Source organism: Bombus affinis, chromosome 2, assembly GCF_024516045.1.
Source record: "Bombus affinis isolate iyBomAffi1 chromosome 2, iyBomAffi1.2, whole genome shotgun sequence".
NCBI classification, from domain to species: domain Eukaryota; kingdom Metazoa; phylum Arthropoda; class Insecta; order Hymenoptera; family Apidae; genus Bombus; species Bombus affinis.
The window spans coordinates 14,198,223-15,351,655 of record NC_066345.1 but is presented as its reverse complement, the minus strand read 5'-3'; the positions used below and the strand labels follow the sequence as shown (position 1 = coordinate 15,351,655).

Genomic DNA, 1,153,433 nt, shown 5'->3' with positions numbered 1-1,153,433 from the left:
TTTATACTTCAATTAAAATCAATTAATACTCCGATCTATCTAAGTACAGGCATAATTATTTACAACTTTCTTCTATGCCGATCGAGCCAAAATGAACAAGGAAATTAAACATCCGTGAGTAAATATTCAATGTAAAACGTTGCACGATGTAACGCACAAGCGCGGCTCGAAGTTACGCAAAAACATGGAGTTTTTACGCGTTTGCGTAACTCTTATAAGAGTTTTCTCCGCGTCATTAACGGGCATCGAGACCTGTGCAACCTGTCGGGCGAAATCACGGTGGTTGACGATTCCAATGCCCCTTAGTCACTCTAATTAGTTCGTACAGGGGACTGGGAATACGCAGATCGCCGATAATCGCGACGTTTCGCCCGAAGGAAGCGCTTATTCGTGTCGCCGGTACAAGCTGTGCCTTCGTTGCAGCCGATCGGTAAATGACAGCCAAAGGAAAGATACCGGTAGGCTCTAGCATGCTAATTGAAATTGACAAGTCAATTCGCCGGTTGATTCGCTTAAACGGAAATCGAGAACACGCTGATTGACGATGGCTACCGTGTCTTCCTTTAAAGAGAGCCACGTACGCCGAGCCGATGCCTCGTGAGGCGGTGAACGTTACGTGAAAATTAGAATATTTCAGACAATTCGTCGGCATGACGGATGTTCTTCGAGTGAGATGACGCGTTATTCTGCTATGTCGTCGCCCGTGGTGTTCGTTGTGAGTTGGCTATGTTCGCGCAGTCCGGATGAAATCGTTTCGACGACCGAGAAATCCTTTAAATATAGGGTGTTCAACAGTTTCGAAAGCGATTCTAGTCCACCGTTAAATTTCATTAATTCTACGTTTCGTTGTCAGATTATGTTTTTCACGCATGGCAAACTTGGTACAATTCAATATGTACGCGTAGAAAATTCTAGTGTATCGAATAACAGAGCGGGTGCGAAGAAGTTGGTGTAAACGTGTACTTGAAAAGTTTAGGAGCAGAGTGTTTGTTGAGAAGCAAAAGAATAAACGAAAGATTTTCTATGACAATTAGAGACTACGCGCGTGGAATTTCAGTCTTTTTCGAGCAGAAGCTTCGAGCAACGTGTCAGAGATATCAAATTATCGGAAGAGACAATAACAACGTTGGTAATGAGGGAATCTATCCAAGTTCGTGTTGCAAACTAACGATTAACCTAGAAACACCTTTTCTCGTGATCCAATCAAATTCGAAAGTTCTAAAACATCCTAAAGATTCGTCCGATGAAACAAGGTACACCCTGTATAATTGCGATTGATTAGGCTTGAAACTGACGCCGAGCGCGAGGTGACTAAGCACGCTAATTCGCTTGAGGAGTTATTGAGAAGGTAGAAAAACGTCGGGCCCCGCTTCGTCTTTGTCTCGTCGAGGCAAATATTCGCGAGATGCAACGAGGAGGATCATCTCCTTGGACAAGGTCTACGGGGAAATATAATTGCAGCGTGCCTGTCTCAAGGTAGTGTAGACGTTCGAATTGACAAGGCAAATGAAATCTAGCTTCCTCGTCCCTAACGTTTTCCTTCTCTGTCGGTTTACTCTTGGGTCTGTGTGATCACGTTTCGAGCATGTAGAGATTGATGACTGTGGCAACGCTCGGGCCGCATTAGTCGTGGTTGTTGTGCCACTTACGGAGAAGGAAACAAAGTGGCAGAGCTCAACATTTACCATTCTGCAAACTGTAATGGTGGAATACCGCGGCTGGTTTCGTTTGCCGAGTGATTTACGAACGCACGAACTGTAAGAAAGAAAGAAAGAAAGAAAGAAAGAAACGCGAGAAGATCGGCGCAATGATATTCCTCGGGTTCACAGGATCGCAGAAAAATTTGCAACGAGTCATACGAGTGTGACGTTGGCTCGATCGTTGACTGCGAGGCATTGACATATTTTTTACGTTTCTTTCATCCGGTGCGATTTGCGAACGTTCCAACGGCAAGAGAGAAAGAACGGCGAAAACACGGTTGTCGTGAAATTTTTTTAGATTCCACGTTCGTAGAAAAATCTGCGACTAGTCGTGGAAATACGGTATTATCGTTGGTTGCATGGAATCGGTAACGTTCTTTGATTTTCCTGGAATACGAAACATTTTACGGCAAATGTTCGTAATTCCAAGCGTCGATCTTCGATTCTGTTGCAACGAAAATCCACGAGCGGAGAAGCATCGTTTCGTTTACTCCGTTTCATCGCAGCTCAAGTCCACCGCTTTGTTCGATTGATCGATACGAGTCACGGGTGGTATCGCGCGCAATCTTCGCCTGTGCTAACCGAAAATAAAAGTAAACTAAGAGTAGCCGAACGAATAAATCATATTAGACGTTGCCATGTCGTTCAACGAGCTGACGTCTCTTTCTGCCGCTTTGTTGGCTTTATTGGCGATTAAAGTGTCCAAGATTCCGTGTCGAGATAAAAACGAAACGCATTAACTGTCGTCGCGGTTTTATCGTGCCATAAGTACGTTCTATTCGTTTCATTTGATGTCTTTGCTTTAGCGCGGAAGATCACAAATACTTCGTTCGTGTTTATTATCGGCGTTCCGTGTATCACGTTGTGTTCCTGATGCGTCAGTGGCAAGCAATTCGTTAAGATTTATTAGGCGATACCTCGTCGATAAGATCGTGTTGCAAATTTAATCTCAATTAGCAAAAGAAAATCTGGAATCGCGTGTTATAAATCCGTGGTTTCTCTGATTCTCGGTTCGCAATTTTATTTTGCTGAATAATGTACAGGGTGTTCCCGCTATTAGTTCCCGTATAGTGTGTTTCTCGCAGTACTCAAGCATTATTGATCCTTAAATAATTAAAATGCAGTTCTTCGATAAAATACATCTAATAATCTCGATTAGTCGAATTTAGAACAAAATCTAACATTTACTATCTTCTAAAACATCGCGATCTACGAATCTGAGACACGCGATACGCAAAAACGTTACGATCGATAGAAAATCTTCGGTAAAAATAAAACAGACAGACTGGAAACAGCACGAGCGGCAAACAAGACGAAAAAGCAACAAGAAATCAATCGTAGACAACAATAAGCATCAAACTAGCTTTTACTTCGCATTATGCAAAGTGCCGACTCAGAGTGTCTCTGAAGGTCGCAATAAAATTTACTTATACACCTATGCGTCCATTACTTGATCGACCCATTCATCTACCCATCCACCTGTTCGCTTAATCACGCGTTCGCTTACCCCTTTATTTATCTGATCACTTTATAAATTTATCTACAGAGTTCATCTAAAGAGAGATTCATCGTCCCCGCGAATCTCGCCCGACCTAACGGCCTCGACTTATCTCGATCTTCCTCGTCGATCGAATTCGTGCCTCTCCTCTTTCCATCTCCCGTTGACTTCCGTACAAAGTTCATCGGGACGGAACACGTGTCGTAATTCCATTCGATACATTGAAATCTGCAACTGCCAGCATCCTGCCAATTATTATCGAGCAATAATTATCGACCGTCTTTCAAGTCGAACCGATCGATTTCGCTCTTGATAAGTTTCTCGATTTCTTTACGGAAACACGAGATACGACAGGGACGATCGGATCGTGTACCGATATTCTCAATTTCGTTACACCGTCAAACTTTTCTTCCATCGAGCAGCGGGATCGAAACGTGAAATTTTCGTGCGCGAATTCGAGATTCGTCGCGCATACGTTTGACGAGAAGCAAAAGCTTTGCTTACGATCTCGCGCAAACAAAACCTTCGACATTTAACTCCTCACTTTCCGCGACGACCTGCTGGCAACAAAAAAAAAACCACTCCCCGATTTTTCATCGGCCGTTCCTTCCAACCTGGCATCCCGGTTTTCGTTTCTCCAGCTTCGTTTCCTGCATCCATACATCTCGGTGACGTTTCTCGCGGTGCGACAAAGAAGATGGCGAAAAAAGTTGTTACGCATCGAACAGAACGCAATATCTGTATTCCCGGTGCTTGTCAAATTGCCATGTTACGAAGATAAAGATGCAGACGCACAATAAGCGGTGGTTACGTGCGCGCAGCAAATATGGTGCAACTACGCGCGCGGCATGATATATCAGGCATTGAAATCTCCACAGGCGCGCGCGATGTATCGCGGAGATTACGCGTCGCGGCTATCGAAGTCACCAGGTTAGGAAACGTCGTCGATGTCGTTCGCGAATAGCGATGGAGTTGAGACGAAATACATCGACCATGCTCAAACAATTCGCCGTTCGAATCGTTCGAATGCTGGGTGTGTTCCTTTTGCTATCGCGCAAAACAACTTTTATCACTTCGAGCGGAAGAAACGTGTAACGAAAAGATATAAATAGATGTTCTTTATACGTTTTACACAAATTACACTATTTTATAAAAACGTATAAATCGTACACAATGACTCGTGAAAATGTTCCTACGCTCGCAGCAGAAGAGTCGTTGCTGAAACAAGTTTCTTTTCTTCGGTCGTTTCGGATGTTGAAAAGCTCGCACATCCAAGAAATTTCGAGTCTCGCTCGAAATGTATATCGTTTATCCGATATATCGTAGTCCAACTATACTAACTGTACAAAACTTTTCGTACTCTCAGATTTGTGTAATTGTATAAAAGTACGTACTATTAAACGGTGCGACTATGCTTGATCCTAATGACAATGCTGTAATAAATATAGTGTTGTAAGAATACTTTTTCTTTAATACGCTGTAGGTCGATGCGGTATCGGTCCCAACGCTATCCATGGACGAAGAAATCCCCCTCGATGGCGTGTCAAACGGCCGAGGTGAAAAAAGAAACAAAACTCGATGGGAAGAAGAAACGGCGAACCCGTTGGCAACGTGTTACGCGGCATGGTTGCGTATTAACCATGAGAACGTTTCCGCGACTGCCTTCGAGGACTCGCTCTACGCGTTTCTTGTTGGATGTATGGTGTCAGAATCAACCGCCGAGAAAATGCTGTTTTTCTTCGGTTCGTTATTAAACTGACATTAAAAGTTACGCTTTTAACATTTTTTCGCGTAATAATAATAACAAAAATTAGCCGTAAAGAACGTAATGATAAAATTACACAAATCCTATGTATAGCCCTTCGAATCATAAAAAACGTGATAAGATGACATAAGCCGCCTGTACGTCGGTATATAGAGTCGTGGAAAATGTTCGTGCTATAATACTTTAAACATCTCCACGAAAAAAGGATGACATACGCGTAGAACGTTAAAATTGACTGCACCGAACATCGAAACAAACATCGACCACGAGGAAACGAGTCAAAGTGGAAGAAACGAGCGTTATAATCCTCGGTCGCCCGAACCAATTACACGCGCGTGCAGAGAGCGCGCTGCAGCCACAGCCCAGCGAGATTTCTCTCGATAATCACGCTGGACACGAGATTCCTCCTTGATCTCGGCCGCAAATTTAATCAAGCACCGGACGTCTCCGGCGGGACTGTGTCGCTGAAAAGTAACAAAACTGCGAACTTTCTTACGGGCTCATTACACACGTCAATTTGAGCCCGTGGACGCTGACCCCGTGGATCGCTGACTTTCGTTTCACTTCGACCAAGTTATTCGAGTTTCACGCGAGCGCCAACGCGCGCAGCTATCGTTTCGTAACGCCACGCGATGGAAAAACTGATGATTTTCTAGCCATTCGCGAAACAGTTTGTACATCTTGTATAAAAAGGTTATTTTTATTTAAATAACTCGCCTCATCGTGCAACATAGGTATTTATTTGAGATAGTATTCTTATTACATTTCGTAACGCTACCGATAGAAGAACCGAACGTTTTCTAGTCGTTCGCCAAAGAATTTCTACATTCTATACAAGAAAACAACTACTTTTACCGAAACAGATTATATCCTCGTACAATACGCACGTTTATTTCGTATTCCTCGTACCAATCTCTTTGTTCTTGTTCTTGTTCTCTTCCATACTATTCTTCGTCTATCGATCGATCAATTAACAAACTTTAGAAAGAAAATGACTAGGAACGAATAGCACAGGTGAAATTATTGCGAACGAAGATCAAATTTCGTGCTAATCATACGTTTCTGCTACAGGTTTCATATTCCTGGAAACGTATCCGTCGCGCAACTAAGCTAATTAGAGTTATTACTACATTGTCATATGCTACGTACGAAAAGATCGTAAGACTACTCCTTTTTCTTAATCGAGAAAGTCTTACAGATACTTGCACTAACTTTGTAGCCTTCGTTCCATAAATCGGCCCGTAATTAATGCGTAAGAGTGTATATTTTGATGTCCATTCAGGAATGTAAGTACTCTGTTCTCGGAGACGTTTATCTACCCGAGGCGAGGAAACGTCAAAATCCGGCGGAGTGAACCGTTCTCATGAATATTCAGCCCGTTGGATCCACTCCAACGACGGAATATTACGGTCGAGTAAGTAGAAGAGGACGGGCTAAATATATATTCGTATCCGTACAAGGTGCCTCCGCAAAGATAGCGATATCTCTCTGTGAATGCAACGTGCCGCGTTCAGATACGTATGTACGCGTTCAGGCTAATATATTTATCCTGGCTCGCGCGTTTTAACGCCGCGGTTCTGTACACGGTGACTCGCTTGTAATAGGATACAGTAAAACCTCCGATATCTGAATTACTAGCGAGGCGATTGTTGGACCGAGCGAATCTTCGGCTAATAAAACACGCGTCTTTTCTCTACGATTGCCACGTTTCTTTAATTCCGTAGCATTTGCCGGTAAACTTACGTACAAACGCAGATCCGATTCCGAGCTCTAAGCGAAAACTAAGCGAAAACTAAGCGAAGACTAAACGACCGTTCTGACACAGGCTGTACGTAACGAGAGAACAGAAAAATACTGGAGAGCGACGCGCGTTGTCCTGGAACGGAGTTCGTTCAAAGTTTGCTGGAAACGTTGGAAAACGCGCGACTATCGTCCTTGCGCGGCTCGGTCGGGCAACTTAATCACCGCGTTGACTGGGTGCGCCATTGGCTACTTAAAATTGAATGGAAATGCCGTGGGAAGAGGGTATAAGCGTGGTTTAATTGCAACGATATTTACCAGGTTTATGGGGGATATTTGTGTTCCAGAGGAATCGAAGGAATTTTCTATGGAATTCGCGCCGTGCTCGGTGCAACATTGTTGCATAGATTAGGTACCTTAAAAACGCCGTAACTATGCGTCATCGTTAATTAGAACAACTGGTAGATCCGCTTTCGGGCAAAGATCTTTCCAAAATAGGAGACGGCGAATTTGCATCGATCCAACAACAAAATTGATAAATCGATGATAAATCTAAATTAAAAATTCAATCGAATAATCGAATCGATATCCACGATGATAATTACCAGAGACGTTGCTAAATGAAACGATGCGCCAACGCTGAAACCTCTGTATCATAACGGTCGTCGTCTGTATCTGCTGGTCACCAGAGTCTCGACCACCCTGTCAAGAGCGTGGGCGAACGAAAGCTCGCACAATAACCTCGACGATCATCGTTGATCGTTCGCCGATATCGCGCATCAACTTACCTCTCTCCGTCTATCTTTGCCCCTCTTTCGCACAACCTCTTTCTCTCTCTCTACGTCGACACAACCGTATTTCGCCCAGAGGCGAGAAGAGATAAAACGGCGAATCGACGCTGAAAAAAAATCGCGAATCCTCTCGCCAGCTGGGGAGTGACCAGGTCGTGGCAGTCGCCAACGAATATATTACGCCGGTCAGCGGTCTGTTATCCGTGTTACGGCTGTTCACGAGCCGATAGATTCACGCGCCGAATGCACCGCGTCGGTATGGAAGCCACGGGGTTGGGCCTTAATGGGAGGACATTAGTCGACGACGCTAAGTAGCGGCGAGCATGCGGATTTTCTTGTGATAATTATTCGATCGTTTGCTCCTTGCCCGCGCTAACGATCCGCTAAGGTCGAGGATGCTATGCGGTGTTACAGTCGATTGCGATACGAGGTTAGGATCAGTTGGGCTCCAATGGCTGTTTCAACGGTATATCGATTATTTGATGGTGAGAATGAGCGATCGTGTCCATCCGTAGGTAGTACGGTGATTGTTAACACGTTGGCTGTGAAAAACGTTTCAATTTGATACGCGATGGGGTATCGATGGAAACAGGTCTGCGTATTTTCATGAAGATTTTTGACCGATTTTTCGAAACAAACGCGAATTTGGTAATTTTTTTTTTTATTATAGCTCTAACGTTGCTTCGACGTCGATTTTGTAAATCTTCTTTCCCGTATAATCGAGCACTGCAAGGGAGGGATACGACGATACATTCCGTCTTTTATGGCAAACAATTTAAAAATCCAGAACACTAAACTTTCTCTATTTGATTTAGGAATCCATGTATCCTGGATATTCTGGAAACAGCTATAGTTATTTATATGACAGGTATGGCAGACTATCTTCTTTTAATCGTGGAAACCTTTTTGTGTTTCTCATTTGTATAGCGAACGCCTGTAAAGTGTCGATCATTTTGATACATTGTTCGTACCTCGACAAACGGTATACGCGTTACTTTGTTATATGTTTTCCCATAATGTTGCGTTTGCCTGGCTACGTTTTACTCGTTACTCGATTCTTTGATTTTCAATGGATCGATCTAATATATTCATTTTCGTTTCTAAATTTTTCTTCAATTATTCTCGGGGATCTAAGAATCTAAGAATGATCAAGAAGAATCTAACAGAATGATCTACATACAAATATAGAACTGTACTCTGCGATGTAAAAATATACGTCTACGATATATATATACATGTCTACTATAATTTCTAGAACATAGAAATGTATTCTACATACCAACAAATATTTTGCATAATAACGTATTAACGCTGCATAGTAACAACTTACAATCATATCATCTAATGTCTGTCATGACCCATGGCAACTAAGATATTCAAACGATATGGAGAATTCGATGAATAATTTTAAACTTGTTGACCAGTTGTAATATTATCCACCGGCAGGCAGAATATTTGCGAAAATAGGTTCGAGGATACCGTAACATCGTGATTCTGAAACGAATCTATGAAACTGCACAACAGCTGTTAGATGAAACGAAGATGTTCGAGCGGCGCTGAAACTTAATAGAACTTGTTTGAACGTATTCCACGCTTTTGAAATATCGTGAATAGATTTATTCCGAAGATTAGTGGCAAGAAACGATCCGGTGTAATATCATGGTACATGGGATTAGGTGATTCGAAACGTGGTCGAAGCTTGCGTTATTGAAATTGCGACAATTCCACGATATTATAAACCGACGATGAAATACTTGGAACAACCGAAGTTAGGTACAAATTTTGGTGGAAAATTTTTTATTCTTTAACGAATTTTATATTCTACGATATGTAGAATTCTCTTCGTGAATGTCGTTTAAACGAAAGTACGAGTAACGCGTATGTATTATCGTTAAAAAATCAAATACCACTTTTAGCAGCATTGTATGAGATTGATTCACAGCGCATTAAATTTGAAAATTACATCCCTGTAAAAGTCGGAAAATGTGGCTTATCATGTTCTTCACCTTTGATCTTTAATCGTGATCGAACATGTTAGAAGTTGAAGTTACTTAATAACTTCATCGGAGAAAGCCTGAAGTGTATATGGTCAAGCGAGACCAAAAATGAGCTCCAGATACAACGATTCACGTATCTATCGCATTACAAAGTTTCTACTTTCGTTTAAAATTCGTTTCGGATTGATCGATCATTGATCACCGATATAGCGAAGTCTGAATATTTCGATATTCAAGTCAAATGCGATAAGTATTTTCATACGACGATAATTTTCTTTTGTACGATACGATGCAATTTTTGTATTAAAAATCTGTTAAGTTATTAAAATTTTATATAATATCGAAACTAAGAAGCAGGTGAAAAGGCTCCGCTATGTGATGCCTAAAATTTGGTGAACAAAATTATTCGTATAGTTTGAACAATCGCGCTAAAATAAGCAGATATAACGAACACGCGTCTAACAAACGAATACATAGATCTCCGAAAGCAATAAATCCACTGTTTCATGCAAATGACAAATTCATATTCTTCTGAATACGGGTACAACAGAAATAGAACTTGCAAGGTAGAAAGATGTGTTTCAGTCTCTAAATATCGTAACGCGAATTGTTGCAACTCTCTACATTTTTGCACATTCGAATGTTTTACGAGTGCGTAAAAGTCCACAGCTTGGTAATAAACTTGAAATATTAGCATAGGTCAGAGTCGTGCCAGTCTCGAACTTCATTCGCAACTTCGCAAAGTAACGCTAGTTCATCGAGCCTGTTCTTTCAGATGTCGAAAATGGATTAATGAAGCTACGTATTGATACGTATGTAATTATATATCGGAAGTTTTTGCATGGTTTACGGTACTTATGGTAATAACAATTTTGCAACTTTTGCAACGAGCGAACTATCAAGAAATGGATAGTACAAAAATTCGACAGGTTATATTAGTCGGTTAACTTTAGAATTAAATAAGTAACGGCTTCTTTAAATCATAATTCATAAGTCCATTAAGAGGATGACACTACTTGACCCACTTACTTCCTCTGCTAATTTTCCTATCGGAAGAGAGAAGTTAATGCACCCGAGTTAATAGAAGTTTACTGCATTGCAACGTGATTTAGTACCAGCAAGTTCGCCGAATTAACAAAGATTATATTAGCAAGATATTCAACTTTTTCTTTGAAATTACTTTCTCCTTAAACTGTGCAGTAATTTTCATAATTTCTCTCTACGATGTCGTTAAACTATTACTTTAATCGTTCCTGAATAACTTTTTCGGGAAAACGCAATTCGAAACGAATAAAAGGAAAATAAGATGAGGTGGACGGAAGTTGCTCGACAGATCCGAACACGGTCGTCTGAAATCTTCCATTCGATCTTGCAGAAGTTGGAAATAAAATTGACGTTAACTTCGTATAGCTTCGTGTAACAAGCGAAAGCAAAGCTTCTAGTGTTCGTTTCCAATAAGAGGAAATAACGCTGACTGGTATGGTCAGTTCCATTACATCGTTCTACAAGTTGTGTCTCCTGCATCAGAAACTTGACGAGACATTATAAAAAAGCAACGTTAAATACAATATTTAACGCGCATCATATTACCAACGAACAATTCGAATGTCAAAAACCTCATACACGTATTCCTCGCGATATCATAGTCCCCCTAATATCTCGTCGAACCCTCAGTTTTCTATCACCCAAATCTGTTGTCCTCATAGCTACCCTAACCAAAGTATCTCGACAGCTCCGTTGATTTTACGACAACGAGAATTTTATTTAACGCACCATTAAAATAGAGAAACGAAAAGGCTTCCCACCCCTGTACGACAGCTGGCTAAATAAATTGCCGAACGAGACAAATTTTATAATTCGATAGTTTTAGCAGGCACCTATACATATAAGAAATCAATGCAGAGCTCCAAAAGTAATAAATAGGTGGTAGATTTCAAATTCAAATTGATACTTTTACAAGAACGACCACGAAGGTGAAACCTGTGCAGGCAGACATTCGCTTGAACCTCGAAATATTTCCTTTTCGATGGTTTACGCGAACCTTCCGAATCTATTGTTCCCGTAACCACAGCCTAAGTACCTGCTACGACCCTGTTGATTTTACGACCTCGCTAGATTTCTCCCATCCGCCGTGCCACCAACGGAGTCGTATTTTCTCCGTGGATAAACAGAGAGAAGATGAGGATGAAACGGGGAGAGCGCGAGGAAAACGTGCATCCGAGCTATTAGATATCCGCTCGGTTTTGATCGATACCCCGCAATTTCGTGGCGGCCGCGCGAACACGCGGCTCGTAATTCCAGGAATACGAGCGTATCTGGCTGTAACGGAACGTAGCTGGGAACGAAATACGTCGACCAAAGGGGGATCCGCGATAATCGAGAGAGCCGGCCAATCTCGACCGCGTATCGCACTTGCAATTCCTCTCCGTGATATTTCCGAATTGTCGTTATGCAATTACGATGCAACTATTTCGATGTTTGCGGGGATGTTGCGATCAGGCTGACGCGTTCGTCGTACAGTCGATTTCAATTTCCTGCAACGTCTAACGAGTCAATTTTACAATAGAACGCCTGTATTTACGTTGCGAAACTTCGCATACGGGGATTAGCAAACGTTAATACGAAAGTTATCAAGTATGATACTATAAATCTCGTATTTTCAAGTTTAATATCGTTGTAATCTTGCTACGTAGAACGGAGCGATAGTACGCGATTTCTTTTCCCCGGGAAAATATGCGTAAAACGAATTAAAGGGACGTAAAAGTAAAGACATTTTTCTACTTCAACCACCTGGTGCTTATAAAACCGTTTTTGATTATCAAACAACTCACGATGTACAATGTATCAAAAGTTATCTCGTAGCTGTGGCGGTAATAAATTGCCTCTAAGTAGATATTAATTTCATGTCATTCAAAATAAATGCTCCGTAATTATCGTAATTTATTTAATTATTCAACGTCGAATAACACATTTTTTTCAGTCGATATCCTATTCCATTTTCCCGTGGTACCGATCGTCCTTCTCCGGTACCCGTCATCCGAAAGCCAAAGCCTGTTTTAGCCTTTATCTGAAACGTACTCTCTCATTTCCATAAAATTGAATCCCTAACGTCCCACTTAAGAATCCTCCGACAAGGCTAACCGACGCACAAATTGCCACTGGTCTTCCACTTCGAAATTTGTCGTTCCAAAACCATTTAACCATGTCCTACATAAGCTCGTGGAGCAACTTTGAGTCGCACAGTTACACACGTTTCCAAATGGGATTCCCTGTACGTTTTGTAGCTGTCGTGTTTACCCGATCACCGATCACGTGTTCTGCTTGTTCGAAATTATCTACGCAATTAATGGGAGAGATTCGACAGAGCAACGAAGATACTATTACTATGCTTTCCAATATCGTAATCTGATGCTTTATATTGGCTTTTTATGGAAATAATTTATTTGGACAATGTTAGCTCTCCTTCGTAAGTAATTTACATTCGAAATTTAGCGAATTTGTCAGATGCGTTTCTTAAGCTTGCCAAGTTGAAGTATGTTTACCTTTAAAAGTTGTAAAACGTTTAAAAAACGGAGAAAACGTTTAAATTAGACGTACGTATCAAATATTTCATTTTGACATAACAGAACAAAAAAGAGATTGATGGAAATGACGAACGGACCGAAACTTCTCCTACGTGTGTGAACGCGACGTTGCAACCTTCCCCGGTGAACCTCGAAAGAATCGTCGATAGGAACGATCATCCGGAAAAGAGTTCCCCTATCGTAGTCGAACGTCGATCCGATCCTTCCGCGTGGCCGCGAAACGAAAGAGGAGAAGCTCGTTCGAAGCGGAATTAAAGCGCATCCCGAAGAATGCGAAGCAGCTGATAGAACGCGACTGCAACCGATGCATAGAATTCTGCAACGGCGTACATGCGCGCGTGCACGCGGACGACGAGGATCTCGCGAGCACACGGAACTTTCTAATGCCTGCATTAATATTTTTCTACCCGCGAGCTAGAGCCGTTGCGTCAAAAGGTCGGACCGCGCTGGATCCCGTAAGAGTCGCGAGATATATAGGGTGGAGCGCGATTCCGAAACAGGAAGTCAAAAATTCGAAGTAATTTCTGGCGCAACAACGTTGTACAGCTTTATGAGGCATTGTGAAGATCGTAGTTTCCTTTCCTACATGCTTGCGAGAACAGATTTGCGGAGATTTAACCCATCATTTCGCGTAGCTCAGAATCTCAACTTCGAATCGTGATACAGTGTGGGAAATTTTGTTTATTCTTATTTCTGTGGATACAAAGCGTTAGATTTTGGAACAGAAACAAAATTGCAAGGAATAAAGTCGCAACTGTTATACGGTACATTCTCAATGCAACTTGTATAATCAACTGGATTGTTTTGACGATAAAAAAAAATTCTTCCAAATCTTTTACCACTATATATATTCATTGATAAATCAGTGTTTCGACGAGTATTGTATCAGGCGAAAGATCGAGGATTTTAAATATTCCTTGTAAACTATATAATTTACATCGTTCGCGGAATATTTGTCGTATCTCCATTGCTTTCGAAGAATGCAAGTCGCGTTTATTGTACAACAAGTATTTCGAAAACTCAATCGTCTATTTTATCCTTCTCGGTCGGACAATTAAATCGCTGCCTGCCATCTCATTTATCGAATCCGATGAAACAGACAATCCCATTACTCCGGCAAACTACGCCATAATTCTTCCACGTTGTAACGACCTTGTGTCTCAAGTACGTTAGGTCTCTAACATTATTTTAGTCCACCTGCGCCTTGTCGACGGGATAGTTCGAGATCCTCCGGCCACGCTTCGGTACCGTTCTAATGTCTCTTTGATTGAACACGCTTATTTACGCTCTGAAAAGCTGTTTTCTGTGTTCGTTATGTAGCGAGCGTGCTCTTCTTTCCCTTGGCTTTTAACGGCGTTTTAAGCTGCGATAACGAGGATGCTGGGAAAAACGTTCGATAACGACAACGTTAATCTTCTGGTTATCCGCAAGGAACGATACGATGGCGTGCGTGGCCCTCTTGAAATCGAATCTTCGTTCAAGTAGCATTCTCGTTTTCGCGTTTTACGAACGGATTACGAGGTTCGCGTGATGCTTCCTCGGTACGGTTACTGCGGCAAACTTTTACGAATAATTCCAGATCAAACGTGAAGAATGTCGTTTCTGGCGAAACGTAACTAGGTCGAAGCACGATTATGGGGCAACGGATCGATTAGAGATTTTAAGCGAGACTTTATGCGCGTAGGTACATACAGTGGCGGACACAAGAAAGTTTAATATCGATATCGTCAATTTGTCTTGAACGTTTCTTTTATACTAGACGTTCGTCTGTCGTAATAGAACGTACGATTATATTATACGCAGTATTAACGCAATTATCCTATAATAGCGCTGTAAAATCGATCTTCTTCGATCGAGCAGCAAACTCCGGTATGATTCCAATACTCTTACACGCAACGAAATACTACGTTAACTATTCGATCGTCTGAAAGTACATCGCGATTAACAAAACTAACATCAAACTTGCAATTACCAATCAAAACTGCTTAGTAATAATTCTCGTAGCGATGACGAATGACCTTCATTTGCAACCAAGCTAATTCAACCAAACCCACTTTCTAGAATCACCCTGCGTAATCTCAAAGTTCATCGTGGATTACTCCAGCAGGTAACAACGTCGATAGTACACCTAATTCCGGAGTTCATGACTCTGAACCTGTATTAAATGGACACGTGTACGTACACGAAGCACGTGCAACGTGTTTCAAGAAATTACAAATTCGTCTTCTTTAATATGTAGGTAATTATATGCAAGCTTCGATACGCGTAACTACGTGCAGGTGGCTGCAGAAAGTACTTGCGCACTGGTGTATTTTCAAATTCACCTTTAATGTATAATTTTTATATAACTATACGTATATCTAATATCGTTGTATTCGGAGAGTTTATAATGGAATTTAAAATGTATATACGCGTATACCTACACATGGAACCTGACAAAAAAAAAAAGAAAAAAAGAGAAAGAAAAAACACGCGAAAAATAGGCCATTTCCACCATTAATCTCGCTAATATCTTTTCCATTATCTGTCGCCCGAGGCGATGTTTTCCCAGTAATTAGACACTGTAGGCTCGAGGAAAAATCGGTTGGTCCACAGGTTCGAGAAATCGCATCCTCCTAGTCGGATGCAGGATCGTGTAACAGGCACGATCGCCGGCTAATCTCGCGCCACTAACCGTTGCATTAGCAACAAAACGAGCCCGCGAGAAAATTACATGCCTCTTATATCGAACGCGCACAGTGAAAGGTCACCGAGCTCGAGATCTTCCCTCGAAAGCGATCGTTTCATTTCATGTAGCTACGTACATACCGTATATATATATATGTACAGATTCTTCGATACCACGAGTAGTTCCTTACGAGTATATATATTATTAGGGGCACTGAATTAGGCTGCAAATTGTAAGTATAGGTAGAAAAAATCTGTTCAATTTTATTCCATGTTTCTAGATCCCTAAATGTATGATCATCTTAATTGTGTAATATTAATAGTACCTACACAATTATATACCCAATACATACGTAATTACGTATATAATATTGAAGATATTACGACAAATCCATTTTTCTATATTTATTCCGAATGAAGGGATCAAAATCATCGTGTAGAATCGGTCGACGATTGAATTTCAACGTTACTCCTCCTTAAAGGATGGAAAATGTAACTTCTGTTTTTCACCCATGATCCCATAAATGTAGTTCGTCTCCAAGATCCATATCTTCGACTGGACGTAACAGACGTAATATTAATAGTACCTACACAATTACATACCCAATACATACGTAATTACGTATAATAATATTGAAGATATTACGACAAATCCATTTTTCTATATTTATTCCGAATGAAGGGATCAAAATCATCGTGTAGAATCGGTCGACGATTGAATTTCAACGTTACTCCTCCTTAAAGGATGGAAAATGTAACTTCTGTTTCTCACCCATGGTCCCATAAACGTAGTTCGTCTCCAAGATCCATATCTTCGACTGGACGTAACAGACGTAATATTAATAGTACCTACACAATTACATACCCAATACATACGTAATTACGTATAATAATATTGAAGATATTACGACAAATCCATTTTTCTATATTTATTCCGAATGAAGGGATCAAAATCATCGTGTAGAATCGGTCGACGATTGAATTTCAACGTTACTCCTCCTTAAAGGATGGAAAATGTAACTTCTGTTTTTCACCCATGATCCCATAAATGTAGTTCGTCTCCAAGATCCATATCTTCGACTGGACGTAACAGACGTAATATTAATAGTACCTACACAATTGCATACCCAATACATACGTAATTACGTATAATAATATTGAAGATATTACGACAAATCCATTTTTCTATATTTATTCCGAATGAAGGGATCAAAATCATCGTGTAGAATCGGTCGACGATTGAATTTCAACGTTACTCCTCCTTAAAGGATGGAAAATGTAACTTCTGTTTCTCACCCATGATCCCATAAACGTAGTTCGTCTCCAAGATCCATATCTTCGACTGGAGGTAACAGATTCCCTCCGTTTCTAACTATTTTACGTTACGATGTCCGTCATTTCCGATCGGTGAACGTTCGAATCTATGTACGTACTTGCGACGTACTTGATCCCATCGCTGGTATACACATCTATTCGCGTAATTGTCCTTGATAACGGTACACGATGCGCGCGTAACGGGCTATCCTGATATATTATTGCTTTGTTCTTGGCCACGGGTGGGTCCGCCGGTATCGATAAATCGTTTCACCGTCACGCCGCCACCAATTACAAACGTTCAACGCCCGGCACACACCGGCATCGTTCTGCACTGGCGCGATCTCATCGCGTCGGTCGATCGCTCGTGGATCCAGTTGTTTCGCGGGAAAACGCGCGTCAAATGGCGCGGAGAGGCGCGATAACGAAGCTCGATGAACCGTGACGCATTCTCTCGCCGCGAACCAGCTGCGGTAACGCGGATCGTGATGGATTTCGTTGCGTGCCACGTGAAAACGTGTGCGTGCACGGGACGAGGAACGATCGGTGATGAATGAACGCGTTAACACGGTACAATCGAACGATTTCGTGCGCGATGAAGTTGTGCGCGCCTGTGTTCCGCCGGTTTAAGGTGAGTTTAGACCGAGCGAGCGAGAACGCAGAGTCGGAGGAATAGCGTAAACGAGCAATCTGTTCGCATATACTCGCTTCAGCGAACGATTCGCCAAACAATCGACAGACGACGATAGAAGACACGCTCGTTCGTACTTTGATTTTACCAAAGCGATGGAAGAACGAGCATTCGATCGTTTGGTCTAAACGCACCTTCGATCGTCGTACGATCGAGCGTGGAGATTTCAACGTCCGGTTATGACGCGTCGATCGGAACGACATGCGACGCGCTACAGCTCAGATCTCCGATGAATAGATAGTAAATTGGAATTTTTGGTGAAATTCGAACTCATTTTATTTTAATCTTGCACGCGAAACGTCGTTTCTTTAAAGTTCGCATTCGACAGACTATTTCTGGCTCTTTAACCTTCTGACAGTTATTTATTTAAGTTTGGTCTGTTGACGTTCGCATCTGACGGGTAGATACGAATCTTCGATCCTTTGGAAACGTAGAATTTTTCAGGAAAGAATTCCTTCGCAGAATGTTTTGGAAGAATTTTAATCCAAAGTTTAATATTAACAAATTCATACTGCTATTATCGAAGTTTAGATTTCTACCTAAATATGTGAATTTGTCCATTTGAATTAGAATATTTAAATTCCAATATATGAATTTCAATGTACAAATTTTCATATTTTAGTTTGCATATTTCGATACGAATATTTGAAATTAAAAAGCAGAGCTTGTAAACCTCCGTTTAAAAAGAATAATTTCTACATTTCCTTGAAAAATTGTCTTATAAATATCGATGAACGCTACTTCCGTTACTCGAGACGCAAAAGAAAGACCAAGAACGGCGGAAAGAGCTCTAGCAGCAGTAAGGATAAGTAGCAACCGTGTAACTGTTAAGTACCTTAACATCGACAGCTATCGTTACTTTGTACATATTTTACATTGATCCATCAGGTAAGATTAACTTGACGCGTGACGTGTGAGTTATTACAGCCTACGCAACGATACGCAACACTATTAAAAAGCTGCAAGCGAACTAAAGTGACTCATAAATTCGACCAAGTGTCAAAGTAACGAACGTTTCAGACCACTTGATAAGCGACTTAATAGAAATATTGGAAAATAAAGGCTCAAACTCGGTTGGATATTCTAGAGTTGCGTAAGTGATCTCAATTATCATTTCTCATCCGTTAGTCGTATTGTCGTATGTAAAGATACATAATGTCTGTTTCTTATTAATCGATTAACATCATCTTGACATCATTTTACCTTTTACTGGTCCTTTATTGCTCTCTCGTTGCTTTTTTCTGGCAGTTAACTCGAAAATTCTACTTTTCCACGATCGTTTGTTTTAAAGAAAACACGCAGGAATTATTCCATATTCCATATGGTAGAGACAATTTTCTTTTCTTCTTCTTTATCATTAATTTATTCTCTTTTTCTTTTACTTTCAAAGTTAATAAGACAAAAAATTACGGTATGAGTTACTTACTATTAGTTGGAAGAATATTTTAATAACAAAGTAACATCTTGGTTATTCGAACCAACATAGATAGAGGATAATCGAATTTTTTCCGATAATCATACGATTTGCGTTATAATCAAATTTCACGTGAAAAACAATATGTAATTTATTGCATATTATTACATACATATATACGTTTCAATCATCTTTTTCTTCTTCTAGTATACTTTCCCAATACGATCTGTACTCGGCTACTAAATTGCATATTTTCCTTAAAGTTCTTCCAGTAATTCCATAGGATTGCTTTCTTTTTGTGTTTCGTACCATCTCGCTACTATCTTTAATCCTACGCTTGCTTTTGAACGCGTAGGAATGTTATGCGAGTACATTATCTTCTTCGCCGATTCTTTCGCTAGAAATCCCCGCAGGTAATACTTTGGCGAATTTCTTTGTCACTTATGTACATAAATCGTCGTATCATTTTCACGCTATTTTATAACGTTACCTTCGGTGCAACAACTTGCATCGTGCCAATTCTTTGCAATAACAAATTCTTCCAATTCACGTTTCTTTTCTTTACAAATTTTTGTTTGTATTTGCATTGAAATATGTTGCAAAAATTTAACTTAAGAAACAGTGGTTTAGTATGCGCATACATGGTAGAACAAAATATTCGACGAACGACTCGCCGAATTTTACGTGGCCTTCCCGAGCCGCGAGGATTCGCTAGAACGAAACTGATGGACAATTAGGAAACACGCTTCGACGACTCTCGCACGACCATATCCTATGATCTCTTCTTCATTCCTATGATCTCACACGAGCAAAGAACGCGACTTACCATGTCGATCGTTACACCTTAACGTCTGACAGCTTATGGCAGAATCCTCCTCGACGAACTTTTACGCTCGGGAGGAAAAAATCGAGACGGTGAGCAAAGTGATTGATTGGAAAATGATTTTTACGTGGTGATGGGATGATTGAAAGGCTTATTTGAAAGACGTTTCGAATTTGATGAGTGAAAGATGAGCATTCAGCGTAATATTGGTTTTAACCTTCTATAATCAGAATTTCCTTTGGCTTCGATATAAAACGCACAACTGTAATTGATTGCAATTTCTCGTTCTGATTTAAGAACTTGAAATTAATAATTGCAACCTCGGCCGATGATAATGACACGGATATTTATTTAACTGTGTCCGTCAGAAAATATTTATTACGTACAAATATTTGAAAATTTCGACTATTGAATATTCGTATGAAACAACCAACTTGGAATACCAAACGATTCGAACGTTGAATAAAATTGAAATATTAAAATTCAGCAGAGATACTCGAAAATTTTATTCGACGATTCTTCTCTCTCGCCCTTAATAATCTTATATACTTTAATCAGCTATCGACATAACTTTGACAATTATCTACATCACCTGAGAGCTGCTAATAGCTGCAAATAATTGTACAGTAGATCATTAAAGTAAATTGCGTTACACCAGTTTTAATATCTCCTTCGAAGAAACGCGGTTCTCCCTTTAATTGCGCCACATAGAGCGCGATGAATCTCGGTTATTGAACGAATCACATCATAAAACCCACATACTCTGCCCTGACTAATTAAACCAACAATTTACGATCGCCGTAATTATCGCTTTATCTTTCGATCGGCTGTTGATCACGGTTCGAAGAAACGAAACGTTATTGAAAATATCTGCCACATGCGCCTATCTTCCGTCAGCTTCGAAATAAATAGAAAATTGGTGACCGCCTGGCATTTTCACTTTAATCGTTCGCACCTGGCTCGCAAAATGGCTTCGTTATTCCATTAAATTGCCCTCTATCGGTGGTAAAACGTCGTGATCGTCCGAGTTTTGTTGCAAAACGTAGTACATATCCCTTTCTTTAGAAGGTATGCGGTTAAATAGAAGACCGAAGGACAAGCTAGCTGGTCTCCACCCATAACGGTACACGCACGTGGCTTTTAGGTTAATTTATCTACTACATCGAAAGTTTGCAAATGGAAATCGACGAAAGTCTCACGACTGTCAATTCAGAATGCAACGTGTAATCGGATCGTATTTCCAGGTCCATTTTAACCTGATATATGATACGCTAAACTGTTCTACTCGAGATAGAGACATTTCTAATGGAAAAAGAATTTCATTTTCGAAAGTAGACCATTTCAAACACAGTTGTCAATCTTCACACGGATTAGTTTGTATCGACTCACTTAGTTGCCAGTTCGAGCGGACCGCACTCGCTTAGTTACCAACCTAAAAAATTCGTATTTTCATTAACTTTGCCAAATGGATGATAAATTGATTTCTAAACAGATATTCCTCTCGTCTAGCAAATGCTCGACGAGTATACTCGACGTATTACGAATCTTTGCGTATCTTCCTACGTCTTTATATGTTTTATGTACATTCTAATGGTTTCGCAACTAGGGAATGCGGATTTTGTCATTAGTTGGTATTGACAAAATCCGCACTTCCTTAGTTGTTAACCCAGAAAATTCGTATTTCCATTAACTTTGTCGGTGGATGATAAATTAGTTCCTAAACAGATGTTGCTCTAGTCGAGCATTTGCTAGATTATGAAAATAATTAACCGGCGTGCAGTTTTACTCCGATACACGATACACTGTAAACCGATCGCCTGGCTGTTCCACCTAAAATAAAGACATTTCTAATAAAAAGAACTCGGTGCAACTCCGAAAGTAGACCACGATTTAACAACAAAACTATCATACGGTAATCTTTCTATCGGTCCATCATCCGAATGGCCGTGTCTCCTCAAATCCGTACTCCAGATCACTGTAGCTCGTTAACGCGTCCACCTGCACCAGAGATAGGCCTCTAATTACACCGCGTTTCGATCGTACCGATCTCTCTTGGCTGGGATTCCTGCGGGAGGACCCGGTGCCAGCTCTTAGCCTAGAAAGTGCCGTGTGCGCGACTTTTACGAGAGATCGCTATCGTCTAATAATAACAATTTCGCGAAAAAGCAATAGCCGTGGTGATCAAGAGCGCGATCGCCTACCCTCGCCGGGTTGAAATAAGAGTTTCGTACCGGGTTTCAGGTAATTTTCGTTGCGACGACCAGCAGCTAATTCCATCGATGACCGATACCGACGACGTTACGTCGTTAATAAAAAGTAACGTCGTGTCCATCGATCGATTTCCATGTCGGCTGCTTTCGCGACGACTATGAATATAATTGGTCACGAGCTGGGATAACGATGCTATCTCGACAGTCCAGAGGCAGTGTCCCGCTGAAAAATGATCGCCGATAAACGATAACAAGCCTCCTTGATGTTGTTACGTTCCTTTCTTTTTTTTTTTTTTTTTTTATTGTAGGAATTTGGAACGACATTGTTTACGTAGAGAGGTTTAAAGCAGAGGACATTTAGACCTGAGTGAGGGAGGAAACGATTCATCGAAACGCTCAAAAGTTCAGCGACGTGAAGCGACGATGTTGCAAATACCGTTTCTTAAATTTGCCAATAGTATTTCTTTTGCTAATATTTAACACGTTTAATCTGTAATTTATTACAATTTAATGGAATATTTATTTCTTTTTGCGATAATAGAAGTATATTATATAATTTTATTATGTAATTTTGAGTAAAAATTCGTATTTATACCATTACATGAATGCTTACTAAAGACACGTGTTCAGGCTACCTTCTTTAAATCAATCATTTTAGAATCTCCATTATTTACATTACCCTGTTATGAAAAATGATCTGATCGAAGTACGTAATTTGTTTTTCTAGAATTCAATATTAATCTCGTGTGTTTATGGAAGAAAATTGAAATACTGGCAAAATGTGGAGTTGATCAATTAGCTTCTGAGAAGCGTTCGAATATTAATTCGAATATTACGAGTCACCGTACGTGAAACTGCGACCAGATTTTTTCGAAAGGCACGAAGAAAATCGGTGATGAAAATTGGGAACGATCGTGGTTTCGAAATCACACTTTCGCCAATTCTTTTTTATATAAGCTCGCGTAGACCAGGTGTTCTGTCGTAGATCGTTATCGATTCTTCAACGATCGGTTTGCTTATCTGTAGCTTAAGAAATTACATACATTACAATGTGATAAATAAAGCGAGATTATCAAGGTGGCTCGATTCCAAGCTAAAAAGAAACATATTGCAAACATTGCTACGCTTAGGAAAAACGATGAAATTAATTCTTCCTTATTCCTCTATTTTACTCTGTTCGCAGCTTGTTTCTCGAGCGTAATAGCGTAGAAAGGATAAAAGAAGATGTAACTTTTCTGTATACAGACAGATAAATATGTTACAAACTATAATTTCTGGGAATAAGGAAGATAGAAACGAAATGAAATTTCGTATCGAGCTTTACGTACGACTATTCGTAGTTCTGGGAATATTCGTGGTTAAACGAAACGAAGTCTGTTATGGATAAAATTGAGATTACATTTTCGCCGTTTTAGTAAAACGAAGAGGATAGTTTCTCCTTTAGGAGAGTAAATAAATATTGACTGGAAAGAGAAACTCCTTTGGAGCGAAACAAAATTATTATGTAGGTTGCATTCCTTCGAAAACTGTTAAGAATCTGTAGAAGATTGGTTAAGGATCGATGATACGGAATAACAAGAGCGAGAGATTGCTGTTGCAACCCGTCAAATATATTTGAAATAAATTAAATAAATATAAATATAAATACTATTGAAAAACGCTCGTTCAATATATTCGCGACGATAGTGTATGATCGCTCGCAGATAACTCGATAACTAGATACCGGATAATAACTCGGAAAATCTCGTAGATGTTGATCGCTAATACGTAGATACTCGGTATATACTGATTCGCTCGCGATCGCGTCTGTTTATTTATACTGGTCGGGGAGAGCCGAAAAATTAAAATACGTCTTTGTTCGACGATTGCACGTAGCAGCGACATTGTTTTGCCCAGAGTTTATTTATTATTACATTACGTGTATCTTAACTTCTTAACCTACGATTTACGTTTGAAAATTTTGGGCCGAAAACATAAACAAGCTCGCGCAGCCTTCGAGCCATTCGCACGACTTGTGCAGTACGATGACTCGTACTATGTCCGTAATATTTACCTTTGGCTCGATCATCGTACTACGGGCTATACCCGTAGTTGTAGATTAAGGGGTTAACGATCTTGATACTCCGAGGCAAAACAACAACATGATTTGATTTGTCCTCTACCCATGTGCCGCTACAAATCGATAAAAGATCGGTCAAGAATATTCTAAAACACCTTTATCATAACATTTAGCTTATACGGGATAGAAGAATGAAAAATTATTCGACAGCGATATATTTATGTATTTATAGAAAATATCCTCCCGTTTGATTAATTTAAACCATTAATCTAACGTCGAACGAACCAATAAAATCAAACGCGATACTACAGTGAGTAGGTGATCTGTTATTTTAACACGAGCGAAAGTGGCACATTCTCAAAGAGTTTTTTCAAGATTAAAAATCCGAGTAAAACTATTTATCATACTACGGCCGATCATTAGCGAGACGACAGTGTCGAATGGACTTGGATTCTTTTTCCCGCTCTTGCGGTTCACTCCCGTAGCATCTTCGATTTATAACGCCGGATCCTAACGACGCAACAAGCCTTCTTTTTTCTCGTCTGCCGACCGCGAGACGCAATGAAAATTAGAAAGTAAGTAAAGTGACTCGCGTCTTAATTGCTCCAATGGAGAAATACTTGTACGAAATACTTTTCGACCGGCACGTCCGATAGTCACCTTCGACAAAAACAAGTTCCAATTATTACGATGTACATCACATCACGGTTGACAAATCGTTAATCGATGATTATTAGGAGAAAACTGTACCTGGAACTGGTGGCGGATCGACAAGACACTGGACGATGAAAAAGGAGAACCAGTTTCGAACTTTGGCATTAATTAGCGCTGATAGGCTTCCTGTGTCGCTTTTTCAAGGTTTAGGATGTTGCTAATACGCGAACAAAGAAAAGCTCGTCATTACACGTGTACTTAGTGAACCTGTCTGCTCCGGTTTAATCCTATATAATCTGCTTTCGAAGCAATTTTGTTACTGTACGTGAGTACACGGTGGAAAAACGTCTCGTCACAAACGTTCGACGTTGCACCGACAAGTTGCAGTAAAAGTACGAAATACAAAGAGAAGAATACTTCGCCCTACGACGTCGTCTGTGATTTTATTTTAGATCGATTCGTCTCTACATACGCTAAATTAAATACACTAACCAAATTCGTCTGTTAAACTTTGGGACACCCTATGAATCGAAAGCAAACGTTATACCTAGCGTCTGGTAACCTAAACTTCTTTTTCCCGTCTATGAATACCAACCTGTTTTTAGTCCTAAATAACAGTTTTTAAGCTTCTGATCACGAATAACACGAACAACAGGTTTCGTGTGTTTTCGTCTCCGAATAACAGCTTTTTTGTCATTTTTTCATTCAGCGTGTAACAACAATCGACCGCGTGAATTTATTTTCGTCGCTGTATTTTCTGCTCGGCTTGCGAGCTACGGGTTTAACGCGTAGCAAAAGGAAGAACACTCGGTACCCGTATATATCACGAACCGATGCAACAATGTGTCGAATCAGGCGGTCGGCAGGCTGCCCTTATTTCCAGTCGAGTGAAATCCAAACGCGCGTCAGCCGCGGGGCGAGATCCATGATCCTTAAATGGCGTTTGATCCGCTCCGCGGCTTGTATAGCAGTTCACCGCGGTGTCTAATTGCGATGAAAGCGATGATGAAGTGGACAACTCGGCTATGTGAATTACGAGCAACGGGGTCGAAGCGAAACGACTCGTCCGACGTCTGAGAAACCAGCCTCGGGATGTTTGAATCGTCGATGGATTGTGTAGAAGCGTGTGGTAAATTTTGTATTGTGGAAGTAAATGAATTATGAGAAACGGGTTGCGCAAAGTGTATCGAGTCAAAGCTATCGCGTAATATTTAATTTCTTTCGTTACGGCACATGGTGTATCGAGTCGAAAATCTTCATAATTTTTGCCTTGCAAATTTTCATCAGACTTCAAGTATAAATTTTGTGTGAATCGATCCGACGAAATTCAATGAATTACCGATCACGAACTGCTATGTATCGTCCGCTGAGAAAGCTGAAGATTTCACGCTGTTTATAAAAAGGTCATTTTTATTGAACTAAAACGTATGTAACAAAGTATGTGGAAATAATCAAACTTTTTAGCAAATACAGGATTAACGTGTTATCTTAACGCAATATTTTAGAACTTATTCGCATACATCCTCGTTTCTCAAGCAATTATTTGTCTTCTTTGTTTCTATCGTCCTTATTTCAAGTAGAACGTGCTCGAATTTTAAAATTTAATTATTTCTAATTGATACTGGAATATACAAATAAACTGATCATCGACGAGAGAATATAACTATTCCTAGAGTAGTGTGTGTGTGATATAGCATACATATATAACAGAGAAATGGAAGGAGGGGTCGTAGATAGAATAAATCAGACCACGGGTAAATCGTGAAGCGATTGGATCATAGATATGTCAAGATTTGCAACATGAATTAGGTTTATGATACGGTCGTGACTTGTTATTTTGTGCATTTAGATTTATTATCCTGCATTACCTCAACCTATTTTTTAAAACGATTATTTAAGAACTTCTCGCAGATAAATTCACTAAAATATAATTACAGCTTGCATATATACACACACATACATATATATGTAACTTATATTCATATTGTATCGTGTTTTCTTAATAAACATTGGTTTTCAGATACAGTCAAGTCTAATAATAATTAAATACAATTTAATTAAGGCGATAAAACATTCGGTCATCGAAAGATCAGAATTAATTCTGTAAACTTCAACGGATTCGCTCTAATAGGTCAGAAAATGATTTAATAAGATAAATGGGAAATAAATGAAACAAAAATACATGTAATTAAATGAGATAGAAGGAAATTTTAAGATAAGTAAGTCACTGAATAATCAGTGCTGCTATTAAAATAGTATCTAGCACCTGTACTTACTTGTTAACTATAATTTCTCAAATACGTTCTACTGGATGATTACTCGATAACGTGGATAAATAGTATGACTAGTTTTATCTTAATAGAAAGAAAAAAGGGCATCAGGTAAATTCTATAAATAACTAAAAGTAATTAAACAAACTTTACACGAGTATCTACGAAAGAGTTTTACATTAGTTTCCACATTTAATGAGTAACTGATACATACATAAGTAACACGGATAACAATCTTGAAACTTGTACTTACACGACATAATTTTGTTTTCCTTCAGTTTATATATATCACTGATTATACATCATTCTTTCGTGTATTTCTTTCTTTTTTTTTTCATTTTAAATTAAAGCAAAATACCCAATTTTTAATATCTAAATCTAATTCAGCGTCTGATTGTTGAATATTCTTTTCACACCGGTACAACGAATACACGCAAGATTCCAATGAATTACGTGTCTTAGTTGTTTGTATAACATCGGTACGTGTCGTATCGGCACCATCGCTAGTGGCCGGTGGCTACTAGCACTAAAACACAGCGTTCAGGGAGCATAACCGATGGAAATTGCGCGTGTTGTCCTGATAAAAAAGTTCAAGTCGGATTGCTACAATGTTTCACCGGGGTAATGAAGACGATTTCCTTGCACCGCGCGCTAATGCCGCGCCGGCCACGGATCGAGTCGTTAAAGAAACATTCGGCTTCGTTAAAAGCAATGATTACATCTTAATGAAAGAAGAAACGCACGACTTGCGACGCAGGAAAAATGGCGGATCGGCATCGCGTTTTTTCCCACAGCCGCTCGAGCTAACTCCCTGATACGTCGAATGAAACGTGAAACGAGCTTAGACGTTTTATTGATGAATTAAGATGTACGTCGGTAGATATCTTAATCGTATGAAATATTCCGCTTTAAATCTATTAATGCAAATAGATGCAGCGTAAATCGACTGACAAAAGCATATTGAAAATAAATACCACTTAAATATTGTAATTTAATAACCAATTCTATCGTGCAACAGTTATCTGTCGCGTCTAAAGTAAAACTAAAAAGAAACTGAGAAAGGAGCTGCCTTCAACCTTAGCAGCCTTAACATCTTCAACAGATCCTCGACTATTCAAATGACTCTATCCTTTTTCCTGTTCGAAGCAATAATTCCAAAGAGAAAGTCCAAAAGCAGGACGATAGCTTTAAAATTGGAAACTCATCGAGAAAAATGATCTAATTAGTCGTACTCTACTTCCGCGTTAAAATCACCATTCCTAAGTCTACTTACGTTTAAACGCATATTTCTCAAGTATACATGCACGTACCATATACATACTAACCAGGAGATGGCAAAAACCGCGAAATCCCGAAAGAGTTGGCTGTACGCGCGTCCCACGCTTCGAGATCCATGGCCAATCAGCCCCAAAATGATTGCGGGGTATATTCGTTTATTTTCAAGAAATTAAGCTCTTTTTATATCTTATTTCGTAAATTCTTTTAATATCGATATCATGTTTTTCCTTACAATTTATTTTGACAAATTTTTTATTATTTCTATTTATTATATAGTACTTTTGCGTCTTCTTACGCGATTTTGCGTACCTGGAAATTGTAACAAACACATTTTAAACGCGAGAAATTGTGTATGTCGGATTGCTACAATGTTGTACGTCGTGCGAAGAACGTTGTTTCTCGCGAACGAAGGGACCGTGCACCGAAATCATTTTGGGGTTGTTTTACCATCGATCTCGAAGCATCGAATACACATATTTTCCAAGTGATTCGAGATTTCGTAGTTCTTGCCAACTCCTTGCGAGTCCGAATGCTGGTTAATATTAACAGGTCGGCGACCGTGATTCCTTGGACGGGCTAACTTGAACGATGGGGAAAAAGGCGGGATCATGGAGGGGAAAAAGGAAAAGGGATACGGTGACTGGGTATGTCCCGGCTACCCAGCACATCCTGAGGCAGCAAAGTGTGACCACCGGCTTGGCCTCTATCGATTCCACCTGGCTGTTTCTGCCGATTGTTCGGGCCAGTTCATGCCTGATATCGGGACAGGGACGCGTACAATGGGACACCGTTGTGTCCCGTCCTTACCAGGACGCGGCTACTCTCCCATTACCGTCGTTTGCTATTCTTGTTATTACTGTTATTATTGTTATTGCGAGGCGGTTCCTATTAACGATCGAAATCGGCGCGCTGCGTCGAGTCACGTCGCCGCCATTGGCGTCATCGGTTCTCGCCGCGAGATATGCAATGTTAAAAATCGCAATGATGTTCCGAGATTCGTCCGAGCAATCGTGAAAAAAAATTTCGCCATCTGAAACGTAAAATTTCGAATATTATAAAGGAAAATTTCAATCACTTTTTAATTACTATTTTCCTTGCCGTATTCTTGAGATTGACGGAGATTGATCGGTGTTCGAAATAGCTTTCGATGATAGGCGAAAAAAAAATACAGTGACGACAAGATGTATTTACACATACCTTGCATCACACTGAAGCATCTTTCTCTGCATTTCGTAGTATCAGCTTTTTGCAATTACATGAAAGTGTACAACGGAGTAGAAGGAACGGCGTCGGTATTTATTCGCAATTAGGAGATTTTGTTGTAAATTATCACGTTTCTAGCAATACGTAATGAGTTTTATTACTTAGAAGCATACAGATTTCTCTATTAGAATTTAATTTCGCTGCACTCTTGTTAAATTGAATTTTTTATCCCTTGCTGCTGATAGAACGACCCATCCATCTACTATCTACCTTCTCATAAATGTTCAAACATGATTTTATATAACTAACGAATTCCAGTTTATTAATTCCTGTTAAGTTTATCAAAGTTAAGTAGATTTACCTTTTAAATAGCGCTTTTACTAAAAAAAAAAAAAACATTTTATCATTTTGCCTTGCTACTTCGCTAATCTACAAGATAGCACCTCGCAACAGGCTTTAGACGCCACTTTATCGGCTACGATAAACTACGATGCCACGTACCAGACGTACGATACCACCTTTTTCTCCAAAACAAACGAAGCTAACCAGCTTGAAAACGAGAGAACAGACTAAACGCGTATATCAGACGTTGTACCTGCACATGGAAAAGACTCGATAAAACACTGGTAATCAGCAAAATTTAATCGTTGCTCGTTAACAAACGGCCAGAGTACATTAACTCAGCTGGAAAATAGTCCGATTTCTACGGAACGCCAGGAAGTACGGGTCAGAGATGAATTCTCGACGCCAATGGATGATGCAGCCAACAATATCAAATGTATCGCGTGCTGTGCTTATGGAAACGAACGGATTAGAGGAGATCTAAGTACTCGTTCTTGTGGATCGATTCTCAGGCGTGGCTGAGCAAATACAAAAGGGGCATCGAGATGCGGAATAAGCGGTCTCCGAGACAAACCTCCTTCCGGTTCATCGGTGCAACATAAGGAACGATGCAACGTGATTTCAGAGATAACAACTCCCAACGATTTAGATTCATGCACCGTTGAAAACGGTTTGTCGTCCGACTTTTTCGATGGCGAGATGCAATTTTTGTAGTTGATGATGTTGTTATACGACGAAGAGAACGTTTGCAACCGAGATCCGATTCGAGCGCGAAACAAATTTAATTTAGATCCAATTCAAGCCTTATCTAAGCCCAAATGTGAGCCAAACTAAAGCTTCGATGCTCGAACCTAGACATCCGATACGTTTTACAGATGGAAGCGTGATATGCTTTTTGGAAACCAAAGCGAGGATAGCATTGCGTCTTGATCTCGCGAATAGCAACGGGCAACTGGTTTGTTTAAGGGGTAAAATACAAGCAACGTGATTGACGATTAAAATCGCTAGCAGAGCGGAATATGCAAATTAATTGATAAGAAAAACAGCATCATAGCAGAGAAGAGACCAATGTGTTTAATTGCTCAAACCTATAGCTTCGTTAAAGCGTGTCTAATGAATCACGTTTACACGGGATAACGAGACGATACCTTCAACGCGGTTTCGTTAAAGAGAGCATCGAATGAAACGTAATGCGTATTCCAATATCTTCTACAATTCTGTATATTTCTTGTAAATGATATCGATGATATCGATGTAATATTGTTGTTATATCCTTTCACATTCGTATAATATTAAATATACGCAACGTACTTGTATCTCATATATACATTAGATGCGATAAATCAATCGTTTTTATCGCAACGTACAAGATAATAGGAGCTTGCTATTTTAGACATTACGGAAAGTTAAATATTCAGGTTCCACTGGTTTCAATGACATTTTTAGGTGGATAATAATTCTTTAACAATTGTAACGATAATTTAATACGATAAAGTAATAAAAATATATTTTCCATGCTATTTACAATAATATGTACCTCAAAAAATGGAAAAAGAAAGCCACCACCACACGGAGTTCCCAAGCAGTTACCCATCTAAGTACTATCCATGCCCAACGCTGCTTCTTAACTTTCGTGATCGAACGAGAACGAGTGTTTTTTTTCTATAACGTTTATCGACCAGTAGATGAGTATTACATTTGTATGTTGTTCACAATAAACAATGAACTTCGGCTGTAGGATGGTTTAGGCAAAAGTACCGATACGTGACGGTACGACATAGCCATATAATGTTTTGTGTGTCGAAATTACATTTCTTAGCCTACTATTTTTAAATTAGATTTAAATCGCTGTAGAGCTGTGCTTATATACGATATCGTTTTCTTTTCTTCCAATCTCTGCCCTGAAAACCTGGTCGCAAAAACAGGACAGTGACGAGAACGAGCAGTACTCAGCGTGGTATGGGCATTGGCTGAAACATACGATCATTCGTGTTCATCGTGTCGTACAATTCCAATATGACGTGACTGTTCGAATCGCTAAGCTCGAACACCTTAAAATTCAATCTTGGAACTTTGCACAGAAAAATCAAACTTATCACGCACATAGGGTAGACATGATTAGTCTAATAAAATTCTAGATACTTGAACGTAACATTTGCAATTTATAAAGTTAGCTTATTCGAATTATCTTGTAGAACGTATAATTTGTAACTGATAATTAGTAATAATAGGTGGAACACGTATAAAATTACAAATACTTCTTTTCAACCTTCCTTCTTCCTACGGATAATACCACGAAGACAGGTGAATCCATTAACGACAAGCTTCTGACACGATTTGAATTTATCGACAAGAGAATTCGACAGATTCGTTTGCTCAGAAGCCAAAAACTCGAAACATTCGACGAACCCTAAAAATCATCTGAAAAGTGCCAAAACGAGTTACTCTCGCCTATGTAACATTCTAAACGCCAATTCCTACGAATTCCTCGAATTACGCTTCGACTTTGCCAATCTGTAATTTATTCCGACAGCATTTATTTTCCTATCTCTTCGTGCTCTCTGTATGTCGGATAAAATCCGCGGCAAATTCCCTGTCGTTTATATCTGACGATTGTATTTTACCACCTTTACGACGGTGTTGAAGCTAGCTGCATGGCAAAATCAGTTTTATCGTACATCCTTTATTAAACTGGACGCTGCACGTTGATCCGCATCGAATAATAATTAGACACGCTAGCGATCGCGTCGATCCTTGCCAATTAAACATCGTGGACATTCGTATTGCTAAAGCTTTTCTAAACACTGTCATTAAAGTAAGGTTGCATCGTGTTTATCAGTTCACGTGGAACGAGTATCCTGTCAACCATGGTACATCAGGGTGAAAAGATCGACAAAGAGTTTATTCCTTCCGCTTTGGTTTGAAGTGGTAAATTACAGGGGAAAATTAATGGCAGAGCTAAAGCAAAATTAGCAATTACTATCACTTAATGAGAACTGTTATCGTGTTAAGGTATTTTAATTAAAATAGTAAAAATAAAGTTTGCATCGTGTTCTGTTCGTGTTCGCCTAATGAACATTATTAACGTGTCAAAGAATTTTAATTAAAATAATAAGAATACAGCTTGATTCGTGTTCCGTCCAGATTTGTTACGATAAAGCGATCGACAGGAATACAGTAACATTAAATCGACACCTTAAATTACAGCTTGCATTCGCAAACGTAATTTCTGCATTATATAGATGTGTTTCGATACTGTTATCCATGAGTATGATATTTTATAATATTTCAATGCTTGATGACAATGTCTCAGCGCTCAGTTGGCGCAATAAACAGCATACTCGAATGGATTTTTCGCGGCAAATCAAACACCAAGCTCCGAAACCGCAATAAATATCAAGTTGACGTAGCGCGCAACTTTTAACACGGCTTTCCACCAACAATTCACGCCAGTTTCCTCGACTAACGGCGTTTCATCGTTTCCCATTCACCGGTCATTCGTTGGAACCGCGAGTACACCATAAACTGGAAGCTTTATGGACTGTACCAGCCCCGTAAATCTACGCTTATAGACGGTGCAAACGGGACATTTACCGAAAATCCCATCGGCCCAACCCGTGACAGTCGTGAATTTATATCTAAACGCGACTTCCAAGTTTCTCTTCGTTCGCGTTCGTCGACGTAAATTCGATTTACGACGCGGAGAAAGCAATGATTCGTTTATTAAACGCGACAGCGATGACCACGCATCGAGTGCTATCTCGTGGCGAGCTTTTTACGCTGTTACGTTATCGTTTATTTATTATTTATTTATCCACGACTCTGGCTCCACTTTGATACGAAAATGTATAGAAGGCGAGTCACAAGGCAAGTCGTGTTCGACGTTTTGGTATTTGGTTTCAGAGAAATTGGTGTACTGGATGGAACGTGGGTAGTTTCCGTGAGTTCAAAATAGCGTAGCAAGATGCGAAGATCGTAAAAGGATATTAAAAAGTTTCAAACGATGACACAGAGAAACGACAAATGCTATGCAATTTTTTGTTTTAAGATTTACCAATGGTCGAGCGTGATCTCGTCTTGAAAAACGATTTTTGTTACACGTAAATTAATTACCCTTAGATATTCTGCTTCAACTGTACGTACGAAATTATAGTAAGATTGTAGCGTAATGGATCGATTCCATGAAGATTACTTGTAGCAACTACCGACTGATTCGGTGTCATTAAGGTTGTATTAGTGGTTAATTGTATAATAATTAGTTCGGCTGTATAATGATGTTATCTGTGCAATAATTATTTCGAGTATTACTATGTATTACCGAACGATTAACCGGATAATAAGTATATTTTCGTTCATAGTAAATTGTATAATTATTACTTACGTCGATCGTTCATCGTGCAGTGATTTCGTTCATCGATAACTTCCTTCAGATTACTCTCGTTGATGATTAATTGGATAGTAACTTCTTTTGTCGATAGTTAATCCCATGAAGGTTACTCGTACCGATGATCAATTACACGGTAATTATTTTTATCGGTGTTTTACTTTATAGCGATTACTCATGTCAATGGTTGATTATTTGACAATTAATTATGCGATAATTGATTCGATCGCTAGTCGTACCGTATAACTTTACTGAAATTTCAAAAAATTGATAACTATCTCGAAAATTTTAATTTCAATTTTAATTTTCATCATTTTCATTACGCAAGAAGTGTTTCTCGTTCTCATCGCGATTCGATTGAATCTCTAACAAGACTTAATCGGATATTTTTTACAAACCAATATAACATATACCATATACGATCTTCGTTTTGACCTATAGAAATTTTGAAACCTCCATAAATGCTTATACAGTGAGAATAATTCTCGCTAAAATTTCTATGTTTTAAATGTTTTTAAATTGCAAGAATATGCGTATACCTAATGATAAACTCCGTAATCACTTAGTCGCCAATTCAACAGTAACAGTGAAAAATTGATCACAATAAATTGTACGAATTTAATATTAAAATATAACGAAGAAAGCTTATTAATTTCTCCAAAACAAAGGGACACGCCCTGAAATCCTATTAGGGCTGTTTTGCCATCAACCTAAAGCATCGAATGCCCAACATACGACAGCCAACTCATTCGAAATTTCGCAGTTCATGCCATCTCCGTGTAGATACATGCACACAAACTTAACTCAACGACTGTTTACTCGCAAGAGGCAACACGTACATCCCCGTACGTACACGCGTTTCCCTGGTCGAATTCATTCCATCGAATCGATCGAATCCATGGAATCGATTGCACGGCAGCTGAAGCGCGCACAGGTGAGCCAAGATGCTCGAGAGTAGCCAACAACGCTTGTTAATCCCCAGGACGATTGCTATAGTTATTGGTCACGGTTCGACGAAGAAGAAGCGCCCGCAGGAGTGGGCCTCTTCCTTTCTCTCTTCTTCCATTTCCTCCCGTATCTTCCTCTCTTCCTCTCAACCATCTCACATACGTTTCCGCGATTTTTACTCGGCCCGGTTTTTGTCCTTTTTTCCCCCTTTCATCTCGCTTTATCTCACCGTCCTCTTTCATCCTGCTCGCTTCCTTCGCTCCCGAGACCTACTTAGCCGAGGATCGAGAGAGGCTACTCTCTTGGATCGTTTCCTCTCTCACCTGTGAAACGAGGCCCTGGCAGAGGAGGAACCCAATGACCAGGGGCGTACACCATCTCGAGACCATTCGTGCTCCTCTTAACCGTCTCTGATATATTTTGTCCTACTAAGCGCCAACAGGGTAACCATGAATTTCATGAGAAAGTAGATGGCCGCCTCTTGCACCCGGCCACTTTCCGTCCAAAGTACAATTACGTGGAATAACATGATATGACGGCCATTGCGTCGTAAATACAATAGCTGCGCTTGGTTTTTCGCGTGACTTTCGTCCACTTCCCCCAATCAGGGAACCTCTGTAAAGTAATTCAACGGAGCCTGATGTACGAAAAATTTCTTTGATTTAGCAAAAATGGAGAATCCATCGATAACTAAAAGATAATGTTACACATTTACGTTATACCTTGTTCCTAGTATCCAATCTAAGCTTTCTCTGTGCTATCCTCTTTCAAGTATAGGATCATCGAAGATGTAAAACTGTAAGAAAGAGATCATTGAAGACCCTACTGTATATTGCGTTCACGCACGCGTATCTATATCGAAATTAAAGCTTTAATTCTACGATCATGGACATCTCTAAATTGAAAGAATGTCACGGTTAGACCAGTAGACCTGTACCAGTAGCCAGTGTACTCTGCCGAAAGGAATGTAGCCTATGCGTGTGCTTGGTTCGTTCTCGTTTTATAGTCTTTCTCTTGCTTTTTTCTCCATTTGTTTGCTTTTTCTTCTTGTTTTTTTTCTTTTTTCGATCGGTTTGTTTGATCGTTTTAATTGGGCCTCCGCGGCGAGATGCGATTAACCATGTCGGTGATAAATCAGGATGAGGCTACCAGCGAGTTACCTGGTGGTAATTGGACGGAGTATGGTTACCGGCTTCCTGAATGGTTCGGTGCTTCTGTGTCTTTCGCCGGCTACGATTTGCTCTGTTTTTCGTGTATGGGATTGTTGGAGGGTTTTTGTCGACTGGCACACGAGGTTGATCACTTCGGATGTTTCGGACTGATGTATCGGTGTTCTTTTGTTCGGTTTCGCGATGAATTGGTTTGGGTGGAATCGTGACGAAACGTTCGCTGGATATCTTCGACATTATACGCGTATTTAAGTGATCGATGGATGTATAGTTTCTCCTGCTGTTTCTTCTATATTTGTGCTTCTCCGGGTCCTTTCGATCCACTGTTCTTAACAGTGTACGTTTCGTTCCGACGTTTCACGAACGTAAAGGCTTATAAAACCTCAACGATCTTAATTTTTATCTGAATTTTTTTGATCGAGAGATAGATGGAAAATTTCATGCTAGAGAAAAGTCTTGTACGCTCGTACGTTGTATCGTTTGCTCGTATATCAATCGCGTTATTACCCTTATCGTCTCATATTCCTCTAAGCCTTCCCTTGTCGCTCTCTGTACCAGCTATCCTCTCATTTCGAAGTGCTACGATCCTCGTCACATCTTCGATCTCCTCGGCTATCTCAAGAGATCCATCGCTCGAGCCTCGATCGGCCAAAACCTCTCTCGTGTGGACCAAACGATAAATCATTCGTTCCCGCTAATCAGACTGCGGTGCAATTTGTCAAGCTAACGAGACGATCGAACGTTGAAAATTCTCATTGACGTTGAAATAAAGCCTCGTCGATTCCATGTAATGGCGATGTTAAGAGGCGCGGCTGATACAGGTATGGCTAGCAGAAACGATACACATAGTGAGAATATAAAATTGGTCGGTGGTTAAGACAGTACGTTTGAAGGACTTGCAACAATAATCCGTAGGCTTACGAGTTTTCGGTCGCCAACACGCGCTAGATGAACTAATTTTTATTCTATTCTCGCTTTTAGAAAATTCCTTTACGAGAGGAGACTGGTAGACGACCGACAGATCGAAAAAGATCAATATTCGATAAGAAATTCGACAAATAACAGGAAAGACAGGCGTGAGAATATTACGGAAAATATTATCGCAACCAGAAGTGGCTATTTGACTCGTGTCGTATCTCAAACAGAATTAGAACGATTCGATAAATTTCAGAAAACATACGTACGTACATATCTCATTTCGTTTGAAAGTTATTTAAAGAGAAAGCGATGAAATTTCTTCCGTAACACTATGTGCACTTGTGAACAGAAATGTACGTGTATATACATTTATATTTAGATCAGTCTGTACCCGATTTTAAAGCTCTATTTGACAAGGTTGCAATATCGATTCCATCTACTATACAGCGCGAACATCCAGAGAGAAGAGACTCGTCTCTCGCGGTCGATCCGCTCAGGAAAGAAGGAACCTTTCCGCCGTAATTTCCGTGACCCGAGACCGCCGCCACGAGGTCAGATCGATAAATCACTGTCAGGTTTCAGCGATTCGTCCATTGATAACGGGACGCCGCCAACAAGGAAGGCCTTCTACTGAAAGACGACTAGAACGACGTTTTCAGAGGTTCGCTCTGAAACAAGAAACAATTTCGTCCATCTGCACGAATTCTATGGATGGGACCTGTGTTGGCGATGAAATTATACTTGAAATTGTGTAGCATTGATTCGTGGATCGTATGAATCATCATTTGGCGAATTCCAAGCAACGAATAACTTTTTTTACGCTTTGGATCGTTGTTCCTTGACAAGTTTTGTATTATTAAGTTAGTGGAGATTGAAGTCTCATTATGAAAGAAATTTCAACAGGTGATTTTTTCTGTGTTTGTTACAGGGGTTTACATAAGCTACAAAATAGCGAGCATATAAATAGAGAAAATCCTCATGCCAAATTCAACTAAATTTCTTTAATCTATGATAGTCTATAAACATCGTAATATTTTATTTGCTGTAATATCAGTAGAATGATGGGCAGAATCGTTTCTACGATTCTTTTATCGTTCGAGCAACACAACGACAGAATTAATACCGTTTGTATCTTTCGATTGATTTTATTGCCTATCTCCATTTGTCTAAGCTCCGATATATCGTTTAATTCATGCGGAACCCATTTGTATATTTCCTTTACTGCTTCTTATTTAAGTCAAATGACAAATAATGGTAGAATGGCTTACTTGCATTTGAAACGCCATTTCTCTCGCTATTTGTCGTTGATTATTTTCCATAATTTCTCTTCCAACGTTATTATCGATGGCATTTTCCGACCTTCATCTTGGTTCGTTTTATGGTGAAAAATTGCCAGCCGTGTATTTCGCAAACCAACTAGTCGTGTATTTCACAAACTGACGTTCAACTGTCTTAACATTTACATATATCTTCATCGACACTTTTTATCAAAAGCAACATTTACATTTCACTTAATTATACATTTTCTATAGGTTTGTATCAAGTTCGTATCTCCAGTATCCTTTATCGAATGAGTATAATATACACTGTACGTAGAATATTAATACGTCAATGTTAATCTATCACCCACGTTATATAGAAACATTAAACGGTCAACTAGATAAATTACCAGGATAGCTGGAGGATCTTTTTCTTCCCTTCGAAAGTTCAAATCCGAAAGGTCTTGACAACGTGTCAACCAAGCTACGAATCGAAGGTCCTTCTGTCAGAACGAAATGGGACACGTCAAAAGACCGTAACCTCGTATGAATTCGCGTTGAAACCGCCCACACGGTCCGCCAGCCGTGATGTGTATGATAATATTTCATCGTAATGTCACAACGGGCGAAACCAGACGCATGCTCATAAATAAAGGGAGTCAATGGAAGCTATTCGTGCATGGAACACGCCTATTCGCGTCCTGTCAGCAGCGGCCGGGTCTAACCCATTCAACTCGTGAAACCCGGAGAAACTTACAAAGCTCTCGGTCAAATATTGTGAACGAGAAATATTAAGGAACGTACGAGAGACGAACGTGTGCGTCGTTTTCGCTTTGTTTCTGCAGTCGAGACGAGAGCTGCTGCGATTATTTAAACGTTAGTAGAATTTCGATAATTTGCCACTTATCTTGAGATTAGCGGCAAATGTGTCGGATCATTGAACCATAGCTTTGATATAGAACACTAGAAAAATAAATGTATAATTAAATTCCCTTAATCGGTTGACCTGTTGTAAAAATAGCGAAATTTAAACAATTTTAAACGAGCATTACGAGTAAAGGTAAAATTCTTAATATTTTTAAAACTAATCAATCTTCCGTACGATTCCTAAAAATTCCTCGTCTATAAACAAAAAAAGAGAAAATTTGACAAATTTTAATTAAATACCACAGCTACCAAAAGCAAATAGATTTTTTCCATAAATTATATACTACATAGGCTATAATTTCAACCCAGTTGTTAATATATTGCTTGATGCTGCTATAAACAAACAATTTAAGGAACTCTAAAAATCTCTTAAAAAATGCTATAAAAAAGCCTAAATTGAACTTGTTGATTAAATTTTTTATTACTGTTAGCCGCTGTTCCGAGAGGTAATTGATCCTTCCAGAAAGTTACTGGACATGCCGAGCAACTTTGAAAAATCGCAAAATAAACTCAGGAAGAACCCGGCAATCATCCTCTCAAAAATATGATAGACACATTTAGGTTAAATCCTATACCATTAACTCTTTCCAAATATAGATTTTTTAATAAGAAGAAATTTTTTGAAACAGACTATGCCTTCGACAAATACGTATATTATACTTAATATTCTGTATAACGTTTAAAATAAAAATTACATCAAAATTAATTAACACACACACACACATATATATATATATATATATATATATATAAAGAGAGAGAGAGAATAAATAAAAATCTCCGCTCTATATTTTCAATTTGTTTAATTTTCAACGCGTTAAGCTTCTAAATTACATAAGAGCAGATTATTGCTACATTCCCTGCGGCGCATTGATAATTTCGAAGAACTATTTACAGCAAGGCATGAGTTATTCTGCTCGAATGGTTCCTTGAATGTATAAGGTTGAAGTTCAAACAAATCGGCTAAAATGACTCGCCGCAGTACCACCAGTCAGCCATCAACGTCTACGCTATAATTGAAAATTATAGTCCGCGCGTATGAGCATTTTGTAGCGGAAGGAATGCACTCTGAGGTAACGCGGGGCATTACCGTTAATGTCTATAATAATATTCAAACTGTTAAATTTTTAATCTACTTACACTTTGTAACTGTGAACCTTATTATCTTCGATTCGACGTTATTCGCGCGACAAAAAAAGAAAAGAAAAAGGAAAATGAAAGATATATCGATCGAGCATCATCGATGAATTTTTTCATTAAAGCAATTGAAACTCTTTATTCGGAAAAATTCTATTCATCGTGCGAACGTCATGTTCTTTCGTAAATATCAAATTGAGATATTTACGTTAAAAAGCGTAGAACGATGATACGAACCTTTTCAGACATTTGTATCGACGGGCCTTGAAATTTTTTACTCCGAACAATTCCAAAAGTACGCTTCTTCGTTAATATCAAATATAATTACAATTTACGAAAAATATCTTTCGGATCAGTCTGGCATTTGATCGATATAATATCAATGCTCTGTTAATGAAATTTCAAAATGTTTTATATACCGTAATAAATGTTGGAATATTTTCACGAGCCGCTCGCACGACATATTAAAATTCTCCGGTTGAACCACAGAGTGGTAATAAAATTGAAATAAAAATTAGAAAATCAAAAAAATGCGCCTATTATCCTCCTATGATCTTGAAACGCGAACACGCGAGGGATGTATAGTATAATCATCGACCTTTCCCAACTTTCATCCAGTAGTATACGATCCGTGGAGCTATCGAAGGAAATGTGGTTAGGATAACCACGTCGTGAACTCGGTCAAACGCGCTTCTATTCCGAGCATTCATCTCGACACCAACGCGTGCTCGGGTGTCCGCCAAGACGGCGGTAGAAGGCGGAGGATGGTTCGATGCCCTTCTCGAACCAGTTCGAGAGACGTCAACGAGTCGTCTATGAATTCAGGTATCCCGTTTTTTCTCTGGGGTCCCGTTTCTGCGCTTCCTCGTTCTCTTTTCTGTCGGAACGTCCGCACGAGATGTTCCCGAGACGAAATATCCGTTTCAATAATACACATCGAGCCAGATTTTTGCATCCTAGTTATACTTTCAACCATACTTTTCGAAGGATCTATCCTCATCAAAAACCGATCAAGGAACGGAACGTGTTTCGTGTTGCAGTTATTGAACACAATTCGATAATGTAAACTGATGGGAAAAAATTACAAAAGAACTCTTAGCCCCCTTGCCTTAATCGATTAGGTCTCGTGATGCTTGCAAAGAAACAACGTACTAGCTACGTTCCACTATATGTTTTATAGCGAAAACGTCTTGAGATGAAGGGTTCTGTTTCGCAAAAAAAGGGTTATAAATCTCCTTGCAACAATGAGGCATTACCAACAGCTTTCTCGTCAAACTAGAAGCATCCTCGTGCTCACGGTATTCCATGCTATAAGAATACCGGTGCAGTTATACATAAATCATCCCATTACGTTATCTGTAATCCTGATCTAGGTCCCGAGATACATCTAACACCTCGAGGGATCGAAACGATCGGGAGTCGCGTGTCGCTATCGTTCACGATACGGTTCTTGCTGTACCAAAGAAATCGAACAGCTGAAACGATCGGAAGACTTTAGAAAAATGAAAAATGATTCCTTTCATGGTAAAAGATACGAATTCCATATTGCGAGAGAGACGTAACTGCTCAAAGAATTCATTTGAATTTTACTATCCTAAGATAGAGATTACTTCCTCGATTAATTCCTCGTTTTACATCGAGCGTAACAATTGCGATCGCGATAGAGGTTTGCCTGCGATTAGATGCAAAAGTTTTCGTTCTCTGAATGCGAATAGAACACCGAGAATTAATCTGCCGCGAATGGAAAATAATTCTCCGAATGGAAATAAAATGTGAAAAATTAATCTTATCCAACGATTACTTCGTCAACGAATAAGAATAAGTCGCGATATTATTTTCCAATTCTTCGCTGTCGAATAAAAATATACGAATTTTCAAACGTGCCGTTTCATCGGACGCAGGTACGTTTCAACGATTTTTTAAAATCTGATATTATTCTAAAGTTGACCTACTCTCACAGGTGGTTTTAAAAGATGACCACCCGAAGAATCAGCGTCTAGTGGTCGGAATATCCAGATCCAGACACTGTCTACGATAATAATCGCACGCTGATTCTCGTGTTACATTTCAGCAGATTCAATTTCTTCGTTACACAGTAATAATACAGGATTATTACTATTCTTAGATGTTCATAAATATTCTATTCGACCATTACACGTTTTGGATATTTTCTATATTTCTCTATGTCATACGCGTTGAAATTTTCCAAAAATGCTTTAACATCGACAACGACCGATTCATCGTAATGCTTCAAAATCAGAAAGGCGCGTTGCGACTTGTCCTAAACTTTAGAATCGCCCTGTACATCGAACGCGATCCGATGATCGTCGTTTCATTCTCAAAGTACCTGTAATATACATTCACGATCGAGATACGACGTTAAATCATCCACTTGCTACAAAGTTTCATCGACGAATTCCTATCGAGTTCAATAATTGGCTATAATTAATGGTGATGCAGGGATTCGCGAGGTATTTCATGACGCAAGTGCTCGATCGAAAGGTCAAAATCTCGATCTTGCATCCGTAAGAAGACGGCATTGTTCTAACGGCAAGATGCAACGTGAATTAAATTGAAAGAGCGCTACAGTTATGCGTGCACTTTTATTCATAATTAAAATATGTACTAGGAATCGGCACGCTTGTGGAAAAATGAGATAAATTCGCAAATTTCCTTCATTCTTTCTCGATAGAAGAGTAAACCGCTTCGAGTTTCGTTCATAATTTAGTTCTCCGTGAAATTCCACGCATAGATACGTATGCATGCTGCTCATTGTTCCACATTTGGCATAGCTAAATTTCCAGATAATAATCTAAATTCTCTAGCATCGAACGTTTTACATAATTCTACGTCTACGATATCCGTTTCAGAACGAAGTGACGCCGTATGTAATTGAATACACAGTGAAACTCGCGTTAATCCTTCCGCTTTTTATATTCGCCACGCAGAGTTCTGCTATACAAGGTGTGTAACATTAAAATACGCAAATTTTTAATTTCCCTATTTTTACATTGTTTTAAGCGAGTGATAGTATCGAAAGTAAAGATTCCGAAGATCAGATAGAACCAAGTATTTCATTGAACTTCTAGATTTCAGAAATTTAATATTCGCGAATAAAATCGTTATAAGATCGTTATCTCCATATATTACCTATCTTTTTTTTATTGGCTAGACATATCAATTTCGAAACAAATTTTATTCGGAAATTTATTATGAAACAATTTGGAACGTCATTCTCGCATCGTAATTACCTTTCCAAGGAACGAAATCATTGATATCCTAAGCCATTTCCTTTATACACCATATATATTATCCATATTATCCTATCTTCTTCGCTTCGCGTTTCAACCGATCGACTATTCAACTTTCTTGCATGACGCGAGCTATTAGAACGATACTTTAATAACACATAATAAACCCTTTCTTTTGGTTCGCAAATTCGACGAAACGATTTGAAGAACGCTATTTGCAATTTAGATCGAAACTTATCGTTACACCGAAATTCGTTTTGCCTGGTGGTTCGTCGATTCTCTTCGTCGGTCGAGAAACGAATCGCTTAGTAGTACGTGCGCCTTTATTATTTCACGTTCTACCCGGTTAATTTTGTCTCGCGACAGTGAACACGCGGAATGATTAGAGTTCGTGTGAATTTTCTCCATCTATTGTTTAAAGGCCCGATATCGAAATATCGAGATTCGTGCTCGTGCTGCTTCGATTCCAATCGTATCGTGGCTGGTTCTGGTATTTGATTTTTATATCGATATTTGCGTTATCTTGCTGTCTAGTCTCGAAATTCACTGAATTTCTTTTCTTCGATCTTGAAACTACCAAATACGTACATAGTTGACGGAGGTTTGATTATACAGGACTGTGCAAAGATCGTGGTACAACAGTGAGACTATGATAATTTCACGCGTAGAGGATAAGATATTCGAGTAATTTCAAAATTGACAATTTTCAAAGTGTGTCACTATTTCAGCAAACTAACCATTTAGAGTTAGTTGACAGGCGCATAATACTGTAACGTTTCTTACGGAAGTAATTAACGTTTCAAAATGTGAAGAGAAAATCGTACACTTAATAACATCGTAGACATTTCCAACTAGAATGCAAAACGTATGACAACTTGTCAAAGAAACGTGTGTGACTTTGTATATATTGCTAAAAGAGCAATTAAAACGTTGATTAATTGCCGAGTACACATAAATGGGCCAGTCCGAGCCTTTGAACGATTGGCAATTGCGGAAAAATATCACAAGGCAAGATTAACTTACTCACAAGTGGTACACAAGTAGATACAAATCTATTAACATAATTACACGTTTCACCAAACTGTATATGCTCTTAATGTACACTGTTTTGCATGTTTAAAAGTAATTTGTTTTTTCTCCTTTATTTTTCTCCCGCGTAAATACCTTAACTCTGCCCTATCGGAACTGGCATGCTGCATCAATTAGTGGAAAAGTTACTTTAAAGTACATCGTAGAACGAAGCGCGATGAATACAGCGGAAGAACACGATGATTCAAATTCTCCATTCTTTATTTTCACAGATATTTCGTAAATTCCAAACCGAAATTGTTTTTCTGCTAAAACCAGAATCTGCACAACCGTCAAACTAAAAAATAAAATCGAGAAAGATGCGCTCGTCGTATTTTATACAAAAGACGATTTACGAAAATTACGTAAACGCTTGATGTCTTTATTCCATAACAAATTCAAACATAGCAAGTTCCACTTTCTAATCGATGATTCATTATTAATTCGTATCCTCTGGTCAAATTCAAATACTCTTCGTCTAACAGGTAGTTTAAATACATAATCTCCTTATTAAAGAAGGCAGCAAATTCTGCTCTCGATCAATAAATCCCCGTTAATTTGTACATCCTAATCCGATCTAAATACCGTTTCTTCGCGTCGATCAAAATGTGACCTACCAAATAGTATTAGTGCAAATGGACCAAAGTGTCCGGATACTTATGAACAGTACGCTCGGCACACAGAGGAGCCGGTAGACAACTGTAAAATACACCCAATCCCGAAGGCCGTCCACCTTACGCTTATACCGGGTGTCCTGTGTAACCGGTCTCGTTCCGGTCCCCGGCGATCGTTATCGAATAAACGTTAACGTCTTTACGTAACGCCGGTGAGCCGCGTTGTACACGCGTTCTATTTTGACTGACACCGGTTCTCTCGTTCTCAAGCTACCGATCGGACGAAAATCAATCCGCGACCGAGAAATCGCCAACTTTTACGCGAACCAAAGCGTTTCGCAACGTCACGGCTATTATATTAATTTTAATTATCGCGCGACTTTGGTTGTTCAGACGATGGTCGATGACTAGAAAATCATCGCCAGCTACGGTACAAGTTTGATTACACGGACTAACCGGATGATCAGGCGGATGTCTGGAGGATTTCATATCCTTTATGCGATATTTAATATCTTTCTACTGGATTGTTTAAATACGACGTTTAATTATAAAACTTGATTAATCGACGCGAAGCTTCAACGCGACACTAATTGCGTTGTAACTGCAAGAATATTGTTTGTTTCTACCACTAGCCTACCACTTGCACTTTACCTTAGAAATACAAAATGATAACATTATTGATGCGAGAAATGATCCATAAGTCTTACAGAACAACCTCCCACCACAATAGCCGTCTAGTTAGTAAGACAGGAGTATTAAAATAAAAGAGAACTTTTCTATATTTCCAAATGTAAACGAAAACACGTTAAAAGTTTCGCAATATTTCACAAAGCCTCCGTTTCCTTAAAAGATCTCAAAGATTACCTAGTTTTAGGGGATTATTTACCGAAGCCCTCTTAAAACCTTCGCTTTCACTTTTACTTCGCAGCACGCGAAAAAATCCTAACTTGGACGATAAATCTCAACACGAGGAGCAGTCGCGTGGCTCTTACATTTTCATCGGCGCGATGCGTCGCGAGCCATAAAAACGTCTAAGGGCACGCGTCTACCATCGAACTAATCGATCAATCTCCGACATGCCTGTCCATCTCTTTCTTCTCTCTTCCTTCATTTTTTCCCCTCTTTTCTTTTCCTAAGATCCACTCGTCCGTGGCTTGTACACGCTCGGCGAGATATCGATGGCCGCACAATGCCTCTTAGAAAGTGTGTCAGTGGTGTACGTTTCAATTCTCTGCCGAAGATTTTTCGCAGCCAGCGTTGCACACACGGTGGAACAGGTGATTAATAGCGCTGCTTGTTTCAACGGTAACGAGCATCGAACGAGACGCAATGCGTGGCCGAGACGTAATCGATTTCCAAAGCAGATACCAGGATCCTGCTCCCCCGCTGTAAACCTTGAATATTCATTCGACGGTTGGGGACACGGACCGTGCGCGTTGCTTCCCTGCTAGAGACGGATGAAAATGTCGGTCGTGGGAAGCTTCTGTAACAGAATCGTCCTTTCGTTCGGTCGCTCGAGATTTTCCTTTTTTACCACTGTCTCCCTGCGCGTGGTCTTGCGACCTGGCAACACTCGCTTTAAAGCCGTTCGTTCGTAGAAGAAAGAAAATTTTTCCGACTGTGAGTCAGAAGCGTAGGAAAAGGTGCGAAGCGTTGCTTTCTGTGTGACACGTGGTGTGATCGTTGGTCTTGTTCGAGCATTCGTTCGATCGCAACTCTCGGACGCTTGGATCGACGGACTCTAACAATTCGTGTTAGATTACTAAAATCTAGTGTGCGTGATTCTATTTCGCGTTTCTCCGCTTTAATCAACGATATTTCTTTCGTTGGTGCAACTACAAGTGCAAGTAATCCCTGACAAGTCCGTGCAAATTCGTCTGACAATGGACGTTCCGCTTTCCCTTATGCGCTCTACCCGTCTTTTCCTTCCGAACGCTTCGTTCCTTCCAGTCAATCGTATTGCGTCTTACTACACCTTGTTCCAACTTCTGACGTGTGCATTATCTTGAAAGGTATCGACACTGCCACGTAGAAAGCGTCGATTCTCGTCTGAAAACTGTTCGTGTACTCTTGACGGTGTTTGTCTTGTCGGTTAGAAATCTGTTTGTACAAAAATTAAAGCTCCTAATCTAACGATCATGGAAGTTGCGCTTGTATAAACATCTAACGCTCACATTGATAATTACATTTTATCATATATTTATCATTGTATCGATTTCACACTAATGAACGAATTAAATTGGAGAGTTATTTCATTATTTTTCATTTCTTACAGAACAACTTATCGCTCGATATTCCATTTTGAAAATATTATAATTATAATTATAATCGCAAATGTAACATATGTTAGAATCTTCTCTGGAAAGACTGTACCCTTTCGAGATTCTGAACTAAATGCTGTGCGGCCGTAGACAGTTTACGCGATGTTTCTCTTCTTTGGCAATGCGACGTCGAGTAGCTTGCCCTAAGTAAACTATCTCGACACGTCGGTAGCTCGGCGACTCCAGGTCGCCTCGACTTTCCAAACATTCGTTCAAGCGCTTTGCCAAGGTCTTTATCGAGCCCTCGGTCCAGTCATCAATTACGGTAAACCCAAACAGCGGCCGGGCTCTATCTGCCACTATATCGTCGCGAAGATGCGATGCGTTGCCGTTAACGTATATATAACTACGATACTAGTAAGCGTCTAGATACTGGTAACTATGGTGTGTTCATTATTCGTGATGTACGCGTGTCTCAGAAACGCAGAAGATACTGGATACGTATGTAACGACATCGGCATCGAACGTATTAAAAAGAACGAAACTGACATTCGTAAGATATCGGGTGGTAGAGATACGTAGAACGTTTTAGTCACGAATATATACCTGATACTTTGACACTATACGCAGGTATAACAAGTGAAAGGATACGGGATACAGTACAACGACTATCGAGTTAATTGGTTATCGATATATATATATGTATTACTTATCATTGCACTAATAGAATTCAACCAAACATCTAATATTACCGAGCGATGTTTTTCTGGAGAACGTACAAATAGGACTCAACCTCTCCGATTTCCATTGATTTCTACATTTTTTAAATATACGGTGGATCGTATTATTCCGAACAACTGTTTCCTATACATGTTACCGACGATCGACCTTAGTTTCTCAGAGATTTGTGAAGATCTGTCGCTACTTCTGCTACAGAGAAGAATCCTACGTAGAAATGTGCGCGTCTTTATTTGGTGCCAGCTGCCTATGGAAATTTTCTGATTATACAGACAAACGCGCGTGGAGCGAGCTTGGGTACCCGAGACGTAGGTTCGGCTACACGTGCATACGCGAGACGATAAGAATGCAAATATGTGCCGACAGCCTCTCGGTGGTCGGATTGAAAAATCCAACCCAAACCCGAAACCTAATAAATACATCGATGACATTCACATTAAATTGAGTTGTAACAAACGTTTCCTGCGGGCTTGCGTATACAGTTGTGCGCGTGGTCTTTAAGCTCGGCCGACTCTCGACTTTAGAAGCGGAAGATAAGATCGAAATCGGAGAGGTTGAAGTCTATCTGAACATTTACCTGTTTCCCTTTATGTTGGTATCTCTAGCAATTAGTATATATCCCAGAATAAGTTTACATATTTAAAATTATTGGACTCTGTTATTACGTATTATTAACAAGAAAACCTAAGTTGCAAAATTATACGATACTTTACGACGCTCTTATAATTTACGATAAGACAAATATCCATAAACAGAACATCAATACCTTTCACAAATATATATATATATATATATTTCTAGTTATCTATCCTAATCATCTTGTCAACACAAACCGTAGTATCGTACTTTGTTATTTCTATCCACTCTCGAACAATTATCAGTATCTTCGAATATGATACAAAATCCTTTACGACGATCGTAATTTATCTTTCGCGCGTAAAACTGACGAACTAATCACGAGTCGACCAACCACTAATTTTCTACCGGTCATAGGTCAACGATAAACCAACTTCCACGATATAAATTTTAATTGATCACGTAACCATCTCGACGAAAAAGGGCAAGGAAATTTTCCTTTAATAATTTTAATAATTTTGCCTTTTATGAGACCATTGTTATATTTTACACGACTTGGAGAGTAAGACGAAGCGCTGCTCGTAATTCCTAAGATCGATTTCACTTATTTCACCATTATTTATTCTTCCATTAAAGGTATAATAAAGGTCGAAAATAAGGAAAACAATTCTCCTGGACAACAGATTCCCCCAAAATAAGAAAGTAACAGGTTGTGAAGAAAAATGTCGAGGTAAGTTAATAGTACACGTACTGTACTGTCACCGCGTTAACAGACTTAACATATATTTCGACACCGGGATTAGAAGTTCGAGGAACAAGACAAGCAACGTCTCGTGGCTATTTATAATGTTTGACAAGCGGCGGTAGATAAGTAAAGCGGCTTGTACGAACCGCTGTTTACGCCCTGTAATTGCGAAAATTTTACGCTGCTGTCGGCACCCGTAATGAATGGACCGGGCTGTTGTAACGCAGCTCGGTGACGAGGCAATAATGGAATTCGGTTGATTCCCCGAAAGAAGGCAACGACGAGGATTCTGTCGAAATACGATGCTACGTCTTTTTATAAAGCCAAGATCGATACGTCTATTTGACGCGTCTCTCGTCTCAATTATTATCAGGCATACCCGTCTAGAAGAAACTGCGATAACAATCATAGATCTAATTGCAGAAGCTAGGCGTCCACGTTCGACCATTCCCATGGCTCTCACCAATCTCTCGATAAATCGCTGATCCCGGTTTCGTCGTAGAAACCTTCCGGTACGCGTCCATTGACACCGTAACATTCAAATCGGAGCAATCGACAAAAATGTTGATTAATCCCAGCCAATTACACCCGTTTCAACCATCTCGCCAATTACGCGCACACGTATCTCCGACAGCGATAAAAAATAGCGAAACAGCCCGCGGTAACCTGACATCGATTCAATAACCCGTGCCGATCCTGACGTAAAATGAACGACGACGTATTGAACGCAAAATGACCGTGTAATAAAGTTTAACGACGATCTCGTTAGTGGGAAAGGAACACAGGCACAAGTTGACCAAAGCCGTGTGTGCCGCGATGTTGAAAAAAGAATTAAGAGGCGAGTGGTTGCGAAAGGATCGACTGACAAATGATCCCTCGGCCGCTTTGGATGAAGAAGGATGGAAGGAAAACGAAGGCGTGCACGATGGGTTGGTTCGCACAATTGAATTAATTATCGCGGCAGGGCGAGGAATGATCGAGCCAGATTTCACCGTCCTGTCCTATTAAGATACTAAATCACGCTGTACCGAGGGCTACACGAAACTCGCATTAACGCTCATAACGGGCCATAAATCTGTAAGGATCCGTCAAAAGTTTGTAAGAGGCGCAGCCGCGATATGTAACGATCGTCGAAAATTTTATTTGTAACAGACGTGATTTGTGAAGTTAAGGGGAATACACGGCCAAGTATTATGGAGAAAAACGGTACTAGGTGGGTCTCGAAGACGGATTGTTCCATTTGGAGAAATATCCGTTCAGAAGGGATATGTAAACTGTACGTTATTCGAGAAAATGTTTTAAAACATGAAACGTGTTTTGTTTCGAGGGGGACTTCTTGCGACGACGACGAATCTTACTTGGGTGGACGAGCCTGTCACATTTGAAGGTGATTTCCGTTTTCTTAAATGAAAATATACACTTCTTCATACGCCATTCGATGCATTTTTTAATTCTCTACAGAAGAGTAGTATTAGTCTTATAATTATAATATATTACAAATTGATCGTATGGAAGATAATGATAGTATGTACGCATAAAGGCATTGCGTTATCCAAAAAGTACAAGAAAGGCTCCAAAAAATGGACATTGTGTCGCAAATTAACCGGTTAGCTGTTTTGACGAGTATACTCGTCGTGCGTAAAAAGTAGTTACAATTTGCCGTTTAAATTACAATTTTAGTGAAAACTAAAACGTATTCGTAGATTTTAAGATATTTTGAATATTTGATGGTCAGGACGAAATAAAAGGAACAAATAAAAAGATATAAATAATTGCTATGAAAAAACTGTATATAGCGTGAACAATGCGACACATTTTAGGTACACACTTTTCAAAGAGATCGCGACAGCTAACCGATTAATATAAATATATTCTTATCAAAGACAACTTGATTGGCTTCGTGATGGTATTTTATAAAGATCTCTTTTTCTTTCTTTTTTTTTTTTTTTTTTTTTTAACACCGTGGTCATTTCCGTATGTTTCGATCTACGCTCCATTGTTTTGACCTAATGAATCGTCCCTAAACGTCCGTAACGCACCAACCTTCGCACAACTGCGTTGCATATAAAACAATTTTCTAGCCAAGTTTCCATTTTCTAAACTACATTTACAAAAATACGAATTTGCATAAATATGTGCGGTGCACCCATAAGTATGCATACACCATGGTCCGGCATTTCCGTTCACGCTATGACAACGCCATACTACGGCACGATCGATCGATCGAACATGACCGGTCGTTGAGTGTCGACCGAGTGCGTACGCAAACACTGTCGCGTTATGAGCCTCCAATTTGTCCCGATTGCGAGACTCGTTAGCATACCTGGCTCCCGATAAATTTCAAGCCACTGCGAAATCCCACACATGGACCACCTCCCGTGCGTGTCAAGCTGCGAGTAGATCGGATTACGCGTTAGACCGTTCGCGAGCTGGCCCTCGATTTATCTCTGCATCGATACGCGTAATTGTCTTCGATCGCAATACCGGCGTTGCTTAAACGCTCGTTCAGTGGATATTCAGAAAGAAACAAAGGTTCGATGCCAGATTCGAAAGGCTGCGCTGTGTTCAATTTGCTACTGAGGCGAGAGTGGGTGGATGCACACCAAACCTGCGTTCATTCGATCGTTTACCATACGTTCTCGATTTTCTAATGGTTTTTCTTCTTGTTTGCTTTCTTTTTCTTTTTTAAATATCTGCACAGGTGCGATCTATCGTTCAATGATACTCCGATTATGGCAGTTCAGATTGGATTGAACGTGAATAGGCTCAGTGGTATACCACGGTGACATTGTCTAGCTGATATGGATAAATTTGAAATATAGTTGCAGAAAACGTCCACACGTTCTTCGAAAATCGTGAGCAGGTGTTGCCAGTGTGATTTTTCGGTCGTTGTTGAATGTCGATTTTGAAGAATAAGCGAAAAGAAAAATATAAAATAGAGTGGGACTAAATAGAAAGAAAAATTTATAACGAGGAAATAAGAGGCTGGATGAAGAGGCAGGAACAACTGGCAATTAAGGCACGTGCTAAACAATAAACGCTTTATAGTTGGCGATGAACTTGTAGAATCTCGTATTTCTTCGTGACGCTGGCAACTGTCAATAAGTAGGTGAAATTCAACCATCATCGATGACTAAGCGATATTGGTTGAAAACGAAACACTCCCTTTTTAAGAAAGTGATTGGACATTACTATTCGATCTACTTGGTATTCAGATAAAATAAACAGATACGAGAAAGGAAGAAGAGGGGGCAAGTGAATACGCTCGTTAGCTTCGTTTATCTTGACAACGTAATCGACTTTCTTGCCATATTTTTGTTGTTAACGAGCATTGAGAAACGAGCAGACACTCAATGTCGATATTTAATTGAAATACGATATTTAATAGAGTTTTCCAAGTTTTATTCGAACATCGAATAAATGATAATTTATAAGCGGTAATTTTGAAGCGATCGATAATAATTTGAACGTAATACGACGATAAAAGCGTTTCCTTTCTACTGAGTAAAACTATCTGCAATCTGTCTGATGAAAAATTTCGATCGAGAGATCACCTTGCAAACAAAATTGCCTATCGTGTGATAACTGAGACTGAGATTTGATAATTTCAAAGTGATCGTTATAATTTGACCACTCGCTATAAAACGATACAAAACTATAATACGTTTAATAATATTTTTCTTACAGGTTTCTCACGTTCAACCAAAAAATATGTACTAAAAATTCGAATATAAACAAAAGCTACGAAATACCCAACACTCTTTTTCGTGTCTTTCCGTCGTATTTTCTCTTTTAGCGATTTTTCAAAGTTTCAAGCGGCGCGATGGAAATATCTGACATTTGCAAACAGAAACGAGGAAACGACGAAACGACGAAACTTTCTATCGCGGCCGACGGTCCAACAAAGTAAAAGTACAAGTTGCAGCTAACAAGATGAACAAGTTAACAAGCCTACCCCACGCAGTGCAATAAAGAAAACCGCAAATAGGCTCTCATAAATCGAAAGAAACGGCGTAAGAAAGAATGGTGGGTGTTTTAGACTCACTCAGCTATGTTATTCGCTTCGTTCTTAAGGCTCTTGAGGCTCGAGGCTCGTTTCGTCCAAGCTGCGTGTATGCGTGAACAGAGACCGTGCTCATTATTCCTGGCAAACATGCAACACCGAAACGGGCACCTTCCCGTTTCTAGAATATCTCTCCTTAGCTACGTATAAACAGGGGAAATCAATCTGTAAATCAATTAGAATTAAATCCCTGATTCTGAGATTTATGTCGTTGCTTCTAAGTCTATACGTTAGTATGCATAGAATCGACCTTAATTTCTCAGTCCAAGTTTTCCTTTAGATTAAAAACCGATAGCTTCCAACTTCGATTCGGGATACGATAACACAGCTCGAGTAATTGCACGGCTAGTCGGCTGCTCGATATCGTAACGATGTAACGTTTCTTTGATCCTAGATACGCAGGGTGTTTCTGAATAAGTAGAAAATATTTATAAGATATTTGAAGGGTCATTCTGAAGCAAATCGGAATAAAAAATGTTAGGATTTCAGTTCCAGTGGCTAAATACTGAGAGATATAGATTTAGCCGTACTACTACTTATAGTAGCTACTTATAAATTTCGACTACTGTCCAAAAATGCATATAATATATCGGTTTTCTTGAATTTTCCATGTTCTTCGAAGTTACGTAGTCCCGTATTTATCGTTACGATCAGAAAACGTTCGTAAAAAGCTTCGCTCACGCGCCGAAGCAAAGAAAGAAACTTAAATAGGTTCGATCATAATCAATCAGAGATACGGAGCAATCCGTGAACATTCATACCTTAGCGGACATAATTTATACCGCTTGTCAGCCTTGTTTCTATCAACAACTTGTAATTCCAGTCGGTATGCATTTACAGTCCTCGTCTACCTATACGCGAAATCTCTCTCTCTCCTCCTTCCAATACAAAGCCAACTTTACGGATCAATAAAAGACACGGCTCCAGCGCGATTCCTCGTCAATCCCAAACTTCATTGTATCGGCAACTTCTCGGGCGCATTCGAGGGGAAAAACAAGAGTCGATAGAGCGCGAGAAAAACGCGCTCGTAAAAGAACCAACGGTGGGCAACGCATGATTAACTTTTTGCGCCGCTTCCACGCGGCTATTCTCGATCTCGACGTAAACGCAATTATCCACCTACCTACTTTAGGTGGCAACAGGCGTCGCGGAGCGCATAAATATCCTGTCCGCGGAAAAATCGGCTAGCGTGATGCATGTCGACCAGTGCGAACGATTTGAAACGGGGCTCGAACGTGGCGTGGACCAATCGCGAGGCGAACGAGACACGCGTGCTTTATGCACGTCCCGCGTCAGCAGAAGGACAACACGCCGAAAGGGTACATACTACACTACTACATACGGTTGCCGTGACTGCGTTATTAACGATATTCCACGGAACACCGGCTCCTGATAAAATATTATGCTAATCCCTGACAACGCGAGCACCGTTTATTTTACAGCTAAATACGCTGCACTGATAGGTGCAACTGGATGAAAGGTGTCGGAATACAGTGGTGCTTGCTACTGGTGAACGATTTCTGGGTACAAGGAACAGCTGTCGCGACTCTTTCATCTCCAAGACTCCTTACAGTTATCATTAGAATAGCGTAGGATATTCCGCAAAATCATAAATACCAGACGCATCGCAAATCGAACGACATCAACCAGTTGGTTGGTTTTAACGAAACCAAGAAATGGCAATATTTTATGTCACGACGAGTCCTGTCGGTAATAAGATTAAAAAAAAATAAAGCAATCGTTTCGTTGCAATTTAATTTTATATTACAACAGCCACGCATACTCCGCGTTTGACGAGTATATTCGTCGTCGCTTAATTTTATCACGGCACGTTTTAGGTACATATTGTTTTAGTTTTAGGTAAAGAGTTCGCAACTGCTAGCTGGTTAAACACTCGCCTAAATACAGCGACGGTAGATACTTTTTCAATCAACGAAGTTTCGCATCGAGTCTTATCGTCCACCAGATACAGCGAGTTTTTATACAAATTCGTATTTTTGCGAATACGATCGAAAAAATGACAGACGATTGTCCTGTTTAGTAAATGTTACGAGTTACGCTATATTTTTGCTTCGCTTCTGCTGGTTATACGTATTTCGTGTATCTCTGTGCTTTCAAATTTCAAATAATCGCATAAAAATCCGCAATCTACTTATTACTAACGCGCGGCGGGTTCCAAGAACAACCGATGTCGCAATAATTGTACGGAATGTCGACTTCCAACGGCTACAAGCTGTAATAAGCGGCACTCGCGTATTTAGCAAGCTGTCGCGTAAATTATGTTACACGTTGAGCCGCTAAATTACCGAAAGGTCAAGGGTTGAACGATCACTGGTTTACGATAAAGTCTCTTGACCGCGGTTCCACGAGTTATCGACGGTACATTTAATAGTTGCCAGAGCTTTTCTTGGTGATCCTGCTGTTCGTCGCATTCTACTTTATGCGATTTCGTCAAGAATCAAACGAAACTGACCGTTTATTGCGCTATTAAACAAATAATAAAAGATTCGCGAATAATCGTCCTCGTCTATCCCAAAAGATTTAAACCTTTGACACATATCGTGTTCCCATTGTATCAGTCCAAAGCGTTGTTTTTCGGTTTATCGGATATTTTCGGTCGAATGTTGGAGATGTCGGAGACAAAGAAGAAATGACTTTTAAGGAGAGCCGGCGATCTGAAAACGAAGAATTAAGAACCGCTGCGCTATTACATTCGGAGAACCCAATCGAGGATTAAATGGTTCGCAACGTTACATCGTTTCGAAGGGAAACGCGTTTAAAGGAAACATTTTTATACACTATCCGACTCTGGTAAATGGCTGCAATGTTGCACAAGGTTTACTCGGGGATGTACTACAACGCCCCAGATACAAGGTTGCAAAAGACGTTAGTCAGAGGAGCGACCACGGCTGCACCCATTGCAGCGGCTGTGCATAACCACAGACAACGTCTTGGGTTGCAATTACGATCCAGCCATCGATTTGATTTTTTGCACGTTCGTCCATCCGTGAGAGTCGAACCGATCTCGACCGTCTAACCATTCATCATCGAAATACATCCAACGATCGCGCCACGTTCGTTCTTGAATCTTCACTTTCGACAAAAATGCATATAGAATCGCTTCGTTTCTCAAATTCTGCAGAAAGAACTTGCACTATAATTAACGATGGGTTCGAGCACGTAACGAGAAGGTCGCAACGTTCTAAAGTATTATCGTCTCTAACTTGTAAAATAACCAGCATCGAACGACATCGTTCCGTACATCGACAACTTTTTCCTTATTTTCATGCTTAGAATCGATCTCATCGACGTATTTTCTGGTATCCCGTACCTACGGATCAATCTCGGATATCAATCGAGATTTCGATCCGAGATTTCAGGCTGACGATGTCACCGGGCAACGGTGCATTTTCACGGAAGAGGATACAAAACCGGTAAACGAGGGCAAATTGCGGCTTATCAGGTATCGAATGATAATTTTACGAGCGTTCGTGCCGAATTCTCGGGTTCGATCGGTCCGATGCTCTTGTTTGATATACGAGACGATTAAGGACGATCGATCGTATCTGCGAAATTGGAAACTCCGATTGCACGCCCGGAAGATGTTTTCCTCTGGCCGATTTTTCAATACTTTGTATATGTTTGCGGTCTCGTGATGGAATTCGAGAATCTCCGAGGAGATTGTTCCGGAAAGATGGATAAGGAGGTGAAGAAAGGAGTCGCTTTAGCGAGATCTATAGATTTTAAAGAGAATGCTCGATTTTTAAGCCTTTCTTTCGTGGCGATCAAAGCAACGTCGAAGTAACGAAACATAGTCATTGTTATTACTTGCGAACGGGGTTGAGAAGTTGAAAACTTTGGAAAAATTAAATTCCAGAGACGAGAATCGTCATCTTCCAAAAAGAATTTTTATATCTCGATCTTACCCATATTTTGTCGTAAAGAGAAGAAAAAAGAACGTATAACGCTTTAGGAAGATTTTTAACGCAAAGCCAGTAAGCCGTTCTTTCCATATTTTGTCCAAACTGGACATTTCTTTTAACGAAGACATCTTTTAACCTTAGAAAAATATAATTGGCTCGAAAATGGCCGAAAGAACGATCTTAAGTTCCTGTACATCGAATGCATCTGTTGGTGGAATCTACGCGCGTAAAGTGGCCATAATCGCGTTCGAAAATTTATACCTTGCGGTGGCCGTAATTGCTGACCGAAAAAGCCAACGGTCCAAAAGCGATCCTCTCCGCGAGTAATTGCACGTTCTCCGGTTACGGCTAAATCATCAAGCGTCAGATCGAATTTTACGGTTCAATCGAACCGGAAATGGGCAAGACACGTTCCCAACGATGGTGACACTATCGCGCGTTCGTCGATCGGCGATTCGCACGTCGCGCGTGCATCGAGCCTCGGTTCTCTCGATCCCTCCCGATGCAAACAGAGTTTCTCGTCCCGTTGCTGGGACGAGGTTTCAGCAATGGCCAGGAAATTTGACACGTCGCATCGCATCGCATCGTGTCGCGTCGCCGGCGATGATCGCCCGGCAGGGGACTCCCGAGAAGCGTTCTGCGGTGATCTTCGCCGTGTCTTTTTGCGTCCTTCGTGCGCCTATCTTCCTTCATCGCGATTCATCGTATGCGACCATCCAGATGATTTTTATCAAAAACGAAACGGTGGACTATTAGTAGACTGCGAATTTTTGCCCAAATTTATAGTATTTTGTGGATATAATTTGCTTTATTCTTACAACAAAATGGATCATACGAAATTCGATAAAATAATAGAAATAATAGAAAATTTCCTTATAAAACGAAAGAAACTTTGGGACGATCTAACGATAACGAATATCGTTATCGAATATTAATCGTACACTGATAATTTCAATTGAAAGTATCAGAGTATCAGAGAAACAGAAACGACAGAGTTTTCCGAGCAATCTGACCAATCAACTCCATAAATTGACTCGATCAACCAACCTAATAAATCGATCCAACAAATTAAACGTCAAATAACGGGATTTCAATCGACTAAAGAAAAATTCAGATATTATAAATCAATAGCAAGGTTTTTCATTTGCACGATAAAGACACATTTTCAAAGTTCTAAAAACTGATCGATAAATCGATTCAGGAGATCGTGCAAGGCAGCGAAACGGGACAAGTTTAAATAAAACTCGAGATTTTACGAGACTCTATAAGAGAGAAAGTCGAATTACCGTGTAAAGTCATTCAGAGGTCAGTGATTCCGAGACTCCCAAAGTGTTGCCATAAAATGCAGACTCGTAGGTTTCCTGAAGCAATTCGTCTTGAACGAACGATACTGAAATCTTTTTCATTAACCAACCAGTAGAAGATATCCGACCATTTCTTTATTTCCATCGGCTGCGATTCTTTGTGAAAAACACGCGCCATTAATTGACGCAAAACAAATATAACGCAAAACAAGAGGAAAATGGCGGTTTCTCCTTGAGGAGAGTAATCGAGCATATTTCACTGAAGTGTTAACGCGAAAACTACATCTTTTTGTTAACTGTCCATGACTGGAATTTTATTTTACTTACGAGAGTTTACTTACTCTACTCTCAATTTCAGTTTCTTCTTAGCGCGCCAATTTTTTGATCAGAATCGAAGCTTTTTCCACGATCGATATAATTATAGTATTATACTTATCAATTTACGTATGAATTAAACGATGGGCATTTAAGAAAAGACGGTTTAGAAATTAAGGAGATGAAAGAGGCTCGATAAATCTGTCTAACTATCAAAAAGGTAAACATTAACGCGTGTGTGTATACAACGGTGCTTTAACCGCAAATTAAATCGAATAATTTACAAATACGTAGCTCCACCGAAAAACCGCCGTATCGCAAACAACTGTGCCACAAATCAAAGTACCACAGCGCCAAACGACATCGTAAATTACGCGGCCAACGCGTTTAATAAACACATTATTAAACGAGCTGCTAGTTTGAGTTATCGCGTAATTACCAGCCCATTACGCGACCGATCCCCGCGCGCGTGAAATCGTTTGACACGGAAAACAAAGTCGCCTGAATCGATCTCGCGTTCCTATATGGAACTACTATGAAATTAATTCGAAATTGCTTCGAATTATTTCGAAGCCAGATCGCGGTAAATTTTTTGTTGAAAATGAAACTAACCAATAAAATTTCAAATGACAATTCGTTTCAACTTCTACACCGATATGCATACGAAATGTTTTTCTCAAATTTGAAATTGGTGAGTAAATATCGTATCGTTAGTTATCAACTAAGTTAAAGAATAAGAAATAAAAGTAAGAAATAAACTAATTACTACAACCAAATTACTACAAAGAAATATATACATATATATGTATACATAAAATAACTATTTTCCAAATATTTTCTCCAAACAATGCCCGCAATCGTATCCGAAACGAGAAAACCGTGAACCCAGAAAAGATCGTACGTTTCTAAGATAAATTATCCGAGGAAAGTAACGGTGTATGAACTATAAAAATCACGCCAACTAACAACAAAGAACCATTAGAAGCGAGGGCGAGACATTGTCGGTGATAAAATACGAGGCGGTACAGTGTTTTCGACAGAGCGCGATAAAGCAGCTTGTAGATAGATAAGAGCACTAAGGAGAGTATCGCCAACTATAGTGTTCTAATTAGCGACATGTGTCACGGTGTCGATGCATTCGAAGGCAATAATTATTATCGACGCCAGGGAAAGGTGGAGCGAGAAGAATTCTTTAGGCAATTGAGAAAAATGAGAATTTTCAAAGCAGGCTGACATAAAGTCCAACGTTTCCATTATATTTTCTACCTTTTTTCCTTTGTTAATTAACCCTTTCACAAAGTGATACAAGAGATATTCTGAGAAGTGATTGAAAGCGGGAACGCGTAGATTACGATTCGAGTTGTGTACAGTGTACAACGTGCGTTAGATTATTAAGTTTAATAACGCGTTTAGTTTCGCCACAATCTCATACTTTTTCCATCGAAATATCGCGCCATGTTTCTAATATGAAACTGTTTTTTAAATCAAATTTTCAATAAGATACAATTCTTTACAATTTTACAGATCTATTCCATTGTACATTTTTAACGTTAGCATCGCAGAAAAATGAACAAGACCAATGCGCAGCGAACAACCGAAAAGTTCAACAATAAACATTCGAGCCGATACGCGTCTGATATTTCCACGTTATCAAGCGAATTCTCGATTCTAACGTACACAGATATTTATTGCCGTAATAAATTTCGAAAATTAAGGGAGCATATTGCACCCTGTCAAGCCGTAGCTCGAAGCGTCCGGCCATAATGCACGATCTACTTCGTCGTCGATTCGTGCGGTATCCTCAGCGCGTCATAAACGAACAAGGGAAAAAGGAAAAAACAGAATGAAAAACACACAGCCAATGCGTTTACTGCCATTGTACAGTTACATTTATACGTGGTTTGCTCGCGCCTTTATTGGTATATTTAAACGGTGCGTCAATATTTCACCACTCCCCTCGCATTTCCCCGTGTACCATAACTTTTTCCGCCATTATTCCTATCCAGCACGCAGTCCACGGCTAAAAGAGAATGCAACGAGTCAAACGTTGAATAAACAACGTGCTTAGCCACGCTCCTATACGAGGCGAAAACCAACGAAAGGGAAAAAAATAAGTAGGAGTAACAATAAGACCAAGAAAAGGAGAAGAAAGGCGGAGGGGAGGAGGGAAGACCGCAGGTAAAATCGCCGATTAAAGCCGCTATTTTAAGGACACGAAGAGATATACGGCGTTCTTTAACGGCGGATTAAGTGGAATTTACAATTAGAGACGATAAATGGGGATATTTATTCGCACGTGAGATGAGAATCTATTCAACGAACGTGTTAAACTTTGCTCACGCTGAAACGAACAATGTCATCGTTTTCTGTAGCTTTTAAAATATTTCAATTTCACCATCGTTTTCACATATGTCAGATTTTTCGCTAGATGTACGTGGATATTTTTAATAAAAATAAATATCGTCTTTTCGTTACGAAGGGAGAAATATAATTGTAGTCCGAATACACTTACGAACGATAGTTCTACGTACGTGAAAATTGTCAATTTCTTAGATATTTCACCCTTCTATCGCATCAACGATAAGAGCTTCGGCGATTTTACGGTTTTACGATCTCGCTGCGGCATAAAGGCTACGTTATATTAAAAAGACAATGACGAGGGAGTGGACGAGGGAGAAGTAGGACAAGTCGAAGGTGCATCCTCCAGGTTTCTCGCATTGTTCCTGAAATCGAATTTACGATAGTGCGGCCGATATCGCCGCTTTCGAATAACCGGTGCCCAACTGTGCGAGCAGAATCAAATTAACGACACGATTTCTAAACACTTTTCTCTGGAAGTAGCCGAGAACAAGCGCACGTCGGCGCCGCTTTAACAGGCGTGCACGACATCATTTTCTTTCTTCGTTCCTTGTATTCGTTATTATATTCATATTATTTTCACTCTTCGATAGTTGCTTTATAGATACTCACTTTTACCAACACGTGTATTACGCAATAAAATCTCGCGACGCGACGCGTTGAATTTATCTTAACGATTAGCGGAATCGGCACACGCGCATTTATTAAAGAATCGCGAGTGCAAAAGAATCGAAGAAAGAAAAGGGGGAAAGAGACGGAAAGATCGAGAGAAGGTCGAGCAAAAGTCTCGATCTTCGTCTAAGCGCGTTTTCCATCCATTTTTCTCGCGTTGTCCATTTTAGAAGCGGAACCCTGACAGCCACGCTCGGCCGTTGCATTCGCCTATTTACATCTCGGAATAAATTACACGTCGGTGTAACATAGTCGTCGTGGCCGGCGTGTAAAAACGATAAGGGTTATTGACGCTAGCCTGTCGATGTCTGTGAGAAAATCCGACTTAGACGTCCGTCTCCTGTCTTTTCTATCCCTGTGTCCTGCTCTTTGGGTAGTGGAGAGAAGGGAGAAGGGAGCGAGTAATAGGTTACGGTAGTGCAAATCGTCGATGGAACGAGCCTCCATGTCAAATACGTTACACCAGTTGCCGTACGTGAAATGCGGAGATCGACGCAGTGTAAAATCGTTTATATAGTTTTGGCTTCGACGGTCCAAGAAAAGAATGCTATTGGCTAGCGTGCATAAATAAAATAGTTGTATCGTATCTTAAAAAGCATACAATGTATTTACCAAAGTATTCCGACATTTATCACAGAAAATATTCACAGACATATTACGGTACGCTTTCAGTTTTCTTTCAAACTTTACCGATATAACCGCGACAGTGATATTTCGTTTCGACGTTAGTGAAAAAATATACTACGTACGCATAATATCAGGTTGTCCGAAAAGTTTGTTTCGTTTTATAAGGAAATAATAGACGCACTATATTTTCTAGTAATATTAGAACAGAATGGATCGTACATAATTAGCTAAAATAATATGGAAGAAAAAATGTTGCGCATCTATTATTTCCTTATAAAACGAAAGCAACTTTTCGGACAACCTAATATATTCGTGAAAAGATTTCTACCAAGGTTCGTATATTTCGTGACCGACATATATTCCAAAGAGAAACTGTTTTCGTTTTAAATCAACCACGTTCGGCGCTCCTCTGAGACCCCCAAATAGTTCGACTTAAAACCTTCTCGCCGTTATTTGCCAACGTTCCAACTAAGTGGTCCGCGAGGGTTCACCCATAACTCATTTACGACAGCCAGCCAACGTCGTTAACGAGTCGAAAGACGCACTGAAACTCGTCGAAATTTCGCCGTTCCTCGCGATTCTTTGTCCATCCTCCGCCGTCTAAGTCATTAGCGATGCACGTACAATACATACACGCGCACAGGATACCGATCGTGGACGCAAAGAGCAGCAGGACGCTCTCCCATCAGTAACGCGGTCGTTCCAAGAAATCGAATCGAATGAAAATAATTACCGCTCGCGATTAATTTCGCCGCAGCCATCGTTACGCGATCCCCTATCGGCCGTGGATAATGCGTCGTAAATCACCGTGCGGCGCTGCTTCCCAGGCGCAGACGCGCGGATTTTCCATGAGACGCGTTCCCAAGGGGAAGCGAAGAGAGGGAAGATAGTCGTCGTCGAGGTCCACGCCGATCGGCAATCGTATCGGCCCATTTAATTTATCTCGGTTGCGTCGGGCGAACTGATTTACCGTGAAAATGCGACTAAAGCGCGGTTTAACGAATGGCCGATTTAACCGAATGAAACATATCATTTAGATTGCTCGGGAAATTACGTATAAAATTTCTACAATATGCATATCTAAATTAAAATACCTTCGAATCGTTATATTTCAATTTTGCTCTTATTTTAGCAAACAAAAGCTATTTGTAATAATTGAAGATCCGATCTTCTGGCGCGAACTGCGAAGATACGTTTCAACGTTAGAAAAATATAATTAGACCGAAAATGATCGAAAGAACGTAGCAGGATTAAGACCATATGATCACGTCGTTGATCTATTTTACATTTGATCTATTTATACTAACTTGTTGGAAACTGCTACGATAAGGCGACAGCAATGTGACGAATTTTTTCAAATATTCGACCGTACGACCAGACATTGTGGTCTCCTCTGTCTCCGGTGTCTTTTCGGAGCTTCTAAAAAAAGAGAAGAGAAAGAAGAAAAATAGTACAAACATTCACACTGTTAAAGTGGTCACCACTTCTAGAAAAACTCCACATCTGGTCTTTTTAGCTTTCTCAAGCGCTGAAGCCATCGACAGCATATAGACAAAAGAATAGCAGGGAAGCAGACCATAAACAGTAGACAGGCGACGTTGGCTTCGGGGTTTTCAGTTATAAAGTAACACTGCTAGCGTGCAGGTCTGGACCAGCTCAAATTGTATTCCTGTATTTCACTATTAAATTAAATATATATTTTGTATCTTACACTTTATCCACGCGTTTTTCTCTCTTTATATACCGAATAACCTCAACACACACAATAGTACGAACATTCTGACTCGACCGACTCTTCAGAAAGAAAAATTCTAAAAAAAAAATTGGTGAATTCTACGAAGAAAACAACGTTTGAGAATTTTTCCTAAACAATTCTCCGAAACAGTGTTTCTATCTGACCCCAGCGCTAAATATATCTCATAGTTTTGCCAGTCGTTTTCAATAGCTACTCGTTAAATGGAAATTACATCAAATTACCGTGGATAAAATAGTAAAAGACACGAGTTCTATTAAACTCGTATCTTGGACGATTAAGACGTCTTGCCGTGAAGTGAACACAATGTTCCCGAGCAAACGGTGGAGTAATCGTATCGGTGATATTCAAATTAGAGCGATACCGGTACACGGTGTGTGTGCGTGATTAAAAATAAACGCGTGAGTCGGCGTAATTTCACGGTTGCGCGATTTAGTTAAGTCGCTCGCGTGAGCCATTGCTTCGACGATTGTAGGAGTTCGATGGAGTCGCTCGCTTTATACAAAAGCTTGTGCAAGCGGCGAACGAGTTTCTCGATTCCTGAAGAAAGAATGAGCATATTGGAAAGAATGCAAAAAAGAAAGGAAGAGCCGCAGACTCGTTTTCATGAATGTTATTCGCATCCTTTGACGTCATACGTGGCATCTTTTATCATACAAAGGCGATATCTTGCCGAGAATAATTTATTTAAACACATTTTTAGCGATTCGGTAGTCCTTCGTATGAAATATTTTTCCATTTGTATAGAGAAATTTAAATTTTTCGATTCGACTCTCTTAGGACCGAACTTTTTCAACGCGCGAGAAAAGTTAGTTCCTATTAATCATCGATAGTATAAACGCATATTTTCGGACAATTTCGTAAAGAAGAAAGAATCGAGAAGCTAGTCTCGTCGGAAATTTATTTACTTTATTTTAGTTGATTAATAATTTTTAAAAGTACAACGTTGCGTGTACGAAACATAGAAATCGTGAAAGAGTCAAGGAGATTCGATCAATTTTCTATAACGTTATTACGCAAGTTACATAGCTATGCATCTATCTATGTTTCTCAAATCTTACTTTATCTCATTAACGTTGTGCTTTATTAATATGCCACTCTCCTGACACAGATCAACCCATTTATATATAGCAATGACTAGAGAATGTTATACGGAATGACTACGGAAAACGTTCTACGTTCTAATACTAAAAAGTGGTCGCCGTTTAGGATAATGCCGTAAAAGAAGACTTTTAGAATACAAAATTCCAACGACTAACAGTGCACTTTCAAAAATTCATCGATATTTGCATACTCCACGAGACAACGTCGATGAACTTGATGCTTTGAAGGTTTCACTTTCCTCCCGTTTCGAAGAATTATCGAGAAGAGCGGTGCATGAATAATTCATGCGTGCATAGTTCCAAAGAATGATTTGCTTAATGACTCGTCTTTCTTTTTATCCTGGATATCGGCTATCGTGTTTTCTGTTTACAGTTATTGTCTCCGCGGTTCGCACGAACCTTGAACCTAAACCGACGAGATCTCAGGTTTTTTCCACGACAGGTTATAAAAATTTCATCGCGATTCGCATAAGTCTCTATAAATAAATACGCGTATCGATACGCGACGAGTTAATAAATTTCAATAATGGACAAAAAAAGAAAGAATTACAATCGAGGAATCGTTGTACGGTTAATCGTTGCGTTTTCATCTTCGCGGTTGGTAATCTCCGTCTTTCCTTAAAAGTTTCTAATATCGCTTACGACTTTCTAACTATGTTTTCCTGATTATCTACGACAGGCTGGAAGGAGAACGAGATTTTTTTATCACATATATAGTTATTTGGTCCAAACCGAGATTAGATCTTCTTATCTTCCCTTGAATATTCTCTTAACTTAGATTTCCTAATTGTTTCCTCGTAATTTGCATTTTTTAAGCAAATACAATAAGCGCTTTAAGACTTTTCAGCGAGAGTGTAATTAAAATATGGAAATCGAATAGAAATCTTTTTTACCCATTGAAAATTATAACAAGTATTCCACTTTGAATATTTCATATATATATATCTGTATAAATACGTGCATTTCGCGGAATAAATATTCAAATTATATGCAAATTATCGGTGCATTTTTGCATCTTCCAATTGCCCATAGATATATAAAAGTTCACAGTCTGGTAATAGTATTTATTTGGAGAGAGGAAAAAGGGCAGACATGTTCTCACGCTAGAAATTTGCCATAATTGCGTAACACAACGTTACGATCGTACGGTACGAGAGCAGTGCGCTAAATATTTAACACCAGGTCGCGATGCACGCGAGTATCTTAAGTAAAATCGACGATAAATCAGCCGTGAATCTAAGTGGCCATTCGGTTCCTGTAGCGTCGACGATAAAACCGCCGTAAAACCTTCGTTCTTTTCCCCATTTCCCCACCTTCCGGCCAGGAACGAGAGAAGATTTATAGCGGCTAGAGATTGGCTTTTTCACCGCGAAACCCACACGCCGTTCAAATCTTAGCAAACTGAACGTCGCCGTATTTTCTTTTGAATCTTTTTCTCCATTAATTCGCGATCGACCGTGTCCCATTTCCCTGTAATTGAAACGGCCCTCGCTTTGAATTTTACTATCGGTTAATTACACGGATGAAAGTAGCATTAAATGATGAACTGTGCGTCACTTCTTCTGGATCTACTAGGCAAATAAATGTGCCTGGATACGACGTCTTTTCCCCTTGTGGAGCACAGGTATGTCATGTATAATTATAATACGGATGTTGTTCATGCCAGATATTGAGAAAGATAACGTTATTGATGCATACGAATTTCTGTGAATGATTTATACGGTTTTGAAATTTATGGAGAAAATTAATAATGCCAAATAATCAATTTAAGATGGATAAATAAATACTAGATAACGCTTATCGCGTTTCTGCTCTTACAATCTTCAATTTGTAGAAGAGATAATCGAAAAAATTTTCAAATTTGGATATCTCATATGAAAAAATAGAAAGAAAAAAGGAACAGAGGGATACAAGTTTCACTGTTGCAGAATTGACACCATAACTCCAACAGAAATTCTATTTATGTAGTCAAGCATTCTTTTCGCTCAGAGGCATCAATAACTCGTTAATTAGAATCTCCGTGCTTCCTCCTCGGTTTCTCTCCGAGGGTGGTAAATAATCTCGCCGCATGCTCGATAATTATGTAACCGCAACGAATTTCCGCTTCCTGTACCGTCTTGATACATGTCAGTATGTTAATACTGCGACGCTTCAGCGTGTAATTAACATGGACATCTAATATTTTAATGCGACGATGTCCAGGCACGAGCCCACGGAAAAGAAAGCCGGCAATGTTCTTGTCCCCTGGACAGGGATATCTTTATGAACGAAATTTCCTACATTCTACAGGTTTTAACGCTTTCGTGCCGACACGTCGGGTTCGTCGTTTGCTGAATCTCTCATCGTCCGCGACGTGCTTGACGTGCCACGTCATAAATAATATTCATAAATTAAATGTTGATAATTCCACCTTCCAGCGAAATTTCTCGCTCGAGCTTAATCCACCTTTATGTTCCGCGGTCTGACATTTCACGTACGTTTCTGAGAATGTTCAATCGCTTCGCATGTCCAACGAATTCAGTGTATTCCAATATCATGTATCTCCCACTCCCGCCCGCCCCCCCATAAAAAAAGAAGTAAAAAAAGAAAAAGACGAATTAACAAAAGAAGATATACTTTTGAAAGGAGGAACCGGTCCTAAGATAAAAGGCCTTCAATTTGATACGACAGCGACTCTCGTAGGTTGATCCCAGGCTGATTAGGCCGTTCTTGGTGCACCTACTCATTAATGCATATAGCCAACGAAGAAGAGGAGTCAGGTACAGACTCGAGTCGCGTTACTTTAATAGACGTAGCAAAACTAATGGATGACAGGAATAAGAAAGTCCGGCTGGTTCGTGGTACCTCGTTCCGAGACCAGCCGCAAAAACACGCTGCTTATCGCCGCCTTCATCTTGTATTCTGTTTTTGCAGCGAATAATTACGACAATCCGGCATATACTCCACGGTGCATAGTCTTCTCTTTCTTCCTCTCTTTCTATCTATCTCACGAATCGTAGCACGAAAAGCAGAGATACTTGTACTTATGAACGCTAGCCACGTGGATTACCAGAGAATTAAAAAACACGATCAACGCGATATCCTCGCGGCGATCACGGGTATATCGGATACTGTACGAGATGCAAAAACATTTTAGTTGATCGCTTTATTATGACAATTTTATGTAAATACTCGATTTTATTAAATTTTACTATCTATTAGATTTTACAGCAAAGTGTACATTTTATTGATCCTGAGTATTAAAAACGAAGAAAAGTTAGACGATATTTTAACCCTGTCAAAGTGAACTTTTTCTTTTAACGATGACACGTAGTAGCATGGACTACAACATATTCTCACTTGAAATATTGTAGGCTAATCGTAACATTTAAAATATGGTGCATGTATAGTTCTACTAATGGGGTCGTATGTCCTGACCTAAGGATCTCGATAATGTTATCTAAAGTAATAACAATCTAGTCGTATGTATTCCTAAAAATCATCTTAGAACATACATATCGTCCCCTTGTTAATGTGCTGTTAGACTGGCAAGTACATCGTGTAGTATAGCAATGCTCCCCTGTCGCGTCGCATGAACAATTAAAATCCGTTTCTCTACGGTACATCGAAATGTTTAAAGCGTGTAACGCGACATTTCAGTAGCGCGTATGCGCCGTGCCGTGGCAACCGGGCATGCGCAATTAACAGCGACTCTGCACGCTTCCCGTGTTTACCGAATTATTACATTGTAACGTGCGTGCTCGACACTCGAGATCGAAGATTTCGTCGTTTCTTCTTTTCTCTTTGCACTTGTCCGGAGATGATGATGAATGGCCGTTTAAAAGAGAACGCCTGCCTGCAGACTCACCGTTTGCTTTTTACATGGTGGATCATTGAACGCGGTTACGAACAACGCGTCTAATTATCGGTATTTTCTGATAGAAAGCAATCGTGTCCAGTTATTCGTTGGGGTGAATGAAACACGGTGAACGAATGCCGTCGAGAAGAAGTTGAATCTCTGTTTAAGAAGTTGCAATATTCGATATTATTTCTCAAATTTTAACCTCGTCAACCATTGTTTGATACGCAAGCATTGATCGAAATCCCAAGCATACCGGACTATTGGAAGATTTTTATTCCATTAAAGAAGAAAATAAGTTTCGTAAATGGCAGAACGAAAACTGGCAATTTTCACAGCATGAACAATTTTATTGTCAACAGCGAGTTTCTTAACTCATAAAAATTAAGCTCTTAATAAATTTTACGAAAGTTTCTACAGCTCTGTATGCCTTTCGTAGTTGCGTTAAAATCATCCCCTTCCTTTTGTATCACAAACGAAGTTACGAAAGTTAAAAACGTTTATCATGCTGTCAACGTGAAGGCGGCAAAAATAATTGGCCGACAAGGGAGCTCGTATCGAAAGCGGAGATTTCTTCCCAACGCTTCGGCCCAGAACTTATGTGCAAGGTTAACGAAAGGAGACCCAATTTCTTTCAACGTGACAACAGGACGGATTTCATGGTACTTCCTTTATCTCTTCTTTAATGGCCGACGTTATCCTCATTAACTAGTCGTTACTATACAGACTTCGGTTACAATTTCGATTTACTTCATCGCAGTGACGTAACCAACCTGTTATTTTTCATTTATTCCCCACTTTTCAACAATTTTTCTAGGTCATGTGGAATTCGTATTGAATACAAATCGTAATTTTATACAAACTATAAATGGGTGCCTATATTTGTCGAGCAAGAACAATAAACAGATATGATGCAATAATATACAGTATATCTTAGAATAAATGATACCAGCTTGATAGAAAAATGTCTACTACGCGTAAAAATTAATGAAACTCGTAACACACGAGTACCAGCTTTAAATGTTCTTTCATTTCCCCGACACATTTAAATCTCCCAGAATTACACGAACACCCACACTCTAGTAATTACACTTGTATTTTTACACGATACTGCTAGCAACCTTGTAGTTAATGCAATATCGATCATCGACAAAAAAAGGAAAAAAAAGAAGGAAAAGTAAAAAAAACGAGAAACGAGGAAATACATAACATATTCGACAAGGTACTTCTAAGAAAAAAAAATTTATAATCGATTAAAGCCGTCGTTTTGCTGATCGAATTCCATCGTTGTTTCGCGGGAAGCGGATTCTTAAAAATCTTTCGTCATTTCCATTTTCTGCTTTACCTGGTGACTCTTGCCAATAATTATCGCCATAGGTACGACAACGATGTGAAATGGATAACGTTGAGCGATACGTAACAAGGCTTTCGTAGCTCGATTAAACATAGAACACCCGGCTAAAGAAAAACACGATACGCGATAAGGGCAGCGTAAAAGTCGACATTTTTCATCGATGTGACAATTCAGCAAAATGCTTTGCGGATTTATCGTCGTGATTATTTATGGTCTGGTACGAGGTGTCGCCTGTTATCGCCGCATTATGGATTCATACGTCGCACAAGTAACGGAGAATACGAACCAGATCCGTTCTTAATTGTCAAAGATTTCCCATTGTCATTGCAACAGATGGTGAAATACGTACGAAGATTGCGTAATCGCAAAACACGATTGATTAGTCGGCTGTTAATAATTCCACGACGTTTTTAAAACGAAATGAATTACCGCGTTGCTGTGTAATATGTCATATTCTGCAACTTGCATCATGGTCCCGAGCCGCTGCCAGCAAAAAATTAATGGGAAACTAATACCCGATACGTTGCAACGTAATCGCGGTCTTATTGTACTTTCCTGGGTGAATTATGTTCATAGAAACTTGGAAGTATTCGAAATTATCACAGAATTTTACGATTAAAACGTTGTATATAAAAACAGATTTACGACTATGAGAGTTCCTGATATTAGGCAGGAAGAAGAAGAAATATATAATTGGTATTGCTTCTAAAATAAATACTTTCGACGTAAAATGTAATTTTGTAACATCAACCATAAAGGTCTTGCATCGTTATGTTTTTAACAGCTTATGTAATCATATATGCAAATTACGGTTTTGTTAAGAATTATTCACAGTCTCTACGTATATCATTACACTGCGCGAAATTTATTATTTTATTTCGTTGATTATATTTTAAATATTGATTTAAATATATTAAAAAAAAAAAAAGATCATCGATAAGTACACTGGAGTATTATTAAGTTCCAGTATAAAATTAGTGTACACCGCTGTGAATGATTCATCAGCGTGTATTTCTTTGTAAATTGCACGAAGAGTAATATTCGCGGTGGCAAAAACTGTTCAGCTTCTCCGTTTCTACCTCGCTAAGTACATTATGAAACCAACGACTCGTACGAAACGTATATGTATCTTCCCGATTTCGACATTATAAAGCGCCAACTCGCGTTGCTTATTAATCATTTTTTCTCATAATCTTACATCCACATATCCACCTAATCTAGAAAGAATCAGAAACACGGATAAAACAAAGAATCAAACGAGAAGTAACGTGCGTTACCTTTGTGTGATAACTCAATTTCCATAAGAAACCAAATTTATAAACCAAACTAAAATGAATTTAACTCGACCATGTCTTCGAATTAGTTAAAATATAATAAACGGGTCATCTGCGCTAGTCGGAGTTGATCCAATCTTAGCCTTCCGTGGGTTAATGCGCAAAAACGTCGATCTCGATTACATTTTTCAGCGCGTACGCGCGGATGCTACTCTCGCGCCAAGCAATAAAAGTGCAGGTGCGCATGCGCAAAGGCAACCGCGCACGCGCAACGACAGCTCCGCTTCGGACGATTACATTAGCTCGACCGATGGCTATCGTTCCTGTACGCACGATTAAATTGATTTATGGGTAAACGTTAACGGCGGCGTTTATTTGTAGTTCGTAGGTTGGTCGGTCTTAGCACGGGAGAGTGGGTGAGCCCGCCATAGGAATTCGATGTTATCTGCTGACAGATACGAGATCGACCATTGCATGACGTGCGTTTTTTTCCATTACGATCGGGCAGTTTCTTTCGTTTCACGGGCTCGATCGTACGTGGTCACGGAATCAGACGGGAAAAGAGGTAAGAAATCGGGCAGAATGTAAAAGAGAGACAAAAGGTCTCGGGAGAAAGAAAAGGCAAGTTAATAGAGATGGAATATCTGTTAGACAGAAAGGTTAGAGAAAGATGGTGGATATAGATGGAAAATGTTTTAGCGAGGCACAGACATAGAGAATTTGTGCAATTTGCATTATAAGGAGCACGAGAAGTCACAGACCATTATCTACTGACACAGCGTCTGCGGGGAACTGTCCCTATGACGATATGTCGTTGACTGGACAGAGATTATGGCCGTAATAACGATAATGGTAATAAATGAGAACGAAACGAGAGAGAAATACTCTCGCGAACGATGGGCGTGTGCGTCGTGCGCTATATGGAAAGGCGGGTTTCGATCGGAACGGTGGACAAGAGCGGCGGCGGACTTAATTGAGAAGCGAGAGAGAAAAATACGGAATAATCTGTTGGTAGCGTAATAGCTGGGTCACCGGTCTGTCAATCTGTTCCACGGAGAGGGTGGAATGTAAGAAGTAGAGTCGCGCCTTGTTTCGCAATAATTCGTGTCCGGGCCCTGTGTCGCTCGTTTCTACGATGTTGGATACTGAAAACCGTGATTGGGAGCTTAAACGCTATATGTCTGTATACCCTTCGTTTATAAGTATTATTCGACATTTATAGAAACGAGATAAACTCGAAGGATCATTAGAGACTTGTTAAAAACTTTATGATTATCGTCTCGTTCGGAATTATAGGTCGCGAAAAGACCGTATATTCTATGTTAGATATAATAAGAATCTCATAAATAATAAGATTGAATTTTTTATGGTATATAACGATATGTAATCGTATGCCGATAAGTTTCGCAATTGTTGAAAACAATTTAGATTTATAGTTTCGATTAAATCCTTCGTGAAATTTAGTATTGATTTTACGATCTTTTACCTATAACAAACAGGACGTAGCTTAATGCTGGCTTCATTTAATGCATGTGTATATTACAATAAAATTACTATTTCGGATATCTTGTATTATATCGAATGCCCATTAAGAACAACCACAAATTGAAGCGACGACAGCTGACTTAAGTTACGATGGTTAATGTGTAATAACGTATCCCGTTTCAATAAATCATTCGGGTGTACTCGATCCTTGAGACGCGCAAAAACTAAAGGATAATTCGCAGTTGCGTATTTAGACTCGTGTAATGTACATACACTTCATTAAAAAGCACAAATAAACGAAAAGTAATTTGAACCGTAAAACGTTTACCTGAATTAAAACTCCACAGTTTATTACATAATAAACGCTCCGAAGCACAAACTAGTGAGATTAAAAATAGATAAAAGTATAATCCCTTCGTAATAATAATACAAGTTTTTACAACACAAATTTATTATGTTTGTTTGTCGATTTCAAGTTCAAAATATCTATGTATATATTTATATAAGCATTTTTCAGGAAAAGATTACATCAGACATCAAAGCTAATTTACATTACATTTAAATCACTAACGATCATCTTGAATTTGACCTACTTAAACCCACTATCAGCCAGACAATCAGAATTCTCAAGCATTCCAGATAAAATTCCGCGCGTCAGTCTCAACCACCGGACCTTGAACATTTTCACTCGAGACAAAGCTTAGTCATTCGCAATGCCATCAAATAGAACCGAAATCACGTATCTACGTATAATATCGAACCTAATAGCCTGCACAATCAAACGGTCTCGAACCACTGGATCGCATAAACTTAACGCAGTGGCAACATGCGAAATCGCGCGACACATAAACACGCTCGTGTTTTACGATGAAACTGACTCGCATGGAACGAAACCTACGTATACGGAACCAGACAGGTATAAATTCTAACATAATTGTAAAATAGACAACAAATCACCGGCCATTATAGGTTGGTGCAGAATTTACGATAAGCGCGCGTTTCTTCGATCGGCGTCGATCAGTGTTTCCCAACCTTTTTCATAGCCATATCGCCTTGAAATAATCCGATAATCTGCTATATCTTATTCCCGTAGAATTAAGAATAATGGTCAAAAATGTTATATAATCCTGAAAAATAACCGCGATGACCCCTCGAAAAACAGTTACGACCCTTTTAGGTGTAATGACCTGCGAGTTGAAAATCCGGTCGTGGATTATACGCTCGATAACAGATAATAATTCTAAAAGATAAACGCGAAGAACAGCACTCGTACACGACGTTATTCCATCGAGATACCTTGGCGACTTTAATTGAGAAATAACAGTCGACTTTTTGCCGGACCCCCTAATTTCATTTCGCTTTTGGACGATCGCTTCCTGCCTCGGTGGTCATACCAAGCCGGTTTCAATTAGATCCTCGACACACACGGTGGATCGAATAAAAACACAGCGTCGTTATGTTCGTTTTTCTTGGATCGAACGTACCGTGACCAAAACACGCCTGAGTGAGGGAACCGGAACCGTGAGATGGTGTGGCTTGAGAAAGGTTTGCTGAATTCGAGGAATTAAATTTTTAATTTTTATCTTTCAAGTGATATCGTCGATCATAACAGTTTAAAGTTAAGTTACCTTACTTAATTTAAGCATCTTTATCTTAATATCAAAATGATCAATTTATAATTCTCTAATTTAATAAATTTTATAGATTTCAGTAAGATTATTTAATTTGGAGTTGCTCGCTTTAACGTCGAAACTATCAAAAGTAGTCAAAATAGCCAATTCATCGTTTTTCACGAAAATTTTATACGTTTATAGATTTTTTTATACATTTTTATAGATCGATGGTGTTGATGGACGCGTGAAATTTTTGAAATGGACGAAGACGTTCCTCTAACGGTATCACGAACGAAGCTGATGGTTCAAGTAATAATAGGTAACCGGTAGACTAGCAACGAGCAATTAATCGCGAGTGAACGATCAAGCTGGAACAGATCGGAGAATGCGTGCCTAGATTATCGAATGAATTTCCGCAAAAGACACCATGGGTGATCACTAGTGAAAAATGATGTTACACTGGATTATCATAGACGTTCAGGTGTTATTACATTATCATGGGAGATGGTCTGTCAGCGATAAGTCGATATCGAAACTGGTTTTATGAAGCGAATAAATTATCGAAAGACAGACGATCATAAGACCTTTTATAACATATAGGATTTTGTCTCAAATTCAAACATGTATTTAATATTATTTAATGATACGATGAAACATTATATATAGGTTATAGTCAAATTTTGTTTACATTCTATGGATATACATAGTAAGGAAAAGATGAGATGCTTACTACCATATATATATATATAGTTGTAACAGACAAATGTTATACTTGAATCAACAAAATTACGAGAAAGAAGAAAGAGAAAGTTAAGGCTCACAGATCCCTTTAAACTAGCAGCAGCATTAATCGTCCTAGTTTATTCATTCCTTTTTTACCACCAAGTATTCGAATATCTCTTACTCTGTTGTCTATTATACTTTCTTGTTTCAAACAAAATAATCCCCCATCGAAATAGTTTGTCGTATCATTCTAACGACGTGGAAGTTTCGATTCGATCGAACTAAAGAACTGTCTATGGGATACTTTTCAACTACACCGACTGAAAATACCAGACGTTTGCCAGGTAGACCGACAGGTACGTATGAAAAAAACAATTACGACTCGGCCCAGGAATCAGCCATGCGCGTCAAGAGGACTTTGTCGCAGTTCTCGAAACCATAACAGACCAATTTTTCGTTCTTTTTCCTATCGGCCGTCCACGTAACTTCCACGAATTTCTACGAACAGCCACAATTATGAAAGAAGAATAAATATTTGATCGTTGGCAGGAGTTTCGAAATTAAATTATAAGCTAGATGCAGAAAGTACTCGAGGAATAAGAAAGATATTTCTTTTATTGAAAACATGACATTATGATGCTGATAAGAAGAAGATAAATTTATATATGGGACCGTGTAATTTAAAAAAATGTAATTTATATATTAAATTCATCGTTCCTTGATCCTGATGTGTTTTAATAAAATCAAACAATTTCCATGCGTCTTATATATTCTCAGGTTTTATGTAAATGTTAACGTTGCGGCATAAATTATATTTACTGTATCCTTCAGAAGTCATATACACTGCAATCTAACGTAATTTTCCATGAAAATCTTTAGGATCTATTATATAAATTTTTAGAGCCTCTAGACAGTTATAATAATAATAATAATAATAATAATTTGTCAATATAAAGACGCTATTCACTTCTATTACCCAAAACTTTTCTCTAAAGTCCATAAATAGTTCCCGTTAAATAATCAGTATACTTCGCAACATCTTGCACGCGAACCCAAAGTATCAAATTTTCTACAGTATCTCGCTCTCTCTATCAAACATTCGCTATAAATCTCGTGTTACAGACAATTCATTGCAAAATCATTTCCTATTACGTACCAACCTATGATCTTCAATTTGAAAAAAAGATTTGAAATCATAGCCGGTACTTTCTCGCACTTTCATACAGACAATGCAAATTCCAGACGGTCAAAAAGAAAGGAAGGAAAATAAAGAAAAGTTGCAAGTCAAATTACAGGTAAGAGGCGTTTCGCGGCTGATCCGACATGATGGAAGAACGGATATCATTCGTTTGACGGCTGAGTTATAACGCGCAACCCATCTTCCAGATACGCTATAGTGATACGAAAAGCAAGGTTGATTTCCAAGTTGCAACTATGTTATTTACTCGTCGTTACGTTTTCAGATAATCGTCACAGTGTTTTTACGTTTGGCTCGAGCATAGGAAACGTCGCTCTGTAGAATAAAGTCTGAACTATATGTAGTTTCTCCAAAATAATTTCGATTTATTTAGTCAAAATAGTAGTCATACGATTGTATAAATTTTATTATTCCAAACTTCAAATCACAGCCGAAAATTACGAAATTTAGAATCCAAATATTCTTTCGATGTTTAGTAACCCTAAAACTCTATTCAAGTAGAACACACGAATAAGAGACATTTCATTTTATGCAATCACTTATTTCTCTCATCCTCATCGTCTGTTTCTCTCTGAATTAGCCCATAACTCATGAAACTCTATGTACACGTAGTATCTCATGTCCGTACGAAACATTCGATAGAAATCGATGACTCTAAACAGATTTCAACGACAAGTCCATATCTTCTCTTTCTCCTTTTTCTTTTCTTTTTTCCATCGATCTTCGAAGAAAATCTTGACTAATTTCCAAGAAACTTCGACACGTTCGACGTCGACAAGATACTCATCTTCACGATCGTCTAGTTAACGGCCCTCTCTTCCTCTCTCTCTCGATAAGTTTGTTTATAGTACCTTCAATAATTATACGACATGTAACGAATAAATCACGCTGGACCGTACTTGATTAACATATAGTACACGTAGAAGGGAAAAAATATTCTTCTAATTGTCAACTATCCTGCGTACACGTGATCCAATCGCCATCTACGCTATAATAACTTGTTCTGCAGGCATTGTGATGGATTACCGTTAAACTAATCACGGGTTACGTAGTAAAATCGTCATCCTGGATTAGATGGAATTAAATTCCATTTTCCTCGTAGACACTATTATTTATTTACTTACATAGCTTTATAATGCACCGTCATTGTCTCGTCTGACAGCTGAATATTTTATATATTTTTAAACATTTTTGCATTTTCCGCGCTCTAATTATAAGAGTCCTTTGTAAAAGCGTTTTCATTTAAATAAACGTCTACCGTCGAACGACCAAGGTCTTTCGGTTTTTACCATTGTTCGTCTCTCCTCATCTATCTCTTTCTTCGACTTCTTGCGATTGTAATTACTGGCTGCGCGCTTCTTTATTAGTAAGATAATATCCGGAATAACGGTGGTCCAATGAATCAAGGAGATCACTGCGAAGTTCAACACGGAAACAATCACTTCTCAACTGGTGTGTGCCTAATTGTAAGTAGAACTGTTGCATCTCGGAAGTTCTCTTCGTTACGTATCTCTGCAGGTACCTCGCACGAATAATCACGCGAACCTTCATCTCGTTTCTCGAATTATTATTATTACAAACAGCGACCATACGCCGCTGTGTTAAATCACCCTTTCTTTTAATCTTTGATCTTAATCTGTGTCCTTTTTAGTCTGATTTTATTTTCTTCTCCTTTTTAGACGGAGCAAGGATGATAAAGTGAAATACGAGGGAGAATGGTTAGTACGAGTTAATTACTCAAACACCATTACTGTACACTAAAGACGCTATTAAATAGCACTTATTCGACAAAAATTAAGTGATTTATGAAAGCCAGTGATAAGGAATGTCATAAATTAATTTCGTTTCACGATATGAACATGAATAAATTCAAGTCAAAATGTAGACCAAAAAGATTTCAACAATAGAGCTACTCAGTTCCTTCATCGTTCCTCATCCGTCTTGCTAGACTTCTACAGATTACCATCAACTCAGGAATCCAACTTTCTCGATAAAAGACAAACAAATAAACGGGGAAGCGTAATATTAAACCATGCCAACTTCTTTCCTGAAATTCTTATACGCTTTTATACGTTTTAACTGCTCTTAAATGGATTCAATCAGAACGTGTTTTTATCGCCAGGAACTATCGAACCAATTGATCCACGCGAATGTTTTTGCTAATACTATTGTTTACCTTTATTCAGGCAGAAACATGATCGCATACTTACTTATTTTCTTTCATCATACTGCTCTAATTCCACTTAACTATTTATAATATATTCGCATATATATATTAAAAGTAGATATTTCAAGACGTTCTCATATATAATACCGTTCCTACAATTTGCGTTTAATTTCTCACGTATCTCTAGAAATAGTAAATTTATCATGTAAGAATCTTACGTAACGACTAATGTCAGATCATATAACTCATCGTGAGGAATTTTTTTTTTTTTTAACTTAATAAAGAAAAAAGGCAGCGTAACATGCCAATAAAGACCCGATTAAAACTCGAAGAACCACGAATATATAATCCAATCATCGTGAGAGTTTAAAATCGAAATATTCGATTTTTGTATCTTCGGATTTCCAATAAACGCGTAACAATCTGCGATCCAATTATCAAACTAATTCGAAGCAGATAAAATCCGCTCGCACCTAATATAAAATCGTTGCGATATCGGATCAAGGTTTTCCACGGACGTGCAGGCTTGTCCATGCTTGGCGCGCTCGCGAGAGGAAGGCTGCCATGCTAAATGTAACATTAGATCGGGCTGGTGTGCTCGGCTACAGGCGTATAATTATGAAACGTTAAAAATTTACAACCGCCACGTACGTACGTACGTATACACGGGAACGCCGCTGTAAACGTAATTACACGGGTGCACCAGTGCAACAGTACACATATAGATAGCTGGAACATGCGGTCTCGCGTGGCCAGTCCGATAAACGGCCAGCAAGCCAACAGCTTGTCGCAGCGTATCACGGTTTCTCTGTTCCGAATGCAAATCAGAATGCGACTCCAGAGAGGAGATGAAAAATGTTTGATTTTATATCCGTTTATCTAATCTGTTAAGTAAAAATGTCAAGTTAAAGCCTTAATTGATATTGTCGAGTCTACGAACGATTGTGAGAGTTTGAGTTATGCTGTTGTTTATGAATATGTGGATGCTCTGGTCAATTTGTATTGACATGTAGATAAATGTTGCTAGTACGTATAAATTAAGAGAAATTAATGATCAAAATCGATACTAGCTACGATATACAACGATCTCTCTTTTATTAATATTCGTACTGAATCTCCTGCTTGGAAAATTATAAACGCCAGTTCCTTCGTTGTATATTGATTAAGAGAGAAATAATCTCATCGTAGTTCTATTTATTCGCAATTTTTTAATCGACGCGTTGACTGCGGGGCCGAAGTTGCATGACCACTTAACGTGACCGAAATTTTGTTTCTTAACGCGTCGAGTGCTGATGACGCCTACGTGGCTTTTTATTAAGTGAAAAAAAATGCCCAAGTACTTTGAACTGTGACAATCCAATAAGAAAAATTATTGATCGTGCTAATTCGATATTCATATCCGACCAAGAACAGGTGAGAACGCGTCGGCACAAGAGGTGGAAGTTTATGAAATCAGCGGATGACGACTGAGAGTAAATATGTGTTTGCTGGCGCGTCGGGACAGGAACAAAGCGAATGGAGATCCCGCGGCGCTCGCTGAACACTTTATCGGGCTCATCGGATCGCAGAACAAGCGCGAGAGCGTTCGTGAACCAAGGTGTAATTAGAAAAACGAGCGGATTTATATTTTCAACCGGCTCGTTCACCGGCTACCATTAGCGAAACAGCTGTTAAAGGCGTGCATTTACTTATCGTTGCAACGCTCGCGCCTACGTTTCTACGAGACATTTCTACGTTCCTTGTCAATCGAAATATCTTTCCATATCAATATCCTTGCTTTCGTTTCAATCTTTGTCCTGTTACCTAAGAAACGTTTATCTCTGGTTCGTCTTAAGGTTGCTTAAATAAAATATTTGAAGAATGATTAAATTATGTATAATAAATAGCGTATCGTCTATTTGTATAGGTGTCATCTTAAAATAATTTTTCACTCAGCTGTCTGGATAAGCAAATGATTTTTTGTCAAATTATTTCGTGATTTAGGTACCAAATTTTTTATTTATTTCATGTTTGAATAAATTTTTCTTCTTGAATAATCTCTCAACTAGTTTCTGGTTTTATTAAAGCATCGATATTAAAACAGCTGCGTTAGAAATACAGAGTCTCGTGCACACAGGTTTCAATGAATAATTCATTAAATATTTAATAGCTGAAACTAAAACAGTTCCGAGGAATGATACATAATGTATTCATAAAAGGTTTCTATAAGTGTTCGAGTATTTTCATGAGCCACCGTAGTTTCGCTACCACGACCGGATGGTGTATAATTAGCGGCGAACAAAGGATGTGGAACGAGAGTGTGTGCGAAAAAACGCGTGTCCTGGGACCGATGGAAAGAAAGTGACCGACGCCCGTATAATATCTCCGCTACCGTAAAAACAGGCCCGTCGACAGGTTTTCGAATCGAGTTACCGCTCGACCAACCAAACGAATGAACAATAAAGAACGACGTGGCGGAAGAGACTGAATCTTCTTTGAAACACCTTCCTGACAAAGGAATGTCGCGATTAAAATTTGTCGCACGTGAAACTGAGATTTTAAATTGAAAGATCTCTAGCTCTTCACGATAGTGACAGACTTTTCTAATTTTATATGAATATGAAATAAACATAAATTCGTGTATTAAAGTTGAATTTATAAATACACATTGGTCTTGATCTCATAGTTAAATAACGTTAGACACGTACGATATACGCAACGTGACTGAAAAGATTGGTTCCAGTAGAGAATTTTAAGAATCTTCTTCGATAATATCGTCATAATAACCACGAGTAAAAAATGAATATGCGTGAGAAGGCAAATTTCTCTGTTGGTAAAATCTTCGACGTGTTGTCCGGAATTTTCGCGGGCGTTAATAAAAATCGTAAACACTTGGTCGTGAAGTACGCGTATTATAAGTACGTCGAACAGACAGGGCCGACAGGGCCGCAGAGGGATATTGAAATCAACTGAATGGGACGAGTAATGAACAGTTTAAAGAGCGAGCTTAAATTGCAGGTTGCGAGAAAACGGTCCTGCCCGGTGATTTATTGCCGTGGTTTTTGGACTTTTATCGCCTTTTATTGGACATTCACGTGGGACTTTAAGCGCCGCCTTTGTGAAAAGCGAGTCCACTTGGAGCCGAAGCACTAATGTAAACGTATTTGTAGTACAGCTATTTATCAAATCACAAGTATTTTATATATTATTTCCTCTGTACACTTCCTACATCACAGACTGTGGATTTTTATGCATTTCTAGAAAAATTTGAAAGAACAAAATTAAAAAGGCAAAGGTACAGTGGAGCTTTCTGTAATACTTGAAGGGTAAAACAATTTTTACTTTTTCAATTATACCTGTTTCCAAAAGTACGAATTTACGTAAAAATCCACAGTCTAATCGTAAATAATTAATCAACGTTACTATCTCTTGCCATTGTATATTAATATAATAGCATAACTTGGTAAAAGCTTATAAACCCTCTGGGAATGCCGGAAGAAAAGCAATAAAGATTTGCTATTGGCATAACTTGGTAAAATAACAGAATTTTCTTACTCAATAATGTTCTTACATAATTGATATTAATGTTATTAACTTGATGCGCTATAACTGTCAATATGGAAGTTCCTTCGTGAAATTTCTTTACGCCAATTATCTTTCCACGTAACCAATGAACAACACAAACACATATATTAACTACCCAGATATATATGGGGAACTTTCAAATTTATTGAAACAACCTAAATTTATTATAATTACAATGTGAAACTCCAGTCACCCTTTAACATTTTCGTAATGCATGAAATGCTATCCTGTTTGTAAAAGAAAGAGGAAAAGGAAGGAATAAAAAGATACCTGACCGTCGCAAAAAATTTGGCGCATAAATAATCAACGATCGATAAACAAGCCAAAAAGGAAGTACGTTCTTTTTCTACCAGCGAGCTGCACCCGTGTAAGTGCTCCCTTGGCATAATTAAGCACCGACATACGCGAGAGACATCGAAACTGGGTCTTGTCAAGGAAGTGGTTTATGTGTTGCACGTGCACCGGTGTAGCACCGTGCGTCCATTAATATACGTGCCTTATGAATACGATACCCCGGCACGCTAGAATTTCGAGGCTCGCCGAAGAATTAAAGGAAACCCGCGTAAAAGCGAAACAACTCCATAGGAACACAACTACTTCTCAATGAACATACGGTTATTTACTTGATATTTTTGTTACAGATAAATCTCCTCAACCTGTCGTACAATTGCCATGTGAATATATTCACTTTCTATTCACGATGTTAATTATACCATAGGGAGTCATAATACTCCGTGTCCTCGGCAAATAATTAATTTGCCCTAACATTTATAATTTATACATCGAATCGGGAAAACACATAAATAAGGATAACAATTAAAAATCATCCAACTTTTTCAACATATTCTAATAATTTCAATATAATCTAATATTTCCAATATAAGAGCTCAAACATCCACTCGCATTTTTTTCCACTCAATCGTCAAAGTTCCCACACTTTCCAACAATAACGCACACCATAGTTTATGTGTATATGTAGATAGCATTCACCGGACACATACGAGCGCGGCTATAACACTTAAAGGATTAATGGTTCAACCATACGAGAACAACGCTGCGCGTTCAATCTGAAACGGCGAATAACAAACGGAAATAAAATAAAGGAAAAGGGGAAAAAATGGGGTCAGCAACGCGGTCAACGTTCGTTCGAAAAGGATTTCGAGCGAAGAAACGAGAAACCCATCGAGATTTACCGTTAAGCGTCAAAGCGTAAAACCACGTGTTCGCGGCGATCTTTGCAACGGGCTTGTGCACTTGCCGCGAAAAAGGAGGAAGGAAAGTGAAAGTATCGAGGGAAACCTTAACAATGTTTCCACGTTTACCGAGATTGTCAAGGTTGCCCGATCAACGCCGAGACTCTGTTAGAATTTTATCTGCCGATCGTTCGAGCGGATGCTTTTTCAAATCGTGTTTGTTATTATCAGCATCGCGGATCGCGCGAAATTACTCATAAACGTAAAGAGACATTTGCAAAGATCGTACAGTGACTCACAAAAGTACTTGAACAGTTATCACAGAAAATTGTTATGTTCAATCATATAAAACATGTTGACATTTCATTAATACTGCAATGAAATACGATTGTCATGATTATATTGGTGAAATTTGAAAGCAATCTGATATTAAATGTTACAGGATAGTTGCAACAAGACGGTACAATTTTAGTGCGACAATTGAAAAATGAAAAGAACCTGCGAAGTTCAAAGATGCAGATCTTTTAAATACAAGTAACAGATTACAGATTTTAATTACTAAACAATATTCTAATATCTTCAATATTTCAATATTATGATGAGTAGTACTTTGGAAATTCTTAAGAAGATGACAGAACATTCAATTTAATAAGAATACTAAATTTAAAAACTGCCTGTTTCTGAAAAATAGAAAATATGACTTATAACATTTTCTTCCTATAGTCTTCGTATCTATAAAAAGTTCTTACCAATATTCAAATACCTTCACGATCTACTGTATCTCGCTGATCTATAGATCCTCGTTCGAAGGGATCGATAACCTACTTTGACATCAGCGCTACGAAAAACGCGTGGAATGGTGTCACGTGTCTTTGCGCGGGAATCGTACGATTCTGCGCAAGGACGACGAAGATAGAATCGTTATCGCGCACGCGCGTTGCGGCACCATTGCCGCATATGGCGCGCTGTTCTACACGAGGGAATTTGTAATTCAAACGCAAAAAGGATAACACAACGGAACGTATTGAATCAACGAGAACGAGCGTTTATACAGGACTTTTATTAATGCGATTTACCGTCAGCAATAAATGGACAATGTTCCCGCGACAATACTGCACACCATATCGAAGTAACGCCGATGTAATTGCCGATAAGATAATCGCGATTAAGCGTTCACCAGTTAGCTGACGAATTTAATTGCGCGACTAATCTTATGATATCGAAACAGCTTCTTTAAGCTTACTGTTTACTAGACGTACTTCAAATCAAGTTACGTTATATGTCGTAAGAAATTAGCGATTGAGAATTGTTTACCAACAGCTAACTATGTAGTTTCGTTACCCTACATACAGAAAAATTAGTAATTCTGGAAGTAAAAGATTCTTAAAACTTAGCCCTTCCCTTTTCTAGAATAATTGATGCATTAACGTATTATTAATTTTCAGTATCGTATTCTTGAAATTACTTATACACATCCTTATATATAGTGCAGAGTTATCTACCCGTAAACAAAATAAAATAAATAAATAACTGAACTATTATGCACAAAAGAAGAACATTCGCATCAGCATCTATTCAATTCTCGTTCCCTCGACAGACTCAAAAATTACTAACCTACTCAACGCAGTGTCCGTATACTGTATATTCAGACAGCGCCAGTCAAAACCCTATCTCAGGCGAAAACGAAGAAAAGAGTATGTGCAATAGTTTGACGGGTTCAAAGATAGGCCCCGTCGAACTACACGGAAATACGATCGATCAAAGATGACCTCCATACAGGCTTCCTTGACAGCGAGAAAATTCACGTGTTCGTAGCCTTATATCGGCTGGATTGGAAGAAAAAAAAAAGGTTAGGCGCAGAGATCGATCGAAGAAGATTCCGTAGTAAGCGCAATACCGTTCGTGCGAGCAAACTGGTCGGAGGAGTCGTTCCTTCGAGGAAGTACGGCAAATCTCTCACGGATCTCGAGTTTGCTCATCTTTCGCCGGGATCGAGGCCTGCGTCAAGGACTGCCAGACTTCGAGACGAACGTCCGTGCGCCCGTTCGCTTGTATCGGCGCGTGACGCAACCAGATGCCAGATTCTGCCGGAGGATCGAGTTTTGCGGATGCTACCGGCTAACGGTCGCCTGTGCACACGTTTACCGGGACCTCCGTGGCTTTTTGGTGACGTCAGCGTCAGTGAATGGAACAAACGGTGGTTGGAAACGCGACCGATGGAGGCGCGACTTGTCGGAGAGTTTTGATTTATTGTACATCGATCAACAACATTCAATGGATATTTCAGAGCCGAGTACTTCTATTGCCGGCGACAGGCGATTAATATCGTCGTTGTTCGCGGAGGGAAGAACTTTTTTACCATCCTTTGCCGATGAAACATCGATGTTTCGATAAATTACGTGTTTGCCGTGAATGGATTTTTTTAACGCGTTATCTGTCGATCAGGGAAGATCGACTATCGGTAAATTATGATATATGTAGTTGCACTGGTCATTGACTAAATAATGGGACTTCGTATCTCACATACTGAAATACCGACATTGAAAAAAGCCCAAGTGTTTCTTAACGCCCTCTGCAACTTGGTACGACCAACATAGGAATTATATTTTCAAACAGCAAGGGAAGTATACAAGGCAAAGTATTCCACTCGATCGAAAACGATAAACACTCTCTACTATAACTCTCTGTGGAACAGTATTTTGTTCACTGTTATAAAAATGTAAAATTTGACACTTGTATGTATTAAGAAAGAGCGAAATTCGTCTCATAAAGAATTATGCTACTTATCTACCTAATAATACTTTATTTAAAATACCACCCTTAATTTTGCATACTCTAAATCACTATTACTTATATCTTATTTAAGTATTCAAGTACTTATTCAGGTACTTTCAGGAACAGATTAGTGCTTCTAGAAAGCAGCTTTTTAGCAGTATTAAATATTCCTAGGAAGCAGCAGTTTTAAACAAAACGTTAAAAGCATCATTTACTAATTACAAAACCCCTAATTGGAAATCTATTTTACCTTACTTAGTAAAAATCTAAAGGTTTCCATAAGTCCTACCCATATAAACATTTGAATATAATAAAGAGAAAGAATGGGAAGAATATTGCATGAAATGATTCCTTCAAAACCTTGTATACTATCCATGTTGCTTGAAATACTTTGTGTTGCCTCTTTTCCTTGGTTCTGTAGGGGTTTCTGAAATAAATTGGAATTTAGATCAAAAGAAAATCATTATCCAATCCATATAATCCTGAAAAATAAACCGTGGGTGAATTACCTTTTTCGCAACATTAATTTACTAAATTTAAATATGAAATAGCACATTCTCAATATAAATCGCGAAGAGTGCTTCGTACAATACTTGTAACACTAATTAATTAACTATTAGAAATAAAAAAAGCAAAAAAAAAAAGATGAGAAAACTCTCTAAAGCGAAAGTAGAATATTTTAATTATAAATACAAATCTATGCACTCATATTTAAGTATTCGCAACACTAATAACGAACAGGAGCATGCATCCATAGTCCAGTGGAAGAAAATTGGGCATAATATAAGCGCAACACTACTTCAAAAAACGTAATCATTCATCAACGCAACTCTAACTAGAAAATTAATTAAAACAATTGAAATAGAGGACCGTAACACTAATTCTTAACACTAATTTAATAAAAATGTTATACTACAAATTACAATATTATAAAGTTAATTTAAACTTTTAAATCTAATATTAAATGACCGGAAACGAGATAAACTTTAATATATATTAATCTCCAAGAAATTCTAACAATTCATAATCAAAATCACTAAAGAAAATCGCGCTGTCATAATTTGCAACACTAAAACAAACACGATTATCATCCTTTCGCAACTCTAATCCAAACCATAATCATTCTGTCGTGACACTAATAACAGCCGCGAAATTTTTCCGCAACTCTAATTCAAATCGTAATTAATTTCTCGCAAACACTGATACAAAAATCGCGATTTACCCAATGTGGTTAAGGACCGACATATATATCGGCCAGAAAAAAAATACTACAACTACAACTACTAAAAGCGAGCACAGTGACAAAATAGTAACGAATGCCTTTCCATGCTCTTCCAGAGGATGGAAAGCCATTAGTAGTTGCTCTCTTGAATGGCAGTTTGCCGAGCCTCTTCGGCTTATAGCTTCTTCTTTCTTCGGACGCAATGCCCGCTGAAACTGATCTAGGCTCGAGTCTTTCTAATCGCAAAATAAAAAATAACTTACAAAGGTGGAATAAAAATATAGATCGCGGATACTATTCCCCGTGCACATGGATGAGCAAGGATCATAGTGACCATTGCCCGTTCGCATGTGCATGCTCGAGCAATAAATGAACGTTCGCTTCGAGACCCACTCGCGATCGCGACCACGATATTCGAAAAATCGATGGATAAAGCCAGAGACGAGTTTCTCTGCTCGTACCAGCTTTACCGTCGACTTTTCAAATTAAATTTCCTGAAACAGGTTGGACACGCGAAAACGCGCCTACCCAACCAGAGACTGTGCCAACCTGCCCGGCCCTACCTACTTATAATTAACATTCACACCAGAAAGTAAGCTACCTATCTTACCTAGCCCTATATTTAAAAATGGCAAAACAGGCACACCGACACACTCACTCCACGATTCTCTCACATACCACCCGGGCGCAAGGACCTACACTAGAGAGACGTCCCAGAACGCCTCCGACACCCGAGTTTGACACTCAACTTTCATACTCTAACTTTTACGTACCATTTTCCTGAAATCGACTGACGGTGGCTAGCGACCATTGCGTAAAATGTAATATAAATACGTGTATATTGAAATTTTAATTATGTTTTTAATATATTTCGATGTTAACTTTAATTAATATTCATGATCATATTGTATAAATATCCATAATTTTGTATTATATCATTTGCAAAATTAGGATATTCTTAGACTAAATGGTATAATATTTAATATTATTATATATTACTATTGCATTAATAACACTTGTGAAACTCATTAATATTTCAGAATTATACGGGTTGGAATAATAAGAAAACGAGGTAGTTCCACGACCTAACCACACACACAATGTAGAAAATACGTCGTGCACGATACACTAACGCAACGTCAGTCGCTGAGACAATGTTAAACATATAAACTATCATGCCCACTGCTTTTCTCCCACCCAAGTAGCACCTGAGTATGTGAGAGAGATCCTGGCAATGGACATGGAAGGGGTTAAACCTGAAAATCCTAGGCTAAAAATATGATAAGCCTATCTATTACGTTTTGTATCTAACGGGCTAATATTCGTTAATTAAAGTCTACTTTATATTTTATTCTATTAATTTAATGAATTACTGAAATGCTAAATTTGAATGAAGAGAGTTAATATTTATTCACTTGTTTCTTGTTATATTTAAGAAAATAAATTGAGCTTCAATATAATGCAAATAATATTTATATCAATAAATAATAATAATTAACTCTACATGAAATATTAATAAAAATATCCTCAGGCAATTTTTTCATCAAAACACATCTTTGGAAACTAAGAAGCATTCAACTTGTTTTGATTCTAAACTGTGCCTATCGCGAAGTGTTTTCTTGCACGTAAAATTTGATACATTTTTGAACGGACAAAATTAGACTTCATACTTTTATATTTCATATTTAAAATTTTACCGAAGTTTTACTGACTATGGAACTCAAACAATAAAATTGTTCCACATTACAGTAAAACACAAGATAAAATTAAATTAATAAATAAAATTAAATTTATAATAAAAATCAATAATAGCATTAACAGTACTTATAATAATTTCAATCATAATTTTCATAATGAAATCGGAGGATATCCGACTTCTCCACTACAGAATACTTAAACGAAGCTATTTTCATATTCGTTGTTTACTCAAATATTTGTCTTTTGGGCATTTGATATTTGCAAATATAAAATCATCCTGAATATACTTTGATTTTATAAATAATTATTATCAATACACTCCGTGATTTTCAATCACAGAAATATACATTAATTATCAGTACTGAGTTATTTATATCAACTTTTTATATAATATTAATTATGTCAATATGATACTCTCGTCTATTAGTTCTTAGTGTGTTATTATCAACATTTGAAAACACGGTGTGCAAGAAAACCTATCCTGATCTGATAAATAAAACACATACAAGAAAATGTTACTACTCACGAGCATAATAAATACCCGCAGTCACTATGCTCGTCAAAAATTCTACGTAATACAACCAGTCACCCGTGTCGATTCGGACCTTTCATCCTACCACATGATTGAGTGACCAGAGGAACAAAAATGCATGCGACTCACGATTAGTTGCGAAGAACGTTGTGATCGATGTATTGTGCCCTATGGAACGTCATCGTGAAGCCTATTATTAGATAGGAACCGTTGAATCCCATGAAAAAAGCAAAGACTGGAAGAAATCTATTACAAAGCATAGAATATTATTGTATAATTCGTCCTTAAAGACAGTGTTAATTATTTAGAAAGTTTGAAATAATAGAAGATTGATCTCTATAAAACATAAAATTTTAACTTCTCTTTATCGTTATCATATTGTATTAGTTGTCATAAAACTTTAACTTGAATGAAAAATTTTAACTTGTCAAATTTTCAATCGGATTCCATTTTTTAATTAATTATAGTTGACATAAAATACAAGGATTTAAATGAAGTACAAAATACAAAGTTACTTACATTCTTGGTTTTTTAAGTATCACTAAGTCCTTTCCAGGAAACAGGAAGAAAAGGAAGGAATGAGAAACCTTTAACAAAATATGAATTCATATGTATGAATAATTCCTTCTAAAAAATATGATGATTGGTTAAGAATGTATATCGATTGAATATTAAATAAATGTCAGCAATTAACTAATAGAAAACGAAAATAAACATATAAATACGTTTGACTTTATTAAAATAAATCAAATGTTACCATTAGTCATCATGGCGTCCTTTTGAATTTTATGACGTCATTTGTAATTTCGTTGCATCTCCCTAACATCTCCAAATTTCCCGCGTAGTCGAGAAATAATCTGCATAAAAAAAAAGCCAAAACATTATAATAAATGTATAAAAAGCAAATTATGTACAAAATGAAACAATAATCAAGCTCAAATTGCGTCTTGAAAACTCATTATAAGATCTACCGGCAAATGTAATAACTAACAAGACGATTGAAGAAAAATAGATAATCAAATAACAAATTATTTACTATAAATTATTCAATTAAAAAACGTATGATAAGTAAACGAAATTATAAGAGCGTAAGTGATAAAAGAATGATTATGAAAATATGTACTACATAATATAGAAATCGGTACCTGCTATGGAGTGACACCGATACACATCTAATCGCTTCGACATTAAACTGAACCCCTGCGGCGTAATTTGCCCTATGAATTTCGGTTGACGAGGAGTGGGGAAACTCCCCGGCAAGTCGATCACGTATGAACAAAAGTCGTCAAATTCCTGCAAAAGACATTTTCGGTAGCAATACGTATTTCAATAGAACGTCTGAGATATTACGTATAATTCGAACGAACAGAATTTATGATTTTTTATTTTATTTCTTCATTTATCATTTCTTAGCTTAAACAATACAAACTTCTATACTGAAAAAATTGTTAAAGATAAAGAATAAAACTACATTCATGAATAAAATATTCTCCATTTTTAATTTAAAATTTTCCAATACACGTATATAAAATATAAGTACAAGCATTTACAAGTAAGACATTTGCACATATTTTTATATATTATCAAATCTGAAGTTCTTCTTGTAAAATATTATACCTGTCTTTTAGGCTCTCATATCAGGATTGAAAAATAATTTTTTAATTGATAAATGTGAAAGATTTACCATTTCGATAATTATAATTTACATATTATATAAATAAAGAAAATTATATTAAATTTATATTTTCAATATAAGATATATAGATTGAAATTCATATTGGAAACAGAAATTACAATCATCATTTTTAATTGTCGAAAACATTATAAAACCTTTAACAGCACTCCACAATTACAAACACAATTGTAAACATAACACAACTCATATAACATCAATTTTTCGTACCGGATTGTAGAGGATATTCAATACGTATTATTTCCTTCGTTTTAGTTAGTAAATTCGAATACTGTGCGTGTATATACGTTATACGTACAATAAATCGAATTTGATTATAATTTGATACATCTCAGCTTAATGTCCTTTAATCTAATAACTTAATTTTTACTATATCTAACGCACCAAAATATTATAATAAAATCCGATTAGAAATTTCCATCCATATTATTCAATACGTTTCACACATGTATGTCAAAAGTGACACAATTCAACACAAGTTCTTCAGGAAAACGAAGCACTATTTGCAAGCATAAATGGAATATGTAATTCTCCATTTTCAGTACTGGAAATCCTTCTTTGACGGTTTTGATGTTCTTCGATCACATGACTAAATTATTCTGATACGATGACACTTATTGTGACATTTTTGAAATACATGTGCGATTTGTACGAAATTATACAATATCCATCAAAATATTTTAGTATATTATAAATTTAGTATAAATATTAGGTGCTCTGTAAATAGCTATCGATTATACTCATCTTAAAATATATACATGCAAACACATCTTACCAAACATTCATACCTGTATATGTTACAAACACATATAAAGCTTCTTATTCCTCGTACCACATTCTTCAAAAATAAACGGAGAATAACGACGACAATCACATTCATTCTTCAAACATTTCAAGCTGATGTTTCCGCGGTATTTTGTGGAGTATTAGGTGTACGATAAATTCCACTGAATAAAATAGTACGAGTTGGTTTCTCATAGATGAAATACAAGAAAGGATGATTCGCATTAAAAATTGCCGGTTGCAATGGTCGTCCAGATCGGAAAGTGTAGAGAGCAGTAGCTGCAGCTGCAGTGGTGCCCTCTTCAGTGACTTCGATTCGCGCACGATGGACAGCGTCGCCCAAATGCAATGGTTTTTCACCATCCTCAACGAAACCTCGAAGATTGGCAGCATTAGGCATTACCAATTCGCCTGCACCGATAGCATGAAGCAACGTGCTTATCGGAAGATCCTTTTCGACTTCAAATCGCGGTAAGATAACATCGACTTGTTGAGGTGGTATACCGGAATCCAAGAGATCGCGGAGTTCTGTGGATCCTAATTCAGTGGAAATGCGTTCTATCAGTTGACGAACACTGTCTCTTTCCCCGTTTTGCTCAACATCAGCGGCGGATTTTGCGACGGAAACAGACGGTGGAAGAAGGACGAACATTGAGATTTCGTTGCCTTTGTACGGCAGTTCTAGCACGTGCGCGCCAAGTACTTCGGAAACGACTGTAAGGAAAGATTATTTGTATTTATTTCTATTTATATATATTTGCAATGATATAATATGATTACAGCTTTTCTAGGCGGGCAAAAGAATATAAGTCGGAATTATTCGTCTTGTAGAAACGCACTTACAACATTTGAACTGCAATATAAGATCAAGTGGTCAGATTTTCGATATGAAAGTTTATAACCTACAATGTCTTGTCCCATTTTACTTACAAAATATATACAATATACTCGATTTAGAAACATTCTTCTTCATTCGAAACTGGTAACTTATTCAGACTAAAATTTTTAGTTTGACTTTTATTTATTTGACCAAGCAGAGTTTGTAACAATTAAAACGTTTTGCAACCAATTAGAAGCATATGTAAAAAATCACTGTAGAATATATTAGCATACTTATTCTATTTTGATTACAAATTTGAATTATACTATTTTTGCCCACCACAGATTTCTGTAGATAAATTTTAGTCTTTCATAAATGTAAGATGTGTAACTTACGATGATTGAAATGTCCTGACTGCTTCATGAATGTAGTCATGGAATGTTGAGAGTTTGAAATGTAGAAAATATCTTTCTTAGAATTAGTTGGATTGAAACGACTTTCCCAAAGACCTTTGAAGTATACCGCGTTAGCCAGGACCAAATCAGTATCTACTCCAATACTGTTAACAGGAAGAAGATCGCGGATATGTCCTTTGGTCATGTTGCTCACCCATTGATTAATGTGATCACGAACCGCGTCTGGATTAGTATGAAAATCAGTCTTTTCCAGTTGGTCTCCAAATAAGTCCAACATACAGTCTCGTACTTTTCTCGTGCTCGATACCCATAATCGATTCGCTGAGTTGTACTCGTAACCTCGTGATGAATTCTGAATAGAGGAAGAAAACTTCAAGAGGAAGAAAATTCAATGATTCATTCTCTAAATACTTCAATGCTATAATTTTAATACTATAAAAAAATTCTGGTATTTTGAGATTACATTTCCTATTTATACCCCTTACCTATTTTACGATAATATTAAGTATTATATTAATTATTACTGTATCAAAATTCGTTAGCAGTAGTACAGAAACTGTTATTTACTTGCAATCGTCATAAATTTCTTCATTTGCAAACATAACTTTTACAAAATTATGTAGCTACTAAAAAATAGAAAAACTTCAAGTACTGTAGAAAAAGATATTCTTTACCCAAACATTATAGTCGCACCAACTCATCACGAACAAAGGCAAGAATTATATAACTGATCAAATAAAAACATTTACTTTATGCCATCCGTCCACGTCGAGCAAACAAACATTATTCATGCGTTACATTCATAACTTTTGATTAAGAAATTCTCTAGAGCTATGAGGTCAAAACGCTTCCTACTTGAATTTCAATAAGTTCAACTACCTCAAAGTATCTAACTATACAGACTGCCAAGTCTAATCCGTTAAGAAGTGAAACAATACTTAAAAATTACGTAACATTACTGGAAAGTGTAAAAGGCATACATATTGCTTTGTTAAGGTACAAAAAAATATATATTAAAATAATATATAGCATTTGAATAGTCAAAGTTACTAATAAAAAAAAGGTGATTTTCAGTAAACTTTAAAGACGAAAAAGAGTATTGGACAAATCCTTATAGCTTTCTTTCATAATTATAATTTTAAGCAGAAGTTATTGATGTTACTATTGTGCAAACGGGTGCTGATATTACGATTATGTAGCTCGCCTTGAAATACTTGCTAACACAAACGATAAATTATGCAATAGCTCCAGTTAAATCCTCACCTCTTGGTCACCTTGATTTTTGAGGGAATTCTCGTAAGCATAATATCGTTGCACGTCGACCTTGGACAAATCGTTAGGTAGGTGCAAGGCTTTTTTTAAGGAGTCCTCGGTGGTACCTCGAGCACCGAAGTACGCCAAGGTCAGTGCCTGATGAAGACTATGCGGACTGTAGAAGATGTTGTCGCGTGATTCGATCAAAGACATCTTCTTAAGAGTATCGAGAGCGAATTCGAATCTCGAGTTGATCACACCTTTCTTTGAGCCAGCGCTCATCGTCAGAGGACTGTCGTTTCCGGTGAGACATTGTGCTGATACGTAAGTTACCAGCAATAGTACTGGTAACACCGACGTTGCCTGAAAGAAAGAATGATTGTTGAGAAAATAATATTCTAAAGGTCCCTGAAGAGTTCTCCTCTTGAAAACAGTTGAATTATTGATAATAAGGAAATATGAAGTTTTTAAAGTATAATAAGGGGAATTTTAGGTATAAAGTAGTTTGGTATAAATATTACTATTTATTTGTTAAGATTTGTTTGGTGAGCACGGTACACTTGCAGCTTTTTATGGAAAGAGTATGAATGGACACTGAAGCGTTTGTATATTTTAAGTTGAAAACAAAATACTTTTATAATATCAATACTTAGAAGTAAAAAATCGAATATACAATTATATAATTATGGTGAAGTAAAACAAAGAACGTAAAGGAAAATACGAAAGGCCAGAAACTAGGAAATTGAAACGAAATACATGCGTATCTTACGCAAAGTTAAATTGCAGCCTACGAAAACGTCTATGGACGTTCGAGTAATTTCCTGTATCATTATAAAACTCCGAGTGAACGACATTTCCATTTTATCATTGTGTCATCGTTGTTACTAGTTACTCCATTATCGCACAATTACAACTTCGCTATGAACGAACAATATAGCAGAAATTCGAAGATAATCCATGATTAAAGAGTATCTATGATTCAGTGAAAATTGCTTTAAACGATTCGTACAATTGACTTTCTCTATAGCGTAGAAACAAGGCGAAGGTATCTTACCGGAAACATTAAAGAAAACAAATAAGATGAGGAAAATATTTTCAATCCTTCAGCTAGACGTTTCGCAACCCTTTCACATTTCGGTAACCGTGACCTCTAATCGTAATTTATACAAGTTCTGAAATCACGATCGTAAGGTCAACAAATAAATCGTCACACACATCATCCATATCTACGACACTTTTATGTCAAGCAAGGGAGGAGTTTCGTGTAGGAGTCACGCTCTAGTTAATCACAATAACTTACTTTGCGATTTTAGTGGTATCAGATGCACTTATTTAGGGCAGAACTGGTTTTGTGTCCACGATGATAATCGTAGATTATGACGAAATCAGTATCTATTGTTCGTTAAAATACGAGTGTGGAATTTTTAAATTTCTTTTATGAAGGAATAAAATTTTATGTTAAAATAGTTTGTTATGTTAGATTATTTCATGTTAAAAATAGTTCACAATTGGACAACGTTTGAATTAAATTTGTACTACTTGTTATAGAATAAACTGATACTATTTTACTTATCTATTATTAATTTTTCAATCCGTTATTAAAATTATATTCATACAAATACAAAATTATATTTGACATCAATTTTACAGAAAATTGCATATAATTTAACATAAAGTTTAAACATTTATTGTCTCTCTGCCCTAATCTGTATTTTATTATATGAAAATACTCTAGTTTTTCACTAACATAAATATTATCTACCGTATTATCAACAAAGCAACTACCATTTTAGCAAGACCACTATATTTTTAAAATTACGACATTAATCAATTATATACTTGGAAATACCGTCATCATTTTTTAAAGAAATATCAACAAAATATTGACCCATTCGGAAAGATTTCAATCTATAGTTTTCTTCTAGAAATGTTTTCATTGCCGATATTTTTCTCCGCGAAAAATTCATCGGTCTTCGAAAGAATTGCTAAAGGACGGTATAAAATAGAAAGTAAAGTATTCTGTTGATGATTGGGGCCAACTTCGATAAAAACGTAAGATACATATGGAAATGTTTTCTCGAAGGGTTCGAAACGTAATGGTAAAATTAGTGAAAATTACACGATCTGGGACGAAAGCAAGATAAACTTTGAGGCGAGTGAAAGCAACGAGCAAACCGTGACATCATAGTGTCCGGCTTTCTTGGTTGAAATTGAATTATGACGAGCCTCGTGTGACGAAAGCAAGAGAAAACACAACCACGCCTGTACAGTTTGTTCCTGATAGCATACTACTTGTAGCACGTGGGAAACTTGCATGAATTATTCCACTTTAATTTCGCCTTATGCAAATACTAATACAGAATTTACGTAATTTCGTATGCGACTTTCCAGTTCTCGTTTGACAACCTTCAATTTCATCCCGTTCCACTGTTTACTATTTCATTATACGTTCTTCGGAACGAAACACTCCTTGATTTATGAGAATGGCATCGTGTAATTTCTATTTTACACCTTTCAAGATTTTCTCCTATTTCCACGAAATACTTTTACTTGTTTCAGTATTAAATATTTATTGCCATTTTCTATTTGACTTGCTGTATTCTTTTCTTTCATTATGTGTCTATCACTTGAATTTATTATCTTCGAAATTTGTACCTTTTTTATAAAAATGTTTCATCTTATGTTAGAAACAAAAGCGTAAATAATTTATTACGATACCACGGATATTTATGAATTTATAGTAAGTATAAAGATTCAAAAATCCGCATTCCGCAAGATGCGCATAATATGATATTTTTCAACGACGTAAAAATAATATAAAATATAAAATCTAGAAACTCAAATGCCATGATCAGATAATTTGTATAATTTACTAGCAGAAGGTTTTATTACCAAACTTGTTAATGTTATACGGGAATTATTTATCGATACTGGTAACTTGTACAATTTTACTACGACTGTGCAGTTGACTATTTTACTGAAATCTTTCTCTCCGCAATGACATTGGAGTTTTTTCGTCATTTTTAACAGTACCGGCATTCACGAAGACATTTAAAATCTGACAATGCCAACAGAGACAATCGGCGAATAACAAGTGAATTCTTCGAACAGATACGTGTCCAACTTAACAAATAAAGCACGTATCACGCGTGTAATCAACCGCAGCCTAGCGTGGCTATACACAAAGTCAAGTTAAAATCGAATTAACGCAATTCATCAATCAAAAAGTAATACAATAATGACTGTGCCAACGTTCCTTGTAAACGTTCTAGTCGATTAAATTCTTGTGATTATGATTCCTCCTTGATGTAATGCGAATGAGTAAAAATGTGAGTTAAAGACTGTCCTTCATGGTTCGAGGAAGGCTGATCGTAAAACAAAGCAACGAACATTTTCACTTCTATATGAGAAACTTAACAGCGTAAAAATATTAATGGGAATCAAAATATGTAGGTTACAGAAAATTAGTCAGAGACCAAAAAAAATGACACATATTTTTTAAATTCTTACGAGACAGGTGATTGGGGAAAAGTTCATTTTTATTTGAACGGAAGAAAGTAGTCAGTAAACGTGAAAGAAGTTTTTAGTATAAATTAAGTAATTAAGAAATATTAATTTTTAAGTATTCCGTAAGTTACGAATAATTATTATAAATAATTAAAATTTGTCTGGATACCGGTGACCATCATCGATGACGAAAATGTTTCTAATTACGAAAAACCATGAATCAATTTTTCTCAAAAATCACAAAATGCAATTTGTGATCTCAACCGATTTGTCAATTACTTACTACAGCAATTGTTACAACACTAAACAACCAATTTGGAAGATATATAAACCTATAGAAATAGAAGTAAACAGAATATTTGAAGCACACACGATGGAATATTATTGACTTAATATCGGATCGATACGAGGTATAAAAAGAAACGATAGAAAGCGCAAAAAGTGTATACAACGAGATAAGTTATCACAGTTGAACTTTTCATTACGAAGACAACAAGAGTCATGTATAAAATATCATCCTTCTAGATTTAATGGGGAGTATTTACGTAAAATCTCTGATAACTAACGAACTCGTTACTTAAACATCGTTTAACTTAAATTAAATATAATGTTAAAAAACAATTTCATTTTAGGAACAACTAACTTCTAGCGTCAATACATGCAACAATCGATGCATCGATACAATTTTCATCAGACTAATAGAATCTCCGCCGACAACCTAGCTTCCCATTACAAAGATCAAATCTTAATGCGGCTGAGACAATGAAAATCTACGTTAATTCTACTGACTTCTAAATCGAGACTTCGATCGAAGCATCACCACTCACCGGTTTGAAAAACATTTCGTTTATCTGCGGCTTCTTGCTTTCTAGATTCTCAAATTGTAAACTATCGGCTTAGATACGAATAAACGTCCGATTGTTGCTCGCTACGAAACTGAACTGAGTGCGGAGAAAGAAAAGCAGAGTCACCGAGATGCCCGCGAGTAACTGGCTCCTCGACCACTTCCCCACCACGAGTTTTGCTCGCGAGTGGAGTCACGTTTATTCATCGGACACGAATCCTTTGCAGCGCAACAGCGCAAACCAACGTTCACAAAGCCGATAGGTCGTTACTTCTGCAATATTGGAAATGCCCGATACTAATGACTTCATTGTCAGGAAATCCCATATAAAGTCGGTGGGGAAACTACGTCATAATCGGAAATCGTTGATACAATTCTATGCGTACACTTTCAATACATAGTTAGTTCTTCCGATGAAAGCGGATGTTAGGGTTGATAAACTGATACCTTAGTGTCTTTGGAAAATATTTCGTCGTACCTGCGGCATAAATTAGTCTATTTGCGAGTACTCGTACAAAACCCGTAAGCTCGTAATTGTAATTAACATATAGATCGAGGCTAACGTATGTAAACCAGAGATAATCCACCAGCTTGGTAGGTTTGGCTTCTCAAATTACATTTTCCTCGGTACTTTGTGCGGGTGACTCAAGGTTATTGAACTCGTTTGATTGCATTTAATTATGCGACATTTTAAATAATTTTTCTCAATGACAGTCACTGGCACGATGTCTATCCAATGTTCGAATTAACTTTTTAACTTTTGAGATTCTATAGAAAAGTGAGAAAGGAGTAATAGAGCGAAGACAATAAAAATATATAAAACACAAAAGTATAAATATAGGAGATAATAATATTCCAGATACAAAGTAATATTCTCACTTTTATACGCATATAAATGAGACATAAAATGTTTAAAAATAAAAATACAATTACGAAACGATAATAACAAGTACGATACAATAATTAACGCGTATATATAAACGATATAGATAATCGCTATTTATTTATTTTATAACTACAAGAAGATAAGAAAGATGTCAAGTGTCACAAGAAAGATGTCTTCGTTCCATCAACTCAAGCTGAAGCAAAAACTAGATTCACTGTAAGAACGTTCACCCTTTTTGTCTTCACCAGTAATAACTTCCTCCTTCGACACCATTTAAGGCGATCGACATCAGGAATGTAGTTCTATTTGACTTCTTAGAATCGCAAATTAACGTTAATTTTACGAGTAACGATCTTCGCTGGATTAATTCTTTCACCTCAACGACGTTAACTCACAATTTTCTGAATTTATTCTTAGACTGCGGATGTTCACGCATTTTTGTAAACCTTGAGACTTTAATAATTTATATTGCATATAAATGCATATAATATGCAAAAATATATGAGATATTTAAAGTAGAGCAACCTAGGTATTATTGATATTTGGTGTATGAAACAAATTTCTATTTAGATTCTATTTGTTTAACTATGTTCATAAAAATACAAAAATTGCATCTATTCATTACGTTAAACGAAAATTTCATTGCAATTTTCATACTTTATATTTATTATAGCCTGTGTTTCGTGTTTTTTGAAATACTTTGAATATCTTTAATCCAGTCAGATTAAAGCACGAGAGTTGGAAATGTATCACAGTTCCTTGCGTTTTCAGAAAGCGTTCTTTGGAATTTTCTCCTCGCTTCTCCCTCTTCCAGAATTTATTCAGTGAATAAAGCAGGCTCCTTTTCAAAGCGTTGGCCAATAGCCAGAGAAAGTAACTCGAAAGGAGTGTTAGTTCCTTTGTGAGTTCTCGAAAATCGTTACCGAGTCGAGATCGTTTAAACAGCTACAACAAGAGCGATCAACAAATCTGTCATAAGATTTGTTAGAGATAATTAAGCGACATTGACTCCTGCTGTATGACTGAATCTTTCCAATTGAAAAAGAAATCAAGTTATTAACTATAGAAATAAATTCTTTTCGCTTTTGCGTAAAGTGGAAATTCAATTTGTCGGGAATAACTCATTTCTACACATATTACTTTCTGCATTTCTACGAGCGAATTAATATAATTTTCTTCGAATCCTTATTCTTATGATCATTTTATCACTCAAAAAATCGAATCATTTCCCACATTCTTAGAATAGTATAATAAGCTTCTATATATCTTTGTAAACTCTTCAATGTCTTCTAATTAATATTTTCGCTATTTTTATTATCATTTCATCGCTTGTAGTACATTTTTCTTCTCGTACAAGCTCGAATTTTCTATGATATAAACTTTAACAATTTTTAACTACTCAAACTTCGATCTCGATTAAATATTGTTCGAATATCCTTTCCCTTTATTTTTTATTTAATCAAGACGAACTCGTCGCAATTATTCAAGGAAAGAAAAGATGCCATTAGATTCTTTAATTGATCTTGCATAAGAATAGCATGATATATTTTCCTCCGCTATATTTCATCTGTTATTGCGAAAGAACAATTCCATTCCATTGTTCTGTCTCCTCTCGGTCATAACTGAGAGCGACCAGTTGTTAATTACGTATAGATGTTAATGAGGAACCTGGAAATTCCACAGCTTTACTTACAACGCATTGCTTTTAACGTTGATTAACCGTAACAAGCTGAAAAGTGAAGCTCCGCATCGTATTATGCAATGCAATATGATTACGTATAAAGAGACCGTCAGAATGAAAAGCCCTCGTTGTTATTGTGACAGCAACGATTAAAAGACATCACTATGCGAGACACTTTTCTGAAGTATAATTAAAAATTTGAAGGTAGATTAACAAAACTTGATAAAAATTTAATTTGTGTAAAGTTGATTAAAATTATTTAAAATTCAAAACAATAAAAAATTTTCAAAGACTCCTGGTACACTACCAGAATTTCTATGAAAATATCATTATATATTAAACGTATGATATTTCTTTTGTGTCTGCAATATTTTTAATGTTGTTTCTTCTATCTCTAGAAAAACGAGTATCTAGATATTTAGAGGTGCTTAAAAGTTCATTAAGTTCATGGTAATTTGCAGAATGAACTTCCTCTTTTAAATTTTAAACATTTTTAAATATTAAAAAGAATATAAAAAGAGTTATGCTATTACGTTTTATTTGTTTTACGATCTCTGGCTAATAATAAGATAGTAAGTAATATCTTTAATATTTGAACTGTCTGGAAAAGTTTGATGAGAGAAATGACAATATTACGACGCATGCTATCTATGGCTTATGATTGTTTTAAATTCCCTTCTCATATGTCAGAACAATCAATACATTTTATCGTAGTGTCAATGTTATTTAATGATACGAAGTCCATAGCTACGAAAATTCAGATATACACAGGCACGGTTATTACACTTTGGAGACTGTCAAAGACGATAAAAGATATCAAATTATCTAATTAAACCTCCAACCACTCTAGAGTTCGTTATAAATATATACGTGAAATTTGCAAAATGGAATTTACGCGTAAGTATATTTTATTAAAATATGAAATACCCAAATTAACTGCTTGCCTGTTAAATATCAAAGTATTAAGTTAATTAATTAGTTGTTAAGATACTGAATAAATAAGTAAACGAAAATATTTTTATTTTAAATGATTTAGTTGATTTTAAATTCTCTTATACCGAACATAGGAACGTTTCGTAAGAACTCGAAACGCGAATATTTTTTTCCATATGAAGCACATTTCATATATGCTTCACCTGCATATTACAATTTACGCTCTTTCATAAGGTTCCATTATATAAAGGCATAAAATACAAATTTTATTATATATCGTATAATTTATTATCGAAACAAGAACTTGTACCATAATCCCCCGAAAAGCAACTTATATTACTCTATAAAAATTTTCTGTAACAAGTATACGAATAGTTTCATAAGGCAATATACTATAAACACAAAACACAAATCTACGTATCCAACATCTACATTACTCCACACGATACAAATTATCGTATATGACAACGACTTACCTGTGAATTTTTCACCAACATTTTTCACGGTGGTCAAAAGGTTCTTCAACGGCTTTAGTCTCCTTTCCTATCTTTCTTTTTTCTTTTTTTTAACTAAAATTGATTGGAGCTACATTCACTCGCTAGTGTTACGTTACAAATTGTTGGTGCTAATGAAAAAGGCAAGTATTCTCGCTACGATATATTAGGATAATCTATTCGCACGAAACTGGATGTTCTCAAGACTAATCCTCGACGAAGACACAGTTTCAGTTTTCTCTTTCGTATGCATTTATACCTTGTACGGAGAGGTGAGCGGCAAAGGACGCGTAGGACGCAGGGAAATCCCAGTGAAGTTAACGATTATCCACTTTTTTCGTGACAATCGTCTTTTTGTTAACATGTTGATTTTGTACGGTCGATGGCCGCAATATTCCCGGAAACTCTCGCTTATCAGCGACACCGTTAATTTCCACATGGATCTCCGCAATTATTCGTAATTTTCATTGCTCTGATGCTTTCGACGAAAATCGAGAAAGTCTGTGTTAATTTTGGAGATACGACGATGAATTATGAAGATAACAGTGAATCATGGGCATGGGGCGATCTTAAAAAATTGAGAAAGTAAGATATTGGGTTTTTTGTAACCTTGACGATAGAATGTGTGCCGTGTATTCATTTATGATATTTTATGCAATATTTATTTATAGAATATTCGTAGGATATTGGTAAAGTAATTCTAAGTCATAGAGTTATTTATGTTTTAATCATTGTAATTGCAATGTAATCTACCGCATCGGAATTACTGATCATATTGTCAATCATCCATTTACATTAATATTGATTACAGGCGGAGAACAAAAATAGACGTCAATTCATATGACATTGGAAATTCCATCAATATTCCATTCACAGACGATTATTTTGTTGTACTTCATCATTATAATATACTCATTTATTATGTATGCAAGTGCACAAGTTGATTTTCCTTTTTTTAAATGACAGTCCCAGCGAAATGCTTCAAAAGCAAACAGAGGATTGCGAAACAATTTATCTTGCGTAGACGAAATCACATAATACTAATTTACTTTCTTTTTTTTGAAGCGGACTCTTAATCTTGAAAAAAAGCTCAGAAAGAGCATTTTATCTTCAGTTCTGAAAATATAATTTATTTTACCATCAATTCTGAGTAATTTTATATAACTTTTTTTGCCTTTTTAGCATCTCAATGGAAATTTGATCAAGATTGCTTCGGTGGTTTGAAAGAAAATCACTTAATGGCCCATTTGTGGAAAATGGATCGTAAAACTGAAAACTTCTTGAAAAGATAGAGCTTAGGCGTAAATTTAGCACAAGATATTGGGTTGGCAACTAATATATCAGAATTTAAGCAGAAGCGATAAAATATATATTTAGCACATATGTATAAGTAGCATTTTAGTCCGAATCGAATAAGCAATCATAAAATAAATAATTAAAGGAAGCGATTCCTTCAATTTTCTTAAAATCCTGTCATCTTTCTTGATTTGTAGGCTCTAAATTGCTAACCAATTAATAGCCTATGAATTACGCCAGAAACAGCAATAGAGATTATCTTAATGCAATCATGAATCAATAAGATGGTAATTTCTGTGGTCTATGTTTTTCTCCCTGTGCAGATTCCCTTTTTCCTAGCCTTACCTATGTCGATTTTTGTTGCGATAAAGCTATTAAGATAACTTAACACCGTCCGAATTATTATCGATAACTAGCTAAATTCGAGAAGCTCGTGTCACGTGTATATGTTCGTAGCTCAATTAGACACCATTTAAAAACAAATAACTCGTATCCCATTGTAGCGATATGATATTAGAAAAGCCGAATTAAAACCGATGTAAAAGATTCTTGTGTAATAGCGGAATAATAATTCGATGTGCTATTTGAAAATCGAAATAATTTCTCGAATATTTTAATGATTTAATGTGAACAGCGATATTTCAATCACGATATAGAGAATTTAACAAATGAAATTTAATCGTGAGAAAAATTTTAATACTACGATGATCTGTCTAAATCACGTTCGAGGAAAATAGTTTTACAAAAACCTTATCGTTCCATGCTAAGACACGTAATAGCAATCGGATGTATCGTCATCTGTACATTTACGTTTGCCAAATCCATCAAAAGCAACAAGCATCCGAAGAAATCACAAGTTGATCTACTTTACATACTGCAACGATCAAAGTGTAATAAAATCGAAAAGCTTGTTAAAATGTGATATCTTGCTTCAGCGTCATGAAAATAGAACGATAGAATTTCCGAATATGGATTCATCGATCACGGAAGTACCTACCTTCAGCGATAGTACCTCGTTGAAGATGTTGGAAGATATCACAGCCAAAGTTTGGAGAACCTTGCCTGTGATTAGCATACCTCGAAGTTGGATACTTACTTATTGCGTGAAATACACTGAGATTTCTGAAGATGTTGAGAAAGCAACGATACAGTGCCAATACGACGGAACAGACTGGGATTGCACGTTCATCGAGTTGGTAAAAACTTGTAATTCAAGATTCGTACTCGTACTTTATAAATAGGCTTCGAAAATTTGTAATGTAAATTCGTATCGTTATAAACGCGATTAAGACTAGAATCTGGAAAGAGATTCGTTAAATATTACAACGAATACTTTACTTTGCATATACATTTCCATATTATCTGCATTCCGAACATGTTTGCATCTTTAAACCAATTACTGAGAATGCATAATTGTCAGAATTGTATATCGCTATTCTTTTCGTTTCTGTCCATTGTAATTTTTAATAACCCAAGGTACTTTTCTTTTAACTCTTGTCTGTTATAATAGCTAAGAACGTAAATACATAAAACATGAAAGATTAAATGTATCAGTAAAAACGAAAAACCGATGACTGGCAGTTTCCTATTCTTAGCTAAGATTCTTGTTTAGCAATTTTCGTTGGCACATACTGTGAATAAATCAAAAGTTAACCAGAGGTAAATTCAAACAAGAGACAAAATTCATATTTTGACACAATGCCGTGGATATTTAATGTTCCACTACATTAAATTTATGTTGCAAATTCTATATACTTCAGCAAGGAAGTGACATTTACCTTGGCATTTTGCACACACTATGATTCATTACATAAAATTTCTTAATACAATTACTTAATACGATTACTGAATACAATTGCTTAATACAATCTGTTATTATTGGCAATTTCAAGCAAACGCTAACTGTGAAAGCATTTTACAAAACTCGAATTTGACTCGTGATGATCTTACTTCTAGAATCTAAAATATCGGCTTAATTAAATTAAACGATTCCGTCATTATTTTAAGCTACGAAAAAATATTGATTTCTCCGTTAAGGTGAATAATTTTTTAATTATTTTAAATTTTAAATAATTATTTCAAATCATTCCTATAGTTGGTTCGATCTATTCGTATCTTCCTACAAAATCTAAAAATAGCTTTAAGAAAAAAATGTTCACTGAAGTTAGTAAAAACTTAAATAACAACGAAAAATCATTAATCTCTGTAAAGTTGATACAACTTCGTTCAAGTATAATTGATAACCAGGGTGGAGGGCAAAACGACTTTAACATTGGAAAAATCGTCTCATTATTTCACAATCTTTCTAATCGTGGATTGAGATTAAAACTGCTTCGTGCGGCCGAAATTTGTGGGAAACTCTGGCAGAGCTACAAACAAATTCAAGATAAAAGATTAATTCGTATGCGATTGAACGTTCACGTGAGTTAATCGTTAATTTCTTAAAAATCGTTTGATTTGTTCGTTTAATATTTATTCCCATCGAAGGCAAAGAACAGAGAAAAAAGATTTTCGAAAAGAAATTGGAGTTTCCGAGGCTCGGGAACAACAGAAAGGAATTTAAGAAAGAAGAAGCTGGAGGATCATGCCGAGGACGTAAAGAAAAGGAGACGAGCTGCCAAGAAAATGCAAGCCATTCGAAGGAACTTGTCAAATAAGATTACGGAACTTGAAACTAAAGGCAAATAAATAACATCAGAATAAATATTGATAAAAAATAACAGTATCATAACGACGACAGTAGCAAATAATGATAATATAGATAGTAGTAAAAATACCTGACAAAACAATCTAGAAAAATTTTATTCGAAAGATTCTAATCCAATCTATAGCTGCACTTTTCAAGTTTAATAACAATTTTAATGATATTTTCGTCATATTAGTTTTTAATTTTAATCGTACATAACGATATCCAACGGTAGAAAAATTGTACGTAAAAGGGAAAGTAAACTGATTCTTTTCTAATTGGAAGCATTAAAAAAGAAAATCTTAAATTATATGTAATAAATCAATTTTCTAGAAACTTTAAATCCAGAAGAAGAAACCGAGCTTAATCGATTGCGTTTAACAGTGGCGAGAAGACCTCCTGACAATTTAGAAGAATATTCTCTAGCGAATGATCGAGCAGAATTATCTCGTCTCCAAGAAATAGGTTTATGCTTGACGCAACAGGCTGCAAAAGCTTGTGAATCCACTGTACTCGATGCAATCCAAAAATTAATATAATAAAACCTCGTATTTTTCGACGATACCTATCATACAACTACAATAAACCTTAAAGCTTAGATCACAGGCGTTATTTGCCTATTCTCTGGCCATTTCTCTGCTATAATAAAGACAAGTATACATGTAAATATAATAAAGACAAAAACGAAAAGAATTGATAAAAGCACGACAGCGATAGATATCTATCAACATAGTCAACAAATAACTAAAGACATTCATATCACATTTTAGTTGAATTAATTCGATACTTGCAAACATGCATAATTAAATATAATTTTTCTGTTTCATACGCTTTAAATCATCTTTCAATTAATACCATTGCTTTTTGCTCTTCGGATTCCATATATATTATATGTACGATAAATCTGGCTTTGTCGTTATATATAACGAACATTTGCCTCTAAGTTCAAACACTAATCTTAGATCAAATTAATCTAAATTAAATTTCTTAGGTGCACGATAAAATAGTAATACTACGCATCTAATAAGCAAAATATATTATATTTATCTTAACGATTGAGGAGTGCTTATCGCTATATCAACATTTTATAGCTCTAATTTCTCGAATGTGTATTTTCATTTCGACACGAGAGATTCGTCTGTTATCATTCTACATATGAAATACTTAACGATGCTATCTTACGTATTTCGTTCAATTTGAATACTCAAACACGTGCAATCGGATCACAAATACGATCGAACTGTATCAACTAGATTTTGGCGAAAATTTTTTATGATCAAAAAGCGATCCATTCCATCGGATTGTATATATTTACAATTATTGGCCTTTCTTCGTCAATTTTTCAAACTTCAAAGATATTTTTACAATGTTAATAACGATATTAGCAAGCATGATTCTTTTATACTGTCACAGTAAGTACAATCTTCGATGTATTAAATAACCTTTAAAATGCCGTCTGAATAATTTATCGTAACATTGTGTAACTGATATAGTCATTAATAATAGCGCTAAACGACGGTCGTACCTCTGTAATATCAAATGTCATGGCACAAGACACCAACACGGATATATATTTTGATAAATTAAATACCAGTCTGTTCGAAGTATATCCCGTATTGATTTCACCAAACTGGGTAAAAATATGAAATCATCGACAAAAGTCTCCATACAGCGATAAAAAGTCAGAGTTTTTATTAAAGTAAAAAAACCATTAAAATATCATTGCAAAGTTAGTGGATACTACTTTAAGAAAAACTTCAAACAAAAAGAATTCTTACTCGGCTAAGAGCTATATTATATTTTTTCTTCGTATAACAATAATAAAAAACTAATATTTCAAATTACCCTCTATTTTAAAAAATTGTCTTTTTATAAGATGTACAAAGACTTTATGTAACATTATCACTGATTGTATAAATTCTTTATTAAATATGAAATACATCATACATATATAAAAATACATATATGATTCTTGTTATAACGGATGAAATATTTATAAATACAAGTACAGGTATAAAAAGACATATGTATATACAATATCTTCAAAATTCTCTCTTTTTTTTTTACAAATACTAATTATTGATATTTATATGCAGATATTACAAATCTGTTTGAAAGAAACTTCGTTATTAGATAAATTACACTCGCATATAAGCGATTGCAGCAATTATCCCTGTATGTTTTCAAAAATCATTGAAAACGAGTCGATGAAATCCGTTGTATCCATAATACGAAGTGATACAATAGACGATGTCATCGGTAAGGAGTTCAAACAAAATATACAAGACTGTACAGTTTGGTGGAAATTATTCAAACATTTCAATAAGAATGCAAGTGCTCGTCGTGAGTTAGGCAGATGCTTGTTTCAAACGTTTTCATTCGTAAGCAATGATTCAAACAATGGTGAAAAAAAAAGAGAAATACGTTTATGAGAGAGAATGAAATAAATTAGATAAAAAGAATCTTCATTAAAACGCATTATTTTATGTTTGTAGAAATGTAGAGAACCCGTTTTGGATAAAGTAAGATTACTCTTATTTAACACGAAAGAAAAATGAAGGTAATATTAGTATGGATCACAGCATCGGAATAATTGAACATTGGAAGAGGAATATTAAAATCTTTTTGTAAAAAGATCGTTTGTTAAAAAATAGAACTTTTATATATTTCTCAAATATAACAATTATACATTCAGAACACTGTTTTTATAGGAATCCTTAATACTAATATCTTCTACATTTTACGCAAAATTATATAATTCGTAGGTATTTGTGTCCCCTGTTGTACAAATTGATTTCGTAGCACCCTGATTTCATAACACTTAATACATATTATTAAAAATATAATACTGTATGCTACATGTTTTATCAACACAGACGTATTATATCTATAATACACAATAGCATTTTATTGAGGAACTTAATTGATATTAATAAGATAAAAGATTAGTAAGATATTTAGAAAAGGAAAAAGTTAACATTAAATGTCGATAAATCGAAGGTTCTTCTTTCCGGAAAAGGAGGCGGTAGAAGTAAGAAGAGAAAATGGGAATGGAAAGAAAAAGAATTGGAGCAAATAATACAATATCTTAAATATTTAGCATATATTTTTGGTAAAAGCGAGAAAAATATAGAACAGTTGAAAGGGTTGATAAGGAAAGGTAATCTAGCATTAAAGCAAATGTGTGGAATTGAAGTTTATTTGATTTATTGGAAATAAATTTATTTGACAGTCTGGTAAAGAAGCCAAATTGATCGGTATCTAGGGCGAGATATAATAACTTAAAGGAAACAGAGATAATATTAGGAAATTGATATGATGACAAACACAGAGTATGTATGATATGGGGAATGGGCGATCCGATATAACACTTTCTAAGGCTGTACAGTGGGATTGAAAAAGGAAGTGTAAAAATTGAGGAGATTTTGAGCAATAAGGGCTCAAAAGAAGGGACACAATGGCTAGAGATGTTGGATAGAGAAAGGAAGAAGAGGACAGAGATGTGCGAGTCAATTGCGGACAACGGTTAGAGCTGATGTTAGTGGGGTTAAAAGGGGAGGCAAGCAAGCAGGAGAAAACAAATGTAATACTACAAGAAAACAATAAGCAATAATTTTACATTAGTTCAGCTTTAATTTTAATTTTCTGTGAGCTAAATCAATCAAGTTCCTTTTCTAAAGCTATTGAACCGAAAAATAAAATAATAGTAACAAAAATAGAAGCGTATTTGATGAACTATCCTTGATTACTATGTATATACCTAATATCACCATTTTCAAATGAACGTTCATTAATTCAATTTCTAAAAACTATACCAGTAACTAAAACCTAGTCATTTTGGAGACTATTTCTTATTCTCAGTTACTGTATTCTATACCCATATTTTAAATCCAGCACCTTTTTTACAATGTCGTATAATGTTTAAAATGCCGATTACCATGTAAAGTATTGATATAGCAATATAATAACCACCATAAACAAAATACTGGAAAAAAGTACAATGTAAAACATTTCAATATCAATATCAATACGGTTATCAGTATCAAATAGAAATCTAATCAACTAATAGAACTCATAAAAAGAGATAAGAACAAGTTATTTTTTTAGTTTGTTTATTCATTTTATGCTTTTATATTTTATTTAAAATAATTAAAAATTATTAAACGTTAGATGTCACAAATATGGATTTTTTATATCTTATATCATTTATCACATTCCTCGTATCTTTAATATATTTACATTAGGAAAGTTTCAATAAGTTAAAATTTTGCATAACTTGAAAATAAAAAGTAAAATAACTAATTCTGCAGTTAATATGATAAAATATTATTATGTAATTGAAATATTAAAGATTTTATATATATATAAGTATTGTTTAGTACTTGTAATAAATTGAACTGATATTGTAACATCCTTACTATCTATAGTTATATATTATTGAAAAATTTTTACTTTCTAATAATTCCAGCTATAAAAGTTATTTTTTCCAACGTTGAATGTACATTAAAACGTACATTATTAATAATCGTATACTAATTTAAAATCGTTATTACAATATAAAAGTACCATCGCAAATTGTTAATACCAAATATGTATCACACATGTCACACCACATCAAATGTCATTAATAAATAAAATTTAGTTACTAAGTTATAGAATCTAAAATTACTAATAGGTGAAAAACCATTTTAAGTTAATATAATAACTAATTATTAATAAAATAAGTACACTAATGCCTGTTGAATTATTACATTCTCGGATCTGACTTTCAAAATTATCTAAAAGATAGGTGTAGTGGAAATTATAGGCTACTATATTTTTCGAATTTGCTTGTTTCTTAAGCGGGACAGGAACTAAATGTAAGAAACATCGAGCGTAAGTGAAATACGCACGATCGTGCTTATTCATTCAATTCTATTTTTTAGTTCTAGCCTACGGCATAAGCCTACGACAGTTAAATAGACGTTGCTATACTATATTATACAAACAAAATAAGCAATACCAGGTATATATTCATTCTCAATGTAAAACATCGGGGTAAATAATTCTTTAACCAATAGTTATTAACACTTTTTCGACACATTTTTATGAGTTTTATTAGTTCTAATAGTATTTAAATAATAATCTTACCTGAGATCTCAGATTTAATTTTAAATTTCCATTCACTACTATAGCTGTTAATACACTTTGCAATAGTAATGCAAGAAAAGTATTTATACCAAATATTAAACCATGACTATCTTCTGATATGCATTTTGCAACTTCAAAACTGTAAATTATACACATAAAATTAAAATATATGTGGCCTATTATTTTATTTGTAACAAATAATTTCATATGAAACTGAACCTTGCAACAGTAACCATTGTATGATAAATGATTCCAAATACTATGTACATAGCATATAACAACCAAATACTGCAACTATATGAAGATACCACTAATAAAATACCTTCCACAAGTGACATACATGATACTACTATGTCTCCAATTAAAGACCAATTAAATGGTATCTTCCCAATACAGAAAACAGTGATTGTACCTATTAATAAAAATAGATACATTGTATTACTATCACAAATATTAATTTATATATATTATACTATGTTACTTTATCAATTAAGTTATACATTGTGCAAAATAATTTGTTCACCTATAATTGTATATAAAGCATCTACAGCTCCATTGTAAATTTTATCTCCAGGGACTACAGCAGTTTGCCACAATAATTGTATATAACTAATAACTTGCAAATATCCACAAGTTGAAAATGACCACCATATTGACCATTTTACAACATGACTATTCAAATATGCTTGTAAAAAATCTTTCCATAATAGAGCATAAGCTTCTTTAACTTTATGTATCAGTGAAATATTAGAAAAAGAACACTCAGATTGTTCAGAACTGTGTAAAACTTGATTTATATCATTTTGTTGCGATACAATTGTTCCATTATGAGCTAAGAAATTATTTTTATTTTTTCTATGAAAGTAAATAGACTGGCCAACTGAAGGTATAAAGAATGCCCATATTGTTGCAAATGTAACAGCTGAAAGATGAAAATTATTTCATATGACGAATTGAATTTTTTAATAAAATATGTGTTATTAGAAATATAATAACCTACAATAAAATAAATCTCTTATAAATCAATCAAATTAATTATAATTCATTCCTCTTTTAAATTAAAAAATTTAAAAGCTTACAAGTATAAAAGATCTTTTGCCATATACTAATATCTAAGTTATTATTTAAAAAAAACATAACACACATATTTTTTATCTCACATTAATATAAAAATGATCATTTCTATTTTATATAAATGCACAAAAATAAGTACCTCCAATTGTAAGGTAATTTAATTGATGATAATTTAATATATCAAAAGATACTGTTAATTGTGCAATAATACCAGCCATACAACGACCAACTAGAGCTGCTGCTTTTGTATGACTAGTTACTTCCTGATAATGTTTTTTGTCAACTTTAGCATAGATATATGTGTAATATGCTACTTCTGTGGATAAAAACAAGCCATAAAAGAATTCTAAAACTTGCATAGTTAAAACATCTTGTCCAAGTATTATTAAGAGAAATGTAATAGTTCCAGAAAGACCACATAAAATAATAATTGGCTTATATCGTACAAAGTCGGTTATTAAAAATACAATAATTAACGTTGCAAAATAGGAATATGTGGAAACAGGAAATATTTTCTGGTTTACCTGAAAAATAATGACAATCTTACAAAATTTTGTATTACAAATGTATTATGTAACAACTGTTCAAAATAAAGAAAAAATTCAACAAAAAGAATACATGTAAAATTCGCAACATTTTCAAAATTATTCATTAATTTCTATAACTACTACTATTAACTACTACTTATTATTATTATAACTACTACTAATATTAGTTATTATGTATATAATTTATTTACTTGAACATCTGTAAAATTTTTCCATGGTCCTGTTAAATAATCAGTCACAAAAGACTCTGAAGGCCTAAACTCTTTAAAGCAACCAAATACACATAAAATACATGAAATTATTATCCACTTCATACTAATAGCATACTTCTCTCTCCTGCTTTGCTCTGATTTGATTTCTTAAATTATATTGTGCAATATCCTTTCAACATATTTTTATGTCACATGTCATTCATATTTCATTCAGAGTATCTAAAAAACACATGTATTACCAATTTACAAAATTGATTTGATCATTCTATGTCATCACTCAAATCATGATCATTCCAACTTCACAATAGCTTTTCAAATATAATTTTGAACTTTCTATTTCACTGGCACTAAAACTTTCTTCTACATTCAATCAATTTCTAATAATTATTTTCCTATGATGTTAATTTTGTTAACATTCAATATTGTTGCTTTAATATTGTTGCCAATAATATTATAATTATAACCAAATTTTATAAAATTTTAATCCTTTCTTATAATACCCAAACAAGCAATAATTTAAAAACTTACTGTCTATGTTGGATATTAATTTTGATTTTATTCATAAAGTCACAAATAACTTTATTATTTAAAACGCCGTAACATACAACTCACAACTTAAACGATACTGACAGTCTCGACCAACTGTACATTCACTAGTCCAAATTGTAAGATCGAACAAGATGAGGGCGCGACGATCTTATCCTTATCATACAATAAGAAGTTAAAGGAAGGGAAGATTTTATCGAATTAAGCTGGCATCAAGTGGCGTATATGTGTATACAATTAAATAAATTTTAATTAAATGTCATTAGAATTCTTCGAACGCACGCATGTGATTTATGGTATCATCGAACAGTTACAACAAATCGATTTGTATGCAGTTACACGAATCCAAATGCAACATTGTACAATGCGTAAAATCCATTGAGCAATATTCACCAGTCTAATTTTGAACAGACCGATTCATGACAAATGCACATTGTATGTACGCACTTTGAACCAACACTCGTCTGAAATTATATATAAAATGTTATTTTAGATGATTTAGTCACAATAAATAAGTCAGAAGTTCTTACAGCCATACAATGTAATCTGTTAAAATGTATCGTACAAATGTAAGCATAACAACCACTACTGCTTACTTTCTTTTAGTTCTAACTTTTATTTTTAATTAATATAACATATATGATATTTTCATGCAGTATTTCATGTATCATATACTTCATGTCATCATAACATAATTTATAAAAAATTATCTTTTATAGCAAAATGGGCAACCCCAAAGGGCAAATACTGAACCCATTCATCAAAATCGAACAAATGGAGGAAGGCAACCTCCTCCTATAAATATTCCAATAACAGTTTCGGAGCAATTTAGAGAATCATGGTTAACTGCTATTATTGGACTTATTATGTTTGCAACTGGCATGTGCCTTTTATTTTGGAATGAGGTTTGTGAATTGATTAAACAGAAAAGTTTATATTTTAAGACTACATTTATTATGTAGTTTACTTTATAGTATACTATATCTATAATATTATAGGGAAGAGCAGTGAAAGTAGCACATTCTTTAGACGAAGCTTTACATAATGTAGCAGTGCTCCCAAATACGATGAAATTATTATCTGAATATGAAGGACGTTTGATACATTTATCAGGTCCATTAAAGATATCAGAACCATTAACTGAACCTGATTATGGCGTGATTGTATCAAGTGTGAAACTGAAACGCAGAGTTCAGATGTACCAATGGGTTGAGATAGAAGAAGAAAGAAGGTATGTTATAAAACATGTTTCTTTTCATTATAAATAAATTTGTATAATTTATCATTTATGTAATTTAGCTTTGGAGGAGTAGCAGAAGAAGAAAAGCATTATTATTACACAACAGAATGGAAAGATAAACTTGTTGATTCAGATCATTTCTATATTAGAACTGGTCATCATAATCCAAAAGAAATGCCTATTAAAAGCCAAGTGCAGATTGCAGATGAAGTTAAGATTGGTGCATTTACTCTTGGAACTGAATTGAAAAAGAATTTTAATGATTTTGTAGAAGTTACCAGTGATGAAAGACCTGAAAGTAGAGATATTAAAATGCACTCGGGTTTATACTATCATAGCTCTAATTTATGGGAACCTGAAGTATACACCTATATCTTTGAATTTATTATGAACTTAAAACAATATACTAAATAATTGACCTATTTGTTTATAGGTAGGTGACATACGTATACAATTTTCCTATGCAGGAAAAGGAGGAGATATATATTCCATAGTTGGCATGTTACAAAAAGGAACTATTGTACCATATATTACAACACATGGAGAAGAAATTTTACTTCAACGAAAGCACAAAATATCAGTAGATCAAATGTTTCATTTAGAACATGTGCACAATTACTGGCGTACGTGGAGTATTAGGTAACATAATTTTCAATATTCCTCGAAATCTTAAAATTTATTATTATAATATTCCTAATTATTTCAGAGGGCTTGGATGGTTAGTCCTATTTTTAGCAGCAACATGTTTAGCAAATATATTAAGGACAATAATTCTGAATTCAACTTTCTTATGTGGAATTATTGCAGTTGAATCTTTAACAATGTCTGTATCAATGTCTATTAGTTTACTAGTAATTGGTTTTGCTTGGGTTTGGTATCGACCAGTAATAGGTCTTTGCCTAGCATTAGCATCAATTTTACCATTTATTTATTCAACATTAACATCAGCATCTCAATCTCAAAACCGTGATAATTATAGAAGGCTATGAATTTTTATTAAATAATTATATTTTACGTATGTAAATATATTAACATATATCCTCTTTTTCATTATACTTCAATGTGCTTATTTTGTGTGATCTAGCAAAAAATGTTATTATATCTAGTCTTACCAAATTTCATCAACTATATCGTAAACTGTTATATTATAGAAATGTCATTAATAGTTACAAATATCTAAAATGTAGGCAATAAATTATTTTGTAAACATTAAATACCTTTGTATAATTTTATGAATTAGGTTATTTCAGTAATAACCTTTTCTTACCCTTAATTAAAAATCTTATAATGTGCAATATTATTCTGCGAAAGTTTGAATATTATAATTTACAAGAAATAAATATCCGTTTTGATTTTATTCCCTAGATGTAAAATACATGTGCATTGAAAAATTCCCTAATGAATGGAAGTTTGTTTTTTCCTCTATCCATCCAATAATATTTTTACGATTTAGTAAAACAAGATGGCCGCGAAAACTTTGTAAACGGAAACGTTTAATTCGATGACTCGAAGAAAAATTGCATGCTTTGAATATTATTTTTGATTAGAGTGTATCGGATTGACACAAAATAGACCAGATTTGCCAAGAAATTAAATAAATGTAGATGACAATGACTGAGGAAACACAACAATCTGAGACAGCCGCACAAAATGAGGCACAAACTAGTTCTCCAGATGTTGGAAAAGTTAAAGATAGTAAAAAAGAAAAATGCCGACCTATGACTAAGGTATATTTGGTTAAAATGATGCTGAAAATTTACGAGCCTCCATAAAATACTTTTCAACCACACAAACATGATATATTTAATGGAACAACGATCGAAGTTAAAATTTCGATTTTTGAAACATTTATAACATAATTATGTAAAAAGATGCTATTTATTTGATACATCGCAGATAAAGTACTCTCACAGATATAAAACAACAAATTGTACATTTTATACGACAGTAAATATAACATTATTATAGGAAATGAAAGACACAATTACATGTCATGTGACATTCTTTAATATCTTATTTTTTGAATAAAAACTAAAAAATATTTAACTAATATGTTAGTGATAACTCATATAAATTTTTGTAATCATTATAAAAATCATAACATATTATATATTTTAATTCAACTTTAACCAATACATATATATATATATATATATATATATATATACATAATGAAAGAAATAAAATATATTTATAGGTAGTAATACGGAGATTACCTCCAACTATGACACAAGAACAATTCCTAGAGCAAGTTTCTCCGTTGCCAGAACATGATTATCTTTATTTTGTAAAAGCTGATATGTCTTTGGGACAATATGCTTTTTCCCGTGCTTATATTAACTTTGTTGAGCAACAGGATATTTTTATGTTCAGAGAGAAATTTGACAATTATGTATTTGTCGACTCTAAAGGAACAGAATATCCAGCAGTAGTAGAATTTGCACCTTTCCAAAGGTTACCAAAGAAAAGAATAGGAAAAAAGAAAGATTTGAAATGTGGTACAATAGAGTCAGATCCATATTATATAAGTTTCTTAGAAAGTCTTAAAAATCAAGAAGCTGAATCTAATGTATCACAGCCAAAAACAGAGTACTCATATCAACCACCTGATAGTAAGTTATTCTTTAACAACTGACATGCTGAGATATTACATACTCTTATGTATGAAATGTATATTTATGAATTTATATTTGTTTTGTCATTATAGATACACCAAAAAAAGTTACAACCACGCCTCTCTTAGAATATGTGAAACAACGTAAGCAGGAGAAACAACGTCTCAGAGATGAAAAACGTGAAGAAAGACGACGAAGAGATCTAGAAAGGAGGCGGACAAAGGAAGATCCTATTATATCTAAGGTAACACTATATTTTATAATGTATTCATTTATTATTCTTGACTTACTAAATAGACTAATTCTAAATATGACAAATACAGTATAGAATAAAGGAATTATTAATCAGATATGTAATGGAAATTGCCTTTAGCAACATATTAAATTTAAATTTTAAGTATTATATTCTCTACTGTATTTGCTGATACTAATCTTTTCAACCTGCAGTCTGCATGTAATATTGAAGATAATCAGACCAAGTATTCCTACCTTTGCACTTCCCCAACTGTCAAGTCAGAAGATATATTTTTTGATCATCCTACTGAAAATCTAAATATACCTCATGAATGTAAAGAAGAAATTTGCAGTAGTGGTACTGCAAATATGACACGATCTAACAAAACTTTGTTAAATATACAACAACAATTTTACAGAAACGAGAATACAGAAGTATATATAAATTGCGTTAGAAGTATGCCTCATGTTAGTGAACGTTGGCAATACACTAATAAACAACGAAAATTATTTTATATTTACGAAAAAAATTATAAAGAAAAAGATTCTAATTGCAGAAAAAATAATTACAACCATATTAAAAATAATTATATTTATAATAATACTAAGTGCACATCTCATTATATTAATAATAAAAATTATTTTTCTGTCTTATCAAAATCTCAATTTACTAATTTACACAAAACTTGGAAAATGCAAATACCAATGGAGGTATCAAAGTCAAGAAGTTGTAGTGCTGTGTTTGACTATCATAAACTTTACCCTTTTAAAACTTGTGAAACAGCATTCCCAGCATATCGTAAAACTTCATGAAATAGGAACTGCAAGTGGTTAGCAGGGAAATTCATGTTTTATGTATTTATTTATCGCATGTTAAAAAGTCATGAGGATTAAAGAACTATTCATCACACTTATGCGACCTAGTTCAATGCTATGTATTGTTTCTGTTTAATATTGTATTCTAAATTTATATACATTTATTAAGATGTAATTAATTTATTATTGTTTAATTTGTATACATTAAATTTTGTAAAAGAAACTGTTTTTAGAAAAAAATGTGAAAATTCTGTGTTACTTTATTGTAATTTATTATTTCAATTATCATATGCCTAACTCCATTAAAATTTATTAATATTAAGATCAGTAAAAATATTTTACTTAAAATAAATATTTAACTTTGTTATAGGTATTGAAAAATCCAGATCTTGATAAAGAAATGTGTAAAGATAATAAAGAAAATAGGGAGGAAAAGGATAAACTTTCACCCAAAGATATAAAAAATCGTATTAAGAAAGAGGATAAATTACGTGACAAGGTACCGCGTGATCGAGATTCCAAAGCAATAACAAAAGGATATAGGGAAAGAATCGAAGATAGAAATAAAGATAGAGATATAAAACATCAAAGACGACATGAAGATAAAAAGATATATGGAAGACGTGAAGAAAGAGATGGTATAAAAGATGATAGAAGATTTGATGGAAAAGATGATAGAAAATATGATTTTAAAGAAGATACTAAAGATTCTAGGGAACGAAAGATTGAGGAAAAACGAGGTAAAAGTTACGAAAAAATGAGGCAAGAAAAAAAAAGGCTTGCCGAAACCAAAAAACAGAATGTAGAATTTAATGTTGATACAGAAAATAGTACGAAATTAAGAAGTGAAGATGAAGAATTCCAAAAGAAAGAACCATCAATTGATTTGTATGAAAATATTAAAGAAAATGACGAAGCTATGGGTGATAAGGAGGATGCTAAATATAATAAAGGAAAAGAGAAACAAGAAATTAACGAAAGAAAGGTTCTAATAGAAGATCCTGTGCGTGATTTTGGGACAAGGGATCAGAAAAGGACAGGTAGAAATCCTATCATATTAAAATTAAATGAAATAGAAGATTCTAGTACATATAAATGTCTTACTTGTAAAATACTAATATGTTATTACTTATAGAAACAACTGTTGAAAGTAACAAAGACATTGAGAAATCAAAATCCAATGAAGATATTAATAAAGAAATTAATGAAGATGATGAATCTGAAGAAAAGAAGGATTCAAAAGTCACAAAAAGGCGGAGTTCACTTGAAAGTGGAGGGGAAGGTGGTACAGGAGATGGAAATTGTTTAAGGAGGCACAAGTCTTTAGATGGAGGCGATCAAAATAACTTACAAAAGACTGAAAATGAAGATAAAGAAAAAGATAAAAAGGATCCACGATTAGAACGTCGAATTAGAAACAAAGTGTGTATTTTTTCTTCCTTAAAATATTAAAAATGTTATTTAATTTTTATTTAACTTCAATTAATTATTTATAAAAATATTGTTTATTATAAAATAATAGGATCGTCCTACCATGGAGATCTATCGGCCTGGAATGGGAAAATTTAGCAAACAAAGATTAGAACGAGAAAAATCTAATACTAACGATGAGAGAGCATCGCTTTCGCAAAGTCCTACTCCAAACCCCAATTCTAATAATCTTTGTAAATCAGGAAAACCTGGAACTGAAGTGCGATCTATGACGTTTAAACGTAGCATTAGTCGTGATTTGGTATAATAATCGCTAAGTGGAAATCTTTTCTTAACATCAGTGATATATATGTTGAAACTGTATTAATATATAAGGTTTTTACACTAGTCTTTCTCACGACATACAATATCACATAGTGTATCTTATTATACACAAATGCATAATAAAATACAGTGTTACACAGTGTACACTTACTACTGGAAAATCCATGTAGCTGCAGATGTATAAAACTTTCCATATTAAGTAATTTGATATATGTAATACATTATTTTCTGTTTAACCCTTTTGTTGCGATATATATATTTTATACTATTATCATTAATCATCTAAGTGTTGCATCGTGTTCATAATTTTCATTAAAATAAATTTTTCTATAATAATATTTTACATTTTATATAAAATCGCTATACTTTTTCGTAATATTTTCTAAAAGGAGAAGAGATTAAAAATTAAGATAGAGGTAATATCTTAACATTAACAAGATTTTTATGAAGGAAATTAATTTACATTAATTTCATTTTATATTTGATGCTATTAAGAAAAAGAAGTACAATTATAAAAAATATTTTTATATTTTATTCGATTTTTATTAAAATGGTCAAGATATAAAAGTATATTTTTTTTACTTGCTTTACTTCCTGAACTTAAGCTACATAACAAATTACAAAATGAGATATATCTATACATATATGCAAACTTTAATGGTTTTGTTTTGATTGAGATAAACGTAGTGAATATCTTTGTGAAGAACGCATTGACGTTCTAATCTGTTTATTTTTTTTCCGTGATGGCGACGGTGATGGTGCGGTTGAAACTGAACTAACACGCTTCTTTCGACTTAATCTTGAAACACTTATTGCTGGTGTATTCACTGTAGCTAATATGAAAGAAATAACTATTAAATATAATGAAAAGATTATTCATTTAGCAAGATAATACATACATTGTTTTTTAGAAGTTTTCATTGATACACCATTATCTGAATCTGAATCGGAACTCGATTTATCTTCAGGCGATTTTAGTTTTTTAGAACTTTTTGCTAAAACAATTACATGTTAGGTAATAAATATGTAACTTTAAGTAACTATTTTCATATAGGAAGAAATGTACTTTTTGTTACGGGTGCTGAATCAGGATCACTATCAATATTATCATCCTCTTCTTCCTCGCTACTACTACGTTTTCTGCGTCTACTATTGCGCTTTCTTAATTTTGGCACTGGTGGTGGTGGCATTATTTCACTATCATCTTCATTTACTTTGTCTTTTCCTTTAAGAAGTTCTTCTATTTTTTCTTCCAATTCTATACATGCTACTTTTGTATTTGGTTTTTTCTTTGTTTGTTCAATAACAGACTGTAATGCTTTTAAAACTTGTTTATGATGAATTTTGTCTTTCAGTAAAGGTAAACTTTCAATGAGACGATGTATACCTAAATAGAATTCATTAATTATAGAAAAAAATGATATTTCATAAAATTTTTAATGCATTTTTAACTTTTTAAATAAATATATATTCTTATTTATACTTTTCGCACTAAATTGTAAAAGTGAAAGGCAATACGCGAAGTCACGCCATTGTCTTTCTGTCGTAGCCAATTTAAATCTAGCACAAATCTTATCAATAATGGCATCAACTTGTTTTTCTTTTTGTAATAAATTCAAAATATACCTGAAAATATTTTGAACAATAAATTAATTGCAGTAAATTATCGTATTTTTATGATTTCTCTTTACTAATATACATACTTCAGAATTTCCTGAAAATCTGATTCCCTTATATCTAAATCAGGATCAGTTAAGCGAGACAATATATCAGGCATCACATTGTAGAGAGCATTGCCTTTTTGTGAAAGTGCTTTGAAAAATTGCTTTGCATCTTGTCGAATTTGAGGATCTTTGTCAATTATACAGAGAGCTAGTTCTGATATCTGACCTCTCACACGCACCATTTCTCTCATTATAAGACTTGATAAAACTCGAACACAAGTACTTCTTACATTCATATCTTCATCACGAAGTCTGTATATTAATTATGCTTTAGGCAGATAACCTAGGTAGTAGAATAGGATAATGAAATTGATTAAGCTCTTTTTTTAAATACCTGCCATAAACATGTTTCATCCATGGTTCAATTTGATTTGGAAACCTAGTTGTAAGATCACTTATCCCAATAAGAACATTGGCCCGAATATTAGGATACGGTGAACGTTCTAGTATTGTAATTAAAAGTTGTAATGATTTTTCACAAAACTTGGAACTCACTGTCATCATTTTACTGAGAGCTAGAGCTCCGGCAGCTTGTACATCTTCATCGTTATACTTATCATGATATTGGCATACATCTAGTACTAATGGACTGTAAGAATTTTGATATGGACATTTACCCAGATAAATAATTTTAGTATGGTAAAAAGTATGGACATTAAAAACGTACACAAATGTTACTAAAAGTCCATCTCCAGTTACAATATGATTTTCAAGAATGTCATTTATAAACTCTGCATCTGCATCTTCTGCTGCACCTTCCACAGCGTCCTCTCCATTATCTTCTAAGATACTTATCTAAGAACAAAAATTAATAATTGAACAAATTTTAAAATAAATATATATTATAAACAATATTATATACCTCTTTATTGCGAAGTATTTGTCTTGCACAATTGGGAGTAACTGATCTTCGAGATCTATCCAAATTTGTATTATTTTTATTTGAATTCTTCCCTTCTTTTAATTTTCGTATAGTATCTCTTCTTTTTAATTCTTTGTAGACTGACGTATCTAAATGTACCATTTGTTTAATTGAAATATGTCCAACTAAATATAATAATTTAGATAACAAAAAGAACGGAACAGTATTTTCAGATGAATCATTATTAAATTTTCCCTGAATACAGATTTGTAATAATAACTGCTTCATTAAGCGATCGGGCTGATTTGCTAACTGAAATGTTAAGATATAGTTTTAATGAAGCATAAATATATAATTTAGATTATATCATTAAAATACTTGCATGATAAATCGCATTAATCGCATCAGTTGCAAATGAAATATATCCATCATTTTCTAAATTTGCAAAATTTTCTATTAATAAAATAAGGATTTCTTTGAACATTTCATGATCATTGGGATACCTATGAATAACGCACTAATCATTACTATAATTATTGAATGCATTTGAACAATTATTTAATTCTTATTATTTAACATACCTAACAGGTGTCTTTTCAATATCATCACTCATATGTTTTATAGTTAGTAATGCTCTACATGTATCTCTGGCTAATAAAAGATCAGTCTTTGCTCGTGATCCAAGTCCTACCTTTATTAATACCTCTAAATTATCAATTATAATACTGCTTTGAGCTTGAGCTATCATTGTTATTAACATTAAAGCAGATCTGCTATCTAATAAATCTGTGTCTGATGATTTCATTGAAAATTTTTCCCATAGAACCTATTAAATAAATTACAAATATACGTAACTTGCTTATAACATAAACATATAAAATTAAAAACCATAATATATTTATATCATTACCTGTAATACGTCATTGCCTATATCTTTATTATTATACCATGTTAATATAAGCTGAGTTAAAGCTTGACTTTGACCTGGTTGAAGTCCTTTTAATAAATCAATTAATGATTTAACACATGTAAGAGCCTCTTGTCGTTTTGACTTTTGATTTTTATGATTATTTAAGTAAATATCTTTATACACTAATGCTATATTGTTTCGTACTGATTGATCACGATGAAATACTTGAAATAAAGCATCACGTATAGCGGCTGCAGCTCCAGCTACACCAAATTGATGAGCAATTCCAAGTAAAGTACATGCTTCGATAGCATCGGTTGCTGTAGTAGAAAAAAGTAATTTTTCCGCCATAGGTATAGCAACCTCTAATTCAGTTGCAAATTCCAAACAATTCTAGAAAGGTATATTATTATGTATATAATTTTTAAACGAATAGTTTATTATGATTAACATAAAATGCTTGGAAACATACTTTTAAATAATTTACAACTCGTTTTGATATTATTTCTTCTTCCTCTTTGTTTTTATCTGTTGGATATACTGCATCTGTATTTTCTCCTATGTTATTTAAATTACTTTCAGATTCCATAAATGTTTTCAATAGAAGTAAAAACAGACATTCTTCTTTTGCTTCAGGAGAAAGAACTTCTATATCTGGACTTTGTTTTAATTTTATACAAACTTTCCACAAATATGTTACTGCTTCGAGAATTTTTTCTTTTAATATTAATTGTCTTACATGTTCAAACGCTGTATCAGAATTAATATCTTCTTCTTCAACTTCATCATCTGATTTGTAAAATAAAAATATACGTTTAGATTAGATATATTTGTCATAATGAAACAAAACATACAGATTCTATATACACCTTGGCTTTTGTTCTTTTTCTTTCCATCATCAGTAACTTCTTTTAATGCTTTTCTTATTTCTGGAAGTAAAGTATTCCATAATTCTAATCTTTGTTTGTCACCACGAGCACTTTTACTAACTCTTTCAGTTTGCAACTTTCTTAATTTTATTTCTTCCTTTTCTAACGATTTAGAAATTTCTACTTTATTTAACTGTAAATATATTTCATATTACATATAATTATACTTTTAACTCAAGACAATTATATAAAACATAATTTTTTCTACTTACTTTTCCTGCAAATGGATTGCTTTGTAATAAGGCACGCATTAGTTGTAATGCATGTTTTCGTACATTTGCACTTTTATCTTCTAAACGTAATGCAATAGTAGCTAAAAGTTTTCCTTGTCTTGCTAGTGGAATAGCTCCTTCACAACATAAATGTTGCCAAACTTGTAAAACTTTTGATCTGACATAAGCATTATTATCAAGAATATGTTCTTCTAAGTTATTGAGACACTCATCACGTTGATCCTTCTGTTCTTGCGTAAGATCATCTCCAGTCAATGCTTTTTGTACAACCTCACGTATAATACTAATGGTACAGTTTCTCATAGCATAATGCTAAACACAGTAGTAATAAATATAAAATAAATGTAATATGTACTTTTATAGTTGAACTAATGTAAAATGGGCTACCTCGCTACCCAAATAATCCATCACATCATCAAGAATAGGAATTATGAGATTTGGTGCTGAAGCAGCAATAGTCTCTAAGAATATTGATATATTACGACTGTCAAGTTCAGATAATTCACTTTGATCAATCTCTTTCATTATTTCTTTCACTAAACCATTACAACCACAATCATTAATCATATGAATAACTCCAACAGCCATGTGAGATGCTAATGCATCATGTATTTTCACTAACTATAATATTGAAATTTAGTCACTTAGTATATCTTTATATTGAAACAAAACTTTTAATTATTGATATATATACCTGAATAATTCTTATCACACAGCTTATACCATGATTATATTTTTTAATTGAAGTACCTAAAATCTTTTTTAAAAAAATTAATAATTAAATATCAAAACAATTAAAATCAAATTTAATTAAAAATAACTTGATAGAATATGTAAAATTGTACCTCGAAAATAGTTTGCCTCAGGGATTTCTGTTTTGAATCTTTACATTGTTCCAAAATTTTATAACATACTTTAGTGAATAATCTAAAATATAAGAAATCATATATTTATCTTATATATATATTAAAATAATTGCTTAAATTATAACTAATGTAAACAAATATTTTTTATGATTAATGCGTATAAACATACACAATAAATGAGTCTTCTACGATAGGAGGTTGCCAAAGTTTTGATAGTGGTAATTGTAACAATCTATAGATGTACTCTAACGCTTTCTCTCTACTATTTTCCCACTCATCTTCCATATCCGACTTTGTAGATTTTTTACGCTGTGAATGAAACAATATTAACATGAAAATATTATTTATAAAAAGGAATTATTAACATAATTAATACAATTAAATTATAGATAACATACTTTTCCTATTAATTTATCATATACATCTTTAAAAACCTCATCATCTATATGGCAAATAAACCAAGAAAATAAATATGCCAGCATTTTATTTATATTTAACAAACTCAATCTATGTTCCTCTTCCAACTCATTTCCTCTTTCAAATATACTTTCCATATCAAGTACTAACATTTCAATACCTTCATAAAATAATAATTGAAATTAATATTACCAGTTATATGCAATGTAATAATTTAAATAATTATAATATATAGTAACCACAATAAAAGAATTTTGTTACCTTTTTGAATTCTGGTAAAGGCACGCATAATAATTGCTGATTCAACTTTATTTCCATGAACAATTATAGAGAAAAATGTATTAAAATGGTCTAAAATGAAACTGGCTCCATTTGCTTGGAGTGCTGATCGAATCTCTGCAGTAAGATTAAAATTACTGTAACAAATACTGAAAGTAATGTATAGAGATATGTAAAATTTATGAAATACCATCTAGAGCTTGTGGTAACAATCGTATTGGAACGATTTCTTTAACAAAATATTGTCCACTCCGACTTTGTAAAAGTTCATCTTTATTTACAGGAATAATAAAGTCTTTGATCATTTTAATTGATTATTAATATATAGCTTTTTGGAAAATTACCACTTCATTTATAAATCTGAAAATTTAGGAGTTTGTATAATATTTTATAAAAATACGAATTATAATAATATTTGTAATCAGACACCACATACACGAACGCTTGTATATTGCGACTGTGTTTGCAACTATCTTTTCAAATTCATTATAACCAACATATTAAACATAAATTTATATTTTTCTGTATTTACGTATTTATATATTATATCGGATTGTATACATAATAGGAAAATATTGCGCGTTAAATATTCTTTAGATCTTTATCTTAGATATTGAAACCATTTTGTTTTTTATTAAATTGATTTAATAAATCCTTACGCATTTTCTTCCAGATCATATCGCAGTTCTTTGTGTTGGCGAAGCTGAATTTTTAAAATAATACGTTATAATTTAACAGTGACGCGATGTCATTAGAGGTAGAAAATGATTTAATACGAGTAAATAATCAATTATGTGATTTTTCTAAGGATGGAAGATTTCTTGCAACTGCATATCAAACAAATTTAACAATAAAAGGTTACAAGAAATTCGACACCATTCATTCATTCATATTTCCAGATATAATCGAGGTTAGTGTATATGTTTAAACAGATAATATATAGACAATTATTATTTTAATTTTTGTTATTATATATTTAATACTGTGAAATGTGAATTATATACTGTAAAAGAAATAAAGTGTTTATAATACCAGAATTCGTTTTTTATTACATTCATTTTTTTTTTTATCACAGTATTTGGAGTGGTCTAGAAATACTGAATACATACTATGTGCAAATATAAAGAAAGCTATTATTCAAGTATATTCCATTCGTTATCCTGAATGGAAATACAAATTGATTGAAGGCAGTGCTGGTTTAGAAAGTGTTAGTTGGTCTCCAGATAGTAAATACATTTTGACGTTGTCAGATTTTAATGTAAGTAATAAATTTGATCGATATTAAATGAATTCATGCTTCAATATATTAAGATTACTAAAATACTCAGATTCAGATATCTGTGTGGTCTCTGGACGATCAAAGTGTAACTCATATACAAAATACGAAATCTTCTTTCCATAAATTATATTTTAGTCCAGATGGTAATAAACTAGCAGTGGTAGTTTCAATTGAGGGTAATGACAATATAGAAATTTATAAAACTGACACATGGAAACTAAGCAAGGTAAATAGTTTAATTCAAATAATTCAGGTTTTAATATATAAAAATAACAAATATTTTTTACAAATTGTTTCATTTCAAAATATCTATGTCATATATCTTAATAATATGATCAGATCCACAACTTGCTAGTTGTAAAATATTAAAATCTTCCTTTTGAGGCCGAAATTTAAGCCTTCTAACAGTTAAGTGATGTGCTTGAGAAGTATCATACATTATGTATTTTTCCCATTCAAAATTATTAGAAAACATTTTTAATTTCTGTATTTCTATGCATCCAGTCTCAAATCCTATTGCTAAAATATAAAAATCTTGAGAAATCCTCTGTAATGAAAATGCAAGTGCTGTAACTGAAACTTTTACATCCAAGGATGTAATTGGAACAATTTTATCATCTGTAAAGTTTGGATTCCAAATCCCAATTTTTCCATCCCTGGAACCTGTTGCAAAGAAGGATGAATCATATGTCCATGAACAACACCATATTATACGAGTATGAAGGCTATCTTTTTTTAGACTAGCTGCAATTAAGGTATACATATTGTCTTTACATTCGAACAATGACCATCTTCTGTCTCTGGAAACAGATAGTAGATATTTGTTATTGGGTGAAAATTCCATTTGTGTTATAGTTAATTGATGAGACATAAGTTTCTGAACTTGGATCCATGTATTTGTACTCCACAATAATATTGCAGAATGTTCTGGTGATGTTGATTTACATGCAGTTGCCAATAATGATCCATCATGTCTGGCAGCTATAGAGAATATTTCATATCCATGGCCATAAAGCTTTTGTAACTCTGGCCATAGTGTATTTTGCATTAACTCTTCTTCTGTTGGAGGAGTATAATCCTCATTTCCAAACTTATTAACTTCTATATCTTCAATTGCGATATTATCTTCAAATGTTGCCTTATTTGTTAGTCCAAGAGCAGGTACTGATGCACTATCAGCCACCATATTTTTGAAATCATCAACATTGGCAATCTTCATTAAACAGTTCCTAAATGTTGTTGGTGCTGTAAATATACGTACAACCTTTTCTTCTGCTCCTGAAGCAAACATATAAGGGGTTAGCATAACCAAACAAGACATATCATATCCATGAACTTGTGGACGTCCAATTTCATGCCAAAATTCTGTTTCATTTTTCCAAGCTGCATGAATTCTTGTTGTCTGATCTGTACTTGCAGTAATTAGAAACCTGTAATGCAATGTGTAATTGTATATTGTTTTGATGAATTATGTGTATATATTTTTAATATATATAATTTTGAATACAAACCTTCCATTTGGATCCCAGCAAAGATCAATCACTTCACTAAAGTGACCGCTTGGTTTAGACTTTGGAATCCAATTTTTTACAATATTTGAATATTCCCAAATATGAAATGATCCTTGGTAACCGTGTGCTAATATATTTAATCCATTATCGCTAAATTTACAACCATAAAAACCCATTAAATTGCCACCAACTTCACCCACTCTTACTTTTTCAGACCAAATCCCAGTTACTTCATCTGGCTCCCATATAATCATAGATTTATCTAATGAGCAAGATAATAATCTTAAAATTCTATTCTTATTATCAAGTTGTAACGGATACCAATGTACGCCATAAACCCATCCTTCATGACCATAAAGGATAGATTCTAAAGTAATATTATATTTTATGCCATTAGCCGTAAACACTTGTTCTTTCTGATGTAACTCATCATTTGAAAATTCTGTACTATTTGCAGAAATTTTCCACAATCGTATCATGGCATCTTGAGATCCACTTGCAAGCAAAATACTGTTATTTGTATCGCAATTAAAGTCCATACATCGTACCCAATCTTCATGCCCAACTAAAACTTGAACTTTTTCAAAATATGATTCTTCTATGATATTACAATTAGTTACATACAATTCAATTGTAAAATTTTCTATTGCAATAGCCAGAAGTGGTAAATGCTTATTTGGCAAGAAGGAAAAACAAGCTTCTATTGGTAATTTCTTATCAAATGTAAGCGTTTGTAAACATTTTACATTATCATCCATATCTCTTAACCATATTCTTAGATCTCCTTTAACAGACCCAGTACATATTATCAATTTTGCAGATGTTTCCTCATTTAGGGAGTCATGATCAGAAATGTATAATGAGTTGCAAAAGATTAGAGTATCATCAACTCCTATGATAGAGTTACATTTAAATGATTCATTTCTTTTACTCCAAATAATAGCTGTTCCATCTACTGAGCTTGATAATAGCTCAGATTCGGGTTTCGCATCTCTTCGTTTAAGCCATCGTACAGTATTAATACGATCTTTGTGTCGGTGAAGAGTGTGCGTTATTTTTCCAATTTTTGAAATATACGGATTATAAATTGCAACTGCATGACATGCTGCAAAACAAATGAGTCCATTTTTTCCCCAATCAACCGAATGTGGAACTCTATTGCAGGCACACGATATGTAACTCGTTGTCATATCTTGCTTTTAATAAATAAATTAATTTTCAAAACATTAACTTAACCTCAAAAGTCATACACAAGTGCACTATGCGTACTGTCTTCGTTTATTTCAAACCATGAAAGGTTATTATATTGCTACTACTATAGATATGAATTTCGTCTATATTTTTATTACCAATTTCTTTTGCTTATATTTTTCTTTTATCTTGCGTTTTTTTTAACATGATAATTATGTAGTTTAATGACTTTCTTTAGTTTTGATTATTTGGCTTTTGTCTTTTTTGTCAGAAAATAAGGAAACATTTAAAAGATTCAATGCTTTTTTAACTTAACATAATCTAATCTGACTCTACCTTTTTAGTAAATTTTAAACATTAGGTGAATTTAGCTGAAACAATATTGTATTTTTATTTATATTTACAAAATAAGGAAGAATTTTTTAAAAAGTCCGTAAATACAATCTGATGCTATTAAAATTTAATGTAAAAGAATTAATTAGATTTTTATAATAAGATTTATAAAAAAAAATGATAAAAGCTTTATAATGATATCTAGAGTTTTCTACATAACATTGAAATCTTTTAATTTTAGAAATTAATATGTGGTCGTTTAAGTAGCATTGATGGATTATGCTGGTCTCCAAATAGCGAATTATTATGTATTTGGTCTTCCTTTAGCGACGAAGCAAAATTAATTATTTATTCGAGTATATTCGAAAGAGATATCGCAATATTCTCTCCTACACAAACTGTAAATTTATCTCAAGTGGAATGTGCAAATTATACGTGTTTAAAAGGAATCGAAAATGTAACGTGGATGCCCAGTGGACAGTTATTAGCTGTAATAGGATTTAATGAAATGGTTTATAATTTTATATATCTTGGTAGATTAAACTGTACTTTTATATTACTGCAAACATTTATAGTAATATTTCAGTAAAAGTATTTGTATTGTAGATCTTACTGTTAAATCATGTGACATGGAAACCACTTTTGCAATTATATCTTGAACCCGTAATTCAAGAAAATTATTTGAATAAGGTATATGAAGAACGTATAATTCAACCAAAATTTTCGAATAAAAATACAAGTTATTACGATAGACATGTTTGTAAGTAATTTTTTATAGACGTTTATATAAATATAATTGATATTTAAGAAAGTCGATTTTTATAGTGGAAGAGAAATCGGAACGACCAGTAAATATAAAAATAGGAAGGAAGAATATTATTGAGAGATTGTCAATTGCAAAATTTGATATTTTAAAATTTAGTTTTTGCGGGCAATACTTGGCCGTGAAACATCAACTTTATCCTACAACATTGTGGATATGGAATATTATTGATGATTATCTTGATTATTTACTTCTTGAAAATACTATCGTAGGTGAGTATTTCAACAATATATATTTTCTCTGTGCAATATCAAATTATATTAAAAATTTAATTTAGCTGCAAGATGGAATCCTACACGCGCTCATCTTTTAATATTTTGCGAGTGTGCGCATATATTTGAATGGACACCACATAATGCGAGTTGTATATCAATTTCACGAAATATTACGGTATTAGATGCACGATGGCATCCTGGGGGAAATTCCTTATTGCTTTGTGGTTATAATAAGGCGATTATTTATCAAATTGAAAATAAATGATGAACTATTCGAATAACATTCGAATAATAAATAAATGCATATTTATCTTTAAACTTTTAATAACATTTAAAAAAATAATAAAACAAAAAATAAAATTCAAAATAATTCGATTTTAACGTATTTTCTAGTTGGATAGAATGGTTGGCACTACGTGGGAGAGAGGCATATAAATTCATTCATAGATCTCTAACTGCCACTATTTGTACATTTACTACCTCTTAACCTCCATTTTCCTAATCATTAAAATACAAATTTAAAAATATCTTTCAAGTTAATTTATAAAATTATTTATATATTATCAAAATGAATCCTCTTGACATTGATTCTGATTTCTTCTTAGACGGACAAGTTGTGGATAGAAATAACACGTAAGTAAACAACATAACCTTATATATGTTACAAAAATAATGTAATAAAATAAAAGTAATTAGAATGTATTATTAAAGGCATATATTTTTAACGCAAGAACTAATATTAAATATAATTAGATTATCGTACGAGATACTATTCTTGCATGTCTTAAAATTACTTTTGTAAATAATTTATAAAATTACTTATGTTTATCTAATAGAAATGTGTCAACGAAAGATAGAAGTAGCTCTATACTGAAAACAGAACTGCAAACTTTAAGAATATCTGAAGAATCTGAACGCCAGCTGTACGATACTTTAAAGCATATTTATGGTCCTGTATGTATTCATAGACATTATTATAAATTTATTATTGTATATATATCTCTTAAAATGCATTATTGGTAAGTAATGTATTCTTTTAACAGAGTTTTAAACTTTCTGATGCATCAGAATTTGAAAATAAAAAGTCCAATTTAGACAAGCAATATTGGGTGGAAAGGGGCAATTTGGTCATTAAAGGAATAGTTGATTATTCTTCTAAGGATAGTACACCAAAAAGCCAAGAACAAATTACTAGGCAATTTGCAACATCAAAACTTGAAAGTTATGGGTAAGTTTGTTAAATTTTAAATAGTGGACAATTATAAATGAGCATTTATATTGTTTTAAGTTTTCATCAATCGCATTGCGTTGAAGCACTATTACATACAGAGGGTGATGTAGGGAAAGCTTTAGAAATATTATTTTATAAATATTATGGATTGGAAAATATAGCAAGAAGCAAGATACATGATGACATTGATACAATAGATTTATTGGAAAGAAGAAATGAAGAAAAAGAAGCACTCGAATCTATTTATGGGAATATGTTTACTGAAAAAATAAAAAATCAAATTTGGATTGTACAAGTTAAATTGGATTATTTAGTAAGAAATGATGAAATAGAACAGGAAATTCAAAGGTTTAGGCCGAAACAAGAAAGGGGAAGGGAAAGAGAAGTTTGCAGATTATTTATTCATAAAAGATGTAGATTTGGAAATAGGTGTAAATTTTTACATCAACAACCACAAGTATTAAGAATGCCTGAAAGAGAGAATCCGAGTTTTACCCTAGAAATAAGATTTCCTGAAGGTATTATAATTATTTACATAATATAAAATATATTATGTAATTAATATGTAAATTATGTGCAGACTTTATACTTAATTTTTTTAAATATTTCATTAGGTTGTAAATATCCTTATGAACCGCCTTATTTTTATTTGTATAAAAATGATGGTACATTTCCAAGTATAAATTGTTTAAGAATAGCAAGAAGGTTGTATGAAGAGGCATTATCAATATCTGCATATGGAACACCTTCTATTTTTTCAATAATATCTCTTTTGGAAAATGAATATGATATAAAAAGATATTTAGCAGAAAATAAAGAACAATTTCTAGATCAAAGTGAATTACTATTTCGAAGGCACATAGAAAATGAAGATGAAACAAATGTAGCTACTCATTACGAATTAGGGTCTATACATAGGAAAAATAGAAATAATATTAGTTGGGAAAAAATATTGAAAGAAGATGATCTAATTGAAAAAAATTTTAAAGAGAAACTAACAAATCCCAGATATAACAAGATGATAGAAATTAGAGAAAGGTTGCCTGCATGGTCAAAGATGTATGAAATTTTAGATGTAATACACAAAAATCAAGTAATCATAATTTCTGGCGAAACAGGATGTGGTAAAAGTACACAAGTGCCACAATTTTTATTAGATGATTGGATTATTAATAGATCTGCATCCAAAGAACATATTAACATAATATGTACACAGCCACGAAGAATAAGTACAATAGGAGTAGCAGAAAGGGTTGCAACAGAAAGAAATGAACGCATAGGTGACACAGTAGGATATCAAATACGATTAGAAAGTAAAATTTCTAATAGAACTAGATTAACATTTTGTACAACTGGAATTTTATTGCAAAGATTTGCTGTGAATCCAGAATTATCAGATGTTACACATATTATTGTAGACGAAGTTCATGAAAGAAGTGCAGAAAGGTAAGTTATCTATTATATTTATTTGTTTAATTTTATTTAACTGTTTTATCCTTCTTAGTGACTTCCTTTTGATGCTATTAAAAGAATTACTGTCCAGAAGATCAAATCTGAAAGTAATACTTATGAGTGCCACTCTTAGAAGTGAGATTTTTTCCACATACTTTAAAGGAGCTCCCATTTTATGTATACCAGGAAGAACGTTTCCTGTAGAACAAATCTTTGTGGAAGATTTATATGAAAAAATGAATTATGTTCTAACAGAAAGTTCAAGAGCTACACGTAGATATAAAGGTGGTTTGGAGCAACTAGAAATGAGCTATGGTATCGCATTACAGGTTGCAGCTCAATTCAGTTATACACCTAGCGAATCTAGCGCCGATGAAGAACTAGACTTGCAGGGCATTATCAACAGATATAGGGGTTATAAAAGCCAGGCACAAAAAAATTTATTTTATATGGATCATAATGCAATTAATTATGAACTTATAGAGGCAACATTACAGTGGATTACTTGTGGAGAACACAATTATCCTAAAACAGGTTCCATTTTAGTAAGTAATTTTACTAAGTTTTCTTATACGAAAAATATACAATATATAGTTAAATTAATATTACATTTATAGGTATTCTTACCCGGATTTGCTGAAATTATTGCACTGAAAGATCGATTGAATCAGAATGAGTATTTTTCGCCAAAGACTGGAAAATTTATTATTATATCATTACATTCATCCTTATCTAATGAAGAGCAAAGCTTAGTTTTTAAAAAATCTCTCGCTAGAAAAATTGTATTAAGCACAAATTTAGCTGAGACGTCTATTACTATAGATGATTGTGTTTTTGTAATTGACAGTGGGAAGATGAAAGAGACTAGATTTAATTCGAACCAAAACATGGAGAGTTTGGAAATGTGTTGGGTATCACGAGCAAATGCGTTACAAAGAAAAGGACGTGCTGGGCGTGTAATGCCTGGAGTATGTATTCATTTATATACCTCGCACAAGTATGTATAATTATTGTTCATTAAAACATTAAATCTTATAGTAAATTTTACCAATATTTATTCAATTTAAACAATTGTTCCAGGTTCAAATACCAATTTTCAGCACAGCCAGTACCTGAGATATTACGAATTCCGTTAGAACCACTGTTATTACGTATTCAACTTCTACATAACGGAACAAAAGTTGACTTACATGAAGTTTTAGGTAATAAAAATATATTTTTAGTTTTATATCACTAATTAACTTTCTAATATCCATTATAATATTCTATTTAGGCAAAATGTTGGAACCACCAACGGAAGAAAATATCAGTAGTGCAATTAAACGTTTACAAGATGTAGGAGCATTTAATTCCGAATGTACATTAACACCATTAGGTCATCATCTTGCGGCATTGCCTGTAAATGTACGAATCGGAAAATTAATATTGTTTGGAGCTATCTTCTGCTGTCTTGATTCTGCACTTACTATAGCAGCATGTTTATCTCATAAAAATCCATTTCATATACCTTTTGAAAAAAGACACGAGATTGATGCAAAAAAGGAATTTTTTACTGCCAATTCTGATCAACTAACTATTCTCAAAGCATATAGGGTAAATGTATAAAAGTATATAAAAATGTATGTAATATATAATTATAATATAAAAAGATACTTTTTCTTTTGACAGAAATGGTTAGAAGCATATACACGCAATACTAGTGCAGGCCATGCTTTTGCAAAAGAAAATTATCTGTCTGTGCGTACGCTATATTCCTTGGCAGATATAAAGTATCAGTTATTAGAATTGTTAGTTTCAATCGGTTTCGTCCCCGTTAATTTGCCTAAACGACAACCAAATGTTGACAAGATTATAGAAATTACTGGATTTGAACTGAACATCAATAATGATAATTATAAACTTCTGCAAGGTCTACTTTGTGCAGCTCTATACCCTAATGTAGTAAAGGTTCTTTCGCCAGACAAATTTTTTCAAATTCAGCCTGCTGGGGCAGTTCCAACACAGACGAGACCCGATCAACTTAGATTCCAAACTAAAAATGATAGTTTCGTTAGTATTCATCCATCCTCGGTCAACTTTCACGTTGGTTATTTTCCTAGTCCATATTTAGTATTTCAAGAAAAAGTGAAAACAAGTAAAATATTTATTAAAGAAGTATCAATGGTACCAATTTTGCCACTAATATTATTCTCTGATTACGAATTAAAAATAGAAGTGCATGATGGAATATTTATTGTATCATTAGAAGATGGTTGGATGTTATTTGATGTTGAATCTCATAGGGTAAGAATATTTATTAGCGTTTGTTGAAATTAAAACAAAAAAGATGATAATTGTATGTTAAATATACTTTTAATATTACTTAGGTGGCTCAACTTTTGCAAGGAATGAGAATGGAATTAGTCAAATTATTAGAACAAAAGATGAGGGAACCCCTTCTAAATCTATTAAATAATCAGAATGGAAAAGAAATTATCCAAACAATTGTAAATGTAGTCACGAGAGAATAAAATATTATGTCGTGAATTTTTTAAACATAAATTATAAATTAGTAAAAAAAACATATTGTAATTCATATATTATGCTATACAAAATAATTGTGTGTAATTGATATATACAATAATATTCGAGATATTTTTAACGATTACAAAATTTTTGTAAAATTTTATATTTTCTTTTAATATTTAAGAACCATATAAGATTTTGTCCTTTCTTATGTGTATAATTTTAGACAAATTTAAAAATATAAAAAATTATTAAATATTTTATTATAATAAAAATAATTATTTTTAAAAATATATAATCGTCATACTATAGTCATGTTTACTTATATACACATGTCCTGTACATCAGTACCTGTGTGGGACTCGGCAGATGTCATTGCTATACCCACTAAAAACCCTTCCCCCTTCCATACCTAAGGTACTCGAGATTCCAACCCGGCACGATCATTCAATAATACTTCGGATTAGACGTACATCAGTACCTACACTACAGTACAGTAGCATCTTAATACGAAACATGTGGTGTTAGGTATGTGCGGTTGATAGAAATAAATGTATTTATGTGAAGTTTATGAAATTTTATACGAGAAATATATTTTCTTACGTATTTGTTAATGGTTATAATATATCTTAAAGTGAAGTCTGCTTATTGTTGTTGATCATAACCTGCAATTTAAAGTAAAATTATGATGAATGCGGAAGAGGTAATAATAGAAGTAATAGAAAACAGAAATTCAAATAATGAATTTATGGACCTTATATCAAATGTTGAACAAAGTAATTGTGTTCCAAACAAAGTAATTGTTGAAGACTATTCAATCTACAAAAAAGCTACACAAATCAATGTTAATGAGACAAGTCAATTTGCAAATGACTGCGAGGTAATTATAACTGATAATGCTGAAATTAAACAAAATTCTAATAAGAAAGATGTCATGAATGAAAAAGTCGAACAACACAAATCAGTCATACTGCCAAATACTAAACAAAATGAAATACTTATTAACGATACTGACAAAAATCAGAATACAAATGAAGATATAACATTTGAAAACTTCGAACAAAAAAGTGATGATGATATTTGTATCATACGTGAAATAAATACAGTATCTCTGGCTCAAAGTAAGGATATAGGAATATACTTATTATCATAATCAAAATTATAAATAATTTTGTTATATATATATATATGTATATATTATATTATACATTACAAATAATTTTGATATTAAATTACCAATTGCAATTTATGTTTCCTTTTTAACAGAAAGTGATAAAGTATCTTCTCTTACTAGTATTGCTATAGAATATGGCAATTCAGATTCAGAAACAGAATTTAATACTGATGAAACAAAAAGTGATAGCAATCAAAATCAATCTTTAAAAGAAGTACAGATGCAAACTTATAGGCAAAATAAAGAAGTATCATCAAGTGAAGAAAGTGATAGCGACGATTCTACTAGTAGCAGTGATTCTTCGGTAATAGTTGAATCAGATGATTCAGATAGTGATGATAGTTCAAGCAAGTATGCTATTCATTTTTGTAAATTTTTATACATTAAATTAATTTTATACGAAATTTTAAAGCAATTTCTTGTACATTTAGGAAAGGCAAAGAAAATAATGTAAGAAGAAAGAATAATGAAATGAGAACTGAATTAGATGATTTACCTCCTATTGAAGACTTAAAAATTAGTGTACCTGAAGTATTATGTGATCCATTAGGAGAGGTATTTATAAATATTAAATTAATACATATATGGATAATCTTGAAAATAGGATAATATCTTCGTAAGATAGTATTAAATTACAGGTTGCATGGATGGTTGAACAACTAGTAGTTGTAAAACCAAAACCTGGCAAACCGACATTGAACTTAGATACAGTTTTATTTATTGAGAAAGGACAAAGGACGTTAGGAAAAATATTTGATGTTTTTGGACAAGTGAATGAACCTCATTATTGTGTGCGATTCAATAGTTCTGAGCACATAAAAGAATATAACATTACAGCAGGAATGACTGTTTATTACTGTCCAAATACAGAATATACTTCTTTAGTATTTCTACATGAATTATTAAAGTGAGTATATATTTAAATATGTATATAATTATACATACTATTCTTATTTATATTTATTACATTAATCTATAAGAAATTAAACATATAGTAAGCAAGTTATAATTATTACAGAATCAGGGGTATTGATGCAAATGCAGATGATCCTCCAGAATTTTCAGATGATGAGGAAGAACGGGCTTATTATGAACAACTAAAAACAAAACAAGTAAATAATGTTAATGAAGCTGAAAATCCGTCTAAACGAAAGCGTATTTCTAGTAAGTTTCTTATGTAATATTCATATCTTTTTATTTATTAACATTTATATTTTCTATTAACATTTATAATTTTAGAACCTACTACTGGGTGGCAATCCAATCATCCGTGGAATAGAAGTATGCAGAATCAAAGGAAAGGATTTTATGCACGAGGAGATAGACGATTTCCTTCTATGCAAACTGAAAATCATTCTCAGAATTTATGGTCACAATCCTATCAAACTAATAGTGAACCTTATGGATATGGAATGTGTTCATTGCAACCTGTGCAATATATGAACCATAATGTTAGTGGTCTTAACCAAAACTTTTATGGCTCACACAGTTACTATAGTGAAGATAATAGCTCAACATATCTAAATCCTAGAATTCCTTTCAATACATGTCCAAGAGTTCCTCCAGGATACATAACACCACAAAATCATCCAAATTCATCTACAAATGTAAGATTTCAAGCTGCAAATATGCCTTGGCTACCACAAGTGTCACAAGTTCCTATTCGAATGAAATTGCCATGGATACCTATACCACCACCTCCACCTCCACCACCAACTTCGTCTTCACCAGATACTACTTCAACATAGTTAATATTAATTACTTATGAATTATATTATTAATTTAGTTATATATATATATAGTTATATATTATATATATAATTGTATATATATTAAAAATAATAGAAATTATATAATGCAAGTTATACATATATATAATATGAAATTAATAATTAAAAGTATTTATATTATAGACATTATCCCTAATTAGAGTAAACTATGAACTATAGCAAAGTATGAGTTAATATTATTTCCGCATATAATGAGGATATGTTGCCATAACATGATCATATCATTTGCAGTACAAATTATGATTATAGTACTCTTATATAATCAGATTATTCCTTAAAGAATGAATTATCTTTATAAACCGCCATATCTGATTTCTGTAATTGTTCTTCGGCAATTGTAATATCATTTTTTATCGCTCGAATTAATTCCTCTGAAATGATAATAATTAATATAATAAAGATGGGACAAATTTTGATACAGTTACTATTTACCTTCAGAAGTAAAATCTTTTTCTGGTCGTACATATCCCGTAAAAACAGCTTTAATTTGTTTCCCATAAAAATCATTCTCAAATTTATGCATTAAATGTATCTCCTACAACAATGATACATTATTAAAAAATGGTTTCAAATTTTCATGTTATCAAGTATTCAATTAATTATAATTTACATTCGTACCACCGTCTTTTTTTCGTTTTTATAAAATGGATTCCAACCAATACTGGCAACCATTTTATAAGTTTGTCCGTCTATAGAAGCCCATCCATAATAAATTCCAGTACTAAGATCACCAGGTAAATTATTTACTACCTTGTCTTCAAGATTTGCTATAGAAAAATAATTTTATAACTACATACAATATTAACAAAATATTACTGAAAAAAATTATTTTTTCTTTTATTTATACAATATAATTAGTTTAACTTTTGCATGTTTTTAAATCAAAATATTTTTTAATAAAAAGCGATTAAAATATCGAATAAAACACAAAATAAAATAGCGATTAATACAATATATAATATTAAATAACTTTTTTAACATATTTCATATATTCCCGCCAATAAGTATTTATACAATAAAGCGATTATGTTTTTCAATTGCATACAATTCTAAACTATTCTCTGCAACATTAACGTAATTTTAAATTGTTTCTGATTAATTTCAAAATTTTCGAATCTATCAAACAAAAATGAAATTGTTGAGTGTTACCTGTAGGTATCCCTAAGGCTTTAGAACCTCTGCCAAACCCTCTGACTACCGACCCTGATAAAAAGTATGGTATGCTTTTGGTAGACATAACGAATCTTGATTTCGCGTCAGACTGTCAGACTAGTAACGTAACTAGTAACTAGTAACGTAAATGAATGCTACTTTAATGCTTCATAATATATTATCTTGAAAGAAGATAAAGCGTTCATTATATGACGTGGCATATTTACGCGCTATTTAGTTGTATAGATTCATGTTGATGAAATGAATGGACTACTTTTAAAACAAATTATTCAATATGTTATACAAATAATTTTATATTTATGTAAAATAAGAATTAAATATAACATTGTGAATATACTTATGGAAAATTTGTCCTTAGATTTTTAATTCTGTTTAAACTGATAATTATCGCATGTTACGGGTTATCTATGCGTAACTTTTTTTACTCCTGTATTATCATAACATAAATTAGTTCTTACAATTTCCTCTGACAACAATAAATTATTGAAAGTTGTTTATTTTTAGCTTGTAATAAAAATTTTAACACTGAAAGAAATATAAGCAGATTTGTAAAATAAAATCGTCTGCGTTTAAATTCAATTATCTTCTTATTTCAATTTGAGCAATATTGAAATCATTTTTGTCTTAATATAATTAAAGTATTTTGCTATGTTTTTTTATTGTGGTATTACAACACAATTTAAACGAGTAGATAATAGTTCTATATTTATAAATCAGCAAATAATGTGGTAAATTAGTATAGGTTAATAAATTGTGAACATTATATAATAAGAAATAAAATTTAAACTATTTATTTATTGAGAAACGTTACTTTTTAACATGAGGAATATTTCTAAAAAGAATACAATATATTAATGTTGAATGTGACTTTTATCATACTTTTAATTAAAAAGGCATAAAATTATTATTTCCACCATATATAAAATATAATTTAGCGAGGACACATGAGATGCCTTCCTCCATCAACAGATAAAGTTACACCTGTAGTGAAGCTGGCATCGTCACTTGCCAAATATGTAATTGCTTTTGCAACCTCGTTAGGATCTCCTGTTCTGCCAAGTGCATGAGTTTCTTTACTCTTAGCAAAGAATGCTTTTAATTGATCTTCTGACATTCCACTACTTCTATGAAGATTTGTTACTATTACACCAGGATTTACTGCATTAACCCTCACCTATAATTTAAAGATTAAATATAAAAGCTACTATTGTAATTAATAAGTTTTCAAATCAAACATACTTGTTTTGGTGCAAGATCAAGAGCTATACATCGTGTGAATTGATCAATTGCTGATTTACTCATACTGTATGCTAAAACTCCTGGAAAGGATCTTATTCCAACTACACTTGATACATTCACAATATTACCTTTAGATTCTACTAGATATGGAACAGCCAACATTGTTAAATGATATATTGAACGTACATTTATGTTGAAAACTCTAAAATATTTACATGTTTAATATGTTGTATAAAATTAAGATTAAATTTTATTGATTTAAGCTAGATATACAAAAGATAGACTTATACCTGTCATATTGTTCTAATGAAGTGTTCTCTATGCCTCCATTTTCTAATATACCAGCGTTATTAACTAGGACATCCAGTTTACCATAATGTTTAATAGTGGATTTGATAATATTTTCAACATCACTTTCATTAGTTAGTTCTCCAGTTACAATTAATGGTTTGTCAGACTTACATCGTTCAGCGACTTCATTTAATTTCTGTATATTACGACCTGTTAATGATAATAATGCACCAAGTTGTGAAAACTGTACAGCAGTTGCTGCTCCAATGCCAGAACTAGCTCCAGTTATTAATACAACTTTTCCAGCAAATGCCATCTAAAAAAAGTAATGAATTACAATTAAGTAAATTTTATTTTAAAAAATTAATATGCTTATAGTCTCTAAAGTTTCTGTAATTCATAAACTTTATATATTTTTATATAAAAATTTTTAATACTTCCATAATTACTTAACTTTCTTGATATGTAAAATATATTTAATATATTATAAGGTTTTTTTTTATAAAATCTTACTGATTTATTTATATTGCTCAGAGTTACGTTCTCGTGATCGTAATTGAAGTAAGACTAAGTAGTTGCCATGCCATCGTTTGATATTAACCTAACGTAGAATTTTTACGAATCGACTATAGATAAATTACCATGGATACTATCACACGCTCATAAACTTGGCTATCTTAAAGTTTACATTTCCAATGTAAAGTTATGATTTAATATCCATAAAGCTAAATGTATGTAAATTTATAATTTATTCAAACTGTGAAAAAATAGTGATAAGAGCAAACGTAATACTTAATTTCCATAAGACTATATGTAATTTTTTGAAATAATCATAAAATACTTTGAACAAAATTTATTAAATTATATTTTCGTAAAAATTAATTAATGCTAACATATAATAATATTACAATATAATTTTGTACTTTCCGAGTAAAAATTAGTACATAATGCGGCCATTTTGCATATAGTAAAAATAAAATATATTCAATTTGTCAATTTTATTTTTTCTAATTCAATTATTACAGTATTTAAATATTTTTCAACTTTTTCTACAGATAGACAAATCTTTTCAATATTCCATTCTTTATCTTTAACTTTTTTCACAATTCCCTGAAGAGATAATTTTGCACTTGCTAACAGTGTTCTTTTTTTCTTAGGTTCACAATTGGAAACATATTGCAAATACATTTCTGCTAACATACAACACAATTGTAATACTTTCTGAACTGATTCTTCTTGTAAAAGCCATTTGGGATCTGATACGGCAATACGATGTGCTTGGTGTAAATAGTGTAGTGCTTTGTCATTATCAATATCAGTTTTTTTAAGAAAAGTAAGTTGTCCATACATTCTCCAAACATCAGAATTATTAGGTATAAATGAAGTAATTCTTCCAAATAATTCTAAAACTTTTGGAAGTAATTTTTGTGCAGGCTTTCCATCTGAATCATTTACATTGTTTAATACAGCATCAGTAAGTATATCAAGAATTTGAACATCTAAATGGTGATTTTTCAAGTCTAAAATACGATGATAACATCGAATTACCTAGAAGAATGTGTAAAAGACATAAATCGTTAAAAGATATATGATTTTTGGGAAGAGTTAAATTTTATTTTTATTAATATTATGTGTACGTACTTCTGAAAAGTGTCCTAAGTCAATGCTAACAACCATTAAATTATCCCAAACTTGCCACTGATCATAGTTACACTTTAAAGCATCTTGAAGAGATTTCCAAGCTTTTACTTTATCACCTAGGTTTATATAAGCTTTTGCTAAATTATTCCAAGCCTCGAATGTCTATAATTAAATCGCCAAATTCTTTAATATATATTATTACATAACAAATTAATAATTGAAAATATTAATACATACTGTTTGTTCTAGTGCACAATAACGTTTATATGCTGTTGCTGCCAATTTCCAATCTTCCACTTGTAAAGCAGCAAATCCAAGTCTAATCCAAACATTTTCTTGAATGTTATTTAATTCAACTGATAATTTTAAATGTGGTATAGCTTCCTCATACTTAAAAATAAAAAATAATATATGTATTTAATTAAATTACTAAGAAAAGGGAAAACTTTTCAAGCTTATATTTATGTACGCACATTTTGTTTGGCAAAATAAAAAAATCCCCAATGTCTTTGAGCTCGACTACTTTTTTTATTAGATAGTTCCCATGCTGTTTTATAACAATTAGGTTCTTGAGTTGCATCACCTAATAAGCACCATAATTGAACTGATGGTTTTTTAGATATTTCTTGCTGAATAATTTCTGCTGCCTAAAATTAAAAATAAAATATAAATTTACTTGTTTCACGTATGCTAAGAAGAAATTACATAAACTAGAATATATACTTTATGTCTTAGCTCTAATATGTTGTAACAAGTAATAGCTTCTTCCCATAGTTTGCTCTTCAAGAAAATATCCAAAGCACCCTTTACTAACCCAACACTTAGCATCAATTGTGCCCACATTTGTTCTAAAGCCCAAACTGGCTTAAGACCACTGGCAAAGAATAGGTCCATTCTGTTTGCAACACAGATTTTTGACTTGTTTAGTTCATGTATTAAATATTCCATTTGTATCATTGATCGTTCAACAGTTCGTTTATCCTCAGATTCTGAAGAACACCGATGATATAGAGATGCTATTTTTAAGGACCAATTTCTTGTATTATTTACCACAACCTATTAAAAAATAATCTTTGGTAAGAAAATAAAAAATATAAAAGCCAAAAATACTTACAGTTAAATAAGGTGTTACTTCTTCATCTGTTAATTTATCCTTTGGTTGTGATAACTGTAATTGAATGCTATTAGAAGTAAAATTTAAAATAAAATATGAGTTTTGCTTTATAAATATAGTATAACAAAAATGTAAAATATATTCTTACTATTTTGCTAATACAATAGCTTCTTCTACTGCTCCTAATTGTGTATTTTCTATATTTGTAGAAAATTGAATATGTTCTAATCTAATATCATCATTCAAATCCAAAGATTTTGGTAAATTTTCACAACATCTAGAAGGAAACTGTTCCTTTTCTAAAGTTATTCCTAAAAATAGTTGTGCCTTGTCTTCTTGATATTTTGTACGTTTACCTAATGCACCTTCAAGATTTAAGCCTAATTTCGCTTCTTCTTGAGCAAGTTTAACATATTTTTCTGAATTTTGAATTCTCCTATAATAAAAATAAAATTGTGCAGCTTCAATATAAAATAATGTTTTGCAATACAAATTTTCTTTCAACATTTGCAAATCATTGATTTTCTGAATCAACTGTTCAGTCTCATCAAATATTGTACCGGAACTTTCATTTAGTATAAGTTGATGTAAAAGATTTGCTCTAAATAACCACCATATACAACTTTTATAAGCATTTTGTAGAATTTCATTTGAGAATATCATCTTAGAAAAGTAAAGAAGATCTGACATTTTAACATTTGCATTACATTCATCGTGTAACGATAAATTTCTAAGTATATTCTCTTCATCAATTTTTTGCCATTCAATATCTTTTTCAATTTGTGGACCTGTCCAATTCTGTTGAATAAAATATAGTAAAGAAGCTATGCCTGTGCATAGCCAAGAATCATGCGAGTTTGTTTTTTCTATATTGTCATTTATTAATTTGGAAATATTACTGCTATTATTCAATTCTTGAATTAGATTTGAACATAACTTATTATTTATGACATCTTTATAATTTCCATTTAATATATGTTGCACACAAATAGGAAGGTTATGACCTGAAACAAGTAACATAAAATATAAAATAAAATTTGATTATAGCAAAATATATTGACCGAGAATATAACCTAATACGATATATAAACATATACGTATATTCCAAAATCATTCATTTACCTTCATTGTTAACGACATTTATTAATAATGAAATTTCGATTTCTTCATTTATTGTCTTTTTTGCATTTGAAAGATTCATTATTACGATGTATTACTCGACGACACGTGGAAAAGCTCGCATATTATTCACAATCGGAAGTCAATAATTATACTGACACAGATATTCACAATATGAGAAAAATATTTAATACAGAGATTTTATACATTTTATATTACATGTTATAATATATTGTAAAGAAGTGATTTATTAATGTATTGTATTTCATACATGTAATTAATTGTTTGTAAATTAATATTATGAAAAATAATAAAAAAGTTACTTCTGTCAATTCTCGGACATAGCAAATAAAATATAATTATCTACGATGTATCTACAAAATAAAAAATTAATAAATATGTTATAGTAAATAAACGTATAAAAATATAACTATTTTTATTTATATCTTATGAATGTACAGACCAGGTTATGGTTATACTTATTGTAGGTATGTTAAGTTTTTTATTAATATTCATTCATCAAGAACTATCTATATTTACAATTTAATATGTCTATATAAAAAAATGTAAATTTATTATATTTTTTATTATGGTTCAAAACAAATATTTTTAATACATTTTAGGTGTTTTGTTTATAATTAAAAAAATACAAGAAAAAGTTTTGAAATATGTATCTTATTAATTACATAGTTGCACTACAACTATTTTTTTATTATTACTATATCGGAACGATACTATCACATATGCAAGTAAATTGAATACAATTATTCTTTACAATTGATTAAGTACATAATACATATTATCTTGCTTATATGATCTATAATAACGATTATATAGCACATGTTAAAGGAAATCTTTAGAATTAGGAATTCTCAGTCATTTTTATGTGTCTATATAATATAATAATAGGTATATATATTACAATTAACAAGCGGATATATTAAATATGTGCTTGTAATACTTAATAATATTTGTTGACCCGTACAAAGGGAAGATAATTTTCTTTTCATTACTGATAATTTTTTTTCTTAATACTGAAAACATTAAAAAAAAAAGAAACAAAAAAGACATTAAATATAATATATGTTTAATCAGGTAAATGTTTTACTTTTGAATAAATATTTATCGTAACATTAAATAAATTAATTTGAAAACTGAAAAAGTGAATAAAACCAGCAATATATATTAGCCTGAAATATACATATGTGTGCTTGAAATACTAAAAGTGTTGCAGCACACTTTAAGGCTCATACCATTAACTTAAATGATTTGAGTACTTAAAAGGGATAATGTTAAGACGAGGATAAACGTTGATTACTTATTTTTTACAAGGTGGTGAAATTTTTTAAAAATTTAGATCGCTCTCGTTGTTATTGTCATTAGACTCCTTTTTTGCAGCTATCAAATTTTCCCATTGTGCGATGAGAGTGCTCCTACGTCGTGGATTTGGCTATAGAATTAAATAAAGATTAGTAATTCATCATCGTTTGAAGATATGAACACATGCATCTATACGTAATAATTCATTCCAATACTTGATAAAAACAAATAATTAATCATCGACAAACACATATATTAAATATGCTATATACATTTAATTAATAATAATTAACGCATTCGGAATTTTTAAAAGAACTAGCAATACCTTATGTTTTCCTTTAGCTTCTTTTTCTATTTCATCCTCATTTAAAGTATTTGTTGAGGTACCGCTTCTTAACGAACTTGAACCATCATAGATATCGGAATCGTTATCATTTCCAATGTCCAAAAGATTTGGTTGAGACTTGGCCAACATTTGAGACCGCATTAATCTAAAAATGTATGTAATTGTTTGTTACATCGTGAAATGAAAAACGTATAAATTATTACTATTAACTATAATAATTTACCTCAAAAATACACTTAATCCGATAATAATGTATGATTGAAAATGACATTAAATTATCAATTATATTAGTTACAGTTCTTAAAAAAATAACATTTAAAGTATCTATATCTTGTCATTTATCAACTCCATCTTCTATTCGTTTTTTAATTTCATTATACAAGTACGCGATTAATATTCAATTGTCAAGGTACAAATGACTTCATTCATCGCAAGAAGATGACGCAAATAATAGTAAATTCTAATTCTAAATTCTAATTTTAAAAGAATGAAAAACAATATTTGTAACATCGTCATTTTTGTGTATTTTTCAATTTATAGGGTTGACCAATGTAGCCTCTGAACAGCTTAAATAATAGTTATGAATACATTAACTATTATAAAAGTAAAATAAAATTAAAAATAAACATGTTACCTAAGCTCGTTTTCTCGCTCTTTCATCTCATGTAATTCCTTTTGAATTTTTTCTTCTACAGGGACGTATCCCTTTCTAACGGGAGGCTTCTTGGGCTCATCGTCTGGTTCGAGTTGAATTTCCAGACTTCTATTGAAAGCCTTGATGCTCAGCGGATTGAGCGTGATACTGGGTGCCATGGGTGGTGTTAGCGCGTCGTTACCTGCAGATTTTGGTTTGTATATTTTCCCCCTAGTCGCCAGAAACCTGTGCATCAGCCCTTTCTGACTAGGTGCCGTTGCAAAACGCAAAGGTGTCGGAGTAGTGCGACTGGATATGACTCCATTCGTCATCTTTGGCGTTAAGGTAGGCGTAGACGGTGTAAGGTTGACTGCTTCCAGAATTTGTGGCGTGGACGTTGTCCTCTTCAATTTTCCCGAGGCCAAAGCTTGTGGCATGCGACGCACCTGTTATACATTATTGCAGGAAATTGTTAATACATTCGTTTTGAATTTGTTGCAATTCGAAATGAAGATAATTCTAATTAAAAAAAAGAAGCAGTAATGGTAACGTCGTAAGAATTTAGTCACGCGACAATCTATTTGCAAATAGAGAACGAGTGTATTCGAAATAACTTCGCATTATCTTTAAGAACAAAAGCGACCTTTGTAATACACTGTAGATTATTTAGCAAGCGCAAATTATACGAGAGCTACATTTTCAATCATTATTATCAGCACGACACAATAGTCACGTCAAGAGCAAAAAAAATGGCCGTTTCACGGAAAATGGCATTACATTAACTTTAACATATCGGCAGATAAGATATTTTCATCGAAATCGTGGCCTGGCAGCGTTACGAAAACCGAATGTAACCGGCTGTTTGCGAAATAAATGTGCACACTCTCGCGTCCTGTAGCAATTACTTCGCACGCCTGTTGCTAATTAATTAGCGTAAAGTATAGAAAATCGCGCGATCATGCCGAGATTATTAATCTGGCGATCGCGCGTCTGTTTCCATTATCGAAAGCGTGCCACGATTTTGGCGAACGAAAGAGTATGACGTTGGCTCACGATCCTCGTTAGTTCCGTTCTGCTTAAATGTACCCACTATAAATATAAAAGTAAGCTGTTATACTTGATCGACTCTGCTCTGTCTACAGAATATTTTGCATATAAAATTACTTCAAGAATTCGCTATATTTAATCTCAGGCACTTAGTAAGTATAATTAATGATAAAATTAGAATTTATTCGACTCATAAACATTGGCAGTATATAATGTACAATAGTATACAAATGTCACTCACTACTTTCTATCATGATTTATCTTTATCTTCTGGAGATAAAAGGTAGAAACGATTGACCCGTTTCGGGTTAACTGTTTAAGTCATTAAACAAATGTGTAACTTTGATCGCTTATCAGTATTTCTACTTTCTGTATCTTAAAATTCCACCAACAGTATATCTATATGTATTGGTGTAAATATATATTTCGTAGAGATCACGAAGATATTTAATACAATTAAAGTATTGAATAGCTATACAATGATCCTCGATACCTAGTGGGACCACTTTGTACACTTATTATATGTTTAAAATGAATATCCAAGTTGTATATTAATTTTTTATTAAATACATGTTTGCACTAAATATCTCGTATAGTCTATATACATCTCCAAGTTTATTTCAAATTTTATCGATATAATCACGACAGTCGTGTCATTACAATATTAATGAAATTTCAAAGTTTTTTATATAACACTGACAATATATGTATATAAATTTTGTATATAAAAATAATAGTAAGAGGGATATACTACAATTTTCTGTGGTAAATATTCAATGTATAATATTTTCACATCGTAGAACTTGTTTTAACAAAAATGTTCATTGAAACAGTATTTCTTCTAAGTTTGTGGCGCAAGATCTAATTTTTCATCGATGAATTCCCATCACGTCCGTAACAAGATTGAAACAGTGCGTTACGTGATGAATCATTAAATCAGTAAGTGCGTGTATAATCGTCCTCGTCGCTCACGGACATCACAGCCGTCCGATGCGTTTCGTCCCTATAAGGACTACGCAGGCATTTACTCTTTCTTTCTTTTGTTCAACGACCTTGAGCATGGTCGACACGAATGTACATATGTACACGTAACACACATGTATATACATGTACGTGAAGTTTTAAGCATACCTTGGAATCCACCGTCTCGTGGGACGTGGTTTTAATGCTACCCACGTTTCTCAGCTCGTGCTCCCTCTCCGTGACCTCTTCGATCTCCTTCTGTATTCTGTCCGTCGCCTTCTTCAGCTGCTCCAACCTATGCTCCGCCTGCAACGAAATGGTATCACGTTCAATTCCATCTTTTATAGATGAAACGATAGAGAATTTAAAACAAATTGACAAAAAAGACTGTATCTTTCAAATAAAAAGAAAAAGCAGGAAGATTACAGATCGAAAGTTAAAAGATCGAATAATGATACATTTGTGATTTTTTCAGTTTCAATTGCCTTTTTATTAGTCCGTTGTTCGCTTTTTCAGGACGGACTTGAAAATGAGGATCTCGCTATCGCAAATAATGACATCAAGACGCAAAATCTTCATCGGAACGAAGCGCGACGTACTAATAAGAACACGATCGAAACTCGAAGAATCACAAAAAGTTTAAAATCGCCAAAAAAATAACGAAAAACGTTCTTCAAAATTGTTCTCTCTTCCATTGATTTAACTCGATTCGACGCATGTTTCCGTAACGTCAAGCGCGAAGCAGACTTTGATGGATGAGCAAGTCGTGGAATCCTCCGCGTTTCCACATTTTTCCAGTCGAGGATTCTCTTTAATTCTACCTCACGGCGGACGCGATTGCATTCATGCAGGCTCGCGTAATTATAGTAACCGGTGTTTTCAGATTGTTAAATTAATGATGGCGCAACCTGACCCTCGATTCCAATTTCAACATGAACCGTGTGACCAGTTTAAACACCGGTCTCTGAACGCCTCCGCGGTTTACGAACCTTCCTATTGCACTAGTCGCGATCCTTGATTTTCATGCGGGCGAAGGATACGAGAAAAATCCAATGAGAAGCAGAAAAAAAAAGAATACAAACCACGAGACGAATCAAGTTCCAGACTACCTCGTGTCGATCGTCTCGCTAACGGGAAGCGAATTCCAGAAAACTAGCTGAACACGACTGCCATACGATTAACCCGTTCTGCTCTCTTCACTTCGTCGGTACGATCCATCAAAATTTTTATAGTATGCTCTTAAAGAAGCTAATCAGGTTTTCTGTACGAGAACGAGCGTGCACCACTAACGTGGCTTGTTTGCACAAGCTACATCGAACGAAATGGATCGATCTTCTTTTACGTACGCTATTTAACGGGCTGTTATTATTTCCGCGTTACTCGTGCTTTCGTAATTCTTTAAACATATATTGAATAAGTATTCAGGCGCTTTTGTCAATTTGTAAATAACAGTACGTGAATTTTAGCAAAGCGTGCCATATAATGGCAAATTAATGGCTAGTAGCAGAACTTGCTGTGCACACGGTGGTCTTCGTGGAATCGAATCAGCGGGCTATAAATTTAAATCGTCAATTAACAAACTTGAGGTAGACTGCGGATTTTAAAAGCATAAAGATGCATAGAATGCACTAATATATGATATATAAGATATTCAAAGTAGATTAATCGTTATAATATTTAGTGGGTGAAATATATTCTACTTAAGTATGTGCAGTCTATAGATTAGAATTAGATACACGATTCAATTATATAACGGCTAATTTTAGATATTATTGCTTGGATTAGCAATTTAGAAAAATTTGTATCTCTCTCATTATTCTAGATACTAAATATGCTGAAATTAAAGAGCTCACGTATAACAATACAGTTGCATAAAGTTTGATAATTATGAGTTTTAATTTATTATTACTAGATTAGGGATTTTTATGTATTTATGGAAAATTTAGTGGCTCAAGAATGCACAGAATGGATATCATGTACAAAGATCTATAAGATATGCAAAGTATTCGTAATCTCCATTTAAATTCCACCTTCTTAATTACGTTCACAGAAATATAAAATTGCACGGACCCGTTGACTTTCCAAGATCAATTTTATCACATTATATTACTTTATTACGCATACAGTGATTTTATAAAGAACAAAATCACTGTAGATCGACAATCTGTAGTTTTGTAAAATCACATTTCAACAACAACGTGTATGTTTCAGACACGTTTTATACTTTCATTAAAAAGAATGAAAGAAAAACAAGCGAACGTTTTTTCTTATTCAGCATCTTTTTTTTTACACTCACTTCACTCGGCTAAATAAGAAAAAGTAGAAAACACATTTCTCATGTTCGTTAATCAATTCCTTAATCAAATCGTAATCAATGTATAATGCGTGGCACTGTATTATCTAGTTCTTTCCCATGTTATTTAACGCGTTATAAAACCAGAATCGCTTTTCCAGCTTACCGAATCTCGCGATGTTCGACGATAACGCGAAACAATGCGAATAGTCTAACGATTTTGTTGCGGCTCACGCCTGAGGAATTCAATAGTTTATCTAACTATACTTAACCAGATTTTATCAATTGGTATCGCGACCGATAACTGCCCTTTGATTCTACACTGCGACCACCACGAAACAAAAGCTTCGTCCACGCGTTTACAATCGATTTTAATGTGTGGACGTGGATTTTAATTGGAAACATCGTAACCCTTTAAATGGAGATCCTCGGATCGAAGCCAAGGTCGATTTTGCTGCCGATCGACAGATCGTTCGATGACAACGCGAAACGGATGTTACTTTGATGACCATTTTCTGTGACTCAGACATCTCGATAATGCGGCGATAACAATATCCATATATCTAAAGATATCATATTTGATATAACAGAAAGTTATATGTGTACAATTTATATTGTAGATTTCTCTTTATGACATGTCAGAATTTCGCTTAGCACTACAAATAATTACCTTTAGAAAAAAGAGGCACAGATATAACATAGCGATTAAACAAACTTTCAATGAGTTTTTCGTTACTGTTATATGTTGAATGTACTACCTAAATATTGGTATGTATACTTATTTCGTGTATTGTTTTAGATTAATTCACGGTGCACTATAAGAAAATCTTAGGCAATAATACAGTATTACAAATTTCAGATCTGAATGACATATCGTTAAACTGCGGATGTTTATGTAAATTTATATTTTTATGAACACACGTGAAGAAAAGATTTCTTTCGCTTACAAACTAAATATAATAACGTATAGTATACTTTGGATATTTTTATATATTTTTACGTATCATGTGCATTCTATACGCTCTTGTGCCTTTGAATTTTGCTATAAATGTATAAAAACCGTAATAATGTTAATCGTTACACGTAACCCGGTTATTAATATTTATTTCCAATAGAAAAATTGGAAGGGTGTCTCAAAATCGTTCATTTCAAATTCTTCGTCATTTCATCACACTGTCAAGAGATTAAATCAATCAATGAACGATCATTTAAACAGTAGACAAAAATCAAAGCCAGTGTTTCATTCTAGAAATTTAGAGAATTTCCCTCCATCGTTTTTATCATTTCGACGGATCCCACGCGTGGAGGAACGATCTCTTTGAATGCAGATCGCAAGGGAAAACACGCGTTCGCGATTAGAAACGAAAGGAACCTTTTCGTCGTAACGTACGATTGCACAGTTTCATCCCAGCCTCCGGGACAATGGAACTCGGCCAATCAATCACCGGATCGTCGCGATCGGCCAGATCCTTCGATCTAGCTCTTGCTGCGGATTACGCGCGACTTATTGCCATGTCCTTCTGTCCGAGAACGGAAGGATAGAGGGTCGGCTCTTTCGCGGCTCGCAGAAGGAAGCAAGCTCGCTCAGGTGTTTCGCCCGCACTTCCGCGTAGGAACCGAATATTACTGAAACGAGTTTGTTGAAGGGTTTCCAGGTGAGCAGCTGTAGCTTGGCCGGCCGTCTGGAATGCTGCTCATTGAAAACTGAACAGCAGCGGCTAACACGGCTGCTTAACTGTAACCCGTGCCTGTTTCCTTTCTAAAAAAATGGGCCACCGATCATCTTCCTGCCTCTCCTTCCTTCTCGGCGACGTAACCCCCCGTCGTCGTTTTCATCCGTATCAATTGGCCGACTTAAAATTCCTCTCTGCTGATACACGCTCGATTTCGTCGAAGGATAATAAATTTCGAGGTCGATACAAGATCGAGGATAACCCGTTAATAAATTGTCGGCGTACGCGGATCTTATTTTGCTGGAGAAAATCTCTCACTGACCCTAGTGACTCCGTGATTCTCATTCGGAATACATAATTAACTAAAGTGTCTGCGGACGATTGCTCCTATGATTTATCGCTGCGAAATTTGTAGTTAGGAAGTCAATTTGTAGAGTTCTCTTGATTTATAGATTAAAGGATATTTTTCATTCTACGATCGTCAGCGTAAATCTAAGAATGCCTAATAATCGTCGTTATACACTTCTTACGTACTCTCGCTAATATCCACTGTACACGTATGCGTATGTAAACCTACAAAATTCTGAAAGTTTCTAACGCTGAATAGACTTCAAAAACGTAAACGACATGCGACAGAGAACAAATGCATGAGGTTGCAGCATCGCGTTTCTCGAATAGTATTAATGGTATTATCATCAAGATCGTTGAAAGCGCAACAGCTGTTTCAATTTTTCATATACCTGACGTTGAAACATCTGTCGAATCGCTTTAGAAACAAGACTAACCGTGCTACGTCCAACGACGACCCACATACCTTATATGTAATTAAATTAAACAGCATCGATGCCGTTGAGAAACGCAACGGACACCGTACGATACTTCTTATGCGTGATAATTACGCCCCGCGGAAATTAATAAGCATTCAAAGCGCAGCCAATTTACGGGAACAACGTGGAATGCTCGTCTCGTGTTCGATCGCGGGCTACATGATTCGTCGCGTGTAAAAAATCGTGCATACAATAGCTCACGAAAGTATTCGAACACTGGTAGAAATTCAATCATTATTAAATACGAAGACGACATACTACGGAACAAAAATATCTATATTTTTTATTTTTTAAAATTCAGTGAGTCTCGTATTACCAACCTTATCCTTTTTTTCGGTTCTGAAGTTAAACATATGTTCTTCCAAAGCATTACTCATCGTAGTATTGAAATAATGCCTGTTTTAATAATTATTCTTTTAGTTTCTACAAAACTCCATCAGCTTATCGTCTATTTTTAAAAGACTTACATATCTATATCTTTGAACCTGTCAAGTTGTTTTTATTTGAATACCAATTTAACAAAAAGCATTGTGCACCATTATATTTATTATTATTTTACATAGTAATTAATTAAGTCCAAGTATTTAAAATTTTGTATCGTTTAATAGTAGTATCGTATGGCTAAAAAAATATGATACTATGCACAAATAAAAATTAAATAAATAAAATATATAAAAGTCAACAAAAAAAAAAGTTTCGTTAAGGAAGATACGTATAAATACTTTTTATTGCCATTGTATGTCATTAGAATCCTACTGTTTAATCATAAAGTAGCGCTAAAATCAGGAAGCCAATTGAAATGTACTTATCGTGTCTTTTTTTTGTGATCCTTATATTATATCAAATCTGCTCCAAATTTTACCAATATAATTATTCTTTTGGCTTCGTGCCAATTGTGTCTTATTAAAGTACTCATGAAATTTTTTAATGTTTTATATAACGCATGTAATGCATACACATAAAGGATTTTTACAATAAGTGTACAAATACTTTCGTGAGCCATACCATTATATATGCACGTCGAAAGATGCACGATACCGGTTCCTCCGTGAACGCGTGCAAGTGCAACCGCGAGTTGCCAACTATCTCTCGACAGTTTGCATTTGAATTACATTTGTCCACAATCTCGTCACCGGTGTTAACCACCGTCCTCGACTGAAAGCTTCTTTCACGGTATCCGATAACGCGTTAGAAACATCTGAAATATTTCATTAGTTGATAAAATGTCATAATAAAAACATTAAAAACTACTCGTAGAATCCAGTACTACGTGATCTTAAGAACGTATAGAATGAAAAAAAAAGAAAATGAAAGAATAAAGAATAAAGAAAACAAAGAAGGGAAATAATGAAACGACGAAAGAATTGAATTTAATTCTATTTTAACGCTTGCTTAATGAATAGTTTGTAATTACTATTGTTCTACCTTATCTCAAATGGTTACCTTTATGCTATCAACTTTATTGCTTAATTCGATATATGAATATTTCTTTATAAATAAAAAAAAAAAAAATACTAAAAGAACGAAACATTAAAATAAGAATAAAAAGATTAGGCTAAATTTTTCTGTTACTGTGTTCCACGAGTAACCAAGGATATTTCAATCTAAACGAACATGAATAGAATAACAGTTTTGAATTTAATTATGCTTTTAAAATATTTCACAGATTAGATGATATCGAACCGATCATCAGAAAGGTATAATCTTTCACATTTAAGTTATCCGAATGAAGAAAATCGAGTTTCCAGTGAGAAAGCGTGAATCGAGCTACTCACGTTCAAAAATCGCGTACGAACTGATTTGAATAGTCGTCCAACCAGTCTTTCGAGAGCAACACGCTGACACGTGTGAATTCACGCATTTTTCATTTGGATAAACCGCTTTCGAGCGACGATGGAACGATTCTGTTAAAATTGCCCGACTAAACGACATTGAGTATCGTGACATCTTTTCCAAGATACTTTCTCGAACAATTAATTCGTTGACTCATTTGGAATAAGCGACACTTTGCGATCGGTAATGAGTCGTATATATCAGAGCTCGCGAGAGAAATCGGGAATCCCATTGACGTTTCCCTGCTCGATCGTCGTTTAAAAGTACCGCTGTGTTGATCAATTCGTACGGTAACTTCTACCAGAGAAAAATATCGATACAATAGCATCTACGCGTCAGATGTTAATCTGTTCTGACACAATGGAAAAAGGTCAATTCTACACCGTTGATTCTCACGTACACTACCGGCCATAAGTGTTAGAACATTTTCTAATATTTCACTATTTTTATTTTCCAGTTACTTTTTTATAAATATTACAATAAAGTCTTGCAATAAGTATTAAATGAAGTACAATTTGTTAGACTGTCCGAATGAATGTAACGAACAGGTGTCCTAATACTTATACGACTGGCGATATAAATAGTACGTTTTGATAGCAAGATACGTAGTACGATAGTATGACAGTAAGATTTTGCTCTTCCATGCTCAATTTCTTATTCATACGCGTGTACACTAAACTTACCTCCATTTTCATTGTTGCTGCTGACAGGATTTCTCAGCGAAGGTCAAACACTAAATCCCTTGTCGGACGTGTTCTTTCTGCTTGCCGAACTCGAATTCGGTCCGTTTATCTGATCGTGGACGCAGGTGGTTTACGTTCGTATCTATTATCATGCCGCGCAGTTACGTCACATCGTCGGATCTCTTTTTTTTTCTTTTCACCGTGTACCCGCCGATGAAAGTGTAAAAGTTGCAAGGAGATCTGCTGGATTGAAATTTCTTCAATCCCGAAAAGATCGAATCGATCTCTTCTCCGTTGACGACTGCTTTTGAGAGTTGATCCGGCTTCGACTACGACCACCGCACCAAGCCGAATTCTCTTCGATCCGTGGCGTGAAACCGTAATTCGAAAGCTTCGTCGTGCTCGATCGATTCCCTTCAGATAATTTCCAACCCGACACTCGATGAGGATCTCGCGTGATCTATGAGATGCGAGAGCGTGAATCGCGTTTGCCACGGCGACTCGAGACTTTCAGAGTACAGCTAACCAGATTGGTCGAGGGGAAACACGACAAGAAGCCGGTGTATATTATTGCGAGACGCGACAACGACACTCGCTAGACTTTGCTTTCGAAACTAATTTTTCGAGCACGTTCCATTCTTCTTCTTTACGCGGTTGCTCCTGTAATTTCCAAGACCGCGAGCTTATGATTGAAACACAGCTGAACTCCGTTCGGCGACTGCCATTTTACCTGCGTGACCTTGTTCCCCGACCCGTTCTCCGAACAAAAGCAACAGAGTCGAACCGCGCTGCATCTGATACAAATCACTTTTCGGCTTATCATGTGCGTAAATATACACTTTCGCAATTTCCATTCTATCCACCATGTGATGTCGTTTTTATTTCCTTTCTTGTTTTTCCTGGTTTTATCTGAAACAACTAAAATGTTATAACTGGGTGTTTATTTTTACGTCGCACAGATATTTTTCCTAGAAATATGACGAATATAATGAATAATAATGATAATTACTTTTCTAATGTAAATGATTGGGTAATTGTTTGTTCAATTAGAGAAAGTATTGTATTATTATTCAGTAAAATTTATGTATACTTACATGATTACATACATAACTTTCAATTTTGTTTAAATAAAGTTTTACGTGTTTATAACAATTGAATCTTCAATTTCTTTTTAACAATATATCAGATATGGTATGGCATATACGGTATTTGAGATTAAATCTTGGTGAAATTTAAACTGGTATTAGTCTTTTTCCGTTACATTGAAATATAAAGATTACAATCGAATCATAATATTTGTAATATATTAAAAAGCAACTACAATTGTAGTAAACGCGCACTTATGTAACCAAAAATTATATTAGGCTTTAAACCTCACTACAATAGGCACAAACAATAATAACATTGCGATATAAAGGTATTTTTGTATTGATAAAAGATTATACAAACTGTTTTAAATTTGATTTTACCGCATAATTGAGCGTATGTTATATCGCGCGCGCCATCTGTATCCTTTGGTTCTACATTTTTTAAATTCAAGACGAATTATTTATAATTTTTGTAACAGATTTAGGGACAAATATGATTAATGAGTTTATGTAATATTTCATAAAATTAATAAGATTGTATTATATCTAAAACGTTATTAAAAAGCTTTAATTTTTTCTTATCACATACTTATGTTTTTTGTAAATGGTCCGTTAGGAATTCAATGGAAACGTTATTGCCATTGGATATTTCCCTTTTAAAATATTCTATTTTATAATAATAACCAATAAGATAATGTTTGAAATTCTTACACATTAAGTTTTGCCAATAAAGAGTGTGTGATTTTTATGTTTTATATTTGATGAGTATTCATACAATTTGAGAAATGATCATATATACTTACATATGTAAATAAGTACAAACAATGCAGACATTCTCTGCTGTTGCATGAAATTTTATACCTGTAAGAATTACGTATTTTAAATTAATCAATGAATGAACAAATTTATTATTATATTATAATTTTAATTACATATAAATACATATAAATATATTTTTCATTTAAATATACAGTTATTAAGTATTTATCATTTTTTGACTTATTGTATTAATGTATATTTGCATAAAAGTTCAATTGTAATGAACTGTACCAAGAAAGAGTGTCATATACAAATAATGAGTAAAGGACAATTCTCCCCAGTTAATAGTAAGCAGTTCAATATTTTTAATACATTAATTTTTAAGCAATGTATATAATGCACATAGAGTACAAAACATATTTTATTAAATATATATTACAGAACTTACGCATACAAAATCAACACAAGGAAGAAATTTAACAGGTTCTGCTCGCCATATACGAGATTTAATTGCAGATATTCATAAAAATATACAAATTTGGAATACACTTCATTTAGAAGGAGTAACATTACTAAATAACATAACTCAAGCGAAACAAGATGAATCTTATTCTGAAATTTTGCAAGAACAATGTGATAAATTGGAAATTATTTGTGATGGATTGGTAATGCGCTTTCTACATGATTATTTTTTATTTAATATTATTGTCATAAAGATATTTGTATTATAATATTACTTTCTAGGACGACATTGTAAAAAATTTTGCTCAGATTGAACAACAGATGAAAATAACAGCTTCTTTAGAAACTAGCAAGGACAAGTTATTTACAACATGGCCTAGTTCAAAATTTGGTAAAAATACACAATTATATTTTATCTATAAAAATCAGTATATTTTTATAATTAATCTATCTTATAAGATTATGATTAATTTTAGGACAAGTTGCAGAATCAATATTTAGTATATATTCTAATGAAGCAAAAGTGAAACGTGCAATTTTGGAAGATACAGCGCATTATTATACAGAATCTTGGAAAATGTTGTTCCTTGCTAGTTGGGTGCATCAACCATTATTGCCAGAAAATCTAACAGCAGTCTTAGAATCAATGTTAATAGAGAGTGGACATAGGTAATTAATTATTGGTGATATAAATTTTGGTAAGTATTTTTCTATTTCAAAAACAATTCAATGTTTACAATAATTATTTTTTGTATTATATCATAAATTACAACTATTGAAATAAAACAAAGATTAACAGAATGATCATTTATTTGTGGCTTTCCAAATACCATTTGTATAATTTCACAAAACGAAATATATCAAATTGAAATATATAGTCCAAATCTAAAGTGTATTATGAAATTCTGTTTACAATTGGTACCTGAGATCACAAAGAATTAATATGGATATAGATAAATATAAATATACTAGAAATTTGCTTGAAAATGCAGATTTTAGAATAGATACAAGGAATTAAACCTGCAAAATTAATGCATTTATGCAATTTTATGATTAATTATATTCTGATTAGTATTTCTAATATTAGTGCCATTAATTTTTAATTATATCAATAACTTCTTATATATGTATAATACATTATTTACAGATAAATAGAAAATTAATAATTTTCACTGTACATAAATGCTATAACAATGTGGATGGAATTATTTTTTTGATGTTTAAAGTATTTTCAATGATTTAGTATTTCATACAAAAGCTGTAAATAATTCACATTAATTCATTACTACTTATAATCTGTAATATTTTTTTTGTCGTTACAATGAAATTATTGATATAATATAAATACGATTTTTATTTTACTCATCAGTTTATCAATACAGGTATTATCCTATTAAATATTTAATAATAGATATAGAAAGTTAAAATTAAATCGTAAAATAATTTGTGCATAAACATTTTTGTTTTATGTTCATAATAATGTTATAACTAAAAAGAAATTACAATATACGTCTGTCAACGACTATGAGAAATTATATGTACAAAAAATTTTTATATTTTTTTCGCGTTGTTTAATATATAACCCTGGTAATTTTAATTTCTTATCTTCTTTCAAGAAAGTAAACTTAAACTTAAAGTATTACTTGCACTATGTGTATGATTATAAAGACCGTTTACTAAAAATAAAATGTATCTATATGTTGTAGTAAAAATTTGTAGAAGACAATACAACAAAGTAAAATTTCTTTGTATAACATCAATGCATTTTTTAACATTGTCAATACAACATGACACTATCTTTTTCCATGTGAAATATACATTATACACAATAAATATAACAGAAACAGTCTTATTTACATACACATATTAGAATACAAGATATTATATTATTTTACTATTGATACTCTTCATTCAAATATGGAAGTTATAATATATTGATTGTGTGATACTGTCAGAAATTCTATAAAAAAATATCTACACAATTGTGTAATCATACATATACATTTCAATTATATGTTTGATATTATTATACACTATACATATTACTTCAATTTGTTTAGGAACATCTTGCATGTAATCATTCAAGAATCAACTTCTTGTATTTCTATTAAATTCTTCACTTAATGCTTCAAAATCGAGATCAGTATCTAAATTTGAATTATTTGATATCAAATTGTTCTCTAAAATATTATCTGGCATAATATTTTTTAATCGTTCAGATACAAGCTCATCAACTAAATTTGACTGATCTACTAGATGCAGTTGTTCTACTAATTTTTCATCAATTAGTAAGTTTTTATCTATTACTCCACTTGTATTTAGAATATCTAAATGTGCTATGTGATCGTACTGAGTTATTTTTGATATATCTAAATTTTCTGAACTTTCAAATATACTAGTATCACAATTACTAGAAATTATTGGTACTGTATCTTGAAGTATAGGTAGGTTATCTGAAATTTTACAACTGGAAGTAGCAGGCATTATTTTGCAAGAGTTTGTGTCTAATGGTGCAGATTGTGTTTTAACACAATTTGTGTCCGGTACAGACATAGGAATTATTTTAGAAACTAGTTTTTGGAATCCTTTAATAAAGTTCTGAGATCCATTCTCCATGGTATTCAAACCATTTTGTATTTTCTCAAAGTTCTGAGGATCTTGTTTTACATAAGTTTCCATAGATCCATTTTCTAATTTGACAAAGCCCTGTTCTGTTGGTTCTAATTTTATGAAAGCCTGCTCCATATGTTCTATTTTAGATTGGTCATAATTATCTTCAATGTTACAAAAGTTTGACGATCCTAAATTGTTCCCTAATTTAGTAAAATTCTCTTTATGAGAATCCGTTTTTTGATAACTTGAAATTTTTGGCGAAGTGATATCCACTTTTTGGAATCCAGGATTATCTGAAATTTTATTCTGAATCTCTGGATTTGATATTAAAAGTTTCGATACATTGCTAGATTTGTTACTTTCTGCATTATTCACAGGACTAGGATTTCTTCGCATTAATGTTAAAGCTGATAGCACCTCTGGACAAGTAGGATTTGTCACAGAGTCACCTCTTCTTTCACTTAAAAAGTCTGAGACACTGAGATCTGAACTTTCAGAAAATCCGCTAGACATTCTTTCTTCCATATTTTCTTTAGCATCTTCAGAATTATCTGTTTTCTGACGTTTAAGGGGTGGCTCTTCATTTTCATAGGTAGTACAAATAGAAGTATCAACCTTTTTTAGAGCTTCATTATTAATTTTATATAAACCTGGGTTGAGACCTAAGGCATCACAAAGTGATTCTTCACTGATATCAATCAAATCTTTGTTTGTTTCTTCATCATTATTTATAATAGTCAACATTGTTTTAGTTTTTTCTCGTATTTTATCCATTAATTGTTTTAATTCGCCCAAAAAGTTCCTTACATTATTTTCGGACTTTAGTACTAATAAATCAAATAATGACTGTGCGTTAAGTACCGGTTTTGCAGCTATTTTTATTATTTCAAGATCTTCACATACAGAAATTGCTTCTCGTAACTTTATTTGACGTCTTTCTGACTTAGCCTCTGGTGTAACATAAGCCCAAGGACCTCGCTTTTTTCCTTTTCGTTTTAAAGGATCTTGGCCCCCATTTTGTTTTAATTCAGGTTCAGGCGTTGGTGGAGGTAGTTGTTCGGGACTTCCATGGTCAGGATGCATCTCAAAATGTCTCGCCATACGAGTACGCCCTAAATATATTTTATTACATGTAGGACACCTAAAATGATCTGATATTTTTCTTTTTGGTACTTCTAGCCCTGTTAATAATTCTTTAGGTGATTCTTCTTCCTCAAGTTTATCATTATTGGTGTTATAATCGCTATAACCACCATCTGAATCATCTAAGTCAGGTTGTAGAAAATCTGAATGATGCAAATGTTTATAATCCCGTACCATATGTCTAGGAGGTCGAGAAAGTCTGCCAGATCGTGTTCTAGCTACAACTTTCTTTCTTTCATCCTAAAGAAATATTATATTTAATATGTTGGAATCATAAAACAATTTCAAAATACAGCAAATTAAGTAAAACAAACCTTCAATTCTTCCTGTTCTTCATCAGGAATTGGTGGTGGTTTAGATGGAAGTAAGGAAGGTCTGATAGCACTTTTTTTTGGTCTACCTCTTTTTCCACCACGATTCTTTAATATATTTCCTGGATTTCTAATTTGTAAATCCAGTTCTTCAGGAAATACAACTCTATACATACATTTCGTTAATTTAAATATAAAATTTCGTAATATCTAAATAACTTCATAACTAAATAACTTTATTTACCTATATACTACTCTTTCATTTGATGTAGCTGCTTCTTGACTACGTTGTTGCAGAACATGAGCAATTTGTTTTAATTGTGTTGGTGTTAAGCGTTGTATACTAGAATAAATATTATTGTTATTAAATGAAAGAACTTGATAAATATATTGCATTGTATGTATTATTATTCTAATATTATTTGTATACCTATGAAATGTTTGTCCTTGCTGAACTATTTGTATAGGGTTTTCACTAGAACCTAATGGCTTAGATGTATCTGTAGATTCATTTACTATTGTTGTAGATTTAACAGTACCTTTAGCTTTCTTATTAACTTTAAGATTTATGCCATTTACTACAAGATTAAGTTTTTGTTTGGTAGCTTCACTTTGAACTGACTTAGCAGATTCAAATGCACTACTTTGTTGTGTTATAGGTGTTTTTTGTGAATTATTTTGTGAATTGTTTGAAATACTGGCAACATTTTGAGTTGCAATAGTAACATTTTGCTTACTTGTATTGTTAAATGCAATTTTTGCTTGAGGTTTTAAAATTGATATTGGTGTTGAAGAAATTTGGGTTGATTTTAAAATAGATGCAGAATTTGTGGTTGCTGTTTTTAAATCTTGAGCTTTAACAATCGATGCTGTCCGAAGCAAAACTGGTGTATCAGGATTAGATGTAGTTTTTGATGTTCCAATTGTTCCTGTAGTTTTCTTACCAATTGCAGCTCTTGTTTTAAGTAACTGAGGGGGGATTTGAACTGATTTTAAAAATTGTGCTGGAATAGCTGTAGTCACGCTGGTATTATTAAGAATATTATTAGTTTTTGGAAGCACAGTCGATGCACTTTTTAGCACTGGAGTTAAAAGTTGTTGAACATTTCCCCTTTGTAGAGATTGTGATGTTTTTACGATTGGAGACAAACGTATTTGTGAAGTAACAATATTTTGTGTTGCTCCAGATGTGGTGTTTACAGTGGTATTTGAAATATGTGATGTACCAATAGATTGATTCTGTATTTCACAAGCACTAGTTAACAGCTGAGTGTTTAATAATTGTGCAGATATACCACTAGTATTTAACAATTGAGCTGTTATAGGTGTAGCTTTTATTATCTGTGATGACAAATTGTTTAATATTGTAGCCTTTGAAAGTAATACAGAATTAGCGTTTGAATTAGTATTAAGTGAATGTACTGCATTAATGGAATTAACAGTTGTGCTACTTAATTTGTTTGAACTCTGAAGTAATCTAATGTTCTTAGCTGGTTTCAATATAGTTTGTGCAGGTTTTATGATAAATTGGGAAGATGGTAGAATCACAGGTAGCTTCTGCAAGATTTGCGCTTGGGTATTGGGTATTGTATTAAGTTGATTTTGTGCTATATTTTCTTCAATAGTATATTGCAAATTGTTTTCATGAATATTTTTTACATGTGTAACATCTGCTTTTATTCCATGTACTTTAGGCTGCTCTAGAACTATCGTCTGTGTACCCGAACTTTGTTGAATTATATTATTCTGATGTTCAATTATCTGTTGAGCTTCATGATTTTGACTATTTAAACTTATTTCTTCTAATGATATATTGTTCTCAACTATTTGATCTTGAAGTTCTTCCGTGTGGGAAACTTTTTGCATATGCCATTCTTGGAAATCAATGCACTCTGTTTTAATCAATTCAGTATCATTGGACTTTTGTACTTCCTCAGGTTGATAATTTAACTGGTCGATTGTTATAGATTCCTGAGAAGATAATGAATTTTGGTCCTGTACATTAATGTTATCTTTTGCAGAAACATTCTCTGGTATGTTCGAAGTGGCGTTATCTTGTTCCTGTTGATATATAACCTCTTCATTCGAGTTTACCTCAAAGGTTAGTCCTAGGGCTGCCGCCTGTTCTGGCGTTAAGTGTATAGTTTGAGAATCATTGTCGTCATTTTGTAAAAACGCGACAAACTCGTTATCATGATCGTCATCATCAACAACTTGTTGGAACGCTTGTTGAAGAAGATCGGAAGCACCAGTAGAAGATGCATCGTTTGTAAACACAGTAGAATTCGAAATTTCTGCCATATCCAAAATTTTTTAACTCCTTACCTTATAAAAGATAATTATGCAATAGTAGCAATTACTTTCATGTTGAAAAATAATATTTTACGTGATTCTTTCTTTGGAAATTCTCCTTATAATTTACATTTATTCCATTTCGCTGTACACGTTTTTCGCACAAACAGAAACATATTAGGTATATGAAGTTTGTCACAGATATAGCAAAGAAAATGGCGACAGTATCAGTAATGTATAGTTGCATAGTTGGTAATTCGTATTTATGTCTATTTTCATTGCATCGTTTATTCGATATTGATATTGTACGATAGTTACACAGCTACACAAAATACTTTGTTCTGTATATTTTGAAATTGTAAATCTTATTGTAATACATTTTTGTATGCACTGTTATAAAAATATATTTAGCACGGAAATAGAATTGTGTTAAAGTTAAAAGAAATAGCATGTTAAAGTATCTATGAATGTTATTCGAGTGTGTTGTATGAACTTTATGCACAATTCTTTGTTTCGAGGTTTAAATATGTAATTGAAAATGAATATTTATTTTTTTGTGTCTATTTGGTCATATTTTAGTCCAACTTGCATTGATATTGCATCAAACTGTTGTGTATGATTTATTACAGTTTCATATAATTGTATATATGTATACAATTTGTATTGATATTAAATTACAATTAATGCATACATAGTATCATAAATGTGTAGTTACGCGATAATATTGTAAATTTTGTGAATCCAAAGTCTATTCTAACATAAAAGGAATATCAAATAAATAAAAGATACAAAGTACGAATATGGTAAGTGTCACCAATGATACAATTTGCTATGTTGATAATTTATATCATTTGTAAATAAATTATTCGGAAGAATTTAATACTGTATTTTATACATATATTGGTACTCACTTAATAATGATATTGTTAATTGTGAAATAATTAAATATTTGTGACAAGTATCCCAATACTTAAATAAACACTCTTATTTCAAATCATCAGATTTTGTCTTTTATTTTATTCTTAAATTTTATCTTTATTAAAATATTTGGAAATCTAATGTATTTTAAGTAATTAAATGTTTTTTACATATATATGTAAAATAGAGTAAAATAAAAAATAGTAGTTTATAATAAACCATTTTTTAAATAGCTTCAAATACGTATCATTTATGATAATATGTACATATTAATACTAAGATAATATTTACGTATTAATAATAACATTATTATCGTAGGATGATGATGATCAGTATCAAGCTGGTTATGATGTAGGATCTTTTCCTAAAGATTTTGGATATGCTCCATTTGATGGGGAAACAGAAGGATCTATGGATCCTTTAGCAGGAGAACAAAAACCTAGAATATTATTAATGGGTCTTCGCAGGTATCCGAGTGTTTAACATATTTTTATTTTAATATTATTAATCATGTTATTAATAATATTTTTATTGATTATTATATGAAATTAATATTAATTTTAGGAGTGGAAAGTCATCGATACAAAAAGTAGTTTTTCATAAAATGTCACCAAATGAAACATTGTTTTTGGAAAGCACAAATAAAATTATTAAAGATGATATAAGCAACTCTAGTTTTGTTCAATTTCAAATTTGGGACTTTCCAGGACAAATTGACTTCTTTGATCCTACTTTTGATAGCGATATGATATTTGGTGGTTGTGGAGCACTAGTTTTTGTTATCGATGCTCAAGATGATTATATGGAAGCGCTTAATAAACTTCATTTGACAGTTACAAAAGCATACAAGGTTAATCAAGCGATAAAATTTGAAGTGTTTATACATAAAGTTGATGGTTTATCTGATGACTGTAAAATGGAAACACAAAGAGATATACACACTAGAGCAAATGATGATCTTGCAGATTCTGGTAAATAACACAAATAATTACGAAACTTTTTTATTAACAGCACTTAGAAATAATTATGTATACATTTCAGGATGTGACCAAATACATCTGAGTTTCCATTTAACATCCATATATGATCATAGTATATTTGAAGCATTTAGTAAAGTTGTACAAAAATTGATACCACAATTACCAACTTTAGAAAATTTACTTAATATACTCATATCAGTAAGAAAAAATATGAATATATAAATATATATATGAATATATAAATTTTTGTCACATAGTTGTACAAAATAAATTGTAATTTGTTTTTCAGAATTCTGCAATTGAAAAAGCATTTTTATTTGATGTAGTATCTAAAATTTATATCGCAACTGATAGTTCTCCTGTAGACATGCAAAGTTATGAACTTTGTTGTGATATGATTGATGTTGTTATCGATGTCTCTTGCATATATGGGTATGTTTTACAAAAATTTCTACATAAAAGCTTTTATCTGTCTACATAATAGAAATAATTACATCACATATTTCCTTTAGTTTGAGGGAGGATTTAGAGGCTGCAGCATTTGATAATCAAAGTTCTAGTTTAATCAAGTTAAATAATGGAACAATTTTATATTTACGTGAAGTTAATAAATTCTTGGCTTTAGTCTGTATTTTGCGCGAAGACAATTTTGACAGACAAGGTAAAATAATGCTTTAGTAAATTTACTAAGAAATAGATAATAATAATTAGTAATTATTGCGCATATTATATTTAAAATCCTCTCTTTTCAATTTGTAGGTGTAATTGATTATAACTTTCTTTGCTTTCGTAAAGCTATACAACAGGTCTTTGAATTACGTAATAAAGCTTTAACTACTACAAATGTTAACAATCATTCAACACCACCTATTAATTTGAATGAAACTACAAATGCACCTACAGTATCGCAAAGTGGAACAATGGGACAAAATGGTACTGTTGTAATGGCACAAAGCTTTGGGCAGAGCAGAATTTTTCTTTAAATGTTTGAGCAGAGAGAATTTTTCACTTTTATTTTACATACTGGCAATAATATATCTCAATCATGTTATTCATAACTTAATTTTATAAATATTTACTTAATGTGAAAGATGTATTTATTTTATTATTTCTTATCAATTTTTTTAATGGTATTAAATTCAGGAAGTTACATAAATGTATATATAATTGTGTATTAAAATAAATTATTATCATCTATTAAATAGTAATTCATATATTTTTATTAACTAATTATTATTATAAAAACTTACATTACTTTTTAATTGCTTATTATGAAATGACATAGAAGTATTAATTCTTAATAAACATCTATTTAAAATCTTATATTTATCAATATATTTTTTATAGTTTGTACTTAAGCAACCTTGATTATAATTTATTTTTATCATAGTAATCTATTATTATTAATCAATAATTTTTTTCTAATTTATTGCCATTAATAAAATCTTCCATTTCACGATGTAAGGTATATGGAGATAAATTGACTGTAACAATACTTTCTTCTAATTGATACCAACGTATATATGAAAATGTTTGTTCGTATTCATTTAGAATAATATGATTTGGTAAAGAATTTTCAGAATTTACACTGAAAAATACAAGTTTTAAAATCATAACATTTTTAATAATATTTCTAAACGCTTCATCGTAACTTGATGGCATTTACAGACAAGCTTTTTCTTTATATACAAATGTAACAAATAATATTTCTTCAAATATCAAATTTCTTACCTGCTATTATACCAGTCTACTTTGTGTATAATCTTTGGAATTGGTATCGGCAAACCTGATGGTGGTAAATATTGATAAGCTATTTCAATTAGCAAACTGCGACTCAGATTACTAAATGGACACATAGTAACATTGTTCTTTATATAAATATCTTTTGTATTAATTTGATATTGTAACATTAATTCATCTGAAAGGAATTTAGGCATTGGCTAGGGTTTTAGAATAGAAGGAACAAATTTATGAAGCAAATAAAAAAACTTAAAATAGATCTTTTATTCTACAGTATAAATTGATATACTTTTAATGTACAAATTATGTAACAGAACATATGATATTGCAATTTTCATAAATATTTCAATAAAATTACATAAATTGTAATACATATTTTGAAATATTTAAGATTTGCGAAGTATACATATATTTCTTATTAAAAAGAATTATAACACAATTACTTACAAAGTATTAGTAAGAGCAATATATTGATAGTATTTTTGTTAATCAAAGATTTGGCGCAAAATTTAGATTAAAAAGAAGATTTGTAATAATGCAATTTGTTATAATGTTATTTTCTATAGAATTATTATTGGATATAAAAAATTTGAAAATATTTTACTGTTGGGTATATGACATACTGCAATTAAATGCAGAGCTTAAGCCAGTCACTGTGAACAAAGCAATTTAAAAAAAGAAAACATTAAATGATTATCTAAATTAACTAATTACTATGCTAATATATCTTTTAGAGTTATTAGTAGTAACTATTAAAACTTCATATTCTATCTTTCGATATTAAAACAATTGTATCAATTTTGGGAATATCAGTTTGAAATGAATTATATAATGTTATTAATAGAATTTCAGACTTACAATAATTTGCATCCTTATTCTGAACTGCATTATGTAGAGCTAAAGCAAGGTACATGTGATATTTATTATAGCTGCTTTCTAACACATCTAATTCTTCACTGGCAAATGTTAATTTTTTATAATTCCATCGAACTCGGATATGATTACACATTTCAATTAACTGAAATAAATTTGTATATATTATGTAATTGTACGAACTACATTGTATTAAATAACAAAGTTTAATATGTATACATACATTATTTATTGTTGCCATTAAATCTTCATACTCTGAAGTTAATAAACAATGTTCATAAACTTTTTTTAAATATTCATTATGAACTGTAATTAAAAAAAAAGAATTATATATATATTAATCCTGTATAACTGCGTATGTGTATTACAATTTTATTATACTTATTATTTCATTAATATAATTATACCTGATATAATTGTGTCCAAACTCTCAGCTTGTGTTAAAGATTTTTCTAACATAAGACTTAAATTTTGTAATACTTGACCTGATAAATAAGTATGTACTGAAGTAATTGCATGTAACAAGCAGAATCGTAAGCTTTCAATACGCCTTATATGAAACTGTTCTAATTTATTCCTTTTACACATTGATTTCGAACCTTCTAAGTCTATAAAAACTATCTTTGTTTATAATATTTTATTAAAAGCAAAAAAATCTTGTAATATGTTTTCTTACCGCTAAATCTTAAATTATTTAATGTCCATAAAGCCCATTTTAATTTTAACTGAAATCTAAATATTTCATTATATTTGATGAAGGTTTTCTCATTTAATACAATATTTATAGGCCAGCCAATTGTATAATGCAATGTTATATTATCAACAGCCATTAATACTTGATTTGTATGAGTGCTAGAAACTGTAATAGACCAACGTGAACTTAAATCTGCCCACCATTGAGAAAGGACTTCTTCAAGTATACATGATAGAAAATATGAATTGTTCCACATTTGATTAGTTTCAATCTAAACAAAATAAATATAATGGAAATTTAATAATTTGAAGAATTACTAATGTTATACACTTTACCTCATGAAACAATCTTTGATAAAATTTGTTCATAATATGACCTGCTTCCATCATATAGACAGATCTCATTAATGTTAAATGTGATTCCAATTTATATTCCTCACACATAATATTTTTGACTAATTTACTGGCACCATTATATCGTGAAATCAAAATTTCTGCTAGAATATTTTCTAATATTTTTCTGAATGGTAATATATAATTTGATTCTCTTTCAAGCCTAAAATATTATACTTTATACTTTAAAAAATACTTATGCAAGAAAATTCATTTGAAGTAGATAATAGAATTACCTTTTGAAAATATTAGTTTCCACTTTGATATTTTGAATCTTGGAAACCTCAGCATCATCAGTATTACTTTTTTTTAACAATTCAGAAGGGAGATATTCTTCTAAAGCTTTTAATAAAAATGGATTATTAAATTCAGATAATTGTTTTATAATATTTTTTTCCATATCCTCATCATACTCATTCTTAGTAACTTCTTTTTTCTGAGATGAAGATACTTTCTTTTCTTCTTTTTGTTCATCTGTACTATATTTAGAAATTTCTACTTCTAATTTGCCATAAAATTCATCCACCAAAGATCTCTTCAATTCTGAAGGATATATAAAATTAAAAGTAAAGTTATAATAGTAGGAAAGATAGATAATTAAAATTATACCAATTACCATTTCCTCCAACATTAATTCTCCATATATCTGTAATTCGATCTAGAGATACTAACAATTCAATACTTTGTCCTATATGTTGTATCTTCCTTATCAAGAATTGCATAATTGGATCTCTTAAACATATACTATCCAAAGGTCTCAAAAACAATGTTTCATACTGTATGCTACTTTCTGAAACTGCATTGCTTGATAACCTAATATGAATAAATAACTTATCATTTGTAATCATTTTACCATATATTCAAATAGTTTTACCTTGCAATTATAAATTCTTCCCTCCAATCTTCAAAACGTCCATCACTTAACCATGTATCAATTATATTTAAATAAACAGTAAGGCTAGATAAATATAAACTAGTACAAATATTTGTTCTTTCTATATTGTGTGAATTTTGTATTTCAAAATACAAAGATGATAGTAATTTAGATGCACACTTCCAGTTTGGATGAAGTTTCCAATTTAATACTGACCTTTTATGAACTTCATGTAAAATTTGTATACTATATAAATTTTTTTTAAGGATTGATGATAAAGACAGAAACGTTAAATTGCCATCTAAAATCCAATATAAATACAAAATAGTAAATATAACAAAAATATTTATAAATCTATTAAATATAAAAAAGCTTTTACCTTGTTTCATAAGAGATTTTTCTATAGCAATTATTTTCTTCCTAAATTTCATCAAATGTTGTCTCAGAATTGCATTGTAAGTTTCATATGTTAAAGGTGGCTTTTTACAAAAATCATCTTCCATGGAATACAATCTAATTCCAAATTGTTCTAAATCATGTATCATCGAAAAATACTTACAAAATGGTAAAAGAATACTATTAAATGCAGCCTGAAATACATTACTACTAATACTCTTAAATAATTAAAACTCATATATATATATATATATTAAATATATATTAATGCAGATTGTTTATTATATACTCACAGTAGTTAAACTAGGTATTGATATATCAGGACGAATAAAAAACCCTGTTTCTTCATTTTGTTGAAACACTACCATTTGCATTGGAGCATAGAACATCCATAACAATTCTCTGCATACTAAATATTCGCTAAGAGTTCCAAGTGTATAAAGATCTCTGCCATTTGCTTTATGCCTATATATTTAATATTAATATATTGGAAATATTTTGTATAAAATATGAAAAATATAATTTTCATAAGAATAATCACCAAATTTCACAAAGATGAGCATCAGAAAATCTGCTTTTAACTGGATATTTTCTCCAGTCTAACTCATTCCACCAGGTGTTTTGAACATTTGATAATAACCAATTTTTAGATTTAAGTTCTTCATTTAGAGCTAAAGATAAGTTATTTAATTCTTTTTCAACAGATGGTATGCATATTGCTTTATTTGAATCTGAGATATCTATTGGTACTTCAAAATTTGAACCTATATCCACATTATCTTCTGTATCATTAGACCATTCCTATTAAAAATTAAACATTTCCATGAATTCAAACATATTTTATAAGTATTTTTTATTGATTAATCAAATATTATATGTAAAGGTAACTATAACATTACTTACACTGTCTGTGTCACTTTTGTAATCATTGAAAAAGTTTTCTTGGCCTTCTTTTAAATATTCAGCCCAATCAATTTCTTCTGCAACCTCATTTTCATCTTCACCTGTTACATTGAAAGTATATTCTCCGCGTGTTAATGCCAAAGATTCCAAATCAGATTTACAGGTTTCTTTAGCTAATTCCAATAGCAATGTTAATAGATACCACTGCAGATCATACTGTGGATGCTGTTCAAAATTAAAACTTGACAGAAATGCATCTACAAGTTCCTCAAACTTTTTTGCTACATCATATTTTCCATGGATCGAAAATTTTGTAATTAGAGCTTTAATAGCTTCTTTTGTACTGTTACTATTGACAGATAGATATCGATGATGTTTAATATTTGTCATACAGAATCGTTCACAAATTCGAAATCCTTCTTCATTTTCCTAGGCATAATATAAAAAATAATACACATATATTTATTAAAGTTTATGTCTATAATTCTAATTTATATACATATTTTTAAATATGTATCTTTTTTTACCTCAAAAGATGTAATTGCTGTTATTAACTGCTTCATGTCATTGTGAATGTCATTTAATATTTTTGTACCCATTCTTGTTTAAAGAAAAGTAGAAAATTGAGGCAAAAGAATAATTTTGTGCTAAGAATAAAATATAAAGGTAAAAATAAAATAAAGATGAACAGTTATTTTGAAAAGAAAATAATTAAAAATCTAACCCTTTAAAGTGCTCTATACTTAATTTCGTACATAAACAAAAAGATTATGTAATTTTGAAATTTCATTTATATATAATTTTAATTCCATAACAATTATATAAAAATATTCATTTCACTAAAACAATATCAATTTTTAATTTCTTCTAAAGCAAAATATATCCCGATTAAATAATATGCGCATGACACTTCCCAAATATTAGACTCCATTTTTAAATAGATACCGAAATTCTTATCCGTAAGTATTCATAACGTAAATTAAATGAATGCAACAAAGATATGAAATTATTTCCTCTATAAAAATTCATTATCTTATTAGCACTATGAAAATAATTTAAAAATAAGCTTTCAACACAGTATTTCAACTCTTTTATTCAAAAAAAGAAATTAACATACTGAATTATTCTTTATTATTTAATTTTTGTACCACGTTCACTGTTTTCAGTACATGGCTGGATTTTCATTTCAAATAAAGTAAAACAAGTATGTAATAAAATGCACAATTACGCAAAAAACGCGGTATAGAACGCGTTTAGTATGCCTGAGCATTTTTCTATATTGCATTTTTCTGAAGGAAAGTTCAATAATAAAGTTGTTAAATGAAAATTGTAAAATAGTTGAGTAAAATACATGAACAATATACAATTATTATACATTTTTTAGCATAATTTATTTAATAAAAACGTAAGTTAAAAAAGGATTATAATTAGTTAAGTATAAATGAGACAAAGATTTACATTCACATATACATATAAACATATTTCATACTATGTTTCTGTAATCATGATGGAAGACGTGACATAACCCAGTCAAACAATGAGATCTCAATCAACATAAGGATCGTAATATATTCTGTAAATATAAATTCATTTAAGTGCATTTATTTTGGTCCCATATTAGGGAAAACCAAAAACATCTTATGGAATGCATATTAACATTATGTATCTTCAGCAACTATTTTAAGTTCACAACATTTCCATAAAAAAGTTTTTGTTTACATATTTTGTTAACATATTTTATCTTTGCTATGATGTTTATCTGACTATCAGTTTAAAAATGTACACATAAATTAAGCATGATTTTGTCAAAGTGCATAGATTAAATTTTGTGAAAGTTCTCAATGGAAGAGTTGTTGATTATGCACTTATAATTTAATATATTAAACTACCTGCGAAATTTACTTCAGTTGAAAGAAAAAGATATTCATGATACTTTCATAATGATGTCATATTATCAATGTACATTAATATGTAGTTATGTCAACTGAGAATAATGTTATATAAAAATAAGTATCGAATTGTTTTACTAATACACGAATATGAAGGTGCATATGTTTCTGAGAAACACTAAGTTCTATAATTACAGTTCGTCCTTCTCATCGAGATCTATATCACTAAGATCGATATCTTCTTCTTGTGGAAGTTCAGCATCTTTGCCATCCCATGGTTTTGTTTCAAAAATTGTAGGTAACTGAGCTCCTTTTAAAGGAGCTGTACCTCCTCGACCGTAACTTAAGTCTCGTAAAAATTCATTTATACCATCATACGAAAAACTACCTTTTAATAAAGAGTATTTCATTTTCTTTATATTTACAGCTGCTAGTGCTGGATATCCGAATCCTCCAATTTCTAATGCTTCTTCAATATGAGGTTGAGCACCAGCTTCAGCCCAAAGCCAGCTGTTTAAACATATTTATATATGTGCATTATATAATTTAAGATATTTTAAGATAATTTAAGATTAGTAAGCAGTAAGTAAAACTTACCCCCACATTTTTTGTTTATATTTTTCTCCGAGGTCATTTAAAACTTTTAAATATCCATTTCTACAATCTGATTGACAATCTAAAATATGCGGTAAAACGGATACAACACATAATGGTTTGTCCTCACAGACTTCTCTTAAAGTCTTTTCATTTGTAATTTGAACTACTTTTGGTGCTGGAACATTTTCTGCTACTTTTTCTAGTGACCAATTTACTATATCACTACTTGTGCGACCACCATCATATTCTTGCACAGAATCGAAAGATTTCTTCCCAGGTGCAAAATATTTGATAGTAGGATATCCTTTTATTTCATATTGGCTAGCCTGGCAACATTACGATTTGATTATATTTATATTAACTTAAAAATACAAATAAATCATATACTTATAAATAACAATTAATTAAAAAATTACTTACTTTAACTCTATTTACAGTAGCATCAATGGCTCCCAATTTCACTTTACCTTTAAGTTCTGTTGCTGCAGATGCCCAAATAGGGGCCAAATTTTTACAATGACCACACCATGGTGCATAAAACTCAACTAACCACATATCTTCCGAATTCATTACTATCTTATCAAAGTTGTCGTCAGTTAATTCAATTACATCCTTGGAATCTTTGGACTATAATAATAATAAAAGATTTTCAATTATTAATTACCTACTTTTCCTTATCCTTTTACTGTACTTATATTTCATTACATTGACATTATATTTACCTTAGAATCTCCGCCACTCCTTTTACCTCCTAAAGCTCTACGTGCTTTTTGACTAGCCGCATTTAAAGCAGCATCAACAATTCCTGTCGCAGTTCTTGGTCCATTATAATCTTCTGGTTTATTATCTGTACCAAAGATTTTGATTGTTGGAAAACCTTGAATTCCATATCTTGATCCAAGGGATTTATGTTCATCTGCATTTACTGCACCGACTTTTACAATACCCTGTGGAATTTTATATTAAAAGCCTCTGATAAGAATAAGGTATAAAATAAATAATATGTTAAGTATAAAACATAAAAATTACTTTTAAAGCAGTTGCAGCTTTGTCATATTCATGTGTTAATTGTTGACAATGTCCACACCATGGTGCAAAAAATTCTACAATCCATACATTATCGCTATTTAATACCAAACTATCAAAATTATTTGGTTTTAGTTCAATAACATCTGAATTGGAGGAGTACAAACAATGTGCTCCAGTAATTAGCAGCAAAATACCTAAACAATGCAAATATAAAACGATATTGAATTACACGTAAATAATATAGAAATAAGCGTTAAAATATTCATAAAATTAGAGCTTTAAAAAATGAATATTCAGTGAATGAAAATACATTATAACGGTAATTATACACTATATTGTAATGGTAAGATACACCTACCGGTAAGATTTAATAATAATAATCGTGAAATCTACAATATACATTGGTTTGTAAAACTCACCTAAAAAGTCTTGCATTTTGCCTAACGAACTAACGTGAACTAACGTGTTTGCAATTATTTTGAAAAAGTCATTCAGTGAAGGAATCTTTCACATAAAAGATTGAAACGAACACAATTTTTTCTTGTAAAATTCAATCCGTCTCTCTGTTTCCCCACTCTTTATAACCAGATACAACTTTTCGTGGATCGTTCTGATTGGTTGCTTGTAATCAACAAGCACTTGCTACAAAGGAAATAGTTTTAGAAAGATTGTTATTCCGAAATCATTCGTTTCAGTTGGAGTGACCAAAATTGGATTGTTGCTTCATTTCGTAAATGAAAATAATATTCTATGTCATATTATGTTATAGAAATAAAACATTGTTACAAATTTTATTCGAAACTAAAATAATGTACAAATTACAAATACATGTAGGCGGCTGTCTAGGCAAATATGTATAATGCATAGGTGCGTAGGTTGAATCAGTTACATTCACTACATTTGATTGATTTTCATATATTAACAATTCTTTGATAGTTCTATTTAAAATTGTATAAGATTTCTGACAATTAAAATCCTAATTTAAGTCTTGAATAGTTCAAGAATTTGCCTTATAGGTCGAGAAATTTAATCTTTTAATTTCATCATAAAGGGATTAATTTCACTTTTCGACTATTAGAATTGGTTATAGTGTTTCATGACCCGCCAAATGGACGATTTTTTAATTATGCTTATGACTAAGAAATTCAGAGGAGTATCTAGATAGAATCAGATAGAAAGTTTTCTCTCTGATAAAACTAATCTTAATTAATTCCTTACGTTCTAAAATTTCTTTTAAGCCTTCGAAAATTAAAAAATTCTTCCTAGGAACCGAAAAATTTGGACTTTTTAATTTTGTCGTTTGTCGATTGAACATAAATATTAATATACGTATAATTCAAACGCAAATAGCGCAAGATTAAGTAATAGAAACAATATAGTTGTTAAGGTCGATGAATTTAATTTGTCGTGCTTTATAAAAATATCGAAAAATAAATATATGATTGTATCTAAAATGGTGATAATGACTTTGAAATTTCGCAATGAAATAACCATGAAAAAGATCATTTTCATCATTGTACGCAGCCCTTGAAATACAGTAACTTTGTTCTGAGAAGTTTTTTCATATTACAATGAATAAGGCAGATATTTAGATGATCCCATTTAGCTAGACCATTCTGTGTATGTTTCAACTTTAAGTTTAATTTTAGATTCTAGAGGATTTTATTACATCTTACACTACTACGTACGAATATATGTGTATGCATGCATCTATGAAAATAAATATAAAAGCCAATTAAATACTTCATCTATTTTCATGGTATATTACATAATTGGTGCCATAATCTAGTATGCCGTAGTGGCATTAATTGTTATCTTATCACTATCAGTGAAGGGTAAAAGTTCCGTACATAAAATATTCTTTAAAAAAATGAATTGATATATCAGTTTGAAATTTTAATAATTCAATTATACAAGGTGCTATTAATTAGAAGAATTTTAAAAAAATCATTGAAAAATGTCGCAAAATCAGTATAAAGATGTTACACATTGTATTTTTGATATGGATGGATTATTGCTCAGTAAGTGACTTGTACTGTCTTTTATGAAGTTACATAATATTCCTATAAAGAATTAATTATAGAAACTCAATTTTAAAAAAAACTGTACTTAACATAATTAATAGAAATGGATTTTTAACATCGCTATTACTTTATGACGTTAGCGCTCTTATGAGTTCTACACAAAAACTTAACCTGTAGATAAGTGATTGTATCTGTTTTCATGAATATAGTAATTTTGTTTTGTCTATGTACGTGTAGTAATGAATAAAATCACAATGGCAATTATTAAGAAATATGAGGGATATAAATTAAAATACACCATGCATCTGTATGAGCGGATTTTACTGTCAAAGAAAGGGTTTAAATAGCACTCATAGCGTGAGTTTGTATGTGCTTTACTTCTAATTTTTAAGAAGCTGTGTTAGAATTTCGTACATACATACTTGCGGACATGTACAAACATTTCTGTTGAACAATTTTTCATTTATCATAGTATTTCATTTATCATAGTATTTCATTTATCATAGTATTGAAAAAATACTTTTCAACACAGTTTCTACAAATTAACATTTCAATTATGAATCATAGTTTAAATCAGTAAGTTAAATAAATCTTACATATTGTACATCAATTTATATAAGTAATCTTGTATCAAAATCTTAATAGATACAGAACTAATTTACACCAAAGCCTTTAATCATATTACAAATCGCTATGGAAAGGAATTCACATGGGAACATAAAGCAAAAACTATGGGTTTTAAAACGAAGGATGTTGCACAAGCTGTTGTTGAAATGTTATCTTTACCAATAACAGCAGAAGAGTTTGAAAATGAGGTAGTCAAACTATATCAGGAATTATTTCCATCTGCGAACATGATGCCAGGTAATATATAAGGGTTTTAAAAAATAAGAATCTAAAATTTTAAGAAATTTGTAGTTTTCATTCAGAAGTGCAAAAAATGCATAATCAGTATTAAAAATAAGATTGATTTTTGCAAAGCTAAATGAATAAATATATATAGCAATAGCATAGTATAACACATAGTACAGCATATATTATTTGAAAGCAGGTGCTGAACGATTATTGAAACATCTGAAACAAAATAATATTCCAATAGCATTAGCTACAAGTTCTAATAAAGAAAATTTTGAATTAAAAACTCAAAGATGGAAACATATATTTGATTTATTTAGCCACAAGGTTCTTGGTGGTTCTGATTCTGAAGTTACTAATGGTAAACCAGCACCTGATATTTTTTTGATTGCTGCAAAACGTTTTTCTGATAATCCTGACCCCTCAAAGGTTGTTAGGATTTGTATTTTTTACATTTTAGATTTATTTTATAATTATTAGTAAATTGAATGTTATACTTTTAGTGTCTTGTGTTTGAGGATGCTCCAAATGGTGTAAAGGCTGCACTTACTGCTGGAATGCAAGTTGTTATGGTTCCAGATCCAATGTTACCAAAAAATTATATTAAAAATCCAACATTGATACTAAACAGTCTTGAAAAATTTCAACCTGAATTATTTGGTTTACCACCATATAATGTATAATGTCTGAAATGTATTCCTGTATATAATTTGAATATACAGTGGCAAACAAATACTTACAAACACACTCCATAAAATTTGTATTGTTTTTAATATCATATAGGAAAGAAACAAATTAATTTTCCTTATGATTTTTTGAAAATATAACTATAATCTTCCTCCTTACAGACATATGCTTACAAACAATATTATTTCAATCCATTGTAACATAGATATTTATGTTTTATGATAGTAATAGGGATTAAAAAAGAAAAAAATTAATAGATTAACGTTCTAATAGATATACTGATACTGTAATATTAATAAATATGTGTAAAAGAAAACAAAATAATAAATTATATATTCGTTAAAAATATTATGTTGTTAATTTAGCTTCATAATGTATTTTTAATGTAAATGCACGAAAACAAGTTATTGTTAAATATACATTTTTATATACAAAAATTATTATTTAAAATTGTTTCAAATTGTATATTGTGTAACAATTGTAGTGATTTTAGGATAAGACATTAATAATATAAAGTACTAGCTAGAGCATATATATCATAAACTTTCAACAATAATTGCATATAAATAGCAAGCAGTAAAAAATAATGAATGCTGGAAATTATTTTGCTCCTATTAGTGCTATCTACCTATTTATTTTCTATGGAGTACAATCAGAAAATAAATTGATTATATTGCTATTTTAATATTTCATGTCTTTTATTTTTACATATAATAATATCAAAAATATTTACATTATAATTTTTGTAAGAAAGAATAGGAAAATGACATTAAGATATAAAAAAACGTTCAATTTAATGAAATATACTTACAGGAACAAATTATTCATTATCTATTAAATTGTTTACTGAAACAGGAAAATTAAAACTTATATGTTCAGTTTTTGTATTTGTTAATTAATTAAAAATATTTTTAATTTATATTGTTATATAATAATAAATTATATGACAATACTTTTTCTAATATATATTACCTACCATTTCTTCATTATCTAACCCATCTGATATTTCTAAAGTACCTGCACATAAACTTGATATTTCTTCTTGTTCATTGTTTGAAAAGATTGTATCCAAGCATACAACAGAAAATGCATTTCGCCTTAACATTTTTTCCACTGCCTCTTTCAGAGAATCATAAGCTTCTCTCATACCTTGCGGGTATTGAGATAACAAACCTAACAATAAATTCATTTAAAATCAACTGCTAGATAATTTTCTGAGATCTTATTTAAAAGAGAAAAGAAAGTGAAGATAGTTACTTTTATACTTTGACTGATTTACATCAAAAAGGTGCAGATAAAAACACAATTGATTATACAGTTTTGTATCTGTAAACTTTAAATAAATATAAATAATATATAAAGTATCCAAAATATTTGGAAACAGTGATAAATCTTTTAACTTACGACTCTATGTAAATCACCATCATTACATTTCCTACAAATTGGATATAGTGACTCGAAATCTAATGGTATCCATTGTGTTTGATCACCACATAATGGATTTTCACATTCTAACCATCCGTTATAATACTCGTTAACCAATTCTCGTATAGAAAGTGTCACTACATTTTGTATTGTATTAGCATATGTCCATGGTTGTACTTTACATTCTGAATTTGAACAGGAAGCAAGCGACAATCGATTTCCAAGCTATGTAATTTTTCAACATGTAGTAAATAAATAGAAAGATATGTATAAGAAAAAAAACTTATTTTTTTATAATTAATTTCTTACCTCTTCATTTACAACATCTTTAATTATAATTTCTGATTGACATTTTTCGCTTCTACAATTAAACTTCAAAGGGAGACAATACCTAAATCTATCTTCTTCCATTAATAATGGTATATCAGCATGTTCTTGATGTATTATTCTTCTAGATTTATAAATGTTTTCCAAGCCTATGAAAACGAATTTGATTTATATAATGCAAATCTATATTATAAAATTTATATAAAATAAAATTTAAATAAAATAATGTATATAAAATTGATGTCAAGTAAAATTGTACCTAAACATTTAGCTAACAAAACATCATCAATTCCTTCAATTGGTTCGCAAATTCGCAAAACGATAGGAAAAATTTGACTCAGTAAATAGTAATTAACATCTATTTTTAAAGAATCACTCTTTTTATATTCATCAATATGATATACTCTTTCAGTTGCAGATTTTTCTGTTCCATCCTAACATACAGAAAAATGACTATATGTTTAATAGTGCTTATAAAAATAATATATATATATATTAAATAGTAGTGAAATCGACAAACACGAACATCACATATAATATAAGGGATGGTGTCTCCAGCTTTCCACATTCTACCACCTTCTTTATTTAATCTTAAAGCTACTTGGACATGAGCTTGTTTAGTATCCGGATATTCATTTGGATTTTTTGATAACTGTTTCGTAATAATTAGAGAAGATAAAGGAACTTGATTTTCTCGAACATTTTGTGCAACATCATGTAATATACTAAAAATTTGTTCTATTCTATCGTCACATGATTTATCAGAAAGAAGATGGTCCAAAATTTTTCTAAAAACGATCATTGTTATAAACATTATTAAATATAACATAATATTTTAGTCTATATAACATAATATTAATAATCTACCTATATTTTGCTTACCTTCCAACATCACAAGCTAATTGACACCAATCTCTTCTCACAATATCAAGACCTTTATGTTCTTGTGTTAACTCTATTTGTCCATTAGGTAATTTTGTCATTATAACTGCAGCATACTTTTTCTTTTGTAAAAGTAATAAATAACGGAAAACACCATCAATATCTAATTCTACTCGTTTATATAATTTATTCACCTCTTGTTTAATCTACACGTAGTTTCTATTAGTATTATTTTTCGGATACAAAATAAATAAAAAGTATATTTTTGATATAATATGTACCTTTTTTCCAACAGAAAATACTTCTTCATACTCTAATAAACCTGTATTTATCATTATGGAATCAGTATCTCCATATATAACTTCATAATTCAACTTTTCGACAAGGCTTTTTGTATGTTGCAAAATTTCTCGACCTTTTGCTGCAATAATATCCAATATTTTATAAATACATTTAGAAATAAAATTCTATACTTTACCTGTAACCAAAGCAGCAAGTCCTTTAGCATAAAATCTACAATGAGTTGCACCCAAACAACCATACATAGAATTTGCTGTAAGTTTCAAAGCCAGTTGTCTAATATTGTATTGCATCTTCAATTCAGGTGAAATATTTGGGGTTTTCATTAGTTTTTTCACCTCTCCTCTACTTTCAACTAATTTGCAAATTTCAGTTGGAATTACTCCAAATTCTAAATTTGATTCAGGAATTGATAAATCCTACATATATGTTTATAAATAAAATTAAAAATATTAATTAGTTTTTAATCCATAATAATAAATAAATTTACCTCATACTCAGCATATGCAGCTCCAGGTATAGTAGTAAAACATAAATTATATTCCTGAATTATACTAGGGTATAAAGAATTAAAATCCATTAATAAAATAAGTTTATCATAAAACCCCTTTTTTGGATCAAGAACTAAGCCACCAACATAAGCCGCTTTCTTTTTACTAGCATTTTCTACATATAGAACAATATTAATGATAAATATATTATGAAATAGTAATTGTTTATATGTTTAAAAAATATACTATTACCTTCATTCTTTCCTTTTTTCGTAACACGTTTATCAGGTGTTATATAGTTTTTCAAATGGAATGCATGCAATAATAAATATTCATTTCTTTCTGCACGTCCTGCTGTTAATGTTCTTGACATAACATTCCCTACACGAATAAAATAAATATATATTGATTAAAAGATCTATGTTATTTGAAACGTTTATATATACTTACCAGCAATACATGTGATTTGTAAAGCAAGTGGGAGAACATTAAGTTCAAAAACAATAGATAAAATGTATAATGCTTCTGTTAATGTTATTTTAATTAAATTATCTATTTTATTAGGAGTATCATAAAATGATGCACATTCACCAGATTTTATTTCCTTACATTCATTTTCTTTTTTCTTCAATACCTGTTAAAATAATTAGGATTTCATTTTTCTAGTTACAAACGTCGCACATATAAATAATTATTAAATATTTACCGCTGTGCAAAGAGATTGCAAATCATAACTTCTAAGTTTGAGATTTAATTCTTTAGCTGAAATTTGTATGTCACAGATAGGTCGACCAGCTGCTGCTTGATTTAAATTTACTTTTCCCTAAAATATTTTTACTTCTTTATGATCAACACAGTGCTCATTATAAATGTGTATGACTATATTTCATACCCTTATTAAAGGAGGTATAGACCGTCTTAACCTTCCAAACCTGCTCCAATTTGAAACTTTCAATGTAATCATTCTTTGCACTAAGATATCAAATTGGAAGCCACAATCATACCCAATCAATAAATCAGGATCTGCAGTATTTATTATTTTTAACAGTTCTTCGAGTAAATCTGTTTCTGTTTCAAATTTCATTAATGTAGTATATGAAATATTTGAGAGCATTTCTCGTGCTTGTCTTGGCCAAGATGTATCACGTGGATGTGTAATCACTACATGAAATAATGTTAAAATATATCAAATACTGAAAAAATATACATTTGGAATAATAATTTAATAAACAATCATACAACAAAAATGTCGTTGAAATGGTGGTTTTGGTGGTTCTTTATCAATATGATATTTATGATGCATAAGTATTGTAATCATAACTATTTCATTCTGTTGTAATTTTGCATTAAAAGATGTTCGTATATTTAGTGTTGTTATTACTAATGGTGGTAAAGTTTGAGACTCAGAGAAAACAGATATATTCTCCATCTTCATGCAATTTACCTATTCAGTTATAACATAATTGATTAGTTAATATGTATATTTACTGGTGATAAATTTGATTAATAAACGAAACTGATATACCTTTATTTTACACCAACTGGTTTGTACACCAGTAGGTAATGGAGATTTAATATCTAACCAACATGGTCCCTTAATATTTCTTTCAATTAGAAATAGCTCTAAAGAATTTACTGTTGTTCCAAAAACACTTTCTATTGATGGTCCAGAATAATCAGAGGGAACAGGTGGGTAGTTTGCAGAATATCTTACTTCTAAGTAATCAGACTTTGCTGGAGTACCTTCTTGTTCAAAAGCATAATTTTTTGAGACTTTGCAGCTACGAAATTCCTTTATTCCTAACTTATTTGCAAATTGATTAAATTCTTTATACACATTTTCTATTGTATTTAATTGTTCTTCATCATTATTTCCTTTCAACGATGTTTTTACCTAAAATTTACATTCCTATAATTAGTTTATTAAAGCTAAAGAAGAAAAATTATCAATATATAAAGATTTAATGATATATAAAGATTGTTAATAATATAATAATAATATATAGTATATATAAATATATTTTAAAATATGCTTGAGTACTCATACATATACTCTAGGAAGAAGATAAATTCTTCGTGGAATATTCTTTACTGTTAAACAGCAAGAACGGTATTCTTTTATCGAAGGCACAAAAACTTTTCCAAATAAATACACAACTCCAGGTTGTTTATATGGATCTTCATATGCATCCCACCAATAAAATCTAAATACTTCTTCTTTGTTTGCATTGGTTACAAGTGGTAAAGACTCTTCTGTAGTATCAGTAGGCATTTCAATGTTTGATATTTGTGTTTCAAATTCAATATCTAATGATTTATTAAAATTTTCTAAATCAAAGTTTTCTTCTTCAGCATCTTTATTTTTTATTTGAATGGTTGATTTATTTTTTATAATTTCTTTATTAGTAGATGGCTTTGGCTTTTCATTGTGATCTATAGTGTCATCTTCAAAATCTGCAGAGAACTGTAATAAACAGAATGTAGTCCAAGTATCATTTCAAAATATTATTAATTAATAAAACTTACATCTTCAAGATTTTCACTTTCTGTTTCAATTACTTGACTGATGCTTGTTTCTTTAAGATCTTTTTCTGATTGCATACTCAATATTCTAACTTCTGAATTATCAGGATCATCTATAATTGTTTGACTACTATTTTCATTTGAAGTAAAGTTTTCTATTTGGGCAATTGATTCTGCTTGTTTATGCATGTTTACCTTTTTTGGTTTATCAAACATTACTAAATCATCATCATTATCATCACATTGTATTTTCTCATACTCAGAAATTAACTCTATCTTTTTTTCTACATTTCTAAGAAACCATAATATTATTATAAAAGTAATATTAAATATATTAAAACACAAATGTCAAATGTATAGAAAAGTTAATTACTTTTCACTTAATTTTGGTGTAGTACAAAATTTATTCCTCGAAACAGTTTTTGGTTTTGATTGCGTCGGGATATCATCTTTTTTTAGTTCAGACATTAAATCTCCTAAAATACTATCATCGTCCAATTTAGCATCCGTTTTCCTTTTAGACGACATATTCATTAACATATTTTGAATGTTTCCTTTCTTTTTGGCATGATCTTTCTTGCTTTTTCTAGGGCCTGCAACTTTATGCTTTCTTGCTTCTTGTATGCTTTCATCATCTAAATCGTCATCAAAAATTTCTCTACCATCTTCAATATAACCACTTTCTCCTTTTATAACAAATAATTATTTTGTAATACTTATTCTTATTTCTAATAAAAACAATAATTTTAAAGTTATTACCATCATCAATAATCCAATCATCATTTTGCCTTTCTATTACAGTTTTGCTATATTCTTTTTCATCAACTTCCTCATAAACATTTTCCAATTCATCAACTTCATATTTATGTTTACTACCTTTTAATTGTTTCAATTTTTCTAAAGCTGACAACCGTCCAGTTTTGTCAAACTTCTGGCGTTTAGCTCTGCCTGCTGAATTCATAGATAATACAATTTGATAAACATTTATAAATTCAAATTCTATATCAAAATTCAATTCAATATCTTTCTCATCTTTAGTTTTTACAAGAATATCTTAAAGTAATGAACCTACCATATTCAATAAACATTTAAAAAATATTCTTAAATTTAATTAAATATTTAAACAATAAAAGCAATGAAATGTAAGTAAAACTTTAAAATTAAAAAATAAAATTCGTAAAGAATTAAAATATTATAACACTTACATTGTGTGTCACTCATATTTCCCAAAAATAAATTGTTAAATCAAAATGTAAAAAATATCATAAATAGCTAATACTACAGGAAACAGAATTAAAAAACATTCACACATAAAAGAAAATCAGAGCACTTGATTAAGGTTTTAATGGCAGATACATTTAGTCATTTTGGCGGGAGTTTTATTGAAATCGATACCTTTCTAATTATCGATTACTCTCGATTGGTACAATTGTAACTTTTGTACATGAAACACATTACCAACTTCGTGCAAAGAGTTTGTATTCAACGATCGAAAAGTTGCAGACAGGTAATTATTCAAGCATTTAAGAAAAGTATTTTTTGCATATATAATAATTTATTGTAACAGCTACTATTAATAAATGTAATTTATGGTGCACAATAATTTTTTTCTGTTACCGTTATGGCAGATTTAAATCGTATAGTTTTTGTGTCGTCATTGTATTGTCTCATACTGTACTGTGAAATTGTTAAAAACATGTAATTTGTTATAATAATCATCAGATTATTTCGTTTATCAATTAATTAACAAAAATAGGAAGTTCTCTTACTTTTGTTTTGCTTGATAAAGTATAAATTATTGTATCGAATAAAAAAGAAGTCTTTTCTCCATTTATTACGTTTTATTTTTAATCTCCTAAAATAAAAATATAAAATACCATGACTTATTTATGTAATATTTTACAAATTAATATAACAAATTTAGTAAAAAATATAAAAAGTACAGATCTGAATTTTGTTTTTAATTATTTTAGTTATAATGTCAAAAGCACATAGTCCTACTGTTTTTAATGGAGAGGCTGACAATTTTTATGACCCAAATTTTACTTTGGACATTAACAAAAGGATGCGTGTACCAAAAAGTATTCGTGTAAGTGGCGACTACACAGAAGAAGAAATAGCTGATACTAATGGTTCTAGCTGGAATCAGATTGTTGCAGGAGATAAATTTGAAATGCATGTTCCAGACAGAATTTTAGTTGTTGGTAAATATATAATTTTCTGTTTATTGATAAATTTATATGTTAATTGTTATATAACCAAGTTAATAATTTTATTAAAAATATATTTTACAAAATCATTAATTATACATAAGTAAGGTAAAACTTGTTAATGCTAGATATAATTAAATAAATCTAGGACAAGAACAACATGTTGGAACTAGAGCACCACCAAGAGAAATTACATTAGAAAATGCTGTTTTACCACCTGAAGCAGGCATGGTTAGAGTGCAGGTAAATATTTAAGATTGTTAAATGAATTTAAATATATACTTTAGAGATTTATTCGTAAATATGATTTAATCAGTAAAGATTTTCTCATATTTTTTAAGGTTTAGCATTTTCCTATATTAGAATTCAATAATATCTACAATTTTCTTACTATATTCATAGACTCCACCAAGGATTTTGACACTGGATGACCATTATTTTCCGGCAGTTGATGAAGAAGAACCAAATTCATACCCAACAGAAACTAAGGATTCATTATCATCTAAATCACATGGACAATATTCTACAGAAACGCAAATAGTTAGGTATGCTAGGTAATAACTAATACTTTTCAATTCATATATATAAAATTATATATACAAAGTGAACCAATAACTGATCATATGAAAATATGAAAAAACTTGTATGTAGTATGAGGAGAGTCATAATGTATCAGTAGTATTTCTTTCTTTTTCTTCTTTCTTGATGGAATGTTTTTACATATTTTGAAGATACTTCTACTTTTTTCATACTATATAATTTCATTTTTAGTAAAGTAACAGATATCTCAATAATTTCAAGTATATATAATACAAGATCATTTGATATAAAAAGAAAGACTAGAATGACAAACTTTACATCATAAGAGGTGTCTCAAATATGTTTGCACTGATGTAACGTGGCAATCGCCGATTTCACAAAACTTTCGATTAGGTAACATTTGAAATAATTAACGTTATTGGTCCACTCTATAAATGTATTACTTTTTTCTTGAGAATATATAATTATTTTTCTAGAGAACAGACACCCGCATATAGTGCACTTAATGTTTCTCTTCCACCTAGTGAAGAGATACAACATTTACGTCGACAAGTAGGGAAATTAAATCGTCGAGTAATGGCAATCGAACTTGAGATGTTGCAACGTCAACAAAGAGAAAAAATTTTATATGCGTTAACATTAACGTATTTAATTCTTAAAGCTTTTTCATGGTTGACCAGAAACTGAATTTATGTTAAGAAAATACAAAATATTTGTATCTTGTGTGAAAAAATGGAGCTCTTTATCCATATAAATACAAGACATTCTGGAAGAGTCTCCTTTGCTCCTAGAAGACATTTGTAACCAAAGACTCTTTATCTTGAATATGAAATTACAACATATTCAAAGTAAATGTATGTATCGTATATATTCAAAAGTAAGTTACTCCTGATACTTGCATGAAAGTACTATAATTAAACTTTTAAATATCTTATAAAATTCAATGTTTGTTATATTTATATCATTCTTTTTTATTGTTTACTATGAATTGAAACTCTTTCTTACTTAATATATGTAAAAAAATTGAATATATACGATACTAATCTTTTTAAAGTAATTGAATTTGAATTTGAGTATGTTTGTAAAAAGTAATTTGCATGATCAAATAAGCAGAACATGATTTCTTTTGATCTATTAAAGAATCCATTTTACACGAATAATTGTAATTGTTTAAAAGTGATAAACTATAAACAAATATCAGGCTTAATTACAGTATATGACAGATAATTGTAAATTTGTAAAAGTATGGAAAATGATGTTATGAGATTCTAGGTATTGAAATTGAAATTTTGATTTCTATTTCCTCATTTACTGTAGTTTAATTATATATATAATTTAAAATATTATATTATAGCACAATACATTGATAAAATTATAATTATTATGAATACTTAATTTAATTCTAGGTTCGACGTATTTTTTGTGGCCATGATATTCACACCATTGTACATTTATAACATACATAACATATTATTAGTGAAAAATAAATAAATAATAAACTTGTAATAATTTTTTTTTATTAATACACGTGCTACAAATTTATTGCAACTATCATAGTTTACATCTTTAAAGATTTTTTATATGCTGTAATATAAACCTTGGCTTTTAAAATATTGTTAAATTCATAGCAAATTTAGCATCTGAAATTTTTAAATTTAAAGTTTGCAATCGATTTCTTTTTATTTACATCAACAAAAAAAAGTTTCTTAAAGTATCTATTTTCAATTTATCCATCAAATGAGAAACTAATGCATATTTTCAGTAGATATCTATCAATATGTGATATATTAAATGAATGTATCAAAATGCATAAATAAAATGATAATAATATTATATTATTTCTTGCATTATTTATTTACTATTCATTACAAAATGTCAGTAACTATATTGCATTATCGTATAACAAATTACAATTACACAACAAATTAATGTTTTAAATAATTAAATTGTTATTATCATTATTACTACCATATCACAATTGAAATTTTAACCTTATATACAAAATGTTATTTCTATATTCAGATATCAATTACTAAATATAATTTCAATCAAATTTGTTAATGAATTAAAACAAAAAGATTTAAAAATTGATTGATATTTTCATAAATATGTTACGGTAATTCTTTCTGGCATTATATATAATTGAAAACATTATACACTTCTAAATTCATATTATAAAAAATCAATGTTTTATTATATTTTATTGTGTACTAAAAAATAAAAATTAGACATTATTTTAACATTATTTATTCTTACTTAATAATGCTTAATAAAATGTTTTCGATATTATATTAATGCATTATATATAATATAATTATTATAGGAAAAAATTACTAAATTGTTTGTATATACTTTATATTAGATTTTCATAGTCATAGAAACAATAAATGAAATTTTTATTCAAAATTTATACATGAAATTTTTCCTATATGATGTGTACAAATATTATATCGCATCATATCATATATTGTGTAAATTAATTCTGTATTACACAATGTTTACGAACTAAATTCATCAAAACACGACCATACTCAACATTGAGTCCCTAGTTTCTAGCTCTAATCATTAGTAGAAAACTAGTAAATACGAAGATAAAAAGGAAATTTTCATACTGTGCAATAATATTAATATATCTGTAGGGTACATATAAAAATAATAGGAACAACATATTTTTTAATTTAATCTATCTAATCCAATCATATCGGACTATAGGATAACACACGTTCGACAGAATAATCGTATAGGGACCTTATTGTTGCGAATGTTAGACAATCTGTTAATACATACGAGAGGTCAGTGTACGTCACGTAGTTATTATTCAGAGTTGAGGATTTTGTGGAAATTTATCTGTCTGGAAGTGTAACGAAAAAAGATTCCTGAGACTCTCTCGCGGCAAGACATTACGGGAAAATAACGCGGAGGTCTCAGGTTCAGCGAATTTCATAGTTTGAAGACTTCCCGTAAGAAAGAAGTGTCCGCGGTACATCGAGTGCTATAACGCTGGTCGCATGTAATTGTGGTATTGCGTTTGAAAAACTTTATTTTATTAAAGGCACAGCCGTCTATTTGGCGTCTGTGAAGAGAGGACAAGAGTGTGTGATAGGTTATGTCAACTGGATTGGCAGGTGCTGTTTCAAATCAGGTCAGTGTGTTGACTTGCTACCACACCGCTATACTGCAGATACCTTTCACTGAAGACAGCCATTCTAAATTTTGTATATTTTTCCATGCAACGGAATGCAGCGGATGAAAGGACAAACTAACAGTCAAGGTGAGACTTTGTATTCTCCTACGATTTTTTCTTTTTTTCATTATATCTTTTGCCGATGTGTAATTCTAAAAACAGATGAGCTGTTCATTATAAAAATTACTGCATGCGTGCATAGATTTTTGTACTCCAAATAGTATAATTTACTCCGAGTTTGTGTCTATTGTGTGCAATTTTATCAATGCCTGTCGGTGTCACGGTAAGTTAATGCACGCAATTTTTTTTTAACTGATACGAAGTGTTGTTATCTATATTTTTAGCCGATCTTTATATAGGTATATATACATAGTGCATTAACCTATCTGTATGCTTTAGTATATATCGGATATGTTAGGTTATCAATAGCATTATTTCATAGTATTTTTTTTTAATGAATTCAGAATCGTGTTCGCTTATATATATATATGTGTGTGTGTATATATACATATATGTTACTGATAATTTGAAATATTCATAAAAATTTTAAAAAATAATACATTCATATATCGGCTACGTCATACAGTAAAATTATTAAAAATATTACATAATTTAGTAAAAGAACCAAAATCATTTATTTATATCGATTTGTTAATATTATGAAATATCTTATACAAGATATAATTATTAAACCAGAGTAACCTACTATTTTGTATATTATAATTAATATTTCACTGTATTCAAAATTCGATTTCTATACAAAATCTTGTAACAGGGTGTCATTTTTAATTATTCATTATTGAAATTATGTTTTTTTACTAGAAGATAAAATAAAGCCTTTTTTATGTGTTTTGTAACACATTTAGTTTTTACCAATTTTAATATGTTGAAATTTTCAATATAGAATTGTTTATAGCAATTACTTAGAAAATTTCTCTAAATTAAGAAATTAAAGAAATTTTGCTAAAAGACAATTTCTTAATTTTTAATAGCAATGTGTAGTTATTGTACCATATATTCTATATAGTTTTAAATTCTGAATCATAAGAATATTTTGTTGATACTATTTAATTATTAAATAGAAATATTTTTAACAATATACTGGGATATTCGATTTCATTTAAGAATTATTATTTGAACTAAGTTGTTAAAGAATTCATTTAGACTATTTCATCAAGGAAAGTTCATTTTATATATTAATGAAATGAAATTTCATCCTAATAGTGAGCAATGGTCCTAAAGAACACCAGCAGCAACCACAGACAGAACATGCTGGTGGAGAAGATACTGGATTTGATTCATGGAGAGGAGGCAATAGTACACATCATTCTAGTTATCCAATTGGAACTGGTGATCCATATAGCCCTTACTATGCAGGTACTTCATTCCCTTATCAAACATTTGGTGCTGGGGATGGTACTTGGTCAAATGGAACAGACCCTGTTGCGTTTCTTTCTGGCTATGGAGGTCAAATAGGTCACGATGCATATGGCATGGATGGAATGTTTTCTGCTAGTGCAGGAGGTGGTTTTAGTACATTTGGTCAGCCTGCTTTTAATTATTTTCATGGAAATGGTGATTTTAGTGCTTGGGGCACTCCAAGAAAAACACGCTATGAGGATTATTACCAGGCTCCACGTGGAAATGAAAATTATCCAACACCTAGTAACACAGAAATTAAGACTATTGAACAAAGTGTGCAAGGCTTATCATTAGGAAGTGGAGAAGTTCCACGTCAAGAACAAACTTCATCTAATCAATCAATAAAACCAGAAGCAAAAGAACCTAGAAAGATAACATGGGCCAGTGTTGCAAGTCAACCTGCAAAGCCTGTTCCTCCACTTTCATCTTCTCAAGGAATGAAGAAAAAGGCTGGAATGCCACCACCACCTATTGTGCCAGGGAAGCACAATATGGACATTGGAACATGGGGTGAAGGTAAATCTTCTGCACCTCCTCCAACAGCACCACCGCCACCACAAGTACAGCCTCCTGTTCCACCACCTCCGCCATTGGCTCAGAGACAGAGACCTCCTCCTCCTCCACCATGTTGGAATAGACAACCTACAACACCTCCATCACCTCCACAATCGCAGATTCATATGCCCCCACAACAACAACACCAACATCAACAGCAACAGCAGCAACAACAGCAGCAGCAACAACAACAGCAGCAGCAACAGCAGCAACTGCAGCCACAACAGCAGCAAATTACACAATCACAGTCGCATCCTGTCTTAGATAAGCTGAAAGTGAAGAATGATTATAATCCTGTAGAATTTGATGAAACTGCTCCTGGAGCTAGGTTTTTTGTAATCAAATCTTACTCTGAGGATGATATTCATAGATCCATTAAATATGAGATTTGGTGCAGTACTGAGCATGGTAATAAAAGATTGGATCAAGCATATAAAGAAGCCAGTTGTGAAGGTGCGCCTTTATATTTGTTCTTTTCTGTCAATGGATCTGGTCACTTTTGTGGTATGGCACAAATGGTGTCACCTGTTGATTATAAGAGCAATAGCTCTGTATGGTCTCAAGATAAATGGAAAGGCCAATTTCGTGTACGTTGGATTTATGTTAAAGATGTTCCTAATGTGCAACTTCGTCACATTAGACTAGAAAACAATGAAAATAAACCAGTGACTAATTCAAGGGATGCACAGGAAGTCCCTCATGCAAAAGGCATAACAGTGCTGCGTATATTACATACTTATCGACATTCAACTAGCATTTTTGATGACTTTGGACATTATGAACGTAAACAAGCAGAAGAAGATCAACGTAAGGCTCCATCAAATGCTATACAACATCATCATTCTTCCAATCATAGAAATAGAGGACATTCAGATTTATCAAGGGATCATCATCCTCATCAATCGCATTTACATCATCAACGCAAAGTAAGTAACAGCATTATGATATTATAAATGTAATGAAATTCAAAATTAATTATATGGTAATACTTTTTTAAATAATGTATCTCTTTGTATAGGATCGGGATGGTGGTCGTGGTAGAGGCAGAGGAGGTTCACGCCAGTAGCAATGGATACGACAAGAATATAATACTGTTCATAATAGTAATCATCGTAAAGAAAGCATGCTACGACTAATTATCGTCTTACTACTTACCTTTGCTTTCTTGGATACACAAAAGGCTTCTAATTCCTGTGAAAACTTGTCATCATTGAGACTATTTCCTTCTGTTAAATAATCAACTTGTATGATAATTAGCGTCACGACGGCATCATAAATATTATCTGATCATAACTACCATGAAGAAGAACGTAATTCAATTTCAAGGGATATTGGGTAACCTTGCTGACAGTTATAAGCATATAGTGTGGTGTTGCGTGCTATTCATCGAAAGGTGTTTCTTAAACGTACAAATTAAATATGAGAGAAAAATGAAATATGGAACAGAAGAAAAAACTGTAATATATGGACTAACCCTTGTAAAATGCTTAAACTTTTGTTGATAATGAAAAAATCTATGCGAGAACAATATTGTAAGCAAGTGTCATTTAAATCAATTACCATTTTAAACTTTGATGGACATATAACCTGGTGCCTGTGGCTGAAAGGACTCACCTTTCTTTGTTATAAAGGTGCAAGGGCTTATTACAACGTTTTAAGTTTATGTGTAACAATTATGCTTGATCATTGGATAATAATAGAAATTATTGTCAACTGATTATTTTATGCATATTCTATATCTATTGCAAATTATATATATAATATATATATATTATTCTAATATATATTATATATTACATATATTCACTATATATATTATATATACATTAATTATATATAATATGTATAAATATATATATAAATATATATAATATAATTATATATGTGTATTATATATATATATTACCTCTTATTATATTATTATATCATTCATGGACTGCAAAAGTGAACTAAAACATATGAAAATAATATTATAGTTACTCTATAGTAACATATATGATAATGATTACTGTACTATTTTATGAAAATTTCATGAGATATCAGTTTTATTGTTAAAATTGACTGTTACTTTATTTTATTTTAATGTTTGATACACTTTCTGTCATGGTTTCATTATTTTATAAATTCCAGTTGTTTTTACCGAAATAGAAACCTTGTGTTTTTGTATATTGAAAAAAAGAAATATGTATACTTTTCATGCCCATTAAGAAAAAGGCTCCTTTAAAAATAATATCAGTAAATTTAAACAATTTTTCACAAATTATATGTAGAAAATTGAACACTAATATAACAAGAATTGCTTAACTAATGTGGATTTAGTAAAATATATAAAATAATAGATTCCATCTTATATTTGATTACATTTTGCTGGTAGTTATATATACACATTTACATATACATAGTTACATATAGTAATTAATTTGTAGAAAATTGTAAAAGAAGCAGTAAAATAAGGAAATTTGAGTTCTTTAAGTTTTATAAAAATTAAATTACTTTTTCATTGCAAATTAATATCATTTTTTCATATGATCAAAGAATTAATCACAAAGTAGTGACATGAGATTTTGAGTTGATTAAAAAGTTTGTACAAAATTAATCAATGAATTAAACCACAGAGTAGTTTAATGCAGATTTTTTAATGAAGGTATGCATATTATCATAACTACTTTTGCATACTCAATTATAAACAACAAGAAAGGGAATCTGAATCATATACATTACAAATCTCTTTTCTTGTTTTTATATTGTAAATGATTAAAAAACAAACATTTTATTAAAGTAATATATCAATATTAAAAATTTGTAGCCAATGTTTTTGAATCACTTTAGCTTATTTATAGTTTACAAGTAGAATAAGTTGCTCAGAAAATGGACATGTAGTAATGTCCAATAACTAAAAACAACTGAATAAAAATTAAATCTATTAAAGTTCTGTATTTCAGTTGAACAGCACTAAAATATTTTGTTAGACTATTTACTAAGAAGTATTTTATGGGAAATTATTATTGAAAATAGTTGCTTTTTCAATCATTTTAGAGTTCTGCTTAAAAATGTTTGGATTCCAAAGTTTATCTAAACTTTATTTTATGGTTAATATAGCACATGCTAATGTATACAGACTGTGTATCTGTATATTATCATTGAATTATAATATGCAGACATGCAAATAGTATACTTGTAATGTACTACATTGTTTAGTATTTACATTGTATAATTGTACTTGATTAAATATTGATTTGAACTATGAATTTAATATTCAAATTGAACTATTACAAAATCATGTATGCAGGCAATGAATTTTTTATAAAATATGAATTTGATTTAGTTTTGATTGCAAGTTCTGTAATTAAAAAATGATAAAAGATTGAGTAGTAATTGCGTTCAACGTAATACATGTATAATACCGATGTTTTATGATCATGCGTTATCAAATATTAACTTACTTAAAGCAATTATTTAAATTAAGAAAACCATATTTTAAAGTGTGATAAATTAATGTATATTTGTAAATTTGTTGAAAATATTGTGTTGAACGTAATTATTGATCAGAAATAATATTTCTTTATCATCATTGAACCTGATCATCCCATTTTATTCACTTTTTTACTTTGTTTTCAGTAAATGTTCTTGGATCTTGATGAGATGATTGTTTATTATTTGTTATTAAATCTGGACAAAGTTCTTCTGGTGGTGGTGTGCGTGGTCGTAATTCACCATGTTCTCCTTCATATCGACATTTAGTTTGAATTTCAAAATCCTTTATACATTGTTTCATATTAATATCTCTTGCAACCGTCTCTCTAGACGGTTCAAGCGATTGCAATTTTGCTTCTTCATTATCTTGGATCTTTTTCGTTTCTGTCCCTATATCGGCGGAAAGTAAATTTTGCTTAACTAAATAATTACGAATACTATCTCGTACTTTTTGTGGAAACTTTTCAGGATTTGCCTCAATGTAACGATACACAAAGAGATCAGCGCCAGTTATTATGAAATAATGATTAAAAATATTAATTTTTGCGCCGACATAGAAATCTTGAGGGGTATAATATTCTGGATTATCTCTTCCAGTCTTTGGTTTTGCAACCAATGTTGCTTTTAAGAAACAACCTTCGCGACGTCCTGAATTACGTTTTTGAAGTTCTTGTACGAGTACAGTACCGTCACTTAAACTGTATTCTAAAATAAAGTCGCGACTTTTATCCTCCGGATGTACCATATCTATTTTCATAGAATAACGTAGTTTTTTAGGGAAATTAAGAAGTTGTCGAATGACATCTTTCTTAGGTGGTTCCGGTATAAATGATAGACAAGAAACGTAAGTATCTTCAGGTGTACCGAAGATTATATGTGGTGGAGGTTTATACTCTGGTGCAGCTATAACATCTTTTGTTGGAAAAGGAATTGCCTCCGGTTGTGTTATTCCTAACATATCTGAATAATATTTTCGTGTGAAGGAGTCACAATCATGCAAAAAAAATCGTCGATTGAATATAAAAACTGTACCACCTATCTGCAATTAAAAAGAAAAATACATAAATTACAACATATTAATACACACGTATATTTATAAATTATTTATAGACTAACTAAAAAGTCACTTGGTGTATAGTATTCAATGATCTCTGGATCGCCATATTCCATATACGCAGCAGGATAAGTTGATGGTAAATTTTTCCAATCCTTTGGCACTTTCATTCTTTTTAATAGCATTGGTACCGGATCTTTCCCGCTATTCGGTTTTTGTACTTCACGAACAGCGATCGTATCGTCCGTCAAGAAATACATAATCTGATAAATATCGTCATCCCAAGTTGCAGTAAACAATAATACCATTTTATCATATTCTAAAAATCGTCGTCTATCATCATCTGATATTTTTGTAATATAAGTTAATGTTTTCTGTTTGCTCAATCTTAGTTCTGTATAAGGATCTACAGGAGGTTCTTCCTTATCTCCAACATCTATACCTTGGCTATTTAAATACTCTCTAGTAAATAGATCGCAATCAATAATATGATAGACTACACCATAAATACCTGCAAACCCATAATAAAGCTAAATAAAAAATAAGAAACAATAATTAATATGTCAAAAGATTATAAAAGATAAATGCAGATGTATTTTTCTTTATTAAAGAAAATACAATCATAGCAGAAACATTTTTAAAACTTACATACGTCAATTCCAACATTAAAATCTTTCCAATGAAATGTGTCGCCATTTATATTTTTTATAATTTTATCACGTCTAACAAGCTTCCCTTGCTGAAAGCCGACATTATCAATTGCAGGCTCAATTACACATACAGTATCATCCTCCAAATGATATATTATATTAACATGACGTATACGAAAATGTTCATCTGGAGAATTAAAAACTCCTTGACGAAAAAACGCTTTAAAGCACAGGCATTTCTGCGCAAATAGCGCATAGTGTGGAATGAATTGTCGATATGCGTATTCCTTTACACGACCATATGTTAATGATGGATCATAACTAAATTTTAATTAATGTCATTACATCAAAAAGATTGAAAATTGATATAAAATTAAGAAAAGAACAAATCAGATTTTACAAGAATGAATTTTATATTTTTGCGTTTATTTATCACTTACTGTACAGAATCTTCTTCTTTTACATAAGCACTAGATGCAATATCTATTGGTCTTCCTCCGATACCACTGTGTCTATCACGTACTACACGATAACCATTTAAAAAATGAAATTTTTGTAATAACCTATAGTCTTTGATCTTTAAAAGAGATATGTTCTTGCTTAATTTCATTGAATATAATGATTGTAACAATTAAATCAAATAATTTTTCAAACTTACATTTGGATCTTGAAATGTATAGCCTGGTATAAGTGGTAGATTTTCCATCTTAAATTTTAAATTATTTAATAAAATATATTTTCAAGAAGCATCTCTACTGAATATCTATTGAACTTGTAGCTGTTAAAAAGATTGTTTAGATTGGTTTCCATAACAACGTTATTTTATATTGATTTAACAGTACTTTAATTTTATTACAGTTTTTTAATTTTAGTTATATTACTTATCATTTTAATTATAAAATTATATAATTGAATACATGATATATTTATAGATAAAGAATGACTAAATCAATTTATATTCGATCTTTATTTTTGCATAAATTATTGACAACAGTAGCATTGGATGGTTTTCACTAAAATGGATTAGTTGCCTTGGCATTAAAGTCACAAACTAATTATTTCCTTAAAGATAGCCATACATCCTGCAGACAAGCAGCCAGCCACTGGCACCGTAATTAACCATGCAAATGCAATATTACGAAATAACTTCCATGAAACTCCCTCACCACCTCGCGAAGCCCATCCCACACAGACAACAGATCCCACTTTACAATGAGTTGTTGACACAGGTAAACCAGCCTTACTTGCCAACAAAACTGTTACTGCTGCTCCTACCTATAATTTATATTTAATAATATGTATTTATGTAATAAATGTTACAATAAACATTATTTTTTTCTTAGGTATTATAATTTTTCATTTCTAAAATGTGTATACCTCTATAGTAAATCCAGTAGTTGGTGTAATCCGTGCTAAATCTTGTCCTAAAGTTTGTATTACTCTACGTCCCCATACCCAAAGACCAGTTGATATTCCTAAACCACCATAAAGTAATATAAGCAGTGGGGTTTCTGCTTCTTGCTTAGCTGATCCCTCTGCATACACAGCCCAGAGTGCAATAAGTGGACCAATTGCATTACTGACATCATTACCACCATGAGCAAAACTGCCAAATGCTGCAGTTAATACTTGCAAAAAAGCAAAGAGTTGAGATACTTCTGGTGGTTCTTCGTTTTTTCTTTCAATTTCAGTTTGAGTTCCTTCAATCTCTGATCCTGCTACCATTAAGAGAGGGCTGGCACTGCTATTGCCACGTAATTTTGGCGCTGCTTCTTTTGCATTACCATTACTATTACTACTACTTGGAGCTTCAGAAATAACAGATAATGCTGTTGTTTCTTTTTTATCACAGGTACCAAACTTAGTTGTTGTTTTTTTGTTGCTACTTAATGAAAGTAATATCCTTTTCCTTTGCCATGGTACAACAAATAAATAAACAATTGCAGCTGAAAATAAGCCACAACCTAATGCAGCAAGTACACTACCCCACCATGGCACTCGATCTAACATCAAAACTAAAACAGACATTAACGAAATGACATCAATTTTCGCTGAAATAAAACAAGATTAATCATTGCAGCACAAATACAATATTTATTTACGTTTAGGTCCATCATGTGCAACTGATATAACATTAATAGCAATAGTAAGTCCATATGCTAATGGGAGAATATAAAGACCTTGTTCTAAAGGCTTACTAGATTGAAGTACTGATTTTCTTAGAACCCAAAATATAGCACCTGATACAATTCCGCTAAGTACAGGGCTTGCAAACCAAGATGCTGCTATGTTTGCAAGAGCTACCCACTTGACCTATAAATATGCTTATTACATCCTGAAATATTATTCATTTATTTTTAAACTAATATAATAATTTTACTAACCCCTGCAGTACCTTTACACACAAGTGAGAAACCAACTGTAGCACCAACAATGGAATGTGTTCCAGAAATAGGTAATCGCAATGCTGTTGCTAGTATTAACCAGATACCAGATCCAGCTAAACTAGATAATGCTCCTACCATTAATTCTTTTTCATGGCCTTCGTATAATGTCACATTTAGTATACCCTTCCTCATAGTATCAGAAACCTAAAGTAAGCATCAATTAATATATTTTAAACAAAATAGTGTAAGATAAAGTTTGTAAAATATATAAATTTTGAAAATACTTTATAGCCAATGAGTACAGCTCCAGCAATTTCAAAGATTGTTGCCAAAATGCAAGCTTGGAATATTGTAAGTACTCCTGCACCAACACTTGTTCCAAAACTATTTGCAACATCATTAGCTCCGATTCCAAATGCCAAAATAAAGGCCACTATGAATCCAACCACTACTATCCATATCAAATTCTCATCGTATGGTATGCTCATTTTTAATTACTTTAATGACTATTTCCCTTGAGCTATTGATATATAGATATTTTTACTTCTATACATTTGTCAGTAGATCATCGTGTTAGAATGTTCTCCTGTCATATTATTTGTAGATAATACATTGTTGAATAAGAGAACATGGATCAAGGAAGAGCTTCCAGTTTTATCTGTTATGCATTTACACATAAATACTTATAGTTCAGAATATATTTCTCCATTTATATTTAAATTCCTATACATGTGTAGATGTATATACATACATATATATATATATATATATGTATGTATGTATATATATATATATATATTTAATAACTTTATTTTGCTTCTAAAACAATCAATTTTATAACTTTGTACACATAGCAGAGGTAGTATTTTGGCGCAGCACCTGATATATATAGCATTGTTTTTTCTTCATACAACAATGTATAATTAGAATGCTTCTAACAGCATCAAAAGAGTTATTGTGTAAACTCCTTAAATTTTTTACTTTGTATTAAATATAAAATATTGTGATCAATTTTATGGGGATTCATTATCAGCGTTTTCCTTCCTTGAAAACACACTGATCGCTGTTCATCCGGCATCTGCAATTAACCGAAATATACATATTTGACATAATATTCATATACGTCTTAAATTTCCTACATTAACATATAAAAGTTCTTAAAAGCAATGTAACTAATTTATTTTATTACCTTTGTTCACACATTATAATTGTCCTAAAATGAATTTTAAACAACGAGGTACTTCACATCCACAAAGCAAATTCAATTATTGTAGTAAAACGTTTTGTCAATTTTCTCACGCTCGACTTTGAAGGGGTGGCGTTATTCTTTCACTTTTCATATAACAGCACTTGATGTCTCGATTAGAATTCACAATCCTAATAGAACTGACTTAAACAGATATTATTGTTTCTCTCCATGCGTGTACAATGGAAAATGTAAAAACTTATTATCTCGTTACAAAAAGGGTATGTGTACGAAATGCAACGAAAATTCGAAGACTACGCACTACTTTTACGAACACTAGTTACGAACACTATTAAATTCATAAAAGAAAAAGAGAGTAAATAATTGGAATAAGCGAAATTTTCGATCGTGCGTTATATTAAATTCGTATATAACAATTTTCTAAGTTGTGATTTCCAATTACCATTCTTTGTATCATCCCTTATATGATGTTCCGTGTGATTTTCACTTTAAAGCTTTCCTTTTAAGAATTGTGTAAAAGATATGCATCGTATGTAATGAAAACAGAAAAAAATTACATGAAAATTTGCTAAGAAAAAAAAAGAAAAAACGGAAATAGATTTTTTTACTCACAAAACTTAAATTATTTTGTATAAATCTTTGGTAATTGGGGATGCCGCTTAGATCCGCGTGGGGGTGAAATATTGATCCGCCATTTGCCCGCGAAACTCTTATAAGTATAATGCGAAAATTATTTACTGCATCGCAATTCTGTCGTCTTTTATATATAAATCGATAAAAAAAAATGATTCTATCCTCACATTTACAAGCCCGTGAAGGCTTCTCTTTAATGTCATCACGCTTATTAACAATGTATGTATTACGCACTAACTATGCGGCATAGATTCGTGGGGGAATGATGAATAAGTCATTGCATAAAGGGCGTTAAATGAGTTCCAATTAATGCGGACATAACTAGTAATAATCACTTCCTCTTAAAGATATCATTAAACAAAATAGTCATCCACCTAAATCTTCATTAATTTTAAACGTTAATCCTGATATATTAATTTCTTTTAACTGCTAATATTTCAATGACTTCCATTATGCTAATATTTCAAATTACTAATTTTACACTTGTTTTAGTTGACTAATTTTTAATTTAGTAACTAATTTTACATTTGTACGATATGAAAATATAAATGAAAAATAATTAAAGAAAAATGTTTTAAATGAATTATATATACAGAATAATTTATTTACTTTAATATTTAACAATGAAACATATATAACATATAAAAAAATATTATCAATTATGTAACATTTCTCACATGGTAATAACTATATTTGAAACAATAGAATTTAAGTGCCTAAAGATAGTTTATTTAATATCTGTATGTTATATACACAAACCAATATCTTGAAATTACAATCTAAGTGTAAGATGAATATATTTATTACTACATTGTTATAATTTACTCTGCATCCCATTTTGCTCTCTCTGCTCGTTCTCTTCTTACTTCCTCTACATAGGGTGTAAGGTATTCTACATCCTATTTCGTAACAAATAAAATAATTAATTGTTCCAAATACAAAATAATCACAAAAATATTTAACATGTAAATAGATTCTTTGAATAATATTAAGTTACTATTAATATTAAGTTACCTCTTCCCATTTAGTCCATTGTTCTTTTGGTAAAATCTTATGTTGAACATCTAACTGTGTGGCTCTGATAATTCGGAAATTACGTTCTTCTACTAAATGAGGTGGTAGTCGCCGTAATGCTTCTAATACATCTTCATCCTCCCACAAAAGGTCATCTTTATATAAACCTAAATTTATATAAAATTAAACATTTAGAATGTACACTTTTATGTAAATTCTATTAAATTATTTAAAGTAGCATTACACATTTCATGTTATAAAGTAATAAAATATCTCATCTGAAAGATATATTCATATAATAATTATTACACGTATATATATAATACAAGTAATGTATACATAAAAATATAATACATGAATATTTCATACCATACTTATTAAATCCACTAGCATTATATGCCCACTTTTGTATGTTTGCTATAAAACACGACATACATATAGATATATAGTTATATAAGAGTATAACACTTTTCTAATGTACAAAATTTTATAAATTATAAATTTACTCACGATCACAATTTACTTACGATATTTTTGTTTTATGTATCTAACCAGAGTAGCCATATTAGACCTTTTACGTACTTAGAGCAAAATTGCTCACACTTGCACTTTGCAACTGCTAACGTTCGTGCTTACTCTCACTACTAAAGTGTATAATGTATAGTTACTCAGCATCAATATCATCTCAATGAATTATCTTAAGTACTTTTAATTTAGTATACAAGTTGTCTTATGCTTGTGCAATTATGTAAATTATCATATTTTAGGAAAATTATAATATAAATAAACGTATAGTTGTGAGCTGTATAAAATATCAATTTATTTATCATCATTCAGAGATACATATGTATTGAAAATAAAATGTAAAATTTGGTATATTTGGACGTTTTAAAAAACATTAAAAATTGATATTTTTGTATAAGAAATTTTATATGTATTATGACAATAATTTATTTCGTTTATAAAAGTAAGAAAATATATTTTATTTATGTGGTATAAGACAGATATGGGTACAATCGTATAAACAGGTCCAGACACTTGCTAGGGAAAACCGTTCGCTTTTTGAGTCGAACAAAATCAACATGAAGGACTAAGAAAAATATAATTCTGTGAGACAGACAGAGACCAGTAGAATGTCTATCTCTGTTTGAGATATTTATAGCATCTCTGTATGTTATGTACGGGTCACGCATGCGCAAAACAAGACCTTTTCTTAGTCTCCATCTTGATTTTTATGGATTCAAAAGAATTAATGGGGTTTATTAATATTTTCGGTATAGAAGTGTTCAGTCCTGTTTATATGACAATCGTCACGGTTGTATACAACAACTGTACTTTTGGTATAGGAGTGTCCAGTCTTGTTCATATGATCATAGTTATGTACACGTGACTTTTGCTAGGGGAAAGCATCTATCAAGTGAGGCCGAACAATTTAACATGGCGACGGTTTCAGAAATCGCTTCGCGCATGTGTAACATATACATATACATAGGTATTGTAAACATATCGAGCGAAACGCTTTCTGAAACTGACGCCATATTAATTTTTTGGCTTCAGTCGGTGGATGCTTTCATCCATAGTACTATAAACTACTTATATAAATCATATAAATTATATAGTAAATTATATGATCTAACTGCCCGGGTTTAGGCTCACGGTCATACAAACATAAACGATTTATATGACTGCTGTCCCTAGACTATCCCAGACTTGTCTTTGATCGTACTAGGTACATTTGAAAACAACCTAGAATTGAATATAGATGGCAGTACAATTCGCGAGAGGGACTACTTTTACCAGCGTGCAAATGCGTTGAATGGTTACTATATAATCGTGAACGGAACTACTTCCAGCGCCTCTTCCTCATAAAGAGTAGAGTTGTGTTCACGTGTGGTTGTGTCTCCTTTTTCTACAAAATAGGTCACACAACCCACCTCCATTCGTGAAATAACTCTTCTATAAAAAAAAAAACCAAAAAAAATATAAAAATTACAAAAATATACACAAAAAAATCGAAAAACCGTAGCTGAAAACCGCGAAACGTAAGTAAAGTGTGGAAAAAAATAGTAATCAATTGCGTTACGAAGAACAACGTGGTCGGAAGAGCGCAAGCCATATTGAAGGAACGAGAGATACCAAAAATCAGAGAAATTTTTCGACTTAAGCAGCTGCACGACGAGGGAATAATATTATAATGAATCCGGGAGCTCCAAATTACCCTATGGCCTCACTTTACGTGGGTGACTTGCATAGTGATATCACCGAGGCGATGCTTTTCGAGAAGTTTTCATCGGCTGGGCCCGTACTCTCGATACGCGTCTGTCGTGATATGATTACTCGACGCTCGCTTGGTTATGCTTATGTTAACTTCCAGCAGCCTGCTGATGGTGAGTATGATCATATTTATTTATTTCAATATTTTTTTTTACTCGGATATCCTACATTTTTTCAAGATACATCATTCTTTATTACATCATTTGTCCGTGCTTGACACGTGTTTCGAATCATACGATACCACCATATTGAAACCTACTTCGAACAAAGTAGTAGCAGTTGATTGGATTGAGTCATGCCTTATTTTTTCTAATACTTTTTTTTCGTTTTGGGGAAAGGTTTTGGGATATTGGATATTTTGATACAAATCTGCTAGTTCTAACAATAATAGGTTTTAATATGTGACATTTGTTATGTATATATCTACAATCGTAATTTAAATAAAAATTAAAATGATAACGTAATGATTCAATTTGTACCTTAATTTATTAATATGTTTGCATTATTGGGATACTTTATGAATTGTTTGTATATGTAATATGTAGATCGTTTGTAATTTTTTACGAAATGATTGGACATTTTAAATTTTTAGTTCACAATTATATAATTAAAAAAAAACAACAATTTGGTCATTGTTACGGAATTTAATGTAGATTTTTAATAATAATAGCAAATAAATAAGTTTTTGCTCATTTTAGCGGAGCGTGCTCTTGATACCATGAACTTTGACATGATAAAGGGGCGGCCAATTCGTATCATGTGGTCTCAACGTGATCCTTCTCTTCGAAAATCTGGTGTTGGAAATGTCTTTATTAAAAATTTAGATAAAAACATAGACAATAAAGCAATGTATGATACGTTTTCTGCTTTTGGTAATATACTTAGTTGCAAAGTAGCTCAAGATGAATCTGGCGTTTCTAAAGGTTATGGTTTTGTGCATTTTGAAACTGAGGAAGCAGCAAATAAATCCATTGATAGAGTTAATGGCATGTTGCTTAATGGAAAAAAGGTAATATTTTTCTTATTATTATTCTTTACTTATTTAATCCTTTTTACAATAATCTTCATAGTATCTTTTTAATGTGCAGGTATATGTTGGTAAATTTATACCCCGTAAAGAACGCGAAAAGGAATTAGGAGAGAAAGCTAAACTTTTCACCAACGTTTATGTAAAAAATTTTGGGGAAGATATGACAGATGACAAACTTAAAGAAATGTTTGAAAAATATGGGACCATCACCAGTCATAAAGTAATGATTAAAGATGACGGAAAATCTCGAGGTTTCGGTTTTGTTGCTTTTGAGGATCCTGACGCAGCTGAACAAGCTGTACTTGAATTAAATGGAAAAGAGGTCGCTGAAGGAAAGTGTATGTACGTCGGACGGGCGCAAAAGAAGGCAGAGCGTCAGCAAGAACTTAAGAGGAAGTTCGAGCAATTGAAATTAGAACGTTTAAATCGTTATCAAGGTGTAAATCTATACGTAAAGAATTTGGACGATAGTATAGATGACGAGCGGTTGCGCAAAGAATTTGCACCATTTGGAACAATTACCTCTGCTAAAGTTATGATGGAAGAAGGACGCAGTAAAGGCTTTGGATTTGTCTGTTTTTCTGCTCCTGAAGAAGCTACGAAAGCTGTAACAGAGATGAACGGTCGCATAATAGTTACTAAACCATTATATGTTGCTCTGGCTCAGCGTAAAGAAGATCGTAAAGCACATCTTGCTTCTCAATACATGCAACGTTTGGCAAATATGCGTATGCAGCAAATGGGTCAAATTTTCCAGCCTGGTGGTGCCGGAAATTATTTCGTTCCCACTATTCCACAGCCGCAAAGATTCTATGGACCTGCACAGATGGCCCAAATTCGTACAACTCCTCGTTGGCCAGCGCAACCTAATCAAGTACGACCCAATGCACAAACTGGAAGTTCAGGTTTCGCTACGATGCAAGGTCCATTTAGGGCTGCACCGCGTGCTCCTACTGCACAACCTGGTGCTATGCGAAGTACTTTGTCTGCTCGACCTATCACAGGTAATGAAGGTTAAATTTTTATAAAATTTATTTTCAAAATTTCAATTGTAAAAACTTCAACTTATTTTATTTGTTCTTTTAGGTCAACAAACGGTTGGTGGTGCAAATATGCAAAGTCGTTCCATGGCTGGTCCAGCAGTGGGAGTTTCAGCTCAAAGCCGTCCGTCAAATTACAAATACACTTCAAACATGCGTAATCCCCCACAAGCAATGGCAATTCCTGCTCCTACTCCTGTTCAGCAAGCTGTTCATATTCAAGGCCAAGAACCACTAACTGCCTCAATGTTGGCAGCTGCTCCACCGCAAGAGCAGAAACAAATGTTGGGAGAGCGTCTCTTCCCATTGATTCAATGTATGTATCCGCAACTTACTGGAAAGATCACTGGAATGTTGTTGGAGATCGACAACTCAGAGCTCCTGCACATGTTGGAGCATAATGAATCGCTGAAAGCCAAGGTTGAAGAGGCCGTAGCTGTATTGCAAGCTCATCAGGCCAAACAGGCTGTGGCTTCTAAAAAAGAGTAAACATCTTAATTAAGGTATTATTTTATTCTTCTTTAATCGTTCGTAACAATGTTCAGTTTTTCTTACTCATTCTGCGATTATCCTTGGTTTAATCAAATTTTTTCTGAAGCTTTATGGTGGCTTAAGGATTATTACATGCAAGAATGACAGGAACAAATTGTTATTCAAAACTAATAATTGGTCATGAAAGGGTTTTTCATCAAGTTTTATGATAATAAATTTTCCTTTAAAAGTATCAAATGAGTTCATTCTTTCCCTGATCCTTATTTTGATTTAAATGTTTTTTTTTAATTATTATTAAGATATTTATATTCTTACTTTCATATAACACATGTAATGAAAGTATAGAAAATAAATTATTTGAAGAGTTTGAACTGCAATTTGGCCTTTATTGATTACATTGATTAGAACTATATGTTAATATTTGTTCCCTTTTCTTTTTGTAATAAACTGGTATAAAGTATCAAATAGTTTAATAACACAATTTAAAAAAATGTGCGTTTTTATTAACCTATACTTTGTATGCAAATTATATAAATTTAAAACTATCGGGATAACTTATTTTATAAATCATTCTTTGTCAGAAATTGTATAAGTTATGAATAAATAAAACATATAAATATGAACATTTGTTTTGAGTAAAATTATTTTATTATCCATGTTATTTTGGCACATATGTTTTAATATTAACAATTAATGATAACATCAATATGTGGGATTATGTGTTGATATTAATCAAATAGCAGTAAGTATTTTCTAAATTATATATTTCTAAATTTCAATTATTTTTATAAAAATTACACAAAGTGTGATCAGTGATTTTGTTAACTAAGTGTAATAAGTAAGTAAGAACATAAAAAAGACGGGAACTTATATTTATATCTGTAAAATTCGTACGAATTATTGAAATATAAATAAAAATAATTAGTAAACTGTAGATTTTTCCGCATTTATAGAAAATGTAACATTTAAAAAAATGCGCATAATGTACAAAAATATCCAAAGTATAGTATTTATTACAATATTCAGTGAATGAAATAAATTTCCTCTTAGATTCCACTTGTTTTACAACTTGTTTACAATTAGATTTGTAAAAATACTAATTTGTATAAAAATTGTAGTCTAATAATGAGAATATAATGCCGTAATAACTGATAGTATGTATAGTGGTCATAAGAAATGCTTATTACATACAGTGTGTCTCACGAACTCTCTTCACCTGAAATATTTCTTTTATGAGTAAAACGAAGAAATTATCTGAAAAAAAAAAAAGAAAAAAAATTAAAAACATAATCGTATTTTTCAAACTCAATTTTTTCAAAGCGAGGTATCGAATAAAGAAATCTATTCTAGATTCAATCTCTAATCGGTTGACCACGTTACGCTGTATAATAAAATTTAATATACTTTTAAACTATTTTTTCATTTATTATCAAATCCAAATCTAAACCGGCATTATTCAATTATTTCAAATAACGAATTATTCTAATTATTTTATTACGTTCATTGTAGAAACTTTTTTCATGTCGCAAGATTATTTGCAATTAATCTCCTAATTACAAGAAATTATAAGCAAATATGTTGTTGGTACAGGCTTTTGACAAGACTTACACGCAGTATGTTCTTCTATACTTTTTAATTAAATATATGTTTGGCCCTTGGGTGTTTTTAGTCGTCGAATATTTTTTTAAATTACGATGGTGAGTTTAGTGCCTTTTGTCTCAAAAGTCTTGTACCTTCGTATTTGTATACTATTGTCAAGGAAATCGGTGACTTGGAGATTTAGATGAATTCCTATGTGGTCTACCTAGATATTTTGTACTATGTTTCACGATTTCTTTTCCCATTTAAAAATTACATAACTTGTTTTTTTATTCAATATCTTTAAATTTTTGAGAGAAGAGATTCATTATAAATAAATAAATATATATATGTACTAAATATTTTTTATTCGGATAACACATACAATAATAACCTATATGTGTGAGGACTTTGTGGCCCTCGCGGATTCCTGGACCACAAGTTAAGAATCGCTGGTCTAGAGTAATGTTGGCAATCTTAAACAATAATATCGATTGCCTGAACGCTTCTTCAAGTTGTTTTAGGAAATACAATGTTGCTAATTGCTGATCCATAAAAAGTTCCAAATTTCTTCAATTTAGTTACGTAGCTAACTTCTTCAAGTTAATTATTTGCTTTCATAGAGATAAAACCGAAATTCTTTGATAATATAAATAGTCTTGCATCTATTGACTTTTACGACGTTCTATAAAGAACAGACAACAGAGAAAGTATCCTTTTCTGTATTTCAGGTCAGCGCTACTAAAAATAAAGAACATCTGTTTTACTTCAAGAGTAGCTTGTTTTTATTGAAATCCATAAAGTACTCCGTAAAGCACGGTCATTTCGTAAACCTTATATATAATAAGCATATTATAAACGCTTATTATCTGGTCTGATATCTGGTCTGTATCTGTCCGAAAAGGTTTGAAATTTTATACGCTAGCAAAAGAGAGGGCATAGTTTACGACATTCTCAAGTGATTTTACTATCTCTTCCCAGAACCAGAGATAAAGGAACCGAGGTAATCGCTGCGACCGTTCGAAGCTTCGCATTTTCAGACGTCGCAATTATAAGACGTCGGAGCCCGTTGGCTCACGCACTAAGCGGGTGAGGACTTAATTTATAACACCCTTAAGTGTTGACGCTTTCTCTATCCACAGGGTGACGAAGGCCAGGCAGCCATCCTAGATGTTAGAACTTCACATTTTCTTACATTCTCAGATAGAAATTTTTTTTTTTTTATTTGATAGACTATTTGTAATCAATTCTCATTGAGAATTATAAGTAAATTATTTTGATGTGGTACTGTAACTTGGATTATAAGAGTTTATAGTATGTTTGATTCTAGTTGAATCTAATGTTTAAATCTAAATGATAGAAAATAGTAATTGATAATTATTATCAGTTAAAAAGATTAACTGCGATACTAAAGAAAAGTGGGATGAAATTCTAGGTAGATACCAGCTTATACGTAAAAGTATCAAAGAAATATATATGGTGTACATAATATATCGTCAAAGTTTAATTCTTTAAAATATTCTTTTCATAGTATTACGTCTCTGTATGTGAGAAGTAAGTTATTATTAAAAGATTACTTAAAATTGTTTCAAGATGAAGAAAACTTACTGTGTTTTATTATGATAATGAGTAATAGCGATTAGATTTCATTTAAAAGTATGATTAGTTAGTTGAGTTAGAGCAGTTTCGATTTTTTTATATTGAGTAGATCTAATACATAAGAATTCCTATTAAGCTTAAATATTATTATAATTAGTTTCGAATGCATGATATATTCATAGAATAATTAAATTTGCATAAAACTACATTTGAACATTATTGAAAGTTCTTAAAATAATTACTTAATATTATGCATTATTATTAATGTTATATGATTATTATTAATAATTTATCGTTTGCAACGCACATATAAATTTTAGTAACAATTAGAAGCATATAATAGAAAATTATGACTTCTTAAATATACCGCTATTTAAACCTGGTCGATGATTGGTTCATTACCTAGAAATGGAGGGGGCATAGGAAGAGTCTGATTGGATGAACGAAGCATTTCGTGTTCAACTTCAACAAATAATATGTTGGATAGTTCTCTGCGGAGATGTAATAGAGTTTGGAAATCGGTTTTCACGAATAGTGAAGAGCAGGCAATGTTCGAGATAGAATCAGTTGAGCTATTGTCAAATTATGATATATTTGTATAAGAAGTGATAAAGTTTAGTGGAATTACAAGAAAAGTTTATAATATATTATATATGTGCGACATTTGAAGAGAAATAAGGTACCTTTGATTTTTATGCATGTATAACGGTGGCCTAATTTTTTTTCTTGAAGTATCCTCCCAGTGTTCAGATAATTTTGAAATTTCAATAAATTAAAGATTGTTATATATTACTAATTTATACTTTGATTAATATGAGAACGATAATACCTACCGAAAATATGTGAATTGCCTATAATTTGATATGCAGCTGTTGCCATTGCTTTTTTACATTTGATTTTGTGTACTCGTTACATGTCATCAGGAATTATGATTGGTTTATCTTTTCATATGACGTCAAAGTAACGACGTATTTAGTTTTGCAAAATAAGTGTACATAATATTTATATCGTTTGTCAAATTTATTCCAGTTAGTAAGCGTTAGTTAGATAATATTACTATGGTACAATTACGTAGTTTAAACTATTACATTAGCTCTTGTATTGTGACTTCGATGTATATGTATAGGGAGTGTACATGGTTTTAATTAAAAACGATATTAAAACTAAATGTTGTATATATCAATATATGTATAAAATTTCGCAGTAAAATTTTATGAAGTATGTGAATTAATTTTGTCATGAGAATTTTATGGTAGAATGTAAATATTTGGAAGCGAAAATGTTTTTTTTATAATGTGTCAAATGTATTACATCGTATTTCAAATAATTAGTAAGTATCTATCCTTTGTTAACAACAATATGTATTTGACAATTTTACGTGTTTCACCAATTTTTACACTACCGATCTGATCGCCATTTGCCGGCATTATCCGAGATCTCAATTATAAGTCAGAAATACTAATTATTGTATATTTCCAATCCTTTGTTTCATTCTCGCATCAGTGTACGATATAATTTTAAAATATATAACAGAAGTAAGTTGTTAAAAAGAAACTAGATGATATTTATTGTATTTTATTTCGTTTAACATTTCCCAAGATGCAATTCTCATAACTTGATTGTAATACTTTTTGTCAAAGCCTAACATTTTTCATCAAGCATATGTAAAATATTGAAGAATAATAAAATAATCGAACATAAAATTGGTTTGAAAAATATTTTATACAATTACTATTTGTACTTATATTATAAAAAATATTTATATTATTACAATAAAATTTATATTTTACAAATATCTATAAATATTTTTGTATGATTTTATTTTAAAGTGGTTAATAAATAAACAATATTTACATTATATTGTAAATAAACATTAACCCATTAATGTTGTTCTAATAAATTAATGTAATTTTTTTATAAGTACTAAGCATTTAATTAGTAATTATATTATTTAAACATTATTATTCAGAATGTACTTTGTTAAAAATTATGTATCAAGTCATTTATCTGATGTTTAAATGTTTTCAGAATTTTACTTTGTAAATATAATTTATATACACATTTATTAACATTTTTAAATATACAAAAAAGCAATAATGGAAAGAGAAGAAGTAATAAAAAATGTACGTGCATGTCTCATATCTTCAAAAGGTGGAGTCAAGATGGATGATCTAAATAGTAAGTTTTTTCTTTTAAGGAGCTTTTTTTTATCACTATTTAATCTTATTATAATTTACTTAAATTTTCATAACATTCATTTAGAATGTTTATATTTCTATAAACCATACATATATTAACTAAAGTAAATAAAAATTAACAATTTTACATTGTATGTTTATAATGCAGCTGTAAAAAATATTTATATTAACACTTTTTGCAGAAGATTATAGATTGCTCATTGATGAAAATATACCATTTCGAAAGTTAGGGTATCAATCTTTAGTTGCCTTTTTACGTACTGTCGATAGTGTTAAAATTATTGAGAAAGGAAAAGATTGTTTTGTGGAGGCTGTACCTAGTGGAGAATCTGCACATATCTCAAAGTTAATTGCTCGACAAAAGACAGCAACGAAAAAATATAATAAAATGGTAGGTCTGTTATTCATCTATATTGTTCAATATCATTTTATTGTACATTACATTATCTTTAATGTTGTATTGCTCTAGGCGAATACCAAAAGACCAACACCATTTCGTAAACCTATGATGACAAGAAATTTTGGCAATATAAGAAGTTTTAACAATAATTTATGTTCACAAATGAGTGGAAAGTAAGTGTAGAATGCATCATCTATGTTTCATTTTTTTATGTCCTAAATATTACATATAAAAAATAACTAAAAAATAATCTTTCACAAATAATTAATTCTTTTTTATATTTTTGAAACGTTGTTAGTATATAAATTTTAAGAGATATTCAAAACTGTGTATGTTATATATTTTGTGTGTGTGTGCATGTGTGTGCGCGCGCGCGTGTACACACATTTGAACATTTGTTATTTTAGACAAAATATGTATTTTCCTGCAATGTCAACCAAAATTACTATTCATCAAAATAGCGAGAAACCCAGATATATACAATCTAATTGTGGTATACCACCAAGTTCTCCTAGTAAAGTAAGTAATATATACCTGATGAGATTACATATTTTGGTACTGAAGGAGAGAAATTTATTTTAATTTTTAGAGACTGAAAGATAGACAAGTGAATACTGCTTTATCAACAAACCAAAGTATTAACAAGTCTAAAGATGAGACACAAATAAAGAACAATCTAAGGACAGTAACATCTGTGATAAGTCAACATTCAAAGAATGCTAATATCAATGTGGAAATGCTTCCTAAAAAAATTTCAAGTCTAAACGACAGACTTAAAGTAAGTCCTTATATTCCTTCATTGATGGATATACGCACCAACATTTCAACACTGTCTCAATCACCTGAGGTGTTGTCACCTTTCTCACCTGGGCAAATTCTAGCAGATAGTAAAATGAAATGTCAACAATCAAAATTACCTGTAAGTATTTATTAATTACTAAATTATACAATATATGATTAATAAGTTATATTTGTAGACAGCATTAGGTAATACTAGAAAAATTGTGCCAAAATTACAACCTACTGATCTAAGAGAAGAATTGAAACAAAGAGCTAGTGTACTAAATCTTCCAGAACCTGTGTATCAAATCTGTCCTACAACAATTAAAAATACTAAAGAACCGGCTGTGTTTGCACAAGTTAAGGTTTGTGAAATTGTTTTGATACTTTTCTGATAGAAATTATTCATATATTGAAGTATAAATTAACGACAATAAGAAATAAATAGTAATTTATAGTAGATATAAAACATTAAAAATATATTTCTAGATTGGTCCTCACGGATATTCAAGTTATCCAGAAGAAGCAGATACTGAGGAAGAGGCACAAATACTTGCAGCGAAATTTGCCTTGCTTGATCTAACCGAAAAATATGGTTCATCTACCTGCTTTAATGAAACTAAAGACAAAAGCATAATAAAAGAACGAGTTTTGTCCATAATAGATGCTCATCCAAATGGTATCTTTATGCACCAGATACCCATGTATTATAAACAACAGTACGAGGAAATTTTACCTGGAAACTGGGAAAAAGTTATTGAGACGAGCTCAGAAATTGTTTTAGAAAAGGGTGTAGATAATTCGGTAATTTTACGTCGGTTTACCTCGTCGGATTTACGTGAAAAGGTAAAATAATGTGTTCTGTAAACTATAGGCTGTTTTATGTACGTATATGAAAGAAATACAATTATTATTTAATATATATATTTTTAGATACGAAATACAACATCATTAAAGATAGATAAAATACAACTGCATCCAATTGGTCCTGTTGCACCTGGACAATTGCAATTACCGGAAGAAGAATTTTGGATTGTGTCTGTTACATACGTTATAAGTACTGTTGAAATATGGGCTAGAATTGTAGGAGATGCATATAGTGTAAGTTAAAAAGAATTTTTTTTATATATAATCGTTTTTTATAATTATTATTTATATTTACTTCCATGATCTTTATGTAGGATGAATTTGACATTATGACCACCGAAATGAGTAAACATTACGGTAATATCCAACAATCTCTGAAAGCACCACTTATTGAAATTGGAAATTACTATGTTGTGTTTGAGGATGAATCGTGGCACAGAGTTCGTTGTGTAGATTTTAATACCACAACTGGAATAGTTACAGTTTCATTTATTGATCATGGTGATGAGGATATTTACCATTATAGTAGATTACAAGTATTGGATAAAAAGTTTTGTGTGCTTCCTGCTCAGGTATGATATTGATGAATCAATGATAAATCGCTCTGACGCAATAATATAATGCCATTTTTATTAAGATACAAACTTTATAATATTATCAAAAATATTTGTAAACAATTGTATTAAATCATATATAGGCATTAAGGCTGTGTCTTTATGGTTTGGAAGATTTCAATGATTGTGATAGCACCGTGATAGCAATTGAAAAATGTTTGCTTGACCGTGCTTTATATGTTGAAGTACGAAATCGTAAGAAAGATCAGAATGATATCTCTGCGACAGTTGTGTTTTATGATACTCATGGACCAGATGACATTAATTTGAATTTAGAATTGTTTAAACAAATCTCACAAAACGTATTAGTTGCTCCTAAATTAGACGTGGTAAGTACTTGTTTGTATTCCAGAAGATGTTCTTGAATTTTCGACAAAAAGTAATGTTTTTTTATTATTTATAGGAGGGACAAGTATCAGAAGTATTTATTTCTCACGTAGAACAAAATGGTGATGTTTATGTACAAGTGCAGTCTGAAAGTATGAAACTTTTGGTTAATTTATTAAATCGATTAATATGTACTGGACTAAACACAGAAGATCTAGAGAGTTGCATTGTAACCACAGTTGATTCTAGTAAAACATACTTTGTGTCAGTAAATAATAATTGGTACAGGGGGAAAATCGTAAGTGACAGCTTTTACAATCAATTAAGAGCATTTTTAATTGATTTTGGTAAGACTGTCACTATAACAAAAAGCAATCTTCTTTCTTTAGAAACATTATCTCAAGTTTTAGCAAATTATCCTCCTCAGGTAAGATTTTAATTTGGATATTTGATAAAAATTAAAAAATCTAATATATTAGAACAAATTTTAACGATGCATTCATAATAATAGGCATTGAAGGTACATCTTCATAACATTGATAAATCAATGTTCAATGAAAAGATGGTTGTAAAACTTGCAGAACTTGCACCAAAAGGTGAACCACTTATTGTAAAAGTTGTATCATCTATAAAGGGGACACCAGTTGTGGAATTATTTAAAAGAATTCAACCAAGTAATATGCTTGTTTCTGTCAATAACACCTTGGCTCTTGAAGAGGAAATTACGAAGTATAGTATATAAAAGTATTGATAAATATTACTGCGAAAAAGAAAATAATAAGCAATTGCTATTTTTATTATATTTGCAGAACACATGGGGATGGTAACAATAATATAAAACCAAGGAAACGCATCGAACGTATGAATTCTAAATTCGCAGGAAGTGAAGATGATGACGTTGTAAAGTCTTTAAAACCACCAAAAATTTCAGGCATTGGCGAATATTTTGATGTTCATGTAACAATGGCTGCCCATCCCGGAAATTTTACTGTTCAACCATTTGACGATAAACGTTCATTAGAGGTAAATGTAATTTTTTATCTATTTTGTTAGGTATAAAATATGTATTACAATTATATATATAATTACACTGCATTATTTTATAATTATATTTATAGTTATATAATTATAATATATAAAAAAAATATATATTTCATATAAATTAAATGTATATATTTTTATAATTTTAGTTAATGATGATTCAATTACAAGAAGCTTGTCAAGTATACAAAGGTCCAACTCCAACTCCAGAATCAATAAAAGAAGGCAAACTTTATGCAGCTCAACACATTGACAGTCACTGGTATAGGTATAAATAAAAAGTGATCTATAAATACATATTTTAAGTCTGAACTTTACATTATGGAGTTATTGATATTAATTAATAATTTCTATTTATTCTCTATTATTTTTAAGGGTATGCATTTCAAGTATCATTAAAGAAAATATGGTTAGCGTTTACTTCTGCGATTTCGGAGATGTATCAGTACTACCATTAAATAAATTACAACCTTTGAAAAGTGAATTCTTAGAACTACCGTATCAAGCTATTAAAGCAAGACTTGCTGGTATGTAATTGTTTTATCTTCCAGTTTTAATTTGTTTTCAAGATGCAGAGTTTTACTTCGTAAATTTTGTTACTAATTTAAACAGGTATACGACCGATTAACGTTGACTGGTCTGTGGAAGATAGTTTAAGGTTTCAAGAATTAGTCGTGGATAAAAATTTTGTATCAATAGTTTACGAATCTAAGTCTGATGGATTTTCCCCGGCCGATACTATATTGGGTTTAAAATTGATAGATGTTAATACTGCTGAAGATATTTACATCGATCAACTTTTAATTGAGGAAGGTCGAGCTACATTAAATGATTAAAGCGATATTTACTTAGATACAGTTGATACAAAATAGGAGTATCATAGTAAACACTAATGGTTAAATTAATTTTGACAACTTCGGCATGGAATACATGTATTTGTTTCCTACGTAAATGCTAAGTGATATCTTTGTACAGTTTTACTGTTTTACGCTTGAGAATTTAGTTGCTTGTATATAAAAATAATATTTCTATTTAATACTATATGCAAAACCCATAGCATGGTTAACTGTCCTAGATAGAAGTAATGAAAATATAATGGAAATTATATGAATGTATATACACATACACCAAACGTGTATTACGTAATACGTGTATGTGTACATTATACTTATACATATACATATATTATCTATGTCCTATACCTATAATTATGTCTTTGAAAAGTTGTAGCATTTTATTTTTCAAGAAAATAATAATTTATTGAACTAACTTTTAAACATTATATATGCACATTCTTATAGAGTATTTTATATATTTTTGTTATAATATTCTATGTTTTTAAGATTCTTTATTTTTTCAAACTTCTTAAATTTAATTTTTGTTCTATATTAACAAATTTGGCTGTGTTATATAAAAGACAACAAAACTGTGACAAAAACTGTGACGAAAACTGTGACAAAAATTGTGACAAAAATGTTTTGACAAAAATTAAAAGCATTCCATTTTTTTTACTTCCAATACATTGGTTATTCTTCATTTTTTTTAATCATTTGTGTTAGGGTATTAAACACCCTAGGATAACATGCTATCCTCGAGTGATTGTAAGCTATTGTTTGTGTTTTGTATGTGATAAATACTTTGTTGGTTAGTTTTTTTCTATTATAACATGTTTTCAATTTTGTTATTGACTTGTCAATTTAAATTGTTAACATAATCTAACTATATATAATTTAAGAATATTATAATATGTCCTATATGTTTTAATTGTTTTTGGTTAACAGAAGAAAGATAAATTTATTTCTTGTAGTGTATGTTACGAATTTATTTTGTCTTAGATAATTATTTCTTTACTTCAGTATTCAATTAGATTAGATATATATGCGATATATTAGTAAAACATGATATTATATATTTATGCATATATATATATACAAATATATATTTGCGAATATTGCTTTATGACGAATATTTTTGTTTTGTTAATGTAGTAAGATACAATATTATAATTTAATGTTACGTTGCGGTAAAATATTATTTTTGATAATAACTTGATGAAAGGTGCCAATAAATATTAATGTTTCCATAAATGTAAGAATTCTTATTTCAAAAACCTGTGTTAATATCAATGTAGTATGATATATTAATAATAAATACATTTCAAAATGTGTTTTATTTGATGAATATTTAATACGAATACATATATTCTATAATTCCAGAACGTATAAATGGATAAAATGTCTTATTTTATGTAAGAATTCTTATTAATACCATAAATGTAAGAATTCTTATTTCAAAAACCTGTGTTAATATCAATGTAGTATGATATATTAATAATAAATACATTTCAAAATGTGTTTTATTTGATGAATATTTAATACGAATACATATATTCTATAATTCCAGAACGTATAAATGGATAAAATGTCTTATTTGTTGTTACATGTGTTGTTACGTTTAGGTTTTATTGATTGGTATGAATAACGCGTACTTGTATAATGAATCGCGTGTGTTAGAAAGCGCACGCGTTATGCCAATAATCATCGATCATTACGCTTATCACGCGTCCATGATTTACGAAAATCAACTTTTGTAATCTTTATGTGACGTAATATGAATGGTATTTATCTCATATAAATATATAGATATTTTATATATTATTTATATCATACTTTTTATCAACTGTAAAATAATCAATAAATAAATTTTAAAAAATTAGTATTAGTTAATAACTAATATTAGTAATTTTTAATAATTAGTATTAAATTAGTATCTATTTAATTTATAATTTAATTTATTATGATTATAATTTAAATGACAGTAAGCTATAACTATTTTTATAATGCTAACTTTAGTTAATCCATGAGATTTATCAATTAAAAATTACTTTATAGTTCAATATATATTTATAGTTCAACATCAGATGATTTAATGGATGCATATCTAAATTTATTCTAATTGCACTGTTAGCTTCTATTAGATTCTCAACAAATTTACTTCTTAAAATTTCTCTGATTTATTATATATTTTGTCTTGAAATTGGAATCCGTTCTAAAAATTGCACAAATTCTTTTTCTAACTTTGTCAGTTATTAATATATCGATAACATTTAATAATTGTACGAGATCAATTAATAGAAATTACTTGATGAGTTATATACAATCTTTATATATATATATATATAGATATCTTATTCTTAATAAAATTGTTATAATTTCATAAATAATACATAATGTATCATGAATATACATATGAAATAAATTACATATCTTGGAGAAAATACAAAATATATAAAGTATATAAAATAAATATAAAGGTTAACACTTTTTAACTTGGTTCCGTTTTATTATCAATCTGACATGTAACATGCGTAACAAATAGCGTTAATTATAAGTCGATAGAACATAAGTTAGTTAAGTGATTGAGTTATATATTTCGATACGAATATAATATAAATATTATGCTGGGAGATATATCTTATCCCGATAATAATAAATAATAATAGTAAGTTACCAATTTTCTATAATAATATATATATTTGCATAAACACTGTATATCGTTTCTATAACACCCCTTCTTTTTTCGTTGCATATTAGAGGGGATGAAGTAAGGTATCTGACGTCAAGAGAGCCATCGCGCGGTGACAAGCTCACGTTACACTCACTCGTTTGAAGATCAGGTACCGACTCGGTGACCGATTTCGCTCGTGGAAGCGCGGGTTTTATCGTTGGCGGATGCCCCCTCGCGATTTTCGACACTCGTCACCAGTTTCGTTCGCGGACGGCAGCCTTGATGCTGGAACGAAGCAATCGTACGGAATTTCTTGCTTGTTCTTCTCAATTGGACTAGACTGGAGCCGACAGGTAGCGTAAAAACAAAACTCGAACATTTCGCTCATTGGAATTATATCACTTTTTTTTACCATTTCAGCGTTCTCTCTTCTTAATCGTTTTTTTTTTAAATTACTAACCTCGTCGGTATACGTGAATTCTTTACTCAAGTACCATAGCATTAAATCGTGAATTTCCTTCGACTCGACGAATTCTTGTGTATATTATTATTTGTTATTATTATTCATAATCCTTGCCTTTTAGCTTAGGATGGTTTCCGGTTTACCTTTCCTCTTATTTTCCTTATCTCTTAAATATATTTCGTAAATCTCGAATTGTTGAGTATACACGTATACTCATAATAAATAGATTATTGAGTATGTTATTTAAAAATGCTTTTCAGTAATTCTAGGATGCCTGTTCATTGATATTTAGGTATAAAAATAAGCTCGATCGCGTTCCGATGTTATGGTGGAGCATTTTTCACGGAAACCGAGGGGGACTTGCTATAATACGGTATTTTTATACGTACATTACCGTGCATAAATATTTGGACACTACCAAATTATCGCAGATATGTAAAGTATGCTTCAAATGTTACACCGATCTAATTTCCACTTTTGATTCTATCTCAATAAAAATAAAACAGCGATAATCGAAGGCGAATGAAAATTAGTTCTGCAGGGCACTTCTACCTCAGCTAAGTGATTTTAAACCTGTCTTTTCAATGTTGCCACGTTTTATATAAATGTTATTTACAAATAAACAGTGCTAGATCCGATAAAATAATGATAAATAATAGATCTATTATATAGATTGTATGAAGTGTCAACTATTTATTGTAGATAAATACGAACCTTGAGTAACGTAGCTATATTCTTTGTTCCAGTTTAAATTTAGCAGACCATTTGATCGCAGTTATTGCAAGAAGCGTAGAGTTAACAGTAAGGGAACGTTCTGCTATTATAACATTGAAAATATAATAAAAATATCGACTCTTTGATCGGATTGCACCAACTGTCCAGATATTTATATATGGTAGTGTATACTTATGATAACATTATTTTTGACAAACTTTATCGTACAAACGATCGTTCGATTTGCGAATTAGAATGATAACATGCTTTAAGGCACAACGAGATAGAAGGGAGAACAGTTGACTCTGTTACACACTGTACACGATACTCAATTAGGATAAAGAATACACGCAATGAGAATAAAACTGAACTGGTAGGAAAACGAAAAATTTTGATCGTGCATTCGCGGCGGAGAGTATCTTCTGTTTCCGGCTACGTCTTCCGGAAACCCGTCGGCGCGGTCGTGCTGGGTAATTTGAACGAGGTTTAATACCAAAAAGAAAAAAATGTACCGGTGCTCTGCTCAGTAAAGAAAAATCGACGAGCAAAGCAAAGATAACGTCTCCACAATAAGTGTTCGCGATTCGATAAGATTGTTCTCCTTGGTCTCTGGTAAAAAAAGAAGTTCTTTGAACCAACGCCGGGCGGGACATTAGAGAAATTGGCTTCCTTTCTTAACAAGTTCTGGTTTAAGGTGTGTGAAAATGCCGGATACTAAGGCAATTGCACAGCTGACAATCACAACGTGAGCGGTTGTTCGTTTCGCGGATCATCCGGGGGATAATGATTACAGAACAGACCTGGAGCATGATGCTGGACAGTGATGTCGCGGGCATCAATGAGTAAGTATTCACCCATGCCAATTTTCATTTTCTTTCTCTTACACGCGACAAAGAAAAGAAAAAAAAAAAAAGAAAAAAGAAACGAAACTAGAATGAAAAGAAAATATGTACCGTGCAAGAAAGACTTTCAATTGTTTCTTTGTTTAATGCGACACATCATTAACACAATAACACTGTTCGGTAAGTTCCACATTTTGCAGGTGTATCGGCGAGATTTTTTGTGTCTTTTTTCCAATAGTGTAACACACCTTTCGACGTGCTTACACATGCACACACTTGATACTATTTTTCACGAGGACACGATGTTCCTTATTCTTCCTTTTTTTTTGTTTTGATCGCCTGTATGCGCTGGTTTTAATGATACCTGCGATGATGGATCATGATGTACGTGCAAGAATTCACGTGTCTGGATCGATAGTGCTGCGTATTTAAAAATATGTGTGCACTTATTATGATGTATCGTCCATACGTGCTTTGAGGAAACACTATTCTTTGGGTCGTGAGACACGTTTTACGATATATGAATGTTAGTACTAAATATTCTTTTGTATAACATCTTCTATGCGAAGATTGTTTCGAAGAACATTTTCTGTTTCCACGTATGAAAGAAAAATGATGGAATCGGTTTGGATTTTGTTTTTATACTTATATTTTTCTTAACTTTATAATTTATGTTTTACACGCGTGACTTATAATTTCAGATCATTTATAGTTCTATTGAAATTTGGAGAATTTGATAATTATCAGAATAGTTTCATAAAGAAGATTTATTTTCTATTTATAAGGAAAAAGATTCTTATTCTTTCATCTTTTGCTATTATTTAATTTGCCCTAAAGCTACCTTCGACTTACCAATATTAAAACAGTAATTTCTAATCTTTTATTCTTTACTTAACTAATGGCTGCTATTACTTTTTTAATTATTTATTTATTGTGCTTTGTTTCCTTTTTAGTTTTGAACTCGAACATGCATGCACGAGATTCCATTATTTATAAGACACGAAGGATATCTATGTGTGTGAAGGATTAAATTGCACTTTGGATGAATATACATAATTCAAAGCCAGCAACTTTTTGTTATGTACAGAATATCACAATGAAGAAATGTGAAATTATTTTGAACAAAGCTCATTTCGAAGAGAGAGGTTTAATTCAGATATTAGAAATGTAGTTTGCATTTACGGAATTATTTTTTATTGTTATCTATCGATAATATTTTCCAATCAATAACAATAAACTCATTTTTCATTTTGTGAAGGTCTTTTCATAAAATGTTGATTTTTAAAGACAAATTTTTTACATATAAAACAACAAGTATTAATACAAAAAGACAATTGATGTATTATATAATGTAAAAATGTTGAACATAATATTAATGATCATGTAAAAATATTTGTTAACAACAAAAGTTGTTTACCTACTTATCGTGACCTGCATAAATGTTTTGCAACTACTTTGTTTATACACGGCTCAATATAATTAGGAGATTGTGTACACTTTGTAAAGTATTCAATTATTTTCATAGCTACGTAAAATATAAATTCGTATATTTGCATATTTATTTTATAGCAATTTGTACAATTTTCGAGGTACGCATATAGTATATTTATATTATATCTGTAGATGTTTCTCATTAATTTTTATTATTTATTATTATTTATTATATTAAATCCTACATACTTTAACGACGAATTTGATAAATCTTTACCTAAAGTAAATGGAAATTTTGTATGTAAGGAATTTAATAATTTAAAATATAATATTCCATTTATTTTTAACATTTTATCTATTTTCCAAACTTATTTGGAAAAGATCAGCTTTTAAGAATACGATCTTCTAATTACTTTGTGCAATGTACAAAAATGTATACATACGCAATGTGCATTTGGTATGTATTCGTGTGTCAATTTCCTAGATGTCCTAGATGTTCTTGCAAGTATTGCTCGTCTGAGAAAATTAATTTCAGATACTTTTTGACGTCGATAGGTTGAGTATTTCCCCGAGGAAACAATTATGGATCAAGGCTGTGAAGAAACTAACTTCCGAGAGGCTGGGGAGGGAAGGATTGGCGGCCTGGGAGGACCGGAAATCCAACAACGATCCGGAAGTTCCAGACATCAATGAAACAACCGATCCAACCGAGGATGCGGACATTTCTACCGACCCGGATGTGGCTCTTGCTGATCAGCCTGTTGATGCAGAATCTCAAGCGCAGCGAGGTTCGATTATATTTAATATTAATATAATTAATATAATCGAAGGGCTCGTAACGGCATCAGCTAATGGTGCATTTTACTTATCAGAAGCTACACTCATAATATTATGAAATCGCTATTGTAACACATGCAATATGTTCATAAAAAGTTTCTACGAGTGTTCAAATACTTTCGTGAATCACTGTATGTTTTGATTCAACTTCGTCATTTAATTCTTTTAGATATAATTCTTTTATGATACACTTACAAATGCACTCATAGAAACTATGTAATTTGATGAGCATTTTGTTTAAAACGGCTCTTTTTATCTCCTGGGAAAAGACAAACATGGACAAAGGAGATATTTCTTAATTTTATTACAAATTTCTCTCGTGTGTTGATCGTCTGGCGAATTATTTAACATGCCACTGTTATTCACACACATGTTATTAATTTATTCTGTGCAATACAGCCTTCGGCTATAAATACGAGTGGATATTTCCAGATGTTTTCAAGAAAGGCGTACTCTATAAGGGAATATTTTGTCCATCGCTTTCGAACAGCTTCCACAGCAAACAGCTGGAGACGTCCTACCTTCATTACTCGAATCGTCAACGGCAGAAATCATTGATCATGCTGAATATCGTCGATCTTAGCTTAAAGGTAAACTGATCCCTAAAGAACGAATAACTTGAATCCTACGAAGTATATTCTGTATTTTGTTTTTTAATTTCTGTCCCATACTATGCACCGGGGATACCAGATTATTCTTATGGCGATATGGCTGTGGGAAAGAGACGAGAACAGCGGCGGCCTGATCGAGTCGTTGTCTTGGGCGATCTGCTGTATGATAGCGAACTTGGTGGTTTGCGTTCTTGGCTGGTGGCGGTGTTTCTCCAATAATTATTTATACTGGGCTTCCATATTTACTTGGTTACTGATCAATTCTCAAGGTGATGACACGTACAAACGTCATATATAATTTCTATCTTTATCTTTTTTCTTTTCTTCCTTTTCTTTCTGTTCCTGAATAGACACATTCTTTTCATAGTTGGATATAATAGTCGACGTACGTATAGTGCTTCACATTGCAATGTTCTAATATACATATACACATATAAATATACGTACGTGCTCTCTTGGGAAGATTGTATCTTCGTTTACCGAATAGAGTTTTGCTCCACTGGCTCGTGCGTTGGCGGTCCAGCGAATTGCTTGAATGTTCAGCGAACCGTAGAGAGAGAGAGAGAAAGAGAGAGACGGTAGAGCAAACTTATACCTAGGCATGGGTTACTATTGATCGGCGATCCTTTGCGGCTATTTAAGATTAACGAAACGATCGTTATGTTTCCATAAATGGGTCTACAATCGAGAGTGTCTTTATGTTATCTGCACACCCCCTGTCAATTGCAGGTTTTATAGGAGCTGGTCTAGATTTCTCTAGTCAACAACGTCTTATGTGGTACATTTTGTTTGTCGTGTATGCGCCGTATGCCATGCTGCCGTTACCTTTGAGATGGTGTGTCCTTGCCGGTTACGGGACAGCTTTAACTCACATGGTGATGGCGGGAATAACTTTATTACGAGATCCCACATATGTAAGAATCCTTGGTCTACATTTTAGTTTCTACAAGTTAACGCTTCCTACCCATTTCACTTATATAATACTCTTCCGTCAACTTTTTCTTTCTTAGCGCAATCCCAAGTACGCTTCGCAGCTTTCTTTTCGTTAAAGTACGTTTAATTTTGCAATTGCAGCTGCATGATGTCACGTGCATAGTTCGAATGCTAACAACCAACGTCCTTCTTTATCTTGCAATGAATCTAGCTGGCATGTACACTAAGTATTTGACAGACAGAGGACAGAGACAGGCTTTCCTGGAAACGCATAGATCCATGGAAACCCGGCAACGAACTCAAAACGAGAATAATCGACAAGAGAAGTTGCTCCTTTCCGGTGAGACATGCTTTAAATTCGTTAATCAAATTCATGAATGATTCCTAGCGCTGTGGTTTATTTTACAGTCGACTTAGTTTACAGCTTTGTTCAGGATTTAATTTAGTGTTTCGTTCAACGGTTTGGCAAAGTTTATTACAGTTCAAAATGCAACTTTTTCAACCTTTCAGCAATTTTATAATATGAATTAATCTATTCGTTTACAGGAGTATTACCGAATTAAATAGAATTAGATTGACATTTTGTTGAAAGATCGATATTAAATTGAACTCGTTCTTTCACGATTGTTCACACAATTAACACGAACATGAGTTAGAGAGTATATATATATATATATATGTATCATAAATGTATATGGACTGTGTAATTACGTATCGATGCAAAATACGTACGACATGTATTTAAGTATATTTATATATATGTCGAACATGTCAAACGTAGTCTATAAAAACGCATGGGGTTGCGCCGTAGGCATGGGGTTCGTCAGCGCGTGTAACTTGCTCAGCCGAGTGTCAAAAAGGGTCACTAGACACTTTCACCCGATTGCGCCAGATATGTTTTACCGATAGCCTAGCAGTACTTTGCTTTTACGTATTATCGATCTTTCGACGATTATTTGTTTAGGAAGTATAAGTAAAATACAATCAAATAAAATAGAACAAACAATCCCGTCATACTCGTTTGATTAATGGTAGATCATTATATAATTAATCGATGAATGTTTCATTTTGTCTATAACGTATTTTGTTGAATAAAAATTATGCTTTCAAACATGTAATCACGTTTAATGATTGACGAATTTTATTGTAGTTTTACCAGATTTCGTGGCTAAGGAAATGATCCGTGATATCGCTCGTGAGACTGCACGAGGTGGAACAATCTCTTTTACACCTAATCAATTTCATAGAATATATATCCATCGCTACGAAAATGTGAGCATACTTTTTGCTGACATCAAAGGTTTCACTGGTATGTAATCACATATTTACGATAGTGAACTGCACTAGTTTACATCTTTATTTAAAAGTTACTTTTGTATGATGTTTACTGTTACAATGGAAAATGGAAATATATGAAAAATACAATGGAAAAAGAAATATAATAATAAGTAACTATTTTTTATTTTTAGGTATACCAAATAAAATTTATTTTCTCGAATGAAACGGTGTGATTGTTTATAAAAGTCTATATTTCTTTCTGTATTAGTATTAATTAATTCTCTCTTGTAGTTTGCAGTTATTTCTGTAATTCATGTGTATTAACATCTTTTCAATCAAACTTTTATCTCTATTATTGCTTCGAAGATATCAAAATGGTAAAAATTTTAAATTACGTTATATACCAATATAAATTTTATTCTTAAACAACATAATTTACATATGTCAATTATTTAAGTGTATTAATTATAATTTTTATTTTGTACATTAATTTCTATTAGCACACACAACGTATATTATAAGATATTAGATATATGTAGTAACTCTTAAAATACTCTTACAAAGTTTCAAATTTAATCTATGATATTCGTCTTTATCACAAAGCTTTGGCCAGCCAATGTAGTGCTCAAGAGCTCGTTAAAGTGTTAAACGACTTGTTCGCTCGTTTCGACAAGCTCTCTGCAGAAAATCATTGCTTGCGTATTAAATTACTTGGGGATTGTTATTATTGCGTTTGCGGACTACCGACTCCTCGAAGCGACCATGCTCATTGCTGCGTCGAAATGGGCTTGCACATGATTAAAGCAATAAGAGATGTGCGGTATACAACAAAGGTAACTAAATTCTGTATAATCTAAAATAATCAAACAATAATTTAAGACATACTATAAGTTAGCAAATTTGAAAAACATAATTTTAACTGTTACAATGCATATGTGGGATATGCAAATTTCCTTTAAAATTAATTACAAGCTGCAATTTAACAATGTAATTGAATTTTGCAATATTTCAAAAATATAAAATAAAAATACACCATACGTCAAGTGCGTAATTTAAGAAAAATTGTTCTTCATTTAGGTTGACCTAAATATGAGAATAGGAATTCATAGTGGCTCGGTACTGTGTGGCGTACTTGGACTTCGAAAATGGCAATTCGATGTCTGGTCTTACGATGTAACACTGGCTAATCATCTAGAAAGTGGAGGCATACCAGGGTAAAACTTACTGTGTATCTCTCATTGGATTTAACAAAAGAAGTACACACAAGGAAAACATGATAAGTCAATATTTGTTGCTTTTCTGATTTTTATATCATTTGGAACCTAAAAGATAGTACTTCAACTTCAATACTCTAAAACTTTAAGTTTCTAACATTCTGAAACTCTGAAACTCCCTTGTGTAATATTTACTGTTGCACAATGAATTGTGCGAGAACGTTAATAAAGTAAGTAGTCGCAGTAATACAAGGAAAACGTAATATTTCAGGAGAGTACATATTTCGGAGGATACTTTGAACTGTTTAAATGACGTGTACGAAGTGGAGCCAGGAAACGGAACCGAAAGGGACAATTACTTGAAAGAGAGAAATGTGGTAACGTACTTAATCAAACAGGTGGAACCTTTGAGATGCAGACGTCGATATTCTTCACGACCTAAGATATGGACCGAGGAGGATGCGAGTAAAAGTAAAAAGAGCTTCAAATTGAACAATCCATTAGCTGCAAACAGTAGCGCACCGAACTCTTCCACGGACGACGACATTGGGGTGGACTGGACACCGGAAATACCATTCGAAAACGTTAGTATCTAACGATTATTGGAAATTAGTAACGACTTTAAATCGGGAAACACCTTGAGAATCTAGCGTTAGGTTATTTGTATAGTTGAATACTGCGACGTCAGTCACCAATTTGGAGTCAGAATACCTCGAGGAAGAGAATGGATCCGCGAAAAGTAACAAGGTTGCGTCTGCTACATCCGCTGAGAAATTGAAGGCGGCAGGCCTTGAAACTGCAAGTAACAAGCGTATGAGGTTGGCGAACATAAATGCTTGGACTTTGCGTTACAATGACGAAAGCCTGGAATCAAAGGTGAGATCGATATAATACGTTCTGCGCGTATAAAGTTACTTTTTAATGAGTTCAATTAAATTAAAAAAAATTGAATTCAATGAAATCCAATTAAACTGAACATTAAATTAATTTCGTTAAATTAATGATCTTGATGCAGATATTGTTTTACGTGTTCGTAGTTCGGCCAATTGCGCGAGGATATGTTCAAATCCAACATGATTTGTTGCTTCGTCGTGTGGATATTCATCGCAATTTGTCAAGCAGTGATATTGCCAGAGTAAGCGACTGGTTTTTCACGACTATGTTTTAATAATAATCAAATAATAAACAAATTTATGAATGTTAGAGAAACTAATCATAAAAACTTTGAAAATAAAATACTGATTCGGTTGTTATTGTAGAAGAAACAATGAGATAAAGATTATAGAATAAATTAGGATAAAAGATTATAAAATAGGATAATTAACAATGTATTAATTTTGAAATTACATCAACTTCTTTCCACAGCTGTATTATTCTTTTGGGTTCGCTGCTATTGACGACGCTCATTCTGGTAGCATCCTCAATTCTGGTGATGGCAGAAGAGTTCAAAACTTTGCCAACATATTTGCAACACGCCTCTTCGATGTTGGTTCACAACAAGCAGCATCGAACGATCTTCATATGTAGCGTGATCAGTCTCATGGCTTTAACATCTATAGTCGGTGTCCTGGCGTGTCCAACATCGATTCGACAATATCCTGAAGCTTTGGAGCTTCAGCAGCAGCCATTAGTGAACCCAACACTGCAACCAGAACGACTGGTAGCACCGACTGCTGGTCTCGACCAGTTCATCTTGACGTTTCTGGAAGCGGCCCTTCGCGATGAGCCTTCAGAAGAGCAGAAAGACGTTTCTTCGAAAGAAAATCAAACTGCACCGCATGGTTCTAACAACGTTGATATGGAACTGACAAGAATCCTCAATGACAGGGCCAGTCTGGTGAAAGGTCGAGGAAGAAAAATGTTTTTCAGGTTCTATAGATACGAACAACGCCACCGACTCGTATTTGGAAGGCATTATAAAAGATTTGCTTGTAATCGTAGGGACGAGGACGTCGTTTTGAGGAAAATGTCATCAACACCGGAAACGGAAGTTCAAGCGGAACCTATGTATTCGTTGGATTACGATGATGACATCGTTTTGGGGACTACCTGTGTACGACCGGAATACATTGTGTTCACATGGATCTTATGCCTGATTGCGTTAGCCTCTGCACTGAAATTGTATTATTTAGTGAAAACGGCATTGGCCACGATCATCGTGTCCGTTTACGCCGTGCTGATTCTCGTAGTCTGCAAGGACTTTTTTTCGATCCCTGACGAGGAGAAGGATTCGTGAGTCGTGCTTGTCATCCATGAAAATCTAGTTTATTTTAGATTCTCAGAAACATCACGCTGTTAATTATGCTTTTGCGTTTTTAGAGCGACGATACCTCTCTCGGCACAGATGCTCACGTTTATGTTAGTATTCCTGGTAATGGTTACGTATCATGGTAGATTAGTAGAAGTAACGTCCAGATTAGATTTCCTTTGGAAACAACAGGCTGAGAGGGAGCTAAGTGACATGATTGAATCGCGACATAATAATATGCAATTATTGAAGAATATCTTACCTGACCACGTAGCTCATCATTTTTTAACACAAGAAAGAGCACCAGAGGTAGAACAATTTATGTTTCCAGATTCTTGGTGAATTTCATAAATATTATAATTTCTTTTTTATATTTTGCAGGAATTGTATTCTCAGTCTCGTGACATAGTTGGAGTGATGTTTGCTAGTGTACCAAATTTCACAGAATTCTATTCAGAAGATGTTAATAAAGGAATGGAGTGTATACGTTTACTGAATGAAATCATTGGTAAAATTAAACATTTTGTATGTTATTGAATATTATATACATTCTGTGTATTTTAATATTTTTAAATTTATCATAAACGCACAAACATCGATGCAAATTAGAGTGACAAATTTGGCGGATCTGTAGATTTAAAAGTATTTGTTGCTTTTAATATAATTTATAATTCAACGATATGAATTTGAAATATCTTTTTCCAGCTGATTTCGACGAACTTCTGGATGAGAATCGGTTTCATTGCATTGAAAAGATAAAGACAGTCGGAGCAACTTACATGGCAGCTTCTGGTCTCAATCCTTCTCAAAATGTAATTCTATATATGATTCAAATATCTTTACTCATATTCTGCGAAATGCAATAATAAACTATTTCCATTGTATTCGTCCTGAATGACTTAGTTCTTTAAAAACATTATCCAATATTATTAATTCTTAAATATCTTTCTTTTAGGATAATAACAAGGATAACATGGAGCATTTGTGTAGATTAGTGGATTATGCAGTAGCCATGCGACTTCGTCTTGAAGATGTGAATATACATTCGTTTAATAATTTCGACTTAAGAGTGGGTATCAGCTGCGGCCCATTGGTAGGCGGTGTGATCGGTGCTCGAAAGCCTGTATTCGATATTTGGGGCAACACTGTAAACTTGGCTTCCCGCATGGACTCTACAGGCGTTATGGGGAAGATACAAGTCCCGCAGGATATTGCTAGGGTAATTGTGCAGCATGTAAAACGAAAATAATTATTCGCTACCCATACAAATCGTTTATTCAATTTCAAATATTTCAATAGTTTTTGGAGTCGAGAGGATATCAAACTCAGAAAAGGGGACTTATCGAAGTTAAAGGGAAAGGAACGATGGAGACGTATTTCGTATTAGGCAAGGGAAGTCTGCAGCAAGAAGGCACGACTAAGCACACAACAAGATGCCGAAGTCTTGCAGCAGTTGTTTATGGTGTCGTTCAAGCACGTCGCAAGCAAATGCGAGCGCTTAGGAGGACATAAGTATTCTATTCACATCAGCTTTTTTTTTTGGTTCGTTGGTGCCTATAGTTATGTACAAACGATTCACCTTCGTCAAATTAGCAACTAACTTGTGAGATAAGACTTAAAATGAATGACTACGGTAACTCTTTTATTTTTGAAGACAGAAGAAAATTTTTTAGAGATCGTTTAGTTTAGAGGAAAAGATTTCAGTAAATTTATTTTTCTGTGTATTCCTTTGTCATCTTAAAATCACCATCGTTTTATTACATCATTAATAATTGTCTGTTATATTCCTTAAGAGAGCAAATTTTATTACCAAGATCGTGAGTGTTCTAATTTTAAATTTGTGTTTGGTAATGAAATATTTTTTTTTAGACGTTGTATAAAATCTGTTAATCATAGAGTAATTTAATAATGAAATATAATTAACAAAGTGAATAACAAAATAATTTAAATATTCTTGTCTAAAATTATATGTAATATTTCAGTCGAATTAATTAATTAATTGCTAGTTGAAATATTTTCTTTCCTTCTAAATATAAGAGTTATCAGATAATCCATTTTAAGTGACTCATCGACTATTAGAGCTCAAAGGACGACGAACACCTATAGTTAACATACTACCCAATACACTTTCTTTTTTGTCGGAGTGTTGGATAACATGTTAATTAACGTGTTTTGATAATATTTATTGTTATTGACCAGTGTAAATTGTAAATTAATTTCGTTTTGTATTTATAATTGTTAACTTTTCTTTGACTCACTTCTTTCTTCTAACAACTCTATAGAAACATAATTTTTACTTCCATTCCATTATTTAAGAATACTTTATAAGTGTAACAATATTATTTATAAAAGATCATAAAGTAGTCTGTGACCCATTTTATTTTATAAATGGATATATTTCAAGAAGTATTTTGAATTAAATATATAAATACTAAAAAGAGAAACATTAATATTTAAGCAAAGTCAGTGATTGAAGGCATCAAGGACATTTCAGGAATTTTATGTTCTTCTCATAGTAAAATTCATTAAAAGTTTATATTATTTTCATTTTTTTGAAGAAATCTTAATAACAATATTCTTGTAACGATAAGAGGAATCTTGGGGAAATATGAGTGTCCCTGAAGTATCCTTGAAGCTAAAACCTTCTCGATTTCTTGCTTTAAAATTTTAACAAATTTCACTATCTTTGTCACTGTTACAGTGATTGTGTTTTTAATTCATTGTACTTTTCATTATGTATCTATTTATACCTAGATTAAAATGGACCATTTTATAGAGGATTAAGTTATTTTTCTTAGCTACAAATATAATCACATAAATGTAGCTCTTGTTCCCAGAGAACTGAAATTCTAATGCATCTCTTGAATAGGTGAAAAATAGACTTGGCTGTAGAATCAGTCGACACCAAAAATAGTACCTATCTAAGTGCATTAAGTTTAAAATTTTATATGCTGCTATATGTAGAAATCTTACGACAGATCAGTTTTACCTATTAATGAATTCTTGTACATTCTCCATTTTTTCTGCTTCTATTATATTTTTGTTCTGTATTTACTATAATGAAACAAATTCCAATATCTGTAAATATTAATTCAACATGTAAAGTAAATAACAACAAATCTGGAAATATATGCAATGATATATAAAAGATATAAACTAAATTATGAAATGACATTGTTGACACATTAATAAATAAGTTAATAGTTACCAAGACTAAAGCAATCAATTCAAACATGTTACACATATCTGTTCTATTTTATAATGAACATGACCAGGAATTGTCACAACGTTTTTGTTAAAGTCGATTCAGTGTGTTTTGAGTCTTGCATGTAGGAAATAAAAAAAATCTTGTATAGCAACCACTTCTTTTTTTGGGAAAAGTCAATTTAATAATAATTGCAGGGCAGCAGCATTCGTGTTGATAATCATAATGTACAGCACAGTCGAGCTCTGTGTAACTGTATATTACATTATTATGGTAAACACAATATATTTTAATTAACCGTAATAATAATTCATGATAATAATAGTTGTAATGATAATAATAAGGCTAGCTACAGCATGATCTCCCGCATAAAGAGATCACCCGATCCAACTGTACACTTTTACAACGTACTTCATAATAATAATCTAATTACATTAATTATAATTAGGTAATTATTACAATTTCAACCTAATTAAAAGAATGTTTTGCGACACGTAGGAGGGACCGCACGTCTTGACTTTTCGAGAAATTAATGCAAGAGTCTCCATCGTTTATGTTGCCCCGTTTCTTTTGTTCACGATAATTGTACACGCTATTTCGCGTAAAAAATTTGGAAAATCGTCTGTGTACATTGATTTCTCGAAAACGAAGGTATCATTTTTTTCTTTTAAAAAGTTCTTTTCCATTCTTTTTTTTTTTTTCATTTTCTCTCTTTTTCAAGTATAAAGGCACTGTACACGTAAACATACAATATACTATAGAAGAGCGCTATAGGCGGTCCAGATGGGTACTATTTTTTAAACAGTTAAAACGTGCCCGTTTAAAAATATCGATACGATCTTCTTTCATTTCTTTCTTGTTTGTTCCTTTTATTTCCTTTTTTTTTCTGTTTTATTCTTCTCATTGTTACGATGCTACGCACTTAAAATAGGGAGCGGTTTCCTTCGATTCTAGCTGCATTGGTCAACGCTATATCTTCTTCGACGCTATCTATCTTAAACATTAAGGAAAAATATAGATGACTATTATATCAGAATGTGCAGAACTCACGGTAACTATTTGGGAGGAAATAATTGGTCAATGCGATCAGAAGTTAAGAAAACGCTCCGGTTTAAAGGTGGGATTTGTTTATCACAATTTGGCAGTGAACGTTCTCACGTTTAAAATACAGTTTTACAAGTTTTTAAGCTACGTGAATCGTTATCATCATCCTCATCGTCTTCTTTTCTTTCCCTTTTTCTTTCTTTCTTTCTTTCTGCTATGGTTTGCTACTTTTCATTTTACAGACATTACAGAATTCGAAAATATTACTTTTTCTCCACTATTGTTCAGAAAAAATAAATCTTCTTTTTTATGCCTGTTCGTTAACATTCCAACCATTCCGTAAGCATAGAACTCAAACTCTTCATACACTGTTTAGCGAAAATATGTTTCAATATGTGTGCTTCTTAATTTTCTGGCTTGTCTTCTTTCATTTTCCTCTGCTTTTCGAAGTACGCAATTTTGTATATGCGCCACTTTTCTGCATTTTAAGTAATTGTTCAAGATAACGAATTCAAGGGGACCTCTCGATTACTTCTGCTCCTGATAATTATATATGGCGTTTGTGCGCAATACTAAATTGCATAATATTTCTCTAAAAAATCACCAATGTCACGATTATTCCTCGAGTAGTCAGTATCAAAATACGAGACTTTGAAAAATCTGCAATAAGTGCAGAATAAACAATTAAGTGATTATTACAAGAATGTACTTAATATACAATTCTGCCCTCATGTTTTTCTACTGTTCTCTGTTAAAAAAAAAAAAAAAAAAAATCAGATATTTACAATTACTTACAATTCCATTAAATGATAAGTTAATAAAACTACTGCTCGAGTTCTTTCTGGCTTTCCCTCTCAGATTTAATTTATAATTCATTAGACAGATGTATCGATACATCATTTAAATTTGATTAAACAGAAAAGAAACTATTTAGTATGTCAAGATGTATATATATATATACTGACTAGTGAATGTAAACTTCCTAAGAACCAATTAAATTATAACTAAAACAAAAATGGTATTTGAAAGCTTACATTAACTGGTCGACTATTTCAAGTAATACACTTTATCGGATCTAATATTTCTTTGTATTTCTTTTCCTTAACTTAAGATATGACATTCCTGCAGGTTGTCATAAAAATCTAGTACATTAAAAAAATGAATTTTCTTTTTTAGATAAATAACATCTAGCCTTCCTTATCATGTGATGTTTAAAGTAACGATATATTTTAAATTAGTATTATTGCAATTCTAATAATAAAGTGCTACTAGAAGTAATACTGCCAATTGTTCAAAGTTGTTATACCAGATTTTCAAATCATCCTGCATAATTCCGGTATACTTTTAGTACGAAATATCCAAAAGGGAAAATTGAAGAGAAACCCATCTAAAGAAAAAGGTTTTTTCTTATTTCGATCACGTGCCTTTTACGTTCAAAGACATTTACCGCCGTCAGGGTTTGCCAATATTTAGCCACAACTTTCCGCTTTCATCCTTTACAAATTATTTCACTTGAATTTCATAAAATTACTTTCCACTCCATTACAAGTATTTCATTTGCAGGTAAACAGATACACGTGCGATTGCTAAGAAAAGTACACTTTTCTCAATGTCTTCTTATCTTAAGTCATGTTGTGTATGCAGTTTACCTACGAACGAAACTTCATGCTATTCGAAGGATCTAAAACTTTCTAAAATATTAAAGTAACTGCTAACAAACTTGAGCTGCCAGTGCTGTGAACCATTTGTAATGAAACCATCGTTAAACAACGCAATCTTAGTACATATCGTTGATAAAATTTTAACATATATATATATATATATATATTTAAGTATAATAGGTATATGTACATATGGATATATATATATATACCTAAGTATAATATATATATATATATATATATATATATACACATATATATATATATATATACTCAATACATTTCATTATTACAAACTATATATATTCCGTAAAAATTATTCTAAACCTTTGAATTATTTGCAATGTAGCATCATTAGATATTATACATATTTATCATAATGTATTGAGTAAATTTGCTTAGTATTGCCGATTAACATTCATTAACACATAATAAATGAAAAAAAGAATGAGAAAAAAATAATAGGACCCAAATCAGATATATATATATATATATATATATATAAAAACTCGAATTAAATAGCGCAATGTCAAGTAATTTCTACACAACGTCGCACACCTTCAGAGAAAATCATCTTCTTAATTTCGAATACGAACTGGTTTAGATTATCCATAGGTCACAGCAAAACAGGCTTAGCGGTGCACGATGGGACCGCTTTCAGTTTGTTCATTATTAACTATTGAAGCTCTTGAGCCATTCTGTTTCGATTCATTTCACGTTATCTAATCTTATTTTTTACATTAAATATATTTATACATAATTTAATTAATCGTTAATCAAAGTTGTCAAGTCAGTTCGAAATATTGGCAGAATTCATTGTCATGTACTGCCAATATTACATGCATTGAGATCATTTGAGTGCATGGATTAAAATACTCTTGGACACGAGTTTTTTCAACCCGGAAAATCTTCATTAATAATCATCGATAGAGCGGGTTAATACATCAGGAAACTAGCATATACCATCGCTGTAAATGATGTAGAAATACACATATATACATGTACAAATGTATATATATGTATACACATATATTGCAATCGAATGGTGCAACATTGAAATTGGTCGCGCGTATAAAAGAAATGCGGTTATCGTTCGTGATTAACTAACTCGGCGGAACTAGTATTTCCTAGGATTTTCAAAAATACATCGTTCTTCGATGATCTTATTACGACCTGTACTATCTACCATTTTTTGCTTTTTTTCTCCATTTTCTCTCTCTTTCTCTCCCTCTCTCTCATGCGTTTGTGAAAATACATCTTTTCGGCGGAACGAGAATTGCATTATTTATACATTTGTGGTAGGTAAGAGTTTTTCTTTTTTTTTTTTGTTTTCTGGCACGTACATTTGGCGTTACTAGACACCAATGTGAATTGACGAGACTGAGTTGAAGGTACGCTTCTCCTTTGCTTTAAGATACGATTAACTCATTGTTAGACAGGCAGCGTTTCCCAACTTTTTTCTTAACGTTGATCTGATTTTATATTCCGTCCTTAAGTTCGTTAAAATTGTACTAATATTCTATAATTGTGTTACCTTAAATAATAATTAAAATAAGCCATTAGACTATAGCATTCTATCTTTCATGTATCGAATAGGTTGTATAAATTGATGGAAGATTTTCTATAATTAAAAATCATTTGAAACAAATTCATTTACAATTAATAAATATTCTTTATCATTGACTTAATTATGGTAGAAAAATTCAAATGATTTCAGCACATGATTTCCGATATTTAGAATATCATACGTTTCTCTTTTTATTCTGTTTATGAAAATAAACAAAAAATAAATTGAGAAACGCCGTTTTATGAGCTGATCGCAACATGTTATCGTCCCCTTGTCCTAAAAACGGAGGTTGGTTTATCTTAGAAATTATTATTATAAACAGTATCTTTTACTGTACAAATGTTTTAGAGCCGCTATTTTTTGCTTGACACAATGATTGATTTATTCAAAGCACGATATTCGTCACGAATGTCACTGTACTGTTAACACTTTTTTGTTAAATTATTTGAATTTGCTGCAAGATGCTTAATAATTATTTCATTAATAAATCTCAACCAGATACTGATCTCATTGTCTTCGAGTTTAGTATAAAAACATAATCGTTGCTGCGATTTAAGAAATCGAATCGTCGTTGGCAGTAGGACATTCGAAACTGTGCTAATATTCCCATGAATTTCATAAAAATCAATAATCGTTTCAATTCGCCTGCATACAAAAATGTACAAGTATGTTTTTTGAGCAGCTTGGTGATACTTTACAATTGTATCTTAATTCATAATAATAGTTAACGATAGCTTATCCCTCATCATTGTGGACTGTTACAGTGTAATCCTTTAATATATTCACGATTGGCAGTGAACAATTCCGTGATGTTTCTCGATTATATGAAAATTTTTTCTAACTTTTCTTTTTGTTATTCGTAAAAATTTCGAAACATGTAATTTATGAACGATATAAAAAAAAAAGAGATTTTCTATCGTTTGTGATAAAAATGAATATTGAATGCTTGTTTTGTAGTTACTTGCCACGATATAAAACTGATAAGGAACACGGCCAAGTTTGATAACTATGTCAAGCATTTCTTATTGCAAAGCTTATGCACATCATCATGGTTGTGCTATTAAAGGATTACAAATGGTGATATTGAGTAATTTATAAGTAAAACGCAGTCTTCTTTCGTTTACTTAATTTCGACTTTCTATACCTGAGAGCTAGAGCAGTGTTTCGCTGACTTTATATCAATTCAATATAAAATTTTCCGAATATAAGTCTCAATTTGTGTATGTAATCAGTGCGAATTAATTCTAAAAAAATTTGAAATTTTCAATTGCTTCATATATAACATGTATTGTGCGTACCTTAAAATTAGCATGGAAATGGATGTTCGACTTATGTAGTTTAACATACAAAATTTTCTGCTCTTCTTCATTTTTTAATGGTAGCTCCCAGGTACTTAAATAATGCTTATTATAAAGATTCTTTTCAAACACAGATATTGTACTATCTAAGTCACTGTAAAGTGCCTAGGAAGTCCAGATATCTGTGTTGCATGTATTCTCAGGAGGATTGGTTAGATTGAACTGATGAGGGAGTTGTTAGAGAAGTGTGTAAAGTAAATCCGTCATAAACGTCCATTAAATCTCGCATTCTGTATTCTTCTAAGCAAACAAACCCTTCTAAGGATGGGGCCTGTTTTCGTGCACAATCCATACAGTGTACGACGTGTCGTTTCTCCTGTTCTCTTATGAACAGGACGTTAAACACTTCAATCTGGAAGAAAAACAAAATTTATAGTATTAATCAGTATTTATTAAGCTGCTTCAATATTTAAATTGGTTGTTTCATGTTCACTTTTATTTTAAGGAAAACATAAGTAAAAATTATGAATTAATATTATTTAAAATTATCTTACCTCGCATTGTCCGCAGTAATGCGATGCTTCGTTTTTTCCTCGTCCATGAAACCGAATTTCCACACTTTTACTTCTCACAAACTCTAACATTAAGCAACACTGTTTCATTGTCCTTAATAGGCAATTTTTAATTAGTTCAAACAATCTGGGATCTGACACTTTGATATTTCTTGCTAAGTTCCAGGATAAGTGTACCATTGGTACAATAGATTTGAACGACTGCAGTTTATTCCACTCATATCGTTCAATTGCTAGTTGATATTGTCGAGCAGTCAAAGGACCCACATTCCATGCGATGTTGTTACACCATCCAACAGCTTGAACCCAGTGCACACAACCTAAAGAAATAATAAAATTCTTTTTTCTTAGTTACTTTATAATGAAAATATTTTTACCTTGTCTATTTTTTCATGAAACGAACTAGTCTATTTTAATGGAACTTTAATTAATTAATTTTAGTTTCTATAATATTTTTTTATTATTAAAGATGAATTGTTTAATATGATTAACATATGGATACTTTGAACTTGATTTGATATCAGTAGGATAAAAATGATGAAAAAGAGTTCGATTTCGCTTGTACTTTTTTCCAAATTATAGATTACTATGCAATCTATTTAATTAGTGTTAAGCAACTTATAATTATTTGCAATTTGCTTACCCGCATTAACCCAGACAAGATCACCTGGTCTTTGTAAAAACCTATACATAGGAATGTTTTCATCATATAGGTCCTCTAAAGAAGGCCACCAACTACCATGAAGGTAATTGATATTATTCCGCTCACAAAGAGAGCAAATTACACCCCAGTATGCATCAGGCACTGCAAACCACTCGCAATCTCCTGGTCCAATATTGATATTAATAGAACAAAAATTGTTGTTTTCCTGGTGGCCAGGTGTTCTACTACCTGGTACCTATAAAAGCAAATAAAGATGCTTTTTAGGGAAATGTTTCACCATTTAATAATATCTTTTTTTGATAAATTTTTTGTGTTTTTCAAACTATTTGCAAAAATATAGAAAGTATCCAAAGTATACTATTTGTTACGATATTTAATACGTAAAACAATATTCTATATAAATTTCATTTACTACATTATTTTCATAAAAATATAAGTTTACATACAGTCTAAAATATTATTTAACAATAGTTATGAAAAACAAATTTAAATAAATATTATAGGTACCTTCATATATAATTGGACAGTATTCATGCCTAAAATAACGTGTCCGACATGACTGAGCATATTTCCAGCTGATACGACTCTAGCGAACGCTGGTAATTTCATCAGCTCCTGGAGCTGCGGTTTCCACTTTCTCTCGTCTGATAAATCTACATTGGTCCCAAATCGCAACATCTTTGAACTCGTTCGATTCGCCGATCCCAACGCATTTTTCTTCCTTCTGACAGCTCCAGTGCTATCTTTTGAGTCTGAATCGGATAGATTCGAGGTATGTATACCTTGAGCCTTTTCCTTTTCCTCCTTCAAACTTTCTTGAAAACTCGATGCCTGGTATTGTGCATATTTCGCGATGGTCGTGTGACTTCTATGACTGATACAACCCCAAACTTTCCTTCCCTGTGCATGGTCCCAGTTCTCATCGCTAGTTTGTTGCATTTGCGTTCTCACCTCGATACCATGATCTGGATTCGCCTCTACCAAAGTTTTAGTCGAAAAAAGACCAAGGTCCAACTTCAAAGCAGCTGCCAGGCCACGGATCACAGCTATCGGGTGTTTTAGACAAAACTCTTGAAGTTGAGGACTGAATGCATCCTTCTTATTCTCTAAATAAACACTAGGAGTGGGGGGTAGGAGTTGTTCCTTAGTTAGCCTCTGACTTGGAGGATCAGGTGGCGTGGGTGGAGGTGAACGATCGCTAAGTATGGAGCAATTCTGTACACCATTCAATCCCTGGCCTTTGCACGACTCTATAATAGTTTTGGAATCCATGTCTATACTAAATTCCTGTTCAGGTTGCGATTCGCACAAGCTTTCCAATTTCAGCACAGGTTCGATCCGAGCGACCGATTCAATTTTATTTGTACTTGACGTCACCTCACATTTCACCCTGTCAACTGCTGGAGTTGATGTCTTTGTATTGCTATTTTCGTACGCCTCGAGCTTGGACGTGGTCGACGGAGTATCCTCTACCTTTTCTAGCTTCACTTCTTTGATCTTGTCCGTGTTCTCCTCAAGGTTCGACGGTGAAAACGGACCTGAACTTAGCGTACCATTGTTTATGATACTCGGCGCCTCTTCCTTCACGTCTAAATCTTCTGATCCGAAATGCTTCAACAGATCCTCCGCCAATGACGTCGCTATGTCCTTCTGGGATAACAGAGCCTGTAACTCCTGATCCGTCACACCCAGATCTTTATTTCCTGCTGAGCCTTCTGGATAATTGCTCGTTGTGGACGATATTTGAGTGTAACCCTGGGCAGTGAATTGGTTAGGCTGGTATTGGTTGTATTGGTTGGATGTCAATTGTCTCTGAGGGTAGTTTGGGTCAGAAGCAGATTTGTAGGGCATTCCTGGCGTCTGGCTATTCCCAGTCGCTGCCGTGTTGTAACCGACACTGGAGTCTGAGAATCCTGTTTGCAATGCAACAGTTCCACCTTGCTGCAACTGTAACAGGAAGCGATTAAATAAATATAATATAATGTAGTATCGGGCGAAAACCCTGAGTAATTAAGAAGGTTCATTTGACCACGAGACACGTGAGGGCTAGGCATATCGGAACCAAGGTATAAAGGGTAGGTAGCTGTTAGTGAGTTAACAGTCTTTAGTGTTGCCATCGGGCTTTAGTGTTACCAGAGAATTCTTTAGTGTTATCGGCGTTGTCGGGCTTTAGTGTTGCCAGCGTGGTCAGAGAGTGTTGTCAGCGTTATCAAGCAGTCTTTTGATATAAATCTTATCGCTTCATAAGTTATGACTTTTCATAAAACATGCTTAATGTACACTTTTCAGTATTTACTTCTAGTTTGCTTATTTTCTAAGAAAAAATTGTATTCTGTCCTGTCTACCGCGGGCGGTTAATTTGACCGGTCGATAAAATATTTTATTTACTCTTAAAATAAATACAATCAGTACAAAGAAAAGGTTATCTTAAGGTTAGATGACAAACAAAATCAGTAATAATAAATAATAATAACTGTTACGCCCGTAATCTCGTTATAAACCATAATTTATCCCTCGATCAAAATAATCACCAGGTGTTAAAACATACCAATTCAGGCCCATAATAATCCTAAGGAATCGGCATAAAATTTAGCATTTTTTACGGTCGACGGTGTTACAAACATTTCAAAAGGCCCGATAGAATGGTTTGGAAAGAAATAGATGCAAGTTGCAAACCTGGCAGGACATCAATTCATAATATTTTTAGGGATATGCTAAATGGCAACTATCAACAAGTTCAGATTCATTGCTACAAAAAATTTGCCAAGTAAAATATTGTGAAGGTTACAAATCTACGAAAGTCTGTTCAAGATGCGAGAAATATGTATGCGGCAAATGTACATTTGATAATAAAATGATCTATAAAAAGTGCAGCGAAGATGAATAAGATATATCTCTATATAAATAAAAATGTAATTTTATTTAAGCCTATAATTGAAATGAAACAAAAGTAAATTTGACGAAATTTTCTGGAAGTTCATCATTTTATATACATTCAGTTATAAATTGTTCGTTATTTAAGTTAAATCATAAAAACTATTACTTTTTTAATCACCGGTTATTTTGACCGGACACGGTAGGAATAGGTATATACGAAGTATCGGTAGGTTTAGTGTTAATAAACTTTGAGTTCTATTATACGATGTGAAATAGGATTATTTAACAGCTAGATGACAAGGTGATTCATAAATGTATATAAAACAAATGATATAGTACCGGTTGCTGAGGTATTCCATAGTTCTTGATCACACCAGGTTGTCCTAGTTGCGTATGATTGTAGCCTGTAGTAGGATAACCTGGTTGTCCAGGTCGCAACCCCCTTTGAGTAGCTTGCTGTTGTTGTAACCTAATTTGTTGTTGGTGTTGTTGCATGCATCGGTACTGTTGCTGTAACTGGACAAGCAAACCCTGTTGTTGTGTCGTTAAACTCCCATGATTTTGTTGAAGAAACTGTAACATCTGCAGTTGCTGAGATGTGAGGTAAAATGGTGGTGGCCTTTGCTGAGAACCTGGAGAGATTGGTTCTTCCCCTGGCTGAAAGTACAATTTATTTCATCGGTTAAGACAATCAAACAAGTGCTTTTTTGCTGTATGAGTGCATATAACAATGTATGTGTTTTAATATCTAAACTGTATCATTATTAAACTGTATCTTAAGATTTATTTCTAGTGAACTTTACTTTACCACAGATTTTTTAAATTTAAAATTTTTGTCACTTATAGTATCATTACTAATAACTGACTAAAGATTTACCTTAAATCTTTTTGTATTAAGATTCTGTCCTTGTGCTTGAGGATAAGGAGGTGGTGGCCCAGCTGGTGTAGCACCATACTTATAACCGGGGCCAGTGGGTGGTTGTTGTTGTTGTTGCTGCCTACTGGACATCTCAGCACTAATTGGTAAGTTCCAAGCCTCTTCTATAGACGGCAGCTGCCGTCTCCTTAAAAAAAGAAACATGGCATATTAACAAGACCAATGTTTACATATACACGTTTCTTTTGATAACCGTCCGGTGTTGTGAACGAACCTTCTAAAAAAAATCTTTCGTGTTCTCCGCTCCTTTTTTCTTTTATTTTTCTGTGATTAACTCGCGTGGGCAAAACAAAATTGCATTTTATCTGCAACACGTTCGCACGTGAAGAATTTCGTACGTCCAAATGTTTCTGTGTAGGTTGAGATTGAAGAAGTAAAAACTATTGTTTCTTATAATTTCCAAAATTTTTATTTTAGCAAATAATGAATTTTTGATTAGAATTGAACAGAATCTTGTAATCTTAAATCCTAAATCCTTGAACATCGAAAACTTATTATTTTTCATTTATTGAATTAAATTATAGCTTTATAACTGTGGATGATACAAAAAAAGAAAGTGGAGGCATTTTGAAGATCTCAAAATCACCACTATTTGTTTTACACAGATCTGTATAATACCTATACACCAATTGAGTCATACATCATCTTTGTTTTTCACAAGAAAAGTATTAAGACATGCGTAGTTGAAAGTGAATTTTCTCCAAAAATTGTATTGAAAAAATATATATATATATATATATATACACACACACATTCGCGCGCGCTCGGACACATACACATATATGATTCTTGAGTTTTACACTTATCAGCATTGAAATAACTTCACTCATCCTTTAAGTAACTCCAAGCAATTTCTTCACACTTAAGATAAGATATCAAAAAGGTGAGATGTATCAGAAAATGATAACATTAAAACTGTCTGATTATCATAATACAGTAACACCTTGTGTATCTAAACTAATCATCACATATTCCGCTCAGATAATTGAATAACTTTGTTTTCATATGTTGTTACCTATTTATTTTGACTGAATATATGATGAACTAAAGTATATTGGATCGTCTCATAAGTAATCCTTCATGTTTGATTAGAATGATGGCGATAGTAAGCAAGTAAAATTAAGAGAGAATATCATCATTGATTAGTGATACATACGTCTGATATACATATATATGATAGAAAACTGTATTGCTTATGAGATGATCTAATATCAATTGCACTATAGTATTTTAATTTACATAGTGGTTTTCTGCTAGCTATCTATTATCCTTATACATTAGCTTTACTTTGAGAAAGCAACGTATAAATTACTTTATTCATATTTTTCAATAATATTACTTGATCTTCAGTAGCTTAATCAATTGCTCTAATAATCGAGGTCCTACTGTGAATGCAAAGGTCTAAAATTAATCAAAATTTATGAAACACGATAAAGGTAACTTACTTGGTGGTGGTGACGGATGGCATTGGTGCTTGGCTTAGGTGACTTTGCAGAAAGTTGATCCGCTGTTGTAGCGATGGGTTCATCGGGGTGTTACCTCCTGACTTAGCGCCACCCAGGCCCGCCAATGAGCCCGTGCAATTCGGTGTATTGTTATTACCCCTGTATAAACGAAAATGATTGTCTTGTCATTATTTTATATTTTATCTTTCATGGACAGGTAAGCTTTCAGTCTCTCCCTCCTCTTTATCATTTCTCTTCTTTTATTTTCTCTTTTGCTTTCTCTCTTTTTCCTCCTTCTTTTCCCTTTTTTCTTTTTCTTTTTTTTTTTTTTTTGAAACGCTGACCTGTCCTCGACTTACTCATTCTTCTCGTAACATGTAATGCGTGATACGCCATTCAGCAGGGCGCTCATTATGCAGCGTAAAAACTATAGAAGAGGTATAGAGATAATGAATACATGAATAAAGTGGAAAAAAATTGCGGAGAGACTAGCGAGAGAGATTCAAAATATCCAAAGTATGACCCTTATCATATAACATTCAGTGGACGAAATAAATTTCTTCTTACATTCAATTTGTTGAAATTAAGTTTGTGAAGATACAAATTTACATAAAATCCCGCGATCTACTTATAAAGTAAAATTTGACGAAGTTTCTCTATAAATGTAACGAGTAGGCGTCTTGAAACATGCGTAATCGGTTTTACATAAAAAAATGGGCAGGGGTCTTGGAGCAGTTAGCGATCGATGGAAGATCGATTGTCTCATCTTTTATTTCAACTGAGAAAACGTACATTGATAATACAGTGACGATGACGCCGTATAATGAAGTTCTAAAGCTTAAGGGGCCAATGTACAGCGAGATATTTGCATAGAGAAGTTGGTCGAAATCGAATTTCGAAAAGTTTGACAAAGGTTTAGAATTAAATTTCTGACATAACGGAGCTAAATGCACGGGCAACTATGTCCCACTGTTCACATTCATACGATGATCTTATTATAAAAATACACTTTCTGAAATTTAATCTCACTTTGAGTCGATCCTAACCGATTTTTATCCATGTGCGTTTCATTTGAATATTTAAAAAAATGGTATTTAGAAAATTATGACAAAATTGGTCTGACAATTGGGGAAACACGTTAATTGCTTATTTAATTAAAAAATGTTGAGCTCTGATCCTAGGAACATTTTGATGCATACATTTACCACGCTTCTGTAAGCTTTTATTCGTTCGCATGAATTTTATGACGCGCTTATTTTTAATTCGACAGAGATCAGTGACTTTTTCTTATGACATGTGAATAAGGTAGGGAATTAATTTCAATCAACTTTTCGATATAAATATTCCACTGTACACAGGATATTTAAAGATATGATTTGTTCCAGTGATACGAGATACCCAGTATAGATAATCAGATAATTTATTCATAATTTATTCGATACATTAATACGCTTTTATCGATTATAACATTTCATTAAGAAACAAAGAATAAATCCCTCGCATTAAATCAAATATATTCTAACGAATTTCTCTCTACTTAACACTTAGCCAATCGAATAGGGAGATCTCCCCTCTGTGAAGAACGTCGCTGCGTGGCCGAACGGGGAGATCTCCCTTTTTGACTTCTGCAACGCGTTTTCTTTTTTTTCTTTTTTGCTAGTAACAGTTATTATTTACCTGGAATTGTTCCCAATTAATTGCGCCACCTTTTCTACTTTTATTAAGTACAGTATATAATAAAAATACAATTAAAATTAATTAAGAAGTTACACTATCAGTTATAACTAGATAAAGTTATAATCGAACAATACCACATTGTAAAAAGATATTATCACGCATTATGAATTTTTAATTTCACGTTCCAGTCGTGTTATTTATCTTTGGTTATCTTTAATGTTTTTAATTTTACCTATATTTTTTATACTTCTAATATATACTTTTAATTTGATGTTTTCTACAAACAATATGCGAAATTGTTAAACGAAATCATTACCGCAAAATATAATTGGCCACTTAAATAATTTTTAGACTTCTTAGTTTTTTAAGCACCGAGCATTAGTATACCTCGCTGTGGCGCGTGCGGTTGGCTAAATGTTAAAGTAATTCTCCTTCTACTCCTTCCCTAAAAATGAAGCTGAAGTGTCCTTATTAATTATAGTAAGACAAATATTTCATATAAAAGGAACTGCGATCTCTCGTCATCGGCAGGTAAGGTAAGAAAATTTCTCTCTTCCTAAATATCTTACAAGAAATCTCGAATAAATTATCGAATAAATTGACGTACACTATATAGTCATATCAAGCAACTGTTTCTCGTTAAAACGGAATATAGTAGAAAACATGTAAAAATCTAGTTTCGTAGGAAAAGTACAAAGTCGATTAACAACTAACAGTTGTAACAATGAAGCTGACGGTAAAGATTTTACACATACATCACTGTTTTTGGATATTGCATAGCACAGATGCGTTTTAGCCAAACCATTGTTAGCCAACAACATCTCGTTAACTCTTAAAGGATCACAAGAACGAAATTTCGCTCCACGTGAATTGCGATATTACGCTATTTCAAACGACGTTCTTCCATCTCTATAAAAATGTTTAAACATTAATTAATAAGGAGACCTTCGATTCGATCAACAAATCATTCGATCTATGACGATAAAAAGGCGTAACGAAGCGAAATTTCGCTCACGACAGCGTCAGCTTGTCCATCTTATTTAACGATAGAGATTTTAACGGCTAATGTAACGTGAACGTTTTAGCGTGTCGGGCCGACAATTTACTTTACCTGGATGCGTTGACGTAACAAGCTAGTGCGTCTTTCGGTTGACTAACGCTTTCGTACAGAATGCCCAGATTAGTCCACGCAGCTGAGTGTGATTTGTCTAACTGTACAGCGCATATATAGGCTTGTAAAGCGTCCATAGGTTGATTCTGCTGTTGATATAGAACGCCTATGCTGCACCACGTGTCGGCGTTCCCTTCTGACTTTTCCACGGAATTTCTGCAATCGACGATGGTTCGTAAGTGACCTGGATTCGTTAAAGCATCGAAGCAGGTGGATGACATTGTTTCGTGTCGCGTGGGTTCATCCACTGTCCACGATAGTCGATCTAACATAGGAGCATAAAATTGCTAGAATTTAATACTAACGCGTTTAACCGAGGAAATCAAACGGACGGCCATTTCTCAAGGAATTGCCTACGTTCTTGCGTTGAAGTTAATCCAGCTTAAACGTGGGTAAAAAAGAAAAAGCTACCAAACAGAGGCGAATTAGTCGGTGTTGCCTGGAGAGGCTAAGAGGCTTAAGCGTGTGGCTGATACATCGGCGCGATAATTCCAAGATTCACGCTCTTCGCGTATCATAAGGACGACGTACGTTACCTGTAAGCGATAAATGCATCGTGAACTTTTCCAGAAGCGGCGAGGCAACGTCCCAGCAGGTAAAGGCTTTGCCCGCTCTTCGGTTCCGCCTCGATGGACTTTTGCAGACAGTGTATAGCGATTGCTTGCTTCTGCTGTCTCGTTATACCAAGCACCGTGCAGTCAACCACGTGGTACATCCATCCTGCAACGAAAAATCAATGTTCGAACGTTATCATCGCGTAGGTCGTGCGACAGAGGAAAGAAACGCGTTGGTAGAAATTGATCTCTCGTTGTTCGTTTTAGTGTTATTTGCAATTATGAACTATGAACTAATATTTGCCACGAAAGCTGTGTTACGGTAACGTGCAAGAGTCTTGGGCCACCGTTCGAAAGGAAAGTGTCTAGTTCTTACGGATGAGTACAAAGATACTTGATATTGTTTTACGTCTGTCGTCGCTTGTTGAGAATTCAATTTGTTAAAGTTACTTTTCGTCAGTACAGTTTATGCGACTTTGTTTGGCTCCGCCAGTAGCGAGAACTTCTTCAGGGATTTCGTTAATTAGCTTCTGAATAAATTTATTTTCTACCGTTTCTGCTATTTCAAGCAACTTCTTTACGTCGTTGATTTATCTCTCTCTCTTTGTTCTTGCGACTCGTTTAAAACCGTTCTGTGCGTGTTTTAAGCGACATATTAAATAATTCAGCACGCTATTCGTTATAAATTATTTCTAGAAACGTTGTGAACTAGGGAAAAATTCAAGCAAATGGTATGTCGAAAGAAGATTCGTTTCTATTTCGCACCACAATGTGGAAATATTTCTTGAAACTATAACCAGTCATCGTTGTGAAATCATCATTGTACGTACTCTTGCCGCTGCTCGTTATAATTATAATAGTTACAAGCATTCGTGTACTTTGCTATAATTCGGGCCACAAGGTCGTGAAATTAATCGGCAACGAGATTATCTCGTGTCTGGTGCCGCGGTGACAAGCGAATTGACAGAATACGAGTAGATAAGGACCTGAAATCTCGTATCGACGCGACTGGAACGAGCCTCGTCTCTTTTCATAAACATTCCGAGTTTCTCCGCGAATGGAAGAAATTGCATGAAAATTAGCGCGCATACTTTCTTTCGTTTCGAGTTATTTCCCAAACACATAAGCATACATACAAACTATTATTCTACTTAACTATTCTAACTTGTTCTTTACATTCCATATAACTATTTCTTCCAAACAAATATCCTCGTATTTAACAAAAGCTCGTGGGAGGAATATCACGCCAGTTGACTTTACAAGGAAATAGACGTTGAATAATTTTTCGGTCGGTTCACTGCGCTCCTTGGTAACTTCATCTGCTTGTCTCTGTTCCTATACTAAGCCAACGTCGAGTTCCCTCCAGCTGACCCAATATCTTCTACGATCTTCTATGGGGCACTTCAAAAGCATCTTTATAGCGGATACACTTCACGAACGACGAACTCGGCAGAATCGAAGATCGATGGATGTTTGGCGGCGCGTTACGCCGCCAGATCCAAGGTGCTGCCTCGAAACATGCGATAGAAGGAACTGCAAGTTTAGAGGAAAGCGAGATTGGGAATCGCGTGTGGACGATGATGTGGTGCGTGCGAATGAAAACGAAGAGAAGGGACCGAAGTATCGTTCCTCTCCCTGCTGAGTTTCCTGAGAATTTTGGACGTGTTGTGCTGGCTCCAGGCTAGACGAGTACCGAACTGAATAGATTTTCGCAGGTATAACCTAGGGTAGCCACTTTTACCCCACTCTCCCTTCCAGGCGGTCTCGAATTACAACCCTCTGTAAACATAGGCGTAGAAGCGATTGTACGCGCTCTCTGTCTTGGGAAAATAGTTCAAACGTTCCTGAGAATGTGACCAGCATTTCCAGAGAAGCCGGAGATTTCTAAAACTCGCGGAATTGGGAAAATCCCGTTCACAGGAAAAATTACAGAGTCGTTTGTCGGATTTGACTGTTCTTGGGAACATTCGGAACTCTTCGGAGGATATTCTTCGAATTACTTTGATCCATTCTACCGAATTTTTATACGACATTAATACTCCTCTTGTTAAGATAAGAGCAGGAGAGATCGCACTCTCTCGACTTTTATCTTGGGAAAGTAATTCGAACGATCATACGACAATCGCGCTTTTTCTAGGTAACAGGGAAAATCGTACGAGAATTAGCGGAGACTCTTTCGAGTTTGAGAGTGTAAATTCTTAAAGAAACTACAAATTGCGTGATTCGTTTCACGGCAAACATGATACGAACGTTAAATATCTTGGAGATATACAAGATTTGTTCTATGTCTGAGAAAAGTTGCTCAAGAGTCAGCAGAGATATTTTTTTACTTGTTGCTTGAGTCGAATCGATGCGAGCACTTCCTTGTGCCAAATATATAATTCATTGCTATACATATGTTACTGGACGCGTGTTTCAGTAGGTACACGATACACGTGTGTGTGCTGTATTCTTAAAGGCAGCTGTTAGAGTCGTAACGGTAAGCCTTTATTTCTCAGCTTCTTCATTCATTATTATTTGCTGCGTGTAGGTCTGCGTTGGCTACGATGATGTACCTTGTGAGTGGAATAGAATTTTCCGAACAAGATTCTGTATTTTCCCAAGATTGCGTTTCATTCTATGATTCTATACCTGTTCCTGCAAACAGATTTCGTCGAAATTAATTCTATTTTTTAATACTACTATAAATTCCCCTTTGGCGGTAAATTGTACTGTCATCGTGTACAGTTGAGTTTCCAAGTCTTTTAATTTCACGTGGCAAAATAATGCTGTTGTATCGTAGCTAATATAATAACAATGTTCCCTATGTACGTCACGGATTTCCGTCAGAAGATACTCTCAGGATACGCAGCTGAGATTCGAGAAGACATACGTATAAAAAAGTAGAGTTCACATGAAAATGATTTTTCCGTATATTCTGTAATATCCATACTTGTTTACATATATTTTTACATTCAGTGTTATATATGCGAAAATATCAACAACTTATAACATCGTCATTTGTTAATATTAATACGAGGATGATACTCGAAGATAGATAAATTCATTTGTCAAGCTTAACATCCAGTTTTTGTTAACGAAACGTTGACAAATCTTTCCTTAAGGAAAAAGCTCGGATTTATGTTAAGAAAATTATGAATCTCCGTTAATTGTTCTCATGTAGCGTCGATCGAGATCACGTTTCCATGTCCATGGACGAAAATGTCCAGACACCGCTTCCAAACGCTCGGACTTAATTATCATAGCGATTCAATGTGGCTGAGCGTCGCGTATTATACCTTGCAAATTAAATACGTGCCGTGGGAAAACGAGAGTTTCGCAACAAGTAGTTACACAATCATAGAACGCGATGCTAAACGCACGGCGATTCTAAATGGAATTAAGTCGGTCGGTTCATAAACCATCCGGTGAAATTAAAGCGTCTACTGTGCTCTAATTGTCGGTCGCCGTCCATTCATCCATTCAGTTCTGTGTTTTCGTTTCTTCCACCCGGTTACACAATGGATCGCGATATTTCATTTTCACGGTTCTTTTTTCTTCTTTATTATCTATTCGTTTCACGGTCTTCGTACGTTCCGTGTTTCTTCGTTTTTGCTACTCTCTTAACGCGAACTTTACGAGGAAATATTATTCAGTTCTCTTTCACCGGTAGATAAATTTATAAAATATTTTTAGTAGGTCGTAAATTTAGTTATCGTTCGTGGGATTTTCTCGTGCATTCTTCCCTTGAAATTCGCTTCATACAATTGATACAATGAATACACCTGATACGATTCGTTCCGTTTCATTCGCCTATCGATCTCTCTACAAACGAATTTATTATGCAACTCGTTTTTCCATTTGTTCGAGAAGCATGATGTGATTTATTTGTTTAACGAGAATTCTTCGTCCTTCTCATTTCTGCTTATTTATATAAGATATATTCAGAGACATTTAAACGAGACGTTCAATTAAGCAGAGATTAAAACTAGAACTATCACACCAGTCAATTTTATTATAAACTTGGTTTTACAATTTTATTATAAAATCCCTACTTCACGTTATATCTTTTTTGATACAATGATGTAATGACTTTCGCAACGATAACTAAAAGAATAATATAACGAATTTTATTTTCTGTTTTATGTATTCAAACGGAAAATAATTCTGTATCAAAGTTATTTATACCAATACCAGTTAAAATGACTGGTACTCGTCAAAGCGTAAAAGGATCCTGCAATCTGTTTATCGAAGCTCAATTAACCAGTTTCCTCGTTTTGTACAACTTCCCACGCGTTTTTCAAATTTTTACCGCCTATCATTCCATATGATGATATCGGCTATCAGGAAAATTCCGGATCGCTAGATGCTAACGCTAAAAATACCACAGCAGTCAAAACGACTGGTTCTACAATTTTATAAATGTGTCAACCCTCGTTTAGGGATCCCAGATGGATTATAATACCAAAAATCTACTACATAACATGAAACTCCTTCTGTAACAAAGTAATAAATCGATAAATATAAAAATATTCTATTATTACGTATTTTTCAAAGACCAGTCATTTTTATTGGTTTTGGTAGAAATAGCTTCGTGTTACGTTAAACGTGCATGAAATTTACATATCGATATCTCCCCATTCTGTTAAATCGAGTATTTAATCTCCTTTTTATAAGGGTTTTATCCTTATTAATATTCCTTCCGATTTTTAATATTAATTTCCAATATATATCGCGTCGTGCGATCAACGTCGATTGAAGTCGTATTAATAACAATATTGTAATCCGTTCGAAATTCGTATGGAATGGAGGTCAGCCAAATTAAAGCGACTGTGTATCACGTTGTAATTATCGTCCTCGATTCCAGCCATTCAACTTACAATTAGTTTTGTAAACGAACATTTACGTAACGGTACTAGCTAATTCATCTAAACGAATTTCACGTGCAATTTATAGCTCTCGTAATTGCTCATGAAAGTTCAACATCTGAATTTTTCATTCGAAAGCCTTCCAATAATCCTTACAGTCTCGAATATTTCTCAACATTTTCTAAAATCTTTCCAACATTCCATTTCCCATCTTCCAATTTTTATCTTTCCGGTGCCGATTCGCAAACCTCTGAAATATAAAAAAAAAAAAAAAAAAAAAAAAAAGGGAAGAAGCCGAGGCCAGAAGCGGAATACGAAGTACGAAGGAGCCTTAGAAAATAAATTTAACGCCAAAATATTTGGCGTTAAATTTGTCCATGACTCTACTTGGAATTATACAAAGGCGAGATCTATGAAAAGGCGCTAAATGTGCACGGCCATAAAACTTTTCCAATCGGCTGTACATAATTTTCAACATAATTATTTGGATGTAATAATCGTCTACTGCGACGAAGGTGTCGTATATCTTCGAGGAAGTCAGCGTCCCGGTTCTGGTATTTTATTGACCGATCATTGTCTTTCCGGATAGACACGTCGCTATAAAAGTGTCTTCTCTCGAGCAAACCGCCCCTGCTACGTGTTCTTCGCTTTTTCAGGTATTTTTATTCCCAGGACGCTTGAAATATTCAACCGTCGTCGATCCTTCATTTCCGCGGCGCTCCGTACGTCGGTCGCGTGTCAAATTTGACGGAATAGCGAAACATCGATCAAACGAAAAGACGAGTAATTCGTTGCGCTCTTCGTCGTCGCGTGCATTCGCGGCGATTCTCTCCTCCGGAGGTTATCGCGTTTCGTTCGTACGTCGAAGTCGGAGAGTTTGGAAACAATTGCTCTACGAATGGAACCTTCGAACGATATGACGTTCAAGCGGAAAAGCGCGTGAAATCGACTGGAGGGGAAGGACACGATACGTGGAAGGCGTTTAAAAGGCGAGTTTCTCAGTTCCTTAAACTGCGAATCGAGGATTTTGAAGTTCTGTCAACACGGAGGACCAGTTTATGGTGCGGACGAAAGGAAAAAATCGCGGCTGAAGGAGAAAAGGGAAAGAACGAAGAAAAAGAAGCAACGTATATCGAACCGGTCGCAACGTGGACACGCGAGAAGCCGTAAACAGGTTGTAAAAGAGTCCTGTACCCTTTGGAACCCGTAAAGGCTCGCACGGACACGTCCACGTAATTTAGTCGAGTGACGCGAGTCGCCACTTACTGCTAAATTAAGCGCTTTAGTGCGTAAAAAGTGTCCGGTATCGGTACGATCGAGTTGCAGATTTGATCGACCGGAAAGGTCTAGAAATTTGCATCCAGCGCCCTAAGCCACTTTTCATCGAACCACTCGGACCAAAATTTCGATGTTGAAGCACGGCGAGTTAATAAATCGCTCGCCAATCGACTAAATCGACGCTTTGTGCACCGTATGGTCTGACAAGCGCATAGCCTGAATCGCCGCGTATTTTTGCAGCGTTCGAGAAGATTGAAAGATTGAAAAGATCGCTGGAAAGGTTCGTTCCGATTTACAATTTCCATATTTCGATACACGTTTATCGAAATACATAGCTAGCATTTTGCTGTGCAGTCCGCAACGTGTTCACGGACGTGTTCTTAACGCGAACCTCGACTCTGCTACGTTTCTCGGGGATGAAAATGATTGAGAAGGAAAAACACGGTCGACCCTTCGACGTTGCGTTCAAGTTTGACACAAGTTTACGTTTGGTCGTTCGATAGTTTATTGCTCTGGTACGACAACTTTCTAATTATCGAGGATCGATTTGTCGCGGAAGCCTACAGGCTTTTGGCGGAGCTTTGGCTGGCGCTACACTTCGCCAGACGCGATTATGGTATATTATTATCGGTAAACATACGGCGATTATGATATTGCATCGTACAAAATGCTCGGGTTCGTTTTGTAAATTTCCAGGCTACGCCATCGTAACCGCGAATTCTCACGTGAGTTATCGACCTGTTCCATCGTGCGGGAGAAAGCGCAGCAAATACTTGGAATTCCGGCTTTCCTTGAAATCTCGCGTATCGCCCGCTACTCGCTTCCGGATTCTTTTCCTTGCACTCTTTATTCATCGTCTTTGTTTCGCTTGGTGTGTAATAAACGCGTTAAGAAGCGAGGAAGGAAGAGACGCGAGGTCGAGCCTCGTCACGGAGGCATTTAAATTATCGGGGCGGGATATCGGCTTCGTCTTCCAAGCGTAATTTCCAGATGTCGGAGCCGCGTGCCGATGTAATGGCATTTTATTGCGCCCCTGATGACGTTCGCTTTTTTCGCTGTTCCATATCCAGGCCGCGATCTTACGTACGAATTCGCGTTTTATCGAGATTCGTCCGCGTTATTATTAATAAATTTCAGATACTCAGCTTTCTTTCATCGCTATACCCGTAACACTATAGTCGTAGATATTAAGATACCTTTTATTTGTATGTCGTTGATCGTTTCGCTTGTCACATATTTTATCTTTTATTCTTCACTTCGGTATCTATCCAATGGGAATCGGAGATACCAAACTAACCGTACGATCTGATCATTGAGAGTTGCGCATATCGATAGAAAAATTAACGAAAGACCTTACGATGAATTGGTTCTATCGTGGCTTTAGGTTCGCGATACGAACGAAATCAGAAGGAAGACTTCGATGGTTTCAAACGGCACGATTCACGCTGCGAAAACAAACCTGCCCACAGGTCTCCATTAACAGTATAACAGTTCCCAACAAGGACACAGTCCTGGGCATGACTCTGGACAGGAGATTAACCTGGAAACAACATATCCTAGACAAATCTAAACAACTCAGAGACAAACTCAAAAAATTTTATTGGCTCATTGGCCGTCGTTCCAACCTGAGCACGCAACAAAATTACGCTCTATAAGGCCGCAATAAAACCAGTCTGGTCCTACGGAATCCAACTATGGGGAACAGCAAGTAATTCCAACATTGAAATACTCCAACGCTTCCAATCGAAAACACTAAGATCCTTATTAAATGCACCCTGGTATGTTACCAACGAAACAATCCACCGTGACCTCAAGATACCTACAGTCAAAGATGAAATACACAGGTCCAGAAGCATATATAACACAAGAGTCAACAACCACCACAACCCATTAGTCACCCAACTACTGGACACGACGGACCGGATCCGCAGACAAAAAGAAAATACCCTCTAGATTAAATCCTTAGTTTCTACTAGAACCAACAATATAAAACTATTATAATCCATGTCATTGTATCACGCCAAATTAAGTTACTGAAAATTCTCAACGAGAATAGATTGTAAATATTCTAATAAATAAATAAAAAAAAAAAATAATAATAAACGGCACGAAAATCAAGGATAACAAAATTGCATCGGAAATCGGGTCTCGCGAAATGAAATTAAGGAATTAATAAGATATCCTGCTGCTCGGTTTAGCTTGCAGAAGGCTCACACGCGTGTGCATACGTTTTCAAAAATCGTTTCTCTTTATACGTACGTGTGCATTTCCTCGCGCTAAGGTAACAGTAACATCGACCTGAACGCCAGTCTCGGTCAAATGACCGGCTTGAAAAATTTAATTTATTCGGACAATGTAAGAATTTACATAAAGTTGGACGAACAAGTGAACGATTTTAATTTAAATTTCAATCAATTTCTGAATTTTCGTTAATATAGGAATTTGCATATAGTTAGACGACCGAAAGAAACAACAACGAGCGTACGATTTTAAATCAAATTTTAACACTGTGCTAACATCGTAACACAGTGTTGACATTCTCCAAAAGGTATTCCTTTCGACACAAGATCTACCTTCCTCGTACGAAATTTCCGCGCTGTCTCTACGCGTTTTTTTCTTCTCAGACCCGAAATATCTTTCAAATCTCTTTCAAATCGAACCCTCTCCTCCCACCAGGTAACCTAATAATTCGGAGGTTGGTCATCGGAACGGTGAAAGCGAGAGTCGTTCTCCCCTCGATGGGTCGAGCAAGGATCCTCGCCGTTTCCTTTGAGGCGTTTCTATTCAGCCCTCTTCGCTCCTCTGCGCAGCCTTCCGCTTTGCCGAGGGATTTGCAACGCGCAAGTAGGTCAGCGCGACGTGCAGCTTGACCTGTATAATGTTTCGGTTCTACCTGCCGTGTCACGTAGCACGTACCACCTCATTAAACGGCAGTCGAGCACGCTCGCAACACACATTTCACGATCCGGCTGCGGAGAGAATTCGGCCTTAATGCATCGGCACTTTGAATATATTTCAACCTTTCTTCTTCGCCTCTCGCGTCCTTTCCCCGGTTTTCATCGGAAAATGGACTATCGTTAAAGGCAGACGAACGTACGGATGGATATTACATCGGTTGGAAAATTTCGAGCATGGCCTTGTTCTATCGGGTTGGCAACTAAGTGATTGCGGATTTTGTCATTAGGTCGTAATGACATAGGTCGCAATCACTTAGTTGCCAAGCCGATATTTTGCACGAAAATCTTTCCCTCGTTTGTTCGTTTGAGAAACGAGAATAACATAAGCGTAACTTTTATTCTACGATTAATCAGTTAGGAGCTCGTTGAAATTTTGGAATGCGAGTAAATTGAAACGTGTGGCAGAAGGTAAACGACGACGAGTATACTCGGATTGTAAAGAAACGATGAAATACTTGATTGAGAAGATGTAAATCGATAAAGGGAATGTTAAAAGCAACAGACGGTAGAACGCAAACACGCGACTCAAATTGAAATTGAACGGCGCTCGGAGAGGATTTGCCGGTTAAACGCTCGTGTAGTAACCGGGCTACGATTCTGTAATTCCACGAGTCGGTGGTCTTCGCCGGCTTAACAACCGCTTTAATCCGCGCTGTACCGAGTTAATAACGCGGCTACGAAAGATACAGCGGGCGGAGTGCACGCGTGCACGTTGCGCGTGTGCGCGGTGCACGCGTCGCGACGCATCCGCGGATCCTCGCCGAAGACGGTTCACCGAGCCAGGATCGAAATTTGGCCACGGAGACGCGATCGCAAAATAAGGGAAAACAGGAACGCGAGAAAATTAGCCTCGAATGGGAGAAAACGTGACCGATTGATGCAAACAAAAAGAGGAACGAGAAGGAGGAGCAAAGAAAGACAAGTTGGAAAAGGCTGACGGGGTACAGAGGTTCCCACAATCTCGTTTCCTTATCGAATTCGATTCTCTCTTTCTCTCTCTTGATCTCTCCTCTCTCCGTTGCTCTCCCAGCTTTCTTCTCTCGCTCGAATACGCACCCTCTCCCTTGTTCCCACTCTGCTGCCAGCGTTCGCTGCCCCATCTCATCGTCAGGCCACCCCAACCCGGAATAAATCAATACACGTGTCTGCTACTTGCTCGTACACTCGGCTCGGCCCTTAAGCCGAATCGTCGCGAGGAGCTGACAGCTGGCGAGGAGAAAAACGATTCGCGTGCTGGTGATTTTGCGTGGGTATAAAAGGGTTGTAGGGTTAATTACCTTGGCGGAGCACGAGCTTGGCATTTTTGACTGGCGGCATTCGTGTACGATAGCTACGAAACGTTTTTCTACGTGGTACCATTATTTTCCAATAAAGAGCCTTTTTTTCTTTTTTTTTTTTTCAATCGAACGTTCTTTTATCGAACGTTCATAGCCGCTACGAGAGTAACGCTACAACGATACGTTTAATATGCTCGGAGTTAATCAATTGCTCTATATTCGCTACGGCAGGTACAATGGCATGGCGATAGTTTTTTGTTCTAACGGTAAATTCAACGGTAGTCGTTAACGTTTATGATTTATAGTTAAGGATGGTTGTGACTCACCCAATTGGCGACAAATGTCGGCTTTCAGATGAGAAGGCAGAGTCTTTTCCTTGAGCAATGCCTCGTAATGCTCCTTGGCAAGGCGATATTTCCCTTGGACCTCGTACAAATGGGCTATGTGAAATTTTACTGTAACAATGGAAAAGAAAGACATCGGTTTAATATGCAGCACGTGGGATACGAGTAACGATACGTGGAGCTCGTAATCACCGATTATTTCAGACGCGTTATTGTCAAATTACGCTACGAATTGTTCATACGAATTTGCAAACTTAACGAAGAATATGCTTGATAAAATATTCGTTGAAAAGAGGGACAACGGACAGGACGATTCGGAGCAATAATAACAGCGTATCGTACATTTGCTATTTAATCACGCGCGTATAATAATTCATCGATACTTTGCTATTACCGGTAGAATACGAAAACTATGAATAATTAATTAATTCTTTGTACAGCTGCATTTATCAACTATGTAATAGCCTGCTTGGCTTTGCAACATTATGGTGGAAATTTGAATATGTTAAACAAGAGACACGGTGTTTACACAAATTGCATATTATTGATTATGCGTCATAATTACAACAAATATACATATTGAATGAAAAACGCGATAATTGCATGTTCTACTTCCATTATGATTTCAATTAGTACACTGGAAAGCTGACGTCTCTGATGAGAATTTATTTTTAAATTAATATTCCAATAAAATAAAAAACAGTTATACGCGTGTATATAATATAACATTTTCCAATAATTACAAATCAAATTTCCTTCATTTAAAATAACACCGTGGCAATTACCGATTGGCCAATGGAATAACACAAAGCGTGGAACAATAATACTTACATTAAAATTTCAATCTTTCAACGATCCGTCGATTTTCTATAATATATTTTCGTTTCCGTATTTTAATTCCAAGTTGCATTCCTCCCTTTGATCTAACTATAGTATGCAAATACGTACTATCGTTTAGATCGTTGGCAGACACCAAACTGACTTGAAATCTCAATGGGTCGTTGCTTTTATGTTCGCCTCATTTCATAAACACAACTTCGCTTGGCTGAAGAACCAATTTCTCGGTAAACGGAAATGATTCCCCGTGTGCATGGGATCGTGGTAATCGTTTGAATCGTGAATCACTCTTCCGTATGACTCAATTTGAATATTTTATCATCGCTCTTTAATTAGTCTATTAAACCCGTTAAGCGTATGATTAATATCGTTAATTATTATTGTCCGTAATGTCCATTAACTTGCACGCTCAGCCATTAAGAATGAAAAGGCTTTTATTATTATTCTTGCGCCATCCTCTCAGTGGTGAAACATAATCGCAGGTGAAATATTAATTCGCTGCCATAATATTTCGAACGGTAACACGCTGTTGAACGATTAGAATCGATCGCCTACAAGAATCAAGTTCTCTCATAACATCCAACGGCTCGTATCCGTTATTTTTACTCTCTACACTAAATTTAAACTTCAAACAGCGGGACAGAGAACCAGCCGAGTCCCGGTTGACTCATTGCTGGTTCTTGGTAACTCGAAGTGACGCTACGCGACGAGATGAAACTCCAACAGCGAAAACTGACGGAGATTCCCGTTATCGCTTAAGATTTAACCTTCTGTTCCACTTCTGTTGCTTGATAAATCGTTACGTAGAATCCAGCCACTACGTACCCCGTACCTACACATACCGCTGCTATTTAATATTTAATCGACGATTCGAAATTTATTCCTGGTGGCTAGCGCATCAACAGTCACAGCTTAACCATTTAACAAACGCGATGTTCGGTGTCGAACGGTAAATTCCAACTGCGTTGCAAATACTGCAACTTTAAAAGCTACGTACGTACGTGTCAATCGAAAACCAACAATTCCAATCTCGAAATGTTATCTGCGAATAAATCGAATAAACCGTCCGATTAACGAGTCGCGTCCAATATTTTCCAAGTTAAACCACCTGCATTCATATTCCACACGAACCATCAAAATTATCTACTGGTTAATTAATTATTTACCGTAACCGTTTCTTCTCCTATTTCTTTTCATATCTGCTACGTTATTCGCGATCAATCTGCTTTATTTGTTCGTTTATCCTATCGGTTCATTTTTCCAATTGTTTTGCAATCTGAATTTAACAGAACGGCGGCGCGTAGAAGACGGAGGAAGAATAAAAGTAAACGAAACTCTTACACGGTGCGATAGAAAGTGAGAGACAGACAGAGAGAGAGAGAAACCGTGGAAACAGTGGCGAGGTATCACGAACGCAACGTTAAATTAAATGGCAGGTGAATCGAAGAAAAATCGTTAGGGTAAGCGTTTAACGCGCCTTAAATGTCGTCCACTACGCCATACGTGTTATCGTAGGTCATACGTGACACAAGAATCGCTGTATCACGTTGGGAAAAAGGGGGTCAAGTTCGAAGCGGAACGCGAGCAAAAGGTCTGGCATCTACACGTTGTCAAGACGTGGCGCGCAGGTATGTAATAGGCGCTTTTCACGCGGCGAAAGTATCGATTTCATTGTGCCATTTTAAATAACGTATTAAAAGCGTGCAGGGGAAAAATCGTCGGAATTATTGCATCATCCGCCGTCCCATAGGAACTCTTCATCCGCTTGATTTTTTCATTTCTCCGCAGGTAGATTAATAACTTGCACACTTGATGGATCGATCGAATCCGTTGGAACATTTAACGTCGAATAAATTTGAAAAGCTCGGTGGTAAAAAGCGATTTGTTTCTCGCGCTCTAGAATTTTTATTTCGATGAACTTCGTTTCAAATAAAATATCATTGTATTTAAGAAATTGAAACGAACGGTCCCGTTGCTTTTCACTGGATTTACAGTGGCTAGGAAATTGATTAAAGCATTGATAGATCGATCGACCAAATCCGAGTATATTTGATTCATCGTTTAATGACACTTTCGTACGACGATACAAAATTTGAGATAAAAATAAAAATAGGAGAAAAAGATCGCTTAATTGGAAAGTAAAGAGTACGTAGCTTTTTTTTTAAATATCGGACAACAGAACGATCTATTCTCTCAGTATCGAAGATTCTATTTTTAAGAAATTGATAGATCGAAGTTTGTTGACGCGTTCGATGGATTTTTCTGCTGCTGCAAGTTCTCGTATTGACATTCGACAACTGCGATATGGAACACAGAGAATGTAAATCTAGAGTGATCGACTGCACGAGTTTAATGACTTTTTGCATCAATCGACAAGTTGGAGTGAAAGTGGTTCGCATAACCCGATATCCAAGAGAGCGAGATCTCGACGGCTTTTAATTTTTAAGATGCCGCAAAGCTCGTCCTCTCTTTAATGAGGCGTCCATGAAAAGCGAGAGTTCCGTGAAAAGTGAAAGTCTCCATGTATTTTAACAAAAATTACCTTTTTTCGCTGCAACGATGCACCTTGGAAACCAGATTTCTGTGACGAATTAAATCGATCTGATGAAGATATTTCTCCCTCAGGAGCTGCTCATTCCTAATGGCTTTCGTCGCGCAAGTTCTCCGATTATCACGATATATCTCGAGTATCGTTTCGAATCGTCAGAAAAATTCAAATCCTTTCACGTCCATAGTCTTATGATTTGCAAGACGATTAAATAAATCAAAATCCTTTTTCCTCGTTATATATTGCAATTATCCTTTGTACTCGTAATTCACGATAATCGAGCCTCGACGTTCGTAAGTTGTTGCACGAGTATCGTGTTAGTGTGCGAAGAGGAAGGAAGGCGGTACGAGGAAGCCAACATATGGTATGGGAGTAAGATTTCGGGAATAAAAATGCGCGGTTTACGGTGGGCAGCTGTTCCGCGTGAATTATGTTTTTTGGAAGGTGGAAGACGCGTAGGCGATCGTAAAGGGGGCGAAGAAAACCGAGAACTTACTTTCGAGCTTGGAAAAGGAGGCAGGTGTCGTGGCATCGATCAGAGCGAGTGTCAGGTGCTTCAAGGCGGCGTCAAAGTCAGCGTGGACCTTCAGCATTAAGCCGAGCCGTAGGTGAACCTCGCAGGCTCGTGGAAATCCTGGTTCCACCCATAGCACCTGCTGGAATGCTTTCACGGCCCTGCAATAATAACGATCGAATACAATTTCAATCGAATAAATAAAAATTACCATTCTATCGCATCAACCTATCCCTTGATCGACACACCGTGAGACAAAGTTTATTCCGTTACAGTTTACGGAAATTCGCGATCTTCCTCGATGCGAGTATAACACGTTATTCGTTTTATACGTTTATTTTTCACGGTCCATCTTCTTCGAGTTAAGTTTCCCGATTTTTAGTTACAGTTTTCTTCCATTTACCCTTATCGTTTATTTGCAACTGTCAAGAAGCTTTCGCATCTCTCGTACTTAACATTTACGCTTAAGAACTATCACTTAAACTCGATCTTGGAACGTACCTTTCGCGTTCCTTAGTTTCTTTTCTATGCTTTTGCTATTTGTACCCTCGAAGAGGCCAAGTCTCAACGACGCGTACAAATTCACACGGAAATATCAAGTACGGAACTCTGAGAGTAAAGTGTAAAAAATAAAGTGTAAGACTGGTGATACGAAACTATAAGTATACGTGTACAAGTATAGTATAAAACTATTCGCTAATCTTTGGCCCCTCTTCTCTGTTCTCCCTCTCTTTTTCTCTCTTGTTCCGCTTTCTCTTTAATAGCCATCGCTTCTTCCTTCTCAATTCCGCTCGGGATCTCGAGATCCCCGGACCTCGTGCCTTCAGGACAACCTCCGCTGCGTCTACCTTCGTTATGAATATAATCGTACGTATAATATTCGTAGGAACACTGAAACAACTGACTGGAAGAACGTGGAGGACAGGAGCATAACATTAGAGGGAATCACAGAAGAAATGGAAGAGACGCAGAAGAGACAATAAAATAATTGCGGAGCTTAGAAAAAAGGAAGTAAGAGCGTAGAAGAAGGAGCATTGTTGGGCAGAGAGCAGAGAACAGTTAGGTTTCCTATGGCAAGTCTAAGGAAGATGGAGTGTGTAATAAAAATATAAGATTGAATTTAAGCAATTAATTATAGAGTACAATTAAGAGTAAGTTCAAGTATAAATGTGATGATCTATGTGTATATCGTGATCGAAGGTTGACAGTGTGAACGAGAAATCTACACATGTAAATCGACCATATTTTCTAGCAACAAAAATGAATAATACTATATAATAATAATTTTGATACTATTAATTATATCGACAAATGTTTTGGGATAAAAGCTGAATAGCTTCGAAGGAGGTGCACCGCGTTTCCATGTTTCCATTTTTGTAGATGGCCACGTGGACGTCGACTTTGTCCTTTTAAACGCCACCATATGTATCTTTTAACATGTTGATCGACGCAGCTCAACATTCTCTACAGAAGATTACTTCAACGAACCTCGAAGAATCATTGGTCCAGCGGATATTTCAACTTCCAGCTTGTAAAGCTTTCTTATCGCGTTACGAATATAAAACATTTCGAAAGTGGGTCTCGGCCCAGTAATAGTTCGCGAAGCTGTGCACTGAACGACTGCTCGATAAAAATCGTGGCTCGTTAAAAATTCATTGTTAAGAAACAGGTTGACGCGAGGGACTTTGTCGCGTAATCGCGTTCATCGCACGCGTGCACGAGGATGAACAGGAAGTGGTTGGTGGTATTCTGGCTTGTCACGCGACAACCGCGTCTGGGGTTGCAACGATAACCATAGGGACGGCCGATGGACAAGCAACAATAACGATCGTGCAGTTGCAAATGACACGGTGCTTGTATTCAGCCGATCGAGACACGCTGTGAACCAAACGAACCCGACCTGATTCGACGCTGAGAAATAAAGTCGCAAATCAACGCTTCCTGATGACGATTGCGCGTTAAACGGTCTTATCAAAAGGCATGTTTTCACGAGGAAGTTCAAGGCGATTTTTCCACCGAAACTTTTGTCTTCTAGTAGAATGTCAGATATGGCAGTTTGTGATGGATAGTGAAAATAAGATAGTTCGACAGAAAATGTTTCAAGTGGAAGCTCGTTGGTATCGGACGATGAATTGATCGATGTAAAAGAAGCTTGCGAAAGTATCGCTTCTTTTATGAAAAGACAGTCTCGCAATGGTTTTTTTCTGTAAAATTATTTTGTGCGACATTTTGCACAATATTTTCTACCAGACAGTTACCAGTGAATTATTTCGTATGTTTCAAATGATTGATTATTTTTCTTGCGTATCTTCGTACTACGTTAGAAGCTGACTTCGCTAATGCAATAGCGTTTGTATCGTTTCTGATATATGACGAAATTCCTTTTATTTATTTATTTTCCATCTGTACGCGCACGTGTTTGTAGATATATACGAATCTTACGATAAAATCTACATGACGTATAAATCTTATCTGACACGTAATAATAGTTCAATCGGTTATAACACAGTAATAGGAATTTAATTGATTTCTCAATTAGCAGTTACAACTGCTATTTAGAGGTTGAAAAAAAATGTATATAATTCACTTCTTTACTCCTGTCTTTCACAAACATATTCTCTTTATTAATAGAAATACGAATTTGCATAAAAACCCGCGATCCGATAATTACGGTAATTACAAGTTAAATTAAGTCGGATCTAATGCCTAAGAAGTAAGTCTCTCTCTGTCTCTCTATTTATACGCTGGTCACATTGTTATCGCGATTGTTCTCACCACGAACAATGAATCATCGGCTTTAACGAACCGTTTGGCAAGTGTCAAACTGGAATTCCAAGTCGTGCGATGTCGGTCGTCGTCATTTTGTTTCGGCTTTTAGAGTCGCTGGACGAAAGCCAGCGTTAAATCGATGTACGTGGATCGAGTAATACTCGGCTCGGTCTCATATGAAACAGGATCGCGTATATCTATCGGACGCGCCAGTGAATCGTACTTTTGATCGAGTTCCCGCTGCTCTTTTTACAACAGAAATTTATGCCAATAGAAATACGCAGATAGTGTAACAGATATGCTACTAATGTCACAATTCATACTGTTACTGTTACGAGTTTAGATCGAGAAGTTTGCGAAATGACAATGACGAAACAACGAATAAAGCAACTCCTACCTACGGAAACTTTTCACATTGACCTGGTTTACGCATACGACGATGTATCATTGTACGAGTCATCGCGTACGTAAGAGTTAAAAAAACAAAGCAAAATTCGTTCACCAAGATACGATAGATCTCACATGGACATTGGAAAAATTATATCGTACGATCACACTCGGAAGAGTTAAAAAATTATTATCATTAAGAATTGGATCCCGCATCAGTATAATACATATCGTACCGACGTTAGAAAAATTACGGTAATCGAGCAGGATCTTTGGAAAAATGATCTCTTGGAATCTACCGTGCCATTATATAGCTGGAACGAGTTAAAGAAAGAGAATTATACGACGATAGATCTCATAGTGACATTAGAAAAATGACCGGCCTTCTCGAAAGTTATCCTGGAACCTGTTACAGAAGCCCGCTACTCCAAAGAGAGGTGAAAAAGCGAAGCGTGCAGAGACGTCGTACGATGCGATAAAGCAAGAGACAGACACCATTGTTTCATCGCTGACAAAAAGACCGAAGCCGGAGAAGGAGGAATGGAAATAACGGGAAGATTAATTCCGCGGCTAGCACGACGACGACAAATTAATCGAAGCCCGACTGTCGTTCCCTGGCGCGATGAGAAGTAGAACGACCGAGATAAAAAAAAAAAAAAAAAAAGAAGAAAGAAAAAATAAAACGGAGAAAAAATAAAGAGGATGAGAAGTACGAGATGGAAGCGGGGAAGGCAAAGAGATCGGTCGGTTGCCTTGGCGTAAAGGCGGTAGTAAATTCATTCACGAGAAGCTATTCATTCATCGTTTCATTCACTTCGCGTTTCCTTTCGGGGTTCGTTGTCTTCGGCAATGAGTCACTGTTACACGCGGTCGGCTGGCTGTGTGGGAGAGACAGAAATGTCACTGACTCGACAGTGTTGCGAAATATGCTCGCGAGAAACGTTCGATATCTACCGGCAACGAAAGCACGACGGATGGGAACGAAAGTCGTTGCCAGCCTTTCGTAGGCCGCGCGCCATTTTTGAATTTCGCGCGCTTGTAAATTCAGCTTAGAATTCTGGCTCGGTGGTCTTTGGCCGACGTTGTACAAATTGAAAATCCTCTGGCAGGATACAAAGTACGTAAGAATAAGAAGTAAATGGTAGAAGCTAAGCTAATTGATCGGCGATGTTAATTCTACGTTAGAATTCAATTCTTCCCAGACTTGGTCGAAGGGAACGTTTTTCTTCGCCTTCGACTTTCCTTTTCAATTTAAATTACGAAACGAGATCTTACGAGAGATTTTCTTCATTTTGTTGTCAACGTAATGAAACATCTGAAGATAGGCTGGAGTCTGCGATTATTCACGCGCTGTATCTGTAAAATAAAAATAGACTTTCCGCAAGAAATACCAAAGGCAACGTAAAGGATACGAATTTTGAAATTTTGAAACGTCAGAGACTTGCGTGTCAGAAGTTATTCGAACGCGAACATTTCAACGCTGATATCTGGATCTTATAAATATCATCGACGTCGTTACGTCTTACGCCAAGCCACCAGAATCCTTCCAACTCCGCAGGACTGGAATAGGCGGAATCGATCGGCGACCGATGACCTATCTCAACCATGATGAAACAGAAACGAAAACCGATACTGATTCTGTCAAGTCGATGTCGTTGTTTGTTGGCCGCTCTGCCATTGACCTGGGTGTATTTATAGGTTGAAACATCGATTCACCCGGCGTGGAACAGCTTGTACCCGGCTGTGGCTGTCCAACGTTGATATTCATCATGCGGATCGAAAAAAATACAGATCGATAAATCGAGCAGCAACCGTAACAATTGTGCTATACTTTTCACGTTTTACGAGCGACATCGTGTTTTAACACTCTGGTAAACGCAGCTGGAGATAAATTCTAACCCTTTCGACACGCTTGTGATATTTAATGGACAAACATAAACAATCTGCGCTGACAAATGTATTTAGCCACGTATTTCATAGATTTTTTTTATTGTCATTTTATTTGTTTCAGCAAAACGTAGCAAATTCTTACGCTTAACGAGGGTTATAATATATAAGGCGCAAGAAGAAATTGAAACGATATCGATCGTATTATTTCAAGGGAAATATCGAGTTCATAATTCTGCAATTATAATTATAATCGAACAAGTCAATTAAAATATACAAATTTACTCTATACGTTCGTTACTAATTTTCCGTATTTCTGTTTCATTTCTAGTTTCGCTATCGACAAGTATTTATTTCAATATATACCAATTTATCTTATTAAATATATTTCCTTATCGTTACAAACGTCGAATATCTTAGGTGGGAAAGGAAAATAAGAAACGAAAGAATGCTTATCGAATAATGAAACATTGATTTTTCCTGTAATAATCGATATCGATATAAGTTAAAATCGTCAGACCAGCGATTGATTGCTTTTGAATGCAAAGAAATTGCGTTTCACGACGTACATTGGAAATATCATCGAAATAAACATTTTTCTTTTCTCTTTCTTTTTTTTTGTAAAATATACGTACGTTTGGTTTGTTCTACGACTTGCAACGCTGTTATATGTCAACGATGCCACGTTATTCGAAGAGACATTGTTTTCTCGGATACCGACGTAAACGAGAATAAAATTACTATAAAGTATTTTACTTATTTACCTTAAGTCTGTTTAATTATCCCCTTCTTCGAATTATTGCCTCGAAATCGAACTATATAGCTAAGTTTACGAACTAACTGTGTTACTATTTTGTAAAAACAGAACAGTTGTATGTCAAGAGATAAAATAAGGTAGTTGCGGACAAAGTTGCTATAAATATACAAGATAAAAACTACTTTAGTAATCTCTGTAAAAACATTTAAGGTATCTAATCGCAACGATGTAGCAATTTCTATATTTTTATAGTACATTATCCACAGTGTCATTTTTAGATCGCCACTTCTCGCTGTTTACTTGTAACGACGGAGTTCGATCGCAGGAAGATCTTATTCTTCCATTGAAATTCGGAACGTTATCGTCCTATCATCTTCTTGGCATTGAGAAGACGAAAACTTTCGTAATTTACGTAATTTTGTGCCAAGATTTTAGCCAACGAAACGTTTCGATTTCTCATATTTTATTCACAGCTACGTTAACGATAATTTCGTTAGTAGACAAGGTTCCTTCTACTTTGATAAGTCGAACAGATTCGATAGATGTGCTTCCAAGTAGACTTCCACGAGCAAATATACAAGAAGAATAGATGATCGCGTAGAATGATCGTGCGTGAACCTATTCTTTGTCGCGAATGACGAGATAGAAACAAACAGCTTCCTATTTTCTAATTTTCGATACTTCTTAACACCTTTGACTGCCACGCCGAAATCACATGTTCCGCTGAGGACGTATTATCGTATTTTTATTATTCAAAGAATATAATGGCGAAATAATAATAAATTGACGATGTAAGACGGCATTCTTCTCCAATGGACCGTTTATCTTATTGGTGGTCACGGGTGACCACCGTGGCGCCTTGGTAACAGTCGATAGCGACATATTATAACGAGGCTTCGTTTATTTCAACAAACCATTCGCGTTCGTTATTTGTTTGTAAGCAAAACGTGCGGAATATATTGTTGAAACGCGTAGAAGATATTAGTAAACGGTATTTGTTCGTTCTATATATAATAGCAAGGTATGTTCACGCTTGTAACTTCAATTATACGATTGTAAAGCAGCGTTTACGATTATTTTCTAAGCTGTGTTTATAATACCCCTCAAAGATATCGACGCAAACACAGTGCACCGTTAGATGCAAGATCTGTTATCATTTTTTTTTACCGATGTTCTAATAAAAATGTTTAATTATTCAATGGGATACTTTGTATCTCAAAGTATCTTCTACTTATCGGTTATATTCAAAATACCATAATTGTCAATTTTCATTCAATTTTTACAATTGTAATAAGTTCAAGCGCCCTGGTCACCAGTGACCAGCGCGCAATCACGGGAGAAACCGTGGCTGGTCGTATGTGATCAACGTGGCAGTCACAGTGTTAATAATTTCACGAATTCACCCTAACCTATCGCAAAATACCGGCACACGTCGCAGCAATTCGGAGCAAAGAGGTTCGCGATTGACTCCCGACTCAACGACTTAGCCAGCCAAAGTTGTTCTGCGAGGAAGAGTGGCACTTTCGAACAAAAAGCGTAAGCTGATTGAAATGGAATGTAAATGAAGCGATTAAAGCCGTGCGACGAGGTCGCAAGTGGACGTATAGTCTCGGTATCTTTGCTAGAATCGCAAGGATCTTCTCTTTAGTTATCGTAGATAGAGGCCGGTGCATTTCGGATTTCCTGCTGCCGGCTGTTTCGTGCGTCGAACGCGTGCAAAAGCGTGGCCAATGCTGCGCGTCGCGACGCAGCAGCCACGAAGAAGGGTGCATTTTAATGCACCCTCGAGCCTGGCAAGCCGCTTTAGCACCTCGTAAATTAATTAACGTTGGTATGACCTATTAATGGCCGCTTTGTCGACAACGTTCGCGACGTCGGACAAGATGATACACCGGCCTCTTTCTTTCTGTGCGAATCTGTGCGACTTTTACCATTATTACCATTTTTATTCCGTTAATTTATTTGAGTCGTCATGGATATCGGGGAGAAACGAATGAAAATCTTAAGAAAGATGTTGGAAATATGTTAGAGAAATCGTAAGAGTCTAAAGGAGTAGATCAAAATTCCAAAATTCCGTGTAAACTTGTCAACGTCCCGAGACGAATTCGCTAAAAATAAAACAAGAAAATGGTAATAGAACGTAATGGTTTTAGAATAGGAGGAATTTCTAGCGTAGACTTTTAATATCCACGTAGTAACTGCTTCGATTAATCAGTTGGCTGTTGCGATCTCTTTGCAAAGCGCGTACCTAAAGTTACTCTGAGAAAGAGTAAGGGACGACGAGTATACTCGTCGTATACGCGTGAATGTTGTAATATAGAATTAAGTTGTAACGAAGGGCTCGTCGTAACGCGAGATATTGCTGTTGCTTCGTGACGAGTATACTCGTCAAAACTAGCTAACTGGTTAAGGACAGCGTAGAAATAAATCATGGAAAAATCACAAATGAGAAGTTCGAAATCCAAGAAATTATAATTGTTAATAATAATAATAATATCAGATGAAGCAAATTAAATGGAACGAAATTGATGGAAAATAAAGAATCTCGCGAATGACAATCGAATTTAAAAAGGAAACGGATTAGATAATTTTTTAAAATATTCCCAACATTCCGGATGGATAATGACGTACGTTTTTTTAGAACGTAACAGCGAATTCCACGTACACGTTGTTTACGAGGCGAGCCTAATACGTACATACGCAATTATTATCTTGCACAAACGCCAACAATGAGACGCAAAAACACGTTACATTCTCGTTCAGGGTATAATATATGGACCTTCGTGTTCACGTTACATATTACGTATCGTTGTCAGTTGCTTTGTAACCCGGCCATTCTTACGCAATAATAGCGCCATTCTCCCTCCACAGGATCGTACGAATGTCCTTATACCGTGCAACATAGCATTTCGACACCCACACGACAAATGCAATTTTCCTAGCGTTGGATGCAATAGAGAAACTTGCTTTTTCTTTCTCATAAAGTTGAAAGCTGTTGTTGCTTCCCTTTTCGCGATTACCGTTAGCGTCGTCGTTATTATTCGTAAGGATTTTATCACAGTTTTTAAAGTGGACGGATTACGACAGATGAAAGTTAGGTCGATGATATTATCGTTATAATTCGGAAGAATTTATTCTTGAAAAATATTGCTTCTTTCCAGAGAGATTTTGTTCCTTAACCAGTTACCTGCTCTTCACGAGTATACTCGTCGTCGCTTACCTTTTCCCCACGCTTTTCGAACAGACAGCAACAGCTAATTTCAAGAATCGCGACACAAACGATTTACGAAACCTCGTGATGTCTTTCGTAGCAGGGAAAATTCTGGCGAAAATAAAATCTACGCTTTACGCATCGTGTACATTCACGATCAAAGATAAGGTCTGCTCGTATTTCTAAAAGCAGCAGAGAAAAATATAATCGATAATCGAGATTACGTATTAATCCAGTCTAAGCGATACGAACACCGATTTCTCATCGACGTCCAACCTGATACGCTCGAATATCGTTGAGCAAGCATATAACACAATTTATGCTAATCGTTTGTATCTTGAAAAAACGGCACGGTGAAATAAAAGGGTTAACAGAAACCACATCACCGTGGCAAAGCTAAACACCTCCGTGTCCCACAGGCTGTGTTAACACGTATCGCGTTAAATCTCGTCCGACGATTCGCGCAAGTTCTTGTTTACCTGGCTTGTAACCCTTGTCAGCGTTTCGTATAGCGCTCGTTATAATAGTACTGGCGCGATTCTTAGCGATAGGGAGAGCTTTATGGTGTCACGGAATTGCCCGCCCACGTGTTCAACAGAGACCTAAACTGGCGAGCCGAATCGAGCGAAATCACGATTTATTGGTTTCGCCTCTGGAGAAAATTCAAAACGTTCACCGATTTTATTACCAAATAATACCGTGGCGTTGTTTCCATTCGAACGAGGATATAAATGATTTTTCTCTTTGTTGCTTTTTGAAAGTAACGCGAGTTTTAAATGGATCGCGCTTTTCGCTATATACAGCGGCCGCGAGATGCATTTGTACGGTATCGTATCTATAATCGCTAGATCGCGGATGTTTGCTCGTTTATGAAAGATATCAAAAATACGAAGATGCAGTACAGAATGCATCGAATACGCGAGGATACGTAAATTACTCAAAGTATTGTCTCGTGATCTTTCGTAGGTGAAATTTCGCTTAGCTTCCTATTTTTTTAGTTACGCTCGTAACGATACGAATTTGCATAAAAGTACAGATCGTAATTGTGGCGAAAGTACATGGCAATCGATAGATCGGTGGTATTTGTGCGAATTGATATTCTTAGAAATGTAAATAAAAAGGATGGTAAGATGGTAAAAATTGTGTTGTTTGTGAAATACTGTACTTGGAATATTTGATATATCTTTGCATATTATGTACATTTCTGCGTCTTCAAATTTCTCGTAAACGCATAAAAACCTGCAAACGATTAACGTTCTTCTATTTAATAAAAATGAAAGATAGTATCGATTAATTTGCGATCTATCGAGTTTGGAGATTCTATCGAAAGACAGGAAATGTGATGTCACGTGTTCTTCGATTGGAACCACGTTTGTCCGTGAGCGAGTCTCGCGGAGGACTTGGTTAATCTTCTTCGACTTGTCTTCGAACGAGGTCAAGTTCACGAATCTATATTTTTGGTACGATGATTGACACGAAATCAATGATTCGCGAAAGCCCTTGAGAGTTATTACGTATCTTCTCCGAAACCGTATAACTGGGTTGTTAACGCATTCTTCGACGCAACATTGGTAATAAAATTAGATTAGTATAAAATTAGAATCGCAGCTTGCACGGCTCCTTTACCACGTTTCATGGATACTCTGGTGTTCGACTCGAAGACAACAATCGAACATTATAAATCCAATACAGCAATGACTCGCTGATCGAAGAAACGAGGCTGTAACATGGTAGGTTATTAAATAGGGTAGGGATTTTTGGCAAAAAGTGTTCACGACAAATGCTTCTTTACTATCGTAACACAGAGTTAAAAAACTTCTATCGCAAATTCAACGATAATTTTCTTTTTTATTCTTTAGATTTCTAGAATTTCCATATATCTTTACGATGTACGTTAGTACAGCGAATATTATTTAAAGCCACGATATAATGAACTTTAAAAATATACTTGAAAATAATTTAAAACGTCGTCGTTAACGTGGAAACGAGGAGAAAGGACAGCAAGAAGAAAAAAAAGGTTCTGCACGTCGAATAAAGTAATAACTCAGTGACCTAAAAAATCAAATCTCTGACCTTTTTCGTCGTGTGTGCGCGCCTGGAATTTATCAGCAAACGTTTAATTGCAAAAATAACGCTCTTTTTTCAAGGGGCCATGAGGTATCGCGAAAAGAGCGTAGGCGCGGATGCACCGGATATAAAAGCAGTCGCGCGTTATGCTGCGCTCTGAAAAAAAGAGATAATAAATGTGTATCATTCAGAGAGCTCACGAGGTAGAATGAACCCATACCACGGATTTATATGTGTCGTATATACCTTTCCTTCTTTCTTTTTCTCCTCTCTTTCTCTCTCCCTATTCGGTTATGCAACTGTTTTTAATCCCATTGAAGCAAAGCTGGCGCGCGGGAAAGTGAAATATAACAAATGACCGATCTTCGCGGGTATATAAACGATTTTAAACGCGAACCGACACGGGATTAAATTAAGATGGAATTTTTATTCCTTCAAAGATCTTTGCTTGATGTTTCATGACTTTGCTATCGTCCCATTTGTATTTGTCTTTCCCTCTCTACACTTTTCTTCGAGTTTACTATTTTAGTAGACAGTTTCCACGCAACTTTAATTCAAAGTTTCAATTCTTCACCAGGTATCGCACTGCTTCCTTCGTTAACGATAAATAAGTATCAGATCAGATTCCCCTAAGTTTCACGCATCCTTATCCTCTAATATTCTATACGTATTCACGCAACAAAGTATGTGCAATAAGTATCTTCTGCATAATATCTATATGAAACAGTATTTATAATTCTTACAACAAAATTCATACAGTATCTCCTGTATAATATCTATAATTCATACAGCAAAGTATGTAGAGTAAGTATCTTCTGTATAATATCTATATAGAACACTATATTTGTAATTCATACAGCAAAGTATATACAGTAAGTATCTTCTGTATAATATCTATAATTCATACAGTAAAGTATGTGCAGTAACTACCTTCTGTATAATATCTATATGAAACAATATATTTGTAAGTTATACAGCAAAGTATGTACAGTAAGTACCTTCTGTATATTATGTATAATTCATACAGCAAAGTATGTGCAGTAAGTATCTCCTGTATAATATCTATAATTCATACAGCAAAGTATGTACAATAAGTATCTTCTGTATATTATCTATAATTCATACAGCAAAGTATGTGCAGTAACTACCTTCTGTATAATATCTATATGAAACAATATATTTGTAAGTTATACAGCAAAGTATGTATAGTAAGTACCTTCTGTATAATATCTATAATTCATACAGCAAAGTATGTGCAGTAACTACCTTCTGTATAATATCTATATGAAACAATATATTTGTAAGTTATACAGCAAAGTATGTACAGTAAGTACCTTCTGTATAATATCTATAATTCATACAGCAAAGTATGTGCAGTAACTACCTTCTGTATAATATCTATATGAAACAATATATTTGTAAATCATACAGCAAAATATACAGTAAGTATCTTCTGTATAATATCTATAATTCATACAACAAAGTAAGTACAATAAGTATCTTCTATATATTATCTATAATTCATACAGTAAAGTATGTGCAGTAATTACCTTCTGTATAATATCTACATGAAACAATAAATTTATAATTTATACAGCAAAGTACGTGCAGCAAGTATCTTCTGTACATCTGTATAAAAAATACGTATAAATATTGAGGATTCGGCGAATTCTGAAACCTCCCGTTAGAGCGAATCCGTGTGATAAAACTAGAAAGCTGAAGTCGTGAAAGAAATTTCATGAACGTAATCGACGTCGGATCAGCGAATTACATTTGGTTAATAGACCGATTCGAAATTTTTCCTTGCACCCTTCTTAAAGCATTGAGGAGTTGTTCTAACGCATCCTATCGTGGGATCACAGACAATGGCGCCCACACTGCGTTAGTACCGGGACAGGAAGGCTGTCAGAACGACAGACGACTAACAATTTCCTAGTGACCTACATCGCGCCCTCGTCGCCCCACGTTTTGCACTCCCACGCACTCGTCACGCTGCATCGCAAGTCGGTCTGCGTCTCTGCCAGCGTTTCTGCACGGACTCTACACTTACGTTTACTACTTGGCGACCAGCACCGCGACGCTAGCTAGAGCAATGTCCCTTCCGGTGTTTAGCGTCGAACGCGGAGTATACGTTCCACGTGGATTTGTTTGAACGAAAATCGCGTAAATAACGTTTGTAAAGTAAATACGGAAGAAATATAGTCGCCTGCGATGACCTAGCGCAACGTTATGTACTTATCTCAAACTTCAAGCTCTTGAAAACTATCGCGCAATTTGTGTTACAACTTATCGCATCTGAGAGACTCGCGTGAAAAAGCGCCGAGTAATACATTCAGTGTATCTTCCCGTCAAGGGCCAAATACCATCGTGGCTGCATCTTATTTTTAGTAAATCTTTGTATTTTGGGATTTTCGAGAGTCTAAATTGGCGAATTTTTTTAACGCTTAATCTTCGAATCTTGAGGCTTTTTTAAATTGAAAACGAACTTGAAAATTTAACGAACCTTGGAACCTACGAATCTCTGAAAATCCTATTTTCGTGAATTTCTCAGTTTCTATATTTGATATTCCATATATATGTCGTTCTAATTACACGTATCGTACACTGATTATTTTAATCCTCAGATCAGAGTGGATGACGGTAATTTGCTATTTTTATATTTGTACTTCGCGTCTCTGACTTGATAAGATTGATCGACCATTTTTACCACGTAGAACGTGACGTAGAAGATAAAATTAAATTCCTAGAGGATTCACTAACCTAACTCAACGTAGCGTAGTCAACGATTCGATGATACGAACTGAGAGTCCGATGCTTTAATATTTATATCGCGTAAGAGAAATTATTCTCGCAGTACTGGAATCTATTTCACAATGTCGCAAGGATACCTTTCTCTCGTCGTTGCTACCAAATGATCGCGCTACTACGAAACACAATTTCTCTGTATATTTCCTATTCGCGAACAAAGCTAACAACTCTATTCAGTCGAAATATCTCCATTGTACGAAATGTCAATCCTTGGCAGTCGAAAGTAAAGAGAATATTTCACCACAAATCCCTTTACTTAATGTTCCACTCTCCTGCGTTAGACAGCCACCGGTACAATCCATCGATATCCAATGATTAATAACAGGAAGCGGACGAAGCTAGCGCATTGGTTAACTTTCGAACTTCTCGTGAAACTCGTTAGTATCTCTGCCTTCTTGAGGTTCGTAATAAACTACAAAGGTAATACGTTACAAAAATCTCTGCTGCAACTCGCATTGTCTCTGTAACTCGAGTTTCTATCGCTTCCTGTACATGGTCACGCGATCGTGAATGTCCTATCCGTTTGAACCACACCGTGTCAAGAAATCCTTCGCCTCTGATCGTAAGAATCTTTAAATTCGCCAATCTGCCTTGTATATTTCTTCTAAATCGTCCAACTCTCGAATCATCGAAGAAATGTCTTATTACGCGTATGTTCGAATCTCCAGTCTCTCAGCCTCTGGATCTCCGACTCTGCGATCTTCAGAACTCAATCTTTCAGTACTTTGATATTTTCGTCTTCTGGCTGTTCGACTCCTGAAAATCGTAGATTCCTCGAACTTTCCAACGAAACTGTTTAATCTTAGAATCCTTAGGCAGCTTGCGTCGCAATTATTTTTCAGCGTCGTTACGTTACCGAGAGAAGTTTCGTTCTTCTCGAAGAAACTTACTGACAGAAACACTAAGAGAAACTCTAAAAAACACTGCCTTTCGAACAGACAAGAAATTAATTAGCAATTGCAACAGCCGAACCCTTCTTAATATATTCCGCCTATCAACGGTGCTAATGAGCTTAGCGTATAACAAATGATATAAATAAGTAATAAACATTCGATAAAACGTTATTGCGCAACATAAATATCGAGTAGAATAACAAGAAGCGGATATATACCACGTCCAATTAATACGAAAGATTAAAGAGTCATCAGAAATATGAAGAGCCACTTAAAAAAAAAAGTACTCGAATATATGAATATACGCGTGCGTATATCTGTTGCGTTATTCGATTCACGTGCCGGCCGGTTAATGAATATTACAGCGATCCGTTTTTTATGCATTTGTGCGCCAAGCACGCCATTTGTAACGTTTAATTTAATTGGATTTATCGAAAGGGATCGAGGCTGCGTATCGATTAATTTTCAGCATGCACGAGGGTATATATCGTCGATGACACCGCGAACGCTCCTATGCTATTCGCGTCTGTTGCAAGTTAACTTGCATTTGCACCTGCATCGGCCATCCAGCTGCATCGACGATGTCTTCTCTTTCCGTTCTCTCTTTTTCATATTCCCTCCGATACTTTCAAAATTGCAACCGACGGTTGCGACATTCGACCTTCGCCATCCATGATATTTCTTTCTTTTTTTCCAAACGTAGCTTCTTCTTTCTTCTCGTTTTAATTCGCGAATTAAATGGATCTAATAATCTTCTACGTTTCTTTGGAATATTATTATATTTGTTATATAATTATGTTTTGTTTAATTATATAAATTATATATATATATATATATGTACATTTATTTATACATAATATGTAGTATAAATATCAGGCATCGGGAAATTTCAACCGATTAATGTCTATGTATAGAAGGTAAAAATATATCGCGCAAATATTTATTCACATTTCCTAGTTGCAATCAAGTTTAACGTCAGCATCGCTCTCCCGTTCAAATTGAACCATTCCAATTAACTCCGTTATTTATATGCAGAATTTTACGATCGTTTCATACGTCGTTTAGATTTATCAGCTCGCGTTTAATTTACTTTCGTATAAATCGTAGTATTAAGCAGACCGAGTGCGAGTCAAAAATTATAACACCGTGGCAACATGGTTCTTGTAAAAACGTTATATCGATATTCTTTATTGGTACGTAATATAAATTTTTAATGCTGTATTATTTATTTTTAGCACGAAGAATGATATACACACGCGCGTCATTCGTCTTAAGACAAAAGACACAGCAAATTTAAATGTGTCTGTATTTTTATAAAATTGAACTGTGAAATGTCGCGGTGTTTATCTCAACAGAACAAAATGGATCGTATAATTCGATAAAATGGTATAAAACAAAGAACATTGTGCGTCTATTATTTCTTCATAAAACGAAAGAAACTTTTAGGACGACCTAATATATTTCAGAATTTCTATTCTTTTTTCTAAAATCCACTGCTGCTCCGATTCTTTTTCTCAACGAAAACGTGTTGGCGATAATGAGCCCCGTTCAATGGGTCACGCAAAAGCTGAATTTTTACCAAAAATAGTCGTTAATGTAATTAAAATTTACAGCAGTCGCGCTGTTAGAAATTTATCCTACAAATTTCCAGGATTTCAGGAAAAATCGTAACAATAGCATTACGATTGAAGTGGGACATTGAACGATTCAGCAGCTCGGATGCATTGTTTCCCAACGAGCCTGCACTTGTAATCCTGTAACTCTGTAATTTCGCAGACAGCACAGAAACAGTATTTAAGTGTGGCCGGTTGTCGGTGATGCATGTCGAATTAAACCACTGTGCACACGTTCGCTGCTACCTTTAATTCTATTTGAAAGCTGATCGGCGTTTAACTGCAACATACCGGTGGTATCGTCGGAATCGAATGAAAATAAAACAGCCGTAAGGACGTCGAACGGTGATCCTTTTAACGGTACCCATTATAAGGATCAGGTTCATTACGGTAGGAAACGAGCAAAAAGAACGACCGACCTTTCTCGATCTAGGCGGCTATAAAACTGGAGAACAATTTGTTTCAATTTGTATTTAACACTTTCACTTTACTGGAACTGAGGGCTCGTTTAGAATGGATTTAGTCTACAGCTGATCTAAACTGCGGATTTCTGTCATTAGAGAAAGGCGAGATAATTTGTAAACGTTGTAGAAAATTCTACAAATTGAACATGATATCGTAAAATGACAAATAAAATACCGGGGTACTGAAAATTTTCAGTTTTATTGATACGATTATTTTATTATTGATAATCGATTTACGACATAATTACGCTAAATATATATATATATATCTCAATGTTGATTGAAGTATGTGTTCAAATATTGTTTTGAACAGGTACAAACATCACCAAATTTAATCAATATAATCAAATTTGAAAATGTTTTACATGGCACGTACTGTCAGAACATGAAAATTTCCTACTACAAATGTTCAAATACTTTTTGGAGCCAGTACATACATCAACAAATTTAATTAATATAATCAAATTTGAAAATGTTTTACATGGCACGTACTGTCAGAACATGAAGATTTCCTACTGCAAATGTTCAAATACTTTCTGGAGCCAGTGCATACATCAACAAATTTAACCAATATAATCAAATTTGAAAATGTTTTACATGGCACGTACTGTCAGAATATGAAAATTTCCTATTGCAGATGTTCAAATACTTTTTGGAGTCAGTACATACATCAACAAATTTAACCAATATAATCAAATTTGAAAATGTTTTACATAACAGGTACTGTCTGAACATGAAAATTTCCTATTGCAGATGTTCAAATACTTTTTGGAGTCAGTACATACATCGTCAAATTTAACCAATATAATCAAACTCAGGCAAATGTAAAATTTCAGCCAACATAGTCACGACAGTGGTGTCTCAAAGACGCAATAATGACAAGTCCTAATGAAATTTGAAAATGTTTTACATAGAACATGCTGTTCGAACATGGAAATGTCCTACTGCAAATGTTCAAATACTTTCTGGAGCCAGGACATACATTGCCAAATTTAACCAATATAATCAAATTTAAATAAATGTAAAATTGCAGCCAACATAATCACGACAGTCGTGTCTCAAAAACGCAATAATCAGTCTTAATGAAATTTGAAAATGTTTTACATAGCACGTACTGTCAGAACATGAAAATTTCCTACTGCAAATGTTCAAATACTTTCTGGAGCCAGTGCATAAGTCGTCAAATTTAACCAATATAATCGAATTCAAACAAATGTAAAATTTCAGCCAACATAGTCACGACAGTCGTGTCTCAAAGACGCAATAACCAGTCTTAATGAAATCTGGAAATGTTTTACATAACACATATTGTCCGAACACGAAAATTTCCTACTGCAAATGTTCAAATACTTTCTCGAGCCAGCGTACATACGCGCAACCAACATGTGTCCCATTGTCGCATGGGACACGAGGTATGCAGAATATCGTCGATTCCGATCGTAAGGCACGTCTAAGACCACCAGACTAGATCGTAAATTGCGACAGACGAGAGACAGGGACAGAGCGCAGGGTCCGGCGTGCTTTCGCAACAGTGTAATGCCGCATTGTTGTGCAGCTGGAAATTGCCGGTTCTTTCGCCGTGCGATGCAACGTGCGCAACGGTACTCCTACTACCACCAACGCTATCTTCCGTGCTGGTTCGCCGTGATACAGAGCTATGCCAACATACCGGGTGTACTTTCGATCGACCCTACCTCTAGCTATTCTCTCAATTTTAAGACTTTGTTCAAGAATTTTAAAACTTACCCTCGTCTCGACGAACAGAGACTCTTTTAACGTTCTAAGGAAACGTTTAAGACGAAAATTAGAAGGAGAAGTTATATAACGGTAACTGTTGTACTTTCCTACTTTCTTCAAACACGAGGCGTACCTTTAAAAAAGTAGGAAGATACCAGTAGGTCGATAACGAACGACAGAAAGCGACCGAGTTGAGACGTTTTCACGAAGACGATGAAACGCCACTGTATTTACAGTTACGGCTACGTCGCGCTAGATCGATCGAGTGTATCGATCGAGGAATCTCGATGACGTTTTTTTTTTTTTTTGTGGAATATTTAGTAACGCTATCCTTACGCGTTTCGACGATAAAGAACTTGTTCGATGAGATCTTTGATATTGATTGGAATTCGATAATTCGTTTGTCCGCTGTTAATGGAATCCCGCTATAATTAGATTTATTGTTACCACTATACGTGTGCAAGTACACGTTCGAAATGTATGGCTGGAAATAAATTTCGGAGAATAAAGGGAGAAGGGCCGGAGGCAGAACGCTATCGTATTTGAAAAAAATATGATGCCTCTACAGATAGCCCCCTAGGCAGGTTAGATAAGGGAAACGTGTATATACATACTCCACTTCACTTTCGGCTTTATCTTTTTCGATAGAAAGGGATAACTGTACTCGGCTAACGGAAATTATTACACAGACGATTAATCTGGCCGCGTAGTATCTTTCACCGACTCTGTATTTCACTTATCTTCTTGCTTGCCCAATGTTTACAAAAATCGACGAAATAAATCTTTCTCTTTGTATTTATCTGTATGTTCCTCTGCATTCGTTCATCTCGTTGCAACTGTATCAAGAATCATCTGTTATTCGAGTATTCGTTAAAAATGAAATAAAACGAAACGAACAAATCACCAGTGAGTCGGTATGCGAAGAAATATAGATTTGAAATAGCGAAAGACGAGACTTTGAACTTCGTTCAAAGATACCAACAATTTCCGTGATTCAGCGATCAACACCGTCCAAGAGGATGATCGAAATTCTTTCGCATGATGAGGAATACGGCGCGAAGAAACAAGCCCTGGCCTTCCCCAAAATTAAACGCGAGAAAGGAACGAGAATCAACCGCTCGTGGTATCTGATCCAATTCGTAAACCCGTAATTATTCGTAAATTACAGCCAGGAACGCCGATCAACGACCAAATCACTTACGATCTTATTATCTAACGAGAGCCTTGAATCTACATCGAAGGCAAGCCGACACTTGTAAAAAAAAAAAAAAAAAAAAAAAAGAAAAAAGGAAGAGGAAAGGAAGAAAAATCTGCGATAGGAGCGAAAAAAAAAACAAGAAAAGGAAGAATCACAGACGCTTTAATTAAGGGAGAGATAAAAGAAAAATTTGGAAGTACAATATATGACGCGGTAATCCAGCTCACGCGCGGTTAATTATTTCGAAATTATGTTAACGAGCCAAGAACCCATCAACCCTTTCAACTCCCTGTAATTTAACCCCTTTCATATACGGGACCTCACCGACTATCATCTCTGCAATTGTACGTTTCGCTTTGCTTCCTTTCAATTGTATAATTTCAACGAGAATGATACTTTCAAGTTGGGATACGTATACGCGGTGTCTCGGAACAATTGCGAAACGCTTTGAATCGTACACACACGCGATTAACATTCGATCGTCCGGATACAGACTCTAGAGATTTTTCACGATATTTCAAAAGAAGAAAAGAATCCCCGGTCTAATTACGACGAGCATCGTACGTCTTTGATATTCCATGCAAACTTGCGGATTGTGTATTTATTCGCCGTATCTTCGCAGCTTTAAACGTCTCGTTGGGACATAAAAATTGGCAGATTTCGATATCTACGAATTTGGAGATCCGAAGGCTTGAAATTTCAAAAATCGAAATCTTGAAAAATTGAAAATTGAAAAATTTGAAACTCTCCAAGATCTGACAATTCCGAGATCTGCACGTTCGTACGATCAAAAAATCGAGAGTGTAACGATTCGATTCGAAATCTAGAAACTCGAAAGCTGACAAATTTTTCAATGAACAAAGTCTCGTTGGTATATAAAAATTGGCAGATTTCGATATCTACGAATTTAGAGATCCGAAGGCTCGAAATTTCAAAAATCGAAATCTTGAAAAATTGAAAATTGAAAAATTTGAAACTCTCCAAGATCTGACAATTCCGAGATCTGCACGTTCGTACGATCAAAAAATCGAGAGTGTAACGATTCGATTCGAAATCTAGAAACTCGAAAGCTGACAAATTTTTCAATGAACAAAGTCTCGTTGGTATATAAAAATTGGCAGATTTCGATATCTACGAATTTGGAGATCCGAAGGCTTGAAATTTCAAAAATCGAAATCTTGAAAAATTGAAAATTGAAAAATTTGAAACTCTCCAAGATCTGACAATTCCGAGATCTGCACGTTCGCACGATCAAAAAATCGAGAGTGTAACGATTGGGAAATCTAGAAACTCGAAAGCTGACAAATTTTTCAATGAACAAAGTCTCGTTGGTATATAAAAATTGGCAGATTTCGATATCTACGAATTTGGAGATCCGAAGGCTCGAAATTTCAAAAATCGAAATCTTGAAAAATTGAAAATTGAAAAATTTGAAACTCTCCAAGATCTGACAATTCCGAGATCTGCACGTTCGTACGATCAAAAAATCGAGAGTGTAACGATTCGATTCGAAATCTAGAAACTCGAAAGCTGACAAATTTTTCAATGAACAAAGTCTCGTTGGTATATAAAAATTGGCAGATTTCGATATCTACGAATTTAGAGATCCGAAGGCTCGAAATTTCAAAAATCGAAATCTTGAAAAATTGAAAATTGAAAAATTTGAAACTCTCCAAGATCTGACAATTCCGAGATCTGCACGTTCGCACGATCAAAAAATCGAGAGTGTAACGATTGGGAAATCTAGAAACTCGAAAGCTGAGAAATTTTTCAATGAACAAAGTCTCGTTGGTATATAAAAATTGGCAGATTTCGATATCTACGAATTTGGTGATCCGAAGGCTTGAAATTTCAAAAATCGAAATCTTGAAAAATTGAAAATTGAAAAATTTGAAACTCTCCAAGATCTGACGATTCCGAGATCTGCACGTTCGTACGATCAAAAAATCGAGAGTGTAACGATTGGGAAATCTAGAAACTCGAAAGCTGACAAATTTTTCAATGAACAAAGTCTCGTTGGTATATAAAAATTGGCAGATTTCGATATCTACGAATTTGGAGATCCGAAGGCTCGAAATTTCAAAAATCGAAACCTTCTCGAAAAATAGAAAATTGAAAAATTCGAAAGTCTCCAAGATCTGACAACTCCGAGATCTGCAGGTCCGTACGATCAAAAAATCGAGAGTGTAACGATTCGGAAATCCGGAAACTCGAAAGCTGACAAATTTTTCAACGAACAAATCGAAAGATCTAAGAACTTGAATATGAAATATTGCGTCAACGTTTCTGACGCACCGGATAAAAAAGACAAACGCGCGTATACGTGTAACAATACGTATGCCCGGTATCTCCGAAGAAGTTAATTACTATTTGATGATAAAAATTGTTGTTTCTTGTACGTTTTGCCGGGCCGTTGAGCGGCGATGGTGGAGCGTGCAGGCGAGCACGTAAGCGTACTGGCACGTGGCCGCGAGCGAGAATACGACAGATGCATCTCCGTAGCACGCGCCACGCAGGTGCAGCTGCGAGTGCAGTTGAACTAAATCTTGTTGGACAAGGTGTCTGTAGGGACCTCGCTTCTGTTCTTACCCCACTTAAGTTTTAGCGATCCTCTGCTTTCAAACCGGTTGACGACGATCGTGAACGAACGTGCATTAGGTGGCACGCTTGAATTTGCGCCTTTTTAGCGCTCTGATTATGGGATCGTGCCATGGTCGACACGAGGAACGCAACGGATTCGCGAGCGTATCGAATAAATGGACACTTCCTACGCGGCAATTTCTGAAACTCTCGACTCTTCGACTATCAAATTGAAAATCGAATTTCGCAGCTTTTCTACGGTGTGCAATTTCAAACTGACGATTTCAGAAATTTTATCGCGCCACGCATTTTTGTTGTAAACTGTTCCTCTGTTAGAAACAAAAATACGATCAGAATTTTACGACTGCGATCGTACGCGATATTTCATCTCGGATAAAGCGAAAAACGGAAGTTTCGACGGGTTTTATTATCGACGAATTTAAATTACAAATTGATAATAGGCAATTTTTAGGCGAGACATTTACATCGCGTAAAGGAGCAATGGCGTTTAGAATTTTGAGAGAATTCTGAAATTTCTATTGAAAGTCTAAAAACTTCCGCTTTTATCTAATTTTAGCATTAGTATCTCGTGGAGTGTCGTTATTCCCTGTTCAGTCAACCCTGTAAGCATTATCCCCGAGTGGTTTCGAAAAGGTTTATCTTATCGGCGTTAAATTGTCCAACTGTATATTCCTTTATCTAAAAAAATAGTAAAATAATGTTTCTTCATCCTCTTTATCTGTGTGTGTTCATATGTCAGGACGTTCAATTATCGCTTGTCGCGGAGGATAATATTTTTTAAAACACACTTTCCACGCTTCTCCTCGACTATTTATAATAACAAGATTCTCTCGACGATAAGAAGAAAGAAATTAGCAATTCACGTTTCGCTCGATCTTCGTATTGGCGTTCGTAAGAAACGCTATTGGAAAAAGATCTGGTCCGAAGTATACGCTCGGAAACGTTCATCCCGTGACCGTGGCTACGTTCGGCGACCAGTTATGTCACGTCGAGCCCAAGTATCGAGGATCTTTCCAAAGAAAGGCCCGATGTCCCTACATCTCCGACATATTAATAAAGGTTTTCTCGGTTTGCAAACGATGTAATAGACGGACAGGTGGACGCAAACACCTTTTAACAAAGAGTACGCGTATGTATGATACGATTGGCTGGGAAGAATCGTTGCGTCGCAATTTACCCACTCGCGTTCAGGGTCGCTCGTATTTCACGTACAACACGGCGCATATGAGCCGTCGTTAAGACGTTGTCTTGGCATTGGGGTTTCAACGAAGGCTGATAATATCTTTCGATGCACCCCTGAAAGATGCAAGATAAAGCGAATGTCTCGTCTAGTTTTACATTCTCCGCTCTCCTGCCAATTTACGTCGATATTTTCCTGCGTTCGTCGTGAAACGTTTCAATCGCGTCCGTGGATAATGTCCTTAACCCCTTTAAGGATATTGCTTACAGCTTATGTATTTTAGTATTTTTTTAGTAGAAGCACTATTCGAATAAATATCGTAGAATGTCGATTTTCATTTGCCACTTGCACGTGCACGCGCGCATTTTACTTCGAAATTTTGAATTACTTTTCTCCGAAAATGAACGCGAATGGATAATATCGGCTTGGCAACTGAATGATTGCGGATTTTGTCATTAGGTGCTAACGACTCAGTTACCAACCCAGTGACAGAGAATAACGAGGAATAAAAATACGGTAAATAGAAGATAAAGGGAAAAGCATCAGGCGATGCCAGAAGTTTCTTTCGTTTTATATCCTTAACGGTGGATGTACAACATTTTTTACGAATTACGAATTATCAATTAACCGAACAAAGTTACATGAAAGAACAAATGCGGCGCGTCTGTTATTTTCTCATAGAGCGAAAGAAACTTTTGCAACAGCCTAATGATCATCGTACTGTTTTAATCCCAGTAAATTCTTACAAGCTATAAGGTTGGCGAATTTACGAATTCTAATAAATAAACATTTATTATGAACCCTGATAAGGGATTTGTCAAAGTCTCGCGTTTATCCGAATTTCGAAATTCTACCGCAAATATATACAGTTGCGCGTGTTATAAAGTCTGGGCGAAGAAGCTCACGCGTGTCACAGATTTACGTACAAACTTACAGGTAGATCGTAATCTATGCTGATGTTTTCGTCCATTTCCGTGTATTCCTGTTCGCTATTATGATGATTTAGCACGGTGGAAAATATTCTTCAACTACGTTTCACGTCGATCGTCTTGAAATTCTCATTTTCCCCTATCGACGTAAAATGAACGTTTTATAGCGGTTGGCGTGTCATCGTGACGCTGATAGCCTTGAGAATCTGATAATAACGCACCTTCACGCCACGCTGTTCTTCAAGCGGCCGTTCGACTGCGAAATGGCAAGGGTAAATAACGTGTTTCGATAAACAGGTGATCGCTACGATCCCACGTACGTTCGAAAAGCTGTTAAAGAGGAATCGCATGGAAAGAAGCATCGTACAGATAACGCACAACCGCACCGCTCGTGTTCTGTAATTTGTGCAACTCGCAACAGCTGCTTGCGAATAAGTCCGTTCGACGACCACGTCTCGTCCATTGCGAACTTCGTCTGTTGCGGCAACAAGTTACAACCAGCTCGAATAGTTCGAATCGTTCGTTTTCATCCATCGTGGTAATTTTAACGCTCATCCCTTACAATGGTGTTAAGATATCGAGGAGGACATTGAAATATATCGCTTCGTAATGGTCATATCTTTGGTCCCTAATAAACATCGCATTTTTCCACTCCATCTGGTTATTTTTATTTCTTCCCTGATATCGCTAGATCATTCAAAGGTGACTGTTATAGTTCGAACTAAAATTCGACTCGACAGAGAACAATTCGAATAGATCGAAAGGCTCCAGCCAGACTAGTCGATATTGCAATATTCATTTTTAACTTTGTACTTCGTTTTGCTTCGTCTCGACGAATACGTATGCCTTTTTGAAATTTATCTATTTATTTGGGGTCGTAGCTGCTTCTGATAGTTGTCGGCGACTATAATCGCACGGAATTGTACCTCGTAGGATTGTACGATGTTACGTTAGACGAGTATGCTGTTTTTTGGTCGTAAATACTTTGGTCGAGTAACTCGATCGTCCGAGTCTCGTTCAACCCAAGTTCCGTAATAATCAGGTCGCTTTCAACTCTACCGTAACTTCATCCGTTTCGTTAATCGGTTAATCGAACTTTCAACCGACCGAATAATTAATTAAATCTACATATTGTCAAAATGTTTTCTATCATTTTATATGAGATTCACGATCCATATCATCTCGGATCAATAATAATCGATAATCAAGCTTCCATCGTTCGTACGACATTTGCATTGTACTGGTCGGCGTATTAGTAGGCTTAAGACACACACGACACTTGTAGCGAACGTCGTTATTTCTTTGAGCCTAAATTAGTTGGGAAAAGTTTATGTCTTTTAGAAACTGCCACAGACGTTTTATCTCTTCCTCTTTAGGATCTGGTCGTTGCCTTCCGCCTGGAAATTTTCAGCACTCGATTAGCACACGTTTTACAGTGATTTTTCTGTTACAAATGTTACGCCTCTTTGGCTTTTCTCTGGCGACTAAGCGTTATATTACGTTGTCGAAATATTTGCTATGATTTTATTGTGAAATTTACGACCCACGTTATTTAGGATAATCGAGTTCCTGCTGTATTTACATTGTATTGGCGGGCATATTAATTTATTTAAACCACATGGCGATTATATAACAAATGCCGCTAGTTTTTTGCCCTTAAAATTAGTTGGAAAAAGTTTGCGTCTTTTAGAAACTGCAAGAGACGTTTTGTCTCTTCCTCTTTAGGATCTGGTCGTTGCCTTTCGCCTGGAAATTTTTAGCACTCGATTAGCACACGTTTTACAGTGATTTTTCTGTTGCAAATGTTACGCCTCTTTGGCTTTTCTCTGGCGACTAAGCGTTATGTTACGTTGTCGAAATATTTGCTATGATTTTATTCTGAAATTTATGACCACGTCATTTAGGATAATCGAGTTTCTACTGTATGCACGGTATTTACATTGTATTGGCGGGCATATTAATTTATTTAAACTACATGGCGATTGTATAACAAATGCCGCTACCTTTTTGCCCTTAAAATTAGTTGGCAAAAGTTTGCGTCATTTAGAAACTGTAAGAGACGTTTTGTCTCATCCTCTTTAGGATCGTTTTGCGATTGCCTGGATCGTTGCCTTTCATTTTAACGTTACAAATGTTACGCTCCTTCGGTTCTTCTTCGGCGATAATTTCCTGTCCAACGAATTTTCAGGGTCCTTTTAGGAAAATATCATCTCTGGTTAAATACCTGTTTGTTGCGGTATTCGCGTTTCTCCATATCGAGTTCCGAAACATTTGATCCGACGAACGAGCGATTTGAAGTGATTGCCATAGATCGGTCGTGACGTAGCGTCGTGTAAAATTTACATTCTACGCCATCGGTCGCCAAGGTACAAATTAAAACGAAATATTTAACTCGATTAATTGCGATAACTGATCGTTTACGGACGCGATAATACCATCCTTCAGCCTAACACATTCTTTCCATTTTCAACTACGTTCAAGTATTTTCTCGTACGAAAAATCTGGTGGAAAAATGGAGAGAAATCTAGCAGCAACGTGCCTACGCTTTCTTTTCTCCCTTTTCGTTCGGCTAAAATCGAAACTCACCACCCAAATGGTTAACAATTCCCATGGTAATTAACAGCGGGTAGAGTAAGTCAGGTTCTGCCTGGGCCCGATGCTATCTGTCCGGGTAACCGTTTAAGCAGTTTAGCAACGCGGCGATCCATCGCCTTGGATCAGCGCGATAACGCGTACGTACATTGCATGCACACACCTTCCGCTCCCTTCGTCTTGGCGGACATTTGCACGCGTGAAAAAGCACGCGCGTAATACCCAGCACGATTTTTAATGGGTAAACAGACGGTGCAGTCGCGTGCCGTCCACTTCATGTCCACGATGCACCTGTCCACCATTTTGGTACCGCGTCTACGGTCTACAGAAGAGTGTCCTTCTTCCATATATAACCCCTCTTTCCTTTCATTTTTTATTCCTTTCTCTGGCAATCTCTCTCTCTCTCTCTCTCTCTCTCTCTCTCTCTCTCTCTCTCTCTCTCTCTCTCTCTCTCTCTCTCTCTCTCTCTCGCTGTCTGTTTCTCTGGTTAATCGAGCGGGGGGAACAGACAGGAGAAAAGAGAGAAGTAAAGAAGGGATCGTGTATCGGGATCGTGTCTCGAGAGGAAGAGGAAGGAAAAGGACGAAGAAGAGGCGCATAGCGTACGTGAGACAGGATGTGGGCAGCTGTTTACCAGCTGGAGGATGATACCACGCGGTGTTCCCTTACAAAACGAGTCCTCCTCAGGATCAACCGGCAAAGGGAGTAGAGGTTTTCAGGTACGCGTGCTTCCCAATCTGAATCGGGACAAAGGTTCTCGGTGGAAGAAATTTTCGTTCGAGCGGAATCGTTGAATGAACGTGGATCGCAACTTTGTCCTGCTATTTCCCAGGATAAAAAGGGATTTTCGTAATGGACTGGGTTGCCTCGAGGATAAAACAAATCCGAACAGAGTATCGTCGACTAACTATACGCTTTCAGAATGGCGTGCCACATTCCTGACAAATACTAACAAATACGATAGGGTAATATTCCATTTACGATGTATTGTGTGTAAAACACTGGTGTAATGGCATAAACGATGAGCTACAATTGTATCGATTTTTTCTTTTAGGTAATCGAACGACTGACATTTGAATATCGTTAAATATTCCGGTAGTAACGGTGTCCTAATTCGCTACATGTAAATATTCGAATTTTCCACAGTACGATCTTTCCAATTTTCTACTTTCGTATTATAAACATATTACATTCGATATTACGAACGTAACTGTTTTTAAATACGAACCACGTGAGTGTCAATTCTCCGTGAATTATAAAAGGTATTTAAAAAATTCGAACGAGTTTCAAAGTAAATTCCAAAAGTTAAATCTATCGAATATCGTTCGTTCAGCAGATCGATCGATAGGCAAGACACTTTTATTATCGCGCCACTGACAACAGGAAGATCGACAGACTTCGTTAACTGAGGAAAAACGGCGCGTAATGAAATTTTCTGCCAGACAACGCGCAATAATCATTTTCGGTTTATCGCAGCGAAAAACACGTTTGCCGACTATTGTCCCTGCGAACGAACGAACGAACGAATTTGACGTTTATTCCAGCAGATATCAAAAGTGACGTGTATTCGTGGAAATCGACGTACACGATGTTGCAAGCGAAGATAAAATATTATCAGACTGTACGATGTAGTCTGGTGTGGATTAGCGGAGAAACAGAAGAACGAAGAAGACCAAGAACATCGTGGCTTCTAGAAGTTTATGCGAATTCTAAAGTTACCATTGCAAACATCTTCTGACGGTAACTATGAAATATTTCAATTTCCAAAGAATTTTAAGAAATCGGAGAAAGATATTAGTAAACAAAGAAAGACGAGGAAAAAATTATTAAGAAAGAAACAGGGCAAGATATTAATCGCGGTTAAGTATTGCATAATTCACGTACTTTGCTTGTATGTGTGTTTGCGTGTTTATTTCGCAATTATTGTTATTGCATTTAATACGACGTGCTCCATATTTCGTTTCGCAACAGTGAAAGGGACAATAGCCTGTGCATCGCGTAAAAAGACGAGCGCTCTTCCGGTGGTTTGCATCGGCGGAAGAAAAATAAATAACAGCTTGTTTTTAAATTCAAATCTACTCTACGATTAAAAATGGCTAGTTTCGCTTCACGAACTTTCGCGAATTTCTTTTTTATTTTTTTGCAACGTTACAGGAAGAAGAATCTGTTTTAACAAGAGCTTTCGATAAGACTCTTCCGCTTAATACCTCGCACGATATTTGTTTTATAAAATCTTCAACTTTTCGCTTTGACTTCGGCAACTTCGTAATGAGAAATTATTATAAAAATGTCATTGTATAAATTCATTACGTGACTTGGTAAACTTTTGTACGTAACGGAACTTCCTTGGAAGTTACGTAAATTTTCGCTTCACAGGTGCAAGACTTTCAGAGGCGAACAAAAATCGAAGAAGAAATTCCCTTTTAAATACGCAGAAGTTTTCGTACTTCACGCCTCTTTCTTCGGAATCGTAAGCTTTCTCGGGAAATTTCCGCAGAAATCGAATAATAATTTCTTTAAAAACTGCCGTCAAAAATGAGACAGAAATTCTTTGAAAATCCAAAAAAAGTAGGTCGAAAAAATAGGCTTCTAAGAGTGAAGCGAAAATTCCTCCAAAAGCAAAGGAGAAAGTCCTTAATAAATGAAAGACTTCCCACTATACCGTATATTAGATACAAACAAATAATAATTTCTCTGAAAACTCTCTTCAAAAATTCCACAGAAATTCGTTTAAAGTCCAAAATGTACGTTCTGCGAAAACTGTACAAACTGGAGTAAAATAATTCCTGTAAAAGCAGGGAAAACATTTCTTGAAACGTGAAAATCGTTCCATGGAAACCTCCCCTAAGAAACCTTACAAAAAATTCCACTGTTAACCAGCAGAAACTGCGAACAAAGAGAATAATATAATAATATGGAGCATTTCTCCCGAACGCGTAGCCTCGCGCGTTTCTCCACGCAGCCAAAACCACGTTACAAAGCAACGTAGAGGAAAAACGTTCTGAAAACGTGGTGGAATTTTCTCCGACGAGAGCGGACGAACCGTTGTTTCGCGAATTTTCTCCATTCAGTGACGTGTCACGCGCGATGTCTCGAAGAAGGAGCAAGCACACGGTGGATATACTTTGGAAATTGACCGAAATTCCGTATGGAAGCAGCTGTCACAGGAACGACCGGATTATCTCTTTGTTCCTATGCATCCACGCGGCTTATTCCACGGTAAATACTTGAATTGATTGGGCAGGTAAGAAAAAAGAAAAAGGGGAAAATATAAAGAAGATGAAAGCAGAGGGCGGAGGTTGAGAGGATCGAGTGGAATTCTTCCCTAAACGAGGATTCTCCGGCAAGATGAGCAGCTTCAAAGGAAGATGGAAAATTGCGTACAACCCTGGCTGACGTCTGGAACGTGGGACATTCGGTTAAGGAAAAAGAGCCGGAGAAAAGCTAGCTGACGTATCGTCTCGCGTGTATCTCAGTCTCAGTCTCAGTGCGTGCGTTTTTGTGTGGGGAGAGACGTCGAAAGATTCGTCGATTTATAGATTTTTATGGGTCTAATTTATTATCTAATTTGTTGGTGTAACACCGAGTCGAGAGGAAAGAGCTTCGGTCTTCGAATTACAGAGGTTTTCATTTATCCAAACTTCCGAGCAAGGAAGCTACAGCGAACGAAAATTCGACGTACCGAAGCATCGTACGAACGAACGATTATCCACCTTTTCACATATGATAGTGTTACTACTTTAAACTTCCTTTTAGAATTCATCTTACTCGATGTGTAGTGTTACTACTTTAAACTTCCTTTTAGAATTCATCTTACTCGATGAGATGATGGCAATGATCCGTTCGACCGATGAAAGACCATTGGTTTCCGCGCGTGTGCACGTGGTCGAAGGATAAAGAAACAGGGATACTTGTACTTTGTGTTATTCGCGTTTTTCCAGACAGTTCTAACGGAATTGGAAGAGAGGCGATAATATCGAATGATCGATAGCATAGCTGTAGATACACTTGGAGTTCTCTGGATGCCAAATTTTCATTCTTGTAAAATGACCGTTTTCGAAAACCAAGGGAAAAAGGAACGAGAGAGAGGAACAGTAAGGATGAAACTAAAGGGAGAAGATGATAAAATCGGCAAACGATTGCTCGCCAGTGTTTGGCCGCTTTCATCGGTTTCTGATTATACCAGAGGCACATACCGGATTCAGGTAAGTCGCCGAAATCCCCCTTTTACTCCTTCCTTTCTTCGTCTCGTTGCGGCTAGGTCGAGGCATATAAAAGAGAGAAGAAGCCGATCGTCTCGCCTTCCGAGACGATCCTAAAATCGGTTAGATGGATTCTGATCGGCGGAAGCGAATGGAACGCCGGCAGAAAAGGGATCCAGACACGAGACTAAGGGACGCGGAGGGGCACGGTGCAACTAAGGCGACGCTTGGAAGCCAACAAAAACTTAACTAGAGCTCCACTTTGTAAGGGGAACCTCTTCTCTAAAATCCTATGGTAAATGCCGGTGCTGCAGCCGGTTTCACTGTGTGCCAAAGGCACGGTGAAACACGGCTATTGTCCAGACTAGACCAATGGAAAATATATGTACTTCTACACTCCCGTTTAGAAATGCTTGGACATTTATGAAAATCACATTTACAAGCCTTACCAGGCCCGGTCAAGTGACAGGTTTCAAAATTCAATTTCAAATTCTGCACAAAAGACTAAAAAGAGGACACTTCACTGATCTCACTGAGGAAATAAAATAGACAAACTTGAAGATGCTATCTCGCTAGAGGTAGCCATACAGATGTTATTTAGCAATAAAGCTAGGAAAATTTACTTAATATCCAGCTGGACGAATTGTAAAGTACAAATTAAATAATAATACAAAAATTTCTACAAAGAAGACTAAAAAGAAAACACCCCACTGAACTGATTGAGGAAATAAAATAGACAAACTGGAAGATGGTATCTCGCTAGAGGTAGCCATATAGATGTTATTTAGCAATAAAGCTAGGAAAATTTACTTAATATCCAGCTGGACGAATTGTAAAGTACAAATTAAATAATAATACAAAAAATTCTACAAAGAAGACTAAAAAGAAAACACCCCACTGAACTGATTGAGGAAATAAAATAGACAAACTGGAAGATGCTATCTCGCTAGAGGTAGCCATATAGATGTTATTTAGCAATAAAGCTAGGCAAATTTACTTAATATCCAGCTGGACGAATTGTAAAGTACAAATTAAATAATAATACAAAAAATTCTACAAAGAAGACTAAAAAGAAAACACCCCACTGAACTGATTGAGGAAATAAAATAGGCAAACTGGAAGATGCTATCTCGCTAGAGGTAGCCATACAGATGTTATGTAGCAATTAAATTAGGAAAATTTACCGAATGCTTAGACTGCGGATGTTTATCTGATTTTCGTAAGACTGAAAGTACCTCACTTGCTGTGATATTTAGCAGGCGAAACAAATTTCTGTTTATATTGTATTTCGGTAATTTATGGAAGTATAGAGTTGCATAAACATCCGCGCAGTTTTGTTATCGGAATTAGTAGCGGTTCCAAGGTGTTCTATGTAAAACTAGATAGAAATAATCCGGTTACCATCAACAAACTTCGATCGATCGGTATCGATCGTGATAATTACTCTCGGCTGGCGAACGATACGAATTCTTAGGAAATTAAACGGACCTCTACTTTCAACGAGAAGCATGTAACGTTTTATCTTTTACGTGTTACACACGGAGCAACAATCTTGGAAAGCCATCGCGACTATGAAAAGTACATTCAGCAGCTAACAAACGCAAACAAACGGCGGACAACGCTGTGAAATTTCAAAATAAATGTAACGTTGCATTAAACGTGCAGCTTGTGACAAACACAAATCGTACAAATGTCGTAATCGTCTGTAATAAATTGAACGCTTTTTACTCTTCGTAAATGACAAACAGTCTTTCCCATTAGCCGACCACTCTTATCAAAAATTACAAATTGCAAATTGATCACGATAAATTCCGATTACACTGTATAATAATAACGACATCGATAAATATGTATTACTCAATTTTCGTTATAACAAAGTTAATTCCTTTCACGAATATATCTAACGTAAAGGAAGAATTTCAATTTCTGCCTGCTGTTCATCCCGTACACAGTGATTCTGATATCTGCAATAATTTGCCAGAGCTTAAATATCAGGTTGCCCCAAAAGTTTTTCGTTTCACGAGGAAACAAAAGATATACAACATTTTTGTACGTTGCGATAGAACCAAATGGATAAAACCAAATGGGACGCACAGTTCAATAAACTAATACAAAAGAGAAAATACCGCGCGTCTATTATTTTCTCATAAAACGAAAGAAACTTTTGGGACAACCTTATACACACGAACGATAGTACAGGCGATCCTGTTTGTATCACGGGGGTGGTAAACGAACGAGACGAAGCTCTCGGGGCGGAAAAGAAAATTCTGTTGGCCGATGTTTTCTATCCTGTCCAAACCACCCACCCTTGGATGAAATACCGGTGGAATGGCCTTTGACATTGAATGCACACCGTTCACGCAGCTTTTTCTTTTTTGCTTTCCGTCTCGCCTTTTTTACCATTTTCTTTCTCTTTTTTCTTTTACGCTGATGGTTGGTTGGTTGGTCGGTCGGTCGGTGAACGAAAGATAGGAAGCTTCGGGGGTCTTTGTACGGGAACGAAGGTTGTCTGTGCTCTCTTTATGCGTTGAGCCGAACGAGGCCGTAGAATGGATCTTGATAATAGGCGAATCGTCGTGATTTTTCGTATTGAAGAGGTTGAAAAGAATTTTGAGACGTAGACGGCGAGAAATATTCCCGACTCTTGTACTTCTTCTCGTTTCTAGCATTATTTTTACAAGGGAACATCCTCGGGTTCGTTGAAACATGATTTTTTAATGAAACCTTGTGTATTGCGTAACTGGTGCGTGTACGATGCAATTCTCGAGAAAGTATTCGTTTGATCGATTATTTTCCTATTTATTTACTCATCATAAGAAACAGTAACTCATAACGGTATCATAAGTACAAATGAAATTTATAGAACTACCCGCAACAACAAACAAATTACAAACAGAGACCATACGAGATAAGGTACAACAAATATTTCAATCGGATGATTGGATCGAGAAGAAACATCGATCGAGGGATACGCGCTATTGAAGTTTAACGCAACTCGCTTGACATCTGCATGGGCTAACCATACACACGGCTTTTCACAGGTATTTTTCCTCTTTAAACGCGCGTCTACCGATAATATCAGGTTGTCCGAAATGTTTCTTTCGTTTCATAAGGAAATAATAGCCGCACAATGATCGTTGTTTTATATTAGTTTATTGAATTATTATAACGTAATAGTAGAAACAGAACGAAATGGGTCACGTGTAATTCAATGAAATAATATAAAACAGAATTTGTTCATCTGTTATCACCTCGTATGCAACTACGTATGCAACTCCGTTATTAGATCTATTGCAATGGGAAAAGTAAAGGAGACAACTAAAACGGGTGAAAAAAGAAAGGAAGCTCGTGGAAGAGTGGAAAAAGAGAAGTAGCAAAGCCGAACGGTTCTCGTCGACAGCTTCAAAAGAAAGATTCTGCGCTAACGATCCCATAACTCGCGCAAGGCATCCAAAAAGTTGCAACACGGCCCGGTACCATTTAATCACCGAAGCACGAGTGGAACGCATATCCGAGCAGCGGTTTTTCTCCAAACTGGCCGACAGACGAGGAACAAGAAAGGAGAGAATAGAAAGGGCGAAGAAAAAAGAGAAAAGAAGTTGCGTGAGAAAGAGGAAGAAGGAAGATCGGAGCGTAAAAGAACCGGTGCATTAGAAAGTTCTAACTCGCGTATATCTGATGCTTAATTCATATTCAAGAATTAAGATTCTTAATTCATATTCATATTCATATTCATATTCTGCATACTCTGTTAATTGCAGGTAATTACTTTATTACTGTATTAATTGTAATTACAATACAGACGTTCGTGCGTTTATTATCGTAGAACGAAGAACGCGAAAATGTTTCGAATGCGTGTATCTTCTTTTCTAAAGAAATAACACGGTTTAAACAACATTTTTTCTTTTATATCATTTTATTGAATTACGTATGATCCGTCTTGTTCTATTATCAATAAATAAAAAGGGATAATTCAATAGAATAATATAAAACAAGAAAAAATGTGGTGCACCTGTTGTTTCCTTCCAAAGCGAAGGAATCTTTTGGCATAATTAAATATATACTGCACGTCTGGAAGAAAGTATAGTTGTTAATATTTAATAGACGAAATAAATCGTCATTTAGATTGCATCGGATCATGTTCAGGAGAATTGTCAATTGCAGTTCAATTTAAGAAACAAATGTCCATTTCCCTTACCATTTTTAATTATCCTAACGAACGATTTCAAGGGAATTCAAGCTTCTCTATCGTTTCATTTAAATCGTATTTTAACCATAATTTAATAAGAATAATAAAAACAACTACGATCTTCTCCTTTCGTCGGCACATTTTTAGAAACTGTCCGCTTTCCCAACGATCGCCAATCACGATCCTTCGTCTTTCTCGCTTAGGGAATTTTTTTCGTCGACATACGCGTCGTTTCGTGAGATAGAATTAGACAGAAAGAAAAGACTGTAATCGATTTAAAAGGATAAAAGAGAGACAAGCAGGAAGAAGAAGAACCTCGAAGAAATAAAATTGGGACTTGGCCCCTGAAATAGCCCGCTGTCCCGTCGAATCTACGATGCCGTGAGAGACAAAAGAACGCCAGATCCGTTAATGTCCCTCTTCTCCTCCTTCTTCGTCTTCTTCTTCTTCTCCTTGGCCGCGTCCAGGGCAGACGAGAAATTGAATCCTCCCATGGTTGAATTGAAAGTGCCGTGCGAAATGTGCTACTACGCGTCTGCCAGCCTCCCCTCGTCACAATGTGCGATTGGATTTCAAAGGCATAAAGAATATCTTCTGATTGGATCGAATTTAATCCCAGTACAGCGGAATCGACCCTCTCTCCAAGCGTCGTTCAACTGTTCCAACTTTCCACCGAATATTTACCGAATATCTACCATACGGATTAAGGAAATTAAATCGCCTGAACCCTTTGATTCTTTGGAATATTTCGATACGCGGATAATCAGAGAAACGCTAAACGTACGAAAAATCCGCCAGAGCGACTGGCGATCGTCGAGATTTTAACGTTTCTCGGGAAACGAACGTTTATTTTTCGATATATCGGGTTGGCAACTAAGTGATCGAGGATTTTGCCTTCAGATGGCAATGACAAGATCCAATACAACGACACGACTCGACATTTTAAATATCATAAAACGTTTTATCCTTCGTTGTTCTATTACGCGTCATTTTCAACTTTCACCTGTTTACCTGCTTTCGGTGATACGTATATAGCGCGTACCGCGAGAAATCTCTCGTAACTGCGGTAAAACTCGGAAAATTGTAATCGAGATTAATGCGACAGAGCGGGCGAAAAGAGAGCGCGACACTGCCGGGCATCCGGGGGAATGTTGAATCCAAAATTCGTTAAAACTGGCGTTCCTTTGCGTGTGTAAACGCAGCGTTAGCTTGGAACGTGTAATTTTCAAACGACTAATATAACAGTCCTAGAAATATTAATAAGAAAAGAAGTATGCGCGATGACTAAGTGTAAGATAGGAATTTTAATCAAGAGACAAAGCGAAACAGGGGAATCCCTTGGGATCCATAAGGAAAGCAACAAAGGTATTACGCGTATGAGAAACGTTTTAAAATTCTCACAGCTTTAAATAAAGTCACCAAACTTTACCACATGTCCAGTCTCTTTTAAACTGGAATAACTCGACCAAAATCTTACGAGTTATCCAACAGAACCAATCAAACGTTGATGTAGAGATCATCGATGATTGACGAGAGATATGAAATCTTATAATCCCACATTTCCAATCTTCTCAAAAACACACAAAAGACACACAAGCGTTCGTTATAAAATATCACGTGTACGAACGAATAATTTCCAAATTTTTCAATGAGAATAAAAGTTTAAGGAAAAAAAGAAAAAATAGAAAAGTACAGCAAAGTATTCGGTCAAAATATTCACCTTTACTTTCTATAATTTCGAGCTATCTATCAGGCAAACGATGAATGTTCGTCTTTAGACAAGATCCAGTCATCGAGTCATTTTTGTGTTTCATTCGACAATTGGAAATGGAATGGGATAAAGCGTGTTGCATCGATCGGAACAGGTTCGGTGTAATCCGAAGTAGCAACGTCCAGTGAATAATCTGGCTGCTGGAAGGCGTTGCAAACAAGTCTCATTGTGGCTGTCTTTTGTCGTAGAAACAGCGCGTGGCCTAACGTTGTCACGCAGCAATTTCACACAGCGTTCTCTCCTTTGTCATTGGCCTGACGATTGGATCTTGTCCAAAGTCACGGCATTTTCCTGTGAAAGCAATTCATTGTTTGCCTGGTACACTTCAAACTGCAGAAACCAACGACAAATACTTCGCTCGAACAATTTACAACATTCTTCTATCCCTTTCCTTTCTTTTTCTTTTCCTAATAAACCTCGAGCGTGGCTGAAACATTTGCATTGCTTGTTTGCTCGTTAGGTGCGTAAAACGCGTGAAACGAAGTCGTTTACGAACCTACGATTACTTTTAACTTTAATTCTGGCCAGTTACTCGTCTTCGTAAATACAAGCACGCGGATGCAAAAAATAAAAAAGAAAATGAAAAGCATATACAGCAAGATGGAGAAATTTAATCCAACCTCGTCCACCAACGCACTGAGCGCGCGAGCTTGCAAAATCAATTCTCTGAGAAACTAACGCCCACGCCGAAAAGCTGGCATTTGTTACACCTTCGATTTATCGTTCCCTAGCCACTAATATCACGTTATACCAGACACCCTGTATTTTGCATATTTTACATATTTCGGGACAACGCGCCTGCATAAACATCCACAGTTTATCCAACGAGCTTTCCGCCTCTACCTTTCCATCCTTTGTTTTCTTCATATAGTTATATTTGCGGCCAGTTCCGTTGTTTTCCTTGCTTCGCGTGTATCGGAGAGGCAGCAACGGCGGCGCTGGCTTTTTCATCCCTTTTTGTCGACCGCCCTGCCGCCACCCCTTTATCGCCAGCGCGAATCCAAAGCGCGTGATAAATTGGACCGCTGCCAGGCGAGGGTGGCGTTCCACGCGCAAATTAATCACCGTTCAACCGGTTTCTCGTCACGCGTCCGCGAAAATGCATACGCTGTAATATGTAGATGGGCTAATAGACGCGCGATCTTTCCCCTTTCTTTCGTTTTCGGCCGATCGAGCCACGTTATGAGGATTTATGGCTATTAAAGAGAGACGTTAACGAGCAGTTTCGGAAAACTGTTGCCGTTTGCCGCCTGTCGTTTATCGACACGTCAGATTGTCCCAAAGGATTCTCCCTTTTAAGAAGAAAATAATAGATCCGCCAGGTTTTTCCTTCTGTTGGGTTGGCAGCTAAGTGATTATGTGTCATTGGGTGATATTAACAAAATCCACAGTCACTTAGTTGCCAATCCAATATATTATTTTACCGTTGCATATCATTTTGTTCCAACGGAGCAAAGTGGACGGTACGTAATTCACTGAAACAAAACAAAACAGCAAATGTCTCGTCGCCGTTTGCCGCCTGTCGTTTATCGATACGTCAGATCGTCCCAAAGGATTCTTCCTTTTAATAAGAAAATAATAGATGCGCGAGGTTCTTCCTTCTATTGGATTGGCAACTAAGTGATTGCGGATTTTGTCATCAAGTGGTATCGACAAAATCCGCAATCACTTAGTTGCCAACACAAAATATTATTTTACCGTTGCATATCATTTTGTCCCAACAGAGCAAAATGGACGGTACGTAATTCACTAAAATAATACAAAACAACAAATGCATCGCGTTATTTGCTTAGAAAGCGAAAGAGACTTTTGGCACGATCGAATACGACACGCGAGGTTTCACGAGATCGCGGTCTGAACTGGATAAGAAACTGGAGAAAAGTGGAGAACTCGCGAGGAGCAACGGAGATGCGGGAGAAAGAGGACAAGAGAAATTGAAAAAGGAGGAAGAAGGAAAGGAGAAGAAGGATAAACCGATGACAGACAGGGGCAGGGGAGAAGTTAGAGCGGAGATTCCCAAGCTGTACACGAGGTAGCGACCTCCAAGAGGGTTGCGAACCGTTTCCTCGTGGATCATCTTCGCTATCTTTAGCTCGCGATTATTTTTATGAAATACTTCATCATACTTTTTTTTTCTCTTTAAATTAAGACTTCGGATCCTTTTACGTGTCTTATTTTCTTAGTTAGCTCATAAAAATAGAAATTTACGTAAACAACGGTAATTCGCCGATGGATAAACAATTTCTTATGGATCGTGTGAAACGAAGGTTTCTTTGCGTTATGTTGCATCAAGAAAGATTTGTTTTTGTGTTAGTGAATATTAACAGCTAATGTTAATTATGTTAGGGTGAGGATTTTTATACGCCCTGTTTCTTTCATCGTGTTCGGAAAGATAGGAGTTTACATAAACGTCGATAATTCGCTAATGGATAAACTATTTCTTATGGATCGTGTGAAACAAAGTTTCTTTGCATCGTGTCGCATCCAGAGAAATTTGTTTTTGGGTTAGCGAATATATTAATTATATTAGGTCGTTCGAAAAGTGTCTTTCCTTTACAGACACGTGTTTTACAACGACGCATCTTTATAGAAACACGAAAGCTAATCCATCGAACGTTGTGATATTTATTTCGATAGAACAAAATGGATCATACGTAATTCGATAAAATAATATAAAACGGAAAATATAGTGCATTTCCTTATAAAACGAAAGAAACTTCTCGGCCAACCTAATAGTTAATAATTAAACAATATTAACAGTTGGTATGTTAATAATATCAATAACCACACGACAATTAAATAAATTGCATCCAAGTAGAAATTTCTTTCGTTTATTAAATGGTTAAGGGCTCTGCTTTGAACACTGCATATTTGTACATATTCTTATTTTTGGAATTTTAAATTTCCCAAAAATGCTTAAACATTCATCACCTATCGACAGCTAATGATACATAGGTCGATCGTTTTTTACGATCACTTTGATAGTTCAAACGCGATATGTCTGACTATTCTAAAGAAGGATCGTGATACGAGAGCGATTGAGAAACACTGAGAACTAGAGTAACGGAGAAAACGGAAAAAGGGAGCAGGAACGTGGAAGGGAAGAGAAGGAGAAGGCCGTGCATTATGCCCAGCCAGTGATGAAACCGTCTGTATTCTTGCAATTCGAAGAAATGTGGAACGAAGAAATTGACGACAATTAGGTTCCCTTCTGGCCATTACGGCGGAATTAGTTTCAAAGATTCGCGGTTTTCGTCGCCTTCTTCTTTCCAGTACGATCGTATTATAGTTAAATGAGCGTTTCAGGTGCTAAGTTTCCGAACGATGTTTGCCAACTTTCTGCACTCTACTAAAACTCCGCTATAAACTGCGTAACTACGTCCGTTATCGTCGTCACAGTTATAATTTTAGTATCTTCGGTACATGGAACTACATTTCGAATACGATCCTCGAAAAATACCGACAACTTCGTACGTTTCTTCATAAACCAGGCGTAAATTCTCTTCTTGCGACAGAGCTTCTCTTCTCGTTGATCATCGAACGAACAGCTGTGATACTCGAATTCTTCGAATATCGTCGATTTTCTAAAGATCACTGCATTCACGGCCTATTGATAGTTAATCCAAATAGTAAGAAAAACGAAGAAACTCGAAGAAAGTAGAATTCGTGTTTCTATATCACGTCGTTCCAACGTTCCATCCAGCTTGAGAAACCTAAACTCAAGCTCGTTGGAATTTTATCACGTTCCAAACCGAACGAAAGAAACCATTTGGTACAAATACCTCCGGTTATCTGAAACTTTCCCGAACAGAATACGTCGTCAAGTTACTGTAGTGGAAATCGCATTGCGTTACACGTTCTGTATAAAAATACAAGGAAAGAGAGAAAAATTCTTGTCCCAACAGTCATTCCGATTTCAAATCTAATCTCAGCTTCCCTCAGATCATCACGCTCCGTCAAATCAAAAGAAACTGATACAAACACCTCTGATTCTTTGCAACTCCCCTAAACGATCCTGATACGTCGTCCAACTAATGCAAACTGTATCTCAATGGTCTAACTCGGATTGCATTTTGTACGTTAAAAATGCGCGTTAATAACAATTAATTAAAAAATAAAGAATCGCTAGAAGAGTGAAAATCGCCTTTTGTTATCGTTAATCCGACTTTTGTCTGGAAAACCTACGCTCAAACTCGCTGTAATTGTCACGTTCCGAGCGGAAAGAAAGGGAGCATCAACCCTTATCGCCTGAAACTTGCCTGCGCGATAATATATCCAGGAAATTACGCGAACGTCGTCGATCTTCTCATTAACCGCGACATTCGGACACGCATTCCTGCGTGTTAGGAGGTAAAGTGGCGGTGGAACGCGAACACAGCCTAACCTAGCCCAACTTAGCCGTAGGGGAAGCGACTGGTACGTAAGCGCAGGGACAGAGTTAGGGTGAAAATTCGCTGGTGATGGAGCTTGAGGCTGGTCCAAAGGGGGAATCATCGATTTTCGTGGATCGTGTGAACGCAAACCTCGTGGACGTGGTCCGGAGACGTCGACCCAGGCCTTCGGATTTGCCTTGCAAAATCTCATCGGCGTACGGTGCGGCATTTGAACGGCTGTTTGGAAGAAAAATCAAAATTCCCAGGCAACGTTTGCATATTCGGAGGCGACGTTCTCGCGTCGCACAGCGAGGCATTCGAACAAGGATTCGGGACAAGAATGAAAGATGTAAATGGAGTGCATTTTTCTAGGAGATGAATTGAGACAGGAAGACAGATCCGAATAAAAATGTGTTTGTCAGATCTTTGTTAGTATCTTTTTTGTTTTTCCCTGTTTCCTTTGAAATATTTTGAATATTTGTTCTTCTGTCTAACGTTCGTGTAAATAGCGCAAAGTTACGATCTTCCCGTTTTTTCGTAAGTGGTCACGCAGAAACAACTTGTTCTCCTCGGTTTGTTTCCTCGGTTATAGAGCTGACACGAAAAAGAGAAATTGCGTGGCTTTTCAAATTTTCTGGGAATAAACATGGCGAGAAATACGCGATAACGAATGAATTTGATTTCTTCGATCGGAAGAATTGAGAACACACGGTGTAGCAGTTTGCAGTGAAAATAAATTATACAACGATGTAACACAATGCCTCATTGATACAGGAACATCAATGGTATTGGATAATTGGGATGGTTTCCTTAAATCTCTCTTTAAAAATAAGAAGAAAAATTATTAAATTGCAAATTGAAACGTATCTTTGCTCCAGTTCTTCTTCGTATCTACAGTATGACAAACGCTGTTTAACAAGAACTAACAGACAAGAATGTATAACCAACGAGCGACCTAATGTTCAAGCGATTAGATTTTCATACATGAACGACCTTTATTAACCGTCTATCGATTTTTGGGACAATCGTCGTTTTTATGCACAGTAGTCGTCCACAGTTTGATAATATCAGAGTAATAAGATCAAAATTGAGCGAGGATCACTTCGACTTTTGTCAATTTTGCATGTCGCAGCACTGTGACGACTAAAGACACACATAACCGACCTTTATTAATCGTCTATCGATTTTTGGGACAATCGTCGTTATTATCCAAAGCAGTCGCTCACAGTTTGATGATATCAGAGTAATAAGATCAAAATCGAGCGAGGATTATTTCGACTTTTGTCAATTTTGCATGTCGCAGCACTGTGACGACTAAAGACACACATAACCGACCTTTATTAATCGTCTATCGATTTTTGGGACAATCGTCGTTATTATCCAAAGCAGTCGCTCACAGTTTGATGATATCAGAGTAATAAGATCAAAATCGAGCGAGGATTATTTCGACTTTTGTCAATTTTGCATGTCGCAGCACTGTGACGACTAAAGACACACATAACCGACCTTTATTAATCGTCTATCGACTTTTAGGGCAATCGTCGTTATTATCCAAAGCAGTCGCTCACAGTTTGATGATATCAGAGTAATAAGATCAAAATCGAGCGAGGATTATTTCGACTTTTGTCAATTTTGCATGTCGCAGCACTGTGACGACTAAAGACACACATAACCGACCTTTATTAATCGTCTATCGATTTTTGGGACAATCGTCGTTATTATCCAAAGCAGTCGCTCACAGTTTGATGATATCAGAGTAATAAGATCAAAATCGAGCGAGGATTATTTCGACTTTTGTCAATTTTGCATGTCGCAGCACTGTGACGACTAAAGACACACATAACCGACCTTTATTAATCGTCTATCGACTTTTAGGGCAATCGTCGTTATTATCCAAAGCAGTCGCTCACAGTTTGATGATATCAGAGTAATAAGATCAAAATCGAGCGAGGATTATTTCGACTTTTGTCAATTTTGCATGTCGCAGCACTGTGACGACTAAAGACACACATAACCGACCTTTATTAATCGTCTATCGATTTTTGGGACAATCGTCGTTATTATCCAAAGCAGTCGCTCACAGTTTGATGATATCAGAGTAATAAGATCAAAATCGAGCGAGGATTATTTCGACTTTTGTCAATTTTGCATGTCGCAGCACTGTGACGACTAAAGACACACATAACCGACCTTTATTAAGCGTCTATCGACTTTTAGGGCAATCGTCGTTATTATCCAAAGCAGTCGCTCACAGTTTGATGATATCAGAGTAATAAGATCAAAATCAAGCGAGAAATATTTCAATTTTTGTCTATTTTGAATGTCGCAGCACTGTGACGACTAAAGACACACATAACCGACCTTTATTAATTGTCTATCGATTTTTGGGACAATCGTCGTTATTATCCAAAGCAGTCGCTCACAGTTTGATGATATCAGAGTAATAAGATCAAAATCGAGCGAGAAATATTTCAATTTTTGTCTATTTTGCATGTCGCAGCACTGTGACGAGTTAAAAGCCTTCGAGAAGATGATTTCTCCTCTACGAGGCTAACTCGTGAAACTTGGTAAGTGTAAACCGAGCTCCGACAGATTACGCGTAATTTTAAGCGATTTGAAAATCAAACCGTTCTTCGTTCGCTTCAGATCTCAGGTTTGCTCGAATAATCTCGGGAAATTTAGTTGGTTTCATTGGTAAATCGATTTGTAACTTCAATCGGTTCTGCGTGCGACACTGTGATTGTGGCGAGATTATTAATTTAACCATATCGTACACGCATACTTAATGTAGCGATTAACAATTTAGTAATCTAACCGAGTATTATATCTATAAAATATCTATAAAAAAATCTATAAAAAAATGTATCGTTTAGAAAATTAGCTAAGCGGTGTGTTTGTACGAATTCCAAGGAAGATTAGACTCGACTTCGTGGTTTCTTCAAATTATTCAAAGTCGCTGAAACATCGTTAGAATCTTGGCCGAGGTTTAACGCGTTAAATTAATATAATATCCAGAATTACGCGTCACTGTTAACTCCGCTAGTAGAATTTTCCCCGACGTTGGAATACAAAGTTGCTACTAACTCCGCAAACTTGACTGTTTGTTCAAACAAAGAGAGAAGGACTTCGGAGTACATACGCGAAACGAGTGATCGCGCGTACCATCGCAACGATTCTTTCATATTCTTCGAGCTGGAGAAACGTTTTAACGATTAAAAGAGAGAAGAAGAAATAAAAGGATTCAAAATTCTAACGCCAATCTGAAATACACAAAATTTCACCTCGAACGTCGTGCAAATCTCAGCTCGATTATAATCGAAAATTATGAGAAATGTATGGCGCGATCTTCCCTCGCTTTTTGTTCCATAAAATTTCTCCAACATCGCGTTTCTCTCTTGCGATTTTTAAAAGACAGGAAAGCAATTGGCTAGCGGCTAATCGACGAGAATCGACCGATTAATCGGAGAAATTCGGAGCTGCTCCATTGCTCCGATACCTGGAGGGACCGAAGGGTAAACGGGTCAATACTTGGAATGCGCTATCCGCTTTAAGGAATGAAGCGTTAAGGGATGCGAAGAGGCCGAGCAAGCTCTGCTGCAAGCATAGGCTCGATGGTAAACGAGGGAGGATGTTCGCTCGATCGTGGCCACAGATACGGAAAAAACGCGCGGTGTCTTCCGCTTCGCTGGATATATCAACCCCTTGAACGGCGACGCGCCGAGGGTGCAGGAATTTCAACGAAATCTTCGTCTGAATTATCCAGAAACGCAGCTTTTTCTTTCTTGCACGCGCACCGAACACTCGCGGAAACCTTGCGCGAATATATCGCGCTCGTTGAACAGCGAAGCTTTGCGGGAAATTTCGAAGCTACGAAACAGAATCTCGAAACGAGGAAAATGGGATCTGTGGCTTGAACGCGAGAACTGGCAATGTCGCGTCTTTGGAAAAATGTGTCAAACCCGTTATTGAGTTTGCAAATAATTGTACACTCTGTGTAGAGACCTGCAGAGATAGGTACACGTTGAAACGTTCGTTTAAAAGACTGTTACCCGAAGGTTTGCTTCTGGCGTACGAACCAGAGGACGAGCCAGATGCATATACGCGCCCATAGCACTCTAAGGGTTAAAAAAGATATTAAAGGAATGTGTAAAATAGAACATGAAAGGTAGATACTTGAAAATAAATGAATTTTTGAATATATCTTTCAATGTTAATATCTAGATTTCCCAAGTACTGAAATTGATGATTACATTTGATTGATCATTCTGCGAGAATAGAAAACACTGTGATAAATCGGAGGATCTATCTTTTTCTGAATTCTAAATTTCCTAAATTTGCATGAACGTCCGCATCCTAATTACGCGCGTTATAGAAAATATTTTTCAGTCTCGTTGTAATTGCGATAACGCTGTCGTAATTCTCGAAGGAGATCGTGCATCAGATCGATGCCAGAGAGTGGTGAATTGCGTGCGCGTATATAAAGACGCGAAACATTGTAGCAAATGCGATTGTTCGTTTTTTTTATGGCGAAGATAAAAGGGATCTCCAATTATAATTAGAAACAGTCGGATGTGCGCAGAGTGACGTTATTTTGCGGATTAACAAACGCAAACGTATCGTAATTCCGCGTATATATTATGATAATTACGAGATAATATTGTTCCACCGGTGTAGCCAGAGGAAACAGCAGAAAATATGTTATTCGATAATTTTGAGAGTATCGCATTTCAGGAAACGCTGCTGACATAACAAATGCTCGAATACTTGCATATCTGTGTGCATAATATGTATAATAAGCTCGCTTTTTTTGTAATTAAGCGGATATTCCTTTTTTTTCTCTCTTCCTATTCCTTTTTTTTCCTTTTTTTAAATAAAAGTTGTACGTTATAATAACGAGTTACGAGGGGAATTTTACACCTCCATTTATTCGCCTACAAAATGCACTAAGGTGTTTTAATGAACTGGATACCGATAAACACAATAACAAAGAAAAATGCTACGTTAATTTTCAAAAATTCTTCCGTGAAATATGCCAGCCTTTTGACCTCGATTTCTAAAAATATCTTTAAACTATCGGCGCGTTTAAATTACTACCATCGATCGTCTTCATTCGCTTTCTCGCACGAATTACGGATAATTTTGCTTGTATTCTATTATCGGTAACGCGGTAATCAACGTGTCAACCGAAAACCACCATTTCAAAGTGCATAATTAAAAGTTAATATTTCCAGCATACTGTATATCGTTTTACTCTGCTTCCCTGTGAGGAAAGAAAAGAAGAACAAGAACGAGAAGAAAGAATTTAACTCGACGGGACGATTCCGCGGAATTAATATCAAAAGATCGTCGAACGGCTGCTGTTTAAGCAAAAAAGGGAAAAAAAAGGAAAAGAAGAAGAAGAAGAAGGAAATAGAAAAAAAGGAAGGGTGAATCGCGCAGAGGTGAATGAAAATTAAGCGGCGTTTCCCTTCGCAGACCGTTCTTTTTTCCCATTACGTGGCGAAGCGTGGGCCACGATGCAATTTTTCCATTGAAAAGTTCTTTCCTAGCGGAGTCGAGGCGTCGAGTAAGAGCCGCGATTCTGCGTCGGATTGTAATTTCGCGCGTGTAAACCGCACAGAAGGAGAGAACGTTACGCGAAGGATAAGTTGCCGCGCGATGCCATCTGATATCGCGACGCAATAAGCTTCCACGACTCGCATTGTCTCGCGCTGCCATATGCGCTCCTGTCGTGCATACGTGACAACGAAGCCCTATACCTTTGCGGTCTGTCGAGAATTTTACGACTACCGTGAGCGATTACATCGCGTCCTCGATCGATTAAAAAAAAAAAAGAGCTGTAATATACCACGTAATATACTCTACGTGTGGTTCCGCTTTGTTGGAGACCAGATGTACGCAGATAGTTGCGCACAGTGGAAAACGATGAAAGTTTTCGGTGAGAATAATAGCACGCGTGTGCTGCTCTTTGCCCGTTGGCTTGTGATTATAACACAGCGAAGAAAAATGCCTTTTTCCGGTTCGAATATATATTGGGTTGTGGCAAAAGCTTCTTTTGTCTTATAAGGAAAATGACAGACGCGTAACACTTTTTGTTTTATATTATTTTATCGAATTATTTACGATATTGCGTTGTTCTATTTCTATTATTACGGTCATACATAATTCGATAAAATAATACGAAGTAAAAAAGCGTGGCGCATCTATTGTTTGCCTACGAAACGAAAGAAACTTTTGGGACGACCCGGTATACATTTTATCGGGGTTCGTGTACAACGTGTTCTTCCCTTTATTTTTATTATTCGATGGAGCGAATTCTGATTGGAGAAATTTAGTATAAAATAAGTGACGGTGTTCCAATCATCGAAATGAAATGCGATATAGTTAAACAAGACGAAAGCGTGGCAGGAATTGGCAGAAATACGTGGGAAATATAATAATACGTTGGGAAAGGCCCGAACACAGATATTGAAAAGGCAAAACCCGATATCGAAAATTGTCCGAAGCGTTTAGGTTCCTCGAACTCTGGCAACCTGACAGAAAAATCTAGGTATTCCGAAGTAACGAAACGGTCTTCGTAAAAATGATGATTTTATAAAAATGCAAACAGCAGTGACAATCACGCGAAAGCATTCGTGTCAGTGGAGAAAAGGCTTCGATGATTGGAAGTACGAGAAGACAACTCCGCGACTACTTACACGTGTCGAAAGAATTTACGTGACCTAGCAGCCAAACAGATATGGAGAAAATCGCGAAAAAAGAAACAAGAAGGTTCTCCTTTCGTCGCTTATTTATCACGCTTCCTTATTCGTGTTATCATTTATTTAACGAACGATGCTATACCGTTCTACGTGAACACGAGCATCGCATCTAACAGTGACCGCTTTAAGCGCAGCTGAACATCGGTCCGGTGATATTCGGTGCATTGCTCTGCCAGCAGATTCGGTTCTCCCAGTTGCTCTCTTAAGTTGATTGGCACCGAGTAAACTGTGTCGTTCCAAGTTGCTCGAAGAAACCCGCTAGAAGCGGCAAAACGAAAACTTGTTTCTCTCTTCGGAAATGTCTGGAAAATGAAGAATGCGAAAGCCAACGTATCGTCTGCAACGTGTTTCTCTTCGCGCTGCCATTTAAATTTGACAGAAAAATTGCTTCGTGCGATAAATACGAAGACGTTCGAAGGAATTTGCGATACATCGCAGCGACTAGCGGCAACCGCGATATTTCGATCGCGTTCCGCCTCGTTTCACATCACACGCGTGATACAACGACGAAAAACGAAAGGGAAGATCTGCTCGAAGACATCATCGCCCTAGCGCAGTTGAAATCTCGCCACGCGTACAAACGTTCTATTTCAATTCCATGAAACTGTTATATCTACCTATGCCAGGCTGCTGTTGCAACACGCGCCGCACCAGCCAAAGCAAACCAGAGCGAACCGAGGCAAACGGAACACGACAGAAACCACGTCGGCCAAGACTCAAGACGATATAATTATCGCTCGCGTATCACACAGGCCTGAATAACGTTCCACTGAAAGCACGCTTCGGCGAACAGAGTCTCGCGCGCGAATTCTCATTCATTAAATCGGCGACGTATTAAACAGCTAGTACGTTACATTCGTTGGATTTGATTATACGCGACATTTTCCACCGACACAGGTGCTTACGTTCAAAATTACATGCAGTACCGTAGTCTATCAGAGACGACTAATCGGATCTGCGTTTCACCGCCTAATCGTCTTTCCAGCTATCGTATTATACGTATTTGGCCAGGATTCGCAAGGAACGTGAGCTCGATCGGGCAAACTTATACGCCGCGCTATCATCATCTATGCATCTCGTGGTCGCCGTGTACCGTTGCATTCGAGTTGCCGTACGCGGATAGTGGACGAGGAAGAGCGTACGAATACAGCGACGCTTCCTTAACGTTAACGTTATCAGGTGCGACCGGTTTCAAAATTTCGTTGAAAATCGTACATTCGTTGTTATTTCTTTCACTCGTCTATAGCTTTACTTATATTAAGGAAAGTTGAGAAATAGATCATTGACTAGCCACAGGTTAGAACCTTGTACGATCGATTATCGAGAGTACAGACGGAGAAACGTCGGTGATTAGACGTGTACTCGTGGGAAATTTAAAGTACCGAAGATACAGTGCTCGTTGTAATAATATTCGATAGATAAAAGTAACAGATTCCTGTAAGTTGTAATAATTTCTTTGCGTCCGAGCTACCTGTGTCTCCTCTGTCGCATCTTCAACATCTGACTACAATCACCAAGGAAACGTATAAATTCGCGTAAGAATAATAATTTGAAAGGAAAAACACAAGAACGCGTAAAAATCAGCTGTCTATTTATTACCAAACTTGGTCGTTGTTAGGCGATTTTCATTACGCGATCGAGATATCTTATCTGTCTTATCTATCTCTATTGTCCTTTAATACCAATAATTCGTATCTCGCGAAGCACAAAATTTCGCTAACGATCCCCGTTACTTCGATTATGTATTTACGGGCAAGGCAGAAATTCAGTTGCCAAAATCCACTTCGCACATTGACAGGGATAATCGTAGCCATTTAGAGAAACGGTATATATCAACACCGGTTAACGCTACTGCATTGCTACGTGTACCGGCGCGAACGGTAAAGAAAAGAAAAAGAACGGTAAAGAAAGAGGAAAAGCCTTGTTGCAACAAGGGAGAAGAGAGACACGATGGACGGGAGTAAGAGAGAGAGAGAGAGAGAAAGAGGGGTAGAGAAAGAGAGAGGAAGAGGTAACCGGCTGCTCTGAATGGAATAGCGAATTGACTTTGGAGGGAAATCCGTTCCCCTGGTCCCGCTTGCTGCCGCCGCCACCTTCCTCGACGCCACGCTGAATCTTGATTGTGTAACTGTCAAAGCGTTTCCTCCTTGCGAAACGGGTAACGTATATCGACTGCATCGAGGAGCAAGGGAGAGAAGCTCGTGTATAATGACAGAGACGTAGCCAGAGGTTTGCTTGCGATGCATTGCATAGTAGCACGAGTTCGCGAACCTCTGTCGTGTACACCGTGTGTTGCTGTTGTTGCTACTTTCGCAAACGGACCAACCGATATTTTTATTTCTTCGTCATACAAATATCGTGAATGAATTATTGGTAGGAACGTTGTAGGTGGTTTAGTTTTTCTTTTCTCATGCCTGCGATGATAGAATATCGATTTTAATCATATCTTTGTTCGATGACAATTTTTATGGAAATTGCAAACTGTCCTTTTTTGTTTCTCATATACATATATGAGTACATTGATAAATAATAATGGCTAAATGGGCTAAGATGAAATGATCGAAATATACGAACTGATTTCCCAATCATCGAATTCATTGGTGTGCGTGTACATTCCTATTGTTGTATGGAAAATTATAAAAATTATAGATAGTATTCCGTCAGTTGTAGTTATCCGACGGTTAGTCGAAACTAGTCTGTCCCCATAGCATGAAACACAACATGTGCTAATGGTTTTTACAGTCAATGTACGTAAGAACGAGATGCGCGTCCCGTGTTGTTAATTGCGAGATCGTGACACGGCCAGTCGTGAGAGAGTTGGGCAACTTTGTTCGCGCGGCGGAAACTGTGCGCTCTTCTTATTGATCCGTATACAGGGTGGCCCAGATTCAAGCGACCGACGTTATTGAAATTTTCCTGCTCCTTTTTTCGTTCCATAAACGAGCTGCATATTTAATCGTTCGATTTTTTTAACATGTTTCGAAGTCATTGCTGATACAACGATATCATAGTTAGTTGAGTGTGAAATTTTAATTCAATCTATTGTCCTCATAATTGAAACGCCAATGAATGTGTACGTTTAAATTAGCGAGCAATCTAAATTCAATTTATTGTATCAATACTTGGAATGAATTGTCAACGAATGTCTATGCACTTAGATTAGCGAGGAAAGTTAAATTCAATTTAATGGATCAATATTTGGAATGAATGTATACATCTAGATTAGCGAGAAATCATACTCGGAATGAATTGTCAACGAATGTATTCATCTAGATTAGCGAGAAACCTAATTTCAATTTATCGAATCAACATTTGGGTATGAATTGTTGATGAATTTAGATTAGCGAGGAATGTAAGTTCAATTTGTTGGATCAACAATTGGGATAAATTGTCGACGAACATATACGTCTAGATTAGCGAGAAATCTAATTTCAATTTATCGAATCAACATTTGGGAATGAACTGTTGATGAATTTAGATTAGCGAGGAATGTAAGTTCAATTTGTTGGATCAACAATTGGTATGAATTGTCGACGAATGTATACGTCTAGATTAGCGAGAAACCTAATTTCAATTTATCGAATCAACATTTGGGAATGAATTGTTGATGAATTTAGATTAGCGAGGAATGTAAATTCAATTTTTTGGATCAACAATTGAGATGAATTGTCGACGAACATATACGTCTAGATTAGCGAGAAACCTAATTTCAATTTATCGAATCAATATTTGGGAATGAATTGTTGATGAATTTAGATTAGCGAGGAATGTAAATTCAATTTGTTGGATCAACAATTGAGATGAATTGTCGACGAACATATACGTCTAGATTAGCGAGAAACCTAATTTCAATCTATCGAATCAACATTTGGGAATGAATTGTTGATGAATTTAGATTAGCGAGGAATGTAAATTCAATTTGTTGGATCAACAATTGAGATGAATTGTCGACGAACATATACGTCTAGATTAGCGAGAAACCTAATTTCAATCTATCGAATCAACATTTGGGAATGAATTGTTGATGAATTTAGATTAGCGAGAAATGTAAATTCAATTTGTTGGATCAACAATTGGGATGAATTGTCGACGAGTGTATACGTCTAGATTAGCGAGAAACTTAAATTCAATTTATTTGCAATGAATCGTCAACGAATGTACAACTTTGGATTAGCGAGGAGTTTAAATATTCGTATTCGTTGTATCAATATTTGAATTGAATTAGGTTAGTGTTTAAATTAAAAATTAGGTTTAAATTCAATTTATTGGGTCGATGTTTAGGATGAATCGTCGATGAATTTATGCATTTGCATTAACGAGAAATTTAAGTTCAATTTATTGGCTGGACACTTGAAATTAATTGTATATATTCGGATTAGAGAGGAATTTAGGTTTAATTTACCGAGTCAATATTTGGACTAAACTGTCAATCAATATATAACTCTGGATTGGCGAGGAGTCTAAGTTTAGTCCATTGAATCAATATTTGAATCAATATTTGAATCTAATTAGGTTAGAGAGTAATTTAGATCGAGTTTATTGCATCGATATTTGAATTGCATTGCCAATAAATGTACATACGTATCTAAATTAGGGAGGAATCTTCAAAGCAATCAAATCATACGGGGTTTCTATTAAATCGACTGTTAGCTGATGTTTCATAAATTTTGGAAGAAATTATTCATCGTGGTTGACAAAAGGGGGATCAACGACTGTTACAAATACATTGTTCACTAACGATATAACGATACAAAGATAGAATATAAAAGTAAAAGTAACACTTACTCATCCGGCAAGTTGATTCAGCTTAAAGCATTATACACCACTACTTCGTGTTGTAAATTACTTACCTGAAACATAAAAAAGACCAATGAATCAATTAAAAGACATGTATCATCTTTCTAAACGCAATTTATATTCTAATTTACAAGGTAACATAAGGGAACGACAAATTCTATTTAAATGAATATTCGATCGAATATTAAAGGTTAAATGAATATTAAACGAATACCACAATTGTGTGATTCATCGTGGGCAAACTGTGACCGAAGATGGAACACGGTGTTCGTCCACGTAAAACGAAAAATCCTTGTAAAAGGCAGGCGCCTACGGAATACGCTCGCATCGCCGCGTCGCGGCGCCGCACCGCTGAAAAGAGCCGATAACAATTCCGATCGAACTCTGAAAGCCGGCCGAAGCGACCGCGCACACAAAAATAACTCGGTGTGGAACGGTCGTTCGATAAACGCACATGTTCCAGGAGCATTGTACTCGCGCGCATATAGAATGTAAACTCAGGTTGAATAATTCTTTTGTGAACGATTTCCGTCGAAACTCGCGCTCTCCCTCGCCCACCATATCACTTTTCTTTATTTCTGCTCCCCCTTTCGAACGGGGCATTTTTCACCACCAGCCTTCTCAGGCCGATGCTGGACTTTCTTTTTTTTCCCTTGATATCTTGAAATTTGCAAGGGGAGAGAAAAGTGGAGTCGAAACGCGTGTATCGATAGTGTACGTATTCCGTTACTTTTATGGAATCACATAGGTACGATTATGCACGCGGTATACCGTGACGATATATTTTACAGCGAACGAAACTTAGGTGGAAAGCTTCGAAATTGCTTGGTGGATTATTTTTTTCGGATTCTGATTCGTTGCCACGTCCAGCGACTGTGAATATCAGCGGCAGACGCACGTGTCTTTAACTGCCACACCAGTCAAATTGACTGGTTTTACAATTTTATTTTAAAATTCCTACTTCGTGTTGTATTTCTTTCCGCGATGATGTAATGACTTTCGCAACGATAACTAAAAGAATAATATAATGAATTTTATTTTCTTTTTTATGTATTCAAACTGAAAATAATTTTGTATCAAGGCTACTTATACCAATGCCAGTTAAAATGACTGGTACTTGAAGCGTAAAAGGATCCTGCAATCTGTTTATCGAAGCCCAATTAACCAGTTTCCCCGTTTTGTACAACTTCCCACGTGTTTTTTCAAATTTTTACCGCGTATCATTCCATATGATGATATCAGCTATCAGGAAAATTCCGGATCGCTAGATGCTAACGCTAGAAATACCACAGCAGTCAAAATGACTGGCTCTACAATTTCATACATGTGTCAACCCTCGTTTAGGGGTCCCAGATGGATTCTAATACCAAAAATCTACTACATAACATGGAATTTCTTCTGTAAGAAAGTAATAAATCGATAAATATAACAATATCCTATCATTACGTATTTTCTAAAGACCAGTCATTTTCATCGGTTTTCGTAGAAACAGCTTCGTGTTAACTATCGGTAGCTCTAGCGTTAACAACGTGCGAACACTTGAAAGCATCACGCGGTGAATGGTAGATTCGGAGACCGAGTACACGGATAGAGAAAAACGTAAGACACCGAAGTGGCAGAAATTTCCAAATATAAAAAGCACGGAGGTGAAGGCACGTGATATGCGAAAGCGCGTAACAAAGTACCCAAAGCATAACGCTCTAAATATTTAACAGACAAATCAAATGTCTGCCTACTAAGTCCAATAGTAGTCTGTCCGGTTCTTTCAATCGCATCCACGAAAAACAGGAGTTTGCGCGAAAATTCACGGCGCACGATATATTCGATAAATCAACGACTTTAAAAATACGGGAGATTCATTTTCGAAGACTCGATGATCGCTCGCCTTTCTCAGATTCAAACTCGAGCGCGTTAAAGGGTTGAGACTCGTAAGAGCAACGCAATCACCGCGATATTAGCGGGATTGGTAAACGTTACACGGAGTGCCATTAAGCCGACGCGACGCGATATTTGTCTTTCCTCGAAAGGCTTCGTTAAAAAGAGCTCAAGAGGGTGTAGTCGAAAAGAATGTGGCTCTTTTCGCTCTTCTTCTCTCTTGCTATCTCATACGCCAAACGCGCCACTTCTTCCAGCTCGAGTAGTCCCGGTTATTGGAAGCAATTGGACAAAAGCGCTGCTCAAGGTACATGCAAAAAGCGTTTTCATGTCACTTAAAGATCGGCACGGTACTGTACGGCACAATCGTGTTCCAAGATCCTACGTCTCGAGGATCCTTTCGATGCTTACGTATGCTATACAACTATATAGCGTACATTGTACAGGTTTCACGGGTCGAGTGCCGTGATAATTATTTTAATTGCTGCCTCTGCCCGTCATCCATGACTCGGTTACGTAATTACAAGTATAATCCGACTGTCGAACGGTATAATCTTACTAACATCGAGAGTAGAACCGCTGACAAGGTCACCGGAGGTGTTCTTGATTTAAACTTAGCATTGGTCTTGGCCATCTCTTAAAATAGAACGCGGTTATGCGATCAATTACAACAAGCGTTATTTTTCATTCGTTCGACTATTAGCGGAACGCCGTGTATTCGTGCGAATTCATATTTTTATGAACGTAGATTGCATATATTTATTTATTTTCCTGATTCACGGCTCGCGGAAAACCACTTAGCCCGCGTATTTTCCAAACTCCCACTCGTTCCCCTAAGACTCTTCGGAATTTTACGAACGTAACCGAGAAAGATTGCACGTAGACGGAACGTTGTCCGGCTCATTGAATATCGAAGAAAATATTCCCGACATTTCCTATATTTTTGTAGCTGCAAATTTTCCAAAAACGTGTAAACGTTCGTCTCGTCTAGTCGCCAGGCCGAGTTAGTTTACGCGCTCGAATATCTATATCTCGATCTTGATCTTGTTTCAACGAGCAGAACAGCTTTTAGTTAGCGTTCTGTACGGGGCAAATGTTTAATAGTCGATCCATTTCCATTTCCATTTCCATTTCCATATTTACGTTACCATAAAAATCCGTAATCATTGCACAAAGGGACACGGTCACTCGATAATCCTCCTCTGTATTTTCCATCGATTCTATTTCGCTGTTTCGACAAAAAGGATGCCACGGTTTAAACAACTACGGTACCAAACGAACCACTTTTCCAGTTTTCACATCCCATCCTCGTCCTTTTTTTTCCCCAATGACAATGACTGTGAATAGCCCGTTCACCGAGAGTCGTTTATCATTTTTGCCTGCATAATTTGTACGCGAAACGTGTAATTACCATTTGGTTGCAAAACGAGCGAGTACCTATTCAAACGGAAGCGCATTGGGACCTTGATTAACCGGGCCTCGAGTTTTTTAATTAGCCGAGTTCCTGTTATTCGAGCTTTTCATTAGCCGATACGTGAGAAATACACAGGTGATGCCGAATGAATGGGGCAGTTTCAACGATCCTATGGTTTATTCACGTATCGATATTAATCGACGTTAATTGACTAGAGTTCTGTGAAAAAAAAACACGTTTTTGGCGGTTACGCGGAGAAACACAGCGTCACTTGATAAATCATTTTCACGATCCTGCTACGATCCTCCAATTTTTATGTTTCGATTTTCCTCTCATTTTTGACGAATAGAAAAGGCACGTAACGTTTTGGAGGGATTTTTAACGGAAGATTGAAACGAGAAATCGTACACGGCGGCAAGACGTTTTTCATATTTTTTTGGCCAAAATTGAACGTATACTTTAACGTTAAAAAGATATAGAAAGGACGTGGCAGAATTAACGTAGATATTTCTGAATATATTTTCTCTTTCTCGCAAGATTTCTCAAAACAACAGTGGCTACTGCCATTAACGTTAAATACAATGGCCTTTCTATTCCTCAAATAATAATATTTCTTGCATATTACTCGTTGCGTGGAAATATTAAAATAAACGAAAGATCGTTAAATGGCAAGTAGTGCTGCTCTTGCAATTGTTCATCGTCGTTTGATTTATCGTGTCTGGTAGCTGAACACATCTTGTAATTTACTGGCTCCCATACAAATTCTTCTGTCATTCGTTACTTTCTGCGTTACGTAACGCGTAGCATCGAACAATCTTACGAGTCTAATATTAGAAACATTAATTAACTCTCTAGGATGACTTGATTATATGATTGGAAAGTTACAGGCATATGCACTCCGGTCCGTAAGCGAACAGCGAATATCATACGAAGCGTTAAAAAAGAAATACTTAACAAAGATACTTGGAAATTATGAACGAAGCACGTAACAATAATACGACCATTTTAATACTTCCGTTGATGATAAATGATCCAACCGACTAACTAAAATCAGAATGAAAAATGCTTCGTTCTAAACAAATCGCAGACTATCTTCGAGAGAAGAAAGAAATACTTTGCTCTGCTTGGCATTTCGTCTTTTTCCCGATCCTAATTCAATTAGCGAATTTAGTTACGTTTAAAGTATAGATCGTTGCGATCTGCAATTTTTAACCATTCTGTCTACGTAATCCGATATTTCGTTTTAAAATTAATCAAAATACGTATCACCATATGTATACACATAGACGCAGACCGCTTGAAGAGTCCACACGTGTATCCAAAGTTTTATTTGGAAAAGAAATATTTGCCATGTTCGCTGACAAAATCGCAATGATATCCATGGAATACAAATATAAATATAAATAATGCGGCGATACAAATGAAATTATTCGACGTTACAGAGGGTTCGAACTTGCCCAGTTCAGCCCATCCCCTATACCAAAAGCAATCTCAGCCAATACACTTTAACCCTCGCAGGTAACAAAGAAAGCTTCGTGGTAGCTCAAAAGATTCAAGCACATCCTCGACCACGTTACTCTGCTGCGTACCTTCTACATTCGCATGTATACCGTACACAAAAAGCAACTTGGCCGGAGAACTCGTTCCCACATGGTGTAGCAGTCCGTTAAAGACACGTCCAGATCGATCGAACGAATAAATCCTGGCTACTTGCTCGACGTCGGTGTTTTAAACTTGAACGCGCAGCCAATTCTCAAAGAAGGTTCGCCATGTCCGTACATATCATAGCGACAATAATATATATGCATGACGTATATATACGTTATTTAGCTGGGAGCTATTCGGACATTGAATAGCTTATCCTTGGGCAAAGGATTAATCATTTAACGCGTAAATTTAATTACAAAGTTACAAGCGAAGATTATCTACGATAATTAACTTGGCATCCTGAGATAACAAAGTTAATCATCTGCGAATGATAACGATCGTAAAAACGCCAATCGTAACGATGTAAACCAGTCTGACGTATATCGCGAAAAGTTGTTCTTTTTCTTTTCTTCTCTTCTTTTTTTTCAATGATACTGCAAACGTATATCTGGTTTCCGACAAATGTTATGCATCGTTAAAAACGATTATGGGCCTGTCGTTATATCGCGTCTCGCAATTAAAGTGGTTAGAAAATGTACTTGAAGACCATTGGTATTCTTGAATAGAATTCACATGTTGATCGATTGGCTGCAAGTACAGCGAACTTTCGCAGTCTGTTGTTTCCCATAAAGCTGATAAAGAGGATAAATATCCTCTACGATATTTCTAATTAATAAAGTTTCTATATATTCACTGATCTATATATTTTACAGATATCCGCTATCGATAGAAATTAGGCTAAAGTGTCGAGCTTTACGAACGATGGTGTACAACGTGCGCTACTCTAAAAGGGATAAAAGAAGGGGGAAGGTGGAAAGGAGAGTCGCTAATCGGTCGAGGGTTCGATCCTCGCAGCTCTACTCCGGCATCTGGCAACTTCGAATATCCAGCGGCAACCCTTCCGCGCCTCTTTTTCAGACTGTCGGAGCTATCGAAGGAAGGGCTGCAGAGTGGTCTGAGAACATATACATGCACGCAAGCACACGAAGAAAGGGCGAGTTACCTTTCTTTGCCCACCCCTGTCTCGATGTACGCGTGCAGAATTACCACCGTGCGCCTCTTCTTTCTCCACGATCGAGCGCGCACACACCGAGGCGAACAGGGGATGGTTTATGTATCTAGCAGCTTGGAATCGCTTGGATCGTTTCCACGCACGTACGGGGTTTGGTAGAGAATTCCTACCTTTTACTTTCTTTTTCTTTTCTCTTCGTTTTTTAGGTTTATTTCGTAACGCGTAATACGAAGATCGCGAATGTTTCACCAGCGATATCAAAGAATTGGAATTTACATAGAAATTTCTTTCGTCTACAGAATGTCACAGCGAGTACCCTGTTTCGAATATTGCGTATACTTTTGAGAGTTACAACGCATTTCGTTGTGGACTTTTGGAAGGTTTAATTTCTCGAAGACGTCGGCAGTCGAATAACTTTGAGTAAGTGTCAGGTTGATGTAAATTGTTAAATGTTCTTTTTCTTTTTTCTTTTCTTTTTCAATGATACTGCAAACGTATCTGGTTTCTGCCAAATGTTATGCATCGTTAAGAACGATTAGGGGCCTGTCGTTATATCTCGTAATTAAAGTGGTTGTAAAATGTACTTGAAGACCATTGGTATTCTTGAATAGAATTTAGAACTTTCGGAGAAAGAACGATTTTGATATTTTCCATTCCACGAAGTCCATTGATACGTAGCAATGCGTGGTTTTGTCGATTATAACGATCAAGCGTGCAAGTAATTTTGAACTTCGTCTCTCTTCTTCTCTGTTCGCGTGACCGACTCTAATTTCTAAGCCACCGAGTTCAAGTAAATAAATACGTACGTATCTTTGTTTTTGCTCCGTGACACCATATCTCTTAGTAAAAGAAAACAAACAGAGGCATAATATACACGTCCTTCTTACAATGTCATATCTTTCGTACCGCCGCGATAAAAAATTTCTTATTTGGCAGCAAACAAGACGTTCGGTACGAAGGACGGGCCGATTAGCTGTTTTCGACGAGTATACTCGTCGCGAAGAAACGACATTTCGCGTTACGACGAGCCCTGTCGCTAATAAAATTCAAAAATAAGACAGTCCTCTCTTTGCAGCTTAATTCTCTATGACAACAGCTACGCATACTTTGTGTTCGACGAATATACTCGTCGCGAAGAAACGACATTTCGCGTTACGACGAGCCCTGTCGCTAATAAAATTCAAAAATAAGACAGTCCTCTCTTTGCAGCTTAATTGTCTACGACAACAGCCACGCATACTTCGTGTTCGACGAGTATACTCGTCGCGAAGAAACGACATTTCGCGTTACGACGAGCCCTGTCGCTAATAAAATTCAAAAATAAGACAGTCCTCTCTTTGCAGCTTAATTCTCTATGACAACAGCTACGCATACTTTGTGTTCGACGAATATACTCGTCGCGAAGAAACGACATTTCGCGTTACGACGAGCCCTGTCGCTAATAAAATTCAAAAATAAGACAGTCCTCTCTTTGCAGCTTAATTGTCTACGACAACAGCCACGCATACTTCGTGTTCGACGAGTATACTCGTCGCGAAGAAACGACATTTCGCGTTACGACGAGCCCTGTCGCTAATAAAATTCAAAAATAAGACAGTCCTCTCTTTACAGCTTAATTCTCTATGACAACAGTCACGCATACTTCGTGTTCGACGAGTATACTCGTCGCGAAGAAACGACATTTCGCGTTACGACGAGCCCTGTCGCTAATAAAATTCAAAAATAAGACAGTCCTCTCTTTGCAGCTTAATTCTCTATGATAACAGCCACGCATACTTCGTGTTCGACGAGTATACTCGTCGCGAAAAAACGATATTTCGCGTTACGACGAGCCCTGTCGCTAATAAAATTAAAAAATAAGAGAATCCTCTCTTTGCAGCTTAATTGTCTACGACAACAGCCACGCAAACTTCGTGATCGACGAGTATACTCGTCGTCGCTTACTCTTTGCGACGCGTCTTAGATACACGCTTTTCAAGGAGCTCGCAACAGCCAACTGGTTAAAGGAGGTTACGAATCCGTGGAAAAAGTCGACGAATTCGCTAATAATCGTTGGCAATCGAGCAAAGTCTATTAATACAATCGGAGTTACCTAAGCCAGCCCGGTATGGAGCGATATGAAAGAGATTTCTCCTTCTAACGAGTATCGCAAAAACCTATCGTAAGTTGAGAAATTTCTAGACGATCGACTAACTGATCGAGCATTTTATAAAAAAGAACTAAGTTCGGTTCTAAAAACGGTTCTACGATGTTCTCGAACAAGAACGAGCATACTCAAAGCGCTGAGAGTATCCTGATAGTTGTGGCAAGTTTTGCGTATCGTTTTATTAACTCGCAGGCGACGTATCTTCCAAGTCCGCGTCGCATATTCTCCGGCAATATTTGGGATGGGAATTCTTGAATGCACGCGCCTCGGTGCGGCATAACCAGAGACGAGAAAAGTACTTTAGACGTGCGAGAGTTTCCAAAATCCTAAGAAACTTCCAACTAAAACGTGTCTTTGCGTTCCCGATACCTGCAGATATAATCACGTGCAGACATTTATTCCTTAAACGGTAGAGACAGCTATTTCATGAGCGAGCTATTCGCACACTGAGCTTCTCGCATGGTGTTAGATAGAAGAGCTTTTTCTCCTTCCGCCTAAAGAAAATTATTTGGCGAAAGTCTTACGACAACTTTCACTTACAACGTTCGCAAATGTAATACGAAGTTTTCCCAACTTTTCCAACAGGTATTCCCTACGTAAAAACATTATTCCGGACGTAAAAAATCCCGCGTTTACAGTTTGACAGCACCGTAAAGACAGTGGACAGGTTAAAACGAACACACTGTACAGCACGATGATCACGAGAGAAGACGAGCCTTCGTCCTAAATTTCTATCTATTGGGCTGGCAACTAAGTGAGTGCGGATTTTGTCAATGCCGCCTAATGACAAAGTCCGCACTCACTTAGTTGCCAACCCAATGTCATCCGAAAATTTCTTCGTCCGAACTGTCGCGTCTTCCTGCCGATTTCTCGTAAACTAAACTCGAAAATGGAGCGACGAGAACGCCGTGGTGCGCCTGTTCTCTCTTCCTTCGTTCGTTCGCTATCGAGTCCGCGTACTTGCACCATTTGAAACAGCGATGCTCACGCGTACACGCACGTGGACCCGTACACTTGCTCGTCGATCACAAAAGAATCTCTCGGTAGACGCGCGTGTACACACGCCGAAAGAAAAAAGCTTCTCGCGTGCATACACGCGAGAATCTATTGTTCGTTCGGCCGTATAACATACGCGAATGACAGGCGGCCCACTGCCTATGGATTTCTTTTTCTCTCTCTCTCTCTCTCTCTCTCTCTCTCTCTCCTCGCTTGTACTCGTTCGCGCCAGCTAACGGAGCCCAGGATCGCGAAAACCGATGGAACTGACGCACACCTCGAATAATACACGGAAACGTGGCATTCAGAGATCCTCGTCTGGTTTGCAAGAGAACGAGGAATCCCAATTTTTAGAAGTAAAAATTGAACCGGCGTACCATTGTTCTCGGCTCCTTCCGTATGGCGATTTTTCCTTTCTTTTTTCCTTTTTTAACAAAACCGGTAGAAATTGGCGTATTGTTCGGGCTGCTTGTTCGAAAATTAATGCGATCGCAGCGATTAAAGGGCTTGTTGTTCCAAACGGCAAGGTTTGTTTCGTCTATATAGGCGGTAAATAGGACGCCAATGTTTATGCAAATTCATCTTTCTCGCACTGTTACGAGTTTGATTAAACGCGCATTGAAATTCCTATAAATACGCGACATCATAAATGCGAGAGATTTAATGATAAATTTGCGAGTGTTACACGCGCGTGTTTTCATCCTACTCGTTGTTTATTATTTTCGTTGCAGTACGAGTATGAGATTAAGAGGTGGATAAAGATGAAAAGAATAGAAGATCTGCTTAGCTTGTACTCGAAGATCTGCCGCGCGTACGTACACGGTTGTCTCTGAACCGTTGGTACAAGCCGAAAGAAGACGGCCATGCGTGAAAAGATACGTGGAAGATGCGAGATACATATTGCTTTGCAGCTTTGTAACGTAGATAATTTAAACTTGCCAATGTCCAAAATCTGTCTGAATTCTCTTTCTCTCTAAAGTCTTTTATCTACTCTGATATGGTTCGATCGACACGAGGCAGACGCAAATATCGTGGGCGTTAATCGCGGTGAAACGCTTCAAGACCTACGCATACTTGTTTTGACAGTTGTAACGCGATCTTTATTAGCGTGCGTGTATCGAGAACGTTGCTCTAACATAACAAGAAACTATACAGGGTGTCTCAGAGTTAGGGGTCAGCCGGGCAACGAATGCTGATAAATGGGGGATGACAGGGAGAGACACAGGCTGCAACGTTGATCGATACGATCATCGGCAAAAGCATTGTAAAAATAGGGAAAGTAGCGTAGAGAGAAGATATGTGAAAATTGACTGAAAAAAAGGAAAAACACTGTGAAAAAATTCATTAGAACCCTACACAGGCGTCATACTTAAAACTTATAGATGCAAGTACTTGGCTCTTGCAACCAAACTCGAATGGTCACAGTGTAATGGAAGTGTAATGCTAATTTCCTGCGTGATTGCGAGAGAAATTCCGGTAAAGGATTAAAATCTGCGATTTTGCAGACCTCAAGCTGCTCGAAGATTCACCGAAACATCCGCGAGACCATAGTTGCTGACTGATTGTACGTGTTTAAGCGATCACCGTTAAAATGTAGACTAAGATATTTGTTTATACGAATAATTAACGTGTTGTAATAATAATTAGATATTTATCGTATATATGAGCCACTTGGAAACAGCATCGATAGATTCTATAGATCGAAAAGTACACACAAGCGATGACGTTACGCTTGTTACGTTTGTCCTGAAATTTGCCACTATTCGTGTCATCGAACTTAGGCAGTGAGTCGTTTGTTTCTTCGGAATTGTGCATTGATCGTGCACTTGTGCGATGAAATTAACGCTTCGAGGATCGTATGCCGTGACAAACACATCGCCTGAATTGCCGCGTATTTTTCAAGCGATCGAAAAGGTTGAAAAGATCGCTCGGGAAGTTCGTTCGCACTTCCATTCGATTTACGTTCATCGAATTATATCGATGGCATTTCGTTTCACGAAATGTTTCTTTCCCCATCCTTTACGCAACTCGAATATTCCATCCTTCCGGAACGTCCCAGATTTTTCGACGAGAAACTTGTCAATACGATCTTTTCGTCGACCAAGCAGATAAAAATGAACTTTCGACGAGCGGCGTTTAACAAGCACCATATTCTCTTAAAAATCAACCGTCACATTTAAAGACATCGTTAGTAACGTTTCTCAGCGCTTGAAAACAATTTTTATCGTTTCGTACAATTGTTTAAAAATCGGAACGAACTTTCCCAGCGATCAATATTGTACCTAACATATCGATAGCGGTTTCGTATTATACGAGCGTGTAATGTAAAAACACTTTCATAACGTTTCGTTCGTAGCACCCATTGCTTCTTTTACTGTTTCGTTTAACAGTAGCTAACATTTTTATTGCACACGGCGTTTAGTATGTAAGAAACGAACTCGCGTCTCCAGTCCGCAAAATGTTAACAAATTATACGCAGAACGATCAATCGTTGGCAACTAAGTAATTGCGGATTTTATCAATAATAATCTACACTCATATGTAAAATAAAATACCAATAAATCTATAGCTATAAAATTTAATAATATTAAAAATATCAATAAATTTAATTAAATTTAAAATTAAACAACTTTTATTATATTTCTTTAAATAAAAAGGAATTAAACCAAATACACGAAATATTATTAAAACTAAATAATTTGAATAATAATTATTTCCTAAACCTGCAACAACATTAAATCACTTAACTCGATTTATATTTGTTGAAAAATAAAATCAGATTAAAAATATTAAATTGCTTAAAATAAAAAGATTAATATGTTTTGTTATAAATGTTAAAATTAATAAAATTAAAATTTCATTCGTTATAGTAAATTTACAAGATTAATCTTTTGATGTCCATATTCGTAATTTATACTTACTAATAGAGATAAACCCAAAACTCCTTTACATACCGAATAAATTAAATAAATTAAATAAACCGCGATCAATTAGTTGCCAACCCAATATATCATATTCATTGCATTAATATACCAGATTAATTGATACATAATATCAATCCAAAAACAACATTTCTCCTGTCCTTTTATGCTCATCGGTACACTGACCTGCACTTGCCCAACACCCCATAGAATGGACACAACGATGGCGTGCGATGGATAGGCGGTTGCTCGTCGTCGCATGCATAATGACACGTGCTCGTAGGAATCGAGCGGGAAAAGGAAAGGAGAGATTGTTTCCCCGAAAAATCATCGACGATCGTGCACGTACTACGTACATGCATATGTATACGCTACGTGGCGCGGTTAGGCCACTAGCCGACGAGGGTTGCGAAGCATCGAAAGGAGAAAACAGAGGCGTAGAGAAAGAGACAGAAAGAGAGAGAAGAGAAGAGAACGAACTGGAACCCCATAACACGAGTCTCGCGATGCTCGTCGACCCTCGTTATTCAATCGAAACAGAGCATTACTCATTTATTGTCTCGCCCCTGCACCCTCTGTGTATTCCTGTTCGATGGCGCACGAGGATTTCGTCCGCCAGTTGCGACACTTGCAACGCGCTTTCCAACGACACGCTGACACGCACACGCTGCGTGTGAAAACCGACGCAACATACGATCGACTATGGTTTCGATGCCTCTTAAATAAAAGGCCATGTCGGAAAGAAATTCATAGAATTTTGTCACCTTGACACGTGGTACGAGGCGACGAGAAAATTGCTACCGCGTTCTCGTGCAACCCGATGGCAGAGAAATTGCTCGAATAGATTCTGTACATCGCTAAATACTTGGCGTCGATAGCGGCGCAACGCGAAAGACGTAAATTTCTGAGGACAAGGTTCCGGAGTCGGTGTCGTTCGCGAAACTAAAGTTAGGACGCGATAGATAATTTTGATCTTCGACGCAAAACCGATGGAATCGAAGACACGTTTCACGCGATACACGGATAAATACACGACCAAAATTTTCTTTCCATTCGACGAAAGCAGGTTTGCAAGTTTTTGAATCGTCCCGCTATCGATACGTGCGCGCGACGAACAATTCTACGAATGCAAAAGCACACCGTTGCTGCGTAAGCTACGACGAGTATACTCGTCGAACACGGCGGATGCGCGGCTATTGTAACATAGAATTAAGCTGTAACGAAAGAACCGTTTCATTTTTCAATTTTATTAGCGACAGAGCTCGTCGTAACGCGAAATATCGCCGTTTCTTCGTGAAACGCAGCTATCTGATCGAACGTATTAGATTGTCCGGAAAGTCTCTTTCGTTTCATAATAGACGAACAACAATTTCTGTTTTATATTATTTTATTGAATTAGGTGTGATCCATTTCGTTCTATTTCTATAATTACGTTCATGCATAGTTCAATAAACTAATATTAAACAAAAATCATTGTGCGTCTATTATTTCCTTATAAAACGAAAGAAACTCTTCGAACAACCCAGTACAACACAAAGCCAACAACAACGTACGTGCCATTCAGAAGCCACTCTGATCGATTCCATAGACAAAGATCGCGAAAAGGCCGTGTTTCTCAAAAAGTAGGTTTTTAATTTATCTTGAAAAAGAATTACTTTGGATAAATCGAAATTGCTAAAGTAGATACTTTAGCAATTTACTTACATCGTACGAATCTCAGCGTTTCAAGGTAAATGTTCGCGCACGGACGACTGTAATTCACCTGTGCGTGAGCGAACGAGAAAGAAACACGTGCGTTTGTCGCGTTTGCAAAATCTCGTTATCCCGCGTTTCGTACGGCAGTGCATTGTTCGTCTGAACGTTTCAATCGTATCGTTCCCTTTGCGCTCTATGCAACAACAATCTCGAGCAATTTAGACAGCCGAACGATTTTCGAGCACGTTATACGGAAGGGGAGAAAACGGTATCGATTTTCTTTTCCACAAGTGCGCTGGATGAAAGGTGGTCGGAAACGAAGAACCGGGCGCAGCAAAACGTAACAATAAATGGACTTCCGGTGGTACGCGTGCGCCGCCGGAAGTGCGTTTAACTGCCGGTTACACGTACATCGTGAATCTATTACGTTCAAGGTTTACTCAGCCCGATATAACTGCTGATTGTACTCTGTGCTAATGGCGCGCACGAAGAAGTAAAAAGTATACGAATATTGCGAATAATTTAACGTTCGAACGAATAATCGCGATTCGTTATTTCGGTTAATTGTGAAATTAATACACTGAACTTTGTTGCTATTTTTATGATGGATTGGCAACTAAGTGATAGCGGATTTTGTCATTAGGTGGTCACTTTTTACCATTACATTTTCTTTCAGAAACATGGTACTTTTTAAGTAACTTTTTACCATTATCACCTAATGACAAAATCAGCAATCACTTAGGTGCCAACCCGATATATTTGACGTCAGCTGTAGAGAATTATTTTTTAATGCCAATAGACAAAAAAAGATATTATTTTTCGACAAGAAAGAAAGACTTTACACTTTGTCAATAGATGACTTAGTTGCCAACCTAATATATTTGACGTTAACTATAGAGAATTAATTTTTAATGCCAATCGACGAGAAAAGATATTATTTTACGATAAAAAATTACCAATTGCGATATGCCAATTACGATAAAAAATAATGTAACAAAGGATTGAATATACATATTGTCCAAGCGTGTAACAGATGCGTAGCGTTATTTATTTGTTACAACATTCATAAAACCGATATCACTGATACGTACGTTTAACCAAAGCTGTAATTAAGATCCACGAAGAATGTCAATCGGTAATTTACTTCTTACGCGCGTTTCTTTGCGAATCGTGGAATATAATTGAATGAATAAACACTAATACGGCAAATTATCTTGTTACGTAGAAATTACGCGAATACATGAAACGGGATAATTAGTTAGCTTCGCGTGATTTATCGAAACGCACAGTGAAACAAGCGCATCGGAAGGAAAAACACCTTACGAAGATTGATACGACGTTAATAAGTATCCATAAACATCTGTCTCTTCGATTATCGGCTGTTCATTTCCATTTGATTTACTATAATAAAATTCCCATCTGTTACTTCGCTTTAATTTACCGTATCAAAGTACAGATTTCTACGTATCTGTGAGAAATCTGAAAGCCAACAACTATCGTAACGTAAATATACAAAATAGTCGAAACATGGGACCGATATTAGCGTCGATATCGAGTATCCTTAACGTTCTATCGACGATACACGTGTTATCGATCGTCCAGAGATTCTCCTACGTACGACAATGTTAAGAACCTTGAATATTGACAATAATATTGACGCTAATACTCGATCGCCCGAATACGCCGCTCTACGATGCGTATCCGACTGTCGCGAAAGTTCCTTTCGTTTTAAGACATTTTCTTCTATTTCTTTTTTCTATTACTTTTGTTATATTATAAAGGATATTTGTTCCATTACTACAAAATGGATCATAATTTAATGAAACAATATAAAAGAGAAAATGTTGCGCATTTATCGTTCCCTTATAAAGCGAAAGCGAACAAGACATTTTCTTCCATTCCTTTTTTCTATTACTTTTGTTATATTATAAAGGATATTTGTTCCATTACTACAAAATGGATCATAATTTAATGAAACAATATAAAAGAGAAAATATTGCGCATTTATCGTTCCCTTATAAAGCGAAAGCGAACAAGACATTTTCTTCCATTCCTTTTCTCTATTACTTTTGTTATATTATAACAGATATTTGTCTTATTACTACAAAATAATTAATGAAACAATATAAAAGAGAAAATGTTGCGCATTTATCGTTCCCTTATAAAGCGAAAGCGAACAAGACATTTTCTACCATTTCTTTTTTCTATTACTTTTGTTATATTATAACGAATATTTGTTCCATTACTACAAAATGGATCATAATTTAATGAAACAATATAAAAGAGAAAATATTGCGCATTTATCCTTTCCTTATAAAACGAAAGCAACTTTTGGCACAGTTTGGGTTGGCAACTAAGCGATTGCGGATTTTGTCAATACCACCCAATGACAAAATCCGCAATCACTCAGTTTCCAACCCAATAACGCGTGAAACAATCGATTACCTGCGTGCTTATTTTTTAATTATAAACACGAAAATATAAATTCGCAAAAACATTTACGGTCTGTCCTTAGTACAAGTATTTACGTATCGAAGATATGCTTCGTCCTTCGTCTTTCCTTGTTCCCCTACCAATTTTTTCCCACTCGCGCTAATCCGGTGTTCGTCAGACGCTAATAAACCGTAGTTTTCAAATAGAGGTCTTACACGCGAGTTAATCACAACAATTAACCGCTGTAGGTCAGACTGGTACGATCGTGCTACCTGCTTGTCCCGTATAAGTATAATAAGCGACGCGTGGTGTAGTTGTAACGCCGACAAGCGGGACTCAAATCATGTAATTTGGTAATGCCCCTTATTTCACACTCAGAAAGCCGATCCTTTGCAAGGTTTAGGTAAAAGCCGCCTGTTTGCCCCGTTCAACCTGAGCTCTTCACTTGCTGAACCAAATATCGTAGCGTGTTTTCACGCACACCATGTTCCTCGAAGAAAATGTAATCTTCCAATTTGAATATTCGCGTTATGTTGTTCTTTCTCTCTTTTGTTTTGTTTCTTTTTCTAAATAAACAACGAAGAAATTAATAGCTACTTTGCAGCGTAATTCTTACTGGGAGTTTCTTCTTGGCGGATGAAAGAAGAGAGGAAAACCGCAGTCTGTCTATCGTATTAGAAACGCGCCTTTTTCTTTCGCAAACCGAAATTATTTTCCTTTGGCAAATAAAAAAGAAACGCAGTCTACTTAATTATCGCTGATTCTAGTCTTAAAGACCGGTCATTTTCATTGATTTCTTATAGCAACAGCTTCGTCTTGACTGATCTCAACTGTCGGTAGTTCTAATTGCTAGAAACTTATGGCATTAAAGAAGACGCATTAAAGTAGCACGTTAAAAATAGAAAAAAGAAGAAAACCTGTTATTATGTAGTGGGAAAAACAAAGCGATATTGCACATGACGAGATGGAAACATCGAAACGTTCGCCAGTCGAAGAATAAGAGGATAATGCGCCGATGGAGGCCGTTACATCGTCGTCGGGAACGTAACCAGGGTTCAACGATGCCGTCGACGACGACAGGCCAACGTCGAACAATAATACGTTCTATTATACAACCAGCCGGTGTTATTAATAGTTGCGAGCGAAACGAGTTTAATGTCACGTGCCACTCGCATTAGCACGTGTGCGCCATTTTTACGCCGACGACGTAACCGAACGCGTAATCTCGTCGCGGCGTTAATGAACGACAATTAACGCGTATTTTCGCGGACTGGCTGGGTATAAATAACCAGAAAGGAAAATCTAATTTTTTCCTTATGCTCTTTCCTTTTTCTCTATCGTCGACGTACCACGTTCGCAGAGTCGCGCGGATCGCGCTCATCCTTTTAATTTCTTAATTCCAGGATCTCCGAATTTTTCACGCAATTGATGATATCGACTGTTCCGTAATGGAATCAGAAAGTCGTTGCAATAACGTTGATACGATAGAATCAGATCTTTTTTACTCGAATCAAACGTGAGAATTATTTAAACGAGCTACGCAACACGGCGTTTAAGTACCACGCTATCATTTACCTACCCGATCGAAATGATCTCATTTTTATTTCCATGCGAAATAGAATTTGCCTAGACATTGAATCGATTGGGAAAATAAAAAAGATTACTTCGGTCGATAGAGCGAGTGAAATAGATGGAAGATAAATTACTCGCTTGTTGGAAAATAAATTAACGCGTAATTATTTCGAAACAATAGCTAGTCAAGTGGAACGATATATTTGGAAGAATCGAATATCCGATGATACAGAAGCAGGTCGACAAATTAACGTAACTTTTAATCGCTTTGTTTGCTAATTATCAGCGTTCGATCGGCCTATAATTCTCGGTGTAATACGCGACTCGGACGAATCGCCTCTGACAGGAGACAAAATTGCGAATTAAGGAGACAAGTCGTGGCGAAGACTGTTCGTGCATTTAATAAGAGACGGACGATCGACAGCGCGGTTTCAACGATTTACAAATTGTCATTCATAAGCGGGCACAGCCAACAACGATGTTCGCGCAGGTGGCAATCTCCTGCTCCTGATTGCCAATTAACGTTTAACGACTTTGCTTGCTATATATCCTCTGATCGCGCTTTTGCATTCGCGCGATTAAGGGACCAATACGAATGAAAAATGCCTCGTTTCGATCCTATCGAATGACTTTCGAGCCTACGTTCCTTTTCAACAAACATATACAGGGTGGTATCGCGTAACACGTGAAAAATGCTCGTACGAACGAGTGTCCCATCCGATCTTCTTTCAAAGTTACAGGCACTTCTGCGTCTCGATAATAGCCACGATCGCTTATTTATCTTCGTAGGAGGTGCTTGGAACGTCCACTGTCCGTATGCGAGTTTGTAGCGAAAATTCTAGCAGAAAATTCTACTTGTGTATGTCGAATAATAATACCAGAGTAGACATTCCGACATATATATATTTCCTTTATTTTCAACTTCCATGCTATACATGCACTTTATGTTAGGTCATCCCGTAAGTTCGTGCCGACTTTTGTGTATACATTTCATGCGTCGATTTATAAACATACGGTGATAAGGGGGAAAAAAAATTGAAAAATGGGAAGAAGTTGTACAACGAGAGAGGGATTACGTTTTTTCATGAAACTGAAACGTATGTAAACGATCTTAACATATATAACCGCTCGAAAAACGGAACGAACTTATGGGATGACCTAACATTTCCTTACATATATTTCTATTTACTTCCAAATTTTACCAGCAATTTTCGTCGTTACGACGCACTGTATTACGGCGAAATATAACTATTTGCGTAAAAATATCGATGACCTGTAACCCAATGTAACTAAACAATTCGATTAAAGCTTTGGACTCCTCGGGCAAGTGCGAATATTTCAATGTCTCTATGTGCTAAACCATTGGTTTGTGACACGCGTCTAAGCGTTGCTCGCTCGCTGCGCTCGCTCCAAAACTTGTACTTCTACGAAAGTAAGCAGTTGTGGGTTTATCGAGACACGAAAATGTCTATAAATTTCAAACAGGATCGAATAGAACGCAGTTGGTGTTTGTACCAACTTTCCTCCTTGTTCTTGTGCTTTCTATCTACTTACGATACACCCTGTATATTGGGTTCGCGATAGAATTTAAATACTACGGAACTGTGGCGGCACTCGACAAGCCAAATACCACCACTCGACACTAACTAGCGTCGAACGACGGCAGCACAGTGGTTAGCGTACCAATCGCTAATAAGACCCATTATAACCTACGGCTGCCCAATATGGTACAACATACCAGCGTCAATAATGGAAAAAATTCGCATATTTGAAAGAAAATGCATCAGAGCTTGCCTGAGCATCTACAGATCAGAACACAGCGGATACAGAAAATACATAAAAAACAAAAAAATATACGACTTAGCCAACATCCACCGCATCGACTGTCACATCCTAAAACTAACGAGAAATCACTTCTCGCAAGCCGCGAAGATCAAAGAAAACAGCCTAATCTTCGGCTGCTTATACCCAAACGACGCATACTTCAAAAACACGCTGTTAACAGGCTACATCCCCCCCGAAGCCTTTCTATACCTAGACGAAAGAAACTATCTCCAAGACCAAAACAACATACCCATAATTTATCATATGCAAAGGAAAATAGGAATGAAATCTATTCAATACGAGGAAAACCTAGATGGCCGCACGGCAGATACGAGGTGGAGATACAACATGGCCCTCCCCCAAAAGGATACAGAAGACAAACACAGAAAAAACACAAAAAAATATTGGTGGATACGGAACCCACAACAAAAAACAACAAGATAAAGAGCCACAGAACGGCAACGCTCACCGAATAAAAGTGTAAATATGTAAATATGTAAATATGTAAATAGATAAACAAATATTATACTAATCCCACAAAACACCCCTCCCCACCCCTCCCAGTCCATCCCCTCCCAGCCCCTCCCTAATAGGCTAGCGAACTGTCCTGTTTTTGCGTCCAGGCTTTCAGGACATAAATTAAAATATCGTACATAAGCACAGCGCAACAGCGGCTTAATTTTATCTTATTTAACAATAATAATCTTAAAAAAAAAAAAAAAAAAAGAAGAGAAAAGAATGTAATAATGCATGGCTACGTCGTACCGTCGCGTAATGGTACTTTTGCCTGTACCACCCTACAATTAGAATTCAGCGTTTATTCTGGAAAAAAAAATCATGTAAAAAAAATATGTAAAAAACCTGGAATTAATAAACAATGTTAAAAAAAAAAAAAGTGGTTAGCGTCTTAAGTTACGAACGTTCGGAACCCGGGTTCGAATCCCGGCGACCGGAGTCCGATTTTACTTCCACGCACCAAAAAACGGAGGAAAAATCAGCTGTACCCTGGCAGCGACATCTACAGCCCCTAGCGACAATTACTCCGGACGAGGCCCAACAATTACAACAACTATCACGCACGGACAATATATATCACGCATACCACCTCAGAACTTTGCTTACTGTTACAGGACTTTCATGTATATATCGTGTGTATTATATGAAACATATTGAAATTTCATTAGCACTGTCATTCTTCCATCGATAAAATCTGAAATTAATATGAAAATGTATATAATAGAAGTTGCAAGACATAGAAGTTACTACAAGCATAAAGTAGTCGGTATCGTGGATGGAATTGGATGGTTTTGAACATTTAGTGGCGACAAAAAGTATTTGCATATATCCTACCATCCATTCGTGAAACATTATAATGCAGCGTTTTCTTATCGGGTTCTACCGTTTCATTTTATATCTACGTTTGATTATAGTATCAAGTTATTTTAGTCATCGTTATGGTACGAAGGTTTCGAAAGTGCCATTAAATAATGGACCTAAGTAAAAACTTTTGTAGCCGCTGTTTTCCTAACTGTAATTCCCAAAACCAACGTAATCACGACGATCGAGTCTCATAACGACAATAATAAAATTCCAAAGTGTCCCGTGTAACACGCATAAAACATTCGAACGAGGTGTTTACGAGTGTTGGAATAATTTCGCGAACCCGTAGTCGATCAGAATATACGTGCGCGTAGACGTACCAAAGTTTGTAATTAAATCTGTGCGTTTAAAGTTCCAGTCTGTTTCAAGATCAGCTCAAAGACGCTTCTTAAAAAATTACTATCATGGAAAATACAAAGTGCGAAGAGCCTCGTTGCAACTGTTTCCCGCTTCGAAACCATCGCTCTCTCGAACTCATCGATCCTACGATATTACACAATCGCGACATTATCCCTTTTTGCCTGCACTTCAGCGACCACGCGAGCAACCACAAAAGAAAGTTTTCCAAGTTGGAAAACTATAAACCGGTTTTGGAAAAAATCCTGAAGGAGACTTGTCACGCGAAGCGCGAGTCTCGGGTATCGTTTTGCCAACAGCGGCATTAAAAGCACGATGGCGATTCAGTAGCCACGACATCGGATTAGCAGTATCGTTTCCTTGGCGGACGGAAGTGGCAGGATGTTTCGCTGGCGCGGATGCAACGCGAGATGGTGTACTTACACGAGCGAGTAGTTGCCATTCGTTGAAGCAAAAATGGCCCGTGTTATCGCGACAAGCCAGGCCAAGAACAGCTCCTCTGGTCCATAGCTTATCGTTATATTCAGCGTCTTTCTTTCACGTTGAAAACGCATTAGAGCATATCCAAGGAAGAGCAAAGAGTAAAGATGCACGGATGCGTGCACCAAGATAGTCTACCGTGTGTATCCACACATCACGTCAATTTATACTATCTTATAACGATTAATTATTATCCCTAGACTTCCGTGTATGCGATACATTACATTATGTAACGCGGAATTATCCTGGCCATTAATAATGCGTGTATACTTGGCGTTGGATATATCGCAGTATTACAGGATGTTTCCTGGTCTTACAGTCTTTCACATTGTTTTCTAAATGCCTTTGCTTACTTAATTTATCGAGAGTTAGTACAGTGAGTTTCAGTGCGTTTCAGATCCTCTGGATTTATTAGAGAAAACGGCTGGTATCTTGTAACAATAGCTAGCCAGAGGTTTCCTTTCTTTGAACCACTGGAAATGTATATTTGATACAATTACATATTCGTGAAAGTTGAAATTACCTGCAGACTATAAAATCCTATTGGAATTATGAAGTGTTTTACATTTACTTTTTCGTTTTTTGACGATTGAAGAGAGGAATTTACACGTGTAAAGAAAATAATACGATAAATAAATATTTCAAATATTTATAAATAAGTCGACTAGAAATAGAAGACTGCATTATCCTTCGTTAGAAATTAGCTTACGTTTATTTCTATATTTGGTATCAAGAAATATCCACGATTACACGTGACAAAGATACGTGTGACATTGAATGATTCATCCCTCATTACATAGACAACTGCATAATACATTGGAAAAACTTTCTGCTGCGAAAGACATTCTACGACTATCGATCTTGGTTATAAATTTTATTCAAATGAATAAGATAGAACCTCGAAACGAATTCTTCCCAAATTATGCTTTTAGATTTATTCTACTCCGACCTACACAAGTACATACGTCGACTAGCAAAAAAAAAAAAGAATTTCATTAGTCAGCGTGCACCGCTTGAATAAAGGCGCGTGTGCCAACTCGTTAGAACGCTTTGAATTCCATTTGCAGAGGATTCTCGTGTCCCAGATTCTATGAATCGCAAACGAATACTTTCATAGCATCTTAATCATATCCATTGATTTTGCAATATTGTGCCAGTCAAAAAAAACACGGTAAACAATAGGAAATAAACGCGAGAAGCATAATAAACATGACATAATTTCCGGATAGAAGTTGTCCAAGTTTTTATAACCTCAAATGCAAAGACGTAACCGGACATTATTTCTCGCAGTAATAATGCTTGAACAAATTCTAATTACTTTCAACGACAAGCATGAAACGTACGAGTATTCTATTAATCTGATGTAAAAGAGAAACGCCGTAATAACACAATATCCATATCAACATATCTAAACATCGTGAAATTACATGCAAACATACCTTTCATGTTTCCAGCCAATCTATTCGTAACAGAAATTACCTGACATCGATTTCACCAGCCAGTAAAATACTCGATAACATTACAAAACACGGGCACAAACGCACGACATTTACACGTATCCCATAAAACACTGTCATAAAAAGAAACGCTTCAAAATTTTGTTACATAACGATGAATTTTAAACCGTGACGAAAAAAAAATCATTTCCACGTCAGTTTCGCGTTACCGCTCCATTCAACAGAATCCACATTATACACTAAGGTGTAATACTAATGAACTTTCAAAAAGATTCGCCTATCCCACATAAAATATTTGAAAAAAAGTTTCTGTAACTGTTCGAACAGTTTTGCGAACCACCGTGTCTAAACTTACTGCGCGTGCGTGGGCGCATGCGTGCCAAGATTTGAGCGCGCGATGCAGGGCGCATGCGCATGAACCTGCAGTGCCGAGCGAAACAAGGAAGAAGAACGGCGAGAGAAAGACGCCGTTAAAAAGAGAAACAAAGCGAAAGGGAAGAGCAATGACACACACGGTTACATGCACGCGCTCACCAACGGCACACACCGAGGTGACGTAAGCGCTGATTACGCGACGCTGCAACGAGCACACGCCGAGGCTGCAACTCGCGTTGCATGTATAACGTTCGTAGAATGCGGCAATGCATCCCCCCTCCTCAACCCGACCGTAACCTCGCTATAACCTCGTCTCTCCCTCTGCCCAACCGAGATATCCCTCCCCTAACCTCTCCCACGTCCACTGCTACCGTTCGGCGACGTGTGTTGGTGCACGTGCGAACAAATATCACGTGACTGTGTATGAAGGACGAGGCCTTCAAGTACGTACGTACCGTACGTATGAGCACGAGCAACGCGCGTTACTGGAGATCATCAGCTGACAACAGGAGCCAAGAGAAACAGGAATCGTGCTTCTTAGCTCCATGTCGAGAAAAGAGAGAGAGAGATGCAGGAGAGCAAATGATTATTGTAAGATATTTAAAAATTACGAATCCATGTTTGGTTAAATCACGTAATTGGCTTTTGTAAACGATGCTAAAGGTGGCTACTGGGCTCGACCATGTAAAATCCAATCACTGGTAAAAATGTAAATTAAGAAAATAAAAATAAGAGATAAGCAGAACAAGAACAGTCGGAAATTGGAGGAAATAGTTCTAAGAAGAAGCGAAGAAGGAAAGAGGAAGAAGAAGAGAACAATAGGGCCCAAGAAAGGAATAAAGTTTGACACACGCCTGTAATTTCGCACTTGGTCATTGATAAACGTCGAAAATGTGCGTGCGCTAAAAGAAAATTACAGGGAAGGAGGGGATCGGAGGGACTCGGCTGCTTATTATTCTGAGCGGAATACAAAGAGGGGAACAAAACATACTCGCGTAAACGTACCTCACCGAGATATTAAAGATAGAACGGGAACCGAAACACTGTGATTAAGACGTCCGACAACCGCGACGTAATTTGTATTAACACCTTGCACGCTTCTTTCGGACAACCTGTGAACATTCTATAACAGCGACCAATTCTTGTTTATACATATGTTAATACGTTCCAAATTGTTTTATCGTCTCTGATACCATTTCTAGTAAAATATTATTGCTCTATCATTTTGTATATTTTCTTAGTAAACAAGTTAAGTTTTTCATAATAAATAAGCCGTGTATGGTTCATCCTTTTTGTTAAAAATTCTCATACATTTTTATCGTAAATTGTTAATTTGCATGCTTTCTAAAAATAATCTTTAAATGGTACGTATCAGTGACAAACATCGTTCATTTGTATATTTACATTTATATTTGTTTCTCTAAACTGTGTAATTCTTTTTGATAAAATATGTTGTTTCACATATTTTCACATGTTATATTTCCATTACATTTCCATGTTAGTTATCGTTAAATATTATTGGGGAACAGCATAGCGTGACTATTGTCACTCGAACGAAATGCTTTCGTTTCTCTTCCGGATATGAATTACTCCACTTTTATCCAGGTGGTTGATCCTTTTATTCTGGCTACACCTCGCGGCATTTCCCACGATCACGGACAAGTCCGATTTAACGCCAACAGCAAACACTGGTTTCCTGCGGCTGATTCGACTTCCTGCAATGGCGTGCGCATCTTTCACGTACGAGGAACAATTTCAAACGGACGGAAAAAATGGCAGCTCGACAGCTGCCGCCTTGACCTTACTCAATGGCTATCTGGCAACATAAAGAAACCGTATTGCCACTTTCATTTCTGGACTACCTCCGTGTTTCGTAATGATATTCTGATCCCTTTTTTCCCATGAATTGTCGATGATTGCATCAGTGAAATTCGGTGCAACATTTACTTTTACTGACTGTGCTTTATTGGTTGTTTATGTTTGCGTGTAATGACTGAAGATTTGTAAATATTATTTACATATAACGAAATCTTGTCCTAACAAAATAATATTTGATATATATTTAACAATAATACAATGGCATAATATTAAAATGGAAATTTAATTGATCGTAAAATTCGTATATAAAAATTCGAGTCTCCGCGTCTCAAACTTTGATATTCTATATTTTATTTCCTATGAAATCAAATTTTTGAAATAAACCTTTGTCTCCGTTTATACAGTAATTAACCGACAATCCAAGTTCTATTTTACTGCTAAAAATAAAGAAAGTATAGAATCTATTTCCATCACGGGTTTATTACAAAGATAAACGAAAAGCTGTCTGGCATGTGACGATTTAATAATAGAAGCTGATAAATGCTGAAAACTAAAAATGATTAATCTAAATGACCGGGAACTGTCATAAGGGTGGACATTTGAAACAATACACGTATGAACGAATGGAAATACGTCACAATTCGACAAATTGTTAACAGCGTATTACTAAGTTATCGTTAATTTGACACTGTTGGACCACCCATTTAATTGAACAACGTTTCCACGCGATATTTATTCTATTTCAAACGAGTTACACGCGCGGAAAGGCAATATTTACCGCATATGCATGTGACGTGTAAAAATGTTTAATTAAGTTAAAAGTCTATCGGCTAATTAATTACCAGCGGGTAGATTAATTAAATTCCTTAAATATTTATATGCATATTAATTAACTTTAATATTAATATTACAATTATAATTTCATTCAAAATTAATAAATCAACATTGATTTTATAAATAATTAAATATTTCTTTCTTCTCTATTTCATCGATACTACGAAACGACAAGGACAATTATCTTAAAGCATCGCGTCACGTCGTGAGAACAGATCTTAAGAAACCTACACGATGACACGCGTATCTGCATATTAATAACACCGTTTGGTATCTGGAAATAACATGCTGGTAATAATTATGACGATTCTTACATCGATACAGAAGGAAACAAAAGAGATTCGAAATACAAGCAGAAGCGTAAAAAAACAGAGAAGTAATAAGCTACTATAGTATCGAGCGAACAAAGTACTGTTGTACAATGATGGTCTTATGGTCAAGGTTTTAAGCCTTTAAACGTGACTTATGCAACGCATCCGGGCATAAGTCCTCCGCGCTGCAATTTATATTTCCGAAGTTACGTCGAATTATACAGTATATACACGATTGTAGCATTGAAAGATACTACAATGCGGCAGAAGAATGTACCGACTTCCGTCCCTTTCAGTTCAAGGGAAATGGGAAAAGGAAGTTGCACTGGCGTTGAATAAATTAATGAATAAAAAGGAAACAGAAAATTCATGCTGCAGAATTGCAATAGAGTTATTTTCTAGCACGCGTACTTAGAGATACGTATCTTATATCTTGCCAAACAGCAAACAAGATAGAAGAAAGCAATTCTAATACTAATATTAGTTCGAAAACAAGAAAACTTCGTAATCTATATAATACTTCCCATCGAATCAACCAAACTTCCCTTAATCAAACCGACCCGACCAAAATTTTGTCCGCACGCAACCCGACATCCAGCAACCTGCACTTAAAAAACTGCGAAACTTCGTCACACTCGCCTCTAACCTAACCTAATTCGTTACCCCAATCAAATCATCCGCTGCAACTCGGAGCGACGAAAAACCAATTCTCTGACTTGAGAATCTTGGAACTGCGTCGATTTCTCAAAGATTCGCGAGAAAAAGACTTGGCCTGTGATGTACGGTCAATCAGGTCCGCGCGAGAAGGTCCTTAGCCTTAGGAACACGGTCGTGGCTGGCGGCTGGTAAAGGCCATCGTACATACGTATATATATATATATGTACATATATATATATATACATATATAATATATATATTATATATATATATACCAGAGATACGAGGTGGCAAGAGGTTAGAAAGAGAAAATGAAAATAAACGGTCCGAGGAGGGAACAGAGAAAAGAGAGAGAGAGCTACGCGCACGCAGGAAAGAACGATGGAAAGAAAGAAAGAAAGAAAGAAAGAAATGGAAGTCCGTGCAGCACAGAAACGGCGTGTCGGTGGCTGCGGCGGCAACCGCGGCCGCCTAAGCGAAGTTAGGTTTCAGTGCACAACACAAAGGGAAGGGACACGGGAAGAGGTACGAGGGTGGAGGAGGGGGGCGGTTAGGGGCGCCATTCGAGGGAGGGCTGTTGAACTTTCAGGGTCACTCCCGCGGGCCCCCGCTAGTTGGACCGACAGAGAAAGAGAAAGGACGCGAGAGAAAGGAAGAGAGTACGGTACCTGGCAGAGAAAGCGAGAGAAACCGAGTGAGACGGATAGGACGAAAGAGGAAGATGGATGGACGGAGGTCGAGTTAGAGGTGAGGAGAGGTGTATAGCGGTAGAACGATACTACGAGGACGGACGCGAGGGGAGGTTGAGCCGCCCCAACACGAAAACTCACTCCTAAACCGTCCCTAACGACGCGCCCTCTGGGCCGCGATTCGACGACTGATCGTCCGGCCAATTCGTCTCCCTGGGCCTCTATTGCTCTCCTCTCTGGGACAGATAGAGTCCCGGGCCACAGGCGTGTATACAAGACGGAGGCCCCGATATAGTGCACGAAAGCATACGGAACCAGTTTTCGGCCGAGAAAGGACCGTTCCTCCGGGGCTCGCCAGCCCTGACGTGCAACGCACACGCGCACATGGTCACCCGGCTACGTCTCTTCGCCATGGCGAAGGAGAGGAAGAGACAGGCAACGAGGAAGAGAAAGAGAGAAGAGGCGGTTCACAACGATCCGTGGAAGCTAGTGAACTCTCAGGGACGTTCCGTGGCTTTGCCACGACGCGTGAAAGACCCATACCATTTTCGACCTCTCTTCGTGAATTTTTTTTTCTTTTTTTTTTATATTTCTATGTTGCAGTTCTATTGTATATAGCATCGACATCTATTATTATTTGTTAGCGACAAATTTGATTCGGTATCTTTCGATTAGATTTCCTGACAAAGACGGAATTGTTTCGGATAGCTCAGGAAATATTGTTTTTGTTTCGCGTTGTGATTTTGCAGCGATGCTTCGTTGCCACCCCTGTCGCTCCCAAACGCCGGATCCCTGCGCTGCTTTGAACGAACGTTCATCCTCTCTCTGTCCCTTTCTCGGCCGTTTTGGTACGGTTATATGAAGGGGAAAGGGTGGAAGGTGGGGATCGGGACGAGCTTGCGCCGATGGCTGCTGCACGCCGCTTACTCCTCCGTTTCACCGGAACCGGAGTAAACCGAGATGTCCATCTGTGTGTCTAATTGAAATCTGAACGGTCAGCGTTGCGGGTTGACAAGCGCAGCCTGCGCCGTCGGTAAAAATAGCTCGCACGAATTGTGGATTTTAATCTCTCCAAAGACTAGGCTGATACGCGGCTGACAAGTGCTTCTGGCGCGTTCCCTTTTAGTGGATGCTGTAACTAACGGTTGATAAGATAGATGCTACTTTTGCTTAATGACTCGATAGATGAGAGAATTACGAAGGAAACGGATGATATAGTAGCGCTTCGGTATCGGTGTTCCTGGATGAGTGACTTTTATGTGAAAGGTTTATCAAGTTTATACAAGTTGGAGGTTAATAATAGGTTTTGTAACTTACGCGATGGATACGTCTAATGTAGAATGATAACTTAACGATACTGATATTATAGCCACGTGGTTCGAGTTCCAGCTTTATACAGATATTTTTATCGACTTCCTGTTGTAACAATACAATCTTTTATAAAGGAATCGATTCTGTATTCACGCTACACCAATATGAACTGATAAGCCATTCTAAAATACCAAATAACTTTTAGTTCGTTATTTAGTCATAGGACATATTTTATGTGTTACACAATAACAGTTGTAAGAACTCTCGTGACTCTATTTCTACACAACCGTGTGAATAATTATGCCGTTTCTTAAATCTCATAGAAATAACCAGATTTTATACGAATTTACCTACAAGAAGCTACCATATAATTAGATAATTGTAGGAACTGAATATTTATACTTTTTTCTGAAATTTGATTGATACAACCAGAACTAGTTTCAATATATTTATCTACGGGAAGGCACCAATCGATTGCACAATTTTCCTTAAATTTCATAAAAATGACTAGAAGCGATTTCAATAAATTTATCTACAGGAAGAGACGAGAGGATATAAGTTTCCTCCGATCCTATCTCATCTTTTTCCCGGTTCCAGTCAGTCGCTAGGAGTATAGACCGTGGCTAGACGCTACGAAGAAGGAGGATCGGAATATAAGTAAAAAAGAAGACGCACAAACAAGAGACGCATCCGAGCCGACAAGGTGTGCACCGCCTTGATCAAGCAGGATGGCAGGCCAGGAAACTAACTGTAGTTGGTGACTAACTTCAAACAGGATTCCACGAACATGCCGGAAATCGTTAACTCCAACAACTATATGTGTACATATGGAAACATTTGATTAGGACAAAATGTTCGATGATTCGAGTTTTATGAGCGACGCTCCGAGGATGAAATATTTTAAGATACATTTTTATCCGTGTCAAATGAAACAACGGTAAATGAATTTTCCAAACGTAGACATATGTAGCCTTGCTATCCTCAATCAACGTAATAATAAAAATCCAAACGTCAGATTTCTCGCTAATAACACGGCATGAAGTTTAGAGGAAACGGCTGGAAAATTTATATTTTTCTAATCGCGACACAATTCTCTAGAACTTCGCGTGTCAAACGTGATAAAACACGTGATTTCAGATATTCGCACCAGTAAATTACAATAATCACACAATACATGATAGAGTTTACGATGTAAAATTTACAATAACGACGCCTAATAATACATCCAAGTTCTCCAAACTGTTCCGTTGGACGAAAAAGGTATGACAAGGTATCGCTAATCGCTAACGGCAAGATTAAACGCGACCGCCGAATTTTTTACCATTCCGTTAAATTATTTATCGTCTAGGCAATCTATTCCCGCGTAGCATCCGCTGTTCAGCTTCTTACTCAGCAGCTCCTTGTTCGTCGCATTTAGATTCCAGCGATGCTTCCTACTATAAGAAACTGAAACGAAAACGGCCGGAAGACGGTGGTGTGGAGTGTATACAAGAGGAACCTAAGTTCAACGACCCGCTCTCTAGTACCTGTATCATCAGGCTGGCTCCTCTCCGACAGAGAGACGCGTACATGTGCCTAACTGTGCGTACGAACACACGATACTCCCATCTCTTTCTGTACGCGCCACGGGCACGTACTCCACTATGTGCTGGAAAACTAGTTTCGCGTGCAAATTACTCCCCTGGAATTGTCGCGAGGTGTTTGCCTTGCAAAACGACCAAATCCTACTCTGTCCCTTGAACGAGCAAACTGTTTTATGTATATAAATCCTTTTTACTTTTTACGTATTATGGCTCTACGTGTTGGATGGGCATGCATACGGTTACTAATAGTCATGTAACCGTATGCTACTGTGTGAAATTGGTAAACATAGTTGAATGTAATTACATTCTACTATTAACAAACTAAATTACATTAACAATTGTTAAATATTATTAATTGTCAGCTTATTTACGCGTTTGGGTACTGTTTATGAAAGGTAATGTAATTTTGTTTATATAGATGTAATGATCAAATTAGTGTACGTAAGTGTTTACACTAATGTGAAGAAATTATAAGACGCGGTTGGAGAGTACGAAACGCGTTGTAATAATTACGACATTTTTAAATTGAAGCTATGAAGCAATAGCAACAAAATATGAATGACACAAATAGGGAATATATAATGCCAATATTGGCTGTTCAGATTAGTGTCCGTGTAATATACCCGTTTGGTATAACTCGTAATCTCGAGATTAAAACACTAAGTTTCTATCAGGACTTACTAAAAAATGTACTAATATATCGTGCGTATTAATAAATCGATTAATTTTAATTACTCCTACGACAGCCAGTCGTCGTTTACCGACGTAATTGCTTGATGCAACGTAATAACGGTGTAATCAGGTTATCAACAGTCCGATTATACGCACTAGCGGTTCTACTGGGAATTAACACCGGGGTTATGGTTCGTATGTTGCAAGTATCTTATCTTAGATCCAGGTTTAATCACCTGCGTGGCAACAATTTTAACACTTCTTCTCTGGAAAATGAGCACGAGCAAAACCTTGCATTGGCAAGCATATCGCGTTCATAAACCATTTGGTCGTTGTAACGATAATTAATTCCTCATTTTTTCTTGCTTGTTGTTCCACTCGCATCAATCATCGTAATAGGTTATTAGCGACTCGGTTGAAACCATAAATTGAATTTTATGCAAGAATCGATATATAGATACTAAATGATGCTATTAGTATAAATCTAGATGTGCATCTATTTAAATCGTACGATACTGAACTTCGCTTTGTACTTAATTTTAATTTCCCTTCACTGCAACGAAAAAATCCTTAATAAAGGAGGAGCAATTTTAATTAATTTAATTAATGTGCATTTTAAAGCTACTTGTTTCCTAGATACAGTTAGTTTACATTATGCAACGAATTATACGGGGGATTGGCAAATTATAAAATCTACACTCTACGCTAATTCCCTACGCTAGCGTTGATTATCTCAGAACTGTAATAGCGTATATCTGCGGCATTGTAAGAAATTTACGAGTAATGCTGGAATACAATGAAATCATTAATACTCCACTAACAAATCAATATATGCCTGATTATTAAAAATCATTTAAAGTATATTCGTAACATTGTATACTGTACCATATTACGTAATAAAAATGATATAATATAAAAATATAGTACAGTATCACAATATTGTAAACATGGATTAAATAATATTGAGGAGTGAAATGTAATATAAAGTCATCGTTATTTAAAACGTCAATAATTTCTATACGTCAACGAATTTTACACTTTAATGCATAATATTAAAATAATTAGATGGCCAAGTTTAGATAGAAGACTATACGTTTAAAGCAATCCCTTCAAATTGTACTTGTACAGATCCCTTTTGTATTCTACTCTATGTATTTTCTACTATCAGAAACATCGAAATCATTTCAGCCTCTTAGATTCTTGTTAGACACCCTATATAGCGAGCCACCATTTTCCTTCAAAATTATCGAAGGATATCGTTTACAGTTTTACACACACTAATGTAATATAATAAGTCACTTTTGTAATAGCGGTTAAAGTGTTCTTCAGGAAAAAGATAAAATTTTGCTTACCAACCAGACCCATCACGGTGATGTGACGCGTCGCGTTAATTAAATTCCACAGTACCTTTTTTTTCTGGCGTGAATACATAAGTGACTCATTGATCGTTGGATCTTTCATCGAACTCGGCCCGGGAAGCAGGGGGCACTGATCTTCAACTCGTTCAACAACACTGTGGCACTGCCTGAATGCCATGGTCAGTGACCGTGAGATCAAGAATTTAAATTCTACGCTGACTCGCCTACTCTTTCTTTTGTATCTTATTGTCCAGAATTTCTTGGCCATAGCGGCTCTACAAAAAGAACAAACACTTCAATCTCTTGCAAGCATCATTTCGACGCTGAAAATGCATTTTTTAAAGGCGTCAGTCTACTTTTTCGCAAAAAGTTGATGGTACCTGTCGCTCAAAAAAATTAAATACATTGTCAACCCTCGTTTTTTGGAATTCTTTTTTATCTGGCAATACGTTAAGCTCTTAAACTCCCGGAAGAAATTTTAATAACAAATTTTCTCTTTTTAATATCGCGTTTCAAACCTTACAAGCAGAATTCAACGACAAAATAAATTTAACATTTAGAATGACGAAATTACCTTCGTCCTAACCAAACTTTCAAACCTGTTAGTTTCTTTCGGATAATGTAATAATACCTAGAAATAGTATCTCTGTTAAGAAACGTTAAATATAGCGTGTAAAAAGATCTGAATATATCTAAAGCACGTGATCTTGAAGCCAACGTTACAACATTTATCTTAAAACGATCTAGTGACTTCTAGGAACAAAACCTCTTTCATAATAAACTCAGAATTCTAAAATATTCATTATAGTAGACATTCTTTCCAAGCACAACATTTCCGTAGACAAGTATATCTTTGAAAACCATTCACGCTTCTCATAAACCGTATCCTATAAACTTGCCTGTTCCGTGTTCCAATTAAACCGCGGTTTCTGAGTCACGTTACCATAATAATGCAACAAATCCGAGCTCACTGTCGCTAGTTCCTTTTGCATGATGCATTTCTATGCCTAACCGTGCCTTTGGAGACATTACTTTTAATCCTGAGAAGACACGTTCTACTTCCTCTGTTTCCTGCGTCGCGTTTACCACTTTTCAAGCATTTTTCATCCATCCGGTGTACACGCGGATAGCAACACCGCCCTTCTGTTCGTTACACATTTCTCTTTCTCTCTCTCTATCTCTGTATGTAAAATAGTACGGACTTTACGCACACAATGCACGTGTATACGCGTTTTGTTCAGTGTTAGTCGCGGTGACTTGCTCTGCTTTGAAACTCGACACCTCTTTCGCTAAACACCAGGGACGGACGTACGTGGGCAACGTAAACACAAGAGAGACGTATGCAGACAAATGAACGCGATATACATGCAGATATGCGTATCAACACTAGAGGGACAAAACGTTCGTCCACGAACAGAACCGGTGTCGCCGCTTGGAAATATTTGACAATGCTTTCTTCATAAATTGCACTCCAAATGGACTTTTCATATTCGTTTTTAAATTTATTGTTTTCTATGATAATAATCTTTATTAGTGGTGAAGTTTTATGAATTTCAAGCGAGTATTGGGTATATATAACCTCGCATTTCGGATGTAAATTGCACTGCAAATGAATATCCCTAATACTTTTTAGGTCTTCTTTAAACAAATATAATTTCTTTTAGCGGCAGAATTTCAAGTGTTTTGAAAATTCGTTTTAGCTAGATGTTACATAACCTGGTATTTTATCGTCTATTCTTATTTCCTCAGTAAGCATAATTCTTTTTTAACGATACAGTTCCACGAGTTTGGAATTTGTTTCAAGCTTTAAATGAACGTTACATAATCTCATAATTTGGACATAATCCGCGTTTCATGTTCATTCCACTCTTTAAGTTTTTCCTATAGAGACAAATTTTTAACCGTAAAGTTTTCAGAATGTAGTTTATTTTAAGTGGATGTTGCATAACCCAATACTTTAAAAATGACTAATCCGTTATGGATAATTTCTACACGATAACAGTTATAGAACTTGTTTGTTGAGAAATAATAAAACGAATGTTTGTTTTAATGTTTGGTTTTACATAACCTCTCGTCTTGCAATATGACAACTAGTTGTGAACAATTCTTTTCATATAATGGATATTACGAAATTTTTTTTATGAAAAGTGTTTCTTCCAGTAAGCACGTGTTACACCACCATCGAGAATATTTATATCTATAATAACTGAAGAGAATTTAAGAGATGATTGAAAAAACTGCAATCTTATAAAATACAACTTTGATTTTTCTTTATAGAAAATTATAACAAGAAAAGTTCAGCAAATAAGATACATACCTTTAGAAACTTCTTCATCAAAAAGATATTAAAAATTACTATCTTTTCAGATCACTGATTTTGTAAAAGAAATTCGACCAACCGTGCGATACTTTATCTCAAAGCATAAAACATTAATCTGCAGCAAACACGAACAGATGTACATATGTAACATCAACAAAGAAGCATAGAACAAGATTCGAGACGAGATTTAACGGACGAGAAAAATTTGCAGCGAAAAAAGAAACCAGTCCGAGATAAAATCCGATCGAGGTCAAAAAAGCGGTTGAAACGCAATCTTACGAAAATTAATCTCGGGATTTTATGTACGTTAGGCTCGGTCGTGGCCACGATTGGGAAGCACCTGGAACAATTTTAAGGGCGCGGTAATAACCGTAAATGCTCGCTGCTCCAAGTCGTAAACGCGGGTAATTCAAACGCGATGGAAAGAGTGTCATGCAATTGCGACGTAAAGTTCATCGCATTCCGCTTCCCCGCTGATATTATCAAGCGGATTGAATTGTTCCTTGCAACAGATTTATCAAGTACAGAAAAGATAACTACAAAGAAGATGGTAAATAAAATGAAGGATATGAATCATGTGATTTATACATTTTGCAATTTAGATGCATCCGATTGGAGATAATCTGGTTTGACATTTTCATATTATTTTACGTAGATATATTTTATGTTTGTAAATATAATACTCAAGTTAGATACGCTAAATATATATATATATATGTGTGTGTATAAAAAATTTTTTTAAAGTCATTTGTAGATTATTTAGAATGTTAATAAGATAAGTTTCAGAGTAGTTCGACCCAGACTTTAATATTTTTACTTTACATTGTAATTCATATCTTAAATGTTTATAGATATAATAATCAAGTTAGGCGTGTTAAATATGAATAAGTAAAAAATTGATTTTTTTTTAATTTGTTCAAGACGTTAGTAAGTAAGTGATCTTTGGAATAGTTTCGAGTGATCGATCCTTTGATTCAACAGAGTATCGTATCTTCGGTCTAAATACTGTTAAATATGTAAACAACAATTCTGCCGTATACCTTGCAATTACCGAAACCCACAAATAACACGTAACACTGATTACAAACAATCTTCGTACTAATTGTAATTCTAAAGTGCTAATTATACCTAAATATTCCGATTCTCGTATTTCTCAAACAAGCATTGTAGCTTCCAAAAATTAAATGTACAATACAATGTACCATCGTTTAATTGCATAAAGATTGCTTTCCTTATAACGATACCAAGATAACCTCAATTTTTTTGCTCTTAAGGAAATCCGAGAAAACAAACGAAAGCTCACGACAAAGGCAAAGCTAATTACATCCTATTATCGTAATCGAATAATTACTCGTAATTCGTCGAGCTAAGCCGAACTTGGTATGGTTTCCCCCATTAGTGTGCATTCATATGTACACTCGTAGATACAGCGCATGTACACGCACACAGTGACCTAATTTTTTTTCAGTTGCTAACGATTCACATCGGATAGCAGTTACCAGCTCACCGGTATTCCTCAACCTTTCACGCATTATCATTATCGAGCTTGGCATTTACGCGACTTGTTGCATTGACCTACTCTGGCTTATGGCCGATTAATACGCGCCGTTATTGTTTCCACGTTCGCTAGCCTCCCATGACGCGAACGTACGCCATTCTACGGATTTCATCGGGTCCTATTTTGCGAGCCATACCAAGCGAAATAGAGCTTTACTTTCAACGGGGATCAAGGTCCCATCAAGGTCGCTGGAACAATCAAGAACGCGACTGACCGCCAATATGCCTCATAAACACGTGACCCAGGTACACGATCGTTTATTTTGCCAGTTTTAGTTCGGAATTTATCGGAACTTTTGAATGCGATGTACCGATGATCGGTAAGTAACTCAACGATCGTGAGAAAGAGTTATGCGGGTCAAGGTGAGGAGGAAGAAGCCTGACCAACTCTGAATAGTATATATATATATATCTACTTATGTGATACAAGAAAAGAATGTAAAATATAAAACGTTATACGGCTTGATGAAATAAATTTAATAGTGAAATCAGAAGGATGATAAATATTCCGAAATTTTTGTAAAAAATTTTACAAGTCTACAAACTTACATTTGTGGAAATTGGAATAGTTTTTTCTAAGATACTACATGTCCTTTATTTTTGTTCACTGCGTGTTCTCTCATATACCTTTCATCTTAGTTCCCGCAATGTAAACTTAGTCGGTAATCCTGGTGTTGATATAAATTTTAGCAAATGGTATTACACGGTATTCGCAATTTTATGTCAATATATTATTCTACTTCTCTACAACATTTTAATTGAATTAATATCTAGCTTTAATAGTTTTAATACTAATAGAAAGTTCAATAAATATAGTTATATAATGTTTAGAATATTGTACATTCTCCGTGTCTCTATCGCATTCTAATTAAGTTAATCTGTAAAGGTAAATTATTAGAAGAAGAAAATTGGGGAAAGGAAAGTGTTCTATATTCGATGCATACGGCGCTTGCTCGTTTAAGGGTCAAAGGACGAGTCGAGGGCGTATACGAAACGTCCCCGAGGCATCGATCGTACACCACTCGACAAAAATTTCATGCTTGGCCTCCTAATCCGAGCATAAAATGAGGCCGATATGTCGTCCGTTGGTGGAAAACGAGTCAGAGAGCCTTGCGATGCACCGTTAAACAACACACGCACACATGCACGCACATACGACGATCAATCTTGGACCAAACGCCGTGTCGGTATCGTCGAGGAAAACACGCTTCCTATTTCCGTACATATACGTACAGTAACTCACGGAAATATTCGAATATTCTTAGGAACTTTTTATGTACATATCATATGGAACACTTTGAAATCTCATTAACACACACAACATGTTGGCAATATCAGATCCGAAAAAATATATAGACGTTACAAGATATTCATTGGAAGCATACATTTCGCAAACATCGCCAAAATATTTGCGCTGTCAATTATTCACTGTACCATAAAGTCACAATATGCAGCGAGACCATTTTGTTCAAAACTATTATCCATGATGTGTATCATAAAGTGTTCGACTATTTTCGTGAGCCACTGTATCTATATATACTACGGCCGATTAAGTACTAGGACAGTATTTAACACAAATTGCTTGTTGTTGGTTTTAGCTTGTGCTTGTTGTATTATAAATTTCTTACGTTCTTTGCATCACACGTGCTAGAGTGTCGTATAATGCAAAATACTAGACAATAAAATTTGATAGCTTTTCGATGAATGTAACGAGTGGTTTTCCTAATACTTGATCCTAATACTTATGGCCGGTAGTGTACCTACGTGCAAGCGTGCCAACCACGACACACAGTGATGCACGCAGCGAGTCAGCGAGCGGTTCACTCACCATTTAAATCGCCCAAGGTCCGTGGAATTTAAATCTCAATCAGCGCCAGGAAGACGCCGTATGTACGCTCTTGGAAGGTCGTGCACGCGTCACAGGAGGATCCTCTTCGATAGAATGGAAAACGAGATCGAGGCGAGAAATATCACACTAGACACCAGATGTACAAGTTCACCGACTTCCGCGTTTGAATCGTGCATAGGATCCAAGACGTCGCTTTCAGTCACGACGTCACACAGATAGCGACATATTACGCTATCCTCCTTAACGTACACCGAGGCGAACAGAGGCGAAAAGAACACAGAGGAGAACAAGGCCGTCGGATGCGCGTCAGCCAGTAAACGTGTCGATGCACAAAACGAACATGACGAAAGGCAGAGGAGGAGAAAAGTGGGAGAGGAAGAAAGATACGATGAATACACTATGCGTGTTCGAAGCGAAGAAACGCGACCGTGTGCTTCACCACGCGAAGCGGAGCACTAGTAACAACGGACACAACGATAGGTCCGATGCTCTCTTCTTCCGTGAAACAAGAACACTTACGGTTTTCCCTTTCCGTGGCACATTTTATTCCTGTCGATCTGTCGTGTAACACGTTACGTTGATCTTCGCGAACTGCACGCTGTTTCCGTGTCACAGTTCACGCATCATCACATTTCCTTCCTTGTTGCCACGGATATATTCTACTTTGTCCTTCGATTATACATATATGTATATATTTATCTATATGTGTGTGTGTGTGTATGTATATGTGTGTGTATATATACATATATATATATATATACTATTAATGGCAGTGATTAGAAGAGGAGAGGGTGCCACGCACGGTAAGTGCTAAGTAGCACCTCCCCCGTTAAAGGCTCTCACGCAACTGACGCGACTGGCGCGAAGGGCACACGGGGATTAGGAGAGCATGAAAGAGGGGATGCTCGAAGATGGATGGAGGGGGAAACGACAGTAATACTACGGCAGAGGGACGCAGAGAGACAACGCGAGCCGATAGGGGAATTGCGCATGCGTAGTGGCCCTGTTTTAGAACAGTACCGTGACACTCGTTGACAAGCCACCGCCCGATGCATCCACCCCGTCTGTGTCACGAGTCACGATACGTACCACAGCTGTCTACGCTCTGAAAGAGAGCAACCTTATCTCCTACATTTCTTTAACCATACTAAAGCGGTCGTCTTATCACTCTGTTAGTAAATCTAGGTCGTTAAGTTACGATTATAATTTAACGTACATAACATGAATTTACAGTGACTACAAAACGTATTTGTACATTGTACTCTTATTTTCCATTGAAGCGTTTCTCTATCTGGCTTCACATTTCATCTTCACAGTATTTCTATTAAATGATACGAAACTGAACATACTTCGACTTAATTACTATAATAAATACAAATACTTTTTGTAGCCGTTGTATATCAAGAATAGATTGTAGCTTAGGAAATACGTATATACAACAAACTTGTACTGTATCTCGTTTCTTTCGGGCATCTATACAAAGTTTACTGTACATAGTTTTCAAAAGCTACTTAACGTAAATCAGTTTGACCGAATGAACTCGTGAAAGAAGAAGAAACAGACGCATGCGTAAAATGGAAATTCCATTCCCAGAGAGGTTAACAAATTATACCGAATTACCGCGATGCAGAGGCTTGCGTTTGCTAATCTGTTTCTCGCATGTTCTTTACTGCTTCGCTACTCTGCGCGAAAGAGAACGTCACACAAAAGACCAAGACCTACATAAGCGAAGCACAGAGCTTGCCAGAGTAATCACGTCTCGCACCATATACTCATATAACAAGCAAAATCAGTTTCATGTGCGACACGCGTCCACAGTTGTAATTAAAAGCGTCGACTTACAACTATTTTAGTTGTATCGTAAAACATTCTAATTTTCTGTAATAATAATACACTCTATTGACGCAATCCCCTACATTATTCTATTTTCTTAAAATCCACTTGGGAATAATAATGTTCAGGTGGATTCAGCAGATATGGATAGAGAGGTCCGGTGTTAAAAAATGATGGTTAGCGATCGCTTTCCGTGAAACGTTCGTCGCCTCTAGCAGTATACTTATTTCTTTATATACTATTTTGATTTGTTAACCTCGAGTGAAGGGCAGTTTTGTCGATGGTTTCGATGTGATTTACTACACGAATTGGTATCGCTATATTTGACTACATTGTGAGTTAAACCTAACCCACATAGTTATTTGCTACAAAGCTTTGTATTATGAAATTTGCACATTATTTTATTCATATAAATATTTTTTCATATTGTATTATATTTTTATTATATGTATGCTTTCTATTAAGGTAAATTTTGTGAATATGTAATTTATTATATTATTATCTCTACATTTATTTATTATACACTGTTATTGAATATTTAGGTACATTTTATGAATATTTAAAGAAAAATTCTGCATCCAATTTTTTAGGTTATATTAACTCGTGCATTATTAAATATTCTTTTGTCTCTAACAGTCGAGTATAGAACAGTACAGTTTCGATTACTTTTTTGTAATTATTTTGTTCGTGGACTAGAGCAGAATTATCAAAGGATACTTCTTTTGTAGACATTCAAGCGTTTTTGATTAAATATTAAAAGATGTAAGAAGAAAATGAGACGCTGTGAATAAATTACAGAACGTGAACATTGTAAAAAGTTTATTTGTGTATACCGCGCGGCTGAGGAAAATATGTAATAATGAGATAATCTAGAAAATATAAAAAATGTAATGAAAAAAGTATTACTATTTTTTACTGCTGTAAATTTCATTTTTGTAGTTGATATATGTACATATATTCATAGATTCATAATCATGAAAGAACTAAAACAATGTTGCGTATCATACAATTCTTTTCCTTCTTTTCCTGTTTTTATTAAATTATTCGTACAGCACATATATGAATTCCAATAATTTGAATAACACAGAGGTTATGACCCATTTTCGTTAATTTTTAATCCACATGACCTCCTCTCATATATGGAACGAAATTTCGCGGGAACATTTACAAGCTAACCTCTAAAATACCTTTCGCGGTATGCGGATAGAAAGGGACCACGAGGCAGAACATTTTTATAGAAAACTCATCATTTTCTTTTCCCTTCTCTTTTTGAAAGAAACGAACGATTCAAGAGATTGAAGTAAATTCATATAAACACGCCAACTCTCTATACGTGTCTAAATTGCGCTTGTTTTTACACCGGAACAGTTTGCATTTACTTATATCGCTTATCGACCGCACAAAACGACCATCATCGTTTTAATGCAAGCTTGTAAACATCCGACTATCGATCGCGCGCGTTCGATACATTTGCAACCTTGTTTGGTACGCTCGCGGTGTATTTAAACGTGGAATCAGATATAATAACTCCGTTTAACAAATTGGGGAATGGATGCAATTTAGAAACGGCATTTTCAAGATCGGATTTCTCGATCAAATTTACATGCATTGTTAAAACTGCATACCTTTGTATTTTTTGGTTGTGACTGGAATTCTTTCACCTCAACAGTCAATATTAACATTTATATGTCAATATTTGAAATCATATAAATATTGTTGCAACGAAAATATTACAAACACCATATTTGTATTTTGCAATGTACATATACACAATCGAACAAATATTATTAATGAATTTTATAGGTTATGAGGAACCAGTATTAATAATTGCATAATAATCTCATGCATAATATGATACAAATAACAAGTTTGGTATATATAAAACAGGTCAAATTCTACAAGTCAGCTGATTACTCCATAATCATGATCATAATGGCTAAGATCGATATAATGAATAAATATTAACTAATTTCTAGTCAATAACCTTAACTTGCGAAAGAAATCATTAATTTTCCAAGAGTCAAAATAATTTCACAAGTAAATTTACAAAATTTATAGAAGAGTTTCAAATGCCACGTTGTTTGCATTTAAAAAACATAATAGGCAATAATCATAAACAATTCTAGCCGCAAGAAATTCAAAATCTCTATTCTATGCAAAGCTATACCTTACGTATGCATTAACTTCACTGACCTAGACCCAGAACGAATATTGTTTACTTAATATTTGAAATTTCTTTGTCCTATGTATCATAAAATAAATTAACAGTAATTTAAGATCAAATCAGGAAACATAATGACAGAATTCTGTAATAGATTGGAAACGACTCTACTTCCGCAATCCCGTTCTACGAGGGTTAAAGCCCGATGTGTACAAGCGTCACGCGTCACGTTCACGTCCTAGCAGTACCAGCGATCATTTTTTCTGATGTGAACAAGACGACAAGTTGCCGTCAGAAATTGCGTCACACGTGAACTTGCTCATAGTAACCAACGCTGATCAGCGTATCTCATGCGCCTGCGTCACTTCCAAGTCGTTCTTCTCGCTCGGCGTGTCTGCGTTTCCATGGAAACCAGGCCACGCTAGAGAGGTGGCCATAACGAACTAACCTCTCCGTTGCAAAGAACGCTCTGACGTTACGTATGAATTAATCGCACGTGCTCAGCGCAAACTGTCGCTATAACGTGTCACAGAATATCATTGGATATTACAACATACACGCAGTGTGTGTATCGGGCTTTATAAACCCGATCACGTCCTTTTTGACCGGTTTGGTGATTCTAATACTAGGTTCTGCGAGACAAAGTCGATACGTAAGTCAATTGATATTTATTCACAGAAACATCAGAGAAAATAAATGTCAACCGCTACTAGCCTCTTAATAATGCCTGTAACTACCGAATATAATAGCTAAAATAAACTCCTGGGATAAACAAGCTCCTTACCACCGTGCACAATGATTAAAGAGATTCAACGTTATCAAGTTACATGTGGTTATTTATTTTGGACACGATGGGCTGAGTAGTCGAGCATATTCGAGGGAACCGGTTGAAGTTATTCTCACGTGTGCATTTACGCGAACGAGAGGAGCCTACGGGTCACAATAACCAAAGGACGTTTCGACGTCGCGAAATTGCACGCTGGTTTTTGCGGCCAGGCGACTGTAAACTTTCCCATAAGGCTCCTAGGTAAATAGTCCCTCGGTCGGCATCTCTACATATCTCTACATGGTTCGGTTACGAAGAATTCCGGCCTATTATTATGAGCATAATTGTCTGATTATACGTCTGTGATCTGGCACGGCTCTATAACGTTAAGGTCACACTGTGCCACAAGGGCACATGTGCTCATCAAATTCTCGCCACCATTCCGAATATAGTTCTAAGCAGAATTCTTTTCGCCGTTCGAGTGAATTTTAGAAAATATATTGCTACGAACATCGAGACGCGAATAGGGTATTATTACCTGTAGAGGAGGTAATAGCGAAAAGAAAGAGTAAAGGAATTATTTTTGTGCCTCTTTTCGTTTTTTCCCTCTTTTTCTTCCCTTCCAATTAATGTCTAGAGGTTATCATAGTGGAATTGGAACGAAACGCTCATCATAGATAATGTTTCGTTTTTTGTACCTTTATCCAACGTATCGAATGATACAATATTGGAATCTGTTGCATTCACCGTGTGAATAATTTTTCTAGAATTATACTAAAACCTCGGGTCATTATGTCAGTAGGTAAAAATGGAACGCGCGTGTGATTTATTTAAAACTTGTAACTATCACATTTCCATATCTACGCTTGTATCTTGCTACTTTGGATAAGTAATTTATCGCATTTTTTGTCCGTTGGAAGGCATATATTTAATGTTATGCATGAGTTTTTCACTTGCAAGTAAAGTTATATCACACGAACTAAGTTGTTCTGCATAAACTAGCCGATGGCACGTGTTAGTTTTTACGCAAAATAGCCAGTCAGCAACTTGTCAACACACGATATGTATACACATTGTTCACGTGTTCGCGACGATGTTATTCGCTGCACTCGAAAAACCTCGTGTAAAAGATCCATTAGCATTTCAAATGAGGGAAGTCGGAAACGGATATAATTCGTTATATATAGGGAAAAACGTGGAAGGAAGCTCGGTCACGACGCGTTTAATGCGTAAATATAAATGCGGGTTGGAACGTTTTCGGAGTGGCTGCAGTTTCGTTGAGACAGCCAGTGATATAGGATGCCTACATTTAAATTTACAGTTTGCTACTAAATTTCCTATTCCAATTTTATTAAACTATCACATAGTAACAACTACCATCTCGTTTTAAATTTAACTCTCAGAAAAAGAAAAAGAAAAAACAACAGTATTATTTTTAGGATGACCCAATACAGAGGGTGTTTGAAGGCGAAGCTCCGTAGGCCGCCAAAAATCGTGTGTCGTCTTTGTTCGGATGTACAACGCGAGGTTTTTCGCTTAGAATGTTCGTTACTAAAATACACAGACCACACCACTTTCCGGTTTCCTTTTTCTCGTATCGCGTTCACTTCTCGTCGTTGGGCAAAGAAACTTCTTCGTCAGTGATCCTCATCCACATTTTTTCCTCCCCTTCTACTGTCCACCTTGGACACCTGGAACCACGTGATCAAGAGAAGGAAAGTAACGCGTTAACGTTAACACGGCCACGAACAAATACGATCGAGTCTTTTATCGGTAAATACCCTTTTACGACGAGATTCTGTGGATTTTCAAGCCTGCTGTAGACTTCTCCTTTTTATACGTTTAAGAGTTTCCAAACGCACGAATGCGATCCAAATCAATAGCATCTTTTTCTAGCAACAATTGAGAATATTAGTACTTTCCCGTACCTTTGTTTAGACGTCCGTAGATTTTTTGACAAATATTAAGAAAACCGATCTTTTCTTCGCTATTGGATAGTCGTCGTTTTAAAATCCCAGCGAAAATCTTGTCAACATAATTCCAGTAGAAATTGTATATTTAGCGCTTCGATCTTACCACGAACCTCTTCTTTCTTTTTTCCAATATTTACTGGATGAAATTATCCAATATTTAAGTTTCACCTCTTTGGCAATGTTCATAGCAACTTTGAATTTACATAAAACATCTACAGACTAGTTATTATTAATTCGTCACCAATTCTTCCACTTTAGTAACATTTATACATTGTACACATCGTACATTGTATATTGTACATACGCTCGAAGTTGACACAAGTGCTGGGATATTTATGAACGAGAGATGGCCCGAGAAAGTTGTACGAGAGGAATCAGTTTCTACCTGTTATGTACAGTGAATGGGAATAGATGACAGGAGGCGAAGGTTAGTTACATAAAAACAAGCGCAGCGAGTGCGATTACTTCACTCTTTGAAGTTACACTCTGGCCATGACGTGATTCCATAAATATCGGCATTAGATATATGAACGGATAATTAATGGGGAACGGACGCGATATTACACGGGATATGTCGTCTTTAGATAATCACGTGGAATTATTGGCGTAATTTTATCAAAGCGTAAGAATGAGTTAAGAATTCGATGGAGCAAGATTAAATTAACATATCGATTCACTGGTATTGATGTTACACCACCGCTATTTAGCGAACCAACGAATTGGTCGTTTTTTAATAATACGAGGTTTTTAACTGCATTAAATTATACATTTTCGTTCGTTATATACTATATATTTCGCAGCAGAATTTTAGCGAAAGCACATGCCGGAGGAAATAAATTTTAATACCGCGGTAGAAATCTGAATATTCGCGCGGCGATGTGAATGTATCAGCAGCCCTTTTAGTATGCTGTTGAACGTTCTTTTTTTTTTTTTTTGTAAAAAAATCTACATAAAAAATGATACAAAGTATAAAAATGCTCTCATTGAAAGAACCCATCAATGCAGAATTTTGATTATCGCGTTACACGTAATAAATAAAATGATACAAACGAGTATTATATGTTACTATCCTATTTTGTTATTTTAAATGGAACTGTACGATTTTTTGACACATAAATATAGACGACGATCTACGCATTCGATTCGAGTATTCTCGCCTTTTCGAGCAAAACCGTATCGAAGTGGAATGTTTAGAAGATATTTTAAAGAAAATATTTTTGTTGAAAGAGATACCGAAGTATCGTTAAAAGTCTCGATTGATTCTATTTAGAGTTCTGAAAATCAGGAGTATCATATCCTGCGCCTCATCTCGAAACGGGAAAGCTGAACAAAAAGCCCGACAAAGTTGCACCAAAAAGGAAAAAAGCTCAGCGATGTTTCGAGGAAAAAGAAAAACGGCCAACCACATGACAGTTAATATTGTCTACGATTCTGCCTGAAAGGCGAAAAAAATAATTTTCCGACTTATTTCACGCAGTCAGTGGAATGAATTCGAGCGAGATGAGTGCCGTTCGTCGGAATGGAATGGAAAGGGCGAAAATTCCAGCGTAGAGGTTCGTTACCAAAATACACACGCGCAGTGCAATCTCGTTTTCTCGGTTCTTTCTTTCGAAACGGCGGAGGGTGAGCGACTTTCAGCTCGGATTTAATTATTTTTAACGAACACGCCAGCCCACCGGGAACAGGAAATCGTTCCCCGTTCCTAATCCGAATGGCTGAACGAAAGTTTATTTTACGACAGGATAATACTTGATACGTGAAACATATACGATCAGACGAAGCAATAAGTTCGAACAAGATATTTAATATCAACCACTGACCGTCAAATGAATTTTATATGTCCTTTATGGATGTAACATCCATACGATTATAATTCTATCGTTTAGTATTAATCGTATATTGAGTCGTCGTTGATATTTTTTGATTATAAGTGACCCACAACTATTTTAATTAACATTTCATATTATTATAACAACCAACCTTATTGAATAATAATTTTAAGTCAATTCTGCCCAATGATTTTTAAAAAATTTAATGGCTGCAGTATAATTGACTGTACAAAGGTAGCATAATCAATTGTTTTTTAATTAAAAACTGGAATGAAAGAGTTAATGAGATATACACTGTCTCATATATATTTAATTAATTTAAATTTTTAGTGAAAATGCTGATATTAGTTTATGGGACGATAAGACCCTATAGAATTTTATATTAATATTTTGATTATAATTTAATTATTAAGTATTAATATTTTGTTGGGAGGATAAGTAAATTTATTAAACTTTTACCAAGTATTTAAATATATTGTATTAAGTAGAAATAATTATAAAAAAGATTGTATAGCGCTACGTTCAATTTACGTAGAAGATATATTTAATTGTACTGGCTGTATCGGTTTTAAACAAGTTTGTAAGTTAGAAATAAGTCTCATGTATATCCACGTAGCGTATGGATGATGAAATAAAATAATTGTATAAAATATATACAGATTGATAGTATATAAATTAGTCATATACACGAAAAGGAAACTGAAAGTGATGATTTTCATTGTAAGAGAAGAATCTAAACGTTTATAAATAATTAACAATTAAGAACCAAGAGCGAGTAGGAAGCTTGATTTGGAACCCGTATCATCCATTTACGTCATCTAACACGAAATGACTCGAAGCAACAATTTATATAAACCTAGTTTCATCTGCGCTTAGAAGAAAAGTTGTTTTACGAGCTTACGAAAGAGCTGGTTAAATACCATGGTTTTCGTTCGCTTGAAACAGAAATACAGCGAGAGTCTGGAAAAATGAGCGTGTTCGATGCACCGAGGGTACGAAATATATTTCAAAACTTTCACACGTACGTTGCATAAATTGGGGATTCATCGAAAAGATAGAAAGCACGTAGAAATACGAACGAATAGTAAAAATCATAGGTAAGTAGATAGGCAGATAGATAAGTCAATATTATACGAGCGATATTTTTATAAGGTGGTAACATTCGCTTTCGATTCTCACCGTGCAACCCAACTCAGACTCCCATAGCGTGCGCGATTTTATTTTTCATCGAACGAGCAATACAAATAGGAGGGAGGGCTGATATCAGGAAACGCGAGATATCTCGTGGAAAACGTCAAACAACTTCGGGCCGCGAGATATCTCGTCAATGTGGCCCGATTAAGTAATCGGAATTTTACACAATGCAAGAGTTGCGTACTGTTACCTACGGTAAACTGGTTCTGCGAGTAATATTTCACACGATTTGCATTCATGCGAGCCTGTATCAAGTTCAATTTGTCCGATATGCTTAACGTATGCATAAGGTGAGACGCGCGAAGTGCAACGAGTAAATATTTTGTAAATACAGATAAATATAGAAAAAAAACAGGTTATTTATAGGCGATAGTCCAATATATTATATTAATAGGCAATATACAGCGTGCTCGTTTCACCTGGAAACATCTCGAGTAAAACCGTGCACGATACGAGAAGATGTTTGAGACAAATGTGGTAGGACTTCGAGGTGGTCATCGTATTGTGTCGATATTTATAATACGTTACCTTGCGAAGACTTTGGAGAGCACCGGCTATGAAGGTAACTTTTGTTTGTATCTTTACGATACATGGCAACTACACACCTCTTTGTTTCGTGCTTTTCTAGCCGACATCAAATCGCTATTTGCTCGTACTTTTTGCGTTGACTATCAGTAATGGACACGCTGTATATAATACCTTAAAAAGAAAATGTAGTTTGCATACGAAAATGAGACTTCTTTGCGCATAACGTTGCTCGCTTACTCGATACGTGGTTCGAATATGAGTAAATGGAATTTACATTCCAACGACTATAGGTCACTTAGTATCGACCGAGGTTGTAGATAAACAAACGGCAGTAAAGGCAGAACAAAAGAAAATAAGTACTTTTTACTTATTTTCTTCAATCTCCGGAATGTTTTGACGATTCCAATCTTAAGGTGTTCGAGCTTCCTTCTAAAAGATAACATAACGAAAGAAAGAGAAGAGCGAAGGACGTTTAATTAATACGAAAAAAAATGTCAAATATCGTAACAACTTTGATACTACGTCAGGATTACATTAACAGGGTTACGCGTAACGTATAAATTGAAAATAAGGGAGAATATTAATATTTCAACTCATTCGCGTATACAGATATTATTTTTATAAATAAATTCAATATAAAACCGTGGAAAAACTGGGCAACGTTCTGGACAAAATTCATTGGATCCCGAACGCTCGCGATCGCTTTAAACGCCGCTAATCGAGCGCTTTAAGCCCACGTGCATCGATATTCGTCCACAGCCTCGTGTCTCTGAACACGTGGCAACTTGCATACGTTTTCACCGGTGCATGATCGATTGCTTTTTGCCGTATAATGTCGGCGTCTCGCCTCCAACGAAACCGATCCATTCCAGTTGACTTATCGATTCCGCTGAAAGTAACAGTGTTTCCGTGGAAAACGGAATTAGGCTAGATAAGCGGCCTAGAATATTCGGACCTCTTCCAACGATAGCCAGCAATTATTTTCCACAGATATACGCGCCGCAATTCTTTCCTTTCGGAAACGATTGCTTCACGGATAAACTACATCGCGTTATCGTTTTCAAATATGTATCGAGTTTTCGATAACACGACGAGATACATATGTATATTGATTAACCCTACGCGCTCGAGGAATATCACGAAATATGTCCTCTTCGATCAAGTTTTCGCCTATTGATCAACGATATAACAACGATAAAATACATATTCGAATGACATATCGTTGAACACAAGGATAATCTAATTTCGCTTATACGTAACGATGGATTTAACGAGCAAACGAATATGTAAATTGTACGATGATTAGTCACGAGTATATACGCGAAGCTTTAGCCGAGTACACGTTTCTAGTAAATAATTCGTAATTTCTATCGTACATTTTCAAGCTCGTCTCTAAATTCATCGACTCGATCGTGCCAATCGTATCTCATTACAGCGATAATGAAATCTCGAAACGTTGTATACGATGTTCGTACGTAGGGAAAAAAATGTTTCTACGAGCGTTGAAATACCTTCGTGAGCCACCGTGTAAAGCGTATAAGCGTATGTGTGACACGATCGCGATCGGCGAGAACTTTTTTAAGGATGGCCTGCAAAGAAAATGGCCAGTTAGTTAAGTTAAGTGGCGAGTACGTTCACGTTAGAACCGGTCTTATCAGATGGCGAGCCACGTGGCCGTAACACGCACTTCGTTTTAACCACGTGTTCGTGAGGCGGTTGTCGTTCTCCCCCCTCGGAAACCGGTGCTTGTGCCAACTTACTTTCACGACATCTATTACAAATGGATGCATATAAATTGCACAGCATGGTGTCATACTTCAACCGGGAAACACGCAGGATCCGGGCTGGATGGTTGTTCGCGGTCGAATATTGCCTGCTTATGCGCCAAATGAATTTTAACTGGGCACATCGTGTACTAGGCTCGTTACAAGTAACTCTAGATCGTTATCTTTCCTTCGACTAATAGGCCATTTGAATTTACGCGATTGTGAATAATTTTCGGAAGCTGCAAGAAACGATCTGAATTCTATTCGTTCGATCTCGACGATCTCCTATCTTCTTCTTTTTTTTTATGCAGTGAAAGAATTAAAAACACACTCGTACAATTGATGCAGAGTAATTACGAAACTAACGCGTTCTTCGTATCTTCTATCCCTCGAAAACTCGGACTAATAGCTAAGAGGATGAAATATGGGGTATGATATATATATATATATATATATTTGTGTTATATAAGTAATTAATTTGACGATCCATTTGAAGGTAAAGAATATTCGAGATAATATACGCGTCTAGTTGCGTATAATAAAGACGCTCATAAAAGATGTACTCCTAGAAGCAACAGCCACAATTTAATTAATTCAGCAAACTACCGTCTAGCGAGAAGAAAGTAAACTTTTACTTTGTGGATCCATTAACTTCTCACGAGTAGCCGAAAACGTAGTACGAATTAATTTTTAAGAAACCTCATAATTCCTTAACAAACGCTCTGCTATGAAAATACTTTGCCATGGAGAAAATTCAGAGGAAGAAAAATTCTTCACCGTTGCCGGGTTTACTCTTTGAAAGGCACCTGCCTTTTGTTAACACACTTCCATTGCCCACGTGAGCCCAGCAGAAGACGTAATGGCGGTCGGTTTCCACCGATCCATCCCGTATTTGCTTAAGAAATATTTCCCACTGATACTCAGTCTTGCTTTAACAATGCTTAAAGGCGCCTTTTCATGCGGCCACCGTGAATAATCGCTCGGCTGCACCGTATAATTTATCGGTACGTATAGTTTATTTATCGAATAATCTGCATGTTGGAATTTATTCTCTGGAAATATCATAAGACTATAATAGAATACATTGTGTTTGGTAATAAGTTTTCGATCGAATGGCCAACAATTATAATTTAATAAATTAAGCAAACGAATCGACCAAATCGAATTACGCTTTATTAATCAAGCCAACGATAAACGTGTTTATTCTTGGTAAAATTTCCCACGAATTTTAATGTATCGTGTCTTCTTTAATTTTGGCTGGTTACGAGACGCAGTGTATCATAAATATTTTACATCTCGAAAATTGTACCAGGCTGTTTCGCTCGGCTTCGTACTACTGCGTTTAGTCGAAAACTTATTGCGAGCGGTAACAGCTGGAGACATGTTTGTCCTCCGCACGAAGAAGTGCAACGCATAACTGATTTCTTTGGCGCAATGCGAATAACATTTCGCACACAGGAGTCACTGACTCCCAGATGTAACGTCGCGACGACTAATTTTAACTTCCTCGCCGGCTAAATGAATAAAAACAGACCGATCGAGATGCGTTTGGCCCGAAATAAAAGCGATTTTTCTCCAGAACGAATCTCAACGAAACCGGCCGACCCGCGCGCCGTTCGATTCATTTTCAGCGCTCTGTATTCCTGTTTCGTCGTGTGTTTTTTGAAATTCATAGCAACGAAGATATTTTCGTGGAATAGTAAATTCGGGTCTCTCGACCTAAATAACGGTATATATCTCGCACAAAGAGCATCTAAATATCCTATGGCTCCAACTTTAAATTTCAACCTTAAACGTTAACATCGATTTTCAATTTCTAATGTGTTCCTATAATTCGAAAGTACGATAATTCGAAAATAAACCTCTGCACAATTTTGTATGCACTAGTAAAATTTTATAAAAATTGGTAATTTTGGAAATTTGAAAGACATGTTGAAAAAGATCAAAGTTTCTAATATAAAGATAACGTGAATAATTATTCCTGTAAACGCGGCATAATTTAATTTCTCGTCACAGCTCCGCCATGCGTTTCTATCGAACGAATTTCGCAAGGTAGGATACAACATGCGTATTTATTAAGAAAGAAGGTGCATTCGTTACGTTTACTCTTAATAAAGAATATCCTGCAATTTAATGACATTACCTAGATTCGCTTTTCACATAACGATCTATTAAGCAATAAAGGTCACGTGGTCTCACGACGCACAACCTAATTCTCTAGAATGATTCTACGCAATCAACGTGCTAAACTCCATTCGTCTATCTTTCGAATTATCGTTATTCAATCGTTATCAGAAGTGTAACGCAATTTCATTAATAGCTAACGTTTGTACATTTCTACGCATTCAATGTTTAACATTGTACATTCAAATATATTCAATATTTAATTCAATTCCTTCAGCATATACCTAGAACTGATTAATCGTTTTATTAATATTTTACTTGATTAAAATCTTGTCAATAATCCGATAGAAAGATATTCAAAAATGGATTTCTTTTTTACTTATGCAAATTTGTATAGTATTAATTAATTTGATAGCGAGTCAAATAGAACGAGCTAAAATTAAATAAACGATCAAACTTCTACGTATAAAATTGCCAGTATGCTACTTCAAAAAATAATTATGTATATTACGTTTTACATGTATCTTTCATCTCGTATTACCTCTCGTTTAATGATTAACCCTTAGGTAACACGCAATACACATGTAGCTCTATATCGGCCTGAGCATCTCCCATATGCATTAAACTATTAAAAAGCCCAAAGTGCCCTCCGACAAATACAATCTACCATAAACCATGTACACGATACAGATTCCTCCCAATACAACATCCATGTACTAATCAAATTGCAAGTTACAAACTCGATTCTTCGATAATTGAGATTCCTCGATAAAATTCGGGCAATTTCGACTGGCTATTCGAATCCTGTTCGAAACCACGAAGGCAGTCATCGAATGCGAGCGTCCATCGGATCGAACGCAAGTTAGCCCGAAATCTATGGGCCAAATGGCTCCCCGATTCCCGAAAGCCGAATTGAGCCGAGACGACTCGAGCGTAGCCGAGCGTAGCTGAACGCGCGGAACGCAGTAGAAGGAAGACTCTGTTTCCTTCGAACACGGACGAAACGGCGAGCGCCGGAGGAACTATGGTGGTAGACTCCGCAGGTCTGCGGGTCGTATCGCTCGTATCTTTCCTCGTCGGTGTATTGAACTTGGTCTGTAGGGGTCATTCAACTCGTGGAGAGTGCCGTGTCGTCCCTGGTGACGTCACGTGACTCGCCGTCTCCGAAGAGCGGAGGCAGGCGATGACGTGGCGCGCGTCCATTGGCCCACGGCTCGCCCCGCTACCCAATGACGTCACAGCTCGCGGAGGCACGGACCCGTCCAGGGCGCTGCCACCGCAAATCGCGACGTCACAAGTACCAATGTCGATAAACTTGCCGTGCTTCAGGCTGTATACATAAACACGCGTATTCTCAGAGATTGAGCAGTATAAATGCATACATCATATCATATCATGTCATATCAATATTTCTTTTCGTCAAGAGTAAATTGCACAACATTTTTTTTTAGCTATCTTAAGGCTATGTTTTGGAGAATGATTAATACGAGATTGCTAAGACGTTGGCGATTTGATACGTCTGGAGTAAATTATGTGAAATTGCTGTGTTGGCAACAGATCATTTTTATCGTATTGATAATCATTGGCAATTGTTACCAACGCTATGTGAGATTGCTAATTATACGTTAGAAAACTATAATAGTGAATTTTGCTAAAGAAATTAGTTGTAAGACCCATATTAATTTGAAAACTATGAGTCTTTCAAGCCATCGATTCTTTTTTAACAGTTTGTATATAACATATAATGTGTCACGCGTTGTAAGGGGAGAATGATTCACCAAACGGTGCTCACGTGCGTTCAACGTAAGCACACGTGGGCATAGCTTAGCAAACAGTACAGAAATGTAATCAACATTTCACATTTCTGTCACATTTTAGTTTTCCTGCAAATTACCTTTCTCTGCAAAAAGGCTAGCTCGTCCCAAGAGCTTCCAATATTACTCGTACAACATCCCTTCACAGCTACTATCCAAATCAAATACATCAAACAGAGATCGATGACCACTAAATCGATCATAGGTCACGGATCTCGTTTCCAGAAGGAGAGATTACCAAAAGACACGCTCTTGCTGCACCTGCAGGTGCAACCATAACCTCAAGCAACGGGGCTGGCTATAAATAATGATTGCGAATTTATTTTTAGCGATGGAGGTCTCGCTATACAGAGAAGAACAAGGATAAAAGGAAGAAGACAGAGATAAGAGGGACCAAAGCAGAAACGACGGGGAAAGGAGAAAGCAGAAGAAAGAAAAGTGGAGGGAGGAAGAGAGCAAGAGAGAATCCGCTAGCAGTGGGCGGCTTTCCTCGAGGAACTCACGGCTGAACGGACACACAGGGGGTTATGTTTGGCAGACTGGTTAACTGTCCGGCTGGATGGCCGAACGGTGGTACTCTTGGTTCGCCGCTTCTGGCTTCGCTTCTCTCTTCGCTTACACAGAGTTTGTTGACTCTCGGTTTCAGCACGCCGGCTGACCATGACCTCGCCGAACGATCCGCGAAGTAATACCGAGACGACTCTGACTCCCTGCCACCCGCCGTCGACGTCGTTGTCCTCGTTGTCCCTCCTATACGGTAACACTTGCATACAACAGCCTAGCCGGCGAGAAGCAGTTGCACGTCACCGGAGGAGGAACAGCTCGAGTTCGACGCTGATCCACCTGACGCTCGGTGCTGGGAGCCGCGTTGTCGACTGTGCCGATGCGGAATCGGAATTTCGACGGAAACGAACGACGTACTAAGCGGAATAGCGGTCATTGCCATCCGGATGGTGGCGTCGATGCTTGTACCGAAGATGGAAGTTCGAGTGGATGAAGGAGCAGCTTAGGCTGTCGGTTAGGTTTTAAGTTGATTCGGTTGCACCGTGTTGATTCTCATTTGGAACATTTGTGTAATTGTTGGAAGAGTATCGTGGGAAATTGTATGATTTATGCTGCGTATGGTTAATAAAGATTTTTTATAGCAATGGCTATGAACAGAGACTTTTGTATTTAAATATGCAAGGCTGCTGTGATTTCTTCGCTTTTAACGGGACTTCTGAGAAAATTTAATCGTCTTACGATATTTAGCTTGAATCTATAGAAATATTAAAAATATTCCAGTGATTTCAATATCTTTGCGAACGAATAAGAAATATTCTAATTTCTTGTCTCCAAAGGTTCTTAACATGTATGAATATTCCTCTCTTTTAATAACAATTGCCGCTAGGCAACATATTTATGTAATTATTCATAACTCTTTTAGAATCTGATGCAAATTCTCAAGGTATTCTTATACTGATTCAGCGGTATTAGAAGGTCTCTTTAAACATTAATTCACAAATCTCTAAAAAGAAAATATGCTAAAAATGGTATAAATTAGCTGGAATAGAAGAAGATTAGAACGATATCTTTGAAAAATTACTTAAAAGTAATTTTTAATGCAAATGTTTCCCCTCTATTTTTCGGATGTAATTCATTATACGAAGAATTATTCAAACAGCTTGTTTTATGTCCAATTTTATGTCCAATTATACGGCCGATCGTAGCAAGTAATCTGTAAATCAGTTAGCAGCGAGAAATGAATTTCAAAGATCAATCTAGATCAATGACTCCAAATTAAGCGACTAAGTCAGACTCGCGTGCGTAATTCGAGAGATTGTAAGCATCAATTTGTATGGCTGATTTCACAAGCAGTGAAATTACACGTACGAATCATTGGAGTAGAGCGCACCTCATTAAAATACAATTTAATTTTGTACAGCGCAATAAGATATATCAAAATGATTATCGTTTGTATACGTAGTTTTTAGGGATACGAACCAGTTAAAAGGAAACAATTGTGCTAAAAGAATACGTATGGGAAAAAAGCAGAATTTGAAGAAAAACAAACATATTAGACAACCTAAAATAATTCTTTCGTCATATAGGTAGCAGTTATTTACCGTTTAAGAGACCCAAATCAACAAGCTCAACAATATCGCACACGATTACAGCACAGCGTAGCGAGGGTTAATCCTGAAACGTGGTCAGGAGGACCTCAACTCGAAATGACGGTAAATACGAAGTTCATGGAAAGGGAGGGGGGGTCAATCATCGTCAGGCTTGCGTGGAAAAAATATTAATCTCTGTAAGCGTATCTGGGGCAGGGAATATCGATCGTACGATCTGGGTCAGAGCTTGCATGCACCTTGCTGCACGCGTACGCGGCAGGGTGCAGCGGCCATGTCGTTTGAACAACGACGTACACGTGTGTAGCCCTCGTGAAAAGTCTCACGTGCAAGGTGCCTCTCCACCTCTGGAAACTTACAACAGTCAGCGCGATAAGAGCGAATAAATGCGAACCGCCGACTGCTAAGAGACTGCTTCCTTAGTTTAATTCCCCGCGTTGGAAACACGTGGCCAACGGGTAGATAAGTATTTAAATTAATTGCCCTTGTCGTCTCTGAATTTTGTACGTGCTGTTGAACGTTCGGTTCTTTTCTTGGTCGTTCGAATCGTTGCATATTATCGTCGATTGGAGGACACGTGCCATTCTATTTTGTGTACTCTATTTGTGATAATAATATATTGAATGAGTTTAATAAATATGTATATGTATGTACATTTATTACGCTTGTAACATTTTAAGTACACAGGCCGTTCATTTATGTCAATGAATGGGAAAAATAAAATTTGTATGTGTTTTAGACACAACGCTGATTTCAAAAATATAGATTTATAGGTAGCCATTCGTGGGTAGAATTTTATGCGTTCTGAATATTCTATTTCTGAAAATAGAATTTCGTGTCTTTAATATTCTGCATGCAAATAGGTAGAACTTTATACAATTTGCGTATTAGACTCGTAAAAATGAAATCTACTTTATTAGTATGCCATTCTTAGTTAGTTAGTATGCCATCATTAGTATGAATTCTACTTACACTGATCGAACTCCGTTATATTTCGAATATTCTATTTATAGAACTGAGATATTTTTTTTTTTTTAAGGATGGTAGTAAAAACATAGAACTTTTCTGCATATTCTGCATACACACTAGTGAAAATTTAATCGTGATATTTTGAATATTTTCCTATGAAAAGTACAGTTTTATACATTTTTTATTCTTTAAATATGAAAATGGAATTTCATATATTTACAAATTTTATAGCACTCTATCCATGATAAAATCTTTTTGAAATATTTTGAATATTTTTTCTATACATGATCGATATATGCAAATTTTGAAAAGAAACATACTTGGTTAATATATATTTATTATATTGAGAAGAAAACGTATTTATTTATGTCATTTCTTAAATATGATTCAGTAACAAAAATTCGTTGACACTAAGAACTTTTATGGCGTCTGTATTCAAATATCCTTCGATTTATGTTTTTTACGGCTACATTTATTTCTTTGAAGCTTCTTGAATATTCATACTGTGGAAGAGATTTGCATAAAATTGAAAATTCCTTAAGATCGTATTAACCTTAGCAATGAAAATATTCTTTCAAACATTTTTTTGAGTTTCGGTAGAATAACAAAGAAGACTTTTTAAATGAAAAAACATCAGTTGCATTCTTCGGCAAATCGTTACATTAAATTCTAAAAATACTTAATAAAAAATTTGTAACAATTTTACTTATTGTTTTATTTGTATATTTTATTTTCATTCTTCGCTGAAATCTTTTTCTGTTTTTTCGTCTATTATTTTAAGAAGATATTGTATCATGGAATAATATAAAAATTGTACGATGAACATATTAAAGCAAAATGATCTCGTTATAATGCTAACGTGTCACTGCCACGTTTTATTTTTCCACTGGCAGACACGAGGAGTACAAAATAACCCGGTGAATTACACAATAAGGAGATTGAAGATAAATGTATAATTGCATGGATGACTGACGAGATTAACTATGACAATGTCTAAGGTAATTGACAGTGACGAGAAGCTTAATTACCATTCTATTCTAACATTCTAAAAATGTTCCAGATGAAACGATGGAACAATGCACGACAGGGAATCGCTAACCGGTATTTTATCTAACTCGAATTCGAATATAATTTGAGAAATTCATGTCTAATACACCATTAAAGAATCTTTTATCGTAATTTCGAAATATCCACGCTGTTAGAGAAAATTTCACGATCACCGTTAAAAGAAGATATACGTATGTATAAATATTAATTAAAATCCCAACATCTCCGTAATATTTATCTAATATTTCAATAAAAGGTTACGTCCCCATATTACTGCTCAATAATAATCGTATTTTGTACGTTTGATCTTTTACCATAAATACAAAACTAGAAGCTTAAAACGTCATACACTTACTAAAATATCAGTAAAATACTTCTTACGTAATAAAAGCAGCAAGATAAAAAAAAGTGTGTTATTTTCATTTTTCTGTTTAAACCAAACGAGCTCTTAAAAGGTTAATTTTATAAAAACGTAAAGAAGGGCAAAATCGTGCTCCCACGGGAAACAGATAAGGACTGTTACGATCGCCAATTTGATGTGTGACTATACATGGCTGAACACGTGCGTAGAAGGAGAGGCCGTAAAATCGATCGTCTGCAACGCATCTCTATGCGTTGCACGTGACTCAACGCCACTCTGCCATGGCGGACAAACAGCCCGGCTGCTGTATCAACCAACTGTGCTCAAAATAGTTACCTAATAACGAAACGATTATGCAGAAATTTCACTGTATAGAAAGACGACAGCAACGTGGATTCTGCTTTTTTTTAAATGTACTTTCAATTTATCTTCTTTTCACTGTAATTTCATTTTCATATATCTACGACCTATTCGAAAGTATTTTTCGTTGTACATCATTTTTTGCATGATTCCTGAGGAAGCTGAATTTCAAAGGACGAATTATAGAATAGTTGAACGCTAGAAGATCGGTCTTATGTTGGATAAATAATCAACAAGAAAATTCGTTTCGTCATCGACAACGATCAACAGTAACCAAGAAATGTTCTATCATTACTGATAATGTTTATCCGCGAGCAAAATTAATTTTCCATCATCGATACACGTAACCGAAAAAATATAGATTGCTTATAGCGGTTAGCGCCACCAAAGTCGTTCCAACTAATTTTAAGGTTAACTCTTCCATCACAATTTTAATTTGGGTTACAACCGCTGCGTGCGAGCGCGCGCGCGGACGCGCGCATAACCTCTGATTTTTATTGTAGAAAGTTCATGTACGAGATGATTAAGTATTCCTATTTTGACATCCCATAAACTACCCAGTACATACATTTATCACACTCTTGCTCATAATTCACGTTTGACTGTGACTGCTTCCGACATATACCATTAAAACTGAGACAATCGCTCAAAGACGCTGAAACGCATACAAATAGCCTGCTCGTACGATAGAAGAAAGTAGCCGCGTCGTATCCCTCTATGATTGTTAGGGCCGCGGGCGCGTAGAAAATAAGAAAAATCGATAGATGGTAAAACAGAAGCATGCATAGAGTCGACGACGACTGTATAATGCGACGGGCCCGTTATAAATATTGCAGCCACCGATACAATGCACAATACGCGAACTACACACGTACGAGAGATTACGAACTGACGAGTCACGCGTCACGTGAATCACCCTTAGGGAGATTTGGCTCCATTCAATGCCAGAGGGTGAAAAGTTGACGAAAAAAAGGCTCGCCGATCGAACAGAAGGGGTTGCTGCAGCCTCCCTTCGTTTCGGACCAAAGACAGTCGAGTACTCTACAGAGTATACAAATTTATACTGTGCCACGATCGAAATCTTTCGCATTAATTTCGGTATATTCAGTATAATTAAGTGTACGCGTATAATTGTTATATGAACTATTAAATATGGAACACATTTTTTTATATTCATACTACGATTAAAGGTTTTAGCATCTTTCAGTGGATAGATTAAATTCTTTTCTTTTATTTCTTTCTTTTTTTTTTTTTTTTTTTGCGCCTAATATCATTTTCGATGAAAGCTCGAATTTTTATTTAACGTTTACAGTATTTTCCAACGAGAGCTTGAACTTTTATTTCGTGTTTAGTATTTTCCAACGAGAGAGCTTGAATTTTTATTGTACGTTCGGTATCTTTCGATAGGAGTGTACGTTTTTGTTTCGTTGCGTTGAAACGTTTTTCATAAAGTTATTTAATGGATACATTGTGTAAACAATTAGGGCATAATCGAACTAATATCGTTAGTCAAATTTCCCAAGTTACAAATTATCGGCATGATTAGTGTCAGTACTAATAAATTTCAAAGAAGCATTTAATAATTACCAACGGTTCGGTTCACAGTTTAGTTTAGCCGTTGAAACGAATTATTACATCGAATTTATTACAATAGGTTCAATAAGAATAAAGAAATCTACGAATAATATCCAAAATTGATATCAGCTACTAAATTACCGTGCAAGAGGGCTCACCTGTAGGACTTAGTTATCTTCTATTATCGTTTAAAATGTAGAAACAGGCCAATTAATTTCCAAAGCTATTTACACGTTGTTATAAATTAAGCAATTTTCGAGAATAAATATCGATTTACCTTTAAAGGAGATGTTTGAATCAAGGTGGAAAGTCGCAATAACTCGTTTCAGCTTCAGTGCATTATAAAATACTATAAATACATATAGTGAACATCCTGTTTGTGCAGTCACGTGATGTAAGGTAACAAAGAAATAACTTCACGGTACAAAAACCATAATATTCATTTCACCGTCGATACTTCAGCGAGTTAGCGTGCGCCAAACCATTTTCTCTTTGTAATTTCTGTTATCGACGAACCGTGGCTCTATTCGTCTAATTATCGCGATCGCAAACGCGGTGCCATACGCTGCAACCAACTAACCTATCACGCGAATGTAATTAATATATCAAATTTCTTTCAATTTTTGATTATGAAAACATGAAAAATGAAGTACCAGGTGTTACGCAATCAATACGTTCACGTATTTCTTTTTCTCCTCTCTTTTTTCTTTTGTTTTTCGTATTAATTATTTCACGATATAATTAAATGACGAAGAATTGAAAATGAATGATCCAGAGAACGATCGCCTCGTTATCTCTACAAATTCTTGAATTTTTGGTATCAGATGTAAAAAAATATATAGCGCTAATTTTTCTTCTTTTTTTTTTTTTGTATTACAAACATTAATAATCGCCTTACATTTTGTAACTCGACTATTTTTTTTTAAATCTTTCGTTGCTGTATCTCTGAAATCTATCACAGAGAGAAATTTGCTTTCATTTCTTTGTTTATTTCTAATTGGAAGGCACAGTCGCGTAATTCGAAATGACAAAATTCCTTGCCGTAACGATCATTCGTTTCGCGTATATAATAAAAATTCAACATCCACCGAGATTTAATTATTCAACGAGATTTATCATTTTTACCATTCCAAACAAAACACAAAATTATCAAGAGCGCGGTGGTATCGAGCGACCCGTTCCAGTTTCTTTAGTTACTGAGCACACTACCTTGCAGTTCTATTTACTGTTGCCATTCGCAGGGTGAGTGAAAGCTAACGCAAAAACGAACGAATCCCCATAGAATTTACGATACAAAAGCAGGCGAATTAAAAAAAAAGTTCCCTTTCGTAGAAATATGCATAAATGTTCTATCTATCGTATCGGAGATTCTGACCTTTTTACGAATAGTATCAGTGAGACACAGAGTCGGAGAAGGGAGTCGGACGTGTTTGACGAAGGTCTTTTTTGTTTTCACGAACATGGCGAATACGCGCGTGTAATTGTCTTTTCATTCACGTGGACTACAAATAATTGCTGTTACGTACTTCCTACTTTGCACACCTGAACGGTCGCTTTGAAACCCAATATATCCAAGGAAACCGCCTCACGCATCCGCGCAGAGAGGATTTTCCATTCAATTTCACTCACTGAATAAGTCTGCGGTTTATCGAATAGGATAAAGACGAAAGATATTACCCTTGTACGTCACAATATGGTCGTTCCTTCCAGACAACGTTGCACGAGAAATAATAATTTCATTCTTTTATCACACGCTATACCTAGCATTTATTAGAGCAGGGCTGGATAAATTTTCATGGACAAAGAGTCATTTTCGAAAAATTTCTCTTCGACCCATCCGAAGATTACTATTTTGTACTGTATTACTACAAATTGTACTAAAATTAAAATCACTATTACTCTACACCAAGATTATGCATTTGTTTTGATGTTTCAAGGTTACCAACTGACCCGCAGATGTAAGACAAGAAAGAAATAGAACTATTAAGCGTAGACGTAGATTTCCCTATAAAATCCTCTATAAAATAAAACTTACGATTTCCTAACCAATTCTTTCTCTGTAAACAGAATAATATTTTCTGCTCAATTTTTTTTTTTTTAGATAAAATATAAATCTCCAGTCTATAAAGTTTAAACATAGCATAATTTATTACCGATACGAATAGCGATAGAATAATCATAAATTTTGTGGAAATTTAGTTAGGTTACTGAATGACTCACGCGACAAAATTAAAAAAAACTTGTACTTTAGAAACGATCATATGATGCTGGATAAGAATAACGAGATACTGTATGTACAAACATAATGGGAATAAATGTGTGTTAGTTAAAAAGAAATATGTCCAATTAACACGTAAATACAGATTACTGTGAAAACGTGTGACTTATGGCGGCAAATATATTGAAAATGAACAGCGTGAAATCCGCAGCAGCTTTCCCGTTAATCAGAGGATAAATGAAAAAGCATTACTCGACCAAGTAATTTTTTAACGAGTTGTACTTTTACTGTCAGAACAGAATCCTTTCCTACATAATATGAGTTTAATGAATTACAGTGAAACTCAATCTTTAATATCCAATTTAAATAACATTATCGTCGTTTGATGTTTCTAGAAGAAAAGTAAAAGAAAAGGATGTAGTTTTACAAGCGTTTAATTTCATACATTTAAATTTGGAATACCATCAAGATCAATTGTATTTAAGAATAAAATAACTTTTTTTTTTTTAACGAGACCTTTAACGATAAAATTTTATTCTGCATTTTCTACTTATATTCGCACCCGTTAATTGACCAACTTCACATATACATGTATATCAAGAAAATTTTCGAATTCGATTTTCTCGAAAACTAGGTCTTGAACAAAAAGATTTTATTTCATACTTCCGATTCCTCTTTGCACGTAGAATCATCCTCTGGTCAATAGTATTACGTTATAAGGAGCACCCTGTATTATTAAATAAGTAATACTTTTGAAACAATGCTAATTACAGAAATTGGTAACGGTTAGATGGTATATGGTAGTCGAGTGGAATGCTGAAAGATCGAAAGGGAGTTCACTGTGAGTTTCGTTCCACGGAAATCTTGCACCATCCGAGTTAAGGAGGGTTGAACAGGAAATCGATATTCCCACTCCTAACCGTCTACAAAGCCGATTGCCTGACAGGAAATGTCAAGTTAACAGTAACAATATCTGCAGTTACATTACTTACGCCAAATTTCTAATTGGTGTAATTAATTAATAACATAACACTGTTGAAATAATATTTTATAAGGTATTAAAAATAGAAAGAGAAAACAATAAAGCAATATTTTCATTTCAATGTTAGATAGATCTAAATTTGATTTGAGCTAAAACGTAATTGATTTAAAATATCAAATTTTTACATTTTTGACACATCTTTGATTTTTATAACGCGAACTCTCATTAGTATAGTAATATGACAACCGAACTTTTGACCTGGTCGCTGACACGGATGCTAATCAAGAATGATGAACGTAACCGCATTAAGCGATAATATTTGATGGTGCTGCAATCATACGAGCTATTTTGAAGCAACTGATGAAGAATTAATGAAAACGTTTCAATTTCTGAATTTGGCAATGCTAAATGTCACACGAGTCGCGTGCAATGATTTGTAACGAAATTCGAATATACCAGGGATAATTGATGTCGATTAAAGTTAAATTACATTTCCTGAATAGTTTTATCAAAGCGGTCGATACATGCCGTAATCGATAGGTCTCGATACAATTTTGGATGGAAAAATCCATAAAAGAATTTTTTAAATAAATTCATTAAAAATGTAAGCTTCTAATCATAGCACAAGTTTTACATTTTCTCTACATTAAACGTACTTACAATGTGTTAAGAAAATTCATAAATATATATCGAAGAATTCTTTAAAAAGCGATAAGAAATAACGAATGTAGTAAATCAGTGCACTAACTATGAATATAATGCATTAATAGCGAAAATTATCATTCTGGCCATTGAAATAAATACGTACTTGGCCTATTATTTCCCCCACGCGCTTTCCTAGTCGCCATACCCATGAAACGACTCGACACGTAGGCACATTTCGCTCTATTTCAGCGAAATTAGCGACACCTGTTGTTGCATTCGCTTGCTGATAACTCATACCGTAATTTCCGAAAGTAATCTACCTTATCGTACTTTACCGTTCTACTTTATCGATATCGAGAAACAAAACCACATTACCTACAGGATTTTGCGCGAAATTAAAAAAATAGAGGATACAAGATGAGAACGATGAACTCTATGTGTACATCGTCTAAGAAGAGGCCGACGCCCCCTTTTCAAGGTGAACAACTCTCATGAGAGATTACAACATTTTTCTGTAGAGATTTTTATTCGTATTTTATTCTTCCATTTCAAAGCACTAGTTTAAATAAACACTTTGTGCTTTCTTTCTAATAACAGGTTACTACGATTTTGACAATTTTAGTCATCATAAAAAATGGTGATATTAACGCAAATATAAGTTACGTATTTCCAAAGTATTTTAATATACTTATTATTCCTAGCAAATATTCTTCTGCATAAAATTATTACTATATTGTATTTGAAAGTTTTAAACCACATATTGAAATTGAAAATATTCTTCATTTATCTTATTCAACGTAAAATAATAGCGAAGAAGCAGAATGAAATATTATGTATGTACAAGAAAACACAAACATGCAGAATAATGGAAAACAATTATGAAACAATATACTACTGAATGAAAAAGTTATGTCACTATCACTTACCATTGAAAAGCATTGAAGTGGTAGTAAACAAGTCCTTGACCATATAAAAATGAAGCATCTTTCCAATAGTCCCCTTTTAAGGAGTAAAATTTTTGATATGCCGACATGGCTGTTGAAATTAAAAGAAATGTAAAATATTGTAAATGAAAAGCAATAAAAACTTATCACAAACAATTAATTACCTTTACTATAATCTTCTAAAAGTAAGTGAAAATGCCCTAGTTTACAATATGTCTTAGGATCGATACTAATTCCTTTGTCTTCATCATCGTCCTTTAATTCATCAGGATTCATTTTTGTACTATCTGCTTTTCTACGTTGCTTTTCAGCTTGTGCTTGGACTAGCATCCTTTCTAGATATTTAATCGCACGAACAACTAAAGCTTTTTTCTTTGTTTGCTCCGGTGAATTTAATTTCAAAAACCCAAATTGTCGACTGCACACATATTGAAAAAATACATTGGTTAAATAAAAGATTATAATAAGAACCTCTTATATACGTACAAACGACACTGCACATTATTTATTGTTGCTTTATAATAAATTTTTAACAAAGTACACATAAACAAGTAGCTCGCATTAATACTTTCGTTTATATAACGTTATAAACACATTTTCATGTGTCAACTAATATATTAGAGATTACGAACAAATACATTATGAATTATAAAAACACAATGAGATTTTAATCATATTCGTTGTATTCAAACGCATAGAAAAGGATGTCAGTGGGGAGCAAGCGCTTACAAATGAACCGATCAAATTACGCGCCTATTCTGTCAAACAAACTTTTAGGTTATATTTTGATAGAAGAGCGAGGAAACTACGATTGATATAAAGCAAAGTAAGAGGTCAAAACGAGCTTTATTAGAATAGATTTTATTCACTTCAAAATCACCTGTCTAACTCAGATAATATCTGTAATTCTTGAGGGGTCAAGTTGATATCGTCAGTATCCTGGGCCATTTTCGTGCTCGGTAAATATACTCATTAAAAACAGAAAGGACACATGTTTACACTTAGAACGGGCCGCTTTCTACGAAAATCCGAGAGTTTTCGCAGTTTATACTCTCGACACCTCGTCACCTCATCGGGACGATAAGTTTTTAAAAGCGGCGATCAGGTTAAATCAGGATGGCGAATCACGCGACGGAAGGCCATTATCATGGTTCACGTCGACATAAAATTCCGGTACCAAAGAACATTATTCTCCTAAACGTCTCAACAGCGCGCGAAAAGTTAAACAATTTGAACTATATATTCTGATGCATATGGAAACTTGTTTAATTCTCAATTTGTTAACCATAAAATATAATTCGAGCTTATCAAGTCATTAAATCATTAGATAAAGATAGGTACTCAAAAGATAACGATAATAAATAGACCGTGAATTTTTATACAAATTCATATTTGTGAAAATATAATTAAAAAGAAAATCGCAATAGAAAATTATTTTACCTTTATAGAAAGCACTATATTTTGAATATTTTATACTTTTTTTCGTATTATGTGCATTCTGCGCAAATTTATGCCTTCAAGTTTTTTGTATAAAAATCCACAATATAATAATAAATTTAATTTATTATAATGAATATATAAAGGTTGGTAACCAAACCTAACAAGAAAATAAGTAATGAATAATAAATTGATCAAAGTTTTATTATTTGTAAAATCTGATAAAATCTACTACTTAGATTTTCGATTTTTCTAAGAAATTACTCTATGATTCGTGTAATTACAAAAATTATTTTAGATTAAAATTATTCTAATTAATATTATTTATCTTTTTAATCCTTAATCCTTTAATTCACAATATAGCATATCAATTCAAACATTTTTATATTAATAAAATATCAAATATTATAGACGGTTACTTCGTGATTTCGCTGTTTTAACGTCTTCGTCAGTTTTTGAACTCGAACGATCGTTGCAGAGTACCAAAAATTTTGTAACATTGATCTAAGCTCAAAGGCATTAATTTTATTTAAATACTTCGGTAATCGAAGAAATTAGGTGAGCCTTACATATGTAAATACTAACCGCTATGAAATATTATATAATTTAAGGACATATCTGAAATATATCATGTCCAAAGTGTACAAGAAAAAAATCAAGTCAGGAGCAACAAAATTATTTAAACGGTAGACAGTTCTCGTTTTTAACTGTATTTCGAAATGTTTTGTTTCTATTTTTGATATTCCACCTACACGTTGTATGATATAACGTGTTGATTCGAAATAAACAATAATTTATCGTTCATTGACATTCATTATTACAATTTTTTAATAATGCAGTCATCGATATATTTTTATTCTGACGAATAGTCAAAGAAAGACTAGCAGTGTTATTTAAAGACGTGAAAATAGCGTTCATACATAGTTATTTGCGTAGTAATTTGCAAAATAAAGTGATATCAAGGATATCAAGCAATATAAAGAATGATATAATAATTGACAAAAAATAATATTTTTAAATAAAAAAAGTCACGTATACTAAAAAGTTTACAATAGTCCATGTATTTTAAAATTGCTATATTGTAATGAGAAATTTACATTGATATATTTTTTCAGTGTGAAGATGAGTCTTCCAGTAACAAAGAAAAGTAAAGATGATGCGAACAAAGGAGAATGTAGCTTAGATATTTCAAAGGAAACAAAAAGCATAATAGATAAAATCTTAGGAGACGTGAGCAAAAAATCTGCCACCAAACAAATCATTATTGGTACAACATCAGGATGGTGAGTGTTATAGATATATCAAAAATGTATTAAAACTTCTCAGCTAGAATACTTTTTGTTCTATATAATTACATACAAAGAAAAAAACTGAGTAAGAAAAGTATCTAACTTTATATAAATACTTTGTATAGGTTGACTGGTTTTGTAACAATGAAAGTTGGAAAAATTGCTGCATGTGCAGTTGGTGGTGGAATTATAATATTGCAGATTGCAGCACATCAAGGATATATCAAAATTAATTGGGATAAAATTCAAAAGAAAGCTGAGAAACTATCAGATAAAGTAGAAGAGAAGGTAACAGGTGAAGGGCCAAGACTTATGGACAAGGTAAAATTGCTAATATACATATTACAATTTTTATAGGTTCAGAATATTTAATGTCACTATATATAAATATAATGTTAATATTATTTATAGGTAGGAACATGGTGTCGATACAATTCACTTGTGGCAACAAGCTTCATTGGTGGTTTCATTATTGGTTTAGCATCCTAAATGAGAAGCTATTAGTTGTGTACAAAAACATAAACGAACATTATATATTTATTACTTACAATATTGACATTGTATGTTAGATATTATTTTTATTATTTTCATCATGATCATTGGTATTTAAAAATCAAAGAAATACCTATTATTATTTAAATTAGTAAGATTATTTAAATCTTAAAAGGCTATTTTTATTTCAATTTTTAATATATAAGTTTATTATAGCATGGATTTTTGTAGCATTGTATTTCATGTATATGTAATTATAATCTAACACTTCTGAGATAATGTGCATGCATTAAGAAGTTTTTACACATCTTCTAACCATTATACTTTAATTATTGATTATTCAAGCATATATGCAAATTTATGCATTAACTCTTGTGAAAAAAAATAGCAAACATATCATAGCAAATACATTGTAAAGAGTTAGTTATATCGAACAATAAATACAATAATTTGAATTTGATTAATTGGAATTTTATTTTCTTTTCGTATATATCATGAAAAAATTTTTGTTTTGGAAGTTGAAATATCAATACTTTGTACAAATTTATATACAACATTCTATAAATATGTTATTAATTGTTTCAAAATTAAATAAATTCTAATAGTAACAAATTCTATTGTTTCAGGTCGAGAGATACGTTGATAGAAAGCTAGACAAAGCTGAACAATTATTGAAAAATGGTGAATCTCATACGCGCCGTTGGTATCACTCTATAACTGGTGATACCTCCTTTAAACCTACAGAATTTCACTTTTTCCTTGCATCTTTTGTAGCTGGTTTAGCACTTGGTTTTGCAACTGGCAATTAGATTTAAGTATGCTGTATTCTGAATGCATATAAAAAATTCAGATGCTTACATTTCAAGAACAATATATAAAACTTCATAAAAATATACGTGATAAGATATAAAACCAGAACTTATGTTTTGAAAATGCTAATAATTAAGCACACCTAACAGTACATAATATAATGAAATTTTACTTCTTTAATACTTTTTTCTTTAATACATTTTTTTAATACTTTACTCATTTATGTTACTAATTTAACATTAATAACATATATTTTTTATTAATACTACATTTGCCATTTTGTAACATGTTGATTAATTTCTCATTAGTTAAGTGATAATATAGATACTATTAAATGTGTTGAAATAAATACTAAAACTCGTTTTGCATTCAGAATGTAACAAAAATAGTGTAGTAATTTTAGGAAGTATATTTATAAAGTATAGAAATTAATATAATCTTATATTAACAATATTAACAAATGGTATAACTTTTTTATACCAGTTTTCTATATTTAATTAGATCTGTGAAATATATTCGTATAATATCGAACTGCTACAAAATTTTTTTATAAAAATATTTTTATTTAATTTATTAGATAAATAGTATTATTTAATTAGTATCTTATCAAAAATATAAAATGGACACAGTAGTATGAAATAAAAGACACTGTTAAAATAGAGTACTATAAGCAAATTTTCCTTCAAATGATGTGTTTTGTCTTACATATAACTATAAGTTATATGGTTTTGAATAAGATGGTATAGTATTTTGTAATATTTTTTCCGTAAAGATTTTTGCGTAAGATTTTTAATGAATTTACTTAAGTATTTTATAACATGAAAAGATATAAATGAAATAAATTATATAATACTGCCATGCTCTTAACTATTGTATTTGTAAAGATTATGTATAGATCGACGTGTATGTATATATGTATATATAAGATGTAATGCTTGCTTTGTTACAAAATATTAGAACAGTAAGTGCGAAATTTTTAATTGTAATCATTGAATGTAATTATTGCATTATAAGGTAATTGAAACTATTTCATACCAAGGATTTTATCGTGCTATGCTATGACAGCGCTTGCTATTTTCATTCTATTTTCTCAATACTATATATATAATTATGTATATATGATTATTTTAATCTTTAGTAAATGAGTCAAACAAATATAAATATTTAAAATGATCATTATACGATCGTAAGATTTCGCGTACCTTTTGTAACCTCTGAAATATTATTTTGTAACACATTAAGTTTCACATCCTATATATGCAAGATAAAGGCAAGAAGATATATTGACATATATCTTTGTAGCTTATGATTAATCGAAAGTACTTAGGATGAATATTATTCTGTGTGCTATATAAGTTAAAATTTCACTTATAAATAATACTAAATTATAATAAAATTGTAACTATGTAAAAGAATAGTAGTATTTACTTCTTATTCTAAAATCTCTTAAGGCACTGCATAATAATAGTCCTTAATCGTCTCCTAATCTTTTGATCACCGTTACAAAATATATGTGTCGAATTATCCCCTATTTGAATCAAAGTATCTTCATCTTGCTGTAAACATGAACAGTAAAATAAGAATAAATAAAAGAAAATTTTATATTTTAAGAAGAAAGTATTTAATAAATTCTTACTAAATGAATACTGGTCGCAGTTGGACTATGTTGTAACTTGGCTCCTTGAATACCTTCTTGATTAAGCTTTTGTAGGAGTTCTTGTGGATCCAAATTGCCATACTCATGTCTTCTTTCTTTAAGAACTTCTTCCTTAATTGGTGCAGGTGAACTGGAAGACGCTTTACGTTTTCCACTAGGTCTATCTTCAATGCTCTAATAACAAAGTTCGTGGTTAATGAAACATGTTTTTCAATTATATACTTATTAAATTTCATTTTAATAATACATACTTTTATTGTATATACGTTATCCTTAACTTCCAATTCACCAGTAACAGAAGCAAGACTTAAACCAGGACGAATTTCATTAGGAATTATATTTCCAGCTAATTCTGGCTCAATAAACACCCGTCCTTTCTTTCTTTTTAAAGGCAATTTTATAACTTCACCTCTTTTGAAAGTGATTAAAGGTTTTTCCTTAAATGTAAAATAAGTTAATAATTAAATGAAATAATCTGCATACAACACATCATTAAAAAAATGCACTTACCCCTACAGGTTCTATAACAAGATCTGTTCTATGTGGAGCAGTTATTGGTGGTTGTGTATAACACTCAGGTATAACTAAATGTTCTGGTTTCAAATCCCTAATTAATTTATTAGCTTGAGTAAAATTAAGAGATGTGTCAATTGGACAATGCACTGCTTTCATAGCTAATGGTTGAAATGGTGCCAAAGCATCTAAATATGGAAAATCTGGTTCTGAAACGATAATTATTATCTACAGAACTTTTTACAAATCACGTCATAATAATAATCATATATATATGACGAATAATGTATTGTAATATACTATAAATTATATTTAATATAATATATAACAATAAATATACCTGTGAAAATTATGGTATGTTGTGGATTATTACCCCATAACTGAACAAAATGAACTGCATCTCCAAATCTAAGACTGGGATGACCACAAAAGACAACACAAGGTTGTCTATAATCAGAACTAAAACCTTCAGCATATATAGATGTAAAATGTTTTAATCTGGCATTTTTAACAAGAAAAGCATGTGGAAATGGTTCCTCAGGAAGATAAACTTTATTTTGTTTATTTGTTGACAACCTGCAATAATTTTAAAATAAATAATTTAAATAGTCCTGATACTTATTTAATATAAAACATACCATTCAGCTAAAATATTTGAATATGCTAAAGATGTTTCAGCTACTGGTGATATAAAAAATAAAGGAACTTGTGAGAAACCAGACTTATCCAAATGAGTACTAAGGCATTCAAATAAATCATATACAACTCCAGATGGATAACACGGTATTAAAACACATCCCCCAGTTCTGAGTGTTATAGCTACGAAATTGAATTTCAATATAAAATATATTAAATTATTTAAATGTTAAATAAAATATATACAATATAATATAATTCTACCTACCAACAGTCATACACAGTTCTCCAAGCATAGTATCTGGATTTGCAGTAGGTGTTTGAGTTAAACCAGTTAATATTAACATATTAGCATGTTTCAAAGTAGCTTGTTCCATAGGCCGAGGATGTGTTGTCAATGTTGAGGATCCACTTACAAATGCAACCTTTTCATGGTCGCATGAAATTAACCAATTACTGCTACCCAAACAATATCCGGAGCTTATAGGAGTGACTGTTAATGCACCATATATATCCTATGAGAAGTAAAGGATTTATAAATAGTATTAAATTATATAAATATTCCAATTAACATTATGCTAACTTGCCAATTTTTGATCATATCCAACTGTTTGGATATATGATAAAGCAGTATTAACTGCTGATATCGAATATATATGTTTCCAAGATTTTGGCTTAAGAGCATCAGCTAATGGAGAAGGTAATACATGTAACATTTCCTTCCAATGTTTAGCTAATGTAGCTTTCGGAGTTTGTTCAATGAATTCTACTAGTTCTTCCATAAAAAATCGTCCAATTTGTAACGTTGGTTCTGTAGCATAAATAATGCCTTTGAAACCAGTGTCCTCTGTTATAAATGGCAGAGCCAACATACAAGTGTAATTTGATATCAAAATGGCATCAATTTCTGAAAAGTCTACTATTTTCTCCAAAGGTGGGGAAAATTCAGGGGTCGAATCTACAAATACTCTGCCGCAACATTCTTTTAGTTCCTACAAGATTGAATGTATAATATATATTGTAATATATTGTATATGAAGTGTAAAATTTTAAAAAATATGTGATTATATGCAAACCCCTTCTATTTGCCAATCTTGATGATTATCACGTGGAAGCCACAAAGGTAAAGAATTAAATTTGGTGCTGGGAACCATAGGCATTGGCATGAAATGTAGTATAGATTGCATATTTAAACCGCAATCTAACATTAAAGTAATTCCTTTGAAACTTAAAACCAAACATGGCTTTGTTGGTTCACTCGATAAACAATACTATAAATATAATGAATATATTTTAAATTATTATATTTTAATAAAATAGTTAAATTATTATATTTTAACTATTATAAAAACACATCTAATTAATAAAAAATTAATAGATATATAATATTTGAATGGTTTTAATTAGGTTGAGAAATATTTATAACTAAAACATTTGGGAAAAGATCAGTAAAAATAATCTTCATAAATTAAATTTAATCTTCATAAATATGCTATTATATTAAAATATTACAATAATTATAATTACCAGTTTCATTTTAAATGTTATATTTTATGCTATCGATACAAATATGAACAAGTATGTTTTGATCATATACATTAAGAACATAACCACTAATGTAATGTGTTTGCTAATTCAAACAAGCTTGTATAATTTTTCTATTTAATAATACTGCAATAGATTACATTTATTTGCGTAGAATATACAATATAAATCTACAAAATAAGATCTAAAGCGTAAAAGCACTCTTCTAAATTTAATTTAAAAAATGTGCGAGGTTATTGTATTATTTAATGGTTATTCTACAAAACTTGACAATGAAATAATGAAAGCCAATTGTTCTTGTACATTAATAAAGGCATCGAAGAATATTATCGTTGATACTATGACAGCCTGGGACCGAGAAAAAATAATACAAGGTGTTACTGTTTATCTGACGTTTCCAAATTTTGTCGAAGCACTTAAAAGAAAATTTTATTTCAGCACTTTTTAAACATAATATTACACCTGAAAAAATTGATTATGTCGTATGTACTCATAGTCATGCCGATCATATAGGAAATAATAATCTTTTCGTAAATGCGGAACATATAATTGGAACTTGTGTTCACCGTGGTGAACTATTTTTCAATACAAATTTTAAAGACGGTGATGTTTTTAGAATATATTTTACAATAAATTTATATCAATAATGTAAAATTAATACATAAAAATTATAATCGCTAAAATATATTACACAGGATATAAAATTTGCCCAGAAGTTAAAGTCATAGCAACCCCTGGACATACACCAGATGATGTTACAGTTTTAGTTGAAACTACAGTTTCTGGGAGACCTACATGTTTTGCTATTACAGGTTTTATTTCTTAAAATAAATTTAGTAGCATTATAAATGGTTTATGTACATTTCTATATTGTTATATATTTTACAGGAGATTTATTTGAAAAAAAGGAAGACATAGCAGATCCATCGATTTGGAAAGAGTTAGGAACTATAGAATTACAAAAAACTCAATCACTTATGCGATCTCATGTAGTAGATTTGGCAAATCTTATAATACCTGGACATGGGCCCATGTTTGCTGTTACTGATGATATGAGAAAAATTATCAGGAGTCAAATAATTCTATAACATCATAATGTATATATGAAAATATATATTTCTGTAGATATACTCTGTATATTTTGTAACAAGGATTTTATTTATTTGTAATATTTGATTAAATCTTACGTATACTCACATTGTTTTTACAAATACTTTATTAAACACTGTAAAGTATAGTACATAGTAGACAATATCATATAGTATCACAACATTATTATATATATATATATATATATATATATATTTGTATACATTGCAATGGTTATTATATATTATTTAATTCACAAATGTTTAGAAAAAGAGCATTTAAATAGCTATGTGCTACGATCCTGCTTGTTATGCAATATCATAATAAGTCGAGTAATATTTTGCATAATTAAAAAATAATTTACTAATTTAAATATAGGTAATTGTAGAAAGAATAGCATACACATGTTGTAGATATATTTTCTTAATATGTTGCAATTTGAATATTCACTTTTAATATTTAAACTACATATTCAAATATTTTTGTTGTGTTCACAGCCAACATCTAAAATAAGACTTCACATATTTTATTCATAACTTTCGTTTTTCATGTTTTATGAATAGTTCAAATGTTACTGATAATAAATCATAGTTGAATATACTTGTAAATTATGTACACACATTTAATGTTGATATATAAAAAATTATATAAGTAGATACCTGACAAATATATGTGCCATATGTAACAAATCAATATTATCAATAGCACTATAAGATTCTGAAAAATAATTACAGTACATTTTGCAGATAATGCTATTTTATTTAATTCGTGTATTCTTATAATTTGTAATATGTATTTTGTACTGTTCTGAGAACAATACTGTATTACATGTCATTTAAAATATGTTTAAGTTTTTACTTATAATCATTTTCACAGAAGAATTTTATAATTTATATTGTAATTTTTGTGAGGCTTGGCACAGTTTATAATTTCTGTGTATAATAACCTTTCCAATAAATTGTTTTATGTTGATTGATTTAATTTTTAGACCACTTATGCATATACAATTACAAATTATAATACAAATGGTATGTATTTGTGTTGTTATCGCATGTTAAGTGTCCTGCACCTTAAATGCAAATATTATTATATATGCCAGCAAAATCAATTTGCTGAAAATTAAATTCTTCATCCAAACAAAGTTAACTTTAAATTATTGCGAGATACATCCAAATATAATAATTTAAAATTATGTTTTCAACATAAGAATACTAAAATTCAATCATATTAATTTATTGTCATTGTATTGATGTAACTATTTTTTTCGGAATTTATTTTTATATTTAATTTAATTTTACAAATTTAAAATTTCTAACAAAAAATATTACTTCTTATTTCTCTTTTGTCACATTGTGTTATGAATTATTATATTCAAATGCATAATGCAACTGTTAGTTGGTGTCACATTAACTTATTTAATTCAATAACGTTTTAAAATAAATTTTCTATGATAATTACTACAAACCAGGACCTCCACTGAATTATAAATTATATACCAAGTGAAAAATATAAGTTATATTTATTGATTTTCATATAACTGATTCGTTGGTACTGAATATAACAAAACTTTGTTACATTTAGTACAACCAATAAATGTAATATATATGTTGCTAACATAGTAACATATAATTCATATATATACACACATGCATATAGATTATGAAAGATTTTGTCAATAATTTTGTCAAGACTTGTCCATGACAATCAAAAGATAATAATGTAATAATATTAATTATAAAATTAAAATAATATAAGTTACATTTATTATAATAGTATACACTCACATTTCATTAACAACTTATATGATTTATTTTTTATAATATCTAAATAAAAACAGCAAGTAATAGAAACATCTTCCAAATTCTATTTATGATGAATAGTATTAGATATAATATTTTACACAGATCTTTTAAGCTTTTCAAATAAATACATTTATCAGTTGCACATATAATATTACACATAAAAAGGTAAGTTTATTTACCAATATCAATTAGTCTCTATAAATGTTTGCCGACCAAACCTGGCAAGGCGACGCGTGTGTGCAATGGTAGTGGTCCCGGACTAACTTCTCCCATCACAGTTCCCAGCTGCCCCACAAAGTATTAAATAGATCAAGAATTCATCTTTAGATTCTTACACATTATTTAATATACCGAATAAAATTATTATTGGTTTCGTATATGTAAAATTTCTTCATAAAAATCATTGCAACAAAATCAGTAATGTGTACAGGTTTAAGTCAACATCTAAGAATCTACTTTTATGCAAGTACCATAATTAGAATAAATAGACTATCAAATAAGGAGAAGGTTTGTTATTTACTGATAATTTCTTTTCATAATTTAGAAATGTAGCAAATAATTTTTGTAAGTTCAATATATCTAACAAATGTATTTTGTAATTTTTTGCCTTCTCCCTATCATTTATTCTTTGTATAATACTTACATTCAATCTTTTGTTGTCAATGTCATTTGTTATCCAAAATATTGGATAATACTTCCCAAAGAAAATAAATACCAGGAAAATATAATTAACATTTATAGAAGCTATAATACAATAGTAATATGTAACATTTGACACCAACATTGCATACGCACATACCTATGTCATACTTTTCTCATTAAGTATTATCTGAGATGTTGATTACAATCTATCAGAAAGCATGTTTCGTATCATTTGAAGAAATTAAAATTTATTTGGTATCAAAATTAGAGAATGTTAGAAATTAAACATACCGAATTAGAGTCTGTGTGAAATAACATTAATGTTAAGTAGTATAAATATTTATGGCATATTGAACAACAAAGAGAGTCATTACTTAATGCTTAAATCAATGCAGCCAAATTCCCCCAAAAATGTATACAACTTCATAAATTATATTAGATTTACTCTTATAAATGTATTCTGTTTGGAGAGCTCCTTACATGTGTCTGTGGAGAAACCAAATATAAATAAGCAATATATGCTGTAAAAATATTTAAAAAATAAAAAATAAATGTAATAAAAATAATACTTCACACAAAGATAAAAAATTATTTACACAGAACTAAAAACTTTTTCCCCTAGAAAAATATGAACATAACTGCAACATGTTTATCATTATTAAAATAAGTTATTTGCCGATTGCACAATAGTATAATTTTTAAAAAATTCTGAATAAAATATTAATAATACTCTATTATAATTTACTAAAATCTCTTCTTTAAATATAAAATATATAAAATTGCAAAACACTTATACAATTCATTTTTTCTTGACCACATCAATAAACTACACCAAATAAAATTAAGTACATGTGCACTAAATGATATGCAGTGCTATTTAAAACTTACACCAACAATTAAATATAAACAAAAGTAGTATAACTATATAGTGAGAAATATTGGTAAATAATGTATAGAAAGCAGATGTAAAAGATTATTTTTCCTGCAGAAATTACTTGTTACTAATAGCATAAGTAGTGTGCAAGCGGCAACTTTTAGATAGCATTTCTGATATAAAAATTAATGCCTGAAAAGTAATTTGGTTTCTCAGGCTACATGCAATAACATTCATTAAGTGATAGACATAAACCAGATCCTTCTCCAATATTGCTATGAATAAATAAAATGTACGAAAAAAAAAATAAATTGTAGAAATGATAGGACAATATTTGCTTCATAAACCTCATAATGATATTAATGATTTGGTGTTAATGAAGTATAATGATATTTAGAAAGCTTTAAAAATTTCAGATTAATGAATTGAACACTGAAAATTATGTTTAATGTTCAATTACAATATGTTTAAAAATTTTAGTGGTTTTATATAAACTTTTAATATATATATAGATCAAAATTTTATCAGACTCTTTACTATAATTATTTTACTTATGTTAATACTTTCAAAGAAATCACAATATGTACATTTAAAAATTTGTTGTTTATGTGCTATGTGTCTTTTGATCTTTGTAATTTGCGTTTACATTAAAATACATTATATTTTGATATCAAGAAAATAAAAGGTGCGGCACAGATATTTTGTTCTATAATATTAGTCTAGCTTTAAGACTTAAAAGAAACACATATATTAAACATAACAATTTTAAATAACATTTCATAATTATGAACATAAATATAGAAAGTATAAACATGATGATTGATCTTTAAATAATAGATAAATACTATACATCAGATTTTTTAAATAAGAAAGTAATTTTTTGTAAATCTGCAAAGATTCAGAAATGTTTAGTAATGTAAATTCTGTTTAACATTAATGCAAAAATTAAAGGTATTATTAAAAAATTTTAATATATACAAAATAATTATTTTTAATAATTATTCCTACCCTCAAGTATAATATACAAAGCATTTAAAAATAATCTTCTGAAAACATTATTTTCAATGGCTTCTGTCTCGTTACAATGTTCTTAACGGAATAAATCCTTCCATTCCAATGATTCTTAGGTCCTCATCATCATCATCATTTCTTTTTCTCTAAAAAAATCGGTAAGAGCGCGATCAAATGTAGACTAAAAAATTTGCTCTAAATTGATAAAAAAGATATATATATATATATACACATACATATATATATATACACACACGCACACATATATATATATATATATATATTGGATAAAAACACAGGTTTTTCACATTTTAGTTAAATTAACAAAAATATTTTGAGTGTTCTTAAATATTATTTTAATAATAGACATTAAACATAATTTTCGAAGAAAAACGATTATTCATAAAAAGAAGAAATGAAATGATCTCTTTAACATTTAATCTGTTATGTGGATAAGGAAATGTCAAATTATAGTATTACACACATTTCGATTTTGAACAAATTTTTTCGAATAAACTCATTAATTCTTCACGTGTTTCTTACAAGTAATTACTGATAGTTATATATAGATAGAATAGTTGCATACATTTACTGCATCTGTAAAATAACTTTAGTAAGAAGACTATATATAGATTCATGCCTATATAGTAGCATTTCAACTTCAATATATTTTATATATGATTGTTTTTTGTCATTATAAAAACATTGTTAGTATTGTTAATAACCCACAAACCTAAATATGACAGTGATACACAATATTTTATTTTTATATTAACAAGATTTTATTTGAGTAATTAGTGTACACTTATGGTATATTTCATAAATAAATAAACTTCAGTATATATGTTATTCAGTTATTCAAATGTGTATCATTGCATATCTACAGTGAAGAAAAATAAGTTTTTCATGCATATTCTATACATTTTATATGAAAGGTTTTGGCATAAAGAATTACTTATTATGTTGAGAAGATACTATAAATAAGTGAAATCTATACAATTGCTAATACTGAAAACTTCGGACATTAAGTAGAAACATATATTACACCTAATACTAAAATGTTACTTTCATATAAAATGGAAAGGCTATGTTGTACAAGTGTTTTTATGTAAATGGTATAACAAAGAGATAATTTAAAACAATGTTTAAAATATAATTACATGAAAATTAGGTATAAATGATAAACTCATTCATACCAATGTAAGAAATATTTTCATACATAATTTTTATACAAAATTCAAATGTTTCAATTCAAATCCAGTACTTCTACCTTCTGTGTAAATTAAGGATTACATAAGGTTCATCTGGATTAGTGACATCTGTGCTGTTAGGCTGATAGCACGGATTAATAGTGTAATTGAGATTAGGTTGATGAAAACTCACCGGTTGAATACTACTCCTTCGACGCTCCAGTTCACGATCTTCAAGACAAAAATCTGAATCTGAATCTGCTTTTCTAACAGCTTCATCCTAATATAAAAAACACAAAAAATATCTAACATCTTCACTGTTTTAACTATTTTATCAACAGTTTTAATAAAATAAACATTTCTAAAATCATATATTATACCTGTGTCATTTGCTGTGTTGTTGTAAGAATCCTGGCTAAAGGTGTGCAACAAACTGGTAATGTTTCTAATAATGTAGGCCTGGAGTGAGTTAAAAGTGGTTTCATGTAGCGAGTATCAAAGTCACCCCAGATTCTAGCAAGTAATGCTTTTTCATTAGGTTTTATGCCACTGCCTGGTAATGATCCATCCTGCATAGAATTATACTGTGAAATGTGAAGGATATTTGGATTATCCATCCTGTATGATAATGATATCTTCTTTCAAATGTAATTAAGTATAAAATTATACTTATCAAAAATATTTAAAAGATGATGACAGTTTAAATAATTTATTAAATAAGAATTAAATGAATAACTTTAAATTATATGTATAAAAATAATTGAAGAACCATAGCACATATTATACAGAAATTCCATATCAAGATTAATTAACTTTTTATATCATAAAACATTTAGCATTATTATTAAGTATTAAAAACATGCTTAATTGTTTATCTTTATATTGGTATACCTTGTTAATTATGTTTGCATATGTTTTGTTAATGAATGTAAATGGATATGTATATATTTTATACACTACTAATCATCAACATACAGAATGGATAACAAAAATGATACAAAAGGAAATATTGAAGCACATGCAATTAGCAAATCAAACTGATGTTTAATAATGAAAATAAGACTAAAATTTTCTACATATATAAAGCAATAGTTACATTGCAATTAATTTTTATTATATATACATAAATAAATAGAAGCTGAATTTTTAGTTTGCACGATATAAACACAAGCATTTATAAATTTGTTAGCAATATCACTTTCAAAATGTTAAATTTTAAATAGAACATATTTTACAAATCTTTAACATAAAATAATAATTTCTGTGTCACTTTTGAAACTAAATCCTACCTTTAAAAATCGTTAGTATGTATTAATAGATATTAACATATTTATAATTCAATATTTAAGTCATAATAATAACAGAAATATTTATTTTGGTATCATTGTATTATTTTTGATAAACAATAATTCAATTAATGTAATATAACAATTAGTGGTCGTTGCAAGCATTTTAATAAGATAATTTTTATTAAATCCCTTATTAAATACCATAATTTGATTATTTTACACATCTGTACTAATGACAGAAAGCAACTCAGACAATACTACTTATAATATACAAAACTATTTATATGTTGCATAGTCATGTAAGAGAAGATTAAATAACTACAAAAGTCTATAGCATCAAATTAATCTCAATGTAATAAACACAGGATTTATATATTTATATAGCAAGTTAAATGTACGAATTATTTGTTACCATATAAATAGCATAATTCAATTTTTGAATTAAAATGAAAACATACCGGCGGACTTCTCTCCCTATGTATGTCCAGATCTCCAAAGCCACCTTCGCCACCAGACTATTAACATTAGTACGTTAAATTCTAATCTTTTTATAATAATTATTAAGCGAAATTATTTAGAATTAACCAAGCATTTTTACCAACTTTGTTACAATGTAATTAGACATGCTGGATTTTCCATTAAGTTAAGTTCTAGTGCAAGCTATTTATGAATTTAGTAGTTTTTGTGCAAGAGTAACCCAAGGTTACTTAAGTGGAACTAGAAAACAAACATTTGCAAGTATAATCTTTTCGGACGTTTTTCAAACACAGAAATAAAGATTTTAAGAATTTTTAATAATAGTGTATAATATTAAAAGTGCACACCACAATAATTCGGAATATAATACTTGGGAATATATAAAGGATAGAAAATATAACAGTATGAGAACAATTTTGAAGCGTTCATGCGCAAATATTTTTACATTTTAATTCTTATAAATAAACTATACTCCTGAATAATTTAGATTATTTTATATTCAATAAATGATTTTGTATATATTATGAATAAATGGCCCAGAAAGTCAACAATTAAAATATCTTTTGTTTCTACTTATATCAAATAATCTTTATTCAAAACATGTATTAACATAAATAAATTATAATCAATAACCAACATTCTGAGAATATTTTAAACCACTTCTAAACACTTAAAATACTTCCAGTTTTAATAATAATGATTTTAAACATTGATATAGTGAGCCAATATACTCTTTAAATTATAAATAATATTGGCTATTAATTAAAAATTACTATACTTTTATATAGAAAGAGATGCTTTCTGAATATCAACTATAACTAATAAGATTTAAAGATCAACATCTAATAAAAACTAATCTTATTAAAATTTTGCGTCTGACAACTTTTTATGTACATTGTATTAACAAAAATTTATTTGTACCTTTTATTTGAATATATATTAAATAATGGATATTACTGTTTCATTATCTATATTTTATAATAATATATTTAATAAATATACATAAATAAACCTGTAATTTGTACAAAATAAAAAGAAACCACTATAAGTTAACAAGCAACATGATTAAAAGTATATGCATGAAAAAGAATCTGAGAAAGTTACAAAACATAAAATATTTAAAAAATAATTTACTTTTAAAACATACATTAGCAATAGATAACCTAAACTACATGTTATTAATAAATATTACTATATTTTTTATACCAAAAATACATAAAAAGAAACCTAGCACACATTATATGTTAGTATAAATTCAATTTCATATTATTTATATTATTTCTGTAAAATGAAAACTAATATATGACTTTACAATAACTAAAAATACAAATGTAATACTTACACTGCGCATTCCATTGTGTGATAATCCTTCTATTTCTTCATCTACTCCAACTCTGAAAAAGCGTAATTTATTTAAATAAATAAATTATAAGAGAAAAATAATAAAAAAGATATCTTTTACACTTACGGTATATTAAACCAGCTCAAAAACTGAGTTGTTGCACCACCCTGGAAAATGACTGTCAGAATTACAATTAAACTCGTTGTTGTTAACATAGCCTGCCGAGCATCAGATACAGTATTTCTGATGGCCAGAGCAAAACTCATGGCTCCACGTAAACCAGCAAAAAATAACATATGCTGATAATTTAACGATATCTTTGGTTTTCGCGCTAAATTCAATATAAAAGATAATGGATATACATTGGCTGCCCGACCTAGTAATGCACAAAGCTATAATAAGGTGGTTAAGGTTTCAATGTTACATGTATGTTCGATATATAATATATGAAGTTAAACATCATTAAATGATAAGGATACAAATCCTGCAAAAATAAATCCTGGATCGAAATGGTGTTTCGGAAAAGTAAACATTGTAACACCAATGTAACTGAATATAAAGTTCTCAGCTAAAAAATTTAAGAGTTCAAACAATTGTTTCGTCCGTTGCCGCGAATCCGGACTTAAATTATTATATGTGTAATGTGCTTGACAAATACCACAAAATAAGACAGCGACTACACCTGTATGTAAATAATTATTTTAAATATTAACTACATTAGTAGAAAATATCTACATGAAAATTCAAGGTAATGTGGGATTTTTATGAATGTTACCTGTAAGATCAGATGCTTCAGCAATTAAGAATGTGCTATAAGACATTAAAACAAATAATGCTGATTCCAAAAGTGGAAAATCTCTGACTCTAGTAAATTTAGTTAACAAAGCAGTGATACAGCCCATGGTAGCACCAATAAATAAAGATAAGCTAAATATTCCAACAAAATCACCAAATGCTTGGAAAAATGCTACAGTTTCAAATCCACCTGAACCTGACTGATAACGTTCTCCATAATTCTGTATGGCACTACAATAGAACATATAATTTATGTGTGTATTTGATTGAGACTTGTTGCTGACATTTGTAATGTTTTTATATACATACCCACTAAGTACAATTGCAACTGCATCATTTAATACACTTTCCCCAAATACTAAAGCATATAAATTTACATCTACATGTAAATCATTAAAAATAGAAATTATTGTCAGTGGATCCGTAGGAGATATTAATGCACCAAAATATAAGGTATCCAAAAATGTAAATGAAGCAGACAGATGTGGTATTAATTGCACAAAGGCGTACATCAAAGCTCTGAAAAGAAGACAAATGGTATACATATCAGAGAAGAGCATAATTAAAAAAATATATCATTATATTACAAAGAATTTTTCCATATCTGCAGCCTATGAGGAAAACAACAGATATATTCAATCTAAATGACCTATGGACATAAAATTATCACAAGAAACGTTCCACGCAAAAACTCTAAATAAATTTATTATTGTGACATGAAAGTAATTGCGTACTTATTAATCATACATACTTCTCATTAAAATGTGAAAAACATACCCAATAACAAAAGCTGATATAGATGTTCCAATTAAAGCATACATAAGAATCGCTCCTAAGTTTCTAAAGAAGTATTTCTGAAATAAAGAAATATCAAATTCTATGGTGTTTCATATTGTATTATATTATACAATAAATATAAAAAACAAATATACTGTTACTTACACGTTTTAAACTATACCCAGCATGGAAAATGATTGGTGGTAAAATAATGTTAAAAAATATTTCAGGATCAAAGGTGGCCTGTTAAAATTTTATATTTTTATATAATTAGTTTTTCTACTGTCTAATTTAATTTTAGTTTAATAGAGATAGAATAATTGTATTAAATAATACCTTCAAATCTATCTCATTATCCTGCTTATAAATCTCTCCCCTAAATGAATAGGCAAATGTCTTATTTTTAATGACACCACCTCCTTTATCTTCTGGAAAACGTAACCATAAGGTATCTGGAGGAACCGATTGATTATATTTACTACTGTTGTCTGGCACAACAGGCATATGAAGAATGGTACTACTTGTTGTGAAACCATAACGAATTATTGCCCCTATAATTAATCCTAAAAAGACATATATGAATAATTAATTTCTAATTTCTTAAAAGATTTAAATAATACAATTATTTTTCATAATTTGTCTATGATAAAATGATTATAACTTATATACAATTTAAAGTCATTAACAATTGATAATCAATACTTTACATGATGATAAATTATTCTTTTTTTAAATTTTATTAAATCTTATTTTTTTATTTACACAGGTGTATGTACATGTATATACATTGTATACATAGATGATGTAATATTTATAATGTAATATCTTTTATATTCGTAAAAATAGATAAAATATACATAAAATAAGATATTGAATAATTTTAGGAATCAGTTTCATTACTTATACTTTTCAAGGAGATGTTATTTTTATATAATCATAAATACAATTATTTATAAAAGGTATAAAATATTTAATTACAAATAACTACAATTAAATATATTCTTTTAATTTATGTATAGATAAAATCAAATTAGCTTATAATATCAGAATTTAAAAGCATACAAGAAAGATATCATATGTATATATAAAAAAATATATAGATCTGAGACAGAAAAGTATTTAATATGTATTATATTTATGCAGTAATAAAATGACAAATATTATAGCTATAAATAAAAACTATTAAAATTTGCAAAACATGCGCGTTATTACGTTTATACTACGTAAACATAAACTATAGCAGACGACTTACCGTAAATGACAGCTAGACCAGTTTCATGGAGAAACCTAAGACGACGATGCTTAAATGTCCATATTGTTAAAACAGTTAATATCAATAAAAATGTATATAATAAAAGATTTAAACTATCGAGTCTATGTAACAACTGTGCTTTTGCGTCTAATTCAATATCTGTCGCGGCTCCATTACATGATTTTAACAAGAAAATACATAAAATTCCGAGGAGGAGAATTCGTGCATCACCTCTCACTGCCATCTTTACTTTGCAACCATTTTCTAACCGTACTGTCAGTTCAGCAGTATGACCAACTGCGCATTCAATACAATTGTCATGTATCGTTATAGCCAGGTAGCTCCCCGTAGCGTAACTTTTAAGAACTTTTATTTATTGACGCGCGCGTATGACTCCGTGTAGCGCGACAAGTATGAATTTGTGCAGCAACGTAACCGAAGCAACAATGAGCAAATGGATTTTAACAAAAGATTTATCGATTAAATGTCACAATTATTTATTAATGATAACTATAATCATTCTTCATTTTGTATATTTACTTTTACTACCATAATAAAGCATATTGACAAGGCATAAATCGCTCACTTTTCTATATGATTAACTCCAATCAAATTCATTTTTATTATCATTAATTAATAATAATTTTTCTTGTTAGGAAGTAAATAAATTGCATTTTGTTATGTAAAATCCAAGAACATAAATAGACCGAACAACGACACAAGAGAAAGGATTGTAACTTAGAGTTCAGTGTCCATTTCTTAAAAACATAAAAATTGTAATAGCTCAAAACTTATTTTGTAATTAATTATCGAAATACAGGTATTTTGTTTTGAAGTTTATTTTGTTTAAATAAAAAGGAAAATTCAAAATTTTTTAAAAAGATACAACTTTATTCAATTAGGTATTGTACATTTTTGTCGATGACCTTTTTCCATCTTTCAAGCAATGTTATAATTCCATGTTCATAAAACTTCTGACTTTTACTAGCAAAAGACTGTATTAAATGTGATTTTACATCATCAGCGTCATTAAAAAAATAATAATCTGAAGGCGCAAGGTTAGCTATATGGTACAGCTATATGGTGGATGTGACAACACATCCCAACCTAGTTCCAATAATTTTTGGCAAGTGACCAAAGATGTGTGGGGCTTTGCATTATCATGCTGGAAAACAACATCCTTACGATTTGTCAATTCTGGTCGCTTTTCTTGAACTGTATCGCTCAGTTTGGCGAGTTGTTGAATGTACACATTTGAATTAATCGTTTGGTTTCTTGGTAAAAGTTCAAAGTACAAGATTCCTTTATACTAACGAAAACAAGGTAAAGGCGAACAAAGAGATCTCAGTAAATTCAGTTGGATAGTTCAATTGTTCAGTATTTTCTAGTAGAGTACAATATTTGGCAAACCAATTTTGACGCTGCTTTTTTTTCGAGGCTTCATTCCCATGTACGACACGTAACTTCTTGTATGCTTGCGATGCGTTCTTGACTTTTCGGAAATAATATAATAAAATATGTCTGAAATGCGCGAAGCGTTCTTTCATTTTTAAATTGGGATAAAAACGAAACTAAATAACTAATCGATACAATTTTTTTTACTAAATTAAAGGTGGAAGTCCAACAACAAGAAAACAATATAGCTCAGATGCTTTGAACACGTTGAGAAAACAAAAGAATATGCTAAGACCATCTATTGACAAAATCCGGAATCACTTTGTTGCCAACCCAATAGTATAGTTAATGGATTAATGACGTCATAACTCATATCGTAAAGAAATAAGGTAGGGCAACAAATTACGGACGCAATGCGGAAAGATGTAAGAAGAAATTTACTTCATGTGATATGAGCGAGTTGTAGAGTGATAGCGAGGGTAATATGATCTCATGTTATCGTTGGTGAGAGATTTTACTTGGCAATGGTAACCCTGGTCAGCGGTACTATATGGGTAATAACAATTCAGCCTGAAATTCCCCAAGTTCTTAAACGGCTACACAACACAATCACGGCTTTGGTAACAGAATACCAAGCAAATGCCTGTATGTGTATGTACATGTACATGTACATATATCTTTAAAATAAAGTATCTATAAGTATATTAAAACATTATTTACTTTTTATAATGCAGTTTTATAATTGATGACAAAAACTAGGATTGATAATATCAGAGAGGAATTTCTTCTCTTGTAACATAAAATAGATATATATATGTATGTGTGTGTTATCATACATGCGTGTATGTGTACTATGATTTTATGGATTAAATAAAATCTACGATACTACTGTAAATTGTAAGTTTAGTAATCCACGTGTTTCACATTGTTACATATTATCACATGTCGTGTATTTATTAAATCTCATATAACGTGAATTAAATGTACTAATCAAATGTATTTTCAATAAAATAGTTTCATAATATGACAACCATATACATTGTGTGTACGTAATATCAGATTAAAGATACGTAATATGCATGAAGTTAAAAAGTAACCAACAAAGTTTTAATAACTTTTAATATGATAATGACACATCCTACGAACATGTTGGGTGTTGTCAAAATATATCAAAGGTTCTTAACAAGATATCCGTTACTCACTCAAGCGGTACAAGCGGGTAAAGAATATACATATACAGCATTTTTGAAATATCAAAAATTCTTTTATTATTATACATATATTAATAGTTATTTACATTTTTAAACGGATAGGTACGTTAATGGCACTTGGAGATCAGATTGCACAAAATCTAGTTGAGCGAAGAAAAATTAAAGATTTAGATTTTATAAGAACAGCTCAGTTTGGATGCATAGGACTTTTCCTTACTGTAAGTAAATTTGATATAAAATTGCAAAAATGTTTGATTTTTATTTATAACATGTATGATATTGATTTACTAAAGCTTAATAATGCATATGATTGTAAAATAATAATAAAATGTATAAAACAATTGATTAAGTTGAATAAATTATACATTTGTTGCATAAGCTTTTATAAAATAAATTCCATTAAACTTATATGGCAGGGTCCTGTCACACGAACTTGGTACGGAATATTAGATAAATATATTGGCTCAAAAGGAGGAATTGTAGTATTAAAGAAGGTGTCTTGTGATCAATTATTTTTTGCACCTGCATTTTTAATAGTTCTACTATCAACAATTGGTATTCTACAAGGAAATGACTTAGAACAGTTAAAAAAAAAATTGTATAATGAGTATCCAGATATTTTAAAAAATAATTATAAGGTAACATATTAAGACAATATATATCTAAAAATATTTAAAAATAAATTTGTGAATGAAAAATTTGTTTTAGATTTGGCCTATGGTACAACTATTTAACTTTTATTTTGTACCTTTACATCATCAGGTTTTAGTAGTACAATCTATAGCTTTGTTATGGAATACTTATATCTCCTATAGGACAAGTTCAGGAAAATAAAAATAAGAATATAAAATAAGTAAAAATTTATAAACATATTTTTTTAAATACAAATGTTAATACTATTAAATTTTGTTAAGTATTGTTCACAATAAAATAATAAAATTCGACTTTTGGGATAAACTACATGATATTTATCATTAAATAAACAATATAGTATTGTAACATAAAACAACAATAGCACTATAGACGATGTAGATCCCAAAAGCTTTTCGTTATAAATTTAAAAAAAAATGTGTTTTTTTCTATATTATGAAGTACATTTGACCTCGAAGAAAATAATTGCTGTTCGTTTATTTCCTAAAATTGATGCATGTAGGACATGTTTCATTGTAATTTAGTAGTTGTTATTTATGTTTAAGCATATCAACATTGTAATTTATATTGTATGTTTATATCAAAATTTGTCCTCTAATGAAACTGCTATTGCAAAGTAAATTGTTATTTTTTACAAAAGTATACATTTTTTTAATGTACTGGGTATAATATCATTTTATGGAATGTTACCGTTTTTAAAAACCATGAAATCATTGGACGTGAACACACAATATTTTAAATGTTAAGTATGTACAAGAAGATCTGAAGTGCACTAAAATAAACGAAAATTAAATCTATATTAATTGTTATCTATTTAAGTTATTGTGTATCTATATTATATATATATATATAATATTACATATATATATATATAATATTATATATATATCCATTTAAGCATATTTAAGCCATTGTTATTAACAACAATAATTCACATGGGAACCTTTTCCGCTTTTGCAACTGCTGCAGGTATAGTTTCATTAGTTTTTGATAGTATACACGTTCCGAGTAATTCTGGACACGATATTTCATTAGATACAATCTTTTGTACTTTTTTTAATAAGTCATAGTTGATGCGTTGTGTTATTACAGAATCGTTTCTATATAATGTAACATAGAATTAGAAATATAATAAAAGTTTTCATACATTTTGCACAGACACATACACATATATATACTAAATGACATACGTACTTGTACTCTGGGTGTGAAACAACTTCCTTCCTTAACCATGCAGCAGTCGTTAATAATTCTCCAGAAGCTCTTTTTTGTATGAATTTCATATATGCTTGTACAGTACAATGTGTATCCGCATCTACATCCATACTAGCTAAGTACGAATTTACTAACGGTATTAAACCCGGAAAAATACCATCCTGATACAAATAATATATTATAGGATATTTTTGAAATCTGTTAATTGATTTCATTCATGAACAAAGTATTAATACCTTTCCATTAATAATTTCGTTAACAGTAAATTCTGTATACTCTGGTTGTCCATCATCTTGCTTTTTTGCGTCTGATGTAATATCTTGACGGAACCAAAATTTTTCTGCTGTAACTGCATTTCTCCTTTGTGCCCGAGCCATATTTTTATCAACTTTACTAATTGGTATCAGAAGGTTTAATTTATAACTTAAAATAACTCTTGTAAGAAGGACAATAAAACAAACTATTGCAGCATTTTCAAAATCCGTAATTTGAACTTCGCATGGACGAAATTCAACACGCCATCCTATAGATGAATTTGGTGGTGGTGGCTTGAATCGCATAGTTTGCCAATTAGTTGATTGTATGTTCTGAAATTTTATATTTTGTGTTTGTATACAAAGCTAAATTTTTATAGATAAACTTAATTGATAATAATAATGATAATTACTTCAAAGTGATCAGTATCCTCCAAATCATTTTGATGAACTTTTTCAGAAAATAAAGATACAGTATCTCTGATAAATAAATGAGCTATATGTTGTGCAAGTAATTTATCAATTCCATTATCTAATAGTTGTTTATATACTTCATCATCATACGTTAAGGGAACATCGTTATATTTTTCTCCTTGCTCACTAAGATATGAATCAATAGAATCGTATCTAGATTTACTAATTCTGAATTTATTTTCTTCCAAAGGCTTTAAGCCACGTTCCTCTTGTGTTCTGCAGTCTACAGAGCAAGATATCACATTCCACCGGCAATCAACGTCGCTTATATATCCTCGGTAAAATGGACTAGCAGCAGTCAGAGCCAACTATCGAATGTTAAATAAATGTTCTGTAGAGCATGCGCGAAAGAATATGCTAACTTCATGCCTTCATAGCTTATGAAAACATAATTATATTTTTACATATTACTGACCATTATTGGACATAAAGGCGTTAATTGGTCATATAATGTCCTTGCTTCCTCTATGTTACAAGCCTGAAAAGTAAGTTGTAGACAGCAACAACCCATTCCAAAACCCATGGCATCCATGTAAATATGATCTTCTCTTGCTGCACAACTTGATTCATCTTCAATAAAGGGACTAAAATCCTCTTTAAAAGGACTTGAAACATTTTTATCTTTATAAACTGCAAAGAAACACTTCATGTCAAGCTCTAACTGAATTTTTATATTCATAAAAAGATACAAATGTGCAACTATTAAATACAATAAGTACATACTAGGAATGTTTATAGCAACTTTTTCTCCACGTCGTAGTCTTATATTTCTCGTTAATGTTTTAAATCGCGGATGACCTGGATATATAGCTTCATCTGGAAAAAATAAACTTTTTGATGCCCCTGAATTTGGAGTTGGATGTGTTGGAGGATCTGTGAAATCATATGCTCCTGTTCTGTAAGAGAATATTTAAGCTAACAATGTATTTCATACATATCAAATATAATAAATTTTGATAAAAATACTAATTTACATACCTAGGAAAATTAGTTAAAGACATTAAAACTTCATTGGGTTCAAGTAATTTTGAAGCTTCTTGCCTTCTATATCTCATGTTAGCTTCAACAACATTAAAATGAACTAATAAGCCACCATATGGCTTTCCTGGTGTGCCTTCTAACATATAAGCACCATATTCAGGTCTCCATAATGATTTAATATTGCTGTGAAACAAATTATTTAAATATTTTAGATTATTTTATCATTATTAAAAAAAATATAATTATTATTAAAATATATTGTTATATATTTAAACAGCCAACTTAAGATATATTTCAGTAATATTTGTAATTTACATCAATTAAAATTCTTTTTAAAAAATAAAGAATAAGATACTTACTCTGGATCATTATATTCTTTTTCATTTAATGTTTTTAATATTTCTGCAGCTCTTAAACTAAGCTTTGCAGTTTTTGCTTTATCATCAAATTTAATAAGCATATATTCAACCTATTTAGAAATCACATTAAAAATATTAATAATTTAAATATGGAAATAACAGTGATAAGAGTAGATTTAAGAAATATGTCAATTTTGTAATAAGTGGGCGACATATCAATAAAATAGAGCAAAAAATGTTGAATCATGTATCTAAGACTGAATTGTAGTTGGAGAAAACTCAAGGTCATTCCTTATAGTAGTTTAATATCTATAATTGCTGGAAATATTCATTCATTGCCTCTACAAATATTAATCTCATAAGAATGTTATAAAAGTTCAAACAAATAAAAGTAATATACAGATAACAAATAGATAATGAATTAAGGTCTAAATTTAATTTTTTATCAAAATTATATTTTTACAATTGTACATAGGATATAATAACTACATTATTATATTAAATTAGAAATAATATAATAGAAATAATATTTATCAATAAAATTAAAATTATTCTTCAAAAATTAACATGAGTTAATAATAAAAGATATTGCGTGATTTGTATTTCTATCATTCCGTACGAAAATTACACGAAAAGAAGATAACGTTCTTTCTAATAACTTAGTATATATATTATTGCATGACATTACGATATATGTTGATAAATGTCACATAACGAAAATGTAAAAAATAAATATTACCTCATCGCCCCATTTGAGTATATCACCCTGTCGATCCCTGAGTCTTTTGTATAGGTTAATGAATTGAATAATTCCATGTTTCCGAACATGGTCAGCAAGATTTTTCGTTTCTTCCCAGGTTAAAGGGCTTCCTTCGGATAGTAATCCCATTATTATATAGAACAATTAATATAAGCTTTTTTTTTTAACTTGACACTTGAAATAGAATTTCGCGCAAGATCGACTTAACCCGATTTCTGCCGAGTTATATCGAAATACAATCTTAACTTCACGTTCACGCACGGAGAAACCGCCACAAATCCTAAAATGAAATAAAGTATAATACTGCTTTGTAGACTAACTACAGTCTTTTATGAGTATCCCGTCACTTCAATGATATATAACTACAAGGTAATCATATCCTCCTACCACAACTCCGACTAGAAACACTTGGAGATATCGGCTTAAAATATTGTCAATTCATGTTTCAATTGATAAAACTTAGGTAATTGTATAGTAATAATTGTTTTCTTTAGATAGCAATATACCATTCTTTCCTTGATAGATAATCATAATATAACATTTCTCTGATCAGTCCAGATGACTCACGTGTGTAATTAAACAGATTAACCCTCCGCAATACAGAACGCGGATTCCGGTAGCCGGGTCAATCGTGGTTCATATGTATGTACTATTAAGAACTTACTAATGCAGATTCTCTATAGTCGTACTTGTAGGCTATAGTCCGCTACATATTTTATATCTTACCAGTTATATCATGTAACTTTTTTCTTAAATAGAAATGCGGTCTACCGTAAGTAAAGCAAAATGAAACAATAAATTTGTAAATTATAGGTAAATGATACTCTAATTTAAGTAAATAAACATTACAGGCAATATTATTTGTTACATAAAATTGTTTATTTATGTATAATGTAAATATAAATAAAAAAGAATTTTAATATAAAATGACATTTGTATTTGTATAATTTTTACGTTTTTTCTTAAAGCGCTGTTTTTAGCGGGAGATATCCCGCTAAAGGGATGATCAATTTTATCACTACAGATATATACTTCTTTTACTTTTACGTTATCCTAGTGAACTAGCCATAGGAACGCAAGAATTAATTATTAATATGGATGAAAAATTCGATAGACAGATACTGATTTTATCATATGTTTTAGTATGATAAAATAAAGAATTTGTACAAAAATTTATGTAATTTTAATTATTTTATAAATCTTGGCTATATACAAACCAATAATATTGACTCTTATAGTTAAGATAATTAACCATAAATAATTATCGACTAAATAAAAATCTTTGACATGTCTTCAAAACATTCTCTATACTTATTACACTAAAATTTTGATCCTTATTTTTTAAATTTTTACTTTTATCAATTACCATTTGACGTCATATCATTCGTTTAAATGGTGTAATATTTACCTTTATTATCGATATAAATTTGTGAAAATAAATGAAGGTAACAAATAAGTAAAAGGATTGATTAAACTGATATGCAACGTATGTTATGAATCACTTTTTATTTCAGTGTTGTATGTCTTGAAGGTTCGGTTTATTAAAATATTCACGTCATTAATCATGTAATACATATATATGTATGTACATTCGTATTTTAGTCGAACAAACCGAATCCCATATCTTCATCTTCTGATTCAGATTCCTCTTTCTTTTCTTCTTTCTTTTCCGCGACTGGTGCTTCTGCAGCAGCCGTAGCTGGTGCAGCAACAGAAACTGCAGCAGCAAATTTACTTGGGTCCTATAAAAACGTTAGATAATGTTAGATGGGTTTTAATAATTACATGTAAACTATACATAGTATATGTTATCAGACTGCATTTTACGCATTTTTCAACAAGAATCTTAATAGTGCCAGTGGGTTCCACTATTTCTAGTTCTGGCACTAATTACATAAGATTTTCAGAAACATGATTCATCACATCAATATTTTAGAAACTTATTACAGTATGTGTTGATGAAAATTGAAAAATTACGTGAATATAACATACCTTGATGTATTCCTTAATTGTAGTTGCTTCTGGAAATTCAATATCAGTCACAGCAGCAATGGCCAACAGATTCTTGAATCCATTAGCGATACTGTGAGGAGCACTAGCTACTGTGGGATAGCCAATAGCTAAACACACTGCGGCTAAGTTTGCCACTCCAGCCATGAACTTTTCTCTTAAATCTTCTGGTTTGATGTCCAAAATTTCAGGTGCAAAAATAGTACCCGAATCATAGACTTGTTCAACAAGTAAACCATATGAAAATGGAGAAATGTTCAACATATTTAAAAGAGTAGCTTCAGATGCACCCACTTTATCACCTGGTTTTAAAATATGTACATCGTTCTAAAACATAATGAAATATAATTTTTTACTTGTTATTATATTAACCTTTTACTCAGACAAAAAGATATTAATTTAAATTGAATCATATGCTTACAATAATTTCAATAGTACCCTTAGAGATTTTGGTAGGAATGCTCAAAGCTTGAAAGAATGATGTTTTCTCAGGCCCAAGACCAGTGTTTTGAGCAGGAATAATTACACTTAGTGGTGCAATAGCACCTGCTCTAGCTGGTGCTCTGACTTTGTTTTCCAAAAGTTTGTCCCTTACTTCGATTAAGTCTCCACGGGTAAAAACAAAACCAACATTTCCACGAATATGTGGAAGAAGTTTTTCGAGGGCAGCATTGCGTTCAATATGACCACGAATAGCTTTCCTCATCATTGTGTTCTTTCCCATTAATACAACAGCATTCCCACGAAGGGACATACGGATTTGTTGCATTTGTTTCGAACCAACATTGTCGGCACCCACAATGAAACATTTTGGGTAATCATCCAATAGTTGCTGTATAAAAAATATATATATAATGTAGATATGAATTAAATATTTTAGTGATGATTTCGCGATAAAATATTTGAAATACTTACAACAAGTTTTGTAAAGTAATTGGATTTCCATGTTGCCTTGTCCTCCCTACCCATCTTGAAGTGTGTATAGGGACAAAACGTTTAAGGACTAAAAATAAAGAGACTTATTTATATATAATTTACTATTAATATTTTAAGGCATTTCACAAAAATTAAAATCAGACTACACGCATGTGTAATGTATAATCTTGTAATTCGCACACAGATGGGTTCTGCTATTTCTAGCGTCTGTATGGTTCTCAAATTATCAGACATTTTATTTTATCATCATATAATTTTTCCTATTTTCTTATTTATTTTACAAATATTCATGAAAAACAAATATTGTATAAAAATTCTATATAATTCATCACACATATAAGTATATGTAGACAATAAAATTTATACATGCGCTTCCATTATAAGCATATATGATAGTTTTATATGCATAAATAATCGATACTTTTAAACATATAAATTATAAATATGAAAATATTTAGGAATTACTAAAATTAAGGTTAGGTGACCGCATGGCATGTACATATTGTTTATTTTCACTTGAATAATCAAGAATATCTTATACCTTCTGCATTTGATTAATGAAACATGATTTAAATAGTATTATAAAATGATTTTTATAAACACAAAGTAAGTAAGCTATTATTTTATCACAAAAATAATGTAAAATAAATTTTCCTACCTCAGCAAAAATTTGCGGGTGCAATGTGGAAGAAAGAGGAAGTTCTTCCTCCTCCATGACACAAAAATTTACCGGATACGCGCCTCAGGAAAATCATTATCCTAGCGCGAATATTTAAAAAATGTCTAAATGCACATAAAGAAATAAAGTTACATAGAAATTATAAATTCTTAAATACGCTGTTTTTATAATACGTAAGTTGAATAGTTAAAAGTAAACGATATCTCGAAATTAAATTTCAGGAACAGTATAGTTATTACCATTAATGCCGTTGAATTTGTTTTTTCATGGTCTACAACGATATTGAAATTGGATTACAAACATATTGTTCTTCTATTCGGTTTGTCTCTTTGGAATAACATAGCTGTATGTTTGACCTTCGTAACCTCAGGCCGTCAGTTGTTAAATACAAACAATGTAGGAGTTACAACAGTTAATTACCGCTTCTTGTAAACAGTGGACATTAGTTTAAGACGATCTGTGTAAAACGTGAATATGAATATAGTTTTTGAACATTTTGATTCTGGAATGTCAAAATCATTATTTAGTGTATCTTTTATTGCTTAAAATTCATTTAGGTAGGAACAGATTATGGGTAAATCAAAGAATTTACTTGAAAACGAAAGGAAACAAATCGTAAGGCTGCGAAAGCAAAGTAAAACCTTCATCGAAATAGCAAATATAGTGAACAGGTCAGAAACGGCTTGTAAGCAAGCTTGGTATAAATTTTTAAAGGCAGGCATGTATTGCGATCAACCGAAAAACGGAAGACCACGGAAAACAACGCCGAAAATGGATCGCCGAATTCATCGATTGAGCGGAAAGGATCGTTTTCGTAGTGCAAATAATATTGCTGTGGAAATAAACTATAAAAACGATACACAAATTAGTGCTAGAACTGTTAGGAGAAGATTAGAAGACTTTAACTTAGGAGGACGAAAACCCCAAAAGAAACCATTGCTGAGTTCTAGGAATCGAAAAAGACGACTTGCATTTGCTAAAGCTCAAAAATTCAATCGAAAATTTGTGGAGCATCATAAAAAAGACAGTACAAGGTTATAAATCGAAAAATTTAAATGAACTTTACAATTGAAACAGCTTGGAGTAATATTACGGTAGATCAATGTAAAAAATTAATAGATTTTATGCCAAGAGGAAATGATAAGAAATAACGGATATTGGACAAAATGTTGAATTTAAAAAGTAATATTTTTTTATATAGTCTTAAACTTTTGACCGATGAGATATTATACAGATTTCATTCCTTTTTTATAACTTAGTTACTGAGCAAAGTATTAAAATGAAATTTTTTTTAAAGTGTATAAACAAATGTCTAATTAGTTAATACCAAAAGTAGAACACTGTATTTATATTTTTTATGGAAAGTAAATCAATTATTTATTTTTTCCATTTTGTCTTAATCTTTTGTCCGCTACTAATAACAAATGAGAGTGATATTTAGTGGGGCTACCCTGTATATGCAAAATTATATTTAAGAAATAATTGATTACAAATTAAATTTGAAATGCAAACTATTAATTTAGTTTAAACATTAATGTTATTCTTAAGTATAATTATTTTGTAAGTACTACTATAATATGCATTGTTATAGCATAAAATAGATGATAAAAATCTTACATTGCTTTATATTTATTTATTCATTTGAAATTACATATAATATAATTATATTTAATTCAAAATCAATTTTAAATTAATTTTTATAATATGATATATTCATCACAATATGAAAATGGCACAATATTATATAAAAAATAATGTCAAATTTGTTGGAAAGGAGAATACTTTGCTATATATAATCAATTAATATATAATCAACCATATATTAATAGAGAAAAATAATTCATGTGTAAAACATATATTAATTTTAAAACACTGGTTTTAAATTTTTTCTTTTACTTTCAATTATACTGATAGTATTTCTTCAGCGCTGTTTTTCAATACATTCACTGCAAAATCAATGTCACTTTTGTTGAGAAGTGTAGAAACACAAAGTCTAAGACTAGGCCTAGGTACATTTTTCTCTGCTTCTAAATAGGCAGGAGTTATGACTGCTAAATTATTTTCAATACATTTATCAGAGATTTTAGAAAGCAATTTTTCTTCTGTAGCACGGTCTTTCTTATTCTTTAAATATACATGTTTTACTGGGGATTCTGGGAAACTTGAACATTCCAGGCAATGAATGTTTTGGAGTCCCTCATTTATGGCTATGCAATTATCTCTTAATGATCTAAATAGTTGTGGATTATTTTTCATAATATTTAAAGAAGTAATAGCGGCAGTTGTTAAAAGAGGTGGTAAAGATGCAGAAAAGCAATATCCAAGACCAGATAAGCGTTGGTGTTCAATAATAAATGATGTGCCTACACAGAAACCTCCAATAGACCCCATTGCCCAATCCAGAGAACCTAAAAAGTATAAAGTATATAAAATATAATACAAATTATTAATAGAAATTAAGATCTATAGTAGTTTATTGCTGATAATTATAATTGAATAATATTGCTTACCCATAATCATATCAATTTCGTGTTTAGGAACATCAAAGTGTTCAGTGATACCTTTCCCATGTTTACCAAGAGTTCCAAATGATATTGATTCATCAATAAATATCCTTAATTTATATTGCCTACAGAGTGCAACCAATTCTGGTAGTGGACAAATATTTCCAGTATTCATATAAATACCCTCAACTATTAGAAAGCGTTTGATTTTAGCTGCTTTTTTAAGGTTTTGTTCATCAATTTTTGCTTGTTTCATCAATAAATTACTAAGATCATTTACATCATTATGTTTAAAATAAGTAATATTAGCCTTAGTTGCATCTAATCCTTTCTGTATAGCAAAATTTACTTGTTCATCTACAAATATAAGATCCCTGCGTTTACAATAAGCTGCAATTGCAGACGCAATTGTACTAAATCCATATGAATATACAACTGCTTCTTCTGTATCTGTATAATCTGCTAAACGTTCTTCTAATTCAAGATGAACATCCACAGTACCATAAAATCCACGTGGACCACAAGAACCAACTCCATACTTTCTTATTGCTGCTATTGCATCCTTTTCTATTTCATTATTTTCAGTTAAACCTAGGTAATTGTGCGTACCTAAATTCAAGCAATCTTTCCCATCTACCACTATTCTTTTACCAGCTCTAGATGTTATGCATCTTGGATTTAAAGATATATGATTCATCTGTGGATTATTTATGAGAGGTTCAGGATTCCATTCCGCAAGTTTCCTTTCTATTTCATCTTCAGTTAATGTTCTATCTCGACTGAAATATCTCTTACTAATAAACCAAATAAGCCACAGAATTAAGAATGTTCCTAGTAACATATGATATTGAGGTATTGTACTCAAAATATTCATTGATTCAATAAATATAAATTTTGTGCTCATGTTTTTGGTCATATGATATTTTACAAATACCCTGTTTTTATTTTCGTATAACTTCTAACGTGACTTAATCACCTTATGTAATACTTTGTATTACTTTTGATTAATATACTTGTGCAAAATAATTGTAGTGAATACATACATACTTTAAAAAGCTTATTACTCTTTGAAGTGTTACACGTAGGAATGATATTGATAATTGTACTCTAAAAGTAAATTAGTATTGCAAAATATTAAGAAAGTTTTCATTTCATACTGATAAATACTCTTAACAAAGCATTAGATAAAACTAATTGTGACTCAGCTTAGCAGCAATGATTGCGCCTTGTGGTTACTTCTTTCGAAGAACCAAATAAAAACCAGGTGGCAGCACCGATATATATATATATATATATACACACGCATGCATACACATGTATACATATAATATCAATACGAAATATATATATGTGAAATATTATCTTGAAATATATTTATCATACAAATTTTAGAGTCCATATAAACACATTTCACTGCAATTTTAATTACATTATTATACGTGAAAATTCATTAAGAATTACGAAGATAAATTTAAAATTATTTCTACAATGTAGAAAATGTATTGATCTATTTTATAAAGAAATTATTATTGTCTTATCTTACTGATATAACAGTTATAATTCTAAAGCAATAATGTAGAATTCGGATAAATTTCTTTTAGAGATTATATTTAAACATGGGCGCATGCGCGATTAACAATTTTAAGCTCGCGCAATAGTAAGAGTAGTACTTCCGGTATCCGGCAAACGCCCCAGTATATGTAGTTAGTTATGTTGTCAGATTGAATTCTTGCCACTTGTGTATCGTGTTTGTTGTGTTGTTATTAAGTCGATTGTCATAAAGTGACAGTGTACATATCGCTGACTTTCATTGAGGGTTCATACTGGTAAGCGAATTGTTATTAATTTATCAATACTGTTTAATGCATCTCACTGCCGCTAGACTCATATTAGCTTTGCTGAAAACATTTTACTATTTACGAGGTTCCGCAGTTTACATTATCTGTACTTTAATGTAATTCATATATAAATATATACATATATGTGTACTCGAAAAGTGCAATATATCGTATGTGTAAGTTGAAGAGTTATAATTGTTTTTTCGATAAAAGATACGAAATTGTATTTGGTTTGGTTATGAACATGGTTATACTTGTATGTATCTCCTGCTGTGTTTCGACTGTGAGTCATACTACGCTGCACCTGACACTTGACACCTGGTAACGTATTTTAATCCTGTACAATGTTGAAGAGGTATCTAAATCTCATTAAATAACATATTTTAATTACTATGTTTCATATTTGCTGTAAAAATTGAGATTTGTAATTTAAAAAATACAAATAACATTTTTAATGAAGGTATTTAAAATTTGATGCCTATATAAGGATATATTTATTTAACGTATGAAGTTATTCAATTTAATGTTAGATAGAAGTATTTAAATTTATATAAAGATATGTTTTTGATTACTTCTATTTAAAGGTACTGCTTTGGGATATAATAATCTTATTAAATCTTGGTAATGATTAACAAAACATTCATTACCAAGATTTTGTATTATTAGGTTGGTTACATGATACGGTCCTGTGATTCTGACGCGAGATTAAAATTCCATCGTGAAAGCTGACGAAGTGAGTCCGTTATCATTATTCATCATTTACACGTCGAACGCATTAGTTTTTGTATTCTATTTATCATTATTTTGCTTATCATTATATTTTTTAACAGTCATTTGCGTGATTAGTGAAAAACGTTATTTCGAAATGTCAGAACTTAGTAAAACGATAGAAGATAATTCCCGAATGGTACCAGGTGCTTATAAAAAGGTTTTAAATATGTGGAAAAATCGTGAGTATAAATTAAAATTCTTTTATTCTCTGATGCAATATGAAAAATGATATGTACTCTATTACTGTTTATAATACTCAATGTTTGATTCATGAAAGTTTAACAAATTATCAAAAAATCAATATATTATATTAACTAATTATAATTTTGTAGTTTTTTATTGAATAAATTATATGTGAATGCAAAAGATGGTTATGAAGCTATTATTACAATTATAATAAATATTATATTGTGGAAATTTTATGTTGAGTATGTATTCAATTCTTATAAAATAATGGTCAACATTTTATTACTTATTTTTATGTTGATCATTATATAACATTACATAAATACGTGGTAATTTTTTGCTGTAATTCATAATAATGGAATTTATATTAAGCATTAATCGTATGGAACATAATTTAAAACATTGTAATATTTCAGTTTTAGATAAAATTTATCATTATCAGTGTAAGCTATTTGTAATAAAGCAAAGTCTGATAAAGAATAAAATACGTTCATAGGTGTACCGAAAATGTGAGTTAAATGCGAATGTGAGTCATTATGAACTATTTGATCTTCATTCCGATCTGTCTGTGGGAAACGTTCTACGAGTTAAATTTTTTCTGTACAAGACATGTGTGCTTTAATATATTCTTATATCAGTAGTAATTTTATACTAAACCAGATCTTATGATTTTATTTATTGACTAACATCCTGTTAGTAGTTACATTCATGTATCGGACTGAATTAGTAATCCGTTGGACTTCTAGTTGCCGCGAAGAACAGTTACGGGTTAAAGTTTGACGGTCCTGTTAGAAACGAAGTTAGATTTCGAAAGTCCTGCGCTGCACGTGGCTCTTTACCTAAAGAACCTGCAACAATTTCGGGTCTTGACCACCCTGCGGCAGCACCGCAGAGTGCCGGTCGAAACCTAAAGCAGTAGAGCATTGCGCCGGCTGCTTCTAAAGTAGACTGTTTTAGAGGGTAGACACTCCACCCTTACAAATCTCGTGAATTCATTCAATATTTTCATTCGCAATGTGCAGTCTAACTCGAGTTCAGCTTTTTATCAAGTGTCAATAACACTGCAATATCTGGAAGTGATTTGATATCAATCGTTATTTTTTAAATATTTGGGTGGTGTTCCAAGAGCTAAACAAATTTTTTGCCAAACTATATATTATAGTATTAAGTCGACTGGTTAAAAAGGATATGCAATTGAAACGAGCGTTGCAAACATTTCTTAGTGAGGATGGAACATTAATCTCGTCTCGTGCACAATATTAATTTACTTTCTTAATTACATTCTGTACGGTTGAGTTTTTAAACGTGATTCGTTACAGATAAATGTATGTAAATTTTCTCCGTCGACCGAACGTTTGTCCATCCGCGATTCTATTCGTTATATTATTCACATGCATTGAAATTGAAAAGCATGCGCTTGTGATATTCTATATACGTGTACGTTTATCCTTTGACTGCTACTTATCAGATTAGCTTCTGGTTCATTTTCTTTCATAAGATTATGAAAAAGACGAATGCGGGTCACGTTTGGAAGGATGTACGGTTACTGCCAGATAGAATGCCTATTCTTTCTCTAACGCGAAACTTATTTTTTTCGTACATCTTGTAATCTGAAACCATTCTAAAATAGAATTTAGCGTTTCGAAATATCAAAAAATTTGATGATCGTTTTTTTACTTACTTGCATTACATGGGCATACAACGTCCATTTCTATATCTGTTACACTGATCTCGAAAACGTAAACTTGGGCGTTGTTGGAATCGATCATCGCGCCATCAAGGGAAATTCGCGGGGAAAATACACGTCTATACACATCGCACGATTCCTCGAAAGTGTCGTAATTTTGTTGTAAATGTTCTCATATGTATTTATTATGAAGACGTTACGTATGTGTTCCTAGAAACTGTTGCTTGTAAATGATAAAGTGAAGATTTTTGAGTCGTTGAAACAGCAAATATAAGCTTGATAAAACTTACATAAATATTTTATCTTTGTTAATATTGACAATAAATGATAGATATAGCTCTTCCGATGTACGTTGATCGTTAATCAGATTGTTTATTAGTAGCTTCTGTAAAGAAAGGAAATAAATTGGTGTTAGTTACTAATCTTATTGTTTCGCTAAAGCGCGTATTTGATTGCTAGTTTACGATATCAATGGATACATACCGTAAATACATAAACCGGCTGTGAACAGATGTAATTTATACCGGCTGCACATCAAACAATTTATAGTTGGTGATTCCCGTGGGAAATCCGGTTGAAACGAAATATTCGGTTGCTTGGTTGAAAAGGGCCAGCAGAGCTAAAATATTCAAGTACCAGTTTCAACTATATACGGCTGTGAGGAGGGGTCAGCGTTGAACTTGAGCCTAAATATTAAAGTATTCTTCTATCCGCCGTTATTATCTTCAATACTATTCCGAGTCAATAATCGTTATAAATTAAGAACCGTTTACCCTATTTTCTATTTACCATTGTTACATATATTTTAATCTATATAAAAGGAAAAAAACAAAACGACACGAAACTCCGAATTAGCAGTCAATATTTTACATTGTTACGAAGTTGTCCGTGCTTGTATATAATATATATTCTCTCTCTCTCTCTGTCTCTCGTTGATACGTATGAAATGTATCGATCAATTTTATCGGGTCTTTCGAATCAATTGATTCGAACGGATCAAACGGTATCGTTGTAAAACGATCCTAGTTGATAAGAGCCGCGTGACATAACACATACCGGCCTATCGGTTTGAAAGCATCGAAAGTTCGGTTGAAAGCCGGCGAAAGGCGTTTATTGCTGATACAACGGAAATCCATAATCGATATTGACGATGTTTAAATGCTGTGTGTGCAACAAAAGCTCAAAGAAGGAGAGGCCGAACGGCGAGGTGACGAAGTCGACGCCAAAGAAAAATCAGAAAGCGGTCGACTCGCAATTAGTTGGCATTGATTCATCGAAGCTCGAGGAAAACGGGCCGACCGGTAGACGAGAGAAGTTGAACGGCGACGTGCAGAGATTTGAGAAAGTTTCTCCGTCGATGGAGAAAAACAGCACGGAAGTGGTCGACGACCTGACCGTTAAGAGTCCGTTGCCTACCGGAAAGCGCGACGAGGTCAACGATAATTCTCTCTTGCGAACCGAAACAATAGTAAAATCGAACAATAGCAAGAAAGATGACAATGAGAACGATACCAGAATCGAGGGTGATCGAACGAAACCAGAGAAGAAAGATGGCGAAGTAAACGGAAGTAAGGATGTTAATGGAAACGGAAAGGCGGAGAAAAATGATAATGTAAGCGGATACGTGGATGAGGGCGGAGCGATAGAAGCAATACCGAATTCTGGGGATTCTGATACCCTTAAGACCAATCTTTATGACTCTTCCGCGTGTATCGAGAGAACGATCGATGATGGGCCCGAGGAGGAAGGCGATGATTCCGTTTTCGAAGCTTGCCCGAACGATACCAACGCGAATAAAATGACGCCGCCAGGTACATATATCCCTATTGCGCAGTTTTTCCTTGATAAAGAAAATAGATAATTTTAAATTCGTTTAAAGATGAAAGATTCGCGCAGGATGTTAAATTATACTTTCTGATAAATAGAACGCGTTATATATATATAAAACGTGACAGCAAATATGGAAATGCGATAGTAATCGAACTGGTTTATGCGTTAAATTTCAATTTCGCTTTTTTGAGATACTGATTCACTCTCGAAATTACACATATTTTAATATTTACATTCGTAATGTATATATACATAATTAGGTTTGTTGCTCGCTAGAATGCATAATTCCGTGACCTGCGAACGAATTTTTCATTTTAAAGCAAAGCCAAAAATGGAAATTTCCTACCGTCATCTATATAAATATGCAATTTGCTCATTTCACGACTCGTTCTCCCGTTGATTTTTCAACATTTCCTTACATGTGATTTACAATATTAATAACAGCATCAAATATGTTAAAAATTCATTACAAGCAATTACATGCTAAATTAAGAATTTCATTATCGTGTTGGAACGTAGGATTTGAAATGCGTTGAATTATTTTGAATTATAAACGAGGAAATTGCATACAACGAATAATGGCTATACGAAAGTATTTCAACGCTTGTCGTAGAAAAGTTGTACGTTCATATTATATGTATTATACAAAATATTTTCAAATTTCATTAGCATATTAGACAAGTTTTAAACCAATTCGAAAATGTATATACAAGTGTAATGCGAACATGCACTTATTGTTAGTAAAAAATTAATATTCCGGAATTTTTTTTTTTGGAATATTTTTGTAACATCGCTATTAGCTAGTTTTGGAAAAAAATTCGATTCCAAAGATTACTGGGCTTGTTAGTGTATATGTATATTTTGAAAAAATTGCATCTTTCGGATCATCCTTTTATATAAAAGATTGATAAGTATATTTCAGTTAAACATTAATGCACGAGTCAACGTTAATAATAACTAAATAACCTGACTTACTGATATATAATAAGTAACTGATTGTTCAACTATTTTATCGATCGTTATGAACTGTACATAGCTTGCAATCAATATCCTGCAACTTTTACGTGCATTAACTAAATTGAATTTTGCCATTACGATCATGATTATTACAGAGCTAACGAAATTTCAATATGTTTTGTGTAAGACACATAATACATTCATAAAAATTTTCTACAAGCGTTCAACTGCATTTCGTGAGTCACTGCAGATATGTAGATAAAGATATCTATATTGGGGTGTACGATGCGCAGTTTCGTCAATTCCTCGGTGGCTTTCGGAGGAGGAAGACGGCGAACACGATTCAGAAGAGTGCAGCGGAATGCAGGAACCACCGGCGACGCCGGTTGCTCGCGACGAACTAGCTTTAAGGCGTCACAGATTCTTCTCCGATTTGTTACACGTTACGCAAAACGCGACGGAGCACAGAGTGAGGTTTGACCCTCTAGGACCGATGGTGCACGCCGGTTAGGGTTCATCCTAAATCCATTTATTACTTTGTATGACTCTTAGATCTTCTGTTCGAGTTATTTATTTGCTTATTATTGATTTATTATTATTATTATTATTTATATGAGAATATCGGATACAACCAAGCCGATCTATTCTAATTTTCTAATTATGCTTCAGAATGAGTGGAAAATACCTCGCAGGATGAGTGCGGTATGATCGTGATTTGGACACAGATGAGTGATCTTAAGGATTTTTGTAAATCAAGTCCATTCTATGGCACCTTGGAGGGCTGGAATTATTATAAATATTATTACTATTATTTCTTTGCAAATTTGTTTGAGATTATATTTAGGAAAATATTTCATGTGAATAGAGATATTAGTTGAAAAATGTACGCAGTTACAAACACTAAGAATTTTATGATTGCATCATGATTATTTAATGCGATTGACTAAATTTATTTATATCAAGATTACAATACATGTTCCGTAAACTTAGGATAGATTTTTCTGAACAATTGATTTTAGATGAGATATCGGACAAATATCGTATGATGTTTCTGTCAAAACTTGAATATTATGATTAATTTATCAATATGCCACACTGTGTATAAGAGAGTATTATATATGGTAATTATTTCGCAGGAAAATCATTTGTTTTCAAGTTGTGACAAAGAGTTTATAACTTTACTCTGTTCCACATATTGTTACCGTCCAGTGTAGCGTTTCGTTATTATTCGCTCTATTTGTATATTTCGATCTACTTATCTTTCAACCTTTTTGGTGTATTATTTCACGCTACTATCGTTTTCATTACAAAAAGAGAAGAATATTTAAAATAATTAGAACTGTCATTAAAAATACACACCAGTGATTTCTTGTTTTTTCTTAGTTATAAAAAATACATTTTCTTTTAATTACAAGTATGAAATATCAATGAACAATATACATCTATTTTTTAATCTTATGTATATAAATAAGTTATAAATTATAAAACATCTTTTACTTGAATGTTTACATGATTCGTATACAGATATGCGGAGAATTTTTAATTATTAAATACTTATTAATGTGTGAGATTCCATACAGAATAGTATCTACCCACGCGTGATTCAATTTCCACAGATTTTCTAAGAATAGGCCGCGGCACACACCCGCGTTGAATATCATTAGAGCCGTAGTTTAGTTCTTCAAGCGTTTCTGAAAAGGCTACAGGATCTCGTCCGTGAAATCTTTTGTCCGTACAGGAATAATCTTTAATCAGGGGAAAGAATAATTAAGCCAGGTGTGTCTTTGTAATTTAGAGTGGCACAAGTCACAGAAACACCGGTAACGAATTAATTCATTTGTATATTATTTCATATTTAATTATAAATTTAAAAATTGTGTAATTTAAAGCAAGTTATACTTTGACCTTAATTTTCTTGCGGTTCATGAATTTTTATAGTAATCAAAATGATGTGCACTTATTTTAAAATTTACAATGTGATTATCGTGTCTCGTTTAATTTAATCTATTATTTACAACTTTCATTTGCAGTAATTATCAGGTACAATTTTATGGTTGTCGTGAATTTGTTTTATGTTAACATTTTCAAGTACACATAAATTTATTTATAATATTACATGTCGCTTGCAACATAATGATCTAGTGGCTGTGGATGTTAATGTAACTATTTATACGTTCATTCTATATTTAATTTAGTCGCTCTTAATGCGAACTTTCGGGAATATATTTCTTTCAATCACCGAAGATTTTCTGTTGATCGGTATTAATAATTTATTAGTTGTTATTTCATTTTCAAATATTGGGTTTATAAAAGTATAGTTGTAATAAAGAATATTTTATTATTACATTCTATGGATATCTAAATTTAATTTTGTTTACTTTTTGGGTGTATTTATAGTTACTTTATATAGAAACGAACGAAAATGAGATATAGAAATAATATAATAATAATAATACAAATAATATTGAATAGATAAAAAAATAATTTTTTTATTCACAATATTGAATTATATTTCCATTTTATATACATATAAATGTATTGTAATTAAAGGTTGTGAAGCTAGCGATAAGGAGGAACATCTAGAAGAGTTGGTAAATAGATTAGAAAACGTTACAAAAAGATTGGAAAACGTAAGAGTCCAATCCATAACTGAAACACAAGATTCTGCTGTTCAAACAAATACACCATCACCAAAGAGGTCGCAAGCAGTAAAAAATAGTGACTCAGTGCTGTCTGCCTCATCTCCTCATTCAATAGAGAAAAAAGCAGAAGATAAATTTATCAGCATGTCGGTCGCAGGATATAAACAGTTTTTAGACGGTCCTGTGAAAGAATATTTACAATTGAGTGAAAAAATTGGTGGTGATGTAGCTACTCACAGCAAGCTTGTAGAAAAGGCATTCAAGTAAGTACTTTACTATCAATTTGTGTATTTTAAATTCTTGATATGTTTACGTAAGTTATTAAGTATTGTAAATTTATTTTCATAGCATTCAGTTGGAATTTATTCAAACTGCAGCAAGTCGTCCAGCCCCAACAAACCAATCAGAACAAATTTCTCTTCTTGCACCCACATCTGCACAGATTCAGCAGATTCAAGAGTTTCGTGAAAAAAATAGAGGATCTCAGTTTTTCAATCATTTATCAGCAATTAGTGAAAGTATTCCAGCTTTGGGATGGGTTGCAGTATCACCTACTCCAGCACCTTATATAAAAGAAATGAATGATGCTGGACAATTTTATACAAATCGTGTATTAAAGGAATGGAAAGAGAAGTAAGTTTTTATTATAGACTATTATTTCTTATAATAATAAGTATGATATCTTCTTATTGTCTTTTTCATATGTATAACAATTTGTTTTCTGGAAATTAATTACTGATGCAGAATTCATTTAGTTTTTTATATCTACAGAAATAAAGTACATGCTGAATGGTGCAAGGCTTGGGTACAGACACTAAGTGTTCTACAGGAATATGTGCGTCAGCACTACACAACAGGACTTGTATGGGCAAAAACTGGCTCTGCACCAACAGGCATCCCACCACCACCACCACCGTGTATGCCTCCTATGGGAGACGTAACACCGGCAGATATTATCGATGACAGAAGTGCTCTTTTCGCCGAAATTAATCAAGGAGAAGCTATTACAAAGAGTAAGTGTAACATTTTAAATTACTAAATACGGAATTTATTAAATAATGAAATTTTTAAAATGAATCGGTATTTTACAGACTTAAAGAAAGTCACGTCAGACATGCAAACACATAAAAATCCTTCATTGAGAACTGGACCAGCACCATTTAAAGCACCAGTTGTTGATAATACTATATCTACAAAAACAGTGCTGCCTGCAAATGCACCAATTGATAAACCCCCTGTATTTACTAGAGATGGAAAGAAGTGGCTTGTGGTAAGTAATATCATTTTGTTGCTTCATTCTATTAGTTTATTCTGTATTGACGAAATTTAATTTTTGTTATAGGAATATCATAAAGGCAATAAAGATCTGCTTATTGACAACGTAGAGATGAACAACGTAATCTATATGTTCCGATGTCATGATAGCACTTTAGTTGTCAAAGGCAAAGTTAACTCCATCGTTATGGATTCATGCCGTAAATCATCCGTTGTATTCGACTCTGTTGTGTCGAGCATCGAATTCGTCAATTGTCAGAGTGTACAAATGCAGGTATGTTATTTATTCCCATTATCTATAAAAGATGCAACAACATATAATGCTTTCTAACATCGTGTGAAAAATATATGTATTTCCAAATGAGTACATATATATACAACATAATTATACGATGTTCATGTTCTGTATTAAAAGTGTATATTACAAAAATATAATAGACATTATCAATGATGAATTTTATAAATATAGATAAATAATATTATTTATGAACTAATTTTACTTATATTTTTTAATGTTTCGATGTAAGCTTCTTACAAATGTTTTGCAATTCTTCTAGATGTATAAAATTCGATTCCTGGTGAAGAATTTCTAATAGAGCTATGTATTCCTCATTGCTTAACTCTGTAGGTGTTCCGCATATTTGAAATTTGTTTAACGCTCTTTTTGTCGTTTTTGAAATATTCTCCAAATCCGATATAGATGTACTTGTATCGATAACAGAAGGTTTAGCAGTTACATCGACTTCTTTTTGCTCGACAGACAAGAGACATAAATTTTTAAATTTAGAATTTAATAAAATGTTCGACACCGAGTCCTTTTGTGTTTTCGGTACTGATAAATTAGTTGACGTAGTTTGATCCAGCTCATTACCATTTACGACGGTAGAAACAACAGTAACGATTTTATGTATCCTATCCTTCTCATTTTCTGTGGAAATCCCTCGAAGTTCATCATGCTTTTTATTGGCTTGATTTTCTTCCATCTTTTGTACACTTATTTCTCTATTTTTAATATATTCCAAAAACTTATTTGGATCCACTATTTTTGTCGAAGCGTGGTCATATTTTGTGAATATGTTAACATATATTACCATTTGTTCTTGCGCAATAATATCATTGCCGGCATTTTCATTTATATTTTGTGCAATCTGTGATGTTTTTATTAAGTCTTGCTTATGATTATCAGCGTCATTTACCTTTCCTATGCAAGAGTTTACCTCTTCTATACGTGAATCTGTATTTCTTGATTTACCTTCCACTTGAATTTCATCTATTTCATTTTGGTCCTTATTAAACGAATTATCTCTCCAGAACATAGTCATTGTCAGTGGTCCTCTCATCGGACTCTTAGGTCGCGATTCATTTTCAGTCTTTCGAGCTGCTTCCAATCGACTTTTTAAAATCGGTATGCAAGATTTTGAAGACGTTCTCGGCGTTGGTGACAAGAATTTTGAAGGACCTTTTGATTTTAATTTAGTTTCTAACGATTGAGTGTAATTTATAAAATTTGCATTGCTTGGGTATTCATGTGACCGTGGTGTTATTTCTTTCGGTGATTCGTTCGTTCGAAAACTTACTTGCGATCGGGATCGTTTTCTATTTAATTTAACACTATCTCCTGTGTTACATCTAGGTTCTGCAGATAAATCACTTAATTTTGGATATGTTGTGTTTGTACTATGTTCTGCTTTGATTTGGACAGTGTTCAACAAATCGGATTTTAAACCTTTTATGTTTCGTGAAGTTATTAATCTTTTCAGTTTCTCGGATTTTGAAGTATAGTTTTCATGGCTCCACGATTTCATTGTCGCGTTCGTTCTTTTCATTGTATTATCGTTTTTCGTCTCTCTTGGAGAAACTTGTCGTGGAGATAAATTTGACGAGATAATTTGTTCTAGATGTAATGTTTTCATATCATTCGCTGGCAAATTGGGTAGTGTTTCGTCAATCGAAACATTTTCTGCCAAATTGGATAGTGTTTCGTCAATCGGAACATTTTCTGCAAATAATAAATTATAATTATCAACAGCATATCCTACTGAAGATCTATCGTTCCGAATTTCCTTTACTTCTTTTAAAGCCTTTGCTTCTTTAATTGTATCAATATTCTCTGTACAAGGTTTAGAAGATAATGAATTGTTTTTATTAGACATTTTATTTTGGAATGTCGATAAATTTTGTTTCATGTCGAATTCATCGTTGGAAAGTTTGACAAAAGATTTGTCAGTGGCCATGATATTCGTTTCTTTAGTGTCACTTGCAATATCTTTTAAATTTTCATGCTTGCTGTGTAATGTATTTTCATTGTTATTTTGCGTATACAGATTAGAGTGTAAATAGCCTTTAAGGTTTTTTGAATGTGTATTATTTAATTTCGTAGTAGAACTCGAGGCTTCATCTGTAAAATACATACTGCTGTGTGGAGAAATAAGATTGGAGTAAGATTTTAAAAAATCCGTTTCTTTTATTAGTTCTTTTTTATTCAGATTTGTAAATAGATCTTGTGTAACTGAATTCTTTTCATCTTGAAAGTGATCGTGTTTGTTGTAATTAGTTTCTGTTTTATTATAGTTATTTATGTTTGTAGTATCATATTCCTGAAGAGTAATTGTGTTTGTTGAACAGGTTTTTACATCTTTTTCATTGATAGTATCATCACTGAAATTATTATTGACGTTCAACCAATCTAATTCTAACTTTTCTTTGTCTAATGACTTGTTAATCAGTACTGTTACAGATGGTGGTTCCGGAATGTTAGAATCATTGGACTGATTTATGCTGGATGTTAATGAATCCCGTATTAAATTTGTTCCACATGAAGTTTCTTTACTCTCACTGGCTGATAATTCATATATCGGATCTTCGTTTTCAACTATACCGTGCATTTCTAATGTTTTATTTATGTTTCTGTGGAGCAACGTTTGTTCGATTAACGAACACGCACCAGGATTTCTTTTTAAAGTTAAATTCAAATTGCATGATAAAATTTCTTGATCTTCGTATTTTTCATTATCCAATGTACTCAGTTTCAAGTTCGATATATCAGTTCCTGTGTCTTTAGTAATTCTAACATCGGCACGTTGTTTCAGAGATTCAGAGTTCAAAAAATTGGAAGTTGTCTCATTGTTCGAATTTTCAACTTTCTCCGATGAAGGAGTTTCGTCTAAGTTTTGCGAAAACAATTCTACGCTATTCGTGTCCCGATTTATAAACTCATTTACATTATTCATGCGCGTGAAATGCTCTTTGAAGTTCTCTTTCTCATGATCATGGTCGTAACATGTCCTTTCTTCGTTCATGTTCGCTTCTGTTGTATTTAAACAACTTACAAATTTTATAAGCTTTTCATCAGACTCGTTCAATATGTCGTTTAAATATCTTATCCGTAAATTGCTTGGAACTATTTCGTTTCCTTGAAAGTGGTTATGCTTTGGTAAAGACAGCTTATTTTTAATCTCATTTCCTTCCTGGATTATATTACTAAAACTAAAATATTCAGAGGGTGAATTAAGGTTTTGCTTCGAGTCCAAATATTTTTTACACGTGTCCAAGTCTTTAATTTCATTTCGTTGATTAAGGTCTTGTTTCAAATTGAAAAACATATAAGTTTTACTGTTTTTCTCGGTAGAACTGCTAACAGATTGTTCTTCTGATATAATATCCAAGAACTTTGATTGTAGATTATTGTTAACGTAAGAGTACCTACCGTAATCTGATACAGAATCGTTATTTATCTCTTCCTTCTTTTCATCTATGTAGCATATCTTTTCCAGTTCGACACGCGTTAATAACGCTCTTTTGAATTGAAGGGCTTCTTGAAGTAATAACGCTGTCGGCTTGTCATCTAATTCACTATCCTTTGATACTTCTGTATGGCTCGAAGCTGGTGATATTATTACATCCTCGTCAGTTTCCATTGCAACTGGATATTGATCAGAGCCACTGAATGGCTTCTCTTGATTGCCCTTCGCGTATACATCATCCGGTATTGGTATGAAATTTTCTGATATTACCGTTTTCTTCTTAACTTTCTTCTCTTCAGAGGAATCCGATGAAATAGTATAATATATTCTTTCAGGTATTCTTTCATATTTTACGCTAGAAGAATATACAGTCCGATTATTTGGAATTATTTGTAATTCGTGGTTATTCGTAGAAGATATTTTTGCCTCGTCGTTCCTTCTGAGCAGACAATAAGGATCATTTATGTTATTTACATGATACGCGTTGAACATATTTGAACAATTTCGAATAGACGCTACTGAACTTCTAGTTGTTTCATCGCTTTCGTATTGCTCAGAGCTGTTGGAATTTGTCCGTTGGATTTCCTTACTGTTATTCCTCATATTTCTTTCGATATTTATTTCGGTATTTTCGGTGTTCTTCAAATTGTCCGTGTCTGTCGTAACTGAGACAAGCGTACTCACGATGTTTTTGCAAACGCTGTTCATTTTATTGCTATTATCTCGTTGTTTCTCCGAGGCTTTCATCTCAATATTTTGCAACTCGTACATACGCAGAACATTATGCAAGCTCTCTAATTTCTTTTTCACTTGGTACAGGGCTTCTTGAGACGTCTTCAGCTTTTTCCTCGGTTCGCGCGAAACTAACATCTTCGAGGTCAGTTGCTGGGGAAACACATCAGCGCAGAACGATATGTTCATTTTTGGGGGCAATAAACGTTTGTCAATCAGTTGTAGAACTGGATAAATCGCGTTCGATAGTTCCAAACGTTGCTCGTTACTTTGCTGCTTTCTATCAATTTTTTCAAGCTTCTTCTCTTCTTTATTTTCCTCCTTTCCGTATTCATTTCTATTATTCTTTTCAAGCTTTTCACTCACGTTGATCGAATCTTTTCTTCGAACACTTCTTCGTTGCTGTAATACGATTAAACACAATCATTGACGATCTCGTACAATTTTGTCTCCGAATTTAATAACTCGTTCATTTTTACCTGTGTATCTGACCAAAAATTTTTTATCGACGATTCATTGCTGATCTCAGACGAGCTACAGACTAATCCAAGATTCTTATTGCTGTCGTGTAATTCTTTCAAATACTTTTTGCAATCGTCTATAGTTTTCGTGAATTTCTTACACGCCGGGCTCATCTTGACAGCTTCAGCGTTCCTCGAGCTTCTCCTCAATTTTTTCCCACATTTAGCGTACCTCTTCTTCGGGAACAACGGCACCGATATCGCGTTCCGATGTTGCACTTGGAAATTTTCGTTTCTCAATGTCTCGCGATGCTTTCGATCGATCGCATTTTTGAACATAGAATTTAGCCTGAGAATAGAATTTATTAAGTTGCCATTCGATAATATATTTGCAACAATAACCGTACTTTACGGACATATCGCTGCTACTTTTCGATGATTTGCTGCTGTATTCGACTGGCAAGTTTTCTTTCCGCAGATGAGGGTACATCCTCTTTTTCTTTGCATCGAACAATTCGGTCAGACGATGTTCCGAAGGGTAATACTTTGAACACGAAAAGTACGATTCGTTGCGTCTAGGGCTAAAAAGATAGACCAAGATAACCATTATTTCTTTTATTTTCTCTCTCTCTCTCTCTCCATTTTTTTAAAAACATCTTTTTAGCACCTTAACAATACATGTTTTATCCAATTATTACGATCATTCGGATTGGACAGAGTTAGTCTAAGGTTTCTTAGATTCTTCTTAAAGTTCGATTTCTGAACCTGATGGGGTAAAGGCCAGGTACCATACTGCAGTTTATACGTTAGTATATTGACTTTCAGTTCAAGGTCCTCCACTTTGTATCCAACTTTATTAAGCACATCTTTATCAATGGACGCATCGTTACCACGTTTCCCTTTGATATATATTATACGTAGCAATACCACGCACATAGATATTACGGCCAGTACCTTTGGATATTATTGACACGATTAATAGAATATCTTTATTTGATAAATACTATCCTTTTCATTTATCTTTCTCTATCTTTTTTTTTTTTTTTGAACATAGCGTTCAGATATGAAAAGTCTTATCAGTTTCAAGAACTTACCTGACCGCTATGTTCATGTATTCATAGACCTTTAATTCGATATTCATTGCACAAGTCAAAAATAATAATTCTCTGTACCCGCCAGACTATGCTTTCGTTCCTCAGGCAGTCGAGAACGTCGGTTACGATCTCGTTCCACACGTAATTTGCGATTGCTTTTGGACATTCCTTCCAGTCAACTTCGCAGATCATTCGCACAGGTTCGAGATTTCCGCCTGCGTACAGCGATCAAGCGTTTAACAACGATTTGCATTTCCAAGTTTCATCAACGAATTTTATTCGTCCAACACGGACAGCAAAGTTTTGTTAATGAAACAGCTTCGTTCAATTCGAATATTACACGTTAATTGGAATAAAGGAGGAGAAAGAAAATACAAAGACTGAAATCTTACCGAATTGCCAATGCATTTTGATAACGGGAGTAAGTTTGTGCTAAGTGTTAGGTGAAAATTCAACTATAGGCTTCAAAAATTTCATCAAATTCCATCTACGATTATTTCTGCCTACACTACGTGAAATGTGGAAAATCGAAAGAAACTGCGATCGGCAGTTATTGCCTCTCGACGTGTGTAATATCGATAGTGTACACATATAAAGTGTGTGCATAATTATAGATCACAAGACAATTAGGCAAACAACAGGACCTTATAATATTCTAATCGAAAATCACAAGAGAAAAACCTGACAATTATATATTTGTTATTTTCTGATTTCATTACTGTTGCTTTAAACCGATTATCTTAGTATACGCGATATTTCAATATCTTCGATATTTTGATATTACATTCGATATTATAACGAGTAATATTCTGAAAATTACGAAGAGGATGGAACAATACGCGTTTGGTTCGAGAGCCAAGTAAAGAGACAATTTTTGGTGTCGTAGAATTGATTGACGATGCACGAAATTCTTCGATAATTCACAGACTATGGTATTCCATTAATTTCTTTTCTTCTTTGATTGCAGGTACTAGGAAAAGTTCCCACGATCTCTATTGACAAAACAGACGGTTGTCAGATGTATTTGAGCTCGGATTCATTAGATGTGGAATTTATTAGCAGCAAGTCTAGCGAGATGAACGTTATGGTACCCCGAGGAAATGGAGATTATGTAAGTTTGATGTGTACTGGTAATTTGTACACATTGAGGTTTCAGGATTTTCCAATCAAATTTTGTTAATTTATTCTACGAGTATAAATAGTTCCCTTTGTACTTGAAACTTTTCTCATGATCTAATGAAACTGCTCATAAAACATAGTGAAAGAGTTTGACCAAAAAAGAAAGAAAAATGTCTTTTAATCTTTCTTATTTTGTATTTTTACAGGCGGAGTATCCCATACCGGAGCAATTCAAAACGACCATCAGTTCCAAAGGTCTCAGTACGATCGCTGTCGACTCACTGGGCTAAAGCCTCGATGATGACTCAATTATCCATAGCCTAACTAAATGTCTGTCTAAGAGTACAGTTCATTAGAGGTATCATCGTCAGAGGATTCGTCGATCTATTATTTATTGCTTCTTTAATTAATTTAAGGTTTTAGAAGAAGGGCGAAGAATTAATGGAGAGATGCGAGTATACACTTTTCGAAAGTATAGAACTGAATTAGATAAATCGATTGAATGTTTTAAATATTCGCAGCTCTATTATATTGTTTCGAAGGTATTTACCGCATTTCGTGAAGATCATCGATCCCATTCCGAACTAAATTGTAGAATCACGCTTAAAACGACGCTCAATCGATCGAGCCTTATTAAATTTTATGTATAAAAACACGCGGTTGTTCGACCGCTTGTGGCTCGATATTTTGTAATATAGTCTTAATTAGATCCTTAGTAATTGTGATTCGTCTATCAAGGTGATAATGGGACGAAAATGGGTTCGACATTCTTCACGAATGTGTTATTAACGCACGTTGGTGCTGATACGAGGAGACTGTAGGTTCGTTTTAAGTATAAAGCTATGGACAAAAGTTTTTCTACCTTCGAATCGGACCTTTTATACATTTACACCATTTTTTATTGTGAACGAACTTTTGTCCACACCGATGGAATCGTTTCTCGGGATTTTTCAGTCTACTCGCTATGGAATTGCCACTCGACGTTTTCGGTGGGAGAAAAGCGAGCGCCGCATATGTTAAACAAACAGTTTCCGAGGAAGCAGAAACAGAAAGCATTCACGAATCATTAACATAGTTACTCTGTATATTAAGCGATGTCATATTAATGGCTTGACGTACAGAGTATGTATTTCGTTGTACGTGGGAAATATAGCAGAGGTGGATACATTATGCTAAAACAGGAGAAAAGGATTTATAACATAAACTCTTTGATATGATCTTGTTTTCGAGTTACATCTTGTTTTGTGTTATTACTTACTTACCGTCAGAGATTATTTTGAAGCGAACTACCTCCAGCTTCAATATAGGCGTGAGTACGTCTCATCACGGATCGTCGAACTCGTTCGAACGGATGAGATGTTCCGGTACGGTAATGAATGTTTTAACATCGTCAATTAGCGTTTTATAAACTACAGATTTCAAATGTCTCCGTATTGAATAATCGAGCAAATTTGGGTCTGGAGAGTGAGCTGACTGAGAAATGGAGCCTGCACGAAGTATGTGTTAGCTAAAAAATTAAAAGATTGTTGTAATACAAAACAAGCTGTAACTGGAAAATCAGCTCATATTTATATGAACATTTTTTCTTATTTTAGTGTGCTGGATTTATGCCTAGCGTATTTCCTGTATAGGACGAGATAACTTGAGACTTTTGCACCATTAATACTTTACATATCGTTTCCTTATAGTATATAATGCATTAATTCAATCACGTAGAGCGTAACTGATTGGAAAGGAATTATTTCGTGCCAGTATATATTATAATACACTTTTCATTGAATTTTCAAGTTTATGCTTTCAGTTTGCGAGTCTTCCGTGTTCATCAATGTTCATGATGTGTAAATAGAATGGGACGCTGAATTTATTTAATGAGAAACAAATCGATCGTTTATGCGCGTGCGTTTGAAAACTTTCAGACTCGAAAGGTATTTTTCGAGACGACGTGAGATGAAAAATGATCAGGAATAACGGTTGTGCTAAAGTGTTGATGATCCAGCCGCAAAGGATAGATATTCCCTGAAACGATAAATGAATTGTAAACTCGATATTGAATTTTAAAAGCGTGCTGTTTGAACATGACGTAAATTACATTGTGATTTTTACCTCTTGGTATATTGTGCTAATCGTAGGTATAATCTAATATTAGAACTACTTAAAGGCACGATCTAGAATAACATGATCATAATAGAATAACAATGAAGCAGTTCGATCCTTTTTTACCAGAGAAAAAGACGAAGGAAAAACTCGAAAGAAATACGACCTTTTTTTATAATTTATATACCTACATATGTACGTATGTAGTACTATGCCCGTTTGGTTTTAGAATGATGATCGTTTGACTGAGATTATTTATCATTAAGGATCGCACTGCCTGTAATGCCGTAATCTTTAACAGCCTTCGTTTTAATATCGATAGAGTATTATATCGAGGATAATTAATATTTATTTCTGAATATGATTTTCAGTGCTATTTCTAATTGTCCTAATAAAACAAATTAATATTCCATTCAAATCTTGTATTCATAATTCTTTTCGCTTTTCAAGAATTTGGAACACGATTAAAGTGTTTCAGATACAACAAGAAATTACAGTCCCTTCTCATCGAATCAGGCTCGCATATATAAATTCTACTTTTCTAACTACAAGATGTCGTTTATACACATGCCATATCATGTTCTTGATTGTTCAAATTATTACTAAATGCATAGACTATTATGTACAGATAGAAATTATTATTAATTTATTAAATTTTTTACTACATCATATTGAAAGATATCTCCGTATTTTTATGGTCAGACAATTCATCCGATTTTGAGTGTCATTGAAGAGTCACTGTAATTATTAATAGCTAATACAGTTTTGTTATTACAATTTGCTCGTGGTTCTCCTACTAAGAAAAAGATGAAAGACATTGAAAGTTTTGTACAGTCTTAATTCAATGATTTGGGACTTCCATAAACGGCGTCTTTTCTTTCTTTTCTGAAAATTCTTGTTTATTAGCATCAAAAGAATCTTTTTACATAATTAGATACGACATATATACATACACGTTACGTTAAAAATCTTCGAACTTACGAAGAGACTGAAGTAATGAGCACGATATAACGTGGCCTTGAGATTCGTTTCGTAATTTAAGCAAAAGAATCAAAATGCCAGGTTCGACTATATATCCCTATGCTAGCAAGTATTTCTGAGTCGATCACGAGTGACTCAGCAATACTATTCTTCGCGACTATCCGTGCTATTTTCGTACGAATCGAGTCGCGAACAATCTTCTAACGCATAGTCATTAGTAGATTTATTCATATAACTGAAACGTATTAATGTTAACTATCAAACGCAAAGATAATTGTATAGAAGAGTATAAATCAGTGTTAACAGTATCGTTAATTATCATTAATAACCGAAACTCTTTACAAATATTTCACACCGATGTACGATACACTCTCTAACATTTATCTTCAACTTTTGATTTCTAGCTATGTATTGCACATCTATGTAAAATCAACGAATATTTAATATTTCACAGCAACACTTCCAACGACGGAAAATTTCACACTTTAATCGTGAGACGTTTCTTAATACCTACGTTTCTATTAATTACCTTTATATTTATTTAAACATTCATCTTTTCCCTAACGTTTTGTCCCTTCCATTCCAACTTGTAATTGACAGATAATATTTTCACTATTTTTATCTTTTATAAATTTATACGTTTTCAATATAATATTATGATCGTGATATCGTCGTATATACGAATTTTAATATTATATTATAAACGTAAATTTATAAATTCCACTATTAACTGATTTGTTCGTTCAATGCGCGTGCTTGGACAAATAAATACGAATACGATCAGTCTTCATTTCACTACAAATTAAGAGGGCAATTACGTTCGTCGCTACCGTCCGAACATTCTAAGAACCCGTTGCATATTCGAGATTTCGGTAGACATTCGCCTAGAGGACATCGATGGCCCTTACACGAAGCGATCGAGGATCGGATATCTTCCCTGGAAATCGCATACTCGATCCAAGGAAGATAGTGGTGTACTTTCGTGTAGACTCCAGGTCTTCCAGGTCTCGCGCAACCATATCCGTTTGAAGTGATGCCTGGAAAGAAGGACCAATTAATACCTGAACGGTATGGCAAGACTTACAGATCATCCGTGATGTTCACTCGTAAATTACAATACTATTTAACGATCTTGGCGAGTCTAAGTACAGATCGATATTTGAAGATGATAAATTATGCTGCTTGATATATTATTATCTTTCCTTCTTTTTATTAAAAATAGCTGTGTTTACCGTGAAGAGTGTACTTGTTGTCCGATCCCGAGCAAACCAATGGCCCACCACTGTCTCCCAAGCAAGCGTCTCTTCCACCATCCTTCAAACCTGCGCAAAGCATTCCTGACGTTATCCTGTACAATGGAAGAAACAAAGTTTTCCTTCGACACTCCTCCGTGGAGATTACCGGAAGTTGCACTTCTTGCAGGGTATCCGCTGCTCAGAGGAAACGTATTTTTTTATACTTTTGGTATATCGTTACAGACCAGCGTATCTCTACGTGGCTAGTTTTTTTTGTTTTTACAAATACCTGACAAATAATTATAACTTACGAAATATTCTTCCGACCTCGAATAACTGTCCCCATCCGGTAACGGTGCACGTAGTGCCACTTTTTGGTTCTGACTCTGGAAGACACACTGGTCGAACGTAGTCGCTGAATGTGACTGGTTCTTCGAGCCTCAACATCGCTATGTCGTTTATGAATCCGTTATCGATGTAATCAGGATGCAGAGATATGTGGTCTAAACGTAGCACTTGCTCGTACGGACTCGGGAAGCTTCCTCTGCGAGTCGCTCCGATTCTTGCCACCCAATACTCGTCCTGAGTACTGCGACAGATATTGGAATACACCATCAGGTTGTTGCATCAATTTTTGCAACTCTATAAAATGTTTGTATATTTTCCAGTGTACCGGTTAGCCTGGTCTTATCTTATTATCTTTCGTTTTAATATACCCTCTTTATTATATTTCTCTTCTATTATATTTTTTCTTTCAATTGATCTAATTATTTTTATTTGCGTTACCAGTACACTATTACTTTACTTACTGATAGAAACAATGTGCGGCAGATAAAATCCATCTTTCGTTAATCAGAGCTCCACCACATTGATAATCGCCTTCCTTGTACAGAGCTACTTGCCATGGCCAGCTTCCAGCTGATGAGCTTCCACCTCCGACTATCCTGCAACGTCGTGAAACATTCCATCTGTTTCAATGTATACATCTTAAATAAGTAGTTCGTCTTATCAATGTATTACGTTCATATATTGTAATCTACAATTAATAGATTTGTATGCATTTACGAGAAATCTGAAACTGTGAATATCCGTAGTCTAGTGACAGCTACGAGATTATAAAATTGTTCATTTTGTGAAATGAAAATTGAAATATGTCGACAGTAATTCTTTTAAATCGATAGTTAGGTCTAAGAGTTCTGAATTAATGTCTCTTGAAGATAGAGACCTAATCTATCAACGTATTTAAATTTTCATTTCGCGACTAAAACAACTTTCAAGTTACTTAACACGAGTTGGTCTAATCTTTTACTAAACCGAAGAAAAAGCTACGTTGATAATTTCAAAAATATAAAATTTCATTAGAAACGAAGGAAGTATAATGGTATAACAAATTTCTCATCGTAATGCAAAACTACTTAATTCTAAATAACGATATTATTATTAATATCCGATCATTCCCAATTACAGGTAAAGCACGTTTCACAGTAATCACTATCCTTCGACGAAATTTAAGAATGATCCTAAACTACTGAAAAGTATCGTTAAAAAAGGAAGACGACAGTCTTTTTCCGGCGGAGCTAACTTAATATTCTCACGAGTTTCGATAAAAATTTACGACCGTATATATCACAGCAGGTATAGTTACTTATCTCGAACGACGACGATGACCATAACGATCGCGATCATACTAATTTTATGCACATCTTTTTTAATATCGTTTTGCCATCGATACATCGCTATTATGGAGGCGCAGAGGTCATTATCCTCGAATGCATTTGTATACAAATAGTTTTGCAAATGATCCGGTCGGCATATAATTATGAGAAACTGGTTCAGTGAGTGTACCTGGCCTGGGATGGGGCCTGAGTTCTTATTCCACATTCAAGGTTCTTGCACTTGACCCTGAGGATCTCGCCAGTCGGGCACTCGGAAGGCTTAAAAGTCAAGATCGTTTTATCCAAAGGTTTCTCGTTGTACGAGAGTGTGTAGTACGATCTCACAGACGTTGGATTTTCATCCAACACCTTCTCCACGGTTTCGTAATCTCTGAAAGTTGTCGTACATATTGGTCACATTTGAAACGAATCTGAAACCGCATGTACAAATTGCAAGAATCTAATGAAACATCAGCACGTTGTTTGCGACGCTAAAAGTACTTTTGCCAACCATTGAGGAATTCTTTTCACTCGTAGAATTTTAGATCTATATCGAATCTTTCAAATAAATTCTTGCTTTTCTATGTATCGTACGGCAAAATCTGTTAACCGTAGCAGGCGATATAAAATTATACGAAGCACGTTACGTATGGATCGATGCTTTGACCGAATACTTACTGATATGTAATTGCCTTGCAAACAGCTCTACCAAGATCCTCGATAGACCAAACAGTTTGTCTCTCTTGCAGAAGATTATCCATTCCAGTCAAACACAATTTCCCCCATTTTCCATTTTTCCTGATATTTAAATAGCCCTTCTCGTTATAATTATTCACTTCTTTCTTCAAATTGATTATCGACGTTTTATCGCCGTTTTTCGCATTTACATGGATCGAGTTTCCACGCGTCAACACGTGTTTCACGTTCGACGATATCTCTCTCCCGGAAACGAGAGTAGTAGCGTTGCTCTGTTCGCGATTCTCGAAAAATGTTCCGCCTTCCTCGATCACAGACTCGTCCTTGGCTCTTATCACTTTTTCCAATCGTATATCATCTTTAAACGCGTGTAAAGTTGTCGACTCGAAGATGGACGATTCCACCGCTTCTTGATCATACAGGGTGTCCTTGTTAGTAGTGGATTCTATTTCTGAAAACTGCCCTTCGAACGATGGATGTGCATCTTTGGTTACGCTGATCTCGGAATTAATGTCCTTCCTGGCAAAGCTACTCGTTTCTTCGTAATTCAACGCTGAATCGTCTTCTATCAGCGCCGCGCACTTCTTCTCGTCCTCTCCGCCTGGACAGTCCGTGTAGCCGTTGCAAACTTTGTCTTGGTTTATGCAGGTTCGACTGTTGCCGCAGACGTATTGGCCTTCTTGGCACCAATCTATCGAGTTAGAAAATTATCGATAAATCTTTATCAGGTATAAAGTCAACTAGGATTTTGTTAGCGTGAATTGTTATATTTCTAATTGCTGTATTTTCGAACATGTTAATCCTGCCACAGTCCTCGAATTTTTATCGCAATCTCGTCCTCGTTTTGGTAAACGAGCAAGCCTCCAATGCGTTAAGAAAATATTTCACGTACAATTGAACAGTTACGTATGTCGCTAACGAGTTCTTTAACTTTTCCTCGAATCGAGCGAGATTTTCCAACGACAGGAAAACACGATTGAAAGATCGACTGATAAATACCACAGTCCGTCTCGTCCGAATAATCCCAACAGTCCGCCACACCGTCGCAAATCTTCTCGTGTAAGAGTTGCGCCTTTAGAAAGTCGGCGCACGTGCAGTTCGCTTCGTCCTCCGAATTCGGACATTCACCTAACATATTGCACCTGCCGCTGGAAGGCAAGCATTTTCCGTCTTTGCATAGGAAACCGAGACAGTGATCTGTAAAAACGCGTTGTACAACGTTATCGAGAGACAACAAAAGATAAACTTGCATACTGTTTCATTGAGATAGAAAAAACATATCAGAAATATATCAGAACGATAGATACCACCCTCTCGATAGATTCAAATCTCAAGGAAATAATTACCAGCTTCCAAATTCTCTTCGGTGCTAGAGATCATCTTATCGGTGCGATCCTCCATTTTGTTCAATATCTTCGTCAATATCTCAACGCCGTCGCGAGTCATCGTAAATGCCGCGCTCGAATTCATCAAGGTCTGGTTTCCGGTCGCGATATCAGCGATTTGCTTCAATTTCTCAAAATTCGGCAACGGCCTATAATCCTCCGGCGGTTTCGATTTTACGTTCGACGTGTGCGATTGTAACGCGTCGACACTCGGCCTGGAACTATTTTTGCTATGCACAGGCTCGTTCTCCGTTCCGATATCCGCCAACTCTTTCAATTTCTCCAAAAGAGACTTATTCTCCTCCATCGTAGAGATCTTTCTGTCGGACGTTTGCACATCGCTGGACGTTAAAGACGGGGTCTTGTTCGAAATCTCGCCTCTGAAAGATCTATTTTCTCCTTTTCCTCCGTCGTTGGGAGCAGAAAATTCTTTCGGCGCTGATGCTTCCGAAGTGAACGTCTCCTCAGCATTCTGATGAGACTCTGAACGAATTATCGGAAGCGAGGTTGAATTGGTAACGACGAATTTCAACACGACTGGGTTTCCTTTAAAGTTCGACGACACTTTAGTGCTAATCGACGTCACGACCTCTACGATTTGCTCGACTCTAGGATGCTCGTTATGCAAATCTCCCTCTCTGTTTCTCTCGTTCTCCGCCGAATGAAACCTAACGGAGTCGCCGTGATTAAACGAATTGCGTTTCGTCGCGTTTCTCTGTCGATTGTGGACACCGAACAATTGTTCCAAGAGCAGGCTGTCGTCAGTGGAGCTTCTGTCTGTGTTAGGCTTCTCGTCGATTCTCATCGTCTTCTCCCCTTCTACCTTAGGTCTTGGTCTGACAGGTCTTCCAATTCCTGTATTACTTTTAGCAGGCGCCAGGGTGACCAAATTTTCCACCACGTACGCCTTCAAAGTGTCGTTGTAAGTCTTCTTTCTAGTTTCCAGGGAATTGTACGGCCGACTCAACGTTCCATTGAAAGGCCAGTTGTCTTCACCTTTCGTCGCCGATTTGTTCCCCGTCGAGTCGGAATCTTCCTCGACCTCTCCAGGCGTGTGCTTCAAGGTATCAATCTCGATGAACGTAGAATTTCTTGAAATATTAGACGTCAACCTACCCGGAGCCCCTTTATTCTCCTCCTTTTTCACGACTAATTTATCTATATTATTGTACAGTGGATGTATCATCTCCGAGTAGACTTCCGTCGTTCCTAACTTCAGAAGCTTCTCATCGTCTATTACACTTTCGATATTCGATTCGGTTGATCTTGCGTATTCTTCGATCTTTGCATTTTTAAGAGAAATATCTGCCTCGGAATCGCTGTTCTTCTTCACGAAAGTCTCTAGCTCGATGATTTCCTTCAAATTTTCTTTAACTGGTAGCACCTTCGTTCCTTCTTCTTCATTCTCTTTGATCGGTAGCACTTTAATTGCCCCTTCCTTATCCCCTTTGTTTCCTGTGCTTAATTCACTGGTTTCCTCGGTGAATCTTTCTTCCTGACTCATTATGCTATCTGTCACGGTGTTGATTGCCTGCTTCAAAGAGCCTTCTTTGTCAGCCTCGGTGTAATCAACGACAGAAGTAATTTTGTCCACGGGAATCGTGTGCCTGAATGGCTTCGGAGTTCCAGAACTTTCGATCAAACTCGGTCTCATGCCAGCTCCATTCAGGTCGGGCGTCTTGTAACTGGTGTACACAGGTTCCTGCGCGTTCTTATCGACTTTCCTGTCCTGCAGAGCGTTACTCTCTTGCTTCACCATAGCCTGGACATCCGAGTACCGATTTCTGGCCTCCAAATCCACGTCCACGTCCGGGACAGGCTCTGCCACTCCAACTCCAGACACTTTCGTCGTCGATTCTTCGTCGGAATCTGGCTCCAGCGGACTTTGCGCGTGCCACTTCGGAGTACTGGAAACCATCGAAGGCAAGAAATTGTCCGAAGCCCCTATCACGGTGGTTTGACCCAACTTCTTTCTATTCATCTTCGTAGAATCGCCAGAACTCTTGACGCCGTCTTGCTCTTTGCTAACAGGGCCATCGGATCCACCGTCTGTCATCGTGTACGTCATCTGAGATCCAGGGATCCTCCAACCTGTTTCGTTCTCGCTCGTCGATCGATGAGGTTTCGTGGAAGAAAATTCCAAAGGCTGGGAAGAGGAGAGGCCAAAAGGCTGAGAAGAAGTTCGAAGCTTGATATCGTAAGTTTCCGGTGGTAACTGGCCAGAAACTTCTATGTCCGGTCTCTGGTCGTCTAAACTGACCGGAGAAGCTTCCGTGAAGATCTCCCCACCTTCTAACAATCCTGGAATCTTATTCTTAAACTTGCCGTTTACCCTGAAATTCACCATTTCCTGAGGAACGATTCTATCGCGCGGAAAATCAGTGTCGCTAATGTCCAACGTGCTCATTCCTGGAACACCTATATACGAATTTAATATCACCGTTGGCTCGGGAGATTTCGTGCTGGTTGTCGAAGACTGTGCAATCTTCGCGTGAACGCTATACTGAGGATGCTTTACGACTGTACCGGAGACAACGTCTCCCAGATTCGTATTGCTGTAATTCACTTTATAGTTGCTTTCGCTTTTGTTGTTTGGCTTTTGAGCGTTGCCCGGCAATAATTTTAATTCTGTATTGATGTATCCAGGTATGATAGGCTTCCACGGAGAAGTTTCGAAGCTTGGATTGCGGAAATCCTTGAACAGATCGTCTTTTCCGACTTCGGGCGTGGAAGCTGTGGATGTGGTGGTCTTTTTCGACGAAGACGATTCATCGTGCACGGTGTAATTAACCTTCTTATCCGCTTCGTTGGTGGTTTGAGCGACATCCGCGCTTGCTTCGGTACTGTCTTCTACGGTGGTCGGTTTCATCGTAGTTTGTTCTTCAGGTAACGACGCTTTGGTATTGTTTTTCGTTTCTGACTGAGCCTTCGCAGGCTGTTGAACGGAGATCGTTTTGTTCGAGGAAGTGATGTTCACTTTCGTCGCTTTATAGGTGCCTTGGATCGTCGGTATGTTACTGAAGTCGATGTCTGGCTCCGTGGACTCGATTTTCGTTGGTTTGGATTTCGGCTTCGAGCTGGTGATCAAAGAGCTGTTTCTGTTGGGTCGAAGCAAGCCGTTCTTCGTGATCATTGCGTTCTTTTGCTGAACCTGCTTTTGACTCCCTGGCAACTCCTGATTTATTCCTAAATGTAAAGGAAACGGATATTTCGTGAATGTGTGCGCTGTCTCGTTATAGCGACGATAATTTCCGAAATGAGTATTTTATATCTATTTTTATTTTGAACCGTAAATTTTGATTCGTCTTAATTCATTTTATTTATTCATCCGTGGGCTATCATCGTACGTTGTATATTTCACGCGAGCATTGTAATTTTCGATATTAACTGATATATTCGTACGAGAGATGCAGCTTGAATTTTATTAAAAAGAATCTTGATATTTTATGAATAATAGCCAAACGATTAAATTGGAAATCGTGTAATTACCATGTTACTGTTTTATCACGATTAATCTTTATTTCCAGCGGATACTCACTTTTTACCGATATGCTAGTGAGGTCCAGTTCCATATCCTTGAACAAGGAGGACGATGAGTACGTCTCCTTCGCGATAATGTCTTCGATTGTGTCCTCGACGTTCGTGATCGATCGCGGTATCTTTCTTCTGTCCAGATATATCCTGAAGAACACCTTCAGAATACCGCTTTCGAATTTGTCTATGATCGTCTGTTTGTAAGCTGCGCCGAACACGCTTCTTCTAAATAGAACTTCGAACTGAAAATTACCAAGGAATTTTCAATTATTCGTTCTTTTATTTGCAAAAGATGATTTACGTAATCTTCACAGGATAGAATTCTATTTTTATGAACTTGCCGAGAAACAAATAATTTACGACCCGAGTTTTATCGGTACTCGTAGATAATCTTTAAGAGATTAGGAAACAGAATTTATACTAATTTCTATAAACGGAGTTCGCGTAAACCGAGTTCTATAAATTACTATAACAATTGTCATGCTTACTATATTTTTATATTTCCGTTCCTTTTCACGGAACACCATACTGGTATTCAGCTTCAACATCGGATTATATTTCTCACCCTTAGACACCCTGAATGTGCAGGAGAATCCAACGATCGCTGTAAATATTATCGCAACGAACGTTACTAACATTCCAATATTCATTTTCTCATTAGCAATTAATTTTGCTACAAAGGAAAACAAATTATGTTCTTTCGGATTTTATATTCGATCGTACGTTACCATCGGCGCTTACCATTTTTTGAATCCGTCCGAAGGGCTGAAAAAGAAAATTCGTTTGCTCATAAACATCTTTCGGTATAATCGATGTTTAATGTAATTTTTCTTACGATAGATCGCTACGAGTAACATAAAGACGCCAACGCACCTCCCATCCATAACGCAAGTCCTGCAATCGCGAACACCGCGATTAATACTAACATAGCGGAGATGATCAACATCGCACTGCCGACTTTCCATGTACTGTTGCCCCTTTGTTTCTTCGTGTGTTCAGGTGACACTCTGGACCATGTCGACCGCGGTGGTAAATAATAATCATTCTGCAATCGAAGAAGAGAACATAATTTAACAACTGCACCTTGGTATCGATAACGAGCATTTTCATAAAACCGGATAATACGATATCAATAAGATGTTACGTCCGCCAGCACATTTACGGCTTAAGCGCAGCCACCAGTTTCCTTGATACAACGTATTTAAATGCAACTTATTTATTGAGCAACTGGTCGTTGCTATTCGACGATTCGATAATCGGAACGCGTAATAAATTTAGTCAGCATCGTACAGCAATACGTAGTAACGGTACTGGAGTCGAGAAGGAATGTTAAAAAAAAAAAAGGAAAAAAGGAAAAGAGGAAGAAAAAGAAACAGGAGAATGTTTCCAAAGTCAAGCACGGCGAAACCATGAAAACTTAGCGCTATATCGCTTCGTTCGATGATCCAGCGAATGTAATATCGTAATTGGAATAGTCGTGTGCGAGTCAATAACGACGATTTAATATGATTTTGATCATAGCGCCAGATCCTCGATATTACAAGTGCTACAACAATCGTCCAAAGCGTTGCTCATCGATTTTTCTGCATTCTCATTTCGATAGATTGTGTAATTTGTTACGAATATTGGCTTCTATCTGTGTCGAAGGTACGTCGCGAAGAACACCACGAGTTCGCTGTAATCGTTATTACTATTATTATGATTCTATTCGCGAGAAATAAGCGTCGTCTGTCAAGGTCATTCGAATATTCGTTTGGATTTCTATTCCATCGGTACCATTTTACGCAGCACCGCTTGGTACATTAAGTTTACGAGTAACGTCCGATATAATTGTTACCTTTGCTCGTCGTGCATTATCGTTAATCGTTTATAATAAGCGCTAGAACGTTCCATTTAGAGGATCGATGATGATTTTCAGAATATACAACTTGTCCGTAAAGATTGATTCAAAAATGCCTCGGTAATACCACGGTTACCACGGTAATAAAAAGAGAGGTAAGAGAGGAAAGGATACGAAACTCTATTCAGGGCACTATACTATTTCATTCGTAGAAATTTACACGACTCATCGTGTATAAGAAGCGTTAAAAATGTGATCAGGTTACGAACGTGCATTCCAATTCCGAGGGAATAAAATTTATACGTACGGCGGCATACATAATCGAAGTCAAGGTAAAGAAAAAAGCAGTTGGCTCGGTCAGTGGACCAAGCAGCCAGCTTCGCGTTATTCTTACCAAAGTCTGAAAAATGGAAAAACGCAATGGAACATGCCGTAACGTTGGTCACGGTCCGTTGCGACGCGAGATTTATCACAGAAACCATGCGTGAAATCAGCGAATCAATGTTCGATACGTGCAAGAAAAAAAGGGAAAACGTCTCGAAGAACACGTTTCGGGTTAATCATTTACTCTTCGCCACGATAAAGATTGTTCAAAGATTGTTCACGATATTTTTCTTTTCACCCGTTTGTCGCTATTTTACTATCTATACGTGAAACAATTGTAGTCTTTTATTTCCATAGGCGATTGAAATTATAGTTGAATATAAAGAATCAGCTTGCAATTAGAGCGGCAAAAATGCATGCAAGTGTCGCGATGATTGATCAATTGTTGATTAATTGGCCGTATCCGGCCAACGATGTGTTAAGTACACGTGTGGGTACGCGTACGAGATGTCGAAGGTCGCGTCTATAGAAATAGCTTTTAACATCTGTCACGATCTCGCGGTGATTCAACGCAGCTTGACGCTGATGCGAAGTTAACGACTTGATCGAGGGTGAAAAATAATTTCACGCTCACGGAGTACGATAGAACCTTCATGGCCGTGCGAGATGGACAAGTCAATGTGTACGCTGAGGTCGTTGCCTTTAAAAACGGGCAACCGAATCCCCGAACAGCATGCTCTGACGCAATCTGAATATCATTATCCCATAGGATACGTTTCATCCTTTGTTTTCGTTCAATACTATCAATTGCATACGGCGGGTACAAATTGGTCGATGGTAGCAGCGAGAGGAAACGTGACTCTCAATTTCAATTTTTAATTTCCTCCGATGATTCACTTGGATGACGTCTCTGATAACTCGCGACGGCTATCGTAAATCAAACCCTACAATTCCGATTTTACGTTATCCGATTAAGCGAAAAGCACAGGTGCAAGACGTTTATTTTAGCCCTCGTTTGTTTCTCGCGTCCATTTAACGAAGAAAGTTTCTCAGGTGATTTCGAGCCAGTTCTTCGCCAAGTTACGAAGGCCAATGTTAGAACACGCCGTTGAAAGGTGATCCTTTTGTCCCTTTCTTCCGTGTCAGAGGACAAAAAATCAATTTGCGACGATTGCAGGTTCATCTTCCAAGATCAAAGGATCTTATTATCGACCAAAGTCTTGGAAGATCGAACCGAACGCTTTCCCTAATACCATGGCAAAATCCGGTCCAACAAATTACGCTATCGCGTTACAGATGGACATAATCAAACATATCACGGTCGTTTTCATGAAACGTTGCGACGATAACGCGCGTCGATAAGGGAGCGATCTGACCGCTAACGCTATCTCACCTGGTCGATCGCTGCAGGCTCTGTGTTGACTAAAATCGCGTATCGAGCACAGGATCGAATGCCAGGCGTCGCGTGTACGATTAGATTGCCGGTTTGTTCGGCGAGTCGAATTGAAAATCCTGAGGCGGGGGAATACCGCGTTGCTGGATGCACCGTTAAGGGTTCATCCGATGTGGTGATTCGATGGGAAGTATCGTGCAACCATTCTGTCTGCTCTTTTTTCGGAACAACGACCGCGCTAACTGCACGCGTGTTAACGCCGCGCGAGTCATCAAGATGGTCACGTATACGAAGCCACGCTTCGAGGCACAAGTTTGGAGAGAATCGCGATGCACAAGCTCGGCGATGCTCCGCTTTCGCACGCCAAGCGGCGAGAATTTTCCGCTTTAGCGGACCATCTGCTCTCGCGAACGTTCTTACGATTTCCACGAGGTCAAGATATTTCCTCGTCATATCAACGCACGGCTGACGCAATTTGCCACGCTTTTCCGGTAAAAGACTACGATATTCGTGGAACAATTTCTCCGAGACGCGTTGACCTCGACGCGCGAATAAAAATCGACAGCTTCGAGGGAAAATTGGTTCGAACGCGTGTGAACGACAAAAAGAGAAACGAATCATTTACCTTTTCATCTCGTTGATGCTTTGCTTTACCATCGTGTCAGTTTGACGGACAATTCGTCGCGAAAACGAAGGGCGGATGAGCCCTAAACAGCAAACACCGATCGGTAGACCGTCGACTTTTATGCAAATCCAAAGATTGGTAACTTCGAGTTTTCGACGATCAGGCGTGCGAGCGTTGTTTTGAGCTCTGCACGCTCAAAACAGCATTCCTAATACCACGTTATTTCACGGTGGTTCGTTTGAAATAACAACAAAGCTCCTATTATGTGTTAAACGACGCATGGTACGTTCGCAAGACAAAGAGTTAGCGGGAAGACGCGGAGGAACCGTTGCGGCAGGGCTGCGGGTTCATAAAGGTCTATTCTTTACCGCGTTGCTTGATTTATCGCCGGCTATCTTTTTTCATTAGCATCACAGAGCAGCGGAGAAATGAGAAAAATTCAGCGGACGAAAAATCGTTCGGCGCCGTGGCTTTATTTATTTCGACCACGTGAGATCCGATTTAGCATATAGAGCGTAGGATGTTTATCTCGTAAATTTATTAACGCGCTCCTTTCAATTCCGCTCGCGTTTAATTCGTAATCAGCGTATCTCCTTCCTTCGGCATCTCTCTCGGCCGTTTCGATCCGTTTTGATCGAGCCGTTTTTAATCGGAAATTATCGAATCCGCACCGTCTTCAAGACGATCATCGAATTAAATGGCAGAGCGAGCCGCGCAATCGATCGGCGATGCTGATTTATTCGATGCTCGTTGACAATGAGTCAGCTCGTCGCTATGCTCCAGATGATAGTGATCGACGAATTGGGTCAGTTTGCTTGGGAACCTTACGACGATATTTTCATCGTATTTGCATAGAAACGCCGCAGGTACAGATGAAGAATAGGTAATCGGCATGTTGATTGCTTCATGGAAATTTCACTTATTGCTCGTAACGAAACTGGCATGTTTTGTCTTCTTGTACGGTTCATTAGCGTCTTGATAAAAACATTCTGTTTCGACCAATGGCCTTCTGTCCGAGGCCTGTTCGTCTATATTTTTTCTTCTCCAAGATGTTCGACGTGGTCGAGGGACTTCTTTTGTTGGACTTATTTCGCTATCCTCGAGAGTATTTGCTTACGACGATAGGATTCTATTAGAAACTCGTGGCTGCAAAGTTCAGAAAATTCTTACGCATTTCTCTCGCAATTATTTCCCTATTCTTATTCAAACGGGATTAAACAAACATTTTCGCAAACTTACGATTAAACCGATTCGAATTCGGAATTTACGACAGCCAATTAAAAAAAAAAAAAAATAAAGAAAGAAAGAAGAGCTAATTAGAAAACAATTACGCGTTCAGTCTACCTTTATTCGTTAATTACATTAATATCCATCCTGCTTTTAATCGATACGAAACGTACTTCGAGGAGAAGAGGATCGATGTTCTAAATTAAGCGTTCGGAGAATTTTCTCACGGAGCCAATTGACCGGTGTGTAGGTCGTTAGCTGTTGCAGCGACAAAAGAGCCGTCCAGAGAGAGCTATGCAATTTCCGTCGAAGGACGAGGGTTTGTCGGCGACTCGCACAAGGCAGAGAGCGAGCCCGCCGTTAGAATCACCATTATCGTCGACAGTATCGATGTTCGTTTGGCGTAGCCCTGAAAAGGCCTCCGCAAAGAGAAACCTGAATGTTTGCCTTGTTACAAAGAAATACGTCGTCGCCTTCAGGGGCTTTGCGCCTTCTTCGAGTTTTGCTCGACGTTAAATGCTTAACGAACGTCGAATTTCATTCACCGCGTGCAACAGGTGTCTCAGTAGTTTCAAGATCTTCATCTATTCGTATCCGCTTACCCTCTAAGCATAACGAGATATCCACGTTCTCTCATCAACAGGTTTCGAACTCGTTATTAAACCATTGATCCATCAACTTTAAATTCATCTTGAAATCGACCATTCGTAAATAAATTGAAAATCGAACAGCGATCGACTATAGTCGTGAACGATGAAATTGAAAAATTGTGGAAAAGCGGAGCCGATCGGTTTGGCCCCGAAAACCTCGAATAAACTATAGGCTGATGAATATTTACAAATATTTGCTTCGAATTCACTGGCGTAAAAGTAGATCGTTAGCCGGAAATGAAATTATCCTTTTAGAGGAGAATCGAGCGAGTCGATTGAAATCGCGTTTGCTTGTTTGTCGGTGCAGATCGGCGCTTCTCTTAATGGAACGCCGGTGATTTTCCATCGGCCATTCGTTACTCTCTCGTTAAATATTTCCCGATAGACGAACACGCGAGCTGTAAGAAAAATTAGCCTCTACTTAAGTCACGTTACCGAGCATGTCCAACTATGTGGATCACAAACCGTGGTAACAGCTAGACGATTCCTCAGAAGGCTATTAAAGCCGAGCTACCGCGAAAGTGCGTTACTACGACTAAAACGTAATAGTTTGTACCCCGGAAGTTAGACCAAGTCACCCGCCCACCGCATACGCTATGTTTCTGTCTATAAATTTTGCAGAACCTCGGTACACGTTCAATTAAGACTCGAGGCGTCACTCACGAACCAGAACCTTCCACGCACGATGGAACTGGCTGAATTTCCGCAATTATTACATTGTGGCATAACAAATATCTCTTTTAATAACTTTACCTAGACTAGCGATAGCAGTAAATCAGGTAATAAACATCTTCGTATAATTTCTGAATTTTCTGCCGTGTCGGATAACTCGTAATCTCTAAACGCATCTCGTGAAATTCTATTTCTTTTATTTTTATCAAATTTCTTAGTGTTATATCAGGGACTAATTATTTATTAATATTTATCAAAGTCGAGAATCCGTGGCTTGTAAAATTTCGTCGATAATATCAGTTTCCATCGTGCAGGATAATAACAATTAAATCCGGATAATAATTAGCCAACAATTTTTCTCATTTGTCTTAACAATTGACCAAGTTTTCCCTGCAAGACGGTTAAAATACGCGTTCAGTTTGAAAAGAATGAAAGATTCTCTTCGTTACGACGAACAACCGAGGAAAAGGCGTCTTTTTCTCACACTCTGAAACGCATTAAATTCCGGAAGTGTTAAAATTGAAACAAGTTATATTTCTATGAATACCTTCCATCTCGAAAACGACGCTCGTTACACTATACCACGCTACGATCTAATAATTTTGTAGCTTTTTCAGTCGCTTTTCAACGTCTATGTGTTCGTTTATCCTCGAGATGATTAATGACATCTCTTACCAGCCATTGAATACTACCGGTGAATCGAAGAATTTTGTTTGGCCAGCTAAGGATGCGCGCACAATTTCTGGCCGCAAAGGAGCAGAGAAGCAAAACGAGAATCCCTGATCGTTATTGCTTCACTTAAGACGGTTGTGCGTGAAATACAGAGGATCGGGAAGATGAACCAATCGAAAGACGATCTCATACATCATTCCGCTTATCGTCGGATCAACGCGGCACCTTTAAATCGTCGCTTCGCCAACATCATAAATCACGGAACCGATGAAAGCCGATAAATCGAATGGACTTGGTCCTGTGGCTCTATAGAAGTAGCATTTAACGGTAACGGTATTAATAATGGGCAAATTTTTCTGGCCAAGTTCAAAGTAGCCGTGTTGATCGCCTACGTTACACGGCACTGATATCGCCTGAGTGTTAAATATTATCTTAAATGCGCACAAATGTACAGATCCTGCGTATTACGATCGTTAACCAGTTAGCTGTCGCGATCTGTTTGAAAGCTGCGAAAAGCGTGTAGCTAAAACACGTCGGGAAAAATAAGCGACGACAGAAAGTATACTCGTCGAACACGGAGTATGCGAGGCTGTTAAAGATACAGAATAAAGTTGCAACGAGACGGTTTCATTTTTTAATCTTATTACCGACAAGGCTCGCCGTGGCACGAAATATCACCGTTTGTTCGTGACGAGTATACTCGTCGGAAACAGCCAACTGGTCACTGGCTGAGACGATATCTATTATTAGAATTTCAACTCTTGCGGTCGAATCAGCTATGAGATATCAGGTACCTAGTTGACGTATTGATATTTGTGCACGATATCAGAAGTTCCGTCATTTCTCAGGCTGTCCTATGTTGGATCGCGCGTGTACATGGTACATGTAGAATATACAAGCGGGAAGAAAGAAACGAGAGGGCAGAAGATAAAAGAGGTGGATTGTTGCAGGTGCAATGTGCACGCAGGTGCGTGGACCATGACCTGGGCGGAGTCATTTCGCGGCCTTCGAAGGGGCGGCACGAAGGAAACGCGACGAGAGAAGATGCGTCCGCGGGTGCAAAGATCTCTCAAGGTCGGAATCGTACCTCTCGTCCTTGTCTCGCTTAATGAGACTCCTTAGAAACGCGCACGTACGTTCTACAGGTGGATGTACAGGCTGTAACGAATGCACAGTGCCGAAGCTTACAATCGTTCGACGCTCCAGAAAAGGATCGCCACTGATAAAAGTCGAAATCCAATGTCCAAAAGGGTGTCGTCCTCTTTTTTCTCGGCCATATCTTTTACAGCAGGTATGCTACGCCTTGTAAAATAAGAGATTCGGATAACGAACGTTACCATCTTCGTTGTGTCTTGGCCATTTGCAATGTATTTGCCATTACGGTATAGTAAGTACATTTATGTTCGAAGACTTCAAGTTTCGTCGATGAAACTTTACGCAATCGTCCGATTACGACTTCGATTACATAAAATTAGTATGAAAATCGATTTTAAGAAAGTCGAAAGTCTACTAAAAGTATTTTAATCGAAGAAGGAAGATACGAAAGTAATTTCATTTGACCCATCGGTGGATCGGTGTACTAAACGATCACAAATTCCACGTGAAATTACACGTATTATGCGTCCCTTGACGGTGCATCAAGTGGCGTTTATGTTGGCGAAGGTTTCGCATTTCTACGTATACCTGCACGTTCTCCCTTTATCCGGCACCGGAGCTGATCCCCAACAAAGAGGAAAAGTAAAGAGAAGAGGCAGCAAAAAGTAGACCGATCGAGACCCGGCATTTTTCTGCTAAAGTACTCGCTCCAAGCCCCATTACAGACTGCCTGGATAAATATAGACTCGGTGAGTTAGCGAATACCTGTTAAAAATAGCAGATTCTCTTTCTTGGACCAAGATTTTATGCTTTCGCTTGCTGATATTATACGTGCGTGCGTATCGGTCTAGGAGTAAATTGAAATTTTGGCCAAGCGGGACAGTCTTTTATGGCGGCAAATAAATTAATTACGATCACCAGTCACGGTCTGGAATTAAATAGTTACGGCTTCATTATGAAATCAACGTGAATGGCTAAAAGAACAGTTAGTATGCGATCGAGTATCTTGCCACTTTTGATTCATGGCAGAAAGAGTAAATTCGTAGAATACAAATTAGTTCGTTATTCGGATCTGGACTAACGTTAATTAATTAATACGACGAAGCGACGTTACACAGATGTATTAATCTCCTAGCGAAAAGGCACGAACGTGCAGGTTTTTAAACGACCGGTACCGCATCGTCATGGAAATTATTCTTTTCATATTATACGATTTCTTTCTTATCTCAAATAAACGAGAATAATCGTAATGAAAGTATATTTCATTAGGAGTTGTTTCTATGCTTCCATTTAAACCTTATCATCTTCTGGCAACCATACAAATACCCATTAAATTGGAAATTACGAATGTTCCAAGGCGTTTAAGCATTCTCTCGCTTATGAGAGATTACGATCTCGTTGCCGCGTGTTCAATCGCCGCAACCGTTTGTCGCTACGTATCCAACAACAATTTCCCCTATTCCGTAGACACATTCACGTTCTCATCAACCGAGTATATGGTCCCTGTTGGACCACGAACAGAACTCGGATCGGAGTAGCAGATAACATCCGCGAAGAATTCCCAAAGAAGACACCCTTGAGAATTATATTTTTCTTATCTCCGACGACTACCACCGTGCGATTAAGTAAATTGCCTCCTCTTGTTTTTCTATTCGCGATCGCTCATCAATTTATATATCTATAATTCTATATTTAATTGCTCTGGTTTCAAGTGGAATATGCTGTTCTCTGATAACGACGAAATTGATCGTTTTGTTTCAACGTTTCACCACGACCGACCGATACACGACACGTTTATCGAATTAAACTTCGATAAAAATGGATCTATTTTATACGGGAATTCTCGTTTATGAAATAAGAATGACACGAAAACCTATACGAATTCGACGATCGTTAAATTCCATGTAAATACGCTGTTGTAAAATTTCCGCGTACGTCGCAGCCGAGTCAAGTACTGCGACAACAATGTCCTTGTTCGAGGAAGACTCAACATCTCGTTGAGTCGAAATTATTCGTAGTTGTGAGGCGAGAATGGTCGTTCGACCGGATACAGGTTCACCGAAACAGGAGACCGGAAGTACGCGTGTGATCCTCGAATGCTGGCAACGATCGAGAATTTGCATGTACGTGCTATCATCGGGGATCACGTAGGACACTGGACGTTAATGCGACGAAGGATTTTCCAAAGGTCTCAACGAAGACGAATTATAAATAATGCAATAACGCGATAAGTCTCATGCTTTGAGAAACAAACAGCTGCGGCTCGCAGCAGCTTGTGAAAAAGAGCCCGCGCGCTGCTTCTTTTTATACGCGCTGCATTCTGCTTCACCTTGCAGAATGTCGTAAGTCTTGATTTCATTGAGGAAGAAAGTGAACTGTTTGTACGCGTGTCTGTTTCAGTTCACGGTGTTCCATTTTGTCGACAGCGCTCTCTCGGTGTAATTACTGAAATCTTCTCGTTAACGCGAGCACGCGTCACGTATGACGACACGTTTCTTCGCAATTAGAGTGTGTCCGACACGAGTCGTCTCGGAAGATTCAGATATTCGAAGAATTAAGGTCGATCGATTAACGATTCGAAGCGAACGACGCAAGGTACGAGCGTTCGCGTTAATTCTGACGATTTCTCCAATTCCTAAGACAGGATTCACGATCCTTTCATCGTCCGTTGAATTTGATTAACTTTCCGATGGCGAAGATCGCTCGATGTTCTCGATCGAAAGCTGGAAACACCCAGTACAGGTTCGACGATCGTTTAAAGGGAAAGAAAAACGAGTATTCCTGAAATTACAGTGTTTCGCCAGTTTCATTCAAGGAGGAACATAAATTGCAGCTTTTCGAACGATATCCCTCGCGAGTCAATCAACGAGCCCGCTATTTTCACAGATCTTGAACCGTTAACTCGGTTCTGACGTAACGACAGCATAATAAATGCCTCCACCCAATAGGCATATTAACTGAGCTATCGCTCAACGTATGGATATTTCTCATGACCTTAAACCGATCGTCAAGTTTCTGTCATTTAATCGTCGTAACTTGAAATTTTCCAATTTTCTAAACGTGACATTAAGCTACGAGAATAGTTTGCTCGTTTGAAACGTGAGAAGCGGGCATCGAATCGAAGAGAAGTATTTCGGTTTCACGAAGAAAGTTCGATTATTAGCGAGACGCACGCGTCACAAGCGCCAGAACAGCGGAATGTTCGAAACGAAAATTGTTGTTTCACGTTCGATTCGATTTCCATATTAATATACAACCAGAACGAACTGACCGATACGTATTTAAAAAGCAAGCTACATCGCAATTTAAAGCGCTACTATCCTCGTACAACTCGAATCACGAATTATTACAGCGGTATATGCATATTAGAATATTTGAAAGTATCTTCACGTGTCTCGGATCGTTAAGTGGCTTCTAAACCTAACAACGTAATAAGCGATGAACGATGAAATACGTATTTAACCAAACCGTCGAACACGTGGATCGCTTCGTGATCTTGAACACTTCGAGTCTGAATAGAACGTGGACAAAAAGGAATACAGACTGCCCTATGTAAAATGGAATCACGTTAACCGTGACAGGACCGTGAAGGAAAGGAAAGAAAGGCTCGTAACAGTTTTGGTTTGAGTTGGTGGCTTCTAAGTAAAACGGAAAGGCGGTACTGCACCTCGCGGCGGTACGCCTCTTCTTGATTTACCACGAACCGGAAGATACCCGAGACTCGCAAGATCGTGATGTATCACGTTGGGTTGACCTTCTGGGTCTCTCAGGACCTCGCTGCTCGGATTCAGGATTTCCAACCGGGGCTCGGGTCACCCGGAAATTTCTACACCGCGTATCTTATGCTACGGTTATATTTCATGTTATGGCTTTTGGAAATACGACGACATCGGTTCGGTCATCTCGATGGAAAGTGAGCGACGCTGCGTCGAATCTCGGCTCGTCTTCGTATCGTCCGCGCTTTCTTATTTCGATCGAACGTATTTCTAAATGCGTGCGAACAATCGCATAACTTTGTAAACGTAATTAAAGAGATTCGACTACGTAAATTTCCTACAAATTACATCCGACAAGCGTAACATTTATTTTTTGAAAAATATTAAACGAATTGGTTCTCTTCAATTATCGGCAAGATTATAAACGCGTTCGTAAGGAATTTCTACGATAATCGTTCAAATACGTATTTTCACCAGTCACTGTATCTAAATATCGCGAGATAGTTCCGAAGTCACGTTTAACTCACGGTCACCGTGTACGCCGATGAAACTTAATTACGTCTACGATATTAGAAATTGAGCCGAGATTCCGACGATCTATGGATCACGGTTGGCTCTGTAATTATATTAGCGATGAGTCGTTTCCAATGGACCTTCGATTATCTAGCATTGATTCGCGTGTATGCGTGCACGTGTAAATCTACGCCTTCGATTAGTTCTTCATCCTCCGGATATAATTGTTGTTCACGTTGGCACCGTTGAAAAATTGCTGATATTATCGACGCGCTATTATATTGTTTGCGGTCTTCTAGCTCCTATACGCATTTTCACATTGCTTTCAGTGTCCGGCGATCACGCTAATCACGATAATCTCGTCTCATTACGGCATTAATGAGTTACAAAAAGTTTCGTGTAACGCGTCACACATTCGTAAAACCATTATACCGAATACTTAAATACTATGACGGATCGCTGTACGTAGACCACAAGTCAGGGCCTCATAAATTGGGTCCGTTGAACCTAACTGTCCATCATTATGGTGATCACGGCTAGACAAAAAGGAAGGTCACTGGCTGCCTTCGTAGTCCTTTTTTTCATCCTTCTACCGGCTGCCTAACGAACAGATCTAATTATATCCTGGCTTAACCAGTCTCCGACACAATATTATCGGAGACATCGACCAAGATGTAAAGGCGGCTAATCGAGGATAGTTAACGCGATTTAAATATCATTTGAATTTGTTCGCTCGAAATTGACTCTTTTCTTCCGTTTCTTTGCCTAATTAACGGACACTAATGGTTTTAGTTTCCGTCTGCGCGAGCAATGATAATTTACCGATGTTAGGCAAGTTGTTTCATTTTAGAGAAACGATAATTCTCGTTTGGAGAGGGAAAAAGAAATCAATATTTATCTAAATAGAAACGAATGTACATATAGTTAAGATTAAACGGCTCGTATTATGCTTTATAGAGGAGAACTGTAATTAATATAAGATTCTTAATTGCCTGAGGCATCTGCGTATAAATATAGGATGGTCGGTGATAAATGGAAAATAAACGAGTTCATTCGGATAATGCAATTATATCGAGTTATGTTTCCCAGGAGCTGTCTTGAAATCTTGAATTCTATTCTAATCTCTCATTCACGTATCGATGTTGTCTTACATAAAATATATCTGATATCTTCGCTAAACGATTAATTCCATAATAATAATAATAGAAATAATTATCCATACTAATAAATAAAACCGGGCCTCAAAGTAATCTTAACGATCGAATTAATCTATATATTTCCCATTATTTTCTTCATTGAATAAAATCACGCGGCATAAGCGATCGAGCGTAAATGGCTGGCAGGATGAAGGCGCAGTACTCGCCTAAGCTCGTGCGTGAATGGAGGATCGCGTGTGCGCGAAGATCAAGATCGTGATCGCATGGCTGCGTAACGATCAATGCCAATTTCTGTGGTCGAGGCCGTTCACGCGCGTTTCGCGTGGAAAATTGGCAAACGCCCATCTCGTACCCTTCCACGCAGCGACGTAGGTGTTCCTCGTGAACGTATCTCTTTTTTTCACGTTTCGACGAACACTCGGATGATCGTATCCGTACGCGGACGAGGCTTTCCACGTAATGAGCGCGCGTCAAATGCAACACGCGAGAAGAAAGATTAGAACGTGTCTAGAAATGAAGTCAGCGAATTCTAATGAACTCTTTGCTCGTGGCCAATGCGGTTACGTTCGAATCGCTGATTCATGCGTTCACGTTTACGAAGAGTCGCACAACCTTCTACAACGGCTGTTCCACTTGACATAATTGTATAATCTTAAGGTTTTACGAGGACGTTGGTCGAGATTAGTCCCGATGCAATGCTGTGGCTTCGGTTAATTCCATCGGGAATACGTTATTTGATGCCACGAATCGTCTCTCCCTCTACCTCTCGTTTCGGTCCAGTCTTTCTCTAATTATAATATCCAGTAATTTGGGTTTTATTAATCACCTGAACCTTACACATCGTATTCTAAATACATCTGTGAATACTTTTCATTCGCCGCAATGTCTACGTCTATCTAAGTCGTATTTACGTTAAGTTAGTCCATGGAATTTATCTCATTTTAATCGCTCTAATAAATTTTGTAAGAAAAAGACCTTGACCGTTCTTGGCGATCGATCCGTTTCAGTCAGTGTTATATATAATCAGCGTTAACTAGCTACCAGCGTTACCTCGATACTCTTGGAATACGCCAATCCTATTTCTCCGCGAGAAAAAAATACCAACACCGTGTACAAAGTAGCACGAATACTTTATGTAGCATACATTCTATACAAGATATTACAAATACTTTATACAGCGTAAGAAACTGGCCGTGTAAAAATTTCCCTGGAAAATATGGAAAGAATTCGGCCATTGAACCGAACCGTTCAACCTTGACTGATCTCTACCGATCTATCCTTCCTTCTAGATGGCATTCTCGATACATCATTGTCCCTCCTTTCTTGCTCGTCGGATCTTCCACCGGCTGAATTCGTTTGGTATTCGAAGCGAAGTATGCCAGCGAAATAACAGTACCCAAGAGCCACGACGGAGAGCCGTGAAACGGTCCACCTCTTGCTGGTCCTAGCCGGCTGCCAGCTAGGTCAGTGCCACCTCGAGGATTTAGTGTCACTCGAGCTCGGTTACCGAAGCGTGCAGCCGAGAAAAATAAAGCAGGGGAACACGCCGGAATCGTCGGACACACGAAGAGGTGACCAAGGAAACGTTCAACGATGATAATGGAGGAGGAGCTGGTTGGGGCATTGCGCGCAGAACAACAACGACGTTTTCGAACGACCGCGAGAATCACGGCGAGAGACCGAGAAGATGAACGACAGCATTGTTATCATCGCTTTAATCACCGCCTTTGTTACCTTTCGTTCCCTTCCTCGAGAATCCTCCCGTGGCAGACGTTCCAAGAGTGTTTTTAAAAGACCGCTACGGCGAAATAATATTTATACTACCGCTTGCGAGTGTTATGCTGCCTCGAGTTACGTTTATAATGCCCGCAAGTATTTAGATATATGTAGCGGGCTTGTGGTTACAGTGAATTTCATCGCACTCTACCGAAAACGATGATAAATCGGTGCCAAATAACAGACACTGGTTGTTACCTTAAGAACCTTAAAACATGTACTATGATTAAGACGATAATAATTATCAAATGCTTCGAGGTATTTAGATAGGTTCGCGGATTTTATCACGCTGTAAATTAACGATGAATTAACGGCGATTAAATCAACACTGTCGACTATGCGATTCGGGAAAAAAGGAGAGACACAAAGCGTGTTGTATTCGTGTGCACCGAGTATCAGCAAGATCACGCACGAAAGAAGCTTAGGAAAAAAGAATTATCCCCGAGTTGTTAGACATTAGAAACGCCGAGGAAGTAAGAATCATACTCCACTTTGTGCGAGAGATTATAAAAGCAAGAAAATTGATGTCAGTCGAACCGTAACAGATATCACGTTAGTATGTCGCAGCGTTTATGCGCGCACATATTGCTACGATAATAACCAATACGATCTCGTTCGCAGTAGCCTGAGATACGAACAAGCACGCGATGCAGCAACAAACCTAATTGCTACGATAGTAATTATCAATCAGTCAACTCGCAAAGATGTATCCGCACTGTCCAACGATCTTAAATACAACCAACTTGATCCAACTTTCCGAAACACCGTGTATACGTTGCGTTCGCAGGATGGTTATTGATGCGCGTGCTCGCCGTGTCTTTCGGCAACAATTTCCCGCCGCGTTTACATTGTATAACGCGACGGTTGACAAAGATGAAAAATCAGCCCGAGGATTATAGTCATTATTCTCGTTGCATTGCCGCGGCTGATAGCGATTTGTCTGGCCGCTCGCGTTCCTACGGCCTCCCGGCGTCGACAAAAGGACCGGTGCTGCCTCCCTTCACGCGTTCTTCGACGCGCCAACCTTTTGTACGATCGCGAATTCCCTTGACCGCCGGTTCGTTTGTAAATTATTAGCGAGGAACACGCTTATCGCCCTACGACCAGCCGCCGCGCGTATATCGGTTATATCGGTAAATCATAGCCGAGCCCTTTTCGCCTTCTATCCTCGATTCGTAAATTGTTGGTCGTGGAATCGTACGCGGCACCACGTAGCCTGTAATTACTTAAGCTGTCAGAGTATGATAGCTTAAGGACGATCGTAGTCTGCCGCTCGAGGTTGCTGACATTGTCGCGTGAATCGACACGAGATGAGTCAGTCCTAGTGCGCCGACATCTACCGTAGTGGTTGTTCGGATTTGAGGAGCTCGCAAAGACAACGAGGCAACTCCAACGTATAAATTTAAGACATCGTTTACGCATATATATCGTATGTTACGTATAATTCGTGTATGGAGAATTCAAGTAGCGATCGTTGTGCTTGCAAGATAAGACGGAGAAATTGATGAAAAGTGGGGTCGATCGATTTGGTTTCGTGGAAGGTTCAAATCGCAACTTTACGAGACGTTGAACAGAACTGCGATGTATTCCGTAGGAAACGAAAACGAACACATTCTCAACGTTTACGCTGTTACGATGGACTTGAAAAGGAAAAGTAGGAACGCATCGAACTCTGAAACAATGGTGTATCTGTTACTGCAGGGTCAATGGACATAGCAGTGCCAAGTACACGTGTCTTTGACCGGAATGACACGCAGAAGTGGCGTATGCTTTATCTTGATGCGTGGAAAAGCCGTAATTGCGTTGCACGATTTTAATTGCACGATGTCCGCTCGTTTGCAAGCTGTGATTTTAACGGAACACCGCGTAGGTAAGCGGCCAACCGATGGGATAACGCGCGCATTCAAATTGACGTGATCGCGGAAAAAATTTGCAGAGAATCGCCAATTTTACCTCGCCGGCTGTTCCTTCCTGAATGTCGCGCGTTAATTCGCATTCGGTTCGTGTCGCGTTCGTTTCACAGGTAGAAAACGATTGCCAGCGTGGAGAAGTTTATCGGTTGTTTCGCGGTTTACCCGCGAACAAACGCGCGCTAATCGCGATGTTTGTCGCTTGTCGGCGATTCAACAACGGCACTAACGGGGCACGAGCAATCTGTGCCGTACGATTAGGAATGTTTGGTGAACCGAGCAACGATATTTGGAATCGATAAAACCAACGTGGACAGCCGATGCAAGCGATTAAACGCGAGTTAATGGACGTGCAAAGTATTTCACGTGCTCGAGGGAGAATTTGGACACATAATTGAGATAGGTATATCGAAAAACAAACGTACGAGATAAGAACTTTTTACAAAATTGTTTCGTTTATTTTTCAAGTACGTGAAATACTTATCGGGCACGTTAAGTGACGTCTTATGTAGAATTTAGGACGAGAATCATTAATTTGGAGTATACGGAGGACTAACCGTTTTAAGATCGATCTTTTTTAATAATAAAAATACATATTTTCTGGATGATTTGATAAAATGACGTTTAATTAATTCTCTTAGAACTAAACGCGTTGATCTTGTGAAATTTCCTGCAATTTTGTTCCATCAATAACGACTTTATCATAGGATTAATAATGTTTATCGTACGAAGGATGGTAAAATGTTCAATGTTACGAGTAGGTACCATACTTTTGATACTCCCGCATTCCGATGCAGTCGATGCGTTTTTGTACCTTGAAATTTTGCATAAATGCATAAATATTCATGGTTTACACGTAAGAAGATCAAGCGCAAATATCCAAGAATCATGGTCGAGAAATGCGCATCTTACAGTACAACAGTGTCTCTTCTCTCTGGCGTCCTTCTAACTCTGAATGCATTCATATTTTAGATCCTGGCATAGAGTTGCACGCGAGAGAGGCGTATGCTCGGCCGAGGATAGAAGAAGGTATGGAAGTGGTAAGGAAAGGCGTGTCGAGACAGTCGAGGGGAAAAGGAAAGAAGAAAGCCGAGGATCATCGTCGTCTTCTCGCGATGCCAAGCGAGGCAAACTTATGTAACGCTTTCATGCAAGACAAGGCCAAGGTTTCCACGACTCGGACAGACGCCTCGGCTACACCTTCGTTCATAAGTGTTAGGATATCTATGGATAATATTTTTTCTTCGTAGAATATATTTCGGATTAATTTCACACAATGTAATTTACGAGATACGATTCACAGGATATATTTTCAATTGTTACGTAATTGTGGGAAAATCGAGAAAGTAAAAATACGCATAACGATACAAACTACAAGTGAAGATGTCTAAAGATAAAGTATTCGTCCTACCATTTAGTACTATTGCGATTATTATCAAGTAAAATTTCTTTAACCAGTTAACCGCGTCTGACGTGTATACACGTCAGTGCTTGATTTTAACTACGCACACCGTGATGAATTTCCGAAACTAAACCAGTAGTTGTAAACAGGTTAAAAAGCAAGCGATTTTGTTTCGTTGCTAACTCGACTACCATGTTTCAACTTTTCCAAATTTCACTCGTCTAAGCTGGTTGGAAGACGAAGAGATTTACGCGATTCACTGGTTCACTAGGTTTTCCCATTCGGCAAGGGTTCGATTAACCGGACGTTAATTAAGATCTCGTTCCACTGAGTGCAGTTGCACGGTATCGTATGTTTACGATGAAGGTATTTAATAAATATAACGTCGATCGAACGATTCGTTTCGTAAATTAAATTAAATGGAATTAAATGAAAAATCTGAAATACACGGTTTTGTGCGGATTTCCCATACTTATGAACGGAGGTGTACGTACGTGTGGTCCCTCTGCTTCATATTGTTTTATGCCACAGTCGGCGACGCATTTAATTACGTCTATCGAAAGAAACGTGGCGGATCTTGTTCGTCGGACCACCAAGATGGTGGAATTTCGAGTCAGGAGGCGGCTGCAACGCGTAACAGGACAATGCTCGATTGTATAATTTGGACGCGTCCTCCGTGGGGACGGATAGCTTCCTCTGAGAACAGACCTTAGCCACCGTGTGTACCGTGTAATTATTTTCTGAGATCGTTGAAAATATAAAAAGGCTGTTCGCGCGAGAATTGTTTGACAAGGACTCGAAGGTTTCGTCCGGTTGATGTTTGTGGAGGTTTCAATGTCGCTGCTGTTAAAGTTTCTTAAGGTGTGTGTGTGTGTGTGTGGTTTAAAGTACCGAATGAAAAAATGATTTGCAGATCCTTTCGGTTAAATGTTGTATCGACTTGGACACATTTTATTTAAAACGATGATTACGAATAAAGAAGACGATTAATTAATCCAATAAAAGTAATCGGTGGTTTAAAGCGGCGAATGAAAGTGATTTTCAGATCCTTTCGGTTAAATGTTGTATCGACTTGGACACATTTTATTTAAGACGATGATTACGAATAAAGAAGACGATTAATTAATCCAATAAAAGTAATCGGCGGTTTAAAGCAACGAATGAAAATGATTTTCAGATCTTTCTTTTGGTTAAATGCCATTGACTTGGACACCTCTTATTTAAAATGAAAATCACGAATAAAGAAGACGGATAATCATTTCAATTACAATAATTCGTGGCTTAAAACGTGAATGAAAATGATGACTTTGACGTTTTTTTGGTTAAATGCCATTGACTTGGACATCTCTTACTTGAAACGAAAATTACGACTAAAGAAGGCGATTAATTATTCCGATAAAAATAATCGGTGGCTTAAAGCACCGAATGAAAATGACTTTGTGATATTTTCGGTTAAACGCTATCGATTTCGACGCTCCTTACTTCGAATGAAAATTACCAACGAAGAGGACGAATAATCGTCCCAACGAAGACAAAGAGTACATTTGAAAGCGAAGCTGCGCGCGAGCCAATTTCAAAATATTTGGACGAACATTTCGCACGTGACGAAGCTTCGTGAAAGCCAAGGAATGCAAAAAGAAATGTGGTACCGCGAAGATGTAGCTAATAAAGACAAACAGAAATGGATGTGCCACGTTCCCTCCTCATAATTTCCAAATAAAAATCGACGCGCGACACAGCGACAATGGTGTCACAGCGCTTAAAGCTTGCAAGTAACGTTCCTCAAAAACAATGAAATTCGCACTTTACACGCGCAACGTTTTCAATACTCCGAGAAATAATTATGTTCGCTGCGTTGGAAGCGGCGGTACCTGCTACACGTTTCCACGGAAATTACAGTGTAATTTAGTAACAATTTCAACCGTAATTATCGCACACAAATACCGCCCTTATTTTCAGATTTTACACGTCAAAAGTTCACAGTGCAGCCTGTGGTTACACATTGTTCTTTGTTTTCTTTTTTCTTCGTTTTTTTCTTCATACACGTTAGTCGAGGCGTGCGATTGACACTGAAAGCGTTCCTTCTCGTTAGGTCCGTTATCGGCTCCTAATCTTATCTTTCCTCTAAAGTTTCCTTCCTTTTTCTCACTTTCGTTGCTCCCCTTCGTCGCGAACAGTTTTTGTTCGCTTCGTCGGCTAATAACGGGAAACAGTGGAACGGAACAGACAGGCATCGAGAAATCTTTAACGAGTTCCATGGAACTCGAGCGAGAACTGTTTTTGCCCCGTTATTCCTCACTTTTAGTGTCAATCGGTATTCCTGTCTGTTTCGTACACTGTCGCTTCGAAATTGACGCCAACACCGCTCATGTTCTTACTGTTTACGTAGAGGAATAAACCGAATCATTTCAAATGTATCGGTTCGTTTCCTATTTCTGATAACGTCAAAGCCAAGTACGAGAAACCTTTTTGCATTAACAGCAAACACGAACGACGATAGTTACGTATCATCGAGTTACGTACACTCGTGAAGCGATAATAATTATCGATATTCGATAAAATATTTTTCTGTTGTTTCTTTATGAATTACGTTTTTCAATGGCATTTCCATTTTTATTATCGCGTTGTTCGTGGAATATTTATAACGATTAGTATGTTTATGTACGTGTTTACGTAATGTGCATTGGAACGAATAGTTGTACACGATACGTATATTAGATTCTAATGAATTTATTTATCCGTGTACACTGCGATCCTAAATTCCTGGTACAAGTTAGTATAAGACCATCGTATTTAAACGTTTGGATTTTCCCTTCGTAACTGCTCAAAAACTAATGATCTAAAATGCCTGAACAATCGATTATGCATTGCATTATTCATCGAATTTTACTTGCGCTGCGCGCGCTGCCTGTGAAACGGGTTTTCTTTTAATAAATGCAGTCACACTCCTCCTTCGTAAACTTAATGCGTTCGCCGCGATGCACGTCAGAATGATTTCCGGTACGGATCATAACGGAGTTTCGAAGTGTAAGCATCCGAATATCCGGAGACGGGCCTAACCATTGTGATAATGTTTTTTCGTACGTTTCTCATAGAAGAATTTCATTCGATCTCTTCTATTTCTCCAACTTCGAATTTTTCTACCACGTTATTTTTCTAAATAGATCTCGACATTTTTTATGGATACTTCGTACGTCGAAATTGAAATTAGTCTGTTGATACTTCGTAGTCTTTAATTCGTCAATGTTTCTCCTCGTTTTGTAAATTTGTCTACTCTCGGATCATTTGCATTTAGAATTTTCCCTTCTTTTTACGCAACTTTTTAACCACTTCACTCGTGACAATTTTGAATTCGATCGCACCTCGCCTTCAAATTTTCGTAGCTTAATTCCTCTCGTGTCTCGTCTGATGTACCTGGTGCGAACTACCGGAAGAAAAATAAATTTCACTGTATGGATCGCCGAAACAGTCACCGATACTTAACTAATCGTAAGTGTGAAACTACCTAAATGATACTATGCTGACAGATGATATTTTCCGAGAGTCCTCCGTAAGAGACAAAAATACTGGAATCCAAATATTTATAGAAGTATTTATAAACCAGAAATGGCTAAATCCAAAAGCATTACGATGGTTTACCATTTTAATACGACGTTATGATACGCGCAAATTTCGATTTCCTCTGTTTCGTATAATATTTAATTCGCCACAGATTCCATACAAATTCTTTCTATCCTGAATACTCCCACAGAACCTAACTACTAGTATTATACTTTACGTAAACATTTCGCCTTTATTTTATATTTGATCCTGACCTCCGATTTCACGCAAATGCTTGCAATTTTACACGACTCGATCTTTCCCATTTTACGTCTTCCTTTTCCCCATTTCCCACTCGATCCACTTCGCGGTACAACGCTGGTATCACTCACCTGATAAGGATAAGCTGCTGGTCTGTAGTAGCTGCCGGTGTTAATCGCCGGGTAACTTTTGCTGCTGCTGCCACACATAGAGGCCATCTTTCATCGATTCCTCTTCGTTTCTCTTCCAGCACCAGTTTCTTGCTACTCTTTTTCCACTCACGTCCAACTTCCACGGACAATGGGATCGCGTCGTCGTCGTCGTCGTCGTCACCGTCGTCTCAAACGTTTCCAGACGTGTTCATTGTTGGACACAGTTCCTTTTCTTCTGCAGTCGTCCGTGAACGATTACTACCGATTGTTGAAGAAAACAGAGGCGGAAATTTATTCGAGGGAAACGCGAGTGTTATACGCCTCCGCTCGAGCTGGAGATTCGCGCGCGTAGACACGCATAGGCCAACGATATGTTCGCGATGCCCGTGGTATTCAAGGTCACGGTTGTAGCACAATTTTTTTTTTTCACAGTCCTGAACAGTCCCGTTAAGCACAGTTGCCGATATATTCATACGCGACCAACGTATTTTTTCTCCTCTCGCTCTGTCTACCTTTTAATGGGTCGACCCATAAAAAACCAGTTCATTTTTCAGACCTGTTTTAAATGCTTTCGAACCACGCCGGTCCCATTTTTCACTCCGTTTGAAACGCAGAATCTCAGCTTCGATACCGATCACCAGAATCGCTTACAATCAACATCGATCGTTTTCGATCGCTTACGATTGCCTCTAATCACTTTCTCTGTGACTTCTCGCACGATAAACTCCTTCCTATGTCCGACGATTAACCGTTAATCCAACGTCTTTACCAAGAAACAAAGAAACTCTAAATTTCGATCACGCGGTTTATCCAAGCACCGCGTTCGGTTCGACGTTTTCAACGACAAATTCATTCGCGATCGTTTAACCGATGTCCCTTTTGCTCGTCTCTCTTTTTTGTAATTTATAAGGAGCGAGTATTTTAGCGAAGGTGGGCAGATCGTTGAACGACAGGTTTCGAAGAAAACGTATATCGTAGTTCGACGAGAGAAGATCGAGACGAGGCAGAAAGCACGCGGCACCGCACGTCCTTTCTCCGAGACGGTTGACCACCGACTGACAGCAGGAGATCTTCACGCACCGCCGTTCTTCATCTTCATCCTTCCCGTTCGGCTAACAGGCACTGTACGCCGTTCATCCGAGTTCTTCTTAAAGTCGAGCGAGTTAGCTTTGTCGGCTAGGCAACGCTTCACGCTACCTTACTTTTTGGCGGGTCCTCCACCTCGTGGGAACCGAGCCGGACGCTACTTTTCTTCCTTTAATTTTCGTCGCTGTTTCGCTTCTTTCTCTGCCTCTCTCTTTCTCTTCTTACTCCTCTTCTTAGGCGAAAGGTGGATTTCTTCGTTCTTCTTCATTCCACCGCGTTCTTTCACGTCACACTCCACACCCAATTATATTTTTCCAACGTTAAAACCTCTCTTCAGTCTGGACGAAACACGAAGCGAGTCTCACCGGTACGTCTGATTTCTCGCTTCGGTTATTTCGTATTGAACATTTTCTTAAGACGCACCGATCCTTTCCTCTGCCAAAATGAACGGTAAGATGGAAATATAAAGATTCGAGGACCGTAGTAGCGCTGGGTTAAGCAAAAGGCAGATTTCTTTCTTTTTTCTCTTCTCAAGCGAAACGTAAATTTCCGTTTCTTTTTCTTCTCCGTATTCCTCTCGGTCTTCGTTGTGCTTCGGGCAGCCAGGGTTCGTGCCTCACGGTCGCCGCGCCAATTTGTTCCGATTTCTTTGCGTCGCCATCGAAATCGACCCATTATTCGCGAAATGAGTCCCACAGACTTTGCGACTACGTTTACCTTGACGCTGCTCGTGTAATGAGAAAATGGCGTCCCGACGTCCGCGACTCGCGTTTAGCGCTCGCGCGGAGATTTCGATACGAGGTCAGGCGTAGTACGGACGAAGTGATTTCGATGCGCGCACGAGGCGTTGCCTTTCGGCCGTCGAAATCCTCTCAGCGTTCAGTCTTTTTTCAGCCTGAAGCATCGGACCAGCGACAAGCTTTCCGAGGGAATTTCTCATTTTTCGACGTAGGTGTGGCGCTCCTCTTATTTTTACCATTCTGTTACCGTTATCGCGATTTTTGCGCTTCAACGATCGTCTCACGAGTTTGTTTTACCCTTCGGTATAATTGGACTAAAATCCTTAGCGAAATTTTACTCGTCGCAAAGTACAAATTACCAATACTACGAGCTTAAAATGTACATAAAATACATAAAGACGTAGGAAGATACGTAAGGATTCGTAATACGCCGAGTATACTCGTCGAGCATACTCGTCGAGCATTTGCTACACGAGAGGAATATCTGTTTAGGAACCAATTTATCATCCATTTGGCAAACTTAATGAAAATAAGAATTTTTTGGTATAGCAAATAAGTCGGTGCGCCGCACAGGATGGCAAATAAGCGAATGCAGTTTTTGTCAATACCGACTAATTCATATTCCTTAGTTGCGAAACCATTAAAATGTACATAAAATAAGTAAAGACGTACGAAGATACGTAAAGATTCGTAATACGTCGAGTATACTCGTCGAGCATTTGCTACACGAGAGGAATATCTGTTTAGAAACAAATTTATCATCCATTTGGCAAAGTTCATGAAAATATGGAATTTTTTGCGTTGGCAACTAAGGAAATGCGGATTTTGTCAATATCAACTGATGACAAATTCCTTAGTTGCGAAACCATTAATCATCCAAACATTCTTATCTGCCGATATTACGATTCACTCGTGAAATTTTGTCAAGCCACCGAGACAATCTATCAATTACAAGACGATCTTGCAATTTTCTCACAAATATGCTCTCGACCTCGTCGCGTTAAGCGCAACGACAATCTTAAATTTCTTATCTCGCATTTTCAACTGGCAATCCCGATTCCTCTAACTGCATCGTGCGTTAACGTTGCAGCCTACGCTGCATAACTGCAATTATCGTTTTATATCAGACCGTTGCACGTATATACATATAATGGACCGAGGTATCCGTAGATTACGCGGCACGATAATAACCGGCACTGATGCTTGATTAACAAACTTGAAAAGAATACAGTAACAGTATAGCAGGGGTGCAGGGCCGTGTTCATTGTATTCAACACTGATCGAAACAGTAGGTTACTATGCGGTCTCTACAGTTGTCTGCGACGGTACTCGTATTATTCACGACGAGTAACGCTATTCGTAAGAGAAGTTAATGATACTGCTGTTGCACGACCCTTAATGAAACCCATCGTCGTCTCGCCTATGTAATATCGCTGCATCGATAACGGTAAAAAAATTTCCACCCGCGAAATTTCTCACGCTGGACATCGAGGGTACGGGTACGGTGGGAGTGGAATTTAAGTATGTATTGTGAGCATGGAATTCGCAGAATAATTTTACAAGGAATCAGCACAATACAGGAGTCATTATATGTAAAATTATTGTAATTGTTTTACTATCAGTTTTTTTGCTGCGAATTTCTCCAGCTATTCCAGTTACGGGCTGTAACGTGCGAATGGGAACGATCTTTGCAATTTTTAAAATAAAAGCTCGTCACCTTTGTCTTTTCGTGGTCGTTGCTTTTTACCACTCTCAAAGACGTCGAGTCGTATTATATCTGCGTGACAGAGGAAGAGAATAATAAATAATGTAACGTATATAAATAATGTAATAAAATAATTTAATGTATAACTCGTAAGGAATAATATTAGCGAAAATATTTTGATATATTGTTTTTTCTAAAATAAAAGGAGACGAACGGAAGCCAACAGAAGACGACACCTTTGCGGAATGTTTCTTCCAATGAGAATTATCAAAGTCCATGGAAAATATAACAATTACGATTATTAGTTATTTAACTATATATGTTTCTGCAAATTTACATTCTTCTGATATAATGAAAAATATATAAAACCTTTGTAGAGAATCGTTTATCTACCGAGTATTATAACTAGCATCGTAAGTACGTAAAAATCCGCGTTTCTACTTATTATAATAATTTCATCGTATCCAAGTTTTTGGGTGAACCTCGATCGAAGTACTTTCACCTTCGACCAACGACATCGAGTCAATATGCAAATCTATTCTTTGAAAGCGTTACAGTTTCCTATAAATGGTAGAGCGTAGATTCTGCATCGTGGTTATACGAAAACTTTTGCCAAAGGCTGTAATGCCGGCTTTCAAATCCGACTGCGTACACCTGCTTTGTCGACCTGGTTCCTAAACACGACCGGAATCTACGGGTAATTATCGTGAATCCTATTCGTCGAGATACGGCGTCTATTACATACGTAGATTGTACATATCGGAAGATAAACGAACGACAGAATTTTCTATAACGGTTTCCTCTTGAAAAACGACACGATCTCGTTTTTCAGCCTTCTTATTCTTTCAATCAATATCGCCAAGAGATACGAACTCGCCGATGCGCTTTAACGATCGGTCGTAATTAATTTTCATTACGCCAGCCATTTCCGTTTCTCGTGTCTCCGAACCATTCGCTTTATTACACGGCAACCATCGCGATATTGGCTTACGATTATTATTCAATGTTTGCACCGACGTTTATTTTAATTGATTACACGATCACGTTACACGCACGGTACGCAGCACAGTGGTCGCTATTGCGTGATTTAATCGAAATTGGCAAGATGGTAACGTCGGTGATCCGCTATTACGATAATTAAAGCACATTTGTCCCTATAGCTGGAAGAGATCTGGCCGATCGAATCGATCTCGACAGCCAAGCGCAATCAACGTACACGTATAATCACTGTCAAATCGTTCATACTTTGTCGCTTTTCTGCCGTGGTCTACGTAATAAATCAGACCGTCGAACAACGATTTATTGGCAGGAATTTTCGGCCGAACGGTCATTACCGCACCGTTAAAAAGATTTAGCGTTAAATTGCGTAACCGTGTATCGTTCCCGTCATATTTTTATTGTATTCCGATGGAATATGCACGCAATTGCAGAAACGTTGTTGCTTACTGATAAGTTATTGATCTTAATTATCGATCCTACGATAGACTCTGGATTTTATCATATTATATTTTCACGGCAAGCTTGACAGCGGAGACACGCGTAGAGAAAAAGTATGAAATATCCGAAACGTGGTGCTCGCTATATTTCGTGGTTTTTCTTCGAATTTCTTCCATTATCTTTGCAAGAATATTTACGTGGATATCGTAAGACGAATTTGCTATGATTTATCAAGTGTATGGGTATGTCTACCATTAATACACAGTGCTGTCATTTGGTAACTGAGAAGCAGCTGTGCAAATTGAAGTCGAAGCAAATATTTTTGAACTTAGCCTGCTACGTTATAACGTAGCTTAGCTTTCCGCTGGATCCTTCGTAGCTAAGCGCCAATATCTTAAAACTGAACCCTACTGAGAATCATCGATGGACTGCGTATTTTTATGCAAATTTATACATTCGACAATGTAATTAAGAAAATACCTAAATTCCTAAAAAGAGTCCTAAAAAGACCTGGGTAGAACGTTGTTTTACTTTATATGCATTCTGCACAATTTTGCGCTTTCCAATTTTCTATAAATACACAAAAATCCGCAAAAATATCAAACTCGATGTATCTTACTTTCCAGTGAGTAAATGCAACTATATAATAACAAGTGTCTTAACATCTACTTCCGTTTGGCATTGTCCGCGCTTTTATCTTCTTATCCAGGAATGTAATCGTAAGAATAACAAAGTTGATGTTCGAATCAGTACCTGATTCATCAGTTGATTTTCTCACAGAGAGGAAGGCGTGTACTCGCGCGTTCTTCGATATCGGTGCGTGCTACGTTTAGAAAGTTTACGTGTACACGGCAATTAACATCGTTACCGAGGAGATCGTCGAGCTTTTTACAGCAGATCTGCATAGACCTCGTTCGCCGATCGACTGCAAGTCCGTGACTCAACTCGCATCCGGACCAAGGTGATCTATCTTTTGCTTGTTTCTGGCTTTATTTATTTCTTTGACTCGTTACGTCGCAGATCTCACGTTGTATCATCTTGTATCGAACAGTATCGATTAAGGATTTGTCGAATGGAAATATTTTTTTCTACGAACGAACACGAAGGTCCTTTGGTACTGTGTTAAATCCGTTTTGCTACATTTTAGAAGCGTTTAAGAAGATTCTTTGTTATTAATCGAGAAGACACTGTCTTGTGATTTTCCTGTAACCTTCTCTTCGTTATTCGAATATAATAATTCTTTGTTATTAATCGAGAAGACACTGTATTGTGATTTTTCTGTAACCTTCTCTTCGTTATTCGAATATAATAATTCTTTGTTATTAATCGAGAAGACACTGTCTTGTGATTTTTCTGTAACCTTCTCTTCGTTATTCGAATATAATAATTCTTTGTTATTAATCGAGAAGACACTGTCTTGTGATTTTCCTGTAACCTTCTCTTCGTTATTCGAATATTGTAATTCTTTGTTATTAATCGAGAAGACTGTCTTGTGATTTTTCTGTAACCTTCTCTTCGTTATTCGAATATAATAATTCTTTGTTATTAATCGAGAAGACACTGTCTTGTGATTTTTCTGTAACCTTCTCTTCGTTATTCGAATATAATAACGCTCGAAAGCTGGATAAACGAATTACTCTTTAGTTAGGTAGATTTTACGCGAAGAAAATAACACTTGATGTGTATCTCCTGAGGAATCGTCTATCTGAATTTATAAAGAGATTTATATATTTATTATAATAATTTCTACATTTATAAGCGACGAATCAATCACTCCCTGTTTTTAGACAGATGTTTCTACGTGAAAATATTAACGCTTGACATACTTTTCTAACCAGTTACCTGATTGAAAGCTTTGAAAAGCGTGTACCTAAAATGTGTAGCAAAAGTATACAGAAAGTATACGTGGCTGTTATGATGTATAATTAAATTGCAACGAAACGACTGTTGTATTGTTTAATTTTATTATCGACAGAGCTCGTCGTAACGCTAAATATTGCCACTTGTTCGTGACGAGTATACTCGTCAAAGACAGGTAACTGGTTAAGGAAAAGTGGTTGAACTTATTACTTCATGTTACACGCGACATCAGATGGAAATATTTCCAAAAATATCATTAATCTCCATTATGAAATCACTATCGTAAATGGTTCGTGTCTTTCGCATGTTACTGTATACATTACATTAGACGTTATCCTCGTAGGCGTCACGCGCGCGTTAACGTGTTCCTCGAGTGGCGGTGTTTCCCAGACCTTGGTCGCGTAACCTTCGATTTCTAACGTTGCGAAATTTCTTTTCCATATATTACGCGTTGCGCGTACGATGCACGCCTATAGCCAGTATAAAAAGATATAGAAAAGTCGCAACGCCATTAGTAGACTCGCGCTTTCGATACTGAATGGGGGATTACGCGAACACGGTATACCGTGATGCATGTTGTTACGACCATAACGTTACGGAACGTAATGTTACGCTATTTGAAAGCGAAGATGCTGTTTTCGGCGTCGTTACTCATCGTACTTGTATTTACTTACTTTCTTATTTACTTACATATCGTTCGTTCTACATTTTACTTTCGTGTTTTCTAAATTTATGGGATTATTACTTTGTATATTTGTTTTTTTTTTTTTTTTTTTTACTATATCTCGTGTATAGTTCTAAGTCATGAAAAATACATTGTGCCGTATTTATGTTTGTCTTTGAACAGCAGACGAAAAGAACTTTCTCACGTACCATGAAGGGAATCTTTATCTTTCCTTGACAAATTTCCATTGCATTTCAAGATAATTTTCCAAGTTGAATTTTGTTAACATTTTTAGACAGAACTTGTATCTTTAAAAATAGTGATCGATCGATATCGTAGATATAACTCTCGCGTGAACAGTTACAAATCGTTCGGATTTACTTTTTATCTATTACGAACTTCTTTATATATGTTTATTGTCTTTATATGCATCTATATACGTATCACGCACACTACTTGATACAGTGTAACAAGATACAGCAACACGTATATCAAATAAACAAATATATATATTATTTATCAATCATCATAGACATGGAAAATATCAATCGACTAAACCAACCGACTTCGACTTACTGGCATCAAGCGCAACAAAGACGCTCCTCTTTGACGCTGTTGCAAATACCTAGACAACATTTATCATTCGTCGCATATCGAACAAAGCGTATACATGCAGCCAATGATTTGTTGCAATCTCACGCGGGGAGATTCTCCACCAAATTCCCCTCTTATCTTACCTTCAACCCAAGCTTAACGGTACGACGAGGAACGACTCCTCTACATAAATTCATAGTGGTCGCTCCTTGCTATTAGTCGCGTTCGTATCGCGTTGTAGAGAAAAAAAAGACAGAAAGGACCGAGAAAGCACACTAGGAAGGAAGAAGGTACGAAAAAGGAAGTCCGCCGAGTTGATGACGCATGTACGTGTCGTCGTTAGGAAATAATTATTGCTACATCTTAAAAGGATTCGCGATAACGAGCTTGATACACCCAGGGTCTAATTACTTCGTTGAATCGCGTTTCGCGAAGATAGAATCGAAGAATTACGGTGTATCGAGAAAAGACGGTTGCTAAGCGAAACTTAGCAGCTCGTAAAGTTGAAAATTGTTCGAACGTATAGAGAAATATGAAGCAACCGAGATTTCGATAACGTTCGGAAATTAACGCCACGAAATAATTGCCCGTAAATCGGGTAGAAAATATTTTGCTAACGTTACAACTTCGGATTCGACGGAAATGTCACCGGATAATGGCCCATAACGCGACTATATAAAATGCCCGCGAATCGAAAGGGAAATACTTCTCTATTGGAAACAACCTATCTCTGTACCAACAAGAAATCCGATCACGCAATTTACCAGTTCCGAGGACAAGAAGACAGCAATTTTAAACGTCGATGAGACACGGAATTATCGACCGCGAAAACGCGTGGCATTCCGCGCGGATCTTCCACCCCTTTCCGCCATCGTCGATATTTAATTTGCTTCTGTTTCATCTTGCTATAAAGCGAGAGAGAGTGAGAGAAGATGGTCAAAGGGATCCAACACGGCGTAATTACCGCCTCGCTCGTCTCCGTTTCGCCGCGAGATCCTTTTTATCCGGCGCTCATTTTTCCCCTCTTTACGCGTTCCTCGTTTTTCTATCGGCCCCTATCCACGCATCCACGTCCGGCTCGCGTTCTTACGCGCGTCAACCCGCTCTTTCCGTCTTCCTTTCCAATTATATACAGCGTGTTTCTCGTTTATTTACTAAGTTCTAAGCGTGCCGACTCTCGGTACGGCGGAACGCGCCGCTTAAATTCCGGCTGGCATTCTCACCGTTTTTCCCGTCATAATGCCCGCTGGCCACTTTTGTTCCCTACGGATCCACCGGTCCCAAGTATTTCGTTGTTATTTAGCTTGTAACTAGCGATGGGATCCGAAACACTTAGAATCGTTTCGAATCTATATCGTGTACAGCACACGGCGATAAAAAAAAAGGAAAGGAGAAAAGAAAAAGAAGAAGAAAGGTACAGCATTCCATCGAAAAAATGAAGAAGCGTAGCTCATATACGAGACCTAGCAGCTCCAGAGGTGGACGAACATTTTTCAAATATACAATGCCGTGAACGATCCCGTGAGCTCAAACCCATTTTATTTTCCATATTGCTACATAAAACAAGACACAACGAACGTCGAGATCATGCAACGTAGCATTCGGAGTTCAATCGTCTACCTGATCTTTACCTGACCCTAACTCGAAACCTCTGATCTAACTCTAATCTCTATTTGTTTTATACTTATTTGCAAAGACGGAGATGATCTTGAAACCTGCTGTTTGTCTCCACCTACGCAAAGAATATTCGCGTCACGGTATTTATTACATAGAACGTAAGGAATGTTTTGTTTTACCTCTCGTTGGATTCGTAGCTTCTGGGCCGAAGATCTCGCGGTGGACTCGCCACGTCGTTTATAGTCGATCGCGATCGCCATTCGGGCCAACCCCGTCTGTACATTGTAATTTTCCTTTCTTGCCAATTAAAGGCTTAAGAGTGCCGCGGCTGGATAATAAAGCTCGAACAAGCCGCGCCAACCGGAACTATAGCTTCTTTGATGTGCAATTTCTCTACGCATCGCGCAATTCTATCTATTATACTTGTTTGCGACTAACCTGCAGCTTACGCGATTCGCGCTTACCTCGTCGAGTGCTATCTCAAAGGGATAAAGTCGGTTTCTAAAACTTTCTCGCTTCGTACCAAGAAACTTTTAACAAGATCTTCTAACTTTGTTAATTTCCCAGTAAACTAGAGTTTTTCTCCATATGCCACATTTAATATTATTCCGATTACTTGTACGTATATTTATAATTACGTAATAATTTTATACTTTAAAAGAGCAAAGTATTTTAGAAAATTTATCAACTGTCGCGGCTGGTGGGACATAAACCGAGACACAGAATGAAATTGTCGAAGAACATTAGTTCGGGTAACTCGGAGGTAGATCTTCGTTCACGGCGATACATGTGTAACGTTAAAAAAGAAGCTCGTACGTGGCTGGTTGGTTTTTTCCGGCTGGATGTTTGAACAGAAAGAAATTAATCGAGAATTCTGCATTAAAATCACGAAATGGCCACACAAATCACGGGCTCTCGCCCGTCCCTTTGGATAGAGGCCAAAAAGTCGTTCAGCGTATCGGATGTTCATTCAGAACGCATCGAAACACATCGATAAATCATACACTTCGTATAAATGACCCTCACGTAGGTCCGACGAATAATAAATTTTTACGTCCTGCATGGGTCTTTTCTTGCGTCGTCACTGGCAAATGAATTTTCTGCCAGCTGTTCGATATAACGATATCTCGGCTCTTCATTAAGCGAGCAGAGGAAAGACAGGAACATTTGTATCTCTTGAAGCGAGTATGTTTAAAGATAAGTCATACGTTCCGTACTTTTGTTTCGCTCGAGAGAAAAGAAAAAGACGTAGAGATCTTCTTGTCGCTTATCCGTACGATCCGATTGAAATCGTACGAACCTGAGCGAAGATTAATGGAAACGAGCGGTAAACTTTGAACGTTAAATGAATTTTAGATAGAGATTGAAGCTTTCGTACGGAGAAAAATATAAAATTGTATCGGAATTCCGATCTTTAAGGAAATTTCTTCGGAATTTAACTGCCAGAAGCAAACATCGAGACAGTTTTACAGAAATTCGAGCCTTTTTTGTAAATTGCCTCTACGATCGTAGAATGCAAGATGAAAATATACATTTAGATGTAAAAACAGTTCCACGAGAATAACAATTCTCTAGGAATTTTCTACTATTGGAAAGAAACGAGCCAGCAGTCTATATTTAAGTTAAGATTAGCATATTTAGGTATCGAAATAGTTTTGCGGATTCGCGAAGGTTTTTTTGCGGAAGAAAATTAAAGCTACGCGTTCCGACGAAAGATTCTCAGCGGGGATAAAAGAACGCGAATTTTTCATGAAAATTTCTGCCGATCTTTCTGAATATAATTTACGTATATTAATCTCGTTCACATTGTAATACGTATATGTTAAACGATTAATCAACGCGAGATTACGAGTAATCCGCGACAGAAACAAATTGACGACAATCACAAATTCATTAGAGAATCAACAAGCTTACTTCAACGTCTCTTTAATATATCAACTTCAATTTCTTTTAATTTATTAAAAAAATTATTATCCATTACGCGTAGCTGGCCAAAGATAAAAAAAGATACTTCACCAATTAATAACTTCTCCCTCTTTATAATCCACAATGTAGCCATAAACTTCACCTTCACGCTCGCATCCTTGAATTTATTGCGATACTGCACTCTCAACTCCGCCTGTGGGTTTACAACTTCACTACATGTGTACATTCAACATACACACTACCATCCATAAATATTCAAACACGTGTTGCAATCTCATCGAAAGATTTATATTTTCGTATATTGTCGTACTTGTAATAAAAGGGCGTCCCTCTGCTCTTAATTTTTTTCAATGCTTTGCTTCGCTTTTTTCGACGATCTAATATCCTAAATTGGAATCTTCGTTTCACCAGCATCCTGAACAACTCGTTAAATAAGATTTACGAACATTAAGCTCGTGTAAATTTACATTTGCCGTGATAGTCTGCTCGAATCGCAGCGACCGAGTCTAAACTCATTAAACCTACAAAATCGAATAAACGCGAACGTGGAGATCTGCGCTTGTATAATACGGAGAAGCGAATTAACGTCAGAAACGAGGTTTAAATTCGTCAGAACGACGAAACGGAGAATTCCTAGCGGATCGACGAGGAGATCTACGGCGATCGAAATAGCCGAATAATACTCGGCCAAGTTGAACATAAAATTCACAACGTGCGGTAGAGCCTCGATTATTCAACGTGACGCGAACCGGTCCTACTTCGCATAATCATAATCGAAAACTTGAATAATACGGCAAGGTTTATTGCGGTTAATAAGTCGTGCGATAAGATCGCAGAAAACATTCTCATAACGTAACACACCGTACGTGTATTTAAGTATACTCGACGTTCTAACCGATTCAAAGTCCGATTAACTGCCTTAACAAATACCATTCACGCTCTTTCTGTTAAACTTTCAAAAGAAGAAAAACAGGATAAAAAAGACGAAGTTATGGTAAAGTTCAAAGACACTGCACAAGACCAGATCGAATATTCAAACAATTGTACAAAGATCGAAGTGTTCTTCAAGAGTGTTCTGCGACTCGAAAGACCGAGTTAACAATGCCGACTTCTTTCGTCCCCATTCTCGCTACCTGTTCCACCCTATTTTTTGCCCCCGGACTGTACGTCGTCTATCTCGATTTGTCTCTTAAAGTCGTCGAATCGAGGCAACTGTCGCGCGAACACACGCATTCGCCATTATTCAATGAGTTTTCGAACGGGGGACGTCGTAAATAACACCTTTATCGGTCCTGTATACCCTTGCCTGTTAAACGTCACATCGGGATGAAATTTCTGCCTCTGTCTGTCGCCTCCTCCTCATAGATATCCATTGTGCTCGTCATAATGAATTCTTTTTGCGTGCGGTGGCTCGAGCTGTTGCCAACGACTTCTCGGTACGTGCCCGCCCTGTTCGAGTCTTCCTCGGTCCCCGTCATCGTCATTATTATTATTATCATTAACTATAAAAGCAGAAGGAAAAGAAGGACGCTGGTAGCGAGCGTAGAGGGCGGCGTTGGAAGAGGGAAGCCGCGGTATTTCGGTCTGCTTGCATTCGCAACGCGAGAATTATCGATCGCCGCCGAGCATTGCATCATAAATTACTGTTTTTATCCGCGGGCCCCGATTTCGTGGGGCCTCTACCACACATACGCACACGCACACACCTGGCCCCTTTCTTCTTCGCCAACCTCTTGCTTCATCTCGCTTTCGCTCTCGCGCGTCGAAGATTTATCTAGAATATTAAAAGTCGCTTCCTGCCTTGCAACTTCGTCCCGTCCCGCCATTTTCTTCCGCTCGGCCGTTGCTGCCGGTGTACTTTGTCACGTAGCAAGTTTCGACAGTTTTATTATTGACGAAGATCGCAATTTATTCGCTTTCCAAGTTGAACATGTTCGTGTTTGTGCGTTGCATCGGCCCTTTTCTCTGTGTGGTGTTGTCTTGTTTGTCGACGATCCAGAGGTTCGTAACAGTGGACCGTGGGGGAAAAGCGACTCGAAGATTTAACCAGTTAGCTGTCGCGACCTGTTTGAAAAGCGTGTACCTAAAATGTGTGGCAAAAAGTAAGCGACGACAGAGAGCATACTCGTCAAACGCAGAGTATTGCGTGGTTGTCAAAACGTGGAATTAAGTTGTAACGAAAGGACCGTTGTATTTTTTCATTTTATTAATGACAGCGCTCGTTGTAACGCTAAATATTGCCATTTGTACGTGACGAGTATACTCGTCAGAAGCAGCTAACTGGTTAAACAAGAAACGGAACATAGAATTCGTAAAGCGGAGAGATAGTGAGAAACAACGAGCTATCGTTGGGTCGTTTGCAAATCGACATGTTCGTCGTGAAATTGATATTATTATCCGGTTGATTATCGTAGAATTTGTTTATCTTCTCTTCTTCGGTAATATCTTGCCATTCGTCGAGTAGCTTCGCGATCGTTCCCACGAACATCTTGCCTTCCTTGTCATACTCTGGTATAGTTCTTACGTGCTAAATTTCACTTGAAATTGGACGTTTCGAAGTTCGTACATTTCCGCGACGTCCACGAGGCAAAATATCTTCAGCGAACACACGAAAATTCTATTTATGACGTGACTAATAGCGACGCGTTGATGCATCGAATATTTCTATTGTAAATAATTCTATCGTAAATCTTCCTAAGATTAAATACACGCGAATCGTCCAATGTTTTCGACGATTGACACTTTATACGACGAAATGTAACACTTAATGACGTTGGTGCGATCAATTTAAGCTCGCGAGGAACGAACGACCAACCGTACGTGTTTCTTAATTTATGAACCGTTTCATGCTCGATATACAATGTACATTTTATTTCGTATCGTACGATTCTATTCAATATGCAAATATTTAACACGCCGATCGCTGTTAACATAAAGAGCACCCGTCCAAAAAATTCGGTCTCCTTCTCGCTTGTTAATTTAATACGCGACTTACCCAGCCCGTTAAAAGTCACTCTTCGCCTCAATGACATAATCTGATCTTATCTGCAATTCCGATTCGTACATGCATCGGTATTAACATTTTTAAATCCGCGCATCGATAAACGTATCTCTTTGAACATTAGCGATGCATGCTTCTTAAACGAAAAACTTCCTCCTCTTCCTTCTCCTCCTCCTCCTCCTCCTCCTCCTTGTTCCTCCTGTTTATCAGACTCGCAAGATTTATCCGGAGTATTCGAAAACCGTGGACTTCTGGTCTTGCAACTCTTTACTATAATTGCATTAACGCGAAGAATCCTTCATCCTTTCTTCCGGTGAAGGGTTCAAACGTCGAATACCAAGAATGCATCGTAAATATTCAGAACGTTCAGAGCTGGCAAGATTATTCGCGTGTCAGAGATTTATCCGCGGTATTAAATGCCGTTCCTTCGGCTCGCTACCATGTGCAACGGTGCAACGTTATTTTAAGATCTTAAGATATCGACATACATCTTTATCGGTGCTGCAACCTTTTCATCCGAAACTCGATGCAAATTCAATCTTCCGCGCTAAATATCCATTGTTCCTTCGTTATACAGAGTGTCTCTGCCATTGGGATGGTTCTCCGTGGAAAAATAAGCGGAAAACGCAGAATAACAATTTTCTTTTCACACGTACGAAATTATTATTTGATTGGAAACTTTGTAACGCATCATTGCACTACAATCGCGCGCGAATCTTCTATCTTTACGAATATAATTTAGAAAAGTGGATCTTCGATCGAATGTTTTGTATATTTTTGGACATTCTGTGCATTTTTCCATGTTCCTCGTAAACGCAGACTATTCGTCATATTGATCGTTTTCCTTGCATTCGATTTTTATTCCTCGTTTCGTCTGCGATCAACGTTTACGAACAAGATGTACCGATCGTTAAACGCAAAAACTTTGTTCTATATTTTTTATCGATTTTTCCATGAAAAGTTACTATTCCGCTTGTACCACCTGACTACAGAGACACCTTGTATATAGAAATGTTGCACGTTGCTCGTTGGACAGAAAGAGTTTAGGCTAATTAAAAGATAAATTTTAAAGTAATACCGGCGGATGGATAATTTACAATGATCGGTTTGATATCGGTGTACCAATGTTTGGCCAGACATTTTGGAACATCAACTTGTAAGACCGGTTATTTTGAGTAAATCGGTAGCTGTCGTTACTTTTTGTAACGATTTAGCTACAAGCTACTTTGGACGTGTTTCTTATGATAATTTATGTGAATCATGTTTGCCGAGCATTCGTTTTCAATTAATTTCCTTTCAATTTTGCCTACAAAGACCAAAAGTTTTTCCGTTCTCGTCGTTGTTCTACAATATCTTCGAAGTAACACTTGACGACGATTTAAAAACACCGATGAAAAATACCAGTTTACGTGCTACAAGATTACGGAATAACTCTCTTTATACTTTTTTCTCCGCAACTTTTGAATTCCACCTTAGTTTACCTTTCGCAAATACAATTTTTACTTGCTCTCCATTGCGCGTTAAATATAAATATACCAACGAATGTTTACGTAATTTATTTTATCCCTAACTAGGCGATAAATGTAATTTATAAATAAAAATCCGATGGGCTATAATTTAAACGTGCAGAAATCTATACAACACGAGTAATATGCAAAAACGTATGAAATGTTTAAACAGCGCGCAAGATATCTACATCTTGTAATACATAATACTTGAAATTACCATTCAAGTTCTGCTTCTTCAAGGTACGTTCGTAAAAATATCCATAATCTGCTTACGCGTATGCAATATTACAAAATACGAGTTACACGCGTTACGAAATAGGAAGACTATGCCTGCAAGGATTAAAGGGTAGTTAGGTCGGGTGGTATAAGACAGCGTACATTGCTTTCGGCGTTCGTAGGACATTTTCCCCTTTGGAGCAGCAACCTTTTCCACAAAATGGTCCCCGGTTAATGACCACGATCGCCTTTGGGGCGCTCGCGATCACCGCTCGATTTCGCGTTTCGCCGTGCAACGCGCCATTATCATCGCGTATCATCTCTCGCCGTGGCGAGAGTTCGGTCCACGCGAGAATTATCGACGCTCGTTGATGCGCTCCTCTGCAGTAAATAACAGTTTTTATGCGGTTTTTATCCCCTACCGTTTCCCCCCGCGGTCGGAGATTTATTTGAAAAATTTCTGTTCGTAAAATAAAAGCCAAGGCAAGTGAAACAAAAAGGGCAGCAGGGGGAAAAAAGAGGTTCAAACCGTCTTTCGTTTTACCCGCTGGCTGGTTAGCTACTCTGCGAGATGGCCGTGGATCGCGTTATGCAAAAGTCAGGTCGTTTCGCCTGAGCTTAGTCCTCCTCTTTTTTGCCAATTTCCCACGAGATTGCGGAAGAATATCGTGCGTTCGATCGAATCCCTTGGAAGGTACAGTTTCCCACGGAATAAACCGTTTTCCTGGCGAGGTTGAAGAGATGAGGATAAAGTGACAAGAAAGTTGAAGCTCCTGCTCGACTGCTCGACGTTTCGCCATACTAAATATTCAACGTGGCAATGATTTTTATACGCGAATAAATCGTACGATAGCGCAAATATCTTCCTTACCTATTCTAAAATTCCGAAATTCTATCCATTTATGTTACATCGTATCGATAAAAGGAATATGTTAAAGAAAGACGAAAGAGCATCGAGCGAACCTACGACGAATACGATATACATAAATTCGATGAAAAATAACGAATCGACGAATAACAAAGGAAATTTCATTGGTTGCTGATTATTCGAACAAACTTTTATCCGGTGCAGAGGCACGCATAACTGCGGTACTTTGGCCGTAGGTACCCCCTTGCAGCCGGCTACGTGGCGGAATGCGTTGGTGAATACGCTGGGTGGGTGATTTTTGCAGGGCCGTATCGGATCCTTCTCCCCTATCTTTCCGGCTGAAATATTCGCCGACGATCGCAGGACTCTCGACCGACTCACCATGGTTAATATATTTCTTGCACGACGAACGCCGTCCACGACGATCGATGAAATTTATTCACCGGCAAGCGCAAGAAATATAACTCAATTTCTAATTGCTTGCGCGGTCCGAACCAGGGAGGGTTCGGTGACCGTCGCGATTAATATATTCCGTTCTTGACCGCAAGAAGGGCTTTCTTGTCCCGATCACGTGGTCCTCCGGAGTACCAAAGGGTTTTCGTTCGTGTATAGAAAGCTTATTGGTCGGTGGATGTTGATTCGAGCTTGATAAGTATCAATGGAACGTATTACGTGGGATATATTGGGCTGTAACGTACGATGGATGGAAAAAGCCTACGTTTTCTTAAGCCACGTAGCCTTCGTTTTCGATGAAGCGCGTTTTTATCACATTTTATATGCACATCTCATTTTTACGCTATCAAACGCTTGTAATCGTATGAAATATTAAACTGTAGGAAATTTCATATACCTGAATTTCGTTGATCGGTATGCAATTGCTGTAGCAAACACGACGACGTGGAAATGCCTTTTGTAGCTACTGCTTGCAGCTATTTTTTCGTATATTCCATCAGTTTCCTTCGTTCGCAAGTAACAGTGAAACAGGACGATTTTACGTTACATTTCCATGTTTTTGGCTCGTATAAAGCGTCTCTCGCAAGCTTCCATCTAACGAGCCTCGATCAGACGCGTTAAATCTCGCGCTATTGTCGATTATCGACTAGGACGATGAAGGAGGAGTTCGCGATTACGTGTAGTCGAAACTTCGTTCTATTCGCCGTCGTGGCTAATCTGAATTTTCGTAATTTTTGTATAGGTCGAAGGAAGGATCGTCAACGTTTGAAAATTGTTGGAAATATCTTGGAATTCGAGAAACATGTTACGCAGCTAGGGTCCGCGGGTTTGCCAAGCCCGTGTAGTTTACCAGGTAACTACCCCTTGCGGGTTCATCATTATTACTCTTTCCCTTATTATTATTATCATTTGTTCATCTAGCGACGAAACACGCACGCGTCTATCAATACGCGATCGTTACGGTGGAAGATAATTTTTTCCAAGAATTTGTCTGTCAGCGAGTAAACGGCAAACACTTTGCGAGCAGAATGTTTACACTGACTGGTAGAGAATATTTTAGATCCTACACATGTATGTACATTTCGCTGATTTGCACGTATGGCGAAGGCAGCAGAAGAATTGTTTATAATTCCAGTTGCATAAATATCAGAAACGCTGTGTCATGTTTGATATTGATATTACTGGTACGCTAGGAACCCTCGTCGGTCTTTTTCATATTTACGCGGACATAACTCTGATGTATAAGAATCTCCACTTAACGTAGATCCTTCGAAGAATGGTGTCTTGACTGGTTTTCTCACATAATCGATTTACTTCAGAGAAAGAGAGAGAGAGAGGAGGAAGGATCGTTAAAATCATACGACTTTGCCTTGGCCGTTGTTGAAGGATCTAAGAACGTTTCAACCGTTTCATTACGCTTCAAGGGAAAAAGAGATGGTGTTTCCTTTTTACGTTTTTAGCGGAACCTGAATAGTCTTATAATCGCCGTACAATTATACGCGGTGAAATATTTCTCGCTAAAGATAGTGGAAAATAAAAGTGTCGAGCAAAGAGAGCGCTATAAAAGTGTTCGTATATAGTACGAGCTGCTTTTGATTACTTTGACCCTCTGTGTCTCGACGGTGGTTTTAAACCTGCACTAAAATCAACTAAATACGTTAGAAACCCGTTTAAGATCTATATAGTACCAGATTCTTTGCTCTTCCGGGCTATTATAAAATGATAGCAGCTTTCAGAAGCATTCATTTTTATTTCACGTATTCCTTCGTTTACTTATCCCCAAATATGGAACAGCTAAAAGGAGACAATACGACTTGTTATTAAGATATTTTTCCAGACGGAGGCTCGTCTAAGAAAATTTGACGATTTCTAAAGTATGTTCGCTTTGCCACCTAATTCAACACTAAGCTTACCACTTAATCAGGACAAATGACCGATTTCAAAATTTAATGTAAAATTGTAGCTTCGTTGTCGCTTCTTTCGTTCGTCCAACTTTAGGTAAATTCTTCCATTAAGTTGAGGAACTGATTAATCGGACAATATAAGAATTTACCTAAAGTTGGACGAACGAAACAAATAGCAACGAATGTACGATCTTAAATTAAACTTTAAAACCGGTCATTTGACCGAACCTGGTAACATTGCTGCTATGACTATTCTACACGTTCAATTTCAAGCTGTGCAGATACATATAGAGAAGCTACGAGCTTCTTCGTCGCAAACGTTTCCATTATAACGTCAAGAGGACCGAAGCTAAACGAGCATGAACGTGTAGCTCTATCGATCGCGCGATCGAATGATCCAGAAACTCGAGTACCATGGTTCGTACGCTCCTGTTCTTCCGAAAAGGTGCTCGAGGGCCTCTCGTTACGTTACGTTGTTCGACAAGAAAATTTGCCTGCGAGGTTGAACCGCGCGTATCGCGCGCGTACGTGTTCACATATAAAACTCGTATAGACACGAGGATGCATACGTACGGCCGGCACGACGGCCACCGTTGATTTATCGGTCGACATTTTTTCAGGCGATTTTTATTACGTTTTGATCCTTTCGCGCATACATTTTAACCTTCAGCTACCACAGGACGGTTCTGCGAGCGAGCGCGTGACACTCGAATCGCCCGGTAAAATCTCCGCTATCCTCTTTGCTTTTTTCCCACAAGTCCCGGCTTCGTCGGCTTCCAGCCGTAAACCCGTGCTTACCGCGATAATTTACACGAGCCGCGAAATCGTTTAATAAGACGATATTAATCGGTGGATCGCTTAATTTCAAGCTCGAGATGTCTCATTCAGCACGGGAACGTATTGTTGCGTGTCCTCGACACGCAATGGCACGCGATGGCCTTGATGCTGGATCTTGTCGCTTTCGACAAATTGCCACCAGCGAGTTCGCTTCTTTTCCATTAGTCAACCGTGGACGTGCAGCGGGGCTCATGAAGGTATCTCGACGACTCGTACAAATTTTTCTGCACGCGTTCTGTACTGTTTGAAATTTTATTGATGCTGCGTTACGAGACATGACGGCTACCGTCATGTATTGGTGAAGTTTTCAATCGATCTGAAAACACGCGTACGGCAACTAGGAGGTGTATTTATCGTAAACGTATGTATGTTATCGACGTTCTGTGTAAATAATTTTTCTGAAATATGCGCCTCGTAATAACGCTCGTACGAGCCAAAGTATATGCGAAAGTTGCTGTCGATAAGACGATTTAGAACAAGTTAATGACGATAAGCTGCGAGATTATTAAGGAAGTTTATGGTTTCAGGTTGTTATCGTTCTGTCTTTTCGTATTTCAGCGTGTTGCAAACGTTACGCGGTACGAGTTGAAGGATAACTATCTTCTCACGCGTTGCGTTCGTGACGGTAAAGAAATCTGCAGAAAAGCAACGTGCACAAGTTGCATCGACGATATGACACATATACATATAATTGTTACATATATGTACAAATTACAATATAATTTAACATAATTATTATAAATTAGTTACAAACACGATAAGAAGAACATGCGAGGCAATGCTCTTCTGTTACATTAAATAATAGAAAGAGAAGCATAAAGACACACTTTTTTTTAAATCGAATAGAAAAGGATACGTATCCGTAATTTTAATGCTTCGAATATAACAAATCTTCCACGAAATGTTCAATTTGAAACAGTTCCTTTTCTTTTCCCCAATCGCTTTCATCGATCACTCAATTTCAATCTTTCGAAAATGTTATTGCAAAATTATTATACATATATTATTTCCTATAAAAGTTAAGTCAGATAAAGGTAGGCTCTTCTTCGTCAGTGAATTTCTCTGGCGACCGCGTCGATTATCCTCTGAAAAGTGGCACTGTCCAAACCGCAGAATGATTTATCTCGCGGGAAGATGGACAACGCTCTACGCTTCCGTCGACGTAAAATATCGTCGAACTCGTCGTCTATCGTTGGCGGATTTACCTTGGCGTAATAAAGCGCCGCAAAGCCGCTATAGATGAGAAGAGCTGCGGTGGCAAGCTGTTAAAGAGCGCATTCATTTAGTTGCGTTATTTTCAATGTTAAATCGTTCTCTTTTTGTGTTTTATATCTCTCGAGATGTTTCCTATTTTATACTCGTTCTACGTTCTACTATACGATACAAAATGCATTACTATACAACGAACGAAAAAGCGAATTGCACCAAGTTCTTCGGAGGTGGAAGGTCGAAACCAACGTTACGCGACTAGTACTTTCAATCTCATTCTTTTCTTTTTCTTTTCTACGAAAGTTAGCGTTGGTAGAAATATTCGATAACAATTGCAAACGAATCGGGCGAATATCCGAATTTCGAGCAGCGCCAAGTGTATTTTTAAAGAGGTGCCAGAGTACCAAAATGAAATTACAATAAAGTAATCGAATTTTTGTATCGTGGATTTTACAAACCTTCCATCGTCGCGTTAATTGTGTCTCTTACGAACATCAGTACTCTCTCGATTAATAGAGCGGCTCGGTAAGAGCAAATTTTTAATTACAAAATGCAGAAAGTCTCCTTAGCTCTGTACAATTAATTAAAATCCGGTAATTTAATTTCCAGCGTTGTAAATTTAATCGTAACGGTTTTCAACAGTTTTGCGCGTGGAAATGGAGCATTACAGTTACACGTTAACAATCGCCGACGAGCGTTAAATGCTCTGAAAAATTTCGACAAACGCCATATTTGGTACGAATATTTTTAACATACCTACATATTCTATCACGGCTCTCCTAGTTGATACGGCTAATCTGGATCGAATTCGTGACGCGAATGAGCGCGGAATGCGAAGAACGCGCGCAACTTCATATAAACGTACATTGTACAGTAATGCGTTTCATACGGTCGACTCGAAAATGCTTTTGCCATTGCATCTAATTGCTGTTAACAGTTTCTATGAATTTCCGTATTCAATTGAAATTCTATCACTTCGAGTAAAATACCGAAAAAATGATATGTCTTTGATATGATTTCTCGTCCCGACGTTGTCATAAAGTTTTCCTTTGAAACGTTCAAAGTTTCTCAGCAAATGTGACGAATCATGTGTCGTAATACCTATGGTCTATACGATTTAATAAGAATTATACTATACCTATACAATTTAATAAGAATTGATCGAAACTTACTTGAAACACGGCCCAGAATTTATAACTACCCTCGTTTATCAGAAAATCATAGTAACCGCCCCAATAATCAGATTTTCCATTCCCCATGGCTTTCATAGCCTGTTCCTCGTCTTTCATATGATCGTCGTGATGATCATCGTGGTCATCCTTATACATGGACCCGTGGTCCTCGTGGTAACCGCGCCGATACATCCTTGGATGTCTAATCGAAAGTCAGAGAAAACAAACGTTTATTAACCTCGCTCCAACGCTTCGAATTTAATCGATTGAATATCAATTATATAGAGGACTAATTTCACAAAAATAATTCTTCCATGTAAAGGAAACCTGTATGCCTGTACAGCAGTGCCGAGCGTCGAAGCATCTTCGTATTTCTTGGTCTCCGGAAGTGTTTCGATTTCGTCTAAAGTCGATTCACTCATTGAGGCATGGGAAACGCAAACAAGAAGCAGAAGACAGTGATAGACTAAATTTGTTTGTACTCTGTCTGAAATATACAACAAGATTTTTCTTAGAACAGCAACAAGGTTACTATCTTCATCGCACCTGTATCATTTACATAGAATCTGTACATCTACGGTTCGTACGTTTAACAAACTACCGTACGATATATCACGCAGCTACTGTTTCAACTGTTTAGAACAGCGATAAAAGCGTTACTACAGATTTCTACGTTGATTATACTCTGCGTGAAATCTGTACATCTACGCGTTAAATATCACAGATCGCTGTACTATAGTGACTCTCATCGTTGCCGTTTTACGCTTCTCAACAGCCATAGATTATTATCAGATTATTGCTACACGTTAATTTTCGCACTTGCTCGTAGAATTTCTACAGCCACAGTTCACATCAGAATCCGTTATATTATTATGCTTCACACCGTGACCGTTTTGCGATTGAACAGCGATCAATTATTACTGAAAATTCCTACATCGATCCTCGACACTTTAGCGATTTATATGGAATCTGTGCATCTATTATATCCAACGATATCTACCCATAATTGTACTGTTCGATGGCAGCAGATTCTTCAAGGGACCCTCGTTGCTCGAAGAACGACACGTCCTGTTCCTCTCATCCGTGAACACGTGTCTCTATATACACTTCTTCGTCACTCTATCTTTGTCGATTCATGGAAACGACAATGACTCACCACTGGCCGATTCCTCGATACGAACGTTCATTCCTCGTGGACGATGGTCGCGAGTTCATCGATCTCCAAACACATGGAACGTGCGTACACGTTTTCAGATGTTTGCCCCGTGGTTTCAGAGGCGAGTGTCACACGACGAGAACCTCGGCCGAGGAACCGTCGTTGATAAACTCCAAGGAACGACTGAACGATTCGTGGGTCCAGTTCAAACATACTCTGTTCGGTTACCGGTAACTGTATCACCAGGAACGTTAAGCAAATCCAACGTGCAGCGCTAAAAGCCCTAATTGTTACAACTCTCGCGTACGTCGTCGCGTCGTCTAGGAGCATTTCAGACGTAAATTCGGTTATAGATGATTGATCATTTCGGACGATCGTATTATCGCGTCTCCGTATTTGATTTTTTAATCAGACTGTTCGACTTTTCCATGGGGCTGTTACGATTTAGTGCGATTAAGTCGGTTGAGCTTCGTTTTGCTTGGATCTGGTGCGCAGTGAAAGATCTATTTGCACGTCGATTTTCTTCTTCTGGTGTCTAAACGGTGATCGGTTAAATTTGGACCTAATAAAGTTTCTATTGTTCTAGGCGTAGACACGCGACGAGGTTGCAAATACTATTTTTTAAGATTACCTTGCGCAATTTACTATTGTTTATGTCATTTTCTTTGCCACGAAGCTATGGAACGTAAGTAGCCTGTTTCTTTTTTGGAAGTTAGGTATAGCTGTTCAACTTACGTAATAAATCTGAGAAATTGGTAAAAATCGGAGTCAGTCGATCGGTTTAACTTCCCAGATATATTGGCTAGTATATCACCTCGTTATATTTTTTTTATCAATCGGTGAATTGTCTTGTAAATCGATGCTCCAGTTGTTCTTCTTCTTTTTTTTGTATTACAGCAACGATGTAGTTTTCTAAGAGAAATAAATATTGTTATATAATAAATATCTTCCTCAAATGTCGTTTCAAGGCACGTAAATTTATAAATAAAAATGTATGGATGTGTATGTATAGGAGAGATCAATTGTAAAGTGGAGTAGGCATATTAATCGGTGCAGTCAAATATTTAAAATACATAAGAAATATCAGTGTGCACGATGAAGCAGTCATTTTTTCGCGTCACATATAATTAAGTGATCAAACTGGTGCTTTGGATCTAGAAAAATATGAATTTAACGGGTTCTTCCGATTTCGATACATTTACGCATAGATGTAAAATGGAGTTCAATATACAGGGTGTACCGCGTAACGCGATTCACTATTTTTCTGCAACTTGTGGATGTAAGAAGAGATTTCAAACTATATTTTAAGGGCGCCGAGCGTAGTACAAGATATAGAGAAGATATTCCAAAAATACTTTGTCTTTGTAGCGAAACCGAGGTCGTCGTGGCTAACATAAATAGGATCACACGTCTTTTTTTCACGTGGTTCGAGAATCAAAAAGCATATCACGTGATACTTTTATTAACTCGATACTAAGTTTACTGTGGTGCAAATATTTCACTCGTCGTTACATTCCAGAATTATTCACATTTCGGATAAAGAGAATTACTACAACGTGTAGAGTTGTAACATCCAGCCAGCTCTAACAGCTCGTTCAGGCTTCTGTAAAAGATTTGACCGACATTAGAATAAAGCGTACAGTAAATTTACAAATCTACGAACATTTATCTGTAAAATATCTTGCGAATGGCAGAAGAACGGTGAGTCGCGTTACGCGGAACACCCTGTACACCCAATTACAAGCGTTATAATTATAAGTAAACAAAAGTTCGACAAGGCAAACATTTACAAAGTAGAAAGTCGGGCGTAAGCGTTAACAGATAGTTTGAACTGATTTCTTGAACAATTATTTCCTTCTTAATCGACGTAACGTATAAACGTTACAAGCAATGTTGGTTATAAGAGTATGATAAACAAAAGAAAATAGCATAATACACAAACGTTGTTACATAATTGTATAATATCACTTAAAGTCTCTTTACATAATCCCTTTTATAATGTCACTATTGAGATAAAACCTGAAGAATCTATCTAACTGCTATAGGCTAACGCGACGTATCAAAAAGCTGCTCCTCTTAAATCTTCGTCGAAAGAAGAAGATCGTCAGATACAAAGGTAGTCGTCCGCTGTAAATGCTCTGTCTCCGAGCAAATATATTTCTCTCGGGTGTGGCAGAATTTTAGCGAAAAAACATTGAATATCGCTCATCTATGCAAAAGCATGGCAGCGATCGTCCGAGCGATATCGTCGTTGTTTCAGTCAATTTGAGCCTTTAGCTGTTTTCTACCGTAATCAGTATTTAACCGCGAAAGGTGCGACCGGTAAATCGACGGAAAGTTTCTTTGAGAAGGATGGAATTTTTGATGCTGCCGACAGAACGCGACCGTGACAGGTATCTAGGCAAAGGAAACACCAAGTTCGGGTCAGTTAGCCGAGGTACATCCTTCTACTGTATTAGGTCAGGCGATTAGCAAGTTCTTAAACAAGTCCCGTTGAAACAATACTCTAAACCGGCGATAATTGCGGCAAATGTTTTTGCTTGATGCTGGTTCAGTTAGAATGGGGCGTGGTGCTCGACTTTGTCGAACCATCCAACGAGTTTGCATTCGTCCAAACGAGCGAAGGATGTTTTTTGTTTCGTTGCTGGACAACCCTGCGCGTGTCGGGAGAGAAACTGGCGTTCCGATCTCTTTTTCTCGATTAATACGAAAGAATGCACGTAGATGAAGAATCGGAAGATCCAGCTAGCCACGTTTCGGAAGAATCTAGGTATTCGAAAATCCTGAAATTCCGAGAACAGTAAATATGATAAATATCGCTCAACCTAAAGAACCGTTCGGTAAAGAGTTAATTAGAATAATTCATCGATATATCGAAAGATTTGATCAGAATTCACTCGCAGCATTCAACCGATATTATTCTTGATGGATGTTCACGGAACGATAACTTGGATAACAACCGTTGGTCGATGAAGTTCGACCAACGAATTGTACAAATCAATTATTTTATATCGATTACTATATCGTTGAGAATTTCTATATTTGAAAAATCGTCAAATTTCCTGCCATTGCCAGTAACCTGCAGCATTATATTGTCGAATTCCCGATTCCTCGTTGTACAAGAGGCAGCAGGAGAAAGAAACTCCAGATAAGATCGATAAATGTTCACTTTCCATGAAGCGCGTCGCAATTTTTACATTTTTCCCTGTGAAACGTGAGAAAGAGAATCGCCGACACGACAGAGTGTTCTCGCTCTAGATATAAAACGCAGCGCAAGTACACGCGAAGTCTGCGAAATGTGTGATACGAAAGGGAACTTTGTATTCTCTGTACGCGATGAAATAAGGGAATCATACGTGGAAAGAAAGCAGGGATAAGAGTTGGTCGAAATGGCGTAATTGGTCAATCGGAATGCGAGACCATCGGAATTCTCGTATCGTTTCCAGTAATTCTTTCCATTCCACCGATACTGACAAATTCCGGCTTGTTATCCCGCCAAAAACCTGCGCCACCGCTCGTGGCGCGATCGTAAGAAACAGTCATATCCGACCACGCTTGTTCCTTGGGAATTTAGGGACCAAGTGCGTGGCAAATGTCCATACGATGATATTTATTCCATGTTATTCGAGCAATCGAGAAAATTTATTTTCCAGCCTGTTTCTATTAATCGTTGATACAGTTAATGTTATAACGACATCCGCTATACGTATATAATTAGACACTTTCACGAAAACATTTACAGAGATATCCTAACTATTTAACAACGAATACATCCGAATGTATTAAATCTTATTTGTCACCTACGTTTATTCGTTATTCGGAAATATATCTATATTTTTCGGTATTAAACCAACGCTATCGTTTTACGAACTCTCGATGGATTCGGTCGGATGGATCGCTGGGAGGAAATTCCTTGGTGAATGTGAAATTTTCTTTGTAGATTTTTATTGCGTTTACGGACCATTTTTTCGAACTGAGGTGATACGACGATTTGTCGAATGCGCGTTGCCAACTCTTGATTTTAATGTACCCAGAAATCGCAAACTGCCAAATTATCTATAACGTTATATCTATGCTAATGAACAGAGTTCTGCATAACTTGTAAATAAATAGTCTATTAGAAGCGCTTCTCGATATTTACAAGACTTGACTATAAAATAATATTTACACGTACACGCACAAAATCACTGCTCGTACCGTAGAGTAACTCTAAATCAATGTATTACTGTCTAAGCTCTACGAAAGCTCTACGTTATGCTATTGTTTACTGTCATTTTATAAATAAAAAATATGTATCATCGCCTGTTCAAGAACGATTCTTGACCCAATTAATTCTCTATTAACAAACGATCTATGTGACAGAGAGCACGAGTACTTGCAGTCTTTCGTTCATCGGACGGAAGGTAAATATATAAATAAATCACTATTATACGAAACTCTTTCTTTGCTCTTTTGGTGTATACTCACTTTTGACTCTTACTCTACTTTCACCTAATCGATTAATACGTAGATGTATAACGACATGTAACAACGATGTACAACAAATAGCCACTGTATATCCTTAGCAAACCGATAAAATACTTAACTATATACTTATCGACTATATACTAACAACATCAACTTAATTGCTATCTCAACATTCTAAATCGATCCTCGATCCGCAGACGATCGATACAAATATTCTAAGAAATCTTTCCATACTTGTCGACGAAGCTCTCGACACTCCGCAGCGTTTCTCCCGCAAAATCCCACCAACTAAAATCACTGTACGATCTTGTATGCGCCACAGCATCCGCTAGATGCGCAGGGAACGTGATCTTGTGTCTGGCGATGCTCTTCAACACCAGAGCCGCGATGTAGATGATAAAATAAATGCTGAAGTACAGTGGAACGTACCAAAGCTTCTTGCCTACGTAGTAATACGAATACGGCCTCTTGTTCAATCTTTGATCGTTCATTTCTGGTGGCATTGTGTGGTGCTCGTGGTATTCAGGAATGTGATCGTAGATCACCTCGTGATGGAAGTCGTGATGCTGGCCATAAGAGTCGTCGTCGTCGTTGTCGTTGTCGTTGAAGGGAGGATGATCCAAATGGCCGGAATACTTGATCGGTTTCGGTGCTGCGTCATTGTCGTAAGACGTGTCGGGCGGATTGTCGGAGTAGTCGGAGGAGTCATGGTCGTGGGACGCGAAGTAGGAATCCGGTTTGTAGGAATCTGGTGGCTGAAAACGATGATTTACGTGAGCTTCGGCGACGCGACGCGGTGCGACTGCTTCGCTGGAATTGAAGTTGGGATATCGGGAAGTTGTAGGGTCGAAGCTTATGTACGATGGAATTTAGGAAACGGTGTTCTTTCCCCGGCTGAATTTTTCATCCTTGGTATTGATATACCTGATAACTTATTAATCATTGATCGATGAAACGAAAATTTCATCAGAATTTTGTAGTCGTGCGAGATTCCGCTACAACGTACGTATATATATATATAGAGGAAAATTGTTAGTTAAAAATGTTTGGAAAAAATTGCAGTGATATATGTATAGATCGTAATTATAATAATTATTCAACGAGGACGAATTCGATACGAAGAGCTATTCCATTAAAGGCGATCGTTGATTATCGATTAATTTATCATTTACTCAACTATAAATCAATATAGCTTCGTAAAAGGAAATAGAGGATACGTAGGTTCTTTCAGAAGTAAGCTTTTCTTCATTACTAAAAGGAAAGTGGGATGATGTTTTGATATTCAAAGTACCTTGTCGCTTATCTCAGAATCTGCGTAATCGTCCATGGACATTGGCTTGGAGATCGGTTTGTCACTGAGGTAATCCGGCGGCTTTGAAATCGGCTTACTGCTCGGGTAATCCAGCGGCTTATAGTCGTAGCTCTCTGAAAACGTTGGATTAGAAAATTCAAACATACCCGAAGACGATGGACCGGTCGGTGGGCCATTCGGGCCGCTCGAAGGTTTCGAACTATCCTCCGTGTCTTTCGATGGTTCCTTCTTGGATTTGTAGTTAAGCAGCGGTGCTGGATGGTATCTATCCTGAATCTGTTTCTTTGCGTTCAATTGTGCTATTAATTCGTGGTCCAACGTCGAGTATCTATAAATCAGAAAGCGTAGAAAGGGTGTTTTGAAGAAAAATATGGAACAATGTGGAAAAAGCGCGAAGAAGAGCCATTAAGAAGTTACGGAACGTACTCGAGAAACAATTTATACTTGACTTCAAACGCTCCAGTTCGCCAGGAATTTATTTAAAAATTCAGCTCTTTAGTCAAATTATTTTGCGAATATGATTTTCGTCTCAAGCTTCCATTTTATTATTCAAAAATAAATATAAAGTTCAATCTTTGTGCACTGTTGCTAAATTCGTTTTCTTTTTTTGGAATTTAAACACGAATCTGTGAATTTTCTTCGAGTATAAATTCTGTACTAAACTTAAACTTTATTAATGTCGGAGCGTTTAAACAGATTCAAATCTTCAAATGTTTCTCCTTTCCAAATTTGTGCAATCTTCAAATTCTCTCTCACACCTTCTACCAGGGGAATAGTCGATCGCTTCGCCGTTCCTCAGATTCTGGATTTTCGGTGAAATATAAACCGGTGACATAGTGATCGCGATGTTCTTGATACTCCTACCTTCCGCTTCCGTTCCATTTCTTCGTTGCGTACAAACAAACAAAAATACGATATTAGTCTGATACTCTACTTTTACGTAGAATCACGCGATATGAAACATTTATTTATATAAACCGAAAAAAAAGGAGAAGAGAAACGTATAAACTCAAACGTTTTCCAATTCATCCCTGGATCACGAACATTCATACATTTATAGGAAATTCTAATATACAAAAATGATAATATACAAAATGGTCATGATACATAGAGATATCTAAAATATCCAAAGCAAAGTACTTGTTGGACAAAACTTCGGAGAGCGAAACAAATTTCTACGATTAAACGCGTGCTCGCGAGAAACACGAACTTGCGTAGAAATTCACCGGTCTACCGATCGATGTGATCTAACCTGACGATCCACGGATCGTTGTCTGCTTGCGGTTCTTCTTGACCATTCCTCGACACTTTCGCATATGACGTCACTTGGGGCAAGACCGAGACGATCGACAGACTCGCTAAAAACAGCGAGATAAATGCGCGTATCATCTTCCACGATATTCAAAGATGAATGATCGAGCAACTCGGTTTGCCAGTCTTCTATATAGACTCGTAACTGTACCTCACCAACGACTTGTTGCTAATTTATTGTCCAACTCCATTTTCACCTGCCGTCGCTACTTAACACCACTTATAATTTTTTCCCCTCTCTGTCCAAAGACATTCATGCTAATCTGAAAACAGAAATTAAACTTCATTATCAGACGTACTTTTCCTGCTTCTTTTCTTCTTTTTCTTTTGTTTTTGTTGCGTGTGAATGGCGCGCGTTCCTCGTTCGATTTTGGCCAATGGAATGGGATTCGATTCGACGGGACAAAATATTTTCTAGGCGTATCGATGGTGTTAATTGGACGGAACGAGGCTCGACAAAACCCTTCTAATCTGTTTGGCAAATTATAACACACCGTTACGAGATGATCGAGATCGATGAATTGCGACCAGGAAGGAAATCAACTATCGTCGATCCGCCCTTGACCGGAAAACGATCGTTCAGACGTGGAAGTTCATTGATCGAGTGAAGTTACGAGTAGTTGTGAATTGCGCATGTTTATACATTTATGGGATATTTCATTCGATATTTTCTTTTTATTTTTAATCTTGATGCTCCTCGATTTACCTGTAACATATTCTCGTTGTTGAACTATGAATACTATGAAATACTATGAAAGAGTTCCAAGTAATGAAAGATAATCTTGGTTATTTATATTTTCGTTTATTTTTCTATTCGAACTACGATAGAGCAGAATAATCCTTTCTTAATTATCCTGCTCATAAACGATGTAACTCCGTTATCGTACACTATGGAGACTCGTAATTACGCGTTATTTCCTGCATAATTATATCACATTATGGTTCCCCGTTGGAGAACTGTCATTATCTTCTTATCATTTAAAAATAATTTTACAACACGCTTGCGTTTATTTTGACAAACTGCTTGTATATATTAATACTTCAATCCCTTGGTCTTTAAAGTCTGTTATTCAAAAACAATTTATTACTGTACAGTGTGAGTCGTCTAAGGGTTTGGGCTGAAATAATTTCGATGCTGTAGAATCTATTAAAAAATATATGATTCCATTTAAAGCGGCAAGGTGATCTTCGCAGGAGTTTTACGTGTTCACCTACAGAAAAGTTAGAAAGATCAAAATATATCCTCCTTCTGTTTGAAACATCTTTCGGTATAATTAGCAGTATAGGAAATATTTCAGTTCAAATTCTTAGGCGACTCACCCTGTATAGATATAGATAATCCACTTCTGTGAATAATAAAATTGTATACAATTTACGATTACCTTGATACACGATTATAAAAAAGATTTCTACAATTCATATTGTTAGAGATATTTGAGTATGTGCTGTGTTCTGTTAGAAAACACGCGATTGCAATACTAGTATGTTTTAATTAACCGATTAGTATAATAAATGTTATAAATAAACGTTATTCTTATACGATGTTTGGAATGTTAATATCGCATATTATTGTCTTAATTAGTATTATACTTGACAGCATGAGTATTTTTATGTCACTAACGTTTATTTCTTTTTCATAATACTACTAATAATAACATTTACTTAGGGCAATTTATTATTACAACTATATTTCTACTATATTTTTTTAATTAATATTTCTTGAAATATACATACAAATATATATATATATTATATCAAAATTGTCAATACTCTTTGATGAGATTCATGTTCCTTTTTAGTATCAATAATAACAAATATATATTTCTTCAAAGTAGAATATTGTCAATATTTGTCTACTAGTGTTCACTCTTTTATAACAAATTAATATCTTACAAAACAATATCTTCTGTAACATCTTACAATTATATGGTTTGTAATGAAATGTTCTGTTAATAAAAATTTTAACTTTAAAAGAACTCTTTTGAATATTTAAGACAAGAGAGAATTGATTTTTACTTAATATTTTAATTAAATGTCAATAATTTAGTTGTGTAGATTACACCATGATTTTAAATTAGAAATTTAAAACTCCACTTCTTAATGGTACAGGCGTTTGCTGTTTAACATCTCTAACAATAGTAATCATATAAATTTTTGCAATAATTCCAAAATTTCCTACGATAACGTCAAGCAGATTCATCTGTCAATAATTTAACAACTTTGTATCACTATTGAAAAAATTACTATAAATCGCTTTTACACGTAATATCAATACTAATTTGATGTTATCCTAGAAAAAAATACGTATAAAATAAAGATTTTACATTACCTTAGGCTTAGTACAAGTAGAATGTTACATTTCACATCTCTGTACGCGTTCTCGAATGCTTAAAAATGCATAATAAAATTAATTCGATATCTGACATTGTGTGAAGTACATGCACGATGCTATTTGTTACGAAGTAATCCCGAAGAAATTTTTTTATAAACAACTTTTAACACTTCGGATTGGTGTACCTTTTATAATTGTTCGAACAGTAAATAAATTCAATCACTACTTTAAATTTGCATATACGATCATTAACAATACATTTACTTATAGCATATTTTTATCTAATGTGTTTGAATCTTCTTATGAAATTTTCCTAAGTAATATCGTTTTCTTCTCCAATTGGGATTTAAATCGGATCATCCGAGTGTTTATATTTAGTTCAAAAAACGACTATGTACTCCAAAGGATATTCGACGGTGCAGTAAAGTACAAATAATTATCCTTTTAATTATTACAAAAATGCAATCGTTGGATCATGTTATAGCTTGTAGCTTTCGATACTTCGTATTATAGAAATATGTAAATTACATTTCTTTTCTTTTCAAATCGACAACGATCACCGGAATTTCTTGAATTCTGTGCAGATATTAACTAGATTCGAATAATTCCCAACAACGCCAATCCATCTTTAACTCGGCAACCTTCGCTAACGAGCAACGTGTAGAAACTTGAACAGTGTGAAATTTCCGTACACGCGCATTTCCATTTTTTTTTTTACAACGCCTCGTGTATATATATTATACCTGTCCGATGGTACAAAGGTGGTTTCGCGATAAAGAACGAAGAAAGGAAAGAGTATCGAGATCTCTGGGGCAACTTCGTCACTTCTTGTCTTCCGGTTGTCTCTCTACGGTGACGTTACACCTAAATTGATCGTTCTCAAAGCTTTGATTCGTCGCGCCGTTCTGCTTCGAGCATTCCTTCGCTCGATCACGTTCGTCGGTTTGCATCCTTTTCAACCTCTTCACACCGAACTTCTTCTTACTCGTTTCGGATGGCATTTTCTCGATTTTGTCAAGGTTCTTCGCGTTATTGATAGCTTCCAGACTGCTCGTCTTTCGATTATCCGTTTCTTCCTTGCTAAAAGCCTGATTGTCGATTCCGGCTAGATTGCTCGATTCGTTCTTATCATCGTCGTATTTCGCGCCTTTCTTTTCCTCCAAAGCGATCTCGATGATGCCATTTTCAACACCGTTTTGATTGCCTACGTTCTTCGGCTTTTTCTTCACGATGTCGTTACCTTCCACTTGTGGCTGCTTTTTCAGGTAAGCCACGTTGAAGATGTAGTACATTATACCGGTGATGAGAGTTATCATTGCGAAGATTCGATAGGTTGGTCGAGTGCCAAAGGCTTTCATTAGATATCCACCGATCAAGCTTCCTGAACCTTTGCCTAGAAGCATCGAAGGAATGATCGTTATTGGTAGATCGTGGACTGTTATCGTGTAAAGGTAGGAAAATGCACGGAATTTATATATATATATACAGTGTATAGATGTTATAATTTGTTATAAATATACAATAAAACAACTCGTTATGATTCTTAGTAAGCGAAGCAAATTTCCACTGCTTTACTTTTGTTTAGAAAGATATGAAATTGCGTAGAAATTCGCGATATAGTTATTACAATTATATATAATCGTATAACGATATAATTAGAACGGTATGATGAGTAATGCGTGGCGTTTATGCATCTGAGGAACGCGAAAGTAGATTTGAAGGCTTTTCATTTGAAACGAAAGTAACAAGTATAAGAACTGAAAAATTGAAAGTAAATACTAAAATATTATTTTCAAAGATAATTATTTCGAAACGATTTGTAGTTGTCAAATCTACGAGTATCGATCTAAGTAACGAGCTAATATCAATTGACCGCTGATAATGATGACCACGTTGGCGTCACGCGTACAAATTAACGAGTTTAGAAAGAAATTCAGTCGCAATGGAAGGTCAACGTGTTAAAAATCTAGGGCAAAAAAGGTTGTAAAATTATCCAAGAGAAAGTGTTTCTCACCGACTCCGTAATAAACTCCACCTAATAATCCCTGTATCGAACTGTCAGTGGTCGTGGTGGATAATTTCGCTGCGTAAGTAACAGCGGCGGTGAAACTAAGCGACAAGGTGACAGATTCTAACGCTTCGAAAATAAGAGTATGCCAAGGATTGTATATCAAGGAGTATCCTGTAAAACAAAAAAAAAAAAACAGTTAAAAATCAATGAAACGTAAAGCAAGTTCCTTTCTACATCTTTATATAATGACTTTACATGAAAACCTAATTACCGGATACGGAAATAAAAAATCATGGTAAAAAGTACGCAAAGTAAATACTTTAAATACATCGAGTGTATCACAGTGGCGAGCGAAAGATATCTGTTTCGTTCGCACAAATTCACTAGCTTCGAATACCATCTAGATTTAATTTTTAAAATTATATGCGCGTGCATGTGTTGCATTACCTCGTGTCGTTTTATCTCTAACGTGTTATTGCATCACTATTTCCTGTCCATTCTACATTATCGTGTTATTTGTATCTACCTTTACACGCTACCATAAAAATTTGTAATCTTTTCTAAGATCGCATTCTCCTTTTCTCTTTCTTTTGCCACCTCGTCGAGCCAGCTATAATTTAGCGAGCCAAAGGAGCAACGCATAATCTTCGTAAAACTTGTCGATTAAACATCCTAACATCGACTTCCTTATTCTTTCATTTACATACATGTTGCTCTGACGTTATGCTAAGTGACGTTATCCTCGAGTCGGCTACCTCAAGCTCCAAAATATAAAACATGCCTAAATAAAGTTGCTTAATAGCCAGTTGTTTTTTCATTTTACCAGGCCAAAGAAAGTTCTATCATACGTTTATCAGGAGCATCATGCAGATGAAGTAGACTCGTAAGAATTAAAAATGAACGCTTACCGCAAAGTCTTATGGCGTAAAAAACGAAGCCTATAAAAAGTACATTGGCATGGCCGATCTTTGATATGATTGGACCAGATAGTACCAGTAATGGTATACCGGCAATACCGCCTACGGTTATGGTGATGCCCATGAGTGATCTTGATCCTCCTAAATCTTGTATCAACCAAAAGAGGAACGATTCGATGTATCCCCAAGCAGTGCCTGTAGAAAAAAAGAATTTATCTCGACAAAGTCATCGGGCTATAACGTATTGCTCGCGTTAAGCTCATTAAGCAGAGATATTCTTTTTAAAGAAGTTTACGCTTCTTAGAATTTGTTGCGTTCATAAATATTTATCACGACGAAGGAAAAACTGACCAGAGTTTCTGATTAATGACGGGTAAGTATATCTCGGTTAGATACATTGTGATTTTAAGCTGTAGAGAATATCTTGGACCTTTTTTGCTTTTTGAGGTACGAGAAAATGAATCTTCTCGCAGTTCTTACGCTTCAGAATGTTTCGGGGAGGATTAGAAACGATTTTATGAATGAAATTTGTAGAATCCATTACGCGTTTTGTTCCATTAACTTCTCAAGCTAATCCTCGACTCGATATTCTTCAATTTTAATTGATACGTTTCGATACGTTTCAATACGTTCAAATTAAGATTGATGTTAACAAGAATAAAACGAGCGGGACGGTGCAATCACTGCATTTAACGTGACTAACGTTTCAGGTTCTAAAAGTTTTTGATGGATGTTGCAAGTCACGCGAACACCATAGAAATCGTTAGATCTTCTGATAAAAATTTGTAAAAAATGATAAATTCGTCGTATGCACAATTTTCCTACAAAGAAATCTTTTAAATGGTTCTACAACAAGAACGTATAAATTTTAAACAAATTATGAATTTCGATCGTTAAGGCTAACGGAGATTTAAAATTGTAGTCGCTATAAAGATCGTCCGATAATTTCATATTTGTAACACCATTCAAACGACAAATTTTAAAATTATACTTGACGTTTTAAAGGTACCTTTGTGCGTTTGAAACGAATGAAAGAGGAAGTATAACGCAATCGGCGTTTAAAACCGAATTGCTTTAAAAAGTACGCTCAATTTCGCGGCATCGATGAGGAATGTCAATGTCACTGCAATTTCATTAGTCGATCGGTGTACCAAAGATTAGCGGAAACCGGCAATGACGAAGATTACGCAACTTATTCGAGCTTTGCAAGTTCACAGCAAGTTAAGAATTCCTACGATTCGATAATTCAACAGGGCACAATTTCTTCTCCCGTTTTATATCGAATTGTCAAAATAAAAAATTACTACTATTATTACTACTATTACTATTGATATCAATGTTAACGTTAATTGTCGCTATTGACGCAGAGATTCTTACCGAGAATGAAACAGGCGATAAAGAGAGCCGCGGCCTCGATGTTCCTTAGCACGGTGAAAACGTCGCGAACCACATTTGTAGACGGTGATTTGAATTCCAAATTAATGGCGAGCATTAACAGCCCTGAGATAAGCTTCAAGCCTGCGTACAAATAAAACGCTGGCCTGCAAAATGTATGTCGTTTCTGAGAATTTATACATTACCTCTATATTACATATCATTTTTACAAATTCATAGAAACGAGACGATTAAACGTCTTTGAAACGATGAATCTTTACCTGAAGTCCGTGTACTCTTTGCCGATGCTCGCGTAATCGATAAGCAGACCAGATAGTGGCGACGAAATCATGCCACCGATACTGCCGTAAATTCTTTGAAGACCGTAATCGGCCTTCTGTTCGCGCAATATAGCGATCACCGCACCCTCGAACATAGCGAACGTAGTTCCACCGATGACACCTGCGAATAAATTTTAAGACGTCGTTCTACGTTTAATAAAAAGAAAGAGAAAAGTAAGAAAATTTGAGAGGGGACAATAAAAGATGCAATATTCACCGATAAACACTCTAACGGCGAAATACATCCAGAAAGTTACTCCTATGTTGTATTCGATCACTGTCTTCTTGTTCGAGCACATCTCCTTACGAGGCGCAGTGACGATACATCTTTTGCTGCAGTCTTCCGCGTTTAGGATCTTGTAAGGCTCGGAGCTCAAGGAGTAATTAAAAAGTGGCAGAGTCACAGATATCCTGTCTGTATCCAGATCAGGATTGCCACAAGTGATCTTTTGAAATTCGTTTCCTGTCCACGCGATTTCTTCCGATAGGTATCTTCGTCGTTTCATCCCGTGATCTTCGTCCGTGGCTTCCAACGTTTTCAACTTCGATTTGTACGAATGATAATTCGTCGTTCGACTGGCATTGTCCTGAACGTTATATAACATACAGTGATTAATACACGAGGAATAACGAAGCATAACGTGTGACAGAAAAAATGCTCGAAAAATCCCATATTATCCCTTATTTAAATCAATTTCGCGACGAAACATCTCTCATTGACAATCGTATCATCTTCGAGTAGATTTCATTTTCACTGAACTAAGAAAAAGTGTTCGTTTCGAGAGCGTTTTTTAAAAATGAATATTAGTTGTGCTAATTCGTTCTGCGTTCGAAACTTCTTCGTGCGAAACATATCGAGCGTGAAAATATAATTAAAAAATACATCTAGAAAAATTCTAACACGTATTACATAAATATATCGATAAAAAATAAAACACAAAAGTATCTTTTATTTTCGAAGTAAGCGCGTTACTAAATACACATTTTCTTCCATTATTTCACAATTATTCTACTTTCTCTATTTCTTAAACAAGTATCGTGTGTTTTTTAAACGAGTCTGTCTATGTACTTCACCTTTCGTGATATAACCGGATTGAAAGTGCAGAGAGTTCGGTTCTCGTATATTCTGTTCGACATGGCAGGTTCTAGGGTCGATATTTCGAAATCTTCGATAAATCCCGACACGGTGCATGAAAACTCGTACAGTCGATTCGATGGAAAGAAGTACTCGTTTGCATACAGTTGACGAATCGACGTCCTGAAGTACTCGTTGTTCTTTAGCTTCCGGTGCTCCCTTAGGTCTTCTTCTATTTCCTGTAAAAAATTGTATCGATTAAGAGAACGTAATGTATCATTTTTATCAAAATTATCTCTCTCTCTCTCTCTCTCTCTCTCTCTCTTTCTACGATTCTTTGCTAAAGATCAATTAAAATTGCTTCATTCCAATTACGAGGTATTATAAACCACGTGGAATCGATTATCTAAAATTACTTAAATCAATTACCTGTGGCAATTCATTCTGAGCGATCGAAAACCTGAACGAAGAATTCGCGCCAGTTTCCATGTTGTATCGTTTAATCGTGTACAGCCTTGACGACAAAATTGACTGCACTTCGGTGTCATTACGAACGTCTAGACGACACATGTAACTATAAAAAGGTAGATTAAACGTTTTTAATTAAAAGCCACAATGACGTATACGTTGATATTTAACGTTGCGTAAGACGATTTTAGTTTTACTCGTGAAATAAAATCCAGGTTAATATACATTGCCATTGTAATTGCGGATATTATTTAAAACGTATATCAGAAAATACTCTCTGTATTTATTTAAAGAAGCTGTATCGAATCGAGCAAAACAGCTGATTCTCTCACGACAATCGTATTGCTTATAATTTTTTGAACGATATTACGATTAATATATCTTCCATTCGAGCATCTATAATTCCACAAAGTTAAACGCAAGTTTAGATCAAACGATCGTCAACGTACGATACTAACTTAATTTTTAACAAGATTAAAAAAGAAAAAAAAAGGAATAAACGGAGTTATCGGATATTCAATGAACAACGGAATTGGTTCGAGTATAAAAACGCAGAATCGTTCGAACACGTATCCTTACCTACCCGCAACTCTCTATCCTGGTGGAGATCTTGGACTGCAAGCTGGTCTCGCAAGGATGATTTTCGCTCATGGTGTAAAGCAACCCATTATTCCCTGTACAGCCGAGGTCCATAACGACTCTGTCTGGAAATTCCACTGTTATCCTACCGATCGGCACGAGCAGCAATAAAAGGGCCGCGACTCCGCCGAACGATGAGAACAGAGATAATAAGATCTGAATGAGAACATAGTTTCAATGTCAGTGGTTTGCTTCCTCTTTTGCTCCATCTTATCGCCAACTAACGATAAATCGAGAAATGAAATTCGAGCGACGATCGTTAGAAGAATTACGGTATTTGAAAGCGCTATAGAAAGTTAAGCGATACAAACAATTTATTATTCGTATCGAGAATGTAGCAAACGATAAGCGATTTAAACGAATCGGCATTTTTCTGAGCGAGAAATTGCAATTATTCCGTGATACAATTATCGACGTTGATATTTACGCGTGTAAAAAAACGTCAGTTTCCTCTCGAAGCTCAAGTCGACGAACTTATACGATAAGAAAAGAAAAAATGTATCGATTCGCGCGGCTTTCAACGGTTGATCGAAGCTTTCGTCGTTTATTGCACGCGGCAATCTAATATTTACAGTTTGTTGGTATTCGAGTGGCGCATATGGAAATATCGTGATCGTTTAATGGAGTTTTACTTTGAAATTTCCCACGCGATCGGCGAACATTCCAGCCAAGGGTGGCATCACCATTGCGATCACTGGCGTTATGGCGCTCATTATGGCAGTTTCTTCCACGTTTATGCCAAGCTCCCTCATGTGTATCGTCAAATATGGATAAAGTACATAAAGCGCTGAAAACGATCATTAAACATAGTATTATTATATTACAAAACGTGATAATCTCGAGAGAGATTGAAAATTGGAGAAAAAGTTAGTTGAAGTACAGCAAAGTGTTTATTTTAATTAATTGTTAATAATTTAATTATCGTATAGATAAACATAAATAAATTATTATGGAATTACTATTACCTCGTATAGATGTAGATAAATTATCATAGATCAAGAATGAAATGAATCAAGAAAGAGATGGAAATATACCGGAAACGGTATTCTATTCTAAAAACAGAATTTAAGGCCATACCAAGTGCGAAAGTTAAATCAGCACTGCGGTTTTCCCTTCAAATTATTCACGAAGAAGATGTAAAATGTGGTCAAAGTAAATTGGCAACAAGAAATACCGTTCAACATATATATTACTGTCGAGAGAATGATTTAGTGGATATTTCAATGTATATACAACGTACTAACTTATGATTTAATGGATATGTCTATCTGACCTATGCTTCAGCGAATATATGAACCGAATCTATCCTTTAACGAATACAATTTTCCATGTTGTCCTAAGAAATTACGTTCTCCTACGTATTTTTAAACATCCACGTAACACCAAATTTTTTGCAATATTAACGTACTTCAATTTGCAATATTATAATAATACCACCAACAATATTGGTTTATTTGGTTTGTCTGGTCAAAGAGTAGCAACTTCTGTGTTATGATCGATAAAAAAAATTCCGGAAAAAATAACAATATAAATTTTCAGTAAAACGTTTTTCGAATAATCATTGCAACGAATCAGATTGTAACAAATCTATAGATTCATTCGCGTAATTTTCGAATAAAACGTAAAGTGGAGATATTAACACTTGCTGTTCAACTAACTTTAATTAACTTTAATTAACGACTGATCAATTGTGAGAAATACTTACTCGATGCTTGAACGAAGAATATCATTTTAAGAGGTAGCAACTCCTTGTGCCGGAAGTCTTTGATGATCCTCCGGAAGAAACTCTTGATCAGCATCATTTTGTCGTTTTCGAGGAACGATCAGTCGTGTGCAAGAGTTTCGTAAGTAATAACAGCGTATGCTTCCAGTCAAATGTTAAGAATGGCATCAAGCACCATGCATATTTTTAACAACACAGCGTTACCGTTGCATGCTTTTTATTCCCACTGAAAAAAAAAGTAATTGCGCTTCCTAAGTCAACATTTCGACGTATTATTGCGACCTACATGATGTAACGATAAATGTAACAAGGCAGTATTTATTTATCACAGTATCGTTATAACTCAAAATACGAATTAAAAAAAAAAAAAAGAAGAAGAAAAGAGAATAAAGCAAATATAATCGGCTCGACAAAAATTTCACTGACGCAGCTTTTTCGAGAAAATATATAATATCCGTCGGTTCAAAAATAATTTTACACGCCATTGTAAGTACGCGTATAACGTTTGCGAGTGTCATGGCATTATAAAACGTTAACGAGGACGGAGCGATAATAATCGGAAGAAAGTTGGATCGAATGTTAATCAAGGTTTACAATGGCGATACGAATTTCGTGGCAGAAGGCATGCCAAACTTTACCAAATCGATTATGACACATTTATTCCACGAAAATACCGTTGCTCGCAGACGACCAACTTTGCACCTCGGCTCGGGTCAGCTGATTTTTTCTGTGTACGATCATCGACTACTGTACTACGTCCGGTAACACGAGCCATTAGCTGGTCGAACAGGTGCAAATATTTATTCGAAACAAACTTCTAGACCTACTTCGTTACTTCGAGTTATTGGAAAATGATAGACCACGTTTGTCATTAGTTACAGCGTAACGACGAACGCTGTTGTCTGTTCCTTTTGGCGCTATAAAATCATATTTGAGTTTCGGAAAATTGTTCGTTATGCGCGCTATGAAATTATTTACAGAGACGTGGAAAAGCTCCCGCTTATATTCCAAAAGCGATATACACAAGAATTAAATCAATTGATGGAGTACTATAATTAATAGATTTTACTATACTACGAACAGTGATATTAATCGTTGCAATATTAATTCTACAAGATTTCGTCCGTTTATACTACGTACAGTCCGCATTTCAATTTCATACTAAATCCTCTTCTTCCGACCAACCGGACTAACATAAAAATCGTAAAATCATGAAAAATGGATTTGTACATTACGTTAACGCGACTATTTTCTTCGGATTTCGATTATGCGATACTATTTTCGAAATACAGATGTTTAGAACGAGGGACTCTCTAATAAAGGCTTGGTTATTGACAGTGGACAAGAAACGGTAGCCGTGACAGTGGACGATGTGTCAATACGAATGTCATGACTTTTACATAACGGTCTGACAATTCACGCCACACACCATGAATGTTACGCTGTTGTACGTCAGTTTCCGCTTTGAAAGATCAATGACGACCAAATATAGGTATCTATGATGTCTAATACGATACCGATTCCCGATGAAATTGAAGAAGAAATAAAAGATAAGCGGAAGAATAATTAGAAAATTTCTCGTAACGGCACTTTCTGCTACTCTTTAATGAGAGACTCGATCTTAAATCAAAGCTACGAATAAACTGTCGCGGGGAAATGAATAATTCAAATTGGTGCGTGTGTCGGAAACGGCGGTATAGTGAGATGGTAATTATGCATCGCCAGGTTGCGCAATCCTGCATATACGCGATCGAGCAGGTAGCTGATTATCCACGGGTTCGATCTTTTTCTGCTGTTCTGCTCGTGATTTATTGAAATTCGCGGTTGTCGTACATTAACCTGCTCCAAGTTCCAAGCTGGCTTAATTTCCTTGTAATCTGTATCGTGTCATGGATATTTTCCATACGAGTAATTTCTAATTAACGAAACGCTATTATTATTTTATTACCATCTTTATCGTTTAATTCTAATTAAACCACCTTTCTATGCTTTTCGATTACGAAATATTATTTATTATTTACTGGACGTGTTTCCAACACATGTTTCAAGTTTATAAGATCATTCGTTTGATTCTGAAAATAAAACTAGTTTAGTTCCGCGATGAACACGTTTCTTAAATGTTTCGAACGTCGCTCCAACGACGCTCCTTCGTAACGGAATCTAGTGCTTTCAAAAGATGTAATGAAATATAACGAAATATAATTTTTGAATCGTATCTACGTTCGATAAAAAGTTGAATTACGCACAGAGATACCGTAATGAAGTATTTTAGAAATTTCATAGCATCGTACGATTAAATGCCAGTCCGTAAGCGCGTCGTTCGTTCGAATTTCGTGTTTCCTTTATCGAGTTGCTGATTGTTTGCAAAACTGTGGATAACGGTGTCGCTTGTACGAAGTTCAAGAACCAATCCATAAACTGAGTCTCGGATATCGCTGTTTGCTTCGCAATCAGGTCCACTAGATGTGTTTTAATTGCCCGGCACGTACCCTACTCGTTCCATCAGCTGTGCAAATCAAACGATGTTGTAATAACCGAAGTTAAAGGTATGAAATTGACGTCCGCGAATCGACAATCAAATGACTTTTTAAGAGTAAAAAGAGAAAGTGTTAAAACAAGAAATTGGAACAGGAAGTCAAAAGATCACCGTCTCCTTTACCAAAGTCACGGGAAATACGATTTGCAAAATAGATGCGTCATGTTAGTCTCATCGTGTATGTTAATTGATAGTTATTTCTAATTTATGCGAGTTAGATAAATCGAAATTAGTATTGTAAGTTACGGTAGATAATACGCGATTGTAATTCTTTTAATCCTTGTAATTGCTTTTTGATGACCATTAAACAAGCTGATGGTAAAATGTAACCTAATGACGGTGTAGCCCGAAGCACAATACGAAATTGAATAGTTATACATTTTTTCTCTTTTATTCTAATTCTTTTGCTCTATACAAATCGCAATTAAAATTTATAGTACAATGTTTATTATACATATTATTGTGCGTTATATATTACATAATAATATACATATAACAAATAAAGGGAAACTTTTCCAATTAAATAATAATTTGCGATATGCAACAATCATCGTTTTCTTTTTTTGCTGTCGACACCTATGGAGCGTGTCAATAATAATTTTTATCTTTTAAAAACTGTTGTAACCATCCACTAACGTTATTATCTGCTTAATGAATTATGTATTATCGCACAAAAGTACACAGTCGCGTTTGAGAGTTCAATTTTTAAAAACAAACGCGACATTCCATCGACGATCGCGGTCTACTTTCATCATCGACCGACTCTAATCGAGATTAAAAAGCAAAAAAGCCACAACAGTCTTAAACAAAGGATTACAACGATCGAACGAGACGTTAACGAGACTAAACATCTTCTGCTCGGTTACGAAACGACTGAAACCATCGAGCAAATTCCACACGTTTTCACAAGGAAACCGTGCATGACTTCTCTTCAGGGATGAATTACAGCAATCATTACCGCACCTCAACTACAATCACGACCAACGCGTAAAAACTCTCTTTGAAACATCATCGATCGAGATGTGCGTCGAGATACACGACTTCTCTGATAAATTCTTGAATTTTTTCCTTTTATACCGAGCCACGGAACGGTGACATAACGAATTGAAGGTCGTAATGATATTTATGTGCAACACGATGACCATTTCCGGAGACTCGAAGGATGATAATTTCAGCTATTTTCAGTGAAAAAAAAAAAATCAGAGTTCAAAGGAGCTCGTTTCTTCGGATCTTTTTAGATCTTGCGCGTTTTCTTCCGTGTTTCATGAAAATTTGTTTTCTCTCTTTCTCTCTTTTTCTTTTTCCTTCATTGGGCTCAAGAAATAATCGTGTCCTTGTCATCTTGACAATCTATAAGATTATTTTGTAATTTAACACGAATCGTGGTTTGTTTCCGCGAGTAGAAGAAGATTATCTTGCGAATAACGTAAGAGAATTATGTCAGAGAAACTTTTCTCGGCGCTATTTGTTATTCTAAATGGCATCGTGACATAATCGATATAACAGAAACATTTTCGTATTTTTAATGCTAATAAGATGCATCGTAGATTCTGGTCACGCCAATTATTGATAGAATTATTAAGTCCACAGTTTACGGACGAAAGATAGAACAAGGAATTTTCAGTATCAAAGTATCTACTACTAAGGTTTTCGTACCAAGTCTGTGAAATTCAGTTTTGATAATTATCAAAAATGGAAATTTTATGCTTTATTTATTTCACCAAGTACAAAATAGTCTCTCAGAATTCTTTTCGTTACATAACTCTCATCTACTTAATTTTAAGAAAAACAAACACGACGTGAGACATTGCAAAGAAAAAAAAAAGGTATCAAAAAGATAGTTTATCCTTAGTTTATCATTAGTTATGAGATAATTTTTTGTAATCGTCAGAAAATATTCATAAAAAATAAAATCTTTCGTGCCTTAATAAAATTAATGATAATAGCTCTAGATCGATATACGATCTACTCGTAGCAATGTAAATTTACAAGCTACTCGATTACAAACATTAAAATGTCTGTCTGATAGATATGAATATTTATCGACATATCAAACGTTTCAACACACATTTCAACACACATTTCAAAAACGTTTCAAGACACATTTCTTCGCATTTTTTGCAAATAATTTCTTACGTTTCTCTTATTATTCTCCCACTGTTATATTCATAAGCAGTTTCCCTAACGATAATGAATTAACCATATGTTACTATCACATTGAAAAGATATTCTATGTATCATACTCAATGTTCATGATATAACAGTGTTTAGCGTTATTAAATACCGCGATATCTCATCCGATATTCATTACTCGTCGATTCAGAAATTTTTTTCCAATGCGACATGTTTCGATATCACTTTTCATACTTGTTATATCTGTATATTCAATTAGTCACGTATAACCAGAATATTAAATATCAACAATTTCGACGACATCTATTTATTATAAGCCGTTTCTTTGCTCGAGAGGACTCTTCCCAGGTATCTAAAAAATTCACTCGATAGAAACTAAGTTTTGCGCGCTTATTTTGAAACAATATAGAAACAAGTTTCTCCCATTATAAAAAAAGCACGTAACACTCGACTCCTTCGAAACTTTCATCTACCCGTCATCGTTGTTTCATCGTTTTCCAACTTCCAAAGAAACAGGAGAGAAACAGGAAAATATAAAGTCACTCGGTCGAGAAACATTACTTTTTCGGTGTACTTTATTTCTTCTGCTCCTTACCATCGGAAGACTTGGTGTCTTCGTAGACGAAGGCGACCTGGTATTACGAGATACGGCACGGTAATTACCGCGAATTGTCAGCGTTATCGGAGCTGAATGTTGGCCCATTACAAATGTAATTGCGTAATTCGTACGACGTCGGAGTTTGTCGGACGAGCCGAGTGTTAAGTATCCTCTTCCTGAAACATTCTGTTTCCCTCTTTTTGTTCCTTCCTTTTCCTTCCGTTTTCTTCTCTTTTTTTCGGGGGCATTTGTCAACAACAGCAGGAGGAAAAAAGGCGAAAAATTTGTACGAGAGATGGAAAATACTGGAAACGGAGGCTTTTTTTCTTTGGTAAACGAGGATCGCATTAATCGCGCTAGATACATACGTGTCTGATTAGAATATCACGTAAGATTACCATTACCAGGCAGTATTTACGTCGTTCGTCTTCTCTTGAATTTTTTTGTTAGCCTTGGTATGGTCATTTTTATTCTTCTAACAACAGAAACACGTAGCACACAGTCTGCGATAAACTTTACAATGTAAACGAGCCATCCGCTATTTTTAACCGTACGAATATTTCAATTAAAAACACGCTGGTACATATTTGCAATGAATAGCATTGTATAATATACAAGGACTGGCTCGTGTAACCTAATGCAAGTTCTTTCATAACGATGATCACAATTAGGGGAAAAAATGTAATTGCTGCCTACGGTTGCTTGATAAGAGATTCAAACCTGACTTTGTTCTTCTTTTCTATTCTTACTTCGATCGAATTTGAATCGTTAATTTGATTTTAATTGTATCATCAGGAACTCCTCGCCCGATAATCTATCAGCTGATACTCGTTATTATATTCGAGTAATTTATTTTTATTTCGACGTTGTTTCCAGCAACTTCGACGATTTTCATCGAGTGAACTCACTAACACCTAATATTCTAATATCGAATGCGACTCACACTTTGGGAATATTCCTTACATTTTACAGTGTACATAAAATTAGTCAGTTGAAAGATCGATAGCTGGTTTCAATGGCGATTCAACTTGACAGGAACATCGACGCCAAAGCAAGGACGAGATTTTGTAATTGTTCGCGACCACGATTCTAATGTGACAGATGGAGGCTCGCGAAGACAGGCAGAGTTCAAGTAGTACGGAAGCATTGTGGCTCAACAACTCAGGACACGTTTTCTATTCAAGGCTTGGCACGCGTTACACGTGGAAGTTCGCGAGAAGAGTATAGTTTTTTTATACTGATTTCAGTTTCTTGACGCGGTCAACCAGCGAGAAAGATAATGTTTAGACCGGATTTCGAACAAACAGATACCAACAACGCGGTTTATTTACCTATTTTGCCGTGAATTTTACTTCCAGGAACTTTCCGCCCAATGACCTATTAATTAATATAAATTATATTCGATTCATTTATATTTATTTCAATTTTACTCGCAGAGACTTCTTGCGCATTAACTTATTAACTAGTAACGTTAGTTAATTTATTCGAATTATTCCTTTTCTTTCTTTCAATTTCACAGTTGTACATCGAATAAGATTTCTTTTATCGTTAAATTTCAATTTTATCAGCGGCGGTTAACTTGTAAGTTGCGTGTTTAATTAAAACAGATTCAGACTCGATTATTAAATATCGAGTAGATTCGATTATCGCGTTTAAGTTTCTTCATTTTTCGAATGAAACAGGCAGAGACTTTTGAGATATTTAGAAACTGAATTTTTTGTTAACGCGAGGTCAGAAGATCTTTGGCAATCATTGTATGGTATCATCGTCGTTACACTTATTGTAACTGACATATTTCGCTGTTGAAAAGAAAACGAAAAAGATCTAAACAGCAGTCTGGAACATTGATTCGAAAGAATTGCATCGGACCACACAGACGTGTATACGCGTGTATCGTCATAAATCTTCGTCATTATCTTATTTTATTCGATTATGTGCTGTGAACGAGTAAAAAGGCATTAAAAATGGCGCAGCGCGGTACAGATGGTTCCATAGTCTCTCGTTGTTTACTATTATTTTAATAACGTCATTCGACGAACAAATTCAATAGCGAAACAATTTTTTAATAAATATTTTTCAACGAAAATCTACTAAAAACCAGCGACTTTTTAATATCTCAAAATTGATACCAAATTATTTTGGTATCAATTACGTACGTACCAATAATTTGTTAAATTACATTATTTTCAACATTCCAAAAGCAGCGTTTAAACTGAAACTAAGATTCAGATCAAAGTCACTCGGATCCTCCGAATTTAAAGCGTCCAAGAGAAAGAAAAGAAGAAGGGAAGAGTGAGAGAGAAAATAAAACAAAAGACATGTAGGTCGACGTATCGCAAATTTGAAGCAATTTATCCGGCTCCTTAACAATGCCCATTACGACGTATTATCTTATTGTCACGTGAAAATGAAAATGGAATAATGAAGGTATGTGTAAAACAAGATGTCGACGCATGTGTATCGTAACAAGCGGCTTCAATATCGATTATTAGTTTCCAGCAATTGAAACAATTAAGAATCATTCCTGCCTTCTGTATTTTCCCACCTTTTTCATTGTTCGTAATTCTACCACGTACCTATCGAACATCTATTTCCATTGAAAGGTCAGGAATTTTTCCCTTTTCTCGTTCACACACATTTAGATTGTCGCCTGTACAGATTTCATTTTCTCAGATTTACGATCTATGAAACGCAACAACTTCGGATACGATCTTGGTAAGCTTTTTAACGCGGGACAGACCGTAAGTTGTAAAATGATTCCTCGTTGCGCAATTCTAATCCAGTTACACATTTGATCGCACAGCATCGATGTAACAACCGATGTTCCAGTACGATTCGCAGATTCGTTTTCAAAATGAAGTACGATGCATCGACGAAGTATCGCAACTTGGTCTTTGGGTCCGTAGAGATTTCACTTAAAATCTTTCAATATTTTAGCGAATTCATTATAAACTCTAATTCTCAACTATTATCTTTTTGGTCTGTAATGTGTATACCTATATATTCCATATATAAATATCGAATATTAGTAGATACCTATACAAACATTTTCAATGATTTTCCTAACGCGCATAATGTGAGAATGAGAATCTGTAAGGAAGAAAGTGCGTTGAATCTTTGATTATTCAACGAGTAACTTGGAGTTTGTAAACGTTTAGACACTGAAATACAAAAAATACAGAATAATGATTAATGCTATTAAAGACTAGTTATTGAAATGATATTATGGCTCGAACAAACTATGATTCATAATGAAGAAGCTGCTCATTCAATGCAATATTGTTTAGGTAACAAAGGTGGGTCGGTTATAACTGAATTCCTAACGATGATTAGCGCGAAGCAAAAATTTTAATGAATTCATTACTATTAAGAGAAATAAATATTGAATAAAGATAGAAATAGAAATAAAAATCTCTCGTTTCTTTAATGTCATCTCATTTTAATTTATTACACAGTATGATCTATCTTGATGTATTATTCTTTGTTGCACGCAAATTAAAGTCCATTAAAACAACTATATTCATTATTTGTGCAGTTCTTAAGGTTACGAACCCATTTAGAAGTTAATTTTTGTTAAACCAACACCAATGTTTGAGCACCGTGCCTTTACCTTTCCAATTATCTTGCGAGTGAGATACCTTTCTATTTCTTAGCGATGTATTGCGCGATTCTACAGTTTTCTCCGCGATATTTGCTTTAAGGATTTAGTCTCATTAGCATTCGAAAGACTTACTTCATCTAAATAACTTTTACGTAAATTACCTGCGAATATGAAATCACATAAAGCAACAAATAGATCGTTCTTCGAGACGCGTCACGTTCGTCAAAGATTCTATTCGAAGAAGGAAATATCCGCGCGTTAACAAAGACATCTTTTTGTAACTGAAAATCGGGAAATTTTTCGTAGGAATTATTGCACGAATAATTTTCGAAAAATAAATTTCAATAGCGGAAATTTGCCAGATTTCAAAATTCCTATAAGAATCGTCATTGAAACATTGCCGCTTAATGATTCGCCATCTCCTCACGAGACTAATACCTCGTTATTTTACTTCATCGTTCCTTTCCCTCGCCGTGGTATCGGTTTGCTAATCTTCATGACATAGATTTCGAACAATAAGCAAAATCTATAGTTACGTAAACACGGTGACAAGCGTTACCAAATAGGCATGCAGATTTACGAGTTTCTCTCGTGGCAACCAAGTATCGCGCTTATGGTTGGATATTTTAACCGCAAAGGTTCTTTTTCAGAGCTATGTCGTTTTCTTTAAGTCCATTCGCGCCGCGATAAACCTCGTTTTAATGAAAACGTACAACTTTACTTCGGTAAATAGCCGGCGGTGTTTTATTTTCGTCTAACGATTCGAAAATAGCTATTTCTGTTTATTCTCGTAGCTGTTAAACTTGAAATAATCGATATCCTGTGGCTCTTGCGATATTTCCCCAATAGAAGATCGAGTAAAATTTCATTCGATCAACGTACCATAAGACTTTGCACGATACGATTATAAATAAACAACGGCGATATAATTATCAAAATTCGCAATGGAAGCAGGAAGATCCGTTTTTGACATTTTTCTGGCCTGTGCATTCTCCCAAGACTACAATGCAATGGAAAGATGTACGGAGATCGAGGGCAAAGAAACGCAGGTTCGAACGCAACAAAGTGCAGCGTTGGTTCCATCGCTCGAGAGGAGAAAAAATAATCGGTGAATCGGATCGAGCGTTCCATTTCGATTTCGATTTCGATTTCGATTTCGCTTTCACTGTTACGAACGCGGCAACGACGGCGACGCGACGCCGTCGAATCGGGTCAAGTGTATTCAACAACTATTACAGCTTCTATATGTTACTCCGTATGCACCTCCGGAGTCCAGAGCGCATTCAAAGGAACTCACAAATTACGTTGTTAGTAGTCCGCGACACGCGTCACCGTGGATGACAGATCGTCCGATCTGCGTCATTGATCAATGCTCCGAATGATGCGCCACTCAAAACAATTAGAGGATCACGTTTCTGGATAATGCACTCGGTCGAAACAAGTATAGGGAGTAGATCGATTGCCATGGGAATCGTTTACCCGACTATCATCATTGGCACGCGTTATCGTTAAATTTTTGCGTTGAAAGAATTGTCACGTATCCTTTGCCTCTCTCAGTTAAAAATCTCCTGTCGTCCGCTGTTTCGAAATCGCAGAAGATTGCAGTTTTATCGTTTGCTTCGCGCCCCGTCGTTGTCCATGTTTGCATTCGGACGAAGATTAATATTAATTGTAATTTCAATTCTAAATTACGATCTCATTTGATAGTAAATAATTCAAATATTAAAAAGAAACTAATAAAAATAAAGAATATCGGTATCGTTTGGTAATTCTGGTGTTTACAAAGAAGTAATCATCATTGAATAGACGGAAATCAATGTAGGTGCATGACAAGGCTAACCTGTCAACTTCAAGGATTAAAATATGATTCGGATTTATCTGTCATATCCTGCGGATCTCGATCTTCGCCGCTTCTATCTGATCAAGCCGTCTCCGCTACTACTGCAAGTGGTTTTTCTTTTTTTTTTTTTCTTTAAAAAATAATTCTTTACTGCGAAGGATGCGATACTGAAATATGAATACACAACGGTGATTAAAAGAACGTTGGAATGTTAAAAGAACGAATGGACGCGAAAACGCGTCATAAATTTGACAATTGCAGTTCCGGATCGCTTTTCCACAATTAAGTTGATGTCTATTATTAGTGAAAATTTCCAAGACACAACAGGCGACGGATCAGGTCGATCTGCCAATATTATTAGTCGATAAATTATAGTATTAGAGAGTTTGGATTGCAAAACGTAGTAAATATAAATAATCAAACATTCGCCGTTACGTTTCTTGAATAAAGCGACAGGCGTGTGTTCTGCACGGATATTTCCATTCGCCGAAACTTCTGTATTTTAGTTAACTCACGCGAAATTAGCGCGTCTATCTTCTGTATTTTTTTCGTTCGCAGAATAATTTGTTTTCGTTTAAAACGTTACTGCCTTTTATATCTCTTGAAACATTATTGTCTATTTTCTGATCTTCGTGTTTTATTTCCTATAAACAAATGACCAGCCTCCAGAATTTCGTAAAGCAACGTTGAAGTCTCCTAACATTTGCGTAACCTTCTTCAAATGCTAAATGTATAGATTCTACGTTTCTTGGTGGCACCTTTTCCGAGTTCAAATATTAAATAGTCACGTCGCGTTAAAGAGTGAGCAAAATAATCTAATTATCAATGACAAATAATCACAAGACTCTATTATTAACGTATAATATACATTACAAGTGCTTTAGAACAAATTTCTTCCTCCTTAACGTGGTTAACGTAATCAATAACGATGGACGATGGGACATCGTTTGATGAATGGTCCCTCAAATTTATGCACCGCGGCAACGAGTTTCATGCGCAACAATATAACGTTTTTCATTAATAATTGCACAATTATCAGAATATCGAATTACGTATGTGAACACAGCAGACTCTCTCTGAACAAATTTCTGTGATCTAAACCTTCTCGTCGTTTATTCTTCGAAACAGATATCGTGACATTTGTAGTAGCCACAAGCGCAAATATTCGAAGAAGGCAGATAAAATGAAACTGTCAGCGGGAAAATTGTTCGAAAATTATCCGAAAACGGGCAATAAAAAATAGCCGACACAAACTTTTTACGAAACTGTCCAGCGAAATTTCTTGGAAACGACGAAATGCCTTTTAACCAAGCCAGCGTTTCCTTTCACAAACCATCGCTGTTAAAAGTAATCCAAACGTTTAAGAGGTAGTTTCAGTTGTTCCAACTTTTCTTGCTCCGTTTTATTAAACTTCCGGAAACTCGAGCTCGTGGAGGCTACTTTCTGCCGCTAAAAATAGCGGATGCGAATTGAAGATTTTAAAATTCACCGAATGTCTTGTCGGGGGCGATCTCGCTGAAAAGCATCGCTTTATTAAAAATTCTTGCCTATTAGCTTCGCTACGACTGCCAAGTCCGTCCACAGCACTGAAAGGAACTCACAAATTACATTATTAGTACCCTCGGACACGCGTCACCGGTCACATCACCGTGGACGAGCGCCAACAATTTCTACAACATCGATGAATGCCACTTTTGTACCTTCTTCCGCGTTTCTTTAACCCCGTGGACAAAATTTTGCTACACTTCACGGCGCGGTGTTCGAACGCTAAATTAACCGTAACATCGTGTAAACGACTAGCCGGTCCACCAGTAGGAATTGCACAAAGATACTCACGAACTCGCGGCTCAGTTTTGTAGTCTGCTATATAAAGTTGAAGAAACATTATATAATTTACATATTTTTACATAATACATCAGGCTAAACTTCGAGCTAAACGTCATCTATCATTTGCATAACTTTACATAGTGTATGATTAACTGGAGCGTTATTTATAATAATAAAGTACGAGAAAAGTATGGTCGTAGCTGAATTTCATGTAGTTCCCATAGTTTAGAAAGGTGGTTTTGTTTCCTTATGGTTACCGCTGTTCGTCTGATTTCTTTTATTTCTCCGATTCCTAATATTATCTCGATTGGATTCTAATTATTACCTGGATACCCAAGTACAAAAATTATCGACGATTAAGATAGATTCGCGTTGAAAAGGATTTTGAACGGAGTTGTGGTATTCGAATGTGTCTAGATATTAGCAAGACTGGACGAGTTTCGAACACGTTTGTCTTAGAACGGTGGCTTATATCGTTACGAAGCTTCGGCCTCCAACTTGTACCAGAGATTATTTCAAAACGAATCCGCATTATCGTGCAGTTGCGAAGTTAAAAATTCCCATGAACCGGATTCGATATTCACAGCACGATTTTTCATAGACGTTATGGTCGAACTTCGCTATACTCACAACCCGGCAGCTCAACACGTACATAAAAAACGTCAAACAGGAAGCACCGACATCACCAGCCAATAAACAGACTATGTCTATTCATACCACTCAAACCATCACACGTATACGAGATACTCTGCCTCTTCATTCACCCAACTATATCAACAACAATTACCCTGAGAGTAAAATGAACAACTTACGTACATTCGTCCACCATTCAATACCAGGAAGTAGAGACATCAAGCAATTCGACGTTCAGAGATTCTCGGCCAGCCACGAGGACGGCCTACTTTCCAATTTTTTAAAATCCGCCTCTCGAATTCTTCGCCAAATCTAATTCTTCGCACTCTTTGTTCAACTCGGAATTTTCAAATTTTCTGTACCCTTTCTTTTTCCTTTTTGTTGTCTCTGTTTGAAAATCCAACTACAAGATTCTTATTAATAAATTCTAATTCAAATCTATTCGATTCACGAAACGAAGGATCGCGAGACGGAGACACTCGGATGTAAAGATTTTACGTGATACGGGATTATCGTTAAGAATTCTTATGTCTGCGTGTCCGATTGACAACGAAGATCGAACAACGCGTCGAAGTCGCGATTCTCAGACCCTCGAGAAGTGACAGAATCGCCGCTGGGTCCGTTCTGCGCGCTGTCAAGCGCAATACTGCCAGACCCGATCGTCGATGGCAACGCACCAGCTCGAAAATACGTGTATTCTAATACGCCAATCGGATCTAAGACCATGACCGCGACGGAACACGCCGATTTACCTGCCCATTGATAGCCGGTGTGCACGATAAGGAACCGGTGTAACCGTTTTTCGCTCAATTTCATGCAATTTTTCTGAGATACAAGCGTCATTCACTGGTTTCATTGGCATCTCGATTTCATCGATCGATTATCGTGCATATCGCGTATATGATGGTGTTTGGTAAACTGTTGGATGAATCGGTTGTTTTTAAACAGTATATAAAATATTTAACACAAACCACAGAGAAAAAAAGAGAATCCAAATAGCAAATCTGACATTTAATAATTTATTGCGATTTATTCTGATTTATTCTGATTTATTTCGATTTATTCTGATTTATTCCGATAATCCGTACACATCGTTCCTGTTCGAATCGGAAGTGAAATTGAAATTAATCGTTCGATCGTATTCGTATAACGGTATCGCGAGGTTGTAGGATTATTTTATCTGTCTGGTGTCAGTTGCCTGGCGAACAGGTAGCAGATTTCTGCAACTTTTCATCACGACGAGTTGCGAATCCTTGACACACATCATTATGCCGTTATTAAGGCAGGATAAGCACACCATATAGCGGATTCGAAACGGATGGATTCACCATTAATGGTGATACGTCGTGAGGGATCAACATACTACGTACGTATGGGTTCGTGACTTTTTCATCTCTTTTATTTCTTCTTCTCCTATTAAACTATCAGACGTATGAAATAATTTTGTCGCTAGTTTACATCCCTAGGTTTGCGTTACGTGTTTAATTTCTTCTGAAATTCTTCTGAAAGATATGAAGTCACGTGTCATCCAAGTAATTTCATAGTCTCGCGTTCATATTTGTAATTTCAGATTCTCTATGAATCTCAAATTTCTACGTGCGAATCTCGCTTCTGTTTTGACAAACAAGAGGCGCAAAATATAGTGCCATAAATAGTGTCTTACCTCTGACACTGAAACTAATAGACTATGCTCTGCGTCAACGCTTCATTACTTTTATGGTACAAATGAACATGATCAAATTTAGATCAATCGACGATCTAAAATGGAGGTTTCCGACGCTGTTGGAAATTAGAAATAAAAATTGAATTATCGAGGGAACGGCAGAACTTTTCAATACATCTAACATTTACCTATTATACTTATCTACTATTGTATTTCAAAGTGTACACGCAAGAGTTATCAGGCAAAAGTCAATGAAAGAACTAATGTGCAATTATTTACTCTTTATCAGAGCTATTAAATCTTACTTGAAAGGAAAATAAAAATTAACAATAATTAAAAATAATATACGAAACTTAATTTCATCTTATGCAAAGATTGAATCATTTTTAACAATAATCCTTTTCATCTTGGACAGCGATAAAACAATTTGGATTTTAATATTAATTGCAATTTTAAATATCGTAGCTTTCTCACTCACTGACATCGTGAGTCATAGATGGTAGAGCCGAATTATTTCACGACATAGCAGTATTTGCTCTCAGAATTGTTCTCATTTCGATTACCCTTGAATGCATAGTTAGCACGCTATGAAGAGAAATCTGTGTTTCTGATGTAATCGATAAACTAAAATTATCTAAGAGATTATACATTTCAGAGAAGGGACAGATTATTTCATTCAATATATATTTATATTTCATCGCTTAAATAAATTGACAATCTATAATTATCTCAGATTAACCACCATGTTACTCAAAATATGCATGTCGATAATCGCTTTTCAAATATCTTACTTAAATATTACCCGACGCTGTCATTGCTAGTCTAATCTCAATTGTGAAGAATCGTTCCTTTAAATATAACTTTTCCGTTAGATAATCGATGGTGTTCTTTATTATTCTTGTTGAAGTAAACACTTGTATCAGCAATGTTTTTCCATCGTATCAGCTAATTTAGATACATTTTAGCGACGAAGGAAAAATTCAGACGTTTTCTCTTGAATCTTTTAGAACAGTAAAGCGACAGATCCATTGCGCCGCGCCGTTTACTTGCAAAAGTAGGACGTTGCGAAATTTGCTTCTAGGGATACTCTAGGCGTCCCTTTCCCATGTTGCCTTTGATTGATAGTGTGTACTTGTCAAGGAATGCATGGGTATTTGAAAAATATATTGCGATTATGACTACCGATAAAAATGTTTCGTGGCTATATAGGGTATATAATCATGCTGAAAGTATACTATAATCTATAATGATTACAGGATAATTAACTGTATTGTGTAAATTATGCAATAATTATGTTGATGTATGCGTGAGAGTAAAGATTTTGTCTAACACGTTGAATGCCATGGGAGTCACCGGTGACCAGCGCATCAAGATTAATAGAAATACATAATTTGAACAAATGTATGACGAAATTAATGCAGTTAACAAACATATAAAAATAGTTTTATTTATACATGAAATATAGATCTATTATGTGTGTCGAACATAGGAAAAACCGCTTTTACTTTAGTGAACAATAATCCTAAGAAACGTTTGAAAGATGTTTGATGGCAATTAAGGACCTTGACAGTAAAGTAACACATGTTAAATATTGTGACGGTCCTTTAGGTTTATGGTAGGTCCTGTGACGTAACAATATAAAACAATTATTTAGCAATGCAAAAAAACAACGAGATAATTGATAATCGGAAAAAATAGATGAATCGAGCAAAATTGCACTACAGCGCTACAGAGTCACCGGTAATCTCAGTGAGATAAATTTATTAATGATGATTATACACCGAAACATATCTCTTGTAGGTAATATTTCAACATTATATGTATCGCATAATAAAAAATTCATCGTGGCGCCACGGCCAAACTTTATGAAACTGGCGTGGAATTCAACGTGTTAATTATATTTTCGTTATCGTGTATGAACCACAATTGAATAATTTACACGTTTAATATTTCAAGTAAAAATTATATACGGCTAAAAAATTTAATATTAACGATGGTACTTTAGAAATATTCGAGACGAAGATGGAAAAATTATAAGATAGAACGGACGGGGAAGTAACGAAACGCGCAATGTGAAAAATGATATGAACAGCGTGAACGACCTTTTCATAGCCTGAGCAAGTCAAGAAACTTTCGTTACGATTAAACGTTCATGGGACATAAGTAACTCGTGACTGGAAGATTATTTTTTGCTTCATGAATGATTAAAACGGGTAATTGCTATAGCATTCTTTATTACAAAAAAGTAGGATAAAATTCCATATATTCATCTGATAGATTTAATCATAAACAATGATTTAACTGTTATTATTTAATTTCATACCTCGGTAAAATTTATGATTGACAACTGGATGGTATTTATGAAAGGCAATGTGTAGTAATATCTTCTTAAATGTATATGAAATATTTAGAATGACAAAAATAAGACAAGGAATGAATTAAGCTTTCTGTGTAATTTCATCTTTAAGTAGCTAGCTGCTGTCAAGAATCTTAAAAAAGTATTCCACCTGTATACAATTATAATGAATATACATACATACATAAATTATATATTTAATACGTAAATATAAAAATACTTATGAAAATTAATTTTACCTCTAATATTCCATCTTCCGGTAAGTCAGAACAATGTACAGCATTTTGTACCTTTGTCTTTCCGTACTTTGCTCGAAGAGTATCTGGTCTCACTTGCCGTGCAATATCCTATTATACAATAATACGTATATGTATATAGTATCACATAGAAAGTAAAATAAAGGAAAAAATGACAAAAATTCTTATTATCTATATATATTTACTGGATCCATAGGTCCGCACAATTTTCTAAATTCTCCTTGGACATCATGTTTTTCTTCTTTATGTTTTATTTCCATAACAATACATGGTCCTGATTGTAGTTCTCCTACCATGGCCTGAAAACAAGATTATTGACACTTCTTAAAAAACACATTACTGTAGTATCGGGGAAAAACCCTGGGGAAAATCGCAATGAACTACAAGTAGAAAAGGAAGTTCTACTACAACTACAACAACTACAAGTATTAAATTCTAATTAAATAGTTATAGTTCTCGGTTTTCAATCATAATAAATAGATCTATATAATAAATAAAGATCACTAATCCGTGATTTCTATATTACTAATCTAAACGTACCGCATAATCGGGAAGAACCCCCTTATAAACTTCTAAAAATTCCTCCGCGTCAAATAGATTGACAAAAAATTGTTGTACAGCAGAGATAGTATAACCAGCTTTTTGCACATCATCGATAATATTTCCTATAACCAGTAAAGTATAAAATAGTACTTGTTGAAAAAATTATTTATCGTTTAAAAGCATAATTCTCAGTACCAATTAGTTTAGCTTGGACGACATGTGGTTTAATAATACAGCAAGTACAATTTTCTAATGTTGCTGTATTCACTGGTCCCTTTTTACCACTTTTTGGATTAGGGAAGAAAAATTGTAATTCCTAGAAAGAAATATAAAAGAAATAAATCCAAGTATTTGCATTACCTTATTATAAACATTAAAGAATAACAAACTTTTTCTGCTGTTTCCTCATTGTCAGAACCATATACCGCATTGACAATATTATCTTTACCATAACATGCTCTGAGGGAAGATGGGGCTTTTGCAACAGCTTCCCTGGGATCTTCCGGTCCCATCACTTCTTGCCAACGTGTAATTGCATGATCACCTAATAGTTCTAAAGCTACAATAGGACCAGAAGTGAGATAATTCACTATATACCTAATAAAAGATACAAGAAATAGTATTTGTATATCAAATTTAAAAATGTATTTAGCATCAGAACATATCGTACGCTATATTGGGCTCCTCTTTATCTCGATATAAGTCTGTTGCCTCTTCTTGCGATAATCTGACCATTTTAATATTGGCAATATGAAATTGAGAGGCAATTATATGTTTTAATATTTCTCCTAACTTATCAACAACAGTAGGTTTCACCATTGCAAATGTTCTAAAACAAAGAGAAACTCATAGCAAATTTTAATAAGTATCAGTGAAAGTACTGACAGAAATAACGGTGTACTTTTGCATTTTTGTTTGCAATTTTATTCGTGTAGTACAATCCGCATAATCTGTTATCCTTATACTCCTTGAAAATATTGTTACAGTGGCACCTACATAAAAATCTTTTGCCTGAATTCCTTCGCATTTTGTCCTTCTTAGAAATGTTTTCCTGTTTTTTATATCAAACTGAATATTTTAAAAAATACATAATTAAAATTATATTTTTAAAATTATTACGAATTTAAAGTTTATAACAAACATACCAATTCAACCGTATTATCGAATGGATAATAATATAGATAAAACTTCTTTAAAACGCAGGCTATTTTGTCGTACCATTCAGCTTCGAAAATATATTTTTCATTATGGTCCACCGACATTGTTTCAGTTAAATTTATTTTACTAATAAAACCTACAGGTCGAACTTTCAAATTATGTGAGGTTATGTTCCAAATGCATCACCAGCTTTATGCCAAAATTATTTGTACAGTTATGATACATTTGTATAATTATACATTACTATAGAAACTATGATTATTTATACTTTTAACACGTTTCCATAACAACATGATAATAATCACTTATCAGCTGATTAATTTGTATTCATATTTACACGTCTACTGTATGTATGTATAGTATGTATACGATTTGTCGATGCATACGATCATTGATTAACTCTTCTGTGATATAGAATACGAATTGTATAAATATTTCAGACGTCTAAAATAGGAGTATGTACATAGTGTTAGAGAAGGAATTTCATCTCTGACAGTATATAAAATTCCGGTATACTCGCTGTTGTCCGACTTTAATCATTGACTAACTTGACAGCTGTCGATATAGCAGTTTTCGTAAACGTATGAATTTTTAAATTTCCGAATTTATTCACTACATATATATTACTTATTGTTCCAAAAAGTAATACTAAACGGTAATATATATCGAACAGTAAAAATCAAAATTTCGCTAAATTTACTATTTTCATAAAAAACAACTATCAACTAGTTTAATTTAAAAGCAGTGCATATCGAATTGGTTTATGAGAAATATGTATTACGCGTCCGTCTCTGTTATATTTTTATCAAATGCATATAAATTCACCGAAACTACTAACCTAATTCCCTAAACCATTATTAAGATATTTCTTCAAGAATATTTTTGATGGCGTATTAGCAATTAGTCACGAAATTTCTGCACGAGACCAGGACGGAATCGATCAAACTTATCTTGGTAACGTACAGTATCGCGATTCAGCTTTATTTCTGTAATTATAGGACAGAGGCAGTTGGACCCGCGTAACCAACAGACGCGGGCCACTGCATTGACAGCCGCGGGTAAAAACTAGCCTCTACGATTCTGTATGTAATTTGCGCGCGAGTGAAGTCACGTCGATTACATTTTATAATTAAATCCAGGGCCTCTCGTTTTCGTGGGCCGGCGGCAATCTAGCTGCTGTCTGAAACACTGAACGTGGCCGTAATTGGAATGTCCACATGAAGCTGCTAAAGTTTTTGCTTCGTTATTTTCCGCCAGGTATGCCAACCGAGCGCCAGTTTCCACGAAATTAACGCGCGCCTGTACCTCCGACACCTCTAAAACGATATTTTCTCTTTTCTGTTGTTTTACAGGTCTCGCTTTGGAGTACACACAGGGCGGAGATGTCAAGACAAAAATGATCGATCTTCTGGATCTGTCTGCCGAGTAATTAAATCTTTTAATATTTCTTGTTAGCGTGTGCAGAGTTTCTAGAAATGAGCTTTCTTAGAAGTAATTTAACTGTTGCGATTCGCTAGAAAATCCTTCATCCTTTTATCCGCAGTTATTTTTACAAAGCAATCTGAAAATAAAGAAAAAGGCGAGCACTGAGTTGCGTTTCAAAGCTCTGTTATTACTCCAATCATTTACAATCCATCACAAAATAATCCGAAGAGCGAGCAAACACCTTAACGCTAAATATTGTTTTTAACTTCTTTAACTACATTCACAAAATTGTCCGAAGGAAGTAGAAGCTTAGCAATTTGGAGCGCGGTGAAACTTACAGTGTTCTAAAGAAAGAACAGACGTACAGTCGCGCGTCATAATTAAGCTCGTCGGATTATTCAAAAAGGAGGAAAAGGAAATCGCGTGGGTGTATAATTACTTGGCGGGAAGTAAGCGAGTGTGTACGTGTCGTTTTGCAGAACGGACATAAGAGCATTAGCGGAGAGTATAAAAGCGACCGAGCCCGTAATAACCGAAAGTGTAATGGAGCAGTTAGTGGAGACCCTGCAGAAGCTGCAAGCCAAAGTTTGCGAAACAAACGCCAAGCGCTACTACAAATACAAAACCTTGCAGACCCATCTTCTACCCCTTACGAATGTAGCGTTCGATAAACTAGGTAAAAGGTACTCCCGATTAAGATTGTTCCGTGCATTTCTCTTCTAAATTTCATTTTGCCGTTTATCGACTCTGCCATTCTGGATTTTATTCAAACAAAGATGTTATAGTTCTTTCTGTAAGTTTTTTATTTCTGCTTTATGATAATCGACGTCTACGATAACGTCTACGAGACTGGAAATGGTATCCTTTATAAGATTTTATTACAAAAGCAGCTCGTTTTTCTTGACAGAGAAACATTCGTTCTACTACGTTCATATTACTTATTTCATTGTTCGAACGAGTGGGATAAGCTTCTAAAAGTTTGACTATCTATCTTGGAAGTTTATATTCTCTGAAAAGCTTCCGCAACGAGGATAGCTCTTCTATTATCTGGGATTCTAATAATAAATCGTTAACAAAGTTTCTCGAAAATTACATAGTATCCAAAATAGCGTCTTTCTTTTTATTAAATACGTACCATGTTAATAAAAATCATCACGTTCGGTTCTTTTTCTTACTCGGTATATATATAAATAAGTATATATATTGATAATAACTTTTATATCGCTAAGAGTGAAATAAATTCTTTTACCAGATGCCTGACAGGCAGCTATGACCGAACGTGTAAAGTTTGGGACATTGACAGTGGAGCGGAGCTTCTTACTCTCGAAGGCCATAAGAATGTGGTCTACACCGTGTCCTTCAACAACCCAATTTCGTACGTCTCGTTGAAGCATTACTCTTAACAATTCATCTGTATCGCCGTCGACCGGAAACGAGGATACGTTCTTTCTCGTTCTCTCTTTGCCGATGAAATAATATCCTATCAAATTCGCTTTAGTCGCTTTCAGCGTACATTTTTCTGCACATACGTATAATTAATATTTGGATCGACTATAAGCAAAATATGCATAAGACGCGTTTTACAGAAAGTGCCAACAATTTTTTCAAATAATTAAAAATTATCTACGCGAAAAGAAACGTAACTTTTATCGTGTAAAAGAGAGATCGATATTTAATCTTCTTAAGAAATAAGCCAAGTAAAAAAGTTAAGCATCGTTCACAGAATAAATAATGGAATGAAAAGAAAAAGAAAAATACGGATATGACAAATAAAATTATAGTGTTAATTACAACTAATTACCCTTATTATCCACGACGTAATATTTGTTCCTTAGAGACAAAATCGTAACCGGATCCTTTGACAAGACAGCTAGGATTTGGTGTTCTCGAACAGGCCACTGTTTCCTAACCATGTGGGGACATAACGCTGGAATAACTGTCGCGAAATTCTCACCCAGTTACAACAAAATCGGGACGGCTTCCCTAGACACGACGTCAAAGATATTTGAGTTAACAACAGGTATATTTAAAACCATAAGTTAAAAAATAAAATAAAAATTCATATTGATATTAAATATGCCTACCTATTTTAAATAATTGTAACGTTCAAATCTTAGAATAACAACATAGTTGAACGTGGATACAAATTAATAATAAATTAGAATTGGTATTCTGAAATATTTGACATTTGTACGTAGAAGGAACATTTATTTAATAGGCGAGGAATTAGGAACGTTGAGGGGTCACACGGCAGAAATAATCGCTTTACATTTCAACAACGATGGGGCTCAAATGATAACAGGTTCTTTCGACGGTACTGTTAATATTTGGGATACGAGAACGTTCAGGTGAGCGCTGATTCTCCATTTCTCTTGTAAGAGTCCAATTCCTTGTTCATAAAAATTTGTATTTATGTAGAAATATCGCCGATATATTAATAATACTGGGTAATGTACAAAAACGACAAAGAAAGCAACAGATTTAAGTTAATCTCTCTCTCTCTCTCTCTCTCTCTCTCTTCCTCAATATTTTCTATTTCCTATTGCCTCTTCTATACATATAATTCCATATTTACTATTACTTCAGTCGCACAAGCGTTTTAATCGGTCATCGATCGGAATTATCAAATTGCGTCTATAACTTTGACTGCTCGTTAATCGCCTCGTCGTCCATGGACAAAACGGCCAAAGTTTGGGACACGAGGATGAATTCCTGCTTGGCCACTCTGCGAGGCCACGACGACGAGGTCCTGGACTTGACCTTCGACAACAACGGGAAAAAGTTGGCGACCGCGAGCAGCGACACCACTGCTCGAGTTTGGGATGTGAGCACCAATTTTCAGCAGTTAGCCTCGATGAGAGGCCACCGAGAAGAAGTCTCGAAAGGTGATTATCTTACAATGACAGACAAAAATATAATAAATTCTACTATTCACGAGTATTTTGTGCTATCACGAGTATAAAATCTATTTTATTATTTATTTATAAATTTATTATTTATTCGTAAATTTATTTTTCATTTATTCATAAATGTCTCGATAACCAAGGGCTAACGAAAGTTGAACGTAGACGTGAACATTATGCGAAGATATTTTTTGTTTTTCGATTCTATATATTTTCTGTCTTGAAACGTGTATCGTCTGTCGCGATGTAATATTTCTCTTGAATTACAAACTTTTCGTTTACAAAACTCAATTTTTGCCACAAATACTCTTATAACTCTTATCTAATTTGTATCGTATTTTTCATTTCCTTCGATCGAGGACAAAATTTGCTGGAAATTAAAGGGAAAATTGCTTTAGTCTGCTTCAGTCCAAATAGTCAACATCTGCTGACGTCATCGTTGGATGAGACGTCAAAATTATGGTCTTTGGAGAGTGGATGCTGTATACAAACGCTAGATGGTCACACAGACGATGTCTTCAGTTGCGCCTTTTCCTATAACGGCGATACTATTATCACGGCAAGCAAAGATAATACTTGCATGATTTGGAGATGACTCGATTGGTTCCAGGTGTGTCCTTAGCTTATAATTGTTATGTTGTTCATCGTTTATGTTGTATACTTTTATGCAATTTAAACGTTATTTACTTTGATTTTGTAAACCAGAGTTGAATATCTTTAAATCTGTTTATTCCTTTTAAGCGTACTTTTGTCTAAGGCGACCGTATTTTCTTTAAATTTGCTAAATTATACATGTCATTAGAGTTTTCTGGAAAGTTCATTATAATTCAAATATTTAAGATCTGAGAATTGCAAGTTTTATAGAATAAATTACATAGATGGAATTGTAACTTCCACAAATGTCTTTTAATTTTTATACATCTTGGCGTTGAAGCAAAAATAGTCGGGAATACTAAGCATAAAATTTTAAGCGAAAGTTCTTTATTGCAAATTATTATGAGAATCATTCAGTAGACATAAAGTAGATCATTCATTAATTTCTATTATAAAATTAATGTATTCTAGTTTTAAAATAAAATTTTCCGATTTACGGGATTTTCAATTATATAAACTAACTGAAGTAAGAAATCTCTAAATTCAATTAGTAGAAGGTTAATGACAGTTATTCGGTACGAAAATGTATTCGATGGTTCAAGAAAATTATCTTCTTCTCTCTCGGAACACGATAACTGTCATATGAAAATTACCAAGTTTCGATCAATTTCAGAAAACGATTGTGATTAATTCGCTTGGTAACTTTACTGGGATGGTGCATAAAGACGTTCGCGTGAATAATTGAGCGGTATGAAGCGTAGTATATATAACGAAAGCTTAAACGATCGATTTAATGATCGTACCAATTCAGGTACATCATCGTTCAATGTATGATCTAGTCTTTTCACTTATTAGCACAGTTACATAAGTACCATCAATCGGTACTGATTAGTTTTACATATTTCCGTTTGAGCTAATTAATATTTCACTGTTTCTGACCTAACAAGAGATAAATGTTTCAATTAAAAGATGTTAAATATATAAACACGCATCTAAATTGAAACATAGAAATACGCACTCAAGATGTTCTATCTGTGTAATGCGATAGCTTGAAATACCTTATACTTATTGTTGATGACAGAAAAAGTGTTAAAAAAAAAAAAATATTCAAAACAAACCTTCTTTACCTTGCGTATACTTTGTTGTAAACGAACAAAGTATAATATTTAAGATTCTTCGCCAGTACTCTTTTAAGTGGAATCAAATGTAAATTGAATGTCATGAGATTAGTAAGAGAACATTTATTTAAAAGGAAAGAAAAAATTAATCAATATGATTAATTTATCAACGTTACGTATTTTAAGATCAAGCGACCATAATGTCTAAGTTAAATAGCATGCTCTGTATATTCGTAATATGAACGTAATTACTGCGTCAACAGTATTCGCGATATATTACAAGTAGAATAGCAATGATAATGATTACATCTATACAATATTCTACACATTCTACGGATATAAACGTATCTTGCCAGCACGAAACGAATGTTATTCTTAAAGGCCGACAACGTAACAAACCATAATATCGGATATGTTTTGCATACTGTAATATTGTTCTCTTCCAGTAGGATACAAACACGATAATAATTGTAAATAAAATATGAAAGTGAAGATAATCGGTGGGAATGCAATATCTCTGCGAATGAATTGTTTGCAAATGTACCAATTATTCGAAACGTATTAAACGAAACGTAATATGATGTTACGAGGATGGTATTTGTTGGCAACGTCCTTCAAAATGGAACCAGCAGCGCTTTATAATGAAACGCGTACGAATACTTGGCGGGACGTTTAATTAAAAGTCGCCTCTTAAAGGCTGCAATTACACCTCCGCCGTATCGCACGGTAATTAAAACAATATCACGTTCGAAAAATTACGTAACTTTACACTCAGCATTATTAGCGCAATTAAGTTCCGGCAAGGAGACAGTTTTGATCTTTTGCAATATGCTGTTTCACGATGTGTATTTCAAAATTCTGTAATCATATTCTTCGTTTGTAAACGGACGACATTTTATTGTACATACAGCAGGCTAACTGTTGTTCTTATTTCGCCTATCATTTCTCGGCTATCGTTATTGTTACATCGATATTACCAGGGGGTACGATAGTTCTCGATCATAAATCATAGTGCACGTCTGTGAACCAAAATCGATAATTTACAAAGGCATTTGAAATGTAGCAGAACAGAGACTGCAATTAAGCGCTTTTCGGTTATCTTTTTCATTTATAATGGCCATGTATATCTGAGAGGAAGTATTAAAAAATGGCTCGATTTCGTGACACGAGATACTGCGTTTTGGAACGATGCCAAGAATAGCGAACCTAAATGTAAAGTTTGTTCCATTTTTTAAAACGGTTCCGTCATAAATTCAATTCCGTCATATCGAATATACAATGTTGCTTCTAAAATGGTATGGTTTGTCATCTGATTTGCACGCGTCACAAATATAAAATGTATTCGTGTAATTAGACTGCCACGTTTATTCAATTTTCGTATATAACGCGTGGTATACGAATAAATCGCTAGTAATTGCAAACAGAAAAAATGCAAATTAATAGACTAAGATTAATCTTAAACAAACAAAATGATAAATTAAATTATAAATGAAAAATCAAACGAATGAGATCCACATACAGGCATATGATTTAATGATATAATGATTTATAAAAATATGTATTAGCTTCTCTCAAGATTGTTCCTTGTGTTACGTTTTACACGTCGATGAAAATAAACGTATCCTGTTATTATTGATCATACTATGTTAATAAAAATTTACATTATTGGTCATTATATTACTTAATGTCCATGTGTGATACAGAATAAAATTAAGTATGTGTTGGTTAAGCGAGTTACACCTTCGTTGTGTTGCACGCTAATTAAAATATCGCGTTGGAAAAATTACATAATGCGTTGTCTTTTACGTTATGTTTACATTATGTTCCGCCACATTTGCGAAATATCATGTTATATTATGTTAATATTATGATAATATTTATATCAGATAAATATCGAAGAAAGAATAAAATCTTAATTACGCTTTACTATACTATACATGATTTATTTATTCATGGCCACGAAACGCTAAATATTTGGAAAGGTATGGTCGAGTGGGAGAAGCTACCTCGAAAGTGTCATTCTCGATTGTATACTTATGCGAACAAACTGGCTGCTACTGTCTCAGTTGTTGCCCTCTACTCAGCCCGTAAGACAGCGTCGCGTCGTTGAGAACAGTTCAAATTGTTGCCAGTGTAACATATTGAACGTAACACGGCCTTTTGTAAAACCTCTCATAAAGCACCGGGATCTAAAATTGTCGCTGAATACACCAACAAAGGACTGAACATTTTTATACATCTTCTCGAAGGATTCGTTTCCTGAATACAGATCTGTGTTTCGATTTTGAATCACGTTCGTTTCAACGACCAAGCTTTATCGTGTGCCATTTCCTCTTCTCCGAAACGTCGAAACAAAATGTGAAATAACTTTGTGTTAAAATCGGTCACAGTGGGGAGATACTTTTTTCGCTAACTATGATCGATCTATCGTTGCAGAGTGCGTTCGTTGAACGAATTAAAAAATCGTGTTTGAGCGTGTGTCATCGACGAAGAAGACTGTAGAAAATGGTAATCGATTTGCTGTGTAACCCTCGAAATAGCCGGTTTCGTTTAAAGAAATAACGTGCGTTATGTGCATGTTTCAATGCTGAGCAATTCGCGTTAAAGTTTATCGAAAATTCGAATGGTTTGAGGAAACAGGTAGATAAATTTGAAGGTAAAAGAATTACGATTCTGAATACCAGGTGAACATAAAGATATCATTTATCGATATACTGTTCGTTCATCGCAAATATATTCGCGTTTGCACGCGTGCCAAGATAATACACAATCGTTAAAGTAACAAGTTTATGCATTAGAAAATTTCCCGATACGTGCACCTTTCGTCTGCTAATGGCATCCGAGAACAACAATTTCAATTTCAAACGAATGTGTTCTAGTTCTACGCAAAATAGATATCGCGATTACCGCTATCATAGATAAACACAAACGTAAAAATAATTATAAACGAATGATAAACGAAGACTCGCCGTAATGCAAAATATCTATACTGATAAGAGTCCTATACTTCCGCGTCGAGCCGCTTATACTTAAATTCTCGTCAAAGTGTCATCAAACCGTATAATGGCGTCCATTAAACTGCAATCACGCTAATTGCGTTCCCGTATATGCCACCGCACCGTCATAGCGCAAACGTTGTGTCGGAGAATTCTATGAATGGATTCGAAAGGATATATATTTGAAATAGGAATCGTGTATAGTTAGCGCTATCGAGATCGCAAAATCTCGACGAAGATTTAATATATCACATAGTTTGAATCGACGAGACTTTCCTCTCAACTTAAGTTTCAGAAAGCTTTCGTTCTCTTTCTAACTACGATACTACGCCTCATGTATACATAGATGGAATTATAAGTCTGACTGCGGATTTTTACGCAAATTCATACTTTTGACAACATAATTCAAAAAAGTAGAATCCGAGAAGAAAATTGTTCTACCTACCAAATACCGTAAGAAGCACCATACATTGGATATATTACATATTTCTTCGTATTATGTGCATTTTCTGCCGCGTTGTACTTCCAAATTTCCTATAAACGCATAAAAGTCCGCGGTCTGCCTGTAAAATTTAACAACCATAGTATAATTTCATAGGTAGGATAACGATTTGACAGCCACGGCATGATCTAGCAGGTGATTTCACAGACGTAAGATGTGATCCGATGGTCATGGTGTAGAAGTCAAAGACAGGAGAGAAAATTAAGAAGACAATCGGTCTTGATAGAAATTCTAAAAATAGGTGAACGATACTGTAATTCACGATTTCATTGTGTCTATCCTATCGACTGTGCGGCGTTTCGAAGTAGGCTGATAAAAGCACACAACTGGAAACCGGTTTGCTGGCCTTGTGCGTTTTCTCTGGAATTATGACACGCACTTTCGTGGACCATGGGAAGGGAAATCTCTTTGGAGCGTACAAACAGTCCCGCAGCTTGTAACGTGAATCGGTCCGAACGATTATCTCGCGTTGCTCCGAGGCAATGAATAATTAAAGAATTCTCGAAGTGACTGGGATCAAAGGAAGGCGCCAATTAAGGTGAATAAAAGGGTGGCGCAGGTTTTAAAAGATTAACAGATTTAACAGATTTTAACAGGTTTCGAAGGTTTAAGGTGCAAAGAGATAGGGGGGTTTTAACGGATAAACGTGTTGAAACGAATAAAAAGTAAAGGATCCGTATAAAATAGGTTGCCAGGTTGCTTGAAAACTTAATCTGTTATTTCATATTAATCTGTTATTTAAAATCACACTTATCTTTGTGTCTACATTTTCTAAATTTTACTCTATTTGGAGTACGAAGGATTTATAGATAGAAATGAGACGTACAAATATATCTAATTCTAAATATAACTTGAACTTTTTACCCTTATTCTATTCTAGTTTCAATGCGAATATCTAGCATCGATATCGATGTGTTCTCAATTTTCCAAGAATACGTATGTCTATTTATTTGGTATTTGATTATTGCTGATTTTAGATTTTTAAAATAACTGGGACACTCAACTGGTTTCCAAATGTTAAATATGCCTTGCAACACCTTCGATATTGTTTTTTACGTACGTTAAAGCACTGACACCAAAAAGATGCTCTTGCAAATTCAGCTAAAACGCGAACAGAACGTAATGTTGTACCTGCACATTTTTGACTGCCACTTTATACGCGATAGCCTTTTTTCTTAGAATTCCTTTTCGATAAACAGCTACGAAAACTGCAAAGCGTCAATGAAAATCGATAAATTGTTCGGCATCTGTGTATAATCTCTAGCAAGCTGAGCTTTAAATCATCTCGAAAACACTGCCAGCAAATCGAGCTTCGCGCGGCCACAATCTTCGAAATGACCCCTTTCGCCACGCAGCGGAGCAAACGAATCCATCGAAAGCATAGTCGATAGGTCGAGTTTAGCCAAGATAAAACGAACAAAGTGGTCAGAGGAATCCAAGAGCTCACCTCAGTCCCAAGTGGACCGATCTAGCGCGAATTTGGCGCGAAAAGAAAGTTGGAGTATCTATTCCTGTTCTAGATGTTTCGTTGGGAGAACAAACTTCAAACTGTAGCTGCAAACGACGCTGGATCCGCCCTAACGACGAGAATAGAGGTTTGATAGCCAGGCCAGGTCTTCTGTGTCTTCGTTGCGATCGTTACGTCTCTAATTAGCAGTGTCACCGAGAAAAGGCAAAAGACACGAGACGGACGCGAATTAATTAACGAGCAATCTCGTTGCCGGTTGTGTGACATGTAATTAAGTATTGCCGTGGAAATTCTGGTATCTCGAGTTCCTGGTCCCTTCGCGTTTCGGTGAATATCGTGAAAATAACAAGAGACGTTTCGTAAATTCCTTCGTATGGACCTTTGTAGCGTATTACGTAGTGACAATTAATAATTACTGTGTTATTCGAGGATAATTTGCAATAAACGTTAGACAAATCTGTTTTGGACAAATTTATGCGATCTGTGATGTGTTCGATGGAGAGACAATTAACCTGTGAATTAAGAAGCTGAAGTGAAATTCGCGAGGTAAGAAATTATCGAGTTATTCGAACAATTTTAGAACCAATATTAATAATAAATTATTCGTATATATAGCAACCAGTTATTTGGACAAAACAGAGAGGATAATTTACGACGAATAATTTATACTAATTATTAAACGGATAAAATACTTTACAAAGCTATATTTATCCCGATAACTATCTCAAGCAAATATTTGTTCGAAATAATTCGAATATAATGCCCCAACTCTGCAAAATACCTCCTCCTATAATATGTTCGTAGCGTTGCGCTCGTTTCAAAGTCCATTCCAATAAATCCAATATACCGTTGTAATAAAAAAAGCCTTTCTGATGTCTAACATTGTACGATCGGTTTTAAAATCCTTTTGATATAGTAAAATTTCTGTAGAATATTTGGCTGGATGCGTGTTATCGGTGAATGTTCGTAATCGTAAAGAAAAAAAAAAAAAAATCAGAACGAGAACGAGAGGTCTTGCAATGGGCCACGATAAATAAAATGTCCTGTCAGCAAAGCAGCATGCACGGTGCTCCTGCAACGCCGAGAATCGAATGGTGTTGCTCGCTCGTGATAAAGCACGAATTCGCGCGACGCTTCCTTCGGTAATAAAAACCGAGATACAGAGAGAGGCTGGTTCTACAACGGTGGATGGCTTCATGCATTCACTCGTTTAACGTAGGGAGATAAAGGGGCTTCTCGGAGCGCGATTTATAGGCTAGTGGATTTCCACAGAGCTGAAATTGTAAGGATAATTAGATTTCGGACGAGTGGAACGCAGATAAGACACTGTTATATTACAGCGATGGATTTTTTCCCGATTATATCGCTTGACAATTGTTTGAAACGATTTAGAATTATTCTATTTGAGAATTTTCATTTCGATAGGATCGTCTTATCGTGGAATTTATTTTAAATATTTTGCAATTATTCTAAATATTTTAGAGTTTAATTTCAAATGCTTTAGAATTCCACTTTAAATACTGAAAAATTACGTTTTAAACGTCGGATATTTATTAAAGTATATTATTATTATTATTATTATTATTTTTCTTATTTAGAAATTGATATATTTTAATATCATTCAGACTCTAGTCTATCGTTTGGAAATTTATTTTACACATATTTCGGAATTACTTTATTCGCAAGATTATTTTCAATATTTTAGAATTAATTTACTCGGAAATTTTATTTTATTCGGGAGCTTATTTTAAACATTTGTCTATTAGGATTTTCTATACAATTCAGCAACTATGAATTTTTTTCTAATTCATTTGTTGGTACCTCGTCTGTCCATTCTACCTTTGAGAGGCTTTAGTTTTTTTTGTTCTTATACCTGCTTTTATCGGTTATAGAAGGTCGCTAAATTCATTTGCTATTTGGATAGCAAATATCATTATCGATAATCGTTTAGTTAAACTCTTGTGTTATAATATTATACAACGTCACATTGTAAGCAATTTTATCGATATGTTATGAACGTAAAATTACGAACCAACGAACTACGACGAATATTTTCTGTTTAATAGAAATGACATTTTACCGGCTTGCAGCAGTAAAACTTCCCAATTGTATTTGTATGCAGCTGTTTTGGCAATAAAATCAACAAAATTAAAAGCGGCCTGTTTCTATGATCTTTATGTTTCTCCCGGGAAACAGGATATTGCTTTTCTGAGTAAGCACTTGCTCCTATAAAAAGTATAATTGAACTGGAAAACAAGATTGTATATTCCAAATCAACAAATGGAACGCTTACTCGGTCGTTCGTCCTTTTTAATACTCGCGTAATTACTCAGCATGTGCTCGTATCGCGATAGGATAATGAACAGGGAAACGTTTTCATTACGGCGTTCTTGGAGAAAACGAAAGTTTCTCCATATGGGGACACGCTATCTTACTGTACTATGCTATTACTCTGCTATTATGCTTATTATTACTATGCTATTATGTATTTTTCTCTTCCGTTGATTATTCGAGGTCGGCAAATCATTGTTTAGTTGACATTACCATGAGAACAAAGAAAGTGTGTAAAATCGCGTATTCAGAAAGGTTCACATTATGCTTAATTTCTCCAAGATCAAATAGCGAAGTAATACTAGCGAAAGTTGTAAAAAATAATAATAACTAAATATAGGTGCTTTGTTGCATATTGTTTTGCAGAGGTGAAAAATATAAAAGGTAGAAAAATATATTAAAAAAATAAACTACAACAAATTTCTAAATTATCGAGTCACGAGGAAAATTTCATTTTCGGCTAGCGTAAAGATTCTACTGAACGAGTCGCATAAAAAATTGCACAGGAAATCCTTTTAATATTATGCACGAGAAATCAACGAACGTCTCAAGGGAACTGAATGAAATATCCAAGTCGAAGAGAATTAACGCTTTGACTGCCACTCCAAAATCACATGTTTCGCTCAGGACAACATTCTTCCCCAATGGACCGTTTATCTTATTGGTGGTCACGGGTGACCATCGTGGCGCCTCGATAACAGTTAATAGCGACATATTATAACAAGACTATGCGGGCCATATGAGCTTACAACTATGTCGGTGCGGTCTTCTCAAGCTGGCAACTAAGTGAGTGCGGTCCGCTCAAGCTGGCAACTAAGTCGGTGCGGTCCGCTCAAGCTGGCAACTAATTGAGTGCGGACTTTCTCGATACCGACTACTCCGCATTCTCGCGATGTTTCTTCCGGAGAATCCTAAGTTCTTAACCGAGTGCTTCACAGCTCTATTCTGTAGTATCGCTCTCTACACTTTTTCTATTTCCTTGGAAAACAATCGTGAGACGTTTTTCCATAAAATTTCTTTTTATCTATTTATCTGTGTTTTAAGAAGGTCGCGTAAGCGATCGAAAATTCGATGCATGCAATCGCGGCAAGATCGTTAATGGTGAAATCGTGTTGAACCTAAAGATGTCTCTCTTCGAGGACTCTTATCTTCGATCCACGTAAAAACCGATCGACCGCCATTCCTCTTACTTTTCCACTGAGTCACGTTCTACCAGGAAGTCGTGACAATGGTTCAAGAAGAATTAGTTTTAGTACGAGAGAGGAAAACGAAGAGGGATGAAGAATTAAGTGTATCAACTCTGTTGTCTTCGTTTTGTCGTCTTTAATCCAATTATATTTTTTCAAAGTTGAAAAATGTCGAGCCTGTTGAGCAAATTATGAAGATATTCTCTTAAAACGTTAAAAATCCTGTGAAACGAACAGAAGATTGAGATATAAAATTTCGAGATTTAAGCGTGAGCAAAGTTAATATTTAATAAGTTCCTATTTATTATAGAAAGTTTTTATTCGTATAACTAATTAACATATTAATAGAAATATACTGAATTAATGTGATATCATCTGTGTAATAGTAATATTTATTACTACCGTTGCTATATTACAGTGCTGAGAATATCTCAGAATCATTCTTTTAGGAAGGCACAGAAGACAGTTTGCACTGGGAAACTTTAAGTAGTACAGATTGCAAAAACTTAGGTAACTAAAGTTTTTATGGTCGCACAGGAAGGAAGTAAGTTGTGTAGAATAATGTGAATGGATTGTTCGTGCCGCAATATGTTTCTAAATTCTTGTGATATACGTGGAAAGTTTATCCATTGTATTACATGGCAAATATTCTTTGTGTCATGTACAATCGTAAATCGTCCTCATTTCTACAACAACAAAATTTTCTTGCACGTCAAATCCAGAAATATCATACACAACGTGTCTGAAATCAGTTCATCGACCAATTAATGCTTCTCGCGCTTACAAAACGAAATAGTACAAAAATAATTATAATTTCTATTTCGAAACTTTATCGACATTTTCTATTATCCTGATTGATAACTAACTGTCAATTTGTAGCGATACTTTCGCCCTCGAAGAATGCAAACGATTCGACATCCAAGACGCTTTAACCAAAGACATTCCATACAGATCGCATAATTTAACCGGAGCATCTATTATCTTGTTAGTTCGATCGTTACCAGCTCCATTATAGTTCATTCGCACTTCTCAACGATTGTCTTACGGTTTGAGAATGCACTGAATTTATTGTTTGTTAGGCGCGAGCGATGCCGAACAGCGAAATACTACTCGTACTTTGAAAATTATTATTCCAATCATCTATCTATCATTTTCTTTCTAAAACGACGTGTTGTTTTTTCAGTTATAATGATGACTGGGGTCGATAATCTCGCGTACGACGCTCCGGACAATGCGGTGAGTAAATATCAACGAGGATAAAGAATAATTAAGTAAGCGTAGGTAAAAATTACTTCAAGCCATAGTCATCGTCATTAACCATCGATATTGCTACATTATGAATTCGTAGCAATGTTACAGATTGTCACAGATTAATACAATGTTCTGTAACGTAACACCAAATCCTGGCTGAAACGTCGAGATGAACAAAATCTTGGGCATTCTGTAATTTTAACAATCTCATTTTTCGTGAATCAACAAATTGCTCATCGTTCTAACATTCATTTAATATAAATAATAACAAAGAGCGTATTTTACGATATAGGGAAATCGTTCGGCCGAATGCACTTCATTTAGAGGGCGAATAAATGCATCGGCAATGCCAGTGCAGCCATTATACTGTATAAGGAGCAAAGTTGGACGTTCGAGAAGTCGAAATTGAGATAATTGAATTTCAAACAAGCGAAACAATGTCGTAGGAGTAATTTAAACGTTTAGGCCGGTCGGTGTCGGGGATGAGATAATCCCTTCTCGGCCAATTTCTCCTTCCTTCAGACGCAATCTTTAATTGTTTCGACTGAAACAACTGGGTCTATGCGACAAATAAACGCTTTAATCCGATGTTGTTAATTAAAACGCTCTTTTTCTATCTTTTCTCCTAGCGACGAGATAAATCTAATAATACTCTTACGCGGAATATCGAAGTGGAATAATTTTTCAATTTTAGAGAAAAGAAGGAAAGATGCGGTGAATGGAAATAGATTCTATTAAAGTGTACCCAATATGGAAAAAAGCAAACGAGAAAAGAATCTTTCGTTTTTCTATTTCAATTCGTATAAATGACTATCTGTGATGTTCTTAAATGCACGAACAACTTCAACTAACTGCGTTAAATTTTTGCAATTACAACCGGTCGAGAGGCAAATTCCTATGTTCTCAAAACTAAAAACTAGCTCGCTATCTTTTCAATTTTCGAGTAACCATGTTAACAAAAGGCAGAACGAGAAGCACTCGCACGTGCTTATGCAAATTCGAAGGAGGACCGCAGGGGATGGAAAATTTGCGCTAGGTCAGACGCTACGGGGATCGGTGAAACGATGCAAGATATTGCACTTGTTTATTCCCGTGGGATAGCCGCTGAAATAACGCCGAGGTTGCTTCGCTGGTGCAACTTTCGGTTTATCGGCCGCGAGATTAGAACGAACTTCACGCTGCGCTTGGAATAAAAAAAGAAAAAAAAAAGGAAAGAAATAGGAAGAAAAAGAAGAAAAAATCTGTAAAAGGTGCCTTCGTGGGCAGGTTGAACGGTGTTTTAAAGTTGGCAACTTCGTCGAATCATTTTCACCGTAATCGTCGGAAACCACCGCCCCCTTCGGCTTAACTTTCAAACAGCTACCCCTCAGGGGAGTTATTTAATTTGCGCGTTTGATCGTAAAGCTGCTTCGGTATGGTTTATTAGAATGGGGAAATTGTTGCAAAGGGATTTTAAGAGCGGTGAATTTTTATCGTGGAAAGCTGCGTGGATCGCGGTTTAAGTTTCTGTTAGTTCGTTTAAGTTGCAGCGACGAGGTATTGGATTTTGAGTGTAATAACCGGCGCGCTGAATTGGATTGTTTAGGATGTGTAGCTTTTATTCGCGTAAAATTTTACGCGAATAGATTTGCAAAAACTTTGGAAAGTTACGAGTATGGAATCGTGGTAGAAATATTTGAAGCTTAATTTCGGAAATCGAGAAATTCCAAAGTGCCTACAACTTTCGTGCAAGCGACGCGAAATATCAAAGATGGAAAAAACTGAAGCTTTCTCTCTAGAATTGAATGTTATAAAAGTAAACTTTTACTTCTTATTCGCTTTTTTCGCTTTATCTTACAGTCGAATATACTTATTTCTTGTTTCAATTGAAATAATTCCGTATCTACCGCCTTCGCTTATATTCATACCTAGTTATTCATATTATTTAGATTTCAAACAAACAGTGTCTAAACATCTATTTTCTCCGATTCCAATCTCGTAATCTTTCACAAGATATCCAACAGCTGCGAACGGGCTGCTGAAAAATCGAAAGATAAGAAGAATCGTCGACGATGTTTGCCTAAAGAATATTGGCCGGAGGAAAGCGGTTTCGTATGAAAGTCAGGCCGAATTCTTCGACGACGTGTATATCTTGGGGACCCTGGGATCTCAACGTCTGGCACAATGCGCGTACAACGTAAACTCGTTTCAAGCTCGCGGAGAACTCTTGTATTCAGCCGGGTTATCCCGATCCTAGTTTTCATTTAAAAGGAGCTTGCCCTGTCTGTGAAAGCGGTTCGCGCCATTTTCGATACGTACCGGAATCTACGGGCCTTTATAAAAGGAAAGACGAAAAGAGGTTGAAGCTGCTTCCACGGCAAACCTTCGTATTATTAACCTTTTGTAACCGGAATTTTTGTTTGCCTGTCGTGAGAGGAAATTCTATTGTTGGCTCGAAATTTCTTCGATTATTCTACGAAGTAGGAAATGATGAAATATAGAAACGAATCTTGCCACGTATAATGCTCACGTAATATACACCTAATCACACCTATTAAATTGCATCTTGTCAATTTTTATATATCTCTTATACTTCTGTTTTTTCTTCTCTTTATTTTTTCTGTAAGATCGATATTATCTAGGGAGGATAAAACTCTAGTCTAAAAGTGATTAAATAACGAAAGATAAATTAAGTCAGAATTCTCATAAAATGAATATTCTCTATATCGAATCATGTACCGTTTTATGTATCCTATAATATTATGAAAAATTACATAATTCGAAAATTACGTTAATAAGAAGCTATTAATGGCTTATTTGGCTGTACTATTGCAATTACGATGGGTTTGACGGAACGTATATGAGATCGGCGATCGTTCATTTCCGTAGCTGCGGTGCGTGTGGTTGACGCAGACTGATTCCATCGAATTGCAATATCGAGATGCAGTTTGCTGATACATCGCAACGATAATCGAAAAACAACTTTCGAAAAATTTCACATTGGACAATTTTAATCGCTTGATTTCACGTGTTCATTTCGTCGGATGATTTTCGTAACTGCCGAAGGCAGACGTGTTCGTCTTCCACGAACGATAAATTAAAGCTTCGTTAAAAAGAAACGATTATAATTAAATTAACATACCCTCGATCAACCTGTCGCTCGAAACGAATCAAACTCCATTTCCCTTCAACGCAAAACAGCAAACAAAAAAACCGAAAACCTACATGAACGAAGCACGTTCACTGGTAAGCCACAAATCACTCTCTGCCTTCAATACATCGCGCAACGAACGTCAAAAATACATCTCATAAAAACATATTCCGCCATTCAACCTAACCGACTAACTCCGATAAATCCCATCAATCTTTCCCAATCACTTTATCCATTTGAAAAAATTAAAAAAGGAAAAAGAAAAAAGACAAAGAAGGATGAGGAGAGAACAAAAAAGAAAAAAGGATTTGACGAATTACAGGCTGAAACGCGTATGAATGGCAATCCAGAGGGGAAAATGAGATCATTCACCGGAGGCAAGGCACGTCAACTCGATGACGGAAGCCCCAATTCCCCTGGACGCGATTTTTCCGGAATTTGCGACGCTGACGTTGGAATATGGGACGAAAATTTCGAGCGATCTACATATTTTACACGCACGGCTCCTCTCGTCGTCCCTAGTTTACTTCTTTGTTCTCGTAGCTCTGTTCATTCGGCCATTGTTATCGTTGCCTTCGGTACTATCAGCGGAGTGGTGGAGGGAGACAGGTTTTGGTCGGCTTGGCTTGGCTTGGTAGTTGCGCGCGTTTAATGCCTGCGGGCTACGATTGTGCCGCAATTACGAGGAGTAGTGGCACAGCATCACGAAGATGTCGAAGAGAAAAATAATGGTTAGAAAAGAAGGATGGGGACACTGGCAGACAGGATGGTTCGTTGGGCTGACGAGCATCGTCGAAATTAATGGATCGTGGTCAGGAATACGTGGGAAGAGACTCGCTAGCTACGTATCGCAATAGTGGAAATAGGATTATCGTTGACGTCTTTGTCACTGAGATTTTGGTCCCTTGTGACGGAGAAATAGTTGAAATAACTTGTTGCTTTAGTAGACTTAGACACAATCTAACGCACTGTAGACCTTCCTCGAGTTTTGGACACCTACGATATTCTTGGGCATTCTTGGGGTTCTTTTGATATATATCTTTTCTTTGAAGTCGATTCTGCCTATATCGTGTAATGTAATTTGACATTAAAACGTCAGATGATGATTTAATACAAGTTTACAAGTGGTGGAGAATGTGTTAACATTTTATTGAAGGAAATAATAACGAGACATGATTCTTCTTTCATTTAGAAGATCGAAATTAATCAATGACGTGATTAAATTGCTTGGAACTGGTACACTACAAAATGTTTAGCCGGAGTTTTAACGTGGTTGGTCTTATTTTTACTCGTAGAACGTATTAGAACGGTTTTGCTGAGAAAAACAGGACACTATATATCTAACTCCTAAGTTACATGCTACTATATAACGTTAACATTCCTGGGGGAGGCATTTTTAACCGGTTTTCGCGTTGAACCGTGAAAGGAAAAGACTTTGGGGGAGGGAAGCGAGTGGAATGGACGGTAGCAGCTTGCCATCGACGTTCCTCCGTATCGCTTTGAGAGCAACAGGAGACTGTGGCAAGAACGTTTCGTCGGTCAAATAATAGTCGCGTGTCAATTGTAAGGAGACTGCATGCAATTCATGCGCAATTTAGTTGTCTACAAGCATGCACTGAATAATAAAAAACTAACCGCATTAAATAATATAGGGTTTATTTTAACGATGAAAGTAGAATCGTGTGTCCTCTTTCTTTCTTTTTTTCTATTATTGTGTTATTTAATGTGTTATTTATTGTGTTATTTATATCTATTTAATGTTATATATAACTTTTTAGAAAGGAGAGGGAGAGACAGAGCGGATCCAGTTACGTTTTAATTTACAATATCGGTAAAAATCATTTAAAGCTAAGAATAACTCTTCATTCAACGATAATTATTTCAAATTTTTCATTAAATCAATACGATCCAACACACCGTTTACCTGTTCACATACTGACAAACGCAATCTCCGAGTTAACGAATCGTATTCGGAGCTCTTCAACGCACCCTTCGTTCGCTTTCATTCCCAAAATCACAGAAATTCCCTGTCAAAAACGTCTCAACGACGGGAGGTTGGTTCATTTCCCATCGATATCAATCGAACAGTCGCGTTCCTTTTTACCTTTTCTACCAAAAACCCTTTGAATTCTAGATCAAGCGTTTCGTTCGAAAACTATAAAGCCACCTCGCTATCCCACAGAAAAACAGAAAACAAAAGTTTCTCTCAATCTACTCAAACGCAAAATAGCCAACAAGACTCGCAAGAGGTTAGAAAATTAAAGAATTTACTTCGACTTTAAATTAGAAAATTTACTTCATTCGCAAAATTAAACAAACGAGTCACAACGTAGAAGAAGAGGACCAAACGATGCCAGGTGGAGCGTATCGCTCGAATAATCCAGCCACTCTTCTCTCTCTTTCCACATAAAATCCTCCCAATAACAACAAAAAAAGGAAAAGAAGAAAAGGAAGAAGTTAAATGAAAACTAATCAACGTATACGAACAACATCGGCAAGAAACCACGAGAAAAGGACGAGCCTAAAAAGAACCGGCAGAAAGTTAGTCGATGCTGCTCCATGGTGATGCTTATTAATCACGATCGACCGCAAAATTTCAATCAATCGGACCGCATTCCATCCGTGTAGCATCTATTCTTTTTTATTTTTTCTTTCTTTTTCCACGCTGGATTTTTCCTTTGAAAGGATCCGGAACGGACAAGTAGCCAGGCATTGGCACTGTACGAAGCGACGGCAAATATAGAGGAAAGAAGGTCAGAGAGGGACAGGGACCGCAGGAAGAGCTGCTCGTTGCGGTATTCGTTAGTCGGCGTTCGACGATGAAAACGCCGGAGGATGGGAAACAGACGGGGACAGGAGTCGGTCGAACGAGCGATTCAAGCGAAACGACCGACTAAATAATTGGCAGCGGGGGTTTTGCGAGAAACGCCGGTTGCCGCACGGGCGCCATTTAATCTGAATTAACAAGCTGTTTGACGTATTCACTTTATGCCTGCCTACAAATCGAGTTACTTCTGAATGAAGTCGTTAGGAATGCGCGAGACCAGTCTCGCTTGTTTCGCGCCACGTAGACGCGGCAGAAGTTGACTGCGGCTGAAAGGCGAGATGACTAGAGAGTCCATGTTGATACGGTGTGTAATTTGGTATTTATCTACAGTGGCTGGCGAAAGTGAGTATTTCGACGCGTACAAAACTTTTCACTATACATATACGTGACACATTTTCACATTGGTTTCAAACTTTAACGATATAAATATGACGCTGGTGTCTCGTTGTTGCTAATGAAATTTCAAAATGTCTCGTATAACAACATACACGTACAACTTTTCTACAGGAAGCGTTCAAGTACTCGAGTATCAATGTAGATGTATAGAGCTTTTTCTCGACAATGATTGCCGAATCTCTTCCTTTTATGGAACAAGGGCTGTTGAAAGAGAAATTTATTGAATAATTTCATATTCGATGTCCCATGGAAGTAACGATACTTTGTCTGTCGTCGTGGAATAGTCAAAGCGAATGCGTATTCATTATACCGAAAACCAGAAGGGAAAAATTCCTACGCAATTTATTCGATTTACCATCTGGTCTTGTGCACGCTTTTTCCAGAAAGCTCGTCAATCACGATTTCATTTACCTCGGTGAAGTGTCGATTCTCTGCGTGACAAAGTTATACGCAATCAAATAACGAACAAAAGAAATCAAAAAGCGTGGGCGGTACGAAAAAGAGAACCAACCGACAAAAAGACAAAACACGAGAAAAACGAAAAGAATGAGAGAGGAGAGAGAGAGAGAGAGAGAGAGAGAGAGAGAGAGAGAGAGAGGAAGGAAGAAGGAAGTGGAAGAAAAAGGAATTTAGGCGACAAACGTCAGTTGGTCGATGTTGCTCTGGAAAAACGAGCTGCTTTCTGTCTCTTTCTAAGCGTCACGTGAAATCCTCGCAGGACGGAAAAAAACGTGACGGCATAAAAGAACGCACGAATATCGAACGTGACGGAAGCGCGTACAAAGCTCTTTTGAGGCTCGTTTTCATTTCGAACCGAGCGAGCGTCGAGTGCGACGGAAAGAGCCTGCGGAACGAGCTGTGGCGAGAGAAGAGGGAAAGAGTCGACGAAGAGAAAAAGAGCAGCGGGAAAAGTGCAAAAATGTATTCCATTACACGCGAAGTGTGTATAAGAATATCGCGACTGGTTTTTCCGAGAGTTGTTCTCCGCTCGACGCTCGTCGCCACCGCTGTAAGAAATACGAATGTGTATCTCGTGCGCCACTGTGCATTAGCTTTTTCTCTTCCCTTCTGTTTGTTTCTTTGGTCTTGTCTTATGTTTCGGGCGGACAAAATAACGAAGAAGAAAAGGACTGTCAAGCGCTACAAGATAATAGGAAGGTATGCTCTTTCTGTTTTCAAATTTCCTGCTTGAAGTTCCTCATCGATATCGTTCACGGTTGTCGCGATGGTCTGTGCGCGGTATATTAGAAATTTTTAAATTTGAGTTCTTACTTTTCGAAACTTACGATCGTTTTTTACTTTCAATCGCTTACGCGAATAATGTGGAAGGTAATTAATGTTAAATACCTTCGTCTCAAAGGCACGGTAGACTTTCGTTCGAATTGACGGCAGAAGAATTAACAATCGACAGGCTCGTGTCACACACGGCGCGTGGATCCGTTGAACGAATGAAATTGGAAGAAGCAATACTAGTTGAAACAATATTTTCCTTTCCCGCGCACCGGAGAACCGACAGTTGGAGCGTGTACGTGCCCCTAAAACGGTTTCGTAAGTGCTAATAAATTCAATAAGAAATTATTGAAAACTTCCTCTAAACATATAGGATGGGCCACCCACGGATGTAGCAACGTGACACGCGCCGTTGTTTAACGTGACGCCCTTGCATAGGCGTCGATGAAACTTGATCACCGCTTTCAAAGCAGAATCTCACATAGAGAATTCGATTAATATGTGCTCATAAATTATTCGTGAATCGGATTACTTCATGAATTTTATATTAGGTCGTGCCAAAAGTTTCTTTCGTTTCATAAGGAAATAATAGATGAGTAACAATTTTTCTTTTATATTATTTTATTGAATTATGTATGATCTATTTTGTAGTAATAGAACAAAATGAAATGAACAGAATGGATAAAACAAAAAATGTTGTGTATCTATTATTTCCTTCTAAAACGAAAGGAACTTTTAATATTAGTATTAGACCTAGTATTAGTGACCTAGTATTAGTATTAGACCTTCCACTATTAGACCTAGTAATATTACCTTTATCGTCTTAATTTATCAGTTCTATATTAAAGTTTGTGTGAAAACAGCGGAACGTTGGGGATACAAAACATGGCCTTTAAAATAATTTAATTAATGTCCTTGTTAACGTGGCATGATACTAGGAAAAATAAAATATGTTATAAATAAACTAATTTATTTCACAGTATTTTTTACACGGTATCACGAAACTCCAGAGTCTCTCCTATTATATTTAACATTGTTATATTTAACATGTCATAAAACCAGAGAGAAAACGAGCTTATTGTGTTATAACATCATTTTACCCATATCGCAATATTTTATTTCGACTAATAGAAAGAGTAATAAAATACGTACACGAAAGACGCTACAAAATTTTAATACGAAACATGCGGCATATTTATAGGCAATCAAAGATTAAGAACAATGCACGTATTCAATAAACTAGCCAAAACCGTATCATCGATTCCCAACCATCATTCAATCGCTCCGTCAGGAAATCGAGTAACAATTACCCCATCGAAACAATAAATAACCCGCATTCGGTAAACAAATCTCTCGTCACGTTCCACTCCATTCTTCCCCTACAGATTCGATACAATTTCTCTGTACGTGTTACTTTCTACATTCATTTCGGACATCTCCATCTTCAAAAAATGTACAATTATGTATATTTAGTAATTTTACTTTTACGTTGTAACTTGTAGAGAGCTCTCAGACGTTCCATGTGTATGGTCGTCCATTTGAAGCTTCTCAACTGAAAGGATCATCGTGCATTGCCGATATAATACTGTCAATATTATAATGTTTATTGACAGACCACAACTAAATGCATCACCCTAAAATATCGACGATATTATCGATCGTTTGGAGACGCCCTTACAAATTTCCGCGTTGTACGGTACGGGCGATAATAGACAAAACATAATTCGAGAAAATTTTTTTCCTTCGTTTTAATTATAAAGGAGAACAAAGATTTAACAATCAATGAAAGCAAAATAACAACATCGCTTTAAAAAATAAAAAATTGTTGATATTCCTACAACGTGTTTCATCTTTTTATTAATGTAATAACGTGTCAAAATTTGCTTGACGAAACTCGAATACGACGAAGAACACACTCGTGCGATAAAAAGAGAGTGTTGGTCAACGGTCGCGGAGGAAGCATAGCGATCAGGCGACCCCTAAAACCGGAAGCCATGGATCTTTATTAAATCCACGAAATTTATGTCGTGGAGGTCGCGTGGCCGACGAAACGTGCGCGTTGCCCGAAAGGGTATTTATCCCTCTCACCGCGTTTCGAGCGCGTGATCCGCACGTTTGCGTTGAGCAAACGAACGTTGACGCACGGCCTTCCCTCTCCGCCATTGTGTCGACGTGCACACACAGGTCGATAGTATATTGCGTTTTTTCTTCTTGTCCTGGATAATGTCTATGCCCCCAAAGCGCGACGCTCGTCAAACAAATCGTTCCTGAATGTCCGTTTTAATGAACGTGCCATTCGATTTGAACGCTTACTGGACGCCTTCGGCGAGATCAGTACGAGTTTGAGGATTTACCCGGCCGATGTACCGCGTTATAGGGCCTGGAAGAGGAATTTTCTACTTTACTGTAGCGAACACACTGACTCACAAAATTCTTAGTCGCCGCTAATGTGCCACAGAAAACTTTTATGTCCGTATCGTATGGGTTATCGTATGAAACGTTTTGCAGAGATTATATATGTGTAGGTTCAATTTGAAACCCGTTTAAACATGTATATTTCATATCGCTAATATTCAATTGGTAAGAAGATGGTTACGATGATTTATATGTACTTGTGCAAGCAGAAGGAAGTCTTTTATTACGTCAGTAGACTTGAATATTTAGCGGTAATTTTTTACAATAAATGCTCGTTTGTCAGTTATATACGATTTATCAGGTGTAGATAATATTTCATCGTAATTGTCCTATGGAAAAGTTCGACTGAAAAAATATCTCTTCCGATGGTGGTCCCGAAAAAAAAGGAAATTGAAATGAAAAGAGCCGCTGGTAGCATTTTATACGTTTTATTATCAATTTTTGCTGCAGTAACGCAAACGATCGATCGATATCCGTATCATTATCCATCTGTTAATCGCTTCGTCTCATCAAAACAGAACGCATACTTTATTTACGAAATAAAAAAGATAACGCCATGGTCACGATTTCGTTTCGTAATAGCTTCGGTGAAAAGGAATTTTTTAATAAAAGCTAGGCGGAGCGTCTATAATATAGGAAGCGCGGCAATTTAAATGTATATACCTTGACCTCTGGAGTCGTAAGTCGACTGATATCAGCAGACGAGATCTGGAAACGCGATCAAGGAGAGACAGAGAAGAGAGAATTGAAGAGAAGAGAAGAGAGATCGTGGGCGTCAACTCGGGAAGTGGATATTTGAGAAAACGTAGCAGCGGCATAAACGAGTCGGTGTATCCAGCAACGGAAGTGGCCCCCTAAAGATAGGAAGGACTTTAATTACACGAGGCCCGTTATCATTGCGGTACAAGCGCGTTGCACTTGAAGGAATTTCGAACGCACCACTGCCTTCTCACCGATAAATACCTCTCTAAATCCATAATTATGCAACGAAGATATTTACCAGTGTTCTTCCGGAAATGTCATCTTTCTCCTTCTTCCTGGTTCTTTTCTTTATTCTCGTTTCTTAATTAGTTCTTTCTTTTCATTCTCGCTTTTTTTACATTTAAAGGGTAACCACGAGTGAAAGTTTACCGCAGCGTTTTTTTTTTTTTTTAATTAAAACCAGGCGAACTCTAGCCGTCAAAAGCAGAAAACAAAAATAAATTTATCATGTTTTTCCTTTTAATTAATTACAGCGAAAACCTTAAGGAGAAAGTTAAGCTAGTTAAATTCACTTTGTTGTTGAAAAATTAATGCTGATAGTAACGCTAACGACAGGACTTTCTAAGTGAAAATAAAAAAGGGGAATGCTTTTAATTCGACGAAAAGTATTGAGAATTAATTCATGGCACGAAAAATATAAAAATCGATGCGGATATGATAGCTGAGTATAGGTTTTAATTCTCGAATTATCGGATGACAAGAGGAGGCAAAATGGGAGCCTCTGTTAACGATCATTTCATAGAGGACGCGATGTTATCGCTTAAATATCGATAGTCTCGTGTCAATCGACCTTCTCGATGCCAGGCTGACGCCTCTGGGAAATTTAATTTAACGCTTCGCGAATTTCAGACAGCGGAACGTTGATTCTTTCTAAACGACGCATCTCTCATGATGTCTTCCTCTTACGGATATTACGATGTCTGAGAAAGTATTCAACTTCTAGTTCTTGATTTTTCTTTTTCATGATTGTTTTTAATTTGAAACCGTGTGTCGAAATAAACAGATTATTTATGATTGCTTAAAAAATTGAACTCGCGATAAGAAGATCATGTCATTTAAGCATAAACACTGTAATGTGCGTAGCTCAAGATTATGTGTCGCAATATGGGAGATTTCATTCATTTCCGTCACTACTGATATAAAATAGCAAGTGTCGAGAATTTTGTTCAAATATATGTTAAATTTATCCTACCTAGCCAGCGACAGAGATAGTTGAGCATTGCAAGAACGTGGAAAAATACAGTTCATCGCTTGATAATGAATTTAAGAAAAAAGAATTCATCCATAATTCTTCTCTAATTATTTACGCTTAGCGTTCCACACAGCTTAAAAGCATCAAACTACGATATTCTATATAACACATGAAAAATGTAAAATATAGAAATATCCTAATTTATAAAATCTACTTGTAGAACTTCTTTTATCTTGTTATCACTCCTATACGAAAGAGAGTATCAGCACTGCTCAAATTTCATTAACGATCCTAATTCAATCGTGGAAAGGGCCACAAATAAAAATACAAGTCCTACATGGCAAAGTGCAACAGTCAGCTTCCAAAATATCATCGCCGGAAAACAGCCACCGAATTTTTTAATGCCAGAAATCTGAGAATAGGTGTTTCAGGTAGGTTAGAGTTTGAACCACGAAGTTGTCCACACACACTTACATATATGTCCATCGAATCGGATATTTGTCGTATAATCTATTAAATTCGCATTCGCTATCGATTCCTCGCCGCGTGCTTTCAACGTCAACCGCGTCGTTCTCTTTACGGTCCTTCCCTAACGACCAATATTATCAGGATGATTTATTTGGAACTTTTCGAGTCTGCATACTTAGGTTATTACCGTCATAAATTCGAAACACGTTCTCCACGGTTGATACCATACCTGACCTACCTCATCTTGAAATATGAGAAACTTCGCGGAAGTCCCTATAAAATATTCCCTCCGTCCTCTTGCGTTTTTCACGTTGCTTTCCTTTCCTAGTCTAACCGACCTGTTATTCCCATACTATATATATACATTTATATACAATCCTACCACATTTTTGGTGACACAGAGAAGTGCCGCTAAAGAAGGAAATATTTCCTACGATAGGATAAATATTACGACAAAGAACATTTTTCTCCAGTGAGTCGTTAATTTTGAGCGGGATAGTAGAGGAATCGAACTTGCATCGTTGTCACGTAAATTGCCTTGTCCCAAGCGAAAGCTCAACTTTTGACCGCAGCAAAGCAAACTATCGCGAACTGCGGTGCAACGAGATAAACTGTAACTCCTGCCGCGAGCCACCAACGAAACCGATAGCCCGGTAGTTCCAGCTATTTTCCAGCTTGCCGTTGCAACGAGTTTCTTAATGCTCTGTATCGAGAAACGCATTTGTCTTCCAGCGTTCCATTAACGAGGCTCGTTGCCCCTGTTCGATTTAGATCGTCGTTCGGCCGCGCGCCGTTTCACGTTACGAATCCACGTTACCATAAACGAACGATAACATTCGTATAGGGTACACCGATCGAACTGTATCGACATCATGTTTGTAAATTTCCCTTAATTGTTTTCTTGTCCTTAGCTGTTCAATGCGGAAGGATTTCTGCGCATTTTTATTAAAAAACAAGTACTCAATGAATTTCCGTACTAAACGCGTTTTACGTTGGTCCGAGTTGATGCTTTTTTCGAAATTTTTATTTCACAGGTTTCATTATTCTGCTAGTATTTCTTTAAACGCATAAAAATTACAAGATGCGAGATCTATGTCCACAAAACATGTCGAATATTTTTCATTCATATTCTTACAGCGATAAAAAGATCTACGTGCAATAACGAACAGTTAAATTCATCAAATACGTACTGCAGTATCTACATGTAAAAACATCAATATGATGATGTTATCGTATTTTGTACTATTCCGTTTTCATTCCATACTTTCATACGTAGTCTCTATGATGAATTATATCACTACTTATAAAATGCCATACCAAAGAAACGTATAAATTCGCAAATGCTATAATAATCATAAAACCTATTTATTATATGTATTATATCTTTAAGAAGCGTTTTTATCTAAAACCAGAACCAGCACATTATCTTACACGTAACCGCAGATAATACAAACGAGCTTTTAATCGTGCATAAAATCAGCGCAATTAACGCAAACTAATGAGCCTTATCAGATGCGGCGAGGCTGTCGGATTTTTTGGTTCCCGTGAGCGAAGCAACAGCTAGTAGGAGCGGTTTACAGTGTGTCGCGCGTCCACGGAGTGAAAGAGGGGTGGTTTTGGATGGGGGTTGGATAAGAGACGAATAGGGAGCAGAGAGAAACGAAAGAGAAACAGAGAGAAACAAGGAGAAACAGAGACAAATAGAGAGATGAGGGGAGGAGGAAGGGAGAGGCAGAAAGAGAGAAAGGAAGAGGGAGAGAGAGAGAGATAGGGAGTGAAAGAGTTGGTTGGGGTTTAGAAGGGTAGGGGATGAAAAGGTGGGAGAGAAGCGGAGAGAGCTCGAGAGGGAGAAGAGACTGGTGGAAGGAAGAAGGATGGAGGATGTCTGTCGTGGCAGAGTAGCGGCGGTAGTAGCATATACGGCGGTTTAACTCGCGGGGAAAACTCTGAGAGCACGAGCTCGCGATCCTCAGTCGCGTGTGACACGCGGCCTAGTACGCGCTCGGATCGCCATCCGGATCGTCTCATTTGCGTGGTCGCGTCGTGCTCGATCGACCTCGAGGGTCGTTGATCGTGGGAACTGACGGGAATAGTGCATCTTGAGAGTACTCGGACTTTGTAGAGTCGAAATTGCCATTTCTATATTTATGAGAAATTGGTCAAAATTGAATTCCTCTTACCGATATGATATTAACGGAGGCTGTGGATGTTTTTGGTTTTATGTTTGATAGTTTTATCGACAGAGATCGATAGAGATCGTGGATCGTATACTTGAATTCAAGTCTGAAAGATCTATGGGATGCAGCAACTGACGAAGACCGTGGGCAGTGGATATTTTTGAATGTTGTGAGCTTGGAATTTTTATCGACGATATTGACAAAGATCGTGCGGATCGTGGATCCTGGAAATTTATGAATTCAGGTTTGAAAGTTTTATAAGACGGGGATCGTGGATAGTGGAGATGTTCTCGAACTTTATGGATTTCAAATTAGAAGAACCGATGGATCGTAAATATCCTTGGATCGTGTAAATTCGTGTCATTATTATATTAAGACTGACGAAGATAGTTGGAATCCTGAGTATTCGTGAATTTTATAGATTCGTCTTTCGAATACTTCTCAACGCAAATTGAGCGCAGTCGTGGACATTCTTGGATTGCTTATTTATATTTTTATCGACGTTATTGGCAGACATCGAAAATCGTGGTTTTGATGGAACCAATGACATCAACGAAGCTCGTCGATCGTCGATATTCTGGACTTTGGTTGTCCAAGTCTGACATTTTTATCGATAGAACCGATAGAGATCACAGATCGTGAACGTCCTGAGATTTTGTGAATTGAAGTTTGCATTTGGAGAGTTTGAACGTTTCGCGTTTGGAAAATTTAAATCTAAAATACTTTTGTAATTTCTGACTGATACTCACTCTTGTGGATCTCGAAGACACTTAAATATCGAGACTTCGAGTCGGAAAATTTTATTACTGAGATCGATTAGTAGTCAGAAGACACGGTACAAAATAAAATTTCGATTTTGTCAGATTCCAAGAATATAAAGCTTCTTTCCAACTGAAATTTTTAATATCTCCGAATCTAAGAAACATACCGCAACCTATCTTTATAAAACTCCTATAAATTTTGAATAACTCTGCGTACTTTAAAATCACGATTTACTGCCAACAGTGTTTTAAACTTCGTCCTGTAAATCCAAGAAACTTTTATCAAGTCTCAACAATTCGCAACTAACACCCTACATAAACAAAAACCACGATTTATTTCATTTTTCACGCTGCATCTCACAAACTCGTCCCTCTATTTACCTCCACCGACTCAAGGAACTCGTACTTTCCCATTAACAAAGAAAGTAACAACGACAAAGTCCGAGTGTCCAAGAGAAAGCTTCGCAAAATCCCACGTAGCTTCCGGAAAGGACAACTTCGACCATAAAACGCAACGCGCGTAATTACACTATCAAGTATAGTACTCTAGGGATCAACGTAATAAACTAGAAATTAAATAGAATATCGTAAGAATCGACAAACCACAGACTGAAAATCGAATTATCATCGATGATCATCAAAAAAGGGGCGCAGTTGTTCCATCACATGCAGGGATCAAACAGAATATTATAAGTATCGATACAGCGGATTAAAGATTTACTAATACGATAGATTAAATATCAAACATCTATAGAGATCGATAAAATAAATCGAGGATTAAACACAATACCATAAGAGCAAATAAAATAGATCAAGAGTCAGTCAAGCACGATACAACACAAGAATCGGTAAAACATTATCGGTAGGATCAATCAGAGATTAAATAGAATACTAGAGGGATCGATAAAATACCATCAATACGATCAAGGTTCCAGCGATCGCGAGTGATCGACGAGAGAAGGCAGCTGTTCGATCGAACGAAAGGAGAATTATAAATTCCCTGTCGAAATTATAAATCCCGCGTAGACGATGAATATTTCATCGAGGACGAGGTGAAACACAGCGGGCCATTCGTTCGAAAAACGATATCCCGGTCCTCTCGAAGGATTTATAACGATGCGCGTGAACGGGCCGTATAGAATCTCTCGCGACGTCGCGCGTTTGACGATCGTTGCAGGTGAAACGAGAAACGCCGGAACCGGAGGACGCGTATAAGAGGGACGTAGGTATATACGAACCGGATGGAAACTGCAATCCGGACGTTTGACAAACGATAGTGCCGGTAACCTGCTACAGGAACGATCCTTCGCAGCTCGATTAAAAGAAAACACATTGAAACGGTGTGTCAAAACTTGTATTACTCTCTAGATGCTCAGTAACAAATTTCTCTTGTCGAGACTTTTAAATGAACACGTTTAAACAGTTAAAGAATAAGGAAACAGATTGATACACGTGTGTACGTATCTAGATAGGTTTCTATCGTTCTCAAAATTTCCCGGGAAATTATAAAGTAATTCATAAAATTAGTGAATTAAATAAAATAAAACAGTGTTTTCGCCCATCGTTCGAGAAGAAGCCAACATATCAGAACAGTAAACGTTCGTCGCACTTCAAATCTTCGAATAAAAAATTCCAAACGAAGACGCGCAAATCGAGTCAGTAATCAACTGACTGAACTTAAAACGCGTTACTAAATCGCTGCAAGATCTGTGCGAATCGCAGCTGTTTCTCGAAGCGGAACGTCAGTCGAAGAGCGGACTAACGAAGTGAAGAAGCGAAACGAAAAACAAAAAGAAGATATAAGAAAGAAGAAGGGAAGCAGCTCAAGATTGAACATCTTTTAGATGTTCCTGGGTCAACGACCTCGACGAAGTGAATGTTTAATCGACGAAGGAACAAAACTACGAATTGATCCACGATCACCGCATATCTAAGCGTATTGTACAAGAAGATCGCGACCAAACTGACAGAATTCTTCGTTTCCTTCCTGCGCTCTATCGTTCGATACTATCGAGCTTCTCTTTCTCGACAATAATATTCGTTATCCTACCAAGATTGAGAAAGTCAGCGAGCTTCTGTTGAAATTGGATTGAGAAACGACACGAGGCAAGAAGTCGAGAAGCTGGTGGCGAACGACGAAGCGTGACTGGGTGCCGGAAGTTCCGTTCTCGACGCCACTTTTGCCCGCGATGAGAAACGGTTTCGCGGAACGTGACACGCTCGACGAATCCGCAATCACGATGGAAATATCATATAGCGGAATTTCGAAGCGATCGGCGTCGTTTCTTTGAGAAAATACAGCGCAGAACGCCAAGAACCGATAGTTAGAGGGAGAAACCGGAAACGGAGGATGCTAGGATCGACCAGTGCCGTGTAAACGAAATTTGACAAGTGTATAAGACACAGTGCGTTTCCGTTTCAACGTTTTTGGTGTGAAACGTGAAAGAAGAGGCAAGAATCATGAGGGATAAATTTGCATTCAGCGTAAGTGCTCTGGAAATATTGGATTCTGCGTTTATTTTAGGAGGCGAGCGTGACATCGATGCTGGTCGATCGATCGCTCCCAAGTTCTATGGTAGGAACTGTTGCCTGTAACGTCGAGGTTCTAGAATTAATTATAAAGCTTCCTCCCAAGTGTGCGTATTTTTAAAGGGATCAAATATTGAGCAGGTCCGAGTACATCACAAAGGAAATTGTCCGATACAACTGGCTGATCTATTGTTGTAATTGTGTCAGATGACGCATATCTTATTTGTGTATTTTTATCTTCAGTTATTTCGTTCTACGAGATAATGAATCATAGTTCATCGTAAAATGATACAAGTATATTTTTAAAAGTTCGTACTTTTTTTTCAATATTCATTTCTACTTAGAAAGTTTGAGGAAAACCTTACCTTAATTAATCATTACAGGTGATACTGGTTTTCCGGTTTTCCAATTTCATGTTAGCTACCAAATCGTATAGAGGAGTGTTAATTACCGTCAGTCAAACGGATAATGAGAACCGTGTGAAGCGTGATAATGTAAAATGTTAGGATACCGATAAAACATAAATTAAACCCCTTGATCGTAGTATGAGTTACTCATCTCGATGTTACGCGTACAGGCGAAAGCCAATAATTAAAGTTGATGCGGGGAATATCGCATAGATATAGATGATGTATTTATTCGGTACACATCGCGCAATTTCCGATAACTAATAATTCGACGTCTACATATTTACAATTTTAACTTCTTCCGCTATGATTTTATTTACACGCAATCGCGAATTTTAATCTGTTTTCGTTCTCCGTGCGCGTTCAACGATATCGCATCGATAAAAAACATAAATCGCGAAAGTTTGCAGTTATTAATTCTTTTCCTTGTAAAATTGATATTCTTAAATCAATTAAATATTCAATTACGGTATAACTTACAATTACGAATACTATTAATATATTAAATAAGTAATTAAAACATTGGAAGATTTTTTTAATATATACTCATAATACATAATATTTATAATATATTTATTATTATGACTTACAATTTCAATTATAATAAATATATTCGATATATAAGCTATACAAATTAAATTCATTTCTTCCTTGTACGGGATGGAAGGAATCTTATTGCTTTCGAAAATATATCTATATAAAATGATACAAATGTATTTATAGTTCATGCTTTAAAATCAAATATTTTATTGCATTTAGGAAAATTGTATTTAGAATGACATAATAACAATGATGAAATTAAAATACTAAAATGCGCTCTTTTCCCTATAAATGCGTACCCAACGCCCACAGTATATGATCAAATGCAACGCTATGAAAACAGGAAATAATTATCAATAATCAGCTTACTATTCAACGAATACCACTATAAGTTGCTTTCAACCAGTAATACACATTTGGCACTCGTGTCAGCTATTATTATCATACGTATTACCCAACATTAATCATTAAGTGATTTGATTCTGACCGTGTCAACGGTGATAACGTGATTTACAGTCTGGGGTGCCGGACATGCACGAGACCCTGTCCAGTTTTTCGGAACAGTTCAGGGACGGACCGCCGAAACCGGAAATAAAGCCGGAAACAGCCAAGGAGTCGGAGAGGACGGATGAACCGAAGTGTGGTTGGTTCTGGTTCAGGCCCATGTATCTGCAGCAATTTCGAACCGCGAAATGGGCGCTTTTCTGGTTATGTTGGACAGGTGCAATGCAAGGTAAGCGATTTAAATTTGATTCCCTTCGAGCAACAGGAGAATAAACCCATGTATTCGCCAATTTTGGTGCCGAGTAAAAGAAAGTCCATAGAATAGCAAGTTTAAAAAGACACTGTAATCTAGCAAGGTGTATTTATATTTAATAAGAGCAACGAATAAATGTAATTTATAGTACAGAATAGATAACTGTTGCCGATATTAAAATTGATTTTTAAGTACTATTTTTAAGCACTACTTTAAATCAGTAGAATAAATTGTTTTTTTGAGGTGGGGAGTGATTTTAGCAAATAATTAAGCAAGTCAAAAAAATGTTTTCCTTATTATAATACATTGCAACTTTTCCGTATGTTCGTAGTTGTCGACGGTTGAATTTGAGCATTCTGAACATTCTGAAACTCTTCTAACCTTTGTTTTTATCTCGCGCGTCTAAAATTACTAAAAACATATAATAATAAGGAGGGCGGGCCAGGGGGCACCCGGGTTTGAACCGGGGACCTCTCGATCTGCAGTCGAATGCTCTACCACTGAGCTATACCCCCTTGTTAGAAAGTTACGAATAATCGGAATTGATCAATAGATTATCACTTTATCGATTGCCATTCAATTTTAACAACGCTACTTCCTCTTCGATAAAGATATAATAGATTAGTAAAACAAGATCAAGGCTGTGCAATGACAACAACAGAAACACACAGGTTCAACAAACTGATTTGCCTGAATCGCAAAGGGTTACTCGTCGTAGTTGTTAAACGTAATGCAACAGACGTGCTTTGTAATCAGTCGCCACAAACGCGTCAAACACCCCTACCAGCGATAAACTGCGTGTCCACGAACGACGTATGGAAAACGACGTATCGAAAACGACTGGACTGCCGATCGAATTTGAAAACCCTGTCCATCATAAACGCGACATTTACCAATATACCATCAGCCAACTCGGTAACAATATTCTCCAAACCACAGTGAACAAATCCATGCTGATTTTTTGGTATAATTCAATGTACAGTCTCGTTCATAAATATTTGGACACTTGCGATCTAATCGAAAAATTAAACATTTTTACTATATCCATCCAGGTATATATATAAATTATTCTTTATTATTAAAAAATTATTTTTAATACATCTTTCATCAATAGTCCTCCGATCTGAGATAAGAACAAAGACCAAGATTAGATACGCTGTCGAAGCGTATTTAGAAGCTTGGAATTTCACTTTTAAAGTATATTTCACGTATTTACAACGATTTGGAAGTGTCCAAATATTTATGAGCGATGATGTAGTTAATGAGGCTAATATATAACACATACATTCTCCATAGTTTAAAGTTTAAACGAAGCTTTATATAAGACACAGAACATACATGATATATTTAATAATAAAGCTTCAAAGCGTTAATGATCTCCTAACAATAATCGTTCCAAGTACTGATTTTCCTTAAATGTCTCGACGCTTATGAACCTGAGTGTACATAAACACACACAAACATACACGCATACAGTAATACAAACACGTAGCAGCTGATTGACTGCTATATCGCCGTTTGGCGTTACTAATAGCGGTGCATTCGAATGCAATTTCGAAGCTTTCACGGTAGCACGAGGGGGTCGGTAGAGGGTGAGAGAGGTCGACGGTGACTGACGATAACCGGAAATCGAGTTTTCCGGACCGGTGGCAGGAGGTTGACGGGTTGTTGCAGGGTGGGACAACGTCGACGAAAGGAGAACACGATCGAGGCGAAAAGGGCGAGTTACGACGACGGGACGAAGGTCGTCGACGTTGGCGAGAGGGGAAATGAAGAAAAGGGAGAACGCGGTAGTCGTGCGGGGTACTTAGTTTAAATAAGTTTGTACGTCCCCCTTCTTTGACAAGCGACAAAAGAAATCGTCCTGCTGGAGGTTCGTGCCTTCTCCAGTGGGATTGAACAAATTGCTGGACAATGGACTCGACAATCGTCTATATAAGTCGAGAATAAGTTCGCCGGTGACTAAGTGCAGGCGTACGTGCGTGATACTCGTGCATACCTCGCTTACGTGAATCCTGGAGAGTTCGCTGTTATAACCGTGTACGCCAAGGCATTTCCAAGTATCGAGCCATCTGCTAGTCCCGTACGGAACGATCATAATCGATCCAAATTTTATTAAAAGTGAGGCTACTTTTCGTCAAAAAAATATCCCCCATAGATTCGATTTGTAACATCTATCTACGGTGAATAACGAAAGTACTCGAATACTCCTAGAAACCTTTTGTGTATGCGTGAAAGAGGTCTGAAAATGTTCGAGTATTTTCACGGGCAACTGTATACACGGTATAATGTTCTCAATGAAATGTAAATTTAACCTGGATATTCAAATATCCGATAATTAAGTAATACTCGCAACTGGTCCCTCCCATACCACTCTACCAATGTCCATCGAATTAACGCGTTCATAGACGTTCACGAACGGAAGCAAAGAGACCTGCGTTCGAGCGTCGACATATCCGGCATCTGTCCACCCGGAAAATGAACCACCTTTGTTTCCCATTGTACCGCCGCTAATAAGAGAATTTTAATTAAAGCCAGAGCATCAATCGTGTGCCGTGCACGATTTGCTTCTTCAGCTACCGATTGACCCTGTTTTTTTCTTAACCCGCATATATAAATACACACACATATATATAATTTTCTCGTTCACAAGTATAAGGATATTGACGCCATAGTAAAATAACGCCAGCGTGATAAACTATAGCATAGCTATTAAACTACGTTTGGAATTTTGAAGTGAAAACAACTCGTGTATTTTTTGGCCTGTACAATAAGATTTAGATCCTTCTTTGTAAATTGGTTTGAAATATACAGGACGTTAAAAGACATAAATTGTAAAGGCACTCAGCGAAAACAATGAATAAAAAATAACGATCGAGACGAATAAAATATGATCAATCGTTCTAGAACGTAAAATCTAGTAAATGAAACATAGATTTCGTTGAAAATTACAGTAAAATTTTATCTTACCAATAGAAATATTTAATAAATTTTATATCATCACGTAAACCTTTCAAGCGAATTTACATGTACAGCAAATTCAGTGAAATTTCGTATCTACGTAAAATTTTGCCACCATACGAAAACGACTCTCAAAAAAGCTCCATTCGTTAAACCGAATATAAAACCAGAAGCAAATAACTACGACTCTCTACCGAAACACAACCGTCAAAAGGAGAATCTATGTAGCAAAAATCTCGAGCAGGGATCTGCCACTCTCTTCTCTCCACGTTTGAATCTCGCAGAGAGAGAGAAGATTGATTTTTGCGATTGTCAGAGATGGTTGAACGCTTTTGTCAAACGATACTGTACAACATGGCCACCGGTTTTGTAATTCAACGCCCTGTCAACGCCTGTTTGTTGCATCGAACGAACGAACACCGTTCGATTCAGAGGTGATGAGCATCGTGTATATTCGTGAGAAAGAAGTGTTTAATAGATTTACGTTCGAGAGAGCGATTTCTTCGAGGGTGAGCGGGCACCGAATCGAGCAGAGGGGAGATCGTAATTCGATTAGTTTAGCCCTTCTGATTCATTTACACCCGGCACACGAATTTGCTTCGGTGCATCGGATACGAACGACACACGCGTATCGAAGATCAATGTTGTTCCGAATTTGAGAACGAGGACAACGAGATCGGAAGGAGTATTATCAGGATACTCGAGTGTTCCTATCGATCGTTTTCCTGCCGTTCTAAGTCGGCCAGGATTGATAAAATTCCAGATACTATCGGTTGTACGATGCTTTCTAGTACGGTGCAAAATAGCCCACGATATATGTAGCTCCTGCAAGTTTGAAATTGGTTATTTCGATGGAAAGGAAATTGAATTTCAGTGCAGGTAGGAATGGATTTTGGAACTTTTATAAATCGAGTCAAATTAAATACAGTAAATGAAGTGAAAATTACAGACGTTGAAACAACTTCGATAATTATTATATATTTTCTAAATAAATCTTCCTAGATTATGTAATAATACGTAAATAAGCGGACTATGCATTCGTTAGAGAAAATATCCAACCAATCGGCTGTTGGTGATGATCAAGCACTGCATTGATTCAATCGTATCGCTTTAATAAGATTCTTCGAAATTTCTATTACGTAACCATTGCGCGATATACATATAACATTGAAGGAAACATTTCCCACCTTCATACTGCAAATTATATAATTTCTATGAGAATACATACTGACTTTTTTGGATGAGTCAATTTTGCGACTTGAATTTGAGCAAACTCGAAATCACCCTATTATCACTAAGCTGAATTATCATTTATTTGTTTCACTTCAAGTTTTTAAGTATCAAAATTGCTTGAAACCACGTTACTGCCAACCTGTATAATTTCGTTTATTTTGCAATTTCATTTTATTAAAATCCTACGCTTTTCTTTTAGGTATGGTGGTCAATGGTTTTGTGAACGTGGTCATAACCACGATAGAAAGGAGATTTGGTCTGAGGTCATCGCAGACGGGCTTGATAGCAGGCGGATACGACATAGCTAGTTTCCTTACACTCGTTCCAGTGAGCTATCTAGGAGGCCGTTCAAAAGCATCGAAACCGAGGTGTGTATATATATATACATAAATACATATTTCACTAGACGATACCACAAGTTAGGAGTGTAATGCATCTATAAAACTGATCAATCTTCTCTCAATTTTTTCTCACGAACAGACCTCTTCTCTAACTTGATTTTTTATTGGCAATTTACTATACATAATTTTATATACATAATTACATATATTCACTAGACGATACCACAAGTTAGGAGTGTAATGCATTTACAAAACTGATCAATCTTCTTTCAATTTTTCTCACGAACAGACCTCTTCTCCGACTTGATTTCTTATTGGCAATTTACATTCCCTAGTTGTATCAATCTTGCAGCAAATCAATGATGCGTATGCGTACAAATATGTTCAGATATATACCTTATACATATATGTATAATGTGTATATATATACGTATGCACGTATACAAGGTATTGTCTTGTCTATTAATATTAATGCCGATATCGGTTCACCCCGACAGTTCTCATAAATATTAATCCTAACGTCAGCCGGACGGACAATGTCGGTGTTAATCTCCATTTCGTTTCTTCCCTTCGAAACTTTCGTGCCCTCATCACTCTGTATGGTATGGGTTTAATCCTAAATCGATAATCGATAACACTTGAAAACAAACAGCTAAAGAACGTAGCCTCGAAGCTAATGTTCCAGCATAAATGTTTATAGTGATTAGGATTTATGTAATTTAGTCTTCAGATACTTGAGTTTTCTAAATAATAAAATAACACACGTTAAAATTTCAAATTTCCTATAAAATGAAATTACCGGTTTCATCTTTGTTTGACAGGTACATAGGCATAGGTGTTGTAGTCTTAGGCTTAGGAAGTCTACTTTTCGCGTCCCCTCACTATATTGCTGGACCATACAGAGGCGGCCAGCAATCGGAAAATATATGCCAGAGGGTGACGAACACATCGTCCCGTTCGGTAAGTAATTTTACGCAACTGTTAACTAATTTAGTAGTCCAAAGATCAGTGTTTCCTCAATTGATTTTCATATTATAGCGTGAGAAAAGCTCTTTGAATAAATTTTTGAAAATGCAGTTTTTTCTTCAACATTAGAATTTACTGCGACAAGGATTTTATGAAAAAGAAGAATTTAAAATTTAACATGAGAAGAGTGACGAGCAATAATTATTGCAAAAGAGAAAATAAGATAGAATAGATCATTAGTAATTATTGATAAATTCATGTTCACTAGCATTTAATATGTGCATTGAAGAAATTATATTACGTGTAGGTTGACTTAATATTTAAATGGAAGCACACAATAATAGCTTGGAATATTAAAGATTGGTGGAATATTAGACATTGACTAAGAACAAAATATATAAATGAGAAGAGGTTCTTTAAGAAGAAACTCATTCCTATTTTAATGTGATAATTTTATACTGTTTACTACTTGAGAATCAATTACTAGAGGATACGAGCTTGTGCCTTTGATCAACGAAGAGTAAAGATTCAATTAGGAGTAAGGAATAGGGTTTACTGATGGATGTCACCCTTTATATTGCAAAATTCCAGTCTTTATAACATAATCCAATTTTTTTTTTTATCGTCAAATATCAAAAATAGATGTTAATTTTTCTATCATTAAATATCAAATTTAATTCCTTACAAAAAATTCGAAAGTAGAAAAAAATAATAACATAAAAAAAACCGAAAAAGAAAGAAAAAATCGTGACACCATGTTTTATCTTTACTTTTCAATGCATCTCGGTTATGTGTTAATGAACACCCATTAAACTTTCAAAACAAGAAAATTACTACGTCAAACGTAAATTCTTAAAGATTAATCTTAATAATGAAACTAATCATTCTACAAAAAGAAGCTTCTTACACATGCAATAAATTTAATCACCTCCATAATCGATCGACAAGTTCCATCCTATAACAAAAAATCCACTATTGTGACGTAAACGGTGCATAATCAACTGACATTTTAAACGTTTCATTCGTTCCATTCTTTTTATTCCGATTCTAATAAAATCTCGCATTATAGAGAAAAATATCAGACATATTTTTTCGACTATTCTCGTTTGCTGATTAAATTACTCTCAATTCGTTCCCTCGCCATTCAGCTATCCTGTAATGGATCCGTGGGCCAAATAGACCAGGAACCATACAGCGGATTGTACTTAACTATCTTTCTGATGGCCCAACTTCTGCACGGGGCGGGTTCCGCTCCTTTCTATACGCTCGGCGTTACGTACCTAGATGAGAACGTGTCGAAAAAGATGTCCTCTGTGTATGTAGGTAAGAAAACCACGTCTGTCTGTTATCGTCTTTCGAAACTATTAAAGCTACTATTACTAAAAAGAAGCTAAAGCGTAGTTAAGTCGAGTATTATTTGAGAAATATTGAATCATTGGCAGCGATTATGGGATTAAATTCAATACGTAGGTACATCGTCGCTGAAATTTCGAAATCACCTTTGATATCTACATTTTACGGAAGTAAAAGATATAATAAAAAAAAGAGAAGAGGGAAAGAAAAGAAAAAATGCTAAAAACATTACATCTTTCCCCTTAAATTTTTCGTTGCATCGCGTTACATTCACAATGTATCTTTGTTCTGTTCAGGAATTTTCTACACAATGGCCATAATAGGGCCTGCATTAGGGTATGTTGTCGGAGGCGAGTTGTTGAAGCTGTACACAGATTTTATCACCGTAGATCCCTCAGAGTGAGTCTGAATACAAATTTTTATAACTTACAACTCGTATACTAGCGTCATATGCATGGCTTTTATGCATGTCGCTTTTCAAAACAATTCATTCGATAAAATATAACGAAAGTATAAATAAACTGAATCTTAAAAAATACATATATACATATACACACGTGTATGACATTATGCAAACTTCAATCTGTAAACACGATTCCAATTTTTCGCATCGGAGACAGTTTAAAATTAACGCGAACAAACAAAAAATCCCCTAAAGTTACTTAAATATCATCGTTTAGTATCACCTTCCACACGTTAAGCACACGATACTAACTAACAGTTATCGTTAGCCCTAAATTCTCGATCGAGTATCTCCTCGCGTTATCACAGGAAATATCAAAGACAGCGCGCAAACTACCAACTATTCGTTGATAAAAGAATCAAAAACGATAAATCACTTCTAGAAATTTCCTTCTCCTATCGATTCATTTCTCTCTTTCTAAATCGTATCTCGTTGCACCTTGAATAATGTTTCCGTACTTCTAAATGAAACACGAACGTTTTATTAATTAGATGCGTCCTTTTAACTTCGACCATTACTCATTCGAAATTGGGTAAAAAAATTCTCGCGACCGTTGGCCGTGTTTATCGGGGGAAGAGCATCGATTCATTTCGAGGAGTGGCTTTCAAATAAACTTTCAGAAGAAACTTGCAAGGATTCTAAATTTACTGATGTCCATTCGGATCGTCCGCCGTTACGAGAGGCGCAGTTAACCGTGAAATGTGAATGGAGATGCTTTCGACTTTTAATTTCAGTCTCCTTCTAACCACTTCTTGCTCGTCCCTCGTCCCCGCCTTCTCCTTCCTTTCTTTTGTCTTTTCCGATGTAGGCTGTTATCATAATAATTTCTTGGCTCCTTGAGCTTCAACGGGAACGCAGCCTGAGCTTGATTTATTAATCGGGGAAAAATGGAAGTTCCCCAGAAAATGATTACTCTGGAAAGTTTAGTGGTTCGGACATTTTATCGGTATGAAACAAAAGTAGAAACACAGGAAGAACGAAAGGAGGATTTGTTTCTGCGAGTTTGATCTTCTTTCGAAATCGAATTTTCCTTATTTTCGATCGATTGTTCGCAGTTTATTATAATGAATCTCCTCTATCTTGAAATCTGTATTCTGTAATCTTGATCTCTCTGCAAGTTTCAAATGTCAATCTTCTTACTTTACTTATGAATACCTTGTACAAATAAATATTCGTAATTATATAATTATTAGTTAATAATTTACTGTATTGTCACATGAAATTCTTATTATTTACCGTAGGCGATCTTATATAATATTCTTCGACCTTAAAATCTCAATTCTTTGACATCTTAATTTCTATGCAAGTTTCGAACTTCCGTCGTCCTACTTTATCTCCAATATTTTATATTGCACGCAAACATTCCTATTCTAATTATCGCTTACACTCTTGTGCGAAAACGTCTTACAAAGAAAAACCGTTTGGAGAGTTTGGAAAAGTAGAAACGCGAGAAATTCAAATAAAGAAGAAAACGCCACAGAAACCTGGACGTCGACCAAACAGAAAATACGTAGCTCGGAATCGATAGCCCGTCATTTAAAAGTAAAATACGCGAAGATAGAACCTCGGACGTTGGGAATCTTTTACACGGCCGACAACTCGATTTACTGTTCGATGCCCTCGGTGTCATACACGTCTCCGTTTGCGAATGGAAAGGATTGAAAGCGGAGAAAAAAGGCGGGAAGAAGGACAGCCAGCAACGATTAATTCGATTCTCACGTGCATCTCGTGGAGGGGATGTGGCTGAACGAAAGAGACGAGGGTTGCTCCGCGGGGGAAGGAAGCGTTGCAGACAAATGGAACTTGATTGTGCTCCAAGTGTCGGGGGATGAAGTGACACTTTTGAAGGGTAACATCGGCATCATCCTCAAACGTTGGTTCACCGCTTGACATTTTCCCCACGGGCTGTGTACGTGTACGTGTATGTGCGTGCAACCGCGTCCATGGGGTTACATGCGCTATTAATCGCGGCCCATTATACGCTCTAATGGTCCTCCGAGATATTTTCAACGGGGCAGACAGCAGATTGAAAACAAAGATTGTATTTCTGTAGAACTGAAAAATCGGCTGTCGTACCGTGTAACTGAATTGAAAATTATGTGTTATCGACTTTTGTTGCGGCATTATGCGAGTTCTGTGTCATGTACGTTGTTTTCAAAAAGCTTTCCTTCCACGAAGGAAAAAGTTAAAATTCCAAGATGAAAATTTACTTCGATACTTCTTCATGTTTATGTAGTTTTTTATTTCCCAAACTCTAACATAAATCACCGTGTCCCCTGTATTTTGCAAAATCTATAGAATCCTCTTACTCCCCATTGATAAATTAAACTAATTTCCATGGAACCGAAAATTTCCTCGTCTTCCAAATTTCACCGAAAGGAATTCGTCTGCCTCGTGAAAACTAATAAATCAATGAAAGCAAAGATTAATTAATTAATCCCGTGATACGAGACAAAAAAGAAGAGCATCGACATCGGTATCCTCGTTATCGTTTCAGGGACAAGAAGATATAATTAAGCTATGCAAACACGTTTGAGGATGTTTGGCCGCCGTAACGATAAGCTGCTGTTCCTTCTGCGAAGCTTCTTTTCAAGGCCGTGAAACAGCAAAAATAGATGATAAAAATCCGATAGCCCGTGTATATCAGCAACATCATCCCTGTCCATTAACTCGATTCCTCTTCGGGCGTTATTCGTGCACCGTTTAAAACAAGATCCCAACCATGAAAATTCTATTTCCACGATCCTGTTCCTCGATGGTTTACCACGAAATCTTCATGCCCGACCATTTTTCACTGCCTCTCCCATCCCCAGCCTCGTGTCTCGTCTCCAAGATTTCGCGATTAATTTCGAAATTCTGCGACGTGGATTTACGTACGTGTAAGATGTAGGAATATAAAGTTCGAATTTCTTATAACACGGTGTAAGATGCATCTGCAATGTGCTTCAGAGAAACGTGATTCACTCGTATTTGCGTACTACCAGTTGTCGAGTGTCAGGTTGAAAGCTTCTGCGAGTTTGCGATGCTGGTGTACAGTAACATGTTTTTGCGAGCGTTCTTTCGGAAAGTGGTTTTCCTTTTTATCTTTCCATGGTTATTGTACCTTTAAGCTCTATTTACTGTGTTCCAGAAATTTATAGTTTTAACCCTGCTCCGGTGCATATCATTCTTCATGCCCCGATTTCGTTTCAGCAATTTATATTCGTAGAATTTGAGAAATTTTCTAGCGATAGAAAAATGAGATTCGGTCGCGATTGGCCCCGAATAACGCAGCGATGTTCGGTTAAGCTATTAATATTATTTTATACGTTAAATATAGAGATCTCCAACGTTCCTACGTCGTAATCGTAAATTTCCTTGTATAAATGGTCAACTAACAACGAGTATTGTAGTAATGCACACATTTGGCCCCAAATGTTGGACAGATCGGGGCAAACAGCCGATAAATCCTGGCGGGAATTTAATAAAGTTGCCGTGACGGTCTGGCTAAACGCACCCCCACTCTTAAAGCGGCAGGAAAAAAGCGGGAAACGCGTTTAACGCGTAGCGGCACGAGAGGCGACAAATTCCGATGGTGAGCCCATTACGCGTCATTCCCCATCGGCATTCGACGACTATGAACCCCTTTAGACGGCGTAAAACGCATAATGAACGCGGACAACTTTCCAGCCATTGTCCGTCCATCGTAATTCTTCCTTGCAAGTCGTGCGACGATCCTCTCTTTCCACCAATTTTAATGTTCTCCAAGCGTTTAAGGTTCAGCAGATGGATTCTTTTTCGCGAGACTGCGCGTTCGATTTCGCGGAAATGTTCGACAATGTTTCATAATGTATTTAATGGTTTCGAGATGGAAATTTGAAAGGTCTTTGACACTGGATCGAACCAGAGCTTTTCCCATCTTCTGTTATTCGACTCTTCGTTAACTTTAACTTACGATTAAGATTCCAGATAGATTAAAAAAGTAACAATTTTTATAAATAGATTTTCATCAAATTAAAAACAATCGGAGGAAATTATATAAATATGCGAAATTAGTTGAAATTACTTGTCTGGCAGAGATTTCCATCTTCTTCTAAAATTCTTCTACGTTGAAATCTGAATTTCTTCGAATATTAATCTCTCTGGAAATCTAAAATTTCCATTTCGTTGAAGATTAAGCAGCTTATCAAAATTTCTTTTCCATTTCCCTGTGTTTCTACCGACGAACAGATTCAACATCAGGAAGTCATAGCAGTCGAGTGTCATTTAAAGATCAGTTACGACTGACAGATAGAAAGAAAACGGGGGAAAAAGAAGGCTAAACGGCGATTTCTTCAGTCGGTATAGAGCGGTTAAGTCTGCTAAGGGATGATCGTGCAGTTAGTCAGCCGTTTCCGGGCAATCAATCACCTCTTCCCAGTCGGGTTTTGCCAGAAAAAAATGAGCCCAGCCCATCGGACGTAGCAAACGTAACTCCGACGGGGAAAAAAGTTACGTAAAGCCTCTGCTAGAAATATTCGCTTCGTCAATCGATAAAACATTCCTGCTCGTCATATCGAATTGATTCAACGTCCAACATCATATTTGCTGATGATACTAGTTAAATTCCAGGTATTTAGAAAAATATATCGATACTATCAAAGAATTGGAGAAACGTTGTTTGCTTGAACTCGAGTCAACAATTAATCAAATCAATTGAATTTTGATAGTTTCCGTCGTTTCAAATGGACAATATTTCCTTCCTGTCGTAGACTTTTATCACATGTGCTTTCGGTTACTGTCACGAACGTAGAATTATTAATTTCAATTATTCATTTCAATTATTCATCTTACCAGTTCAAATCGGTTCAAAGCAATCTTGATCATTCAACATCCCCACCGTCATTTTACCACTATACTTCGTACAATATTTAAGAGTGAATTACTAATCATGAAGCTTAAATCCAGTCATCTATTTGACGTAATCCTCAATTTCGTACTATACATTTACCTATTCGGAGGCTAATTATAATTAAACCACCTTGTAATTAAAGCAACAGGCATTGCGTTCTACTGAAATTATCGGAATTACATATATTAGACAGAACATAGTGTACTTTAATGACAATAAAATAATTTTTCAGGGCGAAGATCGTGTAGTTTGATCCGTAAAAATGAAGATACGAAAAGTTTCAATTGCAGAAGTGTATATTCTTTCCTGTCTAATTACAACTCTGTCATATCATCCTGTGTGTTAACCTATCATAAGCTTTAATAATCGTTTTAACACGTCTGTTCTTATCGATAAAATTCATCGAGAATATCCCATCTCTATCGAACAACCATCGAACAACATCCTTTGTCCAACATCAACTACGACGCGCTTCCCGGTTGAAGCCTGCTAATCCTCAATTTAAAATTCGATTCTCGTAACCGCCTAAACGGCGGAAGTTTTAAGGCCGGGTCGCAACAGGATTTACCGAGTTTTCCGCAAACTTAAATTGCGTGTCGAAGCGAACGCAATCCGATAATTTGCAAACAGAGAGAGGCCGCTTCATCCCTACAGAAACCTCGAATAAAAACAAAGGGACGAAAACGTTTGTCGAGAGCTAATAACATTCTCGCGAGTGCAATTACATTTTCTTTCCGATTCCGCTGGATGGAGCTGAATGCAGCTGAATGGAGCTGGAATGGAGGAAAAGAGTAGAGTAGCCGTTTGCGTTACGACCACTTCCGGTTGCAAGTTCGCGTCTACTGTAGCAGCTTAATAGCCACTATACACCGTGGACCTAAATTCCTAGTGCAAGTGAAACCAACGATACGCTATGGCTCGAAAGAAAATCAAAGATAGTGAGACTGTTTACTACGGTGAACTACATATCTATATGCTTTATAATAATTAATTAAAATGGTCTCAGAAGGATTCAATCAAAATTATGTCATCCTTCGTGACTCAACAACTGCGAATCGATCTATCGAAAATATATAAAACAATGATATCACTTCTTAAAATACTTCATTTAAAATACTCGTTATAATATTTCATGGATAAAACAATTTATTTAGAAATTTAAAATCCATCTTGTTATTTATGTGCGAAAAGATACGAATTTGCATAAAAATCCGCGGTCTACCGATATGCATAACACAAAAATTACTGTGTACCGTCTTATACTACAGTACGACGTATCTTTCAGTTTTATTTTTACTCGTAAAGTCCCTTATTTTTCTTGTACCGTGAATTTAGGTTCACGATGTATGTGGCTCGTTTAATTTCGTAGTCAAACAAAAGATTGGACGGCAGATGTTGGTTGGAGCACGACTTGCCTCCCAGTACTTTTCATAGTTTTTCGCTTTCTCACCTTCCGCTCTCTAGACTACGCTACGAATAGATTATGCTACATATTGCAGCGTAATACCGCGATTCTGAAGGAATTTGCTAGGCGGCGAGCTCGGTTATGCTCGTACGATGATGATGGCGCATTGTACGCCGTGAAGAAAAGGATGATGAGTGAGAAACGTTTTGAAAGTACTGGCGAGGTTAGAGAATATTGCTCGTGGTAGACGTCTCCCATGGAAAAATGTTTAATAACAGTGTTATTATCGATTATTTTTATATTATCTAAGACGATCCACGAATTATATATTTAACTTATTGTCACGCTAATAGCACACAGCGTCCTTCGTTTCCTAACCAAATTACCAGAATTTTTTCGCAGATGACGAATCGTGCAGGCCGAACGAGACTTCTGTCCGCGTATCGGTATAGAACACGAGGAGAGGAGAACTTCCGGGCTCGTTGCGCGGCAATTAGTCGGGAAAGTTGCAGAAGCTCGGTCGGTTGGGAATTTCAGACGGTCGCGCCGTGCGGCGCAATTAAAAAAGCGCGAGGAAATCGGCCGGTTGCGCCGGAAGTTCCGCGACGGAAGAGCAATTCCGGCCTACTCACCCTGTCGTGCTCGTCGTCCGCTATACTGTTCCGAGATAATTACATTTTTTCCCCTGGAATCCTTGCCCGCTCTTTTTCGTTTACGCGCGGCCTACTTTCTCCCGGAGTTTCGTTTAATATGAATGCCGCTTTAAAGCGTTTAAAAAAGGAAGAATTGACCCGTTTCGCGGATATTAGCAGTGCCGTCGAGCTTCCCTCTCGTTTAAAACGATGGTTAAGTAGGTAGATCGATGTAAAGTTAGGAAGACGATGAAAATTCGAAAGAAGGATCAGTCGGTTGCAGTGTGTGCTCTATATATAATTATTAATTCCATATAATTTAAAATGTGTACTAATTGTAGACGACATTTGTTCAGGATTGGCTTAACACCAAACAGCAACGTATGGGTGGGAGCATGGTGGATAGGTTTCCTAGCAGCTGCGGTTATATGTTTCGTAATTGCTATACCGATCTTGGCGTTTCCGGCAGCTTTACCTGGTATGTCAACTTCAATTTGGAAAAGACGTCGCAAAGATTTTCCCTTTATACCATCTGGAACTAGTAACTTAAAATATACATGTGTAAGAAACAGATTTGTAACGTTTGACGTTATAGACGTTTTGTTATTACGTACTAATTATCAGAAATCAATTTCATCCTGTCATTGTATTCGTTTTACACGACTCTAATAATACTAAAGACTAAAATAATACCGGTCGTTCTTTACATATAATTTTCTAACTAAACTATGTACTTGCCAAGGTACGCAATAGTCCAAATATTTCTCGCTAGTGGAACGTTAATCGACTCTTCAACGATGATGCCTCTTTTCTCAGGTTCGGAGAAATTAGCCAAAGAGCGGGTGTCAGAGGCGCATCAGAAGCCCGAGCAGCCGTCCTCGAGCGATCGAGGGGAGGCGTTCTCGAAAATACGAGAACTACCTCGTGCTCTGACCGATCTGCTCGGTAATCCAGGATTTTTCATGTTGAATCTGGCAGGTGCCAGTGAAGGATTGCTTATCGCTGGTTTCGCCGCGTTCCTGCCGAAGCTGATCGAAAATCAATTCAACGTCAGCCCTAGCTCCGCTGCGTTACTAATGGGTGAATAATATTCAAACATTCTGTTGTAATCAATCAAAAAAGAAAAAAGAGAGCGAGAGGGAAAGTCGCGTGACTCTCGTCCATCGTAACGCGTAATCGTCGACATTTTTCGTCAAATACTCGAAACATTTTTTATTCTCCTCTTTCATCATGCAACCTTTTTTTTCTTTTACTCCCTTTGCGCAACATAAAATATCGGCTGAACGATATGTTACCGTCAGATATCTGCGCGGATGTCGCAAACATAAATCATCGTCAACATTTTTATACAGCGTGTTTCAAATAGACCAAATTATAGCTTGATACGTGGAAGGTTGAAAAGGATTTCAATAGGCAAGAATCAAGTCATTTCAAATGATAATCGTAGGTAACATAAGAGTCAGAAGATCACAAAAATAGACCTATCGTGTATCTTTTTCCTTTAAGTCGATATTTAATTTTGACTAATAAAATCTTTTTTGCTCTTCTACCTTCCAACAGCGATAAATTGGCATCTTTGCGTGAAACATCCTGTATTTCGACGTCCACGATATATTTACGATTGACTAATATTTCGATGTAATTTCGCGAAATTTCGGCACGACCAGGAGGACCTAAACTCGCGTGCAAACTGGTACTCGAATGAAATGAACCTCTTTTTATAACTGTTTTTATCTTTCTTTTTTCTGTGTGTTTTTTAGGTCTAGTGACTGTACCCGCTGGCGGTGGCGGTACCTTCCTCGGTGGTTATCTCATAAAGCGTTTTAATTTGCCGTGCTCGGGCATTTTAAAGTTCTGTCTGCTGGCCACCGCGTCGTGTATCGCCTTCACTTTGTGCTTCGTTCTCAACTGCCCGAATTTAAACTTCGCCGGAGTCACCGTACCCTACTCCGACCAAACCAAGTACGTGATTGTTTTCTACCCGTGTGTGCATGAATTTCGTTTATTTGTTTAAAACTAGCTTTAGTACAGTAGCGAGTAAAATTGCGTATCAAAAACTTCATTTTCTAGTTGCTTCACTTCGCGTTCCATCGAACGCGACGATGTATGATGTATCTGCTTTTCGTTCTTTTTACGTTTATCTCCGCTTTCATTTATTTTTACCCATTTTCGTGTTTCTATATTTTTCATGCTCCAGAAATATAGAGAAAAACCAAATATAAGAAAGTTCTTATAAATTCTTATTACATCTTAATAATCTCAATAAAATAATGAATAATATCGCGACTAACTGTATACTAAGAAAACGTTGACTATTACTTCACAGTAGATTAATAAACTTTCCATTGCATGCTTTCGTTACAATTCGAAGTGAGTGGGTTCGTGCAGATCTGCTACTTCAGCTACTTCATACAAATATGATGAGAAGTTATAAGAATATAATGAGGATCCATATAAATATTATGAGAAGTTGCAAGAGATATAAATTGCTACGTAATTAAGAAATTTTACGTTTGCAGAAAATCTTTCTCACTGGACAGCACGTGCAATAACGGTTGCGGCTGCTCGAGGTCAGAGTTCAGTCCAATATGCGGAGTTGATGGGATCACGTACTATTCCCCTTGTCATGCAGGATGTTATCAAGGAACGAGGATAAATAACGTCGAAGTCAGTATGATTTCTTATCGCACTTAGTATGCAAACTCGTGAATGCCTAGTCTGTTTCTTGAAACTATATGTATATATATATATGTATATATATTTTCCTTAATCTTCGTCTTGTCTTTATTGCTAACGTGCTATTTCAGATATTTCATGAAAGCGTAGGCTCGTTAGAAATAGAAACTCATTCAGCTGCAAGCTTGCAACGTTACTTTATTATTAAACATTAAATTATTATTATTATTTTATTCTATTATTTACTAGATCTGGTTCAAATAAATGTTCGACTCCTAATTGAAAAAGAATTTATCAATGTCTATTTTCTATTTATTTTATTCATTTTGAATGGAAATAGCCGATCGCGAATGAAAGCTACGTTCGCAACTAATTTGTAGTCATTGCGTTAATATTCTCGTTTTGTATTTTACAGGTATATTCAGACTGCACCTGCATACGCGAGCCACCGATAAATCTGACCACCGGTGGCAATGTGATCAGTTACGAGGCAATAAATACGACTTGCAACACATCGTGCTCCTACCTATGGCCCTTCATTACTCTAGCGTTTTGCAACATGTTCATAACTTTTCTTTGCACGATGCCCGCGCTTTCAGCGACGCTTCGCGTCGTTCGAGATGATCAGAGATCGTTTGCCTTGGGTATTCAGTGGATTAAAGTTAGAATTCTGGGCACGATACCTGCACCCATGGTGTTCGGCGCACTTATAGACGACACTTGCATTTTATGGAATGGAACCTGCGACGGTGGAGGATCCTGCCTCGTTTACGATAATTTATACATGAGCAGGTACGTACGATAAAATAAATATATATCGATATGAGTATTTGTTAAGATTTGACATCGATCATCTTTAAAGAGTTAAATATACACGACAATTTTCTGCTTAATCGTTTCTAAATTTATGGACTCATAGGAAACTGGAATCATGTCAAATACACTTTGTATATTTTCATTTATGTAAAATGAATTTCTATTATTCAGAAATCGATAAAAAGTAGGATTGTATATTTGCATTCCTTTGTCTATGTTTTGCTACTTATTCTATTTATTATACTACTGTACAGACCATAATAATGTTTTTGTAATTCATCTATATACACAGATATGACTACTATGTAGGTTAGTGTATATGGAATTTCGTATCCATATAAAGATTACATAATTCCAATTCCCATAAGAGTAGACTTTCATTGTCAAAAACATTTACACTGTTTCAGGTACATGCTGGCTTTAGCCTTCATCGGTAAAGCAGCGTCCCTCCTTTTCTTTTTCCTAGCTTGGTGGACGTACATTCCCCCAAATAGAAGAGTCACACAAAATTCGCGGGAAGAACCAACAACGACGTTAATGTTAAACGACACTCAGCACGAAGGCCCAACCACACCAGCAACGATAAACCCTATAATCGATCCATAAACGATAATCTAACATTTCGGTAAAGTCGTCGTAGAAATATCGCGAGTAATCTACATTTAATAAGAATTTTCAATGTCTGTCAAACTTATCGAAGGAAACAATCGATTGAATGAATTTTCAAAGCGATTCGCACTTGTTGCTGCTCCATTACAAGTAGATGACGCTATTTACTGGTCTGTTAAAGCCAGTATCGGTAATGCAGAACTTAGCTTGTTCGATTTGGTAGGTACACTTTTTAATGGGAGATGTTTCAAAAGAATGTGTTAGCATATAGCTTTAATATACGTGTTTAATAATTCTGTTTATAGTTTGTTGTAGAATAACTGAGGGAAAATGTAAGTGGATAGATAGATTATTTAATACTTCTACTTTATAATATAGGTCGTGTTTATAATTAAAGATCACAGGAGAAGAATATAACAAGTAACAATTTTCCTGTTTTACAGAGGAATAATTTAAAAATTCAATACGTTGTCAATTTCTCCATTTTGATATAATTTTAGTATTAAATATATGTATATATTTGCCATTTCCTCGAACATTCCAAAAATATTGATTGTCACGGAGCTTCGTAGATTTATCAGCTATTTGGAAAAGGGTTGTATCTTTGGATTTAACAAATCTTTTTCAGAACTATGCGAATGTATTAAGATATCCCCTTTTAACCGTAAAGTAGCATCAAAATTTGAAAATCGACACGAATAGACTTATCGCGTTTTTTCCTGTGATCTTCCACCATGAGAGGAAACAATCTCATCTATAGGTTAACTTTTAAGGGATTTATAAAAAGCGCGTTTATTTATTATTATTGTACATGTAGTAAGCGTAAAACAGATATAGCACATTCGTGAGGAGAAATCGATATATGTGAATGTGACTGCGTAGCGAATACAACTGTGAAAGCAGTGAAACTCGGATATAAGACTATTTATTTCGAGAATTGTTTAAAATTGTACAGATACATTTATACGACTTGTAATAAGTAGAATATTTCTTGTAAGAGCTGTTCACTGCCAGAATTATTGTAAAGAACGTATCGTTGTTTTTTAATATTTGAATTATCAGTATCAATTATAAGATATGATATGGGCAAGTGCACTTGTAGTCCTTTTCGATGTTTATTATGTATGTACTTTCTAACATGAAATAATTCGTTCGTAAGGTTCTAATTTGAATACATAATACTAAGGATAGAAATAATGCTGGGTCTACGCGAGCTACTTGCGAACAGCACTGTGGACTCAGCCTAACAGGATGAACGTTAGCTTGATATATCACTACGCTTTCTGTACTCTTCTATAGAAATGAATAATCACAGCTAGACACTGGATCAAAGAAGACTATCAAAGTTATCTAGAATCGTATCATTGTATTGTCCTCTGCTATCTGATCTGAATGTGATTACAACTCGTGTAACAACCTATAATTATAACCCTAGTATTTACCGACCGTCAATTAAACCCGAAGAATGTATTTACCGCAGATGATAATAATCGATGTTTGAGGTAAAAGAAATTATACATCTTCGTCTTATTTATGCGATATACATATAATTGTTACTGCGACCAGCTGAACTATTATATCACAAAAATGCCTCTGGAAGACATTGTTTTTCATAGAATTGATATACCATATTTGTATGATGTTATTGCTTGTATAAAAGACATAGTGTCTAAAGGAAATGGAACAACCTCTATTGTGAATTGATATTTGTAATAGTATATACAATTATGGATATAGTTGCAAGTTCTGGTATCGATTTTAGCATATCCCTTTCACATGTTGAATAACCTCGATATATCAATTTGGAATTTTGTATATTAAGATTTTATATGTCGCCTTTAACGGAACGTTTTATTCAGAAAATCGTCGAGAACATCGGCACCAATTGAACATTTCTAGAGAACGAATCGTACAAATTTTATTAACCAGTTTTTAAAAAGATATGGAAAATTTCAAGCGCTAAAAGACTTTTATTGAACATTTTCTATGAGTACAGTTCGTCGATCGAGATAGAAATGCTTGAAATAACCAATCGAGTAAATTTGAAGTACGAGAATATATTGTGAAATGTTATTTATATCGGTTTGATACGAAACATTTTGTGCGGTTTCTAATTGTAATTATCTTCGTTATGATAAATATGTTTAACACGTGTATTGTACGCGTCGCTAATAAAGAACTAGTAAAATACGTTAACCAATCTAGTGTTCCTTATCCTTGTTATCAGTAACTTATGAAACTGTAATACGATAGCTAGTAACATTTATCACAAGATTGTCCGTGAGATTAAATTAATTTCGAAAAATGTGATAACCATAGTGGTTAAAATTAAAACGAAATTTTAATACTACTAAACTATGTATAGGTAGACACACTCCGTAACTACTCACGTGTCAAGTAATCTCATTGTTAAAAGGATTTCATTGTTCTTTATGTAATGTCCACGTTGAATAAGCTTTCATGCCATATTTTTGTATTATATGTCAAGAACACTACAGTTAATCTAATTTTTTCTAACTTAGAGTCAGAGGGATCAGTTCGCAAATTAACATACACATATGTATGTAAAAGTACACACGTCTGTGCTATAACACTAATGGTCGGAATTAAAATGACACGCATTTATGGAATTATGCACCCTAGTCGACTTTTTCAACTACATAGAACAAGAATCGCAGCCAAACAGCTCGTATTATTTTTTATATAACTAATAATTGCATCACGTATAGTAATGCGATTAGTAATTATATATGAAATAATACCGATTGCCCGAGTCTCACGGACGTGCAGGTTGCTGCGAGTGGAGAGCCACCCTATCCACGATCCCATCCACTCTCCTTTCACGCACAAAAATTTATTTGTTTAAAACAAATTTATTTATTTGTTAATTTATAAAAAAATTCTCTTCTTGGTGTGCGTTTGCAAAATGATCAATTCCTTGATTGTTATGGAAAACAAACAACAAAAGGAGTTTTAAGCAAAATGCTAATCTTGAAAATAAAAATTGATTAAATCTTAAACCAGCTGTGTAATTCAATATGAGACGCTATTTCGTGATCATATCAAATATTGTACATTTTCATGACAATGAAAGTTCGATTGACTCTCATTGGCATGGAAATGTAAATAATTAATAATTGAAATAAAAGAAAATAAATAAAATATGTCCCATAAAGAATTACACTAATATTTTTAATCCTCAATTGGTATCGTTGGGTTGGAAGTGATTCGGAATAGGTTAGAATAAAATTGTTTGATTTTAGAAAATTTTATTTCAATGTATATTCTGCATTTTACGTGATAAGGATGTTTTATTATGTAAAATGCGCGATACAAATAAATGGTCAATATGTTAAATTGTTAGCAGTTAAATACGATTTTTACCAATTGAGGATTAATGATACATGTATTAAATACTAGCACACTTACATAAGCAAGCTCTAACAATACTAGGAAGCAGTACTTTCTACCATTACTTTTCTACTAACTACCTACAACCTATAATGATAAACCTGGCCCGATTTAAGAATAGCCCAACTTTCTAATAATCGTAGTCATAAACTTTATTCAATTTAAAGACATGTCTTGTCTAATTATAAATTCAAGTTAACCTGACTATATAAGAATTTAAAGATTTGTGGACCCAACCTAACTAAAAACCTAACAATCTGTTTATGGATCCTATCTATCTAAAGATTTAATTGGTATAATAAGGGAGGAGGGAGGGAATATTATATGGAATATAAATCTTCTTCTGGTGATTTCATTATGATTCCTGAAACAAACACAAAATATAACAAATGTAGGAAAATTCTTAATATAAATAAATGCTCAAAATGCAGATAAATATTTCTCAGTATGTATTTATATTCTTTTACTTATCCATGTTATTGAAATAAGTCTCTGATGTACTTATACGAATCTGTAACAAGCTAATTTATTAATACATCAAAAAAATTAATGGTAGGGAGGAAGCACGAAAAGATCAGATTATCAAAATATTCTTCTAAATGCAAAGCAATTTGAAATTGAATTTAATCAAAAATTGAAATTTTGACCCGAATACTAAGATGAAAGGAAAACGGATTAAAACAATTACTAAACTAAACAGCTTTACATGAAACTAAGCTTTTAATATATTCAATGACTTCTCAGGTAATTTCGATGCCACTCAGATTAGTATATTTAAGTACCGGTATTAATCATTCGCAACACTAAGAAAAAATCGCGATTTGCCCAATGTAATGATGCGCTGATATGTAAATTGGCCAGAAGAAAACTACATACTACTACAAATACTAAAGAAGAGCATAGTGACAAAGTGGTAATACGAATGACTTTCCATGCTCTGGATGATTCAGAAGATGGAGAGCCATTAGTAGTTGCCCTCTTGAGTGGCAGTTTGCCGGGCCTCTTCGGCTTACAGCCTCTTCTTTCTTCGGGCGCAATGCCCGCTGAAACTTAAATCTAAGCTCGAGTCTTCTAAATCGTAAAAAAACCTTATAAATGTGAAATAAAAATATAAACCGCGGAAGCTGATTCAGGTGCACATGGACTGACCAACGATCGCAGCGGTGATGGTTGCCCATTCGCATGTACGTGCTCGAGCGATACATAAACGTGCGTACCGAGACCCACTCGCGACCACGACCGCGCAATTCAAAAAACCGATAGGCAAAACCATAAACGAGTGGCATTCCCCACTAGTTCTAGTTTTACTGACGATTTTTCAAATCAGATTCCCTGAAACAGGTTGGTCACGCGAAAACGCGCCTACCCGACCTGAGACTGTGCCAACCTGCCCGGCCCTACCTACTTAGGATTAACACTCATACCAGAAAATATACTACCTATCCTACCTAGCTCTATATTTAAAAAGTGGCAAAACAGACATACCAACACATTCACTCCACGGTTCTCACACATAACACCCAGGTGCAAGAGCCTACACTAGAGAGAACGTCCCGGGACGCCTCCGACACCTGAGTTTGGCATTCAACTTTCACACTCTAATTTACGTACCGTTTTCCTGAAATCGACTGACGATAACTAGCGACCATTGCGTAGAATGCGATATAAATACATTCTAATTTTAATTAGAAATAAGTTTACAATTGAAGAAATACATGCATTGCATTTTCTAAAGAAATAACGTCATTTGAACAAATGATACGAAATTTGGTACCATCATTTTGTTATTTGAATGTTATAATAGTAGAATGAAGGGTATTATCGTCTATGTTTGTACATTTTATATTATATATATTTGTACGTCTTATGTATATTGTGTAAAGTGAATATTAATAATTGGAACAACGACGCAAATCCACAGCCTAACCACACACACACACACACACAATGTGGAAATTACGTCGCGCACGATACACCAATTATCGTCAGTCGCTAACAAATTTTTAAGTTCATGGTCATCGTACCCATCGTCTATCCTTCACCCACGTAGCACCTGGGCACGTGAATGAGATCCTGGCAATGGGTACGGAAAGGGTTAAACCTGAAAGTCCTGATATAAAAGATGATTAGTATATCTGCTTTGTATGCATCTAACGAACTACTATTCTTTCATTTTGTATTTATTCATTATATTTGAAATTATTGTGAATCTATGTTAATTTACTGAATTTAATAGTTTAATAAATTATTTAAATTCTACTATTGTAAAAAAGCTAGCCAAAGAACATAGAATTTATTTATGAAAAAGAACACTAAAATTGAAAGCAATATAATAATAGACTGCAGTTTAAACATTAATGTTAAGTAATCTCAGGCGATCTCTTCGTCAAAGCATATTTTCGAAATCACGAAGAAGTGTTCAAAATTTGTTGCTTTGCTTCCAAAATCTGCCTGTCGCGAAATTTCTTCTTGCACATAAAAAATACATTTTTATACGGGAAGAAGTGAACTTTAACAAACAAATTATATATAATATATATTATCATCATCGTAGTTCTAATCTGTTTGTGATGAAGTCATAGGATATTGTACTTCTCCGTTGCAAAATAATTGATTCAAGTAATTTCACCATTTATTATGTATTCAAATATTCATTCATTTTATTTATACGCGTACTTATATCCATATGAATATATTTGACTTCATTCATGATCATTCATAATTAATTAATCAATTACTAACACTACACAACATTATTCATGTTAATAAAAATGCGATGTGCAAGAAGACCTATCCTGAACTAGTAAATAAAACACATAAAAAGGAAATATGTATTACCACTCACGGGTATAATAAATACTCGCAGTCACTATGCTCGTAAAAAATTCTACGTAATACAACCAGTCACCTGTGTCGATTCGGACCTTTCATCCTACGACATGATTGAGTGACCAGAGGAACAAAAAGCATGCGACTCACAGTTACATACGAAGAACGATGTCGACAATGTTCACGTAGCTCAGAGGAAACCACCGTGAAGGTCGTCATCCCGGAAGATTCATCAAACCTTACGGTAGAAGTACAGGTCGTGAAGTATCTATAACAAAACATGGAATAGTATATATATAATCTATTGTTAAAGACAAAATTTTATAGTTTGAATGATGAAAGAAACAGAATTAATTGTAGTACCTACATTTCTAGCTTTTGAAGCACCATAAGATCCTATCCAGAGAACAAAAGGAAGTGCAGATTGTGGAAAAGCTGTAACAAAATATGTAACATTATAATTTATTCTGAAAACATGTTTACATGTTTTCCTTCTTCCCCTTCCTGAGCGTTTGTTTTGAGAAGTACTGCTGTTTGCTGCTGTCATAAAATTACATATTAAAACGATTTCTGAAAAAGCGTAAAATATTGTTTACAAATATTATAAAATTCATATATCTACACTGAACATTGACGAATACTCTAAATGCAATATAACTGGTTTTAGAGATTATATTGTGTTATCGAAGGCTGAGATATGTGTTCTAGTAATAAACTGTATCACATTTCATAAATACTCGAAAATTTGTGCAACAAATCCGGAATTGCTTGGCAAAACAGTTGCTTGAAGAGCAAATAATATTACGCGCCAAAAGCTAAAGTTGTAATGGCGTCTTCTTTAGAAACAATAAAAATTATTGATAAAAGTCGTGAGATGGCGATACTATAGAAAATTCACGCGGGAAACGAAACAAAGTGATTGGTTGCAATCTCTTAATGTAGAATATACATATATATACAATAAAATTAAGTCAATCGACTTCAAATTAAATTAAATTAAAAAATCTATTCAAAAATATTTACTATCAAAATTTATTAAGGAAAGAGTACGAAAGAAGTAAATTCTATTTGAGATATATGTAGATCGAAACAATGAAATAATTCGTTTAATTTTTTTCGGAACGAAGGATTAGCAAAGTAAATTCTATATTTGTTTCCAATTTCATCTTAATATTCTCAAATATGAAATTATTCGTTAGTTCAATTGTATTACATATTAATTATATAGTGCAAAGGTACGTATCAAATATGTATTATACAATAAATACGTAATTGTATTACCAATGATCCAATGAAAAGATAATATAAACGTATGTATAAGTCTGCTTTCATTACAGTAATTAAAACATTTTATCATTCTAACAAACCTAACTCAATCTCCATGAGAAGCTGACAAATTGACTGTTAATCATCATGGCGTCCAAACGACGCTATTTTGAATTCCCAGTTATCGTCCCGCTATGGTCGAGCAACCTGCACAAACGAAAATCATCAATTTAAAACAATTATATAGAATTATAATCAAAATGAGACAGAAACAATAATCGACTTCAAATTCTAACTCGGAAGCTAATAACCAAACATACGATCGAGAATGGGAAAAGAACAAAAAAGAAATTCAAATATTATTTAACTTTGTTATAATAATGTATAATAAATTAATAAGCGAACAACTGTTAACAATACAAACCTAATAATAGCGTACGAAGGCAGCGGAATATGAGTGAACATACTATGCAGTTAATTAATAAATTGCGAACAACGAAAATTGACAGATCCTTACGCGACGACTTTCGACACCGCAATGACACTCCCCGCGACCCGTTCTCCTATCAAATGTCGGACGGGTGGGGATGTGTGTTTATGTCGCGGGAGTCGATCGTGTCGAATTAACTAATTTCCGAATATATATGTATCTCTACATTGGACATTAACGAATACTCGAAATGCAATATAACTGATTTTAGAGATTATGCTGTCTGTTACCGAAGGCTGAGATATGTATTCTAGTAATAAACTGTATCACATCTTATAAATACTTGAAAATTAATAAACGAACGAATGTTAATAATACAAACCTAATAATAGGAATAGGAGTGAAAATTCTATGCAATTAATTAATACATCTCAAACAACAAGAATTGACAGATCCTAACAATATGTACATAAACATATGTATATATATTTCGCCATTAATTACCCTTTGGGTGGGGATGTGTGTTTACGTGGCGGTAGGTAGATCGTGTCAGATCAACGAATTTTAAAAAAAGCTGTCTTGTGTGATGAAGCAAAGAAATGTTTGCAACAGCGATGATATCATGTTACGCAATAAGGAAACAACACGTATGTTTGAAAGGAATATAAATACGTATTAGAAAATAATGCGTTTACAAATTTAATTTCACTATATAGAGGATGCGAATAACTAAATAGAGAATAAGTCGAATATGAAAGTGCCTAAAGTTAAGTTTGGAAAATTTATAAATTGGTATGAAATATTATAATGGGTCGTAAGAATTAAAAGTTTATAATTACTACTATAAAAGTAGCTGCAATCACCAACGTTCCTTAGTCGATGGTATCATATACGAGGTTATTGACTATACATTTAAACTATGTACACATATATACGTATGTACTTGCTGGTATTCGTCACTACCATCAATACTGCAATGATAAATGCATTTTTAATTAATAATCGTCTGTAGATATGATCGCGTATCTATTTATCGACTGACATTATTGAGATTAAGGTTAAAATTTCTACATTTTTACGTATAAATTATGTATATATTATGATTATATTTTGATAAAGCGATAATTATAAATTTAGGTTTATTATTATAAATAGAAGACTATCACATTCTACCATAAGTTTTAGTCTGTCATTATAGAAATTAATGATTGATATATTATTACATAATATATGTGATATAATATGCTTGCATTATAATATTTAACATATTTATATACAATTACAACAGTAATTGTATATTTATTTATATATTTAAATTTTACTAAGTGCCTGATGTATTATGTTACAAAACACTCTAACATATGGCCTCTTGGTCTAGGGGTATGATTCCTGCTTTGGGTGCAGGAGGTCCCGGGTTCAAATCCCGGAGGGGCCCAACTTTTTTTATACTATTATGAATTTTGTATCCAAAAATACTGTGAAGTAATATACATGTATACAAAACATTAAATAAGCTCTATTATATGGAATATTATCTATTGAAATTAAGTAACATTTTACACAATTAAAAGAAACATATATTTTCTGTTAATATGTAGATATAAGCGTGTGAAATTATAAATATACACGAATTTAATGCTGGTAACAAATTGTTTCTCAACATGCTGTTTTAACAAATTTTCTTTTATTTATTTTTTAGTAATAAAAAAGTGTTTTCATTTTACAAACCTAATTTTTTAATCTTATATTATCATTCTTCATTAGAAATGTAAAAGGTATACATATTTTTACTTAATAATATACTTTAGATTCCATTAAAAAATATAAATAGAATTTGTGACACTGTATGTTATTTTAACGCGATTAGAAAATTAATAAAAGTTTCATTAACGAGCACAAAGTCGGTAGACTCAAATTAGCAAGTTCAAATTGCGCGCGGTATATTTTCCTACTCCGGAGAAAGTCAAGATGGCGAACAGCGGCTAGTACGCAGTGCGCATGCACCAGTTCCTCAATGGTCGGGCAAAAACACAGCTGGTCTATGATCTCCGAAGGAAGCTGACGGTCGAACGCTATCAATGTGATTTTCGTGAAATTCTTACCGATCTACCGGTCAGATCGTGAGGTCAAGGCAAGCGTGCGCGTAAAATTCGTTCAGTGCTCGGCTCGTAGTGTCAGTGAGTGTGTTTAGATGTATACAAAACTCGTTAATCGCGGTGTCACCACGAGGATTTTTCACTGCCCTGGATACAAAGGAGTTTCGTGAGGTGCTTCGAGCGTCCTTTCGGTAAGTTTATCAAAACATCTACTTTAAATATTCGTTGCATCGGGTCCTCCTATGTCGCGTGTGCTATCGAATATTCGGTCAATCCGCAGAGCCAAGTGACTTTTTTCGATTTACCGAAAATTGCATCGCGTGTCTACCAACATTTTCTGCAAGTCTACGTTTTCCAGACTACCAAAATTCGTACTAAAATTCGGACAAAACAAAGTTTGTGGTATATTTCGTGGGATAAATACTCTAAACAATTTCTATAAGCAAAATGATATTTTAAGTCGCAAAAACTCGAGGTATATGGCATGCAGCATCTTCAGAAATAGGTCAGAACAAAGTTTTCGTAATCTGGTCGCGAGGTTCCGGACAGGTATCGCCTGTTGAGAGAGAGATTCTTATCGTGCGTTATCTCTCGTTGCTCCCTTTGGATGTGGAACACTTGGAAATGAACTGTCTTTGTTATTCCTCAGATTACACCAAAAAATCACAGTTCTCTGCTGAATTTTTCTTTTTAGTTGTATACTTAGATATAACCACTCTGTGACTATTTACAACTTGCAAACGGAAAATTTCCAACACGAAATCGCAAACACTGAAAGCAATTCTTGAATAAGCGCGGCAAGTAATGAAGAAAGATATGTATATCTTAAAATCTTAATCTTGTGCTCGTCGCACGGTCGTTTTCGTTGTTCTTGTGTTCGCTGGTGTTTACGTGCAAACACAGCTGTGCCATAATTCCATGGATAACGCTATCGCGCTACCGTAGTATCTATACAATATTGAGGTCTTGAACCTCGGCGTCTGTACAACTATTTTTACATTCTCGGTATGCTCTGTCACCGCGCGCGCGGCATCGAGAGTGGAATCCGGCTGTTGTCGAGCGGTGCACGGCCGTGGTACAGTCCTTAGGACTCTGACCTTGTCCTATGCAAAACGATACCTTTCCGTTCTAGTCATGCTTTTAAACGGTGTACCAATTAACCGTCCACTCGGTGTTGCGGTTTAATCAGTTACTCCAACGAAGACGGATAACGGACCGGCTAATCGACCATTGTTCAAAACACACGATAAATTTTGTGTTTCTTTCTAGTTTGATTTTCTATGTTCCTCTCGTTTGCTCGTACATCGGCTATGGTGTTGTCTTTATCGTTCCTCTTTCTTGCTTACTGTTTCTCACGGTATCGATGCCCATTATCGTTGAACTTCGAACGTTTACTTTCGATCTCCAGTTTTTCAGCATCGATCCGTCCATGCACCTACTACAGTGCTGCGGAATGGCTTGACTACCGATATCCGTATACTGGGTGTTTCACAACGAGCGTGAGGAATGTTGGTTCTGTGAACTTTTAGAGAATACACAGCGTTGTAAAGTATCGTATTTACATAAATTATTACTCGGTAACAATTGAATCCATAAAAATAAGTTCTTTGTATTCTGAGATGTTGATTATATAATAGATTATGTAGCTATCGATGGTGTGCTGGCTAATGAAATAGATATCTTCGTGTAAAATGGAGTTGACCAGTCTGGTTCTCATTAATAAAAGCGCGCATATAAATAAAGAAATTCTTACTTACACGTTTGAGTAATTATGAGAAGTTTTACTTGTAGTTGTAATTCTGTAATACGAGATAGGATATAAGAAAGTACGATAAATAAATAGTAATAAATTATATACGTAACAAGTAATAAATTGTGTTCAATGTTTGGTATATGGACTTTCGCTATTTTTCTGCTCGTTACTGTAAATATCAAAAATATAATCTAAGATTCAACATTTTTTACTTCGGCCAAGTTCACGAGCAAGAACGAACATGTCTCGCGCTCATTCTGCTTGCGATTTTTAAACCTGTTCGGAAATGGACGAATTTATAACAGTCGGAGAAAAATAATTATCTTTTATTCTTACATTATATTTATCCAAACGTTATTATTATAATTTTTCGATTATATTTGTACAAAATATACATTTACAAATATTTTTAATGGATTCGACGATATGAGAAAACAGTAGTTTGTATCTTCTTGGGATCATGGTTGAATTAAAAGGTTAAGATGTTTCTAGAGCAATAATTAAACCATTAGCAGGGATTTTACTACTATAAGAGATATAAAATATCTCATTGTCATTCTCAAATAATAATAACAATAATAGAAGTTTTATATACAGCACAATTTCTCAAAACCTTACACTTATTTTTGCAACGTCACGTATAACTGGTAGGGTATGGCAAAGAAGCGAAGGCAACATATGATCGCCGATGTAAGAAACAAAGAGCAGCATGTTCTTTTCGAGACGTTAATTTCGACCGGCCAGCTGTTACCATTCGATATAGCGACTCCCGTATCGATAATTAACCGGCTGTTAAAAATGCTCACCCGTTCACAGCGCAAGGTTGACGTGTCAAGTTTCACGGTTGCGTTCAGATTTGATCCAATTCGCTAGTGAATTCCCCTGATGAAATTCCATCGGATAAATTTACCTATAATGACAGTATGAGCAACGGTATCTCAATGCAGAAACGCGGAAAGAATCGCTGTCAAAGTTGTTCCGTTTCCGTCGGCTAGTAGGTGTCAGCTCGTGAAGAACTTTATTGACCAACCAGGCGCATCGCGGTCGCAGAGTTAAGACCTCGTAAAAAGTCCCGTCTTTACGCGACGTTCTAGAAATCGTACCTTATCCCGCTGAAAATCACGTCGTTCATTTGCTAGAGAAACAACATAAATAAGGAATGCAATTTTTTGGGGAAATTTTGCGAAATTTTTAAGATTGGAATTGAATGTTTCGAGTAGAAAATGATTAATTGTTCGGTAGCTCAGCGAAGAAAAGATTTCTTTCGTTTACTATTTAGTTAACGATACCTATGTACATATTTGGCTTTTAGGTTGGATTAGAAGTACATGTTCAAATATTTTTTAGATTTTAGATTGGATTTATAGCGTTTACTATCTTCGTAGTGAATTTCTGTAGATATCTCAAATAGATATGTTACTTTTTATCATAGGAACGGTTATTAAAATTTATATTTGTAAATATTATTTAACTCGTTATCAGCGGCGTAAGAAGCAAATGTATCGTATCCACTGATAGCTCGATGTTTATAGTTTTACGCAAGAATATCACTTGTATTCATCAAAAGGAAAGTAGTTTGTTCACTTAATCTTAATATTCTCGATTGTAATTATCATAATTCAGCAACGTGTACATATTACGTGCTGTTATAATAGCACAACTATGCTGTAGCTTATTGTATTAGTTCTTATATAATATTCTTATATAATACTCTCATTAATTCAAGTAATCATACCACAGAATCGTTTGTATCGCCTTCTCGTTTTTGATATTTTCTCATTTTTTCGTTGCTACATCAAAGCCTAATGCTGTCTCATAATATACAAGTTTGATTACTCTTACGCAAAGTTTAAGATTGAATATTGTACAGGTTTAGGGATCTGAAACGACCTTACCTTGTTATGTCCCATTCAGTGAAGTTAGCCAAAGGCGAAAGAAACAAGGACGTTCGTTTCACCAGCGTATTGCGCCGGAAACGAAAGCAGAAGCGGAGAAATTTCTCGATCTTTGATCGGCCGAAAGACAAATCATCGTCCATTAAAATTATTCATCTACAAATATATAGTGTAGTAGGATAAATTTTCGAAAATGTCGGTGCTCTATGTAAGTTGTCCTCGCTCGGTATATTTTTTGCACGAGCTCGATGTATCCTTGAACCTTCGAGGGTCAGACATTTCGTGCAAAAACCAAACGTCCACGCGAGGACCCATGTCCGTCGGGAAGTGGATGAATTTACCAGTGACCTCTATAAATTCCATGGTGTTCGTGCACCACTGGAAGATGTCGCCCCGACTAGCGCGATTTAGCGATCCAGTGGGTCGAAACGTTCGAACCGTGGACATATTAAAATTGAAAGTCACATGTGTGCTTCCTTAGCTAGCCGATGCTTTCGTTCGAGCCACTTACATTTCTCCTTCGTCGTTATGTAATGCATTTTTCGCGCTTATGTTTGTCTGTTTTTCTGTTCGAAATAGCCTGGAAGGAATGGCCGAATTAATTCGAGCGCGCGACGCGCCTGGTTAGGCGAACTCACTGTAAATGTGGCCATTGCTTAGCATCGTATCGCGATAACTTTCACAATGGTTCGTTATTGTGGCTCAATGTTCGAACATTTATGGGGTCTTTTTATGAACATGTTATGTTTTGTACGTTATTGTTTTGGAATTTCGTTAACGGTGTAACGAAACTCGACAATTATCTTTATATTGGTAAAATTTGAGGCGAATTTGAAAAATTACGTAGAAATTACAAAATACCTAAGAAACCTAGTAACAAATTGGTATACGGCACGAACAGTGATCTTAGACGTACAATTAATGCTAATGATCTCGCTAAATATTATGGCATACTAACATAATGAATAATCGATTAGACAAATACTTTGATAGTTGGTATTTTCTGCATCTTTGAAACAATAATTTATGTTATGGAATATTTTCCGATAATACGTTGTCGTTTTCTGGAATATCAATATTCACATTCTTAGCTGATGTGGAATTTGCTAGTTATTACATGCATACATTTTTATTTAATGAATTTTATGAATGCAAAAGGTAAACACGTTTAGCGTCTTCGTAATGAACATGGAAATAGTAGTTTAATATCATTAATGTCTTTGCAAGCATGATATTTTTCAATATTCTGACGTGGACAGTTTATAACTGAAAATTTGTAACAAGAAAAGAATGTGGGACAGTAAATCGTGGCGCACTTAACCTAGTTTTTCATCGTACGATTTAAACAATATTAGCCGTGCATATAAATGATGTAGGTACACGTGTGATCGTATTGTTAATTATGTATTTACTCGCATATTAATTAGATGCAATATCAATAATTCATTATTTATTATTTATCATATTAATTATTTATCTGACTGATTCGTTGCTATTGAGTATTTGTGTTATTTTATTAACAATTTTTTATTAACAATTATTTTATTAACAATTAATAAATTATCCTTTTATTTGGATAGACATCCTATTAGCTTTTAAAATCGATTTAAAGTTAAACTAATTAAAAATATTTTACCTTTCTTTTGTAATATTTCTAGAAATAAATTTGCAGTATCAGAAAGAAAAGTACTTCGGTATAGATAATTATACGTTTAATTTTGGAACAATTTTGTATGTTAGTTTATTAAAAGGCCGTTAATAAATGATTATTTTTCATTGATATTTACGAGCCTGAGCTTTATTATAGTAGATACACACTACCATTCTTTGTGTTGGCAGTATGGCCTTTTTATCGTATTTTTTATTGCTTGTGCGCGTATCTAGTAGAGATTGAATTTTTATATACTGGGTGTGCGAAAAATATGCGCTTTCTGTGCGCGAATTGTATACAGCAATTTCTTATTGAAATATTTTTAGAAATTTATATGTCATTTTATTGGTTCATCATCTAACGGCTATCCTTCAAAAATATATCATATGTCAAAAAAAAAAAAAAATCATAAAATAATGACGTGGGTAACTCTAGATAGCTGGAAAGAGTTACATACTCGCGAACTTTCTTAGTTTAGGATATAAAACTCGATAAAACAGAACATTCTTCATGACTGTAGTTTTAATAGTATCAGCTTGACGTAATTTTAACTATACCTCGGCTACGAATATTTTTACCTGAGAACAATATAATGATACCTCGATACTTCCTAATGTAACATTCTTGCAAATTTTTCTATTTTTCTACATAAATTCATTTGCTCGTGTCATTCTTCATTAAGAATGCTTTTCACTTAAAATATGGTTAAATGTCAGAAGCCGAGCGATTTTAACGGTCGACCATAATTATTTTTTATTTTTTATTATTATTTCGGCTTTGGACGAGCTTTCAGTTTTACATCTCTTTTACCTATTTCGCTTCTTATATATCTACCTCCCCTCTTATTCACTCTATTATATTGCACTCCATTAATTCTTCTGTCTCTAAAACTATGACAACTTTTGCGCTTTTGCCTCCTTGCTGTGCTTCCTTATTGTCGTTCCTCCCCGTCTTGTATTGCCCTTCTCTCCTCTATTATTGCTTTTAGTTCTGTTAGTCCTTCTCCAGTTTCATTTAATGTTTTTGTATGCCCTTTGGTCCTCCTGTTATTTCGCATTCTTCTATTACATGTCTCAGGTCTTCTCCTTTCCTTTTACATAGTCTGCATCCTTCTTCTCCCTCTCCTTTCCAGTATTCCCTTGCTTTGGTCTCGTTTTCTCATCTGAATCTTGCTAATATTTTTCTGTCCTTCTCCACTTCATTCTCCCTTCTAAGTATTTTGGTAACTCTTCTTTGGCGATTTTTCTGTAATTATTTTTTATTACTAGCAATCGAATAAGCAAAGAATTATGATCAAGGAAAGTCAACAAATTTTATCTATCGATTAATAATACTTTGTGTAACAGAAACAGGCTCTATCACGCTTATATCGTTTTTTCTTCTTAAACACATACCGCTTGCACAATTCTGCGTTATTTTCAATATTTAAAAATTCAGGCGTTATATAAACATGGAATTCAAGAGAGGCAAATAGAATTACTTTATTTGCATACTATTTGCGTGTACAAGTTGTTTTCATTAGTACTATTAAAAGCTTCCGTTGGCGACCGCTGCTATTGCCTTGAAAAAGTGAAACTTTGTCAACGTCGGCGAAATAATTCTCGTTCTGTGACCACAGGTTCTCACAGTTTCCTACAAACTTCCTACAGTTTGCAGCGTACATGTGTGGTAAAACTAATTAACCAAAGTATCACAACGATGACGGTGCAAATATGACCTGGTTGCAATTCAGAAATAGCGAAAAATTGGCCTCGTTCTCCTCTTACGCAAAATCGAGGATAGCAAATTGTCATTGAATATCGATTTATTGGCAGCGTGTACAAACGGCAACGAGAGTAACAAGATTCGATACGGAACATCCTTATGGGGATTGATTTAACGCTCGTGGCCTTTTTTTTTAACAAAATTGGCCTTACGTTCCGACCTCCGCTATTTCCGCGTTTTGCTTTCTTTAAAATGGAGATCTATCGACCTCGATTCCTTTCTTACCCGCGTTGATTCCTTGACAGAGACGAAATTCAAGAGAAAATTAGAGGTTTGAAATATAAAAGTGAAATCGGAGAGCTGCAAATTAAAAATTCCAATGTTTCAAATCTTTAAATGCCAAGCTCTAAAAGTGTCGAATTTCTAGAATTCTAGAATTTCTAAAAAATTTACTAAACTAAAATCCCAAACCCTCGACGTTCTAAAATATACAAATTTCATATTTTTCAAATTACAAGCTTCCAGAACAGTAGAATTCCAAAATTCCATGGTTCCAGAATCGAATATGCCAAAATTTCGAACGCTCGCAGAAAATCTCACGGAAAATTTCTTATTGTCGTTGATTAGAATAATTTTAAAGAACGATGGGTATGTCCTATTGGTGGCTTTAATTTAGCGTAGGTATAGCAGCGAAACAAGAAAATTCTGAAGCAGAGAAAGGAGAATGGACGTGCACGTTTTTCACGACGTGTTCCTTTATGCAGGATAAAAGTCATTTCTTGGTGTACGAACGTATTATAGTTATTTGCCCGTAGAGTATGCGTTCAGAAAAGTGCACAGACTGTTGCGGGAACGGGAGCAGATGCTTCCAGGAGAAAAACTGGCATGAAATATTTCAAGATGCGGCGACTATGAAAGTTTTGAACCAAGATCGTCGTCTGTGAATCTCGAAATAGACCAGCGAAGGCTATTTCGAAGTAGAAATTGGCTTGAAAATTGGAAAAAATATTTAGTTTCTTAAGCCCGTGCCATTTCGTTCTTTGTCCTTTCGCAACAAGATTCAAGAAAAATTGCTCTTTTTATTATTTGATGAAGATCTAAGGCAGAATGAAGCGTATGTGACTTGTGTCGCAAAACCATAGTGATCGATTGTGGACATTAATTTTCTGAGTGTACGCCACTCTCAGAAGCTTATTCAAGTAAATGGAGACGGTAGCCGATCAATACTTTTTCAATAGGACGACTAAATTTTCGTGAAAATTTCGTGAAGTTTAGATGTAAAGCGAAAGGATGAAACTAGAGTCTCGGGTTGTATGCATCATACTATCGTTTTTCTATCGCTGTAAAAATATATGAATCATCAGAACCTGATGTTACATATTGCTTTCCATAGATAGATCTCTACATGATTTTGTTCATATTCGTGTTGTCACTATAGGGAAAAGAGAGTTAAACAACTGATCAACAGGTTCAGATAATTTCATTGTTTGTTTTCCTTTTTTTTTCTTTTTTCTTTTTCTTTTCTTTTCTTGATATTCCTGTGATAATACCAAATGAGATTCGTTGTATCCATAAAAGAGATTTGAAGATCGTTTAATTGATAAAATAAAGAATTCCTAAATCATCATTTACCTCTTTATTCTAATGTAGAACAATCGTTCGTAATAGAGCATAAAAATTAGTATTACGAAAATATCGTTGATAATATCTTCAAGATAGTTAGCGAAGTTAGACCGTAATTAAATTTTAATTGATTCTAATGTATTGTAATTAAACTTTCGAAACGCCAGAAAATTATATCTAACTATACGTGATTAATCGTCGATCAAAGATTTGCTGCAATTTTATCCATTCTATCGCCTTCGATTATATTTGTATCTAGAACGTTCGGTTTGAAAGGACGGGAAACCTTACATATAGACAAACATACGTCTTTAAACATACGTGAGTGAATATGTATATTATTTTGTGTGTGTATGTGTGTTTACGAAGGACTCAGATACCTACGCATCTCGTGGGTAATCCATCTTTTCGAGGTGGAAAAACGATCGAGGATCGTTGGAAGTGCAAAAAAAGTATTTCAAGGGCTCCTCTGCTCGTTTGCAGAATTCTGGCCACTTTTCCTTTCACATGAACCGCAATGTCTGGCGATGTAAGAAACCTAACCATTTCTACGAGCAACGTGATTATCCGGATATCAGCAAAAACTTGGGAAACTAATGGCAAAAGAATAATAAAGTGACAATAAAACGGTTCGAAATATTAGTTGTGCGAATTAATTTTTTGTTTCTTTTTTTCTTTTCTTTTCTCTTCTGACAAACAAATTATATCACATACATTTGCAGGGAATAAAGTTGTTCTACGCTTGTAATTCAATCGTTGCTGCTCGTTAGAACAAAAGCAAAAATGTGACACGATAATTCCAAGACCGCAATTTTAACGTATCAAAGTGAATTTTATCCACAGTCTTCTCAAAACGTAAATTTTCCATCAAATTTTATTCCAATGTTCGCTAAAGCTCGTAATTGAAGAGGCTGTCTACAATTACGAAACATCGATGCATATTATCGTTGTTCGTTTAATGGAGCGTATGATTTGGAGCCAAATTTGAAGCGTTTAGCGGCGAAAAACTTCTTTCCTTGCTCTCCTACATTTTTCCCCAGATTTTTCCGCCGTGTCTGTAAGCCATCGTGAAATTAGCTTCATTATAAAATTGAGGACGCTTTTGGAACGGTTTAAGCGTCTCGGTTAAGCGATTTCTGAGAAGCGTGCAATTATATCGCTCTGTGAGAGAGTAATTTCGATAAGCATCGATTACGAGAGACTTCTTTTTCCAGCTGCTCTTTTTTTCCCGCTTTTTGTTTCGGAAGAGACCTCGTTACAGTTTTATGATCGCGAATAGAGGAATCGTTACATAAACGCGCTGCTAGTAGACCATAAATTCTCGCCAGCGTACTTTCTCGTTGTGTTTAGCCCAGAAAATTAATATTTCACTGCCATGATTATCGAATTGATGATCGAGATGGTTAAATGCAGTAAATTAGTTTGTTGCAAATTTCCTTGCAAAATATATGTGTATATATAAACGTATACATGTTTTCCCTCAGTTTCTTATGAATATATTCATTTATCGCGTATTATGTATTGAAGTTATCCATTGTAGTATCATTGATATTATCTATCGTATTTTCGTGATAAATTATTATTTTAGTTAACGATAATATTAATAGCAATGTATAATACGTTTTTCAACACGTGCTTTTCAACACGTTAGAGATACGATATTACGATAAATACTTTTACGAATCGTCGACAAGAATTAGAGCAGTAGAAAATTGAGATATGAAAACCGAGAACTATCGATAATTACCAAAAATTTACCACCTGTATAAATTATTAAATTGATCTCTGATCGATGGTTCGATGCAACAACAAAGATGCGATCTGCGTGCGTACCTGATGGCGTTCTGCCCTTTACGATAGCGCGTCTGCAACGGGGAGAAATTAGAAATGCAAGTTAAATGAACAATTAGTTGATTCCGATTGCCAAACATTTTCCTGAATCGACGAGCGTTGTGGTAAACACGTAATTAGCGATTAATCAATGGTTACATCCCTGTGATTTAATGCTTCGCGGCCTCTAAAATTCAATATCTGTTAACCGATCAGCGGTGCCGCCGATGCAGGAAAAGCTCTAACTCAATTTCGACGTTAATATCGCAGAAATTTCCTGCCGAATACTTGCTCGAGGGGAAACAATCACATTTAGCGGGGCATAATTTCTCGCGATCGTTGCGAACAATTTCGTCGCTGCTTCTACACGATACTTGCAAGCATGTGACTTTCCATGGAGGTAAAAATCAATTTCAGTTAAATTGCCAGAGGTACTTGATCCTATGTATACGTCGCTATTGTATAATACGTTAGGTAAATCTTCTACGAAGGTCGGTTCTGTCAGATTTCCGTGTTCGGCCAAGAGAGAAGAATGGCTGTGATCGCAAGCCAATTCTTCTTAAGTGCACACAGAGATGACTAATATCCACGTACAAATATTTCCTAGTCTCCTACAATATACGCTTTTAAAATTTTGTAAACGCGGCTGTACACAGCGAATGACATAGGCACGCAGGTGACCGTGAAAAAGTCAGAGATTAAAAATATCGCGTCAATGTGCGTAAAATGTTCGCGTTCTTCAACTTCTTTTATTTCCCTTGTAACGTCCAACTTTGTCTTGAAACTCATTTTTCGTGTCTCAATGTGCAGCTTGAAAAAGCAGTTGAAACTGGTTATCTTATTCATATGCCGAAGAATGCATCCTCTAAAATTAGGTTCGATTAATTACGCGAAAAGAAGCGAGAGAACACGCGGTTTGAATTATTTCCGCGTGAAAAACATCGCAAAATGGAGATAACCCGAGCGGAGAAAGAAACGAATTTTCCTCTGGAAAAAAGTTTGTGGGTTATATATCATGAAATTTTGGTTGCACGATCGTCTGTGTGAAGCAAGAGAATGAATGATACTGTTGAAGATTAGTAGAAATACTTTTTTATTTTTGACTGGAATACATTATAGCTGAGAGCGTAGAAAGTATTTTAAGACGTGAAATATAGCTAGAAAGAGTTCGAGGTGAATAAGAGTTTGTGAATGAATCATGATATTGGTAGTAGACTAGTTTACTATAAAATGAACGATATCGTAGCAAGCAAGTTTTGTAAACAGGGAAATGGTGAAAATGTTTGAAACGAATGGCAGACGAGATAATACTGTGGTAATAATCGATACAGATTATCGTCAGAAAATATTCGCCACAACACAAACGGTTGGTGTTAAAAATTACGACGATTTAATAAAAATGTTAATCTAGCGATGCTAACATATCTAATATATGAGAATTTTTAGTAAACAAGAATTTTCTCCTTACAAGAAAAATATTCCATGTTTTGTCAACATAATACATTGGAATCCTCTGCAATGTATCTCCTAGATTTATCGATAGAATTCGACTCTTAGTATTTGAACTTTTCTAAGAAATCGAAATAAACAAGTAAATTAATCCCAGCACTCTAAGCTAAATTGCACACTAACTGTAAAGTATGCTGTACGACATACGGAGAGTGGCCTTTGATGAAATTTGATATTAAAAAAATAACGTAATTCACGCTGATATACGATCCATTTAATGTTTTTTTTTAGGAATACAAGTTATTCACGTTAATTCGGTCGATAAACGTGTATCCGTCTGAATAGAATGTTGGAAACGATCGGTTTGATGTGCTCAATAGCTTCAGATCCTTATCTGGATGTACATATAGCAGACTTCAATGGTAAACAGTTCTGTGGAATTAGTTACAGCAATTCAGTTTGTTAGAAGCAGCTTTGAAACACAAAAACGACCATAACTTGAAAACCAGGTCAGACAACCATTCGTATTCCACGTGAATTTCGTTTCATTGACTTTAAACGATGAACGTACCCGTGAAATGGATTTCTAGGATGGAGGAATTTTATGCAAATTCTGTATGCGCGGATCCTTATTTGAATATTTCTGATGATGGCTACGATCTAAAACAAATTCTTGTACGATATTAAAGCGTAACGCACGGAAAACACAATATCTATTTTATCTATATATTTTGCAAATTATTAACCAAACTCTCGTAAAACGCGTAGTAAATATTTTTGCTACGTATGATGATTTCTCAAATTCCATTTCCAATATTGCCACGAGCTTTATCAGATATCAAATATCATCGTGTCGCGCGAACGAAAAATCATTGGAAACGGATATTTCGAAAATTACGATAAATCTGAAAAAGGGAAAGTACGTTCGAAAATTCGTCGTATACGTTGGATGCATTAGAATTTTATTCCTGTGTGATATTTAAATGAAAACTCACCGCATACGCGACACGAGAATAATGATATCACTGATCTACTTTTTTTTTGGCGCACGAACTTATTTAAATTGCTAAGTACTTTGTAGGTGTATCCTGAGAGGTTTCGTTCATTAATCATAACTAGAAAAGTACAGCTTGAACAATTCGCGTAAATCAAAGAGATGTAATTAGCGGAAGCCTTGCGCGGACACTTTATCAGCTTGAAATTCCTGTTTTGTTAACCAATCCGATATTTCCGATAAATTCTTATCGAAATAAATTTGTAAGGATTAACGAACTAATATTCGCGACGAAATAAAGGCGGAGAGAGAACTTGGTCGTTGGATCATTGAAAGAATCATCGACGATTACCGAACGCCGTCCAATTTGCTTCACGCACGAGCAAACCTGCGTTATTCCGTGGAATGAAGCATCGAAGCAAAAGCTACACCTAAAAATATTTCATAGGCGTATATTTAACATTCGATTGCACCCAGACTATTCATGTTCCACTGTCGTTTCCAATGATCGAGCCAGCTATAAGAAATCAGCTGTTCGTGATGGAATATTTATTATCAGGCGACGATGAAAAATGTCGTTGGAGATGATCGCTATAATAGTATAGAATATCCTAGTCACGGGACATATAAAATGCAGAGAAAATTACTAAAATGCTACCATATATTCCTAAAGAAACAGAATCTAAATATTGGTTTATGATTGATTTTATGTAGAACGTTCGCTTATATGTATCGAACTGTTGCCCTTTAACCTTCCGCAATCCATGACACTTACGACTACAAGTTATCTATCTCTTTTAAACCTCGCCTGACCGAGGTTTGCTCAAACCTGTCGCGTGAATACCGTCACATACACGTCAAACATCTTATTGTATTTACATTGACGGAGCAAAGAGTTTTGAACGAAAGTAATTTACACCGTCGTGCGATAATAAAATTCATTTAAGGAGTAGAATTATATTCGTATAATTTGAATTAATATAACTGAACGAACGTGATATAATTGAACGCGTGAAGCTATTTTATAATTAGATGGCAATAAACGTGAAGTATATTATTATACCTATCAGGATCGAATAAGCCTTTGCCATCCAAAGGCTAGATCTCGCTTTATCTATTTATTTTCGTCTCGTTTTATTAATATACTACTCTCCTAACAGCGACGAATCTATTGAACCGAAACCGTTCGGTAGCAGAATCGAGTTAGTTTCAAGTAATCGGCTTCCCTTCGATCGTACTATAATTACTGGGACACCCTGTACAAGAGGGATATCTGCTCATCTGAGTCGTCGTTCGGCCGAAATAAAACAAGAGGAGGCATCGCCAAGAGGTAAAAAATGAGAAAACGAAAGATTCATAACGTGGCAGAAGGAGGAAAGAAAGAATGCGAACCGAATGGGTCGACGTTCAAAGACATGGGAGGAGTTACGTGACAAGACCTAGTTCAGATTGTCTTCAGGCTAATCACGAGTAATTAACTGAAACGAGGTTAGGATATTAAACTCACGTGGATCGCGCGGCGTTGGCTCATATGATGCAACGGCATAATGGCTTCAGTGGTGTCCGCGCGTATTCGTGAACGAGAATGCGCCGCTCGAGCGTTTCCCCAGCAATTTATCAGGAATTTTTTCCCGCGCGGTGGGGCACGTCGATGGTACCGATTATAAGGTACGCTGACACAAGACAAACGTTTCCCGTGTCTCGTGTACACTCTGGGAATTTTGCTTCATTAGCGGAAACACGGTATCGACGAGTGACGTAAACCAAAGTGTGGAAACGCGGATTCATTGTTGGTCTGGGCCAATTAAAAAATTCTACCAGTTCCACGGTGTGATCCTTTCTATCGTCCCGATCGTTATCTCTTTCATTGCTTTTTGTTACAGGCTGCTGCGATCCTATGCGAGGCGATATACCTATCGAAAATATGGAATACAAATATTTTTTCGCCATGCTTTTCGTTTTCGATAGAATCGAATTTGAAAACTTGTTTCGTTATACCGTTGTGACCGAACGAAAGTTTGAAATTGGAACCGATACGAAGGTAACTTTGCGCTAGTGATTTACCGAGCGCGCTGAATTAGTCCCAGTACCAGCGAAACTTTTTTACAAATTTTATTCTAAATTTTAAACAGATAGTTTGCGATAGCTTTTAGCTTGCGAATACAAGAGAAATTTTTATTTGAAACACGTCGAGAGTGGCATTCGGCTATCGATATTTACACACAGCAAATAGTTTGAATATTTTGTCACATTTTCCTTCAAGAAAAATTGGACAGTGAAGCTGAAAACTACGCTAATATCGTCCGCAAAATATCTGAATTTCTCGTGTCGTCGTATTTATGAAATATGGTTCCCAAACTTTATCTGATTTTAGTTGATCTAATTTTAGACTCTGCGAAATAATGAACAATTTTAGGCCAGTTCGGCTCGGTTTCGTTTTCTGTTCGGTCACGTCCACTCTGCTGTGTTTACGTATTACGCGTGTAATGTTATGCTCAACGTAATATACACACGGAGAAAGTAACAAGTTAACCATAATTGCCGATTTCCCTATTCCGGAATGAAAGGAGGTTAAGGTTGATCGGTGATCGAATAGGTCCGGAGAGAGTGTCCAGTCGGTTTCCTTTTCATGGTTCCCCATAATCGTTGCATAATCCCACGACGACTTTGTTTTGGGATTTTGCTATCTCTTTCCAATGATCTAGGAAAGTTCATGTATCTACTTATCGAATTTATATTTTTACTACATCATTTTCGATAATTTAGAGGTGCAATACGGAAAAGACACATACTATTAGAATATTATAAATTTATTGTAAACAATATGTTTAAGATATTGTATAAGTGTTATTTAAAATGAAAGTTAATTTAGATGAGTAGCAATTACCAGCAAAATTCTACAGCAAAATACCTTTTATTACATTCATTCATATTTTATTTTCATTCTCGATAAATCCTCTTGTATATGTAGCAAGGTCAAGTCTGATGAGAAAGTGAATGAAATTTTGCAAGTAAATTTTGAACGTTCCGATCGTTCTATTCGTATTCGTAAGGTATAAAATTATAAGAGGAGTGTACAATCTAAAATTTGTCGCCTGTTTATTCGCTGATATTATTAGCTAGTAAACGATTGTGCAAGAGGATCGAGCTAATAAAATTAAGACGTTCGATATGAACTTCCATCGAACCAACCACCTCCGTCGTAAAGTCATGAAAGTTACGTTTCGTCAGAAACCAAAAGTTTTATAAATATTACGAAGATATTCCTCGACGATAGATTAGTTTCGTAAATCTTTAAAAACGATGAATTTAAAAGTAATGTATTTTCGGTATTCTCTCCAACTTCGTATTTTTCAGTTTCCGTGCAGCCGGAGTTTCGATCGAACTAGCCACCTTCGTCGTATAATCATGGAAGCGACGTTACGCCAAACAATTCTCATAAAATCTGGCGTTGGACGAATCAAAAGTGACACGCAGGGGCAGTCACATGTCTGTGAAATAAAAAGTAGGGGCGGGCCTTCTCCAGACTCGGATAAAAAAATTCGGTTTACAAGCGATCAGTCATCGTGCGATCGCTTTATAGTTTCGTCGAAGGTAGGGTTGGATGGCTCGCAGCGTTGTCCAGATCGTCGAATAGCGTGGATCGTCTCGATTAAACAATAAATATTTAAACGAATCGTGATATTGCACAGTGTGTTTTGCAGCGTGTTGTAACGGTGGGCGTGATATTCAATGTGTACGTTTGAGTGACACAGTTCGCTCCTTATCTTTTGTGTATACGTGTATTGCGACAAAAGTCGACAATGATAGTTCGGAGAAACGCTTTGGTGTAACAAGTGAGATACATACGGTTTGGTGAGTTTAATTTAAGAACTACGTATAAACGTGGAAATGATAAATTCCATGTTTCTTCCTCTCTTGTGAAACATTTGTAACCTGACCATGTTTTCGTTTTTATTAATCATACCTCTGCACGAATTTTTGATTAATCGTGTTAATGGAAGCGTTTGTGTTTTCTGCCAAATATTTTCACAATTCGTCCATTTCGTAGTCTTCGTTTCAAATTATCGTAATTCGCTCGACTCGATAGTTTTTATTTTATTTTAATTCACTCGTCTCGTTATTTCCATGACGAAATTGTCGAACCTTTTTAAGGTAATTGCACCTGATATCGAACGTTGCTTTTACGCGTATTTTCATGACAGAATTTTCTCTTAGGTCTGCATGTCGATTATTTACCTTCGTAACACGATAAAATATCGTGAAAAGGAAAATTTACGCGAAGCGTAAATGTAACACGAGAACGTTGTGTATCATCGATTTAATTTTCACATTTCGGTGTTTGCGTCACGAACGTGATTAATCGACCATTTGGTGCTATTTTTCTCGAGAATAATGTCGCTCGTCCGTTTAAGGAAAGTAGCCAATTTACAAAGTTTTTCGAGGTCTGCTTTTTTGGCTACCTATATATTTCATTATTTGCCTGTGCTGTCCGAATCAATATTAATAATAATAACCATTTCGATGGAATTTTTGAAATCCTGGTTTTGGTTTCTGTCTCTGTTGCAGAAATTATTTATGGGAATAATTTTCGATATTTTCTTTGCTACTCTAAGATACTTATTTTTATTATTCATAAAAGCAACTCGTATTCCTCGTCGCGATAATTTTATCAGGTAGAGCTTAATGGGAACTGCCTCGCTACTTTGTAGAGGAATTGCGATATTTGATACTCGAAATGCAATATTCTACTATTTCGAGTTCTAGAACATTTCAGAAACTTGCTAACCGTATGGAATCTCGTATTTCACGCCGAATTTCATCCGAAAGACGTTCGATCCTCGACTATATCCTCTTCTCATTACCTAAGTGCACGTATTTCACCCGTTTCAAAATCGATTTTCACCAAATCATAGTCAAATGCTATTCTACGATTTCGAGTGTGCCAGCTATATGTACTCTGTTTATATTCCGAGTTTTGCTTTTGTATCGGCATGAGACATATTGTACGAGACATATTGTAAGCATTGTCGTATTTACAATTCCTTTATTTTATCTTCGATAAGGATCCTAATAAGATTCCAAAAAAAGATCGCAGGCTTTCTAAGAAAAACATAATGCGCTACAATTTCAGATCGATTTTACCAAACAGCAAAAGACATTTGTCGTTTATGAAATTAATCCGAGTAAATTATAGTAGAATCGTTACATGTTACTCGTTAATGTCCCGTGTCTATGTCTATTCACGTGCGGTGTACGTATTCTCGCTGGTTAAATAAGTTGAAAACCGGCGATTTGACTAGAAGACTCGAAATGTTGGACGGGGTATTCGAACGACCAGTGGAACTCGCCTATACCAGTCGCTCACTCTGTCAGAGAAAGTCACTGGTTGCCGTAATCCACTGTTTTCTCTCGGCGATTCCGTCGTAGGTCGAGGTTGAGGATAATTTATCGGATGGCTGTGTACGCGAGCTGAAAATCGATGCCTGGAATCGATGGAGTAATAGCGACTATAGATGAAAAATCGCAGATGGAAAATTGCAGATGGAATATCATCGAACGAGAGTGAGAGAGCTGGGATGGAATTTTTCATTGAGAAAAGACACATATGTAGATAGATAGAAAATTTGGAACGTTATTCGATCGTAAGGAAATAACAGCTATCGTTTATATGCGCGAATGTCGCGCGAGTTCGCTCGAAATGGTGGCCATAAAATGGTAACGGTGACGATGGTTATACGGTCGAAATGGACGTATGGCCGACATGATCGTCATTAAGAATGAAATGTTACCGGACCGTTACAATGACAACGTTTAAATACCGCCAGTGAAGTTTTCCCCGTAAAGTTAACTAGTCGCCACGTTTAATTCCGTGGGCTCAGCGCTGTTCCATTTGAATTCGCCTGTCTTTCCATCTTTCCACGAGTAGCGTAGACATTATGCTGGGATCATTTAACAGTTTGAATTCCGAATTGTTGGACTTTGTTATCGCTTCGCAGAAAAATAGTAATTTATTTGCATCATAATTCTTGCAATCTAAGAAATAATAAGAAAATCTTGTTTTGAATTTTGAATTGTAACTTTTGGATTCTTAGGGTTCTCAAATTCCCTGATTCTTTGATTCTTGCGTTCTTCACTTTGTTTCTATGGATATAACAAATATAGTGATCTACAGATACCTTTTATAGCTGCTGTATTTGGTCTATAAATCACGTTACGAGCGATAACATTACAAGGCGGGAGATTAATTAAACAATGGTCGATCATGTGAGTCCTCACCAGAGTCCTTCAGCCGACCTACGAAGGAAAGAAATGTCGAGGCTCAGCGGGGTAGCGTGGTGTTAAAAATAATTCGAACAACTGTCGAAGAGGGAAGGAAAGTAAAGGGCCTCCCACGTTATTTCACGAGCATCTACTTAAGAATCTCGCACGACTCTGGCATTAGGTTGCTACATATGAAATATTATTCCCATGGTAAAAGTTTAGCCACAGTGTGGCTTTTTTAAAAGGTGTCATAAATTTCACAAATCAAGAAACTGAAACGAGGATAAAAATAGAGTAGAGAGAATAAATATAATGCGAGAGAAAATGTTTGTTTTAAAAACGTGTTCTAGTCTTGATACTCGGTATCGCTTAATTATTAGTGGTATTTTCATGCAACAAGACACGAAGGATATTGCGATTCTTTCAAAGAATATTTATTCCTTCAAAAGTATCGCGTTTGAGCAATTATTGCTTATTAGTAAACTGCGCGCGTCTCGTCCTCGCCTCTTTAATAAACCTGTAGAAGAGATTAAAAATGAATTATACTTGAGTCAATGATAATCGAATCTCTCATTTATCAGAAATTCTCCCCGATATTCCTATATTTTAGTATTTTACTCCGTAAGCTAATTTACTGCTAGGTTTACTGACGTAAAATAAAATCAACCAGTTTGGTGAATTTCCTATTAATCTTTTTTAGCTTAAACGATTCATTTGCAAAAATATTCTTTATAGCGTACATAAGCCAATTAAATTAACGGACTGTCTATCCCGCACGATCTGCCATTCAGGTCGGACCTATCATTAACCTAATTAAAACTGTACATTTGACACGGATAAAATATATTGCTGGTTACGTAACTACTCTCTCATTCATAAGTATTAAAAGATGGTCGCAGAAAATGAAACACCGTAAAGAAACCGTTGCTTGGACTTTCAACACATTTTTTACGGGATCCTGTTTCACCATAGAAACACTTATCTATTAAGTCTTCCTCGATGTTTCTACATCGGAATAAATAGAAAGGAAAAAATCAATTACGATAGTTTATAATAGAGAAAAGTGGGACATGGAAATTATCGTTTTCATTGGAAGCCTGAAAGAGCAAAAAGAAAGTAATTATTTTTCTTAAGCTCGACTCGGATACGTTGCGTGTAATCTTTTATCTACGTGGCAGCTGTATCGTTATGATTTACGAGCGGATAGATAAAGTGTTTCACGCGTTGCTTATGTTTCGTCTTACGACGAGCCTGATCAAGAAAACAGAATTTACGCTGGCGCTTAGAAGTTAACGCTTACACATAAATTGCAGAGAAGTTTATTGAAAATAAAAAAAGACGATACCTGGGTACTTGGGTGCTGCGTATGGGTAAAACAAACTCCCACGATACCCAGAGAAAGTGGTAAATGCTGTCTTTCACCGCAAGGTTGAGATGGATACATAAGACTTTGTACGTGAAAATCAACGCCGATTAATGAAAACGTAATACCTGGTTTATGCCACGAACCGTGATGAAAGGCGAGTTAATTGGAAGCTTCTATTAGAGATCGAGATACGTGGAATATTACGTACAACAGTCGTGAACATCAAGTTGTACAATTTGTTGTGTATCGTTTAATACGATTTACACGCTACGAAATAATTATGGATATCTTTCTTGTTATTGAAACCCCTACCACCGTGTAAGAATACATATTGTTATTAGTTGAAAAAAGAAAACACTCTTTCGCAAGCTTTAAAGCAATTTCTTTGAGCAAGCAAAAGGAAAATTAAAATGATTAATTGCGTAACGTTCTAAATGTTAGATTCGAAAAGATTTTATCACTGCCTTTTTTCTTTTTATTTTTTTTTTTTTTTTTACAATAATTAGTTCCATTGATCGCACAGTGGTTTAGATACAATGTTGATATTTGAAGCTTTAGATTGCTTGCTACTCCAAAGCGAAAGAAGAAATATAAAAACGATTCTGAGATACATTTTATTTATTGGATCAATTCGATAATTCCACAATCTCGTATTGCAAATACGCGCATTCCAGAAAGATAGAACATTTATGCCTCGCGGAGGGAGTAATAGGAGAAAAAGAATGGAAATATCCTTTAACTCGGAATAGCAGAAACAAGTCTGCCGAAGCTGGTTCCAACGGCGAACATTAATTATCATCGATCGTTCGCGTATCTTTCCTATAACGAGTTGTAGCCAACTACGCAAATGAAACAGTATTTTGGTTGAATTGACGTCGATACGATAAGCGGACCCGCGTGCCACGTACAAACGCCTATAAAGCACTATAAGGTTGGCAGACTGGGCCGCATAATTTCGCCTGGCACCGCAAGACATTGCGATCAGGAATTAGCATTGTAACAGCATTATACAGAGCATTCTGGCGAGCTTCCAAAGGCACCGAAAACCCTTGATAGAGTACACGTACACCGATCAAAGAAAGCGAATAGAACATAAATTCGCAAAGCGTGGGCCAGCATCTGATTTTAGGTGGATTACGTTAAATATTAAAATAAGAGAGTAGTTTGCATGTTCGTTAGGACAGACATTTAACTATCGAGGATCGTATATAGGCTTTGTGAAAAGGAACATGACAAGCGTCTTTGCGAGGAACAGAATGGTAATTTGTAATAAATGCTGCAGGATGTCTGTTCGATATTAGGACTACCACTATTATTACAACGAGTTCAACGAAATCTTATCAATAAAATTCTTCCGATATTTGTAACGTATAAATTCTATCGATTTCTTCAACGAAGAGATAAATTCGATTTGCGAAGAAGCTGTATTTTCCGTTTCACAGTATACACGTCTTTTAATCGCTTAATTAGCTTCGTTCGTATCTTCGGCGAAACGAGAGTTCATCGTAATCGTTTAATAGAAGATAATATAATCATTGCTTGTTAATTTTCTCAATTATTACCACCGTCCAATTACATTGGACATAAATCTCCGATTTATAATACGAACCTCTCGGTATCTTTTTTATCGTGACTCATTCATGTTCGATGGTAATGTCACACGGAAGCGACTCGACGAATGCTTTACAGTTATATTCCTCGTTTATTTTGGTATGTTTGAGGTCTCATTGAGCAGCACCGCTTGATTCATTCGGTAAGAATTTTTCCTTCAAATTCAGGCCGATGTAACTGTTAGTCTCCACGCGAACGTAGTTGATATTTTCATACAAGCTTTTCCTCGTACCTGAACATATCGGATTTTCAAATTGCTCTTCCACGGATTTAGCCTCCGTTGTACAATAATTTCATTCCTAATTCAATCCTAATCCCACTCATTTCACGGATCTCGCTATAATCAATGTAATATCGCCGATTATCGCAGAGAATTAATACGCCGATAATTCTACAAATTCGTAATCGCAGGGAAACGACAAAACGTTGATACCTGTCAAGAATCTCCATTTAACTAAATTGCCACGTTTCATAAGTTGTCGTAATCTACTCGACCATTTTAATTGGAACGTAAATACGGAATCTATGTAATTCTCTCTGGAAAAACGTCGAACATTAACGACACATCGTCGGCAGTCGACTACACGGTACATTTTATTGTAATTATTCGTCGATCGTGGAAACAACCAGACGAGATCTTCCTCCTCGTACCATTAATTATCCCTGGTCTTTTTTTTCGACTTATCGTACGCAACGAGTGGAGCTGTCGATACCAGAGTGAAGAAATGCGATTGTTTACCCGCTATTTTACGTTCAGTTTCGCTATCGCGTCATTCAGGCGGATGGTTCCCGCTATTTTGTCGTTATTCCGTCACGAGATATAGACAATAATGCAAAAATTATTTGCATTATTTGGATATTTATTATTATCGCTTATTCTTCGATAAAACGATCTTTTATCAACTCCGTAAATCAGTCTCATGCGCGTCAAAATTTCGTAACTTCCTATGGCGACTGTGTACTGCGCAAACACAGGCTGGAAGATACGATTCTATATCGATTACCTTAGAAACGAGTACATACAACATAATGAATCGATGGAAAGATTCGATGGACGCGATTAGATTTGTCGCAGCGTGTGATGTTTTTGTTGCCTCGAGCGATGCGAAGGTATATAATATAATTGCGTGGAGCTTTGAAAAAGACATAGAAATGATGGTAGAGATACCAGCGAGGTTATATATTGATGTTTTTAGGCGATTTAGCTCGTACCGATTCTGTCTTTGTTAATGAAACGTTCTGAAGTTCGACGACAACCTAAAAATTCGAATATCCAATATACAACGGAGCAAAACAGAAATACAATCGGTAGAAATATTCGTTCGTTTAATTTTTATGTCTCCTGTTCTGTTTCCATTAATCTCAACTTTCCTCGTTACTCGTTTCTATCTTTTTGTCACACAAGCGCAATTAATAATGGCTCGATCTGTCTGTACATTCGCTTTTCTCATAAAATATATCACTGGTTAACGCGAGGTCAGTGGAGATGAAATTTATTATCATCCTTGAGTGCGTTTCGTTCCTTATATATTCGAGATTGGTTATAAATAAAGAAACATGTCTCCCTTACGCTGAAACATTGAACAACGCGTCCGAAGGAGACGAAAGCCGATGGAGGACGTTCTGATAATAACCCTTGCAACAACACCAATTTCGTTGTCAGATGGAACACAGTTTTCGAACAAGTCGGTATGCCAAGGATATGAAAGAATACAGTTTATTGTTACTGTCGGCTATATTTTCTGTAAAGTGACGAATCTGTTGAAAGCATCCGAGGTTGTACAATTTTAAGAAACACGGATGAGACAGATCGTTTTCTTCATCGATTGTTTACAGTTGCACGAATCGTTGTAACACGATTGTTCACGACTCGTCGCTCGAAATCACAACCTTCAACAAATATCGCTCTGTTTTAGAAAGTCTTTAGCAGTCGCAATGTCCGATTAAATTCTTGTCCAATCATCGTTTACAAAGATACGATTGACGTTAAAGCATAAAAAAAAATGTGACCTGCAAGCAAGGACGTTTGTAAATACATATTACACAAATCATATTTACCGCAAACACGCGCAGAGATTAATCTTTTTACAACAATGCACGTTAGCAACAAGCGTCTTCTAACTCGTAAGTATAAATATCCTGTAACTATAAAGATTTCCAGATTTCGTTCAAATTTTACCGATACGATCGATCACGATAGTCGTCGTATCTCATTACGGTAAACGATAACGAGATACAAAAATATAAAACACGCACAATAGCGTTCGAGTTGGCGCGAATCGCTGTTATTCGCCATATCGCGAATCTGAACGTTGCTTCGAGACAAACATCGTCGCGAGCAAAACGAGTGCTCGCAGCATCTACGAACAGAACCGAGTGGAGAAGCTCGGATCACAAAGTGAAGAAAGCGTGTTCACCAGGGGAATCCTTGGGGAAAAGAAACATCGTACCGTTATGGAAACATTATCTCGGCCCTTATCCGATCCGAATAAACGGAATTATGGCTGTTTTCCCATTCAGTGCCGATCTAATCCGCTTAACCTGGCAAGAGAATCAACGGGCAGAGTTACGATGTCCGCTTGAGAAGTCAGGAACGTTAAGACACCGAGTCAAACGGTGCTTTCGACGTGTTTGTATCTATGTCCTCGTTATCCTACTCGCGGCTCTCTATGTAGGTGTTTCCTGCGATACGATCATCGAGATACACACAGATCTGCCTTTGATTTCCAAGGAAAGCCTGGTTTCTGTGCGAGCCGAAACGGAGGGAACAGGTCAACCACTGGGAACAAATTGTCTGATCTTGAGATTCTTTACGACTACTTCTTTCTTAATGTGTTTCTTCTTTTTTTTCTTTTTCCTTTTCTGAGAACAATGTAGTTTGGAGAAAATATTTGTACTAGCCTTAGCATGTTTTCTAATCTTGCCTACGTTCCTATGGATTCCTCCGTGAGATTGTATACTTGAGAGTTTCGTTATGACATATTTGTGAGATTAGATGTCCTGTTTGTGATTCGTCATTCGATCGTGTCATTAGCAATGGAATTACCAAATAGTCTAAAACCAATATTTTTATAGAGATGTTACTATAGGTCGATAGCGGTGCGCTTTAGGCGATTCGAATGATTTTTTATAAAATATATAGATGAAAGTTCGCTTTCCCTTTGCGTCGTGTACTTTTTCGTATAACCTTCCATTTCGATATCTCCGATACGAGTTTCATACTTCGATCATAGTTCGAGTATTAGTACGTTGCGCCTTGGATCAAAGAACATAGAAATGACAAACATATTTTTATAAGATCTTCGGTAACGATCGACTCCTCTCAGTATCGATCGCCCTCTTTTATTTTTTCGTTCTTTAAAATACCTGGTCGTTATTGTCGTGAAGCGTGTTCGCCTATGTGCTCGATCGTTTAACAACTTCGAGTGCTGCAGACAATAGTAAGAGCAGTAAAAGAAGATACGCACTCTGTTTCATAACGTAAAATCCCTCGACTTTCGAATTCAATGACGCTCGCGATGCCAATTCGATTACGTCAATGAGTCCTAGCACACTTTGCACAATAGCACTCGAAAGGAACGGTTTAAAGAACGATACTCGCAGCCGGTTCTGTCTTCAGCTTGATTTCCTGTGTACACGTAATATTTTATGTATAGTAACAAGATTGCAAACACTATTCTCGTGTAAAATTAAAGAAGCCACATGGAAACCTGGTTGGGTCTGCCCCGTTCTCAGAACCAGCAGAACTGTCGACAATTTTTATTGCTCGATCGATCGAACCGATCAACGCTCACGTCAATACGAGTATAAGATAGTATTCTAGATTGGTTTTCTCTTTTCTAGATTATTGAAGCGAGATGAATGTTATTCAGGTGACGCGATCGTAATGGGCTGAATATGCTTTCTAGAATTTCGCTCGCGTACATCGAATCGTTCTATAGTACTTGGGCAAGAAATCGTTACCAAATCGTGGACGTTTATGCAAATGTTTGCGAATATTCGTCGAGGAAACTCGAGAGAAAGAAACACGAAACATAAGATATAATGTTACTCGTTAACGACGCTGCTCGTCGTTAATAAACTCGAAGACTTTCCAATCTCTTGAGTACTTAGATACTCGTGAGTTGAATGTTGGCATCTTCCGGGCTTCTCGCGAAGATAATTTAACGTAATAAACAAAATCACGGATATATGAAAGTACAAAAGATTCTGTGGGAAAATCGCGTCTTTACTTTCATTTCGCAATTTCGCAAATTCATAAAATTCGCAATAGAAAAATAGAAAAATATCAAGAACGATAATAGGTACATATATTCGTGTAACCTCGCAAACAACGTTGCAAAGTTTCCCACTCTCTTTTACAAATGCCTACAGCAGGTGTCAGTCGTAAGTGACCCAGTGGTAAGAAGAATATTAAGATTTTCCAAAAACTGGTGTCCCACTTTGTGACTCGTTCGAAGTCGACTCCTACGAAGCGACAGGCAAGTCACATTCAGGATTTGCGATCCATCTAGAAACGTTTTATACGCGTGACCTCATTATCCTGCCCACGATTTCTCAGCGGGCTCGAGTTTCCTACAGAACGATCCCGGCGATTACGCTCTCTGAACTCGATCTTACAGTCTGCAGCGACTGACCTCGCTCTCTTCCAGATCCTACCGGGGCTCGATGTTAATTTTACAGCAGCAGTTTACAGCGTTCGATCCGTGTAGCGCGTACTGTACAATAGCTGGTCAAAAGATGGTCAGCCGTGTAAATTGGTGACAGTAGACAGTTTTTATCTCGTTCTTCGACAACTAACCGTATGTCGCAATACAAAGAAGAAGCTGGTTATGGTATGGAAGCAAAGTGAATAAGAAGGATGCGGAGGAGATTGGAGTTGATACGTTTAAGTGAGCGGCAGACTGCGGATCTTTATGCATTTATGCAAAATTGAAAAATGCAAAAATCCGCAGGATGCGTGTAATGCACGAAGATATATAAAATACACAAAGAGGAGTGGACGTTATAGCGGATTCGGTGGATAAAACGAATCCACGGCCTAGTAATTTGAGATTCGAGCTTTTAAAAGTTGATGCCACCCGGTTCGCAGGGTTGTTAATGGAATTATCAAACAACGCGATAAAAAGATAACGATACGATCATAAAATCCTACAATAGGAGTAAAATTTTGTAAATTTTGTCTATCACATACAGCAGATTTGATATATTTTATATGTTACCGTTAGTAAAAGTGGAAACTTACACAAAATTCTCAAGCATCAATATATACATATTTTTCTTAAGACGACATTACGTTTACACAATTTTCGCGTATTATTCCGCTGCTTCGTGTTTGACGAGTTAACCATCCCTTACGAACTACGTGTATATTTAGTCGCCCCGTACCAACTAGAACGCAGGAAACTTGTATCTATCAATTAATCAAACAGTTCTCTCTCTCTCTCTCTCTCTCTCTCTCTCTCTCCGAGGTTAATGTGTTTCGAAGAAGGATGAATTGGCGACGATGAAATATGGTGTTCCTAGTTTGAACGGTGGAATCTCATTCGCATTCGTTGCATATGGCCCGTATTAACAGCGGCAATGGTTTTTGCTTGGTTGCTAATGAAGAGGTTTCAGTAGCCCGTGTAATCGTACGAAGCGCAGCCTCATTTTCCGGCACGTGTTCCTCGAGGAAGTGATTTTATATTTAGAGTCACATCAAACGAGCCGTTTACTCGACAAGTCCACCATTTACAGTCCAGAATATAGTGACTCAGTTCATGCGGAGCCAGTCGAAGTTATATGGACCGTTTCTGATTCATCCTGCAAGTAGAACAGTGACTCTTGGTGCGAGATATGCGACGAGACCGTGGAGCGATGTATCCCAATCCTTCTTCGAGCATGCTTCGTTTCGACCGCTTCTAATAAAGATTTTGATATTCTCGTGAAAAGTTCCATTTCTAGTCGACAAAGTTCTGAGAAACGACGTATATAAAATGAATGAGCGTTTCGTGTAAAAAGGTACCGACATCTATTCGTAATTCTATCCCTTCTACGTTACACTAAGTTAGATATAAACCAGTGTTTTCCAATCTTTTTTGAATCCTGCTTCACCTCGCTGTCTTAAAAACTTCGATAGCCTCTTTAACGTAACAGTCCATCGAGTTCTGAGAGAGTACGGTATAAGTAGGTACTTGAAATAATGAAAAGAGGAGCGATAGAAAAAAGTAGCTAAAAGTGTTTTTCATTTGATTGTCCTCGACGAGTATAAATTTGAAGAATACGAGGGACTATGTTGTTTGTGTTTTCGACTGTGAAACAAACCCGATACGATCGTCGAGTGTTCATCTTATTCGAATTAATAGTAGCGCAGCTTGTGGTTAATCAGAAGACCAATTATTTGGTATTTGCCAATACCACCTAATGACAAAATCCGCAATCACTTAGTTACCAACCTAATAAAAACATTATATAAAAAAATTTTCTTATCGTTGACCAAGGTAACAAACGCGACGTAATTTTCTAGCTGTGGGTTTTGTTGTTGAATTTCCGAGGAGTAGGTTTCCGATAATCGAACGGTGGAAAAGTTGAATTGGAACGAAATTCGAATCGTGATACGTTGAACGAAGTAACGAAATGAACGATTCAGCGATATGACGACGCTTACTCGAAGCTCTTGTACTCCTGATTTTCCTGAAAATTTTTCGTAAATATTGGATCGTCGTGTACTAACGATAGTTTCGAATTACGTAAGAAAGGCTCATTGAAATTTCTACAATTTTTCAACGAAGGTAACCTGCACGCGATCGATATAAAAATCACAAAGGTCTTCGATACCGTTCACTGGCTAAAAATAGGAAGCGTATTGTTCGTGTTATTCAGGTCATTAATCAATTGAAACTATCGGCGATAGAAAAGGCAGCTTAATGAAAAAACGTTCGCTCCATTGATAGATCTTCTTGCTTATCAGCTGATCGGCGAGTAATTCAAGTTCAGAAACGAGCTGGAATATTATTCCGATTCTTAAACGCGATTGCGTGTACGAACGTTGTACAATTAATTGCGAGGGTATTCTTTCGGCGTACTCCGTTTCGGTATGAGAAACAAAACGAAACAATCGATTATGTCCCACAGCGTGATGAATTAAAAAAGAAATATACAGTTGGCCCATGAATTCCCTTTGAATCAAAAGGATAAATTATACTTAATCGTGGAAAATGCGTGCGATCAAGTATAATTTATTAGTCTTTGCCAGATCCAAATAATTCAAATCTAGATTTAAATAATTACAATTAGTGTACCGCATGATCTACAATATGTATAAGCATAGATTTAGGATTATCGGGATGAATCGAACCGCAATTGTACATGAATTATCCTATTATTTAACCTATTATAAGTAACCTCGCATGGTTTCGAGAGATTAATATATTACAAACGAATAAATTCGTTTCGAAACCAACTAAGTGCCTAGGTAGACGAAAATAAAGAGATGTAAGGTTACTTTGAAATATTTGAGACACGTATATTTAGACAACACTTGCGTCTATTATAAGATGTTCCATTTGAACAGAACAAGTTCATATTTTCGAATTGCGCTGGTCACGTTCGTTAGAAAAAAAAAAAGAAAAATTACAGTGACTGTCCGTACAATAAAAAAACATCGTTTCTCCCTATTCAACTCCATATTTATTACTACCGACCCGTCGAACAAGTACGTATTTGCACGGAAAGTTTCACCCCTATCCAACGTATACTAACCACCTAAAATCCCCTTTCATTTCAAACCCTTTATGATTACTTACAATTTTTATTCATCGAAATCAACGCTTGTCTGCCAGCAAATATCCAATTATCCTCTACCAATCACCCTGGCAGTCATTTTTCTACGAACTTTCGTACCTACTTCCATAGAAGTTGTCGCAGAACACACACGGGTCACGCATAGTCCTTTTCCAAAGGAAGATAAAATAGCAGATAGTATGCACGGTTGAAGCTCGTTTCAACAACTCGAAAGCCCTTTACCTATTCGATTATTATTTACCCGACTTCAAATTTAACGTTCTTACAAATTCCTGCTTTCAACCCCATCGATCGAGTCTCGTTCTGTCCTTGGTACATCGAGTTGCTACTTTCTGCACGTCCCTTCGATCTGCAAACGACCGGTAAGTAAGCGCGCCGGCATTATGTAAATTTAGCGCACAATTTTCTACGACTTTTCGGTTTTGTATAAGAAAATCGCAAGTATCTCGTATCCTCTAAAAGCTAACAAACGGAGAATACGCGACAGAACGGAGAAATGACGCGACAACAAAATTCACGCACGCGAATACGCTAAATTTGAAAAGAAATCCGAGCGTCGGGAGTTTAATCGAAACGCGTTGAATCGAAAGTCGACTCGATTCATTTCGCGCGATTCTTCTAATTCGAACCACTCGAATTCGAGCAACTTGACTAATTCCACCGAGGTTTCGGATTTGTCCCGCGGCGTGAAACGTTTTATAGGCGATTGTTAAGAATGGCGTGTTGCATCGGGACGCGGTTTGCGCACTTGCGATCGCGGTGATTCATCACGGAGTCAATATGTCCGGTGAGCCGGGCATTGCGTTCGTTTCGGTACATGGGACAGGTATACGATTCGATCTATATAAAGCCAGCAGGCTGTCGCATTATATTTTTCTGCAGTACCGTATAGCGGTATATTATCGCGCTGCCAAAAGTTTCCGGTGGCCCCGAACATATACCGGGTGTCGTAACGCGTCTCGAGTTCGACCTTAACCTAACATACCACGAATCTTCCGTTTGGTTGACAAAAGTGGAAGAAACTTTCGCGAACGTTCGAATTAGGTAATTAGAGAAGTTTCCTTTCGCGATAAGGTAATTGGAGTTGTTAGTCGCGAGATCCGTTCGATTCGATCTCTGGTGCCATTAACGCGTTCGAAAGATTGGATTTTCATTACGTCATTAGGTGTACGCTGAAAGATACTTGTTCTAGAAGTTCTTCGGGCACAAATTTATTTTTGTATTAAGGAGATTTTTATAATAATATCGGTACTCGAGCAAAATAAATATCATATACTTGAAAATATGCGGATAAAAGAATAACTCACGTGAGAAATTGGATGAAATTTTTCTCAACCTAACGTTTAACGTCTAACAGATCAGATATTTATAAGTATGCAACAATAGCTAGGAAGCCAGATTCAAGATACAAATTTTTAATGCAGATTAAAATAATGCGATCCATTTACAGTCAAGTCAGCTATCACTAAACATGTACTAGACGCTATGCGCTTATCACGTTGATTCATAAGCACGCTCTTACCGCTCTTACGCATAAAAAGCAAATATATTTAAAAATATATAATTTGTCGTTTAGAACTTCAATTTGAAAATTAACGTTCGGATAAATGGATTCATTGTAAGGGAAAATTCGTATAAGTAAAAATACTTCGGAGGAAATATATTACATTTCAGGGAATAGACAGACAAATTATTTAGAGTGATAGCCATCAACGCAAATGCGATGCGATGCATGGTACGGGAGAGTTGCCAAAATGATACCGTTTCGCATATTTTACGTCCTATTTCTCAAGTGGTATCGGTTTCGGTACGAGCTAATATTGAAAATTGAAGCTCAACGCTCGAGACATTTATATCTCTCACGCATCTAAAACTTCTAACCTACCAAGTCTGAAAGTCTGAAAGTCTCGCGATTTTTATTCGCATTACGCTTCTTATAGCCACTCTACCATATATCGATAAATACCTCTATCAGGACCATCTGTTGAAAGAAATTTATCATCGGAGCTCGTTTCCCACGATAATTTATTTCTACTGACAAGTAAATTACCAAAATGCAAAATCCACGTCCACAGAAATCCACTGTTTTCTTCCAACGGAAGAAAAAATGACAAAGATCGTTTTCAATCAAATATCGCATAATTAAATGGACGCACAGAAATAGAAGGTAAAATGCCTCGGCTTGCACAGTTGCCTATTAAATTCTAAACTAAGTTACTAACGAACATTATCGTCGTAATTCGTCGACATCGCCGTTTGCACGTAACATCGTAAAAACATCGTCGAGGAAAATAATTTCCCTGTGTAAAGAAAATTCAATTCGTCTTCCATTTCGATCGAATATCATGCTGCTTCTCCGCAAGAAGAATTCCACAAAAATCGAACTCCTTCAGCCAGCCAAGGAAAAAGAGGACACCGGCAACGAATCAATTTGAAAGCCACAAATGGCCACCGAATGTCCAGATCCAGCCTCTAATCCACGAGCTCCTCGATCACTCGAACGACGTTAGATTTCAATGGAACCGGCCGAATCGCGAGCAGCTATCCAAGTTGCCCGTCGGAGCCTTCCCCGTTTTTGCCATTTCACCCGACAAACAATCCAACGTCACGAAGGTGGGCGGCGCGATTCTTGGCGTGTACGGCATTGTGCAGCAGTGAATCGGCCGGTGACACGCGGCGAACCTACACTGCCCGATTCTGTTCCCAGGAGCCACAAAAGCGGGCATCGTGAATTCACCACCGGCCGCTTCCCGTCTTCTTTTCCGCCCTGCGGCCTTCGATCCACCATGGATTCAATTAACCGTGTCGTTTCGAATTTATTAGCTTCCTGTTTGTCGATAAGCCTCGCGGTTCTCGATGATTAATCGCCGCCAATGGTTTTACGCGGCGCGCCTTTCAGGTTTGCGGTGTGCTCGATACGCTTGTGAAATTGGGTACGACGAGAGATCGTGTCGCGTGGAATTTTGGTTTTGTAGCGTCGGTGCGGTTTGGCGCAGTGGAAGGATAGGTCGCAGGTTTTCGCGTGATCAACGGTTTTGCGAGGCGAATCGTTTCGGTATGTTTCAGGTATTCGTTCGAATTGCAGGAAATTATCGAGATTACGGAATTTCGATTCTTCGACGGGAATCGTATGGGAACGTGGAAGGGTGACTTGGGCTTTCGCAACAATTATTTCATAGCGTGTAAGTGTCTTTACACTTACCGCACTTACACTCACACTTACACTTACACTTACGGTATAACACCGTACGAAAGTTCGTCCAAGTATATTTAACAAACAATCGTATAAATCGTAAAACAAATCGTTTATACAATCGTATAAAAAGATACATCGAAATGAAAAACGTATGAAAATGTTCCAACACGCGAATGAAACCTTCTCTAGTGGACCTAAAACAAACACCAAGAAACACACGTACACTCGCATCACGTCGATGTCCAGATAGATAAAGGAAAAACAAATCAACTGCATTCTATGCAACAGCGTGAAATTCATGCAAGTTTAATTGCTCGATTCTGAGTTTGAGTTTGATCACGCGGGAGGAGGAAAGGTCGCGGTTGCACGTCCCTCGATCGACGTATCGGACCTGGGGGCCGATTGCGCGCCAGCTATCGATCGGCGGACGGCGAGCAGCGACGCGATATCGCGGAGGCCGTGCGCCGCGACGCCTCTATCGCGCTGTGGTACGGTGTAACGAGCCATGCTCGCTATCCGTCCATCCATCCTCACGTGTGTACCCGGGGATCGAATGGTCCGTCGCGTGCTGGAAGGTCTTCAAGCAGCCGACGATGGGTTGGGCACTAGGTCAGCGTTTCGTCCAAGGGCCCATGCTCCAACGACGCCGCATGGAAATGCAACGTGGATGAAAATTTCGATTCAGTCGGTTTTTTTCTCAGTCGTGTGACTATGTCAACGTTATGTCTTGACGCGTGCAAATGAGAATCTAGAGACTGAAATTTGGAGTTCGGAAAAGGATAGAGCTATTAATTATCTGGTTCGCTTAAGCAGTTACGCGGACGAAAATTTCAATTTATTCGGATTTTTCGACTTTTCACCGTGTCAACGTCCTTCCTTACCGCCAACAACTGAGAATTTAGACAATGAGATTTAGAGTTCGGAGAAGGATAGAGACCGTAATTATCCGCTTCGTCTAAACGATTACGTAGACGGAAATTTCAATTTATTCTGTCTCTTGGTCTTATCGCAATTCCAACGTTGTTCCTTATTGCGAGCGAGCGAGAATCTACAGGATGAAATTTAGAGTTAGAGGAAAAGGGTAAAGCTTATTAATTATTCGTTTCGTCCGAACAATTAGCTAAACGAAAGTTTCAATTTATTCGGATTTCTTGATCTTTTTACCGTGTTGACGTTGTTGCTTGGTGCGACCAAATGAGAATTACAACGACGTAGCTGAAATTGATCTCTCGTTCTGCGAACTCGCGATGATCGTCGTCGCGAAAAAGCGCGATCAGAGACGACGCCGGATGTCGTGATACCGGCCTGTGCCGCGGGAATAATGGATCGACTTGGTTGCCAGGTGCACAACACAGGAACTGGGTTACGGGGAAAAATGTTTTAGCCTGCCTGGTTAACTCCATCGTCGATTGTTTCGTATAGTCGGGCCAAGATATGGCGAGGCCATTGTATCGTTGAATGCAAAAAGGGACCCTGATGCCAAAAGTAAGTTTGGTTGAAGGGTGTCTAAATACAATTAAAGTTAACGCACATGCCCAGATTGTTTTTAGTCTATCGATTATTTTGTTCATTCGTTACTATGTACTCGAGCTACCTTGCTCTACAATATGTATATATATATGTATTATGAAAGATATATTATACTTTCATCTTTTGTAGTGGTTATTGTAAAAAGTTAGTAGATCGATGGAACATTTATATGTCAAGAGGTTAAATTTTTTTCTATATAGCGACGATGCTTGAATTTTTTGTTACTTTTTTATATATATAAGAAGAAATGTTAACCACTCCTAGCAGTTAGAACGAAGAGAGGAAATCGCGTGAACTCGATACAAGGCCATGATGCAACGTGATCAAACGTTTCTGCTGTGTGTGGTAATGTAGAATGTAGAGGAATGCCTGAGAAAAGAAGCTGGTGCAATATAGAATTTCTTAAAGTTTGCTCTTATAAAACGTGCATCTAATACGTAGAATGGTTATCTAGATATTTGAACAATACATCGCCTATACATATTTTACGTTCATTTAACTCAATTTAGTTTTATTCTAAGCTACTTTAATACCGTAATTAATCATGTTAATACACCATCGTGGCTGTCAAAACGATAAGATCCGAAATATAATAATCGTACAAAAAGAACTAGTAAAACGTTTCAAGAAATTCCATTCTTTCTTTCTTTTTTTTCTTTTTACTCGTCGTTTTATATATGCCAGCTGTTCGAACGATTCATAGTAATTTACATCACTGAAGAATTAAATTGACATATTTCTTGCGCGCGCGTTTGTTCCTACGTAGATGATGAATAAATTCGTTCTCATTTTTGTTCTCCTAACAAGAAGGAAAGGTTGTGTAACTGGCAATCCGTGTAGCGATGAATAACGATGGCCGAAAAACGACGGCTCAGTTAATTCTTTAACGGTACGACCTGCAGTTCATTGCTCCTCTTCCGGTTACGTCGCGGCGGCGCGACGTTTCCGAGAGTCTAAGATCGCAAGAAGATTATTAGGTCAGGACTGGTGGCGTGAGAGTAATTCGTAATTAGCCTCTTGTCGGACGAACAATATTGAATAGACATTGTTACGAGGTTGTGCATTATTCTAATTTGTTAGCAACGAAAATTGCCAGCCGTACTTTCACTTTATTTTTGTTTGGCTGTGCGCGCGTACGAGATTCGCATCGTCAAACGCTATTCTAATATTATAACGTTGAATATAATCGGTACTTGTTTGTTTAAAATTAACAAAACTCGATCAAAATCAGTCAAGTTAAAAGAAAATGAAATAAAACTTCTTCTGCGTTGGAAATTTTATTGAAAAGCTACATGGAAATTTGTATAGAAAGTCTTTGATTATTTTCATTCAGATTTCCAATGCAGAAGAGTTTTTATTTTCTTATTTCGTGTTCTTTCGTAACGAGTGAATCAATAAAAATAGTTCGAAAAATTCTTTTAGCGAAGGTTCCACGCGCAGAGAAGGTAGCTAGATTTTTAAGTCACGTTCACGTTCTATTCACATTTTAAATTAATTCAATTTAATCGCTGGAACTATCTTATCTTTGGAAACTTGAATGATTTCTTGTAAAATATATAAAAGCGGTTGCTTCTTTTTCCTTTTTTCGTATATTTATTTTGTGTACATCCTGTCTTTAATTTCGCTATAAATTTTATTAATATAATCGAGAATTTTTATTCGATTATTTAAAGTCGTAAGTATTTCTGGTACATTTCATTCGTATAATCCGAGTCTTTATATTTCGACATATCCGGTACAACGTTGGCATGTAGATTTTTAGATGAAAGCACAAGTTAAAATGACAACATGGAAAAACATGATTGTAAAAGCTCATGCAGTAGCGATCTTTCACATTTTCGTACTTTACAACTTTCTGTCGTAGTATTTGTAACGTTTTGGCAACTGCAGCTATTCATTGTTCGTTTTGGCTACAGTTGGTCATTGAAAACTCTCAAAGAATGAAATTTGCTATTTCAATGGAAGCTCAGAGTGACGGCAGCGTTTTACGTAGAACGGAAACATGCATTTTTCCGTGTTTATTCGCATCATACGAACGCTTAATCATTTTAAGAAACGCTGTTCTTTTCGCCGCGTTATCTGTGTTTTAACGATGTTACACGCGTCAATCTTCATTTCTTGACACGTATATATGTTTCTCAAGCGGACAAATAATTTTACAAACGAAGGAACTGCAGAAATATCTACGATATAAACTTTCAGGTTTACAGTTTAGCATTTTGGTTCTCGAATTTCGAAATTTTCGAATTCTCCTCTTTCGTAATTATTGATCATTCGCGTTTTGGCTCTCGAATTTGGCCTTTGGTCTCCGAATCTGCAAGTTTTTCGTTTTCAACGTTTCAGTCTGAAACTTTAAAAATTTCTTCATCTTCGATCCTTTCAATTCGCCGCTTTTCAACAGCAAAACTTCGGATTTCAACGTTTCAACTCTGAACTTTGATAGTTCGCTATGCCCGGAGAAATGAAATTCGCCGAAAGAGATGTAAAGAAATAACGTATCGCGGAATGCAATTACTCGGAAGATGTCTATTTGAAATTTTATCCGAACAAATTGCAAATTACTGTTTAAACTACAAAGATATACGTATAATTGAAATTACGATCCCAAAGTATTAGGTTGTCCGAAAAGTTTCTTTCGTTTCATACGGTGAGAATAGTTGAACAACAATTTATGTTTTATATTATTTTATCGAATTAGGTATGATCCGTTTCGTTCTATTTTTATTATTATGTTCGTGTATAATTCAATAAACAAATATAAAACAAAAAACATTGTGCGTCTATTATTTCCTTATAAAACGAAAGAAGCTTTTCCGAGATCACGATCGATCTATCGCGATCGATCAAAGATATTGACGAATTTCCCTCTTCGTGGAAGCGCAGAAACTCGATACACGATGTATCGGAAATCATTTGGAGAGACGGACGTTTTTTCCCCTCTGCCATTGCTGGGATAAAATTACTCAACCGAGTAGAATTCAAGTGCTGAAATTGGCCTGGCGAATTCAACCTGTGAGTGCTGGTTCGTCTCGTTGCCGCGCCGTTCCTTCGTTCGATTTCGCAAAAAAAGCTATTGTTTCTCTTGTTAAGAGGTTTCTCTCATCAGAGAGGGGAAAAGCCAGAGAAATTCGATGCAAGTGTCGCAGGATGTTAGCGTAACCGATCGAAAATCGTTGTTTCGTGCGATTGAAGCTCCTACCTGTCTTCGAGTTTCTCGACAAACGATATCGCCTAATATTTTAACTGCGTACTCCTGTGTTTTGTTACTATTGTTTGTGTTTGCTCATTCAGAGAGGATCTCTCGTTTGGAATCTCTGGTCTGAATTAACGCGAACGTACTATACCAAGTTGCATGCTAATACGACAGCAAGGGTAACGATCTGCGATGCCCATTGGTTACAGTCAACGTTAATGAATGATAATACCAACGTTGCTAGTGGGTGTCATTGTTCATGAGAAAAACTTGCTTTTCCGTTAGACAAATTTCCGCTTTCTCCGTAATTTTTAAGAGCGCATAATAAATCCGAGGACTTTTCTAAGAACCAGCCATAAACCGAAAACACTTCTAGGATCCTTCAGGACAAACAGATCGACTTAAAAAACATGTGTTAAAACAACTAAGTTAAAGTTTATGGTGGGTCCTTAGGTTTATCGAGGGTCGGAATAATAGTACGCGGATCGTTGGCTGCCAGACAACGAGGGATGGAGCACGGATTGTCCCACGCGACATAACAAAGACTGTTACAAAAATATTTCTACCATCGTTGTGCTTAAAATGGTACGCGCAATTTCTTATCATCCTCGTTATTTATCGTTTGCTTCTACAACGGTTTATCAGCGAATCGATCGAATTTTATGATCATTGCATGCGATTGGTTTGCTTGGAAAAATGTTGACTTATGTTGAGCAACGATTCGTTAGAAAACTAAATTTTCTTTCGTTCAATTCTCGGATCGAAATTTTGTCCCCCTCGCAGTTCGTTTTGTGTCGAAAATCGCATTTCGCCTGCCTTCGTTCCTTTTTTTCAAGGATCGCATCGACCTACCGAGAATCATTGCCTTTAGAGCACATTAGCGGCTCGAAGAGGATTTTCAAAATTCGTTCTTCTATACGTAACACTTATACGCGTAATACGACGTAATCTGAGCGGCGGACGCGCCCGCAGCGTTGATAAATAAAAGGAGGATCGTTTGGCGAATTTAACGGTCTGGCTGGAAAGTGTTACTAAAATGAAACAGGCACGACGTGGACGTGGTAACAGCTTTATTCGCTGCGATATTTTGACGCGGCTGCAAACACACAGCGATCGCCGGCGTTGATGTATTTGCACTCGGCTGTGTGTTTAACAATTCGATGAAAGGGAGAACGAGGGACGCTCGAAAGGGTGGAGAACGTTTTATCCGAGTTTTCAGCTCAGTTCGTTCTTTTGAAAATTTGCTCCAGTCGCGAAAACGATTTTAGTGGATACTTCTCTTTCTTCTACATTTATCTCTTCCGTTTTATTTCTCTCTCGTGCCACGTTTCCTATTTCCACGTTTTATCAAAGTCTAACAAAAGTAGACGAATCGTCGATGCAATTTTTCCAAGACGGTTTCAAATTCAGTTTCAGGCTCGAGCCTGTCGCTTCGATTCTTAATTTTACGACGAAAAAACACAATGAACGAAAAAAAAAAAAACCGGGAAAATGAGACGACGAATCGTGTGGTTGGGTGGAATTTGCGGGTACATACGTAACTCCATAACACCATAATGCTATTTGAGGTTAGAGGAGAACGAGGTGTATAACCTCGAGATATAATGCGATCAACGGTGTATAATTGGGTTTGCGACTAACGGTGGTTTAGTAACGAACGTTTGATGAGGGAACGAGGGAAAGTTTAATCCGTAGCACTCGACTTGTTTCTGCATCGTATTAACAATTAATCTCGTTAGCAGATGAAAACTGCTATTTAGGAATTATGATTTTACCGATGACGGCAATTTAGGATTGTTTTACGTGCGTGATTCTATATTGCGAATATAATGCCAACGCATGTACGTAAAAATGCAATGGAACAGAACAGAGATAAGAATATACGAGTACGAAAGATTTAAATAAAAGCAAGGTCTTGTATATTATCAACGCGGAACAAAGAAAAATAATTTTACTTTGAGTCGACAGACGCACGACTGTTGTAAAATGTTGATGCAGTTTATGTAAAAATATTCTACTCTCTGTGTGGATAATAAGAGTACCTGGAAGTGCTTAAAATAAAATTTTATCACGATTCCTCGTAATGAATACCATTGACGTCAGAAAACCTTCTTTTTTTTTTGAGAATCTTAAATATTTAACGAGTTTCATTGGAACTCGAAAAAGTATAAGATAATATAGGAGAATAATAAAATTACGTATATTTGGAGTTTTGCTACTTTTATTTCTAATGGTCGAGTCATATTTATTATTACCGTGTTAACATATAATTGAAATTTAACGTTCTTTCCAAACTTCGAACGATAGTGGAAAAAATGGAAAACATCGTTAAACCAACAGTTTCACAAATTAAAGAAAAATATCATCTTCGCGGTAGTTATTTCTATAGTGTTTGATATCAGGAGAATTTCTAATTTGTCCCTCTCAAATATATAACGATTATAATAAATTCTCGTAGCATTGAAAGACCTAACTCTTTTTACTGAGAAAATATCAAACTCTCGTATTTTAAAATATTCCTCGTTACATATTAAATTATATATTATATTCCCATCGTAATTTTACAAAATACAGATTTCGCAGAAACTGATCGTAAAGGGAAATACCCTTTTTAATGGCGCGTGGCATAATGTTGGAAACGATGTTGTAAAAAAGGTCTTTAATATCAAAAGCGTATGGCATCTGGCTAGCATATCCTATCAGACCTGCAATTTTTATTTCCCTCTTTATGTTTCTCAGTTTATTTCATCTGTCCTGCATACAGATTTTATAAGCGGAAATTCCAGAAACTGCTGATACTTTTTCAAACGTATCAACATCGAAAATACTTCCTTTTTTTCATCCTTTAGTGCCGTTAAAGTCCAACGTACGCCGAAAGACATTAAAGTATAAACTTTAAAACGGATCGATTTTTTCCAAAAAATGTAAAACTCGTTGGATGATCTCGACCGAATGGTTCCTAACTAATGGTTCCTAATAACTGTACTAACGACTGTAATTCGTGGAAAGGCAAAGATCAAAACGTGTATAAAAAATATAAAAATATGCAAAGTATAGCTCGTGACTAAAACAAATATCCGTGTAAATTCCGTTCCCTCTGCTATTATAGAAATATGAATTTACGCAAAAATGTAAAGAAATATACAAGTATATAAAAAATATACACTATTCAAAGTATAAAGCCGTTATGACATTTAGCGAACATTCAGCGAATAAATTCCGTTTATCCAACTGTGTTCATAAAAAAATATACATCTGTGTGGACGTCCGTAGCGTATTGGTAACCCATTAAAGCGATTAATACAATTATAAACCATCGATTCAGAGAGAAAAAGAAGATTAGCTCGTAATTAGTTGATTCTTTTTCTTTTAACTTTCGTTATCTGATTGTAAATGTATTCGCATAATAGGCCATTGCCGTCGTATCTCACTGGAAGACTGAATTACCGAGTTTCTGTCAAAAAAACGTCAGATTATACAATCATGTCCGTTTAATCGGTCAATCGTGTCTCATAAACTATTTTATTCCCTCTAAACAAGCTCGTTTAAAATTAACGACCGCCTCACTCGTTGCTTTGCATTTATTCCTTGGTCGTTACTCATTCTCGTAATTTATTCCAGACGAGAGATACAGAACCAATTAATCAAGAGTTAACGTTTTAGAAACAGAGCAAGAAAAGTGGAAAACCATTGAAAAATGAGGGAGACACGCAGTTTTTAGTATTCTTTCTTCGATGGTTAAATACGGGAAAGGATTTAGTTTAATTTAGATTTATCTCGGCAAAATGCTGAAAAATCCTCTTCTACACCTGATAAAGATACGAGTATACGAAGATTAGAGCGAAATACGAAGAAAAGTAAGAGAAGGGAAATGAGAGCGTAGGATTCATCGCTATATTTAAAATAAAGGTAACCCAAAGAGGGAGATAAAATAATATTCGATAAATAATATTTCCTGCTTCGAAGTAAAATCGATAGAAATACGGAGAATCCGGTGAAAATTGAGTAAAGAGCGAGGAATTAAAATACAAAATTATTTCCAGTGCTTAGTAGAAAAAAGAACGCGAGAAAAGGAGAAAGAAATTTTAAGAATCTCTCCCTCGATAAAGATACAATCAATGGAAGTACAAAGAAAAAACTCAGCTAAAACGCGATTAATAAAAGACAAGAAACTGAAACGTTTTACGCTATATTCCAACGAACAAATTTTCCGCATCGCTTCGCGTCTGTTTACCGTAAAGTCGATGAAAGATATAAGAATGAAGCTGGCCGGAAGTCGATGAAGCCGTCAACAGCTGATTGCCGTTGTAATCGCCGACGCGCTTGCTTCTGCCGTACCGAACAGCTCCTTTTAATTTACAAAATTTTTCAAATCCCCTTTTACAGTTGCCACTTCGATGTTCTTCGATTTTGTAATTTTCCCATTCTCGAAATCTTGATCGTCGAAACTTTTCGATTCCCTAAACATTCGCATAACGGATCTCTTATTTCACCCGATCCAAATTTCGAAATTCATTGATATCGTCATCGGAACATTTCAAACGTAAAGTTGAGTAAAATCCAACAATTTATTTATTCGATCGTGAACATAAAACAAACGAAATTTTTTACGCGCATCCACGCAATACATATTCGATCGTGATCGTAATCAACTTGTTATAAAAATTACGTTCTTACGTAACGCGATGGCTGACAAAAGTATGTATGCGCGTTACATCCCGCAATGCCGATGAATGATATTTCAGTCCGAAGTTCGCCGGAAGTCGATGTAGCGTCAACAGCTGATGCGGTTTTACTCGGTGGCACGCGTGCCTCGCTATACCTGCGGATCATTACGATGTATCCCTGACTTTGAATTCGTTAGTGAGCCTATGCTACATGTACGGTATACCACGCTTCAATTTTTCATCGGTACGAAATCAAGGGCGTGGCCGGTCGATAATCTAAAAACACGCTGCGAAAAATATGCTCCATGTGTGTTGGCGTGGATAGGGACGAAGCGACGGACAACTTTCGAGAATGCGAAGCTGCATGTGTAACAGTGTCTTCGTCGCTTGTACGCGTTCGTCGGCACGCTGTTACGCAGGAGAATCTGTTTTTTAACTTGTTAATCGACGATCGATCTGTTTTCTATGTACTTTTAATACGTTCGGAGGAGCATGCTCGTGCAAAGGATAAAGAGCGCTGGATGTTGATAACAGGCTGATGACGTGATCTAAGGGATTAACGTAATAACGCTAACGATTTTGTTGCTCCTCTCTTCGACTGGCTTTCTTGTATATTTCGTGCAAAATTTTCTTTTCCAGATTACAATCACATTTTTTTCAGCTTTTTACATGCGGTGATTAGTATAGTATAGGGTTTCGCCTCTTTTCGTTGTACAACCCGTGATGATGTCGTTACGCAGTAGTAGGAGTTATTGAGTTGGCAACTAAGTGATTGCGGATTTTGTCAATACCACCTAATGGCAAAATCCGCAATCACTTAGTTGCCAATCCAATATATGGTAGTACGAAAGTGCGATGTTAACACTTTACCGACCGATAGCCGATTAATCGGTTTTTGTCGCCGACGCTTACCGACCGATAGCCTGTTAATCGGCTTTTTGTCGTCGGTAATCTTTCTCATTATTTGAGCAGCAATTTGTTATTTAGTACTAAAGTACCTCGCTCAATTGCGTCAGTTGCGTTGCTTTGCAAACTTCCACAGTTTTATGCCAATTTGAAATCTTACCGTTCGCGATGAACGAAAAGAATAGTATTGGAGAGTCTAAACCGAAACAGAACCGGCGCCAGGGAGAATCCGCGCCTGAGCTGCCGATCGGATGCTGTTGAACCGCTAGCGGTCGGTAAAGTGTTAATTAAAAGCGAACGTTTTTCTTTTGCGAAACATGTCTGAACCACGGTATCCTAACGTGTTTAAAGTAGCGTTTGGAAATGTTTGTCTCGTGGTCGATTCGTGGGTGATATCGATGATCGATTCGTCGTCGATCTCTTGCCGTTGATAAATAATTATCGCTAGCCTTTCGTGTTTCATCGGAATTACGAAAGTCCTTGAATAGACAAAACGAACTTGGAACGAACAAGTTCGATTAATTTTTGCCCACGATGGAGATTATTAAGGAATATAGTAATTACTTCGTCTTTTTAATATAAGGAAGTTTAAAATAAAATAGCGCTCGAAAATCCTTGTCTTTTATTACTCTCCAGGCATACGATTTAGACCGTTTTATCGATGTAATTAAGAACAAAGATTCAATGGATATTTTAATTTTTCACAATCATGTACGTTCGTGTTGTCAACGGAGGAATTAAGGTTGAAGCGTGGGATTCAAAGATTCAAATTCGATAACCGAAAGGTAAAAATATATAGAGTTTCAGAAATGACGTTCAGAAGCGGTGCACGTTCTTATCGTTTACGTGCAATCTGTACGGCATACTGCACGCCAGTGTTTAATAATAATGGAAATTCGCGAACGTTACGGAAATAGCGAAGTAAAGCGATTCTTTCTGTGTTCGTATCGTTGTATTAAAAATTCGTATTTACGAAAATACTGTACAAAGTTGATTTTTTCTACGAATGTTTTCGTTCCTTTTGTCTAATTAACCAAAGAGCGGACGAAATTCCTAAAAACTGTTAACTGTACAAGCTAAAATGACGACGAACGTGCGCCGAAGCTTGAAAACATGTACCACGTTCGGGTTATACAGGACGAGGGTGAACAATACAAGCTGACAGATAAAATTTCGCTCCGTACTTTTACCCTTTGTCTGTCAAAATTTTGCCCGACTCTCCAGGACGATTCGTTGCGCGATGTCGCCACGGAAGTCCGTTAAGTCGGAACTCGAGAGTTCGCGTCAAATTAATCAATTCCTGCCACGATGAAACGAACCGCACGCCGTTTACGTAACGAGCTAATTGCACAAGTTAATTCGAAACTTTCGTCGTCTGGTGCCCGTTGCTCTTGCGACAGGAACGACTTGGACGACAACGATTCGTCGTGGATGGACACTTCGGGAATCACAAACTGAATTATTCGGCTCGAGGTTATCTGCGAAAGTGGAATCGTTTGCGAACAGTAACATTACGATTTCTTCGGCTTCGGTGGAATTACGTTGGGTTTTGCGTCGATTAATTTTATGACTGTTTAAGGCAGCCTGAGATACTGGAAAATGAAATACTTTCCTTTGTACTTAAAACGTTTAGGCGTTGGAACGACACGTTCTAATTGCGTAACGAGCGAACACGTTGAATTAAAAAAGAGAACGACGATGAAGAGATTGACGAACGATAGAGACAAAGAATATCACCGTTGTAATCAGTCTGAATCTCTGGAAAAGTGAACACGTATCCCCTTGATCGTATTTGCTTGTTTTAACGAGCTTCTGCCTTGTACAAAGCGGAAGAAGGAGATAGAAATGGGAAACTTATAGGAAGACTAAAGATTGTAAGGGATACAAATTTCAAAATAGGAAAATTCGCGAAGATGCTACCGCGAACGTTAACTCTACATACGCGACAAATTTCTTCCGAACAGAGATGTTATCCAGAACTATTTTTGGCGAGTATACTCGTCACGAAGAAACGGCGATATTTTGCCTTGCGACGAGCCCTGTCGGTAATAAAATTAAAAAAATAAAACGGTCCTTTCGTTACAACTTAATTCTATATTATAACAGCCACGACTACTTTGTGTTTGACGAGTATGTTTTCTATCGTCGCTTACTTTCTGCGACACATTTTCGGTACACGCTTTTCAAAGTTTTCTAACGGGTGTTAACAGCTAACTGCTTAATCCCCTCCTAAAATTTCAAATCTCTCTCAAATTTGACCAGTATACGTATAATTTTGATGGTTGAATCTCACTGTAGTATACCGAGAAAATTTCAAAACATTATATGTATAACACACACGTATGTATGTGTATTCATAAAAAATATCCGCAAGTGTTGGAATACTTTCGCGAGCCACTGCACGCGTCTATTTTCCACCACATGGGCAGAAGCCACGGCCTACTAACGAAGCGACTATCGATTTAATTTGATCGTTTATACATATAAATAAAACCTAGACGAGGCATTGAAGGAGGGAAATCCACGTGTCGACAACGTTTGACGCGATCATACGATCAATTGACATCTCTGTATTCAACAGTTCAACGAACCTGCTTCTGGTAAGGTCAGGGCCGTTCAACAACGCGAGCTCGCTCACAAGTAGAAACGCTGTCATCTTCGTTAACGAAGGCAGCGCCGGTATAACTGTATCTGCTGTTCTCTCTGCCGCGACATCGTGCGACGAGTAAAACTGTTCCCAGCGATAAACTTTGGCGCGAAACTTCGACGTATAATATGCACACGCGACGAGACGACCGATGAAACGATCCCTGGGATTTCGTATTCCTCGACGATGCGTCGCTATTCGCTACCTTTGTATTTCTAACGACATAGTTTCGATCAATAGACTTTAAAATAAAGAGCAGAGTACTAGTGACGGGCCGTTTCGAAACGAAGCCGTAGATAAAGGGAATAAAAACAGGATGATATCGTTACAGCGTAGCTTCTTTTTATCAGACGTCACGAGTTTCCTTTGTTCGCGACAATCTTCGTCGCGTTAGGTTCAGCAGACAGACGAGCGATGTGACGTCGTTAGAATTCCCAAGTACCGAAAACTTTGTTTCTCTTAATTTAGTTTAGCTAGAGAGTTCATCGTTCTCCATCGGTTTAGAAAATCATCGCGGTTATTACGGAAGAACGGAGCTCTGTTCCTTTCTTTTTCTTTGTATTTCTTATTAGCGTTTCAGTCATAGGGATTTTCGTTTCAGTCATATAATTAATTATCCATTTAGTACAGATTTTCAGTACAGGTTTTTGTCATATGCAATAACTTTTCTGTTTAACCGAACCAATCGTTTAATTATGCAAGTCTAAAATTAATTTTATATCGCGTCAGCTTAGAACGTCAGAACCTTATACGACGCTAATAACAAACGCAATGATAATCGAATAGCCTATGGCCTTTCTTCGTATTTCCATAAAAAAAGAAAACAATTTTTATACAGTAAAGATTATAAATAAATTTTGTATAGCGTGGTAAGTGGCACCTAAATATATACAGTGTATATACGATAAAGAATATACGTCAAAAATATTTATAAATATTCCCATAAAAGTAAGTGCACCCAAAATTATATCTCAGAATCCTGGAGAATTTGGGACGAAATATCGAAACCTTCGTCGAACGAAAATCCATCAATGAAAATTAGAGTAGATGGAGAATAAAATCGAGCAATAGACTAACCAGAGAATTATCGGTTTGGTTTCAGGCAACTCGTTCGAAAATGTCGCCGGCTGAGCCGTAATTCAACGATCTTGGTAGAAAGGAAGCCGAGGGCCGCGAAGAAGTGGCGGACAAGGAAGAAATGGCGTCCACCAGCGGGCACAAGAGGAACGGCTCGAGCTCGAGCATGTTCACCCACAAACGCACCGAATCCGGCGGCGGTTTTATCGGCCACAAACGCTCGGAGAGCGGTCACAAACGCGCCGAGAGCATATCCAGTGCCTTTGGCTACAAACGATCCGAGAGTGGCCACAAGAGGAACGAGAGCAGCGGCGGTGGTTTCGGCCACAAAAGGTGATTTTCGCCTTTTCGAACTCTACCTTGCCTGCCCTCTCTGCTGCTTACCTTCGTCCAGGTCGAGAGTCTCAGCTCCTTTCTCTCCTCTCTCCTTTTTTCTCCTTTTTTTTTCCTCTCTTTCCTTAATACTCTTTCCTTCCCTTCTTCTTGCGAGTCTAACGTAATATACAGGGGGCCTTGCCTTTCGTTGAAAGAACGCGGTGGAAAAACTGCTTTTCAGGGTCTACGGGTGTGAATTCTCACGCTTGTTATAAGACTTCTCGGTTTTACCTTTATGGGACAATTATTCGAAACGGTAGACGTGGTTTTATTTTTGAACAGGGACTCGTAGCCCGTTTAGGCGAACTCTTATCGATCGAATCTTTCGTCCGAATTTTAGTTAGTCTTTATTCTTCGACGCTGAAATCGTACGTTGTGATTTAAATAAGTAGACGCATAGCCAGGGTCTTTCGAACGACTGAAAGTTTAAATTTCAATTGTTGAACTTTCAACAGCGCGAACGTTTCTATCAATTTTAAGACTTTTTAATATTAAAAAGGCAGTCTCTTTATTATCATTTTTATTACATTGCTCATCGGCTTATCACCGTTTTCCCATTACTCTGCCTCACCGAAATTTGAATACGCGCCAACCTGAGTTGAAGTTTCCAAACTCGATTCTCTCGTAAACGAAGGCAGCTCGTTCGTTCGTGTTTTCAATCCGTCGCTGCATCTACAATCCCCTTTGATTCCTTCCCCCTTTGATGATCTTTGCACCACTCATCCAGCGATACATCGTATATTTACGCGACACCGTTAGACCTATGGGAAACTTCCATTCTCCATACCTTTCGTGTACCTTTTCTTCGTCTGTCGTTTACGCAGAATTATTTTTGACAATTTGCCCACTATTTCCGCATGAAATGTTCTCGCTGTTTTCATTTCTTCTTTCAAAGCAGCAGCAACGACAAACGGAAACTAGAAAACACAGGTGGCTCGTTGCCGCCTATGCCAAAATGCAGTAGTATAACCAAATAGTATAAGCTCGCGTATCCTTGGACCGCTCGGAGGATTAATGTTTAAATCAGAGAAAACCATAGACGCGGATATGGATTTTTTGCGGGCGCTTGTATTGCAGAGCTATCCCCTTAGATGGGGCGAAAAAAAATTCAAATAACACGGGGGAAGGTTCTTGTTAGGTTGTAAAGTAATATGATCCTCCGAATGGAGCTCTGCGTGTAATGTTTAGATAAGTAGAGGTTCGGCGTTCAGGGGCTTCCAGGATTCTGTTTGTCTTCTCCCTTTCTTGTTCGTTAACAAGACAGGAACCGAGAAATTGCGCCTGTGACCACGCAACCGACTTCCTGTCCTGCGGTATTCGCGTTTTATTATGTCCAAGATTATTGCTTATACTTACCACAGGTATATAGTATACCTTATAACGTTCCCCGAGTTATATGAATTTCCTGTTGTACGAGGCTCAGACCGCAAACCTCGAAATTAAGAGAAAATCTCTCTCTTTTTTATTTTTCTTTTTTTTTATTTCCTCGAAAGAGTTTCTAATTAAATTTTTTCAGATATTCCTTTCATTTACTATCTTCGAATATTCCTGGCTATTTTCTACGGTATTACTATTTGTCTCGACCAGTGTACGTTTAGGTATAAAAGTTCGAGCCTCTTTCTTGTTCATTTTCTGTTTATAAACTGTACGTCTCGTTTTAATTAAATTTTGCCCATGTATCGAGAGCAAGATGCAACGTAGATAATGAAAGCTTATGCAGCAGTCCAGGGTGCTAAGGTAGCCCAATCGTTCGCTATTTACGTTGATCAGCGCAGAAACTCCTCACTCGGTGTTAACCCTTCTCGATTGTTTCGGCGACAAACGCTATTTTTATCGTTACGAGTTAATTGCCCATCGGCTACTAAAAATAAAATTAACTTCTCCATATTACGATAACTCTGCCTTTGAAGGTTCGTTCAGACAGACGAAGGGTAACCGATCAATACTTTTTTAACCTACTGATCGAAAGTTTCGCAAAGGTGGCGTAAATGGTAAACAGGAATTTATTTATGAACGACGATTATCCAATCTGTCGTTTTTATATCCAACGAATAGAACTTTGTCAAATGTGTATCGGAAATGTAGAGGTTGCTTTATAGAAAGGACAGTAAATTGATATTTATTTTTAGTTTAATTATCAACACTTTTCCTAAAGCGGAAGGTAAATGTCCTTTTCATAAAACGTTTTAGTTGATGTTTCCTTTAATCTGGTGTTTGAAACTGTCGCGAGGAAACTGTCAATAAAAGATTCGAAACGTTTTTACAAAGTAGAAACGTTCGCGATTTTAGTAGCTCGTTATTGACGTTGATTCGTCATCGCTTGAAATCATTGAAATTGAATTTTCCAACTTTCGGAAAGAGGCTGCTTTAAAAATTCGAACAGTTGTAATGTTCGAATAAATTCTTTTAAATATTGAGAGAATTAATATTATGGCAAGTTTGTTCTCGTTCTCATTCAACAAATATTCTAGTTTTCGTTCGTCGCTATCAATTTTCATTCTCATCGAAGAGACTCGCATAGTTTCCCAAATTTTATAATCTTGAGCGAGCCTCGTTGCAAATGTTCTTGGTTCGCTCTAAATTGAAAGTGACGTAAATCATCGATCTTCAAATTTAACCTCATGAAAAATGGAGGAAGTAGAAAGATCTAATTGACCTTCGCTGCCTCTCCTTGCGATCTCCTCTTGACTTTTAACCGAGAAACATCTGAGGACTTTGGCGTGCTCGTATGCTAATGATGCACGATGATCTTAGAACGATGACTTCAGGTACCACTGCGAAATCGATCGAATCATCGACAATTGTACGGAAATAGACACTCGCGAAAGCTTACGCGTTTCTTTCCATCGATCAGCTAAAATAAACATCAAAGTGGATAAAAATCACACGAGTTGCAGCCGGAACTATATCGAAGATTCGCATCTCGATATGAATAAATTGCGAGGTATCTGCTACCAGTATTATCGATGCCATTCAGAATTTCCTCGTCTATTTCGATAAAAATATGAAACACTTTAGATGTAAAATCTATAAATTTGCCAGTCCATCGACAAGCCAAATCGGAACGGAATTATCAGGAAGCTTTCCGAAAAGAAGACCCGTAATTTTTGATCAAATGGTCGAATCATCGTAAATTCAACGCGCAAGATAAATACGACGAGAGACAAAGTCGTCCGACAATCGATAAACTTTTTTATTTTCTGAACATAAAACGAATAAAGTCAGTCGACGGTTAATTATCACAATTATTACAACTATCGACTTAAACCACCTAGCTAATGTTTAAAGAAAGTAAAACCGAAACTACCAATGAGATTTATTCGATTCTTTCATTTACGTATTCCGTCGTCTTATGAGTCGTCTTTAGAAAAAAGGAAAGAAAGAAGAAATTCCCAATTCCTAATCGTTCGTGATGAATTGACCAACTCCTGAATCCTTGATCTTGTACGCAACAACGCCAAACCTGGACACTTAATTTACAACGTATGTAGCGGACGATTGGATGGCCGCTTTATCGAGGTCAACAAGAACAAGAGTGGAAGCTTAATGGATCACTTCCAAATTACACGTTGATCGTCTATTGCATTTCCAGGTCCGAGTCTGGCAGCAATTACCATGCCGGACATCGAAGGAACGAAAGCATGTACGCTATGACTGGGCTGTACGCGGAGAGTGCGACCACGGGAACCGACGAAACCACAGACCCACTGCAGGCAACCGGTAGCAGACTGACTCACGACACCGTCATCAGGTGTCACAGTAGAAATCCCAGTTCTGGCCTCGTGGACCATAGGTGAGTATAACCGACGCATACAACACGAGGGATATTCATTTTGTTGCGGATCTTGTTAAAAAATAACGTCGTCATGCGGTAATTAACATCGCTGTTAATAGGAACTGTTAGGAACTAACGAATCTATGATCACAGTATATGGAAAAAGATCTGTACGATACTCGTATTTCTATTATCAGAATATAAATCTTCTTTATTATTACATTTATCATAAGTGTGCATAATACATGAAAATTGTAACATTTGACGGGCTTGAACTTGAGTTGTATCACTTGGCTCGAACGGCGCATGGAAAGCGTGAAAGAATCTCGCTCGTCCTATAGGAATCGTTTTCATCGTTCAATATTGGAGAAATTATCGGCCAGTAATCAGAAAAACGCAGTTATATCTTCTTTTTAGTGTCGTAGTTTCGAGGTTTTTGAAAGTACGAAGTTTGATAAAAAAAATCTGTAAAAATATGCCTCGAAAATCTCATACGTTTTTCTTGTTATTATCTTTTCTTACTTAGCTTTGTTTGTTATTATTCACGTAAAGAGGAAGAACTCGAAGCAACTGCGGATAGTTGGATTTTATGTTTATTTTTTAGATTTTCACTGTGAATTCCATAAAAAGACTTGGAAGCATTTTTCGCTCGTTTTTTTTATTAAAAACGAAAATAAACTTCCGCGGTTATACGTCATCGGCTACCATGTACACGTTGTGTTACAAGTAACAATCGTGAATGACGTCGAACGGAACGAAATTGTCACGAACGAAGACGAAAAAGAGAAAGCGAGACGCTAAGAAGCGAGTCGTGAAAATATTATGGCGTTTCTTTCTATTACGCAATCGGAGATTTCTGCAGTACGGTCAGTCCATCCGCGAATTTACATACACAAATGGTTTCTAAACGACCGTGGTAAAAATTGCAAGCTGTAACCCTCGAAAAGGTGAAAAGTGAAAGCACCGATCTGACCATGACACGGTTATTCGTGAAATAGATTCTTTTATAGCAGTGTTATATGTGTCATAGGCACGTCCTGTTACGAGTCCTATTATCATAAATTTAGTCATCCGAATGAAGTTAGGAACGACGTTAGAGGATAGACGAGCGTTTCGTTTAAAAACGAAAACGGAGAAAGATATGGTGAAAATATTTTTCACCATCTTCCGATTTAACTGTCACTTTACGATCAGACAGGAGAATTTTAATATTAACGTGTCGCGATATGATATATTCGAAAATGAAAGCGAGCTATTCGATTCAAAGGAGTAAATTTTCTAAAAATACGCCCGATACATTGACAAAGTTCCATAGAAGGCAAAAACATAATTATCAAGACGAGCAATATTTTGGAAATTTTGATGGAGATAAAAAGATGCGCGAGTTCAGCTGCAAAAACAAAATATACAGGAGATATTAGTAATACGAGACTGTTTCCTTGTAAAACAATAGGGAAGTTCTTCTCTCGTAATCTTCGAATGTGTTGCAAGAATAATTGTAAAGATACGATATCAGGTTTTAAGGGTGTGTTAAAACGAGTAAATAAATTCAATGTTTCTCTGAATGCACTACTTGTATATATTACAATTCTCGAAGTATCTTGATCTCTTGGAGACGTAGAACAGAACGTGTATAGCGAATAAGGACGGAAGTTTTCATATCTTTTCCTTTTTATCTTTCCTTTTTTCTCGTTTAATGATAACGAGAAAAAACTGAGATAACGAAGCTACAATTTTTATTGAAATGAATTTGAATTTAATTGTACAGGAAATGTTTTCGTAGTAGTATCTATGTTGTACTTGAATAATTGAAATTATCTTTTGCGTGAAATGCATATATCTGTTTTGTCGACAGAGTACACCAAGCAATTGCCCATATAATTACTATTAATTATATCGCTATACGGTATAATCTATATTAGTCATATTTATCGCCATTTTGTATTTGTTATGTCTCCAAAGATTAATACGTATACTTCTGTGTTAATTTCAATCTGTCCTAACTCATATGCACGCAATCACGGTGCATCATTCGGCACAGTATTATTCATGCTTGCTGTTTCTTCTTCTTACACTTTTTCAGAGATTTTATCATCAAATGTCACAGCAGGAATCCCAGTGCTTCCATGGTGGACAGGTAAAGCTGGCATGATTAAAACTTACAGTACAATTAATCAAAGAGAAAAGAAAAGTGAGACGATTACGATCGACTAACAAAATCCTGCAAAGTCGACTAACAACATTCTAATTTGTATTATATTCCCATCGAACCGATCGTCTTCTTTAATCCTTTAACTGTATCGCCGGTATTGGACTAAAATTACGTTCGAAGACACTCTAAGGCTATTTTCTACGCTCTAATTTCGCAAGTAATTGCACACGAGACGAAGATTGTGAAAAGCTAGGACGATGAACGCGATGGCCGGATTTCCTTTTAAGAACAACGCGTCGCGTCGCGATGAACGAAGAATTTATTTTAAATAGGGAATCGAAGTGACGCCAAGTGGACCGTAGGCTGTCGACGATCCTAGCAACCCGACAGATGTAGCCTTGTTGCTAGTTGTTGGTGATCCGAAGTAACGTTCAATTGGCTTAAACAGAAGTCGATCATTGAGGATAATAAAATTCTGCAAGAATTCGAAATTAATACGATTACGACCGAGCATTGTAGCGAGGTAAAGATATTTCAATCAGTCGAGTTCCCGAGAACGTAAACAATCTGGAACTTCGCGTGAAATGATCGAACTTGTTGTACATTACGAGACGTTAATCGATTTAATCAGAATAGAATTCCGCTGCGAATCTTACGATTAAATCGTACAGAAGTAATCTTCTCCGCGTTACACGTCTAATTTATGTGAAATTTCTTTAACGATGTTTAACCGGAGATCCTGTGAATCTACAATAAATCGGCAAAAAATTATTCGAACTAAACGAAAAGCAAGAATAAGATCGATGTTTATCTTCGATGATCATCGTTTTTCAAATTTCACGCTCTCTTAATTTATTCTCTCGATCTTTCGAAAATAACACCAAGAGTTTCTTCACCTCGTCGCCAGCGTCTCGCAGTTAAAGGATTAATCGAGTCGCACACGTGCTTCTCGCTTTGTTCCTTCGCTTTATACGAAAATACCCGACGATTCCGTAGCAGAATTCTTAACACGTTTTTCTTGTTGGCATGGACTGGCGACGCAGGACGGAGAAGGAGAGAGCGCAAACTCCGCCGTTTAATCCGGATTCGAAGGACTGTGGAATCCTGAGCTGCCGGCCGGCCTTTATACAAAAATTCGCCGGAATAAAGGTACGCAAATGTTACTCTATCGAAAATTCCTGCAACGCCCGATGGACCTGCAAGATCCGGTTGACGTAACGCCACTTATTTATTTTGAAAACAGCGAGTTGTTCGCGAAAGTATCTCGACTCTTATTGTGGAGGAATCTTTTATGAGGTGTTTGAGATTCTTGCGGGAGACATTTTAAAAGTGCATTCACGCTATAACGGCGCTCCGTTATCACGGTTAAATGAAATTAAAGCTCGTAACGAGTGTGAGAACGTACATAAAAATTACAAGACATTTGCTGCAACTATCAAGACGAAATTAAGATTTCCACAAGAAGTTCGAATACTCTCGTGAGCAACTGTGAACCAACGTTTTTAAATCTCTGCAATTCTACTTATTTATTAGAAAAAGAAAATCTTTAACGTTAGTAATATTTATAGTACGCTTTCTTTTATACCACGCTGTTTCGCTTGAACAAATTTTTATCGTCCTACTAGTTAAAATTGCATAAACTGTTTGGAAGTGCACACGGTAAATTTCATACACGTACAGCATTTAGATATTTCCAAAAATCGCTTTATGTGTGCGATGTTCTAACGGAAGGGTCATGTTACATTTTCTCGTCATACAGTCTCCGAATGAAGCGATTCGATTAATTCGAAATCGCCAATCAACTTACATCTGTTGCATATATGGTACACGGATGTGCAAAACGAGGTGCGGTGAGTCATCATTTCGAAAGGATACGACATTGAAACGCTGCTGACATTCTGTGAAAGGTTTTAAGTCATCGTGTAAGAGTACGAGGCAAAGACGTCATCGTTTTCATTTGGCGTGGTTTTATTGTTCGTTGCCATTACATTGCAACGTAATCAGATATTTCGTTAACTCGTGCAAGAACAGGTTTAGCCTAGAAATCCGGCCGAACTCTTCTAGTCTACCGATTATCCGGTTTCTTTATTTATATTTGCAGTCACGAAGAATTTTTCACAAGTAACAATAAATGCTTGGAATATCCAAATGCTCGTAAATCAGACGAAAGGATATTGAAATCGTTCGAAATTTGTAAAACTGCTGAAACTCGACCGAATAAGTTGAATTTCTCAAATAAATGGAAAGCTCAATTTTAAGATCGCAATTTAGAATTATTTCTTGTATCAAATTCAATAAGATGCTCTTACTTTGTGTACACTATTCATATCATTTTTCTACCAACATCAATTTCCGAATTCATCGAGAATTGATCTTCGACCAATGTAAATTACCTTTTCTTTTAGTGCATCGATAAAAATCATGTAATTTTACATGGTTAAATTCATGATTTTCGACAATACAAAATGTACAACTGTTCGTATCGAGCGCTTTTTAGCTTTGATTTATCAATCATAGCACGTCGATTATCAGCAGAATGTTTTATCCTGTTCCCATCGTAAGATCATAATGTTACGTTAAAGCGGCATTTTACCTTCGTTAGTTAAAATGCACTCAAGGGTACAATGATGGAATCGATAAAGCTTTTGCTTATCTAATCGGGTTTTATCGTTCGATTCGGCAGCATGGATGTACGAAAGAATCGATATTATCAGGTACACGTATCTCTGAATTTTACATGATAAAGGATGCTTTTGTTCTACCCAAACCAAAAAAAAAAAAAAAGAAAAAACATATCTCTGATAAAGTACGCTGTCACATTTTTGCCTTTCCAGGTAGAAATGTCTATTCTACGAAATATTAATCGACTTATATAAAATAATATAAATTCCGTAAACACAGAAACAGAAGCTTCTTATCTTCTCTCCTTCGATTTCCATAGGAAATACGTTTTATTATTTGAGATGATAACATTGATATTTCGTCCACGATAAGCGTATTTGTTCATAGACTCTAACATATGTTCAGAATATATTTCATCTCGAAGGCAAAATTAACGTATAAACCAAAGTATTTCGTATGTCTGACTGTTTTTAAGGGATACATGCAATCACGTACAAGTATACATTCTTTTAGAAATTAATTGCTATATATATATATACGTGATTTTTATTCAGATATTTCTCATTGATCTTCTATCATTTATAACTCGCATATATTTCATGGATAAAGAGAAACGCGTTAAAAAAATAAATATTACAGAAGGAGCTGTGAATTCCTCTTTAAGTGTAAATAAGCGTACAAGTTCGTAAAGTGTATAAGTCTTGAGTTATACGTAGCGCAGGTGGTGGTAATCACAGATGTACATACGTAACCTTGCGAACAATCTAGAACAATCTTGATTTCTTCGATCGTTTTACAACCTTCAAGTTCGTTCTGTGTAAATTCTCTATAACCCCCATAATTTTCTATATAAAAGAGAAAGATCCTTCGGTAAACCACGTTAAGCTCTTTTAACTTCTTCGCGGTAGTAGCAGCACTTTGCGTTTCGCTGTGATACTTGCTACGTTTCAGGAAATATAATGTTATATTAATATTAAGATGTAAAATACAAGAAATATAAATGTATATACCCAATATGTCCAAACACTTCACAGACACCATAAACATTTGCAAATTTGTCATCGGTATTTTTAATCAACGTGTGTGACTAAAACATGGTGCAAGACGTGGCGATGTCGTAGAAGCAAGAGTTACCTCGCGGCTTCTTAGAACAGGAAACCTAACAAAGAAACACGTCGAATTTGCACTCGCAATCGTCATCGGAGACGCTCAAGGTTCAATTAGCACACATTAACGAACGATCATCCGGTGATTTTTCCAGGTGTTTGTGTTCCTTCTGTCGTTTCTCGTCACGCTGCAGCAAGCACTTAGTTCAGGTTACATAAATTCTGTGATCACGACCATAGAGAAAAGGTTCGAAATCCCGTCCAGCCTTTCAGGCGTCATTGCTAGCTCCTATGAAATTGGAAATGTCATCACCGTCATCTTCGTCAGCTATCTTGGTAGCCGAAGACACATACCTGTTTGGATAGCTATTGGTAAGTATACATCGTAAAAGTATTCGAATCTATTAGGTCGTCCGAAAAGTTTCTTTCGTTTTATAAAGAAATAATGGATGCACGACATTTTTCGTTTTATATTATTTTATCGAATTACGTATGATCCACTTTTTGTTTTGTCAAGTTTTTAAAAATCACAACGTTTGTTTGTATAAAGATGCGTCGTTGTAAAAGACGTGTCTGTAAAAGAAAGACACTTTCCGGACAATCTGAAACGCTATTTAACTCTCGCGGAGGCTGGGTCAATCCTGACGTGTTAACGTAAATATTTCAATATATAATTATATCGTATTCCTTACTTTTTACGTCACTAATTATTCTCGTGTTCCATTTATCCCATAAGATTGATAAGGTCGATTTATTAAAATAGATGTGTTCTATTAAATTGTGCAAACAGTTTTATGTTTCAAGCGAATGTTACGAACATTGACTGTTTGCCCTGTCGCTACAAAATAGATCATTCGATACTTGGGACAACAATAATCCAGTCTTTGTTAGATAAAGCTAGCACTAGAATTAGTAGAGTAGAGAAGATAATTAACGCTTTCTTTTTACAGAAATTTTGTAAGTTTTTAAACAGTACCCATATTTCCTTTTCTTTTGTACCAAGTATCGTACTTCGATCAAATTGATATTAAAGTTCTAATAAAATAAGCCTGTTTGCAAGATAATTATATGAAATATTTTTTAATTATTGTTATTCATTATTTTTAATTATTCCAGGCGCCGTCATAATGGGACTGGGATCGATGATCTTTATGGTACCACACTTCACAGCCGAACCCAATTTAATGACGGCTGCAAACAATTCTAGCTCGGACAACATTTGTCGTGGTGTTTCGTTACGCGAACAAGATATGGGATTAGGTGAGAGTTTAATGAATTGTGAAACGACGAATAATATTACACGTAGAAATGTGAATTTCGTGATTCGCCTGCTAAAAGAATATAAATTCTAATTAAAAAAAAAAAAAAAAAAAGAAGAGGTAAAGAGAAATATTTAATGCTGATTGCATGATTTACCAATTTATTTTTCCTTAAATGCCAAATATCAACGAAATTCACATTGTTGTGTAATGTCTAAAAATAACATTTGCACAGAAGCTGAAAGTATCATCCTTTCTTCATAGGTCGTTTATCGTCTGGATTATCATCTCCGCCTTTAGCACCACACAACAATTTAAGAGGTGATAATTGCATTCAGGGATCTCCATCTACCGCTGGTCCTGTTATGTTATTTGTACTTGCTCAGTTATTATTAGGCTGTGGTGGTTCCCCTTTATTTACCCTCGGTACTACTTACATAGATGATCACGTACGACCAGAAAGTGCTTCTTTGTATATCGGTAAGAAAATATACTGTTTCGAAAGGTTTAAGATTTACCATATAAGAATATTTTATTAAGCAGCTCTTATGTTTCTTTTAGGTTGTATGTATAGTATGGCAGCTTTTGGGCCGGTTTTAGGTTTTCTTCTTGGAGCTTATCTGTTATCATTTCATATGGATTCATTTTCTGGAACAATCATCAGTATAGGTAATGAAATATGTCTAATAAGTAGACTGCATATTTATATGAACTCGGTTATATAAATGTACCAGATGCATAAAACTCTGCAGTTTTACTAGTGATATTTGGTTGTACTTATAATTATGAAATATTACTTAAGATAAAATTATTCTTCTACAGATCCAGGTGATCACAGATGGGTAGGCATGTGGTGGGGTGGTTTCCTACTCTGTGGCTTACTCCTGATTCTAGTGGCAATACCGTTCTTCAGTTTCCCGAAAACTCTGCAACGGGAGAAAGAAAAAATACGAATTATCGAAAAAGCTAAATCTTCGTCGCAGAAAGAGAAAGAGCAATGCAAAGAACCGAAAAAGGAGAAACTAAATGATAGTGGTTACGGCAAAGATGTGAAGGGTAAACGTTTAATTCTTGAAATTTTACAACAGAGATTTAATTATTCGCTCTATACAAATTTTCCTTAATAAATATTATACATTGTCAAAAATGATCAAAAATTAGTTATAATTAAACATAAATAAATATATATCTCTCTGTTTCAGATATCCCCAGGAGTATGTGGAGGTTGGTGTGTAATCCAGTGTACGTAGTAACGTGCCTAGGAGCTTGCATGGAATTAGTAATCGTCTCCGGGTTTGTGGTTTTCCTGCCAAAGTATCTGGAGACACAGTTCAGCTTAGGAAAGAGTCAAGCCAGTGTATTCACCGGCTCTATAGCGATACCGGGTGCCTGCATCGGAATCTTTTTTGGCGGATGTTTGCTCAAACGTTTAGAATTAAGACCGAAAGGTGCAGTTCAATTCGTTCTCGTCTCGAACATGATATGTCTGGTGTGCTATGGCCTCCTCTTCTTCCTCGGTTGCGACAACGTAAAAATGGCTGGGACCACTATACCGTACTTTAACAGCAGCACAAAGGGTCCGGAACCCTTTCAAGTAAATCTCACTGCCGCGTGCAACTTCGGTTGCGAGTGCCGAATGACAGACGTCGAGCCAGTCTGTGGAAACAACGGTCTCACGTATTTTAGCCCTTGTCATGCAGGCTGCACTGCCTTCAGTTCGAAATCGAACTTTACTAATTGTGCATGTAAGTGTGAAATTCTCCTTTTTTTTTTTTTTTTTTTTTTTTTTTGTACATCGCCGAGTATACAATGAGCAGGGAAAGTTCTTATACATAAGGTGAAAAATCTATTCGGCTGGGAACTTTTGCATACTATTGTATATTAAACGTCAATGTTCTATTTTGAACGATACTAATATTTCCTCTACAATGCGATTAGTGCAAAGTACAGTACTGATAAATATCATTGTATTTATCGATAGTGTTAGACAATTCTATAATTTCCATATTTATGTTTTAGGTATACACGGAAACTTAACAATGTTGCCACCGGCAGCTCCAGAATTTGCGGAAGTAACGGTAGTGCCAGTAGCTACTGCTGGCCCGTGCACTTCACCTTGTAGGACTATATTTCCATTTTTAATTTTGCTTTTTTTTATGACGTTTATTGTTGCTATCACTCAGATGCCTCTATTAATGATAGTGTTACGGTAAGTTTCACTTTCATCTCTTTTATATGTTCCATATGTCTGTGTACTTGAATTATGTTCGAATTTTACATTATTGTTACACTCATTTTACCTTTTTTTCTATGCAGATCAGTCTCAGAGGAGGAAAGATCGTTTGCTTTAGGCATGCAATTTGTAATTTTTAGACTGTTCGGTTACATACCCGCTCCTATTTTATTTGGTAATTTAATTGACTCTACATGTTTACTTTGGAAAAGCACATGTGGAGAAAAAGGTGGACGATGTTTACTTTACGACATTGAACAGTTCAGATACAGGTATTCATTATTTCCACATCTGTGTGCAATTTGAAAAAGCTAATTTTAGAAATTTTACTAAGCAGTGACATTGTTCGTTCAATATTTTTCAGATATGTAGGACTTTGCGCTGGCATCAAGATTTTAGCTTTGGCACTGTTCCTCGTTGATTGGTGGTTAGTTAGAAGGAGAAGGCAAATGGAAGACCAAGCACCGTCTTTTACTGTCAACGAATTCGTAGGGTCAATTATCAGCCTTGACAAATGTAAGTAGGACACCTAGTCGTAGCAAATACTGTTAAATGTATGTTTGCAATAAATACTTTGTAATCTCTATGTATATTACCAAATTCGTTTGAAACTTTATCACTGCTCTCGTGATACTTATAGTGCTAATAAAATTCCAGGAGGTTCTGTATAGTACAAATAATATATCCATAAAAGTTTTTCAAGTACTTTCGTTAGTCACTATCATTTTTCCAGGACAATGCCATTTTTTCCAAATTTTTGTCGTCATATTATCGTTCAGCTTCAAAATACGTGTTTTATCTTTTAGTATTCGAAGAAAAACCGCATCTTCACAGCGTCGGAGATGGAGATGGCACATCTCCAAATTCTGAATTGCCCACGCCGTCGTCAATATCGTCGCCTACGGAGCCTACAAAGTCGACGAACCTAGAAGACACCGGCTCGTCGAATCAGACGCAAGATTCGACGGAGATAGGAAGTCGTTCGAAGAACGCCATGGATGTCGATGATATCGATGTTCCCGATACAAGGCAAGCACCCCTTGCTTTAGAAGAACCGGACACAGAAGTCAAACCGTTGACCGGTAAACCCTCTGACAAGCTTGTACGGAACGTTTAATGTTTAACTCGTGTTAGAGGCTATCCAATTGAATTATATCAAAAAGGTGATAATGTGAGTCTGTGGCAAATTATTTTGAGATCGCAGGTAAACGAATACAGTATATATAGAGTGGAATAATATGTACAACGCATGTGCATTATTAATTTGTGCAATCCTAAAAAAGAAACGCTGTTAATAATGGTGGAAAGTGGTACGAATGACTTTAAATGAAAGAAAGAAATGATAATCTCTGTATACATATATGGTGCTAATATACTTTTTTAAAGAGATCGAAAGACAAAGAATTACCTTATATCGTTCCGTACATCGTCAGATACAAGTTTAAATTGTGTTGAAGATATAAGTAAATTTTACATACACACACATACAACACACGTTATATATTCTTGAATACAAGTGAATCGAAAATATTTTTACAGTGGTTATATTTGCGTGAAGGATATTGTTTATCGTGCGAAATAATTTGCCACAGGTTTGTCTCGATGGTTTGGCTATTTTTAGGAACTAATATCACTAGAATGTACATTTTTACGGTGATGCGATATATATGTCAATAAATAGGAACGTAATAGATGAAAAAAATATAATCAGGCTCGTTTCAGACAGACGTATTGTATCTTGATTGAAGAAAGATTTTCTTTGTCTGAGACGAGTTTCCTTCGCCGTTGGAAAACGAGCCTTGCGCGATTTAAGAGAGAGAAAAAAAAGGAAAAAGAAAAAAAAATAGGAAAAAAGGAAGAAAGGCCAACAAGGACAAAACTGTAAATATAAAAATTCCTGCCTTAAGAAATACAAGACTAGACAAACGTATATTTAAAGATAATTAATTAAGTGATAGAGTTAACGATCTATAATAAATAATATCATTATAATTGCAGATTGAGAGCTGCGATTTATTTTATAACTAGAGATTAGGCTTTCTCAGAAATAAAAAAAAAAAAAGTAGTCAATTTAACCTAGCAATGTAAAGGAAAAAAACATGCAAAAAACAAACTATATGAACTTAATAGCGTTGATCCGTTTATGAAATTAGTTTAACTTTGTAGTAGCGTACGTTTTATTCCTTTTTGTTTCCTTTTGGTTTCTGAAAGAACACTTATATTATCAATGAAAGAATCAAGCTTTTAACGAAGCGACACGTTGATCTCTGATATGTTTTCTCCTAAGTACTATGGTATCAGCGACACACTATTTTAAGAGCTTTCAGAAAAAACGTTAGCATTAATTAAACAACAAAAAAGAATAAAAAAAACGGAAGTGTTGATGCGACCTTTTCGTCGTGACGCATGCGTTACTTCTTGTGCTATTCTATGGAATGAAATATATAATGAATTATAAAATGAATTATGCTTCCAAGCAATGAAAGAAAAACAGGAAGCTATAGATTTTCGGTCAAAGAATGCTGGTGTAACAAAATCGTTGGTCAATTGGAATTAACTGTACAACACGTTGAGAGACGTGTCTCGGACAAGTCCTGGCTTATTACACACAATTTAGCTCACTCGTTGTTAGAGAGAAGACTACTTGTTGTTTTGTACCTGAAAGCTTCTTGTATCCAATTTCGATGTGACAAAAGAATGAACAAAAAAGGAGAAGGAGAAACAAGCGAAAGAATACAAAAAAAGAAAGAAATATATAAAAAAAACTCACTCAGGAAAAGAAATTTTATAGCGCGTTAAGAGCACGTTTAACTGAATCGAGGGAAAGCTATAAATAATAATACAAATATGAAATATCTATCAGTGCAAAATGAACGAAATCTTAGCCTAAGAAACGAACAAACAGAGAATGATGTAAAGTAACTCGTTTCAGCTCAATTTCTTTTAGAAGTGATTAAGGCAAGATGAAAGAAGATAATTAAAAAAGAGATTCTACGAAAGAAAAATTTTAACAAATAATGATGATGTTATATAGGGACAGCAATGCCATTTGCATGAGCTATCATTTGAAACTGTTCTTTTCTCCTATCGCTTCGGGTACGAAACCGTTCTACTAATGCTTCTATCTAATTCAATTAAAAAATATTGAAATAAACGAACGAAGGGTATATAGCGTTAATTTTACACAGTCTCGAAAAAAGAATAAATAAATAAATAATCTATCATGCTGACGTCGTCGTAGCATTTACTTACGTTAATGCAGACACACTTACCTATGTACGATATTATATCTCGCACGCTGTTTGGCCCATCACTGTCAATTTTTCGAAGTGTAGTTACACACGCTACCTATATATACATACATACATATATTATATTTTAGAGGCAATTTTGATGTTTGCAAAGTGGCGAATCCGTACGACGAATTTCATCGTTCGAAACGTTCTCGAGGCCGTGATGATCTCTCTCCTAACTACATTAATTACTACAAAGCAACTTACGTATTAATACTAATACTATACCTACTTTGTGATATGAATCTCTCTGTCGAACGATTGATTTTGTCGGACGGATCTCTCGTATACATGTGGATTATAAACAAAATGGGAAAAAAGTGCTGTGAATAGAAAAACACAAAAGAAGACGGACAAGAAGAAGAAGAAGTGGAAGCAGAGGAATAAGAAGGAGAAGAAGAAGAGAAAAACGGAAGATGTGAGAATATGCAGATTAAAATGTTCAAAAAAAAAAAAATGAAGAGTTAAACAAGTCGAATCAAATTCAGTTCAATTCACACGTTTCGTCGAGAATGAAAGATGCGAGATTGTTAACAGGAGAGATATTAATAATAATTGCATCCACGGAGACGCTACAACTGTACATAGGAAATTATAATAGTTAGAACGATTTATAACGAGCAATCGAGAAATAAATGAACACGTGGTTACGTGCATTATAATTATATATATATACATAAATATAAATATATTATACGATTTAATAGGATTTTACGATGGTCGCCATTGACACGACGACGTTCTGTTTCTAATATAAAACGCATCGTTTTGTACGATTTATGGCGAACGTTATGGAATGAACGATTTTGATCGCGCGACTCGCACAATTTTTCCATCGTGTTACTTAAATATTTTTACGCAAGTCTTTCTCGTATATACCGTTTTATGATGAATCGTATCCTCAAAATTTCTTTCCTTTCTTTTTCTATTTTTTTTTTCTTTTTTTTTCTTTTAGTTTGATATATTAAAAATTCCGTTCCAATATTTTTAATCGTACAGCTAACTCGTTGTCAGATTAATTTTTGCAATGTCATATCGATATTGTTATTATTATTACTAATATTATTAGTATTATCATGATTACTGTAATTATATCGCTGGGCTTTTTACTGTCTACCGCTAGTATACTCATAGTTTAATTTAGCGTGTATGTTTATTTTTTTTTTTTTTTTTTTTTTATCTATTCGGTCGTACTGTATTTGCTGTATTTAACACATTCCCACAAGCTAATATACATTATTAATTGAAACTAAAAGGAAAGCGTTGAAGGTAAAAAAAATGTCATATGGAGAAAGCGTTTTAAGTATTAGGTAGAAAGTTCTAACATAGCGACAAGAATTAATAAATTAAAGAAGAAATATTGTGTACATAGATATTGACTATTACAATGATTAATATAAACTGCTTATAGATGTAATGTATTTTTTGTAGGGACCATAATGTATAAGCAGAACGATACAAGGACGTTTTTTTTCGTTTCTTTCTTTCTTTTCTTTCTTTTTTTTTTTTTTTTTTTTAGTTCATTCTCTTCTTTTCTTTGGTCGAACGGTTCTTGAATGGTGATACGTGACTGTGAGTCGAAAGCTCTAGCTAAGGTTTGTGAAAAGATAGAGGCAAAGAAATAAAAAGCAATAAGTGTTTGCTTGCGAATGCGGAGATGAGAATACGAAGGCAAAGCTTCGTAAATTATGAGATTCAGAGATTAGGTATTATAATTATAAAAGCTCATAGAAGAATGAAATTTAAGAACGTATACGTAGTTTCGAATGTTTCGCAACAATGAAAAAGTTAAGAAATATCTCGAAATGCGTGCGATGAATGGATGGAGTGTCAATAATTTATGTTCGTAGAGCTCGCAGAACAGATTTTGTTCAATATTATATGGTATATACAATTAATGAAATCTTTTCTACGAGCATAACAGCGAATGGAAAAGTTAAGCCTCGAGCGTCGCCGTATGTTATAGCATGTGTGAAGTTGATCGGCTGTTGAAGGTCATCGAGAAAAATTATGTAGTAGATAGTTTATTTTATTACACTGTTCCATGTCCGTACACTCTACACTTGTTCTTTTCATCCCCTTGGCTTATTCTTGTACTTGAAACTCACGTTTCCCTCCTTATTTATCTAGAATACTTCGTGCAATTGTTGGTATTAGGAAGATCATATTTACAAAACATACTAATAAAAATGTCTCGATAAAACTGTCAAATTATATTGTTATATCATCTTGTAGAAAAAAGTTATATTATGTTCTTTTTATTATATTCGGTTACCTTTTCTTACTTGTTCATATTTTACTTGATTATTAAAAAATAAAAATTCAATATTAAAATTAAAGTACACTTTATTTACACATACAATCGTCACACATAATTAATGTCATAGAGTAAGTTAATGAGATCACAGTAAGAAAAATTGGCTGTAGGATGGTAGGAAAAGTGACCTTGAGCAGCCAATTGATATCTCGATGGGGCTGTATTTCGAGACGAAGTAGCAAAACTGGTAAATGAAGATAATCGATATTACAATTGCGAGAGAGAAAGATGGTTCAGGAAGATGGAAACAGAGAGTTTGTTCGATAAAGCGTCAGTGACTTTCGAAAGCATTTCAGTCGGATTCCAACAGTTTGATACGTGTTAATGCCATGCCATTTCATACACACATGCATAGGTACATATCGCACACGAACACCCCTACACACATACCATACGTTACTTTGTTACGATTATTATATATTATAGAAATTCTTGTGTCACGCAGCAAAGGTTGCTTAAATTTAGTCGCGTAGCAAGCGAATAAAATTACATAAATGAATGCATTCGGCCACCCTAGGAAACAGAGGAAAAACGAAGCAACAGAAAGCAGTCATTTTGATATACCGATCATAATGCAGAGAACGATTTAGACGCGACCGATTTCGTAATTTGCGAAACGGTGTAAAAAAGAAAGAACACTTGAAATAACATTGCCTTAAAAAACGAAAGATTAAAAAAAAAAAAAACGTAATTCATAAGGAACGCTCTGACGATGGTACAAGTGGCAAAAGGAAATCAATGGTGATGAAGAATGACCGTGAATTTGCAGAGACAAAGATATATTATATATATTATAAATAAATATATGAAGATAATGTTAGACATAAGAACAAAATCTCGTATTGTCAAAAATGATTTATCGTTTCCTCGAGTATTATATATAAATATATATAATTTTAAACCCCTTACGATAGAGAATATATCGTGCGTGCGCGGTCGAAGAAAGCCGTTTTTTCTTCAGGTGAACATTCTGTTTTAATATCGAACACCGAATCTCTTCCTTACATATGGAACAAATACAGATTGTGAGTCGTACAAGGGTTCGTGTAATTTTCGTTTTGCGTTTTATCAGGAGACGAAAAGATGATAATGTAGATATTATTATCGGGACATTGTCTTTTCCTCCGTTCGTCGAAACTTAACAGTTTTTTTTTTTCTTCTTTCAGAAGTAAGGCACAAACAATGTATTTACAATGAATAAATGTTTTGAAAACTGTTAAACCAGCGTATTTATATCTCTAATTGGCTACACAGTGTATGTATTTTAGTTCGTTAATTTGTTGATTGATAATTTATTAGAATTCTAGCGAATACCGACCTTTTTATAATTAAGCGATCGAATTTTTATTGAAACTAGAGTTAGTGTCGATTTATTTTAATTTTGTCAAACGATTCATTTAGTCATTATGCGATAAATTTGTAACCACGTAGCTGACATTTGAATATGGCGCCACTCAATACTCGAACAAATCTCGCGAGAGGATCGATGTAGCCACCTAACGACCTTCTTCGTTCACTTCCGTCAGTTGTTCACAGGCTTTGATAGCGTGTGGACGTACGTGAGTGTTTGGTGTGTTCTGTCACCTACGGAGTCGCGTTTTCGCTAACGAACGCCCCACCGTACCTTCCATATTCAATGTGTATGGCGATTCAGGTGAGTCTCTAATGGCTATGATTATTCGAACAAAGATTTCAACTCGATTTCGCGGTTGGTTTTTCGCGTGTACGCCTCGATGTCTTCCTCGTAGCAAAAAGTCGATCGCTGGATTTACGGGCGCCGTGTACGCGCGCGTGTGTCCCTCGTTTGGCTGCGTGCTTCCCTTCGTATATCCTATATATTACATTCGCGTAACGATGCTTCGTTTTGCGTGTGAGTGCGCGCGCGCGTCTCTGTCTACGTGCACGATTCGCCCGACCCTCTATCCACGCTCTTTTACACGCATCGAAATACGTGTGTTGCGCGGACGACGAACTCTGGCGTCCCATCGAAACTCGCCACCACCGTAGTCTGCCTGCCTGACTCTATATATGTAGTATCCGTGTTCCTTCGTTTCGAAATAATCTCTCTATGAAAGCACGCCTGACGACAATACGTCTTGTTATATCGAATTCTTAGATAGAGAAATATCGAAGTTTTTAAAATTTCCTCTAAGTAGTTACTTATCGAGAGAAGTTACGTGGAGGAATTGTTCAACAGTATCGTCTATATAGTACTTGTGTACCTTCGTTTCGAAACAAACTGTCCATGAAATCATGCCTGAAGAGGATACATGTATTCTATATCGAATTCTCATATAGAGAAAAATTTGCTGAAATTTCCTCCAAGTACTTTCTAAGGAAGTTGTTTCGTCGTCGTTTATGTAGTATTTATGTCCCCTCGTTACGAAAGCATTTCTTCATGAATGCCCGCTTGAAAAGAATATGTCTTGTTATAACGAATTTTCAGATAGGGAAAATACGAAATTCGTCAAATTTTCTCCAAGTATCTATTTCATATTTACCTGCTAAGAGAAATTGCTTCAGTGTATTATTCAACAGCGTCGTATTTCTAGAGTAATTTCAGTTGTGGAGGACATTGCATGCCATGCGCCGAAGCACGCTGGCTTTAACCCTACTATGGTCATAGAATTTTTATATTTCAATTCTGTTCCCGTTTTAGCAAACGAAGAATGGTGCTGCTTTAAAAGGATGTTTAGTGTAGAATCGAAACGTTAAAAATTGCTACATGATTTCTAATTTAATTACTGCGGATATTTATGCATTTATAGGAAATTTGAAAGTGAAAAATTCCACAGAATTTACATAGCTACATGCAATACGAAAATATATAAAATATTCAAAGTATAACACTTTCTATAACAGTTGGTAAAACAATTTTCTATGGGTGTTCTTCTGTTTTAATTATATTCTCAAAGATATGAATTTTGGATAAAAATTCGCAATCTATTAATAACAAATTCCTTGCGAATATATACAAGTAAGAAACCAATATAAGAATCTTCTCATATCGTTCGAAGTTGAAATATTTCTTAAAGTTGGAAACCTGAAATTGAGTTGAAAATGACTGAAAGAATGTAACAGGGTTAAGCAAGATCGGCCAGACCTGTATTTTTTCTGTAGCACGAGTTCTCTTTGTAAACACACGTTCAGTTGGCCAAGTCCGAGTGACAGGCCGAGGTCGGTTGCGAACGAAGGCACGCTCGTGTGACACGCGGATCGCACGCCAGGGGCACGCGTGCTTCTGTTTTGCCTCGCGTACATGTTGACCAGCAGCGATCCACGCGATAATCGATCGTAAGCACACACCCTTCTCTTAAAAAAATCGAATCGAGTGATATTCCAGTTTAAGATGTATTACCTGTCGTCTTAATGTTTTTAAGTGTGAATCGTTGTTTACTTTCGCTCGAAATAACCCTCGAATTTCGCTCGCCATCTACTGTTAAGTTCAGATTTGTGCGTGCAGCTACTTCGAAAAAGAGACGAATGTAATACGATACGTATCTGTAGGATGAAGTTTCGCACGTATTTTTATAATTCATTTCGTAGTTATATTGGGAATACAGTAGCGAATTTAGTTTTGAGTTGCATGAAGGCAGTCACTGTTCTCAGAATTGCAACTGATTCGTTACTTTTGGTAACTCGTAGTAACTTCGCCGGAAGTTACTACGCTGGTCGAATGCTTTTTAAAGAAAAGGCATTTTAAGGGGGTATTCTAGTCTAGAGGCATGAATTTCGGCCGGTTTTTGAAGCTCTGTACAAACGAAACAAAAAATATTTTTACTATCCATTTTTTTATCATTTGTTTATTGATATTTTAAGATTACATAAAAAATTAACCGAAAAAGAGAAACTCAAAATTCACAAAGTTATGAGCTGGCAAAGTGAGTGGTCCAAAAAAAGAGGGTATCCTGGCGTGCATGATTTCAACCATTTCTGGTCATTTGAAACAAAAAAGGCGAACGGATTTTTAATTAGTATAAATGCTGCTATAGCATGAACCTTGGAAAAGACAAAAAAAATTTTTTTCACAAAATGGCGGCCGTTTGAAAAAAATTTTTTTCGAAACGAAATTCAAAATTCAAGGGCGAAAGAAGCCAACGTTTACGAACCAAAAGATCTGCAATGGTACCTACAGTATGGAGCCGATTTATAGAGAATTCACAAAATTATCATAAACCTGGTGCATATATTACTTTTGTATAAAGAATCGCTGGAAGAAAGTCATGCAATAAAACTATCAACAAGTTCTGGGTCATTACTACAAAAAAACTTGTCAAGTAGAAAATTATAAAGGTTAGAAAATTATGAAAATATTTATGCGACAAATGTACATTTGATAGTAAGATAATTTGTAAAAAATGCAGCAAGGTCGAATGAGATATATCACTATATAAATAAAAGTGTAATTTTATTCAAGTCCATTTTAACCGAACACGATAGGAATAGGTTATACACGAAGTGTCGGTAGGTTCAGTGTTAAGTATTATTACAAAAATCGTTGAAATTCCCTCAGATACGCTGTATTACAAATCTATAAAATTTTGTAAATTGAATGATAATATGTAAAAATTATATTTTTAAATTCAGATAAATCGTATATTGTTTCGCCTATTCGTGTAATTCTAACGTTAATGAATTCTAGAATTCTAACATTATATGTTTGAAGTTAACAGTATCCGGCCATTTACAAACGCAAATGTAGTAGTATCGACAGCTTTGAAGTTATCGTGTGATCAACGTCGTAACTCTACGTCGTTCATTGTACACATGTCGACTCACGTTGTATCGATGTCGTGAAAACGGAATTGCGACTGTTTCCCGTTTCTTCTTTATTGTCAATGATAATCCATTGAATTTTGAATTCCATATACAGTAAACTTATTTAATATCTGGTGTAAATGTTACGTAATATTTGTGTTGTAAAAATAATGTAACGTATTGAAAAATGCTTGGTTCACGTTCTGCAATCGTGTTAATAAATTAGAATATATTTATGATCCGTCACGCGTTCCACAGACTTCGACTGACGTCAAATAACGCAAGGTCATGCGTGCATCTCCCAGCCGCTTGACAATTTATTAATTTGCAGTTGTTTCGAACAGTTTATCGACGAGCGTCATGAAATAATTGTCGAATAGTATTTTTTTGTCGATATTTCTCTCTTTTCTGTGTATAATTCGTGTTTCATATTTTTAGATTGTGGTCTGATTGGATATTTGTTAGATAACATAGCGTGATCCTAACCTTCTTCTCTCCTTCTTTTTAACGATATAAAAATAGGTTAGAGAAAATTGTTGGTATTAAAGAGATACATTTTTTAAATGGATGGTAATTTATTCCAGGGTCACTGTGATTGATGTATCAAGGTTAATCGTGGTTATTTCATAATAAAAGTATATATGATTAAGAGAGGTTACGTATTTGTGTTGTCTTTAATCCGATGGAATATAACGTAACATTTTAAAATAAAAATTATTTGAGTTATTTTAAGTAGTTCGCAGATTAAATATTTACGTTCTTAAAATGCATGTATATAAATGAATATGCACGTGAAAATTAATTCATTCGTAGATCACAATTTTTAAACTATTACAAAATTACTTTCCATGTTGATTCTTTGATTATTTCACAAATAAATAAAAGATATATATGTTTTTTCATTGTTGGAATAATTAAAGCGATATTAACGAATCTTCGTACTACGAAAAAACAAGTAACTATATTTATACAACAGATTTTATTATTTTTTGTTTATTATTCTTACCAACGTACTGTTTTGTGAGTACGTATTTTCTATACTGCACCATTTTAAGGCCATCCATTGGCTTTTAAGGTCATTCGTATGTTTAAACCAAAGATCTTTCAATAACAAATTGTTTTAATTGCAATAAAGGAGGAAGAACAGATTATGCATTTATTTTCTGCTTTCATCTTCCTATTAATGTCCCATCGTTATCTTGCTTAGCAATTGTTATTGCCTGTATGTCACACACGTGTCACTTAAAGTCATAATATGATCACTGTAATTGTCAAATGACTATGGGCGGTTTCCGCCATGAATGGACGATTCATGGATCGTATACTCTGTGTCTATATAAAACGGTCAGCCAGACGTAGCTTATGCGTTGCTCGTTGATCTTTTATCAGAATTTCACGATACCAGAAATATATTAGGAATGATAATATATTTTAAAACAGATTCAAATTGCTTAATAAATTATTCTCCGCTTCTTTGTTTCAAAATTACCGTTCCTAATAACAGTAAAATGGAGCAAATCCTACGAAATTTAGAATTCAAATATACACATATCTTTTAATTTGAAGTTCAATATTATAACTTTCCAATAAATACTTTATGTTATTGTACATAATATTCTCCTATAATGTTATCGTAAATTTCTTCGCTTTCGGTCCTATTAATATCAATTGTTTGTCGACAAGACCAACTGAATACCATCATACACGCACAGGATATTTAATAGAATATCTAATATTGGTTTCGCAAGCATGATATTTCGTGTATATCAAAGAATGATATTTTAGACAACAATGGATAGTACTTCTGTTAAATCAACCGATATATAGTAAACAAGGTTTTATTGCACGATGTGCATCGAATAGGTTTTCTGTCAGGCATCGCGAAGCTTTCAGAGGTTCGATTACTTTCAATGCGTTTACCATTCAGTCATCGATACACCGAGTTTGTCTAAATCGAATTTATTCGAGTAATCCGGTGCTAATTCCACGGCTTTGTTAAATGTCCAATGACAAATCGATTTCGTCAATAAAGGCAAGTTTGCTTTTTCCCAAGAACTTCTTCGAAATTTAATTTTAGCTTTACCTTCGTCGTACAGGGCGTTTCGTCGAAGCTTCGATTCCCCGATATCCTCGTTCTTCTTCTCTATTTAATAATAAACAATTTTTAACGATAAAAGTCTCCATTTTTTGATCTTTTAATTCTTTTTTTATCAATAATAGAAATATTCTACCAATAATGATAAGAATTCGTTGGAAAAGAGAAGATACATTTTCCCCAATCTTTATCTGTATCTTTGATCTTCTCTTCCTTAAAAGGAAATTAAAACGATTGAATTTGTTTAAGAAAAATACGAATATATTTCTCCTATCGTGTCGTTTGACCCACGAAGGAACTAACTGAAATGCAATATATCTCCATAATTCCTCGTGGACACGGCGTACAACCGGAAGTCTCGTCCGGTAATAACTATAGCGAAGATCGTCAAGAATTTCCGACTATAGCCTATTGTTCCTTTTTCATTATGTTCTCGAGATAATTATAAGTGTGCAGGATAATATTCTACGATTACAAGCATATACATATACATGTACACCGCGTGTTACAAGATACGATATGAAATTTTTTGACACGAATTCTGTCAATGACCGCACACTCGTCTACCGAAGAATCACATCGAGCTGTACGATTTCGATCTTTCTGATCCATCTAAATGGATTACACGTGTACTGCTTAAAGATTCAGTCGTTCGACCTTCGACAAATTGACGATTTCAAACAAGCTTTACATCGAACGTTCGTACTTATCGTTACATTTATTTCCTTGTCTCGAAACATGGTGTATCGAACGATCGATGAGTGCAAAAATATTCTCAAGGTTCGGTACGAACCAGACACCCTGTATAAGCGCGTTGAGATAGGCACAACTTGGTATACAAATTGGTAAAGTTGCAACGCGAATCGCTCGCAGGGCATCCTCGCATTGAAACCGTTCGATGAACGTTATTCTCGTTCCCGTAAATTACCAGCCATGGTGTACCGTGTTGTCAGGGGGGGAAAAATGAATGACGTCATCCACTCCCACGGACCGTGCATGGAACATAGAGACAAACGTTCCGTGTGCAAATTTTTCCTCGCTGCAAACGGTCTCCTATCATTTGCACGTCTTTCGTAGATGTCTTCTCGAGTCATTTGAATTTTCTATATTTGCCTTCTATTTTTAGCAACTCTGCTGCCTTTCTTCGCGCGACCTAACAAAATCGTTCGTGGTTAGCTAGGTTGTTTATTCGTGATCGGGGTTCGAACGCGTGTTCGTTTAAATCGCTCGTGAAATCGATCACGAACTGACCGGTTTGCCGGAATCGTATTTCAAAGTCGTTGGTGTTTAAAGCAGTCTGTGAACCTGCCTGTGAACGAAGGGTAGAAATGGTCACAATGGCTACTCAAGGTTTCAGCTGGATGTATCTGTACCTCTTTTGCTCTCGGTATGTCGTTATCTACCTGCAGCAAGTGGAACAGGTAAACGGGGAGAAAGTCATGGTTTATCCAAAGTAAGACTCGAAGTACGTAGCTGCGTCGAATTGAGAATGCAACCACGCGAAATTCGTTGGCGTGCGCTTGAAAAGCGGTTAGAAAAAAGCAGAGCACAGAGAAAGCTGTTGACTCTCGATCGTTTCTGGCAATCGGCATCAAAACAGAGATTAAAATTCTCGCTCCACTTGATACGGTTGATTACGCGCGTTTATCAACGGTAACAATCGCAAACTAAACATTTACTTTCCCACCAGCAAATCCAGCGTACGGTCCATCAATCATTATACAATCCTCTGTGTTAATAAGCGAACAGGTAGAACATTAATCATCTTGAAATTGCCGCAGCGAATCTTTCGCCAAACTTCTTTCTTCCGTTTCCGAAACGATGCTACGCGTTTTCCTCAAACTTTTCAACCTGTCCAAGCCGTGATATTTCTTATCCGTCTTAGCGTATGCTAATGAGATGATATTGTGGCTGGCGTCAACGAGTTACAGATAAACGCGCTCTTACCAGGCACCTCGAAAAAGTTTCCACTTTCAGAAGTTTCTCGTCGGTTTACGTAGGATGGAAAAAAGATGCACTTCTTTCTTTTTTCTTTCCTTTTTTTTTTAGTCGGTTTATCTTTAGAATTCGACTCGGTTATTCTCTTGGCGTAGGTTACGATGCCTCGTGCGTTTTAAATATTTATAACCGGCGTATTGTTTGTTGGAATTGTACTAAAGTTAGAATTATCGTGACTCGATTAAATCTCTGGTTAAACGATGGTCGCTCGAAACTTGGTATTATTTCTTTGAAAAATTTCTGAGTCGATAATCGTATTAAACGGATCGATCGGGACAATTATATTTTGATAAAATACAATAGGACGGTGATAGCTGGATCGAAACAATATCAGCTAAATATAGACGTGTGCGTGGATATGTAATTATAATATTAATATATCATAATATTAGATTTATTTATCGTAATTGAAACAGAGAACTATGACTATTTAATTTGAACTTAATGTAGTAATGTGATACGATTAAAGCTATTAAATTTGTTTAACTACTCAACGTACAACTCGCAACTCATAACGACTCGACAGCTTATGAATAACGATTAACCCGTAGTTATTCGCAGCTTATGAATAACTTCCACTGCAACTATTGACTATTGATCATTGTCTGCACCAAGTGCTTGCAGCAGAGTTTTCGATATTCCTGTTACAGGTACGGCTGTTGGTGACCTACGCCTTTTTCAATTTGCTCATTATCCTAAAGGCCCATCCTTCGCGATTTCTCATGCTTTCCAGTCCGTCAACACTTTCGTTTTCTACCTATAGTTCATCGGGATTTTCCTCAGGGTTTTTCCACGATACTACAGTATTATATTAAAAATAAAGCGTGATCTAGAATCGAGTGTTAGACCTTGAACATACTGTTGGGAATTTACCACGGGTAAAGGCACGTGAAAAGAGACGAGATTGACCTGTACCGTTAGAATCGTAAGCAAAAGACAGCAGCGTAGAAAATATTATCGTGTCGAACTTATCTCGCTGACGAAAATTTGATTTACAGTGTATATTGCGTTTGTCATTAGGTGGTAATGACAAACGCCGCAATCACTTAGTTGCCAACCCAATAGATAGATCGTAGTATCAACTTTCTCCTAATTAACCCTGTGAATAGATGTAGATGGAACGTGAGCTCGTTCGTCTAATCGAAGAAAAATAAAGGAAAGACAGCAGCGTAGAAAATATTAGCGTGTCGAACTTATCTCTCTGAGGAAAATTTGATGAATGTGTATTGTGTTGGCAACTAAGTGATCGCGGCTTTTGTCATTAGGTGGTAATGACAAAGCAATTGCCAACCCAATAGATAGATCGTAGTATCAACTTTCTCGTAATTAACCCTGTAAATAGATGTAGATGGAGCGCGAGCTTGTTCATCTATCGAAGAAAAACTGTTGCCTCGATGATAGATTTTCCATGTTCCCTTGAATCAGTCGTGTCCGACAAAACGATATAATTGATAAAATGGGAAAACGAAGATATCGATGCGCGATATGTCGGTCAGAAATTACTCATGCCCAGGTGAACGGGTTCCCTTTAAAAAAAGAACGTGCCATTAGTCAGCCGTGATAGACGAGAACTTGTTTGCTGTAAAGCGAGTTTTACTAGAAAAACCGCCTGCTACGTTAGTCATCCGAAGTGATACAGCGCGTTGGCGAAGAAGCTGCTTGAATTCAGAAACAAGTGTGCCTTTCTTTTTTAAGAAAAATGGGCGGAAATGTAATCTTAGGAAAAATTTTCCAAACTCGGGAAGAGGGTCGACATGTTACTTTTGAAACAGAGAAACGGTAAATTAAGGATCACAAGGGAAAATACAGTAAGTAGACGGTAGTAAGATACAGTATCGATAGAGAACTTTCTTTTTTTCTTCGCTTTTTTTAGACTATTAGCAATCGTATGGATTTCTCGACGAACATATGTTTTTGACTCGTCGTACGGAATTCGTTGTTATATCGAATAGCTTAGCGATATAACGTTAACAATTAGCGTTAAGATCGGTAAATATTATAACATATTGTGTATATATTTGGTCCTTCGCAAGTCCAGTTTTGCTTCAATTCTAAAAATACGAAAATACATTATTCCTCATACAATGTAACGTGAAAATTGAAATTATATATGTAGTAAAAAAATGTACTGATTTCTAGCTTGAAAATTGGTGTACAGTCGTATATCTACAAAGACGGCGATATTTATTGAATGCTTTAAAAGAAAGAAATGCTTTAAAATTACCGCACGCTTCTGACTGTACTATGTATACATCAAATTAGCGTACACTATAAAAATGATTGTATACTTGGTATATCACGATCCAATATACATATTATACTTGGTAGAAGAGATACCACGAGGCCGTAAATTATAGTAATACAAAGTTTGACTAACTCTTCCACGATACGATACAGGAAATACTCGGGCAAACATAGCATTTAAACGTTATTATGCATAATCAGGTTTCATTATCTATTAATATGTCTATAGCGATTAGATAAGGTGCGAATTTTTTATATTTAGCGCCTGACGCACAAAAAAGTCTTGACGAATGGTTTTCCAATCGAAACGCTTTTCCCTCGCCTCTCGGCGAATTTTACATCGCGCGTTTCATTGTCAATTCATTATCACATGCTGAAAATTGAATTCAGGTAATGCTCGTCGTTTTTATATCGGCTAACATTCTACTATTCGGTAGAAGGTTTCGCGAGGTTGCATAAAGTGAATTAACATCGTGCAATACAGAATGTCATGAGTCAGAATATCATGTTCTTTCGTGACAATGGTATATTATACTTCATCAAACTGCTCGCAGAAGCCACGTGAAAAACTTTCTTCGTTCGTCCAAACAGCTGTTGAAAGACAGAAGGAAATAATACGTTATTTTTATTTTTATTTTTACTAGCAATTTTTTTTATTTCGATCGTGTCTTCGTTTTTGTTCAACCGTGGCAGATCGAACAAATTTGCGACGTTCCGAAGACGCGAGATCGCAACGAGAAATCACAAAAACAGTTCACACCGTGTTACAAACGTTTCTTAACATTTGGCGAATATAACGTGAAACATATTAAACGATGCAATAGCAAATATACATCACATGGAGATTCGGTTAGTCTTAAATAAAATATAAACCACATGACGATATATCGAAGCTTTCAGTGTGCAATAACGACGGTCGTTGCGATTTATCTGATCGCGAATCAGCAATAGCTCACGTGAAATATATTATCTGTTCGCACTTGACGAAACTTTCCAAATTAATTAAAACGAGTATCTCCGATATCGTAGAGATCTAGGTAGTGATACAGAGACAGAATTGGCTGTGCACTTGAATGAAATTAATTGCAAAAGGTAAAATAAAATTTAATCTTGGTTCTCGCGATAACTGAAATTCACGTATGTAAATGTAGGAAGATGAAAATGCAAGTAGATCGTATGGTTCGTTCGACGTCCTTTTTCTTTTTTTCTTTTTAACTTATTTTAACGCCTTAAGCGTTTTCACCCCTTCGACTATCGACACGCATTTCTAACTCAGCCTGTACATCGTCAGTGGCAAGGTTTATCGAAGACGTGTACGAGTTGAAAATTGAACGGAAAGAATGACGAGAACCATGACGAAGGATCGATATCAATATCCTTGCACTCTCATCGGAATATGTCGGACGTTCAGGGAATTCATCCCGGTCGGGTAACGCGGTGCACGATTTTTCTGAATAGAAATCTCGTTATCACCTTGACGTCTCGCTTTACAAGACCACGTGCGCATCTAGTTTACGCGGGGACATCGAATTACGTGCGTGCTCGTATTTCACCTGTGTAATGCTTATTAAATTTAGCACGTGTGATTGGATCCTTAGAGCGGCGGCGAGCCACTCTTTGTTCGCCGAACGGACCTCGCGCGTCGCTAAGCAAGAGGTGTATATTTTCTTTGTCCGAAGAAGCGGACTGGTTTCCAGGGGTGGGAAATGGCGGGGAAAATACGTGGGTGGTGACTCGTTGAAACGGGAGACAGATGGAAGAACGTGTCGCGGAATTGGATTGTACGGTGACAGCTGTTTGCGGATGGAACAACTTTGTTTCGGCGAAACTCCTTCGATCTTGTAGGTCGCGCGGGCTTTTAGATCTTTAGGATCGCCGAAGTTTCAAGCCGCGATCTCTCTCTTTCGTTTCTTCTTGGTTTTTTCGTCCCAAAGTGTACGCGAAGATTCTTTAACACGCGTTGGGAGTAAAATTGGCGAAGGAGATGGAAGAGCGAAAACGAGAGAGATCGTTCGTAAAGATAGGATTATTATAATATTGGTGTTTTATTTATCTTACGAGAGCTTGTTCTTATTGGGAGGAAAATTATAGTTGACTATAGCATAGCTAATAACGAATCTCGTGTTTTTGGGACGGTTTTTCTTAAAATTATTCCGAATTAAATTAAGAAAAATCTTTTTTTTGTAGATCAAATAATTACTCTCGATGGAATCGATCGGTTTAACTCGATGGTAATTCAAATACGAAGCTCGATATTTGTTAGAAGGGATATCGACGTCAAAATTAATTTCCACAAATATTATTATTAAACAACGGATAATTATTGTTAAACAACGAACGTTATTATTTAAATGCCGTCGCAAATATCCAGAGTGAATTTTGTAGAAAATTGTAAATGTTAATCATACTCGGAAGGAAGTAGAGGAATATCAGTCTCTGCCTACCGGAAATATCGATTTATCAAACGATCGATCTTACGCAAAATTCTTCAACCGCAGAAGCATCTATATTAAATATATATTATTACATTCTTATTCTATTTTCATTTTATTTTTATTTATAAAATAACGTTTCTACGATAATTTATTTGTACGAAGAAATATATTCTTCATAGACGTGTACGCTTAAAATAACACGATAACAATACCAATACTAAAGTATATATAATACTAAACTATATTAAAAGTATAACCGTGACGTCCAATTCAACATGAATTCGATCTCGACAGAATCCTAACCTAATCAAAATTTACGCTATCGATTTTTTTCCTCGTTCCTTTTTTCCCAAAAGACTTTCGCGGATTTTCGTTTCATACGCAGGGTGGGGGCGGTGGGGGAAAATACGCAACACGCGCGAACGAGCAAGTAAACACAGCGCGCGTTTTATTCGCGCGCGTAACGAGCGCCTATGTACCGGCAACAAAGAACAATGGCCGGAGATGAGGAACAAAGGGAACGTTTAGAAAACACTCGCGAAACAATCGAGTGAATGTCGATCGATCGTACGCGTCACTCGCAACCCCGTTTGTACAGTGACTTCTAGCTTTCCCTGCAAAACTCACGATTCGTAAAAAAAAAAAAAAAAAAAGAAAAAAGGAAAAGGAACGATAGAAGGGAAAAAGGACGAAAATATTCACGATCGAAAAATAGTTGGTATACCGCAACTTTGACTTCTTAGGTACGACGCGCCATTATAATGGCTTACTCTACTGACTCATTCGCTCACCGTTTGAACTAACGGATCTATTTCTTTTGAATATTTTGAATTTCTTCTGAATGTTCTATAACAGTGTTAACAATATATACAGGCAGAATATATACTCTTTATCGTTGATACATTACTCAGATATCAATTATTGCTTTGCGTTAAAATAAATATGCCATTGTTAGATGCTGTTTTTAACATGCCGATCCGCATTCTTGCAATATTTCACAATCTTTAATCTAAAAGTATCGCTAGAAAATAGAAAACGAAGAATAATTTGCTACAATTTGGAAACAGGCTCGGATCGCTATAATATACAAAATATGAAATGAAAAATTTGCATAATTTTTTATAGAATTATCTAATAAAATATAAAATAATGTAGTATAAAAATGACATGAAATTACGATAAATAATCTCGTAAAATACAGGCTGTACGTTATTCGGAAGAAGGGTTTCAGATAGAATTTGTCCTATTTCGAGAGAGCTATCTTGGCCATGGTCGCAGTTCTTTTCTAGGTGAATGCACCTCCGAGACTCGAGGGTGGTGTCCTTTGTTTTTGTAAATGATACGATACATTTTTTTAAACGCGATTCGATGCAGGTTTTAATTCTCTACAGAAGAGTATACAAGTACTTAATTCGAAAAATGATTAGTTTAAAAGATATCTTAAATTTAATTTCTTTTTCTTTTCTTTTTTCTTTTTTTTCTTTTTTTTATTTTTTTTATTTAATTTGTACTTTACAATTTGTCCAGCTGATCATTAAATTTAATATTATAGGACTTGTCGTGTGAATGGGAAGAAAGGATAAGAAAAAATGTACAAGTTTTTAAGCTTTCATTAGTTTTTATTCACTAACAGTCTTGATTAAGAATACAAAATCTAATACTGGTACTAATAAATATAGAAAAATATAAATATCCACATAAAACTGTAGATACCGTCATATATACAAAATCATACATACAAAACCATATATACAAAAATTATTATATACAGAAAAAGAGAGTCTGGCAAGATTATTGGGGATCGAGGTATCCCAGTTTCAACCAATGTGCTGCCATGTCTCTGGGCGATTCTCCCGACTCCCAGTCTAACAGCAACCTCGCGGTCAATTCTTCTCCCGAAGAAGGGTTGATGTTCGTCAGGCATCCTGTCCGTTTCAACATTGTAACTTGCGCCACGCGGTGTTTCAGCGCTTGCTCCGCTTGGTCTTGCACGCCTGGCAGGCGGATCTTCTTGGCCCATGGTGCCATCGATGCAAATTTGCGTGGCAGCAAACGGATCGAACTGAGGGTTTGGTGGGTTTCTATCCCCCAGTCGATCAAGAGGGTGGTGTAACCCGTCGCCGTTTGTCGTAACAGTATAGCTCTGTCCCAGAAAGTAGCACTTTCAAAATTTGCCAGCACGGCGACGAGCATGCCTGGCTTCAAACGTTTTGCCTTTGGCAAGTTCTTCGTGGGTTGCTGCAGCATCTCCGAATTGAGCGTTTGAGTTATCTTGGGCCATCCAACCAAGCGGACCCATATGGTGGTAAGTGATTCGACTCGTACCACCTGGACAGGGACGCCTTCTCGGAACCGATCGTTCGTACGTTGTAAGATCTCCATGTTCAGCAAGTCTTCGAAAAAATTTCGAATTTCAATATTTGACTGTACTGGTCTGCGTAGTTTACGTGTCTACGTCTGACGATGGTCTGGCTCCGCCGGGTATCGAACCCCTTTTTATATGGTTACATAGTTACAGTGGCGACCTCGGTAGTTTTGCGGCCACCATTTGAACTAAACAAATTTTTTCATTCGTCTTGTTTCTCGCTTTTCTTTTCCTCGCAATATTTTATAACAGTGTTAACAACGTATACAGGCAGAATATATAGTCTGTTTTTGATACGCCAGTGTCAGATATCAGTTGTTGCCTATCGTTAAAATAAATATGCCGTTATTATATGCACTTTTTAACATGCCGATCCGCATTCTTACAATATTTCACAATCTTTAAACTAAAAATGTCGCTAGGAAATAGAAAACGAAGAGCAATTTGAAAAGCTGTAGCTCGCTATGAGTGTGAAAATCCTGACGTGGATCTATGTGTCTTATCATGCTTTAAAATGTATCACATTCAATTATATTATTAATTATTGAAGTAAATTATTAAAGTTCAAATGCGTCATGCCTTTAAGAAAAATTATCATTTAATTATCCAATGTGCTTGCGTAGAGAACAGCATTATCCGTCGCATATTGCGGTGCTGCATGCTTTACGCGTAATCAAAGAAACATCCGCGCACAAAATTCAATCGTACCTAAGACGTTAAACCGATCCTTTGCAAGTTTTCTTCAAAGAGATAAGCGGTACGACTCGTTGGATCGAAGGGTTTCTTTTCTTCTCCCTTTTTTCCTCTTTTTCTATTTGCTCCTTTGTTTCTCTTTGGTCGTCGCTAGTTTATGTTTTAGCGGCGAAGAGAAATATTTCGAACGAATTTGATTTGCCGAGTTTAAACTCGGCTCTTCGTCGATATCCGATTCGTAGTTTAGTGATTGACAATTATTGGAGTGGTGAAAAACACGTTGTATTTCATGTGTTTTATGGAAGACCGCTTTTTAAATTCAACATATACGAAACTCCCATAACCTCTCGTATCGGATAGATGGAATTTTATATATATATATATTACAGTTTTCTTGTATAAATAGGAAAATTTTTATTTTGATACTTTATCTCCTCTGCATTATGAATTAGTCCGAAACTCTTTCCGACAACTTCTCTTCGCGAAATTAAAAATTCCTTGCTATGGAAAATCGTAGAAAATAAAATTCCTATATTAATCCTCTTTTGTTATCAATTTTTATTGTAGAGTAACTTTTTTATCTGAATCCTTGCGAAGCCAGTAAAGCATAAAACGAGGCAGATGCGTGTCAAGGCTGTTGATCGATTGCTACGAAATAATTGCACTGCGAAAAGCTCGATCAGTGCTTTGCAGGCTTAATAGACGGACAAAGCGAATAAGATCAAGTAAGAACTTTCGTAAAATAAAACATTTTTATTTCGAGAAGCGCGAGAAAATTAGAACGTTCGTTTCTATTATTCCTAAATTCGTGAGAACGTATTCCATCGTTTCTCTCTCGCTTCCATTCGATTCCAATGTTTAAACGTACTTTCACCTCTATGTCGATCAAGCTTTTAATCGAATTCTTTTCGAATAACTTTTCCGTATAATCGACACGTGCCGTAGTTTCTCGCGTTTCATCGACTCGCGATCGTCGTGAATATTCCCCGATACTCATTCATCTAACTAAGTACTTTGATGAAACCCGATGTTTCGTAAGTAAAGCTAATTCATTGCACTTTACGCGAATTCTTGTCGCGGATCGATCAACCTCGTTACCCGATAACAGTGTCCAATAATGCCTACAATTCGCTGGATTAGGCCCTGGTTTACCGTTTCCTGTTATGTAAATTGCATTACATTACATAACGGTGAACGATCGGAACAGGAAGCAAGGAGTGGCTAACGCATAATGCTTAAGCTAATACGAGAACACCATTCGCATTGCTCATTAGCTACAATCGCGTATCGTACGATAAAACACGGGTCGTCCTTGTGCGTGCGCTCTATCAATCAAAACCAGCTATCTGCACATTTTTTTACCTGCTTTCAAAAAATGCGATTTTAATCGGTCGATAAATTAGGAACAGAAAAATTTGCGATGATTCTTATTTCGCGCGATCGAAATAGGATGCAATATTCACGAGCGCGACGCACTACGATAGCGTACGGCGGACTCGATTCGCGAACGTTTATTTAAGCTGACTAAAATTTCGCCACGATATTCGTTGAATTTGTCACGATGAATGTTTCGTTGAATCGTCGTGTAATGGCTCGTTACACGAACGAAAGTCGTAGGTAGCGGAAAAAGTGAGTCAACTATCGTATTCGCTATAAATTCTACCACGATACAGCAAAGTTGTTTGTCAAACTATGCAAGAAATTTTGTTGAAAGAGCACAAGCAAGGAATAATCGTAGGAACAAAGAAGCTAAAATATCGCGACGAAAACGCGCACGTATGTGTTGTTCACCGTAACGCGAGCGTACGAACGAACTACGAGACTATCTCTGGTCCTGTCTGCTGCTCTTGTCTCGTCTTTCTGACGTGGACCGACGACTACCACCCTCCGTATCGTCCACCAAGATTACTCCCCTAGACGGTTCTCCTTTTTACCGGTGCCACGTGTGAGAGTTGAATTACTATCTCGACTAGACGGATCCGCGGGCTTAATCGTGACTCGACCTCGTGCTCTTCTTTTCCAACGGTGTTTTCAAACAGACTAAACAGACACGCGCGCGCACATCCGTACGACAGCAATTTTTCCTTCGAATATCCTCAAGAACAACGTTCCCTCGTTTTTCGTCACGTTCTTCGTTAAAATCGTGTATTATGATTTAATTTCGGTCTGTTTTTCCTCTCTCCTCGTCCCTTCCAGCCGCACAGCAGCGAAGCCACGACGTTTTTCTCGATACACGAGAAACGAAGGGTAGTCTGATTCGTTTTCTCAGAAAGAATCGGTTTTAGTCGAGGATCCTACGGGTTCCTCCGTGGACAGAGAAGCATCGGGTTTGATTAATAGTGGAACGTTAGGTTAGGTGGTTCGATCATGGTCCAGCTTCTTGCGGTAAATCGATGTTGTGCAACTGTAGTTCGGACGATGTAATTGACTCTTTCGCGATGCTGCCCGAGACTGCAGCAAAGGGTAAAACGTTAAATATAGTACCATAAATTTCACATGATTTAATACATGCAACGCGGTTATTAATCTCTTAGAAACGTCTCTTGAAAAAAGTTTCCAGAATATATCCTTCGATATTTTCAATGTTTATCGCGTACTTCCCGGCGTTTATTTATATAGACGTTGTGAAATTTACGAGGGTGAATGGAGGAACAGTAGGACGTCGTGATTTTATTTTATTTTATTTTATTTGTTTATTCTATTAACCGATCGTATGACAGAATTCGCAGAACGAATGTACAAAGTTTCTTGAAATGGTATGCGACGAAACGCTTGCAAATGAAGAACGCGCAAATTGTGCAGTCGTTGCAAACTTATCCCACGCAGAAACGGTAAAATATTCAATATATTCAAAAATATGATAACGGTATATTTTATGACGTGATCCGTGCATAGTAATACGTGTCAAGGGTAGTAATTAGTATAGAAATGCCAATAACGTATTTTTGCAAAACTAACTCGCAAACGCATAGCCGTAGAATCTACGTTAAAAACGACGATTTCCAGTTCTATCTAGAAACGACTATGAAACGGCATCTGTGTACGTCAGTGTGGAAATTTTCCACGAGATAAACTTCCCGCGAAATATACCACAGTCAATGTAAGGCACACAGAGACAGCGTAAGCTGTGATTCTTTTTTTTTTTCGTATTGGAAAAGAAATTCGAGACGGCAGAAGTTTCTGCGTCAGAAATTATTCGAACGTGAGTCAACTAACGTATCTTTAAAAGCGCTAGTATCTCAACCTTGCGAATGCAGACATTGATAGGTGGTTGTTGCACCAAGCCACGGATACGATAAGCTTCGTTTTGACCAATTATACGTAATAATATTTCATATTTCACTATCGATATCAAATTTTTAAAATCGCTCGAAACCTTCAAGCTCGAGTCGCCCATTCGCAAATCCTACGTAGAGCTCCAAGTCTCATTTTCTTACGTGCTGACGTCTTCTAGCAACGAAAAAAAGAAAATTTTCTTCGCGCATAACCCTTTTAAGTGTCACTCGACAGCTGTTTCTTTCTCGAGTACACCCTCTGCAAAGACACACATCGCGTCGTCGTAGCGCACCCCAGGCAACCGACTGCTCACTTCCGTTTCGCCAAGCTCTTCATGAAACTGTACAGTTTGTCGTGGAAAAAAAAGACGAGGAAGGAAAAAAAGGGAAAAACATTTCAGCTTCGTGTTCGTACGAGAGGCGTCCACCTTTTTTTCTGGGTTAGTAGATTCTGTAAAAAACCGTGTCACTTGATCTCTCTCTTTCTCTCTCTCTCTCTCTCTCTTTAGATATTTTCTGGTAAATAAACGCCGTTAAATCAAGCGAAGTTGGCAACGGTGCCATTGAAGTTGTTTCAGTGTAACTGTTGCTCTTATCGTTGTTACCGCAATTGTTCTTGAAACCGTAGGCTTCAACTCGCAGGGTTTCCTGCTTGATACTACGATATCTTTGATTTTTTCTGCTTTGTCCCGCGTATACAATAAAGATACAATTTTATAAACATTATTGTGCACTGAAAAATTGCACAATATACGCTACAGTTACGTAATATTCGATGCAATTTTATGCTGTTTACGAGCGAAACCAACGAAACAGAATTTAAACAGACATTTGTTTTATCTGGTAAATTCGTAGCAAATAATTTACTTTCGATATTTTCCCTATCTTTCTGTATATATATTTTTTTTTGTTTTATAAATTATTCGGATTATCCACGGATGCAGAGATATCCGCGATTTAATCGTCGCGCAACGATCTATCGATTGTTCGAATTACGATAAAACGTGGAAAGCTAAAAGTTTTAGATAAACAGAGGGGGTAACTCGTACGATCTTCGCCACTAATATCTAGCTAATTACAACAGTATCTACTAACCCAACTCTGTTTGACCACGATATTACCAATTACGATCTGGCCTAATTATACCGTTAGACTAATTACAATCAACTTCGTTACGTCCACAGGCGTATTTGTGGCTAACCATTTAATTTTAACATGTTATATCTTGGGTCTCGTGTTTCGTCGCGATAAAGGAATACAGGCGTGACCATACTTACGTCATTATTGTTATAACGTTACATATCACGTATTGTTTATCTCAGATACGTTGAATCGTTCTAATCACCGTGTTTCGAGTGATTCTTCCAGCATAAAAAGACATTCTTTCGTTTGTAGTTGCGTTTTGAAATTCTATTCTAATTCCCAATTGTTTCTTTTCTACAGTACCTTTCATTTTCGAAACGAAAGTTACGCGGTTTTGTTTTCTGTTTACGCGGCTGAACCACGCAACTGCGGCGGACTGTAGCTCCGATTTCGTCGGGGATGGAGAAAAATCGTAGACTCGCCAAGTTCAACGTACGAACCAGACGGAAAATGTAAACGCGTTTCTCCTTCCTCCTCATTTGCGGAATTTTATTAAATTACAGTTACGTCGAATCGAACGTCTTTCAAATTAAGAAGCAATTTTCGAGCAAAATATCTCGATATTTTTCCTTTTTTAGAAATTGATAAACAAATTGTCGAGTTCTATTTAGAAAAGTAGCAAAATTGCATTTTCCCGGTACGTACTATTACGTTGGCAACTAAGTGATTGCGGATTTTGCCGATACCACCTAACGACAAAATCCGCAATCGCTTGGTTGCCAACCCAATAGAGTAATTAAATACCTACGAACATAGATTTTGTCGAAGCATTCGACTTTTCTCTGTCCTCGACGAAATCGGAGCTACAGCTCGTCCTAGTCGCGTGGTTCATCCTGTACAATATTGCGCTTGCTCTCAATTCGGATGCCGATACATAGGGTGAGTCACTTAATTTATTAACGCTGCAGGTACAGATCTTTGAAATATTTAAATACGCTATTTCTAGTTAATTGGGTTTGGCACGACCACGTTTAGTCACTGAATTTTAAATAACTTTAGGCGTTCCTGAAGTCGATCGCTTTCTATTTAACGGGTGTTACTTAACAACACTTTCAGTCACTCGTTGAATTTGAAACAATTTTATACCCATAAATATACCCATTTGAACGATTTCACAAGCTTACGTGATTATTTTCTACCTGATATATGCACGGTATTTGCGATAAAAGCACTAGTATTATATGTTGAAAAATATCACGCATCTGTCAAATCGATCGTTTCGCGTACGACAGCCTGAGGATGGACAGGACAGCGAGTGAAAAATATTCAGACGAACATTATGAAGCTCGTCATAGCCAAAAAGCAACTGACCGTTGACGAACGAGTGAACGAGCCGGTTAATAAACAGCCTGGCACATGGAATTTCTTTGGAATTATATACTTCGAATTGCCGAGACATTAATCGGCCTTGACGTTCGAAGCCTGGCGCCGCTGTGCCATAAAGTTAACAGTGTTACGTGTCCTCTATGCATCGCGTATTTCTCCGTTTCTCCTTTTTATTCCTTCCGGACCTGTTCCACCAAAGAAACTCGTTGCTGTTTCGCGACGCTCTAATTAGTTTCCATTTCAGGATTCTTTATCGCCTCTGTCGCTAGTGACACGTTTACGTGGTAATCGTCGGTGAAAAATTGGAACACGCGATTCTCTTCGTCCGAAGAATAATATCGTATCTGTGCGAAATAAATAGAATTTACAGCTTTCAGATTGTTCGTTGGGAAAATACCGGTGCGATTTTATCCACTCGGAATGTTCGCTGCGAGATTTACGAAAAGTTCGAGGAGATTCTAGTTTTAGAGAATCGGAATTCCTTTTTCTTTTTAACTTATTCGGTCGCTTTGCATACCACGTTCTTGTGTATTTACGATTCGACGATTATTTCTCTCTGACAAGTGTTTCGTCATTATTTGCCAGTTTATCGTTTGCTCTAATTTTTGCGGCTTTCAGTTTATTAAAATGCAGTGTAACGCGCCAACGAGAATCGTAAGTAATAATAAGAATCGTGATCGACGCCACGAATCACCCCATCCCGGTTAAGATAATTATAATTTGTAATTTAAAATATATAATTTATTTCCAAAAGCTTTTTCTCCAAGAATATACATTTTTGGAGAGAACAAATTCAGACGAGAAGTGATTAACAAGTTGAGATGTACTTTGTTGGTGGGGATGACATAGAGACGGTCGAAAATGGGTAAAATTCTTTCGCTTTCCCAGCTTTATCTGAATTAACAATAACCCTAAGAGATTTCTTAACCTGTAGGATGTCTCATAGCAGGTAACGGTCTTGAGAGTAAAGCGAAAATGCTAGATTTATGGCAGTTTCTTAGAATTATTGCGGATCGTCCTACGTATGTTGTACAGCTGGTGGCCGAGGGATGGATTCTTTTTTTTTTTATTTATTATTTGTATTCACAATTTGTCCAATTTGGACATTTGGTAGAATTTTTTAGCAGTTATATTAACATGTAGGTGGCTACCTCCTGGATTTGACAAAAATCAGTGAATCATTGACAAAGTTTCGCCTGTATTCGTTCAACGAGACGATGGAAGGCGAAGGAAATGTCCTAATCCGTTGATAGGATTTTCGATGGTCAGTTTTCTCGGAAAAATATTTTGTCTTTATTAATTATTTCGAGTAGCTTCCGAGGGTTCTAAATCCATGAAATTAAATGAGATTAAAAGCTGTTATAAAACTTGGAATCAATGGTAGTTTCCTACGTACTCGATAAACCTGAAGGAAAATTTCCTTTTCTTTATTCGAACCTAAAATAACATAATCTCGAGAAAAGTAACCATCTGCTGTGCATAATCCGCTCGTACAGTTCTCGAATTGTTTATTTATTTATTTATTATTTATATTCACAATTTGTCCAATTTGGACGTTTGGTAGAATTTTTTAGCAGTTATATTAACATGTAGGTGGCTACCCCCAGCGAGGTACCATTCTCGCGTTTGCTAGGTCATATCCTTTGTGAGGTCTGCTGGGTGCTTCCTTTTTAGCCTTCTATCCATGTTTATGGTTTTGAACGTTTTCGCTGCTAGCCGGTTTGGGTGTGTTGCTATTCTTGCCCTCTAGAAAGAAAATACCCTCTAGATCAAATCCTTAGATTCTACTGGAACCAACAATATAAAACTATTATAAGCCATGTCATTGTATCGCGCCAAATGAAGTTATTGAAAATTCTCAACGAGAATTGATTGTAAATATTCTAATAAATTCTTGTCTTGTATCTTTCCGCGTTGCTGCTGATTGCTTCCTTGACCGTTGGGATTTCCAGGTCTCTCCGTATGACATCCCTCGTTTCTGACATACCAGGGTGTCTCGAATTATTGCATGAAATCCAAAGTCCACTAATAATAATACCATCGATCCAAAAAAAAAAGAAAAGAAAAAGGAACGAAAGAGGAACGGAAGATGATAAAATGAAATGTGCGTCTCAGCTGCACGTGGAAGATACGCGTGTACATAGTTTTCTTTTCGTGGCCACAATCTGACAAGAGGGTCAGTGCTCCTCGTGGTGCAGCGAAACGCAACGTGAGTGCGCCTGTAAAGCGATCTGCATAAGCTACCAAGCGAACCTATGGACTCGTGCAATCGATTTATGTTACATCGTGCCCTATTCGAAGTACTTACACGAATATGCCGACGTATAGAACACGTGGAAGGTGCAGGCGAAGAAACGTAACGGGGTAAAATCGGTCAGGTGTCGAAGATTACATACACTTGCGGGCAATTTCATATTTTTACCAAGAGCAATTGCATCGACCATATGCAATTTCGTATTTTTATGAAAAGAACTAGAAAGAAATGGGAGCTTACTTAGCAATTTGCTTCGCATGCTAGGAATTATCACGAGTGCACTCCACTCTCGTTGTTACACGACTCTTCTATATCGCGTGCACTCTCTCTCGGTATGGATTTTCCCGCTTTTAACCCTGACCTTACCAAACCCGGTGGTTAAACGGCCGGTTTCAAAATTTAATTTAAAATCGTACGTTCGTTGTCGTCTCTTTCGTTCTTCATCTAACTTTATGTAAATTCTTACATTATAACGAAAATTCAGAAATTGGTTGATCAGACGATATAAGAATTTACAGAAAGTTGGACGAACAAAAGAACTAAGAACGAAGGGATAATTTTAAATTATCACGAAGGATACCCCGCTGGGGGTAGCCACCAACATATTAACATAACTGCTAAAAAATTCGACCTAATGTCCGAATTGGACAAATCGGGAATGTAAATGAATAAATAAAAAAAAAATTTTTAATTAAATTTTGAAGGAGAATTGAGAAATTGATTGATCAGATAATATAAGAATTTATAGAAAGTTGAATGAAGGGATAATTTTAAGTGAAATTTTGAAATTAGTCGTTTGACCGGGCTTAGGAAGGTTAATGTGAATAATCCCATAAACGCATAAAAATCCTGGCTGCAACGGTTACTGATGGGCTCGGGTTGCGTCTCGCAAATATACCTACGTTAGGTTGAATTATACACGACATAGTAGCACGCCGGAATAATTTTATTTATAAATTAATTATAAAAATAATAAATTTATTATAATTCTCAATGAGAATTGATTGTAAAATTCTTCGAAATAAAAGAAAAAGAAAAAGGTTGAATTGTCTAAATCCGAGAATATTCAGATCCGTAGAAGCGTGCTTTGATGGAGAAATAATAAATAATGGTATTAAATAATATTTTACATAGCGCGCGTAATATATTCACGAAAGGATTTTACAAACGTTCAGATATTTTCGCGTGCCACTGTGTAGCAACGTTTTACGTTATTCCATAAAAATTGGTTTCAGATCCGATGTACATGTATATCGTACAACCACGAACAGTTTTACGACCTCATTGAATCACGAAGCTTGCTATATATATATATATATATATATATATATATATATATATATATATACGTTCGAAGAACTCTTGAAACTCGCGTCGCCAACAGTATCATAGAACGTTGCCATGATTCAATCAACTCGATAAACAGACTTGTTCAGTAGGCCACCCTCGGTTGCTTTTCTTACGGCCAGACACAACCAGACCGCGTGGATGATGTTTCACGGATACAAACAGCTTTGTTTTCATCGGCGATAAAGCCGACAAACCCTTTGATCCAGCTACCGATAAAAATCCAACAAGTCACGAATCACCGAGCTGTTCAAAAACTTTTCCATCTAGTTTCTCTTATATATTTATATCAAACGAGCAGACGTTAGAATAAATGCTGTGTCTTCGTTTGGGTATTGAAAAAGAAAAAAGAAATATGAAGAGCGTAAGAAGAAATATAAAAAAAAAATGCCTGGAAATTTCAGAAATTTCAGAGTTCGTAAATATCAAAATTCAATTATTTTCTATAATTTTTCTTCTTTCACTGACGGTCCAAGATATTTCGATCTCGCCGTTAGCTAGAAAGAATGTTCGCCTCTGTTTTCCTCGTCGTATACCATCGAATGCGGTATAGTCTGCTCGTTATTATTTATCGCGGTCTTTGCAAAAGCTTATTCGACGGGCACAGGCGAGAAACAAAATACTCCGGCGATTCGCGAAATTTCATGAATAATATCGGTCGAATCGTGCAAGAGGAGAAGGTTGTTGGTCGTGACCTTACCGACTGAGATTTCATCGAGACGAGACGAGACGAGACGAGACGAAAATTAAGGTCGGTGACCAGAGGTTTTCTGACCCTTGCTCAGATGGCTTCTTCGATCCAGACGATGTCTGCAAAAAATAGGGTGCCGTGCGTGCGCTGGCGACCATCGTTGTTCTTTCGTTCCTTTTTTCCCCATTCCTTTTTGTTCCTTCTTTTTCGTCATCCTTTCCCTCGGTTCGTTCCCATTTTCCTTTCTTTTTTCCCTTTTCTTTCTATTCTCCCGTTTCCTTCTTTTTCTCTACCTTTCTCTTCTTTCCTTTTTTTTTTTTTTTTTATTTTTTCTTTTTTCCTCTTTGAATTCCGTTTGACGAGCGAAGGCAGAACGGTCGAATTCTGGGAAAATAATATGCTCGATAGGGTACCACGAGATAAAAACGTTTTCTGGTCGTAACGCGAGATCCTCTCGGGATTTGAAACGTTTCGACATACCTGAAATTCGGATTGAGTGAAAGTTTTCGAATAATTGCTCGCCCAGTGCGATGTAGCAACGCATTTGCCTATGTACGAAGCTTCTTCGTTGCACTAATTGTTTGATTCGTTCTATGGGACGTTTGTAGTTACTTTGTTTGTAAAGGTTTTTTGTTTTTTTTTATTTATTAGAATATTTACAATCAATTCTCGTTGAGAATTTTCAGTAACTTAATTTGGCGTGATACAATGACATGGATTATAATAGCTTTATATTGTTGGTTCTAGTAGAACTAAGGATTTAATCTAATGGGTATTTTCTTTTTAGTCTGCGGATCTAGTCCGTAGTGTCCAGTAGTTGGGTGACTAGTGGGTTGTGGTGGTTGTTGACTCTTGTGTTATATCTGCTTCTGGACTTGTGTATTTCATCTTTGACTGTAGGTATCTTGAGGTCACGGTGGATTGTTTCGTTGGTAACATACCAGGGTGCATTTAATAGGGATCTTAGCGTTTTCGATTGGAAGCGTTGGAGTATTTCAATGTTGGAGTTACTTGCTGTTCCCCGTAGTTGGATTCCGTAGGTCCAGACAGGTTTTATTACGGCCTTGTAGAGGGTTATTTTGTTCTGTATGTTTAGTTTGGAGCGTCGGCCCGTGAGCCAATAGGATTTTCTTAGTTTTTCCTTTAGTTGCTTTGTTTTTTCTGAGATATGTTTTTGGTTTGTAAAGGTAACTTGATTTTTCCTTTGGATATATCAGGAGTTTGATGTAATGCGGGGATTGGAGTATGTAATGTCTCTGTACGTAATGTCTCTTCCACGCGAATATGTTCTTCTCGATACGTCAATAAAAAATTCCGCTGTTTTACGCGAATAATTAGTCAGAGTAATTAATCCATTAATGATGCATAATTAGCCTAGCAACGGTGGGAACATCTGCAGTATAATCGAGCCGCATGCAACGGATATATTACTGCGCAAAAATATTCACAACGCTTGTTCGTCTCGTAGAATTCAAAAGAAACGATACTCGAGATACTCGCTTCAAATACTTTTATTATTACCGTTATATATAACATACGATATATACATTCCATATAATCTATATGTAGATTATATGTTACATATAATCTACCAACGTTCGATTTAAATTTAATCGAAGTTGTATCGTAATTACCTGGCACGACGGATCAGATCCGCAGGTTAAAAAGACATTACCCTTTGGATTTAAGCATTAGATTCAACCAGAATCAAACATACGATAAACGCTTATTATTCAAGTTGAATAGTTTACTTCTAATTCTCAATGAGAATTGATCGTAAAATTCTTCCGAATAAAAATAAAAGATTCAAGTTGTTTGGTTCGAGCGGATTCTACAAGAAAATGACAAACGTCGTTGATTTACTAAACAGAGTAAAAATTTCTTCATTGTTGCCATATAGCAATCAGATACCTGAACAGCTGTTTAGAGGTTCGAAGCAATAACGCGTGATGTAATGCGAAATCGTTTAAATTATCGTGAGAGGTCGTTTCCGCCAGCATCTGTCGCGGATTACTATCGCGCGTTTTGCGTTCTATCGATGTAATTAGCAAGAATTACCACGTCCATGATAATTATCCACGTTGCACAATCGTTATCCTCCCTTTCTCGCAATGGCCGTTCGATCACGGTTCGCGTAAGTTGCCATCGTTTCCAGAAATTCTTTCCGATTATATAAGCGAATTAGTTGCTTATCAATTTGATCGCCGATGATAGCCAGGAAATCGATCCGATAGAATAAAATCCAATGTGCGGCATTCTCGACGTTTAACCTGTTAACCGCGTAATTTAATTTCGAAAGTCCCTTACGGGGTGCGCAGGTAAAATCAAGCAACGACGAGTATACACGTCGAACGCAGTTAACTGGTTAATTAGGTTTCAGTACGACGCTGTGTTCGCTATTTACGAAGAAGTTGTACAGCCGCGGTTTCCAACTTATAAATTCATTAACACTATCGGTTTGCAACTTGTGCAAGACGGTGTTATCGGCGAATTCATCGATAAGGATTCCTGACAAACCCATACAATTAGCCGCTGGAATGGCCATTCATATTTACGCGAAAGGGATAATTGCACGACTCCCTGGCGGCAACTTCTCTGACGAGACGAGGAACACAGGAAGACGTGAACATCGTGCGTTGTTCCCTCGGTGCGCATAAATAAATTTTGATGCAGTTACATGCTTGATCGGTTCAAGATGATCGCACGCGAAAACTCGAAAATTACCGTCGCCTCTGCCTTTCGCGAAACGCGATCGAAATAAAGTTACGAAACAAAAGCGACGCGACTCGAAAAATTCTATTATGCCTTCCTTTTCTTTTCTTCTTTTCTTCGCATTTTTATGGAGAAGTACTTTAATATTCTTCGAAGTTCTAAATTATAAATAGAAGCGACGTACTGGTAACACTGAGACGTTTTCGATCGGCAATTTTATCTAATTTTTCATTTTCCCCGCAGTTTTGTTCGAACTTTGTTTCGCATAGAAAGAGGATTAAGGTAACGCGTGACGATAAAATCTATCGGATGATGTTCTAGATCGATTCTGATGATTGTAGACGATTCTTGGAAGAGCAGAAATTTTTGGGGATTTTTTGGAACACAAAAACCTAAGAAGAAAAATTGCACGAGCTTAAACGATCCAGTATGCGGACAAACGGAGTTTCAGTTTTGCTTTATGAACCATTTAATTACTCTTCTTACTGACTTTAATTAACGAAGCAACGTGTTATATATTACTATGTTGAAAGATACACGTTACATAAATATATATTTACACGTTCCGGGTTGTATCACTTTCGAAACAAGAACGCAGTATCCCGAACATTAATTTTGCCATCAAGTTTCATTGCACGCTTCGACGCTTCTTTCTTCGCTTAACCGGCTAAAAAAGTCAGTCGTTCGCACACACAGACACGGACGCACGCACGCACGGACAAGCCATGGGAAAGGAAGAAAGTTTGTCAGTTGTCGCTAATTACAACACGTGTTACAATTTTTAGAATCGATCGATAACCACAGAGTCGCGGTTCGTCTTACACAACCCGATCGGCGTGCACTTACTTTCACGAGACGGAGCGTGATCCGCGAATAACCTCGAACGCAACAAAATTAATTCGATGTTTCTGCTCGATCGGATCGGCCACGATGCTGCGCCGCAATTACACGAAAATAACGGATGCTAAAAGGCCGCGGTTTATAATTAACTTGATCGATACACGTGTAGACATCACGTTGTTCGACGTTCGAGCGCCACCGATATTAAAAGGAAACACAATCGGTAATTCATTCCGAAAATAAACCAAATGAAAAAAGGGAAGAAATAAAAATAGGAGAATAAAAATAAGCGGAAGGGCGGCAAAGGTTTGTACTACCGAGTATTGGCTTGGCAACTAAGCGATCGCGGATTTTCTCATTAGGTGGTATCGACAAAATCCGCAATCACTTAGTTGCCAATCCAATACCTAAGTTGTATAATATGGCAATAAGTTCGTCGCGAAACGCTGATACAGTTGCAATAGCCGAACACGTTTGTATCATAGAAATCATAGCGTTGTACGGAAGATTTACAAGTCCCATTAGCGGCGTAACGAGACTCGATTATCGCGACTATATCGTCGAACTTCGAAACGGATCTGTAAGCGTATCTCGTACGTGATTCCAAGTTGAAAAAGTCCTAACGATACGCGAATTCCATGGGTCAGAATGGAAAAATAATCTTTCTATTTCTGAGTCCTTGGCGAAATCGTTTGGTAAACACGAATTAGCGATAATCACGGAGACGTGTAGAAACTTGATACGATTTCTTACGGACGATTTCTCGTCTTGAAATTTACCTCTAAGACCGAGACTTTTTTCTTCCGTTTTGGTCTCGACTGTCTCGCGTTCGTATTACAACGAAAGACCATTGTCGATGTTGCAGGAAAATCCTCCAAATCGTAGGTTTGCGAATTTAAACGCAACGATGCCGACGAACTGCGTTATACCGTGGCAGCTTGTCCTAGGTCGTCCGGCACGCGCCCTTAACATCGTCCGCCTTGCTAATTTGTTAATTAACGCCGCTGCTCGTTTCCTAAGCCGATCGATAACGTTTCGGGTTCTGGACGAAGCGTTTTGTCGGGCCAGTGTGAAATTCGCCACGATCGCGGTTTCGAAAACCTGTCGAACTGGTTTCGTATTTTTAACCGGTCCGTCTCGTTTAACAGCGTCACTTTTAATGCCGATACGATGTCTCGTATTTGTAGTTTATGAATCGACCGATGTACGACCATTAAATGGGCGGTCATGAAGTTTGCACCGGTTCGCAATTGTGCCTGCAAGACACGTTCGATAGTTTTCATCCGATGATTCGCGCGGATCCCGCTGCATCGAAAGAAGATCGAAAGACAGGAAAAACATAGAGAGCTGATGGTAAAGCGGCTGGGTTTACGACGTACGGGCATATTGGTAGTTGTTTTTAAAAAGTCCTTCACTGATACTTTCACAATGGTGTTATTATCGGTCGTTGCAGCGGGAAATTTTCTTCAGCGGAGAAATTAGCTTGCAGACGTGGAAGGTTTACGTACGAGCCTGTCGGAAGTCAAATTGATCGACTCTGCTTTTTGTCAATTTCGTTAATTGCTTGTGGGAAGCTCGAATAAGAGTGTACAGTGCGTTTTGGTCGAAGTTGAATCAACAACAGAGCGTGGTTCTACGGTTGTTCCGTAGTTGAGCCGCGTACACATCGCGGATATTAGGTTGTCCGAAAAGTGTTTTTCTTTTACGGACACGTCTTTTACAACGATGCATTTTTATACAAACATGAAACCTAATCTGTCAAACGTTGCGATCTTTATCTTGATAGAGGAAAATGGATCGTACGTAATTCGATAACATAATATAAAAGGAAAAATGTTGTGCATCCATTACTTCCTTATAAAACGAAAGAAACTTTTCGCACGACCTAATATTTTGTTGGGAAAGCGGTATAACGTTGAACGTAAAAAACACGTTAGTGGGATTAGCGTGATAGGAAAATAAACAATAAAATAAAATAAAATAAAATGAAGATTTCACGGTTCTCAGATCATATTTTTAATGAAACTATTTTCTGATTTCAGGTAAGCGATCACTTTCATCGATGATGGATACTAATCGGCGTATCTTAGGGCGGACATGCAGAAATATCTCTTATTTTTTACTGTTCAATCGCTGATAGACTTGCGCGTTGCTTCAGGTAACGATAATTAGCGCGTGCACCTGTGTATGCTCTTTTACTTTGCACCTCTGTACGATACCTTGCTGCAAATTTTAGAGGTACAGGTAAATCTACGAGAAACGCAATAATTGCAGTGTTTCAATGTTGGAATTTCCGCTCACTCTTCTCGACAATTAATATATTAATGGGAAAATCGTTGGAAACGTTCCTTATCAAAGAATTTTAAACATACGACCACAAACTCAAATTTGTTATCGTGCTCTTAACTTATCGTAAAATTTATCGCAATATTTTGAAATTCTATTAAGAATTATTCCGTTCGTTAGGTCGTTGCTTATTCAGAAACTTCTTTCTGTATTAAAAAAAAAGAAAATGGCTGTATTTAAAAATTAACGAAGAGAAGAATATAAATGAAAGTTAATTAGATCGATCGTTCCTCCGACAGATTGTTTAATCACCCTAACTCATTCTTTGATTTGTACTTTGTCGACTATGGTAAATAATACGCATACGGATAAAGTTGTAAATATCAATCGCTCTGAAAACAAATTAACTCGTCTATTTTTGTCATCAACCGGAGCAAAGAATTCGTAAACAAATAAAAAAAAAAAGAAAGGAAGAGAGAGAGAGAGAGAGAAGAAAAGAAGATATAGACAGAATATAATTTTCTTGCTTTCACCGCTTCTTTCTTTTTTATCTTCTTTTTTTTATCTACATACACAGCCAGACAAATGTAGCGTTCTAGGCAGGACGCGTCAAGATCGTCGTGTATAGCTGGATGAAAAAGATATTCGACGGTAGACGGGTGGACGACCGATGTCACTGACCTTGCTTAACGATCGCTACTGTCTGTGGGGTTCGCGTCGGGTTCGATTGGAAGGGCGGGGGGGGTGCTAGTCGCGGGACGCTAATGCTGTTACCGCTCGAATTTAGGGAGGGTTGATTCTCCTTCTCGCTATACAACACGCTGCAAAACAATTATCTCGTAGCTGGTACGTGCGTTTCGTTAATCCGCGAAACGGTGGCTGCGACACGACACTCCTTTCAAAAGGGCTGAAAACGACGCCGCGTAATTGATATTCGAAGCTTTGTCTTTTCGCATTTTTCATAAGGTCCGTTCTTTGAAATTTGAAGATAATAACAGAGACTGGAATGTACAGCGTGTCAGTTTCATCCGGACGCACTTAACCAGTTTAGCTGCTGTTGCGAGCTCTTTGAAAAGCGTGTACGTAAAATGTGTTAGAGAGAAAAAACCAACTACTTTGAGTTCACACTCTATGCAGTTTATTTTTCTCATTCGTTCGTTTTATCTCGTCCTTCCGCCTACGAATATTCGAAACATCTTAAGATTTACGTATTTTGGTTTTCGTTACAATTGCAATTTAAACAGCCAATTGCAGCTACTTTTCACGCGCGACGAGTATACTCGTCACGAAGAAATGGCGATATTTTCTGTCACGACTAATCGCTAATAAAATTAGAAAATAAAATCTCGTTACAACTTAAATCCGTATTATAACAGCCGCGCATACTCTCTGTCTGACGAGTATACTCGTCGTCGCGTACTTTTCGCGACACATTTTACGGTGCACGCTTCTCAAAGATTTCAACCAGGTCGCAACAGCTAACCGGTTAAGAATTCCTGTTTCACGTATTTCAGTGTCTGCGACGTTATCGTCTGACGCGTACTTTTGACATTTTTGGTAACAAATTTTTAGCACGTCCGTGGAAAAATTGGACGAACTTGCCCGATCAGTAAAATGTACGATGATGTACAAAATTGACATTGAAAGATGCAAGTAACGGGTGCTTGACAAATGTCTTGATGTCTATTACACGCATAAAAGTACATAGAAAATAAAAAAGTACGCTTGCCGCTTAAAAACATAACTCTGACCTTCACACGGCTTTTCAAAATCTAAATACATGGCGTGACATGTCCACTTCGAAATCGTACGTTTCTTTCGAACATCTTTTGGACATCGTCGTCTTTTGAACATCGTCCATAATCTCCGATGTATTTAAATGTTTCCAAATAAAAGCAACACGCCTATATAAAAACGTATATAAAAGCAACATACATACAGCAGCACGTATTATAACATACAGCAGCTTAAAAATTTTGGGATCGTTAACCTCTTGGCCTGCACGCTATCTGCCGATCGCGCGAGCCATAGCAAGCAAGAAGTTCGGTCGCGCGCCGTTCCATTCATCCGTTCAGCCGCGCGCTACAAAAGGAATTGTAAAATAATAAACAACGTTTGAGGACAAACAGTGTTTTTAACCCATTTGCATCATGGCTCTACTTTAGACGACTGGTTCCTATCACCGCTCGCGGTCGGTCGTAAGTGCAGTAAATGACATGCGAATTCTTCATGGAGTTTATAGAAAATTTACTGTTCAAAACGATTGGTAGACAATGTTACTTCGCAAATGTTTACGTTCTTTATAACAGAGGAAAAAAGAAAAAATTATTTATTTAAAAAAAAAATAAGAAATAAGAAATTAAATCATATCATTTCTCGTGGAATTCTTTAAAATGGTCGATACAATAAACTGATATAGGCGAGATGCTGACAAACGGGTCAAACGTGAACTCTCGCATCTGAAGAATACTCAGCGACTGAAATAAAAAGCGGTCGCAGCGCGCGGATTAATCCGCGCTTGCAAATGCGTTAAGACGTCTAGGGCGTAATCATGATCAATTGATCAGTTAACAAAAACAATTTATTATTTAGACTCGTGGGTTCCGTTTATGGCACAAATTCTTTACCATGAGTCAGACTCGTGGTTATAGGCCAAGGGGTTAAACGTTTCGTATTCAAATTGAGGAATGTGTAAGGAGAAGAATAGATTAGATTTTCATTATCGTCGAAAACTGTCACTTGTGAAAGCATAAATAATCGTCGTAAGGAGTATCTTCGTCTGAAAAAGTTGATCTCGTACGTAGCTGGAAATAGCGTATCTCGGAGAATTTCAGAAAAATGTGACTCTGTCAATTGGTAATTTCGAGTGTCAAAGATAAGACTGTCTAATGTATCGTTATAACATCGTTTGGATTAAGGGGGAAATATTGTGCGCGATAGCTTGAGTAAACACTCGAACTATGGCCTGTAGATGTTGTATAGAAGAAGGATTTCAAGAAATCGTCGGCGTGGATTTAAGGCATTTTTGATAGATTGCCTCTATTTTTCATAGAATTTTTGATGGGATTTCTATTATAAGAACGTGAATCTGGCCAAAGGTTCCGCGCGAAAAGCCATCGTTTTTAGCGGTTTATACGTTGAATTTATGGCCCGCGGCAATGAATCTTGGAACGCTTAAGATCTGATAATGCGCCGCTTGCTATACACCGGCATTATGGGGTTAAGTGCTGAAACTAATGCTAATGGTACAAGCATAACCTTATGTAAAGATGGTGCAGCTGCTATTTTAACACTTGGCTCTTCTGTTGCCAGCTTTACCGTGTTTTAAACGCTTGCTAATGGTATTTAACGACTTGTAGCTAAGGCTTTGTGCTTACGATCAATTCGAAACGCGTGAATTTCTTAGGAATTAAAACTTTCTTCCTTTCGAATCAACGAGATATTGATAGAAACTTGGAGCTGCTTCCCTTTCAGTCTCTAAACCTGAGTCTCGAAGGATAAATAAATATTTTACAAAGTAAATAGCTAACGCAATGGCTAACTGACAAAGTCGAAACGATTTTCGTTAATTCGCTTATTGTAATTTTCTTATTGTTTCGTTTAGGTTTTTCCTTGTCGTTTATCGTTAAAATTTCGTACAATACGCGCAGCAAAACGTTTATTATCATCGAGGGTAATTTCAACGATAAGAGCAAAAGAATTTAGTGTTCCATAAGACGTAATCTTGTCCATTTTAATAACACGTTGGATCGTTTATTTTAGGATCAAGAATTTTCGTAACTTCCACGTAGGTTCATCGATTTGTGCAGATTACAGATAATAATGATCGTTTACTTGTTGATAAGTCGAATTTTTCAAGGATTCCGATTACAATTATCTGACGCGATAAACGCATTTTTACTGAAATACTTTCGAAAGTGTTCGAAATTATCTATATTGTATCTGCCAAAATTTGCTCCTCTATTCGATTTAGCTTTCAACTGTTACGTGTCATTGAAGAAGAAGGAACATTGTTTTACCAATTACGCGTTACAAAAAGTACTCTGTTTCTATTTTGCATATCTTTGCTTATTGCGTACACTTTGCGTACACTTTTGCAAGTTCGAAAAATCCGCAATCTAATCTTCGCTAGATCTCGGATGTTTATCCATTCGTAGGTAATTCAAAATTATCGCGAACACATACGCACGACGACACGAAGACAGGTACAAAATACGCGCAATGTATCGCTACTTGTTACACCGATAGCGACACGACTCGAACAATTTCAAATTTTCATTTATCGAACAGAAGATCTACGTTAGACTTCTATTTTTATCCTGCAAAACGACATATTTATAATTCCATCGGTTCTACGTACTTGTGCCGCTTACACCGACACTAATGTCTGTCTCTCCTCTGAAATTTACACTTCTTTGCGGTAGATTTAAACATTGGATTCAGCTGGAATCAAACATACGATAATCACCTATTATATATGATATAGTACGATATAGTACGTCGGAATAATTTACTTATAATTCTCAATGAGAATTGCTTGTAAAATTCTTCCAAATAAAGAAAAAAAAAACAAAGGAAATCCTTTGCGGACGAGAGGGTTCGAAGTCCAAGTCGTACCATGGGATCGAGTTGCTGTCATTTAAAATTGCCAGCCACATTTTTGCTTAGACACGCTTTTCCTTCATAAATGTTAAATTCTAGACGTATGTACATGCACAGATTCTTCACAGAATAAATAAAATCGCACACATATGAGCCTTTTGGTTCTATCGGTCGAATGCGTATATATTGGCTTGGCAACTAAGCGATTGCGGGTTTTGCCATTAGGTGGTATTGACAAAAGCCGCAATCACTTAGTTGCCAAGCCAATAAGTTTCTCGCTCGTAGCGTTTACCTGGGACACACATATGAGTCATTCGGCTGTATCAGTTGTTTTCGCCAAACGCATATACAAGTTGCTCGGCCAAATTGATGGCTTACGCAGAACGCATATATGCGGCGGTAATCCGCAAAGGGTTAAATCGTGTGTCATTGTTGATACTAAACAGCTACATGCAAATCTCTTATCTAAAACTCAGCGTTAATCGTCATAACAATCAGCTGGCGAAGTAAATCGCTGGAATCTCGTATTCGTTTAACCATTTAACCGCGGAGGTTAGTTTCGGAAATCTGTCATGGGGCTAGGTCATGGAGCGCGTAAATAAATACGAGGTAGAACGAGTATACACGCGGAGCGCAGTTAACCGGTTAACAGGAACCTTGCCAGACCCGGTCAAACGACCGGTTTCGGAATTGTATTTAAAACTGCGCGTTCATTGTTCGTCTAACTTTGTGTAAATTAACGAAAATTGAGAAATCGATTGGTCGGATATTACGAGAACGTACATAAAGTTAAAATTTAAATATAGTAGAATTTTCAGCTAAATTTTGAAACCGGTCGTTCGCCAGGGGCTGGCACGGCTATCGTCAAGTAGCTTCGCAAAAATATACAAATTCTCGTGGAAATGCACGGTTTAATCGCTAAAATCATCCTACGCACGCTGCGAGTCGCACTTCACAGGAAAAATAATTAATATCCCTAACGCGTGACGCAAGCCACGCGAAGCAAACGAAAGAAGTTCGTAGAAATCGGCGTCGCAGAGAACGCGTGTTAATTTCCGCGCGATTTGTCGCTCTTTCGTTTACTTCCGGGAATTTCGTTTGTTCCCCTTCTTTCACGGCCGCGTCTATTCTTGGCTGCATCGCCCCGACCAGTTATTCCCACCCTTCTCTTTCACAATGCTTGTCTGCGTTATCAGCGGTGATCATTCGGCCGAAGGTAGCCCCCTTATCATCGTTCGCCGAATAACCTAGTGTCCTAGTTGCGATATCGATTTTACGAGCACCTGAAACCCCTCCGTTGCCGTGACTTCTTTCGCTGTAACGTTGTAACGCGCCGAGCTGACTGGAAATGCAGTGCCGGTAAAACGTACGCGAAACGTTTCGAGAATAATCGGGGCAAGGCGTGTTTTATCGGCGATTGAATTTTCTATTGGTGGGAACGCGAATGGTCGGGAAGCCGCGGAACGAGTCGAGTTTGTAAATTGGAAAACGGGAAAATGTCGGGAACGGTATTTTTTCGAAGTTGCCTTTGCAATTTCTTGTTACTTCGGCCAGTATTTTGCGCGTAATTTCCCATTATTTTTTCATCCTTCCAACTTGATTTATTTTATTCGTAAGAGTCGCGCGAGAAATTCGCTATACAGCGAAGGTAAATTGCAAAGTAATTGCGGAGAAATTGTACAATAATTTTCTGTGTCTCGTAAATCAGCGCTCAAACGTTTCAGGTACGATTTAACAGAAGATATTCAAATTTTCTATTTAAAAATGTTCTCTCTACTCTTGATACTTCTGTGTAATATTCTTCTTATAGTTTATTTGATGAAACGTGTTTCATACATATTTTAGCTACTTAAGAAACAACTTCGAATTTTCTATTCAGTTTCCTTCGTTCAAGCAAAAAAAAGGTTTCCTCTTCTTTTAATAATTGTTTTTGTAGGAGACGTAAAATAGGTGAAATTGAGCGTTTTTACCGATGGAAGCTAGTACTTGTCTTTTTTTTAATTGTAATAATAGAAAGATTTAAATAAAGGACGGTATATAGTACAACTATGTGCGATCTATTAAAGCACTTAGTTTACGTATTTTTATAATGTTATTTTACAGTCTTTCTTCTTTTTTTTTTTTTGTTGGATATAGTCATAAGAAAAGGATTAAAAGGATTCTTTGTGTTAAAAGTCTGCTGTCCAAATAAATTAACAAAATAATAATGATCCGAGATTCGTCTTTGACTCGAAATACTTGTTTTAGCCTAATGCAAACTACCTAGAAGATAGCAATCGCGACTGAACGTTCTACAGTGAAAATAAAACAAAACGTGCTACATACGTTCGTAAATTTATTTCAAAAACCGTGTTAAGTACCGGGATAGGGCGCGTAATATTTTTTGATAAAAGTGTTAAGCTTCCGTGGATATAAAAGCAAAGCTAAAAAAATTGTTCCATATTTTTTTGAAACTGGAAATCGCAAATTCGAACGTTGCAAATCGACAAGTTTTATTTTTGCAAAATTTCGTGTGTCTTAAACGAGAAAGATTTTCGAACGTTCTAAGTTGCATATTTAAAAATATTCCAACAATTTTCAACCGAACGTGCCATAATGAAAATTTCAAACGTCGAAGCTTTACGAGATGACGAGTTTCCACAAATTTCGATACACGAAACGTATTGCCATTTCCTCCTTAACGCTACGCGGAAATAAATTGCAGATTGAAAGTGGAGCAAGTAGTCGGAAGAATAATGTGGCGACGATAGTACACGTCGAGCTAAACGAATGAATACGCGAGATTGTCGCAGAGAGACCGCAGCAGGTCGTTTGCATAGTTGAAATCCCCTGGACAAAAGTAATACAAAGTGTCTTGTCGGTTGAGAAAGCGTGGCCCGCGGGTGGAGAACAAGGCGCATTGTTCCGTTGATACGCCTTTTTCGCTCGATGATGCACGACGAAATGTCACGAGAAATCAGATTCCACGCGCGCGGCATTTACCAACTTTGGCATTAAAGCGTAGTACGTACACGACAAACAATCTATCCGTAATTCCATTAAAACATTCTACTCGATAGTACGTTGTTCAAAGTATTTTGCGATATACGTTACGGTTTAAGGTAAATTTGCATCGGCAGATAATATCAGAAAACGAGTACCGGAACACCTGTTCGACTCGTACAAAATTCGAACAAATTCGTATCGTTTTGAAAATTCAAACGAATTACCTACCTTCGTTCAACGAACTGAAAACAAATTTTGCTGCGTTTGGTATATATTACATTGCGAGGCACGCGCCATGGAAATGGATTAATAGATCTATGGATTTATTTATGAATAAAATAACCGAGAATGTTCGTGAATTTTTATTTTTTGTACGAATACACAGGCTGCGACGGAATAATATATCAAGCAAGCGAGAGGCGATTCCCTGTGACCAAATAGAGGACAAACATAGAATACAATTTACTAAGAACTACGCGTGTTGGAGCTCTGTTTTCTTGAAAACGAAGCCTTAAACGGAGAAACTCTATTTTACGATTCTTGGTTATTTTCGCATCCGGAATAACATGCTACAATCGCCGTTTGCTCGTATCCAGTCGATAATTGGTCAAGTTCAAGTGTACTTGGCAAATTTTCAAGCTTCAATATCTCGAAAACTGAGTCTCGCGCGAAAAACTTTCTTACTACGTGTTCTCCTCGTTCTCTCGCAACGCCTTTGTGAATCCCGCTTTCTATGTTATTCGGTCACACCCTGTACGTAATTAAAGCGGACGTCGCTTATAACTGGACGCGTTAATAAATGTTTCACGTTAAATATTTCACGCATTTCCAACCGTTGTACGGCATCCTGTAGATTTTCGGAATTTTAAATCTCCCAAGAACGCACCTGCACGTCCGTAGCGTGCGCGAAACGCTTACAACGTAAGCTCCGCCGCTGTGAACATGGCCTAATGGCCGCGGTTCGTCGCCCTGTGCTCGTTCAATCCCCCTTTCGCCGTCTGGAAGAGCTGTGGCGACGAGGGTGCGCCGGCAAGCTCGCGAAACGAGAGGGTGAAACAGCCAGGGGTGGCGTCCAAAATTCGCCCATTCCCCCACGCTCCCCTTAATTCCCCTTCATCCCCACCAAATGCAGCCACAGACGCGTGGGCACGAATTCAAGCTCTGACAGCGCTTTAGCTGTAAACCCAGCGAGATTCGTGACGTCATGACCCGCGTCTGACGTCATCGATTCGACGTCACAGTGGCCCACCCCCACACGATGGCCACAACTACCCACCCGAAGCGCTAGTCAAGCGTGACGTCATCGTTCTTCGATCCGCCGAGCATTTTTGTTTCAACGGTGCGCGCTTTCACCGACACTCGCTCGGCTGCTCGAGTGGGTAATGGGTTCTGCGGAAGCTTGCGATAATTGTTTCTTTTGAGAGAGCGGCAACTCGACACCGACGTTTCCTATACGTTTCATCGATGACGAAAGAGAGGGATTCGAGCTTTTGCGGATTCTTTGAGGTGGGTCGATCGCTGCGGTGAACACTATATCGATTGCTTTTTCCAGGATTTTTAGTAAGCTTCTTGCCGAAGACTTTCTTCTTTTTTGTTTCGATTTATTAGATCAGGTAAAAGCTCCCTTTTATTATGAACATTTTTCTGCAACGGTTTTTCAACGTATTAGTCGTCGTGAGCGCTGTATGAAAGAAGAGGTTAGGTATTGGGTTGGCAACTAAGCGATTGCGGGTTTTGTTATTACCACCGAATGACAAAATCCGCAATCACTTAGTCGCCAACCCAATAGTTTGAGATTGGTTCGCAATGGATGGATTTTTGCGACGAGGATGATTTCGCTGGCTTTTCTTCTTTTTTTTTCCCCGAGTGATTGCGTTGTATATAGTTTTCAGTTTTTAATAGCCACGCTTGTTTAGTGAGTTGAGTCTGCGATTAAAATTGCTTTTAACAAAATTCAATATTTCGTTTGATTTATTTCTTCAGCTTTGTAGTATCGCGTATTTTCTTCTCGTCTTTGGTGCATGTTCAGTTTCATTGAATGTGTATAGATAAGGAGTTTGCGAAACTCTGTTAATTCTGAATGATATTCGATCTTCCCGCTGTTTCGTATTTCTCAATGGATCACTCTCAGTGAGAGTGCGAGAGAGTTCGTTATTTGTATATCGAAAGGCGACGATTAGACAAAATTATGAGAAAACTTATTCGAAAATATTTATTTTTCAACGTTTCCATGTTCTCAAACTCGTTCACCTAGAAAAAGACAGAGTTATCCGATTATTGAAAAAGTTTTTTCGAGCCGACAGCTTTTCGCGGTTGTTTTCACACATCAAGTAGCTTCTCTAATCCCTTCGAAAGAACTATTTATAAATCTCCGATACAAGGTAATTCGACACGACCCAGCGATTTATTTGGTTTAGCTAGGGTTTCGTTGCACGAGTTAAATTGGTTCCTTCGATGAAAATTTCCAAATGAAAGGTCGCTTTTGAATAGAATTTGATCAAGGACAACGTTGATCTAAGCTTCTATCGCGCTTTCACACGTGCAAGGTGAACTGTTTAACTTTACTTCGAACAACAATCGCCTTCGTAAAAAAGTGTCTCTTTTTCTCTTTTTTTTTTTTTTTTTGCAAATTTTGTACTTTGAAAATATTTGTTTTCACGATTCTGCTCGGTGTTATTTTGCGAAATTTTGAACGATTTGCCACAGCTTTTAAACCTGAATTATTTCCTTCGAATAAAAAATATTTTTCTTTGCATACATTAAAGTACATAAAACAACTGCGATATTTACGAACGAATTATATTATTATCTATGTTTTTCGAAAACTGTGTTTTAGAAAATTTATCTATTATTTTTAAATATATATATTTTGTCTTTTTTTACGAGAGAGCTTATTCCATTAGTTTGAAAAAAGGAAAAATGTGAAATTCGGAAGAAATTTGAAACAATTCCGATAGTTCGTGATACGACGCGCCACGTTGAACGTTCCAGAACTCTAACGCGAGTTATAAACCGAAATGAAATTTGCCCCGAGTGGAAGAGATAAAAATTTATGGCTTCTAATATATTTTATCTATCCATTCATTTTCGATCGTCAGTTACTTATTCAAATTTACCTTCTCTTCCGATAATAGCTTAATAAGTGTTCGAAGTTGAAATTTCTACATTCGGAATGATGTTTCGTATTTGTCTTCTGAGATGGAGTTTGATTTGGTAATTGTTCAAAGTTGAGTAAACCGCTTCAAAATTAAACATTCGTTAAGCCCCTAGCATTTCTCTCCCATTCAGGAAAAAAAAAAAGAAAAGGAAAAAAGCAGAAGAATTTCACGAACGAAAAAGTCGTGGTACGAAAGCAACATCGCAGAAACTTCACGAGCTTCGTAGAAATCTTTGTCTGTTGTACGCAGACTGAATTTTCTAGAAAGTGTTGCTCGAAGGCCAGAGAACATGCAAATAACCCGAATTAAATTATCGAGCAGGATTTTCATTCAAGCTATCAATAGACTATTTCTTTGCAAACTGTGTGTCCGAAAATAGCTGCCACCCGTGCGTAATAGTTATCGGACCGTTACGTCTCTGTTTCGCGAGTTCGGCTTTATACAGGGTGTCCTACTATCTACTACGTTATTCTTTATGCTACTGTGCGATACAATATGAACGCACGAGGGCCACTAAAAGTGCGAGATACGAGTAAAAAAAATCACATGCAACGTCCGAAACTCGGCTCGATTCGCGTGCCAGCATCCAAGGAACACCGTCGAACTTGGTTGCGCCGGAGGACGATGAAACATGTCGGAGACGCGCGAATGAAATTCCGCAGGAAGACACGTCCTCGATAGGTTCAAACTAGACCCGCGTGTTTCCTAGGAATGCGTCGAACCTGCGCAATGCGGTCGTCACACGAAACTATGCAATCTTATGCAACGCTATGCAACAGCGCGCAATCTGGAAAGGGGTTGTCTTCGTGCGTGCTAAGCGTAGGCGAGTCTCCCTAAAACCCTTCGTGATTCGCACTCTCGCGAACGTATAATTCCTGAATGCGTTTCGTTTCCCGCTAATTTTTACCCGCAGTTCGCAATTTCAATCTTAACGTGTTCAAAGTTCTTCCCTCGCTTCCTTTCTTCCTACTTAACACTTTACCTACCGATAGATCGGTCTTTTGTTACCGACGCTTACCGACCGGTAGCCTATTAGTCGGCTTTTTGTCACCAACGCTTACCGACCGGTAGTCTACTAATCGGCTTTTTGTCGCCGATGCTTACCGACCGGTAGCCTGTTAATCGGCTTGTATCACCGATGTTTACCGACCGATAACCTATTAATCGGCTTTTCGTCGCCGCCAATCTTTCTCATTATTTGAGCAGTAATTTGTCATTTAGTACTAAGATACCTTGCTCTCAATACCTTGTTAACGGTCGGTAAAGCGTTAAGGCGACTGTATCTTATCTTTTCTTTGTTTAACAATGCAATTCACCAAAGTACGAATCAATCCAGCGTAATTCGTGAGAAATTACGTAAATCGACGATATACTGGCGATTAACGCGTATTATAAATGAGCGCGCGTAGAAGGCGCGCGCGCTTCGACATCCACTCTGCGATTCGTACGGCAAATTTTCAGATAAATCGGAGATTTACGAACGCGGAGAGTCGATAGACCGAGAAATTTTCGAGGGTGAAACGCGTTCGACTATGTGGAACGCTACTCGTTCAGATTTATCCCTTTCGGTATTCTTCGCTACAGAGCACGATGATGATAAGGGGCAATTGATATTTTACGGTTCAAAGAAGTTCTCTGTAATGAATGCGTGCAATAGGCTGTGGGAAGAGGATGTGTAGGCTTGTACGGGGGTGTTTCGTAGGTGGGATTTATATTACGTGTAGGATGGTGTCTGACAAGGTCTGCAGTGTGATTCGTACATGGAGAAAACGATTTTTCCGGAGTAATTAAATTTTTACGCGCGGTAATAAATTGCTCGACGTATGAAACATGGGAATAATAGAAAGTATTAGGTTGTCCGAGAAGCGTCTTTCTTTTACAGACACGTCTTTTACAACGATGCATCTTTGTACAAACATGAAACATAATCTGTCAAACGTTGCGATCTTTATCTTGATAGAGGAAAATGGATCGTGCGTAATTCGATAAAATAATATAAAAGGAAAATTGTTGTGCATCCGTTATTTCCTTATGAAACGAAAGAAACTTTTCGGACGATCTAATTAAACGTTGATACAAGTTAATCGAATTAATACGCGTAAAATGTGCGAGCAATAGATAGGAACTAAATATTAAACTGCGTTTATTAAGAATACCAAAAGTATCGTGAAAATAAATTATATCGTGGAAAATTTCGGGTCGTAGACCGATCTTCTATACGCGTCTGACATTTCGAAATCACGGAACAATGGGTAACATTTACTTCGTTTGATGCCACGATTCAGTCTTCTCTAACTTAATCTGTAACATCAGGGTGTTAAAGTTAAATCCTCTCAGCCATCCCTCAACGTTTCCCACCGCGAATCGGTGTTGTACGAAGTAGATTATCACCGCCGTTTTATTGTAATTTACGATTAACGATAAATTTATATCGTCGTTGAATGCAAACTTATCTTACTCCACGTTGTTGATAACGGATATCGTGTCTTTGAAGTATTAAAATACGTTCTATGAAGATTATAATTTTCGCACAGACGCACGCAGGAAATTTGCCCGTGTACAGTATCTTTACCTTCCAAATATTTGACTGATACTATATTTTCGAAATACAACGTTCGCGGCGTAGCTATTTACAAATGGACGATAAACTACGTGGTTTATGGTTGGTGCAGTAGTTTTCTCCAATAAATTAGCCTCATACGTGAAATACATATTTCAACCGTATGGAAGTTTGCGATTTCGTTAGCCTCAATATCTATGTTACGATCGTCTGATCGTCGTCGAATCGCGAGGAAAGAGATTATTATTCCATTAATCTTTACTCTACGATGCAACTTGTTCTCGAAGATTTAGACAAACAACTGTACTCAATTTTATTATTTGTCACTGTTTGACCGACCGATAGAAACTCGATTGAAATTTAGCAAAACATAGATTACCTTCTCTCAATGTCTATTCGTATACGTTTGTATGCATACTTACCGTAATTCCAAGGAACCATAGAACGAACTTGGTGTATGAGAAACAACTGTACTCAATTTTATTATTTGCCACTGTTTGACCGACCGATAGAAACTCGATTGAAATTTAGCAAAACATAGATTACCTTCTCTCAATGTCTATTCATATACGTTTGTACGTATACTTGCCGCAATTCCAAGGAACCATAGAACGAACATGCTGTATGAGAAACAACTGTACTCAATTTTATTATTTGCCACTGTTTGACCGACCGATAGGAACTCGATTGAAATTTGGCAAAACATAGATTACCTTCTCTCAATATCTATTCTTATACGTTTGTATGCATACTTACCGTAATTCCAACGAACCATGAAACGAACATGGTGTATGAGAAACAACTGTACTCAATTTTATTATTTGCCACTGTTTGACCGATCGATAGGAACTCGATTGAAATTTGGCAAAACATAAATTACCTTCTCTCAATATCTATTCTTATACGTTTGTATGCATACTTATCGTAATTCCAATGGACCATAGAACGAATTTGTTGTACGAGAAACCCTGCTATCAGCACCTGTTACTATAAAGTAACCAAAGTACTCGAACACTTGCGAATGGTCAGGCAGTCGTTAAATTAAGCTAGAAAATATGAACGAAACGGCAATTTTCAAGATTTCGTACCACAGAATCGTTCTATTTTAAGAAACGGTATATTTACAAGATTATATTTTATACCGTGGACTACGTAATTTTATCGTAGTTGATGTCTGTTTGGTATAAAGAAAGCGCGGTGTGCTCGCAACAAACTGAGAAAATCGTCACCTTCCACTTGACGCATCGATTTGCGAGAACGAGCGGCCCGTAATCGTGAAAAGTCTCCATCTGGTCCTTGAACCGGTGCCATTCTACAATTTCAATCGCGTTGCAGTTGTTGAAATTTCAAGGCTACCGAGTCGCATCGACGTACACACAGTGTTTCGTTCGCTCGACGAGATGCCAATACGGTCCGACACGAATCCCTCGAATCGTCGATTTTTTATCCATCTTACGAAACTGTTTCCTGTTTCGATCATTTTTACGTTGTTATCCGCGATATCGAATTTTCGTGACGACACGACGATCGATAATTCGGTATTTTACGTCGTAGGAGCCACGACGACCAACTTTGGATCGGATTCGTTCAATCAAGTTGCAATTATTTCTTTCTTTTTTTTTGCGATTGCGGTCTTTCTTCATATTCGCTGGACGATATTATTATTTTTGTTGTTCTTATACGCTGTGCCTGTTTCGCTGAAAAACATCGGAACGTCTCCTAAACCATTCGGTACACGGAGAAATGTTTATAACGAAAGTTGTTGGCTATGCGCGGAGACATTTTATATACGGTATAAATAAGTTTTTTCTGCACGACGTAAAGTTGTTGAAGAGACGTCTGTCAGCGCTTTTGCTATGCAGAATATTTTAAGTGTAATCAACGAACTTTAAATATACTATCCTTGTGTAAAAAAGTTCGCCATCAAACGTAGTAGTAGCAAGGTAGCTAGAAACATCTAAGGTTGTGCAAACACACACGTACAAACGCACAGGGTATAAAGTTGTTATTGTATAAATATAAAATACCTGAGAAAGTTAAATCAGTTTAATATGACGTGGAAACGTCAATTTAATATGATGCAACGATTAATAAGAGTTCCGCTTTATTGATAAAAGGAAGATATGTAGCGAGCAAAGAAAATATTATGAGAGAAGATTATGTACATATTTCGTAAGTGGAAGCCTATTTTTGTCCTGACATTTCGACAAAATATTTATCATTTATATTACATTGTTGTACATTTATATCATTCGAGAAACGACAGAATATCGCTAGATTTTACTCGTACAGTAGATACAGTTGTGTAATTATCATTAATCATTAATTTACCGTGATTAATCCTCGAAGAGATATTACTTCATCTCATAACCATTTTTATCAAGAATTATCGGCATATTAATGAAGATAGAATAGCCACTCGATGTCCATTGAATAATTATAAAATCGCGTAAATTAGCGCAATCACAACAGCTTCTCGGAGAAAAATTGTTTTTTCTGTTAATCGCTAATAATAGAAAAACATTCTCCTTTGTCTGTAAAGAAAACCAGCTGCGTTAAAATTTATCGCAGACAATGAAGATAGCAATACGTTGCCATATTTTTGACGGTTTTTATTTAGCTTATTTACCGTTTGCCTGCGTGAAACTATCGAAGCGAAATAACATTTGTTTTTCGTACAGCTGTAAAAAGCTGACATTTGAAGCGCATGCTTATTATTTCCAATCTCAGTGCGATATAATTTCAAAAACTTGACAATTTTCTATCGCAGATAATTGTTGGTTTAGCCGAGGTGAAGTTTGAAAAAATACTTTTTTTATGTGACAACTACGACAACAGCTATTAAGACTAAAAAAAAATAAAAAATAAAACGTACGGATTAAACAAATTTTCTTAAAAATGATTTCTATTAGAAAATACACAATACAGGGAAAGAGCTAATTTTCTTAACCAGATATCATTATGCAATTGAATGTAATAATGAGATACAGGGAAAGCTGTACGCGTTAAGCTGTAATTACACAATAGGTTATTGTTCGATCGTTGAACTTTATTTATTTCATTTTTTATTTTTTACTTTATCACCAAAAATAAAAACATGGCCAGCTCGCGGATTATTTTAATTCCAAGATTTTCAGCATTCTGATACTTTCAAAAAGCTTTCCATTTTGGATTGGTTATTTCAGTCAAATATTCTTCCATTTTTACCTCTTAATCGTCAGAGAATCGCCTTCCCCCACTCCGCAGCTATACCTACGTTCTTCTTATACCAGAATTTTATCATTTTTATTAAAGCACAATCAATCGAAATTTTTTTCTCTAAAATCATTATGTTTCTTTCTATAAACTATTTTTCGCATCTTTATTTCTTTGAACAATGAGGCTCAATCTCTCGCGAGTTTCAAACGTATATGTCGCATTTATAACGACCTTCAATTGCGTTGCTTCATTTCCTAAATGCAACAACAAGTTCGCTTAGACGTCTCCGTTAAATCCGATTGACACAGGCAATAAATGAATTTACTCAGAAACCTTTCCGAACAAACACCGTCTCGCAATAGTGGCTTCATATCTGTTCAAATTTTTTTTTTTTTTTATTTATTAGAATATTTACAATCAATTCTCGTTGAGAATTTTCAGTAACTTAATTTGGCGTGATACAATGACATGGATTATAATAGTTTTATATTGTTGGTTCTAGTAGAAATTTAATCTAGAGGGTATTTTCTTTTTAGTCTGCGGATCTGGTCCGTCGTGTCCAGTAGTTGGGTTACTAATGGTATCTGTTCAGATGACCAAAACTAACATATTATTCAGTAAACAGAGAAATTACGTGAATCGTCGTTGGAAAAGCATCATGAATCTGTTTAAATTTATTTGTCACAAACAATTAACTACTCGATAACAATGGAAAGAAACTTCTTCGTTACTCGAAATCCAGATTTAATGGCTTTATATTGCACATTTTAAATTTTGCAGAATTTATAACGAATATCTAAATATAAAATAATATGGTATAAAAGTAACATGGAATTACTATAAATAATCTCATAGAATACAAACTGTACATTATTGGGAAAAAGTGTTTCAAATAGCTGTCTGGCCATGGACGCAGTTCTTTTCTAGGTGAATGCACCTCCGAGACTCGAGGGTGGTGTCTTTGTTTTTGTAAATGATACGATACATTTTTTTTAGACGCGATTCGATGCATTTTAATTCTCTAAAGAAGAGTATACAAGTGCTTAATTCGAAAAATGATTAATTAGTTTAAAAGATATCTTAAATTTAATTTCTTTTTCTTTTCTTTTTTCTTTTTTTTATTATTTTTTTTTTTTTTGTTCTTTTTTTTATTTAATTTGCACTTTACAATTTGTCCAGCTAATCATTAAATTTAATATCGTAGGACTTGTCGTGTGAATGGGAAGAAAGGATAAGAAAAAATGTACAAGTTTTTAAGCTTTCATTAGTTTTTATTCACTAACAGTCTTGATTAAGAATACAAAATCTAATACTAGTACTAATAAATATAGAAAAATATAAATATCCACATAAAACTGTAGATACCGTCATGTATACAAAATCACACATACAAAACCATATATACAAGAATTATTATACACAGAAAAAAGAGTCTGGCAAGATTATTGGGGATCGAGGTATCCCAGTTCCAACCAATGTGCTCCTATGTCTCTGGGCGATTCTCCCGAATCCCAGTCTAACAGCAACCTCGCGGTTAATTCTTCTCCCGAAGAAGGGTTGATGTCCATCAGGCATCCTGTCCGTTTTAACATGGCAAGTTTCGCCGTATGGTGTTTCAGCGCTTGCTCCGCTTGGTCCCGCACGCCTAGCAGGCGGATCTTCTTGGCCCATGGTGCCATCGATGCAAATTTCTCTGGTAGCAAGCGGATGAAACTGAGGCTTTGGTGTGTTTCTATCCCCCAGTCGATCAAGAAGGTGGTGTAACCCGTCGCCGTTTGTTGTAAAAGTATAGCTCTGTCCCAGAAAGTAGAACTTTCAAATTTGACTAGCACGGCGACAAGCATGCCTGTCGTCAAGGTCTTCGCATCTGGCAAGTACTTCAAGGGACGCTCCAACATCTCCAAATTAAGCGTTTGTGTTAGCTTCGGCCATCTATCCAAGCGAACCCACATGGTGGTAAGCGATTCCACTCGAACCACTCGGACAGTAGCACCTTCTTGGAACCGCTCGTTTGTACGTTGTAAGATCTCCATGTTCCGCAAGTCTTCGAAGAGATTTCGAATTTCAGTATTCGGCTATACCAATCTGACTAGTTTACGTGTCAACGGCAGACGATGATCTGACTATGCCAGGAATCGGACGCCCTTTTATATACCTGCAAAACTACGGGACCCGAAGCCTTCAATTTATTTGGCAACATGGCAATTGAACACACCTTTTCATCCATCTTGTTTTACACTTTTCTTGTACTTCGTTGCCGGTGCAATATTTTATAACTGTGTTAACAATGTATACAGGCAGAATATATAATCCGTTTTTGGTACGTCAGTTGTTGCTTTTCGTTAAAATAAATATACCGTTATTAGATGCTTGTTTTAACATGCCGATCCACATCCTTACAATATTTTCCAATCTTTAACCCAAAATTGTCGCTAGAAAATAGAAAACGAAGGGCAATTTGAAAAGCTATGAGCGTGAAAATCGTGACATGGATCTATGTGTCTTACCGTGCTTTAAAACGTATCACACTCGATCGTATTATTAATTATTAAAGTTCAAGCATATGCATCGTACCTTTAAGATAAATTATCATTATCATCCAATGTGCTTGCGCAGAGAACAGCATTATCCGTTACATATTGCAGTGCTGTATCTCTGTGTAAACTCCGCCGTACGGAGAAACAGCCCCGTGCAAATTTCAACCGTATCTACGAGGTTACTCTTCTTTTTAGTATATTTTTTAATAAAAACCGTATTTCTTGGATTTTTTTAATTTACATATTTTATTGCCGGATGGTAAGATACTTCTGGTAACGTTTCTCAGCGTTTAAAGGAGTCTGCCCGTTGGAGAGTCATTGAGTAAAATTTATTATTTTATTAAATTCCTTAAAAATCGGGACGAACTTTCCCAGCGATTCAATATTTACTTATTTCCAACCGAAACAATGACCAATAAATATTTATGCCGTTAAACTATTCTCTGAAAATTATTCCACGTACTCTTTGTGTTCTCTGTATCTCGTACTTGTCTCTACTTGCATCTACCCTTTGCCCTATACAAATATCGTACAGCGGCTGACAAAAATGTTTACACGTATTCCTATTTCCCATTCGAGCGTTTCTTTATCAGCTCGGCCGTTTAAACAAACATAAAAATAGCGGCGATAGCAGACGCGTAAAAACGTTGCGAGACTAGTGGAAATTGGAAAATATGCGAAACATTGCCAATGAATTAAACGTGAAATATATACATTTTATATTATTTACAATTTTATATATCGATATATCTTATTCTATTCCTATTGCATGAACATTTTTCTCCAGGTTACGTTCCTTCGTCTCGCGCAATTTACCACCAACGTGTCGTTCAACGTCAGTGTAAATAAGAATTTTGATCAAATATACGTAGAAATGTCTGCTACTTGCGAAGGATAACTTCATTAACGCGATGTGTTAATTGCATCGTCTTTCCTCCATCTCGGGGATTCCTCGTCGCGTGATTAACGCTCACCTGTTACGAACTCGCGAGAAAAAGAGGCAGATCGATGGCTGGAGAACTGGCGCGGCTCGACCTCGGGGGCCGCGTTTTTCATCGGCTTCGTGGAAAAACTACGGTCACCGGGGTGCATCCATTCGGCAACCCTGACCTTTGTTCGCGTCGAGAGCGAGAAATTACGCGAGGAAGCATGGTAATTCACGTGTCGCCTTCTATTTTAACGTTCCGATTGCTTCGGGTTTCTCGTTCGGCGGGTTTCAGCCTCTCGTTTCGCTGGCGTTGGTAATTTTACGCCGCGACACGCGTATTCACCTTAGCGCGATCAGCTGTTTCTCGCTCTATCGTGTCAATCGCGTGCCGCAGCGATTACGTTCGCGCTGAATGATCGCCGTTTTCCGATCGTCGAGATTTTTTTGAATTGCCGATGCTGTAATACGACACGTAAGTCTTTGAACGGTTTACGCCTATAGTTTTATCTATTATTCGTTTTTATAAATGTTCATCAAAGCCGCCCGTTATTAAAATCTCGGTTTAACGAAGAAACGATCGTTGGAATGGGAAGCGAATCGCTACGAAGCATACACGGAGGGGGCTGTTAGAGCGAAAGGTTTTATAACGAGCGAGTCGTACAATGAACGAGTTTTATCGGTAAAATAAAATAAATAGGACTGTTCGATGTTTTCGATATTTTACATTTTTATTGTAAAATCGAAATTCCGTATAAGAATATTGTTGGAGATTAATTTTTCAAGCTGTAGACAATTCAGAGATACAATGGCAAGTACGAAGGTCGATGAATTCATTAACAAATCTTTATTTCGTGCAGCAATTCGAGTACCGTACGAGCGGATTAGGTACAGAAGGTAGTTACCTTTCTCGAAATTATGTTATTTACATCGGGATAAAAGGAAAGGAAACTTTCCATTCTGTTTATTCTATTGTATTATACATGTATTAAAGCAATCAACAAATTATTTAAATGGTTAATTATATTTTACCGTAATGGTAATTTGTTTGACGATTTCGCATATTGTTTATAGAAAAGATGAAATTACAAGTATACAAAAATATAGGTAAAATTAGAAATATTAAAAATGACTAAGGATAAACAACACGGCTTGAAAGTGAAATTAAAAATTCATAATGCATTTTAATATTTTTTTACTGATATCGTTCGATTATAACTTTATTTGCTTACAACTGATAGTGTAACTTGTTAATTAATTTTAACACCACTAAATTGGTGTACTTTATTATATACTGTACTTTATAAAAGCAGAAAAAGTAGCGTAATTAATTGGGAATAATTCCAAGTAAACAACAACTGATAAAATAGCAACAAAAAAAAAAAAGGAAAACGCGTCTCCAAAGACAGAAAGAGAAACAAAATACTAAAGATATTCTAAGGGAAGAAAAAATATTTCTCTGAAAAAAATAATCATAGAAAATCTCATTTAAAATAAGTTTCAAAATTAAATTTTCTTCGCTTCCCATCGTCTCATTAAACGAACACAGGCAAAACTACCGTTTAGTCGTTGTTTGACTGGTGTCTGTTAAATCCATCCCTCGGTCACCAGCTGTTCAATAGTTAGGACTACCCGCAATAATCCTAAGTAATTGACATAAAATTTTCGCTTTACCGTTAAGGCATTCTCATTATAACGAGACATCGAATCGACAAATTTCTTAGGGTTATTGTTCATTCTGGTGGAACTTTTCGACATCTCTTCGAATAAAGTACATTTCAACTTGCTATTCACTTTTCGTCTTAAAGATGTGTTATAGTCTATAAATGTGAAACAACGGAAAATTTTTTTCTCATATTTCCAAAGTTTAGACATTCAATAATATACCCTTAAGAAGATTTTTCAAAATTTCAACTATTTTATAAATTTACCATTTTCGTGACGCGTTATCTTCTCCGGTCCGACTGGGACAAATAAACAATAGACGATAAACGCTGCCCGAGTATCTACGTACGAATCATAAAATCAATCAATGATTCATAAAATCTTTATTGTATTTTATCTCTTTCTGATGTATTTTTAATTCAATAGTTCAATTGGAACGATGTTTAAATTTATTATAAATTATATATTTAATCAATCATTCAATCATCCCGTTATCTTAATCGAAACAGGGGATGCTCTGATTCGAGGCGTCGATCATCGTATCGTAACGAGAATTTACGACTCTCGTTGGCGCGTTCTACCGCGAACACGTTTCCCCGCGAGGCGATCGAACAACTAGAATCTATCTTAAGAATCGATAGATATTTAAGAAAAATTAAATTCTATTATTCGAACAATTATATCCTATTATTATTAAATTATCGATTCCATCGTGTCGTATTCATTGCACAGAAGACTTCACGAAATTATTGTCAGAAGCATTTCAGGCAATCGTATCCTTACGTCTAGTTGCTTTCGAATGTAGAAGAAATTTCATAAAATCCAATTTTCCTTCAAAATATTCGGCTCTACTATTTTCGAATGCTTTTGTTACGAATAATAGCGAGCTTCGTAACGATCGATCCTCCTTTGCTGCAGCATACAAAAAATAATGATTTTCATTGCGATTAGAGTTGCGAGTTATCCCACAGGGGAACGACCAAGGTACTCTATGTATGCATAAGTAGTTGAATCGATCTGCATCGGAATGGCGTGGCTCTATTGAAAAGTTTGTAGAAAGTGAAAGTCCCCCGCGGATATTCGTAAATTTCCTGCATCTGAATTTCCACCAGCTCTGGTTATCCACGCGTATGATTGAAATTGAAATATATCTTGCTCGTTGGAATTCCATTGCATCGAATATCGCTTGATTTCAGGCATTTCAGGCACACGTACACAGTATGAACACTCGACGTCTTTTCAAGGTGAAGCTTTCTATCCGTACGTCTCAAGATTCTCGAATTGTGCTCCAATTATCCATTCGATCGAACTTGAATAAGCGCCGATCGACAGAGACGAATATGCATCGTGATCTCGTTCGCTCTTTGTTTGACCCAATTCGTAGATAAAAAAATTAATCGAACGTTGTCGTCGACCGAACATCAACGCCGACAATTTTTCTACGCTGCGATTCGATCCACAAGATTCTCGGTTAACGACATTCCTTTCGCACTATCTTCCGATTTCTATCTTCCTTCGGAATTATTTCATCTTGGAAAATTCCCCTAATTCGGCTCGCGTCTCCACGAAACACCCGAAGGAAATTTTTATTTGGGGAAAGGAAACAAAGTTGCTTCGCTCTTCTGTTCGTCTTATCTAACGATAAGAACACCGGCGCGAATCCAAATGATTTGCGATCGCGATACGAGTCGCCGTTCTGTCGATTCGTACGTTTTATCGCAGCTCGATCGTCGTAGGATCGAATCGTTCAACGAAATTTCAGCTTATCGGGTCGCGCTGTGGCAGACTAATTACGCGTAACATCACAAGTGCAGAGATGACGATAACGTGGACGGTGGATTTATCGTTTTATCTGTCGGATTCTCTCGGTCGAGGGGAATCACGGCCGGTTGAAAACTTTTCGTCACGTTGCGCGGTGTTTCGATCACCTGCGGATTTTGTTGGCTGAACGAAAAAAAAGCTATTCTCTTCTTTCTTTGTATTTATCGAAACGAAACGGTGTTCTGGAAAATTGGACGTATCCACGTACATGTTGTATGGCTTGCCTGTAGGACGCGGAAGATTATCGCTACTTAGCGCGGAGCTGTCTTATCTTTCGTACGTTTCCCCGTCGAACGATCGTCGACCAATGATGTAAATATGGTTTCTGTTTGTTCTATAATATTTGACAAATAAAGATGAACAGATCGCTTATGTCACTACAATAGAAAACCACATATTAGCCCAGTACTCTTCGCTTATGTATCTTTGGTACGTTGCACACTTCTTTTTAGTTATCTCTGCAAGTGACGTGCATTTTTAACATTCAAGATCTTCTCGTTCCTTCCTTAAACGATTAAGGAAAAACGTGCTCCCTATTTGCAAACATAGGACGTACATTTCGCAATCGAGACGCTGCTTTGTAATTATATTAATTATAAATTATAAATAGATTTGCGCATCTTGTAAGAAAATGAAACGACGCTATCAAGAAAGGTATTGATATTATCTCGAATTTAGACATTCGGTGTTTAAATCGTTAAACATTCGCAACGTCAATTCGCTCGGTTTCGAATGTAGCTCGTCGCGAGTCATATCGGAGCTTTCTCTCGTAATTACTTTTTTTTCAAATAATCGTAAATATCTTATGCACTTGCATACACGAAAAAAAGAGCAGCGCGATCGCGTCGATCGTTATTTCTCGGAAATAAATGAACGAAGCGCTATCGTGACACGATCTGACACGAATTCTTAAAAATCCCTGACACTAAAACGGTTAAATTAGTCAAAAATGTTATTTTCGCGATATCATCATAATGGTACGCTACATCATCTATATCGAAATAAAATAAATTCATTTTTACTATAGCATTTTGGAAGAGAATATAATATTGTACGTGTAACATGGGTTTTTACCATGCGTTACCTCAATGAGCAATAACTGCTTAAGTACGTTACCTGAGGAGCGCTTCCAGTTGACAATTTACAGGGATTAAGAACCTTGCAGGAGAATAAGAGTTTTAAGTTTAGAATTGTTTCTTGGGATTATTACGGGTCCGAGTAAATATATTGCAGAAATGGCAAATGACTGGTGGATTATGGTTTATGATAGGGCCGTCACGATACGTAAGACTGTTATAGCAGCGATGAAGAACAGATTTATTATTGGAATATCCTGATTCGTCCCCGACGACTAATTTTCCAATTTCTAAATCCCTTGCTAAAACGAGGGAATTTTTCGCTGTTAATATAGAGGGTAATCGTAAACATCCGAATAACTGCGTTTCTTGTACTTTCTTTGGCCACCAATAAATTACGACAGCAAAGGGGGGGGGCATAGTAACCTATCAAAAAAAAAAAAAAAAAAAACAAAAAAAAATTGCAGGATATTTGTGCAAAACACGCACAAATATAAATAAATACGTTCGAATTTCAAATCGTCCTTCCGAATCGCATCGCAAGCAACGTAAGCTCCAGATATCGATGAATCTGGCAAACAAATCCGACTCGCGGGGCTTAGTACACAATCCTGTCTGTGCATAATCGTGAACTGCCGCTTGTGGTCAAAATGCACAGCGAAATGGAATTACGGTGCACGTAGCGGAAAGTGTGGATCAAACGGTAGCGAGAAGATAAGGGTTCGTCGATCGTATAGCGATTTGTTGGAAAAGTCGACAGCTGGAAAACGCGATCTCTCGCGTCCGGCTTCTATGCTTTTATAACGCTTCGTCGTCGTTGAATTTCTTCGTCGATTGTTTGCTTTTCGCCGCGTCTCTCCTTCGTTTTTAATCCTTTTTATAAAAAGGAAAAAAGAAATGAGCGATGAGATGGGAGAATCATTTCTTAACAATTAGACGATTATTAATATGATGATGCAAAGACGTAATATAAGAAATAGTACATACAGTGATATGTTGATAAATATTTATTATAATTCTCGCATACGTGAAGCTACTTGGTAGCAGAATAGGGAAACGTGTAATACATGATCAAATTTAATTTAATTTAATACATGATCATCTATCTATGCTTTATACACTCTATGGGTATAAAATCAATCGATTATTTATTTATCAATATACGAAGACATTAAACTAAGTATATGGAGAAGAATTTCAATAAATACGAAATAAACAGTTTGTTTATTAATATGTAAAATGGATATACTTCTAAAACGTACACGAAATTCAATAAACGAATTGTCTGAATGATAGTTGCCTCTTCGAAAATGTACATGCCAATTAGTCCTATTAATTAATCGGCCATAAAGGATGAGACGAAAATAGAACGAACGCAACAAAATATATTATGAAAGAACTACTATCTGTATATCGTACGTATCGATAAAAGGAATTTTGAATTCTTGACATTTAAATGATCTTAGCACATTTGCGTGCAACGTCCTACACGCTCGATGGTAGCAACTCCTCCATCATGTTACCAGGTATATTTAATATTTACGACTAGCACGACTGCGCCTGTCGCGTTCCTGTTTCCATCTGAATTAACAGAGATGCACGTGACATTATTTATGAATTGGAAACTATCGCTAATAAATTATATCCAATCACAGGAAATCGTATATTTCGGTGTCAACCGACGCGTCACCAGGCGATTAGGACACGGCGCGAGTCGTTCTATTTCAAGTGGAGCAGCTTGCTTAGAATTGTCGCGTCGTTATTGCGAATTTCGTTGGTTCGCGGAAGTACGGAAGAATTTAAGAGTCACGAGTCGAACGTGCAAAACGTTTATTTCACTGATCCTTCGGTGGAAAAGAGACTCGTGGAAACTAAACTAAATGATTTTAAGAGTTTAGCTTGCAGTTAATATCCGTGTAGCTCATTTTTTACTTAAAATATTCCCGATAATCTTATCTGATCATCCTGTCTATGACATTGTTCTTAATGGTGAATGAAATATAAATAAATATAAAAATAAAAATTACCCTTGTTTAATCATGAAAGAATTGTTCTTGAAGACATAAAAGCTTGCTCTTAAAGACATAAAAGGTGAAGCAAGAATTTCTGCGAAATAATAAAATGTTGATAGTTCAAATAACGTTTCATTATGATACAGCAATTAAATACTCTCGATAGTATTTATTAAGTGATTTCTGTCATTATCAATGTCAAAAGCATCGAGAGTCGCAGACAATCGCTTATTTACTCCATTATCTTGTAGAGCACAGAGCGTAGACGATCAACGTACAGCCTTGTTCGTACTTGAGTTCTTCTTTTATCTATCGCTCCGCGACAAATGTCCTGTTCTGTGATCTTCCGTGCGATCAATCGTACGTCGAGCATATCGCACGTGCCTTTTGTTCGACGATTTTTCGTGCCATTTTCGGCCAAATAAACCTACCAGAATATTAAATATAAAATAACGTTTAAAGCGGAAAATCGAATTATTCTATTGATTCTCTGTTTTGAAATTTTTTACTCTCCGTTCTGAATTCCCATCCATTAGTTCATTTCATCGGTCGAAATGCAGGTTCTTAATTAATCAATTAATCTACTATATGTAAATTGTAACTTTTAGTGGAATTAAATGGAGAATCGTTTCTGGTCGTTGAACATTAATCAAAAATTTTGTAGGAAAAACTTTTTTAATGGAATTTAAATACCGTGGCTGAAAATGATTAAACACTGACAGTAAATATCTAAAATATTTAAGAAGAACTCGACTTTTTTTAGAAATACATTAAATTTCAAGATAAGTGAAAGCAGAATGACAAAATTAAATATAAAATGACATATAACTTATCGAAATATAAATATCTCTTTTGAACAAAGGTTGCACGTTTGCTTAATATTTTTCAAACGGTTTGAGCAATCAAATTGAATTGTTATTAGTTTCGATATATGTATATGTATAATTTTAATTGCTCAGATATATTATCGATACATGAGGCTCCGATCTTAATCCGGTAATGTGAACAGCTAAGTTGAAATAGATTATATCGGTTAGAATAAATATTCTCGGGACGTACCGTCGCCAATGAATTCTAATAGAGTCGGCACCTATAGCATACATACGTAATAATTCATATTAGATTTAATGCTTAAACGTCTTTTAATTCAGTAAATATGATCGCAGAAAGATAAAAGTGAAATAAACAGGAATTTGTTTGTTTTATACGTAAAGCATCTTAATTTAGATTTCTTTAAGTAAATCATTTCTAAATAATTGCGACATTTAATCTACCTTATATTTATTTATTTCTCAAATATCACTTTGTCGAAGAAGTTGCTACGAAATTTATAAGATGTGCCAACTATTTACCTTCTAATTATTTCTTTACGTATTACGTCGCCTTCCTGCAAATCTAAATTTTCATTTTTGCTGCATTTTTAAATGATTAAATCGCCAAAGCGTTCCTGTACCTAGAAAATGTACGAAAGTGTTTCTTAATGGATACTATTATCGAAAGAATCATATTCAATCAGCGAAACAGTAAACTGCCATATATTACAAGATGATGCAACGTCGGATCTCTTACTGCAAATCAAAGGAAAGATTCACACGTACAAGCACGTCTTTTATCTATGGGTGAAATCTTCGTGACATTTGTATGTCGACATTCTCAGTTATTCCATTGTTTGAGAGATAATTTCAACCGCGTGTGCCTTGCAGTTTTCTGTAATAACCATAATGGCGCCAAAACGATTACCTCGTTTAAATTCGTTTTATGACGTAAGGTTTGTTAGATAGAAAAAAGAAAGCGCTGTATTATACTTCGAATACTCGATATACTTTCGCGTATTGCGCGCATTCTGTGCATATTTGCATCTTTTAACGGTAACGATAAATAATATCGAGCGAAGCTGACACTACAGGTAGTTCGTATTGTTCGTGTTCGCGCTTCGTTCCGTACAACCACTTCTCCGGGGAATGACGTCACGGAGGAATGCAGCATCGTGATTGGTCGGTCAGCTTGAAGCGTCACGGTCGCGGTGGTGGGGAAAAGAGCGCGCGCGACGAGTTAAAGAGTGGGGTGTCTGCATAAAGAGGGCAGAGCTGTCTCGGCACTGTGCTATTTTCATCGGCGCGCTACTGCTGGCCCAGATTCGTTTCGACCGTCTCGACGCGAACATCCGAGTTGTCCGTGAGTTTACAGGGCCTCCCGGTTCTCTTATAACATCGTCTACGACTATTCACCAAATATCCAGTTAATAAATCCGATAGTTATTCGTCTTGTCGCTGGTTGACCCCGTTGGCCAACCTCCTACGCGTAAATCTTAAAATCTCAAGATCAGTTAAGTGATTGTAAGCCGTGTACATATAAGTGTGTATATATATAATATACATATAGTAATACATATCTCGTAAAGTTGGTGGAAGTTCATCGAACGTATCATATTCTCTGGAGTGAGAGAGAGAAAGGCGTGTTTTTACGACCTGTTCCTGCTACGGAATTATTGCGAAGTGAAATCGTGTACAACACATAGCGTGCATTTACACAGTGTGTGTATAAGATGTGACTACCGGCGTGCATCTTCGCGCTGTTTTGTCGAACACACAATCGCGCAACGTGCAAAGCCGCGTCTCACAGGACTGGGATACAGCTGCTTACCGTGACCAGGCTTGTCCTATTGTCAGATGACCTTAAGGTACGTTTCTCTTGGTTACACTTTTTCTTTCGTTTTCCGATGCCAGAAATGTCACGTGGTCAGATATCTCCATCGAATTATGTATAGTCGATACAAGTGTTCGTATGAAAATAAAATCCTATGATTTTACAATGGAAACGTATTTCGCTTTTTTTCTATTTTTATAAAGAAAACGTAATACACTAAAAACTGAAAGGCAATTCTACCGAAAATACATGCATCTATAGTTTAGCTAGACGTATCGTTAAAACGTATTTATCGTCGCTGCAAGTGAAGCGTAAAGGAAAAACACGATTTGATTAATTTCGTTTCTTGGAATTTTTTAGTTCAAACAAAAGTTTCCCAAGAACTCGACTTTCCTTATTTATCAATTAATTAGTTAATAATTTGTCGAAATACGCCTGTCGTACTAACTAAAACTAACTAGAGGAAGAAAAGGAGCAGGTACTTGATAATTTTCTGCTTCCAATATTCTCGTTCCAGCATAAGTTTCTTGAAAGCTCGATTTTTCTCATATCGTATCACGCTTTTACGTAGCAAATGATATACATATTCGATGGCTCATTCACGGCTCGTAAACGGCAAACAGGTCGCACGCATTCCTTGGCATTGCGAGCACTCATTAGCGTAAGCGTTGGCAAGCAACGATTATTAAGCGATCTGTGTGTAAATGGAAATGCATTACGACACAAAGTCAATTCCGTCACGCGACTTTTTCCTCTTCTGGCGTACTACGTCTAACGAATGATCGGACGAACGAACGTAATTTATTGCAACTTTTAGTGGCTCTGTTTCAAATCGCGCTCGGTATTATCTATATATCGAAAGAATTTCAAAAGTTCGCGTCGTTTAACCTCTTATACGACCGAGTCAAGATTGTATAGAAAATGATCATTTTGCTTGTGTCACTTTCACGTTTAAAGAAATCACAGGAACAGCGTAAAATTGTTTCAAGGTAGAAAGTATCTTTGTTTTGAAATATATGCAGTTTCCTTAAAATAGATGTTGGATATTCGCTTCTATCTTATTTTATTTTTTACGCTATTCCTTTATGATAAATTTACGAAAATAAGCATTTCCTTTTGCAATATCGAGCGCTAATTTCTGTACCCGGACAATGCGAATTTAATAACTTTATAAATGGTGGGATTAATCAATTTGGCTTTCGAGGGGCTCGTTTATCGATCGATCGGACCACGAATTGGTCCAGCATCGAGGCACAATCGTTCCGGCGCGGCATTTCTACTATTTTTATCGACAAGTTTTTCTCTAGGCACGTTGAACTTACGCGTGACCCGTAAAGGCTCGCTACTTAAGCATCGTCGTCTAATCCATACGTATCGTTTCACAAATATGGACGTAGAATTGGACTTCCAAACTTGTTTGAAAGAAACTGAGAATCTCACGATATATACGAAATAATTGGAATATATTAACGGGAATTTCTATGGATATTAACGCGATCGGAAATTCTGAAGATGTTAGAACGTTGCAAGTTGCGAAGCTGTTGCGCGATTCTTTTTATCGATAGCGAAGTATGATGCACCTAAAAAGTGCATTGCAAAATATACAGATATTTCATAAACGGGAAGTTTCGAAAAAAAATTGCAGACTATTCGTTTATAATAAACAATTACTAGATTTTCATGCAGTTTAGTATGGAGAATCGTTTATGCGGTTTTTGCATCTCTGTGCGAACAATAAAAAATATAAAAATTGCTTGGTAATTATTTAAATTTTTTAATATACCGGCATCATCTATCTGTCTACTATATTGAATTTCAAAATTGTCATTAACTTCAATAGCTAAAATCTCAATTCGTGCTGTATGTAAGTAACCCTTTATCAGATTTTATTCGTTGGTATTAATAACTTGAAGGTCGAGTTGGTGAGAGTTTAGATCACGTTTTATGCAAATTTATAGAGACTGTGTTTCCCCTTATTAAACGAATCTCTCGAATTTGAGCAGAAGGTTAATTTAGATCAGGTTCTGTTGAATCTTGGATAAAATGTTTTCGAAATGGGTCAATGCCTTCGTAAATGTTAGAAGTTTTGCTCGACTTTTAACATATTCGCTGCGAAGTTCCGACGTGACGGCGGCCATCCGATCAACGCGAAAAGTAAACGTTTCTTGTTATTATCGGGCTTGTTATACCGATCGAATTACGTGTTTATTTGTTCGCGTATGTTACAAGCAAGCCATCTATAAGGTATTATCTACACTCTACACGATTAAATTGCCTTACGCAACTCCCCGACGACGGTCTGTTGCATGTGTGTGTTCCTGTTTAAATCTTACGTGCTTTCCGATCATATATACAGTTATATAGAGATATTATCAAAAACATTTTCGAATTAAATACATTGAGATTTAAATTGCGAGAGATCGGGAATTCGGCGACCTGGGGAAGAATTTCGGAGAACACGAAAATTCCAACAAATTTAACGCTACGACAAGTTGTTCGTTTTTTACAACTTGGAAACTTGAAAACTTGAGACTCGACAAATTTAGAAACTCGAAAAGGAGGAAACATCGCCTAAATTTCTTTCGTCGTTTACAAGTAACATTATAGTCGAGGAAGAAATTTATGTTTAAAAAACAATTTACGTTTGGAACCTAACTCCTCGTTTTTCGATTCTTTTTTATTTATTTATTTATTTATTATTTTTTTTTTTTTTCTTTTCGACACACATACTAGAGAAAGTAAGTCGCTGACGAAGGATATATTCTTGGAAACCGTGGATAAATGTATCGGATTTCATAGATAACGTGCACTTGAAAGGGATTAGACGCTCCATTATTGAAAATACGACTTGAGCGAACACATCCGAAGCGAGGAACGTACTCCGTCTTCTCGTATCGATGGTTTTATAGCGTTTGCAACTCTTTTTTTAATGCTGGTTCGCGTCATAAGGCGCTCGTAACCACCTTTTTGCTATATAAACATGCGTTTACATCACGTAAGCTTGTAAAGAATATCGATTCCCTTTAATCTTTGCTTTCTCTTCTTCTTTCTCTTCTTCCCGCTAACAGCCAGGCAAGCGAATGTTTTATAAATAAACCTCGGTATTTTAGAAGCATATTATAATAATAGTAATTAATAATAAAAATTACGATAATGAAAGTTTTATAATAACGGTATCGTATAGATCGTATTATTACTTTGATGTTGTTACGATCGCTTCAAAATTAACTTACGACCGATGTTGTCGAGTTACGAGTGACTACAATAGTAAACTGATTAGCTTTAAGGTATATAATTTTGATTCGTATTCTATATCTTGCGCGATAAGCGTATCGATAATATTAATCGCGGAATATGAATTGAAATGGAATACTCTAAAATTAAATAAGTTTACGCAAACTCTTGTGGCCGACCTTACGACCCGACGATACCAATTCAGGGTTAATGTCTCGAATATTTAATCTGCCTGAATAACATACATATATCTTGATATTATTTATTTCAATTCGCACTTTTCGACTATTTTTCTAGATATTCGTGTACTCCTTGGTAATATATTGTACCCCAGGAAATAGATTAAATTGTTCGTGGTTTTCCAACTCTATTTGAATTTCAATCTATTCGCAGATTGGCGAAGAGATTAGATAAGACGCGTATATTTTTTTTTTAACGAAATTCAACTCTTATTTATTTATAGTTGAACGTCGTACACTTGTCAGTCTCTGTCAGAAGTCTATTATCTAAATTCGACGAGATTACGTAATCGCGGATGGCGATTTCCATGAAATTAGCATAAAATATTTGGATTTAATGTAATTAGCGGAGAAACTATGAATAAATCGGAGAGCGTGGAATTGATGTACGTACTTGACAAGCACGTGTGAGCGCAGGAATAGACTGGCGAAAAGCTAGAAATATTTTGACACAGATTTCAATTTCGCCAGGAAAGAAGAATTTTCATTTCAAAGCGAAACATACAGTTACATTATTTAGACTGCAGTGGAGCACGGATGACGTCACAGGAAGCACTCTAATCACGTTACACAATTAAATTCTTTCCTCTGCCGTGTTTTCCACGGAATTTCGACCAAACAAGGAATTCGCGACTTGTCACAATCGTGTGACTCAGCCAGGCTGCACGTAAGAAGGATAGAGAAATTATCTTGTCACATAGGCTTCATAAAGATAAATATAATAAAAGAATCGTGCAACGTCTCGCCAATGTCACTCGAATTTCTCGCAAGACCTAATTAAACTGAAAAAGATGTTCCTTTGAATTATACATCACGGATTAGATGCTGGATCCGCGACGCGAGAATTTTATTAAATCGTTTAGCTCATAAACTAATCCCATCTGGCAAACTGTAAATTATTCCTTTCGTTCGTTTGTTCGTTTACCCTTGAATTTTATTATATCGCTCGAATTCTTCGATTTGCCTGCGAGTTCTCTGCGTTTCCAGATCCACCGTTTCGAGGGGGAAAATAAAAGGGAAGGAAGAATCGAAAAAGCATTATACGATGTAAAATCCAATTACATTAAAGGCTCCTTGTACAGAGCCGCGTTTAGTGCATCTCGGGGCGGAAACGACGAGGCCACCTTGAAGCAACAGACCGAGAACACACTCGGTTACGTAGAAATTAGAGCTGTTACTATGCGACTTGCTGGGTACTCGGGTACTCGGCAAGTGGCTGGGAGAACAGAAAAATTAACGTGTATCCTAGATGCATTTTCAGTCGGACATTTACAACGTAAAGCGTCGCATCTGTCAATTGCTGTGTAAAAAATACAACCGTCGAACGAGCCATTTAATTGAGCGTTAATTCGTTCGTTTGTACTTCAAGTTCGATCAAACGTTCAGACTTGAACAAATTAATCAAGTGGCAGGCGAATAATTCCGACGATGGCTACAATCAAATCTCGCGTTACTCGTATCATGCAGTTCGATTCTTCTAAAGAAAGTAGACATAGCTGGAAAATGTTGAGATCTCTAACTCGAGTCTTTCGAAGAGATTAGACGAAGCTGATCCATAAAAAGAAAATTGCACAAATTTAACAGACTAAGAAAAGCGACTACAGTCGCGTAACTTAGATTCTAGCAGTCTACCGGCAGTAATCCGATGACCTAATCAGACCTAGTGATCTAGTGGTCGAGTAAAGGTGCCAAGGAGAAAGTAGTTGAAAATAGTTGGAAAGAAACAGTTATACAACAAATAGCTGCCATTCCTAACGGTGAAGAAATGTCGTTGGAAATATACAGGGTGTCGCTGAACCGGCGATATACAAGTGGAAAGGAGGCGAGTCTGCGTGAGAAGATAAATGGAAAATCTAGAGTGGAATTTGTCCTATCGTTGTCGAGGAAACAGAGTTTGAAAATTCACGCAGCACGCTCGAATTTGGCTAATTATATCGGCGCTGCTGTTTTATATTTACTCCGGGTTAATCGTTTGATTTCTCGTATTTTATTACATAGAATTTTAACGAAGATTATTCGCCGGTTTCACCTAAGAGGCTACCATCAAAGAAAATCGCATCCACGCGTATCGCGAATGGCATTCCCCCTCAAAATATATCTTCTTTGTTTCAGGACTCGATAAAGTCAGACAAACGTAATTTAAACGTGGTAATTAAGCGATAGAACTTCAATACTAAAGAAGGAAAATAGAAGAATTATCGTTTGCCACGATTATTAACACTAGATTGTTTACAGAATGAGATTTCCATCGTGATAATGTGTAACAGCTAATAATATATTTCTTATTCTCACAATAACGCGATATCATTGAGCAGTAAAATTCTTCTGCGTGTAAACGCGGATAAAACAATTTTCCCTACAGTTTGTTTGCAACTAACAATTTTTAGCAGTTCGTTAATAAATATTTCTAGACGACAGCATCGTATGAAATATATTAGGTTGTTCGAAAAATGTCTTTTTTCTCGCAAACGTGTTTTTTACAACAATGTACCTTCGTACAAACGTGAAACCTGAAACGTGATGTCTCGGTGTTTATCTCAATAGAACAAAATGGATCGTATAATTCGACAAAACAATATAAAACAAATAACATTTTGCACAAACTTGGAAACTTTTTGGACAACCTAATAAATGAAAAATATATTATAAAATAGAAAACGAGATTACTCTCATAAATTAACGTCGCGAGTCCGAAGAAATGGAAAGTTTGGCGAAATCCTTTCCTTTCGATATATCTTTACACGTTTTCTTAGAATTTGTCATTTTAATCGACGACACACGGTTACCGCGTGGTCTTGGAAACTTAATAAATCGTCGTGAAAATATTGCCACTCGATCGATCAATTCAGATTCCTCGAATTATCTACCACCGCAAACTGGTTCGCGTAGTTTCTCGTCCGCTTCCGGTGTGTCGCGTTGTCCGATGACATAATTTCCCAGTTGTAGAACCGCCAAACAACTTCGATCAAACGTGCTAGAATTACGTAACTGTTGCTTAGACGAAGATTCTTATCGCTGGAATCGTTCGTGCGAGCTTTTTCTTTGGTTTGCGAGGTGTTCCGTTCGATTTGTATCGACTTTCCGAAAAACAACAACCATTTGAATGATTATTCGGTGAAGTTCAGTGAAAAAGACAGAACAGAGTTTCGATTTCACTGTTTCAATTTGTTATTCGCTTTTCAACGTTGTATTTCTGATCGTATCATTCGCGTAAACAGATTCCGCATGTTCACGATTACCTGCCGAATATTTTTAATTAATCGATGAATAATAAGCGGGTACAGAATATTTCATTCGAATTGCATCGTTCGACGATAGACAAATATTATCAAATATTTCAAAAATACACGAAGTAATACGAAACGGTATATTCGTATCGTAAAAAAGAAGGAAAGAAGCTGATCGAATAACATTATTCTGGATCGATATCCGATCGATTTTACAATAATTGTTAACCGTTTAGAGAAAACTGTGAAAACGTATTTCGTATTTCACCTTGTACACTGAGGTTCCATGAACGTTTGAAAATCCCTCTGCCGTGAAAAACACACCGTACAAAGTACACATGGCGTAATATTAAAAGCTGGTAATGTTTGACATTATAGAAATATTTATTACGATAGTATCGCCGAGTTATTTCCTGAAAAAGCCAGAGTGCAGAAAGAAGCGAGAGGAGAAAAAATGTTTCATCCCTGGTACGCTCAAAAGAGGCAATAAAGGTCAATGCAAATTCTCGTGCATCGGTTCAACGCTCTTCGTTCATGAATTTCCGCGAATACTTTAAAAGCGAATTTACGCGCACGCCAGAGATAGAGAGAGAGAGAGAGAGAGAGAGAGAGAGAGAGAGAGAGAGAGAGAGAGAGAGAGAAACGAGGGTAAAGAAAAAACGGAGAGAATGAAACGAGAGGGCGAGAAGATCGTGCTTTTTATATTGTCACGCTAAAAATCTCGACTATCGTAGCCAGCTACAAAGGCGACAAAGCTCGCGACGGTCTTGGTATATTTATAAGTATCGAAGCACGAAGACGGGGGAAGATCGGTAAACACGTGCTTTCCGAATAAATATAGCGCGTTCCAAATGTCAGGATCATGTGCACCACGTTGAAATGCGCGTTCCCCCGGAACACGTCGCTGTTCTATCTTTCGAGAATATTGTAACTTTATCAGACCTAATAATCGATTTCCGATAGATTAGGAAGTTCCTGGAACGTGAATCGATTGATTGATCGAAGTTTCGCAAACATAATGCGGCGGCAACCCTTGCTGTGTTGGGAAAGGAAATTGTTGTTTTTCTCTCAGCGTCTTAACAAAGTTTATCGTGCAAGCTCTATGACTAATGCTGTTGTTTCGAGCTTTCTGATAAAAAAAAAAAAAAAAATTGCATCAAGCGGATAATTCGAAAAATCGTCTCGTTTTTTCAAAACGCACGCCTTTGATTGGAAAATCGGTTATATTTTCGAAAGTAAATATTTGGAAAGTTGCAGATTTGCCAAAGTTAGAACGATTCGGTGAACGCGTTTGGTGCTTAAAGTGCAGTTCGTACGTGCAACAAGTTTGCAAAGCGCGAGAGGCGCGGCAAGTTTGATCCGTACAAAGTTGAGAGATTACTCACGGTGTATGTAATTTTAAGCGCTGACCTCGTGCCGGGTTCAAGTTTCGGCGTTCTCGTATTTCGAGATATTTTTTGAGAATTGAAACCAGACACGCTGCGATAATTTTTGGGACATTTGCTCGGGTGATTTTAGCAAACCTAAAATATGCCATTCGTTTGTGATAAATTGCTCCTGATCTGTGAAATTTTGGGAAATCGTTATCACATTACGAGAAGGAAGCACAATTGTTTCCTTGTATAGTAACGAGTTCTCTGGTTCAAACGTGCGAAATTTAATTTAGAGATATAACTCTGCTTCCACATTCGAATAATTTTGCCGATATATTTCACAGTGTATTAAGAACAAATTAAATTGTCGAATAAATTCGGTTGTAACGCAGTGTAATAAAAGTTCAAGGTTTTACAATTTGATGAAACTCGATCAGACGGTGAGATACAAATTTCTAAGTTTATCGCCGAAATGATCTTCGAATTCGATTGATTTGATCGATTTTTTATTTCGTTGGTGTATCGTCTACTCAATTACATTTACGTGAATGAATCAACTGTTCAAACAGATAAAGTCGCGCATATTTCGTACGTAATAAATAATTATTTCTGGAATAGAGATTATGTACTTTTATCAGCGAAGTGACTCATCTCTGATAGATTTGTTCCAAGCTTTACTAGCAAGTGCTTCCAAGAATCTGTAATGACTAGATATACTTGTCGTCCGATTATATTCTATTTCTATCGCGTTGCTTAATGTCGCTAATATCTTTGCTTTATTTTTTCCGCCAAGTTCTATCTTAATCGATAGTAACTAACGTTCTTTTAAAATTATCCTCGGTTATCTTTCTTCTGAAGCGAATATCGAAAACTGGAAGACTTAATTTCGCTTTTCTCGCTGTGATTAACCTTCTACTCGATTCTAATCTTGGATCTCGCACACTATCTTGATATACGCGGCGAACTCGTTTATTTTTCGCACCAGCAAAACGCTATAGAGTACAATGCATATCTTGAAAAAAAAAAGAAAGAGAGAAGTGGGGAAAGGCGCCGATAGACCGAGCACTTGGAGAGTTAATCTAACTCTGTTGTCGCGCTGGTGTCTCCGCTTCGACATTTTTACGATCGTCGTTCTCTCATCGAGCTTATCTGTACGATCGCAAAGGTGAAACCGAAACCTCCAAGCCAATATTTTGTCAGCGTGCCGTGCATTTACGATTTTTTGCAAGTCTAACGTAACGCTTTCTCATGGTCACGAACACGATTCGAGAGAAATACGCGTTTCCACGATATTCTAACCTCTTTGTTACGATTCTTACGTCGCTAATATTAGGAATCTTAATGGGTACATATTTGACGAATATTTTGCAACTTATATCGTACAGAGCAGAGAATAATAACATCGAAACGTGATAATGGAGTAGCATTTACTTTTCTCATAAGTAAACTGCAGAAACTTGTGCAAATTCATGCTTCTACGAATGGATATAATTAAAGAAAATGAAGCCTAGGGCGGAGAATATGACTTTACCTATTTTATTATAACGAGCACCATACTTGCCATGTTTTACGTACTTCTGCAAAGTTCATTTATTTACGTTATACGCTTCTTGTTTCCTTTTTTTTCTCTTTTTCCTCTTTACACTCTCAAATCTCTCGCAAATGTATAAAGAGCTGCGTTCTAGTCGTGAGATCTCGTTCGCAACAGCAACATGTTCTCCGCGCTAATAGAGCTATCGAAGCACAGTATCGCATCCGCGTTTCAAATAATTCGCTCTCCCATTGAACCGGCAGAAAATTTCCTTTCCATAATAGACGATCGCTGTTTTCTTTCTTATTGCCTGATAAACTCGCCGGCGATAGATGATACGCGCGATGACTCTTGACCCGCGATTTCTCTTGTCTCGCGTTTATTGTTACACGCTCTCGCGTACAGTAGAGACTCGCGCACCGGCTGCCACGTCGCGATAATTAACAATGAATTTCCTTGTTTAGCGTACGATCGAGAGCCGTTCTGCAACGGTGACTTTCTCGAACGAGAATCGGCGCAAAATTGTGGAAAGTCGCCCCGGGTTTCGTATCTCGTAGCAACAGCAAATTCGAATCGATGATCGTGCATCGGCGTTTTCTCCTCTGTTTCTTTCTACAACGATTTTACAAGTAATCGTGAATTCCCGTTTCTCTTCTTCTTCTTTTCTTTTCTGTCGGTATTTTCTGACTGCATCGTAGAAATTTATTTAGTCTGCTAAATGTTACAGCGACTAGGTATTTCAGTTACTTGAAATATTCTATGGAACTTTTGTATTTTTAAATTTTTTAATACATGCAATTTTTGCATTAAACGTTTCCTTCTTAGATAACTTGACCGCTTTCGAGTATATTAAATATGTAATCTGGTAATTTTGTTGGTCTTTGCTGTAATATCGTGGACGATACGTCGATATCACGAACAATCGGTTGTCGTAATATTGTTTTATGAATATTGTCATGCTATTCTGAATAACTGAGCTTAAAACGTTAACGCTATTGCCATATTAATATCTATTATTATGCGAAGCATTTTATTCTAATTTTACAATCAATCTTCTCATCGTTTAAATGCATCAACAGGTGGATTCACCACAGAATAGTCTTAGTGTGACACGCGATACGTATATCCTAAAAGCATAAAACTCAAACAGTAAAACAAAGAACGAAAGCAAGTTGCTTTGAAATTATCTCATCATTTATTTGGTTCTTTATTCGCCAGTTTCCTCGAGTATTTTCAATTGCTAAATAGCATTCAGATTATGAGGAAATTTTGCGTAACGAGTGAATTCATAGTATTCGCAACTTCAAAATATTCTAAAGAAATTTCAACAATGCAACGTATTAAAAATTTATTTAGCTTTTGCCGTAAAAGTACCTAAGTAGAGACCATATATTTGTTACGAATATAATAAATATAAATATACAATTATAAATACGATTATATCAGGATTGTTATTGTAATTAAAATTGTAATGCTATTTCGATCTAACACGCAAAATAGGCGAAATTAATTTCTCCCTGTTTGGTTTATTTAATAGTATTCACAAACGTTTATATTTCCACGAATATCCAGTCTTGTTATAAATAAATAGTTAATGGGAAAACTACAATTATTACGTTGATTGTGAAATTACTATGAATAATAATGATGTTTGTGGTGCAATCTTAACGGTACAGAGTAAACGTTCATTGTTCTGTAAATTAATTTCGCCGGAAACAAAAGCCTGTTCGAAAGAGAAATTTTATTTCACATTTTCAAAAGAAATATCTTCCCTTTCGGTTCGCCGCTATCCATTAAAAGAGAGTGTCGTGAAATTATCGCATAAAATTGCCCGTACGAATTCTATCGCAAATTTCATTTATAATAATACTAATAACGTTGGTTTCTTATAGCTAATTTCTTACGAACATATTATGTTACACGAACTTTCCATTTATTCGTGTCATTGATTTCTAACTGAAACGTTAATTGGCCTTATGTGCCCAATAACACGATAAACGTTTTACATCTGTATTTTCGAGCTATCGCGGGGAGACGCGGTCGTTAGAATACGCGTCAACGGCAGTCGTAAATTCCCGCTACGATTAGAATAATCGACACCACGAATAGTTCGATCCCCGTATTTCGGTTAGGATAATAGGGGTAGTTGTTGTGGTATAACACTGTGATTCACAGAGTTATAAAAAATATATACTTCCAACACTTTATACAATCACACAAAGTAGTAACGCCGTTGGTTAAGATACAGATAACGAAGAGAAGGATTATTCTTAGATGAGAGAGTTAGAGCTATAGGAGCTTTAGGCCCGTGAGAGCTGTAGGAGCTGTCGGACTTCAGGATACTGTGAGAGCCATAGGAGACTCTAGGCTGTGTAGACACTTGAGAGTGCAGGACGGAGAGTGGGGGGCGGCAGCAATGAGCCATATAAACAAAATAGAGGTAATACAGGCTAAAATCCTTAGAACAGTAGTAAACGAACCTTGGTACGTCAGAAACGAAGACATACGGAGGGACCTGGGAATCCCAACGGTCAAGGAAGAAATTCGCAGATACTCGGAAAAATACAAATCAAGAATAGCAACACACCTAAACCGGCTAGCTGCGGAAACGTACAAAACCATAAACATGGACAGAAGACTAAAAAGGAAGCACCCAGCAGACCTTATAAAGGACATAATCTAGCAAACACGAGGATGGTACCCCGCTGGGGGTAGCCACCAACGTGCTAATTTAACTGTTAAAAAATTCCACCAAATGTCCAAATTGGACAAATTGTGAATTTCAATAAATAAATTAAAAAAAAAAAAAGAAACTTTGAGAGTTGTAGGAAACTCTGAGAGATATAGGAACGGTGAGAGTTATAGGGAATGCAGGAACTCTAGTCACCGTGAGAGACGTTGGAACTCTGAAGTTTTATTCTAATGTGAATACGGAGGAAAGCTCGGTATGAGTGTGCCCTTTGAACGAAGAACGCGGATTCATTGCTTACATTTTTAGTTAGGAAAGTGAGGGCAATGATCCGCGATGCCGATTGGTTATGACCAATGTTAGGAAGGAAGAGAGGAGGTAGAAGCCTCCTACCAACTTGGGTCCTAGGCGACATTGTTTATGGGGAGACTCAGATTTTCCGTTAGGTAAATCTCCGCTTTTTTAGTTAGGCTACTACCCGTTTTCTCCGTAATTCTTAAGAGCACGTAATAAACCCAAGGACCCTTCTAAAAAACCGGCCGAAAACACTTCTAGAATTAGAAAGTCTTTTCGGGCAGCAGATTGACTTAAACCATGTGTGCGAACAATGCAGTTTGGATTTCAATTTTATGGTGGGTCCTTAGGCCTATGGAGGATTCGAAAGACGGCGCGTAGACCGTTGGCTGACAAACCGCGCGGGATGGCGTGCAGATGTGTTGCGCGGCAGAACAACATCACATTTTCAAATATTTTTACACTTTATTTTTCTCTTTTACATTTTTAATGTAATTTATATGCTAAAACGAGACATATAACGCAACGAAATCAGATTTTCTATATCTATTTTCTCAACTCGTTATACTAAAATAATCTGAAAATACTCGGATAAAACTTTTTTTTTAGAAGACCTCGCGGATCATTTTCATAAATTCTTCTCGACTCTGAGATCTAATATGCAAAATAATTCTACGGCGATAGAAGGCCAACAACTACATTCAGTTTACTTATATTCGTCATGCGACAAATCGGTCTGCGCTAGAATTCGTAACAGTCAGGAATTGACATGACGCGCAAACATCGTCGATTTGTCCATGACAGTTACGGACTGTGACCACGTAAGGGGTTAAACGTAGTGTAAGCTAAAGCTGTAATTAATTGTGCCATTTCGTCGATTACCGTTCCATCACGTGGACAATGTCCTTGCCATTCGTCCACGATGCACGTACGATGTCAACTGCGCGAATTATCGTGTGACATAACAACGGAGATATTTTTCTTTATATGTGCGCTCGCTGTTCGTGCTCTCTGCCAAATAGTTCTACTGCCAATTTCGGAATCGACTGCGACATGGCCACTTTTTTTTCCTGAGGAAGATGGCTTGTTCACGCTGCCTCGAGACTAGTAGCGCGATGAGCTTAAACGGAAACTGCGTTAATTATCTTTCATGCCGGTTATCGTACGATTTTCCAACAAACTCGATGAACGAATACGATCGATTCGTAATATGTTGGAGGAATTTTACGGAACGTAATATTCTTTTAATATCTTCGATTCGCTATGTATATGTGGTTGAGTAAAAATGGCCCGACCGTGCTTCGTAGCGCGAGAGAAGAGCCAAAACATCGAAGCTTCTTTACGAGTTAACGAATTCGTTAATGGTGAATTGCAGGACGGGACGAAAACGAGGTGGAATGTTGACGTTTGAAGCGAAACTTAAATGGTAAACAGGCGGCCGGTCGAGTACACCTATATTTATAGTTGGCTGCTTGGGCTTAAAATATCGTGGTACAGTGAAAACGCTGACAGCCAGATAAAGTGCAACGCGTACTGACAGCTTAAGCACGGCAAACGGTAAATAAAATTCTATTTGCCGTACCATCATTGAATTCGGCTCGAATTTACGCATTTGTCTTGCGCTTAACCGATGAGTTTAATTAAGAGGCACGAACAAACATGCCTCAACCAAGTACGAAATCGCCTGTTTCCCAGACGCGCCACGAGGAAAAGTTTTCGTGTAGAATCTCCATTTCTACGGAGCTCTTTCAATTTACGGATTAACACTGTCCACCACTGTGGATGGTGGATTTTTTAATCGAAAATTCGAAGATGCAAAAACGAATAGGGCGCGCGTAATATGCAAAAATATATGGAACATTAAATGCCAATAGATATAGGTTTTAAGGTTGTGGATTTTAGGTTTTGAGGATGGGAGATTCGTAAGCTCGGTGTTTTATGAGAAGCAACGTTTGCGTCGAATTACGTTGAACCGTAAATTACGAATGGAGAAGATAAATAATATAAAAGAGATATAAAACCTAAATTGAGCTATAGCGGATAAAAGAACGTTTAAAATTAACGCGCTATGGATTTTAATAATTTTTATATTAACGATGTTTCGCATTTATTTGTTGCTCTTGTTAAGTTTGTTATGAGCCCGTTTCGTAAAATTACATGAATTGTCCTCTGGCCGCCACTGTAAACCGATTTAAATACAAATTAAAAAGGTTCGAAATGATCATCATTGACTCAAGAATCGATATGTGCATATCATCGAACGAAATTGATGAGTCTATCGAAGCGAGCAAAGATAACCGACCCGAATTGAAAATTCCACAAAACTGCAATGGCTCTTTGGCAAAAAAGTTTCTACGAACCCGTTCTTCACATTTTGTCACGTGTTTTCAGTTGGCCGTTTCGTATTATCGCCGAGAAAATACGATGATGGATCGACGTTATATGTTTGTTCGCGATCGATCAACCAACAATGGCTCGTGGTTGATAAAAAAGAATTCGGCGCGGCGATTCGCAGAAATTTTCCCCTGTCCCGCAATTTCGCAAACGACTATGCGCTTGATGGAAATTTATTACGCCAGTCCTTTGTCTTGCCCGCTTGTGCATTCCAAGTATGTCGGCTCCTAAATCGTTCATGATGTATTGTTGAAGATACATTCAGAAACACGCGCGTATTCGTAAAAATTAACATTCGAAAAAGAACAATACACATAATATATAGAAAAGAACGAAATATTTATATCCGTAACAAAGAATCGTAGAGTTTTTCACCTGTGACATGTGTACGTATTTTAATTAGTTTTTAAAATTCTTCGAGAATCTCTTAAGCGTCCTTACGATAATACCTTTACATTTTGTTATACTTCTCTTTTTTTACGGCGCTTAGGGGACTACGAAGGCTCAGAAACGAGATGCACGAGGGCAAACAGTGTTCGAAGTTGGAAATTGCATCGACCGCTAACGCAATTACGAATGAAACATCGGTGGAAAGAAACGAACTGATTACAATCCGACACCGTAGCCTGAAATACGTTTGTTTCGCGTGGTTTCCTCTTTATGCCCGTAGGATCTTGACGCGAGATAAATGTTCAAATTTTCCAAGTGGCAAATGACGATATAACGTGCGTGTACGGATCGAATTGGAAATATTCATTTTGTTCGTGAGAATGTTCTCTTTCCCCGATGCCTGATGCGATAAGATCGAGTTGCAATAACAATTTTATTCTTGTCCAATAGTTTCCATTCGCTTGCATGACGTAACCGTTGCTTTAACGCGTTTCTTATCAATTACCAATAAAGAGATGCGTGCAACTTTATGGTAGGAAAATTGCACGAGTTCCAGCCGTGGCTGAAATATACGAACGTTCCGAGTGTGAGATAAATTCGATTTCGCGTCGAAATGAAAGTTCTCTTTTACCTTAGGACATTGTTGGCTGACGTTCGAGACTTAGACGCCAACCAACGACGAAACAGCAAATTGGTCGGAGTGATTAATCGTTCTAAGAATTCGGATCGCCTTGCGGTTCCTATTTTACGGACAATTGCTATCACTTGGTAATGACGAAACTTTTTGAAGAAGAGCTTCGTTTGTTTATAGCGAGTATACACGGGATTATTTTTAGTACACATTTTGGTGTATTTGCGTGAATGCGTGTATCGTAGTATCTGACGTCGAAAGGTAGAAGAAATACAAAGCTATTCAGTTACAAACGGAATGGAAGAGAGTAAGGAAGATTGCACCTGCGGAGTCTCTGGCACTCCATCTCGGCGACACTTCTTACATATGCATTTCAGATAGATATTCCACGTTTTCACTGAATATACGTTTACAACAGATATCTTGTAATTTCTGTATACGTTTTCACATTTCTACGAAATTTTACCAATATAATCGTGACAGCGGTGTCTCGTTAACGTATTAAAGAAATTCTAGAATATCTCATACATACAACACATACAACATAGACGTAAACGTTGAAGTATTTCCAGGAGCGTATGCAGAAGAAATCGTTTAAAAAGAGAGCTTCCACGACGAATTACAATCTCAGTGTATCTACGCAAAGTCCACTTTGCTGGCGATTTCGCTCCAAAACGGAAGTTCTTATCGCTCATCGATTTCTATCGGATCACGACCGCGTTGATAAGCGGAAAAAGAATTCCGCTTCCAGGAAGGGTGGGCTATTCTATGTAATCGCAAAGTAAGCCCGCAACATAGTAGCTAGTATATTCGTGGCCGATTGAATTACTCTACTTAGTGGAAAATAGAAACGTGAACATTGAATATGTTCGCTTGATTTCCATTGAACTTTTAACGATTCGGCTCTGTCAATTTTAAAAAGACGAATTTTTCATTCTCTTAATTCTTTTACTATTCCGCATTCTAAGCCCGTAGAATATCGTGGCGGGGCTAACTTGTCAAAGTTAGAGTTACAAAGAAGCGATGGGGAAGTATACATCTCAAAAAGAGAGGATCCGTAATAGAAACATTTGTTCGTGTTTGTTTTCTTACAGGAAAGCGAAAGAATGCTTCAGCTTTGCCTGATAAATCTATTTCAACTTTTTAAACATCCAATATTCAGTATGTTCTATGAACGCATCTTTTACTTATCGCCGAAGAATTACATCTAATTGAATTATTAAATTTATTAAATCTTATGCAGCTGTGACAACAAAAGATTTTATGGAATTGATTAATTGAACAGTTCGAGTCAAGTGACGTCCTAAGAAAACAGTCAACGTAAAACCGAAACATTGAGAAATCGCGCGAATCGATCAGACTCGAGATATTCTTTAACCTTAGAAAAATACAATTGGACCGACAGTGTCTAAAATAACGCAACAGGATTGCATTTCTCAGCGTAGTTTCTTCATTTCAGTTCCAACGTAATTTATACGCTCGTGTATAATAATTCGGTCGTGTCCGTGTGACTTATCTTTCTCAAACAGGGAACACCTGTATCCATTCTGCACGCCTCATTGAACTTACATATTGCTTTCCCGCGATAATATGTCCCGTCTTGCCTTGTGTCTAGATACTTCCAGAATTTTATCGGGTAAAATATTATATAGCCAATGAAAACGAGAGGGACGTTTTGCAAATAAATATTTTCCGCTCTTTGTGTCGCGGAACGGTTTTCCTCTGGAAAACAGATTGTTCGAGTTTCTGTATCTGCAAGAGGCCAAGAAGTTGCTTTTTATCCAATTTAATCTCATTTCTAGGTCATTAACCTAAACTGCTCTTAAGCAGTACAAGAGTGAGGTTAGGTCGGCCGTACGTTCTTACGCGTCAAGTATTTGCACCTTAACCTAAAATAGCATCACTGGATTATATATGATTATAATAATCTGTATTGAATTAATAAAACAAGATATTCGATGTTAATTCTGTTCTTAACGCTTATCTATGGAGGGTTAAAGGCTTGACCATTAAAAGGTTAAGCAGTGAAAATGTCAAAAGAAAGAAGACTCGCGAATCGCAAACGATTTCTCGATGCAAGATTTATTATAGTTCCGGGATTAAAGTAAGTGCATACATCGAAATGGGGGGAGGGGAATGCACAACGATGGCGAGTTTCACTTGTCTCGGATTGCGATATACGAGTGCAAAAAGATGAACGGTGCCCGCACGGCGTGTTCGTTTTCACTAGGGCTAACGTGTTCCGCGCTGAAGTAGGTTTCTAGGTTGATTTCAGTGAATCTTTTTTTTCCACCGACGCGACGCTCCACCGAAGGTGCTAACGGTAAAACCACGTATACGTGGCGACCTCTATACATATCTCATTCATCGACACGTTTTACCTTTTTAAATTCACCTTTTATATTTACTTTTGTAAAAATAACATAGTAAATGGAAGGAAAATATTTCAACATTAATTACTGACATTATATAATAATGATATAAAGCGTACAAAAATCTTTAGAATATTATTAAAACTCGAATGGCCACCGATAAATCTTTTCAAATCGAGAAATTGATTTACCTTTTTCGTTTCTTACGAGACTGAAACATTCTAATATTTCTTAAATATTTCGTGATTGATCATATTCTGTTCATGTTCTCCGGAGATTTGTGTATGTAAGTCCTGGATTAATAGACGAGGCAGATTAATTTATATAAATAAATTAAAATCCAATTAGTTACAATTCGATTAATGCAATATTAACATAATCCGATTAATATAATGGAAACTTATTCATGCAATTAATGAAACCGCATATTGATTCAAGAATTCATAAATATTTATGAATTAGGCAATGAAAATCAAAGATATTTAGCAGAAAATTTGAATAATTATGTTTTCTAAGATATGTACATAAAAAATGGTTAAAATTACTCTAGAGAGATAATTGTAATATCGCATAAATATGTATTATAGTCGCAAGAAGTCTAAAGAGACCCTACGATAGATCTTTCCGTTTCATTTATTTCATCTTACCACTATTTCCATTATTAATTAAAAGATTATTTATTGTAGTATTATTTCTTTTCATTTATTTCATTTCGGCGTCATTATCCTTACCTGAATATTTAAAAAATTCTAACATTACATTATCCGTTAAGGCTCCCTGATTTCTATCACGTATATTGTCTTAAATCAATTCATCTAGAGGTGAAATTGTTACAAATTTCATTCATTCATTCAATCAAAGTTGACGTAAGAATGGTTACCTTTTCATTATCAATTGGGAACGTCGAAAGGGCCGGCGTAAATTGAATAATAGACGTATAGGGTTGGCAAGATGGATTCGACCTTGAAGCGAGCGCATTGCGAAGCGTGGAGTCGCGTTGGTGGCTGTTCGTGTACCGGCTGCCAATTATTCTGGTTATTCCGGTACGTCGATCCGAGCGCTCTCACTTTTTCCTATCCGTCATCGTAGTTTGAGATGTTGCCGGCGTCTTCTGCTTCGGAAGCTTTCGTTACGTAAAAAGACGATTTCGTAAATCGTCTCGACATCCTGACGGAACGACGCGCCGCGCTATTCGTCGTATACCCCGAAGTATCGGCGCCTATATTTGTTCGATGTGCGTTTCAAATTCACAAACGTCCGTAAAGAGGCGACTGTCAGTCGAACGTATTTTCATTGCGCGATACCGACGATTGGCGTCGATACGTAACTCATTCGAGTAAATAACCTTGCTCTCGTGGGAAAAAAACGTTCAAAGTGTAAATTATAAATTATAAATATCGCCTTAAGTTGTGATACAGAAGTGTCGATCGTATTAAAATATATTATTGTGTTTCAATACTTCGGTACATACCTCCGTACTTACCTTCGCTTGATGAAAAGTAATTACAGCAAGAAGGTTTGAAAGACAAACTTTTTAATGTTGCTTTTTAGAGAAAAAAATTTCACGTCTTCGATTATTAGTAAAAGTAATTCGTAAGAAGCAAATATGGTAGAACATATCTCTTTCTGCATGCGTTCATATTTGAGTTAAGAATTTTGATTAAAAACCATTAACGTAAAATACTTCAAATTAAATTCGAACAGCGTGAATTCGATTAATGAACGCGTCCTCGGAATGTTGACCTAGACATTTCTATTTGCGAACAGTACAAATCCTCGAAACCAGATGCACAAAATGACGGAAGTACTTCTTCGAAATTAAACTGTCTGTTTCGCTTGGCATCTACGCAAAACTTTCGTGCCAAAGATAAGGAGAAAAGTCTTCTTTCTTCGGCGCTACTCGAAATCTTTTGAATTCAACACATTCAACAAGATCACGCGCAACTAGCGCCACCGATAAATTTAAAAGATTTTAACGCGACATTAAGTTTACTGTTTCCTTGTGAACATATCCGTTTCCGTTGCTTATAATTAAATTGTAACTAAATGACCTAATCACAATTCATACCATATAATCCATATATTTCGTAATAATTTTTATATTCACCTTTCTTTCAATTTTTTAATTGTATGCAATATTTTTCCATGTTACCATTTGCAAATAATTATCAACTAATTGAAGAAATCGTATAAACGTAATTTCGTTTCGTAATCGAAATTTTTACGAAACACGAAAGATAACTTTCCTTACTACTTTTATAATACAAATTTGAGAAAAATACGGAATAAAAATTAAACTTTGTATTTTTCGCGAGTATTCTCTTGCTACTAGTTTGGCATTTTTGAATTGGAATATTGATTAATTAACAAAACATAGATGAATAGAATTTTCTAAGATGCGTCATAGTCACAATATGCATATATACATCGTATCCTGGTTTTGCATACAAGCTTTACCTCTAATCGATTTTATTCGAGCTTCGAGATGTCGACTAATGTCATTATGGCAACGCAGATCCCCTGGAATTTGTGTAGTCGAGCAAACTTTTTTTCAGTGATAGAATTTGGTCTGCTGCATATTCGTAATGAATTATCGTGACAAAGTATTACGACAATTGTTTCGGTTTTTTTGGGTGAGGATTTTAAAGAATATTTATTACGTGTGCGGATACTTATGAAAATTGGCGCAAGATTTGGCACGTGTCGAACATTCACAACTTGTAATCGCTTCCTTGTTAGAAACAAATCGAAAATATCTTACAATGACCTGACGTAGAATCTCCATTACTTTTATAAATATATCATTTTGCGTTTATTATTTTTTGAAAAATGCGTACGTCACGTTTTGTCTTCTGGACCTAACCTTCATTCATTTTACACGGACCAAATATTGTATAAAAGCAATAGTTCTTCAAGAAAAATTCAAGTAGAAAAATCAAAAATATATTTCTTTATAATTGTTAATATATAATATAATTATGAAAATCGTGTTTATGTTACAGTTTCCTGGTGAGTGCATCCTCACATACATGGAGTTTCAGCTGGATAGCGCAGAATACTGCCAGGCTCAACACAAATAGAGAGACACGTCCAAATACCCTAGAATCTGCTAGGTACTATTAAAAAAGAAACAAGGAAAGAACATCTTAATCAGGCAAAGAAAAATTTTTTAATATTGGGATCATTGCCTTGAAGTCAGAAAATCATCAGCTAGTCATCACGCAAAACATAGAAGAATTAAATAGAATCAATTGTTAATTTACAATATTAAATGCAAGCATTGTAGTTACTGAGCGCACCTGATCCAGGCGCAGCCAGTGCCAAATAGGTAAGCATCAAAGTCAGTGACTTTTGTTATATATAAGGTGGATCATGCAAGGGTTGTCACAGTGATCTCTTTTCAGATAATCTTCCGAATCGTAGTCAAGGATCCCAAGTGGGAATCGATCGCATATCAACAACGCCTAATGTAACGTAGCCCTCACCTTTTCAGCGAAATTTGCACCTTAACAACCCTCCTTGAGGTCTACATGTGAACCCATTGTTCTGTCCTCTGTAAAAAAATAACAAAGTATTCAATTAGTTAAATGAAAAACAACTTTATAAGACTGACATCTATGGGCTAAGTTGTCAAATTCAGCCTTTGTTGCTTCATATAGTGTGGCACATTGCAAAAATAAAGAGAAACAGTGTCGTACAAAATTATTAAAAACATAAAATTTAGAAGCATAAAAGAAGTAGGAGTTTTACACCACTTGTTGTCCAAGAAGGAAATGAGCAACATGAGGGTGAAGGATATCAGACCAGAACCCGCCGAGATCGAATACAAAAACATGAAGTTCCTTATTACTGATCGGCCCAATGATCAGACCATTCATACTTTTATTCAAGTACGTTTTTCACTTTTGTTCACACACAAATATTAATAAACCGTAATATGATATAATAAACATTGTTTTTCTAACAGGAACTGAAAAAGCACAATGTTAAAGAAGTAGTGAGGGTCTGTGAACCAACGTACAAAGTTGAGGAACTTAAAACAGAAGGGATCAATGTTATAGACTTGGTATTTGATGATGGCACATTTCCACCAAATGAAGTAAACATTATTTTAATAGTATTCTGAAAGTAACCACACAATATAATTTATTTGATTTTAATGACATAATTTTGATCGTAGGTCATTGATGAATGGTTTGAGCTTCTAAAAAATCGATTTCGCGAGTCTCCTGATGCATGTGTAGCAGTACATTGTGTCGCAGGACTTGGTAGGGCACCAGTCTTAGTTGCACTTGCCCTTATTGAACTGGGACTTAAGTATGAAGATGCAGTTGCGTTAATTAGGGAGTAAGTATATATTCATTTTGATTTATCTTTATGCAATTTCTTTATATATGAAGTAGATACAAATGTTGTTTACTTTTGCAGTAAAAGACGAGGCGCTATCAACTCAAAGCAGCTGGCCTATCTTGAAAAGTATCGTCCCAAATCTCGGCTGAAGCTCAAGAATGGACAAAAGAACTCCTGCTGCATCCAATAGATGAAACGATTTCTTTGAAAAGTTACTAATTCATACTGATTGGTATACCTAATTGTATAGGTTTTCGCGCCTGATAACAAGAGACATACTGTATCAACTCAGTTCTGAAAGGCCTATCAATGGAAATGCAACTGTACTTATGAAACAATTTTAATAGTATATTTTGCACCGTCTGATTCTCCAGCATAAATGAAGCGATTCAAGAGTAAAATAAATTGTGTATCATTATTTGCACTCTTCTTTTACGAAATTTTTGTATTTATTTTTGATACTAAATTAATAGATACTAAATTAATATAAAATATTACAGAAAAGAAAAAGCCTTCTGAACATGGTATGAATAATAATAAAATTCGAATGGATCTGATCGTTTGTATAATGAATAAACAAAAAATGTAATCAACTTATGTGTTTTATGATAATACTTGGTATGTCACTTTCGGATTATTGTATACAAGTATTTTAGAAGGCTGCATTTACTTGATCCAATGGAATAAAATACACAATGTTACTAATTAATTTGTGAACATTAGTTAATATGTTATTTATACAAGATACTTTAAGGATGGTTGGGATAGACACCTTTGGATTAGTATGATTTGTAGTAAAATGTGGTTCCTTTGGTACTGCAACTGTACCCAACCGTCGTCAAATTTAGTTATTTAAAGAGTTAGTGCAATAAGAAAATAACTTACGTTTTCCATAATAATTAAATGAAAGGAATAAATAAATGTTTTAAGCAATTCAACATATTTACTTTAAGATTGTAATTAAGTACATATTTTCTGCAGATGTTTTGCATATAACACAAGCAAGAAGAAACATGAGTGAACGCTGTGATGTAAATATTCTTTAAATATTGTTTTCTATCTTATATTATCAAATTTGGTATACATTAGTAACAATCAATATAAAAATTGCAATACGCATTTCCATATATTTATCACACATGAATAAATTTTCGAGCTTTGTATGAAAAAACGATTTGCACAAAAATTAGCAAATTTTTTAAACGATCAAGCATTAATTTTGAAAATATAACAAACAAAAGGAACATTGCGTTGCATTTCCAATGGCATGCCGAATTGATGAGTGTTCTTAACTCTTACTGAACTTGAAATCTGCGTTAACTTGAAATAACGAATATTACGAAACAAAGTGAAGAAAAAAAATCACTCCAGAGTTATATATCACTTTTATCGTAGCTTAACGGCAATTTCACCAAAATTTTTAAAAAAACACCCACTTTTATTCGATAAATTTTAAAAGGCTGCATACGCATTTTGTGTGGAGCATATATTGTAATCGTAATCGCAATTTTGGTAAAATTGTCGGTGATGCTGTACGCCACACTAAACTGTGTTCAGAAGATAGAAAAAAAATTCGCTCCTAAACTAATGAATGTAATATTTAGATCATTTCATGTGTCTGCAGATTTAACGTGAATGTACGTTTCTGTATATAATTATGATACATGAATTGCGTTCATAATCGTTTCTCGTGCTTATAGCGAAGGTTGCGCGATATGCTGACGAACTATCGTAGTCTATGTTTGTATTTTTTCCTGTCCCAGTTTTTGGTAATTAGCGTGTAAGAAAACCAGATGAAATTTTTGTACGGAACTGTTAACTAAATAATGAATTTAATTGCACGATATGCCATTGATAAGATATATTCGTCCTTTTTGTGCATAACTTTTAAGTACCATTGTATAACCACTGTACATTCACCGTAATCGCAGACTCGAAATGAAATTTGAACCTGGTACAGCTACTTTTTTGTAATGTTAAAAAAACTGCAATATTTTTTACCAGAGGATGGGACGAGGGACATTCGTAAAAAAAAGAAAATTATCGAGTCTTAGATCCGAAAATGAATAATTTTCTAATTATTCAATTTTTCTTTTCTCTATTTCCTTAGGTTTATTGTTAACAATTGATGACGATCGGTGAAATGTTCTTAATTTTTCTTTTCTTTACAATGAACTTCTTTTTTTCTTTTAAGTAAGATATTGATATTTTAATTAGGTATACCTACTAGCAATTCATCGTAGAAGTTACCATCAAATTTTTGTCATGTGAAATTTAATTTTGCAAATCGATTCACTTCTTCAAGCGGTTATACTTCACTGTCTGAAGTAGTTACGTTTATGAATGAAGATATTTTATCTGTGATACATTTTTTGCGAAAAAAAAGGAGAAAATTAGAAAGGATATCAAACGATTGGACTTATCGCAGAACGTGGTATCTATGAAAATGATATTTAAAGATCTTTTTCAGGGTTGGTCAGAATTATAATCCACAGTTAAATCGAATAGTCAATTGGTATTCACAGATCTTATTTAAAATTGTATTTAGGAATATATTTTGATCTGAATATTTGTTATATCGCGTATTCACAGAGTATTAATAGAAGAAGGAAAGAAAGATTTTGTTCTCGAAGAATTGAATCGAAACGCTGTGTCAAATTTTATTTTATTATTCAGAAAATGAAAAATGACCCATAAAATGCACGAAATGTTTCGTTTAATCGCTGCTATTTTATAAACGGCGATCATGAACATTCGTTTCATATGATGACTCTATTTTACGTTAACAAAAATATAAAAAAATAATAGTGTTTCAATTCATATAAATAATACAGAACAGGAACAACTTAGGTAGCAAAGAAATCCTCTATTTTGAACCGACGTAATGAAGTAAGAACAGTCACTCCTTTCGAATCGATTATGCAAAAAATAAATTTAACGAGTTAGCGCAATTTAAACAAAAATTATGATTATTGTATATTTGATTTATTAATGTAATTTCCTACCTAATGCTGTATTAAAGACATTAATTAAATTAAATGAAAAATTTTGTTATATTGTAAAACATCAGTAATGAAATAAAAAAGAATGGAAGTCGTTTTGTGAAGAAACATTTTGTGATGTATCATTTATATGTCTGATGCGTTGCAAAATAAAATGTTTCACTACAACTTTTCTTTTGCAAGCGAATGAAAATCGTTTATTTCAAATAACTTGTTATACTACAATTTTTTTTTTCTTTCTTTTTTATAAAATTAGAAGTATATTAATATAATAATCTGCACGAAACTATGGTTTAGGTAAGTATACTTGTTTTATTTCTTACATTTTGTTCTGCTGTTTTACATAAACATATCGTCGTATCCTGGTGGAGGTAAATGGTCGTTGTCTGGATCACGACGTGGTCTTGGTTGATTAATGTCTGGCGGGCCAAAAGGATCAAATTTTGCAAATGGTGGTACTGCACCTCTATAATAAGATAATAACGAAAACGGCAGTGTTAATACAAATAAAAACATATCTTTTATATTTCTTTATTATTTACTTACGGTGGTAGTCTACCAGGAACTCCTAAACCAGGTCTAGATGGGTTCATACGATTACGTTGTGATGAAAATGGATCAAAAATCATACCACTACCCTGGGCAAATGGATTTAAATCTGCAGCGCCTACTCTTAAAGGATCAGCATCACGGTTCCTTTAAAATTTTAAACAAATATTTTAACAAGGTTCCAACATAAAATATTGGCATAAAGTTATTGTTTGCTTTACATAATGTTCCTGTAGTATTGCAAAGAGAGTATAATTATTTTAGGCATGTCATGGAGAAAATAAAAATGTTTATACCAATCACGTTTGCAGGATCAATTGTATTCGTAAAATGTAAGATTTTTAATTCTCAAGAGGATTGCTTTTTCATGCTTGAAATTAAACGGTAAAGATTTAAAATTCAAAAATTGATGACAAGTCGTCCAGATTTATATCATCGGAATTATGAAAATTCTGTAAAGATGTTTCAAACATGTTATTTGTAAATTTAATATATTAAAATCGCATCGATTCTTCTCTTTTTATCTCCCTGTCAGCCTTTATTATACAAAGATGATAACAGACATTTCTTTTTATATAAAATTACTCATAGTTTTCTTATGAATCGATGCGAATATTACCATGGATATGATGCAGACGGTGGACATGTCGGCTCTCCTACCCTTAATGGATTGTCTCTTGATCGATCATTTGTAGAGCTTGTTTGAGTAGAATTTACGACCATATTGCCAGGAATCAATGCATGTATAAGATCTTCCTGAATTACATTTATAACATTTTGATATGAAGGTATTACAGATTCTAAAGCTCCATGAAGTTCATTTACAGTCTGATTAATTGGAAATTGAACATTGGACACATTTTGATCATCGACTTTCTGCAAAATAAAATATTTACAGTTATTATTTTGTCATTGTAGATAAGACAGATTGCCTTATAACGTGTAACATATTATGTAATTTAAATTACCAACAAATTTATAAGTAAATCTTCATCAGACTTTATACCATGAAATATGAACAATTTGCTGTCCTTTATATAACGTAATGCATAATTTGGACGTGTGTTCCATCCTTCTGGAAGTAACTGTGATCCTTTTTCTGTTGGTTCAAATGCTTTCTGATACAAAAAAAATAAAACCTTTTGTAATTATCACTAGAAGATTACTCTATTCCTACAATTTTTATATATATTATAATAGTGCTGGGATAGAAGTTTCACTGCACTTCACTACATCTTCAAGCTTATACAATGACAATATTTGTACCTACATTAAAATCGTATTATAAATCATTTATTACACTGGACATGCCGAAATGGAGATTAGTACAGGTTATGCACTACAAAATTTCAATAAGAACTTATATATGTACCTTCTTTCTTAATTATACGAATAAATTTGCAAAAAAAATATTACAACATAAAGCATTAGAATTGCGCAATATTTTATAAAGCACTGTTCTTTAACAACTTACAGAATCGCCGATTCCAATACATCTGAATCCATATTTTATAAGATACCAATGAACGAATAATATTAAAACATCTTCCTTTTTTGTAATCTGGCTATTATATATTTCTTGTATAAGTTCAAAGCCAAAGACATTCCTTGTATCACCCATTTTGGTATCTGAGTGACAGACGAGTTTTGAAGTTTATAAGTTTACGCCATTGGTGTTTGAATGCAATTGACGATTTATTTTCCGGAACCGGTATAACGTTTCAATGATCATCCATTATTAATTTAAAAAAAGTTAAATTGTATTTTAAATCATCGCAATATATCGCCAAAAATTTTGTGTATTCAAATCATGATTTTTTTAGTTTTAGTTGATATGATTTTGCGATAATGCGCATTACCGCCAAACAATTGAATCTTTGAAAATATTTCTAAATTTAAATTCTTGTTATGATATCCAAGGAACGTATCTCTTTTGTTAAAACACTCAATTACATGAACATATCTATTTTAATTTTAATTGGTAACGGAGCATGTGTAATAAACAAAATTCGTTATTATTACAGTAATAATTGTAATATTAGTAACAAGCGAATTTTGTATAAGAACTAATATATTAAATAATTATATTTATTATGTACATATATATTGAGTTCTGTACCAGCACTTATTTTCAACACATAAAAAATATAAAAATATTGATCTCAGTAATAAGAATCTGAATCCGTATCCTCTTCAAATGCATTGAGTGGAGATGAACTACTTAAAATCTCTTCTTCACTTTCTGGTTCAGCACTGTCTTTGGTATCTAGGGCATATCGTCTCCAAGGAAATCTAGAAAAAGGTTATTTACTATGTAGTATTAATTTATTTATTTATTTATTTGTTATAGTTTTGTGCTATCTTACCTTATCTTTTCACTAAAACATTTTTCAACAAAGGTGTGTGAGACAACTTTAGAGTGGCCCTTTAATTGTTGATACTTGGGTGTATTCTTAAAGGCACAGATTAAATGAGTGCATCTTTTATTAGTTGTGTTAGGATCAGCAATATATCTTGCACCCATTTGAAGAGCTTTTTTCCTAATTTCATCTCTCTGTGGATTAACATATCCACTAAGTGAAAATGATACATCTTCAAAAAGCTTTGAAAATGATTTTTTTGGTTCTTTCACAGGTTTTTTAGGTGTAATTATTGTCTTAGGTTTTGGTAACTTTCCACAGTTATTACATAGTTTGTTTTCATCTTGGCATTGAGAACAATTTTGTTTTCTTTTATTCTGTTTTGAGGAACTTTGTTCAGGAGATAAAGTACGTTTTCTTGAAATTGTACTATTTTCTTGGCTGTCATTTTTCTTTATATCATTTTTATTTTCTTTAACTGAAGTTGAAGATACAACATCACCAAATGGAGTTCTTACTACTGGTTTATCATTTCTAACTTTTTCATTTTTATGTTTAGTATCATTCATTGAAGTTGAACTATCAGAATCTTTGTTCCTAGTCCCAAATACTTCTTCTGTTTTGCCAGCTTCCAACTTTTGCAATAATGGCCTTTTCATTGGTTCTCTATCCTCTTCTTGTCGCTTAGAAAAATTACTCATACCTGTTTCTTTAACTTTTGCAAGCAATTCAGCCTTATAATCTGTTTTCTTGTGGCCAATCATTTTCATATACCTTTCTTTAATGTCATCAATGTTATTTTCCTCAGGATTTTTCAATTTGAATCTTCCAAAAATATCTAATCCCAGATCAAGTACAACTTCTGTTTTTAATTCAATGAAGGACAGTCCAAATAATTCTTTTAAATTCGCTGACTGCATGCAAGTTACTTTTACACGATCAAACTTTATTTTTATTGTGTCCGGATTTAGGTCTTTTTTTGTAAATATCTGTACTTGATCTCTAAATTTGCCATTTGCAGCTTCATCATGTGTTAAGAATTGATGGTTCACAATCGGAAGCCATGTGTCAGGTTCTGATGCTGTAGAAGCAGTAACAACTACTACGCAACTACGATAATTGCCAATGTCTAAACCTGTGATACAAGATGATTCTGCCAGTTGAAAAATAACAGTTGCAAGCATTTCTCCTGGTTTTGCGCAACGCCATGAGGAATTTGAACGATGTTGCAGAAGATTAGATACAGGGTATGATGGATGTTCTGAAGAACAGCTTATTACTTTGGTAAATTTAATAATCATTGATAACACCTCAGATTGATAAGATACCTACAATATTAAACACAAACTGATTATTATGTTGTTGAATAATTATTTAAAAGCGAATCAGTGCATAATTATCTAAAAATAAATTGGTTTACCGCCAAAAATTGTCAAAGAAATACATGTAATAATGTGTGTATATTTCGTATACTATGTATATCAGCTATTGGCTGATAATTGCTAGTGAAGTATAATCTTTAGGGACTACTTCGTATCATTATAGGAAATGTTTAAATTGAATTTGTAAACTTGATGAACGTATTCGATTTGTATACTTAAGAGGTTAATGTTTAGAAAAATATTTTTCTATTTAATATCTCAAGATAGTGAATTTAATCCTTTTTCCCCTAGATGTTGATCACGTGTCTTTATTTACGTGCTTTTATGCTTCGACTTGTGGTATAAAAAATAGAGCTGCTGCTATCGATAAGGTTATTGATAATATTGTTATGTTTTTGATAAATCGATATATCTATAATATCATTACGATAGTGATAAACCGAATTGAATTTGAAATTTGTTGCTGTAAAAAGATATAAGATATAGTTTTTTATTCTTTTTGTATTTCGAATGATGAATCATGTTTTGTGTCTGACAATTACCATAATGAGTACCAAAAAATAATTCGTTATTGATTTTCGTGATTGTATATAATAGAGTTATTTAGTTTAGAAGCCGGAATACTCGTAACTCATATTTAAATATTGTAAGAACATTAGGCAACGATATTATCGTAATATGCAAAGCAATAACTCTTATAATTTTGTATATATTATATAAACTTTATAAGTTTTTCATAAGTATTGTCATAGAACTTTATCGTATGTGTACATTTTACTGTGTAAAAATATACGAACGTTTCAAATCGCGCGGTGATTTGTTGCCGTGTAACCTTTCTCCATCGATCGAATAATTTGCTGTCCTTTAGTTTCATATTCGGTCACCAGATGACAGATGGCTCAGAACACGTGACGTCATAGGACTTTCGGCTCGCGAGCGTTCCTAGCGGCAGTTCTCGGAAGCACGTTCACTCGATAGGACGACTGTCGTCTGGCGCACGACGAGCTTCAAGCAATATGGCGAAGTGTGTCATGGGCTCGGTGAGACGTAGTGCCGTTTGAAAGAATGAAAAGTTCGCGGTATGGGTTGAGAATAATGTAGCGCTATGAAGATCGTGTGAATATCGTATTTGTGTACAACAAAAGCATCGAGTAGTTCCTTGTGATCGGGATATACAGTGCGCGTTACCGGTGTGAAATCATGGCTACGGATAAAATAAAGGTTGCCGTTCGGGTTCGGCCGTTCAATCGCAGAGGTACGTACATCTGAAAATAAAGTATCATTATTTTACCATGTCTCTTTAATAATCATTCTATCACTTGCCAATTTTGATTCACGTTGGATCATTGTATTTATCCGGTTAATGATTTCGAAATCGACCTTTGGTATTTACGGTCGGAGTACGTTTTGACAGTGACATTTTTTGTTTTTTTCTTTCTATCGTCTCAACGATACGAACGTGTTTTTCACCTGCTACGCTATACTGCATCTATTTATCGTGTCTCACGTTACTTTATCTCGCGCCCGTATCGATACTTTACGCCTGGTTAAAAAGCGTGCATGAGATGAAGAGGAGAGCTCAGTCTACGAGACCCACTTCTCTAGTGTTTACTAGTTGAATCTCTGTCGCTCCTTTATACAAAGCACAGAAAGTCACGGACCGTTTCAGGGATCGTTGCCTCTCCTTTCATCTCGATGCTTGGATTGACATCTGGGACCCCCTTGCACAATAATTTACTAATTAATAATATCATATGGTGAATTGACAAGTGACAAGTGACAAGTTCTCTAGATTATAGACTTCTCTTGCACCAAATTTCCACAATTTAAATTTATATCGAATAAGGGCAATTAAATTGTCAAATTTGGTGCTGTTATGCAAAGGAATTTATTGATACTCGTAACTCGTAACTTGTCAAATATTTATTAGTTCAATTATGCGAATCTTATTTTGTAATATCATATAAATGCCTATTCTATGTAGCATGACAGATTGTACTTGTAATATATAGAATTTTTGTTCCGTTTCGTCATATCGAGAATTACATAATTACAGTTACGCGTAATTTGTGTATTTCACAGTTGACATAGTATTGCAGTAGCAAATATCTAATGCTGACTAACGTAGTATCTAAACATATCATAAAATAATGAAGTTAAAGTTCTTGAACTCGAACTTGCTAGAATAGAAAATAATTATGAATGAATGGATGATTCGCGTGTTTCTTTATTATTCGCGTTTGTCTAAAAAGAAAACATGAAATCGTTGGCCGTCAGTTGTCGCACGGTAAAACCGCGTGACAAAGAACAAACATGTGACTAAAAGTGACGTTACTCGTGTTGGCCTTCCGACGTCGAATTTCGATCGATCGGACGAGTGATTCTTACGAGTTCGACTGGTCGCAATGGCTATCTCGATTAGATTTCGCGCTATCACAACGACTCGATAACAAAATCGTACGTTTCAAGTATCTTGCGCTAAGATTTTTTCATTTTTCATCGATTTCTCGAATGTCCTGTTACTAGATTGCGTATTTTTATGCAGCTTCATATTTTTATCAACATCACTAAAATAATAAAATCTGCATGAAGATTTATTTCACCTACTAAAAAATTATAATAAATGTTTCACTTTGAATGTCTTCTGTATTTTATTTACATGCATTTTGTATATTTTTTGCACTTTTAAATTTTCCACAGGACCATAAAAATCCGCAGTCTGCTTATTATACTTGATTTCACGATGCGTGTACGTGTGTGTGTGTGTACTTGTAAACAGTTGAAACGATATTCGATAACGATCGTGAATGCAGCAACGAGCGCACAGGTGGAATGATAACGTAACGATGACGTTTACGTGTCACCTTGTCGCTTTCAATACATAAAGGAAAATTTCTTTTTCGCGCGTATTCGATTTTTGAGTCTCAACTCTGCTTTTTAAAATTTTATAAATCGGCTTAATGCCGAAGCGCTTGATCGATACTTGTCTTGTATAATTTTCATTAATTTTCTCTGCTTTTTGTTCCGTGAAGTTAACCAATTTAACCTGTGACCGGCCCATACGTATAGAATCTTTTTTACTTTTATTTCCTTCGTCTCTTGTCCTTTGAAGAATGTTCTCCAATCCGTTGACGGAGCAGCATGATATGCGTGCGTTTGTCAGTGTTTTGACGTAATACGGTTTACCTCGGAATCGACATATCGTTAACACGCACGTTGATCGTGGACACGCCGTTAAAGCGTCGCCATTACCATTGTCCGTGACTTTTACGCGCGGACCGCTGCTAGGTTAACTCTGTTCTTTCGATCGTTCTCTCCATCGATTATACTTTTTTAACCTTAAAAAATACCTTCAGTGTGGACAAAATACGGAAAAGTGTTATTGGTACGTACGATTTTTCTTTTCAATTTTACATTGAACATGCTTTTAAAAATATTACGCGAGGTGAAGTTTATTTATCTCGGGTAATATATATATTTTTTATATGTTTTTAGTGTGATTTGAAATAAGATCGAAATGATAAATTTTTTTAACGTGATATCGATCGAGAGATTTTTGAATACGATAGGGTCGGAAACGTGCTAAACGTGCGAACGTAATAGGATTCGATTGATTAATATAGGAGTTTGAAAGGTTAAAACACGGACAGAAGGTCGTTTTTCATTTCGAATCGACTACATCTGTAGGATAGAGATCTCGAATCAGTTCTATCCATCGAAATGGAGCCACGAACACAGGGGGAAAAAGATCGATGACGTGTTAGTACATAGAGGCTGGCCTCTAATAGCGCGGATTATCAACAGGCACCGCTATTCAGGGAGAAGTGCACTCTCCCCGATAATTACTCACCGTCATCGAATAATTAAGGAAATAAAAATAAATCGAGAGGAAACGTTCGAGCGAAGAGTAACGATCGCTCCTCTCTGCCTTCTCGGCCACTCGTTGCTAATTTTCTCTGACTTGTTACTAATTTCGAATATTACATCTGTTACAATTGCTTACGTTAAATTAAATCGTCATCGTCAGGAACCAACTGTTCACCTATTTTCAAGCTAGAATAAATGATTCATATTCTCGTCAAACAAGTAACATTACACAACATATTTAACACATATTTAATAACATATTTAAATCGTCCCTTCTTATACAAACCAACAAATATAAAGGCAATATCGTGTGCGAATATTAACGTTGGCAGTTGCACATATCTCGCGCTGTTTAAAGCGCGCCATAATCCAGTCGTATTGATAACAAATTCTTTCCTCATATTTCGTCGGTTATTTGATCGCAAGCATAGTTCTCGAAGGAAAGAAATGTAACGCGGGAAGGATCCAATCGAACGGTCTTCCATGTTGTTTCGAATTCTCAAAAAGGATGAAAAGAAGACGCAGTACATCGAATGGGGTGCCGGAACGCGATATCGTCGATCGTTTTAGACATTCAATATGCTTGGTTCGAGCGTCTTGTATCAAAGGTTGACAAGAGTAAATCGAATCGAACGGCAAGATCGTACTGAATGGGATCGAATCGATTCGATTGGCACATTCCAGGAAGAACGACGAGGTTGCGGAACGATTCTCTATCACGATCCACTACTTCTGTGTCATCGTTTTCTTATCCTATAACGGGGGTTAGTCGATTACGTGCAAACGCTGACCAGGCGTTCGATCACGTGCCGAATATCTGGGCCAAGGATTCCGCGGGAGGTTTCCGCGAGTTCAAAGCTACCGATTCCTTGTACGCTGACGCGGATCTTGGAGTTCTCGAGTCCGTAAACGTCGATTCTCTGTGACTAATGTGCAGATGTTGAGCCTCTACGGATAGACAGACCTTAACTTAGCTACGTTTCTAAAATTTTTATATTTCAGTCTTCTCTCTCTCTCTTCTTTTTGTTATTTCTTCTTTCTTCTATTTAAGGTTTACTAGTGGCGAATTACGTTTATTTTTATTGCAACGTACAGAGAGAAATTAGGAGATTTGTCTTGATAAAAATCTGTATACTACAACAAACTTTTATGTACATGGTATTTCCACTTTTATAATCGAACATGAATTTTGATTTCTACATTCGAGTTTTGCTTCTCGCTTCTTTGGCGAATAAACAGATCGTGTGATATTTGCAACGCAAAATTGAAAGGGAAGATTGTGCACGCCAATCAGATTTCTTTTCATACTTTGTCCGAACTGTGAACATATTGGATCGGCAACTAAGTGATTGCGGATCATGTCAATACCACCTAATGGCAAAATCCGCAATCACTTAGTTGCCAACCCAATATTTCTCGATGTTAGAAAAGTATAATTCGCTGGAGAATGACTGGAGAAACGTGGCGCGGTTAAATAAAAGCATCCGGTACGTTTGTACAGAATGTTCTGTGAATTTTTGCGACATTGGCAAAGTACGAGTTCGTACACTTCCTGGCGAGATTTTTTACGGTTTTTGTAAAATACTCGACGACAAAGCATAGATAATCAAAAGACCACTCGGGAAAGATATGATATTGTGTGTATAATTGTTGATTTTCGTATTTCTATATCATTCGGTGACCGAGAGAGAAGATATTTTGATATGATTTACAATTCGTTGAAAAGAGAAGCAACCGACTGTGACTAAAGATAATATTGCCTTTCCGCGATAGACGATAAATGCAGAAAGTTTCGTATGAAGCTAACTAAATGACAAGAATATGATACAGATAGCAAGGATACATATTTAGTTGCTAAATTAAATAAAACAATTTTTTAAGCAACAATGTAGTTATATGGTAGACAATGTGTGTTGTCTCTCGAGATCAATAAAATGACGTACATTCATCAATATGATATAAGATAGTAAAAATACATATTTAATTCCTGATCAAACGAGCAAGTTCTTTAGATGATATGGTACTGTATGGTTGATAGCAGGTTGAATTAAAAAATTTTCTTTTATAAAAGATGGAAGAAAGTAAATGTTACTTATCGTGTTTGCACACTGTCGTTTATATTCGAATAGAAGGTACGTACGAATGGAAAGACAGAGCTGACCCGATTAATCGTTTCTCCAATAATCTGAATCAATTATCACGTTTCGTGTGAGACCAGTAATTTGTCGTGATATTTATAAGCACAGCTATATCTGTACGTGTAAAATAGCTAGACACCAAAATTCTCTGGTCGAGGTCGAAATCAATCGATTTATGATATTCCCGTTTACCGATGACATACGGTTATGACGTTTTCCAGTTATTCATCATGCCATACGGCCAACTGGCAGATTTACTGACCGCCTGGTTTGCGGCATCGTGCAATTTTTCATTCTGTTCCTTCTGGCTTACACTGTTACTTGTGCACTTGCTTACCAACCTATATCACGTTGACTGCCACGACACCCGTATTCGGGTGACAGTAAAGTTTCCGGTAGGGCCGCGTCACCCGTATTCGAGTGACGTTTATTTGATTACCTGCGAAGGATCCTCGTAGGTATTTGAAAAGATATTCTAGAGGAAACAATAAAACTATTGAATTGCTATAAAAGTAATACGAAAATGGTTTATTAAAAGAATTATTTACTCGCATTATTAAAATATCGATGGAAGTACCTAGCAGGGAACGCTTGGTACTGCGCCTGACGGAGATTTCAGTGAAAACACGCGTGGCAGTTGTCACGTAAAATAAAAAAGAAAAAAAAAAGGAAATCTCGGATGAAAAGAAAAATAAAATATAAAAAAATAAAAAGAGAATTTATTTTTGAACACTTGGTTTACACTAATTACGATTTGGTTCTGAACTGCAGCCGTGACTTTCCAAGACTGAAGCTCATACAATTTGACTTTCGATTGGATCTGTTTCTTTTTTCTTTGTCACCCCTCAATATCCCCACTATCCACGCGTTTGTTAGGCGTCCGGGACCGTTGCCACGTACGCCTTTTTCTAGAACATTCGGAGGAAGGACCGTTGGGATATCGATGGCTCATTAGGCACTTCGGCGATATACATTGTTGCCACAACTTTATCTCCGTCATCAGTCCATCGGACTCGAAGTGTGCCGGTCGTGACACAGTCAACGTGATATAAGTTGGGCCAATAGTCGGCCATCTTTTCAGTAAAAAGGACGTGGCAAATTGTTAGTTCATGACGAAGGATAGCTTATCTTAATTTTTTAATTTAAATTTTAATTTATAAGCTTATAGTACACGCAATGTTTATTTTTATCGAGATACGTATAATTTTGTGTGTTAGATTAGATTGGCCGCGTAGTAGTGACACACGTATGTGAATACGATTGTGTGGAAGTACGTGTGTGCATGGCGTCTCTAAAAACAGACGAATGTAACTGTTCCGTTGGCAGTGTGGTATGGAAGATGGTGAGACAAAGGAAATGCTGAGACGCGTGCAAATGTATATCGACGAAGATCGTGGAAATCGTTTATTAAATAAATCTAAAACTATTTTAATATAAATTCCAAGTGTAGTCTTAATGTTCCTTTACTTTTATTTCGCCAATTAAGATCCACACGATTCTCAACAATTATATCTGTTATAATTGAACGTACTGTTTTTGAAATTTATTTAATTATTCCATTTTATACATTTGTTCTATTTGATTAATATAAAATTCTACTTACGACGTTAAGTACGTTACGTACGACCATCTTTTAACACTTTGACTGCCACGTTGAAATCACATTTTTCGCTCAGCACGCCAGGGGAGTATTTTTATTATTCAAAGCGTTTAATGGCAAAATAATAATAAATTGATGATGTAAGACAATATTCTTCTTCAATGGACGGTTTATCTTATTGGTGGTCACGGGTGACCACTGTGGCGTCTTGGTAACAGTCGATAGCGACATATTACAACAAGGCTTCGTTTATTTCAACGAACCATTCGCATTCGTAATTTCGTCGTAAGCAAAACGTGCAGAATATATTGTCGAAACGTGTAGAAGATCTTAGTAAACAGTATTATAATTATTTTTATAATTTCGACGAAACATTCGGTTGAAATGGCAAGATTCTTATCTCGAAGTGTCTTCTATTTATCGGTTATATTCAAAATGCCCTAACTGTGAATTTTCGTTCAATTTTTACAATTGTAAGAAGTTAGACCAACGTGGCAGTCAAAGTGTTTTAAAGCTACTTTAAAAAATATTTGTTTGTTTTAAAAAATGTTTCGCGGGAATTTTATTGGAAATGCGAGCCTCGTGTTACCAATTGCTGTACCAGGCGAAAAGGATGTAATCCTTTAGGACTGTGATCGTACGGGATATTTTATATCAACTCGCATGAAACAAGCTCGTTCAGCGGATAGAAAAGTAATATCGATTTTCGACCGTGTGATAAAACAAACAATTTCAAATATAAATATTCCATATAAAACGTAGTAGGACGTTTACCTTAAAATAGCGTCATATCGTAAAGTTTCATGGGATCTACTGGGTTGTCCGGAAAGTTTCTTTCGTTTCGTAAGATGAAAATAGACGAACAGTTTCTCTTTTATATTATTTTATTGAATCAGGTATCATCCATTTCGTTATGTTTCTATTATTACGTTCCTGCATAATTCGATAAACTAATATAAAATAAAAAACATCGTGCGTCTATTATTTCCTTATAAAACGAAAGAAACTTTTCGGACAGCCTAGTATGTTTAATGAAATACGACAAATGTTTACGAACGTGATAGCGTAATGAATTTTCGCATGCAAATGGAACGTGATGCCGAATATAACGATGCCAAGTTCCACGATCCGATGAATAATATTTTAAAACGAAAATTCCACAGGGTTTGTTGATTTGCCGCGATGCATGCGATTTTATGTATTCAATCAGCGTAATTTTCGAATATCTCGCGTTGAAATGAAATGGCAGGGAAGAGGACGGTGTAAAAATTAAAACGTACGAAAATGATATTAAAAGATAGAAGTCGGTTAAGAACTTTGCTCCTTGAAGTTCTTTCAAGCTCTTCCAGTTTTGCTGGGAAACTTTCTGTCCTGTCTTTACAACTTCAATCCTTGGTCGCGCGAATACGTACGCTTGGAATCTTTACGTTTGAAACCGAGTCCCCCATTTGCATACAAAAATTCATTTCGGTTGCCGTGGAAAACGCTGTGAAGATTCTTCTCTTCGAGTCGAACTTACAGCGGAAGATACGTGGCTGTTAAGTTCGTCGCGAAGATAGAATCAGAAAAGAAGAAAGAAAAATGGAATTTCATGTCGTTGATAAACGTTATCAGAGATTGCTCCGCTCGTATCTCGCTGACTTGGACGATCGACGACGCTGTCTATTTCATATAAAACGTGATATAATAGGCGAAAGAATATAATTCTTTGGAGAAGTCATGTGTAGGAAAAAATTAATTGCTTGAAATATCATACTTATTTCTATGTTTTCTTTTGAAACAGATCGATACCAGGTAATTGGTAGATGTTAGAAAATTTTGTCCAATCTTAGGACTACGAGGAAACGTAATACCGGGAATTTTTTAAAATATACATTACAGGTCAGGTAGTTAAATTTTGGTAAAAAGGAGAAAAGAAATTTTGACGAAAAAAATTTAAGAATTAAATAAATAAATTAAAAATAAACTTGTGATGTTTTCCGAGACTAGATTGTTAGGGTTTCTCGATGAAGGAGGACAGCGTCGATGAAATTCTGATTTACCGATATTTCGAATTACAGAAAGAGAAAATAATTCGAGCAGAATTTATTGTCCGATAAGAAAGCTATTATCGTAAGGAACAAACTATATTTAGTCGTTGCGGCAACTTGGAGAACAAATAAGAAACTTCGATCAATCACGTTGCAAAACAAGTGACGTAAGAGAAATTTCCTATCAAGTATTTAAATTCCAATGGACACATATCGATTCATATGGATAAATTGATCATCGATTCTTTACCATGTAAATCTAAACATCTGTCGTTTCGTTTAGGTTTTCAATTTAATCAACGTATAGTTAATTAGACCGCGAATTTTTATGCGTTATAGGAAATCTGCATAAATGCACAGAAACCATATAAAATATCCAAAGTATAAAATATCTGTGATATTTAACACTAGAACTACCAAACCAGTCAATTTTATTTTCAAATTCCTACTTCGTGTTATATCTTTTTCCGCAATGATGCAATGACTTCCGCAACGATAACTAAAAGAATAATATAATGAATTTTACCTTGTTTTTTTATGTATTCAAGCTGAAGATAATTTTGTATCAAGGCTACTTACACCAATACCAATCAAAATGACTGGTACTTGTCAAAGCGTAAAAGGATCCTGCAATCCGTTTATCGAACTCCAATTAACCAGTTTCCTCGTTTCGTACAACTTGCCACGCGTTTTTCCAATTTTTACTGCGTATCATTCGATATGATGATATCAGTTATCAGGAAAATTCCGGATCGATCGCTAGATGCTAAAACTAGAAATATCACACCAGTCAAAATGACTGACTTTACAATTTTATAAATTTTTCATCATCTCGTTTAGGGATCATGGTCCCAGATGGATTAATAAAACCAAAAATCTACTATATAACATGGAGTTGCTTCTGTAAAAAGGTAATAAATCGATGAATATGAAAATATTCTATCATTACGTATTTTTTAAAGACCAGTCATTTTCATTGGTTTTGGTAGAAATAGCTTCGTGTTAATTATCGATAGTTGTAGTGTTAATGAATGAAACAATTGTCTACGTAGATTCTGTTTTCTCAATTAAATTCTCAAAAATATGTATTTGCATAAAAATCCACAGTCTGACAACGATGCAAAGCATTCCATTGCAATGTATTTTCGATATTAATTTAATTATGCTCGTACATCTCTGTACGAAAATAATATACGCGTGTACTTACTATTGGCTTGGCAACTAAGTGATTGCAGATTTTGTCAATACCACCTAATGACAAAATCCGCAATCACTTAGTTGCCAACTCGATAAATGTTTAACCGTACGCGATCCTATTTTTTTACGGCTGAACGAGGAATAAGAAATAAGAGCCGGATATGATATTTAAAATTAGAAACACGAATACGTCGGAAAATTTAAGATCTGTTCAGAAGAAGCGCATGTAACTGGCTTTTTTTTTTCTTTTTTAACGTCGTATGCATCTGCCCAACGACAGGATCGCCTCGAGTGGCGTTAAAAAATAACGCATCACTTGAACTCAAGATGGAAGCAAATATTCCCTGGTAGCGATTCGTGCGTTCCAAAAATACAAACGAAGCAGGCTCGAAGCGTTTCGAGAGGCGATTTCCTCGAAAATTCTTATAAATCGTTAAGGAATGAATTTTCGCGAAATCAGTTCCCCCATCGAAACGTTCAAAATCGTATTCCGCTTTTACCTATCGATCTTATAGAACGAAGAATATAGCAGAGATACAAGGTGAACGATATATTCTCTGTTTCTTGTTCCTCAATCTTCGTCACACACATTGTACGATTGTATTCAATTTAAAAAGCATCAAATGTTTCGTACAAAATTTCTTACTTCTATTTTAAATCGTTTAAATAATTGCAAATCCCAAATTTCGGTGTAACTTTTAAAAAAGTGTCCTTTCTGTAATATATTTCTACTGGTTAAGTTAACCAGTTAGCTGCTTTTGACGAGTATACTCGTCATCGCTTACTGTTTGCCGCGCGTTCTATTCGGTTGGCAACTAAGTTATACCATTTAATGACAAAATCCACAATCACTTAGTTGCCAATTCAATAGCTACGCGCTTTTCAAAGTTTTCAAAGCAACAGCTAATTGGTTAATCCAATTTCCATATATATTTGCAAATTTCTTAAGACAGTCGAGTTTCCTCGCGATGTTAACAAAACTTCGAAATCTTTCAAACGCGTATAGCTTACGTAATAATGTTCATAAAAGCTTCCTATAGGATCGTACGTCATGTATACACTTTCCACGAGTGACTGTACATATTTTCAAAAATTACTCGATCGGTTGATCGAACGAGTTTCAAAAAAGCCATTATTTTGCTGAAATACGTTCGACGAAACTCATACGTCGTACCTGGACGGTAATAACCGCACGATTCGTTGATCCCTGTTCGCAGACACCATCTTCGTCGCGTTATCGATCCACGGTTCTACCCTCTCTCGTTACCCTACCTCGAGCTTTTGTCAAGGGGTTGTAACACGTAGCAGGTTGGTGCGCGTTGTCGATCGGATATTTATCGAGCTACACAGCAAACTGGCCTTTATCACTTGACCGATCGGAATATCGTGATTCGTGTCGTCCTATCATCGTTCTGTCATCTCTTCTTAATTATCTGCATGAACGATCATTTTCTATCGATTAACCGTATACCGGTTTGACGCTATGGTTTTGGATGAAACTATGATGACGACCATGGGATGGGGACTAGTCGGCGTTCGATTCGTGACCAGACCCAATCGTGTATTTTTCATGTGTTATCGGTTTTCACGATGGTTCGGTGTATTGTCACGGAGAAGAAACGTTCGCGTGAGAAAAGATAGGAGACAGAATTGTGGCAGCGTGAAACGAACTGACATAAAGTCACGGATCGTAGAATCGTCTAGGGACATTGCGCTGTTATTGGGTTGGCAACTAAGTGATTGCGGATTTTATTATTGGTTGTAATGACAAAATCCGCAATCACTTAGTTGCCAATCCAAAATTGTTTTAACGTCGTACCGATCGCTCTAAGCTCTTTGTGTTACGTTATATGCGCTTTGGGTAGGCTACAATAAGAATGAACATTTAGAAAGAAGTTTCTAATACAAATGAAACTTGGAAAGAGGAGGGAAATTTATTTTCTCACATCCGACGGTAAGAGTCAATAATTTGCGAGAATAAAGATGTTCCAATTTGCGTAGGAAAATTTCTTTTCGGTCTAAATGATTAATAATTAAAAAAAAAGATATTTAAGCGTTGAGATAAACGTTTCTATTTAAATCTTACTTTTACGTACATCGCGAGTAAAGTAATTCATATTTTCTTGGTCCGCGCGTTTCGACGTGCGCTCAGTCTCGCATTCTCCGTTTTTGGAACACAGAAAGCTTCGGTGGCCTGTCTCTGGGTCATTTTATTTTCGCAGGGTAACTTGAAAGCCGCATTCGTGTTCTCCTCTGCACATTTTTCTTTTTCCTGCTTTGGAATTTCAGACATCTCTGTGCGCTAAAACGTAGAAGGAAGATTAAACGAACATCTTCCAATTTACCTTCAGCTACCAACAGATTGAATTTACAGATAGAAAAAATTTAGTCCGTGTTGGTGGACGGTTGCTTGGTCGCTGCTATACGACAAACGCGCGAGAAAGTTTCAGATTATAACGCGCATAATATACAAAGGAAATTGCAAAATTCGAACAGGTAATTACGCTTAGTGAACTACATATAATACACGTAATAGCCATATCGTTTATTTCCATTGTTTTCGTTGTTCCAACGCGTAGGTTGTGCTTGTTGTTGTTTTGCGTACACGTTGACATTTCGAACGTTAAAAGTTATCTTAGTCGAAGAGAATTGATATTTTGTCTCTCGAATAAGCACATGATCTTTTTTATTCGGTTGGAAACTAAGTGATTGTCTCTAGGTGGTAATGACAACATTCGCAGTCACTTAATCCAATAGAGAAGGTCATGTGTTTGTCCGAGAAACAAAATATCAGTTCCCTTCGAGGAAAAAAACTTTCAACACTCGGTATGTCAATGTGTACATTTTTTGCGTCGGAACAGCGAAAGCAATGGAAATAAACGATATGGTCTCGAGATATTGTGTTGGCAACTAAGTGATTGCCGACTTTTTCATTACCACCTAATGACAAAATCCGCAATCACTTGGTTGCCACCGAATATGTTACAGAGAATTGTTATATTCATTTTTCTACTGAAATAAGAGCGTTAGTATCCGGTGAAAAAAGGCAGAATTAATTTTAGTCGATGCCGTACGACTCTCTCTTACGTTGTTAATTTGTAAAGCGTTAAATATCGTTGTTTATTCGTTGTCGGTTATTCTCCAATTTTCGAATCGATCGAACGTTTCTATGGAAACGTTATATGGAAATATGCAGTTCAAATAGGAAATAGATAGAAAGTTAATTTTAACGAAGTATTACGAAATTTTTTTATTCCATTCTCTATTTTATTTCATTTCTCAAACAATCAGTTTGATAGATACGGTATTCCTGTTGTTCGTATGGCAGCGTATGGAATTTAATACCATGTTCTCTGCATGCTGGAAACTATTTGCTCTGCTGGTTTATTATTCGCATAGGAAACACGGAAAATGCGTATACACACGTTCGCGGAAAATGTGGTCGCTATCCTCTTGCGCGTGGAATATTTTGTGTCAGCGATACGATTTCATGAATCCCCTAAAAGTGTTTTGTGAGAAACGTTACAACGCTAGTTGGTTAAATCATTGTTTTGAAAAATAACGAGGGAAAAGAATAATAATTCAGTAAGAAAGTAATTATCGACACGTTTCTTTCTTGCTTAATTTTTGCAAAATTAGTTTTCATTATGTTTTTTTTTGCGCTATTTTCTGCTATTAGCCGAAATTTTTCCAACCTACTTTGAACCCGCGTTGTTTCCACGCGAATGGAAACTTATGACGAGCCGAGTTATTGTTCGGTACGATTTGGCAAACGTGCAGCTGTGCGAGAAATCGATACGATTCTAAATAATTTTTATTTTATTCGGCTGGAAAATATTGTTCGAGACGTGGGGAAATTCTGTATTCTGCGTTATACTGCTGCGTTTGAATTTTATATTTTAGCAGACTGTTATTGCCAGGATAGAAATCGTAGAAATTGAAAGCGGAGACTGCGAGTCGATGTTCGCGATTTATTTGCCACACGAGGATTAAAGCTCCGCTAGTAACGCTACTGTAATAAGTTTTGCTTAATTTTTACTTCCTTTCTTAATTACTATTTATCTCGCTTCTTTCTCCACTCCCGAAATTTCATATCTTTCTTTTTATAAACCCGCTCTTCTCTGCTGTATTTGTAACTTTGTTCATCGAACATCTGTCATTGTTATTCCGATAATGTGAAACGTTTTACGAATAAACGGACGCGAGAAAAGAGCCAGAGAGAGAACAATTTCTAAATCGGTACATTAAATTTCAAGGATTTCCCTTCGACGATTATTCCGAATCGAAGCGTTCGAATCGTTGAAAAACGGAACAGATCAAGAGCTTTTTTCCTCCCGAGCTTTTCTATTAAATCGTTTTTCATGCTGCTTGTTCTCACGCCACCTTGACCCGTTTGCATCGACGATCGTCGACGAGTTAAGCGGAACTCGCTCGCGAATTAAAAATATCGAACTGGCATGTAAAATTTCCGACCGAGAAATTTCATTTTCATTTATCATTTTCCGTTTTTCGCTGTCCTGTGGACTTTTTAGCGTCACGAAAGAAAGGTTGCCCGGAGAACGCGTTTGTTAGACCCGGTTTTCTCTTGTTGTTTAGAGAAAGTGAAACGAGCGAACGAGTTCCATTAGCGCAGCACGTGGTTCACGGACGCGGAAAATATCGTAACGAATCCGCGGCGAATGCACCGAATTTCCAAACAATTATTTACTATTGCTGCCTGCAATTATCTATAATTTACGTCGCGGTTTTGCTCTGACTTAAGAGTCGTTCTCTTACGGAAGGTAAAGTGCAAGCGTTTTTTCATCGTTGGAATTTGTTTTCCGAGGTTGGTAAGGCGGGAAGTAGAGTGTGAATAAACGATGTAGCTTTGTCTCGCGAGTACATGAATTTACGAATTTAGGATTCGTTCTTATATCGTAGCACGTAGAACGAATAAACGGGTCACATCTGTTTGGAGAATTTACGAATTCAGGCTTTGCTTCTTCCAATGTAATAAATAATTTCAAATTATTTGCGCGATTGAAGTATCGGATGAACGAGATTAAGATATTCATCGAGATATGATCAATGGTATACTTATACGATATATTCTTCTTTGATAAATACTAAACGAAGATTTCCTACTTAATTTATCTGTGATTTGTCAATTAATTTTTCCCTCGAATTGAATCACAGAGTTTGAATTGCAAGGTGATTTTATTTTCTATTAAAATTATCGTATCCTTTCCATGGTCATTTACGTAATATTTTCATAAACCACAGACAATTTCTTTCTGTTTCACGCACACACACACATATATAGATACATTATAATAAAAGTATCTAGAGTAAATTAGGAGGAACACAAGATTAATTATTTTTATTGCAATTTAAACGGTTCTATAAGGCAAAGATAAGAAGGTGCCGCATTCCTCAGCCAATTGCGAAAACAGAGACAATTTTTCCTCGTCTCCGCGCAATTTCTCACGGTCTGTATAGAAAAACGTAATTTTGAAAGAGAGGAAACAAAGCCAGCGATTGATACGCTCGATACTCAGGATCCTTGCGAGTAAATTAGTGGCGTAGCATCTATTCAAGCAGCTCCTTTCATCTTGAAACCTGACGAGTTCATTTTCTATCGAACCATCGGTCAGAGGCTTTTTCATTTGAAGCTTCTCGATAGCGATCTTCCCTTGCCATCGTTTTGGAATTGAGGTGGCCGTGAGTTATAATTGTATATATATTGGACGTGCGTGAGATAGTGTAGTAGTTGGGCCTAAGTCCGCTGTAATTGTCACTGGGGGCTGTAGATGTTGTCGCTGCCGGGGTACTGCTGATTTTTCCTCCTTTTTTTTGGTGCGTGGAAGTAAAATCGGAACTCCGGTCGCCGGGATTCGAACCCGGGTTCCGAACGTTCGCAACCTAAGACGTTAACCACTTTTGCTGCCGTCTTCCGACACTAGTTAGTGTCGAGTGGTGGTATTTGGCTTGTCGAGTGCCGCCACAGAATTTTGGCTCGTTAAAAAGTTCGAGGTGGCAAATCTGAAAGAAACTCGCTTTCCTAAACAATCGTATTTTTCGTTTGAAACGGTTGCAAAGGTCGAAGGGAACGATGTTGCTCGTTGAAAAGATACTGAACGAGGCTTGGTGAATTTTTCATCGAAAAATTGCAAACGAGAGAGAGAGAGAGGGGGGGTGGGGGATGGGAGAGGAAGCGAAAGAGTTTTGATTTACGTAAGTAGCATGTTTAATGCACCTCGATGAATCAAGGTCGAGGACTCGGCGTTTAATTAAAAATTGATCTGCCATCGTTGGAATTTTTCTGTCGTCTGGAGCTTTGCAGAATTTCCGGAATTGTTACGAGTTGGTTGCGGAGCGTGGAATATTCATAAACGACATGAATTTTTTCGTACGATGGCTAGAATGTCGTTAGAATTTTCACAGTGATGCTTCGTACAGACGATATTCGTTTTCAAGAGGATGATTTCAGTTGAAGATGTTCTTACGCCACTAAAGGTAGCGAAGATGAAAAATTAAGGGCGAAAAAAGTTTTGTTAGGGTATCGAGAATCTCTTGAAAATCCTGAAAACTCGAGAAGAAGATGGTTTATTATTAGTAGTTTCATTGTAAAGTTGCTGGCGAAAGTAATGAGAAGTATACCCGCGCTCTATGTTTTTGCTCGTTTCATCTAAAATTTAAACTCCAAACGCGCCTTTAGATGTCAAACGATCGCGTTTCTCGCTTTGCAGCGACGCAAACATGGAAACCATTGAAACTCGTTCGAATGTAAGAAAGTTTGTAGCTGTTCCTTATTAACTTGTCATCGGTGCAGCGGAACCAGTTAAGCAAAATTATTTCATTAACCTGACAAGCGTCTTACTGGAACGCTCGTCCTGGTACCGATAATTTAATATCCCTTTGGAATTGAAATTGTTACGCGAATTCGGAATCGGTCGATAATTCTCAAGATTACTACGAAAAATATGGAACATACGTAGCTACGTATATCGAATAAATAGATGCATTTGCCGTGAACAGATTTTCCAAATTTTAGTTTCTCTTTTATTTTTAAATACTTTTTAATATTTACTCGAAATCGAAATTGTTATATCAGAATCGTAGATACGCGCGTCTTGAAATTCATACGAGAAACATCGAATTGCTACGCGAGACGAACGATCGCGCTTTCATCGATCTCAACGTCTGAAGTTCTCATTTCTTTGTATTAGGTCGTCCGCAAAGTTTCTTTCGTTTTATGAGGAAATAATAGACGCAAATGTTTTTTCTTTTATATTATTTTGTCGAATTACGTACGATCCATTTTATTCTGTTGAGATAAACACCGCGACGTTTCACAGACTTGGTTTCACGTTTGCACCTGTTGTAAAAGACACGTTTGCGAAAGAAAGAAACTCTTCGGACAACCTAATAGTATCTTTTAATATCCTTTTCACAATTTTTCCGCACGGTGGAGGTCGAAACCTCTGCAGCTTCCTCTGCGTATGATTGCATCGGTAATAAATTATATGAGAAATAAATAAAACGCTCTTAACGATGTACAACGTGTCTCGCTTAATACAATGTAACGCGCACGTTTTATCGCATAGACAGTGTTTAATTTGTGGTCGTAACGCTCTCCAAATAAAGAACGTTCGCAGACGTATACGAAATTGTACGTTTGCTCATGATGCGAAACTCAGCACCTTAAATAAAACTGGCGTGCTTCGTGCAACAGATACCATCTGGTTTTGTAGCATGTCGAGTTTTCCATGATAAATGTTCGCCTGCGTATTAAAGAGCATCGCGATGTTTGTCCTCGTCGATTCTACCTCGTTAATTGATAAATGTTTAACTTGGACTGCTGTAACAGCATCGCGGAAGGAAAGATAAAGAGACTTTTTCTTTATTATCCTCCAGCTACTATAGATACTTTGAAAGATTCTTTGATTTTTATGGATTCTGAATATTTGTGTACGTCGCTATAGCTTTGTTTTAATATTATAACAAACGTTAAAAGGTCAAAGGAATCGGTAGCGTTGTTATTGATCGTCGCGATTACAGAACGTTCTTCCTTGGGATCTTCTTTCTTTCTTTCTTTTCTACTTTTTGCTTGTTTGTTCGAAACGTGGAAGGAGAACAGTGTATAAATACGTGGTCGTCGCCTTTGTTAGTTATTTCTCAATCGTTAATCGTCCAAACACCATAGGATTCCGCTGTTATAGTTTACACGCCTCTTTCGGTGATTATCACGTTCACAGTGTTGGTAGAATTATCGTATTGTTAATAAAGAAATCTTTTCTGTATTTGCGAGACTGCCCTTATCACCAGACCATCACAGGATATCCTCGTCAGGATAGTTTCAACTATTTCATTCGAGCATTCCATTAGAAATAAGGTATGTACATTTGGTGTAATTATAATCATGTTTTTTAAAGAACGAGTCTATTAGAATTCCAACTGTAGACGCGCGATAGATTTATTTAACGTCTATTTAGGATTGTTTAATGGAAATTTATATTTATTCGCGAGAAACTTAGGAATAAATCGCAAACAGGTTTTCTAAAGCGGGGAGGAAGTTGGAGATTCGAAAATTTGCCCTAAATCCGCAGGAAAATTACGAAAGCTTCCTTTGAGATATAGAGGTAACTTTTCATATGAGAAAGGAACAATATTTCTTTGCTGTACCATATCTTTGGTGTAACAAATTTTTCTCTGCAATTTCTACGATAATACATCTTTAAAGCGATCAAAAATCTATCACCAAGGAAAGGAAGATTAAAAATAAAAATAATTTTTGTTATTATCGTTAACAGAATTTCCCATCGTACGTACTTTAACACTGGAACCAATCAAATTGACTGGTTTTACAATTTTATTTTAAAATTCCTACTTCATGTTATATATTTTTCCGCAATGATGTAATGACTTGTGCAACGATGACTAAAGGAATAATATAATGAATTTTATTTTGTTTTTTATCTATTCAAACTGAAAATAATTTTGTATCAAGGCTACTTATACTAATACCAGTCAAAATGGCTGGTTCTACAATTTTATAAATTTGTCACCATCTCGTTTAGGGATCATGATCCCAGATGGATTAATAAAAACAAAAACGTACTACATAACGTGGAATTGCTTCTTCTAAAGAAAGTAATAAATCGATAAATATAAAAATATTCTATTATTACGTATTTTTTAAAGACCAGTCATTTTGAATAATTTTGGTAGAAATAGCTTCGTGTTAACTATCGGTAGTTCTAGTGTTAATCAGGAAGTAAAACTTCTAGTTTCTTTAAATAAGTTCCTATTTTAAATAATAAACTTCGAAACAACGAACTTTGTTTCCAATGTACACAATATACACCATCAGTTTCGCTTCTATGTGCACAACTTGCACACACAGCCAGCAACGCTGTTTAAACGAGGGGCAAGCGTGTTTTTTTCAAAAGAAAAGCTGCAATTTCACCGTAACGCGCGTGCACGTGCCCTTTGCAACTAGCGAGTTCATTTTACCCTTATATTAGGTCGTCCGGAAAGTTTCTTTCGTTTTATAAGGAAATAATGGATGCACGACATTTTTCCTTTTATATTATTTTATCGAATTACGTACGATCCATTTTGTTCTATCAAAATAAAGATCACAACGTTCGACAAATTAGGTTTCGTGTTTGTACGAAGATGCGTCGTTGTAAAAGACGTGTCTGTAAAAGAAAGTTACTTTTCGGGCAACCTAATACATTTACGTTTCGAGAGTATGTTACGACAGTATCGTTCAGACACGTACTAATACATACACCTACTAACACTGTCTATTTATCGCAGTGTGCGTAATCTAATTATAAAATTACGAACGAAAGGATCTACGTTGACTTTATCCTTTATTATCGCAGTTACGTATTATACGATGGAAAATTAGGACGAAAAGCGATAAAATTGATATTACAATAGGAGGCCTTCATTTGAATATATGAAATTCGAGCGTCGAATTAGTCGCGTCTTCTTCCCTCTTATTATTCATTTATGCGTGTTTGTTTAAGTTTTAAAATGCATTAGCATAGAGGAGAAATTGATGCGGTGGTTTTTGTTGGGGATTCTCTGCAGCGGATGAATTAATTAAAAAGGAATATCGTCGTACAGGTTTTTACTGTTTATGACTCAAGCAGATGTTAAAGTACATTTCAAAATACACTAATATCCTTGAATATAATATAGATTAACCTTTTGCCATTTTCTTCGCTCTGTGATTAATATTTACGTTTAGAAAGTTTCAAAATGTTTTCGAAGTTTCTCCTTGAACGTTCTTTTCCGAACTTTTAGCGTCGAATGTCGAGAGCAATTTCCAACGTATGCCAAGAGACCAGCTTCGAACACCTGTCTACCTGACTCAGCAGCTGAATTCAGAGAAAATAAAAATAATGTTTGTTCAAGATGCTCTCGTGGTCCGCTTGAGACCAGATTTCCACGGCGCGAGGAAAATCTCGAGACGTTCGATCAGGTGGAAGGTCACTCTTTGCCGACCAATAAAGAACATTTTTCTCTCACTTTGTTCCCACTGTTTCCCAAGGATGTTGACTCTTAACTCTTTCGAGGATGGTGGTAGAATTTTCCTACCGTTTTCATCTCACGAATATTATACCAGGAATATTATCCTGCCACAACTGTACCGACAACATAAACATTCCGAGTATGAGCAAGTATATAATAATAGCGTCTAAGTAAAGGTCAGCGGCAAAGTTTGTTTTAATTCTTACATGTAAAGTACAAGATAAAAGGGGAAAATCAGGTTTCATCGTTAATTATCATAATATAGTTAGGCATTGATCAATTATTTTTTCTAATCATTTAGCGTAATGCTAATCATTGTAGTGAAAATAGCAGTATTTAAGAAATATCGCAAGATATGTTTCTACTTCTGTAGGTGATTTTTCTCCTTTTTATTTTTTCTTTTTTTTTATAAGAGTGGCTTTCAAAATCGAATCTCATCGCTCAAGGTGACTGAACTATTTAAACAAGAGCATAAAGTAAAATTACGTGACTCATGCTACTATGTACGTCTTCGGACGGTGGCTCTGCCGATATCATTTTGCCTTATTTCCTCTATCACGCGTCTTAGTCTACTTCGGACGACACGACGTCATCTGTCTCACTATGGCACACACGTCTACCAATGTATCTCTACCAGTACGCATTACGTTCGAGATATCACTTTTCAAATCACGTTGATCAAGCTACGAATCTGCATAAACATCCGCAGCCTGCTAATCACAGATCGATCTGGCAATTTAGTTCGATTAAACTGTCTTAGCCGATCGATGCTATACAACGATTATTCCATCATTCGGAATTTAAAATGCAAATCTCTCGACGACGATGATCGTGACCAACGGTCGATGCAGCGATACAATTGCATTTTCAACGATCGTTCCGATTACCCTAAATCGAGATCAAGAACGTTTTGTTGGGAAACGGGGGCGGATCGTGTCGCCAAAAGACAATTAATACGTTCCATCCGTTGCCTCGTTCAATTTTCATTAGTTGCTTGACGATTAGTTTCTTCTTTGCCTCGATGCCTTGCTTCGATCTTGAAGGAGAAACGAGCGACAGAGAAACAACGTGTTCTCCCTTCAGTTAATTAGAGTCCGTGGAAGGTTCTTTGGTCTTTGTTCGTAGTTTCCTGAAACGTTGAAATTCTTTGTTTCTTTGCCTCCCTTGTTTCCCCTTTTCTTTTCTTTTCTTTTTGCTTCCATCGACCGACAATGGGATCGCAAGGTTAAAGAACGTAAGCGATTTTGTTAAACCGGAACCGGTCAACGAGATGTAAAAATAAAGGGAACAAGCAATTTAACTAATTTAATTTCATATAATTTTCGTTTCTTCGAAATCGTCTTGCTTTCTTCGCTGGGATTTGTTCCGAGAAAGAAACGCATCTGACAATGAAATTTGTAATTCCCCTCCTTCAATAGAAAATTCGATCGTATTTGTGTGGAAAGATATAGTTGAAAGATTCTTACTGAGTTAATAAATATTGCCACTTGCGATCGATGAAATTTTACAGACACAGTATAGCGGTAACAGGTTTGGTAATAAATCAAGCGAAATTCCACTAATAATTTTAACAAATTACAAATCATTAAATATTTTCAAATCAAAATTTTCAAATCAAAATTTTCAAATCAAAATTTTCAAATCAAAATTTTCAATTTCAAATTTTCAATTTCAAATTTTCAAATCAAAATTTTCAAATCAAAATTTTCAATTTCAAATTTTCAAATCAAAATTTTCAAATCAAAATTTTCAAATCAAAATTTTCAAATCAAAATTTTCAATTTCAAATTTTCAAATCAAAATTTACAAATCAAAATTTTCAAATCACAATTTTCAAATCACAATTTTCAAATCAAAATTTTCAAATCAAAATTTTCAAATCAAAATTTTCAAATCAAAATTTTCAATTTCAAATTTTCAAATCAAAATTTTCAAATCAAAATTTTCAAATCAAAATTTTCAAATCAAAATTTTCAAATAATAAAGCAGAAATTTATAATCTTCCTTCTCAAAGAAAAAAAAAGAATCAGCTTGTAAATTGTGAACTCGTTAACGTTATTAATTGATAAATTATTGCGCAAGAAGCCCTAGAAAGAAAAGTATATCAATGATAAAATAAAATCGAGATTAAGTAAAATATTTGATATAGATAAAGCAGAATAATCTTTTACCCCATTCTGTTTCCTTCTCTTTCCCCCCCCCCCCCCCCACGCCCTCTCTTTTTCTCCTTGCAAAGAAACGAATCTTAATGAAACATTATATAATAGAACATTGATCATTCTTAGCAAGAGAGAAACTCGAATGACATTCGTGGAAAATTTCCTGTGATTCATTTTTATCTCGTAAAATTAAATGAAAAATCCTCGACAAAGTTTTCATCGTTCAAATATCTGCACATATCCTCTTTTCTATATATCACGCGATGAAATAACTGATCATTACCATCTCAAAATTTTATAATTCAGCTATTCTCCTTTCCACGTTCTATTCAAAGTGTAATCAGGTTTTATTATATTAATTTCGACCTATCGCCAGTACGAATTAATCCATTCGACGATTCGATCGACGAAACGTTTCCGAGCAATACGTGCGTCACGTTTATTTCTTCTTAAATCCACTCGTAGAATATGCTGACGCTATTTCCAGGAAAATTCCCAGATATCTTACGTATTGTAGTTACTTGTTATTTACCGACTATACGAGTAAAACTCATTAGCGCGCGAAAGCTGAAATTATGAAATATCCTGGTAACAAATCTTCGTAATATCGAACTTGCAGAAAAATAGAGAAGAATTGCCAAATCTTTGGAAACTGTCGTTTAATTAAAATATCGAAAAGATTACGGCCGACTCGAAGTGAACGAATCGCAGCAAACTAGCGACTGGCAAAAGTTGGCAAAACCCAGCACAAAAATTAAACACATGGATTTATTCCACGCAATACCGGGTATTCCCGTTTATTTTAACAATTTGCATATCGAATTCAACGTTGATTAGAATAGTCGATCGTCTATCGGTGTTCTTTCCACCGGATCGGCACGATCGACACGACGACACGTTTCTCCTATGACACAAAGGCAATTAGAAGTTCCAAGACGGGTATCGCTATGCGTGGACACGCTCGATAAATCGTCGCGCGACACCGCGCGCGCGCGTGATCGTGCGTGAACCTCGCGTCAATGAATACGGACGGAAATGTCAATGGACGTGGTGGGCGTAGTATCGTTATAGATCCAGTTGCCTCAGCTTTTCATCTGAAGGTTTGGATTTGTATGATCGAGTGATGTGAAGGGTTCCTATCTGTCGAGGCTGCATACGTAAATCTTCCTTGTTCGCGTTTCTAGAAATATCATTCTGTTGGTGGTATTGGCTTGGCAACTAAGCGATTGCGGATTTAATCGTTAAGTGGTATTGATAAAATCCGCAATTAATTAGTTGCCAAGCCAATACAACGTAACGGGCGAGCATTCGCTTGTAAAAGTATTCCAACGCTTGTATTCTTTTATAATTGTACGAAGTATCTTGAAATTTCGTTAATACTGTAACGAGACTATGATGAATTTATTATTAATAAAATTATGTTGGTAGAGTTTGAAAATATCTGATCGTCCCAAAGGCTTCTTTCGTTTTCTAAGGAAATAATAGATGCGCGATATCTTTTGTTTAATATTGTTTTATCGAATATCATATTATGTTGTACTATATTATCTATTGGAAGAAAATGGATTATAAATGGACGATGTAATATACGAAGAAGTTGTAAAATATTTAGCGCAAGTGTATTTTCCAGAGATCATGAACATATATAAACGGTCAATTATCTCTGTTATGTTAATAAACCTCGATATTCAGAGAGATTATGCTTGATACTTATCGTATCGCTGCTTTGTTCTGATAGTGGCAACACTCGGAAAATTTCGAATTTGCTTTTATAGATTAGAACGTCTACCTTGTGTTTCTACGTTTTATCGCGTAGAACGGTGTATTATTTATTCGGCCACCAAGCTGCCCTTAGTTTCACACCACTGGCTGCTCTTCGTTATTTTTGTGACGCTACAAGTGGAAGGTTGTAACTGTGCTTTTGCGAATAGTGTCATGTCTTGCGTTAAATCAGTCTTGTAACGTCGTTCAAACGATCCACGAAGATCTCATACGTAAATTTTTTAACTGTCGAGGATAGAAGATTACCCTCATTCTACGATACGCATAGCACATCTGCTATTTTTCAGAATTTGGAATTTTCAACATTGCACATTATACAGTCTACAACTCGGACTACGTCGACGACTAAATTAGCATCTTAGGCGCTCGATAAGATCCGCTCGATAGCAAACGACGTGTCATAAACTCGGACATCAGATGAGAACTCGACGACAGACTATCGAATAATGTCGCCAGCGGGATGTTACGTTACGCATCCTCGACCAGATACGCGCAAGACGCACTACTTACGAGACATCTACGACAGTTGGACAGACACAGATCTCCACCTCACCGGAAACGAAAACCCACCCCGTAGACTAACACCTACACGTAAACTCTCTTACTTACGTTTCATATCCTTACGTTTATACTAAACGTTTATATTATAAATTTTTAATCTCGTCCACCTTGAACAATTGCAACCAAACAGTTGCAATTCAACTGATCTAGTTAATCGTTATTTAATTAACCTAGTTAAATTAATCTAGTTAATTAACTGATTTAACAAAGAGATCGCAAGGAAAAGGTTTTATCGTCTGCGTTTAAACACTCTCCCCTAAGGATTACATTTTGTAAACTTCGCCACTATCGAGGCAAATCAGCTTGATACACTCGATGATTATCGATGACTATTCATATCGGTATATTCATCGTCAGTTCCAGTTGCCTACTCGATACACGTTTCCACTGAATATCTCGTAACTTCTATAAATACATTTTCAGATCGCTTTAATGAATCATTAACGTATCGCTAATCAATGAAATGAAATAAATTGTCCATTTAATGACGGTGCGTTCGTTCAAGTGGTGTCTATAAATCTGAAAACGCTTTGTGACCCGTGACACGTGGGCGTAAAAGTGTTGAAATTTCACTTGCTTTGGCGAGCGCCGCGCAGACGCTCGCACAGGCGAAGAACTTAATTTTCCATTTGTCAAGTTTCAAACGACCGTAAAAACCTTCCCGGTTCGCGTCATTTACCATCATCGCCGCGCGTTCTGAAAGAGAAAAGCCTGTGCAAAGGGCTGGCTCGTAACGAAGGGAGGAAAAACGATATCCCGTGGTATTGAACGCATCGAGTCATGAATGAACACACGGTACACGGTGTATCGATCCGATCGCGGCGGTTCTAGTCGCCGGGACGCGTTTGAATAACGCCAACGGTAAAGCGAGAGAAGAATGGTGGGTCGTTTAGTATGGATTTGCCGCCTTACGCGATTACGTATGCGCGTGCAGTTGAATGTTACGAGCGTTATGACTCGTGGCTGTCATAAGACGTTGTCTCATGCATGGCTTCCTCATGCATCGTTCCCCTTCTGGCTTTTACGCTTCTCTGCTTTTCTCTTCTGTCGCTTTGAGTAATCGTATCGATCATCCGAGACCCGTCTGTCGCTACATTCTCTTCAGTTTCGTCCCTTTTCTTTCTTTCCTTTTTTCCTAGTTTCTGTTCTTCCTTCGTAGGGGTTCCTCTTGGTTTACGTGGCTGTAAGGTCTACTCGTTCGAATTGTATTTCTTTTCCTTTTTCTTACTGTCTTTTAATTTAATTTTTAATTTGCGTTTAATCCAGAGAATCAACTTGTTACATATTTTTACACGCTTTATACGAAGTAATTGATAAAATGGATGGACAGGCAACGAAGATAGAATTTTTTTTTAATAAGATTTACAACATTTCAACACTTCCATTAGGAAATTTAATTTGAGGAGATAGTTCTTTCGATTATAGCACATATGGTACGTATACTTTTGAAACTTTTACGAGACTGTGCACGTCTTTGAGATTCAACTGTCGCATACATAGTACGTAGATCATTCCCAGTGGCTGTCTATAATCGATAGCGATGAATAATGTACGTATTTGACTTAGTTAATGTTTGAAATATTAAACGATGGAAGAGAGTGGAAAACACAAGCGTGGCACAGAAACCTGATTATAGAAACCTATGAACCTAGGAGTCTATAAAGCGATGCACAAATTTCGTGCTAAGGTTTCAAGTTTTCCACGCTCGTCGATAAACTTTAACAATTATCGAATCTCGACTGTCGCAAGGTTCGAGGACCTCGAGAAATTTCATCCTCGCGGAATTATTTATGATATTGTGCCAAAAGTTTCTTTCGTTTTTGGAAGGAAACACCAGATGCACATTTTCCAATAAAACAAAATGGATCGTTCAATAAAATAATATAAAGCAAAAAATACATCTATAAAAGGAAAAGAAACTTTTGGCACAATCTGATACATAAAAATCGAGAAGCCGAACATCCGCGGCATCCGGAATAGTCGGAGAAACGGTAGAAGAAGATAAAAGAAACGAAGAAAAAGGTCTTACGGGGCATAAAGGCGGTCGCTTGGAAATCGCTGGATTTCCTGGCGATCGCAACGACTTACACGAATACGGTTTTTCCTCGGAAAAAAAGTTTTACCGCAAACCTCTAATACGTAGATCCCACGAAAGTTTCGCATCCCGAGACGCGATCGATCGAACCGACCAGCCAGTTTGTTCGAATAACTCGAGCGCGAATGTTTACTCGCGAATCGTTGTCGCGTGATACGATTACGCCCGGCTGTAGATGTAACGAACATTACGACCTACCAAACAGGAACACACATTGTACATTACGCGTTGTATGGCTTTCATGTTTTCTTATTCGCTCTGTTTCACGTTGGTCGTAGGTACATACGTACACAGAGTGAGTCGAAACACGTGGCAAGTACGACAAAGGTGCTGTTTCGGCGCACTAAAACAAGAAGAAAAGTTGCTATAAACATATGGTACGCCCCGAATGACCTTATTTTCCAGTTACAGCTTACTTTACGATGCTCTATACGTTATACGCGAGGGAGTCGAGGTGACCGATACGCGTCGATTTCGATGAAACTTTGCACAAGCGTTCCTTAGAACTACCTAAGAATTTAGACGTAATTCGTTCATGGTCGTTCTTTATTTTAAGGCAGCTCCAACTATCTGAAACTTTTTATCCGAACCGGTCGTACTATGTAAATCGTAAAACTATGGCGAAAGATACGAAAAGAAAACGATCGAAATATATAGTTTCTCGGGGGATTCGTAAATCTGTGCGAGAGACTTGTCGAAGAAATCCTCGTCTTACGAAAATTAAACGAATAAATGGATTTTTCAAAAAACCTTTCGCACAGATCTATGAACTTCAGGATACGTTACAAGATTTGTTTCAACAAATTTCGACTAAATTTTTCGGACAGATATAACGGAAACTTAAGCGAAGTTTCATCAAAATCGGCGTGTGTCGCTCCCTTGTTGGCAGTCAACGATTGTCTGACGAACGGATGGGCTGTGTTGATCTTATTTCTGCGCTCTCTAGAGATTCTCATTCGATTATCAATTAGGATGGTTTATTTAAAATCTATCGCTCGTAAAAAGCCAGTTGACCGCGTTGAAACTCTTCGTGAAAGACCAAAGCTGCGAGGAAATTCGCGTAAGCTGTTCGAACAAGTTCTACGACGCGATACATTCGCGTTTCTGTTGCGGCTGGATCACTTGGAGCAATTTCTTTGAAGATAGACAAGCGATTATTACAACACAAAAACAGGCCATTACTCGAAAACTCATATCGGATATATGTTTGTACGAACTTTTCTTCTTGCTTTGGTGCGCTGAATCAGCTCCTGCCATACTTCCCACATATTCTGACTCATGCTGTATATATATATATATATATATATATACATATATAAACAGGTATAGCATCAGCCTCGAGGCGAAGGATTAAGATGCAGCTTTTTGTTATTATCGAATTTAGCTTACAGTGGATATTTGTAATTTAGAAACTTGGTATTTGCGTTTGGTATTTATATACAGTAGCTCACGAAAGTATTGGATTACTTACAGAAACCTTTTACGAATATATTATGTCTTATGAGGAACTTATTTTGGAATTTCGTTAGCGCTGTAATCGGTAAAATCTGGAAACCAATATGAAAAATGAATTATTAGTTACAGAGAAGCTGCAAGATATTTAACGTAGGTGTATGCTACTACATTTCGCAAAGATCGGAAAAGTATCCGTGGAAGAAATAATTGAGGCAATCGCGCGAGGAATTGAAACAGGTTTACGCACTTTTTTGTGCACATAGCACAAGTAACACGGCTAAAAGGCGTTTAATATAACGAGAAAACGCGTATACCGCGAAAAGCAGAGACGATATCCAACTAAAAGAAATAAATCAATCGAAGAATATGTATCATCGTGTGAAAGTAGTTTTTGCGTTCACTGCGCGTCTGACTACATACGATCTGTTTCTCCTTATTTCCATACTCTCTCGTACTTCGCCACGCGTGTATGGAACAACTTCAAACAACAATCTCCGCTTTAGAGGAATAGATTATGCGAATGTTGTGGTCCTGCAAAGTATCGCGTATAAAGTTTGAACAATGTTATTTAAATTTCGAAAAATTTCCACGACTTGGTTATCGTAGCTCGGACGTTTTATGATTATTGCCTTTTTATTTTACTTCGACCGTGAAATTTATTCCGTTTCTACGACAAATTTTTATCAATCGTAGAAACTACAAATTTCGTATGTTTTATGGAATTGTGAATGCAGCGTATAATTTTTGACTCAGCATCGAAGTCAATTGGAATTCTAGACACGTGGTACTTTTGAAAAGTATCTACCATTTTTCGAGATCTCATAATGACCTCACTAAATTTCATAGCCAATCGCAACTTGTATGTTGAATAATGTTCAGGCTCTGTTCAACTTGTCGGAGGTTTCTAATTATATAAATCCCCTTGAGCATGCTGTGGATATTTAATTATGCATCAGGAACGTCATAAACACGCCTCGTGCAACGTTATTAATGTTCGTTAGATAGAAAATATAGGCTTGAAAGGACGGCGCAACAACGATAGGAAACAGATTTTTATTAATTTACCAATTGTTAAATATATCTGTGTATGTGATGCTAAATTAATCGATTCATTTGTTCTTCAAGGAATTTCTCCACGATCTTTTATCTATCACGAAGATCATTAATCCGATTAAATCGTTATTTACTCCAATCAGAAGCATTTCTTATTCGATTAATTTGTGATATTATAGAATACGATATATCTTCCATAATGAAACGTTCTCGTATAACGATTAATTATACATGATCACCGTGTTATCACGATAGTTACGAAACGTTTTGGATAAATCGATCGAACATCCTCTGATTACATTCTATGAACATATTAACGCCTATTGTTCGGATGGCAAGTTATTAATAGAAGAGAAAGTCGATAATGAATTTCCATTATTCGAGTAGACTGAATCGTTTCAATCTACAGCGTGTCTACGTAGACGTGAATTTAATTAGAACTTTGCCCAAAATTTAACACGTTGCGTATTTTTATTTTAATTAATTGCACTACCAAAACTAAATATGTAACGTGCACTATTTGTTTATTATATATTATTACTTATATAAAACCGTGTATATACATATACTTTTATTTTTAAGAATAATTATATATTATAAATATAGCAAACCGTGTTCGTAATTCAAATACTGTCATTCAGTCATTATACAATCGCGCAACGATTGACGATATTTAAATTTGTCTATTGACTCCTCGTTTCGCTTCTCGAAACAGAGTTTCCTAAATTTTCTTTCACCGCCAATCACCTTTTCTCTTATCACGTGCTACTTGTTTGAAATTCAAATGACGCTCGCAATTTCTGCTCACTTCGAATTAACTGGTTGTTCCATTTTTCCAGAGCTGGAACTCGGTACACAATGCGTCGTCGAGATGTCCGGACAGCAAACCATCTTGCAGCATCCCACCACGATGGACAAGATCGAACGGTGAGTGATTTCATGAGAAATATTTTTCCAAAATTATCTGGCTCGTAATGAAAAACGTCGAATTTAAGTGAAACTCGAAATAACGCGGGTATATTTCTCGTTTCGGTTTACATTTACCAAAGTATCGGACTCTATCTGCCAAAAGATGTAAAGTCTGTATGAAGTTAACCTTATATTTCATAAATCTCGAATCTTTTCGTTGTTGTTTCAAGTTGTAATACGTCGTTTCGAAGAAACAACTATTAAACGTGGCGAGGTTGTTGGAACAAACCCAGAAAACTGAATCTTCGACCGGCCTCTCGTTCTTCGAAACTCGGACTTTTAAAAGTTATTTCGAATAGTTGTAATTGTTCTAAAGATTGTTGCAAAATACTATTTATACTATAGAACAATTCGGAATAAAAATTTGGAGACCAAAACGCGAACACAATAGAGCGGGAATTTCGACGTGTAATATGATAAATATTTCGTTTAAGAGAATGCAAAGACACTCGGTAGACGTAGCAAAGACGCTGGAATATTCCTCTTGCTCTCCCGAGAGAAGGAAAAATATAGACGAGGGTCGTTCTTGTCCGAGTCCTTCAAATTTTTCCGCATAATTCTGACTTTCCCTCGGCGAGCATCTTTTTCTTTCTTAATCTTTTGTCGAAGTTTCGTGATCCATCGAATTCACGTCGGTTGGTCGAGTTCCTCCACGATAAGATAGTAACTGTCTCATGAAATTCCAATGAGATACATTCGAAAGTTCTTATCTTTCGAGTAATCGCGCTGAAAAACTTGCTCCTCCTTATCCGTTCAACGCAAATACATGAAATTCGGAAGTTTATGCGATGGAACAGCGAATAATAGTGGTTGAGAATGATGGATACACGCGAATCGTTGAATAATTTAACGATTATTGTTCGTCTTATGATGCGGATTCAACGCCAATATGTATATATGTATATATATATATATCCATCCAGAAATTTTCCATAAACGTGTAAATAACCGGAATCCAGCAATGATCAATTCTATATGAGAATATATATATATATATTCTATAATATACTATAATATATATAATATATATATAATATATATACTATAATATATGGATTTCGGATTGCTGGATATATATATATCCATCCAAAAATTTTCCATAAACCAGATTCTGGTTATTTACACGTTTATGGAAAATTTCTGGATTAAAAAGATACAATAATAGGATCGAAGTTCCTAATTTATTCCGCATTTTAGTTTGTCCGCGACGTACATAATTCAAACTTATCAGAGCCTGCTTGATACTGCATCGTGCTAGGCAATTATCGAGCAGTATGCAATCTGCTTTTGAATTATTGTTACGATGTGTTAGGAGTTTCCTTTTTGTTTAAGGAACGATAAGATGCTGCTTTATCTATACTGTGTTAATAATCGAGGCACCTCGTCGATTAGAGCAAAGAAATTCGCTACTATTTGTACGAGAGATACGGCGAGTGCGTTTAGAAAATTTTTTAGCTTAGTTGCTTTAAAAAGAAACTTGCTACTGTCGTAATAATTTGTCCGAAACCGAACTTCTTTGCATGTACGACGTTTTCGTCGAAAGGAAAAAGAAGTATAAAATTCGCATTTTACGTTCGCACAGTTTGAAAGATTTTTTTCAAGCTGAAAATCCTTCAATATCTTCTTAGTGTCTCGTCTTATCGTGCACGTTTGGTAGATGAGCGCGATACTTTGACGAGATGGGATAAGTTGAGAATTGTGAAGCCTGAAAATTATTAATTTTGCTTTACGAAACAAGAAGATAAGAGGAACTGGCGTAAAATAGAGAAATTATAGCTGCACGTAAAACCGAAAGCTCAAAGAACGTTAGATCGCGCACCAAGAAATAAAATTCATCGTACTGGCGATTATTATGGGTTTGTAGGCGACAGCCACAGCATCGATGCAGATAAGAAGAAACTGCGATACCGGCGCGTACCGGCGCCATTTGTCAGATAATTAGATCGTACAGTCTTATCGACGTAGGCAGATAACATCGTTGCTGGAACATCCATGGTACGCGAACATCGTAACTACTATGGAAATCCATGAGATTATATCGAAACAAATTCGATCTTCGCATCTATCGCAGAATTAGGTTGACACATTCTTTGATAAATAACAAATCACATTCTTTTGAACGATGGATAGTGAAAGATATTCGACGATCGTTTCATCCAAAAACTTTTGTTACCTGGATGATTTTTATTATTTATTCAGACACTTATTTCAACACTCGCATTTTAGTATGTCATAAATGACAAATTTTTGATTTCTGGTAACACGGACGATGAAATTTTGTTATTCGGTTAATCTTTGTTAATCATTGTGATAGATACGAGAAACATATGTATTTTGGTATTATAAATAGAAACTTTCTATTAGGTTGTGCCAAAAGTTTCTTTCATTTTATAAGGAAACAGTAGATGCACGACATTTTCCCTTTTATATTATTTTATTTAGTTGCTCTATTGGAACAGAATGGATCATACATAATTCAATAAAATGACCAGCATTCGTTTCGAGAAATTTTCTACTATATTTCCAAAAATCCAAAAATTAACGAAGAAGCGATACAGCCAATTTTCCACTACCTTATATCCTTTTTTTTTTTCTTTTCTCGCGGAAAAACGATGCAAGAGACATTTTGATTACACGCTAGAGGCGTTTCGTTTACGTGTGAAAGGGACGTTTTCCTTTGAAAAGAGTCTGTTCTTTCGAGGAAAAGAACAATGACTGCAAGAACTATTTCGCCACGGGGAGCAATCCTTTTGAAACAGTGGCTGTGGTTCTATTTTTTCAAATACGCTTGTTTGCCGGCCCTTCTTCTCCTCTCTTCCGGTTTCTTTCGCCAGGACTTAGCCGCACGCTCTTCCTGGACGGTTCTCATGTACGGTTTCATTCGTTTATTGATTTATCTTCTCTCTTTCTTCCTCTATCACGCGAGGTCGTTACAACTTTCTGCTCGTTTTCACCTGGTTGCTAGGTTTCTTTTCTTTTTTTCTTAATTCCACTTCTTATTTTCTGCAAGTAGAATTCCCTCGGTATTTCTTCATGTAATTCGCGGAAGATTACTCGTCGGTAGCATAAGACGCGTCATTTAATTGGATCTTGTTACTGGAACTTGGAAAATCCTGATCGATAGAAGAAAAAGCCGACCGACAATGTTTGACACTGTTTCCTTAGAGATTTACGGGATGTTATTGCTTTCTTTAATGAAGGTCGACCTTTTTTCGTTTCGTGTACTGTATACGTTTTGACCTATGTAAAGATACGAGTATTTATTACATATATATTTTTATTTTTTTTCGCTGGATGTTTATCAACATTTTCACAATAGGAATAGCTATCGCGCTCTTCGTCTTCTTTTCACTTCTTTCTTTTCACTGTTTTCCTTGAAAATAATTTCGCAGATTCGTAAGAATATGTATATATTTCCTGCTTTTTGATAATTTTGCAATTTTGTAATTTGAGTACCGTGCGAATATACATTTTACACTGACTGTATTTTCAAGCTGCGAAAATTCCCGGATTAACTAAACATACAAAACCTTGCGCGATATGACGCGTTACGATCACGTTGCGTTAACACCACTGTGATGTCGATCGAGGAATAGATCACGACGTCCAACAATATCTGTGAAAACGTGCCCGCGTAACGTTGTCCTATATACGTCCATTACTTTTTCCATCTCGATGACTCAACGTCATAAAACGCGTAACATTTCTTGGCACGCCCTTTTGCACCTATCTCCGAGCACCAAAGCCAACCACTCAACGCACGGAATCTTTATCGTATCCGCAAAACTATAGTTCGTCCGTAGTATCCCGTGGATGAAACTGGCGCTGGGGGACGAGAAGAGGCGAAAAACGTCGGATATTCGGGAACGAGGGTGCTCGTTTGGCCTCGATGGCGTCGTGGAAGGTACTTGAGCGTGGCGGATATTTTCAAGCACGAGAGCCACACAGAAGATGCGTCTCCAGCCTCGTAATTTCGTTTCGTCAAGCTGTTGTAAACGTGTCTTACACGTGTGTCTGTACTTACAGGAAAACCCGTGCACAGGATGTCACGATGTTCCATAGAAACATTATTCGGTGTGATGCATAAGCGAAAATAAGACTGAGACGTTGTATGGTAGTTTGCATACTATATACATTTTCTATATATTTCTACAGTTTATATATTACGGTAATAATATTATACCGCGTCTTAAAACCTAGTACCTTTGGATTTTGCCTGTCAAAAACTACCATATGGTACGAAAAGAATGCGGGAAATTCAGCGTGCCCTGAAACAAAGTTCGTCGTACGTATCTTTTCTAATTCGTGTGTTTATAGTCGCACGAATCATCATGATACTGTCGAGCATCGGTAACTCCAAGCTCGAGAGAAGAGCGAAAATCTTCGAATTATTAGGTTCAGACCTATCGAAATTTCCGAGTAAAAGAGTTTACCAAACGAGTTTACCAAGTTTAACAAACGAAACTTGTACGAAGGTTCAGCTTTTCAGATGTTGGTGTCTTCGTAGAACTTCCAAGCTTCTTCGTAGAACTCGTTTTATGAAACGCGTTTTTTTAATTATGAAATTACGCGTTCGACTCAGGAAAAAGGATCAGCTTCTATGGATGTGCGCGTGGTCGAAACACGACGAAGTAGGAACACGGCTTTTATCGTCTTACGTTCATTCTTGCGTCTTACGTGATTTGGGATAATCTTAACGGTTTAAAGACAGACGATACGTGCACTGATTGGTTTCTGACGCCTCGCGACACATAGCCATCGATGGAATCTGAAACACTTTCGAATCGCTTCGAATGAATATACATATATGGCAAATTCGAATCGCGTTGAATCTGATTCGAATTTTAAGACTCTTGAGAGTCTTGATCGCTGTTGATTCTTAATAGATTCGTCGGGTATTTCATGTCTCTCAAGGATTGATCATCTTGGAAGCGTTGATGCGGCATATTCGATACTCTTCGAGCTCGACAGTTTGAGAGTGGAAGCGATGCTTAGGCCATGGTGCGAGCTCTAAAGACTATGGCTCTATGCGGCTTATCTTATTGAGACATAAACAAAGACGAAGGAGCGGCTCGATGAATTCGTCGACCGTCATTTTCACGACAAGGCACGATCCGGGCTTCCGAGAAGACTAAACTTTCAAGGCTTCCAAGATGAGCGAGAATCGAGACACTTGGAAGATTCCAGGCTTATTAAGATTCAAAACTGAGTCAAAACTCTCAAGAGTGGTAAGCTTCGAATCCTGTTGCAAGTGATTCGAAATTGTCATCATCTGCACTGATACAGATTCGAAGTGATTCGAAACTGTTTTAGATCCTATCGTTGCACACAGACACACGCTTCGTGTTGCAGAAGCAGCAACGATAGAAGTTCCACTTATAAAGGTGAATTTAGACTTGTTGTAAAAGTCTGGCTACTCTAAGCTCGAGCTACGAGCGTCAAATAAAATGCATCTGGACGCGTGGCAAATAGTCGGAGTTTTCTTTCGACCGATAGAACGTTCTCGCTGCACAGTGGCACGGGATCTTCGACTTGTACAGATTCGAGTTACCGAGCCATCGATCGTCGCGTGTTATCGGCCGGATAACTGTCGGATAGCCGATTTTATCATTTTGTCAAGGAATTAGGTCCGTTCTTAACCCATTTGTATCCAAGCGCGGATTATTACGCAATCGGACGACTGCTTTTATTTATTTCCATTTTAATCTAAATAATTTTCTTTTTAAATAAGTGATTTTTATTTTCTTCCTCTGTTATAAAGAATGTAAGATGCGATGTTTGCGAAGTAACATTGTCTACCAATCGTTTTGAACAATAAATTTTCGATAAACTCCATAAAGAATTCGCATGTCATTTATTGAACCGATCGCGCGTGGTGATAGGGCCCGGTCCTCTGAAGTAGGGCCATGATACAAATGGGTTACGAATCTCTGCAGTTGGAAAGTTGTACCCTTTAACTTGCGAACATTTTGTCACGCGAAGTAGCGTCTCGTCTTTTCTTCTACAGTACGCTGGCCATGTTTTAAATGGAAAATCGCGGAATGCTCTGTATACGCGTTAGTTGGCAAGATAGCAAGGGGCAGAGCGACGTCATGTAAAAAGCTCATGTACGGTTTTGTATGGAGCGTCAGAAGCGTATGAGAAGTCGTATGAGTCACGAGTCACAACGAGACCATACATCGAACGAGATCGTATCCGGAAAGGGGCTTTGTGAAGTCCGATGCTGTTGCACCGTACTGGCCGCCGTGGAAAAATGCGCGAGAACAGCACGGCGTTTTCAACAAAGACCGATTATTTATTGCTACAGCCTGCGCGGTGCGTACACAGCGAGGTTTCAATGGCTGGTGGCCATAGTTAGTCAGCGTTGCTGCGTGTAAATATGGATTAGCGGTGATGTTGCCTTTTGTTCGCTGGATGCTCCTGTATATCTCTAGTTTCGCGTTTTTGTAATTTATGTAGCCAGATTTCTGGCATTGGTTTATGGCTTACGATGATGGAACGTGATCTGATAATTGGGCGGAAATTTTTTCTATCTTGATAGATGGAATAATTTCCATGATAAACGATCGTTTCAACGTATAAGCTTACAAAGAATGACTCTACGTATAGTACGAGCAGTATATCAAGCTACTGTTACTTTATATGGATGACAGGCAAGGACATTTACGTGGATAGTGACCATCCAGTAATTATTTTACGATGGCTACTTACCGTCATATCGGCTGCTTCAGTTAAGAACAACGACATAATCATCAACGTGGCCTTAATGGCCTATTTGTTAGAAAGCAATTTCCGAGATGTATCGTTGCTGCCTGCTTTCTTCCTTCTTTCTTTCTTTCACGACGATCCATCGCGCATTATACGGAATCTTTCGTACAGAACGAACATTTTTGTGGAGATTCTAAACGTCACGAAAATGAATACATAAACTTGAAGATCGAAAACGAGTTACTACGAAACCTTTTTATCGCCTGTTTCCTATTGTTTATTTACGTGTGTTAACATGTAACAGCGACGGCGGAGTAACGAGATATAAGACAAGATAACGACGATACGATTGCGAGTGGTAACCAAGAGAGCCTGGATACAGCAGCGTGTAATTTCCAAATTTCGTGAAATTACGTCGAGTTAAGTAAATCGTAACCTTACTATCGAGTTTTGCAATTCTCGACGCCTCGTGTAAAACCCGAACATCGTCTCGTTCAGCTCGTTACAAAACGCCTATGATTACGTAAAAGAGTTTGGTAACATTTTAAAAGAAAGAGCAACAATCGTGCCCACACGTGTATAGAAATGACTCAGAATGTACGAATTTGTTCCGACCGAGAAGAAAGATTTTTATCGCGCGCAAACATCCAGTTCGAAACACGTTTTGCGCAAGTGGAACAATCGCGCGGAATAATTGGAACAACGAACGCAACGAAGACGAGCAAAAGGTACGCGAAACGCGACGAAACGAGAGAACGAGATGTGTCTTCTCCGCTGAAACAGCAAGATAAGATTTCTTTTGACACTTGGCCCATTTTCCGCGTCATATTTCCTCGATGATCGCGATCCATTGTGTAACTGTTGCGAAACTGCCGGGGAACCAGGTGAAAACAAAATTGGTAGCCGAGCCTTAAACGCGTACGTTTTTCCTAGAGAAACGAAAGTGAAACCGATTACCAGCGTTCCGTGGAAGGAAACTGCCAGGAAAGTGATTGGCTGTTAGACCTCTAATTGATAAGAATTCTGAATAGCTCGAGGAACGACGAGATTGGAGACTGAAAAGTGGTGACTGAATCGGAATAGTATGTTAATGAATCGACAAAAATATTCTTCTGACTGTACTTTGTACGATCTATACTTTGTTCTTGTGTAGATTATTCTTATGTAGATATTCTACAGGCCGAGTACCATCCGAGAGTTTCGGCTAAATTGTTTTCCATGTTATATCGGAAAATGTTTTGGATAAAAGTTGCACAGTTTTGGTGTTATTAGTCTCTTCGTTGCAAGAATACCTGTTCTCAAATTGCTTGGTTATTCCTAGTTCAGTGATCGATGATCTTGATGTTTTAAAAGTAACAAATATTATAGCGAAAAGTTCGATAATTTTCCTAGTGATTCTAGAATAGGAGAATAATAAAGAAGAAGAATAAAAATAGAAGAAAAAGAAGAATTGTAGAATAATAAAAAAAAAAAAAGGAAAAGAGATATAAAAATTGGCTGAAATTTGTTCGAACGACAGCCGAAACTCAAGTGTCTGTCGTTTCCATGGTGTCGAGAAATCAGGTCGGATATCGAGAACGGGTGTTAACTGTCCGTCAAGATGCAATTTACCGTTTTATTAACGATCGAGCCGATTGGAAGCCGGAGGACGCTCGGATTGAAATGTGCCCTGTGTCATCGATTAGCCTCTAAACTCGTTCACCAAGTTCTATGAATCCATCTGTGTCACGGACGATTTCCTTGTTTTGCTTTGTCATAAAATGTCGGCGTAGGCGAGGCTGCGCAATTTTTCTGATCTTCGCAGTGTATTTTTTGCCTGGATGCCTCACGACGAGGCGCAGGATCGTAATCGCGCATAGATTTCTTCCTCTTGTTCGTGAGAAAATTCGTAGGGAAATCGGATGAGACGCGTATAAAGGATGCGATTTAGCTGTTCGTTGAATAGGAGCGAAGTTCATTCGTCGTTTCAAATTGCTGTATGAATGAGTTTTATTTTCACTTTAAAATTATATAAGTAGTTTTCAGATAAAAATAAAAGGCGTTTGTGCAACAGAAATTGAAAGATAAGGCAATTACTATTAAATATTTTATTTACGAAATGAAATTCTGAAATTTAAATGGAGATTTCTTTCGTTGCTCGAGTATTAGGACCGAATATTTTGAATATTTCAAATGGAGCATTAGGTGAAATCAGCGTATTCCACTTGAAAATGAAGTATCGCGCTCTGAATATAGAAACTGGAAGATAATTTGCCCGAAGGTCGCACGTACTTTTGCAATAAAAATAACTTCAGAAAGTACATAAATGAGAATAGTTGGCTAACGTCATTGTACGAACAGAACAATGGTTATATTGTACACTAGCGTACAAATATTATTTGTGTCCGATGAATTTCATCTGCTACCTTCTTATCTCTCCACCTGCTTTATTTATAACACCATTATCAATGATATACATATAAGTGTATATGCCTTTTCGTGTAAATATATACTTAGAACGAGCTACTTTAAAGTTAAGACGCATATCTAATGGAAGTTGCAATCGTTTGTATCGAATTACCATGTTTGGTCTAATTAACTATTGGTCTAATTAAAATAATTAAAATGTAACATATTTATGAAAAGCTTGTATACCAATCCATCTTCTTTTTCAATAATTCTTTTGTAATTTTAATTGGAAGGCTAATGAAAATACGAAGAAGATTGGTTGAAAAATTAAAAATATTCTAATAATTATTATTTGTTAAACACATAGAATATTACAATGATAAGGTTCGTAATATGCCAATCTTTACGAATTATACGAAAGTAAAGACACATACACAGCTTATATAACGTTAACATATATATTATACAATGTTGACTATAATATGTGTCAATGTATACAGCTTATACAAAAATAATTTCGGACTCAAAGGGACATTCGTCTATTGAAAACGTCAGGGACGAATGATTAACATATGAAAACCTTCGATGCGAGAACAGGAATCGAAAGCCTGGAGCTTCGACACGCTGACCCACTTGAGAAAATTTTATCCTCGGCTCGATTATCCTCGGCACGTGCCAGATCCGAAACATCGACGCGGATAGACCGAACGTTCCATAATTTATGAATATCTGTACAAATCATTCGGTGGCCCCGTTAACAGTATCACGTCGATGGCGTTAAGAACAATAAAACGACAGCAATGAAAGCTGCCCTCCACGTACGTAATCGATCATTCCCAAACAATCATCGTAAATACGATAGCGCCATGGAAGCGAACGAATTTTATAGGAAAGTCGATCATATCGCATAATATTCCCATAGCTATGTCGATATAATGATTTTTAAAAGTAATCCTAAGGAGAGCAATCGTAACATAATGATTTACTTCGAATGAAAAAGATACGTGAAAAAGGTGAAACGATCGCAACGATCGACGACAGAGAGGCGAGACGAATTTCTTGGAATCAAGAAAATACGTAAAAAAGTTGGAACGTTGAGAACGCGACAGGAAAATGAGCGTGTCAATGGAGATGAGAGTGAGAGTGAAGTTTTTCCTAACGGAGCACGAAGTACAGGAATGCAAACGAGTCGATTATTTCCTACGTTATATCGACGCGTATAATCATCTGCATAGATCAATATAAAAGCAACAGCGACGATCCTTAAATTCTTTTCAACTGGTCACACCAACGTAGAATAAAATAGCAGAGATAGTATTGAACTTGATCCGATCGGTGGTAACTCGTTACGATGCAAGGTCTCGCACTAATGAACGAGCAGCCGCATGGACTAGTAATTATGCTAGCTGTTTTTCTAGCTGATAGTTTATCATATCTAAAGTCACGGGGCGGCGGTAAACGTGTTTAGCGGTCGCGCGCGCGCGCGCACACGCCTACTCACGACCGTCCTCCTACGCCGCAAGCAATTAACACGTAGGATAATTAACCGTGAGCAATCGCGTTGTGGTTCCTACGAGGCGTTCCTTTCTCTAACGAAAGTGCCATATTTATATATTTGATATGAATCTTTATGCTATTGAATTAACATAGAATTTATATCTAGAGAGCAGAATCTAGAACATCTAGAATCTTCGGAACTAGTCAACTTCGGAACGCGAAGAAGATTAGAAGGAGGAATTTCTGAAAATATCGAGTCACCTACGAACTCAACGAAAGACTGACCCCACTAATTCCGCTAGAACTTCGGTAACTCGAATCTCAAGGGAAGAGTTTCACTCTCTTAATTATGGAGATTTCCACTTAACGAAGTTTCGACTGAGAGAGGTTTAACGAACGAAAATTCGGCTTTATTGTACGTGGGTTCGGTTCCCAGATGATTCGAAGACGTAAAGGACGCGTGAATTCAACGGTACGAACTATACTAACCGTGTACGCTTGTCACGCGACTGACGAGAAGCAGTCAGTTTACACGGGAGAAGCAAAGACACGACCAGGGACAATATGTACATTGTTTCCGTGTAATAAAGGCAGGCACGATACACGCTAACTTCTGGAAATTCTACTTGCAGCGAGACCGAGCTTCTCTGAATTTCAGTTACAGAGATAAAATAGATAGCGAAAAGAATAATTCGATTTGAGGGAAATTTATATTTCGACCTGCAGAGCTGCTTTTGCAGCGCGGCAGAAAGGAACGAACAAAATTCGACTCTTATAGAGTTTTTTGAGCGAAACAGGTTCCCCGTGCTAACTTGATTTCCCTAGTATCGATCGTCGAATCGAAGTCCGTGAACTCTTTGACGTACTTTACAGAACGAATATACTAAATCGTAGACAGTAGTTGTTGGAATGGAAACGCGTTCAAGGCGAAGGATCCAGATCAGGAAAGATAAATGGCGTTTACACGCCATGGTACTTGGCTAAACGTTTCATATTAATAAACCCTTGGCTTGCAACCTGTCCAAGAGTTTCTACCTCTTCGACTCTCCGTACGTTTCCGTAAAGATTCATGGGCCCGACGTCAGCTTCGATTTTGAAGAATCGCCGAGAAGTGGGACGAACCGTGGAGCGCGTGTTTTCGCTACAGTTGGCGAAACTTTTAAGTAGGTAGTAAAGTTGCAGATACAAACGTCCGCGAGGATGCTCGGTATAACGCTCTCTGTGGTTCGCGTACAAGACAAAAGATGACCTGCTTTGTAGATCGTAAATTTTCTACCGAATACGAGCTACCAGAGAAAAGAAAAGGTGAAAGATTTCGATAGGTCGCGGTACCAGTTAAGTGTACGTGTAGATTTTTTAATTAATACGAGCAAGATATTAACGTTTCGATCAAGTACACCTACGTGTCAACTTTATCTGTGCGAGATTTCCCGTTGCCTTCTTAGTGGACAGATCGTAAATAATCCAGCGAGCAGAAAAAGTATGCGAAGTGTATATTAAAGCATAATCTTCAAGGAAACACTTGCACGTACAGTCGAGAACAAATACAAATGCACAGATAGTGAAAAGTAGGTATCGATGAACTTTAATTGGACCAGCACCGCCGCTATATATCTTTATAGCACACGGATTATTATCCAATAAATAATCGAAACGTGGAATTTTGTGTAAACAAGTTGTATTTAAGGAAACTTCATTTAGACGTGCATTTTCATCACCTGTCCACTTATTTCCGTCCCGGACTGCGATATTATTCAGTTCGTAACGACGAATATACGCGCTGCAGACGGAAATAATGAACTCGTACGTAAGAACGGTAGCGTGTTGCCAATATCTGAGACTTTTATTGCGCGGGCCAGCGAGCTGATAGTCGTCGTAAATCGTAGCGGCACCGTGGCCATAAAATCCAAGATGACGAGGACGCGTGTTTCGCGACGAGAATCGTTTCTGGCAATAAAACGCACCGATAGGAGGGTTCTCGTGCCAAAACGTTTTCGCCAACCGTTTTACCGTTGACATTTTGTTTCTTCTCGGCGAACCGGCCGGGATTAGCCACGTTATTAGTTTCCAGCGACGTTTGCGTCGTGCAAATAGAAATGCAAAGGGCGGTCGCGTCGTCTACCGTAAGCGACGTCGACGGATATTAGGCGAGAGGCGTGCGCCTGCTGATGACTGATGATTCTAGGCAGTCTGTAGTGGTTTAGGCAATTTAGAGGATTTACCGAGAGTTGGCTAATGGCTGGTAGTGTGCGACGTCGAAGCGTTCGTGACGCGGTTTGACGAAGTTTTGGAACGAGAGAAGTTTGATAATTGATAGATGTAAATTGTTATCGATGGATGTCGGACGAAAAAGAAATGACCGATGATGTCGGGGCAGTTCTTCACTGAATCATTTTTGGCTACCGTACGTCGTACTGGTTGCTATTTGATTAAGCGTAGTTGCGATAGACTTTGACGAAGTCTTGTAATTGATAGACGTCAAATTGTCATTGATAAATGATAGCAGCAAATGGGTATTATCATTGCTGATTTAGGGAAGGTTGTTTAGCGAGCAATTTCAGGATTATCGAATAATAGCTGCTAGTGTTGTGACGAAGGGTTTGATCAAGTTGGCTAGTCCAGCGAACTTTGGTAACTGATAGATGTAAATTGTTATCGATGATCGTTGAACGAAAAGAGGTTTTACATTGGTTGGTGGATAATTTTGCAATATGTGTATTTTAGGAATCGAGGGAGCAACTTGTTAAATATTTCCAATGCTCTCGACAGGAAATACTGGCAGAATTGAATATTCCTGAATTTAGTATAATTTCGAAAATTCGATGGAAAGTGTACCATTGTACGAAACTGTACCAGACGATAGATGTAAAGTGTCAAGCAATAATAGAGAAAATTTGCGTATTTTAATTTACTCGATAAATAACTGTATATATTAAAGTACTAATTTAAAATCTGTCACGTAAGAACATATCGCATTTCACGACAGAATCCAATATATCCGTGTCACGAGCAACAATAGCTAAACTACGACAATTCTCAACTTTAATATTAATTTATAAACTACAAACGTAGAACAAATGTAGCTGTTAAGGTAATATAAACTAAGAAGTTTAAAGTTTGACATGATTTTATGAATCTCGAGTTACAGAGAGTTGCTGCGACACTTTGTAGAGAAATACGAGTAGGTGTAAACGGAAAATTTGAACAGTCCATAGTGGTCTATCGTAGATTGCAGCCTCTTACAATTTCCAACGGTGTTTGCATTCCTGTTTGATTTATTAACGCTAGCTTGCTGCATAAATATGTCTGAATTTTTAAAAAGCTTCAAGGGATTATACAGCGCGCTTTTTACTTGAATTTATTGCTCCTCTGTAGCACAATTTCTTTTTTCTTCTTTTAGAAACGATCCTATCTCTAGAACTTTTTCGATTTCGATCGATGAAAGGTCGAAGTTCCCTGTTTATTTCTAAATTGCCTTTTTGCATCGTAATTTTGCCCTCAAAATAAAATTATATATAAGAGAAAAGAATATAAAATTTGATACGATCGTATTAAAGTCATCGTTGCTCCAAGTTTTTGACTGTAAAATTCTCTCTTGATCGATTGAATCGATTATTACACGAAGCTTGATTAGATTAGAAGTCTAATATATAGTATGGCAACTACATCGACAATGATCGTGCTATTGCAAGAACCTGATATTGACAATGTACAGTACAAGCATGTCTATAATGCCTGTATTATAGGAAGACGCTGATATTGACAGTGCTCTAGTAGAACACCGATATCGACTAAATCACGCGCAAGCCACGATAATTTGAGCACTGATAGTGTTACAGCGAATATCGATAGTGTTACAGCGACTAGCGATAATATTACAGGGAAATCCACGAATATTATAAATTTCGTTGGCGACCTTTGTACATATTGAACGAAGATACTAAAACATTTGATCGATACTTAATCCAACGATACTGATCTAAACTCGAACAAGATTATTTACGTCCATGGGAAACTTAACTCCATAATCTAACTAATTGTAAGTTGACGTATTAGATTTTTCTTTTCGAAAGAAACATTGAACGTAATGTTGCTCGCAACAAGATCAGCGAGTATCCAACGAGACGTTGATATAAAATGGATTAATATTTCGCCAAAGGAAGTTCCTAGGAAGAAGTTGCAAGCTCGACGTTGTGGAAAGTTTTCTCTAACACACCGTCAGCAAAGAAACTTGGTTCTAAATGGATCTCACGGTTTCGTTACGTCAGAATATTCGGTGTAACAACGACGATGTTTGATGTTTCACGAGATTACGTCGCGGTGAAAATTTCGTATTACGTATCAATTGTTTGCAGAAGTCGCGAGCTTCGGTAGGAGGTAATATCAGCAAGAGGAATATTGCTGGAGTTCTCCTTCGTTTAATATACGTCGTTAGTCCACGATGACGAGATTCGTGTCGCGTTTTAGCGTCCACGGATAATCGAAAATCGATAGAAGTAATTGGACTATTCGAACGAAATGTGTGTCTTATACGCTATAAATAAAAGCATTTTATTCGTACAACATCTTTAATACTCTCGAGATACGTACAAACGATTAATATTTATATGGTATGTAAAAATATTACTCGTGTAAAAGGTAAATTATTTACACGTGAAAGAATATAAAAATTTTTTGCGTACAAATAATCCACGGTATTTATACTATATATAAAAATTCTACGTTAGATAATATGAAAATTTTATATTTCTCAAATATGAAACATCTGCTATACCCAACGATATGTATTTTTCTACATCCGATCTATTCCCGAATTTATTTTAAAATGGTCCTATTAACGATAAAGCGCGAACAATACGATACTTACGCTTTACGCAACTGAAATAAAGCTCGCGTAAGGTTTCCAGCGTTTAATCAATTAGCTATTTCCAACGAGTACTCTGGCTACGAAGAAATGGCGATATTTTGTGTTGGATAATTTCCTATCGTTGATAAAATTAAAAACTAACGCAGTCGTTACTTATATCTACTACTTTTCCTGACACACCTTAGGTACACAATTTTCAAAGTTATCAAACAGGTCGTTGCAACAGCTAACTTAATAAGCTAAGAAATAGACTTGCGAATGATAGAAGGAAGACGGATCAAAATCGAAATAAAGAGAGACTCCAAATTTCAATAGCGGAGAAAAGGAAGGAAATTTGAAAAGCAAGAGAGAAATATATGGAAATCTGATCGAAATCAACTAATTAGACATGCTAAATACCATTTCCTCTACGATAAAAGTCGCCTATCGTCTCGTTGAACGCGTAATCGATGAAAGGTTATTCATCTTCTTTAATAAACATCGCGATGGAGTGACAGGAACGTAATAGGACGATGACGTTCAAAAGGATGTCATCCTGAGTACGGAGAAGTCGTATCGATAGCGACCTTGAGGGAGCAACGATCACTGGCCAGTCAGAGACAAGAGAACGGGGGATATCGCGAATGAATGGTCAGGTATCGTGTTCTACGTTATTTATAAACGATGACGTATATCTCTCTCGTACGTTGCGACAAACTGACGACAGTGAAAATTAACGCGTCAGGATGTTGTACAATTAACGAGGTGTTTCGTGACCGGACTGTTTGAGCGACAATCGGCTTTCAACGAACTGTTCGACGAGCTTTGAATTCGCGACAGCTTGGCAGATTGACTGGTAGAGTAAAATTTCGCGGCTCTCGACTCGCAGAATTTCGTTTGTTTCCGAACGTTTGAAATCGAAGATCCTGCGATCTCGGGATTTTACATCTTTGGAAGTATTCTAGTTTTTGAAGTATTCTTAATAGTTTGTATTCTAGTTTCGGAATTTTCGATTTTCAACCCTTCGATGGTCGAAATTTTATATATTCGTATATTTCGAATCTTCAAACTCGACTATGGAGAATCGATAGTTCTCGAATCTCTCGTGTTTGAAATTATTTCAAATGCTCACTTGACAATTTTCTGACTGTGCATCTCTTCTAGTTTTTATACTTTCTGTGCGCGAAATTTGAAACGTTCAATTTAAAAAATTAAAAAAAAAAAGGTGGAGAAACTGAAGAAATAAAATGATAATCTAATCGTACAATCTGTATAAGCCGAGAAGAATTACGCTAATAATATGGTATTACAGGGTATTTCAAAATTACGCTATCCCTATACAATTTGCTTCGTAATTACACGATGGAATTAACGCTAATGTCAATAAAAAAAGAAAACAATACATTCATACGACTGGCTATTAAACAATAAGTAATACAATAAAATTGAACACAATAGAAACTAATTTTCAAGCAGCTACTCCAGAGAAACTAAACGTCTTGTACCAGTCGATGCATGGATATTAACAATGAATCTAGACTTTCACGGCTTTATGATCGGAGAAAGTTGTCGCTTTTGAAACGCACCGGCAACTTCTCTCTGTACGTAGCAACTTGGAAATTGAACCGCTTGCTATTCGCCGCCATTGTCGTGCATGTCTGTCCGTCTTCATTATGCGATTTCATTTCCGTGCAGATTCTTCTTGCCATGCAGAATACTAAAACGTGACGGGCCCTTTTCTATCTTTCCTCCTTGCGAGGGATGAGAGAGAAATTTTTGCTTTCGGACTGTGTCGTAAAAATCGTAATGTATTTGCTCGTCATTCGGTTAGTATGAGATATCGTTTGGAAAAAGTTAGAATAATTTCTTCCGCTTTGGAGGTATACTTGGAAAGTTTGAAATATTTAAAAAATTTCCTTTCCGTGTTTAATTTGACGTTTATCGCCCGAACGTTCTGTAGCCACGTAAATCTCCTAAATTTCAAGATTAGATAGAATCTTCTGACGAATAACGTTGTCAGTATCATCTTCATCGTCGGTGTATCTTGATCGCCGCTGTAAATTATGATTTATGGCCTTTTATGGTAATTTATATTTTTCGAGAAAATGAATTTTCTCTCAATTTCGCTCAAAATCTGCTAGCCAAATTCGAGATAAAGCGTTCAGAGCTGTTACGTAGGAAACAACTGGTATGATCTATCGGGTACGATGGTCCGAAAGGAGAAGCGATGATCTCGTTGCGCTGGTTGAGTGTCGAATCAACCCCTCGACGACGAACGAAAACTCAATTGTACCGCTAAAAGAAATATAAGTAAGTGGCTGAACTGTTGCCAGGGGCATTAAAGGAATGTTATTCTAGGATTATCTGTTGTTCCAACTCACATACTTATCGCACTCGGGATAACAACTTCCCAACGATTATCTCTATTTTCTGAAACCCGCTACTTGTAAACTTCACGTGTTTTATTGCTCAGCGCTAAAACTAGCAACGATTAGAGCGAATAAACGAAAAGAACACATGTACGACATAAATAGAAGAACCAATCTATATAATTTGGAATTTATAAAATGTCGATGAAAAAATTACAACACCGATTGACCCATTGATTGCTTCTGCAACGATCCACATCGATTAACGCGTCCTCTAAAAAGAACCAGCAAATGTCCCGAAGTCCTAATACATTTGAACGTCGTATTCTTTGTACAACTACGAAATCTCGAACACAGATATTCCAGAAAGGATATAAAACTTGAAAAAAAAATTATGAAAGTCGCAAAGACTAAAGAAGTACCGGAATAACGAGAAAGAAAAGAAAAGCAAGTGCTCAGTGAGAAAACGACCTCGTGCAAGGTTCTAGTGTTAATTATTCACTAACTCACTTATTCCTTCCTTCTCGTTCGTCTACTCTTCTCTTCTCTCCTTCTCTTGCTATATTTCGCTCTTGCGTTTCTTGCCTTCGTTACTAGCGTGGCGGTGGCCGTGGCAAAAGGGGTACGAGCGAGGTTTGCGGCAGAAAAGCAGGCCACTAGGCAAGGTATAATGGCGAGGGTGGGAAGCCCGGGGCTGGAAAGGACATCTAATGCGGGCTTTTCTCGGGTCGAGGACGAAAGTCCCAAGGACCGAAGGACAAAGCTCCAATCCACTTCTCTTCCTCTTAATTTTCCTCTTCTCTCACCATCCATTCTCTTTCCATCTATTATTTCTTCCATTTCGTAGTGGTTGTTTCTCTTTTTCTTTTTTTTTTTTTTTAACCCTTTGCGTCGTTTGTTTTTCCGTTTCTTACCCTGTCTGTTACTTCTTTAATCTTCCTCCTCTCCGACCATCCATTCTCTTTCCATCTACTATTTCTTTCATCTAGTCGTTGTTTTTTTTACCATTTGCGTCGTTTGTGTTTGCATTTCTTACTCCGCCTGTTACTTCTTTAATTTTCCTCTTCTCTAATCACCCATTCTCTTTCCATCTGCTGTATCTTCCATTTCGCGGTCGTTCTTTCTTTTTTTTACCCACTCGCATCGTTTCTTACTCTGCCTGTCACTTCCTTAATACTCTTCATTTGTAATCATTCATTCTCTTTCTACTATATCTACCACGTATTCCATTTCGTAGTCGTTTCTTTCCCACCCACTGCATCGTTCGTTTTTTCATTTCTTATTCTGCCTGTTACTGCTTTAACTTCCCTCCCCTGTAATTTCCACTATCTTTTCTTTTTTCCTCGTTATTTCATGCTCTTCAACTTTCTTCTCAAATTCTCTCCTATTCTCCATTTTCTCATTTTTGTTTTGTGTGTTCCAATATTTCTCGGCGGCCAGTAATTTTCAAGGCTCGACTCCCCCAAAAGACAAAACGTTATACGACAATATTTGATTCCACACAGATAACCTGCATCTCTCTCTCTTTCTCTTTTCTCTTTGCACATAAAATTGTCGCAAACTGAAATTGTATGGTAATTACTGGGATACCACGTGCAAGAATCCTAAATTGTACTCTCCTATCTCACCACGATTTTCTTCGCAGCGAGAAGCACACGCATCCCCCGATCGTAAGGTTCCTTCGACACAAGCCATTACCACGTCCTGGAATAGAAGCGACTCGTTCACGCTGTTTCCCATTCACTGCATGCGAAATTCTCCATTCGGTCGGCCACGAACAGCAAATTTGCTTTCAGGCTAACTGCATCGTCGAATCTTCTTGTTTACTCAGGCTCTAAGGTGCGTGCATTTTGATGGTGCAGCGCGCCGATGGTGGACCGCGTAAGGTGGAAAGGACGTGTTGGGTAATATCGAATTACTCCGGTGTATAACTTTAACAATGTTCATTTTAACGTTATGGATGTATCACTCTAGCGGGTAACAACGCACAACGTGCTTAAGCGATGACGATACAGAAGTGATACAAACTTCGTATGATCTAAGTATTATTAGCTATCCCATGAACTAACCATGCGACTATCAGCAACTGTTGCAAACTGCTATTGACTATCTATTATGCTGACTGCATCGTCGAATCTTCTTCTTTACTCAGGCTCTAAGGTGCTTGCATTTTGATGGCGCAGCGCGCCGATGGTGGACCGCGTAAGGTGGAAAGGACGTGTTGGGTAATATCAAATTACTCCGGTGTATAACTTTAACAATGTTTATATCAATGTTGCGCGTGTATCGTTTTAGACGGTAACGCTGCACGTTGCGCTTAAGCGATGACGACTAACCGTGTCGTCTATCTGTCTGACAGACTAATGCGACTATCAGCGACTATCGCGAACGACTGTTTATTATGACGCATCACTGACTGGGTTGGATTATCACTAGCTTCTGCTCCTTTTTCTTTTTATAGGGTTCTGAGGTGCTCGGAAGAGAGAGTTTTCTTCCTAATTGAGGATGGAAAATCCGTAGGCAATGAAATAGTAAATTTTCTCATCCTGTGGAAGTCGTCAGTTTTTGTAGCAAATCCCAGGATTCTTTTACGACATCCTGTCCTCGGACACGTTTCACGGGCCGTGTGGCTAACACACGTGCTTCAACCCTGAAATTTTCTCTACGGCCATTGGCCAAATCTCAGGCGTTTGGAGGACGCGGGATTTCGATTCCACAGCGAAGAGACGGATCATCGGGCGAAAACACTGTGGTCGATTGGGGCGGATTTCTTCGCAGCGCGATCGTCTTCCGCTCGAATGCAAATACGGATATCGAGGAACGAATTGCGGAGTGCGAGCCGAGTGAATTTAACTACGCGATGCCAGATACGCGCGCTCGTTTCTCGTTCAATGAAAGAGAAACGCGACTGTCGCGGCGGTTTGCTCACTTTCGAGCTTTCGACTTTTTCGAGATTTCCGTGCGATCAGGTTTTGTTAGCTACGTATATGGCGGAAGATTTTTGACAGTTTCTTGGCAGATTGGGTGGCACGTAGGTCTTGCAACATATCGTGTGAAACTTTTGAATTTTCATCGTTCGACGAACTTGGCGAATACTTTGCGAATTTGGAATTTTTCAGCTGCCAAACTATAGGATTGAAGAATCGAGAACGTGGAAGTTTGCACGTTGCGGTATTTAGATATTTTCGAACTTCCGAGGCTCTTTCGCTGATCTTTGAACGTCGACGTCTCAAAACGTTAGGAAGTTGGGAATTTTGGAATTTTGTACGGGGAGAAGCTTGATATTTCATTGATATTTAATGGCAGCAATGTTCTGTTATTTCTCACACATTCATCAGTGAGAATTTTGATTAGTTTAATTGCTTTAATATCCTTTACATCTTTCCAACAATAAGAGTACGGGGTTTGATGAAAAAGTTCTTTTCCCGATTGAGTAAACGATTGTTTTATCTTGTCGATCCACTTGTTGGTAACCCACTTCGGTTTATTTCTTTAGATTGTTCGATTACTTCAGATTTGCTTGTCTATTAAGTCGGTTCTAGCACCGAACATTCGGCGATTTTGTGGAATAACCTGCTCGTTGCTCTTTAGAAACTTTCTGGCAAATAGACAATATGATTTCTCAATCCCTGTATTCACCAGATATGGCACCGTACAACTTCTTTCTATTTCCAAGAATGAGAAAAGCTACCAACTTTCGAGCTGCGACAATTTCAAAGCATTGAAGATATAAAACAAAAATGCTGAGCGATCTAAGAAGCATAAGGCAAAGTGAATTCCAAAAATGTTTTGAGGACTGGGAAAAACAAAATTGTATTATTTTTAACGACCATTGCTTTGGGCAGGAGAATATAAATATTGAGGAATAAACACGTGTCATTGTAAAAAAACAATTATTCGAATTTTTCGACCATACCTCGTATAATCTCCTTAAATTTATATTTTGTATAACTAGCTGCAATTCATAATTGTTATGATACGCGATGTCATAGTTGACTATGAAGTTTTATTGGGTTGGCAACTAAGTTATTGTGGATTTTGTCAATATCACCTAATGACAAAGTCACTTAGTTGCCAACCCAATATATCAGGCCAATTACGAATTGTACCTACTTTAAGAAGATCGATAGTTTATATGCCATTACTGCATAGGTCTAAAAACACTATGTCTCTCGTGATCCAAGAGATAGAGAATTTTTAGGAAAAAAGCTCTCCTTGCTTCTTATTCTTTGATATTGAAATATCACGAGAGATTTTACTTTTCGAAAAGGTCTTCTCGGTGGTGAAGAAGGATCTTCAAACTTCATTTACAGGTAAATAATGCTCGCGGCAGATTCTTGTTTATCGTTGTTTTTTCTTTATTCGTTGCTCGTTCGAATATCAAAATATATACGTCGAATCTCGATTTTTATTCTTCAATGAAATTGAGCGCAACTGTGTTTGAGCCTATCTATATATCTAGCGAAGTAAATTACATTACAATAATTCACGATAGGCTATTTTCCTATCTTAAACCTAATAAACTAATAAATAAGAAAAAACGTATCGATATTGGAAACACCTCGGATCAATTTAAATAATTCTACATATATTCGTCTACAAGGTACCGATATGAACCTTATGTTGCAAGAGATTACTCTCTGTATGCGGAGTTCTTCTTGTCTATAAATATTCCTATGTGGTAGGTCAGGATTCTGATGAAGGTAGAAGTTTAATTATTGCATCCAATCCTCGTTAGGCTCCTTCCTTCCCCTGTACGGATTTAATGAGGTAGAGACACTTTGTGTTGGTATTGTATCTAATGGATCACCAGGGACGTTGTCGAACACGCGATCCACCAAGCATTTACAGTGTTGACTGATCTAGACACGTGTAGATGTATTACTATCGCGCCACCATGATTTAAGATTAATCGACACGATTTGATTTATTAATAGTCAGACAGTGGATGACCGTTTTAATCTAAATTTCAAATTGCCTTTCGGATATAAGTTTGGGTCTAGATCAATCGTTATATTTCACGAGATCACCGACTGTTCTAATTTTTTTTCAAACACAACAGCAACGTTATACGCCCTATGTGTCACTCTAGGCGATCCTTGGAAATATCGTGCAACATTCCTCGCCACATTCGGCCAGGAAATATCGCCAGATCGAGTCGAAACAGCTTTCGATACGTCGCTTTTATCAGATATCACCGGTAAAAACGTACCGCCTCGTTGCGACAACGAGAGAAAAAGTCGGCTATCGTTTGGCACGTAAAAGAGACTGCAACAGTTTATTCAGCTACAACGCCGATTCGTTTCACGGCAGCGTGATTCGATGCTCCGAGGACGAGATATTCCCATGGGTCAATAAAAGCCAGTCACGAACCCTTTCGGCGGAAATAACGTTTCACGGTGCTCGTGTGCTCCTTTACGAGCATTGTTTTAAAAGATTTCCTAGACTATCCGAGAGCTTTCTTGTTCGACCAAAGATTTCGTCACTCGTCGATATTTTAAGGTTTAGCATTACCGTTCGATAAATTTTCTTCTCTCTTTCCCCCCTTTTCTTCTCCTTTTCCCTTTTCTTTTGTTTTATCTGTCCTTTGCGCGGTTGGTTTTTGTCGGAGAACGCGATCGTGAAATATGCGAGCCATTTGTCTTCATAACAGTATATTAAAGCGATTTTCATGCTTGATATCGTTGGAGGAGATAAATCGTTCGTTTTTCTTTTAATTTCAACGTGTTCATCGTTGATTGGATTTTCATTACCATCAATGCACGCTAACGTATCATTTTAATACTAAACGTAGCGCTCCATAGTCGGAAAGTTGGCTTGTGCGGTCTGGATGAATTATTGCGAAAGTTTTCTTCGCAGCTTTATGGTTTTTTAATTGATACGCCGTATCTAGGTCGTGTTTTGTCGGCGAAGATGGCGAACGCGTGAACAGGCAGACGCTCATTCGTAAACTCGATTAATTGCGTCACGAAAAGCTTTATCGCTAGCTTTTTCTCTCTGATACAGGATTTAGAATATATTTGTTACTTGTGAACATAGGAAAAGCTTCGAATTTTTATTTCGATAGCACGAAATTGGGACGTAGAATCTGATAGGAAAAGAGCTTCGCTGGAAAATAAAGCTACGCGCGATTACCTTTTCTAGCCACTGTATTAGCCATACGTGGATTTAACCACTTAAAAACTTGATGTACCTTCGATCTACAAAAATCGATAGTCGAACCAATTGTTCCATCAAGCGTTCAAGGTTCTACAGAATCTCTATTTTAAACCGAGAAGAGTATATTTACAAAAAGAAAATGCATAGATGGAGAACCCTTAATTCTGGATTTTATATCGTATTCCAATCATCGTTGAAACATGCGAATTAAATGTGTTATTTCGCGAGACTTGGATCCTCCCAAAAGCTTTTATCTTGACGCTGCAACTACCGTAGCTATCGAAGGATTTCAGCTTCATTTGTCTTTTGGCGTTTATTATCGAATGTAGAACACGCAAACGTTGTTGGTAAAATTAATGTCAACTTTTATTCGCGTTAATTACCACTCGAAATCGTTACTAAATACTACGTAATTTAATTTTCACTTGGCCTTAATGAAACAACATGCCAATGATACGATAAATAGAATTACGTGCGAATGCTTTTTATCGCCAATATAATAAAATATAATAAGAGCGTATAATAACTCGCTCTAACAAGAACTCATTAGACGACTGTATCGTCGATCGTTTCGATGGTAATCGACGCAAAGGCGGGCAAAACTAATTAGAAATGTTTCTTTCGAGTCTCCACTCTGCTGGAGGATCGATGACTTCATTTTGAAGCGGTGTGCGATAGTATTTTTCGTGTACTTGTGACACATGGTCAGAGGAGGGCGAAGAGGGTTTGTGCACTTAACACGCGTGTCAAGTGTGTCGGATGGGGCGAGAACTGGAAAAACTGGAGCACAAGCGGCAGGAAGACGAAGAAAAAGCTGGAACGGTAGTGAGGAAACTACAGTCGCGAGGGAAATTCTCGCTTCTTCGTCTTCCTCATCTGTGTCTCCCTTTGATTCGCCCGTTTCCATTTCCCGCTGCATCTTGGCCGCCTTTTGTTTCCAACCCCTCTTTGCATACTGGGCCACCATTATTCCTGCTCTTTCCCCTATGTCGAAGAGATAAAGGAATGGAAGAGCGGGGCCAACCTCTGTCACCGTCCCATTGTCTTCTTTCGTTAGAGCTTTTCGGCATCTCGAGCGCAGCAGATGATTTCTTTTTTTAGACCAACAGAAACGTTTGAACCGTACTTGAGCGTGTTACGATGAGGAAATGGATCGTGTAAATTGAGGGAAGATTAGCTTAAAAGAGAGTTTGCATCGCGTTGGAGCAGATCAGACTGATCTGTAGTTCGTGTGATGAATATTCTTTTGTTTATATATATATATAATTGTAAATATAAATAATATAAATTATACATATAAACAAGAGAATATATATAAAATGGACAAAAGAGAGAAAAGTTATGTATTTCTATCTATCTCTCTCTATATATATATATATATACACATATAGGTATATTATAACTTTTCTCACTTTTCTTTATTTTAATTTTAACATCGAAATTATACTCGAATAAAATTCAAGTAACGGTGCATCGAAATCTCGGTTATCCGAATTACGTTTAGTCGACATTAATCGAACTGTTTTAAACTTTAGCGTAACTTGCTTTCTATCGAAATTCTGACACGAAAGATAAGGGAGTAAGAAAATAGTCAGGTGCTGTGAAAGCAGTTAATGAAACTTTCAGTCGACTAAATAATTAATTAACGGATTCCTATACACTCGTACAGTACATACATTTTACGTTATCAAACCGTTTTCCGTGATTTTATTATACGATTCGCGAACGATATCAGACCTCTCCGTCTAAGTTCACCTGCAAGAGATGCCAGAACCTGCAAGAACCTTAATTTATTCACAAAGAGTGAGAATCTTTCGTATCTATTCAAGTATTTGACAATGCGAGCAACCGTTGGTTAAAAGACAACGAAAAATGCTGATGGAGCAATTTCTCTTGATGGTATCTATAAATAAAGAAGGCGAGGTATATGGCAATTGGTGGAAAGAATTAGAAAGATTCATCGTTACTATTAAGAGAAGAAAGCGTTCTCAACGGTGAGTAAGTCAACTTACGATTGTAAATCACGTTTGCTCGCTTACGGTTTCTCGACTACTCTACTTCGACCACCTATCGCGGTATAAAATGTAAGTCACTCTGTTCGTCACGAACACCCACGTGTAGCTTATGCGCGCAAGCCAATGTTTCAGAGACAATGGAGACAGCTTCAATTTTCAATCTATCTTGACATCGATATCTTGTTTAAGGTAGCATTCAGCTGAAAGTAGGTCAAAAGTCGTTATTTTTCTGACGTTTATTCTTTCACGAACAACAGAGTATTTTAAGCTGGAATTTTGTCGATATTCGCTCGCGATGAATATTATTCGGTAACTCTTTTAATAAATATAAATAAAATAATTCTACTCCATGAAATATTTATTTCAATTTCGCGAACAAAAGAAGAGATGAAACGAGAATAGAGAAATGACGTTGTCAGGATGTAAATGTGGTCAATACGTGGCGCGAACGTTTCTTTCAATTGAAATACTCGATGACGCTAATACTGCGTATCGTCTTTTTAAAATTCGAAAGCCGAACCAAGTTGTATTTAGAAAATGAACAATCAGAATGGATACTGTTGAATGTTTGCCTGGTTAAATACACAACGATCGATAAAGAAGATTACCGAGTAGAAAAATTCTATTCAAAAATTGTATTCCGAATCGTTAACCGTTGCATCGCGACGAGGCAACCTCGGACAACTTTTTATTCGTCACATCCATTCTTCCTAACGAACAACTGTCTGTCCTCCTCATTTTCTATCCATCAACTTCAGTCTCTCGTCCCTTTTATTTCGTTCTCGCCTCCGCATTCGATCGACGAAAGCTAAGCTGGAGATATCGTGCCGAGCGAACCTTTGTTTTCGATTCTTAAAAGGCGTCATGGGAAAATGTTGCCCTCGAAAATGGGGTTGGTCGCTTTGAAAAGCACCGAAGGAACGATAGAAAAGGGTGGTTTAAGATTGAATCTCAATTCTGCTGGCTCTTTATGCTCCCGATTTGCAACCTCTGCACCTGTGTATACTTATTTATGTATGCAGCGTGTACCAGGTTCAATAACCGAACTTTGTCATGTTTTATATATATCTTTATTAATTTTCCATGCAAACTGAGATTGATTTACGTAGCTCTGTAAGTCACGTTCTCGTTCAATTCGTTCAGCCTTGACGTAAGGTGTTCGAAATATTCGTATTTTTAAAAGACGCGAGTATAACACGTTCTCTTTGTGTACGCTATAGACTCCAAACTATTTTTAGAAACGCAAGTTGCCTATTCAAAAACAATGAGAGAATAAAATGGAACATCAAGTAACGACTCGAAGATGAGGAACTCTTTGCACAATCGAGATATAATCGAGCGAATAGCGTTGTGTAAATGTAGAGTGGCGTGGACAAATTTTCTGGCCAGAACGAGTCTTCAATTTTATATTCGAGAAACGATATTCGAAAGAATCTTGGGTAAGAGAATATTATTATGCAATTGTTATATAGCTGTATAACAAATATAAAATGAAAAATCTATCCCGCTGGAAATTCTTGCACGTTATTGTACGTGCTTAATAATTTGAAAATTTAAAACTTCGGAACTTTCACAATTCGAGGGCCGACAAAATTCTTGTAAATTAAAAAATTCCGGAATATTCAAAAATTACTCAAAATCCTTCCACTGTATATAGCGATGATTCCTATCTCAAAAGAAAAATAAAAAAAGATTGTTACGCTTCTATCAATGTACCCTATATCTTCGAACCATTCTCGGGGATCCAAAAATAATGACGTGAAATATCAGATAAAAGATTCCAAGACGAGGAACCTTCTGCAACTTCCATAAAAAGATTAAGGAAGAAAGATATCGTACCCAAAAAACCAGACAAAATTCTTGTAAATTAAAAAATTCCGGAATATTCAAAAATTACTCAAAATCCTTCCACTGTATATAGCGATGATTCTTATCTCAAAAGAAAAATAAAAAAAGATTGTTACGCTTCTATCAATGTACCCTATATCTTCGAACCATTCTCGGGGATCCAAAAATAATGACGTGAAATATCAGATAAAAGATTCCAAGACGAGGAACCTTCTGCAACCTCCATAAAAAGATTAAGGAAGAAAGATATCGTACCCAAACAACCAGACAAAATTCTTGTAAATTTAAAAAATCCAGAATATTCAAAAATTACTCAAAATCCTTCCACTGTATAGCGATGATTTCTATCTCAAAAGAAAAACAAAAGAAGATTGTTACGCTTCTCTCAATGTATCCTATATCTTCGAACCATTCTTGGGGATCCAAAAATAATGACGTGAAATATCAGATAAAAGATTCCAAGACGAGGAACCTTCTGCAACCTCCATAAAAAGATTAAGGAAGAAAGATATCGTACCCAAAAAACCAGACAAAATTCTTGTAAATTAAAAAAATCCAGAATATTCAAAAATTACTCAAAATCCTTCCACTGTATAACGATGATTCCTATCTCAAAAGAAAAACAAAAGAAGATTGTTACGCTTCTCTCAATGTACCCTATATCTTCGAACCATTCTCGGGGATGCAAGCTGCGTACTCAAAAATAATGACGTGAAATATCAGATAAAAGACTCCAAGACGAGGGACCTTCTGCAACCCCCATAAAAAGATTAGAAGAAGAAGGATATCCTACCCAAAGAACCACAAACTCTCCAAGCTTCAATAACGAAAAAGAAGGGCGAGAAGAATCGCAATCGAGAGATCCTCTGGTTAGCTGTTAAAAATGAATCACGACCTTTTCAAACCCTCCGCGGAGAAATTTCCCTTGCGTCGCGTGTTCGGTCGGAGGGAAAAGAGAGTGGAGAAGGTTTGGCATCGGCAGGAGAGTTGGATGGAAACGCGAAATGAAGCTTCGAACGCTATACAGGCAGTGTAAACGAGACAAGTGTATGAAATATAAATCTGAATGTACAGTGTGTACCGGTATTCATCGACTAAACTTTGTTAATATTCGTATGGGAACAGTGAAACGGAAGAGCTGTTATATTACGATGGCTGACGAAAGTGTTGGAACACTTGCAGACGTGTAGTTCTTCGTGAATACGTTAACGCGTTAGCACTACGACGAGACACGATTGTCGTCGTTATGTTGGCCAAATTTCAGACCAATCTGAAGCTTCAAATTTTCTAATATCCCGATTTTCAATGTTTTAAGCCCGCGAGCTTGTAAATCTTCGATCTTGGAACTTTTCGAAATGTCATCTATCCAACTGCTGGAGCGTTCAGTTCTTTCGAAATTCCAAATGTCGAACATCCTCGAAAATTGTCAATTTTCAAACCCTCGGTTCCCGAATCTTCAACTTCTCAAGATATCGAGTTAGCAAATTTTCCAATCTGCAAGTTGTGCGTACTTGAAAATTTCCCAACTTGCGAATGGCAAATTATTAAATCATACAGATCGTAGATACTTGAACCTTCAATCTTTCGAGCTTCTTAATTCCCAAACTGACGAACTTTCTAATTCACCATCACACGGAATATCGAATTTCCAAACTTCCAAACTTCTCTCTCTCTCTCTCTCTTTCTCTCCACTTTACAATATTTATTTAAATTCTACTTCAGAAGAGCAGGCAAATTTCTCGCATTATCATACGTTCGCATTTATTCGATCATTCTCCGCTTTCAACGCGCGCGCCATGCCCACAAATCTTTCCACCCCCGTTCGCAAAGTCCCTAAATTCGCCAGCCGACGTTAGCCTTCCAACCCCATAAGTTACATAATATCATACTACGCGCGTAACATTGTTTAGCGTGGGTGAGGAAATTGCGTCTAGGAATGCTTTTCTGCCTGTTCTTGTCCGGAGTTCCAGCAGCCAATATTTCACCACCCTGTTCTACATATTGCGCTTGTTAGAGCCTCGTTTCCTTGTAACAGAATTCGTCTTGCCTTTGCTCGCCATGTGACACCGTCTCAGCTGACGATGGTATCGTTAAAGCGAGCTTCGTTTCACCGATTTCCTAGGGAATTCGAGGACGCGCCTCAAGATCCGCTGCAACTCGACACCCTTAATCCAACTTTCCCTATTATCGAGGCGAAAGTTGCGCTCCAGTCTTCGTATAGCGAGAGAAATTGGGAATTTCAGCAAGATATTGCTGGTAACTTCGGATCTTGAATTTTGGCTACAATAGGGAGATTTGATCGGTGTATTGATTTCTCCAGGTTACAGGGGAATGGGGTATATAGGGTGAGGTTGAAAGCACGTACACCGTAAATTTAAGTTGACGCGTTTTGCGTTTCATATTGAATATTAATCAACTCGTAACTATTGCTTATTATCTGAATCTCACATCTACGCCACTCGATAACTGCTGTTTCCTTCTTTTACGTGATCCCATATTTTCTCCTTCTCCAATGACGAAGCGATAGATCGTTGGAAAAATCTGGAGATTTACTAAAAACCACTTTTTTTTCTCGGCCTTCTTTCTGACATTAATTGTTGTTAATACGACTGCAGAAGCGGTTGTATGTATCTATCGTTGAAAAGTCAGGAATTAACGCTCTGTGCTAGGTATAACACTACATAGCTAAGAGAATGGAAGTACTGAGAAGCATACGAATTCGTATTAAATGATATTCGATATTTGTATCAATCGGTCGGCGTTCATACCGGTTTGAAACACGGCCAACCTACTACTATTTCCCGTGCTAATAAACACAATCGCGTTATCGTATTTATGAGACCATTTGTTTCCCTTCGTTTTCCTTCTTATGTTTAGTTTTCATCGTTTCCGAGACATATAACGTTGGAATTACAAAGAAACACGTGCGTATTATTATACAAGAAAAAGGCAACCCCGTTACAAAGAAAATCCTACATTTTCGATCGATTAGGTCGGCAAAATATAATTGTACGTTAAGGCGTTAAATACAGAGCCGGCATGGCTTTCTCCTTAAACATACATTCATAATGCTATACTTAAATTTTACGAGCAATTATTTATTCCAAATGTTGATATTTATTCCAAAGATGAATAAATAATAATACAGTCCGATAATAATATTAAATAATTTTTCTCCCTTTCTTCGACGCCAAATCTTTCGAAACATCATTAAACTTGCTACTTCACTTTCTATCGACAGAATAGCCAGAAATGAAAATCTCTCTTGGCTTATCGATGACCGCGGGGCTCCTCAAAACGCGGCGAACGCGCTGAACCTGCCTCGCTTCGGCCCTGCTTAAATACGAGAAAGTGTTCTAACATCTATTTATGCCCAGCACTGTATAATATCTTTAATCATTTAACATTGATCTGTTCGTTTCAATAAAACACGTTGTATATTTCGCAAAGATCGTCGAAAGTATTCCAACAGACAATCGTAAACGCGTCTAAATATTGTAAAATATAAGCTGGTCCAACTATTGTCAATTCTTCTGGTCGGCGAACGTCCAAGAACAACCAATACCCGACCGTGGTTTAATCGAAAGCAAACACGCGAAACGACCAACGTTTATTTCACGACGTCGTTTAGACGAGAACGTTCGTTTCGTCGTCCGAGGAATGCTGTCTTTATCGAATTTCGATGCACTCTAGGTAGAAACGAATCGCTCGCTGTTTAATCAGTTTCCAATTGCGTTTCCAGATTCGACGAGTTTCGACCGCGATCTTTCGATCTAAATCGCGCGTACCGTTCCAAAGAGCAACCAACCAACATCGGCCCATCGCCTCTTCCATCGTTGTGTTGCTTATTCTAAGAAATACCACTAAGGTACTTTGCCATAGATCTCTCGGAACGATATCATAAATCAAATCATATCAAATGATAAATTCCCATCGTGCTTCATATTTTCTTGTCTTTTTCGGCCTGACCGGTCTGAGATGATCGTAAGGTTTCATACCGGCTGGCCGATCGTTCTCAATCCAACTTTGATCCGTTCGGGACGCGCCAACGATTCTCGCCATTTGTTACGAATAATTAAGGTTAGGCTAGGTTTACGATACCGACACGCGTCATTCTTCTCCCGTTTTCCAGGTTACCGTACGAATACGCTTTCCTATTAGATTTCTAGTTGGAGAAACTTAGATTCGGTCGGTAGAATAGTTTCTATGCAAGACGAACTTTGTTCAAGCCTCGTCTACACCGACAGACATTGTTGTCTACGAAATACGTCGACAGTTGCCAAAACACGTACCCAAACCATCTGCAGGCAATGTTGGTGCTTGTCCATTGCTAGAAGAATTGCGCCGGGTATTCGGCTGTGCTTCGGTATCGACGGGTCGTAGATGAGTCGAACATGGAACGGCTTGAAAATTTCGTTCAGAATCAGAATTGTATTATCATTCCTTTCGTTCGTCTACCTTTCTGTAAATTCCAGTATTATCTGATTAATCAATTTCTCGGTGTTTGTTAACTTAAGAATTTCTATAATATTGGGCGAACAAAGTAAATAACGATGTTGGAACGAAGGCACAATTTAAAACGAAATTTTAGCGCCTGGTCAATCTAGTATCATAAATCTGTTATTTCCTTTGCTTTCGTGTCTGTCTTGTACTAACGTAACCATGTACCACGTAAATAACGTAAAATTTGTCTTTCCAACATGTGTAACGATTACACGCCCTGGTACGTACTTTTACGATCGGCGATATACATTTTCAAAATGCCTAAAAATTTGTTCTAATAGCCACAATCCTGACGATCGAACGTCGCTACGGCGCTCTATGAAATTTTGTAAATTTTTTAAACAGACGTAATACGCGCGTAAAAAGTGTTCGTAAAGATCGCAAAGAGAATTATCGATGTTTTGTTTGCCAGAGACCTATTAGGTTGTCCCTTTCGTTTTATAAAGAAATAATCGATGCACAACATTTCTTATTCTCTATTATTTTATCGAATTATGATCCATTTCGTTCTGTCGAGACAAAGACCACAATATTTGACAGACTAAGTTTCGCGTTTGTATGAACATTCTCAGAGAAAGCAGCTGCGTGCGGATAATGAAAGACATTTTCGGAACAACCTAATATTATATCGAAATATCGGCTGCATGATACTGAGCTCCTCTTTTATCGGTGACAGTATAAAGCTGCGAGATTGATAACGAACGCTGGAGGACACGAGCGTACAGGATCTCTCGTCGTTGGCCTAAATATCAGCAAGGCTTGACGTTAATTTAGCAGGTAGGGAAGGCCGCTGGCAGCCAGTGGCAGGTGGGCGTTTTCAATATGTCGAACAAGGTGGGTCCTGCACCTTGAAGCTGAAACGAAACGCGGTCTTCCACGAAGCTTTCTTCGCTTCGAGATTAAACCGGCGCTAAACCCTGGGGAAATGACGTATCGATACGGCCGTCGAATGGCCGGGAAAATCTTCTGTAAGAGCCACCCTGTAAAAGTACCACACGCGAATACCACGAAATAATCGGTAGACTGAATCGTCACTTCGATTCGAGCAGAGATCGTGACGAGGAGTTTTCTTTGCAAACGGCTGATTCTGTCTTTACGCTTTTGCTGGCGAATTTTTTATTTTTTATTTCTTTGGTGATCAGTGAAAGATGGATGAAAAACCGACGTAGATGACGTAGATGTAGGTAGCGCGTTTCTAGCGTAGTTTGTATCGAGCGTTGGACAAGTTCGTATCGCTTTTATCACCAACTTGTATGTTGGATTTCTGTGCACGAAATTTAAATACAAGATGAAACGACAGAATACGCTGGTCTTAGTCGGATGTTGAACAGGATGTTAAGGAGGAACAGCTAAGATTTGTTATTTAATCGATATGTTGCTATCTGATACACAGCTACGCTATTGTGCGCAAGTATTTGAACGCTTGATGCAGTTTAATTAGAACATTGGTGTTTTTATTATATTTTCAACGTTACGATGGAACGACGATTCAAAACAATGTTTCTTCGCTGTTGGTTCTTTGGTTCTTGCCACAGCTGGCTTATTCTGTTAAAGCGAAACTGAAGCAGAGAATATACATGCGCCAATCAATTTCCATATTTACACGTAACGAACGAAGGTACTCGTACACCTTTGTGGCTGTAAAGAGAACAACTCTGTTCAAATTGCACCGAACTGCTTGAGCTTTTGCGGGAAGTTAGAAGCAGTAGGTTATTGGATAACGCGTAGAAGAGGTTTGAAAAAATTGCGATCGGCTGGAATCGCGAAAAAAGTCACATCTTTTTCTTTTTCTTATCTTGACCTACAATGAAAACTTAAACAACAGATTGTGAAGAATACTAGCTACACGCGTATACGGAAATTTCATGGAAATATACGCGCAAGGGAAATTTTTCTTTGGAAGTCGACCGGTGGCAAATCTGCCGACAGGCGGCTGTTTTTCGCGATTTCCAAACAGAATGAATCACAATTTACCGACCCACTGAAGCGACAATGAGAAAGCTATTTCACGTTTCCCTCGTTTCGTTTCTCACGATTATTAAATGTTTCAATGGCACGATTCACTCGAAAAGAGATTTCCCTATCTTTATTCGAAAGAGGAAAATAAAAGATAGGGGAAATAAACCGAATAATAATAGTTCGTTCAGAGTTTTATCTTGCGAGGAAAAAAAGAAAAAGAAAAAAAGCGGCAAATTTTCGATTCGTTCGAGAATAATTCAATTTGCCTCGCTTTGAGGATCGCGGGAGCTTGGATCGTTGCTGGATCATAGCTAGCGTTACAGCGAATTTAACTTCAACGATTGATAAAGCCCCTTAATTACCGTTCTTAATTAAGCTTTTGCTCTTCCAGTGCGAGTCCTTTATTTCGCCTTCGTATTTTTCATCTGGAAACCCATAAAAGAGACGGTTGCGATTTTTGTGATCTTCATACTTGGTGCAAAGTAAATTTGTAATTTGAAATGATCTGAAAATACATAGAAGATTGTACGTTCAGGAAATTATCTTTACTCGTCCGAAATATCATTTTGAAATTCTTGCTTCAAGAGGAAGATATTTTTACATCGAAACAATTATCCTATGGTTGTTATTATTTAACGAAACTGTTAAATTCACGTACGATTATTATAGTCGTTAACTTAATTGATTTCGTAAGCTTTCTTCGATAAATCATTCTATATTTTATTATTAATTATTAATTGCTTTTCATATTAGTTAGAATCCTTGGTTTATATGCATTTTACGTTAATGTGTTGTACAAGTTTTGGCATCGTGGTACAACGCAAATTATTATATTAATAATTAATATTTAACGAAGGAATCAAGCCATTTCGAACCAAAATTTACCTCTTATATATGCAACGTTTAACATTGCATTTCCATTTTCTATTGTTGCTATTTTTCAAGTCTAATTTCAACAACGTGTATGTAGAATGAAGCGCGAAGAAAGACTTAATCTTTTAAAAAATGTATTTCAACTGTCTGTTATTACTAAACATCATATACGATATTTAAATTCAAATAAATAAAATTCATATTCTCAACGGAGCACAATTATGTTATCGTAATTATTCGACGATTCCGATATAATTTTTCTATCTCGATTTCTATACTATGGAGATATATCGATTAAACGGAACGTACACGCTCGTTGTTCGATAAATTTTCAAACCTGTTCCCCTATAGGCCGTATAAATTATGCCTTGACCAGTTCATTCAGTTAATCGAATATAACATGTAGGCGTCGCTGCGTGGGAGTAGCTCAATTTCCACGCGAAATAACACGCCGAGGAAAACGGGAAAATACCGTATATACGGAATAAAATTCGGAACACGATTTCCCAATGTAATTTCGACGATTCAAAACAAGCCCGTGAAAGCGTATAACGAACAATCGGATCGAGAGAATAAAGTACAAAATATACCTGCATTCCCGCTTAAAATTCTTAGCATAATCTGGTATTGTACAGTGACATAAAAAAAGGGGGGGGGGAGAGAAGCATTTGTATTTACATTTATTTTCTAGAATGCCTTTTATCTTTGTAGCATATTTTATATGTCACGAAACATTTCGTAGCGATTTTCGTATCGTTTTCTTCTTTTAATGGAATGCTTCTATCCCATTAATATATGTATGCTAATTTATTAGACATTTCGAAACGCGTTCAATATTGCAGATAATGTGCATGTTAGAGCAATAATTCATTGGATATCTTTATGAATACCAGTGGCGAATGTCAAGTTTGAATAATACATGTTTGCTCATAAAGCAGAAAGAATGAAACGATAATGCAGAATATGATGTATTAGTCGTGAAAATCACGATAAGTAGGTAAACAAACTGAAAGAGGGATACCAAAGGGTACTTTACTACTGTTACTATTATTATTATTAACCTTCTTATTATTTAGCATAATTTAGTTCAACCGTGATAATCGTTTAATACCATTGAATAATTTAATTAAAACAAGCATTTGTTAGAATAATGGAGAATTTGTTGAACATCGACGAAGAAAATATCTGTTGCGGAAGAATGTCTATTTTTATAATTTACAAGTTCCATTGAAAGTAAAACTTTTACTTTCAACAACTTTTCTCTATACGTCCTCGCTAGAACTTACAACGTGAGAAATGTTTTCTAAGAGTTCCACGGTCGATGCGTTAAATAGGACCTGTAGAACCTGTTAGGAAGTTCTGTAACTCTCTGCGATCTCCGCTATCGAATCATTCAGCGATTATTTTAGATAAGAGTCACCATCGATCCTTGAATAATACGTAACATTCTGTTTACTCCTTCGTCTAATCGTTCGTCTTCGAATTTCCTGTAAACGCGTAAAAATCCGCAGCCTACCAATAATATCGATAGATCGATATGTAGCTGTATTCGAATACACTGTTTAAATATCTGTTTCTTCAACACGTCACACGTGCTACCCACCTCAGATATAAATAAGAGGAAACGATGACGTTTTTTTAGCATAATGCATCGCAGGTGTAACGTGACAAACGACGAATCGCGATGGATAACGAACGAATGGCTCGCAGCCAGAAATGCAAAACAGCTGTTTCGTAATACCGTGAGGCGGGCTTAATTAACTGGTCGTGTTAATTCGTTGAAACGGCGACAGGGGAGTCATCGAATAAGGATTAATCGCGTGTCCGATTGTCGTTTTCAGATTCAATTTCGCTATGAATTTCGAGGTTATCGGGAATTGGATTCGAAACGCGGACATCGAATCCTGTTCAATCGAAATTCCCCGATTCTGAAACTCGTCGCTTTCCCCATTATCCATATCGATTATAACGATCAGTACGAGTCAATCCTTTCTTTCTTCCTCCTCTTTCTTTTTTCTTGCAGATTTCCTGCGCAGCTAAAACTATCGTTATATCCAGCTGAAGAGTACGTTATTTTTTCAATTGTATTTCCAATCGTCGAAACTGTACGACTATCGATCGACGTTGAAATTGAGTGGATTTCAGAAGTGTCCTTGTTTATTTTCGCGATTGCTATCGAAAAAGATGTACGTACGTAGCAGGATAGACTGACTACGGGCGACGCGATTTTACCATTGTTTTTTCTTTTTTCTTTTTATCAGAACTTTTGTATCTCAATCGTGTAATTTGGCGTATAAAAAGTGCTGTAGCTCTCGGACAGGCGAAATTATTTAATCCACTTTTTTCTAACTCTTCCAAATTCATCGATCGAGACAAGCAATTTAATGTTTATTACTTTCACGTTCGTTAATATAGAAAGTATACATATATAAAAAGGATAGTAAATATCTTTTATTTTCTATGTGAGTATATATATATATATATATACTAACGTGTAGAATAAAAAATATTTACTGTCCTTATGTACCTTCCACGAGACATGGAACTCGAACAGAGGTAAATTGGGTCACAAAGCTGATAAAGAAATCGAAACTTCGCTCGGATACCTATCTATCTATCAACCTGCGAATGCTTAAATTAATCCTTTTCTCGACTAAGGTCCAACATACGTGTACGAACTTGGGAATCGATAGCCCACACAGTGAATTTTATATTATTCCGAATATCTTCCAGTTAATCGAATCTCTCGAATTTGTTACTATCTATCATCATCATGATGGATGCCATACTAAACGAGAAATAGTTCACGTGGTAGAATTTCCATCACAGAGAGGATTTAACGTGAAAAAAGTTAACAAGGCCAAGCATAGAAACGCCTGTTTTTTCACCACAAAACTACGTCATCGTGTGATTGTACAGCAAGCTAAGGTCTTAAGGGATTCGAATGGGTCGTGGCGTTCGTTTGCCTAGAACGATCGAGCAAACTCCTTCGTCCCAAGGGTTTTTATCCAACGAGAATAAAACAGCGTTAGACGCGACAGGGTGTTGGGTCATTGGACCAATCTAGCAAAGAGGCGAAACCGAGAAAGATGAGAGTTTGATAATTTCGATTGGTCTGAACAGAAGGAGGATGGTCGTTTTTCCGAGATAAATTTCAACCAAGTATTTGAAGAATTTGTCGCGAAGAATAATGCGCGAATATAATGCACCGCGGCTTTCGTTTCTTTTAATTCAACTTCCACCTATCGCTTTACTCTAATCGTTATTTTCGTAAACGATAGCTAACATTTTCATCCGAGTGTAAAAGAACGAAATCTTCGATTTAGAAAATCTATCTATCTGTCGTGTTCAGGTTAAAATCTTGTTGAGATAAATGAAGTTCTACAGTGTGTCTGGATTCAACGTGGAAATCCAATTATACGGTCGTATCTGTGAGATTTTTCATTTTCGTAGACTCCGGCTCTTCTCTGTATAACGCGATCCAATTGACACGAATAGACGGAAGATCTCGCGAAGATTCCTCCCGTGAATTGCCGAGCAATCTTCACCGGTACTCGGTCGCGTTCGTCGGCAAATAAAATATCGCGCGTATGAGATTTCAGCGTGAATATTGGAAACGAGGAACAGCCATTAGACGCGTAGCGCGATGATAGCGAGCGAGGGAGATCAGCTTTAATTATCGCTCGAATATCGTCGACACGAGCTGAAAGTCGTTAGCTCGCGATTCTCTGCTCGCTGAGAAGATAAACGAATTTCCCTGAACAACTTCGACCAAAAAAAAAAACGCACTTTCCCGTGACAACCATGAAACTGTAATTAGATTCTTTTGATCACGCCTCGCGCGATTCCACGTCGACGGGTCTCTTTCCCCGTTTAACTTCTTTTTCCTTTCATCCACTTCGCTCGTTCTTTACTTTTGTTACTTTCTACTTAAGTACGCAGCGTTTACGACAATCTTTATATCACGTTATAAATAAGTTTTTCTATACGCAAAATGAACGACTATCTCGTCCCGTCCTTAATAGATTTCTCCCTAAATCAAAGATGAACCAAAATCAAACAACATAGAACAATTCTTCTGCTCGATATTAATTCGGTACCTTTTTACCTAATAATTTTACCAACTAACAACGGATTTGAAAGTTAGGAGCTGCAAGTCTGAGTTTTATAATTTCACGGTAAATAATGCGCGAATTGGCAGCGAATCTACAAACGGCAAATCTAACAAATAATATACAGATTAATAGGGAATCTCTGGAGGGCAAATGCCACGAAATTCTATGGTCGACAATTAACAGGAAGACGAGATTGAATTTCTGGTATCAACTCGCCAAATGCACATTTCGGAGAAACAACGTTTCGTGGAACAAATTACACAAACCGTGCAATATCTCATTACACACACTGTCCGAAATGCACCGATACACGTGTAAAGCGATTGGCGAGCGTGATAATACATTACAGAACAGTCCATAATCCACTGGCAGACGTACGTTCTTACAAACACGTGTGCCACATCGTCTTGCAAAAATCATCGAAATCGTTTGCCGAAATTTTTCCAATATCTCTGTTCTTTCTGACTTGTTCGCTCTCTGGATAAGATCCAACCGTGTTCGAACAATTCTTATATTCCTTGCATTATGTATTATCGCCGGTGTGCATAAATTTTCATCACGTACCGAGTATTGCACACGCGGTCGCAATAAATTTCCCGTTAAACCTCGACGCCATCCCCTTTACGAACCGGGGCAGAATTGCTGTGAAATAGAAAAACAGCAGAAAGGAAGATCGACGAGTTTTAGCCCTCGAAGCGTACTACTACGGTGGCTGGAAAAAGTATTTACAAACCGTTTTATTTATTGTAGCCAGACTGCGAATTTTTATGCTTCTGTAGGGAATGTGAAAGTGGAGAATTGCGCGGAACGCGCGCAATATGAAAGCACCATATAAAATATAAATAAAAGTAAAAAGAAACGAAGGTACGTAAAATAAAAATAAAGATATAGCGTTCTATAATAATACTTGGTAGGTAAAACAAGTTTCTACCGAGTCTATAGGCTTGTAATTATATTTTTCGTTTCTTTTCTATCGAGTGCTTTTTTCTTTTTTTTTTTTAATTATATTCTCAAAAATACGAATTTGATTTTGTGTCTGTCGATATTGGCGTGGGTCAGGAGGAGAATAGGCTTGTGAATTAAGCCTCGTTTTTAGTGGATCGTATCTCTCTTTTGGTGTTGCGGCTTGATTTATAATGGTGCGTGTAAACCAGCCCTCCGGTTATTATTTTAACGATCTTAGTATAGTTTTCTTAATTTCGATTAGCTTAGTTTGTAGTTGAATTTCGCGGAGGTAGTCGAAGAATTCAATTGTAAATCTTTCATTGGGTTTTTAATTACTCGGCTGTGTTCTAATTTCGATATTTAGGTTCGTTTATTTTTCGCTGAAATTGTACTTTGCGGATGAAAATTGAACATGGTGATCGGAAAAGTTCAATCGACGTGTATCCTTTTTAATTTCGATTTTGGTATTCGTTTGGATTCGTTTCGTTTTTCATTTAGTGCTCGATTGTTTAAAGGTTGATCGTGAAGCATTCAGCTTTGTTCTATCCTTTTTGTTTTTAGTTCACTTCTACGAATGGTAGGTCGGATATTTCAATGGAAAAATGAAATTATAACGAACAATTGGCCACAAATGTAGATAAAAATGGAATATAAACGTGGTCTCGAATCGAATACGGTACATCGAGTATAGTTCGTTTAAACGTCAAACAAAAATATATCGCGAACCGCTGTACGTAGAAAATTTCCAAATAATTAGAAACTTGTTCCACGGAAATGAAGAAATTCACGATCGGTTCGACGAAACTCAACAACATCGACGCTCGAGCCTAAGAATATCGTAGCAGCTGCGAAGAGTTTCGGATTAATGTTTCAAAGGTGCTTCGTGTTCACGAGTTTCACCCTAAATTTGCTTCTCCCCTTTGAAACTTCCCTCGTATGTATAATTAATCGTGTCGAGTTTTTCCACTGGTAAGGGATATTAGAGAAATTAATTATTCATCGTGGTGATTGGGCTGCCGGCCCTTCCACCGACTTTCTCTCGTGAAAGTTGGAAACGGTGTTAAGAGGCAAACTCGAAAAGAAAAGGAAGACCGTAATGTAAAGGGTGAAAAAATGGGGCGTGTTTGAAGAACACACAGCTATAATATATATATATTCTCTTGAAATAGTAACGAAGGAAGTATTTTAAGGGCGTGTGGTTTTTTTTTAAAGATCATTTATAAATCGTTATGTACGATCGAAGTATCTGTTTCGTCTAACTGGATCGTTAAGTTGAATTAATTAACAGAAGGATGTGATTTTTAGCTATGCGCCGATCGGTTGATGTTCGATGATGTAACGACGACTAGTATTTTATTAACACATTTGTTATTTTGCGGATTTGCAGTGTTTGCAGCAAATGTTTACGGGAAAATATTAACCGCAGGCTACATTCTGCTTCTCGTATTTTTGTATAATATTTTTACGATATAATATTGCTTTACTATGATTCTTCTAATAATAGTATCTTCTATTTAATCATCTAAGTAGTCTGATATATCGTTAGATTTTCCTTAAAATCTTCCTGTTATAGTTACATATCTTGTTTTATTATAGTCGAAGTCGTGTTGCCTGAACTCATTTACTTTCATTTTTCTTATCCGTAATCGGTAGAAGAAAGGCTAAGAAAGGAGCGACGCATTCTTCGGATCAGCTTCTCTGATTTTATATCGAATTTTATTCGCTCAGTCATTGATCAATCGAACGACAGATGTGAAACTAGCTTCAAAATTTTACCGTGTTTCCTTTTTTATAATACGCATCTGAATCACGCGCTTGCACTACGAACAAACCGCTAACAAATTTTAAAAGAAACCAATCAACACCTGACGTAGTTAAGGGATGAAATAAGATAACGAGAGTGCACTTGGAACTCGATGGTTCTTGATAAACGATCGTCTAAAATTTCCACCCTTCGATATCGTGAAATTCTTACGCAACAAACGACGGTCTACGAAAAGAAGTGCTGCGACCAGAATTAACCGACCAGATTCGATTGTCTGATTATTCTCCGTGGATACACGTTTCATAGAGTCGCAACGCAGCATCCAAATCGCTTCGTTTCTATGAGAATCGTGCGCTGTAGCCTTCTGATCGGTTTACGCCGCGAGAATTCACAAACTCGAATTCCGTAGACGTAATTGCCCGCGAAAACTGGGTCTCGTCGATTGTCCGCTGGCCCGAGCGCCGCTCTCGTGTGTTCCAGAGGGACATCTCGCGCTCGAATAATTCGTTTAAAAGCATTACGGATAGGACGAAACAGAGGATCGAACGCTTGACGGTAATTTCAGTGTGAACATTCATAATATACTTCTTGTATAGTTCAAACGCGAAGATGAAAAGGGTTATTAATATAGCAAGGTCGTTGGCCTTTTGCCGCGAATGATCAGGTTGATTTATCGAGTATGCAGCGACCAGATCGAGCATTGGTTCGTTCGCGGCAAAATCGTTTTTACGCGTATTTTTCTAAACGTTTTGACTCTACGTTCTACAGGATTTTCCCTTGTACGGTTCACGTAATCGTTTAACGAAGATCGACGGTAACAGTTGGCAAATCAATTCTACAACCAAGCTCGTTACCTAGAAAAAGAGCGAAGAAGAAAAAAAAGAAAAGAAAAACGGTCGTCGAGCAAATTTACCGGATTTATTTGCGCCCATTCGACGATTCGTTTCGCCTTTGCCGTTTGTGCCGAATGGCGGGGCGAACATCCGCGTCGAACATCGATTATCATTTCCATTATCGTCAATTCGCAATCAGACGCGCAGGCTGCACGACTGGTCGACCAGAAATCGATTATATCGCGCAATATTCCTGCGATCGTCGTGGCCCTTCTCTTCCTCGCCGAGTCAACCCATTAGATACGACGGTGTTCGTTTGAAAACCGCGGAAAGAAAGTTTAAATCGTCGCAGCATTGGGATCTTCGATCCCGGGAATAATTGCAACGCGTGGAAATATCGTAATGTATTTTGAAATCTGTGAATCTCCGATGAATTTTATCTCTTCGCGGCACGCAATGACAGAGCGAAATAAAGCGACGAGCAAAAGCGTAAACGTACTACGCTAGCTTTACGCGAAAAGGGATAACACGAATAGTTTTTTAATAATAGAACTAGATGAATCTGATTAATAAAACGCAACAGTCTAATGTCGTTAATATATACGATATACGGAATATTTTTCAAAAATAGAACCGCGAATAAATGTTTGAGAATTGAAACTGTCAACGAACACTGATCGTTGACTATCTCACAGTCAACTGTTCAACACTCTTGCGTAGTCATCCTTCGGTTTGCGAATTGTTTGACACGCTTAATCCACGATGAAGCCACTTAAACAAGACAATAAGAACAGTTTCTGTTCTGTTGTTAATTCTATTGCACTCGATGAACGGTGACCCTAAATACACTGCAAAAGTAGGAAAAACCTGGCTCGAAAGTCAAAAGTTTTCCGTAATGAAGTGGTCCATTGTGAAAAAAGCTGGCAAAGCATAAGCTTTATGGGTTCAGGAGTTTACCCACCCTCCTCCGTGAACGAGTAAACGAGAGGGAACTTGTGATGTATGCATTTTCGGGTCCAGAGCCCCCTCTTGATATTAATTTTGAAAACTTAGTTCAACGAGTATAATTAAAGCGCGAGATTATAGACTTTGCTCCAAATCCATATTTTTGTAAAATATTATGTATATTAGGATTAATATACGGGTACATGTCATGGACATATCCATCGAATAAATTATGTGTATGATAAGTGAATGATGTAAACAGTGCCATAACAGCCAATTAAAAAAAATCATAATAATTTAAATTATTTTAAATCGAAGCTCCTATGTGTGTAGCGGATTGGGATGTTTAAGCTCGCACATCCGCACACATGGAATTAACAACCGGAGAAGGTGTTAATTATCAATGATACATGTGTGTTTATTGTGTTAAAAACACGAGTTTGTCTGAGAAAAAGCGTAAACACACTCCATTTGTATCATAAAAGAGAAGAACATATGATTCGTCTACTAGAATTGTTTTGGGAATATTAACCCCTTCCCGTACTTTAGCGAGTCAGACTCGCAATGAAGATTCTGGCCCAAACATGAATATCGCGAGTCTGACTCGCGACCAGATACTTGGGCCAAATATGAATATGAAACTCGCGATATTGGGCCAAAATCTTCATCGCGAGTCTGACTCGCTAAAGTACGGGAAGGGGTTGATACGTTCCATTCTTAAATTCTTTTGTCTTTCGCGCTTTCTACTGATAGCCTTAGAATGTATATAAATGTGCTAAGGTTAATAAAACTTAATTAATACCTCGTTTTGAAACACTAAGCTTTATTAACCTTAGCACATTTATATACATTCTAAAACTTAATTAATACCTCGTTTTGCAACACTAAGCTTTATTAACCTTAGCACATTTATATACATTCTAAGGCTATCAGTAGAAAGGAGGAAAAAGGAAAGAATTTAAGAATGGAACGTATTAATATTCGCAAAACAATTCTAGCAGATGAAGCATATGTTCTTCTCTTTTATTATACAACTGGAGGAGTGTATTTACGATTTTGCTCATCACTGTATATAAAACAGAATCTCGATAATCGAATAATCGGACAATGAAAAACTTGGATAATACCGTGGTCTTCGTAAATCGTTTAATAAAATGATAGAAAAAAAAACATTTTGATAATTTAATGTCGTGCGTGTATTTAAGTTTCATTAATTACCTAATCAGGTGAAAGTTTGATCGATCGTTTTCGCAATACCTGACTATTTACACTTTCGTAGTTCTCGCGTTAAAATTTCGAAAGAGACAAAGTAATAATAAAGTTGGAAGCTGTACGGATAATACGGAACTTTGATTAAACAGGACTCGGATAGCCCAGACTCCATCGTAATAGAAATGTAATAATAATTCGAACTTTATAGATATGATATCCCTTTGTTGTTATTTCAATATTTCCAATGAATTTCATCCCGACGTTTCTATATTTCTATGGCTCGTACGAGCTTCGCAAATTAAAAAGTTACATAAATACACGTAAATGCAGTGAGATATAACACACGTAACTAAAATTTATAGCCCTTTTCATTTTCCATTTTATTCCTCAGGAGGAAACAGGTACAAAAGGGATAAACGATGCGAAATAGAACGAAATATGCGATATTAACTCACCATGACCTATTAAATTTCCGATACACCGTCGCACGATATTTAATATGCAACATTTGATATTAAATCGATGAAATTTCCTTTTTTTCTCTACAAAATCGTAAACGCAAAATCGTATATACAGTTCCTCAATAAAAAAGAAAAAATTCACCAATTTGATAAAACTAATTTCCATGCGTCCCGACGTTATTCCTCGTCTTTTTATCGATCTTTTATTAACCCAGTAGAATTTTCTGCGTCTCTGATACAGAATCGAATCGACTAATAATTCAAACCTTTCGTCAAGAACTTTCTTCTCCATTTATTCAACGTTATCCCATTTCAATGAAAAAGTCTTCCAAAGAAACGGAATCTAAACTCGTGCGATCGGCCTCTCACGATCTCTCGAGCATCCACACTTCCTCGAAAGCATCTTCCAAACCTTTTTAATACCAGCGCTCATTTCCATTCTCCGATCGATATCCGATAGTAAATGACTAAAAAATAAAGAGAAAGGGAGAGAGGAAAAAGATGGATAAAAGTTTAACGAAGGTTCGTGACACCCCGTTGGAAAGGTTAAGCTCTGCCGATCGCGCCGTTGCAAACTTTTATACCCGGATTAATGGTTATTTAATAGTCGAAGGCACACAGGCCTCGTTACGGAAACGTTCTTGTTGTTTTTCCGCTTGTACGAGTACCTAAAGCAATTTTCTTTTGAGAATCTTTAATTAGAAACACGCTGGGCTTTGTTGGTCCTTTGTAAACGTTACTTCCGAAAAACGAGATGACCAAGTTAGACGCGGTGTTTTGTCTAGCATCCTGTCTTTTCTATTTCTTTTTCTCGTTTCTTATTTGCAAATTCCGGCGACTGATATTTGTTGGGTTATTTAGACGACACCTGCACGATGTGTATAGGTACAAAGCTACAAAAGCTCTGTGAATTATATTCCAAGCTTTTGTTCCCTGCGAATGTTTGTGGCCTTTTATCGGTAATTCGATCATTTTATTCGTCGATAAACACAATTTTGTATTTCAGAAATTTATTTTTACCTCCTCAACATTTGTTTAGTTTCACAACACTGGATTTTAGGAACGATCTATTAAAGTGTGATCACCAATTACATTTCAAAATGGCAATTATATTCCATATCGTTCTAAGTTGAGGCGATAACCCGTGATAGTTGCGGCTGTGTAGTATGACGGCTGGAGATAGAGTTAGGTGTTTGGTTTGTAGGTGATGCGCTATACTCTGGTTTTCCGCTGGTGATGAGGAGCAGCCCTGTATAGGTTCTGCTCTTGGGGTACTAAGCTGGTTTTCTTTTCATTTATGTATCGTAGAAGAAAAATCGGGAACTATGGTGATCGCCGGGATTCGAACCCGGGTTCTCAAGTTTGTAACTTTAAGCGCTAACCACTTTTTTTTTTTTAGCTTTGTTTATTAATTCCAGGTTTTTTACATATTTTTTTTACATGATTTTACATGATACGCGACGGTACGACGTAGCCATGCATTATTACATTCTTTTCTCTTTTTTTTTTTTAAGATTGTTAATGTTGAATAAGATAAAATTAAGCCGCTGTTGCGCTGTGCTTATGTACGATATTTTAATTTATGTCCTGAAAGCCTGGACGCAAAAACAGGACAGTTCGCTAGCCTATTAGGCAGCGCTAACCACTGCGCTGCCGTCTTCCGAGGCTAGTTAGTGTCGAGCGATGGTATTTGCTGTCGAGTGCCGCCACATAGTAATCATCTAGCGGATGACTTCGCTCATTAAATAAACTTTCCACTTGAAATTTCCCAATGTTATTGACAATGTGTCGATGAAACCACGAGCCTCTGTAGAGAAAATTCACATTTTGTTTATGCGAGCACAGAATTAATTTACACGGCGAACAAAAATATTTCAAGCTTGAAAACATCGAATTTCATACGTCTGTTAAATGTGCGTAGTATAAACTTCACAATTCGATCGTTTGATATGTACAGGGCGGTACGATCGACTATTTTTCGTAATGAAACAGTGATTCGCATAAAAGGGATCGAAATAACGATGGAAATAATATTCGTGTTGAGTAATCGCTATAGAGAGAAAGAACTAATCAATGGCTATTGAAACACGTTTGGATACGTTTCGAAATTCATCAACCAACAAAGTGTGCCTGTTTAATCGACTCTTTTCCTCGTGTATGTCCTCTGTATACGGAAGGCGGCAGGAAAATGGCTGGATCGAATTAATTTCACGGTAGAGTGAAAATGGAAACTCGAGGTAGGCTGTGCTGTCCCACGACCCAGGATCTGACAATTTTCTGGGAATTCGAACTTGTCCTGAGTCATTGCGTCCTCGAGAAACCTCCGCTGCGTGGAAAACTCTTTGAGGGAGTGCGATTTTGATAAGGAGAAAAATGCCAACGAAACTAATTGATTCTCCTAATTCTTATGGTCCTCTATGGCACGATGACACCATTTCACGAGATAAATTGCGAACAAAAATCGTCGTTGTACGCGAATCTACGGAAAGTCTAGAAAAAAGATTAGAAATTATTCGTTCGAATAACTTCGTGGCAGTTGTAGCGTTAAAGCGGTTAGAATAATCCGCGAACGGGAGAGCGATTTCCTAAAATACTCTCAACAGGTCGTTTTTGGTAAAATCAACGTATCCAAGAGACAAAGAGCTACGAGACACGAGAGTTTCTGCGCTGCTATTGCGTTTGCGAGGGACGCTTCCATTGAACCAGTGGGACAGTTTCTGCTACGAAGCAAAAGCATTTACAGCTGCCAGAGGTAGAAACGCGGGATTAATTATACGTACAAATGGCCAGCATAGTTTTCGTGGCAACCGCCGTAGTTTCAGAGATACATAAAGGCCAGAGGATACGACCGGTTGCGGTTTGTTTCTTTTTCAAGTATTCCGAACACGTGGCATTTGGCTAGCTTCCCCGTTAATTTGTTAATGTCGCTTTTTCAAACATCGCCTCTGGCAATTAATACGACCGGTTGGTAAAACAAGTTGGCTTAATCGAGGTGTAGGATTAGAAAATTTACGTAGAATCCTTTTCACGACTTCTGTTTGTGTATTTGCAGCGATAGACGGGCGTGTGCCCTCGTTATACGGCAAAGATCTTTTGTGATAGTACTTGTACCAAGACTGAAGCTGGAGAAAAAGCGATAACAGATTCAGAAGCAGCAGAGGAACTAAATAAACGAGAGACAGTGGCACGTTTTATAAACCAGAGGCAAGAACAGATTTTTTGAAAAGTGTTGCAGAGAGAAAGTTTATTACGAATTGTATTAGATTGTCCCAAATGTATCTTTCGTTTTATAAGGATTTTGTAATAGATTTACAACATCTTTTGTTTTATATTATTTTATTGAATTATGTATGATGTTCTAATAGAACAAAGTGGATCGTACATAGTTCAATAAAATAATATCAAACAGAAAATGCCGTGCACTTATTACAAAATCCTTATAAAACGAGAGAAACTTCTGGGACAAGCTAATATATCGTAAGAGGATAATTAGAATTTTATTTGGTTGCCATTTGTGGTTACACGGAAGGGTGAAGTTTCAAAATGTTTCAAACAGTTCGGTACTGTGCGACGCGGACTGCGAATTTTGATGCAGCTATAGGAAATATGATGATGCTAAATTGCCCAGAATGGTCATGATACGAGAAGGTGCATAAAGTATCCAAACTATAGCGTTTTCTCTAATACATGCTAATTCAAACGATTTTCCACCGCGGGCTGTTCTAGTTTTTTTAATTATATTCTCGAAAATATGAATTTTCCTGAAAGCTGGCAGTCTGCATTTCATATTGCGTCATCGAGATAAAAATTTGACACAAAACGAGCAAGATGAGCGAATCGTGGCGTGTCTTCAACGTTACAAGAAATTCGTCGAGCGTGCAGACAGAAAGCGTACGTCTCGGTTCAACGAATACAGATTCTTCTGGTGAATTTCGAACACTCTTGGGACTGATCACAGAGTGACTTCCTAGTGGATTCTGCATTGCATCCTTTCCAGTTCGAAAAATAAGGAAACGAGGTCACGAGACCTTCTATGAAAATGTTTCGAGATCTTCAAATTTGTTAGAGTTCCCGCGTTATTCAAAAGCAAACATCGTCGAATTATCTGAGCAATTAAGTTCTTTAATTTATTTTCCGACCGATACATAAAGATATCGTTCAATCATTTTTCGACTATTTTGTAATTATTTTAAGAATATTTCAAAGTATTTCAAAAGATCTCCATTTGAAATAACAATTATTATACAGTCGCATACTTGTCGAAATATTTGTTAGTTCTTCTTTGCTGAATATTACACCATTCTTTAACTATTTTCCCCGCCTTGATTCTCTCATTGTCTTAAATTGCATTTCTCTCGCATACGCACACCATGCTCCTTCCACAGCAGCTCGTTGTCTCGTATTTAATCGTGTCACCCCTTTGTGTCGATAATTCGAAACGAAATTATCGCTTCCGCCGTAGGAAATTGACTCGAGCACAATGCTCGATGCTCGCGTCAGCGATGTTTATCGCAAATTACCGTGATAAATATCGGAAAATTGCGTCGGACAGGACCTTGACTTTTTGTCGATTTGCATCGAATAGAATGGGTCTACTAAAAAACGAACAGAATGATAAAATCAACGATCGATCGAGTTTCTTTAATTCATACCTCTTCTTTTCTTTCTTTCTTTTTTTTTTTTTACACCTTTACGAACGCGGTTAGAGAAATGGAACACGAACGTACATCTATTTTTTTTTTTTTTATTTTTCAAACATCGTAATACTCGTATTTTACTTTGATATTTTGCATATTTTTCCATATTACGTACAGTTCTTGCATATCTGCGTATTTAAATTACCCATGAATACATGAACATTCGCAATCTGGTAATAGCAATTTAAATAATCACATAATTGTTTTTATAAATTACATAATTCATAATGTATTATAATAAATAATAATAATATATATTACGTATACTATAACAAAATACGTAATTGTTATTCACTAGTCGTAATAGAAATATCCATATTAAATATGTTGACTTTAATCATTTGGAATAACTGTTAATAATGATAATTCAAATAGTTAAATTATTAACACGATGCCCGAATGATGTCATGATAGATACGAATAATAATTACTTAACATTTATGAACGATGGTTTGCAACGTTGTTTATTTGGAATAAATGAAAATGCTAGCTTAAATAATAAGATGATCGATAGGGATCAGAATTTTGTACTTTATACGAAAGAATCATTAGCCGTTTCTTTCCTGTTTCACGTAAGCGATTAACATTGCTGTTTCATTGAGTTAAACTAACGATTCACGCAAGTCTCTAGCAATTTTTCCTGCGCTTCCAGTTATTTAAAACTGCTTTGTCATAATGGCAGCTATTGTGGACGTGTTTCTATAGCCATGCAGCAAATAGCTCGTAACTTTCTCAATAACCATTCTAATAACTTTTAATATCGGAAGTTTTTAAATTTCGCGATAAATTTTTTAATTCACTCTGTACTTTTTTTTTTTTTTTAAGAAACTGTGTATTACTACAGTTCCTTGTTTCTCGGGCGTAATTTGAAAATTTTCCAAAAGTGCAGAATTAACGCGACGAAAGCTTAATATTCTGCCGTTAAAATCGTTTCAATTTAATTCTTCTTAAGTCTCCGTAAATCGGTTTTCTAACTTTTGAAGTATTTTTCAAACGTTTCTTAGATATTTCTCTTTCTTCACATCCCACGGCACACGCACGTTTCAACTTCTTCTTCTCCTCCCAATTCTGATATTTTTTACAGTCCACTAGTTTTCGTTGCTCCAAATTTTCTCTTTCCTCGAACAGACTACGATGCTCCACTCCTACGATCGTCCCGATCGGCAAAATTTCGCGAAAATAATCGGGAGATTCGTGGAATAACGGTGGCCCTTTTCGCAAGGAAAGCGTGATAAATTAACGAGAAGGCCTTAAAACACAGACGACACTGCTGAACGTTAATTATCGAAGGAAAAGGAAGGAGAGAGACGAATGGGCGGGCTGACGAGCTCCACTTTCACGATCTTCACCGTAGTTAGAGGGTAATTACTGGTGGTACGGTTCGGTGAACGAAAAAATCATCGGGTTCTTTATCCTCGCTGGCACGTTTTTATCGTGGATTGATGCTTTTGGACGCGTTAATCAAACATTCTGCGACCGATAGCCGCGTATCAGCTTGACGCCTTAATGCAAGGCACGGCGGTATAACAGTGAGAATTTTTTGATTTCATTGTCGTTCCGAAGTGATACGACAGACGTCGTAGTTTTTCTTCTCTCAATTTGGTTAAATTAACTTTTATTTTTCCTTCCTTTCCTTGGTTAAATTAATTTTTATTCTTTCTCTATTTTATTTTATGTTAATCTGTGTTATTTGGTTTTAGAGATCCTTGATTTAGCCACAAATTTATCAAGGACAAAACGAGTTAGTCGTCAATTTCGCCGCTGCATCTTTTTCGATTTATTTCATTTTAGTACGGCAATATTGTAGTATCTTAAATGAGTCTTAGAGGAAGGACAGATAATGATGTTTTGGTTTAACAGATAATATTCAAAACAACGAACTGATTACAATATTGTCGTACGTCTTATTATCATACTCGGCTCTCAACTTCCTGATTCACACTATATTTCATACTCAGGCTTCTGCACTAGCTCACTCTCGCTTCTCAACTAACACTGTCCGATTTCCCAACTAACTAATACCCCCTGGGCTGGCATCCCTTTGTCTTTTCTTAGCTCCACCACGCGAAGGCCCGTAGCCAGGGTCACGTAGACCTTTTCTACGAAACTATTTACTTGAAGGATCGACGCCACATTGATGGACCCGACGATGCTTCGGCTCTTGCGATATTGTTTATGGTTCGACTGATATCTTAGGCCTTTTGTCCACGATACTACGTGTATATATTTATACCGTTAATCACGTAAAAAATCATATTATTATGAAATATACAAAGAAATTAAATAAATCTCCTATAGTGAAGTAGGATAACAATTTATTTTTAACGTACTTCCCCATAGGAAATTCGTCTAGTTTTATAATATTTTTTATTTATTCTTTATTTTTATCTGCCTTACGATAGAAAATTCGTTTAGTTTCATAACATTGGATTTTAAAAATGATCTATTAAACTGCGATCAATCACCAATTACATTTGAAAATGGCAATTATATTCGATATCTTCCTAGTTGAGGTAAATAGGCCATGATAATTGCGGCCTAATATGTATAATATATGCATATGTTACCGTTAATTACGTAAAAAACTCACGTTATTACGAAATATACAAAGAAATTAAATGAATCTTCTATAGTGAGATAGGATAAAAATTTATTTTTATCCCATCTCCCCATAGCAGATTCCTTTAGTTTCACAACACCGGATTTTATAGGAACGATCTATTAAAGTGTGATCACCAATTACATTTCAAAATGGCAATTATATTCCATATCGTTCTAGTTGAGGTGATAACCCGTGATAGTTGCGGCTGTCTAAGTGTGGCGATTGGAGATAGAGTTAGGTGTTGGTTTATGGGTGATACGCTACTCTGGTTTTCCGCTGGAGATGAGGAGCAGCCCTGTATAGGTTCTGCTGCTGGGGTACTGGCCGCTTTTCTTCTCATTTATGTATCGTAGAAGAAAAATCGGGACTATGGTGGTCGCCGGGATTCGAACCCGGGTCCTCATGTTTGTAACCTTAGGCGCTAACCACTGCTTTTTTTTTTATTTGTTTATTATTACCAGATTACATATTTGTATTTTCCAGAATAAACGCTGAATTCTGGTTGTGGGGTGGTTCAGGCAAAAGTACCGATAGGCGACGGTACGACATAGCCATGCAATATTACATTTTTTTTTTTTAAGATTACTTTTGTAACTTAAAGTTAAGCCGCTGTTACGCTGTGCTTATGTACGATATTTCCATTTCTGTCCTGAAAGCCTGGTCGCAAAAACAGGACTAACGCTAACCACTGTGCTGTCGTTGTCCGGGACTAGTTAGTGTCGCCTTATAGTAATCATCTAGCGCATGACCTCGCTCATTAAATAAACTTTCCTCTTGAAATTTCCCAATGTTATTGACAATGTGTCGATGAAACCACGAGCCTCTGTAGAGAAAATTCACATTTTGTTTATGCGAGCACAGAATTAATTTACACGGCGAACAAAAATATTTCAAGCTTGAAAACATCGAATTTCATACGTCTGTTAAATGTGCGTAGTATAAACTTCACAATTCGATCGTTTGATATGTACAGGGCGGTACGATCGACTATTTTTCGTAATGAAACAGTGATTCGCATAAAAGGGATCGAAATAACGATGGAAATAACATTCGTGTTGAGTAATCGCTATAGAGAGAAAGAACTAATCAATGGCTATTGAAACACGTTTGGATACGTTTCGAAATTCATCAACCAACAAAGTGTGCCTGTTTAATCGACTCTTTTCCTCGTGTATGTCCTCTGTATACGGAAGGCGGCAGGAAAATGGCTGGATCGAATTAATTTCACGGTAGAGTGAAAATGGAAACTCGAGGTAGGCTGTGCTGTCCCACGGCCCAGGATCTGACAATTTTCTGGGAATTCGAACTTGTCCTGAGTCATTGTGTCCTCGAGAAACCCTCGTTGCGTGGAAAACTCGTGGAAATCTGGGTCAGAATATATGCGTTTTCATACTCGTAGTCGTCGAGAAATAGATCGTTCTAATCGAAACTCGTACTAATTGACATTCTTCATGAAATATGAATTATCTGTAAGAAAACGCTAGAATTCGCAACTATTCGATAATCAATTTTATTACCTTTTAATTACATTCTACTGTGCGTATAACTTGTGATTTTTTCTTATTCGATGAATATTCCTTTTTCCATTGGCTTGAAGTTTGCGTTCGTAATAGATTTGTAAAAGTAGATGATTTATTTTCCAGGTAGTTTGTCGAAGTTGTCGAAGTAGAAAAGGAGGGTCGCGTTATCGTGTATCATTTCGTATCGATTCGTAGCACGGACTGGAAGATCGATCGTAAATCCAGTCACGTAGTACGGTATAATGATCGTAGTAGGGGACAATTGCCGGAAGAAGCATGTTTGTATCACTTTGTCCCTTTGTATCGGTGTAATTCTAAAGAGTTAGGTATTATGTCACTTGTAGCCTCTTCCGTCACCGTCGAGGTAACGAGGATATCTCGTTGAAAATGGAAAACGTGGGTAAATTTGCACGCCTTTCGAAACCACGCACGTTTATGTAACTTTTATATTCTTCAAATTTTCAACCTTACGTTTCGTATTTTCTTTTCCTTTGCTTTTGTAATTTACATTTATCACGATGATCTTTATTATTGGATAAATTATTGTTTCATTTACCGGATCATTCGTTTCTTTGATTTTATCTTATATCCGATAGTTTGTAATAATTTTGAGTATATAATAATAAGTAATAAGTTCGTTTTTGAATTTTTTAAGTATGTGATTTTCTTCTCAATCCTTATCAAGTTATAAATTATATATTCAAACGCTCCAGGGATAATAATTTATTATAGAATTTTTTTATATGAATCCGTTGCCATTACTTTAGAAACTTTTTTTCACTTTAATTCGTTTTTGCATTTGACGAAGTATTATTTGCTGCTGCAATGCGACTAGACGAAGCTGTAGGCTCCTCTGTTGCAAATTTCTTTCCGGATCCAGCGATCGTCTGCTCGAGATAGATACCGTTTCCAGACTTTGTCGTTACATTCACTTTCGGTTCAGGAAAGATATGTTTCTCTTTGTGCTTATTTTCCAAAGCTGCTGGTTTTTGTTCCTTCATCTTTTTCAGTTGCATCATTATGTTAGCCTCTAATATTTTCAACTCTTCCGCAGAAAGAGCTTTGAGTAACGCTACATTAAGAAAAAAAGAATCGACCCATTTGCTAGGTACTTGACGATTATTTTGCTCCGTTGCGTGCAAATGTCGCTCCGATTTCAACTGTTCTTGCCGTTCTGTCTTTTTTTCACCGCTTAAGTGCGCTTTCGAAAGTTTTTCAGATTTTGGAAATCTTGCAGATTCATCTGGCCAATTTTTACTGCACGTAGGCAAGTTCTTATCTATACGCCTCTCTACATTTAATTTATCGCATGCTTTGCTTTTTTCTGTATCTTTTCCTGAAATAAAACCAAAATTCCATTATTTCTTCCTTTTCTTGCGGCCTAAATAAAAATGCGATAATACCTTGTATAACGTTCAACTGCTTTAAAAAATCATCGTTTCCTGGCACACGTTTTTGATCTCGGAGCTTGGGGATTTTATTTGACAATGTGAAATCGGAATTGAAGTGTTCTTGTTTACGTTTATGTACGCTGTCAGCTGCTGCCATATCATTAGCTGTTTCTTCATTATTCGATGAACTAGTTCCCGAAGGCGCGCTGACGCTCTTACCATCCTCCTCGCATATCGGCTGTTAAAATTATCGCGATAAGTGTAAGGATCTTGCTCGAGAAATATTTCAAAAAAAGATATCGCGCGATGATAAATAATCCGACGATATAATTAATTAAGTCTTACTTGATATGCACGTAATTTGTACGCATAAATATCATTATTTATGATTAGATTTGAAATAGCGGGACATCCAATGCCAATAACATCGTTCAAATATAATTTAATTGTCTGAAAGGGCTGTTGATGAACGTCGTTTATAAATATGCCATGAGCGCTCTACGGATAATGTAACATCATCAAATCTTTCATTCGATATTATGAAAATATATTATTCTAGTGGATTGATTTCATTACGGATATATGTACCTTTAAATCTGTAACATATAATTCATTTTTGTTATAAAAAAACGTACAGTGGTAATTCGATGCTCTCGAACTACGGCATACTATATCATTTTCCTTGGCTCTACCACAAGTATACTGGAAACATACAAAAGACACAATGTTTTATACACGTGAAACGTCCTTATTATTTGTTTCTCATACTAGCAATATTTTATTTATTCGTAAATACTGAACGTCCATGAACACGTAAATAAAATAGTAGAACATAAATGAAAGATTCGTTCCAATTACTAAACACATTGGACATTTAATATATTTGTACGGATTATGTATAATTTGCACACTTGTGTGTCCTTCGATCATTCAAAAATACATAAACATTCGCAGTCTACTGATCAAATTTTGAAGCAAACATTATTTTACAAGTATGTACTTTGCTACTTGTATAGTAGAAGAGGAGAACATTTTATACTTACTGTATATCCTGATCGATGTAGTAAAATTTTCTCGGGGCCATTTATACGGTCCAATATAAATATATAGTCGTCGTCGTTACTCATTTTTACCTTCCTCCTTTGTCTTTTTATCCTTCTGTCAATAATCTTAAATTATAGATGTAACAAGCGTAATAAAATTTAATTAATACCTCGTTTAACGATATTATCTTTCGACAAAGACGCGATTTTAATATAATGAACGCACAGGCAATGATGGTTACCGCCTTTTCCGGTTGAAAACTGAGTATATGATGAGAACTGCCTATCGTCTCAAACGCGTATCGTCGCAACTGGCGACATCTATCAGCAACTTCATTTGTAATAATTTAGATCGAATTATTGTTTCCTAAACTAATTGTTTTCATCTTATGTACATAATTATTCTCTTCTTATATATGTAATTGATTCGGTGACGATGAACATGATGTGTATCAGCATGTTATTCCTTTGTTGTAAAATGACGATCGAGACGAAATTTCTACTGAATATCAATACAATGATTCGAATTCGGATTCCGATCAGTATATCACCGAATCACTGATATAGTATCAACGGTATTACGGATTACGTTACGGTGCAAAGAGTAAACTCAAGTCGGGCTTATGGTTCCGGTGTTTACGAACGTAGGAGAGTCGTGGAAATCGCAATAGCCGTTTACGTATAGAAGCCATGTAAAACAATGGAATATGCTTATGGAAAGTTGTCCAGCTTCGTTCCTATATCGACGTACAGTGACGAGCAAACATACTCCGTAAACATATTCGGCTAGTTTTACGCAAAAAGCGATGATACGAGTAATTTTTTAATTGAACGATTAGGATTCGGTAATAATAAATACAAGGCGAGTCTGATTAACAAAACGTAGCAGTCTGGTTTCATTAACCTTTTGCACCTTAAATTTTATTTCAATTTCTTTATCGAAAGCTCTCAACGCCTTCAAGTGTTTTATCCGAAATTTACTTTAACTAGAAAATAAGACAATTTAAATAAATAAAGGAAGAATGAAATTCACTGAAATACCAGTTTTATTTACACTACTGTTGTATCTTGTGATTTTTATGTGTATGATATATCTTGAAACAATTTCCAGGATCCAATTCAGTAGGCACTGAAAGGAGCTCCTGAGATAAAAACTGATGTCGAGTGCAAAGGATTAATGTCATATATTATCATAATATAGAGAATATTTTTTAAAAATAGGCATTTGGGACAATGTTTATAGTTTCGCAGGTTTCGTCAAAATGGATACAACAGCGAATAAATGTCTGAGAATTGAAACTGTCAACGAAAACTGATCGTTGACTATCTCACAGTCAACTGTTCAACACTCTTGCGTAGTCATCCTTCGGTTTGCGAATTGTTTGACATGCTTAATCCACGATGAAGCCACTTAAGCAAGACAATAAGAACAATTTCTGTTCTGTTGTTAATTCTATTGCACTCGATGAACGGTGACCCGAAACATACTGCAAAAGTAGGAAAAACCTGGCTCGAAAATCAGAAGTTTTCTGTGATGATGTGGCCAGTATAAAAAATACGATATCCGATGGACAATTTGTGGTTCGTCGTGAATAAAATCTGGCAAAGTAGAAGCTTTAGGGGTTTACGAGTTCACCCATTTCCCTCCGTGAACGAGTAAACGAGAGGGGGCTTGTGATGTATGCATTTTAGGGTCCAGGCCCCTCTTTATGCGTTAGAGATGGCTATCGCGAGGGTTTTCATCGATAAGAATCTGGCATTATCTTACGCTCCACTCCCTAGGACGCGTGGTGCCTATGAAAGTTTCTCCGCGTGAAAAAATAAAAAAGAAAAAGGAGAAGGATTCAGGAGTTGTGAAACAGAATACAAAAGGAACGTTATAATATCTAACCAAAAATGATGAATAATTTAATAGACAGTATGCCACGTAGAGTGGAAGCAATAGGGAAAAAGCTAAGGAAAAATGGAGAAAATATTTTGTCCATTGTCTAATTATGAAAGCTTAGTTCAACGAGCATAATTAAAGTGCGAAACTGTAGACATTGTTCCAAATCTCTATTTTTCTAAACTATAATGTACATTTTTGATATTAATGAAAGTAGACTGTTACGTCTTGTTCATCAGATTCAATTTATAATTGCCATTACCTAATCCCAGCCGATCAATTAAAAAGTTACTCATATCGAGTAATATTCATAACTAGTGCAGTGTGTTTACGCTTTTATTATCCGCGAAAAGGAACCGGCCAACTTTTACTCGCGACATCCTCTTCGATAAACTACCGGAAGCGACTCGAGAATCCTAACGACTGTTACAACGAACGTTTCATGTACACGCACACCTATATGCATACGAAACTTATACTTAAAAATATCAAAAGGATCTTTAAATTCGCGCAAGTGTGTGTGTAAGCGCTCGCTCGCGCATGCTTTTCAGATCCTCGCGAAGATTAAACGCGATGATACTCGTTTTTCCTTTTTGCTCTTGCAGCTACGAAAGTGACGCTTCCTCTTGCCTCTCTATTTTCGTCCGCATCTGCAGGAGTTGACGAACTGCAATTTGCATTGTAACGGATGAAAGTTTGCTCGCGCGCGTGCACGCAAGCGGAAGCTGCGCGACGTTGCGGAGGAAATGAAACTCTCGTCGATTGAGAGAGTGTTTTTCACGACCTTCCCCCCTGTGTGCGGCTTCTTATTACGTTCTTTTACTGGGTCAGCAATTTCAACGAGTACGCGCGATATTCTTTTTCATTTATTTTCTGCTTCTTTTTATTCAGACGTTCTGTATTTTCGTTATTTTTCTAATTTATTTAATTATATACTTAAACGATAGAAACGGACGTTTCACGTCTATCAGACTCATCAACGTTAACGCGTCTACCAGTTAATAAATTATCAACGAGCGGAATTTTATATCGTAAACTGCATCATACAGCGTCGACTTGAAACGCGTGCGACGATAATACACGCGTATCCCTGTCAATTTCTCCATCCAAATACTCTGTTATCCGGACAGAATGTCTGGCAGTAACGTAGTCTACTTTTTATTCTGTTATGGATATTGCTATTACGCGTATCAGAGCATGAACTGAATAATTAGAGCAAGTGAAAATGTCGTGGAAATTACTCACGTTGAAAATTCGCATAATCTAGCGGCCAAACAAATATATGGCGTTCTTAGATATTCAAATTTAGATTGACAATTTCCTCGATCTTTATCCCCTCGAACGAACCAAGTTGGACACCGGGGAAATAATTGTTCCACTGTTACAATATTTTTTCTTTCTCGCTGTTAATATACTGAAATTTCTAAATCCGTACGAAAGTTCGTCCCCTCTGTTATCTCCGAAAGAGGTCAAAGCTGCTGCTAGCTTCCCCGGCTTATCCTCGTGGCCGGTCGTTGTTTCAGCAGAAGTTGTCGCAAAGTTTCCAGGTCTCTATTCTTAGCCGTGGACGATAATTGTCGGTGACGAGCTCGAATAAGCCCTTAACACCATTAAGTTTCTCGGCTTTGTTTCGCGAAAACGCTTCGTCGTACAGCGCTGCGTTCTGAATCATAGCTGTCGCCTTTCGGTTACGTTAAGGTCCCTCCAAAGCAGCCAGTTCTACCAAGTCTTTCATCGGGTGTTCGTCGAACACCACCTGGTGAAAATGTTGGTTACCGTCGTCCATTCGCAGATTTGCATAGCGAAAAAACTGCGTAGTCTGTAAGTTTCTGTAAGTTTCGAAAGATGAGCGCGTTGCACGAAACTGTTACCAATCCTCGAATTTTCAACTCTGTCCCCTTTGTTCTCGTGTTAATAAAATGGGAGATTATTAGAAGACTTTAACATAAAACTGTAGGCAATTAACGTAGGATCTCGCGCGATAAACGACGAAAGGGAAACCTTGGTAGGTTTCTGTAACCTGGAAGCTAAGAAGCATATCGCAGACACGAGGTTTGAGAAATTAGCCTGACGGTGAAATCACGGTATTTATTAAGCCGAGACGATCAATCATTGTCCAATTGTTGCAATACGATGTACGACAGTTTCTGCCTCGTTTTCTCTATGTTTCTTCGGCGCGGGCAAACCAAATGGTCGTTTTCCATTTAACAGGCCAGTCTGGTCACGTTCTAAAAAATTAGAAAGTTCAGGATAGACTCATCGAGAACGGATTGACGCAATCGTGCAATGAAATATCGGATGCGAACAACCGTCTCCTTCAGTCGTCGAAAGAAAAGGAAAAAAATAAAGGGCAAGATAGAAGAAAAAAAAGACAGAATATCGAATTGCAATGACATTATCGGCGTCTCGTTATAACATGTTCGTTATCGTTGTTTATGGAAAAGTCCAAACGTCACGTGTCATGTTTGGATTTTAATAATTTCGCGCGATATTTTTGTCATTTGTGTGCTATAGAGAAACGTCTGTGCCGAACGTAGAGATAAGCGTTCGTTTAGCTATCTTGCCGAAAATTAAAATGCAATTCCTCTCATATACGAACATTGTGTGTGCGTGTACGTATATCTCTCGTTTCCTATCTAAGACTGACGCGTCGCAAACGACATATGACGCGTGATAACAAACGCGTTAATGCGAAAAATGATTCTCTTCAACGCCAGCATCTTAACTATGAAAGGGAACAAAATTCCAGTAAATAAAATAATTGTCAGAATATGAACCCTCCGTCTTTAAGCTTCACGTCTTCCGTATACTCCTTTGCGATCTTAAATCCATGCAATTTTTCCTAGTTTCTCAGGTTTAAAAAAGATCCAGCGAAATTTACGAATACACTTTCTGGCTTCTGCAATATCATCCCATGGTTTCTTCTTTTATCGCCACGAGTTGTCTTGATCTTTTTAAGCGAAGAAAAATTCAAAGGGAAGCATGGAAGAAACGAAAAACTGTCTAAAATTACCGCTGAGAAACGAACCGGTATACCGATGGAATATTAAATTGCAACGTGTTCCGTTAGGTTGAAGAAACTGGCTAGAGGTTTGACGAGAGTTCACAAACCGTACGTTAAACCGATCTCCGTCGTCTCCGACTCGCAGCAGACTTCGATATATCCGCTAGCGAGCTTTCGCGAGCCTCTCGATCACCGTTTACACGCATTCGCACTCTGCGCTGGAAAAATCGCCCTGAAACGCTTGCTTCGTGGCAACGTGTACAGCGCACAGTGTACAGTGTACACGAGGAACAGGGGCAAAAGCAATTTCAGAGATTCCACTTAACCTGTGCTGGCGTTCGTCAGCGAACCTTGCTTCGTGTACAAGTTCGTGGAACTCGCAGTAGTTCGCCTGGAAACAGTTTACGTCTGGTTCGCGCGGCTCCAGGGATTCATTTGGACCAACTAAACGTGTTTTTGGGTTATGGCTACATAGCTGGGTCTGCAGGATGGAATCGTGTTCCATTCGCGTTAAATACAGTCGCTGTTATAACGTTAAACGCAATTATTATTCTTCTATTCTATCATTCCCTTATAAAATGAAAGATAGTTTTCTGACAACCTAATACAATCGTTTCGTTGGTATTTCATAAGCGAAAGCCAATCCGAATATATCGATTGATCGTTTTCTCTTCCCATTTGTGGTTCCTGGATTTTGGAACCGAATTTGTTACCAAGTGGATATTGCGTGGAGATTAACTTCCTCCGCACCTGAAATAATTACAAGCTCGCAACGCTCGTAAAACCTTCTCGCTCTCGCGAATAAACCGTCTTCCCGTCTCATCTGTTCGTATTTGCCAAAACAAGCTGCGAACCCGATTAAACGACGCTCGAATTCACGATATAATCTGAACAGCTGCTGCAAGTTGCCTGACGACCCTTGAAAATCCACGGTGAAGCTCGACTTCTTCTCTGCGAAGATCTCGCCGCGACCGGAAGTATTTTGGATCATCGGATCAGTCCTCCTCGATGCGCGATAATTCATTCGTCGTTAAAATTCAATGCCTCGAAGCGTTGCAGATAGGGGTGCAGTTGCTGTCTATTTCAACGCTTTTACGGGGTATCGCGTCGTTCTCGAAAGTAGAACGACCCGGATTCTCGTGCAGGAAGCGGTGATAAGCGGTGCCTACTGGAGACCATGCGCGAGCCACCCTCGTCGTGGCGCAGGAAATTTATTCGAAGGAGAAATTTCAACGAAATTCAGTCGCGATGTGGGTCAGCCTCTTTACCGCTTCTTTGGATGTGTGTGTGCGTTTGTTTGTATTTGCGTGTGCCTGTGTGGAGGATGGTCCTGCGAGAAGAAAAATATCTCGTGTCCCTAAGGTTCGATCTAGTGGACTCGATCCATCTGCGATCTTACGATTTCGATGGAGGATAGTGTGACTTCCGCTACAAGATGCTATCTAGGGTAGCTGGCTCGAGAAATCGGGCAAATGTACTGGTTTATAGATGGGTAGTTCGTGGCGTAGAAACTCTTTTGTGCACGTTGTTTGCAGGCGTAAGATCACAGACGTTTGGAGATGTTTAGAGAAAGAACGGATTTTTGTAGCGGGAGAAATTCAATTCAATTTTAATTCGAAATTTATAACATACAAATATATTAATACAAATTTATAACACATAAGAGGTATGTTTATAACAAGTCGCTAAAATCGAAGAAGATCCTTAACTTGATTCTTGCAAATCTTGCGAGATTCTATCAGAACTGCAGCTCGTGCGATGTTGGAGGATCTCGTGAAAAATTAAGCAATCTACCTAATCTACCTTCCTACGTTCAATCTATGTTAACCCTTTCGAGACTAATGGAACGATGCGTCGGAAAGTTATTTCTAGGAAGATCGCGAGTTTGTTCATTGCCAGCAGCCGAGACTTGTCGGCACATAGGATCCGATTTTTATGTTCAACCTACTTCTTTCTAATCTCGATGCTTCGCATTTTCTGCTGCAGAAACTCAACTTTATTATTACGCTCATTAACAAAAGAAAGATTCATTTTGACAGGGTTTGCAAGTCCCGTTTCACGACGGCCCATCTATTTTCTTCTAGTTGGAAACTAACGAAATAACCGTAATATATGTTAGGCTATCGCTGTCGGCAGGATACTTGACATTTCGTGCGCGAAACGTGACCCATTAAATCGCGGCTGCCGAGTGATTCGGATGGTGTGAATTTCCATGAAGGGCCAAGGACAGCGGTTGTTACTGTCCTTCTGTTCGTCGCGATGACACGTCACGAAATTAGAATAGGAATCATTCTCGATGTGTCGTGTTTGTTTGTCTCTCTCTTTCTCTCTCCCCTTCCCCATAGCGGATCGATAGCGGAAATATTACATATCAATTCCGACACCGTGTAATCTGGAAACTTGGAGCTGTTCCATATTTCGTGTTATATAGAAAATCGTGACACGGCATTATATTACACCGCGAGCAATTTCTAGGGACAAAAGCAAACGTATGTTCGCTAGTGACGGTAATAGTAACAGTGCCGGTACTGGTAGTAGTATTGTTCAGGAGTATGCAGACATTTTGTTCAATTTGTATTTAACAAGAATATTTGAGTTGGACGAAACGGCAGAAATGAACGATGAATTAATAATGAGTCGATAATAATCAGAAGCAGCTGTTGCTGTTATTAATTGAAATCGTTAGAATGCAGAGCGATAATATGTTTTATTATTTACTGAAGCACTGTTCAATATATTTCACTATATGAATCGTTGATTTACGTCAATAGTCATGCGAAACTCGTTCTATCAGCTTGCAAAAATTGTTTGAACGTGGCTCAAAATTTAAGAGAGACAGACAGAGGATAGAGAGCTTATCGAGTAACAAAGTAACATTTACTTTTAATTTTCTAAGACTTCTAAAAGAAGGTGTACGAAATTATACAGAAATCTGCAAATTGGGCTGTAAAATATTTACAACTTTCTTATCCATTTAACAAGCTATCGTAACAATGAACGAACACTTTACAATATAAAAATGAACATCAAATTAATATGAAAATTACCATCTTATCAAGTACAAAGATATTTATCTGTTCCACTTTCCAAGATCAGCGTGGACGAATTTTTTCACTCAAAGAAGTAAAAACTATTGGCCCTTGGTAAACGCGTATTGGGAAGAGAAAGAAAAAAGAGGTGCACAGGTCGGCGTGTCAGAATGCGTTACAGAAAATCGCAAAAATGTTACGAGTTTCTTTGCCGGAGAAAAATGTGGAAAACTGTTAACTGGCATCGGATAAACACGGATTGGAGGGGAAAAAAGGGGGCGGACAGGGCCGCGTGTCAGCCTGCGTTTCGTTCTATTTTCACCGAAACGAGATCGATACACGAATGTCCGTGCACCGTGTGGCTGCAGTACGCTCGGATGACCGCATAACCGCATACTAATGCACACTATCGCATAGGCTACGCAAAAATAGTGGTGCATAGTCGCGTTCTATCGATCACGCCGTCCCTCTTATCGGATTTTCGCTGAAAGATCCAGCCTTCGTGGGAAACGAAAAATACGATTTTCCCTGTGCTTTGCCCGATACACCGTTCGTCTTCTTTTCCTTTTTTTCCCTCCCCCTTTACCGCCAATGGTTTTATTTGAGAGGCTATTTTGTTGTCAGAGATATCGCGGTTTGATATGGTCAAATGGAAGGAAAGTAGTTTAAACGAAACGTATCGCCAGGTGTACGGGATTTAGATTTGGATTGGAAGATTTATGTGTGCGATCTGGTGAAAAGAATTTCGTACGGGAACGTGGCCGGAAGGATGGACACCTTTTGGTTTCCTATTACTTACTATAGACGACGGAATTTGAGAAACAATGGAAAAGGTAGAATCCTTGTGGCAAATTACTCCATCCATTCAGATTTGTATCATTTTCTTCTCTCGCACGGACAATACGATTTACTTTATACGATACGTAGCGCGATACAAAATCGAGAAGTCATCGAGAAGTTTCGAGTTTTACAGCGAATGGACCTCTGACAAGCTACTTGCTGACAGATTTTTTATTTTATCACGGGATCAATTTTGACTTCTTATTTCGCCAGATAGGAAGTACCCTCCGCGAAGTTGCTTTGGAAATTTATAGCGACGTTTACGAAACATTGGAAGGCGCGTATATTTTCGTCAAATGAACCTTCTGTCGGATAAAGGAGAGACATCGTTCGTTGGTCGACGATTCTTTTCGATGAAATTGAACGGAAAAATAAATTTAGCTAAACGACTTCCCTTTTTTTCGTCCCTTTCTTTAGAAACTTTTGGTCGTAGCTTGAAAGTAGATAGAGACTCTACTCAGGCGTTTGTTTCAATCTTTATCGATATAATTTCAAAATTTCAAAATGTTTCCTACAGCACACAAGATATATTCCCGAATGGAGGAGTTGCGAATACTTTCGCGAAACTACGTGTGTACGTAGATCGGGCAATCGTCGTAAAAGTCGTTGGAAATGAGATAAATGGCTGGTTTCACGCGCTTTCAGAATTCAACAGGGAATATTGATCCTCGCTCTCGTGACAATTATCGTTATCGTTGTGTCGCCTCTTTATTTCGACTTAATTAGACGCCGGGATTAACAGAGGCGTCGTCGATTACGCTAAACGGTAGAATAACACTCGTTTCAGACTTAACTTTGCTCGCTAGAGAAACTTGACGCGTTAAAGACGCGTCATATTACCTCGCAACGCTAAAACTAGCAATTCGACGAGAATCAATACGCTAATTTCCTCGTCGAGGAAATGTTTGATCTTCTTTTCGTCGGAAGATCGGGTACATCGTGTAGGATATATGTCGATGAATTTTAATAATCGTTTTGAATCTCTTTAAAATGATAGTTTCAAATTGCACGCGCGCAATTTACTTTCCATGGAAAGCTGGTTTTTTCACGGCGAGCTTGCGCATCTCGTAACTTTTCCTATTAAAACTCGAAGCCCGTTGATCGATGACTTTCAGCTGTTTCATGAACACTGCGATTAAATTTATTGGAAATCGCTTCTATCGTTGCTCCCTTTTACTAGGCCATATTTCCATGCAATTTATACTTTCACTTGCTTAGTGCAAGTTGTAAATTCTCGACAATGTCGCGTAAAAAGCAACTGTCACTAAAATAAGCAAATAGACGTCGTAGGCGGCGAAATGGAAAAGAAATTTCAACCTCCGCTCACTTGTCGAGCTGATATTATTTATATTAATAATTTATAGCATTGCACCAACGAATCAAAATTTCAATCTGTTCGTGTTTATCGTATCTGTGTACCATCGATGTAACGTATCGAGCAAATATGTACATTTTTCTAATGTATTTTTCGCCAGCTCAAAAACACGTAATATTTGAAATGGCAAAGAATGAAAAAGAAATAAAAAGGTCTGAAATATTTCTTTCGTTTCTTACAAAGCAACTCTTTCGTCCAAACTAAAATGGAAGTTTGCCAGCGTGCGTCTGATTTTCTGTTTATCCGCCGAATCCTTTCACGGTTTTCCTTGTCGTTTGCCGCGGGATTGTAATTCCATGAAAAATTGGAGATTCGCACAATTCCAAAAAAAAAAAAGAAGAAGATGAAGAAGGTGGAAACCATAACAAAGTTTAGGCGATTTACGACCACTTTTTGCCGTCTAGGAAGATCGTTGGAAAATTTCAAAGGGCTTTGGATGATCGGCCTAGTGTAGGATTTGTGGAAATTCATGGCTCTTGAGCAAAATTCGTGTTCTTGAATTTCGACATCGGTTCACCGGATCCAGGGATCATCCAGTCGTGCGTCCTGGCCGATTTATCTGGCAACTGTGGCTAAATGAAATTTCCCGTTTCGCCCGTGGATGCTGGAAATTCGAGTCGCTACGCCACCAGTTCATCCCATAAATTTAGTCTCTTGGAACGTCCAACCCCTTCGCTGCGAAAGGGCAATTTTTTATTTTACAACGCTATGGTTACAACACTTATCAGTGTCTGTTTCCAGAGGGGGGATTTATACCTCGTTCAGTCGTCGATTACGCCATCCCCTATTTTCCAGAAGCAACTGCGTTCCCCAAAAGATACGAAAACCGTTCACAACCGTGAAGATGATTGTTCAATCTAAAAGTGAAGGATATTCGGTTGAAAAGATTTCTGTTTACTGGACGTCCTAATTTTCTTCTCCCATTTTTCTTGCCGTTATGTCGAGGAGAACCGGCGAATTTCCACCAGAGTGGCTCGATTTCCACAGTAATCATGCGTTCTTTGACAAGGCGAACGCGTTAAACGCACGGGACACGCGAACGCGCGCATAATCGTATCTCGCAGGTTTTCAGGCTCGAAAAACTCACCGGGTCACGATGCTGCCTACGCTAATTAAGAATCTGGGTTAATTACGCGCGGCGCGGCTCGAAACGGAGCAGAGCCGAACTTCTCGGGGCTCAGGCTTTTGCGCTGATAGACGACTGAAAAGAGATAAAAATAAAAAAAAGGAGAAGACCTGCGGCGGAAATCGAAGTTAGATAGCGGGCTGATGGAAGTTTCTGAAAAAGGTATTTCTTGTTCCTTTCGTTTGGGGAATTTTAAAGGACGTTGAGACGCGCGGTGCCAGGCTTTTAGCGTAGATAGATTCTGGTCTTCAAGGGATGTTTAAGCAGCCCTTTAAACAGCTGGTTAGTTAATTCGAATGTCTCTTGGTCGTTGAATTTACGGCGCAGATTTTTGGCTTCGCGAGTCTTCTTCCAGGTTTGTCATCGGAGAGAGGTAGTTCTTTTTCGTGTAAAGTTACAGTTCGAGGGAGGTTTCAGCGGTGTAACGAAGTTACGTTTGCAGTGGAATTGAAGGAAAGACAGAGAAATCGAATGAAAACAAAAATGAAGGAAACTTCCATACGTCGTTTCGCAACGACAATGCCAGATACGGTGAAAAAATATAAATGGCAAATAGAGATAAAAATGAGAAATCGTACGTGTCGTAAGACAAATTTGTAGAATTTTGACGTAAAATTTATTGTAGCTTATAATTAAGAAATTCTCCTTACGAATAAACACTGTAGGCGATTGAAATTTTGTTGATTGCCGGTTATCGATGACGGCAATTTTATTTTCGTTACGAATTATCGATGCTGGATATTTCATTTTTGGTTACCAGTAATCAATACAAAAAGCAAGAACTTTTTTTCCTCCCAGCAACTATTATCGATGGACCGAATTTCATTTTCGTTACCGATGACCATTTCTTGCTGCTAAACGAAATTAAATTCGCGCGATCGATAACGTTTACTAACGATAGCTAAACGAAAGTTTTAATCACTGATAACAACGATTATTCGTAACCAAAACGATCAAAGATTAATATTTGTCAATCTTTTAATTCCTCCAAGATTTATCTGTAACTATCTTCCATTTAAATGGAAATTATAAATAATAATTCCTAATCCAATGACTCTTGCCAAAAAAGGAAGAAGTAAATGTTTCTTCTTCTTTAAACAACTGTTATTTTATTATCTTCGATGTAAAAGAAACGCGAATATCGAGCAAAAGTATAAAATAACACGAAATTCACGCATCCCTCGCCAACAATCGTGCGGAATGCCGCGTTTACAGAATCCGTCTCGTCTCTTCCTCTTCTCGTACTCGCGTAAATCAAATAGACCGCCCTGCAAAGGCTAAGTTTTACGAGCGAGCGTTGTTAAATCCTGTGCAGTTTAACGGCCGTGAGCTCTTTAGGCCTGCTTTTAATGAAAAGTCTCGCTTATCGCCAGATAAAAGTTGCCATCGTTGCACGTGCGAATGTGCGAATCAACCGGTTCACGGTTATTCCGCCTAGTCGGCCGGCCACAGCCTAAGCCACGTCCTCAATCCCACGATATTAAAGGATTTTCATCGGAGGATATGGGATGACCGGCGGTGGTTGAATATTACAGAAGGGAAAAGGGATGCGACGTGAAAAGGCACGTGAATAGGTGCTATTTCTATGCAGCTTCTTCTCGTTTCAATTTTGTAATTCGATTTCGGTGAAAGGAACTGGTAGATTCGCATGTTGCGGATGTTCACGCATCTTTGGATAATCGAAGATTCTGAAAATTCATGTAGTTCGTATAATAAGAAGAAACGCGTAGATTATTTTAAGTATAGTGCTCACCGTGATATTTAATAGGTGAAACAGATATCTATCTAGATTTAATTTTCAAATTAAAAAAATCAAATAAATTTAGATGTAATAAAGATCTATTTAGATCATCGTGTATTTTGAATTACGTTCGTAAAGATGAATAAGATTGCATTGATATTCGCAGTCTATAGATTAGACTAGATTTTCCATATACGTGCATTATATTTTTCTCGCATCGCAGCTTTTTTCCCCTCTATTTGATCGTTTCGTTTGGTTGAACGTTTGTTTATCGGTTTTGTTTGTTTTCGTATTTCGATGTTGTCCAAGGTAAATGCATATTTTCTTCCTTTTTTTTCTTTTGTTATTATCTGTACGAGAATTCAATTCTTTTTTATTTATTTAGCTTAAGCGTATAATTTATACAAATACCTTTTGTATGCTTGTTTCTCCTATTAAAGAAACACAGTTTCTATCGAAATAGCGATAAATATGGATAAGAAGAATATTAGTTTTTTCATTTGCCTATATTTTATTTTTATCATTTATTGACACGATCACTCGTTGTCGAGGATATCGGATTAGCCTCAGTTTACGATATTTCCACATTGTACAGTCTACGACTCGGACCACCTCCGCAACTTAGTCAGCTTCTTGCGCGCTCAACGAGTCCGTTGAGTAGCAAACGACGTGTCATAAACTTCGACACCAGATGAGAATTCAGCGACAGGCTATCGTTGGAAAGTCACGGAATTGAACAGACACAGATCGCCACTTTACAGGAACCATCGAGGAAAATCCACACCATGGACACTTAGAATATAAGCACCAGGTGTCTCCAGAAAGTTATCCTGATGTTCAACACGCTCTCGCTTACGTTTGAGCTCTCTTACTTACGTTTCTTACTTCTTACGTTTATACTAAATACTTGAAATAAACGTACAAATCGCAAGAATACTAATTATTAGGTCGTTAATTATTAGGTCGTCCGAAATCTACGTACACCTAACATTGTTTTGCATAGTTGCTTTCAGCACGATGGCGAACGCAAAATTTATTTTATTAATAATAAATTAACCTTATCCATGGGATAACGAATAAAGCGCTTGACGCTTATGATAATTGGGAGGAGGTTCGAGTGAGAAAAATATGCACGAAAAAATATTTATTCGACTATCAACAGCGAGATACGGTTGTTGAAACAATTAAGGAATCGTTAATCGAAAGACGTTAACCACAAATATTGTGTATCTCGTTTGTTGAGAATTCTTATCCACAAAATGTCTATATAGTTGGTACTTATCTTGAATTTCTGTTAATATACACCCGTATGCGTTCATTATTAATTTCTTAATTACGTCTTGTAAACTTCTCAAATTGCTCGCTTCTATTTTGTTCTTGCTAACTTGTTACACTAACCTGAGTGTGTAAACAGCGAATCTCTGTGTATTCATGAAAAGTAGAACAAATTCGCGGAATATACGTTTTCCAATTTATAGATTCGACCAATATGATGGATTAATTACTATTGAAAAATGAATCCTCGTTAAATCAGGTCAGATTTCTCAGCGAGGCTCGTTATTTTCTCCCGACAAATTAACCCGACAATGCAAACCTTAAATTTCTCCGAACAGATAGCAACGACGAAGATTACTTCCCACAACGTCCTTAAAAAAAAAAAAAAAAAAAAAAAGGGAGCGAGAAAAGAAAAGAAACGGTCTCGGACGAAGTAGAGAAGGAAACGAGCTGGAGAAAGAAGAAACTGAGAAGAAACAAGGGAAAAGAAAACAAATTGAATGAGCACCGAGACCCGTCAGAATGTCGGGATAGAAACAAGTTACGCGGACACAGCCAGAGTCCATCCTGATAAACGTCGCATCCATAGAAAAAAGGGCAAGGCAGAAATTAGTTTTTAACAGTTCCGGGAGGCCGATGAGCCCGGATACAGAACTCGCGACCTAGAGAGAACTTTTCACCCTTTTCAAAGTACCATTCACCGTCAAATTTCAGGATAATTACGCGCGGCAGATATTATACCCTCTTTCCCAGTAAAATTTTGTATAACCTGAAACGAGCAGTTTTTATTATTTAAAAACAAAAATTTCGTCAAGGATAACGATTATCGGTAACCGATAAAAATGCTCTCATCGACGATGGTCATCGATGGATATATCTAAAGAAAAATTATATCACAAATAACTGCTATCCACAAGAAAAAGTATCGTCTCATGTACAATATGATGGTTATGAGCAACCAAAAAGAAATTCTCTCGTCCATAATGGGGATCGATAATTTTGTTCTGCGTGCTTAGGTTGGTGGAGCGGCGATCAATGAGCCAATAAAATTTTTTGAGTTTGTTCCTGAGTTGCCTCGATTTGTCTGTGATGTGTTGTTTTCATGTTAATCTCCTGTCCGGAATCATGCTCAGGTATCTGACTGTGTCCTTGTTAGGAAGTGTAGAGACAGAGTTAGCGGAGAAATCGTACAGAGTGTTAGTTGACAAGTCAGAGACAGTGAGTGCAGAAGCCGGAGAGTGTGAGTGGTGGAGCCGGAGAGTATGAATCATGAAGTTGAGAGCCGAGTGTGATAATAAGATGATATTGTAATGATATTGTAATCAGTTCGTTGTATCGAGTACTGCTTGTCAAATTGAAACATCATTAGTTGTACTTACTCTAAGACCCATTAAGTTCCCACGTAACTGTTAGTCTTTGTCTAAAATATTCCACGGAATATCAATTTCTCGAATAGGTCACTGCAATACATCGGAGAATAAGATCATCGATCAGCTTGAAGAGGAAACCGATGTATTAGATATCGAGTATTGCTGATAAGATGGCTGCTATGGATGGTGGCCAATAGCTCGTAAACGCTCCATCTTCCGTGCAACTTCGACATCTTCGCGAATTACGAGCTAATTAAATTGGAACACGTCCAAGAACATTGTTGAGCAACGAGAATAGCTAGTCGCGTGCTCGTGGTATATCTGGATTAAATATCGTCTGGTCTCATGAGAATAGACTGTCGCGAGGAGATGAACTTCCGTTCGAGTCTCTGTTAGTAGATCGTTGACTTATGAATTATTAAAACCGACCATGAACCATCGAATTTATAGAAAAGCTGGACCATTTTGTCGAAATATTCGATTCGGAAGAAACGAGTCAAATTTTTCTCGTGTGTGATTTTCCATTTGAAAAAATAATAATTAAAAAAAAAAAAAAGAAGGAAACGAAGGTAAATAGCGAGAATTTAACGTAGCAAAAAGCTTTCGTTTGCAGCAAGATAAATATCTCGTGAATATATCTCAGCGAATGGTAGAGTAGGGTAATGCTAATGCAAATTAGTATACGTACGCACGCGAGGAAAGCTTGAATTTTTCTTCTCTTTGCTTCGAATCAACGTTTATAGAAAAGTATCTGCGATCTTGTGAAGTAATCGAGAAAATAAGAAAATGCTCGAAACAATAAAATATTCAAATTCCTTTGATCGCTCTTTCAATCCTTAAACGCATCGTATCGTTTCACCAGGTATAACGAAACATTTCGAAATAACCACTGTATACGCCTTGAGGCGTGTCAGTTTAATAATTCTCCGAGATTCTACTCTGTTCAATTTCGCAAATTACATATATAAATCTCCGCGCGGTTGTTTTCAATGAAATTAATTATCCTCAGTATTAATTATCCCTCGTATCGTTGCTCGGTAATTCGCGATTATCAATGATTCTAAGCAAGTTGCGACTCGTTGCGTTTCTTCCAATCAATAACTATCTATATAGTTAATAAATTTCAATAATAAATTTAATAACTTGAAAAATCAATTTCTCGTGTTTCCCATCTTCCACTTTCAAATCCCTACAAAATTATCTAGAAATCAGCCGCTCGCAAAACCTGGTCGAAAACGAGGAACAGATCCGACGAAGGAGATCGAACATTCCAAAACATCGAAATTTCGTCGTAGCTCATTTTTCCGAAAGGAAGACTTATCACCGTAAATTTCAGATTTTTCATGCTGTTTTTACGACTATTTAATCTGAATTCGATGGCACAATAAAGCCATTCGTATTGGTTCGCGCGAGACTTTGATGGATGCAAACGTTTATCAGGATGCACCTCGTAATTTCTGACTGAAACGAAAAATCAAAAGGAATTAAATTATTATATATTTTTCTTCTCGATGAACATGAGTGTTTTAAAACATTCTAATTCAGGACACCCCCTTAATGATCCCAGGGGTTGCCGGTCGCTTGAGGTCAGGTGAGGTGCACGTCAAGTTATCTTTCACTCCACGTCGAATTCAATTTACCGTGCAACGTCGAATCGTCACGGTGAAAGCTCGTGCTCTATCCTCTGTGCATGGATCATAGATCTATAGAGGACGAAGAGTCGAGACGGTAGCCATAAATCGAGGCTTTTGCACGTCGCTGCACCTCGCAGACGTAGAGTTAACTGCGACTGACCTCCGACCTTTGCCGGGCGTTTTATTGAATTCTCGGCTACCGTGGGTGTCGTCGGGAACAGCCGAACGATTTTCGGCCGAATTGTTTCCGATTTAATTTTCCAAGTCCCTCCGAATGCCGGCCAGTCGAACGATTCTTTTATTTTTCTGCGTCGTCGATTTCACGTCACGGGGAACGCGTTAAGAGGCGATGGAAGGCAATTGCTTCCCTAAAATTGCGTCTCGGTTTTAATCGAGTTTTCCAAATTCGACAGTTAAACGAAATTAATATTTAATTATTGTTAGCGGAGAAGGAATTTTGCGTCGTTTGACAATCATGGTTTTTCTTTTTTCTTTTTTTTTAACAATGAAAGATAGTGATTTATCGTGGAGACGTTATCTTTTTTTTAAGCGTAGGCGTGTATAGTACGCGTGTTTGAAGGAATATGGAATATTTGATTGGATATTTGCTTATTTCTACGAATTTTCTCCTTTAATCGTTGTTTTACGTTTTAGATTTCCAATTTTTGATTGTTTGGTTACGTACGAAGTTAAGTGTGAATTTTCCTGGCCGGTAAACAATGGTTCGTTTTACATTTTCAAAGGGACGCGTCGATTTTTATTCGCATTGGAGATGCAGAAATATCTGTTCAAGCACGTGACTCTGTTTGTATCAGAAATACCTAGAAATGACGGCTTAAATAAATTGTGAATTAAAATTCGAAGTGGCACGTGTGGGATTATCGTGACGTGATGAATCGTGTCGATACGAGGCAAATGGCATGGAGTTTTGGCGACGATTCCATGGCGTATCGCTGATCCAGCAACGCATTTGAAACGTCGCCAACCATCTACGGGATTAGCGAATACCAGGTTGCTTGGCTACGCGAAAACCACACGAGAATTCGCTGATCCTCGCGAGGATCTTGTTATTATCGCGAGAAATTGGACGCTGCGTCTCGTTACTCATGCTCACAGCAAGTTGGAATTATTCCCGTGAGTAGCTTACTGCTTCTGCTTGATACAGCTACTTGCGGATCGTATTCTCTTTAAAACTATGATTTGAAAATTACAATGTGTTTAAAGATTCAAAATAGGCAGGCTATAATTATGGTGCTTCCACTTGCCGCGTCGTTAATCATAAAAGGATTAATGGAACCACCTAGAGCTAAAAGAAAAAGTATTAATCATAATAGAAATCTATCATTCGATGATATTATGACCATTGCTCGGCCAATGAGACCGAGGTCTATGGCAAAGTACCTTAATGGTACTGTTAAAGTGACCCTTGGTTTGGTAAACTAAACCACCATAATTATAGCCTTCCTATTTTGAATCTTTAAACAGATTGTATAATAATTTTCAAGCCCTAGATTTCCATTATGTTTTATATTTTTCTGCCTTTTTCGGTCCCTAGGTGGTTCTAAAATTCTCAAAGTATCTTAGTGGTACCGAGGTCTATGGCAAAGTGTTTTAGTGGCACCGAGGTCTATGGCAAAGTGTTTTAGTGGTACCCAGGTCTATGGCAAAGTATTTTAGTAGTACTGTTAACACGCTGACTGCCACGACACCCGTATTCGGGTGTCAGCAAAGTTTCTGATCGGGCCACGTAACCCATATTCGGGTGTCGCTTATTTGACTACTTGCGAAGGATCGTCGTAGGTATTTGAAAAGATATTCCATAATAATAAAACTGCTGAATTGTTATACATCAAATCATTTAAAGTAACACAGTTAAGATCGGTTTTATTTGGAAGAAGATTTTATTTCTGATTTACTATCATTTTCAACGTACAAGTAACTTAAAATCACAAATATTGCGTTGAGGAGAAAGTTGGTTCTGTTTTTCGCAGCGAGATGAGTTTAAACAATGGCTATTAACCTCAATTTAATTGACGTTGTTGATTACTTCCAAAATAACTGTAGAGCTTAATACCAACATTTTTGGAAGCACTTGTTTTCCGTTGGCCTGGCACAAGTTCAAACATAGTTCAGTAAGACAACACAAGGCTGAGTGTATCAATCGTCGCGCCCTCGACAAAAATTGATGCTTCTTGAACGAGATCTTCTACTTCATTTACCATATTCTCCCTACCCTGCACGCTCAGACTATCATTTGTTCCGCTGCTTCGGAAACTACCTCAACAATAAGAATTCATCTTCTTCGGAAGACTGCAAAAACGAATAGGATCGTTTCTTTCTCTCAGAAGGCTCAGACGCGACTCAGAGATGTTACGCTAATGGAATAGCAAGGTTACCACGAAGATGGCGAAAAATGATCGAAAGGATTGGCGCATATATTGCGATCGAAAACAATGTACTTATTATATATAAATACGTACTTCAGTTTGGCCGTAAAAAGGGAACGAACTTTCCTTTCAACCCGATACGTTAATTAATAGAACAATTATCAGGATTTCGACTGTACCTTCTTCGGTACTTGGAATTTATTTTCACTAAAAACGAATGATTTCGTTAGCAACAAATGGTTTTGTGTCGATATACTTGCCAGAAGAACAAATGTTCGTACGTATTACGACATTGCGTAAGTTAGGATAATTGAGTCTCAGCATTAACTTATCCGGATAATTGAGTCTCAGCATTAACTTGTCCGGATTGAGTCTCACCATTAACTTGTCCGGATAATTGAGTCTCAGCATTAACTTGCCCGGATAATTGAGTCTCAGCATTAACTTGCCCGGATAATTGAGTCTCAGCATTAACTTGCCCGGATAATTGAGTCTCAGCATTAACTTGTCCGGATAATTGAGTCTCAGCATTAACTTGTCCGGATAATTGAGTCTCAGCATTAACTTGTCCGGATTGAGTCTCACCATTAACTTGTCCGGATAATTGAGTCTCAGCATTAACTTGTACGGATAATTGAATCTCAGAATTATCCTGCTCGACTAATTGACTCTCAGCATCAACTTGTACGCGCGATCGAGCCTCGGCGCTAACTTCACCGCGTAGTCGAGTCTCAGCGTTAACTTGCTCGGTTTGCTGAGTCTCGGAATTGACTCGTTTGAATAATTGAGTCCCGGTGTTAACTCGATCAAATGAACGAGATTCTTCCGTAGCGAATCACGAGGCATCTGTCGACTAATAGTAACAAGTACGTATTAGTCGAAGAGGAGAGAAGGCTGGCTCGAGGCCAGAAGCTTCTTTACGGTAAAGGAGAGATCGGGTGCTTGACACAGAGCTTGCCGCGACGTTTCTCACGAAGGCAAAGGGAAACGTCTCGCGCATCGTGCTTTTCAGCCAGGAATTAGACGAAAGAAACAGGAAAAAGGAACAGGCGGATGAGATGTGAACTGGCGAGTCTTTGAGAACGTCTTACAAAAGCTCTTCCTCTAGCTCCGGCTTTCGTGAGACCACGTTTTATCGCGTCTATGCAAACGAGCTATTGTTAGAATATTTTCAAAGGGTTTCCTAACTCATTGTCCAACGTTTGTGTTTATTTGGCCGTTTGTTCCTATCGGTGATCCGGAGCTGTGTTTATAGAAAATCGATAGAGAGTAGGCGGCCAGGTGCAATTGTTCGTGATTCATTGAAGTCGCGTAGAGATACATTTGTTTGATATATTGTTAGATGTCGCAGGATGTTCACGATTTCTTGCTTCACACGAAATAGCGGATGTTGGTTAAGATTAGTTGGAAAATAAATTGTCGAGTTTTGCAAAGGAAGTTGCAGTATTTTCTTTCGATAGCTTTTTAAAAGGAAACTTTTCAAATTGTTCGTGGGATGAGAACTCTTAAAGAAATACCTTTTTCGCCCTTAATACGCGTATAATATCGATGTCAGAGGGAGCTATTTTAACACACGGTTGTCACGCTTGTCACACTGGACCACCGAGATCCTCTTTAATCTTCAAGTAGCTGCTGTTCAAAAAATAGCAGTGATATCGAATCGAAGAAATTTGGCAATATTGTTCGAACGTCCTAGAATACGTTTCGATAAAAACTGATTAACAAACGAAATGACATAATTGCAAAAAAATCTTTTTCACTGCAAATTTTAAAAACGATCATTTTTATGAAAAGATGTTGTAACTTCTTAACGTTCGCGCGATCATCAGATATTATAAGAAACGCTTCAATTTAATAGTAAACTGTACGTGCGAATTATGAAGATATTTCTTTGCAAAGTAAAAATGTGGATCGCTAGGACCCATAATGACAACCGATTATTATATTAAAATACACGAAAGAATTCACATGATAAAAGTAAAGAAATATTTGATCTTGAGTACCATAGATCATTTATCCGTTGTTATTAAAAAAAAATTGCAGTAGTGTCAAATTCAAAAGCTTCCAGATAACAGATAAACAATAATCTTGCGTGTATACGTTCTTTACTCGAGTACGAAATCTCAAATAAAATTATACTTTTACAGCTTTCAAGCTCACTTTGTCTTCCTGTAAGTAAAACCTAATCGCCACGAGTGGGGATGCAGAAATGAAAAAATCGCTAACGCCAGCGGAGAGCAGAAGTTTTTCCGTAGCCAGAGTTTCCAGTATCGCGCAATTATAATGTCGCGATGCGAATTATATTATTCTTTGAAAACGCATGTTCCACCGGCGATTTGGTATTCCAATGGTGTGCGTACGCCGCGAAATTTAATGAATTCGCCTCACGAACCGCCTTCTCCTTTCGAAGGGGAGGAATTTTTCTATTCCAACAGGACAACCGTCGAGCTTAAACGAGCGTATTTTCCTCGTTGATTCCTTTTTATTCTCCTGGCAATCTCTTTCGCTTGGAATTCTACCGCTTATTTAAAAAAAAGAAAAAGAAAAAATGTAACGAATAACAACGATCCCTCAAAAATGTAATTCCTTTGTGATTTCTTCTCGCTCTGCATTTCGCAGTTCTCTTCTTTCCTTTCGCCTTACGAGCGTGATCGATCGGCGAGAGAATATTAATTCGCGAAGAGTGTTTCCGAGATAAAGAGAATCGATGGCTGGCAATTAATTCGAGAGACGAGCGGATTTGCCTTGTGTGGAAACAGTGACGAGGAATTCGTTTAATGTTTCTTCCGTCTTTTCTTCGCTTCTTTGTAGAATAAAAGTCACTTCGGGGTTTATTTGTCGCGTAAGATTTCTCTGTCTACGTTTTATCTTCACATTGGAAGTGGAAGAAGCTTCGATTAGCGTGGAATCAAGCGAACAAATGAATATTTACAACGCTATTCGTGGAACAATCAGAGTTGAAGCAAGTAATCGATGCGGGAAACAAGAATACGACGCTGAAAATACATTTATTTTGGTATTCGAGTATACCGAGCAATTTTTTGACACATTTATCGAAGTAATTTGTCGATAACGGTGCTCCACTAATTAATCGTCTTCCAGTTTATTTGTCTGTATGATTAGTGGGTAATTAAGGTAATTCAATTGTTTATATATCTTACGACTGAAGGATAAGAAGAACGCATTAATAAGATGATATTTATTCAGCTGAGTATAGTGCACCATCTCATCACTTTGATTAATTTAATCATCTTGATTATGGCACCAGGGCAATTGGTTCGAATTTCTTGTTTTAATAACGTTGGATAGTAACCCAATTAAGAGGAAATCTTTTCACAAGTTTCTATAAAGCTGCGATAGCTTTAACGGGATTCTACGATTTAAGAGGAGAGACGATTTGCGGATCAGGATTCCCCTCAATAACTCGCAGACGTTCGATAAAACGAATCAACGCCGGATAATATTACAAAACGTACGCGCACGATATAAATAAAAATATTGACACAGTTTTTCTTCGCTCTTTCCTCCTCCTCGTTATCATCGTCTCTATGGGCGCCCAAAAATATTTTTCCCCATAATCGGAAACCTCGTGCGAAGGTTAAACGTCCCATAAACGCTGCGATTCTTAAATCCGCAGCCTCGCCACGAAGAAGCTGTTTATGCCAAATTAATCTGTTAATGAGTTCATCGACAGATTGCTCGTCGTCCTCGTTAAACGGACACAAACTCTCGCTCGTTTGGTCTAAACGCATCTTCACGCGATCGATTCGCAATCGCGGACGCAGCTGTTATTTAGAATCTACAGCTACCTGTTACGCGTCGCCGTTTCTGTTTCCATTGGAAACGCGCTGCCAAGGTCCAAGAGCAGTAATTAAAAATGGCCGTTCGGGGGATCGAACCCTTTGGTCGTCGCGGAAAGGTGGTCAATGGCTGGCTATGTTCGCCCTGTATTCGCCATTGAAACAAGCTCATTTATGGCCACGTTCTACCGCAGCTTTCTCCGCTATCGGTATGCGTAAACGACGGCGTTAATTGCGTTTAAACTCCGCTCTGCGGGTTTATTCTCTGTGCGTGTCAGGGAATGCAACGCTGGACAATAACAAAATGGTTCGATTGTATGGATAAATAGGACAACGAAGTATTGTAAAAAGAGCGGCACGCGGGCAAAAGGGGATTAATCTTCCGTTAGTGGGATTTTGTTTGTTCGAGAGAAAAAGGGTATCGGTATTATCAGGTGTAGTTTTTCTTTTTTCTTTTTCATTATAGTTCGAGGAGTCGGAGGAGGAGGAGTAGATGTTTGATTTAACCAGTTAGCTGTTTTTGACGAGTATATTCGTTATGAAGAAACGAAGATATTTCCCGTTCTGATAACAACAGTTTGCCCTGTCGTTAGTAAAATTAAGAAACTGAGGTACGTTTCTCAAAAACGTGGTTCAACAACAAATATCACCGGACGACACCAACTACTGTTGAACGGCTGCAACGCAGTGGTTAGCACCTTAGGTTACGAACGTTCGGGACCCGGATTCAGAACAGAATACAAAATTTTGATCTGTCTTATTAATGAAGATACATTTAATTTCTTTATATATTTCATAATAACGTGATTCTTTTTTACGTGATTAACGGTAACATATAGCTATTTTATACATATTAGGCCGCAACTATCACGGGCTATTCACCTCAACTAGAATGATATCTAATATAATTGCCATTTTCAAATGTAATTGGTGATTGATCATACTTTAATGGATTCGTTCTTAAAATCCAGTGTTATGAAAAAACGAATTTTCTACTGTAAAGCAGATAAAAATAAAAAATAAATAAAAAAGTGTTATGAAACTAAAGGAATCTCCTATGGGGAGGTAGGCTAAAAATAAATTTTTATCCCACCTCACTATACAAGATTCATTTAATTTCTTTGTATATTTCAGAATAACGTAATTCTTTTACGTGATTAACGGTAACATATATATATATATTAACATTTAGTTTAATCGCGACACAGACACGTGTCAAGTGACTGGCCTGTGGCCAAAGTTCAGGAAATGTGAGTCAAAGCAGACGAGAAAGCTGTGCGTAAATCAGACGACAGATTGCCATTTTCAAACATAATTCGTGATTGATCACACTTTAATGAAGCGTTCCTAAAATCCAGTGTTATGTTCGAGAGAAAAAGGGTATCGGTATTATCGAATGTAGTTTTTCTTTTTTTTCTTTTTTCATTATAGTTGGAGGAGTCATTTTTTCCAAATGTTTCTCGAGGGGCGTGCAAATTATTTCGCGACGTGTTTGTGTTTAATCAAGCGTAGATGTTTGGTTTAACCAGTTAGCTGTTTTTGACGAGTATATTCGTTATGAAGAAACGAAGATATTTCCCATTCTGATAACAACAGTTTGCCCTGTCGTTAGTAGAATTAAGAAATCGAGGTACGTTTCTCAAAAACGTGGCTGAACAACAAATATCACCGGACGACACCAACTACTGTTGAACGGCTGCAACGCAGTGGTTAGCACCTTAGGTTACGAACGTTCGGGACCCGGATTCAGAACAGAATACAAAATTTTGATCTGTCTTATTAATGAAGATACATTTAATTTCTTTATATATTTCATAATAACGTGATTGTTTTTTACGTGATTAACGGTAACATATAGATATTTTATACATATTAGGCCGCAACTATCACGGGCTATTCACCTCAACTAGAATGATATCGAATATAATTGCCATTTTCAAATGTAATTGGTGATTGATCATACTTTAATGGATTCGTTCTTAAAATCCAGTGTTATGAAAAAACGCATTTTCTACTGTAAAGCAGATAAAAATAAAAAATAAATAAAAAAGTGTTATGAAACTAAAGGAATCTCCTATGGGGAGGTAGGCTAAAAATAAATTTTTATCCCACCTCACTATACAAGATTCATTTAATTTCTTTGTATATTTCAGAATAACGTAATTCTTTTACGTGATTAACGGTAACATATATATATATATTAACATTTAGTTTAATCGCGACACAGACCAAGTGACTGGCCTGTGGCCAAAGTTCAGGAAATGTGAGTCAAAGCAGACGAGAAAGCTGTGCGTAAATCAGACGACAGATTGCCATTTTCAAACATAATTCGTGATTGATCACACTTTAATGAAGCGTTCCTAAAATCCAGTGTTATGTTCGAGAGAAAAAGGGTATCGGTATTATCGAATGTAGTTTTTCTTTTTTTTCTTTTTTCATTATAGTTCGAGGAGTCATTTTTTCCAAATGTTTCTCGAGGGGCGTGCAAATTATTTCGCGACGTGTTTGTGTTTAATCAAGCGTAGATGTTTGGTTTAACTAGTTAGCTGTTTTTCACGAGTATACTCGTTATGAAGAAATGAAATTTGCTCTGTCGTTAATAAAATTGGGAATATGTATATAGGGTTGAGATTAAGATTAAGGGTTAATCTCGTTAAGATTAGGGTTCGGGTTAAGGGCGTGAAACGAATCCCCATTTGGATTAGACGTTATCGTTGTGTAATAAAGGAGATATTTACTAGTGCAAATATGATTATGATAGAATTTGACAAGTAATCGCGATAATTAGATACTCGAGAAGCTAATGACAATGATCCTAGGCTCAATAACGAATCCGCGGTCAACGCGATGACGAACTTTACTCTTCGTTAGCGTCTAAGCTGTACTCGAGGTTAATGCACAGAGCAATCACTACGTATATGAAAGTTACTTTAATCGTGATTGAGATTGTACAAGAGAGTGTCTCTCCGTCACGGTGACGCTGTCAAGGAAAACTATGATGTGTGTGTGAGGGCACGAGATCATCGGATTCGTAGAGAAAAGTCTTCGTTCGAAGGGTGAGGGAAATCGACGTTACTGTTAATTGGTCAATTTCCATGTTGGTGGTTAGAGAAGGATGCTAGCCGCCCTTGGGGGAAAGTTGCTAGCGGGAAGCGTCGTTTGTAAAAGGATAGATTTCTCTTATCTTCCCGTAGTTGGGACAAAGACTATTTGTCTGTTTGAAGGACTTTACATAACTGAAACTTAAGATTCATAACGGGTCCTCGGCCAGCTAAACATATGCTGTGAAGATGCGTTGACATTTAGCAATCATCTTATCCGAAGAACAAAGTCTGCGTGTGGCGAGCCACGGAACAGAAATCCCAATTGAAATGTTTACTCTTGTGCACCGTCCCAACTATTTCTTTTAGGGAGAGCTATAGAGTTAGACAAAACGTTCATCCCTTTACCGCGGCTACGTTCGGCGACCAGTTGTCGCCTCGAACCCGAGCTCACTATCGTAAATCTCAAATAAATACAGTCAGATCGAATGACGACAATTTCTTAATCACGGCTATGGTGGAATCTAGATTACAGTATTAAGGGATCTTTCCAAAGTTCCAAAGGGATGGTTCCGGTATTCTTTCATCTCCGACATGTATATATGTTGAGAATAGACTTTTCAAAAAGGTCGCAATAATAGTTAACTGATGGTTAAACTGCTTGGTTTTCACGCTGTTCGAAGATCTCGAGATATTTGAAAAATGTTGGTAACCTTTGGCCTTTAAAAGAGCACCGGGCAATTCAACCGATTAATTCGAAAAGAAAACATCGCTACGTAGTTTATCTTTGTTTTAAATAAATGTGCAAGTAATTTGTACCTATACCTTCCGAAAGATATTTGTACGTTTATATTAATCGAGTAATACGTAAAGTATGTTCACGCGAAATATATTCGTTACAAAGCTGCGTATTTTTTACATGTTTCGCGTACGTCTTGCTTATTTACGTTTAAGAACATACGCGATATACGTACCACCGTGTTCCGCGTATCACAGCTATGACAAAGCAACGCGAAACATCTTCCTCAAACACTTTCACAAACGGGTTCAGTCTCTGTGAAGAACGAAATTAGATTAAACATCGTGATCGAATCGCTTTTGTAAAAATCGTCGTCTTTTTTCCAATCCACGTTCTTTGCCACGCCAAACAGAAACAGACGAGAGGGACGACGAAGAGAGAAAAGGTAGAATTAACTAGGAAAATGTTTTACAAAGAAAAATATCTCGCTCTTTCTCCTCACGTCTATGATCGTATTTTTGAAAAAAAAAAGGAAAAAATAAAAAAGGAGAGGAAGAAGGTCCACGCTTATCCTCGGTTTATCGATTAAATTACCGGTTATTTCTATCCGGCGAGCAAATTTACAAATGAGATACGAAAGGCGAGATCAGCCAGCGATCTCTGATGATTTAATTACCGTGCCATAATTGACCGTTCAATTAACGTGCCTTGCGTCCAGAGTAGATTTCAGCTGCACACGGCGTCCTTTTATCGTCGTTTTCTCATATTTTCAAAGAAGCTTCTCACGTCTTCCAGACGTTTAGGTATAAAGACAAGCGAACAACGTAATACAACAGCCGTTGTCGATGATAACAGCGATCTCTGTAATTTGGCGAGCTGTAAAATCTCGTAAATCTCAAACTAGCTCGTAAGCGTTATGCGGCAGATTAATTTTGCTACGTCGGTAGCGTTCGAATGAGTTGCTGTTTCTCTTGTCGACGATCGATGCGAGATAATTTGGATTCGACGGGATTTTGCTTGGCTTAGTCGAGGTTAATCGAGAAGCTTTTCACAACGAGTTTATAAAAATCGAAAGTCGAAGAAATTTCAATGTGCGTTCTACCGAAACCAGTGGAAGATTAACGTAACTTCGATCTGGAGATTTTTAATGGAAAATAATCGGAATACTCGAACATGAAAGAATTTTAATAAATAAACGAACGATAGAAAGCTGACTCAATAGAATTAATTAAATATTGCGTGTCACTAAAATGTGATAGTTTCGCTGAGATTCTCACTAATTTTCTCGACTTCTTAATAGGAACGAACTCGAAATGTTTCGATCCTCGATCCCTCGAACACGATTTTAAGAATTCGGCGTTTCCTTTTTTATCGAAAATAAATTCTATCGCGCGTCTACGTTTGCAAAATTCTCGTGCAAGGCAATTCCTTTCTATTAAATTTCGACTTGGCGATTACAAGAGTTTCTAGTTGAAGAACGAGCCGTTTAACGAGTTATCCTATTCCACGATAAAGTATCGATATCCGCGACCGATATTTCCATTTCGGCACGGAATTCTACGACAAACAGAACAAATACGTTTCGTCGAGTGTTTTCGAGTTCGCCAAGTGCCATTTCCCCGATACCCTTCTCCGCTGGTGTTTTCGTTAACGATGGAACCTGACGGTAACGAGATACACATCAACGAAAGATACACAAAACTATTTCCCGTGTCTCGTTTGTATTATTTGTTCGTATAACCAATCGCAAGTGCACGCGGTTCCCTTGCGTCCTGGCACGAGCAATTAACCAGTTGGTTGTTTTTCGCGAGTACACTCGTCATGAGGAAATGGTAGTATTTTCTCCCTGCAACTCATATACTCGTTATACGTAAAAGAAGGTTACAATTTGTAGTTTAAATTGTAATTTATTGATTGCAGTACATCGTAGTAATAAAATTCACGGATAAAACAGTCGTTTGTTTACAATTGAATTCCTTGTTACAACACGCGTACACCGCGTTTCACGAGTATAGTCGTCGTCGTCGTCCCTTACCTTTAGCGACACAGCTTAGGTACGCGGTTTTCAAGGAGATCGCAACAGCTAAACTGATTGAGCGAGAGCAACGTGCGCGTTCCTGCTTCTCAAACAACGCGATTACTTTTGTGACTTTGCATTATTACCGAACGTATGGCAGTTGTTGGCGATAAAGAGCTTCCTTTTCAGGTGCTGTTTCGTAGAAAGCGAAGAATTTAGAAGATGCCGCAATATTGTTTAGAAGAAATTATTTAGGATCTAGAAGATGACGAGCAGAGCCATCGATGCGAGACTTTTGCGTAAGTTGCGTTAGATGCGAGATCCTCTCGCTCTTCACATTGACTTTCCAACTTGATCGAGTCTCGTGACAAAGTTGCGCCTAGGGTATAGAGAAATGAAACTGCGTCCTTGACCATCGACAAGCCTGGTCACGAGTATGATAATTTTTAATCATTCTTCGGATGAACGACGTAATAATTTTAGAAAGACCGTGGCTTTGGAGAAAATACGCGATTATCTGCTTACAGGAGAAATTAACCGATATTGCTCGTGATAAGATAGACAGGATCGTTTTGCTGGCGTAACAATTAATCAGAGCAAAATTGCGAAAGCAGTTGGTCGCGAGACACGGCATTGTGCAGCGTTTACGTCGCTCGTTCGTTTTATATTTCATCGCGTGCGCCGCATTTACAACCGAACCATCTCTCGCAAAAATATTCATTGCGTTCCTCTTATGACGCGCTCGTATAACCAACTATTCGTGCAACTACTTTATTTCCGCCTTGGGCCGAAATATTCACAATCTTCCGTTTAATTTCGTCGGGTCACGAGTCGAGTCGAGGCAACTCTGAGTAATTATTTTTAACAAGTTTTTCAAGAAATCTCGAAACCGACAATTGTGATAAAAAAAAAAAAGGTCGTTCGATTTCGATACAACGGCGGTGCCAATGAAAGATACAGGAGCGCAATGAACAGATACGTAATATCAAATTAATTTTGCAGCTTCGTTACGTTTCCGAGAAACGTTTTAAAAACTGTTCATCGAGATAATTGCTGGAATCAATGGAAAATTATTTTCGTAATTTCGTATTCGACGAACGAACTTGTATTTTGCTGTCGTTTAAAGCAAACGGCGTACACGTACGTGTGGGAAAATAAATTTCAAAGGAAATTGCACGAGACGAATTTTGTACAGTTTCCCGTGTCACGTATTCTTAGCATAAAAAAAAAAAAAAAAAAAAAAAAAAATCGGCAGCCACGCAGCTTCCAAAATTACCAAAACTAACAGCTCGAAAATACGACGAAACTACTAAAGAACATAGAAAAATTCTCTGTTGGAAAAACGTAATAATTTCCCACGACTTTCTGCGTTCAGAGTAATCAATACTTCGTAAGAATCAAGTTTCACATCTCGCTGAATGAATGAACTCTGAACGAAACAACGAGAGATAGTTTAAATGGAAATACAAGAAGTCGTTTTCTAAAATTGTTTAATCGTAGTTTCGCGTTCATAAGCGAGCGATGAATAAATAAACGACGAAACGAAAGTTGCAAAACAGCTTTGAATAAATAACAATCTCACTAAACTGTTTATATCCTTTTTGAATTATTCACATTGGTTCAGAGTCGAGAATTAGATGTTTAAACAGCTTGATAATAATTAAAAAACGATTATTTTATCGCCATCGTTAATAATTAATTTGCCGCAATATTTATTTATTGAAAAACATAACCATCCACATAGGATAATTTCTGTGGTTCGTTGCAAGAAGCGGCGACGTCATATTTCTCTGTAGAAATGACTCAAACCCGATATTCAGTTTCTGATAAAAATTTATAATCCCAAGTAGTTCTAACAATAATAAATAAAAACCGAGACAAATCAAAGATTGCTATTTTCTTTGAACTAAAAACTTTCCTTCGCTTTTCTATTATACATTTTTGATTCGAGTGGATCTCGTTTAAAAATCGCTTCATCGTTTCATAAATAATTTTTCGACGCGCAAACGACGATATTCCCTCGTGGCAATTGCCAACGTCTCTTACGAGGAATGCGGCACGAGAATGGCCGCTCTAACTTCCAAAGAAACGCCATGTAAAATAAACGACGAGTTCGAAGATGTTTCGTCTGGTCTAGCCGACGTCATACCGTAAAACGAAACAAACAGCAGTCGGTTTTTAATGTTTCAAATTCTTATGAATAAGGGATGAACGTGGAAGTTGGTATCGTGACCATGACGTCGGTCGATGGAAACATTTTTCAGGGACATTATTATCGTTCCGTCTGTCGCAGTCAGTCCGCGACTGGTCATAAAACAATACGATCGCGATTTAACCAAGAATCTTGAAATTTTTATTTACGACTGTGAAAACGTTTCTCGTGCTACAAATTGTGACTTTTTCTGCACGATCGTTTCAATTTCTGCCCGTGGTACGTATTATCTGATGTTTCGTATTAAAAAAAAAAAAAAAAGGAAAAGAAATCGTTGCGCTTTTCGTATTCTCCCGAATCACGCGACAATTTGCGATTAACAGGCGATTCTCGCTTCCACGCGCCGTGCAATTGTGTTCTGTGCGAAGAAAATAGCGTGAGCGTCCTTGGCAAATTATGTAAAAATAGGGACCAAGTATGAGCAAAATATAGAAATATATCCTTGATATGTTAAAAAAAGATCGGAACGCGAAATTAACATAATAAGAAATGTTAAGAATATTTATGTTCAAGGTACTCTTCAGAGAATTTATACTCAAATCGTATTATAATTTAACCGTAATACCACGCTAACCACGACATTATGTTAATGTTAGAATTCTCTCAAATCTTTTTTTTTCTTTTTTTTTCAGAAAATAGGATAAGATGGATTACATAAATTACGTAGAATTATGTAGTATGATATTTCATTTTTCTTTCTCCGTGTATATAGTTGTTCAAGTTTTATAAGCGGTTAAATTTTATTATCAAATTTCAATCTACACGTATTAGCATCACGTTATACAGGCTTGTTTTACCGGAACTAAACAATATCCTGGCTCTTATATACTAACAAGTTTCACGTGACTGAGTAAAGCTTTTTTAAGCTTCCTTTCGTCGAACCTGGTTCATCCAAGAAATTTCGCGATGCCATTTTATACCGTCATTGGTCGTGCGACTAGCAACGTACAAGCGTTATAAATATTTCAGAATTGATTATTTTACGTGGTGTACCTATACGAAAAACGTGTACAATGTGAGCGATAAGTATCTATATAATTGCTTATAGAGACTGATAGAATGTAAAAAAGCGTAATAGGTAAACGAAATGTAAAACCGAAAGCTCGTCCAAAGCCAAAAGGTACGGACCAAGTAATAATAAATAATAAACAAATAATACAATTACTTATAGACGCGTCGTTAATTAATTAACATTGGAACTATTACTAAAAGGAGAAACGAGAAACATTTTAACACATAATAAGGAAAAAACATTTTTGTCCGCTTAAATCGTTTATTGAGACAATGTAACAGATACAGGTGCACTAAAAGACCGACGAAAGTCGTCAGGAATAACGAAGAGCTTTTCAAAGAGCATCGATCGACGCGGCAATAAATAAACAAATAATAAATAACATAAAAGAAAATACTTTTTGTAGCCACTGTAAACCCACTTACAGATATTTTTAACGTAATTGCCAACTAAAGGAGTGAATGTACAGTGACATTGAAATGAAACGATTAGACGTGAAACGGTTGGCAGAGCAGAGTGAATTTCAAGTTCCCCTGGCCGACTGGTCAATGCGTCGCATCGGTATATTACTATGAAGCGAAATCCTCGATTTATTGGCTCGACCCACGCAGCCTGTGCTGTACCAGCGACAACTACCTTAATTAAGTTTACCTTCGTTAAAGGCCTGATTCAGTGTTCCCCGTGAACATCCGCCGCCTGCAGCGCTGTCCCTTCTGCTTTCACCGATCTGCATCCTTCCCCTCGAGACTCGTGCAGCCTTGCTTCGATCGTGAATGATTCGTTTCAGAGGTGCGATTCAGCGGTCTTAGTCCGATATATCTCGCTTGTCTGTACGAAATGTAAAAGAAAAGCCTCCTATTGTTGCCGCGTGCAATGAAATGCCATTGTAGATGATTTGGAAAATTAATGCTTCTACATGGGAAAGTACAGCGGCAAGTATTGGACGATAGCGTTGAATTTATTAAATTTTAAGCTTATAACATTTCTTACGTTGCGTGAAAATTGTTGCATTATTTTTCCTGCGATCCTACGTTCGAACGAGCTGGAATTTTATATAAATATCGAATTAATTTAAATAAATAGAGTTATTAAAGCGATACACGCGAAGACGAAGATGTACAAGCGATTATACTTTTGTTCGAATGAAATGGAAATTAACGATGATGATATTGTTACGAACACGTACATTTTATCGGTGTTGGAAATACCAGAGATCTCGTATCGATCGTTTTAACTGGTTTAATAATTCTGGTGTTAAACAACCCTTTTAGTCTTCTTATCGTATAATACGCTAATTTTATGGCGAGACTGTGTAGTTTAAAATTGTTAAATATCCTGTAGAATAGGTGAAAACTATTATGGACGCTTGTATTGTATTTTAAAACTGACCTTCTTGCTGGCAGAAATTTACATATCAAATTTGATTTTACACCATCCAACTTGTTTTTCTTTTCTTCGACGCTTTTCTTCGTCTCTACTATCCTGCGGATGACATCGTATATGTGTGAGTATATATTTGCAGTTACGATCACAGGTTGGAAACTTGGTGCACGTTATAGTTACTCGAAGCTTCGATCACTTTCCCGACTATTTATTTTGAAGACTGTGCAAACGTTGGAAACGTCGAACGTTTGAAGAGAGAAATCCCTTGAAGATCGGCTATTTCCTTGCTTCTACACGCCTCCAAATGTAAAGCGTATTAAACGTAACATGATCGGCAATTTCTCCCGTTCAATTTTATGCCTCGACAAAGCGCAGTCAGTGGTTCCTTTTTTAAATAAAAATCGTAGCGTAGATTAATATACAATTCTAGTTAACGTTTTCCTAGGCTACAGACAATTTCCATCCAATATTCGATAATTCCAAAGAGTCATGGAAGAGACTTCAACGAAAATAGAATTCAATTTCATTTTACATCGAGAAATTGTTAGTTATTTCGACGTTCGAGAATAAACGAGGATTTCGAAATATTAAACAATTTTTCAGTACGGTTAATGTATTTGTTGGTTAATTTATTTAAATGGTAATCATTTGTCAGTAGCTCTACGCCGAACGTACAATTATCGTTATCTATAACAAACCAGCGAACAAAAGTCTACCGTGTTACTGTGTAGAAAATAAATTATCCTCTTTCACCTACTTCGACGAAGATATTCTAAAAATAAATTTCTGAACCACTTGGAAAGTTTGCCAGAGAATAGGAACGGCCGTAAAAATCCAAGCTGTAATACCGAATCTCCGAATCGTAGTTCGCTAAACGTCAGCCCCGAACTCGAGCATTTATGCCAACCGTTATAACCCAGTTCCATTGCCTGACCACCTGTATACCTCTACTACTGACGGTCTGACCACCGCAGAGGTTTGCGTGTCGAAGGTCGTTACAGCTCACCTACATGTATACCAAGGAGCCTGTATTTCCACGTATGTATAAAAGGCGTTAATAAAAAATGTATTCAGTTTTTGGAAGGTCGTGTATCTATATATAGCTGTGTACAAGGGTGGAACAAAATAATGGAATAGAAAGACCTTATACATCGCGTACGTATATGACATATAACAGGATTTCCTGTTATTAAATAATAAATTATGTAATTAATTTGTGTAATATTATTATGTATTTATGTAATAAATTATGTATATACAATATGTATGATTGCGTATGTACAACAAAATATGTATTATTTTACGTATTAAATAGTAGATAACATTCTATTAGGTCGTCCGAAAAGTTTCTTTCGCTTTATGAGAAAGTAATAGATGCACAACATTTTCCGTTTTAGATTATTTTATCGATTTACGTATGATCCATTTTGTTCTATCAAAGTAGAGATCACAACGTTCGACAGATTAGGTTTCATGTTTGTATAAATGTTACAATACAAATTATACAAATGTATAAATATATTTTAGGTTCGGACAACCTAATATAAGATAATGGAAACAGCTGTTATATGTCATATAAATACATATATGACGTATATACGTGTAACATGTTTCCATTATTTTGTTTAATCTTTTGTATGTGGATATATATATATATATATATAAATAGCACCATGACCTTAGAAAAAGGGAATTCATTTCTTATCAACATCTTATTAACGCCTGTACATCTGTAACACGTATGACATGTATGTTTCTTGTTACACGGAAGTTCGCGTGTCCGCCAATCGTACCACCGAAACGTACAGTACAATACGAAGGAACGAAAGTTTAAAGGGCTTGAAATATTAAAATATCGTCTTATTATAATAATTTCGCTGTGTAATTTTACTTTTAAAACGTTACTTTATTTGACAAGAATCTTATAATTATAAATAGATGATCAGTTACCAACGTTCAGACTTTCACGTCGGCTGTATATCAACCGCATAGCTGAAAACGCTCTGTCGCGTAAGTATTAGGTTGTCCGAAAAGTTTCTTTCGTTCCATAAAGTGATTATAGATGAACAACAATTTCTGTTTTATATTATTTTATTGAATTAGATATGTGATCCATTTCGTTGTATTTCTATCAATGTGCTTGTGCATAATTCAATATAATAAAACAAAAAACATTGTGCGTCTATTATTTCCTTATAAAAGAAACTTTTCGGACAGCCTAATACCAAGACTATCCTTTTCTCGAACTGTGCCAATCGCACCAAACTGACCCTTATTCTACAAGTTCCCATTCGACCGCAAATGTTCCGCGATCCATGGACGATAGCTGGCGTTCTGGCTCGTAAAATTTTCCATCGAGAAGATGCGGCATTTCCTGTACACCCGGTAGATGCACGTCGAAAGGGATTTTGTCACGCGATGGCCAGCCGGCCAGCTCGAGAGGCTCGGCTCTCGATTAAAACAGGGACTATCGAGCGGCCTACGTCGCCTTTTGCACACCGTGTCCCCGTAACGTGCTACAAAACGCGAAAACGAATCTCGCCGTCTGTTTCTGTGACGCGGTGTCGGCCCAATTCGCGTGTGCCAAGTGTTGTTTCCACGATCCCCGCCATTTTTTCTTTCTTTGCTTTCGACACGATTCTCCGGAGGAGGTGAACGACCAGGCGTTGTCCTCGTCGCGTTGTTAACGACGGACAAGAGTTTGCTTCGCAGAGGACTCTCGGAAGGGAAAAAGGGCAGGTTTGTTTCCGTGTTGTGCGTGCTGTACATGGAATGGTGTGTTGTGAGAGGGTGTTTCTCTTTTTCTTTTTTGACGAAGGGTGGATGTAGCGGGAGATCGTAATTTTTGATAGACTTCAGGACGAATGTCATGTTGTAATTGGTGTGTGTGTATGTGTTATCAGGGATTGAGAACGTCTCGTTTGATGGACGCGGTATTTTTAGATCGCGCGATAGAGAATGCTTAATGCGAAGCTTCGATTAAAAGAATTAACATAGAGTGGGTGGTTGTAGCGGTTGATGAGCGTCCTGGAGGATACGTACGCAAATTCGTATTTTTATGGACAGAATGCAAGGGAATGGTACGTTGTACGTTGCAAATATTATGCTTTCGATATGTTCTATATTTTCGCATTAAACCTGGCTATGTTTTATATGTGTAATGTAGACAGTGATACAAACGTAGGTGGACTGTACTGTATGTGTGTGTGTATTGAGAGAGAGAAGTTGGAATTTAGCGAGCCTTTGTGAAAAACACATGGAGGAGAAAAATATTGAGAAAGACAGTTGTAGCATTGCAAAATAAAGAGCAGCTTTTTGTTTCGAAAATTTATTCATTTATTTGTTATTTGTATGTATTTAAGCTGTTTTGTGTGTGCGGTAAGAGATATAGAAAAGAAAGTATTGGAATAGATGTTTTTATGCAATTTATTTAAAAAACACGATTCTTTATTTCGCTTATTCACGAAATAGGAGAATCGATACGATTACGTAAGACCACTAGCCTGAATAATTACTGCGAAGAATCAACGTATCTCGGATATCGTAAAACTATTATTTCAAAACTAGTGTGCCATATACTCGAGAACGATGCAGTCGAAATTGGCTCTCCCCAACAACCCCATTTAAGCGAGCCTCCTCTGCAGCTTTATCCTTAGTCGTTGGGAAAGTTGTCTATCGCAACGATTTTCTAATCGTCCAGTGGACATGCAGACGCTCGTCCATCCACGCGGTTATGCAAACTAGCCGTGTCGATGCAGAATCGTTGTTCGGATTCGAGGGGTCGTTAAATGGCTACAGCTTGCAACGAGATCGGCGATTCTAGTTGGCAGAGTGGAGGGCAGACACTCGTCTCCTGGCACGTTTACAGGCCGATGGAAAAAGTTTTATCGTATTCGTGGGACGAAGAACGATCGTCGTTTAGGCGAGTCCAGCTTACGAACTCTGAAATCGATTCGATCGTTTCCAAAACGGATACGACGTTGATTATCGCCTCGTCGTCCATCGACCTCGTGAAAACTTGCCGAAGAAGTCACTTTTAACCGCGTTTATGCTCAGACAGCTTAGATTTCTCGAAATTTCGTGGAGATATCGAGTAAGAACTACGGCTCTGGGAACTCGCACCGTCGTCGTTGCACGTCGTTTGCCAAATTATAAGGTCGAGAGGTAACTCAGGCAAACGTTCATTTAGTTTAAATACTGAAGAGCTCGTGGCGATATTGTTAGACCTCGTTACCATAAATCCTACGTTTCACGTCCACGTATTAATAGCCGTTGTTGTAAGCTGCGATGTAACTGAAAGCGGAGCGACAAGAACAATGTGAAAATCATGATTTCTGCTATGAGCTTTGTTGCAAATACCCTAACAATAACGACCTTCTGGTATTTTATGTTTCGATGTTGACGTAACGCGGTAAGCTGGCATAATCAGGGTGTACCTATATCGCTATAAATGTGGAAATTTCAAACATTGTTCGCGTAATACGTACACGGTTTACATTAATTAAATATACAGTTAACTCGTATTCGATATCGCTATATAGATAACATAGCATTGTCTATTAAACACTTTGACTGCTACGCCGAAATCACATGTTTCGCTCAGGACGCCACGGGAGTATTTTTATTAATCAAAACATATGACAAAGTATTAATAAATTCATGTTTATCTTATTGGTGGTCACGGGTAACCATCGTGGCGCCTTGGTAATAGTTGATAGCGGCATTTCATAACAAGGTTTTGTTTATTTCAACAAACCATTCTTTACCATAGATACTGCGCATAAGAAAACGAAATAAACAGTGTATTGAGATATATGTAATTTTGTGTGCTACATTGGATCAGCCGCGTAGTAGTGACACACATATATGCGTAGCGTCTCGTAGAACAAAATAATACAACTGTTCGGTACGCATAATGGTAAAAAGATGACGAGACAAAAAGAATGCCGAGACACGTGCAATGGGTATCTACGAATATCTTGTAAATCACGTATTAAATAAATATGAAACTATTTTCATATCATTTCTACGTGCAATATGAATATTCCTATACATTTATTTCGGTGCCTAAGATTCACAATTCTCAACAGAATGAATAAACAAATAAAATATATATGATATGAAAAGGATACGAAAAAGATATCGTAGAAAATATACGAACAAATTCTATAGATTATTTCGGTAATTATATTCTGTAATTATATTATAAATATTCATTGTTATCGTTAATTATTAGCTTCGTTGCTTCAGCATTATCTCTGTCGATGTTATTACGATACGAGACACGCGATTATCTCTGTTAAACGATAGTTTTCGTGTGTTGAGTTATCGCACGGTACGCGTAAGGCCGCCTACTGCTCGTGAAGAAGAAAGTCTCTGCGATGTTATATCCCAGGTGTTTCGACATTCTGCGTGGCAGTTGGCGTTCCAATTTCAAAGTAGCCGCATTAAAGGCAAACACAATTAGTGGGACACGTTCCAGTCGAAAGTTTACACACGGCCAGGCAAAAATCGCGGAATACGAGGCGGGTAAACACGAAGAGGAATATAGCAAACGCAAAAGGTTTCCGGCGAGTCGTCGAGCGGACTTAATAGGGGCGTGGATCGATATTGACCCCGGTTTACACGGGCAATTTTTTCGCCATCGCTGACATGCTCCCGTCTAAAGCTTTGTGTCGTCATACCTTGCCAACTAATTAATAACTCGTCGTACCTTTTACCTGTACGCTTGTTTGCATCGTAATTAAAAGAAGTGAAATTATATCGTGCCATAAGAAACGAAATATGGTACAGTAGTAAGTGAGACAAAAGTTTCAAGGAATAATTACTCTACAAGTTTGTTTTCCATTACATCGTATAACGCTTCTGCGTTTTCTACTGCAGCAAAATATCGCGTTTCGATGGAAATTATTATGTAAAATGAATGTACGTAACAATAGTACGGAGTATAGGAGAATAATTATAATATAATGAAATATAATTCGACATTTAAATATATATACTACGTATATGATATAGGAAAGCTTTGAAATTGCATTTATTGTATTTTTAACGGTTGGTGTAACGCATCAAGAGAAATTACGATTGTTAAGAATTTTTGTTTTCCATTACATCGTAAAACGCTTCTGCGTTTTCTACTGCAGCAAAATATCGCGTTTCGATTGAAATTATTATGTAAAATGAATGTATGTAACAATAGTACGGAGTATAGGAGAATAATTATAATATAATGAAATATAATTCGACATTTAAATATATATACTACGTATATGATATAGGAAAGCTTTGAAATTGCATTTATTGTATTTTTAACGGTTGGTGTAACGCATCAAGAGAAATTACGATTGTTAATAATTACGTTAACGTAAAATACAAGAAGGTGTAATTATTTTGGACGAAGCGAGCAAAGGCTTTAGTAAACTCTTGTATTGGAATCGACCATACACGTTCCTAGAAGGAGGAAAGGAGAGGCAAGAGCGAATAGTTACAAGGAAACTTCTTAGTTAGAAATCTTCAGAAAAATTTAGCAATATACATAAAATATGCGTTTTATGCTTCGATCCGAAAGCTTTCACGCAAATTGGAAGATAGAATGCGCATCGGACTGAGCCGGATGCTTCTTAGAAAGAGTAGAAGAAGGAGATCTTCTTGCGCAGCCTGCAAGATTATTCGGAATTTCAAAGTAAAAGGCAAACATCGGCAAAGTTTCGCGTGGATGGCCGTCGATAATGATTCTGGCCAGTCTCGAAGAGGATGTCTTTGCGATCCGTCCTCGACGAACGATTTTATCCGAAATCACAAGCCCCGTAATGACTCGGTGTGGCCTGCAAGTCGAAGCGTTCCAGTTTTTTTTTTTTTCTTTCTTTTTTTCTTCTCGGGACAGGAAAAACCGATGGAAACTGATTACTCGTGGAGAAAATGCGACAGGAAATCGATAGCCGGCCGATGCGTGGAACGACGCTCGTTTTCAACGACTTCTGGAGCCTTTTGACGTTGAAACAGGGGTCGTGGCTCTGATATATCCAGGACAAGAGGAAATCGTTTTCATTTCCAATGGAACGAACCTTCGTATTTCCTGCGCGATGGAAAATGCCTTTTCTCTAGTTATTCCGTCACGTACAACGAAGAATCTCTGTTAACCTCGAAGCGACACAATTCTCTTCGTTATGTCTGCTCGTTCGGGATTAGCCCCTTGGAGGGGAAGTGGGTGGATTCTCGTGTGACGACGACAAAAGCCAGCGAATTTCATGAATTTTTCTTTTACTCGTAACTACCAGTTACACGGAACTAGACGTTTTCCTGGGACGTATATATAGTCTCGAGGTACAAACGTAAATTTTGTTTTGTTATATTTCGATTCTTTTTATCGTTTATTAACTTTTTTAAGCGCAACGTTCAATAACTTTTTTAAACCGACGTGCGCGATAATTGAAAAATTAATTGCTCCATCAATTTCGAACAAAACTCATTCGCTTGGTTGCAAATCTGTCCTGGGAGATTGAAGCTCGAATTTCTATTCGATTATTTTCTAATATTCTTTTTAAACAACGTACGCTCTATTTATCTGTCAGAGAAGATGTTGCGGATTTGTTGGAAAAAGCAGGTGCGATGTCAGCGTAAAGTATCTAACGTTAAGAAAAATCTCTTTGCTTCTGCGTTCTGATAGCTGTGACAGATGCCATACTGTACGCCAACGATGGTTACATTATAAAAGATGATCGCTGGGCTCGTATCGTGTGCAACAAACGATAAGGAGAAGTGAAATAAAAAGAGTTACTTCAACGCTTTTGCGCTTCAACGCCATTTACTTACGCGTCAGAAACGTCTAGACTCGTAGAGTCAGCAGTTAGTCGAGGGAAAAAATCATAAAAACGACTTGCTTTTATCCTTGTTACCTCTGAAACGTTTCTTAACACTCGTGACAATACAAGAAATGGGCACAGCTGATCATCCAAAATGCGCAAGCCTGTACGAGACAATTAGCCAATTATTTTAAACTAACTTTTACAAAACATTTTAACCAATTTTTCTACCAATAAATGTATCGTGTTGGCAACTAAGTGATTGCGGATTTTGTCATTAGGCGGCATTGACAAAATCCGCAATCACTTAGTTGCCAATCCAACATTTATAGAAACACTTGTTACTTTTCGCTTCCTGCTTTGCGTTTCACACCTACTTTGCGTATCAAAAACTAGTAAAAGTAGAACATGGACCGTTGATTTTGAAAGTGGCGCGAGTCCATCTTCCTTTGTTTCGAGATGTTGAAGCGTCCGCGTGTCCATCGATCGAAAAATACTGATACGCTCTACTTGGTTTGTCCACTTCTCTGCAATGTGTTTAAGTAGACCTGGACTCAATATACGAACAGTTTCCTTCTTTTCCTTTGAGAATTAGCCAGGCCAGTGTCTTCCTTCTGCGTCAGAAACGATCCTGAACACTACGTTCGAAATTAGTGAATCGTTGAGCCGATTAAATTTTAATCGTTTAAAGTGTATGCTTTGTGTAATGTAATTTGCTTTCGTTTGTTGATAAGAGCTGAGAAAGCAAACTACCGCTGCTTAATTTCCATATCGTTTGTTTTTGATTCCACTGATGCGACGACTGTTCGAGGAAACCGTAGATCGCAGGAAATGAACTCCAAATGATTACGCATTAGCAATTTTGCGATTGCATCCCTTATCGAAATTTCAATCGAACGAAACAAAGGAATATCCTAAAATGTAAATCGTGCGTTGTTTATGAATAAAAAGTTCACGTTGAAATGTCTTTCATGAAATACACTCATTGAAATACATTTTCCACTTCCTCAATTTTTTTCGAAAAATGCACTCGACCTCGTACAATGTATCGGGAGTACAGGAATTTAATAAAATAAGACGAAGGTAAAATATGGAAAATTGCAGAGTTACAGAAAATTATGTTGCTATACTACGACCGAGAAACAATTGCGTTAGAGAAGATCGTGCATTTTGACAGATTAGGTCGAAAACAATTGTAAAATGGTTAATTGTAATTCTCTCGCTATTGGTATAGTATTTTAATATGCTGCCTTCTTTCGAGCTTCTTTCTTATCTTTTTAATATCAAAAGGTATCTCAAGTTTGAGCAAAACGTGAAAGAACTGTCATTGATACGTTCGATTTGCCGTTTCAATTTTACGTTGAACATTTTCTTAAGGTATTGAAAATTTTCCTTATTTTCTACGAAAATATATATATATCTTGCAATGTAGATTAGCATATAAAAATTCGAGGATATCAGCACGGTTAATAATAAGTATTAATTAATAATCGAAGCGTTTGGGGACATTTTATCGAGTAATTAAAATTAAAGGTACAACGATCGAATTGTTCGATCGTTCGTGGGAAGAGAATTTTCTTTTTTTTTAATTTTTTAAATGAAACGTCGTTCGTAATTAACGAGAATCGAGTTGCTCGCCATTACTCTTGATTATTCAAATATTATTGGTAAAATACGTTGAAAAGTAATGTGTCGTAAACGCGATTCCGCTCTCGGCTCACGTACGGTTTCATTCCCGGAGGGAAACGTCGGGATTTAATACCGAAAACGTTTCTGGCATCGGAAAGGGTTACAAATCAGCCCTCGACACGCAACTAACTTTTTCATCGACCAAGTCCCAGGAGCTCGTAAATCGATGACAGATATGATACTGAGAAATATGTGTAATTATCGGAATAATGTCATTGTTTCTTTAGAAACCTCCCGGGGACTTTCTATTTGACATTTATGAACAAATACTATGATACATATTCAATTTCCAAAATTTTACTGTACAGATATTTTGACTATAAAATGTATCTTCTTATGTATATACTAAATAATTAGTAATGAAATAAAGCGATGAAATAATCTAATAAATTATAATATATAATGTGGCTATATTATATAATCGATAAAGCGTGAGAAATAAAGTTATTTTGCTTGAATTTTTAGTAAAAGAACGACTGAATTTTATCGGTTTATCCGTATCTTTAAAATGGAAATTTAATCTCTATCAGAGATTTTAATTCTAAATTTGATTAAAAACACTGGACAAATGAAAATAATTACTCTAATAGATAAATACTAATTCCACATATAAATATTCCCGTTTCCTTTCTTCCCCTCCTGGTTTGTTATCATCTTCATCAACTTCTTAGCCATCTCCATCAACTTCTTCTTCTTCCTCCTCGACTTCCTCTTCTACCTCCGCATCACCATTTTCTTCTTTCTTCTGTTTCTTCGCTCCATCATTCTTCCCCTAAAACATAAAACAACGATCATACGTTTGAGCTTTCGGTGAACGTTTCTATCTCGTGGTTCTCAGTTGAGACGACGTTGATTCAAAAATATCAGCTTAATTTCACGTTCGTAATAAGTTTTTACGAAATGTGCTAACGAATGGCATGCCTTTTCGTGTTTTTACAGGAGCAAGCCGAAAACCTTCGCGTTCGATCATTGTTTCTATTCCCTGGACCCGGCCGTGGAAAACTTCGCGAATCAAGATGTGGTGTTCGACGCCCTGGGTCGCGACATTTTGGACAATGCGTTCCAAGGTTACAACGCCTGCATTTTCGCCTATGGTCAAACCGGTGAGACAACATACCATCAATATACCGATTAACAATAGAACCAGCGTAACGGAATATATATTTTACTATACAAAGATCGAGTTGAGCTTTGCTAAATGAAACTCTACGTGCAAACATAAATCCTCGTACCTTGTACCTGTCATTGGTGATCTGCGTTAGCGATATCTGACGGAATCTAGCGGATTCTCCTGCGAGGCGACATAGATTTAGTGGAGGGAATTGGGATTTATAGGTTGCATCAGATAGTGATAGATTTAACTGAACCTAACCCGAGGCAAAGCTAACTTCTTGCTTCCTAATGTTACCTAATACGATGTTTAGATAATCTGCTAGCTTTCCTGTAACGTAGATTTGCCAGAAGGAATTCGAATCCGTGGCTAAGTTACACGCGACGGTGTAACTAATTTTAAACTTAATTCGAACTTTACGTAGCAACGTTCGAAATTTCTTTGCAGTTTCGAAATATTAGATCGTCGTAGAAGTTCCTTGTCTTCTATAAGGAAATTTCAGATGCGGCACATTTTTTTCTTTTATATTAATTTATCGAATTACGTTGGATCCATTTTATAGTAATAGAAGAAACGAGAGAAACTTTCCAAGGAATCTAATATAGATATTTTATATTGTTAGGAGCCGTGTCTGCGCGATTTTATTATTTAAATACCTGCTACGGTATAGCCACTCCTATTTGAACATTCATTTTCAAAATACCGAAAGGTTTGTTATCCCAACATAACATTAGCTTGTCCGAAAAGTGTCTTTCTTCCTTAAACGTGTTTCATACAACGATGCACCTTCGTACAAACGTGAAACCAAGTCTGTGAAATGTCGCGGTGTTCATCTCAACAGAACAAAATGCATAATAATATAAATAATATAAAAGAAAAAACGTTGTGTGTCTATTATTTCCTCATGAAACGAAAGAAACTTTTCAGACAACCTAATGTTTCCCAGTTGCGGATTTTTCCTTTTCGGATATGGACGTATTTCATCGATGTTCGCGTATACGGTGTATTATTTTCTTCGTTGGAATCGAACGAATTTCGATTATATCGTAGATAATTTAGAAACTAGTAACAAATAACGTGACAGGTTATAGGCGTTTAACATTTCGACCTTGATTTCACGGTCCTTCAGACAGCCACACCCAACGTAACACGTAGCTGATTAAACTCCCTTCACGTGGAACGTTTCCACGTACTTACTTTGATCAGATTCTGGTTTCATTAACATTGCACAAGCGTGTCGCATTACGGATTTGTCGCTTCGCTGTGGTCTTTAAGTCTCTCCGTTCCGACGAGATCGTCATTAATCGGCAAGAATCTGATTATTTACCGTTCGTTGCATAGCGAATGCAGCGTGATGCTAACGAGACTACGGACGTTCGTGCGATTTTATGTTCTCGCGAACGTAATTAGAGAAATAAGTGTCTAAATAGAAATTTGTTCGAGTCTGCTAAATATCGCAACGAGTGCGTTGTTTCGCATATTTTTGTCTGATTTTCCGTATCGCGTGCAGCCTGTAGATTTTTCCGCCACGACTTTCCTTCTTCGCTTTAACGCGAATTTTTCATTGAAAATTCCGCTCGGCAAATTTCCTGCTGAAAAGGACAAACAAGAAAAAGCCAAGAGTCGATTGTGATCTCAATGATTCATACATCTTCAACGAGCAATGAATTTATTCGCTCGACGTAAATTTTGATTCTGAACATTTTTAAACGTCCTTTTTCCACGAGAGACGAAAAGCAAGCTGGTTTTTATGCTGCGTTTAAATCCGACAGAGAATAGTACGGAGAGAGGCAGCGTCGATTAGAGGCAGGCCATGCGCTTAAAAGCGCGCGGGTTAAGGATTAAGGAAATAATGCGGCCAATTGAAAGACAGAGAGAAATAATAGCGAATACCGTGTGATAGCGGAAATTTATTCACCGGCGTGAACTATAGTTTGGTTGTCACGGTTAATAATTGAAACTTGGCTGAAGAGATTCGCTGAATTTCAAGACGCAACGCAATATTCGAAGAAGCCTCAAGACGACGAGGGAAGAAATAAAACGAGTCTGGTTTCTAAGAGACGTAAACATTTTTCAATTAATCTAATGACAGGAAAGGTAACGATATTTGCTATACAACTGACATGTGTTATGTGTTTGTAAAGGTCTATTGTACAGGACTGTAGTCGCTAGTAGCCTTCAGAGGAGGACTAAATAAGTAAAGATAAAAAAAAAGGAACATTTCTAAACTTAAGTAGCGTGGAAAGCATAATGGAAAAATTCACGATAATAAAAATATACGTCGTCCATTATAAAGAGTACAGCTTTAGAACTTAGCGTTTGCGGAAAACTTCACTCAATTTGTGTTTCACGGAGATTAGATAAAAAGCAAACAACCTTTTCAAATTATCGATATACGCCGGCCTGAAGCGAAACTATACACAACTTGTAAATGACAGTGTATATCGCGCAAACTTTTTTTCCTTAAAACGTCGTTTATCAGCATCTATAAACTATATATGCTGGAAACTGCGCTCTAAACGCTCGAACATGAGAAAAGAAGCGAAAAAGGTCGAAAGAAAGCAAAGCAGCGTGAAATGTACAATGCAGAGGAAGAACGACCAATAGTGAAAACGAGCAGAAAAAGGGGAAACGAAGGAAAAATGAGAGAAGGAACGCGAGGAACAGAAATAGAAGGCAAGGATAAAGAACGAAAATGTGGAAGATAATGGAAGGAAAAACATGATAGAAAAGGTCCTAATCTACGACCAAATGAGGCACCAAGCGAAAGAAACGCCTGTTATACTGATTTTCTACGTCGTTCGACATCCACGTTCACCGTTTTCATCTAACGTTTTATTTCTGCCGATAAGGCGAGAACATGGTTCCACCCCGTGAACACGATCACCGTCATCCGCTTTTGCGCGACGAATAACACAATTAGAGGGGTCGACGCCGATAAAACGTGGGCAGTACGAGCAAGGTTCGCCTTACAGAGACATTGGCCCCTTTTTTCTTTTTCCTTCTGCTTTTAAAGTGAATTAACCAAATGGAACCGAAGTGGAAATGTCCTTTTTTTTTATTTCGGTTATTTCTCTTTAGAATTTGTTTGATTGGACATTCGGAGAATTCTTCCAGCTATGAATTAGCACTTGGCTGACTATCCTCGGTAGGATTTCATCTTGCTAATGCAACACGTATCCCATGGGAGTTCCATAACAAGTCAGTAGGATGCTTCTTCTTTAACCTTCGTTCAACCTGGCCTTTTTACGTTCCAGGACTAGTCGATTAGAACGTTGCGCAGCTCCTTTATTACGTTTCTCTGAATTTCCCCTTGAATCGTTGCTATTTTTAGATCATTCCTTGGATCTTCCTTCGTGATATATCACGATGAATTGACTACTGTTGCGAGTATCTGGCGACGTAGCTCGTTGCTGCTAATCCCCGTAGGACTGTTCCATAGGTTCGTACGGGTCTGATAATTGTTTCTTATATCGCTAATTTATTTTCTATTCGGACTTTTGATTTTCTGATTGTTAACGTTCATTACCTCCTGATCTTTGTATCTTTTATCACCTTTTTCGCACCATCTTTCCATTTGCGAGTTTGGGGTCCAAACGCTGCCCCGTCTACTTGACCCGTTTAGTTTGAGGGATGACTATGTCGTTCAGCTCGATACTCGATGTCCTTCGCGAAGTGGGAACATAATGCTTTCGTCATTTCGAGTTATAATCATTTTTCTACTTTTCAGATGCGATCTTGCAGCGTTATAGTCGCTGCTCTTTTGCCATTTTGTGCGGTTTATGTCACAGTATAGCGTGTACAGAATTGGTCCTAGAAGCTTTCTCCGAAGATTTTCCTCCTGCTTTAACTCAATCGCCCTAATTTTCCAGTATGCGTCTTTGACTCTTAGCATAAATCTTTCCATCGTTCGCGTACGATTTAAGCAAGCGATGAATTTGCCTCGGACAATGATTTTTAATTACTCGCGGTAGTCCCTCGCGCCAGACCTTGTCGAATAAGTTTTAGCCTTCTCGATATCCAGGAAGAAAGTAGAAACTCGTTTCACCTTCTGAATATTATAATACGCAACGCTGCACTTTGCATACTTTGTGCCTATCATTTTTACGTATTGCGTGTATTTTTTACAATTTTAGGTTCCCCTCTAGCGCATAATAGATCCACATTATCCGCTGCTTATAACGAATAGCTTCGCTCAGGATGTTCCGTATATTTTTCCATGCCACGCGTACTCTGTACATTTTTCCATATTTAAATTTCCTATAAATGCAATAGATATTCGCATAGTTACGATAGCAATGCCTCTCCTCGAAAGGGAGAGGCATTGGCCCTAGCGTGAGCGATGACGACGACGACGAATGTTGAACTTCTCTCGACGTTCAATCACTGCCGCGATGTTAAAAAGGAGGGTGAACAAGAAAAAAAAAAAGAAGAAAAAAGGAACAAGATTACGCACTTCTAAAGACTCTCGCGTCTTCTCGCACTTAGCTGCTCGCTTGTCATCGATCAATCGGATTGCACCTCTCCTCTGCTCATCGTCTCAAGGGATTATAGCAGGATAGAATGCTTGTACGTCTTATGAGAAGTTGTAGATGAGAATGCGAACTTAAACCTGTTAACGTTCGAGGAAACAATGGTGTCAATTGGGGGTTAAGCCTGTTGGAGGATGGTTGGCTGTTGATCGTCGCGGTCTTGCAGGTTTCTTCGAGAGCCGAGGATTTAAAGGAAGATTTACAAGTTAATGATGGAGCGAAAAAATATGTTTGCATTATGAGAATCGTCGAGAATATCGATTATGGTTTCTGTCCATGGAAGGGTGGTTTGTCGGAGATCGGGGCAGCGTCAGTTTCCTTGGAACTGATTGCAATTAAAAGGAGACTTGGACGTTAACGATGGGCAGGAAAATTTGCTCGACGTGGAAATTTGAATACGCGTAATTGAAAATTAATTGAGTTCACAGGAAGGGTGATCTGCCTTGGTTTGCGCGATCCATCGTCTTGCGATTTTTCGATAGGATTTGAGTTGGAACACGTTTCATCTATAAAACTTTACGAAATCGAGTTACAGTCTGAGTGGATGATAGTCGTAGCCCGACTAAAATAAATTCTATTACTAACGTGCTTCGATTTGAACTCTGACTTTGGTCGCAATTTTGTAGACCAGGAATTATTAAAATTTTGCTATGGTTCATCAGGTTCATGTCCTGCGTTTGAAACGGTCCATTAGTCCATCCTCCGCTCGGTCCTGATAACATCTAAACGGCAACCCTCGCTCAATTACTTCATTTACATAACTCGCCCTGTGGCTAAACATTTCCAAAGAAGAAGTCATAAAGCCTGGCAAAAATTACGGGATGTCTCTTATCTCATCAAGGTGTAGTCGTTTTATCGCCGAGATATAACTTCTCGCAAAGACAATCCTTTTAGCCCGTTTCATTAACTCTGAGTCTGTGTATAATAACGAGAAACAACAGGATTTTCAAGATCGATGTACGCGTCTCATACAAGTCACAAATTTCGGGAGAAAAGATTCAGCTTCGATTTTAATCTTAATTTTCAATTACGTTACTTTGGCAAATTCTCTCGTCAAACATCTGTCGAAATGAAAAGAATTGATATAATATTAATAAAAATACAATTGTAATATTATAATAAATAAATAATAAATGATATATTAAATTAAAACATTAATAAAAAATTTAACAAATTTTTCCACAGGTTTATACATTAGGTTGTCCGAAAAGTTTCTTTCGTTTCGTAAGGTGATAATAAATAAACAACAATTTCTGTTTTATATTATTTTATTGAATTAAACATAATCCATTTTGTTCTATTTCTATTATTATGTTTGTGAATAATTCAATAAACAAAGAAATATTGCGCGTCTATTATTTCCTTATAAAACGAAAGAAACTTTTCGGTCAAGCTAACAAATACGATCGATCCGATGGTCTGTATTTCTGTAACAATTGATCGAACTTAATAAGAAAGCTAATTTTGTAAAGGGTCCGGGAAATCGTACACGATGATGGGAAGCGGCGAGAACAAAGGTATCATACCACGGCTGTGCGACAACCTCTTCGACATGATCGCGAAGCAACAGAGCTCGGAGCTTACTTACAAAGTCGAGGTCTCCTATATGGAGATCTACAACGAGAAGGTGCACGATCTGCTCGATCCAAAGCCGAACAAACAGTCGCTGAAAGTCAGGGAACACAATGTCCTGGGCCCGTACGTGGATGGACTTAGTCAACTCGCCGTCACATCCTTTCAGGTAAGGGAAGATTTATCGATATTCGTCTCGTCCTTTTAATCATTCCTTTTGTGTGCGCATAAAGCATTGAAATATTAAGTTAGTAAGTGGCTGAAACTCCTGGTAAGTAAAGTAGCGAAGAAAGTAAAATTGAGAATTTCCTACACTGCGAGTGTTGTGATAACTTTTGCGTTAAACGTTTTTCACATTTTTTCATATTTGTTAAACCTATTATATCTATTTAAATATAAAATTCTAAAATTCTAAAATTCTAAAAAAATATAAAATTCGCATTCTTTTTCTTTCAAACTTCCTTTCGTTCGAATGACAATCAAATTATTAAAATTACATGAAAATTGTAAACGTCGTTTTCCTCTTATCACACTCTTTGCATCGTTCAATATACCGAGATATTTAATATTACTCGTTTTACTCGCAACATAGGCGAGATACTCGTGTATATAAATTACGTATAAATTATACCGTCGTATTCTTTCGTACGATATATCTTGTTTATTCTAAATATTCTTTTCGGTCAGGTTATTTATCGATAAACGAAGACTGGCAACACGCTTGTCCGGTTTTTCTACGATACGGCAAATCGCACCGCTGTTATTTATCGCTTGTTTCGCGTGTAACTGGCATATTGCCAAAACTGAAACTGTTATGATCGATATCCGTCATTGCGGTGCTTCGACGATTTAATTCCCGCAATAATGTACTATCATCTGCAATTAAATGGCGAAACGGTGAACTTTATAGCTTTCGAAATTAATGATTTCGCGTTCTCGCGAAAAGCAACCGAATATTATGAACAAAAGCGTGGTGTCGTTTTACGAAATTAATATGAATCTCTTTGATGTCCATTATGAAATTGGTATTCGTTTCCGAAGAACGTTGAAAATCGTACGTACGTCGGTTTATTTTCTAAGTTGATGAAGTTGATTGAACTGTCGCGATTACCACCGATCCAATGACTTTTACCGATCGCTCGACCGACCGACCGACGAACATTAAACGAACGAAGGTGTATAACGATACACGATCCTTTCAGAAAGTAAAATCAGGTCGTTTTACATGTATGCGAAGCTAGTGGTTACCTCTTTTATGCAACAAACACGTTTCGTGCATACCAGTAACGCGTGATAAGTTTCAATTTGCTTCATCGACTGTGAACTACGATACTATCGTGTCACGTTTTTCGGCTTTCCTTTGTATCGTTTCGATGCGATCTCCTTTTCCATAGAAACCGCGCGCACAGTCGTTCGATGCTGCAGCTTTTAAGGGGAAACTTAGGAAACGTTTACCTAGCAGCTTCTTCCTTCGTGTTTCATCGCGCTTCGTTTATATTTCGCGTCACCGTGTCTCGGCCAGTTCTCTACGTTTCTACAAATTAACGGGAACTATTTGCCGTATCTGTCGGGATTACACCGAAAGATTGGAATTTTCCAATTTCCTCTCTGATTTTCAAAATTACAAGACGATCTTGGAAAAGACGCGTGTAAGAATATCTCGTATTCCGATAGACGTACTGGAAATCGTTGGAAAGTCCAGATATCTTCCTCTTTCTTTTATATCCAGCTTTTCCATCTCAGGATAATCGTAGAAAGAAGACAGAGAAAGGCTTTGGAGCTTCGAAGAAACGGTGGATACGTAAAATTCGAGAAACGGATGGAAATGGTTCCCTCGTAAAACTTGGCGAACACGAAAGTCGGAGAATGTCAAATCGGTTTTCCGGTTCTCGGAATACCCAAGAATCTGCTCGTTACGTCACGCTCGCCAGCTACCGAATCGTTGCGATCGTTAAATCCAGCATTCCTGCCGAATCGACTGAATTTCCCAACAGAATCGCCTTAATTTCCCAACTTTTCCATGCCAGCCATCCGTTCGCCGGTAACCCGAGCCCAGAAATCACCTTTCACCAAGTCAGTCAAGTCAGCCGAGTAATCTATCAACGACCGGATGATATGTTGAAGCCGCTCGAAGCTGCATATCGCGTGTGCGATTCGAGCGGTAACAAGAGAAAAGTCAAATTGGCGTCACGAGTTACTACGATGATTTCGCAGGACATCGACAACCTGATGGCGGAGGGGAACAAGTCGAGGACGGTAGCTGCGACGAACATGAATTCCGAGAGTTCACGGTCGCACGCTGTATTCTCCGTCATCCTGACGCAGACGTTGACGGACTCGAAGAGCGGCGTCAGCGGTGAAAAGGTCTCGCGGATGAGCCTGGTGGACTTGGCAGGGAGCGAAAGGGCTGTGAAAACTGGAGCAGTGGGCGATAGGCTTAAAGAAGGAAGCAACATAAACAAGTAAAGTTTCCTTTTGTTGGCGCGATAGAGCTAATCGTCGAACGCTGTTAGAAAACGTTGCTTGTGATTAAATATTTACCATCTTCTACCTTGTTAATAAGGCTAGAAGTGTTTGCGCCTGTGGCCTGGAAATATACCAGAGACGCGATAGATCGTGCGATATAAGAGAGACGAATGTTTGCAGATCCCTAACGACGTTGGGTCTAGTCATTTCGAAGCTGGCGGATCAAAATTCCGGAAATAATAAGAATAAGGACAAGTTCGTGCCGTACAGGGACTCCGTTCTGACGTGGCTGTTGAAGGTATCGTTTGATATATTTGGAATGTTAGACGCGACCAGCTTGCTAATTGTTAGGTGCAGAATGGGAAATATATATCAGAACGGTAAAGAACGAATTAACACAAAATTGCTAATGTAAAGGGGTGGTGAGGGTGATACTTTTTGATGGGTTTCTTTTTTTCTTTTTTGGAATATAACATTCAATATGAAGAGGTTCGTTAATAATTACAAAGTAGACTATAACTGTATCTAAAAAAAAATAAATAAATAAATAAATAAATAAATTAGTCTCTGTGAACGATAGAACGTAGTATGGAAAAGTTGTAGAATTAAAATAAAGTGAAATAATTAAGAAAACAAAGTTTTGCGATCACCGAGATTTAATTAATTTTAAAAGCAACTTCTTTCATTTATAACCATGCTGTACTTTTAATTATAGGATAACCTTGGCGGGAACAGTAAGACCGTAATGGTAGCCACTATATCTCCTGCCGCGGATAATTACGAGGAAACGCTTTCAACCCTGCGATACGCGGACAGAGCCAAGAGAATCGTTAATCACGCGGTGGTCAACGAGGATCCAAATGCAAGAATCATTCGGGAATTAAGGCAGGAAGTGGAGGCGTTGAAAGAGATGCTATTACATGCAACTGTAAGATGATTAAGACTCGTTAACATCGTTATATTAATTATGCGTTAGACCGGACAGACAAACATGGCTATTAGAGTTGGTCGATAAAAACTTGAAGAAGTTTCTTACAATTAGCCGTATTAGAAACTTCCCGTCGAAGTTTCACATTTCGCGAAGAAAATTACAAGGAAAGCGTCAAACAAAACGACGCAGATTAATTCCCTTAAATACGAATAATGTGATATTTCAACGAGAGACGAGATTCCAACGAAGTTATGAAACTCGTTGAATCGAGCAGATTTATTTTTAAAAGAAGCGTAAATAATGTACAACATAGTTATAAATTATTGGGAATTTAATAAACTAGATAGAGGAAATAATCTTAAACCGATTCCTCCAACTTCGTACTTCGTAGCTCCATTAAAATTCATTCCGGATTTAACAAACAACTGCATTCGTAGAAGTTACTCGATAAATAATTACTTCTGCGCTCTACTAAACTTAGGATTCTCTTCTTCCGGAAAATTCTAGGGACAAGGGTCGATAGTGGGCCAGCAACGCACAGACATAACGGAGAAGCTGTCGGAATCGGAACGATTAATGAAGGAAATGTCGCAAACGTGGGAGGAAAAACTGGTGAAAACCGAGAGGCTGCAACACGAGAGGCAACAGGCCTTAGAAAAAATGGGAATCAGTGTTCAAGCCTCTGGTATCCAAGTGGAAAAGAACAAGTATTATCTCGTAAATCTAAACGACGACCCTAGCTTGAACGAGCTGCTAGTTTATTATCTGAAGGTACATAAAAATTCTTAATTACTTCCGAATAATTAAGACGCCCCCTTTCATTTTTAATAAAATATTGATTATGAAAATCGTTGATATATTAGTAGCGTACAATTTGGTCATAAAAATATCATTTCTCTTTATTATGTAATACGAATTTATCCCAGTAAATTGTACTAATCTTACAAAACTGGAGATATTCGGCGTTTCTCAAATTAGATAGTTGCCAAATAATATTTTACACATAGAATCACTACGTTTGCCAATTGTATCATAATTACTAGAACACTCTGTATATGTAACATAATACATAAAAAATGTACAGTATAAAGTATAAAATACGTGATACAAAATATTGAGCTCGTTGTGTTAATAATTAGGAAAGGACTCTGGTTGGAGGACGTTCGGCAAAGACAGAGCAAGACATTCAGCTGCACGGTCTTGGTATTCTGCCTGAACACTGTGTCATCACGATAGAGGAAACTGGCCTCTATATGACGCCATTAAACGGTGCTAGGTGTTTCGTGAACGGCACTCAGGTAGTAGAGAAAACGCCGTTGTTACACGGTGACAGGATCGTCTGGGGAAATCATCATTTCTTCCGGGTGAATTGTCCCAGAAGTGCAACAGGTAACGCTTAATGGATATGCCTGATTGAATTCTTTGAGATCGATGTGTGACATCCGAGAGTCTGTATGTATGTATGCCCCTCTGTTTATAGCGATCAACAGTGAGCCTCAGACGCCGGCACAGAATATTGATTACACTTTTGCACGAGAAGAACTGATGCTTAACGAGTTGTCGAACGACCCTATTCAAAGAGCTATCGCTAGACTCGAGAAGCAGCACGAAGAAGATAAACAGGTATACTTAGGGATTGATGATGTTTGGCGGAGATACTCAAAGATATTGCTCATATCCAATAGGGAATATCGCATATTTATTTCAAAAGTGACACAAGTCCAACAATATTTTCAAGAAAAGTGAAGAACTATTTGGAGATTTACAAAAAATTACCAATTTTCTAGTTTAACTTCTTTAATCGGTTCTAAGTAACTATGTTAGATGCCATATAATAGTAACGTAATTAACTGTATAGTCCTAAATTCCATATTTACTTGGGAAGGTTCAGAATCAGATTTTGTTATATGAATATATATTCCTCAATGTTGAATGAAATTGTCACAGCTGACTGTTACTTCCCAGTTTTATCTTATCAAGTACCATCAATGTATTCCTGTATTTAGGTCGCGTTAGAGAAACAGAGGCAAGAGTACGAGCGGCAGTTTCAGCAACTTCGCAACATTTTGTCTCCATCGACACCCTATTCCCCTTACGTACCATACGATCCCCTGCGGGGCAGTCAAAGTAGTAAACTTCCTGCTTGCACGCCAACTACGCAAATGCGAGTAGAGAAGTGGGCCCAGGAAAGAGACGAGATGTTCAAAAGGAGTTTAGGTCAATTGAAAGCGGACATCTTAAAGGCGAACGCATTGGTGCAGGAGGCAAACTTCTTGGCGGAAGAGATGGGGAAGCAAACGAAGTTTAGCGTCACTTTACAGATTCCGCCAAACAATTTAAGTCCAAATAGAAAGGTAACGCATGTGCTGTTTCTTATTGATTCTTATTACATCTTTAAAGCAATGGAATTAAGGAATCTTCAGAGCTTGGCTCTGGATTCTTAAAACTCGTGTTTACAACTTTTAGATAATTTGGAGTCTAATGAAATTGCCTTTTCTGATCTTTTCAGATTATTAGAGGTGAAAATTAAGAAATTTAATCGAAATATATCAGCATGCCTATATATCAACTTATCCATCAAATACTTCAGCATAAATATTTTGTTACTTTATTAATACTTCTTATCATCTTTCTCATCATCTTTTTTTTATATACACCTTCTTCGTTGTACTAATTTAATTTTCTTTTGAGTTGTGTTTATTTATTTCTGTTCATTCTGCTTTCACACTCTTCGACATGCAGAGTGTATTTTTTCAGCGGGGCGCCTTCGTCAGCGAGCCTGCGATTCTAGTGAAAAGGACAAACATGGGCAGCCAGGTGTGGTCCATGGAAAAATTAGAAAACAAATTAGTCGATATGCGGGACATGTACGAGGACAGAAAGGATCCCAACAATTGTCAACGATTACCTGCCATTAAGGTATACTACTTAGTTCATTCCAGTTTTTTTAATACATTTTTGACTGGCTATTTTATCCAAAATGAGAATGAGGAGCATATTCATAGCCAGTCAGCAATGCATTAAACAGTAACTAGAGAAACTATGTAAATCTAAACGATTTCTAAATTAGGATGAAGTGCCCGGGAAGACCCAAGACCCATTCTACGAGTCCCAGGAGAATCACAATCTCATTGGAGTAGCGAATATTTTCTTAGAGGTTCTGTTTCACGACGTTCGATTAGATTATCACACGCCAATTATCAGCCAACAAGGAGAAGTCGCTGGACGACTGCAGGTCGAGATTAGTCGCATATCTGGTCACTTTCCTCAGGACCGTATCTGCGAGGCAGCGTCAGAATCGTCGAATGACTCGACCTCGTCAGAACCTGAGGATTATTCCGGATCGAGCTTCATCACTTGTCGCGTGACCATCAAACAAGCAACTGGTTTGCCTCTGTCACTGAGCCATTTTGTATTTTGTCAATATATGTTCTGCGGACATCCAGACCCCATAGTGGTTCCAGCCATCGACAATTCCGAACAATTAACTTCGAATTGCCAGATAGGGCAGAGAGACTCTCTGGTGTTCAAGTTTAATCACACGAAAGATTTTACCGTGCCCATAACGGAGGAGTTTATCGAACACTGTAGCGGTGAGTGGTGAATCAAATTATTTGATGTCTCAGTGATACGATAACTAATCCTATTACGATATATGTATAGATATGGAATTTTTAAATACATAGAAACACATTTTCATATACAGAAGGGGCCTTAAGCATAGAAGTTTGGGGACACCGAAGTGCCGGATTTTCGCGAAGTAAACCAGGTTGGGAAGTCGAGCAGCAACTTGCAAAAGCTAGATCTCTGGCTGATCGATGGTCAGAGCTAACGCGGAAGATCGAATTGTGGGTCGAAATCCAGGAACTAAATGAGCAAGGGGAATATTCACCGGTGGATGTGGTTGTGAAACAAGATACATGGACAGGTACATTGTATACTTGTCTTTTTTAAATATATTAAAATATCGTTACGTTATAGCTCATTGCTTAGCGTGTAATTCATATTTTTTTAGGAGGTATTTATCAGTTACGTCAAGGACAGCAACGACGAATACAAGTTCGCGTGAAACCAGTACAAAATTCAGGAACATTGCCCATAATTTGTCAGTCGATATTAAATATAGCAGTTGGTAGCGTGTCTGTAAGGAATCGTCTTCAGATTCCATTGGATAGTTATCAGGACGAAGACTTAAGTATACTAAGGGAAAAGTGGAGCGAAGCTTTAATGAGAAGGAGACAATACTTGGATCAACAGATACAGAAACTCATTAACAAACAAGGTATATTTTTCGTATAGAAAAAACTTCAACCTTCTATTGAAATCATTACATAACTAATATTGTATAATTAATTTCAATGTATAATTACAGATAAAACTGAACAAGATATTGAACGAGAACAAAGCCTCGTGGATCAGTGGGTCAGTCTCACAGAAGAAAGAAACGCAGTGTTAGTCCCTGCAGCAGGGTCAGGTATTCCTGGTGCTCCTGCTGACTGGAACCCCCCTCCAGGAATGGAACCGCACATACCTGTTCTCTTCCTTGATCTCAATGGTACGTTAAAAAGATTCTACATGTATTTTGTGTAAAATTATTCATCTTTTTGTAAACTGTCACAATTTGTCTAAAATCGTTTATATTTAGCAATACACATTTAATGATTTCTTAATAATCGAATATTCACAGCCGATGATCTTTCAACACATCAGTCGGGAGAAGAAGTCTCCGTAACCGGGTTAAATTCCATCTTACCAAAGGAACATGGCAATAAATTCTACAATTTACCCATAATTCGTCGCATAGAGAAAGATGTGTGCGCTATCGCTGCTTGGGATTCCAGTATACACGACAATATACATCTGAACAAAGTCACAGATGGTAAGATATACAACAATAAAAACCTGATGTTCAAGAATTTATAATATTCGGAATCTTCAATTCTGTTTATAAATATATTTTAGCAAACGAGCGGGTTTTTTTAATTTTGAAAACAACGGTGCGCCTCTCACACCCGGCACCGATGGACCTTGTGCTGCGTAAACGATTAGCCTTGAACATCTACAAACGACAAAGTATCACAGACAGAATCTTCAAGAGAATCGTTCGTACCGACTGCTTAACTCAAACTGGAGTCACTTACGAAGTCGTGTCTAATATACCAAAGGCTAGCGAAGAATTGGAAGATCGCGAGAGTTTGGCACAAATAGCTGCCAGTGGCGAAGACAATAGCTTATGTGATGGCGAGACTTACATCGGTAAGTCAGCTTTGATAATACTTACGTAAAATCTTGTACACTCAAGACCAAACATACATAAAAATATAATTTAAACTCACATGTCTGATGTTTGCATAGAAAAATACACACGCGGTGTTTCTGCGGTGGAAAGTATCTTAACTTTAGACCGATTACGACAAAGCGTCGCGGTAAAAGAATTACTGCAAGCACAAGGTCAACCACTTATGCGCAAGACAGCAAGCGTACCCAACTTCTCGCAGGTACTACTGCCTCTCCGCCGTCTCGGACGCACTGTATGCTTTCGTTTAATTTGTTTTTCTTTTTTAATCTCTATCTTATAGTTGGTATTTTGTGTTCCACTTTTAGATCCAAGTGTTTTCTTATTTCAGTCCAAACCAGTAGTAGTTTTAGACATTCTAGTATCATTAGTTTCAAAATTTCATTGTATTCACTATCCTGTCACTTTTTCTAAATTATCGCGGTTTGTCTAGAATCATTTGGCCATATAAACACCTCAGTACACTTAACGAAGATGATATTTAAAAGAAATGTATTCATTAACTTTTTTAATTTTTTAAATGGTCGAAGAATGTAAAAGAGGGAGGGGTCGCTTGTGATGTTTATAATTGGAGAAAAGCCTTGAACGGCTGATTGATTTTGGACAAACTATAGTTAGATCATACAGTATCTCCTGAGATAGAGATAAGTAACGTAATACGCCGACTACTTGCAGATCATGAGATCCGACACCTCGATGGACTCTTTGAACGTCACGCGTTCTGAAAGCGTGACTGATCTCAACACAGAGTTGAACGGGCTGCTTCATTCGCGACGTGCATCCACGGGTCACACCAGAAACGATGAGAACTTCGTTTCTGCGCCAGCTAAACCATTCGGAATCGGTAAGCAAACTTTTCATTTTTATTCATTACATTTTTCCAACGAAACATTTCCAAACAACAAATTCAGCGATCATACGTTCTATGATTTCTTAATTGCACATCCAACTGAAAGTGTATAAAATAATTATATGTTTGATGTTTAACGTTGATAACAATGAACAATTTTGAAAGAATATATAATTTATGAAATCATAGAAGATAAATGAAATTTTGATACTCAAGTTAGAAGCTAATATAAACGACAAACGAAGGATTCTTTTTTTTTTTTATTATTATTCACACAAAATATTCACTCATACAATTCATTTTCTCATTCATTAGTTCACCGTTCATTTTGTAGTAATCCATTTTATTAATTCGATCGATTGCATATATCACTTAATTCTACGATTGTGTAATGGCAATAGAATTAACATGTTACTATTGTTCATAATAACTTTTAACAATATCTCCAACGGTGTTACCATAAGCACGCCAACAAAGAGGTAATTCCCAAGATTTCTTGCAAGAGAGTTCTTTTGCTACGCAAGCGTTTTTGCCATGATGTTGATGAAGGCGTAGCTAATTTAGCAAACGAATATTATTTTGTTTCGTTATTAACGCTGCTCTATGATCAACGACAGAGCTTGCTACCTGAGCGCAGAATTTTACGCTAAATGGATTGCTACTTTACATTAAAAGTTCCAATGAATTTTAATTTTCGACGTTTTAGTTTCTTTTCTCTCTCTCTTTTTTCTTTTCCTTTTTCTTTCTTCTAATTTTGTTTGGATATCTTTATGACTTATAATCTTATGCGAATCCATCATTTGATTGAATGCAACATCTTAGTTTGCTTAAATCACAATTTGAATTATTAATAATATTTAAACGCTTTGATAAATTTGAATAGCACTGTGTTTTGAGGACCTTAGTCTTAGAATAATATATTGACATACGTTTTACGATCACTTCTCGTTGCCTTGATTTTTTGCTTTCTTGAATTATATTCAACGAAAAAAGTCTATTCATTCATTTCTGAAATGTGGCTTATGCAATGTTTCTTAATATATTATACATATATATATATATTTATAAATATACCACCTTGCCATGATAGTCACTCTAAGATTTGCCCTTGTTTTTGATTGTCTTAAAATTCCACTGTTATGTCCTCCTTTGGTATTAGATATGTTGTTTCTGAATAATGGAAGATGTTCATTTCATCCGTTTCCTTTTTCGTTCGTTTTTATTATTGAGATTTCATGTCATCCATCGTTAGCGTTTCCTTATATCGTGTCCACTGAAAATCAAATTTGCTTCCATCTGTAAAATAAAAAAAGTTTTCTCTATATCCGTTTACAGAAGCGTTACGCGTGCTCTCAATTTTCAACCCTTTTGACACACTTTGTGTTCACGATAGATCAAAATATTGCAATATCTTAATGGAAATTTTCAGAAAATATTATCTTTTAGGAAATTATTGTACGGAAGGATCTAGATTTCTCGGAAACGATGACGGTCCTAATAATTCTAATATTAAATAATATTAATTAATATTTCTAATATCAAAAAGAAAAAAATGAGATTTACAAGTAATAAAAATTCTATGAAATTCTACCGAATTCTGTCTATGAAAAAGAAGAACACCATACAAGGAAATCGCTCAATCACTTAGAACAGACACGATCAAACAGATCGATCACTCTCCTTAACGATGTTTGGTAAAATCGATCTCCCTCTTAGCGAATTACCACTACACACTGGAACTTCGTATTTATTCTATTTACAGCTTCTATCATACTGTTATGTCACCACGCTATGTTCAACTTTTACGCACGATTTTTGCCACTATTTAGCAACGTTTATTAAAGCTTTCCTAGTAAAAAAAAAAAAAAATCACATGAACCATGATATCATGCAAGAAAGGGGGAGAGAGAGAGAGAGAGGGAGAGAGAGGGGCGGCCCTAAAGAGAGTTGAGCATGGTAAAAAGAAAAACGACCTACTGTTTTTTTCTTCAGATCCGCCTTAGCGTTTGTTAGCAGCGATATTTACAAAAAAAAGCTCCACCACTTGTTACAGAGCCTCTTTGATAACGTTAATTAACGAGCTTTATTGATAATCAGCAGAATTTTGTAGCAAAATTAATACGAACGAGTCCAAGCGATTATATCAATAATATGCAACTTATATCTCTGTTCCTCTGTTTATAACACTACGTCTACTACTTCTACAACTATTTCGGCCCACGCAAGGCTCCATTCTGAACTCAGGTAAAATGGAGTCTTGATTGATATTTGATTGATGCCGTAACAGGCAGTGACGATTTAGTATATAAATATGTCTCGTGAGTGGTTGAGTCTGTCTGTTGTTCTAGTTCTTCCAGTGCGCCTTAAATATATATATGTGTATATATTGTGTCGATGGTGCTTCACTTCTATTTTCTTTTTTTTTTTTTTGTGATCCTAGCAATGTTCAGAACCAGAAGTGATTCATATCATCAAAGAGAATACAAGATTTTCATGATTTTTTATTTGTTTAAAGCTCTTATTATCATAGCATTAAAATCAAATTATGTGTATTGTAATACACTTATAAACAATATTTCGTGTATCTGTAATCGTTTAATTTCACTAACACTATGGTAGAAAGTTGTTTACCAGTGTTCAACGTTTCAATTAAATGGATAACCCGAAGATTTTACATTTTCTATATAAGATTATATTCTTGTTAGTATAAATTGTTGTTATTTCTGTATTTAGAGGTAAGATCATAATAGCTATTATTGTATTCTTTGGATAAATCTGTCACACCGTTCTGAACCGAAAAACCTTTATTGCACATTCTTACATGGACTAGGGATAAAAACAAAAGGACATCTTAAACCTATCGATTAAATCTATCGATTGTATCTAGAACTTGTCTCTAGATTGTATCTATCTTCTAGTTACTATTTATTGTAACTAGCGCATCTGCATATAGATGGCGAGCACGAACTCAAGTTGTCATTTCCAACAAAAATCGTATTACGAATATTTCGCTTCAAATGATCTAAACTCTAGTTCTGAAAATTGCTGATGCCTTCTCTGTCTATGTGTCTATGTATCGAACGCTGTTTCATTGCAACGAGAGCGAATGCTGTTTTAGTTTCACGATTTTACTGTTGCATGCCGAATGCGTTACCTTGTGTGCCTCTAAGCAAGCATATATCGGCTCGTCTATGTTCATGCGGATTGTTTCTCTTTGGCTCACATCTTTTACACGATGATTTGTCTGCGTTGCTGATCATGATCGACGCTTAACGAAAGTCACGTCAACGCATTGCAAAAGCAAGATGAAAGAACGATCTTCTCTCGTGTCTATCGCAGTATCTATCAGAGATCACCATGCGTAGAAATCATGTTCACTAGCACTGTATATCACGACTATAATTATCTATAATCTATACTATACTATATCACGAATCGCAGTCGAGAAGCATGGGTATTTGAACAATTCTTTCGCAAAAATTTTTTACTAGAATAGAAACGATTTCTATAGTTCTGTTTTTCTTATCCTTTTTCTTTTTTCTTACTTTTTTTTTTAATCTTTTTCTTCTTTTTATCGACGACTCGTCGAAGTTTGAGATAAGAAAGAGAATTCGTAACGTTCGACGAGTTATCGAGATTGGTATCTATGTTCTAAGACTGAATTTAAGAGTGAACCAGCGTGCATAAGATGTTTTTTTTTCTTATCATGATCAAGTTATAGTCGAAGAGTAAAAAAGAACAAATTGAGAAAGACGAATAAGATGGCTTGTGAAGTTGTTCTACTTTTACTGTCTCTACCTGTGAATGTGCTATTAAGCGATATTTTAGAAACAGACGTAGGGTAACTGTATCATATATGTGTACATATATATATATAAATATTTATTGATTAATGATTTAGGTGGACGTGCTTGTGAAAAACAATTCTGGATCTTTCTTTTTTGTATTATGAATATTTCCTTAATTAAATGATATCGTTGGTCTTAATTAATTAAAGCAACTAAATTGTTTTTCATTGAAGCGAAGAAGAAGGAAGAAACTTACAAGTAACTAAGAAAATGGGAAGATATATTTCAAAGAAGGGAATAAATATTTATTCGTATTTGGAAGAAGAATTTATCCAACTATTCTTTATGACGAAAGACCCATTTTCTTTATCCGCAGGAAGAATTAGTTTAAAGTCGAACGAAGCGAAGAAATACAAGCAGACAAGTTGAGAATGGTGTAGGGGGCAAAATTAAGATTAATTTAGTACTGCATGAGATTATTGTTTCGGCCATAGTGAAGCATGCTTTGCGGGAGGATAGAATCTACATATTTAATACTATCGACTGTACAGTAAAAATCCAAGGAAAATACCGCATTGGGAACAGCCCGAGATCATTACCATTTTTGACTTTAAACTAATAAAATGCTATCGTTAGCATACTTTATGACAAATCCACGATGCATATGAGATCATAAATTACGATCAAATCTCTTCGTTAATGATATTTCTAAAATAGAATCCTCTGGATAAATTGAAATTTCTAATCGTGCTAAATAATTTTGAATTTCAGAAGATTCCTAACAAATATTTTCTCGAATAAGATTAGGAAAAATATACTTCGAGTTTTAATTAACGTATTGGTGCATTTTGGATTGGTTAAAGAATGGCGAGTTAAATCGTTTCACGTGTACAAAGAATTTCAAAATGAAAAAGCAACGAAGAAACGATTTTAGATTGTACCTCTGCAATATTTTCTACTAAATTTTACAAATATTTGTACGCGGCTGTAATAACTGCTGTCGACACGAATATCTTCGATATGAGACGCAAAAGGTGTACACCGTACGCTGATCTGGTTTGCCTGATTGTATCAAGTGTCTTCTAGTCTACAGGCATGATCGATCACACGTGACAAGCCTGCAAACAGAAAGAAAGAAAAATAAGAAAGGTTTTGTCGAAGGCTCGCCATTAAGAGGAGAACAAAAATGTAGTATTTAGCGATCGACGAGAAAAACCGAGTGCCGTGTAATCAGTACGTCTATCTCCTTTCAGCGAGACCAACCTTCCTGAATTTGAACCTGAATCTCAACTCATTGACACGTCTGCAACAATCCACCTCTGCCAAGTGTAGGTGACACTCGCTGTTGATGGCTCTTTCGAACTGGCATTGCCACGAGAATTCATCGATTTTATTTCAAATTATTCGTGTAAATTCTCGCGGAAATTTCGTATCTTTCGTACGAATGCGGGATCTATGGATCCTCACCTCTGAAAGAATCGAAATGGTATTTTCCAGTGGTTCAACGCAGCTCGAAAATAAATTGGGAGATGTTTTAAGGAAAGAAATTTCCTCTATTCATTTTTGATGCAATTTAAGCCTTTCTCCAATATTTTCTATCAAACGTCTTATCTTTCTACTGCAACAATAGAATAGTAACGTATACATCAGTGATTAAGTAGAACTTCATACTCTTAGCTTTCACATTCGGCAACGAAGCTAACAATAGTATCAGTAGATGGGCACTGCTAAGTATTAGAATTTTTCTAGAAGCTAATTTACTGGAGAAAGGATTAAAACTTAATATTCGTCGAATTTAACGAATTTCTGAAATGGTCGATTTTCTAAATCAATGTGGCGAGTTTGAAAGAGTCCATTCGATCATTCTCGTAGTGATTAGTAGATCGTTTCGTTTCCTTACTCCTTATTTCGATTATTATACGTAGCACTACGATAATAGATATCGATAAGAATCACGATTCGTTTTCTTTTTCTTCTTTTCTTCGGTATTTATCATTTTTCTCCGTAGTTATTGTCCTTTATCGGGACTGCAGCCTCACTGTGCCGCAGTGCATAATCTCCGTATGTGTTCGATGTTTTATCGCTTTCGATTACCATACGGTACCTTTTTCACCCTCTGTTTTACGTTTCTTCCAGGCTGCCTTATATTCCACGTATTATGTGCTTGGATCTTCCAAATCTTTCTAGTATCTTCATTTCGAGCACTTACTTCGATACTCGAGTACAAAATTTGGCCTCACGTGAATCATTCTGACACGTAGAAATACACATGTTTTATCAGAAATAGAACGAAGAAACATACTGTTAGGTGGAAGACGAGAAATAGTCAAACATTATCAATACACGAAGTTAACGTATAGGATGAGACACGTGACCGAAAACATTTTGATAATTACACAAATACTAATTATAGACTTTTATACAAATTACTGGAAATTTGTAAATGGAAAACGTACAGAACGCAACATCAACAAGACAACAGTACAAAAAACCCTCCATCTACTCGTTACTCACGAAATTATCGAAATAATTCCAATTACGCGCCTCACTTTGCGAATAAAGAATAAGAGATAATTGATAATTTAATTAGAAAAACAAATCGTCGAATACGTGGAATATACCCGTTTATCCTTTTCATTCTTTTTTGTTTCTTTTTTCTTTAGGAACAGCATGGACCACATTCCTTTTGTTCGATATTATTGCAATCACTGATAAATGTGTATCAGAACCGACCTGGCACCTTTTAGTGTGATCATAAACCCGATTAAATGGATGTTTGATATGTTGGAACCCAAAAGAAGGAATAAATCTAAATAAACGAGCAATCACAAATCAATCGATTCTTCCCTTTACCTTTAATCAATTTTTCTTTACTCACGGTGGCCAGATCGGCCCTGATATTCTTTACAATTTCTCACGGTCTTCGCAACAGCGATATAATCACACGCGACTTTTATTGACTTGATAATGTTCGTTTTTAGCATCTCCGAATATGGTCGGTGGCAAATTGGGTCTACGAATGACCACTCTGCACGAGGAAACATCGAACACTGGCAACCAGTTGTCGACGCCCGTACACGACGAGGACGAAGAGAAGAGCGACGCTGATTACTCGGAATATGACTCGTACCAGGTAGTACGCGTTCTTAAATCTCGAAAATACATTGGAAATAGTTTATACTTGAATCGTTGTCTTTGTTACGTGATCGATATATTCGTATTTTATTTAAAAAAAAAACACTTATATATATAACAAATTACAATTTCGAGTCTTAAATTCGAAGTTTCTACAGTTTTAGTTAAGCTTTGAAATTTTTGCTAGAATCGATCATCTTCATAAAGAAATATTTTATTTATTATTCGTATATCGTATATCTTATCGTTTATCTTAATAATTTCTATGCAGTTTTAAAATTTGACGAATTTGAACTTGGAAAAACATCGATTGAGAGATATAGCAATGTGTTGTTTGAGCTTGCACGGTTGAACGATAAAACGTGTGGAGCATACACATAAAGTGAAAACGGATGGTCTTTGGTCAGACACGGTCTTGCAATGAACGTAACGAAAATTGTGGTATTTCTATTTTCTTTTGAAAGAACGATACCACGAAGTTTTTATTCATATGTTGGCGAACGATTCTAATAATTAATTTTTTAATGATTTATAATTGTATAATGCGTTTCTATAAAAGGGACACTTTAACGAAAAGCAATTCTTAGAAAACTTAACCATTAGAAAATCATCTATCACAGACAGTGAAATTGTTAACTTTGTTTAGAGAAGAAACATTGTATCTGTATCTAGAGATCTGAATCCGTGAAAAGAAACGATAAAAAAATACAAATACGATTAAATACTATTACAGGTATAAAAATGAACAAATCGTCGAGAAACATCAAGTACGATTGTTTCTTCTCTTTGTCCGCGATTAGAAAAAAAGTTATTAAGTTCCACGATATCATCTTTGTTACAATCAAATCACACGCGATTACGTTCAGGCACCGGCGAAACCAGTAAAACCGCTAACTTCTTCACGCACACTGGATTCTCTTGTCGAACTTCAATCGACGAAGATCAACACGCCAAGCATGAGCAGCAGCGGCTACGGTTCACAAGCGGTGTCTACGACCAATCTCACGTCCGAGGACTCCATCTCCGTTAAATCTATCAGCGTGGACGAGACACCAGACCTGGAATACAGAAACCTGTTGGATTATAAGAAACCAGAGAGAATGGACAGCTCACTGGTGGAGGAAACGCCGGAGGAATATATGGGTGAAGTGACTAACGCGTTGGGCAACTTGAACGTGATGGAGAACACTTGCGGCGAGGGTTAGTTGAATGGCTCTCGAAAGAGCAAATACTTCAAGTATACAGGCGTGTTAAGACGAGCGTCGCGTGAAATAGTTGCTGAGAGATTGTATAGTAAGGGAAGAATAAGGGAGGAAGAAGTAGAATAGTCGAAGTTTAACAGTTTAATGAGAACAGAAGAGTTTGCAGGTTTACTTATTTGAGATTTACTTAAAGACTTGAGATCGATAGATCTTTATGCATTTATGAGAAATTGAAATCAGTTTTTATAAAACATTTGGTATATAATGTCTTTGCCCATTGATTTAATATTCTGTTTGAATTTTATAAACATACAAACATATATGTAAAATGGATCTTTTGTATATCGCAGAGCATACTAGAAAGAACTTAGACGAGACAGGTGCCTACATGGACGCAGACATCGACAGTCCGGTTTCTTCGACGAAAAGCGATAGCGATGCAAATACCAATGTGTCGCGTACAAGTTCTACTCATTGTCAGAAGAAGGATATACCAAGCCAGGGTTTGAGCAACAGAAGGAAAAGCGACATGGAGATTAGTCAGGCATCGAATTCTGGAGAAGACAGCCCTCTGGAAGGTAGCTCGGTTGTACACACGAAGCTACCACCAGGAAAGGTAATATTTATGCTATTGAACGAACATATGTATCGCGTACATTATTCGTGTCGAATTGATTAACATGTCAAATTAAATCGACTAATCTTATAATGTTAATCTGACGATTACAGGTCGTACGTCGAAGGAAAGCTTCTACTAGCACAGGAAGGCCTACGAGTTCTCAGCACAGGGCTTCATTCCCCATGGTCCGTCCACAAGTTTCAGAGAGCAAAGCAGCAGCAAGACTCGAACAATCAATGCAACCTAACATTCCCTATGAAAACGGTGACAACAGCTCCTCTGAACGAATCGATGGTAAATAATTATTGATAGTAACAAAGTAGCTAGCGTTTATTAACGAATCTTTAATAAACTTTCGTCTCTGTTTCTATAAAAATTGAATAGACGACGTGAGCGACAAGAGTTCAGCTTTCGGATCGAGACACGACTTAAGTAGAGTCGAAACTCCGCTCCCGGATTGGGTTATAGTTGGTGAATCGGTGCTGGTTCGCCCATACAGCTATTCTGGTGTCATAGCGTACGTTGGCCCAACAGAGTTTGCATCCGGAACGTGGATAGGAGTTGAACTCGATGCCCCGACAGGTAACGGTCGCTTTTATTATCTACGCGTTTCTATTCGATAAAAAAACGTTTTTAATAGATAAAAAAAAAAAAAAAAGAAAAGTAGTTGAGGAAATTAATTTTATTGTTACAGGTAAAAACGATGGTGCTGTGAATGGCCATAGGTACTTCACGTGTCGACCGAAATGCGGTATCTTCGTTAAAGTGGACAAACTAATTCAGGACAAACGTGGCCGAGCACTTAGAAACTATGTCTCTGCCCCTCAACCTGCACCGATGCGTCGAAGCGTCAGCAGAGGTACGAAGAATATTTTATATAAAAAGCTATAACAGAATAACTTAATGTGCAATTACTACAAAATAATTACCTACTTTCTTTTGAATTCGAAGATAAACTCTGCAAACGAGAAGATAAACTTGTATGACGTAGCTAAATTAATACAAACCTGGCTAAAACTTAGAAATATTACGCCTTTCGAGTGCTTTGAAGTATTATAAATTTATGCCAATATACAATTGAATGCTCCAGGTGAGGGTTTACATTCCTTACACCGAAGTCGAAGCCGAGGGGAGGGCCTTTCAACGACTGGCACGCGATCTTCTCCACGGGGCAAGTAAACGGATCACAACGCCGCTTCACCAGTAACTTCGTTCTACTAATAAGCCACTAAATATCCTAATTGCTACATGCCTATGATATGTGTAGCAGCAGTGTTTCAGTCCCTTAGACATTAGGGCAGTTATGGATTAATTAATACTTATAAATATTACTTGAAATATTAGGTCATTGTAATGTGTATCACACAAAGCATGGGACGTTCTGTCAAAGAAACTTTTTTTCTGGTGTTCTTTTTTTTTCTCGAACAGAACATGCTGTTCTGAAAGCATAGTATCTATAACTACTTCGCATCTTCGGTAGCATAGCGAGAGCGAGAGAGAGAGCGAGTATAGCGCGAAAGGGAGAGAGAGAAAGAGTGAGAGAGAATGAGTATTAAACAAAAAGCGCAAGAAACATCGATACGAAGAAAAGTTTCGTCTTTGCGTATCGAAAGTCAGCGAACGATGTTCAATCGAATATATATATAGTATATATATATATATATATAATTTGTAAGCATTCCACAAAAAACTTTTAATTTTAACGACTGGGATGATGAGCCATTTACTTTTTATATAAGAGGAAGCATCATTAAGTTCGCGTATTAATTGTACATTTTTTAACACTAATTGAAGAAAAAAGGGAAAAACAGAGTCAGTTATTTTGATCGTAATCGTCTACCATTGGTGGTAAATCAAGGCTCGTTTTAAACAATAATATTCCATAATTTCTAAGCACCGATTGCATTTAAAAGAAAAGAAAAAGAAACAGAATAAATATCGATACGAATATTAAATATATTACAATATGTACAATAATCATATGAATTAAAATAAAAAAAAAAGAAATAACAATTTGGCAATTTTATGGAAATTGCCAGTGAATATATATATAAATAGACAGAATATGAAAGACACTCTCCAAAATTGCCGGGCCGGTAATTTGAAATAATGGAGATGTAGCCAACAGAGGAATAAATCACACGGGACGGCCAAAAAACTAAAATAAATGTGAAGATGATAATTCTTTTCATGAGACACGAATTTACCGCGTTGCGTAGATTATTTAAAGATTTTATATGTATACAATTGTTTCATATATATTGTATTTTTTTAGCGCAATCTGTTAAGTTCCTTTTTATTGTAACATACAATTATTGTCCTCTGTCCAGCATTACGTTGTTAACGCGAACATGACACGCAATTAATTTATACGGCGCAAAAGTGTATGGAAGAAACTGTGCGTGTTGCATGACGATATAAATTGAAGATGAAAAAAGAAATTCACATTGGCTATCGTCTCTGTCGTAAGTGATTGTCAGTGTTGGTCATCGATCGATTAAAATCTTTTACAAATTAAAAAAACAAAGAAACAAATTAGACACGAGTTATTCTTGCGTAACAGCAACTAATTTGTTGATAAAACAAGCGAAATTTTACAAATTACAAGTTATCTGTTTCTGTATAAAGGTATATCATAAAATCATAGAAAAACAAGTCTACATAACGTAAGATCTTTATCTTACTAGCAATATCGTACACTAATATTATTAATTGCTAAAATATCGTGCAAGAAGAACCACAGAACACGGATAATAAAAAAGTCAACGTTTCTTACAAATGTTCATAACAAAAGACGATTGAGAATACAATATTACATTATAGTGTTCGAAGATTAAATAGCAATTTTAATCGTTAATTGTGATTACACTTAGTTGAATGAAATTTTCATCGTTAATGGCAATTAATTGTAATCATTAATTATCAATTACATAGTAATTGTTGCTCAATGCTGGCATTGATTCACAACAATCGATTCGCTGGCTAATGTGAATCGTCTCTGAGTGCAACACGATCACATAGGGTCGCAATACTAGATTCGTAAGTTTTAGATAGTAGAGATCGAATTAAAGAAAATGAAAAAAACACACGAGCTTGCTTGATCGTATCTTGAATTAGCGTCACGTGGAACTGCGTTGATTCGACGTTATTTCTTTCTTTCTCTATTCTTTGTCGTGGCGAATTGTCCACGATTCGTTGCACTTGACTCTTCTTGATTCTTGGCTGAATTTTCACCGCGAAACGACTCTAATATACATATATGTATATATATTTGATACATTTCAAACGTGATTTTTGCTCAGTACGACGATGACGATACTGATTTCTCGTTCGACAATGAATTAAATAAAAAAAGAGCAAAGAAGAAGAAGAAAAAGAAGAAGAAGGAGATAAGTAAAGCACTGTGAGAAGATATAACGGCGATAGATGGTCAAAGGTGTCGCGTATAAGAGAAAAATCAAACGACGGTATCGCATATTTTTTTTAATTTATCAAATAGATCGTGCGGAGTACAAGAAAGATGCGAAAATAGAAAGAAAGGAGAGGGGGGGAAAAAAGGTTAAACGTGTAACGAAGAAATGAACGTCGAATGAAAGAAGCTAATTAATCATCATAAAGATTAAGATATAAACGTAAAGAAACGAAAGAAAAAGAAGAAAAAAGAAAGAAAGAAAATTCGCCCAAATTGTGAACATCAACTTAAAAAAAGAAAAAAAAAAGAGAAAAAAAAGAAAAAAATAACCATAACAAGAACAACAACTTCTGTCCAATTAGAACAATACTAAACGCTATCAATAATGAACATATATTACTGTATGTAATACTTATTGAATATAAATAATAAACTCTCGCCTGCGACGCGACGTTTCCTTGGTCATACGGCGATTAAAAGACGAGAGACTTCCGGTTGTTGCTTTCGTGTGCACGCGTGTTATCATAAACGAATAGAATAAACGAAGTAAAGATGGTAAAGATAAAAATACGAACGCGTATTTTACACGAAAGGGAAACGCCGCGGGCGAAGGTATCTCTGTCCATTTTTTGGTAATTCAAGAATATTAATGATGAAAGAAAATTAAGACTCACAAATGTCACAGTGATGCTACATGCCTACCTGGCATATAGGATTAATAAAGTCTGTTTTAAGTTTCAGACACCGCGTTACACGTTTTATGTTCTTTTTTTCTTTTTTCTTAGATTCTTTTTCCCCGCTATCGTTACGATGAGAAATTATATATACATACATAGAATCGAAACATAGTAAAATTTAATTTCTAATCATTGTAAAATGTTCGATCGTCTGCTTATAAATATTTTCTAATAATTAACTAATTTTATTGTAATAGCTAAAAATTGTACATATATGATTACTTTCGTTTTCTGTGTTTTTTTTCCTTTTTATTAATCTTGTCTGTTTATTTCCAATTATATCTCGCAGTGGAGCATCTAGCATCGACGGAGCTTACACAGCCTATTCCATCCCACGATAAGACAATGTCCATTTTTATCGTTATTAATTATCTAATATGATAATCGTTCAACAACTATACTTTGTACCCTAACGGATCCTAGAATAATATTTTCGACCAATCGGTTTTACGAATGTCTCTGGAAGACTTCCGAGTTTAACATTATCCCTTTCATCTGAGAGCAAAGCTGCTGCAGCCACAGACAAACACACACAACACACGGTCTAAGTTCCAAACGAAAATCAATGAGAAAGAGACGAATAAAATGATGAAAAGAAAGAGACGAAGGAAGGAAGACGTAGACGCGAACAAGTAAAATAAATAAACAACGTTGAAACAAAGGGTCGCACGGGTCCATTTTTTTCAGAGTATTAAAGAAAAGAAAAAAAAAAGTAACAAGACGTAAAATAAAACGCCCTGTAATCTAATCGATTCTCCTAACTATAAAAAGGCTGTGAGACTAATCTTTTGCTGTTTTACGCTGCTCCCTCGTTTTTCTACCCTCGCACTGCTGCCGATTGCATACGCGCGACTTGTGCACGGTACCATTTTACGCATCCATCAGGCTAGCCGTTTTGGCTGGACTTCTCAGAAAGCGCAACGTTCGCTCTGGCATAAGCTCCAATTAAAGAAAATAAATCTTCTTCGTTATTTGTGGAAAGTTTCGCGAGAGAATGGTGAACGTGTTATGCCGGAGGATTTTAAAAATGTAAACCATTTTTGGGAAGTGTGGATCGAGGAGGTATTTGAGTACTTTTAATTAATAAGTTAAATCTGTACTCTAAATTATATGTCCGTTTTGTACTTTAAATTGTGGAATAGACTCGAGGATATTTTTGTTTATGAAGAATATAATCATGAAGACTATGTTGATCAAAATTGAAGTTAATTTGAAGTATGTGACGAAATTGGAATTTTTAACTTGCTGTAAAATCATAGCTTGGAACTTACGTATTTCTATATCTTTTACATTCTCTTTTATTTGTTTATCGTCTGTGATTGATGAATATTAACGAGTAATAAATTAGAGAAAAAATTAATGTTTACAAATTCTGATAATAATCTGAATAACTCAACTCTCGTGCTTTGGCTTGTTAAATACTTTGATTACAAGTACTCCAATACACGATTTATGATTGGCTTAGAGTAAAATTATTCGCGTTTCCAAATTTCAGAGAACTGACAAACATCTGTCTACTAAATAGTCGAAATGCTAAAGGATAGCAGTAAAAATGAAATTGGAAACTTTTGACTTCTTTTCTCCCAAGAAAGTTAGCAAGAATTTAACAGCACGTCTACCAGGAACTTATTTAAAATGTCTTTACGGTGTATTAAATATTGTGTAGTAACGTACAAAGTATTTATCAATTATATTGCTTTCATTGGGAGAATATAAAACATGCCTCTTTTTCATCGGGCAACAGTTTATCAATTAAAATTCATTTAATTCTTAATGGTCCATGTGCTAAATTATCGAAATCAAGGATGAAAAATAAATAAAATAAATAATTTGATACAGCGAAGGAACATACGAAATTTGTTTTCATGGGTGATAACCGTCAAAATAGTGTTTCAGAGCCCTCGTTTTTAAAATTGGGAAAGAGATATGCCGACAAATTACAATAAAAAATTCCCACTCTATCATTCATTAATATAATTCAAGTAAAAAGTATTTTATATTTAATCGATAAAAGTATAATAAAACAATGCAACATGATCTCTAAACTAATATAAGGAAATCAATTATACTGCTACATAATATTTAATTGCACTTAATCGCCCAGAAACTTTCCTACAGAGTCCTAATTGCTATACCCGCGGAGCCTGCATTTTCCAGTGTCGTCAATTAAACGCGAAGTGCGAGCATGTTAATATTGAATTCGGAACTCTTCTAAAAACGCTTGACGGTGAGAGACTGTTCGAACGATCATCGCTAAATACATTAAACGAAACAAAAGAAAAAAAAAATAATAAGAACTCACATATGTACATGTATAATGTAAGCGAGTCGAGATTGGTGTTATATTTTAATATAATGTGTAAAAAAAAAAAGAGCAAATAACAAAAGACAAAGGAGGTATGTGCGCAAACGAAAAAAAGATGCCATCAGACACACACACCGGTATTTAGACGTTTATCGACACAGTATTGTAAGAAAATTGTAGCTACGATGTGCACCAGCTTCACGATAACTCCAGACACCCTCCACCCCCATTTTTCCTCACCATCATCCCTTTGATTGTTGTTATTGTATTAGCGATACCGAGACCGACACTCTGTACATTGCAAATCGAATCAATCTGTACGTCGAGCATGGTGCGACCAAATAGAATTGTCGACCGTACAATTTTCGTTCATTGTACCTTCTCGAATCCTCGATCTTCGGAACCACGTGTGTATCCTGTTCTAATTTACTCCATAGAGAACAATTGTACGGTAAATTGTCTCCTATCGAGTAAATTATTGTTTCAATTGCTATTGAAAATTATTGTTTCAATGAGACATTTGAATCGATAACTTTATACGAATTTAATACTAGTATACTTGGATATATCTGTTGATCGCGTTGATGTATTTGAATACCGGTACTTAACGCAATGAACTAGGCACATTGATGATATATGATATTATCACCTCTGAAATATTAAACAATTGATATTTAAAATTACTCAAATATTTGGTATTCAATGTTTTGTGGTACTCGGATATTGGTATTTAATAATCCAAGCACTCGAATACCGGTAATATCGGTAACTTTTGGTATTTGAATATCATTATCCTGTATTCTAGCGGTGTTGAATACCGGTACTTGGTATTTTAAATACGTGAATATCAGTATTCGGTATTGGGTGTTCAAGTACAAGTATTTCGAATATCAGAAATTTGAAGTAATTTAATATTGGTACTGTGTATTCTGAGGTATACAAGAATATGAAGATTCTTGAATACTTAAATATCAGTATACCGAGTCATTCGAATATTAAATACTAGTTATATCACTGAAATGTATAATCAGAAATTGTAAACATTTCAATTATAAAAAACAAATTTAATTACATAATTACAAAGTAACTTTTAATTGAACAAATCATAGCATAATTAATATTGTCCCATTCAACTTGATCGCTAGCGATCAAAATATTCACATGAAAAGAAACGAACATGGAATACATGTACGTTTATTCCGATTGATCGAGGATTCACCCTGTAATAACGTAGAACTCCTCTTCGGACGAGTAGGAGGAGAAAAGTTAATAAGAAAAAAAAAAAACGATTGATACTAGATTGTAAGGATTTTGGGAATTCTTTGTAGATCCGTAGATCGCTGTATCACTCGCTCCGGTACTAGATAACCGGAAATAGGAAAGCCTATTTTTGCATTGCGTGATTAAAGGCAGAAAACGCGTTTAGAGTCAGTTCCCATTCAACTGATATCTATTCGGACGATGTCTTATGTAAGGCTATGGGACGATGCAAGGACGATTCGCGGGATGTTCTGCCATTTTGCCATTACCATGTTCGCGTGATCGAATTATCTGAATGTTTTCACTTTAATCGCAGTGATCCGCTGTATCATTCTTCTTTCTACTCTTCCACGATTCATTTAACCTTAGATTCATGAGCCGAGAACAAAATGGGAACGTTTCTGTCAATATTCTATGTACAGTTGTAGAAATTTGTCTCTGTGTAATATAAATGGATTGATAAAATACATGGATTGAATCAAAATATGCAAATGAATATAAATAATAGTCTGTGTGTGAATAAACTTACCACTGTCTATAGAATTTCATTGTACATTCTTTGAATTAATCTTGCATTCGATATTTTCGTAAAAAGCAAGCGTAACATCGATACGAATGCATGCTTGCTTATATAAGGTTAGTAGATTGATATAAAGTTGGTCGATAGGTTGTGTTTTAACAAATTTGTTCAATAATTAAAAGTTTCCATTTCACCAGTTTTATACTTGGAGAGTAAAAGATATTTAAATGAAAAGGATGTACTACACATTATGAACAAAGAAAAATCAAAAATTAAAAGAAGCAAAAAGATGAAAAATCAAAGGAATAAGGTACCTTGAATATGTTTTAAATGATATTCTAATAAAAATATTAATATTAATTCACACAATACAGTTTCCTGGAAGTGTAGAAAAGAGTACTCAACCAAATTCGATCAATAAAATAACCAGCTCTATAATAAATTCTTCAGAAATTTAAATAATAATTATTACCTGATAATGGTAGAAATCAAATGCAAAATAGCAAAGAACATCGAGCAATCGAACTTAGATCGCCTTGATATTGTAACGATACGTTGCTTCGACTACGTTCGCGAGAACACACTAATATACGATCAGTAATTAAAACTTAACACGAATCATTAAACTTACAAAAACTTTCCAAATCAATTTTCACGAAAAAATAAAGAACTTCAAAAGAAAACGACGCGACGCGACGCGATAGTCCAGTACGATTAAGTGGGACAGTCGATAAAGATCGACTCGAATAACGATTATCGAAGTACAGTACCGATCGATCAAGCGTCAAAATTCTAACCTCAATCAGTCATAATAGAAGAATTACCAATGAAGAGGACCAGTTATGGAAAAATATGCGAATAATGTGATCGACTTTCAAGGAATTGATATAAGTGTTTGCGAACGCGGTCGAAGTAAAGATCGAAGCCGGGAGTGTAAAATAAAAAGTAAGATAAATCAGAGGCGCTTAGGCGACTTTTATTTCGTGTTACGCATACATATAGTGAACAATTAACACGTCGTCATGACGAAAAGATTCAAATTCCATTACTTAGATTATAGTTAGCGATCGAATTAGCATCGTACCTTTTTCGCGCGCACTGGTGCTACAGTGGCCGTTGTACGGAGAACGCTTTCAGAAAGCATCGTGTGATCATTTCTCACACTTGCTCACCCGTGGACATGAACACAACACAACATGACTGAGCACGATTAAAGGAGCCGAGAAAAAGGAAACAAGATCGCGTTACATCGACGAACGTGCTTGTATGGAAGTTAAGTTTAGTTGTGGCTCGATGCAAACTCGCGTTATTGCCATCAATATTGCAGTCTGTTTAGCATTAATCTGACTTAAACCTCACACAAGATATATCGACTAAATTCTCGCCTCATTTTTTCAGCACCTATCTTCACGTGTTAGCCTACACGCTTAACCATAAATGGACCCATTTTTATTACTATAGCCTTTATTACGAAGCGAAGGTTTCCTTTCGATTTCGCGACAATCTCGAGCAGCACCTCTTAACCTTTATTACTCACACAGCAATCACTTACGTATTACACACGCACACACACATCCGATCGCAGGCGTACGCACTAGTGGCACGACGTGCTTAGCGGTGAAGACAGATAAGTAAAAAAAGCAAAAAAATATATGATACATTAACGAAAAAAAAAAAAAAATAAATAAAAGTATAGGTAGGTGATATATTCCATGTAATTTCTTCGAAAAAAAGGAAAAAGAGCTAATCATTCTTTGTTTGATTTAGTAGCGGACTCGTAGCGGAATCGCGCGGTATCCCTCATTTATTGCCAGAGACAGAGTATCGTATACTACTTTTTTCGATCTCGTAGAGCCATGTGAAGGCTGAAGCGAATAAATAAGTTTAATGGAGTCACACCGGAACTGTGTCGTAAACCGAGAGATGACTTATTGTGTAATAGTATTATTTTATAAGCAGTCAATAATATTAATAATTATCGGAAGTAAGCTACAAAATACCGTATCACCCCAAGGAAATAACAAAATAAAAAATTTCATGTATTCTTTTCGTAAGCTCGTCTCGTCTCGAGAGTACCTATACCTCTATTGTTAAATATTATACATACTGCGATACTTGCATAGAAGCTAATACGAGTATGAACTTAAACAATAAGGTGTGTACATTTTAATTTTTATGAATATAATAAAAGTATAATTTAATGTTCTGCCTGTGTGTATTGTTGTTGGATATATATACATATTTCTCTTTTATCTCACTCCGTTTTTCTATATTTTTATATTATATAACCATGTACTCTAATTAAACTAAGCTAGTCGTACAAAATTTTAATTAACTGTAAATTTAATTTTTAATTCTTTAAAGAATTGACTATAGAATTTTAAATAGAATGTTTCATCCGCCTTTAGGTAAATACTTCATTATTACGCACCATATGTTTGGTATTCAATCATTGTTTCCTTCAAGGCTCGTCATTTAATACAAGAATTGAACAATCGACTATAAATTACAGATCTCTCGAGGGTGAAGTGCCAAAATATAATAAGCATAAAAAATACGTATTCTGGAAAACATACGTACAAATTTGTGAATGATATCCCTTTAGACCTCTTCGAACAATATAGCGTTTATCCAAACAAATTTTTATTAAAGTCATTGTCAACAAAATTATCGAGGTAGTTCTATTTCCTATTTCGTCTATCAACAATTTCGACTAATTCGCACCCCAAAAAAGGTGGCCCAGCAATCAGACGTTCCTCCCGGGGCCCAACAAAAATTCAGTTAGTTGATTATACGCTGCTTAGCATAAATATTAACGCGACGAGCGTTCCGCACTTCCGGCGATCATGGATCGCTCGGTGACAAATGAAAGTGCATCCTTTGTCGACTCCGTGCTGCGAAGGAAAAAAGAAAGAAAGAAAATCGAAGAAGATTCACATAGGTGGGCTTGCCGGTGGCTCTGACCTGAGGTGTACACTACCATTCATAAGTATTTTAAATTCTGACATTTCCGAATTGTTGCAAGCATTTATATAAAAAATTAGAAGAGGTGAGATTAGAATTTTATTTCATATAGAACTCTATTTTTCTTAAATAAAACTATTAATCTAAATTTGATCTCTAATAGCAGCGTGTTATCATCAATTGGTGGACATTGATGATAACAAGTAGTTAATATTAAATAAAAAAGAACATAATATTCTTTAAATATTCCAGAACGCAAATAAAAAAGCAATCACGAAGACGGATGAAAATTGATCCTACTATGAGTTAAGTGACTTCAAGCGCGTCTGTTCAATGTTAAGGGTCTTGAAGCAATTGAAATATGTTTTTCCAACCACATTCTAATAGTTTGTATGGACTTCGTGAAGTATCAGCCATTCATCACAGACAAATATGGAACTACCCTTGCAGATACAACACACTCTTCTTTAGTTAAAATTTTTACAGAGTATATTTTATTCCAGCTCTGATACGAGGTAAAGAATTAACGATAGAGAAACGTTGTTTGATCGTAAATTTCGAAAACATAACAAACATATCAACCTTTCTGATCGAATTGCACCAGGTGTCCAAATACTTATGGACGGTAGTGTATACGCTCACGTGTTCGCATATGTGCTCGCGTGTACGAGCAATCTCGCATATGGGCGTGAGGCACGCTCGCCCAATTTAAATATAATAGGATGACTCCTGTGGGAATGTCGGTGACACCAAGCCACAGGATTCCAAGGTCCTTTTTGTTTCGGTGCAAGAAGAATCGTGCGTCTTACACGAGAAAACCGAGACGCGACAAAGATCTCTCGTCGGACGGAGTGCAAACAGCCAGTGCACTCGAGCAACTTTTTTTCATCGTCGATAGAGCGACACGATGAGATGTCTGCAATTAATATGCCACTTGTACAGTTGCCTCTTAGCCGTTGTTTGCTCGATGGTAAAGCGTAAAATTCTCGTACAATCATCGTCGTCGAACTTTACCTTGGTCGGCGTAAATAGTTGTCGACACGCTGTTGCTCATGAAAGTATTTGAATACTCATAGAAACTTTTTGTAAATATATATTGCACCAATTAACCGGTAACGAGATGTGTCTATCGTGATTATATTGATAAAACTGCACTACAGTAAAAGATAAGGAACGTGGCCCATCGTGTTTCTCATCTGCGCAATCTTCAATTGCAAAATATTTCGTATAATTCATATAATACGATCGTACAAATTTTCTATGACAAATGTCAAGTGAATCACTGTAAATACATGAGTTTTGTTAGTCACTGTAAATATAGGCTAGTAGGATATAGGCTATAGGCTAGTAGCACGTGCACGCTGATTGATTTTATGGCAGAGACGCGTATGAGCAGCGACGGGAGCGCTGTTTCGCGGAAAACATCTTGCTTAATTGCCAGGGATATTAATTGCCAGTGTTCCATAATCAGACTTAATTACTGGTTGCGCGTTTTTTGTCTCCTTTGTCTTGTTGAAAATACACGGCAGACGTGTTGAAACGTTTGTTCGCTTGCTTGGACGATAGAGGCGTTTGGCTGGAGAAAGGAAAATGGATGAAAAAGTTTAATGATTGAACTGGATATCGATGATTATTCCAATGTATAAAGAGAGTATCGTTAGAGCGAGGGAAATTGTTTATGGGGAAGTAGGATGATTGTAGAACAAAGATATAGAATATGTGAATATTTATATTGTTAATAGAGAATATAACGAAATGATTGTTTTATAAATAATAATTAATAGATGGAAGATTGAAATGCATCAAGAAAGTAAAGCTTATGAATATATAAATGCACGTATGTATAGAGACCTCTGATTTTCATAATCGTTAAAGTTATACTGGGAGTGATCTACAAGTCACTAAAATGAAAAATGAGAAAGACGCAAAAGTAGCATAATTCAACATTTTTAATGTTCCAATGACAATGAAGTAAAGGTAATGTATTTTTGTCCAAGTGATACTATTACGTTCATTGTCATAAGAGAATTTTATATCGTTTCCTTTCTGACAATGAGGAAACGTTTTAAATATCCTGTCCTCTAAGAAGCTTATAATTTTTGAATTATATCTCCGCGTATATAAATTTAATTCGAAATTAACGTTAGCATGGTCAGAGCCTGAATAAGCTTAAGGACGCGTAGCTATTACAAAAACAAGAGTACCTTTTGATAGACGTAAGCGACAGACATTGAACAGTGAGGCGATATAAAAGGGATTTGTATCATGGAAGCTGCGTAATATCGCGTGCCAATTTATGACGAACTTATCGTTCATCTGTAAAAACCAATATTTTCTGATATACTAGTTATTACGTATAAGTATTCATACTAATACTTACCAGACTACGAAGTTTTATACCAGTCTATATTTTTATAAAAACACTCTCTAACACTGTAATCATCAAACTTATGAAAATGACAGATTTCAGATTTCATAGACATTTTTTTACATCAACTTCGAAGACACCAAACAACCAGAAAGACCTGTGAGAGGCCAACATAAAAAGTACCCTACGAACAAACAACTGATCAGCTCAGGCACCCTACGAAATTTATCCAACCACTTTCGCTAGTTGAAGGTCGTATTTCCGACGGCTCACCGATAGAAAGGCCATCAAACACCACCATGCTCCGAATTACCTCTAAACTCCGCTCCCCGCCATGAATCTCAACTTCGCACAGACCCAAACAACGAATTCGAAACGAAAGACACAAGCGAAAATAAAAGCTCGAGAAATTCGTCTCGAATCCTTTCTGCAGGAGCAACTTTTTTGCCCAACGACGAGGAAGGTGAACGATCGCGACTCAAGAGTTTCGTTATCGGGCTGACCAGGCTGGGGATCATCGATTTTTCGCCGGAATTCTAAGAAGCGCCCTAAGCATTGACATTCAGCAACCGAGGGGAACGTAGCGCTCGGATGTAACGCACGCCTTCTCTTTGCTTTCACGTCATGGCCGTGTTCACGGTGTAAGAGCGAGTTCGAGTCACTCTTCTCTCCTTTGCCTTTTATTTCTTCTTTCTCTCTCTCTTTCTCTCTCTTCCTCTCTCGACAAGAGCGTGGCCACGAACGAACCGTGTGTATATTGTATCCAGCGTGTCTCTGCGTGGCACGTTTCGAACGCGACACACCGGGATCAGTGAACTTGCCCATGGCCAGCAGGGCAATCATCGTCCTCCGCTTCTTCCCTTCGCGAATGATACACCGACCACGCTATCGTTGGTAATTGGACTATGAATTTTGTATGCATTTATGGGAAATTTAGTGAGGTATTTGTAATATTCAGTTAGCGAGATAAATCTTTCGTGTAGATTCCTTCACCTAGTTACGTTAACGATAGTATGAAATTCCGTTAAGAATCCGTGGTATTACTCGTAGGTGGACACTGATAGATTTTTTGTAGTACAACCCCTATCCTGATCATTGAATTTGTATCACTCAAAATTTTCTACGTTTCTCAATTTTTATTTTTGCAAGAGAAATATATCTTCATGTAGATTCTTTCCCTTAATTGTTAACAAGAATATGAAATTGCGTAAGAATCTATAGTCTACTCATAAATATCTGGATACTGGTAGATTTTCGTTAATACAACCCCTATTCTGATCGTTGAATTAGCACCACTCAAAACATCAACATTCTTTTTATCGAGAGGCGTGAGCAAATTCAAATAGCAAAATTCATTAATTACACACCGAGGCCCTTTGCATTCGTTATAACTCACATCCATAATATATGTACATACTTAGGAAAGTGAGATCCATGTCATAACTGTCCTCAACCCTTGAAAGTTGTATTTTACGAAAGATATAGAAATGAAGTATAGATATTCGTATTTTTCAGAAATCCATATAGGATTTTACGAGGAAAGTCTGTAGCCTGTTCCACTATCTTTGTTCCTCACTGTATATATATGGCTAGCCATTGTACGAACACGTGAAACAACCATTACCGATACAACGATACTAAGTCTGTGACCCTAACATCGTTCGTGTAGTGGTGTCGGTTGGGACCCGTCGTAAAACAAAATGCAAAGGGAAGAAGTTTGCTTCTTGCCACCATACCGATTAAACGACGCGACGTGTCCGCAGGATGCATAAATCACCGACGATGAGACTTCGATTGATGGTAAAACGATGGTTCGAAATGGTTACTTAATCGGTTGGTGGTTGTTTGGCTGCATTGAGAGAGCTTGTTGAATGAGTTGGGGATTATTTTGATAGCGCTTGTGGAAATTGAATGGCACTTGTGTTAGAATGGGAATACGTGTACTGAAAGTTATAGAGACTGTTTGTCAATGATAGCGAAATCTATTATTTGAGACGCGATGGTATTTGTTGATCACGATGGCAAATATGTCAGCCTGTTTTGCCAATATTAATTCTCAATCGAATTGTGTTCGTTACCTGTTAAAACTACACCGCGACAATTTTTCTTAATCTCAGCAACTTCTTATCAATATGCTCGTATCAGTATCTAATCTATCCATCTGTCTTGGATAATTTTCAACTTGGACGGGAAGAATTTCCTTTCGCGTCATAGATCGTAATTTCTAGAAATAGTTGGCTTAAAAGTAGAAACACCTGCGATCAGTCGCAAGAGCAAACCTTTTAATCTTCTCGTCATACGCGTGTGGTCAAAGGACAGCACATTGTTAGGGAACGTTGATTTCCGTTTGTAATCGCCGGGTGAATAAGTACGTGAGTTGTCAAATTATGACATATGTGAACACCCCCGAGGGTTTTCCATCACCGTGATAGAGATGTTGTTGATACCTTATAATCAATTCATAAAATATGTATACTACGAAGATGCAATTTTTTTTATTATTGTTATTTAATTTGTACTTTACAATTTGTCCAGCTGGACATTTCGTAAATTTTCCTAACTTAATTGCTAGATAACATGTGGATACTATCTTCGAGTTTGGCTATCTTATTTCTTTAATGAGATCAGTGGGGTGTTTTCTTTTTAGTCTTCTTTCTATGAGAGTTTTGCTCGCTTCAGCGACCAGCTGGTTTGGATGTGTTACCGATCTTTCCTTATATTTTTCGATGAAATTTATAAGACTCGAAACGAAAAAATGCTTGTATATCGATTAAACGCACGTGCCAATACTTTCTCTAGCCACCGTATATCGTGTACCTTGCATCGAAGATCTCACTGTCTGATGAAAGTTTACACGAAGACATCTCCGGTATAGACTGAACGATCGAATATCATCGGCTCCAGAAACCCTTTTATCCTTTGTCCTACATCCTGCCAAAAGGACTCTACACAGTGATACAGACTGTGAACCGTGCAGCCGCGTCATATCCACACGAGGACTATTACGAAACAGGAATTATCAATTCTATCGACTACGAGTCAGAAGCCGCGTGGTTCCTCGAATTTTCGTTGCGTTTCCACGTAACGACTGCGGGCCAGATGAAAGAAAAATGGCCATGAACGTGCCGCATTCCGATATATCGCGCACCATCTCTGCGAGGCGTGCCACGTCCGAATGCATTTATGCGGGAATGCGTGTTCTTCGGTCGTTTTATTTTTCTCAATGCGCACACCTATTCCTCTGCCACGCGCGTGTAAAACATGAATCTTCTGGCGGTTGTTTCCCTCGACGATCGTTACTCCGTTCAACAACGCGTTAAATACAAATCTCACAAGCGACCCGCGAGCTCGACACACGATTCGAACGTGCTTGAAAAGGGACAGGATTATGCGAACGACCTCCCTCGTTTGTGTTTCAACGAACGTAGCGCGTTCACATGATCGACACACGTGCACCATGTGGTAGGTTGCTTAACCCAGGTTCGGTGGCGAGATCACTTTTGTAAACGTTTGACAGTGGGTTAAATTCGCCTTTGTTACGACGTTTCATACTTTCTGATCGTATAGATCGAAGAATAGCATGGATAACAAGTAAAAATTGATTTACTCTGAGGGTCGGTTTACAGGTTTAGACATAAGAGTTTGCGTAAAACGAGAACTATGGAGGGAATGTGTTCCAGGAAAATTAAAACAGAGGAATTTTCGTTCGATTCAGAAATAGCTTTTGCGTGGGGTTGTATGTTTAGTATCGTTGCAACATTGAACAAATCTACAGCCACGTGCAGCTTATATGTGCGTAGGTGTTCGATCGTTACAGCGTCTCCATAGATGAATTTCATGAGAAATTTTGACGCGTTATTAATCTATATACCGACAGGTAGATGAATTATGCGCAAACTATACGCTTGCAAGTTTCTACAAACTAATTAATCGTATGAAATTGCAGAAATTTTCGTAGAAAGTAGATGGATAGATAGATCGCTAGTAAATATAAAGGATATAGCTAAAGCTGCAGTAATAACAAAATGTCAGGAATATACAGAAGAATCTTCTTCCTGGCTAAATATTTCGCTTCGCTTTAGCACGAAATTTTGCCCAAGGAACGATCTGATTATATCGTTAGATCGAACGTTTTAATGGAACGGCGAAGCTTTGATATTTCCATCGCGATAAAGACAATAAGATAGGAAACGTTGGCCGACTCATCTCGAACGCGAAAACTAAGAGGGCCTCCGCGTAGCCTAGCGTTTGCATATAAAAAATTAGATATGCCATAGACGATTTCTGAATGGAACGTTGAATTATTCAGACGATTTCCCGGCCAGCAAGGACGGTCGTGTTACTGGAATCCCTTCGTGTGCTTTTCGAAATGCCGCCAGCACACTCGCAAACCTTCGTTCTCGACCGATCATCAGCTCTTCATATTAGTGTACCTTGTCGATCGTTCGATCGTTTGCCAATCGCATGCACAATAAAGTGACAAAGTCGTTGCATATATCTTTCATTATGCGGAGCACTTCAGCGACGCTCATTATTTTTAAGGATGCGAGGAAGCGCTTGAAAAATGAATCTTTTGGTCCGAATGGACCGATCGAAATTACGTTTCGATATTCGGTGGCTTACGAACGAGATTGTACGATATTGTACGTGAATCGTTTGAGACGATGGAAAGTAGAATTTTAGAAAGTCGCCAACCGTAACTTCCTATTCGTCCTACTCCGAAGAATTTGAAATTCGACTTGTTTAATTGCGTGTGATCGCGATCGTTGCATCAGTAAATAAGAAGCGAACCGTAAAATTAGAAATTCTGAATGGAGAAAGACATGGCCGGTGAGAAATTGCGTCAACATCGATCCGAGAAAGCGTGATCTCGTTGCAATTGCTTTACACCTGATCGCCTTGTAAACGTCGATCTACACGAACAGGGAATACCAAATGAATGTGCGATAAAGTTGCATTTATTCAACTTGGCGGAATTTTAATAAATCGCTGTAGTAACTTCTCCCGTTATATTGAATAACAATCGATGATTTAATCGTTACATCGATCGCGATATTTTCATTCCTTCCTTTTATCCATCAATAGCATTTAGCCTCGAATTCGATGATCTGCTTAGCAAATTACAGAAACGTATTTACTTCGTACGCTGAAATAAAAATTTCATTGGTCATTTGAAAAGTAAAGTTAATTTTGCACAATGTCGTGAATACCAATCTATTTTCCTCCAACGATTATGCTCGTTGCTTTGTATAATTTTATTCTACCGTCCTATGAGCTTTTGTATTAAAAATGAAACTTCAATCGACCATATCATAGAAATATTTAATAACACGCGAAACACTTGTAAAACCAAATTAATCCGACTGATCTGAACGTTGTATTTCGTTCCATTCCCTGTCCTTTTAGCATGGATCGTGTATATTTTCTTCGCATCGAAACTTGACTTTATGCAAATATATTAACGTGTACGATAACTAGAAACAAATGTCTACACTTCGTTTCCCGTTCAAGTAATTGAAAAAAGACGAGACATAAAAGAAACAGCAAAAGGATCGCATCAAGATCGTTCTACTCTTCACACATTAATTCAATATGCAATGCTGCAATGCAATTACCAACAGAAATTTTCCAGGCACAGCTGGTTCCATTATCACGAATACATATATCGACCTTGGAGAATCGAGGCACGTAGTACACGGAGGCCTCAGAGTCCTGAGATTTTCGAAATTTCGAATCTAATTGCCAGATCGATTCGCCTTCAGGGTGAGGTGGTCGTTAATTCATCTGGACGACGTGCACGTTGAATTCCGAGTAGATACGACTACATTGAGAGCGTCTGCATGATCGAGGCGAGTCGAACGACTTCCTCCAGTCGTATCTTCTACTCTTGGTGTTCCAGCCACTTCCGTCATCCCGCTCGCCGTATAAATTCACGAAGCCAGCGGAGTACAGGCACGTGCCTGCACGATCGTCTTTATCGAACGGTCGTCCATGCCTCGAAACCGTGTTTCCACCTGCCTTTTTCCCACTCACACCCGATATTTGTTTTCCATTAGCAAATTGGTAGTTGAGTTCTCGCATGCATCGCACGTGTTGTCGCCGATTGATCCAGCCGAACGATGTTAAAATAATTTTGATCGAAGGAATTTTACTTTTAAGGTAGGTTTCGAGGCTACGTTTAACATAGTTTTCGGGAGAATTTGCTTTACAAATTGGATCGTTAGATTTTTACCCCACCGTGTTGATTCGAAGATTATACGCAGAGGAGAGACGTGATACATTCGTGTTTCTTCAGCTTTCCACTAATCGATAATTACATTTTTCTTGTCACCGTGATCGACGAACAAGAAAGGTACGATAGGTTCGTTTTTTATTGAAAATTTAATGTTAACGTTACTTGGTTATTCGAAGCGGGTATTTTAACACGACAGATGTTATAATTCTATGTGATAATTGCTGTCATAGTTTTAATTATAAAGACAGTTCGTGCAATACGAATTCGATGAACAGAGTATCGGATTTAAAAATTTTCCCCTGTCTTCATCAAACGGATGGAATGTTCTAAGAGTTGAAATCACTTAATTGTTTCATCGGGGGAAAAAACCTGATGATCAGATCGGTTCAGATAGTACAGCGACAGATTAATTAATGTGTGAAATTTCTTAGAAAACGAGCAGTTAAGATTCCAGCGAGTAACTTGTACTAGGAGCAAGATAATCGTATCGTTAGGGATAACACTTAGCTTTTGGAAAAAATACCGGCTATTATAGGCTCAACGAAACATTACAAGTGGTTATACTTCGTTGCGATATTTTGAAAAAATTGTATCCTGGAAAGATTTCATCAATTTGCGGACAATCTTCTCCCACTTTATGCCCACTTTTCCTATTACGTCTTCAATCATTCATTCACCCTTGTTCTTTCATCTCATTTCTCTATTTATCCATTTCTCCGCTTATTTGTACATCAATTTCTCCCTTGTCCCCTGTCCATTTTTCTCATTTCCTATTCCTTTTACAAACGAATTGAGAGATACAGTTGGAGGAATCAATGGGTGGTATTGTCCGAGTACATACAAAATTGTCCGTAATAATTTTGCACTCGTTATCTTTTCCAAACTGTCACGAGGAAACTGTGAATTTTGCAATTGCCACAAAGCAAATATAAGAATTATTTGGAGAAATGTCGAGATTTTTCTTTTGCGCAATACGTATGGTTTTAAAAGAATTATTTATGGCAATTAACGCGTCTGAGAAGTCGATTTAAAACGGTTAACTTGCTAAATGCGTGAATCACCGACAATCCACTATATTTACCGGAAGAAAAATTTCCTGAAACAAAGAGACGACGAGCAGGATGACACTCTGATGAATGTGGTGTCTACACCGATACTTCTCTAATAGCGATGATAATTCGTTACCTTACGATTACAGAAACAAATATGATAATGTTCGTACCGTGTGTAATTTTCTCGCATTCGCGCATAGAACACGTCTTCCCAGAGAACACGTCTCTATGCATTTACGGAGCATTTTAAATGCGCAGGATTTGCATAATGTATAAAAAAGTACAAAAATATCCAAGATAAAACAGTCGTCACTGTATTTAAAGAACGAAATAAATCTCTGTCAAAGTTCCTTCATTTTCTTTGCTAATGGAAAGCCATGGAGCCGATGCTGTAAAATAACAATTCAAAATTATTAGCAACCTCCATATCTCCGATTCGTGTTTAACCAATGATCGGTAAGGATCGATGCAACGTGATTTCGGTCTGTGATCGATCATTTTGTCGCAGCAGGATCGATCGTTCATCCCTTTGCCATTTTAGATTCTTCGGCGATCGACGCATCCAGATTCGACGAGTTCTCTGGATGTATCATCGATTCGGCAAAAATAAAATCTTCCACGGCCGATGGAAAAGAAAGGAAATGGATACAGGAAAGAACTTTAAAAAAAAGGGGGGAAAATAGAGAAAAGAAAAGAAAAAGACAAAGGAGAGGAAAGAGAAGGAACGAAACTTATTGGCGTTGTGAGTCACTGGGTTGTAGCCGTGGGAGACGATGCTAAAAGCTGACGCATTTTCGCCGATGCTATTCGACGATGCAACGCGACAAGTTGCATTCTTATCGTAGAAATTCGCCATTGTAGGCCAGCGTAGATCTCGTCAACTGGATATGTTGGCCTTTACGGATCATCCATCGCGATGCATTTCAATCGAAATGGTAATACGATGCATCCTGCAAACCTTGCGCATAATTACGCGGCCGATCCTTGCATAGGAATCATTTGTTATTGGTCTGGACGAAATGTCACGATCAGGAAGGACGCAGATGACGATGATAATGAAGAGACGTTTAAATGAAGAGAGGCAAAGAAAAATAGAAAGTCGAAGAGGTGAGGAATTTTCATGAATTTTGATTGCAGAGGAGGATGAAGCTGATGCAGCTCTTTTTCTCAGAGGTTACCATCGAAGGTTCTATGGTTCTGAGGAACACAGAGGAAACCATAAGTCATATTCTCTATTACTAAGCGATCTTCATGCTCGATCGTCGTTGTGGGTTCTAGTGACACCAACTATCTTGAAAAGAAATATCTTTAAGATTATTTTATTCCTGCGCATTTATCGCGCAGGAACCGATTGGAATTATTATATTTCTTTATACCTAAATCTACGTATATAATTGAAATGAAAGATTTTTGTATCTGTGTGTACGAATAAATTGATTTTTTCATATAATTGCATCGTCATTCAAGAACTGCTCTCCTTCGATATGTCAAGTAAATATCTTTCTCGGAACTTGCGCTAAAAAGATATTTTTTCTTTCGGTGTACCACGCGTCTTAAGAACATCGTTTTACATTTTTAACAGGAAATGTCAAAACGTTGGAAATTTATAGTATTCCTTCATAAAAATGTTTCTTTTTCGAAACTTACAGATGAAAAGAATTTTTTTCAAAATGATGTCATTCCATTTGTTGATCCGTTTTTATCAAAACATATTCCAGGATGTTCACAACGTGTTCCCAGATATTTTCGACGCGACATCACTGCTAGTTTTTGAACAGAAGCTACGATATGAAAATTGAACAGTGTAACAGCCGATGAAACTTTCTTTTTGTATGATTTCGTCACATATGAACGAAAGTACTATTTTTATTAAAAAGCACTTTTCTATCGATCGATCATCCCATAGATATTATCGAAACTCTTCTTCTTTTATATGTTTGGTTTCTGTCGGATAAATTCTAAGATTCTATAATATTCGAAGATAAATAAAAATCTAATTTAAATCGCTTTATATATTTTTATCTCAAATTTTTCCTTTCATTTCTTTCTTCTTTCTGTTCCTACGTATTTTTGAATCTTCCATTTTACACCGCAATCGCCACTGCGTAGAATCTCGCTGAAATTGCCTCGCAATTCATCGAAAAACATAACAATTTCTAGCAACAATACCACGACAGAAAACAAATAATTCATATCGTTCTTCGTCATCTTTCGCAGTTCGTAGCAAACAATCCTACAGATGCAGGGCGATTCGACTTCACGTAACGAATGTAATCAGCGCGTTTTAATCGTCATCGGGCAGAATTACGTGCAACGTACACGTAACATCAGACGCAACGACTCCATTTTTTCTTTTTTTTACCGTAACACGGAAGCAACGTGGAAATTAGACATCAAAACGAGTAAATTGATTTTTCCTTGTCGACATCAAAAGATGTGAATCTTCCATCGAAGAACACCGTACAACACTATCACGTTCAAGACTATCAATGAGATTAGAATATCGTTTCGCCTGTTTATATTTGCGTCGAAAGGAGAGAATTCTAATTAATTACAATTTCTCGATTCGCAACATTTTCATCGAGACTTGGGTTATAAACAAATCGCTCGATCTTGACATAACGACATGTTAATAACATGCTACGATATTTAATGACTCACGAGTAAGACAGAAGAATGTAAAAAATATATCCATGCAAGTTACAAGTTACATGACTAGAATGCGGATACGCATGCAAATACGAATTTTCCAAGAACTTTTGCTTTTCTTACTGAATATTATAACGAGTACTATACTTTGGATATTTTCTACCTTCTCACCGTATATTTACGTATATTTACACTAAAAGTTTTAGTTCGCAGTCTGACAACCACTGTCACGGAGGGTTAACTTGAGCGCTGACTTAGGAATTTCCATAGAGTAAAGTGAACCGTACAGTGTCTATCGCCTGACCAATTATTTAATTGTAACAGATTTCCTGCTTTAACAGTCGCGACTGCAGACTAGATTTCTCGTTGCGATAGACCCGTGTTCGCGAGTCTCGCAGTTTCCCGATGATGCCGATGGGAAATATCTTGAGTGTGATTTTCTTGAAATAAATTTTTCTGCTTGGTGCAGCTCCTACTAGGAAAACAAGATGCTGATGCTGGAGGAAAATTTCGAGAGATATCCAATATTTAGTTGCACACTGCGCACACACGGTAATTATTTTCCATCGATAACTTTTGATCCATATTTCACCGTGACTTCTAACACGCTACTTTAGCTTCCCACGAATGAAAAATAGTAACCGATGACGTGATAAATCGCGTCTCTTCTGTGTTACGACATTACGAAAGAAGGAGCTAAGTATAATAATTTCCGGGCGAGATTGTTTTTTTTTTTTTTAAATAAAGAACAAATGACACGGTGAATGATAGTAACTGCAAAAAATAAGGTGCGAAACGAGTCTATCTCGTAACTTTGAATGGTTGTGAACATTTTACTCGTATTCTAGTCTACTGCAATAGCGTGCAGTCTTGAAAAAAAAATTAATGAGGCTAAATAGAGACTATCAAGCTCGTAGCGATATTGCGTTAGATCTACGTCAGCTTCGACTAAAATCGACTAAACTCTGTCGATCTGACGATCGCACGACCACAATCTGCACGTATCTAGCGTGTGTGCTTTTAATTGATGCGCGTCTGTCTGAAAATGACTGATATATCGAGCGAAAATGAGGGTAGTTACGGGTAAGCTATGGATTGTCGAAACACGATTCGAGAAAAAGTCGAATACTAACGGCGAATCGGTCTATCTTTAATAAGAATCGTTTGAATATCCGATCGAATCTATTTGCCTTAAAGAGGATCGTTTTCTCAGAAATATCGAGGTTCATTTCGAAGGGAATAGTGGACAAAAATCTAACAGTAGATTCGTCGCGTCGACCTAGTCTACGCCGAACGACTCGCCTTTGTGGCAAATTAACGAGTTATGGAAATCAGTCAGCGAGGAATTATGAATTATAATGAGTACTATCTCCTGACTATTTACCGTAAGGGAATATATTCCTGCAGGTCACGGTCAATTCGTCGATTAGTTTTAGCTATTTAACTTTCTACATAGGAAGATGAGCAGTAGAATCTTCTCTCTTTACGTTCGTTCGTCTTTGCAATAGGAACAGTCTCGGAGAACTCGTCGAATTGATTAAATTCGACGAATCTTCGGAAGATAATAAGAAGCAAGAAGAATAGAAAAGAATTTCTGATTTATATTTCGATGCTGGGAATATGTACTTTGATATATCCTGGCAAATGAAAGCGGAACAATCGATAAAACAATTCACTTGGCTTCGATTTTCCATCTAATTAATTTCACATTTAATTCTATGCTTGAGGTCGTGTCGACTTATCTAATCTTGCTTCCCTCTCTTATCCTTTTAAATTTCCACCAATCACGATTCGCGGAAATTATCGAATTCTTTGGCGAAAATCAGTGACCCAGAACTCGGCGAATCTATTCTGACTCGTTTGCGCGATAAATTTCGTTCAATTGGCCAGCTTATGAGTTACAAGCCGACCTTCGTGTCCGATGCATAATCAAACCGTGTTACTTGTTGCACGGTAGAAAAAAAAAGGAAGAAACGAACGAGGGAAGCTTCCACTCGTCGATGATGGATGAATCAGCGGCTCATCCATCAACGATTATGGCATCGATTCTTCCGGTTTCGCGCGCGACTCATGAAAGGAAACTCCCCGTGCTTTCGTTTCCCCTCTCTTTCTACGAAATTCCACCGCAACCGAGACCGCGAACGAATAAATAGTCTCATCTGTCGCGCGAAGAATAAAAATTTCGATTCTACGAGGAATTTGTTCTTTTTTTTTATTTAGAAGAACTAGAGAGGAAAATTCACGTTCGACTTGGAACCGTAGTATTCATAGGATTCGGAACGATTCCTTTTGTCATTCTACTTGAATCGTGTTCGATCATGATTTAGCTCTTTTAAGCGCAATTTGGAGTACTTGAGAGTTTCTTCAGAGTGCAATCGGATACCAGTACAGACACAAGGCAATACACATATAACATGTACGAAGCAATTGGAAAGCAAGTGCAAATAAATTCGCATGTAGATTAATAGGAAGCCACCGCATTGATTGCTCAATGGTCGCACTATGAATCACAAAAGCGATACCACAAAGGTGATAGACTGACCGATACGTCGTATCGATTGAAACCGCGAGCAAATTGTTCGCAGAGTTTGCTACAAGGAAGGATGTTGACTCATTAAAAAAAACAGACAGTCCGGTCACAGACGTTCCGTGTGAACACAATGAATCAAAAAAGTTGGGCTAGCCAAATCGCATTGCCGCGTACAAACCACGTTCTTCTTCGCGATCACTGTGACTTTTTGGATATTACGTCAGCGTATACGAAGAGTGATTTTCCCAAAATTCCGGTTAAATTCTATATCGTCGTAAGAAGTTGGAATATATTCGCGCGATTTTTCCACGCGAGTTTAAACTGTGAAAAATCACCGTCAACGAGCACATAGATTTGCCATTGGAAGGGAGGCTCGAAGAGGCGATTCACTTCATCTGGATAATTTTTATAAAGCACGATCCAATAGAGCTGAACGATCCAATAGAACGATCCAATAGAACGATCCAAAGCGATCGAATAGAGCTGAAATCATGCGATCCTTATAGTCGACGCTAAAGATTCCTTTACAGACTACTCTAGTCTTTGGCGACGTTGTCGTAGACGAAGCTGGCTTTAAGCTAATCTATCATCTACATATGTATATCTTCGTTCTTTCTTAATGGGACCAGTTGCAACATTTTTCATCCTTAAAAGGAATCTACCACCTTCGTTTCATCGAGTTTGGCTTGTCACGAGATAACCTTGACCAAGACGTAAAAAAAGCAGAAAGGAAGCGACAAAGGAGGGCTGAGTCGACAGCATCGATAGACGATTAGAATTAGACGGTGACAATGGAATGAGAAAGCAAACAGTCGGTTGACCAGATGATTTTTTAGGCGCGGCCAACTGACTCCTTTCACGGGCCTCTTGATGATCGAGATGTTCTTTTATTTCTCACGAATTCCTCGCGGTTAGACTGTGCACGCTCTAAGAAAGAAGGAATATTTTTCATGCAAGTGTTCTATGCAATTTGGAATTTTCCTGCGTGAATATTCTCCGAATGTTTTTCATTCGCAAATATTTGCAAGTATTTTCTAAATTATTTATATCATAGCGATCCTATTCGAATAAATATTGCACATGTTCCGTGGAAAATTCAATACAGAACGTACTTTGCTCGGTAATAACCTGCTGATTGTTATTTACAGGGTAAAATTACGGAAACGAAGGTAAAAATTGCTTCGAAAGAAAATATCTTGTTCGCCGTAAAGTGGCGAAATAATACAAGCATATTGCAATGATCGCTCGACACGATCAAACGAGAACAAAACGAACCGTTTCACCGTGCATTTCTTCGCAAGAGCAGACTAACGAGCGTAGATTTCATCTAGCAGTAGCGATAAACCAGTCGTTCTCGCATCTTTTACCCGGCAAAGCACTTACGATACAACGGGGTGAATTGCAACCGCTTCATGCTCGAATTCAATTTTTCATTTGCGAACGCAGTTAACGATAGGTAGGCGAGATAATTATCAAGAAAAATGTTCTCGGAAATTCGCAATCTAAATGAATTGATCACTCAAAGCTCGGAACTTGGTAATCTTTCATTTTCTTCTTTTTTTTTTTCTTTATCACAGCCACGCGTGACTTCTCCGAATACTGGCCGGACAAAAAGAGATTCACAGCAGTCCCGTGCAAGGAACGGATAAGAGAAGAGGTGGAAAAAGTAAAGTGATTTCACGAGAAACGTATTCAAAATCTACGAAAGTATCTGAGACTCGACGAAGAAATGAAGAATCGTGGCGCCTGGGCACGTGCCGGCGCATCGGCAACACGATAAAACCACCATAATAAATTCCTTCGTGCAACTTATCGGTTCTTTAGAAACACACTGATTTCTCGCTACGATGTGAATCAAATTGAATAATCGAACGAAACAAAGGATCGTGAATATTATTCGTAATGTTATCGCTAAATCGTCGAGTGAATTTCAAGCGGATCGTTGATTGATTTTTTAATTAAGTTAATTTGGCAATTGCATTTGCGATTTATTTGATATACAGTTGTTGCGAATAATTATAAGCTCGAACCAATTCTTGCCATTATTTCTTTGATATCTCCAAGCAACTTCTGACGAAATCCGATCGTATCTGGATATGTTAAGCGAAATTGTCTTTATAAATTGTGATTGAACTTTGTTGAATGTTGGAAGACGTTGCATGTAGAACTATTGCCTTTCAAAGGAGATAGATGGCGAAAAGACAATTTTTCAACGAGACAACGCTATTGTGCTAATGAATTATTACGATGACTAGCTGCGAGAAATTCTAGCGAGAAAAATTTACGATCAGGAGAGGCCACCTATAGAAAACGTGGTTGAATTTGAAGAAATAGTAAAATCTACGTGGGTGGATATTCAAAACGAAACTATAAATCAATTAGTGGATAGCGTACGTAACAAATTAACAGAGTAATCAAGAATACAGAAAAATCACTAAATATTGGATGAAAACTGAACATTGAATTTATTTTTTTTCACAGAAAAAGAAAGCAGAATTTTAAGAGAAAATTTAGTTTCGCCCCGATTTCAACGGAAGAAAATATCATATTGTAATATCATAAATTACGTACAAGATTTTGTCAATTTTTACTGTAATGTTATAAACAATGAGATGTTGAGCTTATAATTTATTCACGCCACTGTATATTTATTAATGGGGACGATCGTTTGCATCGTATTATATATCAGAACTCGCGTTATACGTTATTTTTAATAAACCGTGATCGTTAATAATTAAATTATTATTTGAATTCTACGTATTACAAGTATGTTACTAGGCTCCCTTTAAAAGCAAGTCTTAGAATTCGCAGAAATCGATTCACCCCCTAATTTCCATGGCCTGGTTGGGTCTTTGTGCGTGGAACCTTTTTCTGCAAAACGTTCCAGATAGGATTACAAACTCGATTTTGCTGCATTTAAATAGGCTTAGGACCGAATTAATGCAAATGCATTCCAAACTGGCGATTCTATCTTCGGGTCAGCCACAGGGTCAGGAAAAAAGAGGCGCACGTCCTTTTCCTCTTTCGGTCGAAATAAAACCGCGAGGAACCATCATCTTTAGCCATCGTCTTTGTTTCTCTTTCCAACCTCCGATCGCTCCCCTATTTTCATTCAAAATAGCCCTCTTCTTTCGGCTTTCATTAATTCGTATTTCACTCACGTATATCTCGAATGGAAAGACTTTCATTCATCGTCGAGTGGAAACGGTCCGACCTGGTTTTGTTTTCCAAAAATCGAACATCAAGAGACGGGGAGCTGTGGGCAATTTTGCTTCGATAAAGCGTGCATTGGTAACTTTATTTTTGAAATGTGAGATTCGCGTGTTTACGCGTGTGCGTTTTCTTCATCTTTCATTTGCACGAACGAAACATCAATCTTTTAATTTATTATTTTTTAACGACTTCTAATATCTATAAATAATTAATTGCGCCAAAGTAAAAGATTGACTTTTAGAATCTTTTCCGACGTAGGTAGCCTAAGATACGACCGAACCTGTTATTTAAACGTACATATAAAATAAATAGAATTAATAGTAATTAAAACATTCTAACGTTAACAGGTAAGTAATTTTTATCGCAGTACGTACGTATCATTCGAAACGAATATTTGTTTCGTAGACAATCTACCGATAATTGTAAAAATGTTATCTTTTACGATTCGTCGTATTGCACTTCTGCAATTCCTCTTATAATTTGTTTAAAAGAATATAGAACGGGAAACGGTTCGATAACTCGTTATATCGGTATTATCGTTATGAGAAGAATCATCCCGTTTGTCTTGAATACATTCCATCGCGTTTCCAGAAAGAAAGGAAAAAAAGACAACATTTTTCTTATATCGAACAGTTCCATGAAATTATCTTTAGAAAAGAAAACAGCACGTATAATAAATATACTGATAAGTCACAGCAGGTATGGTAATCAATTTTACGAGAATCACAGCCTTCTCAAAATTAATTTAGTCGATAGATAATCGACAATAATTCGCAATTTTATCACGTGTGAAATATATACAGAAAAATTCTTTCCTTTCGTACCAATCTTCAAATTATTATCTTCAAGTAGCGAATATTTCCTATGATATTCTTTTATTATATTATGGAAAATTTTTCGCTAATATGAATTTTATCTAGTCAAAGTCGAACGTCATTACGTTCATTATCATAATGTTCCGAGATGAGTCATCGAATGACTAAACATAACTTTTAACCAACAAGGCAAATAGGTTTCTTTGATCAGTTCACATAAAATTTATATCTATTGCTTTACATCTTTTCGACTGAATTACTTCTAACACCATAATCATTTATTATAATCCTTCTCTTCCTAATAGGCACGCTTGTTATTAAATTGATTACCCTGGTGGATACAATTTAAGGCATAACTTTTAACTTAACTACAAATAACAATTTAACGAATGAAATTATCTTTCCAAAAATCAAAAGCAAAATTTTAACAATTTTCTTCATCGAAGTTCGACGTTTCTCACTCGAACTGAACGAATCTTTCCCTCCACGTCACTTTCCCTCGTAATAATTTTAATAAATTGAAATAATTTTAATTTATGATATACCAATTCCTAATATAAAACGCCACTGGTCGTTGCTTCCCATCGTCCATTAATTTATATAATCCGCAGAAAATTAACGTACGAATCGATTGATATTCGAATTAAATCGGATTCGTCTAGCGATTAGTCACTTCGGCTCATTTGCATTCGAAATTCGTGCAAGAAACCCGACTCAGAATCGAGTCTTGCGGTCGTCGGCTCTACAGAAGAAATTCTTGGGAATAGAAAGAGTCTCGAAATCCTGGGTGATTCACAGACTCAACCTGGGTGAGTGTATCGCGTGACCCCATAGGGTGGACACTTCCTCGATCAGACGCAGCAATGAAATTCGCGCAGGATTCATCGGCGTCCATTGTTCGTATCTTCGAATAATGAAATTCGATTGCTCTTTGTTTCGCTCTGCGTACGATTATTATGCGCTCTTCAAAGTACAAGGTCTCTTTAAGTGTTTGATTGAGAGTGGAATATGTTCTCTCTTTCATCGTGCGATCGTCGATGAAAATTAAAAGTATCGTGAGACGATTCGATGCGAACAGCGCAGATAAAAAGAAGCAAGAAGTAGAACGAAGGTACCTGGCCGTTTTCTCTATATCTGATCACAGCTGTTTTTCGATTCTAATGTTAGAAAAAAAAATAACAAGTACACGTTGCGCACCGATATTCCTCGACAGCTTAAGCCTACGAAGAATTGTTCGAAGAACGGTTGATCGTCTCGATCGAAAAGTCGTGGGCATCGATATTGAAATCGGCACAAACGGCATCGAGGTTCTAAAAAAAAAACAGGTTTTCGAAAGTATGCTCGCCGGGAAGAAGGAATGTTTTGCGTGGAAGATTACGCGACGAAGCAAAATCGTGGTCGTTCGACTGGAATTACAACAACTCCACGTTTCACAAGGTCCGTGCAAATTGTATTTATGGTCTTCGATCCTGTACGAAAGAAGCGTATAAGCAGAGTAAATAGAAAAACGAGGAAGGAAAGAAGCGAGATTCGGAAGATCTCGTAAGTCTGAGGAAACCGAATCGAGTAAAGTAAAGTAACCGAATCGAGTAAATCACATTGTTTTCCTGGCAAATTATTTTCAGAAACGTTTCGGCTATTTCGGCATCGTCGGATCATTTATTCATGACCACGATGTGCGTAACGCACGCGTGGCATTGCTAGATGCACTTACGGAAGAGACGACGTAAGTTTTTAAGGAAATTGTACGTTTCGTAGGGCTACGACGATCTTCTTCGAATCACCGCATTATTTCGCGAGTGTCGTTGTTTGCGAACTTTCCAAATTTATATCGAACTTATTATTACGAGGATATCAGCAGAGAAATAATCGACGAACCGTAGCAGCAACGTTAATAACAGTGTCAAAGATGCGCGATATCGCAACACTGTGTAAAATTGTCAAAATGTTGGAAAATTGAATCTCACTGACGCGGTACGAACGATCGTAGATCAGATTCCTCTCGAAGATTTGTATCTCAAGAGAGGAGTAACGCGTTTAAAGTTAAATTTCATTCCTTGGAAATATTTGTAGATATCAACGAAGTGACTCGTTTCTAAAAATATATTTATGGCAAAGAAACAGCATAAACGATTGTGAAATTTGAAGCAAATTAAAAACATAATTTAAGAAGCTTAAAAATTAACTTAACGAGATGTAGCTAAATATTCAAATAAAACAGACACACACGTAACAGCAATAATAAAACTGGTATAAACTGACAAACTGTCGAGAGGTTTACGTGGTCAAAGGATTATATCAGAGACTGCACGGTAGTTACGGAGTAAAGGAGGAACAAAGGATAATCGAGTAACGCGATTGCGGGTGGAAAATCGTTTTTCTTTCGTGTCGTGACAAAAATCAGGAGACAATGGTGTGTGCCTCGTGCTATTGTGGAATACGGAAATACGTATCGCCGAGGAAACTGCGATCGATGAAGATAAAAATCGAGATAAAATAGATAAAGTAAAACCTATACAAACTAGAAACTACTCGAAACTATATGCTGATGCGTGTATTTATTGGAATAAAATGTTGTTTGTATCAATTTCCGGTATTATATAAATTATCGTAAAAATTGAAATGTTTAATAAAATCTGAATCAACGTGAGAAACTTCAACGCGAAACTTATCAAAGTTTCATCATTTGCCAGATTTTCCTCTTTAACGAGCACAGGTGAATCAGACGTTTCGCGTACGCTTTTATTTTGAAGGCATTTCCGGTCAGAAGAATGCAACTGCATGCCTCTCAAGATATTTCTATTCACATATGAGAAGAATTAGTGGCGTTTGAATAGCTAATGTCGTTTCGTTTAAGAATTTATCGAATAAAGTACAAAGCTAAAGTAAAACATTTCTACTATTGGTAATGTTGAGGAATCATTGTAATTTCTAGACTGCAAATTTTTATGTATTTACAGAAAATCTAAGCTCGTTACAATTTCTAATGGATAGAGTTCATTTCTATTCAGAAATTATTCCATTTTTCTTTTTTTTTTTCTAGTTCGCAATAAATATGACATTGTGCAAATGTCCGCAGTATAATAATTGAGTAGTGTAACTTGAAATCTGGCTGTGTCCATTCTACATCAATTTAATTATATTTATGGATTTTAATTCAAACGTATAACATATAACGAAACATATAATACTATACATAGTAAACAATAAACATAACATTAATTGGAATTATTATATCAAAATTAGAAGGTACCATCTTTATAATTTTTGAAATACTAATGGTAAATTATCGTACATGGCGATATTTAATAATAATCCTTAGAAATGTCCGCTTTTTCTAGCAAAACGCTTAATTGTGATATCGATAAAAATTTAATAAAAACTGGTAATCGATTCAAACACTCAAACCATCGTCAATCCCAGGCGTGTAAAATCCCACGTTGAACCCTGACCCAACGTAAACTCGTCATCGCGGTTTGATTTCAATCAGTTTCGATCGTAGGATATTTCCTAGCCACTCCTCTATTCCTGTAAACGCCGATCATGCGTGCCCATTACACAGATGTTTCCAACCATGCTACAACACCTATCGTTTCTCCTATCATCCAGTAAACCTATTCTTTTATCAACCCTTTTTTTCTCCCTATCTCGTTATTACTATATTGCCACGAGAAATGTGCTAAAAATCGAGCTAATGCGAGCGAATCAGCGAAAGAAAGAACAATACGTGCAGTGGCAACGCGAAATATGTATATTGAAAACCAAGCCAAACCAATGCACAGTTCAATCCAAGACAAAACAAGAACGATACGTGGACTGATAGCGAATCAGGAGGCAAATACATACAGCTACAAAAGGCTACAAAGAGTATTTTAGTACGTGCATATATTACAACGATGCGTTCTTTCTCAAATTTGATATGCATCGAATCCTGTACTCGTACGAAAATGCCACTAAAAATGATAGGAGATCTATAACATGCATAAATCTATAATATAGAAATTTATAATAAATACGATAACATTCGAATACTTCTTGCAGCGTAGTAAAAAGCAATCAACGAAAGAAACGGAGCACGATACGTCGAATAAACCGAGAGTCAAATATATTCAAAATCAAAGCACAGCTGCTGAGTCTACGACAAAAAGAGCGCGATACGTCGATCGACAATGAACGAAGAATGAACTGTACCGAAAATCAGGCGAATCTAATGCACAGCTGAAATGCAGGACAGGAGGAGCGCGATACGTCGATTGACAGTGAACCAAGAGGCAAAGCACACTCGCGTAGCATTGTACGCTGCCGCTGGCGTTGATGGTGGTAGTCACGAGCCGCGTGGTGGGAGGCCTCAATAAAAGTCAGTGGCAGACTGATTGTAATTCAGAGTGGCGGTAGACTTCGGTACCAGTTCCCCGTACGGTCGCGTCCTTTCTCCGTGCCTCTTCTTCTCTTTTCGTTCTTCTTCGTTCTTGCGTGCGGTCCTTGGTGATTTTTCAAAAAGATTTTCTCCTCTTCCTCGATATCAATCTCGTCACCGATACGCGTACAAGAAGAAGTACAGCTCGAACGAGAACTTGCAGTCGATCGTCGATGATCATAGGTCCCGGATCAACGCGACAGACGCGAGAAACCGAGGAGACGTTGCTCGACCACGTTCGACGAGGTGCGTGCCTCTACGAAAACTCGCGAGACTTCGTAAAGAGTATCCGGCGAGCTACCTGCTTGGGAAACACACGAGATCGATAGTGTCGTGGCAACGACGTTTTAGACTGACCCTGCTGGCGAGTCGTTCCAACCTGGAATAACTCGATCCTGCACGTTTTCCCGCCAGGACAACCCATTTTCGATAAGATTCACGCTCGTCACGGGCAACCGAGTGGCAATCGAGCGAAGCTGGAATTGTTTTTGGGAAGGAGAACGATAGTTCGAAGAGGAAGATCGGAGATTTTGAAGGATCGAAAAGACACGTGGATCATTGGTCGCGTCATCTTGCGATCAGCTGAGGCATAGACGACCAACGAACGCGTGCGTGTAGTCAGTGACACCGGGGTGAAGGGACATTTATCTTGGACTTTGTGAGATTCACGGTGATCGCCTGGCGCCTGAAGAGATTTTGACAGAGGAATTCTCAAAGTTTGCAAGTTACTGGACGAAGCAACAGAATGGCCAGGTGGAATCGTATGTTCGGATGGGAAAGGTGTGTCGGAAGTGTCCTTTTGGCGACTCTATTCGCCGTTTCGCACGTTAAAACCGAGGAACAGAAGTCGACTGTATCGCAGACTGCAGCTATGGTAAGCGTTCGAGCATAATCTTTTTCAATTTCGATCATTGGAAAATACTTTGTAGAGAAACCTGACAAGTGTATTTTGTCGATCGCAATGTCAATTTCATTTTGTAGTCCCAATATCCGTTTATCCCTATGCTAAGTAGGCTAATTGCGATTCCGATAACGCCAACTCTTTCGAAAAGATACTGTGAAGTACGACAGAAGTCAGAAAGAATGATAGACATATTTGAGTATCAATAATTAGTCAAGCACACCTGGTATTCTGTCAGAACGCTAGTAATCGATCGAAAAACGTTGTTCGATCGAAATATATCTATGAATCTTAAAAAACATTAGCAACCATCTGAGAAAAAATTAATCACCTGAAACGTAGTATTATTCGATAAAAAAAAGTAGCACAGTGAAATAGCACGATTTTCATTTCTCATTCGAATCGATCAATTTTCAAAATAGTCAATTTTATTTCTATAAATTTCAATAATAATTGGACAAAAATCTGTCAGTGTAGACTGTCATAAATAATGGAGCGTTATAATAATCTACACCAAAATCTAGCATTTACGCGAGTATCGTAAAAAGCTCCAACGAATTGAATCGAAACGGACAACAATGGACATCGATGAGTAAAATTACGTTGTGCAATCATTCGCCTCTCGTGTGGTGTGCACCGTGCGGTCGGAAGTATTTTCATGGTTCTTCCTGGAAAATGAAACGTTTCGAACGAACGCAACAAGTTCCAACGGCCGGAGACTGTACAGAGGGAAATACCTGCATAGAAACGGTTAATCGTACGGGAAAATTGATTCGCGCGAAATCTGTCGCGCGCGTGCTATATGTGTGTGTCATACGTGAATGAGTAATGGTCGCGTACACGTTTTCTTTTGACAACGCGAATAACATTCCAGAGGAAACGTTTATCTCTATGGCACTGATATACGGATTACGATGAACACCAGGCATATCGCGAGTATGACACCAGCTCGATCTATGAAACAATCTTTCCTACATTTTACTAGTAATCAAAATCGAAGGACAGTACTTTGTTACTGATTTCTATCTTTCTTACGACGTTTCTTTCCATTAGATGGATTGTAAATTATCGTTATTATTAGTGTTTAACTTCGTTTTGAAAATAATTCATTTAACGATGTTAATATCGAATTTTATTCTGTTTGTATCGTCGGTATTAGCTTCATATTAGTCGTTGGTAAAAGTTATCGTTTGAATATTATAAGTTAATGTTAAATTAAATAAATTCCAACTTCATATTACTCGCATTATTAGTATTGATTTTCATTTGATTGTATCATACTAACACCGTTTATATTAATATTATCTTATTCGTGTCATTAGTAACAAATGTCGCTTAAACCTTTCTTATTATCGTCAAATGTTGCATCAACTTTGCGTTATTGCTGTTACTGATTATTCATTTCGATTCTATTTTATCATATTATATTACCTTATCGACGTTATTAGTAAAAAAAAACTTCTCTTAAATATCTATTATTAAGAACAAACTCTATCCCAATATTACTTGAGATATTACTGTTGACCTTTACCTTCCTTTATCTGTCACCGATATCATCGATACGAATATCTTCTCCAAAAATGATCAACAATTATTCTCTTATTTTTAATAATGCTCGCTTAAACTCTTGCACAAATGTTTGTTCTATTAAGATCGAATCCCAGCGATAACAATTACCAATCGCGCGAGTTTATCGACGATAACTGCGAAGATAGAACTTCATCAGATAGAGGACAATGATAGTATAAAACGATAGGAATGTCGCATAAGTAATTTCGTCTATTCGTGGTATTCTGAAAGGTATGCGGCGTATAAAGCAGGAAAAAAAATTGAGACCGGTTTGCGAACATAATGACATAAGGTCGGACAGTGTGACGTCACTTGGCTACATTCGCTGACAAAGTTCAGCTACGCGCGATGACTCGCTCCTGACCTTCGATTCATTGAACAGCATCGGCTACAAGCCTACGGTAGTATTATACGCGTTTCAATGGGAAATTTCACAATTCCTAACAATGCCAATCGTTCAGTTTCCTAACGAACGTTTCTTCCTATTTAACTTCGCGTTTCGGGCCATAATTGAACCGAATAGCAGAGATCGCCTCGGATAAGTCTGATAATGGCACCTTGGCCGAACGACGGTCATTGAAATCGCGGCTGTAAAGAGGTGATTTCGCGCGAGCCTCTTAAGCAATCACGGTACGCGATAACGACGTAATTATCTGTCCCGGTAAATACAAACGATGGGCCGCTTTATCTTCAAGGTTCGCGACACGTGAGCAACCAGACCGATCTCACACCCTTGATTGCGATTACGTTCCATCGACTCTTTGTTCGGCGTTAATCGACGCGTGTATCCGTAAACCAGAAGGGGATTTCGTTTTGACAAGTGTCTGGACACTTGTTTGCAAATAAAACTCGATAATTATTCAGAAATGTTTATTTGTTCTGTTTCACAATGTTAGTATAACGTTATTGAACATATCGGTACAGTTAAATTCTGTCCTCAATTTTTATTGTCATACGTTGGTAAAGAAACATTTCTACGTGAAAAATTAAATAAATATTAAATAGGTGTTACTGCTTATTAACTGTAATCGCGTGTAAATAAATTTTATGTTCTTTACGATCGATAGAAAAGAACGTTATCGCGTGACTTTATTATGTATATCGGTTTTACGATTGTTGATTCGATTCCGTCGAAAAACGAATAGGAGTAAAGCTTTGTCGATGTCTCGATCGAAACGATAATGTCAAATACCAAGTTCTGCTTGCACTCGAGTAACAGCGTCGCGAGTGAAAACTAGGCTAAACGGTTGTTGCAAGTAGTAAGAGTCAGGAACGTAGGCAGTAGAATCGTACTTACTTCGATCAGACATATCGCAGCGTACTTATACTTATTCCTTGGCTTCTCTTATATCCTTATTCAGATATATTTACGTGACTCCAGAAAATTTATCGAGGGGATCTCTTTTGCCTAAATTAATTCCTAGAGGAAGATAATTTCAACGAATCTTTCCAATTGAACTATCGGGATTATTTGGCATATTTTTTAATGGTTCGAAAGATATTTAACATTTATCCCTCTTTTCTAAGTTCTTTTCTATTTTAGTATATAACGTACTTTCAAAGGAGGATAGTGGATATTTTCAAGTACATTTGGAATTATTTGATCGTTTCTCAATTTGTCAAAAAAATATCAGACGCTTATTCATTTTCTATAATTTCATGTGCACGCTTCATTTAGCTTTAAAGCACACAGCTGATTTTAATCATTCATAGTTCATTCAATAGTTCAATACGATATAAGAATCATAAAATCGTCTCGATTAAAAGAACAAGTTTCCTGCCGCGTGTTCAAACCGTACCGACACGATAAACATGATCGATTGTCCAGGAAGAAATGCTATTGCCCTACGCTAATTTATTCGATAATTATTATAGCTGTCTAGTAGAACGATGTAGTCGTGATACATCACTCGACACATGGGATATAATACTTTGCACTACGATCTTGCCTATAATTGACACGAATTTATGTTCTTGGCAATGAGCCAAGTCAAACAAGCACCAGCATGACAAAGCACCGTTTCACTCTAAACGCCCATGTGTTGTAGCAGAGAATTTTAGAGACGAGGTACACCCTTACACGCGTTTCAAACGCGGCATCGTAATCCGTAATGACTTAATTATCGAGAGGAAAAATAGTCGTTCATCATTCTCCATGATGAAGCAAATGGTGGTCATTAATTTCCTTTTCTGAAGAATTATGAGGCTGGGTGAATGAGGCCGTGTAATAGGATTTGTGTAACAATTATGAAATTATTATCACGAATTACGAGATGGTAAAAGGTGGAATAATTTAAATACTTTGGTAATGAGCTTCTTTAAGTATTATAATATTAATATCTCACTCTATCTCGCGTATTCACATATCATAAATTTTATATTATTTCGTTTAATTAATAATATTTCATTTTATACGGACGTCATTTCCGTAATATTTAATTAAGTTAACATCTCATACAACTTTTCTCTGTACGAATAAATAATATCGTTAGGCGCGAAAGATTAACACAATACAGAAACCGTGATCATTGGCAAATCCTGGAGCAAACAAAGTCGCCCTGTACAAAGATAATGATCTATGTATGACTTGGCAAGATTCCCGTGCCAAGTCAGCAATTGAAAAAGACAAAGGCGCAATTCGATTCCGGCCATCCAATATTAGATACAACAAAACATTTTAACCACGCGAAAGACCTCCGCATCAAAAACTAGTGATATTCGTGATTAATGGCATATGCGACTTTGTTTCAAGCGACTTTGTGCGAATTTATGGATTCATACACGCGATGCAAAATACATATTAATTATGCGGAACATTTAAAAAAAAAAGAATACGTCTCGCCTCAGATTCCTCATACTTTCGATCGAAGAAAAATCGTTCGTGATTTAACGCGTATGAAAATTCAACTAATTAATTTTATATTACTTTGCTTGAAATAAAAAGATATTGTAACGAATGAGATTCTAGAACCAGTTAGTTACGCTATTATAGCACATATTCGAACATATTTCAATTATCTTCGTGAAAACACAACAATCTTTCCGAAGGAACATAAACCGTGTGAAACAAGGGTCTTTGTCTTTTCTTTCTTCTTCCGAAAGGGATGATGGCCAAGGGAAAAAACTTGGTTTGGTACTTGGCAAGGTGCCAAGTGATCGGTTCTCTCTCGAGTCTCTTTCTCTCGCTGACGGATCATACTAGGAAATGGTAAATAATGTATGTGCCTCGACACGGAAATACACGCGACTTAGGATAGCGAATCGTTGGCCTTCGTTGTGGCCGATCCGCAGTCGAGACACGATCAGTCCGTCATCAGAATATTAATCATCGTCGTATAGATATTCTCATCGCCGCTCGATCCAGCGATCGTTCGCTCTTTTACGTATCTCTACCGTCTGGTGCATATGGCATCCAACTCTCTCTTTTCATCTGTCTTTCGAATGAGACGCGTGTTCTTCCCCAGGATGAGATTTAATCGAATCGATTACCTCAATTAGCGACGCCTTTAAAAATATTCGTGAATGGAAATTTAGATGAACGGTTTGACTACTCGTCTAGTCACAGGCGGCTGTACAGTCGTGCTTTCGTTAAACTCCTCCACTTTACGATACGTGATCAAAGATCAAATTCCGCGAAAGTGCAAAGGAGTTCCGATCGGAACAAATGAAATCGATTTAAATTTATTTTGTACTTTGGGAAGGGAAGAACTCGACGCGAAGCTGATTCTCACGATGGAGGACGACAATTTTGTGAAAACGAAGCGTATAGAACTTGGAGAAGATTTTGTATCGGAGAAAATTAATCAAGTAGATCTATTCTCAGAGAGATCTTTAAAATTCTTCGATATTTGTAACGTGGATGTAAATCGATTATAAGAATGCTTCTCCAACTTTAGAAGTTAAGCGCTTTTGTTTAAATGCACTCTAATAGGAAGAGGAAAGAGCTTAATTCAAAATTTGCCTCCTGAATCCTAATCATATTCTTCTAATACACCCACGCATACCAATTAACGTCTCATCGGGATTCTACTTTCATTGGTAAAATTGAACAGTTCAGAGATCGATTGTTCAGAAAGTCGAAGGAAGATGTATTTCCATGAGTAATCAAAGTGATACCGTTTTATCTGGTCTCCAATCGCGTCGATAAAAAGAAATAGAAATGTATATTGCAATTACGAATTCATCGCTCGTCCGATCTTGAATACCGTTTAACGCACGAGGTGATATCGTGAGTAAAACAAAGGATGATTTATGAGATGATTTGAATAATAGAAGTAGCATTACAAATTGAAAATAGATTATTTCTTCATCGTGAATACGATCGTCACGTTATATTCTTTAAATTCAATGAAGCCCGAAGGTCTTCTGTAAAAGGTTTTAACGATAGGAAGATTCACCGAAATAATTGAAACGATTTATACGAAACTATTTGCTTCGTTCAAAGGAAGGAAATTCAAGCGCGAAACTTTATTTCTCGCAAGAAGAAACAATTTGTCTGCGGACGATGTAACTATTGGGTTGGCAACTAAGTGATTGCGGATTTTGTCAGTACCACCTAATGACAAAATCCGCAATCACTTAGTTGCCAACCCAATACAAGGAAATATGAATCGATGAAAATCGACATTGACGTTAATAAAACTAATCGATTGGAGTTGTTGAATGTCAAGAAACGCATCGACTAAATCGGCAACGCGAGGCTGACTGTCGCTCGTTCGAAAGTGCCTTCCGTGTCTTATCAGGCTTCGCGGAAGATGATTGCCGATGCAATGCAAAGATAGCACCGCTCCTGACAACGGTTTATTACAATTACTAATCGCGCTTCATCATTACCAGACGTGCCTCGAACGACTAATTAGATACAGAACTGTAATCGCATCGTTGCGCAAAACCGTCTCACAGTCAGAGAAATGTCCAATGCGGCTATTGCACCGAACAACGTGAGCAAACACGAGCAAACGTGAATTCGACAGAGATGAGTTAAGACTTGAGATATTTCGTTTATGTGGAGAAGGAAAAGAACATAGTTACATACAGTGGCTACAAAAGGTATCGACAGGCCATTGTATTTATTATAGCGTTTCAATATTATTTAATATTTTTATTATAAATTATCTTTTAAACTTCCTAGTACTTCCATACGATTGCAAAAGTTTGAAACTTATTAGAACGAAATATATATGGAACCTGACAAAAAAGCTCTTCGTTGGAAAATAAATAAGCCAACTATAAAAGAAAAATGTTATCAATTGCGTGCTTTATTGACTCTTGACTGACGGCATTCCACAACTTGCCACCAATTTCTCTAGTTATCTTATTTACGGCCACTGTACACACTCTGTACGCGCTTAAAAATATGCGTACCTATGCTCGTGCTCTGTACAATTCTAAACTACGAATCCACGTGACAAAACCAAGTATCCGATTTCTGAATGGAGCTACCTCAGCGATTTTCTCACAGATGCGTGTAACCTTTCGCAACGTGACACGTGAGACGTGTGTTACGCAATTGACCACCATAGCGAACTTGAAAAATACATACAGCATCGATTACTCTAATTATAGATCTTGCAAGACTTAATTACTTACATCATCTTTCCTCCAAGCCTCTCCTACATGCATAGATCATAAACGTAGAATAAATTAACTTCTCTTTACAAGATCACGCTATTTACATAAGAAAACCATTTAGCTGCTCTAAATGTAACTATAACTTCCACAAAAGTAAAACATTCCCATTTAATCGCGACACGGAACAAAGAACGCATATGATCGATGCAAAAGCATTCTCCATCAGAGGAAGGACTTTGCTTTGACAAACGTTTAATTATCCCCTGTTCCTTATGTTGATCCGATTTCACCTGATACATCTTCGATGATTTCACCTGATATATCATCGATGATGTCACCGACTCATCCTCGACAACCCACATTTACATCTCTTGACATTGGTGTACGTCGATACGCGTGCAATTCACGAAACAAGAAGAAAATAAAGGTTCGATACGCGTTTGGATCGGTTTCCTTTGTGATACGAGCAACCGACACTTCCGGAGTGGTTGAATCAGCGATTTTTTGTAAACCGACACCGGTGACTCACGTTGCTTTATCGGATCTCTATTTTTTCCTTTTTTTTTTTTTTTTCACTGGACGAAGAACACCGATTGCTACACGGCATTCGTATCGTAACGCGGTTCATAGGTCAGCAACCTCCATGCTTTTCAAATACAAACAATATTGACGGAGAAAAGAGGAAGAAATGTCGCGGTATCTGCGCGTTCAACTGCAACCGCGGAGTTATGCATGCAATGTCTGAAGAAAGCGCTCGAACGCTTATCACAAAACACGTTTATTGTGTGTGAAGAAATTCACGTAAGAAGCATTTTGAAATCTTACATTATCATCGTAACGAGACACGACTGTCCCGATTGCGTTACATTAGTCGTTTCTTGGCTCTCGATCGACGATAAAATTGAAAAATTATTGGAAACGGATATTTCGGGTTAAAACGTTCCGAACGATCACGACTTACTACGATACGACGGCATACGGAATTTTCTATCACGTCGTTTATAAACGGAGAACAAATTAACGATCCTAAATGAAATCTCATGGTTGGAATGGATTAAGCTAACAATCAAACGCGATTATCTTTCTTGCAAATACTTGGAAACTAGATTCCTTGGAAATCTAAATTCTACAAAATATAGATCTACTAATGTCAACATCTTTTGGATCTCGGTATCGTCTAATTTAAGAAATTACACTTTCCTAATTGCCAGTCGCGTCATAATCTTTCAAGAACACACGAAAATGTAATAGTCGCGTTAAAATTCCGAGTATCGTATCTCGCAAGATAAATAGTAACGGTTAACAGCAGTCATACTTTGCGGAACGGGACGAACCGAAAACTTCCACTACCGTTCAGCATAACTAATTTCGGCGAAGCGCGCGTTTTTATCGCGCCAACGATTCTGAATTCTAATAAGAAAACGCGCAAAATGACCTCGTAAAATCACACGGTGGCCGTTGTTCGATTCTTAACAATCTTCCATGCGATACATTTCAATTGTGTACGGCGGCGAATTAAGAAAAACGAACGTCAGGTTGCCTCGAGGTTATTCCTAAATCTGTTATCTCGAAACTATTCCACGAACAGGTGCACGCAAGATTTTAAATTGACCTCTTACCTGACCTGCCACCTGCCTGGGTCGAGTAAGGTCAGTTAGGGTCAAACACCTGTGCACTGTGCATGTTCGATGATTTCAGCGGTTTTTATCGAAAAAGAAAGAAGGTACAAAAATTTGTGAGAAGCCAATGTCGAAGGAGGACTCGATGTCGTTTCAATTCCAATCTCTTTGATACGAACACACCAAGCGACATCTTCGCTGCTATAATTTTGTTTGCCACGCCTTTTTGAACTCAATATTGGCGAAGATTCTTGTACGTACGAAGTATCGTTTAAATTTAAGTTTCAGTTAACTTCGGAGTATCCTAACTCTACATAAATTATTCAACTAGTAACAGCAACCTATATAGTAGTACAATTTCCGCTAACTGAATCCAAATTATTATAAATTACCTGACGATATCAGTTGAGAGTTGAGTCAAATCATTCGTACTAACAGTTGTGTTGAAAAAAAAATATGACGAACAAATAAAATAAAATGAACAAAAATATATCGCATAAAAATACACTTACGCACTGCGGTACAACGCGATCGTTCGAATTAGCCTTTTTCTCACACTGGCAACGTGACGATGTTTACAATAACGCGAGATACTATCTGACGATGATACGTCATAATTCGATGGAAAATCTTAGTTTCGTATCGCTGATAAAAGAATGCTGTTTAAATAAAATCCGAGCGTAGATCAACGAATCCTTAAACGATTGATTATATCAGAAGATTAAACTTTATGACTGATAAACTTGCAGTTTTAGAAAGAAATTCGGAAGCCAATCTTTCGTTAAGCTCGACCCACTTCTATTTTTCTTCTACCTTCATCTCGAACAATGCTAGCCGATTCTAATGAGAATCAAGTATAGTGAATTAAAGTAGACGTCTGAAACATGAATCGTACGAATCACTGGGCGGAATTACATGGCATAAAAGATCCATCGATTGTTGATGTCGTGATAAAGGAAAAAAACGTTAGTACAAAGGCAATCGCGAGAGTACTAACACGAAAATATATTGCTCTGTAGTATAAAGATCCACGTTTGGACGATCGAAGATCGGTTTTGTATTCAAGGAGCGGCTAGCAGAAGATGCGAAGGCGTTGAATACTGATGCCGTTTGCGTTGACAAAGACCTCTTCAAGGTCGGGGTCGCTATTCGATACCTCTTGTGCACTTCTTCGTCTTTTCTCGAGTAACAGATCCTTCGTGAGCCTTCGCTGCACCGTTAAACGCGACGTTGTTCTCGGAAAAGGACTCGAAAAAGGAAGAGAAAGAGGGAATTTCGTATGTCACGACAGATATGTGGAATTCAACGAATCGTTGAATGTTTTTGGCTAAATACGGTTGCCCGACCAACTACTCTGTATATTTTATGTAAAATTATGTGTAGCTATAAAGAAGAAAATAACTCGGAATCTATTTTTGTTTCTGTTGTTGTCAGGTTTACGAATTTATTTTCCATTTACATATTATTGCACTCTACGGTGATGATTTCGTAGCTCGAAAACGAAGCAGATAGGAAATCATTCAAAAACTTTGTTCGCTCTTCTTTTCGGGAATCGACGATAAACGTTGAAGTACGGTATATTCTACGTAGAAGCTGAAGATCTAAGATTTGATAGTTTGAAGATACAGCGAATCGTTGATATAGTTTTGCTCAAAAATTGGCAGAAAAATAGATAAAAAGCAATTCGATTATTTCGTGATCGATAACAGAACGACATAGTTTTGCAGGTGTTGCGTACACCTTCGAATGCTTCGATTTTTATACTATCGATCGCTCGCCAACTGAAAATCAGGGAAAGTCCCGTATCTGTTCTTTCCCATGTACAGGCGTTAATCAGCAACAATGTCATTAACCGAGCCATTCATCTAAGGGAAATGAAAAAGTAACGAGCACGTCGATAAATCAATCTAATAATGAACACGCACTGTAAATAATACGTATCAATCTTTATAAGTCACATAACTGGGAATATTTCAAGCGATATAAAGAACGATATAAGGAGAGAGAGAAAGAGAGAGAAACAGTATGTTTCGTTATAAAGTTAGAGAAATAATCGAAGCTCATGTACGTTGAACTTTTTAGCGACGAAATCACATTGTACACGATAGAATATTGCTACGACAAGTTCAAACAAACCGATGTCCTAGTTACCTTCAGTTACGTATCTTGCTCTTAACGCGATATACGATCACTACTTTTAGATTATTTGTTCTTAATAAACAAGGATGAAGTTCGACGAAACTAATTTTCTTCTTGCAAATCGAAAGAATGTTTCTTTAAAGAAAAAAGAAAAAAGACGATTCTAAATCATTCTCAGAATCATTTTACTCTACTTTACTGTCTTTTGCCCTACTTTACCCTATGCAAGAGAAACAAATTAAGTCGTTAGATCATAGGCATCGTTACGTCTTTTATACCAACAGGTACTAAAAACACGTGTTCCTTTTCAACATAAAGTACATCCTTTTAATCGCAAGATAATAAACCTTCTCCACATAATCCTTATATAATGCATTTGCTTAACGAGACTAACTTAACGAGAAGACCCAGAAAATCGAAAAAAGAAACGTTCAAACGCGTTCAGAAAATACATAAAGATACGTAAAAGGAAGATTTTTTTGCATTTAAAGCGTAGAACGCTTGTAAAGATTATAATACGTCCATAAAGCATCTAATAAATCTCAACAAATTCCACGTAACTATGGTACGAGATTTTGAAAAATCATGCATCCGGCGCTCTTTAAAATCGTGAATCATCCTCTGTATGAAACGCTACACATAATCGTCACGGGACAAATATGTATATAACACCTGCAAAATCACGAAAAGCGTCTCCGTCGTTCGCTTTGGCTCTTTTCCATCGTGGCGCGCATTATGTTACTTTTCACTGGAAACACACACACACACACCTTACGAAACTTGTTATCAGCGATAAGAAGCGACGATAGGGTGCCGCGTGTAGACAAACGTAACTATCAAGAGGCATTTCACTGCCTCGTGGCCTCGATTCTGCAAAAGATCGCGTTAGAAGCGAAATTACGTCGGCAATTGAGCGTGCATTTCTGTCATCGTAAATCACCGAATCATTTGCTAGTTTAACATCGAAATAAAACTTTCGTTAAAATAGAATTTTTACCAGTATCCTTAGCCGTCCCTAAAATCTTTTTAAATATATAGCTTCTTGGTAATTTTCCTTTTTTGTAATTTTAAGCTTATAGCGTAATAATATAGAAGCGCACACCGATTAGGAAGATTACTAAACGCGACTAGAAAAATATTAAGCACGTTCTTGGACTTCCCTTTCGTAATCACTGTGCGGATTAGTCGAATGTTCGCGGCAATATGTACTTCCTTCCTTAAGCGCCATCGTGTAAAAACACAGACCTTTATCAGTCTACTTTAACGTCTAACACAAAATTCCCTTAACCAGTTAGTTGCGGCGACTTCTTTGAAAAACGTGTATCTAAAATGTATCGCAAAACGTAAGCGATGACGAGTATACTCGTCCAAAACAGCTAACTGGTTAATTATCTTGATATGATGACATGATGACGTCTTCTACTAAAATGAAATCTTCGATGAATCTATCCAACCGTTGAGCGCTCAAAGGAAAGACAGCTAAAAAGAATGGAAAGGATATAGAAGATAAAATCACTATCCACGGCAATATCTACGCCTTTCTGCTTGGATTACTATCCGTTTCGTGAAGGATTTTAGGGGAGATGCTTAAAAGTCAGGGTTTTTCACGATCAAGAATCACGGATTTACATTCACGTTTGGCCTTTCAGACGCTTGTCTAGCGTCTATCTTCTGATCCGAAAGGTCGGCGTGGTTGATACATCGGTCGACCCAGTTACCCAGTTCGTTCCTAGGCAGCCCCGTCGTTAAATTTATCAAGCGAGTTGCCTACGCAGGAATTCCGCTTTAAAAATCGATCTCTCCCATCCGGCAACAAATTTCAACCGAATGTGTCCAGCCTGGTAAAATCGATCGTCCTACCTGTTCCTTATCGCCATTTCGCGCGACGTTATTACCATGCGTTACGTCCGCGACACGTGCATAACGACGATGTTAAAGGTAGATAGACGGGATAGATATGGAATCATTACGAAAGAGAAAACAGCGATTATTACAAGAGTCGTGGTGGAGGCACGAAATCCACGCCAGTTTGAAATTGGGTCATGGAAACGGGGCACACGTCAGACCTGATAACTTTACCAATCAAAATGTCAACTTTTTGACAAGTGAACGAGATATGACGATCATCTTGTGTGTTTGGGTTTATGTGGAGTAAGCGTTGGACTTGTTCCTTTTATCTTGTTTTGGGAGTAGGTGGGACTGAGTCGAGAAAATTTGTTTACTCGAATTGAGAATTAAGTTAAGAACCGAGAGGCGAAACGAACGTAAACGATATTATTTTCAATAGAACGAATTTCCATGGGAATGTTGTGTACCAGACAGGGTTACGCACCTGTAGAATGTTAAACGAAGTAATAACAACTATCTTTAGTGATAGTAACACACATATACGACATTATAATTCTCGTTTTGTACAATTTTTATAGAACAATGGCTTTCATTTATTTCACACAATATATACAATATATATGGACATATAGTTTTCATGTTTTATTCATTTTTATTGCTGCTATTATCGCATATTGAATTTACGAGAAAGTATTGAAAGAACAAGAAGCTAAAAGCAGCGAAATCGACGACGTCAAAAATTCCCAAGGCTGTTCGTTAAACTAAGAACAGCATGGTCTGTAATTTGAAATTGTATTATCGTGTTTTCTGCGCGTTTCTCAAGGTAGCTGGGGCATAAAACGTCTCGTGCTTCGACCGAATAGCCGGCCACAGGTAATTACGTCAACGGCGACGATTATTGATTTGCAGATTTGCAAGGATCGCCTATCAACTCAGAGGAAAATGTCACGATTACGTTCCACGTGGCTTATAATCGGCAATTGTCGAAGCTTTCCTCGAGCAAAAAATTGTCAAATAGAAATAAATCCCAAAAGGAGATATCACAGCTTAACAATTCACGTTATTTCAAACCATTGCTTATTTTATGTAACGTGTTTGATAAGCAGCTGCAAGTTCGTTTTTAAAGACATATTATGCAATTTGTATTGTTTATAAGTTCGAAGAAGTATGAAATTAACTTCTGTAAAATTAAGTTCAATCCTTAACTACTACGGTGAAAATACAGTGCAAATACGTTGAAGTAATTACAATTACTGTAACTACCTTGAAACAATTAGAAGTAAACTATCATGGATTAATAATTCATATTTTATCAAAATACTAAATGACGTGTCGTTTATAAGAAATTGTTGGAAATTAAATTTAATTTCACACCTGAGAATTGATCACCACAGTGACCTTCTTATTAATGATTTTTCTGAAGTCATAACTACTTTCAGTTTCCTTCCGTTCTAGTGAAAACTTTTAAAAGCATTGAAGATTGATAATAGTGTTTCTTATAAAACTCTATTTTCCTCTTCTCTCTCTCTCTCTCTCTCTCTCTCTCTCTCTCTCTCTCTCTCTCTCTCTCTCTCTCTCTCTCTCTCTCTCTCTCCTTTGCACTTTCAATCTTAAAGAAGGAGAAGAATATTTCATCAAAATTAGCGCGTTAGAAAAATTCTGTGAAGGTTTATTTTTCAATGAGACCCCATAGCCTTGACGAATAGGCATCGATCGAACTTCTACAGCTGCTGAATACTATGAAACCTCCTTCCGTCCCGATCTTTGCTCGTGCCTAAAGCATTCCACCCTCTCGACACCAAGAGGAAGCAAATGACTCTAATAGTAAGAAGAGATTCTTAGAAACGAGCTACGTGAGACGGAAAAAATGTTCTCGAGCAACTAGACAACGTTTAATCTTCCTTGTCTTCCTCGTTTCGACCATGAAGATCGCGCAATCGCGTTCTTTTCCTTCGATTTTGCTTCACGTGGACATGATCGCACGTGACATGTAATTGCAATGCTGTCATCGTGATTTACGCCACAATGTCTTCGGTATATCTTTTTTTTTTTTTTTTCGTTAATCTACGATCTTCTTCGCAACTAATTCGTGTCTTTTCGTCGCCGGAGGTGCGAGCGATAAGCCATGGTACGTTTATTTACGAGTTGTTTCAGTGTTGTAAATTAAATGATGTTATGCTTTGTGAAAGGAACAGGAAATTGTTATGAAAAAATTGTTAATTGTAATACGTTATTGTCTGTGTGTGTGTGTGTGTCCTTGAAAGACATAAAAATGTAATATTTTTAGTACGATTTTTAAAGTTGCTAATTTACGTATGAGTTAAAGTAACGTCGTATCTTGTACGTAAGAGATATTGAAGAATTATGGTGATACAATAGAATGCTTGAGTACTAATGCGATTAAACACGCCCACGATTCGTCACGTTGCCTTGAAGAATTTGTTCGTCATAAAACAGAAAGGGACATTGTGGTCAATTTATCTTTATCTTGTGCAAAATTATTATTATTATATAGGATGTTTCATCGATAATAAATGTCTATATTATCTGTGATGTCGAATGCAACAAACAGTGATTAATTGCTCTTGAGTAGCTCAACTTAAAACTGGAGTTTTCAAATATTCCATATCAAAAGGATTTTCAAATACTTCAACACATCTCGAAATATAAATCATTTTTTCTGGTATCTCTGCCTACTTGTATTGTTGGAGAAAACAATTATTAATTTAAGAAGCTTCGAACTCAAACTCTAATAGCAACAAAGACCAATAGAAGAATACAAAATTATATTACAAACCCGTAAAAATCTGTAGAAAATCATTTTCTTATACAAGATATTCTGCTGTTCGTTGAGGTAGATTTTCAACCTGAAAAACATGTGTACGTCTAGTTGTAATTTATTCGATCATGATTATAATTTTCTCTGCTGGAATATGTAATTTAATATATACGATCATTCTACTTACAAGTTCCTTCACAAAAAGTCAATTATATTCCAGTTAATTACAAAAAGCGTTTTCAATCTAAGTACGTCAGACGTACGTTAATGAATGGACAAAACGACGAGTCTTCATCATTAAGAAAACCGATGTTCGGGCATGAGACACGATGTTAAACTTCCGCGAGATCAATTAGATCACGTTGATTCGTACACGTGTCTGGGTTCGCGATCATTCGCCAGACCGATCGTCTTTATCACTGCCCACGCAATATTACTTGCCGCTTCAATGACGATACAAATCCTTGAATTCCACCGACGATTTTACCTGGTGTTCGAGTCACGATCAAAATCCGCAAAGAAAAAGGAAGAGGAAAAGGGAGACGTGAATGATTCAGAATTGGTAGCTTCTCGGCACGTACACGCGTCTACAACAAGAACACTACCGTTCAAAGATATTCAGATACTCGCAGAAAGATATTCAAAAGTCAATAAGTACAATTCTTGCTCGTTAGTTTATCTTCCACGTGATCTTTCGCCTACTTAACGTGCTACCGCCAATCATTGAAACTAAGAGAGGATTTGTCGTGACGAAGTTCGATATTTCCATATGTAAATATTTCAACTTTAATTTAAACATTTTTCAAAGTTGAAAACCGACCGACCTTTTGTATTTTTTATAAAAGAACGTACGTATGTTTTTCTAACACATTTATTTAATTTCCCTCGTCGAATCGAACGTCTTATTATTTTACGTTAAACATTTCCCCGCGTCATTAACTTTGCAACTACGATATTTACATAAATAATATCGCGTGTACGTTTAAAGGCAAAAATCATGTACAGTACGTAGATAGTTGTGTTCGAATACTTCTGATCAGAGGTGTCTATACTATACGATTGTGTTACGAGGGCGTCGGAAGGAGTGGCCCATTCACGCGTGACACACACGCTCTCGCAACTACGCTTACTCCGCTTACGTTCATTCATAAAAATCACACCGTTCCTGGAACCAGCTCGCGTCGAGTTTATTACGCGATTCGTAAGACGCGGAAGCGTGATCCAGGTTTGAATCATTGACACTGAATGGAAACGAGCGGTGGTAATCTTTATAGCCATGGAATTTACCTCGTCGTCGTGGGTTTTCGTTATGAGAAAACAAGTTTATCCTGTGGAAGTATTTTGATAGTCACCGCGATAGAATTTTTGATGACTAGTGTTGAGTCTTTTCCCCATAGGCGTCTCCTGCCTCTTGGATGTCCAAACTGTAACAATGGAGATTATCGAGTGAGTTCCCTTGTTTGTCTTTTGAGTGAATGGATTTATTGATCGATCACCCTGACATTTCATGTTGATATAATGAATTATAGGATATAATAATATCATTGATCTGGTAGAAGAGCGATTATATATAAGACATACGTTTTTCTCTATGCAAATCGCGATGTTTATTTTCGTCGATCTCATGTACGTAAGTTATATCAAACCTAAATCTATACGAGCAGAATTGATTAACATAAGCATCCTCTGGAGCTCGAGATACACTTGAAGCGCGTGTTTCGCAGAATCCTGCTCGAATCCTACGTATTTAGGGTGGAATGCATTAGGTTAAAAATAATACTCGAAGGATGGAATAATCCAGCCTTATAATACAAATTTTACATTAAATTTTTGTAGCCATTCGAAGAACTACTCGATCAACTCTATCCTAACTACGATATACAGGTACGAGTCATAGATGAACGAATCGTTCGAATCTGATATTTTGACACAATATTTCAATGCGATATTATCCAGTTATAGTTCTTGCTTATTAAACGAATTTACAAAAAGCTAAAAAACCACACGCGTATATACAATTAAATGTAATTAATTAAAATTAATTAATTAATTAATAAGAATGAATTAAAAAAGGTTTGGAAAATGTTAGTTCTCTTCCAAAATTACTTTTCGAAAGTATGGTTGCCTGCTAAAGATTTCTAATTAAGGATTAATAACGAAATCCTCGAGTTGGAATTTAAAAAAGACAAGCAGGTTATTTCGTTTAGACGATGAATCATCGCCTTTTATGCAAACTGTACATATTCTGAATCCTCAACGGAGGTTCGAGTGCAGCAAGAATTCTCTCTGGATCAGACTGTGCACATCGATTATTCGAATGAATATCTCTTTTATCCGTTACCGTATTGTGAGTCACGGCATAACTTTGCGTTTACGAGGAGCTAGCCGAGGCTACGGTTACGATTTAATGCTCGTTTCACGATTTATTGGCGTGTCATTTCGCTAACAATGAAAAGGACCACAGAGCGGTTCTAAAAACCACTTCAACCGATACCGCATTTATCACGTAATTGTACTATTAAAATGTTTCAGACATTAGAATGTTACATGTAATGATTGTCACTTAACGATTTATGGTTCTGTGATGAGCTAAATGATACGATAGCGATCCTAATATACTATACTTCTCGGTAAGATGTGTATTTTAATGAAAAAGTAAAATAGTATGTACCTAATAAATAAATTAGATGCCGATGTTGTAGATAGAGATTTATTTACAATGAATTTCTCGATAATTGATGCCAGGCGAACAAAGTTTCTTCTTAACGATACGGTAGCTTGCAATTTCTTGAATCACTGTAGTTTTTGCTTATTAAAAGATAATTACTACTTGGTAAAGACGTTTATCCGCTAACGTAGATTATATTTCTTACTACTTCTTACAAATCGAATTACAGGTTTGTTCCTTTTATCGCTGTCTTACTACAATATATCAAAGTACAAAATATATGTACTTTTGGACCATGCTTTTAATACTTTTAGGACATTCCTAAAAGTATTTCTCTGATTTGTCGATCACGAAAGAAATTGGAAATGAATTACAGGATATTATTAGGTGAGACGAGAATTATAAAACGTTCGACCAACATCTTTCAAGGGACACTCCAAAAAATAAAATACTGAATAACAACCAATGATAGTACCTATCCATTTTTGTTTCTCTATCTTTTACTCGATGTACGATAAATGTTACAGAATTTTATTCTCAATTTCTTAGTCAACAAATCCGTTCGTTGTGAGAATCAACGAGCAACTTCATCGTCAATGAAATCGTAAGATAACAGATCTTATGCATCAGTGATTGACGAAAATTTGCTGCGATTCAGTCAAGAATAAGAGACAATTTTACGTCCAGAAAATTAGCGATGATTCAGTCAGGAATAGGAGATAAAGAAAACGGAAACGCGTGCTTACACGCGCGGCGTTTTATTCGCCGGAATATTAATTCCTTTTATTCATCGTGGCTAGATAACTGTATCATGCCGCTATGGAATCACCAGCCAGGTCAATCCCCTCGACATCACCATCTGTCCCATTTATATTTTTTCAACGTGCGAAATATAGCGGCCCGGCCATCAAACGAGATAATAAGAATCGCCTTATTATTTCATATAATTTTTACTCTATTAAAAAGCTACATATGAAACACCAATTTCAGCATAATTGTGGAAATATCAAATTATCCTTTAATTTTTGAATTAACAGTAATATAAAACGAAAATTATAATTTCATATATCAATGAAACGAATGTGCAATCGTTATTTAAGAAAGCCCATTGAATGGAATCTATTTACCTGTTGCAGAACTACCTGTCTCAATTTGGCTACTTACAACCTATCAATCCAACAAGTGGTGGAATTATATCTCAGGATACACTCTCGAAAGCGATCTCGGAATTTCAAGCTTTTGCTGGATTAAATATTACAGGTGAGTCTCGTATTCCGATTTTTTATAAGGTATTTATTAACGTAGTAACAAAATATCAAGGAAAGATAGATACCTTTGCTCTTAGAGAAAAGTCTCAGTAAGAATTACTGGTACGTCCAGTCAAAATTTACGAAAGACATCAGACCGTCGTATAATAACGAGGAAGCCATTTAAAAATAATAGTGCGATAATAATGCGAATAATAGGAAACTAATGTAAGACTACAGCGGACTAATAGTCTAAAAATAATTCAATGGAATAGCAGAAAAGTGTAAGAATAGTCAAATAGAATGAGCCAAGGATATTTCAGTGGAATAGGAGGAATATAATGAAAGAACGCTGCGGTAAACTATTCTAAAAATAATTCAATGAAACTGCAGAAAGAAATAATACAAGAATAATCGAATAAATATCCCAACAGAATGTTAAAGAACGAATGCAAAAATATTCCGACAGAAAAGTTCAAGAATAATTCAAAATTAATGCAACAAACAATCCAAAAATAATTCGATACAGCTTATACGGAAATAATAGGGACGAGAATATTCCGATTAAATAATTCAAGAAAAATTCCAATGAAATAAAAGAAGAAAATAATGCCAAACTATTCCAAGCGAAAAGTCTACAAATAATTCGAGATAAATTCAGAGTATGCCAAAATTCTGACAAAACTCCACTACGCGCTTCTTTCTTCTATCCAAACACCTCGAATGATCTACTCTAATCGTACGAATGCAACAGTCTTAGTCTTATCAATTAATTTTTACAAACGTCCTTGCGATCGTACTATATTAAAACCGTAATTGAGTTTAATAGTTGTCGCGAATGAATGAATCATGCCGGTGGATGGTATCTGTTCGGTGTCCCTCTGACATTACTATACTGTTTGCTCTGACTCAGAGAAAACCTCGCAGCAAGCTGTAAATTGGCTAGATAGAAGCAATGAAATAGATGCGAATGATGTGTGCCTCGCCATGTATTATTTCACAGTTCGATCCAAAAAGTAGTTTCCTATACGTCAAAAGACACGCGCGTCATGCTTGTTCGCGCGAATAATTATTATTCTACCGCGAGCTGAATAGTAAAAATACTTTCAATTATCAGCCGTGGAGTAATTAAGACCGCAGATAAGAAGCGACGTCACAAGAAAGTGGCATGGCTTCGTACAGATAATAAAATGCAGGTGCGTGTGACTGTATTAATCTTTGAAATATTCGGGTAACAAACGTGTATTAAAAATTAATAAAAAATCGCATATTTTGTACGTTTCATATCATAATTTTCTTGTATATTATAATCGTGGTTTAACTTTGAAAAAAATCTGACTGATCTTATGAGACAAGAATGAAACTGAAAGAAAGTAAACAAAAAGTATAACTGATTAGCTATGGTTGTCGATTAGTATTATTTGTTCAATCGCAGCCACATTTTTAATCGATCTAATTGTAAATACGTTACCGTATCTTAAAAATTATACTTATTATATTTTCTGTTATAAAGAGTCAAAAAATAATATAAATACAATGTACTTGCAAGTACATATTACAGCCACGAAGTTACGTATCTTAAAGAGATGACAGACTGCCTTAAAAATACACAAAAGCATGTATATTGGCTACGTACAGCAATCTACAGCTAGCATTGAAATTATGATAATTTCGTAAAAAGATAATACGCCAATTTACCCACATATTAGCCTATATACACTGAAAACTGGAACACAAAGTATTTTCAAATGGTATCCACATAGTGCAGAAAATTTTGCAAATACAATACCATAACAATTTAAATCTAAAATATTTTTCTATATTTAATTCTATAATTCGCCATTTAATTTAATTTTATTATCAAACTTTATCATTCTATATGAACGTGCCAAAAATACAAAAATACAATCTTTCTACAATTGCTAAAAACATAAAGGTGTTTTTAACAAAATTAATGTCAATTCTCATCAAACCTTGCGTGATACATTATTCGAAAGCACTTAATCTTCTCTAATAAAGCGCTGCTCTATCTCCTATTATCTTTAAATTATGGTTTAGCCCAATGGTAAGAAACATCCTGTCATTCTAAGAATCGTCTCGATTCATTCTCGGTTCGCAACAAGCGGACAAAATGTACACTTACATATCCACGTACTTGTTCGACCGGCTCCGAATAAAGAGCGGATTTTTCAGCGTTTCTAGACCTTGAGAGACCAGACGCCACTTTGGCCGATCCGTCTTCTCTGAAAACACGCGATTCGAGCCTGCGGACATAAATCGATGTTGGTAAAAGAGCGAAAAAATAAAAAAAGAAAAAAAAAGAAACCGCTGCCGTAGCAGAAATTATAAAAAAATGAACGAATAAACATCAGACAATATGCGTGGACGATGAGAATCATTCAACGGACACCGGCTATTAAAACGAACGAATTCGAACCAATCACTGTCAAGGCTCGAGCCTTAACAGAACGTTGGTCGGCAAATAACGCGACGACGAGGAAAACAAATTAATGCTTCCGGTAAAATTTCAATGGCTGGCCTGGGTAAACGCGAGAAAAGCGAGAGTGCGTCGCTGATAAATCGTTATCTGAGATAGATGATTTCTAGAGACTGATAGGACAAGAATTTTGTGATAGCTGATTATTGCGACTAGGATAAATATTCGACTGACAAGGAAGTTACATTGTACAGAGCGATTTTAATAATTGGGACAGGACATGTGTATATTCCAAGTGAAATTTCATTATATTACAATTGTATTTCTTCTTTCTTGACAGGATGAAAATCCTTCTTTTACATCAATCGATTATACGCGCAATAACTGTAAAAATATATTTTTTAAAATTTTGTAAAAGCTCGTATAGGAATCGGAAGTAAGTAGTTTGCGTTGTAAAGTCACGGGATGATTCCTTGTGGATAATCGATGATGATGCTGAACGGTGTGACTCAGAGTTCGGAGAAATGCAACAGATTCATTAATGGCGCTTAAAAAGTGACTCACATGATGTGACTGCGACCATGTCATCCGGCCTTTTTCTCATATTAATTACGATTAGAAGTCAATAATCGCGATTTTAATTCTTCGAAATTAGACTCCGTTCTCTGATTTGAATCGATTTTTGTTGGATCAAATTTAATGATTTTAATACATAATATCTGGTATGATATTATACCGAAAGAAATTACTATTTGATAACAATGTCTGTCTCTCGATCATTAAAAAAGTAGTATCTCTTCTATCGAGTCTATCGTATATCGATATATTTTTTCTAACAAAATTGGGTTACTTCTCGATCAAATAAAATTCAAGGCAACGTTATCCTGCTACATTTACCACGTTGTATAAAAGACAATTTACAGCTTTGCATAAAAATCAGCTACGCTTACGATCGTTACGATTACAATTGACTTAAAAACATTCTTCTGATTAACACCTTTTATAAATACGCGCATGCCTTTCAAACACCAGTCATCGTGTTTCGTTTTTTACGACCAACACGCACGTAAACTGATTACATTCTGAAGTAGCCTATAATATTAACTATTACATGATGTGTTGTTAGACATCGTTAAAATTCTTGAATCAAGTGCAATTAAAATAATGAATGTAATTAAAACGGACACAGAACAATGAGACACTAAAGATAAAAGCAGAGTGCTGTGAAATATTTGAAGTTGCAGCTAATTTAACATTATATCGCAACAACAAAAGATTTTATAATCACGATCGCAATGTAAATACGTTTTTCAAATGATTTCCTGCGACAGAAAAGACGGAAAACATTTCTTTCGACGAATTGCCCAAGCAAGGATTGCTAAAGTTTTTATCAGATAATGGAATCTCTGACCAGAACGAGCAATTTGTGACGCAAAAGTGACCGAATTCATCGATTATTACGAAATCCAGGTAAAAGTCACGTCATATTTCACAGAGAAAGGATTTCACTTAGCTCAAATACCCGCGATATTGCATCGATTCGATTTAAAACGAATCGTATGAATTAGATTGGACAATAAGAACGGCAGAAATTTCTATTGTGAAACAGGAACAAGAAAAAGCGAGATTTAAAAAGAAATCGTACATGTAACTAGAAAATCGTGATTTTATAACGTCAACATCGACGAACTAATCGTTGGCGTTTACATAAAGAAACACGTTAAGAGATAATAAAAATAGCGCAGGTAAAATATGAATGAGCTGTCGATAATAAATCGGAATGAATTTCCAAATGAAATTCAATCAAATGAAAAAAAGAAAAAGAACAAAAAGAACGTACTAATTAATTTTCACCATCTTTTATTGCATTTTCCTCGCATTTGCAATTACACGTATGATTTGACTCTTAATAGGAAATTAAATCGAATAAAATTCTAAAATGAATTTTTTCTCATTAAAGGAGAATATCTTGGGAAATAGGAAAAAATGAAATGGTCGCTTTTAACAAAGCAAGCATTGAAAAATCCATTCGACGAATACAAAGTAAAACACGAAGGTGAACGGAAGAATGATCTAACTGTTAAATTGTACGCTACCAATGGGAGTATTATGCGGGATGAAACAGTGTTTATTGACAGCGGTCTTCTGGCACGCGTTCAACGAATCCAGAACTTCCTACTTACTAAATATTCGCTGGATATTGCCAGCCTTGTCCTTTTATTAGTCGCGGCAAATTAAGTCCTGCACACGTAACAAATACGTTAGAAGAAGGAAGAAGCGAGTGCTAAGTACATTTCGTAAGAAGTTGTCCAATAGAAGCGAGAAAATTCGCGTGAAATCGATTTGCGTTCGACGTAATCGCGTGTTTTCGTGTTCTTGCACGACTCAGGAAAGAAACGTACTCTCCATTAACGATTAGACCGAAACGTCGCGAAGAAAAGAGAAAATTTTAGAAACGCGACTTTTGTTGCTTTTTGATAATTGGAGATGTGTTTGACGAAAGCAATTTGTCTTGTTTAATCGATCTTTCTCTCGTCGTCGGTTATCTCAATCAATATTTTAAGATTTATGGGACGATATATTTGGAAATAAATTTTAGATTGTTGTAATTTTTATTAACATAATATAAATTCTATTCTATCTTCTTCAAATCTGAGTGAATTATTTGTACTAATTTCATTCTTATTCTAATGAATGATAATGGTATTGACAAAGCGTGGAACGAATTAGAAAATTTACAGAGAAATTGCAATATATTTATTACAAAAATCTTGTAAATATTTGTATAATTTTATAATGGAGCGAACAAAGTAATCCAATCTTATCAAATCATCAGAAGCAGGACTCCGAACTGAGAACAAAAAGAAATGAAGAGTATATTGGATGAAATAAGGAGAATGTTCCAATGATACATATTCGATCTTCCTTCGACACGTTTACACCAAAATAAACAACTTGATCATTAGTAACTGTATTCACATCGATTTGCAGGATCTTCCAGTTAACACACCACGATTTCTACGCAGAGAAGTATTAATAAACGTACATAGAACCTGCAGTCGCGTGCCCAATGCAAAGTAGAGACTTGTTTACACGTGACACGAGATAGCTAGAGCTCGTCGCACACTTGATCGAATCGCGTTTTCAAACCTGATTAAACAAGTAATCTGTTAAACATGATTAAAGTCAGGAATATTAACTACTCGAATTCGATATAGTCCCTGTTGTATTAAATTCTGCCGTATGAAACGTTTGATTTTTGATGGTTCGTGCTTCGCAAAATTCTAAAAAGACTGATACGTTTATAGAGATATTAGGATTGTAACATGTTCTCCATTTATGTGATAAATATAAAAATGTAACGAATTTATATTGCCATATTAAATATTACGTTATAATAATTACAATATTTATATTACAAAATTAAGATTATGTACGGATAAAAATAAAATAAAGAATATCCAGTTTTATAACAATATACATATATCATAGCTATAGAAAAATAGAAATATTAAAAAAGAGATTGATAGAGTGAAATCGGATATTCCATATATTACAATAATTAATAATGTAATTGATTAATCGACTCGATCGAACAGCATGATTCGATTAAGGTTTATTTCGGATTTGCTCGGAACGTACGAGTAGCTTAACGTCCTCGCATGCTCTCTGTACTATGCATATATGCGTTTACGTCACGTTGATGCATATGCACCATGATACAAGAAAACACATACATACGAACGAATGATCGTAAATAGGTAGCACGGAACGTGCATGGTCGAGCGATCGATATATGTAGCTACAAATCCTACGATCTGAACTGAACCTACATTCGACGCAGCCTTGATGCGAAACAAATAATGGAAGTGTGTTTGATATATGACAAAATGTTGTTTTCCTTGGAAATATCGAAGCTTGAGAGAATTTCGGAGATCGAAACTGACTTCCAACTAGAATTAAATTAAATATTATAATCATATAATAAAGTTATGGTTTCAAATGGAAGAGTATTTGATTATCACAATGAAATTAGTACCTATATCTGTCTCAAAACTGGGAAAATTTAAGCAATCGTAGAAAGATACGATGAGATATCGTTCTTGATATTTCGTACGACAGAAGAGTAACTAATTTCTATTTTATCGAACTTGCAATTATTGATAAAAAAATCATTTTTTTTCAGGTGACTTCGACGATGAAACATTTAAGCTAATGGCATTACCGAGGTGTGGTGTTAAAGACAAAGTTGGTCCTGGCTTTGGAAGATCGAAGCGATACGCTCTTCAAGGTAAATAAAGTTAAAAATAGCACTCTAATTTTAAGATAAAACAAGTATTGTCACACTGTAAACTCTTATCATCCATTTAATTAGTACTTTCACTGTTATAAAAAGAAAACAAGTACAAAACACTCAGTGCAAATAATTAATTTTAATTTGTTGAAAAAAGAAATTAGAACATTAAAACGTATTTCTCTTTCACGAAAAACGAACGATAAAAATCACTCTATTTAATCAAATCAAAGTCCACTAGAATATTTTCAACAGAGTTTGTGACATAACGTTGGATTGATTTCTTGATTATCTAATCAATCGATGTTGTAACAAAATTACATAGGACTTATCATGTTGCACTTGATGTCGTCAAAATAAAATACCATCAATATTTTAATAATAAAATCAGTATCAAAATTGAATAACAGTAATTGTTGGATCTAATTTATCAAGAACATCTTCCAAAATTAAATGTCAAAATTTGGAACAATCCAAAATACATTAAACATCCAAAGCAGAACGTTATATTCTTGTGGAATATATTTATTAATATTTGTATATTATTGAACCTTTTTACATTTAAAATTTATCACAGAAAAAATAATACTGAAATTCTGAGAATGATTTAAGCAATTAATTTCTATGGGGAAAAAGATTATAAAAAAATACTGAAATACTGCAAATACTGGAAGTTAACAGAAATTTGAACAATTATTCAAGTGACGGAATCTGTTCGTGATTTGGTCTTACTTTTAACTTCCTGCCTCATTATTCTCAATGTAAAATCACTCACCCTAAACAGGTTATACACGCCTGTGTAGCAGCTATTTGTTGAGCGCTCCGAATGCATTTTTTAAACACCAAAATTGTTCCAGATACATTTCCGAGAAGGCTATACATCCGAGTGTTTACTATTAAAAATGAGGTCACTACAATCAGAAATTGCATCAGCAAGATTTTAAGTCATTCAATCTTTTAAGAAAAAATTCTTATAATCGTTTTCATATCTAATATTATGGTTATATCTTACCTTCTTGCTTTTACCAACTATTTGCATATTATTTAGCTAATCTCCTCAAAATGAAATACAGAAGCTAGACAAAATTTCAGTAAGAATTAGGATAGGCAACCTCGTCGAGTTTTCAAGGAAAACCAAATCACTGGCCAAAGTGTTATAATATCCTGTGTATTCTCCAATAATTAAACAAAATTTTAATGTTCAATTTAAAAAAATCCCTCCACAAGGAAAATAGTGATGAAGATGAATTCTGAAAATTCAAAACGTTATTATGCATGTGATGCTGAAATGATTGAATTACATTTACACACAATAGAATTGCATATTATTATAAGATTACTATTCTGTACTCTCGTTTCATTCTAAAATAGCCAGTTAAAATAACACAATTTTCGCACAAGCAAACAGAACTCCTTGGGCTTTGCAGCTAAACGACGGATTTTTATATAAATTCATATTTTTATTAGGAGGTAATTACGTAATACCATAACGAGTCTTCTACTTTGGAAATTTTATATATCGCTGCGTGTTACGCGTATACTGTGCACTTTCGCACTTTTAAATCCCCCACGAACGCATAAAAATCCGCAGTCTATTAAGTCTATTTATCACCAAGTCATGCTAATTGTCCTTTGACCACGAGTCACGCTAACTACCACTGATCACAGACTTTGCGTGAACCTTCCCATAAACCATGACTCCAGCTACATATCTAATTAACTGCAACCCATAAGGCATTCCGTTTCCTTTTCATTGACCGATTCTTCTCGGAAGAAAGTGACCGGCGCTTGATTCACCGTTTCGCTCGTCCAATCATGCCGACACATGACCTGTAGAAATATAATTCGCTTGGGAAATCATTGAGATTCGATCGATCCTAACCGTGACTTTGAACCTCGCGCGAACGTTTCTCGTTTCAGTGAACTCACGGGCGACAAGATCACCGATGCGTGCATCCTATGGAATTCAATCGCATAACAGGTTCCCTAGTTTTGACCCACTAGCTGTGATCACGATCGATATGGATCAACAATTCTGTTCGACCCGAATACTCGAGTACAGTGGAACCTCGACTATACTTGCGCTGTGTTTATACAAATTAATGTTCAGTTTCAGATGTACGACAATATTTGAAAATCAATCGCAGAAAACTTTTATGTCCTCTGTCGTAGGTGTTGTACAACACATTTTCAAACTTCATCAACACTGTAATGAAATATCCACTGTGATGATTATATATGTATATTGATATTTGAAATCAATTTAATCACAGGAAAGAAACATAAGTACATTCTTGTTGATTTTTGTTTTACTTTGTGATTAGAAAGGAATAGTTCAAAATTGAAAATATAATGAAACATATAGTTGACAAAATCCTGTAGAATCTTAGCTAGAAATGTAACTGTTGAGATAAACAACGTTTGAACATTCTGATGGAAGCAATGATATTTTTGAAATATTAACAGAGTAGAAAAATGTACGTTTAACTCTGTATCAGTAGAATTTTTATAACAATCCTAAATTTTAAAACTGTTATGAGCAGTTATTCTCTTGTAGCCTTCATATGTGATCATCAGTTTGTACTGAAAATAAATCCTCTGCGTTAAACAAGGTCCAATTAAACGTACCGTGGAAACAACCGTTCGACTTTATTTTTACAAACGTCAGCTGCGACTATTATCCGAATGAATAAAAAAACAAAAATTGGAAGCTAGCAAACTTCTGTTATCGAAACTATTCATTGCCATGCCAGTCTGTTCGAATCTGTTTTGTCCCTCGGTCTTGCCAAATACACGAGATTTTATTGTATAATACTTCAAAATATGACCATTTATGAACGTTATTATTAGAGAAACTCGTTTCGGTGAACGAACAGATTATAAAAGAAAGAAAAAAAGATATAAATGACGAAGGATATAAGCTTCGATGAGTTTTGCTCTTTAATCACGGAGATGTCGCTATTTGACCTTGGTCCATAGAACCTTGATGTTGGATCCGTCGTTTGTAGAAAATAACAGATTGGTAGTGCGATGACGAGGCGATCTGTTCGATAATAAGCTTCTCTTAATAATCGCGAGTGCATTAGTTATTCTCGCAACGATTATATTTCTGACTCTGAAAATAGAGTGAGTAAGTACAAAGTTCCTCTCCTTTGGTGAATGTTTTGGTTTTTGAGACACATTACGATGATTAAGGGGTGAATCAGCTTACTTGGTAGGAAAAATGCTGGATTACTAACGAATGGACTGTGAAACGACGTTTTGATGATTCGTACGGTAGATTAGATATGCCGAAAACGAATAAGAACGCGGAAGCTTTTCGGGAATTCAGTATCAACGACTCCTCTCGTGCTAAAACCCTATGCGTTCGTGGCGGATGCTTATGTTTAAAAATAAATCGTTGCACAAGGAATAAATAAGACGGTAGTGCAATGATTGCCACACATAGAAGCAATCGTTACATAAAAAGAAGTTATAGACTTGCCAAGACGATGCTCGTAAAAATTAAAATGATCGAAGGTCGTCATAAATCTGCTGATGGAATGTCTCGTGTATTTCGTAGCAAGTCGATTTTCGAAAAATCTCAAGACATCTCTAAACGTTATAAAACTAAGCCTATGATATTAACCGAATCGCTAACAATTTTCTCACTGTAACGACTGATACGACTGTAAAAAGTCAATTAAAAAGGATAATAATCCGATATCGAAGCACTTTTGCATAATAATTTACCCATTAACAATGTTAGTGAATAGTAGAAATCTTTTCTTCTACAATTTTACAACCCTAGGTCAAATAGAGCATTTGTTAACATTAATAACGTATGACTTAACAATAATAACATTATTTTGATTGTGATAATTTAAAAAATACAGATGACAAGACTTCGAAAAAGAAAAACAGAAAAATGTAAGGATTAAGAAAAAAATAGAAGGATGCTATTGAATTGCACATTGGTAACAAGACAAATATTTTTCGAATTCCTTAATGCATCGTCACTATTGCTTCCTTTGTTACAGGCTCAAGATGGCGTGTGAAGAAACTGACATACAAGATCAGCAAGTATCCACGAAATTTGCCACAGCACAAAGTCGACGACGAACTGAACAAGGCGTTCAAAGTATGGTCTGAATATACAGATCTCGTTTTCATCCAAAAAAAGTCGGGCCAGGTGAGTCGAATAATATTTACCAAGGTTTTTCACGATCGTGAGTAAGGAAAAAAAGAAGGAACAAAGAATAGCGCTCTTTTAAAAGACTTGAAACTAAAATCTGACGCTAACAATGCGTACGTTGTTACTGATGGCAGCTTTGGTATACTTTTAACTAAGTTGCTTGTTCTTCGTGGAGTCATCCGTGATTTCACTCGTAGCATTTCAATGTCACTGCAACTTGGCCAACGCCATAAAATATAGCCATACGTTAAAATATAATGGTATAACATGTGCCATTAAAGATACGCTTGATCAATTAGCAGATTAAATTAAATTGAGGATTTACATTTTATACATCTCAGCTTTCATATTTCTAACAACGTTAATCTACTCCTTATACTACTTCCAAACATTAATAAATAAGCTCCAATCCACTTACGTTTCTGCTGTGAAAGAACTCATAACCAAACCAGTTTCGTTTCTAATGGAACTAATTTTGTTACTAAACTGAAATTAGAACTCATCAAGAAAGATCAAAATAGTCTATTTACTATAAACATTCTATCTATATAGGTCCACATTGAGATTAGATTTGAGAAAGGTGAACACGGAGACGGGGATCCTTTCGACGGACCTGGTGGCACTTTGGCTCACGCTTATTTCCCAGTATACGGTGGTGATGCCCATTTTGATGATGCAGAGCAATGGACCATCGACAGTTTTCGTGGCACGAATCTCTTCCAAGTAGCCGCTCACGAGTTTGGTCATTCCCTCGGATTGAGTCATAGCGACGTTAAGGCTGCTCTAATGGCACCCTTCTATCGCGGCTACCAACCTTATTTCCAGTTAGATGACGATGATATTCAGGGTATCCAGGTAAATATCATAACACTCAATTGAGTCAAAGACTAAGTTTTATGGCTTTCGCTGTAAGGAAATTGTTAACTGTATTATGAAAAGCTTTATTTCTATTTTTTCCAGTAATATAATATCCTGTATTGTTGTCTATAACATAGGATTTAAAAACACATCCCGTGTACTTTAAAACACTATAAATATAGAATGACTTTCAAATTCCAAATTCCTATTTCGAGTAATAATCACAAGCTAAATTAAACTGAATTTGGTATCAAGGTTTCCTTTATTTTTGTGCTCATCATTGTAAAAAAAACTCGATGAAGAAAATTTTGGAACCAGAAATGTATGATAGTGGTGTTTATGACTTTGCTTTAGGCTTTGTATGGAAAAAAATCAGCAAGTAGTGGTGGCGTTCCAATTGGACCGAATTATGGAACCACTACTGCGTCACCACCCAGCGAAGAAGACTCCGAGCTCTGCACGGATCCAAAAGTCGACACGATGTTCAATTCTGCAGAGGGGCATATGTATGCGTTCAAGGGTACGTATTCATTCGAATTAGTGCTAAAAAAAAAAAGGATAACTATACAAAGAGGGACAAAAGAACGATGACGATATATCATGTCTCATTTTTAGAAACAATGGTAAGACTTAGAAAAACACAAGTAAATCAGAAATTGTTTCAAAAAAAAGGAATATAGAAAAACGAAAGAGAAAGAGAGAGAGAGAGAAATCTACATAGCAATAAAGCTAATTTTTAAGTTCCAGTTTTTGATGCTTTGTCACTCTAAATAATAATCTGAATTACAGGTGATCGTTACTGGAGATTAACCGCGGATGGTGTAGCAGTCGGCTATCCTAAGCTCATTTCACACTCATGGAAAGGACTACCAGGAAACATAGACGCTGCATTTACATACAAAAATGGAAAAACTTATTTCTTCAAGGTACAAGAAGCGTCTAACCATCTAAATTATACATACAATGATACAGATATGTTTCAAGATCACATCAGGATAAAAATAAAATAAGAATATAAATGAATAAATATGGAAGGAATAATCCATAAATAAATCGTAGGGCTAAAAATAAATTATGTTGGTGCAGGGCTCGAAATATTGGAGATACGTAGGCAAGAGAATGGACGGAGATTACCCGAAGGAAATCAGTGAAGGTTTTACAGGAATTCCAGATAATATCGACACTGTGACTGTTTGGACCGGAAACGGCAAGATTTACTTCTACAAGGGCGCCAAATTCTGGAGATTTGACCCTGCTCAAAAACCACCCGTGAAGAACACCTATCCAAAACTGATCTCAAACTGGGAAGGTATCCCAAATAATCTTGATGCCTCGATCGTTTATCGTGGTTACACGTATTTCTTCAAGGGAGATGCTTATTATCGATTCAATGACAGAACCTTTTCCGTAAGTACTTAAAAACAGCATACTAATTTTTGTACAATTTTTACAGAGCATCAATATCAAAGACTGCATGATTTCTTTATTGAAATCTTCAGTTTCGAACTATGAAAATTAATTCATGTCACCAATAGATTGTGAATGTACAATAGTCTTCGACTTAATGTTCTGAAATCATAGAAATCATAAAAATCATATTTCCATAACTTTATATTCAAATATTTCCTCTCTATTCAGAAACTTCTCACATGATCTACGTTGCAGAAAATATTCCATATAAATAAAATAAGTAATTGAAAACGAGAGAAGCACAATACCTTTGATTAAGCTATGTTAAACGTTGTGTAGGTGGATGTTGCTGAGCCAGCATTCCCTAGAGCGACGGCGTATTGGTGGTTCGGTTGCAGATCAGCCAACAAGGGAACGTTAGGTAATGTCCAATGGCTTCACGAAAATCCCGAAGATATATTTCCGCATGCTGGCATCCTCACGCCCGATGATGGTGACCATGATAATGACGACGATGAGGTCGGAGACATCATTTTAGATGCAGGTACTAAAGCTTCATTCGAGTCAAACCAGATTCTTACCTCGTCACAGAGAAGTTTCACAGTATCCACTTCATTATAATCAGGATACTATCTTATCTGAAAATGTATATACGTAGAAATTTAAACATTATAATAAACTCTTATTTATTCGTAGAAAGAAAATTTTGAACAATAGATCAGATTGGTACATTTAAACTTTGCTATTATTATATCTAATATATTACTTAATTATTATTAGATTAACGCCATATTTTTTATGTTTTCTATTTATTTAAAGTTTCTTTCCAAATTAAAATTCAGATTATATTTATTTGACAAAAGTTTCAAATATTATTATACATATTCTTAATAGATTAAAATGTAAATATATTTCGTTTGTTGTATCCAATTTACAATTATCATAGTTTGATATTTTTCCAAAATTAATATTGATAAAATTATACTGTGATCCGGATATAAATAGTTGATAATATGAATAGATTTATGATGTGGATAGTTGAAACTTCGAACTTATATCACTGCTATATATGGACTTAAAGCTGTGATAATTAAACTGTGAATACATAAAAGCAGAAAAGACGAGGATACAGCGTTTGGTGTCTCGAACACCTGGCTATTACATACTTAGGGCTTCTAATCATCGAAGAAATTTGTGCATACAATAAAGTATAACGAACACAGTTTCACAATTCAAAATGAAAAAATATTTTATCGAAAGTATAACATAAATCATTATTCAACAGCTGAGTTTTTATTTATCGTGTTTAGAACACGAATATTTCGACGTTCATAAATTTGCACAAACTTCTTCGATGAATATGATATTTAAGAATATGGTGGTCATTTTAATTTGGGTATTTCATGGTGGTAGTACTAACATTAAAATCGAATAATAATCCAAGTTGGTATAACCCAATATCATTGGATCTGCGACATCATGGTACATACAACATATGATTAATCTGCTAACAAATAGAAGTAAGATCGCTTTAATACATCGTAAATTATTCATTTTTACTAACTTTTCATTAAATCATATTTACACACTGATAGAAATACTAGCATTTTTTAGTTATTGTTTTAACAATAACGAAATATATACATTGCTACTTTAAGATTTTTATAAATATTAATGCAACAGTAATTTTATTAAAAAGTAATTATAAAACACAAATCTAATAAAATTTATTTCCAAAATGTAATAAAATACTATGAATCCTAAATTTTTAAAAGAAATCAGTTTTTGTTATGACAAACATCTTTTTATAATCAGGAAGTTCAATTTTTATTGTCAAAAATTAAATTATTTTATTTCTATCAATGTACAAAATTATCATTTAGTCTCACTCCTTTAAACTTAGGATGACTTCTATAAACTGTGGGTTAACCCTACAATTGACAGTTATTTAAATTTCCGCGAGATTCAATTACATTTCATTAAATTTGATAAAATTTGCATTAAATATCAGAGTAAAACAACATTGATTAAATATTACTTCCTCTAAATAAACAACAAACAAATAAAAATGTAATCTAATAATTAATAAACTTCATTAAGATACCGGAAGACATCCTAAAGTTTTATCCACGCACGAATACATTTCCTAAAGTCCCAAACTTTGAACAAATTGTTATATAAGAAAATCATTTCGTGAATTATATCCGCGTGCTTTCCGAAGCCCAGAGTATTTACTAGCCAGGCGGATAAAAATGAGGTTTTATATATCCGTTAAAAACATCAAATAAAAGAAATAGAGAAAATAGTACCTTTATGCCGGAAAAGGGGTAAATATCGTGAAATATCGTCTGTCACCGTCACCGGACCCAGTTTGCTGGAAACAGTAAATATTACAATGTTAAGCTTTCCCTACTTGTCACATTTCTCTTTCTCCTATTAGTATTTTGTTGCTTATTCACGTCAGTGCATTTATCCATGTATATGTCTTCTGTATATGTCTTCTTCTTTTACTTATTTCATATCTCGTACATTCTTATTCCAATTCAAACTTGAATCAATTGGTGTATCACATTACCTAACACTCACACCATTCTCTTTTTCATTGAATATCTTGTTTTCGCACATCTTTTTGTTTCACTAACATTTTTAGCAGTTTTACTATTTGAAACAGTAGCAACGCCGTTTTCAATTGCTTCTAGACACATGAAAAGCTATGCAAAACGATTTATTAATGTTGCTTTCAACAGCTTTAAACAATTTTACGGATAGAATAGTACTCACCGAACTCTTAAATCAGGCCTGTCAACATCAATTCTAGGCGCCAAAACACTCTCTGTTTTATTTCTGTTACTATAATAATGGCTGTCATGAAATGTATACGCGCGAAATTTTAAACGCAAAGTGAGAGAAAGTGTGAAGAGCTCCATCTGTAGACAGGCCTGTGAAATTAAGTCACTTTGTCGCATGATAATACAGTCAATAATGCACGAATTTTTCGCGAAGGATGTATCACAGCACGAACACATAAGAATATACGTGTGTTAATACGCACGCATACATAAAAGCACGAATATCTGCGCAAGCGTTTAAAACAAACAAGTGCATGATAAAACTATACGGAGGATGGTTACGTTGTTTGGAACTTAATCTATCGTAGGACAGTATCTCCTCCTTTCCCTCTCTGTAACTAAAAGATGAATCTGCTCTCCCGCCAAAGAATCCTTATTTCCATTTCCTATACATTTTTCTTTTTTCCTTTGAAATTTTTTCCGTATTTCTACACACAGATACACACCACACATGCACGTTCTTTTGTTGATCTCTTATACACGTACACAAGTATCTGCACGAGTATTGTGCTTTTAGTTCTAATAATTTTGTTTTACACGAAATCATTTGGTATAGGGCATGTTGTATTCTCGTTTCCTTTTGCACCAACCTTATTTTTTAACTTCGGGTTGATTTCTTTTGGTAAAGTCTATGTGGAAGTTGCTATATTTAACGCTCTGCATTCTATAATGTTTATTCTTATAGTATACTTTTTTCTAAAAGATAAGATTAAGAATAAGAAATGTAAGATTTCCATATCTTCTTTTAATGAAATTTGAAGGATTAAAATTCTATATAAAAAGTATATTATTGAAGCAAAGAAGATATATATATGTTAAAAGTAAATATTAATTTAAAATTAATTTATCTTAATTCGTAAAGATTTTTGTGCATAAAACGATAGAGTCGTTCACTTTTTATAAATATTACTATATTCATAAATATCATGTAACGTAAAATAAATTTATAATGTTATAGCATCAGTAATTTTAATGAACTTTTTTAGATAAATTTATATTTGCCTTTTTTGGAAATTGCATAACTACTTCACATAAGTAAAGATAAATATTACAAAATTTATAATTAGCAGAGTGAGTAGCTTTCCATGAAAAGATTTATGTTTTCAATTAAGTTATATTTATTACAGCTGTCAGAATTTCTTCATTTTATATAATTTCTCCAACACCTTCGATTTTTGTTAAAGCACAGTTTTTGTTTAACACAAAAAGTGCAAATTACAATTTATTCCCCCGATGTTAATCCTGAATGATAGTATACCACAATTTTCAAATACAAATTTTTAAAAGGATAAATTTCCAAAAGCACAAAAATCTTGAAACTTAATGAACGATCTCATGTATTGATAACTTATTGATAAATAGAAAATGCACTGTCGAAATTGGCTATTCGACAGCATATGATGCTGAAAAATTTCGAGGCGAACGAACACGGGGATTGCGTTTTACGCACGGTGACGAGCAGTCACAGTCCCATTAACCCGAGAAAAACTCGCTTTTCCAGAGGACAACAATCTGCACTCCGAATCGCGCGGGTTCGGAAAAAAGTGAACGGACGAGAATGAAAACTTGTTCGTTCGAGGAATCTCTCGTTGAGTCGTAAACTCGGGTTAGAAGGCAACAAAATGGGACAACAAATTTTCAAGGGAAAAATATCGTAAAATCGGGATTGCGAGACAGGCGGAGGGACAGCCGTTCCGAAAATTGCCGATTGCCGCCTTATATTATAAGTTCCAAACAACAACAACAGCCTGCAATTACGTAGCCTACGTTCGACTTCTGTTGTTTCGAATAAAAAAAGCTGCGCAAAACGTGTTCGATGCGGTGAACCATCCGATCAGCGATGATTCTCTTAGCTTGCATTAGATCCTCTTCTACGATTTTTATAAAATTCGACAGGCGAAACGGACGAGCAGCTAGTCACGTCTTCCAATCAGGATGCGGACTCTGCGGCGGGAAACGTTTCCACGGCAACGTCGATATCGTGGTATCTTCCGTTCAGTTTGATGACCATGATCTTCGCTAAAATTGTTGCCACTACGTAAAAGATAAGGACGATTTATTTGTTGGAGATCATATAAAGCAATGGGATTATCAACGATGGGAAGTCCAGTATAGTTAATTAATCACACGGACCATTAAAATGGGGAAAGTGAGACTCAAAGTGTGTCGTACACGAAAAATGGAAACTGTGCCAAAAAATGGCATTGTGCTAATCGGCGCTCACGAATCGTGGGTGATAATTATTTTAGGTCAACGAACGTGTTGAAGCGAGATTCTGTTCGTCACTATATATTTTAATCTCTCATGGAACAATCATTCCAATTGAAGCAACGTTGCGCATCTACAATAGTTGCTTAAAGAAGTTTGCTTCACTCTAGATAATAAGTATTCTGCGCAGCATATTTTATAAGATGTGATAAGATTTTACACTTTGTTAATCGATCGTTTCTACGCATCTTACAAAACATGCTATATATATGTAAAATACACAAAACAACATGTAACATATGTTTATACATAATATTTTAAGTCACATGCAATATTATGTCATCAAACCTTTTACACTGCCTATTTATTCTTTATTCGTATATCGTGATTTGTATAAACATTAATGTTGAAGGCACTTATTTTGCACGTCCATGCAGTACATATAGGTTTAAAAAAGAACTGAGATATGCTGTAACATGACAAATAGCAAATAAAGATAACAGTCGATTGGTTTCTTCACTGACAGTATTATGAGTATTATAGAGTTTTCATTATTTCCTATAAGAATGTAAATATATACTTCTCAGAATGTAAGGAAACAACGCAAAGAATTCTGAAAATATCTAAAAACCTTAAAATAATGACTTTGTAACTTGCTGTATTAATAAGTGTAATAAGAAAGTTATGAAAACATCTATAGTACTCATGTTAAATGACTGTATCAAAAAAATATTTATCTTCCGTACAAGTGCCTTAAAATGTTCTGAAAATATTATAGTAAATTGCATCTTTCTTTTATAAGTTTCTATTAATTTGTTGTTACTATTGTTGATTAATTAACAGCAATCCCTATAATTTTCTTTTCTTTCACTTATGCAACAGATTTTCTCTAAACAACTTTCTATATTTTGTTTTATGATATAATAGGACTATAATAAATAATGTTGATGATAGTTACATATTAATTCCTGATGATAATGTTATGAATGTGAGATTTAATGCAATATCTTGAAAACAACAATTTTTATTATTTTGAGAAGAATAATTATTTGTATTGTGCTTTAAAACCAAAATGATATGAAAGGCAATTATGTATAATGTGTGTATATGCACTTTATAAAATACATGTACGTTATGTATTGTAAATACCTTTTAATACATAACTATTCTGTGTATATTAGTTAAATGTTTAGCTTAAATTTAGAAAAAATTAGTTTAAAAAATATTAAATATTACAATAAAAATATAAACAGTATTTACAAATCATAGTGTACGTGTATCTTTATAGTAATTAATGACATTACCATGTTTCTTTACATTCTAAGAAAGGTTTTCATAATTTTGTTACAAATAAATAATTAAGTACTTAAGAATGACCTAGCATTTAAGGAAAAATAAAGCACAAAACGCCTTGTACAGTTTTTTAATACTTGTTAAATAAATTGCTTTTTCAAAGAAATACGTATAAAAATTTTATATTATGATTGTATTTGAAACAATTAAATGTTTAATATATTTAATATACAAATAAAACGTACATTTGATGCAATATAATGTACAAGGCCTTTGTTCGTATTGGATGTTTTGTCAGGGCACCAAAATGATTCATATTGAAACTTGCCACATTGTGCTATGTCCTGACATTGTACAGTATCAATAAAGAAAACATACGTTTGTTTTAACTAACGCTTATTTTAAAAAGTTAATAAAATATCTGATCATTACCAAATTATTTTTATTAGTTAATACTTTACATCAAAGAATAGAAATTTTAATAAAAAAATATATAAAGTACTCTATATTAAAAAAAATTTTATTAAGACCTTTCCTTCCCCTCCACTTTAATTAAGCTTTTATCTAAGGTAGTTTTATATGTTAAAAGTTTTGAATATTTCTTAAGAAGGTTTTTCCAAGATTGTGTGACATCAGATAACTTTAAATTATTCCATATAAAATCTCTTCCGCGATCTGCAATCTTTTTTGACGTTTCGTCATTATCTATTGCGAACTGTATTAATTCTCTGTAAATGCAGATAAAAATATTAATATTATATAAAAGACATTACTGTTAGCAATGAAAAGTAAACAGCAACATACTCTAATACTGTTTGATTAGCATCCTTGGAAACAGGAATATAGTGTATCCAAGGTATCATTGCATTATAATAAAATTCAGTCCACTCATCTCCAACATGAAATACTAAGGACCGACACAAAAATAAATGTTTATGTCTAAATGATGCTGCAACACCTCGATAATTGAATAAGTACTTGTATTTACAATGAGCTTCCAGAGAAACTTCAGAAGCAGGAGGTGCATATAATGTATCCTACAATGACATACAAAATTATTTTATTCATATAATTATATGAAGATAGAAGTTAAAAATTATTACTTCATTAGATTTCCATGCTTGATTTTTTGTATATTGAGCATCCACTAAGTTTGGTTTCTTGCGACTTAATAATATTAAATTATCACGTTCTGAACTTGTTCTAGAACCTCGAAAGAATGCTTTATTTTCTTTTTCCTCCCACAATGTGTTTTTACTTGCTTTATCTAAAGATACACGGTGTTCATCCCATCTTCCAAGACCACGGGGATACAAAGAAATTGCAGGTCCACCTTCCCAAAACGCCCATGCTGGATATGTAATATCATAGTATTCTGGAGTCTAGAAATATATTTCACAACATTAAAAATTTCTCATTAATAAAACATAAAAGTTCTAAATAGATCTAAAAAATAAATTTTGTTTACCTTACTAAACGAAAAAATAGGTAATGGACCTCCAAAATGTTTACTTGATTGAGGATAATCTCTTACGTTTATAACTAAATCCATATCTGTTAATCCAGGAGCAAGTTTTAAAAGAAAATGTTCTATTCCAGAACATCTTGAAGGAAACATACAATCCTTTTGCCTATACAATTTTCCTTGTATTATTTGATAAACAGTTCCTCTATAAAAAATATAAATTTTATTTTAGAAAATATTTATTATGTAACGTACAATTATCATACCTACCTAGTTTTTGCAATATTTATTAAATCCTTACTTATACCTTTCTTCTTGAAAGGTTTTAAATCATTTATAATAATATCTTTGTAACAGCCATTGTTAGTATTATTACAAATTTTGTAATTCTTTTGTGCTTCTTCAATTGCATTATAATACTTAATATATTGCTTATTTAAATCTATTAAAAGAAGAAATTTATGAAAAAGGTATTAAACAAAATTCATCAAACATTCTGTACATAAATACCTTTCTTATAAATATTATCCTTTTTTTCAATACAATCTTCCGGATTATCAATAGGACAATATTGCTCTTCACAGTAAACTACCCAAAAAATGGTTATTAAAAAAATATAACTTAATACTAACGTGTTCATTATAAGAAAGCGGCATGACAATTTTTGAATAAAATATAAAAATTGATGCTTACAAGCATCTGGTTGAGACTAGTGACATCTACAAGAATCAGAACTTACATACTATTGCATGACATCACGTACTAATAAAATATAATTCTTAATCCAAATTTTAAGTTTCTCAATATTAGCTTTAATAACATCAATTTTCAATCATAATGGAAATTAAAGGGCAGGGAAATGAAAACAGACGAATACAATATATGTTTTTATTAAAATTTTATTAAATAAAAATATATTTATGATTGTTCACCAGTAGGCATAGATTTTATAATATCAGAATTTCCAGGGTCAGTAATAGAAAGAGTACATACACGGAAGTATTTTCCACATGCAGTACCTAATTCTATATTATTTCCTATGTAGTGATGCACACCTGTCTTCGCCAACATAGCATAGTACTCTATCTCTGATTTTCTGTTAAACAAACAAAATAAACACTTATAATTTTTAAGTTAAAATAGATATAGGATGTCTCTGCACTTACAAGCAGAGACGTGAGACTACTCCGTAGGACCCCCATTATGAGCATATAAATCAATATTGCTCTGTAATTATTAAAGGAGTACTACATCTCAGTCTCACCTTAGAGGTGCAGCATTATTCGCTATGATGACCAATTTTGCTTTCCCTTGCCGAAGGGACTTCAAGGTCTGCTTGTAACCCAAGACATATTTCCCTGATTTCATAACCAGTGCCAATCTGGAGTTAATACCCTCCTGGGACTTTTTCTGTTAACAAATAAGGACAAATATATGTTTAATAGAATTATAACCTCTATAAAACATCAATACTATTAAAAAATTGCTTGCCTATATTAAAGAATTCGTTGGATCAAAACGATGTAAAAGCAAACTAATAAATTTACTTTTTGTACCTATGCGTTATTATATTATATTTTAATTATACTAATATTTTGAAATAAAAAATAATTTTAACATGTGCTTCGAAAATAGAATAGTACACGTGTGTTATTGAGAAAATATTTACCTGTTTCTTTTGGGCCACCATATTTACTATTTAATGAAAGCTAATGCTGAAACAAATATTTAAATACATTTATTAAAAGTTTGCTGTATATTTTTTATATATTATTATAAAATATTAAAATATTTTTTGCACTACCTTCCCAGCACGCTTAATGCCACAGAACACGATATACGTGAAAGAGGTTGAGGTTGAAAATTTTACAGCGCACTTGAATCAGATTACCAATTACCATGAAATATAAATTATATAGAGTGGTGTTTCCACTGCATAATATTTTGTTGCTTTATGTTCATTTCCATGTATAATATTAAATCGGGTAATATGTATAATTAATATATGTTTTTTCAGTAAAAGATTAGAAAAGTATATAGGTACATAATATAATTATAGGAAAAATATCGGAAAAATATAATAGAAATGTTGCGAATTAGACTGGATAAATTTTAATCTACAAAATCATAGAATTATTTATTATTATTATAATTAAGAATTGCTAACTCGATTCACACTTTCTTCGTTTTATTTTATTAAATTAGTTATTTGTGAACATTATAACAGCATTACAAATGCACTCTATATAGTTATGAACTTTCGTATCTTTATTTAAAATGTAATAAATAATCATAAACAAATTAATTTATTTTATTAATAAATTAATTATATTATTATATTAATAAACTAACTATAACTTTAAAAATCTAAAGGAAAATATATCTCAATAGAAAATATTTTACTTTAAGAGAACAATGTAATCAATACAGAACGCATAACGTAACAAAATGAAAATTGCAATGAGTATTTTCCAGTAAATATGATAACAGAGAAACGCAAATGAAATATTGCAGGTATTATCAAGTATCAAATGTTATCGCGGGTGGGGTTCCTCAGTGACTTGAATCTTCTCTATAAACAAATATACATACGAGTTAATACTATTACATTTTGTATACACTTATAATAGAGGGGCAAATCTCGCGGTTTTTTCTTTTATAAATTTTGCATTCATATGCAATTTTTTAATAATAATTTTATCTGTTTATCATAAGCTATTTTTAATCGTATATACATCTTATTAGACTATTTCTAATGAATCTTTCTATGTGTATTATAAAAGTAATCGTTTATATCTTTAATTTTCCAGTTTAAACATATAAAATTCGCAGAAGATTCGCACTGGACATGCGAGATTAGCGTCTCGGTTTCCCTGACGACCAGGGCAGAGTGGGAAAAGTTCGTTCTGCTCGCGATTAAAGTGTGGACAACACTTATCAAAAGAAGTGGTAATATTGTATTTACGTGTCACCTTTTTTATCAGGCTTAGTTTGTACAGATGGTGTCAAATAATTGAAGTCTTGACGTTGTCCGCGCTCTATTGTTTCTATGTAATGCTACGTGGAGTTATAAACATATGCTTTCCTCTAAAATACAATATTTTTACATATTTTAACAGAAAATATATGTAATAATATTATTGAAGAAACATAAATTGGAAAAAGAAAAAGAATTTTTACTCGACAATATTTTTTATTAATGTACTATGTGTAACAAATTTAATATAATGTGAAGGATGTATAAAAGTGTTTTTATAAAAGCTATAGACAATGAATTTCTGTTTTATGTTTCAGAAATATCTTTGGAATGGAGCTTAAATGTAAAGTACAAACTTACGACTGGGGAAGATATGGTATTAACAGTATTGTTGCAACCTTAATAAAATCTTCTAATTCAGATTTTGTACTGGATGAAAAGAGACCATATGCTGAACTATGGATAGGTACTCATCCTAATGGTCCTTCATATATGAAAGATTTAAATATATCTTTGGAAGAATACATAAAACAGAATACTAATGTGTTAGGAAATGATGCTCAAAAAGTATTTGGTCATCACTTGCCATTTCTTTTTAAAGTGTTATCTGTGAATAAAGCATTATCTATCCAAGCACATCCAGATAAGGTATATATAATAACATATGCATGTACATATATAAGTATTATTATATTAGTATATACTATATAAGTACATATACAATTACTCAATGTTAAATATCATATTTCAATACAGGAAAAAGCAAGAAAACTGAATCAACAACATCCCACTATTTACAAAGATGCAAATCATAAACCAGAACTTGCAATAGCATTAACGCCTTTTGAGGCTCTTTGTGGCTTCCGTCCAATCAGAGAGATAAAAGAGTTTTTAAAAATTTTACCTGAATTACGTGCTGTAATAGGAGAAGATAAAGTACTTAAATTTATGACAACAGGTGAAGCAGACAATACAGAATCTTTGAAAACATGTTTTCATAGTCTCATGACTTGTGATCCTGGATTAATTGCATTGCAACTTAGAAAATTACTTGACAGACTATCCAATTTGGGTAATTTTTATTATTTAAAATATTTATAATTACTTCTTCATAAATAAAAATGGTGATTTCCTTCAGATGAATCATTAAGACAAACTTTACATGCTAGTTTACTGGAAAGACTGTATTCAGATTATCCAGGAGATGTAGGATGTTTTGGCATTTATTTTTTTAATTTTATAACTATGCAGCCTGGTGAGGCTATATATCTTGGACCAAATGAACCACATGCATATCTTTCTGGTGGTCAGCATTCTACATTATGTTTTATATTATGTTATCTTTAAAATTTAATATGATTTGCATAAACATAATTTGAAACCATATTTATAGATTGTGTGGAATGTATGGCATGCTCTGATAATGTGGTGCGTGCAGGATTGACTCCTAAATTAAAAGATGTGCCAACATTAGTTGAAATGTTAAGGTACATTTGTGAACCAATTTCTGCAAAAAGATTTCAACCTTCTCGAGAGGACGAATGTACCGAAGTATTTCGTCCACCTGTAGTAGATTTTGCTGTTGCTAAAATAACAGTAAGTCCCTCTATACAAGATTTTCCATCAATTATTAGATGTATAAAAAGTATTATTTTTTTAGATTCCTCCTGGAAGAGCTTCGTATAATATAATTCCGAGAAGTACAGCGAGCGTTTTAATAATCATAAATGGAAAGGGTGAAATTTCACCGTCAAAGATTCTTTATCGGGGTTCAGTTGTATTTATTCCAGCGGATGAAAAAGTTGGAATTAAAGTTTTATGTGGATGTCATCCAATGTTGATGTTTCAAGCCTTTGTTAATGTTTAAAGAATTATCGGATGCTTAGAAAGAAATGTGATGAAAGAAAACGGTAAATTTGCACGCACAAAGTATTAATGCACTTTTGGATGCTTCTTAGTTGAAAACTAAAACTGTTGATCTTCAAATTTTATCAGTAGTTATGGACAGTCGAAAGATTTAAAAAATTATTGAACATTGTTCTCAATATCATTCTTCTTAATAGAAATATGTTTTTCAGAGTAAAGCATTCCATAGTTTATATTAAATGCTAGAAAATAGAGTTAATGTCTGAGTATGATGCTTTCATTACTATACTATGAGTGCATAAAACTAGGGACGTCTTTATTGGAAGCATTTATTATTTATAATTCCTGCCATAATATGTATTATAATGCATTTTAACTATTAAGTGATATTTTTCGTATTAAGTACTATTTTTATAGATAAAGAAAATTATTACCTCACTTTTTTCGAATTGAAGAAAGGTATACCAATTTATACAGTAATATAGCTAAATATTATTTTTTTATTTTAAAGCACATATTTTATAATTGCATTATTTACAACAATATAGTAAATATAACTTTACTATTCATTCCGATAACAGAAGGCCATGTGCAATCAACTCTAGTCAGTTTATGTCAACTAGTATTTTCCTATCCTTATTACATACATAAGTTCGTTTTGCTTGTATACTATGTAAAACACGCACATTTAAACAACTAAACCATCAGTGAAATCAACATTTAATAATTATCATTCTATAATGCCTTATTTATGGAAAAAAATATTTGTTCGTACTTATCATAAATGAAGTGATAATAATTAATTATATTATTTTTTAAGTATTTTAATGTTCGTATACAATATGTTATTTTTTATGTACAATTTTAGAAATATTTATAAATCTTGTAACAATTACCTATTTAAATAATGCAATGCATTTTGCTTGTATAAAGTATAAATATACGCTCTATAAATTTACAATTTTCTCCTGTCGTAATAAAAAGATTGTAATATTTATTAAAACATGGTTGATTCATTTTTCGACCATTTACATTAAAAAAATAAACGGACAATTAATTTGATATATAATCTTAAATATGTATATCCCCTATATTGATACAATGGAATAAAGTCAATGTAAATATACATCTAAAAAAATTTGTTCAAACATAGTTAATTTCGCACAGCCTCAGATGTCAAGTAGTGTAAAATACTTTATTTTAAATTTTATTCTAACACTTTAAATACCTTTAATTTCAATCGTCATCTGATTCATCAGCTTTTTTCTGACTGCCTTCAGATTTCTCCTCCTCTTTATAATGCCGGTATTCTGGTTTTAATTCCCACATATTTCTGTGAGGGTTTTTTAGATTATAATTACAAACTTCATTCAATATTTCCTTTAAATACACCTAATAGAATAAAATAAATGAATAAATAATTAATATTGATACTGTTACCCATAAATATATATTAATATATTCATGTAATATTATTAAAAATATATTTACAATTGGTTGCCTTGTAATCTTTACAAGATCTCTTATATTATAATATTGATGTTTTTCAAATGCAGCAAACAACATGTCCAATACCGCATCTTTATCGTCTCTCATCTTTTTACCTTCTGCCTTCTTCTTCTCTGCATATTCAATCTATAAAATGATTGATAACAAAGATTGTTTACATAATACATATACAAATACACTTTAAATGCTTCATTAAAGTACTTACGTTGTGCTTGTGATCAGAAACAGGTTTGAAATTCTGGACTACCCTATCTAATTGCTGAACTTGTCTTTGTGGTACAGAAGCTCTTTTAATACTTTGTAATTTTAATTTCATGTAACAATTATCAGCTAAAAATAATACACATAAATGCGTAAATTATACAGAGCTTTAAGTATTTGAAATATTTTAAGATATTTTTACCATATGGACGACATTCTAATTTTTGTACAATCCTTCCTTCCATATAGAGCTTTTCAGTTTCAGGAACTATAGAATCTGAACTACTTGAAGCTGTCAAAAATATGAATTTATCAACCACATTGATATACATATCTCAAATAATTCTTTGCAATAACTTACGTGTAACATGAGAGAATACACCTAACATTTGTTTCGTTACTGTCGTAACATCTAATCTATGCTGTTTTGGAATTTCTTCTTCTCCAGGTTCTTTTAAAGCTAAGACTGCTTCTGACAATCTAAGTGATACTTCTGCTTTCTGACCAGGATTTCTAATAAGACATACAAGATTTAGCATATTTGTGAAAGTGAGATTTTGAAATACTATTACTGGAAACATACTTAGTTATCTTTAATTTGCCAACTTCTATATTGCCAGGTGCTTTCTCCCATTTATTCGCTATGTATTTAGGTACTTTGACAAGCCACACGCCTCTTCCAGCATTACTTAAATCTAATTCTTTTTCTGTATGTGAGACATTTGTAGACATGATTTCTTTTTTGATGGGATTGTTATATCAAGAATTAAGTACTGTATTGTGAAATAAATAAAATTGTATTTATACAATATGTTTATATTTTGTGAATTTTACAAAAGTATTATATTTATAAAATGTACAGTAACAATTTTCGATTACTCTAATTCCTCAATAAACTAAAAAACTAAATGATTATTCGATTTAGAAATACAATTATTGTTACTCCTCTTGTTTTCGCCCTTACACGATTAGATTGTTACAAGATACAAATGCATATAATGTAAACTGGTCATGAACAGGCAAAAATTACACAGTAGCTCCGTCTATCGGCTATTCAGTGGTATTAACAAGTAATAAACCTTCTTACCGCTAAATGGTGTCACCATGTCCAAAATCCTAGGAATTCAAAGTAGATGCGAGAAAAAAAGACGTGCAGAACAAGGTGAAAATATTTATTTCGTCCAGGATCTGCTAAAGGACTGATCAGTAAGGTATCAGTGCACACGCTCGTTTCTTTCACCAAATGCAGGAGAAAGAAACGTGCGTATAGTTCGGCAGTAATTTGTGGAGCGTATTTTTGGCTGAATTTCTTCTATGTTCATTTACCATCTCCCTTTTCATTTCTGCCGTGAATCGTGGTCATGGATGGCCGTGATATCTTCACCACTGGTCACGCATGTCATATAAAACACAGAATATCAATTGACGCACGCTCGAGTTTGCACATTCTCGAGGACTTTTGTATAGGCTATCCTATACCTTCTTTGTAATTTTATAGGAAAATTTAGTTCCATTGGTTCCAATTAAAACCACTACTGTACTAAATCGATAATGTTGTATGCGATATGAAAATGATATGGGGGATTAGGTAACTCCCAAAACATGGTACGCGAAAAAGCATTGAATGTCGTATTTATTCTATACCTCGTCGGTGGTGATATGACTTATCTATGCACATGTGTTGACACACATATGTATGATGCACCTGTCCAATTTACACAGAGTATCTATTTCACGTAGGATTTGTGTTACATGAATAAAAATTATGTAAATAAAGTCAGTACAAAAGAAAAGACATTGAAAATAAAAACTAGTACATATAAGCTTTAGAAACACATATTTATTTCATATAGTTAAAAAAGAAAAAGGAAAAGAAAATAAAAAACAATGACGGTTTAGAAAACAAAAGTAAATTTTATTCAATGTCACTATCATTATTATAATTCAACCTTTTCTTTTTAATTGGCACAAACACATCACCTTCATCAGTTGAAATATTTAGAAGATCAACATCATTCTCATTGTTATTGTTAATTTTTTTTGGATGACTTGTTCTCAGTCTTTTCTTTTACTAAGTTTTCATAAATTTGCTAATATTTACTACAACATTTCATTAAATCTTGTCGAAATTTTGAGGCTCGTTGAATGTGTAGATCATTGTATATAATAGCACTTTCCAATTTTTTGCACAGACTAAGTAATAATAAATAAATAAATAAAATAATAAAATCTACGGCATAAGAAAGAGACTCGCATAAAAAAGTGCCGCGTAAATTGAGGGGCAGGTATATGTCAATATGTCATCATGTACTGTGACACACATGTGCGAAATGCTTCCTACATTTGTCGCCATGTTGATCTTTTTTGGCTTCACTTGGCAAACGCTTTCCTCTAGTGAATATCCAAGCCTGTATATATGATCGCGGGTTTAACAGTGACGATATCATTGTATCTAATAAAATTGAACAATGTTATAAATATTTGTTTGCTATGTAATTATATGTAACTATACAACAACTGTACTGTATGTAACTATACAAGTGAATTTTCTTTAATAATTTAATACCGAACGATTACATCTATCATTTACAGTAATGCAATTTGTATTTTCGCTCTCATCTAGATAAAATTTGTAAATTGGACATAGGTACATGAAATACCAACCTTAAAGTACGAAACATATAGTGTGATGTGTGTTTGCATTTTGTTGTAATGGTTGTCAAATTTCTTGTATATGCTAAATTAAGAAATAAAAGATATTATCAAGAAATAACACCTCAAAAGGTTAACAAAGCTACTTTAAAATTACAGTCGAGACCATTAAATATTGTTGTTATTAATATTTAATAAAATTTAAGTTAGAAAGACATACAGAGAAGATTAACAATACAGCATGACATTACCTGGGATTGGAGTCTTTGGTACAGGAAGTATTGTTAGAGTAATTATTCCCTTTCTAAGAGAGAAAGGCTTTAGAATTGAAGCTATATGGGGACGTACACTGGCAGAAGTGTCAGAAGTTGCAACAGATCTTGAAATACCATTTCATACTAGTCGAATTGATGATGTACTCCTCAGGAAGGATGTTGATTTGATTTTTATTATGTGCTCTCCTAGCTTACATGCACAAATTGCGGTAAAAGCATTAGGGATAGGAAAACATGTTGTGTGTGATAAACCTGCAGGTTTAAGTCAAAGCGAATCATTAAAAATGGTGCGAGCTGCACAATATTATCCTTCTTTAATAAGTATTGTTAATCATAGTTTAAGATTTTTACCAGCATTTGTTCACATGAAGAAAGCTTTAGAAGAAGGATATTTAAATGGTCCTGTAAATGTAATAGAAGTTAGAGTACATATGGGCAGTTTATTACACAATGGTTAGAGTACTATATTTTGTATATCAAATTATTAAAATATTTGTCAAATACAGTTTTCTTTCTTATTATAGGATACGATTGGTTGTGTGATGATACAATGGGAGGAGGAATTTTAGCCTTAGTTGGAAGTCATGTAATCGATCTAATTTTTCATTTAATTGGTCAACGTGCTTCAAGAGTACATGCTGTAGTCCGGACTTTCACGCAAACTACAAAACATATAAATGGAATTAGACATGTTACATCACCAGATTTCTGCAGTTTCCAAATGGAATTAAGTGGTGGCACATTGGTAACAGCAACATTGAGTAATCATTTACAAGGGCAGCTTTCTCAAGAAGTATTAATATGTGGAGGTGGTAATCATCTTCTTGCACGTGGTGGAGATTTGCATGGTTGTCGTAATGGACAAGAAGAAATATTATATCATGATACAGATGATTTACAAGATATATCATTTCCCATTGCTGACTCTATTCCAAGACCATATATCAAAGGATTAAGAAAAATGATCACTGCACTAAGAGAAGCTTTCCAATCTGTTGAAGATAAAAAGGGTTGGATAAAAGAACCAGTATTTTCTGCATCATCTTTTGAAGATGGTTTATATGTACAAGCAGTTATTGATGCATTAAGACAGAGTAATAAACGAAGAGAATGGGTAAAAGTTAATATTTTAACAGAAGAACCAGACCCAAATCCTCTATTAAGTGCAGCTGTTAGAGCTACAGCTATATCAATATAAAGTGGACATTATCTAAAAATTCTAAAATTAAGTGAAGACTTTTGACACTCAAAAAATCATAAGTTTACTCATGAGTTAACTTATAACTTTATATATGTATAGTATTACTATTTACTACAAGGCAGCTCGAAAAATAATGTAAACCAAATTATTGGACTATAAATTTCAATTAAACATCTTATTTAGTACAAAATTTCAAAATATATTTTATAGTGTAAATATATGCATGACTATGTACAGTATATTTTGAAAATGTTATAGTATTGTTTGTACTTCAGTAGAGATATCTAACTTATGAATAATATTTATTAAGAACTATATGTAAATCATAACAATATTTATTTATATATTAACGAAAATATTTATATTTGCACAATTAAGCAATATAGAGAAATAAATTTTATTGTAAATAACAGTTTCTCATTTTTAGTAATTTATTGTATTTTTTCATTGCTTATTTTATATTTTATACAATGTGATACATTATAAATGATTAAATTATAAATATATGTAATTTGTAATACAATTATGACTTTTACAAATTTCAATCATTACCTTCTATATATTTATAATATTTACAATATAATTTATATCACAATATAATTTATATACAAATTATATGTATGCATATGAAAGATAAAAGCGCAGATCGCTCAAAATCGTCAGTCACACAATTATGTATTAACAAATGCAATTTTTAAATAATTTTGAATTAGTTCATTCTACATACGATCGTATAGATGTAAAATAGTTATATATACATATATTTATTTGTAGATTTAATACGAAGAAGTAACTAAATAATTCTATTTATTATTTCTATTACTCAATAGAATATAAATTTAATCACTTACTAAATTCAGCTTGTTTTTTTTTTTTTTTAATAGTATACGCTTAATTTTGTAAGTAATTAAATGTAAAATTATGCACGTGTATATGCTAATTATATGCTAATTCTAATAATAACTTTAAGCTTCGTATATATTTCAAATCTCTTCAAATGTAAATTTAATTTATGTATATAAAAACGAATCTTTCATAGACCCATTATTTAATTTCATTTAATTGCATATACGTACATTTATTATTTATATTTCATAAATTATTGTGACTAAAAAAAAAGAAAAATATATGTATATTAGCAATAAACATACATATATACAACATATGCTGTTAGCAAAGAGTAGGGATTATCCTATTCTTTGCTATTAATATAATGACAGTTTAATAACATTAATGGAATACATATATATATATGTTTGTGTAAATTCATTTAAAAATTTCATCACATAGAATCAAAAATAAAATTAATATACCTATTTGTAAATTTTTAATTTTAAAATTGGAGCAATTTCCTAAGTAATATATGAAAATTAATCAATTAATTTTATTTCCTCTAATTATAATTACATCAATTTCTTATTTTTTAATTAAAATTACAATTTATAATTGCTATAAAATTTATAAGTGTATTTAATGTAAATATATTTTCTATTTTTATAAGCCATATGTATATTTTCACATATTATTTGATTCACGTATTGTGCAAGTAAAACGTGTAATTGATAACCTCATTTAATGAATGGAACATATTTTTATTTAATTCAAAATACAATAACTCCACAAGTCAAACAGAGACTTAAAGGTAAATAACAACTTTTTAAAATAATACAATTAGTATTTATATAAAGAATAAATTGTTTTCTACGTTTTCATAAATTATTATAAAATATATGTGTTTATCTGATCTTATCCGTTGTAAAGGCAATTATTTATGTGTATAAATACGTTGATATTTTAAAATAATGTGTTTATAGAAATAGATTTAAAACTTAATAATATAAAAATGTTGTGAATCTTATAATAATTTAGTCGAATAGTTTATTTGATGTTACTATTTTTATATTTACTCAACTGATTTTCTCGGATAACGATAGTAATATTTTAGTTTACTGGAATTTTGTATTGTGAAAAAATTATCTCTGTAAAGCATCGTATTATTATGTTTATTCATGCCTTATATAAAAAATCAAAATGTTTATATTCTTACTATACATATAGCATAGCTGAAAAACATATGCTATTATAAATAATTATGATAGTAGAAATATATATAGCAAAATATTTATACATTTTAATAGTTGTCATTAGTAGTTAGTTGTATTCGATATTTGGATATATTGATACTTTATTTATATTGCTCTATATTTTTGGAGTATATAAGATAAAGATTGAAACAAATAGGGTAATTAGAAATTCTTTATAGGGCATCATAATATAGGGAGATTATATATAGTCATATAAATGATTAAACATCAGTATTTAGCTACATTAGTCAAACAATACAGTTGGATACAATATCGTTTTTATACTAAAATGTCTTCTTTGCTGGTTCCTCTGGAATCAGTACGAGGAATGAAATGTTTGGACCGTACTGCATTTACAACTACTGTGGAATTACCATTTTTGAAAACTCGTGGTGTAGCACTATCAAAAATAATACCTATTGTAAAAAAATATCTCTTTAAAGTAAGAAACTTTAAACCAGTTCAAAGTGCAGATAATGAAACTATTATATATTTGGATCCCAAGTTAATAAAAACAATTGAAGAGTTTGTAGAAAGTGAAAAGAATCAGTTATTAGGAATGTATGAACAGTTTGGAACAACAAAAATAACTTTAAAATATGATAACTGGCAATCTTATCAGATATTAAGGAGTATTTTACCTGAGGAAATTGAGGTTCCAACTTCATATAGCGTAGTTGGCCATATTTTGCATTTAAATCTGCGTGATGCACATTTACCATATAAAGCTCTTATTGGCCAAGTTTATCTTGATATGGTTCCAAGTGTTCGAACTGTTTTGAACAAAATAGATATCATTGATACAACTTTTAGAAATTTTACTATGGAAATTCTTGCAGGCGATAAAAATACTATTACAACAGTAAAAGAGAATGGCCATACATATGAATTAGATTTTTCTAAGGTTTATTGGAATCCTCGATTAAGTACAGAACATCAAAATATAGTTAAATATATGAAACCTAATGATGTTCTATATGATGTATTTGCTGGAGTTGGACCATTTGCTATTCCCGCTGCTCGTAAAGGAATTAAAGTATTTGCGAATGATTTAAATCCAGAATCATATAAATGGCTACAGAAAAATATTATCATTAATAAAGTTAAAAAAAATATACAATCTTTTAATATAGATGGTAGAGATTTTTTAAAAACCATTTTTAAGGCTGATATTTTAAACAGGCGAGCTACTAATAAAGTTGGTATGGAACATATAGTAATGAATTTACCAGCACTTGCTGTTGAATTCTTGGATGTATTTTTTGATTCATTTAGTGAAAATGAGATTAAGCAAATGTGTTGTTGGCCACCAACTGTTCACTTATATTGTTTTATAAAAACAAATAAAGGAGAAGATGCTTGTAAACTGGGACAATTGTTGGTAGAACAGAAACTTGGTTGTAAATTGAGTCCTGATTCTTTAATTGATTTACATTTTGTCAGAAATGTATCTTTAAATAAAGATATGATACGTGTATCATTTTTATTAACTGAAAATATATTAAAAGGCGAGGCGCCAGCAATGAAGAAATTAAAGATGGAAAATAATTTTGATGTACTTGCAAGTGATAATATTACAGAGAATAATGGGAAAGAACAAAGGATTCCAAAAAAAGCAAACGAAGAAAAATGTGTTTAAAGTAGCAACAGTTCGTGGTAATAGGCTGAAGGTGAAAGCACAAAAAGTGTTAACTAATTTAAAAAAGGTAAGTGAATTCTTAGAAAAAATATAAACCATAATATATTTAAATATTGATAATAAACTACATATATATATATATATATATATATATATATATATATATATATATAGATGTACTTTATGGACAAATATATGTATATAATAATATACAGTTTATTATATGAGTTTTCTTCATTTTAATAGTTGGATTTGAAAAAAAATGAAGCAAGTAAAGGAAATAAGGATAAAGCAGCACAAATTGATAAACAACTTGAAGAATTACGTAAGGAAGTATATCAGTCCAAACCAAAAATAAAAGTAACTAATGCAAAGCAAGGAGGAAGAAAGAAAGTGCAGAATGCAGCACCAATACAAACAGATGCAACAACTTCCTTGGTGGAGAAAATGCAAATTTGATAAACATACAACTTAGTTAAACATACATATTTAGAACACTCATGTAATATAATGTACTTCATTAATAAAATTGCTCAATAATATTTGTTTGTTTTATACATTGTAGCAAAATTATTGTACATAATATATAATGTAAGATTTTATTGAATAATTTTGTATCAAATAAAAATAATTGAAAATACAAACATAGTAGTCTAATAGCTTATTTCTTATCACCCAATTTTTATCTTACTTATCTAAGCACAAATATGTGAAGGAGTATTATAGCATACTGAAATTTTGTTTATTTAATGATAATTTAATTTTTGTCGTAATACTAAAAGAAGAACTTTTAAAATCTAGTCAATATTCTTCATAGTTACTTATGTGAATGTATTTTAATGTGCACAGGAAACTATTCATGATGGAGAGTGTCTGTACTGCTGGTTTGATTGTAATAGGAGATGAAATTCTACGTGGCCAAATTATAGATACAAATACATCATATCTGGCAAAAAGATTACGTGCTTGTGGTATTAAACTTCAAAAAATAACAGTGATTCCTGATGTTGTGTGTATTACTTTACTAGAATCTTTGTATTAAATTTTAGCTACAGTTATTTAGTTAGTTAATTATTTATTATATTTAATTGTCACTTTAAAAATGTTAAAGCATTATAGTTCAATATATTTTGTTTATTTTATTTCCAACTATAATAAAATTAGAAAAGTAATGAATTTTCATTTTATATTTTTTCTATTAAAATATTGAATGTATATTAGTAATAAGATATTAAAATATAAATAATAATTTAATTAGTAATAATAAATTTTTGTAAATATGTGTCGCGTACATATATCTATATTTTTATTAAAGTCTAAATTCTCACTACGTGTAATATAGCCTTTTGTCTTAGGTAGATGAAATTGCGAAGACCGTACTTGAAGCTTCAAAAGAATATTCTGTTGTATTTACATCTGGTGGTGTTGGACCTACACATGATGACGTAACATACGAAGCAGTAGCCAAAGGTTTAGGATTGAAATTTGAACAAAATAGGGAATTAGTTGATATTTGTTTAAATCTGTTTCCTAACAATAATGATAAAGAAACTCAACGCCTTACTATTGTACCAACACCCTGTGAGCTTATTCATATTTATTCACCAAGTGAGTAAATTATGTCTAACATAAAAAAATTCTTATGTTATCATCCAAAACAGTAATTAATAAAAAATAATATTTTTATATCATTGCAAATATAAAAAAATTACATTGTTCATACGTTAATATACTACATTGTGCTGATTTGTACTATGGTTTATGTATTATGCTTGCATTATGCTTTATTTATATATAAATAAAATAACAGAATGTAATTAATAAAATTAATTATATAAAATCATTTTCAGAAAAATATGCTATCATAAAAGCAAAGAATGTATACATGCTGCCAGGTTCTCCAATATATTTTGAGGTAGCTGTTGATGTAATCCTACCTCAATTAAAAGGAGACACTCCTTTACACTTTGAAGAAATAGATATTAATTTAAACGAATTATCGATAGTAAGAATTTTGGATGAACATGCAGAATATTGGAAAGATAAAGTTAATATTGGTAGTTATCCGCAAAGAACACCTGAATGTTTTACAAGAATTACATTAGAGGGGAGAAAAGAGGATGTTCTGGAAGCAAAAGGAAAACTTTTGTACTCGTTACCAATACAAAAAATTAGAAATCTAAAAAATGGATTTAGTTATTATCATGCAAAAACTGTACTTGAAGATACTGAAAATGAAGTACATATAAAGTATGCTGTGGATATTTTAGAACAGTGTTATAAGACGTGAGTATTATAGACTAAGTACTTAATAATGTGATGTACATTGAAAAAAAGTGTCTATAAGTAAAAGTAAATTTAGCATATTTTTATCTCATACATATAAATTTTTAAGGTATAAGCCAGAAGAAGTTTTTGTAAGCTTTAATGGAGGGAAGGATTGCACAGTAGTTTTACACCTAGCTGCCTGTGTTGCAAAATTACAAAATATCTCGTCATTATTATGTTTATATGTAACAGCAGAACCATTTCCAGAAGTAAGTTTAAATTAGAAATTACTAAATATGATCCTAACTTATTTAAGAATAAGATCATATTATTGAAAATAAAGATCTAGATTTCCACAAGATTCAAATTAGATTCTAATTCAGTCACAAATAGAAGCAAAAGACATTAAATTCTTTTATCCTACAAGCCGTCGCTTTCGAGAAAATCGAGTATGGAATTTCGTTAAATACGCAATTTTCTCAAAAACGAAGCCTTGTATATCTTATTATTTCTTTTAAAATTATATAGGTTCCTGAAAAATGATTTTGTAATCATAAATCTAAATATTTTAAATAGCATAATTATATATTTTTATATATCTTTAGTATACATATATATTTTGCAATAATCTAAAACATGTTTAAATATTTTAAGGTGGATTCGTTTGTAGAAAGAGCAGCTCAATACTACGGTTTAGAGCTAATAAAGAAGAAATGTCCTTTGCGAGATGCATTATGTTCATTATTAAATGAAAAAACAAATCTAAAAGCTAGCCTTATGGGAATGAGGAGAGGTGATCCTGGCACACAAAATCTAGAGGTCTTTAAGCCAACTGACTCAACCTGGCCAAATCTAATTCGCGTAAATCCGATCTTGAAGTGGTCGTATGATCAAGTGTGGAAATTTTTGTTGAAACACAATGTACCTTATTGTCCATTATATGACGAAGGATATACGAGTTTAGGTACAAAATCAACAACAGTACCGAATCCACGATTAAAAGATCCTGATAATCCATCATCGTATCTTCCAGCATATACTTTAACTGACGAGTCTGCAGAAAGACAAGGCAGAGTATAGCTATAAAACACGTACAAAAGCATACACAATTTTACAGTATTTTGTAAACTTTATGCAGCTTGAAAGATTATTGTAACTTATTTTAAAAAGACAAACTATATTTATATCTCGTATAATACAAAGTATTTTAATCTATTAGGACTTTCTATTAAATGATTTTAATGTTTTTAATTGTGATCTTTTAATTGCGACACAGCACAATATTTGTATGAAAGTATTAAAATGAATAAATATGTAATTAAATTAATTTAAGATCACTTAACTATAATCATTATATGCTTGATAAAAATGTATTACTACATACACGTATAAATTTAGAGAATAAAGTGGTTTTAAGGAATAAATTTTAAATTACGAAGAACTGATCTTATTATTTCTAATTAAATCTCCTCCCTAAATCAAGAAAAAGAAATTCATCTTCTTAGGCTTTCGTTTATTCGTTTAAATGGGATAGTAACTTATGGGACACTATAAAATAAGGAAAACATTTTTTGATTTACTAAATCCCTTATTAAAATAATATAACACCAACAAGTGTGCTAAAAGACCGATGAAAGTCATCTCAAGCCATCTGAAATAATAAAGAGATTTCCAAAGAGCGTGTACGAGAGTGATACGAAACGGAGGAGACAGTAAGCTCATAATTCGCTAAAAAAAGGGGCGGGGGGGAAAGGCGCGATACAAAACGAATAACGCGTTAAGTTCAAAGGAGCATCCACCTATGATAAAATCGAAATTTCGATTGACGATTAGTACGACTAACTTCTATGACGTCGACACACATTCCTGCTGACCCAGAGCAACTAGGGGATAATCCCCGGCTGATCCTCATACGAAGCCAGCAAAGCCAACGGGTTAAGGTTTCGTCGATTCGAGGGGGTAGAAGAAATGGTATAAAACTGCTGCCTGATCAGCGGTATCAAGGAGAGGGGCTGGCAGACGGAGTGACCAACATGTCCAACGACACTATTCATTGGGAGGCAAGATACCTACCAGCAGGACCACCACGTTTGCTGGGATGGAATGTTCCTGCCGAAGAATTAGTCCATATACCGGAACATTGGCTGGTCCATCCCGAGCCGAACCCCTCCCTTCATTATCTATTAGCCCTCTTGTATATCCTTTTTACTTTCCTTGCTTTACTTGGCAATGGCTTGGTAATATGGATATTTTGCGCGTAAGTTATTTTCTTTGTCAATAAGACTCATCGTCTCATCATTATTGTTCTTTTATCATATAACATTTCTTGCCATCGTTACGGTAAAAATATCTAATTATCTAAATATCTAATTATAAAAGTCTTATAATATCGCACATGTATTTCGTAAGTAGATCACGGATTTTTATGCAATTTCATATTTTTATTAACGATAATTAGAGAATTGACATCTGTTCATTTCTCTCGTCAAGCTTTATAACAGGTACTCCACCTTTTGCATATTATGTTCATTTTGTACATTTCTGTATCCTCAAATATCTCATAAACGGATAAAAATCCGTAGTTTATTTAAAAGTGTCGCGGTTGGAAATAAGTCAATGTTACGTTAGAAGAGCATGAAAAGTGTCAAGCCAAAGAGAAATTTCAAGGGTCGAAGATAAAAGAAGTTACGAAAATCATTCTTATCATTTGACCATTGTTTCCCAGAGTTTCATGTTTTTAGCAACATTACGTTGAACGTAAATGATACATAGTTTTGTAAGCCTGCAAATAGTTCTTCGTCTCTCTTGAAAAGCTTGTTCGAGCTGTGTCGCTGTTGAAATACACGCGCGATATTATTTATATCACTGTAATTCGTGAAAGTGCGTAAATTAAATCGAGTCTCGTTTTTTTTCAAGTGCCAAATCATTAAGGACGCCTTCGAATATGTTCGTTGTGAATCTAGCGATTTGCGATTTCTTTATGATGATCAAGACGCCTATCTTCATATACAATTCTTTTAACACCGGTTTTGCTCTGGGACATTTAGGATGTCAAATATTCGCGGTCATCGGTTCCCTAAGCGGAATTGGGGCCGCGATAACGAATGCAGCTATAGCATACGACAGATATAGGTATGATTCTTCATTTACTTTTAGACCAACAAAATCTGACTGATAAACTTGCTAATGTACGTTAGTTCTATACTGTATACAACTTCATAAGAGAACAAAGAAGTTAGTTAGAAGTTAACTAAGTTAACTAGACTTTGGACGCTTCTAAAACGTTTCATATAAAAGAAAACAAGGAAACTTAGGTGGTGAATTGTTTTATCTACTAAACGCTATAACGAACATTATACTTTGACTATTTTATAAACTTTGGCATATTACGTGCGTTTGTTTCTGTTACATAAATTATATATATTTATTTCATTTAGCGACTAGCTTTTAGGATACCCATGACGCTAACAGGAAATATTACAATCTATAAAATTACAATAGAACCTGCAGCAAATGAGAGCCAAGAATAAAAAAAAGTTATTAAGGTTTTACAGTAATTGCATAGAAAAGTAATTATTTACAGCCTTGATCAACGTATGTTTTATAAATTACCGTACGCTATATGACTCTCTGCACCAACCCATAACTGCATAAAAATCTACACTCCGATTATTTCATACGTTCGTACCAGAATAATCTGTATTTTCACGACGATCTTATTTTCCATCTCCATCGTTGAACTTTAATTTCCCAGTATTTGACATAAATTAGTTAGGTAGAAAATGTTACACGTTTGAAAAGAACGATTTCGAGTGCCCTTCCATTCTATTCTGAAATAAATAAATAAAAAAATTTCTTTCTAGTACAATTGCAAGACCGTTGGATGGCAAGCTATCTCGTGGACAAGTGATTTTGTTTATCGTCCTAATTTGGACGTACACCATACCATGGGCGTTGATGCCTGTAATGGGAGTATGGGGACGTTTTGTACCGGAAGGCTTTCTTACCAGTTGCAGTTTCGACTATTTGACCGACACTAATGAAATACGAACATTTGTTGCTGTCATATTTACTTTCTCCTACTGCATTCCAATGATGCTTATAATTTACTACTATTCTCAGATTGTTAGCCACGTCGTAAATCACGAGAAAGCGCTTCGAGAACAGGCAAAGAAGATGAACGTGGACAGTTTACGGAGTAACGCGAACACAAATTCTCAAAGCGCTGAGATACGTATAGCAAAGGTATTTAAATAAAGCCATTACTTTGTTTCTCTTTTATCAACACATTAACTGCCACGTGAATTTTTGTGTATTATGGCCTGAGAGTTTACGTTATATTTTTCAATTTTTCCAAGATATTATTATCGTATTTGCACGGTTTTTACTCACAGCGTTATCTAAATTATTCACGTGGTGGACAATTTTCTAGTCCGTGAAGTCTATCTTGCTTTAATTATTTTAAAAACTTTAGTTACGTGGGTGACACCGATGACCATCGTGGCAGTCAACGTGTCGAACGATATCACCACAATGTTTATACTCTCTGTCAATTTCTTTTGTTAGGTAGAACATTTTTTAAATAACTTTCTTCGATGCTTTTAACAATTTCAGTTCAGTTCTTTTAACAATTTCGTTGTGACTAGTATTAATCGAACATGGTTGCTGTAAAGTTCCATCAAAATAGTTAAATGTTATATGACCATATTACGTAATTGGTTTATAATATAATCGATAGATTCGATGCGACGTGAAACGTAGAAAAAGGAAAAGAGGATTAATATTATCACGCGAGGTTTGGCTATAAATGAAAAATAACAGGTAGTGGAGAATATAAGCGAACTCCTATTCTATGAATTCTGATTAATATAAACTGTTTGTCGTCTGGCAAGCTCAGGGGAATTTTATCGTATCCATTCGAAAAAATTCTGCGAACAAAATTTCTTCTTTCCTTACTTAAATAGCTCAAACATGCATATGTATGTAATTTTATATATATATATATTTTTTTTATTTATTAGAATATTTACAATCAATTCTCGTTGAGAATTTTCAGTAACTTAATTTGGCGTGATACGATGACATGGATTATAATAGTTTTATATTGTTGGTTCTAGTAGAAACTAAGGATTTAATCTAGAGGGTATTTTCCTTTTAGTCTGCGGATCTGGTCCAGTAGTTGGGCGACTAATGGGTTGTGGTAGTTGTTGACTCTTGTGTTGTATCTGCTTCTGGACTTGTGTATTTCATCTTTGACTGTAGGTTAATTTTATATATGACGAAAGAAACAATAGAGAAAAGCGAAGACAAGAAAGAAGAAAGGGGATTAGGAAGAGCAAAGGTGGTTTTGTTTCATCGATTTTACAAATCAATAGCGATCATTCTATTATATACCAATGATTGATATTGATCATATTTAAGAACAAATTCAGAGAAGAAATCTTCGTGTTTGAACTATAGTCAATTATTTTATAAATATACAATCGCATATGTTTGTTTAGCTGTGTTGTAGACGTTAGAGGGTCGTAACTATATACTATTTTAATTTTGTACTAACTATACTCGCTTAACGTTTAATGTAATCGGTTAATTTATGTGTTTATCCGAAGGCTGCCATTACGATTTGCTTTCTATTCGTCCTCTCATGGACTCCGTATGGCGTGATGGCAATGATCGGTGCGTTTGGCAATAAAGCACTGTTAACACCCGGTGTCACGATGATACCTGCGTGCACATGTAAAGGTGTTGCTTGTTTGGACCCATACGTATACGCTATAAGCCATCCGAGATACAGGTAAACTTTTTTAAGAAACTACGAAGATAAATATTTCAGATCTAGATATTAACTATAATATAAATTATAATTCATCTATGTTATAATTCTTTTTATACAATTTAAATAAAATAATAATTTCAGTAGCTCTTTTAGCAAATCATAGCTTTCGTATATCTTTCTGTTTGCAAATTCTTTTCATTTTCTAATCTTCCCTCGGTCATTTATTATATTATATCACGTCTCGATGTTAGCTGCAGGAAAGAATCTCTGAAATGTACGAACAGGATGAAATAAAATATATTCGTTACTGTTTGAATAGATTGGAACTGCAAAAACGATTACCGTGGCTGGAGCTACAAGAGAAGCCGATATCCGACTCGCAAAGCACCACAACCGAGACGGTAAATCCAGCACCGGCCTCGAGTTAAGCTTCCATCGAAACGTCTCTTCTTCGAGAACAAAAGATAGCAATGTATTCGGCCCTTGCTCGATACTTTGTTCCCACCCTGTTGAACATACGCGGTTCTTGTATAGCGAAAGCAATAAAGTAATTTCCTTGCATAAGCAATAATCGCCCTCGATGTAATTTACATATACATAATGTACATACATATTATATTATATACAAATACATGCATATATATGTATATATATATATTTCTTTTTTCGCAAAAGAAAATGAAAAAAAAATATAAACTCAGATGGTTTAAAAATGAACAATAAGACTAATAAATAAATTGAAGTAAGGATAGGGATTACGGATTTCTTCTTACGATCAGAATTTTCATGTTGGTGTTGGTATATGATTAATAAAAAAGACACTCCTAAGTAAGGAACAAAAACTGGCAAATTACAACTTTATTTATTTTGTTACATACTACTCGTCTTATAGCTACGCGACTCTAGGCCTTAGAGATTCGAAAATAAAAGAATGTACGTGACCGATCGACTAAATCCGATTAACTTTGCGCTCGTCGATGTTTAGGTCGATATCATGATAAAGAATTTTTCATATAACTGCATTGTATAATTGAGAATTGACTGTTATGTGCTGTACAATTGGTATCGTTAGCTGTTTCATGGATCGAATAGACAGACACCTTAATCTGTCGATATTGTGGCTTGAGGCGTAGACGAAAAATTGTTTATCGATTTAGGAAATGTTTGAAATTTCGGTATTACCCTCTTGTAAATATATATTAATCGAACCTTTATAATTCCTCGATTATTCGATAAAAAAGTGGATAAAAAGTTATCTTGCATTGTTTACGTTTTACAATATCTTATATCAATTTGCGAAAGCGTTACGCCTCGTTCGTCAGACTTATTCCATTAAATTAAGCCTTAATACGATGTATTAGAAATTTCGAAACGTGAAACGTAAAGTGAAAAACGGAGAAAAGAAAAATGTCTTTTTCTTGCCGTACTGCTCTCGTATATCGCTCAAGATCTACGCAACTGTGCAGCCGTTTCAAGTCTCTTTCATACTATTTCTTTTTTTTCTTTTTCTCTTTTTTGTAATCTGGTCAACTTGTCTCGTTGCCACGCGTGTCTATGGTGTGGCCTTCCCTTTTGTACTATGTCGATGCTAATTCTTCTAAGATATAATTACAACAATAAATAATAAATCCACGTTCTGTACACCTTTCCTAGGAACTTTCTACTTCCAGCTATGTTAATTCACAGAAGACATTGATTTACTCAGAAACTCCAAGCGATTACAAGCTATCGAGATCCAACTTCGAATAACAAGTACATAAAACAAAGTTTGTTTGTAATTCTTAGAAAAAACGAGAAATCCCTTAAAGTCGGATACGATGATCATATCTCTCTCTCTCTCTCTCTCTCTCTTATAAATAAATATATCGCGGTAACAATGTGGAACGGTAAATATATTACGTATTACACGTACGACGATCATCGTGTAATACAAGTTATTATCGCTAAAGATCACGGTTCGAATAGCTTACGTTATTTCTTAACGAAGACGAAAGTTTCACGTGAAAAAATGTGAAATCAGATGGATCTATTCGGATGATTTGAAATGCTCCTTTCATGAGAAGCATCTTCATATACGTATTCGAAAACAATTACAAATATATTAAAAAATAGTCGAGGCGTGAACTTCGGACCATCGGCATAACAAAGATCCCCAAATAGACGCGTCTATGGGGAATATTAACCATTCTTTCCTTTTTTCCTTTTCCCCCTCGCTAACTTGCAACTGTACAATTACTTTGTTTCCCTACATCTACGATAACAATGAATAGAAATGCCATTATAGAGATATGTATTTTTACTGACGGCTCGTCTAAAAATCTAAGAGAGGACGTCTTTCTTTCTTTGACCAAATTACAGTGAGATTCGAACGGGAGGTTTCTTACTTGTCTCGCTTCTCCCGATTAAAATTAAAGGAAGCATAAACGAAAAGATAAAAGAAAATAAAGATCGGAACGATCGCTAATTATAGCGAAACAGTGGCGTCCGAATTTTTCTTTTTTTTTTTTTTTTTCGAGGGGAGAACGCGGCGTCTTTGTTACTTTGACTAAATTACAGCGAGATTCGAACGGAAGATCTTTTGCTTATTTCGCTTCTCCCTGTTAGAACGAAAGGCAACGAAAATGAGAACGATCACCGTTGGTAGGAAAAAAGAGGCGATCGAACTTTTTGAGCACGCGTCCTAATTACACTCGTAAATAATGCGCGTTGCAATGTTACATGATGTTCTTCATTTTTCGGCGAAGACAATCGATTTAAAATTTCTTTTCGTCGCGTTCGATGACGATGGTGTAAAAGTTTCTTGGAATACTTTGATTGTTACCGCGGCTAGACATCGGTACCTGGATATAACACAGACGATACTTGCGCTCTGGCTATTCTCTACATGAGCATGTTAACACGTTTCATCATTTTTATTTCTTTTTTCATTTTTGATTTAACATCTATAACATACGCGAAAAGTACACTTTTTCTTCAACTCTTAAAAACGACCGAACTGAACTTATGGTCGTGCACGTAAGCGCTTCTGGTTTCATTACGATATTTGCGTTATATAAAGTATATACTTATATATATATATATATATATATATGTGAGTGTGTGTGTGTGTGTGTTTTACGTGGAAAACGTGGTCAGGTAGATACAACTCTTTGGAAGTGAAGTTCCGTGTCATTTAAACGAGAATGAACATAGGAAAACTTCGGTTGAACCTCGATGCAAGTGGATTTATTTTCAAATGTATCGCAGGATGTTCCAGTAACTTCGGGTTACATGTTATCTTCTGATTATACTATTACTCGAAACTGTACGTTCTCTAAACGAGTATTTTTCTTTTTCAATTTCATCGAATAAGGAGGTCTTGGTGTATAATCTAAGCAGTAGAGACGAGAACTCAAGGGAGAAGTAGGTAGAAAGCAGGATTAAAATTGATGGTTTACTGCATAAATATCGTTTGTTCATTTTTAGCGTATTCGAGAAAACCAATTTTAAAAATTCAATGGCACCTTATCATTAAATAAGTGTCCTTTGCATCGTATTTATCTTTATCCATACTATTGTAAGATTGATTGTAAATTGAACATTGATCATTTTTAGGAACATAAAATGACAGGGGTGCATCTTGAAAATATCTCTACATACACTAAATACAATGAAGAAAGTATTATTTTTGGATATACAGTATTTACACAGCGAGCCATCCAAGTTTTAAATACAGCAGTGAGCAAATTTTCATCACTTGTTCAAGTTTGTATGCTAACAATATTTTTAATAATAATGTATGTTTCAAAAACTACAAAGAGTTGAGCTTTCTCCGATAATTTCATTCATATCAGACGTGAAATTCGTTATAAGATACACATAAAGTTGAGTTTAATATTAACTCAAGCTCAACAATTTCATACTGCACTGTCTTACAAAGGAACAAAGTTCTTTTTATTATTATATCGATAAATAGTTAGGCTCAGAAGTTAATAGAAATTATTTTAGATGTTACTTTGGATGCCGAAGAAAATAATATTACAATTGGTATACAATAACTTCTTTACTTAAACTAGCATTATTCTCTGTGACTTTTAAAGTACTTGTTATTATTAAGTATCATATTTCAAGTAAAACATGTTCTTTCAAGTAAAACATGGTGGTTTTACTTCAAAATTTGTACCCTTTCCACTACATAATAGATTAGAAGTCTCATATATCACAATCTACAAGGGTCAATGTCGTGAAATTTAAAAATAAATTCACATCCGTATCCACAATAATTCTCTAAAAAAAAAAAAAAAAATACCACACGCTAAAATTAATAGAACACCCTGCAGATATTTTTAACTAATATACATACAAATATACACATACATACACGTGAATTGATTTATGTAAACTACTATCACAAAGTACTTAAAATACAAATAACAATAATATTCTCTTTAAAAAGATATGGTAAGGAAACTTTCAAGAATCGATTCAATAGAAAAGAAACGCGAAAATCGGAACTTTAAAAAGGGCAGTTATTAACGAGTTTTCCGACGATCTACGTTTCCACGTTTTTCCTACTATATCGTGTTTTGATTTCAACGAGGCATATATCACATCGTGTATCTAATGCCTCCTATATATTACAACGATATATTATTATCTAATTGTACATAAGACACTCAGCAGATGAACGAACACTCGTGTCATTTCGAACAACACTGAGAGACTTTAGCGGAGTTTAGTCGAGAACGACTCGTTTCTTAAAAAAAAAAAAAAAAAAAAAAAAAAAGAAAAAGAAAAAAAAGGACGACGAATCTCCCGACTATCATTATTTGTAGTTCGGTTGCGTGTTTTCTCATTGCTATATGTCATCGAATGCATATACTGTTCGCGCGACACGCAAAGCTGCCCTAATTTAGCCATATTAGGCGAAAGGAGGAAACAACAGGGTCGTGTGACTATGTAGATTACATGTCTCATTAAATTCTCGTTTTTCTTCAGCGAACAGGGAAAAGCATATGGCCTAAAGATTTCTTATTTGCTATCGTTATTACTATTACCGTTATTATTACTATTATCATTAGAATTATCATCATTGTTTTTGTATCTCTTGTTTCAATCGTATCATTTAATAAGCTTTGATTAACATCTTCTCCCTCGCTTCTTTCTTTTAATTCTATGCAAACTGACATCTTATCCTCTTCGATATTTTATTTTTATTTTTATCATATTTCCCGTTTTATTTTTGTCATTTGAATATCATCCTCGGCGCAATTATATTTCTTCACGCGTATATATATATACTTTTTGAAATTGTGTATTCTCTCCCCCTCATTCCTACTTTTTTCTTTCTTTTTTCTCGAAAATATGTATTTCTTCGTGTTATACATTATCTACGTTAGTCTCTATTTTTCATATTATCGAACGTATATCACTCTCTTAAGATTATTACGCGTTTTCCCTAGACGTATTTATACGACAGGCCAAGTCGACGTCGTCGTCGTATTCGAAACGCAGATGCACGACCGTGCGAATGTTATTACAGAAGTTAATGGCGTTACTAAAAGAGAAACACTGATGTGATCGCAGAGTGATTCAGTTTCGTATCTACATATGTATACGCGACACAGAACGGAGGATGCTACACAAAGGAGAATTACGCTACGACGAGAAACGATGTTCTTGAGGAAGACAATTCGTGTCGGTGCCTTTGCAACTATGACTGGCCGTTTTGGCCTTTCGTTTTTCCTCTATGCTTAATTTCTTCGTTTTATGCGAACGTAATGAGCATATCAACATCGTCTGGCTGTCCTTCGACGGCTCCTCTATCCTCGTTTTCGATTTCTTTCGCTCCTCTTTGTTCTTATTCTCTGTCATTGCCTCGTCCTGCGTGCACTTCTCTTCTGAAAATTTGTTAAATGAAAATTATTACGATTAAGGAGACAAAGACTTCGACAAGCATTGTAGAATTTCTTTCGATTTTCTTGGAAGCTTAGAGTAGGAAAAAGAAGTATTAGGCGTGGACATAAATGACTCGGAATTATTTATAAACAATTAATTGCAGTGGCTCACGAAAGTATTCAATTATACTTGTCGACACCTTCTATGAACATATTACGTGTGTTACACGAAACATTTTGCAATTTCATCAGCATTATATCGTCCTACTATCATCATGATTATATCGGTAAAATTTTAAACAATTCTGAGAATGTATATTTGAGTTACGAGATATCCAGTACAAAGACACGTTATACAGGGTGGTTGGTAACTGGTGGTACAAGCGGAAAGGGGGTGATTCTACGCGAAAAAAGAAGTCGAAAATATAGAATAAAAATTTTTCATTTGAGGCTTTGTTTTCGAGAAAAACGACTTTGAATTTTCGGTGGGTACGCGTGCACTTTATTGTAGCCTTTCATACTTTAAAACAATCGAATACGTTAGAAAGTGTTCATAGAAATTTAATTAGAAGAGCAGAAGTATGTGTTCGGCAGAGTGGGCAACATTTTCAGCAATTTTTGTAATAATAAACTTTATGATTACTTCATATTATTTCATTATGTATTTTTCCGCTACGGCAAAAACAAACTTAAACTGCGATAATATCCATCGAGACAACGATCTACAGTGAGATTCGTTATAACGATACGTGATAAAGTGCACGCGTACCGAGCGAAAATTCAAAGTCGATTTTCTCGAAAACAAAGCCTCAAACGAAAAACTTTTATTCTACATTTTCGATTTCTTTTTTCGCGTAGAATCACCCCCTTTCCGCTTGTACCACCAGTTACCAATCACCCTGTATATTTTGTGATATTAAATATTATACATAATCATACTTGGAAAATATTTATAGACAGGCAATCATCTATGATATTAATAAGTCTCGTTGTCAGTATTCAGTGGGATCATCTTTAATACTTATTACGAGCTTGAGGTGATTGTTCACACTGTATATTAACTTTTCACTAGATATATAGCCAATAAATATTTTACAATTTCTACATACACAGCCATATTTTCTATTATGCGAACATTATCGAAACAATAATAATTCATGATATCAAGATTTCAATATATATATTCTAACGTCATTCTATATCTAACGTCACGCGATATCTTATCGTTATGTCAATCGAGGATCAGCTTATGTCAGTTAATAATCGTGGAGGAGCGTGATATGCGGGAAACATCATATGCGAAAAGTATTTACAATTCCAAGAACGCAATAATTGCTGATGGAGCGATCTAAAAATCTAATGACTCGCAATCAGTTAATTGCAATTTCCAATAGAATATAGTGGAATGTAATTATCTAAATATCGTTTGCTAGAGTTCATAGCTTTTTGTATTATTAGAATAATGTTTATTGATTTCAAAACAAAGTAAAAGCTATATTTGGTAATTACGTAGAATGGAAATTAGTATTTGTCAGTAGATCGATCGATTTAAAGATGATGGAACCTTATAAACTGGCTGTTAATCTTTATGTATTTATAGGCATATAATTTAAATATACAAAGACGGATAGAATAATATTAAAAGATGTAACAAAATATTCAAAGTATTACGATACTGGTTATAAAATATTTAAAGAACAAAACAAATCTACGTTTAACTTCCATTTCTTTATCTGCATTCGTGAAAATATGAATTTGCATGAACATCCGCAGTCTACTTACAAGCAACGAGTTTAATTAGTTGCATATCATATTAATAGAGCAAAGACAGTTGCCATTAACGAGAAGTTACTTTTTTTTCTGGATATATATTAAACGTTAGCAATATTCTTGCGAATATTTAACAGCCAGAGCGTAGGGCGTTAAAGCCACTTGGCAGGCACAGAATATTCGGGATATCCGGAGTTATTGATTAAATAGGAAGAGGAGCAGTCACTTTTGGAACTTTCTATAGGGTGGACGTGTGGAAACTGTTGTCTTAATGGTTCGATTGCGACTTCTTATGGAAATATTTAAATCTTGGAAAATATGACTACGAAAAAAGAAAGTTTATTATTATTATTAAATATCGTATATGTATTGCTTTGAATCAAATTCGATATTGAAGCAACACTAAAACCAGAGAAACAAGTTTATTTCTTAAAGCATTTGCTCGCATTGTTAAAAGTAAGAGAGATATCGGTTTTCAACAGAAATCGAGTTACCGAGGCAGCCTGTGCGTTAAACACTGCTGTTACTTTAAGCGTAATTCACGTGGAAACAAATTTAGTTTGAATTTTATCTCTCTGGTACATACGTACATCTCTTTGGTGCACGTATATTAATATTTCATTTTTCATTCCATTATTACACGTACATTTTTAAGTGCATTCTATATCCCTGTGAAGAAGATAGCAGATTCCATTAAAGAAAATTCGATTCGAAAATTTAGAGACCCACGGAGTCTATAAAAAGCTCGTTTCACAACTTCGATGCGCTCTTCTGAATAAAATATACCTTTTTCGAGACATTCCGTTGCAGTTTTAAAAACCACTCTTCTTTTAACCTGTTAGCTACAATGACTTTTGTTATAACAGTCTCCGTTAATAGAACGAGCTATAAATATTTTCGTATCCGATTTTCAGTTACAAGAAATCGTATGGGAACGAGACAACCGATTTGTCAATCGACATACCGATCTTTAAATATCACTGTTTCATTTGATCACCGTTTTGTTAGTTTAGAGCAATCAGAAAATTTTATATTAATCACGAAATTCTTTCGGATATTAATATTTTATATAATCTTTTAAATTCTTTAAAATAATCAAGTTAAATAATTCATAATATCTTACGCTCTACGTATTTATATGTTAACTTTGCCCTCACCTATTAGATTTGAAAAATCTATCTAACAGCGTCATAGCATTCTACTATACGTGAATATAACAACAATAGAAATTGAAATGTAATTCAGACAGAATTATAAAGTTACGAAATTTTGCTCGTTATCATTGTTTAAATATTAGAATGTAAATTCAAAAATTTGATGATCCAAAGTTAAAAAAGAACGTGCGATAGATAAGAGTTATACAACTTTTAGACGAGAAGGCGACCAACGAGCCACCCTGTACTTTCATTCATTGCTTGAAATAACGAAGATCTTTCAGCCGAAGAGGACGCTCTGTACACTCCGTTGAAAATAATCAAGTGTCCGGGATTTACGCTATCTCTGAGGGCTAGTGTAAAACTGGTGGTAGATAATCTCTTGTAATTGATCTGCTATTAGCTTGGCTGAATGGCGAGCTAGTGGCTAGAAAAAGGCAAACAAGTACCTTCGAGGACCTCGTCGAATATCGATCTGCTCATCTTGGAAATACAGTTCCTTTCTTCGCTTTGATCCACTTCGTTCTCCCTCTCGACGTTATTGTTCGTGCGGAAGATCGACTCGAGAACCTGTCTGGAAAGCAACGGCGAGCCAGGCTGTTTCAATCTCGTTCCATTCACATTGGCGAAAACGTCGCATGTGCTCGTCTCATTGTCGCACATGCTTATGGTGGACGCGTTATCGGTGATAAGCTTCTCGGTGTCCGAGTCACCGGCGTTGCTGTAGTAATTATTGCTGCTCTCGGACTTCTTGAGTATCGACTTGGAGACCCGGTGCCTGTCTATGAAAGGCACGCCCTCGCTGTCTATCGAATCAGCGGACAGGGAAAGCTTGCTGTCGGTGTTCGTTCCTGAAATTTGCCTTCGATGACCTGCATATACAGTGCTTCCAAGTATTGCGCTGACCCAGAATATAAAGGAAATCAATAGAAGGGTGAATCGACAGGTAGACGCGACTCGAATAATCTTTAAAAGCCAGCGAACGTGAAACGAGCGTGATACGATACGTTCGATACACCCTCGTTTACAAGTGTTGCGATAGTTGTGCGAACTTCGATGGATTCGAGAATCATTAGGAAATTATCTTAAATTTAGCAATTGAAAATATATCTAAATTATGGTATACGTTCGAAGAACGACAAGGACAAATTTTCTCGACACGGAATCATGGAATTCTTGGAACAGAATTATTCACGATAGCATTTAGATAAGAATAAGAAGTAAGTTCATACCACTTACCTGTGTAATGCCTGGGTCCAATGGCAGAGCCGAATAAATGATGATGTATGATTCTCGTAGCCGAGGCCAGGCTGCTGTTGGTCGTGGTAAATGGCTTGCCTCCTCGTAGTCCTCCATAGTAATTGTTCTCCATGGCTTCCTCTTTCGTGATGCTACGAGCCACAATGCTTTCCTGGTCGCTGATAAATTGCGCGCGTGGTCTTACGCTCTGCAATCAGCCGCGCCGGGTAACTAATATGCGACATTACTAGGCAACTAACTTCTTCGTTAGTAACACACATACATATAATACACAAATCTCGACCTTTCCATCAGTCAACTATACGTTGAAGATTATCAACCATGAACAACCAATGAAATTCTACGATGATTAAAAAAAAAGAAAAAAAAAAAAGAAGATACGTGCACCTATGTGAGAAGTAATTGTACGTAAGTTCTTCCTCGACATTGAATCGAGGAATCGAGAAGCGACTGGGCGAAACCTGGACGGTGACAAATTTCCATTCTCGTATGTGAAAACTTGATGATTTAGGGAGTCAATATATCAGAAACATCACACGGTTAAGCAAAAACTTCGATGTTACAAACGTTACGGTTTAACGTTTTCAGTCCATTGGAAGTATATCCATTAATTATTCCAATTATATCCATTGGAATGATAATATTGCTAACGGTATCACAAAGTAAAAATCCTTTTCCCTTTCGCACGTCTTTTTTCTTTTTGTCTTTTCTTTTCTTTTTTCTTTCTTTCTATCCCACACTCGTCATCGTCTCTTTGTCGCTTTGGACGACTCATCCCAAATTATTGCGAGGTGAAAGACCGGTATATAGTACGTGCGCTATGTGCAAGATTACCTAACTGCAAATTACAAAAGTCAACGACGCTGTCGTACGCTATACCCTTGAGCTTCAATGTACTGAAAACTGCGAACACGAGTCGTCTCTCGTTTTTAATGCGAGTTCGTCTATTCCTTACAGATAACTCCGATAGATACCATTTCGACATTTCGAATGGTTATTCGTGGCAGTTAATTAACGCATAATAAGAACGACACGTGTAATAAATCCGTTAATAGACTCGAGTGCAAGAGGTGCGTTAATGAATGCAGTTAATCGAGACAGGGTGAGAAGGCAAGCAGGTTAATCGTCGGATGAAGGGGATTTTTAGCGATTCGTGTGACAAAATAATACCGGGAATGTTTCCTCGATTGAAAGTGTACGGCAAGTCGGTTACGCTGCAACTGTGGCCTTTTGTAATCGAGATAAATCACGCCTCTGGGTAATCTGCCAGGCCAAACGATAATCTCTCTTTTTCTCACTCTCTTTCTCTCTCTCTCTCTCCCTCCCTTTCTCTCTCTCTTTCTTTCTTTCTTTCTTTCTTTCTTTCTTTCTCTGTGTCGTCTGTCTTTTCTTTCGGCACGGCTATTACGTGCAGTATCGTGTGTATTTGTGCAGACCCTTCTCAGACAAGCACCAGGGCACATTCGGTAATGTACGATCGCCCTCGGCTAGTCGTTCAACTGTGCTCCGTTTGCGATCTTGACGGTTCGTGAAACTGAAAAAAGCAGTGATGATACGCTGTCAGAGCTCGTGCAATAATAATCGCAGCCTTTTAATTATCGCGGTTAGTGCAGGGGCGAGGATCGTTTCGAAACGTGGTGGCGGACTTTTACGGTTTCCACTAATGACAAATGGGGAGAGACGTAACGATCAACGATGGGACCAAGTCTAACACGTACATACAGTACCATGCACGAGTATCTGGCATTGTAGCTTCCAAGTTATTGCAAATATGTAACATTTATGCTTGGTCGAATCCTCGTTCGTGATCTTATCTTAGCCAGTGGATATCGATAGAAACAATAGTCGATATTAATTAGTATAAATAAAAAAGCTTCTAGGAGAACACCTAAGTTAAGTGACTTTAAGTGTATCTGTTCAACGTTGAGATGTTGGAATGATTGAAATAATAATAAAATTTCAGCTATTCATTTCAGATGAATATGAAACTTTTGATTGACGCGGGCGTATTCCTCGTTTCAGTTTCAATTTGGCTGAACATTCGATCCGAGTCACGGCAAGAGGCAGGACAGTAATCAATAGTAGAGAAACGTTCTTCTATGATAATATTGAGAATATACTTAAAATATTAACGTTTTCATTGGATTGCATCAAGTGTCCAGATACTTATGCACAGTAGCGTAAACACAGTCGAAGATAAAAATAAGTTGATGGGCGATGGAAGTAAATATTACCGCGTCAGATAGCTAAATAGGTATGCATGGTAGTGTACATACATATTTATAATCCGAATGAAATCCAGTAATCGGTTTATAGGATTGGAACGCTACTCGTAATTAGAATGCAGATTTTTACACTTGCGTAGAAAATTTGAAAGCGCAAAATTGCACGAGATGCACGATTACACAAAGAAGTATAACAGATTCTACAATATTTGATAGATAAATCAATTTCTTATCGAGATTCTACTGCGACGTTCAATTAGGTTTTAAAAGAATACGAATTTGCATAAAAATCCGCAATCTACTCGTAAGGTGTACTTGCTAAGTGCATTCGATCTTCTCAAGTTGGTCTCGAACGTCGGAACAAGTAGTCGTAAGTTTCGAAAATCTACTTGTAGCTTCGATATTTAAACGAATCGAACCCTCCTACGAGCAGCGATCGAATCGCGAGATCGAATTATTATTTTTATTATCTTTCGAATTAAATGTTGAAGTAGATTTATAAAGTCGAAGAATTTCTTATGAATTTTGAGAGAGAATCTCCGGCAAAGTGCTCGTAAAGTTTCCAACTTGTTCGACCAATGTTCGATTCTACTTGCGAGTATTTTCTTTTATTTCTCGAAGTACTTTTTTTTCATAGAGTTTTCGAATCTGTCGCGTTTAGGTTCGAAATATTTGATAGCAGCGTTCTTTCTTGTCGAAATAGAATTATAGACAGTTCGAATCTATTTGGCGAGTTGATTCGAACCTACTTGCGACGTGTGTACATTAGTGTACGTACATACTTGAGCTCATCACTAATAACGATAAGCTTTTGAGAGGCGAGTAAAATATTGATAAAGGGAAAGATTCTATCGGTATCTGATAATACGAAGCTTTGAGGGTTTAATTATTTCCTTCAGGGATAATCAAGTTTTTCATTTTCTTTTTTCTTTTTTCGAAGTAAAATGGAAATGCTAACGATACGTAACTATATGTATTTTGATAATGGTATTTTAACGTAAAAATATTATTAATGGTACAGTGATGTATAACAAGTTAACATAGCTTGGATGAATAAAATCAAAATGCTATAACGAACGCGGAAAAATATTATCGATTGCCGTGCGATACTATCAATTACTTGCTCCACCTTTGTTGTCATGGTAAAGATCAAACATTGACGATGAATCTGTTAATCTTTTTTAAGAGCAACGTAAGAGGCTTCTACTTGTGACGAGAAGTATTGGATTGTTCATCGACATTTTCATTATTGCCTGTTCGATTATTAGACTATTAATTATTTCTACATAACAGCAAAAATACTTCGTTTGATTATTTACAACTAATTTTAGCCATGGTGAGAAAACTAAATAATTTTGCTATGAATACAATGTATGAAAATTAGTCTTATACATTATGTTTCTACTTATGTTTATATTACATAGTACCTTTCATTTTACATTCAAATTTTCCCATCTACATATACGAGATGAATATATGTGTACACACGTGTATTTCAATTTATGTTAAAACGAACTGATGCTACAACGAGGAGACGTTTAGAAACAATTACTTCCTTTTTAATATATCCCACTGTATATTATTTATTTTCATTTATCGTTTTAATTTTATGACGAACGAAGATCTGCACAAGTTCAGTGAATTTTAGACAAGCCTAGGTAAGTTTAGTATATTGGTGTGTAACAGCTTGCTAACAAGAAAATTATATCTTGAAGAGTCTGAATGAAACTTTTATAGAAGATGTCAAGTTTTTGCTAAGTCATTATGCTTTACATCAACTTTGAATATGTTTGCACAGTTATCACAGCTGATTAATGACACAGTTAGCAGGCATAGAAATCTCCTGATGATTAAGTTCTAATATGAAATTCAAAGACGAGGAAATAATTAAACACATCGATTTTGCTAGAGCAAAAACGCGCAGCCGTGCAGGTAAACGAGGAAAATGTTGAAAATAATGCAAATTAAAAAGAAAGAGATGTAAAACCTACAGCAGACGAAATTATATAGATTATCTGTAGCATATACAAATTTAGTTATGCGATTTCAAGACTTTGCGAGCAAATGATTTTTCTGTAGCAATTCATAATTAAAGGGCTAAATGACACACGAATGATGTTGCTTATAACAATGTAATATACTTTTTCGTAGATGTAAAATACTTAGAAAAAGAGTAGGATACATATTCATATTTTCAAATTCGTCAAATTTTAAAGCGCTATTTCATCCTCTATTTCTGTTCGGTAGTCTCATAAAAGTTTATCACGTGTATAACTTTATATCTTTGATCGTCATCTTATTATATAATGATGACTATAAATATCTAATATATAAATAAATTAACCAATATCCGGTATATAAATTATATAAATACATCATATATATATATATATATATAGTATTTATATAATTATACGTATAAATATGTTTAGATCGAAGTAAGCTAAATCTATAAAGAAACTACATATTCGCCACACTGAACTGGCTAAACTACGATACTAGAATGGATATAGCGATGGGAAAACTAAGTGGAAAACTAAGCGTGTGTATGCGTATGTTTAGGTATCGAGAAATTTTCTATCCTATAAAGGTCGTTAGTTTAAAAGAATCATAAAAGGAAAATCAAATAAAAAAGCTGTAGAAAAATAATAAAATCAGAATATTTCGTGCGACCTATGATGTGACTGGAAATCATATAAAAATAACAAAACGAATATCTCTAAAGAAAACTACCATTGAAACTATGATATAACGGAAATCATGCTGTTTCACAACCGATGGCTGTAAGTGTTCGTATCGAAAATCGTTTGATTATTATTAATACCGTACCGAAAACCTTACACTCGTCTCATTGGTCGGAAATAGAATTTGATGACGCACACAGTGACAGAGAAAGTAAACATTAAATGCAATATTCATCATGCACGATTAGTCGATGGTTAATTAAATTACGCTTAGAAATTCTGCTGAACGTACAACACGGACTTAGGTACACGCGATCGTTTCACTTTAGTAATTCACGAGAATAATTGCTCTTAAGAAATTTTCTTAAAAACTTTCCTTCGTACGAATCTTTATGTCTAAAGATATTTTTCTTCGATAAATTTTCTTACGAGCTCTTCTCAACACTTTCAACAATTAGCCACGCAACGCACAAGTTTTCGCACAAGTTAAAAAGGTATTCTACCCTGGAAGTTACAAAGATCCAAATGTTCTAGCTCCTTGTTTGAGTTGAGAACCATGAGTATTCTCGTATTCTTAGGAGTATGAGAAGAAATTGATAGAATTTTCAGGCTTATGGATATTTAAGGATAAAGACAATTGATTCTAGTTCGGGCGATAGCCACAACACTCTCGATGAACTCTCGATTCAATCGCTTCATTTGCATAACCACCTATAAGGAGTATCTCAATTTATAGATACTGTCGTTCGAATATAACCACCGGATGATTTATTCATAACTGAATAGTTAAAACGCGTAGAAATTCTGTTTGGGTACAAAGACCTCTCTCAAACGAATCACTTGTTTCTCTCGCAGGTTTAAGTATGAAATATTAATTAGCCATTAAAGATTTTATAGATCGCTCGTTCTCCTCTCAGCTTCGGACGTAAAATTTTAATTAGCCATTACAAATTTATACAGTCGAAACCTTCCAGATTTAGATATTAAATTTTAACTAACTGTTGTAAATCTAGGTATAAAATTTTAATTAACTGTCTCAACACATTTAAATCTCCTCCAGGTTTAGTACACATTTTAGTTAGATATATTCATTGATGAAACTTTCTGTCTAGTTTTAATTTCTTTATGACCTTACAATCTCCTCTACGACCATAGAAAAATAAATTCGTATGAACGTTTGCAATTGTTTCATCGCTACTAAGGACAAAAGAATCTTGAAAAAGATTGGATTTAGAAATCTGATATAACGTTCACCTGTTCGTGCTTCACATTTCGAACGAACGATTATTATCAGAAAATGTGAGTCGACTATTTGTGCAATGTAGTATCAAGTAAAAAATGCTTTCCAAGATCCAAGATTTAAATAGATAACATTAGCGTGTACAAGAGCTGAATTCGACCATTGTTCGTAATCTACCAAGACATACGACCATGTCGTAATCTCCAGAATGATAATAGCTTGCACGAAACTCACCAATATCTTCTCAAACAAAGACCCTTTAATCTGCGAAGAGGAGAACATCGTCATTCATGGCAGAAGGCACATCATAAATAGATAACAATTCATCATAAGAGCCGTCTTGAGAGACAATTTAAAGGACAATGGATCGACTGAAAACCTACTACGCTGCCTAAAACATACCAAACTGTACAATAAATGGTAAATGTTGCCCTTGTGTCGCTAATAATCCATAGAAGTGATTTATGCGACGTTAAATGATGGAAATAAACAAAAAAAGAAAGAAGCTTCCATTTCATTGTCAGTTTAATAATAATATTTTAATAATTGTAATTATAACTATTATATTTTAATATTAGCACGTTCTTAATTAGCACGACAATTGCAACGTTAATAATCACATCCTTGATAACTATGTTATTAATAATTGTATCATTAAAGATCGAGTGAAAAACTAGTTATTCGGACTAGAATACCTTTCTAAACTTGTTAGCTGCTAACACATCCACTTTTGGTTCTGCAGTTTTACCAAAATCCAGAGACTTTCTAAATTTTGGTACATAGGAGAAAGAAGCTATAAGGAGATGAAAATAACGAGATTGAGTGAAGAAGACACAACGATGGTTACGAAGGAACGACGTCGAATACGTGCGATTGTATATAAATAATTACGAGGATGAGTCAATAATTATCCGCAATAATTACATTCTTCTATGTTGTATTAAATTACATTGGATTAAATTTCAGATAGCATCTGCTTGCCCTATGTTTGTTGATTTTTCAAGCCGATATATCATTAGCCAAACTGCAATAAATCAGATCGATTGTCGAATTTTATCCTTGTTCAACCAGTATATCAAACGGAAAGCGAATTTGTTTTTGTTTCGCGTTTATAGTACAACCAGACTGTGGATTTATGGGAAATTTGACGGCACAAAAATACACAGAACGCACGTAACAGGCAAAAATATGTAAATAAACCGAAAACATAGTACTCGTAATATTCAACAAATAAAACAATCTTGTACCTATGAAGACAATATAATTTTACAAAATGGATATATATTCCATGAGAGCAACGAATAAATAATAATATAAACCATAGAATAGATCAGAATTACCAAAACGATAAGAAATTTTTAGTAGAAAACTAACTAAAATTCGTAGCCCATCAATTTAAATAAATTAGAAAAATAATTAAATTTTTAATATTTTATATAAACCGCACTCTGTCTATATTAATGTTCCAATAAACTTCATATTTTTGATAACTATTCACTCAGCGTCGTATAATTAGGATACAGCTCGTACGCGAAGGTGTTAAGAATTTTTCTGAAAATTCCTTACAGTTAAAGCGGTTTCACACTTTTCAGTGGATAAACAGCGTTTAACGGATGTTCCATAGATACGCGTGCAAAGATGGACAATTGGAAGGGGATCGATGAAAAAGCAAATAACGAGCGTACCTGCTGAATGCGAATTTTTCTATGCTTGGGCACTGTGTCGTTTAACGTAACCCTGCTACCCTCGTTAAAGGGACGAACGTCCTTTAACGATTCAACACTCGGTGACGCGTCGCCAACGTTACGTCCGACTTCACCGGAAGCCGACTTTTTCACTCTATTTCCACACTTCTCCGCAGCTTCCAGTGGATTCACGTACAGATTACTGTCTGCTTCTTCGGTCAAATCGCCCTGTGAAACAGCGCAGTTAGCATAAGATTTTCTCTATAGATTTCTATAAGATATTCTGTATCATTGACAGTGTCAGGCATTTAAAATTGGTATTTTAAAATATTCGTTAATTGATCAAAAATGTATTTCAAAACGAACAAATTTATTATGCAATAGGTTTAAAATTTATCCAATTGTTCTTTCATCTTTTTGCATGTTTTATTTATAGGAATATTATTATTGATTCAACGTACGTCCAAAGGGTGCGTATCAAATATAGAAAGCGTAATAGAATGCTCGCAAAGGGTACCGGTAAATATATAAACATGCCAATAAATATATATTTACTAAAGAAATTAATAATAAAATAACGAAAGCAATGACATAATAATTCGGAATGTTGTTCCTTACATCTTCTTAAACAATAAAATACATTCGCAGAACAATTTTCTTCAACTGAATTTTATTGAAAATTTATGTCGCCATTCCATTTTCAAAAGCTCACTCGCATATTTCTCTAAAACTAGTCAAATCCTTCTCTAGATTGTGGGCATTTTAGGTTCAGGGAAATCCTAAACTACTCTTGCCTTCATTCGAAGCAAATTTTTTAATTCTATCTTTCAAGCCACGTCTAAATAAATTATTTACAATTTTTATTCAAAAGTGTTAGAACGTCTACCGTAAGGTAAAAAAAGAAAAGTATTCTAAATCGAAAGTTTCAGCATTGCCCGCACTACGATAAGAACTAGCTCGTTCGGCAATTTCTCGAGTTAAGTGATAGTTAGCGTTGTACCTTATTGTTATCCGCCGAATGACCAGCAGAAGAAACCTATGGTAATTAGTATTCGTTCTCGCCGATGAAACAGTCAGTAAGGCAACAATATGCGCAAGATGTTATAATAACTTTGCGCGTATTGTACGATAATACACGGAGACGAAGAGGGGAGCAACGTTATACGTTAATTACGGTTAGAAATTCAAGCAGAATCGTGTAACAAGAAAAGTATAAAAAAAGCAGCAGAAAAAAAAAGAAAAAAAAAGTAGGAAAAGTGCAAGCATTAATCATCTTATTACATACGGGAAAATAAACGAAGAATAAATAAATAAAAAAAAAAAAGGTAGAAATAACGTGACACACCGCGGATACGTACAGTTACTCGTATTTAATATTCTGACACAGCAGTATCTCTGTATTTGCTGCTTCGTTAATAAGAGCGGATTTAGGTATCGCGTTGCTTATTTTTCGAAAATACGAATCACTTATCGTAGCTTGAAAATACGCAAACATTTTCTTCCTAACGACAACGTTTGCTCTTTATATTTTCCAACGATAACTGCTACAATCGATGCTAATATAATTGAGCAATACAATCGCGGTTCAATATATCATATGGAGGGAATCTGAAGAATATACGTTTTCTAAAATGATAAATATAACGGAAGAGGCAATTTATATAGCGGAAGAATAAAATGAAAGGAGGAAGAGGAGGAAAGGGAAAGAGGAACGGATAAACCGAGGAGAAAAGCAGAAGTCACGGAAGTTTACGTGAATTCAGGGAATATAGGAAGATTTACGCTACTTTAAGAGAACAGTCACAACACTTTCTTCTTACTTAGTGTTTTATACTATTTACGTTAATCGAAGTTATACAGAACGAAGTTATGTCGACGACGAGAAGGGGAACATTATCATTAAATAGAAAAGTAAAGTAACCGTACAATTTCTCCATAACTTTCGTTCCTTTCTCTCCGATAAATTGCGATAAAATACAGCAAGAAACGAGAATACAATAACAGTAGGAAACGTCTTTGATGAAAAAAAGTATTCTTTTCTTTACGTGACACGTTAAATTTCTTGGTGTATTATAAAAACATCCGCGTTAACTTCACTCGACGTTGATTATACAAGGCAATTACGCAAAATAAATGCAGAACGCGCATAAGTGGTCCGACTATTAGCGTGACACGAACCAGGGTGTTCTGTTAAAATTGTTCGTTAATGATCTAATTAAACGCTATCGTTAGGACGAAACTATTTAGGTGATTTCGAGCCACGATAAATTGTTGATATTCTCGTAGAGCGAGCTACGCTATGTTTGAATCATCCTCTCTATTATTAACGAACCGACAAATACGAGGACAGTAACGTGTCTGAATATTATTAGTACGAGCGACTGTATTTCAGTGAATTGAATTCACGAATTCAATTGGCCAGATTCTCGCGGCCAATCGATTCCATACTATACCTGCGAATGAGACGGATGCGTTTGACAGCTGGCATACGTATCAGAGCTGTCTACGCTTCCCTGCTCGTTGTACGTTCTGCCAAAGCTGGGGACATCCACCGGTTGTGCCGGGGACGGTTTCGCTTCCACGGCGAAGATCTGCTGATGCGCGACCGGCTCCATCGACATGATTCCTCCGGATCGCATCGACTTCATCTCTTGGCAGATGGGATTACGAAAGTCGCTGGTCGCCAGTGGCATTATATCTTCCGCGTCTCTGAACTCTTTGTATTCCTAGAAACACGACCAAGGTGAAAAGTCTCGGTTTGTCGAAGACGAACCGCCGCATAGCCAAGCGTCGTCGCCTTCAACATCGCTGTGATCCTAAAAGTTTAACATTAAACGGCGCGTCACTCGTCGATAAATGGTTGTAACGTGAATAGACTTGGAACTTCGTGCGATCGTTGATTCAACGTTGTTGCGTTCTTTGGATCATCCTCTATTTTCGATAAAAAAAAAATGTCATTCTTTTATTATTAAAGCGCGAGTTGATATTATACTTATTCGCGAAGCAGCTAATTATGTTAGTCAATAGACGATCGATAAGGCGAATATACAATGGCGGTACGCCTCTTTGTATAATTGTTGATTTAACCCTGCTGCGTTCTTTGCATAGTTTTTCATTAAAAAAAAATGTTTTCCTATCGTCAAAATTCGAGAATGAGTTAATATTATAATTATTCGCGATGCAGCTAATTATGATATCGACATTATTTGTTACGTTAATCGATAAATAATTACAATGTGAACATACAATGGTAAAATGTTTCTTTGTATGGTCGTTGCGCTCTTTCGATCATTTCCCATTAAAAAGAAAATGATCTTTTATTATTCAAATATGAGAGTGAGTACTTTACTTCAGAGAACTTTATCTCAATAAAAATTAGCAATTAAGACAAAGAGTTAAAGTGGGTGCGCTTTCTGACGAATCAACATTCCGGCACATCTGCCACAATGTCAGAACAATCAAATATACAGAGAATGATCCATGAAAAAAGAGCTAATTTTGACAACAGCACGAAATGTTGCAAACAAAATTGGTAATCGACGAAGAATCTATCGACGTAAAAAGTTTCAAACGTTATTCTTTTTTAATAAAAACTGGAGTCACTTTATAGTCTTTTAAATGGCACTTTCTCTATCATATCCTTAAACTCGAGAAAAAGGATGAATTCAACGATATGGTAACATTGTCATTTCAATTATCCGATACCACAATAATATATTAATTTATTTCTAATCAACGAAATCAATAACCGACCTGATTACACCGATGTGACACATGTGATCGATATGAACATGTTCGTTTGTTGAGAACGTCAATATTATGTATCAACATTAAGATGGAATTCGCAAATGGTAATTCAGGAATAAATTAAATTATTATTAAATTATCGGACAATTAAAATAAAACGTGTCACCGTATCGTCGTTAAAATCCACATAAAGAAAAGGAAAACAAATCCGTCTTCTCGTATAGCTGAAAAATATGTGCATTTAAAATATACAAAATCGAAAGTAACCGAAAGTAAACCGCGATAGGACGATATAAATATAATTTTTATAAATAAATATAACAGTTTCGAATCTTTTTATACCGATAAATTCTTCGTTTGATATCGGTCGACTTTCTTTTTGGAATATGTTCCGCGTTAATCTTGCCAGAAATCTTGACTCGCTGTGGTATCCTCCAAGTTTGAGAGTAAACGTTCCATCGAATAGCACAATTTCTCGTTTCGCTTTTATGTAAAAATTCTTTCCGAGGCATTAAAAGCTCCTCTCGTTATCGAAACAGAGGAGGGAAATCTAGCTGCAAAAATCCAAAGGACTACAGCAGCGTTAAATCGACAACGTAGTCGACGAAAAGGTCTTTCTTTCGCAGGTCTTGGTAATAACGTTTGAAGGTAGCTTGAACAGCCCTTTGCACCGTTTCTCTCCGGCTCCATCAATCTATCGCTCTATCGGCTAAAAAACTAGTTTAAATTGATCAGAGTCTAAGAACGAGTGAAACGAATTGCTCCGGGCTCCGTTTAACGACGATAGCCGCGCTCGTTTAATTGAAAAAAGTAGTCTCTTCGTGTGCTGTATGTATATACATGTATTAAAAGTTAATGGAGAAAAAGGAAGAAAACTGGTATCGTGTGCTGGCTAAAATAATCGCTATCTATACGTATAACGTGACCTTTCTACTTTCCGTATTATATACTCGCCTGATGCGGTCCAGAATTTTCGCATTTGCACGATCATTAAGTAGATTAGAGGAAGACGGTACATATACAAGTACATATACATGTGGGCCTGTAATAAGGTGCGGAACTTAAGAAAAACAACGTTTGCAATTTAGTTAGTCGTATTCCCAAAGCTTGCCACAATTGTCCTAATGGATGCAACAAGTCGTAATAGTATAGTACATTCAGAGAATCATTGCAAAATCTGTATATGCTGTTATCGTGCTTTGTTAGTCTGAGTAGTTCTGTTTCTAAAAAATGAAAGAAAGAAAGAAAAAAAAAAGAAGAAGAAGAAGAACAGCATGCTGAAAAGATGAAAAGTGAAAGAAGCGTGTACTGCCGAACCCGTAACACGATATCTTTAAGCTTTCGTTTTGTACGAAATACTCTGTGTTTCTTCGATGTTTTCTTTCTGTTTTTCTTTCGCCTCGGTTTCTCTTTTTGTAGTTTCTGACTGAGATCGTGTAGCGGGTTCGAACGATCCATATACAGATCGTTGTTCGTAGAAAGCGTACATTCCATGGTTCAAATTTTCTCTTTGGAAATGATTCACCCGGGTTTACCGCGAAAAGATTGAAAACTGGAAAAATGATCAACTAGAGAAAAAGAGAGAGAGAGAGAGAGAGAGAGAGATGGAAAAACGTGGTCAATTTGAAGTGGAAACTGTACGCTCTGGAAATTGGAAAGTGACGATTGTATACGTGTAACAGTATCATTTATTGACGAAATTCGAGCATTGCCTTTTATTTGGCCACCAGCTCGCGCAACGATGATCTCGTTTGAGATTAAAGCAATGTCAGAGTCTCGGACCATCGTTAATTAAATCGAAGCTATTGCGCAAATTCATACGCGATTTTCTGTCGCGCGAACTTCGCTTGTTCAAATAAAACTTGGTCGCCGAGATTTTAATAGCATTACGTGACCAAGTGTAGCAGCTGCAGAATCGCATTCGTCGTTGTCACAGCTGTCGCATTTGTTTCACATGAGGTTACTTTCTTTATTCGTGTAATTTCGAATCCTATTTTTCGTTAAGTGACACAGAGAATGGGATGCAATCGTTTGAAACAGCGTTTCCCGATTGTTGCTTGATTGTAACGTCGTTGAGCGATTTGCAGTAGCTCGCGAAAGCATTCGAACGTTTATGCAGATTCTTTATAACTACAGTGATTACGTACTTGCGCGTACTCGCGGAAATGTTTGAACGCTTACTGTGCGCAAATTTTACGAGTATGTCGCGTGTGTTGCGCGAAATATCTTGAAAGTTCATTCACACTATAATGAGACAAGACCGTCGTAATTATAACGTCGCAATTTCTTTAATACTTGAAATCAATCTGGAAACGCGTAGAAAAGTTAGAAGAAATTAAACGTATAAATATATGTATATTTAGTAAAACATATTTAATATTGTATAACATATTTGGCATTGTAAAACGTTTGTTTTAATTTTCTAATTAGTGTCAAACGTGGTTCCATTAGATATCGAAGCTTATCGATAGACTGCTGATTTCTATGGGTTTCTGTAAAATTTGAATACGTAGAAATGTGCAGAAAGCATATAACAATATGTGTACAAAGATATAATAGAATACTTGTTATAATTTTTAACAAATAAAACGAATCTCTACTTAACTTCTATTTCTTTAATTGCGTCTATAAAAATATAAATTCATATAAAAATCCGCAGTGTATTTATTAATTGTACAGAAAATTTTCTGTTCAAATAATCTTGCGATCTCTGTGAGGTGTATGTTTAACGAATGAACAGAAACATAAATGAAATATTTTATAACTTCTATGTATTCTCAATTCTTCGATTTTCTCTAAATATATTATCCAATTTTCGATATATAATCATAGCCTTATCTCATTGCAGTAGTTGTGAAGCTTCAAGAAGTTTTATATATTCATATTGAATATTCACAAAATATTCATAAAAATGTTGTACAGTATGCGTTCTAAATAATGTCATGTCTCATTCATTCATTCCGCGTAAATTAATTTTCTTTATTCGATCGATTGTTGGTCGATAGACACTTAACAATATGTAGACATCAATCTCTTGCAAATTGTATTCAACGATCTGTAATCGTTCAACGATTTAAAGATATATCGAAAAATACATATCTGTACAATCAATCAACCACGTACACCACGTACGTATAGGAATACAACGTATTCAGCGATTGTATCTCATTTCATTGTCATTATGTCGCGTTGCAAAGAAAAAAAAAGGAAGCAACAGATTGTAAGTAACATCGTGCGATCCTTGCAAGATATCGTGACTAATAATTTGCTAAATGAAAGTGCAACTCGTCGACAAACACGATCCTACGTGATGTACTCTAATTAATCAGGTTGTATATACCATTTTAGTTGATCATGCCACGGCACGATGATGAGGTGAATGAAAGTCTATTGTATGCGTGTCTGTTGCAGCCAATGAGCTAATGAAAGGGACCGGTAAGTCAATCAATGTCGTTCGCTTAAGGCATCCAGTCGTCGTGTGTGATAAATGTCATTGAAGAAATAATATCCTGCTTCCAGGAGGTGAACATTTCCAAGGAAGTTAGTTGGAATTTCGAACGAGAATTTAGAAACGAAATAGAAGACTCGTTCATTTGATCGATACACGCTTCTGTTTAGAAGTAAGGACATCGGACAAGTTGAATTCACGTAGTTTAAAAAGAATGTTACGAGTGAATAATGGAATAAAAATTTGAGATTCGATCGCAGGCGAAATCTACAACGAAGCGAATGAATTTCGCCTGAAATTGATCGATCAATTGTTTTCTCAGTTATCGCGCACGCCAATTCAAAAAGTTATTAAACAGTCGGCAGTTTGAAAAGCTAGTAAACGATAAGAATGAATTGAAATAGAGAAAATTAGATTTATACCTCGAGACTAGTTGTCCATCTAAAAAACGAACGTCTAGTCTCGTGTGACTAGTAATTAGTTTGAAACAAATTCACAAAATACGACATGCTTTTATTTTTGTTACGCGAGGATCCTTCCTTAAAATAACAAGAACGTGAATGTCGAACGCGGATACAGCAACGTGGAAATAATTTACATACACGCTGCATACCGCGTTATTGCTCTGGTTGCGAAATCACCGGAAAATCGTGAATAGTACGAAATAATGTATCGTGTAAAGTTGGTACGTCGTAGCGAATATTCGTTACGGAAGCACTCGAAGTGAAATGTGTTCCAGTCGGAGCACGGCGTTTCGTGTCAAGACATTTGTCCGAATCGTTAACAGCCTGCAAGCAAATTGCTTGAACACGAGTAAATTCTCTTTCGTTCTAGCCTACTCGTACGATTGCCAGCGTGATTCATGCACGACACTAGCGTGCAAACTTTATGTTCGTTTGAAACTTGAAAGCAGGAAATTATCCATGGGAGAGAAAGAAAGAGAAAGTATAGATCGGTTTAAGTAAATACTATATAGTAGGCATGTGCGAATAATTGGAGGATGCAATTTGAAATGTTTTGCAATTATTCAAATTCTAACAAGAAAGTAAAATTCACGATACGTTACGAAAAGACGAAGAAAATTCGTTGCGGTGTTAATTGGATAGAGCATATCATCGAAGAAGAAATAAAAAGAAAGAAAAAAAGAAATGCTATGATTTTTTATAAAAATCTCAGCATTGGTAATCTTAGTAGGACATGTACATTAGAAATTAATTAAAATTTACATAAAAGGCTTGTTAGCAAGTTATTGCAATAATGATTCCAAGCGTTGTTAGAGAATAATTTAGAACTGTTAAATTATTGGAAGAAAATAATATTTGTATTTTTTTTATAATGTTTCTCTTTAAGTTTGTTCTTTTTTTATTTTTGAAACAGAGAAATATTAATTACTTCGTAAGGATAATACAAAAAGAAACTTTAATTCGCAGATACCTAGTACTTATAATATGCCCAACGATTAGTGTACCCAGTTTCAAAAGTATGTACGTGTCGTACATGTATCTTAAAATGAGTTTGTGTATGAATCAAATCAAAGACAAATTTCAAATATCCATTTTTAACCCTCTGTAAACCTGAATATTGTTCAGGTTCCTAGAATTTTAAATATACTTATCGTTTCCATTTATAGTAAAGACTCATGATATGTATAAGATTACACAGAGACGAATATTCGTTGAATCGAGCTTAAAAAGCTACGTACGCTTAAAAAGTATATCTGCATTTGACATTTCCCCTGGCAAACTAAAAGTAATTTTAAAATTAATTATTTAACGTACATGTACGATCTTAAGAGTCAGGTAAATTTCATTTAGAACTATTGACAAATAATCTCTGTAATAGAAATAATTTTTATGAAACGTTCTTCGAGATAGGATTTTCTCAAATCACATAAATTTTCCATCCCTTTGATTTTATATCGCTTAAGCTGTTCGACTCGAAGCGATCGCCCAGCATCGCTAAGCAAGCTGTTGCTCGCTGGATAAACTTGTTCGTAGGGCAGATTATAATATTTTCTATTTAGGATCAGGTGAAAGGAGTTGGTGTACGGCCAGAGCCAAAGGCATCGTGTTTCGTTCGGTGGCGTGATTTCTCTCCCGACGTGAAGCACGATGACGATGCCCGTGCCTTGACCTACAAAATTGCGAGTTTACACGCAAGTCAAATTAGTGCAGGAGCTACGGTTGCGTCTAAAGCTTTTGAATGAACTGGTATCGTGTCAATGGAAAAGTTGTGCTCTGTTGAAGGTGAAAGGGGGGAGGCAGTGCATACACCCAGTGGACTATACATACGTACAAAACCGTGCATCGGCTGTAGTAGAACGTACAGTAGTAGCGGACAGATAAATAAGAAGCCAGGGGACAAACGTATACTACCACCACGCGCGATAGTATGTGTTCTCTATCGATCAGACATCGCTGGCGAAGGCACAAAGCAGCAAAGAGAGATCGTAACATAATACAGATTTCAAGACGAGACGAGAGAAAGAAAAGAAAAAAAAAAAAGAAAAAAAAATATGAAGAGTGAAAGAAAGAATGTTAGTCCCCTTGGTCCCAATTCTCTCGACAGCCCATTGGTGTATGTAGTGCCGCCTAAGGAAGAACGTTAGTGATCGTAAATACCTTCGTAGTACAAAAGCAACACTCGAATTCGCTAGGTATTTCATCATTTTTCTCGAATTTTCTGCTGTCTTTTTTCTCTTCATCCTACAATGTCACACACACAATTTCCTATTTTACTTTCCGTAACACACGGGGCTCGCCCCGCTCGGACGCGATCGAATCATTTCGCTCTTGCTTCACGGACAAGAAAATTCCATTTACGGCAAATATTATGTCGGTGAAGTAACGTCGTTCGATATCCTTCATCTACAAGCATATTCTTTTAAACAACGTGGAACTAGAAATTTTAGAACGGAAAATGGGATTAGAAAACTTTCAACAACGTTCTAACTAGAAGTTTCATCTAGATAGATTCGTCGTCATGTGAATCATCTGAATATCGTAATGCTTGAAATTATTAAAATTTATCGAGAAAGTCTCAAAGTAATTTTTCATGACATTTATCTTAATTAATATCTGTTTCTTTCTTTCTTTTCTGTTAAAAGACGTTTTGATACGGAATAATTCAAGCGCATCTCGAACGAGCGAACATGTAATTAATCCTTTGAAGCACGCATTCAAGAAAAAAAACATCTGTGTGATATTAGTTACCTTGTTTCTAAGCGAACAACTGTATCACGAATAAAAGTTTTCGCAAGAAGCGTCGATCATTGAATACAGCCACCGCGCCGGTAACCTCTGTTCTTCGTTATAAACAACGAGGTCCTTCGATTCTTTTCTTTTCCTTTTTTTTTATTTTATTTTATGGAGCACCCCTCGACAACGGTGCTTCAAAGGCTTAAACGAGAACAGGAAACGAGGCAACGTATGATCACGTGGAGCCAGAGAGAGAAATTTTTCGTAGCCGTGGGTAAAAAGGAAAATGTATCACGATTGTATCAATCTGTTAAAGAAAGGATGTTTCGTAATGCGTGAAATCAATTCATAAATCGTGGTATATACGAGACATTTTTTTCTTTCAGGTTTCTCTTCAATGAAAATGACAGTATGACTTTTGTTTTTTTAAATAGAAGATATAATAATTCTAAACTTTGGGTAAGTTACATGACATTGCGTCTAAAGCATTCTCCTGTTTGCACATTATTATGAGAATAATAAATATGAAAAGAATCATAGAAACATCGATTGTCACAAGCTATTAATTTTATTTAATAGGTTTATTTCTAGTAGTTTTAGTTTAATGAGAATACATATGAAACAAAGGAAAAAGAGGAATAAAGAAGATGAAATAAAGTTTGAAATTGAGATAGCTATATACATATATACAACTTGAGAATGATTTCTACTTATTAACTCTGTTAGAGACCGCAACAGAAAACAGAAAGTAATGCGATGTTTTTAAACGCTCCTCCATAGACATAATATTTATTCTTTCATTCATAGAATGGTAGCGTTTGAAGTTGAGGCAAATGTATTAGCTATTGTACGTTAAAGAGCATATTGATCTAGTCGCTTATTTTCACTACTATCAAGACTTCAGCAAATATTCATTTCCATGTGTGTATATTTACTGCAGTAACATTAAAAAAGAATTAGTTCTATTAATAACATTTTCAAACGCAATAAACTAAACTTTCAACTCATAGATCTTACTTTGTGTAAAGTGAATCCATGGATAAATATACAGAAAGTCTCCGGTTTTCTACCGGTAAATTGTTAGCGCATAATTTACAAGTTAAAAATAAGAAGGAAATACTATACAAAGGTTGAATGTGAAATTGCAGGAAAATGTTCAACACTACTTGGAATAAATACAATTGTGGAATGTGGAAGGTCAATAATCATACCTGAATTCACATTATATTCTCTATCTTGAAATAGATAGCGGATTACATAATGTCCTTATCTTTCACGTTTTACGCTGAAAGCTACGTAGTTGACGTTGACGCATACCTTGCGTCCCTTTTAACTATCTCGCAATAAAAAGACAAAAGCTCGTCTGAGGATCTTTATGCATTTCGTAGAAAATTTGTAGGTGCAGGAGTGCGCACAATATAAAAAAAAATCATTTGGCTGGGTGAAACAAATCTGTACGTAGATTTCGCTTCTTCAGTTGTATTTCTAAAAATATGAATTTTGATAAATATCCACAGTCTAATTATAATAATTATTACCTTACATTATACCTACATATGTTACCTACATACGACAGTACGTGCAGCTGTGATTAATCTATTTTCTCATAAGAAAATAGAAGACCATTTTAGAGCGTTAAAATAAGATGAGATAATCAATTTTGAATAATCCTCGATACCACTATTTATGAATTGGTGGGCTTGTTTAATGATACATAAAGTGTAACGATGTGTTCATCGAGGTACGTATATACCGAGTGACAGTGAAACGCATCGTAGTGAAAAGAAATTAACATCGTGTGTGGACGGACGTCACAATTGCTTTTCGTTACTTACGCGAGATCAATTGATCGCAATTATACTTTTAAAACGAACCGTCCCTCGAACCTGCTGTCCTGTATGTTTTTACGGAAAGAAGAGCGACATTTAACCCTTTCAGATTCACTGCGTTCGATCGTGTGCCTTGTTAATTGTTAATATACAAATCTGAAAGGGCTGATATGAAATTAATAAATTCCGTTCGTTATCTAGAGTAACATAAAGAGAAAACGTTATCGATACGTGGTAAATTAAATTGACATGTAAAAAGAACGAATATCACGAAACCTCGAAGTCGACGTAATGCAGTAATTTTTTCGAACAGCAATGTAAAGCATTTTTCACGTTCCATTCTTTTTAAAATTGTAATCGAGTTTATATTATATCAATGAAAAAAAAAAGAAAAGAAAAATATGTCTTCCTTTCCATTACAATTTCCTCGAAGTCAATCGAAAATGTATTGCACCGATAGTCCCTAATCCGAATAAATAATTCACCGACCAACTTCGAGGTTTCATTCGATAACCAGACAATCGATCGAATTATAACCCTTTGAGATCAGATTTAAAGTTAATTTTATTCGGTTACAAGAAATTTGTTTATTTGATATAAGAATGGACGTGGAATTGTGTCGTATTACAATGGAATACGAGCTGAAAGTTCGAATATGACAATGGAAATTACAACTGCCCGATAAGTTCAACGATTCTGCTACGTTCGATTATTTCATTCTTACAGCCATTATTATCAATGTATATGTTATTGTTAATTATATGTACAGGCAGTGTTTCAAAGAGCCGATTTTCATCAAATATCGAATCTTAATGTTATACCTACCGAAATTTTTTAATATATTCGTTATCATACGAGAATTCCTAATGTTCACCTATTCTTTCCAAGAATTATAAACGTCAATCCTTTTTTTGTTCTTTTTTCTTTTTCTTCTATTTCTTATATCACTTGTTAAACGTTAAATTGAGCGTCAATACAATTTTCCTGCGCGCTGTTCATCAACGATATTAATTAAATACACGCTATTTAGTTATATAGTCTATGGAGAGTCTATCACGGACAAACACGTTGTCTCCGTAATAAGTAGCGTTTCTTAATGAATTTCGAGGATCGATAAATACGCGTTATAGTTCTGCTTAAGAATATTTAGAACCTCGAGAAACCGCGTTCCAATATACATTGCATAATCGATCGACGTACGCAACTTTATCAACGAGTGAATTATAATTGCCCACTTTCGACGATCGGAACTAAACGAGAACACGGGTGTCAGAAGACTAATCGATGCTAAAAGGCGTGATGCGACATTGATGCTATTTAAAAGATCGAGCCAGAGCACGCGTTTCTCTTCGGCGTGTCTCGCTAAATGTATATTGCGTTACAAATTGAAATTAGTATCACCCAACAGATGGTAATAATAGAGCTGAGCAGAATGGCCGCATATGGGGGACGTATGCATATAACGTGCATTTAACTAAATTTCCATGTGTATCGTGTTTCTAATCGAATAATAAAATACACGTCTATAATCATACAAAGTAATCGTACACGTGGTTAACAAGCACGACCGAGCAACGAAGCAGTCTAATTAGGGTATATACTCTAGTTACAGCTCGTACACCTCGAATGCACCATTGATCTGCAGCATGATTACAGTCGCTACTGCCAAAAAAGAAACAAGAGAAAATCAATAAACTTTCCGATAACAACTGAAACGGACGAGAAAAAGAAGGAGAAGTAAAAAAGAAAGGGAGAGCCAAGTTGGTTATACGCTACCGTTCACAAGTATTTGGACGTTTGGTGCAACTCAATGTTCGGATATTGTTATATTTTTAAAGATATTTTGATTTTCTTCACAGATTTTTTTATATTTTCAAAGATATGATCGAAAAACGTTTCTCAATGGTTCGTTCTTTACCCGATCACCTAACTGGGGTCATTTGACAGTGGTTATATAGAAGGTGGTCTAAATATGGACTGGCATTTTTATTTCAGAACTTATTGGCAAATCTGTTGAAGATTTTTAAGAGGTGACACTTCGATGTAATATATAAAACACGTTTGCTTTGTGACACGAAATTGAAACGAGCTAAACGGACTTAATTCATTCATAATTTATAACTAGTAACATAAATACGTAATTCGGACTATATAGTTGAAGTAATAGTAAAAACGTTGATTCTTAAAAGTTCAACTAGCCCATATTTATACTCGAGCCTGTGTATTCAGGTCACCTCCTCTTATTCCGCTTTTAAACTAAAACAGAAAGTATATCTGCATCGTTCTAGAGTTCCACGATTGTCCGTGGTAGATGTTTAAGAGTTTCAAAATCGTATAAACTTCAAGAGTGCGATTAGAAACGTTTCACTCGCTCTGTGATCCCAAGATTTTCAACAGACACGGTCGAGGTCACTTAAATTCGGATGTCCGCGCGGGACAAAAATTCATTCACATTCAAAGTTCGTGAAGCTTAACGTGCGACTTAAAAGAACTGAATATTCGTTTACCAAGTAGAATTTTCGTCGTATTATCATGAATTCTACTCTTCACAACAGTAAGACACACTTTCATTCTTTAATTACGTTCTTTGGAAAAATCGACTCAGGATAGTTAAAAACTAAGACGACGAATTCTTGTTCTTTTATTTATACCGATTAACTATTATTCTCATCTACTAACTTTGTACGATTGCCTGACATAAGATCAGAAGCCAAAGTTGGATTAAACGCTTTCTCTTGAAATACGTTTTACATATTTGCAAAAATTCGGAAGTGTCCAAATGAGCTTATAAACGATAGCGTATCCGCATAATTCAAAATGCTGAAAAATCAAAAATCCTTCAACGAAGAAACGCGCGTAGGAGAAGAGGGCATGAAGCGGCATGACACGATGAAAAATAGAAGAAACAGAACGGAGGGGCGATCGAGCGTTAGAAAGAAGACAGTAAAAACGTATCTCTGAAAAGTGCAATCACAAAAGCGTTCCGCGCTTTTCTCGGATCGAGCACGGCAAGGTCCGACGTCCAAGTACCGCGGCCTCACACCCCCGGATTATCGTCCATCGTCACGCATTTTCGTTCTCGTCTCTCGCACTTCATCGTTTTCATTCTGCCGTTGCCTTTCTCGTGGCTGCCAGTTGCTACGAAAACTTGCAGAGTTTCTATCTTGTCGGACGTTGCCAGGAAAGACCGTTTAGATTTCTCTTGAACGCGTAAAACTGTTTCCCGTGTACATCTTTCGAAAACTTTAAATCCTTCGTTTCTATCTCTTTGTTTTCTTTTTTCTTTTTTTTTTTTCCTTCTCTGTTTTTTTTTGTTAATCTCGTTTTCGCTCTTTTTTCCCCGTAACTATTTTCATTCGTTAGTTACTTTTACAGTTCTCTCTGAGAGGATCGAACCCGATTCAAAGATTCAACGTTTCGTGGATTTTGCTCGATTCTTTTCGACTGAGCGACCGACACACAATGCACATGCAGCGAAAGAGAACGAGATTCGGCAAGGTCCGACAGTAGCAGGTAATTCGTGTGTGTGACGAAAGTTTCGGCGGCTTTGTTCAACGATGGTGGTTCAATGCGCGCTGTCGGACATTGCCTGTAACATACCGACACGAAATCCGTCAGAAAGTTACCGCCAATGGTGAAAGAATGGATCTGAACTCATCATTGGCTCACGAATTGCGGCACACTGCTGCCTGCAATAATCTTTCTTCCTACGCACACTGTGGGCCATAAGTATTTCAACGTTTCGTATTCTCCCGTGTTAACTTAAATCGGATACTTTCCACTGCTTTTGTTTCTTTAGTTATTTTATTATAAATCTGTTAATTCATTCGTACGTTCCTTACAACGTGAAATATTAAAATTTGAAGTAGTTAAATTTGCTGCAGTTTCTCGACAATTGCAGCGAGTAGGAAGGTCCTGATACTTATGACCGGCACTGTGCTTTCTCAGTTTCCCAATTATATTATTTTCTTTCTACCTTTATCGGACTTTTCCTCGAGAATCGTTTATCCACCGTTCGTAAACCTTTCCGTTTTCGTTTTTTAAAAACAGTTGCCATTGATCGTGCAACCAACGGTTGCATTCCGAAAGATACCCGCGAGCAATCGGCTTGAAAAGTGAAAATAGATCGTACTATTGCAGCCAACTGCGTAAAACGTAATGGGATTGCGTAATCCAGTGTGAGAAATTAATACTGAGAGTTTAATGAGCATAATAGTTTAGAGCGAAATAGTTGCTGTCATATAACGAATTTCCTATTGATAATGAATAACAACGAAGTAATCTTTATGAATATTTAAACGAAACAAACATTTATCCTTTCCAATTGGTATAGAAAAATTGAACGTTGCAAATCTATCGTCTTATAGATTCAGTAGTGTAACTACTCCCTTACGTGTAACTCGATTGAATTATTTTGTAGTTGCACTGCTGAACGTGTTTACGCTAATTATACACAATACCCAGGAGAAGTTATCTGACCGCGAGATGCGTCAACGTTTCTCCAACGATTTGTCGAAATTACAGAACGTCGAGTGCGCAAGTTTTTGTGGATAAAAATTGGTAGAGCGCGCGGAGAACCTACAAGGCACGTAGTTCGATTGAAATTAACATTTCCACGACACGAACTGCGATGGCATTATTCGATTACGTGGTGTATTATTTCTGTGTTCCGCAGAGTCAATTATCGACGGCCGTACGTGATAACAATCAACGAAAGAAAGAAATTCTCAGACCAACTGATAAGAAACTGAAGGAACATCGAAAGGTCTATTGGCATACCTGGAATCTATGTGAACAGAAATAAGTGAAACAAATTAGTATCTAATTGAAAGAAACACATCGGCGACTACGTTTTAACAGTTTATCCTGCTTTGGTGTGCTTTGAAAACGTGATCGCTGGTGCACTGTATACACGTGACGCACACACGAATCGTGATCGAGAACCTCCATTTACAGAAATCGCTGCCTAAGTTTCGGTGCCCTGCGTGTTCTCTGTGTTCTAAAAGAAAAGCACATTCATTCATTCGTTATTGATAAGCGAGCATTCCAGGACCGCAGTGATGTGCGAAAGGAGCACTGCCAGTCGAAGGATAAGATCCGATTCGACGATGCAATCGTTAGACCGGCGCGTTTCCCGACGAAAAAGCACTTGGACGACACGTTATTACATTCGATGGAGCCAATTTTGTACTCTACGCGGTCTTATATCATCTTTTTCTTTAATCGATGTCTTCACTGTCCTTTAATCTTCGTGATATCCTCAATCCTCTCATTTATCAACACTCGTCTCTCATTTCAGCTCGTAATTACTTATCTATAGCAAGCTCTATCATTTTATTCTTTTTCTTTTTTTACTCGACGATTGCTGTGTAATTCATTGGCTGGAATTCATTTGGCAAAGTTCTTATCGATCTTTCTTTTTGTTAAACAACGTTAGAAAGGATAGAAGCCAATATAATGTAAAAAGATCGTGTTATGATGAGAGGATTAGTGTTCCCAATGACTCAATCGTCTTCGGCTCATCGAACTTCCAATCTTTCTACACTGCTATTTACAAATTACCACGATTACTTACGAATATGTGTTGCAGTACGTACGTAGCAACGAACGTTCGACGATAGCTTTCAGAAGAATCGTTAATTCGCGGAGAAATAAAAATCCGAAGAGTTTCAAGTTCGATGAATCGAGGATACGCAATTGTTAAAGGATTATTGAATTCGAATAGCGTGGACGAGTAAAGGGGAAAGCGAGCATCAAGGAAAGTTAATGTCGTTTCTTTCGGGCTCCGCAGATCGTCGGTTCACTCGCGAACTAAATGAAAGAAAAAAAAAAAAAAGAAAAAAAATCAATCGCGTAGATTTTATCTGCCGAGAGGCGGTATGGACGGTAAAACTCTAGGAAAGAATTTGTCGGGAAAACACGCGACCAAGTAGAGTTAAAGTCGAAAGTTGCGCAAACCTTTATTCGGAACCTCTATACCTCACAGTATCGAATTATTCTTTTATATCACGATATTTCTCTTATGTGTCGTTATCTTACTAGATTTTGCACGTAACTATAAGACATTTAAAAAAAAACAATATTCACAATATTTTATATAAACTGTATACATATATATATATACATATACATGTTTATTGATCTACATGAAGTAATAGATTGCAAAATTGTGCACCTTTTATCTGAAGATTTTTACGGTAACTTTATCAGCACTGGTAGGTATAGATGCGTTTGTATAAAGAAGAACTCTGTATTGTACTAGCATTTCTGTTAATTTTGTATGTATCGTACCGAGCAAGGTTGACCATTCTTCCCGTGAACGTACATGTTTCGTACAATTTTGTATTAAAAATATGTATACGGAGAAAGTTAAGAAGGAAGAAAATAAATGGTGACCAAGCTCCGTATTCTAACATACGCGATATTGTTTCAATGTGTTGTCACCGAGTAAATATTATAATTTTCGCAAACGAGGCTATTCGAAACATTCGCGAGAAAGATTCGTAAAGGACTGAAATATCCCATCGAAATTTAAACCATATACAAAACTGTTGAGAGGAATATTTACTCGTTTTGTGTTCGTGCCAGACCTGATTTCGAGATTCTAGCAGCAATTTCGCTGACACGGATAAGAAGTTAGACACAACTCTACGGGATACCGGATCAATTTGTCACCGGTGTCCCGTAAAAAAGAAAAGAAGAAAGAAAAATCAAGCAGACACACATAGATAAAAAGCTGCACATCGAGCGGATTTGGTCTCTTCTCTTTTTTTTTTTTTTTTTCCTTTCGGCGCTCGACGTGCTTTCTTTTCTCACGAAAGACCAAATAGAAAAATAAAAAAAAAGAAAAGGAAAAATGGAAAGATTGTTTCACACTAGGCGTGCTTGGGTACATCGTGTCATTCTGCCATTGTAGACGTATCGTTGCAAATTTATTACTTCGCTAGGGCACGGCGGTGTAAAGAGACAAACTTGTGCCGTGGCTATTCGACACCAACGAGATTACATCGATTCCAAACAAGAACGATATCATTGGATGCACATTCGTTCAAATAGATATTATGATACATCGAGGAAAAAGCAGCGGTTATACTTGATGCATACATATATGGTAGATAGTAAATGAATAGAAAAAAAAAGATAAAAAATAAGTCTTGAGATAAGAGGAACGGTGAGTGTGCTCGATATAAATATACAACAACTTTGTATTTTTTTTTTTTTTTTAATGCTTTCACACACACACACACAGGTAACTTTTATGTTTGGAGAATACGCGTCAGTCTTGTTCAACGCTTTATTTATTAACACAATGGCAGTTGTTTTTGCGAAAACGATACTTTACACTAACATCAACTTACGATATTGGTTTATGTTTTGTAACTTATTTACATACACATATATGCATATACACATACAGGGTTTCCTTTTTAACATTTCACATATTATCTGTATCGAGTGAATAACATATAGTGATAATAAATATTTAGAAAATACTTGTTTCATAGTGAATTCCTAAATGACTACTAAAATGTTTCAAATGGAATTATACATTTGATTTTTGTCATTATATTGTTGAACATATTAAGATGAATTCCATAAACATAGAATGTACTTTTACTTCAAATTAACAAAGTTGATAAACGTAGAACGTTGCTTGAAAATAATTAGTAGAGCAGTAGTTCACGAAAATCAATTAAACTAAAGCTATTAATTGGATTCTACAAAAGGGCGAAATCTTACTTGAACATGTATTTAAAAAAAAAATAGTCTTTAAAGTTTAGTATATACAAATTACATTATCGTCTATACTATAAATTATACTATTAATGTGTTTAATCCTCATTGATTTTATTAGACCAGGGATAAAGTGAGAAATGTTTTCAACGTGCTGTGTTTGTACGTATATACACCGTTCAAAAATAAACTGAGCGAAAAAGACAAGTATTATTACTTCCAGTATCATAAACTAGATTACTTTGCGAATAGAAGTATCAGTTTCAGTTTGATGAAAAGAATGTATACAATTCCATTAAAAAAAAAAAAAAAAAAAAAACAAAGCTACGTTAGCTTCGTAACGCGATGGAAAATGATATTTTCAAAATGTTCATTATCGTCAAACATTGTCCGATCGACACAGATAAATTTCAATTCGTAACTTTTTTCTGTTACATTGATTTCTTGCAAAAGGTTGGAAGAAATCGTTCGAGATATTAGTATGAACACTCCGTACGTATACATACATATATTATTTGTTATATGTAAAACAGTATCTTTTTTATTGAAATTAATTGAGAAACTATCTGTGAAAAGACTTCGTAACAGTAAACAGAACAGCGAATGGAACGATATATGTATTGAAAGTATAAGATATACATATTATCCTTGGGTCTGATTAAAATCAGACTCTACTACTAGTTTGCATCCAATGTGACCGCACTGACGTTCTGATAGTCGTGCCTTTAGTAGCCATGTGCGGATACTCAAAATTTACGAACGATTCTATCCTTAAGACGGGCTCGAATTTCTTTTTTATCGGACTTAACATAAGTGTTAAGGCTATATATTTAACTTTTTTCTACGTTAGATACATTGTTTAATTAATGAAATAATTAAATATTAGTTAACAACGAGAACAGACGCATATCATAGCGAAAGCGTCATAAACAAACTTTTACGTAGCAATCTATCAACTTCAATTTATAGCAAACAATTAATTTATATTTGTCGATTTATATCGAGATATAAATTTAGAATTTGAAAATTATTAAAAAGAAAAATTAGACGAATAGGTATACAATCTGATTGTATAAGATTTACCATTTCCTTCTAAACAAACTATCAATTTTGATTACCTTCATACTCGAGACACGTTAGAAAATATATTGAGAAATGTACGAAATGCAAATATGAAATTCTAAAATCATCAAAGAAGAAGAATTTTCTAAACAGATGTGTACAGTGATTTTATTGCCTTCTTTGCATTTTTTACTTACTCTATCAGCTGCTTATTTTTGAAAGAGAAGTTATTATGATTATATCACATTCGGCGACGCTATGGTTTCAGTAAACTACGAAACTCATTTCAAACGCAAATTGCTATCAGAGAACGATAGGAAGCGAAGAGATTGTGCAAATAAACAGAAACTCATATCCGTTGAGAATAATCGTTAAACACGAAACACATTGTAGATATCTCGAAATGATCATTTGGATTAAGTGTATTACGTTCATCTGGTTAAGTTTATCTTATTATTTTTGAATTAATATATCGCATATTTATGCAGGGTGTCGCGTTATGTTATCATTCCGACGCAAGTGATAAAATCTTTAATTCGAGAAAACTGTCGCGAAAAATTTGTGGAGATTTTAAAGGCGCAAAAATGCGCACAGAGTTCATAATACACAAGAATATAAAAATAGAATCTGTAAACAAACTACTTAAAATTTTATTTAAAAACAGAGATAAACTACTTAAATTTCATTTCTTTAGAAATGTTCATAGTAAAATTCCCTACATAAATACAATCTGCTTGTTCAATTCGAAGTGGAAAACGAAATAATGCAAATGCTACGTTCTAAAACATTTCTTCGAACAAAATGTAATTCCACAGATAATTGCGAAACGTGGGAAGATTTATAATGGAGCACGCTGTATTTTCTCCGCGTGAGACACGACTCGCGAATAAGATTAAAAATTGCAAATTCTCAATAAAAGATAATCAAAGATTTCCTCGCTCCACTCGAAACAGGAAACTAGACAAAATCGGTTTAAAGTATTGTTATAAAATTACACGTTTAAAGTATTTCGAACATTTTCCCAATACAAAATGTATTCGAGGGATAATTACGCTGGAAATCTATAGACAGACTTGGCTGCTCCAGATTAACGTACGAATCAAATTTTATCAAAAAAAATTATCCGCAACCTTACTTACTCCGTTAAAAACGTAACACCAACGATTCACAAAGAACATTACTGTCAACGAACATGCGTGACACCGTTTTGCTAAGATCCAACGAAAATCGAGCCCAGTCCGATCGCGGTAACATGAAACGCCCGTGCAAGCCTAGTCTTCAGGCGCGCGCGCGCGCGCGCGCACACGCACACTCACACACACAAAATAAAAGGAAACACATAGAAAAATCATACATCATAACGAGGACTGTATAAAAGATGTGACGACGTGACTTACGCTAGGTGTGGTATTGCCTTGGTTCACGTGCTGGGCCGGTACATCGTCGTGAAAGTAATCGTCGTTCTGAGTTCCGGGTACGCTCTGAGCAAAGTCCAGGAGACGACGGTTCGGGCTGTCCGGTGTGGTCGGCAGATCGTTAGGCAAATTTGGGAAGCAGGACGAGGCGCTGCGCCGATGTCGCGAGAGACTGTAATGCTCATAGTTACGATAACAGCCTGGCCCGGTCTGGGCAGGACCGCGTCCGCACGCGGATTCTCCCTCGGTGCTGTTACCATCCACGCCGGACATATTGTGACCTGGAAACAGGTTCCGCGTCCGTTCTATCTTTCACAATGCCGTAATCGGTAATCAACCTTGACGCAAGAATAGGCGAGGATTCGCTCCAACTTTTGCACTCGTCTTCGACAACGTACTCCAATAGAGAAAAAGAGAGATAAAGAGAGAGAGAGAAAGAAAGAGAAAAGAAGGGAGAGAGAAGGACAGATAGACAGATAGATATGTATAGAAGATGAGGAAGAAAAGAGGCATGCAGCGATATTTTCTCGATGAACGACGCTTTTTTGCTTTAACAAGTAGGCTTGGCTCGATTGTATACGAATAATGGGAATTAAATGTTTCGGCTTGGTCCGGCGTGGTAGGCTGGTCGTTAGGTGGATCAGGAGCATAGCAGGACAAGTATATGGCAAATCATAGATACCAGCGTATTAGCGAGCATTGCGTAGCACGATTACAAAAAGAATTTTGTCCCAGTTGCAATTTATGTACAGCATATTTCCTCTGATTGACGTGATTCCTTACGCCGAACGTTTAGGTATTCGTTGATGAAATATGAATTTGACGCGACTTTGAAAGCAAAAGTAAGACGATTCTTGGCGTGATCTTGTACTTTGATACTCTTCTGTGATTGATACGTCTTATTTAACACGTTGATTTCAATAGAATAAATTTTGAAAGCAAATGTAAGACGATCGTTGGATAGACTTTCCGATACTCAATTATCAAAATTCAAGTCTCTGTTCTTTCGGGGAAAGTATTACAACGTGTTGATCGATTATTGTGATTAGCTTTCACGATTGAATGACACATTAATACTGCATGTGACGTGTGGTGATTATTTTTTGCTCATTACAAGTAATGAACTAGAACATGAGCAGCTTTTCATTTTCATTCGCCTTAATTCCATTTTTGTTCGTTATATTAGCTATAGTGCTTATTACGTTTCGTTCAGAAGGATACGGTTCTCATCTGAAAAACTAAATTCTGATAATTGTATCACAGCGATTGGTGAAAATGATCGGTCGTTTCGAATAATTTACAAAATTTTCATATTGTACTATATGTACAACTTACGAATAAAAGATTGATCTTCGTCTTAATCGATTCCTCACCCATGATCTTTTCCTAAAAATCATCTTAATTTTGATTCAAAGATTTAACTGCAATTTAAAAATATCTTTCCTTTAAATATTCAAATGTACCATTTTGAGAATATTTTGTACATAAATGTGTTCCATGGTATCATCAGTGTTCTGATGTATTTATTCCCAATTATATCTAAGATCAATATTGTTTCATGAATATAAAACAATTTTAATTACAGAAAGAACAAATAATTAAATAAATATATATATACACTTGTATTTTTTGTTGATATCAAACGAACATACTTGCTAACAATAAAATTCCTATCAACGTTCGAAATATAAATCATCGACAAAGGTAATATCGATATAAACGATACCAATAAATTTTAATAGTGTTTGCTCACCATCCACGCCGGACATCTAACGATTTGGCAAGAGGCTCGATGTCCAGTTCGTGCGTTTTCTCGCACCTTGATAAGTTTATCAATTATGGCGCAGGTGCTATGACAAAAAAAGATGACTGATCGTGCTTAGTGTGTCAGGTGTTAGTTATCGCTAGAACTCCGAATACGGTCATTTTAATACCTATTCTCATACTTTTTTTTATTATTTTATTGATGTTCAATAGGTTTGTTGAAATATTGCAGATAGAAAGATTTCGTAACTGCACTTCTTAAGAAATTCTGCAAGATAATATGATAAAATTAATAAAAAATAATATTATGTAATTGTAAGATGTAATTGCGCAAAAGGAATGACATATACTTTTGAAATTCTGAGTTTGCATGAAATACGATAATATAAAAATAAATTATTTCCTTTACGTAGGGTGTCCCAGGCTTTTTCCACGAAACTGTGCCAATATATTTTATGAATATAAATGAGAGAAAAAGTATAGGAGTATAGGTTCATATACAAAAGCTGCGAAAAATATTGGTGCAACGGTCTATTTATCACAGCATTTACGTACTAGTTAATTATGTCCGAGTATATTAAATTTCGTATCGTTTTGTGGTATCTTCGTACGACTGTAGAAATTTGATGCTGCGAAAATGAAATATATACAATCTCATAAAAAATCGTTCTCGTTGGCGAATACACTTTGTAGCCACCGTAAATACTGCATTAAAAATTTATAACAAAAATATAATGGTTTCTCATTCGATGGAATATATGAACAGATTGATGTTGTACACATTTCCATTAACTTCATTTTAAAATGTTTTCCGTTCTCATAAATACAGGGTTGAGATCTGCGAGAAATTGAATATATTATATTATAAATTTCTCGTTAATTTCCTTCAATGCCTTTATTAACCTGTTTCGTAACACATTTTTAGAAATAAAAATAAAAAGGTATCAAATAAATATAGGCTCGTATAAATGTTTCATTAGAGACTTATATAAAAAACATAGCTAACGAAATATTTATTTCGTATTCCATATAACGGTTCAACGAAGATTAACCTTCGACCCTCGAGATCGCTCGATATCTCATCACATCATCCCTTCGGACCTTCACTCCTGGAGAAGAAAGTTCTCTCAACAAGAATTGATACTTGTCAGAAATTACTACAAGGCAGAGGTTTTTAATCTTTTCATAAATGCATACCATCGGCAGAAAAATTACAAAATTTCGGTATCAACAAGAAAAGAATATCTCGCATGATTACTTTCGATGACGATGAAATTTTTATACTGTACATTGTACAAATACAGTGGAGTCTCGGTTATTCGAGACCCGTTTAACCAAAGTTCCGTATTATCCGAGGTGCTTTAGAACTTTACAGTAACTTCATCTTTTTCGAAATTTTAACACGAAGAGCTTTTAAGAGCGCGAATTTAATATTTCTTAATTAATTAACCCTAGATAGATGTACAACATCACGCTATCAAAATGTTTTCTATATATTTTATCATACGAGCTGCGAACACTAATAGACTTTCTCGATTACCCGAGGTAGACCCCGTCCACGTCACATCGGATAATCGAGATTCTATAATTCATGTAACCCTCTCACGTACTACCAGTGGTACGTGTACCATTCATCGAAATTAAAGAGAAGCCGTGAGAAATTTTTAATGTAATAAATTCAATTTCTAATAGATGCGAATCCTGTATTTAAGTCTGGTAAATATTTTAAAATAGAACTGTCGGAAAATCAATATTCTCTACTTCGTTGTACATTTTAAATTTAAAGATGCAAAAATCCACGTAAGATGCAAAAATATACAGAATATAGAGTATTCGTTACAATATTCAATGGATAAAACTAAGCTTAAATTCCATCTGTTTAATAGCGTTGATAAAAATATTAATTTGTATGAGTATCCATAATCAAGTATTTCTGACCTTATATTTAGAGGATATTTTTTTTCTCATTTCTACTCACAGAATATTCTCGCACCAGTCTTGTGAAAAAACTTGTGATCACCCTACATATTTGATCAATTCAATGATGGGTTCTCTTTATAATCGCATAAGATCACCCTTCGTCGTAATTCGATATTCATTCGCAAAGTATAGAATTTTAAATAAAATACACGCGTCGATCGTATCAATCCGAAATATTCCGTGTAAAACGGCTGATCGTTCGTTCCTTGTATAATTTCATAATACAATTCAATATTTCGATACGAGATAATTAATCGCTTATAGAAGGAATAAAATCAATTAACACGAGCGCAATTCAACGAAACAATATTTATTTCGTTGAAATTATGAAAACACTGTGTTTGATGAAAACGATCGCCGTCGGTGTTCTACGTGGATAGGATGATATCTCTCAGGGTTTTAGTGTTAATATAATTGATTAACCTTTCTGGGTGAAGAAGAAGCGAAGTCCTGATTCAGTCCGGCGTGGTAGGCTGCTTTCTTATCTATACGTAGGCCGTATATCGAGAAAGTAGCGGAAGCGAAACCAAAAATATATCGATAAAATAGCTCGTTACCATCCACGTCGGACATGTCGTGAGCTTAGGTAGGTGCAATTAGTTTGTCGGCATCGACCTTGGCATAGAGTCGGTGATGTTCGAATCTCGGGCAAGTGTGCCGGGTGGTCGTTCCAAATGCGAGTGAGAGATCATTAGTTTGGAAGTTAAGTTTCGGTCTGTCCGGCGTGGTAGGTTGATCGTTAGGTTGACTGAGGAAGCAGCAGGAAAACGAGGCACCGCAACGACGCCACGAGGGACCGTAATGCTCATAGCTAGGATAACAGCCTGACCTGGTCTGGGCAGGGCTGCGTCCGTACACGGATTCCCCCTCCTTGCTGTTACCATCCACGCCGGACATATCGTGACCTGAAAACAGCCTCGGTATCCATTATGTTTTTCATTATGCCATCAATTCATCAACCTTGACGCAGGATTAGTGGGCTCATTTTCCAACATCTGTATGAGAATCGAGATTACACGAAACGCTAGTAGTCGAGATATGTGAATCGGATGGAATACGATTTAAGATGATTGTGTTTGTCATGTTGGCGTTCTTAGGAATCTACCAAGCAAAATCGATAGAGCAAAGGATTCCCAACCTGTAGGTCGCGACCTCCAAGGAGTCGTCAAGTTTTCTTCGTGGATCGCTACGGTTATTTTCACTTGCAACTATTTCTCTGCAAAAATTTATTTATTTATGATTCGCGGTGTTTTTTTTTTATTTTAACGCGGCTATGTTTTAACGGGGTGTTTTATCAGTGATCGTAACGTTACTTCTTAAAATCAATGGAAAGAAGAGACTTAAGGTCTTCGTGCGGATATTCGGAACATGTTAAGGGAGTATTCTACTGCATATTTTCGCTCAGAGAATCGATCTTTTCGTGTTCCTAAGCGTAAAGTAGTCTTGACTTAAGGAAAAAGGAAAGCAAAGGAAAAAGTGGACCAACGTGTATACGGGACTTTGTATGTGGAATTTTGTATATCTAGTGAAAGTTGAAAATGTTGAGATTTTTTTAATTACTGCCTTTTTTTCACTCTGCTACTAGCTTCGATATAGACAAACTTATGTCGATCAAGAATTTTTTTGGTTTTTTTAATGTACAGGGATCAGCATAATGATCAGGATCATGAAGCTATGAGAAGATCGTTTTTTAAACGAATGCGTTTGAGGATATACAGTGCTGTTAATTTTGATTATTTCTCTTTAAAGATATTTTCAAATGTCGCTGAAACATGGACAAGTATACGTACAAGGTAATTATATCGGTAGGATTATTTAATGATTTTTTCTAAAAATACTAAAGAAAGTCTATAAACCGTGTCTTACAGTAGAATATCTCCTTAAAGGTCCGCCCTATTATACGCATAATCTACTGCTCAGAAGTACGTGAACACTTGCTTATTGATGACCTACATTACTAAGATCGTGAGTTAAAGTGTCAAACATTATGAGACAATTTCGTTATTTAAAAAGTTCACTATTTTCAACTTGCCTCGCTGTCAAGTTACAAGCTACATGCATGGAGAAACTATTGTGATTAATTACAGCAATAATATTAAAGATCAATTAACATTTCAACAAATCGCGTACTTAATTTTAATATACCGTTAATAAAGTTTTAAATAAACAATTTAAATTTCATGCAATACATTGCAACATTTGAGCATTTCTAGATAATTCTTTTACGATATTCGTTGTTGTTAATTCGCAACCTGGTGCCTTCTTTACTAATAAACTCCATGAGAGTCTATCCTAATTACAAATAAATTAATTAAAATGAAATATGATATATGCCTGTTGATTTCACAAGAACATGATAAGCATACTATTGATCGTTAGTTTGTCGTTAATTCATATATTTTAGTAGCATTGGTATACCGTTAATAAAAATCGATCAAAGTGTCCACATATTTAAGACCAGAAGGTTTATCAAACACTCTGTGTTATTCTAATTCTACGTTATGGCAAGATCATAATATTTTTTTTCAATTTCGACCACGGTAGACCTTGACTCACTCCCTGAAAATAACGTTAACAGTATAAATACTTTGATTCTAATGAGAAGGGGTCGCGACTCGCAAGAGGTTGAGAAACACTGCGATAGAGAATGAAAATAACACGATCGATGAATGACAATAGTTTTGTTCTGTGTCCTCCCATGATTCATGAATATTTATGAATATGGTGCAGTTTACATTTAATGAGAAAGTCAATAAAGAGGGTGGTCAGTGTTTCTCTAGCAGTGTGGTCTCGCTTTACCTTGCTCCTGCGCCAGAACTGATAAATTCATCATTCTTGCGTCAGGGTTGATAAATTGTTAACGTTTCGTTACGATAAAACTTGCGATCTTCCATTTTTTGGCTATCGCACACGTGTGTTAGTATTAGTATATTTATGATCGGAGTAAAACGAATGAGAAGAACACCGTTAATGGGTGTAGAGAGTGATAAGGTCCCGCTCAGTATCACTCTGGAGTACGATCGCGCCTTGTTAACTGGAATAATGTTCACATCGCTATTTTCCATTCTAAACGCCACTGAACTGTTTCTAATTAATTTCCTTTTTGTTAAATCCCTGGACATATTTGAGATTCAATAAAAGTTAGCGAAAGATACAAGGAATTCCAGTTAAGCAGGTGAAACTTTTGAGGTCTACGTGTGCGCAACGAAGGTATGTGACGATGTACAAAGAATATTAGGGAACAACGAAAAAAAAAAAAAAAACGAAAACCTTCAGTAGCACGAGAGAAAACGATCCGATTAGATCGTTAATTGGCAAACAGCAAGTCGCAGTCGTAGCCGAGTTTTCCCGACTATAACGCGAAAACGTTGATCTCGTGATGGTGAAGCACATATACTCGAGATATGATACGTTTCAACGATATACCAATCTTCAATGTTTCAATCTGTTGACCTTCCGGTAAAAAATTATATTTTATACACTTATTGTATTATATTGTATATATTGTATATATCTTATCTTATATATTAATATCTTGTATCATTATATAAGGTTTGATGCACTGAAAGTACAACCGGAAGAGAATGATCTCGTATGAAAAAGAAGTCGAAAAAATAGAAGAAAATTTCTCTACGCGATATTTCGTTCTCGAGAAATAATTAAGTATAAATATTTGCCTAGTACGTTTGCATTCGACTATCTATATTTTCATATGTGTTTTCTTGAACCCAATCATTTCAGACCTTAATTAGTAAATTCTGATAATTGTTTGTAGAAAAAACAAAGTTGTCTGAGGGAAAAACCATCCTTCTTTCGGTAATATTATTTTTGAAAGCTATGACCAATGAAAGAGGATTTTCCTATTATTTAATTGGTGATTTATCGAAATACATCCAGCTATAGTACCTAGAAAAGTAGTAGATAAATTCATAAAAGCAGAAAGATAAAATTAACAAATTATTTATCAGACTAGTAATTAGTATAGAGTATGATATATAATATAGAATATAAGTAGCATTGCACATAAAATTTTAATCTTAATTTTCATTTAACACGCTATACTAAAAAACCTCATCAAAAGTATGGAAGTGCATATAAAATTACCAATAAACATAGTGGAAACATCGAAAACGTAATAGTAGAAATTTCTTAGCAATGAAAACATTTTTACTTCCATTTCAGGTTGTTATATTTATGAGACATAACTAAAATAGTATTTTTGCGATAAAATTGATCGTTCCCATTAAACCACCATAATGTTGTATCTCCAAAAGCTTACTTGTACACCACAAATACGCTGCATAAGGTACGTTTATGCTAAAATTCTTCACCTTAAGTTTATGTGAGTATCGTTTCTATCGAGTACCGAGTACCAATATAAAACATTAATAAAATACCATTTTCGCAATCGATCATCGTCAACTGCTCCCATAAAGTAAATTTATTCTAGTGTTCTTTGCCTTAAAATACATACGAGTACCATATCAAGCGAGTACATATATTTATAAAACGTCAACAGAGTAGCATTTCTGTAATCAATCATCCTCATCCGTATCATCTTATTCTGATTTATTATCAAATATATTATACCTATTCCCTACAATTTACTCATGCACCAACTATTACTATCAAGTAAATTTATTCTAGTTATTCTAATTTTCTTTATTTCAATGTTCTTTACCGCTAGATCGTATCATTCGATTCTCAGAAGATCGGTGTATTTTCAGAGCGTATCATATAAGACGAGTAGTAAGTGTGTATATCCTCCTCGTGGTCCGTCGCTTACCAGTATCGACGATGACATCGATGAGATCCATGCTTTTGGCGAAGGCATCCCTCAGGTTGATGTGATGGAACGAAACGATGCTGCCCTCCCTCTTTGCCCTTTCAAGAGCCTCTCGCCTCTTGAGGGCTTTCTCCCGTCTCATCTGGTTCTTGTAGAACTCGGCGAAATTGTTAACGATAATGGGAATGGGCAACGCGATTACCAGGACACCACATATACAACACACACTGCCGATCACCTTGCCGAGCGGGGTCGTGGGGTAGATGTCGCCGTATCCGACGGTGGTCATCGTGATGCCCGCCCACCAAAAGGTTTCTGGAATGCTTATGAATTTGGTCCCGGCCTCATCCTTTTCAGCGAAGTAGGCAAGACTCGAGAATATAAGGACGCCCATCGCCAGGAAGAGCATCAGCAGGCCCAGCTCCTTGTACGAGTTACGCAAGGTGAAGCCAAGGCTCTGCAGCCCGGTCGAGTGGCGGGCCAGCTTCAGGATCCTCAGGATCCGCATTATACGAAAGATTTGCACTACCCTGCGCACGTCCTGGAACTGGTCGGTCGCGTTCTTGTTCGTCTCGACCAGGAACAGAGATACGAAGTACGGCAGTATTGCCAACAGGTCGATCACATTTAGACCACCCTTGAAGAACTTCCACTTGTCCGGCGAGGCACTGAACCTAAGCATGTACTCGAGGGTAAACCATGTGATGCACACAGCCTCCACTATGGCGAGCTGCGGATTGTCTTGAAAGTTCCCCTTCTCATCATTCACTTGCATACTAGGAATGGTGTTGAGAGTTAGTGCGATCGTCGAAAGCACAATAAAGAGTATTGATATCACAGCTATCACCTGGAAAACCGACGGATCAACCGGTCAAATACCGACATCGTCAGATCGCTTCATCTCCTACTATTCTTGCTGCGATTAAACTAAAATTACCGCACCTTTTCTAGAACTTTCCGTCGACTGGCTATCGTATATATTTCTTTCTTTTCTGTCTTTCTACGATCGAACGTTTCTGTTTCGTGTGATTTATTATATTTTCCATGTGTAATTTGAACGGAACGTAGTGGAATGACAAAATTGAAAATAGTAACGGTTCCTAAATCGTTATCGTACAGGAAATAGCCAATGAAGTAGACTTCGGTAGACGAACGTGAAGAACGGAAGAAGAAAAACTCCGTGTAGTTTGTAATTGTATTACCGTGTTTACCATATTTATGATACTTTTTCTTTTTTCTTATTATCGTACGGAAGTCGACAAAAAGCTGGATCAGAAATAAGAATTCCAACCGTCAACCGGAGATACGTATCTCTTCACAACGTCTAGACTCGGATATAACATGGAAATACTTCTCAACATGTGAATTATCGGTGAAATACGAAGAAAAATATAATAGTTTTATTTATAGCCTGCTCTTTTTTTTATAAGCAACAACAACTACCAAAAAACAGAGTAAATACCAAAAGCTCTCACTGCACGAAAGCGTTCAAAAATATGTACCAAATTATACACCAAATACAATAACAACATATTCGATCACTGACAAAATAGAAGGAAAGCGTAAGTAGTCTGCTTATATGTACGAAAAAATGTACAATACGAAGCAAGCAACAATTTGCGTACGTAAAGAAGCTTATTTTTCCCAATACAATGTTACCCTCGTATAGAACAACGACCGACGTGCCGTTACGATAAGAAGCGGGTTTTTATCGTTCGAATCTTCGATTCAACGCCATCGTTACTTCAATAACGAGGTTTTTAAAAGAGACAGTAGTGCAAAAAGGGCCCCATTGTAGACGACTGTACGACCAAGGATAAAAAAGAATACGCTCGAAACGTTTGTCGTGGATCCTCCAAACGACTTCGAAACGATGCGTCGAGAAAATAAGGAAAAAAGGAAGGGGAAGGATGTAATGTGGACTGCTATAACGTTCTAAAGCATTTCCTGCGAAACTGAGGACTCGAATGAACCCAGTGAACAGAATCGCTGAAAACTGCCATAGAAACGTATAGATACCCAGATGTTTGCACCAAAGAGTATCTTCGTCGTTTGAAGGCAGTCTGCCCGACGTCGCTCGACTTATACAAGTTGTATTTTGTACATTGTTCGGCATGCGTATTTAACACATGTTTCATTTACTCCCTTCAAAACCCCGCTCCCTTTGGTTCACACCCTCAACCAAGTCTCGAAAACGAAAAAAAAAAAAAATAAAAATAAAAGAAGAAGAAGAAGAGTAGATAAAATAAATGCCCGACCAACCGAAGCTAGTTCTCTCGTGTCCTATAATAACCTGCCACGCTAGTGCAATCGCTACAAAGCGAAATCAATTCGTTGCTTCGGGGAAATGTAGCAAAAATTACCGCGAGTCTGTTTAACTGAAATAAATATAGGCGCTCGCTTCGCATATTTATACTACGGGTAACACAAACTCGTACACTCGGAAGTAAAGCTTTACCATCGCGTTGTAAAGGATCGAACTTTTAATCAATTAACCCCTTGCGATCTCTACTATCGTTTGCTTTTAACGTATAAAATCTGCTGGATCACAGGCTCGGTGGAAATATTTGAGTCGAAAATATGAAAGTATAAACAGTCGAATCGCGAACAATCTTCAAAAGTAATTTACCGGGTATAAGCCAATTTTTGGAATAAATTATTCAACCTAACTCAGATCGCAAAAGATTAATCTTGTTATTGTTTTGTTATTGCTTTATGAATATGTTACCTGGTATTATCTTGAAAATGGTAAAAAAAAAAAAAATGTGAAACTACGTTAGCGTAATTTGAAGAATCTATCGTCGTTTCTGTTTAGTAAAATGTCCGAAGTTGTTTGGCTTCCGAGTGTGTAAGACTTTGGTGCTAGTCGATAAAGCGAAAGGTGAAGAAGAAAAGGAAGTTACGAAGGGATTGTTGTCACATCGGCAGCTTCTCATGCAATCAGCTGCGATGCTTTCCGCAAATACACCGATGAACTTCTGTTAGTCGTGGAGGAATTGGCGTACTCGTGAGTTTAGTCAAAAAGGTACGTAAAGAAATGAAAATAATCGACGAAGCTTGCGTTGGTGCAAGCTTGTGCGGAACACTCCTTGTGCAAGATATCGAAACTCTTTGCAGAAAGCTGTGTTATGCGATCTTTTTATAATATCGTTAAATGGGTTAAATATAGGGAAAAAAAGGAAGAAAGAGAAGACTCGTAAAGTTGGAAGAAAGAGAAAGCTTACAGCATACATTTGTTGCAAAACTAATGTAATCTTGTAAAGATTTAAGAGAACTGATGCGCGTAAAAAAGCGGTCGATGAGAGATAATAAGCCGTCTTTATGTTCTTCTAAGGCCAATTATAGATGGATCGTTGCCGAATTACTCACAGCTTTTGCTTATTCTCGCAATCGTGCTACGAAAATAATTCGTTCGAGATGACTATTGAACGCATTGACAAGCTTATAAAAAGAAATATTTAAACCGTATGATGAAATACTTTTACACGACCGTCCATAAATATTTGGACATCCTGTGCAATTTAATTAAAAGATTATTTCGTTATAGTTGTTAAAGTTCGAGTGCAAAATCATCTCTTTGCTGATAACATTTTACTTTTTGACACAACAGCGATTAAAATCTTCGCTGAATTTAAATCAAAACAGCGTGTCTTCCTTTAAAACTTCATGTTTATACATGATAAATGGTTGACACTTTTATGCGACTAGAAATATATATTTCAATCGCTCTAAAACATCCAATATTAGATAGTCATTTAAAGTCACTAAATTCATGTGTCTACGTAGGATCAATCTTCGTCTAAATTCAGTTATTACTCTTTTATTTATACTAATTAACATTATCCATTTCTTTCATTAATATCAATCAGCTGTATATGGTTGTTAAATATCATAGGCTAACATTAGAATTTTTTTAAAGATATATTTTATAAATTTGTTCAATATGAATGTGTCCAAATATTTGCAAACGGTACCCCGGCTTTCTACAGTCAAACTTTGTCGATGTTTTACATATCTAATAAAATAAGAAAAATACTATAGTCAAACAAGTAACTACTAAACGTCGACTAATACGTAGCGTTAATATTTCATCGCTGTCAGTTCCGCATTCACAGAAACAGTGAAACGACTACTTAACCGCTGGTTATGTCGTGGATCTATTCCAGCTTGATATTAGAATAACCATAAGTCTATTAGTTATTTAACAGAATTTAGTCCTAATCACGATTCCTTTAATATTTCTACAGTATTTTAATGAAGCTTCATACGTTTATTAATTTTACGATTTTTGATTTATATACAAGCTTTTCTTGCTTATACCAACAAAACATATAATGACAAAGTTTGAACTTTAAAATGAATAATTTCAGCATAATCTTTTACAAATGTTTTAACATTTTTCTCTCTAGAGTACAGATGTTATCTCAAATTTTGGATACGTTAGATCGTAATTATCAACATTGATATGTTGTACAAATTATTATCATGCACGTTTTGCGGAGTATGTATCTTGTTTTCCAATTTTGGTAGACCCATACTGGTTAACATTTTAAAGCGCGCGTCATTTTCTAGAAGCAAAGCGGGGACAGATAGAAACTATCAATACTCGATGATACAAATTTTTCTTCTCTTCGAGTTGTACTTCGCTAAAAATACTTAAGCTCAAGTATATACATATATATATATATGTAAATAAAGCAATAAACTGTAGCGGTTCGGCGCAAACCATCGTTCGACATGTTATTTTCTTCGAAAAAATAAACAACTGACACTGCACAATTATGTTAAAACAGATGAACTTACGTTTCTTTAAGAAGAGACTGAAGTCTTTGATTGCTGTCTTTGATACTTAATATGCACTCGTGTTATATAAATTAAAGTAATCTTACGTTACGTTCAAACCTTATAAATGAGGCTGTTTAAAAAATAGAAATCTGTTATTGTAAAAATTGGGTTCCACAGCTTATAATATTAATCAGAATATTATTTAATTTGATAAATATTACGTAATAATATTATTTATGGCTGATTCTTATTTCGCTAGGAAGCACAACCTTAATGAAGTAATTACCGAGTAGTTATTCTTGAATGCTATTTGATTTTATCTGCCTTGCATGCAGAAAATGACCTTCGACTTTACGCGTTAACTAGTACGTGCCCTTTGGATGTTTGTAAAATCAGATCTATGCGAATCTTTTAAAATTCTGCTTAAACCTTTTACTCTTTCAATAATTCTATTTCAAATCTTTTAAGTTTCGTTTAAAAATATACAAAATTAACATCAATATTACAATTATTATTGCCGAAATTAAATACATAAATACAGGAAATATCTGTACCTATATCGACTGTTTAATGAATAATCAATAGAACTGAAATAGTAGATACGTTTTAATCGACGAAAATAATTATCAAACATCGTACCAACATGTTTCACAAATGTATCAACTTAACAACTTTACTTACTCACACTGTGTTGTGTTTTTTCAAATTTTCATTTATAATATATAAAGAGAAAAAAACAAAGTATACTTTAGTATATTTTCCATTAAGCGATAGAGGGTAAAAATTGCAAAGATTAAAAAGTGAGAAAAGGCATTAACCTGCCCCTGTCTCCTGTTCAGATATAAAGTCATTTTGACTTATAAGTGTATCGATATATTACGAATAAATAAATAACGTCACTAAACGAATCTACGTAAATGAAATACGATTCAACGAAGCTAATAAAATTTCAAAATTCGCATAGACCCGGATACAATGAAATCTCCATATAATCACGTATTTTTTAGTCGATTCATAACACGATCGTTATATCGTAAATAAACGACTTCAACAGAACAGATGATCGCATCATCTCGTCATCGAATAAATTTCTTCTGCGCGAGACTTGCCTTATACTCGTGTGATTACTCGGTCACGTACAACGTACGTAGGAACTCTTTGAATAGGGAGATTGCACTGTATTATTCAAACGCAAAGGATTCGATATGGACAAAGAAACTAAGAGTTGTGAGAAGACCCAATATCTAACGTTGCCGATGACTATAACCATACACTTTCAGAAGTAGCTACAGTTATTGACCAACGGTCCCTTACGTGGTTTAAATATAGTGGAAAATCAATAGTTTCTGTAATATTGACGCTCGAAGGAGAAATGTTTGGACGTACGGTAAGGAGTTCTCCAGGGAGTGACTCCTCCGCGAAACTTCTTCGACGAAGAGCGTTTCCGTTTCTTTCCATTAAAGCGGTTAACGTGACGTGCTGGGTACCGATAAGTCGGATAAAAGCAATGAAAATTATCATCGTGTCACATCGAACGTCCACATCTATGTAGCTACAAGTGAATAGGATAACAGAGAGTCACGGAAAATAATGTTACAGGATATAGGTATATATATACATATATGTATTATATATATGTATCGTACGTTCGTGTGAATAGAGAAAATCTTTGGTGACAATCTGGAGTTAGTGATAGGATAAAAGGTGCTATTTCAGTACCCCGCATAATACTGTTTCATCTTGGAGCAACAGTGTGTGCAATGTGTATTGTTTGTGGTGTATATGGCAAGTATTAATATGAGACAACATATTTGTAAAAAAAATTATGTCGCCTAAGTACCTCACAGATTCTCTTGCACAGTTGTTACACGTTATAGTTAGCTTGTTAGTACTACGAATTCAACGTGTACACGAAAAGAAATATCTCCACTATGGTCTACGTGGTAATCCGTTTGTGATCTATCTAAAGATTAATTCAGTGTGCGCGCTAACATGTTATATACTCTTTTTTGCTAATCCTACGTCGTCTATGTATAACGTACACGTGCTTTTGTAACGAACATTGGAATTAGTTCTAATTGATTCTCTTTCTACGGCTATGTGCGAATATATTTCTTTTCGAGCAACGTCAAATTCGTTATGTTAATGCTGGTCCATTCCATTTACGCTGGATGATTATGCATTTACATTAGCGACAATTACGTTCTTTTTCTTTTTATGGTAAATATATAAATATATATACATATATTATATACGGTATATATATGTATATATATATATTTCAATAAGCACATATCGAATTGAATTCGCTGGTAGCGAAATTACTATTGACATCTCACAGGGAGCGGTGTCGAGAAAGAATCTACGTGATACCTGGTAATCGCGTATTATGCACTCCCATTATCATCGAAGGGTCAAACATGATGATTCGTTTAAAAGTTTCATTTTAGAAGACGACAAATTTTAAGACTAAGAGGTAAAATATGCTAGATTATACAACAAATGAGATTAGTAATGATGCTGTTAACACCACCTAGAAATAAAATACATATTACACACATCGACACAACGACTGTTGAAAAAATTCGATTAATCTCCTCTATATTGGATATTAATTAAAACTCTGTTCTATTTTACATTTCAACCTTATATACGTATGTCTACGACTTATGTACGTATACATATGTGTGTATATACATTTCTATGTACATATGTATTATATATACACATATATACATACACATACACTTTACTGCAATCACATAAAACGTTATTAATATAGATAGCATAATTATAGTATATCGATATGGGAAGGTTCGTCTAATCGATACCTGGTAATTAATGAGTAATGATAATGCTCGATCAACGCGCGTGATTTCGATCTGGCTTTGCTAGGGAAAAGCAAAATCGATTTTCCAATTTTTCATATTAGTATATTAGCAAGTGAAATCGATTAACTAATAGTTAGCGATAAAAATTTATCAGTAATCTGTAAATATATACAAGTGTACTGTGTACAGCTTGAAACGGCATGAAATTATTGTTAATGAAGAACACAACATGCAAAGATTTCTATTTCTATTAGCTGATGCTTATTGATAATTTTATAGAAGAGGAGAAATGATTTACAAAGTGATCATTAGTTGTTTTCATTCGTACTACGTTTAACGTATCGTCGAAAAGACTAAGAAGGAAAAGTCCGTAATTTCCAGTCGTCCATTTTTATACAACTTTTAGAATACGTATTAGGCATCTTCTTTTTTACAAGTCATGATATTCAAAAGTTTTCCGCTTCGTACATATTTTCCCGTTCATCATACACAGCGATACAGTTGCCGAGCATTAAATTCATTCATTGGTGTAAGACAGTTATGAAAAAAGTAAGTAGATTAGTTAATTATTCATTAACTCCATAATATTTCGAAGAAGTATTTTCTTCGTTTCTCGAGGTAATTGATAACGTTGTATTAAAAAAATGAAAATTACGATAGTGTTTTATATTCTGAAATTTACCTAAATTGCTTATAATATATTTTATATCATGAAATTAATTTTTTTAATTACTATTAGCACCAACCACAAAAAATGAAGAAAAGTATGATTGAGAAAATTATATTTAGTTATAGTTTGCCTATCATAGAACAAACTATGACCGTTTTCATAATGCTATGACAACTACGAGAAATTCAAAAATAAATAAGTCAAAAACTTTTGAATATCTGTCACTATATGACGTGGAAGAAGCTAACTACATATCTAAGAGTTGCAAAAAATCGGTGACTCAAAATCGGGACTCTTTTTCTGCAAGAAGTCAAACGGAACAACCATCGTCAGTCATTATATCATTATAGCTAGAGCCAGAATCCAAATCCGATCTGTTGATTTACTATTTTAGTTGTAATTCTCTACAGCGATATCGGGTACAAAATCACATACGTCGCAAATGTTCTCACTACTCTTTCGTCTATATGAGAGCTACATCGAATCGATGCTCTACTATCAACTTAATAATACCTTTCTTCAAATTATGGCTCCAGCACAAACTGTAAACGTGGAGACAGTGTAAGTAAATTAGTGAACAAAATGTAAGACTATTCTCACATAATAAAGTATCATAACAAATTAATCGATTTTCCAATGTTAATCGAAATAAAAATCGATTTAATTGCTCAAACTGTTTGGCAATTTTTATTTTGCGCAAACAACTGAAAGGAATATAGTATCATTCTATTAGATATCTTGCAATTACGAAAAAAAAAAGATCGATAAATCGTTTAAAACTATAACGATAATCGATAAACTGAAAAGAAGAAAATACCACTGAATCTGAATATTTGTTCAATTTATCCCCAGTACACACGGTGAAAAATTGATCTAATTAACTCTTGCTGCAAGCTTCCAATGAAATGCAGAAAGAGAAGTGGAAAATTTTGAATGTCCTATCAAATTAGATTCATAGAACGAATCCGTAAAAGAATCTAGGACAAGATTACAAAGGACCATCCTCGAATATGGCAGCCCATCAATGCTAAACGACATATTGTTATTACGACAAAATTTTGGCTCAAGTTCAAGATTCTTCTTCTCAGAATTCGATCTTGGAATACCTTCCCAATTTTTCTCCGGCGATTCATTCCGGAAACTTCCTTAACCCGATACACGTACGATTATCGATCCGATTTATCATTTAATAAAGGCAATAAGGCTCATACTAATGTACAAGAACACTTTTTTGACCATTAACAATATCACTCACCCTTGCAGCGATGGACGTGGTCGGTTTCTCCAATAGATCCCACAGACACTTCTGATACTGCGCGCACTGTCCTTCACCGAATTCTTCCTCTTCCCTTTGCCTTAGCGACTCTGCCTCTTTCCTCATCTCCTCGTGCACGTGCTCCTTCCTCTGGTGGTACTTGTGTTGGCAACAACTCTCGAGATAGAGCTCGTCGACGCCCCAATACTCGAGATCGTCACTGAACGCCAGTACGCACATCTCATCGACGAGATGCAGCTTGCCGGTACGATAGAAATTTAAGATGGAACTAAAGGACTTGGGATGGCGATCGAAGAAATACTCGTTGTCAATAAGGGAATAATCATCGCAAAGTTCGGTAATCGCCTCGTGGGTGTTGCAATCCTTCAGCCGGCCTAGACGCGTGTGAGGCAGCCTCTCGAGGGTACGCCATAGTACCTCGTGTTTAACCCCACCGACGTTGATCGAGACCCGTCGGTTAAGGGCCTTCGACCTCATGATCATAAACGGCTCAGGCGGTAGGGACGTCATCGACCTCGAGTAGGCACGCTGCTGCTGCATCTGCAGCGGCAGGGGCGGCGGCGGTGGCGGCGGCGGCGGCGACGGCGGTGGCGGAGGCGGCGGCAGAGGCGGCGGTGGCAGGTTGACCGGCGCCACCGAACCGGTCGGTCCTACGGATGACGAAAACGGAGCATACCGAACCTCCTTGTTCATTCCACCACCTCCTCCTCCACCAGTTTTTCCTCCTCCGACAACAGCAATCCCTCCTCCCGTCACTCCTCCGCCCATGCTAACCCCTGACCCTACTACCGCGTTTATTCCACCGCTTCCTACTGACCCAACGATACCGACTCCTCCAAGGGCTCCTCCTCCGCTACCGGTGCAGCTAGCGATCGACGCACCGGCTGCACCAGCCCGCTGCAACGTCGTCGTGCCGCCACCCTCGAACACGAAACCCTGGTCGGTGCCGATGTAGGGCACCGTGCACGACGACGACGACGATAGCACCGGGCCCGTGACCACGGCGCTTCCATTACGTTCCCCGTCCGCCAGTGTTAAGACGTCTTCGAACCTCTTTTCACTTAGCATCAAATGTACCAGCCGATGATCACACCGACACGCCGGCTAAACGTAACGATCTCTCGCTTCTCTTTCCACGCGAACCTCTTCTTTTTCTTCCTCCTTTGTCCCGTTTGTATTCTTGCTGTTCCTGCTTCTCGTCGTCTTCGATTTCGTCTTCTTCCTCTCCTTCTCCTTCTTCGTCTTCTTCCTCCTCCTCCTCGTCCAGGTTACCCTTCTTGTGCTTCATCCGTACCTACGTCTGTGCCCTTCCGTTGGCTCGGTAAAACCGCGCCACGTCATAATCTGTACAGAAAAATTCGGAATTTTGAATTCATTTGGCGATGAGCTATGATATGATTGGACGGCGGATATCTATGCAAATTTATGTTTTTATGAACGGTACTGGATAAATAGAATTCAAGTACGGTATTCAAAAAAAGTTGCTGTTTGCTGCGCTTTATTTTACAATGCCGACGAAATTTCGAAAGCTTTCGTGTAATACATATGAGCCGTTCACGGGCCAAGTTGGCCAGCACCACTTTTTGAAATTTTTGAAATTTTAGTACCAACTTATTTCGCGTGTTGTGTGATTAATATTTATCTTGTACAATTTCTACAATTTTTTCCACTTTTTGCTTCACGACGTTAATCGATTCGGCAAATAAATAGTCTGTGTAATATATTTATAAAAATTTCCGAAGCATTTGAATATTTTTGTGAACCACTGTAATGTTCCAAATGGAACGGATAAGAAGACAATGTAACTCATCCTAGTATTAGTACGTTTCAACTACAGTATTTCATAGAACATGCATAGTGTATATACATAGTATACAGTATAGGATGAATCACAACGATAAGAATAGTCACAATTCGTTTTAGATTCCTCTTACGACTGTATTTACTTGACGAAAAATCCGTAATAAGTATGTCGCATTAAAAAAAATGATTTTTCAAGATATCAACGTTACGTGACAATAAAAGTACAATATAAACATTGCATCTCTAAAATCATTTAAAAATCATACGTGTCGCTAATAGATGTGTAATTATCCTTGTGTTTTATTTCTAATTTTGATATATAATTTGATATATTGTATTTAATTAATTTTTTTTCCGTCTACTTTATACTATTTTGTTTCCGAGATAAGCTTATTACAAGAATATTATCCAGTTATAGTTTATATTATAGTTATTTTACAAATGTGGCGGTTAGTCTGAATACGAAGAAAGATCGCGGTATGGTGTGATAAGTGACAGAGCATGTTAATGTAAAATTCTCGTATACGATTTACTTGATCCATTTTGTAAAATCACCTTCTATTTTGTATAATTTTATACGATACACGGTATTGTGATTGGTATATGCTTATGTATAGATATTACGAAATGTAACCGAATAATAGGAGCTATTTCCAACATTCCTCGAATCGCAGTTCCCCATCCCTTCTTAACGTTTCTGATACTCGGCTGCCTGCCTGTTCTCAGCTGACACGAAAATAAGTCATCCACGTTATTTTCTATCTTATTACAACGTTTGGTACCTTGTTCGACACCGTGTTTGGGACAAAATTTCATTGCCATACGAGAACCACAATATACAAGTGCTACTTAACCCACTAAGAGTCAGGCAATAATGTAATACATATGTCCTGTATGTTTAAGCGTAAGAACATGCGTAACAATATACATATTACATGTCTTACATTTATGTAGCATACGGTAGGGGACAAAGATAAGTGGACAGACAGTACAAACAATTATCAGTGAAATTTTGTTAAATACGACTTGTTCACACCAAAATGTAGATATTAATTTCAATCGTTTACTAAATAATCTATATAATTAGAGGATACGTAATAAATAAAATTTACGTATATAACACTAGTATTAATTCCATTAAATCTCGGTCTTTTCTCTGCTTCCATTAACTATCCACTTATTTTTGTTTCCGACTGTATTTGCTGTATTAGATGTATAAGTATTTCGATACTTGGTGTATCGAAAAATTGCACATAAAATATAATACCTTGTGTCTTTGAGAAATATCCATCTTGAAACTTTAAGGAAACTTTTCGTACGCTTGCTCCTTGTTCACAATACAATTCACGTTACATGTAACAATGCGATAAACTTGAACTGAAATATTTTAACCCGAAGCACAAACTACTACATCTCACGTGGAAGGAACAACTCCAAGCTGTAGATACACGGTTTAAACTTATTGCATATTAAACCTGACAAATGAGATCAATTGGATGAGATAAATATGTATCACAAACAGTCCTGCGTATTTTCTTACATTTAAATGTGCAAGGCATTATGAGGAAAGTACAAAATAAAAAAACACTTTTATCATCTCTTGATAGAAATTTCTATCTACGTTTCGTTCCTCTTCTTGCAAAAGATGTAGTTTAATTATAGAGAATCTATATATTCAATATTGCAGTAACACCGTCAATTTGTTACAACAAAATCAACTTTTTCCCTGCTTATAAATACTTATACAGTGACTCGGGAACGTATTTGAACATTTCTCATAAAAAATTTGTTCGTAAAGTATCATGTGTGTTACGTGAAACTTTTTGAACACCGTTATTGATTTATACTGATAAAGTGTGGAAGCAATCTAAACAGGTATATGGAAGTTACAAGTTATTTACTGCATATAATATATATACCGTGTACATTAAATATGCATTATCTATGCATTATGAAGACTCTGCTTAAGTGGAACGAAAGAAAGAAAAATTCGCGTTTGCGTGATCATTCACAGACTGATAATCGCAATATCAAGAAGCGAACTGAATTTACTAACACGAATTAGTCGAGAAACGATTACGAATGGAATGTTGCGTCGCAAAAGGTAAGATTATCCCTTAATTAGTTAACACGCGTACAAACGATCGTTTCGGACGACAGAAACAAGTGCACATCGCCTCTAATGAGGCCAAATTTCAAATCTGATATCATCGTCTGCGTTACTATTTTCGTACGTGTGGCAGAACCTTTCTTTATTGCCGTGCGCGTTCGCAGCGAAACGTAGAAACCCGGCTGATCGGAAAAGAGGAACGAAGAGAAATGAGCAGAAAGGCGAAAAAACAAAATACTAGAGGAAAGGTGGCTTTCGGAAAGAAACCTAAAAACTGTTTGCCCGAAACACCATGTACTGCTGGTAGTACTATTTATATACGAGGTTAATACACTCTGACCTAGATTCACGGCGAAAAGCACCTGTCTCGATAGTCCTGATTCAATCGTGCACGTGGTTTCGTGCGAAGTCTAGATCAGTATGTAACGAGAGCGATTATTTTGACGAAATGCTACGGAAGCACAATAAACAGCTATTAACCATGCACGATAAGAAGGTAGGAACGGTTTGGATTTTCACGCAATGCTTTTGTTACGAGGCAATACCTCGTGTAGAGATGAAACAACGTCTATACATCGTGTGCAGTTTACGTAAGAGTTTTATACATACAGTATCGGTCAAAAGTACCCAGGCGCTTAGCTTATTTTTGACTGTGTAGGATTGTATTTCAATTATAAAATTGAAAGTGAGACAAAGAAATAATCTTTGTATTTGCCTGTTTTTCATTGCGTGAGAGTGTACTTCGATTACAAAAGTATAGGTGAAAAGATCTTTGCGCGTGTTTCTTTTTGGCTATGTGAACATTTATTTCACTTACAAAGTTATATACACATATATGACAAAGTCTTTGCACTTCCTTATTTTCCATTGTATAAAAATCTATTTCAATTGTAAAATTATAGATAAAAACATGCGAAATTTCTTTATTCGTTAAAATGACCAATAGATCTATGAGATCTATGAAATAAAATATGACAAAAATGATTATTATCATCTTATTTGACGCATAGTTAATTTGAAATAATTATGCCTTGGTTTACTAGATTTCCTTTTGTTAATTTTTTGATATAAATAGAGTTTTATCTTTTGATTTGAATTAATGTTTCCTGAAATAATATTGCTTGTAGTCGTCAAATTGTTAATTCATATTATTAATTTGTACTCTGGTAATATACAAATAATGTTATTATAAATCAACCAAAACACCTTATGAACGATAAAGGAATCTTACGAAGGTCAGTGTATCTACTACATTTACCTATGTGTATATATTGTTCAAACAAGGACAAACAACTCCAAACAACTGTGCGTTTGGTAACAGCCTCGCTCGCGCGAGTTTATTCAACTTCCAGTATTCTCAAAAATATTTTTATTTCCAAAATCCAACGACTATTTGAACGATTCTTTCATTATTAACAAATTTAATGCGAAAGCATTATACAGATGCTTTTATAAACCGAAGCAATCAGTTGCGACAAGAATTCATCTATTCTAATATCGAGATAAGCTATTTATATGAACTCATCTTCAACTATTTTTACTGCATTTGAGAAAAGCAGTTTTGTTACAAAAAGCTATTTCTAGTGTCTTTTCGCTAAAAAGAACGAGGCTAATTGTGAGTAACGTTCGATGAACTCATTTCTTGAAAGGTATACAATTAAATAATATATTATCTAACAATCTATTTAGCTGCAGCATCTGCATTTTTTTAATTATGTCTTCTCATTAAGAGCTACGTTTTATTAATCATCTCTCAGATACGTTACACAGTATTCATTTAACCGCAATATCATTTATCCAGAACATAGTTGAAAAAAGAGATATATCTTTCTGATATATTTTAGAAAATACATATTTTTGTGTATTCTAAGAAATTCGTTTTACGCGCATTATGGGATTACGGGAATAGGAAATATGAAACATTTTACATATACGGTGTAGACTTTGTTTGAATAAAATATTTAACTTGACAATATCAAATATTGAGATGAAATATAAAATATTTGATCATTTGAATAATGTATCCTCTTATTTGACCTTTTTAGTTGTTTGAACTCAATTTACTTGGACAAGAAAATGATTTTCAAATGAGATAAATCTTTATTTCGTTCTATACTTTAATAAATATTTTTCAAATAATTCTTTATTCCATTGTGTCAACTTCATCGGATGCACAAACTCTGTCATATACATAAGCCGATACGCATTGTTCAAATGTAACTGGAATGAGAATAATTCTGAAAACAAATAACGCTACGTCGTAAAATGATCTGGATTTACTATTTATAACTCGAACATTATGCAAAATACGGTATTTAATATTCTATATTACATATTTATTCTTTTGTTCGAAGGCGTTAATTACACAAAAATGATTTATTCGAACTTTATATAGAATATTTATTTTTAAAATGACAATAATAGATTAAATGTATTGATTGCTTACTTTAATTTATTTTCTTTTTTATCTTTATCATAAATAGACTATGTTCGAGACTGGTTGGCACTTTCTTGTGCTGATTATAAAAAATTCCAATAAAATTTCTCTGAAATAAAGTTAAAGAAACGAAACAACACGGACATTTAATTCTACAATAAAACTTCAGAAGTTTGTGTATCTAAGATAAAATAGTAGTATTAAAAAAAATCATATTGGATCTATGATAAGAAATGGCATTATATGTACGTTCTATGAAGCTGGTTCAGTCACGAAATAGTACGATCACATCGCATTTAACCTTGAATTATATTTCTAAAACAATAATATCTTACATAGTAGAAACATATTATATTTTTCGTAAAAAATAGTGAAAATGATTCTGTTCCAAAATAAACAAAACAGACGCTCTCAATTAAATACTCTAGCATACAAATTATTTTTATAGCAATTAATTATCTTACAAAAAATTTACAATTACAAATCAATAAGAATTTTACCCTAGATTCATTGAATCATTACGTATTTAATTATCATAATCGTTCTGTTCTATTGAATATCGTAACGCGTAGGTTACATCGATTGCAATCATCGCATAAACAAAAATGTTTCTAACGAAAATAACAATCTTACTCGAAATTCATTAAAAATCTGTTAATTGTTATAGGCACATCCTATTATTTCATTGAACATTAAATATATTAATTACCTTGGCAGCGTTCGTCATATGAACGGAAATTATTGTAACAGAAATACAGATCTCGTTCGTGACTAATTTACAATCCTACCAGAAATCACCTACTCGAATTTTCTCTCCTGTACACCTTAAGTCCATTGGTAGATGCGAAGTAAACGTACGCAAAGTAAACACATCTGTATAACTCACTGTCGAGAAATAAATGACTCCACTATACTCCTGTAAGCAAAGGAACAAGTAGCGAAGAAGAAAAGCAAGACAAGAGTGAAAAAGAGGAAAAGGAAGAAAATTGGTTCCTACTTCTACGATGATCCCACATCGTCACAAACACGCTTAACGCTAGAAGCTAGGAAATTTCCAACTATCTCACGAGATCTCGTCACGATCATTGGCAATTATTTTAACTATACACCTATGATTTTTTTAATGTTCTCTTTTCATACTTTAGATGAATATGATCGTGAAATATCGTTTCGGCTGAATTATGTTCGACGCTTTCTTTCTTCATTTTGATTAATTGTTTATAATTGCGTCAATTGCCATAATATTTACAACTCGGTTCAAATCATAAGTTTAGTTCCATAATCTTCTGGAAACGATTAGTTTATTTTAAGAATTTTAACAATCGTAATGTCTGATTAAATCTATGGAAATTATCTTTTTCAGAAAAGAGTTTGTTATATTCTTAATATTATGTATATATATATATGTTGTACTCTTAACAGTATATACTTATAATATTAAAATATAATGTAGCAGCAGAAAATTTGTTACATTTTTTACACGTATCGCATCACGGAATCGTGTTATTTCCAAATAGAAAATTAATGCATTGGGCGTACATATTATAGAGGTATAAGTAATGAATCGTTCAAAATTCTATATACATTAAAGGCATACATCATTCGGAACAGTCTGATTCTACTTAATGAAATTCTTTTCCACGTTCTATCGTTTCAGAAATATAGCTTAGCCGGTTGCGTGTATCCCGAGTAGTAAACCAATATCAAATTACAAAGAAGTAATAATTTTAAATAATTACGAATTTGAAATCTAGCTTAGTTTTATCACGTTGCACGCGAATTAGACTTTATATACATTCGCATCCTAAGTTTTTAAAAATATACAATGATTCACGAAAGTACTCGAACATTTAGCGTAGAACATTTTTATGAATGTATTATGTGCGCTATACGGAACTTGTTGACCTTTCAGTTAGCACTATAATGAGACGCGACTATTGCGATTATAATAGTAAAATTTGGAAGCAATCCAAAAATCTATATAGAAGTTACACGACATTTATTGCAAACTTATACGTTGTGAAAAATTAGCATACAATGTGAATAATTTTAAACATAGAATTAATGCTAAAGATGGTCTCATTATATATATTCTGGCCTATTAATATAGTGAACAATTGACTGTTCGAATATCCTGGTGATGTTTGCGAAGTGTATGTTTCCAATAAATATATTGCAACTTGTACATACATTTTCAGATCCATCTTAAATTTTAGCAATATAATCATAACAGTCATGTTTTGTTACAGTACTAACGCGATCTCGAAATATTTTCTACAGTATATATGTATAAGAACACACAAAATTTATATAAAAGTATATACGCATGAAAAGTTTCTAAGGGGTGTTCGAATAGTTTCGTGAGCCATGGTAAGTACAATTTACGAAATTTTACTGAGCACGATGTTTCAACAAAGATACGAAAAACATTATACATCAATCAATACCTAGTATCGGAATAATGGAACGATAAATAATGAATATTCAAAATGATCGCATGTAAAATTTTAGTGTCAGAAGTAATTACTAGACCACGGATGTTTGTGCATTTATGTGAAATTTAAAGGTGCAAGAATCTACAAAACCCGCCAGATATGTAAAAATCTATAACATACATAAAGTACAATACTTGATACATGATTTAATAGATGAAATAAATTTTTGCTTAGGTTCTATTTCTTTAATTGTATTTATAAAAATATAAATTTGCGTAAACATTCGCAGTCTAATGATAAATCGTTGGTAACCCAATGTTAACAATCTAGAATTAAGATCAACCTAACGCTGATGGTTTTGCTTCTTTAAGATCCACATTATTCAGATATACTAATGATTACATTGCTTTAAAGTTGAGATGCAGTTAGTTTTGAAGTATCAAAATAATGAGATAGAAAAAAAGAAAGACAGTTCCAAAATTCTAAAGCACATAGAATATGTATCTACTGTGGAAAAATCTTAGACTATCTACCAAATAAAAATATTTTATTTTTATAAATATAAATAATATGAAAAGACTTGACACTTCTTAATTCAAATCTGTTGTTATCTCTTGAAAAGTATGTAATTCAAGAATTATTAGTATTTTGCTCAAAAGCATTAATTTAATTTAAAATATTAATTAATATTTTGTGATCTTTTTTATTGTCTCAATAACAAGATCTCATTCGAAGACTTTATCAGTTTTTAATAAGCCAAATAATTTTCGAACAGGACAATGAGAAAAACATCAATTATGTTCTTTATAGAAGGAGTACAAAGAAAGCACATGATTATTACTCACATTTTCCAATGTTTGCAGGGAGGCACTTTTCAAATTCAGTACATTGTTAACGTAACATGTTACTGTTATTTGATTCTGCGGATAAACATCTATTTCGCACCCTTTAAAAGTATCGTTTGCCATAATATTAAAATAATGAAGATATTGAAATAGAATATCAAAATATTGTTTGCCTTAACAGTTTATACCTCTGCCTTTCCGAAAACCTCATCAATCGTATCTTTGAACCTAACAGATTCTTTCCATTCTTAATTATCTTCTACTAAAATACTTTTCTTTGGTCGTGACGACAATTAAAATCCAAAATCTCAACAAGAATTTATAATGTTTCGTCCTATGATCCTCGTATGTAACATTCTCAAGTTGGTTTCAGATTTTGCCGACACATAATCACAATAGTGAAATAGTCAATGAAAAATACCAAAAGCTTTTCTATAACACAGATAAGATGATCGTAAAAAATTTCTGCGACAAGTGTTTACATACTTTTATGGATCAGCATAACTGTATGAGCAGCAGCGTATAATACGATCTTTGGAAAAACTAAACGCACGGGTAAACAACATGCTGTTACAATTCCATAGCAATTGTTTGTTGGCTATACTCTAAAAGCTTTTTCGGAGTATACTCCAGTATCTACTTTACGCAGATCGATCCATGTGGGCGGAAACAACTGCGCGAAACGAAATACTCCGATCTCTGAACGATCGTCTGAACGTCTTTAAATCTCCTAGACTAGGACGTTCTGTTCTAATGCAAATTAAGTATCGTTATACGTAGAACGTCTAATTTAATACGATTACAGCGTCACAGGTTATGTAGCGATTTTCAGGATAACTTCTCTTCTGTTCGAACAGTACGAAGCGTTTCAAAACTTTGCTCTTCGCAGTTGTTTATTATCGCAACAAAACTATGTATTGCGCATCGTCGTGGAACATGAAAAAAATTGGCAGAAGATTGGATTTCCGTATGGAATCGAACGAATCGATTTCTTATCCATGTGATGCTCTACAAAGAACAACTTTAAATGTCACGTCACGGCATTTATTCGTGGCATAATTCCAGACCCAGTCTCCCTCTTACATCCCTGGTTTACTTCGAGAGCTCGTTATGCTCAATGTTCCTCTTATCGATTAAATTATTATTTCTCGCCGTTATTTGGCTCCTATACACATACGTATCCGTAGCATACTGCAGAAATATTCTATGTCCTCTTTTAGCGTTTATGAGAGAAACAGTTTTGAAAACCCAATGATACTTTATAGTTAAATAGATACTTTTTGCATTGTACTTATCTTAATCGATGCTGTTATAAAATTAGTTGCAAATTGATACAGATGGATCATGCTTCTTGAAAATATCCCTATATACGTTAAATATATTAGACAAAAATATTATTTTTAATGAATCTATGAAATAGATATAAATGTGATTTTTATACAACAGAAAGAAACAATCAAGAATTATTTGTCACATGTAAAAACTCAAGTTTCAAAAATGGAGATAAAGTACTCGTGCAGCAAGCCATCGATGTAACGTCGACGTACACGTTCATTTCTTCTTTCATTTCCCCCCTCTTATTTCTGTTGTAAATAACCCTGATTTTCCTTCGAAAAATATTTATGTAAGACGTTGATCACAGCCAGCAACCGAATACATAATTCGGGGCCGTATTATTTAAATACATGTCCGCGTATTGTTTGGATGCACGGCCTGGATCTTGGCTACGCGTCAATATGATGTTGTATGGCTAGCAAAAATATTCGCGAAGTGTCGTAAGATACGCCAATTTCGAATTCTTTGCTTTTAATAACGTCGCTAGCGATTCAAATTCATAGCGCAATAAAAAAAGACACACAAAGGCAAGCTTATGCACGAAATGTAGTCGCGATTAATTCCAAAAAATCTTGATAAAGTATCGTGTGTTCAGGTTATCGCGGATAACAGTAGTGAAGATGAATGGTAAGCGTTACCGGACAGTAGTAAAGAACGACTATTTACAACCTACACCTATCGATACATTGCAAGCACATTGAAAATGTCGCACGGTTTCTTTATTCCATTATATAGGTCAAAGAAAAGTAATTACTTGCTACGTACCGTGTTGTCAACTGTCATAATTGTAGTATTCGTATCAATGTGAAAATCAAAAATTATATAAATCTGGTATAAAATATAACCAAATTTTGTGCTGGATATGATATGCAAAATTGTTGCAAAAATATGACTATAACTATCTGATTATGCAGTAGTCATGCTTGTTTCACATCATTTTTTTGTGATCGTTGAAATGGAATTGTTTACAGCATATAATATAAAGAATGTATATTACATACTTCTTTTGTTTTCTATACGTTCTGCGACAAGATATTTCTTACTGGTTTCTGTCTTATGTTTCTTTTCTGGTTTTTGTAACAATGGCTTGCTTCCATGCTACATATAATATTCTCCGCATCCAGACTTTGATTCTACGTGATTCTGCTAGCGAGTTCTATGTGACAATTTTTCAATTGGATTTAATGACACAAAAATCTGATTCGATATCACTGTCAAATTGCACGGATAGTAACGATATATGTTGTGTATCCGTGATGATATGACACGACACAATCGAGATCAATGGAGCAATAATAAAACAGTGTGGAAGCAAATGATTTTCGTGAGATTCAAGGACGAGCAGCTGAGAAATTCAAGTTATCTGGGTCTGTATTTCGGGGACAGTATTTGACGTGTACCGGTACGATTCTATAACGAAGTAGCTCCTATACGGAAATAGACGTGGAGTGGTAGTAGAAACGAAACCAGAAGTACACTAATTTTTGCGACTCACCTCTGTTTTAAACACGGGCACCATTCGTCCGGAAAGACACATTGCGCACCGTGGTATAGTAACACATCTTGCCGTGAGCAGACGAATAATGCACCGTGACGAGTAGTGACGAACAGTGACGAGCAGTGACGAGTAGTGACGACGGTATCGTACTGCCACTTGTTCCACACTAAGCGCTGCAATCGATGTTCGCGCGTCTATCGATTAGGAAATGGTTAATGTGACATAGCCGCGCTCAGATACAATGAAAAAAAAAAGAAATTTTGCGTTTCTATCCGTTTCATATTCATAAAAAACGATTCTAGAATAAAAACTTTATTGTAGGATCTTTCTATTAAATAATAAAAATATCGAAAGAAAATTGGCAAAATAGCTTTCATAGAAATGGAGATTAAGCAAAACGAAACTTAACGTTCATAACTACTAACAGCGTTGGATCGTGTATCCGGTAATGATGACGATACGAATTCTACTAATATTATAACTGCTACTACTACCGACGGAGATATTGTTTGGACTACAGCCAGACGCGCGCCTGCGTCGACGAATATCGTACGCTACCCTGTCTATCGCGCGTGTCATGAAAATTTGACCTCCACCTATGACGCTCGCTTTTCTCTTTTCACAACGATAGCTCGATATCAATTTTGAACCCGTATAATGTTTGTGCATGCGCAGGTATATGCGCGCGCAAGAAATTTATCAAGCTGAGAACAATTACGCGGTACATTTGAATCGATAAATAACAAATTTTGTTAATAAAGTTGATCGACTTATTGAATTAGATAGCTGATTAAAATAACGTGAAGGTATAATAATATTAATAGAAGTTCTGTGATAAAGAAGCAGTAGACAGTGCAATTTCAAAATTAAATATATCTAATAATAAAAGGCAACCAGACTCATCTACGTTCTAGGTCTACGTCTATATCATAACATTTATTTTAACGTTTATTACATATTACATATGTATGATACAAAATGGTAATAAAAATGTTGAATTATTACTGTATACAATATATATTTTTGGTTCCTATTTTATAACAACAGTAATAGTAAATATTTCAGATAATAGCTAAACAAAGTCAAAGAAAGAAAGTGTATATAAAATTAAGTTATTCTCTCCAGGAAACATATACATCATCTGTTCTATATCGTTGTACACAAGTTGTTTCTATCCATGGAGTATGCCCTTGGCTTTTATATTGAAGTAATCCAGCCACAGCGATCATTACACCATTGTCTATACAAAAGCGTTCATCTGTGGCATGAAGTACTGCATTTCTTTCCTCACACATCACTTTCATCATCTCTTGCAACCTTTCATTACATCCTACACCACCAACAATTAATACTTCTAATGATTTTACATGGGCCATTGCTCTCTCTATAATATTATTAAATATATAATCTCTGTTCCATTTTATACAATTTTGTACTTGTATCACAAGCAATAACAATACCAGTAATTTCAATAAGCATAGCAAATACTGTTTCTTGTAAAGAAAAACATAAATCTTCTGGAGTAAATTCTTTCGAGTCAAGCCAACTGGGAAGATGTTCTTCAATGTAACTTAAAATTCCTGAGAAAGACACATCCATCCCTTTTACTACATAAGGTAATGGAGCTAATTTTGTCCCTCTATGTATATAATATTATATTATGTGTAATAAATGAAATTAATACATAAAAAAATAAACCATACTTTAATAAAACAACTTACTTCTTTGCTAACTGTTCTATATTATAACCAGGACTAGGATCATTTGAGAGCTTTAATAATCTTGCAAAACGATCTAAACAGTTTCCAACAGCAATATCTATTGTTTCACCAAAAATACGATATCTCTGTCGAGAGTATGCAATAATCTGTGTATTTCCACCAGAAACATATAAAACAGTTGGATTTATACTTCCTGTGATCAATCGTCCCATTTCTATATGACCAATACAATGATTTACTGCAACCATTGGTTTATCATATATCTGAGCAACAGTTCTAGCTACTAATGCAGCAACTGTTAACGGTGCGCCCATTCCTGGCCCTTTTGTATAACATACTACATCCACATCTTTTAATGTTATTTTAGCTTCATCCAATGCCTTTTGTAAAACCTTGAGGATATGCTCTCTATGATGTAGTGCAGTTTCACGAGGTAGGAATCCTTTTCAAAACAAACTTTAAAAACTTTTTATGTATAACATTTTAAATAATAACAAATAATAAATGTCACTCACTTTTGTATGTTGTTGAATTATGTACAGTACATTATGTAAGTATTTAAACACACTTAGAAACTTTCTATGCTCATATTATACAAAACATTTTGGAATTTTATTAACACTAACATTATCATACTTGGTATTTAAGACGGATCTAAAAATGTATACAAAAGTTACAAGATATTTATTAGAAGCATACTGTTTATAAAAATGGTGAAGGTATTTGAGCAATCAATTATTTTATATATTAGTGAGTCACAACATCTTTAGCATTAATTGTATGTTTAAGACTATTATTTGTGTTATATATTACGTCTTAACTGTTATGTTTGTAATAAATATCTTGTAACTTCTATGTACATTTAGATTTCTAATTTTGCTATTATAATCGCGATAGTCGTGTATCATTACAGTGTTAACAAAATTTCAAAAAATTTCGTATAATACACATAATATATTCATAAAAACTTTTTGTGATAAATGTTGGAATACTTTCGTGAGCCATTGTATATCATCAAAAGTAATCATATGAAAGGTTAAGTTTACCTTCGCCCGGTGGTGTAATATACGTATGCCGTACATTTGATAAAACATCTTGGTCTCGAATAATTCCGATGCCTAACTTATTTGCACTACCTTCAAATCCAATTGCAATTGTCATTTTTATATTTATACGTTTAATTCAAAAAGATACTATACAAATTTACGGCGTATAAAACCATTGGCACATGGGTAAATTAATTATCCAATAGAAAGCATAGACAACATGCGCAGTAGAATCATATTCATTTGACTTTTCTCGACGTTTATTTATTTACATCTGTTGCATGTTGAAAGTAATAAAATATATTCTGATGAAAATAAAAAATATATAATATTTATTCGACACAAACTTCCAAAAGAATGAATACACATAAATGTAAAAGTAAAAAGTCATTTATAAGTAACGAGAGGAATTTACGATTAACCGTATTCCTGCAGCGACATCTGTTACTTATCTCGTTTGGAATGCATCTTCTTGCATTTGGTGCGTCTCTAGAAGGAAAATCTCCTTTAAACAATCTTCATTCGTAAAACGTCACGCGGAAGTGATTCACCGATTCTCGTGCCAGAAAATGCAAGTTTGCAATTTGCCGCGGTGAGAAAAGTGAGTGTCGTTATCTCGAATGGTTCTTGAGCCCGGTGAATGTCGTGAAATTCCTCGGGTAGCGCTCACTGGGTGGGCAATTGATTTTCAAAGTGACCATCGGGTGCGAACGAATGAATGCCACTGACGCTTCGGTACGAAATAGCAGACAACGCTACCAAAAAAAGTTAGAGATCTATTTTAATACTGTCGAGTAAGAGTTTTGTGAAGCTACGTTAAAACAAATATATATATATATATATATGTATATATACACATAGTGCAAAGGTGTGTACCAGCAAATGGAAAAAGCGAGAAGAGCCGACCTTCGCTTTTAACGAAAGAAAGGAGCGAAGGAGGCTATACGCGTATATACCGGTTTCGGACACTCTCTTTCTTTTCTTTTTATCTCCTCAAGCCAATACTTGAGGTATCTTCTTGAGTTCTCCGTTACGACACCAGTAAGGTGTTACCCGGGTAATATCTGAAATGGTGTCGCGAAAAATACAGTTTCGCCGGTCGCGAAATCGCGCAGTCGGGCCTTTACGTGACCTTGACGTACCCGTTACTCGAGCCACAAATTCCGTGCTACCGCGTTTCGGTGTGGCTACGAATCGGACGCGACAAGATATCCTCCGATGCGTACCGAGAAGGTGACACGTTCCGCGGATGACATCTTTTACGATGTCAGGAAACGGGCGAAAAAGCCCTACCCGCGGCGTTCATTGTATTTTCTCACCTGTGTGTACCATCGGTGTAACGATTGACGCGAGTAATCTTATCGTGTATCGTAATCGGCTACGTGAGTGCCGTCCGGTATGGCATTACCCGGGTAATGCCCGAGATAAACTTCATACCCTATTCGCGGTTCGGTCCGGTTAATAAAACACGAAAATACCTGGACACGATCGACTTGACACGCGCGCGCGACGCCTTTCGAGGGCGATCTCTGAATTTGGTTCGACTCATTGAAAAGTCCACGCGACCAACATTTATGGATCGTGGATCGAAGCGTACTACAATTCTGGACATGCAGAAAGTGGCGATGGTAAGGTCTCGCGACGGGTGATGTCCAGTACCACATATGGATTTTTCGCGAAATTTTTATTCTCAGAGAAAATATACGCTTTTGATCGGGAATATATACTAACTTTTCCACTGCTTCACCACTCCAGATGATACCCATTTGTGACGTATAGAATTTTTTACATAGGCCAGTCGACCCAAAGGACGAATGATACTGGTTCTTCTAGCGATCTCATGGCGAATTAGTCCAACGTATTATCATCTTTATGGGCATTCTATCATGTATTGAAAATTAACGTGTTGACTGCTCTCGCAAGAGTTTGGATCACCAACTTTTTGCTCTTCCTATATCTTTTATTCTAACATTTCTATCAGGTATGTGTCTATTTAAGAATAGAAAATTCATGAAATATGCAGAGGGTTCATAAATACATGCCAGTACTTCAGGAGATGGATCTACACATTACAATAAATAAAAAACCTCATATGAACATATGTTCTATATCCTTGGTTTTCAAATTATGGTTGATAAAAAAAATGTTCAATTTGTTAGCCTCATGACTTAATACACATTAATGTATCCTTTAACAGTACTGCATACATAGGTAAGACATGCCTTGATATTACCTACATCTTATAAACAATATTAATCAGTATGAATCAGATAGAATTTTCAGACAGTCAATATTTTATTTTCCCTAGTTCATTAATGTTTTCTAGAAACAGAAAATTAAAAATTATTTGTAAACTTTATAAACAACAAAATATACTTCAGCTGTATATACAGACAACATTAAGGCATGCAATAACATATGTTGAGGCATGAGACAGACACTTTAAATATTTTCTATAATCATTTATAACTTTCAAACTAAAGTACATAGGAATTACCTTTGAAATATCGATATGAATTTATGAATCACCCTGTATAAATAACTGTACTTAAAGTAATTGTAAAAATGATAGTTGTTTACATCTGGAGTAATTACAAGTGTCAAATGTAATACATTTTGGTTTAGGAATGTCACGAGACTATGATAGGCGAAGAGGAGGTAGCGGTAGTGGTAGCAGTTCTAGTAAGTTACGGATGGATACCAATGTATCACAACCCAGACCACACGGCGAAAATTCTGGAAAACGGAGAGAATTAGATAGCGTAATGCGGAAAGCTCGTGAATCTCAGTCAAGTTATTGGAATAAAAAGCTTTTGGAAGTAGAGGAACGCGATCCAAATAGATGGAGACACAGTGGATATAAGGAATTATATGTCGGTGGCACAGCAAGTGGAGAACCTAGTAGAAGTCATCCTCGAAGTCCAAGGAGTCCCAGACCTCGAAGTCCCCATATACCAAGACCACGTAGTCCTCGAACTAGAAGTCCACGGTCACCTCGCGATAGATCACATACCAGAGGACGACCTACACGCAGTCCAAGCACAGGAAGTACTTGTTCTGATCGATCATGCAGTGTCTGCTCACCAAAGGAAAGGCGACGTATCGCTCAACCCTCTCCTTCACGTTCAAGATCACTCACACCAGTTCGAGCTCGAGCACATCCAAAAGAAATAGTACCATCAAGTTCACGAGTAATACCAGCTCGTACTAGACCAAGATCACCTCCTTTACCACGTCCACGTACACCTCCGCCCACACCACAGCCTCCACCACGTCATCAAAAGGACTATAAGACAATTAAAGAAAAAGAAACCAAGGTCCGGCGTAAAGAAAAACATCACACTAGAATCCCAGAAGATCCAAGAGTTCCAGATCCCATTCCATTGGTAAAACATACATTGTTCATAACTAATTATGAGTTCTGATTTTAAATTAATATACTTCTGTCTACTTTTTTAATCTTTTTCGTTTATTTATATATCTCTCTTATATTTCAATATATAACTATGAAACTTGTACAGATGCGTAAACCTGTAAAGGTAGAAAAAACTCATTCAAGTCATGGAACAACTCAAATGATTAGGCCACCTCCTGAGTCCTCACCTAGTGAAGACAGTGATAGTTCTTCCACAACATCACATGTGGGTCCACCTAAAATGACATTATCAGAACGGTATGATTTAATTATTAATATGTGGTAAAATTTAAAACATCAGTTTAACAACACAATACATATATTCGAAAAAGATAAAGATCTTATAATAATACAAAACTGTTCCTTTTTCTTAGATTTGGTAAAATGGCACAATGGAGTGTCGATCGTAGGGACATGGAAAATATGCGCATCACAAAAGATGGAGAAAACGCGATGAAAGTTGTAATAGAGGGTGAAGAAAGAATTGCAAGACTAGGATACGATTCTCCACCACCGGGACATTATCCTGAATCACTTTTAGCACAAGGTCCAAGAGGTCTAGAATGTTGGGATGATGTTCGTGTTAGATATGATTATTATAAAGCAAGAGGATATCTACGAGATCTTACTTTAGATGACTACATAAAGTGGGAAGAATGGTGGTACAAATATCAAGAATGGTTAGAAGCAGAACGTTTTTATGAACAATGGACCTCTTCAAATCGTCCTTCTGGTGGAACTCGAAAGAGACGCGGACGACGTAATAATACAGCTCATTGAAATTGCGTAAGCCCATTACAAATCATTCTTGATTCATAGACATTATCATTAATAATGTATACTGTAATATTTGTTGTCCCTAGAAAGGAGTGCAAAAAGTGTGTAAACGCTCTATACAGGCATACATGCATTCATATAGAAAACATACGCTGTTAAGACGTATATATAAATATAAATATATTATAATAAAATGACTGTGCTGTAAAAACCTCATTTTCATCGATTTGTCAAGTAAAAATTAATTTACAAGATATTTGCTTTTCATTTGATTACTTTATATGTAATACTTTATATCTATCAAGATATTTAGAAATAAGGATAAACGTGTGTATCTAATTAATAATAATGCCAAGAAAAATTTATTTTTGTTTATATTTTTTTTATTTTGTTCTATCACTTTTTTATTTATGATAAACAGGGATCTTATAAAATCATTTTCTTTTTAATAAAATTCTAGTTTTTTTTTTAAACTGTTTTATAAATAATAACTTCATAAATAATAATAATAATATCATGTGTAATAACATTAAAAGTTACTAAAAAAGTAAAGAAATTAGTTATTGTATTTAAAAAAGCCTACAATCATAAAATAAATACTTTATCCATCATTTTCTAAAAAATATATTTTTTTTAATATTTCGGAATATGTGGAGTGTTCTAGGTTTTTTCAACTCAATTTTGTCAATATGTTGAATGGGTACAAGTAAAAAATTTACATAAATATAGCTCGTTTGAAGATTTATTAAAAGTTATAATAAAAATGCAGCATATAATTTCACATTAAAAAATATATAAAATAGATGTAAATACAGATAGTGAATTATTTTATTTATTTATTGAAATGAATCAAAATCAAAATGAACTGTGTAGAACAACGAATGACTGTCAGTTACCTATTGACAGAAATGATAAATATTTTAAAATGAAATATAAGCACTTATTTTTGTCTTGTAAAATGTTCTTTTTGTCTTTTATATCTTAAAGTTTAACTAGAAAAACCTGGACAGCTCTGTATTTAACTGATAAATTATTTGATATACAATTTGCAAGATCATATTTAAGCTCAATTAAATTATTTATTTATTACTATCTTATTAAAAATCTAAACTTATAATAAAGTTATATCTAGGATAAGAGGTACATTATAAAGTTATATAAATTTATTTTCAGTACTTTCTATTTTTAATTGTGAAATTTTCTTAATAATCCCAATTCTATATTATTTATCCTATAGATTAAGATTACTACATAAAATTATGAAGTAGATCATACTAAATTTAGTAAAATACGCTCTTTGCCAAATTGCAAAAATTAAATTTGAAATTTCTGTACAATTTATTGTAATTTTATATAATGGTGTAATTTTTTTTTTAAGTATACAGGCTATGATTTTATGTACAAAACAAATATGAAAATATATTTAGCAATATGTGTATTATTTTTTCTGTTTTTTATGTATTTATAAAAATTAATTACAGTAGTTATATTCAAAAATATATTATAAGAATTTTCTTCTGAAAATTATATCTTAAGAAAGAATTGTGCTATTGAACACAAGATATGGTATCTCCCGTAATAAGAGGTTAAAAGTTTATCAAAAATCAAATATCCGTAAATAAGAAGTCATATATATATATATATATGTAGATAGAACAGTTAAGTTGAGATCAAGTAATGAATGTGCTTTAAACTGGGAAAGAGAACATAAAGATGGCATCTCAGAAGATTATAAGAAAAATAATATCAACTTCATTAAGTCCAAAACCTATTGGACCATATAAGTAAGCTATAATAACATATATTTCCAATTATTTAGAATATTTCAAGTTTTACATTATATACATAATATTTCTCATTTATTTAGATCAAAAATAGAATCTTCCTAATGCAATAGAATATATATGTAATTACAATACATGAAATTATGTAATTACAAAGTAACTAATTTTGTTTAATAGCCAAGCAGTACTTGTAGATCATACTTTATATTTGTCTGGATCTCTTGGTGTTGATGTTAAAACTGGAAAACTTGTTGCTGGAGGTGCTGCTGTAGAAGCTCGTCAAGCTCTTATAAATATGGGGCATATCTTAAAAGAAGCTGGATCTAATTATGATAAAGGTCTCATTTATTTTAAATTTTTCTTATTCTCTAATTTGTTAATTTATATTTTTCAGTTCTGAAACGATCAAGAAATATGATAAACGTTATCAGCAGTGATTAATAATATTAATAATTAATTTTATTAAACATTAATAATATTTACTTTTTATATTTATTTACAGTCGTTAAAACAACAATTTTCTTACAAGATATTAATGAGTTTAATGATGTAAATGAAGTCTACAAAGAATGTAAGATTTAATTTACAGTTTTATTTATATAAGTGCATGTTATATTTGTGTATATATCCACGCACCATTTTTTTTTCCTTTAGTTTTTAAGGAGAACTATCCAGCTAGATCTACATTCCAAGTTGGAAAGTTACCAATGGTAAGAAGCAATACACATATAAATATTTACATATAATTCAAAATCTAACTGCTAACATTAAACATAAAATGTTACTGTAGGGAGCAAAATTTGAAATTGAAGCTATTGCCGTTGTGGGCGAGGTAGAAACAATTTGAATATTATAAGCAAAATTAATTTAAATTTTATATATTAATATAATATGTTTGCATTTAAGCATTTAAATATTATTTCGAATTTACTATCTTTATGTATGATGCTTTTATGATTATATTAATAACAATTTGGTTCTTTTACCATATGTATATTTAAATATAAGTTTATTTTTTAAAAACAAATAATGGGAAATATCTTTTGTAAATTATATTAAATATTTTTGTACTATTGAAAAACCTTAGAAATAAATATTTTTGGGAAGTTTCCTCTAATATTTTGCTTTATACAGGACATATAAAAAAAATAAAGAACGTAAAATAATGAATGTTAATAGTAACCTGATCAAAGTCACTAAATATTTCATATAACATTAACATAAATATTAAATTTATAAAAAAACACACTTTTAATAGTATTTCATTACAAAAAATAATACTTTGTAATAAATATCAGGTGTAGTAAAAGAAGAATTTTTATATGTTGTAAATAAATTATATTACATTATAAAAAAGAAAGAAAACATTTATGTATTTTCATAATAATTTATAATGCTATAACAAAAGTGTAACGATAAATGTAATTTTTATCTCGTAAGATAAAAGTAAAATCGTGAATATTGTAAGAATATTATATTTAAAATGTTTGTGTTTAATATCTTATTGTAATAAATAAACAAAAACGTATATAACTGTATCCTAACGAACAATATGAATGAATATGCATGATTAAAGAACAAACATGGACAACAACCAAACATAGCGGCAGATATAGATAGTATTGTGTTACATAGAAGGTGATCCGTCATTCATGATACAAATGTGGTTAGACAGATTCTATGGCTCAAAATATGATGAAGATCAAAAATAACAAAATCGAGTTTGAAAATTCATGAAGTGTACGTGAATACGAACAACCATTTCATAAAAATGCAAGAGGTAGTACCAATTTCTACTACGCTTTGTAGTACCTAAAGCAGTAGACTGTATTAGATGTTTGTAGCGTATTAAAATGTTTTAGGAATATTTTAGTGAATTGTAAAGGCGCATCCGCATTGTTTTATTACTATGGTGTGTTATTATGTCACTATTAGACGACTTGAACGTAAATCTACGTTGAGTTATATAGTTCATGTTACAGCGGTTCTACATACCTCGATATCACAACCTCTTTCACTCTTTTCGAACGAGATTTACCACGTGTGACTGTCGTTCCCGTTTCTTTTATTCGATTGTGTCTCATTTCGGTATTTTTTTTTTTTTACATACAAGTTATCATCACAATGCCACCTAAATTCGACCCCAATGAAATCAAAATAGGTATATTTTTAATATTTCATTTTAATATGTACTACAAGAATGTAAAATTTCCTCACATGTGCATATTTGTTTCAATAGTCTATCTAAGATGCGTTGGAGGTGAAGTAGGAGCAACTTCATCTCTGGCTCCAAAAATTGGCCCACTTGGTTTAGTAAGATTCTATTTTATAAATTTAAATTATTTATGAATAATATTTCTTCTAACTTTTGAGAAATTATTCTATTTTATAATTGTAAATATCAATCTTCCTCTTTCATTATTTGATTCTATTTTACATTCTATTAATAAATAAAAAACATTTATATAGTTCTTAAATATTGGTTTATATTTATAGTCTCCTAAAAAAGTTGGTGATGATATTGCCAAAGCTACCAGTGACTGGAAGGGTTTAAAAATTACCGTCCAGTTGACAATTCAAAACAGACAAGCTACAATTACGGTGGTTCCCTCTGCTGCATCGTTAATTATTAAGGCTTTGAAGGAGCCACCTAGGGACCGAAAAAAGCAGAAAAATATAAAGCATAATGGGAATCTATCATTTGATGATATCATTTCCATTGCTCGGTCAATGAGACCAAGATCTGTAGCTAAGTACCTTAGTGGTACTGTTAAAGAAATATTAGGTACATGTCAATCAGTTGGATGTACGGTTGATGGAAAACCACCAAGAGATATTATCGAAGAAATTAATGATGGAAAGCTCCAAGTCCCAGATGAATAATATGGTAAGTTTAGAGCTCCTTGCCGATATTTTCAGCACAATGTCTCATTTTATAAAATATTAGAGTTTATTATACAACTAAAATGATGGATAACTAAATAAATAAATAATATTTATATTGTTATGTAAAGTATTTGCTTCGAGCTCTGGGTAGGGGTTAGCATCCCATCCACCTGATAGCTGTAACAATTTATAATGTTGTTACAGACTCTCAGGGATATTGCTACTGAGGAGAAAACCTCAATAAAAAATCATCATTTAATATACCATAAATAGTATTTTAGTTATAAAAATTTTACATTCCTATTGTTTCAGATGTATCATAAGGAGTAAAGAATAAAACATTTTTAACATGAAGGTGTTGTATTTTTATGTATGTTCCCTCCTTTTAATGAAATAAATAAATTAAAAATGTTTTAATATATCATATACCTTGTACACAATGAATATCCATCCACACATCCATATAACATATTGTTATTACATTTATTTAATGTTAGATGTTCTAATTATAATATGTAACAAATATGTTATATAGTTAGAATAATTTGTTTGCAAATACTATACTAAAAATGATTTTTAAACATAATGTTACTATTTATCTTCACTCATATAAAATCTATCTTTACTTTAGATTTGACTATATTTCCTTTTATAAGTTAATTTTTTACCATTTTTATTGCCAAAATTTAAAGTATACTAAACTAAAGGGAAATTTAATATCATTAAATCACTATGTGTTCAATGTATTTACTAGTTAAAGTAACTATATATTTCTAAGGGAGTCATGATCAATTAAAAATTTTTCAAGTATAATTACTTTGTTACATTAGGTATAAAAAAAATATTTATAATTTATGAAATTCAGATATAAAATTGCAAATAACGACAGTTTTTAAAATGAATAAAACATTATTATTTCACCACTCTTGAAATATATTCTGTACTTTAAGTTACCATATTAAGTGTATTTATTGTTGAGAAATTTTTTAAAACATTAGAAACCAGAATTACTTGTACATTCCTTACGCATGTCTCAATGAAACTAGTTAAATTAAAACAGTAGAGAATAATGGAAAAGATTTTAATATCAAAAGACATTTCCCTATAATAGGTTTAATAATTCAGTCTCCTAAAACATATCCTCGTCCCCAATTATGACCACCAAATGTATTTCTAGCTTGTTGTGTTTGTGTTCTTTGCGTAGGAGCAGCTCCAAACCATCTGATATTACCTCTTTGAGATGGAAAATAAGATTCAAGAATTTTTGGAGTATTTAATAATTCAGGTCCACCGAGTTCTTGAGGATATTTGAATTTTAAAAACACATAAAGATGCCCCACTAGAATACCAAAAAGTTCCATCATGCCACCTCCAGAGATAATGAGATTAAATGCAAACAATACCCATGGTAAGTATACTGCTTTAAATTGTGTACCTGTTGATTTATAGAAACATACAATTAATATAAATTATGATAGAATGACTGACAAATTCATTGCCTTATGCTTATAAAAAGAAAAATACATACCAAACCAGAAATTAACAATAGCATCTTTATTCAATTGACACCAAACGTATAATATGCTGAGTACCATAGGATCCATAAGAATATGTAATTCACCAATAACTCCTATGATAACGCAGCATATCCAGTTGAATAAGAGTAAGAAACAATAATCTGCTGGTCGTCCATCGTATTCTCCACGTTCTAACCTCAACGAATAATTATATAAGAAATAACAGTTAATCAAAAAATGAAATCCCGAACCCCGATTTAAAGGGTAGAAAAACACACTGGTGGCTGCTCTCCAAATTTCAAAATTGTTTATAAACCGTTCGTTTATAAGTATTAGTGAAGTCGGATTTATTAACCCGAATCTTCCAACTAATGTGCAAACTATTGTACATAATAGCCAATATCTTGTAAAAATTGGTAAAGAATTAATCCAGTTCCTTACGTCTGACATTTTTGTAATTTTTACGTTGATATAATAATTAATATGTATAACACCAAATTCGACACGTACGTACAACTCAGTATGACAACGTATGACGTGTGATTATTTAGTGACTAAACAACGACACAATGTAGACTAGGTTAGGACATATAATAACAGATATGGTGCTAGTATGAATTATCCTGACTAACTTCCTATACTTATTCTTTTAATATTTAAGAACAAAAAATGTAAAAGAAGATACAAAATTTTAATTCCATTTCAATTACAAAAAAGAAAAAAATAGTATGAAGAAGATTTTGTAGAATTGTTCATATTTTCATGCTATAGTATAATTTCTTACAAAATCCTAAAACAAAAAATAAACGTCCTTAGAATTTACTTATATTAAATTTCTAATATAATTGTGAATTTATAAATAATATATAACTTATAAATACATATTAAAGCTTCTCCAGTAGTTACATTGTTATTATAAAGTTCTATATTACAAATACAAAAATAAATTATATAAAATTGTTTTTATTGATATAACAGCACTTCAAAAATGGTGATCAATAACAAAATTGACAGTGATTATAAAATGTACATGTATTCATATGATTATTTCATAGTAGTACTATATGAAAATTTTGTAATACTACTTATATGAAAGTTTTATATTTTAATTTTTGTTATCCCTTTCTTTTCCACAGCATTATATAACATCAAGAATAAATTATAAAATTTATTTAGAAATGTTCCATTATAAAGTATAATGTAAAACATTTGTTTCTGATATTTTAAATGTACAATAATGAGAGAGAGAAAGAGACTTTAATACAGTATGGATTGAAAATGTGAAAATTTGTTACTAAAGAATTATTACAGAATATAAAACCATACTTCCTATTTACACACGACAGCAGACATACACACATATATTAACACAACTAATCATCAGCTGTTCTCTTAACTTTTCGTTGCCTAGAACTTTGTCTGGGCGTTTTAGGAGATTTATCTGTAAGAAAGATTTTTATGTAAAATGCTATTTTTTAAATTTTATTTAATGTAAGTAAAATATGAGATACTTACTAATTCTATTTAATGTTTCTTTTGGCAACCAATCATAGTCTACATTATTAGGGTTTGATGTGCCCATTTCGACAGGAGTTCTACGAGTATTAGAAGATCGAGATTTACGACCAAGAGATGAAAGAAGTTGCTGTCCTCCTACGAGTGTCAATATCACACATGCTGCCAGAAATACATATAAGAAAATTGTTTCTCCGTCAAGACCATCATCTAATTCTATTATTTGCACTGTTTCATTATAAACAGCTTCACTAAAGTCAATACCATTCTGCAAAATTATGGACATTTGTCAATTTTTGCATCAATACTTTTAAAATGGAACATTAAATGTGTTACATACAGAATCTTTATAATTTAGATTAATATTAAAACCAAAAGGTCTTCCAGCAAGATTTTCTGATGGAATAAATGAATATGCTAATGTTACTTCGTGTTTTGGTTTTACAATTTTGTTATATACAGCAGTTGAAAAATTTTGGATATAAAAGTTAAAGTCCATTGAATAACGGAAAGAGGCATCCAAAGATTCAAGAATAAAATCATATTCTCCTTTATTGGTGAAACCAACAAGAAATTCAACTAAATTTCCAGCTGGTAATTCTAGAAAAGTAAATAAGTTACTAATTAATATGAATATTAAAAATATTAATAAGATTTCAAAAGGCTTATTATATATACCCAATGTTGATAATCCATTATAAACTGGTTTAGTAAATAATATAGTTGTATCAGCATCAGGTGAAGCAGTGGCTGTTTCATCTTCTGGTTCTTCATCTGTTATTACAGAATTATCTTCTCCTTCAATATCCACGATATCATCTATATTTTCATCTTCTTGAGCATAAACTGTAATAAAAATTTAAAATACAAACAGGATTACTTATACATAAATGGTTACAAATATATATAAAATAAAAAAACTAATTTGGTCAATATGATTTGAATTTATTATCTAAGATGTTAGTTCAAATTTACTAAATGACATTTGTGACGGTTGCATTAATTATATTTTCAATATAAATTATAGAAAAACTGGAACAGAAAAGAAAGTCATTTTTTTATATCAATATATATTACATTTGTATAATACAAATATAAATCATAACGTATGAAACAAATATTAGTTAACGATTTTTATTATCCATTACCTTTATTCGTTGTGAAAGTAATTGCAGAAATGAAGAGTAATAAAAAAATGCTAAATTTCTTCATTTTGTTGCGATGTTTTAAAACTAACTTTCCTGTTATGAAAATCGATTTATTCCACTTCTCGAGCACTCACTTCAAATCAACACTCGACTACAGTGCTTCGAAATAACACAACCTGCTACCATCTCTGCCTGCGACGTGGAAGCACAGTAACGCAATCGTCAATCCTACAACGTGGAACATTAACGTAGCGTTGGCATTAAATAAAGGACATCACAAATGAAAGGTTTCGTGTTGCCAATATACTAAATTGAATTACTAGGCTGCAGATTTGTGAATTTAAAGGTCCAAAAATCAACAGAGTAAAGATATAAAATGCAAAAATATATATAATATCCAAAACAAACTATTCGTTACAATATTTAATAAATAAAACAAATTTCTGCGGAAAATTCAATTTCTTTAATAGTGTCAGAAAGGTCTTTGTAAATATAAAACAATGAAATATAATATTTATAGAAAGATATATTTTCTGGCTACTTCGTTTCAAATCATGTATTTTTATATATTAAGCACTCTTACAATAAATTAGAGGACGTTTGGAAGCACATTCTACGGAATTATGAGAGCATTTCAGGGAAAATTCGTACATATTCATTTTCTTCAATAAATCTATATTATTCAAATACTTAAGTCTTTAAGATTCAATTACATAAGAAGTATCCATGCATCTATTCAAATATCTATCTTTTCAAACAAAAGCAGAATTTCATTTGCATATAGTATCTTCGAACATCTTTAGTAATTTCCTAAGTTAGTAATATATACATATACTTAATTAAATTTAAAAGATATATTATAATTCAAGTATTATTCTCAAGCAATTAACTATTTTTTATTCTTTAATTATAATTTTCTTTTGCTTGAAAAATTCATGTGAAAATAAACCAAAATGATTTTTAGAATCGTTCTTTACTCTTAAGCTGCTGTGCTATTGGTTCTTGCATGATATTGGTTGCGCATGGTATAATCCTGCACAGTAGAAATGAGGAGTGGGAAACTGCCAGCCCCGGGCTAAGAATGTTAGTCAGTCGATTCGTTCGTCATTCGTCGCGTTAACATCGGATAGGAGTGGTCGTTCTTCGTTACAACATACTGGTAAAATATTAAATAATATTATAGTAACTTAATTTTCTCTTTCAATAATGTTTATTATACGTTTTAATATATGTATATTACTTTCTTATTACATTACTTACTTTTAATATATATTAAATGTATTAATAAAAAGTATGTATTTTTTAGATGAAATTGAAATAATCATGCTTTTGTTTCAGGAAATCTATCTATTATAATACATAACGACTAAATGGGAGAACAGTATTGCACATTACAGAGGTAATTATATTTATTTATTATTGCTTACGTGCCTTTTAGCTTTGAACGAGCTTTCAGTTTTACATATCTTTTACCTATTTTGCTTCTTACATATCTACCTCCCCCCTTATCCACTCTATTATATTGCACTCTCTTAATTATTCTATCTCTAAAAACTAAAAACTAATAACTAAAAACTATTGCAACGTTTCTCCCCATCTTGTATTGCCCTTCTCTTCTCTATTATTGCATTTAGTTCTGTTAGTCCTTTTCCAGTCTCATTTAGTGTTTTTTCTATGTTCTTTGGTTCTCCCGTTATTTTGCATTCTTCTATTACATGTCTCAGGTTTTCTTCTTTTCTTTTACATAGTCTGCATCTTTTTTCTCCCTCTTCTTTCCAGTATTCCCTTGCTTTGGTCTTGTTTTTGTTTCTGAATCTTGTTAATATTTTTCTGTTCTTCCACTTCATTCTCCCTTCTAAGTACTTTGGTAACTCTTCTTTGGCAATTTTTCTGCAATGTATATTATATTTGGATTCCCTTATCCTTTCCCCCTCTCTTCTGTTTTTCTCTTTCTTCTTTCTTCTATAATTTGGTCTGCTGTCATCCTTTCTTGCTCTTCTCTTACTTCCATCTGTGTTCTTCCATTTCTTTCCCTTCTTTCTTGCTCTTTTCCCTTCTTGGCCATTTGCCCAATTCCTCTCTTTTTCCTTTGTGCACACCTTTAATAGTTCCTTTTTTTGATTCCAAGGCTTTCACTTCATACCTTGCTGCTCTTCTTAATGCTTTTTCTTTGATTTCTGTTAGTTTGCATTCTCCTATCAATATATAATTTGGTGTTGTCATACATATACCTAAGATTCATTTCACATATCTTCTTTGTATTCTATCCAGTCTTTCTACCATGTTACAGCTCCATACCTCTGCCCCAAACAGCGCTAAGCTCTCTACCAGTGATCTCTTGTAGTCCTGTTTGAATATTCTTTCTCCCACGTTCTACAGAGGTAATTATACTTTATTTCATAAATTAAATATCTGAAATATTTTATTTACGAAATAGGCTCATTTCATAATTTTCAACATAATTCTTTATCTTTCTACATTTTCTTTTCTTAGGTTCTTCAAAATAAAAATTATACTTGTCATGAAAAATTTCGTTAAAAGAAATTAAAAATTATTTTCTCTATGAATAAGATAATCATAAGAGAAAAATTCATGAACACGTAAATATGAGTTATTATTTATATTTTAGATAACGTAAGAAAAGAGAAAAAAAGAATGGAAAAATAAAGAATTTTGAAGAAGAAATATGAAGAAAAAGATTAAAAAGGTCTTAATAATAATAACAATTAAGATAAGAAATACAAGGTCACTTACCATCTATTGTAGTTTTACAAACATCAACGAAATTTGTAGAACATAACGGTCGTTGCGGTCAGTCAATGTAAACATCTTTAATCTCTTAGTGTTCGGACACTTTTTGTTATGATATGATCCTGAACCAAGCAGGTAGTCATATACACATGGGGGGCAATGATGGCATATATACTGTAACTACAGTATTTATTCAATTCCGTTTCAATGTTAAACATTTTAGTTCAAATTTAGAATACACAAATTTTAGAATTTCGCATATCACAAATATTTCTTCTTCTTCCATTCTCTTAACATCATATTGATAAGACATGAATATTTTTCAGAATTATTTTTTTATAACATGTTAATTTATTTTAAACATTAAAGATAGTAAATTATGTTTAAAATGTTTAATTCACGAGTTACTCATAAATATATTTTTGTAACTTATTATAATTTGCTATAAATGCTAAAGGGAATAAATTAGACTAATTATGTTTAAAACTTAATAGTTATTTTGAATATGGTTAAATGATTGATATCATCAAATGATGAAGTGATAAATTATTATATGAAATAAATTAACTATTATTTAAACTCTTTGCTTTAGGGGACATAAAATTGTGGCTTTTTTATTGTATTACTCAATATTTTTTGATGTGTAGATTCTAAAAATAAAAGTTTTAACTTTAGTAATTCCATGGTTCAAAAGTATGCGTATGTAAAGCTAAGCATTTTTTGTATATCTGACACATTGGTTTCATGGATTCAAAAATGAAGTCTAATTTTGGACATTAATGTTTCAGTTTATTGGAATTTTAATTTGTCTATTATTAAAAGGTTTCATTGGATTTCATATATCATTATTCAAATTTTTTGGACAATTATGACTGTCTCTTAAAACAAATTATAATAATTCCTATTTTGTTAAAGGTTGGCTTATTCTTTCTTCTTCTTGCTATTCCCTGGAAAGGACCTAGTTGTATTTCAAAAGTCAAGAATGTAAGTAATTTTGTATTTTGTACTTCATTTAATTTTATTTCTTGTATTTTACATTAATTATCATTAATTAAAAAATAGAATCTTTTGAAAATTTAACAAATTGGAACTTTTTATTTTTCTGAATTAAATATCGCTAAAATTTTGTTTGATACAGATAAAATTTGCATCATTTCACATTTCCCAAATAATTAATACTGTCTTTAGGAATAAATTATGTATAATATTTTATGCTTTCTTATAGAAGAATCTTCCAGCCTTCACTTCTTCTATGGAACTCGACGATTCCTATTTGATGGCGGTTTTACGATGACTTGTCTTGGACTCCAGTAGTGTTAGTGACAACGTTCGTTACATCTAATCGTAAGTCGTATGCATTTTTGTTTCTTTGGTCATTCAATCATGTCGTAGGATGAAAGGTCCGAATCTACACGGAATTTACTGGTTGTATTATATTGAATTTTTGACGAGCATAATGAATAGAGAATATATATTTTACTCGTGAGTAGCAGGACCGAATTAACCCCTTGCCGTGCTATTTAGCTAGACGAAATGCAGGCTCAACCTGTACCTGTACACGTATCGATATATTACGAATAAATAAATAATATTACTAAACAAATCTACGTAAATGAATTACGATTCAACCAAGTTAATAAAATTGCAAAATTCGCATAGGCCATGCGAATGACAATGAAATCTTCATATAATCATGTATTTCTTGGTCGGATTCATAACGCGATCGTTACATTGTAAATAAACGACTTCAACAGAACAGATGATCGCATTTTCCATATTTCATCTTGTTCTCGAATAAATTTCTTCTGCGCGAGATTCGCCTTATACTCGTGCGACTCAGTCACGTATAACGTACGTACGAAAGCTTTGAATAGGGAGATTGCACTGTATCATTCAAACGCAAAGGATTCGATATGGACAAAGAAACTAAGAGTTGTGAGAAGACCTAATATCTAACGTTGCCGATGACTATAACCATACACTTTCAGAAGTAGCTACAGTTATTGACCAACGGTCCCTTACGTGGTTTAAATATAGTGGAAAATCAATAGTTTCTGTAATATTGACGCATTGAGGAGAAATGTTTGGACGTACGGTAAGGAGTTCTTCAGGGAGTGACTCCTCCGCGAAACTTCTTCGACGAAGAGCGTTTCCGTTTCTTTCCATTAAAGCTGTTAACGTGACATGCTGGGTACCGATAAGTCGGATAAAAACAATGAAAATTATCATCGTGTCACATCGAACGTCCACATCTATGTAGCTACATGTGAATAGGATAATAGAGACACGAAAAATGATGTTACAGGATATAGGTATATATATATACATGTATTATATATGTCGGGTTAGGATATTTTGAAGCACAAAGTAATGTTTGCTGCGACGCTCGGTATAATAATGCCCGTAAAGATGACATGTAAAACTCACAAAAACAATGCTGCCAGGCTGACTCGGGCTCCTGCCCGGGGTTTGATTGTTAATACAATGTGTGTCCCACAATATTGGCACCTTTCTGTTAAGTAAAAACATTCATCCCGTGACCGTGGCTACGTTCGGTGACCAGTTGTGTCACCTCGAACCCAAGCCCACCGTCACAAATCTCGGGCAAACATAATAGGATTGAATCATAACAACTAAGTACAGCTATAACAAATAGTCTAGACTAAAGTATTGGGATCATCCCAAAAATTCCAAAAGAAAGGCCCCAATGTTCCCTCATCTCCGATATATATATATATATTTTTATTTACTTCTTTATATTCACAATTTGTCCAATTTGGACACTTGGTAGAATATTTTTAGCAGTTATATTAACATATTGGTGGCTACTGCCAGCGGAGTACCATTCTCGCGTTTGCTAAGTTATATCCTTTGTGAGGTCTGCTGGGTGTTCCTTTTTTAGCCTTCTTTCCATATTTAAAGTGTTGATTGTTTTCGCTGCTAACCGGTTTGGGTGTCGACATATATATGTATCGTATGTTTGTGTGAATAAAGAATATCTTTGGTGACAATTTGGAGTCGGTGATGGGATAGAAGGTGCTATTTCAATACTCCACATAACATTGTTTCATCTTGAAGCAACAGTGTATTGTTGTGGTGTATATGGCAAGTATTAATATGAGACAACGAGAAACGCAAAAATATCCCATTACGCTGATTTGTACTTGTTTTGAAAATACCTCGTATTTTGCATTACACTTATATATATATATATATCTAATTCTTGTAATACTAATTTTATAGCATTTTATAGGGAAGCATTTATTATTAGTAACATCATTGCATCTTTCCCGTTTTTCATAGACGAATTAGTATCAATTGCTAAGTAATTATTTCTATAATAAACAAGTGAAATCATTCTTGCATTTTACATAAATAGTAAATAAAAGTAGTGTACTGCATCTTCTGGAGTATATATACTCTATAACTCACTTTTATTCATACGTTACTTACGATACATTGTGTAAGGCATAATCTATATATCACACATATATTTCAGTGTGCACATATCGAATTTAATTCGATGGTAGCGAAGTTACTATTGATATTTCATAAGGAGCGATGTCGAGAAAGTAAGACAGCTCGAGCAGCGGGAAGCACAGTGTACCTCATATCGAACAATGCATGGGTGACAAGTTATAATATACCATATATATAATAAACCATAATATTCAGCAAAGTACTCACAAACGCATTTCTAAAGTTGTGTTGGTGCGCGATCTCCATGTATGCTGCATTGCTTCTGTGGCGGCACTCGACAAGCCAAATACCACCGCTCGACGCTAACTAGTGTCGGACGACAGCAGCGCAGTGGTTAGCGCCTTAGGTCACGAACGTTCGGGACCCGGGTTCGATTCCCGGCGCCCGTGATCCTATTTTTCTTCCACGCATCAAAATAGGAGAATAATTAGCAGTACCCCAGCAGCGACATGTACAGCCGGCAACTTACTATTATCATCGACAACATAACGCACCCTTCTCCACAAACATAACGGGCAAGCTAAGCGGAGAAAGTGACTCGAAAGAGTAGTATGTCATTGTTTTGGTCGATGCCTTCACTAAATTCATATACCTACATCACACTCGCAAAATAGATTCCCTTAATACCGTTAAAGCGCTTAAGTCCGCTATATTTTTATTCGGCAGTCCTTGCCGGATAATAACGGATCAAGGGAGATGCTTTGCGGGTAAAGAATTTCAAGAGTTCCGTCAAAGTAAACAAATTTAATTTCACTTAATAGCAACCGGTGCTAGTAGAGCTAATGGGCAGGTAGAGCGTACTATGGGTGCGCTGAAAAATATGTTTGCTACAGTAGAAACGACCGGGCGGTCATGGCAAGATGCGACATGCGAGATGTGACTAAGTCGAGTCCGTTAGAATTACTAATGGATAAAACAACAAGACCCTACGTTTTATTGTTACCCGACAATATTGAAGAAAGAGAAATAGATATCTTTGATGTAAGACAACAGGCGGTACACAACAGATCAGCGCTAAGTATGACGAAGATAGATTCGACAAGACGAAAACTAAAGTAGTAGTTAGACTCAATCTTGGCGACTTTGTATTACGCAAAATGAGGAAAGGAAACAAACTAAATTAGATCGAAAATTTACATTTACAATAGCGGAGATTTTGGAAGGAGATAGGTTAATTTTAAAAACATTGGACGGTAAACAATCATATAAATACAGTCATGATAGATTAGAAAAAGTACCAGATAATTGTATTCCTGCTGAATTGGATGTTTGTCGTGATGACAAGAGCAGTGACAATGACGATATGAGTATCGGATCTCGGAAGATCATTAGCACTATGACCATAACATTTGTCAGAGTAAGTTCACACGCGCCAAGGGTAACAATGTTACGAAGGTCAGTGAAGTCGTGTGATAAGTTCACACGCGCCAAGGGTAACAATGTTACGATACTCTGTGTGGTCATAGGATGTAGGAAAACGAGATTTATTTGGGTACGAAATCGAGAATAGTGCATCATGTCATTACGACCGGACTGGTAATCCACAAGATGCAACAATCCGATCAAAATTTTTGTTGTTGAACTGGACCCTTGGATTATTTGGACATTTAATTAAAATTATAAATAACGTCAGTTGCATTAAGCCTAATGTTGAGAAAACTCGATATCGATATTTGCGATAGCGCAAATCAATTTATTTAAAATATCTCCTGATATTCCGTTTCTTTTTTAGCAACATATTTATCTCAATATTTTTTTGTACAAAAATCGATTTAATTTATGCAAACAGAAAGAATGAAAAAATAATAATTATGAATCTCCACTGAAAAAATAATGTAAATGTTAAATGTATTAAATGTTTGCGTGATGAATGCCATGCTTTGTAATCTGATCCTTCTTGGAAGTGAACCATTTTGCAATGAACTTGCTGTACATGCAGCCAACGAGCATTGAAGAAAAACAGGTAACTTTGAATACTGTGTAACTATGTAACTTTGAACGTCTGCGTTCTAATTTCGTGCCAACAGAATTGATCACTTCAATAAAGATAAAAGAGAGCAGATTATGACGCATGGTGTTGACGTTGACATTAAAGTATATTACGATGTAATACTATATAACTGCTAAATAATAGAACGAGATGAATTTAAAATCCGACTCACCCATCTATAGCGCGCCGTAATTTTAAATATCACAGTCGGTCATGTTTTTGTTATAATATGTATCATTAGAATGTACGGATGAGTAGTGCCGACTAGCTTGATAATGCTACTAGCATATATTCCCATTTTCGGATTACCTAAAAGTTTTCTTAAAAGGGATAAACGATTCTGATATTTCACTACCTTATTGTATTTATTCTTCAGTTTTATTTAATCCAACAAATTTATTCTATTTATTTAATCCTAATAAATTTATTATACATATATTACTTAGTTTGATTTCATTCAAATTCCTCCATAACCAACTCTGAAATGTAATTATCGTTATAATTTATAGAGGAAGCTGTTCTTGACGACAGCGGATGGAGTTCTTCAGGACGAGGAGAACCCATGCGTCCGGGAATAGGTGAGTTGGAAGGTGAGAAATTTATTTCTGTTATATTCTTTTTGTCTTGTATCGTCTCTCGTTCCTTTCGGACCCTCTCGCCCCCTCTCTTTATTTCGGCTAAGGAGAGTTTTCTAAACCAACGTACCGATAGCTTTCTATTGTGACTCCACATCCACATGTTTCATGTACTTGGTATCCGTGTATAACTATGTCTACCGCCGCTTTGATTAATTTCAGTGTAACTAAAATGTCAATTATGGCTGCAGTAACCGTTCCAAAATTCCATAAATTCATTCCAAAATTTTGTCGCTCCTCGCTATAGTGTTCAGAATTACTGTTTTCCCTGTTGGGAACATGGCATGATCTCCAAAGGTGTCAACGTCCTTTTGCGTATATATCCCACTTGTAGCTAGTGGTCTAAGTTGTGATCATTGTTCCCTTATCATATGTCCATTAAAAGAATATGACGGTCGAAATGGCCTAACGCAGAAGTAGCTTAGAAGCTCTGTACGACTCTGAGTGGTAGGATGGAAGTACTCCGTCCAATGGACCATAAAATTCCTTTTCCTCTACTTGTTTATGATAAGTAACTCACATGCAATATGTATAAAGGATTTAGATCCTTCGCCTGTTTCTATAGTCGATGACCTTAATTCGTATGTTCCTCAGTTGGTCATTGTGAACATGAACTAGTTTGTTTGTTTATGTGTATTTTATAATGTGATACCCTTTACATTAATTTTAACATTGTTATTTCTCAAGATATCTAGTACCTTAGGGCCTAGGACCTGTGCACTAGTCTGAAGATTTACCTTTACTGGATCAAGGTGTAGGTCAATCAGAATCAAGCGCGTGTACATCTGTTTTCATATCTTTCTTGCGAATACGTGATCATCCATGCTTGCATTGTCCAAGGGGAATTCCGTATAGTAGAATCTTGAATACCTTTTATCTAAGAACTTCATGGAATCTTCTTAAGTCTTTCGTATCTCTATTGCTTTCTTCTAAAAGCGGAATTTCCTTCAGACAAATCACGTAACACATATATACATTATTAATATACAGGATGATTGGTAACTGGTGGTACAAGCGGAAAGGGGGTGATTCTACGCGAAAAAAGAAGTCGAAAATATAGAATAAAAATTTTTCGTTTGAGGCTTTGTTTTCGAGAAAATCGACTTTGAATGTTCGCTCGGTACGCGTGCACTTTATCACATTTCGTTATAACGGATCTCACTGTAGATCGTTGTCTCGATTGACGTTATGTTGATAAACACTTCCAATGTGACCGAAGTGTTTTCCTACCTATTAACTTACTATCTGACTTTTATCGCTATCCACTACCAGTACCTATTGGTCTACCATCATGTCTACATACAGCAATCGGGAATATACGGACATGATACTTTCGTTAGGTGCATGTGATGGTAACGCATCAACCGCAGCTGATCATTACAGACACTGGTATCCCAATCGTCGACATCCTGACAGACGTGTTATTCAAAGAGCAGAACGAACCCTCGGCGAATATGGTTCTTTTGAAAAACTTAGACGACATGGTGGTCGTCAACGACGCGTTAGTGTAAATGTTGAAGAGCAAATACTAAAGGACGTTTTGGAACATCCTGACATAAGTGCAAGAAACCTTTCTTTACGGTATAATCTTAGTTGCTTCACGATTCTTCGAATTCTACACGAAAACAACTTACATGCTTATCATATCACCAGAGTACAAGGACTCATGCCTCATGATAAGATTTCGCGAAAGGCATTTTGTCGTTGGTTGCTTCAACAGCATGCCAACGATGCAGAATTTCTGTTAAAAATTTTATGGACCGATGAAAGGAAATTTACAAGGGACGGCATGTTCAATGTCCATAACGTGCATAATTGGCAAAATGAGAATCCTCACTTTATTCTTGAAACACATTTTCAAATAAGATGGAACGTAAACGTCTGGGCTGGCATAATCGGACATCTAATTATTGGGCCATATTTTTTCGAAGGAAATGTAACGTCAGAAGCATATTTCGATTTCTTACAAAACAAATTACCGGAATTATTAGAAGATGTACCACTGAGAACTAGAGGAAGTTTAATTTTTCAACAAGACGGTGCACCGTCACATTTTAGTCATCATGTGAGAGATTTTTTAAACCAACATTACCAAGGCTGGATTGGTAGTGCTGGAACAATAACTTGGCCATCACGCTCTCCTGACTTAACTCCGCTTGACTTTTATTTATGGAGCCATATTAAATCAATTGTCTATTCTGGAGAAATCGCAAGTTGCGAGCAATTGAAAGAAAAGATTATTGTAGCCTTTCATACTTTAAAACAATCGAATACGTTAGAAAATGTTCATAGAAATTTAATTAGAAGAGCAGAAGTATGTGTTTGGCAGAATGGGCAACATTTTCAGCAATTTTTGTAATAATAAACTTTATGATTACTTCATATTATTTCATTATTTTTGCCGTTACGGCAAAAACAAACTTAAACTGCAACAATATCCATCGAGACAACGATCTACAGTGAGATCCGTTATAACGAAACGTGATAAAGTGCACGCGTACCGAGCGAAAATTCGAAGTCGATTTTCTCGAAAACAAAGCCTCAAACGAAAAATTTTTATTCTATATTTTCGACTTCTTTTTTCGAGTAGAATCACCCCCTTTTCGTTTGTACCACCAGTTACCGACCATCTTGTATATATGTATATATATATATACAAGCTCAGATAAGAAACTTAAAAGGTGACCTTTATCTTTTTTAATCGCATTATTTTTTTCAAAAATTTTTTTACACGTCACTTAGTAAACTAGTCCTATTTTTAAAAAGTTATTCCATTTTAAAGGATGTAAAAAGAATTTAAAGACGATAAATAAAACCGCAAATCTTTATTAAAATGTATAATCTTTATTAATAATAATCTTTATTAAAATATATATTACAGTTAATAAATAAGTTTTATTTATTTGCTATATACCCAGTTTCATGAATTGCATAGAAGTTTTAACAGATTCCAACAACATGCTTTCAAGGAACGCCACTAGAGGGCATTCTTAGAAAAAGTTTTCCAAAATGTGTCTTTAATTAGTCTTGAGCATGCTTTGAGCTTTCTTTTATCTTTCTGCAATTATTGGATAGATAAGCCTGTTTGAAGAATCTGCTAAAGAGAATGAAATAGCTGAAGTATAACAACAGACCAATTTTGACGTTGTAGGATTTAACGTGACAGTCAATTTGATCGTTTCTTATATAGTTGTAAGTCATAGTAGCTATAAAACAACCCCACACCATCTGTAGTGTCTGTAGCGTTGTGATCAACATGGCAAACCATCTTGGTAGATTGAATCGCATTACTTTTAGAGCATAATAGGAATACATCCAGGAATGAACAAAGTAATTTATTGCGCAATTCCATCTGGAGTGTGGTGCATTCTCTATAAAACACAACCATGAATAGAGAAGAACTGTTATATGATGATACCAATGTAAAAATTTCAATGGCTGCTTCCGTAGCACAATGAAGACTGTATCACCAAACTCCACGATCTTTGATACAATGAACATTAAGGTCCAAAAAGTCATCACGGGATCATATGTTATATAACTGAAAAGAACATAATTACATTCTTACTACGAATTAATATTTTGGAAATATTGCAATATTGTTTTAATTAATAGTTTATAGCCGAAAATGCAGCAGAATTCTAGCATTAAAATATAAATTAGCTAAATAGGATCAAATTCCAAGCTATTCTCCCAAATCTCTCCTTTATCTATTTTAAACGAAACGTGTAATGATAGAAAGAATTTGTAAGATCAGCGGTTTCCTGGCAGAAAATTGTCAGGGGAGGCATCAAAATTTTTTAATAAGATATTAATTTTCATACCATAATATCTATAAATAAATAAAACTTCATATCGCAATGCACATATATGTTACAACAAATCCTTGTTATTATTCTGTTAATTGTAGTTTTCTGTTGTAATAAGGTTTTTATTTTTAAAACATATCTATGTTATTATATTTATTAAAAAATAAAAGCTAGAGAGGCGCGGAAAAAGGTTTTTTTTCGGGGAGTCGTAGTATTTAGTATAAAGGTTGAAAACCGCTGTGTATTGTCATTTTAAGGTGAATGGCAGTTTTTAACGAAACTAAGCTCTTTGTACATTAGACCGATGTGTTTTTTACTCGTATTCTGCATAAAAATGTTAAGATACTTATATCTGTTTTAGTATCTTTTAAATTTTAACATAAAAACTATTTTATAGACAATGTTTAAGTAGCAATTAGTTCTGAACTTACTATTCTATTGAAACTATTTTAATAGCTAAAATAAGATATAAATGTGAAATTTCCCTACCTGATACAGACACTATATTGAAATCCATAATGACGTAATACGTGATATAATTCTGATCCCATCCGGAGGAATCCAAAAATGGAGAACACTGCAAGCGAGGCATTCCACAAAGCGAGCGTTCCTCTCAGCTCGAACTTTGGTCTACTGGACATGAAATATTTTCCGGCAAAAATTAGGATAATGTAAAAGAGACAGTAGCAGAAACAATACGGATAGTGGTTCGTAATCCGCATAACAGTATTCGAATAAGCGAGTCTTTTTTCGAAGTTAAAGACGTATGAATAATTAGGTATGGTGGTCGGCATATAATCCAATTTGTCCATCTTTTTTCCGCTGGTCGTCAAAAATTTAAAAAGTCACAACCTTTGCCTATGTCACCAATCTGCTGAAAAGAGAGGAAAATTTCAATTATTGAAATACTTTCCCATTTTTTATTTCGTTAGTGGTTTCCATCAAATTGAAGTAGACGCGAAAGAAAGATTCGATACAGCTTTTACCACTCCGCGTGTGCACTACGAATTTTTGCGAATACCCTTTGGTTTAAAAAAATGTAACCATCCACCACCTTCCAACAACTCACAGACCAGGTACTAACCGATGTAACAGTTTTATAAATTTATGTCTAGATTTTCGATAAGTAGAATATCTCGCGGTTAATCGGACAGCTAACAGGAACGTTTTCAATTATTACTTGTGTAATGCGACGAACGGAGAACTGTTTGTGTAGATTCGCACCTTCAAGCACTAGGTAGCTGTGAGTAAATTGTTCGCGGTTGAGAATCGATTCAGGTAAAAAGTTATCAGAGTCGTAACGCAAGCGGATTTACGGAAATTCTCGCAAGGGAAGATTCATTACTCGTTAATTCTCGCATGCTCGATCTTTCAACGATTTTTACGCCTTACATCGGTGTGATACGCAAAGCCACTGTCGTCCAAAAAGTAATACCCGTTTTGAGATAACAATAATGCATTTTAAAAAGATTTATTGATTTATAATTTCGATACATATACTAAGTCATTTTGATTAAACGCTTATCGTAGCAATGTTCGAGTTTTTTAATATCGACGTCATACATTTGCCATACCATTGGTTCATATAACCATTTTATGCAGTGCTTTAAATCATTGTTTTTTGCAAAGTATTATATTTGAATAGAACATTAAGTTCGCAAAAGAAATACTATGAATATCATTTGCTATAAAATCACGAACGTGTCTTTGAGCTCTTCTGTAATGGGAGACATCCCATTATTGAATTAGTATTTTAACAGCATTACCGATATTAACAAATAGAAACACCAGTTTCATTGGAAATCTAACGACACATTAACCCTTAGAGCGCTATGGACGCATATACGCGTCTGGCGAAAGCTATCGGTGTGGACTAAGGGCACATATATGCGTTTTCTGTAAGTGTCCGGCATGGACTAAGGACGCATATATGCGTTTGTCAATTTTTCCTACTAATACTAATAATACTATTACGTTTGTGTGAGATAAATATAAATGCATTCCTTAGTAACGGCAGTAAATAAATGCCAATAATGCCTCGTTATAACAGTTGACTACCTGTTTCGCGGACAGTCGCATCTAATTATCAAGAAGTGTTGTTCGTGTGAAAAATAAGAGAATGTAGAAAATAAGATGTCGGATTATGTATCGGTAATTGTTTTGACATTTTTCACACAAAACTGAATTATTAATTTCTGTTAGATTTACTAAATTTAGTTTTCTAGTTTATTGTTCTCTAGTTTATTACCCAAATTCTAGTTTATTGTACATTTCAATGTTTATAATAAATAATTAATACTAAAAAATAACGCTCTTGAACCATTTAATCTCGTGCAAAAGAATTACCATAACTTATTACGATTTGCGCTTTGAATAGTCAATCAACAGAGTTCAGTCTAGCGAAAAAGTACTCCGTCCATAGTGATCGTCAGCGCTGTCCGTACGGACCGCATAGGCCGCGAGTATTCAGTACTCTAAGGGTTAGCGGAAAGCGAGATTATTCAACTGTATTGTGCATTGCTGGAAAAATAACTAATGTATGAAACGCAGGTCTGATTAGCTGTTTCGTATAAACATAACGCAATCATGAAGATAAGCATACGTATTTTCCAAAAGTGTTATACTTTTTTATCCCTGACCCCTCATCCAGCTAATCATTTTTTCCAGCAATGCACAGTACAGGCTTACGATGGGACCTCGCACCAATAAATTCAATTCACATTATACCGGGTCATTCAGAATGTTGAAGTAATTACTTCAAGAAAACTCCACACCTTTTCTTTTGTATATCCGTGACCCGGAAACCGCTGTTACGAAGAGAATAGAATTTAGTGAAAAAAATTCGAAATAATGAGAAGTCCATATTATTGTGCCCTTGAATATGAATTTTGTTTCGGATTACAAGGTATAGAAACAAAAGAGCTATAAGTAGATTTCTATTGTTATTTCTTGTAGCTTTCGATTAGAGCTACATACAAAGGTTAACTTTTTATTCGTGTCCTTTGCTATAAATATATGAACGTGCCCTTTATCATATCTTCTTTTTATTGTATTGTAACACTGTAAAAGTGAGGATCTGGATCAGCATACACTATACCTGTACTTATACTGTTTCGACCGTTCGCGGGGAGATGCGATCTCGCAGAATCGCGCCAACGGGAGTCGTAAATTCCCATTACGATTTAAATAATCGACGCCACGAATCGTTCGATCCCTTATTACTTTTGCGATAATATGGGTGGTTGAGTGAACATAACGCTGATATTAACAGGTTAATATATATCCTCAAAGATACAACAACTTCAATGTGATACAAGGTTACATATGTGGAATGATTGGGATTCGTCTTAGGATTGCGATGATGTATTTTCTATCGATCGACTGTCTTCGACTTGGAGATTCTGATGACTTAACTTCTGACTCCTGCTGTTTGTTGAACTATGTTTTAACTCGAGTTGATGTTAACTAACTGTTCGCTCTTATGTTATTACGGAGAAAAAACTCGGTATGAGTGTGGCCTTTAAACAAGGAACGCGGATTTGTTGTTCACATTTTTCGTTAGGAAAGTGAAGGCAATGATCCGCGATGCCGATTGGTTGTGACTTACGTTAATGAAAGAAGAGATGAGGAGGAAGCCTCTTACCAACGTGGCTCGTGGGTGACCTTATTCATGGGAAAGGAGTTATGGGAAAAGTATTAGTACTTTGAGTCCATAATAAAACGATAACAAAGTTCATCATATTTTTACCCCTATCGCATGCGACAATTAATCGAAAGCTGCCAGGAGAACTTCTAAAAATTTGAAGATAAATCATCGAAGAAGGTGTTTACTTACTGTTAGAATCCGAGTTATTTTGAAATAAAATGTCAAAACACGCCGACTTTTCGAAAATAAAGGATTAACATTAGGATGTCAAGTTTTTAAAAATAGAATTGCTTCGCTGTTTTTCAGCAGTGTATCAGGCGATTATATGATGTAATCAACCGATTCTCGTGCTATGAAATGCCAAGAAACTAATATTGACTAAAATTGGCTTCTCAAGTGTTTTGTATCCGATATAGAAAGTAAGAAAAAAAAAAAAAAAATATACATAATCGAACATAGATATCTTCCTTTCGGAAGTCGATGTAACAAATAATATCGAGTTTAAAATTCTACCAATTTTATATAACGGATCAAGCCAATCAACAAATTTAAGCCATCCGCTTTTAAATTATGAAAGTAATCTTTGTGCCGCCTAATATTACTTCATTTATTCACTATTCGATCCCAATTAATCGAGATACAATATACTTGTAAATTTCGAAAATTTTGTAAACTATTAAAACTTATAAGATATAGACACGTTTAAAATTTCAGGACAAAAGATCTCAATAAGGATAAAGTTTACACACACCATAGCACTAATTCAACTATAAATTTTTCTAAACACGAAAGGTTCGCACCGGATAAATTTTTTAATAAACTTATTAACGTTTCGAGAGAATGTTAGCGAAAATTTTTCGCCTCATATTTACTTTGCCACACGGAAAATTCTGAGTCTCAATGCCCGTGCTTATACTCGTATATTTATATTATTATATTGCACTTCCGAAACACGATCGTTAATTTGCTTGTCGAAAAATAGAGTAGGTATTTGAATGTTGCTGCTTACAATTCAATATTCCTTCGATATAATAATCCACTTTGGTGTTCAGTTTCTACGCAAGCGTTTCCCGGATCCAAATCTCACAGAGTTTTCTCTTCGCGAACGTTTCACTCCGCAATGATAAGCGATAGATGATAATAAGCAATTCAGGATCTACCTAGCTCCTTCTGTAATTACCCCACTCTTGATAATATATAAATATTTATAACGCGGACACATAAACACGAGAAAGGTATATTTTTTTATCTTAGCATATATTTATGCAAACATGATGTTTATATATTACATATCCTTATTACACGCTTAGTATATAATATATATATATACGATACGATATGAGAAGAAGAAATGCGTCCTATGTCTATAAATAAAAAAGGTGAAACGATCGAGTAGACAAAACATCACGTTGGGTATTTGGCTTTTCTACACAATTTCGTTCAACTACATTCAACACATTCATACAACTACATTCGGCGACAAAGCTATTAACACAACTTAAAATTTCGACACTGAAGACAAATACTGAACATAGACATTTTAAATACATTGTTTAATAGGTGTTTAATTTTACGATTTTTGGGATATGCAAATTTATCGTCGCAAATCTCCAGTGATCGTGGCCGGTAATATTAATATTAATCCATACGCTGGTATAGAAGCACGATTATAGGCAAAATTTATGAAGTGTGAATACTTGGAAAGTAAGATATATAGTTGGTCACGTATAGAAATAGAATGTTCGAAATGCAGGCATTTATGATATATTTAAAAATTATGAATTTTTATTCTGATTTCAAAAAATCTACTTTTTTTTATTGTGCCAATAAAAAATAATATTTTGTGTAATTTACGATGTTTACATCATCGCTACATACTTTTTTTGCAGTTCGTCTCATTATTGTAGATCAGAAACTCTAATGAAAACGAAATCAATCTCGATTTGTCGTCGAGTCTATATGGTAATAACGAATAATCTAACGAAAAGCTCAGTAATATTACCGTAATCAGTAAAATATAAGTGTCTTATAGTTTTGTTTTGGGATGTAAAATAGCACCTTCCACGGTAATAAACGCGTATTTGACACGATTAGTTTTCCATCGTAAAATCTGGAAAGAATCGTTTGTCAGATCGAACTTTGTAATTTGTTTAAACTTCTGTAATATATTAGATTTTGTTTTGGGATGTAAAATAGCACCTTCCATGGTAATAAACGCGTATTTGACACGATTAGTTTTCCATCGTAAAATCTAGAAAGAATCGTTTGTCAGATCGAACTTTGTAATTTGTTTAAACTTCTGTAATATATTAGATTATATAGATTTATTTGAAGGTGTGTTTTTTTTTACCAAAATATTTACATATTTATTTTGCTGCATATAAATTTAACACGATTATTTCGCCCTTCAGTCGCTTAATGTTTAAGATACTGATATTTATTAATTAATTTATTATTTATTTATTAATTTATTTATTTATAATTTATAATTATTTATTTATTAATTAAGATAAGATATTTATTAATTCGAGTATATATATGCTAATAGTACAGAATAAAGTCTTAAAGTCTCAAAGGAATCATGGGTCGTAACCCAACTGTCTTTTTTCCTTTTTCGACAAAGATATCAATATTCTAATTACTCTTAAATTGTATTTAGTTGCCATGTGTTCACATCTATATTTATATTTAATGAGAAAATAGCGTGATATTTATAAAACAGCAGGAAATTAGCTGGTGAAATGTGTCAGAATACAGGAATAATAAGAGACCCCCCTACGTTCAGAAAGCATTCCGTAACAAATTCACCACCTTCAAGCATTTCAAATGACTTCTTCATTCCCTTTCGACGAGGATTTTTACCGTTGGATGCTACATAAGCAACAAAAGATTACTAATGTTGACGGTCGATGACTAGGAAAAGCTAAAGTTTTTCAGAAACGTGCTGCGGAAATTTACTGTCTCTTTCATTTCCCTGTAGACATTTAAAATTGAAATTTTTATATCTTCCTCCTGGTGTTGGTACACCGCATTACTTCCTTTGCCTCCTCTTTCGTTCCCCGCTATATCTTTGTTTGCGGACACCCACGTCAACCTGATGTCTCTCTTCTGTAATTTCCCAGCAACAATAGCCCTGCAATTTTTCTAATTTATCGGCTGTTTCTTACTTTCTTGCCTAAGAGTTTTAGGCTTCTGTCGCTCCTGTCACCGACAGGACGCTTGCTGAGTTATTATGTTATTGCCCTGTTGGTATTATGACTCGGGGAACTCTTTTACCGAATATTCAATTGCTTTGCTTATCGCTAATGCTTCCACAGTGACGATGGATACTTTATCTCAAATACTTATGATATTATCTTCTCTCCGTTCATCTTCTTGCTTTATACTAAAGTTAGCTCCATTCGCAATTCCTTAATCCATCCTAGATCTGTCCGTGTATATTTCTCTGCGTAACTGCCATCATAATTTTTTTTCTCAAGTATCTTTCCTCCATATTTATCAAGGTTCTCTGATTTTTTCTGAGTTAATATATTATGTATGTGAATTATCCAATAGATTTTTCTTATATATATGTATTATTGAAATCAAACTCATTCAGAGTTTTTCCACGTTTGCGTCACTCTGATCTATGTTCTGTCCTCTGACTTTCTACTAAAGTAAATTGCGCTTGGTTAGTGAAGTTCTGGATCACGTCTCTTATGGTGCAACTCTTGTTCGATCGTAGTTTTACAACATACTTTTGTGCTAGCATGTTTAGTCTATCCGACTAAATTCTTCAGCCCTGAGATTCAGTATCTCCTCGCTATTCGTAAGCCTATTTTTTGGGCTATCTTCAATTTCTTTTAATTCTGTTGTTCCATAATATGTTGGAAGCGAATACTCTTTTGCTTGTCTAATAAGACGTTTAATTCAGTTCAATCACAGTACCTGAAACAGCGTCCTTTTGAATTCCAAAGCGGTAAACAATTAATTTCTCTTTCTTAGGCAACTTACAATTAGTTTAACTGTTGCACGATTTTGTTATTCTTATACTTATCTATCTCGGATAGAAAAGTAGATATGAACTGTTTTATAGAACCGTATAATTAAATAAGTTCTTGTAGCGTGGAACTCAATAAGTTTTTGTCTATGCTAGTGTCCAACCAAACAAGACAGATTTCTAACTTTAAATTGAAATACATAGGTTCTTGTATGTGCTAGCATGCAACTGAACAGGGTAGATCCCTAATTTTATAGGTTCTTGTATATGCTAGTATGTGCCATCTTCGGTATTTGACCGCATGGTGCAGCACTATCCAGGGAAAAACAAGATCATGAGCGTGAGAACTTTCAACGCAATCAACAGGTCAAAGTATCATTTTTGTAGAATTCATTTAAAGTTTTATTCCAAAAATTATGTTGCGTTCTCCACTAAGTCAAACCATACAGCAAGTTAATCGCAATTTTTCAAAAATAAAATGTAAACGACTGGAAGGAAAAGTAGCTATTGTTACAGCATCAACAGAAGGGTTTGATAAGATTTACTGTTATTTTGGAATCCCAATCTTTTTACATAAATTATATATTCTAATTTATAAAATATAATTTGTTGTAGTATTGGTTTTGCAATAGTAAAACGTTTAGCTGAAGAAGGTGCTAAAGTAATGATTAGCAGCCGCAAAGAATCAAATGTAAAAAAGGCTGTAGAACAACTTAAATCTGAAGGTTTAAATGTTTGTGGTACCGTATGTCATGTGGGAAAAAGTGAAGATAGAAAAAATCTTCTTAAGAACGTAAATTTGTTATTTAGTTTAGTTCGTAAATATGAAAATTTTAAAGTATACGCAAAAGTACAATTTATTAATAATATTTTAGACTGAACAAGAATTTGGTGGTTTAGATATACTTGTATCAAATGCTGCCACAAATCCAACACAATCTACATTCTTTGAAACTTCAGAGGAAGTATGGGATAAAATTTTTGATACTAATGTTAAGAGTACATTTCTTTTATTACAAGAAGCCTTACCACTTTTAAGAAAGAGTAAATCTGCGTCGATAATTCTTATGTCTTCAATAACAGCATATACACCATTTAATGTAAGTATATTTAAAAAATCATGTATCTTATCTTATTTAATATATAGTATGTTTATGTAATTCTTATATTAAAAAATAAAATTAATAATACAGTTACTAGGTGCATATGGTGTTAGTAAAACTGCATTGTTAGGAATAAATCAAGTAGCTGCTGCTACTCTTGCACCTGAAGGAATTCGTGTCAATTGCATAGCACCTGGTATTATAAAGACTAAATTTTCACGAGTGGTATGAATTTTTATATTCTTTTGTTGCTATCTTACTATACCACTAATAATATATAGTAATATTGTACAATAATATTACACAGCTTTATGAAGGTGAGACAGGAGAAGCTGTATTATCAACAATACCAATGCAAAGATTTGGTGAACCAGATGATATAGCAAATGTTGCTGCATTTTTGGCAAGTGATGATGCTTCATACATTACTGGCGAAACTATCACTGCTGGTGGTGGAATGCGAAGTAGACTTTAAATATTGTTTATGAAATTATTATAAATTATTAAAATTGTAATCCATTTTATTAAATATTCCATATAGAGTTTTCTATTTTTGTATAAGATATATATTTGTATATATATAAGATATTGTTATGATATGGTTTAATAATAGGTTACATTTACATATTACTAATATACAATGGAAAACATGATTTTATATTTTATAAATATGCGATTTGCATTAATACATGCAGCGCTTATACAATAAAAAGCAAAATTATTCATTCCCAATTACGATTTTGTAAATTTTAGCATTTATTAACTATTATACGTATTCACATATAATTATATAATACATATAAATATTCATAATGGTAATGGTAATGCTAAAATTGCGTTAAAAATGCGGAGGAAAAAAGTAGGAAAGTGAAAAAGATGAAGAAAATTACAATGACATTGGGAAATAATATTGTAGAAATATATATGATAAGAAAGTTTAGTTTATTAAGTATTTTATATACATAATTTCTTTTTACATATATTGTTATATACAAAATGCATAGCTTTATTAATTTAAACGTATGTTTTCTAATTTTCTAATCCAAAGCTATAAATGTTCAACTAGATCAGTGTAATTCAGTTTTGGATAATCTCGCACAAAAAATGATATTATTCATGTAGAATTGATTCAGCCAGGGAGGAAATGAGAGTGTTTATGGTTATAGTTCTGGTTGTTTCTGAACTGGCGCTGCGCCATACAGGCAATACTGAAAGGTGATTCACGCTAGCATATACAAGAACCTATAAAATGAAGGATCTCCCCTGTTTGGTTCAACGCTAGCATATACAAAACCGTACGTATTTAAGTTTAAAGGTACTAAAGTTGAAGGTTTAATAAAATAAATTTCAAGCCAGAGTACACCAGAGTAAAGTGCTTTTGATACCTATTGTAAGATTCTTTGAAATAAGGTTGTCTTTTTGATCACACCGTATTACAATGAAGTTACGATCTCCTACACATTTTCAATAATTAGAGAAATAATAGCGAGTATATAATATGCTTTCGCCATTTTATAAGATTTTCAAAGAGTCAATAAAGTTTGATTGATCATAAATCAACGACTTTAATTTTGTTTATATAGGAGGAATAACTTGTATAAAATTTTAATTAAATAGACACATATGGAGAAGTAAATATGATGCTTATTTTGTAACATACATGATTGTAAATAATCAATTATTAGGACATAAGTTATGTCCCAATTAACATTTATAGAATGGATTTACAGAGCTGTAACGATGATTAGTTTATACGTTTCGCCACTCTCTGTATAAAGATTACTTATGATTTAAGTCCCAGTAGTGCTCACCATAGCTGCCATCTATATTTGCCCATTTGACCTGCACAAACATCATTTTATATTAAAAAAAAATAATACCATAGATTACCAATAATAATGTAATTAAATTATAATAATCATTGAGTTCATGTCTTTTTATTAAGAGTAGATTAAATTAAATATTTTTGCTGTACCTTTCCACGATGTCGATTATTCGGAAGATCTTTTTCTTCGAATCTTTGTTCCCATTGAACTGGGTTTTCGCAAACATAGCCAAATTGCAATTTGTCATCTTTTTGATGTTCTGTAAAAATATCTCTAAACATATTTGATTGTATATATTACACATTAATTTTATATCATTTCAGTTTTGGTTGAAAATATCTTTTTTATGTTTAACAACGATTATTTAATAATAATTACATTAATTAGGATAACATAATAAAAATTTGTCTGTTTTTATTATAAGAATTTTTATTGAATTTTCTAGTGCTATACTCACTGAAACAGTTGTCTTTTCATAGCAATAATTCCTCCGTGTTCTTCATCAGTTGCCTTTTTTCTTAATCTTTCAATTATATCTGTAAATTGACATTGTTTCTATGGTTTTCACTAATTCACTTATTACGTAATTATTTTAGACGAATGTAATTATCGAGCAAGATTCAGTGACCTTCTTCATTTAAATGTTCGTATATTAGATTTTATTACAAAAAATTACTTATTTTGTTTATTTTATTTTAGGGATATTAGTATCAAAATATTTTCAAATAACATAGGATATTTCGTTGAACTGTTGAGCCTCAATATGGCTAAAACATGGCAATGTAGTGATGGAAGGGTCATTCGGAAAGAAAAATTTACGATTTTCTTTGCCAATGCCTTGCTGTACACATGATGAAAATTTTATCGAAATCAGTCGACGTACAAACAACGCATTGGAGAATATAAAAATCTTTAAATAGTAGTTAGATAGTGATAAGATCACAGGATCAAATAGAAGGTTGTAGAAAGCGGCCTTTATTATTTTCTTTACGATTCCGACCAATTGCAATTTTTTACGCGTCACCTAGTAAACTAATTCTTCTAACTTCTCAAAAAAGTTTGTCGTTTGATCTAATTGTAAAAAACTGTCTTGAATAGCCTCTGAATATTATTAATAAGTGATTGTACTTATATGTACTAATATATAAGTAATTAATAAATAATTGTAAATAATACTGTAGATAAGGTTTTTTGAGATCAATTACATTGAAGTTTTTTAATCGCGTATAACATAAATATCACAAGTGAATATGTATTGAGAAGAAAAATCAATAAATTACCTGAAAAAATTTTATGTTCCTTTTTTGCGGCGCCTATAATAACCGGAAGGATTATAAAAAAATATAAATGAATAAATTTAAACATAGCGGAATAATTGGAAGTTTATGTAAATGATTGCAATAGATAAAGTATCACCGATCAAGTTTCAATACGAACTGAGGTGACAAAGTTTTCAGAAATTGTACATCGTCTATGCTCTGATTGCTTTGACACTATTCGATGATGTGAAAGTTAGGACATAGAGAGTAACTGGTATTGTTATCTTTTAGTCAAGAAATTACGTAGATTCGTACGTATTGGTATTAATATCAATATAATGAGTTGAATATTGAAGATATAATAGTCAGTGGTACTGTTCGATTAAAAATAACACAGTGATAATTACTACAACAATAAAGTTATTATTACAGTAATGAGGTACTATACAATATAATTTAAAATACATATACATACAGTTCTGTTTTTACATGATTCTGATTTAACACATTTTAAGAAAATGTATAATTCGCTTGTTACACAATTTCACTTAATGTAACAGGATGATTTACGTCTTCGAATGTCATTACCTTCTTCTCTACGACCTGTACGAGGGAAGTTGCTGATCTACTTTCGCTCATGTAAGTAGGTTTGCTCTCGCACAGAATTATTTTGGCCAATTTTTAATTTACAATAATTAAAATATAAAGCAGAAAACTCAATTTTTGTATTTCTAATTTTCATCTTATTTTAGCTTCAAGAATCAAATTTTAGCGTCAATTACAAAATTACTTAAAAAGGCCCTATACTTGACAATAAATGTATCATGGAGTAAAACAAATAAGATGAATAAACAGGAACAATATTTTAATTGTTTTTCTGCAGCATTTACCTATTGCGCTGATCCGTTCTTAGACGGAAATTATTTTTACACGATCGATATTTCAGAACATGGGTCATAGGATCCCATAAGATGCAGGATCTATGCTGTATACTCGTCTGTGCTTTAAACTTTAATACATAGATTCTTGTATATACTGGCGTGGAACCAAACAAGCCAGAGATCTCTAATTTTATAAGTTTTTGTATATGCTAGCGTGCGTCACTTTCAACACTTGGCCTCATGGTACAGCACTATCCCCGGAACAACTAGAACTACGGGCGTGAACACTTTCATTTCTTCTCTGGTTGCTTACATATAAATATAAATTTACATAAATATTTGTAATATAATAATGGAATATAACTAATGATTTTCTTTAATGAGAATAGCTGAATACTTCCTTTGTTACTGCTACTATGTATAATTACTTTGGATTTTACCAACTTAAAAAATTTGTAAAATTATTTCTTTTGCTTGTAGATTTGAAATAAGCGTAAATCGATTATACACGATCATGAGTTTAATATTCTGTTTTATATACCAGTGCAAAAAGCAAAATAAATTTATACAGTAAGAGATAAGAATATTATTTAATATTTTCAAAATTTTATTTTATTATGCAAATATGTTGAAATAATATAACGTATAACATATATTTTCTAACACACATAACGAGTAAAAGTATGTATACATTATTAGGATAATTGGAATAATGATATTAATATCTACGTGTTATAATACTACATCTAATACAGATATTAACATCGTTAAAACGCATTTGCTGGACATACGGTATTTATATCTTAATGTAATAAAAAAAGTTCTTTTTACAAAATAAGCTATACTTCTTTCAAAGTTCAATGAAAATAAATACACTTTTTTAATAGAAGAGATGAAATAAAACATCATGATTAGTTGTGTCAGCAGAGCATTTGCATTTTTTGTGAACTTTATGCTTTTCACTATACATATAACGATTGGCTCACCCGTCCCAGTGAAAATAGGAATTATTTGACTTATAAGAGTAGAGTTTGAACTTTAAAATAATGTTGTTCCTCTATAATCTCTGTATTTGACATACTTTGAAAATTATGTAAAAGCTATTACGCTATTATCTTATAGAAATTCATACTTCTCTGCCAATACCTTTTTCTTCAATGCCTTCCATTGCTTTTCTGTAACATACTCTCTATGGGAGAGAGTCAGAATAGAACAATGGTAAGTAAAAGCATTTTGCATTAAAGACTAATCCAGCGACAAAAAAATGTGTTTTACAATATTTAATCTCGTGAGGCGCCAATAATTGTCAAAATGTATATGAAGATATTGATGATATCTATATAAAGGCTTAGTGCTGCAAAAATATACTCTTCCGCAGAAATCGAATACTTGTGATTACCACCAATCATCATTTGTGTATCATAGATCAAATAAATAGAGAAAAGAAGGGCCCCAATTGATGCATATACTAAGGTCATAACTGGTCCACGCCATATTGTTGCGATTATTCCAAAGAGTACGAAAATGATCAATGCAACGAACAAAATTGTGTTAAGAGCAGTGAAATCAAATTTCGTTTGGAATGCGAATAATGTTAATGCAAAACAAACAGCTGCAGTAATTCCAATCGCCAATAGTACCTGAAGTATTTAATAAAATATAGAGCTTTATTTTTTATTTATTATTAGTAATGAGTATAATTATTAAATTCTTAACTAATAAATTAAGAAATCATAAACTACTATCTTTAGTATCATACCTCTTTAGAGTTGTATGTAGAAGCAGCAGTAGCTAACAGAAAACTTTCTGCTATTGTAAATAGCAACAAAAACACATAATTCATAGGGGCTTTTCGTCTCACACTAGTACAACATGCCATACATATAATCAGGACAAGAGTTGCTACAAAGGAGATCCAAAATAGCTCTTGATGAGATCGAACATATTTTCTAGTAGGTTCATGGAAAAGGAAGAGCGCAATCATCGATACTGTAATCAGCAGCTGAATCATTAGTATACTGTACACTTTCCTGAAAGCAGATAAAAGTCAAAATTATTAAAACAAATATTGGAAGATATTATAAACCTTCAGCGCTAATACATACCTGATGAATCCATTTCTAATGGTTTTATCACTGAACTCAAGTCCTTTGATGCCATCAGAGTGCATAGATTCCTCATAATTTGACCCATACATGCCTGATTGTGGAACTGTACCAAATACTGGACCACCTGGTGGAATTTGTCCGTAAGGAGGTGCCCCTGGAGGAATAAAACCAGGACCTAAAAACAAATAAAATATCATAAATATTAATTAGTTAGAAAAAAGTTAGAAAAAAAGTTAGGGTATTAGTGTAAAAAAAAGTAATGACATTAAACAGACCTGGTGGTGGTGGATTTCCTCCGTAAGGAGGTGGATATCCAGGAGGGTACCCTTCTTGAGATGGATAACCAGGATTTTGAGGAGGATAACCTGCACAAGCAAATTTAAAAGAAATAAAATATTACAATGCGATAGAATCTTCATTCTGAGTTAAGCATCACTCTTTGTGAGATTTTGTGCTCCATTAACAGCCACTAAATGTTGATGTATGATTTTCTTTAAATATATTGTTTTCCCTTCAATTTGTAATTTCTTTTTCTGAGGGAATCGCACAACATGTTTAAATTATATTATGATTAATTAAATTATGATTAATGATTATACAGTTTAATAGGTAATATTCAATGGTGATACCCATTTGAAATAAGTAACATGGTGCTTGTGGTTTACTAACTACTTTGTTGCATATTGAAGATGTAATGAATCATAATAAAAAATATGTATAATTTAGAAAGGAAATCAGAACCTTGATGCCCTGCATAAAATCCTGCACCTGGTGTATTCTGCCAAGTTGCCATCTTTTGGTTTTTGTTTTAACTGAAAAAGAATCTATTATTATCATGAGACATTGTTGTGATAACAGAACATCAATGGAATACCAGCGCACGAATGTACCAACAACCTTAAAATAAAGTTAGTCACAAAATTACTAAGAACATTTGCTTTTCAACATGTTCCAAAATATTTTATTAATTTCTCAAAGCATTTAATATACAAAGTACTATTATGTTAGAAGTATTTGTACTAAATTACATAAAAACAAAACATTAATCAACTAAAGTTATATTATAAGATTGCAGTTCCAAATATGTATGTTCATTCTTAAAAAACACAATAGTAATAAGCAATTAATAAGTAAAAGTCTTAAATTAATAATTACCTATACATCTCCAAATAACAAAGAAAATTTAAATAATTTTAATATAACATAATGTGTTATGTTGACAAAATTTATAAAAATTGCCAAAGAATTTTTTTATATCTTAAATGCAATTATTTTATATAAAACTGATTCATCACAGTATGTATGAGGAAAATACCAAATATCAGTATATCAGATAAAGTATAGCTCAGTATAGTATAGCTAAGTATATATCATTATTGCTGAAATAAGTTTAAACATTACAAGATATAAATTGCTCACATTTATAAGTATTCTTTATGACACACTGTTTAGCTTTATGAATGTTTATTAACAGGGTAATCCTAACAAGATCGTTTTGCATCTAGAGATTCACATTCATCTACATATAACAAATATTTAAATACTATAAATATGAGCATAATTAACTTTTATTAATTTTCCCAACGCATTAAGATCAGCTGCAAATAAAATTCACCAACATCAGTTAATAGTTATTATCGTTATACGTTTACGTTATATGTATAATGTCACAGTCCAATGTGCTGTTAAAAAATATATTTTTATTAAAAACGTAAGTACATACATACATACATATACAACGTGTCTTTCAAGAAACGCCAAGGATAAAAAAAGAAAACGAAAGTTGGTAATGTTACACGCGATAAGCTATCTTACAGATCTTATTGCAAATGAATAACGTAAATTTTTAATATGCTTTAAATTTTGATGTAAAGCGTATTATTACAAACGATATATTCGAAAATATCAAAATCAAATGATTTTCTTCCGGTAGTGAAACAAATAAACATAATATTACGAAACATAGCAGCGACATATCGATACTTAAGTTTTCCTATATTAGCACCTGGTACAATGAAACGTTGAAGTTTATCAGAATTTGTTCATTTTAAAAAGACATTTTTACAACAGTCACAAAAATTCACGAAGAATATATATTATAATATTAACCTGAGAAGCAAATTGCTGATGTTACACGTCAATCTGATGCGTCATGCGCACTTTCTGGGAATAGTGACAATCGATAACAACATTCGTGCGCCGAATATGAGCCGAATTTATTTACCTTTTTCAGAATTCGTTTAAGATCCTTAAACGAGGAAACGATTGACACCGCCTAAAATGATGATTGGTTTAACTAGATTATGCTGTCGGCTTTGATCGTTTATGCACTTTGGTTTTTACCAACAATAGCATATAACGCGTTCCACTTGTCAACCTATGACTGATCTCACATAAGTATAGCATGCAACTAATTTAATCATACGAGCAACTGATATGAAGTAAGTTGAATATAGAGGGGGAACATTCTAGTAAACTAAGCGCTTGCGTGACACGTTTATCACTGTATTGTTTACTGTTATATGAGATATGTGTTACATTTCCAAGAAAAATATTGCGTAATGTGAATTTCACGAATGTGACCTGATCTATTGTAACATAATCCTTTTATGTCATTAAATGAACAATGATCTACCTATTTCTTTATAAAGAAGTTTAAATTCCATTGTGTAATGATGTGATATTATTTTCTATACACATGAAAGTTGGAGAAAAACTTTAATATTATCTGTTGCATAGAACTCACAGAATATACTAAATGTTTTTTGAACATAAGCCAGTCTTCATAACGAATAAAGAAAATAATAAAGTTCTAGAGTATTTTAGTAATTAATTTTCTGTAATGTAATAATACTATGATAAAGAAATATATATCCTTTTTTCATTTATCTTATACCTATGTTTTTATCGAAAAGTTTAAGTGCTTTGAGAAGTAGATGGCGCAAAAATTTTCAAAAACAAATTTCCTCTCTGTTGATAGTATCAACTTACAATAGGTACCAACATAACAAAAAGGTTGCTCTAGAGTCCACGTGTGTGACAATTGTGGTTATGTTTTCTAACATGTAGTATAGTTTGTATAATTAGAGTTTAATAATGCTATTATAAATGGTAGTAAAGAGTTAAATAAATCATGTCAACTTGTAAAATACATAATATTAGGTTTTATAACCTAGAACCTCGATCTGTTACTTGTTTATCTTATGAATGTAAGACGAAAAAGCTGGCACTTGCGAGGTTAGTTTCCCAAATTGCACTTATTTAGACTTCATAGGTGATTGTAACAATATTTACGATAACATTTTAACAGGAATGACAATTCGATTGAAGTCTGGAATGTTGGGAATGCACCTTTTGTGGAATGTACGATACCTGGTCATCCAGAAAATTCCATAGAAAATATTCTGTGGATAGGTCCAAGATTGTTTTCAACCGGTCTTCACGGCATGATAACAGAATATGATTTAACGACATTATCTATCAAAAGCGAAGTTGCAGTGACTGGAGGAGCAGCCTGGTGCATGGATGTTAATCATAAAAAAACGTGTTTAGCTGTTGGTACAGAGGATGGATATATCAATACATTTTCTGTTACTCCCCATTCATTGATATACGAAAGGATATTTGATAAACAGAAAGGAAGAATCCTTTGTATTAAATGGGATAACACCGGAGAAATGATCTATACAGGGTCTGTTGACACAATTAGAGTTTGGAATGCCATATCTGGTCATGCGATCCATAAAATGACGACTTCTAGGAAGGAAGCAAAGAAAGAAACTATTATCTGGTGTTTAGCAGTTACGGATGACAACATCATAATTTCTGGAGATTCGCGTGGGTATTTATCATTTTGGGATCCTCACATGGGTACCCTAATAGAATCCCATGAAAGTCATACAGCTGATGTATTAGCTGTTACTTTATCTCACGACATGAATATTGTATATTGTGCTGGTGTTGACCCAGTAGTGAGAAGCTTTTGTAAAATAACTATGAAATCAAGTGGTAGGCCACAATGGGTGAAAGGAATCGAAAGAAGGTTACATGCTCATGATGTAAGAGCCTTAGTAGAAGCTGATGGAAAATTATATTCAGCTGGTGTAGATGGATATCTAGCCCAGTCTAGTTATCCACCAAAAATTCTGGTTAAATATCCACCATTACTACAGCTTCCATGTGCTACAGTTTGTAGGAAATCTAGATGCATTCTTTTACGATATACAAACTTTCTTGAGCTATGGAGGCTTGGATCACCTACTAAAGTATCTTCAGATACAATACGTCCTGGAATGGTCCACCAGTTAGAAGAGGAGCCTATAAAATTGCTGCAATTAAAAACGAAAAGAGACGAACACATCCTTTCTTGTGCTATCAACAAGGATGCCAAAACAATCGTTTATTCAACCGATGATCATGTTAGAGTTTTCAACTTTGACGTGATTGAGGGAGATGCACAATTATCTAGAAATGATACGGACATTTCTGCAACCAGAATACAAAAAATGTTATTTAGTCCAAATGGAAAATTATTTGTAACAATAAATAACGACGAAAAAAATAGCACTATAACATTATATAAAGTGGAAAAGAAGCATCTGAGACATCTTGGCTTTTTTTACACAAATAAGGAATCTATTATAAGTGTTGGACTCGTGTGTTTTTCTCCTGACAGTAAATTTTTGGTTTGTGCTGATCGTCAGGGTAGAATTGCTGTATATAATGTTAGTGACACTACAAACAACGACGGACCTGTCGCATGGTTGTTACCCAAATACAGTTGTCCACCAACAGCCATGGCGATCCAGAAAGGCACGTTAAATTTAGTTATCGTATATTCCGATCACAAGGTAAGAAAAAAGCGCGAGATGTAACAAAGATTTTCTTTTAGCTCGAGATATTAAAACTTGTAATACCTCTCGTTTAAAACGGTCTAGTATCGTAAAACGATAAGTTACTAAGAATTAGATCAGCTATAAAAACGTATAATCTTTCTATCACCCGAACCTTCTGCCTTCCATGAATCTTGCAGTAAATTGTTACTATAACTTCCAGTATCACACGTAAAATTAAAAGCTATAAAACTACACATTTTATGAACAATTATTTTCCATAATTAATCGTTGATTGTTTAATTTCAGATTATCGAGTATAACATATTACAAAGACAATACACCAAATTCTCGAACAATTTACAAAGTCGACTTCCCAAGCAATGGTTAGCCCGGCCATTTCCTATAACGAATATTATTTTTGATCCTCGTAACGAGAATATCATAATAATGCACGATGATTCGACAGTTTACGTAATTGATAAATTGAACGAGTTCTCAGAAAAAGAAACAAAAATTTTAAAGCGCGAGAATGGCGATACCACCGAGGACAATAATTCTGTGATAAATTCTCAGCAAGTTTTTCAAGTCCTTAAAAAATACAAGGTAATTTCATTTATAACATTATGTAATTGAAATATACGAAAGTCAATATACAACATCGCTGTTTGTAGCACCTTGTATACTTGGATTGGTTGACCGACGAAGAATTAGTGGCAGTCGAAGTAAACCCCATATCCTTGACAGAAAAGTTACCGCCGACTCTCAAACAAAAATGGTTTGGAATGTAAATATATGAAGAATGAAATAAATGAAATCCATTTTCTTACTGGAATCGAATGTTGTCCGCAAAGCCGTCATCACATTTTTATAAGAGCATCAAAATGAAAAATTACATATCTATTTCTATGTCAACTACTACATTGTTCATATGAGACTACAACGATTTATTTTTTAATACATTTTCTTATAGTATATAGTCTCTGGTGTATGAAATATATATTCCATAATTTACTCGAATTCTCCACTTAACCGAGAAAAATGAATCTTTGCTGCATGACGCGAAATTCACCAGGTTCAATGGGTGGTTCTATCGTTCGTTTCGGCGAGATATACCAGTGACCTGTAAACTCAAGATTATATTCTGGACGGGATGATCGTAAGCCTACCATACCGGATGCCGTTCTGGGAATGGACGGCGATGGTTTCAGAAGAATTGGTGAACGCTTAATCGCATCTTCCGGTGGTTTGTGTTGGAAAGTGTCCGCCGGAAATCCCTCCTTTCTGCATTCTTCGGCCAGCACCTACGGTCAGTGACACCGGGGAACATTAAAATTCGTGTGGTGCGCATCGCCGATACTGCACTATGCGTTTTCTTCCAGCTGGTTTGTGGTACCTTCTTAAAAAATTCAGCCGACAGGTGTTCATACTTTCTGGACCAGTTGCGCCGAGATAACTTATCTCGTAGCATAATTTCCTTACTGAAATTCACATACCACTCGATATTAATAAAATACATCATATTTCAGCCGAGACTAAATGGAAGAATTAAATTGTTTTTCTACGTGTCTCTACCAAATACTGTCAAAGTTCACCGGATTTCTTCCCTTACTCTTCTCAGTTCTACCATCTACTTTATCTTGCGATTCGTCCGTCATTTCCAAGGAAATAGAAAATTTATATATAATACACGATACGATAGAGAATCGTAGTTCTCACGTGGAACAGATAAACAATATGTTATTGAAATCACTTATACCCAAGTAGAGTCTTGATGTAGTTTGTTCGATACGGTATCCGTTGCCATAGTCTCTATCTAATTCCATCTGCATTTCCAATATACAATTTGATATATTTCATACAAAGTTTGACATATTCTCCAGAGAATCATCTTACCAAAAACAATCGCTAACTTAGTACAGCAAGCAAGTAAGTAAGCGTGCAAAGATCGTGAAGGCAGAGTATTTTCGAGCATCGAGGCTCGATCACCGAATTATTGATTTTCAGTAACAGCCATATAAAAGGTAGGAAATGAGGTACCGCGGGAAATCTCGTTGAGCCAAGGTAAACCGAGTCTAAGGACCGGCTACGAGGCCATAAACCAAGAAGTGTTTAATCTTTGGTGCGCGAGTTGTAACATGCAGCCGTACGAAGGAAGGCGTAGACGTAGCGGCTTAAGCCTGCAGGAAATAATCAAAGCGGCGATACAGTGGCGAATAGGTAGAGAGAGTTCTGTGTGTCGCAATGTCGAGGTAACGCGATGTACACCTCTGGTGTACGTGAATTTAGGTACGTCTAACACGTTCGTCTTGGTTCGAGGTAACGGTTTGAAAAGCTTTGTAGTTGTGAGGACTCGAGCAACAGCAACAGGGGGGTAAGGGCGTAGGAAGGGGGTTGGAAACGGCTGCAGAGTGCAATGCGCCAAGATTACGACTAATCTGCGCCCGAGACTGGTCGGAAGCGTAGTTTCTGTAACTTACATCGCTTAAAGCGTCAGCTCGTTCAACCCTCAAACTCCTCGTCGCCATTCCCGCCCGCGCACAGTTTCCCTCTCCCATAATATCGTCCCCCTTTATACCTGTTTTCTCTCTATCCCTTCCTCTCTTTCTCCGTCTATAACCACTCTTGCATTAGCGAGGACTGATTCCCTTGGGAAAATTGCGTTCTCGAAACTGGAAAGTTTAACGTGCCACGGACTTGCCAGGGACTTTACTATCCACGGGTCTACCAGGAAAACTTTATTCTTTCCGTTACCTGCAGCCTCGAGAAATGAACAGCGCCTCTCCTCTCCTCTTCTCTTCTTCCCGACACGGTAAGGCGATTCCATAGGATTTATTATTTACGCGTCGACGTTGCAACTCTTCTTCGAAAACCGGGATAGTTGGTTCGTGTGTTACAGAGAGGGTGTGAGTGAGTGAGAGAGAGAGAGAGAGAGAGAGAGAGAGAGAGAGAGAGAGAGAGAGAGAGAGAGAGAGAGAGAGAGAGAGACGGATAAAGGCAACCGAGCGAGGCTTATATGCGGCCGAACGATGAGATTCAATTGACTGGAGCCTCCTGGTACTAACAGCTGGCATTAATCACCGAGAGATCGTCGATATAATGCACGCGTGTTCCGTGGATAACGTGCACTGGCTGGGGTGGCTCGTACTTTCGGACACGCGAGGGTTTCCCGTTCGTTATCGCGATACCAATATTCGCACTCTCTTCACGCACGTCTCGTGTGTACACCGTGTATACCAATTGACGGCTGCTTCCCTTTTCACGTGGCCGTGATCCCCTCGATCACTCGTACGCCGGTGATGTCTGAAGTGGCGGCATCGCGCACGCGAGCTCCATCGGCAGTCCGAGAGAGGAATTCCCGTAGCGATTCGCGTGTCCATCGCTCGAAGTCCTTATAACACGTTACTCTTATCGTTCTTGCATTTCTCTTATCAATCGAATATTTTTCCAGATGTCTATTTCTTTTAGATTGGACGATTTAGAATTTGTAATTTACATGGCTATCAATTTTCGACTGTCATTGATGCTTATACACATAAACAGTGCAAGTACATAAACGTACATGAGATTGTGCGGAGAATTGGTAATGAGAATTAGAAAATATTTAAGTGGAATCATCAGACTATCGGCAGAAATGGAATGGAACGTATAGCGATCAATTCTTAACTCCACAGGTTTTTTCTCGAACATTGTTTCGCTCCTTTTAATAACGAACTCCTTCGAATAGATCTTACGGGCTTCTAGACTATTTAATTTCTCGGATTTCTCTTTCGAGTAAGTTCGTAATAAAAGATTACGATAAATATTAACGAGTACAAAGAGATCTATTTTATGAACGAATGTTAAATGTTTCGTGTTAGTCGTCTTCGAGGTAGTATTTATTCGAACGTTTCATTATTCGATAGAAATTTATACTAAAAATATTAAGAATTTCTTGAACAGCCCGATACGATCCCGATATGATCGAGTGCTTTACCATCTGCTCGGAGAGCGATTATCGGTACGATCCGATGGGATCGAGGTATCCAGGTGCACGCTAGGAGAGTGCAAAGGTCAAGCGAGAGGAAATGTAAAGAAAAGAGAAGAAAGAAAGACAGGTAAAGAGACACGACCGAAGAGAGAAATTTGCGGGATCGTAGATGTAGAGACACGGCGGGGCGCGCTGTAAATTACAAGCGGAGCGCCAAACCGCTATGGTCTTCTCTCGGTGGCGCAGGGGTGTCTAGACGTATAGATAATACCGAGTTTGTGCGGGGGCAGACGCAACCTAGACGGTCCCTGGTTCATCCAGCCACCCGAACCAGCCAACCAACCAGCCAGCCAGCCAGCCAACCAGGCTAGGCTAGACACATCGACCATGCTCCGTTTCCCTCGTTTGCCTCTTACTCTCTCTTCCTCTTCCTATTCTCTGTATACTCGCTCTCTGTCCCATTCTGGTAGCCAGCACCGTCGTTTTCACCTATATACTGTCACGGTCTTCGTCGCACCCGGCCATCTGTGAGCATACCTATATGCCAGCAACCGGATTTCCCATCGTTCTCGTCGCACCGGCTCACGAACGCGAGCTTCCTCTCGCATTCGCCGCGAAAGGCAAGAGATGCAAATACTCAATAGCATCGCCCTGCTGGATCCGAGATCCCATTGGCAGCGATCGTGACGTGGATGACGCACCAAGTCTGTTTCTACGTCTTCGTCTCACCTTCGAGACCTCCTTGCACATCCAGTCGAGGTGTTACCTCGCGACCTCGGAATTGTTTCCGCTCGCGAACGTTCCTCGCGATGTTCCGCGGTACTTGGCTGAAAATTTACCTTGCTTTCGGCTGACAGCCTTCCATTTGCTATTTGATGTGTTGCGGGAATTCTAATGGCTGATGTAGTGGTAGCTGAAGAAATTGCGATTCCAATGGCGCAGGAGATTTAGAGTCTTTGGTTACGACGCTATCGGTGATTTGTGGCTGACGGAGATAAAGATTTGGTTTTCTGCGCTGGGAAAGTGAAACGATAGATATAAATTACGATAACGGTGCTGGTTACGCAATTTTATTCTCACTTTGATACTTTGTTTTGATAATTGTTAATAGTCTCTTCGCAAACTATATAGCGGGCAAATACTTATTGATAAAAGAAGTATACAGTTAATAGCGTTGACGATTTACTAAAACTAAAGCTATTTCTTCGAACATCTCGGAATATCATTTTTGGAATTGTTTCCCTGATACGATAGAAAACCTTGATATATCGAAACTGCTATTTGAAATGACAGTCTACGTACGATCTAATACGGTATAATTTAATACTTTCTGTTTTTATATGAGCAACGACGGACACTAGAAACGTCCGCTTCGATCAGCACTGGCTTTCACGGGGAATTAAGGATACACTCGATCCCCCGCGGTGTCCGTTTCAGGATCTTCCTATATCGTTTCGCAGTAGACCAGGCCTCGATGCCGGTCCGCCCGCCGTTTTAATCGGCCGACTGCAATGTATAAATCCCCGTTAAATAATACGGTAGTTAACAGTGCCATTAAGCCGTTCGAGATACCGCAAAACCGGTAGGGTGCTCTTCGCTGTACGCGCGAAGTCCGTATTTATCGGCAGCCGACGCGCCACCACCGAGAAATATTGTTCTGCGTTCGTTTCCACCGGTGCGGCGTGGAATTCGACGGCCGACAAATATGGTGAAGGGAGGGCAAGATAAAAAGAAAAAAGAAAAAAGAGGAGGCAAAAAAAGGGAACCGAAATCAGAGAGAAGGAGAGGAAGGACAGAGAATGGAACGACTTAACGTACATTGGCTCATTGTACTTTTTCAAATGAACATGGTCGACGAAATTCTTTTATATATCTTTGAAACCTGTTCATTGACTGCAGTTAGTAGCACTTTAAAAAGTATTTCATTTTTGTGCAATTATTTTCTACCAGTAACCAATCCTGAATTAGTTCTTAACGTGTCAAGTTTTGGAGGATGATGACCCACCTCTTATACTTGAGTTATCGCAGCTGGAAAAGGAATATGTATATACTTTTTGGCGTACAGAGTTTCATCCAAATCGAAGCCAGGCTGATTATAGGGAAAGAAAACGTTTGACATTTATCGTATGTATTGTGTTGTCGATACCACCTAATGACAAAATCCCCGATCACTTAGTTGCCAATCCAATCTAATTGGCGAGATTTTCATTATAACGCTGAAGCAGCAGGTCGAAGCTTTCCCTTTGAATGCAAACGAAGTTTTTCTATAAGTGTGCTAATATTCGCGAATGAGAATATACGTACATTTCCCGATTTGTTTGAATCATTGCTGATATAGTTACGATAATCGAGTTTACGATAATAACGCGTATAATATATTTATAAGCGGTTTCTGCAAGTGTTGAAATATTTTCGCGAGTTACCGCATAGTAACGAGTGCAAAAACGGGCAAACGTGCAAATTCTCGCCTACCCTCTTCGTTCAAGGCCGTACACGTAATTAATTGTTTCAGGTATGATGAGAGGGATCGTTTTTACGTGGCGCGAATCGTAATTAGCGGCTTCGTATAAATATGAAATTTCATCGCGATTATTTAAAGTCACGTTGTCGAGCGCGAAAACGGTGGCTCGCGGAAGCGTACAGTATATACGCCAGTGCGGCTGACACTTGGAGGGTTCGTTTTAATGATCTCGATCCGTTGATTCCGAATGGACTCGGGCGTTTCCTAACGACTAACGTCTAACGACTGGGCGAAGTGAATGGCGCGATGATGTCTTTGCTTTATTTTCGCGAGGGGAAACGATGTCGGGAAAGAACCAACCTGGGGGAATTGTCTCAGGTAAATTGAGTTCGCTTTAATTCGAAATGGAACAAGTATTCGAAGGTAGAGTGGTTAAATAAAATGAATAGGCTCGATCACGGAAGTATCTGGCCGCGACACAGTATCTGTCCAGGTATCTGCCATTGATACAAATGATGCAATTGGAAAACTTGGTCTGTTAAACATGTTTAAAAATTCGTAGTTATATTAAAGTAGCCCTTTAAATGATGGGTTATACGACGCGACGAAAGCCTTTTTAAAAGTTGAAATTAAATATAATAATTAAATTATTTAATACCCAGAATAAGTACCTAATAGTCACAATCAATCGATACGGTATATAAAAATATTAATATCAAATATTGTATGAAAAATCGTCTTAAAAGTTATAAGATAACAAAGAAATGGAATATAATGTTAAAAGAAACGACTGCACCAAAACTTATCTTTATAGATACATAATTCGACAAAAGTATAACAAATATCTAATTATTACAATTAATCAGAAATTCTTAATAAATAAGATACTTTAATACTATTTCTTTCAAAACACGTTTATGATTATGGTACTGAAATCTTCACGAGTATAAGAAACATCGATGAAGTGGAGGGAAAACTAACGACAAACACGTCGATCTATCTTGTACTCGCATATCTCGGAGGAACGATATTGCGGTGACCCCGTTGCTTGACAAACGATCGCTTTTATTCCGTCGGACAATTACACGTAGCGAAGAAACGCTAACGAGCAATAGATATAGATAACAAGCAGCATCCGCCATAGTTTCATGAATCGTTCGATAAAAGAGTTCGCTTATTTTTCGAACAACAATTGGACCAACTGAAAATGCTTACAACACAGGGGGTGACCGCTGTTGTGGCCATTATCTGTAGCGGAAATATCGAAGAAAAGCATGTGACAGAAATATTGCCTACATCCATTTCGATCCATCGCATCCGTAGGTGTACAATAGGATCAGAATGATCACGTTGACAATATTTTTCAAGGCTATTGAAATCGGCGATGGCTCTGTTATTCTACATATCTATCCGATCTTCTTCATAGCCGTATTAACCACTATACGTATTGCAACTAAAAGAATGTTTTATAATACTGGAAAAATCATATTAAAACGAATCATGTTAATAAAGTAACAACTTTATTTTATGCGTCATCTTACCTTGTAATAGAAATATTCGTGTAATTTCTATGTTTTCCTTTTTTAAATTTCAAGAGAAAAAAGTGTAAGAAGAGTGCTCCTTTTAAAGTTTCGTATTATTCGAAAAGTATATGCGAAGTTTCGTTAAATTCAGCTGCTCCATTCGAGAACTTCCTTTGGTTTCGATCATCGACGAGGGTCAATCGTGAAGAGCGTGTTACGGATGGCAAACCGGAGCGTGAAAATTGCGAGACGTAACAGAAAATTTGATCTTCCGTTTGCTCGATTTTCTTGCGTAAAAGGGACGAATTAATTCTCCGGCACCCCTATCGCGAACTCAGCCATCCCTATCGGCAACCCTTTGATTTTAAGCAATCTCCAAGGGTGACTCGCTACATTCTCATTACAATTTTATTTCCTCCGCGCTGTCTTCGTTCGATCACTCTCTCCGAGGGAATTAACTCGTTTTATGGGATGGGCTTTTTTGGTTTGGGGACGTTCCCAATTACAATCCCCTAATGGTGATAGTAATAGTACAAATCGTTCAATTTTGCCGACGATATTTCCTACGTATACTTATAATATACCTTTATCTATATTTTTCAATAATTTTCTATTTACTAATAATTATCAAGTAACGCAGTCACATAAAGCCGCATTCGAATTAATCGGGTTACCTGTATTCGAGCAATTCTAGTCATTCTATCTGTGTCAACCTGTTATTTACTTAACTTGAAGCGTCTTTTTAAGTTTCGAGCGAAGTTGAACTTTCAGGTGTGCCTTAAAGGTGTAGACTGTAACGCCTACGACATACTTGGATTCAATTAATTACTACAGAGTACAAAATACAAATGCTATAATATTATGAACACAATGGTGCGCAAATATATTTTCTGACCACCGTATAATATGATCCAATAGTATGGACAAGATATGATTCGACATATCCACTCCTCTGAGTCACCAGTCTCGTATCGATAATATCGTAAAAAGTCAAGAACCTGCGGATGACTAAAATAGCATTCGATTAAACAATTATGCCATTGCTCAAAGCGCAAATAAATGCATACACCACCATTGCCATGTACAGTCGTAAAATCAATCGGCAATAAAATTCTGTCATTTCCGGTCTAGCCTTATGACAGTGTCGAGCGAACGAGTTTCGTACACGAACAGATCCGTTCTGTAACAAGATCACCGTTACGAAATAATTGCATCCTGTGCGGCCGTCGCGACGAGGCCGCGCGGCAACCCCTTCTTCCGTGGCTCTTTCCGACCCACCCCTTCTTTTTATTCGCTTGTGCGGCCTTTTATTCGCGCGAGCTGTCCGAAAAAGGGGCGAGAGCAGGGTGATTCCGGAAGCAAGGGCAACAAAAGTGGCTGACGAGTGCGCGGCCAAGTCGTAACGCCGTCACCCCATCTCGATCATCTGCCGCCGCCACCACTACCATCATCGTCGCCTGTATGACGCAGCATCCCTGCGGTTTCGAGTTACCCATCGCCGACAGCAGGCCGTCTAGCACCCGTCTAGCTTCCACCGAGTTTTTGTTTTGTCTGGCGAACTGGAATGTTTGATGCATCGTCTCCGATCAATTATATCATTATACGCGCGCCGAGCTCTGTGGTATGCGGTTTCATTGGCGCGAGTGCACCTCGTAGCTCGTGTATCTCACAAAATATTCGCCGACCTTGTCTCAGGTTAATTGAAACGTTTGTTCGTTGGCCAAATTCCGACGTGAAGATATTGCTCTGTCTTGCGTGCACACGTACGAAAAACATAAAATCGTATATATTTAAGATTCTCGGTACGTGTATAACATTTTAATTTACGAAATTATGGAACCATAATCGTGGCTATTAAACGACTGAATAATGAATATCTAATGAAAACGTAGAATTGGGAAGTTCAAATAAACGATAAAATAAAATCTCCTCCTTTATACGTGTATGTATAGAAATGTTGCAATAACTTTCAGATTCAAATTACATCGCTATCACTTACATCACAATTACATCAGTCGTTAGCTAGCTAAATCAAGAAAAATTTATGCGAAACTCTCTTTATACAACGCTCGGATGAACTTTAAATAAATTGGATAGAGAAAGCAATAAAGATAAATATATTGAACTAATAACGTAAACAGAAATATAAAGAAATGGAAAATAATAAAAATAAGAATATACCTAATACGGAAAATTATATAAAAAATTATAAAATTAAAATTCGTATCATGTCTGATACTCTCACCATCAAACATTCAACCTCAGTCTCAGAAACCGGTCATCTTGACAGTCCCAAATACTTTCTCTAGTCCTTTCTTACCACCCAAATCGCTTCTGCTTCGCACCTGTGGTAGTTACAAGGTTGATTCAAGCGGTCTGCACTTGCCAATCACGGTTGCAGGGCATTTAATCTCGTCGGCGATCGTGCCGGGGATGTTAATTACCATGGAACGCGGAGTCATCGAGAAGGCCGTGGCACTTATTCACCTGTCCCACGTGCACACAGGTCCCGTGCTCGTTCATACCCGTTAAGTCCATTAAAAAGCGTTAGCTAAGGTCCTGTTTCTCCCCTGAAAGGTTATTGTGCCGGTGGTAACACGAGGTCTACATTAACGCAGACATTTGGAAGGACACCTGTGCGAAGCCTAGTGCACAGTAGACTTTTGGTTAACCGGTCTCCGCTTTAACCGACATATTTTTATTCGTATGGAAATATTTCACCAGCAAAAAAATCATTTGCATGTTCCACAATGCATAGGTATATGTATACATATTATATATATAATATTAATATATTTTCTTGATAATGAAGCCTTAAACGAACCCTGTTGATTGTTTACTCATAACCAGCTGGTAATTAGTCATGTTTAAGTATACTTGATAAATTTTCAAACTTGATCTTTTTTCGAATCCCAAGCCGAAGATGAATAAATTCTATTCCATATTATTTTCTTATTTTTCCATAAGCAATCACGTACCGCGCGCTTTTACATGTTACTCGGCCTGATCTTGTATATGCCAGCGGTAAGTAGAAGGACGTTTACGGAAAACAAGATAAACTGGAAATGTCACTATCTTATTAAAACTACGCTATGTTATGGTAGACTAAAAAATATTTGTATGTGTATAGTATATACGGGACCGTTTCCATTACAAGCTAAGCTAAGATCAATTTCGCTACGTTAAGAGGAGAACGTGTTTCTGAGCGCAAGGGCAGGCAACAAACGTGTTTCTCTTGCTCTAGTCTCGTCGTCGTTTCTTGGTGCATTGTCGAATGCCTGCACATTATCGCACACGCGTTCCCGTTCGAGCGTGAAACGTCGATGACGAAGCGTCTTCGCCGCGCGTGCAGGTGCGTGCACATGCAGATGACGTTGACCACTGTGCACATGCGAGCGTTAATTGAAACAACAGTTAGACCCAGGCGATGAATCATTCAATTAAGCGGATTCCGAACGAGTAGCACGACGCCGCGCCGCGTCGTCTGGCGTCATTTCGATCTAATTACACGTCCGGACTAAGTGGCTTCGCTGGATTCGCTGAATGTCTAGCGACGAGCGTCTTTTTAAGCACCGCCGGGGTTACAAGTATCTGTCTGCCGCTATCCCTTTCCTCCCTCCAGTCTAGGAAACCAGCAAGAAGCAGAATGTAGCCCGTAGACGTGTAATTATTAATCCTCGTGTTGATTTTAGCTGTTTGCACGGCTATTTCGTTGCAAACTGATCTGTCGTTCGCCTGGTTTTTGCGCGAACGTCGCGCGTTACGTGTGAAAATTGGATAAGTAAATGGAGATGGTGGTTGAAGCGTGTAAAACGTTTTGCTAAAATCGTAGGAAGAAACGACGATTATGACGTACTTCCGATCCCCACTATTTCTCATACTTTTATGGAATTTTACAAAATTACGATAATATCCTTCTCGCGAATTTGATAAAATATTTTGCACGATTTAATCATTGTCTTAAATAGACGTACACTCTGTTGAATCGAGAGTGGTAGCTTTATATCAGAGATCCCAATAATTTATATTTATCGTACGAATGTTCTAAGAATTTATGTTGTGGTTCGTGCATTATAATATGAATGATGGTCAATTCAAATACATTAAAGATCAGAAGAATACATTACAGAGGGAAGCTGATCTTTCATTAAAAGATGAACGCAGATTCGGCTGATTTGTTGATCAGAGATGAGCAGTAGCATTCAGCTTGGCTTCTTAGCAAGTTTATATAAAACTCGATAGCGGTCGTGTTTCCTGTTTCATCAGAGAAGGGCTTGTTTCCTGTAGTTTGATCGTTCCCATCGTGGCTTCCTCTAACCCCATTTAGAATCGTTGTCTGAAACGAGCCCTCTGCCACGATAATTTGATTGCTACACCATCCAAGTCAGACCCTAGTGAAAATTCGTAATTGCAGCTGTGCAAGCGCTGCCGTTCAATTCTCGTACTACAAAAAAAAAAAAAAAAGAAAAAAGAGAAAGAAAAGAACATCAGCATACAATGAAATTCTTAATTTTCAGAAATTCAATATTCAAATTAAAATCAAAGTATTTCATAATTTCCAAGATTATTTACTAGAGAGTAACTGTTCGCTAATTAGTCAAATAAAAATTTTATAAACAACATCTACCAGTTCAATTGTAAAAGAAGGTCATAATGTGCGAGCAAAATCACGTAAATGGTTCGGACAGAAAGTTCTTATTATTCGTGGACACGAGCAAACGTCATAAAGGCATGTACGCGCTAATCATCATAATTTGCAAGGACGTCTAGCCGGTCTGTCGTTGAAGCGCGACGCCTCTCGTAATTCGAGTGACAACTGACGGCCGTCTACGCGTTAAACGCTCATGCCGGTGCCACGACCCAATCTCATCCGACCGAGGAGGAACTTTTTTTACGAGAACGCGAGAGGTCACGAGACGGCGGCTGTACTTTCATTCTCTCTTTTTCTTCTTCTTCCTCTTTCCTTCTTTCCGCAAATTACGTAGAAACGGTGGCTTTCTTCCAGACATTTTTCTCGGCAGCCCGACAGTACAGAATGAATCACCGTTTCCTTGCTCCTGCTCATGGAACAGGAATTCAACATCGCGCCTCATTTCTCTTATTTACAGATGCATTTGCGTAAATTTCCAGCCCTTTCCCTTCACCCTTTACGAGAACCCCTTGACAGCACGGTTTATTCGCGATCTGTTGGCTCCCGGTAATTCTCGGGAATCCCTCATCTTGTCGCCCTGAGGTATTTCTCGTGAAAACGTCGACATCGCCGCGAGAATCGTCGTAAAAATGACGGAAAACGAAGCTGCCGTTATTTTTAGTTTTTTAGCCGGCGTGTTTACGGCGACACCGATGCGATGGAAAACGTTTCCCATGGTGAAACAGATTCGTTAACGAGATGGAGATTTACGTTATTCCGAGCTCATTCGCCTTTTTTTCGAAAATCACGATAAAAAAAATGTCGATAGGTAAAGTAAGTATTATAGTGAATATTCAGAAATATTTAACAGCTAGAGCGTGGAGCATCGAAGCTGCTTGATAGCCACAGTGCGGAATGTGAAAGACAACGTGTATTGTAGTAGAATGCTGTTAAGGAGTGAAACATTCTTAACGATAAAGAGACAGCTCCAACCCTTAAATTAAATTCATTGAAAGAGCAAGAAAACTTTAAACTTAAGAAGTTCGTACCATGTACTAATTTTTTACATGGACATATTTGTAGTATAAATGTCTCGCAGCTCTTACGTATTCACTGAAACTGGTTGTTAGATTGGTGTGAAATTTTATCAATACGACGGTGGTAGTCGTGGCTCGCTACAATGCTAACGAGATTTGAAAATATTTTACATCGCGTATATAACATATTCCTAAAAGAAAATGTTCAAATATGAACCTGTATATTCTATACAATACATATACAAACACACAGATATCGCATTAATCATTCGGATGATCAATATTCCACTCTACGCTTTGTCTAAAAAATGATACTCTGTCGATGGTAATATCCATTCACTTTGAAACATCGTTGGAGAGTAGAAGTTTCATAATGGCGGTTATCTTAGTACTTAGCCGTCTTCTACGCGGAGAGACGAGGGAAGGCTTCTCGCGGCGCGATATCCGCGGCGAGAAAAAAAAGAAAGAGGACACCGGTAAACAAAAAGAGGGACCCCGGGCAAAAGACGTAACTACCATGAATGAAATGCTGCTTACCACCTATTAATATCCATCACCTCCTACAACACGGTGTCGTCGGCCTCATAACGCCGCTCGACGACGCAGTGGGAACGTCTTCACGCGAGATTACTCGTCGTTGCGGCGCGGCGTCGCGTCATCGTTTTTTTCTAGAGTAGCAGCAGGGTTTTACGCAACCGCGAGAAACAATCTCGCCCACATCCCTCTGGTATCTTGTCGCTCTGCTTTTCCTTTTTTCTTTCCTCTCTATCCTTTTTCTCTTATCTTCTTCTTTCTTTCGTTCTTTACCGGAGGTGGTATCGTCTGCACGAGGTGAGAAAGAAGCGCGAATCAGCGCAGTGCGACGACAAGGACGAGAAGGCGACGTCACAGCGTGTTTTATTTACCGAGCGGAGAAGTCTAGACTTTGCATTATGCCACCGTTGCACGACACTTGACGACACCCCCGCATGTCTTCGAACACTTGTGTACAAACGTGACGTCGGCACACGAGGATCAACCAACATCGTCCGGGTGTTTGCGACAAAACTGGCTCGTTGCATCGTCTAAGTCCAGAGCGGTATATATATATGTACTAATGGAGAAATACCAGGCGATGATAGTCGTTGGGTAAACGCGACATCCAGGTCAGATCGTCTGAACCATGAAGGTATCGGTACGACCGCAGTTTATCGCTGCTCGAGTCGCCATTGAGTTATCAGACTTTGTACGCGGATAGATATAGGTACTTACCTATGTTTCCTATTATGATTATGATTTCTTTTTAAATATTAGATGTTGAGAAATTTTTTAATGTTTCGGAGATATTTAACATCGTTCTATGAACAAGCAATTTTTTATATTAACATTTTTTATAATACTTTATGAACCCTACAATTTGATCGACGACCACTAGCTAGAATTTAGATTATTAGATATTATATATCAACGACGCTTTATAAAACTTGTTACCTTTATGACTGATTTTTAAAAATCATTTTCCCCTTTGTACCTGCTCTTAATTTTCTATCAATTTTTCTATTATTTCCAACTAATCGATTGATAACCAATATACTAATTATTTCTATCGATTATGTCGACACATTTATAACTAAAGAATCTTCTAAGATAACTAGAGTACCAAGTTGATTATTTTTAAAGTCGCTAAGATCTATGAAACAAATAGCTTGCCAAATTCTCGACTTTTAGTCATTGACGTAGAGTCAAGATACCGACTACTGTTAATTGCGACATATATTTCAGAAAACTGTCACGATCGGCACTGCTGTATAGTACGAATTCCAAGTAATTATCCTAATGGCAATAGTGGGAAATATGTGAGAAAGTATTACAAGTTACAAGGTATATACCATGGAAAGAATCCAGCGGAGAAGAGCCCAACGCGGCAGCCGTGAACATTTCTTAAAGCTTTCGGAATCTGAAAGCGGTTCGTTGGACTTTCTCGAGAATTTGTACGGCGAGAATAAAAGAATCGTAAGGTGCAACCCGAAACAGTTGGAGCCGCGTAAAACACAAGCTAAACAGTTCTTGTTCCCGGCACGATAAAACGTAACTCACGCGACACCAGCAAGGTAGTAATTGTTCCTCGTATTTCTTCGGGCGGTCCAACTCTTTTGAAATTTTCATCGCGAATACGCGACTATGGAACGAACGAAGTAGCTGTCATAAGTCGAAATTATTTTTTCCGTGGAACGACCGGATATGACCGAGTTTAACAAGATGCCATACTGGAATTACACGTGACCATTAGCGACCAACTCAAATATGCACGTCGCAGGTAGATTTGATTATTGATCGACTTTACGCGTATTTGGTTATTTAAAAACTATTGCAAGTATGTAAATAAGTAACATGCAAATATATGAACAAATAGATATACACGATCCTCACTTCGGACAACGATATAATGGCAATAATGGCAACTTGTTAAAGAATAAGTTGATCGTTTAAACGCAATGTGAATGAATAATACAAGAACATCGCATACTAAACCATGCTTCCCAGGTTATAATCATTTCTACGGTGCAGAACAGTTTTAAGTGGCCGAAATGACTACCCTTCCGACCTGATGTAAAACCACTGACGCGTAATTACTAATTTTTATGACGGTTGATAACGTCTGTTCATCTACATCTCTGGAGAGTACTCGAGCATTTTAGCGGACATATTGTGTTCGTTAAAACGAACGAGCAATGTTTAATTAGCACGACTCTAGATAAAGCAATTATTTCTTGGTTTTATTTCTGGCAATTAACGAGATGTAGAAAGCTAGCAAATTAAAGTAGGTGCTATGCGCTTTTGAAAAATAATTTTGACACTTTGCCGGTGTTGCTGCGACGTTTATTATTCTGTCGTACAGTCATCGTGAAATGGTAAAACCAGAATTATAGTAACTATTACAGTTGTTCATGGAATGATATTAAAAGCCAATATACTTTTGGAATTATTTTCATTGATTATGGAATGTTAGATAGATCACAATGGGTCGTACATTGGAGGGTGATTTTTACCTCGAGTTAACATAACTAAACAGAATACGCATCTAATATTTTCGGCTTCTCTTCGCTAAAAACAAAATTTCATCGAAATTGGACTTGGCGATTTTTCTTTGTCAGCCGACTCACGCGTCGAAGGATTAAAAACGCCTAAAAGAGAAAAGAATAGGTCGCGTTTAAATTCTCTCGACGACGTAACGTCACGTATCTCGTACTTCAACAAGAAATTTTCAATTGCTCGGCAAGTCTCCACCGCACGAGGCGATAAGACACGTTTACAGCCTCTTTTCGCGAATCTATTCGTTTCTCTTGATTAAAGGAATAATCCCCGGGGGGTGGAAGTAGAGGACGCAACTCGTCCCATGTTCTTTAACATGGTCGCTCGAGGCCTCGCGGAACGAACCGAACAGGGAAAAGTTTTCGCGGAAACGAAACGGAGAACGAAGTCGAGAAGCGGGGAAAGGGACGCGAGCTGTGAACGGGAAAAAGAAAGGGAACGAACAGATAGCGAATAGCGAGCAGACGGGACGGGCATGGTTGTGCCGGACGGCATTTTAATAGGTTCGCAGGGTTCGAGCGAAAAAGTTGCAAAACAAAATAAATCGGCGTTGCGACAGGTCGGCCCGCTCTTTCTCCGCTATTTTTCTCTCTCGTTTTCTCTCTCCTTTTCTCTCTCGTTTTCTCCCTGTCTCCAGGCACGGTTACGGGGCGCAGGTCATGCATATTCACGTGTGGCATTCGTACGCATGGAATTAAGCGGCCGGGGAATTAAAGCGCTTTTCGGCGGGAGGTAGTCCAGGAGCCTTTTCTCCCCCTTCTACCCCTGAGCTCCAGGTGATTACGCGGGGATTTTTCGAGGGACGGCATTTCTATGGCGGCGCGGTAAGTACAGCTGCAAGAGGCTACGCCGCTAGCGCGACGATTCGACTCGTATTATTTTCCGAGACAAATTAGACTCTCGCGTCCTGGACAACGTCTCTCGTTTTTTCTACTTTCCTTTTGCTCCAGCCTTTTACCGCGACTCGCGCGTTTTTCACAAAACACTGTGACTAGTGATCGAGTACGAAACACTTCGAACCTGTATACGTACATGAACATGACGAAAATGTCGAATCACTTGAAACGTGAATCGAAGCGTAGAAGCGTTCGAATCTAGGAAATACCTTGGATATCTTGATAAATTTAGCGAACACCTGTGACGTTCGTCCAGACGATTTTGTGTTCGTCCAGTCGATGATACTCGTGGTTTGTTTATGGAGACATCGTGGTGTTGAGACGATATGGTTGTTGATTTTGATACGTTTAGAACGTGTGGATTGTCGAAGAAGATTACTGCGATGTGAGTGGTAACTGTATGATAGAATACTGATATGCGTTCAACTGGAAAATGAACAGCTTCTGTAGATGCTCTGTTCGTATTACAATTAACTAAACTTGGGTCTACTATAATTCTGAAACTTTTCCTAAGACGATAGGTACTTTCGCATAGAACTTTTACATAGGATTTACGTTTCTTACAGTAAAACGTAAATTTTCTAGGTAAAAAGAAGAAGACGTATTTTGTCAGTGTTAAAGGATTTCACGAATCGCTTCAAAAAATTTCAGCACTGCTGCGCCAGTTACAAGCGTAGAGTAGAGGCAGCGAGATCGGCATAAATATTCATGTCGTTCCTAGTAAAGGCAACAACAAATGCTCTGTCGCGTGCGAAAGCGATGCTGCTACGGCTAAAAAGTCCGCATCGTGCGCGCTGTACCTATCCCAGATATTTGTAAAACAGGACAAGCAAAAAGAAGAAACAAAAAGGAAAACCTAGTAAAAAGAAGAAACAAGAAGAGCCTGTATTAAAAGAGGTTGGGGACGAATTGACGAATTAATCTCATAATTACGGGCGACATGTGATGACAATTGTTCGGACGAATTTCAGCGAAGAATTTTTACGCTGCGCTCGTTAGAAATCCCAACGGCAGCGAGGCTTCAGTCGGCGCTAATTTGTTGCCTGTTGTATGGCAACTCTTTCACACAGCGATACGTGTATCGCGTATAATGGATACTGATTGTATCGATACTAATGGATAGAGTATAGTAAGGAAAGGTTATTTGAGCCATCTAAGCTACAACGTGTTAAAATCCAATCTTGAACTTTCCACGGAATAATCAAACTTGCTGTATGTACCTATATTACGAGATTAAGATTAATGTTTAATGTAACGACGAAAGGAAATATCGTATACTCTAGGTTCAGCCAGGAAAAGTATCAAAAACGGGAAAATGATTCGGATAACCCTATGTTAGGGTTATTCGCAGGATTAGGTCAACGTGGAATTAATGATGGAAATATTCGAAGAATTATGGAAATACGTTATAAGATAAATACAAGAGATGGTAGATTTTGAATACATTTAGTCGAACGAAATTTTAGTCAGTATCCTGAATCTGCAGGTTGAATTTGTCTCTCTGGATATGATCTTCTATCGTACGTATAAACAAACGGTCATAGGTAACGGAAAGAATCGGTAGGTTTCTATTTCTGTCATACGAACTCCAATTGTGCAAACTACTTATCGCATAAGTTTATATAAACCGTGTTCTATGATATTTTATTGTCTCGAGATCGCGTACAGCATCATCGCGAAACACACGGTTTTGTGCGAACACCTGGATATTTTCGTGGAAAGAGCCACGACAAAGTAAGAAGAAGAAGAAAAGGTCGCAGAGAGGATGTCGAGAAATCGCCATGAGGAAGACGAAGCGTCTGAAATAAGGCTCGAAACCTTAAACCTCCGGGAATCTCCGGCATCGTGCAACTATCACGTCTGCCAACCAGCCCGTGCACCTTCCCCCGACTCACCCTTTTGCTATCCCTGTGTGCCACACAGTCGGCTACCCCTTTCTCCGCCGTCTCCGTCGCCGCCGTCGCCGCCGTCGCGTCGTTTTCATCTCTCCTTTCACCCTGCGCCCTCGTCTCACCGTATGAGAGATCCCCTCGCCCTTTCGTCGGTCCTGTCTCACCCTTCCATTCGACCGACCGCCCGTCTAGCCGCCCTTCCAACCCCTGCACCGTGGTGTGCGCCGAGCGCCACCCCCGATCGCGTCCCGACGAAACTCCTCGCCACTCCAGACGACAGCGGCTCTGGTAACGGAGACTCCTCGAAACGTCGAACGAGCGCCCGTTACGAGCGCTTTTCTCCTCGTGCGGATGCGATCGACGCCCGGCTCGCTGACGAAGTGTGCAAAGTCGAGCCGAAGGACCTCGTAGCTGGAGAGATCGATCGATGGTTCCGCGGCTCGTTCCAACGATCCTCAAGGGCGGACTGTTTGCCGGCACACGCGAGTTACCAAGAACTGACCTTTTTAAACTGATTCGAAACTATCATTTTCGAAATAGGCACACCTTTGACATTTTCCTCGTGACAGCCGGTTACAATCAGCAGTCGTGTTTGACGAGGGGAGGATTTTGTCGAGTTACCGTTGCATTCTCTTGCGATGTTTTGTAAAAAATTTCTTACGTAGATCCTGGAGGCGTTGTATAATTATGTTTCGTATACCTGTTGTTTGCATATTGAGATTTAAAATTGATTAATCTTGTCATCTAGTTCTATGATATTTTGAAGTACTACACCAGACGTTATAATCATTCGTAAGTCATAATTTTGATCACCAAGGGATCTACCATCGTCTATTACTTAGCAGCGATCTTCGATTAAATCAAGTTCAGGTTTCAATCATCGAGATGTAGTATTAGAATGTTGCAGTACCGCAAACGTTATAATTATTAACGTAATTTCGTTCTCAAGTAACGGATGAGAGCGAACACCTTAATAATGTTCGATTGATCCGATTTCACGTTAAAATATCTTTTTTGTACATTGACATATATATGTATGTATATAATCAATGAAATCTGGAATTAAGATCTTGAAATGTTTCAGATGCTACGAATCCATATAATTTTCAAATAGTACATAATGCTGTAATTGTAACAAGTCAATTCGGATTTAAATATTTTATCTTGCCATTTGGCCGTAAGAATGAAAGGTTAACGTGTCAAATTAGTCATCCACCAAGAAAGAAGATTCCCTTTTAACGGTCTACGAGTCTGTCTATTTTATTATTCAAGCCTGACACATAAAAGATACCCAGTTAATGAAAAGAATTTATGAGAGCAACATCTTTCAGGCGACCACGAACGACTACATC

The 1,153,433-nt window shown here is 35.7% G+C and overlaps 77 protein-coding genes, 16 long non-coding RNA genes and 2 other non-coding genes across 210 annotated transcripts; 44 read left to right on the top strand and 51 right to left on the bottom strand.

The window, feature by feature from the left end:
• Window positions 1-89,101: 89,101 nt before the first annotated feature.
• On the top strand, window positions 89,102-89,988 carry LOC126925427 (uncharacterized). The gene is made up of 2 exons (XR_007713931.1): window positions 89,102-89,340; window positions 89,560-89,988. It is a non-coding gene; the product is annotated as an uncharacterized LOC126925427 (long non-coding RNA).
• Window positions 89,989-92,221: 2,233 nt separating this feature from the next.
• LOC126925308 (serine protease inhibitor 88Ea-like) lies at window positions 92,222-104,272 on the bottom strand. Of its 2 annotated transcripts, none has more exons than XM_050740708.1 (4): window positions 104,043-104,272; window positions 95,725-96,078; window positions 94,441-94,813; window positions 92,222-93,939 (listed from the first exon to the last, which is right to left on the bottom strand). In XM_050740708.1, exons 1-4 carry the CDS (start codon window positions 104,061-104,063, stop codon window positions 93,335-93,337), a joined length of 1,353 nt encoding a protein of 450 aa, XP_050596665.1. In that variant the 5' UTR covers window positions 104,064-104,272; the 3' UTR covers window positions 92,222-93,334. The 2 variants fall into 2 exon arrangements, with proteins under 2 accessions (XP_050596665.1, XP_050596674.1); XM_050740717.1 differs by lacking the exon at window positions 104,043-104,272 and adding an exon at window positions 100,050-100,265.
• On the top strand, window positions 93,793-94,177 carry LOC126925418 (uncharacterized). Its single transcript, XR_007713924.1, has 2 exons — window positions 93,793-93,941; window positions 94,017-94,177. It is a non-coding gene; the product is annotated as an uncharacterized LOC126925418 (long non-coding RNA).
• Window positions 104,273-104,721: 449 nt separating the features above from the next.
• On the top strand, window positions 104,722-111,601 carry LOC126925426 (uncharacterized). Its single transcript, XR_007713930.1, has 2 exons — window positions 104,722-109,454; window positions 109,549-111,601. It is a non-coding gene; the product is annotated as an uncharacterized LOC126925426 (long non-coding RNA).
• LOC126925317 (thiamine transporter 1-like) lies at window positions 110,682-115,670 on the bottom strand. The gene is made up of 7 exons (XM_050740730.1): window positions 115,535-115,670; window positions 114,986-115,225; window positions 114,386-114,770; window positions 113,696-114,094; window positions 113,392-113,584; window positions 113,173-113,311; window positions 110,682-112,027 (listed from the first exon to the last, which is right to left on the bottom strand). The coding sequence occupies exons 2-7, from the start codon at window positions 115,106-115,108 to the stop codon at window positions 111,914-111,916; spliced, it is 1,353 nt and encodes a 450-aa protein (XP_050596687.1). The 5' UTR covers window positions 115,109-115,225; window positions 115,535-115,670; the 3' UTR covers window positions 110,682-111,913.
• Window positions 115,671-115,846: 176 nt separating this feature from the next.
• LOC126925331 (transmembrane protein 43 homolog) lies at window positions 115,847-118,006 on the top strand. Of its 2 annotated transcripts, none has more exons than XM_050740763.1 (6): window positions 115,847-115,987; window positions 116,272-116,457; window positions 116,551-116,783; window positions 116,852-117,152; window positions 117,226-117,431; window positions 117,499-118,006. In XM_050740763.1, exons 1-6 carry the CDS (start codon window positions 115,979-115,981, stop codon window positions 117,779-117,781), a joined length of 1,218 nt encoding a protein of 405 aa, XP_050596720.1. In that variant the 5' UTR covers window positions 115,847-115,978; the 3' UTR covers window positions 117,782-118,006. The 2 variants fall into 2 exon arrangements, with proteins under 2 accessions (XP_050596720.1, XP_050596713.1); XM_050740756.1 differs by lacking the exon at window positions 115,847-115,987 and adding an exon at window positions 116,046-116,121.
• Window positions 118,007-118,225: 219 nt separating this feature from the next.
• Window positions 118,226-122,429, top strand: LOC126925290 (regulator of nonsense transcripts 3A-like). The gene is made up of 6 exons (XM_050740657.1): window positions 118,226-118,519; window positions 118,990-119,404; window positions 119,500-119,651; window positions 120,828-121,497; window positions 121,593-121,879; window positions 121,980-122,429. Exons 1-6 carry the CDS (start codon window positions 118,397-118,399, stop codon window positions 122,193-122,195), a joined length of 1,863 nt encoding a protein of 620 aa, XP_050596614.1. The 5' UTR covers window positions 118,226-118,396; the 3' UTR covers window positions 122,196-122,429.
• Window positions 122,430-122,721: 292 nt separating this feature from the next.
• Window positions 122,722-129,110, bottom strand: LOC126925224 (condensin complex subunit 1). 3 transcript variants are annotated; one of them, XM_050740564.1, is made up of 22 exons: window positions 129,092-129,110; window positions 128,623-128,792; window positions 128,415-128,549; window positions 128,135-128,313; window positions 127,906-128,045; window positions 127,716-127,797; window positions 127,565-127,627; window positions 127,258-127,491; window positions 126,850-127,182; window positions 126,578-126,770; window positions 126,181-126,497; window positions 125,709-126,101; window positions 125,380-125,624; window positions 125,177-125,301; window positions 124,799-125,106; window positions 124,604-124,731; window positions 124,271-124,525; window positions 123,916-124,188; window positions 123,696-123,838; window positions 123,279-123,599; window positions 123,112-123,207; window positions 122,722-123,063 (listed from the first exon to the last, which is right to left on the bottom strand). In XM_050740564.1, exons 2-22 carry the CDS (start codon window positions 128,735-128,737, stop codon window positions 122,867-122,869), a joined length of 4,275 nt encoding a protein of 1,424 aa, XP_050596521.1. In that variant the 5' UTR covers window positions 128,738-128,792; window positions 129,092-129,110; the 3' UTR covers window positions 122,722-122,866. The 3 variants fall into 3 exon arrangements, with proteins under 3 accessions (XP_050596521.1, XP_050596512.1, XP_050596530.1); XM_050740555.1 differs by lacking the exon at window positions 129,092-129,110 and adding an exon at window positions 128,869-128,964; XM_050740573.1 differs by lacking the exon at window positions 129,092-129,110 and having other exon boundaries at window positions 122,722-123,045; window positions 128,623-128,892.
• LOC126925300 (WD repeat-containing protein WRAP73-like) lies at window positions 129,111-134,088 on the top strand. Of its 2 annotated transcripts, XM_050740684.1 has the most exons (7): window positions 129,113-129,342; window positions 129,508-129,690; window positions 129,761-129,937; window positions 132,988-133,257; window positions 133,353-133,506; window positions 133,572-133,781; window positions 133,847-134,088. In XM_050740684.1, exons 1-7 carry the CDS (start codon window positions 129,178-129,180, stop codon window positions 134,047-134,049), a joined length of 1,362 nt encoding a protein of 453 aa, XP_050596641.1. In that variant the 5' UTR covers window positions 129,113-129,177; the 3' UTR covers window positions 134,050-134,088. The 2 variants fall into 2 exon arrangements, with proteins under 2 accessions (XP_050596651.1, XP_050596641.1); XM_050740694.1 differs by lacking the exon at window positions 132,988-133,257 and having other exon boundaries at window positions 129,111-129,342.
• On the bottom strand, window positions 129,927-132,755 carry LOC126925275 (elongator complex protein 2). Its single transcript, XM_050740651.1, has 2 exons — window positions 131,223-132,755; window positions 129,927-131,141 (listed from the first exon to the last, which is right to left on the bottom strand). Exons 1-2 carry the CDS (start codon window positions 132,410-132,412, stop codon window positions 130,007-130,009), a joined length of 2,325 nt encoding a protein of 774 aa, XP_050596608.1. The 5' UTR covers window positions 132,413-132,755; the 3' UTR covers window positions 129,927-130,006.
• Window positions 134,089-134,213: 125 nt separating the features above from the next.
• On the top strand, window positions 134,214-139,119 carry LOC126925243 (putative ATP-dependent RNA helicase DHX57). The gene is made up of 11 exons (XM_050740600.1): window positions 134,214-134,417; window positions 134,621-134,738; window positions 134,828-135,012; window positions 135,073-135,533; window positions 135,630-136,461; window positions 136,520-137,012; window positions 137,085-137,464; window positions 137,548-137,669; window positions 137,741-138,060; window positions 138,136-138,750; window positions 138,834-139,119. The coding sequence occupies exons 1-11, from the start codon at window positions 134,353-134,355 to the stop codon at window positions 138,975-138,977; spliced, it is 3,735 nt and encodes a 1,244-aa protein (XP_050596557.1). The 5' UTR covers window positions 134,214-134,352; the 3' UTR covers window positions 138,978-139,119.
• A 267-nt stretch (window positions 139,120-139,386) lies between these two features.
• LOC126925295 (H/ACA ribonucleoprotein complex non-core subunit NAF1) lies at window positions 139,387-142,514 on the top strand. The gene is made up of 6 exons (XM_050740671.1): window positions 139,387-140,093; window positions 140,239-140,497; window positions 140,578-140,701; window positions 140,785-141,053; window positions 141,165-141,310; window positions 141,386-142,514. The coding sequence occupies exons 1-6, from the start codon at window positions 139,658-139,660 to the stop codon at window positions 141,892-141,894; spliced, it is 1,743 nt and encodes a 580-aa protein (XP_050596628.1). The 5' UTR covers window positions 139,387-139,657; the 3' UTR covers window positions 141,895-142,514.
• Window positions 142,091-143,365, bottom strand: LOC126925405 (riboflavin kinase). Its single transcript, XM_050740922.1, has 4 exons — window positions 143,086-143,365; window positions 142,555-142,703; window positions 142,369-142,471; window positions 142,091-142,307 (listed from the first exon to the last, which is right to left on the bottom strand). The coding sequence occupies exons 1-4, from the start codon at window positions 143,171-143,173 to the stop codon at window positions 142,204-142,206; spliced, it is 444 nt and encodes a 147-aa protein (XP_050596879.1). The 5' UTR covers window positions 143,174-143,365; the 3' UTR covers window positions 142,091-142,203.
• Window positions 143,366-143,884: 519 nt separating this feature from the next.
• On the bottom strand, window positions 143,885-145,283 carry LOC126925363 (3-oxoacyl-[acyl-carrier-protein] reductase FabG-like). 2 transcript variants are annotated; one of them, XM_050740830.1, is made up of 4 exons: window positions 145,153-145,283; window positions 144,639-144,955; window positions 144,349-144,550; window positions 143,885-144,283 (listed from the first exon to the last, which is right to left on the bottom strand). In XM_050740830.1, the coding sequence occupies exons 2-4, from the start codon at window positions 144,953-144,955 to the stop codon at window positions 144,041-144,043; spliced, it is 762 nt and encodes a 253-aa protein (XP_050596787.1). In that variant the 5' UTR covers window positions 145,153-145,283; the 3' UTR covers window positions 143,885-144,040. The 2 variants fall into 2 exon arrangements, with proteins under 2 accessions (XP_050596787.1, XP_050596785.1); XM_050740828.1 differs by having other exon boundaries at window positions 145,094-145,235.
• Window positions 145,228-146,793, top strand: LOC126925411 (uncharacterized). The gene is made up of 3 exons (XR_007713921.1): window positions 145,228-145,370; window positions 145,797-145,972; window positions 146,073-146,793. It is a non-coding gene; the product is annotated as an uncharacterized LOC126925411 (long non-coding RNA).
• LOC126925267 (tetratricopeptide repeat protein 27) lies at window positions 145,623-148,850 on the bottom strand. The gene is made up of 8 exons (XM_050740643.1): window positions 148,517-148,850; window positions 147,543-148,398; window positions 147,395-147,461; window positions 147,004-147,336; window positions 146,754-146,927; window positions 146,518-146,670; window positions 146,281-146,442; window positions 145,623-146,187 (listed from the first exon to the last, which is right to left on the bottom strand). The coding sequence occupies exons 1-8, from the start codon at window positions 148,593-148,595 to the stop codon at window positions 145,624-145,626; spliced, it is 2,388 nt and encodes a 795-aa protein (XP_050596600.1). The 5' UTR covers window positions 148,596-148,850; the 3' UTR covers window position 145,623.
• A 319-nt stretch (window positions 148,851-149,169) lies between these two features.
• Window positions 149,170-160,904, bottom strand: LOC126925345 (uncharacterized). Of its 4 annotated transcripts, none has more exons than XM_050740827.1 (6): window positions 160,133-160,904; window positions 158,622-158,814; window positions 152,992-153,129; window positions 150,814-151,259; window positions 150,159-150,324; window positions 149,170-149,963 (listed from the first exon to the last, which is right to left on the bottom strand). In XM_050740827.1, exons 2-6 carry the CDS (start codon window positions 158,622-158,624, stop codon window positions 149,859-149,861), a joined length of 858 nt encoding a protein of 285 aa, XP_050596784.1. In that variant the 5' UTR covers window positions 158,625-158,814; window positions 160,133-160,904; the 3' UTR covers window positions 149,170-149,858. The 4 variants fall into 4 exon arrangements, with proteins under 4 accessions (XP_050596784.1, XP_050596758.1, XP_050596776.1 ...); XM_050740801.1 differs by lacking the exon at window positions 160,133-160,904 and adding an exon at window positions 159,392-159,652 and having other exon boundaries at window positions 158,729-158,814; XM_050740819.1 differs by lacking the exon at window positions 158,622-158,814 and having other exon boundaries at window positions 160,133-160,903.
• Window positions 160,905-161,897: 993 nt separating this feature from the next.
• On the top strand, window positions 161,898-163,242 carry LOC126925398 (cyclin-dependent kinase 2-interacting protein-like). 2 transcript variants are annotated; one of them, XM_050740906.1, is made up of 5 exons: window positions 161,898-162,083; window positions 162,194-162,326; window positions 162,421-162,644; window positions 162,724-162,832; window positions 162,918-163,242. In XM_050740906.1, exons 2-5 carry the CDS (start codon window positions 162,260-162,262, stop codon window positions 163,112-163,114), a joined length of 597 nt encoding a protein of 198 aa, XP_050596863.1. In that variant the 5' UTR covers window positions 161,898-162,083; window positions 162,194-162,259; the 3' UTR covers window positions 163,115-163,242. The 2 variants fall into 2 exon arrangements, with proteins under 2 accessions (XP_050596863.1, XP_050596854.1); XM_050740897.1 differs by having other exon boundaries at window positions 161,898-162,326.
• On the bottom strand, window positions 163,131-168,988 carry LOC126925237 (uncharacterized). Its single transcript, XM_050740586.1, has 4 exons — window positions 166,939-168,988; window positions 166,753-166,851; window positions 166,512-166,674; window positions 163,131-166,437 (listed from the first exon to the last, which is right to left on the bottom strand). The coding sequence occupies exons 1-4, from the start codon at window positions 168,807-168,809 to the stop codon at window positions 164,530-164,532; spliced, it is 4,041 nt and encodes a 1,346-aa protein (XP_050596543.1). The 5' UTR covers window positions 168,810-168,988; the 3' UTR covers window positions 163,131-164,529.
• Window positions 168,497-171,900, top strand: LOC126925342 (ras-related GTP-binding protein D). Of its 2 annotated transcripts, none has more exons than XM_050740788.1 (7): window positions 168,497-168,609; window positions 170,037-170,185; window positions 170,283-170,689; window positions 170,760-170,896; window positions 170,988-171,130; window positions 171,211-171,359; window positions 171,458-171,900. In XM_050740788.1, exons 2-7 carry the CDS (start codon window positions 170,130-170,132, stop codon window positions 171,679-171,681), a joined length of 1,116 nt encoding a protein of 371 aa, XP_050596745.1. In that variant the 5' UTR covers window positions 168,497-168,609; window positions 170,037-170,129; the 3' UTR covers window positions 171,682-171,900. The 2 variants fall into 2 exon arrangements, with proteins under 2 accessions (XP_050596745.1, XP_050596735.1); XM_050740778.1 differs by lacking the exon at window positions 168,497-168,609 and adding an exon at window positions 169,088-169,603.
• Window positions 171,901-172,066: 166 nt separating this feature from the next.
• On the bottom strand, window positions 172,067-177,540 carry LOC126925249 (gamma-tubulin complex component 5). Of its 3 annotated transcripts, none has more exons than XM_050740622.1 (16): window positions 177,295-177,540; window positions 177,098-177,217; window positions 176,571-176,999; window positions 176,209-176,468; window positions 175,961-176,132; window positions 175,651-175,861; window positions 175,272-175,572; window positions 175,014-175,210; window positions 174,634-174,940; window positions 174,341-174,560; window positions 173,988-174,276; window positions 173,719-173,796; window positions 173,535-173,617; window positions 173,297-173,456; window positions 172,430-172,616; window positions 172,067-172,286 (listed from the first exon to the last, which is right to left on the bottom strand). In XM_050740622.1, the coding sequence occupies exons 2-16, from the start codon at window positions 177,167-177,169 to the stop codon at window positions 172,106-172,108; spliced, it is 3,147 nt and encodes a 1,048-aa protein (XP_050596579.1). In that variant the 5' UTR covers window positions 177,170-177,217; window positions 177,295-177,540; the 3' UTR covers window positions 172,067-172,105. The 3 variants fall into 3 exon arrangements, with proteins under 3 accessions (XP_050596579.1, XP_050596570.1, XP_050596588.1); XM_050740613.1 differs by having other exon boundaries at window positions 172,070-172,286; window positions 173,719-173,919; window positions 177,295-177,537; XM_050740631.1 differs by lacking the exons at window positions 172,067-172,286; window positions 172,430-172,616 and adding an exon at window positions 172,683-173,091 and having other exon boundaries at window positions 173,719-173,919; window positions 177,295-177,528.
• Window positions 177,541-177,936: 396 nt separating this feature from the next.
• On the bottom strand, window positions 177,937-180,684 carry LOC126925324 (protein disulfide-isomerase A6 homolog). The gene is made up of 6 exons (XM_050740744.1): window positions 180,505-180,684; window positions 180,086-180,279; window positions 179,779-180,003; window positions 179,477-179,683; window positions 179,057-179,382; window positions 177,937-178,969 (listed from the first exon to the last, which is right to left on the bottom strand). Exons 1-6 carry the CDS (start codon window positions 180,518-180,520, stop codon window positions 178,651-178,653), a joined length of 1,287 nt encoding a protein of 428 aa, XP_050596701.1. The 5' UTR covers window positions 180,521-180,684; the 3' UTR covers window positions 177,937-178,650.
• Window positions 180,685-181,752: 1,068 nt separating this feature from the next.
• LOC126925388 (pseudouridine-5'-phosphatase-like) lies at window positions 181,753-183,997 on the top strand. Its single transcript, XM_050740886.1, has 4 exons — window positions 181,753-182,106; window positions 182,755-182,973; window positions 183,161-183,393; window positions 183,468-183,997. Exons 1-4 carry the CDS (start codon window positions 182,043-182,045, stop codon window positions 183,645-183,647), a joined length of 696 nt encoding a protein of 231 aa, XP_050596843.1. The 5' UTR covers window positions 181,753-182,042; the 3' UTR covers window positions 183,648-183,997.
• Window positions 183,998-184,330: 333 nt separating this feature from the next.
• LOC126925205 (DNA polymerase alpha catalytic subunit) lies at window positions 184,331-190,983 on the bottom strand. Of its 4 annotated transcripts, XM_050740542.1 has the most exons (22): window positions 190,805-190,983; window positions 190,359-190,550; window positions 189,973-190,285; window positions 189,603-189,891; window positions 189,124-189,540; window positions 188,602-188,970; window positions 188,316-188,520; window positions 187,969-188,237; window positions 187,783-187,899; window positions 187,527-187,710; window positions 187,329-187,457; window positions 187,076-187,251; window positions 186,764-187,004; window positions 186,567-186,706; window positions 186,286-186,491; window positions 185,930-186,191; window positions 185,663-185,837; window positions 185,386-185,552; window positions 185,056-185,301; window positions 184,909-184,984; window positions 184,628-184,824; window positions 184,331-184,497 (listed from the first exon to the last, which is right to left on the bottom strand). In XM_050740542.1, exons 1-22 carry the CDS (start codon window positions 190,818-190,820, stop codon window positions 184,495-184,497), a joined length of 4,389 nt encoding a protein of 1,462 aa, XP_050596499.1. In that variant the 5' UTR covers window positions 190,821-190,983; the 3' UTR covers window positions 184,331-184,494. The 4 variants fall into 4 exon arrangements, with proteins under 4 accessions (XP_050596499.1, XP_050596478.1, XP_050596488.1 ...); XM_050740521.1 differs by having other exon boundaries at window positions 184,429-184,824; XM_050740531.1 differs by having other exon boundaries at window positions 184,429-184,824; window positions 190,359-190,547.
• On the top strand, window positions 190,982-193,858 carry LOC126925376 (transport and Golgi organization protein 11). Of its 4 annotated transcripts, none has more exons than XM_050740863.1 (5): window positions 190,982-191,106; window positions 191,573-191,803; window positions 191,958-192,052; window positions 192,212-192,363; window positions 192,826-193,858. In XM_050740863.1, the coding sequence occupies exons 2-5, from the start codon at window positions 191,578-191,580 to the stop codon at window positions 193,034-193,036; spliced, it is 684 nt and encodes a 227-aa protein (XP_050596820.1). In that variant the 5' UTR covers window positions 190,982-191,106; window positions 191,573-191,577; the 3' UTR covers window positions 193,037-193,858. The 4 variants fall into 4 exon arrangements, with proteins under 4 accessions (XP_050596820.1, XP_050596829.1, XP_050596801.1 ...); XM_050740872.1 differs by lacking the exon at window positions 190,982-191,106 and adding an exon at window positions 191,274-191,297; XM_050740844.1 differs by lacking the exon at window positions 190,982-191,106 and adding an exon at window positions 191,361-191,490.
• Window positions 193,859-195,116: 1,258 nt separating this feature from the next.
• On the top strand, window positions 195,117-199,230 carry LOC126928123 (YTH domain-containing family protein 1-like). Its single transcript, XM_050743998.1, has 4 exons — window positions 195,117-195,491; window positions 195,593-195,620; window positions 196,758-198,436; window positions 198,529-199,230. Exons 1-4 carry the CDS (start codon window positions 195,456-195,458, stop codon window positions 198,574-198,576), a joined length of 1,791 nt encoding a protein of 596 aa, XP_050599955.1. The 5' UTR covers window positions 195,117-195,455; the 3' UTR covers window positions 198,577-199,230.
• Window positions 199,231-199,846: 616 nt separating this feature from the next.
• LOC126928112 (EF-hand domain-containing protein 1-like) lies at window positions 199,847-203,492 on the bottom strand. Its single transcript, XM_050743993.1, has 4 exons — window positions 203,129-203,492; window positions 202,687-203,009; window positions 202,101-202,549; window positions 199,847-202,023 (listed from the first exon to the last, which is right to left on the bottom strand). The coding sequence occupies exons 1-4, from the start codon at window positions 203,296-203,298 to the stop codon at window positions 201,106-201,108; spliced, it is 1,860 nt and encodes a 619-aa protein (XP_050599950.1). The 5' UTR covers window positions 203,299-203,492; the 3' UTR covers window positions 199,847-201,105.
• A 144-nt stretch (window positions 203,493-203,636) lies between these two features.
• On the bottom strand, window positions 203,637-207,134 carry LOC126928134 (sodium-dependent phosphate transporter 2). Of its 10 annotated transcripts, none has more exons than XM_050744009.1 (8): window positions 206,895-207,134; window positions 206,725-206,781; window positions 206,265-206,465; window positions 205,360-206,153; window positions 205,073-205,279; window positions 204,791-205,001; window positions 204,066-204,703; window positions 203,637-203,963 (listed from the first exon to the last, which is right to left on the bottom strand). In XM_050744009.1, the coding sequence occupies exons 4-8, from the start codon at window positions 205,561-205,563 to the stop codon at window positions 203,733-203,735; spliced, it is 1,491 nt and encodes a 496-aa protein (XP_050599966.1). In that variant the 5' UTR covers window positions 205,564-206,153; window positions 206,265-206,465; window positions 206,725-206,781; window positions 206,895-207,134; the 3' UTR covers window positions 203,637-203,732. The 10 variants fall into 10 exon arrangements, with proteins under 10 accessions (XP_050599966.1, XP_050599967.1, XP_050599973.1 ...); XM_050744010.1 differs by having other exon boundaries at window positions 206,265-206,461; XM_050744016.1 differs by having other exon boundaries at window positions 206,725-206,776.
• Window positions 207,135-207,622: 488 nt separating this feature from the next.
• On the bottom strand, window positions 207,623-208,624 carry LOC126928200 (cytochrome b-c1 complex subunit 7-like). The gene is made up of 4 exons (XM_050744032.1): window positions 208,457-208,624; window positions 208,299-208,346; window positions 207,930-208,096; window positions 207,623-207,814 (listed from the first exon to the last, which is right to left on the bottom strand). The coding sequence occupies exons 1-4, from the start codon at window positions 208,491-208,493 to the stop codon at window positions 207,737-207,739; spliced, it is 330 nt and encodes a 109-aa protein (XP_050599989.1). The 5' UTR covers window positions 208,494-208,624; the 3' UTR covers window positions 207,623-207,736.
• Window positions 208,625-209,771: 1,147 nt separating this feature from the next.
• LOC126928107 (polyadenylate-binding protein 1) lies at window positions 209,772-213,002 on the top strand. The gene is made up of 4 exons (XM_050743986.1): window positions 209,772-210,316; window positions 210,902-211,212; window positions 211,292-212,237; window positions 212,320-213,002. The coding sequence occupies exons 1-4, from the start codon at window positions 210,124-210,126 to the stop codon at window positions 212,760-212,762; spliced, it is 1,893 nt and encodes a 630-aa protein (XP_050599943.1). The 5' UTR covers window positions 209,772-210,123; the 3' UTR covers window positions 212,763-213,002.
• Window positions 213,003-216,429: 3,427 nt separating this feature from the next.
• Window positions 216,430-224,256, top strand: LOC126928094 (tudor domain-containing protein 7-like). The gene is made up of 17 exons (XM_050743985.1): window positions 216,430-216,621; window positions 217,971-218,120; window positions 218,323-218,531; window positions 218,610-218,713; window positions 218,948-219,059; window positions 219,130-219,459; window positions 219,518-219,685; window positions 219,810-220,166; window positions 220,254-220,421; window positions 220,502-220,759; window positions 220,885-221,130; window positions 221,205-221,555; window positions 221,640-221,857; window positions 221,938-222,151; window positions 222,319-222,437; window positions 222,545-222,696; window positions 222,782-224,256. Exons 2-17 carry the CDS (start codon window positions 218,039-218,041, stop codon window positions 223,003-223,005), a joined length of 3,312 nt encoding a protein of 1,103 aa, XP_050599942.1. The 5' UTR covers window positions 216,430-216,621; window positions 217,971-218,038; the 3' UTR covers window positions 223,006-224,256.
• A 1,550-nt stretch (window positions 224,257-225,806) lies between these two features.
• On the top strand, window positions 225,807-239,027 carry LOC126926809 (adenylyl cyclase 78C-like). 9 transcript variants are annotated; one of them, XM_050743223.1, is made up of 19 exons: window positions 225,807-226,029; window positions 227,647-227,695; window positions 229,688-229,914; window positions 230,396-230,553; window positions 230,654-230,843; window positions 231,304-231,488; window positions 231,649-231,847; window positions 232,658-232,816; window positions 233,389-233,618; window positions 233,863-233,999; window positions 234,271-234,583; window positions 234,669-234,875; window positions 235,037-235,134; window positions 235,365-236,231; window positions 236,319-236,556; window positions 236,629-236,755; window positions 236,953-237,059; window positions 237,203-237,466; window positions 237,547-239,027. In XM_050743223.1, the coding sequence occupies exons 2-19, from the start codon at window positions 227,661-227,663 to the stop codon at window positions 237,757-237,759; spliced, it is 3,954 nt and encodes a 1,317-aa protein (XP_050599180.1). In that variant the 5' UTR covers window positions 225,807-226,029; window positions 227,647-227,660; the 3' UTR covers window positions 237,760-239,027. The 9 variants fall into 9 exon arrangements, with proteins under 9 accessions (XP_050599180.1, XP_050599179.1, XP_050599155.1 ...); XM_050743222.1 differs by having other exon boundaries at window positions 229,682-229,914; XM_050743198.1 differs by having other exon boundaries at window positions 227,548-227,695; window positions 229,682-229,914.
• Window positions 239,028-239,610: 583 nt separating this feature from the next.
• Window positions 239,611-389,618, bottom strand: LOC126926791 (histone demethylase UTY). 7 transcript variants are annotated; one of them, XM_050743138.1, is made up of 14 exons: window positions 389,332-389,618; window positions 388,616-388,869; window positions 388,434-388,542; window positions 269,504-269,682; window positions 265,605-265,733; window positions 254,902-255,085; window positions 254,306-254,521; window positions 251,518-251,676; window positions 250,013-250,199; window positions 249,475-249,792; window positions 246,766-248,205; window positions 246,238-246,493; window positions 245,577-245,914; window positions 239,611-245,434 (listed from the first exon to the last, which is right to left on the bottom strand). In XM_050743138.1, exons 1-14 carry the CDS (start codon window positions 389,397-389,399, stop codon window positions 245,222-245,224), a joined length of 4,050 nt encoding a protein of 1,349 aa, XP_050599095.1. In that variant the 5' UTR covers window positions 389,400-389,618; the 3' UTR covers window positions 239,611-245,221. The 7 variants fall into 7 exon arrangements, with proteins under 7 accessions (XP_050599095.1, XP_050599103.1, XP_050599111.1 ...); XM_050743146.1 differs by lacking the exons at window positions 388,434-388,542; window positions 388,616-388,869; window positions 389,332-389,618 and adding exons at window positions 361,771-361,920; window positions 362,013-362,556; XM_050743154.1 differs by lacking the exons at window positions 388,434-388,542; window positions 388,616-388,869; window positions 389,332-389,618 and adding an exon at window positions 361,231-362,556.
• On the bottom strand, window positions 308,487-315,235 carry LOC126926862 (uncharacterized). The gene is made up of 2 exons (XR_007714964.1): window positions 313,511-315,235; window positions 308,487-312,655 (listed from the first exon to the last, which is right to left on the bottom strand). It is a non-coding gene; the product is annotated as an uncharacterized LOC126926862 (long non-coding RNA).
• Window positions 315,613-322,689, bottom strand: LOC126926870 (uncharacterized). Its single transcript, XR_007714977.1, has 2 exons — window positions 322,031-322,689; window positions 315,613-321,474 (listed from the first exon to the last, which is right to left on the bottom strand). It is a non-coding gene; the product is annotated as an uncharacterized LOC126926870 (long non-coding RNA).
• LOC126926880 (uncharacterized) lies at window positions 379,718-381,502 on the top strand. The gene is made up of 3 exons (XR_007714988.1): window positions 379,718-379,808; window positions 381,213-381,317; window positions 381,380-381,502. It is a non-coding gene; the product is annotated as an uncharacterized LOC126926880 (long non-coding RNA).
• A 678-nt stretch (window positions 389,619-390,296) lies between the features above and the next one.
• On the top strand, window positions 390,297-393,894 carry LOC126926629 (FUN14 domain-containing protein 1). Of its 4 annotated transcripts, none has more exons than XM_050743052.1 (4): window positions 390,297-390,446; window positions 391,004-391,171; window positions 391,303-391,498; window positions 392,296-393,894. In XM_050743052.1, the coding sequence occupies exons 2-4, from the start codon at window positions 391,011-391,013 to the stop codon at window positions 392,476-392,478; spliced, it is 540 nt and encodes a 179-aa protein (XP_050599009.1). In that variant the 5' UTR covers window positions 390,297-390,446; window positions 391,004-391,010; the 3' UTR covers window positions 392,479-393,894. The 4 variants fall into 4 exon arrangements, with proteins under 4 accessions (XP_050599009.1, XP_050599005.1, XP_050599026.1 ...); XM_050743048.1 differs by having other exon boundaries at window positions 390,436-390,574; XM_050743069.1 differs by lacking the exon at window positions 392,296-393,894 and adding an exon at window positions 391,589-392,129 and having other exon boundaries at window positions 390,436-390,574.
• Window positions 393,266-396,939, bottom strand: LOC126926485 (integrator complex subunit 9). Its single transcript, XM_050742783.1, has 10 exons — window positions 396,813-396,939; window positions 396,362-396,556; window positions 395,873-396,277; window positions 395,554-395,800; window positions 395,288-395,468; window positions 394,990-395,225; window positions 394,647-394,858; window positions 394,388-394,573; window positions 394,116-394,310; window positions 393,266-394,035 (listed from the first exon to the last, which is right to left on the bottom strand). The coding sequence occupies exons 1-10, from the start codon at window positions 396,819-396,821 to the stop codon at window positions 393,916-393,918; spliced, it is 1,986 nt and encodes a 661-aa protein (XP_050598740.1). The 5' UTR covers window positions 396,822-396,939; the 3' UTR covers window positions 393,266-393,915.
• Window positions 396,940-397,043: 104 nt separating this feature from the next.
• On the top strand, window positions 397,044-398,026 carry LOC126926625 (metallo-beta-lactamase domain-containing protein 1). Its single transcript, XM_050743036.1, has 4 exons — window positions 397,044-397,204; window positions 397,269-397,433; window positions 397,526-397,642; window positions 397,719-398,026. The coding sequence occupies exons 1-4, from the start codon at window positions 397,054-397,056 to the stop codon at window positions 397,916-397,918; spliced, it is 633 nt and encodes a 210-aa protein (XP_050598993.1). The 5' UTR covers window positions 397,044-397,053; the 3' UTR covers window positions 397,919-398,026.
• A 2-nt stretch (window positions 398,027-398,028) lies between these two features.
• On the bottom strand, window positions 398,029-409,676 carry LOC126926430 (sodium/hydrogen exchanger 7). 10 transcript variants are annotated; one of them, XM_050742770.1, is made up of 14 exons: window positions 409,371-409,675; window positions 408,455-408,681; window positions 408,284-408,361; window positions 408,119-408,195; window positions 407,651-407,860; window positions 407,322-407,572; window positions 407,026-407,228; window positions 406,673-406,938; window positions 406,547-406,598; window positions 405,186-405,242; window positions 403,819-404,022; window positions 403,632-403,718; window positions 400,365-400,415; window positions 398,029-400,006 (listed from the first exon to the last, which is right to left on the bottom strand). In XM_050742770.1, exons 1-14 carry the CDS (start codon window positions 409,612-409,614, stop codon window positions 399,917-399,919), a joined length of 2,097 nt encoding a protein of 698 aa, XP_050598727.1. In that variant the 5' UTR covers window positions 409,615-409,675; the 3' UTR covers window positions 398,029-399,916. The 10 variants fall into 10 exon arrangements, with proteins under 10 accessions (XP_050598727.1, XP_050598702.1, XP_050598711.1 ...); XM_050742745.1 differs by having other exon boundaries at window positions 398,029-400,415; window positions 409,371-409,676; XM_050742754.1 differs by having other exon boundaries at window positions 398,029-400,415; window positions 403,819-404,007; window positions 409,371-409,676.
• A 1,505-nt stretch (window positions 409,677-411,181) lies between these two features.
• Window positions 411,182-413,424, top strand: LOC126926646 (protein Mpv17). 2 transcript variants are annotated; one of them, XM_050743083.1, is made up of 5 exons: window positions 411,183-411,662; window positions 411,780-411,984; window positions 412,079-412,194; window positions 412,393-412,614; window positions 412,685-413,424. In XM_050743083.1, exons 2-5 carry the CDS (start codon window positions 411,888-411,890, stop codon window positions 412,808-412,810), a joined length of 561 nt encoding a protein of 186 aa, XP_050599040.1. In that variant the 5' UTR covers window positions 411,183-411,662; window positions 411,780-411,887; the 3' UTR covers window positions 412,811-413,424. The 2 variants fall into 2 exon arrangements, with proteins under 2 accessions (XP_050599039.1, XP_050599040.1); XM_050743082.1 differs by having other exon boundaries at window positions 411,182-411,984.
• Window positions 412,822-417,229, bottom strand: LOC126926497 (glutamate--cysteine ligase catalytic subunit). Its single transcript, XM_050742788.1, has 10 exons — window positions 417,058-417,229; window positions 416,650-416,950; window positions 415,911-416,020; window positions 415,549-415,734; window positions 415,294-415,466; window positions 414,986-415,200; window positions 414,510-414,878; window positions 414,079-414,429; window positions 413,822-414,003; window positions 412,822-413,727 (listed from the first exon to the last, which is right to left on the bottom strand). Exons 2-10 carry the CDS (start codon window positions 416,797-416,799, stop codon window positions 413,559-413,561), a joined length of 1,905 nt encoding a protein of 634 aa, XP_050598745.1. The 5' UTR covers window positions 416,800-416,950; window positions 417,058-417,229; the 3' UTR covers window positions 412,822-413,558.
• Window positions 417,230-418,157: 928 nt separating this feature from the next.
• LOC126926610 (60S acidic ribosomal protein P0) lies at window positions 418,158-420,408 on the bottom strand. The gene is made up of 5 exons (XM_050743000.1): window positions 420,275-420,408; window positions 419,596-419,683; window positions 419,102-419,512; window positions 418,663-419,007; window positions 418,158-418,412 (listed from the first exon to the last, which is right to left on the bottom strand). The coding sequence occupies exons 2-5, from the start codon at window positions 419,647-419,649 to the stop codon at window positions 418,269-418,271; spliced, it is 954 nt and encodes a 317-aa protein (XP_050598957.1). The 5' UTR covers window positions 419,650-419,683; window positions 420,275-420,408; the 3' UTR covers window positions 418,158-418,268.
• Window positions 420,409-420,865: 457 nt separating this feature from the next.
• Window positions 420,866-421,336, top strand: LOC126927995 (uncharacterized). Its single transcript, XM_050743952.1, has one exon. The coding sequence runs from the start codon at window positions 420,866-420,868 to the stop codon at window positions 421,334-421,336; it is 471 nt and encodes a 156-aa protein (XP_050599909.1).
• A 572-nt stretch (window positions 421,337-421,908) lies between these two features.
• Window positions 421,909-424,054, bottom strand: LOC126926523 (serine palmitoyltransferase 1). Its single transcript, XM_050742854.1, has 2 exons — window positions 422,806-424,054; window positions 421,909-422,703 (listed from the first exon to the last, which is right to left on the bottom strand). Exons 1-2 carry the CDS (start codon window positions 423,713-423,715, stop codon window positions 422,198-422,200), a joined length of 1,416 nt encoding a protein of 471 aa, XP_050598811.1. The 5' UTR covers window positions 423,716-424,054; the 3' UTR covers window positions 421,909-422,197.
• A 420-nt stretch (window positions 424,055-424,474) lies between these two features.
• LOC126926405 (adenylyl cyclase-associated protein 2) lies at window positions 424,475-443,646 on the top strand. Of its 5 annotated transcripts, XM_050742713.1 has the most exons (9): window positions 427,974-429,092; window positions 430,362-430,574; window positions 432,619-432,973; window positions 433,059-433,343; window positions 433,482-433,723; window positions 433,802-433,980; window positions 434,053-434,259; window positions 440,983-441,126; window positions 441,341-443,646. In XM_050742713.1, exons 1-9 carry the CDS (start codon window positions 428,432-428,434, stop codon window positions 441,422-441,424), a joined length of 2,370 nt encoding a protein of 789 aa, XP_050598670.1. In that variant the 5' UTR covers window positions 427,974-428,431; the 3' UTR covers window positions 441,425-443,646. The 5 variants fall into 5 exon arrangements, with proteins under 5 accessions (XP_050598682.1, XP_050598673.1, XP_050598670.1 ...); XM_050742725.1 differs by lacking the exons at window positions 427,974-429,092; window positions 430,362-430,574 and adding an exon at window positions 424,475-424,625; XM_050742716.1 differs by lacking the exons at window positions 427,974-429,092; window positions 430,362-430,574 and adding an exon at window positions 425,414-425,587.
• Window positions 426,236-427,425, bottom strand: LOC126926737 (uncharacterized). The gene is made up of 2 exons (XR_007714836.1): window positions 427,276-427,425; window positions 426,236-427,215 (listed from the first exon to the last, which is right to left on the bottom strand). It is a non-coding gene; the product is annotated as an uncharacterized LOC126926737 (long non-coding RNA).
• On the bottom strand, window positions 434,273-438,649 carry LOC126926351 (putative leucine-rich repeat-containing protein DDB_G0290503). Its single transcript, XM_050742675.1, has one exon. The coding sequence runs from the start codon at window positions 438,647-438,649 to the stop codon at window positions 434,495-434,497; it is 4,155 nt and encodes a 1,384-aa protein (XP_050598632.1). The 3' UTR covers window positions 434,273-434,494.
• Window positions 443,363-477,976, bottom strand: LOC126926348 (uncharacterized). The gene is made up of 13 exons (XM_050742660.1): window positions 475,619-477,976; window positions 453,588-453,759; window positions 453,456-453,479; window positions 453,203-453,318; window positions 452,719-452,956; window positions 449,142-452,366; window positions 448,795-448,992; window positions 447,778-448,486; window positions 447,290-447,490; window positions 446,254-446,388; window positions 445,756-446,033; window positions 445,442-445,639; window positions 443,363-445,246 (listed from the first exon to the last, which is right to left on the bottom strand). The coding sequence occupies exons 1-13, from the start codon at window positions 475,703-475,705 to the stop codon at window positions 445,005-445,007; spliced, it is 5,823 nt and encodes a 1,940-aa protein (XP_050598617.1). The 5' UTR covers window positions 475,706-477,976; the 3' UTR covers window positions 443,363-445,004.
• An 18,738-nt stretch (window positions 477,977-496,714) lies between these two features.
• LOC126926639 (uncharacterized) lies at window positions 496,715-499,585 on the bottom strand. Its single transcript, XM_050743079.1, has 4 exons — window positions 499,437-499,585; window positions 498,764-498,923; window positions 498,437-498,638; window positions 496,715-497,317 (listed from the first exon to the last, which is right to left on the bottom strand). Exons 1-4 carry the CDS (start codon window positions 499,438-499,440, stop codon window positions 497,105-497,107), a joined length of 579 nt encoding a protein of 192 aa, XP_050599036.1. The 5' UTR covers window positions 499,441-499,585; the 3' UTR covers window positions 496,715-497,104.
• Window positions 499,586-500,428: 843 nt separating this feature from the next.
• LOC126926592 (uncharacterized) lies at window positions 500,429-507,018 on the bottom strand. 3 transcript variants are annotated; one of them, XM_050742975.1, is made up of 5 exons: window positions 506,624-507,018; window positions 506,130-506,255; window positions 505,351-505,699; window positions 504,489-504,814; window positions 500,429-500,504 (listed from the first exon to the last, which is right to left on the bottom strand). In XM_050742975.1, coding segments are annotated over exons 1-5 (939 nt in total). In that variant the 5' UTR covers window positions 506,761-507,018; the 3' UTR covers window positions 500,429-500,503. The 3 variants fall into 3 exon arrangements, with proteins under 3 accessions (XP_050598932.1, XP_050598919.1, XP_050598924.1); XM_050742962.1 differs by lacking the exon at window positions 500,429-500,504 and having other exon boundaries at window positions 503,213-504,814; XM_050742967.1 differs by lacking the exon at window positions 500,429-500,504 and having other exon boundaries at window positions 503,213-504,814; window positions 506,130-506,729; window positions 506,834-507,018.
• Window positions 507,019-507,464: 446 nt separating this feature from the next.
• On the bottom strand, window positions 507,465-531,384 carry LOC126926383 (uncharacterized). Of its 2 annotated transcripts, none has more exons than XM_050742712.1 (12): window positions 530,910-531,384; window positions 517,545-517,788; window positions 516,472-516,626; window positions 515,784-515,995; window positions 515,162-515,306; window positions 514,732-514,971; window positions 513,875-514,244; window positions 513,598-513,778; window positions 513,320-513,483; window positions 511,934-512,137; window positions 511,029-511,196; window positions 507,465-510,407 (listed from the first exon to the last, which is right to left on the bottom strand). In XM_050742712.1, exons 2-12 carry the CDS (start codon window positions 517,639-517,641, stop codon window positions 509,836-509,838), a joined length of 2,508 nt encoding a protein of 835 aa, XP_050598669.1. In that variant the 5' UTR covers window positions 517,642-517,788; window positions 530,910-531,384; the 3' UTR covers window positions 507,465-509,835. The 2 variants fall into 2 exon arrangements, with proteins under 2 accessions (XP_050598669.1, XP_050598666.1); XM_050742709.1 differs by having other exon boundaries at window positions 530,914-531,384.
• Window positions 531,385-534,607: 3,223 nt separating this feature from the next.
• On the bottom strand, window positions 534,608-537,221 carry LOC126926588 (nucleoside diphosphate kinase 7). The gene is made up of 9 exons (XM_050742959.1): window positions 536,695-537,221; window positions 536,451-536,617; window positions 536,220-536,378; window positions 535,939-536,146; window positions 535,745-535,865; window positions 535,547-535,671; window positions 535,192-535,305; window positions 534,989-535,096; window positions 534,608-534,900 (listed from the first exon to the last, which is right to left on the bottom strand). Exons 1-9 carry the CDS (start codon window positions 536,809-536,811, stop codon window positions 534,865-534,867), a joined length of 1,155 nt encoding a protein of 384 aa, XP_050598916.1. The 5' UTR covers window positions 536,812-537,221; the 3' UTR covers window positions 534,608-534,864.
• Window positions 537,222-537,401: 180 nt separating this feature from the next.
• On the top strand, window positions 537,402-541,960 carry LOC126926530 (dynein assembly factor with WDR repeat domains 1-like). The gene is made up of 8 exons (XM_050742866.1): window positions 537,402-537,964; window positions 538,060-538,132; window positions 538,612-538,815; window positions 539,385-539,507; window positions 539,968-540,152; window positions 540,351-540,480; window positions 540,719-541,017; window positions 541,434-541,960. Exons 1-8 carry the CDS (start codon window positions 537,925-537,927, stop codon window positions 541,628-541,630), a joined length of 1,251 nt encoding a protein of 416 aa, XP_050598823.1. The 5' UTR covers window positions 537,402-537,924; the 3' UTR covers window positions 541,631-541,960.
• Window positions 541,961-544,801: 2,841 nt separating this feature from the next.
• Window positions 544,802-592,594, top strand: LOC126926456 (solute carrier organic anion transporter family member 4A1). 3 transcript variants are annotated; one of them, XM_050742780.1, is made up of 14 exons: window positions 544,802-545,255; window positions 547,766-548,259; window positions 552,415-552,467; window positions 571,833-572,049; window positions 576,467-576,635; window positions 577,430-577,568; window positions 578,723-578,897; window positions 579,224-579,326; window positions 586,654-586,775; window positions 587,114-587,377; window positions 588,058-588,259; window positions 588,817-588,964; window positions 589,389-589,765; window positions 590,197-592,594. In XM_050742780.1, exons 3-14 carry the CDS (start codon window positions 552,420-552,422, stop codon window positions 590,393-590,395), a joined length of 2,163 nt encoding a protein of 720 aa, XP_050598737.1. In that variant the 5' UTR covers window positions 544,802-545,255; window positions 547,766-548,259; window positions 552,415-552,419; the 3' UTR covers window positions 590,396-592,594. The 3 variants fall into 3 exon arrangements, with proteins under 3 accessions (XP_050598737.1, XP_050598738.1, XP_050598739.1); XM_050742781.1 differs by lacking the exon at window positions 547,766-548,259; XM_050742782.1 differs by lacking the exons at window positions 544,802-545,255; window positions 547,766-548,259; window positions 552,415-552,467 and adding an exon at window positions 566,792-570,324.
• Window positions 572,517-572,588, bottom strand: Trnac-gca (transfer RNA cysteine (anticodon GCA)). Its single transcript has one exon. It is a non-coding gene; the product is annotated as a tRNA-Cys (tRNA).
• Window positions 592,595-596,540: 3,946 nt separating the features above from the next.
• Window positions 596,541-598,643, bottom strand: LOC126926765 (uncharacterized). The gene is made up of 3 exons (XR_007714850.1): window positions 598,329-598,643; window positions 598,006-598,111; window positions 596,541-596,906 (listed from the first exon to the last, which is right to left on the bottom strand). It is a non-coding gene; the product is annotated as an uncharacterized LOC126926765 (long non-coding RNA).
• A 1,054-nt stretch (window positions 598,644-599,697) lies between these two features.
• Window positions 599,698-599,769, top strand: Trnap-ugg (transfer RNA proline (anticodon UGG)). Its single transcript has one exon. It is a non-coding gene; the product is annotated as a tRNA-Pro (tRNA).
• A 563-nt stretch (window positions 599,770-600,332) lies between these two features.
• On the top strand, window positions 600,333-667,479 carry LOC126926352 (solute carrier organic anion transporter family member 3A1). Of its 4 annotated transcripts, none has more exons than XM_050742691.1 (15): window positions 600,333-600,621; window positions 647,597-647,904; window positions 651,539-651,739; window positions 653,805-653,858; window positions 654,917-655,022; window positions 657,757-657,973; window positions 658,718-658,861; window positions 659,125-659,340; window positions 659,422-659,529; window positions 659,683-659,916; window positions 660,063-660,605; window positions 660,880-661,069; window positions 661,177-661,365; window positions 661,458-661,609; window positions 661,900-667,479. In XM_050742691.1, exons 2-15 carry the CDS (start codon window positions 647,693-647,695, stop codon window positions 662,208-662,210), a joined length of 2,877 nt encoding a protein of 958 aa, XP_050598648.1. In that variant the 5' UTR covers window positions 600,333-600,621; window positions 647,597-647,692; the 3' UTR covers window positions 662,211-667,479. The 4 variants fall into 4 exon arrangements, with proteins under 4 accessions (XP_050598648.1, XP_050598658.1, XP_050598655.1 ...); XM_050742698.1 differs by lacking the exon at window positions 600,333-600,621 and adding an exon at window positions 616,428-617,184; XM_050742699.1 differs by lacking the exon at window positions 600,333-600,621 and adding an exon at window positions 621,482-622,712.
• A 727-nt stretch (window positions 667,480-668,206) lies between these two features.
• On the top strand, window positions 668,207-754,184 carry LOC126926662 (PRL-1 phosphatase). 5 transcript variants are annotated; one of them, XM_050743084.1, is made up of 6 exons: window positions 668,207-668,357; window positions 749,727-750,052; window positions 750,129-750,614; window positions 750,692-750,823; window positions 750,905-751,071; window positions 751,153-754,184. In XM_050743084.1, exons 3-6 carry the CDS (start codon window positions 750,498-750,500, stop codon window positions 751,262-751,264), a joined length of 528 nt encoding a protein of 175 aa, XP_050599041.1. In that variant the 5' UTR covers window positions 668,207-668,357; window positions 749,727-750,052; window positions 750,129-750,497; the 3' UTR covers window positions 751,265-754,184. The 5 variants fall into 5 exon arrangements, with proteins under 5 accessions (XP_050599041.1, XP_050599042.1, XP_050599046.1 ...); XM_050743085.1 differs by lacking the exon at window positions 668,207-668,357 and adding an exon at window positions 727,886-728,384; XM_050743089.1 differs by lacking the exon at window positions 668,207-668,357 and adding an exon at window positions 747,988-748,223.
• On the bottom strand, window positions 690,090-690,774 carry LOC126926782 (uncharacterized). Its single transcript, XR_007714862.1, has 2 exons — window positions 690,637-690,774; window positions 690,090-690,186 (listed from the first exon to the last, which is right to left on the bottom strand). It is a non-coding gene; the product is annotated as an uncharacterized LOC126926782 (long non-coding RNA).
• Window positions 747,330-747,814, bottom strand: LOC126926785 (uncharacterized). Its single transcript, XR_007714864.1, has 2 exons — window positions 747,605-747,814; window positions 747,330-747,539 (listed from the first exon to the last, which is right to left on the bottom strand). It is a non-coding gene; the product is annotated as an uncharacterized LOC126926785 (long non-coding RNA).
• A 184-nt stretch (window positions 754,185-754,368) lies between the features above and the next one.
• Window positions 754,369-756,332, bottom strand: LOC126926614 (proteasome inhibitor PI31 subunit). Its single transcript, XM_050743012.1, has 5 exons — window positions 756,100-756,332; window positions 755,594-755,743; window positions 755,245-755,501; window positions 754,623-754,772; window positions 754,369-754,542 (listed from the first exon to the last, which is right to left on the bottom strand). The coding sequence occupies exons 1-5, from the start codon at window positions 756,244-756,246 to the stop codon at window positions 754,416-754,418; spliced, it is 831 nt and encodes a 276-aa protein (XP_050598969.1). The 5' UTR covers window positions 756,247-756,332; the 3' UTR covers window positions 754,369-754,415.
• A 365-nt stretch (window positions 756,333-756,697) lies between these two features.
• Window positions 756,698-758,823, bottom strand: LOC126926519 (DNA repair protein XRCC1). The gene is made up of 3 exons (XM_050742840.1): window positions 758,406-758,823; window positions 756,992-758,313; window positions 756,698-756,917 (listed from the first exon to the last, which is right to left on the bottom strand). Exons 2-3 carry the CDS (start codon window positions 758,284-758,286, stop codon window positions 756,788-756,790), a joined length of 1,425 nt encoding a protein of 474 aa, XP_050598797.1. The 5' UTR covers window positions 758,287-758,313; window positions 758,406-758,823; the 3' UTR covers window positions 756,698-756,787.
• Window positions 758,824-759,349: 526 nt separating this feature from the next.
• LOC126926294 (kinesin-like protein KIF13B) lies at window positions 759,350-919,734 on the top strand. 13 transcript variants are annotated; one of them, XM_050742581.1, is made up of 30 exons: window positions 759,350-759,622; window positions 789,671-789,758; window positions 890,795-890,958; window positions 896,971-897,239; window positions 899,285-899,532; window positions 899,717-899,834; window positions 900,252-900,464; window positions 900,975-901,238; window positions 901,607-901,856; window positions 901,948-902,090; window positions 902,474-902,821; window positions 903,210-903,386; window positions 903,538-904,060; window positions 904,174-904,395; window positions 904,483-904,749; window positions 904,840-905,022; window positions 905,155-905,346; window positions 905,430-905,723; window positions 905,823-905,998; window positions 906,439-906,607; window positions 907,078-907,092; window positions 908,840-908,857; window positions 911,655-911,729; window positions 913,383-913,534; window positions 914,403-914,736; window positions 915,089-915,354; window positions 915,468-915,651; window positions 915,742-915,939; window positions 916,052-916,216; window positions 916,448-919,734. In XM_050742581.1, exons 1-30 carry the CDS (start codon window positions 759,568-759,570, stop codon window positions 916,534-916,536), a joined length of 5,859 nt encoding a protein of 1,952 aa, XP_050598538.1. In that variant the 5' UTR covers window positions 759,350-759,567; the 3' UTR covers window positions 916,537-919,734. The 13 variants fall into 13 exon arrangements, with proteins under 13 accessions (XP_050598538.1, XP_050598547.1, XP_050598559.1 ...); XM_050742590.1 differs by having other exon boundaries at window positions 759,351-759,622; window positions 903,225-903,386; XM_050742602.1 differs by having other exon boundaries at window positions 759,351-759,622; window positions 905,823-905,965.
• LOC126926775 (uncharacterized) lies at window positions 794,370-817,566 on the top strand. Its single transcript, XR_007714855.1, has 2 exons — window positions 794,370-809,494; window positions 809,816-817,566. It is a non-coding gene; the product is annotated as an uncharacterized LOC126926775 (long non-coding RNA).
• LOC126926769 (uncharacterized) lies at window positions 834,019-834,555 on the bottom strand. Its single transcript, XR_007714854.1, has 3 exons — window positions 834,439-834,555; window positions 834,187-834,370; window positions 834,019-834,141 (listed from the first exon to the last, which is right to left on the bottom strand). It is a non-coding gene; the product is annotated as an uncharacterized LOC126926769 (long non-coding RNA).
• LOC126926603 (uncharacterized) lies at window positions 844,027-846,760 on the bottom strand. Its single transcript, XM_050742987.1, has 5 exons — window positions 846,495-846,760; window positions 846,040-846,153; window positions 845,797-845,949; window positions 845,464-845,689; window positions 844,027-845,396 (listed from the first exon to the last, which is right to left on the bottom strand). Exons 1-5 carry the CDS (start codon window positions 846,576-846,578, stop codon window positions 844,843-844,845), a joined length of 1,131 nt encoding a protein of 376 aa, XP_050598944.1. The 5' UTR covers window positions 846,579-846,760; the 3' UTR covers window positions 844,027-844,842.
• LOC126926727 (uncharacterized) lies at window positions 906,843-909,236 on the bottom strand. The gene is made up of 3 exons (XR_007714824.1): window positions 908,591-909,236; window positions 907,691-907,909; window positions 906,843-907,621 (listed from the first exon to the last, which is right to left on the bottom strand). It is a non-coding gene; the product is annotated as an uncharacterized LOC126926727 (long non-coding RNA).
• LOC126926745 (uncharacterized) lies at window positions 914,465-985,777 on the bottom strand. 5 transcript variants are annotated; one of them, XR_007714844.1, is made up of 7 exons: window positions 985,658-985,777; window positions 983,930-983,986; window positions 983,657-983,817; window positions 977,682-977,817; window positions 972,319-972,439; window positions 967,548-967,684; window positions 924,543-928,131 (listed from the first exon to the last, which is right to left on the bottom strand). It is a non-coding gene; the product is annotated as an uncharacterized LOC126926745 (long non-coding RNA). The 5 variants fall into 5 exon arrangements; XR_007714839.1 differs by lacking the exon at window positions 972,319-972,439; XR_007714842.1 differs by lacking the exons at window positions 924,543-928,131; window positions 972,319-972,439; window positions 977,682-977,817 and adding an exon at window positions 914,465-914,594.
• On the top strand, window positions 936,979-937,654 carry LOC126926786 (uncharacterized). Its single transcript, XR_007714867.1, has 2 exons — window positions 936,979-937,317; window positions 937,382-937,654. It is a non-coding gene; the product is annotated as an uncharacterized LOC126926786 (long non-coding RNA).
• Window positions 949,778-990,087, top strand: LOC126926503 (matrix metalloproteinase-14). 4 transcript variants are annotated; one of them, XM_050742798.1, is made up of 10 exons: window positions 949,778-950,708; window positions 970,065-970,188; window positions 976,799-976,903; window positions 980,926-981,077; window positions 981,633-981,935; window positions 982,293-982,458; window positions 982,728-982,864; window positions 983,025-983,345; window positions 983,688-983,892; window positions 988,094-990,087. In XM_050742798.1, exons 1-10 carry the CDS (start codon window positions 950,580-950,582, stop codon window positions 988,237-988,239), a joined length of 1,788 nt encoding a protein of 595 aa, XP_050598755.1. In that variant the 5' UTR covers window positions 949,778-950,579; the 3' UTR covers window positions 988,240-990,087. The 4 variants fall into 4 exon arrangements, with proteins under 4 accessions (XP_050598755.1, XP_050598764.1, XP_050598773.1 ...); XM_050742807.1 differs by having other exon boundaries at window positions 987,699-988,237; XM_050742816.1 differs by having other exon boundaries at window positions 949,779-950,708; window positions 983,688-983,769.
• Window positions 990,088-990,118: 31 nt separating this feature from the next.
• Window positions 990,119-991,888, bottom strand: LOC126926539 (O-glucosyltransferase rumi homolog). Of its 2 annotated transcripts, none has more exons than XM_050742885.1 (6): window positions 991,674-991,888; window positions 991,434-991,605; window positions 991,167-991,368; window positions 990,961-991,080; window positions 990,503-990,735; window positions 990,119-990,426 (listed from the first exon to the last, which is right to left on the bottom strand). In XM_050742885.1, exons 1-6 carry the CDS (start codon window positions 991,801-991,803, stop codon window positions 990,222-990,224), a joined length of 1,062 nt encoding a protein of 353 aa, XP_050598842.1. In that variant the 5' UTR covers window positions 991,804-991,888; the 3' UTR covers window positions 990,119-990,221. The 2 variants fall into 2 exon arrangements, with proteins under 2 accessions (XP_050598842.1, XP_050598833.1); XM_050742876.1 differs by having other exon boundaries at window positions 990,802-991,080; window positions 991,674-991,886.
• Window positions 991,889-992,044: 156 nt separating this feature from the next.
• On the bottom strand, window positions 992,045-993,106 carry LOC126926712 (60S ribosomal protein L30). Its single transcript, XM_050743090.1, has 4 exons — window positions 992,968-993,106; window positions 992,833-992,878; window positions 992,428-992,573; window positions 992,045-992,259 (listed from the first exon to the last, which is right to left on the bottom strand). The coding sequence occupies exons 2-4, from the start codon at window positions 992,851-992,853 to the stop codon at window positions 992,082-992,084; spliced, it is 345 nt and encodes a 114-aa protein (XP_050599047.1). The 5' UTR covers window positions 992,854-992,878; window positions 992,968-993,106; the 3' UTR covers window positions 992,045-992,081.
• Window positions 993,107-993,658: 552 nt separating this feature from the next.
• LOC126926547 (mannose-6-phosphate isomerase) lies at window positions 993,659-996,273 on the top strand. Of its 5 annotated transcripts, none has more exons than XM_050742909.1 (7): window positions 993,659-993,677; window positions 993,974-994,112; window positions 994,458-994,788; window positions 994,897-995,212; window positions 995,279-995,446; window positions 995,534-995,736; window positions 995,801-996,273. In XM_050742909.1, the coding sequence occupies exons 3-7, from the start codon at window positions 994,471-994,473 to the stop codon at window positions 996,005-996,007; spliced, it is 1,212 nt and encodes a 403-aa protein (XP_050598866.1). In that variant the 5' UTR covers window positions 993,659-993,677; window positions 993,974-994,112; window positions 994,458-994,470; the 3' UTR covers window positions 996,008-996,273. The 5 variants fall into 5 exon arrangements, with proteins under 5 accessions (XP_050598866.1, XP_050598856.1, XP_050598886.1 ...); XM_050742899.1 differs by lacking the exon at window positions 993,659-993,677 and adding an exon at window positions 993,685-993,757; XM_050742937.1 differs by lacking the exon at window positions 993,659-993,677 and having other exon boundaries at window positions 993,799-994,112; window positions 995,801-996,050; window positions 996,219-996,273.
• A 213-nt stretch (window positions 996,274-996,486) lies between these two features.
• Window positions 996,487-998,771, bottom strand: LOC126926619 (general transcription factor IIF subunit 2). The gene is made up of 6 exons (XM_050743024.1): window positions 998,300-998,771; window positions 998,078-998,229; window positions 997,919-998,008; window positions 997,721-997,845; window positions 997,498-997,641; window positions 996,487-997,398 (listed from the first exon to the last, which is right to left on the bottom strand). Exons 1-6 carry the CDS (start codon window positions 998,446-998,448, stop codon window positions 997,243-997,245), a joined length of 816 nt encoding a protein of 271 aa, XP_050598981.1. The 5' UTR covers window positions 998,449-998,771; the 3' UTR covers window positions 996,487-997,242.
• A 1,071-nt stretch (window positions 998,772-999,842) lies between these two features.
• On the top strand, window positions 999,843-1,002,256 carry LOC126926570 (glucose-fructose oxidoreductase domain-containing protein 1). 3 transcript variants are annotated; one of them, XM_050742953.1, is made up of 3 exons: window positions 999,843-1,000,500; window positions 1,000,579-1,001,096; window positions 1,001,168-1,002,256. In XM_050742953.1, the coding sequence occupies exons 2-3, from the start codon at window positions 1,000,610-1,000,612 to the stop codon at window positions 1,001,839-1,001,841; spliced, it is 1,161 nt and encodes a 386-aa protein (XP_050598910.1). In that variant the 5' UTR covers window positions 999,843-1,000,500; window positions 1,000,579-1,000,609; the 3' UTR covers window positions 1,001,842-1,002,256. The 3 variants fall into 3 exon arrangements, with proteins under 3 accessions (XP_050598910.1, XP_050598906.1, XP_050598898.1); XM_050742949.1 differs by having other exon boundaries at window positions 1,000,575-1,001,096; XM_050742941.1 differs by having other exon boundaries at window positions 999,843-1,001,096.
• A 1,100-nt stretch (window positions 1,002,257-1,003,356) lies between these two features.
• Window positions 1,003,357-1,009,276, top strand: LOC126925719 (FAD synthase-like). The gene is made up of 6 exons (XM_050741556.1): window positions 1,003,357-1,003,486; window positions 1,006,417-1,006,576; window positions 1,006,923-1,007,175; window positions 1,007,418-1,007,853; window positions 1,007,963-1,008,104; window positions 1,008,490-1,009,276. Exons 2-6 carry the CDS (start codon window positions 1,006,427-1,006,429, stop codon window positions 1,008,913-1,008,915), a joined length of 1,407 nt encoding a protein of 468 aa, XP_050597513.1. The 5' UTR covers window positions 1,003,357-1,003,486; window positions 1,006,417-1,006,426; the 3' UTR covers window positions 1,008,916-1,009,276.
• On the top strand, window positions 1,004,115-1,006,109 carry LOC126925769 (uncharacterized). Its single transcript, XM_050741721.1, has 3 exons — window positions 1,004,115-1,004,188; window positions 1,005,509-1,005,634; window positions 1,005,814-1,006,109. The coding sequence occupies exons 2-3, from the start codon at window positions 1,005,515-1,005,517 to the stop codon at window positions 1,006,024-1,006,026; spliced, it is 333 nt and encodes a 110-aa protein (XP_050597678.1). The 5' UTR covers window positions 1,004,115-1,004,188; window positions 1,005,509-1,005,514; the 3' UTR covers window positions 1,006,027-1,006,109.
• On the top strand, window positions 1,004,195-1,004,899 carry LOC126925751 (tRNA (guanine(37)-N1)-methyltransferase-like). The gene is made up of 2 exons (XM_050741683.1): window positions 1,004,195-1,004,694; window positions 1,004,768-1,004,899. Exons 1-2 carry the CDS (start codon window positions 1,004,218-1,004,220, stop codon window positions 1,004,792-1,004,794), a joined length of 504 nt encoding a protein of 167 aa, XP_050597640.1. The 5' UTR covers window positions 1,004,195-1,004,217; the 3' UTR covers window positions 1,004,795-1,004,899.
• LOC126927990 (tRNA (guanine(37)-N1)-methyltransferase-like) lies at window positions 1,004,884-1,005,454 on the top strand. Its single transcript, XM_050743947.1, has 2 exons — window positions 1,004,884-1,005,375; window positions 1,005,437-1,005,454. The coding sequence occupies exons 1-2, from the start codon at window positions 1,004,884-1,004,886 to the stop codon at window positions 1,005,452-1,005,454; spliced, it is 510 nt and encodes a 169-aa protein (XP_050599904.1).
• Window positions 1,009,277-1,009,667: 391 nt separating the features above from the next.
• LOC126925734 (opsin, ultraviolet-sensitive) lies at window positions 1,009,668-1,014,260 on the top strand. Its single transcript, XM_050741625.1, has 5 exons — window positions 1,009,668-1,010,092; window positions 1,010,752-1,010,967; window positions 1,011,699-1,012,080; window positions 1,013,445-1,013,629; window positions 1,013,931-1,014,260. The coding sequence occupies exons 1-5, from the start codon at window positions 1,009,683-1,009,685 to the stop codon at window positions 1,014,037-1,014,039; spliced, it is 1,302 nt and encodes a 433-aa protein (XP_050597582.1). The 5' UTR covers window positions 1,009,668-1,009,682; the 3' UTR covers window positions 1,014,040-1,014,260.
• A 2,996-nt stretch (window positions 1,014,261-1,017,256) lies between these two features.
• LOC126925681 (potassium voltage-gated channel protein Shab) lies at window positions 1,017,257-1,085,079 on the bottom strand. 8 transcript variants are annotated; one of them, XM_050741489.1, is made up of 12 exons: window positions 1,084,918-1,085,078; window positions 1,084,490-1,084,686; window positions 1,072,009-1,073,373; window positions 1,062,468-1,063,314; window positions 1,053,920-1,054,218; window positions 1,041,322-1,041,405; window positions 1,033,959-1,034,231; window positions 1,032,506-1,032,541; window positions 1,031,506-1,031,733; window positions 1,023,651-1,023,858; window positions 1,022,861-1,023,283; window positions 1,017,257-1,019,490 (listed from the first exon to the last, which is right to left on the bottom strand). In XM_050741489.1, exons 3-12 carry the CDS (start codon window positions 1,073,095-1,073,097, stop codon window positions 1,019,249-1,019,251), a joined length of 3,729 nt encoding a protein of 1,242 aa, XP_050597446.1. In that variant the 5' UTR covers window positions 1,073,098-1,073,373; window positions 1,084,490-1,084,686; window positions 1,084,918-1,085,078; the 3' UTR covers window positions 1,017,257-1,019,248. The 8 variants fall into 8 exon arrangements, with proteins under 8 accessions (XP_050597446.1, XP_050597455.1, XP_050597463.1 ...); XM_050741498.1 differs by having other exon boundaries at window positions 1,022,861-1,023,262; XM_050741506.1 differs by lacking the exon at window positions 1,032,506-1,032,541.
• A 330-nt stretch (window positions 1,085,080-1,085,409) lies between these two features.
• Window positions 1,085,410-1,087,588, bottom strand: LOC126925738 (probable tRNA N6-adenosine threonylcarbamoyltransferase). The gene is made up of 4 exons (XM_050741640.1): window positions 1,087,260-1,087,588; window positions 1,086,214-1,086,655; window positions 1,085,953-1,086,131; window positions 1,085,410-1,085,876 (listed from the first exon to the last, which is right to left on the bottom strand). Exons 1-4 carry the CDS (start codon window positions 1,087,372-1,087,374, stop codon window positions 1,085,605-1,085,607), a joined length of 1,008 nt encoding a protein of 335 aa, XP_050597597.1. The 5' UTR covers window positions 1,087,375-1,087,588; the 3' UTR covers window positions 1,085,410-1,085,604.
• A 122-nt stretch (window positions 1,087,589-1,087,710) lies between these two features.
• Window positions 1,087,711-1,091,705, top strand: LOC126925725 (serine/arginine repetitive matrix protein 1). 5 transcript variants are annotated; one of them, XM_050741592.1, is made up of 6 exons: window positions 1,087,725-1,088,887; window positions 1,089,053-1,089,240; window positions 1,089,885-1,090,645; window positions 1,090,781-1,090,932; window positions 1,091,049-1,091,460; window positions 1,091,538-1,091,705. In XM_050741592.1, exons 3-5 carry the CDS (start codon window positions 1,089,887-1,089,889, stop codon window positions 1,091,452-1,091,454), a joined length of 1,317 nt encoding a protein of 438 aa, XP_050597549.1. In that variant the 5' UTR covers window positions 1,087,725-1,088,887; window positions 1,089,053-1,089,240; window positions 1,089,885-1,089,886; the 3' UTR covers window positions 1,091,455-1,091,460; window positions 1,091,538-1,091,705. The 5 variants fall into 5 exon arrangements, with proteins under 5 accessions (XP_050597568.1, XP_050597549.1, XP_050597558.1 ...); XM_050741611.1 differs by having other exon boundaries at window positions 1,087,711-1,087,860; window positions 1,091,049-1,091,705; XM_050741601.1 differs by having other exon boundaries at window positions 1,087,726-1,087,994; window positions 1,091,049-1,091,705.
• Window positions 1,091,706-1,092,956: 1,251 nt separating this feature from the next.
• On the top strand, window positions 1,092,957-1,095,339 carry LOC126925763 (2-iminobutanoate/2-iminopropanoate deaminase). Its single transcript, XM_050741709.1, has 6 exons — window positions 1,092,957-1,093,235; window positions 1,093,413-1,093,573; window positions 1,093,738-1,093,806; window positions 1,093,890-1,093,945; window positions 1,094,026-1,095,015; window positions 1,095,098-1,095,339. Exons 1-5 carry the CDS (start codon window positions 1,093,165-1,093,167, stop codon window positions 1,094,080-1,094,082), a joined length of 414 nt encoding a protein of 137 aa, XP_050597666.1. The 5' UTR covers window positions 1,092,957-1,093,164; the 3' UTR covers window positions 1,094,083-1,095,015; window positions 1,095,098-1,095,339.
• LOC126925755 (60S ribosomal protein L12) lies at window positions 1,095,253-1,096,475 on the top strand. The gene is made up of 4 exons (XM_050741696.1): window positions 1,095,253-1,095,396; window positions 1,095,475-1,095,548; window positions 1,095,732-1,096,122; window positions 1,096,434-1,096,475. The coding sequence occupies exons 1-3, from the start codon at window positions 1,095,360-1,095,362 to the stop codon at window positions 1,096,116-1,096,118; spliced, it is 498 nt and encodes a 165-aa protein (XP_050597653.1). The 5' UTR covers window positions 1,095,253-1,095,359; the 3' UTR covers window positions 1,096,119-1,096,122; window positions 1,096,434-1,096,475.
• Window positions 1,096,476-1,097,010: 535 nt separating this feature from the next.
• LOC126925744 (derlin-1) lies at window positions 1,097,011-1,098,215 on the bottom strand. Its single transcript, XM_050741669.1, has 2 exons — window positions 1,097,650-1,098,215; window positions 1,097,011-1,097,556 (listed from the first exon to the last, which is right to left on the bottom strand). The coding sequence occupies exons 1-2, from the start codon at window positions 1,098,086-1,098,088 to the stop codon at window positions 1,097,243-1,097,245; spliced, it is 753 nt and encodes a 250-aa protein (XP_050597626.1). The 5' UTR covers window positions 1,098,089-1,098,215; the 3' UTR covers window positions 1,097,011-1,097,242.
• A 370-nt stretch (window positions 1,098,216-1,098,585) lies between these two features.
• On the bottom strand, window positions 1,098,586-1,100,580 carry LOC126925739 (translocon-associated protein subunit alpha). The gene is made up of 5 exons (XM_050741656.1): window positions 1,100,302-1,100,580; window positions 1,099,832-1,099,999; window positions 1,099,494-1,099,753; window positions 1,099,154-1,099,421; window positions 1,098,586-1,099,079 (listed from the first exon to the last, which is right to left on the bottom strand). The coding sequence occupies exons 1-5, from the start codon at window positions 1,100,363-1,100,365 to the stop codon at window positions 1,099,012-1,099,014; spliced, it is 828 nt and encodes a 275-aa protein (XP_050597613.1). The 5' UTR covers window positions 1,100,366-1,100,580; the 3' UTR covers window positions 1,098,586-1,099,011.
• An 11,461-nt stretch (window positions 1,100,581-1,112,041) lies between these two features.
• LOC126925619 (elongation of very long chain fatty acids protein 6-like) lies at window positions 1,112,042-1,117,736 on the bottom strand. Of its 2 annotated transcripts, none has more exons than XM_050741397.1 (3): window positions 1,117,622-1,117,736; window positions 1,113,456-1,113,837; window positions 1,112,042-1,112,698 (listed from the first exon to the last, which is right to left on the bottom strand). In XM_050741397.1, exons 2-3 carry the CDS (start codon window positions 1,113,776-1,113,778, stop codon window positions 1,112,179-1,112,181), a joined length of 843 nt encoding a protein of 280 aa, XP_050597354.1. In that variant the 5' UTR covers window positions 1,113,779-1,113,837; window positions 1,117,622-1,117,736; the 3' UTR covers window positions 1,112,042-1,112,178. The 2 variants fall into 2 exon arrangements, with proteins under 2 accessions (XP_050597354.1, XP_050597345.1); XM_050741388.1 differs by having other exon boundaries at window positions 1,113,456-1,113,840; window positions 1,117,622-1,117,734.
• A 3,071-nt stretch (window positions 1,117,737-1,120,807) lies between these two features.
• On the top strand, window positions 1,120,808-1,122,426 carry LOC126925635 (dehydrogenase/reductase SDR family member 4). The gene is made up of 5 exons (XM_050741405.1): window positions 1,120,808-1,121,120; window positions 1,121,207-1,121,384; window positions 1,121,467-1,121,691; window positions 1,121,785-1,121,919; window positions 1,122,002-1,122,426. Exons 1-5 carry the CDS (start codon window positions 1,121,008-1,121,010, stop codon window positions 1,122,167-1,122,169), a joined length of 819 nt encoding a protein of 272 aa, XP_050597362.1. The 5' UTR covers window positions 1,120,808-1,121,007; the 3' UTR covers window positions 1,122,170-1,122,426.
• An 892-nt stretch (window positions 1,122,427-1,123,318) lies between these two features.
• Window positions 1,123,319-1,125,559, bottom strand: LOC126925653 (uncharacterized). The gene is made up of 4 exons (XM_050741436.1): window positions 1,124,801-1,125,559; window positions 1,123,978-1,124,056; window positions 1,123,670-1,123,793; window positions 1,123,319-1,123,536 (listed from the first exon to the last, which is right to left on the bottom strand). The coding sequence occupies exons 1-4, from the start codon at window positions 1,124,883-1,124,885 to the stop codon at window positions 1,123,474-1,123,476; spliced, it is 351 nt and encodes a 116-aa protein (XP_050597393.1). The 5' UTR covers window positions 1,124,886-1,125,559; the 3' UTR covers window positions 1,123,319-1,123,473.
• A 687-nt stretch (window positions 1,125,560-1,126,246) lies between these two features.
• Window positions 1,126,247-1,130,200, bottom strand: LOC126925600 (protein lifeguard 1-like). 5 transcript variants are annotated; one of them, XM_050741350.1, is made up of 6 exons: window positions 1,129,993-1,130,200; window positions 1,128,510-1,128,592; window positions 1,128,044-1,128,133; window positions 1,127,766-1,127,943; window positions 1,127,420-1,127,690; window positions 1,126,247-1,127,300 (listed from the first exon to the last, which is right to left on the bottom strand). In XM_050741350.1, the coding sequence occupies exons 2-6, from the start codon at window positions 1,128,559-1,128,561 to the stop codon at window positions 1,126,941-1,126,943; spliced, it is 951 nt and encodes a 316-aa protein (XP_050597307.1). In that variant the 5' UTR covers window positions 1,128,562-1,128,592; window positions 1,129,993-1,130,200; the 3' UTR covers window positions 1,126,247-1,126,940. The 5 variants fall into 5 exon arrangements, with proteins under 5 accessions (XP_050597307.1, XP_050597299.1, XP_050597317.1 ...); XM_050741342.1 differs by having other exon boundaries at window positions 1,128,510-1,128,580; window positions 1,129,993-1,130,199; XM_050741360.1 differs by lacking the exon at window positions 1,129,993-1,130,200 and adding an exon at window positions 1,129,878-1,129,962 and having other exon boundaries at window positions 1,128,510-1,128,580.
• A 422-nt stretch (window positions 1,130,201-1,130,622) lies between these two features.
• Window positions 1,130,623-1,133,435, top strand: LOC126925556 (U3 small nucleolar RNA-associated protein 4 homolog). The gene is made up of 4 exons (XM_050741236.1): window positions 1,130,623-1,131,005; window positions 1,131,079-1,132,618; window positions 1,132,910-1,133,206; window positions 1,133,275-1,133,435. Exons 1-4 carry the CDS (start codon window positions 1,130,902-1,130,904, stop codon window positions 1,133,389-1,133,391), a joined length of 2,058 nt encoding a protein of 685 aa, XP_050597193.1. The 5' UTR covers window positions 1,130,623-1,130,901; the 3' UTR covers window positions 1,133,392-1,133,435.
• A 50-nt stretch (window positions 1,133,436-1,133,485) lies between these two features.
• Window positions 1,133,486-1,135,341, bottom strand: LOC126925645 (uncharacterized). 3 transcript variants are annotated; one of them, XM_050741423.1, is made up of 4 exons: window positions 1,134,176-1,135,340; window positions 1,133,997-1,134,081; window positions 1,133,775-1,133,904; window positions 1,133,486-1,133,723 (listed from the first exon to the last, which is right to left on the bottom strand). In XM_050741423.1, the coding sequence occupies exons 1-4, from the start codon at window positions 1,134,256-1,134,258 to the stop codon at window positions 1,133,629-1,133,631; spliced, it is 393 nt and encodes a 130-aa protein (XP_050597380.1). In that variant the 5' UTR covers window positions 1,134,259-1,135,340; the 3' UTR covers window positions 1,133,486-1,133,628. The 3 variants fall into 3 exon arrangements, 2 of the variants coding, with proteins under 2 accessions (XP_050597380.1, XP_050597374.1); XR_007714045.1 differs by having other exon boundaries at window positions 1,133,775-1,134,081; window positions 1,135,081-1,135,331; XM_050741417.1 differs by having other exon boundaries at window positions 1,133,486-1,133,904; window positions 1,134,176-1,135,341.
• Window positions 1,135,342-1,153,433: the final 18,092 nt, after the last annotated feature.

Bases quoted from the DNA above. Each gene is read 5' to 3' on its own strand.
- LOC126925275 (XM_050740651.1), bottom strand. From the start codon at position 132,412: ATGACAACGAGTTACATATCGTGTGCCTGCAATAGAGTTCCACATTCG. The intron at 131,142-131,222 runs GTTTGTATTCAA...ATTGCATTACAG, and splicing joins TGCTGGGATCCAAATGGAAG to GTTTCTAATTACTGCAAGTA.
- LOC126926639 (XM_050743079.1), bottom strand. The intron at 498,639-498,763 runs GTTTCCTTTACA...ACTTTCGATTAG, and splicing joins ACTGCTGTACAGGCATACAG to ACATCCAAGGATGTATCGGC. The intron at 497,318-498,436 runs GTAAGTTTCGAT...GCTCTTTAACAG, and splicing joins AATTCTGGGCCGTGTTTCAA to CTTGCCACCGCAGCTCTTCT.
- LOC126928123 (XM_050743998.1), top strand. From the start codon at position 195,456: ATGTCAACTGGATTGGCAGGTGCTGTTTCAAATCAG. The intron at 195,492-195,592 runs GTCAGTGTGTTG...AACGGAATGCAG, and splicing joins CAGGTGCTGTTTCAAATCAG to CGGATGAAAGGACAAACTAA. The intron at 198,437-198,528 runs GTAAGTAACAGC...CTCTTTGTATAG, and splicing joins ATTTACATCATCAACGCAAA to GATCGGGATGGTGGTCGTGG.
- LOC126926348 (XM_050742660.1), bottom strand. From the start codon at position 475,705: ATGGCCTCTATGTGTGGCAGCAGCAGCAAAAGTTACCCGGCGATTAAC. The intron at 453,480-453,587 runs GTGCGTTGGCGT...TTTCTTTTTCAG, and splicing joins ACTTGCGTTATGGATGGGAG to CCCTTCGGACGGATTCAAAA. The intron at 447,491-447,777 runs GTAAGTATTCGG...GACAACTTTCAG, and splicing joins TGCAAGGCAATTACATATCA to AGATTACGAAACCGTGGAGA.
- LOC126925331 (XM_050740756.1), top strand. The intron at 116,784-116,851 runs GTATGTTATAAA...TATGTAATTTAG, and splicing joins GAGATAGAAGAAGAAAGAAG to CTTTGGAGGAGTAGCAGAAG. The intron at 117,153-117,225 runs GTATACACCTAT...ATTTGTTTATAG, and splicing joins CTAATTTATGGGAACCTGAA to GTAGGTGACATACGTATACA.
- LOC126926539 (XM_050742876.1), bottom strand. From the start codon at position 991,803: ATGAACACGTTAGTATTAAGTTATATTTTTTTAATAACCATTTTTTGG. The intron at 991,606-991,673 runs GTATTTATGTAC...TTCTTTTAATAG, and splicing joins GGATAATATTTATAAGAAAG to ATTTAAATAAGCAATATATT. The intron at 990,736-990,801 runs GTAATAATTTTT...ATGTCATTGTAG, and splicing joins AAGCATGGAAATCTAATGAA to GATACATTATATGCACCTCC.
- LOC126925744 (XM_050741669.1), bottom strand. From the start codon at position 1,098,088: ATGTCAGACGTAAGGAACTGGATTAATTCTTTACCAATTTTTACAAGA. The intron at 1,097,557-1,097,649 runs GTATGTATTTTT...ATAAATCAACAG, and splicing joins TATTGTTAATTTCTGGTTTG to GTACACAATTTAAAGCAGTA.
- LOC126925751 (XM_050741683.1), top strand. From the start codon at position 1,004,218: ATGTCTTCTTTGCTGGTTCCTCTGGAATCAGTACGAGGAATGAAATGT. The intron at 1,004,695-1,004,767 runs GTTCGAACTGTT...AAATTCTTGCAG, and splicing joins ATCTTGATATGGTTCCAAGT to GCGATAAAAATACTATTACA.
- LOC126925398 (XM_050740906.1), top strand. From the start codon at position 162,260: ATGAACTGTACCAAGAAAGAGTGTCATATACAAATAATGAGTAAAGGA. The intron at 162,327-162,420 runs GTAAGCAGTTCA...TATATATTACAG, and splicing joins ACAATTCTCCCCAGTTAATA to AACTTACGCATACAAAATCA. The intron at 162,833-162,917 runs GTAAAAATACAC...GATTAATTTTAG, and splicing joins ATGGCCTAGTTCAAAATTTG to GACAAGTTGCAGAATCAATA.
- LOC126926588 (XM_050742959.1), bottom strand. From the start codon at position 536,811: ATGTCGGTGGACCATAATGAAAAATATATTTTCGAAGCTGAATGGTAC. The intron at 535,866-535,938 runs GTTTGTTATTCT...ATTTCTTTCTAG, and splicing joins ATGAGGAAACAGCAGAAAAA to GAATTACAATTTTTCTTCCC. The intron at 535,306-535,546 runs GTACGTTTAGAT...TCTTGTTTTCAG, and splicing joins GGGTTCTTCCCGATTATGCG to GCCATGGTAGGAGAACTACA.
- LOC126926485 (XM_050742783.1), bottom strand. The intron at 395,801-395,872 runs GCAAGTTAGCAT...TACTTCTCATAG, and splicing joins TTGGATATGATCAAAAATTG to GATATATATGGTGCATTAAC. The intron at 394,859-394,989 runs GTATATTTATTG...TTATCGTTTCAG, and splicing joins ACATACCATAATTTTCACAG to AACCAGATTTTCCATATTTA.
- LOC126925205 (XM_050740521.1), bottom strand. The intron at 186,192-186,285 runs GTAAGCAAAATA...GATCGTTTTTAG, and splicing joins TTAGCTTGTGATGTTGGAAG to AAAAATTTTGGACCATCTTC. The intron at 185,553-185,662 runs GTACAATTTTAC...TCGTTTTCATAG, and splicing joins TTTGTTAGCTAAATGTTTAG to GCTTGGAAAACATTTATAAA.
- LOC126926570 (XM_050742953.1), top strand. From the start codon at position 1,000,610: ATGACATTACCTGGGATTGGAGTCTTTGGTACAGGAAGTATTGTTAGA. The intron at 1,001,097-1,001,167 runs GTTAGAGTACTA...TTCTTATTATAG, and splicing joins GGGCAGTTTATTACACAATG to GATACGATTGGTTGTGTGAT.
- LOC126926547 (XM_050742909.1), top strand. From the start codon at position 994,471: ATGGAGCTTAAATGTAAAGTACAAACTTACGACTGGGGAAGATATGGT. The intron at 994,789-994,896 runs GTATATATAATA...ATTTCAATACAG, and splicing joins TCCAAGCACATCCAGATAAG to GAAAAAGCAAGAAAACTGAA. The intron at 995,213-995,278 runs GTAATTTTTATT...GATTTCCTTCAG, and splicing joins TGACAGACTATCCAATTTGG to ATGAATCATTAAGACAAACT.
- LOC126925345 (XM_050740801.1), bottom strand. From the start codon at position 159,563: ATGTCACGATACTCAATGTCGTTTAGTCGGGCAATTTTAACAGAATCG. The intron at 158,815-159,391 runs GTGAGTAGCTCG...GAAATATTTCAG, and splicing joins TTCGTACGCGATTTTTGAAC to ATGTTTCTAACGCGTTATCG. The intron at 151,260-152,991 runs GTATGCTTAAAA...AATGTATAACAG, and splicing joins ACGAGACGGTGGATTCCAAG to GTGCGTCGCATGCCACAAGC.
- LOC126925237 (XM_050740586.1), bottom strand. From the start codon at position 168,809: ATGGCAGAAATTTCGAATTCTACTGTGTTTACAAACGATGCATCTTCT. The intron at 166,852-166,938 runs GTATACAAATAA...TATTTATTCTAG, and splicing joins CAAGGACAAACATTTCATAG to TATACAACGCTTAACACCAA. The intron at 166,675-166,752 runs GTAAATAAAGTT...ATGTATGTATAG, and splicing joins AATGAAAGAGTAGTATATAG to AGTTGTATTTCCTGAAGAAC.
- LOC126926603 (XM_050742987.1), bottom strand. From the start codon at position 846,578: ATGAGTAACGACGACGACTATATATTTATATTGGACCGTATAAATGGC. The intron at 846,154-846,494 runs GTAAGTATAAAA...GTATGTTTCCAG, and splicing joins TACATCGATCAGGATATACA to TATACTTGTGGTAGAGCCAA. The intron at 845,397-845,463 runs GTATTATCGCAT...GTTTTATTTCAG, and splicing joins GCAGTTGAACGTTATACAAG to GAAAAGATACAGAAAAAAGC.
- LOC126926530 (XM_050742866.1), top strand. From the start codon at position 537,925: ATGAAGCTGCTAAAGTTTTTGCTTCGTTATTTTCCGCCAG. The intron at 539,508-539,967 runs GTACGTCTCGTT...TTTGTTCCTTAG, and splicing joins TCCTTCAACAACCCAATTTC to AGACAAAATCGTAACCGGAT. The intron at 540,153-540,350 runs GTATATTTAAAA...TTTATTTAATAG, and splicing joins GATATTTGAGTTAACAACAG to GCGAGGAATTAGGAACGTTG.
- LOC126926610 (XM_050743000.1), bottom strand. From the start codon at position 419,649: ATGGGTAGGGAGGACAAGGCAACATGGAAATCCAATTACTTTACAAAA. The intron at 419,513-419,595 runs GTAAGTATTTCA...TTTTTTATACAG, and splicing joins ATTACTTTACAAAACTTGTT to CAACTATTGGATGATTACCC. The intron at 418,413-418,662 runs GTATGTTATATT...ACGTTTTTATAG, and splicing joins CAATTAAGGAATACATCAAG to GACCCAAGTAAATTTGCTGC.
- LOC126925376 (XM_050740844.1), top strand. The intron at 192,053-192,211 runs GTAAATATTTAA...CTATATTCATAG, and splicing joins CAGGCATGGTTAGAGTGCAG to ACTCCACCAAGGATTTTGAC. The intron at 192,364-192,825 runs GTAATAACTAAT...TTATTTTTCTAG, and splicing joins CAAATAGTTAGGTATGCTAG to AGAACAGACACCCGCATATA.
- LOC126925725 (XM_050741611.1), top strand. From the start codon at position 1,089,887: ATGTCACGAGACTATGATAGGCGAAGAGGAGGTAGCGGTAGTGGTAGC. The intron at 1,090,646-1,090,780 runs GTAAAACATACA...AAACTTGTACAG, and splicing joins TTCCAGATCCCATTCCATTG to ATGCGTAAACCTGTAAAGGT. The intron at 1,090,933-1,091,048 runs GTATGATTTAAT...CCTTTTTCTTAG, and splicing joins AAAATGACATTATCAGAACG to ATTTGGTAAAATGGCACAAT.
- LOC126925249 (XM_050740613.1), bottom strand. From the start codon at position 177,169: ATGGGTACAAAAATATTAAATGACATTCACAATGACATGAAGCAGTTA. The intron at 177,000-177,097 runs GTAAAAAAAGAT...TATTATGCCTAG, and splicing joins CAGCAATTACATCTTTTGAG to GAAAATGAAGAAGGATTTCG. The intron at 175,211-175,271 runs GTAAAACTATTT...TATTCATATTAG, and splicing joins GAAGAATTTATAATTGCAAG to GTTATCAAGCAATGCAGTTT.
- LOC126925300 (XM_050740684.1), top strand. From the start codon at position 129,178: ATGTCATTAGAGGTAGAAAATGATTTAATACGAGTAAATAATCAATTA. The intron at 133,258-133,352 runs GTTTATAATTTT...TTTGTATTGTAG, and splicing joins TAATAGGATTTAATGAAATG to ATCTTACTGTTAAATCATGT. The intron at 133,507-133,571 runs GTAAGTAATTTT...CGATTTTTATAG, and splicing joins TTATTACGATAGACATGTTT to TGGAAGAGAAATCGGAACGA.
- LOC126925324 (XM_050740744.1), bottom strand. The intron at 179,684-179,778 runs GTAAATATAATG...TTATTATTATAG, and splicing joins GGAGTGGCGGAGATTCTAAG to TCCAAAGATTCCAAGGATGT. The intron at 179,383-179,476 runs GTAAGTAATTTT...TAATGTTGCCAG, and splicing joins CTACTGTAAATAGAGTTAAA to GCTAGCCAATATGAAATAAA.
- LOC126926523 (XM_050742854.1), bottom strand. From the start codon at position 423,715: ATGACCAAAAACATGAGCACAAAATTTATATTTATTGAATCAATGAAT. The intron at 422,704-422,805 runs GTAAGCAATATT...TATACTTTTTAG, and splicing joins CGAAATTGATATGATTATGG to GTTCTCTGGATTGGGCAATG.
- LOC126925619 (XM_050741397.1), bottom strand. From the start codon at position 1,113,778: ATGGACAAATTGGATTATATGCCGACCACCATACCTAATTATTCATAC. The intron at 1,112,699-1,113,455 runs GTAGGGAAATTT...TGTTCTTTTCAG, and splicing joins CAATATAGTGTCTGTATCAG to TTATATAACATATGATCCCG.
- LOC126926405 (XM_050742713.1), top strand. From the start codon at position 428,432: ATGTTTAAATGCTGTGTGTGCAACAAAAGCTCAAAGAAGGAGAGGCCG. The intron at 429,093-430,361 runs GTACATATATCC...TACGATGCGCAG, and splicing joins GAATAAAATGACGCCGCCAG to TTTCGTCAATTCCTCGGTGG. The intron at 430,575-432,618 runs GTTAGGGTTCAT...TTGTAATTAAAG, and splicing joins AGGACCGATGGTGCACGCCG to GTTGTGAAGCTAGCGATAAG.
- LOC126926791 (XM_050743138.1), bottom strand. From the start codon at position 389,399: ATGGCCCAGGATACTGACGATATCAACTTGACCCCTCAAGAATTACAG. The intron at 251,677-254,305 runs GTAAAGTAAATT...TCGTTTATACAG, and splicing joins TGTTACGTCAACGCATCCAG to GGGTAATAACAATACACCGA. The intron at 245,435-245,576 runs GTAAGATAATTT...TTTTTCTTCCAG, and splicing joins ATTACTGCGGACAATGCGAG to ATTGAAGTGTTTAACGTCCT.
- LOC126928200 (XM_050744032.1), bottom strand. From the start codon at position 208,493: ATGGCTACTCTGGTTAGATACATAAAACAAAAATATC. The intron at 208,347-208,456 runs GTAAGTAAATTG...CGTGTTTTATAG, and splicing joins ATACATAAAACAAAAATATC to CAAACATACAAAAGTGGGCA. The intron at 208,097-208,298 runs GTATGAAATATT...ATATAAATTTAG, and splicing joins TAGTGGATTTAATAAGTATG to GTTTATATAAAGATGACCTT.
- LOC126926352 (XM_050742691.1), top strand. From the start codon at position 647,693: ATGGCGTCCACCAGCGGGCACAAGAGGAACGGCTCGAGCTCGAGCATG. The intron at 659,917-660,062 runs GTAAACGTTTAA...TCTCTGTTTCAG, and splicing joins TTACGGCAAAGATGTGAAGG to ATATCCCCAGGAGTATGTGG. The intron at 661,070-661,176 runs GTAAGTTTCACT...TTTTCTATGCAG, and splicing joins CTATTAATGATAGTGTTACG to ATCAGTCTCAGAGGAGGAAA.
- LOC126925763 (XM_050741709.1), top strand. From the start codon at position 1,093,165: ATGGCATCTCAGAAGATTATAAGAAAAATAATATCAACTTCATTAAGT. The intron at 1,093,236-1,093,412 runs GTAAGCTATAAT...TTTGTTTAATAG, and splicing joins AAACCTATTGGACCATATAA to CCAAGCAGTACTTGTAGATC. The intron at 1,093,946-1,094,025 runs GTAAGAAGCAAT...ATGTTACTGTAG, and splicing joins AAGTTGGAAAGTTACCAATG to GGAGCAAAATTTGAAATTGA.
- LOC126925295 (XM_050740671.1), top strand. From the start codon at position 139,658: ATGATGAATGCGGAAGAGGTAATAATAGAAGTAATAGAAAACAGAAAT. The intron at 141,054-141,164 runs GTGAGTATATAT...TAATTATTACAG, and splicing joins TTTCTACATGAATTATTAAA to AATCAGGGGTATTGATGCAA. The intron at 141,311-141,385 runs GTAAGTTTCTTA...TTATAATTTTAG, and splicing joins TAAACGAAAGCGTATTTCTA to AACCTACTACTGGGTGGCAA.
- LOC126925556 (XM_050741236.1), top strand. From the start codon at position 1,130,902: ATGTCAACTTGTAAAATACATAATATTAGGTTTTATAACCTAGAACCT. The intron at 1,131,006-1,131,078 runs GTTAGTTTCCCA...ACATTTTAACAG, and splicing joins AAAAAGCTGGCACTTGCGAG to GAATGACAATTCGATTGAAG. The intron at 1,133,207-1,133,274 runs GTAATTTCATTT...CGCTGTTTGTAG, and splicing joins AAGTCCTTAAAAAATACAAG to CACCTTGTATACTTGGATTG.
- LOC126926351 (XM_050742675.1), bottom strand. From the start codon at position 438,649: ATGAACATATCGTTCTGCGCTGATGTGTTTCCCCAGCAACTGACCTCG.
- LOC126926430 (XM_050742745.1), bottom strand. From the start codon at position 409,614: ATGGCAGTGAGAGGTGATGCACGAATTCTCCTCCTCGGAATTTTATGT. The intron at 408,196-408,283 runs GTAAGTAACAGT...TCTTTATTTCAG, and splicing joins CTGGGTATAGTTTAAAACGT to AAATACTTCTTTAGAAACTT. The intron at 400,416-403,631 runs GTGAGTTTTCAT...TTCTTTGGGAAG, and splicing joins GAAGGAGTAGTATTCAACCG to TATTATCCAATATTTTGGAT.
- LOC126925224 (XM_050740564.1), bottom strand. From the start codon at position 128,737: ATGATCAAAGACTTTATTATTCCTGTAAATAAAGATGAACTTTTACAA. The intron at 125,625-125,708 runs GTAATGATATAA...TTTATTTAATAG, and splicing joins TAGGCAATGACGTATTACAG to GTTCTATGGGAAAAATTTTC. The intron at 124,732-124,798 runs GTATATAATATT...TTTTGTTCTTAG, and splicing joins AAATACTTCGCAATAAAGAG to ATAAGTATCTTAGAAGATAA.
- LOC126925738 (XM_050741640.1), bottom strand. From the start codon at position 1,087,374: ATGACAATTGCAATTGGATTTGAAGGTAGTGCAAATAAGTTAGGCATC. The intron at 1,086,656-1,087,259 runs GTAAACTTAACC...TGTTTTGAAAAG, and splicing joins TATTACACCACCGGGCGAAG to GATTCCTACCTCGTGAAACT. The intron at 1,085,877-1,085,952 runs GTATTGTTATTG...ATAATATTATAG, and splicing joins TATGCTTATTGAAATTACTG to AGAGAGCAATGGCCCATGTA.
- LOC126925363 (XM_050740830.1), bottom strand. From the start codon at position 144,955: ATGGCATTTGCTGGAAAAGTTGTATTAATAACTGGAGCTAGTTCTGGC. The intron at 144,551-144,638 runs GTATAAGTCTAT...TAAATATTTTAG, and splicing joins TCATTAGAACAATATGACAG to AGTTTTCAACATAAATGTAC. The intron at 144,284-144,348 runs GTATGTTTGATT...TTTAAATTATAG, and splicing joins TTGATCTTGCACCAAAACAA to GTGAGGGTTAATGCAGTAAA.
- LOC126925243 (XM_050740600.1), top strand. From the start codon at position 134,353: ATGAATCCTCTTGACATTGATTCTGATTTCTTCTTAGACGGACAAGTT. The intron at 135,534-135,629 runs GTATTATAATTA...ATATTTCATTAG, and splicing joins AGAAATAAGATTTCCTGAAG to GTTGTAAATATCCTTATGAA. The intron at 138,061-138,135 runs GTAAATGTATAA...TTCTTTTGACAG, and splicing joins CTATTCTCAAAGCATATAGG to AAATGGTTAGAAGCATATAC.
- LOC126925600 (XM_050741350.1), bottom strand. From the start codon at position 1,128,561: ATGGCAACTTGGCAGAATACACCAGGTGCAGGATTTTATGCAGGGCAT. The intron at 1,128,134-1,128,509 runs GTTCTGATTTCC...TTGCTTGTGCAG, and splicing joins ATTTTATGCAGGGCATCAAG to GTTATCCTCCTCAAAATCCT. The intron at 1,127,944-1,128,043 runs GTCTGTTTAATG...ATTTGTTTTTAG, and splicing joins AGGAAATCCACCACCACCAG to GTCCTGGTTTTATTCCTCCA.
- LOC126926592 (XM_050742962.1), bottom strand. From the start codon at position 506,760: ATGATACGCGCATTTATCTCGCTGTTTTTAGCGAGTCTGTCGATCGTC. The intron at 506,256-506,623 runs GTTAGATCACAT...TACGCAACGAAG, and splicing joins AACGATCCGTGGATCGTCAG to AAATGGAACGGAAGCGGAAG. The intron at 504,815-505,350 runs GTACTTTGAATA...CATCGTTTTCAG, and splicing joins ATTCTGAGATAAGCGACAAG to CCACCAGATTCCTACAAACC.
- LOC126925734 (XM_050741625.1), top strand. From the start codon at position 1,009,683: ATGACGTCGACACACATTCCTGCTGACCCAGAGCAACTAGGGGATAAT. The intron at 1,010,968-1,011,698 runs GTATGATTCTTC...ATTTCTTTCTAG, and splicing joins ATAGCATACGACAGATATAG to TACAATTGCAAGACCGTTGG. The intron at 1,012,081-1,013,444 runs GTATTTAAATAA...GTTTATCCGAAG, and splicing joins CTGAGATACGTATAGCAAAG to GCTGCCATTACGATTTGCTT.
- LOC126926503 (XM_050742798.1), top strand. From the start codon at position 950,580: ATGGCCAGGTGGAATCGTATGTTCGGATGGGAAAGGTGTGTCGGAAGT. The intron at 981,936-982,292 runs GTAAATATCATA...ACTTTGCTTTAG, and splicing joins ATGATATTCAGGGTATCCAG to GCTTTGTATGGAAAAAAATC. The intron at 982,459-982,727 runs GTACGTATTCAT...TCTGAATTACAG, and splicing joins GCATATGTATGCGTTCAAGG to GTGATCGTTACTGGAGATTA.
- LOC126925769 (XM_050741721.1), top strand. From the start codon at position 1,005,515: ATGGGAAAGAACAAAGGATTCCAAAAAAAGCAAACGAAGAAAAATGTG. The intron at 1,005,635-1,005,813 runs GTAAGTGAATTC...TCATTTTAATAG, and splicing joins TGTTAACTAATTTAAAAAAG to TTGGATTTGAAAAAAAATGA.
- LOC126925317 (XM_050740730.1), bottom strand. From the start codon at position 115,108: ATGAAGTGGATAATAATTTCATGTATTTTATGTGTATTTGGTTGCTTT. The intron at 113,312-113,391 runs GTTCAGTTTCAT...TATAATTTACAG, and splicing joins ACAATGGTTACTGTTGCAAG to TTTTGAAGTTGCAAAATGCA. The intron at 112,028-113,172 runs GTAAGATTATTA...ACTTTTTTCCAG, and splicing joins AATTAAATCTGAGATCTCAG to TATTTTGTTTATGGTGGTTA.
- LOC126928107 (XM_050743986.1), top strand. From the start codon at position 210,124: ATGAATCCGGGAGCTCCAAATTACCCTATGGCCTCACTTTACGTGGGT. The intron at 210,317-210,901 runs GTGAGTATGATC...TGCTCATTTTAG, and splicing joins CTTCCAGCAGCCTGCTGATG to CGGAGCGTGCTCTTGATACC. The intron at 211,213-211,291 runs GTAATATTTTTC...TTTAATGTGCAG, and splicing joins TGTTGCTTAATGGAAAAAAG to GTATATGTTGGTAAATTTAT.
- LOC126925645 (XM_050741417.1), bottom strand. From the start codon at position 1,134,258: ATGACGGACGAATCGCAAGATAAAGTAGATGGTAGAACTGAGAAGAGT. The intron at 1,134,082-1,134,175 runs GTAGAGACACGT...TGTGAATTTCAG, and splicing joins GTGAACTTTGACAGTATTTG to TAAGGAAATTATGCTACGAG. The intron at 1,133,905-1,133,996 runs GTACCACAAACC...CACTGACCGTAG, and splicing joins CGGCTGAATTTTTTAAGAAG to GTGCTGGCCGAAGAATGCAG.
- LOC126925739 (XM_050741656.1), bottom strand. From the start codon at position 1,100,365: ATGAAGAAATTTAGCATTTTTTTATTACTCTTCATTTCTGCAATTACT. The intron at 1,100,000-1,100,301 runs GTAATGGATAAT...TTTTTATTACAG, and splicing joins TACTTTCACAACGAATAAAG to TTTATGCTCAAGAAGATGAA. The intron at 1,099,422-1,099,493 runs GTATGTAACACA...ATAATTTTGCAG, and splicing joins ATCTAAATTATAAAGATTCT to AATGGTATTGACTTTAGTGA.
- LOC126926625 (XM_050743036.1), top strand. From the start codon at position 397,054: ATGTGCGAGGTTATTGTATTATTTAATGGTTATTCTACAAAACTTGAC. The intron at 397,205-397,268 runs GTGTTACTGTTT...ATTTTATTTCAG, and splicing joins CCGAGAAAAAATAATACAAG to CACTTTTTAAACATAATATT. The intron at 397,643-397,718 runs GTTTTATTTCTT...TATATTTTACAG, and splicing joins TACATGTTTTGCTATTACAG to GAGATTTATTTGAAAAAAAG.
- LOC126926712 (XM_050743090.1), bottom strand. From the start codon at position 992,853: ATGGTGGCCCAAAAGAAACAG. The intron at 992,574-992,832 runs GTAAATATTTTC...ATTTGTTAACAG, and splicing joins TGGTGGCCCAAAAGAAACAG to AAAAAGTCCCAGGAGGGTAT. The intron at 992,260-992,427 runs GTGAGACTGAGA...TTTGTTTAACAG, and splicing joins AATAATGCTGCACCTCTAAG to AAAATCAGAGATAGAGTACT.
- LOC126927995 (XM_050743952.1), top strand. From the start codon at position 420,866: ATGGGTAAATCAAAGAATTTACTTGAAAACGAAAGGAAACAAATCGTA.
- LOC126925405 (XM_050740922.1), bottom strand. From the start codon at position 143,173: ATGTCTACCAAAAGCATACCATACTTTTTATCAGGGTCGGTAGTCAGA. The intron at 142,704-143,085 runs GTAACACTCAAC...ATTTTTCTATAG, and splicing joins AGCCTTAGGGATACCTACAG to CAAATCTTGAAGACAAGGTA. The intron at 142,308-142,368 runs GTAAATAGTAAC...TTATCATTTCAG, and splicing joins AAAAGATTTTACTTCTGAAG to AGGAATTAATTCGAGCGATA.
- LOC126925267 (XM_050740643.1), bottom strand. From the start codon at position 148,595: ATGAATCTTTCAAATGCAAAAAAGACAATAAATGAAGAAATCGAAATT. The intron at 147,462-147,542 runs GTAAGAATATAT...TACTTCTAATAG, and splicing joins GCTATTGTATTAGCAAAATA to CATTCAATTACAGTTATCAC. The intron at 146,928-147,003 runs GTATATATTCTA...TTTTAATTTTAG, and splicing joins TATTAGAGCTAAGACATAAA to GCAGCAGAAATTATTCAGCA.
- LOC126926383 (XM_050742712.1), bottom strand. From the start codon at position 517,641: ATGATGCTGATCAAGAGTTTCTTCCGGAGGATCATCAAAGACTTCCGG. The intron at 515,307-515,783 runs GTAGGTAAGGAT...ACCTTTTTATAG, and splicing joins ACCAGGATAGAGAGTTGCGG to TTACATGTGTCGTCTAGACG. The intron at 514,972-515,161 runs GTAATTGATTTA...AATTTTTTACAG, and splicing joins CTCAGAATGAATTGCCACAG to GAAATAGAAGAAGACCTAAG.
- LOC126926294 (XM_050742581.1), top strand. From the start codon at position 759,568: ATGGCTACGGATAAAATAAAGGTTGCCGTTCGGGTTCGGCCGTTCAAT. The intron at 901,239-901,606 runs GTACATAAAAAT...GTTAATAATTAG, and splicing joins TGCTAGTTTATTATCTGAAG to GAAAGGACTCTGGTTGGAGG. The intron at 902,091-902,473 runs GTATACTTAGGG...TCCTGTATTTAG, and splicing joins AGCACGAAGAAGATAAACAG to GTCGCGTTAGAGAAACAGAG.
- LOC126928094 (XM_050743985.1), top strand. From the start codon at position 218,039: ATGGAAAGAGAAGAAGTAATAAAAAATGTACGTGCATGTCTCATATCT. The intron at 220,422-220,501 runs GTAAGTTAAAAA...ATCTTTATGTAG, and splicing joins TTGTAGGAGATGCATATAGT to GATGAATTTGACATTATGAC. The intron at 222,438-222,544 runs GTATAAATAAAA...ATTATTTTTAAG, and splicing joins ATTGACAGTCACTGGTATAG to GGTATGCATTTCAAGTATCA.
- LOC126926662 (XM_050743084.1), top strand. From the start codon at position 750,498: ATGAGCAACATGAGGGTGAAGGATATCAGACCAGAACCCGCCGAGATC. The intron at 750,615-750,691 runs GTACGTTTTTCA...TTTTTCTAACAG, and splicing joins CCATTCATACTTTTATTCAA to GAACTGAAAAAGCACAATGT. The intron at 751,072-751,152 runs GTAAGTATATAT...TTACTTTTGCAG, and splicing joins GCAGTTGCGTTAATTAGGGA to TAAAAGACGAGGCGCTATCA.
- LOC126926809 (XM_050743198.1), top strand. From the start codon at position 227,637: ATGATTACAGAACAGACCTGGAGCATGATGCTGGACAGTGATGTCGCG. The intron at 229,915-230,395 runs GTTCGATTATAT...GGATATTTCCAG, and splicing joins AGAATCTCAAGCGCAGCGAG to ATGTTTTCAAGAAAGGCGTA. The intron at 230,844-231,303 runs GTGATGACACGT...TGTCAATTGCAG, and splicing joins GTTACTGATCAATTCTCAAG to GTTTTATAGGAGCTGGTCTA.
- LOC126926497 (XM_050742788.1), bottom strand. From the start codon at position 416,799: ATGGGATTACTATCCGAAGGAAGCCCTTTAACCTGGGAAGAAACGAAA. The intron at 415,467-415,548 runs GTATGTAAATTA...ATTCTCTTACAG, and splicing joins TCTTTAACTAATTTTCCTAG to AACAGGAGCATATGATTTCA. The intron at 414,879-414,985 runs GTCAGTAATATG...AACATTCGATAG, and splicing joins CGCCTTTATGTCCAATAATG to TTGGCTCTGACTGCTGCTAG.
- LOC126926519 (XM_050742840.1), bottom strand. From the start codon at position 758,286: ATGATTATTAAATTTACCAAAGTAATAAGCTGTTCTTCAGAACATCCA. The intron at 756,918-756,991 runs GTAAGATAGCAC...ACCTTTTTCTAG, and splicing joins TGTTTTAGTGAAAAGATAAG to ATTTCCTTGGAGACGATATG.
- LOC126925342 (XM_050740778.1), top strand. The intron at 170,186-170,282 runs GTATCCGAGTGT...TATTAATTTTAG, and splicing joins TTATTAATGGGTCTTCGCAG to GAGTGGAAAGTCATCGATAC. The intron at 171,360-171,457 runs GTAAAATAATGC...TTCAATTTGTAG, and splicing joins AGACAATTTTGACAGACAAG to GTGTAATTGATTATAACTTT.
- LOC126925635 (XM_050741405.1), top strand. From the start codon at position 1,121,008: ATGTTGCGTTCTCCACTAAGTCAAACCATACAGCAAGTTAATCGCAAT. The intron at 1,121,692-1,121,784 runs GTAAGTATATTT...TTAATAATACAG, and splicing joins CAGCATATACACCATTTAAT to TTACTAGGTGCATATGGTGT. The intron at 1,121,920-1,122,001 runs GTATGAATTTTT...AATATTACACAG, and splicing joins AGACTAAATTTTCACGAGTG to CTTTATGAAGGTGAGACAGG.
- LOC126925681 (XM_050741489.1), bottom strand. From the start codon at position 1,073,097: ATGCTAAGTGAAAAGAGGTTCGAAGACGTCTTAACACTGGCGGACGGG. The intron at 1,054,219-1,062,467 runs GTAAGCGACGGA...ACCTGTTTCCAG, and splicing joins CGATGTCATCGTCGATACTG to GTCACAATATGTCCGGCGTG. The intron at 1,031,734-1,032,505 runs GTACAACGCTAA...GCTGTTTCACAG, and splicing joins ATTCGGCGGATAACAATAAG to GGCGATTTGACCGAAGAAGC.
- LOC126926456 (XM_050742781.1), top strand. From the start codon at position 552,420: ATGATGACTGGGGTCGATAATCTCGCGTACGACGCTCCGGACAATGCG. The intron at 578,898-579,223 runs GTAAGAAAACCA...TGTTCTGTTCAG, and splicing joins GATGTCCTCTGTGTATGTAG to GAATTTTCTACACAATGGCC. The intron at 579,327-586,653 runs GTGAGTCTGAAT...ACATTTGTTCAG, and splicing joins ATCACCGTAGATCCCTCAGA to GATTGGCTTAACACCAAACA.
- LOC126925755 (XM_050741696.1), top strand. From the start codon at position 1,095,360: ATGCCACCTAAATTCGACCCCAATGAAATCAAAATAG. The intron at 1,095,397-1,095,474 runs GTATATTTTTAA...TTGTTTCAATAG, and splicing joins CCCCAATGAAATCAAAATAG to TCTATCTAAGATGCGTTGGA. The intron at 1,095,549-1,095,731 runs GTAAGATTCTAT...TTATATTTATAG, and splicing joins AAATTGGCCCACTTGGTTTA to TCTCCTAAAAAAGTTGGTGA.
- LOC126928112 (XM_050743993.1), bottom strand. From the start codon at position 203,298: ATGAAATTAAGCAAGAACATATCTCTTTTAAAGATCAAAGACTATAGG. The intron at 203,010-203,128 runs GTAAGTGATAAA...ATTAAAATTTAG, and splicing joins AAAGAAGAAGATTCTGTACA to TTATGATCCATCATTAACAT. The intron at 202,550-202,686 runs GTAAGTTTTAAA...ATGGGTTTGCAG, and splicing joins TAATGTTGGAATTGACGTAT to GTATTTATGGTGTAGTCTAT.
- LOC126926646 (XM_050743082.1), top strand. From the start codon at position 411,888: ATGATAATGACACATCCTACGAACATGTTGGGTGTTGTCAAAATATAT. The intron at 412,195-412,392 runs GTAAGTAAATTT...CTTATATGGCAG, and splicing joins GCATAGGACTTTTCCTTACT to GGTCCTGTCACACGAACTTG. The intron at 412,615-412,684 runs GTAACATATTAA...AATTTGTTTTAG, and splicing joins TTTTAAAAAATAATTATAAG to ATTTGGCCTATGGTACAACT.
- LOC126925308 (XM_050740708.1), bottom strand. From the start codon at position 104,063: ATGTTGGTGAAAAATTCACAG. The intron at 96,079-104,042 runs GTAAGTCGTTGT...TCTTTCTTTCAG, and splicing joins TGTTGGTGAAAAATTCACAG to GCAACGTCGGTGTTACCAGT. The intron at 93,940-94,440 runs GTAAGTTACACA...CTTTCCTTACAG, and splicing joins GTCAGGACATTTCAATCATC to TCGTTTCCGAAGTACTTGGC.
- LOC126927990 (XM_050743947.1), top strand. From the start codon at position 1,004,884: ATGAAACCTAATGATGTTCTATATGATGTATTTGCTGGAGTTGGACCA.
- LOC126926619 (XM_050743024.1), bottom strand. From the start codon at position 998,448: ATGTCTACAAATGTCTCACATACAGAAAAAGAATTAGATTTAAGTAAT. The intron at 997,642-997,720 runs GTAAGTACTTTA...ATCATTTTATAG, and splicing joins TTTCTGATCACAAGCACAAC to ATTGAATATGCAGAGAAGAA. The intron at 997,399-997,497 runs GTAAATATATTT...TTATTCTATTAG, and splicing joins AGATTACAAGGCAACCAATT to GTGTATTTAAAGGAAATATT.
- LOC126928134 (XM_050744001.1), bottom strand. From the start codon at position 205,563: ATGAGCATACCATACGATGAGAATTTGATATGGATAGTAGTGGTTGGA. The intron at 204,704-204,790 runs GTAAATAAATAT...TGTCTGTTTTAG, and splicing joins TGCACATGATGGACCTAAAC to TTTTGATGTTAGATCGAGTG. The intron at 203,964-204,065 runs GTATACACATTT...TATAAATTATAG, and splicing joins CTACTGGATTTACTATAGAG to GTAGGAGCAGCAGTAACAGT.
- LOC126925290 (XM_050740657.1), top strand. From the start codon at position 118,397: ATGACAATGACTGAGGAAACACAACAATCTGAGACAGCCGCACAAAAT. The intron at 118,520-118,989 runs GTATATTTGGTT...ATATATTTATAG, and splicing joins AATGCCGACCTATGACTAAG to GTAGTAATACGGAGATTACC. The intron at 119,652-120,827 runs GTAACACTATAT...ACTTTGTTATAG, and splicing joins AAGATCCTATTATATCTAAG to GTATTGAAAAATCCAGATCT.
- LOC126925719 (XM_050741556.1), top strand. From the start codon at position 1,006,427: ATGATGGAGAGTGTCTGTACTGCTGGTTTGATTGTAATAGGAGATGAA. The intron at 1,007,854-1,007,962 runs GTGAGTATTATA...TAAATTTTTAAG, and splicing joins TTAGAACAGTGTTATAAGAC to GTATAAGCCAGAAGAAGTTT. The intron at 1,008,105-1,008,489 runs GTAAGTTTAAAT...AAATATTTTAAG, and splicing joins CAGCAGAACCATTTCCAGAA to GTGGATTCGTTTGTAGAAAG.
- LOC126926614 (XM_050743012.1), bottom strand. From the start codon at position 756,246: ATGGGTGATACAAGGAATGTCTTTGGCTTTGAACTTATACAAGAAATA. The intron at 754,773-755,244 runs GTAATATTCGCA...AAAATTTTAAAG, and splicing joins CCGTCTGCATCATATCCATG to GAACCGTGATGCTGATCCTT. The intron at 754,543-754,622 runs GTAAGTAAATAA...ATCTTATTATAG, and splicing joins GTTCCTGGTAGACTACCACC to AGGTGCAGTACCACCATTTG.
- LOC126925388 (XM_050740886.1), top strand. From the start codon at position 182,043: ATGTCGCAAAATCAGTATAAAGATGTTACACATTGTATTTTTGATATG. The intron at 182,107-182,754 runs GTAAGTGACTTG...AAATCTTAATAG, and splicing joins TATGGATGGATTATTGCTCA to ATACAGAACTAATTTACACC. The intron at 183,394-183,467 runs GTTGTTAGGATT...TTATACTTTTAG, and splicing joins ATAATCCTGACCCCTCAAAG to TGTCTTGTGTTTGAGGATGC.
- LOC126925653 (XM_050741436.1), bottom strand. From the start codon at position 1,124,885: ATGTTTAAATTTATTCATTTATATTTTTTTATAATCCTTCCGGTTATT. The intron at 1,124,057-1,124,800 runs GTAATTTATTGA...GTCAATTTACAG, and splicing joins GGAACATAAAATTTTTTCAG to ATATAATTGAAAGATTAAGA. The intron at 1,123,537-1,123,669 runs GTACAGCAAAAA...ATGTTTGTGCAG, and splicing joins ATAATCGACATCGTGGAAAG to GTCAAATGGGCAAATATAGA.
- LOC126926629 (XM_050743048.1), top strand. From the start codon at position 390,519: ATGTCCAAAGTGTACAAGAAAAAAATCAAGTCAGGAGCAACAAAATTA. The intron at 391,172-391,302 runs GTGAGTGTTATA...TACTTTGTATAG, and splicing joins ATTGGTACAACATCAGGATG to GTTGACTGGTTTTGTAACAA. The intron at 391,499-392,295 runs GTAAAATTGCTA...CTATTGTTTCAG, and splicing joins GGCCAAGACTTATGGACAAG to GTCGAGAGATACGTTGATAG.